This window comes from Lissotriton vulgaris, chromosome 3_1 (assembly GCF_964263255.1).
Source record: "Lissotriton vulgaris chromosome 3_1, aLisVul1.2, whole genome shotgun sequence".
NCBI lineage: Eukaryota > Metazoa > Chordata > Amphibia > Caudata > Salamandridae > Lissotriton > Lissotriton vulgaris.
The window spans coordinates 215903873-217057305 of NC_141689.1; the positions used below are offsets into that span (position 1 = coordinate 215903873).

The window sequence follows — 1153433 nt, forward strand, 5'->3', positions numbered from 1 at the left end:
AGCAGGACCATCACTATTATCTGACACTTACATTAGTCAGAGCCTTACTCAAGCACAAAACTGGGAGGAATTGAAAGAACTGAAGCGATGCCAGATGAACATTATGTTACATGGTTCTATCATGACAGAATATCTTCGTGGTAACGCAGCACCTACTGGATTATAAGTTGTCAACGCTCCAAGGATCTTCCTGGATGATCCCCAATTCAAAAAAGAGTGGTCACTAATCGCGTGGCGCTGTTCACGCAATTGGTTAATTCTCATCATTAACACAGCCAAACGCCTTTCGGATGCTCTACTTGTGTAAATTAAAATCAGCGAGGATTCATTAATAACAGAAATCAAGTTAACCTTTTACAAAAAGAAACTCAAAGAGGTTAACAAAGAAATAGGTGAACATAAGGACTACCTGAAGAAAAATAAAATCAGTAAAGTTCAGAAGGATCTGAAGAAATTCAGCCATGAAAAGGTATATCCGTACATAAAAGATGATTATAAAAGTCAGGAATACTCAGACTTTGGATTGTCATGCAGTGGACAATCGGTGTCATCTGACTCTGAACAAGAGGACTGGTCAAGTGACGGATCAAATAAAAGCTGGAGAGGAAGAGCAAGAAGACCACGAAGAGGCGGCTACAACCAGACGTATGGAATGGACACCAACAGATGTATCCATGGCCCAGATCATATGGCCTTGTACCATTCCACGGACCTCCCCAATATCCTACAGGTCCATATTCCTAGCCCGATTTCAACCAACATTTTTTAGGACATGGCGGAAGGAGAGGAAAACGAGGAAGACGTGTGAACAAGAGAATCCAATGGGAAGAAGACTGAAATCCGGTGAACACACGGAGAAATACCTGAGGTCAACAACAGCCAGGTATGAGCACAATGAGGGACTAGTCGTGAACCTGACAGGCATCACCCTCACTGCAGATGAAACGGCGGTCCTGGAAAAAGGACTGGGGTTTGTTCCCAAAACCTACCTAGACAAATTCCGTTTACTCTGTGAATTGGGGGGAGTTCTTCAGAAAAATTTGCTTGAAGACCTTCCTCCTGGAAAAAGAATGACAAGCAGACGATAACAGCCATACAAACTTGAGACCAAAATCAACTTTCTTTCCCCTCCCTCAAACATGATGGCTTCAGAGGTTTTATCCTTTGAATAAGCAGTAGTAAAAGAGGTTGAATTACTACAACCTAAGAGAGATGGCTTCAACAACTTGAATAACAAGGAATGTGCAGCCCTTGAGACCCTGAAAACCAGAACGGACATAACCATAAAGCCGGCGGATAAAGGAGGGGCTACAGTGATTCAGAGCAGAAATGCATACAGGACCGCCTGCGTTAATCTTCTGGCGGACACAAAGTACTACAAAAAGATCAACAGGGATCCAACACAACGAATAAAAATAACAATAACTGCACTCACGGCAGATGCCCTCGAAAAAGAATGGATTACGAAAAAGGAACACAACTTTCTCATTCAAAAAGACCCAAGAACTCCACTGTTTTATACTATACCAAAAATGAACTAAGGCAAAACACCACCCCAGGCATACCCATTGTCTCTGGCACTGGGTCTCTCCTTGAACCACTTTCAAAATATGCAGATTGGTTCTTACGTCCTCTGGTAACACAAATTAAATCGTAATTGCAAGACACAAAACATCTCTTCAATCTTCTAACGGATATTAAATATAACCCAGAAGAAAATTTCCTGGTTTGTCTTGACGTGGAGGCATTATACAACAACATACCACAGACAGAAAGCATCAGGGTAGTGGAGGAAATCCTGAGGCAAGATGAGTGGCATTGGGCAGCACCAATAGATTGGATTATCACTCTAATACACCTGGCCCTCACTGAAAACCTCTTTAAATTTGAAAATCAACTGTATCTCCAGGTACATGGTACTTCAATGTGCAGTATATTTGCTCCAAGCTTAGCCTGCCTGTACGTGAGCTATTTTGAAGACCAACACATATGGACATCCAATCCCTATGCAATCAATATATGCAAATGGTATGGATATATTGATGATGTTCTCATGATTTGGACAGGAGATATTGCCAGTCTCAACAAATTCAAGAACTGTATCAACAACCTTAACCCCCAGCTCCATTTCACCATGACTTTGCACTGAGAAGAAATCTCATTCCCGGACGTCACCTTAACAGAAGCAGGAGATACCCTTGTCAGCTCTCTTTACACAAAGCCCACTGACAAAAATAGTCTGTTAAGGTTTGACAATGCACACCCGCGCTCCCTTAGGGAAAATTTGCAGGGTGGCCAATTCTTGAGGGTGTGCAGAAATAGTTCTGATCTTCATAGTTACAGAAAAGAAGCTGAGATTGTCACTACACAATTGAAAGAAAAGAAATATCCTACAAAGATCATAGAGAGAGCACACAATACCCCGAGAGAGGCACTATTAGAAACGTACACAAAAACACAATCAGATCAATTAATATGCGTTACCACATACAACTCCTCATCAAATGACGTCTAACAAACTTCCCTATGAAAAACCTATGTTTTCTTTTAATAAAAATACAAGCCTGATAGATACACTAGTGCACACTGACACCAACAAACACGAGTCAGCTGACACTATGGCAAAGTCCATCAGTCATGGAACATTACCCCTGCGGGTCTTGTGTAGCATGCCCCTTCACAGAACACACCAAAAGCATGGATCTGGGCCTACACTTCCTGCGGGAACAAAGATCACACACAAATTGTAATACTGAATCAGTGGTCTATCTGATCAAATGTCCATGCAATCTATCATATGTAGGCATGACCAGCTGTAAGGTGAAAGTCCGCATTAGCAAACACAGGAGCACGATACGTCGTGCAGTGACAGTGACTAAACGTACAGCGCATTACAAAGAACAACAGCATAAAGACACAGAGATCAAATGGACAATCATAGAGAAAGTCAAAGGCACTCGGAATCTGCACCGCAGACTCCTAGAACGGGAGCAGAGTTGGGTGTATCGGTTGAAAACACACGAAAGGGGGCTGAATGACTGTATACCATGTAGTCAACTGAAAAGATAAAGTATTCAGGCACTTCGCTGTCTAACAAAAAGCATTCCTCTATCCCGAGAGCAACTTCGGTTGTTACTATGCACCATCTAAATGTATAAATTATGATTATCACGCATACAGCCGTAAACCAATTCTGACACCGGTATTTGCAAATATACACGAACTGCAGCAGAAACGTTACCTGTGCAGTTTGAGATTTAACTTACATATGCCACCTACTCTAACTGGACACGTATCCATGGTTAAAATCTGATGCCTGAGCAGATGCGGCCTTAATTCTCTGTGTCTTGTCACTAAATACTACGTTACCCAGGATTCAAGAGTCAAGGCGCGTAACATTACAATGATGCACTCACTCTAACTGGGCATATTTCCATGGTTAAAATCCAATTACTGAGTAGATGTAGCCTAAATTCTCTGTGTCTTATCGCTAAATACTGAGGCCCCCATGACGACCCCAACTTTCGTACAGACCACTGGCTCATGGGACAGGGCGGCTATAATAGGGCCCATAATCTAAAGTTAACTGGCCCCACAGCCTGTACGGTTGAGTGCAAGTGCAACCTGGGAACCAAGGGAGACTGGCCGCATATTCTGTTGGACTGCCTGTTTCTCCTAGAGCAGAGAAAACTATGGCTGCGCCCGGTTTTCCTAAAATATGGAATAAAAACAAGGATGCAGGCAGCCAGCCTCCTAACAGAATTACCCTACATTGACATTGTAATTGCCCTAGGGAAATACTTAAAGGTGGCCCAGAGTGCACTGAGACCCAAGGAAAAATGTAGTACTGTATGAATTTTTATTGTCTGAAATTTACACGACGTTAAGAAATATGAATAGGTTTTAAACTTTTATAGCATGTTTTTAGGTATCATAATTTTAATTGGTGTTTAGTGTTTTATAAGTGGAATTTGTAACCTTGGAAATGAATTATAGAACTGATTTTAAAAGAATATCATTCTAAAATAAGTATAGGTATTTATTGTATACTCCGCCTATTGTGTTATGCTCACTGTTTTGTTTAAAGACTACGGTCATAATAAACATACATTTTGACTTGACTTGACTGTACGGTTGAGACTTGGCACAGAGTCACGAGAAAAATGGGTTGCTTTAATCGCCTGACTAAGGCAACTCCGCTATGGGAGCCTGATATTCTGGAATGGCTCAGTCAATGCCCTGGGTTCGATAAATGGGACACAATTGGGTTATCTACGGTGGGAGACGTGGGTGAAAGGGAAGCTGGCCTCATTTGCTGATCTCCAGACAAAGTATCAATTGGCACAATCGGAATCATTCAGGTATCTACAGATTAGCCATGCTATTTCAATGGCCTTGCCAAAGGGGCTCCCTCTCCCTGACTCTTCCCCCTTAGAGGAATGGTTGCTATTGGATCCCATGGACTACAAGCCAATCTCGCTCACGTATAAGAAACGTGTTAATAATCGTGCAGATCCGATGGAAAAATTAAAGGTGAACTGGGACACAGACTTGGGTACTGTAGACTGGGTTGATGCTCTAGCCTCCCCCAGGGAAGTGGCCATTCTCATACGGCTACGGCTCATCCAGTTTAAAATTATCCATATAGTCTACTTTGATGCCAAACTTCTATTCAGACTGGCCCGCTTTGTCTCCGGCACTGTAATCAAGTGGGTACCTTTTTCCACAGATTATGGGAATGTCAACAAATTCAGCACTATTGAGACGAGGTCGCCCATCAACTGGAGAGAACATGTGACAAGCCCCTAAAGCTATCTCCCCAGCTTTGCCTTCTTAATATCTAGGAGGCGACTGACCTCTCCCAGGTTGAACAGGCTTGGGCTTCGATGGGCTTTGTGATCGTGAAGCGCAACATTGCGCAGAAGTGGGGTGTGGACGGGGTCCCGCTACTGAGTGATTGGGCAAAAGACATGGACAGTGCAGTGATTGCTGAAAAGATGGTGTTTAAGGGACGAGGATGCCCTAAGAAATGGGACCACAAATGGGGATGGAGGAACAAATAAAGAGGGACATCTGTATATCCCCTACGATAGAGCTAAGGCGCGAATGACAAACACTGATGGACCAGTTGACAGATGGGATGGTATCCTCCCCACTTCCCAACCAGACAGTATATGGCTCCTAGACCTACATTATTTGTTGTGCCAAGATAAATAGTTCTCCATCATTGATGTACCCCAATGCTGGTTGGTCTCTGGCCAGAGGCAGTGTACAGCTCATGTCCTTGATCAAATGTATGTGTATGTAAAGTTGCTGAAACCATGTGTGGGGGGGGGCAATTATGGTAATGATGCTTGATATGTACCGATGCTATGTTGTTGAAAACAAAAATTGTTTAAAAAAAAAAAATCAGGAATGGAGGGGGGGGGGGCTATTGCATTCTCCATTCCATATGTATGCACCGTGTATGGACTCAAGGGTTTATTCATCTGTAACTGAAGATTCAGGTTCTGATTGGACTAAGCATACTCAGTGGACTAAGTTAGCACTTTCAAAATACTCATTATAGACAGAACTATTTTAAATGTTTTCACTCTGACAGTGCTGCTTTGCCTTGTTTCTGTTCGGCAAATGCAGTTCTGCTTTTTGGGATTGCTAGAGTGTGCTGACTCAGCTTATAAAAGGCTTGGTTCAGGGTGGTTTCAGGAGTTTCTTACCGATTCTTCCCTTGTCAGTATCATTCTTTATTGAAACGGTACTTCGCTCCCTGCTCCGCCCTCTAGTCCACCCTTGTTTTTACTGTTTGTGCAAAGAGAGCCACGAGCTTACACACTCACTTCCAAGTTGCGATTCCACGACCGCCATCTTTATTCAGGTAGGGTCTAGTGCTCCTCTGGCCTTCAAGAGCTGGTTGGGCTATTAAAGCTCATGAAAGCACAGGCACGCTGCTTGTGTGGGCCAAAATATCACCAGTCGCCAGGACCCCAGCATCTTTTGCCAGTGATACAATCACAAGACAAAGGCAGTCTTACTCTGGGGAGGTACTACCTCTGATTGAAGGTAGGCTCCCCTATGTGAAGGTTAGGAGCGCTGCCTGCATTAAACTATGTCCCATTAAGAAGAAGGTCCTTCCTCATGCCCTAGCTGTGGTTTCTCTTGATCAAGAGGGGATTGCGCTTGGAATGAGTACGAGTGCGCCTTGGGGTGAATACATGTTTGGGAAACAGGCAGAAACTTGTGAAGGCTATTGCACCTTACCCCACAGGGGTATTGGTGACTTTAATTATCACAGAGAAAATGTAGTGGACACGATGTCAGCCAACTCCTCTCTGACATGGAAATGCTTGGACTGCAAAACAGAGTTGTTGGACCAACTCATATTGCAGGCCACAACCTGGATCTTCTTTTTACTGACTCTCAGCTCCTATAAATCGACAGCCTATTGCCCTAGTTTGGACCATTCATTATGCAATTAGTTTTGACCATCCCGGGCCTGGTGTGGTCAGCAAGACCACAGAGGCTGGGAGAAATGCGATTAGACCATGGAGACAAATAATCCCCAGAATTTACATTCTGCTTTTTGTCCCCCGATTCATACACAATTTTGATAATATTAAAGATGCAGTTTCTAGCTATCAAAACTTTTGAATTAGTCGCCCCTATCAAAGGTGCTAGGAATAGACCTTCCAAATTGCAAGCCCCATGGTATTCAGCTGAGTTCAGAATTGATAAATCCACCTGTAAGAAGAAGAAAAGGAGATGGTGCAGAACGAAAGCTTCCCCCTATAGAAGAGCCTACAAACATGCCCTTTGTTCATATTATAGGACAATTAGGGAAGATCGTAAATACCAAGGGCTATATGTAGGTAATTTTATTTTACCACTTCTTAAATAACGAATCCAGCAAGGGTGCAGGGGGTGTCACTTTGACTCCCTCTAGCACCCCAAATACAGGCATGTGTGCCATGTGGCACACAGACATGCCCTAAGGGCATGTCTGTCTGTCACATGGCATAGGTGTGCATGCACACATGTGCATGCACACCTGGATTCGGTATTTTACCACCCAATTGGATTGGGTGGTAAAATACCGAATCTGAAAGGCCTTTGGGACTCAGAAGAGTCCCACCTACATCTAGAAGTTACCGAATCGGTAAAAATACCGATTCGGTATTTTACCGATTTTGTACATTTACCGATTTTGTACATTTACTGAATCGGTAAAATTGGCCCCCTACATCCCACAAACCCATTTACCGGTCGGTAACGGCTGAAATCGGCCGTTACCGGCCGGTAAATGGCCACCTACATCTGGCCCCAAATGATTAGAAGGAAAAATCAGCCAGACAATTCCAAGAAATAACTATTTAAAGTTCTTAATGAATTTACTAAACCGGCAGCCTCCAAGCTAGCAATGCCACCTTCTCAAGAGTTCAGTGATGCACTTGCCAACCATTTTGAGGACAAGATCTAGACGAGCTTTCCTACAGCTATAGGGAGTTTCATGGATTTGTGCAATCATAATCCTCTTCCTCATTCAACCCCTGCTCTGTTGAACCACTTTGAGGTCATTTCCCAAGACCAGGTGCAAGATATGCGCCCTTTGGTCTCCCGATAAAGCCCCTTGTAGTTGAGCTTATATAGCGCACAGCTACCCGCAGTGGGTGTCCCGGCGCTTGCTTAGGGAACCCGTCCTGATATTCCCCTGTGTGATAGCCCCAGCGGGTATCCACAAGGCGAAAGTCAGGCATCCCGCCGCGAGGGGCCGTTGTGGAGATTAAGCAAGCTATTGCCCAGAGTCGCAGAGTGTGAACCCGTGAGTCGAGAAGGCACCGGAGCGAGAATTATCAAGTCCGTGGAATTTTTAGCCCAAGACCCGCCAAGGCGGGGAATTGAACCCTGGTCCAGGACCGATCTCAGCTTCCGGGTCTGCAGCCTCTAACCCCTGAGCCACACTTCTCTCCCTTCCCTAGCTTTATCGCGTATTCCTTGTATCACAGACCTACTCAATATATCTTTAGATATAGCAAAGTTGCCACACGTTTGGAAATCAGCTCAGGTTATTCCTATTTCAAAAACAAACCTATAGCAGATTCCTCTGACCTTGCAAATTATAGGCCTATCTCCCATTGCCTCTCCTTAGCAAATTCTGGAAGGACTCGTCAATAACCACTCTCCAAATATTTGGAGGACAATGCTATGCGGGATACCTCACAATCAGGTATTATGGACTCTAAGAGAACCACGACCACCCTAATAGCAGTAATAGATTGCACCCAATTTCTTTTAGACGAAGGCATTCCAGTCACGCTGGTCTTGCTTGATCTGTCTGCAGCCTTCATTATGATCTCACATTCCACTCTTACACAGAGACTTTATGAGATTTGCCTGGGTGGGAAGGCCATGGATTGGCTTAATGACTTCTTGGCTGACAGAACCTAAGTGCTCATGCTCCATTCTTTTAATTCTAGATCTATGCCCATAGATAAAGGAGTGCCAAGCAGTCTTCCATGAGCCTTTCCCTTTTTAACATTTATGTGGCCCCATTGGCCAAGATTCTTCATGAGTGAGTATGGCTTTGACATTATATTATACGCTGACAACACCCAAATGATAATTTCTTTTGGGAAGGGCTCCGAGTCATCTAAAGTTAGATTAATAGACTGCATGCATAAGGTGGCCGCATGGATGACCCTTAACTGTCTTCAATTGAATGGAGGAAAGACTGAAACTCTTTTGTTTATCAAAGCACAGGAACTTTGGTCAGATGAATGGTGGCCCATATAGTTAAAGCCTGATCCGAGCCCTAAGAGAGAGGTAAGAAACCTGGGCATCCTGGTGGACAATAATTTATCCATGAAAGATCAAGTCACCTCTATCTGTGGCACTTGCTTCAACACATTACGACTTCTAAAAAAGGTATTCTCATGACTCTCTATGAGCTCTAGTAGAACTTTGGCCCAGGCTTTTATCACCAGCCACCTGGATTATGGGAATGCTCTTCTAGCAGCCAATGAGACTCTTCTCCCCAAATTAAAGGTGGTTCAAAATCAGTGCTTAATTTGAACCAGTGGTTTCCGGTGCTCAGCACCAGCACTTAATCATCAACACCGTGCTTTTCATGGGCACCCGTTAAGGGCACATTCACATTCATTTTTGGTGGGCACAGGAAGATTAAGTGATTTGCTCAGAATCACAGGATGTTGAGCCGATGCCGAGACTCGAGCCTGGTTCCCAGTTCCAACACCGTGCTTTTCATGGGCACCCGTTAAGGGCACATTCACATTCATTTTTGGTGGGCACAGGAAGATTAAGTGATTTGCTCAGAATCACAGGATGTTGAGCCGATGCCGAGACTCGAGCCTGGTTCCCAGTTCTGAAGTCCGCAGCTCTGGCCATTACACCACTTCCTCTCCCCTCTTTCATGGTTGGTAGTTGGTTCTGTTTTAGGCGACGCTAACAGGCGAATGGGCTGGTGCAAGCTGCCTCCTGGCGAGAGCCCCGGCTCTTATCTGTTTTTACAAATGAACCACTGTTCAAAACATCATAGGTCCACCTAGTCTGTAGACTACCTTCTACTCCTACTCTGAGAGCTATGCACTGGCTTGTAGTCAAGAAATGTTTAGTGTTCAAATTTCTATATCTCATTCATAATTCTGTTACGGGAAATGGCCCATCATACCTCCCAGCCGGGCTCTCTTGGTATCACTCCACTAGAAACCGGAGATCCATGGTCACAATCCTAAAGACCTCACCATATTCGAACCTCCAGACAGACGGGCCGCTCCTTTTCTCATCTGGCCCTCCACTGCTGGAACAGTCTACCACACCACATACACTTTTGTTCTGATTTTGGAAGCTTACAAAAATGCTGAAAACATGTCTCTTCTGATAAGTTGCCTCTTTCTTTGCTTCTGTCTGCTTAGTGCCAGGATGGATGCTCCTTCAGAAGTGAGTCGTTTAGCACTTTACATATGATGGTAACACAACATAACATAACTATCAATACTTAGTTAGTGTTTAAAGATGCTAGACTGTCGGGAAGGTCCATCATTATTTTCACGGCCATAAACAGGGTCAGAACTGCTGTCCATCTGTGAGATGAATGAATGAATGGATGAATAGTATTTTTATACTGCGCAAAACTTAGCCCCAAGGGGCATCAAGGCGCCAGACAAACAAACAGAAGGTCCTCATTACCAGATAGATAGATGGATAACTTTCAGCATTGCAGAGGGGAGGGAAATTTGTGTAATGAGGGAAATAAAATGTTGGCAACAGCCGATGAGGCAGGGGCGCAGGGAGCTCAGAGTGCACATGCTGTTGACGTGGTTCAAGACTATGGGGAAAGTACAAGCTAATTGTTTTTTGCACTAGCCTGTCAGTGTGTGATTGAGTTTGGAGGACATAATTGCTGTGGTGGTCATGTTACTGGTAGTACTGGGGGACGCTGGTGTTTCCATGTTTTCATCTAAATGTACTTGGCTAACGGGGACATTAGTAGTTTCAGGAGTAATAGAAGAAGTAGGGGAGGTTGATTTAGTGGCAGAACATTCCTTGTTGCCAGCTTTGGATCATGTTTGCATGAAAGTGAATGTAAATGTCTGCACTGTGATGAAGATGCACTAAATAAATAAGGTCAAATATGCTGGACAAAGAAGTTTATTTCAGGTGTGTTGCTGGTTGACATGGAACAATGGGTAATTTGTAAGCAGCCCACAATCAGAGAGACAGATTGTCAATTAGAGATTTCGAAGAATACTTAGAATGAACTAGAAGCCCATGTTGGACAGATCTAGCTGTTTGCATCTGCCAGTGGCTTCAATCTGGACTCAGTCCTGCCTGGGGCCGCAAGGCAAATACCAATGGAAGCATACATGTAAAGAGTGCAAAAAAACCTAAACCAGCTTTGACAATGCCAATAGGTCTGGCTTGTAAATATCATGGGAATGGATATAACTTTGTGTTGAAGCAAAGCACTGTAGAATAACAGTGGTGTAGGTTTGTGACAGTTGGGCTGTCAAGCCAGACACAAAAATCCAAGTATGCTGGTGACTGCTCTCCTCTCCATCTATGCTGCTGCCAGGTAAAAACAACATAAATTATCTAGTTATCTACGACAATTTAATAGCATTACAGGTATGTGTGTGCCAATAAAAGTTCAGACTGGGGCAGCTAAGTTATTAAACAAAACTATTACACCTGTCTGGAAGGCAAGTACTTTTTTGTGGAAGAAAACATCTGCTCTGCACAATCAAAATTTTTATTTTTGGATCCCAACATGTGAATAGTGCCAAAGCCCCTCATCTGGTGATTCTCACATAATTATCGGGCGGCAGGTGTGCTGTCAAGCAAGACCACAAAAACTGACTAAACAATTTATCCCGTGAAAAGAGCAGTTCAGCCATCATCTCTGACCTCACAAAACCTTGCACAGTTCGACAGCCAGAAGGTGCACTTAAGTGCACTTGGGAAATGTTAAATCCAGTTGTGCAGGAAGCAAGGGCCAAAACAGAGGAAAAAAGAGGGCACGGGCTAAGCCTACCGCAGATGCTGCAGTTTCCAATGAAGAGTGTGCACCACTTTATGGATGCTGCCGTGGTCCCCCTAGGAATCCCCTCAAGACTTAAGGATGCCAATGTAAGTAGACGCACCAAGGTGGGGTGGAATAGCAAATGATAAGTTAAATTGGGGGAGGCAAATTGAGATAATCCGCTCCTTCAAAGAACGCCCAGCCTTCCTCGTGTCTCCGGAATCTGATCCTATTGAAACGCGATCCCGGAGACACGTGCTTTGGCCACGGCGGATGGTGCTGTGTCAGCAGTGTTTGCCATCCTAAGGCTTTTCATAAATTAGGAGTGACAAGTACATGCAGTACACGACCAGGAGAGACATATATAATTATTGCGGTTTCATAGACCATGGACAGGATCAGGATTAGCATTTTCAAAAGCCTTAATCGAAGGTTTACAGTGCAGATAATACAAGGAATTGCACCTCACCATTGAGAAATATTATGACCTACCGGGTGGGAATTATCACTGGTTCCAAGGTCTAAGAATTATATTACTCTGTTACAGCCCTGAAGAAGTCAAGGGTTTACACCCTACTGACAAACCACGTGTTGTCTGGCTCGCAAAGCAGTACACTATTAAAAGTGAACATTTCACAGAGAGGATACCAGTGTCTTCTTCTTTAATCAACGAAAACTGTGTTGTACTGTTTATTCACTTACATGTGTGCGCATAGGACCTGTTGATGCATTTAGTCGGACCCTTTGGGCCATAACTGAGGGTTTAGGGTTTTTTCCCTCTCCTATAGCACCACATTTACTGTGTTCTTTTGTCAACTTCACGCTACTCGGCAAGAGCCATTTTATATCCTGTGATAATTAACATCCCCCTGTGAGAAAGTGGTTCTATATACACTGAACCAACCTAAGGTACAGTCAGTGGCGGTTCGTCCATCATTGGGGGCGGTTGCCCCACTAGCCATGCCATGGACAACCGTCACATCACTGTATGACACTGACTGCGCATACCAAATAATTTATTACGAGCACAGACAGTTTCAGAGTGAGTCACTAACTGTATGCGTGATCGCGGAAGGGAGGGGGGCGGGCCTGCTGAGTGTCAGTGAGTGGCAGGCGGCTGGCAGATAGCAGGAGTGGCAGGGAGGGCAGCAGCAGTGTGTGCGCATTTAGGACAAGTCATTTTTTTGACATGCCCATGCATGCGCACACACGCAGTAGCCCCTTCCCTCCTCCTCCTCCTCTAGCACGAACACAGGCAGAGACCCGGGGGAGCCGGGTCTCATTATGGGCAGTATTAGCCCTGCTCTTTAACCAATCCTGGCGCAGTGGCGATGTTATGCTGCGCCAGGATTGGCTTAGTTAACGCCACTCGTGCCCGAGAATTTAAACTAGGCCCACCATGGGCATGTTCCAACTTCCAGCGCTGTGTGTGAGAGAGACCCTTCTCCCAAGGGTGGATTATAACCCCCCTTCCGCATCGGAGGAACCTTTGCTGAGACTGAGTGACCATTCTGTGGGGTCTGCAGATACCAGTGTCACAATGCCTGCCTCGCACCGCCCGGAGTTTAATCTGCGATGCGATCTTGGTTGATGTGCAGCAGCCGTTTCCAGGTATTAAAATTCTGCTGTTTTCGGGTTAATGTCCTGCAGTGCAGATGTGACTAGAACAAATCAGTTTAGCCCCCATTCAGTAAACCTAAACAAGTTTGATCCTGTGTGGGGTTTATCAGTGGGGAGTGACGTCATCTTGTCATCTCTTGTTGATTTGTGGTGGACAATACACGTGTGGGGGAGAGCTGGTACAGATACACCACCCGCCCTTTTTTAGGTCGAGGGACCATTAAGCTGCAAAGCAGCTTCCGGTCCGGAGAAATAATGTCCTCTAGTGGGGCTTCAGAACCTGCCTCCCTGCTCTGTCTCTCCACCATTGGCTGGCTTCCTAAAAGGAGGCCAGCCATTGGAGGAGAGAGCCGTCCCTCCAAAGAAGCTCCGTCTTTTTCGGATTCGGGGGCGTGATTTTTTGCATTCTTTAGCCCTGTGACGTCGTCTGTCACTCAGGGCGCAAAAAACACGCCCCTGAACCTGAAAATGGCGGCGCTTTTCTTTAGGCCATTTCACAACAACAGCCGCCCCAAGAAGTCGCAGCCTCCTCCACCTAGCAGTCTCTGTGTGCGAAGATAGCACCCAGAGTTGTGGATGTGCCAACAATAACAGTAAAACATATTCATCAAAACCCACTATGCTGTAAACATTGGGTAAAACGTCATTTCAGATTCAAAATGATTGCATTCTCGAGACCTCACAGAGGTAGGTTATGTACTGTTTGCAGCATGCAACTTCAGTTGACTCAACTGTTACTGCGGATTTTGTCAATGCTTATTTTATTCTGTTGTTTCTTGCTTCATAACTATGCTCGTGCGTAGCCCTAGCCATATATAAAACAACAAGGAGTGACTTGTAACTATTTAGAGCGCACGCAAGTCTCCCTTATCACTGCTGCCAGCCAAGGAAACTGCTACTTGACAATCGTAGACCCTTGCTTTCACGGCGGAGCTCTCACCTTCTGAAGCGCCAGGGTATGGCCGGCTAGAGAGCCGGGCCTGGTGGAGAATGAGCGCTCGCTGCCGATTCTGATCTATTTTCGCACGTAAAGCGGCCGGCAGTGGTGCGGCTTCTTGTTCCTGCTGCTCCATGTTAGCATCCAGACTCCCGGCTGTTTCTAACCTAACCTCCATGTTTACGGAAATTAGATTTGATGGTATGCTATCGCTATTTTGTTTTCTTTTGCAGCTTTGTACAGCGCGACCTCGATTCGATTACGTAGCTGCTAACTTTTCACATTACTTACGTGTGACATTTTGTTGGTTTTCAGTTAAATCATTAGTGACATTCTATTGCTAAATGCGTGACACTTCGATTGCCACTTTGTGTGCGCCCGGTCCCTTTTATTAGGTCTCGGTAATTGCAGCGCAGTGGAAATGTTATACAAATAAGTCTTTATTAATGCCACAAAAAGTACTTTAATTATATTTACGAAGATCAGAAAACGGGGTCACCTGAACTTTTCTTGAGATTCACAGCCGTGGGTCTGTTTCCATAAACTGGTTGCAGTTATGTCCAGGATGTTACTGTTTATGTGCCCGGCGTTATTTTTCCACACGCTTAAAGGGATGTATATTTAGGGAGGGATGGAGGGCGCATGAGTATACGCTTGATCATTAGGTTGCATTTTTGTTCATCCGTGTTGTTTATCTTTCTATTGTTGTGGGGCAGTTTCTAACGTGCCATTATGTTCGCAAAATGGATTTCCCTAGGGGGTGCCGCTCGAGATTGACTGTGTCCCTGTGGAGGTGAGCTCGCTACAGGAGTAGCTGGGAGCCAACGCGCTGTTTGTTTGGGGCATTCCTTGTCTTGGTGAACCGGCCGCAGAGGAGGTGAGAGGCGCGGCGAGCGGGACTGCGAGGTCCAGCATCCATAGTAACATCGTCAGCTGGTTCCTCTTCCCGCCGCGCCGCGCCCCCTCCCAGTGCCACGCCCCCCCCGCCTGGAAAGCTCTTTACTTCTCACGGCCCCCGCTTCGCGGGTGCCGCTCGAGATTGACTGTGTCCCTGTGGAGGTGAGCTCGCTACAGGAGTAGCTGGGAGCCAACAAGCTGTTTGTTTGGGGCATTCCTTGTCTTGGTGAACCGGCCGCAGAGGAGGTGAGAGGCGCGGCGAGCGGGACTGCGAGGTCCAGCATCCATAGTAACATCGTCAGCTGGTTCCTCTTCCCGCCGCGCCGCGCCCCCTCCCAGTGCCACGCCCCCCCCCGCCTGGAAAGCTCTTTACTTCTCGCGGCCCCCGCTTCGCGGGTGCCGCTCGAGATTGACTGTGTCCCTGTGGAGGTGAGCTCGCTATAGGAGTAGCTGGGAGCCAACGCGCTGTTTGTTTGGGGCATTCCTTGTCTTGGTGAACCGGCCGCAGAGGAGGTGAGAGGCGCGGCGAGCGGGACTGCGAGGTCCAGCATCCATAGTAACATCGTCAGCTGGTTCCTCTTCCCGCCGCGCCGCGCCCCCTCCCAGTGCCACACCCCCCTGACAGACTTAGGCGCACCTAGGCACGCGCATCGCGGGACGCGCGCGGGGCGATCCCCGGGGCGAAGACCGGGCAAAGAGCGGGCCGTTTTAGGCCGTTAGAGGCCGGCAGAGACCGGACCGGGCCACCCCTCTGACGCTCTCTTCCCCCCAGCCCCACTACATTTACTCTTCAATGGCGACCAGAACCTCACGGAGTAAGTCTGCTCAACAAGGATTAAGTACTTTGGAAAAATTCTTCCCAAAGGCGAGTATTCTAGTTAGCAAATGCCAATCAGTCACAGAAACGCACCTTGAGATGGGTTCCGAAAGCGTGTTTCTGGATCAAGGGGATGCCTTTTCTACAGATGCTAGTACATCTATACCACCGGACGCCACTCATATGTCTCTAATGGACAGTATTGATCAGACCATAGAGTCGGTCCTCCAGCAGTTGAGGACTCCCTTAGCACAGAGGGATAGGAACTCTTCCCGGCCATCTGGGATTTCTGAACACTCTGCCACTCCGGACAATATGGGAGCAGAAATGCAGGAAACGGGACAGGCTGTCCTGCTCATAGAGCCTGCAGGCAGTGGAATGGTACAACCCCCAAAAAGGAAAAGGCCCAGGAAACTAAAGAAGGCAAAAAGGGCCAAAGTTGATACTATCGAGCCTAACCAGGATGTCAGTACAGACATTTCGGCCTCCCCTGACCTTATCCTGTCAGGGTCTAGGTCAGATCACCTGGCCTCCCCAGCACCTGAGGCCCCATCTTTAACCTCGGGTCCATTCATCTTTGGTGGGGTAACTCCAAATAGTACTGATACAATAATCAACTCACTTATAGTAACCATTAAGGAATTGCTAACCCCTATTTCAGCCAAATTGGACGCCATAGAGAGTAGACTTAAGTCCTTGGAAAACCTCCAAACAAGGAAGAGCCCTGGGTCAGCTACTGATGTACCTGTGGCTGCCCAGTTCTGTTCTGGGAATAGACCGCTGTCCTCTGTATTGTCCCAGGTCCCTAATACGGTACTGCAGAACACAAATGGTGCATCTGCTTCTCAGACGCACACAGTGCCACCTCCAGTGCCTAGGCCCCCTGTCCCGGCCCCTAGGAGATCTAAGCAACCTCCTGCGCCACTACCAGGGGTGGCAGTGAATTCCATTAATGGCCCCATTGGTGGTACCACTCCCCTCCCTGATAGGCGCAGGGTGGTCAATTTGCCCCCAGAAGCAGTCCCATATACAGCAATCATGGTGGGAGTACCTGAGTTAACTGGTGATACTAGGGAGCCTCAAGACTCCTTACGAAATAAAGTCATAAGCTGGCTTAGTATTAATAGGCCGCTCCCACCAAACCTGAAAGGTGAGGTCTTGATGGTCAGGAGGATCCCCTGGATTGGCCTTACCCCAAAGAACAGGGCAGGGGATTGCATTATCGTAAGTTTCAAAAGCCCACATGTTGCCAACTACATTTGCAATTGGCTTGTAAGGCCTGACAAGTCCAATATTGAGTTAGTACCCCTATCACACTTCTACCCTAATGTTGGTAGCACTGAGGGAGGGTGTGAGAAGGGGTGGACTAGAGTAGGCTTTGCGGTAGATGGCTCACGTTATAGACCAAGGCATTACTTACCACCTGGACAGGCCAATTTTATTCATCATAACAGATTTTCTTGCCTAGATCAGGTCGACTGACCACAAACCGGGGAGATCTCCTTCAGCCCTGGGAAGATGGTGGACGAGGTGCAAAGTTGGGGGGGACCGAGAATAGCCCCAGTAACCGAACATGACCCACAGGATATTGCTAAAGATCGAACAGCTAACATGGATGATAGTCTGGGTCAACAGGGGCCCCCACCAAACACCGGGTCTGGCCACATTTTGCAACCTGGGGTCGTGGAATTGGTTGGGCCATCGTCCTCTGAGGTGTGCAATATTGCTTCCCTAGATACCTACCCACCCCTAGCCGCTGTGCAAATTCCTACCATAGATCAAGGTACTATACCATTAGACCCGGGGCTGAGAATTCTCTCCTGGAATGTGGCAGGAATTGCAAATAAGGAAGGCTCACCGGAGTGGGATCTGCTAGTGGGTAGCAGTGATATCCTCCTTTTGCAGGAAACATGGGCGAGGGGTAGCCAAACCAGGAGAGGGTTTGAAATATTTGAAATCCCTGCTAAATGGAGTGGGAAGGGGAGACCGTCAGGTGGCTTGGCAATCTGGATTGCGAGTCACACTGGATGCCAGGCAGAACAGGTCCCTACGTTCTCGCAGGACATTCAGTGTGTTCGGCTCACGTGGCCTGGCAAACCTCCGTGGGCTATTGTTAATGTCTACTCGCGACCAGTTGCCGCGCTAAATGAATCACCGACCCTACATGACCTATCCTCCTTTTTGGGTCAACTTCCGGGAGACTTCAAGGTGGTGCTTGGAGGAGACTTCAACTGCCACTTTGAACCCCTAGAGGGTCTTCTGGAGGGTGCCCTCACGACCGAGGATGATTACTGGGGGGTTCCACCCTCGTCTTCCCCCCACCCCAAAGCCTGGTCCCCCCTAGCAATACAACTCATGTCCCTTACCCTGAACTACGCACTGAGGGCTTGTAATGGTCGCACCCCTTCCGATACCCCCTCAGTGTGTACTTTCAACAGGAGGGGCCATGAGTCGAGGCTTGATTATATCATGCTAGATATTACGCTCTGGCCAAAAGTCCTCGACTTTAGGGTAATAAAGAGGTCTGATAGTGACCACAACGCCCTCTGTTTAAACATCCAGTGGCCCTTGCCCCCAGCGGGCATATCCGTAGAAAGTGGAGGAGAAGATACGGGGGATTTGCTCCTTACAACAAACAGGCGTCGGGTTAAGTGGGGGAAGCTTGTGAGTTCAGAAGGCTATTAGCAAGCTATATGAGTTGGCACTCCCCAGGTTCATGGAGGTGGAAGCACTTCTAAATGAATCATGTACCCCGGAATATAATGAGAAACTGGGCAACATACATCTGGATTTAGTGAGGGACTTGGCCGAGTTATTTCATCCAGAGGTGCCAATCAGAAAGAAAAGGACCCACGCTCCCACTTGGTATACCTCCTCCTGTAGGGCAGCAAAATCTGAACTTATTGCTGCAATAAAAGAGGGGTCCAATAAGGACAAGGTACGTGACCTTAGGAAGCATTACAAATCAGTGATGGCGACTGCCAGGACTGAGTGGGACTGGAACCACTGGCAGGACCTTCACGATGCCCTAAAAGTCAGGGACTCTAGGAAATTTTGGGCCCTTGTAAATAATGGGATAGGGCAACTAAAAGAAGCAACTGAACCCAACATTGCCCCTGTGGTGTGGGAGGCCCACTTTGGGGCTCTTTACCAAGACACTAACCCCTGCCCTGACACAGCTGTGTTGGCTCCCTTAGGCTCCCATGACTCTCGCATGGAACTATCCCTGGGGGAAGTGAAGGTGGCCCTAGAGCACTTATCGTTGGGGAAGGCACCAGGTCTGGATAGGTTACCCGGGGATCTTTTTAGGCATCACCCGGACATCAGGGGCCCTTACCTCCTCATCCTTTTTAATGCCATTCTAGGAGGTATGGCAATCCCCGGGTCTTGGCTGGGGGCAGAGATTGTCCCGATCCACAAGAAAGGTTCCACTCTGCTCCCCGCCAATTACAGGCCTATTAGCCTAATAGATGTACCCCAAAAGCTTTTTGCGCGCCTCATCCTTAACCACCTCCTGGACTGGGCGGAGGACAATGACATCATGAGCCCCCTTCAGGCTGGCTTCAGAAAGAACACGTCGACCATGGACCAGATCTTCCGACTCCTTCTCCTATATTGGAAGACGGTTACGCTAGAGGGAGGAAGGCTGTACATGGTCTTCGTGGATCTGAGGTCAGCCTTTGACCTAGTCCCAAGAGGGAAACTATGGGAGGTCTTGCAAAAGTTAGGAGTACCCCCCCACCTCCTTAGTATTATCATCAGGTTGCACGAGAACAACTATGCACAAGTGAGGTGTGGGAGGGATGGCAAGCTCTCGGGTAAATTCCCGGTCCGTCGAGGAGTCAGACAGGGCTGTGTACTGGCGCCGACCCTGTTCTGTCTTTTCATTAACAGTGTCATCCAACATCTTGACACTGTTAAGGACAACGATGCTCCGCTCTTGGCAGGCAGGAGGGTCCCGGCAATAATGTTTGCTGACGATACCCTCCTGCTTTCCAAATCCCCCAATGGCATTCAGAGGATTGTGGATGGTTTTGGCCTTTTCTGTCATCAACATGGGCTGGAGGTGAATACGGAAAAAACTAAGTTTATGATTTTTAACCCTCCCGCCAAGGCCAGACCAAACCCTAAACTGGGGGATGTTAGTCTTGAGAGGGTTTCAACTTTTATATATCTAGGGGTCACACTCCAAGAAAATTTGTCCTGGGACTGCCAAATAGCGAGATCCAGGCTGAAACTCTCCCAGCTATCGGGCGCACTTCTGAAGGTGGCTAATAAGTCCACCTTTAAGCCCGTAAGCCCGGCCTTGGAAACATACAGGTCACAAGCAAAGGCAGCAGCCATGTATGGTAGTGAGTTGTGGGGACACAAAGCAGGGAAGGCTCTGGCTGGGGTGGAAAATAGTTTTCTGAGACGCTTACTTGCTCTCCCGCAAGGAACACCACTCCTCCCCCTAAGACTTGACCTGGGCCTTCCCTCTATTGCCGAAGACCTCCTGTCAAAACCTGTGAAGTTTTGGCACCGGATATGGAGCACCAAGGAACTGCACCACTACAGACAAGATCTTATGCATGTAATGAGGCTGAATGCTAATAGCAAAATTCCCTGGCTGGCTTTTATTAAGGCGGAACTCTTTAGCTTGAATTTGTCAGATTTATGGGATGACCCAGTCCAGGGCTGCCAAAGGATCACGCGTAAATCTCTTGTACAGCTGTATAAAAACAAAAACCTCGTTGACATGGACAATGCTCATAATAGCGGCACCTTGACGGGACGTTTTTTAGAATCCAAAAATTCTTATGCTTTTGAACCCTTTATGGATTTTATTTTTCCTCTGTTGGCAAGGAAATTGTTCCTTCAATGGAGGTTTGGTACACTCCCCACCAAAGTATTTACCAGCAAATGGTCCTTAGGGGGTGACAAACTTTGCCCATGCTGTAAAGCCCAGGATGAAGGCGACCTACACATAATGTTTGTCTGCCACGCTTATCAGAGTCCTAGGAAGCGTTGGATAGCACCGTTGTGTCGGAACCTGGGCTTCAGGAAATACCTGCAGGCCTACAGGGTCATGAAAACTAACACTCTGGGCCACATTGTCTTTGCTGTGTCAAAATACTTAATGGCAGCATGGACAATAAGGAAGAAAATGTCCCCATGAACTGGAACTATCTTGCATTTAGTCCATGTGGGTTCAGCAGAAAGCTTTTTTATATGTAAATACTGTCTTTTAAATATATGTATTGTATTTTATTGCATCTTTTATGGCCTATGTGGCCGAAATAAAGAATTTTTGGAATTGGAATTGGAATTGGATTTCCCTAGTGTTAAGTTCTCGGAACTCCGCCACTGAATTAGCCGTGCAGGCGGGAACTTTACTATAGCGTTATAAAATTGAATTTGTTATCCGGCTGGTGTTTGTGTACGTCTCCATCTCAGAGGGTGTTTTTCCTTGACCCTATCCTTGGCTTTATTGAAAATGGGGAGGGTGGGAGGGGGGAATGGACGCCAACATCATTTAGAGGGTTTTAAACGGCATCCAGTAAGTTCTTGCACCGATTCCTCAGAGATTATGTGGTACTTAACTCCTGTTTCTTGTGTGTATGAGCGAGCACTTTCAGACTTATTTACCATGTTTCACCCCGTGGAGTCCTGTATCTCTGCCTATTGAACGAGGAAACTCCATTTCCCAGGTGTGTGTGCAAAGAGCTGCCGACCTCCCGTCTTGGGCTGTGAAATACCTGTCCGGTGGGGTGTCTTGATCGTCCTACCAACGCCAGAGGAGGCTGCCATGGCCTCGGCACCCCACGTGGGGGGCGGCCACGTCGCTTCTTGGCAGAGTGTGAGTGCAGAGTGTGAGTGCAGAGTAGTGAGTGCAGTGCAGAGTAGTGAGTGCAGTGGTGAGTAGTGAGTGCAGTGGTGAGTAGTGAGTGCAGTAGTGAGTGCAGTGCAGAGTAGTGAGTGCAGTGCAGAGTAGTGAGTGCAGTGCAGAGTAGTGAGTGCAGAGTAGTGAGTGCAGAGTAGTGAGTGCAGAGTGCAGAGTAGTGAGTGCAGAGCAGAGTAGTGAGTGCAGAGCAGAGTAGTGAGTGCAGTGCAGAGTAGTGAGTGCAGAGCAGAGTAGTGAGTGCAGAGCAGAGTAGTGAGTGCAGTGCAGAGTAGTGAGTGCGTAGTGAGTGCAGAGTAGTGAGTGCAGAGTAGTGAGTGCAGAGTGCAGAGTAGTGAGTGCAGAGTAGTGAGTGCAGTGCAGAGTAGTGAGTGCAGTGCAGAGTAGTGAGTGCAGTGCAGAGTAATGAGTGCGTAGTGAGTGTAGAGCAGTGAGTGCGTAGTGAGTGCAGAGTAGTGAGTGCGTAGTGAGTGCAGAGTAGTGAGTGCAGAGTAGTGAGTGCAGTACAGAGGAGTGAGTGCAGTGCAGAGTAGTGAGTGCAGTGTGCAGAGTAGTGAGTGCAGAGTAGTGAGTGCAGAGTAGTGAGTGCAGTGCATAGTAGTGAGTGCAGTGTGCAGAGTAGTGAGTGCAGTGTGCAGAGTAGTGAGTGCAGTGTGCAGAGTAGTGAGTGCAGTGCAGAGTAGTGAGTGCAGTGTGCAGAGTAGTGTGTGCAGAGTAGTGAGTGCAGAGTGCAGAGCAGTCAGTGCAGTGCAGAGCAGTGAGTGCAGTGCAGAGCAGTGAGTGCAGTGCAGAGCAGTGAGTGCAGTGCAGAGTAGTGAGTGCAGTGCAGAGTAGTGAGTGCAGTGTGCAGAGTAGTGAGTGCAGTGCAGTGAGTGCAGTGTGCAGAGCAGTGAGTGCAGTGTGCAGAGTAGTGAGTGCAGAGTAGTGAGTGCAGTGCAGAGTAGTGAGTGCAGTGCAGAGTAGTGAGTGCAGTGGAGAGTAGTGAGTGCAGTGTCCAGTGTAGTAAGTGCAGTGTGCAGAGTAGTGAGTGCAGAGTAGTGAGTGCAGTGCAGAGTAGTGAGTGCAGTGCAGAGTAGTGAGTGTAGTACAGAGTAGTGAGTGCAGTGCAGAGTAGTGAGTGCAGAGTAGTGAGTGCAGTGCAGAGTAGTGAGTGCAGTGCAGAGTAGTGAGTGCAGTGCAGAGTAGTGAGTGCAGTGTGCAGAGTAGTGAGTGCAGTACAGTGAGTGCAGTGCAGAGTAGTGAGTGCAGTGCAGAGTAGTGAGTGCAGTGCAGTGAGTGCAGTGTGCAGTGCAGTGAGTGCAGTGTGCAGAGTAGTGAGTGCAGTGTGCAGAGTAGTGAGTGCAGTGTGCAGAGTAGCGAGTGCAGTGTGCAGAGTAGTGAGTGCAGTGTGCAGAGTAGTGAGTGCAGTGTGCAGAGTAGTGAGTGCAGTGTGCAGAGTAGTGAGTGCAGAGTAGTGAGTGCAGAGTAGTGAGTGTAGTGCAGAGTAGTGAGTGCAGTGTGCAGAGTAGGGAGTGCAGTGCAGAGTAGTGAGTGCAGTGCAGAGTAGTGAGTGCAGTGTGCAGAGTAGTGAGTGCAGAGTAGTGAGTGCAGAGTGCAGAGTAGTGAGTGCAGAGTGCAGAGTAGTGAGTGCAGTGCAGAGTATTGAGTGCAGTGCAGAGTAGTGAGTGCAGTGCAGAGTAGTGAGTGCAGTGCAGAGTAGTGAGTGCAGAGTAGTGAGTGCAGAGTGCAGAGTAGTGAGTGCAGAATGCAGAGTAGTGAGTGCAGTGCAGAGTAGTGAGCGCAGAGTGCAGAGTAGTGAGTGCAGTGCAGAGTAGTGAGTGCAGAGTAGTGAGTGCAGTGCAGAGTAGTGAGTTCAGTGCAGAGTAGTGAGTGCAGTGCAGAGTAGTGAGTGCAGTGCAGAGTAGTGAGTGCAGAGTAGTGAGTGCAGTGCAGAGTAGTGAGTGCAGTGCAGAGTAGTGAGTGCAGAGTAGTGAGTGCAGAGTGCAGAGTAGTGAGTGCAGAGTGCAGAGTAGTGAGTGCAGTGCAGAGTAGTGAGTGCAGTGCAGAGTAGTGAGTGCAGTGCAGAGTAGTGAGTGCAGTGCAGAGTAGTGAGTGCAGAGTAGTGAGCGCAGTGCAGAGTAGTGAGTGCAGTGCAGAGTAGTGAGTGCAGTGCAGAGTAGTGAGTGCAGTGCAGAGTAGTGAGTGCAGAGTAGTGAGTGCAGTGCAGAGTAGTGAGTGCAGAGTAGTGAGTGCAGTGCAGAGTAGTGAGTGCAGTGCAGAGTAGTGAGTGCAGTGCAGAGTAGTGAGTGCAGAGTAGTGAGTTCAGAGTAGTGAGTGCAGTGCAGAGAGTGCAGTGCAGAGTAGTGAGTGAAGTGCAGAGTAGTGAGTGCAGTGCGCAGAGTAGTGAGTGCAGAGTGCAGAATAGTGAGTGCAGTGCAGAGTAGTGAGTGCAGTGCAGAGTAGTGAGTGCAGGTGCAGAGTGCTGTGTATTGGCAATGTAAATGACAATGGCATTTATTTATGATTTAAAGAAAAAAAAAGAAATTTCATGAGCAATGCCAATAGCTCTACCTTTAATGATGCCGAGACCATTGCATTGTAAATGCTTGTTTTATTTACAGTGCATTTGAAGGAAGGGCGTCAGTCAACTCCGCGGCTCCCCTGTCCACCCTTTCCCCCTCATCTACCTCTGTGCTAATGTGCAACTGTGCCATTGGAAACCGCATGGATATTTTTTGTTTTTTATTTTACCCCGGTAAATGTTCGATATGGCAGACATTTCCCTTGAGAGTGTCACAGTCAGCGACATAGTCTTAATGGGTGGTGATGAATCACAAATAGTCACACAACTCACATCTGGTTTCAGCATAATACTAAACGTTGAAAGGAAAATGTTATGCCTTACCATTTAGACTAGGGAAGAATTACATGTGCGAGGTCAAAGGAAAATCACGGAACTTTCAAAAGGTGCAATTAGCAATATCACATTATTGGGAAACGTGTGTGTGGTGGGGTAGGGTGGGGGGAAGTGGTGGAGCTGGAGGCTTTCTGATGCTAATCAAGCTGGGATTAAGGCTAGAATAAGAGTTTTTTTTCCCTTCACAGTGAAGAGTGCTCGGCAGCTTTCTGCTTTGTGTTTCTTTAAACTGCACTTATTGGGCTCACATCTAGTGTTTATATGAACAACTGTGTAATCGATTGAATGAAGTGGGGTGTCAATGACGAACCTGCACGGTGTTTTGCGACCCATTTTCATTCCATTTTTGCAGCGCTTTTCTTAAACTCTATTTTCCAGAGCGCTAATAACTTAATTATCACGCCTAATTGTTTCAGTCAGAGCCTGGTTAGTTTCACAATATGGGCAATGGGGAGAGAAGAAGGTGTTGATGCTGGAATCTAAGACCTAATTGATTGGAGTTTTGGGAAAATGGGGCTTTGGAAATTGTGCGAAGTTCCCATTTGTGCTGAAGGGTTGAGTGCGCTACTGAGACGTAGGCGCATCCCTGCTGTCGGGCACACTTGTATGGTTCTTTGTGAGAAAACACAACTGATTCCACAAAAGTTCAATAAAGACTGAAGGAAGAGACAATAACAAGACCCTCCTACAAAGGGAGACAGCATGGATTTACAGACTTCAATCACAGAAGCCTTTTGGTCTTAACGACCGGACTGAACTAAGTTGTTATCTATAGTACCCTTTTGGGTACATATTTGATACATTGTATCTCAGTTTTGTTGGTTATTTTCATCTTTTGCCACTTTCATCCTATGATTCCATTGTGTCATACATATGTTTCCCATTTCAAGATGGACGCACTGTTCTGCCCCTATCCCCGTTGTCCCTCACCTGGAACTCCGCGTTCACTCCGCGAAGTCCCCGGAATCCGAACCCAGACCCTGTCGACACGCATCACGAGCATTCCAAGTAAGTCCTGTTGTGAAACCCCGGCCACCCGCCAACTATCACCCTTTCTTTCACCAACTTCTTTTTCACGTTAATTGTTTATGTGGATTTACCCACGCACCAATGTTAACCTTATAGGATGATTCAATTGTATTTTTGGCACAATCATTGATTTGAGTTACATTTTGTTCTTTGTTGCAGCGCTCCTTGAGAAAGGACTCTTCGAGTCCGAAATGCATTGGAGCATTTCTAATCCACTTTAATTATGTCGACAAAATTCCTTGTTTGATGATTTACATGAAGAAAGTATAAAACTTCAAAATGAAAACTTCAAAATAAATACAGCAACATGATACTTTGAAACTCTTTATTGAACTTTTGTGGAATCAGTTGTGTTTTCTCACAAAGAACCATACAAGTGTGCCCGACAGCAGGGATGCGCCTACGTCTCAGTAGCGCACTCAACCCTTCAGCCATTTGGACGCATTAGGACAGTTGCGTCACCTGCAGGAGCACCTTCACTCCCTCCAAACAACACCAAATTGAACTTAACTATTGTTTAAACAAACGCAGTGCGCCGTGCCCACTCCTCTGTTCTGAAGTTCCCATTTGTGCCATAAGATTCGATATGATGTATGTTTGTTGTTAATCTGGACACTGCCTAAACATCCCATGTGTAACTCAGAAACCGTCATAAATTTGTAATGTAAATATTCCAGAAGCTGCAAAGAGCGAATTAAAATATTAACCACAAACATGTCATTTGTGAAGACCGGTGATGGGCTGCAACGCATGCCACAAGACTCTTGTGAAAATGACATATGGATTTACAGAATCTTTTATGTTTGATGTCTGATGGCACACACTCATCTGATGAGATATAAACAGTCCGCACTGTGTTGAGTGGTCTGCATTAGTACATGTGTGTACTGGATTGTTTGTGTGTGTTGACTGGTGAGTGTGTGGTGTTGTGTTACCCCTGCCAGCATGTGTCTGCTTTTTTTGTCTGCGTTTGTGTGTGCACGCAAGGAGTCTGTTGGCTGGAAGTTAAGTTGTTTTCCTTCTTGGAGGGGGTCGTTGTCGTCTGGTCTGCTACTACTTGCGATCTCTAAGTAGTCGGGTTGTCTCACTTCACTCGCTTATTATGTAAAACTCAGCCCCTAGTTTTATGCCTCACCACTTTGAAATGTCACCAGCCGCCACTGGGTACAGTGTGCATAGCGTCCACACACCCAGAGGTATAACAGAGGTTAAAGCCAGGTGTGACCTTACTATCTAAAGTGGTAGCTTGGTCGAGCAGTAAGGCAGTACCAGAGGACAGTGTAAAGCATTTGTTGTACACACTCAGTCAGCAAAAGTTTTCACACGCTCAAAAACTGAACTCCAGGCCAATTGTTTTTATATCAAAGAAACAGTTGTTTTATTTCTAGAACCAACAGGTATCAAAATATACTGTTCTCAATATGAGAGGTCTCAAAAGAAAAAGGAAATACATTTTGTAAACACAATAGGTACAGGGGTTGCAGTAGGCAACACAATTCTAAACACAATTTAGCATTGAGCTCAATGGGTTTTTCTATATAAATACAGCTGATTACTTTGTAGATTACTCTGGCAGTTCCAGGACTGGATCCTAGATTCATTCTTGGGATCTAAGTTGAAAACAGTTTAGTAAAAACGTTTTAGTTATTGTAGTGATTTTTAAGGAATATATAGCTATTTTAAAAGTTCACACGTAGAAATTTTTCAATGAAAATCTGGCAATGTTATCCAATGGGAGAAAATTCAGGTTGCAGTTAAAGTACGATCTCGTTACTTTTGTAATCCAGTACTGGGCTCCTAGGTCCAGCACTGGGGTCTCAACTTAAAACAGGTAAGTAATTACGTTTCAGTATTTGGTATGATTTTTAAAGAATATTTCAAGTTTTCAAAAGTAGACTATAGAAATTTCACAGAAAAGCACACAATGGATTCCTATGGAGAAAATTCAAGTTACTAGTAAACCCGACTAGGATTACTTTTGTGGTTCAGTACTGGGCTACAAGATGCAGTACTGGCTTCTCTCCTGATCACAGGTGAGTATTTTGGAATTCAGTTTATTTTATGGGAATATTTTAAGTTTTCAAAACTTCACACTTAGAAGATTTTTCGAGTCAAACCAGTCAATGTTATCAATGTCAGGTAAGTGAGCTATCGGTCTCAAGGTGAGTACTCAACTGGGGAAGTTAGGGTCCTGGGCATAGACCCAGGGGTACCACAGGGTCAGGTAGGTACAGTTGGTTCACCCTCAGAGGCCCAGGGGCAGCAGGGTGCAGAGGTAGTTAGGCCCAATGTTATCCAATGAGGGGCAGGGGGCCTCCGGTTGGTGGCTGCTGGCTACCAGGCCATGCGACTATGGAAGCTGGGCTCCTGGTCACAAGCTCAGTGCCAAGGGGGAAGTAGGATAGGACAAAGGTTGCACAGCCAGAGGCATTCGGGCGGCTGGGTGCAGGGTGCTTTTGAGCCGTCGGGCGCTCAATGTTATTCAATGGCAAAAGTAAAAAGGTAACAAAGGCTGCAGACTCGGTGACGGTGATTCTTCAGGTGCGACCACCACTTCGAGAGGTAAGTTGGGATCTTGGAGAAGAGGTAGGTACCCCAAAGGCAGGCACAGGGGGCTGCAGGGAGCCGGGTGCAGGGGTGTCTTTTGGTGTCGGGAATCTAACCCTCGGCTGGTCGGGGTTGGTGGGGTCCCTGGTTCTGAGGCTGCAGGCGTCCTCTGGTTCGTCGAGGAGGGTCTTTGGGCACCGAACTTCGGGTCCCAGTCGCCGGTGGGACGTCCTCGTGGTCTTGGATCACTCGGGCACGGGCCGGGCTCGGCGGGTGCAGAGTGGGCAGGTCTTGAAGTCCTGGCTGGCACCAGGGGGTGGTTGTTGAAGCAGAGTATCTGCTTATGGGAGTCACAGTCTTTAAGAGGGTCAAGGCAGGCAGATCCTCCAGGTGTCCTAAGGTTGCTGTCCGTAGGAGTCGCCGGGATTAAGCAGGAGCAGGTTCCAGGATCGACAGGCCGGTGGGGCTGGGGCCAAGTCAGTGGGTGTCGGCCTGTTGTTAGCAGCTGCACGGCGGGTCTTCTTCTTCTTGATCTTCTTTCTTCTTTTCTTAATGGGATCTGAAGAAGGAAGGTTCAGAGTGCCCCTAAATACTAAATGAAGGGGCATTACAGGTAGGGCAAGGGCAGGGACCAATAGGCCCCTGTCCTGGGGTGGGTACACCCCCTAGCCTGCTCCTCTCCTGTGGGAGGGAAGCAGGAGCCTAGCTATGATTGGGCAGGGTTCCCCATCCTCAAGATGGTCAGAGCCCGGGGTCGTGCTTCACCTCGCCCCTCCCACCTGAGGGGTGGGGTTGGCACAGTCTGGCACACCCCCCTTCCTGACGTAGGGTTTTCCGCCAGTCTTCCCACCAGAGTGGGGTTGGAACTGGTGGGGGCCCCACCAGTACAGCAAATGGTCTGGAGAAGCTCACAGAGGCGGCATGCCTTTGAAGCTTCCCCCTGCTCAACCTCACCCAGGATGTGCATTGTTGCAGACCCAGGAGAGCGGGGGGCTCTCCACCCAGGGATTCAGCAACATGTCTGCTGTGTGGCAGCCTCTGCAGCCACTCAGACCAGACGTGGATTGTAGGTTAGGTTTTCAGGGGGCATCTCTAAGATGCCCTCTGGTGCATTTTACATTAATTCCCACACTGGCATCAGTGCGGGTTTATTGTGCTGAGAAGTTTGGTACCAAACTTGTCAGTCTTCAGTGTAGCCATTATGGTGCTGCGGAGTTCGTAATGACAACCTCCCAGCACCATATACTCTTAATGGCATTACTGCACTTACAGTGCCCAGGAATGGCTCTGGGTACTGTAGGGGAACAGGGCTCATGTACCTGTGCCCACAACACTGGCATAGGGCACCCAGCTAGAGGGGTGACTGAAGTATGTCAGGGCAGTGGTTCTGTGGGCATGGCACACATCATGTCGACTCTCTGTTTAGTTCTGTACTTAGACACTCAGCCTGCGAAGGCAGTGTGTGGGTGTCAAGATACAGGTCCCCTAAGGGCGGCACAATAAGCGGTGCAGCCCTTAGGGGTCTTCGCTGGTCACCAAGGTACCATTTACTAGGTGCTTATAGGTGGCCAGAGATGCCAATTGGGTTTTATGTTCAATACCGTTTTTGGGAAGGAACACAGGCTCTGGGTATCTGGTTGGCAGGAGCCCAGGGCAAACTCAGTCAAGGCACATCAGCAGTTCAGCAAAAAGTGGGGGCATACCAATGCAAGAAAGATGGCACCCCCTTTTCGCTGATATACCTGGTTGCAATGGTAAAGTCAGATTTTAAGTCACAATTCTGTAAATGACACTTTTAGAAAGTTGGCATTTTTTCTGTCTAACCCTTTGGTGTCTGCAGCCTATTTCCTGGATCATATGGCTAGATGTTGTTGGCAGTTGGCCTCTGTGTGTTCCTCCTAAATAGCCACACAATAGTGGGACTGGATGTTGGCAGGATGGACCATTCTAGCAGGATTTGGAGGGGCAGAACTGTGCGCATCCCCACTTACACCTCAAAGCAGCTGTTCCAACACCATCTGTGGTGGGGGGAATTCTAGACGTTTGTTCCACTTTAAAGCTGACACAAGCTATACAATTAGGACCCTCAGACCCACTCTTTAGTTCACTTCTGTATCTGCTGAGGACTTTCAGAGGACAGCTCTAATGCCAAATGCCTACTGTGTACTTCCGAGGACTTCCCTGATGCGCCAAGGATTATCTTTTTTTTTTTTTCATTTATTTAAACTTGTATTGCGCGCAGCTACCCTCAATGGGTTTCCCGGCGCCAGGGATAGATAAAAGAAAGAAAACCAGCAAAAGGCCCAAACCAGAACAAACAGTGCAGAGGGATCAATTAAACAGAAGGGTCTTCAGTTTTTTTCGAAAAGGAAGGAGATCAGTCTCGGCTTTCAGAGCCGACGGAAGAGCATTCCACATCTTTGGACCAAGATAAGAAAACGAGCGGCCGCCCATTTTGGCCAGTTTAATTCTGGGGACCAAGAAATTGCCACTAGTGGAAGATCTTAAAGTACGACCAGGCTTATAGACTTGAACCAGGTTCTGCAGGTATTTAGGAGCAGAACCCTGCTGGATTTTAAAAAGAAGGCATAAGGTTTTAAATTTTACACAGTTCGGGACCTTAAGCCAATGAAGGTCACGCAGAGCCTGAGCTGCGGAAGATCTCCGGGGTACATTACACAGTAAACGAGCTGACGAGTTTTGCACCACCTGAAGCTTATTTATTGTGGCCTTATCAGCCCCAAGATAAAGCACATTCCCATAGTCAATGCGGGAGATCACAAGAGCCTGGACGACAGTTCTCCGAGTGGAGCAAGGTAGCATCCATAGGATCTTCTGCAACCATCTTAAGGTGGAGAAACAGATTGCAGCGACCTTTGTTACCTGCTGTCTCATAGAGAGCTTATCATCAATGAGGAAAACGAGGTTGCGGGCTACGGGGGCTGGATTCGGCAGAGGACCCATATCACAGGGCCAATGCCGAGGGCCCCACAGATATTTATTCTTGCCCAAGATAACAACCTCGGTCTTGTCACCGTTGAGCTTGAGCAGATGGTCGTGCATCCAAGCAGCAATGCGTGACAGGCCAGATTTCAAGGCAAAGACCTCATGACCCTCACTGCTGGAGTGAGAGAACACAATCTGCGTGTCGTCGGCATACGAATAGATTGTCAAACCGGCGTCCTCCACAATGGTAGCAAGGGGTCTGATATAGATGTTAAACAGCAAAACGCTGAGAATCGACCCCTGGGGGACGCCGTATGCCGATGAATAGACAGCAGATTCAGCTTCTGTCGAAAACACCTGAAAGGTGCGCCCACCTAAAAAGGAGGCAATCCAGGCCAGAGCGGATCCAGCAACACCAAGGGAGCGGAGAGAGTCAAGAAGAATGGAATGAGACACGGTATCGAACGCTGCACTCAAATCCAAAAGGATGAGTGCAAAGGTCTCCCCGCGATCGATACCGTGCCGAAGCCTCTCCGTTACCCTGAGGAGTGCAGATTCAGTGGAATAATGAGCGTGAAACCCGGATTGGGACGGATGAAGATATCCCACGTTCGCGACAAACGAGTTAAGATGGGTGTTCACATGTCGTTCCAAAATTTTAGAACATGCAGGCAGCAGGGATATGGGCCTAAAATTGGCTAAGTTAGTGATGTCCTCGCCGGTCTTTTTCAACAAGGGAACGACCATGCCATGCTTCCACTCCTGTGCCAAAATAGACTCTGTAAGAGATGTATTCAGAAGTCTCATTAGGACTCTCGTGACTCGAGGTCCAACAGTTTTAGGATTTTCATAGGCACAGGGTCCCGAGAGGAGCCTGACCTAATAATGTTCAGGCACGATAAAAAGGTGATGTCATCAAATAAAAGCCAGTCGTTGATGAGCGTTGAAGGGAGGGGAAGAGGACTGCTAGAGGTAGCCGCTGGTAAAGGAACAGCAGATGGCGGAGGGGTAATCAAGGATTCATGAATACGCTCCACCTTAGAAATAAAGAAATCTGCAATAGCATCACACTGTGGTTTATCCAGAGCCGGAGGAGAAGGTACCTATCTGCTCCCGTTAGCCTCTTCACCATGGAAAAAGGGTCCGCGGACAGTTCTGTGCCTGAGTAATCGTAGATGCCGTGAAGGTGGCCTTGGCCAATTTACAGTTAACGTGATAGCTCTTTAGTGCTTCTTTATAAGCTGCCTTACTAGGGGTTGAATAGGAGAGCCTCCATTTCCTTTCCAAAGCATTGCACTTAGCTGGTTGTAATTTTAACTCTTCAGAGAACCAAGGTGCGGGAGGATGAAGGGATCTGTGGTTGTTAGATACAGGAGGAAGGAATACAGTTACAGCATCCATTAACCACTGGGAGTCTACAGCATTAGATTCTGGTCCAGATTTTTCCAGAATCGGAATAGATTCAGTAAGATGTTGATTGAATGCCACCATATTAAGCTTGTCCCACCGATAGGAGGGCTTGCTCTTACCAACACAGGGCTTAGCATTGGGTAAGGGGAGAGGTAACATAAAGTGTACCGCAAAATGGTCAGACCATTCTAGTGGGCAAGCCCTTTGGGAACAGTCATCAGGTAAATTAGAAATGATTGGATCTAACAAGTGACCGGCCGAATGAGTAGCCCCAGAGTTGCGAAGTAAAAGATTGAAAACTTCAAGGTCAGACAATAACGACTGACTGAGAGTACCTTCGGCATCTTCAAGATGGATGTTAAGGTCACCAAGAATGGTGAAATTAGCCGTTTTTAGTAGTACAGGGGATATAATATCGGCCAATGACGATATCCAAGGGCGATTCAGAAAAGGGGGTGGTGATGAACAGAGTGTCTGAATTAAGCAGACCACTCTTACCCAGTCCAAAGATCAGGGCTTGATCCATCACGGTTATTTATCTCACTGCACCATCCCAGCTCAAAACCTGGCTATATGCAAATTAGTCTGTCCCTGGCCCAGTGAATCATGGGAACAGGGCAGACCAAACTACCAAGCCAATTCTTCACCAGAAAGGAGACAAGCTTCCTGGGACCGGTTTCTGGCATTTCAGCCGTCGTCGGCCCGGCTTGCTTGAATCCTGATGATGCAGTGAGCAAGGGACTCATGTCTGAGTATACCCTGCCACACCTATAGTGGCCAAAAACGATTCAGAAAAGGGGGTGGTGATGAACAGAGTGTCTGAATTAAGCAGACCACTCTTACCCAGTCCAAAGATCAGGGCTTGATCCATCACCGTTATTTAGCTCACTGCACCATCCCAGCTCAGAACCTGGCTATATGCAAATTAGTCTGTCCCTGGCCCAGTGAATCATGGGAACAGGGCAGACCAAACTACCAAGCCAATTCTTCACCAGAAAGGAGACAAGCTTCCGGGGACCGGTTTCTGGCATTTCAGCCGTTGTCGGCCCGGCTTGCTTGAATCCTGATGATGCAGTGAGCAAGGGACTCATGTCTGAGTATACCCTGCCACACCTATAGTGGCCAAAAACGATTCAGAAAAGGGGGTGGTGATGAACAGAGTGTCTGAATTAAGCAGACCACTCTTACCCAGTCCAAAGATCAGGGCTTGATCCATCACGGTTATTTAGCTCACTGCACCATCCCAGCTCAAAACCTGGCTATATGCAAATTAATCTGTCCCTGGCCCAGTGAATCATGGGAACAGGGCAGACCAAACTACCAAGCCAATTCTTCACCAGAAAGGAGACAAGCTTCTGGGGACCGGTTTCTGGCATTTCAGCCGTTGTCGGCCCGGCTTGCTTGAATCCTGATGATGCAGTGAGCAAGGGACTCATGTCTGAGTATACCCTGCCACACCTATAGTGGCCAAAAACGATTCAGAAAAGGGAGTGGTGATGAACAGAGTGTCTGAATTAAGCAGACCACTCTTACCCAGTCCAAAGATCAGGGCTTGATCCATCACCGTTATTTAGCTCACTGCACCATCCCAGCTCAGAACCTGGCTATATGCAAATTAGTCTGTCCCTGGCCCAGTGAATCATGGGAACAGGGCAGACCAAACCACCAAGCCAATTCTTCATCAGAAAGGAGACAAGCTTCCGGGGACCGGTTTCTGGCATTTCAGCCATCGTCGGCCCGGTTTGCTTGAATCCTGATGATGCAGTGAGCAAGGGACTCATGTCTGAGCATACCCTGCCACACCAATAGTGGCCAAAAACGATTCAGAAAAGGGGGTGGTGATGAACAGAGTGTCTGAATTAAGCAGTCCACTCTTACCCAGTCCAAAGAGCAGGGCTTGATCCATCACCGTTATTAAGCTCACTGCACCATCCCAGCTCAGAACCTGGCTAAATGCAAATTAGTCTCTCCCTGGCCCAGTGAATCATGGGAACAGGGCAGACCAAACTACCAAGCCAATTCTTCACCAGAAAGGAGACAAGCTTCCGGGGACCGGTTTCTGGCATTTCAGCCGTCGTCGGCCCGGCTTGCTTGAATCCTGATGATGCAGTGAGCAAGGGACTCATGTCTGAGTATACCCTGCCACACCTATAGTGGCCAAAAACGATTCAGAAAAGGGGGTGGTGATGAACAGAGTGTCTGAATTAAGCAGACCACTCTTACCCAGTCCAAAGATCAGGGCTTGATCCATCATGGTTATTTAGCTCACTGCACCATCCCAGCTCAAAACCTGGCTATATGCAAATTAGTCTGTCCCTGGCCCAGTGAATCATGGGAACAGGGCAGACCAAACTACCAAGCCAATTCTTCACCAGAAAGGAGACAAGCTTCTGGGGACCGGTTTCTGGCATTTCAGCCGTTGTCGGCCCGGCTTGCTTGAATCCTGATGATGCAGTGAGCAAGGGACTCATGTCTGAGTATACCCTGCCACACCTATAGTGGCCAAAAACGATTCAGAAAAGGGAGTGGTGATGAACAGAGTGTCTGAATTAAGCAGACCACTCTTACCCAGTCCCAAGATCAGGGCTTGATCCATCACCGTTATTTAGCTCACTGCGCCATCCCAGCTCAGAACCTGGCTATATGCAAATTAGTCTCTCCCTGGCCCAGTGAATCATGGGAACAGGGCAGACCAAACTACCAAGCCAATTCTTCACCAGAAAGGAGACAAGCTTCTGGGGACCGGTTTCTGGCATTTCAGCCGTCGTCGGCCCGGCTTGCTTGAATCCTGATGATGCAGTGAGCAAGGGACTCATGTCTGAGTATGCCCTGCCACACCTATAGTGGCCAAAAACGATTCAGAAAAGGGGGTGGTGATGAACAGAGTGTCTGAATTAAGCAGACCACTCTTACCCAGTCCAAAGATCAGGGCTTGATCCATCACCGTTATTTAGCTCACTGCACCATCCCAGCTCAGAACCTGGCTATATGCAAATTAGTCTGTCCCTGGCCCAGTGAATCATGGGAACAGGGCAGACCAAACCACCAAGCCAATTCTTCATCAGAAAGGAGACAAGCTTCTGGGGACCGGTTTCTGGCATTTCAGCCATCGTCGGCCCGGCTTGCTTGAATCCTGATGATGCAGTGAGCAAGGGACTCATGTCTGAGCATACCCTGCCACACCAATAGTGGCCAAAAACGATTCAGAAAAGGGGGTGGTGATGAACAGAGTGTCTGAATTAAGCAGTCCACTCTTACCCAGTCCAAAGAGCAGGGCTTGATCCATCACCGTTATTAAGCTCACTGCACCATCCCAGCTCAGAACCTGGCTAAATGCAAATTAGTCTCTCCCTGGCCCAGTGAATCATGGGAACAGGGCAGACCAAACTACCAAGCCAATTCTTCACCAGAAAGGAGACAAGCTTCCGGGGACCGGTTTCTGGCATTTCAGCCGTCGTCGGCCCGGCTTGCTTGAATCCTGATGATGCAGTGAGCAAGGGGCTCAGGTCTGAGTATACCCTGCCACACCTATAGTGGCCAAAAACGATTCAGAAAAGGGGGTGGTGATGAACAGAGTGTCTGAATTAAGCAGACCACTCTTACCCAGTCCAAAGATCAGGGCTTGATCCATCACCGTTATTTAGCTCACTGCACCATCCCAGCTCAGAACCTGACTATATGCAAATTAGTCTCTCCCTGGCCCAGTGAATCATGGGAACAGGGCAGACCAAACTACCAAGCCAATTCTTCACCAGAAAGGAGACAAGCTTCCGGGGACCGGTTTCTGGCATTTCAGCTGTCGTCGGCCCGGCTTGCTTGAATCCTGATGATGCAGTGAGCAAGGGACTCATGTCTGAGTATGCCCTGCCACACCTATAGTGGCCAAAAACGATTCAGAAAAGGGGGTGGTGATAAACAGAGTGTCTGAATTAAGCAGACCACTCTTACCCAGTCCAAAGATCAGGGCTTGATCCATCACCGTTATTTAGCTCACTGCACCATCCCAGATCAGAACCTGGCTATATGCAAATTAGTCTGTCCCTGGCCCAGTGAATCATGGGAACAGGGCAGACCAAACTACCAAGCCAATTCTTCACCAGAAAGGAGACAAGCTTCCGGGGACCGGTTACTGGCATTTCAGCCTTCGTCGGCCCGGCTTGCTTGAATCCTGATGATGCAGTGAGGAAGTATAAGAATTGGCTTGGTAGTTTGGTTTGCCCTGTTCCCATGATGCACTGGGACAGGAACAGACTAATTTGCATATAGCCAGGTTCTGAGCTGGGATGGTGCAGTGAGCTAAAAAACGGTGATGGATTAAAGCCCTGATCTGTTGATTGGGTAGGAGTATTCTGCTTAATTCAGAAACTCTGTCCATCACCACCCCCTTTTCTGAATCATTTTGTCCACCATAAGCGTGGAAGGGTATACTCAGATGTGAGTCCCTTGCTCATTGCACCATCAGGATTCAAGCAAGCCGGGCCGACGACGGCTGAAATGCCAGAAACCGGTCCCCGGAAGCTTGTTTCCTTCCCAGTATAAGAATTGGCTTGGTAGTTTGGTTTGCCCTGTTCCCCTGATGCACTGGGACAGGAACAGACTAATTTGCATATAGCCAGGTTCTGAGCTGGGATGGTGCAGTGAGATAAAAAACGGTGATGGATTAAAGCCCTGATCTGTTGAATGGGTAGGAGTATTCTGCTTAATTCAGAAACTCTGTCCATCACCACCCCCTTTTCTGAATCATTTTGTCCACCATAAGCGTGGAAGGGTATACTCAGATGTGAGTCCCTTGCTCATTGCACCATCAGGATTCAAGCAAGCCGGGCCGACGACGGCTGAAATACCAGAAACCGGTCCCCGGAAGCTTGTTTCCTTCCCAGTATAAGAATTGGCTTGGTAGTTTGGTTTGCCCTTTTCCCATGATGCACTGGGACAGGAACAGACTAATTTGCATATAGCCAGGTTCTGAGCTGGGATGGTGCAGTGAGCTAAAAAACGGTGATAGATTAAAGCCCTGATCTGTTGACTGGGTAGGAGTATTCTGCTTAATTCAGAAACTCTGTCCATCACCACCCCCTTTTCTGAATCATTTTGTCCACCATAAGCGTGGAAGGGTATACTCAGATGTGAGTCCCTTGCTTATTGCACCATCAGGATTCAAGCAAGCCGTGCCGACGACGGCTGAAATGCCAGAAACCGGTCCCCGGAAGCTTGTTTCCTTCCCAGTATAAGAATTGGCTTGGTAGTTTGGTTTGCCCTGTTCCCATGATGCACTGGGACAGGAACACACTAATTTGCATATAGCCAGGTTCTGAGCTGGGATGGTGCAGTGAGCTAAAAAACGGTGATGGATTAAAGCCCTGATCTGTTGACTGGGTAGGAGTATTCTGCTTAATTCAGAAACTCTGTCCATCACCACCCCCTTTTCTGAATCATTTTGTCCACCATAAGCGTGGAAGGGTATACTCAGATGTGAGTCCCTTGCTCATTGCACCATCAGGATTCAAGCTAGCCGGGCCGACGACGGCTGAAATGCCAGAAACCGGTCCCCGGAAGCTTGTTTCCTTCCCAGTATAAGAATTGGCTTGGTAGTTTGGTTTGCCCTGTTCCCATGATGCACTGGGAAAGGAACAGACTAATTTGCATATAGCCAGGTTCTGAGCTGGGATGGTGCAGTGAGCTAAAAAACGGTGATGGATTAAAGCCCTGATCTGTTGACTGGGTAGGAGTATTCTGCTTAATTTAGAAACTCTGTCCATCACCACCCCCTTTTCTGAATCATTTTGTCCACCATAAGCGTGGAAGGGTATACTCAGATGTGAGTCCCTTGCTCATTGCACCATCAGGATTCAAGCAAGCCAGGCCGACGACGGCTGCAATGCCAGAAACCGGTCCCCGGAAGCTTGTTTCCTTCCCAGTATAAGAATTGGCTTGGTAGTTTGGTTTGCCCTGTTCCCATGATGCACTGGGACAGGAACAGACTAATTTGCATATAGCCAGGTTCTGAGCTGGGATGGTGCAGTGAGCTAAAAAACGGTGATGGATTAAAGCCCTGATCTGTTGACTGGGTAGGAGTATTCTGCTTAATTCAGAAACTCTGTCCATCACCACCCCCTTTTCTGAATCATTTTGTCCACCATAAGCGTGGAAGGGTATACTCAGATGTGAGTCCCTTGCTCATTGCACCATCAGGATTCAAGCAAGCCGGGCCGACGACAGCTGAAATGCCAGAAACCGGTCCCCGGAAGCTTGTTTCCTTCCCAGTATAAGAATTGGCTTGGTAGTTTGGTTTGCCCTGTTCCCATGATGCACTGGGACAGGAACAGACTAATTTGCATATAGCCAGGTTCTGAGCTGGAATGGTGCAGTGAGCTAAAAAACGGTGACGGATTAAAGCCCTGATCTGTTGACTGGGTAGGAGTATTCTGCTTAATTCAGAAACTCTGTCCATCACCACCCCCTTTTCTGAATCATTTTGTCCACCATAAGCGTGGAAGGGTATACTCAGATGTGAGTCCCTTGCTCATTGCACCATCAGGATTCAAGCAAGCCGTGCCGACGACGGCTGAAATGCCAGAAACCGGTCCCCGGGAGCTTGTTTCCTTCCCAGTATAAGAATTGGCTTGGTAGTTTGGTTTGCCCTGTTCCCATGATGCACTGGGACAGGAACAGACTAATTTGCATATAGCCAGGTTCTGAGCTGGGATGGTGCAGTGAGCTAAAAAACGGTGATGGATTAAAGCCCTGATCTGTTGACTGGGTAGGAGTATTCTGCCTAATTCAGAAACTCTGTCCATCACCACCCCCTTTTCTGAATCATTTTGTCCACCATAAGCGTGGAAGGGTATTCTCAGATGTGAGTCCCTTGCTCATTGCACCATCAGGATTCAAGCAAGCCGGGCCGACGACGGCTGAAATGCCAGAAACTGGTCCCCAGAAGCTTGCTTCCTTCCCAGTATGAGAATTGGCTTGGTAGTTTGGTTTGCCCTGTTCCCATGATGCACTGGGACAGGAACAGACTAATTTGCATATAGCCAGGTTCTGAGCTGGGATGGTGCAGTGAGCTAAAAAACGGTGATGGATTAAAGCCCTGATCTGTTGACTGGGTAGGAGTATTCTGCTTAATTCAGAAACTCTGTCCATCACCACCCCCTTTTCTGAATCATTTTGTCCACCATAAGCGTGGAAGGGTATACTCAGATGTGAGTCCCTTGCTCATTGCACCATCAGGATTCAAGCAAGCCGGGCCGACGACGGCTGAAATGCCAGAAACCGGTCCCCGGAAGCTTGTTTCCTTCCCAGTATAAGAATTGGCTTGGTAGTTTGGTTTGCCCTGTTCCCATGATGCACTGGGACAGGAACAGACTAATTTGCATATAGCCAGGTTCTGAGCTGGGATGGTGCAGTGAGCTAAAAAACGGTGATGGATTAAAGCCCTGATCTGTTGACTGGGTAGGAGTAGTCTGCTTAATTCAGAAACTCTGTCCATCACCACCCCCTTTTCTGAATCATTTTGTCCACCATAAGCATGGAAGGGAATACTCAGATGTGAGTCCCTTGCTCATTGCACCATCATGATTCAAGCAAGCCGGGCCGACGACGGCTGAAATGCCAGAAACCGGTCCCCGGAAGCTTGTTTCCTTCCCAGTATAAGAATTGGCTTGGTAGTTTGGTTTGCCCTGTTCCCATGATGCACTGGGACAGGAACAGACTAATTTGCATATAGCCAGGTTCTGAGCTGGGATGGTGCAGTGAGCTAAAAAAATGGTGATGGATTAAAGCCCTGATCTGTTGACTGGGTAGGAGTATTCTACTTAATTCAGAAACTCTGTCCATCACCACCCCCTTTTCTGAATCATTTTGTCCACCATAAGCGTGGAAGGGAATACTCAGATGTGAGTCCCTTGCTCATTGCACCATCATGATTCAAGCAAGCCGGGCCGACGACGGCTGAAATGCCAGAAACCGGTCCCCGGAAGCTTGTTTCCTTCCCAGTATAAGAATTGGCTTGGTAGTTTGGTTTGCCCTGTTCCCATGATGCACTGGGACAGGAACAGACTAATTTGCATATAGCCAGGTTCTGAGCTGGGATGGTGCAGTGAGCTAAAAAAATGGTGATGGATTAAAGCCCTGATCTGTTGACTGGGTAGGAGTATTCTACTTAATTCAGAAACTCTGTCCATCACCACCCCCTTTTCTGAATCATTTTGTCCACCATAAGCGTGGAAGGGTATACTCAGATGTGAGTCCCTTTCTCATTGCACCATCAGGATTCAAGCAAGCCGGGCCAACGACGGCTGAAATGTCAGAAACCGGTCCCCGGAAGCTTGTTTCCTTCCCAGTATAAGAATTGGCTTGGTAGTTTGGTTTGCCCTGTTCCCATGATGCACTGGGACAGGAACAGACTAATTTGCATATAGCCAGGTTCTGAGCTGGGATGGTGCAGTGAGCTAAAAAACGGTGATGGATTAAAGCCCTGATCTGTTGACTGGGTAGGAGTATTCTGCTTAATTCAGAAACTCTGTCCATCACCACCCCCTTTTCTGAATCATTTTGTCCACCATAAGCGTGGAAGGGTATACTCAGATGTGAGTCCCTTGCTCATTGCACCATCAGGATTCAAGCAAGCCGGGCCGACGACGGCTGAAATGCCAGAAACCGGTCCCCGGAAGCTTGTTTCCTTCCCAGTATAAGAATTGGCTTGGTAGTTTGGTTTGCCCTGTTCCCATGATGCACTGGGACAGGAACAGACTAATTTGCATATAGCCAGGTTCTGAGCTGGGATGGTGCAGTGAGCTAAAAAACGGTGATGGATTAAAGCCCTGATCTGTTGACTGGGTAGGAGTATTCTGCTTAATTCAGAAACCCTGTCCATCACCACCCCCTTTTCTGATATCCAAGGGCCAGCATTGCCCGGAGGGCGGTATATCAAAAGACGGGAAAGTGTTAGTTGAGGGCCAATAAATAGTTTAAATAGAGCGGCCTCACATCCAGGAAGGGAAAATGACTCCAACTTGCATTGGTAGATAGTTTTAAAAATAATAGCAATCCCCCCACCCTTCCCGGAAGCCCTGTCCTGACGTACCATCACGTAGTTGTTAGGAACGGCTATGGCAATGTCAGGTCCAGAGTTTTCGTGGAGCCAGGTCTCAGTCAGAAACAATGCGTCTGGCGACTCTTCATTTATAAAATCAAACAAATTGAATTTATTTTTGAAAAGCGATCTACAATTAATACTCCAAAATTGGAGAGGAGGGGAAGTCTGAAGTTTCTTAGTGGCCTTCCTTTTGCCCCGGTAATGTGCCATGGTAGTTTGTGTCTTAGAGAGCATAATTTTACCGGTAGAAAAGCCACAACCTGCACAGGTAAAATAATGAGTAGGCAAAGTACAGGAGGTACAGGAGACGGGTATGCGGGATCGCATAGAAGTTAAAGCAAGAGCAGAATACGTCAGATGATTGGGAGACAGGTCGTGAGTTAACCAACCTGAGCTGGAGTGCGAGATGTCGATGAGCAGCCCGTCCTGCAGCCCGTCCTCAGCGCTGACGGGCGCAGACGGGCTGGACTCTGGCGTGACTCGGGCAGTGATCCGGCATTCCTGCTGCGCGTGACCGCTGCGCGTCAGCATGATCTCCTTATGAGGGGGTCGAGCATCCTTGGGCGCTAGAGCGAGCACTGCCCGACCGGCGTGCTTCCCTCACCTAAGATGGCCGCCAAACAATTCAGCTGCCGAGGGGCAGAAACAAAAGGATCCGGGACCCGCAAAACACGGTGTAATACCAATTATTGTGCAAGTGTGGGGGAGCAGCCCTTAAAAACAGGGGAATAACCAATTAAAAGCATAAAGAAAATGAAAATACGAGGAGTTTTAAAAACGCTTGTAAATCAAGCAGAATGCGTCTCTTTAGCGCGCAGTGCGGTGTGACCGCTCTACACAGGTCAAGATCTTCGTTTGAAGGTTTTACCAGCAAGTCAGAGCCCTGGATTTACCCTCCTTATGAGGGGTCGAGCGTCCTTGGGCGCTAGAGCGAGCACTGCCCGACCGGCGTGCTTCCCTCACCTAAGATGGCCGCCAAACAATTCAGCTGCCGAGGGGCAGAAACAAAAGGATCCGGGACCCGCAAAACACGGTGTAATACCAATTATTTTGCAAGTGTGGGGGAGCAGCCCTTAAAAACAGGGGAATAACAAATTAAAAGCATAAAGAAAATGAAAAAACGAGGAGTTTTAAAAACGCTTGTAAAATCAAGCAGAATGCGTCTCTTAAGCGCGCAGTGTGGTGTGACCGCTCTACACAGGTCAAGATCTTCGTTTGAAGGTTTTACCAGCAAGGTAGAGCCCTGGATTTACCCTCCTTATGAGGGGTCGAGCGTCCTTGGGCGCTAGAGTGAGCACTGCCCGACCGGCGTGCTTCCCTCACCTAAGATGGCCGCCAAACAATTCAGCTGCAGAGGGGCAGAAACAAAAGGATCCGGGACCTGCAAAACGCGGTGTAATACCAATTATTGTGCAAGTGTGGGGGAGCAGCCCTTAAAAACAGGGGAATAACAAATTAAAAGCATAAAGAAAAAGAAAAAACGAGAAGTTTTAAAAACGCTTGTAAATCAAAGCGTCTCTTTAGCGTGCAGTGCGGTGAGACCGCTCTACACAGGTCAAGATCTTCGTTTGACCTGTCTAAAGCCCAACTTGTGCCTTCAGAGGACTGTCCTGTTGCTTGAGACCTGCTTTTCTGCTTGAACCAGGGCTTCCAGAGGGACTACAAGAGCTAATTGGCTAGCTTCCTGGTCAGAACCTCAGGGACAGGAAAGGCTCCAACCACCTTGAAGCTGAACCTGGACCCACCCTGACCCTCCAAATAGTGCCCCTGCAGCACTGGACCCATGGAAGTGGTGCTAAAGGTGTACCGACAGCCAAAATCCAAAACTTAGGACTTACAAAATGTTCAAACAAAAGAGACCTGAGAACCGAGAAGAGACCAGGACCTACCTGCTCGCCAATCTGCATAAGATGTATCGCCAGTCAGTCAGAATTTGCGTAAATCCAGCTATGAAGTTATCCACATCAGCAAATCCTGTTCAGTGGCTCCTCATAGAAAGGATATCCGTCCTTGTGAGCCCTTGTTGGCTACAATGTAGTTTCGTCCCCCTGGACATTTTCGACTTCTAAAAAAAGGGCTATGTCTGAACATAAAAATTGTCACAGCAACTTTATCCAGCAGCTCCCTGAAGATGACACCTTCTCCTCTGACACAGCCGGCTGTTTTGCTCTGCTGAACTTTACCTTCTCAGACATTTTTCTTTAAAAATTCTTCTAAGTTAGAAGGTTAGTAGAGACCGGGCCCAATCCACTTTGTGTATCCGAACCCCGCTCCATCGCAGTCAGCCATAACATTTGACTTGCCCCAGTCCGGTGCAACTAGATATCCGCACTTGGAAATTTTAGAGTTATTTTTCACTTTAAATTTTAAAAATTCATAACTCTGCCTCTACTGATTGGAATTTTGTCGTTTTGGTGTAATTTATTAAATTTGAATCTATTTTTCTAAATCGATGTGGGATTTTTCATGTGTTGTGTTTTCACATTAGTACTATTTGGGTGCTGTATAAATACAATACAAATTGCATCTAAGTTAAACTGGACTACTTTTGTGCCAAACTACCAGAGGGTTAAGCACAGGTTAGTTTAGTGACTTTATATGGTTCAAACTAACAAGGATTGTGGCTGTTGCTTGAGGCCCCCTTCAACCAACAACCCAATTTCTCACAATGGGTATTTATTAGGTCAATATGTTGCACTTCCAATAACATTATAGAGCACTCTGAGCAACTCAGGGTATATGTGCTTTGCTAAAGTACTCTGTTAAAAGATTACAGTTGCTCAAATAAAATTGACATACTATTGCCTTTTTATTTGGATTGAATAAAGCGGTCTAGCAAGCTTCAACAGTTAACTATTAAGGATGCTAATAACGTGACCTCCACCTCAAAAGAGCTCGAAACCAGGTGATAATAGCAAGGAGGCCACATCAAAAAGCTAAGGGCAGAATGAACCAGAGGGATTCCTTTTTAGGGTCGAGCTTGTGAGAGCATTCGCTAGTGCACACGTCTCACTTGCAAAACACTGTTGTATACAGTAAAGGGATTGGAGCCTGCCCATGCTTACCATTTGTCTGCTTCTGCGTCACTCTTCTCTGCAGCTGTTCAGTGCAGCCAAAATGTCACTTTTGCCGCTTGTTGTGGAGCCGTGCCCAAGTATAGATTGATGCAATGTTATCAGTGCTCGTCCGCTGCACCCGACGTAATTCAGGTACTATTTGTTTTTGCGCCTGCTGACACGCCACTTCCCATGCCTGTTTTTGAAGCTGTAATATTCCCTTACAGGGCCCTCTCAAACCCGTTTTGCTTGGTCTCACTTTTGGACTAGTTTGCCCTTTTATGACGTGGATTTATTCTAGTTTGCTTCCATAGTCCAGAATAATAATTAATCTTTTGATTTCCTAAATAAAGCAAAGGGAGAAAGAGACATATCCCCATAGATGAAAAAGTGAGGATAATGAGGTTGAACTTTGTAGAATATCATCAATAAATAAAATTTAATTTTTATGACCCATAAACAATAACCTCTGAGGCAGCTCAAAAGCAAAGGTGGTGACAGTCACTGCAAAAAAAGTTAGACACAAGGCTCTGTTCTAGTGCTTTGATTGCTGAGCGCCTAAAAGTCCCACAAGCATGAAGGGTGCAGTGGTTCCATCCCGGCTTCATCATAGCAGGCACTATTAGCTGCATAAAGCAGCACACCTGCAGGAAATGAAATGGCAGATGCTAAATGGAAACCACAGTTTGAAATCCATATACAATCCGTGTAGTGTTAGGAGTCTCTTTTAGGACTCTGTAGGGCTTCACAGATGGATCTAGAATTGACCACTGTGTCACACTCTCTCACTAGAGGACTGAAGTTCCGCAGTACAACTCTGCCCAACACTTTAAAGAGCTGTGAAAGCAAAGCAGGGGTCCTGAGAAGATTTGTCGTGGCTGCCACCTAGAAGCAGCAGTGGGGCGAGTGGGGGTGAAGGGGCGGGGTGGAAATCGGGTAAGCAAAAAAGAAAGTACTTACCAACCGACTGGCCACTGCCGCCTCTCCTGTGCCCCGTCCCGTCCTCTTTCTAACTTCTTGTTGCAAACAGGAAGCAGGAAGCACCCGGGCTCCCGTGCTCCCAGCAACCAATCACAACGCTGCAATGCAGCATTGTGATTGGTCTGAGCGCCAGGGGCTGGAGGGGTGGGCATGTTCTCCACGAAGGTTGTAGTGCAGCCTGCATGAAGAATAGGGAAGTGTGCATGACTGTTTTGAACGGCCCAAGAGGGCTGACCTAACAGTCATTGAGCACAGGAGTGTTCTACCACTCCTCCCTGCTCTGCAGCCCCGCCAGCCCTCCCCGCCCCTCACACTGCTGCAGCAGGACGAAAAATTAAAATAATAATAACATTACGTTATTATCATTTTATTTTTTCCTTTTTGTTTTTGCTGCTTCCTGCGAGTGGGGTGACGCTCCTCCACCTTAGCGGAAGACCCGCCACTGGAGAACATGTAACATGCGGTTGCGTCTCATTTTGGACCTCCTCCAGCAAACCTCTACTGCTTTTATCACCCTATTACTTGACTTTTGTCTATTCAAGTTTCATGGGGTCATAGTCTCTTTCTCTAGGGCGTTCATACAAGTTCCATTTATTGTCTTGCTACATGTTTCCTTAAGCATAATCTGGAGATATTAATTGCGTTTCTCCTTGCATACTTATCTATATTGCGGTACATACTCCCCTGGGGAAAGATGACTAACCTGTAAAAGGTTAAATATATCATAGCCACTGCTCCTTTTGTAATATTGTTCAACAATAATGTAATTATTTCTACATTTCATTTTTTGCCGCACGTCTATGTAAAGTAGATACCAACATTAAATGCTACATTTAAAAATAATTCATAATTTATTTGTAACTATATCAGACTGGTAAAAATTTGTACTTGCAAACATTCAATTGTTTGACAATCTAAATTCAATCCTGTGAGTCATAATATACATTCTCTTAACCAATTTAGAGAGAGAGAGAGAGAGAGAGAGAGAGAGAGAGAGAGAGAAAGAGAGCGAGAGAGAGAGAGAGAGAGAGAGAGAGAGAGAGAGATGACCTGCAGGACAACCAAATTGCAAACATTTAACTTTCTTTTATTTTAAGTCTTCTTTTTTCACTTAGCACTCATGTTTTATTTTGTTCTTGCTCTGTTCTCAAAAGATGAGATACAACATTGTTTCTCTCTTATGTGTTATTCCTGAAATGATGCTTTTAAACATAATCGTGAAGTACCAATCCACCCAGTACCAATCCGCTCTACTCAATTCAGTCTCTTCCATACCAATCCAACCCACTCCACTCATCCACACTCCAATCCCCCCACTCCAATTTGCCAACACAATATGATGATAGACGTAGTGCTGAAACTTTTCAGACACTCACACCCAGTCACGGATCTGGGTTGAATCCATCAATATTATACTGCTCACTAAGCCACTCTTGTATGGGCCCAGCCACATACAAATCAGTCTTGACTCTGCTCCTCATGGAAACAGTCCAGCCCGAACTGCCAGGCCAGGTCCTGGGACCAGTTTCGGAATATCACCCCTCATTTTCTCCACTCCAATCCACAACAATCTGCTCCGCTCAATCCAAAACAATCTTCCGCACTCTAATCTGCCCCACTTCAATTGCTAAAAAATCTGCCCACTGCAATGCAAAACAATGTGCCCCGCTCTAATACAAAACTGTCTGCCCGACTCAAATCTGCTCCTCTCCAAGCCAAAACAATTTGCCTCAATAAACCTGCCCTACTCCAAATCAAAACAAACTGCCTCAATAAGATCTGCTTCACTCCAATCTGCTCCCCTTCAATATGCCCCACTCTAATGTGGTATGTCCCACTCCATTCCACTCCAATCTGCCCCTCTACAGTTCAATCCACTGATGGAGCAAGCATTCGCACGTAATGCGACTTGCTTGTATTCAGTCCTCTCGACATAATTTTAATACACTAATCAACATGTTTTGTCCTATTAATATTGCATTACATGACATCTAAGTGAAGCTTTCATATGTGCTTTTACTAATAATAATAAGCTTGCATTAATATGGCCGCTGCTACGCAGGATTTCTTACTGCGCATTTGTCTGTCACACTCACGTGACATGACATACTTTCTGCTTTGGAGGGAATCTTTTGTTTCTGCGCACTAGAAATAAGATGGCTGCTCTATGTCCTCACATGCAAGAAGCTTGCACTGCTGCTTATGCTAAGCTGTTCGTTCTGCCTAATTTCTAACGCAATAGTTAAAATAAAATAATGGGAATAGAGTAGAGATAAGTGGTATACTGTACATTCAGTTATTCTTTGTTCTAAAACTGTTTCTTTTCTGTTTCTCATATGTATTGACCTTTGGGCCCGATATATATTTCTGAACTCTATCTTTGGACGGACTGCGACTGAGCAGAAAAGCTCAAATCCATGAAGCACAGACCTTTGAAACTCGGCCAACTCCTGACTTGCTAGAAGATGTTCATGGGAACGTCAACTCCTGACCCCTGTGAAGGAAGCTGAACTAAAATATGGACTACATTGTAAGCATTTTTGATGCATTCACTGCCGGGTGGAATAAAAGTGCATGGGAAAATAAAATTGATGAGCGGGAACGCAAACATTAATATTCATTCTAAGAGTTTCATTTTAGTATGGTGTGATGACCTCTCCTCATCCTTTTGTCCAATCAAAATTGGGGATCCTTACACTTGCAACATTGGAGGGTGGTACACTGACATGGAAAAATAGTATAACTAGGGTAGGCTTAGCTAGTTAATTTGTCCAACTTGTCCGAATAGCTGACCTGTCACTGACTCAACGCACTTAATAGGTGATCGGGAGGTGCTGGCGGAGCCCTCTGTCAGAAGGTTTAAAACCCAGATCGGGGTTTGAGAGCTGAAGTGCTGGCAAAGCACTTTGTCGGAGAGATCGAGAATTCTTACCAGGTTCTGGCTGTTAGCTGCATAGAGGGAGTAACGCAGGCGTTGCAACTTTTGCTGCGGGTGCTGGTCTTAGCCTGTGGTGGTCCTGTCCTGATCCAATTTGGCTTTACCTGTCCGGATTCTGATCTGTACCTACTTTCCTTTATGGTGCTTGCACTTTCGGGGTTCTGTCCTTTAAACTGACCCATGGCCAGGGTTAGTTCTTTACGCCATATTAGGTAAATATTCAATGTGGGTATGTCATTGTATTGTTTCCTTCTCTTTTCCCAACCTAATGTCAAATGTGTAAAGACTGCCTTATAAAATCTCTGCATATTTTCATTCTAATTATTATTTTCCTAATTGCGAATTTTCTATTGTTCAATGCTTGGATTATGACATTTTAATTTAGATAAAGAGTTTAAACCTTTCCCGAGTTTGTGATTATTTTATGAGTGCAAATGTTATTATTCTACCTATTATTCTAACACCTTTGATCCTTTAGGACTTTAGGTACCGATGACGAGGATTGGTAAGTTAATGGTATAGGTCCTAAATGAAATTTATAAATCACTGATTAGAGTAAGTGCACAGGTTACCTGATTAAACCTCATCATATGTTGTATATGGGCCCAGGTGAGTATGGCAAACTGAGTCGGGTGACCTGATCGCTCTATCAGTATTTGTTTTGGTAGCAGCATGATGGTTAGGGTTTAGTTAAAATAGGTAGTTAGTTGGTTAATAAAAAATATTTTTACATATTTGAGATTGTATTATTGATTGTATTGATTTATGTATTAACCATAATTGTTCATACCTGCTATATGTTTTGTCTGGAATCCCCGGGGCAGAATAGCGGGTGGTAAATGGAAGAGACACTGCAGTGAGGTCACTTACCTGTAGGAAATATGTGCATGAATAAAAGATAGCAAAGAGTTCGCTAGCAAAACTTTTGGTGTGATATCACTGTCTTGACAGGCTTTTTGGCTCTATTTCGGAGTGATAAAGACTTTAATCTTGCTCACATCTAGGATATGTATTCTTAGATGTGTTGGCCCTTTTCAGCCCTTTCTTCCAGACCTAGAAGAGGATAGCTGCTTTATATGATGATAGATCCCTTACTCTAATCCATTTATTGCCTATTGGCTTTGCCTTTCATTATTTTGCTTATAGTAGAGGGTGGATCCTGTGGTCCCGACTTTATATTATGGTTTGTGTAGGTACTCTGACAGAGCTAAGAGTTATTTCATCCTTCTCAGGCCTACAAGGCCCAGAACTAGACAGACTCCATCTTGCTTTTTATCCCTGCAGAGCTGAGATGCTTCAAGGGGAAAGGTAATATTTTGGTTTTGAGCTGTTGTTCGTCCAGAGCTGAATCTAATCAAGAAGTGTCCCTGGGCTCAGGTTTCTAGACGAAACAAGCAGCTGATCACTGTGGGAGCGTCTAGAGCGAGGAGCCCGGTGCATGGACCTAGTGGGAGGAGGCTGCTGGCTGGAGCTTTCCACTAGAGGAGAGTAATCTATATTAGCGAATTGCAGGAGAGGAGGAGTGTTCAGTTTGGTTCTTGAAGAGTGGAGAGTAAGATGTCTGCTGGAGCTGCAGAATACAGTGCAGTTCTATTGGTTTTCTGGAATGGAGAAAGAAGGCAGATGATTGCTGAAGCTGAAGAGAGGGCAGTAACTATCAGCTGGGACTGCCAGTTTGTCAGAGAGCATTAAAGCAGATGGAGGAGTTGAAGCTGTGAGCTGGAGCAATTGAGCCAGAGACGTGTAGCTGTGGTGACGGAGGGAGAGACAGAGAGAGCCCTGATCCCACCAGAGACAGAGAGAAATCTTCCTTCTAATAGGTGAGGTAGTCTAAACTAGTCCACTTTACACTTACACCTTAATCTTGTCTTTATTCCCTAGGCTAATCCTTTTCTTTCAGCGGTGTGTTAAAGTTCCTGTTAGTCACAGAAACCCCGCAGATAACATTGTCCTCATACTGTATGACTAATCCTTTTCTTTCAGCGGTGTGTTAAAGTTCCTGTTAGTCACAGAGACCCCGTAGATAACATTGTCCTCATACTGTATGTCTAATCCTTTTCTTTAAAGTTCTTGTTAGTTGTAGAGACCCCGCAGATTTGTGTATGTGCATTTTATGATTATTGTAATAAAGATACCCCAGTTCTTAGTGAACTAGTGTGCATGAGTTGTTCTTATGATAGAGAGCGTTCTAATCAGGTAATCATACAGTAAGTGTCTCCTATTCTTAAAGTACAGGTAACCTTTCCTTCTAGTCAGGGGTTACAGCCAGAACAGATGCTGCCCCTGATCTGGTAAGTAACCTTTGAATAATTAGGGAGAGAGAGGAGCCCTTGAGCTAGGGAATTATTGACACTAAGTCATTCGGCCATCCCATAATATTATTGTAGTAGCGAACCCTTAGTGAATAGTGAGAGAGACTTCCCAACATAGAGAGAGCTAAAGGTATTCATAGGAAAGTGGTCGTCATTGGTAAGTGGCGTTAGTGAGAGCACTGATTGTGGTCAGTGTGTATACCCACAGGATTGTGGCTTGTGTAAAAAGAACAGTCTTACGGGACTCTAAAGATAGATGGGCTTGAGTGAGCACTGGGGGGGAGACCAGTGTGTAGTTCCGCTGGATTGTGGACACAATAGAAAGAGAGTGAGCACTGAGGCTGCAGCTCAGTGTGTAAGGCACGCCGGATTGTGTGTCGAGTGAGCACTGATGGTGATCAGTGTGTAATGGTAGATAATCAGAACTGCCCCAGGGTAGATTAGTCTAGACCCATGTGGTCGCAAGACTATGAGGTATGAGTGTGGTGTAGGGCATGGATGTCCTTAGTAATCAGTGAGTATTCTTAGTATCCCTATAGATTTAGTGGTGTTTCTGATGATATGAGCTTGTATATTGCGAGTTCCCCATCCTCAGGTAGGTACCCAGGTGCCTGGATAGATGTGTCCTGAGGAGGGAGGTGGTTACGTTCCGGCTGGGTTGGAGGGGCTCTCAGGAGCTGATCCCATCTGGTCTAGAACCCGGTCGTTACATCTGGCGTAGTCGGCAGCTTCGCACTTGATGCGCAGAGGAGGGAACCCTTGGCATGTGTTTGGATAGTTTCCCATAAGTTGTGAGGGAGTGCCCTAATCGCCAGTTACATCTGGTGTAGTCGACTGCTTACGAAGCCTGTGTGCTCTGTATTGGTTTTTATCTTGATGGTTTGCACTTGGCACGAAAATTGGCCTATGGGCTTGAACAGTTGTAGTGTAAGGAGATTGCAGTACATCATGGCATTTGGCTTATGCAGGGTGGAAGAAATGCTTTTCATCTTGGTGTTTGAACTGTCAGGCTTGAAGGGTAACATTGCATGAGGGAGCCAATTCCATCTTTGTGATGGTCCAATTGTATAAATGTGTGTGAAAAATGCTTTTAAATTGCCCATTAAATTGCTTGCTGCATCTGCTTATGCTGTGCAATGTGAAATGTGTTCAATGTAATATGACTTGTGGAGTTCCTTGTAAATAGCTCCTTGTAAATATGCCTTGTAAATAGCCCCATGTAAATGTGGCTTGTGAGGTGCATGTTCTCTTTTTTTGACTTGCTGTGTTCCTTGTGAAGTGCGCCTTGAATATATTCCTTGTGAGGAGCATGTTATTTTTTGAACTTGTTGACTTTCTTGTAAATATGGCTTGTGAATAGCGCCATGTAATTGTGGCTTGTGAGGAGCATGTTCTCATTTTGACTTGCTGTATTTATTGTGGATTGCGCCTTGAATATATTCCTTGTGAGGAGCATGTCATTTTTGAACTTGTTGACTTTCTTGTAAATATGGCTTGTGAATAGCGCTACGTGGATATGGCTTGTACAGTGCATGTTATTGTTGCGTTAGGCAGGAGAGAGCTGGATCTCTTTCAAATGCTTGGGGGATTTGTTTTGTAGATGTGCGCATGTGTTATTTGAAAACGTGGAGTGATAAGTTCTTGAATTTCCCATGTACTGCAGACATTGGGGAATGATTGTGTTTGAGCTGCCAAAGGGTTAATATCTTGAATTGTGACGGCAGTATTTATTTTAATATGCTGTTTAACATGCATGGTTATGTGAGCTGACACTAAAAGTCAGTGAGTGTTTAGATGAATGATGATTTGATTTGACTTTCATTGGTTGCTGGGTTCTGCCTATGTGCTTTGTCAGCTTGCTGACGGACTGGTAACATCTTGCACAGAGAGAAAAGCTGTGTTCATTTAACATTCTTTTTGAAATGCGTCCACGAATTTGTGTGGGTTTGCCTTGGAACACATGTTTAATGTGTCTGACTCTTAGAGGTCGGTAAGTTATAAATCAACCAGTCGGATTGAGATAAGGGTTTGCACGGAGGATGCTTGAATTAATGCGTTACCGGTTGTGAAGAACGAAAATATAAAAACAGACCCATCATAGAATGTGCTTTTAATTAGTGAAATGCAACTGTGTGCTTTTAAAAATAAAAAAAATGTGTTCTAGCAAATATATATGATTATTTTTACCCAATGCGAGCTGCCCCTTAGAATAGCGTGTGAAAGTTAACCCACTCAGTTTAAAAAAAATGGCTATTTGAAAAATAAATGCTGCAATGCAAAATTACATGTTACCCCTTGTTTTCCTTCTCTTGTTGTTTTCAAAATGGAAAATTAAATGCAATGTTGTTCTAATTATTTTTCCCTTTCAGCAAATAGCTGTTTTTATAATGCATTTGTTTCAAAATGCTAGCCTGTGACTTAGTTGCAAAAAATATGTCCTTATTAATTATTGGTTTTAGGATGCTTTTCATCACGTTTTACATTTACTTCGGTTAGTTAGAGAATAATGGTTAGCTCTCTGGCCTGGGAACAGATGTGTTTTAAGTTTCAGAGAATGTGTTTTTCGACCTTGAGTTAGCCTGGCTCCCGGAGAAAGCTGTTTTGTAAAGGGGAGGGCCTTTCCCTCTTGGAGCGCCGAGCAGTGCCTGTCTTGTTATTATTGGCCATTCTCCAATTTCTTTCCACGGAGAAATGTTTATGTAAGGGGGGGTCAAGTCGCTCTTCCTGGCTGTCGGCGCAGACAGCTTCATTGCCTTCAGATAAGGGATCCTTGCACATGCAGAATAATTGGCAGACGCTTGGCCCTTGGAGTTAGATAAATACAGTAGGCCTAAGTGAGCTTCCCTGACTAGAGATTAGAGATGCTTGGACAGAATGGTTGGCAGCAGCCTTGCTCCTGCAATGAGATCAGCACTTGGCAGTGATTCAAAATTACATCGCACTGTAGCCTGGCTTCTGCTTATTTATTTATTTTATTTTTGGATCGGATTCAAAACTCAGAGCGCGAACATCTTTCTGAAGGGAGGGGCTGTCTCTCAGGGGATTCGGGAGTTGCTAGGCCCCAGCCCTTCTGGCTGTGTATGACAAAATTGGATTTTGCCCAAACAAATTTATAAGAATATGATTTAAATTATTCCTTGAATTCAGAATGATTTTTTAAATAAATTAGTAGGTTTCTTTCGACAATGAAAAGCACTTGGGGTGCTTTTTAAATGGAAAATTTATTTTTGCAAGATTAATGATACTTGTTTTTTTTGTTTCAGGTTGCTGGGTTGTGGTGTTTGGTGTGTGCGTCGGCCCACCCCCCTCCCACTCCCTTTGTTATTTTACTTTTTTGTTTTCATTTTTTTATGTTAGTTTGTTGTTTTTGAAAGATGGAACCAGACCAGACCGGATTGGTGGCGGATGAACGACGGAAGCTGGTAATTGATGACTGGATCGGAGGAAGTGCTTCCTTGGCACCGGATACAGATGAAGATGAAGGGTGGTGTCCTACACTGATGCCAAAATTGACTGCCTTGAACTCTAAATTCCCTAATGATGAAATGCGGAACAGTATTTACTTGGCTGCATAATTGGGCCTTGCATTTTTTCCCATATTCTTTTGTTTCAGATGGACATTATGCTACTTTTGCATTTACCACAAACAGGCCCCAATTGATAATATCACAGTTCTGTTATGTTTATGCAGTGCTCATATATATTTTGCCCTTAGTATGCTATGCTATTCTACACTTGTTTATCTTTCACCTATTTCATAGTTTTCCTGTTTTCTGCAAAACAGTCTTGCCAATGGAGGGACAAAAAAAATATGATGGTGCACACATGTGTTCCACAGTATGATACAGTGAGAAACTAGGTGCTACCTGTTTTGTGATATTGTGTCCTTTACCTATTGCCTTTGGCATGGGTCAAATGTGTCTTTTATATATGCATCGCATTTAGATAACTTTTTTCTGATTCATTGCTTGATATGCATAGTGCTATACCAGCTATTTTGTAGGAATGGGGTTATCCTTATTTTCCTGTTATTACACTTTCACTTTGTTTGATCAACTCTTAATTAGAACAGTGAGATTAGTTTCAAGGGTGGTTACCTTAGTCTTTAAGTTGTCCTGGGAGGTGTGTCTTTTAGTCAGGTTATGTCCTACATCTATTATTAATGTTTGCCCAGACTTTGAAGACCTTTTGTCATGTTTATTTGTCAGATTTCACGTAATTTTTTCTTAAGTTGAACAAAGTAGGTAGGCCTCATTTAGGCCCATTGTTATTTTCGTTCCACAAACATGGCCCTACACCGATGGATTTCATGAGTTATCACTAGGAGTTGATGCACATTTAGTTCTTAAGTTGACCAAAGTAGGTAGGCCTCATTTAGGCCCTTTGTTGAGTTATCATTAGAAGTTGAGGTACATTTAGTTTCTTAAGTTGACCGAAGTAGGTAGGCCCCATTTAGGCCCCTTGCTGTTTTCATTCTACAAACATGTCCCTACATCAATAGATTTTATCAGTTATCACTAGAAGTTGAGGCACATTTAGTTCGAGGGTGCTTTGGTTGGTTTCTGTTGTTATCAGATCAATCTTAGATATGCTTCAGCATTCAGGTCAAGGGTGCTTTGATTTGTTTTCAGTTGGTTGTTAGATTTGTATTCCCTACATCAAGTTTCAGCTGGAATTTCCTTAAGTTGTCATTTATTTTAGAGAGTCTTTTGGTTTTTGGTTTGGTTGATAGATTATGTTGATGTTTGTTTATTTGGATGTTGTTGTGTATAGATGTTCGCAAGATAAAGTCTTAGGGTGGAATGTCTTGAAAGGCTTTTTGGCTCTATTTCGGAGTGATAAAGACTTTAATCTTGCTCACATCTAGGATATGTATTCTTAGATGTGTTGGCCCTTTTAAGCCCTTTCTTCCAGACCTAGAAGAGGATAGCTGCTTATATGATGATAGATCCCTTACTCTAATCCATCTATTGCCTATTGGCTTTGCCTTTCATTATTTTGCTTATAGGTGAGGGTGGATCCTGTGGTCCTGACTTTATATTATGGTTTGTGTAGGTACTCTGACAGAGCTAAGAGTTATTTCATCCTTCTCAGGCCTACAAGGCCCAGAACTAGACAGACTCCATCTTGCTTTTTATCCCTGCAGAGCTGAGATGCTTCAAGGGGAAAGGTAATATTTTGGTTTTGAGCTGTTGTTTGTCCTAAGCGAACCGGAGAGAACCGGCCAGAGCTGAATCTAATCAAGAAGTGTCCCTGGGCTCAGGTCTCTAGACGAAACAAGCAGCTGATCACTGTGGGAGCGTCTAGAGCGAGGAGCCCGGTGCATGGACCTGGTGGGAGGAGGCTGCTGGCTGGAGCTTTCCACTAGAGGAGAGGAATCTATATTAGCGAATTGCAGGAGAGGAGGAGTGTTCATTTTGGTTCTTGAAGAGTGGAGAGTAGGATGTCTGCTGGAGCTGCAGAATACAGTGCAGTTCTATTGGTTTTCTGGAATGGAGAAAGAAGGCAGATGATTGCTGAAGCTGAAGAGAGAGCAGTAACTATCAGCTGGGACTGCCAGTTTGTCAGAGAGCATTAAAGCAGATGGAGGAGTTGAGGCTGTCAGCTGGAGCAATTGAGCCAGAGGCGTGTAGCTGTGGTGACGGAGGGAGAGACAGAGAGAGCCCTGATCCCACCAGAGACAGAGAGAAATCTTCCTTCTAATAGGTGAGGTAGTCTATACTAGTCCACTTTACACTTACACCTTAATCTTGTCTTTATTCCCTAGGCTAATCCTTTTCTTTCAGCGGTGTGTTAAAGTTCCTGTTAGTCACAGAAACCCCGCAGATAACATTGTCCTCATACTGTATGTCTAATCCTTTTCTTTCAGCGGTGTGTTAAAGTTCCTGTTAGTCACAGAGACCCCGTAGATAACATTGTCCTCATACTGTATGTCTAATCCTTTTCTTTAAAGTTCTTGTTAGTGGTAGAGACCCCGCAAATTTGTGTATGTGTATTTTATGATTATTGTAATAAAGATACCCCAGTTCTTAGTGAACTAGTGTGCATGAGTTGTTCTTATGATAGAGAGCGTTCTAATCAGGTAATCATACAGTAAGTGTCTCCTATTCTTAAAGTACAGGTAACCTTTCCTTCTAGTCAGGGGTTACAGCCGGAACAGATGCTGCCCCTGATCCGGTAAGTAACCTTTGAATAATTAGGGAGAGAGAGGAGCCCTTGAGCTAGGGAATTATTGACACTAAGTGATTCGGCCATCCCATAATATTATTGTAGTAGCGAACCCTTAGTGAATAGTGAGAGAGACTTCCCAACATAGAGAGAGCTAAAGGTATTCATAGGAAAGTGGTCGTCATTGGTAAGTGGCGTTAGTGAGAGCACTGATTGTGGTCAGTGTGTATACCCACAGGATTGTGGCTTGTGTAAAAAGAACAGTCTTACGGGACTCTAAAGATAGATGGGCTTGAGTGAGCACTGGGGGGGAGACCAGTGTGTAGTTCCGCTGGATTATGGACACAATAGAAAGAGAGTGAGCACTGAGGCTGCAGCTCAGTGTGTAAGGCACGCCGGATTGTGTGTCGAGTGAGCACTGATGGTGATCAGTGTGTAATGGTAGATAATCAGAACTGCCCCAGGGTAGATTAGTCTGGACCCATGTGGTTGCGAGACTATGGGGTATGAGTGTGGTGTAGGGCATGGATGTCCTTAGTAATCAGTGAGTATTCTTAGTATCCCTATAGATTTAGTGGTGTTTCTGATGATATGAGCTTGTATATTGCGAGTTCCCCATCCTCAGGTAGGTACCCAGGTGCCTGGATAGATGGGTCCTGAGGAGGGAGGTGGTTACGTTCCGGCTGGGTTAGAGGGGCTCTCAGGAGCTGATCCCATCTGGTCTAGAACCCGGTCGTTATAATCACCTAGAAAGGGTCACATGGAAGGAGTAGCAGGTTCTTCTGAGCTTGATTCATAGCAAAGGGGTTCGCTGGTGAAACTTTGGACTTAGTATATTCCAGAAGGGATAAGTCTGTAGGAATAGCAGGTTCTCTAATGCTTGCGTGAAGGGTAGACGGAAGGGCTCTACTCGTAGTATATGAAGAGTAAGTGGAAGGGATTTACTCGTAGTAAGTGAAAATGTTTCTTTCCTTTGATTTAGTCATTCAGGTACAGTGGCTAATGTTTTTACGATGTTGAATAATAAAATTTGCATAAAAGTGAAAGAAATCAAGTTTTCATATTACCTTGCAAAGGAGGGAGTCAGTCGCGGAGCTGCACTGACGTCACTCAGAGCCGCGCTGGTATTGGTTGAGACAGCGGGCGTGTAGCTGAGGAAATAATTGAAGAGGATGGTTGAGTACAGGAGCGTGAAAAATAGTCTCATGAGAAAAGCTGCGCAACTATTGGTTGGATTTATTTTAAATTCAACATTTTGATTGGTCACTGAAAAATAAAAGACACACTGGTATTGGAAGTAATTTGTAAAAAATTGAGAGTTATCCTAAAGATTTGTGTTTAAATTATATGTGGCACATAGGTCCGATTGTAGGAGGTAGACCCGATAGGAAATATCTAGGGTTTGCGCAAGAACAGTATATAAGAGGAAGACTGTATATAATGTATGGAGAAAAAAGAAAAATGTCATTCATTAAAAGAATTAAGAATTATTTAAAGAAAGATAAAGCAATTAAAACAAGAGAAGGGATTATTATTCCTCCACCAAATACGCCCGCATCATACATGATGGTCGAAAGGGGCTATTACACTTGTGTGTGGTTAGAGAATTGGATGGAGTACACAAAAGATGATGGTGTTTTAGCATTTCCAGAAAATGGTACGTTTAATGGCAGAGTTTTGTACAATTTGAGAACTTGCATGAATGAATTAGATCCCAGACCTAGATTAACGCAGTATGAGGCATTGGAGGAATGGGAAACTGAGGCTTTTTAGAGAGATAGACCCAGAAGTAACACGAGTTGGAGTAAGTTTTATCCCCGATTTCCAAAAGAGACAAGAGACAACCAAATGAAACAATGGAGACAGCCCATGTTAGTGGGAGGATTATATCCTGTATTGACTTTAGAAGAACCCACTGGAAGTAAAAGGACTGAGAAAACGAAACATTTAATGACTAGTGGTGAATCGGATGATGATTATTTGGAGGACTTATAAATGAAAAATCCACCACCTTATAATGAGGAGCCAAGCACAGTTAATCCAAATGCTCCGTTCCTGAAACCACCTCTGATTCCGCAAGTGGCACATGAGACTTCATTAGAAAAAGTACTACAAGACAGGGAAAGAGAAGCATTAAATAAACAAAGAAGTGAGTTGATTCAGAAAATTTCCCAATTAAATACAAGTCCTGAAGCCCTAACAATTCCAGTAACTATTGGACCAGTTGTTCCTTTGTACGAGATAAGCAGGCTAGTCCTAAAACTCCCATTCTGACTACACCTGTAGTTCAGCCAAGAAAAGAACCTTTAATAATTAATGATCAAGCAAGTGAATGTGATTCAGTGATTTCCCTGATGGATTTGCCAATAAGAGAACCAGTGAGTAACTCTGTCAGGAAAACCACTCCTATATATTCTAGGGAAGTACAAATGGAGACATCCTCAGGTACAAGAAGTGCCACAGTAGTAACCCCAGAAGAAATAGAGAGATGGACACGAGAAATAGAAAACCCAAAGTCACAGCCAAAAGTATTGGATATATTTAAATTAAGAGTCGAATTAGAAGAAATGATGGCTGGAAATGTGGGATTATACAGATTAAATACATTCAGTGAAGATGAATTGTTGTTCATAAGCAAAAGTATTACTAGAAATACAAGAGTGTTTCATGAAAAGTTAATGGATATGGCAGCTAATATGGGAATTGACATTGGCAAATCTAAAGTGTTGCAGAAACCATATCGAGCTGAATTTTCTGACAAAGATTTGGAAAATATGAATGTGTCAGGTAGAAAAGTAAAAATTAGGGAACTATTGCAGAAATGGGGTGAAATAGAAAAAACTAGGTGGGCAAAGAAAAAAGAAGAGGCCCGATCAAAACAAACTGCAACCAAATATGTGGTAAAAGAAGCAGACAGGGTTTAAAGGTTATGTCCCATGAGAGAGGTACCAGGTCATGTCCCATGGTCCCGACAGGATATTTTGTCATTCACAAATGATTTCCCAAAAGTTCGACAGAAGCCTGTAGAGTGTACAGACAAGTCGAGAGATTTGTGAAGGTTTCGAATTTTTTTTTGAAAGATTTAGATAGATTATTTGACATTGTTGTTCCTGTAGATTTGTGGACAGAATGTAAAGTTGCTATTGATTGGCCCAGTGATGAGTACCCTAGAGATCCAAAGACAGGAGCACCTTCTGATGAAGTTATGAAGAAATACAACCAGGTAATACTCTACCTCAAAGGGAAGGTGCCTTCAAAAGAAACTGATTTGACTAGAATAGATAGAACCACTCAGAATAAAGATGAATCTGTGCATGCATATTATGAACGCATGTTACAAGTATTCAAACAGTATAGTGGAATGGTTAATATCGATATGAAAGACATGACGCATTTCATCTATCGGTTTGTGTCAGGATTAAGGCCAGAAATTTCACAATGAATTAAAGATCATAACATTTCCTGGCAGGCCAAGCCAATTGATGAAATTCTTAAATATGCAAAGTATTGTGAAGATGAACTTGACAATAAAAGAAAAGAATTAAAAGAAAAGGTAATGTGGACACAAGTGAAATTAGCAGAGCAACAGGAACTTCAATTGAGCCAAATAAACAATAACCAGACTCAAGGTGATGGTAATGGGGGTAAGCCAAGGGGAAAATTCAATAGAGAAGAAGCCAAAAAGAAGTTCCCTTGTCACAGGTGCGGCAAGTTGGGGCACTGGAAGAACGAGTGTAAGGCTGTGCAAAACAGTAATATGCAAACTAATGATTTAAATCCACAAACGCAGAATGAGGTGCCATGGAAACAACAGCAGCAGGTAATACAAAACCAGTTACCCCTGGCACCTATGTCAAATTTTAGGAGCAAAGCACACCAGAGTGTGGATACCACAAATTGGGAGGGAAGTGAAAGGAGAGACACAGCAACATCACAATTTCTTTTGAGTGATACGTTTTTCAGTGAGGATACATACTGACGGTGCCTGAGAGGGGAGGATGAGGAGTGCGTACTTGGCGCCTCCTTGCCGGTAGATCAGTCAGGTCCATACATTGAAGGAAAAGTTGAAGGAAATGATGTCACCTTTCTATTGGACACTGGTGCTACCCATTCTACTGTGAGAACAGCAGACGTTCCAAACCTACCCCTCTCGGGACAAGCGATCCAAGTAGTGGGCATTTCTAATAAACAAATTAGTATCCCAGTTACAGAACCAATGGAAGTTAGAATAGGCGATTTTAAAGAAATGCATAGATTTGTTGTGTGTGATTCAAGTCCAGTGAACTTGTTAAGCAGAGACTTGTTGTGCAAAATGAATTGCCCCATCTTTTGCACCCCAAGTGTTGTTGAAATTCAGACCCCAGATGAAGAAGGAATCTATAAATTAATGTTAGCAAAACAAGAAATAGAAATTAAAAAGTTAACTGTAGAAGACCTATCAGAAGAATTACAACATACTGTAAATCCTAATGTATGGGATTTTACCAGAAAAGATGTAGGATTAATGGCAAATGTTGATCCAATAAAAGTGACAGTAAAAGAAGGTGCAGTTTATCCAAATATTTGACAGTACAAAATGAGCCCAGAAATAAAAGCAGGTGTTGCAGCAGAAATAAAGCATTTGGTTGAAGCAGGCATTTTACAAGAAATAATGAGCAGTCCATGTAATTTGCCCATAATTGGCATAAAGAAGCCAAGTGGGAAGTATAAAGTTGTACAAGACCTCCGAAAAATCAATACAATTGTTGTCCCATGCTGTCCAGTTGTGCCAAATCCTGCAGTAATTCTGCATCAGATACCGTGGGAAGCTGGATGGTTCACCATAATAGATTTGTGTCACACATTTTTCTCGATTCCATTGCACCCAGATAGCAACTTTCTATTTTCTTTTGAATTCGACAGCCATGTGTACGTCTGGATTCGCGTTCCTCAGGGGTATACAAAGAGTCCATCGATTTTTAATCAGATTTTGAAAAAGTGCCTTGAGTCTTTGGTGCTGCCTGGACAGTCAGTCCTGGTACAGTATATAGACGACCTATTGGTGGTGTCTAAAACTCGAAATGACTGTGTTATTGATACCATTGCTTTACTGAATTATTTAGGTGAAGGAGGACATAAAGTGTCACCTGAAAAGTTGCAATTTTGCACCACATCAGTGAAATATCTGGGGCACCAGATAGAAAGAGGTGTCAGAAGGGTTACCTCGGAAAGAATCAGAATAATCACAAACATGAATCTACCTCAAACTCAGAAAGATATCAGAATGTTTCTCGGAGTTGTAGGTTACTGCAGGCAATGGAAAGTGGGATTTGCAGTCCTAGCAAAACCATTGATACAAATGACAAAGAAAAGAGCAAAAGACCCAGTAGAATGGGATGACGAAAGCATGACTGCTTTCTTGAAATTACGAGAATGTCTGAGTACAGCTCCCGCATTAGGGATGCCTGACTATTCAAAAGATTTTGCACTATTCCGTGATACACGAGATAATTGTGCACTTTCAGTTCTGACCCAAACTCATGGTCTAATGAGATGTCCTGTGGCATATTTTTCTTCCACACTGGACCCAGTGGCATCTGCATTGCCAGGATGCCTGAAAGCAGTAGCTGCAACCTGCATGAGCCTTGAGCAAAGTGAGTCCATTATTATCGGACATCCAGTGACAGTGTATGATCCAAATGCAGTTGTGATTTTGTTAACAAGGACTAAGACTCAGTACCTCACTCTTAGTCGGCTAACTAAGTATGAGCAAATTATCGTAGGTGCAGGAAACGTCACCATTGCCAGGTGTAATATTCTGAACCCAGCAACACTGCTACCTGATTCACACTTTGCAGAAGTGAAGGGAGAAGTCAAATATGATTGTATCGACCTGACTGAATACAGTACAAAACCACATCTAGACATAAGAGAAGAGCCATTAATAAATTCTGAATATGAGCTATTTGTAGATGGCTCATGCATGAGACATGAGGAAGGAGGTTTGAGTGCTGCCTATGCAGTATGTACTTTAAGGGGTCCAGTTGAAGCCTCCTATTTACCTGGAGTCAAGTCTGCACAAATAGCCAAATTGGTTGCATTAAGAAAAGCCTGCAAATTTGGGAAAAATTGGAAAGTAACCATATACAATGATAGCCAATATGGTTATGGGGCTGTACACAATTTTGGCCAGCTCAGGATGCAAAGGGAGTTTCTGACTTCTTCAGGTACTCCTATTAAAAATGGTCATTATGTAAAAGATTTACTGGAAGCAATTCAATTGCCAAAAGAAGTGGCTGTGGTCAAGTGTGCTGCTCACCAATCTGGAAATGACAAAGTGACAGCTGGTAACCGATATGCTGACCAGTTAGCCCAACATTATGCAAAATTTAAAATGGCTATAAACAAGAAAATTGAAGTGGGTGGAAACAGCTACCAACTTATGTTGCTTGAAGGTGTGAGAAAGTGGGAAGAAGTGAGAGACTTGCAAAATGAAGCAGAACCTTAAGAAAAGGAAGAGTGGAGGAAGATAGGTTGTCAGAGAAGGGTTGAAGATGGTATCATTGTTTACCTTGATGGTGGGCCTGTGTTACCAGACTGTTTGCTTGCTCCTATGGCTAGGATGTTTCACGGAGATTCCCATTTGGGGAGAGATGCCATAATACGTTTGTTCAGACAGTCATGGTTCAATGCGAAATTCAGGAACATAGCAGAAGCACTGTGCCATAGATGTTTAATTTGTCAACAAATGAATCCTGGAAAGAAAACTGCAGTGTTACCAGGAAAGATTGGGAAGGCAGAGGGTCCCTTCATACGATTGCAGATTGATTTAATTTAGTTAACCCCTTGTCGAGGACTAAAATACATTCTTGTCATTGTCTGCCTATTTTCAAAATGGGTGGAAGCTTACCCCACACGTAGGAATGATAGCATCACAGTAGCCAAACTCCTACTCAGAGAACTCATACCTAGGTTCGGTTTTCCAGTAACAATTGAATCAGACCGAGGCTGTCATTTTAATAATGAAATAATTGGCCTAATCTGTGAAGCATTCAACATTAAGCAAAAACTGCATTGTGCATACCGCCCAGAGGCTTCTGGAGTGGTAGAGCAACTGAATGGCACAATCAAGTCAAGATTGGGAAAGATGTATGAATCTACCCGATTAGAGTGGCCAGATGCTTTACCTCTTGTTCTGATGGGACTCAGAAGTATTCCAGAACAGAACACAGGCTTGAGTGCTCATGAAATACTAATGGGAAGAGCAATGAGGCAAGCATGGGAGCCAGGACACAAGCTGATAAATATATCTGATGATTTAGTACTGGAGTACTGCAAAGAACTGGCTGACCAAGTGCGTTCTATCTCTCACCAGGTTGGGGAAGACGCTGTCGCCAGACAATCAACTCCAGCACATGACCTGAACCCAGGTGATTGGGTAGTGTTAAAAAAACACACTCGAAAATCTTGCCTTGCACCAAGGTGGGGAAAACCACGTCAAGTAATTCTGGTTACCCACACAGCTGTAAAGTGCGAAGGAGTTCCACACTGGATCCATGCAAGTCACACAAAAAGAGCGAATGAACCTGATGAAACTGAAGCTGAAGCTTGTACTGCTGAGGGGTATCAAGATATCGATCCTGAAGTAGCTGAAGAGGAACATCCAAGCACCAGTCAAGATGATCGGATTCCAGTAGTTGAGATACCTGCAGAATACGTGAGAACCAGAAGTCAGACTGACCTAGACAGTCAGAGTGATAGTGAGGACGAGATAGGTCTAGAAGAACGTACTCAGATTACAGAAATCCAAGTCAGTAGTAATTCTGAGGAGGAACAGATAAGGAAAGATCAGAATACTCAGACAAACGAAACTCCACCAGGAACTCTTGAGTCTGAGGAGGGACAGATAGGTAATAGGGCGAGAGCTCAGACAGAAGAAAATCAAGGGTTCGAAGAGCATGAGCAGGGCCAGATAGGAGTAGAAAAATGTGTTCAGGAAGAAGGAGGTGAATCAAATCAAAGTCAAACTCAGCAAACACTTGAACAAGGACAGATGAGTGACCAGGCAGAAGAAACTGAAATAAGACCTGGACCAAGTCAGACAGAGAGGGATACAGAGGACAATATTGAAATAGATGTGCTACAACTGAATGAAAATAAGAGAACACTGAAAGAAGGCCAGAGCACAGTGCCAGCTAAAAGGCTCAGAAAAGGAGACAAGTGGCCTAGGTTTGTCAAAAGACTGAGATTTCATCTAAAGACAATAAATGAAGAACCAGAACAAGTAAATGAAATAACAAGTCAAACTGAACAATCTACAGTACAACCAAGAAGGAGAAGTCCACGGCTGAAAAAGGCTGAATAACAAATTCAGGGGCCCTGAATGGACTTACGTCATCCTTGAAGATTGCGGGAACTTAGAAATAAGTGATGAAAGTGATGACAAATTAATTGCTGATCAGACTGACGGAGAAGTGAGGAACACTAGAAAAATTTCACAGGTTAAAAGACTGTGTAAAAGCTGCAAAGAGGGGTTAAGTCTCCTTGGTCAGAAATGGCTGATCATACTGTTAATGGAAGACCGAAAAGGAACTGTTTGAAAACATGCTGTAGAATATGCACATGTAGTATAGCGATAGTACTTGTAGTATGGTTAGGACTGACAATAGCCATTCCTTACATAATGAGTAGAGACATGAAGAATAATACTAATGAACTACAAATGATAGATACAACTAGAAAAATAGATACACAAGAGAAAGCACTTAGCATTAAACAACAGAAGGTAGACTTAGAAGCATCAGATGAGGAAGGACTACATTATACTGGAATTAAAAACAGAACTCACTTAAATGTATTTGCAAACCTATTAGTACACTATGTAGAAGCTATGGAAATAGAAGATTGCTATGTTTGTATGAAGTTGCCTACTTCGGTAACCGAAGGTGTGACTTACCATCATTTACCACTAACCTATGGTATTTCATGTAGTATTTTAGCTAGTCTATTCTATAAGAAAGGGCCTTTGCAGTATTACTATTCTAATTCATATGTGATATTTTCTGAACTTCCTATAAGTAGTAACCTGAATCCTGTACATACTAAAAGTGATGTAACACGTTATATGGGTGAATATTTTCTAACAATAGGTACAATAGATTTAGCTGAAGCACACAAGAATAATTTAACATGCTTAGTACGTGAAAAAGAGAAAATATTTTTGAATATGGTTGAGAAAAGGAGAGAGAATTTCCAAAGAAAGGCAAATGATAAAAACCATAAAATTCCTAAATGGGCTGAAAATATAGGGTTCACCCCAAATGGCAAGACTCATGCTGCTGTGTTGCTGGGTTTTGAAAAGAAAGGGAAACTCTGTCTCCACAGAGAAAGAACAAGTTATTTTAACAATATATTCATTGGTTCCAGTGAATGTGAACACAATTAGAAGGTAATTGGGGGTTGGGGATTCAAAGATGGAACTGAACCTGTGTTTCCTGGAATTTATTTTATATGCAGAAACAGACCTTATTACAAATTGCCAGATCATTGGTATGGGAGCTGTCATTTTGGAATAGTATTCCCAAAGATATATCATGTAAACAAAATCACTGGAAACAATGAAGAAGCTAATGGATTAATAAGTAGCAAAAGAGCTAGTTTTGGAGAAATAGTAGGTGATATATTTAGTGCCTGGATACCTACAGTGGGAGTGGCTCTGAATACGCAAAGAATTTGCAAATTGTCAACAGTAGTGGATCAGTTATCGACTGATACTGCTGGAGGGTTTTTAATGGTCAATACCGAATTGGTTGCAATCAGATCAATGGTTTTACAAAATCGACTTGCTCTTGATACATTATTAGCAAAAGAGGGCGGAGTCTGTAGAATGTTGAAAGAGGTATGTTAGAAATATTACTAATTTGGAAAAAGAGCTTAAACCACTGGAGGTTGATAGTGCATGGAAGAGACATACAGATGGTCTCTCCTCTATAGGTAATTGGCTTTCTAATGTAGGAAAAGGTTTTGTAGGTAGAATACGGATGCCAATGGTGGGAATAGGCTTACTAATTTTAGGGATAATAATTTGTTGCAAATGTCGAAAGCACAAAAAGACATATACAGTAAATAAGAAAGGGAAAAAGAGAAATATTGATGAGCTTGAATTAGAAGAGGTAAATGGAAATATATACAAGAAAGTGAAAAACTTTCACACAAACAATGAAAAGAAACAAAATAGAAAGTTTGAAGAAATTGAGCTGGGTGAAATGTGAAAAGTTGGCATCTGTTTCATTAATTGGTGATGATATAAAATATCATCAAAGATGGATCAAGGATTCGCACGTAATGCGACTTGCTTGTATTCAGTCCTCTCGACATAACGTTAATATACTAATCAACATGTTTTGTCCTATTAATATTGCATTACATGACATCTAAGTGAAGCTTGCATATGTGCTTTTACTAACGATAATCCACTTGCATTAATATGGCTGCTGCTACGCAGGATTTCTTACTGCGCATGCGTCTGTCACACTCACGTGACATGACGTACTTTCTGCTTTGGAGGGAATCTTTTTGCGTCTGCTCACTAGAACTAAGATGGCTGCTATATGTCCTCGCATGCCAGAAGCTGGCACTGCTGCTTATGCTAAGCTGTTTGTTTTGCCTACTTTCTAAAGCAACAGTTAAAATAAAATAATGGGAATAGAGTAGAGATAAGGGGTATACAGTACAATCAGTTATTCTTTGTTCTAAAACTGTTTCTTTTCTATTTCTCATATGTATCGAACTTTGGGCCTGACATATATTTCTGAACTCCATCTTTGGAGGGACAGCGACTGCGCAGAAAAGCTCAAATCCATGAAGCAATGACCTTTGAAACTCGCCCAACTCCTGACTTGCTAGAAAATGTTCATGGGAACGTCAACTCCTGACCCCAGTGAAGGAAGCTGAACTAAAATATGGACTACATTGTAATCATTATGGATACATTCACTGCCAAGTGGAATAAAAGTGCATGAGAAAATAATATTGATGGGCGGGAACGCAAACATTAATATTCATTCTAAGAGTTTCATTTTGGTATGGTGTGATGACTTCTCCTCATACTTTTGTCCAATCGAAATTGGGGATCCTTACACTTGCAACATTGGGGGGTGGTACACTGACCTAGAAAAATAGTATAACTAGGGTAGGCTTAGCTAGTTAATTTGTCCGACTTGTCCGAATAGCTGACCTGTCACTGACCCAACACACTTAATAGGTGATCGGGAGCAGAGGTGCTGGCGGAGCCCTCTGTCAGAAGGTTTGAAACCCAGATCGGGGTTTGAGAGCTGAAGTTCTGGCAAAGCACTTTGCCGGAGAGATCGATAACTCTTACCGGATTCTGGCAGTTAGCTGCAGAGAGGGAGTAACGCAGGCGTTGCAACTTTAACTGAGGGTGCCCGTCTTAGCCTGTGGTCCTCCTGTCCTGATCCAATTTGGCTTTACCTGTCCGAATTCTGATCCTTACCTGCTTGCCTTTATGGTGCCTGCACTTTCGGGGTTCTGTCCTTTAAACTGACCCGTGGCCAGGGTTAGTTCTTCACGCCATATTACTTAAATATTCAATGTGGGTATGTATTGTTTCCTTCTCTTTTCCCACCCTAATGTCAAATGCGTAAAGACTGCCTTATAAAATCTTTGCATATTTTCATTCTAATCATTATTTTCCTAATTGAGAATGTTGTATTGTTCAATGCTTGGATTATGACATTTTAATTTAGATAAAGAGTTTAAACCTTTCCCGAGTTTGTGATTATTTTATGAGTGCAAATGTTATTATTCTACCTATTATTCTAACTCCTTTGATCCTTTAGGACTTTAGGTACCGATGACGAGGATTGGTAAGTTAATGGTATAGGTCCTAAATGAAATTTATAAATCACTGATTAGAGTAAGTGCACAGGTTACCTGATTAAATCTCATCATATGTTGTATATGGGCCCAGGTGAGTATGGTAAACTGAGTCGGGTGATCTGCGTGCTCTAGCAACACCTCACCATAATCCACACACTGCATCCCAATTCATCCCTCTCCTATCCACCCCACTCCAATCCATCTCACACAATACAATCCAGCCCAATCAAATCTACCCCACTCCAATAATCTACCTCACCTCAATCTAATCTACCCCACTCCCTCCCCAATCTGTCCCACTCCAATCCAAAACAATCTGTCCCACTCCAATCCAATCCGCCCCACTCCAATGTGCCCCACTCTAATCTAAAACAATCCATCCCACTCCAATCCAAAACAATCTGCCTCACTGCAATCCAAAACAATAACCCCCCACTCCAATTCATTCCACAACAATCAACCTCAACCTATTCCGCACACTATGTCCCAATTCACACCGATCCAATACACCACAATCCATCCCACTCCACACCAATCCATCTCACCCAATCCAATCCCTCCTCAATCTACTCCACGCCAATCCCCCCAAATACAATCCAAAGGAATCTGCCCCACCCCAATCCAAAACAACCTGCTCCACTCCAATCCAAAATGTGCCCCACTCCAATCCAAAATGGGCACCACTCCAATCAGCCCCACTCCAATCCAAAATAATCTACTCCACTCCAATCAAAACAATCTGTCCCACTCCAATGAAAATCAATCTGCCCCACTCAAATCCAAAACAATCCACCCCACTCCAATTAGTCCCACTATAATCCAAAATAATCTGTCCCACTCCAATCCAAATCAATCTGCCCCACTCCAATCCAAACCAATCCACCCCACTCCAATCCAATTCACTTGACCAAAATCCAATCCACCCTACCCGAAGACAATCTACCCCAATCCAATGCACCCTACCCTAGACCAACTCCATCCAATCCACGTCAATCCAATCCAGTCACCCCACCCCAATCCAACTCACTCCAATCCAATACACCCCACTGCAATCCATTCTATGCCACGCCACTTCATTCCACCCAACCCAACTCCAGTCCAATCTACCCGCTCCAGTCCACTTCACTCCAACCTACTCTAATCCAATCCACCCCAATCCTATCCACCTCACCCCTTTTCAGTCCACCCCATTCCAATCCAATCCATCCAGTCCACCCACTCCAATCCACCCCACTTAATCCATCACACTCTACCCCAATTCAAATCACCCCAATTTACTCCAATCCAATCCAACTCACTACTTCAATCCACTCTAACCCACTCCACCCTATTCCACTCTAGGACACTCTAGGCCACTCAACTCTACAACACTCTCTGCTACAGAACCACTGAACTCTACTCCTCTTCTCCCCCTACTCCAACAAATCCAGTCTACAGCACACTAATCTCCCTCTCCACTCTAGGACACTCTACCCACTGACTTTTAGCCATTATGAACAGGAGCCAGACTGGTGTACAACTTAGCAAAGAGATAGTGTCAAAGTCAATGCCTCTTGAATAGGCAAGACCTATTGACTTTGCCAATGCTTGCTTTTTTAGGTTGGGTTGTTGGGTAAGAGGTTCTACAACATCCTGGGGTTATTTTCATTTTTGGTAAGGATGAGCAGCACACATGGCAAAAGGACAGCATTACTGTAAAAGTGAAAGTATAATAAGCCAATTGGAGGGTGGGGTGAGGGCAACAGAAGACTGCCCAAGGCCACCGCAGGGGGCCACTCAGGAGGAGGATTCTACTTCTATTTCGCTATATTCTTTGACAAAAAAGTGAAATCACTTGTGGATCTGGTCGCTCATACTACCCCTCCAGAGGAGCGCAAGTCCTTAGCCATTTGGCAGAACTTTGACCCCATCTCTGAAGATGCCCTTCTCAATTGCATCCTCGAAACAAAGCCCTCCAACCATTCTCTGGACCCCATCCCCAGTGCCCTTGCCATTGACTTCTAAACCCGTTCTCTTTCCTTTCAAGAAGAACTGGGTCAGGCGTGCACCATCCTAAGTAGCAGTAGCTGGAAGAAGGGATCTAATAATCACCACAAAGCATCATGTTATTTAGTCTGAGTTTTAAAAAAAATTACAATGAATTATACGAGACAGGAAAAATCAGTCAATGTCCTTAAAGTTTGAGAATCTTCATTTCGTTTTATTCTTCAATTCATCACAATGAAAACAGCCGACATGTTTTTCGTTAGTACTATATAACTTTCTCAAGGCTGACAAAAATTTCTGAATTCATCACAATGAAAACAGCCGACATGTGTTTCGTTAGTACTATATAACTTTCTCAAGGCTGACAAAAATTTCTGAAGTGAGGATAAGCTGAAGAAAGGTGAAGTAAATAGCGCCTTATTCCAATGTGGCTGTGACGTATACTCGTTTAGAGTTCACAAAGTTTAATCCATAGTTGCACCATTAGTAGAGGCGTCGTATAAAATGTATTTATTAGGTAACTATCCAAAAGGTCCAGATGATTTCTAGTAAAGTGTAGAGAGCATCCACTTGTGTCAGTATGCCCAAAATAGTAAGAACAGTCAAGTTGAGTAGTCGTAGCTCCACACAAGTTCCATGTATATATAGTATCAATACCAGGGAACTGACGTCAGGGAGAAACAGTCCGGCAAAAAGTACGTACTGTTTCTCCCTGACGTCAGTACGTACATACGTACTTTTTGCCGGAAAGTTCTCCTCCTCAAAAGACACCTCCAAATTTAATTCACGCCCTCTCTACTATCTGAAGGAGGAACTCCCATTGTTGAAAATTCTATTCTCCATGACTATGGAAGTGCCTTTCCAGTGTGTTCTTGTGGCTGGAGTGTTTGCCATTTATTGCAGTATTATCCTTGTACCTGTGTTTGGTATTCTTTTGTAACATGCACACGCATCTTTTCTCTTGTAACACACTGTTTGCTACCTCTCACATTTGGTTTGCTGTAGATACTTGCACAAGTGCCACCATTGCCTACGTAACGTTTGTTCTTGTGCTTGAGTGTCTGCCACATATTGCAGTATTATACCTCTAATTGTACTTTGCTTTCTCTTGTAACCTGCACACGTCACTTTTTCCTCCTGTAGTGCACCGTTTGCTACCTCATGTATTTTGTTTGATCACAATTGTCACTTTTGCCTCATGTAACGTAAAATATGTGTGGTATCTTCCACTCTTTCCTCCCCCGGCAGCTCTGCAGACAATGGAGCGGCTCGCGGTGACATCACTCAGAATGTCACCGCGACCAGCGTTCCAAGACGAGCGCCTGGGGGACAGTGTGAAGCAGTCACCCGCCGGGGCCATTGCTGTGGCTGGGGTCGCTATTGTCTTGTGTATCTTAACCCCATTAAACGTCTACTGATCCTAACCAATCTGCGTCTGGGTACTTGTATGCAGATTCTACACTGAAGTCATCACTGACATCACTGACTTTATCACCCCACACGCCCTCCCCTCCGAGGACTACATTCTATTGGGAGACCTCAATTTTCACCTGGAAAAGAGCAACGACAGCAACGCCACCACCCTTCTGGACAATCTCGCCAACCTCGGACTCAAACAACTTGTTAATACCCCCACTCACTACGCAGGTCACAAACTCAACCCTATCTTCACCTCCAGCAAACATATCTCCTTCAGTCACACCACAGTTCTCCATTGGACGGACCACAGCTGCGTTCACTTTATCTACAAAGAGACCACAACCCACAACCATCCTCAACCTACTCTGCGAAAAAACTGGAACAAAATCACCATCGACCAGATCTCCTCATCGCTTCTTCAAAACCCCCCTGCCCACTCCTCGAACCCCAACCAAGCAGCCATTAACTTCACTCAATGGCTAACCAACAGCGCCGACAACCTAGCACCTTTGAAAAAACGTCAAATCAAACTAGGCAGCAAAAACGCCTCCTGGTTCAACGATGATCTTAAGAAATCCAAGAAACTCTGTCGCTCCCTTGAGAAGGCCTGGAAAAAAACCCAAACACCAGCACCAGGGACGCCTTCAAAAACGCCACCCGCATACACCACCAACTGATCCGGACTGCAAAGAAAGACGCATTCAAAGATCGACTAGACAACAACGCCCACAACAGCAAGGAATTATTCAACATCGTCAAAGAGTTTACCAACCCCACTGCCAACTCCAACGACATCACTCCCTCTCAAACCCTTTGCGACTCCCTAGCTTTGTACTTCCACGACAAAATTGCAGACATCCACAACAGCTTCAACAACCAACCCGGAGACCAACCCACACAACCTTCTGCTGTACCTTCACCCCCCTTGAACATCCTTAATGACTGGAACCCAATCTCCACTGAGGACACCATCCGCCTGATGAACTCCATCCACTCAGGATCCCCCACAGAACCATGCCCTCACCACATCTCAACAAAGCAGACTCCATCATAGCACCACACCTCCGAGACGTCATCAACTGCTCCCTCAACTCCGCCACCTTCCCGGAAAGCTGGAAACACGCCAAACTCAGCGCCCTTCTGAAAAAACCCACAGCTGACCCCACCAAACTCAAAAACTACCGCCCCATCTCGCTCCTTCCATTCCCGGCCAAAGTCATCGAGAAAGCTGTCAACAACCAGCTTGCCACCTTCCTCAAAACCAACAAATCCCTCGACTCCTCACAGCCCGGCTTCCGAGCCAAACCCAGCACTGAGACTGCACTCATCGCTGCAACAGATGACATTCGAACTCTACTGGACAATGGAGACACAGTCGCCCTCATCCTCCTCGACCTCTCCGCAGCCTTCGACACAGTCTGTCATAGCACCCTGTTACAACGCCTCAGAAACATCGGAATCCAAGGAAAAGCACTGGAATGGATCCCCTCGTTCCTTGCCGGAAGAACTCAGAAAGTCCACCTCCCACCATTCAAGTCAGAGGCCACTGAAGTCATTTGCGGCGTGCCACAAGGATCTTCACTCAGCCCCACCCTCTTCAATGTATATATGTGCCCCCTCGCGGCCATCGCACGCCAACACAACCTCAACATCATCTCCTATGCTGATGACACTCAACTGATCCTCTCACTCACCAAAGACTCTAACACCGTGGATGAAGCACAGCCGTCTGAAACTGAATTCAGACAAAACAGAAGTCCTTATCTTAGGTACCTCCCCCTCCGCCTGGGACGACTCTTGGTGGCCAGAGGCCCTTGGAAAAGCACCCATCCCGACGGACCACGCACGGAACCTGGGCGTCATCCTGGACTCCTCACTCTCGATGACCAGACAAGTCAACGCCGTTTCATCGTCTTGCTTCAACATTCTTCGCATGCTCAAAAAAACATTTCGCTGGATCCCCACCGAAACTAGAAAAACGGTCACCCACGCACTGGTTACAAGCCGCCTGGACTACGGAAACACCCTATACGCCGGTACCACCGCAAAACTTCAGAAAAAACTCCAACGCATCCAGAACGCATCAGCCAGACTCATACTAGACATCCCGCGTAAAGACCACATTTCTGGTCACCTGAAAGACCTCCACTGGCTCCCCGTCAATAAGAGGATAACATTCCGCCTCCTAACCCACGCACACAAGGCACTTTACGAACTTGGACCCGAATGCCTCAACACACGACTTTCCTTCTACACCCCCCCCGCCAGCTACACTCTTCCAATCAAGCCCTTGCTGCTGTACCTCGCATCAACAAAACCACCATGGGAGGAAGATCCTTCTCCTACCTGGCGGCTAAAACCTGGAACTCACTTCCCATTCACCTGCGCCTCACTCAGAACCACCTAGCATTCAGAAAGCAACTTAAAACCTGGATATTCGACAAGTAATTCCCCACCCTTCTTCAAGCGCCTTGAGACCCTCTGGGTATGTAGCGCGCTATATAAATTCATTGACTTGACTTGACTTGACACTGGCGACGAGGGTCATTTGGACACAGCGACCTCAACACGCCAGAGAGGTAAAGGAGTTTTGAAACTGAGGAAGAATAATCTTAAGCGGAAGAAGCAGACTGAAGTGCTGCGGATGATTTCTGAAGTGGAGCGACGGCAAATTAACATCGGCGGGGAGAACTGTCAAGCAGCAGAACCAACCTATGAAAGGGAATTATCGTACCGTGAGTAAAGTCAGCTGTGCGCGGGCGGACTGTGCTGTCACCCATGCGTGAAGGGTGAACGGGACGTAAATAGGTGGTGGACGTCACGAGAGAGAGTGGGGCGGCTGTGAGGTTTAACGGAGATATCTCGTCCCCTCAGAAAAAAAAAGAGCGGCGGCTGCGATCACTGGACAAAGGGTGGCGGACGTAATCGCATGAAGGGTCTGCTAGGAGCTTGAAGTACTGCGTGGATTAGTGACTGGTGAAAGTGCTAGCAGCGTGAGAGGAAGAGTATTCTGACTTACAAGTCAGGGCAATTGCACCTCCCATTGCGCCTGTCACAGCGTGTAGCGCCGCAGGCCCTGCACGGCGTTTAAGCACAGACCGGTCTGGATACAACGGAGGTGACGAGTAGTGCGAGTGACGCGCTGCCCAGACTTACTTCCAGGTGAGCTTTGTGACTTCGATTTTCAGATCGCCGGAAGAAGAATCCCCACTCTGTGTGTAACAGAAAGACTCACCGGTGCCTTTCCCCATCATCCTTCGCCATCCACTAACAGGGGTTTGAGACTCACTGAGATCACTGGTGTGGCAAGGAAAGTAGCGGCGTGTCTTCCTCCTCAGACTGGAAATGATCTTTGCTTGAACAACAACTGGGCGAATTTCAAGCTTGTACTCACCCCAGTGAGAACAGACTTGCATGCCACAGTGCCACCCAGTGGTTTAATATTGAGTTTGTTTATGTCATGCGTAAGAGTACAGTATTAGTATTCTGTTCAGACAAAAATATTTAGATAGGTGCATGTACTTTGCTTTGTCTACTGTTGCCAGTCATTTCATGTCTTAGTGCACCCCACACTACTCAGTACAAGCTCTTCCCCTCAGTACCCCAGGAAGGTTTTCTGTATCACCTTAAGCATGCAGAGTGTAACACTCCCACCCTTCTCCTTGACTAACACAGGGGAACCTGCAATTTAGTGGAAAAAGTGGAAAAAGGTGTTCTTAAATTATGCTACTGTGTGTGGCCCAAATCTTGGGTTAGAGAGGAAGGTAGCACTATTGGCGTATTACTTGGGAGCAGAGGGGGGGAGAGGTTCTAGATCACCTCCCAGATCTAGGTGTGCAAGAAGCGAGAGGTCTAAATGAGCTAGAAGTAAGCTTAAAGAAACTCGATTTGCACTATCTCCCGAAGACTAGCACTATAATGGAGAGAAATCACTTTGGGAGAAGGGTACAGAAGGAAGGGGAATCTATAGAGGATTTTGTCTCTGACCTCAGGAAACTAGCTGCAACATGCAAGTTTGTTGGTGCAAGTGAGGAAAGGATCAGGGACCAGTTTGTGTTAGCTTGCAGGATGGAGCGTGTACGGGAGCAATTGTGGCTTAAGGATGACCCACCCCCTAAGAGAGGTTTTGATAGTGGCCAAGCAGGTAGAACACATGCTGCAGTGCGTCAGTGAAATAAAACAGGACAGTGGGGAAAAGAGAAGCGAAGACAAACCCAATGTAAGCGAGGTTGTGACTGATGTGGAGGCTCTGTCTGTGATCAAGGGCCAGAAAATAGTGAACAAAGAACAGAAAGAGAACAAACCGGGATGGTCGTTTAAGGGCGCCTGTTACAGGTGCGGGAAGCAAGGGCACATGGCCAATGATAAAGTGTCCTGCCCTCACGTTCACATGCAACAAGTGCGGGAAGAGGGGCCATTTCAGGCAGTATTGCAAAAGCGGACAGGGATTCAGCAGACAGGGTAAGGAATGGACAAACACAGTATGTGATGAAATAGTTGTGCTAATTGAGGAAGGCCAGGTCTGCAGCCCTAAAGACACTATAAAAGTAAAAGGCACCGAATTGGAAGCGCTGTTCGATTCCTGTTCAAGGATAACAATTATCAGTGCAAAAGAATTTTCACGAGTGTCCAAGGGGAGGATAATCTTGAAGAAAATGGATGTGAGGCCCGGGGGGTATGCGGGTCACCACATCTCAATGAAAGGATATTTTTGGGACATCATTGAATACAAAGACAGAACAACAATGTCTAAAGTGTATGTGTCTACGGTCGGTGATAACATTTTGGGTTGGCAAACACAGAAGGAGTTAGGGGTATACCTTAATCCTAACAGCAATCCCCAAATTCTGATACAAGAGATACAGGAGCCGGAAGAGGGTTTAGTGACAGAGTTCAAGGAAGTATTCAAGGAAGAGCTGGGATGTTTGAGGAACTACTGCCACAAGATCAAATTGAAAGAAAACGCGAAGCCTGTAGTAGCCAAAGTCAGGAAACTACCCATTGCCATCCAAGAAGTGGTGAAGACGGAACTCGAGAAATTGTGCAAGGCAGGAGTCATTGAACCGGTGGAAGCGACAGAATGGCTGGCACCCATCGTGGCCGCACATAAAAAGGATGGGTCGGTTCGGTTGTGCATGGACCTTAGGGCCCTGAACAAGGAGGTCGTGGTCGACCGCTTCCCACTGCCCAACATCACCCAGATGATGAGCATGCTAGAGGGCGCAAGAGTATTCTCCGCACTTGACCTTAACTCAGCTTACTTTCAAATCAAGCTTCATGAAGAGTCGCGAGAACTCACAGCGTTTGTGACACCCATGGGTGCGTACAAGTTCAAGAGGATGCCCTTCGGGTTGGTATCTGCGGCAGCCGTGTTTCAGAGGCTCATGGGACACATCTTGAAGGAGATTCCTGGTGTTGTATGCTACCAGGACGATGTGCTAGTGTTTGCCAGAGACCATGAGGAGCATGATAAGAGACTGAGACAAGTGTTGACCAGGTTTAGGTTGCAAGGACTAACTGTGAGGAGAGAAAAGTGCGTGTTTGGGTGTGCTGAACTGGATTTCTTGGGGCACAAAGTGACAGCGGAAGGAATCCGCCCCAAGGCAGAGCTCCAGAACACCATTGTAAATCTGGCGCCCCCGAAGGGCAAGGACGAGATCAAGTCTTTCATGGGGATGCTAGAGTTCTATGGCAAATTTATAAGGAACCTTGCAGGGAGAACACATGCTATCAGAATGTTGTTGAAAAAAGAGACGGTGTTCAACTGGAATCAGGAGTGTCAGAGAGAGTTTACCCTGGATTGTAAAGGATGAATTGTCCGTGGTCGATGAGTGTCTGTTTAGGGGGACGAGATTAGTACCCCCTGAGACAGTGAGAGAGAATCTTATTGACATGGCTCACGATGGCCACCTGGGCATCACCAAGACCAAACAAAGGCTGAGAGAAGACTATTGGTGGCCAAGCATGGACCTAGCAATTGAAAGGAAGGTGAGAGACTGCATTCCGTGTAGTGTCAGCGACAAAGTACTGACGCAACTGACACCTCCAATGGTGTGCAGGCCACCGCCATCGGGACCCTGGGAAGAGTTGGCGTTGGACATCGTAGGTCCGTTGACGGGAGAGGTGCGCACGCCGTACGTTCTGGTGCTCATGGATTTGTACTCCAGGTGGCCAGAGGTGAAGTTGGTGAGCAAAATCACAACTAAGATCGTCATCGAGTTCCTTCAAGGATTGTTTGAAAGGGAAGGATTACCCAGCAGTCTACTCACGGACAATGGGGTGCAACTGTGTTCGAAGGAGATGGAGGACTTTCCTGAGGAAAGAGGAATCACACACAAGCGTTGTGCCCCATATCACCCTGAGACCAATGGCATGGTAGAGCGTTTTAACAAGACCCTCAAAGAGAGTATCCAGTTAGCCAAGGCCAGCGGCATGAATTGGAAAGAAGAAGTATGGAGTCGCATAGAAGCGTATAGGTTCACCCCGCACCAGACGACGGGGGTCACCCCGTTCGAATTGCTCTGAGGAAGAATACCCAACACCAAACTGTCCCCAGGGTGGATGGGGTGGCATAAGGGTTGGTCAGATCACTCCAAAGAAGCGAAAGGATTAGTGAGGCAGGAAGAAGCCATGGTTGAGAGGAAAGAAAGATTTTACAGGCTCAACTCTACACAGGAGGCCGGGTTCAAAGTAGGGGATGACATTAAGATCAGGACACCCACTGGCAGGGCAAGGTGGTCATGATACAGTAGGCCCACCAAGATCACCAAATTGTTCAAGAATGCTGTAAAGACCCAGAAAGGAAAGATTTGGAACCTGGGAAGAGTAGTGAGGTTTCGCCCACCCGGTCAAGGTTCAGGTAGAGGCAGTGAGAGTCAGGGCGACTTCGAGGGGAACATGGGCTTCCCTCCCAGGAAACTGTGGCCGATCTCTCACCCAGGTGGAAGGACTAGCCGAACAGTGATCAGACCTCCCAGACATTTTGAACAGTATGTGATGATGTAATTTTTCTGTAACACTTTGTTCTTTTGTTCTATTCTTTGTTTCATTCCGCAGGGAAGGGGGGTGTGTGGTATCTTCCACTCTTTCCTCCCCCGGCAGCTCTGCCGACAATGGAGCGGCTCGCGGTGACATCACTCAGAATGTCACCGCGACCAGCGTTCCAAGACGAGCGCCTTGGAGACAGTGTGAAGCAGTCACCCGCCGGGGCCATTGCTGTGGCTGGGGTCGCTATTGTCTTGTGTATCTTAACCCCATTAAACGTCTACTGTTCCCAACCAATCTGCGTCTGGGTACTTGTGTGCAGATTCTACAGTTTGCTTTTGTAATTTGTTCACTATTAATTTTCTCCTCATGTATCATTACTGTTCCTATTGTGAAGCGCTCTGACGTCTTTGGGTAAAGTCTGCGCTATATAAAAATGCATAAATAACAAATAAATAAATAAAATAGGGCGGCCCTCTAGTGGCAGCAAACAACGTGGAGGAGGGAGTTGAAAACCTTTAGGGGTGTTTTAAACATGAGCTATCCCAAACATCCCCCAAAAAATTGCTCATCTCCTGACGGAAAGCCCTAGCAGTCAGGTGCTTATAAATACCTCTCTTAAAAACAAGTAACACGCTGAACCGAAGGAACTAGCAGCGACAATTGTCCAGACACGAGCGTAACTATGGGAGACGACATTATAGTTTTTTCTCGACTACAATAATATTCATAATAAGTTCTTGTTTAGCTAAAGATGCAAACTAAACATATGAACATCTGAAGTCCTTGAAACACTACAAAACTGAATCAGACTATTCCAACATGGCCGCCACCAATCCTATTCGACCCGACCACAACGTCTCTCCTCCGCTTTTATTTCTTGGTCATAAAGCCGGAGAGCCAACCACAAACTCGTTTTCCCTTCAAAATATTGATAGTTCTTGTTTCCCGACCATAAACACTAAGAGAGAGATATAAAGAAGTCGAGCGCAGGAACGGCTCAAAAATGTTCCCAAACTAAACGTCCATCTTGAAGTTCCGCTTGGTGTTATGAACAGTTCCTTCGTAACTTTGAAGGTTCCAAAATCATTACAACTGTGAATCCTTATTTTTTAATGAAGTAGCATCGAACATAATAGGGTTGCAAACAATCTCTGAAAGTTACATTAAAAAATAGATTTGAATAAATCATTTTAAGGTATACCTAGCAATATAGGATTAATCAACCAGTAGAAAAGACATCTTTAAATTGCCGTTTTTTCTGTTTAAAATAAAATATTTTTTTTGTTTTCCAATACGCGGCGGTGCGTACTGTCAGTGTTTGGGATAGCGCCTCTTCAAAAATGGCGGACTTTTTGTAATTCAAATCCCAGCTTCCTGTTCACCGTGAGACGGATGCCGGGCGTCGCTGTCTGTGACAGTTCTGGCTGTGCTGTCTGCATCAGAGTCCCTGGACCGTACGGTGCTAGTGGCGCTGCCGTCATGGGGGAGGCGGAGAAATTCCATTATGTCTACAGCTGCGACCTGGACATCAACGTTCAGCTCAAAATGTGAGTCTGGCAGGAGGGCTTGCAGGTGGAGAAGAAAGAGTCTTACCTGGGAATGGGCACTGCCCCCTACCAGTTTACGAGTCTGTCGGTTTTGATCGCAATTTACAGTCACATGGTGTTCTTTTGAGCCACAGGGAAAGGTACTGCTAACCGCAACTGAGGCTCTGCCTCGGTAGTCACCTTCATTTTATGTACAAACCCTGCTTCACCAGCACTTAATAGCTGTTAAAGTGGGCAGGTTTTATAAGTGATACCCTATGCATCTTGGACCTGTAGTTTACCTGTATAAACATTGAACATGAAATGACAACGTTCAGTGGCTGTCTTAAATATCACGTGACCAGGGTAATAAATATGGTTACTAGTGTCTTCGTTTTTTACTCCAAAATCACCGATTGATGTATCTGGACTACATGTGTGATTCTATTCTAGACTATATCACAATGTATCATCAAATGTACCCAAAGACAAAAGAAAACCCACTCAGGAAAATGTATACGAAGACAGGGTGCTGAACTGGGGTGGCAAAGTGATCTAAAGAACGATAATGGATTCAACCCATATCTGTGACGGGGTGAGTGTCTGAAAAGTTTCAGTGCTCCATCCATCATCTCTTTGTGTTTGCTTTGTTCGTCCTAATTTGGCAGGGTATGCCCAGACATGGGTCGGTCCCTTGCAAACTTTGCCACTGGATTCAAGCTAGCCTGGCTGACTAGGGGTGTTACCCCTAAACCAGTCCCAGGATGCTTGTTTCCTGTCCAGGGAAGACCTGGCTTGACAATTCGGGCGGACTGTTCCCATGAGGAACAGGGACAAGACTGATTTGCTTATGGCTGGGTGGCAAAGTGAGCTAAAGAACGATAATGGATTTAACCCAGATCTGTGACTGGGGGTGAGTGCCTGAAAAGTTTCAGCTCTCTATCCATCATCTCTTTGTGCTTGCTAAAGTACAAACAATGAAAGTTTATTTTAAAATTAGGAATCAAATACAGAAGGTAAAATACATTGGTTAATCAATAAATCAGAAATGCCCATGGTGCAAATAAAATGTAATATACCATTTGCAGTGAAAGCGGATCTCCAATCTAAACAATGTCCAGCACTAAATCCGGTAAAGCACACGACAAATGAGAATCCAGGAGCCTTTGTTATAAAGACTGCTCAGTAAGTCAGAAGAGAAACAAGCATTTGCAATGCAATAGGTCTCGCATTAGGAAAGTTTGAGCTATTGGTATTGTAAATGACAAATCTTTTATTTATGTGTTGGTTTTTAAAACAGCGAAATTAATAGCTTTGTCATTTACAATGCCAATAGTTATAACTTTCGCAAATGTGACCCCTATAGCATTTGTAATGCAATATGTGTTGTATTTACGTGACTTAGATGTATAATGAATACTTAAATAAAAGGTATTGTAATTTATAATGGCAATAGCTTAAACTTTTGTAAATAATCTTTGTGAAGATTATGTTCAGTGTATTTTATTGTGACGAAAATCCAAGAACAGAAGTGAAATATTAACATTTTTTTGTGTTATTTGTAATAAAGCTTGAAACATTGAGAGAACATATTTGAACCAGTTGTTGTTGAATGGTTGCACAGATTGATGTTGTGGTGGCGACGAGTGATGCTGTGGTGTTCAGTGATGCTGTGGTAGCGCATAGTCATGTTGTGGTGCCCCGGAGTGATGCTGTGGTGATGCGATAGATAGATAGATAGAGGGAGGGCGATAGATAGAGTGAGGGAGGGCGATAGATAGAGTAATGGCGATAGATAGATAGACAGATAGAGTGATGGTGATCGATAGATAGCCAGATAGATCAAGTGAGGGTGATAGATAGACGGATAGATGGAGTGAGGGTGATAGACAGACAGACAGATAGATAGATAGATAGAGTGATGGCGATAGAGACTGCAATAGTTTTTATGCTATATTTTGTTGTGATAGGCCATACTTTGTTTTGTTATGCCATGCTATTTTTTGTTATGCTATGTTTTGTTGTGTTTTGTTATGCTATGCTATGCTAGGTTTTGTTTTTGTTTTGTTATCCTGTGCTTTGTTATGCTATGTTTTGTTTTGCTATTCTATGTTTTGTTATGCTATGTTTCGTTGTGTTTTGTTATGCTATGCTATGTTTTGTTATGCTATGTTTTGTTATGCTATCCTGTGGTATGTTTTGTTGTGTTTTGCTATGATATGCCATGCTATGCTTTGCTTTGTGATGCTAGGTTTTGTTTTGCGATGTTTTGTTGTGTGTTGTTATGCTATGCTATGTTTTGTTATGCTATGCTTTGTTTTGTTATGCTATGCTTTGTTTTGTTGTGCTATGTTTTGTTGTGTTTTTTAAGCTATGCTGTTTTGTTGTGTTTTGCTATGCTATGCTTTTTTAATCTATGCTATGTTTTGTTATGTTTTGTTATGCTATGTTTCGTTGTGTTTTGTTATGTTTGGTTATGCTATCCTGTGCTATGTTTTGTTGTGATATGCCATGCTATGCTTTGTTTTGTTATGCTAGGTTTTGTTTTGCGATGTTTTGTTGTGTTTTATTATGCTATGCTATGTTCTGTTATGCTATGCTTTGTTTTGTTGTGCTATGTTTTGTTGTGCTATGTTTTGTTGTGTTTTTTAAGCTATGCTGTTTTGTTGTGTTTTGCTATGCTATGCTTTGTTAATCTATGCTATGTTTTGTTATGCTATGTTTTGTTGTGCTATGCTATGTTATGCTATGTTTTGTTGTGTTTTCTTATGCTTTGCTTTGTTATGCTATGCTATGTTTTGTGATGCTATGTTTTGTTATGCTATGCTATGCTTTCTGATGCTATGTTTTGTTATGCTATGTTTCGTTGAGTTTCGTTATGCTGTGTTTTGTTGTGTTTTGTTATGCTATACTATGTTTTGTTATGCTATGATTTGTTTTGCTATACTATGTTTTGTTATTCTGGTGTGTGTGGTTGTGTTTGTGGGCGGGAGGTTGTGTATGTGGGGTTGTGTGTGTGGTTGTGTGCGTTTGTATGGGTGTTGTGTGGGTGTGGGTATGTGTGTGGGTATGTGTGTGGTTGTGTGTGGGGTTTTGCATGTGTGTGGTTGTGTGTTTGTGTGTATGGGGTTGTGTGTGTGGGGGGGTTGTGTGGGTGTGGGGAGTTGTGTGGTGTGGGGTTGTGTGTGTGGGTTGTGGTTGTGTGTGTGGGGGGGTCGTGTGTGTGTGGGGTTGTGTGGTTGTGTGTGGGGTTGTGTGGTTGTGTGTGTGGGGTTGTGTTTGTGTGTGGGGGGGTTGTCTGTGTGTGTGGGGGGTTGTGTGTGTGTGTGGGGGGGGGTTGTGTGTGTGTGTGAGGGGTTGTGTGTGTGGGGGGTTGTGAGGGTTGGGCCTGCGGCTCGGAGAAGGGGCTCAGTTTCCTGAGGGAGGGCTACTGCCTGCTTGGCCCAGATGTTACAGTCTGCTCGAAGGTCTCTGGCACCATCAGAGATGGAGATAACATTCGTCCTGGGGGTAAATAGTAGGAGGGAAGTACGGGGGGGGGGAAGAGAGGGAGGAGGGAGATCACAAACAGAGTGTGAGAAATTTAAAATAAGCCGCACAGGACTAGATGCTCGACCGCCATTATTTAAGATGTAAATAAACAATAACAAGGAGGAGGCGCTGCTGCGTGAGGTGGGAAGGAGAAGATTGGGAAGGAGAGGGTGAGAGCCCGGAGCTGCTGGAAGTGTATGAGCGGACGGCAGCATGCTGATCGGGGCTCTGAGAAATAAGGCGCCCGGGCGATGGGTGCTGGGGGAGGGGAGAGGAGCGGCGGGGGCTGCAAGGGAAGACCAGGAGAGGAGGGATAGGATTAATTCCCGCACAGTGCCTGCGGATAGCGTGCCGGAGCTTGTGGTGGTGGGGAGAGGTGGAATAGGCAGCGGGTGGCATGCTGGGGATTTGTGGTGGGGGAGAGAAGTGAAAGAGGCTGCAGGAGCAGGGCAGCGAGCGAGTGGGAGGGAATGAGCATATGGCGAGCGGCGGGGGAGCAGCTTGAGAGCGCATTCCAATGAAGTCTGGTGCGAGGCTTGGGGGACGGGGCAGGGGGAGTAGGCATATGGGGTGTGAGTGAGGCCAAGCGCGCGCCTGGCAAAGCTTCACGCTCCAGTAGACCACATGCATTGTGAGAAATCTGCTTGTTCAAGAGAGTTTGTTTAAACCCAATAGGTCAGAGCTATAAATAGCTCGACCTAAAATATAGAAAGTATTCTAAATCGATATAAAAGTCTAGCCATTGTCTGTCTTAGAGGGAGAGAAAGATCTCTGCTTCAACTCCAAAATGGTGAGCCTTTACACATATCTAGACTACAGATACTGCAGTATGACAAAGAAAGTTACATATCACGACCAGTAGGTAAATCGGAAACATATCACATGTTCATATTGACATTTACCCAAATTTTAGTGACTACACTCTACTATGTCTTACACGGGAAGCAATATTGCATTCAAAATATAAACAGTATCTCCATTCAGCCGAGGTAGCTGGCTTCATACGTATACAATTGTAAATCCGTGCAGTCACAGAGTATCAGGAACAGAAAAGATTACATTTTCTATATGTTACAACGCAAGCAAGACTTTAGAACTAGCTGAATTTCTTACTATTAAGTAAACAATGAATGTCACGTGTGAGCTATGCGGTCACCAGACAAGGGGGGTGTGATGAGTTTGTTTTGAGCACTGGTAAACACACACATTAAAAACCAAAGAAAAAGCGCACATTCACAAATGGACTGTATATAAGAACTGCCAAATGTATATTCCACGTATATTTTTTTGTATCAATAAAAAATTTATTAAATAAAAAAAAATGTGCAATCGGAAAACATGAGTAGGTTTAAGGCTTCACAGGTGTCAAGCTAACAGAACATCATTATATTAAGCACAGCAAAAACATTCCATTTGCGACTATAGTAACAGTTAAATTGTAGAATTATTAGTTGTTAAATCTGCCCCAACACCAGCTTTTCACCACCTGTGAAGCTACAGATTCCTAATTTTGCAAATTAAAAGCGTTGCTGCTATTACCGGTATTCAGAAGCGTATCTTCCCATTTTTCTGCGATGTAGGTTAACCTAGTACCAACAGTTTACCAGCAGTGGGGTAAGTCTCCATAGCATTAATGACTCCTTGTATCATGCCTTACATTCATTTAGGAACACAATGCAATGTCAGCTTTGAAGTTCTGGTTTACCTCAGTTGAACCAGTTTTTGCTGAAATTCAAAAATACAGTAGTTTGTAGACGGAAACTTGAAGTGGAGGGTCCCACTGTTCGCAAATTTAAAAATCCCATGTGTATCTAAAACTGTACTAAGTGCTAGCCATATGTAGGCCTGTATTGTAGCACTCAACTTGCACAAGCCCACTTTTCAAGGAATCTTGATTACGTATGCTTCTAGTTGGTATTTTGAAGGCTCAATTTGTGCAAAATACTTACTGTGCTTATGTTAAGTATACAATATAAAGAAACATTTACACTCCATTTCGTCTAGCAAAAGGTTGTAGGTTGGAGGAAAATGTTTGTCTGGCCTGGCAGGCTAGATGTGGCAATATGCAAATCGTAGAAAGGTGTTTTTTGGTTCTTGGAAGTCGCAAATTCAACATGAATATACTGTTGAGAGCGGTTGGTCTGGTCACGTCATTGGCAGGTTGTATTGCACAGATGTGCTCTAGGTTTTCCAGTTGCACGCTCAACATAGAAATCACATAAAATCTAATTTTGTCTCGCACTGTGTCCCACATGCAAACATATCAGACCTGGCAGTGGCAAGTTCCCCATGTAAATTGCAGAAAAGTGTCATGGCCATATATATGGCATATTTAAGGCTGACAAATATATTTTTTTCCGACACCAATGCCCTGTGCTTGACAGAGGCAAGTTCAACATGCACTTTATATAAAAGTTTGTGTGTCGTCAGTGTAAAGTTCAACAGGTAAATCAGAGAAAGGTGGTTTGGGTACGGTTATTGGAGGAGCCATTATTCTGTCAAACAGAGTATCTTCCAACATTTAACTCTAGCACACAATTTTTGTAGCACTCATTTCGAAAGCATTTGTGATTCTGGAAGTTAAACATCTGGGTACTATATGAGTCAATCTACAATTTGTGTAGCATTCAGCTCTGCCACCATTTTTGTCTGAACCTAGCGAGCAATCTATTGGATGTGAAATGTGATTTGACTTGTTTTGAAGCATATGTTGATCTACTGGGAGAAAATGTGAGTACACCGCAGAGACAGTTGTATCTACTTAAAAATTGCCTGGGGACAAATGACCTTAGGAAATACAAAAATGTAACTGCTCCGAAGGAAGTGGCAGGGTTGAATGTGTACCAAACAGTTACAAAATAACTGTATGATTAATAAATATACTGTGAACTCAATCCATTTTATTCGAGGAAACGTAAGGAAGGAGAATAAAGTAATCAATAATTGGTGGTGTTATAGGCCTTGTCTGTAACCTGTGACTTTGAATACATGACGTACAATCAAGTTCTACGAGAGAAGGTTTTTTATGAAAAACAAAATCTAAGAATGTTCAGGAACGTTTTTGGACAGGAACCAAAACCACTTTAATGGGAGCTATACATATAGCTAGAAGTGTAGACGTTGCCTGAAGATATGTGTTGAAGTGATAAAGAAGGGGCAGATTGAGGAAAAGAAGAAGAATGGCAGGAGCAATGGGAGGTTTCCTAGTAATTATTATGGGAGCAAGAAGGAATGTTGTTATAGGTGTGAAAGGGTCAGCCATCTTGCCAATGCAAATATTTGTCCAATGCTAGACAAGGTGTGTGATTGATTAAAGGAAAACAGAAAAATCAGGAAATATAGAAAGATGAATTGTGTGCTCGATGAGAATGAGGTAGAGTGGGATGGAGTGGTTTTATGTTTGTGTCGCTGATGCAAGAAGACATGGTAAAGGTTAGCCTAGATGTGATATTTGGATAGATCGTAATAGTGGAATGTCAGGGTGGGTTCTTATGCTTGGTGTTAGACTCGGGATCCCTGGTTGGCTGGGGGGACCCGCAATTCCACATCAGGGAAAGGAAGGACACCTTCTCAGATAGCTCCCGCTCACCCCTTGGTAGCTTGGCACGAGCACCCAGGCTTATCTTCTAGGCAAATGTGTAAATTGTTTGCAACCATGCTCACAGCAATCCAATGATGACACCACAAATGGACTCCACACGAGTTTAATAAAAACAAGTATACATTTATATAAAAAGATATACAATAAGACCACACAATATAAATCCAACATATGCGTATTTGTAATATTCCTCCTGGCCGGTTGTTAGGCCAGCCAGCCTGCCCTTGTAAGTTCTGGCAATATTAACACGCACTTCTAAACGTTCCACTGCAGTCCTAATACAATGCTATGCAGTTCGTAATGCTAGAATCAGACACTTTGCAATGTAACAATAATGCAATGCGTAGCGCAACAATCAGTTAGTTTGTTATGCAGAAATAATGCAATGTGTAATACACTAATCCGGTAGGTCGGTATACAGGAATAATGCAATATGTTATACACTAATCAGGTAGTTCGTTATGCATAAACAATGCAATGCGTAATACGACAATCAGGTATTTATTTATTTATTTGTTTAAAGAGTTTTATATAGCACTGGCTAGATCCGAAGGTATCAGAGCGCTTTACATTAGCTTTCACAATGTAACAGAAATGATAACAATTACAAATTATGTAAAAAAATAAGATAAGCAATATATTGAGAGAGAAGAGCAAGAGAGACATAAATAGTGGAGGGGGGAAGGGGAAGGGGAAGTGTGAAGAGGGAGGATGAGGGCAGAGACGACAGGAGAGATGAAAGGAAGTCTGTCTAAAGGCAGGCAGCCAGACTCATTCTGAATCTACCTAAGAGGCAGTCTGTCAGACTGGGCTTAAAACAACTACATTGGCTGCCTGTTGAGCAACGGGTGGCTTTTAAGACTGGTTGTATTTTATTTAAGTCCTTACAACAATCAGGCCCCCTATTCATCAGAGATCTGTTTAAAAAATATGACCCCCCTAGGAATCTTCGCTCCATGCATAAACATCTTCTGACTGTTCCTACTTATAAAAGGAAGCGTCTTGGAGGCAGCTGCTTTGACCACCTTGCAGCTGCCTTCTGGAACTCCCTTCCTCTTCACCTTAAAATGTGCGGAAACATCCTTAGTTTCAGACACTCCCTCAAAACATGGCTCTTTTCTCAAGCGTTTTGATGAGTTCCTCTGTGCTTCCTGTGACTGTTGCGCTGTGTCCCTGTCTACAGCGCCATGAAGCCCCCGGGCGAACGAGCGCTTTACAAATACATCTCAATATCAATATCAATATCAATAAAGACCGACTGGGTAGGTGACGTCCAAAGAGGGAATCCACGGCCCATCTCCCCTTTAGCTAAGCATGGTAGCTCCGCCGGGCATCAGTCAAAATAGCTAGGTCTCAATTGACTAGGAAAAGTTCACAGATAAACAGGGTAGGGGCTAAGGATAAGGGCAGGTGAGGGCAAAGGTCAGTAGCTGGAAAGAGGAGAGGAGAAGAGCGGAGAGGGGGAAGGGGAGGGGAGAGGAGCGAGATAAGGTCTGGAGAGACGCTGGAGGGTTTGCCCAAAGACCGGCTGGGTAGGTGATGGTCAAGGAGGGAATCCTTAGCCCATCTCCCCTTTAGCTCGTGAGGTAGCTCCACCGGGCATCAGTCAAAATGGCTAGGTCTCAGCTGTCAAGGTAAAGGGTAGGACTATGATGAAAAGTGGCAGTCTCTAGAGTGGAATTATATGGTATCATCTGTATGTTTTATACTCATCTGTTTTTATTCCAAAATTTATATTTCATGTATGGTGGTTTTCCACTCATTTATGATTTTTTATGCAATCAGACAATCAGGTAGTTCGTTATGCAGAAATAACGCAATGCGTAATACGACAATCAGGTGGTTTGTTATGCAGAAATAATGCAATGTGTAATACGACAATCAGGTAGTTTGTTATGCAGAAATAATGCAATGCTTAATACACTCCCGCACCGATTACGGTGCCTCAGGCGGTCTCGTGATAACTCTCCATCAGCCTCTGTCAACAGTTGCCCCCACATGGGTATGATGTGAACAAAAAGTGCAGCTCCGCACTCCGACCCTGGTACTGCCACACCTTTGGCAAGTACGGGCCGCGATACGAGCAGAAGCTCGCACTGCAGGAATGGGAGAGGCCAAGAACGTGTCCCTCCGAGCCCGCACCCCGTCCCAGGTGCTCACAAGTTACCTGGGGGGCGCGACCTCGCTCTCCTTTTCCTGCAACTCGGGCCTCCGATGCAATCTTTGTGAATTCCGGGCCCTGGGACTCAGGCCCTTCCTCGAAAAGGTTGGCTCAAGGTCCCGCACTGATAACGGCGGGCTTGGGCCGGTGGCTCGGCTCCTCTGGGGCTGCAGGTCTGGGCCGCTGACACTACGAAGATCTCAGGCTGCCAAAGGGCACACACAGCGTCTCTGAGACTCCCTTGAGCTTCAGGTGCACGGTCACCGGCTACTCCTCACGAAGGTCTCAGGCTGCATGAAGCACACGCACACAGCGTCGCTGAGACTCACTTGAATTCCGGTGTGCACAATAACATGGCAATCCTCGCGAAGGTCTTAGGCTGCACAAAGCACCTGCACACAGCGTCGCTGAGACTCACTTTGACTCCGGTGCACACAATAACCGGACAATCCTCACGAAGGTCTCATGCTGTACAAAGCACACGCACACAGCGTTGCTGATCCTTGCTTGGACTCCAGGTGCCCACAATCACAGGGCACTTCTTACAAGGGTCTCCGGCTGCACAAAGCACATGCGCACAGCGCAGCTGAGACTCTCCTGGAAACGTTTGTGTTCCTGATTTTCCCAACAGGGAGCCAGCTCAACTCAGGCCCTTGGGGATCAGTAACTTCAGGACACAGGCAAAAACAACAGTTGATGGACAGAATGCAGAACAATGTCATACATTCACCCCAGTACAGAGATTTGGGCCTAAATCCATCGTTATTTTGCACTCCACACCACCCCAGTTCAGACATGGCCATATGCAAGTCAGCCTTGACCCTGTGCCTCATGGGAACAGTGCAGCCCGAACTGCCAAGCCATGTCTTTCCTGGACCGGAATCAAGCATCCTAGGATCGGTTTCTGGCTATCAGCCGTCATCAGCCAGGATAGCTTGACTCCAGTGGTGTGGACCGCATGGGACTCACGTCTGAGCATACCCATCCCACTCGGGGTGACACATGCAAAAACAACAGTTGATGGACAGAATGCAGAACAATGTCATACATTCACCCCAGTACACAGTAAACTGGGGTGGTGTGGAGTACAAAAAAACGATGGATTTAGGCCCAGATCTCTGTACTGGGGTGAATGTATGACATTGTTCTGCATTCTGTCCATCAACTGTTGTTTTTGCATGTGTCTCATCCAGAGACAAGAAAAGCTGGAGATGAGGTAAGAGGATGCATTAATGAAAAGTATTGAGAGAATGAGAGTTTTTATTGATAGGAGGCAAGGTGGTATCCAGGCGATATCATTAGTGACCAGATCGTATGGTTATTCTCAAGAAACCTAGTATTCCTGGAAAAGTGAATCCATGAGTTAAATGCACTAAAGGTCATGGAAGGTTAGAGATCTGAGGTGGGAGTTGAGGGTGGATATCTATGAAGTATGAGAAGAGACTATGTGTCATGGTTACATAGGTTGTTTAAAGTGGACCTTCCACAGCCTTTCCAGATGCATGGAAGCATGCAACTATCCTGTCATTGCTGAAAAAACCCTCTGCGGATCCTTCAATGCTCGCCATCTAAAGACATCTCCATGCTACCATTCTGGGCCAAGGTCTTAGAAAAAATTAACAAACACTTCACTAAATTACCCAACGACCACCAACTCCTCAACCACAGAACAGAAACTGCCCTCATCGCCGCCTCGTATAATATCTGCGTGACTGTTGACAGAGGAGACATAGCGACCTTCATGCTTCTGGATCTCTCCGCAGCATTTGACACAGTATAACACCCCATCCTCATCCAATGCCTAAATGGCATTGGAATCCAAGGACATGGGCTCCGATACATCTGTTCTTTCCTGACTGGAAGGACCCAGTCAGTAAGCCTGGCACCCTATGCTTCAGGTGCCCTCTCCCTCATAGGCAAGACACCCAGTACCTGGATCAAGTTCAGTGCCTGCATGACTGAAATCCCTGATTGGATGAAGACCAACTTTCTAAAGCTAAATACAGTCAGGACCAAAATTGTTATCTTTGGGAAGAGCACATCATCATGGGACTCCACCTGGTGGCCAACAGAGCTAGGATTGACAATGTAAGAATCTCAGGATCAGCACCAGCAAACCCAACATGACTGCCCAAGTCAATCCAATCATGCCTCATGCTTCCATACCCTGAAGAAGCTAAGGAAGGTTTACAAATCCTCTTAATCAGCCCTTGGAAAACTGTCACGAATACCCTGGTCATAACCATGCTGGAGTACGGGAACATCCTCTATGCCTGGATCAGCAAAAATGCACCAGAAGGCTGCAGATCATTCAGAATCTGGCAGCCAGAATCACTCTCAATCTCCTATGTCGCACTCACATTACACCCCACTTAAAGCAGCTCCACTGGCTCCCCATTCATGAATGAACTCTATTCAAACTTCCCACCCACACTAGAAAGGCACTGCATAGCGCTGGCCATGCATACGTCAACAATTGCATCTCCTTACACAAACCTTCCAGACACCTTCAATTGTGTGGACTCTTACATGCACAGTTCCCGTACTTACAGAAAACTAGATCCAGCAGTCGAGCCTTCATCTTCATCAGTAGTAAACGGTGGAATGGCCTGCTGCTACACATAAGAGCCTCCTACTTACTTGAATTTCACAAGGAGCTGAATACCTGGCTTTTCGAGAATTTCCACCAGGCCATAGGTGTGGCTAGACTCACACTTGTTTAGTGTCGAGATACCCTCTTGGGTGCTAGTGCGCTTGACAAATCTGCATTAGCAAACAAAACAGGTGATGGACCGAATGTGGATCAATGTCACACATTCTCCCCAGTCCAAAGATCTGGGCCCAAATCCATCGTTTTTTTTGCACTCCACACCACCCTGGGTTAGACAATGGCGATATGCAAATCAGCTCTGACCCTGTGCCCCATGGGAACAGTCCAGTCCGAACTACAAAAGCCATGTCCTTCCCAGAACGGAATCAAGCATCCGGGGACCGGACCGGTTTCGAGGTAACACCTCTCATCAGCCCGGCTAGCTTGACTCCAGTGGTGTGGAGTGCCTGGGACCCACGTCTGGGCATCCCCAGCGCACTTAGGGCGGCAATTGCAAACAAAACAGGTGATGGACCGAATGTGGATCAATGTCACACATTCTCCCCAGTCCAAAGATCTGGGCCCAAATCCATCGTTTTTTTGCACTCCACACCACCCTGGGTTAGACAATGGCGATATGCAAATCAGCTCTGACCCTGTGCCCCATGGGAACAGTCCAGTCCGAACTACAAAAGCCATGTCCTTCCCAGAACGGAATCAAGCATCCGAGGACCGGACCGGTTTCGAGGTAACACCTCTCATGAGCCCGGCTAGCTTGACTCCAGTGGTGTGGAGTGCCTGGGACCCACGTCTGGGCATCCCCAGCGCACTTAGGGCGCCAATTGCAAACAAAACAGGTGATGGACCGAATGTGGATCAATGTCACACATTCTCCCCAGTCCAAAGATCTGGGCCCAAATCCATCGTTTTTTTGCACTCCACACCACCCTGGGTTAGACAATGGCGATCTGCAAATCAGCTCTGACCCTGTGCCCCATGGGAACAGTCCAGTCCGAACTACAAAAGCCATGTCCTTCCCAGAACGGAATCAAGCATCCGAGGACCGGACCGGTTTCGAGGTAACACCTCTCATCAGCCCGGCTAGCTTGACTCCAGTGGTGTGGAGTGCCTGGGACCCACGTCTGGGCATCCCCAGCGCACTTAGGGCGGCAATTGCAAACAAAACAGGTGATGGACCGAATGTGGATCAATGTCACACATTCTCCCCAGTCCAAAGATCTGGGCCCAAATCCATCGTTTTTTTGCACTCCACACCACCCTGGGTTAGACAATGGCGATATGCAAATCAGCTCTGACCCTGTGCCCCATGGGAACAGTCCAGTCCGAACTACAAAAGCCATGTCCTTCCCAGAACGGAATCAAGCATCCGAGGACCGGACCGGTTTCGAGGTAACACCTCATCAGCCCGGCTAGCTTGACTCCAGTGGTGTGGAGTGCCTGGGACCCACGTCTGGGCATCCCCAGCGCACTTAGGGCGGCAATTGCAAACAAAACAGGCCATGGACCGAATGTGGATCAATGTCACACATTCTCCCCAGTCTAAAGATCTGGGCCCAAATCCATCGTTTTTTTGCACTCCACACCACCCTGGGTTAGACAATGGCGATATGCAAATCAGCTCTGACCCTGTGCCCCATAGGAACAGTCCAGTCCGAACTACAAAAGCCATGTCCTTCCCAGAACGGAATCAAGCATCCGAGGACCGGACCGGTTTCGAGATAACACCTCTCATCAGCCCGGCTAGCTTGACTCCAGTGGTGTGGAGTGCCTGGGACCCACGTCTGGGCATCTCCAGCGCACTTAGGGCGGCAATTGCAAACAAAACAGGTGATGGACCGAATGTGGATCAATGTCACACATTCTCCCCAGTCCAAAGATCTGGGCCCAAATCCATCGTTTTTTTGCACTCCACACCACCCTGGGTTAGACAATGGCGATATGCAAATCAGCTCTGACTCTGTGCCCCATGGGAACAGTCCAGTCCGAACTACAAAAGCCATGTCCTTCCCAGAACGGAATCAAGCAAAAAAACGATGGATTTGGGCCCAGATCTTTTGACTGGGGGAATGTGTGACATTGATCCACATTCGGTCCATCACTTGTTCTTTTTGCAATTGACAAATCTGCATAGCATGACATAACAAGGCGACAGTTAGTGAAAACAGTCATTAATGTGTTTTTGGGTTTTGTCTTGCAAGAAGGTGTTGTGGCTATTCAAGATTCAGTAGTCTCTATTTCACCAAGGTCAGGAATCTCATGTTTGTTGTCACAGAGGTTCTGGAAAGTTGAATGATTTTGTTACAGGGTATTTATTGTTTATATTGTTGCTTGACTGTTTGCTTGTTTTTGTTTATTGAGCATGTGTGAAGGTGAAGATGTATTGATCTGGAAGATAGAATGTAGATCATAGGCGAGTGAGATTGGAATAGGTATCAATTGGGAGTGTTTGTCCTTGCAGAAAGTAATGTTTGGTATTTTATGCAGCTTCTATGGCTTCATCTTGGAATGAATAAATTCCTCTTACTTGTTGTCTCATATTCCTTCATTTGACATGAAACTAACACCTGTTTGCCATCAGTTGCATATTTTGTAAGGTACTGCAATCTTGGTGCTTCCCACTTCTTTGATTAATACTCCCTAAATTGACTCATGTAAAAAAAAAATAGACCAGCATTTGGATATCTGTTTTGGAAAATTCATATTTAAGTAAATTTGATTTGTTCACAATTTCACAAATTATGTAAGTTACTTCTACATCTTCACAACAGTCAGTGGATGTACCATGTGGTATGACAATTTGAATTTGCTTTATTTACAGTGGGAGCCTGGAAGGAAAGCGGGAGCAGAAGAGTTATAAAGCTGTTCTGCAGGACCCGATGCTGAAATTCTCTGGCCTTTACCAGGAAACTTGTTCGGACCTCTATGTTACATGCCAAGTATTTGCAGAAGGGAAGCCTCTTGCTCTTCCAGTGAGAACATCTTACAAGGCTTTCAGTACTCGCTGGAAGTAAGTAGAAATGGTCTGTGTGTGAACCAACATTTTTAGCTCCAAACCCCTAAGAAGGTATTGTGACACCTATTTAATTCCAAAGTAAATGTACATATTCCACAATTGACACTGTAAACTGATTGTATTGCACTTTTCAAAAGCCAACCTCATATTTTCGTCATGGAGTTGAAATACAAGTGTTATTTGTTATTTCTTTAAATAGGGGTATTCCATTTGCGCGGATTCGTATCGACTGAGCATAAGACCTTGTTAAATCAAGTTCTTTTGAAATACAAAAAAATAATCTCAGACTTGAGATACTGTGAATACAGCAATATGGTGTGCAGAGATTGGCTGATACTAGCACACCATAAAAGTGGGATGTGCTGGGGACAGGTTGGAGCATGCGGTTGTGACAGTAATACCCAGGACATTGTGCAATTTGTATTTTTTACATAATAAAGCTTTCAACGACATTACATATATTTTACAATTTTTCAGGGACTGTCAGGTGATGAGATGCCCCCAGTCACTCGCTGTCTTATGTTCCATGCTTCCGTTTGATCATGCGCAGCTGGGTGTTAGCCACAGGGCTTGACCTGCCCCAAGACCCTGTGGCGAAATTCCCAGCCGGCTGCTAACCTCTTTCCACGTTCAGCTTTTTGTGTGCACTGTGTAGGGTTGCCCTTCGGGCTCCGGGGCCCCATCCTCTGGGGCACAACATATATATTAAGGGGAGAGGGGCATCCAGCCCCCTTCCAGACCCTTAATTGGCACTGGGAACCCCATCCCCGGAGCCAGTTTCAATAAAAAGGGGAGAGAGGCTGTTAGACCTGGCATCCTTGGGTGGTTTCCCCCTAATTTTTTGCCTTCATACCTCCTGTTTTTGCTTCATTTTTGTTGGCTTTAGGACTCTGCTCACTTTACCACTACTAACCAGTGCTAAAGTGCTTTTGCTTTTCTACTAAAACATAGTTTTACCGTAGCGGAACAGACGCATCTCTGCTGCTTCGTGGATAGGACCCATCTCAAAGACCTGCATCGCATTGCAGCCCCATTGAAACTGCTGCATCACCCCGGCAGCACAATGCATGCCCTCATATCCCTCATCAATAGCAACCCTGACAACTACGTTAGACTACTCATTGCTGCCTTGCAGCTCCTCTGAACTGACACATTGCCCTGACTGTGCGCTGCATCCTTGATGCGAGACTTTGCATCGCAAGCCCTGTCGACCGTATCCTCAACGACGACACAGGCCCTCGCATTGCAGCCTCACAGCATCTCTGAACCAACACAATGCATATTCAACGCAGATCCTCTCAACACTACGCAAACCATGATTTAGGGTACTTTCTTCAGCGGGCCTAACTGGGTCCCTGCAGTTGGCCTGCACTCCATCGCGTTCAGCCTGCACTTTTGAGTTTGTCCTGGTCCGGTGTGACCAGATATCCACAGTTGACACTATGCTTTTTGTTGCTATTTTGACCTAGGTATATAAAACGGAATATCTCCGGTACTACTTATTGGATTTTTGCCATTTTGTTCTTGTTTTATTTATTAATGATCGTTGTATTTTTCTAACTTGGTGTGGACTTTTTGTGTTGTGTGTTTTCAACGTGTGACACTGATTGAAGTGTTGCAGAAATACTTTACACATTATCTTTAGGTTAAGCCTTACTGATGTTACTCTCCCTCCCCCCGTAACACCTGCCACCGAGTCTTTATGGGCCCCGGGGACCCCATCCACCAGGACTGTACCTTATTGTAAAGGGGAGTTGGGGTCACAAGACCTCCTACACCGTTACTTCTCAGGACCCAATCCCTAGGGCTGTCTTTTTTTTATTTTAAAGGGGATAGTGGCCCCGCTGCCCCCTCCATGAGCCTCTTTGGGCCCTGGGAACACCATCTATTTTTCTCATGTTGCTGGCAGCCAGTCAGATGACCCAAGGTAAAAAAAAAAGCTGTCTGTGCCAATCAAAACGCCCTATTTTTTAATTGGCGCTCCTGCGAGACTCTATAGAGTCTCACTGTCCCAAATGTTCAGATAAATAATTATTTTTTAACCTTAATTTCTCAAAAACTACTGAATGGATTTACACCAAATCACAAATAGCACAATCTGTGGACCAAGATATAGCTTCCTGTCAAATTTGGTGTCATTTCAATCTGCAGTTTTTGCTGTAGCCCTGCCTAAAAAGCCTTGGGAAGATGTATTGGAATTTTGCGTTTTCTGACACCCCTTTTTTCTTGGATCCCGGTTGACCGATCACCCCGAAACTTTTCTTGCACAAACCAGTTAAAAAGTAGCATTTTTCTGAGAAGTATTGTGGTGATTCGTTTAATGTTGCCAAAGTTATTAGCAAAACAAAAAAGGCATTTCCCATGGAAATGTTAACTTAGCTATAACTACCCAATTGCGATCGCTACTGAGTAATACATACATGCACTTGATCTCTATTATACTGTCATTATTCAGATGCTCAATTGGTTCATGCCTTCTCCAACATTTCCTGACATTCCAATACATGTGCACCAGCATTGTAGGAATGCACTGTCCCTTTGAGACATTAATACAGGAAGTGGTCTTAATACTTCCGTTTCAATCTTGACAAGATTAGCAAGTATTTAAACCTCAAGAACTCGGACCAACTATTTCTACACACTCTCCTCCTTCGTCCTTAATGTTCCATCTATGATGCATGTTTCAGTTTCTGCGTATCTCCTTCTCAGTAGCCTTGGCCTCAAGAATGGCCATCTCTAGTCTTCTAGATGGTTGGAGCTCAGCAGGAGTGAACCCAGTAATGCTAGGGACAATTGAGAAGGGGGCATAGATTATGATTGTAGCAGGGCAATGTTGGTGCTGTCAGGCCCAGCACTGTGTGACCCAGTACTGGGGAATCTGTAAACCTTCTGAGGGCCCTAAACTAATTTGCTACCCTCTGAGGACCCTAAATTAATCTGCTACCCTCGGAGGGCCTTAAACTAATGTTAGTCCTCTGCTCAGAAGCTCTTTCCACACTGGGCTGGTAAGAAAGAATTCTGTCCATAAACTGATTTGTATTTGGGCCTAGTTCACTTGTCCATGCAAATATTTTCCAGTTCTTGCAATTTTAGTGCTCTCTCAGCAGTTTTATTCCCTATGTATCCTAGCTCCTACTGGTTCATCCTGTTAAAAGATAGGCCGAAAACGTCAACATTATCGGCGCCATCTTGCCCTTTTTGAGCCCATTCGTGCGCGTAAGCGGCAACCATTTTGAGCACCACGGCCTCCCTGCCCCTCGCTGATAGCCAGCGCGTCTCTCTCTCTCTCTCCTGACCTCGCAAAGCATCCCCCCGCACGCTGACAGCCCCCGCTCTCACATGCCTTGGGTCATAAACCCCTCTACCACGCAGCTCTGCCTCGGAATCCCATCCTGTTCCCAGCGCAACACCTCCCTCCATTCCTTTCATGATCCCGGATCCTTTGATAAAAACCCCCTTTCCTTTGTGTCCGTTTGTCTTACTCGTTCCCAGGCCGCCACTTGGCCCTGCGGATACTGTTATTGCCCCCCCCCCCTCCTGTACAGTAGGAAGCTTCACTCGTCAAGGGGTCCATGAGTTGATCAAAGCCCCCCACCCCATGAGATCCGATCAACCTCACACATTCCGCGAATCGGCGGAATGTCCAGCTGTGCGATAATCATCACCTGTTGTGACCGGGGTGGGGACTTCAACTGTAAATGTGTGTGGGAACGGGCCTGAAGCGGGGATTCCGAGGATGTCTTTCCGTACATCAAAGGGTTGACAGAGATGTGTTTTATGCAATAAAGTAATAAACTCGTGTATAAGAGGCCAGGCCTCAGAGATGCGGTTAGAGCACCTCGAGAAGATACCCTGTTGTCTGATTTGATGTGTTCTGCTCCGTCGGAATAAAAACTTCTGTTTCCTGCCTTCCGGTCTCCAGCGCCTGCCTCTTTGTTTGGTAACTTGAATGGGTATAGCGGCGGTTAACGCCGGGCAACTGCGGAAAGGGTCTTCTGCCTGTACCTTTTTCTACAATTGGCATCCCAAACGTGGGGCCCATCAGCGACTCGTGGATCCAGTGGGAGAGGTCCTGACGACAGAGTGAACGACTGCAACGATCGGGAGTGCACCTGTCCGATAGACCCTCGTCTGACAGCCGATCATCCGAACTTCACTGGTTCCGAACAGACCTCTCTCTCGAGTGATCTACGGTCCTGACTGGGAACCATCAGGAGTGCCGCGAGGACTACGAAGAATAGAGGACGATCGGGCGCTGGATTCGGAAGACAAGAAACTGTCCATGCGGTCCGGGTAAGGTCGTGTAAACGCGACGAATTGCGAAATGATTGTTTGATTGTTTGGAAAATACTAGTATTACTCTTTGTTGATTCGTTTGGAGATTCGCTGTCTGCAAACGGAGAAACAACAGGCTCTCTCTTTGCAAGCAGTGAAGGACAGGTAACGCAGACTTTTGTCCCCATTGTCATCCATCGTGCCTATCCTTCTCCCCCACTGATTAATTGTTTGAACCCGAATTACCGTTCGCTGATTATTTTCTGGAGATTCTCTGTCTACAAACAGGAAAGAACAGGTTCCCTCTTTGCAGATGGTGAAAGGGTAGGTAACGCAGACTTTTGCGGGCCTACTTATTCTCCCCACTGATTGTTTGATTGACCGAACATTGACTGTTCGATATTGGTTCATGAGGTATTCACTGCCTGCAAACAACGTAGAATAGAAATATTCTGTCTAGTCTTTGCACACAGTGATAAGATAGGTAGTGCTGACTCTTGTCCCCATTTCCGCAATGCCTGTCTTCTCCCCACTGATTGGTAGCCTGTTTAGCCCGGACCGCTTATTAGAGATGAACCATCCGGCTCCACTGGAAGGCACCCCTAATAAGGACATGTTCATTAAACATGGATTGATCGCTATAGCTTATAGCAAGCTGTGGCATAAATATACGAAAAAGGATCGAGAAAGTCAGTGGCCACTGATAGGATCCTTCGATCATGAAAAAATGAGCGCGCTAGAAACAACCCTTGGTAAAAACAAGACAACGCCCACTATGCTTGATAGTTTCGGCATGTGGCGCAAAGAAACCGAACAGCGTAAGAAGAGAAATGAGAGTAGGTTGGGAAAAGAGCTGCGAAAGGCAGCCCACCTAGCTGCTAAGAAACTAGAAGAAGAGATCAAGGAAAGAGAGGACGCCAATCAGAAACCAGAGATAGAAACATCAAACCAGTGTCCGGTTAGAACGCCCTCCACGCTCTACCCTGAATTACCCTCGAAACAGCGAGCCAACGATGATCTGCTGCTAGGTCCTCCGATCATCTACATGCCCCCTCCATATGCCCCTTCCCAACCCTTAGCACAGCACCCACCATCCCCAAGCACAAACGAGAGTAGCGCCACAGCTTCGGCCCCCGTGGCCTCTGTGCCGGCCGAACTCCTTGTATTAGATACTACACAAACGACAACGTTAGGCGACCCTGAGACCCGAAGGGCTAGTTCTACAAGAACAAACAGATTAAGCAAAGATGAGCGAGCAGGGATTGACAAGATAGCAAGGACATTGGTAGAAAGAAAGGAAGATGAAGAGTATATCACGGATATGTTTAACTCGTATACAGGAAGTCACAGACGACATTTTACCGTTCGACTGTGTTATCATGCCTTGAACGCATACGAGGACCGATATCAAGACAAAGGTCCCGAGAGCCTAACGACTCTATACCGGAAGGTCGATATCGGGGATGAGGGCGAGTGTGACGTGACGGACCTCCTTATGCGAACGCTTGAGGTTTTCCGCCACCTCACTGAACAAGGATCGGGAGCTAAACCCACGACATCCGTAGCAACCGAACCACAAACTGAGCGATCTAACGCCATGATGCCGATACGAGAAGCTGCCCCTTACTGGGTTCCTCCACGAGGTGAAGGGACTAACGATGATGCAAACCACAAAGATGCAAAAGGAAGGGTAGTGTACAACTGGGTCTACCAGCCGTGGGAACCGGCAAGAGATTCTGACATTCCGGAAATCTCTGCCTGACCTACGTAAAAACCCCACTGCCTTCTATACTGAATTAGGTACAGCCCTAGGTTCAACGATTATGACTCTGGCTGACATCGACCTGTTCTTCGGGTTATGTCTACCAGCTGATGTGTGGAAGCAAATCCGGAAAGTCGACCACCTTAAGCTGTTTGGACATACCTGGTCACAACTCGATGGCATTGATAAACAACGAGAACCTGGACAAAAGCCCTTGAAATCTATTTTAGACCTCCCAGACAAAATCGTACAGAAATTAAAAACCCTGATTCCCGAAAAGAAAGTGGACTGGTCGAAAGTAACGGCCTGTCGCCAGAAACCCCAGGAGGATGTATCGGATTACTTCTCCCGGTTTGAAACGGTGTTCTCCGATTACAGCGGCCAGGACATGACCACTGCAACCGGACACCATCTGTTTGTCCAGAATTACGTTAAGGGTTTGACACCGGAGGTCTCCCAGAAACTACAGGCCAGCGAGAGTAGTTGGGCAGCCTCCAAACCTGCGGCTATCCTCCGGATGGCCCAATATTATGAACATCAGAAAAATGAAAACGATAGAGCGACAGAGAAAAAGAAGAAAGACTTGAAAGAGAGGGTGATGATTGCACAACTGCAAGGGGTGACTATAGGACGAGACCAATACAGGGGAAACTATCAGACGAACGTCCCTAAGACAGCACCTCCCAAGGACCGCACTTTGACTCCCCGCATTGGACGTACAGACATTAAAGAGGACCAGTGTGCTTTCTGTAAAGGGACTGGCCATTGGAAATCCCAATGCCTGGTTCTTTTGGAAATAATCAGAAACAAAGACCCCAAGGACATAGCAAGTGGACCGAGAAATAGAGAACAGCAGCAAGGGCCCCCAAATGACACGACTAACGACAGATCAGGCAGACCAAATACATTTGATCGACCCAGACAGAACCAATGCCAGCAATTTGACTACGATGACGCCCACGACTTTGCATAGGACTGCCAAGGGCAAGGGAGGGATCCAGTCGAGCTCTATGTTGACCAGCAAGGCCCTTATGTCACTGCTAAGGTCTTGGGTACAAAGTCTCCATTTCTGGTAGACACTGACACGTAGTGCGTTATCTAAACGACTGATTCCAAGGGCACCCTTGTCTGGCTCACTTATAACATCGACAGGTTTCGATGGAACGCCCTCCACTAACCCTTTGTCCGCTCCGATCCTCTTCGACTTAGAGAACAACACCACTGACACCACGTTTTTACTTTCCTCCAATAGCCCTGACGCCATTATGGGACTTGACTTATTGAAACACTTCCGAGCGACAATTAGATGTTCTCAAGATGGAGTTCGAGTTTTCCTTTACGACAACCCCGTTCTGCTTAGACATTGCCCTCCCCGACGCATGTTTTCCATCACTGACGCTGACACATCCCTGCTTGACGCTCTGCCTCCGTATCTGTGGGCCAAAACAGATTCGGATGTAGGGCGCATGATGATTGACCCAGTACACATTACTGTCCGATCAGACGCAACGCTCCCAAAACTTCCTCAATATCGGATATCGCCCGAGGGCGAGAAGGCATTGGTAAAGATTATTCAGTCACTGATAGACGCAGGAGTGGTAGAGGAAGTGGTTAGCAACGTTTGCAACAGCCCTATCTTGCCCATCATCAAGAAACAAGGAGAGGGAGATGAGAAAGCATACCGCTTTATCATTGACCTTCGAGAGATCAACAAAGTGGTGGTACCCCAGTACCCCGTGATCTCAGACATCACCACCATCCTGACATTGATTCCTTCTACTGCCACCACCTTCACTGTCATTGACTCAAAAACGCATTCTTTTCCATCCCCATCCACCCAGACAGCCGATATCTCTTCTGCTTCACCCTGAAAGCCCGCTCATATAGGTTCTGTCGAGCACCCCAGGGCTATACAGAAAGCCCTAGCATCTACAGCCAGGCCCTCAAGAGACAACTGGATCAAGTCCAGTTACCCGATGGAGTGGTGTTGGTGCAATACGTCGATGATATCCTTTTGGCGGCCGACACCACTCCGCTAGCAGTCACAGCCACCATTCAACTCCTACACTTCCTTGCGGAAAACGGCCACAAGGTCTCCAAGAAGAAGTTGCAGTTCTGCCAACCCCAGGTCACTTACTTAGGCCACCTTTTGTCCAAAGACGGAAGGAAACTCACTCCCGACCGGATCCAAACCATTCTCGAAACTCCTGTCCCTAAGACTCAGAAACAGGTTCGCTCCCTACTAGGCCTCACCTCCTTCTGCCGGCAGTGGTTGCCAAACTTTAGCCTCATTGTGAAACCGCTGCTTTCTCTGCTAGCTAAAGATGTCCCCTTCCCACTCCCTTGGACCCCTGAGTGCCAAACCTCCTTCACGGAACTACGAGATGCCCTCTGCTCGGCCCCTGTCCTAGGTACCCCTGATTACACAAAGCCCTTCTCCCTTTACACTCACGAAAGGGAGGGGTGCGCTTTATCTGTCCTGACCCAGTCCATTGGCCCAAAGCAACGACTGTGCGCTTACTTCTCTGCCACTCTTGACCCTGTAGCCAGAGCCTTGCCTGCCTGCCTTCGAGCTGTAGCTGCTGCTGCTATCTCTATCCGACAGAGTGAGGGGATCGTACTCTCGAATCCCCTCACAGTACTGGTACCCCATGCAGTTGACACCCTCCTGAACCAAACCAAGACGCAACACCTGACGAGTGCACGACTGACTGGATACGAGCTGACTTTGCTTGCACCCCATATCACCCTAAAAAGATGCACCACACTGAACCCGGCAACTCTGTTACCCTTACCAGAGAACGATCCCAAAGTGCTCCCTGTACATGACTGTGTGACTCTTACGGACGAACAGACTAGAAGTAGGATTGACCTCAGAGACACGGCTTTCCCTGACCCTGACGGAGAGCTGTGGGTGGACGGTTCTTGCATCAAACTCCCCGATGGCACCACTTCAGCTGCCTATGCGGTCACCACGGCTCGAACTGTAGTCGAGACAGCCCGCATCACGCAACGATCTGCTCAGGCAGCGGAACTGATTGCCCTGACAGGAGCCTGCATTCTAGCAGCAGGAACCACAGCGAACATTTACACTGATAGCCAGTACGCCTTCGGGGTGGTTCACCATTTTGGGCTCCTTTGGAGGGAGAGGGGATTCTTGACCTCACACGGCACACCCATCTTGCATGGGGATCTAGTCTCCGCCTTGATCGAAGCTGTCCTTCTCCCCAAAAAGCTTGCAGTCATCAAATGCCAGGCACACAAAAAAGTGACAGACATTATTGGACAGGGAAATGCACTAGCCGACATCACTGCTCGAACGACAGCTGGAAACAAGACGACAACACGTATGTACGTGACCAGGTCACAAGCAGAAAAATGGACTGTCGCTAGGGACACTATTAGAGACATTCAACTGGCTAGCACACAACATGAACTGACTGAATGGACACGGGTAGGACTAAAAGACGACGAAGGCTGCTGGCGGACAAAGGACACAAACAAATGGTTGCTACCTGACTCCTACCTGATTCCTATACTGACTATGGCACACTCCCCCGCCCACATAGGATCAGCCCCCATGATTGAACTTGTCTCCAGAGTTTGGCACAATGATAAAATCACAGACTCCGCCAAACGCCTGGTCCAACAATGCTTGATATGCCTACAACACAACCCCGGGAAAGGAACTGTAGTACCCCGGGGAGGGTTTGGGGTCCCAAATCACCCGTTTGAAGTCCTGCAGATGGACTATATTCAACTAGACAGATGCCAAGGCCTGAAATACGTACTCGTTGTGGTGTGTGCATTTAGCAAGTGGGTAGAGGCATACCCAACCCGTGACAACACCGCCATGGCCACTGCAAAAGTACTATTAAAGGAATTCTTCCCTCGCTACGGCCTTTGTCGAATTTTATGGAGCGACAATGGCCCCCACTTCATAGCCGAAGTCATCCAGCTCATCATAAAGGGGCTGGGCATCAAGCAGAAGTTCCACGCAGTTTTCCACCCCCAGTCTGCTGGACTTGTCGAGCGACACAATGCCACACTAAAGCTTAAACTAGCCAAGATAGTAGCTACTACAGGACTGAAATGGCCAGACGCTCTCCCCCTGGCATTGCTATCGATGCGTTCCACCCCCACCAAGAACCACTTGACACCTTACGAGGTCGTCTTCGGCCGACCCATGAGCGTCTGGTCTGCACCAAAACCGACTTCCATTCATGATGTCCCAGACGTCCTAATGTCTGATTATCTGTATAAATTAACTGAAACTCTGTCTGTCATTCATCAGCAGGTGCAGCAGGCCATCCCCGATGCTTCCAGGGGTCCGGGTCACACCATCCAACCTGGGGACTACGTGCTGATCCGAAATTTTCAGCGAGCAAAAAGTCTGGAACCCCGGTGGACGGGCCCCTGGCAAGTATTGCTCACCACCCGGACGGCTCTTCGTGTGGAGGGGAAACGGCACTGGCTGCACGCACATCACTGCAAGAAGGTCTCCTCGACTTTGGCCACAACAGAAAGCATCGATAACCAAGAAGAGCTCCTGAACAAGGACCGACCGTCGCTAACCTGCTATCCTGACACCGAAGCACTTGAACTTTCAAAATTCTCTGATCCCACTGTGCCATCCAGAGAAGGGTATTTCCTGCGTTAAAAGGAGGGAGCTTCGGCTAAGTAGACCACGGACTAAGTTAAATCTCAGAACGGTGACCTAAACACCACCAAGGGTCACCTGGAGAGAAGCTAAATGAAGTCTGTGGTTCTGCCCGCTACCGATCACCTTGAAGATGATGGAAGCGCCAAATACGAAGATGATGGAAGCGCCAAATAAGAAGATGATGGAAGCGCCAAATAAGAAGATGATGGAAGCAACAGGGAATACCCACTACAGGAACCCAAAAACAGACAGACTCCACAGCTCAAAGACAATTGCACTTTTCATCACAATCCTTTTCTGCTTTCTCCTTATGACCACACTCTGGATTGTGGAAGAAAATGCACCTGCTCATGAAACATTCCTGACCACTGCTCAGCCTACCACCATGAAGGAACATTATCTGATTTCGCTCTCTCCTCAGCTCAGAGAGAGGCGAAAGGAGTTTTGGAATAACTCCTTTGTACAGTTGCTGCACCAGCACAATCTTGTCACCAACGCCACCAACTGTTGGATCTGTGGGTTGCTACCCCACGCCACTGGACACTCGATACCTTTCATCCCTTCACCCTTTTCAGTTCACGGCTCCTGCCTTGCTTGGCTGATCCTCCTGCAAGAAAGCTATAAAGACAATGCCACCTCCGGCAAAACCATGACACACTTCTATCATGGGGTCTGGCGAAACCAGACAAAGACACACTTCTGCCCGCAGACCTCCAACGACTCAATCCACATGGACATCCCTGCTAAAGAACGAATTGAAATGCAGGTGTTCAACAATCCCAACAGACCCACCTTCTCTTACCTGCGGAAATGAACGGCTGCCACTCTGACTGTGGCCCTGTCAGTCATCAACGTCACAGGCCACATGTGCATAGAAGGGCTTGGGACACAGCTGGTAGGCCGCAGCGCCTGCCGTTTCACCAGAACTTTGGACTCCACCGATCCACCTTCCTTTGTATCCTCTCCAAATATGTATTTCGTTTGTGGCACAAAGGCTTACACCTGGCTCCCCAAAGGCTGGGCGGGCACTTGTTTCATCTCCTTCATCCTTCCTCCGACTTATGTGGCTCCAGCGAATCATCACAGACAAAAACGAGCCAAGGACATTGAACAAGCCGACTCAACAGGAGCACAGTTCCTCGATGCTATGAAGGGACTTGTTCCGCTCTAGGGCCCGATGGCAAACAGCCGTGCCATCCGACATCTGACTCAGGCAGTTGAGACAACAATGAACATCACAGCTGGTATCCTTGCTAACAACACTGCCGAGCTTCAAGCGGTCCGCTTGGTAGCACTCCAGAACCGCCTTGTGCTAGATGTGGTTCTTGCGGACCGTGGTGGAGCATGCCGCATTATTGGGTCCAGCTGCTGTACATATATACCGGACAATTCACCCTCAGTGTACAAGGCCATAGAACACCTCCACAGACTCTCTTCAGAAGTCCACCAGGAGCAGGAAGAATGGTCGCTTGGTGGATGGTTCTGGAGTACTGTTAAGAACTGGGGCTGGAGACTATTTTCCATTATCCTGATTCCTGTAATTGTAATATGCAGTCTATGCTTAGGAATTCAATGCCTGCCACCTCTATGCTCATTATGTACAAATTGTATTTGCCCCAAGACTGTGGACTTTGGAAACGAACGCATGGGAGCATTATATGATGCCGAGGTTAGGAATTTGATGAAGATTGACATTGAGTAGGCAAGTTGGCTAGATATGTTGAAAAGGGAGGACTGTTAAAAGATAGGCCGAAAACGTCAACATTATCGGCGCCATCTTGCCCTTTTTGAGCCCATTCGTGCGCGTAAGCGGCAACCATTTTGAGCACCACGGCCTCCCTGCCCCTCGCTGATAGCCAGCGCGTCTCTCTCTCTCTCTCTCTCCTGACCTCGCAAAGCATCCCCCCGCACGCTGACAGCCCCCGCTCTCACATGCCTTGGGTCATAAACCCCTCTACCACGCAGCTCTGCCTCGGAATCCCATCCTGTTCCCAGCGCAACACCTCCCTCCATTCCTTTCATGATCCCGGATCCTTTGATAAAAACCCCCTTTCCTTTGTGTCCGTTTGTCTTACTCGTTCCCAGGCCGCCACTTGGCCCTGCGGATACTGTTATTGCCCCCCCCCTCCTGTACAGTAGGAAGCTTCACTCGTCAAGGGGTCCATGAGTTGATCAAAGCCCCCCACCCCATGAGATCCGATCAACCTCACACATTCCGCGAATCGGCGGAATGTCCAGCTGTGCGATAATCATCACCTGTTGTGACCGGGGTGGGGACTTCAACTGTAAATGTGTGTGTGAACGGGCCTGAAGCGGGGATTCCGAGGATGTCTTTCCGTACATCAAAGGTGTAGGAGAGTAGGGTCTGCAATCCTATGATCACCCAGATTTTTTGCTTTTGTTTCACTGGTTTACGACTTTCTCTGGCTGTGGGCCTGCTAATCAGACCCACAGCCTGGCTGTTCTCTTTCTAAATTACGACATGTACCCTAGGTGCATTTACCAATTGGTACTGGGCCACCTTATCAGACCCTGTAAATCAGGGCATAGGTGTACCCAAGGCCGCCAGGAGCTGCAGCATGTATTATGCCACCCCTGGCTGGCCGCCTAAATTTGACACAACTGGCTGCATGACAGCTGGGGCGAAGTCGTGTAATCACGCTTTGCTTTAGATATAGTAGCCCTATATCTAACCATACAATGGACACTCGAGTTCCTATCAGTCACTCCTATGGCAGGCCTTGACAATCCTGAAGGCAGAGTGCGTGGGCTCGTGTGAACTGTGCTCTGGCCCGAGCCGAGCCCGGTTGCAGCTTGCGGAATCAAGACCCAACGGCTGTTCCATGATAACGCGTACCATATCGGTAACTTCGGTGTCGCGTTATCAAGACATGTCGAGTAAGGTGTCATACGAATCGGGATGCTGCCCTCTCACCAACCCTGGCGACGAGGTTAGCATTCCGCCCTTCTAGAGGGACACGACATGTACGTAACTGTGAACCCCGGTTAAAGTTAACTAAAGCCTCAGCTCCACAAAATGGATGCTGCCACCACAGACACGAGTCTGACCTCCTGCTGCTGGGAGTCCTTCCAGTGAGGGGAGCTTGGACAAAGGGTTTCCTGTCAAGGGCGGTGTTCGCACCGTCCCAGACAGAGTTTGTGTATTCTGGGTAGGTAGGGCTTTTGCGAGAAGGTGACTGCGGAGTGGCACCCCGGTGCTCACTACGCATCTGCCGGTCAGAACCAGTTCCAGGGGCACCAGCCCTGGCCTGGGGAAAGTCCGGCAGGGGAGAGGGGTGTAACTACCCCCCTTCCTGGTCCCACCCTTAGGGCCGGACCTAGTCATGTACCCACCCCTTTCTTTAGAATAAAGGCCGGAGCGGGGACCCTTCCAAATTAGATCATCTTTGAATCAAGAACTACTTTCTACGAAAGGACACTCAAGACTCTTCTCAAGATTTCTCCCTTGTGACTAAGGAGTAGTCACCCTGCATCAGCGGGCACCATCTAAGAACTCTGCGGTTTGCTGCAAGTCCTTCCTCAAGGATCCGACGGCCCAGCTCGACGAGAACCGGCTTCCCTGGCACCTCTGACCTCTACCCACGTCATCAGCTCAGCTGTGATCTGTGGGTGCGACGAGACCTCGAGGGACCGGCCATCATCAGAACCTGCACGCTCTTAAACCAGCACGACCATCGAAGCGATTCCCTGGTGAGTGCTCTGGGGTCCGAGAAGCCCCGACCCTGAGCCGCTCTAGCACCGAAGTGCAGTCTCCCAGCATCTCCACGATCTGCGTGGGGCCCTTCTGCTCGCTGCTCAGCCCGTTGTCTGGTCACTAGCCGCTGGCTGGTGCCCTTCTGTGACGACATCCGACAATCAACACTGCTGGTCTGGTTGCTCCAGACTGGCCCTTGCTTCCATCTCTGCGAGAAGCACCCCGGACCCTCCTGGTCCACTCAAGACGCCATCTTAGGCCCACCACGTGGCCCTGAGATCTGCCAAGGCTTGTTGCCCCATCCTGGGCCCAGCGACGCCGACAGCATCATCCTTCGTGGGACAGCTCGCACCTCCGCCGTGGTCGCCGACAACGCCTCCTGGTCCGTGAGACTGCAGAGCCTAGCGTCGCCCACTCACCTGGTCGAGGTGACGGCCAACCGGTGCCATCCTGGTACCCTCTGACTACTGGCTAGTAGTACGAACTTGGTCCCCTCTGCTTTCAGGTATCCACAATCTCTGATCCAGGCTTGGATCTCTACGAACTATTCATCACTGGTCGCCGGCCAGCAACTCCTTTTCTTCCGGCTCCTGGCTCGTCAGCGAAGACCCCGACGCCTGTAAGACTTGTGCAGCCGCAGCCCTCGTGGCTAGGTAACTCGGCATTTCGGTGCCTGCATAGCCTCTTTACTCTAGGGTCCCGAGTCCCTCGCTTCCGACTTGCCTTATCGGGTCCGCCCGAGACCTTAAACTTTCCGTGTCCTCGGACACTTGTTATAATTGTGCACTTGAAGTATTTTCCTAAGAGATTTGGTTTGTGCTTAGTACCCTGTCCTCATAAAGAGTCCAGGGCTGTTGTGAATCTTAATAAATATCCTGTTTATTTTCATAACACTTGTGTGGTGTCCTTTCACTGGGTGTTCAAGGGGTACATGTGTGGTAAACAGCTGGCTTAACGCGCCCTCTCGAGTCTTTAGCCTTAGACTGCTCGTATCCACGCTACTAGGATAGCTGGTCTATAGGTTGACTTACAACCAAACACCATAAGGGTCGTTGGAACGATACATAGCGGTCGCTAGAATAGCGAACGTTGCATATCGGGCCAACTTCTCACAAAAGGGTTGACAGAGATGTGTTTTATGCAATAAAGTAATAAACTCGTGTATAAGAGGCCAGGCCTCAGAGATGCGGTTAGAGCACCTCGAGAAGATACCCTGTTGTCTGATTTGATGTGTTCTGCTCCGTCGGAATAAAAACTTCTGTTTCCTGCCTTCCGGTCTCCAGCGCCTGCCTCTTTGTTTGGTAACTTGAATGGGTATAGAGGCGGTTAACGCCGGGCAACTGCGGAAAGGGTCTTCTGCCTGTACCTTTTTCTACAATCCTACTAATATACTGGGCCCTACTAAGTGGAGCCTAGTGGCTGTAATTTACTGACCCTTTTCTATATGACTCTTTGGTATTCTGTGGCTATTGGGCAGTATCCCACTAAGTACTTTGGTTTACCGCTGATGTCCTAGTGCCTTAATATCATACCACTTCAATTGAATAACCGGGTTACTCCCTTTAGTCACTTAATTGTCTCAAGGTAGTGTGAAAGAACAGCCTATTAAGATACTGTGAAAAGTGTTAGCATTAGGAGCACTGGTATGGTATGAAACCGTAAACTAACATCTGGTTCCCGTCAGTATTTTACCTTTTAAGAGGAAAGGGGCTATTATTAACAGTCAGGCAATTAGTTAATTTAAACATAGGAATTATACGTAAATCCAAAGTTCTAGCACAGGGGTGTGGAGTTTAATAAAATATCTACTTGTCCATGGGGCAGGTTGCTTCATAAATCTACTTGTCCTGTAACAAAATCCACTTGTCCCTTTTGTGCCATGTAATGCAGCAACAAAGGATGGCAGCAATCTCATTATAACTCTGATATTGTGTCTCTGTTTAAGCCAGGGCTCATACCATGGTAGGGTTTGAATACTAGCAATTCCCTAATGATGCAATTTTTCTGCAGATCTACAAAATGGGTCTGAAGGTAGTGGCATGCAGTAGTTCCTGGGTTGGAATGACCTTTAGAGTCTGCACATGGTGCCTGGTATGTAGTGCATGGCAATGCCATGCACAGTCCATTTACACTGGGGGTGGGTCTGCCACCAGCAGATCCACCCGCAATGTAAAGGTGCCAGGATGGGCTGGCCAGTGTGGCAGGCACATCCTAATGTACATGATGGAACCACTGCGACTTCGGCGGTCGGTCCCAGGCTCCTTTACGATGGCGGGTGGACTTTGGTCGCCCGTCCGCCCGCCATCGCAAAGGACACCTTCGTATTAAGCAAATAAACAAACTGACAGAGTGCACTCCCAAAGAGGAAAACCAACTGATTAAGTATAGAGTAAATTATCAGACCTTCTTAGAGTCTGCCTTCTTAGCAAACCCAGAAAAAACTAACTTGTCTACAATATACAGTAGGTTTTAAAAGGTTTCAGGATACAGAAGCCACACACATTTTGTTATTCCTTCTGACTTGACGGAGGTGGAGTAACAGTGTTACAAGAATATTCCTGTCAATGAAATTCTTCCAGAGACACCTACTTCCTATTGCAGCCTACGCATATCTAATTAAGGAGATGAATTGCCAATTTTAGGGCTCGCCCCTAGCGATGCAGTGCGCAGCACTGCTCGTGCAGGCGAGAGCCCTTTTGTGGAGGGTTCTAAAACGGACCCTGGAATTGCACACGCTTGTGCATGTGCGATTCTTTTTGGTCCATGGTATTGGCGTTTGCGGTCGTCTTCTTTAGAAAGACAGCACGCAATAGGCCATAGGCTGTCGTGTTGCTCTGCCCATGGTCTATTGGTGTCTGTTACCTGCACGCCAACATCTGTTTTCAATTATCGTGCCCACACACGGGCGCAATAATTGTAAACAGATCCCTCGCTGTGGCACGCATGTGTGCAGCACTCGCGGGCTTGTCATCCCATGTTTTCAGTAAGCGAAGGCCTCGCTGAGACTGCTCCTTGCAGCTGTTCTCATCATTGGGTCATGTGCCCTCCACGTAGTCCCTATGGAGGTTCTGAGACTCCTGGCTCTTTTCGCAAGTGGCACTGCAATTGAGACTGCGGTGCTTAGGGCGAAAAGTTCAGCATCTTGACACATTGCGTCATGTTGATGACTTAACACCACCATGCCTCCCTTTCTCTCCCTCCCCCAGTTTCTTCACTGACGATCTGTGAACACTTGTTGTTTTAATGGACTGATTACGAAAGGGAAACGGTAAGCCCTTGCAGCTTATTAAAAGCTTTCAAATTTTAAATCAAAGTTTTTGTATTTATTTTGCTATGTTATGATGATGGGAGAATGTTGAAAAAGGGTACAAACCTGCCCGGCTCCTGTCACCCTCCTCCCCTTTCACTTCATCACTCTGGACATTGTTTTGCTTCTTTAGCGCTCTGAAGTAACATACAGCGCTTTCTGAAATAAATAAGAGACAGCAGACAGGGCGTTACCGGATCAACTGCAAGGCGTGGGTAATTCAGGACTCTTTGGGTGTGACAGCCGAGGCATTCCCAGCCTAGTAGGGGGCAACTTGGGCAATGCCAGGCCTATCGAAAGACTCAGTTAGGGGCAACGAAGGCCTTGCCCCACGGCATGCCCGGGACACCACACAGCTACAAGCTGGCAGAAAATGAGCCTGGCCGACCACAGACTTGAAACTTAGACTGCTCGAGACAGACCAGACCACAGGCCAGAGAGGGCAGAGTCTGCCAGCAGTGTGACAAGACACAAAGACCCACTGCGGGGTGCTTGTCTCCTACACACAGGCCTGTGGGACCATCCCTGCCCAGCGCTGTGTCTGGAAAATATGAGAAAAGCAGAAGTGGCAAGATGTCTCATATGTGAAGAAACATCAGAAATGTAAGGAACATATGTCTGGTCATGTCACCAGAAGAGACAGAGACAACCGCATCCTTTCAAGTGAAGGGCCTGGAAAGGTGTGTGTGAAGTGAAGGACATGCGTGCAAGGTGGGATGCTGATGTGTCCTGCCTGCCAGGGACGCATGTTGGTGGCGTGTTCTTATAGGGTCACGCCAATAGGAGTGGTCTGTCCCATCCCATGTATCAGGCGTTCAAGATTGGCAGACACCATAAGCAGAGCAATGAAACAGCTGCACACCAACGAAGCACGACAAACGTCAGTGCCCTCAGCTCCGCTTCCATGTTCACGCATTCCGTGCAGCTGCTAGGTGCTATAATCATGCACACAGAAGTCACAAGACCACCCCCTACTATTAAACGCCCCTAAATACAGGGTCCATGGTCCACTTTAAGTCTAGTGGGTGAGAATTCAGAACCGTACAGGGCCCCCATCCCCAAAGCACTTCGAGGCCGCAGCGGAAAGGCGCTATAGGTGCTATGCATGTGACTTAAAAGCATGGGTTTTTTGGAAGGCTGTAACTATTTTATAGCACCCCAACCGCTTTAGAAATGGGTCACGTGGTAGTCAATACTGTGCTGGGGGCCATGCACGATCGGGCCCGGGACCAGGCTGCGGTGTTTGGGGACTGCCAGTTAGTACTGGCCCACTGGTACTGGTCCTAGTCACCTGGTCGTGGGCTCTTTGTGCCATCCTGCGTGTCGGGGCCTCCTTTTCCAGGTGTCCTTGAACCCGTGTCCCGGCCCTGTATCTTTGTATTTATGCACGTCATCTCGTACCCGCCTCCTGCCCTGGATGTCCTTGTACCCGCCTCCATGTACCCGCCTCCTTGTACCCACTTCCTTGTACTCGCTTCTCTGTGCCCACCCCCCTGTAGCCACCTGTTAGTACTCCTCTCCTCGTACCAACTCCTGGGTGTCCTTGTACCCGCCTCCTTATACCCGCCTCCTTGTACCCGCCTCCCTGTACCCACCTCCTTGTACCCACCTCCTTGTACCCACCTTGTCCAAGGAGTGTTTAACCCTTGCATGCCTGATGCAAGTAGTATTTAACGCTTGCAAGCCTGGTGCAAAGTGTTTAACCTTTGCAGGCCTGGTGAAGAGTGTTTCACTCTCGGGCCTGGTGCAAAAAAGGAGCACCCTTTAGCGGTCTGTTGCAGAGTGTTTCAGCCCTTGGAGGCCTGGTAGAGAGTGTTTAACTCTCAGAGGTCTGTTGCAAAGCACATATATTATTTAGGGGCCTTGGCACGAGTGGTACCTCATTCCGACCGGTAACTGAGTGGTAACTACATGTGGCTCGCCCCTTTACACCCCCTCCCCCCGCCCCTTCAGCCCTCACCCTCCTCTGCGTCGAATCTTGACGTAGATTGGAAAGAATCAGACGCTTTGATAGACCGTGCCCCCCCTGTCTGATAGAACATTTGAATATTACAACACACTTTCTCAGTGTAGAATCCTTCAAGATGCAGCCAGATTCCCACACTCGTCAAAACCCCTCCGCCCCCCGCCCCACCCTCTGCCCGCGCTAATCTTCAGATGTGGGATGGGGGCCAGGAGCAGCCGGGCGTGAGATCAGAGGGGAAGGGGGGATGTGACAGGGCGGGAAGGGAGGGGGCAGGACTTACAATGCAGGACCTGGTTGGCACAAGCCACCCAGCGATGCAGCCTCAGAGGCACCCCACCCCCCAACAAGGCCCCGCACCCACCAGCAACGCTCACATCCCACAAGATCCTACTGAAGGAGATTATTTAGGGGGAATTTTATTTAGTGCCAACTCGACCCGAAGGTATTGGAGCGCTTTACATAATTTCTTTTTTTTTAAAAACATATTTTATTGCACAAAAGCTTTACAGTACATAAGCAGACAGTGCATCACCCCCGACTGAATTGGGACAAGATAGACCTAGACATGGATTACATCTTCATACCTTGCTTTTGAGGGCAGCACATCATGCATAAATCAAACGTCTAGTCCAATAGTACTGTTACTATATATCACTTCTCAATTAACTTGTATGAAACCTAAAAGGGGAACAAGACCTAGCAACCCCCCCCCGGCTCATCCTACTTCTAAATGCACAGCAGAACATGTAGTAGTGTCAACCTTATTTCTCTGTGCGCATCTGCTTTAGGAACCAAAATAAATGCGATACATTCCTTGCCAATAAAGAGTCTTGTTTACAGTGCCCATCTGATGGCGCAGGGCTCTGTACTCCAGAGACCACTGCCACAGCAATATTTGAAGTGCAAACGGGCATTGGGCTTCACAGAGAAACAGGTCCCGCCACCAGAGAACTGAGTCAAACGAGCCAATTAACCTACACCCCCCTCCCCGCCACCCCACCCCAGATTGCGCTACCGACCACCGAGCCCAACGCATGGAATACCAATGAATCACCCCTTGAAAGCCACATATATACAGAGGAGTACCCGGAACAGCGTCCCCCCTCCTCCCCCCCGGCCCCGCACCACTCGGGAGCACCCGTGCCAAAAAGGACCTATCTCTACAGTCAGTCCCTCTCACATCAATCACCAGAGGGATCATTCGACTCACCCGGGGTATCCAGCCACAATCCTCTATAATCCGCCCACCTCTTTCATAATTCATAGTTCTTCCGTGGACAGCCACGGGCAGCGAAGATGGGTTGTTCGAGGCCTGATAATAGGAGAGAATATCGGAGGTCGCCAGTCCCCCACAGTATGTGGACAGAAAGCACGTACGAATCGCTACTCAGACTGTCTTACCCCCCCACAGGAACTGTCCCAGCGCAGAATTTACCTGTGAGAACCATCTGGGCACAATCGGATATGGGTGGTTTTGCAGCTGGTAGAGCAACCGCAGGAGTGTGACCATCTTGAAAATCGCCGATCGGCCATAGATTGTGAGGGGCATACAGGACCAGAGTTTCATGTCCGATCTCGCGCGCTCCCAAACCGGTGCCAGGTTCCTCTCCCATGACACCACGGACACTCTCAGGTATTTGAGCCCTCCATCCGCCCTCTGCAGCGTGTCGGCCCAGGGCCCCACTGCTTTGGGATTTCCCAGTATCCATATCGTGGACTTCCGGGGGTTAATATACAGTCCGGAGGACTCGCCAAAGATTCTCATGACTTCCAGTATTCTCGGCCTGACCTGTTCAAGTCCGTCAGAAAGAAGAGGACATCATCCGCGTACAACTCAATTCTGTCAGAGGCCCCGGGAGCCCACTCAAATCCCTTCAACTGCGCATCCATGCGAACCCACGCCGCCAGCGGCTCCATTGCCAGGGCGAACGGGTACGGGGACAAGGGGCAGCCCTGTCTCGTGCCACGCTGCACCGAGAAGCGGGAGGACACTGCCCTGGACACCCTCACTGACGCGGTCAGCTCGGTATACAGGAGGCGAATATATGACAAGAAACGTGGGCCAAAATTGAGTCTGCGCAGAAGGGCGAAGAGGTAGACCCAACTGAGGGAATCAAATGCCCTATCTATGTCTGCCAGGAGAAGAGCAGCCGGAGTCCCGGACTGTCCAATCGCCGCCAGTGCCACATGTGCCTGCCTGATGTTGTGGCGCGTCGCCCGTTGAGGCATAAAGCCTGCCTGGTCTGGGTGTACTAGGGCCGATACATATGGCATGAGACGGTTAGCCAGCGCCTTGGCCAACACCTTGACCTCCACATTTAGCAGCGAAATCGGACGGTAGGAGGCATGTTGCTCCGGTGGCCGACCCGGCTTCAGAAACACTACCACCTCCATATAACGCCAGTCCGGGGGAAGTCTTCCGGCCTCCCTGGATTCCTCTACTACCGCACGATAATGCGAGGCCAGCTGGAAATGGTATCGCTTGAAAAATTAGCTCGGAAACCCGTTAGGGCCGGGCGCCTTCCCCGAATTGAGCCCCCCTAGGGCCCCAGCCAGTTCTTCATCCAATAGTGGTAGGTCCAATTGTCGCTGCGTCTCATCAAACACAGCCTTCGGCGGGAGGTCCCCAATGAATCTCTCTACCCACTCATCCGCCAGGCACTCCCACGGGGCATAGAAGTCAGCATAATACTCAGCGAAGCTATCCGCTATCGGTTGGGGGCTCACCAGTGGTGAACCGTTCCCGTCCAGTATACCCGGAAGGGCCTGGGGGCGAAGGGTCCCCTGACAGAGCCTATGCAGCATTTTGCTACATTTATCTCCCCATTGACAGACTCTGCTACACGTTGCCAACCACGCCTGTCTCGCCTCATCTAACAGAATAGAGGCGTACGACCGCTGAGCCTGCAGCAGGCTTCGCACCCCCACGCCCCCACTGTCCTCACTACTTTGACGCTCCAGTCTCTCCACCTCCGCCTCTGCCCCAACCAAAGCATCCCTGCGCAGCCGCGCACCAGGCGATGTCTGTCCCCCGAAAGGTAGGCTTCATCGCCTCCCATAAGGTCGCCGCATCCGAGACCGAGCCCAAGTTCGTGGTCAAATAATCTGCGATCGCCTCCCTCGTATGTGTGTCATATTCCGCGTTTTGTAGATGCCACACCGAAAGGCGCCATCGGAACTGAGGCCGCGCCCCGCCGAGCTGCAAGTCGATGTACACTGAGGAATGGCCCGATAACCCTCTAGGGTGAATACCAGCTGATACTAGCCTCGAGACCACCCCCCTAGGAACAAACACTTAGTCAATCCTTGAGAAGGACGCATGTACTGCCGACAAAAAAGTATACTCCCTCCTGGTGCCATGGTGAAGTCGCCACGTATCCACCCAATCCAGAGTAGACACCAGTGCTTGTAACTGTGGGTTGGGAGTCACCCTGGAACACGCCCGTTCTGGACCTATCCCTACTGGGGTCTATGACATCGTTCCAATCACCTCCCACCACAGAAACCATATCAGACCACAGCGCCAACAACCGCTCCACCAGGGACCATTGCAAAGGAGGGGGGGCATACACACATCCCAGCACCACCGGCTCCACTCCAATCATACCACGGACAAAGACGTAGCGCCCCTGTCCATCCAGCCACTGTTGAGCATGCACATAAGGAACTCTACGATGGATGAGGATAGCCACGCCCCTAGACCCCTGTGTGAAGCCAGCATGGAACACTTGTTGAAAACCATAGCGCTGTAGACAGAGCACCTTGGAACCCATCAGATGGGTTTCCTGCAAAAGGAGAACATCCGCCCCATCCCGCTTGGCCTGTCTCGGGACCGCCCGCTTGATTTTATCTAGTAGCCCACGAACATTCCAGCTTACTACCCGAAGGGCGCCCAGGGATCCCTGGACCGTTGTCAACCCACTAGCCATCTAGTTGCGTATTGTGTGTGGGCCCCAAACAATAATTGTAGCAGAGTGTACGTACTTCATGTGATGCTTGGTGTGAAAGCGCAATCAAACCCCCGAACCAAACCACCCCAACCCCCATCAAACCCCCCACCCCATACCTCATGAAACATTGAAGTACCTGTCGAGGTCGGATTGAAACCAGGCTCCCAACCGGGGGACCCGGGCCTCTCCCTCCAATGGATCCCTAACTTACCACACATAACAGTTCCTCTCGCTACCTACAGGCGTGAGGGCTGCAGGGTCCGAGCCCACGCAGGGCTCCCTCGTTATTACAGCAAATATTAGTACACATGGTCCAATTACGAGGGTTCACCAGTACTATCTCCTCCAGCCGGGACTGAGGATCCAGTCTTCTGTGTCTGGGGCACTGCGTCTCCTCCGACTCCCGAGCGGCATGATTGTGATCGCCTCTGGGATCGGGGACTCCGAGAGCCCCGCCGGCATTGTCTCTGCGAAGCCTGCTGCGCCCCCTCACTCAATGACGAATCGGAATGCCGACCTGGTGGGGGGTATGGGCCCTCACCCGCACAGTTTCATCCGTCCATTTGAAGACGTCCTCCGAGAATCAAAGAAAAACATCCGTGATTGAAACACCACGCGAAGGCGCACCGGAAACAACAGGGCATACTGGAGCTTAAGTTCTCTTAGCCGGGCCTTAGCTGCCTGAAACGACTGGTGCTGCTGCTGTTCCAAGCGTGTGTAATCCGGGAACACCATGATCCGGTGATTTTCAAACATGAGAGGTTCTTTTGCTCTGGCTTGTTTCAGGATGGCATCACGATCAAAGTAGTTCAGCAGACTCGCGATTACTGGACGAGGCCGGGCCCCGGCCGGTGGCTTCTGCACTAACGCCATGTGAGCCCGTTCAATGATAAAGCAGCGGGAGAGAGCGTCTGGAGGCATCCAGCCCTCGAGCCACTGTGTAAGGAAACGCTCCATGCCACCCGACTCGCACCCCTCCGGGAAGCCCACAAAGCGCAGATTGTTTCACCGCGCCCGCCCTTCCGCGTCCTCAACCCGCAGTGCCAGGCCTTTCTGGGTACTTTCCAACTTCGCCACTTTCTGCTTGAGGTACACAACATCGTCCTCCAACCCGACACTCGCGTTTCCACTTCAGTTATGCGGGATACTGCATTCCGCAGGTCCTGCCGCAGCAACATCACATCCGACCCAACCGCGCCAATCTTGGCATCAAGCATGTCTCTGGATTGGGTTATGGCGGGCAACAGCGTCGCATTGTCTGGCGGGCCCTCCTGTGAATGTCCGGCAGTACCACTCGTCGCCCCCGGGCCAGTAAACTTGTCGATGAGCCCGTGTGTAGTAGGGCCACTGCCCCCCTTTGCCTATAGTCATGGCTAGCGCCGATGTACTCCTCACAGCCCCCCTCTGAGGGAGTCTGCCAGCCGTATCTTCGCGTGGGGCCCCAACCGGTTGCACTGCCACTAGCGTCTGCATGTGGGACACCTTCAGCAGGGGGCCTGCAAGTTTCAGGGCCAAGTCGAGGCCCGGTGGGCAGAAATCAGCGTGGCAGGGCCAAAGGGCACAGTCAATGGGTACAGGCTCGTAGTAACTCGCCCCTCACTGCTGAAGGCCCAAGAGTTACTCCTGAGGATGTGGGCCGCCACCACTCAGGCCGCAGCGCAGGCCCGGGCTCTCTCCAGCCGCCACGCGGGCCCTCCCAATGCCCGGTCTGCACTCGCTGCACCACCACTCCCCCCGTGCGACCCGGCCGCCGATCTCTCTGGAGGAAGGGGGGCCCCACACCGTCACACCCACCGTCTAGTTGCCTTCAAAAAGGGGGGCCCACAGGTCACGGGCCACGACCAAGCCGCTGGTGGAGCCGGCAAACAGTTTCCACTCTGTAGGGCCACCTCAATGCCGTGCCGCTCACCGCCGATGGCCAGCCACGACCTCTAGGAGAGCGGGCCACCCCCAGCAGGCCCCGGCCTGACTACCGCCCGCGCCTCGGGCGTCTCCGCTGTCTCCAGCCCACACCAACTTCCCCACTGCACCCCCCACGGGGCCCAGCCCGACCGCCGATCTCCCGATGGGCAGGGGAGGGGGGGGGGTTGTTTTCACAGCTAGGGGGGGCGACCCGGTCGGGCCAGATGGAGCCCCACGCACCTTTCCAGTCGCCCCCGCCCCCAAATCCAGGCCCCAGGCAGTGGGACGATGGGGCAACCACCCGCACTGCAGAAATGCCGGGAGCAACCCGGCAGTTGGGTCGGAGTACTCCCCCTGTCGTCTCCTCACCGGGGGGGGGCCACAGCCAATGTTGTTCCTGGGCCAGTCTGCTCTGCCCACAGCCTCGATTCCGGTCGGCGCTCCTCCACCATGTAGAGGCCGACCGCCGTCAGCCGCGCAGTCCCGGGAACGCCAAAATCGAGGTCCCGGCCTCCCGGACTTCCACAAGGCCGCAGCACGCCGGGCCAGCCACCTCCATCTACCGGCACCACAGCCACTCAGCAGGGGCACCGGACCGACCCGGCCGGCTACCAGAGAAAGGATATCCCCTCAAGGACCACTAAAGCGTCCGAGGGAGCAAGGATAAATGCCGGATCAGTGCTGGGCTGGACGGAGCTATCTAGCACACGTCCGCCATGATGGCCTGCTTAGCCACGCCCCGCTTTACATAATTTTAATGTCACTCAACCTCTTCACACAGAGCACCCCACAACATGCCCCGCCTCCAAATTGAGAGCCGCTCCTGACCCCCATCCTGCCCTTATAACTCCCCCCATCAACACCTTCTAATCACAGTGGTCTTCAAAAACTTTTTTATTCTGCGCATCCCCTCACTGCAGATAACAAGCATTTGCAATGCAATAGGTCTCGCATTGTTGAAGTTTGAGCTATTGGTGTTGCATTATTTAGGAATGCCAATAGCTCAAACTTTAATAATGCAAGACCTATTGCATTGCAAATGCTTGTTTATATAGCAGAGCAATACAATAGACTGTTCAGCTTATGAATTTCATACACAGAGCATTAGCAGGAAACCTTAGAAAGTAATAAAGTAAAGGAACCTCTCGGACATTGCTTCCTTGATAGAACATTGTAGACACCACTGTTAAGCCATCTTTAGGTCGAGCTCTCTCGACCTATTGTCGCAGAGTTGCTCCTCAAGGGAGATAGATCGGTGCAGGAGCGGACCAGGCTCTGTGGACGCGCTTATGCAGGCCGGCCGAAGACATGCACACACGCCCATACACACAGACACACACACTCATGCACGCGCAGACACACACACGCGCAGACACACACACACACGTGCCAAGCCCCCCAAGCCCCACTTACCGCATCAGCTGCCTCCTCCGCCACTCCTGACTTCTGCTGCCACCAGTCTTTGGGCCATCCACTCCATGGGCGCGGGCTTCTCGCAAAGACTGAAGTCCCGCCCCACGACAGCCGTGAGCGTGCACATCCCAAAACCGGAAGTTCGGGAGTGTGCACGCTCACGGCTTGTTTTATTTTCCGGCCGCTTTTAGTTTCATTTCGCGGCCGCCTTTAATTTCATTTTGCGGCCGCTTTTAATTTCATTACTAATATTCACTGCAGGCTGCCGGCAGCCGGAGCGTCGGTAGGTGCCCGAGGCTGCAGGTTAAGTGTGCTGGTACAATTGGAGCAATTGGGAGATGGCGTGTAACATCGTGACTCGCCAGCATTTCGGCAGCCAACTTGGATAGAACGGAAGGATCTGTTGCATTAGAGACAGTGTATTGATTTAGCGTAGTGACAGAAGGAATAAATGGTACATGCTGCCTAGGATGTGGGATAGCTGTGAACAGTCACGATGTTTGACCCGGGTTTTGTGATTCTTGCATCATCTTTGCGTACTGCCTATTTGTTTTACATATGTTAGGGTTTTACTGTGTAGATCCGACACTGGTCTTCTGTAATTAACTGGAGGTCTTCTTAGTTTAAAACATCGAAATGTGAAGTCACTGGCTGTATTGCATTTATTTGACGCAACAGCCGTGGAATGACCATATTTGTAGGGTCTGCATTGATAAAGTAAATATTTTACTTACTTTTACTATACAGATTTTTTTTCTTAAACTAAACGCTTGGATTATTGCTTATACAATTACGTTTGATTTTTTGTTATTCTGTTGGAATATCAACTAATACCATAGAAATGCGTTTCTGCACAGCGCTGCACGAGTGACCCAGGGCTGTAATAATGGATCTGTGCACCAAATCGGGATTAAAGCTCCTCGCGCTGTCTGCTGTCCTTGGGAGCACTGCGAGGCAATGCAGATGCTTTGGCAGGATGTCTGTGTGCGCCGTGAGCTCCGTTTACAAAACCCAAAATCAATAAGACAGCCTTGAGAGGGAGGGAGGAGAAATGTTTCTGCATAGATTGCCTGAAAATAGTTGGTAGCCCATTTGGAGACACTTATTGCACAACCAGAGGCAAATTGCTAGGCAGTCAAAATGTTTTTTTTTTTGCTAGAGTGGTGTAGAGTATTTAGAGTGGATGAGTCACCACCTGGTTATTTGTGATTTCAAGTCTATCAGACAACAAGGACTTTACATATTTTTAAAGACATTCTATAGCCACATTAATAAAGTAAATATTTTCGTATTGGAACACAAGAGAGCTGTGTCAGCAGTGCTCTTTTATGTCAACGCATCACAGCGAAAGTGAAAGTGATCTTTTTATTGATAGCAATGCAATCTGAAATATGACCTGTGTACTAAAAGGCCACTACGGAAACTGTTCCTTCACAGAGAATAACAAAATCATCAGCCTAACATTTATTGGGTAAGGAAGATTAAGGCCCGGATTAGGAACAACAACCTGCTGTAGGACAAATGTTTAAACTATCTTCACACTCTTTCTCCCCTTTCTATACCTCTCTTTTCATCTCCTCATTCAACCATCCACCTCTATCCATCCACCTATCCACACACCCATCCATCCAGACTCCTAGCCAGTCACCCACCCACACATCCATCTACCCATTCATTCATCCATCTAGCATCAATGCATATTCTCTCTCTCTCACACACACACACTTACTTTAATTATATATCTCTTTCTCCCTCTCTATTTTTCTGTATCTCCCTCTGTACTATATGCAGTAAACGTTGGGGAGCTTAATAAAGTCACAGCAGCAACAGCAGTGACCTCTGGGCTTACAATGGCTCCAGTTCCATGTGAATGGTTTCTGATTACAGAAATGTGCTCTTTAGAGTAGCTTTGGTCCATTAAAGGGAGAGGTGCAGCTTTGAAAAAGAAATTCCCATTTGGGGACATGTCCAGCGGGGCACATGCAGTCTGCTCCTACATACGCCATGTCTCACGTGTTGTTATCTAAGCAATGGTTTGAAATATGGTTGCTAAACCAGAAGCACACACAAACACAAGCACACAAACAACTACACATACATACACCCACTCACCCGCAAAACACTCAACAACACACAACACACACACATATACAACCACAGCTGCAAAATCACATACACACACCCACACACATACACACATACACACAATCACACATAAAACCACACACACACAGAAACACACACACACATACATACACAACCACACAAGCAAACACATTCACACCACACCGACACATACAACCCCACACACAACAAAAACACACACAGCACACATACACACACATACACATAATCACACATACAACTACACACACACAAACTCACACACAACCAAACATACAACTATACAGACACACAACCATACACACAACCACACGCACAACAACAACACACACACACAAACAATTGGTGTTGCAATACACACACACAAACACTTATAGACTTTTGTTGCAATTGGTGTTGCAAAATTTAGCAATGCCAATAGCTCAAACTTAATTAATGCGAGACCTATTGCATTGCAAATGCTTGTTTTGATGATTTTACTGCAATGGAAAAGCACACAAGCATACACAGAGATTGGGAGAAAGGCTTTGCTCGCATAAATTAAATCTGCACTTTTATTCTGCAAATAGGAACATAACTGAGGTCTAGTCGGCTAACTGAACCACAGTAAAATCGGGCATTATTAATAATGAGTAAAAACCCGTTCACACCAGTCTGTGAACTTTATTTTCTTAGGATGTTCCCTGTGAGTCGTTGACTTTAGTGTGTCTTTGAAACATTTGCAGTTCCAGTTTGGAAACCTGATTATGTTGTGCCACCCAAATTCTCGAACTCCCAGATTTTCTGTCTCCCTCTCCAATTCTGCTACCTTGCTTATCAAGATATCTGAGTGCTTTTAATTTTGTAATGAGGGCGCTAGTTTGGTGTCAATATTGTTGATGGCGTATGAGGTTAGTTTTGCTATCACCTGCAGCCATACTTAGCTTGCTTCGAAACCTATTGCTGTACCTAGAAGAAAATCTTGGTCTGTAGGTTATCACCTTTCCCATAGTGCTGTTGCACAGAACTTATCTACGCTAACTGGGTGTCAGTGCTTCAAGCTCCTGTGCTGGCAAATGCCTGCCAACGCTGATTGCTGTTTTAATAAAAAGCACTGTCTAATTTGAATCATTAATTCAATATGTATAGCGCAGAGGAAGGCATGTCAGAAACCATGGGATCTCCATTGAGCTGGCTCTTCAAGATCTCTGATGCTCAAGAGTGACAACCCCTCTACCAATGATCCAGCAAGATTGCAATGGCTTCAAACTGGGCAAGTCAGCACAGGGAATCCTACAAACCGAAGTCATCTCCCTTACTCAGCTTGTTAAGTTATTAGGTAGGATAATTAATGCCCAGGTACTCCACAGGAGCAAACTGAGTTGTCTGAAAGAAACCTAGTTGAAAAGCCAGGTTTGCAGTTTTCTTTGTAATTCGACAAAGGAGCTGGCTGCTCTGATCTCAGATGGAGCTTGTTCCTGTCTTGGAGCACTTTAGCGTACCGGATGCAGGGTATTAGAACTGGGGGTCTCTAGTTGGCAGAGGTAGGTACCACTGTCCAAATAGGGACCCTTGCGTCTAGTCCGGTAAGGAGGAAACACTCTTAGATAACCCTGCTCACCCCCTTGGTAGCTTGGCATGAGCAGTCCAGGCTTAACAAAGGCAATGTGTAAAGTATGTGTACCAAAACTCACAGTAAAACAGTGAAAACACCACAAACTGACTCCACAACAGTTTAGAAAAACAAAGGTATTTAATCTAAACTACACCAGACCAAAAAGACAAAAATCCAACATACACAGTTCAAGAATATGGTTGCAAAAGAGTTCTTAATGTTAGTGTTGAAATAATCCACAGTTGCGTGAAATGTTCACAGTTGTGTCACGTTTAGCCACAGTACCTATAGCGATAAAATGTTCCAAGCACAGAAGCTGTAGCGGTGGAAAAGAAGCGATGCGTTGCTCCTGAGACCCTGTGGAGGCGTTAGCGACAGCCCCGCTGCAGCAGCGGACATGTTGCGACGAATCCGGTCTGTATGGGGAGGAAGGCGATGACTTGTATGGATTCCGGTTCGTAGTTTCCGTAAGAAGTTTTCTCCCGCAAAGGCACAATGCGTTGATTCTCAGGGGCTGCGACGATTTCCGGGGCGACGATGCACACTCCACGCCCAGCGGCGATCTTCCTCTCGCAGCTCCTCAATGGGATGGCTCTGCGACGATTCTCGCAGCGACGTGATGCAGTGATCTCACCCAGGCTCTGCAACGATGTTCGCAGCGGCGTAAATCTTCCCGCAAACGAAGGGTGCGACGTCTTCAGGCAGCGGCGATGGCGCTGCGACGATCTCGGTCTTCGTAGCGGTGGGAATTCGCACGCTCTGCCGGGTTTGCGACAAAACTTGTAGAAAGATCTTTAAAAGCGTGATTTCCAGCTCCCAAGCACAGATACAACTTCCCAAGGCACCACAACTGGCCCAAGCACTCTAGGAAGGACAGAAGTCTCTCAGTAGAGTTCAGGGGGGAAGCTGGGGGTGAAGTCCTTTTGTTCTTGGGACTTAAGAAGTCAGGGAGCCAGCTCTACTCCGGCCCTTGGTTTGTTTAATTATTTATTTTGTTATTATTTATATTTTGCAATTTATTAAAACATATACATATACATATATATATATATATATATATATCTATATCGTAGAGCACTGTTATGAGGGCCATTCTTATTTTCTAACCAGAGATGACTTTCAGTGCTGTTGTGGCTCGTTGTGATTTCAAGGCATTTATTAAGGTCCATCCTATGTTAGCCTTGAAGCTTACCTTACCTGTGCTTTGTTATGAGAGCAGCATCTGCCCTCTCTTCTATTGGCTCATAGTGTTAAATTAGCAGTAGGTTTTAGTGGCCTGTTAAAGGACCAGACTCTGAGGTGCTTGCTGTACTTGAGAAACTGTTTGGGAGTGTCCTCTGAATTCTTGTGAGTATAGAGCAGTGCTCTTTAATTATATGACTTTAATTATGCATCTTATGCCCAGGGGAAAGGCACTAAAGTCCCACTGCCCGAAGCACTGGTGCCCTAAACCTCACCGAACCCACATCTGTTTGTCGTCCATCATGACGGAACTTGTGTCTTTACTTAAATCCTGATCAGTCTCTCTTTCTTTGTTGCAGCTGGAACGAGTGGCTGAGACTCCCCGTGAAGTACCCGGACCTGCCGCGGAGTGCGCAAGTCGCTCTGACCGTCTGGGATGTCTACGGACCCGGCAAAGCGGTTCCTGTCGGTGGGACAACAGTGTCACTCTTTGGAAAATATGGGTATGCAATGCTTTGTGGCACTAGCGAGTACCTCCTGGGCAGTGGCTGGTGCGCCTATTTTATTTTTAAATATGTTTCATTGGTTTTATTGTCAAGTGCAAAAAACACGACACACAAGTTAAGGATATAATTCTCTCGTGTAAGTAGTAATCGTAGGTTACATAAATGGAATTAGCACACAATACTGGTTAGAAGTGATCCTACTTCAGGGACAACAGACGAGTACAGTTACATCATAGGGCAACATGAGGTCCCGCAACATAGCTGAACCGTGTCAAATTAATGGCACCAAAGTAACTGGGAGCGGAGCAAGGCGAGGCGGAGCTGCTGATGGGTAGGCGTCTTGGGGGAGGGTGGAGAGATGGGTCTAGCCCTAAGGCTGTAAAGCAGGGAAGAAAGAAGGTCATTGTATAGAATTGTAGTGTTCTGTCCGATTAGGGGCGAGAGAGTAAACAAAAGTTAGCCTGGGCAACACGGGAAGGAGCACGCAGAATCCAGCGCTCCTCAACCCTCGCACTACCCAACGAAAACAACCCCGGGCCCCCACAACCACAGAAGGGCCTGGGGGGGTGGGGGGGGGGTAAGGAACACCCGGGGAGGAGCGCGCACACAGCAGACCAGCGCCCCCCCCCCCCTACCTGACAGCAGGCGAGCATGAGGAGCCGGCCGCGTCCGTCTTCCACACCAAGGGACAGCAGCAGGAAACCAGGCAGGAAGAAAAAGGAGGAAGACCAGAGAAGCCCAGCAGCTCAGGTCAACCAAGCCCTGGAGGAGACTGGGAAGCCCAGCAGCCCCACTCCAAAGAATCCCTCGACGGACCATGGGAGCCTCCCAGAGCCCAGCAGAGGAGGATCCACAGGACAAAGACGGAGGTAAGTGCCCGGCACCCACCCCAGCGTCTCCCATCAAGTAATCCACCGACCGGAAACAAAACAGGATGTGCTTCTGGTGGTTGGGCCTGATATAGCACCTGGCACGAGTGGGGGTGGAGCCTAAAAGCGTTTCCATGACTGGGTCGAGGACGAGGGACGTAGAGGTAATGGTCCTCCTGTGTAAGTGTAATCACGGAGGGGACGTCACGGAGGTGCAACCGAGGGGGTCTCATCTCTCGTGTTCAGTCCTAGGAGCTGGTCCTATGGTGGGGCTCCGAGGGTGGTGACTTAGGCCCCTGGGCTCTTCTCTAGGGGGCTGGGTGTTTTATGATGATGATGCTCGTCATGTACTACAGTAGTGTAAGGCATTCAAGGTGTGCACTGTCTACCCGTGTGAGGAAGGTCTGCTCCTCTCCATGGTCACAGTGGGTTCCAGCTTGTTTGCCATTGCCTTCATTTCCGACGCTATAGCATATCGACTCAAGAAGCAGGGCCGCAACTAGACTCAAACTTGGGTGGGGGGGAGGGGGGATTGGGTGTTAACACATAGATACATAGATCAGTGGAGACAGAGACCTCATTAGAGCCAAATCAAAATTCCTTGAGCGGGGCTCTGCCGCTTTTTCGAAGTAGTGCGTAAAACACAGAGTCATTCTTTGAGACTACATGTGACAAATAATGCACTTTAAAGCTTTAGTAAGGTTAAGTAACAATTATTCTCGGCATAACACGATTTTGGGGCTCTCAAGAAATTTTAGCACAATGAATGACAAGTGCTTTAGTTTAATACACATTAGGCCAGTAAACCTGGTGAAATGTGAAACGCCAGATTCTAGTTTTCATCACAATCTCGGGCAAATCGTACACTCCAAACACTCTGGGCGTCAACCTAACGAGTCTTTTACAAGATATTTCCCCATCCTTCCATCAAAGGAAGGTTTTGAAAATTGGAAGCAAATAATTCAGTTTCATCACATTTTTTTTAGTTACTGCTCTGTTCGTGCTTCATTTACCTGCACACAATACTTTTATGTTATTTTCTGAATATGATGCCAGTATAGTAAACAGCGTTGCAGCTGTCTGGGGGAAGTTGCCACATATCCTAGCTCTATAGCACAAAGAATGTTGAATATATATTATTTGGTACTTTGTGACAACTCCCACCAAATATTTTTGAATTTGAAATGCTTGGGTAGTCATTTAGCAAGAAACACAAAGCATGTTTGATCGTATTTGCTCTAATAACATACATTAAGGATTGAAAAAGCACTCTAGCTTGATTATAGATCACTCCCCCCACATCACAGACGGGTGTCAATCTGGGATTAGCAAGGGTACGAGATGTTGACCTAGTTTTCCATTTGGCACTCATCACACTGCACTCAGTGCCCCTTGTCTAAGTGAAAGGATAAGAAAATAAACAGAGGTTTAAAGGTCTTATATATATTTTTTACATTCCAGTCCCTCTACCTAGCCACTGGGCAAGAAATAAGTAGCTGTTGTGGAGGTAAGCACGGGTAAAGGGATCAACCATTGATGCCACTGAAGTTGTTGCTGCCATTTTAGTGAATAAATGCCATGGCAGCTCAGGGCTGACATTCAAACCTGCAACGCACCCGCAAACACAAGCTGGAGCAGATTATTGAATGGCAATACCATTCCTGAAAATAATTTGCAACAGTACTCAAAGAATGAGAATGTATTTTCTGATAGCCATGTTTGCAGATTTCTGTTGAATTCTTGTCTGCAGCAAATGACGTACAAAATAAGACTTCTTGAGGTGGAAGCTTAGTAGCAGTATGACAAAGTAATCCCAGAAAGAACTTTGGATGCATGAGTCTGTCGTCTAATAAGAATGATGGGGCTAAATTAGAACAATTGCTTACCATTTTGGAGTAATCCTATTGTGATGAAAAGACTGGACTGCCGACAAACTAGTCTCTGCTTTGTTGTGGCAGGCAGGAAATTAGGCTCCATCACTAGGCCGTGCAAACCTAATCCCAACCTCATTTGAGTTAATTTATTGGCTCATCTGAGCAGGAAGCAATTACTGCAGAAACAGAAAATACCTTCACAGAGTATTATCCATTTTAAGCACTGCCCCTCCTGGTAATATAGCCTTCTGCCCTATAAACCATCGCAGAAGACAAGACAACTATGCTGCCCTCTGTCCTCAAAGAAGTCATCTCTCCCTTCCACATTCTCGCCTTCCCTAGAATCTCCTGCTCTCAAAATACTTGGTCAGATGTTCCTCTTTCAAATCACTTTTCATTACCAACATGGGAATCTAAACAAAGCTTCGCTGATGCACACAGACTAGAACTCTGGCCTCAAAACTTAACGAGAACTCTTAGTTCAGAGGTGAAAGGCATAGCGTTTGCGCAATTGCTACTGAGGATTACACGTGTGTTGCAAACATGGTGTTGGAGGGTGGAGAAAAGTTGAACCAGACTAAGAATACCTATACTGCATGATATGACAAAATTAGGATGGATAAGTGTAGGAAGGTGGATACCTGACTATGGTTGCCCCCAACTTTTTGCCTGGTGTTTTGCTGGTTTTCCGACTTAGTTGACCTGGGACCCTGCTATTCAGGGCCCCAGGCCTACTGCTCTCTCTGTAAAATGGATTCCATGTACCTTAGGTACATATCTAATTGGATACTGAGTCACCTTATCAGCCCCTGTACAGTATACCTTAGGTATCCAGGGCATAGGTGTACCCAGGGCCTACCAGGGGCTGCAGCATGTATTATGCCACCCCTGGCTGGCCATCCAAATCTGACACAACCTGCTGCACGACAGCTGGGGCAAGGTGGTGTAATCACCCTTTGCTTTAGATATAGTATTCCTATATCTAACCCTAAAATGGACACATGTAATCCTATCAGTCACTCCTATGGCAGGCCTTATCAATCCTGATGGCAGAGTGCTTGGAATTATGTGAGATGGTGCTCTGGCATGAGCTGAGCCCGTTTGCAGCTTGCGGAACCAAGTCCTAATAGCTGTTCCATGATAACGCGTACCATATACTCTTAAGTTCCTTATAATCCTCGCGGTTATTTGCCAACTTTGGTATCGCTTTATCAAAACATGTTGAGTAAGGTGTCATACGAATTGGAATACTAACCCCTCGCCAATTCTGGCGATGGGGTTAGCATTCCACCATTCTAGAGGGACACGACATATATGTAACTGTGAACCCCAATTAATGCTTAACACAGCCTCAGCTCCTCAAAATGGATGCTGCCACCACAGACACAAGTCTGACCTCCTGCTGCTGGGAGTCCTTCCAGCGAGGAGAGCTTGGACAAAGGGTTTCCTGTCAGGGGCGGTGCTAGCACCATCCCAGACAGTGTTTTGTGTATCCCAGGTAGGCAGGGCTGAGAGGAAGGTGACTGCAAGTGGCACCCCTGTGCTCACTGTGCATATGCCGGCTTGAACCAGTTCCAGGGGCACACCAGCCCCTGAGCTGGGGAAAGTCCGGACATGGGAGAGGGGTGTAACCACCCCCCTCCTGGTCCCACCCATGGGCAGGACCTAGTCGCGTGCCAGCCCCTTTCTTAGGATAAAGGTAGGAGCAGGCCCCTTTCCTAAATTAGATAATTCCGAATCTTGACTACTTTCCACGAAAGAACTCTTGAACACTTCTGAAGACTCTCCCTTGTGGCTAAGGAGTAGCCATCCTGCATCAGCGGGCACCATCTAAGCTCTGCGGTTTGCTGTAAGTCCATCCTCTGGATCAAGACTGCCCAGCTCGACGAGACCCGGATTCCCTGGCATCTCTGACCTCTACCTGCATCATCAGCCCAGCTGAGATTCGTGGGTGTGACGAGACCTGAAGGGACCTGCCATCTTCAAAACTGCATGACGCTTATCCAGCACGACCACCGAGGGATCCTCGAGTGAGTGCTTTGGGGTTTGAGAAGACCTAACCCTGAGCAGCTCCAGCACCGAAGTCCAGCCCCCAGCATCCACGAGATCTGCGTGGGGCCCTTCTGCTCTTTGCTGCTCACCGCGTTGTCTGGTCACTTGCCTGCTGGCTAGTGGCCCTCCCGACGACGAATCACAACAATTGCATCACTGGTCTGGTTACTCCAGACTGGCCCTTGCTCCCTTCCAAGAGAGGAGCACCCCGGACCCTCCTGGTCCACTCCAGACGCCATCTTGAGTCCACCACGTGGGCTTGCCTTTGCCAAGGTTTGTTGCCCCAATCCTGGGTCCAGCATCGCCAACAGTAGACACCTTCGTGGTATAGATCGCAGAGCCCAGCGTCTCCCACTCACCTGGTCGAGGTGACTTCATCCGGTGCCATCCTGGTGCCCAGCTAATAACTGGCTAGTGATTAAGAACTGAGTCCCCTCTGCTTTCAGGTCGTCTCCATCACTGATCCAGGCTTGGATCACATCGAACTTCATCACTGGTCGCCTTCCAGCAACTTCTTCTTTCAGGCTCCATAGACTGTAACAAGGATTCCCGACGTCTTTTGAACCCTATGCAGCCGCAGCCCCTGGGCTAGGTAACCTGAGCATTTCGGTGCTCCAACGTAGGTTCACTATCTAAGTGTCCAGATCCTTTTTCGTTTTCAGCCTATCTAGTCGGATTCGTCTGATAACTGTAACTTTACGAGATACTAGTATCCATAGACTTTGTCCCGCATCCCGCGTGAGAGTACACACTCTGCACCCGATCTCCCTAGGCCTCCTGCTCCTAACCTGAAGGTTCAGTAGTGTAGTCCTAGCGATCCTGAAGCCTCTGGATCTTGTTACTTACCTGCTAGTATTTCACATTCCACTTTTGTAGTATATGGTTTTTCGTGCCCCTCGGGCATTTGTGTAAATTGTGCAACTTAAAAGTATTTTCGTAAGAGGTTTGTTATGTGCTTAGCTCCCTGACTCATAAAGAGATCAGGGTAGACTTGTTATAAATAAATATCCTTTTATTTTCATAACAACTTGTGTGGTGTCCTTTCACTTGGTGTTCAAGGGGTATATGTGATGGTATAACAGCTGGCTTAACACGCCCTCTAGAGTTTAGCCTAAAGACTGCTCTTGTCCATGCTACTAGGATAGCTGGTCTATAAGGTTGACTTACAACCAATCATCAATAAGGGTCGTTTGGAATGATACATAGTGATCACTAGAATAGTGAGCACTGCATATCAGGCCAACTTCTCACATTGGTGAGCAGCGGTTGGGATTTGAGCTTGCTGTTGTTTTACCACACGTATCCTAAGAATATCATTTGAAAGATCACATAAGTACCAAGGTACATATAACTTAGCTTAGACTACTCTGAGTTCTACTGAACCAGCTGTTGTAGTGTAACAGGGCCTAGCACACCCTGACTACAACTCTAGCAAGGGATCAGTAGGCAAACAAATCGTGTAGGTAGGTGCATCACTTACACCACACTAGAAGCATGTCTAACCACGGAGAGTCTGCAGAGACTCCCCTTGTGGTTATCGACCCTCCAAAGGTCATGTCAAGATATGCAGCTCTTAGCTTCCAGGAGATGAGACAAGTGTGTACCTCCAGGAAGCTAAAACAGGGTTCTAACCCTACCATCCCATTTCTGATTGGTCTCTTAGAGACTTATGATGCCAGGAGAGCTTCTAACACAGGCCCTTTTAATCCAGATGGGAGCATGCCCCCTTAGAGGGAACCCTTGGGGACCCTGACCTCAACTTCAATGGAACAGGAAGTGAAGGAGAGGAAGAGGATCAGGAGTTGTCAGGGGATGAGGCAGACAAAGGTCAGGTAGTAGTCAGAAGGCTCACCAGGACCAACTTAAGCATGCATGAGAATGGAACTGGGGACCCCCAGGACCACTCTCAGATGGGCTTAACATTGGGAGTGGACGAGTTAGGTCTCTATCCAGAGGCTCTAACAGATCCATTCGCACCAATGGCTCTCAGGTCTCTTCTCACAGAGGGATGACATCCCCTCAGAGAAGAGAGCCTGAAGCAAAGATGAGGGAAGTCAATCTGAGGATTGAGAGGGAAGAACTTGCCTTTGCCAAGGAAAGACTTGCCTTTGCTAGAGAGCAGACATTGAGTGGGGCAGAGAAAAGGACAGGAGTTTAGACACTAGACACCTGAGTAAGATAGTGCCCCCCTTTAAACAAGGGGATGACATCCACAAATGGATGACTGCTTTGGAGAGGGCCTGCACTGTCCAGTGCGTCCCCCAGAGTCAGTGGGCAGCTATCTTGTGGCTCTCTTTTGAAGGCAAAGGTAGAGATAAGCTCCTCACTACTAGAGCTGAGGATGCTAACAATTACCAAGTCCTGAAGAATACACTGATTGATGGGTTTGGCTTAACAACTGAACAGTACAGGTTGATGTTCAGAGACACCCAGAAAACTCAGTCTCAGGATTGGGCTGACTTTGTTGATTGTGCCACTAAGGCTTTTGAAGGCTGGCTACTGGGAAGTAAGGTTACTGATTTCAAAGGATTGTACAATCTAATTATGAGAGAGCAAGTCTTAAATAATTGTCAGAACCAGTTATTACACCAGCACCTGGTAGACTCTGATCTGACCTCTCCACAAGAATTGGGTAAGAGGGCAGACAAATGGGTCAGAACCAGGGTTAGGCCTAAGAACCAGGGTGGTGGAGGGGGCGTGGCCAAGCAGCATGGCCGACAGGATGTGAGCTCCACCAGCTCCGTCCCGAAGACCAGCAAAATCCTTCAAATTCTCCTGCCCGGGCTCTCCCGATAGCTGGAAAGCGTGTCGGAAGTAGCGGTGACCCCGCCGAGACTCCGGTGCCCGAAAGAACGGACCCGCGACCTGCAATCCTCCGAGGGCGCTAAAACGAATGCTGCTGGAGGCGGCGCCGGCGCGTTGAATCACGCGACCCCGCGGACTGGGCCTACACGGTGGGGCCGGACTGCGGGCGTACCACCCGGGGCTCCCCGACTTGAGCGAGCCCCCTGACGGGCGCAAGTGACCTGGCTGGAGCACCCGGTCCGTGGACGGAGGGTCGAGCGACAGTGGCACAGAGACCTTCCTGCTGCGCGGAGAGGAGAGAGACGGGACGGAGGCGCCGTCCATTTTGTGCAGCGTTCCTGTGCCGGAGTTCTGGACCCCCCCTTGCTGTAGCTGGAGATTGCGTGCCCGGTCATCGGGGCAACTGCACCCGGAGGTGGGGGACGTGAGTACCGCTTGCCCTGGCTCCTGATTAAGGCGTGGGGTGAATGCGGGGGTCCCGGACTGCTGCATGCCTGACTGGACCTGGCCCCTTCATTGGTATCTGCGGAGCCTTACTGCTTGTTTCCCTCCTCCCACCGGACTCTGTCCTGTACCCTGGTTTTTGCCCTTCGCTATCTTCCTGCATCGGGGGTGATTGAGGAGCAGAGTCGCTGGGCCCGTAGACGGATTGCGCCCCTCCCCCACGCACCCGCCATTTTGAGAACTGTGCCGGGCGGCCTCTAGGGAGTCCGAGGCCACTGGTAGCGGGGTGCATCTGTGTCCCACCGTGCCCAGTGCTGCGGGACTTGTGTGATCTTCTGCTGCTGACCTGGGGGAAGCGAGGAGCGCAAAGAGAGGAGGTGGTGGTGCCCGCGTTCCAGCCTGTGCTGCCCATTGTTGTTTCGCCGAGACCCTGAATCCTGGTCTCCCAGTGAGGGTAGGCGGACGTGAGCTGCTCCTACGCTGCCTTACTTCTTGGCCTACTTGGACTGCCTGGGCACCACTTGCCCTATATCCTCTGTGCGCTGTGGTGTGCGCCTACTTTATTTTTAATTGGATTGATCTCGGGGGACCCTTCCTGGCTGGCCGGGCTTGAGGTGCGCAACTTGCGACATACGGACTTGCGCCAATCGCCATGGCGGCCCGTTCGGGTCGTGGCACTAAATCCTCCCAGCCTAATACGATTGTGCAGTACACTACCCCTCGCCTGCAGCCTCAAAGAATCACGTGGCAGACGGGCACTGAAGACAGGGGTGAGGACCCATCGGAGCCGTCCAGAGCGGAACTCCTCAAGGCTATTCAGGGTTCACACACTGCCCTGGAACGCCAGATAGAGACGGTCTCCATAGATGTAAACCTTTTGCGGACAGACCTTCGCAAAGTAGCGGACAAGGTTTCTGATGCAGAGGGCAATATCACTCAACTACAGGGGGAGGTCGCTTCCCTGCAAAAGTCGCTTGCCCAACTTACCTCTACTACCCATGCATTGGAGAGGCGCGGCGAGGATGCAGAAGGGAGGGCGCGTCGGAGCAACGTAAGGGACCTGGGAGTGCCGGAACGACTGGAGGCGGGGAACCCTGAGCGCTTCCTAGAGACTTGGATCCGTGAGCACCTATGTCCGAATGGGTTGTCCAGCGTCTTCATAGTGGAATGGGCGCACAGAGCCCTGGTGCCCCCTCCGCGACCGGGGGAGGCTCCTAGAGCCCTCATCGCGAAAATCCTGAACTACAAGGACCGAGACTGCATTCTCAGGACGGCGAGGGAGTCGGGGCCCCACACGATTGAGAACAGTTGCATATCAATCTACCCTGACTATACCCAACAGGTGCAGGAACAAAGGAAATCCTACTTGGGAGTCAAATAAAAACTACGTGACATGCAGCTTCAGTACATGCTTCTATATCCCGCCAAGCTCAAAGTGCTCTCCCAGGGCCGGGCACATTTCTTTGAGACACCAGCGGAGGTATGGGAGTGGCTTGAGATCAGAGGGGACGATTTGCCCCCAGGTGAGAGAGGGGGCTCGCGCAACACTTGGGGGACCAGGCCACAGAAGAGGCGGCGTAGTAGGAGAAATCGCCGTTCTAGGTCCTGTGGTTCTCCTGAGGCTCGACCCACGGTAGGACCGGATGGGGCCATCCTTATGGACGACTCGCCGACGAGAACTGGCTCGAGTTCGACCGGGGCGGCTGCCCCTAATGATATCTTGGTGCCGGACACTTTACAGGAAACGCCGCTAAACACGGATTCTACAGCTCCGGTGGTCCCGGAGACTGCCCTACCGGCACCGGAGTTGGAATGATCTTTGCTCTGCCTTCAATGACTCCACTGTAAACCTGCCTTTGGTTGTGCAGTTCTCCATGGCCCTGCAACTCTTTGATCTATCACATTTCATCATTGTCGCTGGGGCCTTTTCGAACAATGGTTAGTTCCTTGTGATTGGCATCTGGGTCATATGAGCTACGGGGGGAAGGAGGTGAGGGTGGCGGATGTCATTCCGGCATTGCTGACTCAGCGGGGGATATGGCCCCGGGTTCTTATATCAGAATTATTGGGTCTTTCGGGGAGCTGGGAGGGTGGGGCTGTTTTGCTGTGTGTGAGTGTGTGTGGAGTGTGTTGTATGGGGTGGCTGTGCACGTCCTGGCACTGGCGGGGGAAGGGCGGGGTGGCGGTTTTGGTTGTTGCTATCCTATTGCTCGTGGGTGGTGGGAATGAGGGTGTTCATGCAAAAGTTTCATGTGTTGGGGGGTGGGATTGGGTTTGTGACAAAGATGACACTGGCATTATGTGCATATTGATTCCGATTTGTGGGGAGCTTGTCCTACGTGCTGCACCCCTGGATTTCTATGTGGCGGGGGCCAAATGGAGACGGTCCAGGTTGCGCTTACACTGTAGCCCGTTTGGGCGTAATCGTTGGTCATGGGATTTAAGTTTTTAACGTGGAATGTGCGTGGCTTGGGCACGTGCACCAAGAGAGACAGGGTCCTCACCTTCCTTAAACGCCATGGGGTTTCAATTGCTTATTTACAGGAGACCCACTTAGACGAGGACGGCGTACAACGGCTGGCCAAAAAGTGGAGAGGCCAGATTTTCCATTCCTCCTATTCTACATATGCTAGGGGGGTTCTTATTTGGGTGGCCCCAGGGATTCCCTGTGCTGTTCAATATATAGATGCAGATGTGGAAGGCAGGTACATATTAGCGAGACTCAGATTGGATGACAAAGACCTCCTGCTCCTTAACACGTATGCCCCGAACAGTGATGACCCTGCCTTGCGTACTGCATCATGAGCTGGACCGTCACCCACCCAGAGCAGGCATTAAGCCCCGTATGACGGCACGCTTACAGGAAGTGATGCATAATATCGGGGCAGTGGATGTGTGGCGTACCTGCCACCCCGCACAGAAGCTTTACACATGTTACACTCCGACGCATGGTACACATAGTAGGCCAGACCGGGTGCTCGCGGCCAACCTTCCCTCCTCTCTTACATTGACGGTTACACACCAGGCCCGATACCTGTCGGATCATACTCCAGTCACGTGTGTGGCGCAGTGGCCTGATCGCACGGAGCGTCCGCGCACGTGGAGACTGCCGACTGACCTGCTTCAGGATCAGGTGGCCCGGGACCATGTGGCGTCGTCACTTTCCGACTACCTGGAACTCAACTGGGCGGGGAATGACCTGTCCTACTCCACCAAGTGGGAGGCACTGAAGGCAGTCGTGCGTGGAGCGTGTATGGGCCTGTCGTACGGGGTTAGGAAGCAACTGCTCTCTGACTTGCAGACTGCGGAGGCTGCGCTCCTGCGCGCTCAATCTCAGTCCGATCCGGACGCATCGGATCAACAGGCGGAGGGCCTTGCCCTGGTATCGATCCACGACATACTCACGCGGCTTGATAAATTCACACTGGGCCAATACAGGCAGCGACTACATCGTGAGGGAGATAAGTCTGGACGCTTGTTGGCCTGGATACTTCGTCGTGAGTTCACGCCAGAACGAATAGTAGCCCTACGGAACCCCAGTGGCGATATGGTCCACTCGGAGGCTGATGTCCTCGCAGTCCTGCGAGGCCATCTACGAATCGTATATGAGGCTGACCCGTCCATATCGGAGGATGTCTATCGCTTGTATCTTGAAGACCTCTGCCTACAGACCCTGCCGGAAGCGGCGGCGAAGGAACTTGATGTCAAGCTGACTTTGGGTGAAATTACTGCAGCGATAGCTGCCCTCCCCCGGGCCAAGACCCCTGGCGGGGATGGATTCCCGGCGGAGTTTTATCATGCTTACGGACATGCCCTGGCCCCCCTCCTCCTACAAGTCTATAATGAGGCTTTGCGTACGGGCACCCTTCCACCCACTATGAATCAGGGTGAGGTGTGTATGATTTTGAAGCCGGGTGGTGACAAAACAGACCCCGCAGCTTATCGCCCTATCACATTGATAAACTCAGACGCAAAAATCCTTACTAAACTGCTAGCCAATCGCCTTGCCGGCACGTGACCCAGCTCGTCCATCCAGACCAGTGTGGATTTATCCCGGGTCGCAATACGGCGATGAATTTGTGTCGCCTAAATCACATATTACATGAGGTCCGGGGACGAGAGATCCCTCACGTGTTGGTCTCCGTTGACTTGGCTAAAGCCTTTGATACGGTGCACTGGGGTTATCTGATGCATGTGCTTCTGAAAATGTGGTTTGGACCCGGATTTCGCGACTGGATCCGGGTGCTCTATGGAGCGCCCCGAGCCAGGGTGCGCCTGGGATCAGCCCGCTCCGACGAATGGTCATTGGGGAGGGGCACCCGACAGGGCTGCCCTCTCTCCCCCCTCTTATTTGCTCTCGCAATTGAGCCCCTGGCCGCATCTGCCCGCAAGGAGTTGCACGACTGGGGCATAGTAGTGGGGGACACTACCAATGTCATCTCCCTCTACGCTGATGATGCGCTCTTCTATCTGACTTCCCCGGTGGAGGCCCTCCCCGCTTTGTTGGGGCTCTTGGACCGCTTTGGCGCAGCCTCTGGACTGCGTATGAATGTCAACAAATTTCTGGTGTTCCCACTGACTGCTGCTGTCCCTGGCCCAGATGCGGATTCCCACTATTTGGGCCTCCGGTGTGAACGACTGGCATTCCGGTACTTGGGTATTCAGGTAGCCGCCTCTGACGAGACTCTCCTGGCTAACAATATCGACAAAATTCTCACAGCCCTCAGTAAATCTATTGCCTTTTGGAACACACTCCCTCTCTCTCTCATGGGGCGGCTGGCAGTTGCCAAAATGGTGATGCTCCCTAGAGTCCTCTATGTGCTGCAAAATACTCTATGCCCATTGCCACCCCGGGTGTTCCGCACGCTGAACTCACTCCTCACATCCCTACTCTGGGCGGGTGGGCGCAGTAGTGTCGCGTTGCATACGGTAACGAGGTGTTGGGATGAAGGCGGCCTCGAGGCCCTGAGGTTTGATCTGTATTACTATGCGGCGCAGCTTCTCCCGGCAGCCAGGTGGTTTGCCGAGGACGAGAACTGGGAGCTGGCATTATTGGCCGGTGCGGCTGCGGACAAGGACCTGCAGGAGGCCTTCATGCAAGGTCGGGGCGCTGATGACACTCTGCCCTATGTGGTAAGGCATACGGCTAACATTTGGCAGCGGTTTGTCGAGAAGGTTCTGCGACGCGCGCCGTTCCATAGGGAGCTTCCAATTTGGATATTGGCCCCGATGCTCAAACTGGAGGCAAATATGTCCTTTCGAGAGTGGCGCTTGGGCGGTTGCGAGACCCTCGCGGATCTATACCCGGACGACTCTTTTGTGTCCTTTGAGAGAGCCGTGGACTCTTTTGAACTCGGTGAAGGCCAATACCTACACTACGGAAGTCTTAGAGATGTGGCCAGGACAACATGGCTCCAATTCCCAGAGGCACCCCAGCTCACTAATACCCTGGACATCATTTTATCCTGTGGGAGGGGTAGGCGCCTGATCTCCCTCCTTTACTCTGCCATGCGCAGAGACTCGATTCCCCCGTTGGCGCCGGCCTGGGTGGCTTGGGAGGCAGACCTGGGGATAGAATTAGATCCTGCCCAGAGAAAGCGGATTGGACTGTTGACTCGCAAGGTATCCTGCAATGCGCGTTTCAAACGTATTCACTTCAATTTTGTCCACCGCACTTACATGACACCCGTCTCCCTCCACCGTATCTCGCCAGATAGACGTCATAATTGCCCTAGATGTGGGATAGGGAGGGCGGGGTTCCTGCACCTAGTGTAGGAATGTCCCTTGGTCCACGATTTTTGGCGCAGGGTAGTGGTATATATTGCCCGGGCCACACATCTTAGGTTGCAGCTGGACCCGCTTCACTGTCTGCTAGCATTAGTGCCTAAGCCAAAGAAGAAAGGTCTGTCTTATAAATTGTTGCAACTTCTATTGGTTCTGGCAAGGAGACGGGTGGCCATTACCTGGATGGGCCAGAGGGTGCCTGAAATTTCTTCTTGGTTACGAGACGCCAAGGAATGGGCCTTGGCAGAGGTGACACATATGCAGCGCACTCGCAGGGACGTGAAGCTCCAGGATGACATTTTCGCCTGGAGAACTATGTGTATGGAGGGGATGGAGGAGGATAATTTGGACGCCACTAGCGCTGAGTTGTTTTCCTCCGCGTCCTCGGAGTCTGGCGATGAGGGGGGGGGGGGTCTGCGGCGGGGTGTCGGGAGGCAGTGTAGACGTCCCCTGTGCCACGCCGATATTCCTTGATAGATATGTTTGTATTTAGCTGTGATTCCCATTAGGCCACCCTACATTGTGATGACCGCGACCTAGCTGGCCCTTGCATTCATCTCCTCCTGTATTCGGATCAGCACTAGAAATGCCATTCATGGGGTTCTTCGTTACTGTTATACCGTTATATAGTGTAGAAATGCAACATAAGAAAATTGGCGTAGACATTGATACGAATTTTCTGATATTTGAAGCACAAATGCAATTTTCCCTGCTCGTATATATGTTCACTCTGACGCCGCCCTGCCTCCGGGATGTGGGCCGTAATTGGCTGTGTATTTACTTTGGGACTAACCTTCCTGATCTTTACATATCAACTGGCTTGATGACTGTATAATTTGTGCCTTTTTTACTATCTTCGCCACAATAAACATATTTAAAAAAAAAAAAAAAAGAACCAGGGTGGTGACCAAAAGAAGGAATCAACCTAGCCTCAAGAGAAGGGTGGGAATAAATCTTCTGATCAAACCCCAGGGCCCCAAAAATTGCTCTGAAAAGGGTGGGTCCCAAAATCCTTCCAATGCCCAGAAGAAACCTTATTGTCATACCTGCAAACAGGTAGGCCATTACAAAACTGACATCAGTTGCCCAAGGGCCAACAACAATAAGGAGAACATACCCCCAAGTAAAAATTCCCAGCCTCCTGTTACTACTAGTAGTAATCCCCCAGGTGGTGGGAGTGCCCCCAAGAATCTGGGTGCATTTACTTTGGGAGTTCCTGGGGACTCTGGCCTAACCAGGTCCCCAAACTTAGATACTCTTGTCTGTGAGACTGGCATGGGGTTTGCCAACTTCACAGCTTGTCCCAACACTTTGGGCAAGTACAGACAGGAGCCCCTCATCAATGGTTCAAACGTTGAGGCCTACAGAGACACAGGGGCTAGCATCACCTTGGTGACTGAGAGCCTAGTCCCCTCAAGGCAACTTATACCTGGAGCCACATACCAGGTAACCAACATTGATGGAGTGCAGAGAGATCATCCCATAGCAGTGGTCAATCTCAGCTGGGGAGGTGTCACTGGCCACAAGAGAGTGGCAGTGTCACCAAACTTGCCTGTAGATTGCCTACTGGGGAATGATTTCGAGATCTCAGCCTGGGCTGAGGTAGAGCAAGAAACCCATTTTAAAATTGTAAACCTCCATGGTAAGGTTAGTGGGGCATGATAGCCACAGTCCCAGTCCAAGATGTCCTCCCTGAACAAGTCAGGAGGGCTGTGCCAGTCACTTCCCAATCTCAGACAGCTTCCTTCCCTGGACAGGTTGGCAAGGCTGTGATGGTCACAGCCCATACCCAAACTGAGTCTCCTCCTGAAAAGGTTGGTGGAGTTGTGATGGCCACAGCTCAAACTCATACAGATAATAGTGTTGTGAAGCCTGAAACTATGGATAACTCCACTCAGACAGGGAGCATTGAGGAGGAAGAGAAATCTCCCTCCCACCAGACTTTAGGAAAGAATCAGCCTCCTCAGGGAACTGATCTGACCCCTTGTGAAGGAACTGCCCCAGAGGTAGTCAGGCCTAGCCTGGCAGAGCCCCTGATGCCAGTGGACCCTTCCAAGGTGGGACCCAGTCTGGAGCAGGTAACCTGCCCCTCTCTACCCTGCCTCAGTCAGCCCAGGGCTGTAGAGGTCAGGGAGGCCAGTGGTGGACCCCAAAGGGCCCCCTGTCCAAAAGAACTTCCCAATCAGAAGATTAAGGGCACTGAAGCTAGTAATCCTAGCCCAGTGAAAATAAAACAAACTCCTGAGGGATCCCCTTTAAAATTAGCTAGGGACCTCCCACAGATGGACACTGTTGGGCACAGCCAAACCTGGGGCCTAAAAACCCCAAACCTGACCTGTCCCTCCAGTAAGCCAAACAGAGGGACTCAGCCTCCAGCTTTAGGTAGCCAGAAGTTGACCCTGAGATCTCACAGCAACTCAGTCCTGGAAAGAAAGGCACATATGGTGGGTAGTGATTGGAGGAAGTTGAGCCCAACATTAGTGGAGTCTCACTTCAGTACTCCATTCCCACACCAGCCTCTTACTTTGCCAAAACAAACCACAGGTAGAGATTCCCTATGGTGGAGACCCCCAGATACCCTTAGGGTGAGGGATTGCTTAGTGGACTATGAGATAGGGGGTAACCATGCCAGTGCATATACCACCTCATATGGCCACTCAGGCAATATAGGCTTACCTGGTCAAGGATAGCCTTTTCTCCTTTCGTTTGGGGGGGGGGGGGGGGTTATGTAGGAAGGTGGATACCTGACTATGGTTGCCCCCAACTTTTTGCCTGGTGTTTTGCTGGTTTTCCGACTTAGTTGACCTGGGACCCTGCTATTCAGGGCCCCAGGCCTACTGCTCTCTCTGTAAAATGGATTCCATGCACCTTAGGTACATATCTAATTGGATACTGAGTCACCTTATCAGCCCCTGTACAGTATACCTTAGGTATCCAGGGCATAGGTGTACCCAGGGCCTACCAGGGGCTGCAGCATGTATTATGCCACCCCTGGTTGGCCATCCAAATCTGACACAACTGGCTGCACGACAGCTGGGGCAAGGTGGTGTAATCACCCTTTGCTTTAGATATAGTATTCCTATATCTAACCCTAAAATGGACACATGTATTCCTATCAGTCACTCCTATGGCAGGCCTTATCAATCCTGAAGGCAGAGTGCTTGGAATTATGTGAGATGGTGCTCTGGCATGAGCTGAGCCCGTTTGCAGCTTGCGGAACCAAGTCCTAATAGCTGCTCCATGATAACGCGTACCATATACTCTTAAGTGCCTTATAATCCTCGCGGTTATTTGCCAACTTTGGTATCGCTTTATCAAAACATGTCGAGTAAGGTGTCATACGAATTGGAATACTAACCCCTCGCCAATTCTGGCGACGGGGTTAGCATTCCACCCTTCTAGAGGGACACGACATGTATGTAACTGTGAACCCCGGTTAAAGCTTAACACCGCCTCAGCTCCACAAAATGGATGCTGCCACCATAGACACAAGTCTGACCTCCTGCTGCTGGGAGTCCTTCCAGCGAGGAGAGCTTGGACAAAGGGTTTCCTGTCAGGGGCCGGTGCTAGGTCCATCCCAGACAGGGTTTTGTGTATCCCAGGTAGGCAGGGCTGAGAGGAAGGTGACTGCAAGTGGCACCCCGGTGCTCACTGTTCATATGCCGGCTTGAACCAGTTCCAGGGGCACACCAGCCCTTGAGCTGGGGAAAGTCCGGACAAGGGAGAGGGGTGTAACCACCCCCCTCCTGGTCTCACCCTTGGGCAGGACCTAGTCGCGTGCCAGCCCCTTTCTTAGGATAAAGGTAGGAGCAGGCCCCCTTCCTAAATTAGATAATTCCGAATCTTGACTACTTTCCACGAAAGAAATCTTGAACACTTCTGAAGACTCTCCCTTATGGCTAAGGAGTAGCCACCCTGCATCAGCGGGCACCATCTAAGTGCTGCGGTTTGCTGTAAGTCCATCCTCTGGATCAAGACTGCCCAGCTCGACGAGACCCGGATTCCCTGGCATCTCTGACCTCTACCTGCATCATCAGCCCAGCTGAGATTCGTGGGTGTGACGAGACCTGACGGACCGGCCATCTTCAAAACTGCATAACGCTTATCCAGCACGACCGTCGAGGGATCCTCGAGTAAGTGCTTTGGGGTTTGAGAAGACCTAACCCTGAGCAGCTCCAGCACCGAAGTCCAGCCCCCCAGCATCCACGAGATCTGCATGGGGCCCTGCTGCTCTTTGCTGCTCACCGCGTTGTCCGGTCACTTGCCTGCTGGCTAGTGGCCCTCCCGACGACGAACCACGACGATTGCATCACTGGTCTGGTTGCTCCAGACTGGCCCTTGCTCCCTTCCAAGAGAGGAGCACCCCGGACCCTCCTGGTCCACTCCAGACGCCATCTTGAGTCCACCGCATGGGCTTGCCTTTGCCAAGGTTTGTTGCCCCAATCCTGGGTCCAGCATCGCCGACAGTAGACCCCTTCGTGGGACAGCTCGCACCTCCATCCTGGTCGCCGACAACGCCTCCTGATCCGAGAGACTGCAGAGCCCAGCGTCGCCCACTCACCTGGTCGAGGTGACTTCATCCGGTGCCATCCTGGTGCCCAGCTAATCACAGGCTAGTGATTAAGAACTGAGTCTCCTCTGCTTTCAGGTCGTCTCCATCACTGATCCAGGCTTGGATCACATCAAACTTCATCACTGGTCGCCTGCCAGCAACATCTTCTTTCAGGCTCCATAGACTGTAACAAGGATTCCCGACGTCTTTTGAACCCTATGCAGCCGCAGCCCCTGGGCTAGGTAACCTGAGCATTTCGGTGCTCCAACGTAGGTTCACTATCTAAGTGTCCAGATCCTTTTTCGTTTTCAGCCTATCTCGTCGGATTCGTCCGATAACTGTAACTTTACGAGATACTAGTATCCATAGACTTTGTCCCGCATCCCGCGTGAGAGTACACACTCTGCACCCGATCTCCCTAGGCCTCCTGCTCCTAACCTGAATGTTCAGTAGTGTAGTCCTAGCGATCCTGAAGCCTCTGGATCTTGTTACTTACCTGCTAGTATTTCGCATTCCACTTTTGTAGTATATGGTTTTTCGTGCCCCTCGGGCATTTGTGTAAATTGTGCAACTTAAAGTATTTTCGTAAGAGGTTTGTTATGTGCTTAGCTCCCTGACTCATAAAGAGATCAGGGTAGACTTGTTATAAATAAATATCCTTTTATTTTCATAACAACTTGTGTGGTGTCCTTTCACTTGGTGTTCAAGGGGTATATGTGATGGTATAACAGCTGGCTTAACACGCCCTCTAGAGTTTAGCCTAAAGACTGCTCTTGTCCATGCTACTAGGATAGCTGGTCTTTAAGGTTGACTTACAACCAATCATCAATAAGGGTCGTTTGGAATGATACATAGTGATCACTAGAATAGTGAGCACTGCATATCAGGCCAACTTCTCACAATAAGTGTTAGTAGATATTATGGATCTGGTGAACCCCACATACAATGTAGAGCCCTGAAGAAGTCCTGTGTGGATGAAACGCGTCGGCTACTGGTTTTTATCATTCATTTTACTGATGTAACTTTGTTGTGGTGATGTGTGGTGCAATGGAGAGGTGGAGAGGTGTGGTGCAGCTGCCAGGGCAGCTGACTTCGGAGCACAGAGGCATGCTGGCCTCTGTCCTCAAAGAAATCATCCCTTCCACATCCTTCCGCATCCAGGATCCTGCTGTCCTATCCATGCATCCAAGACTGAATTATGGATGAAAGAATGAATGGACGCCACACCTACGGGTGACTTTACCCACTACCCCAAACCGACACATGACATCAGGCAGCAAGCGTGGAGCTCAGGCTTGAAATGCTCCTTCTGCCTGCCAAAAAGCAGAAACGAATTCCTTGTACGGCGCCGTGATACCACAAGAAACGTTCCACTGTGCACCACCGGGAAACAGCGCGAGTAGCTCCCACCTGCCCCGAGGCCTTGAGACATGCATGAGGTCATAGCTCTGCACAGCCCTTCTGCAGGGAAAGGCGGGTAAGATAACGTACCATAAGAATTTCAACAAAGAGAATTCTCTACCTATCTAGTTTAAACTATGCAAATAGTCAATGATATAACAACGCAAGCAACAGTGCAGAACTACATGATATAAGTGAACCACAAATATGGATAGAAATATATCAAAGTAAATACATAATAACAAAAATAGATCAACTGCACATCCCACCAAACACTCATTCATAGCTCAAGCAAACCATCTCATGTATTCCCATTCTCACACATCTGTCCAGAGAGGCCATTCACACCCAGCAAGCATAAATAGGAAACAGACTACCAAAAAAATACAATATGGTCATAAATGAAGCCTAAATACAAAATGATAAGGAAATGCCTCATAGGTCTGATAACAGATACAATCGAATATATATGTAAAGACAAAATATTCACAGAATAAACATCAAAGATAGGTTTAACATAGCATTTTGAAGCATAAAATGAATGAGGTGATCTAATGACTCCTGATATTCCAACAAATGGAATCCAGCGCCGATGCGCGTTTCGGTGTTCGCCCAATGTTGGGCATCACCTTCCTCAGGGCATCCGAGTCAGAAAAACAGAAAAACAGTGGGATGTGCCTGATCTATAAACACCAGCATTTAGATTCAGGAAAACAGGATTTGATATATTTCTATCTAATTTGTGGTTCACTCATATCATGTAGTTCTGCACTGTTGCTTGCATTGTTATATTAATGACTATTTGCATAGTTTAAACTAGATAGGTAGAGAATTCTCTTTGTTGAAATTCTTATGGTATGTTATCTTACCCGCCTTTCCCTGCAGAAGGGCTGCGCAGAGCTATGACCTCATGCATGTCTCATGGCCTCAGGGCAGGTGGGAGCTACTCGCACTGTTTCCCGGTGGTGCACAGTGGAACGTTTCTTGTGGTATCACGGCGCCGTACAAGGAATTCGTTTCTGCTTTTTGGCAGGCAGAAGGAGCATTTCAAGCCTGAGCTCCACGCTTGCTGCCTGATGTCATGTGTCGGTTTGGGGTAGTGGGTTGAGTCACCCGTAGGTGTGGCGTCCATTCATTCTTTCATCCATAATTCAGTCTTGCACCATTCATTCTGTCCTTCCATCTGTGTGCCCATCCATATCCAAACCTATTCAACCATTTCCAAACCTATCCATCATCTTTCCTTCCTTCCATCATTTCACTCATCATTCCCTCCTTTCACTTATTCATCCATCATCCATCCATCCTGTTAGAGATGGGATCTCTGGTTGGCTAAGGTTTGCGCCAATGCCAGGCAGAGACCACCCCTCTAGTCAGGGCAAGGGAGTTACACGACAGAGATAACCCCTGCTCACCCCCCTTGTTAGCTTAGCACGAGCAGTCCGTCTTATCCCGGTGGCGATGTATAAAGCATTTGCGCAACACACACAGCAACAACATAAGAGGCACACCACAAAAGGAACTCCACACAAGGGTATATATAAAAATAGTCTTTGTATTATTGTAAAACACATCAGATGGTAATCACACAATATACCCTGTGCCAACTGGCACTGGGCAATATTTACAGGGGATTATATACACATGACAGGGCCACATGGACCACTGTCAGAATCATCACTTGGTAAAAATAGTAAAAGTAAGACATATCATGAACTTAGAACACAACCAGTAATTACTGGCACACTAGACTCAGCATCATCCTGCAACATAAATCATATCATGTACAGTATCATCTGAGGCGAGAAATATACTCTGCGCCAACCTCGTAAGCATAAACATAGTAGAACATAACCTCTTAAACATAACTCGCATTAGGAAATAAACTTACGAAAATAAACCGCAGTAGGGAATAAATCATACCTAAATCACAGTAGAGAATAACTCAAACATGAACACAGTATGCAACACCTCATAATCATAAAAACACATCACTTTCCCCTCTTTTGTTTAACCTATACATCTTTCCCCTCATTTTTATGTTACAGCAACTGGAGGTCACCGTGTTCAATTACGCGGATGACCTCCAGTTAATCTTCAACCTGTCTCATCCATCTTCATCCGCCCTGAACGTCCAGACAGTAATGACGTTCATTCAAGATTGGATGAACTGCAACCACCTCAAACTCAATCCGGACAAGACCGAGCTGGTCCTGACCGGAGGTGGTTGCAGTCCACGGTTCCCCTCTTTCTGGCCCCCTTCCCTTGGTGTTCCCCCACTCCCTGTGTCCAAAGTAAAAACACTGGGGATCCTTCTTAATTCTCAACTCACTGTCCATTCACAAGTTAGTTCTGTGGTTTCCTCTTGTTTTTTTTCCCTCAGAATAATCAGGAAAGTTTCCCGTTTTTTTTCTCCCTCTGCTTTAAAAGTAATTGTGTTGGCCATGGTACTGTCTCGTATAGACTATGGTAACATAGTCTATAATGGGGCCCCCGCCTACGCGATCCATCGTTTGCAATTGGTGCAGAATCAGGCGGCTTGCCTGATTCATGGCCTACCCAATTACCATCGGGTCACCCCACTGCTCGAAACATTACATTGGCTCCCAGTGAAAGAGCGTGCCCTTTTCAAACTCGGCTGCCTCACTTACCAGGCCAGATCGTGCACTGCTCCCGAATTCATCTGTTCTGCCATTAAGCCCTACTGCCCCGGCAGAGAACTTCGCTCCGCTCATTTGGCCCTCCTCACCATTCCTCGCTTTAAAAAACAGAGGGCGGGTGGAGCGAGATTCGCTGTCTTGGCTCCAACCTTTTGGAACTCCCTCCCGGCTACCCTGCGCACCTCACCTTCCTACCTCCTGTTTCGGAAGAATCTTAAAACCTTCCTCTTTACGCAAGCGTTCCTGACTTAAATCCCTCTAGGTGCTGCTGTCCACTGTTCACCACTAGCGCCATGAAACCGCTGGGTAAACGAGCGCTGTACAAATGTTTTTAAATTCAAATTCAAAGAACTCAGGGTGCGTAAATCATACTATATAAATTACATTTCCTAGCACCCTATAAATAACATCAGGGACTGGCGCCCTATAAATCTAACAGCTGGCCATCTCAAAAGGGGCTCAAATGCCCTATGTCCAAGAGTCAGGGCGAGCTGCCAATGCAGCAGAAGTTATAAGCGCGCAATTGCGCAGACCTAAACGTTGCAGCTGGCACTAAGTGCTGCGCAGCTGGGTAAGTACTGGGGCAGTGGAGTGCATTTCACTCCTTACAACAACCATGCCCCCAAAGAATTGCGGCCTAAACGTAGCAGCTGCCCACTACTTGCTGGGCAGCTGTGAAGAATTGTGAAGCCCTGGCACCTCGGTGCCTCCTCTGTCCCTCTCAGGGACTCCCAAATCCTTGGTGCGGCGCAGCTGGGATCAGCCAAATAGGCCCTGGCACAACTGTGTCTCTTCGGGGCCTCACTGGGGCTATTTTAAATAATATTGCCCCCATAGCGTTGCAGCTGCCCTCTGCGAGCGGGGCAGCTGAAATGACAAGGTGAAGGGGGCCCTGGCACATCTGTGCCCTCGACACAGGCTCTTAAAAGAAACATGCCCCCAAGTGTTGGAGCGGCCCGCTACCAGACGGGGCCATTCGGACTCTTGCACTCACCAGGACTCACTTGAACGGCTCTGGATCTCTTCACCAGGATCGGCAGCACTTCTCCCCTGTGCCGGCACTTCTCTCACAGCGCAGGGCTTCCCTCCACTCCTGGGAGCCCTGCGCTGCCGTCGGTGGTCTTGGCCGCCTTTTCTCTTTACCCGGACCCCCTCCTGGGACCCAAGACTCTTCCGCCGCCACCGCGGGCTCTCCCTCAAGCATGGGAGCCCTGCCTCATTACGTCAGGCCGGCATCTTCCGCTTCCGGACCCCGGCCCCACCCACAACCAGGCAGCCGCGGCAGGGATTTCTTTCGAATGGCAATGAGGGGTAGGCTCCCTCTAAATGAAAGATATAAAGCCGGGTGGGCACCCGCTATTACGAAATAACTATAAATCGGCCATGTGGGGGTGGGCACCCACGAAGCAGGAGATGAAATCGAGGTGGGCACTAAAATCACTATCAGCATGTCAGAGCTTAAGGGAAAAAGTTTAGGGGTGAACCTATCAAAAAGGGCCAAGTCCAACACTTCCACCCATCCATCCAACCATTTTCCCTTTCACCCACGGGCCATCCTTTCACTTAGTCATCCATCCATCCATCCACCCACCAAGTCCCTCATTCGTCCATTTGTCCATCTACTCACCATTTCACTCACCCATTCTTTCTTCCAGCTTTTAACCCCTCTTCTCACTCATCTATACATTATTTCACTCATCCATCCTTACATCCTTCTTTTCACTCATCCATACACCCATTTGCCCATTCATCCTGTCAATTATCCATTACATACTTTCACTCACTCATCCATCCATCATCCCTTTCTTTCTCCATTCCCCTTTCACTTAGCCATCCTTTTACCCATCCATCCACCCAATAATACAACCATTCATGAATCCATCTATACACGTTTTCACTCATCCATCCACCCTTTCACTCATCCATTCATCCTTTTGCCCAACTACCCTCCTTTTCACTCACTCATCTATTCTTACATCCACCCTCTCAATCATCCATCCGTCCAACCTTTCGCTTATCAATTCATCAATCCATCCATCATTTCATTCATCCATCCGCCCATTCACTTATCATCTACCTTTTCACTCATCTATCCATCCTTTCACTTATCTCTCCATCTTTTCACTCATCTATCCACCCTGTTACCCATCCATCCATTCACCCTTTTTCCCATCCATTCACCCTTTTTCCCATCCATTCACCTTTTTTCCCATCCATTCACCCTTTTCCCATCCATTCACCCTTTTCCCCATCCATTCACCCTTTTTCCCATACCATCCATTCACCCTTTTCCCCATCCATTCACCCTTTTTCCCATACATTCACCCTTTTTCCCATACATTCACCCTTTTTCCCATACATTCACCCTTTTTCCATACATTCACCCTTTTTCCCATACATTCACCCTTTTCCCCATACATTCACCCTTTTTCCCATACATTCACCCTTTTTCCCATACATTCACCCTTTCACCCATACATTCACCCTTTCACCCATACATCCACCATTCCTCCTATACATCTATTTATTTTCCCTTTCTCTCATGCATCCTTCCACTCACTCATCCATCTATCCTTTCTCTCATTATCCATCCATTCACTGTTCATTCATCCATTCATCCCTTCACTAATCCATCCAGCCATTTACCCATTCCTGCACTCACTTACTCACCCACCTTTTCACATTAATTATGAGCTGAGCCTTTGTCTGCAGAGTTGCAGAAAGAATAGGCCCAACAAGAACTTCACCCTTGCTATAGTTCCAAAAGCAAGGGCTGGGGTGGGGGAGGGTTCACTATTCCCCTGCACATAGGCAATTTGAAAACTTGGAAGTCATGAGTCATGCATGATGCCCAGTGCCGGAACCTGAGGTGACTGTGACATGGTATTGATTCCAGGGCTTTAAGTTGATTGAAAAACGTGGGGGTCTCTCCAAAGGACGTAAGACCAGATTTAAATATAGTGCGCTGCGTGCGTCTTCTCCACTGAGCTACAATGTCAGCATTTTGTGTTTTGCCGTGAGGTAGTACGCACCCTGTAAATGTAAATGTAAATGTGGGGGTTATAAGTCATGTCTGCTCCCCAAATATCTGTAGTGCCACCATCCAATTTCTTACAGCTATCTGGGCTTCCTCCAATACCATGGGAAGATTTGATCATCATATTTGAAAATTATCTGGATGCCTTAGATGGCCAGGAGTTTAGCTTAAAAAAAGGTGCTTTTCACTTTAGGAAAGGAGGGTCAGCACATTTTTAGATATCTACTACAAGCTTTACAAGCCAATAGCAAATTTATACCCAATGAATATAAGGAAGCGGTATGCAGATTAGAAGCAAGGTGTGCAAAAGAAGAGAACCTGGTCATGAATGGTTATACGTTCTATACTGAACACCAAAAAAATGAGTAATAGATTGACGAATTTGTAGCCAGGTTAAGGGAGTTATCCATTAAGTGCAAGTTTGGAGTGTCTGATGATTTGATTAGAGCCCAATTAATTGTGCAGTGTAACACTAAGAAAATTCAAGAGAGATTGTGGGTAGCTAAAAACCCCTCTTTAAAACCTGATATTGAATTGGAAACGTGATAGAACAATCCAAGTGGTGCATGAAAGAGCTGGAGAAACTTAATCACGACCATGAGGTTGCTGAAATATCTGAAAATTACACTTGTAAGGGGTGTGGCCATGGGGAGGATGACACAGGGGGAATAGCACTGGTTAAAAATAAAAACAAATGTATCTTCTAGAAAAGTGTGGGCAATAGAGAAGGTACAAGGATGTGTACCAGATGTGGTACTAGTGTCTATTCTCCTGACTCAATTTCCTTTTTGCAGCAAATAAAGAATGTTTAAAGTGTGGGCACATTGTGCATTATGCAAGGGTGTGTAAAACCAAAACACATGGCAGTGGCCTTGGTTCAAGATGGTGTAGCGTTGTGGGGTGACCTTGCTGCCAGAGTCCTTCGTGTTGATGGGGAGGAAGAACTAGCAGAAGATGATAAGAGGAGGAATAGGCCTAGGGCCACATTTCTTGTAGGTAGCAGAAATGTTTCTTTGATGGTGGACACGGGGTCCAAATATACTATTAGTCTGAGAAAAAATGTTTGAGTGTGAGCGGGAAGGGCGAGAGTTCTACTGCCTAAAAATATATCATCCGCAGGTTATCAAGGGGGTCCCTAGACTTGTTGGGGTATTTTAAATTTAAATCTGTTTTTTATTGGTTTTAGGAACAGCAGGCAGTACCATACAAGGAAATGTATCGGGCATGAAAGGCATTCAAGATATATAAGCACATATTCTCTCTGGATCATATAGCTGGTTAGTCGTAGTGGACATAACAGAGGTATATTGCCTGTGCTACAGTTGTCACATGCAATGAGGTAACGAAATTGTAGAAGCAGAGACCAAAACCATAACTCCCACCCCAGGCCCCGCCACCCCCCCACCCCTCCCACCCCACCCAGTGTGCCGAACATGTGAAGCAGTCATGGATGCCTTCGTGTGATAAATATCGTGGTCATCCGGAGGCTCACAAGGGATCATGTGTGGTCTCTGTGAGTCGTAGCAGGCGAAGGTACTTAGGGCATGTGATCTCGTTGAATTCTTTGGACAGAAGAGAAAGCAACGGGAGCCATACCTTCCAATAGGCAGCCGTGGAGTGTGTGAGCATAGCGTGGATCCGTTCCATTCCCAAGGTGAACCAGATTTTATGCAGCCATCCCGTATGAGTGGGCTTAGTATTTGAGCCCCAGAGGGACAGAACATGTTGTGTTGCGGCTTGCATGGCGATCCCCATCTGCCGACCTCTGGGAGATTTTAAGGGAAATGTGATTGCATTAGGTAGACCCAAGATGGTACAAGCTGGGAATCTAGGAACTTCAGTATCAAAGGTAGAATCAATGTCATCCAGGACCACCCTCCAATAATCCTGGATTTCACTACACTCCCAAAGAAGGTGGGTCAAGGTGCCCCGTTCCCCGCAGCCTCTCAAGCAGAACGCACTACGTGTTGGATTACCTTTGTTGAGGCGAACTGGGGTGAGATGCCAATATATGGCCAATTTCATCACTGCTTCCCTGCCTGCAGTATTGCGAGTGGTGTGAGATGCTCTATAATACACAGAACTCCATTCTTTGGGTGACGGGGCCCTCCCCAGTTCCACCTCTCATCGCTTCTGGCCTGCTGTCTTACCCGAGGGAGCGGGGGGTGTGAGCATCTTGTAGAGGTCTGATATAAGATGCCTGTCCGAGTCCTTCGTCACCAGCCATTTCTCAAAAGGTGTCATAGGTCTACCAACCAGGGGGGCAATGTCTGGATGCGTGAGCCAGTGTCTAAGTTGGAAATATTGGAATAAGTGGGGGGAGACAACGTCATAGCCCTGGGTTATGTCTGCTAGGGTGAGAAAGCCCTGTAAGTCGAAGAGGTGACTGGTGGAAAAGCAACTGATGCCGCGCCATTGCGGGAACGCATGAGGAGCATTGCCTGGCGGGAACTCCGGGTTATCTAAGATAGGGGTAAGCGGAGAGGGAAAGGTAGTTAACCCCCTTTTTACCGCGACTGTGTTCCAGACGTGCATGACAGTACGGGTGACAGGGGAGCATAGGAGATAGCGTGGCCGATGCTGCCGGAGAAGGAACGGAATTTTCCAGAGGGATGTCTGGGCCATCACCCTGTCCTGAAACAGCCATCGTTTCTCGGATTCTGGTCTGAACCATTCCACCAAATAACGATTGGAAATATTGTAAAAGGTTGGGGATACCAAGGCCCCCCTCATCCGTGCGTCTGTATGCAAGTCGTTTATGTAGGCGAGCTCGCTTGCCTTCCCAGATAAAATTATGGAAGGCTGCTTGCAGAGTCGCAATGGTGCCCGCTGGAGGGAGCACCGGAAGGGTCTGGAAGATGAACAGAATTTTGGGTAAAGCTGACATTTTCACTGCCGCAACCCGTCCTAATAGGAAGAGGGGTTGCTTGGACCAGCGTGCGAGATCGGACCGAATTTGAGAGGAGAGTGCTGCATAGTTAAGTCACCGTAGACTCCGTGGATGAAGTAAGAGTGACACCCAAGTATGGAAGTTGTGCGGTCGACGCTAATCCTCCCTCATAGGCAGGTAGAATTGCCCGTGTTTGGGCATTTTTGCCTAGAGGCAGTATGAGGGATTTCCCCCTATTGATCTTGAAGCCCGAGACAGCTCCAAATGATTCTAACTCTGCAAGGAAGGCGGGGATGGAGCGGTCTGGACGGTCCAAAGCCGCTATGATATCGTCAGCGTAAAGGCCAATTACATGAGTTTCTCGTCCAAAGTTCATGCCTTGAATGGCAGTGTTGTTGCGGATCCTTTGCGCAAGGGACTCTATGTACAGGGCAAACAGGAGAGGCGAGAGTGGGCACCCCTGCCTCGTGCCGCGCTGGATCTCAAAAGGAGCCGAGCGGATGTCGCCCAGGTGAACTCGCGCTTGAGGACGATGGTAGCAGCTCGCGATCCAGGCCTGAAAGCGGTCCCCTATCCGAAAGCGCCACAGGACTTGTTGAAGGTAGGTCCAGTCAACCCGGTCGAACGCCTTCTCGGCTTCGACAGCCAGCAGTGCAGAGTCCGAGTTTTGGAAGTGTGCTATGTCAATTAAATGAAGTATCCGTTTAGTGTTATCGCTACATTGGCGATTCGGAACAAAGCCCGATTGGTCGGGTTCCAAGATTCCGGGCAGGCATGGCCCTAGACGCGCCGCTAGGACCCCCGTAAATAGTTTCAGGTCCAGGTTAAGCAAGGATATAGGACGGAATGCGGAGCAACTCGTGGGTTTCTTACCCGGTTTAGGCAGTACTACAATCTCAGCTGCAAGCATATCTGGGGGGATGGAGCTCGGGCCCTCAAAGGAATTGAAGAGCCGGGTGGGAACCGGAGGCAGGAGCTGACCGAAGGTCTTGTAAAATCCGGCTGAGAAGCAGTCAGGCCCTGGGGATTTGAGAGAGCGAAGGTGCGAGATAGCAGCGAGTACCTCATCCAGGCAGATGGGGGCATCCAGGTCAGCCACATTGGCCTGAAATAGCTCCGTAATCTCCGTCGATTCCAGGTAGGTATCAACGTCCTTAGAAGTAAAAGACTATCCCTGGAAAGATATGTCTCATGGAGGACTGGTAACTCACTACTATGAATTCTGTCATACTCACTCAGCACATATATTCGATCTCTTATTCAAATCATTGGTCACGGACTAATTTATAACGTTTACAGTCTATTTATTTAAAATCAGTGGTTAAAATTTCAGTGTGGAATCGATCGGATCCTACTGAAAACATAAAATACATAAGCATTTAATGATACTAGTAATAAAAAGGAGAACATTTCTTATATATAATAAGAAAAAATGTAATACAATTACATTTATACAACATATGAGAAACCAAGGAAAAAAGTACATTTGTATAAATCAGCAAAACATACAATCAATTACAAATACATAAGCAAACGAAACCCCCTACTGTAGATAAAGCACCTGTTATTCGCTACAGATTATGAGATTCAAAAAGCCTTTATACAATTTCATTAGAGCTTCTAGTGTCCCATAATATAGTACATATAGAGTCTTTATGGCTCCATTTGAATTCTATAGTGGAAGAATTGCGTCAACGCGTTTCGGTGTTTCAACCTTGCGAGTGTGGTCACACCTTCTTCAGGACAGAATAGATATACTTGGGGTCATCTGGTACGTTAGACCGGTGTTCTTTCTCTTCTATATGAAGGCTGTTTTTTTCAGGTTATTCATTGGTTGAATCTTCACTTTTAATCATACCATGCAGTCAGCCAGTCCTCAGGGTTGGTGTGGGATCGATTTATTTTAGATGCAAATGGGTAAAAAATTCTCCTCCTTTGTTTCTTATTCACTTATTCAAATATAGGATTTTCGGATATTGGTTCTATTAAAAGCTCCAGTTGGAGTTGGTCGTTTGTCTCCTTGTGGAGCCCCTCGTATAGTTGAGGGTATGTCCTTCCCCGTGGTTTCCCTTTGTTTACATACTGTTGGTCACGTTTTACTTCCGATTCTTTGAACTAGATATGTTCTTTTTTATGAATCGTAGTAGCACCACCACAGGTTCGTCCGGTCTCGTTTCCTGCTATCAACGTCCTCCAATGACACAGAGTCAGCTCTATACTATATAAGATGGCATAGAATGTCCGGAACGCTTCTGCCACCTGGGTCTCCCCAGTGACATCATAGCCGGAGTCATCTGTGATGCTAGTGATTTTGGAGCGTTGGGTTTTCGCCTTCAGGGCGCTGGCAAGTAAACGGGCAGTTTTATTTCCCCCGACGTAATAGGAGTGACGGAGGCGTAGAGCGGCGAACTCCGCCCGGTCTGTATCTAAGCTGGCTAGTTGGGCTCTGGCGGTCTTCAATTTTCTCCAGACCCGCGGGGCGCCAGTGCGGTTGTGGACCCTCTCTAATTCAGAGACCTGAGCGATGAGGTCGTCTCTCTTTGCTTTGCGGACTTTAGCTTCTGCCGCCGCAATAGCGATAAGTTTGCCACGGGCAACCGCTTTCAAGGCCCCCCAGAGGGCAGACACCGAAGTCTCAGGGTTTCATTAATAGCCAGATAATTAGCGAGGCACCTGTAAAGTTGCTTGGTGACCTCTGGCCATTGTAAGAGGGTCTCCCGCAGTCGCGACGTTCCGGGAGGGCGGGTGGATTTGGGGACCTGGAGTGTCAGTTCCACCGCGTCGTGATCAGACGATTCTGCCGGGACGATGCTCACGTCTTTGAGAGTGGTAAGTAGCTCAGAGGAACCCAGGTAATGGTCTAACCTGGCATATATCCCCATAACGATGTCCCGACCTGTCTACATTTGTGTCCATCACTAGATTGAGGTCTCCCCCAAAAAGCAAGAGAGAATTAGGGGACTGGAGTGACTCGGAAATGGCGCCCTTTAAAAAGGCTTCCTGTCCTGAATTCGGGGCGCATAGGGAGACAATCGTGAAGCATTGGCCCCCCCAGTAAAAAAGTGTGCGCTAACAACCTGCCTTTGATCTCCCCCATTCTGTCACCCACGCTGCCACGGAAATTTTTGGATACCAAAATGGCCACCCCGCCTTTTTTGTTGGGAGAGAGGAAAAAAACTGCTGGGGAAAGGCGCGTGAGCGCATCCTATGCCAATCCTTAGGTAAGAGATGAGTTTCCTGTAACAAACATGTCGGCCCCGGAGTGTTCCAGGTACGAGATCACAGCCCGTAGCTTAATAGGATTATTCAGGCCCTTCACGTTAAGAGTTAATATTTTCACATTAGACTCCATCATAGGGGATCAGACTTCCATGGGCTGTGTATATGCGATCCCATTGTCGGAGCCCTCGACAACTCGGCGAGCACTGCATACTCACAGAACCCCCTGGCACACTGGGTCCCACCCCTCCTCCCACCTCAAACCCCCCATCCCAACCTCGCCCCGACCCCTCCCCTCCCTTCGCCCTCCCCTCGCCCCAAAGTCCCAACTCCCAAACCAGATTCCCCAGATCAAGACCCGTACCCTCAAATCCGAAGGTGTGGCCCCCCCATCCCACTTCCCACTCCCCAACCAAAAAAAGATATAGTCCCAGTCCTCTCAGTCCACACAGGGCTGTGGTAAAGTTACTTACAAGGGTCATGTCCAGTGGCGGCCGTCGCGGCCCCCCACCCGGCACCCCCCAGCCCATGAGCATGGTGCATGCTATGATCAATCTCCCCATCAATCGTAAAAATCATTTGGAGGGTGATGTCTCTCTACCTACTTCCGCCACTGCCGTCGCCCTCTCCTGTGTTATAATGTGGGCCTCGGGTTTCAAGCATTGCGATGAGGATCGCCTGCGGCCCACTGTCTGCCAGCCTCCTCTGGATGACCCCTGTGACGCTCTCACTGTTGGGGCGTCGTCCTCCAAATCAAGTCCCAGAAGAAGGCAAGTGTCTTTGAGGGAGCGCATTTGGTGAAGGGCCCCATTCCATTTAAATATCAACCTGAACGGGTGGCCCCATGAATATGGAATTTCTTGCTGTCGCAGAAAGTCTGTCGCAACTTTGAACGCTTTTCGTTTCTGTAGCGTGATGGCCGAAAGGTCCTGGTACAGGGCGACCGGCTGGCCCTGGAATTGAAGAGGTTGTGCTAGTCTGGCCTCCCGAAGAATCCTCTCTTTTAGCAGGAAGTCAGATATGAAGGCCAAGATGTGAGGCGGGAGCGCGTCTAGGAAGCCCAACTCTGTGTGGTCGGTCAATGCGGATGGGAAAGTCAACAGGTTCTCCCAAGATGCTTCGGAAAAGGTCTTGTTGGTAGCTAGTGATATCTGTCCCTTCTGCTTTCTGAGGGACCCCCCGGACCCGTATGTTGTTTTCAAGGTCCTCCGCGTGGGCTTGGAGGTCCAGTTGTTGGTTCGTGAGTCTCAGGACCTCCTGCTGGAGCTGTTCGATTTCTGATTGGCCTCCTCTATGGCGACCACTCGCTCCCCAAGACCCTCCACGTCTCGCCTGAGCTCTCGGACCTCTCCCACTACCTCCTGCTTTAAGGACTTGAAATCATCCCTGAGGGAATTAAACAATGTCTCCAGAAAAGGACCTGGTGATGGGCACCTGGTCCCCGGATGATTCCGGCTGCGTTCTTGCGATCTCAGGAGAGGGTGGGTCCTTGCCGGCCTTGTGTTGGGATTTTGCCAGCATCTCTGGGAGTGTCTGGGGCGGTTTCTTCCCTCTAAGGCCTGCCATGGTGCGTCCGGTCGTCCAAGCGGTTCCCCCCGTTTGGCTTCAGGGGCGGATGTAAGTGCAGAGGTCCGGCTGTTCCGAAGTGAAATGCAAGGTGTGCTGTGTGGAGGATGGCGCTTACGCAGCTGCGTCGTTGGTCTCTGATGGGGAGCTAGGCGGTCAGCCGCCGAGTCGGTGACGGTCCTCACTCGGCCCCTGCCGGCCTAGACCATTCCAGTCTTTTAGGAAGTTTCCAGGGCCAGGGCTCAATAATGTTGCGGCGCTAAGGGGCAACAAGTCAGTGGGTAGCTTCTACAGGGAGCCTTGGCATTCTACCGCCACTCCCGGATGACCACCAGCGAGTGGGCAGGGGCAGTCAAGCCAGGACGTGTCGGGGTAAGCCTCCCACTCCAAACGTTAGCTGTGGTCCTCAGGCAGTCCCCGGGTGGCCATATGCGCGGGTGGCAAGGCGTGGATGGAGCACAAATGGCCGACAGCACCACAGGGAAGCGCACTATTTCACCACCTCCTTTCCGGCGCAGCGCGGTCCCTAGGCCCAGCCGGCCCCAACACCGGGAGCTCGAGTGTGACCCCCGAGCCTCCTCCGTAGTGCCCACTGCTGTCCTCCTCACCTCTACGCACCAGCCCGGTACAGCTCGTTGGTCCCGGGCGCGCCCAGGTCAGTCTCCGTCCCCTACGGGTGCGACAGCTTTGCAGGCCTCAAGGTGGGATCTCCTGCTTCAACGCATCCAGCTAGTGCACCCCGTGGGCCTCTTGATGCCGCCGGTCTTGCTGTCGGGTGATGCTTCCGCACCTCAGGGGTGTATCAGTAGGCCTTGGTGCAGACTGCAGCTGCGCCCGTCCGCTAGTCCCAAGACCGGGGCCTCGATTCTCACAGTGCCCGGCCGGCCTCACCTCTACGGCCGGCCGGCCGGGCCGCGGCGGTGGCGAACAGTGCTCCGCGTGGGTCCCAGACCCGGGGCTGGAGCCGGCGGATCGGTCCCGCAGACTCTGTAGGCAGCTCGACGGCCCCTCCGATGATCGGGGGCCGGGGCAGAGAGTGTGCGATCCGGTCACCGCACCATGGTGGCCGCCATTTCGGGAGCCGCTGCCGAGCTAACACTCCGATTCAAAGCACCACGGTGGTCGCGCAGGATCCGCAACAGCTTTCAGGGGGCAACTGCTGGTTCCAGATCTCCGCGTTAGCTGTGCGCGATGGTGTGGGGAGGTTAAACGCTACTATTAGGGGCTGTAGGAGGGAACGGGTCGGGAAGCCACGTAGACCTGCGTCCGATCAGGTCGCCATCTTGGACACGCCCCCTGTTGGGATATTTTGAAGCAGAAATAAAGTTCTCTAAAAGGGCCACTTGGTGAAAGGTATATGTGGTAGAGCAGCGACACCATATATTTGGTTTGGTTCACTAATATGACTTTCACATTATCAATCCAAGGGCGCCTTCACAAGGTATAGTGTTAGAGGAGGAGAGTATAGAGGACATTTTAAAATGGCCCGAGGTAGTATTTCAAGAAAGGTTGGGACAACGCAAAGGCTATGTCCATAAAATCGTCCTGAAGAAAGACACCATACTGATGCAGCCCAAGTTAAGGAGGGTGCTTATTGAAGTAAAGAATCTCATAAGAAAATGTTGGATGGTGGTGCCATTGAACCTGTGGAGTACGTTAAGTAAGAACAGGGTTAACCCAAAAAGTCGCTGGGACCTGGGTAGCTAGCGTTGAGAGTAAGGGGTCCCAGTGAGCAAGAACATATAATTACACACAAAATAGAAAAACTAGTAAACAGAGAATCATTGCTTCTATAATGTTTTAATCACATTATAGGAAAAATACGTGAATGTATATTCAACAAAGCATATACACTTATAAATGTATTGGTGCCCCTGAGGGTGAGGGGGGGGGGAAGTGATATGGTGGAGGTATAGTGAAAGGAAGGATAAGTGACAATAAAAGCGTGATATTGATCAAGTAATAAAAACGGAAAGTCAAATGTTCAGTAATAAACAGGATAAACCATAAATCATTGTTATAATTCCAACAAAGCACATGCCCCAATGTCCATTTAATGCAAAGTTGGTGGGTTAATTAGGGCTGTTGTAGGGTAAGGGTGGGTGTCGACGAATTAATTCCCTTTTTAAATATCAGGTTGGCTGCCCCTATGTACTGCCCGTCCTGAAGAAGACCCGAGTGCAAGGAGTGTGAATCAATCCTGCTTTCCAGGGTCGAAACGTCGACACCCACCCTTACCCTACAACAGCCCTAATTAACCCACCAACTTTGCATTAAATGGACATTGGGGCATGTGCTTTGTTGGAATTATAACAATGATTTATGGTTTATCCTGTTTATTACTGAACATTTGACTTTCCGTTTTTATTACTTGATCAATATCACGCTTTTATTGTCACTTATCCTTCCTTTCACTATACCTCCACCATATCACTTCCCCCCCCCCTCACCCTCAGGGGCACCAATACATTTATAAGTGTATATGCTTTGTTGAATATACATTCACGTATTTTTCCTATAATGTGATTAAAACATTATAGAAGCAATGATTCTCTGTTTACTAGTTTTTCTATTTTGTGTGTAATTATATGTTCTTGCTCACTGGGACCCCTTACTCTCAACATTGAACCTGTGGAGGCATCTGGTTGGGTGTCTCCGGTGGTCATCACGAAGAAGGCGCATGGAAAACTCAGGTTTTGTGTGGACTTGAGGTCATTAAAAAAGTGCGTAGTTGCAGACACATTTCCCTTACCTAACACAGGAGAGTTAGTTTCCACCTTGACTGATGCTAGGTTCTTCTCAAAACTGGATCTCAAAAGTGCGTACCACCAAATAAGGCTACATGAGAAGTCCAAACACCTAACAGCTTTTATTACCACAGAAGGAACATTTCAATTCAAACGGTTGCCTTTCTGGTTGTCGTCGGCAGCTGGTGTATTTAAACGCATGGGAACAGAAATCTTTAACGGTATTGACAATGCAATATACTTCCAGGATGACATTCTCGCTTTTGGAAAGACTTTGGATGAACATAACCAGGTTTTGAAGTCGGTTTTGCACAGGATTGCTGAAGTGGGTTTGACTGCACAAAGAAAAATGCTCGTTCCTGGTGGAACAGATTGAATATTTGGGGTACACAATTTCAGCATTGGGCATCAAAGCTGTTGCACTTGCACCTGCTCTTGTTGATACAGATCAGTTGAGGTCTTTTATGAGACCGATAGAGAACTATTCGAAGTTTGTACAGGGGTTCTCGGATAAAATAGTATGTTTGAGACAACTATTTAAACAAGCATTTGCAATGCAATAGGTCTCGCATTAGGAAAGTTTGAGCTATTGGTATTGTAAATGGCAAAGTAAATGGCTAAGTTTTTATTTATGTGTTGTTTTTGAAAATAGCGAAATTAATAGCTTTGTCATTTACAATGCCAATAGTTATAGCTTTCGCAAATGTGATACCTATAGCATTTGTAATGCAATATGTACTCCTCTGTAAATCTATTATCTTATTTATCATAAAATGCAACTGGTTTCCCTTCTTTAGACCTCTGCCTAACATATATATCATATGGAAAAATGCAGAGCTAACCGGAACTGCCGGCGTACATACCACACATCTACAGGTGTGCTTTTAACTCTCACATTCCATTCCATCACAATGTTAAGCACACAAGGGAGAGTGCTGTACAGGTATTGGAAGGCGCAGGTAATCTGTTGTCGGAGTCAAGTCTGACCGTCACTGGGTTGCAGCGGCCGTGGCACCAGCAGATTAGGAATCCCGTCGAAGGACAGCCGCCACTGCAGCCTGGATTGATAGGACTGCCCTGGACTGGTTCTAACTTCTCTCGTGACCTGAGGTGAGCCAGATGCCTTGAAGAGAGTCACCGCCGACGTGCCAGTCATGCAGCGATATCTGGCTGAGTCGAATCATTCAAAACTCAAGAATAGTAAGCGTTGTTGTTTTCCAGCTACTTGTTGCCGCCCACCCTGAGTGTGTGACAGTCTGTGTAATAATAATACAAATTATTCGGAGTGCGCAATCAGGGGAGGCTGCTGCCACTCCGGCAGTCTGAGACAGTGTGCGTGCTCACTTAGACACGTGGCTCCTCATCCGTGACAAACAGTCCATGATGCTGTTTGTAATATTCCAGCGTTTCCTGAAAAATTGAATATTTTAGAGATTTAGCAAGTGCCATTGTTTAAAGTCGGGAAGGGTTGACAGGACGCAATGAGGAACAGAGGAATGGGGTCGTCGGGTGGAGCTGGGGTGGTAGAAATTTACCCCTCGGCCAAAATGGAACAAACTGAAATTACAGACTCAGAATGTCTGCGCAAAATCACCTCGGAGGCTAGATAAACATGCAAGCTAATGCTTTAGACAGCGGAGGTACCCCTATAAACCCGCCATTCCAGGGTTTTGCAGCTGATTTAGGACTGGAATTCACCATAAAGAAATGCCCGTCAGCTTAAACAAGTCTGCTAGGAATTGGATTACAGAAAGCATTTGGAGGATTCGCACTCCTCCCGCCGGCCTGCGACCAGGAAGTCAGGCAGGCCGGGCGGGACAACCGGAAACAGGAAGTAGGAGGGCGGGAGCCTACCCCGCCTCCCACGGAAGAGCCGCGGCTGTTTGGAGCACCGGAGCAGGCAGGAGCCTACCCTGCGCCCCGGTGCCGAAGGAGGGAAGAAGAGTCCTGCTGCCGGGCCCTGCAGCTGAGGAGAGCCGCCGCACGAAGGAAGCCGGTGAGTGGGTTGCTGAGCGGGGGAGGGGGGAGGCGGGGGAAAGCATGTGCGCGCGCGAGTGCGGGCGGGCGGGCTGTGTGTGCGTGCGTGTGACTGTGGGGGAGGGGGGTGTGTGTGTGTGTGTGTGAGCGAGTGTCTGTGTGGGTTGCTGAGCGGGGGAGGGGGGAGGCGGGGAAAAGCATGTGCGCGCGCGAGTGCGGGCGGGCTTTGTGTGCGTGTGACTGTGGACGCGCGCTCCCGCGGTGAAAACTGCGAGCGCGTAACAGATTGGTGTACCGTTTTTCAGCATTCTCACTAACGGGCCACAATAGGTCTGAAGCAGACACCTCAATGCTCACGCATTGAGGGTGAGGTCTGCTCGACCTAAAAAGGAGTGAAATTTGAGTGGAAGGATCAACAAAATGAGCTTTTTTAACAACTTAAAGAATGAAATTTGTCATGCAAATGTGTTGCCACTATTTGATATATAAATATACGTATATATATGTATATTATATATATATATATATATATATATATATATATATATATATATTTATATTCTCTTTATTAGCATTTTGATCAACTACAAAGCTTATTAACAACACAACAAGCCAGTTATTTGTCACATCTGTCATGGTGCAAACACGTGTCATATAATAGGACAAGAATTCAACATGTGATCAGGTCATCACAGCTCTAAAGGTACACACAGTTAGACAGCTGTTCAGGCTGAAGGGGCTCGCAGTGGCATTATAGTTGTACACAATTTCAGTAGCGAAAACACCTTTGGGGGTTATTGGGGGTTATTACAATGGCATGCAATCATATATATATATCCATCCCACATTCTCTGTCTTACATCATGGTTGTAACAATAACTGCTTATTCCGCCAATTAATTATCCCATACCAATTAATTATCCCATACCAATTTTCTCTATTCTAGTATTCACATACTTGCCGCATTGCCATCCTCATCTTCATTTTGGTGCCTCTGCACCCATTGTACGAACGGCTCCCAGATGTCGCGAGGTCGGGAAGTTGGTGGCATGAGTTCCCAAAATGTTGCCAACTGTGTGTGTCCATAAGTGACATCTGCAAGCCAGCCCTTTATTGATGGCGTTCGCCGTCTGCCCCAGTGTATTGCCACCTGTCTTTTAGCGAAACGGAAGAGTAACATAACCTAAAATACCCAGTTCAGGTGATGGGGTGTCCTACCGCCCTACAATCTGGTTCACTGAGGTAAAGATCTTAGACCAATAGTCCTCGAGCACAGGGCAGGACCATGCTATGTGTAAAAACGATGCAGGGGAGTACCCGCATCTCCAACATCTGTCCACCTCCCTCAGTCCCATTCTGAATAGGCTGATCGGTGTCCTATAAAATCTGTGTAAGTATTTGAAATGTATTAAACGTAATCTATAATTAGGTGAGAGTTCTGTGAGTTGCCCGCAGCAAAAGTCCCATTGCTCTTCGGTTACTGTAGAAGGAAGATCAACATTCTAATGTTGAAGGGATTTAGGCTTGACTACCGAAGCTGTGTTTTGCATTTGCCTATACAATCTAGTGACCAATCTCCGAGGGGACGGGGAGCTTACCAAATATTCTAGCGCTGGGAATGTCGGGGGGCCGATGGGAAATCTCTGCTGAGCGCTCGGCAAGCCGTCTTCAGTCTGTGGTATAAAATCAGCTCAGAGAAGGGCACAGACTGTCCATCATCGGCCACCGGTGGGGGCATAAACTCGTTATCGGAGAACAGATCAGCAAATGGATGAAGGTGTAGCTTCTGCTCCAGGGGTTTGCTAATCGCACCTTCAATACATGGTAGCAATGGGTATTGTGCCAGTGATAACGAAGGGGCATATAACATCGGGACTCCCGCCCTTTTGCCCAACTCCTCCCACACCCAACGCAATGTCTCAGCAGATTCTACATCCCCCCTAGAGCGTCACGCCTTCACACAAATGGCCACCTTCAGCGGGACCGGTGCAACTGCATCTTGTTCAACCGCTTCATGAGGTTGAAAGGGGGTCGGGTGAACCCAGAAATGCAAAAATTGGGCGGCACCATTTGATATTAAACTCAAATCTATCATGATTGACTCCAGTGCTACAGGATTAGGGACTGCCAAACCAACTATTTTGTACTAGAAAGGAAGGCATTAGCTGCTGTTTGGGTTATGGAATATTTTCACACTTATCTCTGGGTACGAGGTTCTTACTTAGTTATGACTGACCACAAGCCCTTGGTGAAAATCTTGTCCCCCAGTGCTGCTGCAAAAGGTTCTGCGAGGTTGGCGGCAAAACTCCAAGAGTATCAATATGAGGTTATGTACGTGCATGGTTGGAGAAACCTACAGGCAGACTGCCTGTCCAGATTGTCTGTAGATTGGAAAGCTGATGGGCTTCCTATTTCATACTCTGATGGTGCTGTTGCTTCTGTGCATGATATGGTGGCAATTGGAGAAGAAACACTTACGGCTGAAGAATGGCGCCCAGAAGTGGAGGCAAGCAATTTCCTCAAGATGTTGATAAATTTGGTTAATATGGGTTACGGGAGAGAGTGAATTGTGTTGTGTCTGTACATCCTTTTATTAAGGTGCTGGATGAGTTATCAGTTTGTGGAGGAAAGGTTCTGATGAGGGGTGATAGGTTTGTTCCACCTTTTGGTTTAAGGAGAAAATTGTTGTTGCTTGCACATGAGGGTCATTTGGGACAAACCTTAACTCAATCTGCCTTAAAACTCACTTTTGATGGCCAGGCATGGATGAGCAAGTGACAACATGAGTTGAAAGGTGTACTATTTGCAAAGAGGGTGAAAAAAGATTGAAGATGGGCTCCCAAACCGAGATGGGTCACATTAGGGACCCAGGGAAAGCATGGTATAGTGTTTGCTTAGAGTTTATTGGTCCTATGGACGAACTGCCTGGTCGGGACAGGTTTGACATTGTTGTGCATGAAGTTCGTGACAGAAATCACGACTGAGAGTACAATTACATATTTGAGTAGGTTGTTCCATGATGAAGGGGTTCCATCTTTCCTCATCACTGACAATGGAATGCAGTTGGTGTCACGTGACATGCAGGCTTTCTTGAACAGATGTGGTGTTGTGCTCTTTGTACAACCCCCAAATACATGACCTCTGTGAGTGGGCTAACAGGTTGGTCAAAGGTATTATTCAGATGACGTGCGTAAATGGTGGTGTGGTTCAGAGAATGGTTGATGAGATTGGTGGGCATATCGTACCACCAGAAAAGTTCCGAGTGTAAAGTCTCCTTTTGAATTGATGTATGGGAGATCCCCAGGTTCTAGGTTAGTCCCTGCGTGGATAAAAGAGTGGGTTTCTGATGGCAGTGAGAGAATTACGATTCGCATGAGTGATTCTTATGTTGTGGAGTGTCGCATCCGAGTAGGAGATTTGTCCAAAGTCAAGACAGGGAGAATTGGCAGAATGCTTTCGAAGTTCAAAGGGCCGTTTAGAACTAAGGAATTCTATCGTCATTTTGTAGTTTTAGAGAAAGGCGATAAGTGGAACCTCCATTGTGTGGCCCTTTATTAGAGGGTTGCAGTGACTGATGAGAAGGTGCCATGTGAGGGTAGCGGTTATCTTTTGGCACAGACGCAGGAGGTGTGGACATGCTTGATGGTGTCAACATTGGTGGGGAGCTGGAGACAGTAGTATGTTGCCTTCTCCTTCAACCATCGGAAGTGTATCTCCTTGTCAGAACAGAGAAAGTTTCAAGGTGTGTGAGAAGGCGTAGACCTCCCGTATATTTCGATGACTTTGTATGTTAATTTCTGTTTTTCTTTTTGGGTTTGTTTCTTTGTTTTGGGAAAGGGGGAAGATGTGTTGTAAATGTTAAAAGTGTTTTTTCCACGTCTATCGTTACTCTTGTATAGAACTTTTGGTGGGTGGGTTATGGGTTGTTTTATAAATTAACGTTCTCTGGCGAGTCCGCGATTCCCTGGTCAGCTGTGAAAGTGTCCGTTTGCTGTTGGCTCCACTTAATTAAAAGAAACATTTCTCACCTGTGCGGAGTGCGATGCGACTTAATTTACAACAAAGTGTAATGAAGTGAAATGCCTGGCCACAGGATATATAATATCTTAATTTTTGATTTTGCTATTTCAGTGTGCCTCCCTCTTATATTTGTGGGCGTATTCATTTCAGGGCAAATATCCTGAAAATTAGCCAAAATACCAATAATCAAAGGAAATGCAAAGACCACAACTTTTAAATGATGTAAAATGCAAAAAAGTACCGCAACCGTGAGAAGATGAACATCCATGATGGTTGAAGAAACCATAGCTTGTGAAATAGACTTGAAAGATACTTTAAAATAAATGTAAAACTGAAAAATACCCCTATAAAACGAGAAACAGATATGCTTGTCTTAGTGACTGTGAAACGCCAGAAAAAAACGATAAAGGGAACCAGTCTTAAAGAAATATCACAAGTGAGGAACTAGTCTTGTGGATTAAACGTTGGTATTTTGGTTAATTTTCAGGATATTACCCCGATGAACGGCGCCGTCCCGAAATGCATTGGGATCTGTATAATGGAATTAGTTGAATTTAATGAAGTTTGATTTTTGTCTGTACGTTTGATTTCGCAAGACGGAGAACATGATCCAGAAAAAAATTAACTTTGTCATTCAACAAATGGCTATTTGATGATTAAAACCATATGACAAACTCGTAATTGTTAGAGGAAATTCACCCAAAGGAGTGCCATGCCGGGACGTTGATCTCATTGAAGATAATGCAAACTACATACTGTATTTCATACACCCTGAATCGTAGGGCGGTACCTGTGATGGGGGGCAAGCACGGTGTGACTAGGCCTGTTGTGGAGCGTGGACACGGACACAAAAGAATCAAGCCACACAATTGCTATCTGTCTCGGAAGTCCCACCCCGAGCGGGTGCTTTCTTTTTATTAACTCTGCAGGCCACGCCTGGCCTGCAGGATAACGTGCATGTGTGTTTCCGACACAGAGCCAGAAACACAAGAGCGCTGACCATTACATCCATTTCGGTCTTTGAACATAACATTTTAAACATTATTTTGAGGATAAACGAATATAGTTCAGGGTACCTGTGTACAGTCTTAAGGTGTCAGCCTCTGCGACATCAGCATGCGATGTCTCGGAGCCGTTGGCTCGGGCGAGGGTTGGGTCGCAGGTTGGACCTCTGAAGATGACCTCTGTGGCGTGTGTCCTCAGGTAGCTCTTTGTCGGGAGACAAGTGGGGAAGTGGCGAGGTGTCGGTGTTCGGTTCCACTGGGCTGTCTCTGCATGCTGGTTCTCGGTCTGCGGCCTCTCGAGCTGGGATTGTTGAGATGTCTGGTTGGCCACTAGCTGATGTATACGAGAGGTCTGTGGGGTCTTCTTTGAACCAGGAATGTTTCTGAAGACCTCTTCACCTCCCTTCCTAGCCGTTACCATGGTTCCGTTGCTGGCAACTACTGTCCATGTTGCAGGCTCATAGGTCGTCCTCAATTTTCCTCCTGGTCGGCGATCTCTAAGGATCACGGTTGTGCCTGGCTGGAGAGTCCGTGGTACTGCGCGGCTTCGGGCACTGGCTTGTATGTTCCGTTGTTCTCGCCGGTTCTGCACATCTTGCGCCTCCAGCGGTGAGGGTGTCTGTCCTTGGCAGGTGGGGATGAGGTCTCTCCTTGGGCCTTGTAGCATTAGTGACCAGGGGCTTCGCTGCGTGGTACAGTATGGGGTGCTCCTATATTCTCTTAGGAACTCGTGGAACCGCTTCTCCGGGTCAACCTGCTCCAGTACAGCGATGCGGAGCATCTTGTTCAGAGTTCCCATAAATCTCTCAACGTCACCATTTGCCTGTGGCCATGTGGTGGTGTATTCCTCACTGCTTCAGGAAGGCAGCGAACTCCGAGCCTTGAAAAGGTGGTCCATTTGGATTTTGTGGGGGAAACCAAACATAGCGAATACTTTCTCCAGGACGGGGCTTGCGTGGATGAAGGCATTTAATGTCACTGGTTCCACGACTGGATACTTCAAGAAATCATTGATGATCACTAGAGTATGCTTCCCTCCAGGGAAACTCCCGAATTCAATGCTCACCTTGGACCATGGGGAAGTGCATGCCTCCTCAGTAATTATTGGGGTTGGTCTCTACGGAGTACCAGTTAGTTGGCAGGACAAGCAGCGACAGACAAGGTCTTCGACCATTTGTTCCAGTTCTGGGAACCAGACTTTTCCCCTCATTCCTGCCTTAATTTTCATCATCCCCTGATGGCCTCCATGAGCTAGTTGGGTGGCTTGGTGCTTCAGTGCTTGAGGTATGACCACCCTTGATCCTCTTAGCAGTACTCCGTCGCTTGTGGCGCTGAGTTCGTTCCTTACGCACCATATCTTCGTCAAACCTTCCTTGTCTTCTGGGGCCTAGGCGTTTGCGTGTCGCAAGTAGCCTGCCCACAACACTTCTTTGACCTCTCGGAGGGTTCTGGTGTATACTGTATTGGCGGCAGCAGCTTCTTTGATGTCCTCGTGGGTCATGGCCTGAGGACAGGCTGCTACAGACACCATGTAGACATACTGCTCGCTATCTTCTCTGTCTTCCTGTGCCTCCTGCGGTATCGGGTGTCGGGACAAGAAGTCCGCAGGATTCTTTGCTCCGGGCCGGTACACCAACTCCATCTCGTAGGGCTGTAGCTGCACTGCCCATCGCTCGATCCGGGGGGAGGGCAGATGAGGAGCAGTTCCTTTGAAGAGCGGAACGAGGGGTTGATGGTCATTGACTACCGTGAAGGGCTGACCGGTTAGGTATAGACTTGGCGGGAAGGATCGCACCGACCAGATGGACTTCATTTTGAATTGAACTGAGGAACTGAAAGGACAGAGAACCTTGCTTGGGGAACAGACTATATGGGAGAAGTGAAGGACTACCGTAGTCCGTTATGAGGCTACATCAGGCTGTATCTCTACGTATATTAACGGCTCAAAGACCTTGGAAATTAGAAGATCATCACACAAACATAACTGTAGTGGTCGAGCTATATTAAATATCGACCAAGTATTTGGATGTAACTATTTGATTCACCAAGCGAAATTTAAGATAATTCTAGATCAATAATATATATTCCTTAATTTCTACGATTCAATCTTCCTGACCCTATGTTGGACCTCATGTTGGACTATAAGTAATCACAGGAAGTAATTGAGATAGATTGGCGACAGCTCTGTATCCACTGACTTTGAGTATATAGAACCTCTTGATCCTATATAACAAAATGAAGGAAGTGACCATAACAGAACTGTAAACCACTGGTATGAAAACCCTGAAGAAGGCTTTGCCGAAACGCGTTGGGTGGTAGTTAAGAACTGTAGACAGTGTTTTTTGGAAATCAGCGCATATGTGGTATCTGACATCGACACATATATTGTGTCTAATTCAACAGAATTCAGATAAAATGTGTTAGATCATTTGTGGCTGTTTTTGTTTACTAACTGAGGGCACCTATACCCTTCAGGCCATACCATACATTGTTACAACTTGTGGTTAAAATGTGTATATAGAAGGATCTAGAATGTGTATTTTATGTAAAGAATCATTGATTATATGTATGTATCGGTTTTCTAACATTTGAAATAATTTATAAGAAGGAAAAAAAGAAGTGAAATTAAAAAAAATATATATTTATATTTAACAGTAGTATTGGTTGTATAATTTAATTGTTGGTCTAAGGTCCAATTGCTTCACAGTTTATTATGATGCACTGTGCCCGGTGCAAATTTGTTTCCCAAAAAAATAGATGAAAGTAGCTACAGGCCCACTTTATGGCGAGCGCCTCCTGCTCGATCTAAGCATATCTTATTTCTGTGGGGGTGAGTGATCTGCTGGCGAACGACAGTGTTGCCCATCTGCCGGGTTCCTGCTCTTGAATAGTATGGCTCCTAGTCCTACTGGGCTGGCGTCGACGAGCATTTCGGTTCACTTGGCCGGGTCAAAGTATGCAAGCATGGCGTTTTCCAGGAGTGCGTCTTTTATTCCTTGGAATGCTTCTTCTTCTCTCTCTTCCCATTGCCACTTGGCGTCAGTTCTAGTTAGGGCTCTGAGCGGGCCGCGCTAGTTGCCAGGCCCGCTTCTTGCCAGGCCCGCTTCTTACTTCTGTGGGTGTTGTTGGGGCGGGAGCGTTCTTGATGGCGTGCGACTTCCTGGGATCGACTTGGATGCTGTCTTGATTATACACGTACCCGAAGAACTCTAGGGACGGTTGGAAGAACTGGCACTTGTCTTTGTGAAGCGTTGCTCCATGCTCACTCAGATGCTTCAGTGTGTTTCGGAGGTGTTTGTGGTGGTCGGCTGCGGTTGCTGAGTGGATGAGTATATTGTTGCTGACGTTTAACACCCCCGGCAGGCCTGACAGCAACTCTCGTATTGTGTTCTGGAATACCTCTGCTGCTGAGGATATTCCAAAGTTCAAACGTTTATACCTTCTTAGCCCCAGGGGGGTGCTGATTTAGCGGTAGTTGGTGGTATCTGGTGTTTAGGTCGATTTTGGAGAACCACTTTGACCCATTGACGTCTGCAATGATGTTGTCCATCGTTGGTGTGATGTGACGCTCCCTTTTGATGGCTTTGTTTTGCAGTCTCATGTCCATGCAGAGGCCTATTGCCCCTGGCTGCTTCGGTTTCTCTGCGATGCGAAGACCATCTGGGACACCCAGGGCGCCGGTCCAGAAACCTTTTCGATCCATCTTGCTTTTCCAGTGTTTCCAGTTCTTTCTCCACCAGTGGTCTCGGATGGAATGGCACTCTTTTGTGGCGTAGGACAACTTGAGTGACTGTCTTGTCGATATGTAGCCTGACCGGGTCACACTTGATGCAGCCGAGACCTTGGAAGAGTTCGGGAAATTGTTCGAGCAGCTCTTCTACCTGGTGGGTCTGGACACGCCTGGCAAATGAGACTAGACCCAGGTCTTCCACCGTGTGGCTACTCAGCAGTGTATCCGCTTCCCTGTCGATTGCATGGATGGTCGCAGTAACTTCTTGGTCATAGACTTTGATTGTGACCGAGATTTTCCCTTTCAGTGCAAAGGAGGTATCAGCCTCATATGCGTATATCCTGGTCCGTGATGGGGTGACTGGTGGACATGGTCGTAGACGTCAATATTGTTGGAGGCCCATTACGTTTACAGATGCTACCGTGTCGATGACCGCTTTTACTTCTGTGCTTGCAATCTGGACTGTGCAGGTGGGCTGTGGTGTTCAACGTCGTTTGATTTCTTTCGCCAAGGATATGAGGGATACTTCCTCTTCCTCCTCCAGAGACGAGTTGACTGGTCTCTGGTACTTGTGACTGGTCGTGGTGTCTCCTCCAGTGGCACGGCTGTTGCTAGGGAAAGTTGCCTTATTGCACGTGATGGCAGCTTTTGGCTTCTGGTGTCGCAGCTTCGATTCTGTCTTCGACACACAGTGGGGTAGTGGTTTGGGATCCCTCAGTTGGTGCAAATTTTTCCTTGCGTAGGGCAGTCTTTCGCGGCATGTGGTACGTAGCCGCACCGCGGTTCGGCTGCGTCAAGTTTTGCCTTTCGGGTTGCATCAGTGCGAGGTCTCATTCTGAGGGCATCCGCCCACTCTGTTTTGATCGTGTCCGTGCGCCCTTGGGGCTTAGTGAAGGCTTGGTCCATCTTGTTATCCTGGCTGCCAATAGGTCGTGGGACCTCGCTAGTAAGGGGATGTCTTCTAGCGCGATTTTCAGTTGGCGTAGGATGAGTCCGCGTAGAGTCTTGTCCCTGAATCCTTGAACAAACTGCACTTGGATTTCTTTCGGTTAATCATCTTCAGTGAACGTGCTCGCGAGCTCGCGCAAACGTGCATAAAAAGCGTCCATTGACTCCCCTTCCCTTTGGCGGGCTTGGCGAAGTTTAAAGCGCTCAAAATTCGGGTTGAGTTGAGGGTCAAAATGGGAGTCCAAGGTGGCGACTGCTACGCCGTGGTCTGCAGCTGTCCCTGTGTTTGGTAGGTGTTTGAAGAGTTTAAATATCTCATCTCCCGCGTAGTGGAGGAGTAGTGACCGTTTTCCTGCTTCGTCGGTTTCTCTGGCTGCGACGAAGTAGTTGTTAAGGCGTTCAATCCAGATTTTCCATCTGGGGGACGCAGTGGCAGGGTCCTCCAAATCACTGAACGGCGGCAGTACTCCTTAGGCTGCATGTTGGAACAGGATGTGGGCTGGAGTGGGGGCTGGGGTATCGTCCCCCATCGTGCTCTGAGGCATGTGTGGCACAGCACCCTATGCTTGTGTAGTAGCGTGTAGGGACTAAGAGGTTGTAGTGGCTGGATACTGACTCTGGGTATCATCTGCTGTGCATGCTCGAATTCGAGGTATGTGGCGCTAACTCATGAGGCAGCTGTGTCGTGCACTGGTCATCGGTCCTCCCCCGCGGGGAGAGGCATCACGTGGCGTGCCCGCGTAACACCTGCAAACCGCGGTGACTGGGTTTAGAGCCAGCAACTAGTGCGCGCGTCAGGGTCAGCGGCAGGGCGATGCTGTGCGGGCTCAGTGCTGACAGCAGATAGGCGGCAGCGGTGCGGGTCACACTTACTTGCAGGACGATGTAGTGCACAAGCGCGGCTCCTGCGCTGTGGGGAATCGCGGGACACAGTGCGGCAGCAGCGTGCGGCCGCGTCAGGCAGAGCAGTGCGGAAGGCAAGGATTGCGGCCCCCCTCGTCGCCAGTGTGGTGACGGGCTGGGGGCAAGCACGTGGTGACTGGGCCTGTTGTGGAGCGTGGACACGGACACAAAAGAATCACGGCACACATTGGTATCCGTGTCGAAGTCCCGCCCCCGAGTGGGCGCTTCCCTTTTATTTACTCCGCAGGCCACGCCCGGCCTGCGGATGACGTGCATGTGTGTTTCCGTCGCGGAGCCAGAAACACAAGAGCGCTGACCATTACATTACCCACTCGCATCCTACACCAGTTGAATTGGTTTACCATAGCAACTTTACATGTTTACCTACAGAGTGTCACAAATCATTCATTTTATGCATACTAATTTCAGAGCTTACATCTTGTTTGAAATGGAGTTATTACAGTGTATAAGCGTGATCTCTTTAAAGCAGATTTCAAATCGCTTTCTATTTATTTAAACATAAGTGCAAGTAAAATATACGGGCAGATAATGGACACCAGACAGAAGTGGAAGCGCGAAACTAGAACTGGAGTACACTTTAGTACACTTGGGCTCAGGTGGATTTGTTCAGTTTCCTGGTAATATTTTGTAGATCAGATTCAGAGGTAGAATTGGTCCCGTTTCTCTTGTAAAATGTTTTGATTGATTACTTGGTGTTGGACTGGATGCGTTCTGGCCTGGACTATTTATCCTTAGCTACCATTACAATTTCGATCTGATCAGTAGCATTTTAACTATTCCTTTTGGCTGTTGTGCTTGACTTTTTTGTATACATAATGTCTCCCTTTGGAAAACTATGAGTTGATGGTTTCTCGTTACAGCTCTGTGGATGAAGTAAACACCGAAAACATCACCCAAAAACGCCTGTTCTAAATGTATAATTCTGTCTCGGTGCATTAGAAAGCACCACTGCACATAATTCAATTCATCAAATGAATGGAGTCCTTCCTGGAGTTGCTTATCTGTGGGTCCTTGTAGCTGCAAAACTACTGTCGGGGCCTAGAGGGAGCTCCAACCACACATATGTGTCTCAGGAAGACCTACTTAATTGTACTTTGTGTTCAGTTCCTGCCTTGGTCCCAGTGGGGCATGAATGGTTTTATATCTGTTAGAGAACAGACGTTTCTGGCATTGTTTGTTTGCTTAAAGCTATTTCTTGATTTCACAGGAGAAATGTACCTGTCAGTATGTGATAGGGTCTGGTTAGAGAGACGTTTGTGTGACTGGTGCGGGCTAGGCCTTCCACTGTGCTATAGGCTCCCCGAGTTGAAGTCACAGCTCGACCGTCTATGTGTGGCAAGCCGTTTGCGCACTATTTAATGTGCTGCTAGCTGGTAATTTCAGAATATACAACCGTCTAACTGTGAGCTGGTGTTTGTTGCGGCTCCGGGAGAATGCTTACGAGACATGATTATGACCAGACAACGCACATATCTACATTACCCATTTTTAACATATGTTATTGTGAAACCCACAGAGTTCTGTCACTGCCCCCCCCAACCCCACGCCCCCCGTCCACCGCACCTCAATCTCGTGCCAATGAGTGAACCATCCTAGCCTGGCCCCGACATCTGCAGACTCCCTGGATCAGCCACACAGACAGCACCGGGCGACCATTGGCCTCTCTGCCCTGGGAGGGGAAGTGCTGTCTCTTCACAGCCAGGCATTCGCTATGAGCCCTCATCAAATCTTTAAAATGTTGGTGGAGCTACAGGTCCAGTAACAAGAATTAATTACTCGTCCGAACAGCAATGCACTTACCCCATAACAGGTCACACCTGCCATCCTAAAATGTATGCACCAACATGTCCCTAGCAAGCAGCAAATGTGAAAATGCCCCTCTGCATCTTTGCTAGCTGATGGAGGGAGGGGAAGATGTTCATCCTATGGCAGAATAGCACAGTAAGTAACCAGGAAACGTGGGTTCAAATCCCACTTTCCCTGCTGTACCAACCTGAGTGATTCTGTGAAAATGACTTTACTTCATTATGCCTCATTTTAATTGACCATCTGATCTGAGACCACCTTCAGTTCAGGATGTGTGCCACATCCAAATCTCACTTTCATATCGTTTTTAATAGACAATATTGTTGTTCCACATGCAACAACTCTATTAGCCGTATATACAATGTATGCGGCAAACTGACATCTCCTTGTCACGCATTGCAGTGTTCTCAGGGCATTTGAAGGGGGAAAAATTAATGTTTAATAACCATTACTTTGAACCTATGTCTATGCAGTGATATACATCCTTTGTACTGAGGTGTAACTGGGCCTAAAATAAATAACCTGCTTAGAATCTAAAATAATGTTTATCATCTTTTTACAGGATGTTTTCTTTATCATTTGTATGCCGAAACTTTTGATAGCACGGCTCCTGCTTTGACACTGAGAGCCAACCCAGACGCCTGGTACAGCTCAGAGCCACTCCCAGACCCCTGACGCTTCTGAGAGCCACTCCCAGACCCCTGACGCTGCTGAGAGCCACTCCCAGACCCCTGACGCTGCTGAGAGCCACTCCCAGACCCCTGACGCTGCTGAGAGCCACTCCCAGACCCCTGACACTGCTGAGAGCAACTCCATGACCCCTCACGCAGCTGAGAGCAACTCCATGACCCCGGACGCAGCTGAGAGCCACGCCAAGCCCCCTGACGCAGCTGAGAGCAACTCCCAGACCCCTGACGCAACTGAGAGCCACGCAAAGACCCCTGACGCAGCTGGGAGCCACAACAAGACCCCTGACGCAGTTGAGAGCCACAACAAGACCCCTGACGCTGCTGAGAGCAACTTCCAGACCCCTGACGCAACTGAGAGCCACGCAAAGACCCCTGACGCAGCTGGGAGCCACGACAAGATCCCTGACGCAGCTGAGAGCCACGACAAGACCCCTGACGCAGCTGAGAGCAACACCCAGACCCCTGATGCAGCTGAGAGACTTACACCCCCCTGACACAGCTGAGAGCCTTACAACTTACCCCTGACACAGCTTAGAGCCATATCCAGACCCCTGATACAGCTGTGAGCCACACCCAGAATCCTGGCGCAGGTCAGAGCCACGCCCAGACTCCTGGCGCAGCTGAGAGCCAAAGCCAGACCCCTGGCACAGCTGAGAGCCACGACCAGATCCCTGATGCAGCTGAGAGCCACGCCCAGATCCCTGGCAGGTCAGAGCCACTCCGAGACCTCTGGCTCAGCTGAGAGACACTCTCAGACCCCTGGCTCAGCTGAGAGCCACTCCCAGACCCCTGACACAGCTGAGAGCCACACCCAGACCCCTGACGCAGCTGAGAGCCACACCCAGACCGCTGACGCAGCTGAGAGCCACACCCAGACCCCTGGCAGAGCTGAGAACCAGACCCCTGGCGCAGGTCAGAGCCACGCCCAGACCCCTGGCTCAGCTGAGAGCCACTCTCAGACCCCTGGCACAGCTGAGAGCCAAAGCCAGACCCCTGACGCAGCTGAGAGCCACACCCAGACCCCTGGCAGAGCTGAGAACCAGACCCCTGGCGCAGGTCAGAGCCATGCCCAGACCCCTGGCTCAGCTGAGAGCCACTCTCAGACCCCTGGCACAGCTGAGAGCCAAAGCCAGACCCCTGGCGCAGCTGAGAGCCAAAGCCAGACCCCTGGCGCAGCTGAGAGCCACGACCAGACCTCTGGCACAGCTGAGAGCCACGCTACACCCCTGGTGCAGCCGAGAGCCAGATCCCTGGTGCATCTGAGAGCCATGCCCATATCCCTGGTAGAGCTGAGAACCAGAACCCTGGCGCAGGTCAGAGCCACGCCCAGACCCCTGGCTCAGCTGGGAGCCACACCCAGAACTCTGGCACAGCCGAGAGCCACGCCACACCCCTGGTGCAGCTGAGAGCCAGATCCCTGGTGCATCTGAGAGCCATGCCCATATCCCTGGCAGGTCAGAGCCACTCCGAGACCTCTGGCTCAGCTGAGAGAAACTCCCAGACCCCTGGCTCAGCTGGGAGACACTCCCAGGCCCCTAACACAGCTTTGAGCCACTCCCAGACCCCTAACACAGCTTTGAGCCACTCCCAGACCCCTGACACAGCTGAGAGCCACTCCAAGACCCCTAGCACAGCGTTGAGCCACTCCCAGACCCCTGGCTCAGCTGAGAGCCACTCCAAAACCCCTAGCACAGCGTTGAGCCACACCCAGACCTCTGGCACAGCCGAGAGCCATGCCACACCCCTGGTGCAGCTGAGAGTCAGATCCCTGGTGCACCTGAGAGCCATGCCCATATCCCTGGCAGGTCAGAGCCACTACGAGACCTCTGGCTCAGCTGAGAGACACTCCCAGACCCCTGGCTCAGCTGGGAGACACTCCCAGGCCCCTAACACAGCTTTGAGCCACTCCCAGACCCCTAACACAGCTTTGAGCCACTCCCAGACCCCTGACACAGCTGAGAGCCACTCCAAGACCCCTAGCACAGCGTTGAGCCACTCCCAGACCCCTGGCTCAGCTGAGAGCCACTCCAAAACCCCTAGCACCGCGTTGAGCCACTCCCAAACCCCCTGACACAGCTGAAAGCCAGATCCCTGGTGCAGCTGAGAGCCACGTCCAGATCTCTGGCAGGTCAGAGCCACTCCGATACCCCTGGCTCAGCTGAGAGACACTCTCAGACCCCTGGCTCAGCTGAGAGCCACACCCAGACCCCCTGGCTCAGCTGAGAGCCACTCCCAGACACCTGGCTCAGTTGAGAGCCACGACAAGACCCCTGACGCAGCTGAGAGCCAGATCCCTGGTGCATCTGAGAGCCATGCCCGTATCCCTGGCAGAGCTGAGAACCAGACCCCTGGCGCAGGTCAGAGCCACGCCCAGACCCCTGGCTGAGAGCCACACCCAGACCTCTGGAGCAGCTGAGAGCCACTCCCAGACCCCTGGCTCAGCTGAGAGCCACTCCCAGACCCCTGGCTCAGCTGAGAGCCACTCCCAGACCCCTGGCTCAGCTGAGAGCCACTCCCAGACCCCTAGCACAGCATTGAGCCACTCCCAGACCCCCGACACAACTGATAGCCACTCCCAGACCCCTGCTCAGCTGAGAGCCAGATCCCTAACAGCTGAAAGCCAGACCCCAGGCACAGCTGAGTCACTCCCAGACCTCTACCGCACCTGAGAGCCACGCTCAGACCCTGTCGCTACTAAGAGCCATGCCCAGACCCCTGGCAGTTCCGAGCCACTCCCAGACCCCTGGCTCAGCTGAGAGCCACACCCAGACCCCTGCTCAGCTGAGAGCCACTCCCAGACCCCTGGCTCAGCTGAGAGCCACACCCAGACCCCTGGCTCAGCTGAGAGCCACACCCAGACCCCTGACGCAGCTGAGGGCCATGCCCAGACCCCTGGCGCAGCTGAGAGGCACGCCCAGACCCCTGGCGCAGCTGAGAGGCACGCCCAGACCCCTGGCGCAGCTGAGAGCCACGCCCAGACCCCTAGCGCAGCGGAGAACCATGCTCAGACCCCTGTCGCAAATGAGAGCCACGCCCAGACCCCTGGAGCAACTGAGAGCCGTGCACAGACCCCTGGAGCAGCTGAGAGCCACACCCAGAGCCCTGACACAGCTGAGATCCACTCTCAGACCCCTGACACAGCTGAGATCCACTCTCAGACCCCTGACACAGCTGAGATCCACTCTCAGACCCCTGACACAGCTGAGATCCACTCTCAGACCCCTGACACAGCTGAGATCCACTCTCAGACCCCTGACACAGCTGAGATCCACTCTCAGACCCCAGACACAGCTGAGATCCACTCTCAGACCCCTGACACAGCTGAGATCCACTCTCAGACCCCTGACACAGCTGAGAGCCACTCTCAGACCCCTGACACAGCTGAGAGCCATACCCAGACCCCTGACACAGCTGAGATCCACTCTCAGACCCCTGATACAGCTGAGAGCCACTCCCAGACCCATAAAACAGCTGAGAGCTAAACCCCTGGCGCAGCTGAGAGTATGCCCAAACCCCTGGCGCAGCTGAGAGTATGCCCAAACCCCTGGCGCAGCTGAGAGCCATTCCCAGACCCCCGACACAGCTGAGAGCCACTCCCAGACCCCTGGCTCAGCTGAGAGCCACACCCAGACCACCTGACGCAGCTGAGAGCCAGACCTCTAACAGCTGAAAGCCAGACCCCAGGTGCAGCTGAGAGTCACGCCCAGACCTCTAGCGCAGCTGAGAGCCACGCTCAGACCCTGTCGCTACGTAGAGCCATGCCCAGACCCCTGGCAGGTCAGAGCCACTCCCAGACCCCTAACACAGCTTTAAGCCACTCCCAGACCCCCGACACAGCAGAGAGCTACTCCCAAACCCCGGACACAGCGGAGAGCCACTCCCAGACCCCTGGCTCAGCTGAGAGACGTTCCCAGACCCCTGGCTCAGCTGAGAGCCACACCCAGACCACCTGACGCAGCTGAGAGCCAGACCTCTAACAGCTGAAAGCCAGACCCCAGGTGCAGCTGAGAGTCAAGCCCAGACCTCTAGCGCAGCTGAGAGCCACGCTCAGACCCCTGGCAGGTCAGAGCCACTCCCAGACCCCTAACACAGCTTTGAGCCACTCCCAGACCCCCAACACAGCGTAGAGCCACTCCCAAACCCCTGACACAGCGGAGAGCCACTCCCAGACCCCTGGCTCAGCTGAGAGGCACTCCCGGACTCCTAGACCAGCTGAGAGGCACTCCCGGACCCCTAGACCAGCTGAGAGGCACTCCCAGACCCCTGGATCAGCTGAGAGGCACTCCTAGATCCCTAACACAGCTGCAAGCCATTCCCAGTTCCCTGACACAGCTTAGAGCCATACCCAGACCCCTACACAGCTGAGTGCCATACCCGGACCCCCGGCACAGCTGAGAGCCATTCCCAGAACCCCGACACAGCTGAGAGCCACTCCCAGACCCCTGGCTCAGCTGAGAGCCACACCCAGACCACCTGACGCAGCTGAGAGCCAGACCTCTAACAGCTGAAAGCCAGACCCCAGTTGCAGCTGAGAGTCAAGCCCAGACCTCTAGCGCAGCTGAGAGCCACGCTCAGACCCCTGGCAGGTCAGAGCCACTCCCAGACCCCTAACACAGCTTTGAGCCACTCCCAGACCCCCAACACAGCGTAGAGCCACTCCCAAACCCCCGACACAGCGGAGAGCCACTCCCAGACCCCTGGCTTAGCTGAGAGGCACTCCCAGACCCCTGGCTCAGCTGAGAGGCACTCCCGGACCCCTAGACCAGCTGAGAGGCACTCCCAGACCCCTGGATCAGCTGAGAGGCACTCCTAGATCCCTAACACAGCTGCAAGCCATTCCCAGTTCCCTGACACAGCTTAGAGCCATACCCAGACCCCTACACAGCTGAGTGCCATACCCGGACCCCCGGCACAGCTGAGAGCCATTCCCAGACCCCCGACACAGCTGAGAGCCACTCCCAGACCCCTGGCTCAGCTGAGAGCCACACCCAGACCACCTGACGCAGCTGAGAGCCAGACCTCTAACAGCTGAAAGCCAGACCCCAGGTGCAGCTGAGAGTCACGCCCAGACCTCTAGCGCAGCTGAGAGCCACGCTCAGACCCCTGTCGCTACATAGAGCCATGCCCAGACCCCTGGCAGGTCAGAGCCACTCCCAGACCCCTAACACAGCTTTGAGCCACTCCCAGACCCCTAACACAGCTTTGAGCCACTCCCAGACCCCCAACACAGCGTAGAGCCACTCCCAGACCCCCGACACAGCGTAGAGCCACTCCCAGACCCCTGGCTCAGCTGAGAGACATTCCCAGACCCCCGACACAGCGGAGAGCCACTCCCAGACCCCTGGCTCAGCTGAGAGCCACTCCCAGACCCCTGACGCAGCGGAGAGCCAGATCCCTGGCGCATCTGAGAGCCACGCCCATATCCCTGGCAGAGCTCAGAGCCAGACTCCTGGCGCAGGTCAGAGCCACGCCCAGACCCCTGGCTCAGCTGTGAACCACTCCAAGACCCCTGGCTCAGCTGAGCGCCAAAGCCAGACCCCTTGCTCAGCTGAGAGTCACACCCAGACCCCCTGACGCAGCTGAGAGCCAGATCCCTGGCGCATCTGAGAGCCATGCCCATATCCCTGGCAGAGCTGAGAGCCAGACTCCTGGCGCAGGTCAGAGCCACTCCCAGGCTCAGCTGAGAGCCACTCTGAGACTCCTGACTCAGCTGAGAGACACTCCCAGACCCCTAGCACAGCGTTTAGCCACTCCCAGACCCCCGACACAGCTGAGAGCCACTCCCAGACCCCTGGCTCAGCTGAGAGCCACACCCAGACCCCCTGACGCAGATGAGAGCCACACCCCTGACACAGCTGAGAGTCACGCCCAGACCTCTAGCGCAGCTGAGAGCCACGCTCAGACCCCTGTCGCTACTGAGAGCCACACCCAGACCCCTGGCAGAGCGTTGGGCGACTCCCAGACCCCCGACACAGCTGAGAGCCACTCCCAGACCCCTGGCTCAGCTGAGAGCCACACCCAGACCCCCTGACGCAGATGAGAGCCACACCCCTGACACAGCTGAGAGTCACGCCCAGACCTCTAGCGCAGCTGAGAGCCACGCTCAGACCCCTGTCGCTACTGAGAGCCACACCCAGACCCCTGGCAGAGCGTTGGGCGACTCCCAGACCCCCGACACAGCTGAGAGCCACTCACAGACCCCTGGCTCAGCTGAGAGCCACACCCAGACCCTGGCTCAGCTGAGAGCCACTCCCAGACCCCTGGCTCAGCTGGGAGCCACTCCCAGACCCCTGGCTCAGCTGAGAGCCACTCCCAGACCCCTGGCTCAGCTGAGAGCCACACCCAGAGCCCCTGATGCAGCTGAGAGCCAGACCTCTAACAGCTGAAAGCCAGCCCCCAGGCGCAGCTGAGAGTCACGCCCAGACCTCTAGTGCAGCTGAGAGCGAGGCTCAGACCCCTGTCGCTACTGAGGGCCATGCCCAGACCCCTGGAGCAGCTGAGAGCCACACCCAGATCCCTGACGTAGCTGAGAGCTATACAGGGACCCCCGGCACAGCTGAGAGCCAATCCCAGGCACCTGGCACAGTTTTGAGCCACTCCCAGACCACTGACACAGCTTTGAGCCAGACCCCTGACACAGCTGAGAGCCAGGCCTCTGGCGCAGCTGATAGCCAAACCCAGACATCTAGCGCAGCCGAGAGCCACGCCCAGACCCCTGTCGCAACTGAGAGCCACGCCCAGACCCCTGTCGCAACTGAGAGCCATGCCCAGACCCCTGGAGCAGCTGAGAGCCACACCCATGTCCCTGACACAGTTGAGAACCACTCTCAGACCCCTGATACAGCTGAGAGCCGCTCCCAGACCCCTAGCACAGCTTTGAGCCACTCCCAGACACCTGATACAGCTGAGAGCCACTCCCAGACACCTGATACAGCTGAGAGCCACACGCAGACCCCTGATACAGCTGAGAGCCACACGCAGACCCCTGACACAGCTGAGATCCACACTCAGACCCCTGACACAGCTGAGATCCACTCTCAGACCCCTGACACAGCTGAGATCCACTCTCAGACCCCTGACACAGCTGAGAGCCACTCTCAGACTCCTGATACAGCTGAGAGCCACTCCCAGATCCCTAACACAGCTCCGAGCCATTCCCAGACCCCTGACACAGCTGAGAGCCAAACCCCTGACACAGCTGAGAGCCATGCCCAAACCCTTGGCACAGCTGAGAGCTACACCCAGATCCCTGGTGCAGCTGAGAGCTACGCCCAGAACCCTGGAGCTGCTGGGAGCCACTCCCAGACCCCTAGCTCAGCTGAGAGGCACACCCAGACCTCCTAGATCCCTAACACAGCTGCAAGCCATTCCCAGTTCCCTGACACAGCTGAGAGCCATACCCAGACCCCTACACAGCTGAGTGCCCTACCGGACCCCCGGCACAGCTAAGAGCCATACAGGGACCCTCGGCACAGCTGAGAGCCAATCCCAGACCCCCGGCACAGCTGAAAGCCAATCCCAGACCCCCGACACATCTGGGAGCCATACCCAGTCCCCTGACACAGCTGAGAGGCATACCCAGACCCTGACACAACTGAGAGGCATACCCATACCCCTGACGCAGCTGTGAGCCACACCCAGACTCCTAGCACAGCTGAGAGCCACACACACACACTCCTGACAGCTGAGAGCCACACCCAGACTCCTAGCACAGCTCTTAATATCGAGTTCTTGTCTTCCCCATCTCTTATAGCGTTAAGTAGTGCTTTTGTGTTGACCTCTGTGGATCCCTGTGCACACCCAATGCACAGCCAAGAATATTGCTCAGTGTGAGCAGTCCAAACTTGGATGTATTCCAGCTTCTTAACATTTAGTCTATCTAAGACTGATGTCTTATTAATAAGCTGAGTACCTGGAACTCAAAACTCTGGCCAATGTCCAAGGGTCCGTTCCAAGTCCCAGCTAAGAAAATTTGGAATCTCAGAATAGTACTTGACCCAGAACTAACATTAGACACAATTGTTGCCCGCATAGCTAAAGCAAGTTTCTTCCATCTGAGATCTTTGCACTGCATTTTTATATTTCTAAGCTTTTCACAAAAGATGAACTCACTGTCTTCATTTAGTCTTGGCCAGATGGGGAATACAGTTTTCCTTGGAATGTCCACTTTAACCTGATCACTATATTTAAAATGGAGCCTCAACGATTGTGATTAGAGTGTGATCAACTCTGACCCTGTTTACAAGCATCTATGTACACGACATTGGTTACCAGTCAGAAAAAGATCTCAAATCAATGCAATGTGTATGTTGTGCTGTGCCTATCTTGACAAGAGCCCCAGATACCTCCATCAGAGATTTGACAAATATGAGCAATCAAGACTGCTTCGCTCAAGGTTGTGCTACTAAATATCGACCCTGAGAATATTGTGTACAAGAATGTTGAGGACAGAAAATCGATGTACAAAATATCGAAAGGTAAGTACATATAGGAAAGTATAGATTTACTATTCCGAACTACACATCTACAAACCTTGAAGATTCATTTTGTGTAGGTACATATATGTGGATTTAGGTATAGAAAAATCTATTTTTGTTTATCTGTCAACATTTTGGATTCAATAGTTTGTCCTCAATATTATGTGCCATCGATATTCTGTTTTCGATATTGCACACCTTTGCTCAATATTGTCTATGCTATTAACTACTGTTGCAAAGTGACTCCTTTTTGTGTGGCCACCCCCAGTTTTTCATTTTTTGTGGACTAATCTGCTGTTAATCTTGAACTCGTAACTGCTACCCAGTACCCAGTGTATGCAGATCTGACCCCTGACCATTGGCTTATAACCTGATTGGCACATTACTATAAGGCCGTAGTGTATAGTGCAGAATTGTGCCATCCATTACAGTGGCAATGAAAACACGGTATCTGATAGAGACTACTAGCCGCAGATTCCTTAACGTAGAATTATCCCCAGGCGTGAGACTGGATCCGGAAAACTATCTGCCACAGCATCCCTGCGCACCGGGGGTCGGCACCACGTGAATCCGCCCAGGCGTTGTCCGCATAAATGATGTCACGGAGGTCACATAAGTCCCACCCCAGCGCACCTATGTCAATTATTTCCTTTTCTGCGTGCAACGCGTATCCAGTTCGTGCTCCGGGCCTGTTTAGGCCTTTCTTTTTCGCTATTGTGTGTGTTTGTGGGAACAGTGTGCGGATGCCTTCTGGCTTTAAGATGTGCTCTTCTTATGGACACCTGATGTCGGCGAAGGACCCTCACCTCATTTGCATGTGGTGCTTGGGGGAACATCACGACTCCACTAATTGCGAGGAGTGCCAGCAGTTGAAGCCGAAGTCGCGGCGGGAGCGCTGGATGAAACTTCTCTCATCTCGCATGTCCAGACCAGCTTCCTCACCACGATCAGCTTCTGCGGAAGGTGTTCGAAGCCGTCGTCGTCGCCCTTGTCCCTCTCCTACGCCGCAAGAGCGTTGCTCGCCTGTCGGTAAGTGTCGCAGTTTGTCCCCAAGGGCTGGTTTCAGGCCTGTTGGGGGCATGGGCCATCCGTTTTTGATGCGGCCCAGCGTATCGTCCCCCTATCCACCGTTTTCCGGTGAGGGGGTGTCGAGAGCCCAGATGGAGACATATGCGGTGGCTTTGCAGGGCTCGCTGGATTCTCCTCCTCCTCCTTCACCTCCTGGGACGTCTGAGGATCCCTTGCGTGTGCGGGGCCCTCCGTGGCATCGCCGGCGGCTCCAGCCCCGGCGCCAACTGGCTCGGTACCAGGCTTGGAGGATGTGGTGCCGCTGGGGTGAGGCCTTTCGGGGGTCCCTCCTTCGGACCACTGCGCCCCTGCTTCGCTGCAAACTCCTGCGGGAGTCCCTGTGGTGTCGCGGGAGGTCGCCCGGGCTCGGGTCGCATCTCGGCCCTATGGACAGGTGGTGATCTTATCTGAAGCCGAGGTGATGCCACTTTGGAGCCGACAGCTGCTGGCCCTGGCGGCGCCACAGGGGTCGGCGGACCCCCCTCGTCCCATTATGGGTCGAGGCTGGCAGGGGACCCCTCGTCCCTCCCCGGGCCCCTCTCATCTCTCCACCCAGGCGGCTGCCTCGTCGGAGGTGGAGTCGGCCTTGGCTCCGCAGGGTCGGCGGGCCCCTCTCATCCCCTCATGGGTCATGGCTGGTCATGGCTGGCGGGGGACTCCTTGTCACTCTTGAGTCCCTCTCGTCACTCCACGCAGGCGGCTGCCTCGTCGGAGGTCGAGTTGGCACTGTTCAGGCGCCGTCCCTTAGCCGCCTCGGCTCCGGCCCAGCCCCGGTCTCCGGGGCTGTGTGGCGAGGCAGAGGCCTGTCTGGCGTCTCCTTTGGCACTGGATGATGACGTCCTGCCTCAGGTTGCCGACTCTACGACGCCGGAGAGGCGTTGGGTCGTGGACTCGTCTTCAGATGCCTCCTCTTCCCTGGAGGGTGGGCGCCTGCTGGTGTCGGCCTCGCCGGAGACGGGCAGCTGCGTCATGGCTTTTTCCCCGACAACGTCTAAGGACGGCTCCTCGCCATTGCCGCAGCCGCGGTTTTCGCCAGAGGAGCCACAGGTCCCCCACTCCTTGTCCCTCCTTTCCGGACCTGGCTCTTCCCCACTTTGATTGGCTTGGGGGATGGCCGCCTTAGCTTGCAGCCATCGCCTACGGACGAGCAGCTTTCCCCACCGTGGAACCCTACGGAGGCGGGTGCGGCCTTCACTCGCGCTGTATCCGCGGCTGTGGGGATTTTGTTCATGGGTGAACCGGCTGCCCATTTCCCCGCGGATCATCTTCTGGAAGTTCTCCACCAGGGCTCTGGTGGGAGGGAGCTGCTGCTTCCCTTTGAGGGTTCGCTCCATTCTTCTCTAATGGGGGCGCCCGACACGGGGGATCCGGTGCCCCAACACCTTCTGCACCATGACCTTCCAGCACCGCATGACCCGGTGTGTCTTTCCCTCCACCCCTCTGCCAGAAGCCCCCTTTTACAGACTGCCTTTCCCTCCCTGCCTCCCGCTGTTGTCTCCGCCATCACGGGAGACTCGCTGGCTGGACTCTTGGGGGCACAATATGTTTGCTTCGACCAGTGCTGCTCTGCGGGCCCTTAACACTTTGTGTGTTGGCTAGGGCCAGTCCTTGCTTGTGGGATTCGTTGAAGTCCCTAGGATCGGCCGCTTCTCAGGATGGTGCTGGGGTTGATTTGCGGCACCATGCGTTAGATGGCCAGGAGCTGGCAGCGTTTATTCTTTGCTCCGCTCTGGACATCTCGGAGGTGCTTGGTCGTGCCATGGCTTCTTCGGTTGCCCTTCGCCGCCATGCTTCCCGGAAAATATTCCTCCCCCTCAGTGACCTGTGAGTTGATCTGATTGATCAGGTTTTTGGGAGCTGTTCTTAGGTTGGGGCGCGGGACGCCCTTGTTGTGTGATCTGTGTGCTTCATGTACATTCGAGTCCTCTTTGTTGGGACTGTGGTACTGTTGGCTGCTGGCCGACCCTTCTTGACTGTGTGTTTTTGCTTTGGGGTATCTACACCAGGTTGGCCCTGAGATTAGGCCTTCTGTTTTTCTCTTTGGCTGCTTGACAAGCCTTCTGCGGGGGGTTTTCCTGCGGATCTTTCTGTTGTCCTCTGCTGCGGAAGTTTCTTCCTAAGAGGGTTTCCGTGTCTTGGGACTTAACATACCCTATGTGGGGTAGTGGTAGCTGTTATATAGCATGTTCTGTGACTTCGGGCCTCTGCTCTTCCTGGCGTTTAAGTACGTTGCAGGTGCAATTCCCTTCTGGTTGGTTTGGAATGCCTTTGGTGGCGCCCCGGGTATCCTTCTCTGGGGTCAATGTGCTGTTAGCCTGGTCTGACCTGCTGTCTGGCTTCATGGCTCTGGTTCCACGTCTTTTTGTGTCGTGTGTGCAGACCCCTCTCTGAGGTGTGTCCGGGCCCTTCTTCGCCTTCCTGCTCTCTGTCCTGGGGCCGAGATGGATTTCTGTTCTGCTTCCGCCTGCTTTCTTGCTGTTGGCGATGTTCTGTCTGGTCTATTGACTTCTGGCTGTGGTAGGCTCAGCTGCCCTCTTCTGGGGTGTGTTCCCGGTGGGAAGGAGGATGGGGGGGGGGGTTTGCCTTCTTTCTGCCTTGTCTCCTTGGTGTCTCTAGGTTGATCTTCTTCCTCTTCCTTGCCTTGGCCTTGGATGGAGCGTGGGTTGCTTCGGCCTACTCTTGCCTTGTCCCTGTTTCCTCTGCTGAGGGTGAACTGGCTTCCTCTTCATTTCTTCTTTTTCTCTTCCCGCATCCCCCTTGGTGGTGTTCTGACTGTAGAGGTTCCCCTTGCCTGGGGGACAGGGCTCCTCGCCCTGTCCATCAGACTCGTCCCCTCTGGGACCCTCTGTTGTGTCCAGACTGGTGGGGTCCTCGCGCAGACCCTCTTTCCCCGTGGGTATGGCTAGGGTATCTATTCTACGCTAAGGAATCTGCGGCTAGTAGTCTCTATCAGATGTACGAGTTACTTACTTTCGGTAGTGATGTATCTGATAGAGACGATTCTAGCTGCAGATTCCTTCACGGCCCGCCCTTCCTCCCCGTTCTGTGAGGACCTTTCGCTTGGTCTTCTGCACTCGCCTTCCGGTGGGTTGCTATGTCTTCTGTGAGTACATTCTTTCGCTCTTTTTGACAGGATGATTCGTCCTGCTGCTTCTTCTTCTTCTTCTTCTTCTTCTTTCCTCCTCTTTTGGCACAATGGAGGAGGGATTTATAGGTACTTCTGTGCCCTTCTGCTCTGGTTGCTCCACGATTGGGGCTTACCTTCAATATCTTCCATCCCCCCCTCTCCCCTTTATTACTACGGGTTCTGGCCCCTCTGCTATCCTCTAGGTTGAGGTCATCTGGCTGTGCCTCTGCCCTTTGTTTCTTTGGAGGGTTGTCACGCTCTGTGATGGGGTTGTTGTTCCTTATTGTCTTGGACTGGTTCCCCTTCATTGTTCTTGGTTGGGGTTGTAGTCCTGCTACATGTTGTCATGACTTTTTTACATATGTTCCTTGTCTCCAGGGGGAATGTCTACGTACTGGCAGGGTGGATGCTCAGGGCTGTGCTCTGTTCTTTCTTCTTTTTCCTTGCCCTTGGGTTCTGCAGTGTTGACACTGCTCCCTAGGGTGTCGTTTGTCACCATTCCTTTTTCCAGATTTTCTGCTCTTTTGCACACTGTTCCCAGTGGCTCCGCGTTGTGCCGCGGTAAAGTTTCAGAAGAAAACTGACATAGGCGCACCGGGGTGGGACTTATGTGACCTCGCTGACGTCACGTAGGCGGACACCGCCTGGGCGGAGTCACGTGATGCCGTCCCCCTACGCGCAGGAATGCTGTGGCAGAAAGCTTTCCGGATCCAGTCTCACGCCTGGGGATAATTCTACGTTAAGGAATCTGCAGCTAGAATCTACCAGATACATCGTTACCGAAGGTAAGTAACTCGTACTTCAGGCCTACCTTGTGGAACCTCACAGCAGCAGCTTGAACCCAGCAGCCCCGGCCTGTCAAAATTGCCCTTATGACATATAGGAAAACCTAATATTGAAAATTAAATAATCACCCCTAAACACACCTTGTGACTCACAAGGTAGGGCACATAATATTTAAAACTGGAACATGTGTGACATTAGAAATGGAATGTTCCCCCAGTGGCTAGGTCTAATGACATTGTCCCGGGTTAGGCTGGAACTGATGCTTAGGAAAAGTTAAAGTATAGATTATGTACTTGAATGTAGAAGTTTTGACCTTCATCTGCTACAGATTCAATTCAAATATGGTTTTTATATTTAATAAAAAATCAATGTGATGGTAAAGTCATGTTTTAATAAAATATATTTGAAATGTACCTTTTAGAAAGTTACTTGTATCCAGCCTCAAGCTGCTGGAGGCTAATTTGCATAAGCCTATAATTGTCCTAAATTAGGCGTGAAGGAGGTGTGAAAACTGCTTCCAGAGCAGGGAAAATGGCATGGGAGCAGGGAGGTGTTTTCTTCCCCTCGCAGGAAGACCAGTTTGGGTGGGGCCAGGAACAAACCTTTCTTCTAAGGGCCTTTCCTGTCACAAATAAATGTTAGGTGACACCTGGAAAGGCCCTAGTTTTTGTCCCCTAGCCTGCCTGGAACCAAACCCAGTGGGAGAAAAGCTACCCCTAGAACCCATTTTAAGTGTCCACATAGGAGGTAACTGTTCGGTACCTCCGGGTGAGCAAACGGGCTTTCCACAAGGAGAGAAGGTTTCCCCATCTTGGGTATTGATAGTGAGGGGAAGCAGTATCTGCTGAACACTTGGGTTGCCCCTGAGTGCCTTTGCCCAGTTGGTTAGGGAGTGCTCGGGATTCATCCCCCCACCTATTACCTGCTGCCAGGCATACATTTGGCACACCAAAGCACTGCCTCAGGACACTTTCTGAACCTGTAAAAGACCAGAAGAGAACCAACCTGCTGTCTGGGATCTGAGAGGACCCCTGAAAGACTGCACCTGCTGCTCTCTTGGACCCAGAATAAAAATGTTTTGACCAGTTAGTTTACCTCCTGTGTGGCTACAGGGATACAACATGATGCATCTGGCCTTTTTCCCTAAAGTGTCCTGCTGACCAGTGGCAACTGGACCTTGAGTGGACTTGGTGCTGGCTGACACTCTGTGAATCTCTTATGTACCATCCCCTTAGGTCCTCATGGCCTGAAGTGCGCTCTGGTGTTTGTTTGTGCACCAGCAGAAAGTTTTGAAGACATTTTCTCAAGAGCCTTAGAGGTAGCTGCTGGAAGAAATATCCAACCGGCAGTTTGAAGGCTTCGAATTGAATTTCAGCTTCGTCCCACACGTTTGGACAAAAATGACTACGTCACTTTCTGCATTGTAATTTAGAAAAAGTTCAGTGACAAAGCTCCAGAGCTTCAGCATGACCAACCTTTGGTTCCACTGTGGCGCGTACAATTTCAGAGCTCATGTAGGATTTTTCTTATAACATAACATCTAAACTTGTTGCACCCTGGGTGCTCCAGCAGTCTGGGTGTTCATAAGGCTAATAATACATAGGGAAATGCTAGATATGCTGTTCTGCACTTTTGAGCATAATAAAGCACCAAAGCAATAAACCCAGCAGTGTGATGCACAAAACAGTCCGTTCCAGTCCATTCACAATCATTCACCAGAGAGCCAACAGAAAACATTAGTCACATCTCACCTCGTGTACACTATATAACTTTAATATAGGTGACCCGACTGTACTTCACACCTATCACAGATACCCATGTTCATAATACCAGCAGACAAATTAGACAGTTCACTTGAATCCTTAGCACAAAAACCATATATTGACTGTAATGCCCACAAGACACAACCTGCTTCCTCACAAACCCAATTGAAGATGCTAGGCTGACCTCCACACGCATAAAATAGGAGAAAAGCAACATGTCGGCTAAGCAATGCTCCTCAACCGTACAACACACTATTCATACAAAACAATAGCCACAATAACTAGAGAAAATAAAGGAAGTCACACCCTTACATGCACAACATGGAAAATGAACTATATGGAAGGTAAAGAGATGCTCCCAGATGCACAGTATACTGTTCACAGCCAACACTCACGATGCCAAATGAACACCCCAATCATACCATCTGGCAACCTCTAACAGCAAAACAGCTCGTAAGTCCTCTAGTTCAATGGGGTGATGCTTAACACCACAACTAAACCAGTATGGCAATAGAATACGGTTCACACTGCTGGTAATCAAAATACAACAAAAATATTGTCACCCAGACACCAGCACACACCCCAAAGATTTAATTAAAGGTCAGTAAGACTGCACAGTGGTTAGACCACTAAAACAAGAGTACTTCCCTAAAGGCTGCTAAGAATTAATTTATGGTTACCCAAATTAGACACTCAAATGCCTTGCTACTGCAGTTTCGGTCAACATGATATCATGGTACCATGCACAGACACCCCTTTCAACAGCTTGACGAAGTACATGACCAAACATATGGCAGAAAAATATGGAACAAATCATAAGAATATAACCCAATATGTAATCTTATGCATTTTTTCTACAGCAAACGACTGACAAGTATTTGGCCTCCTAGAGCTTTTCCTTGGAGATATTTGGCTGGAGTTGTGGGTTTATCCATGGAGGATAATCCGCAAGGCTGTCTGTGGAGATACCATGCCCAGCTAATGCCTTACTGCACTGTGTGATCTCCCTATGCAGCCCTTTCCAAGAGGAAGATAGCTGAATAAAATTGGCTTTTATCCTCGATAGAAACAGTTCAGAGTCAGACCATGGTCTGGTCACTTTCTGATCATGCTGCTCATCTTTGATATACCATAACAATCGTTTGACAAAATGAGCCCTCTTGCTTTCTGTAGTGAATCACTGTGGAATAATATTATTTTCACCTTTTCTGTAGCATGTTCCGGCAGGGGATGCATGACTTGAAAGTCTGGCCAAGCACCGAAGCAGATGGATCAGAGTACACAAAAACTCCCGGTCGGACCAGCAGCACGTTTTCAGAAGATCAAATGAGTCGACTTGCAAAGGTAAAGGGATCCTCTTTTAAGCCTCAAATAATGCTTTTAATGGAATAGGTTCTTCTGATGTCGGTTGTGTAGTCAGCTCAAAGTGTCTGCCTCATGGTATGACTGAGTGAATGCGATGGATGGATTATTAAACATGAGATCAGACGTACACTGTCTGGAGTTCTCCTTTCTCCCTCTCGCTTATCTGACTATCTTTATTATGTATGAAGAGTTTAAATATAGCCACAGTGATGGCTCGTGTACAATGTCTGTCGGAGTTGTCTCCTATCGACACCAGCGCAGTCTCGGGACCAACCAGCCTCCAGTCGGTGGCCCCAACACCACAATTACACTGCGACTGCACATGATATGGTCACATACTTCCATTTCTCTATGGGAGTTTGTGCTGCGGCCGTAACTGGCCATGGCACGAGCTGCCATAGGGAATTGGGAGATTGTGTTAATCCCTGCACCGCGTGGCAGGCACCTTAAGCCTGTCCGAAACCCAGCATCGTAATCCCAACGGCGAAATTGACGTCCATTGGGATTACGGGCTGGTCTCTGACTGGCAGACAGCGTCCTTGAGCCCGTTGGAATCCAGCCGGAATGACTGTCCAGTTTCAATTCCAACCGCCTAAATTTGTAATTAAGCGGTATGAATTGAAACCATGATCTTTCCGGCCTCATCGTAATAAGGCCCTGAATGTCAGAGTACTAGGCACCTGGCTAGAGTTCTACCCCCAGTCCTGGACTGTACTAGCCCAGCCTCCTATCCCTTAAGGTGTACTTACATAATAGGCTCGCCTACATTCGGTAAGGTTTTCCCTCCACTTTCCTCCACCACAGACCTCGGAGTAAAGCAATCTTCAGTTGACAGTCTAGACTGGTTTTGAAGAAACTGACCCACAATCCCAGGTAATGAACAGCACTCTGGCGATCCCAGTTGGTTTGAGCTCTCACCCACTGTGGGAGTGGAGCACGAGTACTGCCCTCCATCCCACTACCCTGACACCAACCTCCATCCCACTACCCTGACACCCCCCTCCATCCCACCACCCTGACACCACCCTCCATCCCACTACCCTGACACCCCCCTCCATCCCACCACCCTGACACCACCCTCCATCCCACCACCCTTCATCCCACCAGCCTGACACCGCCCTCCATCCCACCACCTGGACACCATCCTCCATCCCACCACCCTGACACCACCCTCCATCCCACTACCGGGCACCACCCTCTATCCCACTACCCCATCACCACCCCAAAACCTCCCTCCATCCCACCACCTCGACACCACCCTCCATCCCACCACTTCGATACCACACAATATCCTACCAATTCAACACCACCCTTCATCATACCATTCCGACACCACCCTCCATCCCCCCTACCCTGACAACATCCTCCACCCCCACACTGACACCATAATCCGTCCCACCACCCCAACACCACCCTCCAACCCACTACCCCAACACCACCCTCCATTCCACCACCCAGACACCACCCTCCTTCCCACCACCCGGACACCACCCTCAATCTGACCACCCAGACACCACCTTGCATCCCACCACCTCGACACAACAGTGCATCCCACCACACCGACACCAACCTCCATCCCACCACTCAGACACCACCATCTATCATATCATTCCGATACCCCTCCCCCCACCCTGACACCACCCTCCATCCCACCATCCTGGCACCACCTTCCATCCCATACAACCATTCCGACACAACCCTCCATCCTACCACTCCGACACCACCCTCCATCCCACCACCCTGCATCCGACTACCCCAACACCACCCTCCATCCCACCACCCCAACACCACCCTCCATCCCACCACCCGGACACCACCCTCCTTCCCACCACCCGGACACCACCCTTCTTCCCACCACCCGGACACCACCCTCCACCCGACCACCCGGACACCACCCTCCATCCCACCACCTCAACACGTCCCTGCATCCCACCACTCAGACACCACCCTCTATCCCACTACCCCATCACCACCCCAAAACCTACCTCCATCCCACCACCTCGACACCACCCTCCATCCCACCACCTCAACACGTCCCTGCATCCCACCACACTGACACCACTCTGCATCCCACCACACCGACACCACCCTCCATCCCACCACTCCGACACCACCCTCTATCCTACAATTCTGATACCGCTCCCCTCACCCTGACACCACCCTCCATCCCTCCATCCTGGCACCACCCTCCATCCCATCCCACCACTCCGACACAACCCTCCATCCTACCACTACGACACCACCCTCCATCCCACCACCCTGCATCCCACCACTCAGACACCACCCTCCATCTTAAAACCTTCTATCCCGCATGGGGGAGACCTGCATGCACCAATTCCCACTCCTGCCCTGGCTTACTGCAGTAGGATGGTTCCAGGCTGTCTGGGCTGGGGAGACGGTTAGCGATAATGGAAATTTGTAGGTCTGGGATATTTGTGTTCAGCTTTTTAGACTAGGAAAGAATAACCTCACCTGGTATTTTGGACCAGTACTAGAGGCGTCTGCATCTTAGTGTTCTGTCCAGTGTAGCAGTATTATTAATATTAGTATTATTAGTATTCGTATTAGTATTGTTCTGTGCAGACAGTGTGGGACGTAGAGAGGTTATTGTAATTATTTGGGGCTTCATACGTGATATTGTGGCTGATAAATGCTTTATCTCTGGCATTGTATCCAGTAGAAGACGCCTCAGAGGGAGGATTAAGTTCAGTAGAGGAGCTCTCATATGGGTGGTGTCATGATGGTTTCCAGACCTCGGAGATACTGTGATATCTAGGGAGCACTTGTGGCAAACATTGCTATTGTTTCTGGAATCAAGAAGCCAGATATAACTTCGAGCTCACTAAATTGCTATGTGCCTCCTTTGTAAGCTTTGTCTTTCAAGGGATCCTGGGGGCGAAAAGTGAAAGCTTTTCAAGAGAGATAAGGGGTAGAACACTTAATAAGATTCAGCTGGCAATTTTATTTCTTTCAAGTAAGAAATAAGTCTTTATTCATGTTACCTAAAAGTACTCAGTGACGTATTAAAGGTCAGGTGCAGGTCTCCCCTCCTGCTGCCTCAGCAGGTCTTTCTAACTCTGCCATACTGTCTTTTGCGCTCTGCTGTTCAAGTTCAAGTTCAGGAATTTGTATAGCGCACTACTCACCCAGAGGGTCTCAAGGCGCTTGAGGAAGGGGGTGTATTATTTGTCGAATAGCCAGGTTTTAAGTTCCTTTCTGAATGAAATGTGGTTCTGTGTGAGGCGGAGGTGAGTGGGGAGAGAATTCCAGGTCTTAGCCGCCAGGTAGGAGAAGGATCTTCCTCCCATGGTGGATTTGTGGATGCGCGGAACTGCGGCGAGAGCTTGATTGGAGGATCTAAGTTGGCGGGTGGGTGTGTAGAAGGACAGTCGCGTGTTGAGGCATTCGGGTCCTATTTTGTAGAGGGCTTTGTGTGCGTGGGTGAGGAGACGGAACGTTATTCTCTTGTTGACGGGAAGCCAGTGGAGGTCTTTCAGGTGGCCGGTAATGTGAGCTTGGTGAGAGATGTCTAGTATGAGTCTGGCTGATGCATTTTGTATGCGTTGGAGTTTTTTGTCTAATTTGGCTGTGGTTCCGGCCTAGAGGGTGTTTCCATAGTCCAGACGGCTGGTGACCAGTGCGTGGGTGACCTTCTTTCTTGTTTCGGTGGGGATCCAACGGAGGATTTTCTTGAGCATACGAAGTACGTTGAAGCAGGAGGATGAGACGGCGTTGACTTGTCTGGTCATCGAGAGGGAGGAGTCTAGGATGAAGCCTAGGTTACGTGCGTGGTCTGTGGGTATGGGTGCTGTGCCCAGGGCCGATGGCCACCATCAGTCGTCCCAGGCAGAGGGGGATGACCCTAGGATGAGGACTTCCGTTTTGTCTGAGTTAAGTTTTAGGCGGCTGTTTTTCATCCATTCGGCTACTTCTTTCATGCCTTCATGAAGATTGGTTTTGGCGGTGTTGGGGTCTTTGGTGAGGGAGAGGATCAGCTCGGTGTCGTCAGCGTAGGAGATGATGTTGAGGCTGTGTTGTCGCGCGATGGATGCGAGAGGACTCATGTAAACGTTGAAGAGGGTGGGACTGAGTGACGATCCTTGTGGTACGCCGCAGATGACTTCGGTGGTCTCTAATTTGAATGGGGGGAGTCGGGCTCTCTGGGTTCTCCCGGCGAGGAACGAGATGATCCAGTCCAAGGCTTTTCCTTGTATTCGGACGTCGTTGAGGCGTTGTATGAGGGTGCTATGACAGACTGTGTCGAAGGCGGCGGATAGGTCTAGTAGGATGAGTGCAACCGTTTCTCCGTTGTCCAGTAGCGATCGGATGTTGTCTGTCGCTGCAATGAGGGCGGTTTCGGTGCTGTGTTTGGCTCGGAAGCCGGATTGTGATGGGTCGAGACAGTTGTTGGATTCAAGGAAGGCGGCGAGCTGGCTATTGACGGCTTTCTCAATGACTTTGGCAAGGAATGGGAGGAGGGAAATGGGGCGGTAGTTCTTGAGTTCCGAGGGGTCTGCTGTTGCTTTCTTCAGGAGAGCGCTGAGTTCGGCGTGTTTCCAGCTATCTGGGAAGGTAGCGGAGTTGAAGGAGCAGTTGATGACATCACGGAGATGGGGTGCGATGATGGAATCTGCTTTGTTGATGATGTGGTGAGGACAGGGGTCTGTTGGCGAGCCTGAATGGATGGAGTTCATTAGGCGGATGGTGTCCTCAGTGGTGAATGGGTTCCAGGTGCTCAGGTTGCTAGAGGGCGATTTAGGTTCGGAGGCGGGTGGAGTGGACTGTTCTTTGGAAATGTTCTCAAAGCTGTTATGTATGTCGGCGATTTTGTTGTAGAAGAAAGAGGATAACGAATCGCAGAGGTCTTGGGAGGGAGTAATGTCGTTTGGGGCTGCGGTGGGGTTGGTAAATTCTTTTACGATGTTGAAAAGTTCCTTGCTATTAAGGGCGTTGTTGTCGAGTCGATCCTTTAATGCTGCTTTCTTGGTGGATGGGATCAATTGGTGGTGTTTGCGGGTGGATGCTTTGAAGGAGGCCAGGTTGTCAGTGGCTGGGTTTTTTCTCCATGTTTTCTCGAGAGTACGGCAAAGTTTCTTGGATTTTTTAAGGTCGTCGTTGAACCAAGGGGCCTTTTTACTACCCTGTTTGGTTTGGTGGTTTTTCGGAGGTGCTAATTCGTCAGCGCTGTGAGTGATCCATTGTTTGAGTTTGGTGGCAGCTTCGTTTGGGTCCGATGAGAGGGTGGGGGGGTTTTGGTTGAGCGATGTGATGAGATGGTCGGTGGTGATTTTGTTCCAGTTTCTTCGGGAATGGGTTGTGGGGGTTTTTGGATCGTGGTAGTTTTGTAGCTGAAGTGAACACAGCTGTGGTCCGTCCAATGGAGAGCTGTGGTGTGATCGAAGGAGATGTGTTTGCAGGAGGTGAATATGGAGTCGAGCGTATGTTCGGCTACATGGGTGGGGGTGTTAACGAGTTGTTTGAGTCCAAGATTAGCTAGGTTGTCCAGAAGGGTGGTGGTGTTGCTGTCATTTTTCTTTTCTAGATGAAAGTTGAAGTCTCCCAGTAGAATGTAGTTCTCGGAGGGGAGGGCATGTGGGCTGATGAAGTCAGTGATGTCTTCGTTGAATTGTTTACGGGTTCCTGGTGTTCTGTAGATGAGGGTGCCTCTAAGTGTGGTCCTGGGGTCGGTGTGGATCTGGAAGTGAAGGTGTTCGGCGGTAGCGAGGTTATCGTCGAAGCTGGTCGTGATTCTGATGGTGTTCTTATGGACGATGGCGATGCCTCCTCCTGTTTGGTTGTGTGTTCTTCTGCATTTCAGTTCGTTTTGCTGTTTATTCTCCTGCCTGTAATTTGTTATTGCTGACTGTGATCCTGTTATTCTGCTGCCTGCAATTTGTTATTGTGCTACCTGTATGTCTGGGATTCTGCCGCCTGTAATTTACTTTCCATTATCTGGAAGTCGAAACTGGTTGAGTTCAGCATTATTTGTTCACATGTGTTACTTTTTCCTTTCCTGTACCGCGCCATCAAGTAGCAGGTTCGCCTCTGCACTTGCTCGTTTCCCACCTGTTTGCCCCTCTGACTTTCCTGCCACCCCCATGCACCTCCCAGGGACTACTTAATGGAGGTCGCAGCACAGCCGAACTGCTGAACTGTAGAAAAAGAGAGAGACATGTGCGTTTCCATACTAGTATCGATGCCCGGATGGCTGGCGCAAGTCGCCTATTAGTTCCCATTCTGAATAGTTACCAAAATAAAGAGACGGGCGCTGGGAGCAGGAATCACAAGAACAGAGTTTATTTCTCATGAGGAGAGCCTGTCATTTCAGACACGAAACAAGGTGTCATCGGGAGGTGCTCTAACAAGTGAGCTGAGACTCCGTCTTTTATACCTTACAAAACACTTGGCATTACAATCACAGCATTGTGAAACAAAGAAAAGACATCCCCATAATCCTCGTGTCAATCCTACCCCACATGTGTTCACAATAGGGACCCTTGACTTGCTGATAAGAGGGGAGGGCAATCATGCAGCTGAGTGTTCCGTCAACTGTTTAGAATGTGTGCGCCTGATCATAGCCCAGGGGGTGGGGTGGCCAGGATCAATAGTGGGTCCTTTGAAGAGGAGTGACTTCATACAAAAAGGGCAGTAAATGGTATCTCCTGGCTTAGGCGATGGCCTCGGACATGTGTGGTCAGTCGGACTCGGGGGAAGGGGTCATCAAAGGAGTGGTATTCATGCCGCGTGGACAATCGAGTGCGGAGGGAGGGCTTGTCAACAGAGGGGCATTCATGGAAGGAAAGGAGGTGTTGGTCAGGCGCGGCCGTGACTACCAAGGACAGGATCTTGCAGAAGGAGGTTTATGACTTGCCCGTGTGAGGGAGAAGGGGAAGGGGGAGCCAGGGTGTGCACAGGGACAGAGTCGCACACAGAGAGAGAGAGAGAGAGATCTTATGACTCATGCATGAGAGAGCGGTGGTAGTCAGGTGCAGCTGGGGAGGGCTATGTCAGCTGGGGCGAAGGTGACCTCTTCAAGAGTGAATGGGGGGTTTGCGTGGGTCAAGCAGAAGGGCTGCCTTTCAGGGCAGGGTCGCACAGAGGGAGAGGGTTTCATTAATCCATGCATGTGAGAGAGGGAGGGGGGGGGGTTCAGATACGCGCAGAAGGGAAGCCGGTGATTGTAATGAGCAGGAAAAAGGGCCAGGGTGCTTAGAATGGCTGTCATGTACGCATGGGTACATGCCTTTGCTGGCAGAGTGATGCAGTCAATGCTTTACGGTATTCATGGTGCATGCAGGGAGAGGAGTGGGAAAAGGGAAATGAACGTTGCTTATGTACATCAATATTTCTAATTTTCTACAGTCGCCCCTTTTTACATAGCAATGTTCATTTTCGTAATCGATGAAGGTACATATAAACAGGTGCCGTCAAAGAATTAGCATTTGTCAATACTAACATATGGCATATAATCATGGACAGTTGATGTGTTTGGCAGAATGCAGCACATAGGAGATTGCATTTGTCGAGTTCCTGTTATTTCAAAGCATTACATAGCATAAATGTTTCTGACTAAAAAAATGTGGCCAATGAGCATTTTGACCAAGTAGTTGAGGGCGGAATTCAGTTCAATACACAAGATCTCTTCGTCACAGTGTCTTTTTAGTAGTGAGCCATCACTGGTAGGCTCTAGTCCGTGTCCTTTTGTTGGCGCTGTTGAGCACCGGCGGTGGAGCTATGGGTCCAGCTCGGATTTATCCTTACAAGCCGCAGGGTGCGGTCAGTCCTCTGCTGTTAGACCACAGTCCTGTTTCCTAAACAATCCGTTTGGCGGCGCCTTATGCTCGGCACCTATATTTCTGTGGCAACACCCTATTCCCATTTGAATGCAGTTCTTCCTTTTGGCAACAAGTCACGGGGAAAAGAGGGTGTGTGTCGTTCAAATAGTCGATAGGAGAGAGAGTGGAGTTGGGTCGGAGTTCCTGGGATACACAAAAGGGACCAGGGGAGCAAAGGATAACAAGCAAGCAGGCCCATCAATCGGGCCCAAAGAAGGGGGACGGAGACTCCAGGCACACGTGGGTTTAGCAGACGGAGGGCTTCAGGGCAGCCCGTCATTTTTCATTTTCCACGTTTGAAATTGCTGTCTCGTCCCGTATCTTGTCCTTCTGCAGCTCCACCTTTGGTCGAGGTCGCATGTATCTCAAGATCTGCAGCCAGGCACGTCCGACCCTTCTCCTCCGGTGATCGCAAATCTTTGAATAGGTACAAAACAAGTTTTAGAGAACTGACAGAAGAAGTCATTTATGCAGGTGAATTCCTCCCTCATTCCTGCGCACTTGGGAGATACGCTCATCGACCACAGTCAGAGGTCTATTACCAAGCAGTGCATATGTCAACATTCCTACTGTGTTCATGCCAAGGGTATTCGTCGTCTATTCATGACATAAATTTATAGAAATAATATTCCTATCAACTGCGCATTTCACCAATTTCAACATTTTGGAACTTTCAGTGTAGACTTGCCTTTCAAACCCAAGCCTTTATCAGTCTAACATTTCCCTTCAAGGCTGGCTAACCCTTCCAAACAGGGCGGGGGCGCTATCATCGAGAGTCAGGTAAAACAGGTTTTTCTTGAGGGACGACAGTCGCTCATGGTCATCATGTTTATACCCGGGACAGCAGCTGGGGTCTATCAAATGGGGCGGGGATGCTTCGGGCGAATGGGGGGTTTGGGTGCAAAAAGAAGGGGGGGGGGTGATCTGGGCGTTGGGGGTCAAGCTGAACATTGGCGTTCGTCTCTGATGAACAGAAAAATAAGGTGCCATTGACATACAGTTCCCCTATAAAGGCCAGATTGGGGGACCTTAGTCGTCTTACCTGTCCTTTCTTTCTCAGCCAATTCGAGTTCATTCATTTTGCAGAAAGGAGAGGTAGTAATATGGCGATATACAATCATTTTTAGTTTTCGGTCAATTTCGCTGAACGCCTTCGCGTTCAATAATTACCCACTCAGACTGGTGCCTGCGAGGCACGATTTTACCATAAAAAGGAAGATGAAATAAGGAGACTCTCATAGAGTGAGAGTCGTCCGCAATCTAAACGAGCCATTTGGTACACGCATGACATGTAGAGAAAGAGAGAGAGAGAGACAGAGAGAGAGAGAGAGAGAGAGAGAGAGAGACGTGTACAAAAATAGGTCATTTAGTGCGTTCATAACACAGAACAGTAGGGGGTCAGGTAACGGAGAGACGTAAACAAAGAAAGAACACAAACCCCTACGGTACACACACACACAAACTCAGACGAAGGAAGACAGTACATGTATTACATATATAAGACATTCACAACAAAAACAGAAAGCAATAGTTGGCCAACAAGATCTATATATTTTTTTTTTTTTTTTTTATATCCTATTTATCTTTTTACTATCCTATTTACCTACGTGCTTAGCTCTTTCTACCTTTCCCTCCCTTTTCCCTCTCGCCTGTTATCTTTTCGAGCGTTCTCAATTGCCAATACTTACACCTTGGTTAGTCGATCAGAAATGAACCTGGTCGCGCTATTTACCCATGGGTGGATTTTAAACCATTCTCCAGTTTCTTCCTTTTGTCGGAAGTTCTTCCGGCTGAGGCAACGGCAAGTATTGATCGGGAGAACAGCCGGACAGCTTGGCTAGATCTATAAGAGTGTGAGAAGGGGGGCAGTACATTTTGAACATCAGCAACATTTCTAACTTCCCAGATGGGTGCAGTCTTGGTAACCCTCACCCGTGCACTTTTCTTTTGTCCTTTCCCTACCTAGTCAAACGTCTAGTTACATTCTCTAACGTGTTATTTCGAGCCAATTTTTCGTCATACAGTACCCGTCAGGTCTCTATGTCAGTCCATCCTCCCAGTCGCTATGTTCTAAGGAGGTACAGTCATGTCAAGTCTACGTCCTTTTAAAAACTTATTGTCATAAGGACCATGCTCATATTCCCTTCTTCCCTTTCTCGTCGGTGGTTCGGTCATCGTCCTCCCATACTTCAGCCGAGGTTCCGACGTGACCTGCAGAAGGGAGGAGAAATAAGGGGGTGGGGGGCAGCATTCAAACCACATCAGCATGCAGTAATCCGGAAATGTTTTTACCTACCACATACTCGACCTATCTCCACGTAGTGCATTTCTTTGCCATCTCAGCGTTTAAGCCTAGAGGGACCAGAAATGTCAGATAGATAATCACTGACGATCTGCGTATCTACATGAGTTGCTTGGTCGTAACCCCTTTTGGTTGGGTGCAAGGGTGGCGGTCGGGTGGCATTTCTGTGGTGTCGCTTTAAGGCTTCTAAAACACTTTTCCGGCTGCCTGTGACACCTAATGTAGCTTCTAAATATCGGGTCCTTTTTAACCTTCAGCCTTCATCATACTTTCTCGTTGCTCACAGTAGTAATACACTCAAAACTCATTAATGCAACCGCTACAACTATGCTTTCGTTTTCAAAAATACCTTTAATAAAAAGTGCTGGTGTGTAAATACAGGCCTATAACCCAGTGGACCGGCCACGGAGCAGATTGGAACTGTACATAAGAAGAACGAAGTTGGTGGCAGTTCATTGCATAAAGTGCGGCAGTGCAATAAAATCGTATAAAACTTTACTACAGAGCAAGCATGATGCATGTCAAGGATTCAGTCATATTAAATTAATTCATTATCCATGTGCTCGTTCACTGTCTAAATTACACCAATTCATTGTCCCCATTCATAATAAGTACCCACCCTAAATCAGTTCATTGTCAAAACACATGATCAATATCTGTATTGCTTTCTTCTCTAAGCACATAATCACTATCCATCTTATCGACTTTCATTGTCCAAAAATGCATACATATCTCAGAGCATCACTATTCGAGCAATCCAGGTGAACAGGGAGTTCGAAAGTTTTCGTTTCGTGTATCGGCGCCATTTTGGGCGAGGTCAGGCAGGTTCCGGTATAGTCAGAATGTCTCCAATGACTCATGGTCGGACCAGAACCTTCCGTTGGCAGTTCAAAAAGTTTTTCGCAATGTGGTAACAGTCTAACAAATGGACCATCAGTCAAAGAGTGGGGAGGGCAACAACAATTTTCCTACCGGGTCATTCTGGTGTTCCACCGGAACTGAACAAGTCTGTACCTTGGCTATGTTTTAGCCATTTCCAAACTGAGGCTGGCGCCGGCAGGAGTGTGTCGATGTCGCGGGTCCCAGTGAGGGGGATGGGGGCACCCATGCAGAGGGGTCGGGGGCCCCCCGGCTCTCATAGAATCTTCAAGGTTGAGGAGAGATGGCATGGGGCGTGTGCCCGCCCCGGGCAGAAAGACCGCTTTTCGATGTGGACCCTCTTTAAGTAAGAGCGTTGGGGTGTCGCTGGAAGCCTCCACCTGGAGGGAGGTGGGGGAGGCTCGTTCGCGCCACCTCCCCCTTCCAGCGACCCCTCGCCGATCCTCGGCTCCGCTGTTTCGATATTGGCCGTGCCGGCTATTGAAGATGGGGGGGGGGTCGGTGGCTGAGGCAAGACAGCCCCCCCCCCGTGGCCTGCAGGGCAGCAGAAGAGGAGAGAAGGAGAGGCCATCACGGTTTTCTGGGCCGTCCGCCCCACAGCCTCCCCTTCCGACTGCGGCCAGGCGAGTCCCGCATGCCTCGAGACCTCGCCTACCGGATGGGCGTAACCGCGGACCTGTGGCACTTCGGGAGTTTCCGGAATGGGGGTAGGTACCTGTTGATTTGTATCTATTTCATGTGACCGTTATTTGGGCGTGGTGGGCAATGAGGCAGACATGTTTAGGGCAGGAATAGGTAACGGAACCTAGTTACCTCGTGGCTTGCCTTGGTGTCAAGCTTGTCTTCCCTCGCCATTTTTATGTTTCTTATTACGGGTTATTTCTAATGTTTTTTTTTCTTTTTTTTTATTTTTTTTTATTTTTAGCGAAGTTGATAACTCCTCAGTGGCCTACTGATTTCCCTCAACTCCTTTTCTTGTATTTTTATGCCATAGCCTATTATAAGCTATAGCGACTAGTCCACACTTAATGAACAGGTCCTTATTAGGTGTGCCCTCCAGTGGAGCTGGATGGTTCAACTCTAATAAGCGGTCCGGGCTAAAACAGGCTACCAACCAGTGGGGAGAAGATAGGCATGACGGATTACAACGGGGACAAAAGTCTGCACTACCTATCTTATCACGGCGGGCAAAGACTAGACAGAATATTTCTATTCTCCGTTGTTTGCAGGCGGTGAATACCTCAAAAGAACCAATACCGAACACTTAATGTACGGTCAATCAAACAATCAGTGGGGAGAATAAGTGGGTACAAAAAGTTTGCGTTACCCACTCTTTCTCTACCTGCAAAGAGAGACCTTGTTCTTCCCTGTTTGCAGACAAAGAATCTCCAGACAATAATCCACGAACGGCAGTTCGGGAAACAGTGGGGGAGGAAGATAGGCAAGACGGATTACAATGGGGACAAAAGTCTGCGTTACCTATCCTTCACTGCTTGCAAAGGGAGAGCCTGTTGTTTCTCCGTTTGCAGACGGTGAATCTCCAGAGGTACCAATCAAAAGAGTAATACTAGTATTATCCAAACCAAACAATTAATTCACAATTTGTCGCATTTACGCGACCTTACCCGGACCGGACCGTGTGGGCAGTTCTTCGCCTTCCTCCTTCCAGCGCCCGATCGTTCTCTTACTCCATGATTTTACCGCGGCAATCCTGTGGGATTCCAGTCAGGACAGTGGGTCACTCGAGAGAGGTCCGTTCGGAATTGGTGAAGTTCATTCAATCGGCAGCCGGACGAGGGCCTTCTCAAGGCAGGTATACTCCGATCATTTAGATGTTCACCTCATCGTCTGGATCTCTCTCATTGGACCTTATGTCACTGATGGACCCCGCGTTGGGACGCCAATTGTAGAAAAAGAGAGAGACATGTGCGTTTCCATACTAGTATCGATGCCCGGATGGCTGGCGCAAGTCGCCTATTAGTTCCCATTCTGAATAGTTACCAAAATAAAGAGACGGGCGCTGGGAGCAGGAATCACAAGAACAGAGTTTATTTCTCATGAGGAGAGCCTGTCATTTCAGACACGAAACAAGGTGTCATCGGGAGGTGCTCTAACAAGTGAGCTGAGACTCCGTCTTTTATACCTTACAAAACACTTGGCATTACAATCACAGCATTGTGAAACAAAGAAAAGACATCCCCATAATCCTCGTGTCAATCCTACCCCACATGTGTTCACAATAGGGACCCTTGACTTGCTGATAAGAGGGGAGGGCAATCATGCAGCTGAGTGTTCCGTCAACTGTTTAGAATGTGTGCGCCTGATCATAGCCCAGGAGGTGGGGTGGCCAGGATCAATAGTGGGTCCTTTGAAGAGGAGTGACTTCATACAAAAAGGGCAGTAAATGGTATCTCCTGGCTTAGGCGATGGCCTCGGACATGTGTGGTCAGTCGGACTCGGGGGAAGGGGTCATCAAAGGAGTGGTATTCATGCCGCGTGGACAATCGAGTGCGGAGGGAGGGCTTGTCAACAGAGGGGCATTCATGGAAGGGAAGGAGGTGTTGGTCAGGCGCGGCCGTGACTACCAAGGACAGGATCTTGCAGAAGGAGGTTTATGACTTGCCCGTGTGAGGGAGAAGGGGAAGGGGGAGCCAGGGTGTGCACAGGGACAGAGTCGCACAGAGAGAGAGAGAGAGAGAGAGATCTTATGACTCATGCATGAGAGAGCGGTGGTAGTCAGGTGCAGCTGGGGAGGGCTATGTCAGCTGGGGCGAAGGTGACCTCTTCAAGAGTGAATGGGGGGTTTGCGTGGGTCAAGCAGAAGTGCTGCCTTTCAGGGCAGGGTCGCACAGAGGGAGAGGGTTTCATTAATCCATGCATGTGAGAGAGGGAGGGGGGGGTTCAGATACGCGCAGAAGGGAAGCCGGTGATTGTAATGAGCAGGAAAAAGGGCCAGGGTGCTTAGAATGGCTGTCATGTACGCATGGGTACAGGCCTTTGCTGGCAGAGTGATGCAGTCAATGCTTTACGGTATTCATGGTGCATGCAGGGAGAGGAGTGGGAAAAGGGAAATGAACGTTGCTTATGTACATCAATATTTCTAATTTTCTACAGAACGGCGAAAGGCAAGCCCTTAAAAGAAATCCTCAATTCTCTTGCTCTCCCTATCCAGAGGAGTTGTCAGGAATGACTTGGATTTCACATTACCTGTTGAAGGCTGAATCACAGGGCTGTCTAGAGTAGGAGGTTTAGTAAAGGGATTAGTATCGCCAGCAACATGTTTGTGATACCTGGCCACCCGCCTATTCTCTGGCAGACATGAACATGGCTTTGGCCAAGCTTTTGTAATCCTTTAGCATGAGGTTGGTCCAAAGGTGTCGATACTGACGTCGACCGGCAAAGGCCCAATGCAATTCTTTGAGCTGAAGTGGAAGCTTTCACTGTAGCCGGTACAAGGCATGAGGTAAGTCTTAAGAGATCAGACGGCTCTGATTAAGGATCTGCTGGTAGTAAGTCGACTAGGGCCCGTGGTTCCTTAGGGCCCAAAGTCATGCCCGAGGGAGGAAGAAATACACCAGAAATCTGCTGGATGGGCTTTTTGAATGGCCTCAATCTACTACGGTGTTGCCGTTGGTCTGGAAAACGTAGGACACATTGGGACCACCTGAGGGATCTGACCCTCTGCTGAAAAACTTTCTGGATTCGGTTTTGCACCTGCGGAATATTCTAAGGTGAGGAATCTGCTATAATTCAGAAAAGCCCTGTGGTCAGAGCATTCCCCCAAGAATCCAGGGCTTTTCTGCAGCCTTTTTAGAACCATTCTGAGGTATTAGGAACCCGCTTCAACTCCTGGATCGACTACTCCGACTTCAAAAACCCTGAGTCTCGTGTCTCAAACTGGCCCACATCCTAGCAGCAACACTGCCCCTTTCACAGACCTGTCACTCACCTCACTGACGCTGCAGGCCCACAGAGCCCTGTACATTCTTGGAGCATCTGCAAGGCTCTTCGATTCATAAACCTGTTTCTACAGGGAACGGCCTTGAAAAACTCAACACCAAAAACCAACGCTACACCCCGTCCAGTGCCGGCACCAGAGCTCAAAGTCAACTACAAACATGAAAGTCCTAAAATCACATTTTCACTAGTGGTGCTGGGGAGTCTCCGCGCCTCTCTATCGGTAACCATTTCGATTTGCGAGGCAGTGTCATGCAAGTTTTCAGTTTCTTAAGGCAAAATTTGATTTTTGAGGCATAAGGGCGCTAATTTATTGATTCAATATGGAGCGAGTTATTTGCTCACTCTCCTGCTTCTTATTTTAAGCGCGATAATAAAAGATGTGCTGTCGGTATTTCTCACGGGTTTGGGTTTCTTAAACCGACAGTCTCCAATAAATAACGGGTTCTTTTCAGAAGGCCACATTTCTGGACGGCTTCACTTCCTGACACCAGCTCTGGCCCGGCTTCCGTTTGTTTTATACAAGCCTTCCCCCTAATGGCTTTATTTATAGCTCCTCGCGCATTGTGTGACTTGTCAGTTACTTGTCGGAATAAGCCATAAATCTGTCCCGCCTTTGTCAGTGGATATACGGCCGCAGTAAAGTATGGGTTCGAACTCGGTGTTTTTATTCGTCAGGTTCACCTTGAGATTTGAGGGAAAGCGTGTTATGAGCACTTGGACAGCACGGCTTAAAAGACACATGCATTAAACATTTAGATCTTCCTTTATCGAGGAGTTTATCCATTTGTGAGATGTGAATTTCCGAAGAATGACAAGCATTTGAAATAACTTATTTAACGGAGGCTTCTGTTTCCGTAACAATACAAACATGCAGCCGTTTATTCATAATTATAGTAGCTTATTTTTATATAGCACTTCATATAGCACCATTGCTGCTTCTAAGCACGGTGAAATAATGTATGTTAATAACACGAATGTTATGGCTTTTTGTGATGTATATGTGTATTTGACAATAGAATGGTAATGGTCATGTTTTATTTTGCTCTGCAGCCCAGGTGAATTGCTTAGTTCTCTGCCATACGCTTTGATGGTCATGCCTCATTCCTCATCCTACGTCCTACGTCCGTTGAGTACAAATAAAGACAGCTATGACTTCCAGCTATGGCACCGTGTTGGAGAAAAGAGGGGCCTTTAGAAAGAGGTTAATCTAGATCGATATATATATGACTGAATGAATGAATGAATGAATGGTAAATGTTGGTAAGTACCCAAACATGGTGTACCGGCGCTGTAAAGGTAAAAAGACAAGGCCAGTGATCCTTCCATTTAACAGTGACACAGACCCCGGACTCTATGTATGATTTCACACACATCAGGTGTATATGACTGCGAGGTACAAGCGGACAGGACAGATCCTACGGGTGTTATGTTATGTGTTGTAAAGCTATGTTAATGACCGATCACAGAGTATGCTTGTTTATATCTTTTCTAGCACCAGTGTGTTGTTTCCAGTCTTTTTGGCCTCAACTGTATACTGTATTGCTGTCCTGTCTTTTCTGGCGTACAATCTTCAGCGTCACCCTCTTTATGGAACACCGACACCGTGGCTAATTGAGAATCTGGGGAGGGGTGACTTTATGTGGGATTAAAGGAGTACAGTAGGTGATTGTTTATAAATAAGTGATCTATTCCTAAATCGAGTTCTCCAGCATTTCTGATTGCAAAGTCACATGCTGTTTCCATCCCTCACTTTGTGCTGAGTTATCCTCTGGCAACGTACATAGAAAATGACGTCATTGGCGAAGCCCTACCCTTGGGGTTTTATATATTGTTAGTAGAGTTTGTTTCATCTAGGCACATTCTTAACTCCACCCAAAACCTCTATTTTATCTGGACTCAACACAGTTGACACCACCCCCACCTTGAGGTATGTTGGGTGACTATGAAAGATGCTGGAGAACCACATTTATACGAAAGTCACCTATTTACTTCCATTATTGCATCTATTTTAGATTCATATACTATTTTTTAAGAGAATAAATCTTTGAGATTATGTCCCACGGGGGATCTTCTTTCGCTTCCATGTCCTGCCAGTAATGCTGTTCTCAAAGACACCTTATCATTATTAACTTTTGTGTATCATTCTTCTGATGAGAAAACCTGACTTATAGGAGTTTATCTTTGTATGTTTGATTTTTATATAGTGTTAACCTAACTTTAAAACAATAGACTGGTGACCATGAAAGTGGTGATGTCCTACAAAGAGAGAGAGAATAAAGTTTGCTTCCATTTGAGTGGGTTCCTTTCATTGACATTCATACGGGGTAAACAGTTTAAGTGGTTGCTTGCAGATGACTTGTTTCTTGGAGAGAAGAAGTGTTTGTCAGATCCCTATTTGGATGGAGTGTATGATCATTGTTGCATATTAAGAGACGATCAGTCTTCTGGTCTTTTTCTTCATGCATTTTTTGATTGAAGTCTGGTGGTATGATAGACGTGTCTGTGTCTGATAGGTAGCATTGTGTGTTGGATGTGACAAACTCAAATATGATGCCAAAGATCTTGAAGTTGATTTAGGCTCGAAGGTTTTTTTCTCCAATATAGTTTCTGGTTTCTAAAGATGATTCGTGCATACTTTTTCAGGCCCTGGATTGGTCATTCTGCTGCATAGAGTAGACGTCATAGAAGCTGGCAAGCAGGGTGGTTTTTGCTATTTGGACATAAGTTCTGAAGTTATTCTCCGTGAAGTATCCTTCGACTTTGCAGACAAATTGGAACTGGTGCAACACCTCCTGTGTATATGGTCTTGAAGCGGACATTGTCGAAGTCAAGGCAACTGGCGATGTTGTGGTGTTAAGGGATGAATTCTTCAGGTTCACTGCGGTGAGCTATTCAGATACATCAGCTTGTTTGCTATCACTGCAGATCAGTGCGATCTCTGTTTTCAGCATTGTCCTCCTCCAGGTCTATATCATCCATGCCTGGCTGATAGAGAGGCTGTAGGTTTCTCATCTGCATTTGTGATGTTTTCAACAACAAAGAAGATGTATAAAGTCGTATTTAGAAATTGAAGATGGCGGGTGCTAGAATGGACTCTTGTGGTTCCCTACTGGCCACTGAGACATGTTCTTCTCTTGATGGTTTCATTTGAAAAAACATGTTCCATCCGTCAGAGAACTATTTGAGGACAGCATACTCCAAGCCCATATGTGTAGTGAAGATGTTAACTAGGAATTGGTGTTTGGCATTATTGAATTATTTACAGCAGTCCATGAGCTAGAGAACATAGGGTTCGTCACTATTGGTGATGAGGAGGATGCTGTCCATCACCTGGATGTTGGCTTTCCAATTGCACCACTTTGATTCATTGTCTCAGTGTTAGCAAATAGAAAATACCTTTTTGTTTAATATATTTTAATTCTGGATACATTATCTCAAAATGTGAAAATAGTATACATGATGAAACTCCCTTAATATCTAACATTGATGCTTGAAGCGTGTTTAAACGAGAATATCTTTGTAATAGGTTTTTCTTTAGATCCTTAAGAAAGCATGTACTTTGCAGATGAAGAACGTCTGACAATTTTTGGAGTGTCGTTAGTGATATTAACCATGCAATGATCCCAGAACCATATTTAAAACTACTTATATTTGTAGTTGTGCTCCGGGTAGATACCTGTAAGAAAACAAATGATTAATTTAGGTGCATTGAAGTCCCATCAACCGTTTGGGTCCAGTCAAACGTTTCAGTAATTTAAACTTAAGCTCACCCCTGGTAGCTGTGGCACAGAGCAAATAAACTTAAGAAAGTGAATAAAGCAATTGGAAGTATCTAAACAGTCAGAAAGTAAAAAAAAAAAACAATTAAAATCATAATAAAGAAAATAACACAAAAACAACGAAAATCTAATAAGGGAAACAAGGAATACTAATTTTAGAAGATTTAAAGAAAAATAGCTTCAAAAAGCACTGAGCGTCAATGTAGTCTAGTCGCTGTAGACCTGCACCTAGGCAAAAACTCAGGCAGACTTTGATGGAGCGTGGGCCGAATACAGCGACCAGGGTCATCTCGGTCGGATCTTTTACCTTCAGATGAAGTCTCTGAAATGGAAGTGAAAATCCTCCACCGGGGAAAGACAGATGGCTGTATTTGAGGAGGTGGTCTTGAAGTCGGATGGGCATTGGGCGTGGTCAGGCAGTCGTATTTGCTGGAATAGCTCAGTGCGGGAGAAATTCAAGTTTCGTGCCCAGAGAGACCCTCGCCTGGGTTGGATACTTTTGGCACCCTTGTCAAGAGTTCTATATTCAGACTTGGTCTCTCTTTTTGAACTCAGAGTTCTTCAGTGGGACAAGGTTGGAGGCTGTGTCCAACGATGAGGTCCATGAGGTTGGATACCTTCTAGCCGAGAGCCCACAGACACAGATTTGCTGCTGCGTAGCAGGTCCAAGCAGGAGAATCTTGCTTGCTTCTTCAGCTCAGCGAAGTTGCGCTTTGTGCTGATTGGTTTCTGTAATTAGCCCTGGTCCAATCACAGGTGTTTCTAAGTTTCAACTTTGGTGAGATGTTGAAAGTCCAGTTAGACACATCCAAGGGGCCCAGGTCCTTAGGAGCAGCATATGTGGGGCAAGAATCACTCCAGTAGAGTCCCCCAGTAGGGTCCAGTTCAGGCTCAGTTGCTACTGGTCAGCTTGGCACTTCTGGGTTAAAAATAATCTGCCAGTTCAAGGTGTCCCTCTAGCCACAGAAGAGGTCAGCCAACTGACTGCTGGAAGGCACTGCTTTGTCCTGGGTACACGAGGAAACATGTCCAGCACTTCAGTCTCAAATAGCAGGTGCAATACGTCCTCTATAAATCCAGGAAGTGTTCTGATGAAGGTGCCTTGGGGTGCCACATTTATGGTTAGCACCAGCTCGTTGATAACTGGATCTTCCCTCACCAATGGAGTAAACGCTCCCAGGGGCAAACCCACATACTTTTGCAGCGGTTCCTGTTTGCTCCACTGTAAACAATCCCATTGTGCATCTGTTGGAAAGTGCCATTTTTGACATGATCACTCCCACTTTTTGCTCACTGGTACTGATGTTGTTGATTGGTAGCACACTGGGTCCCTGCCAACTAGGTGCCAGTGCTCTTTCCCTAAAACAAGACAAATGCTTACTTGTAACCTAGTTGGCAAGGACTTTAGCAACCTTGAAAGTCCCTGGTAAGTGTTATCCCTGGTACTCAGTGCATGGGTACAAAAGAGGGTCCTAAGAGCTGCAGCATGTATTGTGCCACCCAAAGGGACCCACCCACAAGCTGCATGCATACTACCATTGCAGGATGCGTGAAATGGTGCAAGCCATTACGAAAACATGACATTACCCACTCCCTGTGGACATTGCCAAAGTACACTGCATGTCCTATATGTAAGTGACCCCTACAGCAAGTCATTGATCCCCAAGGCAGTGTGCATTATAGCACATGTGAGTGCACAACTACATGAGTTGATGCGCCCCTGTAATGTCTAGTTCCATTACTAGACATTTCCAGTACTCAGGAAGCCATCTTAAAGGTTTGTACTGGGCTCTGGTTGTTACGAGATAACCAGCTACATTATGGCGTCACTGAAAATAATTGATGGTTGGTATTAAACATCCTGTTTTAATAAATCCATACTGATGCCAGTATCGTATTTATGAAGACATACACACAGAAGGCACCTTAGAGGTGCTCTCTGAATCCCTCTAGTCACTTAGTGTGTTGGCTGACTAAAATTGTCCAGCCTGCCACCACAGCGAGTTTCTGACTCCAACAGGTCAGAGACCGCCCTCCTAGTGGCCAAGAACAGGGCCTGCCGGGCATAAGTGATCACACCGCCTCCTGAAGGATGTCTAGCAGATTACCATCACAAGGCCAGAGGCTTCAAAGCCTCTAATGCATTGAAATTGATACCCCGGCTTCCCCTCAGATCTGGGAAAGCCACCCCTGCCCTGAGGCCCATTTGGCATCATTCCAGAGGAGAATTTCTATATTCAGGAGGCGTGTTTCACATACAGGCTAATCACACCCCGAAGGTGGGCTACCTGAAGTGGTCTGCCAAAAATGGGTTTCACCATCTTGATTTTGGTGAAAGTAAAGAATTCTGGATCAGGGCTTTGCCCACTTCCCATATGTAGTGCATATAGAGGGGTGTAGTCACCCTAGTGGTAGATAGGCCACTGGCAAATCTATACTCCCCAGAGCGCCCCCAAATTGAGTATTTAATTTAAGCCCTCCCTGATGCCAGACAGATAGATTTGTCTACCTGGGAACAGACGAAGGACAAAGAAGAGCAGTCAACCCTGCCTGGCTGTTGGTACCTCAACAATTGCAAAACCCAACTCGTCCAAAACCTGTGCATTTTCCCAAACACCTGGAGGACTGTTAAGCACTTTACCAACCATCTGGCAGCTCCTTTGGGATGGAATTGTCATTCCCCTGCCTCTGCAGGTCCCAACCTTACTTGTCCGGTACACTGTGTTGTTGGCCATTGGTCCCACTGAGGTAGCAGCCTGTCAGGAGGAAAACGTAGTGGCAGTAGGAGGTCATTCCCCATCTCTACCAAGTTTCGACGAGAAGCTAGACCCTCCGGGTGTCCCCCTGCACCAATGCCATGTGTACCGGAGCACTTGCAGCAGCCAATGCTTGTTAGTGTCTGCCTGGACACCACTGCCATCAGAGCTGACCTGCACGACGAGGGACTTTAGGACCGATGAGGGTCAAACTGAAAGTGGCCCTGCTGTCTTGTTTTCCTTCCCTCTACAGATCAAACTGAGAATCGTAAGAGCCTTCAACGCAAGTTGCCAGCCGGCCAAACACCTCTGTACCCAGCCCCACAGGCTGGGTTTGTGACAACTGACTGCACCCCTCGTTCTAAACATCCTCACAAGCCGTGCCCCGCCTTTGGGTTCTGTCAGAATGGTCTCCAAGTCCCCCCTTGCAGCCTTTCTTTTCAGGTGCCCATTGCTTTCTATGGGGTAGTGCGCATGGCTACCAACCTATGCAGCACCTCTGCATCCAGACATACTAGGACAGGTAAATTATAAGTGCTGGTAATTCTTTGGACCTTGGCTACCTAGTATCTTAAGTTCCAAAAGGGCATCCCCGAATTTCCACTACAAGTATGTGTTTGCAGAATATATCTTTCCTCCCATAGGATAACATTATTGCGTTAGATGATCATACGTCAAAAAACGTTATTTGTGTATTTTACTCTTTTGTTGTAAAATCCATAACTCCAAAAGTACTTAACTTATTGGCTGGACAGGGCCCGTGTCTATGTTCCCCATCTGTATATGGCAGGGTTCTAGAATTCAGAAGATCATTTTAGAAACTATATCCTCATCTGAATCTTCTCCTTTACTGTAGCCATATGGTCCCAGTTATTCAACTCCTCAAACTAAGTAGGTCTCGGTAACTGCTTCCTGTCATTCATGGTTTGTCTCAGGAAATCAAGGTTTCTAATATTGAAAGTATCCTCTAAAGAAAATTGCAAGTCCTTGTCTGAAGCAGTATATTCATGCCATTCAGTAATCCAGGTACCGTAATAGAACCCAATGTCCTTAATCAGTTCATATACAGGCGCTCCTTCAGCAGGTAATTTCCGGCCCTCAGTAGAAGGTACAATAGACACTGTGGGTTTTTTCAACACAGCACCCTATATTTTTTCTCAAACGGTCCAAAAGTCACACAGAACAGAACAACAACCAGCCCCCATGCTATTTTGCCAAAAGTCACCCTATCACAGTGTGGTTCTGTCAAACCAATGACAGTGCATCTCTGTGGTGAGATCTCACCAATCTCAGTGTGGCTCTCTGGCTGACTAACCACTCACAGCGTGACTTTTCCATGAATGAGCAAACCAATTGCAAATACTTCCTCAATGAATTTACATTAAATAAAACAAAATACACCCTGTCTTCTTATCTTGTTGTGTGGCGTTTTAAGCTCCGAGTGAATTTTCCCAATTCATACCCTTCTATAGGTACAATTCACATTTCCCTAATATAGGCATAGAAATCAAGCCCTTATTTAGGCATAGCCCATGCTACTCAAATACAGGCATGGCTACTTCCACCCGTACCAAACGTCACAACGATTTCTTGGAAAATCGGCTTAAGCAGTCAGCGACTTCCCCTTGCTTGAATATTGATTTCTCCAAGAACGAAGTTAGTTTTACAATGAACAACTATTCCCAAGGAGTTCATTATGACATTCTTATGCCCAACTTTACGTCAAACTATGGCATTCCTAAACACCTTCAAGGTATAAATATGCCTTCACTTGCTATAGCAAACTACGGTTGTTCGGAGCAGCTCGACTATCTACTTGCCTGACGCAGCTCGCTACAGCAAGTGCCGAAAGGAAGCCGACTCCAGCTGACGCTCTGATCAAGAGGCTGCCCTTCTCCTACTGAGAATCCAGCTCCCGTGTTTCCAACCTCCCCTTGTGGTTTGATGGGAAATCGAGTCCCGAGACAGAGATACCAGACCTCCTTCATTCTACCTAAGGTATGGAGCTGATTAGAACCTAGAGAAACCTTTGGTAGATTCTTGGCAAAAACAACTAAACCTATGCTACACAATACTTACTTTTTCACTCTTACTAGACTTAGCTTAGGTTAGGTGCATTGGGGTAGGCGTATTTTAGAAGCACCAGTTGAGTGTTTTAGTCAGTTATTTATGTATGCATTTTTATATGGCTTAGAAACCATACAATGCTCTTACAGTATTATTTTATAATACTATTCTCGCTGTACGCATTATACTTTGCAGTCTACATAACGATTGTAGCAGTTCACTTATCTTGCATGAGAAAGAAGGCTGTTCAATAAACCCTTTTTATTGAAAACGCCCGTCTCTCTATTTCTCTGCAACTCTGTAGAAACTAAGCATGCACGGTTGACTGAGTGAAATACTTATCTATTGTTTCCACGACTGAGAGAGATATTTCTTATTCTTGGGAAATAAAGTTGTCATGTTTATGCGGTTGTCAGAAACGAATTCCTTCTTGTGTATTAGAGATAGTTTCTAGTGGCACACACACAATTAAGTTTAGTATATTCAATAGAGACCTAGTAGACCTCAGTCCTACATCAAATCTATAGGATATATTATTCCATTGCGCAGAGCCTATTGGGAAATATAGGAACTACACTACAATCCTAAATAGGAAGAAATCAGTATGACAGAATAAGACAAATCTCATGAATGATAGAAAACAAGAGCAGCACCTTTCGGGACACATGTTTAAACCGCAATCCACTTTAGGCAGACTACCGTCCAGCAGCAGTCTACCCTGGCTAATGCTCCTACTTTTGTGCATTTAGGAATAAAGACACTAACCCAGATTAGACAATCTCCTAGAAGGGAGAAAACCCTATCTGTATGCATGTGACACCTCGCAAAACACACTACCTCATGCAGACAGGTAAACCACAATATCTCGAGATCTTGAATTCTGCAGAATACGATAACCAAACCATCCAACTCTTCAGGAAAGTCTTCCCTTTCCTCCAAAATCAAGGTTTATTTATACATTATTCTTGCATATTAAATCAAACTTTTTTGCAGATTGACTATGGTGTGACTGAATGGACAATTTCTTCAGCAATTCAGAGCACCTGACAAATAAACATAATAAAATAATAATAAATAAAAGCAGTCTTATATTGCGCAACTAAGCCCAATGGGTATCAAGGCGCCTAGCAAAGAAAATCATAAGGACCGGGAACCAGATTACGGGTATGCCTTGGCAAAGAGCCATGTCTTTAATGCCTTCCTGAATGTCAGGACTTAGTGTTGAGTTTTGATTTCAGGGGGAAGGGTGTTCCACAATTTAGGGGCCAGAGACGAAAAAGCCCTTCCTCCCCATTTAGCTCTTTGAAAACGGGGAACTGACAGCAAGTTCTTACTGGATGAGCGGAGGTTTCTGCAAGGAGCATAAGGAACCAGCAGAGCCTTCACCCCATCAGTCAGGCAAAGGGTCCTGGCCTGAATCGGGAGCCAGTGCAGGCTCTTCCTAGCAGCTGTAGCGGATGAGAGCCTAGGAACATCGAGCACAAATTTAGCCGCCGCATTCTGGACAGTTTGCAGGCGTTGCACGAGGCCCTTATTTATGCCGGCATAGAGAGCATTGCAATAGTCGAGCCGCGAGGTGACCAGTGCAACCACAATCAGTTTGCGAGCTTGCAGGGATAGGTAGTGTCTAATTTTCCTAAGGATCTTAATAATACCCCAGCAGGTTGCAACCGTCCTATTTACCTGCTGTGTCATGGAAATAGAGGGGTCAATCATCACTCCCAGGTTGCGAGCAGAGTCTGTAGGTGTATGGCAGACTCCGAGAGATGGTGGCCACCATTCAGTTGACCAAATGTCCTTATTTTCGCCGAAAACAAGGACCTCAGTTTTCTCTCCGTTCAGCTTCAGTGAATTGAGAATCATCCACTGGGAAACTGCCTCCATGCAATTCCTGAAGCTGAGAGCGGAGATACTGACCGAGTGGGAGAGGGACACCATGATCTGGGTGTCATCAGCGTATGAAACCACCTCCATCCCATAAAATCTTACTAACCTGGCAAGTGGGGCCACATAGATATTGAAGAGGGTCGGGCTTAAAGCCGACCCCTGTGGAACCCCACATTGCACAGGAGTGGACAGAGATAAGTACTCTCCCAATTTGACCTTCTGTTCCCTCTGATCAAGGAAGGAGGCCAGGAGACTCAATGCCGAGCCTTCAACCCCTATCTCCCTAAGACGAGATGTTAAAATAGAGGGAGATAGGGTATCCAAGGCGGCTGTAAGGTAGAGCAGAACCAGAAGAGTGGTATGGCCCTGGTCGACCTCAATGCGGATGTTGTTTAGCACTACCGTGAGAGCAGACTCTGTGCTGTGACACCTCCGAAAGCCATGTTGGGACTGATCCAAAAGACCCGAAGTGTCCAAGAAAGCCGCCAGAAGCTGATTTAGATGAGCCTCCAGCATCTTTGCTGGTGCCGGGAGCAAAGAAATGGGGCGGAAATTCTTGAGAGTTTCAGGGTCTAAGGTTGCCTTTTTAGGAGAGGCTTAACCACAGCACTCTTCCAAGAAGATGGAAAAATAACCTCCAACATCGCCCGATTCATAATGTCCAGGAGAGGGGGCAATAGGACTTCCCTACAGTCTTTAAGAACTTTAAGAGGGCATGGATCCAATGGGGATCCCGACCTGGTCTTACTTAAAAGCAAATCCAGTTGCTGAAGGGTAAGAGGCGGAAAATTAGACAAACTCATCGCAGGGTCCGTTGTTCCAGATCCTCTAGGAGATATAACCGAAGGGAGAAGAGAGGGCAGCGATGCCCTTTGCAGTCCAAGGGCTGAGTAAATGTCGGCTATATTGGAATAGAAGAATTGGGAAATCTTGTCACATAGCTCTTGAGAGCCAACATGGGGATCGGGAATTTGCAGGGTACACAGGGAATCTACAATTTTGAAGAGTTCCCTGGGAGAAGTAAGAGAGGCAGTTATGTTAGAAAAATAGGCCTGCTTTTCTTTGATTATCTCTGCTTTGTACCCCTTAAGAAGCAATTTGTGCTTCTCCCTCTCTCGATTATCCCAACTCGCCCGCCAAAGCCTTTCCTGCTTCCTACAGCCCTGCCTAAAAAGTCTGAGAGACTCTGAAAACCAGGGGGCCGAAGGTCTCTTCCTGGCAGGATAGCGAAATGAAACAGGGGCCAGGAGATCCACTGCCGTGGCGATGGAACTGGTGAATTCAAGCGCCGCCGTACTAACATCCTTCGCTGCGGTAATTTCGGTATTGGAAATTAGAGGAGCAAGAGTTTCGTTCGAGATCTTCCTATAATTCCGCTTGGGTTCTTGTTTACTAGGACCACTCAACTTGATAGCGGCAGGAGGAACCCGATTTTCCATGGGGACAGCTAAGTGATCAGACCAAACCATCGGAATAGGCAAGTCTGTCGTTAGCCTATGGTCATTTGAGAACACCTCATCCAGAGTGTGTCCCGCCCGATGAGTGGGGCTATTGACCAGCTGCCGAAGACCACAAGCGGCCAGCAATTCCAAGAGGGAGAGGGATTCCCTAGAATCTGGGTTTTCAAGATGAAAATTCAGATCTCCCAAAACCGTCAAATGAGAACAGCCAAAATAAGGTTCTATGATGTTCAGAGGAGTCTGGCTGAAATCAGATCTGGGCCCTGGAGGTCTATAAATTAATATGCCCATAAATGAGGCAGAGAGGGGAGAGGTTATTGAAAAATGTAAGGCCTGAAAAGTATCCGAGGGAGCGGATAGGGTATTAATAGGACAGGTGTGGGATACCTTATATAGGATGCCCAACCCTCCTCCTCTGCGTCCCACTCAGTCCATCCTGGCTAGCGCATAACCATCGGGTATGGCGTTCACCAGTTCAGGCCCAGAGGAATCAGAGGCCCAAGTTTCTGTAATAAAAACCCAGGTAGGCTTTCTAACAGACACAAAATCACTAAAAGCAATATTGTTCTTCACCAGCGACCTAGCATTAATGAGGAAACCGTTTTCACTCGTGAAGTGGGAGTAGGGAGTAGTTTAGTGGGGGGGCACAGATTAGGGGTATGCACTGTTGTTGACGTACAGTTCCTAAAATAGCAACAGCAGCGAGGGGAGTCCAGAAAAGCATCTGGAGGGCAAGTGAAATGACAGGGTAAACGTAAAGGTCTGAGGGCGGTTAAGTCCTAGTATGAGTAAGTAAAACTTACATGACTAGCACCACCACGTTCATATTCCTTCCCGCCTGACCCGTCCCCTAGCCCGTCCCCTAGCCCGTCCTTAGCGCGGACGGGCGCAGATGGGCTGGACTCTGGCGTGACTCCGGCGCAAGTACGGTGCGCCCGCTGCGCGCATACGCTGCGCGCTTGCATTACTGGTTTAAGAAGAGGGCTAGCGTGTCCACCTGACCACTAGACCGCTACCCAAAATGGCGTCCACCAGACGTCCCTTCCTACCTTTAAGATGGCGCCAAGTATCCGGTACACAACGCTGGGGACCCGCTGAAGCCGAGGTGTGCGTGACCTATTACAGTGCAGGTATGCGGGAAATAGGTGAATTAAAAGCAGGGGAAAAGTCTAAATTAAAAATAAACCAAATGCAGCAAAACGGGGTTAAATTTAAAATTGCAGAGTATGACGCGAGTTCAGCAGGAATTGAAGCGCACGATGCCTGAGCGCTTAGCGTAATGATAGTTGCCTTGTCCAAGGCTGACCCACCTGCTTCACCGCCTTAAATACAAATCTAGCGTGTCCGCCTGACCACTAGACCGCTACCCAAAATGGCGCCCGCCAGACATCCCTTCCTACCCCCAAGATGGCGCCAAGTATCCGGTACACAACGCTGGGGACCCGCTGAAGCCGCGTTGTGCGTGACCTATTACAGTGTAGGTATGCGGGGAATAGGTGAATTAAAAGCAGGGGAAAAGTCTAAATTAAAAATAAACCAAATGCAGCAAAACGGGGTTACATTTAAAATTGCAGAGTATGACGCGAGTTCAGCAGGAATTGAAGCGCACGATGCCTGAGCGCTTAGCGTAATGATAGTTGCCTTGTCCAAGGCTGACCCACCTGCTTCACCGCCTTAAATACAAATCTAGCGTGTCCGCCTAACCACTAGACCGCTACCCAAAATGGCGCCCGCCAGACGTCCCTTCCTACCCCCAAGATGGCGCCAAGTATCCGGTACACAACGCTGGGGACCCGCTGAAGCCGCGGTGTGCGTGACCTATTACAGTGTAGGTATGCGGGGAATAGGTGAATTAAAAGCAGGGGAAAAGTCTAAATTAAAAATAAACCAAATGCAGCAAAACGGGATTACATTTAAAATTGCCGAGTATGATGCGAGTTCAGCAGGAATTGAAGCGCACGATGCCTGAGCGCTTAGCGTAATGATAGTTGCCTTGTCCAAGGCTGACCCACCTGCTTCACCGCCTTAAATACAAATCTAGCGTGTCCGCCTGACCACTAGACCGCTACCCAAAATTGCGCCCGCCCGACGTCCCTTCCTACCCCCAAGATGGGGCCAAGTATCCGGTACACAACGCTGGGGACCCGCTGAAGCCACGGTGTGCGTGACCTATTACAGTGCAGGTATGCGTGGAATAGGTGAATTAAAAGCAGGGGAAAAGTCTAAATTGAAAATAAACCAAATGCAGCAAAACGGGGTTAAATTTAAAATTGCCGAGTATGACGCGAGTTCAGCAGAAATTGAAGCGCACGATGCCTGAGCGCTTAGCGTAATGATAGTTGCCTTGTCCAAGGCTGACCCACCTGCTTCACCGCCTTAAATACAAATTTTGCGTGTCCGCCTGACTACCAGACCGCTACCCAAAATGGCGCCCGCCAGACGTCCCTTCCTACCCCCAAGATAGCGCCAAGTATCCGGTACCCAACGCTGGGGACCCGCTGAAGCCGTGGTGTGCGTGACCTATTACAGTGCAGGTATGCAGGGAATAGGTGAATTAAAAGCACGAGAAAAGTCTAGATTAAAAATAAACCAAATGCAGCAAAACGGATTTAAGTTAAAATTGCTGAGTATGACGAGAGTTCAGCAGGAATTGAAGCGCACGATGCCTGAGCGCTTAGCGTAATGATAGTTGCCTTGTCCAAGGCTGACCCAACTGCTTCACCGCCTTAAATACAAATCTAGCGTGTCCGCCAGACCACTAGACGGCTACCCAAAACATCATATTGCCTTAACACCTGACCACTAACTCACTGCATGATTAATTTATTCAGCACCCTCTATGCTAATGCCAACCAGAGAAGGTCGAACAGAACAAGATATATGATCATTAGCACATTATATGAATAGATTTACCTTGGGGAATCTGCAGAGAAAATTGAAACATGTTGCAAGTTACATCTGAACTGGGGAAGGTTCATCATGAATAGAACAACATCTGTGGGGAATACCTCAATAGTGTTGCTTGTCTGTGCCCTGCGGAGCTTATGTGTGCAAGGGGAGAAAATCACAGAGTGAGTAACAGAAATTACTTCTATCCTGGAAAGAATGGTGTTTTGCACAAAAATATGGCTTAGTCAATGTACATTAGAAAAAGACCCTTGTACACATTACAGGGAATTCGTTTCAAATGCAATCACTTTATATTGGTATGTACATGTAAAATCATTTATGTAACTGCATACTTCACAGTGTTCATGATGTACAAAAATCCAAACCCATAAAAATCGTTAGCACTCCCCACATGCCTTTGGATAGTCCTTTGTGGATGCCTCACGCAGTGGTGAGGGTCAGTTTAGCCTCGCCCCTGTTAGGCTCCGGTCTAGCCTCCTAATGATGTGAAGGCCTTTCTCTGAAATAAGTAAAGAGGACAATGATGAGATGACCCTGATGTAAGATAAAATCATGCTCATGGGGATTTATCTGCTTCTATCCCTAGGTGCTTCTAATATTAAAACACACCTTTTTTCCTTTTGTGACCATTGGCTATGCTAATGGATCCTGCCCAGCTCTTGAAGCAAACTGAGAAGTATGCATTGCTTGAAGGCATACTAGTTGTGTGAGGAATTATGTTTGTTTGTTGCCTTTGTACACTTTTTAAAATTCTAACACCTATTGACGCCACAAGATGGTGTCTTTCTTTGATAGCTCGGTCATACTCAAACATATAATAGACTACATTCATTATATTTGTAAAAGTGTATCTTACTAAGTTAACCTACTCTCTTTAAATATAGGAACCAAACAAGGAACATTTGGAGGAAGTAAGTAAGAGTAAAATAAAGGCCTGATAACTCTCCTTGTTGACAGTGCGCATGATCTTTACCGCAAAAGATCCAGGTGTGAGCTGGACCTCTATCCCTAGATATACTTGAAAAGAAATTGCAGAGCTCTTAGTTTGACAAAGATTAACTTGCCTAATGATTGCATTTTATAAATCTATCCCCATTAACTGTTTGAATGATTTGCAGTACTAACACAGCACTGTGCAATAGTTGATAGCATGTTTATAGTGTGTGTTTTTTTGTCCTGCCATTATATATTAACCCTGCTGATGGGAATGTATGGCTTCTCATTGACATTGTTCCTGTTTAATTCCAGGTAGGCTTGTTTGGCTGTTATTGGTTTATGGTTTTATAAATCTTGTCGCATTCATTTAATGTTTCATATTTTAGGACCAAGCAGTAGGAAACATACCGTCAAATCTTAGTAATATTTTCCAGTATCCCTTTTGTCAAACCCATGGCATGCGGTGACAGTCGAGTTAGAACTCCGGAGCGTACATCTACCTATCAGATAAAAAATAATTTTTTAACCCATGGGATTGTGTCCAGGTTCCCATCACCGAAATTGCCAATTGCTGAATCCACGTTTTCATTGTCAGCATAGTAAAGGGCACAGTGTGTGCAGCAGTGCAAAGGTTACATTTAACTTTCTCTGTCACTGATGTGTTTTCTTTCACCGTATACTGTGGCCTTACTGGAAAGTTGAATATGCCAGTTGGGGATTATGCCAATTTTGCCAGGTTTTAGGAGTCAGTCCACATAGTTAAAAAACCTGCAGCATCAATCCGCAAAATATGTGTGTGGCCATGCAAAAAAGTGGCATTTTCTCAGAGGATTCTTTAACTATGCCCAGAAATGGTTACTTCGAGCCGACCAAGCCACTCATCTGAATACTTTAATCCTATGACTTTAGTCTGTGCAGCTTGCTCACGGGTCTCCGTAGACCCCAATTTTGGAATTTTCACTACTTACATTTCAATGTCTTGGTATTGGTAGTGCACTGACATCGTGGGTTCCTGTTCCAGCAGACTAAGTCTACTCCACTGCACCAAAGAACAATGCTCCATTGCTACAAAACTTCCACAGTTTCAGAGCCTGGCAGATGGAGACAAAATCTCATGAATACAAATAACAGCCTTACTCCTCAGCCTTCCACAGGTTGTGACTCTAGTGTCCCCATTGATGTGGCCATAGCTCCAGTGCCATCTCTCGTGCCAGTACCACCTATGTTACTGTTGCTGCTTTTAGCTTAAATTTGGTCTCCTATGCTTAAACTTCTAATTGATGGAGCCTATGCAAACAACCACCCCTTCTCGAGGCCTTGGACATTCTCAGTTTTGTGAATAGTAGGGGAGAACAGGGGGTCTTTTATTCTAAAATAAGGAATATTTTGCAAGGGAAGTCACTAAGAACGTCCTACTACCATGATTAATTATGATAAGTGTTGTTACCGTGGTCACTGACTTTGGTACCGTCCAGCTCCATCACAAATCTGCCACAGCCCATGTACTCGAAAACTAGGACCAAAAAGTCGGGATAAGAAAGATCTCTAACCACAAGACAAGCATTACATATTCAAAGTCAGTAGTCAGACCAATTGCCTCTTCTATACTTCTTCCTCCTTCTTCGAGCAAAAGAAGCAGATCTGAACTTTGAAGCAGACTTCCTCCATCCCTGGTGGAATGTATGTGAAAAGTGAGAGTCTGTCTTCACGTTCGTTTGATCTACTCAAGACCTTTAGATCATTTTTGTAGGCTGGTGGGGGATTAGCTATTGCTTTCTTCTTGTTTTGTCTTTTTCTTCATATGCACTTTTAAACTCGGTGGATTTGTCAGTAAAAGTCCATAAACCCCTGCATCTATGAGCTTTAGATGAAAATAAACTTGAGTGCTTCTCCTTTTGGTCTGTGCTGCCTTCTGTTCAATCATTCTTGCCAAAAATGTATTTTAATTTGGTAATAACCTGACTACGTTGTCTGACCATTACATTGCCTCCACTGGCTCATCAGACCAACTATATTGTGGATCTCTACCTCTTTAACACCTGCATCGCCTAAGGTAAGCATCATAATTCATGAATGAAAATTAAATAAAATTAATTTAAATTTCATGAATGAATTTTAAGTTCTAGGTTTTTAATGAAAGTAAAATTTATTTAAACTTGTTTAATTCATTAACGCCTTAACTGCGGCCGTTATTTCGGCGCAGTGCGGGAGTTCTAAAAGATGGGCGGGCCGTGTTGGACGTTGGCTGACGGCAGCACCAGCGAGGTAGTGCTGCCGTCGGCCAACGGCCGACGGCAGCACGCAACGGGTTAAAGTAGAATTGTTGGCCAGCAGGTATTAATTGAAGAATATGAGGGTATATCCTCATTAAGGCTACTTTAATAAATGCATGCAACTGTAAATTAGTTCAATAGAATGTTAGGTGTGGCCTTTTTGATTAAAAATGAAATGCATCAAATGATTTGGTGGTTATTTTAAAATGTGTAAAATAATTTATTTTTACAAATATTGAACAATTAAGCATATATTATTAATTAAAATATTAATTTAAATACATTTAAAGATGATGTCGAGGTTAACTAAAATAAATTAATAGAAACTTTTCAGAAAATGATCTTACAAATATTTTAAATTGTTCTCATACATTAAAATATATTTAAAGAAGAAAACATTGTAGAATATGTAGAAAGGCTAGATTAATAAATTAAAATAAAGAAACATGAAGAGTATATACTATTGCATTAATTATACAAAAAAACAAATGCAGTTAGAGTGTAGAATATGCACATTACACGAAAAAATAGCTACAATACAAAAAAGTGAATGGAGCTACAACTAAAATTAAGAAAGAAGAATTAAGATAGAAACATAGGCTAGGATGATGCGGGAAAGGGGTAGTGGTAGAAACATGTAAAATGTATCTGTACTATGCAGCGGTAGGGCAATGTGATTGCATCCGATATAGTAGCATATAATAACATGCAACCTAGGCAGATATTTTCAGCTCCTCTATTGGGCAACGAACTGTAGAGTGTAATTCAAAGTGGTCCCTATTTTTTTGGGGGGGGGAAACAAATTTTATTGATTTTGATGGAAACACAGGATATTGAAATGACATGAAAATATGTACATCATGATAAAATGGTACAGCGCGATCATTAGTCGCCTTCTTCTTTTACATTGTTTGAAAGTAACAGAAACTTCAAATACCACAACACTGGTATTAATTTATTCTTAGTAGCACCCAATATTCTATTGTGTAGACACTCTATATCTTTCATCGTTTTGATCAGGTCCTTTTATGACTCATACATTTAATCATCTTTTGCAAATATTATTTCTTCAACTATTTGGCCATCTGTTACCTTGTATGTCTTAAGATGAATACATCTATAGGTGGCCCACCTTGTCCAAATGTTGGTGTGTTTTTGTGGGCAGCCCTGGGCTATAAAAACCGGAAGTTCCAAGTCCATTGTGTAATCTAGTCTCGCTTTCCACTGCGATTTTCGGGGTGCATTTTCTGCCTTCCATTGTCTAGCAGTGTCGCATTTCACTAAAGTGAGACCTAAGAACAAAAATGCGTTTTATATCTATTCCCACCTATGCCCTCCATGCTGTGCAGAAACAGAAATTTGGGGGATCGCGGAAGTTCCCAAGCCAGTACCTCTGCTAGGCATGTCATCACCCCCTGCCTGAAGCGCTCAAGTACTGGACATGTCCATGTCGTATGTATGAGGGTGCCTTTATGAGTGGCAGTGGAGGCAGTGCAGTGAAGTTATCAACCCTGCTTTCCATAGCCTGGATCTGGTATAATATACCTTTTGTAAGTATTTGAACTGGATAAAGCGGAGCCTGGTGGAAATTGAAACCTCTCGGGCGATTGCAACCCTTCTGCCCAGTCATCGTCTATTGGCCCCACCTCAGCATCCCATGTGGCTCTGGGGGTATCAAGGGTCAAGAAACTATTTGTGACTAGAGTTTGATATATATTTTGGATATTTTGTGTTCCTCCAGGTCTCCCATAAGGAGTTTGCCTTCTTGCGGGCTGAATTCTGGTATGTGTGTTAGGTTCTTTATGTAAGGATGGAGGGCATGCAGCAGGTGTAATTATTTGAAGAATTGGGTGTGTGGCATAGTGAATTCCTCTCGGAGGTCACCAAAGGATTTAAAGGTAGACCCTTTAATGACGTCACCAAGGGTTGATATGGCTATATGATCCCAATCTTGGAACCCCTGAAGGTCTGCAACTTACGGAAGCAAACGGTTCCGCCATAGCGGAGTTTCTCACGTAAGGCGGTTTTGCTTACACGTAGGGTTTGTTGCCAAGTCATTATTACTACTTTTGTTGCCCGGGGTAGGTCTTTGGGGTCGGCCCTGCCATAGAGAAATGAGTGTATGGTGATTTCACCCATAATCCATTATTCAATTAGATATGCAGCGTCCTCCCTAGATCCCTACTACCATTCGTTTAGAATCTGGAGGTGTGCTGCGGCATGGTAGGATTGTATGTCACCTGCTGCAGTGCCTCCACAATATTTGGATTGCATGCAGCTGCGTAATGCCACCCTGGCTGTGCTTCCTCCTCATAGAAAGCGTCCGATACTTGCATTAATTTGGCGGAACCATGAGACCGGGATCGGGTATTTGTGCAGTTGGAGTTAGTAGAGAAACCATCTTAACGATGGCCGACCTTCCGTAGAGAGACAAGGGAAGGGTTGACCAGTGCTTCACCTCGGTTTTGACTCTATGGCTGGTTCTAGATTGCGCTTCCACACGTGAGCTTGGTTGTCTGTTATGTATAATCCCAGATACGTGAAGCCATGTGTCACCAATGTGAGCACCTTTGCTCGTCCCTCGCCCATCATCCCTTTTATTGGCCACAAATGCGATTTAAGAGGTATTCATATACATTCCCGATATCTCGCCAAAGACACTCATTACTTGAAGTATCCTAGGGCCTGATCTTTGAGGGTCCGTTAGGAAGAACAGAATATCGTCAGCATATAATGCAATGCGGTCAGAGATGCTGGGTCCATTCAAAGCCGCGGATAAGTGTGTCTTTTCTCACCCAGATGGCCAGTGGTTCAATGGCATGGGTGAATAGCAAGGGGGAAAGTGGGCATCCTTGCCTGGTGCTGCGGTGTATTGGAAATGGCGCTTACGTGGCTCCAGCCACTCGAATTGCTGCTGTGAGGGCCATGTACAGCAATTTCACCATCATAATGTATCGAGGCCCCATATTGAAGTGTCTCAGTAGGATGAACATGTAAGACCAGCTGACAGAGTAGGATGCTTTATCCATGTCTGCTAATAGGAGGGCTGCAGGTCGATCTAGTTTATTGCATGTGGCAATCCCATTGTGGACGCGGTGTATGTTATGCTGGGTCGCTCTATGTGGCATAAAGCCTCCTGATTTGGATAAATAAGGTCATGGAGGTATGGAATTAGTCTATTCGCTAAAATCTTGGCGAGTAGTTTTGGTTCAATATTTAGGAAGGAGATTGGCCGATAGGATGATCATGATCCGGATGGGCGTTCTGGCTTCTGAAAGACTACTATTTCGGCATGGCACCAATCTTGAGGCAGGAGTCCGTTTTCAAGGGCTTCATTGAGAGTTGCTAGGTATCTCGAGCCCAATATTGTTGCATATATTTTGAAAAATTCACTGGGGAATCCATTAGAACCCAGGGACTTGCCAGCGGCCATTTCCGCAATAGCCGTGGTTAACTCATCTTTTGTAATCGGCAGGTCTAATAAGTCCCTTGCATCTGGAGTTATTGCCCTAGGTGGTACTTTGTGAAATAAGTCCTCAATCTGGGCTTCAGAAAGGACCTCCTGCTTACATGTAATACACTTCTTCAAACCCCCCTGGCTGGGTGCACACGAACCAGAGGGATCCCGGCTTGTGTCGTACTAGAGGTCCACAGCAGTACAGTGGCCCAAACCCATTTGGCGGGCACATGGAGGTACCTCCTTGATGGCACCGATGCAGTCAGCCGCACCAGCCGCAGCCTCCTCACGCCCTGGGTGGGCGTCCCAGCCGACTCCGTGAAGATTCTCTGCCAGCGAGGAGCCGCCTATGCCTCAGTTGTCAATCCTCCACGAGGAAGCTTACTCAGTGTCGCGTCCCAGCCCCAGCCCCAGCGGCTGCGCGACTCCGCGACTCCAGCGCCTCAGCTTCTGGTGGGCCCAGATCCTGGGGCGACAAGAATCACAGTCTCTTCTCCTGGACCCGGCACCGGAGCTGCCCATATGACATACGCGATTTCCTCCACCTCCGCCTCCAATCCTGGATTCTGTGGTTCTATGGTGTCTAGGCACAGCTGCGGCGACCGATCTGCCACAGGGCTGTCTCACTCAACGCCCCTGTCCCCAGTACCATCACCGCCTACTAGGCCTATATCTTCGATCCACAATGCCTCTAGGCTTGACCCTTGTCGACAGGGCCGCAAGTTTCAGGTGCGATCTCCTCTTGGATTGCAGGCCGCTCCGCCCCCGATCCTGAATGCGGGCGTTCTATGGCATCTGGGCACCACCGCGATGATGTGAAGCTGAATCGTCTCCCTGGACCCAGGCCACTTCAGGTATGTCGGGTTTCGGATTTGTATTCATAAATGGCTGGCAGGATTGTGAAGGATAGCGTTTGGGGCTACGGGAGCTCAGCTAAGACTCGTCCGCCATGACGGACCGATTGTCCACGCCCACCATCACTTTTTTTTAATTACCACATTTTATTAGTTTTAACAGTTAGCAGCAACATCCACAAACAATCAGTTAACAACATCACATCTTGTGTCAGATCATGGAGCTTAGGGGCTGATTACGATGGCGGTGAACCCGCCACCGACAGGCTGACGGTGGCGGGTTCACCGACATCATGAGGCCATTTCCGCCCGCCATATTATAATGGCGGGCGGTAACGTGGCGGTCGGAAACTCCAGCCGCCATGCATCAGACAGGCTCCTTGAGCCCACCGGTGCTGTGGAGGCCCTCGTTTTACCATAAATGGCGGCGGTGCCTTCTAGGCACTGCCGTTGGGATTATGATGGTCCATCCCCACCAGCCTTTCCACAGCCCCCTGGTAATGCTGATCTAGATTCCCCGTGAGACAGGTCATTGTAATATTTTATGAGCAACCATTTGTATCTTTATCTGCCAGATATAGTTGGAAATTATTCTTAGCAGCTTATTGAGAATTGTACCAGACAGTGCTAGCTGGTTTGTTTGAAATTGTTGGAATATTGTAGGCAGTACCCTCATTTTCAGTACAGCAATTCTGCCTAACTAAGAGAAATGCTTTATGTTCGATTTCTGGAAGCCTTTTCTAAAAACTTGTATTAGGTGTGTGTAATTAAGCAGTATTATCTGTGTGCTGGGTTGACCCAAAAAATACCCACGAACGGAATTGAATTTGAGCCCCACTGTATTGGTAGTAGACTCTGTAGGAAGTCTTGCTTGTTCCAGAGATGGTGTAGAAAGAAGGGCTTCAGATTTTGCTTTGTTTATTTTAAACCGAGAGACTCTTTGGTATGTCTCCCGTTGCTCCAGGAGGGTTTGTCTAGAATGCCCTATATCTGGAAATGTTACCATGATATCTCCAAGCGAACGTTGTAAGATTACAGATCTGATCCCCATTTTGAGCCCTTTGATCTCCCTATTCCTCAGTGCCTTCACCAATGGCTTTATTGCCGGAGTAAGTAAGAGGGGAAGTGTACACCCCTGCCGCGGCTGCTGTTCAGTTTTTGTTTGGGAGGATGAATCGCCATTGATCCTTAAATGATTGGTAGGTCGCAACACCAATCTCTCACAGGGTTGTCCAATCATGTGTTTCCCAGTGGTTGTGCCATGCATGTCCAGTCCTCTCTGTCAAACACCAGCATCCAAGGGGAGCATCAGGACTTTATAGAGCCTCGTCTGAGTGTATTCAGTTATATGCTGCAGCTTCTAAGAGTTATCTCCACACTGTTTATTAGGAGCTCAACTGGATTCATATAGTATTATCTAGCGGAACAGGAGCTCCTCTATTACTGCTAAAATGCTTGTGAACAATTTTGCATCCACATTTAGGAATGATATTGTAATATCCTTCTCCTACCTGGCGGCCAAGACCTGGAATTCTCTCCCCACTCACCTCCGCCTCACACAGAACCACATTTCCTTCAGAAAGGAACTTAAAACCTGGCTATTCGATAAATAATGCACCCCCTCCCACAAGCGTCTTGAGACCCTCTGGGTGAGTAGTGCGCTATACAAATTCCTGAACTTGAACTTGAACTTGAACTTGGAGAGGTTGGAATCTTGCCCGATTTTGGGATCACCGCCATTGTAGTTTTTGATATAACGATTGATATAGTACTCCAGTAACTAAATGCGTTATCTAGGTTTTCCAGAATGGGAGTTAGAATGCTACAGTTTTGCTTATAGAAGATGACTTTGTAGCCATGTGGACCCCTTGCTTTTCCAACCTTCTACCTATGTATAGCACTGATTATTTGCTCCTTACTGATGGGCTTGTTAAGGGATTTGTTCGAAGATTCTTGAATATTGTATAACATATAAGCTCTCGCAACTACAATTGTGTATTACAAAACAGGGTTCAATGACCAAAGTAAAGGAAACGCAGACGCAGCTTCTTTGGTGTGAAATTTCTTATTACAGCAAGACGTTGGTTTTTCTCCAGACTTTAAGAATGATATCAAACGCCGACACGTGTTTCGTCGTGTACGGGTGAGTCAAACACGACTCTTCAGGGCTGATAATACAAAACATTGTAGGCAAATCTTAGTGTAGATATACATAGGTTAGGTACTGCATATGGTGACAAAAGTGTAGCCAACATGCAGATAGACGTGCGTTTGTGTCGCACATTGTGGGTGAAGACAAGTGACAGTACTTGCATATTCAGTCAAGTGCTCGGTCTATAGTGCTAAAGTGTACGAGTAAGTGAGAGATAAAACATAAGACCTTGGTGTGGTCATGAGTCACTCGTACACAGTGGTCCTAAAATTATGAGGGTGTCCGTCGTGATGGTGGGTAAAAACGTGAGATGCACTGCTTCTATTAATATTGACACATTAGTGAGGAGGTGTTCTGTGACCTCATAGCGTGGCAGTGGCAAGGTGCATAAACTGACTAAAAGATCCAGAAAGCACAAGTTCATGCAAATTCTGATGTTCTAAGAATAATATTTATTACCTTATGCTCCCAAACCACAGTGTGGTAGGAGTAAGTCTGGGTCTTTCAAAGCTCAGTTAGAGGCTATATTATGAGAAAAAAGGGCAAAAAGCAAAAAGAATCATGAGGAGGCTTCTAAAGGAAATAAAGGGGTATCCGGTTGAATATGGTTAGGGCCAGCATAAAACACTACTCCTTACCAATAGGATTTTATTGTGTTCCTATATAGATGAAACTGGTTGAGTAGATGGTTACTTGTGGTAAGAGAATGGAGTTGTTCACTCCCATCGGTGGTCTTTAACAGATTGTAACAGCGCTATATGCAGAAAAAAGGAAAAAGGAAAAATATCGACATCATGTGTCACTAATATATAGCGCTAAAGTATTTATTTAAAAGCAGCTATTTCCGTCTGTGGAAATACTGTGCAGAGCCAGCCCCACCGATCTTGTACAAAACGCGATGTTGCAGATAAAACTGGAAAGGGGAGGGATTTGTTGGGGATCGGTTGTCTTACCTGACATATGCTTTGTCGTCAGGCGGTAAGCCGGGAGGGGATTCTTGTATAATGCCGGTATGCGGAAACGAGTCAGTCTCCTCTGTGGCGGTGCGCTGTCAAATGAAGACAAGGCATCGTAAGGGTAATCGTCCATACGGACCACGCCTCTTCAGCTCCCGACATCGCCATCGCTATCCCGGAGGGCTACAAGATCGTCCGGAGGGACCGAAACGCCAACCAGATGGGAGGAGGCATCGCCATCATCCACAGGAACACCATCCGTCTCACGACCAGCACCGACAACACCCTGACCAGCGCCGAACACCTGCATTTCCAGATCCACACCAACCCGAACACCACCCTCAGAGGCACCCTGATCTACCGACCCCCTGGACCACGCACGCAATTCAGCGAGGACATCGCCGACTTCGTCAGCCCGCATGCCCTCCCCTCCGCTGACTACATCCTCCTGGGGGACCTGAACTTCCACCTGGAGAACAACAACGACCACAACACCAGCACCCTGCTCGACAACCTCGCCAACCTGGGACTCAAGCAACTGGTGTCCACCCCCACCCACCTCGCCGGACACACACTCGACGCCGTCTTCTCGTCCAGCACAGACATCAACTTCTGCCACGCCACAGAGCTTCAATGGACGGACCACAGCTGCGTCCACTTCACCTTCAAGAGAACGACGACCCACCAACACCAGCAACAGACTGCCCGCAGAAGCTGGAACAAGATCACAGCAGACCAGCTCGCCACCTCCCTGAGCCAACACCCTCCTGCCAGCTCAGCGAACCCCAACCAGGCCGCCGATAACATCACGATGTGGATCAGCAACTGCGCGGACGAGCTCGCCCCGCTGAGGACCCCGCCCAGCAGACCCGGCAGCAAGAAGGCCCCATGGTTCACCGACGAACTCAAGAGCTCCAAGAAGAACTGCCGAGCCCTCGAGAAAGTTTGGAAAAGGGACCCGACACCGGACAACAGGACCTCCTACAAACTGGCCACCCGGAAACACCACCAGCTGATCCGCGCCGCCAAGAGAACAGCATTCAAGGACCGATTGGACAACAACGCACACAACAGCAAGGAACTCTTCAACATCGTGAAAGAGCTTTCCAACCCCAGCGCAGGAAACAACGACATCACCCCATCGCAAGACCTCTGCAACTCCCTCGTCGCATACTTCCACAACAAGATCACGGACATACACAGCAGTTTCAACAACCAACCAACGCACACCACGACCGACCAGCCACCCCCCCCCACCACCACCCTCCACGCCTGGACCCCGATCAGCACAGAAGACACCATCCGCACGATGAACTCCATCCACTCCGGATCACCAACCGACCCCTGCCCTCACCACGTCTTCAACAAGGCCGACGCTGTCATCGCACCCCACCTGCGAGACATCATCAACTCATCATTCGACACCGCCATCTTCCCCGAAAGCTGGAAACACGCCGAACTCAGCGCCCTACTCAAGAAACCAACAGCGGACCCCACCGACCTCAAGAACTACCGCCCCATCTCGCTTCTTCCGTTTCCAGCCAAAGTCATCGAGAAGACCGTCAACAAGCAGATGGCCGCCTTCCTCGAGACGAACGGATCCCTCGACCCCTCACAGTCCGGCTTCCGAGCCAAACACAGCACCGAGACCGCCCTCATCGCCGCCACCGATGACATCCGAGCCCTGATGGACAATGGAGAAACAGCGGCCCTCATCCTCCTAGACCTCTCAGCGGCATTCGACACGGTCTGCCACCGCACCCTAGTGCAGCGCCTCAGCAACATCGGAATCCAGGACAAGGCGCTGGAATGGATCATCTCCTTCCTCGACGGAAGAACACAGCGAGTCCGCCTACCACCGTACAAGTCAGAGGCCTCCGAAGTCATCTGCGGCGTCCCCCAAGGATCATCACTGAGCCCCACCCTCTTCAACGTCTACATGAGCCCCCTCGCGGCCATCGTACGCAAACACCACCTCAGCATCATCTCCTACGCCGACGACACCCAGCTGATCCTCTCCCTGACCAACAACCCCGCCGCCGCCAGAGCCAACCTGCACGATGGGATGAAAGAGGTAGCCGAGTGGATGACGACCAGCCGCCTGAAACTGAACTCGGACAAGACGGAGGTCCTCATCCTGGGCTCTTCACCCTCCGCCTGGGACGACTCCTGGTGGCCTCCCACCCTGGGCACCGCACCCAAACCGACAGACCATGCACGAAACCTGGGCTTCATCCTGGACTCCTCCCTCTCCATGACCAGGCAAGTCAACAGCGTCTCCTCGGCGTGCTTCAACATCCTACGCATGCTACGGAAGATCTTCTGGTGGATCCCCACAGAGACCAGGAAGACCGTCACCCAGGCCCTCGTCACCAGCCGACTGGACTACGGCAACGCCCTCTACGCCGGGACCACCGCCAAGCTCCAGAAGAGACTCCAGCGGATCCAAAACGCCTCAGCCAGACTCATCCTCGACATCCCACGATCCAGCCACATCTCCGGGCATCTGAGAGACCTTCACTGGCTCCCCATCAACAAGAGAATCACCTTCCGCCTCCTCACCCACGCACACAAAGCGCTACACGACCAAGGCCCGAGCTACCTCAACAGCCGAGTCAACTTCTACGCTCCCAAACGCCACCTCCGATCAGCCAACCACGCCCTCGCCGCCGTCCCCCGCATCCGAAGAGCGACTACAGGAGGAAGGTCCTTCTCCTACCTGGCCGCCAAGACCTGGAACTCCCTCCCGTCCGACCTACGCCTGACCCAAGACCACCTCTCCTTCAGGAAGAAGCTGAAGACCTGGCTGTTCGAGCAGTAGCGGCACCCCCCCTCCCCAGCGCCTTGAGACCCTACGGGTATGTAGCGCGCTTTATAAGTGTCACTGATTGATTGATTGATGTGTTAGGAGCAGGTATGCTCATCAAGTACTGTGCAAAGACGGGTGTACCAGAGAAGTCGCTCTTACCCGCTCCGTGTAATCCCTCCTCTGTTTGTTCCCGGCGGTCGTCTCTCGTGTACGAACACGTGACCCCGGGAGAGGAGGGATTAAATAGTAGAAAAACGACATAGAAAAGGTCTCCGCGGCGAGGCAGAAACCAGCGCCATTGCTGAGTGGTAAAAAGGTAAAAAATGACGCAATAAACTTTACTAATTATGATGGAATGGTCTACCAGATAAAACACAACATCACTTGCCTCAGTAAGTTCGTAGTGTATATCATTGAATGTAAATGTGGCAAAATATATGTAGGGAGCACTATTAGGGCCCTAAAAGAGAGGATAGCTGAACATATGAGAGCTATACAAAGGAGGGACGCTAGATACCCGGTAGCCCTTCATATCGCAGAGTGTCAACCCAATGAGGACGACATCATGGTACGTGTTTTTGGAATTGATCTAATTCCCCTCAATATTAGAGGGGGCAACCGGGAACTACAGCTCAGGCGCAGGGAGGCGACATGGATCATGCGCTTACGTAGCGTAGAACATGGGCTTAACTACGACTCTGAGCTGCAATATTTCCTAGGAGACTAGGTTCTCACCGGGGGGATCCTTGGTGCACACTGCTTACAGTTTGGTGTAAACATCTTCTTCACACTCCATTATTCTGAATCCCAAGAGCTTAACATTTGAGGATAACAATGAAATTACCTATCTCTCTAGGAGTGACATGTTTCCCACCACTGTATTTTAATTGCATTAGCCAATCTTGTTTTATATTTGTTTTGTTTAATAATACATAGGGCTATATGTCTTTTTGTCACAAAATCTTTGACTTACAGACCATCGTTTATAGACTTGCTGACCATCAGGCATACATGTTTTAAGATTTTACATGTTGAAAAAATGTTTAGACACAATTATATATATTCAAATGTACAAGGGCAGAATATATCCTCTTCAATTTGTCACCTTGAACACGAGCCTATACACACTTTCTCCTAAACGTGCACCATATGTATGAATGATCCGGCCACATTCGGGGTGATTCTGCATGCTTTACGCCATGTATCATTGCAATTACTTATTCTGACACAAGAAAAGAGGTTATATGTAATTGCTATTAATATTAACTATCTTGTTTAGTAACTGCCCCTTTTTTCAATAATATCGGTACCTTGGTCTAATTGACACACGCGAGTGTGTACATACCAATCGCCTTAAATCGAACTTTGGACAAAAACATAGATGCTCTTCTCTCACCATGCATTTTTTACCTTTTTACCACTCAGCAATGGCGCTGGTTTCTGCCTCGCCGCGGAGACCTTTTCTATGTCGTTTTTCTACTATTTAATCCCTCCTCTCCCGGGGTCACGTGTTCGTACACGAGAGACGACCGCCGGGAACAAACAGAGGAGGGATTACACGGAGCGGGTAAGAGCGACTTCTCTGGTACACCCGTCTTTGCACAGTACTTGATGAGCATACCTGCTCCTAACACATGGTCCGTATGGACGATTACCCTTACGATGCCTTGTCTTCATTTGACAGCGCACCGCCACAGAGGAGACTGACTCGTTTCCGCATACCGGCATTATACAAGAATCCCCTCCCGGCTTACCGCCTGACGACAAAGCATATGTCAGGTAAGACAACCGATCCCCAACAAATCCCTCCCCTTTCCAGTTTTATCTGCAACATCGCGTTTTGTACAAGATCGGTGGGGCTGGCTCTGCACAGTATTTCCACAGACGGAAATAGCTGCTTTTAAATAAATACTTTAGCGCTATATATTAGTGACACATGATGTCGATATTTTTCCTTTTTCCTTTTTTCTGCATATAGCGCTGTTACAATCTGTTAAAGACCACCGATGGGAGTGAACAACTCCATTCTCTTACCACAAGTAACCATCTACTCAACCAGTTTCATCTATATAGGAACACAATAAAATCCTATTGGTAAGGAGTAGTGTTTTATGCTGGCCCTAACCATATTCAACCGGATACCCCTTTATTTCCTTTAGAAGCCTCCTCATGATTCTTTTTGCTTTTTGCCCTTTTTTCTCATAATATAGCCTCTAACTGAGCTTTGAAAGACCCAGACTTACTCCTACCACACTGTGGTTTGGGAGCATAAGGTAATAAATATTATTCTTAGAACATCAGAATTTGCATGAACTTGTGCTTTCTGGATCTTTTAGTCAGTTTATGCACCTTGCCACTGCCACGCTATGAGGTCACAGAACACCTCCTCACTAATGTGTCAATATTAATAGAAGCAGTGCATCTCACGTTTTTACCCACCATCACGACGGACACCCTCATAATTTTAGGACCACTGTGTACGAGTGACTCATGACCACACCAAGGTCTTATGTTTTATCTCTCACTTACTCGTACACTTTAGCACTATAGACCGAGCACTTGACTGAATATGCAAGTACTGTCACTTGTCTTCACCCACAATGTGCGACACAAACGCACGTCTATCTGCATGTTGGCTACACTTTTGTCACCATATGCAGTACCTAACCTATGTATATCTACACTAAGATTTGCCTACAATGTTTTGTATTATCAGCCCTGAAGAGTCGTGTTTGACTCACCCGTACACGACGAAACACGTGTCGGCGTTTGATATCATTCTTAAAGTCTGGAGAAAAACCAACGTCTTGCTGTAATAAGAAATTTCACACCAAAGAAGCTGCGTCTGCGTTTCCTTTACTTTGGTCATTGAACCCTGTTTTGTAATACACAATTGTAGTTGCGAGAGCTTATATGTTGTACTATTGTCTTGTCTTATGACTTGTTGAGACGGTTAAGGGTGTTTCTCCGTCTGCTCTTCACGCACTACACAAAAATACATTTATCCTTACACACTTTGTAACGTTTAACCAAGGCAGCGCGCCCCTATAGTCCTACTTTTCTAAAAACCCCATGCACAGTATCTCTGATTGAATATTGTATAGTTTGAACTATTGAGAGATATAAGCAGATCCCACGGACTTGGGGATGGATTGTTAGATGTTTCCATAAATTTTTATTTAAGAATTGAAGTTTTGCAGCAGTCAGTGTCTGAACTTTATGGTAGCCAGTCGGCTAGAAACAAGGAAGGAGTTGTGGTTCTGTTGCTCGCACAGGAGTGGGGATATGGGCGAGGGACAGTGAAAGAGATGTAGAGCAAGAAACACTAGGAAGGGGAAAGTAATAAAAGTAAACAAAGTGAGGTTGTCGTAAGAAAAGGTATTGATTAGAATAGCAAAGGTATTTAGGTTTATTGGCCACCCTCCACCACCGTTTTCTAGTTTAAGCCACTTATAGGATGATAAGTAATGACATTGAAAGCTGACTTGATAATTTATGATTTGCTTACCTGTAATTCTTTGCATGATCAGCCATTTTGTTCTCGATTTCTGCGAGTAAAAAAATAAAAATAAATATGTATATATATATATCCAATTACCGCTCCTGCAACCCACCATACAGAGAAAAACGGACACTTCGTAATTCAATTCACTCACTGTTGGCTACAGTGACTCTGTATTCAGCCATCCGCGCAAAATCAGACAAGATGACGCGTTTCGGCCAGCGGAGTGGCCTTGCTCACATACCCGCATTGCTGAAGAGAAATGTTTAAATACATCTGTGATACAGTCACGTGATTTGTGCTAACTACAATTGTAATTGAAAGTGAAACACACACACTTACAGGTAAAAACCACAGAATTCCGTTTCGCCGATGCTGTGTTTAAACGATGGAATAGACAGTCTGACTCAAAGCCAAAAGTATAGTGTACTTTAGACTGGCTTCAAGTAATCCTACACACATTGCACAAAGGTAGCGAAAACAATTCACACTTTTAAGAGGTACTGCCCCTGGAATATAAACTTAAAAAATGCTCGCTATGTATAGAAGAACAGATGTATACGTGCAAATACACAGGCAATTCATATGTCTTTCGTGCCGTCTGCCTTATCTTGAATCTTATGTCATGGCAAGCTTCAATTTGTAAGATATATTTTCGTTTCCCTTTTGTGCCGTTCAATAAATATAATGTCTGCTCAAATGCATTTACATATCAAATTTGAAATCGGCTAAAAATATATAATTCAAATAGCCAGCCAAGAACACTCCTTTTTAAGACCATTCTAGCACATTTCTTGACCTGTCATGTGATAATCTCATTAGTGCTAATAAAGTGACTTGTGCAACAAAATCTAAAAAAATATACAAAATACAGAAACTAAATCAAAATTCTCAGTATAAAGGAGAGAGCGGCACCGACCTGATACCTGAAAACCTCTCTTGTTTGTAAGGACGAATACGACAGTGGTTCATTTCACATTGGTTATTACGTGTCAGGGAAAAGCTGACATCACAACGTATAACCTTAATTTCCAGTGTTGTATCTAATTCTAAGATAGGATATCATGATATAAAGAATCAGGAGAATTACACAACTAGCCCACCAGGTACCTCCAGTAAGCGCCACTGCGCTGTGTTACAGTGAGGTGGCCCGGGCCACACCCCTTTTTACACCTTTCTGCAATGCAACTCTGTGGCGCTTACTGGAGGTACCTGGTGGGCTAGTTGGACACCAGGGACCCTAAGGATTCAAGGGGACTTAATCCCCCAACTTAAAACGTGCCACGGGGAGCGTTTGCACAGTGGTAAAGGGAGGGGGCGGGCCTGAGGTAACATGTGTGCAAACACGCCCTGTGGCGCGCTTTAAGTTGGGGAATTAATTCCGCTTCAATCCTGAGGGTCCCTGGGTGTGTTGAATTGATTGCAAATTACCCATAGAGCTCGATTAAACACAAAAGTATGACTCCGAATGTACTTATGGCTACAGGTTGAATGAGGAACCGTTATATGGTTCTTGCACTCATCTAGATACCACATGAGGGTGATTATTGATATAATACAGTTGTTTCTACTTGAGGTATGTATTCTCAGGTTTGTTTCTAAAAGATGATCTTGCCAAAACTGTAGAAACTGATTACTCTGTGGTTTGATTTATCTTTTTAAACCATAATTTACCTCTGTAATTTGGTAGTTCCTGCATTTTATGATTTATGACAACATGGCAGATTTTAGTCTTCAAACTTTTAAACAATAACCTTGTTCGTTTGTATTGCAGCTCACAAAAGCCCATCGACAAGGTCATATGGAGAAAGTGGACTGGCTGGACAGACTGACCTTTAGAGAAATCGAAATGATCAACGAGGTGGGTCATTCTTCATCTTCTGATCCTGGTCAGGGGCTGGGGAACTTTTTTTCAGTTCCAAGAAGACTTCTGTTTTATTGGATATAGGAATGGGAAGTCTTGGACCGTGGACGCTGTGTCTCTGATGCCCTCTGAAGCTAAAATAGAGCCAATTAATACACAAATGAATCACCCTACGGGCATATTTTTTTATTGAATTAAAACATTTTCAGTGTTACAACAAAAGTGCAATTTAGAAAATGTCTTGCATACGCCAACAATGTATATTGTGCATTCACATTGCTCTCTCAATACCTTAAACGCTTCTGTTTTCATAATAAACAATGTATCAGCTTTACCTCTGGTATATATTCTTCAACTGATTCGCCTAGACCTTTTTACATTACTAGAACTCATAATTGTAAAAATTGCCTCAAACAGGGCGGAGTTTCTGAGTGTAGTGCTTCAGAGGTCAGTGTGGAAGCCATTTGTTGTACAATGTGCTTTACGGCCATTCAACTGGACTGAGTACTAAACTACAAAGGTCTACTGAACTAGGTGGAGAAGTGTGGCTCACCGGTTAGAGGTGGCAGACCCAGAAGCAGAGGTCGGCCCGGGACCAGGGTTCAATTCCCGACGCGGCACGGTACGGAACCAATGTCAGCGGGCTCGATAAATCTCGCCTCAGTGCCTCTCTAACCATGGGTCCCACGCTGCAACTCTGGGCAATAGCTTGCTTAATCTCCACAACGGCCCCCTCACTGCCGGGGATGCCTGGCTTCACCATGGGGATGCCCAATAGGGACCATCACACAGGGAAAGCCAGGACGGGTTCCCCAGCGGCACACAGCGCCAAGAAACCCTGGGGTGAACGTGCGCTCTACAAATTCATACTAACATAACATAACATAGGTACTAAACTACAAAGGACTACTGGACTAGGTACTAAACTGCAAAGAGTCTAGAGCGCTAGACTTGTGCAAATGAAATGAGATTTATCACATGCAAAAAGAACAATTGATGGGCAGAATGCAGAACAATGTCATACATTCACCCCAGTACATAGAACTGGGCCTAAATCCATCGTTCTTTGATCCTAGGTGGGATGGGTATGCCCACACGTGGGTCCCGTGCTCACTACACCACTGGATTCAAGCTAGCCTGGCTAATGAAGGGTGATGCCCCGAAATCAGTCCCAGGATGCTTGTTTCCAGTCCAGGGAGGACCTGGCTTGGCAGTTCTGGCTGGACTGTTCCCATAAATACCAGGGTCAAGACTGATTTGCATATAGCTAGCTCCAAACTGGGGTGGCGTGGTGAGCAAAATAATGATGGGTTAAACCCAGATCCTTGTGACTGGGGGTGAGTGTTTGATTGTTCATCAATCCTTCAAACAGTTGTTCCTTTTGCAAAAGATTCATCACAGCATTTAGATTATGTTAAATGATTGGATTTTAACAATTTCAAGAATATTTTTTTTTTCAGTCCTAAAAATAACAAGCACTGGCGTTGCCAATAGGTCTCGCATTAGGAAAGTTTGAGCTATTGGTCTTGTTAATGAATTTTTTTTAAATTTATGTGTTGGTTTTGAAAATAGCTAAATTAATAGCTTTGTCATTTACAATGCCAATAGTTTTAACTTTCGCAAACGTGACACCTATAGTATTTGTAATGCAACAAGTTTGTATTTTCGTGACTTAGATGTATTGATATTACAAATTACAATGGCTTTTAATTGTTTTAAATAATTAATACTTAAATAAAAGTGATTTTAATTTATAATGGCAATAGCTTAAACTTTTGTAAATAACTTTTGTGAAGATTATGTTCAGTGTATTTTATTGTGACGAAAATCCAAGAACAGAAGTGAAATATTAACATCTTTTTGTGACATTTGTAATAAAGCTTAAACATTGAGAGAACATATTTAAACCAGTTGTTGTTGAATGGTTGCGCAGATTGATGCTGGGGTGGTGCTGAGGGGTGCTGTGGTGGTGCTGAGTGGTGCTGTGGTGATGCTGAGTGGTGCTGCTGAGTGATACTGGGACGGTGCTGAGTGATGCTGTGGTGCTGCTGAGTGATGCTGTGGTGCTGCTGAGTGGTGCTGTGGTGCTGCTGAGTGGTGCTGTGGTGCTGCTGAGTGGTGCTGTGGTGCTGTGGTGGTTCTGAGTGATAATGATTGATGAGTGATAATGTGGTGGTGCTGAGTGGCGCTGCTGAGTGATGCTGTGGTGGCGCTGCTGAGTGATGCTGTGGTGGTGCTGCTGAGTGATGCTGTGGTGCTGCTGAGTGGTGCTGCTGAGTGGTGCTGCTGAGTGGTGCTGCTGAGTGGTGCTGTGGTGGTGCTGAGTGGTGCTGTGGTAGTGCTGAGTGATAATGTGGTGCTGAGTGATAATGTGGTGGTGCTGAGTGATAATGTGGTGGTGCTGAGGGGGTGAGATTGTGTGTGAGGGTGAGTGAGGGTGTGTGAGGGTGGGGGGGTGTGAGGGTAAGGGTGAGGGAGGGTGAGGGTGAGGGTGTGTGAGAGTGGGGTGTGTGACGGTGAGTGAGGGTGTGTGGGTGAGTGAGGCGGTGTGGGGGTGTGAGGGGGTGAGGGTGAGTATATGTGAGGGTGAGAGAGGGTGAGTGAGGGGGTGTGAGGGTGAGGGTAAGGGTGAGGGGGTATGAAGGTCATAGAACAATCTCCCCTGCAGCATTGTACATATCAATTAATAATAGTGCCTGGCAATGGTCATCCTACACCCATGATGGAGAAGGAAATGGAGCATCCCGTATGTAGAAGAAAAGCGAGCGGAAACCAGAGAAAGAAAGTGACTGTCTCTCCTTCGAAAGAATGAACGCGGGAGATGAGGCGAATGCGTCACAATGTTAGAAGACATAACACCACATCACTGGTTAGGCAGCTGATTCTAGTACAGAGTCTGCCATGAATAGGATTATACATTTCGATTTCGGGTACCTGAAGATGCACCAGAGCTGCTGTTAACTAGCCATGCCCTACAGGGGGAGCCAGCTAGTGGGAGGGAGGGCCTGATCTTTTGGAATGTGTATGTGCTAAGATCGGAGTTGAAGGGATACGATAGCGATGATGGCGGAAAAAAAAGGAGTTGGGAGGGTATAGAGAGAGAGTTAGCCGGTGCCAGGGTGTAGTGAAAACGAACAGGCAGCAGTTCCTCTGCACAGGGCATCTGGATGCTCATCTTCATAACCACAATGGAGTGAGTCAGCCAGTCCCACCACACCGGAGTAGTGTACAATATAATCATGATAAACTCTGTGTCACAGAATTAAGCACCCTTGCTCTCCTTGTAATGAGCTAATCATGATAAACTCTGTCACAAAATTAAGCACCCGGGCTCTCCTATAAGGAGCTGCATTCATACTATAGCCAGGTGTTTATTATAATTTTCTGTAATGAAAGAAAACACAAAACTATTAGTATTTAATTAACTAATCAGGGGGCATGTAAGTGGCGCTGATTCTGAACAAATAAATGCAAGCTCAAAGTGAAAGCTGCACCTTTAATAAATAAATAAAGGCACACCGCCATGAACTGTGTTAGTGGCGTTCACCTCTGCTACTCCTTTACATTAGAATTGAAAGATGTTCAGTGGAGTTACATTTTAAGTCAAAGTGTTGCCGTGCAAACTCGGGAGCTAAGAGGGAATGGTGCGTGGTGGTTCAAGCTGCTTGAATAGTACTTACTCAAAACTAAAGTCTGCAAAATAAACCAGCAGGCAAAGAACAACAAGGGAAGAAGGGTGACGAGACGCATGGGGAGCAGCAGCCTTTGATCTGCCGTCCGGCCATGCAGTGAATAATTAGGGGAGGAGAAATGCCGGCCTGAGGCCGAGCGCAAAGCAACAGATGGCTGTGGGGTATGATAAAAGGAGAGAAAGCCTGTGAGCTTATGAAGCTACAAGCACTACATGATTCATAGCACTGTCCATGACTCAACACCAACCCCATTAGCTCTATTGTCTCTACACCCCATCTTAATATTATGGCCAAATACCAGTTATGTTGCAGTGCCATTTTATAGCCTATTTCTAATCCATATCACTTCATAGGCATATTCCCAATCTGCTAGCACAAATCGTTCCCCTGTGGTTAAATAAATTTCGAAAGTATAAAAAGCGCCCTAGAGCTGAGTCCTAAACTCGGTAATCACTGCGTCCATCTCCACAGTGAACATCGATAAACTAATGACAAATTCTGAACAAACAGCCTCCCCGTGAGAGAAACCTGTCGCTAGACTAACAGCAATCTATTCCCAAGGTACACCCCACGGACAAAACGACAAAGTCTCAGGCGTCCGCTACGGCGAGCTCACCTCCTCTGTTTAAATGTTCCCTCGTGTATCCTGGTCCAGAACGGAAGAGACAGTGTTGGGAGAAGTGTCCGTTTAAATACCCTGTCTAATTAGAAAAGTCAACACACCTGTGTACCCTTCAACTTTCCATGATAAGGAGTGAGCACATATTTATGTTTTAGAGAGCGAGTTTTTAGCCATACTGCCAAAATTATATGGTTCCTAAATTGCATATGGAGAAAATAAGCTGGTAGCACATACAAATTCTGTATTTGCAATACCCGAAAGTAATTAATAACAAATACTGGAATCATTCGTGAATCAGGCGTATACCCGGCGCGAACACCATAAGACTCTTGCTCTAAGGCACGCTGCAATAGCAATCGTGCTACACGCACGTGTAATCAAGAGCTAAGAAATCAACTATAAGGCTTTCGTATTGGTAAAGTGTCAACACATGTTTTAAACATATCTCTGGGGTGCTGGGCCATTTTCTCAAACGTCACCGCCAAAGTTTCTGCTTGGTATGTTCCATATAGAGAACATCAACTAATAGCATGTGCAGATTCTATATTTACAAAACCCAACAATAATTGTTAAAAACCAGATACTGCAATCATTTGTAAGTCAAGCTATATGACCGGAACGAAAACCATAAGTCTCTACGTCACAGACTCGCTGCCAAAGCAATCGTGCTACACGCACGTGTAATCATAAACGATGATATCAAGTGTAAGATATAAAGATTTCGTATTAACAGAATGTCAATCTTGTTTTTAAAAATATCTCTGGGGTGTTGCTAATATGAACCATTGGTTATTATATATGGAACCTCACCTTAATGCAGTAAATGAGCAATGAGGGTGATACTAGTAAAACAAGTTTAAACAAGGCAACGCTGGGAGGGGGGCTGGGCACGAACTGAAGTGCTCTGGCAAGAAGCATCAGAGGTGCCACTGGGAGAGCTGCGCTTAGAGCTTAGTGCTGGCACAAAAGGGATGCTGCAGGGCAGGAGTGAGGTGCACTGGCAGAGCAACGCGTGGGTCTGCGCATTGGAGCAGTGGGGCCTACTGCAAGAAGCATCAGAGGTGCCACTGGGAGACCTGTGCTTAGACCCAGTGCTGGCATAGCAGGGACGCTGCAGGACAGGAGAGAGGTGCATTTAATGGGCCAAGACATTTCTGCTACTGAAATAGCAGGTGATGCTGCAGGGCAGTGCTGATGTAACCTGGAAGAGCTGTGCTTGGAAGTCCGTGCTAAAACAGCAGGGGCGCTGCAGATTGTGGTGCACGGGCAGAGATGGGTGTGGGTGTCAGCACTGGCACAGCTGGGCTAGTTCCGAGGTGCATTGACAGAGCTGCGTGCGGTTTGTGGACTTTGAAATGCGGAGACTGATAAGCATAATGTCAGACGAAAGGAAGAAAGATGCGGTCTTCAATTTCACTAGTGGTAGCAACTTAAGTTATTAAAAACGTAGAGGACTCTGATGTGATGTGCTGCGAGTGGCTGGGAAACTGAAAGTCGGGTTGAAGCAACAGATATCTGAATTAAACAAAATGGGCGGCCAGCCTGCGGCCGGCCATGAATAATTAGGGGAGGAGAAGCCCTTTGGGAAACTGAAAGTTCGGCCGGACTGCGGCCGGCCATGAATAATTAGGGGAGGAGAAGCCCTTTGATGTGCTGGGCTGGCCGTGAATGCGCGTGCTTGTTTGCTCACGTGATTCACGTGAACTTCAAGAAAACCGCAGCAGAAAGCCCTTGGTTTGACGATGATTTTGGCTACTTGAATTCTCGCTCCCTCAATGCGCTTGCGCGCATTGTAGGTCACGAGACCTAAAAATGGTACGAAGAGTACAAATACGAACTGTGTTTAGTTTAAATACTGCTTCTAATGGATATTGGGCCTGCCGACTTCTTGAATGGACCTTTTGCCAAGCGCCAGACCAGAAGCGGAAAAGGTCTCTGAAGTAGCATTTCACTCTCGCCAGCTTGAGATGAATACATCATCGGCGCAGTCACGAGTGTTGTTGCAAGTACATGTGAGATGTTTCTCTCTCTATTTTTTCCCTTCTTTGATATGAATTCGTTCCAAATAATAAGACATTATTCCTCACCCGCAGCTCTCTGGCTTGACACTTTTGAGAGGTGTAAACTAATGTCAGGGACAAACATTCATAAGTTCCACGGGTTTCGCTGCTCTGACCATTGCTTCCACTTAGATTTCAACAATTCTGGTGGATTCTACTCCGACTCTGGTGACTTCTGCTTTGACTTTGAGGCCGTCTGAGCCCACGTCCTTCATTTCTACCAGCATTAAACTGTTTTAGAATTAAAATGAACGCCTATACCAGTGACGTTGCAGTCCAGACTGAAGATGTGAAGTCTACATTGTTAGATATCTGAAATGAGGCTGTTCAATTTGCAATTGCTTTGGGATAGCATCTAAATATTCATTCAACTCAAATAATTGAAAATTATGATATAGGTATGAGTGACCCTCACATGGCTAGGCATGCCTTATAGGGGTCAGGTGGCTAAAGTGGGGTAGGTGGTTTAATTAAATTATGAAACAATAATACAAAATTACACTGTTAAGATAGTCCTTGTATTTGAATTTTAGTATTCTTTGCTTCTAGATAAGCTACTCAGAGCAACTTTAACTTCTGCCCGTTAACAGCCCCAAACTCCTTCTTTGTATGGATTGGACTTGGAAACCTAAAGTTCATTTGGGAGTTACAAGAGGGCTCGAATGATCATCAAATCTTGCAAGTAAGAAGGGTTTGGTATTTGCCTGATTTTGCTTATATTTTTGACTAGTCATGGGTCAGTCATGGTAACCATAACCAGAACCACCTCTGATGGTGAGGCACCACCCATGTGTCTTGGTAGTGATTTAGTTAGTGTTTGTTTTTCAATGTAGTGCCCCCAGGTTTTCAAACTGTTACATTAAAGATCTTACAGTCAAAACTGCAGATATATGGCGGGCCTGGTATAAGGTATGTAATGTCATAAGATATTGCTGTTTTGTACCTTTGCAGGCTATTCCTTCGTCCCCAACATGTGCCAGGATCTAGTGTGCTGCACATGGGATGTCTAAAGGTCTTGGTAAAGTGGGTCAGATGTTTCACAATCGTGTATTGTGGCCATTCTCTGACATCCAAGCTGAATGCCCAAAACCGTTTTTCTCAAATATATATAAGATGATAGACTGTTGACGATATTTTTGGGCCTGGTAAAATCCCGTCAATGCACTCACTGATTGCAGGGCACTCTGAACCTGCGTTTACACAGATATGCCAGTTACTCCTACAGACATCTCCTGGGGATGTTGAGGGTATGGCCAATTCCCAGCGGCATCTCTAAACCACCTGCAATGGGCAAACATATAAACATTTTGAGCAGACTGTGAATAAAATATTACAATGGTCTGTGGAAGGGGCAGTGGTCTTAGGAGTTTCTCATTCACTCTCATTCTTCTCTTCACACCACGCCCTCAGGCAGTCTCTCAGACATTTCCATTCTTTTTCTCCCCATATCTTTCTGAAACACTCGATTTTTTTTTTTTTAAATATATTTTTATTGCAGGAATTAGCAAATTGTTACATACTTGACCAGCATTATAAATCAAACAAAGTCAGTGAAATGTAACCCTCCGTCCCCCTGCAATATGTACACAGCCATTCAGCCAATAGCCCAATGGTTGGGCGGCATAATTCAAGGGGGGCTCAACAGGAAGTTGAAGCTGGTCTGGATGATCCATCGTCCGTCATCTGCTTTTCTAAACAAGCCCACAAAACCAAAAGAAAACCCCTCCCTCAAAACACTATAAACCGAATTAACCCCCGCCCCACCCCGCCATCAGTGCACGGCAACAACCGCAGTAGGATTGGTGAAAGGACCCATGAGGAGAGTAACAGATCTAAAAGGTGTAATCGCCTATCGGGACTCGGGGTGAGCTGCTTCCTCACTTTCGGAGTCGCTGGGGGCGCAATAATCCCTTAGGGCCTGTACCAATGTCTCCCATTCCAGCGCTGCCTCCTGCGCCTTCTCGTTATGCTGTCTCCTAGCTAACTGATATCTCAGCGTGCTTTCTCCCGCTGCCCATTTCAAGAGTTCGCTGTGCCATCGGCCTCCCGTCGGACCGACCCGTGCCTTCCAGTTCCTGGTCACCTCTCGTTTTGCAAGGAGAAGCCCCAAATCAATGAATTTGCTAGTAATTTTGTTTTTGGGGGTATGTGGAAACCAGTGGAGGAGTCCCACTGCCGCATCAACCAATAATGACCTCCCTGTTACCTCCTCCAGGGTCTTCCCCACTTCCGTCCAGTATAAGGACAATCCCGGGCAGGACCACAACATGTGGAGGAGGTCTGCCTCCGGCACCTGGCACCTGGGGCAGTCCGCAGTGTCCGTAGCAAAATACTGTTTGATTTTCGCCGGGGTCAGATATGCCCTGTGAAGTATATAGTAATGGACCAGTTGAAATCGGGCGTGACGCGTGCCCTTCCAGGCTCGTCGCATGAGTTGGGACCAGGTCGTCTCCGGGATCTCCTTACCTATGTCCTCCTCCCAACGGGTTCTCAAAGTGGTGAGGGGGGCCAGCCCCTCATTGATTAGTCTGCCGTAGAGGCAAGTGACCGCCTTTACCGTACCCGCAGACATCATGACGTATTGGCACACTGGAGATGTAGGGGGTTCCTCTTGCCCGTGCTTCCAGTGTGCCTGGATCGCTCGGACCAGGGCCGAGTGCAACAGAAAGTCACCGCGAGGAACCTCGAAGCGGTCAATGAGCTCCTGAAAGGGCAAAAGCGCCCCGTCCTCATAGAGGTCCCCTACCAATTGTAGGCCCGCGTCTTCTCAGTCCGCTAACCGCGACCAATCACCGCCATGGGGCAGAGCCGTCAGCATGCCCAAAGGTATTTCGGGCGCATACGGTATTCGCAGTTGGCCCCGGGCATGGACCCGGTTCCAGCACAGGCGAATGGTCTTCTCCTCCATCGATAAGTCCTGTAAAGCCAGCCGCTGTCGCAGCGCTATGAAGGAGAGAACATGTCTGGCCATCCCCGTGCCCCTCCTGTCCTCCGGGCCCCGGAATTCCCTGGCTATCTCCTGGGTGAGGGTCTGTAGTTGTGCCGCTAGGTAGTATTTTTCGAAGTCCGGTACGGCAAGCCCACCCTCGTCTTTCGGTCTCATCAGGGTCTTGAGGGCCACTCTTCGGCGGCCCGAGCCCCAGAGGAATCCGACTATCATCGACCGTAAGAGTCTAAATGTGGCCGGCGGGACCCAGATCGGTAGCGTTCGGAAATAATACAGCAACCGGGGGAGCGCCACCATTTTGAGCAAAGCAATCCACCCCGCCACCGAGAGCGGTAGCGTCGCCCAGAAATCCATATTACCCCGTAGCGCTCGGGTGCTGCGAGCAATATTCCCATCCAGGAGGTCAGCTGGTTCATGGTAAACGTACACCCCCAGGTATTTAAAGCAGTCAGGTTCCCATCTAATCTCTCCACCGACAACAGGGCTAGGCGTGCCTCTGCGAACCGGGAAGAGACAGGTCTTAGCCCAGTTCACTCGAAGGCCCGAGACCTCCCCAAACGCCGTGAGCGCCGTCGCAGCCCCCTGCAGGGCAGTAACCGGGTCCTCAAGGAAGAGCAACAGGTCATCGGCGTAGAGCGAGATGTAATGTGGGCCCGAGGGTGTCCGCAGGCCATTATAATGGGTTCCCGATCGGAGTAGCAGAGCCAGTGGCTCCACCGCCAACGCAAAGAGAAGCGGGGATAACGAACAACCCTGTCTCGTGCCCCTCTCCACCGGGTATTGTGAGGAAACCAGCGGGCCTGCCCGAACCCTGGCCGATGCCGAGGCGTATAGGACCGTTGTCCATCTGATGAAACCCTCGCCGAGGCCGAATCGCAGTAGCACCGTGCGCAGGTAGTCCCATTCGAGGCTGTCAAAGGCCTTCTCTAAGTCCACCGATAGGACCACCGGGCACGGGGCGTCCACGAGCGGTTCTCCCAACAACCTACGGATGTTCATGGTCGTGTTTCGCTTGGGGATGAATCCAGCCTGGTCTTCGTGTACCAGAGAGCCCATGTGACCCAGCAGCCTCGAAGCCAAGATGCTTCTCAGTATTTTATAGTCGACCGTCAGCATTGATAAAGGACGGTAGGACGCCGGATCGGACGAGTCCCTTCCCGGCTTGAGAAGGGGCACCACTAAGGCCTCGCACATCAAGCCGGGGAGCCGACCAAGTCTCTTCGCCTCTCTGTATACTATCAATAACCTTGGTGCTAGGAGGTCAACATAAGCTGCATAAAATTCAATAGGAAGGCCGTCTAGGCCCGGGGTCTTATTCCTCGCCATCTTTTTAATGGCACTGTGGATCTCCCCCAGTTCAATGTCTGACCCCAGGGTTTTCGCCACGTCAGGCTCCACCATCGGGAGCTCTAGGGGTCGTAGATAATCATCAAGCAAATCAGGGTCTCTGGCAGAGCGACTGCGGTACAAGCGTTCGTAGTAGCGTAGGTAGCAGCTCAGGATCTCAGGCTGAGTGTGCACTTCGGTCCCGTCTGCCATGCGCATGGACGTCGTCAGTGAGGTCTGGCGCGTGGGGTTAGCCAGCCATGCTAGCAGTGCGCTCGACCTATCTCCCTCTGCAAGGGACCTAACCGTATAGGCCTTGTAGTCGAAACAGCGCAGCCGTTCAACCTCTGCCGCCACCGCTTCCTTCGCCTCTACCGTGCTCTCCTGGAGTTCAGGATGCCCGGGGCGGCGGAGCTCCAACTCACGAAGCTTCCGGTCCGCAGTAGCTAAGTCGTCAAGGATAACCCGTCTTATGCCTACCTTTTTTGAGATGCAATAACCCCTCACCACCACCTTAAAAGCATCCCATTCTAGCACCCTCGAGCTCGCAGTGCCCCTGTTGGAAGCGAAATATTCCGAGATCTTATCTCCTAGGTCCGTTTTGAAGACACTGTCCTCAAGGATCTCGTGACGTAACTTCTAGGTGGGCACCGCAGGCACCCCAGGAAGCCAGCGAAGGTCCAGCAGGAGGGGGTTATGATCTGAGATGGTCCTGGTTAAATACTCAGACCGGATCGCCGCTGAAACCAGTTCAGCCGAGCCAAGAAATCCGTCTAGTCTAACGTGTAGCTCGTGCAGTCTCGAGAAGTAAGAATAATCTCTTGCGGCAGGGTGCTGCGCCCTCCAAATATCCGTCAGACCCCAGTGCATCTGCCAGTCCCCACGACCTTTAGCCACACGGCGAACCGGAGAGTCAGGGAGAGGCGGATGCGATCGATCAGTCTCCACATTCACTACTGAGTTGAAATCTCCACCGAGCAAGAGGGGCCCGGAGAAGAAGTGGGCCAACGAGCCCGATAACCTGGAAAAGAAGGCAACTTGGTCCATATTGGGTGCGTAAACACAGCAAACGTTCAGGTCCCTCCCCCCCAGAGTGCCCGAAATGGCCACATAGCGCCCCTCCGGGTCCACCACCGATTTCGTGACCTGGAAGGGAACCTCAGCTCTAATCCAAATCAGCGCCCCCCTGGCATACGCGGAGTACGACGTGCAAAAGACCTGCCCTCTCCACCTACGCTGCAGCGCCGCCCCTTCCGCCTTGTTCAGATGGGTCTCCTGCAACAGCGCCATTTGTACCCCTCTACGCACTAAATAAGCGTGTACTTTGTGACGTCTAGACATGGTGTGAGGGCCCCTGCACATTCCAAGTAATACATTTCACATTAGCAACATCAGCCATTGTCCCATATTGTTCGTGCAAAGTCTCCCCATCCGGGTCCCAGCAAAGAAAGAACAACAAGCAACCCAGCACTGATGGCGGCCATTTTCCCCAACCAAAACTCAACAACCCCAACTCGATCAAATCCCTTACCCACCCTCCCCAGAACAGGACCCAAATAGCACCATCTAGTTCCCATCCAAACCATATCCTCAAAAAAAACCCTGTCCCCGACTAATCCTGCGGTCGCCACCGTAGGAAGGCCTTAAGGGCCAAGTGCGGGCTGGGCGTTGGCAGTGGGCCCTCGATACTCTGGCTACCAGGACTAAAGCTAGCCCAAAACCGTACTGGTAACCCTCAGGGCACGAGCAAGGCACCCCACCCCCACCTCCCCGGGAATCATGATCAATCGTCGGTACCCGCCACCCCCACTCCGGGCCCCACCCAAACGATTGCAGCTCACCCCGTCAACCCTGTCCATCCAGAAGGTCCTCAACCGATTTCGGTGTAATCACCGGCGTGTGGACGCTATCAGTCACCGACTCCTCCGAGTCCGTTGGTTCCCCCTCGTCACCAGGGTCCGCCTCCTCTTCGATGGTGCCGTCCCGTGAGCCAGACAACGCTGATAACACCTCCAACACTCCCTTCTGCTCCGTCGATGTCTCCGCAGTTGAGGGTCCTCCCGAACGGCCACGGCGACTCCGAATTCTCTTGGATCGCCGTCGCTGTCCCGGCTCCACCACTAGCTGAGATGAAGAGCCAAAGCCATCCTTCCCGGCTCTATAAAGTTCAAGCCAGTTACAGACCTCCTCCGGGGTATCAAAGAATTGAGTTTTGTCATCGACAATTATGCGGAGCCGCGCGGGAAATAGGAGCGAGTATTGGATGCCCTCGCTCCGGAGCTCGCGTTTGACTGCCAAGAATGAGAACCGCCTGCGTTGGGTCTCATAGGTGTAGTCCGGGAAGATGTTCACCTGGCTGTTCTCCACCTCGAATGGGCCATTATGTCTGGCGGCATTAAGGATGAGGTCTCTGTCCCGAAAGTGCAATAACCGTGCTACCACCGGTCGCGGGGCACGGCCCTGTTGCGGCGGCCTCGCTGGAACTCTATGTGCTCGCTCCAGGGTGTAGAAAGAGGATAGACCCTCCGGAGCCACTGTGTCTCGGAGCCAGGCTTCCAAGTAGGCCACCATGTCACCATTCTCAATCTTCTCCGGCAGGCCCACCACTCGAATGTTGTTGCGTCTGTTACGGCCTTCCGCATCTTCCGCTCGTTGCTCCAGAGCAGTAATCCGGGATAGGGCATCCTTCATTGTCGCGGCCAGGGTGCGCTGCGCTGGCTCCAAAGTTTTCACCGAGCCTACTACTTCCTTGACCCTATCCGAAAGTTTGCCATGATCCGCTCTAAGGAGGCCCAGACGCGTCGCCACCTGGGCAATGTCCTGCTGGAGGGCCGAGCGTGTGGTCGCAATCGCCTCCAAGACACGGTCAAATTGTTGTTGCAGTGGTGCGCCACCAGAACTCTCCGGATCTTTACGTTCCTCTTTGTCCGGGGTCCCTGAATCTGATGCAGCTGGGGTAGTCCCCTTGGCTCCCCTTGGTTTCCCCATGTCGCAGGAATCACGCTGTGTGGATCCAGCTAGAGGCGCCACCAAGTGCGGGCTTCGGCTATGTCTCTCCCGGTTATTGGTCTTCGGGTCGGGGGTCGGCGATCTCCGTCTCCAGGGCCTGTTGGACCTCCACAGCTTCGGCCCGCGCCGCCACCAAGTCGTCGGAGGGCACTGAGGAGGAGGCGGAGACAGTTGGCGCCGGGTCGGGCAGGCCCGCCTGGCTGATGAGGACCCGGAGCGAGGGCCACCAACACCACCGGAGACTTTGTGGCGCCTAGGGGCAGTGCCTCCCATGGGAGTGGGTCGATCGGGGAAATGCAGCCAGGTGCGGTCCAGGGGGGCAGTACCGCAGGCAGGGCCTCCAGGCGTCCGTGTGCCGAGGTCCACTATAGTGAGGGCATCCGACCCTCCAGGCGTGTTCCCTGTTGCCTGAGTCCAATCAGATCTGTACCCAGCCCCTCATATCGCGGGGAAGCGAAAAGGTGGAGGGTACGCTGTGGCTAGCGATGTTCCTCCAGTTCAATGGTCCCGTCCAAGGGGACAATGAGGTCCGGGCGCCATGTTGGGTCGCACTCCCCGGATCCACAAACTTCGATTTTCCGTCGGGTCACCTCATGTATGGGCTGCACCGAAGTCCCCGGCAGGTCCCAGTCGATCCGATCAACAGTTTGCGGGGGTTAGGGTGCCCCACGGCCTCCGATTTACAGGATAATTCCGGGCACAGTCCCGAAGCCGAGCTCTCAGGCGACCACCGCCATCTGCGCCCAAGCCACGCCCCTTCTGAAACACTCGATGTGTGAATCTCACACCTCCTCTCTTTCCTCTTCTGCACCCTCCCAAAAACGTACTTCCTTGCATCTCGTTCACTTCATGACCTCTACTCACAATGCACACGCTCGCCTGTAAGCACTCCATTTTCTTTAACTAGCTCTGTCAATTTTTCACAGCTGTATATCTCCTTTACAGGCTTTCACCTATAATCATAATTACAGCTGACACACCTGACCATTGCTCATTGCTCTCTGCAGAGAGGCTAAGTATTAAATGAGCATGTATTCTGAACTCCTTATGACCAACAGATAAGCACTTTGAGAAATTCCCACTACATTTGACCTGAACTCCACAGCTGTGAATCACTGCCCACTCACAACCTGAACTCAAGCAGCTACATAGAGGCACTCTTTTCACACTGCGCACTACATATTGAGTATTCTGTTACATAAAAAAATGCCAATACACAACGTGCTGGAAAACGTTAGACCTGACAACCCTGGTGTGGTATTCCCCCAAACCTTTTGCCTTCATGCCTCCTATTTTTCTTAATCAGTTTTTTTTGGCTTTAGGACTCTGTGCACTTTACCACTGCTAATCAATGCTGAAGTGATTGAGCTCTCGCCTTCAGACATGGTGAAATTGGCCTACACCTATTTTGCACCTTTAATTTGCATGTAAGTCCCTAGTAAATGGCAATACATGTACCCAGGGCAGAGAAATTAAATGCTACTAGTGGGCCTGCAGCACTCATTGTTCCATCCACTAAAATAGCCCTTTAAATCATGTCTCAGGCTTTCCACTACAGCCTGCAGTGCAGTTTTAAACTGCCATTTCCACCTAAAAACATAAACCTGTTGCCAGGACTATACCTTTCTTTTTAATACTTATAAGGTCACCTCTAAGGTAGAGTCTAAAGGCTCATAGAGCAGGGTGCATTGTATTTAAAAGGTAGGACTTGTGTGTAAGTTTTGCATGTCTAGCATGGACACACTCCTAAAGTCGTAAATTGTAAGTCCTTTCCCTACTACTAACTAACACTGGATTACCTCATTATATTTAATAAGTGCTAATTTTAGATTTGGAGCCGGAAGAGATATTCTGTTGAATTATAATTTACAATCCTCTTCAATGGTGAAGTTGGATTTTATGTTCCCATACCGAAAAGGCCACTTTAAAAAAGTTATAATTTTCTTGTCACAACTATTTGTGCCTTCTGTTAGTGTCCTGGGTCACATGACTGTGAATGTCTCTGCTGTTGTAGTTTGTGTATTGCCTCCGCTACGGACTCACTTGCCGCCATTGACCACGCTGGATCAGAATTACAGAGCAGAGACCGCGTTTTCGAGCCTATTATGCTGCATTTGATTTCTCGCAACATTGTGACACGATGGTTGACAGCTGGGCTACATTACGAAAGTATACTGGCATAACACGTGTCATACGATCTATGGTCCTGGACCTTGGACGCCAATAGTAACGCGCTCATATAAATTACTTAAGAGTTAATGGCTGGAGACAAGATGAGTACCGAGTAACGATGATACCTGACATATTTGCAGGATTTAAATATATCCAAAAATAAAGCGGAAAGATTGATATCTTATAGCACTGCTTCTTATATCCTTTGAATTCACAAACTCTGAAGAAACTCTTGAGAAATGGTTTCAGAAATATGCTGATAAGGTCCTGATGAAAACACTCTGTGTCGAAACGCGTTGACAGACAGACACCAACTCGAACTATCAGCAGTGGGAACCATCACAGTTTCTAACTTCCCCTTGTTATTAAGAGACTACCATATCTGTATACTGTAGTCTCTCTTTCTTTTATTGCTATTTTATATTTGATGTTAATGATTTAACATTTTTATCAACTTGTACCAATGATATTAAATTTTATATGTGACTATGATTAATGGTTATCTTACTTTCTTTTACCTGTGTTTACATAATGTTGTACTAAATTTCTTTCTGCCAGTTATTCCTATTATTGTTGCCTGGATACTGTTACTCTCTATCGCTTGCCTCCAGATAGTAACAGAAACAGGGCTTAGGTGTGTATAGGATGTACCATCCTGGCATGATGACTGCGGAGGGTCTGCACACAGCCCAACTTACACCTCAAAGGGCTTTGCCTCCTGCACGCCCAAAGGACTCTGACACCAGGCCAGTTTGGAACTTTGGCAGGGGATAGAAAGCACTTTCCAGAATGAGATGTGGGGGTAGGGCTGTGAGTTCCTCCATGGAAAGGCTCGCACCTGGTATAAACATTGGATCTCCAGAGCCACTCATCAGAACATTCTTGGATATTTGAGAGTTCCAGAAGGACTGCCCTGCTCCTTGCAGGACTGCCTTGCTATCTGGACCTGCTTGCCTTCATCCCAGGTGAATCAGAACGACTTCAAGGGTTAGTTGGCAGACCTTCTGTGTGAACTACAGGGACACAGCAAGATTCTAAGGCCTCCCTGCATCTGCCCAGCTGACCTGTTGCAACTGGACCTACAGCTGGACCTGCCTGAGCCCTGCTGGTCTGTACTGGAGTCAGTCCTGAGGTTCCTCCCAGTTCCTGGATCCTTGGCTCGAGTCTAAGTACTCCTCCCTGTGAAACTGAAGATTTCATTGGAACAGATACAACGTGATGACAAGACCGCTTATCACGGCACCTTGCTCCTCCTTATCTGCAGCTTCATCAGAACCGATCCAGCACAGCGAAGGACCTCACACTGGGACACCACACAGCACTTGATATGCAGCTTCTCCAGAACCAGTGGAGCTTGACGCAGCCCAGTGCAGCATCTCGAAGCTCCTCATCGGTGTCTTCTTCAGCATCGATGCAGCGCGACGCAGACTCGCTCAGGACCTCACATCTCCTTACCTGTGACACTAAGGTACAACTCCCAGCAGGCAAAACTGGGTACTGTGCCCGGCCTACTTCATCATGATTGTCCTAAACTTGTGAGTTTGTCCAAGTCTGGTACGGTCAGATAACCGCAGTTGGCACTTTGTGCTTCTTGGCGCTATTTTAACTAAAGCTTTAAAATTCAATATGTTATGCTCTACTGATTGGATTGTTGTCGTTATGGTATTATTTTATTAATTATAATTTGCTCTATTGTTCTAAATTGGTTTGGGATTTTGTTTGTGTTGTCACTTTATTACTTTTTGTGTACTGCATAAATACTTTACATATTGCCTCTAAGTTAAGCCTGACTTCTGAGAGGGCAGAGTCTGTTTTTGCTGGCTGTGGCTGTCACTAATGATGGGGTGCAAGTGAGAGGAGGTGCCAGGATACTTGCAGATGTGGGAACCAGCCCCATGTGCACCTCACTGCATACCCCACCCCAACCCAGTTGATGCCACTACCGATTCCTATGTCATAAAGTTTAATAAGGAGGTGGTTGTGAGAAATGGGGTTGTTGGTTGAATGGGGGATGTCCCCTGTTCAAGCAACAACCACAACCGCGTCGGGGTGAACAACCAAAGTCACTAAATTAACCTGTGACTGGGCCCAATCCCCTTTCTGATCATACTCGCGATCCATTGAGGCCGGCTATATTTTTTTTTTACTCTGGCCCAATCGCGTGTGACTAGACATCTGCCGTTGGCACAATTATCTTTTAGGCACTCATTTTTACCTTCAACTTTAAACATTCGTAACCCTGGGTCAGCTGATATGTGTTGTTTTGATAATTTATTAAAATGTACTCTTTTTCAAAATAGGTGTAGGATTTATTTTTGTGTTTTCGCTTTTTCACTGTGCGATACATGAATACTTTACACATTGTCTCTTAGTTAACCCTGACTGCTTTTGTGCCAATCTACCGAAGGGTTAAGCACAGGTTAATTTAGTGACTTTTGAAGTTCACCCTGAAAGGGATTGTGGCTGTTGCTTGAGCAAGGTTATCACTCCACTCAACCAACAACCCAATTTCTCACAGTTAGGAATGAGGATATTACACTATTATGCACTTTATGTCCATTTGTTTTTTTTTAATTAAGCTGTGAACTGTCTGTTGCCTAGATGGGTGGGAAATTATTTGATTTGGAAATCGATGTATTGAAATTAGGATGCAGCGTGTTGATTCGATAAAAGAAAAAATGGGGTGACAATGCAGCATCTATATTCTGCCGTTATTCACATGCCTTGTTGTAGAAAGACAATGAATTGTCTGTAAAGAATTGTTTTCAAACAGTGGCTTGTGGACAGGCAGAGATACTGGTGCAGTTGTATAATACTATTTTGGTGGTCCACCTGTATGTAGCAGTCAGGCCCAGCTCGGTTCCCAAACTTTTTGTGACCACAAAAACATTCTCTGTCTAAAAGTAAGTTGAGTGTGTTGTCTTAATGTTCGAGTGTGGATGTTATTGGGTGAATGATGCAGAACACTTGAATAAGTGGTATGGTCAGTTAGGGGTTTTATCTCGGCAATCCATCGTTTTTATAATGACATGGCACTTCCTTTGTAGGTTATAGCGAAAAATGAATGTATTGTGTTGAGGTTATTTACCTAATAGTTGCACGTTTTAGGTTTGGAGTGGTGTGGGTATCACTTAGGAACGGGATTTGAAAGCAGTGGTGTCACTGCACTAAGTTCAAGATGAAAAATAAAATGATAATAACATATCGGTATTATTATCATTTTATTTTTCCTATTGAAGTGAGTGGCTCTCGAGCGAGCGGGGCTGGCCAGAGCAGGGAGAGGAGTGGTTTGCACTCCTTAAGTGCACAGGACTGATTGGCCGGCACTGTGCACTCTGCATCTTCCCCGCCAGTCTTGCTTTACAAAGTCTGGTGAGAAACATGCTAGCCTCCCAGTCCCCGTCTGAGCGCCATGGTTAGGTGCTCATACCAATCACAACGCTGCGTTGCAGCGTTTTGATTGGCTATGGGGAGTCTGGGTGCTTCCTGCTCCTTCCTTCAGCCGGCGGAGACCGGAAGAAGAGAATGGAGAAGAGGCGGCCCTGGTAAGTGATTTTTTTTTTCGTTAACGTCCTCGCCCTGCCACTCGTTCGGTAGCAGTCGCTACTGAGTCAAAGGGAATGGCTGTATGAACTAAAGGGCAGTTTCCCACTGGGTTATATTTTAAAGGGGTTATATTATTTTGTGCCATGTAAATATAATTGCGATTGCTGTGATTGACCAAGATTTCTTGTTATACACCACATGCATTTGATACTGTTGAGAATTAATATTATATTATTTAACATATACACACAACAAGTTGATATTTGTAACCTGACTATTCCCTTTTATATCTATGTGCTATTTATAATGCGATCATATTAAGAAATTATATTTGTGTTTAGTATCACTTGTTCCTTAGTATGTAATATGAAACATACAATTGCAAACGGTTACTGTATTTAACACTATTGATTAATTTCGTACATGAATTGAAATGCGAGATAATAGTGTGGAGTGTCTGTATCTGTTAGTTGTATCTTAGATATACCAAAGGTAAGATATTGGGACCCTTGAGTGTCAATAGTTAAATGTGCTCCTAAGCATTCCAGATCACGTTTTCAAGTTATCCAGTCTTTTATAGATTTGGTTTATCTTCAAGATACTTTGTTTTAACTCACTTTAAAAAAAAAATGAATTTGAATCACATTGCTCTTTGCAATTACTGCCATATTGCCAGTCTTTATTGGCCCTCTGATGTTCTTAAGACTTTGGTCCACATGTTTTTGGAAGAAGAAGGTGTTCAGTTTCATACAAAAGTCTGGTTTCTGCTGCAAACATGAGGTTGAAACAGTACTGGCGGTACTGATAACGGCTATTTTGGCTAGATGAGAAGAAGGAACCTGTTTTGTTGCTCACAGTACTGGACCAGCGAGGTCATTAGACACCGTGGACCACTATTCCATTTGCTAGCTGGGAGAGGCTGGGACCTGGAGTTTGGTTGGTGTGACATAGGGTTGCATAGACTATTCTGCTGGTAGTTTCATTAGATTGGTAAAAGCAGCTGAAAATGGTCATGACTTTTGTCTCTACTGCTGTGAGTAAGAGGGCATTCTCAAGTGAACCATACCTTTCCCACTATTTTTAATATATGTGTGGCTTCACGACCACTCATATGCTAATGAGATGTGTATCTATCTACGTGTTTTTGAGCCTTGTCTGGTAGACTAAGCTTCAGATTTTATGAATGCTGGGTGTCTAAAGTTGAGTGCTTAAAGGACTGAGGAGAGACTTCTAAATCCGTGGCATATCATCAACTCCTTTACACAAACACCTAACCATCCACTCTATGTCCTCGTGCAGCCTTTTAAGGGCACAGTTATGAACTTTCGGGTCATTTAGGATGTTGGAGTTCTAAAATTGGCATTTGAACCAGACCTTGTTATGCCCACTTTTGCTAATTTAATGTGAAACTAGTTCCTTCAAAGGTTAGTTTTAAACCCCCTATTTAGTCTTTGATTTTCACTTTAAATTGCACTTTGCATTGTTTTAAGTTTGAGGGATGTATGTAGCAGTACATGCATCTTGTGTGTCTGTCCCCCATCAGGGTGCTACATCTCTTTTTTCTCCTTTTTTTTAGGGTTTATGTACTATTTCTTGATATGTGCACCCAAGGGCACTTGGCTCGTCAAAGGCAAGCCAAGACTTAAATATTGCCGAGAAACGCTGCCTGAAGTCAGACCAGTGGGCCTGATAAGAGCACTTCTTAGAAGCCCGCTAGAGAGGTTGTTCCTAAGGTGAGAGGCATTTGTAATCCAGTATGCTACATATAATCAGGTTGCTCTGAAGCAGAGGAACCCTTGTGTTAAGAGCTCTAACTTAAAAGCCCCTCTCTTGTTAATTGCTTAAACAGAGGCTGCTGCTCTGCTACCTTAAATAATTGCACGGCACTAGTAAACCATCGTTTGGAAATCAGGAATGTGATATCTGAGAAAGCCTGGCATTTTGTTGCTGTAACTGAAACGTGGCTACCCTAATCCTTAATCGGCCTTGCAATTGCTATATTAATAGGTTATAATATTTGTTATAAAGAATATACTGTTTTAAGAGGTGGAATTGTTCTTGTTTTCAATGAAAATCTTCAGGTGTTATGCATTATTTCTTAGGATTCAGCTAGTCCTCATTTACGGATCTGTCAAATTCATAAAGAGAATATTGACTGCATCCCAGAAGTCATTACCCAGGTATCCTTAAATAAAGTATATAGTGGTGTTCGAACACAATAGAAAAGTGCCAGGAAACTGCTGAGACCAAGTCAGTTGTTTCTTCGCTCCTCCTGCCGAGCCAATCATATAATTCACAGAACCATTACAGTCTCAGAAATATTCCCAGTGTGTTGGACAGGACATTCCTTACGGCGCGGAGCAACTGAGCCCTACATTATGCAAAGGACACTCTGCAGCGATGATCTTTTGGATCTCTTATGATGCTGCTGATCACAAGCTCCTTATTATTAGTCTTAATAGGCATCAGTAGTACAGTACTTGAGAGGTTCATCGCAGGACTTAAAGGGGAACAGGAACTAACTTTTTTTCTGAGGATTATTATTTTGACTTCGGGAGACCGGCTGGGCTCCTCCTTTTCCCCACTAATGTTTAACATATATGTTCACTGACAGCCTTAATTCAGTCTTATGGCTGCAATGCCTACTCATTCACTGATTATACTCAGGTCATGATTCGCCTCGGTCAACACCTTAAATCACCCTTACCTTTGCTACGTGTCTTTTTGAAAGACATCTATCTAGTGTTGGATGATATAGAAAAGCCCGTTTTTCTGAGTGTTCATCCCAGATCTTTTACATTTTTATCGACCTGATGTTAATGTTATTTTACTGATACTATGACTTCTGTTCAGTGCCACCATGAGTGTGAATGTTTGTGCTTTCTCGCTCACTCTCAAATGAGTACGGTAAAATTGATTTCATGCAACTATTTAACTCTCCAATGAGGCCATTGTAAGTTGCCGCAGAAATTGCACCAGTGGTGTGGAAATTAAATATTATAGTTGGACTGCAGTGTGTAAGTGTACCACTCCTATATCTAAAAACAATATATGGCTGCCAGGAGCACCAGTGCGCTATGGCTGGGTTGCAGTTTAAATGTATTGGAAAAAAGAAAGAAAAAATGCCTATGCCATGGAGGAAAAAAACTGTTTTACCTATTAAAAGTCAGTATTAAAATGTGCCTTGTAAACTTGCAGGGCTGGATGTACAATATATAAAATAAAGTGGAAATTGAAATCGTGTGTCCTCACAGTGATTTACTATCCCAAAGCTGTTTTTAGTGTGTAGGTCAAACTAGATTATCAATAAACAGGCATTTGCATAATTTAAACCACTATTTTAGACCTTAGCCTGGAAAATTGCTATCAGTATGATCGAAAGATTTTTACCCAGAATCATTTCTTGGTTATAGTAGATTTTGATAACTTTTGTAGAAAATTAGCTTCAGAAAAATGTTCTTTGTGCTGCTTGGATTAAGTTTAGTCCCCGCATCTCACCTTCTGAGGCCTAATATACATTCCTGTGTTGAGTTGAGAACCTTCCTTTCCATAGCACTGCAGCCTGGGTTCAGCTCGAGTAACTGGCATACTAACAGGGATTATCCATCTTGAAGGGAGGTAGAAACAGGTGGCAAAATAAAGGACAACCTTCACGTGACCTCTTTTTACTTGTAACTTCCTAATAGGGCTGCCATGATCTGCTCCCATTCATTGTGAGAACCGTCTTGAGTCTGTGGCTCCAGTCGTAGTATAGAGAACATCAGTTCTTGACCCTGACATAGAGAGAAGACCTCATCTAAATCGGTGACTGATTTAGGGAGAGCAGAGCACTTTATGACGGAAAAAGGGTTCGTGTTTTTGGAAGTAGGGCATAGGAGTTCGACATAGTGTGAGAAAGTGGACGGGCTTGGTGGGGGAAATCTCCAGTCCCTGAGTGGTACGCAGGATATGACTGGCACCCCACCACCATCTCCCATGAACATCCATGGACCTGGAAGAATTACTTCTGAAAAAGGAGATCCTTTTGGAAGAAAGAGGACTGAAGAACCCTTAAACCCTTTGGTATTTAGGGACCTCTTCTGCAGGGGTCAGGTGGCTGGCCTTTTGTTTCCCTGTTCCTGTGACATAAAAAAGAGCAGTATTCCTGTCTCCTAAACAGTGCAACTGACCACAGAGGACTCACCCTTGCAGGAGCCACGACTGTAAAGAGACTTGGGGCCGTGAAGCCTGTGCTGAAGATCTGATGATTGCAGGAGTGACCCAAAAGAACCTTTCCAGCAGTTGGGGAAAACTGGGAGTTAGTAATTTTTTCCACCTCCAGAGCATTTTGACTGAATGCTGCGGTTTGCTAATGTAGGTTGTATCCGAGGCAGGCAAGCAAACCAGGTTTGCTCTGCTCTGAGCTTTTTCATGCAATGAAAACAGGTCATCTATATCTCACTGTAAAGATATCCGATCTCATAGAGCCCTGCATGGCTACTGGTTTCAGTGTTGACCGGCTTCAGAATTTTGAGAACCAAAAACTTTCTGAAGGTAAAACGTTGGACCAGGATAAGGCAAAAGTATATCCCAGCAGCAAATCGACGTAGGTTGCTTAAACATTGAACTTTGTCCAGCTCTTTGCTTTAGACGCCAAAACCAATGGCATTAGCGGCTGTTCGATGATGACTTTGAGAAACACTCACTGGCTTCAGCCTTGATCCTTGCCTTCTTGAGGCATCTGACATTTAAAAGGTAGACTGTGTCAGAAGGTAAAATCTTTGACTGGCACGACCAGCTTGGTGTATGCGACCTCCTCTTCATGAATTTGGCCTGAAATTGCACCTAGGTGCTCAACAAGGAACTCATCAATTTCAATGGTGCTGTGCTTTTCCTCCGTGCTTTTTGTCTTAAAATGAAGTAATTCATATCTATTTTTTCCCTTACCAATATCAATTTCTAGTCTTTTTGGTTAATCAAATTTATCAATATTATTGTATTATTTGTGTGACCTTTAAAATTGTTGGAACCACTTAAACGTACCAAGCTTCCTCTGGGGAATAGCCGCAAGCTTGTGCCATATCTACCAGGGGTTGAGCATATAGTCAGTGAGACTTATGTTGAGACCCAACCAGGGTGTGTGTTATTAAGTTGGTAAGTGTACCACTTTTCAAAATTAATAATACACTTTCTTTTTTTTAAATTTGAAAGCAAATAAAACAGGTCTAATTGTTTTTGTGAAAAAGATTGTTGTCCTTCAGCCTGGGATCCTCAAAATCTCCAGAACAAGAGGAAAAATGTGGGTATCACTCTAGATACCAATTTATCATTGTGTCTTGACTTCAATACTTTGTGTTGTTCAGCAATCACGTTACATTTGCTTTTTTGGGCCCGGCTTACCCCCCAAAGAAATGCCTTATGCAGTTGTTTCTGGCTGTGTGTCTTCAAGACATCACTACTGAGTATGCGAATTACAAGCCTCACTACAAAACGTTTGGTTAAAAAACATAGCGTACAAAATGCATTGTATAAAAAAATGTTTTTGAAGAACAGGATAAGCTTCATGGGTTACCCTTAGAACAAAGAATTTAATTCAAATGTGTTTGTCTTGCTCACAAAGCATTTCACTCTGCAGACACTCAGTGCTCATCTAATTTAATCAAACATTACAAGCATAGCTACAGCCTTATTTATCATTGTGTCTTCAGATATTTATGGCCAAGTTCTAGACATCTCATTTTAACCATACCTCAGACCATGCATCACCTTACTTTCTAATAGGCTTTTGAACCCACCTATCCTTTAGTGGTCAATTTTTCTGGTTGGTTTTGCGTCTTTACGCGCCATGAAATCTGTGTTTAAGCGCGCTTCATATTCACAGTAAATTTAAAAAGGTAATTTCGATTCTCCTGGTTGAATAGATAGGTTGAATAGATAGAGGTTGCTCTGACCATGCATATAAACTAGACTATTTGAATCTAACAGTCGGACTGCCTACTGTAGCGTCTTTCCCAGTCCTGGAGCATGCGAATAAAAAATACTCCCCACAAGAGCTGCAGTCATACATTTCTTTATTCCTCAGCATACACTCATGCCCTGCCCAGTGTAGCATGTTGGTGTTATACGCATTAGGACGCTCGTGGTTCTGGGACGGACCCTGAACAGGAACTACGTATATGTGAGGAGGTGTTAGGGTGTGGTTAATGTTGAGTCTGAGATAATGTTCAGTATGTGAGTGCATGCTGGGGACTAAAGAAGTGTTTAACCACAGCTCCCGGGTGGCGTAATGTATCTGTATGCTCCAAAGATGCAACACCAATTTCATCATGCTTCACATTAACCACACCTTAACACCTCCCATCGCATTTCGTGCTTACTCTTCAAAGTCTGCGAAGTCCCGCATTACGCTACACCTACTAAATGCAGAGATACCTATAATACAGAGGTACCGTGGTTGGACTTTAATTTCTTCCACTGTTTGTTTTGTTGATGGGCTTAAGTGGATCTTGGTCCTGAGGGGATTGTTTTTAATTGATGGATTTCATACAGTAACTAATCCATTTTGCCTCCTTTTAGAGTGAGAAACGAAGTTCCAATTTCATGTACTTGATGGTTGAATTTCCCTGCGTAACAAGTGATAGTAAAGAATATGCGATTGTATACTATGAGAAGGTGGGTAACTTGTGAATTTCAAGTTTGTGTAATGCGTTTATTTGATTGTCTGCCTGTAAGCAGCTTTTCAGTTGATAAAATTATTGTTTTCATATGTGCCGTAATCAGAAATACATTTTTTTAATCAAATTTGTAATACAACGAGGATTTTGGTATTGATAATTTGTAAATTTGTTGCTGCTGCTGAAAATCTTGAATGTGATAATTTGTGTGAAATGTTTTCTCAAGCAGGTCCTGCTCTCCAGTCAAAGAAATACTGTTTCCTCCGGTATCATTCTCGATTTCAACAGCCACTTTCCCCAGGTCCCATCTGTATTTTACAGTACGGGGTGTGTGCTTAACCACATTGGTTCTTAGTGTCAGCAGGCTTAGGACAAATGAATCATGACAAATTCTTTCTTGACCTTAGTTTTTAAGGAGTGGGTGAGTGAGCCGCTTTCCTACTAATATTATAGTTCCCTTTATGAAGGGAGACCCCTGACACATTTGCCACCCCTACCTACCTCTTTTTCTGGCAAATAGCTTACTTTAGATTCTATACCTTAAGAATAGCCTTCCAGATCCAGTGCTGTGTAAACTTTTTTTCCTCCAGCGCCACCAGAGGGCGCCATGTAGCTTCAGCCACTCATGATTTGACGGCTCTAGGGATTAGTATTCACTGCTGGTTTTCTGTGCCTCATCTACACAGGTCTGGAGCTGCCTCAATATGGAAATGCATCTGCTTTCAACAGGGACTGGGTCAAATGTCTCATAAGGTCTCAGGTTCTAAACCCTGTTGTAGATGCCATAAAAAGTTGTCTTTGTTGGAACAGCAAGATATCTGCATGTGATATCCTGGCTTTGGCTACAATCCAGCGGCCAGTGACTCTGGCTCCTTGAGGCATCAAAAGGCCATCAGAAAACTAGGTGCCAAGTTATTTTTGGCCAAGTGGTGTAGGGTCACCGTAAAGTTATTCTAGTCCCCTTCAGGTAAGCCTCCTGACAGGGGATGATGTCCCAAGTAAGTATTTCACAATAGGGAGACGTTTTTTTCTTTCCTTGAGGTAATGATCCCTCTTATGGGACAGTTCAGAGACTAGACACTGTTCCTCAACTAGAATCTTCTCTTGTCGGAGGTGGTTCCTATAATAAAAGAAAAGTGAAGCTAGGTTCCCGATTCCATCTGCCAACCGCACAAAGGTGAAAGCTTTTCAGGCTCTGCAGGACATATTTAGAATGGCCAGACTACCTTGTGGATGATTCCACAAGGATGGGCCTGTTCCTGTCAGTTTGATGATTCCTGAAGTTCAGAACCTTATTTCCCCTGACTACAAATCCAGATCTTCTGCTTTGGTGCCGCTTTCGAAGAAGCAAATGCCTTCCAGCGTTTCAAACCTCACATGCTATTTCCAGTACCAGCCTTGGATCCAGCCTCTAAGTTGGCAGCATTAATCACTAGCTGAACACCTTCGAAGGGCCCAAAGATTGGCACAGATGTAACTTATATTGGATTGGAGTCCAATGCTCAAAGACCATGGCTGCTCAAAGGATTATGAAATGGAGTCTGATAGCCTTCTCTATGCGTACAATTTTGATGCTAGCCTTTTCCTGAACTTAAAGAAGTGCTAGTGTTCTCAATATGACTGCAGTAGTGAACACCACATAACCCTCTGGTCTTCTTTCAGAGCAAGTTAGTTTGTTCACCTCGTTGGTATAGAGAGTTGCAGACGCTTTGGAATTATCCTTTCTCACCACTGAGGCAAAATTCAACATTTTTACTAACGTTTTGAAGCTATCTTTTATGGTGTGTGAGCTACTGCTGCCTTTTACCAAAGAGCTTTTTGAGCCTGTTTTAACTGTCTAGGGGAAACCCTACCTGGGCCCTGCACTCCACAAACAACTGCATAGTGACAAAGAATGACATCTTTGGATCATAGGTTTCTGACATCGCCTCTTTCGTTGGAGAGCGTGGGGGTTCAATCCTTTTCACTAAAATGAACCCTAATTCCTTTCTTTTGGCCCCTCCAGACTTGAGAGTCTAAGAGGCTTGACTCTATGGGCTGAAACGTCTCTGCCTCTGACAGTTTAGCTATTTGAATTGCAAATGCCATATGCCTTCTTGGCCACTATATTCACGCCCTATGGAAGCTGTCAAAAATTGCTGCTATTGATTTACCTAAACACACAAAAAAAGCCAATTTCTGATTTGGTAAGATGGCTCCAAATAAATCGTAAAGAGTGGCTTGGATTCTACTTGTACTTGGCTCAGTCAATGCCATGATCGTTAGCCTGCTCCCCCACACTGGGTGCATTCCACAGACTTCCCAAAACACGTCCAAATGACTTAAGTGCACATGCTCTTCAATTAGGAACAACTATTTGGTGAGAAAGAGAGCTGCAATTGTGTGATCTCTAAACCTGACATCTCTTCCAAAACAGTACCCAGCAACAGAATAGAATTTTGGGGACTTCTCCAGGACACAGCATTTTTGTCAGTGGCAGCTTTCTCAAATGTTTCACACACCTCAGTAAAAATATCACTCTTTTTGGGACATGAGTGGATCTAGAAGATATTGTCATTAACAATAGCAGCACCTCCAGCCCCTCCTATCCTCCACTGGGTCTGCAGCCTAAGATCATGTTTTACTCCCTTCCATCTCACTGCCGCCGGCTTCGGCAGGGAGAAGATCTCCCATTTGTCTGCTGACTGGGAGACCATCGAGGCAGACCTCTAGGTCAAGCACATATCTGCACTGGCCAATCCTTACTCTCCTATCTTCTGCTCTGGACTCACTTATTCTACCAAGATGTGTTATCCATCACTCATCTTTATGTTGGTGGTTGACACTCTTGCCCTCCTGAACCTAGGGACCATCGAGGTGGTACCTTTGGAGGAAAGGGGCATGGGATTTGAGTCCATTTACTTCTTGGTCTATAAGATAGACATAGGCTTAAGACCCATTCTGGACCTCCACCCCTAGTTTTCTTCACCAAGTACAAGTTGAATACGCTGTCAGCACTCAATTTGGGGAATAGGTTGGACCTTGATGACTGTCAACTATTGCTATTATGACACCATTATTGACATGGGGCTCGAGCCGTCTAACTGAGAGAGCTGCTAGCCCAGCCATGCCCAGTGGGAGGGACTTGCCCCACTATGCCTGGCCGATAACTGTCAGAATACACTAAACTGGACTCTGGATCCAGCAGAGCTGATAGAGGCTTCTAGCTGCAGATTCATTACTGTTGAATTATCCCCATGTGTCAAAGTGGATGTTGAAGATTTTGAGCTGTACCCTTACGTGCCGGTAGGCATCATTCAGCTCTGCATTGTCCATGCCGTAAATGACGTACTCTGTACCTTTATATATGGCACCACAGCGTGCTGACATTAGTTCTTTCCTTTCCGCGCCAGATGGCACAGATCCATGAACAGCTACCCCTCAGTTACTTTTTGACTGGCTTTTTTTTAACGTTTTGTCTACTATTTTTGAGAAAAAAAATCCTTTCTCCTGGTGTGACAGGGATGTCTCCCAAGAAACCGGCTAGTTTTAAGCCATGTGGCGTGTCGCAGCGGAAGTTCACCTCCAAGCTCCAGGCCTCCACCCGGTATTGGGCTTAATCGAAGCGCCTGCATACTTGAACACTCATACCTTGAATCAGGGGATAAATTCACTGTGCAGATACTTTATTTTACAACCATTACCTCCACTGATCATCTATAAATTCAGCTCTAGTGGTGGGGTGGTTGATATTACCTCAATGAGACATTACCCATATTGACAACTGAATAGATAAAAAGCCCTGATGAAGTTGTGATAACGACAAAACACGTGTTGGCTACGCTTTGGAAACACAATAACTTGCTAAGAAGAATATTGGAGCAATTACGTTTGACGACTACGTCAATATAACTATTATAAATTAAGTGTGTTACGTGTGCCAGATGAATGTATATTGCCATATTTGGAATCTTCTGTAGGGGTCCTCACTTATGAATGTTGGGTGAACATTCATCCATCGTGTGCAGCGTATCTAATACTTTTGTGCGATAAATCCTAGGTGACAATCCAGAGTGACCGCTACAATACCCTCCTTTTCACCCCTTTCTCTGTCATTGAACAAGCATATTCAGCCTGATACATGATAGTACATATATCTTTGAAAGTGATTAAGTAAATGTGATCTGTTATCTCATCTACAAGATGATTTATAACATTTGTAATTGCATCTACCACTAAATCTCTTTTGCTCTTGAAAACTGTACCAGGTCCTGAGCCCTATCTCTCCATTGTTAGACATCTTTGGGAAAGATCACTTCTAATGAAATTCTGTGTGAGCTTCTTACGTCCACTTCTTGTTTCCTTCTGGTCAGTTTTATCCTGATTCGATCCAGGTATAGTCTTGTGATTGCTGCTCCCTGCAAACTTTGGAACCTCTGGTATAATTTGGTACAACTTATTTTTCTATGCCAAAGGTACTTATTACCACTTTTGAAAACTAGGGGCATTCGGCAGTATCAGACTGCTTTCCTACATTTAAAGTTATTACCACATCATGCTGTTGTGCTGGCTGTTACTTCTTTTTTAAAAGGTGCCTGCCTTACTTTGGAGCAAAATCATGAACTTTTAAAGCTGTATATATTGGCCTTAGATTATACGACCTGCCAGATGTACTTTTATGGGTGTTATTTTTAACTGGTTTAGAATCCCTGCAATCAGCATAATGTTGGTGGCTTTTGTATTTTGATCTAGGTATGAGGTTTTTATAAGTGTTTTTTAGAAAAACTTTTTGTTATGATTAAGTTGTATAACCGAATTAAGACCATGCTCTTGATTAAGTTGTATAACCGAATTAAGACTATGCTCTGTGTGTGAACTGGAAGGTCTTATTTTATTATGGAAGCTATATGCATTTTATTGAGACAATTTTGCAAACATGGCACTATTCTCTGCACTTTATTTGTACCATCTTGCTACACAAGACCGCATCGAGGGTGTAATTTACTGTTTTCGCTACGTAAACAATTCTTGTAGTCGTGCGGAATTGTCTGCTGTTGGTTTTTATCAAAACTGTAATTTTAGCTTCTCTTTTTATATTTTTTAAGGGATGGATTGTTGTGTTTTTTATTTGTTCTCTTATGGCCACATTTGTGCCCGAAAAAAGGCGAGAATTGAATTGTAATTGAATCTATTTCATTATGGGTGAGGTAAAGAACATTGCAAGTGGTGTGTGAGTTGTGGTTTGCATGGCTGATGTGGAAGTTACAGATACCCCTCACAACCCCACTCGTCTCCATTTATGAAGTGGGTTTTCTTAAAGTGAAAGTTTTAAACAATTACAAGGTGCACCTTGTTATAAATGCATAAAGTATTCATATTCAATGCTTTGGTATTTTTTTCTGGTCACGAGTGCCTGCTTCAAAAATGTTCTTAGCAGGGTAATCAAAATGAGAGGTTTTTTTACGTGATAGATATACTGTGGAAGAATTCATTACGCCAGTTTGTAACTAACAAATAACATTAAGTAGCACTATGGTAACATACGGGTCTTATGGTGCCGTGTGGGCAGATCTAATGAATCTAAGTGCTATTTTGCGACTGTATCGCAGTTTTCTCCTACTGCAAACCTTACTCCTACCCCAACCCCAACAAGGAGCGGGTCGTGTTTGCAGGGGCCACTGGTCGCTTATGGGTGCTGACGGAGGCGGCTCTTGCAGCTCGATTTAAAGTGGGCCCTGCTCTGCTTGTGTGTATTGTTGTTTTATTGTAGGATAATGTGGTCTTTTGTGAGTAAGAATGCACACAAGACTAGGCATAACTGTTCTGGACCCCAAGATTTAGGTAGTGCGAGTATCACCGTAAAATATCTATTTATTAATCTCCCAACATCATCTTGATTTGTTGCTTTTCAGTAGCAGGCGCGTGGCCTCTTGTGTGCCTGTTTGGTAATTTAATGCCTGCCAGTCAGGCCTGACGTGCTTGGTACAAGATGGCTCGCCTGTCTAGGCTCTGTCGCCTAATGGAACCCGTCGCCATTGTCACCGGCCCAGTGACAGATGCTCCGAGTTGAGATGACTTGTCTCGCGCGGGTTGATAAATGTGTTTCCAGTGCTTTGAAGGACAGCTGCCAGAAATTGCAATTTTCTGAATGTATGAAAGCTGTCATGCAGTACGTTTAGGTCCATAGAAGTTTTGTCTGCTTATGAACTTTATGTTCACAAAATAATTACATATGCTTCTCCCGGTGAATAGTTTAGGCACTTTAAACAATTGCTGTGCTTTTCAGAGTTAGTTGTGTTGCCAAGGGGTGGTGACTCTTACCTTGCTTTTTCGGTCCCCCTAGCGCGAAGTCTGCACTAATCCTCTTGTTTACCTTATGTGCAGCAAACAAAGGCAAGGTGGCTCGCAGCTTGCAGAATGCTGCTAATAATGCTTCCAACAATTCTGGCAGTGTTACTCCTAATGGAAAATAGGTTAAATGCAGTTAAGTACCAAGAAGAATCACAAATGTGAAACTGCTAATGACCCAGAATTAGGCATCTAGATCCATCCTAATTCTAAAAAACACAACCACGTCACCCGGACACTGATGCCCCTCCTCTATATATCCTGAAGCAGTAAAGGATCCAGTTGTGTAGAGGCACTTACACAAAATGGTCATACACCCTGTTGGACCTGGCATCATTGGTGTGAGTCTCCATTCCATTTTAACGGATTGCCTCCTCTGTTTTGATATGTTTTTGCTGGTTATATGCTTTGGGCACTGTGCCACTGCTATTCATTGCCAAAGTGCAAGTGCTCCCTATGTTAAATTGATGTACTTATTGGTGATTCCATGATTGGGTTATTTGATTTACCTGTCGACCCCTAGTAATGTGCACCATGTGTGCCCAGGGCTTGTAAATCAAATACTGCTGGTGGGCTTGCAGCACTGGTTGTGCCATCCACAAAAGCAGCTTGTAAAGTGTGTCTCAGGTCTGCCATTGCAAGGCCTGTGTGCAGTCTAGAACTGACATGTCGACTTGGCAAGTGCACCCACTTGCCAGTCCCTAAACCTTACCTTTGCTTCATATTAGACACCCCTATGGTAGGCTCAAGGGCAGGGTGCATTGTAAGTATAAGGTAGGACATACTCTGATGCGTGTAGCATGTCCTAATAGTACATTACAGCCATTTTCGTTTTTCACTATTGCAAGGCTACATGTTCTCCATAGGCTAGAATGGGCAGTTAGATTATTACATTCTTATAATCCTACCTGACTCATGGAACATGGTAGAAATTCGAATTAGTATGCCTGAACTCAGAATAATACAATACATCTTTTAGTAAAGTTGATTTTAATATTCTGTGTTTGAAAATACCACTTTTAGAAAGTAGGTATTTTCTTGCCTAACTGTCCAGGCCTACCTCTGCTAGGTTGTGTATTCCTTGTCTGGGTTTGTGCATGACAGGGCTGGGGGATTCCTGGAGATAGGCTGGGGCAGCCCAGTGGTGAATAGAGAGATATGCATCTAGATGGGAGGAAGGAGTTGCACATGGGACCTGAATAGGGCTGGGCCTTCCCTCTACAATGCTGACTCCACCTCGCGTGGCTTGTCTGATGTCTCTGCCCTGCACTGTGAAAGGAGAGAAGGAATCTTGTCAACAAAGTGCTCCAGAGCTGTGCCTTCCCTCCCCTGTGCTGGCTCCACCTCCTGTGGGGCGTCTGATGTCTGCCCTGCACTGTGAATGGAAGGTAGGAGTCATGTAAACATAGTGCTCAGGAACTGGTTTGAACTAGGCAGAGGCCTCTCTGCCTTCAGAGAACAAAGGATTTTGGGGTATAAATATTGGGACCCAGTCCCAAGAACTTTAGATCACTTCTGGAACAAGAAACCTTTTTCCAAGGAGAAGAACCATGGAAGCTGCAGGAGTTTTACTGTCCCTCTGCTAGTGTGCTGTTTACTGGGTTGGACTGCAGTGGTTGCTTCATTGCCAAGGAAAGGAGAACCAACTTTTTAAGGACTTTCATCATCTACAGAATATTCTCCAAGGGCTTGAACTGTGCTTGCCTCCTGCTGAAGTCTCAGGGACAAAAGACTTAATCTCCAGCTCCCCTCTGAATTTCCTTGCTTTGAATTCTATCTACAGACATTTGCGTGTGGCTGGGAGCTGGAAGCGTGACGCAGCTAAGGGAAGCGTGTCGCCGCCGCAGCTGAAATCGTCGCATCGCCGGAGAAGCGAGCCTTCGCCATATCTCCCTGGAAGCGTGTGTTCCTCGAAGCAGCCTGCTGTTGCATCACCAGAGAAGCGTGACGCCATCGAGAGAGCAGCCATCGCATCACCGGAGATGCGTGTCGCAGGACCTGTTGCGGCTCCAAAGTACAGAGTCGTCGCAAGTCTGCAAGGGCGCCTACGCATCATCATTGCAGCGTCATCGCATCAACACATCAAGGGCGCCATCTTCTCGCATCGCAACCCTATCATCGCATTGCATCAAGGCGCCATCTTGCGCACTGCAATGAGCCCACAGGCCGAGAAGCTACGCATCACCTCCGCACCGGTAAGGATCACAACGCATCCCCTACTCTGCGCAAGCATTGAGGCAAGACGCATCATTTCCCCCGGATCACGGAACCAATGCATCTCCCCTTTTGCGAGCCTTTTTGTTTACTTTGCGTTACACATCCAGGTACTTTGTTGAGAACTTTGTCGCATTTATCATCAACTTGAACGAAGTAACTTTTATCATCTTTAAAGCAATCTTACGTGTAGTATTGTGGATTTTTGTCGTTTGTGGTCTTGTGTTACGTCTATATAAAGAATACTTATTTTTATAAGACCTGTGTTGTGTCCATCTGTAGTGTTTTCACTGTAGTACTGTGTATATTCACGAATGCTTAACACACTGCCTCTGAGATAAGCCTGTCTGCTCGTGCCAAGCTACCAAGGGGGGGGGAGCAGGGGTTATTAAGGAGTGTAATCCCCTTATCCTAACTTAGCAGTAAGGGTCCCTATTTGGACAAAGGTGAATACCATTGCCAACTAGAGACCTTCAGTTCTAACACACCCCCTACGAGAAATCTGTGGTCCAGAAATGCTGCCTGTTGCTACTAAAATAATTCCAGGTTCGGAAGCATGGTTTAAAAGCTCTGATAGTTGTGGATCCGCTCCTGTAAAATTAGCTATGCTTTGCTTTACGAGTTAAACGTCTTTAAGTTCAGAAAATGCTTTCAAAACATACCTCATTAAAAGGGCCTGCTGCAGTTTCTTGTCTGAACCGGACTCCACCCTCTAGCCCATAGATTGGGCAACTCCATCTTGTAGGACCTTTTCCAGGATATGATATCGCAGATTGTGCGCAGGAAAACTGGAACAAATAACCGGGTCGGCTGGAATTCCCAGATTGAACAGAAAGAAAGGACCAGATAGTGCCCTGGATGGAGTGTCTGAAAAGGTGCAGGTTGTAGTTTTGTACCAAAACCCTTACATTAATAAATCCAATCATATTTCTGCAAAAGGACACATTTCAGTGATGAATAAGTGCATTACCACTGAAATTTATGTTACTCATCACTGAAATTAAGATTAACTCTCGGCTGGTTTTAGCGGCAGATATTTGAGTTAGTAGATAAGGATGATGGCAGACCTTAGTGTGCCATCATTGTAGGTGAATAAGAAGTCAAGTAGTTGGCTGACGCTTTAGTACACTTTGAGAGAAATTGATTTGGTAAATGTGTATTGAGACATATGGGAATAAGCAATAGATTCATGGATTAAGCATTGGAAATGAAGGGCATATTAATCGAGGCTAAAGCTCATATTGCAAAAGATGAATTTTTTAGTCTGGCCCCAACTAAGCAATTTCAAGAGCAAGCTTGAATCAAATCACCTAGAACAGGTGGTGGGAGGAGTAAGTATTCTGGATGCCACAGAGTTGAGGAGGGCAAATATATTGGTGTGTTTAGCAGTTTACTTAAAGGATTTTCACACAAGATCATATTAAAATAGAGAGCAGTACCAAGTGTTCAAAGAGTTTGAAATCTACCGGTAAAGCGAATGCGTCTGACTTGCATTTTCATTTATAAGCCAGACCTGTTGGCTTTGCCAAAACCTCCTGGCACACTGAATTTGTTTTCAGTAGCACTCTGTCTGAAGAGCAGAGGACGTACAAGGCATATTGATTTTTAACATTAGCCTGACCGGTTGATGTGGTTGCTAGGCATGCCAAATGACCATTCTTCTAATGGAAATCGTTAGCTGTCCTTTGAAATGATCAATGTGTCCTGCAGAGAAAATATTAATAATAAAATACAGCTTTTTCTAAACCGAGGTGGATAACGGAGAAAAGTGGAGACATTCTTCCACCTAGAGTTTCTGAGTGACTTCAATTAGATCACAAGAGGAAATTCAAGTTGTTTGAGGTGTCACTGAAAAATCCGAGGTGAAAAACATCCTTGTAATTTACTGTTATCCATGTACAATTTTATGTTATACATGGACCTCCCAAATCATCTGCCCCCGTGTTCAACATTTTCAGAGGTGCAGGATAACAACACAATTTCCTTGAGCAGTCTCAGAATCAATTTGCATCGTGCTGCCTGACTATTGACACACTCAACCACGGTCATGTTATCAGACCAGAACACCACAGAGTGATCCCTAAACCCTTCAGGCCATGTTTTCAAAGCCACCAGAATAGGGAACAGTTCGAGAAAAGCAATGTTACTCGTCAACCCGCACTCATGCCACCATGACGGCCATTTTTGAGCCGACCATTGTGTACCCAATATGGCGCCAAAACCCATACTCCCCGCCGAATCTGTCCAAAGCCCCAACTCCTCGGAAGACACCGCTGGTTTGTTCCAGACAATTCGACCATTGAAATCCGCCAGAAATGCAATCCAAATGCGCATGTCCTGGCGAACCTCTGCCGAGAGTCTCGTGCGGTGATGTCCTTCCTTCAAGCCGACCATGGATTGTGCAATCGAGCGGGAAAAGGGGTGCGCCATCGGTATCACTCTTAGGGCAAAATTAAACTGACCCACCACCTGTTGCAATTGATGCAGGTTTACTTTCGTTGCACGAATACATGTCTCAAGGGATAACCTGAATTTTAACACTTTTTCCTTGGGTAATCGAAAACAACCTTCCACCGAGTCGAGCTCGATCCCCAGAAACTCGATCAAGGTCGAGGGACCCACAGTCTTACCTGGCGCCAATGGCACACCGAATTGATTCATTAGGACACAAAATTCATGCAAAGCCTGTCCACACTCAGGATCCCCGGCTGCCCCCAAAAACAGAAAGTCATCGAGATAGTGCATAACATGTTGAAAACCTGTCTTCCTTGTGAATACCCACTGCAGAAAACAACTGAACTTCTCGAAATAGGCACATGAAATCGAGCATCCCATTGGCATACATCTATCCATGTAATAGCGACCCTGAAACTGAAAACCAAGGAGACGCTGATCGTCTGGGTGTACCGGGAGCAACCGGAACGCTGACTCGATGTCCGATTTTGCCATCAGCGTCCCGGGCCCCAGGCGATTCAACATGGCAACGGCCTCATCGAAAGATGCGTACCGCACCGAACACACTTCCGGGTCTATCGCGTCATTCACGGAAAGACCACGTGGGGCTGACAAATTATGTATCAGCCGAAACTCACCCGGGTCCTTCTTGGGGACCACCCCTAGAGGAGAACAAACAAAGTTAGCAACTGGTGGCAAATCGAATGGACCGGCGACATGACCTCGAGTCACCTCTTTCCCAATCTTCACCTGCACCACCACCGTGTGCTGCAAGACCGACAGTTGGTTCTTACAGTTTGGTACACCCTGAAAATCCCCCACTGGGATGCGGAAACCATATGAAAACCCGTTTCGTAACACCCCAGCGGAAGCGTGATCCGGGTATTCGCTGAGCCAAGAAATCATTGCCATGGTATCAATCGGGGTAGGTAAAGGCGCCCCTCGGACTGTATTAGACCTGTTTGGCGCCTCCCTTACCACCGTTATCACCCGTTTTGGCTCTGCACATGGACTCAGGATGGGATGGCTGCCCACACCCTCCACACTCATGTCTGAATTTGCATGACCCCTGGGGCCTCGTACATTTCCCTCTGTTAAAATTCCAACAGATCCCCCTTTTACCTGTGTTGCCACTCAGCTTCGAGTGGTACTCGTTACCTGCACCCGTCCGAAAGGGTGTCCCAGAGTTTTGGCGGGAAGATTCCCCCCCGTTACTCCCTACCAATGGTACCTTCAACGTTCCTGTACTCTCAATTTTTTGCCATGACACGGAGTCATAACAATCCCAAGTCAACAATGGGTTGTGTTCTTTAGCTTTTCTAAACAGATTGTCATAGCAGAACCACTGATTGCCCCCATATGCCACAGAATACTCCATAATACGCGACTGATAAATGGGTAACTCGGTCAGCAACTCGGGCCTGCGCTCGCCCATGATGGAGGTAAAAATGCCCCACGCTCTGCCCCAAGTACCAATGGTCTCGTCGACCTTAAAGGCGGCCATTTTCGCGCGCCAAACACTCGGATGCATGAGCTCCTTTTGACTCTTCACATGCTCTATCTCGTAATGGTCGGTAAGCAATGAAAACATGTTTACATACTTATCCGCCCAAATCAATTCCTTAATTTCTTGTGGGACGTGCTGGGCAATCTTCTCCCTTCGAGAAGGTACAGACCCCTCCCCCGCAATCGGCAATGGCCGCTTACCTGAAGTAGACCCCGCGCTTGTCGCCGAACTTGGGCCTGCTGTACTTCCAGCCGCCGGAACCTGTGGGGGAACAGAAGATGTTGCCTTCGCAGCCTCCCTAGATTCCCGCAGTTGCCTCATTACTGCCCGGGCGTCGTCAGCCGTGGCGCCCTCGCTATCGTTTCCCAACCACGCTGCCAATTGTGCCGCTAACTCGGGTGGCATATCCTCCCTGTTCACGGGGGTGAGCACCACAGGGATTGGATTCCCCTCTTTCGGCACCGGGATTGGCTCCTCATGTGGGGTTTCTGGAACCGGGGTGTCTCCCCCAAGTGCTCCCCTTCTGGGCCTCTTGCTTTTTCCACCGGGGACTGTTCCCTGCAAAGGCCGTTTCGGTCCTCCCTCCCCGTCCTTAGCCTCCACCTTTTTCTTCAGATCGGCTATCTCCTTCATGAGCGTGCGGAGCATCTGCTCGGTACCGACCCGCTTTCCGACTTTCTTGGGCATTCTCAGACGGGATATCTGTAAGACAAAAGAAAGATTACAACGCTCAAAATTGGCTCTTCGTTCCGTCTCGAGCTCACGTGCAGCGGGGAGGTGCAGCTTCAGAGCACAGGAACAAGAGGATGCTTTCTTGGCTTCCGCTCCTTTTATCCGTCTTCAGGGCGGGCGTAAACCTGCCCCCGCCTGCCTCCGAGGGCGTGGCCAGCCGCGTCGGTGTCTAGGCCAGCCCACTCTAGGCCGGGAAAAAGGCGCGCCCCGGCTACGCCGCTTCGGGCATACCAGCCGAGACTCGCCTCCCGCCCAAGATGGCTTCCCGGGGGGATCGTGGTACTCCACCATACGTTCGGGGGGAGCGAATGGTCGCCCCTTTCCAGGAGTTTTGGTTGCTGTGCACAACTTCCCTACCCCAAGTAACACCTGGTGGCCTGCCACCTACTTGCACCACCCTCTGAACATCACACATCTGCCTCCCCTCCAAAATAACTGGGGCTCCTGGGGGGGGGCATTACATCCTGTTCCAACTTGCCAATTAACTAATGTGCAGAAAAGAATCACTGACATGCTTTCCCTAAGATGTGCTACAGTAACACCTGCTGCAGTGGGCAATAGTTTTGCTAGGCAGAAAGGGTTTAATTCTGCTCTTTCACCCATTTTGTATACTGTTCAATTCACTTTGCCATAGTGGCAATAATCAAATAACTTTTATTAAAGTTAGACGTGGCATCTTTTGGCGTATTTCCCCGGTCTTTTTGCTTGCTGTCCTCCTGTTGCTGGTTTAGTTCCTCTGCACACTTTCTCACTGCTGTTCAGTGTTAAAGTGCTGGTGCTCCTACTGTAAATTGTGTTTATGGATTGGTGTTTCCATGTTATGCTTATTTGATTAACTACTAAGTCTTTAGTATAGTGCACTGTGTGTGCCCAGGACCTGGAAATCAAAAGCTGCTAGTGGGCCCGCAGCACTGATTGTACCACCCACACAAGCAGCCTTTCAAAGGTGTCTCAGACCTGCCACTGCAGTGTCTGCGTGCAGTTTTTACTGCCATGTCGACCTGGCAAGTGCCCCTTCTTGCCTGGCGATAACCTGGGCAGGGTGCAGTGTTTGTGATAGTGAAATACTGCCAATTTGTTTTTCACTATTGCAAGGTTATCTGTGCAAAGGATAACATGGAAGTTGTTTTTTAATATCTCAAAGTGTAACTTTCCATTGGGACAAGACAGAGAAATGGAGTGTGGGCTCTCTGAACTCAAAATTTAATAACACATCTTTTTAGGGGAACGTTTTTTAAATTTTGTGTTTGAAAATGCCACTTTTAGAAAGAAGGCATTTTCTTGTATAACCATTTTGTGTGCCTCTACTGGTTTGTGTATTGACTGTCTGGTTTTGGAGTGACGGGGCTGGGGATGTATATTCACTAAAGAAGGACTGAATAGGCCTGGTCTGCATTTAGAGTGATGAGATGAGTTTTCACTAGCATCTGAATAGGCAGTGTCTCCTCTGCACAATGCTGCATCCACCTCCTGTAGTGAAGCTGGGCGTGAGAGGGTAGAACTGGTGTGAACTGGGCTCAGAGTTCCTTGCCACCAAGGGAAAATGGGGCATAAATATTGGGGCCCTGACCCCAGGACTTTAGAACTCTTTTGGGCCAAGGAACCTGCCAAGAAGAAGAGCTTAAGAAGCTGTAAGGAGGAACTACCTCTTTTGCGGTGTGCTTTGCTGCGTTGGCCTGATTCTGTCTGGGTAGAGAAAGGACTGAGGTGAACTTTCTGCAACTTCTTTGTTTAAGTTTCTCCAAGGGCTTGCGGTAGAGCTTGCCCCCTGTTCAAGAAGTCTCCGGAACAGCAAAGACTTCAAGTTCATCTGCTACCAGCACTGGGAACTGTGTGCTTTGTGCTGCAACAGAAGAAAAGTCCAGCCCGAACTGCCAAGCCATGTCTTCCCTGGACCGGAAACAAGCTTCTGAGGACCGGTTTCTGGCATTCCGGCCGTCTTCACCACCCCCTTTTGTACCGCTTTTGGCCGCCATAAGTGTGGCAGGGTATGCTCAGACGTGAGTCCCTTGCTCATTTGCCACTGGATTCAAGCGAGCCGGGCTGAAGATGGCTGGAATGCCAGAAACCGGTCCTCGGAAGCTTGTTTCCGGTCCAGGGAAGACATGGCTTGGCAGTTCGGGCTGGACTCTTCCCATGAGGCACAGGGTCAGACTGATTTGCATATGGCCATGTCTGTACTGGGGTGGCAGAGTGGGCTAAAGAACGGTGATGGATTAAACCAAGATCTTTTGACTGGGTGTGAGTGTTTGATTGATTCAGATGCTCCGTCCATCACCAACCCCTTTTGTGTCCTGCAACAGAAGAAAAAGCAACCCGACGCCGTCAACTACACCATTCCTGGCTCTGTGTCCTTATGTGACGACAGGGGCGCACCGCTGCACTTCGCATTGCAGCCCTGGTCTCACCAACAAAGCTGCCGCCGAGCCACTACTTGAACCGAGACTGTGGACACAGCACTTTGCGCCACCTCACTTCATACCGCCGCCCTAGTATCCCCGATGACGCTAGTCCACGCTGACATAGACACTGCTGCTTGCACTGTGGTTTGAGGGCACCGCTCATAAGTTACACAACACACCGTCCTCATCCCGCACTGCAACCTTGGCCTGCTGGCGCCATCAACTCCATTTCATCACCCGATGACAGCGCTTCAGCAATGACAATGCCGTTGCCTGCCCGATGGCCTGCTAGCAATACAACTAGCACTGCACCACTACGCACAACAGCCCTGGTCTCACTGACGCTGCTGGCGACCGTCACCGATCAGCTGCCTGCACCGCGACCTTAGGGCACTGCACGCCGCACCGCTGCACTTCACACCGCAGCCCCAACGCCCGCCAACACCATAGCTCATGGCTTCAACCGCATGGAATTCGATCTGCAACGCCTGTGACTTCTAGGTCCCGATGACTCCTCCACTGACCTCAGGAACTGACGCCCTCCGACACTGGTTGTGTGAGACTCATTGCCAGGCCACCAACACCCTGCATTTCTAAACATACTATTTGCTGGTCTTCCTGATACCATAGCTGGCCTGCGACGCCACAGTCAGCCAGAACTGTTTGGATTTGTTGTTCGCGATGCAGTAATAGCCCCGGGCGAGCTATCGACTTCAAAGAACTGTATTTTAAGTCTGTTTTTGCTTGTTGATATTTCTAAGAACTGTATGGTGTATTTTTTTTAATCGTTTTTGGTCTTGTTTTGCACAGATACAATATTGGATTTTTGTCTAAAACTGGTGTTGTGCCTTTTTGTAGTGTTTCCAGTGCATTACTACTGGTTATATGCAAATGCTTCACCCTCTACCTCTGAGATAAGCCAGACTGCTTGCGCCAAGCTACCAAGAGGGTGAACAGGGTTTTTTTTAGAGGTGTATCGCCCTTATGCTGTCTAGAAAGAAGGGTCACTACTTGGACAGGGTAACAACCTCCCAATTAGAGACCCCCCAATTACTAACACTAATTGAGTCAAACCTACCATTAAAGAACATGAAGTAAAGATGCAGCTTTATTTGAAGTTTAAATACTGCATTGGCTGTCCAAGAAAAGCAGGCATATGATTCCCCATTTAATTTTCATTTTTGCTGGATAGAACTGCCTTCATTGAACCCTACTCCATTATCCATTACACTATATCTGAATTCTAGATACATTAAAATATTTCAGTTATCTGTTCCCCACAATGTTTCTCTCTATATATTCTCTTTGACTTGGTATCCTAATAAATTTGCAGTGACAGATTTCTCCATCCCTTCCTGCTTTGGGTTTTGCTTCTTTGATCTTGTGTGGATGTGCAGTACCCTCAATAAAGAGCCAAACCTTTCAGTACAGCTCTCTTGCTCCTTCCATCCCTGTTCCCAGCTGTGGAACTGCACAGCTCGCTAAATAATTCATAACTCAATATCAAATGCTACAGCTCAGGAGACATCCTGGCTGATGTTAGAGACTTTGCAGACTCAGACGGCTGTTAAACCTGTCATCGGTAGCAGAGCCTGCTGTACTGGGCGCGAGCAAGTTTTCTGCTGTGGCTGTCCTACAGATTTCTAAAGCACTCAGACAGATTTGCTAAATAACGGTTTCAATTTGCCACCAGTATTATTGTGAACAGAGTGCTATTTTGCGAACCGGCCTTTGTATCAATAGGTCTGCTTGCAAATTACAGATTCCTAGTGGGTCACAAATTGACCTACCTGATGAATATTAATGAGGTAGGTCGCAATTTGCAACCCATTAGGAATCACAGCAATCACAGGGTTAGTGGCATTCTTGGGTCCGCAGACCACCATGTCTGTGATTGCTTTTAAATAAAGCAGTGTTTAGTTTTAAAGGAAAGTGGGACATATTTAAAAAACAAAAAGTATTCAGTTGTCCTGAAACCGTTTTTAGAGTAGGGAGGGCGGCTGGCGAGTAACGCCACCTCACTAAAGGTATTGGAGATACGCGTCAGGCTGTCTTTAAAAATACAGCAAATGCTTCCAGAAGAAAAGCATTCTCATTGCTCATTTATTGTCAGTTCTTTATCTAAACTGTTTAAAGTTTTTTGGGAGGGCTGCATCACCTCCCACAGTTCCAGCACCAATGGCTTGCAAGTCCTCAATCCGTTGGTAGACCAACACACATTGGTTATGCTCTGACTTACTAACGCTCAGTTCAACATTTCTCTGAGAATGGCCAGGAAAAGAGAGACCAGAGGTCACTTCAATGTAGTATGGCCACGAAGGGATCACTTGTTTGATTACCTTCTCATTAACTATACCAACGCGATTGGTACAAAGAGGTGTGGCTACCAAGTAGAACAGAAAGTATAGAGTTAAAAATATAAATGCTGACAAGTAAGAGAAACTTGTTTCTAGAATTCCATTAACACCACTCCATCGCTCGACATTGCATAGCTAATGTACAGGCATTTTCTTCTGGAGTGTAAACAATGAATGTTTTTATAATCCAGTAGCAGTAAAATATAATTGTGTGTCATTAGTCTAACAAATCAGTAGACATTATTTAGCTACAGTGATTTCAGTTCGACTCCTTGAGACCATCAAATTGTAATTACAGCATTTTACGATGCACAGCATCCCTTGAAATCTGAAATCCAAATAATGCATAATTATGCACCATAGCATAAGCACATAGTATATACCCTCAGGCTTCAGAATAGGTTCTTAACTTGCTAACTTTTCACCATATGAGATCTCACCGATGTAGAACCAACAGGGTGGCATAGACCTTTCCTCGATCTCTAAACTCTAATCTGTACTCAAACCGTTTGGGGTGGTTTCCTTTCAGATGTCATGTTCTAGCTATAGTCCAGACAAGGCCTTTCTTAACTCCTACAAATTGATATACTGCCACCTTTGTATCAACAAACAAGGACAGGAACAGTAATCTTATGTTTACTAAATAAGCACAATTGATGCACCCCTCCAGGTCATGGAAAAGGTAGTGGACCCTGACATAAATGTAGAAAGGCCTAGGCAGCAGTGCACTTGCGAGTTTATCTTGTTAGCTTGCAAGTAAATCGTCAGGATACCACTTTCATATGCAATTTGGTTTTTCAGGTTAAGGGGTGCACACTCCTATACCATGCAGCGGACATTCCCATCCCAGTAAAGGATGACCAAATATCGTGAAAGAAAATTCACAATGGCTTGTTTGACCTGTTCGAGTGGTGCCCTTCAAACTGTGCAAATCTCTGCTCTACCTCAAGAAAAATAATCTACACAGTGGCTCAATATCAGATAGTCAGACAGTAATAACATTTCCTTCAAAAGCTCTTTTAACACGGGCCAGTAACATTCTCCCAAACTTCAAAATGTTTCAAAACATGCACTTTTCTCAAAAACAGTTATATTAACCACAACCCTTGTTTTACACAAGCATACTCCATAAGATGATGAGCTTTGAGCCTCAGGATACCTTTCCAAAGCACAGACCTTTCTCCTCACTTGCAGTTTGATCAACAGAAACCAGTCGATTGCATCTATCTGAGCGTTAATATGCTTATTAAAGGCCTTCGCAGGGAAAACGTATACACATCTATACACCAGAAGTGAGTTGGACAAAAGGAAAATAAACCAGAAACGGGACTAGACTATTCCCGATGGGTATTCTGTCTCTTGTTTGGCCCCTTCACTAGTTGACCTTCAGCCTAGTTTACCAAAGGTGGCACTTTCAAGACCAATATTAACCCTATGCTAATTGAACAGCAGACAATTTATCCTACAGAAAGCAACTGCTCACCGTTTCCTTGTAGCCCGAAAAGTTGTAAAGCTGTGAAAACGCTACCTATTGTTGTAGGAAGCTGGGTTTCTGTTGGAGTAAACCCCCCCCCTCCTTTGTTGCCAGACTACTTATGCACTTTGACTTGATGTGCCTTGGGTCCCTGCCAATCAGGTTCCCACGTCCTTTGTTCTTTCCCAAAAACTATACCTTGTACCCCCAATTGGAACCTCTCTGGCCACATGTCAGTCCCTTGTAAAAGGTACATTGGTACCAAGGGCACTGGGGCCAGGGAAGGCCTCTAAGGACTGCAGCACTTATTGTGTCACCCTTAGAGGCCCTGTTCCTTTACACGGGAAACGTCTTTTACAGCGCGTTGTTTACACTGCACGACCTTTAACCCTTCAGCCATTACAACGCAAGTCATTACAATGTCTTGCGCTGGATGGCTCTCTAGATAAAGGAATAGTGTGATTTTCTATTCCAGCACCTTCTCTACTGTTACGTGGGCTAGAGTTGGTATAGAAAATCATATTAATCCTCAATCCAGCGCCCTCCAACGCAAGTGGTTGCAACGACTTGCGTTGTAAAAACTGCGATGTAAAGTATTGCGATCAAAATGATCACGTTGTACTGCCATATATCCCTTTACACACACACACTGCCATTGCAGGCTGCGCATTTTGGTGCTGAACAAAGTTAAGAGTCGACATGGTACACATGCCTGTGTGCCATGCCTACAACCCACTGCCCTGGCATAGGTCAGACACCCCTCTAGCTGGGTGCACTATACCAGTGGTTAGGGTGCAGGTGCATGAGCCCTGTACCCCTACGTTATCTAAGCCAATTCTTAGACTTTGTAAGTGCAGTACTGCCACTAAGAGTATATGGTGCTGGGCATTTGTCATAATGGACTCCACAACACCATAAGGGCTTTACTGAAAACTGGGAAGTTCGGTATCAAACTTCTCAGCACATTAAACCCACTCTGATCCCAGTGCCGGATTTAATAAAAAATGCACCCAGAGGGCATCTTAGAGATGTCCCCTGAAAAACGACCAGCCTCTGGTGGGTTCCCTGACTGGTACACCCCAGCCTGCCACCACAAGACATGTTTCTAGACCCCTGGGTTGGGAGCCTTGTCTCCCTGCGCCCAGAAACAAAGCCTTTCCTGGGTGGAGGTGTTTACTCCTCTACCAGGCCAGGAAAGCCATCTGTGGCAGGGGATCTTCAAAGGTCTTGCAGCCTTTGTAATGCGACCCCCAGCCTCTCCTGCTTTCAGGAGCAGAGGCCCCCTTCCTGCCTTCCCTCCTTTTCGAAGACACCTCTACCAACCCTACTCCTCAGGTGGGGGAGGTGAAACCCACTCTTCAGAGCCCGCCATCTTGCAGATGGCAGGTACTCCCCAATCAGGATTAGGGATTGTGCTCACTCCGCCACGTGGGGTGAGCACTCTCCCTTGCCAGATCAAAGATCTGCCTTCACTTATTATGTTTAGGAAAAAATTAAAAAATTGGCTTTTTAATATTTTGGTCTTCTTAAAAAATGTGTCTCTCTCTTTTTCGTTGGCTCTGTTTCATTAGTAGCTTGCGCCGAGACACCTTTGTTGGTATTTGTTCGCTCTATAAATAGTTATAACATAACTAAATGGACTTCGGGAGTTCAAAGCCTCCGAAAATGAGATGGAAAACCACTGCTTCAGTGGCTTTGAGCTTGTTTTCCCTGCCACCGTGTGATTTTGGCTCTTCACCAGGTGACTGTGTGATGGGAGCTGATATTGTGTGTCACCGTGTGAGTTGGCAGCTATGAACGGGTCTCTTGGAAGTTCCTGCTAAGGCAGTGAAGGGTGGCACTGCTTCAGAGTTAAGATTTGTTTTCATACTGAGGGTGATGGCAAGAATGAAGAGCCTGATATGGACCTGTCTCAGGACTTGCTTTTTAGAACTGCCAGTGCTGAGCACCGGCAGGACATTGCCCACTTAAAGCCCTGTCCTCTGCCCATTCTTTATGTCACTAAAAGAATGGTTTGCCACCATGTCTACTAATGAAATGAATCTTAGAACATCATTTGCTGACTAGGCCCAATGTCTGCACATCTCTCTATAGTCATTGGCTGTAATCAAAACGTACATTCTGAGGTTTAGACTCTTCGTGGTGCTATCGTGCTAAGCACCAAGCCACCTTTGGTGCAAATTCGACCACACTTTGAAAACAGAGTGTGGACACAATGTCCAGTACATAAATGCACTCAAGCATTCACACTTTCAATCACAAGGTGAGTCTCTTGTTTGTAGTCTGTAATCAGATCCAGTCCACACAAGTCAAATTCTTCTACAATGTTTTTTACTCCAAAGGCAGACTTTCATACAATGTTGTCCAAAGATAACGTATTTCGTCCGCCTGGACTTTTTCAAGACTGCAAAAATCATATTACACATCTATTACAATATTATTACTTGCTTGTGGCTTGAAGTAGTGTACCCATCACCAGTCCACCACCTAGTTGTTCAAAAATAAATCTGTGTAAAACGTGAAGTTCAAGACATTATGGAGTGAATTGTAATTGCTCCATTTGTGAGACTTTTAGCACCTTAAAGAGATTGTATACAGCAATTTACCCAGTGTCTGTGTATTAGTTCTAATGGGTTAAAAACACAAAGGGAAATGTGTCAATTAGAATGCCATCATTCTTAAAGAGAAGTTGCACACTACCCATATTCAATCCATCACCAAGATGGCATAGTCACGACAATGCTGTGTCCTTCCTATAAGTATGGCGATATATCCAAACTAAGCTTACGGTCTCTCCAGGCTTGATGATTGCAAGATGTAAATATGGTTCCGTCTATCTGGAGCCTCAAAGTAATGGTTGTACCAATAGTGGACTAACCATGGACTAATCCTATGGGAGGAACCAGGTTTTATATCAAGCATCACGCATCCAATGCTCAATAACGGGGAAAAAAAATTAAACAGCAACGACCACATGAGTAGTGAAAAGAAGAAGCGGATACTTACCCCCAAATTTGTATCTGCTTCAATTATGATTTACCAAAGATGGGGACAGCACCACCCTGATAAGTGTGCTGTGAAGTTAATCAAAAGTATCAAAAATATCTCCACTTGTCAAGAAGATCATACGCAGTGCCCAGATGTCTTTTGGCCCTGATGATAGAGGCAGTGCTCTATTATACAGAACTAACAATTCATAATAGTAAACTAAATCTTTATTCTATCCTGTAACTTTCCCACATTATATTGTAACTCTTCCTTTCACTGATAGTTTTGCATAGGCCAAAGTCATATGCGAGCCAACTGGGACCTCCTCTGCATTTCGGAATAATTTCAGAAGTGGCAATGTTTCCAGGCAAACTCCCATCACATCTGACAGTATTTAACTATTTGGGATGAGAACATATTTACCTTTGGGCACATCCAATGTAGATGTATAAAAATCAGCCTCAGGACCAAGGCATCTTTCACATCAATTAATGAAATTGTAGACCAGCAAAGGTTCCTGGAAGCTTTATTGTATAGCTGGGTACCACCATCCAACTGTCAGGGCACCTCCTCTTTATTTGCTCCGTTAGAATCCACTCATATAACATTCTAACATGAACACTCTGTGATGCCCACAGTGTTTTTAGGCTTCCCAGGTGACCCATACGTTAAACATTCTCTTGATTATTGTAACACCATAACACCATCCCCTTTCTACAGACAGAAAAGAATAGACAAAAAAACCGAGGCAGAAAAATACATGAAGTAAAACAGAAGAGTTGTGTGTTAACATAAGAAGTGTAGGCATAGGTGAAGTTCGTGGAGCTACGTGGAATTCTGCAAGCGGCAGAGTGCATTAGGTTGCGCTGTTCGTGTTGCTTTTTAATGCCAGGTGTTTCAGCGTGAATGGCACTGTGCGCAGCACACGAGAGCGCTTCTTTTTACTGCAGCTCGAATAGATTTTCTACTCATGCAGCAGCTTCCTCAAGTGGATGGTTTCCCAACGCGAGCGGATGGTTTCCCAATGCGAGCGGTTTTGACCATCCCCGACTGCCCGCTTTGAGAAATCTGACTGGGAGGTGGTCTAGTGTTGTATTTTCCTTGATTGCGCTCACCAACTTAACATTGCGGTGCAGGGAAAAAACTCTGCTCCACAAGTTTTTAGGAACTCTGTGAGCTCTGCGGAGTGCGTAAAACACTGTGAACGGAGCGGAGTCCACTATCCAGATCTAAAAAACTGTTCAATTCATAACAAAATCTTTCCACCACACAGACCTTCTTTTTTCCCTGTGGTGAAAATTACTTCTGATGGTAGTGGTAGTAGTATGGAATTGAAAACTCAGTGATGGTTCTTGGAATCCTCAATTTTACAGGTTAGGACATGATTCGTACATCCTCCATATACAGGATCACCACGTTTTTCTTTACTTCGGAAATAGCGTGCGAACATATGAATTTGGACCTACCTTTCGTCACCCTGTTTGATTAGCAATGCAACATCACTTACTTTCCAATCAGTATCTTTGACAGTATTTTTTCATCATACTGTTGTTGGTACTTTCTTTGATATAGTTCTCTCCTTAGAGAAACCACACTATCTTTCAATTAAATTCTCCTTTTCATCTGCACTCTGCAACCCACCCAGGCTGGACTAAATTTTGTGTTGGCAGGTCTTTCCCTCGAGTAGAGAAAGTGAGATTTTATGGTCACCTCATTTGGAGTAATACAATGCCCACCAGGTTTCATGATGTATGTTATTAGGAGGATCACTTTGGTCAAATGTCTTTTTTATGCAAGATTTACCAACCATATTCATGCGTTCAGCCAAACCATCGGCCTCAGTGAATACAGGTTAGATCTCTGGTGAATCACAGATGAACCTCTCAAATATTTTTGCATTTCTAGAGAACTTGGACCCCACGGTTAGTCACTAAATATTTCTGTATCACCATTTTGGGTGTCCATGATGCCGCACATTTTCTCACAACCCATTCTGAAGTGTAATCCACCAACAATCTCACATACAGTTCACTGGCATGTAATAATTCAAATGGACTTCCTAAGTCAAATCCTACCTTCATCCACACACTTTGCACTTCCACCGGAGACAGCGTGGGCATGTATAATACTCTTCTGATACACTGAGTACAATCTTTAACTACCCACTCAACTTTTTTTTATCAACCGATCGATCAGTTTCTCTCTCAAACTTGCTGGAGGCACACATCCAACACCTCTCAAATGTTTCTCATCAGACAAACTTAGTTCTTCGTGAACATTTCAGAATCCCATTTTAGCTTCAGAAAGACGATTGCACTCCGACCACCCTTTGACCACATATTCCGTATCAGTTTAAAACACAGTATCACTTCATCATGCTGCCATTCATGCCTTCTAACTTGAGGCACTCGTTTTTGCAGAGCACACTGGACAAGGATTGTGCACCCATTCTCAATGTATATCCATGATAGGCAATCTGCTGTTATGTTGCTGACACCTGGGAGATGTTCAACTTGGAAGTTAAATTCACTCGACACACCTTTTTATCCTTGATGTAAGACTTTCTGCTCTCCTTCCCGTGAAAATATGAACGAGAGCGGGATGATCAGTTCGTACGAGGCAGATCTCATAAAATTATTTTAAAATGTTCGATTGCACAAAAACATGACAAAGCGCCTCTATCACTGTATAGCATTCTTTAGCTTCACAAGAGAGTGTGGAGCATATGCCACAACTCTTTATTCACCAACTACCAACTGTGGACGGACCACACCTAAACCTTTCAGACTGGAATCCATTGTAAATATTGTTTTTTTGTTTTCAAAGTGTAGGCATATTCCTCATTCCTGCTTTAACACGTTCAGATGCTTCATTGCACTTTTTCGACCACTTGCAATTCACATCCTTTATAATCAACAATTAAAAAAGAATTTATATAGGTTTGCAGAAGAGCCATAAGATGTGGCATATCCATAAACAAAAGATAGGACCAAAGCTACAATCACAAGTGTCAGCAACAGGTAACTTTTGTAATCAATAATCTTAGACGGTGTACCACATTCGCAAAATTAGCAATGAATTTCACATAAAATTCCATCAGTATCAAGAATGACATGACAAAATCCTTGTTGGGAGGTATGGGGGCCTTTACAATACTCTGAATTGAATCAAACTTGGGGCACACCTATATCACTTAAATGTTGATCTCAACATTATCTTACAGTTTTGGCATTTCTGTCTTTGTGATCCACCTGCAGAACACATTCATAGTTACAATTAACTTTTGGGTCTCCCCCTTTACATTCAACCCCACAATTACATTCTCCTCCAAAATCTCTTCTTTCACACACCCCGTTTTTTAGAGTTCTCCATTCTCTCCACAATTACCACAGGCTCTTTCAGATCAGGATTCTTTGCCAATGATTCACCCCACCAGCTGATCCCTTCTAAGTAAATCAGTGACTTCTGCAAAGCGACATAAATGTGCTGAAGTTCTCAAATAGACTAAACAGCTCCGCACATTTTCAGTTTTGCCTTGGATTCTTGCCAAGAATGTGTGACGTTCCAGAACCACATTGAATCGTGCACCAAAGTCTTTCTCAAGCATCAATAATGACATTGCAAAAACATTAAATTTACCATCGGCATCACTACTACAGGTAGTTACCCTAAGCTTTCATATATATTCCTTCTCTCAGCATGTAAGTTGTTTGGGAGGTCTGCTTGTTTCCATGCTGGGAAGAACTTTTCCCCAGCAGGGGAAGAATGATCAGAATCAAATACTTGTTTCTTTTGTTTCTAGGGTATTATTGAGTCTACTCTTTCTGAAATAAATGCAGGCGGCTGAAACCTACTTGCTGCTACCATAGTGATATGGGTTAATTTAAAGATAAATGTTGCTGGTGAAAACCACGTGTCGTTGGAGATGAGTGCAAGAATGAAACTGCATGTATGATATTGTTGTCCAGACCTCATTATGCTCTGTACGAGTTGTGAGTGTGTTTTCTTTTATTCTTCGACTTGTGCCAGTTTCTGCTGCCCCGCATTCGTTATATTTTGAGCATTATCAATAATACCTTAAGTCCTTGCCGTGTGGAGGATCGGCATCAGAACTCTTGTGTGCATGACTTGAAGTGCACTGTTTCGATCTAAAATACCACGTAACGTCTCTCTATCTGATAGGGACTTCTGACTGCAGATTCCGGACCTTGGAATATTCCCCAGCCATCAGACTATATCTGGAAATCTGGAAATTTTCGAGCTGTATCTCTGAATGTCAGTAGGTGTTGTCACCCATCTGCATCGGATGTGACGTGCATGGAGCTTTTTAGGCACAGCAGTGCACTGACATCAGTGATTTTCTTTCCGCATCATCACTTCAGATCTGAAGAATGCTACCTCAGTCCATTTCATGGACAATTTTTGGGACGTTTTGTCTACCTTTTTTGCTCCAATTGGGGATAGGAATGTTCCCTAAAAAGCCTGTGGGTTAAAGCCGTGTGGTTCTTCTAAGTCTATAACAGATCCCAACTTGGTTTGCCTCTGGTGCCTGCAGCCAGACCACAACTCCTAGGACTGTCCCGACTTCAACGCCATGAATTTAAAGGCTGGTCAGGAGCATTCCCTAAGTCTGGGTCCTCTACGCTCCTCTCAGAATTTCTCAGTGACTCCTCCCCTCCCCACCCAATTAAAACATTTTTATAAAGTCATGCACTTCATATTTGGGCGAGCTGACCTTTCTGGACTGCTTTCAGACCTCCATCGGTTCAGCAGGTGCACTCACTAGATTACCCGCTTGTAGGTACGCCCACGGCGCCAGTCCTCAGTGCTTTGGATCCGGATCCTGTTACGAGACCTCAACCTTTCCTGAAGCCTGTTCCAGTGACGTCGTTCTTGACGCCATTGTTATACCCGACTGCAATTCAGAGCCGGAACGGCATCCCCCAACGTTGACTCAAGCACTGGCCGAAACTCAACCTTCCAAGTCGGAGCAATGGCCTCCATTTTTCGATAAAATCGGTAGGGAGTAACAATTGGGAGGATCCTTATGACTACCCCAACCCCCCTGGAAGACCCCAAAGATAACTCGTCCTAGGAACTGGCTGATGCTGGTAACCTCTGGCCCAAAAGAAACACCCTATTGGCTTGCAGGCTCATTCCATCCAAGCTAAGTCTATGACCACTACGTCAGCTCCTGGAGTCCCTGTCATAGACATCTGTTGGACTGTGACATGGGCATGTTTGTACGCGTTTAACAAGCACAATTGCCTGGAAAGTCAAGTATGTTGCAACTGGTATTTTGCCCGTTCAGTCCTCCAGGACTTTCTGGTCTGTATTTGAGCACAGACCCACCTCCGGGAAGGTATTGCTTGGAAAAGGAATCTGTGGCTAGAAGTCTCTAGCAGGTGAACAAGATATTTCCCTTGAGTAACGCCTTATTGTGTAGAGGCTCTTTCTAGCCACAGATTCCTTACCAACCTTCCGATCCTCCCAGCTTCAGCGAATGCATTTCTGTAGGTGCTTAGTGTCTGCACACAGGTACATTAGCATTCTGTCATTGCTGTGTGCTTCTGACTCAGAAATATCACCAAAAATAACTGATGTCACAGAGCAGGGGTGGTTCCTATATAGACACTACACTTGTCTCAACCAGAGCGGATGACACTGCCGGCGCAGAGCAGATCAACGCCACCTACCGGCGACGAGAGGGACTGCTCGAATATCTCTGTATCCAGTCTTACTTTTGGAGACTATTCTAAGGTAAGGAATCTGCAACTAGATAGAGTCTCTACCAATCTGCATTAAAAAGTTTGCTGATTTTAAACTCATCCCCCTTTTCCATGTTGGAGAATTAAAGTTATGTATACTTTCGTTTACCTGACTAACTTTTCTTCATATGTGCCATAGGTCCCAATTCACAATCTCTGCACCTACAATCTTTTTTTAAAGTACGGGTATTGTAATCTGCACATTGTATGCTGGCCTACCTCCTTCAAAGCAACCCTTTACTGCAATTAGTTTGAATACATGTGTGGTGATACATCGGTATGTCCCACTCCTAGATATTCTGCCAAGATTAAATTGACATGGGTCAAACCAAATAAAGCACATGAAGATGAGGACTTGTCATCCTTGTGATTCTTGGACAGTCTAATAATCAGATATTCCCCTTGTGACAGTTGGAACAGTTGTATATTTCTGTGCTATATGTTTAATCTGCATCAGTCTTTACCAGCTCTTTCTCTAGATTTATTCGCCATCTGGGAGTGATGTAAATATTAATCATACTGGCCCTTTTTGACTTATGACAGGCAGTCCCTTTCTCCTTGTGTCCCTTCCATTCCTCTCTGTAACCTTATATATGTCAATTCTTGACCCAGGAAATGGCTCTTATACGAGTGCAATCATCCCCGAGCAATCACAAATCACATTGTAGACCAAAGCATGCTCTACCAGCACATTGACTGCAGTGACAGAAAAGCATAATACTTGGCTGAGCCCATCAGCTGGGGTGCGCATACTGTATGGTACACGAGACCAACTAATATCTATTAGTAAATATAGTTCTAAACTCACTCTCAAAACTCGTCATTGGTGCAAACAGGGATTTATTAGAACGGACATTACAACTATAATATTTATAGGGATAAACATGTTTAAAAATAGTATAACTGAGGAAAATCTGTTTTCAATTTCACGTAGGGTGGATAGCTAATCTGCCTAGTGAGATCATCCTCCTTGTTACCTCAGCTTCTCCCATCCTGGAGATGGTGACAGGGTCCTTTCTTGGCTCTGCACAATGTTATGGCAGCGGAGTAAACAAGTGCGGTGAGCCCTCTCCCCCATGACCTGAGTAGGGATAAGAGGAGTGGGTTACTTGATAAAGTGAACTTTGCTACCAACGTGTAGTTCCGTGGCGGACTAAACAAAATTCAAGCCTGTAACCAGACACGCATCCTTCTTCCCTAAGGAAATGGCCTACCTGGTTTTGAGCCCGGGCCCGGTGTTCTCCTGTAGGCTGCTTCCAGCAGTCCAGGGGTAATGCTTGATGGTATAGAAGAAGTTTGGGTATGGCCTACACTGGCTGTATCAACTTTTTCAAACTGTGCTTTGCCTTCTGCTTCTGGGGAAGCTACTGGAAGACCTGGAGGTCAGGGGCATGCTATACCTGAATACTTGGATGAACTATGAGCTCACACAGATGAGCAGCTACTACTTCTTTCCCCGGGGACTATCTTCGACATCCTCCAGCTTTGGAAAGTCCTTCCGGGTGAGATACAGCTCCAGGTACTATAGACACCACCTGCAGCTCCCCATGGGAGCACCACCATAATTTAGAAGTGTTTCTTGTAGGGATTTCCTCCTTCCATTGCAGCAGATGAGAAAGGAAGGAAGCTGACATCAGTGTCTTAATGAAAAATAGGTAACTGTACAGGAAGGGATATGTCCTGGCAAGTGTGAGGCCCTTCTTTCACATAGGAAAACTTCTATTAATATCTCATATAACTTTATAGGCATTCTAGAGCGTTAAGAACTTGTGCTAGTCTAAAATAAAAATGGTGGTTTTGGAGCCTGAAATGCAGAAACAGCTATCTGAACATCTATTAGAGGAGTAATAGGGAGCATACAGTCTGAGGCGCCCATACATGAGTGGCAGAGGAGCAACACAAAGAAATGGGCTTTGCACCTGGATCCTCAAACCCAAAACCAACCCTCTGTGTCTCTCTCCCACTGGATGAGATACCCCTGGATAAAGCAAGGATTGTGCAGTGTTCATGGCACATACTGGGCATTGTAATAGTAGGATGGCATGTATTAGAATCTCTAAATGTAAGACTGAGAATACCGGATGAGTATTCTAAGTCAGTTGGAGGAATAGCTGTTGATGGCTGCACAACATTTCTAGTGTGGCAGCTCTGTATGAAAACGTATTTCAAACGGTGTTGCTTGTTATTTAATTATGAGGTGATCACTACATCATTGTTGGCGATGAGCTGGAACTGTCTCTGGACCCACGTAAAAGCCACAAACCGCAACTGTAATCCAGAAATGTTTAAACTATTTTTACAGCCCTTGAGCAATTTTGGGGCTAACTTTGTGAGCGAGATGTGTTGCTGTGTCGGGTGCACATAATTAGTTTTGGGAGCCCTTACGGGGATGACTGCAGGCACGCAGAAGGAATGAGCGCTTCTTACATCACATCGCTGGACATCTGCCATTTTAACGCTGTTGACAATGCATTTTTTAGCAGCGCAACCATAAGCGTTTCAGTGTAAGCACATGTGACCAGTAGAAACGTTGTGCCACAATGGGGCAGCCATGTTTAATTGGGAACATATCCACTATTCAATGCTCCATTTAATATTGGGATAGTCAATGTGGGTCTCGCGGTCATTGTATATTCGGAGCTTAAGGCATTTATTTACGTGCTGCTATTTTGAGTTGGACTTTGACAGACATAACATGGTGAAACTTACATTGTTTTTTGTTTTTAAATAGAGTGACACTTTGACACGTTCATGTGTCGTGCTTGGGGTGGTGATCAGGGCTGCCATTTTGAATTGGGCTCTTGCAGTCATAACTGTTTTTTTTTTGATGGAGTGACATCTTGAAACTGTATCACAGTCATCATCTTTATCACATACAGCCGTCAGCAAGTGTACATTTCATGACTGTGTGCAAATTATACACAATCTGGATATATTGGGAGCAGTAACGCACAGCAGGAGTAATACTTATATATATATATATATATAATTTCTTTAAACTCTTGAATGAGAAACAACTACAAGTTTTTTGCAAGTATTTTCCAGATATATATGTCAATCACATTTACTTTAATACGTACACTTTTGTATGGCGTGTGGACTCCTGATTTTTCAGTGGTGCACACTTGTGTGCTCTGTTCCATCCACTCATCAAAATTACTGTGATGCTCAAACAACTATTATTTGTGTCAACTTTACAGCGATACGCACACTATTGTATGTCGTGTCAACTCCTGATTGCTCAGTGACGCTGCTCCAAATAACTCCTCATCCAAAATACTGTAATAAGCACACTTTTGGTATATATGTATCTAGCTCTGATTTTTATTATGCAATCCGTTAATCCACTGCCTCCATTTCTAGAATCACCTGGGAAACCCCCAGTGGTGGGGAGGAACAGTTTCAATGCTTTTGAAACCATATATGTGGTCAATACGAACCTCGGGATTTCGCCTAGAGTGGACTTTTGTTTTTTACTGTTACATACTTTAGGATTTGTAGGGCGTGCCATTTTTGAACATTTACCTAAAGTGTCGGATGAAGAGCAGATGGATGAATAGATAGACTGTAAAGAAGCTAGAACTACGTTTCGATGTCAAACCTAGCAAATTGATTTTGCGACACAAATTTCTTTTCAGGAAACAACAGGTTGTGGAAAATGGGTATATGTATGTGTCCGACCTCAGTTTTCTGGTGATAGATTGTAATTTTGCAAATTTTACGGACCAGTTGGTTCATGATCAGTTTATATTCCACTGTACAAACAAAGCAATACAGCAACAACTATTGTCTTTAGCTAATCCAAATCTAGACGAAACGTTGCTTATAACTAAAAGTATAGAAACTCCACATATCTCTGAAAGAACTGGAAGAAAAAAAACGGAAGTTGAGAGGGAAATGCCTTTCTGCTGTTTATTCCAAAGATGTTACAAAACCATTAAATAATTTCTTTGAGCACACAAATATTCTTTTTAGGTACGGAAATGTATCACATTTCAGAAGTGGGAAACAATGACTGACAAAAAATGTAATTTGCAGAAATTGCAATAGGATGGGTCTCTTCGCCAAAGTATGTCAGAGCCAGATTAAACAGACAGGTAAGGGTAACAGTGTAGTAGCAAATCTTGGGGAAGAAGGTAATGATGGCCTCTAAGACAAACTACAGGAAGAATGATCTCCAGGATATGGTTTTAGTGGTTGGTGTAGACGTAGTGGGTACAGGAGATACTTCTAACTGTGTGGACCCATATGCAGAAATCCAGATAGGTGACAAATCAGTAAAACTGTTAGTGAATTCAGGAACTAGAATAACTATGGTCATACAAAAGTTAATCGATGAGCTTTGACCGTGGAGAATTTTAGAACGTCCTGATCGTGCACCTATATCTTATGGAAGGGAGGTGTATCGTTCTTTCAGGATTTTTTGAAGAAGTTTTGATTTTTAGGATTTTTTGTAAAATATATGTGGCTGTAAAACTGTGCATTTTAGGGTGTTTTCACCAAGGTCTGTTCAAAATGGTTTTGAGGCTTGACACCAAAGATCAAGTCTCCATAGTTGGAGAGAGCCTGGTATACGTCTGTGCAAAATTTCCATCGGTGTTTTCGGATAAACTGGAATCCATTAAAGGGTTCCGAGACAAAATTAAAATCAAAGAGGAATCCTTACCAGTGTGTGTTTTTTTGTTGTTGTTTACTGATACAAGTAAGATTGGTAAATAAACGCAAGAAAACGTGGGGCTAAAGTATTGTTTTAATAAAAGTGACAGAAGGGAGAGAAGCGAGAGGAGAGCAGGGGTTAAAGTAACATTGAGGACCCGGGTGGAGTGGATCGTGGAGGTCAGCGGGAGAAGAACACAATACGTGTGAGAGAGATCAATGTGTGGTGCAGGGGAACAAACGCAAATGTAGGCCACAATTTTCCATGAAAACAACAATCAAATAATGAATTGAAAGTGATTGTTAGAAAACCAAGTGCTTCTATTAGAGTTGAAAGTCATGTTTATTTTAAGGGTGGTGGTAATTCGGATAGGGAGTTTAGGGTGATGGTGTGGGTGATAGTGGTTAGGGTGGTAGTGGCGATACTGATGGTAGGATTGTGGTGGTGAGGGCTGTGGAACGGTAGTGGGGTTAGGGCGGTGGTTAGAAAGGCAATGAGGTGGGAGGTGGTGGTTAGGGTACTGGTGGTGGTAAGGGAGTTGGTAGTATGGTGATGGTGACATTGGTTAGAGTGGTTGTGGTTAGAGTAGGGTGGTAGTAATATAGTGGTTAGAGTAGTCATGGTTAAGGTGGTTGTTAGGGTGTTGGTGGTTGTGGATAAAGTGGTGGTTATTATAGGGTGGGAGCATTGGAGGTTAGAGTGGCGGTTAGTGTGGTGGTGATTTAGGGTTGTGGGTCGGGTGGTTGTGGTCAAGGTCGGTGGAATTATGGTTGTGGTGGTTATGGTGGCTGTGGTTAGGATGGTGGTTACGGTAGTGGTGGTTTCAGTGGTGAATATGGTTAGAGTAGGGTAAGGTGGTAGTAGGGTAGTGGTGGTAGGGTGAGGGTGGTGAAGGTGGTGGTGGTTAGGGTGATGGTTAGGAGGGTGGTGGTGGTGGTTAGAATAGGGTGATGATGATTAGGGTGAGGTTATGGTGGTGGTGGTAGGCTGAGTAGGGGGTGGTGGTGGGTTTTGTGGTGTTAAAGCCGTTGTTCGGTGGTGGTGGCAGTTAGGTTGTGGTGGTTAGGGTTGGGTGGACATGGGTACGGTGGTGGTTCTGGTGGTTTGGGTGTGCTGGTAATAGAGGTAGTTGTGGAAAGGTGGTGGTAATGGTGGAATGGAGGTGATGACTAGGCTGGTGTGGTTGTGGTTAGGGTGGTCATGATAGGGTGGTATACTGCTTAGGCTGGTGGTAGTTAAGATGATCGTAGGGTCATGGTGGTAGCTCCTTAGGATGATGCTAGCAAGGGTGGTGGTAGTTATCAGATGAGGGTGGGGGAGGTAGTTGGGTGCTGGTAACTAGGGTGATGGTAGGTAGTGTAGGGTTTGGTTAGGTTATGGTGGTTGTGGTTAGGGTGGTGGCAGGATGGTGGTGTTAGTGGTATGGTGGTAGGGTTGGGGGATGGGTTACTTAGGATGGTGGTAGGGTTATGGTTAAGGTGGTTGGGTAATAGTGGTGTTAATAGTTAGGGTGGTAGTGAAGTTTGGTTTATTGATAGGGTGGTGGTTAAGATAGTGATACTAAGGTGTAGAAGAAGTGTGGTGCAGCGGCCAGGGTGTCTGACTCCAGAGCACGGGGGTTCATAATTAGATCCCCGGCGGCAGGTCAGCTCAGCACCATGTGACTCTGGGCAATAGCTCGCTTAATCTTCCTGACGGCCCCCAGCGCCTTGACATCTTCGGGCAATTGTTTGCGCTTTACAAATACTGGATTTACTTTGAGTGGGGGGGCTTGGGCTGTGCTTAGGGTGTTTGTCAGGATGCATTGATGTTTAGGTTGAAGGTGGTGGTGATGGTGGTTAGGGGCCAGTTGTGCTTGCTAGGGTCGGATGGTGGTGGTCTGATGGTGACGGTAGGGTTTTGGTGGGGTTGGTGGTCATTAGGGTGGTGGTTAGGCAGGTTTTGATGTTTAGGGTGGGGGTAGTAGAGTGTTGGTGGTAGGGACATGGTAGGGTTAGGTGGTGGTGAAAGGGTGGTATTGGTAGGATGGTGATGTAGGGGGGGTTGAGTGCTGGTAGGAGGTAGTTGGGTGGCAGGTTGCTGATGATACATATACTCATGCTAGAGGGGGTGGTAGTGGAAGGGTAGTGTGGTATTGGTAGGGTGATGGTGGTTTGGGGTGGTTGGTTAGGTGGTGTTGCACATACTGACACAGGGGCACACAGGAAGAAGCAACAACAGGAGAACAAAAGAAAGAAACAAAGTACCTCAATCCCAGTGCAAGTAGCAGAAGGACACTAATCAAAAAGAAGAAATCAATACTTGGTCCATGCGCCACGAAAGGGAAAACAAACAAAGGTAAAGTGTAACAGGACGTGCTGACCACGCAGGAGCATCAAATATGAATGACAGTGAAGTCAACAAATGGTAAGCAATGGGCTGGCTCCATGTCCCTTTTAGGAAACAAGACCACTTGCAAGTGACAGCGCATGCACTGCCTCTGGTGAGACCTAAAAAGCAGGCAGAAGTGTGAAATTTCAGTGACTTTCACTAAGGGAGAAACGCTGCTGCCAAAAGTGTGCTTATTTCTCAGGGCTGGATTCAAACAGAGAGACTTAACAGACCAGTGGGGCCAACATGACAACTGGGTCTACCTCCACCCGCACAGGGGTGTCAGTACGCTGGTGCCATGGTTATTTTAATGGGGAAGATTACAGGTCCACACAAGAGCCTGAAACATTGCCACGGCTGCCAAATGGCCCTGTGTTTCTAGGGTGACCTCCGTACATACCTGACTTTCAGCCAACTGTACTTTGGATTCTGGGATTTTCTAGGTGGTAGGTAAAGAGAAAAAATCTAAAGCGCAGGCCCCATCATACAGGAATCATTTGGATGATAAGACACGGTTGTGAACTTAATTGCCTGTGGCTAGCTGGCTGACTGATTAACATGCCTGTATTTTCGGGGGCTCCCCTGGCCTGCTCATTCCCGAACACATCATCACCTGATCGTTGTTGCACTTAATGTGCATGTGATATTTTGTATTTCCGAAGGGATATCTAGGCACACCGGTCTTGATATATGATAATAGCTCACGAAGCGCTTTGCAAATTACGAAGCAGAAAGGGTCAGCACATCACGTCGGATGCATTGTGGAGATAACTATGGCCATCTGCGTGCAGGCTGTAGGATAAATCTGAATAATTTATAAGTGTTTACAAGTGTCTTGCATACCCAAGTATCTTTATGCTGACACATATCTAATTTATGCCTTTTGAGCTGTGCTGTCATGGAACTAATTGAGGCTTGAAGTGCCTATAAAATTTCCCAGACTGCTTTGAAATCGCAAACATCTGCTCCGTAAATTATCTCGAAACAATTGCAGATCAGATAATGAGTATGTGCATTGACAAAGCTCCCCATCCATCATGTTCTCATCCGCGGAGAAGGTTCGTAGAACGCAGAGCTCCAGCGACTTTATGTGGTCCGGCCTGCATGCAAGTGTAGTGCAGCCGCGTGCTTTCCTGTCTCCACGTGACAAAATGGCGACCTCTGCCCGCCCTGTAAAATGGAGGCCCGCTCCCTTCCTGCTGATCAGACCAAATGCACAGCTTATGGGATTCAGTACAACACCCGAGCGTTCTTGAACTAAACCCGCCGTTTAATTGGTTGATAATACCAAGTTCAATAAAAGAATGGCATTTCCACTTGTACATAGTTCAGAGATGACATTTCATTTCAGCTGCTTTTAAAACTGCAGTGAAATTGTGGCGCATGTTTGTCGCTTTGAAGCCTTAGTACGATTGTAATTTACTTTTTTACTTTAAAGCAGTGCTTTCAATGGAAAAAAATAAGTGCAGGTACTCATCAAATTGAGTTAGAGGTGTGGCTGGTGGGCGGGGCTAGAGGTAGGACATGATACAATGACACTACAATGACACTACTTCCATCTGTTGTGTTATTGCTATGTTTGGGTGTTAAACTGAAATGCAACCTATGCCCTGACAGTTTTAACAAGTATAAAATGACAAAATAATTAATACAATCAGCAAATGTTCTGCATTACACTGCATATGTTTTCTTTTGTTGCTGCATAATTTTATAAAACTTGCCGTATAATTACAGTCGCCCTGATTATTATCATTTATTTGCATTGGGCTCAAGTCAATACTCATATTCTCGTGTGCGCACCCACTCACACAAACCCGAGCACACATGTACATAAAAAATAGTCCGCACACTTTCTTTAAAAAAAAAGTTGTCGAGTTTCCACATTATCTCTATTCCTCTTTCTTTACACGTAAACGCGCACACAAGTCGTTGGCTTCCTTAAGTGCTTCTCTGAGTGGGTCGCCTGCATTCCAGGGTGTGCACCAATGCACACCATAGTGTAAATGTGATTACTGAGCAGTGTCTGAATGGTACAGACACTGCTCTGTCAAGCTCAGCATGAAGGTGACCTCTTCAACACCCACGCAAAACTGAGCTGCTGTTGAAGGGTTCAGCGGGGGCTCAACACAGGGCTCTGGGGGCACTTTACCTGTCAGAGTATCCGGGAGGCAGGCTCCACCCTGCCTCCGCAGAATTAGTAATAAACAGTACATCAGACATGAGAACCGGTACTCTCCTTGGCGGGGGTTGAAGTGCCGGTACTTGAAGGGATAGAAATAAGAAGTGCCGGTACTCAGTACCGGTGAGTACCGGCCCATTTAAAGCATTGTTTAAAGGTACATAGCACACACATTGATTCTGATGTTTCAGAGAATTTGTGAAAGTAGAAGAGCATGTACTGCATTTATAGTAAATGTGTAGCAGGCTTGACATAGCCTAGTGCTTTTGCACACACTTTAAGATCGCACCCAGCTCAGCACTATAGACTGAGGCGTCAGGGTAGTCTCTCATGTCTGGGGTAGGTTGAAACGCCAGAGTCTCCAAGCTCGAGCTGGAAACCTTCTGTTTGTAAGGCTTTCCGGCTCACCTTGGTGTTAAGTTAGTGATGCCCCTTTGCTAGTTGGAGGTGTGAACTGTGCTGATACTCTATAACAAAAATAAGAGAGGGACCCCTTAGTAATGTCAAGGGAAATGAGGTACTACTGCCAAGGCAAGAAGTAATTCCCTTGAGCCAATTTGGTACAAAATACAATAGTCAAACAAAAATATTAAAATATTCAATCTAACATTCAATGTATGATCATTACATTTTATTCAAAAATCAGTGTATATTCATTACTTAATATAAAGGCGATTAAAAACAAATCAAGTTAAACACATAATTAGAAATTGTTATATGAAAAATTCGGCTTTTTGATGTATTAGTAGTATTTGTAGGAAGGAAGAATTCGAAAATATTTTTTAATACAAGTGTTTAACTTGATGTGTTTTTAATCGCTATTATGTAATGAATATACAGCTGAATTTTTAACCACATAGCTGCGTCTGCTATTCCGCCGCAGTGCTAAGGGGCGGGGGGCCGCGCGGCGGGCGCATGCTGGTGATGGAACCGCTCCGTCACCAGCTGCGGTTGAGCTGTGCTTATGACGGAGCGGTTCATTCATGGCCCCGCCCGCTCATTAGAACGCGCCGCGCAGGCGCGAAATCAGCGCCGTGCAGGCGCGGTGGCCGGGCCATGACAGAACCGCTCCGTCATTAGCACAGCGCCACCGCGGCTGATGACGGAGCGGTTCCGTCATCAGCATGGATAGGGTTAATAAAATGTAATGATCATACATTGAAAGTTAGATTAAATATTTTAATATTTATGTTTGAATATTGTATTTTGTACCAATTTGGCTCAAGGGAATTACTTCATGCCCTGATACTCTATACTGCATAGCGCTGTACTCAGGGCACAAGTCCTAAAAAAAGGCAGTGGGGGGGGGACTACCCTAATTAATCAGTATGCAAGTGGCATCACTGAGCGTGACATCGCCGCATGTGAGGCGTGTGACATCACAGCGCATGACATCTCTGGAAGTGGCATCACAAGAAGTGACATCAGCTCTTAAGCCCTCACATATATGTTTAGCAGGTCTATCACGAGTACGTTCGAGCACATTTCGAGTATACTTGCAAACCCTCCTGATTTAAGCAGAAGATTCACATGTTTGTAATCTTCACATAAACAAATGTTACCTTTTGTCAGTGTAAAGCTTCCTCTACCCATAGTTCTTTAAAAGAAAAAATAGTGATATTTAAATTATTACAGAGGATCCTCGGGTATAGTAAGCGCTATATAAATGCTATATACTGGGAAAGATCAACACATCTGACATTCTTAAAGTTCATGCATATCTCCTAAACAGAGCCTGAACAAAGTGAAAAGCTGCCTCTCTTAAGTATGTGTGAAGTGCTAAGAAGGTGCGTATGTGTGAAGTGCTAAGAAGGTGAGAGCCTTTGCTTCCCCTCTGCTGCATTTGCTTCTAGGTGAGAGTCTTCTGACTGCTCCCAGCCAAGAGACTCGAACAAATGGAGGCCTGATGACCCCTCAGATTCAGCCTGTGTTATGGGCCCAGCAGGAGTCAGAAATGAGAGCCCCATTCCCGTAACCTGCACGTTGTTGCGGATCGAAAGCAGATATCAAGGTGCAGGCTCTGCTGTAAGTGTCCTGGTGTTTGGAAATTACACCAGGACAAATTCAGCATCTTTTTTAGTGGGGTCCAACTTCTTGGCAGGGTGGACGGCGTCCACCCTCTGAAAATAGTGGGTGGACGCCGTCCATTCGCGTGTACCCCAGACTCGTGCCCTGGCTGTACAGTGAGTTAGGAGGTATGGAGAGACTTCCTCTGAACATCTTATAGCTCATTGGGTATCAATGTACGTCTATATGTTCACTAACCTAACTGCTTATCTTACACGTGCTGTTGATAGTCAGACCATTGTTAGGTGGAGCCTACCAGACAGCGCAAGCTACCCTGTTGCAAAATACCAGTGGGGGCTTACCAAGAATGTGCAGGAGCTTGCAGCCATCCATTGCTTACCATTGGTTGGCTTTAGGCTTATCCATCTTTTTTTTGTTCCTCCCCTAGAGTATAGGCACTTAACCCTCTCTCTGATTGACTGCCTTATAACCTTCCACTGCCACGGGTAGGCAACTTTCTTTAAGTTTTTTTGCGGACGCACTCATAGAAGCGTTAATGTTTTCTAGCTTTTCTCCCATGTAAACTTCCTCTTCCTAATATCCGCCCCTCCATGCTCCATGATACGGTCTCCCTTGTGTTGCAAGCTCTCTCTTTTGTAGCCGCACATACGTGATGATTCTTGTCCGCGCACACATCTTTACGCATGCCTGTGCACGCCTTCAAAATCACGTGGACAATAGCTATCTCAAATCATATGCTAAATAAACTTCTGCACTATCTTGGCATTGACACTATTAAAACTGAGGGATGTGGTTAAAAACTAGAATTCTTCATTGACCTTAAACTGTGTTAAAACACTCCATTAATTTCTCTTTTTTAGAATGCATTTTCATAGCTTTTAAACGTACCTCATAAAAACAGGTATTGAAAAGATTGCTTGCATTTTATTTGTTCTGTTCACCCTTAGACTTCATCCACTCTACTGCCTAATCATTCCCTTTATTTAATTCCAAGATTAACTACAAGCAGTCAGTTTCATTTTTAACTATTATTATTATTACCCTTTATATGTTGAAAACTGACGTCTCAATACTGAGCTCAAAAACGTGGTCCACTGATGGTCAAGGATTGATATCGATTGAGGAGCCTTGTTTGTATTGCTTACCTTCATTTGCAACACTGAACTATTCTTTTCAAAGTCGTTTTCTGATCTCAAGTTTTATGAGTATCAGCACTGGTAGCTTTATCTTTTCTGGGTCAACTGTCTGATTCTGGAACACTCTTAGCCTCCATTTCTTGATATTGAAAAACATTTAGTATGGATCAGATCAACATATCCTGTTTTGCCATCAAAATAGTGGGGGGGCAGGAGAGTGTGTTAATTGGTGGGTTCAAGGTATCCTCACGGCATTAGTACCTGCCAGCCACTTCAGTGGTAGATCAGGCTTATAGGATAACCAGGAGTGGCTGGTAACATATACAAGCGGTGGGACAAGCGAAGTGCCCCACCGCATCCCAGAACATATTTACATAAAACAAGAATACAAAATCAAAGCACTCGCATGCATTACAATTACATTCAAAATAAAATAAAAGCACTTACCTGGACTGCGTCCCTTGAGTCCTTGCAGAGCGTGGCTCCAATGGGCACCAGTGTAAGAGGAAACTTCCCTAACCAATCTGGACGATGCTCTCATGCTGCATGAGAGCAGGGCCTGGATTGGATGGAGCAGGCTGGTTAGACACTCCTTTAGGCTCCTTAGGCCTGTGCTTGGTCTCCACCCAGCTGTCTAAGACAGTTGGGTGGAGACTGCAAAGTGTGCATGTCAGTTTGGACGGCTCGAGACAGCCGGCCAAACTGACTTGAGCACTTTTGCAGTGTCTGGCCAGCCAACACGCCCCTCCTTTATCTCAGCTCCTGGGCAGGCTGACGGCAGCAGCGCCCTTTGTGAATAATAAAATGGCGATGAAATTATTTCATTTCCATTTTATTGTTCAAATAGCTTTATCGCGCCTCGCAGCGGGTGGGGGCGACATCCCCTGCCCTCACGAAGAAACCGCCGCTGATGATAACATAATATGTCTATGGCATTGCTGCTGGAACTCCAAAACTCCACTATCTTCACATTGTAGATGACAAAAATGTTGACATATTTTAAAGTAGACCTGTATTACAAAGGACACATTTCATAACATACTTGCAGCAAGGCCTTTCCTTTTTATGTCTTGAACCCCTCCCTCCCCCCTCATTTATCTGCCTAAAATTAGACGCTGAAAGTACACCAGGACATATTTAACTTTCTAGGCACATTTAGATGGTAGCTGAATGGGCCCTACTATGTCTTGCAGCTGGGCCATGGTCATTTGGCCAGTGAAGAACAAGGTTGACTTGTTTTCGCAGCCAACATTTCTACCAGTCTGTTAGTTGTAGATGCACTAATCCTATTATTAGTGTGTGTCTAAAAAACACTTCCTGCGTAGTTTTGTTGGTTTGACAAACAGAAGGTGGCTGAAAATCACTCTTATGGCAAAGGTCAACTTGAAAACAATGCAGACCAATGTCACTTTGGATTGTTTTAGGTATGCAGATCTGTAGCCATTTCAAATTGTGTCTTTTTATTGTAGTGGGGTTTGGACTCCGGCATGGAAGTGGTTCCAAAGCATTGGGTCATGCTAGCTAATCCAGTAAAGGGTACTGAACCAGCGAGGGAGTAGAAAGTAACAGGGGTGATAAGTGTCTTCTGCAAAGTTTGTACTGGTGTTCTCACTCTGGTGTTCTGTCTGTGTCTATATTTGGTGCTGGGAGTTAATGGGGGAGCAGTAAGAGTGCATGTGGGCCTGGGAGGGCACCTGAAGCAAAGAGGGCTGGAAGCAGTCCTGCTAATCCACTATACTTCACTTGCTCCGTAGAAAAAAAAAGAACATCGACCATCTGCTATAACAAGCACTCTTGTTCACCAACCTTGGAAAAATGGCAGGCGTTTGGAGCTAGCGACTAACTATATACACAAACACTGCAGGCCTCCGTATTCCAGTCATACTCTGGTTAGTGCATGCTGGGATTCTTGGGTGCATGGGATGGTGTGCGCTTAATTCTGAGCAACGTTGGAGGGCTTGAGGTCTCCGTAGGGCACAAGCCAGGAAGGAAATGCTGCTATGCTATTTACAGTAAAGGAGTGCGAACCTGGCTGGGCGACTGGTGGCAGCCTCAGTCAAGCCGCACATGAACCAGAAAAGGGGAACTTAAATGCAGTACAACAGTCTGGAAGGATATCCAGCTTCCAGTTCACGCTGTGGGTGCAATCAATTTGACTATCCCATGGGTCTTTTCCAAAATGGATGGACTTTCCTCCCAGGTACATGGGTATGAAATTCTCCTTGGGCTGTCCTTGGCAAGTGGCACAGGTTGTTACACATGTAAGTGAGCAGATGCACATGCCAGACAGTGAAAACTGGTGAATCCCAGCTTTTCCAAGTGAAAAAGTAGTATACTTTCATGTGCAATTTTACTAGATTTCTATCCTCCTAGTGAACATTGTCTTCTAGACTGCAGCATGTGGAACGCTACAAGCTTGCAAGTGAACAGTTCAGCCAAAGTTGTTACTTCTCCGTTAACAGGAGCACAATGCCCCTTTTCGAGGTGGCTTCCAGTAATGATAGTCCGTACCCAGGGAGAAGGCAGGCATCCATGTACCATGAGATGAACGCTCACCTCCGAGTGCTTCCTCCCACAGCATGCTGTGTTCTGGATGACTGTCTTGTTGTAACAGCCGGTTAGGGCCTCCTGTCCTGTTTCTTTTCCCTGTGGATGATTTTCCTGTTTTGAGGCTACCCTGGTTCTCGGCTTCCCTCAGATTAGTGGCCTAGGTAGGTCTTTGGCCTGCCCAGGGAGCTACCTTGATATGTGAAGAGGTAATTTTTTGGTAACTCGAGCTGCACCACTGTTAAGGTTGTCCGTAACTAGATCCATAGACTAACCTTGGGCCTTCGTGTGCCCCTTCCTCGTGGCGGAGAGGGATAGTGATGGGTGCAGACATTGGTCCCAGTCTCGCCTGACCTGCTCAAGGCCATGAGCAATCTGGATGGCTATCTGTGGGTTTCTCAAGATGTATTGGAGAGGTGCTGTCCGCCAGAACTAGCTGGAGAGATAGAGTATCCTCATTTGAGAAATACTCCTGTGAAATCCCTAATGCTATGGACATAGGGTCTCACTTATGGTCAGGCAGGCTGCCTGCTAACCTGACAAGTCAGCCAAAGCACTGACCTCTACTTTCTGGCAGAGTACTTCTGGTAAACAAAAAAGTTAGCCCTGACACACTGGAAGTATTTCCCCCTGTGCATGCCGGTGCATTTGTATTGTTTTCTGTTCAGGACTTCAAAACGCAAAAAATGCATGTTGGAGGGACTGTCTATATTTGTGCATCCTGCCTTGTGGTCGATTGGCCACCGATCAAAGGTTTCCGACAGTGAGGCATACATCTGCCACTTCCCACACCTCCAAAGGCTATTTCTGTAACATTCCTTTACCCTATTAATTGTAGTTCACAGGTTGTTTTTGCTTTGGAGTTTTGTGGTTTGGACCTGTGCTGTGACCTGGGACCCTGCTCATAGACTCACTCACTGCTGTGCTCTCTGTAAAATGGATCTGAGCTGCACCTCCGCCAGCCGCTGTGTACAGCTGGGTAATGGGCTCTAAGTAACTATATTTATTTATTTATTTATCACTGTGGCATATTGAACAACAGTCTATATTATGATTACATTGGGTACAGAGAGGAACTGCACCATTCCTCTCAGTGAAAGTGTATCTTTGAAATCAGCTAGGTTCTAACCCATGAAAAACGCCATATTCTTCGTTTTTCTAAATGTGCGGTGCTTAGACATCTGTTGTGGTGTGGGACCTTCTTTCCCACTATAAGCTCTATGATAAAATAGTTTGAGCTGTAACTTCTAGTTACCACCTTTTATAATAGGGGAGCTGCTGTGATGCTTGAGGAAGATGTTCTCTGCATGTTGTGTGTAAACACCTGTGTGCACATATGTGGAGGCAAGGCAAGGAGCAAGTGATGCTTTTGCAGTTAGGGGCCAGATTACGTTTATATGATTGTGTGATTGGAGCCTACAAGGAAACACACCCTCCTATTGTGGATATAGGGGAACAAGTGTAATGATTTGTGCTGTGCATTATATGGTTACGTTGTATTTTATTGTTATCTGCAGACTCGCTTATGTTACAGAAGTCAGAGTCACCGGCTTGCACCCAAATTAATTTATTTGGATTCCAAATAAGAGGTATTTTGGGCATTTATGGATTCTATCACATACTGCAGCACTACAGGCACAGAGACACCTGACAAGAGATGGGAGGTCTATGTGGTTGGTGAGTGCAGTCAAAGGGATTGGGCTACCATGAAGGACTTGCGGGGTTCAAATGTGAAAGACTACAGGTTGGAAGACCACCAGGGCTCGGCAGAAGGCAAATCCAAGGCCTGTGCAGACAAGTTGCTTTATTGCCATGGGAGTGGTGCCAGACGCTGTGAGAGGGTGTAAATAAAATCCTTGAACATCTGAGGGCAGGAGGCCCCAAGCTGCTGTTCCCAGTCCCTGGAGCCCAAACCAGAAGAAAATGACAGAAAACCATATTAGAAACTGTCAAGGGAGGACAAGGTGATAAGCATTTACATCGGCCGCTTGTTTACAGATTGTTATGAAGTTTAATGTGTGGCCTGGGCTTGTGGGCACCCACTGTCGTTGAAACCCTGAGCATGATCGTTTGTTTCTTTTTGACTAGGTGCCTTTGGTAACTGTAAGAAAGTAGGATCTGTTTTCATGACTACCCCAACTTTTTGCCTTGTGTCAGTATGTTTGGACTGTAGTTTGCCGGGATCCTGTTAACCAGGGCCCCAGCATCCGTGCTCTCTCTCCCAAAGTGGCTATGGTAAGTAATTTTGTACCTCCACAATTGGATACGGGTGTAAGCTTATAAGTCCCTAGTATATAATATATAAGGTACCCAGGGATAGGTACACCAGGGGTCTCCCATGGGCTGCAGCATGCATTGTGAAACCTATGGGAGTCCACTTAAACTCAGACTACAGGCCTGCCATCACAGCCTGTGTGAGGTGGTGCTTGCACCTCTCACGTCAGATAGAAATGTCCTTGTATCTGAAGTCACTACACTTAAAACCCATGAGTCAACCCGATAGTAGGTTCTTCAGTTCTGAGGGTAAAGTGCTTGGTTATAATTGTGAGGGTGTCCCTGCATGAGTAGGAAACCCCTACAAACCCCAGAGTCGATTCTCCGGGCTTGGTAAGGGCGGTCAGCAATTTTAAGACATATAGTTGACATCAGTCACTACGAGATGTCTAACTATTAATGGCTGCACCGAACCTGGTCATGTTTGGTATCAAACATGTTAGAATCATACCCCAACGCTGATTCCCGTGTTGGGGGTATGATCCATGCACTGGAGGGCCCTTTAGGGGAGCCCCCTGAACTCCTGGTTAGAGCCTTTCAGGGTCTGCCAACAAGCTAGTGCTGCTGACAACCACACCAGTACCACCAGATTGCAGTGAATGGCACATTTGGTGCCCTCCTTGCATACTCTGGTTTGAGCCAGTTCAGTTCCTGCTCTGGCGTGAAACTGGACAAAGGATAGGGGAGTATGTCCTGCCCCTCCTCTGGGAGGGAACCCTAAGTCATTCCAACCCTTTCTTTGGGTATTTAAGGGTTCCCTGTGGGTGGGTCCTCAGATTCGTCGTGGAACAAGACTCACCTCCAAAACCAAGACACTCTTTAATCGTCTGGACGCTTGAACTTCATTGGACTTTGACTGGAACTGAGACTGCACCAAGGAAGACTCCTGCTGCTCCTAGTCTAGCTGTTCTTCATGTTTTCTGCCACATCTGTGTCTGTGCTTCACTCAAGTTCTCCAGAAGCCGGCACTGCAATGAAGCTGACTAGTCTACTGCTCCTGTCTTCCTACGGACTTCCAGAGGCCCAGCAACAGAGGTGGTGTTTCTGCAGCTCTCCAGAGGCCTGACCTGTCATCCCTGCTATCAGTATCCCTCGCCAGAGCCGCTGGGAACGAACCCCTGTGCACTGTGTCAACTTGCCGTTGCCAAGGCTTGTTGACTCTGCACTCCTGAGATCTTCGGGCTACAAGAAGCTTTAGCCTCCAGTACCTCATCCCTCGTCGGTCAGCGTCCTTACTGCATCCCTTGCACCATGGCCTCCATCTTTGGTGAGCTGCGTCAGGTCCTCTCTTGCAACTCCTGTGCCTTCAGCCTGTGGGTCCTCTCGAGAGTCCGCTCCTGCTTTGGCGGGCTCCCCTGTTTTCTCAAGGCCTGCTATGACTCTCCTTCACCTGGTGAGTCTCTTGGACCTTGCTGATCCCAGCCATTGCATCTTTTTGTCTCCCATGCCAGTTGCGCCTACCAAGGCTTGTTGGTGCTCCGACCAGACACTGACCACCTAGACACTGACATCTGCCGTGGGACAGCTCATGGTCTTCCTCCTCATCGCCTGGTCCCCCCAGCTGCAGCGTAAAGGTCCTCGTCAACTCTCCTGAGCTCCCTGCAAAGGGTGGGCATTGTGCCTCTGTGCCTCCTGGTCACCTCTGACTAGCATAGACTCTTATCTCCTATGCTTGCATGTTATCCTCTTCAAGAATCCACCCTTAGATTCCACCAAACATCTTCAGAGACCTCTCCAGAAGTCTTTCTTCCCTAGTCATCATTTGTCTTCTACGGGAGGCTCCGATGTCACCTTACCCCTATGCACCGGCTTCCCTGGTGCAGGTAACCTGGTTGCTGGGGCATCCTCGGGTGGGCGGCTCTACAACATTCTGTCCTCCAAAGGGTTTCTTCGGGGTTCTCTGGGAAGGGTCCTTCTTTAAAACTGTGACTGCAACTTCCCTATTGACTTCCATTGTGCATGCGGCTATCTTTCCACTCTGCACACAGCCTCCATAGGGTTCCTGGTTACTTACCTCGGGTGGTTCCTTGTTCTCCCAACTCCTCTGAGTCCTTTGGTCCAATACAGTTCTTCCTTGCAGTTCGCATTCCACTTCTTTAGTATACGGTTTGGTCTCCCCCTGGAGACCAGTGTATATTTGTGCTACTTACCTAATTTCTCTTAAGTATTTTCATGTCTATTGGTGCTATCTCCGGCTAGGTGATATACCAATGTGTTAGTGATTCTGTTGTGCAATAAATAGACTTCTTTTAATACACACTGTGTGGTTCTTTTTCATCTACTGTACCCCGTTGATTAAATGTAGTAAAATAAGCTGCTTTACACCAGTTTAGTATAAACCTGAAGTCGGCTCTCCGCAGCTATTACTTTGAGAGTCAAAGGTTATCAAAGACTACTAAAATCACCGTAAGGGTTGCCTGGATTAGTGTAAGGTGCATCACTCCCTTAAGTGTGCACCTTATACTAAGCCAGCCTTCTATAGTAACCAATGTGCAAGGCCACTCTTTTTCACAGTGTTATCCTTTTAGAAGTGGTGGCTACCAGAAGGGAGTTGCCCCTGTGCCCAGGCAGCACATTGGCCCCAGCACCTGAGTGAGTGGGTCCTCCAGGGCACCAGAGCCAACCACTTTCCGGCTTCTCAATCTGCTGAGGATGAAGGCACGGGGAAGGAAACCGACAACAGCTGGCTTCCCCATCTCACACTTGGGAGGAGAGTGTCTGGCTGCATGGGACCTATATGAGCCACACAGCTGGACAGAGCTCACTGCAAGGCCCTCATGTGCTGCGAGAGGGCAAGATAGAGCTGTGCGCTGTGTGTCCTGCGGAGGCTAAAAAGGAAGAAGTAGAACCATTTTGGATTCAGGCGTATTAAAGGGCAGTGGCGTGCATCTCTTTGATTTTACCATAGAAAGCATTTTATTATGTTGCTATGTAGCCTATAAGCAAACAATACTAGGTCTGACTATGGTTAACTTGTTTGTAGGTGACTTATTGCTAATACTGATTGCTTGTTAGACTAGCAAGGTGTGTACCTAATGTCTCCACAAGCAAACTGTGGAACAGGTTTCTCCAACGAGCAGCTTGTGGGCTACTGATAGTTTTCCAGCTGCCTGTAAGTACAGCCCAGCATACTAAATTAGAATGTTTTACTTGGTTGGATTAATATATGTATACCAAAATTAAAAAGTTTGTATTCAAGATAAAAGTGTGTGTATTTTCAGAGCTCATAATTTACAACCTATATTTACCACTGGTATTAGGGTGGTACCAGGGCAATTACAGCTATGGCTGTTACTGTATTACCCATGTAGAGGCAGTTCAAATTTTTGTTTTACTGTACTGCTGCAACCCTGTACTGAGGTGATCACTTCTGGTAATCTTGCATAGGGTGACCACTAATATAGTCAGTGCTTAATTTGTGAAAAAAGATGTGCAGGGCCATCCTGCTTAAGAAACTGCAGGTGGTCCAGAATGTTGCGGCCAGACTTTTGCTCAACCTTCCCAAGCGGGCAAATATCAGCTCTCATCTACATGATCTGCAATGGCTACCAGTGGGTGAGAGGGTGAGGTACATGACCCTTGTAACCGCGCACTCTGGTTATATGGTCATGGCCTGGCCTACCTTCAATCCACATTGGGTTTCTAGTCTCCTGCCAGGCAGCTTCACTTTTCTAACAAACTCCTGGTGATTATTCCGAAAGGCCCGCAAACAGAGGTCCGGTGGTAGCTCCCTGTCCCATCTGGGTGCTTTGGCTTGGACCAACTTCCAGTGGAGCTTCGCGCTGTCCGTTCCCCGAGTATCTTTAGGAAGAAATTGAAGACATTCCTTTTTAGATAAGCTCGTCTGAAGCTGTCAGTCTACCTCCTAAGCACTCGCCGGGACACTCCTCTGAGTAGTAGTGCGTGCTATAAATGCCCATAGCATAGCATAACATAACTTGTCAGAAGGCCACTGCAGCTTGCACCTCTCATTACCCCTGTCAGCGCTGCCAATAACTGTACAAACACAATTACTAATAATTACACTCCTTCAAGTGGGGCAAATTAGACTGTTCCGACCAAAGTTATAAAAAAAGACTTGGAGGCAGGTATTAGGCATTTTTAAGGAATATTGAACTGACAAATGGATATTGTTGTGCTCGTCTCTAAATTATCTAAACAGTGCCACCATGTGGCAGACCATCATAGGCGCTGGTGTTGACAATTACGTCCCGGGCCGAGCACCGGAAACCACTGGCTCAAATTAAGCACTGAATGCAGTCTTGTCTGATGTGGCCACTGTTACAACACTAATAATATTAATAGCTCGGGAGGATTTCCAATGAACATAAATAGATGTTATTGAAAACGTTGGAGACCCCTGCTTTAGATTAACTCCTTCCGTGCTAGTGACGGAACCACTCCGTCACGAGCCACGGGCGCGCTGTGCTCATGACGGAGTGGTTCCGTCACGCTGCGGCCGCTCCGCCCACGCGGCACTGATTCCCTGCCTGTGTGGGCGAATTAGTGAGTGGGCGGGGCCGTGACGGAACCACTCTGTCATAAGCACAGCGCGCACGAGGTTCGTGAGGGAGTGGTTCCGTCACAAGCATGGCGGCGCCGCGCCAATCCGCCCTCCTCCCCAGACCCGCAGCGGAATTACCACTGCGGCCAAGGGGTTAATGCCATACACTGTTTTGGGTTTTCTGGAATTCTACTCAGTCTTTTTTGGCGGAGAGCTTTCAGTCTTGTTAATATTTAGGTCATCGTCAAAAACGCTGGTAAGTTGCTATGTTAATTGTGAAATGTGATGCCAAAGGCAGTAAGTCTTCCTTTTTTCAGTTGTTAATGCTCTGATAAAGCCAATCGGTCTAACCATTGCATTATGAACAGCCATATGTCTTGCAAAAGGCCTGTTTAGAAGGACCAATGGTTTTAAAGGTTAGGGCCTGTGGTGCACAACTTGTCACATGGTTCAGCACAGATAACGGAACACACTAGATTTACATGGTTCGTATTTGCAATATAAATGAAAGTCCAATAGTTGAGGTATAGGTTATGTAAGATCGTTTATTAAGAAGTTAAGATCAAGAGTCCCACATGAGCAGCCTTCCTGCTGCTCAGCCCATACTCCAACTGACTCACCATGCGCCAACATTCCACTTCACACTCACACTGGCTGAGCAGCATGGATAACTGTTGTCCATTTTCTATCTATGTAAGTAACATAATTTGCACCCTGGTTATTCTAAGAGGAGTCGTTTGAAGAATTTTCAATGTGTAATTTTACTTGAAAACGTGTAAATATTTGTCGTTTTGAATGTAGTGTTCAATTATTTTGCATTTAAGTGCCTTTCCTTTATAAAGCAGAGCATTGAGCATTGATTCACATTGTGTTATTGCATACATTTCTGAGTTCTGAATTTCTAGCCTACTGTTCTCCCTGAGTCAGCCTTAGACTGACTCAGGGAGAACTGAGTCAGACTGCACTGCCTCGGTGCCATGAGAGTCAAGTGCTAAAGGTGGTACTTGGTCCCCCGTTTGAAGGTCTAGATTAGAATGTAGAAGCCGTGAAGGGCTCCATTTGACACAGTTGTGGCCCTTTAATTTTTTGACTGCCCTGGGCTCTCCACACTAGATATCTGTGTCTTAATGTACCATTGTGTCACTCATGGCACGATCATGCATTTGTTGAAGTGTTGCTCAATGTACACTGAAGACGACTTAAGTTTAGTATATAACTTTGGCATTGTTTTTCTTTTAAGGATGGTGATGAGTCATCTACAATTTTAACAAGCTCCGAGATTGTCAAGGTTCCAGATCCCCAGATGTCTATGGTGGGTACTTTTAGCTCTTGACGTGGTAAACCGGTATTGTGATCTTCTCCGGTTTGGTCACGTGCAAATCAGGCTCTAAACATGCATTACAAGGCATTCTTGAATTTCTAACATGCTTTCTCTGAGTATAAGCTGCATGTATTCCAACTTCCATCAACCTATAATGCCCATGCTTATCAACATTAGAGATGCAAAATCAGTAAACCGTCCGCCACTCATTTCCAACAACACAGTCTTACACACTTCATTCATATGGATTAAACGGAAACTATAACTAAAATTCATGACCATATCAGTGCTAGACTATGTGCTGTAGAACACCCAGCAACATAACATAATATGATGCAGGGTGATTATTATGATGAGTGTTACCTAACTGAAGGAAGGTGCTGTGATTACGTTTCACTGCATTAGAGTAGAGAGGCATATTTGTTCAATTACATAATAATAATAATAATCCACATTTGTAAAGCGCACAATCACCCGTAAGGGTCTCTAGGCGCTGGGGACCGTCGGGAAGATTAAGCAAGCTATTGCCCAGAGTCACATGGTGCTGGACTAACCTGCCGCCGGTGCCGGGGATCGAACCGTGATCTCCAGATTCCAGCGTCAGTCGCCCTGGCCGCGGCGCCACACCTCTCACATCAGCATTCATTAGAATAAAGAAGAGAATAACTCTTGATTATTTTTTTCCTGTACTGGATTATAGAATAGACGTACTTGGATTGCTTTACTGTCCTATTAATTGTGCACTAGTCCCATGAGATTTCTCACCTCCATAACATTACCCAATATACCTCTATGGTATTCTGCATTACATTGCATACGGTATCACGTTATTACTTTACCATTTACTAGATTACATAAGGTAACTGCTATAGCTTTACTCTGCATTTTATTTAAAAAATCGGAATGTTGATTTAATCTAAGATCACAAAACGAGAGTACTCGTATTTCTGATAGGTACTTCTAACTGCCGATTCCTCACCTTTAGAATATTACCCTGGCACCAGACTGGACCGAATGTTTGCATAGCAGTGATCCCAGGTGGTGCCATGAGCAGCACGGCCCGTGGAGGGAGTTACTGGAATTATTTAATTTCGTAGTTCGCCCTTGCGATGCAGGGCGAACTACGAAATTTGTTTTATTTATTAAATTGTTTACTTGCCTCCAATTATCTATTTTCCGGTTTTTAGCACCCTCCACCCTGCCACTCCCCCGCTCCGCCTTCCTGCCCCCACCGTAACTCCCTCCACAGGCCGTGGCTGGCCATGAGGCTCTGTGTGCACTTTGCGCCACTTCGGAAGTGATGGGGTACAGCTGCATATAAGCACCACCCCTTTGTGCTGATGTCAGTTCTATTCTTTTCATGTCTTAAAATTCTATCTGCAGCAACTGTCCCTTTTCCGTCTGTTTGACAACTTTTTCAAACTGAATTATAATGTGCCAGGAAACATAGTCCCCACTTAAAACTACAGGATTCAAACCATGCTATGATTGTCGTAAACAGATTTCGGTGACTGACCAGTATGATGGGTGCTTCTAGTGCCCTCATGCATCTGAAGGTGATTTGGGATGGTCAAGTGAAGCTATAGGTCGCTGAACATCGAATGAAGACATGCAGTTGATCTTTAAGTTGAGGTGTGGACCCATTTCTGCTCTCAAGCACGATCCCATGTCAGGTCTTGTTTGTGGTCGAGGTTATCCAGTACATCATAATGCAAATCAAAGTGGAAACACAAGAAGGTGTAGCGGGACTCGACCCCATTCCACCTTTCTCTACCTAAGGAGAAGTCATGAAGTTATCATGGTGCACTCTATCTAGCTCCCGATCTCTGATTGGGGAGCCAATTCCACAGATGATCCTGATGCACCACAAGTTCTCCAGACCATTGGTGAATCCGCAGCAGGTTGAGACCTATAAGAAAGCCATGCTGCAAAATTTGTTGCTCTTCTGGTTCCCTCTGATGTGCCTTCAGCCCCCAAGGATCTACAGGGGTCTCCAGTTGTGTTACTGCTGACGGATCTGTCCGCAATGCTTTCTAAGCCCCTGGAACCTGCCTCTGGTTCCACGATGACTCCGGTGCTGACTTCCATTCCTGTTCCATGACCAGCGATCCCCCTGCCACAGAGTTGCACTCGAATGCTCCACCAGATTTTTAATTCTGACCCTGAATTTGCCGCCACTGAGAATTGGCAGTTGAGATGATGGGGATGATTTATCCTCATAATATGTTGATGGCAGTTTATATATGGACTTTTCAAGAGGCACATGTGTTTGATACTTACCTCTAATACAGGCTGGGTGTCCCCCATCTTGTGGTGTCAAGCGGAATAGAGTGCTATTGTCATCGTACGTGCTGCTGAGTTCCTGGATCAACAACTTCCTTCTGTTGAGATTAAATCAAATTTATTGAAGTTGCATGGCCTAGGCTTGCTTCTTCTATGCCCCTACTACTGTTCAACGAAGTGCCAACTGCCAGCTTGGTACTGAAAGCCTTTCTTTCTTTCATCAGCCGAGGACTGGTACAGGTGTTCATTGGCAACACCACCGCCATAAGGTATTGCAACAAAAGGGTTGTATGGGGTTGTGGAACCTTTGTCAACTCTGTGCCGCTGCATGTAAATAAATCTATAGGAAACAGTTCAACAAGTGGACCAATAATACATTAAACAAAAAAGTACTAACCCAAATGGACATTAAATTGTAAATTCATAATTTATTAATACAAAAATTCACAAAAATGTATTATCCTTCCTTTTTGTTTTTTATATAGATGTAGAAATGTGGGACAGTGACACCATATAAATATAAATATGTCTGTACAATCAATAAACTGCAATTAGTATTATAAATATTTAGTCAGTTTCTATTTGACATCTTAATTAATTAAATTCATATCTCGTCAAATGTACAATGGTACACTTTTCAAAAAATCATTCTATGATGAAAAGAGACACTAAAACACAACTAATACAATCAATTAACACTGAACGCTTAAATCATCACAAAATTTCATGGCTAAAACAGAATATACTGTCTACGCGCGTTTCGGCTGAGCCTTCAATAGGTAGCCATGTATTTTTGGTATCTTTAACTTGGAAAGATACAGATCCATGGTGGAGGGCACCCTTCTATATGCTGTGTATGGGTTGATGTCTGATAAATCCCCCTGTGTAAAATCCGGAGGGTTTTAAGAGGGCCAATAGATACTGTCCCCGATGACACTCAGGGGGACACTGCAGTTGGTCAGACCATTTCACTATCTATTTTTCATTTTCCATCAAGGGGGCCGCTAAACCTATTTTACAAGCAGGCAGAGAAATCCGGAAATGGAAAACCATGGACCTACCCTAATTTTTAAACTCACTGAACTCTTCCCTCCCCGTGCATAGTAAAGACATAGAGACAGCCGAAACTATGCTCACTTAGTGGCTGCGCCAAGCCGCAGACTGTCATGCCCCCCTGATTAGTTTTAGTAGATCACGAGGGAACGACGCTCATAAATGGCTCACCTCTGACCTAAGGAAACTAAAACTTGAAATCAGACAAAAAGAAAGAAAGTGGAGAGCGAACTATTTACCACTTGATAGGGTAATTTACTGTTCTGCCAGAAAGGCGTACCAAAAGGTTCTGCTCCAACAAAAAACTGAATATTTCTCAGCAAAAATCCTGAATTCAGTGAACAGATCTAAAGAAATATTCAGCATTGTGAAAGACTTGTGCAATGACGACAGGACAGTCCCCCACAGTCCCCACACAGAAACTCTGTGATTCATTGAACCAATTTTTCAGTGAAAAAAATCGCAAAAATAAAACAAAATATAGCTAGCTCTCCTACCCCTACCCCTTTAGATGATATTTTTTTACAACCCTTCGACACTTTACACTTTTCCTATTCTTGATCAAAAAATGTTTGTTGAACTCCTCACACGAGTCAAATCGGGGTCGCCCGACGACATCTGTCCGCCTTACATTTTTAAAGAAATAGGACGCACCATTCCCCAGAGCATCCTACCCTTACTTAATGAATCTCTTACTCAGGGTAAGGTCCCTAGCAGTTTTAAACATGCACTATTGATCCCGTTGACTAAAAAACTGGGCATTGATCCACTGGACCTCACAAACTATAGGCCTATCTCCCTTCTACCCTACCTATCGAAAATTTTGGAGGCCCATGTCACCAACTGTCTCTCCAATTTTATTGAATCTACTGAATACCTAGAATTCAATCAAGCAGGGTTTCCTCCCTGCCACTCGACAGAGACAGTCATACTTTCAGTCCAGAATACCTTAAGAACCAATGCTGATAACAACTTGCATCAGGCTCTGGTGTTTCTTGATTTGTCGGCGGCGTTCGACACGGTTGACTATTCCATCTTGGTCGACCGTGTCGAACAGGCCGGCCTCAGGGGCCCTGCCTTGAGCTGGCTGCAGTCCTTCATATCTGAACGCACTCAATCTGTGAGGTTAGGTATGTTCACAGCCCCCATAATCAGTACCTCTTGTGAAGTTCCTCAGGGCTCTTCCCTGTCCCCTTTATTATTTAATCTGTATCTGCGCCCCTTGTTGTATTCTTTGAAAAATCACAATGTCACGATATACAACTACGCAGATGATTTACAACTTATTTTTTCCCTGAGCTCTCCTGATGCAGTTGTAGAATTCCAAGCCACTATGACCCACATCCAAAGCTGGATGACTTTGAACCATCTAAAGCTCAACCCAGGCAAGACAGAACTTGTCTTGCCCGGGAAAAGTGAAATCAGCTGGGGCCCCCATTTTTGGCTCTTAGACTTGGGAAATCCCCCCAGCAAATCTCACTCCGTCAAGAGTCTGGGGGTAACCATCAGCGAGGATCTCTCACTGAAAAGCCAGATAGGAACGGTAGTCTCTTCTGGATTCTTCCAGTTGAGAAAGATAAGGAAAATCGCCCATCTTTTAACCCACTCGGCTCTGATTCAGGCAGTCATCGCCTTGGTCTTATCCCGCCTTGATTTTTCGAACAGTCTTTATCTGGGTCTTCCAGTTGGTCAGCTTAAAAGACTGCAGTATCTGCAGAATCAGGCAGCCAGGCTTATTTATAAGCAACCTAAGTGGCAGTCCATCAGGCCAGGCTTAGAAGAACTACACTGGCTGCCTGTGGCGCAGAGTGCCGCATTCAAGGCCGGATGTATTATTTTTAAAGCTTTGCAAAATAAGGGCCCGAAATTTATAAGGCAGCTGATATGTAAATATATCCCTTCACGCAGCCTTCGTTCAGCCCATAAAGATTTACTTTTGGTACCTCAGTATAAGAAAAAACGTCAGGGAGGCAGCAGCTTTCACTACCTTGCAGCCTCCCTTTGGAACTCCTTGCCACAATCCTTGCGACAAACTGAAAACCTTCTTTCTTTTAGACATGCTTTCAAGACCTAGCTTTTTAAACAGGCATACTCTAAATAGATGACTGCCGAAAATGCCTTGCTGTGTTATGTCTTCAAACCCCCTGTTCAATAGCGCCATGAAGCCCATGGGCGTACGTGCGCTGAATAAATAAACAATTAACATAACATAACTCATCCTTAAGCGGTGTATGATGGCGAATACGGTACTTGCTGCAACCTGCACCGCTAGGTAGGGCGGCGTCGGCAGCCTTATTCAGGACGGCGTTCACGTCCAAATCGCCCTGCGACCCGTGCTGAGGGACCTGGTCCGAAAAATTATGACTGGCGTGTTCGGGTGGGCCTTACAAAGGATGTCAAGCACCAGGAACGTCAATCAGTGCCGATTCTCTCTACGGAGACATAATTATTAGGGGTACCCCTTCTCTGTTACAAATTGGGCCCTGTGCCTCTGGACATGACTGGAACATCGGGGCATTTCCCTGGCGGTTCAACACCTGGCAGGCTCTCTGAACTCCAGAACAGACAAAGTCAGCTGAAGAATCCTACCGGATTGCAAATGGCATCTTCGTTCCAAGGTGTTGCAAGGTCTCTTTCAGCAATGGGGAGGGCCTTGATGGTCTATTCACCACCGCCAAGAATGTGCAATATCAGCGGTTCTGCGTTCTGCAGTTTCCAAGGCAACTCACGCTCCGAGATGCTTTTCGTCATGAGTGTAGCTCCAAGCTCGTGTACGCCTTTCCACCAACACAACTCCAGCCTAGAGTTCTGAAGAAGATCAGGAACGATTAGGCCTAGGTCATTCTTATGTAATGTAATGTAATGTAATGTAATGTAATGTATTGGCATTTATATAGCGCACTACTTACCCGTAGGGTCCCAAGGCGCTTCGACCGCTGCGAAACCCTTCCTGGCTTCCCTGAGAGATGGTCCCTTAATGAGTATCTCCAGGGTGAGACCAGGCATCCCCGGCGGTCTGATGGGGCCGTTAGTGAAGATGAGGCAAGCTAATGCTCAGAGTTGCCGAGTGTGATCACTGATCAGAGTGGGCACCGAGGCGAGAGAATTATCCTGAGTTGTTGAGCATGTCCATCAATTCTCCGATTAGGCTGCTCCTTCGAGCAGATCTTCTATTGCAGCAACAGGAGAGGGATCAGCACCCGAACCTGTGCACCCTCCACCTCATGTGTGGAGATTGAGCAGCGACATTTGACAGCTTTTGACCTTCCTCTCAAAGTCAGTAATGTTATTCTGGCAGGCAGGCGTCCCTCCTCCAAGTCGGTATGTGCCTGCCGTTGGGACAACTTTGTGTCATGGTGGGCATCTCATAACGTTGAAGCCCTTTCTGCATCCATAACAAAGTTTTATTGTTTTCATTATGTGGCTCAGCAGGGCTCTGCTCTGTACACTGTTAAGGGTTATCACTCTTCCATCTCTGCATTTTTGCGGTTGCCTGCCCAAACTTCTCTCTTTAAGTAACCTCTACACCACTCATCTTGCCTCAGTGAGACCTCAACTTGGTCCTCACATTTCGCATATGTGCACCATTGTAGCCTCTCCGCAATTGCGCACCCTCCTTATACTACCTTCTATCCAGACAAGCTTGTTCCTCGGACACGTGCCCCCTTCCTTCCGAAGATTGTGACTTCATTCCATGTAGGCCAGAACATCACCCTGCCTACTTTCTTTGTTCCACTTCATCCCTCCAAAGAAGAGGAGAAACTCAACTGTGTGACCTCAAAATGGCGTTGCTGTTCTACCTTGAACTCATCAGAGAATTCTGGGTGGATGATGAACTATTCATGGGTCATATAGGAGCAAAAAAAGGAAGGCAGTGCAGGAAAGGACCATCTAGGATTCCATAGGGATCGTCATCTTGTCACTGGCCACTGGCACTTCATTCTACCACCAAGAGGGCCCTTGTTGCAGAAAACAGGACCCTTTCCAACATTTTTCCTCTCACCCCCACCAGCTGCATCGAATCCTCAACACTAACTTCATGATGAAGCAGTCCAGCATCTTCTAATCCCAGGTAAACACCACATACTCCATTGAGATTCCAGCTCACATTTCATACCCCTCACTAGACTTCGGGCACTTACCTCCTGCCAGGTGCTCCAGGAAACCCACGATAGTGGACTGTGCTTACTACAGGGCGTCTTCGCTTATTTACTGACTTCTTTCTCCATCCACCATGCCTATGCCTCGGTTTATGAAATCCACAGCCCTGAATTCTTGTGTACCTCTTACTTTAACATGTGCTATGCTGCCAAATAAACAAATTATTAAAATTAAAGAATGTCTCCGTTGGAAGTCACTGCGCTTTCGTTTGTGGATTGAAAAGGATGACTGTCACAGAGGGTTAAAGAGTATAGTGGGCTGACCAAAGGGCTCTAAATGAGATGTCGTTTTTTATATACCAATAAAGAGCTTTGTCATTTTGTGTTATTTCAGGAGAATTTAGTAGAAAGCAAGCATCACAAACTTGCTCGAAGCTTGAGAAGCGGCCCATCCGACCATGATCTGAAGCCTAACGCAGCCACCCGCGATCAACTTAATGTAAGTTGGTAGAAAACCTGATTTTTTTCATTGCACCGAGATTATTATTTGAGCCAACCTTACGTGCGTAGCGGCTTCCATCTTTGGCAGTGGGTTTCTGTAGCCATTTACCCAGATTTAAATAAATATATATGATGCAAGCATTAACCAGGTCACCAGAAATAGCTCAACCACTAGGGAGCAATAGGTGAATATAATGTGAAGACCACTTCGTGCACCAATTCTCATTTAAGGACTAGGAAGGGATCCTCCCCTCTAGGCTATTGCTGTATGCATTCTCCGGTGTGTGGCTACGGTGTGTAGAATGCTTCTGCTTATACGTTTTAGGTCCCCCTGCAGAAGTGTCCTGGAAGATATTGAGGAAATGCCAGGTCTGGTTTTTCGATTTCTCGAATCCATATCTGCCATATTTTACACATTGCTGCACACGGGGGGAATAACCTACAGTAAACGTGAGGGGTGTGTTAGTAATGCCACATAATCTGATAAAAATTGAAATACTTCCAAAAGGAGAATAATATGTGATAACCTTATTTTTCCCTCGCTGGAGCATTTTTGCTTCCTTTTAAATGAGAGGGTCAATATGCTGCAGAACTTTTTGAAGTCTCTTTGTTTAGATCTTACTGGTGTGTTCCCCAAACTAGCACAGTATTGAACACAAGATACATTAAATCCCAGGTAAGTAGTTGCCTAATAAAGGGCTTTGAAATTATCCGTACTTGGGCTAGAAAGTCTTTTGATCCTAAACAAACAGACTCTGCAGTTTTCTTTTCAGTTATCTTTCTTTGGTTTTATGTTAGATGGTGTCATGACCTGACAAATAGATGACGGACAGGGCGACAGGACAGTAGGGACAACAGACACTAGGACCCTGTGGGTCGTGAGGGAGGTGACCAGGTCACCGGACACCACATCCGGTCAGGGGACAGGAAGAGGACAGATTGGACCAGGGCGACCACGAAGAAGGACGTGTGTGTGACCAGCTGTATGCAACAACACAATAAAGAAACAAAGCGTACCTACCTGTGTCCGTGAGTGATTGCGCTGCGTAGTGCCACCCTGTAGACACGACAACTGGCGACGAAGGGTGCGAGAGGAACAGACGTGCATCTCGACGCCATCAACATCGGAAGAACCAGGTGCCCACCCTGGATGTGCCCAAAGAAGAAGAGTGAAAAGAAGCGACATCGGAGCCCACCCGACCGCCTCTGACGAACAATCCGGCAGAACTGTGGTAAGCGCGAAGGAACGCGCGAAATCTCAAAATAGGCGCGAGCTCTCGCGAGAGTCTCGGCGGCCATTTTGGGATCAGGCGGCTAGGCCAATCAGAGGCGAGATCGAGGAAGCGGCCATTTTGGGACCAGGCGAGCGAGATTTTGAACGCGAAATCTCGCGAGAAGAGCGGCGGCCATTTTAGGGAAAAGACAAAAGTAGAAAGGCATTGAAATAAGGAGAGCGGCCATCACGGAGTCAGGCGAAAAAGGAGAAAGAGCAGAAATCAGTAAAGAAAAGAGAAGAAAAGCATAGAAAGGCTAAAAATAAAAGCACAAGAATAGAAATAGAAGAAGACAAAGAAGAAACAAAGAAGAAAACGAAAAGAAAGTAATAAAAGAGACACATAGGGAAAAAGAAAATAGAGAGATTAAAATAAAACAAGGTAGAAGAAGAAAAAGAACAAGGGGAAGAAAATAGACATAAGAGAAAGGAAGATAAAGAAAGAGAAAAGAAGAATAAGAAGAAAAAGAGGAAATAAAAGAAGAAAGAGCGGATAGAAAGAGAAGAAAAAGAGAACAGAAGAATAAGAAGAAAAAGAGGAAATAAAAGAAGAAAGAGCGGATAGAAATAGAAGAAAAAGAGAACAGAAGAAGAAGAAGAAAAAGAGGAAATAAAAGAGACACACACAGATAGAGAAGAAAGAAAGAATGGCAGATCCAAAGCCTAACGCACAATACAGGAGACCACTACCGTTTAACCTATCGGAGCCACAAATAGGAATAAGGTGGGAAAAGTGGATCAGACGGTTTGAAAGATATGTAGACGATACAGATGTAGCAGCTGGAAAGAAACTGGGACTACTTTTGAACTTGGCAGGGGACGACGTCGAAGAACTTCTGGTGACACTGCCGACCGAAGAAACAAAAACTTATGACCAACTAAAGAAATGTCTAACAGCCAAATTCGACCCGCAACAAAACATTGATTTCGAACGATATACTTTCACCATCGCATGTCAACAAGTCGGCGAAACACTAGATGAATTCGCGACACGGCTGAGGAAATTGGTGACACATTGTGAATTTGACAAATTTGATAACGAGCAAGCAATCAGGCTACGGATCATAGAAGGCTGTTGCGACACAGGATTCAGAGCAAGAATACTTAAGGAACCAACTTCATTGGAGAACATCCTGTCACTAGCGAGAGCAGAGGCGAGAGCAGCGGAACATGCCAAGGAAATGGAAAGAGGGAAGAGGGTTGAAACAGAAAGCGCACACTTTACGACAAACAGATATCGCACAGACCAACGAAAGAATGACTGGAGGGAACAAAAAGAGAGGAGATGACCTGAAAGAACATGCTACAAGTGCGGAATGGAATTTCCACACAGAGGTCAATGCCCCGCCTTTGGCCAGACGTGCAGAAGATGTGGTGGAAGAAATCACTACGCCAGTATGTGCCAAGGTGCCCCATTAAGAGATGACAATGGGAGAACAGGAAGACAACAAGAATCGACGACAAGACACGTCAGGTATATTGACAACGAAAGGAGGAGTTCATCACGAGGGTCAGGTGAAGAAGAGGAAGTAGAGAAAGTAGAAAGACTATATCACATGTCGGAGGTGCACACCGAGCAGAGCAAGAACGAAGGAACAGGAGAAACAACACAGCCAGCAGACAGAAGCACCCGAGGAAAGACAGACCATGCAAAGATAAGAGTAGGAGTGCATGAAACAGACTTTGTACTGGACAGTGGTGCAACTTGCAATGTCATGTGTGCATCGGAGTATGAGAGAATGGAAGTAAAGCCTACCCTGAGAGCATCCAAGGTAAAGATCTTTACTTGGGGGGCAAGGAAAGAAGTAACTAACTTGGGGAAGTTCACAGAGGAACTGAGATACAATGACAAGATAAATAAGGAAGACATTCATGTTCTACAAGGCGATGTCCCAGGGCCATGCTTGATGAGCAGCAGCACCGCCCAAACGATGGGCCTTATAACAATGACATATAAAAAAGACAACAGCTATGTTGAGAGCAAGCAAAGAGAAGACTCAGGGAACCAAGAAAGAGGAAGAGAACAAAAAGGATAATGGAGAGAACAAATACAACAAAGGGCGACTGTAGAAAGAAAGGAGCAAGAAACAAAGCGGAGGGCAGAGAACAACGATCAAGACGACGAGAAGCCGGCAAAAAGAAGAGCAAGAGGCGAGAACATTGACAAAGAGAAAGAGCGACTGGCAAGCTGAGAACAGACGGAGAACAACTGAAGAGCAGAAAAAAAGATGACAACGACCAAGGAAGGGATGCAAAAGGACAAAGAGACTACGTAGAAAGAAGTAGGAAACAGAGACTGGGGAGAAGGATCGACGAGACTAACAATCTCTCTCTCTCTCTCTCTCTCTCTCTCTCTCTCTCTCTCTCTCTCTCTCTCTCTCTCTCTCTCTCTCTCTCTCTCTCTCTCCCTCCCTCCCTCCCTCCCTCCCTCCCTCCCTCCCTCCCTCCCTCCCTCCCTCCCTCCCTCCCTCACTCCCTCCCTCCCTCCCTCCCTCCCTCCCTCACTCCCTCCCTCCCTCCCTCCCTCCCTCCCTCCCTCCCTCACTCTCTCACTCTCTCACTCCCACGGCGAGTTAATGATGTAAATGGTGGTGACACGGAGTGATTAATAGAACTGTACCACGAACTGGTGTTTGCAACAAGGGGGGGAGATGTCATGACCTGACAAATAGATGACGGACAGGGCGACAGGACAGTAGGGACAACAGACACTAGGACCCTGTGGGTCGTGAGGGAGGTGACCAGGTCACCGGACACCACATCCGGTCAGGGGACAGGAAGAGGACAGATTGGACCAGGGCGACCACGAAGAAGGACGTGTGTGTGACCAGCTGTATGCAACAACACAATAAAGAAACAGAAAGCGTACCTACCTGTGTCCGTGAGTGATTGCGCTGCGTAGTGGGGAATGCATGTAAATAACATATTAAACAAATAAATGAAACCTCGGCAGTATAGTAGAATAGGCAAGTGTCGAAAAGAAAGGAATGATTGTGCATTTGTACGTAGGTAACTATAGAGACAACTATGGCTAGAACATATATGCTATAGGCCAGGGTAGGGCGTTTTCCTTGAAGAAGCAAGAATGAGGTTTGAGGGAAAGGGGCCACGGTTATTAAGGGTACCAAAATCGGATTTGTATAATGTGAGGTGTCGACCTTACAGTGGCATAACTGCAGCTATATAATAGAGAGTTATGCTTTTGGTAATTACAAATACAAATGCCTTCTAGATCAAATTCTGTTCTAACAGAGCTCTGTTTGTTTTGCCAGATCATCGTTAGCTATCCGCCCACTAAGCAGCTGACGTCTGAGGAGCAAGATCTGGTCTGGAAATTCAGATACTATCTCACAAACCAAGAAAAGGTGAGTTGGTTTAAAGCAATATGCTTATGAATATGTGTGTCCGGCCTCCCTTGTGCGCCTTGACCGTCCACGCCACCAGGCACCTGGTTCTCTCAGCGGAATCCTGATCCATACTCAACTCAGTGTGGGTCAAGGCACTATCGCATCCCTCCCCTGCCGTCTGCGCCTGCTCCGATCAAAGCAGAGGGTGTTAGTTCTGGAGTCCTTAGTAAGTATAACCACCCGAAATAAACCCTGACCCTACGAGTGGTATTTGTATACTAGCAGAGGAGAGGCACTGTTCCTCCGAGTGTGAGTTGACCTGACTTTCGAAAGTGTTCTACCAACCTGTGTCTCATATTCATCCTCACCCGGAAAGCACCAGTTGAAGAGCATTTGATTTAAAAAGATGGCTCCTTAGGCAGAGCAGGGCAGAGCCTGGCTCCAGGAGGCCCTTCTACTCTCACAGCCCGGGAGGCGGCAGTTTCAGGGAACGGGGACGGGAGGGAGCACGCTAGGAACATGGATTGTGCTGGGTCATCATCAGACGTCCATAAGCACTCAAGAGTCTCACATGTACATGCACCTGCGAGCATTTAGGCATGCAGAGATCGACACACATTCATACACAATGCTCATTCCAGTGAGGCACGTACACAGACCGATACAAACACAGGCATCACACGTGCAGGCACAGCTGCAATCACAGACTACAAGCAGACAGGCATAAATGGGCGCACCGGTTCGTGGAGAATGCAATGGTATCAGTGGATACATGCATGACTAGATGAATGTATGTGGTGGTGCATTGATGGATACTTGGATAGTGTGGGCGTATACATGGACGGATGAGTGGCTGGGTGAAGGGATGGCCATGGGTAACTTAATTGACAGGTCAGGAATGCGTAGATGGATGGATATCCCAACCATTCATCCATCGATTTACTAATGTATTAACGTATTTACCCATATACCTTTTACTTATGTCTATTTATTCACCCCGTTATCCTTACTAACTCTGTGCACTCAATAACTTACCCTATAATATACAGCCCCTTCCGGATTCATGCACACCCTCGTTCATCATTGTGTTGGCTCACTCGCTCAGCCACCACCACAAACTCGTTTAAAATAACCGTCAGGGGTCGCGCCCTCTAACTCGTCATTGCAAATATTACAATAATGTAAACTAGCGAAGCCGAGATCTCACAGCGCGCTTTATTTTCTAATGCCATTCGGACTCATATCAGATGCGAATATTCCAGTGCATGCTTATTAAACGATGGATTTCTTTGTTTCATGCCTTACAGATAACGACACATCCCAATTAGTAGTATTGTCATTTTACCCTTTGTTTTTAGAGGTTTTTCCAGTTTTCCCTGCGGGCTTTTCTGGGACGAAGATAAGTGACAGCGTTTAAGCGTAACTCCGTGAAGTGTGACTTTTGATTAAAGGTAGCAGGAATTTTAAAGTATAAAGAATGAGAATTTCCAGTGTTTGAAACCCGTCAAAGACCCTTCCCAGAATACCTTGGGCGCCGAGTGGCGCGTGATGGAGCACGCCAGGTAGGCTGACAGCATTGTTAATAAGCATTGGCAATGCCTGTACGCAGACCTTCCTGAATTTTGCTGCCTTTGGGGTGGCAAATTGTGCGCCAAAAAACAAATCTGGCGGTCTCAACCCCCAAAAGGTGCGGTGTTTTTGTGGCAGGCCGAAAATGTTTGTGTCATAAAAACACTGCTCGTTCTTTGGTATGTCTATCCTGGACAGTCTGCAGTGCCAGGTCACAATCTATGACCCGACCGACTGTCGAGCAGAGTGCAGATTTAAATGTGAAAACTCAGCTTTTTCTGCCATCTGACAACCCCAGTTTTAAAGGTGCACAGGGCATCGGGGGATGGCTAGGGCGGGCGGGGACAATTGGGAGAGCACAGGAGACCTGTAGAGGGGAGTTGGTGTGAGACGGAAGAGTGTCCTTGGTAATGGAGCTGGTGAGGAGGCGGAATTCAGTCACAGGAGCTGCCGGAGAGAGGAGCACAGGGGGTGGTGGTGAGTGAAGGACAGTCAAGGTCATAGATCTGCAAAAAGTAAAAGTCCCAGAGGAAGGACAAAACAGCATGACAGAGTCATAGTGTACAAAATGAACTTGTACAACAGCGGATGCCAAGAGTGACAAGTGTAGAGATAGATATCATCCATGTAGAGATATACAAAACCATCACTACAAGGAGATACAGGGATGTGGACAATAGGGATGCACATATGCAGACAGTGTGGACTCTGGGAGCCACACAGCACACATGCAAAATCCCATGAAATGAAGCAGCCATAACCAATCAATCATTCAATCAGGCGTTTGTTAAACGCGACTACTCACCCCTAAGGGTCTCAAGGCGCTGGGGGTGGGGAGGTGCCGGTTCCAGTCCATCAAGGAGGGGGTCCGTCGAAGAGCCAGGTTTTGAGGTTTCTTGCGAAGATGGGAAGCGATGTTGTCTGTCGGAGGTCGAGCAGAAGGGCGTTCTAGGCGTTGGCCGCAAGGAATGAGAAGGAGCGGCCTTCCTATCTGGTTCTTCTGGTGCGAGGGACCACGACGTAGGAGAGCTGGGCTGATTGTAGGGTCCTTTAGGGTGCGTGGAATTTTAGTCGGCTGTTCAGGTATGCTGGTCCGGTGTCGTGGAGGGCCTTGTGTGCGTGGTGAGCATCTTGAAGGTTACTCTTGCCTCGATTGGGAGCCAGTGGAGTGTGTGCAGGTGCTGGGAGATGTGGCAGTGTCTTGGCAGGTTGAGGACCAGTCTTGCGGCGGCGTTCTGGATGTTCTGTAGCTTGCATGTGAGTTCTTTGTTTATTCCGGCGTAGAGTGCATTGCCATAGTAGAGTCTGCTGGTCACCAGGGCGTGAGTGACGGTCTTTCTGTGTTCGAGGGGAATCTATTTGAAGGTCTTACGTAGGAGGCGGAGGGTGTGGAAGCAGGAAGACGAGACAAAGTTGATCTGGCAGTCCATTTTGAGCTCGTAGTCCAGGATGATTCCAAGGTTGCGTGCGTGGTCCGTGGGGATGGTGGGTTTCCGAGGACAGGGGGAGGGCCACCAGATGTCGGGGTTTGGGCCCATGATGAGTACTTCCGTCTTGTTGGTGATTAGGTGTAGGCAGCTGTTTTTCATCCATTTGGCGACTTCTTCCATACCTTCTCAAAATTTGTATTTGGCGGTGTTGGCTTCGTTGAATAGGGAGAGGATAAGTTGGGTGCCGTCTGCGTATGACACAATGTTGAGTCTGTAGGTTCTGACGATGGGGGCGAGCAGAGCCATGTAGATGTTAAAGAGCGTAGGGCTGAGGAGGACCCCTGAGGAACTCTGCAGGGGGTTGGTGTAGGGTCCGAGAGGAAAGGGGGGAGTCTGACCCACTGTGTTCTGCCGGAGAGGAAGGAGCGGATCCAGTCGAGGGCCTTGTCCTGGATCTCTGCGTCGTGGAGTCTGCGTATTAGGGTCGGGTGAGAGACTGTGTTGAACGCCGCTGAGAGGTCGAGGAGGATGAGGGCTGCTGTTTCCCCCTTTGCCCATTAGGGTGTGGATGTCATCTGTTGCGGCGAGGAGGGCAGTTTCTGTGCTGTGTTTTTTTCTGAAGCCGGATAGGGAGGAGTCGAGGATGTTGTGCTCTTCGATGAATGTGGCGAGTTGGCTGTTTATGGCTTTCTCAATGACTTTCGCAGGGAACGGGAGCAGGGAGATGGGCCTGTAGTTTTTGAGGTCGGTGGGGTCCGCCGAGGGTTTCTTCAGGAGGGGGTTGACCTCGGCGTGTTTCCAGTCATCGGAGAATGAAGCGGTCGCCAGGGAGCGGTTGATGGTGTGGCGGAGCATGGGTGCGATGGTGTCGGCGGCTCTGTTAAAGATGTTGTGGGGGCAGGGGTTTGTGGGGGCCCCGGAGTGGATTGACTTCATTGTCTTAAGTGTGTCTTCGGTGGTGAGGGCTGTCCAGTTGTCAATCGCTGGCTTCAGGGTGTCAGCGGTGGTTGGTGGGGGTTCTGTGTGTTGGTTGTTGTAGGAGAGTAGGGTCTGCTATCCTATGGTCACCCCAAATTTTTGCTTTTTGCTTCACTGGTTTCTGACTTAAATGTGGCTGTGGGCCTGCTAATCAGACCCACAGCCTGCTGTTCTCTCTCTAAATTACTGCCAATGCACTCTAGGTGCATTACGAATTGGAACTGGTTCACCTTATGAGCCCCTGTATAAGTGCACCCTAGGTGCCCAGGGCATAGGTGTATCCAAGGCCTACCAGGGGCTGCAGCATGTATTATGCCACCCCTGGCCTGGCCTCCATATTTGACACAACTGGCTGATCACTCAGCTGGGGTAAGTCGGTGTAACCACCTCTTACTTAGGTACAGTATGTCTGTGCCTAACCCTAAACTGGACACATATGTTCCTATCAGCCACTCCTATGGAAGGCCTCATCAATCCTGGAGGCAGAGTGCTTGGAAATATGTGAGATGGTGCTCTAGCATGAGCTGAGCCTGTCTGCAGCTGTCGGGAACCACTCCCTAAGCTGTTCCGGGATATTGCCATACCATATACTCTTAAGTGCATTATAATCCTCGCGGTTAAATGCTATCTTTGGTTTGGCTTTATCAAAACATGTCGAGTAAGGTGTCATACGAATTGGAATACTATCCCCTCGCCAATTCTGGCGACGGGGATAGCATTCCACCCTTCTAGAGGGACACGACATGTGTGTAGCCTTAACCCCGGTTAAAGTTAAACAGAGCCTCAGCTTCACAAAATGGACGCTGCCACCACAGACACAAGTCTGGCCTCCTGCTGCTGACCGAAACTCGACAGATGGTGGCCTGGACAAAGGGTTTCCTGCCTTGGGAGGTGCGAGCACCACCCCAGACAGGATTTTGTGTATTGGGTAGGACAGGGCTGAATAGAATCAGACATGCCCGGGGCACACAAGGTGTCCCCGTGCATAGGCCAGCCCAAACCGGTTCTGGGGCCTTCCAGCCCCAGTCCTGGCGCGGAGCTGGACAAAGGAAAGGGGGTGTAACCGCCCCCCTTCCTGGTTCCTCCCAGAGGAGGGACCTAGTAGGTGATCCACCCCCTAGATTGGAATAAGAGGGGGAGCAGTGCCATTGCACAGCAGATCATCCCGAAATCAACTTAAAACTAAGAAGAAGACTGGACTTCGACATTCTGCTGCACAGAAGACTGAAGAAGAATCTCCCTTGTGGCCAAGGAGTGACCACCCTGTGAACACAGGCACCAACCAGCAACTCGACGTCTGCTTTGCCGCCGCCTCCCGCCGGAGCCCGAGCCCAGAGCCCGACAAGAACCAGATTCCCAGACCTCTCAGAGCCCGATCCACAGTCCCTGCAAAGAAGGGACCCGTGGAGGCACCGAGTGACGTGGGACCGGACCTCTTGGAAGACACTCGTAAAGCTGACTGCGCAGCTTCTGAGGCATCCTCGACGTTGTGCTTTGGGGACTGAGAACCCCCACCACCGAGCAGCCCTTGTACCGAAGATCAGCCCCCCAGCATCTCCACGATCTGCGTGGGGCCCTTTTGCACTGTGCCACTCGACGCGCCATCCCGGCCACTAGCCACGCGGCCAGCGGCCATCTTGGCGACGAACCCGAAGATTTAAACAGCAGGTCTGGTTGCTCCAGACCTACCCAAGCTCCTGTGAAAAGGAGCACCCGCTCTGACCTTGCTGGTCCGAGTGAACAGCATCTTTCAACTTCTGCGTGGCTTGCATTTGCCAAGGCCTGTTTGCTCCGATCAGGTCGCCGACACCGCCAACAGCGAGAAGCCTACGTGGGACAGCTCGTGACCGACTCCTGGACGTCCTCGACCCCGGGTATCCACGTGGCTGCAGAAAGAAGCTACCCGACAACGCCTGTTTGCACCCGACATCGCCTGGTTCCAATCTGGTTCCACGGTAGTCACTGGCTAGTGACTTTGAACACTGTCCCCTCTGCTTTCAGGTCTTCAACTCTTCAGATCCACCCTTGGATCCACCGGAACTCTTCTCATCGAGCCGCCTGCAGCATCTTCAGCTCCAAGCACCAACGACCAGCGTGACGAAACCCGACACATCTTCGACCCTGTGCACCCGCTTCCTGTGGGTGAGGTAACTCAGCTCCGCCGGTGCTCCTGCACTGGTACACATCCCAAGGGCCTGTGTTTTAAGTTTCAGCTCCGTAGGTCACTCGGAAGGTTCCTAACTTTCTAACTTTGTGCTTTTTACGCACCATAGACTTTGTATTGTAAAGTGCGTGCACTTTGAACACTGCATCCGAGTCCCGTGGGCCTTTCCCGACTTAGTTATTTCCAGTCTCGAATAGCTCCAGCGATTCCCAAGGCCCTAGGCCTCTTCACTTTCCTCCTGGTATCTCGTATACCACTTATTTAGTATATGGTTTAGGTGGCCCCTAGGGCTCATCCATATTGTGCAACTTTTGTGTATTTTAAAACTGTCTTGTGATTTAACGCTTGTGCTTCTGTGCTCATAAAGAGTCCAGGGGATTTTATAGTTAATAAATCAATATATATTTTCAATATATATCTGTGTGGTGTCCCTTTCATTTGGTATTCAAGGGGGTTGTGTATGGTATAACAGCTGGCTTCACATGCCTTTCAGAGTTTAGCCTAAGACTGCTTTGTCCACGTTACCACTAGGATAACTGGTCTACAAGGTTGAATTACAACCATCATCATAAGGGTTGCTTGGCATGGTACAAAGTGATCACTAGAATTAGTGAGCATTATATACCAGGCCAACTTCTCACATTGGTGAGCAGCGGATTGGGATCTGAGCTTGCTGTTGTTTTACCATTACAATCTTTGAGATTATCATTTGAAAGATCATACAGGTACCTGCTAGGTACATATAAAACAAGACTAGTATACTTAAGTTCTACTGAACTTAGTTGTTGTAGAGCAAAGGGAGTAGCACACCCTAGCTACAACTACTAGATAGGTTTAGTAGGTAAACACCAGTGTAGGTAGATTGCAACACATCCACCCACACTAGAGCAATGTCTGGAGCAGAGGGTTCCACTGGGAATGTCTCTGTTGAGAGTGACCCTCCAAGGGCACCATCCAAATTTGCTATTTTTCCCTTTAAGGAATTAAGACAGCTTTGTGTCTTAAGGGGTCTGAAGACAGGGCCTTCCCCTACTGCAGACCACCTAAGAGAGCTTTTGGATCAGTCTGAAGCTCTAAAGACCTCTAAAGCAAACCCCACAGGGAATGCTGAAGGAGGCCATCCTTCAGAGGATGACACTGTAGACCCCCCTGCCCCTATCATCCTAGTAGATGAGGATGCCTCCATCACTGGAGCTCCTCAAGTAGATGTAGAGGAAGAGGAAGAAGAAGAGGGGGAGGAGGTGGAAAGCAGTGAGTCAGATGATGACAGAGATAGTCAGGTGCTGGTCAGTAGACTGAACCAGGCTAACTTAAGTCAACTTGGGAATGAATCAGGTAACAACCCATTCAGACCCTCAGGTGGACTTAACCAGGAGCCTAGGAGGAGAAGGATTCACTCAGGTGACTCTGACAACTCCTATGCTTCTAGAGGTTCTCATGGTCACTCCAGAAGGAGGATGACTAGCCCTCAGAGAAGGGAACATGAGACCAAATTGAGAGAATCTCAAATTAGAGAGGCTGAATTGAGAGTCCAGAGACAAGAGTTAGAGATTGCCCTGGCCCAAGAGAAACTTGCTAGAGCAAGACAGCCTAGAGAGAGTGGGGTAATAGAACCCACTGGTGGCAGCAATATCCACAAGGATAAAGACAGGTCTTTTGATAATAGAAACCTGAGTAAGATTGTGCCCCCCTACAAAGCTGGGGATGACATCCATAAATGGATTACTGCAATGGAGAGAGCCTGCAGAGTACAGCAGATCCCTCAGGAGCAGTGGGCAGCAATCTTGTGGCTCTCCTTTGAAGGTAGAGGCCGAGACAGACTCCTCACAGTTAGTGATGGGGATTCTAGAAACTACCTGGTCCTGAAGAGTGCTCTGATTGATGGGTTAGGCTTAACCACTGAACAGTACAGGTTAATGTTCAGAGATACCCAGAAGACACAGACTCAGGACTGGTCTGAATTTGTTGAGTGTGCCACTAAGGCTCTGGAGGGATGGTTGCTGGGAAGCAAGGTTACAGACTATGAAGGATTGTATAATTTGCTGATGAGAGAACAAATTTTAAATAATTGTCAGAACCAGCAGTTGCATCAACATTTGGTTGACTCAGATTTGACCTCTCCCCAAGAATTGGGAAAGAGGGCAGATAAATGGGTAAGAACCAGAGTTAAGCAAAAGAACCAGAACCAGAACCAGGGTGGTGACCAGAAGAAAACAGACCAGAAGGGTGGGGAGCAGAAAACTAAAGACCAGAAGTCTTCAACAGGGCCCCAAACTGAGAAGAGGGTGGGTCCCAAACTTCCAAGAAGAAGAAGAAAGAAGGTCAGAAGAAACCCTGGTGTAAAACTTGTAAGAACACCTCTCACTGGACAAGTGAGTGTAAAAAGGGTGGAGCCCCCAGCACTGCAGCCCCTAAGGCACCTGCACCCACTAGTACAGTTAGCAGTGTTGGTCCTCAAGCCAAGGGTTTAGTGGGAATCACTTTGGGAACTGAAGGAGATTCTGACCTAGTCAGAACTCTTACACAGGCTGTTCTGGTTTGTGAAGGGGACATAGATTTGACCCCTGACATAAGTCCCAGTAACCTGGGCAAATACAGACAGACACCTTTGATTAACAACAAAGTGGCTCAAGCTTACAGGGACACATGTGCCAGTGTCACTATGGTGACACCTAACTTTGTGGACCCTGGACAATACATGCCAGGCGATGATTACCTGGTGACCAATGCCAGCAATGTCACTACTACACATAGTGTGGCACTTGTTAACTTTTCCTGGGGAGGGGTAACTGGCCTAAAGAAAGTTGTGGTTAGTGCTGATCTAACAGTAGAATGTTTGTTGGGCAATGACCTGGAGAACTCTCTATGGTCAGAAGTTGAGTACAGGACTCATGCAGAGATGTTAGGGATATCATCACATGTCCTTGCTGTGACCAGGTCACAGGCCAAAAAGTGCCTCTCTGAACCTCAGGTCTTGGATCCTGGAACAATGGACCAAGTACCTCCCAAGAAGAAGAACAGGAGGGTTAAGGCTGCGCCTTCCCAACTGCCTACAAGTGAGGATCAGGCTTCACAGGAAACTGATCTTGAGACCCCTGAAGGAACTGTCCCTGAAGAACTTGAACCTGATCAGGTTGAGTTTCTGGGGGCAGGGGGACCTTCTAGGGCAGGCTTGGGGCAGGCTCAGTTATCCTGTCCTTCTCTTGAACCCCTCAGACAGCAGGCTGCTGCTGAGGCTGCTGGGAATGCTCAAGGTGCCCATAAAGTATATTGGGACGATGGACTCCTTTATTCAGAGGCTAGAGACCCCAAGCCTGGTGCTACCAGGAGGTTGGTTATACCTCTGCAATTTAGGGGCTTCCTACTCACCTTGGCTCATGATATTCCTTTAGCAGGACACCTAGGCCAGAACAAGACTTGGGACAGGCTTGTCCCTCACTTTCACTGGCCTCACATGTCTGAAGACACCAAGGAGTTTTGTCGCTCCTGTGAAACCTGCCAAGCCAGTGGTAAAGCAGGTGGAACAACAAAGGCCCCCCTGATACCACTACCTGTGGTGGGGGTTCCCTTTGAAAGAGTGGGGATTGATATTGTTGGACCAATGGATCCCCCTACAGCATCTGGGCACAGATTCATACTGGTGGTAGTGGATCATGCCACCAGGTACCCAGAGGCAATTCCCCTTAGGACCACAACAGCTCCTGTTGTGGCCAGGGCCTTACTTGGAGTTTTCTCCAGAGTGGGGTTTCCTAAGGAGGTAATATCAGATAGAGGTACCAACTTCATGTCTGGATATTTGACAGCTATGTGGAAGGAATGTGGTGTCAACTACAAGTTCACCACCCCTTATCACCCACAATGCAATGGGCTTGTTGAGAGATTTAACAAGACCCTAAAGGGCATGATTAAAGGATTACCTGAAAAGCTCAGGCGAAGATGGGACATCCTTCTGCCCTGCCTTTTGTTCGCTTACAGAGAGGTCCCTCAAAAGGGGGTTGGCTTCAGCCCCTTTGAATTGTTGTTTGGGCACCCTGTAAGAGGACCCCTGTGTCTTGTGAAGGAAGGATGGGAGTTACCTCTCAAAAAGCCTAAACAGGACATAGTGGACTATGTACTTGGTCTCCGCTCCAGGATGGCAGAGTACATGGAAAAGGCATCTAAAAACCTTGAGGCTAGCCAAGAATTACAAAAAGCTTGGCATGACCAAAAGGCTGTCCTTGTTGAATTTCAGCCTGGACAGAAGGTATGGGTGTTGGAGCCAGTGGCCCCAGCAGCACTCCAAGACAAATGGTCTGGACCCCATACAATTCTGGAAAAGAAGGGAGAGGTTACCTACTTGGTGGACCTAGGAACTCCCAGGAGCCCCCACAGGGTGCTCCATGTGAACAGATTGAAGGCATATGTCAGCAGGGCAGACATGGGCTTGCTCATGGCTACAGATGAGGGACAGGAGGAAGAGAGTGACCCTCTCCCAGACCTGCTCACTCAGAACCCTGAGGATGGCTCAGTTGATGGTGTGGCCTTAGGTGGCAGCCTCACTGAACATCAGCAACATGACTGCAGACAAGTTCTACAGGCATACAGGCATATGTTCTCCTTGACACCCAGTCAGACTAACTGGTGTACACATGTGGTGGACACTGGTGACAGTCTTCCTGTAAAGAGCAAGATTTACAGGCAACCTGACCACGTCAGGGACTGTATAAAGACTGAGGTGCAAAAGATGCTGGAATTAGGTGTCATTGAGCCTTCAGAGAGCCCCTGGGCTAGCCCAGTGGTTCTGGTCCCCAAACCTCACACCAAAGATGGCAAGAGAGAGATGAGGTTCTGTGTGGATTACAGAGGACTCAATGCTGTCACCAGGACAGATGCACACCCTATTCCAAGGGCAGATGAGCTCATTGACAAGTTGGCTTCTGCCAAATATTTGAGCACATTTGACTTGACAGCTGGCTACTGGCAAATCAGGTTAGCTGAGGAGTCTAAAGCCAAAACAGCATTTTCTACCCCTAGTGGGCATTATCAGTTTGTGGTGATGCCCTTTGGTTTGAAAAATGCACCTGCCACCTTCCAAAGGTTGGTGAACCAAGTCCTCACTGGGTTGGATGACTTTTGTGCAGCTTATCTGGACGATATTGCTGTCTTTAGCTCCACCTGGGAGGATCACCTGATCCACCTGAAGGAAGTGCTTGAGGCTCTGCAGAAGGCAGGCCTCACTATCAAGGCAACAAAGTGCCAGATAGGGCAGAGCAAGGTTGTATACCTGGGCCACCTTGTAGGTGGAGGCCAAGTTCAACCACTGGAGAGTAAGATCCAGACCATCAAGGACTGGTCCCCTCCAACTACCCAGACTCAGGTCAGAGCTTTCTTGGGCCTGACTGGGTACTACAGGAAGTTTGTTAAGAACTATGGGTCCATTGTGACTCCTCTTAATGATCTGACATCCAAGAAGATGCCCAAAAAGGTTCAGTGGACAGAAATCTGTCAAAAGGCATTTGATGACCTGAAGAAGGCCATGTGCTCTGCACCTATCCTGAAGAGTCCTGACTACTCAAGAGAGTTCATTGTCCAAACAGATGCTTCTGAGTTGGGAGTGGGAGCAGTGCTTTCACAGCTTAATGTAGATGGCCAGGACCAGCCCATTGCTTTCATTAGCAGAAGGCTGACCCCCAGAGAGAAACGTTGGTCAGCTATAGAGAGGGAGGCCTTTGCTGTGGTGTGGGCCCTGAAGAAGTTGAGACCATACTTATTTGGCACTCACTTCAAGATTCAGACCGACCATAAGCCCCTCCTATGGCTTAATCAGATGAAGGGTGAAAACCCCAAACTACTCAGGTGGTCCATTTCCCTACAGGGGATGGACTTTACAGTGGAGCACCGCCCAGGGACTGACCATGGCAACGCAGATGGTCTCTCCAGGTACTTCCACTTAGAACATGAAGACACAACTGGTCAAGGTTAGTCTAATGTCCCTGCGTTTGGGGGGGGGTTATGTAGGAGAGTAGGGTCTGCTATCCTATGGTCACCCCAAATTTTTGCTTTTTGCTTCACTGGTTTCTGACTTAAATGTGGCTGTGGGCCTGCTAATCAGACCCACAGCCTGCTGTTCTCTCTCTAAATTACTGCCAATGCACTCTAGGTGCATTACGAATTGGAACTGGTTCACCTTATGAGCCCCTGTATAAGTGCACCCTAGGTGCCCAGGGCATAGGTGTATCCAAGGCCTACCAGGGGCTGCAGCATGTATTATGCCACCCCTGGCCTGGCCTCCATATTTGACACAACTGGCTGATCACTCAGCTGGGGTAAGTCGGTGTAACCACCTCTTACTTAGGTACAGTATGTCTGTGCCTAACCCTAAACTGGACACATATGTTCCTATCAGCCACTCCTATGGAAGGCCTCATCAATCCTGGAGGCAGAGTGCTTGGAAATATGTGAGATGGTGCTCTAGCATGAGCTGAGCCTGTCTGCAGCTGTCGGGAACCACTCCCTAAGCTGTTCCGGGATATTGCCATACCATATACTCTTAAGTGCATTATAATCCTCGCGGTTAAATGCTATCTTTGGTTTGGCTTTATCAAAACATGTCGAGTAAGGTGTCATACGAATTGGAATACTATCCCCTCGCCAATTCTGGCGACGGGGATAGCATTCCACCCTTCTAGAGGGACACGACATGTGTGTAGCCTTAACCCCGGTTAAAGTTAAACAGAGCCTCAGCTTCACAAAATGGACGCTGCCACCACAGACACAAGTCTGGCCTCCTGCTGCTGACCGAAACTCGACAGATGGTGGCCTGGACAAAGGGTTTCCTGCCTTGGGAGGTGCGAGCACCACCCCAGACAGGATTTTGTGTATTGGGTAGGACAGGGCTGAATAGAATCAGACATGCCCGGGGCACACAAGGTGTCCCCGTGCATAGGCCAGCCCAAACCGGTTCTGGGGCCTTCCAGCCCCAGTCCTGGCGCGGAGCTGGACAAAGGAAAGGGGGTGTAACCGCCCCCCTTCCTGGTTCCTCCCAGAGGAGGGACCTAGTAGGTGATCCACCCCCTAGATTGGAATAAGAGGGGGAGCAGTGCCATTGCACAGCAGATCATCCCGAAATCAACTTAAAACTAAGAAGAAGACTGGACTTCGACATTCTGCTGCACAGAAGACTGAAGAAGAATCTCCCTTGTGGCCAAGGAGTGACCACCCTGTGAACACAGGCACCAACCAGCAACTCGACGTCTGCTTTGCCGCCGCCTCCCGCCGGAGCCCGAGCCCAGAGCCCGACAAGAACCAGATTCCCAGACCTCTCAGAGCCCGATCCACAGTCCCTGCAAAGAAGGGACCCGTGGAGGCACCGAGTGACGTGGGACCGGACCTCTTGGAAGACACTCGTAAAGCTGACTGCGCAGCTTCTGAGGCATCCTCGACGTTGTGCTTTGGGGACTGAGAACCCCCACCACCGAGCAGCCCTTGTACCGAAGATCAGCCCCCCAGCATCTCCACGATCTGCGTGGGGCCCTTTTGCACTGTGCCACTCGACGCGCCATCCCGGCCACTAGCCACGCGGCCAGCGGCCATCTTGGCGACGAACCCGAAGATTTAAACAGCAGGTCTGGTTGCTCCAGACCTACCCAAGCTCCTGTGAAAAGGAGCACCCGCTCTGACCTTGCTGGTCCGAGTGAACAGCATCTTTCAACTTCTGCGTGGCTTGCATTTGCCAAGGCCTGTTTGCTCCGATCAGGTCGCCGACACCGCCAACAGCGAGAAGCCTACGTGGGACAGCTCGTGACCGACTCCTGGACGTCCTCGACCCCGGGTATCCACGTGGCTGCAGAAAGAAGCTACCCGACAACGCCTGTTTGCACCCGACATCGCCTGGTTCCAATCTGGTTCCACGGTAGTCACTGGCTAGTGACTTTGAACACTGTCCCCTCTGCTTTCAGGTCTTCAACTCTTCAGATCCACCCTTGGATCCACCGGAACTCTTCTCATCGAGCCGCCTGCAGCATCTTCAGCTCCAAGCACCAACGACCAGCGTGACGAAACCCGACACATCTTCGACCCTGTGCACCCGCTTCCTGTGGGTGAGGTAACTCAGCTCCGCCGGTGCTCCTGCACTGGTACACATCCCAAGGGCCTGTGTTTTAAGTTTCAGCTCCGTAGGTCACTCGGAAGGTTCCTAACTTTCTAACTTTGTGCTTTTTACGCACCATAGACTTTGTATTGTAAAGTGCGTGCACTTTGAACACTGCATCAGAGTCCCGTGGGCCTTTCCCGACTTAGTTATTTCCAGTCTCGAATAGCTCCAGCGATTCCCAAGGCCCTAGGCCTCTTCACTTTCCTCCTGGTATCTCGTATACCACTTATTTAGTATATGGTTTAGGTGGCCCCTAGGGCTCATCCATATTGTGCAACTTTTGTGTATTTTAAAACTGTCTTGTGATTTAACGCTTGTGCTTCTGTGCTCATAAAGAGTCCAGGGGATTTTATAGTTAATAAATCAATATATATTTTCAATATATATCTGTGTGGTGTCCCTTTCATTTGGTATTCAAGGGGGTTGTGTATGGTATAACAGCTGGCTTCACATGCCTTTCAGAGTTTAGCCTAAGACTGCTTTGTCCACGTTACCACTAGGATAACTGGTCTACAAGGTTGAATTACAACCATCATCATAAGGGTTGCTTGGCATGGTACAAAGTGATCACTAGAATTAGTGAGCATTATATACCAGGCCAACTTCTCACAGTTGTCTTCCTCGAAGTTTACGTAAATGCTCTAGATTTTGTGGTGTAGGAAGGGGCTGAGTTTGTCACAGAGGTCTTGTGAGGGAGGGATTCCAGTCGACTCGCTGGTGGGTTGGGCGAACTCCTCCATGATGTTGAAGAGTTCTTTGCTGTTGTGTGCGTGTGTGGAGAATCTTACTTAAATCGCTTTTTTCCTCCAGGCCTTTTCGAGGTGGTGGCAAATGTGTCTGGACTCTCGAAGTTCTGTGGTAAACCATCTGGCTTTCCTGACGTGTGTTGTTTTTTTTGAGGGGGCTATGGCGCTGTCGGAGATCCACCTGTGCATGGTTCGGGCTGCGGTGTTGAGGTAGTCGTTTTCTGCGATGGTTGGGGTGGAGTTGCTGAGTTAGGAGGTGATCTGGTCGTCAGTGATCTGGTCCAGTTTCTTCGTGGGAGCAGGTGCTGGTGTCTGTGGATGGTGATGGTGGGTTTTCTGAAGGTGAAGTGGACGCATCAGTGGTCGGTCCATGGGAGTTCAGTGGCTGAAGGTGATTGAGTTTCCTGTTGTGAAGAGGGGGTCGAGGGTATGTCGTGCTGAGTCCGTGGGTTCGGTCACTTTTTGGCAGATGTTGTGGAGGCTGTCCAGGAGTGACATGGTGTTGGGGTCCAGTTGGTTGTCGAGGTGGAAGTTGAGGTCTCCCAACAGGGTGTAGTTGGTGGATGCGATGGCATGTGGAGAGATGATGTCCGTGATGGAGTTGGTGAACGGTCTGCAGGGTCGAGGGGTTTGGTACATGAGGGTTCCTTGGAGGGTGATGGTAGGGCTGGTCAGCATCTTGAAGTGTAGGTGTTCCATCATATCTGTGGGGTCGTAGTGGAGTGTGCTCAGGCGGAGGGTGGATTTGTGGACAATAGCGATTCCTCCTCCCGGGCAGGTGTGTCGGTCCTTCCTGGAGATCTTGTATGCTTGGGGAATGGCGATGGCGATGTCCGGTCCCAAGGTGGTGTTGGTCTAGGTTTTGATGAGGAACGCTACGTCCGGGGTGGTGCTGTTGAGGAGGTCCCAGATTTTGGTGGCATGTTTGTGGAAGGATTGGACGTTGAGGAGGATGCATCGCATGGTCTTTGGTTTGGGTGTGTTCTTGCAGTTGGGTTGTGCTGGGTCCGTGTTCCTGGCGGTGCTGTAGGTTTGTCGGCAGCGGTGACAGCTGAAGGGTCCATAGGTGTCGGCTGGTGAAGCTAGCTTGCAGTTGTTGTTGCGGACAGGGTTGAGTTTGTGGAGTGCTGCTGGGTTGTAGCGCTGGCGGTGTGGAGGGCCCAGGGTTCCTGGCACTGGTGGCGGACGGGCGCAGACGGGCTTGACATTGGTGCGCCAGCGGCTCGCCCGATGCTCATCCGCCATTAGTTAGAGGTCGGGGAGGGCTGGACAGCTGGGAGGCGGGAGTGGGGGTCGAGCTAGATTGGACCGGTCGTGCTGGTCGTGCTCAGGGGGGGCAAAGGGGCAGCAGCGGCAGGGAAAAAAGTGCGGAAAAAGGAAAGGAAATTGAATGAGGGCTAAAGGAAATAAGAGAGGAATAAAATAATAATAATAATAATAAAGAGCTTATAGAGCGCTCAGTAACGCCATCACGGCGTGTTCCCGCGCTAAGCTACCAGTGAACCAGCCTAGAAACCCAGACTCTATGCAGTATATAGGTGAGTTTTGAGCAGAGCCCTGAACCGTAGTTCATTGCCCTCCAGTCGCAGCATAGGAGGTAATTTGTTCCAATTTTGAGCTGCTAGTAACGCGAAGGAACGTCCACCTATTCTCGCCTTCCTGATCCTGGGGACTGTCAGCAGACCGGTTCCCTCTGAACGAAGGGTCCTGGTAGGCTCATATCGGCTGACTAGCTCCTTCAGATATGTTGGTGACTTGTCCCAGACAATACGGTGGCAAAAAAGGAGGCACTTAAATAGCACCCGCTTCTTCACCGGCAGCCAATGAAGCGCATCTAGCGCCAATTTCGAGCTAGCTCTCCTAGGTCTTCTTAATACCAATCTGGCGGAGGAGTTCTGGATGACTTGTAGGCGACCTATGCTGCCCTCGGTTGCCCCAAGGAACAGAATGTTGCCATAATCTAACCGCGAGGTCACCAGTGCCTGCGTTAGTGTTCTTCTGGCCGATAAAGGGAGGAGGTCTAAGGTTTTGTTTAGGGTCTTTAGAACTCCAAAAAAGGCAGAAAAGTTCAAAGAGAATGCCGAACAGAGAAAAAAGAGGGAGAAAACAAGTGTAATAAAACAAAAAAACGAGTGAAAAATGGAGAGGGAAATGGAAAAGGAAAATTAAAGGAGGGCTAAAGGAAATAAGAGAGGAATGAGGCAAAAAGGCAGAAAAGTGCAAAGAAAGTGCAGAACAGAGAACATGAGGGAGAAAAATGAGTGGGAAAAAAAACGAGTTAAAAATGGAGAGGAAGGCGGCGGTCCACTGGACCACCAGGGATGAGGCGCAGGTGAACCTGTGGGTGGAGGAGGTCCTCGAACACCAACAACACTGGAGAGTGAAGGGGCAGACCTCACTTAATGGTGGAGCTGCGAGGGTGGTAGAGCAATTTCACAGATGAGTCCGTGAAAAGCACCCAAGTAGTGCGATTTTTGCTTAAGAAATCGTAACTTACCACCAACTCCCAAGTTGGTGGTAATTTGCGATTTCTTTTAAAAATTCACTTTTTCGCATTTTTTCAGTGCCATGTGGCGCACATACATGCATATTTCAGGGTTGCAACAGGGTGTCCTTTTGACATTCTTGCACCCTTGAAATTGCTTTCGCAATTTGCGAGTAACTAATGGGTACTCGCAAAGTGCGAATGTCTTCTAGGCCCATAGGAATGAATGGGAAAGTATTTCTTAATTGCGAATCATAATGTGCGATTCGCAATTAAGGAATATTAAGGAATTGCAATTAATATTGCGATTCCTACATACATTCCATTTTGCGAGTCCTTAATACCGATTCGCAAAAAAACGCTATTAAGGACACGCAAAACAGGTTTTTCATACTTGTGCCCTAATGCCTTTTATTTATGTGTTAATTAGCAAAACAGAACAATAAAAGGCATTGTCTTTGACAATGCCAATAGCTTAAACTCTCGCAAATGCGAGACCTATTGCATTGCGAGTGCTTGTTTATAATTCCATTTATCACTCAGGAGAACTCCTGTCTTATTTTTTTATGTTACCAATATCCTTATTCAGCATGTTGGGACCAAAAGTGATTCGCAACTATATATAACAAATTCTTATTTTCGAATGCTTGCATATGTTCTTTCCACTGTCTTTTGAGTGGTCTCTTTGTTAAGCGAACATACAATTTACAACAGTTGTAGAAGACCAATGCTTTTAAAACTCCGTAAAGTCAGCACAAGAGCAATCTGCTACGTGGATAGAGTTAGTCTAATAGGTAGTGTCTCTTCTCTCAGCTAATACACAGCCAAATGGAGAAGGGTAAGCAAAGCTGTCAAGCCAGGGATTTAATGAAAATGTGCTCTAGCAGGTAAGCTGAAGATTATATAGCTGAAAGGTTCACAATTTAGTGGGAGAACAGAGAAGAAATACTAAAATGTACATATGAGAGAACCCGGCTTCATGTTTTTGTTAGCGAAGGGTCACCAACTCTTTGCTTTATTTATTTTGGGAGTTTTATACATTTGCAGGGAATTTTGATTGCCATGGCAAGGCAGAATGAAAGGATGGCGGCCTTTGTGCCACGCTCCCGGTGTCTCTCTGAGTTGGTTTACAGATACAATTCAGATAGCTCCGTTCCAGCAAGAACCCAGTGTACAATCTGCCACCAGGAAATGCGCTCGGCTTAATTCTGCCCTGAATAGCCATCTTGCCGCTCCCACTGGCATTACGATCATGATTTTTTTGCTTGAGTGGGCACTACGATGGCCCCTGGAGGTGCCAACGATTGCCACCCCCAAAAACCAACCCCTGTGCTGTCTTGAGCCATTTTCATCCATATCGTTGCGAGGAATTTGCTGCGATTGTACGGGCATCTTTTCAAAGCTTGCTTCTATTTCCCCAACTGGACATATAGAAACCCAGATTTGTATTTTCTCATGTGATCTGTAAATTCCATTTTGCCTACTCTCCACACTGTTTGCTACCTCTTACATTTTGTTTCCTTTAGATACTTGCACGAGTGCCACCATTGCCTACGTAACGTTTGTTCTTGTGTTTGAGTGTCCTCCATACATTGCAGTATTATACCTCTATGTTTACTTTGTACGCTTTTGTAACCTGCACACGTCACTTTTTCCTCCTGTAATGCACCGTTTGCTACCTCTTGTCTTTTGTTGGCCCACGATTCTCTTTTGCCTCATGTAATGTAACGTTTGCTTTTGTAATTTGTTCACTTGTAAAGTTCTGTTCCTATTGTGAAGCGCTCGACACCTTCGGGGTAAAGCAGCGCTATAAAAAAACGCATAAATAAATAACAAATAAATAAATAAATAAATGAGCAGAGCAGGGGTTTAAAAGCGCATATGGGTGTGAGACATGGGCCCATCCATCTCCCTGAGCCAACAATATTTTAATAATGTTGTTGATAAGTTAATATTTTGCCGCTATGTCTACTTCCTAACACTCGTCAAGCGAGTCAGACAGAATGGGGCTTGCATTCATACGTCTGTCGGGGCTGCTTTAGCTCCCAGTGAGTCCTGTTCACTTTCTGTCTCACTGAAGACAAGGAGCCGCCCCAAGCACACCTTTCCTTACAACCTAATGAGGCTTGTCCTATTGATGCCGCCCTTTGTAACATATCTACAGAAAGATGCATGCGGCATTGCCTGAGATAAATGAACGCGCGTTGCTACTGACCCCTCCAAACCTGCCAATTAACAGCCCAGCTTGTGTTCGATTAGCTCCCGCTCAGTATGCATGTCTTCACGGACCCCCAAGACCTCCCGGGCTCCCGTAGGCTGCCTGTAATCTGAGCGGCGCTCGTTAACATCGCATCCCTAATTACTGCTCAGGAGGCCGAGAGCCTCTTTGATGTGCCGCACTCTGCTATTGGTCAATGCAACCTGCGTGTTGTCAAGCAAACAAGGAGCAGCGTTAGCTCACCTATGCTCAGACAGGGGCGTAGGAGACACTAAAATTCTGGGGGGGACAGGGACAACCTTGTGGATTTTCCATTGACCCTATACAAATCACCACCCGTTAAACAAATACATTCGCATCGTTTTGAAGTGAAATATTGAGAAAAGCAGGCATGTAGTCACAGTTTGCTTGTATGCTTTATTGTTGTTTACATTCACATAGTAATCAGACCAAATGTTAAAAAAAATATCTATGAATCTTGCATCTTCATGCACCAAGCAAAAAAGGATGCTGACTTTGGGTGAGGGCGTCATGGTTGCAAGTGCATTATTGCTTGAAAAGTACCTGCTGCTGCATTCCTGGTCTCCAGAAATTTTCAGGCAACAATAAAAATGTGAAGATAACTTCGGTGATTAATGATCTTTATTGAGAGAGATCAGAGGTCTGAGTACTGGAAGTTTTGACTCATGGTAAGGTAGCCACTGTGGGGTAATATGCCCGCTACAAAGATCGTGCACCACGCAGATCACAAAATGCATATAATGTAAATAGGTCAGTGACTTACTGCTTTTGTCTGAGAGATTCTTTTGCTATTTGCAGTTTATAAGTTAAAATCCTAACACTGAACAGTGAGCTATTACCCTTCATCAAAGAGCTGCATGAAAACTGCAAGGTATAGATTAGAACGTTATGATTTTTACCCAGTCTTTCATTATTCTAAAGTTTGAAAATGAGTTCATTAGGATGGAAATCAATTCTGATTATTAAAGAGAACCCCCAACCATGGTGTTATGTTTTAAATTCTGGGTTTGTGCTTCTCTAGTGTTGCAAAGCCATCTGTGCCCTAGGCACTCCCCAACTTTTTGCTGACTGGTACTGGGGGTACCTGACTCTGACTGACCCTGGTCCTCTGACTAACCAGGCCCAGGGCCAGTGCTATGTTGAAAGAGACACTTACAAATACAGTAAAAACACCTACATACACTACGGTGCACTATGGGTTAGGGTACCTCCATGATTGACATGACCTCTCCAATACAGCCCTTGTACATAATAGGGCATGGCTATTTAAACTACTTTTAAGTCCCTAGTATATATTAGGGCATAGTGGTTTAGAGGCCAGCACCCCTTCCTGCTCTTGCATGTGTGCATTGCTGCAGCCTGAGGTCAGTTTAAAGGAAGACCGGTGTTGGAGGACTGCTTTTAAAATGCAAATTGTGCTCAATCTTGACTTTTGGGTTTAGGGCACTTACAAATTGATAAACTACAATGTTGGGGCATATTAGGTATCCCCAGGGATTCCTGTAGGTGTCCTAGGGGTTAGAGGTCAGGTATCTACAAGGAGGGCCCTTATAAAAGGAGTGTTATATGCCCTGGGTTTAGTGAAATTGCACATTTCACTGCCTACATTGTAGTATAGTGCTTCCCAAAATTGGCTTTTGTGCTAGGAGCACTGTGAAGTGAGGATCTGCAATATTTTGATATCATCAGAACCTCTAAAGTCTTTCCTATGTATTCTAGGGTTGGGGGTCCTGTAGGTATAAGGAGGATCCTTACACAGGCCCTGGTATTGGAGAAATTGGCCAGTTAATTTTTCCATTGCAGATCCCCAGCCCATAGGTTAACATTGCAAGAGACATAAATTAATAACTGGAGAAAGGAAAGCCATACAACTAGGATTAAAGGACTCAGGAGAATGTTAATGATAAATCCAACAATGTGGTATTGTTGAATTTATTCTAAAATGTACAGACCAGAAGTTATAAGATTTTCTTGTCTGCAAGCCACAACTCAGCCCTCTAGTGCCCTGCCTTGCTTTGTCAGAGGTAAATGGATTGGACTGGCTGTTTGAAGAGGTGATAAATGACCCCTGAGTTAGGTGGCCTGTCTGAGAGTAGAGGTTGCTGGGCATAGGAACGCCAGAGCCAGGGGGAGTGGTAGTAAACCATGCTCTTCAAGAGAAGGAGACAAGCTGGAAAAATCACTTTCATTTACACCTCTCCCACAGCCGGATGGGTCGATTAAGGAGGAATTCCCAGATGTAAGGGGAGTGGACCTAGGTATATGAAGCCATCCTGTAGGCTGGTTGAGTTAGTTCTGCTCTCTCTGCTGGAAAATCAGCATGATGAATTTTGGAGAAATGATGCTCTCTTTGGTAAAATAATGCTCCACTTTAGAGGATGTGGTCATACCCTGGAGCATTGCTCTGCACCTCATTGGACAGGAGTGTCCTCCTTCTTGACCCAGAGAACTTGGAATAAGTATCTGAAAGGGACAAAGCCTTCCAGATGATGCTGCTTCAAACTTGGAAGAAGATGGGTCCCTGCTGAGGAGTTTGATTTGAACCAACCATGCTCTGGACTGAAGATTATGCCTGTTGCACAATCTGGAATTACAGTCCTATAGACTACCTTGCTTCTAAAGGACTAAAGAGTGGACTCCCTGCAAGCTGAAGGTTAACAGAGCTAACCTGGCCCACCAAGAATCCCCAGCCTGGAGAACTACTAGTGAATTTGAAAGGTGTTTGTCCAAGTGGATTGTGGTAACTGAAGTCCATTTCAAGGACCATCTTGGAGATTCCAGACCCGTGGAGTAAGTTTTGGACACTTTGAGACCCTTTGGAAAACTTCAGGAAGAAGTTCCAGAGGTTTGGAGAAGTTTGGAGCAACTTTGGTAAAAAGCTCTATTAGTGGACCGACTCACTCTGACCAGCCAAGCCGACAACCATCAACCATGAGTTGGCCTGCCGCCCAGGTTCTTCCGGCTGAAAAGCTCCAGGGGTCCGACTTCCAGAGTTTGATCGGGCATAGGTAGAAACCCAAGCTGGCGAACCCTCACCGAATCTGGCCTAGTGAAAAGCATTGAGGGACCCTGCAAGAAAAAGCTCTGCAAACATTTCTAATTCTGAACTTAGAAAAGGTGACCAGGCCAACCAGGAGAGCTAAGCCACCCACCATCAACTGTGTGCCAGCCTGCATCCCTAGCTCGTACCGCTGGAAAGCTCCGCAGGTTGGACTTCCATAGGTTTGACTGGGAGTTCGTTGCAAGGCAAGCTGGCGAACCCTCACTGAATCAGGGGTGGCTGAGAGCTTCGATGGACCCCGTGAAGAAAAGCTCCAGAAAAGTTTCAAAGTTAGAAGGTAAAAACTTTGACCGAGACCTACCGCAAGGAGTAGCCCCTGCAGGGCTTCATCGTGGTCGGCCTGAAACTTTGACTTTGAGCAGGTCCAGCATGACCAGATGTACCAAAAGGTCATATTCCAGTTTCCCTGCATTGGATTTTTTTCATTTTAAATAAAAATATATTTTTTGATTTTATAAATAGGTGTTGGATTTTTATTGTGTTGTGTCTTAATTATTTACTTAATTGGTGTTTTTAAATGCTTTAAATACTTGCTAACAGCCAAGCTAGCAAGGGTTGAGCATGAGAATAATTTTCAAAGACTGGTATGGAGCTATATATTGAGGTAGTGTCCTTATTACCTGGGACAGATATACATTTGCCCCTACTATTAACCCACTTTCCAACATCCAGACCAAGCACTCTTAAACAATACTGTCTACAAGTGAGGATGACATGTGACTCCTACACCCTGTAGTTTTATTTAACATTTCCTATACACAGATTTACACACCTATGATTGACTGCCTCTGTGTAGTGTGAATGATGTAAAGTGTTGATACCCTGCACTGGTATGAGTGGAGCTATATAACTAATTGAATGCTTCTGAGAGAATAGGTATGGAGACTTGGGCAACACTATTAAAGGGTGGTAGTGAGGGAATCTGTGTCGGAGCTGGGTTGTTGAATACCAAGGCTGTCTATCTGATTTCATCTCTTGCCTCCTTTATCCACCAACACACTCTCCCTCCACATTATCTCACTCTTCCAGGTTCTTTCTCATCTTTGCTTTCTCCTTATTCTCTGTTTATCATATTTCCCTTCCTCCTTCTGCCAACAACTCTTGATGCCTTTCTCTTGTTCAGTTTTACAGTCTGATGGTTTAAATAATGTACCGGTCTCTAACAAAGAATACAGTTCGCCTCACCTGCAGACACCAACTTAAAGTAAGCATCATTAGCTTGCAGCCCACAAAGTAAATGCCAGAGTGGCTGTTCCGGCCCTTTCTGCATTGTATATCCTTCCTGAAGAGCAGATACACACTTCTCTCTCCTTTCTGCAAGACACAAGGATCCTAGCCTTCTCCCTTCCCTATGGAAGGGAGAAGTGTGCGTGGCGATCGGTCTCTCCGAGTGCCAGGGAACCGCCCGCCATTGGAATATGGCGGGCAGTAATACAGTCATCAATGGTGGTGGGACTGTCAACGATGCGGTGATGTGGCAGTCCCACCACCATTATAATCACCCCCTGAGTTTAATGTGCATGCAAATCCAACATACCAACCCCTTGTAAGTTGCACTACTAGTGCTGAAAAAGTCCAATGGAGGTACCAATGACAAGGTGGACTGGCCTCAAGGGTCTTGTGACCTCAGAGACAGAGTCACAGTTGCTCTAGTGTGTGCTTCTTCGTATGCCTGCTCGCAAGACTGGAGATGAACTGCATGGATTGTGGCGGACAGGCCTTCAAGGTTAACCCAAACTTGCCACCGTTAGGGTCAACCTGCTGGTGCTAAGACACCAGGGCTTCTAAGGTCTATCGGGCCTTCTAAGGTGTAGCATCGGAATGAGCTCTGTCAGGAGTGTGGACTGGTGGACTGGTCATGAAGACTGAAAATGGTGCTCCAGTTCCAAATTTGACAGCTCTGGCCAGAGTGCCACATCCTGTCTCCCATTGAACACTATACTGCCCCACTGGGTTAAACTGGCACTGCCTTCAGCTACAACCCAATTGTGCTGAGACTCAATTCCAATTATGCATTGGACAAGAGTAAAATGCCTGAAAAAAAGTAACAACACCCTGTAATAAGCAAACACTGAATGCAAGGATGAGCAACGCATGTGAAATGTAAGCAGGAACAACAAGGTTACCTTAAACGTTTTAAACTCATTATTCAGAAATCAGTAAGTGATTTTGCCTGAAAAGTTCTGGACATGACTAAAGGACTAGGAAGGGCTGTTTCAATGTCCATTGCTTATATCATTATAAAATATAAGCAGTTTAGTTTAAAAAAAGACCAAATCCCTCAACACAGAGCTGTGGTACACATTTTATAGGCTAAAATAATTAAAACAGTTGAAAACGCTCATATTAAGAGCTTCTCCAGTCCACCCCTCAACCAGGTATTGCAGTCCCTTTATGAATGGTGCACTTCCCCACCCTGGGCAAACAATGTTGTTTTCAAAGAAAGAAGATAAAAAGAAAGTAGCGCTTCACTGGAAAACTCTGTAAAGCAGCGCTAAGGTGCATGGGTGTAAATAACAATCTGGCCTATCTGCTGACCACTCTGTATTGCTTTATTTGGTTATTTAATAATTTTTCTTATTTTGATACTTTGTTCTCTCTGTCCAGAGGTTGTACTTTGGAATAGAACCCTGTCAGAAAAGTAGGACATTTCCAGCTAAAGTGTTCTGCTCATTTTTGGATCCATTTTATAGGGGAGCAAATAAAGAAAATGAGAGGCAAGAGAGAGTATTTAACAGCTGTCTTTTGAAATCTGCACATAAAGATAAGCGAGACAGCGACAGAAAGAGATGGAGGAATAAGGAGAGAGGGGAGGGGGGGAGGGAAGCTACCAGAGGCTGAGCAGGAGAAGCGGACACTTTTTTTTGAGGCGGGGGGGGGGGCGGGGGGGGGGGGGGGGTTGAAGCCCTTTGAGGCTTTGAGGCCAATGGGTGTTGCGCGCCTGGTGCTTAGCATAGTGTGCCGCCCGGCTTGTATTTTGCAGTTTCTGTCATTACATCCAGATATATGATACAACAAGTAACATCAAGTCAGGACTATTGGCTTTGTCAATGGTTGTTAGTTGCAGAAGATAAATAATTAGCAACTATGGCTTGTATATATAATATTGAAAAAGCTTCCACTTAAAGCCCTGGTGACACCACAACAATGTTGCTCCTCCTGAGTTTCAAAAAGAGAAGGAGAATCTAGAGAGAATGACTCTTTTTAATGGATTTCCCTTCCCCCTACAACGCTCACCTGGCATGCCGTAACTTCTCCACTAGTGAGAAGTAAGCAGTGTGAGCATGAGCACATCGATGTGCCTGCTGTCACTGCAGTCCAGAAAAAAACAGAACGCCTGTGCCAGGGCACAAAACAGAGCCTAATAGAGACCCGATTTGAGGCCCTATTTGAAAAACTGCTGGTGCTCAGCACCAGTGAGACCTGGCGCACTTAAAGCCCTGAGCTTACTGAAAACCATAAAGTGCGTTTCCCATAACATGATAGCCACACCCTGGTAATTATCATACACAGCATGGAAACACTTCCCTTTGGTGACATTTTATATAGCGTGAACTAGACCCAAAGGTATCAGAGAGCATTACAAGAGCACCAGTTACGTTACAGACGGACACATTCATTTTTGTTAGACGCAGGGCGATTAAGTCATTTGCCCAGAATCACAAAATGTTGAGCGTCCCTGCCGAGACCAGAACCTGGTTCCCCAGCTCCAAGGTCGACCGCCTTAGCCATTAGGCCACATTTTCTCCCCTTAATGTTTGTGAATGCGCTGTCAAGCCAGACCTAAAAATCCATGTACCTTAGTGACTGCCTCCCCTCCTATCTGTGCTTCTGCAGAGAAAAGCACAATAAATGATCTACTTATCTTAGACACTTTAATAGCATTATAATTGTTTGTGTGTGCGCGCTTGCGTGTGCGTGTGACTTTTAAAGTTTAAGATCAGGCAGCTGGATAAATAAAATGATCACAGCAGTGTGGAGGGCAAGCAGTTGTTTGTGGAAGCACACAACGAAATGAAATGAAATGAAATGAATTAAATTAAATTTATAAAGCGCATGGCTGCCCGAAAGCGTCCCAGCGCTAACAGAAAATAGAACAAAAAGCAAAATGAGGATGAAACCAATAATTAGGGGTCCTTGGGAAAAAGAATAGTTTTAAGTGCCTTTCGAAACTTAAGATGACAGGGTTCTGCGCGGATCCAGTTGGGGAGAGAATTCCAATTTTTTGCAGCATTTAAGGAAAAACGGCGACCCCCTGTGCGTGCCTTCCTAACTCTGGGGACCCTTGCAAGATTACCACGGTCCGACCGGAGAGCCCAGGAAGATTTATAAGGGCATATCAGGCTCCTGAGAATCGGAGGTCCTTTGCCCTGCAGAGCCCTATGAGTGACGCATAACGCTTTAAAGATGACTCTTTCGCGTATTGGCAGCCAATGGAGTGCTCTCAGGGCCGGTCTGGCCGTAGATCTTCTTGACGTGCCTGCAAGCATCCTGGCTGCTGCATTCTGCACCAGTTGGAGAATGTTAAGGGTGGCTTCAGGTGCTGCCAGAAACAGGGCGTTACTATAATCAAGCCTCGATAGTATTAACCCCTGAATCAGAAGTGTCCTGGACTGGGGAGGCAGGAGAGGGAGAACTTTCCGCACTGATCGGAGCAGTCCGAAGCAGGTCCCTGCAACTTTCTGTGCATGAGTCTTAAAAGTCAGATCGGGCTCAAGCCACACCCCTAGGCTTTTAATTTTGTCTTTTGGTGTGGGCAGCTCACCTAGGCAAGAGGACCAGGCGGCTTTAGGGAAAGATGTAAGATGATGACCGAGGAGCATAATCTCTGTTTTCGCTCCATTGAGTTTAAGCCGCGAACTGGACATCCATGAGAATATCTCAACAAGGCAAGCGGAGAGATTATCCAAACATCCTTCTTGTTGGGTTAGCGAGACGACTAGTTGGGTGTCATCCGCATAGGTGACTGTTTTAATCCCAAAGGGGGCGACTACTTCCTCCAGTGGGGCCATATAAACGTTGAACAAAGTAGGGCTCAATGAAGAGCCCTGAGGGACACCACACTGGAGGGGGGTGGATTTAGACAGCAGACCACCTTCCCAGACTCTGAAAGAGCGGTTATTCAGAAAGGATGTAAGCCACTTAAGGGACATTCCTGCAACGCCCAGTTTGGCGAGACGGTGCGTTAGAATTTTATGATCCACCGTATCAAATGCAGCGCTTAGATCCAGGAGGATCATAACAGCGGATCCTCCTGAATCTAAGATGCACCTTGCCTCTTCTGCTACCACTAAAAGGGCTGTGTCCGTCCCTTGCCCCGGACGAAAGCCGGTTTGAGAATTATTCAGCAGCTGATTGTTTTCCAGGAATCCGGAAAGCTGCTGATTTACCATTTTTTCAGCGATCTTACTTAGACCGGGTAGCAGTGAAATCGGGCGGAAATTGGCCAGGTCCATGGGGTCAAGCCCCGTTTTTTTTAAAAGGGTTTTGACCCTTGCCTGTTTCCAGCTGGGTGGCACGACCCCACAGGAGAAGGAGGCATTTAGGAGCTCTGTTGCCACTGGGGCAATCGTGTCTGCAATCTTCTTAAGAACATACATAGGCGCAGGATCGGCCGGGGAGCCACTTTTCATGGAGGATAGGGCTTTACAAAAATCTTCCCTAGTAATACTGCTCAGAGAGTCAAGCCGGGGGCCAGAGACGGCTGCCAAATCTGAGTTATCATCCGGCGTAGGGAGATTCTGTGGAAGACTCTCAAGGATGTTTACTATCTTGGAGTCAAAAAAGTCCGCAAGTTGATTGCATCTTTCTTCTGAGCAATCTAGGGCGTTAATAGGGGAAGGCACCTTAAGTAGTTGTTTAACTATCTTAAAGGTTTCTCTCGCAGAGTTGGAGGCCGAGTTGATTTGATTCTCAAAAAAAGCCACCTGTGCTTTTTTCAGGGAGATTTTATATAATCTCAGAGCAGAGCGATATGCCTCTTTATTGTTCATTGCCCAATCTTTCCTCCATCTGCGTTCTAATTATTTGCAGGTTTTTCTGAGGTCTCTGAGCTCTGGATTATACCATGGAGACTTAAAAGTGCAACTTTTCTTTGTAACTGTTTTCAACGGTAATACCTGATCCTGGGAATTGTTCAACCAATTACAGAAACTAATATCTGCAGCCAATGGGTCTGGTTCGATTTTAGGGGCAGTTTGTTCAAGTGCTCGAGTCAGCTCTTCCAAAGATAGTTTGGGCCATGCCCTGTCAAGAGTACGAGGCAGCGCTGGCCGTTGTACCTCTGTACCTGTTTTCCAGGAAAATGGGACTAGGAAATGGTCGGACCATGGTACAGGAAGGGGGGGAGTAGAGAAGAGCTGATTACAATTTGAGAAAATAGGGTCTAAAAGATGACCCTTATTATGTGTTGCCTCTTTATTTACAAGCCTTAGCTTAAGTGATTTAAGATCTGAGCAGAGATCAGTTGAAACCTTGTCATTTGGATCATCAAAACGAAGATTCAAATCTCCTAGAATCAAAAAATTAGAAGAGAGAGCCGCGGCCATTAACGTAGTTTCTAGTAGGGATCCTATGAACTGTTTTATGCAGCCCGGCGGGCGATAGATAAGAAGACCTGAAAGAGATTTATTAGGTGTTATTTGAATAGTGAAACGAGCACTCTCTGAGTCTGATATTTCACAATCTTCAATTCTGCAGTTATATTTGTCTTTATAGACTATAGCAAGACCCCCTCCTTTCCCCTGTTGTCTATGTAAGCACTGTATGAGGAAACCATCCGGGAGGGTAGCAGCAATATCAAACTCAGAGGTAGAAGAGAGCCATGTTTCAGTGAGAAACAGCACATCGAGACCCCCCTCTTGGAGCATAAGGTTGATCTCGATGGCGTGCTTCGGAAGAGACCTGCAGTTCAAAAGCGCCATGAAGAGGTTGCTATAGGCCTGCCTACCGCTATCTCCAGCCAAGCTAGAAGTAGCACATCGCTTACATGTCCTAAAAAGAGGATCAAAATGTTTAAACTGGCAACAGAGTGAGTCCCCCTTGTCTCGGAGCTCCAAAAGGTATTCCCTCGAATAACCAGTCGGAAGTTGAGGATCCACCGGCATAGTATCTGGCCCTATGCCCGGTCTGGCCCGGACGGGCCCAGACGGGCTTGCCTCTGGCGCGCCTCTGGCGTGCCATCGGCGCGCCCGCTGCGCCCGCCCGCTGCGCGGACGGGAGAACACCTTCATTTTGTAGCGCTCGGGCCGCCACTCGCCCCACCACTAGTGCGCTAACCCGCCTCTCACCCTAAGATGGCGGCCAAAGTCGTCACCCCACGGGGAAGGTGTCTGATACCGATTAGAGCCCTCAATCGGCCCTCGGTTAGCCCAGCAAAATAAGTAAAGGGTGCCCAAGTATTAAAGTGACAGATGAAGGTACAATTAAAAATTTTATTTAAAAAACGCTAAATCACACTGAATTAAAATTCTCACTGCCACGCTGCTACTTGGCCTATGAGAGTAATGCAGGCAAGAAGAGAAGGACCTAACTCCCGGCTTTTCGCCTCAGGAGCTCTAAGTTCTAAACAGAGTGCTCTGAACTCAAATTTCTTTTGTAGCGCTCGGGCCGCCATTCGCCCGACCACTAGTGCGCTAACCCGCCTCTTACCCTAAGATGGCGGCCGAAGTCGTCACCCCCGGGGAAGGTGTCTGATACCGAGTAGAGCCCTCAATCGGCCCTCGGTTAGCCCAGCAAAAGAAGTAAAGGATGCCCAAGTATTAAAGTGACAGATGAAGGTACAATTTAAAATTTTATTTAAAAAACGCTAAATCACACTGAATTAAAATTCTCACTGCCACGCTGCTACTTGGCCTATGAAAGTAATGCAGGCAAGAAGAGAAGGACCTAACTCCCGGCTTTTCGCCTCAGGAGCTCTAAGTTCTAAACCACTTCTGCCCAATCAAAACAAGTACTCCTGGCTCCCAACATGAGGGTGGAGGCAAAGCCCCTCCCCTTGTGCAAGGCAGCCTGATGAGCTTCCTACAGCGCATTATCACCACCAAGGATTCTTGGTTGTTTGTATTTGTGTGGACATTAGGAAAAATACTAAACTATTCAAACAGTTGTCAGTGTATTTGTTTCCGCCATCCTTCCTTCAACAAAATGGCATCCTCGGTCAAAATTAAGTCCCCACTTTGGTTGGTATTGTGACTGTCAATCCTGTGTACCAGAACTGCTGTCTTAACTATAGTTTCTGTTCAAGATAAGATACTTTTACTGCAGCTAGGTATGTGTGTGCATATGTATGTTAATTACACTGTGGCGTTTGCCATGATTAGGTACAGTTCGGAGCTAGTTTACATAGGAAATAGATTTTTTGTTTTGCTGTTAACTTTGACGTCTTTGTCCGTTCATCCACCTCAGGTCCTTCATGCAAAGTTTCAGGGTGATCCTTCAATCAGGGCCCAAGAAAAAGAGAGTGAGGGGGGTTCTTAAACGCAGTTTCCACATGTAATTTCCACAGGGAGTTTTGATCAGCGCTACAGCCAAAACACCTGAGTGGAATTACACCAAATCTGGAAGAAAGCTTAATGCTTGCTCTTTGTGATTTAGTGTAAAACCATTCAGTAGTTTTTGAGAAATTAATGTTCAACATTTTAGATATCTTGACAGTTGGGTATGGGGGACTCCGACCGCATATTTAAACAAGAATTTGCAATGCAATAGGTCTTGCATTTGCTAGAGTTTAAGATATTGGGATTGTAAATGACAATGCCTTTTAATTCTCTGTTTTGATAAGTAACACATAGATAAAAGGCATTGTTATTTACAATGCCAATAGCTCAAACTCTTGTAAATGCAATACTATTACATTGCAAAGAAGCGGCTGCCATTGTCCCTGGTGGCTTGGAAAGTGAAAGCGCATATGGCGCGCTGAATGTTGAAGGAAAGCATGTCGTGCCTGCAGTAGGAGAAACTCATTAAATAAATTAGTGCTTACAGACTAAATAAGACATTCTGTGTAACAACAGAAGTAAAAGGGCCAGTCCTCATAGGAGGTTACAAATGAAGACAAGGTGGTTCTAAGGAGGGACTAACTAACCTATTAACCAATCATAAGCCAGCATTTACAGACGACAGTGGCACACCCAATGAAAAATATGGGCGGAGAGTGGGTGGGGCTTTAAGTCCATACTCTAATACAGCATGCCTTGCAGAGCAGCATCCGCTGCCCCGGCTTGACCTAAAAATATAGTGATCCGATTGTCTGATAGGACTAGCTCCTGTGAGTCTCATGGGAATGGTCAACTCGATTCCGGAAGGGCATAACACATCCCTTTGGGTGTACTGTTATTCATCTGACAAAGTTTTAAAGAGAGATCCTTGACAAAGCGGGTATCTTTATATCAGAGGATATTGATTTGGGGTCTTACATGAAACACATCATATTCCCCGGTTTCCATACACGATTTTTTATACACAATCAGATTAAATCATTACTCTTATTGAATGCACATTTCTGAATCTCATCAACGTGAATCAGAAAACACCCATTACAATGCTTTGGTCTTCAGAAACGTATTGCCAACACCCAGCATTGATATCTAGAGAGCCGACAACTAAGAGTTCCCTTCTCTGTCCCTTTTGCAGGCGTTGACCAAGTTCTTGAAGTGTGTCAACTGGGGATTGGCTCAGGAGGCAAAGCAGGCACTGGAGCTCCTGGGCAAGTGGAAGCCAATGGACGTGGAGGATTCTCTGGAGCTGCTGTCTTCTCAGTTCACCAACCCAACGGTGCGGCGGTACGCGGTTGCCAGGCTGCAGCAGGCGGACGACGAGGTACAGTGATACGCTTTCATGCTTCTTTGTATTATTGCAGTCCAAAGACCCTGCTGGGAAATGTTCCTCGCTCGAAAGAATATGACGATTGCCATAGCAATATCTGATGCTTTCTTTTCTGTTAAATGGAATGAGCTGGTACTTGTGAAGTGAATGGAACGAACATTCCTTTGTGGGCTGTGAACCACTGTGTGATGCTTTGACCCACTTGTGGGGGTCCAGGGGCTCACTTATGAAAAACAATTTACATTCTTTCCATGATGTTTGGATGAATGAATGCTCTAAGAATCCTGGATTTCAGTAGTTAGAAGCGATGCTGAGCATGCCTGTGTTCCTATTGGCTCAGGCGCCCCCACATCCTTTTAGAACTGCCTGCTCTATGCATTAGGTCTTTTCCGACAGCTTACTATTCTTGATGTCAGATGTGCAGTTTCTTCCTCTTGTGTACAGGGTTAGTCTGTCTGATTCACTCCAAACGAACACTTTGGAAAGGCAGTATACACTGTAGAGCTTTGGATTCTATGCAGTACATTTGGAGTAAAGCTGTTAGTTGCTAGATGAACATTTTTAGATTACAAAGTGGCTTACACCTCAGATGCATGAGGAGTAATGGTAGAAATAAAATCTTATCTTCATGTGTTACAGTATTTGTGGCCTTCCTTGACCACAAGGTTTGAATATGTGCCAAATGTTTGCAGTTGCCACAACTCTGTAAATAATTCCCACTTATATTCATTTTATGTAACAGAGATGTCCTAAAAATCCGGCCTGGATGTGGCCCCGTGGTATTAGAGATAATTCTAGTCACTGCTAGGACTGCGACTTCCCTTCTCCTCCTGTGCACTCTACCATTCCTGTTGCTACACCTGTGAGGTCGAGGAATAGAGCGCTCCTCATGTGAGGCGCGTCACTGTGTGACTCAGGGGTTAGAGGCGGCAGACCCGGAAGCTGAGATCGGCCCTGGACCAGGGTTCAATTCCCCGCCCCGACGGGGGTTGGGCTCAATAATTCCACGGACTCGATAATTCTCACTCCGGTGCCTACTCGACTCACGGGTTCACACTCTGCGACTCTGGGCAATAGCTTGCTTAATCTCCACAACGGCCCCTCGCGGCGGGATGCCTGGCTTTCACCTTGTGGATACCCTGCTGGGGTATCTCACAGGGGAATACCAGGACTGGTTCCCTAAGCAAGCGCATAGATGCCTGCGATGTGGGCGATTTGCGATATATAAATACATGTACATTTACATTTACATTTACATTTCATCCATTGCGGCCTCTCGGAAAGCACTCACACTTAAAGAATCGTGCTGCTTGTTCTTGAGTCATGGGTCGGCTTCACTTCTGAGAATCAGGCAGAACGCTGCTCTCCAAGAACCAGCGACGTCAGCAGCTTCTGCTGACGAGTACTAGCAGCTAATGTCACAGGTTGTCTGACACATAATCATATTAAGCTCAACTTAACCAATGCATTTCCTACAAGGGTTAGTTTTGTAAGATAGCCCCGCCTCGAGCAATCCCATTCTTCAGTGCTGAAAGCCATGTTTAAACGGAGCTGAATTCAGCCTTATCCACACACACACAGTGAATTACAAGTTTGCACGTGCAGGATTCCTGAAGATTATAATATCACTATCCCTATCTTCACCTGTCCAAGGCAGACAGTCTAATGGCCCACCCTTCTTCTGTTACATGTTAATGTTTAACAGTAATTCCATAGATATTAACTTCAGTGGGTCTGTTGTGCACATCTGTGCTGTTGGCAACCAGGCATGGGTGGTTGCTCTTCCAACTTCATCTGCTAAGAGTTGGTCCTCTCCGCAGACCTGGCTTTCTTTCAAGGGGATGCGCACTAGGAGAGGCAGGCTCTTGTCACACTTTAAGTTTTGCGGCTGATCTTTTAAACTCTGCTGTAGTTCTTACAGGATAGAGCCTGCTCTGTAACTCTAAATAAGATCAGATTGGTTAAAGAGTTGGGTCCTTAGCTTAGGGTCAGCTCCACATGGGGGTTTCTCATGCTTATTGCTACCATGGCTACTGTCTTACATGAGCACAGCCGGATATTACAACCTCGGACCATGGCCCTTCTTCCACCCACAAGTTAGCCAGCATCCTGGGCTGAATGCTTTCAGGGAGCTCCATTATCTTTTGCTTGGAAGGACAAAGTCAAGCAGGCTATTTACTCCCTGAAGCACAGGAAAAGTGAAGGTATGTCAGAGCTCCAGCCCTACAACAAAGCTCATGGGTAGGGTTCTGTGCCCCTCTTTTTAGTGCATAATACACCGAGCCATTATGAGTATTTTTCTGTATAACATTGGTGTTGGATCTTACGGAATATCTACTTGCCCAAGGGACTATCTGCTTCAGAAAACTAGTTGTCCTGTAAAAACACACTTGTAAAATTTGACTTCACACAACAAAGTCACAGGTTATGGCAGCATTTGCTTGTCAGAGCGGTGATTATAGCCTTTCTGGTTATGCCGGGGATCATAGTGGACCAGTGTTTGATTGCAGTATGGCTCTGATAAGACAGCTTTCTGATTTTAAGGGCCTCTGAACATAGCAGGCTCTATTTATCTCAAATCTTTGAGTATTCAAAGACTGTACACATGCAGAGGCTGCTTATGAATTGGACTTTATTTAGACTAACATTCTAACCATGGTTGATCTCTCCGAACCATCACACACAAGGACATCTGGGCTAAAGTTTAGAGGCTTTTACTGGAAGCCAAACGAGTACTGAATACGTTCAGAAGAAATGGTACCAAAATCACACTTACCACGGCAATAGAAAAAAACAATAACATAAATATTAGAAGGAAAGGTAAAAATTATTTTTTATTCCTTTTACCTCCAAAGTGTCTTCTACTTAAGATTAGCAGCTAGAAAGTCTGCCATTGTGAAATGCTATACAGTGTTTTCGTTCTTTATGCCAAGAGCAAGCTCTGTGGAAAGCCATGATATGAAAGATGTACTTGGAGTGGTAATACCCCTTTGAGTGAAAGAATGCCTTCTCTGGCTGATTACGAGTAAGGAGTCCTATTTTCATCCCTTTTACGCAAGGATACTGAGAAGATGTACTTGTCATTCTGATGCTGTGCCCAAATAAAACACTATAACAGTATCTATCTATCTATCTATCTATCTATCTATCTATCTATCTATCTATCTATCTATCTATCTATCTATCTATCTATCTATCTATCTATCTATCTATCTATCTATCTATCTGTCCATCCGTCCATCCGTCCATTTTAAAAAGCCAAAGGTTCATGTGAAGTTACAGCTCACATTAGTTATAACATCTCAACGTATATTTTAAAAAAACATTAAAAATTCACGTGAAAAACGATTGTTAAAGTATAGTGATGGTTTCGAATTAAAGTTGAAAAACCGCTGAAATTTTACATATGAAATTTGTGAGAAGCACAATCCATAACTAACCCAACAGCCATGCACACCATATGCAGTGTTCATGGCCCCACCCTCCATAAAATAGATGCAATTGAAAATGTTGGAAATCATCTAACAATGATGTTACATATCACATTATCTTTGCCACTTTAATAGAGATAGCTATGAATGAACTGGTTTGATTAGGTGTTATATATTGGTATTGTGAGGTCATAAGGATTGCATTTAGTTTGTGAGTACTGAATACTTCGTTTTTTCATTTTTTATGACTGGATTCATGAAAACTGCCAGGTCTCTGGGTCCAGGATTCATAAAACTTGTGATCAAAATAATTTTTTAATAAATATTTTATTGTGGGATGGGTCTCTGGGGCAGACACACATCGTACCTTGGGTTCAAGGAAGGTTCACATTGGCCCTTGTGACCTCCCCACTTCACTAACCATCTTCCCCCTCCCCCCCACATAGTGCTTAGTGCACCATATTGAGAATGGTGCCAGATATTTGTGCTGGCCAGCCAATCAATACACAGTGGATCAGCCAATTCACTGCTGGATTTGAAATCTGCAATGGAGGACAGGAAAAAAACCTCCCCAGTACAATGGGGTGATTTTAATATTTGATTTGAACTTGCAAATCCTCCATGGGTTCGTGAATCCACGGAGGATCCAGAATTTAACAGTCCAGAGAACTCTGAAATGTAATCTCCTCATGCCCGACTGGGTACTTTTGAAAATATTAATTTCTTGAAACTACTAAATGGATTTACACTAAAGTTAAAAAAAAAAACACTTTTGGAGTAAAGTTCTACCGTCATGCGGAATTTTGTTTAATTCCGTCTAGCTGTTATTTCGGTGTCGAGGTTGCAAAGGATCCTCTGGGAATTAAATTGGGTAATAGCAGTTTGGCACCGCTGACTCTCCCTTTTCTTGGCCCTGTGTATTAGATTGCAATTTTAAAAAAAAATGCAGAGTGTAACACAACCACCCATTTTCTTAACAAGTCCAGGTGAACCAGCGATAAAGTGGCAAAAGTGAAAAAAGATCTTTGTAAACTATGCAAGAGTTTGTGGAACGAACTTGAGAGCTGAACGCAAACATTCTTTGTTACATCACTGTCTATGAGGAGAAGGACAGGAGGTACTTGAGCACTTGCCTGAACTTATTGCTGCTGATCAGAGGACATTAAATGAGTAAGAGATATGCATATTACCATTGGTTCGACATTATCTCCCACGTTTAAGCACCATTATGTTTATGTTTATGTTTACGTAATTTGTATTGCGCGACAAATACCCTAAGGTGTCTCGGCGCATTAAAGACTTCATGGGGCAAGAGCAAAATTGGTGGAATCATTGATCAAATGACCAGGTCTTCAAGGATCTGCGGAAGGAAATGAGAGTGGGACAGGTTTTGATAGCTATGGGTAGAGAATTCCAGAGTCTGGGAGTTGCCACCAGGAAGCATCTGTCTCTCAGGTGAAGGTTCTGGTACAAGGGACAGGTAGTAGGAAGGTGGAGGCTGATCGCAGCGATCTTTAGGGGCATAGATCCGAAAGGCCTTCCTAAGGAAACCAGGTCCAGTCTCGTGTATGGCCTTATAGGCGATACAGAGTGCCTTAAACTTAATCCTGCTCCTGACTTGTAGCCAGTGGAGGTGGCGTATGGCCAAGGAGGTTGAGTGATGTTTAGGGATACTGAGCAGGACCCTGGCTGCCGCATTCTGAATAGACTACAGCTTGTTTAAGATTTGTTCCTGTGAGTTGAGGAAGAGGGCGTTACTGTAATCCATTTTGGAGAAGACCAGAGTGGTGATCAATGTTTTACCCGCTGAGGCTGGAAGGTATGGAAGCAGCTTTATAATTTTCCTCAGCATGTAAAAAGAGGACGAGACCACTGTGTTCACGTGATGTTTAAAAGACAACTTGTTGTCAAACATGACTCCCAGGTTTCTGACCTTGGCTACTGGGATTGGAGGGGGTCCCATTTGCTTTGGCCACCAAATGGGAGACCAGTCCGGAGAGAGGTTGCCAAAGGTCATCACCTCTGTCTTATCAGAGTTTAGTTTCAAGCAGTTCCTCGACATCCAGGAGCAGATGGCTAGCATCCCCTCCTGGAATCTCGAGGCAACTGCTGGTCCATCCCTGTGTACAGCCAGCACCAACTGAGTGTCATCTGCGTAGGTGGTTAGAGACAACCCGTGTGGAGAGATACCATTTTGGATTACGTGAACAGAAGGAAGATGAGTCTGTTGAAGAGTTTGTGGCGGGGTTTTGAAAGCTTGCTGCCTCCTGCAAGTTCAGGGGTGCCATAGAGGAAAGAATTAGGGATCAATTTGTTTTGAAATGTTGTCATGATAAGATTAGAGAGGAGTTATGGTTACAAGATGAGCCTCCCTTGGAATAAGTGTTTGCGATAGCCAAGAGGGTTGAACATATGATGAAATGTTTTGACGAGTTAAGTATTGCAAAAAATAAGACAAATGCTCTGTCCTCTACCCAGTTACCAGTCTACCAAACTACCGCACTATTGGGTCGACATGCTTCAGTCTTCTTGTAAATTCTAAAGGCTTTCTTCAGGACCAAAGAATTTAGGATGCTTGTTGTAGCCCCTAATTGTAGTGGTTAACACACCACTTTCATAGTGATTTCAGATCTGTAGTATCTTTATACCGGGACACCGCGCAGAGCCAGAACAAGTCACTGATTTAGCAAAGCCTTTTACAGCTCGGCAGCATCCTGAAGAATGGAATAATCATACATTATAAAGATAGGCTGAAACATGTCGACCCAATAGTGCGGTAGACTGGTAACTGGGTCTACAAACGCACTTTTTTTTTTCCTCACATCACTTTTTTCAAGAATAGAATTTTCACACCATATTGTGATGTAGAGAATTTTTTTTTTTAATTCATATCTTTTTTATTGAAGAATAGAGATGAAAATAAAGACAATACAATAAATCTTCCAAGGTACAAATGGATAAAATGTTGGCACAATGACACTTACAATAATCAAAGTCAAGTCAAAGAGAGAAAAGAGAAGAAAAGGGGGAGAGAGAAAGAGAGGAAAAAAGAGAGAGAAGAGAAAAGAGAAGAGAGAGGACAGGTGTATCCATAGAGCAATAGTAGTCGATTTACCCAGACCTGGTACGTTGTACACGCAACAGGAAATATACAGTAAGCATTCACAGTCAAACACACCAAATTCTATATAGATTCTATGTAAGCAAGCTGCCATTGAGATGTGCATCATGGGGGCTCAAAATGGGAGGATGACGCATCCAGGGAGAACCAGAGTTTGTTGTTCGAAGGCTTCCAAGTGGCTGACTGTAGCGCAGGATTGTCCACCCTCTTAAGAAGGAAAGCCATTCCAGCCACATTTTAAAGTTGACTTCAGCAAAAATTTTCCATTTATAAAGTATGACCTTGCACGCCAATGTCAACATGATATCAAGTAATTGCCTGTCATGAATGTCCGGCAATTGTGCTTCTAGAGGACCCAAAATGACATATATAAATTCCTGGATAGGCGTGATTCCAAATACTTGTTGAATATATGCGACTATTTTACTCCAAAATGGTTTCAATAGGGAACAATTAAAAAGCATGTGTGCCAAGTCACCAGGTGCTTTTTTGCAGTTCCAACAGTTGGGCGTATCCCTCAGTTTACATTTAAACAATTTCTGGGGGGTCCAGAACACTCTGTTCAACAACATATATTTCGTTTGACATAGAATCGAGGATACCTTGTTTGTTAATGCGGTGTTGTGTATTACCTCCCAATCTATCGTTATACCTGTGGAGTTAGGCTCCGATTCCCACTTACTTTCGGTCAACCTATGTGGCTTCTTGGGCAGGGGGAGGAGCAGTTTATATATTCTGGATACAAAATGGTCAGCATGGTATAGTATTCGGAGACGGGTCACCAGCCAAGGCAAGTCTGTAGTGAGGGGACATTTGGAGATAGCGGCTTTCAGTTTCAGAATTGGTAAAATTCTATGGGTGGTAAATGAAATTTCTCTTGCAATGTAGAGAAGGGTCGGGGCCTGCCATTTTCATAAAGGTCATTCACTATATGTATGCCCTTTGCAGCCCACAGTTCCCAGTAAAGGGTCTTTCCCTCTATCCGGAGCATAGGGTTATGCCATAATGAGAGTAGGGTAGATCTCCTAATCACCGAAGCAGTTTTATGGGACTGGTCAAGTCGGAGGTGTGCTCTTCTGGTATTTAGTAGAATGTATTTAGAGTGAGGTACATGGGCCAAGTCCATGGTGAGGAGAGCTGAGACGGGTGCCCGAGCCATTAACGACCTTTCGATAGTTAGCCACACTGGAGTATAGGATGTAGCATCGACCAGCCAAAGGGCCCCTTGCTTACAGAGGAAGGCTGTTTGGTAGTTCCTGAACGAGGGCAGGCCCAGGCCGCCCTTTTCTTTTGCTAATTGCAGCTTTTTTAGTGATATCCTGGCTTTTTTCCCTCGCCACAGGAACTCTCCAAACAACCTGTCTACCTTCTTGATGAATTTGTCCGAGAAAGTCATGGGGAGCATGCAAGCTAGGTAGTTAACTAGAGGCGTGCACATCATTTTAAGAGTCTCAACCCTACCCCACCAGGACAAAAATTTTGGTGACCAGCTGTCTAGCAGCGTGGATATCTTTTTTAACGTTAAGTCTTCATTTAATTTCAGGGTCGTAATCAAGTCCTTCTCAAAATCTAAGCCCAGATATTTAAAAGCTTTTGGTTGCCAGGTGAGGCCAGATGAGCCCAGAATTATTTTACCCCCGATGTTGTTTAGCAACTTAACTTCTGTTTTGTCCTTATTCAGTTTATACCCTGAAACTCTGGAGAACCCCTCAATTGTGTCCATTAAGGCCGGGATAGCCTCGTCGGCTTTTTCCGTCAAGATCAGCACATCGTCGGCATACGCAGTCAATTTTACAGTGCAGTCATCAAATGGAATACCAGCAATGGCTTCATTATGTCTAATATGCCACAAAAAGGGTTTTATTGCTAGTAAGAACAGAGATGGTGATAATGGGCATCCTTGTCTCGTCCCTTGTTTCAAGCAAAAAGAAGAGAAGGAGCCACCCGCTCTGACCTTAGCAGTAGGGCCGGCATACAAAGCCATTACAAGTTTAGTAAACGTATCTCCTAGGTTAAAGTTGTGTAAAACTGCCTCAAGGAAGGACCAATCTACCTTGTCGAAGGCTTTTTCCGCATCCAGTGTGACAGCTACCGTGGGAGTATTCAGAAGTTTTGCTTTTTCTAGGGCGTGGGCTAGTACTCTGGTGTTATCACTAGACAGTCTATGTTTTAAGAAACCCGCTTGAGATGGGTGTACGAGGGTAGGAAGGACTTTTTGTAAACGGGCAGATAAAATCATGGCTAGCAACTTACAATCTAGATTAATCAGGGAAATCGGCCTATAATTTTTTGGTAACGACGGGTCTTTGCCGTCCTTAGGCAGAACTGCAATGGTCGCTTCTGCTAATGTGCCCCTCACCTCCCCCGACTCTGTGAATTCGTGAAAGAGGTTCAGAAGAGGTTTAACCAAATCCGATGTAAAGCTTTTATAGAATTTGGCTGTAAAGCCATCCGGGCCCGGAGCTTTCCCACATTTCAACCCCCTGATCGCTTTTTCCACCTCAGCGGCTGAGATCGGCTCATTAAGACGGAGTTGTTCTTCAGGCTTTAGCTTTGGCAGTACACACTCCTGTAGATACTCCTGAATTTTGTCCTCGCCACCAATTCATTTTTAGCGTATAAGCCCTCGTAAAAGTCTTTAAAGACCTCAGTTATTTTTTGGGGGTCCGAATGAATAATTCCCGCAGAGTCCCTGATAACATTAATAGCATTCTTTTGCACCTTGAATTTTAAGTATGCCGCCAGGCTCTTACCGGCTTTGTTAGATTCACAGAGCTTAAACCTTCGCTTTCTGTCCAGCCACACTCCCGCCCTTTCGCTCACTAGCTTGTTATATTCGTATTTTCTGTTGGTCATGATATTGAATGTCTCCCGGTCCCTTGTCATTTGGTGTTTGCTCTCCAGATTAGCTATCTCAGCCTCTAACCCTTCCAACTTTGCATTGCAATCTCTGTTCATTGCTGAGCGAATTTTGATGCACACCCCCCTTATTGTACTTTTCAAAGCCTCCCATCGCACTAGTGATGTAGAGAATTTTAATTCACAGCACTTGAGCACCTGCACTTTTTTTTACTGTTTGCATATTTCTGGACACTACCGGAAAATCAGTTGGTCTACCTCCAGGTGGAGGACAGCATGCAAACTATCTAAGAACCCTATGATAATGCTGTAACATTGCACCCAGGCGGAAAATCAAGCCCTGTGTATGTTTTATGAGGTTTTTTAATTTGGTTCCAATCTGAAAAAGACCCTAATTTCACAGGACAAGTGATCCATTCTCCCCCTGATTATTACTGTAACCTCTGGAAGCTGAATGGATCATAGCTCCTTTTTCCCTCTACACTGATTCTTATAGTTGTTAGGAAAGAACAGACATCTTGAGAAACCTTGGTCCACAGTTTGTGAGGAGTTTTCTGTCATGGATGTTGTGCTTCTTTGTGGTACTAAATTTATTCCACCATTGGGTGTGTGGAGTAAACTTCTCAATCTTGCACGTGTTGGCCATCTAGGCATAGTAAAAATGAGGGAGTATTTGAGGATGCAATTTTGGTGGTCGGGATGGATGAAGAAGTTGAGAGGATGGTCCAGGATTGCGTTGAGTGTTGTGCAAGTGACAACATTTTGAAACCCAAGCAGATGCCCATGGTATGCAGAGAGTTACCAAAACATCCCTGGGATGAAATTGCTATTGATATTGTTGGACTTTTGCTAGGTGTGAGTGATACCCCTTATTTGATTGCTGTCTTGGATCTTTATTCAAGATTGATTGAAGTGAGCACCGTTAGAGATATTTCGTCGGCTATTGTAATAAAGTTCTTAGAATAAATCTTCAATAGGGAAAGTTAACCAAATAGTATCCTTTCAGACAATGTCCCACAGCTTTGTTCTTCGGAAATGCAGACCTTTTTGAAGGATTGTGGGGTAGCTCATAAGAGAAGTGCTGTGTACCATCCAGAAACTAATGGGGCTGTAGAAATGGTGAATAATATTAAGTAAGAAAGCATCCAACTAACCAGGGCGAGTAATTTAAGCTGGAAAATTGTCCTGCAAGGATTACTGCCTATCGTATGTCACCTCACTCGACTACAGGACGAACTCCCTTTGAGTTATTCATAGGGATGGCCTCCAACTCTAAGTTTTGTCCAGGTTGGATGGTCATGAGTAAAGGCTTGAAAAACAATGAGCTAGGAAATTGGAGGCGCAGAGAGCTTGATATACAGTGGGCAAGGAAACAGTACTACAGTACTTTGATGAAAAGAAGTGTGTTCAAACCAATGATGTAAATGCGGGTGACTATGTAAAAATTAAAACACCTGTTGGTTGTCAACCTTGGTCAAAGTTTCCCATGGTAAGAAAAGTGGCAAAAATGTTAAAGAATGCTGTGAAGACTGATGATGGTAGGATTTGGAATAAGAGCAGAGTTGTAATGGTCAAATTTAATCCAAGTCCTACTTGTCAAGGAGAAAAGTCGCAAAGGCTTTTATTCCTCAACAAGTGAAGTCGATTCTTCTCTGACAAGGTCTCTTTCCTTACCTCTTAATGTTAGAGAGAGGAGTCAGAGGATGCGTAAACAACCTTAGTACATAGACTTCACTCTACCTTCTTCCAATCAATGGTGCGAAGAGCTTTCAATTTTCTTCTCCGAAAAGATTCTGAAGATCCAGCAGGATCTCCAGACTGCTTTGAACAAGTCCCAGACATCCATTTCACTGCCCATATTGACAGCTGTTTCGACGGAGGGTCTGTTTACATCCTTCTCCCCAGCTTCCGAATTGGATGTTCTGACAATCCTGTCTGCCCTTAAATCTGGATCGCCCTCCGACCCCTGCCCTGCTAGAGTTTTGGGGGGGGGTGTCGTCTATAGTCTGCCAGGAGGTAACTAGGATTGTTAATCTATCTCTTTGTTCGGCTTCCGTGCCTCTGAGTTGGAAGCAAGCCAAGCTCCTCCAGTTATTGAAAAAGTCCGGCCTGGATCCGGCTGTGCCCTCCAGCTATCGGCCCATATCTCTTCTGCCAGCCCTGGCTAAAACATGTGAAAAGATTGTTTTTAGACAACTTGAAGGGTTCATTGAGTCTTCTCACGCGCTCCATCCTGCCCAATCGGGGTTTAGAGCGGCCTACAGCACCGAAACGGCATTAATCGAGGTTTCGGAGGCTATTCGGGAGTGCCTGGATGGAGGTGGCAGGGCGGTTCTGATTTTACTAGACCTCTCTGCCGCCTTCGATACGGTGCCCCATTCGATGCTTCTCTCCAGATTGGCTGCCATCGGTATTTCAGGCCGGGCTCTGGACTGGGTGATCTCATTTTTGAAAGATAGATCACAGCAAGTGTGGATGCCCCCCTATGCATCCAAGGCTAAGGAACTAACCACAGGAGTCCCGCAGGGGTCTACCTTAAGCCCTCTACTTTTCAATGTTTATGTGACCCCCCTGGTCTATCTAGCTGAGCAGCTGGGTGCCAAAATAATGGCATATGCTGACGATACCCAGCTGCTCTTCACTTGGCCAAAAAACCACTTAGACCCCTTGACCGTCCAGAGCTGCTTGTCGCGAGTTTTCCGTTGGCTGGCATTGGCCCAACTTAAATGTAACGAGGAGAAGACAGAGATCCTCCTCTACGGGTCTTTCCCGGATAATTTCAGGGAGCAAATCTGGCCCTCTGATCTACCCTGTCCGAACTCAACAGGAGGCCCTGTAAAGAACTTGGGTGTCTGGTTCGGGCACGACTTAAAGTTCGGGGAGCATATTAAGAAATTAACCGGTACTTGCTATGCCACTCTAAAGGCCCTCAGAAGGTTCTTCCCCTTCATCCCTGGTGAGGCTAGAGAGACTGTGCTAAGAGCGCTGATCTTGTCACGCTTGGATTACGCAAATGCACTCTTTAGCGGCCTACCAGACTATATGGTCCATCGACTCCAGGTGATTCAAAACTCGGCAGTCAGACTGATGTTTCAATTACCTAGGAGATCCAGTGTTCGTGGACATCTGCGCAGTCTCCATTGGTTACCTGTTGCCAATCGAATTCTGTTTAAAATTCTGGTCCTGGCCTATCGTGCTATCCACCAGTTGGGTCCAGTATATCTGCGGAATAGATTTGCTCTTTATGCTCCTAAACGGGCTCTCCGCTCCGCCAACTTGTGCCAGATGGTTCAGCCCAAATTCAAGCTTTCAAGAACAGGAGGCAAATCCATTTCTGTCAAGCCAGCCAGAGCATGGAATGCTCTTCCCTTGGCCCTTCGTACTGCTCCCTCACTTTCTCAGTTTAAGAAGGGACTCAAAACCCATTTGTTTAATATCACTTTGTAATCTCTCTGTTTGTTATGCTGGCTGCTCCTTTTTCTCATTCACTCACCGCGCCAGGATACTCTTGAGTAATAGAGCGCGTAATAAAAGGTTTTATAACATAACATAACATGAAAGGCTACGTTTGTTGATTTCCCTTTCCCTTGTGTTTTGCCATTTTCTTTCTCTGATGATTCATTTACCTTTTTATGTTCTATTTAGATTGTTTTGTTGTAAAGAGGTCAGATGTGTGACATCATTCCTAGTTCTAAGTAGAATCCCTCCATGCATTCTAGGGGGAATGTCACGATGTAAGTGGATTCTACCTGGGTCAGTTACTTGTGAGCAGTTGGTGGATGAGGTGTATTAAACGGACCTAAACCTTACTTGGTGTACAACTGTTTAATCTTAACGTGGAGGACACCACAGATCAGCACACTTGCTATAAAGAACCTAAGTTAGATCAGATTAATCAAATGGTGCCAAGGTTACTAAGGAAACAAAGAATGCCTTTCTTCAGGAAGCTGTGACCTAACTGGCACCTATGTGTACATGTATTATGCCACCGTGCAGTTATAGTTCATCCCTTGAAAATTCTTTATATTTTGCTTCTAATGCCAGACAAGCCCTTAACTCATCCCCCTCAGCACACAACCGAGTGTGTTTGAGTACAGAATGGGTACATGGCAGGCCATGCACGGTGGGGGTTGTGCAGCCACTGCAGATTCGGCACAAGGCCTAGCCCTGCAGTGCACAGCCAAAAACCATGCGCAGTGTGGGTTGGGCCGTCATGGAGGTTTGAAAGCAGGACCTTGTCACAGGCCCCACTGAGCCCAAATATTGTACGCAGCAGGATTTGAAAATTAACAAAATCATAAAACAAAATTGAAATTCATTGAAAAAAACGCAGTAAAAATCGAGTTATGTTTACGCCTCAAATTCATCACGCAATGAAATGGGCAAGTGATGGTTACCAGCACACACTACACATGCCATAACTTGGCCACCCACCCTGCTCAAAACACCAATTTGACAAAGGTACAAACAATAGTAATCAATTATAAAATTAATTAAAAGATTATGGTGTATGTTGTATGCATTGAATGTGGAAAATGTAATCATTAAATGTTATAAGAAACCTTTAGAATATTGCTGTATTTGACTGTTCATCTTTTGTAGTTTTGCGATTTGTAACCTCTTTCTGGCATTGTCTCATCTCTCCATTAATTTTGTCGTTATTTCAATCACAGGATTTATTGATGTATTTACTGCAACTAGTTCAGGCTCTGAAGTATGAAAACTTTAATGACATCAAGTCCGGATTGGAGCCAACTAAGAAAGACACGCAGACCTCTGTGTCGGAGAGCATGACGTCATCTGTCCCAAACCCTAAAGAATTCGATAGGTAAGTTAGTGGCTTGACATTCTGTAGAAGTACTTAATGGGGATTTCGGCCATATCCTGTAGATGGTGCTTTGATGCAAGCTAGTCACTGGGAGGTTTGCAAATTCCATCTAAATGAGGTTCACCTGACTTCTGCTTTGCTGTGTGTGGCCAGGTGTGTGATCATACATTGAGCTCTAGAATAGGCAGGTCACACACACTTAGCAGAAATCTCATTCAGACTAAAATTGAATTTTTACTAAGAATTTTGTTTTGCAAATAGTGAATGTAGAGTTGACTAGGGGCTGACCAGTACTTCGCGCCCTGTGGTTCCTAAGATAGACAATTGTTCCCGTACTTTGTTACGTTATTGTTAGAGTGGGACCATTTCCTCCTCTATCCATATGCAACTGAAGTACCATGTTTTACAGAAGGCCCCTCACGAGACTAACGTCCTGATTTTGTGTTACTGACCATCAGAAATCAACAGGCCATAACATTGTTATTAATTCCCAGTCCTTCTAGCTGGATTACTACTCATTAGTTATTGTTTCATAGAGATTTCAATGTTCGTGTACCCCAAAGCTGTAAGCAGTGCTTAATTTGTGCTGGTGGTTGCCACATTTGATATATGTTGCAATGGTCAGCCGTACAGGCATTAGCAAAGCTTGTTAAGCATTTTGATAGTTTTATGTCCCTTGTTTTCAAGGAGTGTTCTTTCTAGTTTTAATATTCACCTGGAGTTCATGAACGATGTGTAATTTTAATGTCCAGGACCTTTGATTTTACCACTAGGGTTCCTGGGAGGCGGTTTTATCAATATACATCTGAAAGTGACAATTGGTTATAGATTCCTTACCTTAGACTTACCCCTAGGCATCGGACTGGATTCAGAACGTTTTTCGTCAGCAGTACCCCTGTGCGTCGAAAGGTGGCATTCGACGTTGGCGTTTTGATAGTCGGGATGACGTCACAGTAGCTACTTGGACGACGCCCTCGCTCGCCGATGTCAGTTGTTTCTTTTTCTGCTCCAGCCAGCGCAGATCCAGAGAGAGCGGTACCTCCAGTCACTTTTTCTTGTCAGTGAAAAGGGAAATAGAGCACAGGAATGAAATGAAAAGAACTTATAGAGCGTACTATACCCTGTGGTGTCAAAGCACTATAGGAAGGAAACCAAAAGCAGTCAAAAATCGCCCCGGAAATGGCTAAAGTTTATGGGATGAGAAAAGCCATGTTTTCAAGAGTTTTTTAAATACGGCAAGTGAGTCAGCTTTTGAAATATCGGCAGGTAAAGTATTCCACAGTTTTGCAGCCACCACCAAGATGGAACGTCTTCCCCATCTGGCCTTCCGAAATCTGTGAACCAACACCTTATTGGGGAATGAGGATTTGAGAAGTGTACTAAGGGTTTACCAGTGGAAGAGAGAATTTTGTTGGCTGGACCCTTTCTGATGCAGGGCTAGAAAGGCCATACAAAGAGCCTTAAAAATAATCCTCTTTCTGATCATAAGCCAGTGAGTGGAACAAATCCGTTTCTGACTGAGACGCCCCTTGGGATCTTAAGGGTAAGTTGGGCAGCCATGTTCTGGGTGACATGAAGTTTGTTAAGACAAAAAGCATTAATATTGAGTTGCTATAATCCAGGGTTCTCAACCTTTTCTGTAATAAGAGCTACTTATGTTCAATGAGAGCCATCATGATCTACTATTATTATTAGTGTTGTAATTGTGACCACATCAGATAAGATTGCATTAGTGGCCATCATAAGCTTTTTTATTACCAGCAGTGATCACCTCAGTGCATCAGGCATGGGTTCCAGAGTAATGTGAAAAATCCTTTAAAAATATGAAATGTCTCTACCTGGATAATACATAACAGCCATAACTGCAAAGCCTGGGTACCAAGTTAGTAATATATTAGTAATAATTCTGCACACCACATGATTTATCACTCAAATATCAGCTTTAAACATATTTTAGAAACTCAAACATTTATTTCCTGACATCCGGTTATGAGTTCTGAAAACAGACAAATGTTTTCTCAAGCACACCTTTCAATTTTGGTATACACATATTAATTCAAAAAGCAAAACCTTCTAATTTAGCAGGCTCGGCTTCACACAGTAGAGCTACTTTCAAGTAGTTGGAGAGCTACCAGTAGCTCACAAGATACTTGTTGGAGAAGCCTACAATGATCCAATCGCAAGGTGACTGGTGGGACAATGACTGATTGGCGCAGTTCCACAGGGATAAAAGGAAAGATCTTTCTCAGGGTCCTTCAGATGAGGAAAGAGGTGCTAGTAGTGAGACTGAACTGAGTATTGAAGTTCAAGTTATTGTCAAATATAACACCCAGGTTTTTGACTTATTTGACGAGAGTGGGAAGAGGTTTACAATCCTCCGGCCTCCAGACGTTGGACGAAATAGACTTCTGAGTGCCAAACACCAAGACCTCTGTTCTGTCAGCATTTACTTTTGGGGCATTGTCTTTCATCCTCTTACTTATACTAGACATAAAATGACTGAACTTCTCTGCTACAGAAGTCAGGTCATTGGAAATTGGTGCTTTGATCTGGGTGTCATCTGTGAACGACCGCACCTGGAACCCAAAAGAGCACACCGATTCAGCCAGTGCAGCAACATACACGTTAAAAGGAGCCTGACTGAAGGACGAGCCTTGGGGCACCCCCAAGGAAGGCTAAAGGCTTCCAACTTGAAGCCCCCCTCTGCTCACAAGTTGCACTATGCTGGTAAGAAAAGAGTGGATGAGCTTTAGTGTGGACCTACTGACATGCTGCAGACGTTAGATCATACATGCCGGTGAGACGTGTCGAATGCTGCAGACAAATCAAGCAACACCAGAATGGCCGCCCTACCCTATTCAACCTGGTGGTGGATGCTGTCTGCAGCCTCAATAAGAGCAGACTCTGTACTGTGGCTACTCCTGAAACCGTTTTGTGAGGGGCCAAGGATGTCATGAGACCCAATAAATGTAACCAATTCCTGGTTAACAAACTTTTTAAGAATCTTAGCTGGCGCTGGTAGAAGGGAGATAAGGCAGACGTTTTTCAGATCTATGGGAACTGCATTAGACTTATTAAATAGCAGAGTAACGATTGCTTCCTTCCAAGGTATGGGAAAGACTCCTGATTGTAGCGTAAAGGTAAACATATCCTGCAGAAAATCAGCAATTGTTTCTGGGGTCAGTTGAAGAGTTGTAGGCAAACCAGTATCAGACAGAGATCCAGATTTAACGCTCAACAGCAAATCTGGTTTGATGCAAAGAGATGAGGGGAAATTTACTGAGCTCAGTATACTGATGGCACAAGGTGACAATTTTGGGAAGGGACTCACTTTCAATTGATAAATTAAAGTTTGAGTAAATATTCAAAATGTTATCCCGAAAGTAAAGTGCCAATCTGTCACAGAGGTCTTGGGAACAATTTAGCATGCCCTGGGAAGGAGGGACGGACAGGTCTTTCACTTTTAAAAAAAGTAGCTTTGGGGAGTTATCTTCACACTGGTGGTTTGAGTTGCATCTTTCGGAGTTCTTGATTGCACAGGTAGAACAGAGGTAATTAGGCACACTCAAAGGGACAGGAAGTCTGCATATAACGATGAGCACTCGCAATTTGAGAATGAAAACATTTGTGCATTTATAATAATGCTGAGTAACCCAACCTCCATATGGATCACCTGAAATGCCAATAGTCGTGCGGGTAACAAACCGAAGAAGTACCCAGAGCCTTCTCCATGCTCGAGGGTGCCATAAGATGTTGGCTAGAGCTACTTCTGGTTACGTTTATGTGTAGAAGACCCAAAACTGGCAGAGTAGTCTCCTTCATATACTATTTCGGCAAGCAGAAGGAAACGCTAAGGAAAGGGAGAGAAAAAAGCATAGGTTGAGTAAACACAAATATGTTGAGCAAACGGAGCGCACAGGGACCATACAAACAAGTAGTTGTGAGGCAACTTATTCTCCATATACCACTGCTTAAATTATCCTGGATTTAATAAACTACAAAGATGACCAGGTTAGTTCATTCAATATTTTGACACCACACCTAGCCAATAATCCTAAGCGGGCAACATTTTCATTCTGATCATTTTTACTTATATTTTTTCATTTCAATATGTTCAAAAGCAAGACACTGTTGTCAACACATTTTACACCATCAATACAAATACATATTACAAACAATGAAAATGAAAAATATTCATATAGACACCATATACAAACGGGGAAGGGGGGATGCCTCCAAATATTTAATTCATGGGGTACCAGTCCTAATAGCTTATATACAAACAAGCAGCCAATCACTAGTTTCAACAGGCCTGCTTATCAACTACGCTGGAAACTATTTTTATCAGGGTCTAATTGCAGGGAGGATTTTATCATAAGCTACATTCCTGCAACACCCATTACAGTTCATGTTCCACCGCAGAGTCAACACGTTTCGAACCCTAAATCTGTTCGGGTGTTCTCCTCAGGACATGGACTGGCGGTGGTCTTCACTGTGAAACATAAAACAATAAAAATTGGTGTAAGTGGGGATTTATCTATTATACTCTGTTAAACTCAGACACCACCTATTACACCTGAAAATACCTGTGTGTCTTTTCTTCTTTTTGTTCTTCCCAACACTGCTGTCTACCATTCAGGGTAGAGCGGGAAAGCTCTGTGGCTACATGTAGAAATAAAGAGAAAATCAATCTACTTGATTTTCGGCCTTCTTTCTTTTGCATGTATTTTCAAAGTGAAAGCAGGTTCGTACCTTGGGCCTTTCTTTATTATGTGTAGTCCCTTTTTCCTCAGCAAATCGCACTGTAGTATGCTGATGGTAGCGCTGCGCTGAAATTGGCAAAAATGGCTTGTCAGTTCAAATGCGCTCAGTATTTAACTGTTTGTACTCGTATTTGGGGCATAAAAAGGTACCTCTAAACTTCTCTAGGCTGCGAGTTCAGGATGTTCGAAAAAGCGGCGTGACTGCCTCTGCTTTTGTACTTGTGTCACGTTCTCAATTCGTTCTATGGAAACACACGGATCGAGCTCAATGTTTATCTTCAGTTTATTGGCCCACTTGGTACATATGCGGATACTCAGGGAAAACTTACTTCAAAGAAACAATCTTTTCTTTTCTCCGGTTTCCGAGTCTGTTGCTCCTCGGTTCCAACGCTGTAGCGCATCACGTGGTTACAACTTGTGCCTGGCTGCGTATATTTAAAGGAGCAGTTGTTGGTCTTGTTCCCAATGGGCTCATGGTACTTTGAGTGTGAAAATTGCTTTATCTGTGATCACACAATCAGCACACTAGATGACTTTGGTCCTTTGCAAAGATGATTTCTATGTATTAATGTCATCAAGGAACTATTGTTGGTTGCTCAGTTCAGCCCAAATGATTTTAAGTGGACGATTCTGGCAGTGATAAAAGTTTCTGCAGGTGTAGGGGGAGACCCTGATTTACTGTTGGCCCAAAAAGAAGCCTTCTTTATCATGAAATTCGATACAGCTATGACCGGATTGAATGAACTGTCTGAATTGAGCAACCTACGATAGTTCCTTTATGACATTAAAACATAGAAGTTATCTTCGCAAAGGACCCAGGCCATCTAGTTTGCTGATTGTGTGATCACAGACGAATCTATTTTCGCACTCAGAATACCATGAGCCCTTGCCACGACATTGGGAACAAGACCAACAACTGCTCCTTTAAATATACGCAGCCGCAGGATTGTATGAACTATCTGAACTGAGCAACCTACGATAGTTCCTTGATGACAATAAAACATAGAAATCATCTTTGCAAAGGACCCAGGTCATCTAGTGTGCTGATTGTGTGATCACAGATGAAGCTATTTTTGCACTCTAAATACCATGAGCCATTGCCATGACATTGGGAACAAGACCAACAACTGCTCCTTTAAATATACGCAGCCGCGCACACGTTGTAACCACGTGATGCGCTACAGCGTTGGAACCGAGGAGCAGCAGACTCGGAAACCGGAGAAAAGAAAAGATTGTTTCTTTGAAGTACGTTTTCCCTGAGTATCCGCATATGTACCAAGTGGGCCAATAAACTGAAGAATAACATTGAGCTCGATCCGTTTGTTTCCATAGAACGAATTGAGAACGTTACTCAAGTACAGAAACCGAGGCAGTCACGCCGCTTTTTTGAACATCCTGAACTCGCAGCCTAGAGAAGTTCAGAGGTACCTTTTTATGCCCCTAATACGTGTACAAACAGTTAAATACTGAGCGCATTTGAACTGACAAGCCATTTTTGCCAATTTCAGCGCAGCGCTACCATCAGCATACTACAGTGCAATTTGCTGAGGAAAAAGGGACTACACATAATAAAGAAAGGCCCAAGGTACGAATCTGCTTTCACTTTAAAAATACATGCAAAAGAAAGAATGCTGAAAATCAAGTAGATTGATTTTCTCTTTATTTCTACATTTAGCCACAGAGCTTTCCCGCTCTACCCTGAATGGTAGACAGCAGTGTTGGGAAGAACAAAAAGAAGAAAAGACACACAGGTATTTTCGGGTGTAATAGGTGGTGTCTGAGTTAAACAGAGTATAATAGATAAATCCCCACTTACACCAATTTTTATTGTTTTATGCTTCACAGTGAAGGCCACCTCCAGTCCATGTCCTGAGGAGAACCCCCGAACAGATTTAGGGTTCGAAACGTGTTGACTCTGCGGTGGAACATGAACTGTAATGGGTGTTGCAGGAATGTAGCTTAGGATAAAATCCTCCCTGCAATTAGACCCTGATAAAAATAGTTTCCAGCGTAGTTGATAAGCAGGCCTGTTGAAACTAGTGATTGGCCGCTTGTTTGTATATAAGCTATTAGGACTGGTACCCCATGAATGAAATATTTGGAGGCATCCCCCCTTCCCCGTTTGTATATGGTGTCTATATGAATGTTTTTCATTTTCATTGTTTGTAATATGTATTTGTAATGATGGTGTAAAATGTGTTGACAACAGTGTCTTGCTTTTGAACATATTAAAATGAAAAAATATATGTAAATAATTAAAAATGATCAGAATGAAAATGTTGCCTGCTTAGGATTATTGGCTAGGTGTGGTGTCAAAATATTGAATGAACTAACCTGGTCATCTTTGTTGTTTATTAAATTAGAGTGGTCTAGGTCAGGTAGTAACCATACCCAAGCCTTTTTTGGTTTCAAAATTATCCTGGAAGCAGACCTTTTGTTTTTTTTACTCACCTGGAGCACTGTGCCTCTGTATCTAAGTCCCTGCTGCCATTGTCCTGCATGTCACAATCTCTGCCTCTCTAACCTCAAACTTTTATTGTGCATTCCAGTTGCCTTTATTTATTGTCTTATATCTTGTGCTATTTAAAATGTTTCCTCACTTTCCCGATCTCAAACACATTTTATTAGCAGACATATCTCCTTATAACATACTGTATTTTGAACATTTGTATTATGAATTTTGACTTACTCTGACCTTTTGTTGACTTGCAAAAAGAACCGAAGACTCGGCCCCAATTTGGTTATTCCTGTATACCACGGTCACTTGAGCCAAACAGTGTTTATGTGCTTTATTGTAGCTGTTGATGACTCATGTTCTTCACAAAAGCATGGTGTGAACAACGATTTGACATTCAAGTAAGCATCTTCTAAACTGCCATTTTTGTGTAGACCTCACTTTAGTAAGTGAAGTAGAGATAACATCATGCTAAATGGACTTCATATGTCCTTTTTAGGTCTTGCCTGAGACAGTGCATGCGCTGTCTCTTCGAGACATTTAGTAAGTGGCTTTTAAAAGTGCCACTAGAGGCTTTTGCTGGCCTACAGCTTGCGTTCACGAGCTTGCGCACATACACATCTGCCATCTGTGTTTGTATTGCTGTAATCAGGCTCCTCTGCTTGCACTACCCCCTCCATTTTCCCCCTCCCTTCTGGTCAGCTTCATGTGTGTCTTCTAGCTGTGAATCATGTTCCTCTTCTCGCACTCCCCTGCCCTCCTCCCCCTCCGTTTCATTTGTGTCGTCTATCACTGTGAATGCTCCTGCTTCCACCAGGCACACACACCACCTGTTGTCAATGCATTCTTTCACCAGGCACACATACCACCAGCCGCTAGTGCACGCTTTCACCAGGCACACACACCACCAGCCGTCAGTGCACACTTTCACCAGGCACACACACCACCAGCCGTCAGTGCCCTCTTCCACCAGGCACACACACCACCAGCCGTCAGTGCACGCTTCCACCAGGCACACAAACCACCAGCCATCAGTGCACGCTTCCACCAGGCACACACACCACCAGCTGTCCGTGCACGCTTCCACCAGGCACACACACCACCAGCCGTCAGTGCACGCTTCCACCAGGCACACACACCACCAGACGTCAGTGCACGCTTCCACCAGGCACACACAACACCAGCCGTCCGTGCACACTTTCACCAGGCACACTCACTACCAGCCGTCGGTGCACGCTTCCACCAGGCACACACCACCAGCCATCAGTGCACGCTTTCACCAGGCACACACCTCACCATCCGTCAGTGCACACTTTCACTAGGCACACGCACCACCAGCCATCAGTGCACGCTTTCACCAGGCACCCACACTACCAGACGTCAGTGCACGCTTCCACCAGGCACAAACACCACCAGCCATCAGTGCACGCTTCCACCAGGCACACACACCACCAGCCATCAGTGCACGCTTCCACCAGGCACACACACCACCAGCCGTCAGTGCCCGCTTTCACTGGGCACACACACCACCAATAGTCAGTGCACGCTTCCACCAGGCACACACACCCCCAGCCGTCAGTGCACGCTTCCACCAGGCACATACACCACCAGCCGTCAGTGTACGCTTCCACCAGGCACACACACCACCAGCCGTCAGTGCACGCTTCCACCAGGCACACACACCACCAGCCGTCGGTGCACGCTTCCACCAGGCACACACACCACCAGCCGTCAGTGCACCCTTCCACCAGGCACACACACCACCAGCCATCAGTGCACGCTTCCACCAGGCACACACCACCAGTCATCAGTGCACGTTTCCACCAGGCACACACCACCAGCCATCAGTGCACGCTTCCACCAGGCACACACACCACCAGCCGTCAGTGCACGCTTCCACCAGGCACACACACCCCACCAGCCGTCAGTGCACACTTTCATCAGGCACACACACCACCAGGTGTCACACACTACCAGCCGTCGGTGCATGCTTTCACCAGGCACGCACCACCAGCCTTCAGTGCACGCCTTTACCAGGCACACACCACCAGCCGTTGGTGCACGCTTTCACTGGGCACACACACCACCAGCCCATCAGTGCACGCTTTTACCAGGCACACACACCACCAGCCGTCAGTGCATGCTTCCACCAGGCACACACACCACCAGCCATCAGTGCATGCTTCCACCAGGCACACACCTCCAGCCGTCGCTGCACGCTTCCACCAGGCACACACACCACCAGGCGTCAGTGCACGCTTCCACCAGGCACACACAACACCAGCCGTCAGTGCACGCTTTCACCGGGCACACCAACTACCAGCCTGCAGTGCACGCTTTTACCAATCACACACACACCACCCATCACTGCACACTTTCACCAGGCACACACACCACCAGCCATCAATGCAGCAGGCAGGCTCTTCTCAGAGTTTCTTGGTAAATATGTGTTTGATGCCTGGGAGGGAGTGGGTCGAGTTTCCTTAAACCATGCTGAGTATGCAGGTGCAGTGCATGAACTCCTGCGTGAGTGAATCAATCTGCCTGGGGCTCACTCATGACACACTTGTAAATTGCGCCTGCACCAGGCTTTTCCTCATTTGCAAAGTTCGGTGCATGCGCACAGCTAGGCAGCCCCCTCACCCCCGGTAATGACTGCTTCATACAACCAGAAAGGAAACAACATTCAGAGCAATGAAAACAAGTTAATTTGATGCAAAGAACTGTTAACAAAAACCATGTCCATCTATTGTAGATCTGGCAACTTGAACAAAACTGCATTAAAAAACAAACAAGCATTGGCATAGCCAATAGGTCTCGCTTTTTGGACCCTATCAGTATTTAGTTATGCAGCAGAATATTCTTGGTGCAACAACACCAACTGTTGCATGGCTAAACACATATAAGGTCCCAAATGCGAGACCTATTGGCTATGCTAATGCTTGTTCCAATTTATTTTGAAGTGCATCATCCCACATGGTTCAGTGGAATCAATTCAAAGTCCAAATGTACAAAGGATTTTAGCATTTTCAAAACGTACAATTGGGGAACTCTTAAGGTGCCAATTCACAGAACTAACTTAAGACAAAATCCTAAACTTACTATGATTTTGGTATTCACAGAAGGGACTTACTCATTTCGGTATTCACAGAAGTTAGGAGTCCTAACTTTTGGACTCCTAAATGCCTTCTGTGAATACCGAAAGTCTTAAAGATAGAATTTTTCTCAGTTTAGGAGTAGTTAAGTTAGGACTCCTAACTTTAGGACTCCTAAATGCCTTCGGTGAATACCGAAAGTCTTGAAGTTAGAATTTTCCTCAGTTTAGGAGTAGTAAAGTTAGGACTCCTAACTTCTGTGAATACCGAAATGAGTAAGTGCCTTCTGTGAATACCAAAATGAGTAAGTGCCTTCTGTGAATACCAAAATGGTAGTAAGTTTAGGCTTTTGTCTTAAGTTAGTTCTGTGAATCGGGCGCTTTGGGCTTGCAAATGCTATAACCTTTTTCCTCATGTATAAAACCCAGTTAGTGATTCAGAAACATTTATCTGAATCGCTGAATGGATTTAAAAATGGATACCAAATTGCAACTTGCAAGAGGAATATTTAGGGCATCTCTTGCAAAATTTTATATTCTGTGTATCAATTTCTGGTTGCAAACCTTTCATATGTTATCAATCTCAAATTAGGGTTGGAACTGATTGCAAACGGAAGGGGTCTTGTTTGGACTCTTTCACCTTTTGGGAATCTGTGTGGCATCATCGGGGGTGAGGGGGCAGGCAGTAGCCCACAGAACCATTGCCTGCTCTTACTGAACAGTTCCGAAACCAAATTTATTATATCTATCTATCGATCGATCTATCTATCTAGATATAAACTACAGCTGCTTTTAACAAAATCTGTTTTGGAAAGCAGTTATAGGGATGGTGGTCTGCCGTCCCTTGCATACCACCCTCCATCCCAGTGGAAGTAGCCAATCACAGGTGGGTCACTGGTTATCACCTGCCTAATGAAGTTTAATTAGGCAGGTCGTTCTTCATCCGCCTATGAGTTAGTGTTTTGTTAACTAAACCATGTTTACACATATCGGTTTGCAAAACCAGATTGCATTCACAAAAAGTCACCATTACACAATTTGTGACCCCTTTTTGTGAATAAAAACTTAGTACATCGAGCCCTATGGTTTGTCTCCCAGAATGAACTAATCTTTTTAAGATGCCAGTGCGAGCCCAAAACTGAAAGAATTGTGTCCCAGCTAAATGATGAGTAGTAGCTTTGATGTCAGTCGTAATGCCCTCTTAAGGCACTATACACACCCTCTCATGCTTTCCGTTTGGTGTATTGATGTGACCTTTGCTTACTCACCAACCATTCGTTTTGTCAGTGTATTTATCAGCTGTGACAAGAGTTGAAAGATTTCTGATTGAACACAAGCTCTAGCTAGTTAGTCATAAAAGAAGGCCTGATTACGTTTTATGATTAAGAGACCATAATAGTGTGGAATTTAAAAACGAATTCAAAAGTTAATTTCTTACTAATATATATGTGGGTAAGTAATCAGTTGTTTCTTATGTTGTAAATTAATGTTCTGTCACATCCAAATAGAGTAACATAACCATATTTTCCCTCAGTCCTCTTCCCACAGTAACATCTCCGCCTCCACCGCCTAAAGGGAAGGAACCTGTAGATGGCGAAACACTCGAAGTGAGTACAAGCTTTCTTCTCATTATGTATGTTTCTCCATTTGCTTGGATTTGTCCCTTTGATCTATTCTTGAAATAAATTGTCATTCACATTTTCGTCAACCTAGATTAATATCCCTTCCACACAGGGCACAAGTCCTATAAAAAGAAGTGGGGGGACAGTCAATATGCAAATGACCTCATGGCGTCACGTGCTGAACGTGCCCCGTTGTCTGAATATTACACCGGGACACCTTCAGCATATTTCTGTGGGATACTGAAAACTGATGGACGCAGGCTGCTGCGGTCGCCGATATTTTCAGGAAAGGGGCTTCTCACAGCACCCTCAAAACGTGACCCCGTTTTTTATCATGAACTAACTAGCGCAGAGAGCCTTATCAATTGCTTCCGCTCAGGTTCACAGAGTACCTATCAATACAAGACAAGAGAGGCCTTTCCACTGAATTGAATTAATCTCTATAGCCTATTTTGCTACCTATTTCGACAAAGGATCCTCAATATTTAGAGAACTCAGGAGCTCCATATGTGGACCGTCTACTAGGCTTGTCTACTACTACAGTATAAGTCTCTCTGCTACTAGTGTTGACAAGGGATCTTCAGTATCTCAAGAATCTAGAGCTACAAACTGCAATATTGTCCCAGGCTCATTCCGTTACTATATTACAAGCCTTGAGGAAGTCACGGTGGTGACGAAACGCGCGTTGGCTGTTATCGTGCGATACAGACAAGGAACAGGAACTCTAATTAGGAGATTTCTGTTATGTGATTGTTTAAACCGTCTGAAATCTATCTCATGTATTTGTGGAAAATAAATCACTGTTGAATCATGCGATTCTGTTCTGTATACTGAATCTCTGTGACATGATGTCTCTCTCATGATCCTAGGGTGCTTTCTGTGTTTTAGAATTGTATTTCAAACGTGTTTGGGATACATTTAGAGTGCCAGGGTCTTGTCTTTTGTATATTTCTGTGGGGCCCAGCTTCTTGGCAGAGGGGATGGCGTCCACCCTGTGAAAAGAGTGGGGGACGCCGTCCACCCGCGTGGACCCCCTACTCGAGCCCTGCTTCCACATCTTCAGGCTATTCATACTGTTAGTCCTTCCTTCAGGAAAGTCCTCCCATTGCAGTGCATGATGGTTAAGCTTCCATGCACTCTTACCCTGTGGCCCAACTCGCATCAATTATTACCCTCGAACACCCTCTAATATCATAACTTGTACTCCTATCTAGACACCTACGACCGCTTTGCAGCCCCACCCCTTCGAAGACAAGCGTTTCCACCACAAGTGACAGGTTCAAGAAGGTGAACACACATGGTGGCCTCAGTCTCACCCCACAAGCTGGTGTGCACACTGAGGTCACATGACCTACCAACACTTCACAGCCCCAACCATTTGCAGCAGGTTTCAGTATGCCAATGTGTGACATTTCTATGATGTGTGGTGTTTTTGTGTGCAATGATTACTGAGGGAAGGGGCACATCTGAACATACAATAAGGATTGCTGACTGGTTGGGGAAATATAAACCTACAGGAAGGTGGTAATATGTGGCCATTCTTTGCATAATGATACCCAGCCCTGGGATAATGCGTGCACGGGCATAATATTTGTAATTCTCTTATTTTTTTTTTTTGGGAGTTGTGCCAATATTTTATTCAGAAATCACAGACTGGGAATAACCAGAATGTAAGTCACAAAATATTAGAACATCAGAACAAGCGCCAAGTCCAGCCTCCCTTTCCTGCGGAGGCTCTTGTCATGGACCCTAATGCTCAGTAACCAGTCCCTGATCATAGAGTGCAGGTGGCGATCCGAGACCAGAGGATTCTGGGTACCCAGTGCCATTAGGGCAGCTGGGTGTGGTTGGCGCTACTTCTTGCCACCGGCCTTGATTGCGGACTTGGTGACTTTGCCAGCACTGGCAGCCTTCTTCTCAACCGCCTTGATAACTCCGACAGCTACCGTCTGCCTCATGTCGCGGACAGCAAAACGACCAAGAGGAGGGTAGTTGGAGAAGCTCTCCACACACATGGGTTTGCCTGGGGGGTCACCCTGCTCGAAGCCCTAGACTCCATCATCCCGCCTACCCGTCCCACCGACAAGCCCCTGCGTCTGCCCCTGCAGGACGTCTACAAGATGGGAGGTATTGGCACAGTCCCAGTGGGCCGTGTGGAAACAGGTATCATTAAGGCTGGCATGGTAGTGACCTTTGCCCCCAGTAACGTAACCACTGAAGTAAAGTCTGTGGAGATGCACCATGAGGCGCTGGTGGAGGCTCTCCCCGGTGACAACGTTGGCTTCAACGTGAAGAACGTGTCTGTGAAAGATATCCGAAGAGGAAATCTAGCTGGTGACAGCAAAAACGATCCCCGGATGGAGGCTGGGTGCTTCACAGCCCAGGTCATTATTCTGAACCACCCTGGCCAGATCAGCCAGGGATACCCCCCTGTGTTGGATTGCCACACCGCTCACATTGCCTGCAAATTCGCTGAGCTGAATTCTCGTATTTTTTCAATCTCTCTTTGTGTCTTTCAGTTGATCATCTACAAAATAGTCAGACCTGTATGTTTAGCCAAAACTTGTTTAGTGAAACCATATATTACATGCTATCTGCTTGGCAAGCTGTTAGATAGGATTCCATATTACAAATTCTGATCGTAATAAAAGAAAACAGTGCAAATCCATGTGGCACTCTGTTGGTGCTTTAATAGTAGGTTAATTGTCTAAAACATTTGCTACAGTCCGTATTTCAAAAAAAAAATCTCCTTGGGCAACAACGGATTGAGGAACCAGAACTCATAAGTCATTTTGATCAATGTTTTAACTAAGAAATCCTGTATAATTAATGTCTTTTTTATTAGGACAAACTTTTGTTTCAAAATATTTTTGGTACTCCTGTAAAAGAAAGTAGAACATTCTGATATTGCCTCAATCTTGGTCACATCTTTCACATTTCAAAAGTGGGGAAAGTGTGCTTCCTGCTTCTCTTAGCAAACAAACACACTTATTGTGTCATGAATTCCGGTTTCTCCATGCTTCTACCTGATGCAAAACCTTAGTATAGAACATACTGCAGGAGCAAATGAAATGAATTTTATTATGCATGATTAATTAAAACCGATGCATACATTAAAACTTGTTTTAAAATATCTTCTCATATGAAATTAAAATACTATTTTATTGTCCACATATTTAATTTCTGTTACTCATTAAAAGAGGCGAGATAAGAAGATAGAGGAGGGCAGATGCCACTGTTATTTGAACTCTTCCAGTGTGCCATGTAGTCTTTTCCCAGTGGATCGCAATGTTGTTGTTAAGAGGACCTTGCCCGTTGAAGGGATTCTCATCATAGTCATTGCCTTAATTCTTAATTTCCGCCGACAACTTGCGATGCCTTGTTGGGAGAAACCCCGACCAAAAGGTTGTAATGTAGATCATATGGAGGTCCCTTTTTTTTACCACCTGTTACTATTTTAGGTGTGGTGAAAATGGGCAGAGATTTTTAGGACATCGGCTCCGTTAGTGAGTCTTCTCCCACTTGCTCTATTTAATGGGTGTTACCGTTTGGCAAGGCTTCTGTGTTGAATGTTCTTAGGGCGACATACGTAGATTTTCCAGTTGGTTAGCTGTTATGTCGAAAAACTTTGTTAGTCGACAATTGAGCTGCACTTTCTCTGGGTTGAAACACAGCAAAGCCGCTTGTCTAGGGGTCCTTACTCCATACTGGTTGAATACTGGTTTTAAAAGATTTATTCTTATGTCCCTTAGGTTATTGCAGGTACAAATAACATGTAATAAGTCCTCCACTCCGCAGCGACAGAGGCGACAAGGCTGCACACCGCCTTTTCTCACCCAGGGGGGAAGAAACTGATTAATTTCACCAATCCCCGGGCAAAGTTTTAAGAATTTTTCCTTTGTGGTAGTTTTTATTCTGATTTCCAAATAAGATTGCGGTTTTAAAGTTTTGTACGTGTTCAGTACTACCCATCCATGTGTTCGTTTGGATAGCGTATTTTTATCTTCTACAACTAACATTTGTCGGCATACCTTTGTTACTGTTTTTTTTAATACTGCATGTGACACTGTAATGCTCCAAAGGTCTGTCAGCCCTAAGAGTTTAATTGAGTCCTGCAAGTACTCTCTAGCTGGTGATTTTGCAGGACGGAATAGCTCAACCCAAATACGGCTGTTCAGGGATCCTTCTGCTGATTCTTTGATTTTATGCCAGCATTTTACGTATGCTCCCCTTCTTTCGATTGATTGTTTTTGTAGCCCAAACTCCAGCCGAATTTGGAGCTGGGGAAGCATACCTTGGGAGGTTAAAAATGGATCGATATGCATTACTTATTAAATTTTCCACTACTGTAGTGCCTTTGCCCTTAATTGCTGAGCTACTGTATGTAATTGTAGGGTGAAGTTTTGCTTGCAGGACTTTTATTAAGGGATCGAGTGTTGGGTCCGGCAGTTGCATCTTTAGAGGGTTTATGGCCAAATACACCATTACCCCTGTCCTCCGCACGGATTCTATCTGTGGTTTGAATGAGTTGTTTTGGTCTAATATTAATCCTAGATATTTATAGCTGGGTGCTTGATCTAAGCGATGCCCATCCAGAAACCAATTGAAACATTTCTTCCTATGACTATTTACTGCCGTTATTCTTGTCTTGGTATAATTTATTTTCAGGGCGTTCCGTTTTGAGAAGCTGTGAGTCACATTCAGTAAATGTTGTAATCCAATGGGGGTTCGACTTATCAGTACCAAGTCATCAGCATATAACAGATTAGATAAGGCTATATTTCCTAATTTCGGTGCGTGATTTTTGCACTTGTCCAATTCCCCTGGTAAGTCCGCAAGATAAAGGTTAAAAAGCGACGGGGTAAGGATGCACCCTGTTTTAACCCTTTTGTGGTTGGGATTTCTTTTGATACGTGGGTCCCTGCACCTAGCTTTATCCTTATCCAAGTGTTTGTGTGCAAGTTCCTTAACTGGTCCAGAAGCGGAGGTGGTATTCCCATCCCTTGAAGTTTTAGCCAGAGCTTTGTTCTGTCCACGTGGATCAAAGGCGGCTGTAAAGTCGATAAAGCAGAGGTAGAGGGGAAATCTCCCCTGTTTTGCAGAGTCCATTAGTAAAGTTAGGGCCATTATATTTGTTGTTGTTCCCTAAACTTGTCGGAACCCGGTTTGTGTTGGTGAAATAATATGGTTGTCTGACGCCCAAGTTGTTAAGTCATTTAAAATAAGCCCTGCAAAGTATTTAGCCTCGGTGTCTATGAGGGCTAACAGTCGATAGTTTTCTGGCTCAGACCTCTTCCATTGTTTGTAAATCGGGCTTATGATTGAGCCTCTCCAGGACTGTGGAATTGTAGATGTTTCTAATGCGTGTTTGAAGACAGGTTCTAGTGCGTTGCTCCAAAATTCAGGATCATGTTTGTACAGCTTTGGTGGAATGCCATTGGGGCCGGAGGCCCCTGCCGATCTCCCCTACTGCAGGAGCAATAAAAAATAATGCAATTAGATATACCTTGTTTTTTTACAATATGCTTCCTTAGATGGCCACTTAAGACGCAATGTTTCTTTAGAGTAGATACTTATCATCAAATCTTTCAAGGTATTTATAGTGATAGTTACTTGGCACACACCTAACTAGGGAGCAGAAGGGAGCTCAGCATTAAATCACTGAAAAAAATTCAAGAAAATTGCCCTTTTCAGTGTATTTTTAAATGCAGATGGCAACATTACTTGTTGCCTGTAGTTCTGAAAATGCTCCCATCATTCTTGTCAATCCGCATACCAATTTTTTTTCCAGCGTGCGTATTTTTTTAACGTTAATGGTTTTTTCATCTTTATCAAATGTACAGCTGATGGTGTCGCACAGGGCCCTTCTCATCCACTACCTCTTGTTTATACTGAAATATTGGTAGAACATTCTGAGCTAATAATGGTACCATACAGCTCATTATATTCTCTCACCTGAAATTTGCTCCCCATCGTATGCAAATCCTTCCACACATTAAAAGTGGCATTGGGAGAGATTATTGTAATTGTTATGTGTAGGCATATTGGGAACTAAGGATTGTGATTTTTATAAATCTGGTCTCTGACATAGAATGAGGTATTGTTAGCAAGAAAATGCCAGTCTGATAACTAAGAGACATATAGGGACACTTAACGAGCAGGTTTTGGTGGTGCTATACAGTGCCCTGTGGCAAGGATTTGTGCAGTGTATAGTTTGTTGTTTGTCAAACAATTTTCCAGAAGACGATTAGAAGATGAAAGCGCAAGATCAAACAGGATGTTGGGGAAGGGTGTAAATGTTTAAGGAATCTGAAGTTCAGTATTTGATGTTGTGAGTAAGGGGTTAGAGGCTGGATCACTGGATTTGGTTCTGGTGAAAGTTGTGTCTTTATCTGGCAAGCCAACTTGAGTCTGCCATGTCTCTCTGAGCTTGGCACATTGTAAATGCTTCAAGAATGATGGCCGTCTCAGAGGGAGAATGGGAAAGGGGTGCTGAGTTCTGTAGTGATCTCCAGTGGATTGTACAGAGGAGAAGGTGCGTGGAGTTTGGTGGGAATGGGAGAGGCAAAACAAAACGCTCAAAGTCTCAGAGGCAAAGGGTTCACTGTTGCAAACCTGTACAAGTGTGGACGTTGCAAAGTGTGATCATGTAAATTGCTGATATGTGGATTGTGTGACTGTAATACATTGGGTTACTGGTTGAGGGGGTTAAACCCCTACTCAAGCAGCAATCACAATACTTGTCAGGGTGAAGTCACAGGCAAACCCTAAATTAACTTGTGCTCAACCCTCTGGTTTCTTGGCACAGAACAGTCAAGCTTAACTTAAAGGCAATGTGTAAAGTATTTGTGTAGCACTTCAAACAGTAATAATGTGAAAACATAGCACAATAAGAATCCCACACAAAATTAGAAAAACAGAGTACATTTTAATTAATACAACCAGACCAAAACAATAAAAATCTAATCAGTATGACCATAGATAAATATTTCAGTGAATATAGCGCCTAAAAGCACAACTCTCCATCTCCAGTTATCTGGTCATGCCGAACCAGGTCAGCATCACAATTTCAGGCCAACTGAGATGGAGCTAAGGCCCCTTACAGCGACCTAGTTCGGCCCGCTGAGCTCAGTACTTTAATCCTGGTTGAGAAGAGAGGTAGAGTCCAGTGTTGAGGATGTGTTGCACAGCAGAGGTGATGCGAGGTACTGACAAGGAGATGCATTGAGCCTCTGCGGTTCCGGGTAGCTGCGAAGTGAAATGCAATGTTTTTGGGTGGAGGTGCGTCATGCAGCAGCGGTTCCAACAGGCTGTGTTGGATGATGTGATGTCCTTGCGTGGAGATGCATTGTGCCGCTGGGGCTCTGATGGGCTGCTGCAGGTGATGCAAAGTCCTTGCATCATGAAAGTCCACACAGCAGGGGTGGTGCGTCGTTTCCAAGAGCGTTACATGGAATAGCAAAGGCAATGCACCAGTTCTGCGGGAGATGTGCTGCGCTACTGAGGAGATGTGTCTGTTCTGCTGAATCCATAAATGAGCTGGCAGAGGACCTTCATGCCGACTTCCAAGGATCCAGGACTGGTGTGGTGCTACTTGGGTGGGCAGGACTCACAGATGGCAGAGTACTGATGCTGGACTCAATGTGGTTGGAAACTTGTCTTCTTCCTGAGGCTTCTGATCAGGAAGGCAAGCCACCTAGCTCTTGGAGTATCTCTGGGGTCCTGGGTGTAGAAATACTGGACCAGTCCTTCTCACCCAGGCAAGAGGACAGCAGAGCGGTATGTCAGCACAGCAGTCCTTAATGGCAGCAGTCCAGGAGAGTAGCAGTCCTTTCAGCAGCGTAGCAGTCCTGCTTCCTGGCAGAGTGTACAGGTCCAGAAGTGTAATGAAGAGTTGGGCCTAAGGGTCCAATATTTGTACCACATGGCCACTTTGAATTAGAGGAAGCTTCTAGGGGTTTGCATTCCCTTCATGTCTGACCTCCGAGAACATCTGCGGCGTACCCCAAGGCTCATCCCGCAGCCCAACGTTGTTCAACGTCTACATGGCACCGGTGGCCCATGTCGCCTGACGGCATGACCTAAACATCATCTCCTACGCCGACGACACCCAGCTGATCCTCTCACTCACCAAGGACCCCACACCGCCAAAATCAACCTCAATGAAGGAATGAAGGCCGTCGCCGACTGGATGAGAAACAGCCGACTGAAGTTGAACTCGGACAAGACGGAGGTCCTCATCCTCGGCAGACCAAAGACCTCCCAACCTTCAGGAGACTCCTCAAAACCTGGCTCTTCGAATAGTAGCAGCGTTCCCCCCCATCGCCCGCCCCCAGCACCTTGAGACCCTCACGGGTAGGTAGTGCGCATTACAAATGCTATTGATTGATTTATTTATTGATTGATTGTCCTGACCCTAGCTTGTCTGGGGTCCCAAAAGACTAGTGATAAACCCTTTGGGAGAGTGCTTGGACAGAGCCTTTGTGATGTGCAAGTGTGTTAGGTGACAGTTCATCCCCCTCGTTAACTCAAAGTGGCCTGTCCTGCCAACACCTAGCTTTCCTTTGTCTCGCTGTATCAGAGCAAGACACTTGGACTAACTGTCAGCTACACCGAGTCAAATGATCCAGGATTAGTTTGCAGGTATTAAATGTAATAAGATAACTCCACTGTTATCCTAAAGAAGAGACAGGCCTTGCTGTAGGGAAAAACAAATCTAAGAACTTTTCACTACCAGAGCATGTTGAACCTAAAAGTACATGTCCACCTTTTTAGCTGAACTGCACCCTGCCCACTGGGCTGTTCAGGGCCTACCCTAGGAGTGGCTAATATGTATTAAAAATGAAGGTTTTCTAACCAGTTTGAATTAGCTGTCTAAAAGCATACACCCAGGCTGGAATGGCAAGCCTGAAACGGGTTTAGATGGCTACTTAATGTGGGTGGTACAGTGAGTGTTGCAGCCCATTAATAGCAAATAATGTACAGGTCCTGAGTACATGTACTCCCATTTACTGAGGACTTATAAGTACATTAAATGGGCCAATTGTGTGTAACCCAATTCTACCATGTTTAAAAGAGAGAGCACAAGCACTTTAGCACTGATTAGCAGTGGTAAAGTGTGCAGAGTCCTGAAAATAAACAGACATTGGCTCAGAAACCAGGTGGTGAAGGCAAAAGGTTTAGGGATGACCCTGCGGAAAGGGCCAAGTCCTACATTGACCATTAAATGTAAGTGGCTCATTTTTCTTGATATGTTGTATTGCATTTCTGCTTTAGGTGTAGGAGGAAACAAGCAATGATTAGTCAAGGTTGATGTGATCTAGCTGGGTCTTTTGATTTGATCTGCTGTGCACAATAGAATTCCAAGGAATGGGAGAATTCTGTGTTCATCAAGCGAACATCCTCCGGGATGTAGTGAGGGAGGCTTGGGCAACTCTCTTACTGTTCGTCCCTTCTTGTTCACCTCTCCGGGGCTCCACATATCTCAGTTTTACTTCCCAGGCAGCACCATGAACCAGACAGGCTCCTCCTCCAAAGGCCGACAACTGCAGTGACAAGGGCTGTGGGTGAAATCAAAATGGTTGCCCGTCTTGTTTGGGGACTGTCATGTGCTGTATGCTAAAAGCAGATGGGGGAAGGTGGAGGTCACAGTTCAGTTCAATAACTCGTTTTTTTGTAAATTTCCAGCCCTCTGTCATCTTCAGCGCCTACACCTTTGCTCCATGTCTGAGGGTAGAGAGCAGGGGCGCAGTAGGGACCCTTCTCCAATTGACCCTCCAGTGCAGACGTTTAAAGTGAATCTTTAAATCAGACTTTGTATGAATTCTGCATTTCTTACTGTTCTTTTCCAACAAAGTGACCAGTTTGGCTTTCAAGACAGGCGCACTGACTTTAAAACAGCCTAGGGTAGGATGCAAACATTCTGAACCTAGATCCAGCGCCTTGATAGTTCAGAGTAAGTTGAAGCTTGTGGAACTTGTGATCAGGTCGCTGTGTTTAGATTGTTTACTGTAATGACAACAGTAATCAGGACAGCATGTTTTATACAGCCCATAATAACGCAGATGTGCTTTTTATAAGTGCTGGATAACCTTGTGGATTTCCCCGAGATGAAAACCAAATGGAATGACAGACCTCTTTCCCTTTTTTACTCCGAACAACTTCCAACATCTTGACTTGTGGCCTTCATTAGAAGGGGTGGAATTCTACCCTCCGTGGTTGAATGCTGCCGCACACAGCTGCAAGTGTCTCTGGGCCCAATATCATTGGCTGGTCAACGGAGGACTGGATAATTCTGGGGATGGACAGACGAGGCCTATCTTCGCGGCTGCAGGGTTAGGGGATGTGAGCAGCAGAGCCTAGCCCCCAGCTAACCCCAGCAACAGGCAGAGCAGATGATTGTTCCCCTCCCTCCCCACCCCCCAAGAGGCTGAAGTCCCCACCGCCCCCCCACTCCGTCCCCCACCCCCCACAACCCCCCCCCCCACACACACACACACACACACGCTCACCCCGCCCTCGAACTGTCACACTGAGCTTTTACATCTTCTCTGATGAGGCAGGAAACATTTTCAGACTGTTTTCCCGGAATGGAAATACAATGCTTGGATCCTGTATTTCCGGGCACCTGCAATAATTCCCATTCCACGGGGAACACTCGAGGTTGCTGGAATGGGAGTCCTGGTGGCAGTTGGAGGGTCCTATCCCCCGGTGTCCCTCTCCGATTTCCAACAATCTCGTAATCTGGGCCTTTGAGTGCTGTGGGCAGAGACTAAGATCCAACATTCTACACCACTTGTTAAAGTTTGACCCATACTGAAGCTAAATAAACCCTTTGAGGTTGAATTAGATGTCAATCAAAGAAGTATTAAAAGTATGTGATTTTCCATTGGTTTTTTTTCTATTTTTTTGCAGCAAGACCTGTGCACCTTCTTGATCTCCAGGGCCTGCAAGAATTCTACTTTGGCCAACTATTTATACTGGTAAGTTGGAAACCCATGTGGGAACAGCCTGGGATTTAATTGTGATATCTAAAATAATACACCTGTGGACTATGGCCTTGTCCTCGTGCGAATGGTACTGTAAGGCAAAACATGTCCGCTGTGGCCATTCCTGAAGCTTGGAAAGATAGTATAGAAATAAGAATATACCAGCCATGTTGAACTACATTATGCAGTTTTTGAGGCTATATAATTCCTCTTTCAATGTCTTCATGTATTCCTCATCTGCCTACTAATTACAGAAAGGGTTAGTTGATCCTCACTTTGTCATTTATTTTGTTGATCCTTTGTGTGTGATATTGCGTGCAGTATAACTGAATTACACTTTATACCGCACAACATATGCCCATCAGTGCTGCCATGGATTTATTTATTTAATAACCACAGACTTGAGAGCTTCTGTAAAGGAATTGTCTTGCCGCTAGAAGAAAAGCACAACCTCGATAATACATCTTCTTTCAAGAATAGTCATGGACAAACATGTCTGAAATATTGTAAAGCAATCAAATTAAACAAAACTGTTAAATCGACCTACAGTATTGTGTGTTTTCGGTTTGCCTTATTCACCATCTTCACATTTGCACGAGGAAAAGGTACATTCGTTCTCCTTCAGGGGGTCTGCATTGATAACCATAAACAGGGAATAGTCCTGCCCATGTGCAGGCATCTCGAGCAGTTTTCCCGAAGTTGCATTTAGTGTAACATCTGCACTGTACTTTGGAAAAGCCAGGAAGTTCGCACGAAACAAACGCATCCTTTGCATCCTAAAAAAGGCTATCATGCCAATTCCATTAATTTACTTTAAAAGCTGTGAAAATACATAAAGTCATGAAACGTCATGTGAAAAACAGAAATGTGTCATTTTAAAAACATCCTTCACAATCACTTTTTATTTTCTTTTACAGTGAATGAAAGGGAAGAGCAGGGCAATTTAGTTATGTGTAGTATGTTAGAGTTAAAATGGACAGTGCGCCTTTAAGGGCACATCGACCTGCTGTGTCCCATAATGCCCTGTAGGTTACTTCACTTATCCAGCTCTTGCTGAAAGGATGTTGGTGCACTGAGCTTTGTCTTTTTATGCCATCACTGCAGCTCTTTACAAAAACGTTTCAGAACTAATTTAAAATTGAGTGACTCACTTCCATTTAGTACTGGGAGTATTTTTTCTATTTTTTCCTGACAGAAAACTGACCTATTGCAAAAATGCCATTTCTTTTTGCAAATTGTCCATAATGTGCCAGAGAATTTCTAAAGCTGATCTCCAGTGGATCTATATCCTATGCCTGCCAGATGTGCACGACCCTAGATGCCATCACTGCAGCTCCCTACCCAGGCGCACTTTGAGAGACTGTGAGAATATTCGCCTGAACGGCCAAGAAAAGGGCAAAAGCAGTGAGGATCCCTTTAGGAAAATATCTGCTGGTGAAGAGAGGCTTCTCCTCTAAAAGTGATGCTTCCCCACTCTCCTGGAACTCTTAAGGAGGGAGATCCAAAAGAAGGAGAAGTCACAGTGAGAAACGACACCCCTGTTCGATATCGAGGACATCAAGTAGAAGTACAGCACAAACTGTCGGTTAAGGGCTGTGTCAGCTTTGAAGGGTTTATAAAAGTCTAGGCACTCTTTTTGCAAACATGGCTGAGTGGTTTACAAGGATGAAGACTCACACATTTCCCTGTGAGTCAGTTTCTGAATTTTCCAGAGAGGTTTTAGACTGGCTTGCCTTTTATTACCATTGGACCCGGGTCCCATAGAACCTGCAATTGAACTGTTCTTGACTCCAGCTCTGTCAAGACAGCTCCCTCTCGTCTGGAGAAGAAATACAGGCCTCCTGACCAGGATTCATTATTCTTCCACATGGATCCTCCTCCTGATTCCGTCATTGTGTTAACTGCTGGCAAACTTCAGACAAAAAGAATAAAAAGCTGGATTTGGTGAGAAGGGACATAGGTGGCGCATCTGCTCCTACTATGAAATCAATGATTGCTACTGTACTCTTAGGGTGGTATAAGTGGTTGCTCTGGGACTCGTTCCAACAGGTCATCAGCGATTTTTCAAGAGACCGATGTGAGAACGTCAAAGAGATCCTTAATGGGGGGATGATGGTATCCAATCTAGTAATCACTGCTGCTGCGTATACATCTCTTCTTGCAACCCATGAACACGGTCATGGCCTGGCCTTACACCTTTTCTCCTGGCTAAGACTCAAACGTCTCAAACCTGAAGAACAGCCAAGGATTTTGAACCTCCCTTTTCTGGGCAACACCTTATTTCAGTCAAATGCCAATGGTGGGGTGTCTCAGATAAGAATAGAATTGGCCACTGGGCACTCTTGGTTTGTATAAAGTAGTATAGGAAACACTCCTACAAACCATACAACCATTATTGTTACCATCAGAGGGTTCAAACCTTTCAATGACCTCAAGGCCAACAGCAACACCATAGGCAGAGATGCCAGCTCACAGGCAGAGGAGTTCATCGGCAATCTGCCTGGCCACCAAACCTAAACGGTGAGTTCCCACTTCCCCCTCTTCCGTTACCCATTCCGTTTAGTGACCAACTTCTGCAATTAGTCTTTCTTTACTTGCGAAAACAGACTGCAGACAAAGCTCCCTCTCCTCACAAGTGTATGAGAATGTATTCCTCTTATTTTTAGAGAAGATAAGTTCTAAAGAACAAATACACACTCATTCTAAATCTCAAGACGGTAAACAAGTGGATTAGCAAAGAAAAGCTCGTGATGTTTGCTCTGCATCAGATCATCCCCCACCTCCATCAGAGATATTAGCTATACCCTAAAAACGTTTAGGATGCCTCTTTTCTTATACCAATTGCCAAAAACATTGCAAATTCCTGAGATTTACAGTGGGAAGCGACCATTACCAGTACAAAGTACTCCTTTGTTGCCTGAAGTCTGAAGTTAGGACATTTTCAAAATGCATGGTGGTTTTTGCAGCACATCTTGGGATGTTGAAGATTTTCATCTACCCCTATGTAGAGGATTGGCTAATCAAGGCTTCAACATATCAGCAGCGTGCCATCATTACCAAATTCCAGTTGCCACCCGTAATCGATTAAGTCTGCATGTTCATCACAATAAATGCATTTCAATTTCAGTTCAATTTTTTAGGAGCAGTTTTGGATACTGCAAACACAAAAGTGTTTATTTGGAAAAGAGAAAATTGTTGCATACTTCAGAAATGCAGCAGTCTGAAGTGAACAGAGCATCCAACAGCGAGGCAAATATCGTCAGTCGTAGATTCAGTGGAGTCTTGCATTTTCCTAGTAAAATAGTATTAGTACTTCCTAGTACGCCTGAATATGAGGCCTCTGCATCAGTGTATGGGGGATCAGTGGGACCAGTTCCCAGGCAAATGGGAAGACAAATTATCTTAGACACCGCATGCAGAGTAATCACCCAGAGAACAAGATGAGGAATTAGTTTCCTTATCGCAGTTAAAGATTTCTTGGAAGGCATTAAGACATGTTCCCCTATCCAGAAGCTTTCTGATCAATTGTCATTTCATGTCTCATGAGCCTTCCCTTTGCGCCTATATGCAAGGCTTCTTTACAACATATTTTCTGGAAACTGCTTTACTGGTAGCCATAATGTCTGTGCACACGGTTAAGAAGACTCTGCTCCACACCGGAAGGGACAACTGAAGCTTTATGTAGGCACCAGCCAGGTGCTCTGGCATCAGTTCCTTTATTTCCTTGCCTTTCTATGCACACCAAGAGCTAGCTCCTGCATTTTTGCTAATCAGTAGACAAGTTTTTTAAAAATAAATTTTGATATTGGTTTTATTATGAAAACCACCACCACATTGCAGCCAATGATGTTAAAATACATTGGTGATCATATAATTACAATGATCACACCATGCATCTCATGTTTAAGATACTTGCATGGGCAGCCATGTGCCCTATAAACTGTTCGCTCAGGTTCAGTACAAATGTCAATTTCAGGTGTCCTTTCCTTGAGTCCGGGGACATTGGATGCAATCCAGTGTCTGGCAATATCACGTTTAGCCACCAGCAGGCCCATTGCCACAAGGTGGTGAGTGCCAGCAACATTCAGTTCTTCCTGTTACACCCCCAGTATGGCATGGTTAGGGTCAAGTGTCAGTGGCATTCACTTTATGCCACCTGAAGTGATATATTTCTTGTCCCAGTAATGAACTACAAACCTTGAACATATCCATGCCATATGAAAGAAGGTTGCCTGTTTTTTCTGGCAGCAGGAGTCCTTCCTCCTCCCATGTGCCAGAGCTTGGTAGGATCGTGATAAATGCGATGGAGATATCTTCTTGTAGTTTGACTGATATGGCTAGGCATCAGGCCGCCATCTTGACCTTGCTCCACTTGTCATCCTCCAGAAGGCCATGTCATTTCTCTGTTAGGTGCAAAAGGGTTTCTGGCATGTTTAGCACTAAAGATTTAGATATCTGAAAGAGACAGTTAGTTACAGATTCCTTACCTTAGAATTTTCCTCAGGCTTCAGACTGGATCCAGAGAATTTTCCTTAGCAGTACTCCTCGGTAGGTGTCATAGTTGTCGTCATTCGACTCTGCATCCGTTGTCGGCATCATGGTGGCCGGGATGACGTTGCGGTGTCTACTTAGACGCCACCCCTGTGCGCTGACGTCAGTACTTTTGTTTTCCGCACCAGCCTAGCACAGGTCCGGACAGAGCTAACCCTTTAGTCACATTTTGAATAAGTTTTTTTTTTTACATTTTGTCAACTTCTATTTGAGTCTTTGACTCCTGGTGCGCAAGGTATGTCCCACCATCTGACCGACTTCAAACCCTGCGAGGCCTGTCACAGCTGAGGTCTGTAATGGACCAGCACCTCGTGTGCCTTTGGTGTCTGGAGTGCGACCATGACCTGAAGCTGTGCTCTGAATGCCGGGCCATAAATCCAAAGTCTTGGCGGAGGCGGTCCCGAAAGCTCTTGGAGGTTCGGCTGTCAGCTCCGCTTCGCTCCCGGAATCGCTCGAGGGCAAACGCCTGCATCATATTCTAGATCTCAGGGCCCTCAACCGCTTCCTCTGAAAGGAGAAGTACAAAATGTTAACCTTGGGTCAGGTCCTGTATGCCCTTGACCCTGGAGACTGGAAGGTGGCACAGGACTTGCAGGACGCCTATTTCCACATCCTGCCAGTCCACATTCGCTACCTAAGGTTCACGGTAGTCCACAATCATTTTCAATTCACAGAGTTCCCCTTTGGTCTTACCACTGCCCCATGGGTGTTCACGAAAGTGATGGTGGTGGTTGCAGCTCATCTGTGCAGATTAGGGGTTCCAGTCTTCCCCTATCTCTACGACTGGCTGTGAAGGCGAGCTCGCCCCAGGCTGTCATCTCCCAACTGCGGCGGACCTCCTGCATTCGCTGGGCTTCATTATCAACGTGCCGATGTCACACTTGACTCCCTCTCAGACGCTCCCTTTCATGGGTGCGGCTCTGGACAGTGCAGTTTCGGTCCTTTCCTCCCGAGCAGCGAGCCTGGAATATTCAGGCTATGATACCGATATTTCAGCCTCTATCCCGGATTTCGGAGAGAATAATGACTCTGAGGCTGCTGGGTCTCATGGCCTCCTGCATCCTGCTGGTGCATCATGCCAGATGGCATTTGCGGGCTCTGCAGTGGGACCTGAAGTTCCAGTGGGCGCAGCATCAGGGGAATCTTTCTAACTACGTCCGGATCTCGTAGGTAACTGCGCAACAACTGCAGTAGTAATTAACAAACAATGCTTGTGTCAGAGGCAGATACTACTCCTATTCCCAACCAGACCTCACAGGCCCTCCGCCTCTGGACATGGCTGGAACATCAGGGCTTGACCCTGGTGGTTCAACTCCTGGCAAGTTCTCTGATCGCCAGGGCAGACAAGCTCAGTAGACGGTGCCAGGTAGATCACGAATGGCGTCTTCACTCTGTGTCGTGCAAGGGCTCTTTCAGCGGTGGGGAGAGCCTTGGTTAGATCTGTATGCCACCGAAGAAAACACACAATGTCAGCAATTCTGCAGGTTTGGGTTTCCAAGGCAGCACTCGCTCAGCCACGCTTTTCGTCACGAGTGGAACTGTGGCCTCCTGGCTGTACCACTTCTGCCCAGAGTGCTGAAGAAGATCAAGTGCAACCGCGCCCACGTTATTCTTGTGGCTTCAGACTGGGTGCGGAGAGTCTGGTGCCCAGAACTCCCGAGCATGGCTGTCGATCCTCCACTCAGACTGCACCTTCGGAAGGATCTTCTGTCGCAGCAGCAGGGGACGGTTCTTCACCTGAACCTGTCCAGCATCAACCTCCTTGCGTTGAGATTGAGCAGCAACAGTTGACAGCTTTTGACCTTCCACCCGAACTCTGTAATGTCATCTTGGCAGCCAGGCATCCCTCGACTAAAACAGCATACGCCTGTCGATGGAATACGTTTGTGGCATGGTGCACAGCAAAGGCTGTGGATCCCCTTTCTGCCCCTCTTTCAGAGGTATTCTTGTATATACTTGCTTTGGCCCTGCGGGGCTCTGTTCTGGGCCCTCTTAAAGGCTATCTTGCAGCTATTTCTGCTTTCCTGCGGCTGCCCGATCAGCCTTCCTTATTCAAGTCCCCTATTGTAAATAGATTTTTAGGGGCATTACTCACCTCTTTCCTCCTACTTCTTTCATAATGCCCCAGTGGGACTTGAATCTTGTTCTTACTTAACTCATGTGTGCTTTCTTCGAGCCTCTTTATAAATGTCCTCTTAGGCTCCTCACTTTGAAATCTGCCCTCCTTGTTGCCATCACCTCTGCTCGCAAGGTGAGTGAGCTTCAAGCTCTTTCTTCTAGGCCCCCTTTCTCCTCTGTGCATTCGGAAAAAGTACTTAGGACGAGACCTTCATTCCTACCTAAAGTGGTTACACCTTTTCATATAGGACAAACTATCACTTTGCCCACCTTCTTTCCACCTCCGCACCCTTCTGACGAAGAGAGACTCCACCGTCTGGACCCTAAACATGCGCTTTCCTTCTATCTTGACCTCACAAAAGATTTCCGGGTGGATGATCAACTCTTCGTCGGCTATGTGGGTGCCAAGAAAGGTCGGGCAGTCCCGAAGCGTACCATCTCTAGATGGGTTGTTCTCTTTATTAAAATCTATTACACTTTAGCGAAAAAGGAACCTCCAATGGGACTGCAGGCTCACTCCGCTAGAACTACGGCAGCCACTACTGCATTGGCACGTGGTGCCCCACTTCTCAACATCTGTCAGGCAGCCACGTGGGCATCCTTGCACACGTTCACCAGGCATTACTGACTGGACAGCAAAGTCCGGAGGGACTGCTATTTTGCCCGTTTGGTCCTCCAAGACTTCTGGTGTGAACTTAGTACGCAGACCCTCCTCTGGGGTTGGTGTGAGAAGTTGGCATGATATATGATGTTTCCAATTCTGGAACCACCTTGTATCAGTCCAAACAATCCCTTATAGTGTCTGGTTGTAAGTCAGCCTTGTAGACAAGCTATCCTAGGGGTAGCATGGACTAAGCAGCCTTAAAGGCTTAACTTAAGAGGTTGTGTTAAGCAAGATGTTTTACCACATACAATCCTGTAATATCAAATGAAAGGACACCACACAAGTATATATTATAAAAATATATGTGTTTATTTCTAAAATAATCCCCAGTACTCTTTATGAGCAAAGGGGCACACGCGTTAAATCAAAAGCACAGTATAACATACAAAGTTGCACAATTATGGATGAGGGCGGGTGGCCACTCAGACCATATACTAAAAAAGTGGTATAAGAGATACCAATCGAACAGTGGTTAGGCCTAGGGCCTAGAGAATCGCTGGGAGCAGTCTGGACTAGCAATGCTGAAGTCGGGAAAAGCCCGCGGGATTCGGGTGCAGCACGTAAAGTGCGGCTTGCACCAATACAAAGTCAATGGTGCGTAAAAGTTACACAAAGTTAGTTTAAAGATACTTCCGCTGAACCTAGAGAAACAAAACTTAAGACACAGACCCTAGAGGTGTGTACCAGTGTAGGAACACCAGCGTTGCAATGTTACCTCACCCACAGGAAGCGGGTGCACAGGGTCGAAGTGGCTCTTGGTGCTTGGAGCTGACCATGCTGCAGGCGATGGTAAGCAGAAGTGTCCGGTGTGATCCAAGGGTGGATCGAAGTTGAAAAGTATCTGAAAGCAGAGGGGACAGAGTCTGGGTCACTCAGCAGTGACCAGGACGGAACCAGGCAATGTCGGGCGCAATCAGATGGTTGTCGAGTAGCTTCTCTCCATTGTCACGTGGGCTCTGGGGCATCTGCGACGTCCAGGAGCAGGTCACGATCTGTCCCACGCAGGCTCTCGCCGTCAGCGCCGTCGGCTTCAAGATTGGAGCAAACAACACTTGGCAAAAGCAATCCACGCGGAACCAGGAGATTGCTTATCACTCAGACCAGGAGGGTAAGAGCGGGGGCTCCTTTTCACAGGAGCTGGTGCAAATCTGGAGCAACCAGAAAAGCAAGTCGGTTTAAGGTTTTCGTCGGCACAGGGGCCACAAGCCAGCTGGCAAGTGACCGGGCCGATGCGGCGAGCCAACACAAGCAGAAGGGCCCCACGCAGCACTCGTCGAGTGTGGAGGGGTGAGCTTCGGTGCAAGAGTAGCTCAGGGTTGGTGCTTCTCAAACCCCAGTGCACAGCTTCGAGGGTCACTCGTGGGCTGCGCAGTCAGCGTCTTGTGGCCTTTTCAAGATGGCGTTCCCCACGCTTCCGGTCGCCTCCACGGGTCTCAGCTCTGCAGGGACTGTGGATCGGGCTGGAGGAAGGCAGGCAAGCTTGATCTCGTCGATCTCTGTCGCTCGAGTAACTGCAACAAAGCAAGGGTCGAGGTGCTGGATGGTGCCTGTTTGCACAGGGTGGTCACTCCTTGACCACAAGGGAGATTCTTCAGTCTTCTACGTTGAGTAGGATGTCGAAGGGTCCAGAGTTTCGTTTCTTATGTTTCTTCAGGATAATCTGAGTTGCATTGGCAGTGCTCCCACTCTTATTCGAATCTGGTGGGCTGGATTACCTGCTAGGTCCCCTCCTATGGGTGGGACCCAGGAAGGGGGTGGATACACCCCTTTCCTTTGATACAGGCCGCGCTTTGACTGGGGCTGGTGTGCCCCAGAACCGGTTGGCCGGATTATGCAAGGGGCAGCCTTGTGCTCCCCAGGCAGTGTCTGGTTTCTTTGAAACCTCCCTGCTACAATCCACTATCTCCTGTCTGGGGTGGTGTGACACCGCCCTGCGACAGGAAACCCTTTGTCCAGGCCACCATCTGCTGAGTTTCGGTCAGCAGCAGGAGGCCAGACTCGTGTCTGTGGCAGAGGCATCCATTTTGTGGATCTGAGGCTCTTTTAAAATCAACCGCGTTTAAGTAAAGTAACATGTCTTCTCCCTCTAGAGGGGTGGAATGCTACCCCGTCGCCAGAACTGGCGAGGGGGTAGTATTCCAATTCGTATGACACCTTACACGACATGTTTTGATAAAGCCAAAACAAAGTTGCTATATAACCGCGAGGATTATAAGGCACTTAATAGTATATGGTATGGCATTATCCCGGATCAGCTTAGGGAGTTGTTCCCGACAGCTGCAGACAGGCTCAGCTCATGCCAGAGCTCCATCTCACATTAAACCACGCACTCTGCCTCCAGGATTGATAAGGCCTTCCATAGGAGTGGCTCACAGGTTTATATGTGTCCAGATATAGGTTTAGATATAGGTATACTATATCTAAGCAAGGGGTGATTACACCAACTTGCCCCAGCTGAGTGATCAGCCAGTTGTGTCAATTTAAGAACCAGCCAGGGGTGGCAAAAGATATGCTGCAGCCCCTGGTAGGCCTTGGTGGCACCTATGCCCTGAGCACCTATAGTGCATGGTACAGGGGCTGACAAGGAGTCCATTTCCAATTGTGGTATGTACCTATAGCACATGTATTATGAATTTTAGAGAGAGAACAGCAGGCTGGGGCTCTGATTAGCAGGCCCACAGCCTCAGTAAGTCGAAAACCAGTGAAACAAAAAGCAAAAAATGGGGTGACCATAGGATAGCAGACCCTTCTCTCCTGCCCACCCCCCCCCCTCCCCAAACGCAGCGACATTAAACTTAACCTTGACCAGATAAGTCTTCATGTTCTAAGTGGAAGTACCTGGAGAGACCGTCTGCATTACCATGGTCAGTCCCTGGGCGGTGCTCCACTGTAAAGTCCATTCCCTGTAGGGAAATGGACCACCTGAGCAGTTTGGGATTTTCACCCTTCATCTGATTTAGCCACAAGAGGGGCTTATGGTCTGTCTGAATTAGGAAGTGAGTACCAAACAAGTATGGCCTCAACTTCTTCAGGGCCCAAACTACAGCAAATGCCTCCCTCTCAATAGCTGACCGACGTTTCTCCCTGGGGGTCAGCCTTCTGCTAATAAAAGCAATGGGCTGGTCTTGACCATCTTGATTAAGTTGTGAAAGCACAGCTCCCACCCCCAACTCAGAAGCATCTGTCTGTACAATGAACTGTTTGGAGTAGTAAGGACTCTTCAGGATAGGTGCATAGCACATGGCCTTCTTCAGGTCATCAAATGCCTTTAGACAGCTAACTGTCCACTGAACCTTTTTGGGCATCTTCTTGGATGTCAAGTCATTCAATGGTGTCACAATGGACCCATAGTTCTTTACACATTTTCTGTAATACCCAGTCAGGCCCAAGAAGGCTCTGACTTGCGTCTGGGTAGTTGGAGGAGCCCAGTCCTGTATGGTCTGGATCTTGCTCTCCAATGGTTGAACTTGACCCCCACCTACTAGGTGGCCCAAGTACACAACCATGCTCTGCCCTATCTGGCACTTGGTAGCCTTGATAGTCAGGCCTGCCTTTTGCAGGGCCTCCAGAACCTTCTTCAGGTGGATCAGGTGATCCTCCCAGGTGGAGCTAAAGACAGCAATATCATCTAGATATGCTGCACAAAAGTCATTCAACCCAGCAAGGACTTGATTCACCAACCTTTGGAAGGTGGCAGGTGCATTCTTCAAACCAAAGGGCATTACCACAAACTGATAATGTCCACTAGGGGTAGAGAATGCTGTTTTGGCTTTTGACTCTTCAGCTAACCTGATCTGCCAGTAGCCAGCTGTCAAATCAAATGTGCTCAGAAACTTGGCAGAAGCCAATTTATCAATGACCTCATCTGCTCTTGGAATGGGATGAGCATCTGTCCTAGTGACAGCATTGAGACCTCTGTAGTCCACACAAAACCTCATTTCTCTCTTTCCATCTTGGGTATGAGGTTTTGGCACAAGGACCACTGGGCTAGCCCATGGGCTCTCAGATGGCTCAATCACTCCAAGCTCCAACATCTTTTGCACCTCAGCCTTTATACAATCCCTGACATGGTCAGGTTGCCTGTAGATCTTATTCTTCACAGGCAGACTGTCACCAGTGTCCACCTCATGGGTGCACCAGTTAGTCTGGCTGGGTGTGAGTGAAAACATATGCCTGTGGGCCTGCAACACTTGTCTGCAGTCCACCTGTTGCTGCTCAGTGAGGCTGCCTGCCAAGGCTACTCCATCAACTGAACCATCATCAGGGTTCTGGGAAAGCAGGTCTGGGAGAGGGTCACTCTCTTCCTCCTGATCCCCATCTGTGGCCATGAGGATACTCATGTCCTCCCTGTCAACAAATGCTTTCAAACGGTTTACATGGAGCACCCTGTGGGGGCTCCTAGGGGTTCCAAAGTCAACCACATAGGTGACTTCTCCCTTCTTCTCAATGATAGGGTAGGGTCCAGTCCATTTGTCCTGGAGTGCTGCTGGGCCCACTGGGTCCAACACCCACACCTTCTGCCCTGGCTGGAACTCAAACAGAACAGCCTTTTGGTCATGCCAAGCTTTCTGTAATTCTTGACTTGCCTCAAGGTTTTTGGATGCTCTCTCCATGTATTCAGCCATCCTGGAGCGGAGACCAAGTACATAGTCCACAACATCTAGCTTAGGCATTTTGAGAGGTAACTCCCATCCTTCCTTTACCAAACATAGTGGACCCCTTACAGGGTGGCCAAACAAAAGTTCAAAAGGGCTGTAGCCAACCCCCTTCTGTGGGACCTCTCTGAAAGCAAAGAGCAAGCAGGGCAAAAGGATGTCCCATTTCCGCTTAAGCTTCTCTGGTAGACCTTTTATCATTCCCTTTAGGGTCTTGTTGAACCTTTCAACAAGCCCATTGCACTGTGGATGGTAGGGTGTGGTAAACTTGTAGTTTACTCCACACTCTTTCCACATTGCTTTTAAGTATCCAGACATGAAGTTGGTACCTCTGTCTGAAAGAACCTCCTTTGGAAAGCCCACTCTTGAGAAAACTGCAATGAGGGCTTTTGCCACCACAGGTGCTGTGGTGGTCCTCAGGGGAATTGCCTCTGGGTACCTGGTGGCATGATCCACTACCACCAGTATAAATCTGTGCCCAGATGCTGTTTGATGATCCATGGGACCCACAATATCTATTCCAACTCTTTCAAAGGGTACCCCCACCACAGGTAGTGGTATCAGGGGGCCTTTGCTGTGCCACCTGACACTGGCTTGGCAAGTGACACATGCTTGGCAAGTGACACAGGAGCGACAAAACTCCTTGACATTTTCTGACATGTGAGGCCAGTGAAAGTGAGGAACAAGCCCGTCCCAAGTCTTGTTCTGGCCTAAGTGTCCTGCATGGGGAATATCATGGGCCAAGGTGAGAAGGAAACCCCTAAACTTCAAAGGTATAACCAACCTCCTGGTGGCACCAGGCTTGGGGTCTCTAGCCTCTGAGTAAAGGAGTCCATCATCCCAATAAACTTTATGGGCACCTTGAGCATTCCCTGCAGCCTCAGCAGCAGCTAGCTGTCTGAGGGGTTCAAGTGAAGGGCAATGTAATTGGGCCTGCCCCAGGTCTGCCCTTGAGGGTCCCCCTGTCCCCAGAAACTCAACCTGATCAGGTTCAAGCTCCTCAGAGACAGTCTCCTCTTGGACTGCAGAATCAGTTTCCTGTGAAACCTGATCCTCAACCTGGGGCAAGTGGGAAGGCACAGCCTTAACCCTCTTGCTCCTTCTCTTGGGTTGTGGTTGGTCTAATGTTTCAAGATCCACCACTGGTTCAGGAAGGCACTTCTTAGCCTGAGACTTTGTCACTGCAAGGACATGAGCTGAAATCCCTAGCATTTCTGCATGAGTCCTGTACTCCACTTCTGACCAAACTGAGCTTCCAAGATCATTGCCTAACAGTCTGTCTACTGGGAGGTCTGCACTCACAACAACTTTCTTTAGGCCACTTACCCCTCCCCAGGAGAAGTTCACAACAGCCACACTATGTGAAGTAGTGGAGTTGCTTGCATTGGTCACTAGGTAACTTTCACCTAGTACAATCTGACCAGGGTCCACAAGGTCAGGTGTCACCATAGTGACACTGGCACAAGTGTCCCTGTAGGCCTGAGCCAGTTTCTCATTGATTAAAGGTGTCTGTCTATACTTGCCCAGGTTACTGGGGCTCACAGCAGTGGACAAGGTCAAGTCCACATCATAGAGCAGAACAGCTTGAGTAGGGATTCTGACTAGGCCAGATTCCATCTCAGTACCCAAGGTTAACCCCACTAACCCCTTAGGTTGTGCACTACCACTGCTGACTGTACTAGAGGGTGCAGTTGCTTTAGGAGCTGCAGTGGCAGGAACTGGATTTTTCTTAGTGCATTCACTGCCCCAGTGTGAAACTGATTTGCAGGTATTACACCAAGGTTTCTTTGGGCCATTATTCTTCTTTTTCTTTTTGTCATTTTGGGAACCACCCTCCTTATTACTAGTTTGGGGGCCTGAAGACTTCTGGTCCTTTTCTTTATCTTTCTGATTCCCACCCTTCTGGTCTGCTTTCTTCTGGTCACCATGGTTCTGGGGTTTCTGCTTAATCCTTGTTCTGACCCATTTGTCTGCCTTCTTTCCCAATTCTTGGGGAGAGGTCAGATCAGAGTCAATAAGGTATTGATGCAACAGCTGGTTCTGACAGTTATTAAGGATCTGCTCTCTCATTATAAGATTGTACAATCCTGTATAGTCTGAGACTTTACTTCCCTGCAGCCAACCCTCCAAAGCCTTAGTGGCACAATCAACAAAATCAGTCCAGTCCTGAGTCTGTGCTTTTTGGGTGTCTCTGAACAACAACCTGTATTGCTCAGTGGTTAGGCCAAACCCTTCAATAAGAGCACTCTTCAGGACAGAGTAGTTTTTGGCATCCTCAGGTCTAACTGTGAGGAGCCTATCCCTCCCTTTCTCAGAAAAGGAGTACCATGTACCATAAAATTGCAGCCCACTGGTCCTGAGGAACCTGCTGTACCATGCAGGCTCTCTCAAGAGCAGTCATCCATTTGTGGATGTCATCCCCTTCCTTGTAGGGGGCACAATTTTTGCCAGGTTTCTATTATCATAGGCCCTGTCTTTCTCTTTAGGAATTTTGCTGCCACCAGTGGCATCTAAGCCACACAACTTTTGTTCTCTTGCTAAAGCAAGTTTAGCTTGAGCCAAGGCTATCTCTTCCCTCTCTATCTGGATTTGGACAGCCCTCATCCTGGCCCTATGCTCTTTCCTCTGGGGGGAAGTCATTCCCCTTTGAGATCCTCTTGAGACACTAGAAACATGAGAGTCCCCTGATGGAGATCTCACCCTTCTGTTGCCTGGGAGGATTATGTGTTGGGTCCTGGGGAGGTGCTGGCCCTCTCCATTCCCCAGTAGGTCTACGTTGGCCTGGTTAAGCCTGGCAACTATAACCTGGTTCACCCTCTGATCCTGATTCTCAGTCTCCTCTATCTCTGAGCCTTCTTCCTCCTCTTCCTCCTCCTCTTCTTCTTCTTCTGGAGAAATCTCATTCTCAGGGGAGTTCACCCCCTCTCCTGTCTCTAAGGGAGCCTGACTCACCTTATCTAAGTCATCCTTTTCCAGGATGGCTATCAGGGAAGGAATGGTAGGGCCTCTGCCCTTTTTTAGCCCCCTTGCAGTGCACAAGGCACCCAAGTCTTTGTGGCTAAGGTTGTCATATCTGGAAGTTGCCTTGGTAGGGTCAACTGTCACAGGGAGAGAGCCTGAGGCTCCACCTGCATCAGACATGACTGCTAGTGAGGTGTAAGTGGTGCACTTACCTACACTAAGTGTTTTCCTACTGTACCTTGCTAGTGAGTTGTAGTCAGGGTGTGCTAATTCCTTTAATCTACAACTGCTAAGTTCAGTAGAACTTAATATGCTAAGCTTTTGATTTATATGTACCTAAGGGACTTGATGTAATCTTTCAATTTGATAAAAGATTGCAATGGTAAAACAACAGCAAGCTCAAATCCCACTGCTGCGCACCAATGTGAGAAGTTGGCCTGATATATGATGTTTCCAATTCTGAAACCACCTTGTATTAGTCCAAACAATCCCTTATGGTGTCTGGTTGTAAGTCAACCTTGTAGACAAGCTATCCTAGAGGTAGCATGGACTAAGCAGCCTTAAAGGCTTAACTTAAGAGGTCGTTTTAAGCGAGCTGTTTTACCACATACAATCCTGTAATATCAAATGAAAGGACACCACACAAGTATATATTCTAAAAATATATGTGTTTATTTGTAAAAAATCCCCAGTACTCTTTATGAGCAAAGGGGCACAAGCGTTAAATCAAAAGCACAGTATAACATACAAAGTTGCACAATTATGGAAGAGGGCGGGTGGCCACTCAGGTCATATACTAAAAAAGTGGTATAAGAGATACCAATCGAACAGTGGTTAGGCCTAGGGCCTAGAGAATCGCTGGGAGCAGTCTGGACTAGCAATGCTGAAGTCGGGAAAAGCCCGCGGGATTCGGGTGCAGCACGTAATGTGCGGCTTGCACCAATGCAAAGTCAATGGTGCATAAAAGTTACACAAAGTTAGTTTAAAGATACCTCCGCTGAACCTAGAGGAACAAAACTTAAGACACAGACCCTAGAGGTGTGTACCAGTGTAGGAACACTGGCGTTGCAATGTTACCTCACCCACAGGAAGCGGGTGCACAGGGTCGAAGTGGCGTCGGGTTTTGACACGCAGGCTCTTGGTGCTTGGAGCTGAAGATGCTGCAGGCGATGGGAAGCAGAAGTGTCCGGTGTGATCCAAGGGTGGATCGAAGTTGAAAAGTATCTGAAAGCAGAGGGGACAGAGTCTGGGTCACTCAGCAGTGACCAGGTTGGAACCAGGACGGAACCAGGCAATGTCGGGCGCAATCAGATGGTTGTTGAGGAGCTTCTCTCCGCTGTCACGTGGGCTCTGGGGCATCTGCGAAGTCCATGAGCAGGTCACGATCTGTCACACGCAGGCTCTCGCCGTCAGCGCCATTGGCTTCAAGATTGGAGCAAACAACACTTGGCAAAAGCAATCCACGCGGAACCGGGAGATTGCTTATCACTCAGACCAGGAGGGTCAGAACGGGGGCTCCTTTTCACAGGAGCTGGTGCTAATCTGGAGCAACCAGAAAAGTAAGTCGGTTTAAGGTTTTCGTCGTCACAGGGGCCACAAGCCAGCTGGCAAGTGACCGGGCCGACGCGTCGAGCCAACACAAGCAGAAGGGCCCCACGCAGCACTCGTCGAGTGTGGAGGGGTGAGCTTCGGTGCAAGAGTAGCTCAGGTTGGGGCTTCTCAACCCCCGGTGCACAGCTTCGATGGTCACTCGTGGGCTGCGCAGTCAGCGTCTCGTGGCCTTTTCAAGATAGCGTGCCCCACGCTTCCGGTCGCCTCCACGGGTCTCAGCTCTGCAGGGACTGTGGATCGGGCTGGAGGAAGGCAGGCAAGCTTGATCTCGTCGATCTCTGTCGCTCGAGTTCCGGCGGGAACTGCAACAAAGCAAGAGTCGAGGTGCTGGATGGTGCCTGTTTGCACAGGGTGGTCACTCCTTGACCACAAGGGATATTCTTCAGTCTTCTACGTTGAGTAGGATGTCGAAGGGTCCAGAGTTTCGTTTCTTATGTTTCTTCAGGATAATCTGAGATGCATTGGCACTGCTCCCACTCTTATTCGAATCTGGTGGGCTGGATTACCTGCTAGGTCCCCTCCTATGGGTGGGACCCAGGAAGGGGGTGGATACACCTCTTTCCTTTGATCCAGGCCGCGCTGGGACTGGGTCTGGTGTGCCCCAGAACCGGTTTGGCCGGATTATGCAAGGGGCAGCCTTGTGCTCCCTAGGCAGTGTCTGGATTCTTTGAAACCTTCCTGCTACAATCCACTATCTCCTGTCTGGGGTGGTGTGACACCGCCCTGCGACAGGAAACCCTTTGTCCAGGCCACCATCTGCTGAGTTTCGGTCAGCAGCAGGAGGCCAGACTCGTGTCTGTGGCAGAGGCATCCATTTTGTGGATCTGAGGCTCTTTTAAAATCAACCGCGTTTAAGTAAAGTAACATGTCTTCTCCCTCTAGAGGGGTGGAATGCTACCCCCGTCCCCAGAACTAGCGAGGGGGTAGTATTCCAATTCGTATGACACCTTACACGACATGTTTTGATAAAGCCAAACCAGTTGCTATATAACCGCGAGGATTATAAGGCACTTAATAGTATATGGTATGGCATTATCCCGGATCAGCTTAGGGAGTTGTTCCCGACAGCTGCAGACAGGCTCAGCTCATGCCAGAGCTCCATCTCACATTAAACCACGCACTCTGCCTCCAGGATTGATAAGGCCTTCCATAGGAGTGGCTCACAGGTTTATATGTGTCCAGATATAGGTTTAGATATAGATATACTATATCTAAGCAAGGGGTGATTACACCAACTTGCCCCAGCTGAGTGATCAGCCAGTTGTGTCAATTTAAGAACCAGTCAGGGGTGGCAAAAGATATGCTGCAGCCCCTGGTAGGCCTTGGTGGCACCTATGCCCTGAGCACCTATAGTGCATGGTACAGGGGCTGACAAGGAGTCTATTTCTAATTGTGGTATGTACCTATAGCACATGTATTATGAATTTTAGAGAGAGAACAGCAGGCTGGGGGTCTGATTAGCAGGCCCACAGCATCAGTAAGTCGAAAACCAGTGAAGCAAAAAGCAAAAAATTGGTTGACCATAGGATAGCAGACCCTACTCTCCGACAGTTGGTATTGCTGGGGTATCTATTCTAAGGTAAGGAATCTATAACTGTCTCTTTAAGATGAACAAGTTACTTTCCTTCGGTAACAAGGTATCTGTAAGACACATATGTTAGTAATTTATTCCTTATCGCCCTACCCATCCTCCCCACTCTACAAACTGACTTCTATGGATAGGGACTCCCTTGCAGGGCCCTAGTTGTTGTGCACCAGTGGTCCATGTCTTTCATGGCTCTGCTCTTCTGGCGTGGAAAGTCGTGCCAGAACTGACATCCGAGAGCAGGGGCGGCATATAAGTAGACACCGCGACGTCATCCCGGTACCACGACACCGACAGATGCGGAGTCGACTAAGTCCACCTACCGACACGCAGGGGTACTGCTAAGAAAAATTCTCTGGATCCAGTCTGACGCTTGGGGGAAATTTAAAACGTTGCAAGTACATGCCACAGATGTAAACCACCATAGAGCACCAAACATGTAACTCCATATGGATGTGCAAGAAAGTTAACTTGAGAAGTGGAAGTAGTGGAACTCGTAACACTTACCCACTTGGCTAAATGTCCTTAATTGTGCTTTCCATGTGTCACCAAAGCACTAATCTTGGCAAAACCACACCGCTCCTGTGTGGCGCTTGTTATGACCATTCACTGAGAGTGACTGAACAGCCTCTTTTTTAAAAAAAAAAAAGTCAATCATTTGCATCTGTGCAGCCATAAAAGTATTTCAATTTTGAAGCATCATAGTGTCAGACATGAAAGGATGTGGAACTGGTGAGTCTTCGACCAGACATCCACTAACATATCAGTCCATAAATGTTGTAATGTCTATGGAGCATGTCCAGGCTGGGGCACTGGTGGTTGGGGCCGTCCATTAACAAGGACACTGGTGGGGTTGGCTAACCTGTAGCTCCAAACAAGACGCTCTTTACTTTGTTACGCTTACTTTCTTCTCTCTTGGTTCTCTTGTATATTGTAGTAACTCTAGGTTTTTGTAGTGCTCTTGGTTCCTGTAGATACTTTTGGTTCCTGTAGTTCAACCATGTCCCTTTGTAGACATCATTTATCCATAAAAATGCTTGAGTCCAGGTCCAGTCTTCGCCAAAATATGTTGTGCCCTATGACACAGGTTGTCAGGAAGAGTTGAAAGACTGCTTTATTCCGTTTTCCTTGTTCAAATACAATTTGTGTATTTGACAGAAGGACATTTGGATGCAGTTGATCCATAACTGAGTGATTTTATTACTTAGAAAAAGTTTAGTCATGCTTAAGTTCTAGAGTAGTTATTCTTGCTATAACATTGACAAGAGGAACAAACCTATCCTGAGGAAGTATTCTTTGAATTAATTTTGTTGACCAAATGGCACTAATTTAATTATTAGGTCGAGCCTATAGCGGCAGCATGCATGCTCTTCTCGCTCTGCGAGGCATGCAGTAATGGAGTATGGAGTGGAAGCTCCACCCACTCCCCGCCCATGTTTTTAATTGGCTCCGCCCATGTTTTTAAACGGCTTGTATCTTTCGTAAATGCTGCCATCTGATTGATTATGAGGCTTGTTAGTCCCTCCTTATTATGGCCATGTCGTAATTTGTCGTCATTTGTACCCTAGCATGGTTACTGGCCCCTTTACTTCGCGTGTTACACAGTACGGTTTATTTCGACTGTGAGCACTACTTTGTCCGTACTTTCTCGCCCCCTTCTCCCCTCTCCCCCAGACTGCACTCCCGTTGTCCGTGCTTCCCCCCCTCCCCTCCCGTTGTCTGTGTTGCAATGCAATTGGTCTTGTGTAAATGCGAGCCCTTTTGCTTTGCAAATCCTTGTTTTGTTCATATTGGCAGGTTTTATAAAATTGATGAGGTGCTCGTTCAGTGGCCTGTCTAATTTTGAAACAATGTATGGCATGTAATGCTCCATTGCTGGATAAAAGCTCCTACAATATGATCACCTCACGCTTAGTGAGCAAACACTTAAATTTCATCTCACCTAATGCATTTCATTTTAATTCAAATGCATTATTAATGCAACAGAACATTACTACTCTGTATGGAAAAAGGTTTATGTTGTTGCTCAAAAATTAATATATTTTAATATTATGTCTTATTTGTTCCCCACCATCCACACAAGATTTGGAGGTTCATACTCCATCCTGGTTATGGTATTCCATGGCTTTGCTGAATTTAGATGAAAGTATGTGATATATATGTAAACTGTTATTTGTGCATGACAGTTTACTGACTGTGAAAATCTGCTTCATTACGTTATTAAATATCAGAAGACCTGACAATATCCGTTTGGCATCACTTGGGCCTTTCCTACTTATATATTGCAGGTACGTGATCGTGGAATGTGAAGACCAAGACACTCAACAAAGGGACCCAAAGACTCATGAGATGTACCTGAATGTAATGAGGTGTTTTAGTCAGGCATTATTGAAGGTAACATAATTTCCATAGATTTAAGCGAATGATGAAAGTGTTGTATGGATGATGGTCATGATTATTTTTGTGCCTGCTTTCCTAATCAACAAGGACATACCATCTTCAAGTTCAGTGTGATGAAGGCCTGAAACCCACTGTCATCAATAATGATGGTACAGTGTGACTCAATGCCAAATGTCCATCCTTGCCTTCCCTCTTGAAAATCACGAGTTTCACTTTTAATAGTCCAGTTGATTCAGTTAATCTAAACCAGAAATAAACGTCTATAAATGCTATAATGTGGCTAATGATAGCTTAGTACTGTACACAATAACTCCTTGTGAACGAGAGTCATATAATTTACTTGCAGAGTCAAAACAGGCTGTCATCTTATAAGTCTCTCTAAAAGTGAAGTCAGATTTTGCAGGCTGATTTATGCATATATATTTCATTATTATCGAACAATCCCAAAAGCCTAAATGTAGCACACGTACATAAAGGCCTAATAACAAGCAAATCACTAGAACTCTTCAATCTGCATATTGTACATTTCCTCCTACGATTTTGGTTGATTTTAGACTTCGCGTGGATTTCCAACAGCTGGAAACGTAGATTTTGTTAAATACTCCTATACCCTTAAATTTCCACACAGTGGACAATCTAATGGAATGAGTGTACCAGACATGTGCTTCTGAGATAGACTTCAAGCCGCAGATTCTTTACCATAGAATATTCCCCAGGCGTCAGACTGGATCCGTAATTTTTTTTAGCAGTACCCTTGCATGCCGGTAGGTGGCATCGTTCAGCTACGTATGCTGTCATTGGTGTCATCCGTGCCGGAAATGACGTGTGCGGGTCTTATATAGGCGCCACCTCAGTGCGCTAACCTCTGTTCCTTCTTTTCCATGCCATCATTGTGGAACCGGACAAGCTTCCATATACCCTTCTTTTACTGACTTTTGTTGACAGTTTTGTCAAATTCGAACCAGTGTGCCTTATTTAGAACAGTTTTTGGAGTACATCTCTGACGAAATCTACTGGTGTCAATTCTTGAGTTTCTTGTCGCAGGAAAATGGCAGTGACAGATCCCCACTTTGTGTGTCAGTGGTGCCTGAAAAGGGGCAATGACTCCAAGGACTATGCAGAATGTAGGACCATGAATCCAAAGGCCATCTGCGAGTGCGCCATGAAGCTTCTGGCCATTTGGCCTGCAACTCAGGTCCCGTTCTCAAGGGAGGTAACATGAACGCTCTCAGAGCCACCTGTGACGGTCATCGTCTCAATCCGGGACATTTACATGTAAGTCCCACCAAAAGAAGCTCAAGAAGTCTAAGCACTCTTCGATTTTTCTGCACCGTTCTGATTAATTGGATGAGGCGTGGTAACAATGCCACAAGTCCAGATCCCGCTCTTCTCTTTGAAGTACACACCTGACACTATGTCCGCTCCATGCTTCCCAAAGTTTCCCGAAGACGGAGTGATCCTGCCTAACTTTATAAGTTTTAGGAGTCCCTGATCCTCATTTTTGGGAGGTCAGACCCCTCTTCGGAAGGGACTCCAACTGGAACCTCATTGGCTGGTCCTCCCTTGCTGCTAGTCGGTTCCTCAGGATCCGTTATTCAATCTGAATTGGCCCTGACTTCCTGACCTCCTCAGAGTACTGTTCCAGTGGTGCCATTTCCTGCGTCGCCGACACTGAATCCTTCCTCAAGAGCTATGAAGACCTTGTTGATGCAGTGGTCTGTATACCTCAGCAGACACTAGGCTCCTTTCTCCTCCCACAGTGGCGAAGGAGTTAGGGGCTTTGTTTTTATGGTCCAGAGGTCAGCTGAAGTCCTGTACCTTCAGCTGGTCATGGTTGCGGTTAAGACCATTGTTTGACTTAGTTGCTTCAGCCTGGCGTGTCCCCTCGGAACCTTTACTCCCCTTTAATGATGGTCTCACTGATGTCCTGCTTTAGGCCGAGGCCAAGCCCTACACAGGCACTCCTGTGCACAGGACTGTCTTCCGCTGTCTTCACCCACACCTGGGGACAGAGTCTTTTTCACCCACCATTCCACCCCTGAGAGTCTGGTAGTCCATGCTTTTACCTTAGAAATCAACCTTGGTGAGTTTCCTAATACACATCACGATAAGGAATTCAAGAGACTTGATACATCAGGAAAGAGGATTTTCTCTTCCACCAGCCTTGCACTGTGGTCAGTCAACACCGTGTGCTTATTGGGACAATATTCCCATACTGTATGGGATACGGTTGCACTACTGCCGCCTATAGTCTTGGAGGAGGCCTGAGTCCTATTCTCTCAAGCTATTGCTGACAGGAGAGATGCAGCAAAGTTCACAGTCCGATGTGTATTGGATACAACTGACTAGCTTGACAGAGCCATTGCTTCCACTGTGGCGCTTAGTCGTCACTCTTGGCTGAGGACAATTATGTTTTCGGGGACGTCTAGGCATCCTATGACGGCATTCGTCTTTTTGGCAACAAGGCAGATTTGGCACTTAAACGAATTAGGGACAGTAGAGATAGGTAGTTGGGAATTACCTTGGCCCCATCCCAGCAGCATTCCGCCTTCTGTGACAATGGTACGGACTGTTATCTGTGTTCTTTCCCCCCCTAGCCACCACAGCAACCAGGCATCTTTAGTCCTTTTGTGGCCACGGATGCGGCCCCCACAAGACTTGTAGGATCCAAGGCCAGAAGTCAACCCAATCCGCCTCCCCCAGCAGCCGCACGCTCAAAGCCCCTTTAACTTGACCTCCGACCATCACAGGCAACCCGATTGGTGGCAGGATTCACCACCACCTGTCCTAATGCCGGGTAATCACTTTGGATTAATGGATACTTCAGATTGTCCGAAAGGGCTATTCCCTAGTTTTCTAACAGACACTGCCACCTCTGCTGCTGTCCCATGATCGGCTGACAGAGGACCACCTTTTGCTCTTGTGACAGGAAGTACAGACTCCTTTAGCAAAAGGAGCCATGGAGAGGGTACCAAAAGCAGAAGTAGGCTGTGGTTGCTATTCCTGCTACTTTCTGGTGCCAAAGAAGGATGAAGGCCTCTGTCCCATCCTAGTCCTACGCCCTCTCAACTAATTCCTGAAAAATGAAAAATTCAGGCTACTCACCTGGGCTCAGGTGCTGTCTGCCCTTGACCCTGGAGACTGGATGGTAGCACTGGACTTGCAAGACGCCTACTGCCATATACCCATCTTGCCTGCTCACAGGTGTTCTCTATGGTTCACAGTAGAGCAAGAATTATTTGCTATGCTCCCCTTTGGCCTTACTAGTGCCAAAGTGATGGTGGCGGTTGCAGAACATCTGTGGCGGTCAGGGATTCTAGTCTTTCCCTAACTCGATCAACTGGCTGTTATAGTCATGCTTGCCACAGACAGGTGTCACCCACCTCCAGACTATGGCAGACCTCCTGGATTTGCTGGAGTTCACTATGAACGTGCCGAAGTCATACCAGAATCCATCACAGATGCTCCCTTTCATCTGAGCTTTTCTGGGTACAGTGCAGTTTTGTGCTTATTCTCCGAAACATCGAGTCCATGATATTTGAGCTATGATTATGATGATTCAGCCTCCATTCTGGATTGCAGTGAGACTGACTCTGAGGCTGCTGGGTATTATCGCCTCCTGCATCCTGCTGATAATACATGTGCTGTGTCATATGCAGGCTGTGCAGTGGGATCTGAATTGCCAGTGGGCACAGCATCAAGGGAATCTCTCTGGACCAGATCTAGATCTGTAGTAATGGCTAATGGGCCATGATTTTGTCAACTGCAAAAACAACAGTTGTTGGACAGAATGCAGAACAATGTCATACATTAACCCCAGTACATAGATCTGGGCCTAAATCCATCGTTTTTTTGCACTCCACACCTCCCCAGTTCAGACATGGCCATATGCAAATCAGTCTGACCCAGTGCCTCATGGGAACAGTCCAGCCCGAACTGCCAAGCCATGCCTTCCCTGGACCGGAAACAAGCTTCCGAGGACCGGTTTCTGGCATTCCAGCCGTCTTCAGCCCGGCTTGCTTGAATCCAGTGGTGTGGAGAGCATGGGACTCACGTCTGAGCATACCCATCCCACTCGGGGTGACAAATGCAAAAACAACAGTTGATGGACAGAATGCAGAACAATGTCATACATTCAACTCAGTACAGAGATCTCGGCCTAAATCCATAGTTTTTTTGCACTCCACACCACCCCAATTCAGACATGGCCATATGCAAATCAGTCTGACCCTGTGCCTCATGGGAACAGTCCAGCCTGAACTGCCAAGCCATGCCTTCCTTGGACCGGAAACAAGCTTCCGAGGCCCGGTTTCTGGCATTCCAGCCGTCTTCAGCCCGGCTTGCTTGAATCCAGTGGTGTGGAAAGCATGGGACTCACGTCTGAGCATACCCATCCCACTCGGGATGACAAATGCAAAAACCACAGTTGATGGACAGAATGCAGAACAATGTCATACATTCACCCCAGTACAGAGATCTGTGCCTAAATTCATCGTTTCTTTGCACTCCACACCACCCCAGTTCAGACAAGGCCATATGCAAATCAGTCTGACCCTGTGCCTCATGGGAACAGTCCAGCCCGAACTGCCAAGCCATGCCTTCCCTGGACCGGAAACAAGCTTCCGAGGACCGGTTTCTGGCATTCCAGCCGTCTTCAGCCCAGCTTGCTGGAATCCAGTGGTGTGGAGAGCATGGGACTCGTGTCTGAACATACCCATCCCTCTCGGGGTGACAAATACAAAAACCACAGTTGATGGACAGAATGCAGAACAATGTCATACATTCACCCCAGTACAGAGATCTGGGCCTAAATCCATCGTTTTTTTGCCTCATGGGAACAGTCCAGACTGAACTGAACTGCCAAGCTATGCCTTCCCTGGACCAGTTTTATTTCAGCTTGTTTGCGGTTTCTGGATCAACCTTCCCTGTTTAAGTCACCACTTTGTGACTTGTTCTTTGAAAGTTTTGCAGCATGTTTCCCCCTACAGCTTTCATCAGGCCACAATAGGTTTTGAATGTAGTCCTCACCTTTTTATATGTTTTCACCATTTGAGCCAATGCACATCTGAACTCTACTGCTGCATACCATCAAAACATTCTTCCTTATGGGTATAACATCTGCCAGGAGGGTTAGTGAATTGCAAGCGCTTTTTTTAAGCCCTCATTCTCAACATTTTTCCCAGATAAGTTGGTCCTCAGAATCCGTGTCTCCTTGCCAAAGAAGGTCACACCTAAAAGAATCAATGTAGTGGTGCACCTTAGATAATACCTAAATTCAATCATCAGCTTCATTTAGGTAGTACAAACAGAGCATCATCCAGCCAACGCGTTTCGTTCAGATCGGTTGATTGAACTTCATCAGGGCTGTTGTTCAAATCGTCCACATGTGAGTACTTTAAAAGCGTCCAAGGCCTCTTACATCAAGAAACCACGTATCAAGGGAATACTGCTTATAATATTGCAGTAGTACAACGAACATGTCTAATATCACAGAGTGAATGGCCACATAATAATGCCTCCAGTCTGATAGCCAAGCTATAGATGCCCGTCCTTGTTCACATCTGGCAAACAGTGGAAAAGTTGCCCGAACATCACGCTGCCTAACATCCTTCTCCCCACCCTCCATTTATCCTGCCAAGGAAGAGGAGAGCTTCCACCTCTTGGACCCAAAAATGGCATTGTTGTTCTACATTGAGTGTATCAAAGACTATCTTTGTCGGATTTGCATGTGCGGATAAAGGCTGGGCAGTTCACAGGAGAACAATCTCGAGATGGACTGTCGACTGTGTCAAAACCTGCTACACAATGGCTAAGAAGCATGCCCCTGAGGGTTGGAGAACTCATTCCACCAGAGCTGAAGCTGCGACCCCTGCGCTAGTGACAGGAGTCCCAATCCTGTACATCTGTCAGACAGCTATGTGGATATCGCTGTGCACGTTTGCTAAACGCTAATCCTCCAGGACTTTTAGTATAACAGTCTGCAGACCCTCCTCCGGGGAGAAATTGCTTTGGTATTCATTCTAAAGTAAGGAATATTCTACTAAAAGTCTGTGAAATAAACAGGTTGTTTAGCTTCGATAACGCCATACCTAGTAGTAACTTTATTTAGCTGCAGATTTCTTACCAATTCTCCCGGTTTCGTGAACTGTGTAGCTCGGTTTAAAGCGATCCCCCAGGACCTTTCTTTGGCCCTCTGGTGTCACTTCACCTTGGATTGACTCCATGCTTCTGATGCATAAAAATAGTCTGCAGTCCGCACGCTGGAGTGACGCCTAACAGGCACCACGCATATCATTACCACCAGTGTGGACAACATCAACAACGCCACGTGGAGCTAAACGATGCCACCTACCGGCGCACGAGGGGCCTGCTCAAAAGTTTCTGGATCCAGTCTGACGCCTGCGTGACATCCTAAAGTAAGGAATCTGCGGCTAGGTAGCGTCTCTACCCGAGTTTCAGAACCAACCTTTCTAGTGTGAGGCGCAGAGCACAGCAGGGCACCAACCTGAAGCCATAGTGAGATCAGCCGAATGCGCTCCCATATAAGCTCCTTGTATTGAGCAGCGTCTATGACTTTTGTCTTTAGGGCCCAAGGCATGGTTGCTTCTTAATGAATGCGGGACTCCGCACCAAAGACCTGCGAGAGGTTATGTTCAGGCAGAGAAGGAGTAAGTCAAATAAAAAGAAATCCGAATAAAATGTGAGATATGAGCGAATTAATGAAAGGAAAGTGAAAACTGTGAGCACAAGACAAGAGCACGAAAATAAGTGAAGCGGAAGGAAAGCAAAACTAGTAATATAGTTAGAGGAAAAGAATAGAAGCAAGATGGAAGTTGAGAGAAAATGCAGAAGGTGGGGTAGAATAAAAAAGTTGTATAAAAGAGGGAAAGGAGTGGCGTACAAAATTAACTGCAAAAATGGAGAAGAGCACCCGAAAGGGGAGCAAGACACTAAACTGATTATAGAGAACAATAAATAAGAAAAGGTGCTGAAAGTGAAGCACACATTCAGACACGAACAAAGAAGGCAAAGAAACGTATAAGAAAGAGTGAAAGAAAGAATAAAATAGGTGGAAGGATTGAAAAAGAATATCTGATCCTCCTTACCAGAGGGGTCTATAAATGAAAGATAATGAGGGGAAAATATAAAAAAAAATGCAACGCAGGAAATCAGCAAAAAAATTGAAAATGTGAACTTAAAAACGTGCCAAAAATATAATCAGCAAGATAGAAAATCATTGGATCTGAAAACCCTTCTACACTCTCTCTGGCTCCCTACCTAGGTTCGTGCTCTTCAAAGACGTATGACCTAGTTTTAATTTCCCCATGGAAAAAGACTCCCTTAGTAGTCGGCTTCAAATTGTTATACCCAATATCCGCCTCTAAAACATTTTGGTGCTCTGTACCCTTTTCCACCCAAATGGCAGCAGATTTGTAAGTATGGTTGCACAGCCTAGTAATATAGCAAATAAAAACTCTTTTGATGGTGCTTGAGAAATATTGTGAATGGTAATGGCAGGAGGGGTTTGCATCATGTGATGTGGTGTTACTTCTTCAAAATTGGAGTAAAATTGCATTGCAACAGTGCATTTACCGCAAACACAAAATCGTTTAAAATGGTAAACGCCGTAAAAGGTTTTGTCATTTGTTACCATCTGCTTCATGGTCTATATTTGAACATTTGTTCATAAAATGCATTTAAATTATGTAGACCTAGCCACATCAGCCAAGGAGCGTTTCCCCAAGTAATAGAGAAGCAGCAGATTTTTTTCCATATTTAAAGTTTCCTACAGAAACTTGAGCATTTTCAGTTCCCTCCAAACTTTAAATAAGACTGTTGGAAATGGCCCTTTTTGCATAATTACCCCATACTTTTTTTCCTCTTTTTCTGGCCTCGTGTTTTGTTGGCTTTAGAACTCTGAGCACTTTACCACTTCTGCCCAATGCTAAAGTGCATGTGCTCTGTACCTAAAATGTGATGAAGTTTTATCCATGATTGGCATGTTTAGTTCCCTCATAAGTCCCTAGTAAAATGCACTACCCGTGCTTAGTGCCTATAAATCAAATGCTACTAGTGGGCCTGCAGCACTGGCTGTACCACCCTTCTCAATAGCCTTTTAACCATGTCTCAGGCCCTCCATTGCAGAGCATGTGTGTCCAGTTTAAAAGCTTACCTTAATGCCAGGACCAACCCTTCCCTTTTATTACATATAGGTCACCCCTAGATTAGGCCCTTGACAGCTAATGTGCAGGGTGCAGTGTACTTAAAAGGTAGGACAATTACTTTTAAGTTTTACATGCCCTAGCAGTGACATACTCCTAATTTCAAATTTCACTAATGCAAGGCCTATCTCTCCTATAGGGTATTTAATTATTTATTTGATGAGTTTCATATAGCGCTGGCTAGACCCGCAGGTATCAGAGCACTTTACATGAGGATCAGTTGGTTACTAAATACAAGTTACATCTGACAAGAACATAGTCAAACATAGGATAAAAAAGCAATGTTACTGTAATTCATTGGAGGGAGGGAGAGGAAGGGGACATAACAGGGAGACAGGGAGAAACTGTGCCCAAAGTCCGGCTTGGTAGGTGGCAGCCGAGAGGGTGAACGAGGGTCGATCTCCTCTATAGCTGTCTAGGCAGCTCCACCGGGCATCGGCCATAATGCTCGGACTCCGCTGTCGGGTTAATGATCCGGTTTAATCTGAGAATGTCGAAATCAAATGAGGGAGTTGAAGAAATTGGAAACCACAGTCCAATCAAAACCCAGGTGTAAATGGGATTATTGGTTCAGTGATTATCAAGGCGCAATCAGCAGTAAGTTTGAGGACCGGGAGAGACAACCTCCAGAGAACCAGAGAAGACAACGGTCAGAACGAAGTCAAGTAGCGGTCACCATCTTAAAGTCAGGCGTTGTCCTGGCCCGACCTTACAGTGGACACCACTGCCTCGAAATGTCCCCAGAATAGAGCACCTCTGTAAGGGAGGATCAGATGGAATGCTCCAGCAGCTCAGTTTGGGTGTCCCCCATGGAGGTAATCAGGACTGGTCCCAGCCACCATCTTCCGGTCAGGCACTGCCCTGAGAAGGCTCCGCAATTAATATTTCGGCCTCAACAAAGTCCCCGGGCCAGATCGCTATGTCAGGGGGGATTCCCAGTAATACCTCCACTGCTACCATTAAAATGTTAAAGTGTGCTTTTTAGAAGAACCCCTATTCAGTCATAACGGCCGCCATCTTGGAGTCAGGCAATGGCCCCGGTCTCAATAATAATGGGTTAGAATTAGAGCTCGTTGTAACTTGGGGGGGCTCTTGTGGGCACAGCGATTAGTTCCTCATGCCAGAGTCATCTGTGTCTTCCCCATAGGAGACACCCTAGCAAGACTCAAGCAGTGCAGGGAGGGCCGCCCTTACTGAGCCAGTGAACCGCATCGGGCGCATCTCTGCTCCTCCAACGTATGTAGGGCAGATTATTCATCTTTCGCGGTGGGATCAGAGGCGTCCCCACATGCAGCTAGCCTCCTCCCAGGGAACGCAATGCCGCCAGTTCTGTCCGCCTGTAGGTCTCACTCTCCGGTCCCTAGCAGCCGCCGAGAGCTGCTGCCATTTTGTCTTGCCAGCACTGTTCACCGCTGCCTTCAAGAAAACTGTCGCCGGCCCTTTCACCAAGCTGTGAGCGTCCAGAGGTGTCCACATTCAAGCGCACACTCAGCAACCGCATTTCATAGGGTTTCCACTTTGGTGTTGCGCAGCGAAAAAACTCATGAGGCTTATTGCGGAGCTTAGCAGATTCACATCCTTGCGGCATAGGCTCTGCAAGCTCTTCCTCTGGAAACTTAGAGGGTGAGCAGCAGGCCACGAAAATCATTCTGGGGAGAAAGGAAGACGTCGGAGCACGGTCAGTAGATTGCCATAGGTGTGGGCAGAAGAAGAGGAGAGAAAACCCGGGCAAATGCCAAAGGCAGTTCCCAGTTGGGGGAGGTCCCAGCCGAAGCTTCTCACCCAGCGGCCATCTTTAGGCTACCAAGATTGGATAACAAGGTAACATTGGAGCTGCCTTAACAACTTTTACATGTGTCACTTTCAATTGGGAAAAGATAGGAAAAGTAGGTTTGGTGTGTCTCAATTTTAAAACACATCTTTTAGTGATGTTGACTTTTAAATTTCAGGTCTGAAAATGCCACTTTTAGAAAGATGCAAACAAAACAAGTGATGGACCGAATGTGGATCAATGTCACACATTCACCCCAGTCCAAAGATCTGGGCCCAAATCCATCGTTTTTTTGCACTCCACACCACCCTGGGTTAGACAATGGCGATATGCAAATCAGCTCTGACCCTGTGCCCCATGGGAACAGTCCAGTCCGAACTACAAAAGCCATGTCCTTCCCAGAACGGAATCAAGCATCCGAGGACCGGTTTCGAGGTAACACCTCTCATCAGCCCGGCTAGCTTGACTCCAGTGGTGTGGAGTGCCTGGGACCCACGTCTGGGCATCCCCAGCGCACTTAGGGCGGCAATTGCAAACAAAACAAGTGATGGACCGAATGTGGATCAATGTCACACATTCACCCCAGTCCAAGGATCTGGGCCCAAATCCATCGTTTTTTTGCACTCCACACCACCCTGGGTTAGACCATGGCGATATGCAAATCAGCTCTGACCCTGTACCCCATGGGAACAGTCCAGTCCGAACTACAAAAGCCATGTCCTTCCCAGAACGGAATCAAGCATCCAAGGACCGGACCGGTTTCGAGGTAACACCTCTCATCAGCCCGGCTAGCTTGACTCCAGTGGTGTGGAGTGCCTGGGACCCACGTCTGGGCATCCCCAGCGCACTTAGGGCGGCAATTGCAAACAAAACAAGTGATGGACCGAATGTGGATCAATGTCACACATTCACCCCAGTCCAAGGATCTGGGCCCAAATCCATCGTTTTTTTGCACTCCACACCACCCTGGGTTAGACAATGGCGATATGCAAATCAGCTCTGACCCTGTGCCCCATGGGAACAGTCCAGTCCGAACTACAAAAGCCATGTCCTTCCCAGAACGGAATCAAGCATCCGAGGACCGGACCGGTTTCGAGGTAACACCTCTCATCAGCCCGGCTAGCTTGACTCCAGTGGTGTGGAGTGCCTGGGACCCACGTCTGGGCATCCCCAGCGCACTTAGGGCGGCAATTGCAAACAAAACAAGTGATGGACCGAATGTGGATCAATGTCACACATTCACCCCAGTCCAAGGATCTGGGCCCAAATCCATCGTTTTTTTGCACTCCACACCACCCTGGGTCAGACATTCCCCCTAGACAGACACACATAAAGGAAGAAACTGGTGTTCCTGATTGGTCATCTGCTTGTTGATGGGTTTGCCTGAGCAGAATGTGTGGGAGGGGTTGAAACCTCTACACGAAAGGGCTGGGTGCTGTCTCCACACAAAAGGCTGCATACCCACCTGTTGTGAGTCTGGAGCCAGGCAGGGTCTTGTGCACTACAAAGGCCTTTCTTTGAAGTCTCCTTACTTCGAAGAATAAAATGGGTCTAAGTACCTCTGACACCATGTACTCAATTCACTTTGGTGTCTTAACCCCTTTGGTGCTCATGACGAGCTCAGCTCGTCATGAGGCACAGTGCTCGTGTGCTCATGATGAGCTGAGCTCGTCATGACTTCACCCATTTCTATTAGGGCCCAGCACAGGAGAGGAATATCTCAAGCAGCCAAGGTGCTAAGAAGACACTGCCAAGAAGAGGAGCTACACTACAGGAGGGTCCGCCACTTTGCTAACTGCTTTGCTGTGTTGGCCTGCTGCCTCTGGCTTGGGGAGTGAGAAGGACTGGACCTGTTCTATACAACCTTTTGCAACCTATGTATTTCCAAAGGCTTGTTGGCTTGCCCCCTGTTCAGGAATTCTCAGGACCATCAAAGATTTAATTTGCACAAACAACTGCTGCTAGACTCTGCTAATCTGGAGTCTGACTCTGCCTGACTTGCCCTCAAACAGTCCTGGCCCTTCGCAGAGTGTTGGCTGCCGTTTTTGGACATTCACGCGCATCACCACAGTGTCTGCTCGAGCGCCCACCATCATGTTTACCTGCTTCACCAAAGCTGCATAACCCAAAAGCAGGCTAGCGCGACCCAACGTATTCTGCACACATCAAGGATAGATAGGCATCTGCCGCCATCACCTTGACCACCGCATCAAATCCAGCAAAGGGGAGACGCCAGCAATGCGGGTCCCGATCCTGAGACCAATGGCACCGCTGCAATCCCCTGAGTAGGTACTATGCACTCTGGGATTTACAAGGTCTCTGCCACCCACCAGCGATCTCGCAGGCGACCAGAACAGAGTGAGTAGATTAGTCTCCCGCAACTGGACATTGCATTTTTTATATCTTTAATAACTTTGGAAGCACTGCTTTGTTCTGACACAGGGAGAAAGCCTGTTTCGTGATCCACAGCGTGAATCGCTGTCATTTTCCTAGTGTAACCGTAACAAAACTACTGAAAGTGCAAGGGCTCTTTCAGCACTGTAACAGCACATATTCTTGAAGTATTCGTTCCCTGAGATGTTTTCATTGGATTCTAGAGGTTTTTGTCTTGCTTTAAAGGGTACAAGAGATACTATTTTCATACCTCTTTGTGGAGTCTTTTTGTGGTGTTTTCACTGTGTACTGTATCCACGTATGCACGGCTACTTTACACATTGCCTCTTATTGTAGTGTAGTTCCTATATTCCCAATAGGCTCTGCGCATTGGAATAACATATACTATAGTTTAGACATAGGACTGAGGTCGACAAGGTCTCTATTGTATATAGTAGACTTAATAGTGAGTGCCAGCTAGCTCAGAGGTCACTAGAAACTTTCTCGAATTCACAAGAAGGGATTCGTTTCTGACAACCGCATAAACATGACAACTTTGTTTCCCAAGAATAAGAAATCAATCTCTAGAGTCGCGGAAACAATAGATAACTATTTTACTCAGTCAATCGTGCATGCTTCGTTTCTCCAGAGGTGCTGAGAAAAATAGAGAGACGGGTGTTTTCAATAAAAAGTATTTATTGAACAGTCTTCTTTCTCAATCATAAGAAATGTACTGCTACAATCGTAATACTGGTTCTAAAGTACAAGGTATATAATACGAAAAGTATTATAAAGTAGTACTGTAAAAGCATGATATGGTTTCTAAGCCATAAATTGCCTTAAAACATATAAAATACATACGGTGATAAAATAATGACTAAAAGTACTCAGCTGGTGCTTCTAAAATACGCCTATCCCGGTGTACCTTACCTAGGTCTAGTATGAGGGAAGAAGTAAGTGAGGTGTAGCTCAAGTTTAGTATTCTTTGCCAAGAATCTATTCCAAGAATTCTCTATTTATTTATTTATTTATTTATTTATTTATTTATTTACACTTATAAAGCGCGCTGTTACCAGTCGGCGTCCTGGCGCTGAAGTGATAATTCCAGAGAAGCGAGAATCAAGGTACTTAATGGGAGAAGAGCCATGTTTTTAGATCCTTCCTGAATGCCAGGAGATTTGTATTGAGTTTGAGGGAGAGAGGGAGGGAGTTCCACGCCATCGCAGCTCCCCTGACAAAACTCCTTCCACCCCAGCGTACCCTCTTGATCCGGGTGGTTTTGACCAGCCCCAGACTGGCCGACCTCAGTTGTCTACCTGGTCTATACCACTGAAAAAGATCTTGAAGGAACACTGGGCCAAGGCCATGCAGTGCCTTAAAGACAATGCAGAGGGCCTTGAACCTGATTCGCTTCCGTACCGGAAGCCAGTGCAGTTTATCCAACTCCTTGGAGACTGAGGAAAACTTGGGCAAACCCCCAATCACACGGGCGGCCGCATTTTGTAAAACTTGAAGCTTGTTGAGCACTCCCTGTTGTGCCTCAAGAAAAAGGCTGTTACAATAGTCGATGCGAGATAGAACGAGGGCTGTCACCACCGTCTTTCTACTGCCCTCAGGAAGGTAAGGTAGAACCTTTCTGATAATTCTCAGAGTGTAATGTACTGAGGAACTCATCGCATTGACTTGGGGTTTGAAGGTGAGAAGGTTATCAATGACAACCCCCAAATTCTTCACCTTTGTAACAGGGATAGGAGGAGACCCCATATCAGTGGGCCACCAGTTAGGGCTCCAAAGATTAGTACTTGGGCCAAAAATGATCACCTCAGTCTTTGATGAATTCAATTTTAAACAGCTTTTTGCCATCCAGGAGCTGACTGCAGACATGCAATCCTGGAACCTGCCTGCCACCTCCCTCTTAGTCCCCGGGAGCACCGAGACCACAATCTGGGTGTCGTCGGCGTATGATGTTAACTCGAACCCGAAGGATCTGATTACTGGGGCAAGAGCGGCAACGTAGATGTTGAATAAAGTGGGGCTTAGGGAGGATCCCTGCGGGACCCCCCCCGGGAGCTCGAAAGGTCTTGATTCATACTCCCCCATGGCCACCACTTGTACCCGCTCCGTTAAAAATGCCTCCAGGAGCTTGAGTGCTTGGCCTCGAACCCCGCAGCCCTCCAGCCGATCCAATAACAATGCATGGTGGACGGTATCGAAGGCTGCTGACAGGTCTAAAAGAATCAGCACTGCCTGGCCCCCTTCGTCAAGCACCTTCCGGATCTCCTCTGTGGATTTAATCAGAGCTGTCTCGGTGCTGTGACCCTCTCTGAAACCATGTTGTGCTGAGTCAAGACCTTTTGAATTACGCAAGAAGGAGCAGAGTTGGAAGTTCATAATTTTCTCAACCAATTTAGCAGGCAGTGGCAACCTGGATATTGGTCTATAGCTATTGGGGTCCGCAATGTCAAGGGAGGGTTTTTTAAGGAGCGGGCTGATTGAGGCCCGTTTCCAAATCTTAGGGAAGTTGCCTTTCTCAAACATCAAATTGAAAATCCCTGCCAGTTGGTTCGCGATAGGAGCAACCGCCAGTTTTGCAATAAAGGTGGGGCAAGGATCGTAAGGTGAACCTGATTTGGTGGCTAGCAACAGTTTTGCTACTTCCTCTGCCTCCACAGGGTTAAAGGTCGAGAGAGTAGCCCCCGTGGATCCCGCATGGGAGTTCCTATGAGGAGTTTCAAGGAGGCTCTGGGCCACCTGAGGTTCAAGAGAGGTGAATATTACCTGAACTTTATTCTGAAAGAACTTTGCTAAGGACTCACAGAGTTCTGGGTTAGGCGGGACCATCACCGCCTTCGGAGAGGCAAGACTGGTGACGGTATCGAAGAGTTCTTTTGTTGAGTTCTTAGCCTTCTCAATGAGGTCCGTAAAGTATACCCTCTTAGCTTGCCTGATCTCATCTTTATAGGCCCTTTGGCCGGCTCTAAGCCTTTCCTTGTCATGCTCAGAATAGGTGGACCTCCAGATCCGTTCTAGTTTTTTGCATGCTAATTTAGCTTCTCTAAGGGCGTCCGAGTACCAGGGGGCTGATGGCGCCGACCTAGCGGGTCGACATCGTTTGGGGGGGGCCAGCTTAAGGCAAGCATGATCAATCCAGTCTGTATACTCGGAAGTAGCTGTACTTACGTCTGTCGGTCGGGCCGGGCCAGAGGCCAGGAGCAACTCCTCCAAGTCGGTTCCTTTGATGTTTTTCCAGGGCCTACACATACTGCTAGTTTGACCCTCACCTGTCACTGTTTTAGCCTGAGGAATAAGGATGGCGAACCGCACCACCCCATGGTCTGTCCAGGGTAGAGGTTCGGCTTTTTGAAACAAAAGATCAGAACTGTTGGTAAAGATTCCATCTAAAGTGTGGCCTGCCTGATGGGTTGGCCCTACTACCGACTGGATCAGGCCCACTACAGACATAATGTCTAATAAGGCCAGGGTATCGGAGTCAGCGGGATCTTCCAAATGGAAGTTAAAATCCCCCAGCACAGTGAAGGAATCAGCCCCAACCGCCTCCTCTAAAATACTGCCCACTGTTTCGAGAAAGCGGGACTTCGCCCCAGGGGGTCTGTAAAGCAGACATCCCTTGAAGGAGTAATGGTTGGAAAGATCCAGCTTAAATCCCAGGGCCTCACACGCCCCGAAGGAAGTAGGAAAAAAGTGCCCTTGGATGGATGTATGGTAAATAATGGCCACCCCTCCACCCCTCTTTTTTGGTCTATCCAAGACGAAATTAAGGAAATTAGGCGGTGTTGCTTTTACCAGGTCAGGACCTGAAGCTGCGTCCGTCCAAGTCTCAGTGACAAAGGCAATTTGTGCGTTTGAGTCGAGAATCAAATCTGCGCACTCCATGCTGTGCTTTACCAGAGACCTAGCGTTAATTAATATACAGTTAATGGTAATTTTTCCTCGTCTATTCGTCTGCCTGGGAATCTGAGAGAGGGCTCTAATTCTATCCCCAGTAATGGGAGGGAACGTAGCTTTACAAGAGGTACAGCAGTGTAACCCCACCTGTAGATCTTTATCCGGGGCCATCCTCTGACATCCACTCATCAGGCTGTTCCCCCCCTAATTCCCAGAGCTGCTTATGGTCATAGCACAATCGCTTGCTGGGGTCTGGAGGAAAATTGACAGGGGTTGTGGCGCTGGGCGCGGGTCCGGCGCGGACGGGCGCAGACGGGCCCGCCTTTGGCGCGCCGCTGGCGCGCCCGCTGCGCGGGCGAGATCTCATGATCATTTTATGGGGCGTGAGGAGGGCGTGAGGCTGCGAGAACTAGTCCGCAGACCTTCCCCTCCCTCCAAGATGGCGGTTTCTGTGCCCCCTTCCGCGTCAGCGTCCAATCGGCTGTGCGGAGGGTCGGCAGATGACACCAGGACAGTCCGAGGACCCGAGGCCCCCCGCCTGCGTTTGTGAGCAAGGTTGAAGTGGTATGTGCAAGATTACAAAATCGGGTCGGAATTCACAATTAGCAGCAGTTTTAAAATCGGTAATTCACAATTAGCAGCAGTTTTAAAATCGGTAATTCACAATTAGCAGCAGTTTTAAAATCCAATTTCAATCAGCAAGAACACAAATGCAAACGTACAAATCCCAAAGTTTTAAAACATTGGCTCAAGCTCCGGCCCTAATCCCCCGGCTTTCCGCCTCAGGGGAATATCATTAGTGGGCGCTGCACGGAGCTGCTAGATTTATACCACCGGGAGAGCGGGAGGCTGCGAGAACTAGTCCGCAGACCTTCCCCTCCCTCCAAGATGGCGGTTTCTGTGCCCCCTTCCGCGTCAGCGTCCAATCGGCTGTGCGGAGTGTCGGCAGATGACACCAGGACAGTCCGAGGACCCGAGGCCCCCCCGCCTGCGTTTGTGAGCAAGGTTGAAGTGGTAGGTGCAAGATTACAAAATCGGGTCGGAATTCACAATTAGCAGCAGTTTTAAAATCGGTAATTCACAATTAGCAGCAGTTTTAAAATCGGTAATTCACAATTAGCAGCAGTTTTAAAATCCAATTTCAATCAGCAAGAACACAAATGCAAACGTACAAATCCCAAAGTTTTAAAACATTGGCTCAAGCTCCGGCCCTAATCCCCCGGCTTTCCGCCTCAGGGGAATATCATAGCATAAGGGTCTAATCAGCTCCGTACCTTGGTTTAGAATGAAGGAGGTCTTGTATCTCTCTCTTAGGACTCGATTTCCCAGCAACCCGCAAGGGTAGCCTGGAAACACTGGAGCTGGATTTCTCGGCTGGAGAAAAGACAGAGTCTCTCAGTGCGTCTGCTGGAGGGTCGGCTTCCTTCGGCACTTGCTGCTGCAGGCCTCTGGCAAGTAGATAGTCGATCTGCTCCAAACCACTGTGTGTTTGTCTGGGCAAATGTAGGCATATTTATACTTTGAAGGTGCTGAGTTTGACGTATGATTGGACTTAATAACGTCATTGAAGACTCCGTTCTTCGAAAACTACATGATTTCCTAGATAAATTAGTATTCAGGCAAGGGGATGTCCCTAGCTGCTGAAGGCGGGTTTCTCTAAGAAATCGTTGTTGATTCTCGGAACTTTGTGGAAGTAGCCATGCCTTATTTGGGCTGCATAGGCTCAGTATAAATATGGTAATGATTTCTATGCCTAAATAAGGATCGGGTAATTTATACCTATATAAGGGCATGAATCGGGAAAATTACACTACGCTCCTAGATTTATTTACAATATTATGTTTAGCCTGACTGCTCTGTGCCAAGCTACCGCAGGGTGAGCACAGGCTGATTTAAGTGTGTGACTGACTTACCTTGACTAGGATTGCTGTACCTACTTGGACAGGTTGCACACCTCTGCCAACTAGCGACCCCATTTCTAACATAGGCCTTACATTTTTTTTGAATGACTAGCTGGAGGCTAAATTTGCCTTTAATGTATCTTTCCTCTCCTGAGGTGCAGAGTTTATTGTGTAGGTATCTATAAAGTTAGAGATGTGGTGATTTATGGGAGAGGCAGCCATTTTGAAATCACTTCTGACACTAAATAGACATGGGAATTTAGTGAGTTATTTCAGAAATAGAGTGATATTATCTGATTTTATAGCAAGTCATTAGGTGAGCAGCTGCTTGGAGTATTGCTTTTAGAGGAGCCACAGTGATCTTAGAAATGCCTGAAAGTAATGTGCGGCCATAATACAGAGTAGCCACTGTAGCAAATAAAAACAAGTGATTTGAGCAGCATTTCTTAGAGATGTGATTGGCTTGAAAAGCAAGCCTCCATTAGAAGCTGTCGCCCACCTTTTGAAAGAATTGTCTTATTTGTGATTGTGCATTCACCAGGGATCATATGAACTCTTATGAACTTTCAGGTAGAATAATTTAAGACTCCAATATGTGACTCTGGGGGTGTTTTTCTTAAGCTTTCTTTTGACAGAGGGAAGACGGTTTTCCAGATAAAATGCCCCTGAGTGAAAGAGTCCACGAGCCTGTTTGGTCCTTCCTAAAGTTAACTTGGGTACTATCCTGCAAGAGTGTCTCTTTGACATGAAGTGATGGTCAATGATCTGTAGACAATTGATCTTGGGAGCCTGCGGTGCTGTGGGTTTGCTTTCACTGGTCGCTGCTCTGCCGTTTCGAGGTGCTAGTTTGATTGCAATGATATTTACTTTGCTGTTCCGATATACATTACTGTTCTATAGTCGAACTGTCGCACAAGACCCACAAAAAAAGCATTGGCAAAGACGGAAGATTCAAAAGCCTCAGCAGATTAGCTTTGCTAATGCTTGTTTTACTACTACTTGTATTCTGCACTTGCAGGACCTGGGCCGCCACCACCCATCCCAAGTACTGGCCACCCCACCAACTGTCCTTTGTCTGTGACATGCTATGTGGAGCAGAGGCATGTTAACGGGAGGCTGCCTGGGCACCACAGCACTGTCACCGTCTCGTCTGCTCCGGGTGTGTGGGCACAGGGGCGGCCTTAGGCATGTGCAAGCTGTGCACCTGCACAGGGCCACCACGCCAATATATATCCCTAATATAATAATACTCCGAGGATGGATACATATTTGCATGGCGGCACCTGGCAGGGATTTGGCGGCCTCTGGCTCAGTTCCACTTTCAAACACCCTGACCCCCTCCCCTCTTCACTGGCATCCCGCTCCGCCCCGCCCGGACCCCTCTTCCGGGGCCCCCTACCTAAGCTCCCTGCCCAGGGCCACCATGAGACTAGAGCAGCCCCTGGTGGGCAGCAAGCCCAGGCCGGCTCCACGGCTGCTCCTGGCAAAGCCGGCCCGAGAACTGGCTCAGGTGGACAGTGCTCCTCTGCAGTACTCCATCTGCTGGGTTATGGGTTGATACGCATGCTGCTGGGAACTGGCCATCAGTACTTACAATGACAAAAACAACTAACATGCGTGCAAATAGACTGTACTGTGCAGGTGTGAACCATTCCTGGCGTTTCGTGCAGGGGTCATCCCCCAACCTGTGCAAACAGATGCATGGGTGGACTCAGGTCCCCAGGACTGAGGCCTGTGTTACTGACTGGGGCAGCAGGTTTTAGCGATGCTCCCATAATGACTCGCACTAAAATTGAATAATGGTGTACAGACTGCAAAGAAATTGTTTGAATCCTTGATTAATTACTTTTATAATATTAATATTTATACAATCTTTGTACCTTTGGAAAAATTAAAAACATATTTCAGTATGCATTGTTTATTACGTTCAAACCTAATTTTAAAAAAGCACTGAAGTAAAGAATTGCTATACTCTCTCTCTTTTAAGGGTGATAAGTCTGTGAGGGTGATGCGTTCATTGCTGGCAGCACAGCAGACCTTTGTTGATCGATTGGTAATTCTGATGAAGGCGGTGCAGCGGGAAAGTGGCAAAAGCAAAAAGAAGGTAATCTGAAGCATTGAAAGTCCTCGCTGTTTTTAATCATTTACTTTCCTTCCTTTTCTTTCCTCCCCTCTATTTTAGGTCAGGCAAGAGGCAGGTTGTTCTCTCTTAGATCTCACGTTAACAAGAGCACCAAAAGAGCCCTTGAGTCAGTCCTCTTCCGCCATTTCTTCATTGAAGTGTCTTTCACATTTGGATCAGCCCACAGGGCTGTTGAGCATTTATACAATTTAAACAGGTGATTGGTCAAAGAATGTAGTCCTGTCTGGCATTGCAGCTTCATTTATTTTGTGACTTCCTCTTTCTAGAAGGGGATATGTCCCTTCCTGTGCAGTCATGTTAGTTAAAGCCAAGCTGCTCCTGTGTATCATTGCCAATGTGTGTTTGAAGAGAGGTTGTTTTCCTTGGGTTTGGCTCCCGCAATCCCATATTCCGAGGGCTGTAACCACGTGGATACCCGTTCTGTGTCATACTGCTCAAGGGTCCCCCTCTCCCACAGAGTGGCAGCTTGGTTGCAGGGGTCTTGGTGAATGGTTTGTTATAGAGAGAACAACTCCCTTAAGGAAAAGCTGGATAGTTTGGTCTGTGAAGCTCTTTCCTAGACCACATTTATAGTTAACCATCACCTAGTCCAATGCAACCCATTCACGGACACTCCTGCATGCCAAACCCCCCCCCCCGACCCAGTGCTGATCTTCAAACGTAATGCACGAGGATGCTTAGTGGGCCCTTTCATAGGACTCGAGGGACACACATTTTTTTCTATGAGGTTTGCACTAAGTTCACATGTAGCCCAAATGGACCGTCTTGGCCAAAGAAAACTTCACTCCTCCTGGTAGGTCGCTCCCCTCCACGCAGCTCCGACTGTGTGCCCCTGCTGCCGCTGCCAACTCGCTGGTAAGTGCCCTCTGGCTTCTGGCCCACTGCTCCCCCTCTCTGTGACCCATTTTTGTGCTCTGTGCCACTCGTTTTCCCCCCTCTGTCTCGCCACTTTTGCCTGTGTGACCCGTTTTGTGCTCTGTGCCACTTGTTTTTCCCCCCTCTTTCTCGCCCCTTTTGCCTTTGTGCCCCGCTTTGTGCTCTGTGCCACTCGTTTTTTCTCCCCCCCTTTTCTGCCCCTCTGTCTGTTACCTGCTTTTGTGCTCTGTGCCACTCTTTTCCCCCCCCCTTTTGCCTTCTGTATCACTATTTTGTCCCTTCTTGTGCCCCATTTTGCTTCTGTTCCACTGCTTCCCCGCCACTGTGACCCCTGCGGCCTCACACCCTGCCCACTCGCTGCTCCCGCCTCCCAGCTGCTCCTCCCTCCCACCTCGCCATATATGGCAAATGCTGCACGAACGCGCAGCGGACGCGACGAAGGCGCGCCTATGTCAAGCCCGTCTGCGCCCGTCCACGCCTGGACCGCGCCCAGCGCCAGAACCCCTGGACCCGGTGAACGCCACAACACCAGACTCCGCTACGACGCCAGCACCCTCCACGCACTCAACACCGGCTGAAACCACACCTGCTTCCAGACCACCCCTAAACAGACCCATGGACCCTTCTCCTGCCGCACCTGCAGCTTCACCTGCAACAGAGCCACCAAACCTCTAAGGACTGGACCCAACCACCTATGCTGCATACTCCTCAACACCCACTCCGCACCCAAACACGCCGTCGAGCTCTGGGATCTGCTCGACACCTCCGCCCCAGACGTAGCCTTCCTGACCGAGACCTGGTGGAACGACTCCTCGACACCCGACATCGCCATAGCCATCCCGGACGGCTACAAGATCACCCGCAGGGATCGGGCCAACGGAATCGGAGGAGGAATAGCCATCGTCCACAAGTTCTCCCTCAAGGTCGCCACCCACGCAGACGACACCCTCAACACCGCCGAACACCTGCACTTCTGGATCCACACCGACCCCAACACCATCCTCAGAGGAACACTCGTCTACAGATCTACTATCCTGGGAGTGTGATGCTTCTACTATCCGGGGAGTGTGAGGCTTCTACTATCCGGGGAGTGTGATGCTTCTACTATCCGGGGAGTGTGATGCTTCTACTATCCAGGGAGTGTGATGCTTCTACTATGCGGGGAGTGTGAGGCTTCTACTATGCGGGGAGTGTGAGGCTTCTACTATGCGGGGAGTGTGAGGCTTCTACTATGCGGGGAGTTTGAGGCTTCTACTATGCGGGGAGTGTGAGGCTTCTACTATCCGGGGAGTGTGATGCTTCTACTATCCAGGGAGTGTGATGCTTCTACTATGCGGGGAGTGTGATGCTTCTACTATGCGGGGAGTGTGAGGCTTCTACTATGCGGGGAGTGTGAGGCTTCTACTATGCGGGGAGTGTGAGGCTTCTACTATGCGGGGAGTTTGAGGCTTCTACTATCCGGGGAGTGTGAGGCTTCTACTATCCGGGGAGTGCAGGGGATCGGGTTTTTACTGGTGGAAGAAGAATATTTTTTCGGTAAGTGCATGTTTGCGTCAAATGTACACTCGTTACATTTTCCTCTTAGTGTACATTCCAAATATATATATTTTACACATTCTTCCTGCAGTCCTGCTCCCAGTGTCTCTTTACAGGAGTACTCTTATGATTGTGAATCTAATGAAAGTCGCTCCTTCTGTTAGACTGCAGATGCTGCATTGCGTGAAACTTGCATTTGAGAAACACTGCTTCTTTAATATGTTTACATTGCTAACTTCACAACACTTTATTTGCTGATTTATGATTTTGTTATCGGAAATGCTTTTATAAAGAGACAAAACTGTTCACCAATCCTCTTTGCACCCTAATTTGTTTATTGTTTGCTGTTTCGAGAACATTTTGGATTTAGGACTGTTTTTTGTACATGAAATACAAATTGTGTGCAGGCATAGTTTATTTTTTTTTAAATCTGCAACTAAAAGTCTCCACTATGAAAGGCTTTGCCTTTCAGGTTCCCTTTCACATATAACACAAACATAAAGTGCTCCCCTATTTGCATAGTACTCTTCCTTGAGGATGCAGATTGGTTAAGCTATTGCTGTCAGTTCCATCCATCATTTGTTTGACAGCACTTTTCGCCCAATGTGGAATGTGTCTGCCCAATGTGGAATGTGTCTGCCCAGACGTGGGTCCCTTGCTCACTGTGCCACTGGGCCTGGCATTCCTTCCATCATTTGTTTGTGTGCCAGTTCGACTAAGGCAGGTTCCATATTACTGCAGCCAAAGATTTGCTAATTTAGTGTTGGATTTTTATTCAAGAAATGCTAAGGACAACACAATTCGCCCAACTAATAACACTTCTGCTGACAAAAAAACGGACCTGTTTGCTTTGTCACTACTTATTTGAATTGTTAAATCAAGTAATTAACTAGCCTTCGACCTGAGTCTTTAATGAAGGGCTGATTAGCAAAGTGTTTAGAACGCTTGGGTGTGGAAAGACCCATTTCAGCCATTTGGGGGTCGCAGAATTTTACCCTTGAAACTTGCATGTGTAGTTCAGAGAGCGTTCCTGTTTGGGGTAATTTGTGTTGGTGTCCTTGTGCGACCACAAACCTTTAGGTTTAAGTCTATTCCTTCCTATTCCATTCAGTATAGCGAGGTCCAACCCGCACAGTGGCCCTACAATTAAGAAACATTTATCCTCACAAAAAGCTAGGCTTGTTTGCTTGACTAACGCTAAGTTTTGTAAGCCACAGATTTGCATAGACAGTTGTCGTTTTTTTGTTTTTTTTGCTGATGAGCCAGTGTTTTGGCGTGTTTTGTTAATCTTTGCATTTGAATGGCTACCCAGCTGTGGAAATATGTTGCAGTTACTGAATCTTTGAATGCTTTGCCATCTGCTTTTCCAATATGGGCTTGTATTTTGTTTGTGTACGTATTTGTTTGTTCTTCTCGATAGAACGAAAAGCTGCAGGCTCTACTAGGAGACAATGAAAAAATGAACCTAGCAGACATGGAGCCCATCCCGCTGCCACTGGAACCGCAGGTGAAAATTAAGGGCATCTTTCCTGAGACAGCCACATTGTTTAAGGTTAGTGAAACATTTGCCTCTCGTCAGACATTGAACCGTAGACTATGACCACCGGATTTAGAATGTTGCTTTGTTGGTTTTCACACTAATGGCATTTTACAGAGATGATAGTGATGCTGACTGCTAATAAGCTTATAACTGCCAGTGAACATAACTCCCCTTCCTGCTTTCAAAGGCAGCCTTTCTCTCTGATGTTCTAGACCCTCTTCTTCCTCGCAAGAGTGGCAACTGCACTGCACCTTCTTCCGTCTCTCCACTATTGTGAGCCAGAACATTGTTTGGAATGACCCATGGTCCTTTCTGGCTGTTCCATCAAAACTCTGAACTACTAGTGCTAGGCTTCTCTTTGCACGAGAACCGCCCAAAGATGTTTTTTTAGTTGCCAATACATGGACATCCTTTGACAAAGATGGTTGAAAGGGTATTGCGGAGTATGGATATGGCTAGAAGAGAAGCGTTCTTCAGTAGGGGGCCTTTCAATCAGGAACTATGTTCGCTGTCTTCTTTTTCAAAACTGTTTTGTGACCCCGGTTGTGGAGATTCACTCTGGCTTTGTAACAATAGACTGATAACACAAAAAGGCCACCCTGGGTCAAGACAAAAGACAAAACGGGAGAGGAGTGTAGGGGGGGTCCCTTTTATAGGACGAATTCCCTCACCCACCCGTGGGTGGCATGCTTCATCTTCGGGAACCTCCTTGCACTGCGAACCTGGTCGCAGTGTGGGCTACAACCCCCTCTCTGAGAGGGAGGAGTTCAAGGATGTTTTAGTTGTGTGTAATAAGAGGTATACTAAAACCTTATGATGAGCCAGGTGTGGAGGGAGAGTGTGAGAAAGAAAGTGCTAGTGAAGTTAAAACTAACTCCCTGGTATGTTGAAACACTATTTTACTGTTACACCCAGGGGTCAGGGTTAAAAAATAGTTGTAATCCCATGCCTGGAGAATTCAACCTAGCATGGATGTTAGTGATCATAAGGTCGACATGTTTCAGCCATAGTGCCCACCGTAGAGGTGCTTTGGCTTCTTCAGGACTTGATGACAGTTGTGTGAAAACGTAACACCAAACCAACTCAGGTTGGTGTTTGAAGGATGCGATGACTGGCGGATTGGATGTCAGTCGCGGTAAGCTGGTGTTCAGCGGTTTTCCCGTCATTTGAGTGCTCTCCTCGGACGCACTACTGAGCGCAGCAGAACTCAAGCAGAGGTTTTGTGGAACCCTCCTCGAGTGCACCGGGGATGAGTTCCCATATTTAATTTCTTTTATTTTTTGCAGTCTTATATAGCACAAACTCGACCCAAGGGCATTGGAGCACTTTACATGAGCATCAGATTACAGTACACATGATCAGATTTTCAGGCACAGGTAGATTAAGAGATTTGCCCAGAATCACATGATGTTGACCCTACGCTGGGACTCCAACCTGGTTACCCATTTCCAAAGTCAGCAGTTCTGGCCTTTAGGCCACATCTCCTCCTGTAATGGTAGGGTTTTCTAAGAAGCTTGCTAGGAGTACCTTTGTTGACTAGCGTGGAGTTTGCAGGCTCGGAGAACTCAGCACAGTGGAAAAATTGATTAAACGTGACATTTCTGTGCTGACAGGTACTGTGTTATGGTTGAAAGCATGTTCAAATAAGAATCATTTGGTTACTTTGCTGTAAAGTATGAATTGGGTAAGCCTAAGACATTTACGTCATTGATCACAAAAAGTTAATTATGTTTGACCCTTTAAAATGTCCTTACACGCTCCCAGTGAGAGCTACATGGAAAATAAAAGAATGCTTTCCTGCTTGCTACCATGATGAATTCCTTCCTGCCTGACAGAATACTATAGGGATTGTAGACCTCAATTTGACACTGAGTTCATGGCAAGACAGGAGGCTAGCCTTACTACTTATGCGCAGCACTTCAAAGAACCTTAAAAATAGAACCTCAACACCAAACAATTAAAAATAACTTTAAGGTCCCATAATATCCTGTCATCTTCTTCCTCTTTTGTTTGCTGCTTCTTGAGCAGTTAAGTACTCTATCATTATTTATTTGTTTAGACTTTAAGGTATGTGTGTATGGAGTTTGGTAGGTAGAGAAGGGGTCCAATTTATGGACTAAATCATTGCTGAGTCACTGTGAGGTGTGCATTTATTTTTGAATAGTTAGGTCTCGCCTGCCAATGTGCCTGCGCATTGATGGCGAGAGTCAAGAGGGGCACCAGCAAATCCTACCAAGAGATTATGCCCAGTGCATGTGAGGCATTCAAGCGCAAAGCTTCGCCAGCGCGCGCTGGGCCTCACTCCTGCTCCCCCTCTTACTTTCGTTATCGCTCACACCCCATATGCTCATTCCTTCCCACCCTTCCGACTTCAAAGGAACGCCGCTCCCCCGCCCCCCGCCACGCAATGCCAAGAGCTTGTTAAGCAGTGCGGCACGCCGCACTTACTCTAATGTTTTTTTTTAATCTGCGCTTTGTTTTTTACCAGTGTGGCATGCTTCGGGTACAACAATGGAGACCGCGGCTTTCTTTTCCTTCGCGCGGCTCGCCCATAAGACAAGAACATGAACAACATGAAAGGCAAAATTATTTTGTTTGCAAAGAGGCACACCGCGCTAGAACTTTAACAATGGCGGCCGCATCCTTTATTTTGTTGAGTGTGGCTCTTAAAATACATGCCGTCCTTGTACGGCAACATTCTAAATTATTTTTCCCATCGTGGCACGTCGCAAATAATATTACACAATGGCGGCCGCACGTCTTCTGTGCACTGAATGTTTGTTCTTTCCTTCTTGCATCCCCTCCTTCAGCCTACAGTGACAATACTTTCGACACAGTGGAACTGGAATAGAATTGGCATGACGGCTTAGCGCATGTGCACATCTAGTTTTACTTGGAAAAGCAAGGCAGACAATAGGCGTTTGAAAGGTATCATGTAACTCCTTGCCCCAGTAGTGGATCAAATCAGATTCATTATTCACACGACTTGCATGGTCTAGTGCTTGTTAGTGAGAAGTTGCTGTTTCTGTTGCACATGCGCATGGTGGATCAGAGGCGCTCAGGGCTTGCATCGTGTTTTAAGCTTCTGGATCGCAAATTGAGCCTCTCTTACAACTGACATCATGAATACTGCCCTATGCCGAGCCAACTCTCTCTTCACTTTCTCCATAAGCGCCATTGCCGAGAGGTTAGTGCCTGTTGGCATCCACGTATCACAGGTCATGCTGTGAGTACTGTGGCCTAATTGCATCCTGGAGCTAGCTGTTAAGCCCCAATAGCCTCATGCACTAGTATCATCACTGAGACCCTCTTGGTGAGTAGTGCGCTATATAAATTCTTGAACTTGAACTTGAACTCCTCTTGCTCACATTGTAACTCAAGCTTATTGCCACAAACTCAAAGCATTGGGAGCCAAACCAGACAACCTCTATCCTACATAACTTCCTTTCGTTCCCCCTCGTACTGCGGTCTTCTACATCACTGTGCTCTTCTGTATCACTGTGCTTTATTTAGAAAATGTTTTTCCCTTTCTCCTATTTTACAGTGCTCGAACAAGAACATTTTGTAAAAGTTACATTGTGCGCTTTTAGTAACATTAGTGGCGGGCGCAAATGCACTAAGCTAGTAAAGGGTGCAGTGCCACAAGCTATTACTAGTTTTTTTTTTACAACTCTCATGCCTGCCTGGCTGCCCTTCTCATCTCAGCTCTGACCCCAAAGCTGGTCGTCCGCAACAAAGACTCAGGCCCTGTCCGCTCTCTCTTTTATTAAACACGGTCCCCCGCGTTTTTTTCTTTACAACTCTCATGCCTGGCTGCCCTTCTCATCTCAGTTCTGACCCCAAAGCTGGTCATTTGTAACAAGGACTCAGGCCCTGCCCGCCTTCTCTTTCCTATCCTTTGTCATCTCTCCGGATCACCAGGGGCGGCATTAGGCTACAACCCACCCCCACTCACTCCAACTCAACCATCCAACTCCACCTTCCAACTCCACCCTCCAAATCCACCCTCCAACTCCACCCTCCAACTCCACCCTCCAGCTCCAACTCAAAACTCCACCCTCCAACTCCACCCTCCAACTCCACCCTCCAACTCCACCCTCCAACTCCACCTCCACCCTCCAACTCCACCCTCCAACTCCACCCTCCATCTCGGAACCCAACCTCCATCTCCGACTCCACCCTCCAACTCCACCCTCCAACTCCAACTCCACCCTCCAACTTCTACTCACCCTTCACTCAGGGGCACCACCACATCACTCGGAGACACCACCACATCACTAGGGGACACCACCATATCACTCGGGGGTACCACCACATCACTCGGGGGCACCACCACATCACTCAGGGGCACCACCACATCACTCGGGGGCACCACCACATCACTCGGGGGCACCACCACATCACTCGGGGGCACCACCACATCACTCGGGGGCACCACCACATCACTCAGGGGCTCCACCACATCACTCAGGGGCACCACCACATCACTCAGCCCAACCACATCATCACTCAGCCCAACCACATCATCACTCAGCACCACAACAGCACTGTCATTGCTTGCTACCAACAAGCATTGCCATAGCCAATAGGACTCGCATTAGGAAAGTGTAAGCTATTGGCTTTGTGAATAACAATGCTATTAATTTATATATTTTCAAAGCCAACACATTTTAAAAAAATGTGTAATTTACATTACCAATAGCTCACACTTTCCTAATGTGAGACCTATTGCATTGCAAATGCTTGTTTTTTAATAGTAATTGCAGTAACATGTAAGCTGTACGTTAAACTTCTGGTTAAGAGAGAAAAGGATTCTGAAAAATTTATTGAATCCAATAGTACTAGCGATTTAGTGTGGTTTGTCGTGTAACACGTAGCCTTAATGTACAGTTTTTTAAGTTTAAAACACAGCGCATACCGTTGTTGGTGCGCAACTGGAGATGGTTCAGATTTGCGTTGCAGATCGAGGCTGATAGCTGGCTATTTTGCACACAGAAGCTCTGTAGCAGGGAGCTCGCAACTTGTCTGCATGATGGACAGCCATTTAGAGATTGGGAAGAGAGAACACATGACGTACGTTGCGAGGTACTGGTTCCGGCAAATTCAGATTTGAAGGCAGTTTTGGAAGACAGAAGAGTTTGCGAGTGTATAATTGTATATTTTGGAAAGCTATTAAAAAAATGAAAAGCAATATAAGGAAAGAAAGTATTGAAATTTGCCACCATTTTGAATTGGGCATGTTCGAGTTACGCTGCCAGATTATTTTTCTTTGGTTGATTGGGCTTGTAGTTTTTACAATTAGAACATTGCTAGTTGACCTTTTCTAAAGTTTTTTATAACGGAACGTGCAGCTAATCGGATTAAGTCAGCTGTGAAAAAAAGTATGGGTGCATTTTCTTGTGTTTTTTGCTTAGGAAAACATTTTGTGCAAAGATGTCTGAGAAAGAGGTGAATGTTGTAAAGTCAGGGTCCATGATAAACAATATCCTAACTGCGGAGATTAAGAACCTAATTCAAGAGACTGTGAAATATGCCATGTCAGGTAGGAGACCTCATGATGATGAGGGGAATGAATAGTTTTCAATATCAGAGAGTGAAGATCGCGCACATAGGGGCCCAGGGGTAAATGTAACAGCAAAAGAAAGCATCTGGGATCCAGTGCTGAAGGAATTGAAGTCTCAAGTGGCTCTCAGAGATTGGGTGTTGTTGGCAACAGCAATGGTGGTTAGGATAACCCTGCTGATAATACAGATTTGGATGAATATATATTTGATTTAAATTATAAAGACAAGTTGGAGGATGAGTGTGGAAGTGAGAATAGCAAGACGAGAGGAGAGAAAATTGTGGTTGATCCCTTTGGTCAAAGGTTATTTAACCCTAAAGAAGTATGTCATCCCAGAGGATCTGACTGGTGACCTATGAGTTGTGTGGCAGATTATATTAGGCATTGGTTAAGGAGACCACTGGAGAAGGGGGAACACAATGTAATGAGAGAGCTGAGTGTTTCCGTCCGGTGATTGGGGATAAGGATTTATTAACTCCAAATCTAGATCCAGAATTAATTACATACATGTTCAAGCTAGGGAGGAAAAGCTTTTGGATACTTTAGGTCCTCTGGCAAAAATGTTCGACATGGCGGAGGAAGCGTACCTTAAGGGTACGGATCTGGATATAAATTTGTTAAGAGGATGGTGCCAGAGAGTAATTTGCTTCTTAGGGAATGCAAATGCGGGGCTGATTGCCGAAAGGTGAAAAACAGTTTGGATTAGAATAAATTCTAAGCTTGGAGACTTTGCACTAGAGGAATCTGGTGAAGATCCCAAAGGCTTGCTCTTTGGTGAGGGCTTAGTCATATATAGTGTATACATTTACTGCTTTAGATAAAGCACAGTTCAATATGAGGAAAGTATTTGGTGGAGTGAATAGTTTTTATGGCAGGGCCGGGAGGAGAGGGCAACCTCCCGGCCGTAGCTTCTGTAGGTCCCAGTTTATTAGTAGCAGAGGCTTCACCAGAGGATCCCAGAGTCAATCCGGATTCTACCCTCAAAGAGGAAGGAGTAATCAGAGCTAGAGTGGCGCAAGAGGTCGAGGTCAAGCATCTACTCCGGCGTCTGGTAGGTACGTATTTGAGGAATAGTACAGGTTTTATCCAAGGAATGGTGGGTGGCAGGTTAAAATATTTTGTAGATGAATGGAAAGTGATAACAAGCGATCCATGGGTGTTTGAGGCTGTAACAGGTTACGAAATAGAGTTTGATTCAGAACCTGTGCAAAAAGAGAAACCAAGAGAGTTGTGTTATAGCATACAGCAACAACACATAGTGAAGGAAGAAATAGAGAATTTGCTTCACAAGGGAGCGATTTTGGAAGTAGAAGAAGATCAGGTGGGTTTTGTGTGTACGTTCTTTCTAGTAGAAAAGAAGGATCAGACTCCCTCCTTTCCTCTCCGAACCCTCAAAGATCAACTGCAGAATACCCCAAGGATCATCGCTCAGTCCCACGCTCTTCAGCATCTACATGGCCCCACTCGCCACCATCATCAGACAGCGTGGACTCAGCATAGTATCCTACGCCAACAACACCCAGCTCATGCTCTCCCTCATGAAGGACCTCAAAACCACCAGACTCGGCTTCCAAGCAGGAATGAAAGACGTTGCAGCTTAGATGAGCAGTTGCCGGCTGATTGAATGGCGACCGGACTTTAGATCTGTGATGAGGCTGAAAGAGTGAGGAACTTTGTTTTAGAAGTAGGGGACCCCTATATAATAATGAACTTGCTATAATATGGAAATAAACTGACTTAGATAAAGGTCTATAGACAAGTTATAGCACACTAATGAAAATTAACTGGAGAACCACTTAAAAACCCACATGTAAAGGACTAATCACCAAATTAAATCCAAAGTATTTATTATGTTTTTATTTATTAGTCAATGTTGATTATGTGATTTTAATGAAGATTCATGTTGTTGCTGTGTAAATAATGAATTAGATTTTGGAAACACAATAATATGAAATACAAGCAATAATTGCAAAACAATTTCTTGACTAATAAATAAAAACATAATAAATATTTTGGATTTAATTTGGTGATTAGTTCTTTACATGTGGGTTTTTAAGTGGTTCTCCAGTTAATTTTCATTAGTGTGCTATAACTTGTCTATAGACCTAAGTTAATGAAAGAGTGAGGAACGCCTGGTACGCCCTAAAGTGCTTTATTGTAAAGGATTGAGCATGCCGCGAGTAGCATTAGGACTTTAAACAATCAGTGGAGTCAAAAATCCTGTTCATTTTTTGATTGTGTTGGTGAATTTACTTTAGATTGACTGTTTACTCCGATTTAAGGTGAAGTAACAAGTGGCTGGTTTATTGGAAATTGCCACACATGCGATTGAGTTGCCCGGAGGCTTACAGTCAGCTACATTTGTCAGCTTCAAGTTTGTTCCCTTACCCTTGTCCTGAGGAGGCCAAGATGTAAATGAAGGTCGAAACGCGTCCACGTCAACAGTTTATGACAAGAGGAGTCCGACTGGAATTGACAAAAAATTTCCTATGATTGAAAGCACATTTCAATTATGGTCTTTAGAGGGATGGTAACCTCATGTTCATAAAAGACGACCTCACAGTGTATTGCCGTTATTCAGTCTGCAAACACTGATTCATTTTCAATTGAGTGGGTAGAAGGAACTAATGTATTTTGTTGTGTTTTGTTAATTTGTGATGTATATGTTGTTTGCATATATGTTTGTATGTTTTAAAAGAGAAACAAAAATAATGATGATTAGTTTTCTAAAAATGTGTCTGTGGTATGTGATTTGTTGTCTTGAATAAGGTATGCGCATTGATGACAGGACAATGTACTGTTAATAGGGTAATATAAAGTTCCCTTTGATTTGGTAAATATGTACACATATTTTTTCCTCCTTGCCATTTCTTTTTTTCCCTACTTTTTGCAGCTTGGATGATCAGCAGCTGTCTGAAACTTAACTCGGAGAAGACAGAAGTCCTCGTCCTTGGACACACCCCCTCTACTTGGAACAACTCCTGGTGGCCCTCAGCAATCCCCCACCCCCATGGACCATGCCCAGAACCTCGGCATCGTACTTGAGTCCTCCCTCACCATGACCCAACAGATCAACGCCATTGCCTCCACCTGTTTCAATACCCTCTGCGTCATCCACAAGACCTTCAAGTGGATCCCCCCCCGAAGCCACAATGACCGTCACCCATGCTCTCGTAACTAGCAGACTGGACTAAGAAAATGCCCTCTGCGCAGGAATCAACAAATCCCTGCTACACAAACTCCAGACCACCCAGAACACCTCAGCCAGACTCATCCTCAACATCTCACCACATGAGCACATGACCCAACAGCTGCGAGACCTCCACTGGCTCCCAGTCGAGAAGAGAGTAACCTTCAATCTACTCATCCACGACTACAAATACCTCCACAACACCGGACCCAAATACCTCAACGAAAGAGTCTCCTTACACGTACCCAAAAGAAACCTCACCCTAGCAGAAACTCTGCGCATCCGCAAATCCAGAGCAGGTGGAAGAGCCTTCGCCTACATCCCAGCCAAATCCTGGAACGAGATCCTGGCCAACGTCAGACACTCCCCAACTCTGCACACCTTCAGGAAGAGCCTCAAGACCTGGCTTTTCTTTTGACTCATAGCTGCAACCCCCTCCCCATGCCTTGAGACCCTCGCAGTAGAGTCACGCACGTTAAACCCCCCTGATTGATTGAAGAAGGACAGTGAATGGAGACCAGTGATCAATTTAAGGGATCTAAACTATTATGTGAGATACAGACATTTCAAGATGGAGGGCATTCACTGTTGAGAGATGATTTACAAGATTCAGATTGGTTAGTAAAGATGGATCTGAAAGATGCATACTTTTGATTCCAATGTCAGAGAACAGTCAGCGATATCTCCAGTTCAGGTGGGAAGGACATGTCTATCAGTTTGTTTGTCTGCCATTCAGGTTGACTTCGCCCCTTGGTCTTTCACGAAGGTAATGAGATTGTTGTTGGTTTTTTGAGAGAAAGGGGGGTTCAGATAATTGTGTATTTAGACAATCTACTAATTATGATTCAGGATGTGACATAGTTGAGGTCACAGTTGGAGATTGTAAAAGATCTGTTGCAAACTTAGAGGTTTTTGATAAATGTGGAAAAACAATCTTAGGATTTGTAGTGGATATGATCAAGGGTCACTTATTGTTACCAGAAAAAAATATAAAGAAGATTCGCAGGAATTGAAATCTTTATTAAGGAAATACATGGTGAGTTTGAGAGAGTTAACAAGGGTAATAAGACTTTTATCTTCCTCGATACAAGCAGTGTTTCCAGGGCCTTTGCATTACATGGGCTTTGCAACGGTTAAAGACAAAGGATCTTTATGGTACGGGATTGTGTACCAATAACAGAAAAAGTGAGAAGAGAGCTAGTTTGGTGGTTGGGAAACCTGGAAGCCTGGAATAGGTGATCGATCTTTGGTTCGAAACCGGATTTTGTTTTGGAAACAGATGCAAGCAACTTTGATTTGGGAGCAACATGTTTGAATCAGGGAATAGGTGGAGTTTGGAACAGGATGAAACAGATGGAGTATATACATTGCAAATGCAAGCAGGGCGATTTGCAATGCAAAGTTTCAGGTCTCTGTTCCATGTGAATTCTGTTCTTCTCAAAATGGACAATATCACAGCTGACACTTATGTAAACAAGTTAGGCGCAAGCAGATCAAGGAGATTGATGGAAATTGCAAAAGACATTTGGGAATTTTGCATGGAACACAAATAGCTCTTCGGTCTCAATATCTTCCAGGGCAGCAGAACATGGTAGCGGATTGGTATTTGTTAGAAATGGGGTCCCTAGTTGGCAGAGTTAGTTACCTTTGTCCAAATAGGAGCCGTTGCTTCTAGCCAGGGTAAGGGGGTTACACTCCTAACATAACCCTTGCTCACCCTCTTGGTAGGTTGGCACGAGCAGACAGGCTTATCTTTGTGTAAAGCATTTGTGAATACATACAGTAACACAGTGAAAACACTACAAATGGACACCACACCATTTTAGAAAAATAAGTAATCTCTATCTAAACCAAAGGAAGACCAAATGACAAAAATCCAAAATACAGTTGTCAAGATATCCTTAAAAATAGGTTATTCACTCAAATAAAGCGTGTAACAACAAATAACTCCGCCTGAAGTTATACCGACGTCGTGACCGAAGAAACTCCCAAACTACACCCCCGACCACGAGGTGCGTGGCGTCGGACCCGAAGTCAAGCAGACCCACAAAAAACAATACCTGAGAATTGATGAAAACAAAGATGGTGCATGGCATCAAGGAGGTGATGCTTCATTGGCACCTGTGGCGTTGGTTCCTTATGATCCCAGGGAAGGTGATGCCTCTGTTTCTTACTGCAGCGCAGGGGAGGTGAGACGTCGGTTCATGACTGTGTCTGAGAGGTGACGTCACGAATGGTGGTGAGGCAATAGTTCCTTACGACAGTACGATGTCAATGGTTTTTTTTCGGAGTCTCCCACCTCGAGGATCAGCTCAGTGTTGATTGAGCACCGGCGTCGCTGAAGTCGGGGCTTCGGTGTAAGTCAGGAGGATGCATCGTGGATGTCACGAGCTGTGTCCTATGCTACGGTGCAGGCAGCGGCCTCGATGACCGCTTCTGAGTCAATGCAGCACGTCGTCAGCAGGCGTCGGGCCACGGTGCAAGTCGGGCGGTGCGTTGTGCTCTTTACGAGCTGTGCCCACAGCTTCGGTGCAGGTTACGCTTCGCTCGCCGGTGTTGCAATTTCCTACTGTAGCAGCAGAAACAGCAGTTCCAGATGCAGAGAGACAGAAGGAATTAAGTCTTTCTGTCTCTGAGACTTCAGAACAGGAGGCTATCTCAGTTTCAAGCCCTTGGAGATCTTCCTCAAGATGACAAAGCAAACAGCAAAGTCCTTTTCTCCTTTCCTTGGCAGCAAGCAGCCACTGCAGGCCAACCCAAGACAGCAAACAGCACAGGGGCAGTATTCCCACTCAGCTTCTCCTGGTCTTCTCCTTGGCATAGGTTTCTCTTGAATCCCAGAAGTGATTTAAAAGTCTGGGGTCTGGGCCCCTCTTTTTATACACCAAAATCATTTTATCTCTGAAGGCATGGAGTGTCTGTACCTGGCCAAAATTAGTACTGTCCTCACTGGTGCAGCTTCCTAGCAGGATATGGAGACAGCATTGTTTAAGGCAGACCAGGCCCATTCAGGTGAAAAGGAAATCTCATCCCCCTACTCTAAATGCAGCCCAGGTCCTATCAGCCCAGATATGACTCATCAGACTTCTGAAGCCACAGCCCCTCTCCAGACCCTGTCATCCAAAATCCAGACATGCAATACACAAACCTAGCAGAGCCACACTGGATGGTTAGGCAAGAAAATACCTACTTTCTAAAAGTGATATTTTCAAACACAGACTGAAAAAGTCACCCTCACTAAAAGATGCACTTTAACATTCTGAGTTCAGGCATACTAAACATTATTTTTCTACCTTGTTCCTTAGACCAGGTATGTTTATAAGATGTTATAAACAAACTCCCCATTCTGTCCTATTGGAACACGTAGCCTTGCAATAGTGAAGAACAAAATTGGCAGTAGTTCTCTATCAGGACATGCCACACACACCAGGACATGTCCTACATTTTACATACATTGCACCCTTCCCACAGGGGTACCTTGGGCCTAATATACAATCAAAAAATGAGCTGGGAGTACAAACATTTTTGTTGGATAGAACAGTGATAATATTTAATCACAATTTTGTAACCACAAACTCAATAATTATCAAACAACAGTTAATCAAAAGAGACAGAAAATAATTCATATATTCTTGGTATATTTTTCTTTAAACTTCCAACAGCCGACGCGTTTCGTCCCGGATATAGGACGTCATCAGGGCTTGAACTATTGTTAGTGCAATGTTTCCAATATATGCGAAGTTTCAACATTTTGAGTATCGGAGGATTCCAAGGTCAATCATGTGTCTTCATTAATCTGTGAGCCAGTGAGCTTGATATTGTCCACTCCAAATCGGCCCCTTCATTCAACTGCTCTATTCTTCCAATTGACTTCTCCAATTATTACGCCTATTCCAAAATTCATGTTGTGAAAATGCCTGTTGCTAACCTCATATCTTTCCTGCCAAAGTCATAATCGAAAAAATAGGAGCCTCGCTTCTCTCCAACCGCCCGGGTACGATAAATCCCTTGCGAGTGTCATGCTTCATCATTAGGTGTTGCTCCTCGTGGGGGTGGCGATGCAGTCCCTCACGGGCCCCGCGAGAGGGCTCTTTGGCGGAGATCTTTTTAGGAGACGCCGTACTTGTGCATGTGGGTGTGGGGGCCTAAAAGAGGTGGGTGAGTTGGTTAAAATTGTCCTTGACAGTTCCCAGAACTGTTTTTTATTCAGGGGTCCTGAAGACAAGGTTAAAAGATGCCGATAGGATGTGGAGATCCTCCGTCAAACAAATGTGGAGGAGTGGTGAATATTTTTCACTGCTCTCGCATCCGTAAAGAAAAAAGGTGTGTGAAAAGATATAGTTCAGGTCAACATGTTTCGCGCTGCAAGCGGTCCATAGTGGATCCAAGAGCACTTCGGCAGGACCAGGTGCAAGAGTAAAAAACGATGGCGTGTCCTAAAAAGATCTCTACCAAAGAACCCTCTCGTGGGGCCCGTGAGGGACAGCAGCGCCACCCCCAAGAGGAGTAACGCCCGATGATGAAGCATGACACTCGCAAGGGTGTGTGAAGGCACTATATACCAAAGGAGAATTTCCCCACTCCGTACTATACCCAACCATACGTGTACTTTTTTTTTCACCAATGTTTGTCTTCATTATTAACTTTGTCCCTGTCCCGCGTGGCTGTATCCTGACCACCTTCCCACTGTCCGTCCCCCCTAGACCGTCCGTCCCAACTAGACTAAAATAAACGTTTATGTATGTTCTCGTCAACGCCAGGGCAAGCTCCGACTTCCTTCATCCCCAGACTAATACGCATCTATGTTCCGTTTCCTTCCATTAGCAAATTTGCTACGCTCTCTCCACCAGGATGGGCTATGTTCGGTTACTAGCCAGAAGCGTAGACTTTACGCCTTTGCCTCACTCACCGTCAGTCCGGTGCCCAGCACGATCACGTCGTACTCCTCATTCATGGCTGTTGAGTATGAAGGCTCAGGTCTTCTGGTGTTATTTTTGGTCTTGGCTTGCTCCTGTATGTCACTGACTGTCGCGGTTCCCGCGGGCGGTGGGAGAAAGAAAATAGAGCTCGGAATAGAGCAGGGGAGAAGGAAACGCGGAATCGGTTGTGAATGCTCTCACGGCTTCCGTACAACAGTGTCTGCGGACCGCAGTTAGACAGATGGGTGGGGCACCATGAACATTGACGAGGGACTAGCAAGAGAAACTCTTTCGTGGAAATAAGCGAAAGACACATTGACTGGTCTATACAGCACATTGTTCACTATAGCTTCTCAACAACTCCATTACCAACCCCCGTTGTCGGATTGAAATGTGGCGACGTCCCTTGATCGGTGTTGGTCTGAAGTCAGATTAGTTAATTAATTAATCCGTCCTTAATTATCAGTTCGGCGTAAAGCGCTTTAACGCTTAGTCCAGGATGGAAAGCATTATTTAAATGAAGAACCTATTTTTGCGCAATTGACTCGTGTGTAAGAAGAACTGCACTCTATTTTTCGAGAGGGCGGAATGGGTAAGTAAAGCACGGTTGCATTCAGTCCTCCGGGGGCACTGCAGAGCGATAATAGCCGTACAGTGGCAATCCACGCTGGTCTTTACTTCGCGAGAGGTGGAATGTAGCTGACATTTTTACTGGAACAAAATCACGTCCACACGTTCGGATATCCTGTAATGGAACTAACTTGTTAAATATAGACGGTGTGGTGAACATTTTGGTTGGGTATCCTGTCTTGAACGGAGGCATAACGTAGCCTTCCATTTGGAATGTTTTTTTTATAGGCGATAAACATGAGCCTGCCACCTGGGGCGGAGCGTTTTGCTCGGTCATCAAAGTGAGTGCCTGGGATTGATCCTTTCTTTGACGAGGGTAGTGCAAGGCTGCGTTATTTCACTGGATTGTGTGTTGCTGGCCTCTTTTTTGGTTCCTATTTTATTTTACCAAAATAAACCTGAATACTTCGACCTGAATACTTTCACTTGTGTGGGGGGTAGGGGGCTCTGTGTGTGGCTCTGTGTGTATGTGGGGGGGCTCTGTGTGTGTGGGGGGGGCTGTGTGTGTGGAGCTCTGTGTGGGGCTGTGTGTTGTGTGTGGGGCTGTGTGTTGTGTGTGTGTGTGTGTGGCTGTGTGTTGTGTGTGGGGCTGTGTGTGTGTGGGGGGGCTCTGTGTGTATGTGTGTGGCTCTGTGTGTGTGCGTGTGGCTGTGTGTGTGTGTGTGTGGGTGCAAATGCAATAGGTCTCGCATTTGCAAAAGATTCAGCTATTGACATTGTAAATGACAATGCCATTTATTTATCTGTTTTCAAAACCAACACATACATAAACAATTTGCCAATTTACAATGCCAATAGCTCTAACTTTGGCAAAGGCGAAACTTTTGCATTGCAAATGCTTGTTTATTTGTGCTTCTGTGGGTGGCGCAATCAGTGCTGCAGGCCCTGGGCACACACAGTGCACTATACTAGGGTCTGACAAGTAAATCAAATATGCCAATCATGGAATCACTAATCCATAACAACAATTCACAAAGGGAGCATTTGCACTTTGGCACTGAACAGCAGTGGCAAAGTGCCCAAAGCATCTAGACCAGCAAAAAAACTGGAGGCAACAGCAAAAAAAATGGAAGGGAGACCCACTCCAATGGTGCCAGGTCTAACAGCATTCAAGAAATGTGATGCATTTCAGCAATTGGATGCTGGACAGGGAGGTTTTTTGAGAGATTCATAGGCATTTAGGTTCCTTGGACATAGGTCTGTTTGCTTCCAGGCTGACATTTCGTTTGGAGGATTACTTCAGTTGGAGACCAGATCCAGGAGCGTTAGCGGTGTATGCTTTCATTTAGAGTTGAAAGGAGAGGAGGGGGTATGCGTTGCCCCCGTTTGGTATGATACAGAGGGTGTTGATACAAGTGAGGAGGCATGTCACTCAGATAGTGTTGGTGACTCCGTTTTGGATTTCTCAAGCATGGTTCCCCTCAGTCCTGGAAACGGTGATGGAGTACCCCCCTTTTGATAAGAGTTTACAGTGGAATGTTAATTGGGCAGTGTTGGACTTGGCCCTTTTGGCAGGTTCACCTCTAAACCTTTTGCCTTTTCTGTGACCTGATATTGGTAGTTTTTGGCATCTGCGCACTTTAGCACTGTGGCCGAGTGTAAAGTGCGTGCGCGCTCTGAGTGCGTGTGGTGAGTTTGTCCAGCCCTCCCATAGAAATGCATGGTGGATATGTGTGTCCATGGTAATTCCTGGTATGAGAGGAGTGCAGGGGCGAGTTTAGTATGTATGAACTCGTGAGAATAAATGATGCGCAATGGTGTGCCTAGATGTATGGTGACTGGTGGAGAAATGCCACTTTTAGAAGTTAGCATTTCTGTGTGCTGTGTGTCTGCCTGCCTGATGTGAATTGCATGTCTGGCTTGTGATTGACAGGAGCTGAGAGGTGTGGGTGGCTCCAAGAGATAGGGTGAGTCAGTCCAGTGGTGAATAGAGAGATCTGCATCTAGATGGGAGGGAGGAGTTGCACCAGGGACCTGAATTGGGATGTGCCTTCCCTCCACAATGCTGGCTCCACCTCCTGTGGTGTGTCTGTTGTCTCTGCCCTGCACTGTGAAAGAAAAGAGGAGCATGGTAAACAGAGTGCTCCAAAACTAGTTGCATCTGGTTTCCCAAGCCCTGTGCTGTGACACAAAGGAAAAGGCTGTATAAAAGAAAGGGCTGTGACCCCATGAAAATGTTGTGCTGTTCCTGACTTGAGGGGGGCCTGCTGCTGCTGTGCTCCATGAGGAACCGCCACTAGGGACTGCCTCCCCGCTGGAGGGCCCTGTGAGCTAGCCTGCCTGGGCCCAGCCCTTTGCCACCCCCTTCATCCTAAAGGGCTTACTTTGGACTTTTTTTCCCTGGGAGCGCTATACCTTCTTATCCCTGAGTGCTCCACGCTATCTTTAAAGGAGTGCTGGTGGCCTGCAGCATGAAGCTGCAACGTGTGGGATTTCCCCACACTGCCCCTGTATTTTGCAGGGACCCCAGCCCGCATTTCAGCAGCCTTTTGTGCTCGTTCTTTTAATAAGCGGGTGCCCACCACGCAGTTGTGTCCTTTAGCGGGAGACCACCCCGCGTTCTGGTCGCATTTTGAATTCGTTTAGGCAGGAGCCCAACCTGCATTGCCGAGCTTTAACCCCTTCCCTGCTGCCGTTGGCCGTCGCAAGCACTACCTTTGTAGTGCTGCGCACGTCCAATGGCCGATGCGACCCCGCCTGCGCAAAAAAAGAGAATTTGCACCGCAGTTAACTCATTAAACAAAGATTTCGCCGTCGCTGGCCTGAGCCCCGTGAAGAAACGTTGCAGGGCCGCTGCAGATGAGACCCGGAAGCCAGATGGCCCTGCCTGGTTGTTGACAGGGCCGCATGATGCGAGGCGGAGGCCGTGTCTGCGGAAGAGCAGAGCTCCCCTGCGTGAGGGAGAGCCCCGCCACCAGCCGCGTTAGGTGATTCCAGTGAGAGGGGCCCGAGGGCATTTTCGATGCCTGCCCCCGCCGCTTTTAAAGGAGACACACCACTGGAGTCCTTACAGAGCCCCAGTGAGTCGGCAGGGCGGAGGAGACGAAGTCGGCGCGTCTGATGCCCCAGTGAGTGGGGTTCCACGTGGTTGGTGGGTGTGCTTGTTCGACCCATTTGTGACCTGCGCCTCCTGCTGCCAAAAGGGGGGCACCAGTGTTTCCCGAGTCCCTGAGTGAACACAAGGGGCACTAGTAGTGCCAGTGCCTGTTTATGCCCCCAGACAGCAACAACGACTGAGGCAGTTTTGGTTCATTTTTGAGTCCCAGAGTGGTGGTGGTGCTGGCTTCTCTCCCAGCTGCCCCGTCTGACAGTGGGCAGCTTCAAAGTTTTGCCCCATTGTTCTAAGACCCAGTGGGGGTTTAGTAGGCACAGTGGTGCCAGCCCCATTCTTTTCCTCGGGGGCATTTTCATTTAGTGCCCGTGCTCATTTTCACAGCTGGCCAGCAATTAATGGGCAGCCGCCACGTTTAGGCTGTGCATCTGCGCACTTTGCTTTGCTGCTTTTGCAGCCAACCGTGACTTTGCTGGACATAGGGCAGTGGCGCCGTAGAGAAGGCCTGTTGGCCTGGGGTCAGTTTTAGGTGGTATGGCGCAGAGCTCTAATATGGCGCATAATGGTTTTTTGCTTATGGTGTAGGTATAATATGATTGATGCAACCTGATTTAAACCGCTACTATAGTTTATGTGATGAGGTTACTTTCTACTGTGATTTCTGCCCCTAGCGGGATTCATGATTGTGATGTTATTGTCGATTATGTTTAGGCTCATGAGGTTGGCACATAATGTGGTTTGCGCCTGATGTGTTGCTGATTGCATAATATGTTTTATGTTACAGGATATAATACTGAATACAGTGTTTGCCAGTAATTACTGGTTCTGTTCTACATTTATTATAGGTTCTATAGGTTCTACATCTACTATTTTCACTTTGTGATGGTTCTGACAGTGGCCCAATTGGCCCTGTCATGTGGATATAGTGCCCTGTAAATACTGCCTAGTGCCAGTTGGCACAGTGTAAATGTATGATTAGGTTTCTAATGTGTTTATGATAATACAAAATCGATTTTTATATAACCATGTGTGGAATCTGCTTTTGTGATGTGTCTAGTGGGTTGCTGCTATGTGTGTGTGTTGCGCAAACGCTTTACACATGGCCTCAGGGATAAGCCTGACTGCTCGTGCCAAGCTACCAAGGGGTTGAGCAGGGGTTATCTTTGGCGTGTAACTCCATTGCCCTGACTAGAGTGGTGGTCTCTGCCTGGCTTTGGCACAAGCCGTAGCCATATTTCAAAATAAAGACCCAGTCCAATAGCGTGCTATTATAATAGTGACAGCAAGGGGAGTCTAATGGAAACCTTATCCCCACTACGCTCTCATAAACTTTATAAGGAGGTACTGCACTTTTGCTACGCTCGAATTAAAACACCTGTTCTCCCGGGCAACACCTCAGAACATCCACTCACAATGAGCCAACAAAAAGTTGATCACATACGTTCACTGCAAAAATTAGACATTCCTCATAATTGTGAGAAAATATGTGCGAGAAGCAAATGACCCCTCACGGAAACACCACCATCGGGGTAACTGGTATGAAATTTCCAGACAGGCCCCTGTCTCATCATCGGTGATCAATTGCTTCTCAAAGAAAAGTGAGAGGAAAGAAAAGTAGTGTCCAAAACAAACAACATATAAAGTGACAAATGGTGAAGTGCAGAAAATTCTGCTGGTGACAAACAAACACAAATAACAGGGCACTGGCAGTAGGTAATGGTATGCATGACTAGCTACCAGCCTTTTTAGCATTTAAGAGCACACTATCACCGCCCTATGAATAAAATTGGTTAAGGGATTGGTGTGTAGTGTATGTGTTTTTAAGCACTCTGTTATTTGTGTTTGTTGTTACCCCGATGGTGGTGTTTCCGTGAGGGGTCATTTGCTTCTTGCACATATTTTCTCACGATTATGAGGAATGTCTAATTTTTGCAGTGGACGTATGCGATCAACTTTTTGTTGGCTCATTGTGAGTGGATGTTCTGAGGTGTTGCCCGGGAGAACAGGTGTTTTAATTCGAGCGTAGCAAAAGTGCAGTACCTCCTTATAAAGTTTATGAGAGCGTAGTGGGGATAAGGTTTCCATTAGACTCCTCTTGCTGTCACTATTATAATAGCACGCTATTGGACTGGGTCTTTATTTTGAAATATAGTTTATGAGTGGAGGGCGACCCTGTCCATTTTTCCCTCTTAGCTCCTTTGTGTTTTGAACAAGCCGTAGCCAACCAGAGATCCCATTTCTAACATTGGTGGTCAGCGGTGAGGATAGGACTTGCGTTTGCGCAGTACCACAGCGGCAACTGGTTGCACTACAAGCTCTGCATTTAGATAATCACGTGTTGGGGATTATTGTTCTGAGTTTTATTTTGCTGATGAGAAGATGGTATCAAAGTTTTTAGCAGAACTGTTCAAGAAAAGATTGTCATACAGAACTATACATTTTCACAGATCTGCAGTTTCACGCTTTAATCCAGGGTGTATCAATTGGTAAGGGTCCAATGGTGTGTAGAGTAATGACGGGCATTATTGAAAATACCTCCTATGGCAAAGTATGGTTCTCTTTGGGATGTTAATTTTGTTTTTTAAGATGTTTGAGGGTTGGCCTGATAATAAGTATTTGGGTTTGAGAGAATTGTCGTGAAAATTGACGACTTTGCAGTGCTTGGTTTTTATCATCAGAGTGTCAGATGTAAAGGCATTGGATGTTAATTCTAGGTTTTATCAACCGCAGGGAGCATTGTTTGAAATCTGGAGAAGAACTAAGACTATGTCATTGTCAGCCTTTTATTCTTTGTTGGATGCATGCCCAAACTTTGTATAGTCAAATGGTTGAAGGAATACAAGAGCAGGGTTTTGGAGTTTAGAGCGGATGGTGTAGATAAGTTGCTGATTTCATATGTTAAACCTTATAAGGCGGTTTCTGCAGCAACTATTGCTAGATGGGTAAGATCAGTTATGAAGGAGGTAGGTGTGAACTTGAATGTTTTTACAACACATTCTGTAAGGGGTACGATATCTAGTAAGGCATTTGTGAATGTTGGAAGTTTAGTTCAGATCTTTAAAGCAGCCAATTGGTCAAATGCTGAGGTTTTCAGGGAGATTTATTTCATACCTATAGGGCATGTTGCAAATAAAGTTTTAGTTGCGTAATGCTAGCCTCCTGTCTTGCCATAAAATGTTGATTCTCAGACTTATTGCGTAGAGAATCGTGTTTATTAAAGACAAGGAGGATAGCATTATTACTCCCTCCCACCCTGGATTTGGGTTTGGAGGAAAAGCAGATGCATTTTGTGATTAGAGCTCTTTTAAGAAGTATTTTTATGAAAGAATTTGCCTTTGGTAAGTTACAGTCATGAAACAGAATATGTTAAATCATGTTAGATGTAAAGGTTTAGGGTTTCTTCGATACATACATTTTTATTATTTATAGAAAATTAGGATTCATTTATGGATTTGTGTGGTTACAAGATATAGTTACAGAAGAAGTTACGTTTTGTTCAAGAGGAAGTTTAGAGAAGAAGAAACAAAAGAGGAAGAAGATGGCGGTTGACAGGGTCTTATGGGACCATAAAGTTATTTTTAATTGTTTGATGTGGAGGTTCTATTTTTTTTTTCACAACCAAGTTTATTGAGCAAAAGAATGACAAGCATGAGGCATCTTCCCACACCAAGATCACCACATCAAGATCGATGTAATGATAACATACATAAGAATCACTAAGCAAATATCAATGAAGCTCAGCTTTAGAATGCCCCAACTACCCATCCCAACCCCAACTACACCCCCACCCGTACCCACTATCCCCCCCCCCCTCCACACATGTACAGAAGCAAGACAAAGACGATTCACATAATAGACGCGGGTATGATGCAACCCGGGTTGTGCCATTAGGGCCAGAGAAAATGCTGCGATCAAATGTCCTCCTCTCGCTCCGCCGGGGGTTCCAAGGATAGGCCACGGTAGTCGGCCCACCGCTTCCAGATCTTGAAGTGCTTGCGTGGGCAGCCCCGCGCCTCAAAGATCGGTTTCTCAAGACCCATAAAATAGTCCAGCCCCGCCTTCCACGCCGACAGGGGGGGGGCCCTCACAGATTTCCAGGCCCGAGCTAAGTCACGCTTAGCAACCACCAGGCCCAGAAGCAACAGATGACGTTTATAGATGTTGCCCCCAACCCCTTCCATGATGTGCAGTAGGCCTAGCCGGTGGGTGCGGGGGAGATCCCAGCCCAGGACCTCAGCCAGACAATTCCATACACCCCTCCAGAAGCCAGCCAGGCGACCACACGACCACACCGTATGCAACAAAGAGCCAGGCACTTCCCCACACCGCAGGCACTCCGACGACGCAATCAAACCAGCCTTCCACAGTCGTTCGCGCGTGTAATAGGCACGATGCAGATACTTGAATTGTATGAGGCGGAGCCGGACCGCGATAGCGGTGCCACGCGGGGACTCCAGTGCCTCCCTCCAGTCGTCCTCGTCCAAGGCGCCCACGTCAACCTCCCAGGCCTCCCGGAGGGAGCTGAGAGTAGACGAGCAGTGGGTAACAAGGGTCTGATAAATCCTAGAAACTTTCTTGTCTCCCAGGTCTCCCATAAAGACTTTCGCCTCAATCGGGCTGAACTCCGGCAGGGAGTCGAGACCGGCAATGCTTGGGGCGAGGGCATGCCGCAGCTGTAAGTAACGGAAGAACTGGGACTGTGGCATTTGGAACTCCACGCGGAGTTCTTCGAAGGACTTGAGGGTTGCGCCGGACATGACCTGGCCCAGTTGAATTATCCCAATAGCCTCCCAACCCTCAAACCCAGCCAGGGCCGCCAGTTCTGGGAGTAGACCGTTGTGCCACAACGGCGTTTCCGCTGTCAATTTGCCCCACCATCCCATGCGGCGCAAAGACTGCCGCCACACTGCAAAGACCACCCTTGTCACCGACGGCAACCCACGGCGTATACGCGCCGAGTAGAGAACGGTGTGGAGCGTATGGTCACCCATAAGATGTCTTTCTAGGGCATATGCCGGGTCACTTCTGTCCCCGTACCACCAATCGTTAAGAACAAGTAGATGCGATGCTTGGTAGTAGGAGAGGAGATCGGACGTGGCCAAGCCACCACAGTAGGTGGATAAAAAGCATGTCTTCAGGGCCACCCTGGCTGCTCCGCCCTCCCACAGGAAGCGGCTCAGTACAGAGTTCACCTGGCGAAACCACTCCATGCCAATAGGGTGCGGGAAATGTTGAAGTTGGTACAGCAGTCTCGGCAGCGCCACCATCTTAAAGATGGCTGACCTCCCAAAAATCGTAAGTGGCATCCTGGACCATGTCTTAACATCTGTCTGGACCCGCTCCCACACCGGCAGGACACTGCGCGACCAGGCCACGGCTCGCGAAGTCGAAAGGAAAACGCCCAAATATTTCAGGCCGTCCGTCGCCACACGTAGGTCAGCAGCCCAATGGTCGGTAACCACCCCGCCACGTAGAACCCACAGGGTCGACTTAGATAGGTTAAGGTTGAGCCCGGAGACTTCGCCAAACCCCCGCATGATCTCCAGGATTCGAGGGCCCGAGTGCCTCAGATCTGTAAGGAACAGGAGGACATCGTCCGCGTAGAGTGCAATTCTATCTGTAAGAGTATCGTTCCAGACAAAGCCCCGCAGATGAGCATCCAGTCGCACCCGCGACGCGAGGGGCTCCATGGCCAGGGCAAATAGGTATGGGGACAGCGGGCAACCCTGCCGGGTACCGCGGCCGATTGGGAAGCGTCTTGAGACCGCACCTGCCACCCGCACCGACGCCGTAACATTGGTATAAAGGAGACGGATATAGGACAGAAAAACCGGCCCCAGATTGAGGCGGGCCAACAAGGTGAAGAGATAAGCCCAGCTCACCGGGAGGTTCTATTTTTAAAGTTCTCTGAAGTGTTGCTCAGAAGTGGTAAATAAAAGCATTATGCATAATGCTAGCCCCTTGTCTTTAATAAAATCACTATACTCTATGCAATAAATCTGTGAGAATCCCCATTCTCTGACCTGACGGCTGCTTCAGTGCTAGCAGTGATAACCGTTTGCTGACTCCCTCCCCACCTCAAGATTATAGAGTTCCACTTCCTGCCTGTGAAGAAGCCTGTGGGCCCTTTTGGAACTTCTCTCCTGTGAGTGGAGGGCACAGACGTTGCTAGAACTTAGAAAGGGGTGAGCTCCATGCAAGAACGGTCTTTATCTTGCCTGACTCTATGGATCTACTCCCTTGTATCTGGGAGTGCAAAATATTTGCAAGCAATAGAAACTGGTGCTGCTGTAAAGAAACCCAAGACCCGGTTGGTACTGGACATTTAGCAGTGGATGTTATACTGTTGTTATTTCATTGGCCTTTAACTCAAGTTAAAGGCTATTGCAATAACTACAGTATAAAATCCATCAAACCCGAGGGCTGGTGGCTCAGCTTAACCTAACTTAAAAGATGTGTCTATTCTTTGATAGGTTACTTTTTTTGTGTATAATCACCGTCCATGTTGAGGCTGTTGGACCTCAGATGGCTTCAGTGTTTTTTAATATTATGCACCCGTAGATGGTATCTGTAGAGTTACACATGGACTTATTATACGCTCTACAAGCACTTATTTTGATCAAGCCCTAGAGATGTTCATTTTGGCAAAAGTATCTTGACGAATATCACTGGCCTTATTTTGCTATCAATATCTACACTCCCATTTTGAAAATGAATGTGCTGTAAATCCTAGCTTGAAACCAGAGGACAAGTGGCCAGATATAGCAATATGTGAAATTTACTAAGCACTGTGACTGTTTCATACCATTGACCTGCCCATCACTACTGTTGATATCCTCAAGGAGAGACAAAGAGAAAAACACTAAGACACAGGTACCTGAAATAAACATTGGGGAGGATATGAGCGAGTGTATCCTTCTTGCTTTGCATACGCACTAGACTCCACTTTATTTTGTATGGCTTACAAAAGGGTCTGATAGGCTACCCCACAGCTAGAACATCCGATGAATCTGAATGGCCAAGCACAGGTTTATAAGTCTTGTGGTATTGGAGGGCCTAGATGGCCCTCAATTGGCACAATATATTGTGTCTGCTAGTGCAGTGGTTCCTTCGTTGTCACTGTCACGCTTTCCAGCAAGGTTAATATTCATTACTGTTAAACTCAGTCATAGCTGTGGGATGAGAAAAGGTCTGCTACAGACCGGGAATAGTTGAGAAGCAAAGAGAAAAATGAAGAGTGATCACCACAAGGAGGAGACTTGAGGGCTTGTTTTTCGTAAACCGCCATCGATGATTGGTCTGGACTTTTCATTGTATGAATCTGTATTTAAATTGCCCGAAAAGAGATTGGTAATTGAATTTACTAAAATCCACTTTTTTTCCAGAGTGCTCTCATGCCTGCCAAGTTATTCTTTAAGACTGACGAAGGAGGTAAATACCCAGTAATATTCAAGCATGGAGACGATTTACGGCAAGATCAGCTCATCCTTCAGATTATCTCACTCATGGACAAGGTAAGAAAGGCGTGTGTTGTCCCTCTAAACAGCATTTGTATTGGGAGCACATGTTGTACTAGCTTAAAACACAAATCTAACTATGACATTGAAGTAAAAAAGCAAACTGAACAGATAACTGATGCCTTCAAATTCTGGTTCAACAAGTGAATAATCAAATGAGATGAATGGCTGCTCCAGGTGCCCATTTAAGCAATGGCATATGGGTTGTGTCTTGCACCTTTTGTGATTGCCATAAAATGTTTTTTTGTAATGCCGCAAGTTAAGATAAAGATGCGCACAAAGTGTAAGGCTTTTGGTCAAAAGGGTTTGTAAGGTCTACAAAGCTTTACCACAGTCTTGTTTTTGTGGTTTGTTGCACGAGGTGCCTCTCTTGGCAGTGACTATTAAAAGTCAAGGCGTCTTACTGGCTTAGGGCACAGTTGGAAGTTGAGCGCTTTAAGCTTGAGTGTTTTTGTTTGATTCCTATATCTCAGTTGCTGTGGGGATTTTTCCCCTGCCATTTAATGATCATTTGTCTTGCTATTGTAGGTTCACTGTCTTGTGAGTACTGCCGTTATTTGATTTTATAAGGGAAAGTAATGGTTAATTGTGCTAACTTAAAGACCAGAGGACAGAACAATGTTCTATCACTATATCTGGAAAACAACCAGATCTCATCTCCTTTCATGGTTTATTAAACCACTCAGTCCTGTGTCAGTTATAGATTTCTTCTCCAGCATTGAATCTTTATTAGATTCACATACTTAAATCTTGACGACGGGGAAAATTCAAGCATGTGAATCTATTAAATATATCAATACTGGAGAAACACAGTGTACAGATAAGTAACTTGCTTTTTCTCCAGCATTGAATCTTTCATAGATTAACAAGCTTGCATCTTCCCTGTAGTCATGGTGGGAGCTGAGGTTCCCACCATAACGACGGGAAAGATTTAAGCACGTGAATCTATGATAGATATCAATACTAGAGAAGCACAGTGTACAGGTAAGTAACTTATTTTTCCTCTGGTATTTCACAGTCCAACGTTTTTCCAGACTTTGAATAGGAAATCTATTTACGTGAAGTAGTGTGGCTCACTGGTTAGAGGCGGCAGACCCGAGAGCAGAGGACGGCCCGGGACCAGGGTTCGATTCCCGGCGCGGCAGGTTTCTGGACCAGGGTCAGCGGACTCGATAATTCTCTCGCCTCGGTGCCCACTCTGATCAGCGATCACACTCGGCAACTCTGGGCATTAGCTTGCCTCATCTTCACTAACGGCCCCACCAGACCGCCGGGGATGCCTGGTCTCACCCTGGAGATACCCATTAAGGGACCATCTCTCAGGGAAGCCAGGAAGGGTTTCGCAGCGGTCGAAGCGCCTTGGGACCCTACGGGTAAGTAGTGCGCTATATAAATGCCAATACATTTACACACATTTACACTGAAATTCTACAGTTCTGTCTCACTTCTAGCTGGGGACACTGGAATTATGCGACACTAGAGAGGCAAAGTATACATATTACAGAAAGGCAAATTATATAGCACTTTTTGTGGCATCATTAGCTCACTACTTTGGCAATTTAACACACACTGTAAAAAATGTAAACATGTCTTGAGATAGATAACTACACGCATTCAGTTAATCCTATGAAAAATGTAATTCACCAGCATAGAATGCTGTAATTCTGCATTGAAGCCCCGGGACACTATCAATCAATCATTAGGTTTATTTGATTATTTAAAAACAATCATAAAAGCACTACGTACATTTTTTTTATTATACATCATAAATAGAAAATACAATACAAGAAAATTGTTAAAGAAATAGCTTCAAAGGTTCATCAGATTGAGCTTATGGATGGCCATCTTTAAGAAACAACCTACGTTAAAACACACAAATTGATTTGAGAGCATGCACAAAAAATATAAGGCCGGTCTATACATCCTAAAACCATAAAGTTTAAGAACAGGCTTAACAAATTTCCTTCTCAGGGGCTTGTAATTAGAAAAGAAAAATAAATGTGCGTTAGTGTTTATGGTGAAGACTCCTCACATGGACATAATAGAATACATGCAATGTCAAATTGTCCAACTGGGAAACAAATCTGAGATCCAATAGCCTCCAGCAGGAGATCTAATCGCTAAAGCAGGAGTTGTCTTTCCCATGAGTTTCTTTGTCCACACCAAATACGGCTCCAGATGAGGGGAGGTTTTGACAATAGCGTAATCACCAAGCACTGATTTACCCTATTCTGCCTGTTCTATAGAGGATACGCAAAATGTCAAAAATAAATTCTTAACCCGAATAATGCCTATTTTGGATAGCTAGTGCAGAGGCCTAAACAGTTCGAGAAAGCCTATTGTATTGAATGACCCTTATCACATGACATAGAATGTAAAATAATGGCCCGATTAAGTTCAATTCAAAAGCTTTTATTCGATTTGTACATACAAATCATACAAGCAAAAGATACATAGTTAAAAATATTTAAAATCACCATATAAACACTTATAAGAAAAGATGGTAAGACGATATACAAAAGGCTGGAGTGCAACAATTAATAAGTAATCGTGCCATTTTGAGTCAACATACTATTATAAAATGCAAGACATTCATACATGAACAGACAGGAGATCAGTAGGGATTACTCGATAGGCCTTTCCTGGCAGCTGTACATCAAAATTTTTAAATAATCATAATATACTGTGGACATCAACAAATAAAAATAATACCTTAATTACAGAAATTGGTATAAAACTTGAAGGCGTATAAATACAGACAGGAATGTAAACAGTAATAGCAACATAATACAATTCCTGGCAGCTGTATAACATAGGTACAGACAGGTAAGTATAAAAATATTATAATGTAATACTTTTCCTGGCAGCTGTACACTTCAGAATAAAAGTAGCCAGAAAAAAGCAGATCTCCTCGTTCTCTAATGAGGATAAAAGTATCAGTGCTGTTTTTGTAGTACGGATATTATATTTAATAAAAATTGGCTTAAGGTATTTTAACCTGAGAAAATGAAAAAATTTACATAAAAGTAAAAAGTGGCAACTACTCTGCCGAGAAATACTGTCACACGGACAGGGTATATCTGAACTGGTTCTTGTGTTTGGAAATGCAACCAGATGGTGAACAATAGACAATCTGACACGTGTTAAAACATACTGATGAGAGGGACGGGTCACATTCACAAGATAGGATTGGAACCCCGAAGTTAAATTTAAATCTTTATAAAATTTCACGGTAATAAGATTGCCAGAAATTTTATCTCGCTCTGCCTTTCGGAAGTTAAGAAACGTTGTCTTAATTTCTTTTTCTGTGATAGAAACAACCTCCTCAGGCTCACGGAACACATCAATATTAAAAAGAAGGAGATACCAACGGTGGATGTATCTCAACCACTGTATGCGTGAAGAGTGGTCCAAGCCTATACAATCAAGAATAATATCCTGAGTAAATCGAGTCTCTGACTTAGCCCAAATAGAACGCCACAATAAGAGTGGCCGGACTGCTGCTAAGTCAGAAATGAACTCGATCCCAACTTCTTCATGGATCAGCTGAATGGAGGCAGAAGGGGGAACACATAACAACCTCCTTAAAAACTTATTTTCCTCCTTCTGCAGGGATATACCCTCACTATGGCCCCATACACCAGCCCCATACAGTGCAGAGGAGACACAACAAACATTGTATATGTTCATCATGTCTAAAATGCTTCGTGAGCCAAGTTTAGAGGCAAAACGAAAAATACTGCTAGTAGACCGCAGCATTTTTAGTCTGATAGAATCAAATTCCGAGGTCCAAGACCCGCTATTGTTGTATGTAATTCCTAGATAACAAAAGGACTTAACAGGAGTCAACTTTTCCTTATCCAGGAAAAAGGTATGCTTTACCTGCTTAGCTGCCCGACCGCATGACATAACATACGTCTTGGTTTTGTTCACGCGGAGCCGCCTAACTTGAATAAACTGCATAAAATTATCGATTAGGCGCTGAAGGCCCATCTGTGTTCGGGATAAAAGAACAGCGTCGTCCGCGTAAAGTAACAGCGGAACAGGTTTACCACCAATCAGGGGGGCATCTGCTGGGATGTCAACCAAGGAACGGTCGACGTCATTGATAAAGAGGGAAAATAAAAGCGGGGCCAAAACACATCCCTGGCGTATGCCCCGAGACACTTTGAAAAACGGGGTACATTCGCCAAGGGTGCCATAGCGGACCTTACAGGAGAGTTTTTCGTAAAGTCTAGCTAAAAAATGAACTATTTCCCTCGGAGCCCCTGCATTAAGCAAAACCTCCCAAAGAGTGGTATGGTTAACCAAATCAAAAGCGCTGCTCAAATCAGCGAAACACAAAAAGAGGTTGCCACTTTTAGCCACAGTATATTTATTAATTAAAAGGTCCAAATTTACACATTGGTCCAATGTGCCCAGGCCTTTCCGAAAGCCATATTGGACTCTAGTTAAGATGTTAAAATCAGTTGCCCAATCTTCCAGCCTCTTGAGCAAAATCCTACTCATCACCTTTACAGAGGCGTCCAATAATGAGATTGGACGGTAGTTAGAGGCCTCTGATTTATCACCTTTCTTATGTAGAGGAATAATAACCGATTGACCCCAAGTAGACGGAAAATTAGTTTCTGCCGCACAATTAAATATCCTCGCCAGGATGGGAGCCCATAAAGCTGGTTCATCTTTGTATAAATCCAGCGGGACCCCATCGGGGCCAGGGGCCTTACCTCCTTTGCTTAAAGAAATTGCTTCATGGCTTTCTTCTAATGTTATTCCCAACGGGAGGGATAGCCATGGGGTAGACTCAGGTGACAGTGACTCAGAAGATAACCCTTCTGGATTGAAAATTTTGGAAAAATGACTGACCCAATCGCTACATGCCACATAAGATGTTAATTCTGGAACATCTTCTTTATTGAGAAACGGGCTGTTAATTGTTTCCCAATACAGTTTGCAGTTTTTGGTCTCCGCTGCTTCCTTCAACTTATCCCACGCCTCAATCTGTAATACCCTTTTCCTAGTTTTAATTGCTATTTTATATCTAGCCCTGAAATATTGTATAACCATCTTATCGCGTGGTTTGGTGCCTAAAGCATTCTTTAAATCACGAAGGGCGACTATACAGGTCTTATCGAACCACCCCTGCTTCGGACCACTATTGGATAACGGGGCATTAGTAAAAATACCATCAATAATACTGTTCATGGAGACAAAGTGAGCTAATAGGCAGCCTGAGTCACAGTCATCATCCAAGCAGAAACTAATTTGGTTCTTACAGCTAGTAAGAACCTCCTTCTGCTTAACCTTAGAATTTAATCCAGTCCATTTAATCCTTAGACCCTTCGGTCTAATAGGTACTAAGCAGTTGAACATTTTCCGCCTGAAACTGTTGAGGTACCATGCCCCAGGAGGGTAACACGAAGGCTGTTATGGTCACTAAGACTTTCTTCATTTACATACAGATCAGTAAAGTCTCCACTGCTAGACAACAGAATATGATCTATAAAAGATCCTGCATCTCTGCCTGTAAATGTAGGGCATATTATTGCCTGGTTGTTTATGTTACAGTTTAACAGGGTCATGTCTAGTGTGACTAGCATATTGTTTAATGTGGAACCATAACTGCAATGTTGGAAATGAGGAGAATCCTCCCTCACACCCAAACCCCCCCAATGACTACTCATTGCTGCACCAAAGCCGCAGATGTTCCCGTTAGACAAATGGCAGGGCTGCAGGTTAAAATCCCCTGCCCAGACAACCTCGGCCTTTCTTTTCGAAATACCAAGGGCCTTGGCAATTTCCCTTTCTAGAGGCGGTAGAATATCCCCTCTGGTAGCATCAAAGATATTGTTGTAGAAATTTACTACAACTAAATCAATATTCTTCCTGCACTCCACCCTTATAACTTGACTATGGGTCCCAACTGTCGTGCTGTATTTGACCGTACAATCACACAGCTTGGTAGATAAAAGCAACAAAAGGCCCCCCTTAGCCCTACCCGAGCTAGATTTGGTGGCTCTAAGACAGTAAGATGCGTACCCTTCGATGTTAATGGGGTCCAGACACCAAGTTTCCTGCAACAAAATTAGGTCCAATCCCTCCCCCAAGAAACTGGTCCAGAAGGGTGTACCTAGTTTACTGGCAAGGCCAGCAATGTTCCAGGAAACAAGAGAGAATCCTGCTGGTTTACCAGAATCGCCAACAACAGACGACTCTGGCTGAATTGCTCGTAATAGGGTAGGACCATCTTCCAGAGGGATGATATCTGGGCTTAATCTGGGGGTTACAGTGGCTGTACATGCATCAAGGCTATCCCTATGTTCTATACGCGGGAGGGGTATTAACGTTGACACCATTGAGGGTTCAGGAAGTGCGGCTAAAGGTGTAACTGGAGAAGCACTCGCCATATCTAAATAGGACGTAGAGATGTTTAAATCCAAGGCTTCAGTAGAGCTGAGTCAATCTACCTCGTCTAACACAGCATATCTGTTAGGATGGGCAAATTGTGAGTACAAGGGATCTTGGGAAGGGGGCAAGTCCTGCCATGTTTGTTGCCACTGGGGTTTAACTGGTTGTAGTGGCTGAAAGGGTTGCTGCCACTGATGGGCAGGCTGAAATATGGGTGGTGGAAAATGGGGGGGATGTTGCCATTGAGGATTAACATGGTGCAGGGGGAAAGATGGAGCATGTAATGGCTGCTGCTGAAAATTAACATAGTGTGGAAAAAAAGGAGAAGGGTGTACTGGTTGCTGCCAGGGTTTAGTAGCATGTTGCGGGGGATACACAGATCCTCTATTACTTTGGAAGGTGGGACAAGGAGGGTTTGGTCTTGAAGGCATCGGTAAAAAATAAGACAAAGGGAGTGGGTTAATTTGAGTCGCAGGACCACTGTTGGGTGCATTACAGATATAACTAGCTGCCCCTATATCCCTAAAATTAACTGTAATTACATCCCCTACTATTGTTTTCTTGCTTCTGCCCACCCAGTCCCCTCTACGCACAGTAAGAATTTCACCGTTCATATTGTTAGGTAGAGGTTTATGTAAGTGGAGCCATTGAGCACATTTATTTCTAAGCTCAACGAAAGTTTCTTTTACTCCCTCCTTCAACGGGGGAACTGCTGTCAACACAGCCACAAAAGGGGAAACCTCTGGTGGTAGATTGATTGACCTAAAACGTGCCTGCTTTGGCTTAGGGTCTTCAGGTTTATTCGTAGGAGGAGGTACTGAAGTGGTATTAGATTTCCCTACAACATCTTTTACTTGAATGGTGGTGGTATTATTACCAACAACAGAGTGTTGGTGAGTCAAAATAGAACCCACCACCTTCGGAGTGGGTATAGTTGTAGTTTGAACAGAATTATTCCCTGTTTGCGGCAGATGAGATATAACTGGATTCCCGGGGGCTAAAGTTGCTTGAACGTTGTTTAATACATCTTTAGGGGGCTGGATACATGATGGGCATATAGGAGCTGCTTCTGTAATCCCTTGTGGCTGATCAGACCCTTGCCCATTCATTTTGTGTGGCCACTTCGAATGTATTAAAGACGTAAGCCTGTCCAGTTTGGAAATTAGAGGCTTGATTTGAGCTGCTATTGTGGCTTCCAGGTCCAGTTTTAAATCTGTTACCATGTTTTGCACCCAGCAAGGAATACCTGATGTCATTTGTGGAGTAGGGGAAATCAGATTATGATTCCTAACTGTTGCTTTTACTTTGTTTTTACTCTTAGATATAGCCTTTGGGAGATTGGTAACCCTTCCCCGAGGAACTATAGGTACAGGAGCTGTTTCCGCATCATTAAACCCGCTCAGACTCGGCACCGCTTTGCCAGATGACTGACAGGCTTCTAGATCTGGTGTAACCTCCAGATCAACAAAAGACGGGTCTAAGTCTGATGGGGCAACCGATAAATCAACAGTATTTAGTACAGTCGGAGCACTATTAGTAGGCATGGTTAGGGGTAGGGAACAATTATTCGAAGACTGCAAAGCGGGTGATTTAGCATTTGCAAGAGAACCCAAGGATGAGCGCTTAGCATTTGCAAGATCCATGGAGACTCTTTTTTCCAGTAAAACAATGCTTTGGTCAATAGTCTCATTTACACGGGAAATAAAAAGATCTATAGGTCCAGTCACCTGTGCTACCACCGTAGCTTTTTTCGCACAACTTCTGGTTCTATTGCGCATGGTCGACATCTGTAACACAAGGTCAATAGAAAATGGTGTAATAGCTGGTGGGCGGCCGCTGATGTTGTTATACGAAAATACAGGACACAGTTCCGCCTACCTTAGACGTTAGATGATGATTAAGGGCGAAAAAAGACAGGGGTTCAGGGCCAGGGCCGTCCTCAGCCGTCCTTGAACGGCCTTAAACGGCCCGCTCTTTGCCCGGTCTTCGCCCCGAGCTGCGTCCCGCGCTGCGGGAGAACACACACTATTTATGGTAGTTTGAAAGGGCGGGGGCGGAGCTAGAGGGAGAGCGGACCGGAAGATGGAATCGATCTTGCAGGGACACCTGGATCTGGTAGTCCCTGCACGCTCGCAGCCCTCAAGCCTTCCAATGCCCAAGGTTCGCCCTGGAGTGCCCCAACACAGAGCAGGCAGAGTCAGCAGCAGGACCCTCGGCGAAGCGGCACCCGCGGAGCGGGTGCGGCGAGCTGCAACGTTGAGATGAAGAGGTGAGCGCAGGTCCAGGGATGCGCTAGTAGCAAAACAGGCAAACAGGCGAAGTGTCCCAGGGATCGAGGGCAGCACAGGTGATTTTATCAGCCCTCCGATGGGCGGGGGGCGGAGCTAGAGGGAGAGCGGACCGGAAGATGGAATCGGTCTCGCAGGGACACCTGGATCTGGTAGTCCCTGCACGCTCGCAGCCCTCAAGCCTTCCAATGCCCAAGGTTCGCCCTGGAGTGCCCCAACACAGAGCAGGCAGAGTCAGCAGCAGGACCCTCGGCGAAGCGGCACCCGCGGAGCGGGTGCGGCGAGCTGCAACGTTGAGATGAAGAGGTGAGCGCAGGTCCTGGGATGCGCTAGTAGCAAAACAGGCAAACAGGCGAAGTGTCAGTGTCAGTCAAGAAAGAGCTGCTGAGATTAGATGTGGCTTCGTTTCTCGGAATAGAAGCCTGCTGCGTGCCTGTACTGCGAGCGTCCTAGTTTCATCCGATTAAGTTATAAAGATGCCACTTTGATAACGTCTTCCACAAAATGTATCCCCAGGTCTTCATGCATAAAGAAATGGGGGGCAAATGGAGCAAAATCTAGTTTGCCGTCAACTGTTAGTTCATGGTAAAATCGTTTTTCTTCAGCTTGCAGGTAAGCGGCATTCCTACATCCCCAAACTCCAGCCCCATACGTCACTTGTTTCCCACCCTTTTAGCAAAATCGAAATGAGTCCCTACTGCTTGCTTATTACGTTGACCTCTGTGCGCTGTGTGTGCCAGCTAATTGCCTAATGAGTCAAAAGGAATGCTTAATAAGGGAACTATTAACCTTTTCAATGACACACTTTTAATCAATCAATCAATCAATCCATCACAGCACTTGTAAAGCACACTACTTACCTGTGAGGGTCTCAAGGCGCTTTTTTATTTTTTTTTTGCCCCACATACCATAAACTTAGTCTTTGACATATTTGTCTCAAGGTCCAAGTCATCCATGAAATGCGCAAAGCTGTCAACTGGAACTCTAACACCATTCGGAGTGTGAGATAGCAAGATGATATTTTTTAATTGAAGCAGAGCTGGGGTGGAAACAGAGTTAGGCAGATCCGTTCCCCTGCATTGTAAGTGTCCATTAAGCATTTAAGCTAATATAAAGCAAAACTAAGATGGACACAAGGACACAGCCTTGCCGCACCCTACTCTAAAATAAAGGAATCGGTGCATCTGCCTCCTGAGCCAAATCTTACAGAGGTGCGGATATCCCAGTGCAAGGCCCTTCGGAAATTACCAAGATCTATGTCCAGACCCAACTCAAGCAGGATGCTCCAAAATCTGCTTCGATTTACTCTGTCAAAAACACTACTCAAATCCATAAAGGAGAGGTATACAGCCCCACCGTTAGCAGTTGTGTATTTATCTATCATCAAATATGGATTAAGACATTGTTCAAGCTTGCCTAAGTCGGCTCTAAAAATAATTTTTTTATCCTGCTCAGTATTATCTGCCCAATGATTTTAACTACTGAATTTAAGTGTGATATTGGTCTATAGCAGTGTCGGTCATGCCTGGAACCATATTTAAACATTGGAACAATTACTGCTGTGTGCCATGAACTGGGGAGCCTTACTGGCAAGGAAACAATTTAAAACATTAGTAAGAGTATGGGCCCACAAGTCAGGCTCGCTCTTATACAGGTCCAAAGGGATTCCATGAGGACCAGACGCTTTCTGTGAGGAGCTGGTGTTAATCGCCTGTAACACCTCATCCTGGTAGAATCATCTAATATTCAAGGGGAACACCGGCTGACCATCAAGGGATTGAATGGAAGAAAGGCCCAAGTATGATTAGACGAATATAAAATGAGCCACTAGGACACTAGTTTGGTAATACTAGTCTGTCTAGCTCCTAGAGGAAAAACAAAATTGGTGTAAAACAGTGCTGCACAAAAGATCAGTCAAGCCCACATAAGCATATCTTGTAATTAAAGGTGGGACTCTTGAGTATACACACTATATGTTTTAAAACTTTTCTCGAAATTTAGGTTCATTCTATATCCACAATATGGACTTCTGTAAACACAGCTTTCATTAAGAAACAGCATAGCAGAGCAATGTTGTAGATGGCATACCGTATGTATTGGGTGGGTGTCTGACTAGGCAACACTTTAAAGTTCAAGGCATCAGGGCTTAAAAAGGCAGTACAATGCATGTGGTGTTTTTATATCCTGACTGTCTTCTACTACTGTTTTGAGACTAGTACCTCTATAGCAACACTAAAGCGTAGAAATAACAAAACATGCATTTATATGCCAACAAATAAATTATTTTCATCCACAGCGGTTTTAAAAAATCACTTATTCTTTACTCTACTATTGTATGTCTATTATTGTACCAATATCTTGCTAGAGTTTTATGATCGAACATTCTGCCCAGACTCTGAACTAGAAATACCTTAACACTGTGCTGCCTACCATACATGTTCAGTATTGTCTTGGTCTGATGAAGCACTGGAGGGGGCAGTGGCAGTTATGCACTGAATTGTAATTAACTAATTTTAGAGACATTAGAAGGTAAAACATGCTCACTTTTCTCTCATTTCTCCTTTATGTAGGTGGCCTTCCATTATTCCCAAGGGTTTTTAATAATTAGTTTGCCTTATTTCTTTTTTCTTTTTTGTGTATTCATTGTTTTCTGTAGCGCGAACAAGACCCTGAGGTGTCAGTGCGCTTTACATTTTTACCACCTTCGGTATCAGCAGATATCCAATTATTTCACGTCAATAACAGGTCTATGTATTCCACTAATATTGGCACATACGTCTTCATACACAAAACAAATGTAATGAAGAATAATAGAAATCATTAGATAACATTCAAGACTGTTGTGTCGTAATTAAGTTTAAAATAAGGCCACTCCTGAGTTCTTCTATATCCAAGCTGGTTATAGAATTGTTTGTTTAATCACATATATATGTGCATTGGTCGAGGTATCAGTCCATAGACGGCATCAATGTTGTTGTAAGAGGGGATTAACTGTGTCCATCCTAGTTGAGGCTAGTCATTCGAGCTCAATCAATGACAGTAGCTTGATTCGAGAGGTGATCAGTTTCTTTGTTCTGTGACTAGGAGGGTAGTAATCCTAGTCACAATAGCTTACTTGAACAGCTGAGTTTAGGATCACCGCGTTGACAGCACGTTTCCATAAAGACTTAGTCGTCCCTGTTGTTCGTTATGGGAGAAACTTACTCATCAGAAAGGACTTAGTTTCCTTTTTAAATCGTGGACATAGGTGATTCTTCTGATATTTGGTGGGAGCGAATTCCAAATCCTTGGTGCAGCCCCCGTGATTATTGTGGAGATTGTGCGCCGATTTTTTACTCTGGATAATTTTGGAGAGATAACTTTCTGAGAGCAGTAGAGTATTTTTCATGTTACCAATAGCGTTTCGACTGTCTTTAGCTATCCTATCTGTCTGGGCCATGAGCATTTCAAATTCCTTTCCTGGTGGTGGTGAGAGTTGGTGTTTTTGCAACGGGACTGCTGGCATGTGGATCGGTAAGGTGGAAGGTTCGTCTTCTGGCTGTTTGTTTATGTCTTTCGTTCCTTCATTAATTATTTTTTTTGCTCTGAAGGGCAGGGACTGTATTAATATCGGTCTTGTGATTTGTCGTCCCCGGATACTGATTGTTGGGTGCAGTGTTCGAGAGATCAGTGATTTGTAAATTTGTGGAGGTATTAGCATTGGATGTGTGCAGATTGGGCGGGTTGTTAGATTTTACTTGGATTGCTTCTATGGGATTATTGCTGATTGTTTTGCGTATGTCTACCCTTGGGTTGTTTGCTGCAATACGTGTCTTTGTATTTTGTCTAGTACTAGAGAATCTAGATTGTCGACTCTCCTGATCTGTTCTGCTGTCTCTCTTTTCATTTACCCTCAGAGGAGTATGGATGGATGTGTCTACGCTGTTGTCTTGTTGCTGAGCTGAGATAGGGATGTTATGGGCCTGATCTTTTAGTGTGGTAAAGTAATCAAATAACTCAAGATCTTTGCTGGCCACTTGGATGAGTACCGGGCCGTTTTTGTAGAAGGATATATTTAGTGTGGCCTTTAGATTTTTTAAGGGTTTTATAATCGACTTGGTTCTGTAAGGGATGTTTCTTGATTCTTTGATCTTTAGCAATTCGGACATAGCAGTGCTCCATTTAGCCTGAAATCTTGTATAGAAAATTCAATTGTTAATAATCATTCCGTTTTTTGAGTTAGTTGACCATTAACGTTGCAAAATCGCACGCTTTTTCCTTTACAGACCACGCAGCGTTCACAGACATCGACTTCGGAGATAATAGACTTCAGGTGGCCCCGAACACATTTAAGTACCTAGGTATACAGGTCTATCGGACACATGCAGACATGTTAGATGGTAATTTGAACAGAGCGATCCGCAATTTGCGATCCAGTATCACTTTCTGGACTGCGCTGCCATTGTCTGTAATGGGTAGGGCAGCCCTGGCGAAAATGGTGGTTCTACCGAGATTATTGTATTATTTCACTAACTTACCACTAATAGTGCCACACACTACGTTCAGACTGCTAAACACCCTGCTTATTGACTTTATCTGGGGTACAGGTAGACAACGGATAAGTCTGAGGAAATTACAAGTGGATACACGCATGGGGGGCTTGGGCGGCCCGGACTTGTGGGCGTATTACTATGCATGCCAATTGCAGTGGTTATCATATTTAACGGCGGGGCGCAACTTACAAGAAATAGGATACACGGAGGCGGACATAGATAGCAGTGCCTTACATGTCCTGTTGCTGCCTGGTAGTACACTCCTGAGTGATCTCCCCCCGTTACTAAGCACAGCGCTCCGGTGCTGGAAAGCGGTGCTGCAGTATGCACTTGCCCTCCCTGCATATGCGGGTAACATTCAGCTGTTGGGGATCCCACTGGAGGCCAGCAGGCTCAGAAACCGTAAATTAACACCCTGGTTGGATGTGGGGATTAGCATAGTGGCAGACCTATTCGGAGATGGGACATTACTAGACCATGATACCTTTGTTAACAAAACCGGGACCCCACACATTTATATCTGAAACATGCTGCACTGCTTCAATACATCAAAACACATTGGGCCCCACAGAGTCAAGACCCTCCCGCCCATGATCTGGTCAAGATGGTTTATTATGTGGGAAGAGGCAGACACCTAATTAGATGGCTCTATACAGGCCTCAGCACACATACAAGAATAACTTTGGACACACTAGAGCAGCATGGACAGAGGAAAGAGACAGGGACTTGACAGATAAGGAACGGGCACGTATACTTGAACACCCATGAAAAATATCGAGGAATGCGAAATTTAAATTTATTCAGACTATGGTGTTGCACCAAGCCTACCTCACTCCGCATAAATTGGACAGAATGTTCCCCCAGACACAGCATTATAGCCTGAAATGTTTACTAGAAGGGACAGACCTGCTTCACATGCTATGGACTTGTCAGACAGTCTGGGGTTATTGGAACAACGTTAGGCAAATAACAGGGGAGGCTACACACCATGAGATAAAAAACACAGTGGAGGAATGCATTCTAGTTCGCTATACACAAGTATCAAAACATAAAGTACAATACCGCTTTATAGACCTGGCGCTTATCTTCGCTATCCGGACCATCACTGAGATGGAAATCCCAAAAAACCCCAGCCATATCAACCTGGCACACAGAACTGCTGCGTTGGGACAGTGCTGAAAGCGCCGCACTGCGCAGAGAGGAACTAAGAGGATTACGTAAAACACTTATAGCGTTGGAATGGGACGTTATGATCGAGGCCATAAAATCAGCTGACGTCGCATAGGAACCACTGGGATTCATGCAGTGGGATGCATGCTGAGACACCCCATATCTGGTAATAGAACATAGACGGTAGTTTTCTACACACTTGTATAGACTTGTTATGAACCGACAACACCTCATTTGAGAAATGTGACATTTTTGTAAATACACTTGAGATCAGATTTTTTTTGGGGGGGGGGGGTAGTTGGGAACATGTTTATTGGAATGATCCTATGATCCTACCGAGCATAGCAGTGGATCGAGAATGAGATCGACACAGAAAGAAATGGACATTTGTGATACTACAACAATCTTTATCTGTACCACCGTCCTGGATGGAAAAAGAGACTGTCATGTGTTTCTTTGTTGTAATAAGTGAAGGCTATATGTGATATGTAACATGAAGATATGGTATGTATACTCTACAAAATCAATACAAATCTGTTTTAAAAAAATCCTGTGCCACTTGCAGGTGGTAGGCATAGCCACAAGAATACCCAGAACTTGATAATTAGAAAGAGCCTGCAAACATAGAGTAAGAGGACACCATGAAGGTTTCTTTAAACTTATGACGAAGGCAAACTGCTTTTAGTTTATATAGACGCTTAAACGAAATCCGAGTGGATTAAGTGTTTGGTGCTTATTACCACTGGTTTAAAAAGGAATTTGTGTATGGCAATTCCGTATTGCAACAGTAAAAAGAAACATTATTATCTCCAATAAAGGCCAGATCATAGGATTCTTCAACACAGCCATGCCAGCTTGGAGTTGGGCTTGAGTGATGGACTGGTACCAGGGCTCATAAGGCTTTTCTTGAGACATGTAGCTCTTGAAAGTTGTTGAACTTATATCCTGCTTTTTCTGACTCTGCCTCTTCTTTCTACTGCAGCTGTTACGTAAAGAGAATCTGGATCTGAAATTGACTCCGTACAAGGTTCTGGCTACCAGTACCAAACACGGTAAGGTAAAACATACCTGCAGCCAATTAAAAGATTCGATTGTATACGCAGAGAGATGTTCTTTCAGCTTGATGTGATGAATCAAGGCGTGACTGGCCAGCAGCTCCTGCCCCCTGCATATACCTCTTGTACACTTTTACTTCCTGCGGTATGCAGACTATTCTCTCAGAATCAAGTAGCCCGAATAGTCCATTCTATTGATGAACCCAGCACCTGTTGGACATGGGGTCGAAATAGCAACACGCATGTTTCAACATATTCTTCACTACATTCATTGTAGGTATGGAGGTTCTTTCCATTTTTTTTAAATCACCAGTGTATTTTTCATGATCACATTTATTTGCCAAAACCCACTTCTAGGAATTGTGACTGTGCTGTTTGTATCGGATAAATTTGCTGTCTGGGCCAGAGAATTGCATGGATATTTTTAAATTATTAAACAATATGTAATTTTTTTTGTAAGGATGGAATAGCCCTCAAAACAAATGTGTGTTTCCCTCTTCAAACAAGGCACTTGCATTATATGTAATTGATAGTAACTGTAAAAGTGTTCAAAGTGACTAAGCTGTAAATAAAACCTAAATGTTTTGCCTTCAGACCTGTTTTTGCCGACTTCACTTTGCCTGGCCTTAGGACTCTGCACACCTCACCTGTACTAACCAGTGGTAAAGTGTTTGTGCTCTCTCCTTACAACATGCTTAATTGACTTATACCCAATTGGCATATTTAATTTACTTGCAAAACCCTAGTAAAACGTTCCTACCAGTGCCCCTGGCCTGTAAATTCAATGCTTCTAGTTGGCCTGCAGCACTGATTGTGCCACCCACCTAAGTAGCACTATAAACATGTTGTAGGCCTGTCATTGCAAAACCTGTGTTTGTGCAGTTTTAAACTGCTATTTTGACATGCCAAAAGAAACCTTTTTTATTTATTTTATTTATTTATTTTATTTATTTATTTATTTAAACACTTATTAAGCGCAGCGAAGGCCCGTGGTCGTCTTGGCGCTTTTTAGGCCCAAACCTACTTTTTAATACATTAATTCACCCCAAAAGTAGGCCTGGACCAGTGCTTAATTAGTTAAAAAATAAGTGCCAGGGCCTCGTAAATAGAGGCCACTAAAGCTTACACCATTAATTGTCCCTGCCATTGCTTCCATCAAAAATACCAACACAAGTACTAACTATCACACCCTACAAGTGTGAAAATTCAGACTATTCTAAGCCAACTAAAGCTATAAGAATTGCTTGGGCGGTCAGGTATTTGTCATCTTTAGTGTATGTTTAATTACTAAACAACTGTGCTCATCACAAAATTAGAATACCAGCGCCACTATGCGGTGGCATGTCATATGTGCCGGTGTTGATAATTAAGTGCCAGTGCAGAGCGCCAGGAACTACCTGCTTCAATTAAGCTCTGCCCTGTACAACCCCAAGGTAGGGTGCAGTGTATTTAAAAAGTTGGTCATGTACTTTTAAGCTTTACATGTCATGATAGTGAAAAACGCTTACCTTCTTTCTTCACTACTGCCTGCAAGGCCGTCCTCTTCCAGAAAATAACATTGGAATTAAGTTATTACATTTTAGAAGTGTAATTTCGATATGGAAACAGGTAGCCTCCTCATGTTTGGTGTCTCTTGTATCTCAATGTAAAATCCTAATGCATAGTGAAGTCTGATTATAAATTACAATTCTGAAAATGCCACTTTTAGAAAGTTGGCATTTTCTTTCCTTAGCCATTTGGTGTCTGTGGGTCACATCACTGGGTGTGGTTGACAGTTGGGCTTTTTATATTCCTCCTAGACAGCCACACACAATGGGAGCTTAGGTGTGAGTGGATGGTTGTTCATTGGCGGAGTGGGAGGGAGGAGCTGGGCCCAGTCCCACTTACACTTGAATAGGCTATATCCTGTCTCCACACAAAGGAGACAAACTTTAGTTAGTCTGGAGCCAGTGCTAGGAAGGAGGGGCACCTGTGCACTTCAAAAGTTTCCCTGCACTTCAAAGGCACAACTGTGTGTAAATACTGGAACTCTGACACCAACACTTCTGGACCTGTGAATACTCTGACAGGAAGCAGGATTGCTGGGCTGCTACAAGCACTGCCGCTCTGCTGGACTGCTGCTGTGAGGGAACTGATGTCCTGCTGTGCTGACCTGTTGCCCTCTTTCGTGGGTGAGAAAGACTGTAACTGCATCTCTGGATAACAGAGTGACTCCAGGGGCTAGTTGACTGGCCTCCTGATCGGAAGCCTCATGGGTATGAAAAGGCATTCAACAACCTCACATCTGCACCTGGACTCTGCCGTCTGTGAGTCTACCCTGCCAAGTGTTGCCTCCCTAGTCCTGGACCCTTAAAAGTGGGATTAAATTGCTTTGCCATTGTTTCTGTATCCAGCCGAATGACGCATCTCCTCTGCTGCGTGGTCAACCATGAGCAGAGCCTGCACTTCTTGGCTGCTGCATGGATTGGACCCGTTGCAAAGACCCTCATTGCAGCTCTTTGCCACGTCCGTTTTAACTGTCATCGATGGCAGCCTTGACGACAGTTCCAGACTTTGCTTCACAAGCCCAGTCGACAGGATCCTTGACACTGCAGGCCCTCGGACTGCGGCCCGTCGCATTGCGGAACCGATGCCTCGCTTCGACTGCATGGGGTGTCTTCAACACGGATCCTCAGAAAGGTCACAAACCAGGATTTTAGGTATTTTGTTCCGCCGGCCTAACTTGGTCCCTGTAACTGGCCAGGTGCTCCATCGTGGTAGGCCTGAACCTGTGACTTTATCCCAGTCTGGCACGGACTGATAGCCACAAGTGGTACTTTGTGCCTTTTAACCCTTTTTTCACCTATATCTATAACATTGTAATCTTTGGTTCTGTTGTTTTGTTCTTGTTATATTTAGTAAACAAACCTCTATTTTTCTAACTTGGTGTGGGATCCCTTTTGTGTGGAATTTTACCTTTTTGCTGTTTGAAGTGTGGCACAAATACTTTACACATTGCCTTTAAGTTAAGCCGGACTGCTCTGTGCCAAGCTTCCAGAGGATTGAGCACAGGTGCCAAGGATTGTGGTTGCTGCTTGACCAGGGCTCACACCTCAGTCAACCAATAACCCAGTTTCTCCCAATACATTATCCAGCTTTACGGGTTAGTTAAAAGGAAGAATGAAATCTGACATCTTATAGTAACCATTTTGATAAAAAAAATCTGCATGTTTGTCTTGTGGTTCTATGAATTTTAATTGCTGTTAAATGTAAGACCTACATTTAAAATTCCCATTTGGAGTAAACAAATGTTACTTTTCCTTTTCAGGTTTTATGCAGTTCATTCCATCCGTGCCTGTAGCCGAAGTTCTTGCCACGGAAGGAAGCATACAGGTAAAAGTGTTGCATTGCACACTTCATTAATTCGATGATATAATAATTAATCTTGAATTAACTGAGTTAATATTATAAAGTTTCGTCTCTTAGAGATTGCACTCTCACCTTGTGGAGGTTTGCCTAATCAAAAACAATATTAAGTATGTTCACCCTCAAATCCCAGTAGACATTAAGGACCCATTCAAGCTGTATTGGTCTGAGCTGAAGACACAGAAGCTGGCCTCTCATGATTGGTGTAAAGCCATTTAAACATCCCACTCAATGGGGGTGGAATGTCTTGATTAAATATAGCCTGCCATTAAACATAGGGAGATTGAAAACTCAAGCAGATTTTTCCTCGCTCCTTTTTCCCTCCTTTCACAGTTCCTGCTGTCCAGGCATCACAGTTACTTCCTTTAGACGCCTGGTGATGTGGTCAGAGGAATGGAAGGTCTTAGCATCTTGTGACTCATTTTCTGTGCTCGTTGGCTGATTGCCTGTGTGAGCAGCTCAGAATGCTGGGAAGGAAATGGAGAATATATTTGTTGTTTTCAATGTCAGGAGTGAGGTTGCCCTTCTCAGGTGTAGGAAAACATTCTTTAAAGGCTGGTGGCAAAGAAAGTGAAGTGTTGTTTCTTGGATTCTGTGCCATGAGGAGTCCCCTCTTAAAGCAGGATTGAGCTTTGGCTGCTGTGGATGAAACATGCGCTGCTGCAGAAGGTATGTTTTTCAATCACGCAATGTGACTTCTTGATCTGCTTATGTGATGAATGAGACGTATAAATACTTCCATTTGATGAATAAAGGCTTGCATATGATGAATGAAGGTTTGTAAATTCATGGATGCTGCAGGTAGGAGCTGCAGCGGATGCCAGGATGCAGTGTTGATGTGATCGTACTTGCATTAGCATTCAAACAGGTGCACTGTATTGGTGTGTAGGGCATTGTCTGCATTATATAGTGCAGTAGGACAAGACGATGTTCAGTGAAACCAGTGGGCGGTAGTTAGAGTGAAGAGTTTGATCCAGTACAGGAGGCTGATGTGGACATTACTTCATGTGTGGAAACATTTTCAATTCTGCTGTACCTGTCAAGATTTGACATATCCCTCCCTATTGCTGTCTGCTTGTGAATGTCACCTCTGTCTCTTAAATGGCCTTCCAGTGTACAAAGATATTCTCAAACCCATTTCATCATCCATGCTCTAAAGTCCTTTCTGTCATGTTTTTTTCTCTAGAACTTTTTTAGAAAATATGCGCCAAGTGAAAAGGGACCTTATGGGATAAGTGCAGAGGTTATGGACACATATGTGAAAAGCTGTGGTAAGTTATTTCAAGTATTTGTGTGTGTTTTTAATGTGGTGTAATTTTCCCGGAAATTAGTCCTCCTCTAAAAGAGTACATGATGGCATAATTCATCAGATTCCTCACCGCATGAATTTCTCCCAGGTGCCAAATTGGATCTGGATTTTTATTTTAACAACTATATTTTGCCAGTTTTCAGCAAAGAAATTAAGCGCATTACACAAACATTAACAATATGGTTCCCACCAGGAGCGAGCATTAGAAAGCATGAAATCGGCCATGAAAACAATAATATACAATGAGTATGTGCAGTGATCCCTGGTCAAACCACCTCCCAGCAGGGGGGAACAGGAAACCCAGACAGGCACATTTTCAGACCAGCTCCACCCCGTCTCGATCCACAAGACCTGCAATGGCCACCAAGGCCAGTGGGTGCACATGTACCTGACACATAAAATTATTCTTCTCAAAGGTTTAAAGGGGGGTTCCATATTCTGTCAAAATGCAACTTTGTGTCTCTCCCATTTGCAGTCATGCTCTCCATAGTGTAAATCTCCCAAATCTTAGTCCATCACAATTGCATAGTAGGGAATTCGGGGCGTTTCAAACGAAGAGCAATCACCAAGTGTGCTGCCACCAGACAGTGGGTAATCGCTTTACCCGAAGGGAGATTAAGTGGGTAAAGTCTCTCTTCGTCTGGGGCTTTAAAGAGTGTCTGTAGGGGGTCAGGGTGAGCATGATCGGTAGGGTTTCTGAAATTTGACGAAACATGTTTCCAAAAGTTGGAGATCATCAGATATTCCCCCCACATGTAAAAATATGTGCCACGATCCTTGCACTCCCGCCAGCAACTATAGATCAAACCCATCATGTGAGGCAACCGGGCCGGGTGAAATTCCAGCACAGCAGTAAATTGTAAGCACTCTCCCTGTATTGGATGCACATGGGGGACTTACCCGCCTGCTGGCAGATGGCACCCCAGTTCCTCTCATTGATCTCAATGCCCAGATTAGTCACTCATTGTATAAAATAGCCTGGTCACATCTTGAGGGCACTCTAGTGCCCTGTAAAAATGTGAAATCACTTTCTTTTTGTTTCCGCCACTGAGAATTTCAACTAACAAATGTGTCTCCCGTGTAGCTTCCTGAAGGGTGGCAGTCTGGTGAGCCCAGTGGATCAACTGAGTAGCTCTATTCAGATCTGTATGGTGTAGAGGAAAGTTGGTCGCACACTGATCTCTTATCTGGGGTATCCTGTCAGCATATAATTTGGAAGAGTGAGTTAGGCCCCGGTTTCCCACTTGCGGAACCGTCCATCCAACGTAGCTGGGGGGAAATCCAGATTACCCAGAACCAAAGTGTGTGGGGATGGATACAGCTTGAACTGACTCGTATGGACAACTTGCCTCCAGTGATGTTGCGTACACAAGGCAGAGGATAACAATGTGCTAGCAGAGGAGAGGCTTCAGAGCAGCAGCCACAGCTAATGTTTAAGTGGGATTCGACTCGCAAACTGTTCCATTTGGACCCAGGGCTTAGCAGAAGCACAGATCCATTCTAAAGCCGGGGCAAGCTGGGCAGCCATAATATAACGGGCTGCATTTAGGACCTCGAGCCTGTCCTCCCACAAAGAACGCCACAAAACTGCCTTGGCCACCCTGGAAGGTTTACTTTCTATATAAAAGACCATAGCTTCCTCTGGATCAACACAACTACCGTCTTTGGTATCTGAAGCGGAAAAACCCTGACAACATAGAGGAGACTCTGCAAAAAATTCATTTTGAGGCAGTTGACTCTACCCATCCAAGAAATCTCTAGCTAACCCCATCTATAGAGGACATTAAAAAGAAAAATATCTGATGGAACCCTCGGAATGGACACCCATAAATATTGAAAGTCAGTAAAGGTCCAAGCAAAACCTCTGAAATCAACCTTGTGTTAAAAAGACGACACAAGACCTAGCCCCATACTGAGTGATTTTTTAAAATTAATTTGAAATGCAGAAACCTCCCTAAAGGTGTTCAACATGGCTTAGAGTGCATTCGAGAAGCAACAGGGTCAGTATCATCATCAAACATGGTGATTTTCAGTTGTGTGTCACCCATAGGGAGCCCTCACACATTGAGATTCGCTTGGAGTTTCTGGATAAGAGGTTCAACACAAATGGCAAATAATCCCTGGGGAGAGAGGATACCCTTGACAGGTGCCTCTGAACAGCATAATCGAATCAGACTGAATATCTTGCATCTTAATCTTCATGGATGTTGACACAAAATTGGCCAAAATATAGGACTTCAACCTTGAGTTTGTCATGGATAGGACCTTGGTCAAAAAGGACCAGTCCAGCTTATTGAATGCTCTCTACACATCCAAGGATAGGAGAAGCATCTGTACCCCACCTCATGTGGCTTGTTCAGTGGCATTAACTATGTGTCAAGTATTATCTCCCATTTGTCAATCTGGTATGAAACCACTCTGGAGCAGGGATATGAGGTTGGGCCATATCCTGAGCAAACGACTCACAAAAAACTTAGTAAATATCTTGACGTCACTATTCGAGTGTGTAATTGGTCTGTTCATCCCACATTGATTTGGGGTTTGGATGGTTTTAATATCATAGTGAGGGTGGACTCCATCATAGTCGGAGTGACCGATCCAGTGTCTAGGAAAGAATTAAAGACCTTTGTCAGACGTGGATGAGCAACTCCCTGAAAGACTTATAAAAAAAATTGGGGAATCCAGTGGGACTTTATGGGCTTTAGGTGTAGGAAGCTGGCTCTGTATATACTATACCAAAGTAAGGTCCAGAGACTCCCCAGAGGTATAGCAGAGGTCAAATTAGGCAAGTACTAACAGCTCTCTTTGTGGTAGTGTGGGCGAACAGTGAAACGTATCAGGAGAGTGTGTTAAGCATTTATTGTATTCACTCATTCAAAGCTGGTGGTACACACTCAGAGACAAAATCCAGACCAATTAGGTAAGTATAAAAAGGTATACTTATATTTTATTTTGTAGAACCTAGCGGCACTTTGCATAGGTAAGTAAGAAATGCTTTCAAATGCAAGGCTGTACACAGTAATGCAATTTTACATTGTATTGGAGTCGTTTACTGGTTTGTATTACTTTCAAAATAGTTGAAAATACAGAATGATTACTATTGATTACTCTTGGATTACTTTTCAGTTACTTTGAGTACTTGAGGTGATATGCTGAGGTATCATACACTAGACTTTGTCAATTACAGATAAGTACGACAATTCTTAAGAGAAAGCATAGTTACTTTTCTTTCACACAAAACAACAATTCAAGTCATTTTTCTGAACAAAACCTGTGGAAAAAAGGAGGTTATCGGTTTGCAGGTAAGGAGACAACCTGCAGGAACAGTTTTTGGGGGTTAGAACCAAGGTTCCTCAAGGTTCACTACTAGCGGCACTAGGGCGGCCGGGTGCAGGGTGTAGGATGCCAATGTTAGCTAATGGGGCTAGGAGGCACCTCGGTTGGGGGCTGCTCATAGGCAGGCCACTCTGCCTCAGGAGCCAAGCTCCTAGGGTTAAGGTAAGGCAATTGTGGTTCCAGGTCAGCAGGAAGTCCACACCACCAGTGGTGCAGGGGGGGCTGGATGCAGGGTGCTTAGGAGGGGTCAGGAGCCCAATGCAATCCTATGAAGGTTGCTGGTTTTGGATTTTAGCTGCAGGTTCAGTCCAGTAAGCCTTCCGTGAGGAACCAACAACTGGGCAGGTAAGTTGGAGGGCTCGGGGACTTGGGTGCACCTCAGGTCCTCTTCTCTAGGTTCACTAACCTGCCCACTCGCGGTTGGTTGGGTCTCTGTGCATAGGTTGCAGGTGACGTTGGCGAGTCCTGTGGTGATCCACCCATGGTGGACTTGGACTCTGTAGTGCTGGGGGACCTCGCTGGGACAGGTGGATATCTTTGAATCGGGCCGTAGGCGACAGATGCAGTGGTGGTTCCAGGCGTTGGGTTTCTTCATCCTCCGCAGGCTTAGAGCTTTTCTTTGTAGTTTCTTTAGAGCAAAGTTGCTGTTTGCAAGAGATCTAGTCTTTGTTAAAGGCCGTCAGTCCTCCCAGAGGTTCTGGAGGTTGCTGGCTGCAGGACATGTAGACTTTTGCGCAGGATCTATAGTAACTGCAGTAGAGCTGGTGTAGTGAAGATACGGTTCTGCCTGCACACATTGCTATGTTAGCATAAGTGAGTTAGTTGCCCAAACGCCATTTTGCTGCTTTTGCGCACAACACTACATGTCTCCGTTTTTATAAAGACAAACTGTTTGCTTTCCTTCACATGAGAACAGTCTGTTTTTCACATCTCTAGACCCTCACTGTGATGTAAAGTCTGCACAGAGTGATCAAGGTTAAATAACAATGTATGCTGTTGATGCAGGGTGATCGGCCTAATCTCTAGACACAACGCACACACAGCTGCTCATTTCTGAAACTAGGGTGCTTTTAATATTGCATTGCATGCATGAGATAAGCTCTTGGAAAAAACCTTTCCATCGACAAAGAGGTGTGCTGATCTGGGATGTGATTCACTTCACCTGACTTTGGAGGTATGGGGTTCCCCGTTTTAACCAAGAGATCTTCTATTATTATAATACATAGCTCCTAGCCATGGGACGGTGGTACACAAGGCACTATAGACCTAGTTCCACTATCATTATAATATGATTTCTCCCTTTGTATTTTATGGAATTGTAACAATGCTGATTGTATTGATTTTATGCATCTTTTACTTATGTTGGCATAGATACTGCTTCTTAGAGCACGTAGTTGAAATAAACATTTTAAACTATACTGTGTCTCTGATTATTCACGTTGTGGACATTTATCAGAATAAAAACGATAGTGTTCTTGATTCCCACTATTCCTGAGAGGTTCCTAAGTCGCTTGTTCTGGGTTGTCTAATCATTGGTAGCTTCGCTGTAGTACGGAGAACGAATGAGACACTGATGCTAGTCGGATTGGGGTTCTGGGTACTGAGGTGGGTTTTTAGTACATCACAATACACAGAGGTCCTGGTTTCCTGCGCATAGTTCTGTGCATGAGAAGAATCCCTGCAACACTAGGGCACTAGGGCTAAGTCAGTTCTTCTCTGCAGTCTCCTCTCCTGTGCGACTTCTTCGTAGGTTGCAGGAAACTAGGGAGACAAGTTTCAGGGTCCCTCTAAATACTAAATTTAGTGGCGTTAAAGGGGTGTGCAGGTCGGGCAAGTGGGTCCATTCCTTGGGGTTAGTACATCCCCTATTATACCATCCTCCAGTGGGAGGGGGCATGAGCTTCTCTCTAATTGGCTTGGTCCCCTCTTCTTCAAGATGGAAGAAACTGAGATGTGTGCTTCCCCCTGCCTGCCCCACCTGAGGGGTGGGGTTGGAAAAACTGGGCACACCTCTCCTCCTAATTTGGGTTTCCTGACGATTCTCCCATCTAAAGTGAGGATCAGGACTGGTGGAAGCCAGTTGCTGGGGGAGCAAAAGGCGTGGACAGCTTACAAAGGCGGCAGGCCTTTGAAGCTTCCCCTTTGTGGACACAGCCCATCCTGGGGGAGGAGGCAGGGCACCTCTGCCCAGGATGAAATTTGTTCCTGGCCCCAGAGAGCAGAGGCCCTCTACCCAGGGTTCCAGAAACCTGTCTGGTGGTGGCAAATAGCGGGCAGCCATTCAGGAACCACACTAGGGCTGTTCGTTTTTCAGGGGGCATCTCTAAGATGCCCTCTGCATGCATTTTATACTAAGTTCCATACTGGTATCAGTGTGGGTTTAATGTGCTGAGAGGTTTGCTACCAAACTACCCAGTTTGCAGTGAAGCCATTATGGAGCTGTGGAGTTTGTAATGACAAACTCCCAGACCATATGCTCTTTATGGCTTTACTGCACTTACAATGTCTAAAAATGTATGCATGCAACTGAACACTCACTTGTGGTCTAGTGCACATTGCTAGAGGGGTGGCTTACATAGGCCAAAAGCAGTGGTTTGGATGCATGGCACACAGGTATGTGTGCCATGTTGACTCTTCACTTTTCTCTGCACCAAAACACGGAACCTGCAATGGCAGGGTGGCACAATTAGTGCTGCAGCCCGTACAGTTCTTCCCTGGTCACTGTCCCCTTGGTACCCATGGTACCTTTTACAAGGGGCTTACCTGTGGCCAGAGATGTGCCAATTGTGGATAGAAAGGTACAGTTTTGGGATTGGGAAGGAACATATACCCTAGGAGCCCGACTGGCAGGGATCCAGGGCACATCAAGTCAAAGAACAATAGTAGGGGTGGGGGGGTTACTGCAACATAAACCTACATTTCTACAGCAGGTACTTAATTGTGGCCTGCACCTTATCTGTAATGAGGAAGTCCAGCATCTTGTTTATCAGGGTCTAAAGCCTCCCCTGGTACAGTTCCCTATAAAAAGACACAACGGCATTTACATAAATCTTCATCAGAATACAAAAAAGAGCCTCCTTCAGTCGTAACCCTCTTAATATACTTCCTAGCTCGTGCTTGCCTAATTCTATAAGACAGCAGCCTGTCAGCCTTGTTCCCTTTCTCATAGTACAATTGTTTGGTTTTCAATAGTTTGCATGCAGCATCTTTGTTCAGCAGGGCCTCCATCTCCCCCCTCGCTTTACGTAGCTTCCTATGAATAAGGCGCAAAATTGTCTGTTTGAGTTCTGTCTCCAATATTATCCTCTAATTCTACCAGTTGGAGTTTATGAAAATGGAAAAAAGGCAGTGGTATGTGCTATAAACTCACCTCAAATCACTGTCTTAGCAGCATCCAAGATCATCGCCAATGAAAGATCATTGGTCAGGTTCTCTGTAAAATAGAAGAAAGCAGCAGCGGGCCTTCAGATGGCGCACCTTAGTCCCAGTTCAGCGATAGTTGGTTGGTTTCGTGCAAACAACCCCTGCGTTAGCTGCTGATTGACATCACAGAGCTTCAGATCACTAGGATATTTGCAATTTTGGTTGGGGGTGCACGTATTGAAAAAAGTCCAAAGAGAGTAATATTTGTGTGCAAAACGTTTCTTCTTTATTCATATATTCTTTTCATAAAACAGCTTCTCATTATCAAACAAATCAGCCAACGCGTTTCTCTGCCTCAAGGGGAGCTTCCTCGGGCATGAAAGTTTATAAGTATCTCAAAAGTTGATGATAAATGGGGTATATTTGATTCCGATGTCCAGTGAGTCTCGGACCAATGATGAAAGTAACGTCAATTAGCCGTGGTCTGGGCCTATCAGTATCTTTATGTTATTTTTTAATTTTTATTCAATTAGGCAATGGTTTTCACCCGTAAAATCCTTGCACTTCTGACCTTTATTGTATAGTCGAACGTGTAGGCATGCAAGGATGCACGGCGGAGTGATAGAGTTCCTTCGTCAACAGTACATCGGAAACATCAGATATTCAATAGGTCTGTCTTTGTTTATACAGATCCTCGGGGAATACCAGCCAGTGCTCCCTTCCGAAGTCGGCGAGGTATGTTGTAATCTCTTGACCCCGTCCCATCTATAAGGCCCGGGTTTGTAATTCCAAAAAGCGAGTAGCGTGCGAGTCCCGCGAAACTGGAAGCAGCGTTTGCCATCAAGTGTTTTTCCTGAGCAGGACCACATCTGCCCCTCTGGAGAACAGCCAGCTGAGAAATGGCTTGCCAACAATGCTCGGGCTTTCGGGTAGTTGCCTTTTTTAGCAGTCATCCGGATGCATGCCAGGTAGCGGCTACGAAAGATTGGGGGGTGGACCTTCAGGGTCCATTGCCACTTTAGTAGCACATCCAGGAGAAATAACGCAACATCTATTATACTGCATGAGGTGTCAGTAAGGCAAAATCAACATCTCAATGTCCCAGGGTCCTCCACCTATGTCCCCCAGCCATGAAACAACGTGACCGACTAAGTGTTAGCCAGTCTACATTGTCATGCACCTGACATCATCCACCTCCAAGGCCAGGGGCAGGAGCAGCGAGCTCAGAAGCAGTAGTATAAGCCTGGAACAGCAGTCTGCTCTCCCGACGCACTCAATGCCGAACACGCCAGGACCACAGCAACACCTCTCTCCCATCCCAAGGAAACCACGCTCACTCTCAGGGTGCCCTCATTGTGAACAGCACCTAAACCATCACTGGAGAAAGGACTTGTGTAGCACCATGCCCACTCCAGCCAAGATCATGCAGGCTAGAAATAAGCAATACCGCGGGGCCTCCTGAAACCACTACACAGAACCCCTAGTGTCACCATAGAGAGCATATACTTCGCTGGTACAGGGAGTATTGCGAAATCCCTGAGGTGCATCCTGTATGGAGCCAAATGGGCCGCCTCCAAGCCTCCAGGCTAAATTAGAATGAATCACTGAGCCATGTTCTCTGTGTGATGAGGGAGATGTGGAGAAACACGCTTCCAGTGCTATTGGGCACCGGCACACTGAGCACAACCTTGGTTAAAGACTCCAGGCCGCCTCCAGACTCACTGGAAACGTGGCATAGTTCAAATGGATGGGGTTCCACACTACACAGTTCTCTCTCCGTTAAGTCTCCCAGCAATTGCCACAGTGGCTCTGGGCCGACTCCGCCTCGTGGTCTAGCGCGCGGACAGACAACATTTTGAGGAAAGGCACAGTGACCCCAGGACGCGAAAAATGCACCCAATTTCACGATTCCTGTGCACCAGATGATCCACGCCCTTCTCAGCATGGGGGGGGAAGAGGTTCCCTTCACTTGATCCACCAATCAGTGTCCACTCCTCCTCGCTTTGACCGGGTTCTCAGCCAGGAGGGCTGTCACACCAGAGGGGCTTGGCGAGGATCCCTCTCCATGGGCCCTCGTTGTAGTCACACACCCCTGTTGTATAGTTCCTACTAATCCATAGGATCTGTGCATTGTTTGGGCAACATAAACTAAGGGCTTAGTGTTAAGACTGATTCCGGACAATATGTTGGCCTTTAGACCAGTTAGCTCACAGTTTCACTGTAAGCCCGCCTAGCCTACAGGTAGTGAACAGTTTCTGGGAACCATTGAACATGACAACCCTGATCACTCGGGGATCGTGGAAACAGTACAGAATCTTTCACTACGTCATCCATGCTTGCGTTCTCTCAGAGAAGTATGCAGAATAGATAGTGGGATGTTTACAATATATTTATTGAACCAATGTTTTTCTTGTATAGAATACATGTGCGGCAATGATTAGGAGACAGAAGCAAATAAAGGAGATTACAAGAACCAACAGAGTAAACAGTAGATACATTTCTACCACGGTGCTGAAGCGATGAATATATATGCAGGCATATATGCAATGTGGTAATCTAACGTACTCCTACGATGCGGACCTTACGCTGAGGGTACCTAGCGTGTGTATGGTGTAGAGCCAAGAATCCCCCCAAAGGACGAATCAACCCCATTACCTGATAGGATGGAGTGAAGGACCCCTGTCTTGGTCTCGAGTTGGACAACCCTCACTGAATGTCAGACCAGTGCGTGTTGATTTCTCACCATGCAGGGACCTTCAGTGTCAGCAGAAGTGCCTCCTCTACCAATCTATTGGGATGCGTATTATTTATTTATAATAAAAAGCAGCCTTCGCGATGTGCGTGCTAGATTTGTGATGCTATGGATATGTAGATAGCGCTGTCGCCCGATGGATGAAGATAGGACAACTTTTGTACCTAGTGCGTAGAGATGCCTAGTACATGATGTTCAAGGCATTGTGATAATATTGTGTGAATCTGGATGTGTAAACAAATTAGTTTCAAAGACACCAATCCAACATTGTCGTGCATGCAAATGTGTGCAAAGGTTCACCACTGAAATTTTATTTTCTAGGACAATGTATGGAGTAAGCTGCCTCGCTACATCAGCCTAACTCGGGAAAATAACACCCCATCTACAAAATGTACAATAATTCTTCTATGCTGGTAGTTGGCACCATGGTTGCCTGAAATACCAAACTGACAAAAGAGAGCAACTCCTCAAACCAAGCGGACAGCATTGACAAACTAAAACACCAAAAGCCATTCCCCAGGGTGCTGATATACCCACACCAAATAAATCCACTCAGTCTTGCACACTTTCTTATATCAAATATGTAACTCTGCAAAGACCATATAAAAATCAAATGTATAAGCATTATAATGTATTACCATTTCCAATAAAAAAATATTTTATTACTGTCCAGACGAGCTCTGCTCTAACCTGTGATTGACTTTGTATTGACACTTTCTGGACTTCAACTAGCCTTAACTTCAGCTTTCAGTGTACTGCGAGTTGTTATTGGGGTGGTTTAAAAAATATTTCTACTTTCAGGTAGAGACTTCTAGCAGCATGGTCCTCACCTTTGGAATATTCCCCAGGCATCAGACTGGATTCTGAAACTTTTCAGCTGTACCTCAGTGCACCGTAAGGTGACTCCATGTGGCTCATGACTTACGCCGTTCTGCTCCGTAAGTGACATTTGGGGCCCTTATAGTTACCATGCCTGCACGCTGATGGCAGGTTTTTTTTCCACACCGCCAGATACGAATTCAAACCTCCCTTTGTGTCTCTCTGAGACATGCACCTCACATTTTTGCAGTGTGAAAGGGATGTCAACCCCTAAAATGACAGGTTTCAAGCCCTGTCAGGACTGTTACAAACAAATGTCTTTGACGTATCTCCACCAGGTATGCCTGTGGTGTCTGGGGTCGGGCCATGACTTCAAGGCCTGGTGCGACTGCGCTTTGATGACCCCAAATGCCATTAGGGACCGCGAGGCAAAGCTTTACTTCCTCAAGGGCAAAAAGCCTCCTGGTCAGGGCCACTCCAATTCCTAGTAGGCTTCCAAAATGCGATCCCGGTCTGGGGACTCCTGAAGTCGCTGGAACTACTCTAGAGGCAGGCCTTTGTCGTCCTTCAAAATTTCAGGTAAATCGAAAAAACGGAATGATAAATATATAGAGGACTTCACGCTCTCATGATACTTGCATTTGCCTGAGCAGGCGAGGGGCAGTGCCCCCAAATTTGGCTGATTCTAAAGTCGATTCCACAACTAGTGCTGGCATAATCTGAGTTTTCAGAGCCATCAACCATGCCACATCAGGTCAAACAGTTCCGCACAGCCATGCTGCAGCTCATAGTATTCTTGCTGACTCCATCTGGGTGCACCTTCAGGCCTCAAAGAACCGAAAGGCCTCCCATCTGGAGTACCGCTGGTGGATTTGCCCTCATTTCAGTTTAACCCTCCGATCCCCTCTTGACTCTGGCTTCAGTTCAAACCCTCTCTTCCTGCTCCATGACCTATCCTGATACCGATTACATCGATTCCGGGCAAACGACCCAATAGTTCTCTTCTACACCAGTCTGACCACAACAGAATTTGCGCTTGATTCTGTCCTAGGCACCACTTCCCCCCACTTGATTTATCACCTCCATAAAGGTGACAACACATTCTGCTTTCTCTTTTTGGAACAGACTATGATAATGTCTATGACAAAGTGATGAGTTCTCTCAACTCAACCAGAATGATAATTGGTGCAAAGACTTACAGAAGAGTAATGGTCTTGATACCTCCCCGAAACGGAAAACTGGTCTTCTCTCACCCCCTCATCCAGCCATAGTGGGATCTGCTTCCTATCCCATGGTAATGGGTAGGGCGACTGAAGTGCTTGACCTCCATCAACCCACCTTGGAGGTTAAAATCAATGTATTGACAGAAGCCTATAACATAACATAACATAAGTATTTGTAAAGCGCAAGTTCACCACTACGGGCATCTTGACGTTGAATAACAGATGTTTGTTGTTACCCAACTCAATGGTACTCATTTTATCGACCTCAGATGGATGAAAGGCTACTGGACCCGCTGGGATTTGAACCTGTGACCATGAGGTCGAACACAGGCCCCTCCAATAGACGCATTAGTCCACTGAGCCACCAGACCCGGCAAACATATTTTGAGCCAATTCTTCCATTTAATGAGGCATTGATGAAGACAAGCACCCTCGCCACCCCTGTTCCCCTCAGCCCCCACCCGCACCCACCTCCCAGACCGGGAATATAAGCAGGTAAAAACATTTGGCAACTGTTTATTTTCTTCCCTGGCCCCCCACTCCGTTTACTCCAGTTGCTTTTTGGGACGCTCCTTCCACGCCCTTTAGGTTTCTGTGGCACAAGTCCTTCCTGGTATGCCTGAAGACCTTCGACCTGTCCTCTCTCAGACGATTTAAGATGCTCATGATGAAGCGGAGTTCTTGATTCGTAGTGGCTTGGACACAACCGAGTCTTTTGGTCGGACCACAGGCACAAGTGTTTCCATTTGCCTCCATGCTTGATTACGATCGACTGGCTTCTCAGGCGATGTTTAGTCATCCCTGATGGACCTGCCATTCCACAGGTCTCTCTTGTTTGGGGGTTGACTCCGAGTATTATGAGCAGAGCTACTGCTTGTTGTCTGGGCCCTTGTGCCCTACCTCACCAACTGCAACAGTTCCATCATTCCTATCACGATTTTGGCCTAGGTGCCCTACACCTCTAACCTGTTCAGTTTCCACTAGGAACTAAGGGTGTGTGGAACTCACAGATTTTCACTCCGCAGTATTCCGCAGGGTTGCATAAAAACTCCACGAGATTCAGTGAAATTCCGTCAGTGGGCAGAATTTGTCACATTGCACTGATTTTTGGCATCAAGTTCTTGTTCCACGCTGCCAAATCAACACGGACTGCACAACACAGCGTGCTAGAGGTTGCTGCTACTCTGTATGAGGATCTACTACGTAACGATGAAGACGCAGCATCCAAAGGCATTGAGGGCCCATTCCACTAGGGCGTGGCTGCTATAATTGTTCTTTCATGTTGAGTACCTCACAGATGTCCTGGACATCTGTGAGGTAGCAACATTGGCATCAGTGGACACGTTTACCATGCACTATTGCCTCAACACCCAGGTCTGATCGGAAGGGCATTTTGGCCGTTCGGTCCTGCAGGACTGTTTGGTCTGACGCATTCCACAGACCCAAAACCTTGAAAGGTGCTGCTTTAGTATGTATTCACAAGATGAGGAATCTGCGGTGAAAAGTATCCATCAGAAGATCAAGTTACCTAACTTTGGTAACTCCCTTTCCAGATACTCTGTCTTTCCCACTATTGTCCAACCTCCTCATTCTGTGTAATGGAACTCTTTCCATCTAAAAATGTCCCAATACTAAAGATCACAGACTGGCTTATTTGATTACTACTAAGGGTGAGGACAACATTCAGAAATAAACTGACATTAGCATGCATGGGTATGTATCTCAGCTCCACTCAATAACCTCTCAGTTGCGGATTGAGAGGTTATCACCCAGACCTGCGATTGTACACTGATTCAGGTGTCTCGGTTGGGAATTATTCTGACCTAAGCCTACTTAAATGACCATTGTGCAGCAATGCACTGAAATGTACAAAGTAACATACATGATAGTAAGCCCTGATTAAGTTCAGCATGTTTTTACGAAAAAGAAACAAAGAATTTTGGAACAAAGGAGAAAAATCATCTATAAAAAGGATTATGGTCTTTTCTTTGGGTGCACCTTCTAGTGGTTTATTCTTAAGTATTTCTGTTTAACAGAAGTGTCAAGCAACCACTGACACGTTGGCTATAGTGCACTATATTCTGAAATTGAAAAACTGTGTGGAGGTGCGGGCCCAGGGTTCCAAATGGCAGTTTTAAAACTGCCTACCCAGGATGCAGGGTCAGACGTTGTGACATGCTTTGCATTGTGAGCTTAGTCGTGGCACAAGATGTGCTGCAGTCCAATGGTGATATTTACCTTGGAGGCCCTGAGTAAAGTTTAGTGCCATATACTAGAGACTTATAGGTAAGTTAAACATGTCAATTAGGACTGTAGCCAATTTCAGCACGTTTGAGGGTGTCTGAGCACATGCACTGAGATTTGGTTAGCATTGCCCTAGTCCTCAGAGTCAAAACCCGGCAGCATCAATTCAGAAAAAATGGTGGTTACCATACTAAAATTTTCCTTCACTAAATTAATGACTGCACTGCAAAAGATGATGGACACTTTCCAGAGACTGACTCCTCAAAAGCCTGTTGGAAAACTGCTATTGACCTCTGCTGCCGCTTCCTCCACAAGCTACTCCACCACCTCCTCCCCAAAGTTTGCACTGTACTCCTGACCCTGCACAAGCTTCACACCCAGGTTGTTCTGAAGATCATTGGGGATGTTCATGAGGCTGCTGCTGTGTTCCACAATTGCTTGACTAATATTAAGGGTTGAATGAGTGTCACTCATTCAAATTTGAATGGCCGTAAGGCCAGATTGTTCAGTCCATTCCTCCCTATTTTGGAACCTCTCCTTTTGGCTTTAATTCTTTGGACCTAACTAGAGTTGTCAACCTTTTTTAACATTTTAAGCGTAAAGATTGATTCCACCCTCTCATTGGTGGAGCAATGTAATGCTCACTGAAGCGCATTCTATACCGGTTTACCTTCTCTCATAAAGTCTAGATCATCACTGCTTTTGTTTCATCGCATCTTGACTACTGCAATTCAGTCTATCTTGTACTAATTCATTAACTCCAACTTATTCATAATTATGGGGCAAGCGAGATACTGTATTGAGCTCTTGATGTCTTCTGTATGAGCCACCATGATCACGTAACAACCTTTAGTGGTCGGGTTTTCTCGGTATTTGCAGCTCTGGAATGGAATTCTTGCCTCTTTAACTTAAGCAGGTGACTGATTCTCAGAAATTAAGGAAAGAGCTAAAGCCTTGCTGTTCCTTTTTTGGTCTCACCTACGCAGCGCGCATGTGCTGCAAAGGCAAAGAGACCTTTTGAGATCGCTTTGGCTTTTTAGCCAAGCACGTGCACGCGTTCCATTGCCTTCAATGGCAACGCGTGCACGTCTGGAGATTCACCATATGGTAGCAATATCGCTCCTGCAAGTGAATCGTGCAGGTCACCACCCCATCTCCCCCCTGCTGCGGCGCGAGTGCTTGTTTATATTTATGCCAGGCTTCTCCATAACATTCTGCGCCGTACACCTGCAACTTTTCAAACTTATTCCAATGACCACGAGTTTACATAAAGGTCAATATAGATGCCAACAAAGACAGCTAACTCGTCTACTCAAATATGTCACTACTATAATTTGAAATTATATGGAGGACATTGATCGTTTTCAGAGCCCACAATTCTAAATTATAAAATATAAATGTCTTGGCTCTCGTCGCTTCTTAAAATAACTGACGAAACATAGTGAAAAGCCACATCAATTACTTGGGGTGTGTTATGACTTTTCTCTGTGTTACTGAGCACCAATATGGCCATTCATTCACAAGTACACCGACCCTTTAAAGCATTCAGACTCCCACATACACGCATCTGTGCAATATGCAAGGCAGGAGGGGTGGGTTACTGAATGTGTTTGAACACTCCCTCGAGCAGCCACACTTCATGCACACGGAATCAAACATTGAACCGTCCCCGCACACCTACAGAGCACGTAGACACTCACACAGACATAAACATACACACAATCAAGCACACAAAAACACTCACGAAGTCTTAAACGTACACATTCACCTTCTGGCATGATGGACTCACACAGATCGTACTGAGTAAATTATATGGGTGGATGATTTTGTGGGTGTGTGTGTAGTAGAGAGTACTTGTATGTGAGTGAGTGACGTAGATTGACTGGTGACACCCTCACTCACTAGTGAGTGAATTTAAGTGTGTTGATCGATGAAGTGAGGTGGCGTGAACTGGTTTGTATGAGATCATCAATAAACATGAGTACAATTGGTGTCTTTTTGTGAAAACCTGCTTCCGTTTGCACCACCCAACAAAGGGGCGAGAAACAATGGCAAGAAACTCATTATTTTGCAATGTCGTCATATTTCAATAGGAATACTCCATCAGAGTGCGATGAGGGAGCAAAAAGAGGAGCAGTTGTGGGCATATGTTGACACTTTTTGGGCATATTAATAATGTGCCATATACGTGACAATAATGTAGTTTAAAATAGTTTTATGATAGTAATATTTGGGCATATAGTGCCACTGGAACATAAATGGCTGAAACTGAATGGCAAAAAGTGATGTTTCAAACTTAGTGATAAGATCAAGCCACCGTCTAGAAACTCACTTCATTCTACCTGTTAGGGGCCTGGGTACAGGGGCACGAGACACCATTAGCAGTCCCTCCCCATGAATTGCTATAAAACATTCACCTCAGTGACCCAGCTACCGAACTACAGTGGTTGGGCTCTCCAGCTTCTGTTTTACACTACACATGTGCAATTCCTCTGGGTCTGCCAGTGATCCCAGGAATCCCCAACATAAGAAATGAGAGTGTAGTCTGTGCATAAATGAGAGCACATGGTGGAGACATGTGCCTCACGAGCACGCTGAGATCTACACAAGACAAAATGGTGATAAAAACATTCAAAATACTATTGAGCATCACAACTATGATACTCAAGAGCTAAACTTACCCAAGAGGGCCATTCTTCCAGCTTACAGTTAGGTGCGACTGTGGGAGTGGGGATGTGACACCGAGACATGGACCTTTCAACCAGGATCAGTAGCTGCAGACTAACGATTACTCTGAACAAATTTTGTAGATGCATAAATCTGTGACAATGAAAGCATAGTATTATGCTGGTAGTAATTTTGCTCTTTTTAAGTCTAAATGCTGGTTGAACATTGAATAGTACATGAATTTAGCACTACATTGAGCCCTCGATATTTAGCCCCACATCACCTCCCTGAGTAAACCATGGATCATTCCTCTTCACTACCCGGAGTATCAAAAGCAAATGGAATAACCTCTTCGCCGCTAATGACAAGGGTAACTCGTCATGGACTTTCCATTGATTTCAATGGAAATTATATGAGAAGCAGAATAATGCCTTAGCAGCCAAGTGGTTAACTTGTATCCAGTCCTGTGACTAATTGTAGGTTTGACCCTAGGACATCAGTAGTAGGAGGGCCCCATTGACACAATTGTTGCCTGGAAGTCCCCAACTAATTCTCATGAATATTTTTCCAATATTGCTGAAAAACAGCTAGGCTACCGACAAAGGCTGCACCTGTGTCCTTGTAGTTATCTGTGATGCCTCTCCTTCTGCAGCCGAAGTCCAACAGTAAGAGGACACTCCCGTGCCAGCACTACCAAGAGAAGGGAAAGATATAGGCCATGTCCTGTAAAAATATTGATTCTGGAACTATGACTGGCTAGAACAGATAAGACAACGCCAGGTGAGGGGCAAACAAGTAGGATGTGCAGGCCTTGGAAAAACATCAATGGGACAGCCCTGGAGGAGTTGCTTTTGGCCTCCGGCCCAGCCCTACCTGCAGACGTAAACATAGCTACTTCCGAGTACACGGAGTGGATTGATGAGGCTTGTCTTAAGCTGGCTCCTCCTAAAAGATGTCGGCCCACTAGGTTGGCTCCATCAGCCCCCTGGTACTCTGACGCACTCAGTGAAGCCAAAATAGCATGTAAAAAACTAGAACGTATTTGGAGAGCCAGTTACTCTGAGCCTGATAAAGAGAGACTGAAGGCCTGTCAAAGGGCCTATAAAGACGATATTAGGCAAGCTAAGAGTGTTTATTTTACGGATCGTATTGAGAAGGCTAAGAATTCAGCAAAAGAACTTTTCGATACAGTGGCCAGCTTGGCCTCTCCCAAGGCGGTGATGGTCCCGCCTAATCCAGAACTCTGTGAGTCCTTAGCAAAGTTTTTTCTGAATAAAGTTCAGGTGATTTTCACCTCTCTCGAACACCTGGTGGCCCAGAGTCTCCTAGAAACGCCCCACAGGAACACTCTGGCGGGACCCTCGGGGGCTACACTCTCAACCTTCAAACCAGTTGAGGCAGATGATGTGTTAAAACTTTTGTTGGCCACCAAATCAGGCTCACCCCATGATCCTTGCCCGACCTCTATTGCAAAACTGGCGGCTGCTCCCATTGCGAACCAGTTGGCCCGCATCTTTAATTTAATGTTTGAGAAGGGGAACTTCCCTAAAATCTGGAAGCGGGCCTCAATTTGCCCGCTTCTTAAAAAACCTTCCCTTGATATTGCGGACCCTAACAGCTATAGACCAATATCCAGGTTGCCACTGCCGGCGAAGCTGGTCGAGAAAATCATGAACTCCCAACTCTGTTCCTTCCTGCGTAATTCAAAAGGCCTAGACTCAGCCCAACATGGATTTAGAGAGGGTCACAGCACCGAGACCGCTCTTATTAAATCTATAGAGGAGATCCGGAAGGTGCTTGATGAAGGGGGCCAGGCAGTGCTAATCCTTTTGGACCTGTCAGCGGCCTTCGATACGGTCCACCATGCTTTGCTGGTGGATCGGCTGGAGGGCTGCGGGGTCCACGGTCAAGCACTCAACATCTTGAAAGCCTTTTTAACAGACCGGGTACAAGTGGTGGCTATGGGGGAGTTCGAATCAAGACCTTTTGAACTCCCAGGGGGGGTCCCGCAGGGTTCCTCCCTAAGCCCCACTTTATTTAACATCTACGTATCCTCTCTCGCCCCAGTAATCAGATCCTTTGGGTTTGAGTTAACATCATACGCCGACGACACCCAGATTGTGGTCTCGGTGCTCCCGGGGACACAGGGGGGGTGGCAGGTAGGTTCCAGGACTGCATGTCTGCAGTCAGCTCCTGGATGGCAAAAAGCTGTTTAAAACTGAACTCCTCCAAGACTGAGGTGATTATCTTTGGCTCAAACACTAATCTTTGGAGCCCTAACTGGTGGTCTACTGACATGGGATCTCCACCCCCCCTGTTTTGAAGGTGAAGAATCTTGGTGTCATTATTGACAACTTACTCACCTTCAAACCCCAAGTCAAGGCGTTGAGTTCCTCTGTACATTGGACCCTGAGAATTATTAGGAAGGTTCTTCCCTTCCTTCCGGAGGGAAGTAGAAAGACGGTGGTGACAGCCCTGGTTCTCTCACGCATCGATTACTGCAATAGCCTTTTTCTTGAGGCACTACAGGGGGTGCTCAACAAGCTTCAAGTTCTACAAAATGCGGCCGCCCGCCTGATTGGGGGATTGCCCAAGTTCTCTTAAGTCTCCAAGGAGCTGGAGAAACTGCACTGGCTCCCAGTGCGGAAGCGGATTATGTTCAAGGCCCTCTGCATTGTCTTTAAGGCACTACACGGTCTTGGCCCGGTGTTCCTTCAGGATCATTTTCAATGGTACAGACCAGGCAGACAACTTAGGTCGGCCAGTCTAGGGCTAGTTAAAACGGCTCGGATCAGGAAGGCCCGCTGGGGTGGAAGGAGTTTTGTCAGGGGAGCTGCGATGGCGTGGAATTCCCTCCCTCTCTCCCTTAAACATAATGAGAATCTGATGACATTCAGGAAAGGTCTTAAAACATGGCTCTTTTCCCATTAAGTACCCGTATTATCCATTCCCCAGGAATTATCACTTCAGCGCCAGGACACCGACTGGTAAGAGCGCGCTTTATAAGTGTTAAAATAAATAAATAAATAAATAAATCCTGCTACCAGGATATTTAAGCAGCGGGCAATCACAGTATATATCAATCATCCCACAGAACTACTGCCCTCTTTGGGAACTTGTTGTGCCCCCCCACCTTCATGATATTATTTTTGCCTTTGAGCCAGTAAGGCCAGCACATCTCAGATTCTTGAGTCCATATCCAGCTGAGGCAAGTTATTCCCTATTTTCCTTCTGTTCTTTTTCACCTGCTTCTTTAAAGATCCATCTGTATTCTGGACAGTCCTATTCGGTTTTCTGTACGTATTCCAACTTTTTTTGTTCTTCTTTCCTCACTTGGCTGATTTGTCCCCTTTGTGGTTTTCTTCTCCATGCAGTTTCACATGCTCTGCATTCCTTTGCTTCTACAGCCCAAGAACATTTTGCTACATCCCTCCACCGCACACCCTTTCCTTCCCCCGACAGTAAAGAAAGATGCTCCCATCTTAAAAACAGATGTATGAAACAGTCCCCTCAAGCAGAAACTGAGAGACATCCAGCTCTGAACATCGAGGAGCTCCAACAAATCTTCACATACACATGAAGCCACACCTACTATTCTGTCTCAACCAGAATTCCATAACCACATAATTGGTTCTCATTTGTCCAAGCCACAGATTTAGAAGATGTATAAATTATACTATCAGCAAACAGACTGGGATTGGGGTAAATGCGCCATTAGTGTGCATATGAGCAGATTTTGTGTTGTACAGTAGTGACTGCTGAGCTTTAAAGTGATGGGGCATAATACTTGCACTGAAATAAAGTGAGCGATAGAGTTTGAAGACTTCTAGGTGACTTTTCGAGGGGATGTAGGGTGCCTCCTCTATTGGGATATAAAATAGCACATTTTATATCACAATCATCATATACATTTGCTGAAAAGTCAAAGGCACTGAAAGGGCACTCTCTGAATATGCCAGCACCTTTCTAGCAATGAAGTCTGATGCTGCCAGGAAGTGACCACATTTGTCAATTGCAGCTTTTATGCCAGGACTACCATTTTGTTATGTTTTCCGCCATATGCCATGGGTGCCCTCCCAATGCCAAGATTTACATACAATATGTCAGTGCCAGAATTAATAACACTCATATACCATGGGTTACAGATATGTGAGAAAATGACATACTTCTAGTATGTCAAGGTCAGCATTTAGTCCTGGTTGCCTGACCCCATCTTATATGACATGGTTGTCCTCCATCATACCAAGAATTACTTCTAATGTGCCAGCTCCTGCATTTTGCCATGGGTTCCTCTTATGTTTTTATGTCAAAACGTATTATTCCAGTACCAGCATTGTGTCACAGTTGTTTCATATGGTAAGAATACTCTCACGTGTGCCCTCATCCACAATTTTCAATGTGGGTCCCTTGTGCCCAGAATTACCTCCTATACCCATACAAACAAACTTTTACCAAGGGTGTCCCATATTCCAAGAATTTCCTGTAGTGTGGTCCCTGCGCCATTTTGCTATGGTTGTCTTCAAAGGCCTAGAATCATCTCCAGTATGTCCCGGCCAGTTGTAGACTCACAAGCATAGCACACACATACTTACATTCACTCGCTTACTCTCATTTTCACACTCTAACTCAATGTCACTCACACTCATTCTTACTCACACTCCGTTCCCCTTATGAACACTTAGTTACACATATTCTCATTCATTCCAGATCACAGGTATACGTATTGTCACTCACTCTTGCTCATTCTCAATCACTCACTCGGTCATTTATTCTCACTCACTTCAGCCACACACGGTTGTATGTTATTTCATAGAAAAAAGATCTCATGGAATACCATTATTTTAGAATTAATTTCACTTAAACTGTTTAATGGAAATTTGCAAGATGAATGGCATTTACCATTTCATGGAAACCAGTTATAGAAAGACTTTGATTTCGGAATTGGCTTTTGCATGCTTATTTTTTAAGGTACAAATATAATGGTTGCATTCTGAAACATTTTTATCTGGGGTATTTATTTCAGTGGTTTACTTCAGGGGACATTACTTCAGATTGATATCTTCAACATTGTCAATTACTTTGCTTTTAATTCACTGACCTCTCACCATGCCTAAACACCATCCATCTATGTCCCCTTCACAACCCTGACCATTGTCATCCTCCAAGCAACATCCATGACAAATCCTTAAAAACACTAGTCACCCCTAAACATCATCTATCCCAGACCCCTGAAAACCCCTAAAGTCCTCCCATCCCTGATCCATATAGGCACCTTCAACTCATAAGCTCCACCCATCCCTGAACCCCAAAAGCCTTCACATCTCTAAACACTAAAAACCCTTTCTGCATCTTGCCTTCACTCATCTCTCCCTTACAACCACTCACCAGACCTGAACTCCACCCATCCCTCAGCCATAAAAACCCCTTATGGCACCAGAACTCGATCCATGCCTGGCTCCTAAATTCCCCTCATTTCCCCTAAACAGTACCCATCACTTAACCCAAAATCCTCTCACTTTCTTTCCTTAAATATTATCTTTCCTTTAAATTGTCTCCTTTAGTTTTCAATTTTTGTTGTATTTCCTTAACATTTTGTCTCCTTCAAACTGGCTTCATTATTTGGTATCCACCATTGTGATTTCTTAGTTTACATTTTTCCATTAATTCACTTACATCAGTTGGACACACATACACACAACCTCACACATACACACACCGAGACACACATTCCATCTCCACTTTTCACCTGCATACAACATTTGTGTGATTTTTAGGTCTTGCCTAGAGAACGCAGCGCATGCGCTGCTTCGCCTAGGGGAAAGTATTGTTGTCGACTTGGTTTCGGAAGGGAGACAACCCATGTGCGCGCCCAGCCTGTCCGGTCAAGAGCTGTGCACGCGCACGGCATGTCTTTGGCTCACGGCGCCCGAGGTTTCCCTGCAGGAGACAATCCGATCTTTTTTTTCGCTGCGTAGGTTTGAGTCTCTTGTTGTGTTCACAGATTTTAGGCGCTCACGACACAGTGTCTTTCCTCCAGTAACAGGTAGTTGTTCATATTTTGGTGCACGCTACTGACTGACCCTTTTAGTGGCTATCTTGAGTTGACCGTTTGGCCACCAGTCCAGTTCAGTTCCTCTACCCCTTCTCAGTCTATGCTCCAAAATAACGGTCGTTCAGAGCGCCAAGGACGCCCACATGCCCTCATAGGGGTGAAAGTATTAGTTCTGTGGAGAATTGTTGTTAACTAATAAAAATAAAAAACTGGAGGGCGCACAGTTAAAAACAAGAGTCGTGTGGTTTTGGAGCACAGATCCAGGCGCAACATTTCCTCTGCTTTTCTCTGAACTCGGGATACAACATGAATCTCCTATGGCCTTTTTTTTTTTTGAATAAAAAAAGTTAGGTTCCTAAGTGGAGCCGCACTATTACTCTCCCATGTAATTTACATTCTGTGACCTCAGTTATTCATTTCGGATAGGAATATTGTGTTTTGCAACTGTCAATATGAACAAGCTTTTGCAATGCAATAGGTCTCACATTTACGCGAGTTCAAGCTATTGGCATTGTAAATGACAATGCCTTTTATTTATGTTTTAAAAACCAAAACATAAATAAAAGGCACTGTCATTTACAATGACAATAGCTCAAACTTGCGTAAATGCGAGACCTGTTGCATTGCAAATGCTTGTTATCTTTTCTCATCTTTATTTATTTGCTTTTCTCCTTTTTGTTTTCGAAGGCCTGAGCAGTTTTCTAGCATGATGACACCCTTTGGGATAGATGCTGCACTTTATAAAACACTTACAAAAAATAAACTAGCATTGGCAACGCCACTTGGTCTTGCTCATTTGTAAAGTTAAGACTGGGTCGCATAGCTAATGCGTGGTACTACCGCCACCTTTCAGTAACACCAGAGGAAGGGCCAATCCAATGGGAGCAGAGCACTAACTGCTCTCTCCTCCTTAAACTATAATCTGCGTGTAAGACCGGAAGCAGGGGTCTCAGCTCCAGCTTCAGAAACAAAGTGCTCCAGCCAGCGTGCAGGATCGGGTACGATATGACCTGCACCAAAGCTCCATGCCTGCTTGGTAGACTCCAACTCCCACCATTACCACAGAGAGCCTTCGGATGAATGTGATATCCAACCGATTGGATTTCTACAACGTTTATCTGTTAGCAGTGGCATAGGAAACAATTATTTAATATGTTAATAAAAAATACAAAAACGACGGGCAAGCCGCGTACAACGAGGCATGTGGCCACATCATTTAGTATGTTAAAAATAAAATAATGCATCTGCCATTGTTGCTAATTAGGAGCTGCGTGCCACTGTGCTTTGTGAAAGTGGGCGCCTGCTGTGTAGGAAAACAAGCATTGGCATAGCCAATAGGTCTCGGCTTTGGGACATTATAATTGTTTAGCCATGCAACAGTTGATGTTGTTGCACTAAGGATATTGTGCTGGATAACTAAACACTTATAAGGTCCCAAAGGCGACACCTATTGGCTATGCCAGTGCTTGTTTTATTTCTTATTTATTTAGGTTTAAAGCTGGCAGGAGGGCGTGTGTCCTCTTTGAATCTCCAGAAGCCCTAAAGTTTCAGTTCTTTCCTAAGGACAATTTTCCAAAGAAAGAATGTTACACAATGTTTAAATGTGCTATAATAGATCTGTCATTTGTCCTAATTTCTCAACGGCCATGGGTGTATTGGAGGCAATTTCAGTGAGCCATGTCTGCTTACAACGTTACAAAAATCTTAATGGCTCAAAAACCTGCCATCCATCAGCCAGAGTTCAACTGCAGTTTTGTTGCATAATTCACTGGTGAAAAATGTTGATTTCTTTCCATCAGTGAAATGAGCAGTGCTGGTATGGAATTGGCACAAATAATAAATCCTCCAAAATTCTGTGAGACTCAACAACTTACTTATTAAATAACTGGCAAAGCAAAGAGGTCTCAGAATCCCCACACCGTTCTGCTCAAAGAGATACACAGGGAAGGGTGGCTAGACTTCAGGCAGATATGTTGCCATTGCGTACCAGTTTAGTTTAAGTAGACAATTATCACACTGTAATTGTATGCCGGGGATAGAATACCCTGCATTACACCATTTCATGTCTTTCAATAAATGCACCAGGAAGCATGAGAGCCTGTATGGCACAGTGCCTGGCTCTGTTGTCCTCAGCCCAGGGGGGCAAGAGCCTTGGTTGGCACCGCACTCTGCTCAATTGGTATTGCATTCATTTGTTTGCTGACTTTTTTGGCGGTTGAGGGCTGTCTACTGTTACCACTCAGTAAGTGCTGAGGGTCAAAGAAGCCAAAGAGGAAGGAAGCGAGGCAGAGATTAGATTACGGCAACAATGGACTTTTGGCCACAGCAGATGACAGAAGGGTGACAAACGGCAGATTGCAGCTGATGACAGGTTATCAAGAACTCACCTCTCCATGGAATAATGAGCCACTGAAGCCACAATCTAGAAGGGTCATAGCTCTAAGCCATGGCAGCAAACTTAGGGGCACAATTAACAGTCAGAGGCTTACACATTCCACTCCCCACCCCCTCCCCCAACCTCCCAGTTATAGCATTTACATCCTGAAGATACGCAGACCACCTTTCGGGTTAAGATTCTGCATTTAAAGTGTAGCTGGGTGAATGACAGCCAATGAAAAGCATGAATTATTTTTTAGTTCTTGTTGAAGAAAGCCTTCTCACTGAGACACCGCAGCCTCATACTATAATCCAAAAGTATTTTGCACGACAGGTACTGCTCCTAGCTATCATAGAGTAGTCTTGACACCCAAGAGGATTAGTAATTCCTTAAACGCTCGCCCTACCAAAAATAGGCATAGCCAGCAGGTGAGTGGAATTTTTGAGGATTTCAACTTGTTACAGAGGAGAAAGGAGTACAGTGGCACATAAAACCAGCAACTTTGAATGACCCAAGTGAGAAAAGGAAGACAACCATGGCACTTACAAGAGACAGAACAAGCATTAACAAGAAGCCTACATTTTAGATGTGAGCGGCTGTGCTCGTAAAAATAAAAACGAAAGTCATCGCGATTATGATCGCTTGGAAAGCAGAAGTGATCGCGATGACGCGCTAAAACACGCAAAGGATGCGCGTGCAAGCGCGCGTTCTGGCAACCTGGTTGCCGCTTTGGGAGCACTTCCCAATGCAGCTACTAAATGTTCCTCCGAGCAGCGCATGTGTGCTGACTCAGTGAGACCTAAAAAGGACCCGGCCACAATTGTTTGTATGAGCCCATGTTGTCAATCAGTCTCCCTCGTTTGTAAAGTTGAGACCAGGTGGCATAGCTAATGTGTGGTATTACTGGCCTGTGCATTGCTAATGCTGGTTATTACTGGGCGCTATCAGTCACTGTATTACACCGATGGCCACCGGATGTGAACGTTCCATGCACATGCCCCCATGCACCATTCCACGTTATTTTCACATGCCAGTGCACACTATTGCTATTTTTACAGGTGGTCTCAAAGCACTGGGATGTGAAAAAAACACATTTGTGGGGTGGGATGGCGAACTTCCTTTTAAATATCGCGTGCACCACTCAATGTTACACATTCTATGAACAATTAAAAAGTAAAGTGGGCACTGCAGAGCAAAAGATGGGTATAGCAGTTCAGACCTTTGACCGCTGCATTTCTCTGTTACCCTTCAGCCTACGAAACCCCATTGGCTGCACCGCCATCCATCCTAATCATGCTGGGGGGCCAGTAGCCATGGGAGGATACAAATGACGACATGGCCATACTAAGGAGGGACTAACAAGCTTATTAAGGAATCAAACACCAGGATTTACGAAGGACAAAGACACAAGCCAAAAATAAATATGGGCCGGGCTTTTCCAGCAGATCGCCAGAGCAGCGCTTGTGCGCCGGCTCAGGCTCGACTTAAAAGAGAAAGTTCAAACAGGCATTGCTGTCGTGGAAGTTCCCGTCAAACCTCAGAGTGGGCCTCCCGTTCCAACCTTAGACAGACAAGATGGCAGTGACAATGGGCACATGAATGCAGGACTGAAGCCCACATGCAGGAGCTAAGAACCAGAGGCCTTTGTTCAAACTCAGAGAGGATTCTCCACATCAACATCCTGGAGCTGTGGGCCTTAAAGCTTGGCCTGCAGTTGTTCCTCCCAAACATAGCCAGTTAAGCTGTGCTTATTCGAATTTACAGCGTAGCTTCGATGTAGAACATCGGGAAACAAGGAGGAACAAGGTCTTTATCTTTATCAGAAGAGGATCAGAGGCTGTGGGTTTGGGTGATCTCCAATATGGTGGCCATCTCCCAGAATGCATCAGCATCCAGAAAGATACGCGTATGCCTGCTTTCTCAGAATGCCACTCCGAGACCAAGTAAATTAAATTTTCCACATATGTGGTGGGCCTGCACTAGACCACTTTGCAGAATAAATAATTCTAGTTGTGCGCCAGAAGGTTCTGACAACTAGGGTACAAATGCAGTAAATTTTTGAAGACCTGGTTGAATGTCTTTGCTTACTCCTTTCATTCATTTCCACTGATACCCAGGGTGCTGAGGAAGGTGAAGGCAGATCACTGTTCCTTGATTTTCATAGCCCCGCCGTGGCTGTGCTGGAACTGGTACAGCGACCTCCTGAAGCTGTCAGCGAAACCAGCAGCACTACTCAAGAAGCACCCCTGCCTCCACTCCAGACACAAGGGAGGGATTCTCCATCGCAGCCTCAAGTCATGCGCATCAGCATCTACAAATGCAGCACTAAATGGAAACGTTTCTGCACATAGTGAAACGACAAGGACTTTTACCCAGTCTCTATGGAAGCAATTAAATGCTACAATAATTGCTAGGTCTGGTCAAAAAATGGTCTTAAATTCTCTTCAGCGAAAGACGATCTTGCAGCACTTTTACCATTCCAAAGATCAGAGCACACGGCCTCATCTTTGTTTCCAGAACATATCACAGAGCAATTCTCAAAAGAACTTCTTGGTGCCTTGTCTGTGCAACACTGTCCAGTGCCAAGCGAACTGAACACGGTTTGGATTCAGCTCGTGCAGTCTCCCTTCGGACAGGTTTATAAGGCACTCATAAAATGTATGTAGTGAAAGACAGCACTAGTATTTGCCCTCACATCAACAAAGGAGACTAGAAGAGTTGCAGACATTTACCTAAAAATACCCTTTTGTTTGATTCAGCAAAGACTAATCATCACATGGAAAAGCAGGCACAAGTTCACCAAGCACTACTGCAGTGGTGCAGGCAGGTGTCCAGAGCCTGTTTTAGTAAAGGTGAGCCTGCTTCCCACTTCATCCAAATGGTTTGTACTGTTTGCTGTTCTGATTCAAGCATGTCAATATATGAAAAATCCAATGCAGAGAAGAAATTCGTTATGTACCTGTCAGTCCAGTTGTCTGGCGTTAGCTTTTATATATTCACATGCGATCCTCCTTCCACCGTGGTAAGATACTTATTTCTATCATATGTACTCCTTACACTGGAGCAGTCCAAGGCTGACTCGAGAGTGCTGTGGGCTTGAAACTGAGCAATGCACAAAATAACATTGTCCTCCATTCACTGCTTTTTCTTTAAATGGGAAAAATACTAAAATATGCACCCAGCCGAATACTATGTGCTTAATTTCAAATATCTACAAGATTGGATATGGAATTACAATTTGGAATCCCTCCAGAAGTGGCCTTATCAATCAATCAATCACGAAATTTATAGAGCGCACTACTCACCCGCGAGGGTCCCAAGGCGCTTGGAGGGGTGGGGGTTGTCCACTACTGCTCGAAAAGCCAGGTCTTGAGGTGCTTCCTGAAGGCGAGATGGTACTGGGTCAGTCGTAGGTGGATGGTGTGTGTGTTCCACGTCTTGGCCGCTAGGTAGGTGAAGGATCTTCCTCCGGTGGTGTTTCTGTGGATCCGTGGAACGGTGGCGAGGGCGCGGCTGGCGGAGCGGAGCTGGCGGGTGGGTGTGCAGAACGAGAGGCGGTTGTTGAGGTATTCGGGACCCGTGTTGTGGAGAGCTTCGTGTGCGTGGGTGAGGAGTCTGAACGTGATCCTCTTGCTGACGGGGTGCCAGTGTAGGTCTCTCAGGTGGGCGGAGATGTGGCTGTGTCGGAGGATGTTCAGGACAAGTCGTGCGGATGCGTTTTGTATGCGCTGGAGTCTTTACTGAAGTTTGGCGTGGTCCCAGCATAGAGAGCGTTCCCGTAGTCCAACTGGCTGGTGACGAGGGCCTGGGTGACCGTCTTCCTGGTTCCAGTGGGGATCCAGCGGAAGATCTTTCGGAGCATGCGGAGGGTGTTGAAGCAGGAAGAGGCGACGGCGTTGACTTGCCTGGTCATCGTGAGGGAGGAGCCGAGGATGAAACCCAGGTTGCGTGCGTGGTCCGTGGGCTTGGGGGGACGGGGGGTGCCCAGAGCTGGGGGCCACCAGGAGTTGTCCCAGGTGGAGATGGATGAGCCGAGGATGAGGACCTCCGTCTTGTCTGAGTTCACTTTCAGCCGGCTGAGCTTCATCCATTCTGCGACGTCTTTCATTCCTTCCTGGAAGCTGGCCTTGGCGGTGGTGGGGTCGTTGGTGAGGGGGAGAATTAGTTGGGTATCGTCGGCGTAGGAGATGATGTTGAGGTTGTGCTTGCGTGTGATGGCTGCGAGGGGGCTCATGTAGACATTGAAGAGGGTGGGTCTGAGCGAGGAGCCTTCGGGTACGCCGCAGATGATCTTGGATGTTCTTAACAAATCACCTTGGTGCAGCCATGTGCCCCAACAAAGGGCACATTGGGCAACTAACGCCCTAAAACTAGGCTATATTCATCATACGAGAGGCACCTAATGATGATTTGCACAAAGAACAATACACATATATTTGCCTGTAGAACAACATGCAAGGTTATTCAATAACATAAAGGTTGTCCCTACCGGCTTTGTAAAGGGTATGCCCAATCGCAAAAAAATGTGTACAGTCTTTGTCAGTATTTGTTTCATGTTAAACTATAACCCTCTTGGCTGTATCACATTTTTATCATTTGCTGTTCACCATAGATATACCAAACCGGTTGGCTTTAATACAGTTTTTCATTTAAAAAGGAATGAGGCTTTTAGCACAGACATTTCTCTTGCTGGCACAGGTTGTGTAGCAGTCTTCGTGACCCTGCAAACATAGGGTCACACATTTTCAAGGCCTTGAAGCAAGTGCCCTTGTTCTCCTAGTAACCTCCGGGGAGCTTTGGTGTGCCCCAATTTCCTTCCTACATAGCATGGCTTTGTGGGAGGTTACTGACAGGGAGTAACGTTCCTACTGGTGCCCCAGTTCCTTGGGAACACCTGCTTCCTAGTATTCACATGTTTATCCCTGCACAAGGCCTTGTAGGGTGTACCGTGGGCCTTTTCTTTAGTTTTGCTTTTCACGCCCCAATGACTTCCGTTTCAATGTAGTATGCAGCTGTCATGGCATGCAGTGTGAGTTCCCTTGTCCCTCAGTGGGGCGCCTGCTCTCTTGTTATTGAGCCAAGTCCGCATGGTCTCACCCCTTCCACATCCTCCTGGCACTCAGCTCTTAGGTGCCTGGTGGGCAAGACTGCTGCCTCCCACTATCCCTGTGTGCCTTTCCTCTCCTGTGCGGTAGCAGGGGAGACACTGGTCTCCTTCTCATGGGGCAGCAGCACAGGGGCCCTGGGATCCCTGAGACAAGGGGCCATTTCGATTTAGGCAGTCCATAACATCTAACGTGAGCACTTTCTCAAAATTAGCACAGACTTGTGCCTCAGCCCCATCGGGGGACCCAATGCCAAAGGTACTTCCAGGGAGCCCTAGTGCCCCAGCGCTTCCGATTTTTCGTGCTGCTGCTGGTGCCCCCAGCTGTAGAACACTGACTGCAAAATGTTGCACATGACAGCCATGTGATTTCCAACTATCTTAATTTTTTTTTGCATTGCTTTCGCAGTCCTTGTGATGGTGTGTTCCAGCCACCAGGGAGCCTCCAAGGGGCCTCCTGGCTCCTAGGTTATCTGGGAGTCTATCCTGCTGCCTCCACTGATGCGTTCTCCTCCTTAGCTGCAGTGTTGGCATTAGGGGCCTGGACCTTCCCTACTGCCCAGCCATAGTAGTCACCAGACCAAGAATCTACATTGGCAGCAGCCTCCTGTTTCCACTATAGCAGATCACTCTCCTGCTTGCTCTTCCCTGGCCAGATAAGACTTACTCCTCTCGCAGAGTGGCTGTGAGCAACAGCAAGTTGGGGCACCCTCACAGGATCTGTCCAAGGAAGTCCATAGGACCTCCAACTTCACAGTCCCCAGCAAGTCTATCCTCGTCTTGAGAGGGAGCGGAGGAGCTGCTGTGACCAGCCTTTGAGGGAATCCACAGCAGAAACCAGAAGTATCCAAATTCCCAAAAGGTGTGCATCCAGGCTCACAGGTTCTTTCTCTGCATTCCAATCTACTGTGTTGCCTTAATAAGGGGGTGGAGTTTCCTAGGATTCGTGACGTGCCCAGTAAAACTGATAGTGTTACTAACAGGAATCAGCCCATTGCTTGTCCCATCCCTATGTTGAAGTCTGTAAACCATAAAAGCTCTCTTCAAAATTGTGGCACGTCTCCTCTTAGAGTTGAGGTCCTTCCACCGAGAACTGATTTCTTCCCTTCAACCCTTCAAAGAAGCCACCTTTGGTGACTGGAGCCAGAGTTCTGCCTTTACTTTTGATCTGCCACATCATGTAAGCTATTTTACAGTAAGCTGCTGCTAACAGCTGTGGGAATTCCAACCCCACCCCCTTCCTACAGAAGAAGATGCTTATTCCTCCTGGAATGGGCCTATTGTTCGCAGGGGTCTATGATCTTCCAGCTGGTGCAGCAGAGTAATTACGTCACAGGGTTAGGCATCCCAAAGCTCAAACTGATTTAAAAGCTGGTAGAGTAGAAATGTGCCAAATTATTAAAGTTCAGCGGATGGGTCACCCCGTTTCAAATGTGACGGATGTTCCATGTTCCATATTGCAAGTGCCTTGAATATAATGCATTTGTAATAAATGTTAGAAGATATCCGTCACATTTGTGATGGAGTAACCCATCTGCCGAACTGTAAATCAGGCCCCAAGTATTTTAATGAATCCAGATATGTCAAAACTGCTAACTTTAGACCGAGATCTCTTCTATCCTTCCTCACCAAATACTTAGAGAAGATGGAGACAAAGCAACTCTAGACCTGTACTGAAAATCATGATCTACTGGATAACACGCAAGTGGGATTCCAACCAGGCTTTGGAACGTTTTTCGTCCTAAGCTCAGCAATAGATGATCTTAGAACCTGTTGTGATCTTATTATTATTATTATTATTATTATTATTAACAAATTTTGTACCGCGCACGGTTACCCAGAGGCATCCCAGCGCTTATAGAGAATCAGAGCAAGCTGCCTATGTAAAGCAGAACAGATTTAGAATTATTCTGGAAATAGATAAGTTTTCAAATGTTTCCTGAACCTGAGCAGGTTTGGTTCAGAGCGTAGTGAGAGTGGGAGGGAGTTCCAGGCGTGTGCAGTATGGATGGAAAAGCTCCTGCCACCTGAACGGACTCTCCTAATTCTCTTTATCTGAAGGAGGTGTTTATTATCGGAGCGTAAGGCTCTGGTGGGCTTATAGGGCCGAATCATGTCCTTCAGAATAGCAGGTCCTTTCCCCTGAATGCTCTTGCCAATGGAGTGCCTTTAGAGCGGGCCTGGCTGATTGCCTGGCCGGAACGTTCCGCAGCAGCCTGGCTGCCGCGTTCTGCACTTGTTGCAGGATTTTGAACGTTGATTCCGGTGCTCCGAGAAAGAGTGCATTACTGTAGTCCAGGCGTGAGATGATTAGACCTTGGACTAACAGCTTCCGGGAGAGTTCAGGTAAGAGGGGGAGAACCTTACGGGCCGAACGGAGCAGTCCATAACACACGCCAGCGATCTTCTTGGCGTGTGTCCTAAAGGACAGATCAGGCTCCAGCCAGACCCCCAGGCTCTTAATCTCCTTCTTTGGGTCAGGCGGAGTGCCCATACAGTTGGGCCAGCTGCTCGGCGAGAGGGCAAAGCTTGATTGGCCCAAGATCATCAGCTCAGTTTTTGAGCCGTTCAATTTGAGCGATGACCTGGTCATCCAGTCAAACACCTCTCTTAGGCATGAATGGAGCGTTTCAGGCTGTTTCTCCAGCTGTGTCAGACCCACCACTAGCTGAGTGTCATCCGCATAGCTTATGGTCTTAAAGCCAAACGGAGACACCACACCCTCCAGGGGTGCCATATACACGTTAAATAACGTGGGGCTCAGGGATGAGCCCTGAGGCACCCCACAGTGAAGTGGAAGGGGAGGAGATTTTGCGTTGCCTTCCCAAACCTCGAAGGTACGCCCCTCCAGAAAAGAGGCCAGCCATTCCAGGGCCGCTCCTGTGACACCTGTCTCTGCTAGGCGTTGTGTCAACACTCCATGGTTGACAGTATCGAAGGCCGCACTATCTAGGACCCTAATTAAATATTCCCGATTTATGCCCTTATGTGGTTATAACAAATCATACCCTAATAAAGGCATTAGAATCAAATCCATATTTAGTAATATCCAATGCAAACCAAATATGGCAAGGCTACTTCCTTAGACTCCTAGAGAGCACAACGAGTTTTTTCAACAAACCAAACCTCCAGCAACCTGGGAATTCCCCATGCCTTTGTTTTGATTTGTCCTAGAACTCCTGTGAGCACTAAAAGAACGCCCAGTTCTTAGTGACATCTTTTAATGACGTCTTATGTCCAACCTTACGTCAAACACGGCACCTTCCAGGTAAAAATATACCAGCGTTTGCCTTAAGCAACACACGGTGGTGTGGAGCAGAGCGGCTATCTACTTATCCGAAGCCCAGCTGATGCGAGTTCCGAAGGAAGCCGTCCCTCCCATTTCACGCACTGAGAAAGACGCTGTCTTTTTCTCCTGCCGAGAAAATCCAGCTCCAGTGTTTTCAGTCACCCACGCGGGCTACTGGGGGATCGAGTCCTGAGAGCGATATACAAGACCTCCTCCATTCTAAAGCCAAGGTACGGAGCTGATTAGACCCTTAGAGAATTCTTGAGTAAGGTTCTTGGCAAAAACTAACTTAACTTAGACTGCTGCTCATTTACTCCTTCCCACGTACTAGGCTTAGGTTAGGTACACCGGGGTAGGCGTATTTAGAAGCACCAGTTGAGTACGTTTAGTCAAACTTTTATCATTGTATGTAAATGTATATATTTTATACCTTTTAAGTATCATATGGCTCAGAAACCATATCAATGCTTTTACAGTATTATTTCATAATACTCCTTTTACTGTACATATAACAAGTATCGCATTTGTGGCAATTCATTTCTCTTGCATGAGAAAGAAGACTGCTCAATAAATAACACCTTTTATTGAAAACGCCCGTCTCTCTATTTCTCTGCACTCTGGTGAAACTAAGTATGCACAGTTGACTGAGTGAAACAGCTATCTATTGTTTTCACACGACTCTGGAGATATACTCCTTATTCTGGGGGAGCAAAGTTGTCATGTTTATGCGGTTGTCAGAAGCTGAATCCCTTCTTGTCTAAAACAGGGAAGTTCACTCCTCCCTGTTCATTCGAGAAAGTTTCTAGTGACCTCTGAGCTAGCTGGCAAACCTACATTAAGTCTAACATATTCAATAGAGACCTAGTCGACCTCAGTCCTACGTCTAAACTATCGTTTGTTATTCCAATGCGCAGAGCCTATTGGGAAAATAGGAACTACACTACAAACCATCATGGATAGGTGAAGATCATGAATAATTCTACTAGATCTCTCTGCTGCCTTGGATTCTATAGCCCACACATTCTACAACAGCGACTTATAGCATCTCAAATTATGGTGGAAGCAGTCTTCTGGCTCAAATCCTTCCTAACCAACAGAACTAAACAAGTTCAATTTGGCCCTTTCCCTTCTTTCACCACCTTTGGCAATGGGGTGTTCCACGGGGCCCTTCTATTCCCCTTGCTCTGTAATATATACATCCAACCTCTTGCAAAACTCTTCATCCACTTTAATGTGAGCACGTATCTATGTGCTGATGATACTCAAATGATGACACCTGAAGTGAAGTTCGGTCTTCCATCAGTGTAGATGTGATAGACCCTGATTATCCAGTATAATTGACGCTAAGATTTTTCTAGTTTATCAGCTCCCCGACCCTGCACTCGGAATCACATTGATTTTTCAATTCTTGTGTTTTTGAGATTTATTGATGACCACACGTTAAAGCCATCGCTGTATGTGTTTACCTTACTTGGGGAGATGCCTGAGACTCCAGATACATCTGTAAAATGTTTGCTTGAGCACAGTTTTGAAGATGTAATGTAAAAATTATTTATACAGCGCACGGACACCAAGTGGTTTCATGGCGCTAGGAGCGGGAGGGCGATGATGGGAGACAGTGTGCAGTTGTTATTCATAGGCTTGACGAAACAGGTGAGTTTTCAAAGATTTCCAGAATAGGGTATAACTGGAAGTTGCCCTAGGTTCATGTGGGAAGAGATTCCATAGCCTGGGTGCCAGAAATGAGAACCTAAGGCCCCCATGTTTTTTCCGTTTTAAAGAGGGGACGGAAAGAAGGTTATGGTGGGAAGAGCAAAGGTTACGGGAGGGAACATACCGATGAATCCTGGAAGTGATAAAGGGAGGGCCCTGACCAGATAGTGACTTAAAGATGGTGCAGCCAAGTTTGAAAATACAGCGTTTGGTCACCGGGAGCCAATGAAGGTTCTTCAGCAAGGGGGAGACATGTTGATGTTTAGGTTGATGGAATAACAGTCTCGCTGCTTGGTTCTGAACCAGTTGTAATTGGTGGAGCTGCTATGCCGGGATGCCAACGTAAAGAACGTTGGCATAGTCGAGGCGAGAGGTAACTAGGGCCATGATGACAAGTGTGAGGGCCTCAGTGTTCAGGAACCTGCAGATTTTCCGGATTCTCCGAAGATGGAAAAAGCATGAGGAAGTTACTGCGTTAATTTGAGGTTTTACTCTTCATGGTTGGACAAGCAAGGTAGAGCTGGTTGCGCGAGTGAACTTGTCATACTCCTGCTTTTTCCCTGGATATATATGGAGTCAAAGGATGCTGGGTTTGGAACATCCTGGCCAAGTATAAAGGCAAATGCTTGTGTTTTAGACTCTTTCTGAAGTTGCCACCTCTGTGGCAGCCTGTTCGATTTCCCTTGCATCAGTAAACGAGACCAGAAGCCATAATCAGACTAAGTTAGGTAAATAATCCACACTGTTCCCCCTCTCCTCCCCCGGACAAGTACTTCTGGGGGAAAAGATATCTTGGGAACAGATTTATAGGGTATGTCTTGTGGCTAAAACAGTGATGTTATTTAGGAAATGTTCTTAAATGCCTCTTATAACAGTTTTTGTACATTCTTCTGCTGATGTAATGGCCACTGTAGTAATGTGCATTTTTGTCGTTCTCTTTGCAGCTGGATATTGCGTGATAACGTACATCCTTGGGGTCGGAGACCGGCATCTGGATAACCTTTTGCTGACTAGGACAGGTATTTTTCTAAATGTTATGATTTTCAGTGTGCCGTGTAATATATGAATTATGTAGCTTATTTAATGTGGCAGGTTGGTGGTGCAGGACATGCAGGTTGGTTCTGCCAAGGACGTTGAAGCTCCATGGGCAGTTGTACGATTTTGTTTGATGGTTTTACTTTGTCATTTTGTGACGGCCTTGTCAAGGCGGTCACAAAGGCGCGCCAGGGGCAAGCCCGTCTGCTCGCGACCGGTCGGGGCCAGGGGCCGCGCACCCTGCCCGTTCTCCTCTTTACTACTCCTCAGTCGAATTAACTTACTTCCAGGGGAACTGAGCCATCAACCCAGACACCAGGAGGACCTTAGACAAACTAGGATTGCTGTCCCCCTGGAACACGGCTAGGAGTGCAAACCCCAATCTCCTGGTTCTTATACCTCCCACAGGTTTGAGGGGCATACCCCCTGTATCTCCCCCCCCCCCCCCCCTTGACCAGTTCAATCCAAGAAAGCCTGACCATCTGGTACCTCAACACCCGATCGATGGTCAAACACCAATTAGAAATGTTTTATCTCCTAGACACCATCAAGCCTGACATTTTACTCCTATCAGAAACCTGGCTTACAGCTGAATCTACTACAGATATTCTGGCTGCCATCCGTGATAACTATTATGCCCTCTAGTCCAACAGACCTGATAACAAGGCGGGGGGGGAGGGGTCACAGCCATAAAATCACAGTCACACAAATTCACCTCCCTATCCACTTCCAAAATCCCCTATGTTGACAGTCTTCTTTTTACCTTCGCCTCTAACTATTCCTCCTTTACCCGCGCCTTAGTTTACAGACCCCCCGCCCACATGCCCAATTTCCCTCAAACCTTTGGTAACGTCATTGCGGAACTAGCCATAAATCATGCTAGGGCACTGATTATTGGTGACTTTAATTACTGGCCGCATGACGTTCAAGAAAGCCTCTACTCGGCAGACTTCACAGACTTGTTGAATGGAATGAACTTTACCCAGCACATCAAGGTAGCGACGCATCTCAAAGGGCACCTCCTGGACCAGGTCTGGACATCCAATTTGGATATTACAGACATTCAGGTCGCCCCCTGCACTTGGTCTGACCACCACTTCATCTCCTTCTCTATCCCTGACTTCCCTGTTATCAAATCCCCCCCTAGACTCCGCTTTGGCCAGGATCTGGAGTCGGGTAGATACTACCGTGCTCTGCTCCCTCCTAACTGCCTCTATGCCTCCTACCTCTCTGCCCAATGGCCATTCGGTCTCACCTCACTTGCAGGCAGAAAACATCAATGCCTGGCTAGCACTGGCAAGGGACAGAGTAGCCCCCCTTAGAATGATCAAATGTAAGAGACCCCATGATGCTCAGCGTTGGTTCACTAACAACCTCAAGGACATGAAACTTGCCCTGCACCAAACCGAGCGCAAGTAGAGACAGGATGACTGCCCTTTGAAAAAATCCAACTTCACACCTGCCCTCCAAGATTACAAAAGTGCTATTCTTAGAGCTAAATCAGACACTTCTCATTGAAAATTCTAGAATCCACCAACAAAGCTAAAGAAATCTTCTCCATCGTTGACGAGCTTGTCAAACCTAACCGAGTTACTGTCAAACCCATTCCCTCACAATCCCTCTGTGACTCTCTCAACACATACTTTATCGAAAAAATTACCAGTATCAAAGCCAGTATCCCCAAGACCACCCCTCCACCTGACCCTGACTTCGCGCACTGCAACCCTCTCATTCTTGACCTTTTACCCCCGATCACTCAGGAGGTGTTTTTCGCCCTCCTCAAAAGAGTTTGTTCAGGCTCCCCGACAGATAGTTGTCCCCCACCCCCCCTCAAATCGCCGGGGAAGTCTTCGTCCACCTCCCTGTACCCCCCTATCGCTCCTCAACAACTCCCCCGCCACGGACATTGTCCCAAATCTCTTCAAGATCGCGGAAGTCACGCCTATCCTAAAAAAAGTAGGCGCGGACCCTCTTGTACTCAGCAACTTCCGGACAATATCGCAGCCACCCTTCCTGGGCAAAATTCTGGAGGTTCATGTAGCAAACTGCTTGAGTACATTTGTGAAACACTCACAATACCTGGATCCACATCAAGCAGGTTTTAGGCCCGAACACTCTACTGAGTCCATCTGTGGCGCCTCGGGGTTACTCTGTACGCTGACTGGGTTTGTGGGTGGGGCTACACCCCCGTCTAATAGACTTACAGACACCGGTACTCTGTGTAAGGCTGGTTTTATTAACTTAAAAGTACGTTTTCTGTGTACTGGTTTCCGGTAATAAGGCAGTGCTGACTCGGCTTCGTCTGAGAGTCTTTGGTGGCGTTTCTCCACAGCTGTTCGTCGAACGTCCCGGTGGATTCTGGGACTGGTGGTCCAGGCGTTCACCTCCACGATGTCGGGACGTCTCCGCCGTGCAGGGAGGAAAGAGAACAGCGTTTTAGTTTACTGGTTTTGGACCATTACACGGGGAAGGGGGGTGAGGACTCACATGTGCACAATTCTCCGTCTATATCCTATAGTGCCGGGTAGTGCATAGGGTGTGAGTGACGACTTTACTTTCGTGGTTTAACCCACTTAAATCCCGCCCAGCCTGAAAGCCGTGATCGTACCTCTAGTAGCCACACTTCCCTCGATGAAGTGTGGCTGGGCGAAGCGCCTTCCTGTTGGCCTCCTGGCTTGTCGTTTTCTTCCTTCGTCTCTCCGCTGTCGGCAATCCCTTCGCTTTCTTCTTTCTTGACCTTTCCTTCCTGCGGTCGAAGTTCCTCCGGCTTCCGAACCTGTTCCGCTGGCCTTCCTTGCTCCTTGCTCTGCTCCCCCGAAGTCCACTCGTCAGCTTCACTTCTTCGTTGTCCGCCACGTACTCCACCTTCGCCTCCGGGTGTAACACACACCTGTGAGAGTTCCTGGGCGGCCTTTACCTGAGCTGAGGGGGCGTAACTGGTGACGTGTTCATTGTCCAACTCCGCCCAATTAAAGTAGCAGGAATCGCCAGCGTCCTCCGGATCCGTATCGTAGGGTTCTCCACATCATCATTCTTGCGGTCCTCGATGAACTCAGGAAGGGGGAGGATCAGAATATTGCACAGGCACTAGTACTCCTGGACTTGTCGTCGGCTTTTGACACCGTCGACCACAACCTATTGGTTGAGCGCGTTGAGAGCGCCGGCGTCCAGGGCCTTCCGCTAAAATGCATCACCTCCTTCCTAAGTGACCGCTACCAAGCTGTCCACCTCTCCAATTTCACCTCGGAGCAAAAAAGGCTAACCTGCTGTGTCCCCCAGGCCTCTTCTCTCTCCCCCTTCTCTTTATTCTGTATATTTTGCCATTGATCTTAGATTTACGGAAGAGAGAAGTAGTCACTTTTAACTAAGCTGATGACCTTCAGCTTGTCTTTACTATTGACTCATCACCCTCCGCAATAGAGAACTTCCTATCAACCATGACTTTCATTAGAAACTGGATGAATCTTAACCAGTTAAAACTTAATCCTGATAAAACTGAGCTAGTACTCACTAGGTCCTCAGCCAATCCCTGGAATTCTAACTTTTTGCCACCTTCCATGGGACTTCCACCCTCTCCAGTAAGCTTGGTCAAAAGTCTTGGTGTTACAATCAGCTGCGACCTTTCCTTGAAGACACAGATTAATTTGGTAGTCCCCAGCTGTTTTTTCCATTTACGCAGGATCTGAAAAATCAGTAGATTTCTTTCCTTTGAAGCCCTCATCAAGGTCACCCTGGCCTTAGGTATGTCACGTATTGATTACGTGAACTCCCTCTACACCAGAATGCCTGCATATCAATTACACCGGCTACAACTGGTACAGAATCAAGCAGCCAGACTTGTTTATGGCCAACCCAAATCACACCACGAGAAACCCCTGCTTAAAAGTCTCCATTGGCTCCCAGTTGCTCAGCGCTGTCTCTTCAAACTAGGCTGCCTGATCCATAGAGCCTTGTCATCCCACGGACCAGCCTTTATCGCCAACAGAATTCAGTGCTATGTTCCCTCTTGTGTGCTTCGCTCTGCTAGCTTGAACCTCTTGACCCCTTGCTCATTCAAACGGAAAAAACATGGTGGACTTCGCTTCTCGTTCTTGGCACCTCAGTTCTGGAACACCCTCCCTCCCACCCCGAGCTATGCCAAGTCCCCTTCTATCTACTGTTTAGAAAATCTCTCAAGACGAGGCTCTTCTCCCAGGTTTTTAATTAATAACTTTTCGCTTTACCTGTCCACGCACCCCCGTTTAGCCCCAAGAAACCACTGGTGAACGTGCGCTTAATATATAATTTTATCTTATCAATTTTATCATATCAAGGCCTTGATGAAGTTCCAAAGAAAGATATTGCAGAAACGAAACATGCGTTTGCACAAAGTATTGTAAAGCTGTCTGGTAGGAGCAGTTTCTATGGAATAAACCTTGGAAGTCAGAAGAAACTCGCGGAGAAGGAAGTTGTGATTGCTATTGTTAAGACAAAGTACTGTTAAGTCTAGTAGCAATTAAGAGCTAATCATTATGGATTTGTCCCTATGGACATATTTAGGATAGGTACACATTTATGCTAGGTCTTGATTATGGATGATGCACATATTAATGATTCGTCTTGATTATTCAAGCTTTGGGATATTGAAAGTAAGTATCCCTCACCGTTAAAACACCCAAAGATAGTGCAAATGTGTTACATTATATTCAGAAATTCTTTTTGAATTATGATTGTAGGAAGTTTGCCATTTTGTGTGGTTCCCCCCATATTTTTCACCTGTTGCTGGACCCTATATTTTTTCTGGCTGAAGAACTGTGTGCACTTTACCCCTGCTAACCACCCAAAACGGAATTCGTCCGAATCGTCCCACCCAAACATTCTCCCCCGATGGAATTATTGTTGAAGCAACTAATGCTCTTAATTGTTCACCATGCATTATAGATTGCATAAGATCTCAGGGAAAAACACTTGACAGGAAACTGAGCATGCAGCAGCATATCAGTACCACCACCAAAGAAACAATCTACCAAATGAACGTCTTAAGGAAATTAAAATCATTCCTCCTCCATGATGACTTCAAGGCTGTGATTCAAGCCCAAGTTATTCCCAGACTGGACTGTAGAATTACCACCTGCTGTGGCCTTCCTAGATCCAAGATGGCTCCATTTATGGGCCTCTTTTAATTCTGTGTTAAGGCTCATCACAGGAACAAAAAGAATCACAGATCACACAGGGTCCAAAATCCCTAAACTGGCTCCCATATGAGGCAAGGATACAGTTAAAAATTGCCTGGATGACCAATAAAGATGTCCACTACAACACCCCAAGATACTTGACATTCCCTGTTGCTGAAACCACAGAAATTCCATCACAATAAAACTTGCAACAGAGCCTTCTCGGGTATCACCCCAAGAATTTGGAACTTCCTACTATCTGAAATCAGACTCATTCCCCTCAACTGCATCATTCAAAAAATAAATTAAAAGATTACTTATGAACACATTTCTGCTCTAGGTCCCACAATTTGACTCTGTGTCTTCACCCATAATTATTGTTTGAATGTTGGGTCTTCTCTATTGTCTCAGTGGCTTACTTCTTTTGGGGATCTTTACTCATTTGGTGAGTCTACACAATCTGTACCTCTCTTGATTATGCAGTTGTCTGCTTTCATGTTTCTCCCGATCATTTGTAAAGCGTTCTGATGCCCTCACAGGTTATGTTTGTGCTATATAAAACTTTATTAAAAAATATATATAAAATAGTGTCTGTACTCCCTCTTTAAGCATGGTTGAATATGCATTATCCTAGTTTTTATATTTAACTTACCTATAAGTCTCTGGTATATGGTATAAGTTGTATCCAGTGCCTTGAAGTTAAATGCCACTAGTGGATTGCAGCATCTATTGTAACATTGGAAACCGTGATAGTGCAAATATGGCTTCATGTCTTCCCCCTGTAACCTGACTCCGGCAGTTAAAACGCTGCAATTCAAATTATCAAAATAAAGCAGTTTTACGGTAAGCACCACCTTTTTAAGTATTAATAAATCACCACTTTGTAGGACTTATAGGCCCCAAGGCAGGTTGCATGCCATTTAAAAGTAGGACACATAGAAATGTTATGATATATCCTTAAAGTGGCTAGCACCCAAAAGCTATTTTTGACTGTGACATGCCTAGCAGTCCTATGTAGAAAACCAGAGTACTCATTAAATGTTAATAATATATGTTAGGAATGGGACAAACGAGAACAATAATTAAACAATTATTTTTAATAGTTATTAAAAATACAATTCAATGGTAACATCTGGTTGTCTGTAAATATTAACGAAAAGTAACTTTTAGAAATGTACCTTTTCCCTTTCTAAAGTTCCTGTAGGCTAATTTGCATTTGCTTTGAAATGTCGCCCAGTCACTAATTAGCATCTGAATAGGTGTGAGAAATGTTTGAAATGCTTCCTCAATAACTCAATGGGCAGAGACGACTCCTCTGCACCCTACTCAATATGCAGGGTGGGGGTTGTGACGATGCTTTTTGGACATTACAGTGTCAAATCCTTCTTGATCAGTCTGCTGGGCATACATGCAACACTTTGATGCACTCTTGAAAGGCAGAGAACAGGATGGTGAGACTGGTCTTGCGATCCTTCTGTCTGGTTGCCAATGAACCCTGCTTTGTCCTACCAGAATTTTGTCTCTGTTTTCACATGTATTACTGGAGCACATGTGCAATTTTATTGGGGGGGTATAGTGCTGTATCCAACTGGATTTTGATGTCAGATGTTGAAGTCCACTAGGATTACATTACCATAGTACTCTCGCCACACAACCCCCAATCCTCAGAGCCCAGGTTTAGAGTGCCTGAAGACTTTCGCCATCTTGAAAATGCCCAAAGTGGGTAGAGTTGTCACCGGAAACTTTTACCCCATTGGTTAGAGCATGGCCAGGAGTCCTTCCGACCCACTAGCTTGCACCAGGCATAAATGTGGCATCTCCAGGCACCCACTTCAGAATGCTCCTGGGGCTGGACCAGCTCAGAAGAGGACTGAACCTGCTTTTTGAGATCTGAAAAGAGCCACAAAGGACTGACCTGCTCTCTCTTGTACCAATGACAAAGAAGTGGACTCCACGGGTCAGTTGGCTGACCTCTTGTGAAAGCTACAAGAGACCTGTTCTTACAGCTGACCAGTAGACCTGGACTGGACGCTGCTGTTGGGCTCTGCCTGACACCCTGCGAGCCTCCAAATACCTCCCCTTAGGTCCTGGAAGGCTTTAGAAGTGTACTCATGTGGTGGATTAGGACTAAAGTCGGAAGGTAAAGCATTTTACCAGGATGTACCCGGTTGGTGTATCTGACTCGCACTGCATCACGACCAGCCTCAAATTGTGCCTAGGTCCTGGTCTACTGTGACCATTGACCCTCATTGGCACTTTGTTTCTTAGCACTATTCCTATTTAAGACTTTAAAAATTCATGTCTTCGGTTCTCTTTTTTGAATTTTTCTAATTTTGGTGTCAGTTTGTTTATTAAATGTTACTGTCTTGTTTTCTAATTCGTTTTGGGAATTGTATTGTTTTGCATTTTGACTTTATTACTGTTTTGGTATATCATAAATAATTTACTAATTGTTCTAATTTAAACCTGCCTAGCTACCAGGGAGTTGAGCTTAGGTTAATTTAGTGACTTTGAGGGTTCACCCTGACAAGGGTTGTGATTATTCCTTGTGATTGGTAGTCACCCTCTTCAAATAATAATCCAGTTTCTTAATGACCCTGTGAGTTGCGCTGTTGAGCCGCTCATAGACTAAGTCTATTATTTACCAATTGCAAGCCATGCATCCACCCAGTCACGTAGTTAGTGAATGGACTGGCCGACTTCAGCTGAGACATCCTCTCTCTAAGAGAAGGTAACTACCTCAAGCGTCTTATGCCATTGCAGGCTGGCAGAGTTTGTTGGTAAATTCCGAGCACCGACATGTGATATACTTAATTTTTCAAGCATTAGTATTTCATAATATACATGTTTTAGTCAGTCACTGTGGTTAAACTGTGAATCTCTGACATGTTAACTATGCAAAAAACAGTATTAACATGACCACAGGATCGTAATAGTACGAGTGGTAACTTCATTAACTCCAGCTACCGAGGTGTATACACTCACCACTCTTCCAAGTGGCACCATAGCTCAGATTTCTGCCGCAAGTCGAGTGTTAGGAAGTCACCAGACAGAGCTCTGTTCTATCTACTTCCTCAGATTGATCTGGCATTACTTTGACTTTTTCATAGAATATTTAGACCCGGCTCAACTTCACCTTCCAACTTGCGCTTTTGGATTCCTTTCTGGATCCGGGGGGATGTTTGTCTCGCGGTGGCGGAAGTGGAACACTGCTTTCACAGAAAGCAGATCTCTCCACAAGGCCTGGTGACATGCATCCAAAGGAATATTTTTAAAGATGACTGCACTAGGGAACTTGTAATTTATGTACCCTTGCATAAAACTTTAAAATGTGGTAGTTATAAGACTTTCACGGCGTCACCAAAACAGGCATCTTGCTTGTTCCTTCAGGAGTGATAAAGATTATGCTGGCTCTTCTGGAGATGAGCCCTTTTCTGGAGATGCACTCTGCCATGGTTGGTCCATGCAAAGACCTCCCTTCCTCTCCACCAAAGTGTGGAAAATGCAAGAACCAGAAGATGCCAGAAGTGGATCTTTCTAAAGAGGCACCAAACATATGAGTTTTTTTGGAGAAACTGTTCCTTCCAATGCTAGCATCTTCTCTAAGTCATTGAAAATGAAACATTCTGATCAGCCAGCAGCCAGATCTGTGCAGACATTTGCACGTTATAAGTTTCATTCAGAAACGGTCGGCTGGTGTGTCTCCTTCGGCAGCAGTGAAGCCCTCTTTTTGGTAGTTTGCCTATTAGAAGCCGAAATCCAAGAGAAGGCCCTTGACTGGACCACGTCCTTCCTCTCCGGCAGAACCCAGAGTGTCCACCTCCCACCCTTCCGATCCGAAGCCACCGAAATCATCTGCGGCGTTCCCCAGGGCTTATCCCTCAGTTCAACATCTACATGGCCCCCTTGCACATGTGGCCCGCCATCACGACTTCAACATCATCTCTTACGCCGACGACACCCAGCTCATCCTCTCCCTCACCAAGAACCAACACACTGCCAAAAACAACCTTCACGAGGGAATGAAGGCCATCGCCGACTGGATGAGGAGCAGCCGTCTGAAGATGAACTCTGACAAGACGGAGGTACTCATCCTTGGACCCACCCCCTCAGCCTGGGACGACTCCTGGTGGCCAACCACCCTGGGAGCAGCACCAACACCCACCGACCATGCATACAACCTAGGATTCGTCCTCGAATCCTCCCTCTCCATGTCTAAACAGGTCAACGCTGTCTCCTCCTCCTGCTACAACACCCTCCGCACGATCTACAAATGGATACCGACCGAAACAAGAAGAATGGTGACACAGGCACTCGTCAGCAGCAGACTGGACTACGGCAACGCACTCTAAGCAGGAATCCCAGCCAAACACCTACGTAGACTACAACGCATTCAAAACGCCTCCGCCCGACTGATCGTCAACGTCCCCCGCCGCACCCACATCACTCCCCACCTGAGAGACCAACACTGACTCCCCATCGACAATAGGATCACCTTCAAGCTTCTCACCCACGCACACAAAGCACTCCACAACGCCGGACCAGCCTACCTGAACAGCAGACTCAGCTTCTACACCCCCACCCGCCAGCTCTGCTCCGTCAGCCTCACCGCTGTCCCCTGCATCCAACGAACGACCTCCGGCGGCAGATCCTTCTCCTACCTCGCCGCCAAGACCTGGAACACCCTCCCTACCCACATACCGCAGACCCAAGACCTACTCACCTTCAGAAGACTCCTCAAGACCTGGCTCTTCGATCAGTAGCAGCATCCCCCTCCCCTCAGCGCCTTGAGACCCTCACGGGTATGTAGTGCGCTCTACAAATACTATAATTGATTGATTGATATCACCACCACCTTCACCATTGGTACCTACAGCTTCGGGCCGCCCACTGAGTGCTGATCACCTGAGTCACCGCCTTGTCCTCCGCCTTTGGTGTCTATATGACACCGAGTGCCGGACAGGCCTTTAATCCCACGGGCATTTCCCTGGTTGGCTGGAGTCCTTAAAGGCCGTTTTTCTAAAGCCCCGGACCGCTCTTGGTACCTCTGTAACTTTCCCCAGGTCCCCGAGATAAATTCAAGGAGGCAAAGGGGAGACCGCAAGAGAGAGACGGAGAGGGAAGGTAAGAGAAAGCGATCAGAGAAGGAGAACGAGAGAGAATGATGGGTAGAGAGCGATTGAGGGAGGAGACGAAGGGAGCGGGCTGGTGTGAGCGTGTGTTGCCAATGCTCCCTTTGCTTCCCCAGTCTGACCCTTGTGATACCGTTAGTTGCTCCACAGGTCACGTCAGCTTCATCTTTGCCTCCTGTGCTGTCAGGGGTTCCACGGCCTTACTCCTTGTTGGTGACACCAGAGCAGGACAGCTCGGCATGCACTGGACAGCCAGGACACGGCAGCACAGGGCAGCCAAGACACGGCAGCACGGGACAGCCAAGACACGGCAGCACGGGACAGCCAGGACACGGCAGCACAGGGCAGCCAAGACACGGCAGCACGGGACAGCCAAGACACGGCAGCACGGGACAGCCAGGACACGGCAGCACAGGGCAGCCAAGACACGGCAGCACGGGACAGCCAAGACACGGCAGCACGGGACAGCCAGGACACGGCAGCACGAGACAGCCAGGACACGGCAGCACGAGACAGCCAGGACACGGGAGCACGGGACAGCCAATACAGGGGAGCACGGGACAGCCAGGACACGGCAGCACGGGACAGCCGGGACACGGCAGCACGGGACAGCCGGGACACGGCAGCACGGGGTGCTCTGGAAGTCCTGTCAACCTCGCACCATCAGAAAGCTTCACACGACCGCCAGTCCAGCGCCTCGATACCCAGGAGGCGGTGGGCAGCGGCCCTGACCTGCACTCGGCGCTAGCCTATAGTTCAGAACATTTAACATGTCAGATCAACTAGGAGACGAAGGTGTTTGAAGAACTCACCCCTGCCGTTGTGAGGCCGCTCAGCCGGGACTACGACCCACAGCCTACACCACTCGGAAGACCTCGGACCATGTCCTTAAGTGCTAGTGCAGGGATCCGCCTCATTTACTCCCGGAACCGGCTATCGGGTATGATTTTGTGCCTAATTTATGCGTTGTTTCTGGTAATGTGGAGAAACGTGCAGGCGGTATTAATGTCATTTTATGGGCGTTATTACCACCGCTTTTAACTATTGCGCGCCCTGTGACTGCCGCCTAGGAACTGGTGTTGACATGGACAACACGCGCCCATGGAATAAGTGTTCCGCCCTCGTCTTTCGTAGGTTTTACACTGATGTAGTAAATCCAGGATTTAAATCACTGTTGCAGGGTCATTAGGAACCGTGACCTATCGGATACATGTCAACTTGGAGAAAAATGTCACAGTGAGGAGCGGGCGGGGGCTCGTGCCGGACAGGACCTACGAGGCACTTTTGAACCCCGCCCCCAAGCCACCTCCACCCCCCAAAAAATAAAAACTTGCTCTAAGGCTGCTGCCGACGTCCTGGGGTGTTTTCACACCCCTTAATGGATTTCGGCAGTTCAGACCTTCGAAAACGAGCTGGAAAACTACAGGTTTGCGCTCGTTTTCTCTGCCACCGTGTTATATCTCGGCTCCTGACCAGGTGATGGCAGCCGATATCGTGTGTCACACTGTGGCACCGTGTGAGTTGGCGGGTATGCCAGCACCAGGCGCAGCCGCGCAAAAGCTCTCCGGCTTATCCCGGATTTGCCATGAATACGTGTTACCAATTAAATGGCTGACTGCACTCGTGTGTCTCATTCTGCGCTCGTTGGTATCTATCCCGTTTTAACGCTGGGTTGTTTGCACTGGCATTTACCACAGATAGAATCTGGACAGATTGGCAAACACAGGGTGGGTGCACTTAGCTCTCACCTCCTAATCGACTCAAGTGTTACAACAGTGCAAATTGGGTTTGTTTGTAAATTGTGTTTGCACCGATTTTAACACGAACACTGTCGTTCAAACCTCGTTAGAATAGCCCTTGATTGTATTCCCTCCCAGACAGACCTCACGGTAAAATGAATGTAAACAGTGCAGCAGAGGGCCCTGTGTGACCACACACGCACTGCAGATCCGCAAGCCCCTGGATCTGTCTTCGGAATGTGTTTCAAAGCCAGGAAGCAACCCTGGGGCTGGAAGCTCCGATGGGGATGGTGAACACTGGGCGCTTTGGTTTTCCAAGAGCTACAATTCTTCGTTTTAATTACATACCGTGTAAATAACCTTTCTCTACACGATGAAGCAAGGTCCAGGCTTCGCAGAGCGTCTTGCTCGTTTAGGAAGGAAGGGTGTGGGCGCCGGGGGCTGCCATTGTGGTACATTTAAGTTATTTGTTAGCGCTGACCAAGGCCGGCTTTAGCGCTGGTGGCACCCGGTGCGCCATCTGTGTTCCCCCCGCCCCCCAATTACCTTCTTCACGGATTCCCAAATTCTTAATTTGTAAAAAAAAAAAAAAAAAATAGAAAGAAATCGCCAGGGCCCTCGTCAGGTGGCCACTCTAGCTTGCACCTAGCCATCACAGTCCTAAGAGTGTTACAATACAGAGTATTCTATGCCCCCATATCCTTAAGAATGGCTTGGATGGAAGATATTAGTGATTTTTATTGTATGTTAAATTAATAAACAACTATTTCGTGCTCATCTCTAAATTAGACAAACAGCACCACCATGAGGCACACCGTCATAAGTGCCAGTGTAAACAATTAAGGGCTGGTGCTGAGCACCAGAAACCACCGGCTCAAATTCAGCAGTGATTCTCCCATTACCACTCTCTCACATGCATTAATTTTGTTTGTATTATGCTACTCATACCAGTACAGTGTGTCACTGCACCTCACAGCACACACAAATCAGAGACAATGAATCGTATGTATGTAAATCAGTCTGTACGAAATGTTACACAAGACATGAGGATTACAAGGTGTAGGAGTCACATGTCAGCCATACTAGTAGTCAGATGAGGCAGTGGAATGGATCTTGCTAGATGGGATTGGCGGTAAAAAACCGGGACTGCTTAAGGTCGTAGTCCTGGTGGGCCCTACCTGCAACCACTGGCTCAAATTAAGCATTGCCTATGGGTAATTGGTGTGCTCCGTGTGAAGGGTACTGATGACTCTGGTATTTGTTTACACAGTTGTGTACTTTGTTTTGTTTTGAAAGTGTAGAAACCCCTAATGAAAAGTTTTTTTTAAATAAAAATGCTATTCATTGGCCTAGGGCTGCATGGGCCCGCTCGCTGCAGGGGCCTCGTTGCGCCCATCTGGCCGCGGCACCATCATGCGAGATCATTGATAAAGGCTGAAGCCCACCGTCCATTACTGGAACCGTTGCAGGCGTAAGCGCTAGAGTACAGGTGTGAAGACGCACTCTACTGCTGCCCCGTACCCTAGTGGTGAGCAAAAGACACCACATACAAAGAGTCAGGGACAGTCAAGAACCTTAGTGGCTAGGAAAAGAGGAGAGGAAGAAGGGGAAAAGGACAGAGTGTATACTGCACTACAGGAGAAAAAGAGTCAAGGCTATCAGAGAACTTTATGAACCTCTGAGTTTAAAAGAAAAGGAGATAAAAGTCAGTGAATGCACACACTCAAAAGAACTGATAAGTATGACCGAGAAAAAGATAGGAAATAATAAGTGTGGTATAACCCGGACTCTAACCAACACCAGTCACCACACTGCTAAACATGCAAAGAGCTTAAGACAGAGAAGAAAATCCAGCTCAGCCCAGAGAGGGGGTTGCCCTCCCTAGATCAACCTGGAGCAACCGATTCTCTTGGCGACCCCCAGCATATCTTGGAGGGTTTCAGCCCTGCCACCATTCAGCAAACAGCCCTGTCAGACATGGATTGGGTGACTGAACAAATACTGCCAGGCCTCGCCACTCGCGAGACTGACGGCTGTTGCTCTACTTCACTAACATTGTCTGCATACTGTTCGAAAATCTTCCCAACATGGCAGGAGATAACTCTAATTGCAAGATGACCATCTTAAATGCCACGTCGACCCTCAACTAAACCTGGCCCTGACAAATTGAAGTTGCAACAAGCATCACAAAGGTAACTGGAGTGAATGGATTGCATCCACGCATGCATATGTGAATGAGCCAGCACCTGCACAAGCGACAACCCAATAAAGGAAGTCAAACACAGATCATTCAGGTGTGGAGGCACTCAGTTCTTTTTTTTTTATTTTTTATATATATATTTATTTTTTTCCCCACAGCAAATTTAAAGATACAGTAAATAAATCAATTGAATTATTTCTTCATACTGGTACATTCATATAGTCCGAGAAAGGCCCCCACATATCCCTACCAATTTTTCGTTTATTCACCCCTTTAACAGCGTATAAACTAAATTCCAAATTAAATAGGTTAAGCATTCTACTTCTCCATTGAAAAAAAGGAGAGGCCACTTGAAGCCAAGCGGCAGCAATACACAATCTCGCTACAGTCATAGCAATAAATATTAGATGAATATATTTAAAGAATTCCCCACCCCTATTATATTGAATATCTGTCCCCAACAGCATAGTTGCTGAAGTTATAATACTTGTTTTACCAATCAATTCACTTAGGAATTTTTCAATATCAGCACAAAAGTGTTTAAACTTCACACATTTGAAAAAAATATGTAACAAATCCGCATCATCATCATATTTGATATTAGTGTTAGTATTGTGATGCCTTTACACTCCTGTCTCCAAACAGAATAGCGGGAGCTAGCTAGGGATGAATACGCTAGTCTCCATCTACAGGACTATCAGTCCTAAAGCCTTGTTTGAGGGGGGTGGAGGGATGGGTGTAGGGAGGCACCAGGAGTGGTGGGGGTACAGGGTTCACTATGGTGGGGGAAAAAGGGGAAGAAAATACCGCAGCTTTTCAAAAATATCCTAGAATTGAATAAAATGAAAATTTGGCAAAAATTTAATGTATCATTTAGGTTCTGGTGCTTTCAACCTTATGAGATGGCTGTAAAAACTGCATTGTCTTTTCATCTTTAGTTAATATGGCAGCGATTGGTATTAAAATGTGCACGTGGAATGTTTCTGGCCTAAATAGCTGGACCAAAAGGAATAGAGTTTCTGCTGAACTCCGTAATTTTCAACCTGATGTAGTTTGTCTCCAGGAGACACATGTACCGTGGGCACAAAGGGCCTTATTGGAAAATCTTGGTTATTCTTTAATAGTAGCCTCCCGTCAATCCTCTATGATCAGAGGAGTAGCAATTCTGGTTAAAGATAATAGGGTCAGGATGACTCGATCTCTACCTGATAATTGTGGGAGGTGGGCCATTGCACAATGTTCTTTTGGGCACGTTAAATTTACAATTTGTGTTGTTTATGGGTCTAATTCGGATGAATCCTCTGTCTTCGAGGAACTAAATCTGGAATTAGCTTCATGGGATTTACCACTCATAATCTGTGGTGATGTGAATATTAATTTATCGAATACTGAATTAAATGATGGTTTGTGTAGTTATAAAGGACGGAAACCCCGTGTGTTTAAAGCTTTATACAATTTTATCAAAGACCATGCGTTAATAGATGTGTGGAGTTATTTGCACCCAATAAATCCTGGGTTCTCTTATTATTCATATCCCCATAAGAAGTTTGCCCGTCTTGATTATTTTTTTATTTCATTTTCTTTGAAAGATGAGGCCTTAATTCAAGTCTACCCAAGGATTACGTCTGATCATTCCCCGATTCTAATGACACTTAAAGTTAAAAGTCAACCTCCACCCTTAACCCCTTCGATGCTCATGACGGAACGGTTCAGTCATGAGCGTCGGTTGGCCTGTGCTCATGACGGACCGTTCCGCCATGAGCCCGTTGGCTCATTAGAACGTTCAGCACAGCGTACGAATCTGCGCCGCGCTGATGTGGTTAAGGATGTTCTCATTTGGACAGAATCGTGTGAAAAAATTAAAGCTACATGTATTATATGAGCAGTTAAAGGAGGCAGAAGGAAAGTTAGTCGATTGTGTCAAACTAAGCGCAAATAATATTCCAGAGTCTGAAGAAATGGTTGAACAAATAAGAGCGAGAATTCAAGGGATTTGGCACATTGATAATGCACGAAAATATCTAGTTAACCGCATCGCTGCTGCGGCGATTTTTGCGCTGCGCAGCTTTTTTCACTTTTCCGTGTTACATGATGAGCTTAGCTCGTCATCAGCACACGCCACCCTTGGGTGATGACGAGCTGAGCTCGTCATCAGTATCGAAGGGGTTAATAAAAAACAAATGCATGAATACGGAGAATCAGTCGGTCGCTGCTTGGGGTGGAGGCTACGTAGGAAAGAAGCTATGGGCAGGATTAAAGCCTTGAAAGTTGGTGATGGGACAACTTGTGTAATTCTGAAGGGATTTTATCATTATTTCATAGATTCAATTCTGATATATATTATGCACAACCGCAAGATCACAGAGAGTTTTTTAAGATAGTTGAAGGAACTTTGAAAAAGTTAGACCCTATTGTATACACTGGCTTTGGAAGAACCTATCTCTATGGAAGAGCTGGAGACAGCAGTTAAGGGCTTAGCTCTAGGAAAAGCTGCGGAGCCAGATAGACTACCTGGGGAAATATATAAACTTTTTTTTGGTGTAATTAAACTCGATATGCTGGAAACTTTTAGGGCCGCACAAGCAGGACGGGCACCCCAGTCATGGGCGGAAGCTACTATAGTAGTATTTAATAAAAAAGGCAAAGACCCAGAGTTGGTAGGCTCATATAGGCCAATATCCCTATTAAATAGCGATAGTAAGATCTTTTCGAAAATAATGGCCACTCGGTTATCTAGGATTATCCCTACATTGGTATCACAAATGCAACACGGTTTTATATCAGGTCGTAGTACTACTTCACATATCAATAAGGTAGTAACTTTACTTGACATCGCACAAGTGGAGAGACGTGATCTTGGCTTGATTTTATTAGACGCGGAGAAGGCGTTTGACCGTGTTGAGTGGTCATATCTATGGGAATTAATGTGACTTTCAGGCTTCGGTCAACGCTTTCTGACGGCTATTCAGGTTTTATATACTTCGCCAACTGCTAACATTTCTATGATGGGTCTAGAGTCTAAGCCAGTTAATATCACTAGGGGCACCAGACAAGGGTGCCCCAGTTCACAGCTATTATTCGCCCTATATATTAATCCCTTTATTGAGTTGTTTGTTGATAATGTCCGGATTAAACCATTTGTTGTACAGAATATTCCATATACCATATTTGCTTACGCAGATGATGTTGCGATAGTCCTTCAGGCCCTGTTTTAGAACTAAAAGAGATAGAACGATTGGCGATATTTGGTCAAGCATCTGGGTACAAACTGAATGCTACAAAAACACACATATTGATTTCAAATTTTACTACAATGAACGAATCACGTGTGGAAAAGTAAGTGTTATACTTGTGTATAAAAGTGCGTTCCTCTATGTCTGAAATTTTGGAGGTCAATTGGGGGGATTTAGTTGCTAATATTAAGAATTCTTTTGATAAATGGTCACGACTACATTTAACACTTATCGGTAAGGTAAATGTAGTTAAAATGAATGTATTAGCAAAGGTCTTATATTTATTTAGAGCAGTTCCTTTAGAGTTTACGGTATCCCAACTTCAACAGTTACAAGCCATGTGTACAAAATGTATTTGGTCCCCGGGAAAACCAAGAAGGGCTATGCGATTCCTTACTCTTCCAGTTGATCGTGGGGGGCTAGCTATGCCAGATTTTACGTTGTATTTTATACCTGTTTTCTTTTAAGGTTGAGATAATGTTGACTGGAGATGATTTACTTAATGTAGCAGAAAGGCCTTCAATTTATCAAATGTTGCTAGGATCAGAAATTAGACAAACTTTATTCAAAGAAATCGATGGGAGCTACTTTAAACGCACCAGGTTTAAGGTTTTAACATCAGCTTTTAATGTTTGGAAAAAGGTGCGAAAAATACTCCAACTAGGGAAGGTGTCCTGGTATACTCCAACCAATTCTACTAAACTATTACCTCCAATTTTTTGGGATGCTTTGGCAGTAGGCTGGCGGGCACAAGGGATTACTCAATTGGGAGATTTCATAGGACCTGATGGGGCGGTAATGTCCTTTATGGAATTATCTTGTTTGTTTAATTTATCGAAAAAACAATTCTTTAAATACTTACAAATCCGCAATTTTATAATACGCCGAAGGATTGTATGTACTCCAAATGTAGTTATCAATGCTCTACTATGTCAGGTAAAAATTGGGGAGGTTTATCAGCTATTATTAGCATATAGGAAGGATGATTTGCAGTAAAAAAGGGATAACTGGTCTGAAACTTTATCGATGGAAGCCCCACCATTAGAATATGTTATTGCATTATCAAAAGAATCTTTAATGTCTGCCAATATGCGTGTACAATGTTTTAAAACTATTTTTAATTTATATTACACTCCAGCATACATTGCTAAGTGGAAAAATGGACACAATGGGAAATGTTTTCGATGTAATGATGATGATGCGGATTTGTTACATATTTTTTTCAAATGTGTGAAAGCACTCTGTTCTAGGTTGAAAGATCCTGGTAGAACTGAATATCAAACTAGATGCCTAACTTATATTAGCCAGAGCCCATGAACTTTAAATCAAAGGTCAAAACAGATTGAAATCGCCCTAGCAAAGGTCACAATCAAGCCAGACTGTGACCTACTACCATGAGTGGAGGAAGAAACAATTGAAGCCATTTACCACAGAAACCTAGATCGGTTGCCATGAGCAGCTCAAGAACGAACACAAACCAATGTGGTAACTGCTGCATGGAGACCCACCCGTAATAAAAGTGGTTAGCACAAGGAAAAGCCTGCTCAAGATGTGGGAAGATGTACAATCTTCACATGTCTGCAGGAGAAGTGGAAAAGAAAGATAACCACCAGGTGGATGCAATCGCTGCTTCACATCTCATTATTAACAGAATCCCAAGACGAATCAGACACTGCCTCAACATCTTGTAGTGATTCTAAGGGCGATATCCCCATTTAATAATCTGACAACCCAAGGGAAAAGACCCCAACTGGTGTGTAAGGTACAAGGACTTCATATTACCACATTCATTGAGTGTGGCTCATTTGTCACTGTAATGGACTACCAGCAATTCAAGCTGTTCAAACTCTGACCAAAGCAATGCACCTCCAGGACAAGGTTCTATGCATATAGTGGACACCTGGCAATCCCTCTTGCTTTAAATTGCTACAGACAGACCCAGCACCATTGCAGAGTTGCACAAACTAAATTCTATGTAACCAAGGAATACTTCAAAATGCTAATTAGCTGCAACACAGAGACAGAAACAGTGGTTCCTGTGGGCTAATACAATAATAGTGGTAATTATATACCCAATCGCAGTAAAAAAGGGTTAAGTCGATATCCAAAGGAGAAGAAACCACATACCACTCAATGTTTGGACAATGGAATAGGGAAAATTAAAGGAATACATAATTCCTATTCCGTTATCTGTCGAGTTCCCCGTCTGCCCGCCCTGGCACACCACACTTACCTGCTCGGACCGCGGCCGATTTCAATCCAAAAAAGGGGTACAGAACTGGTGGTCGATGCGAGGATGGTGAGGCTTGGGCTGTCCTGCTGCAAGCCTGGCTGAAAGGCTCATTGGTGCTCTTTGCCCTGCTTTCTTTGCGAGCAGGGCATTTACCAACACAGAAGCTCAATATGCCTAAATTGAAAGGATACCCTGGCACTCAATCTGAAGCCTAGAAAGAGTGTTCATTAGGTGAGGAATCTGTGGTAGGGTTTGTGCATTCACCGAAAATATTGTTACTGAAGGTAAGCAACTTTCGTCAGCAGCGGAAGGAAGGAGTGAAACCAATAAAAAATCATTATGAAACCTACTTGCTGCAAGGGCAGGACAAACACAAGGCTATGGAGGAAATCGAGGGCACCAGGTGCCAGGGAATTGAAAGAGACAAGAAAGCCATCTTGTCTTCAGCAAGGGGCGGGCTCAAACCCTCTATAATTCTATGGTGAAGTACTGGTTACAGTGCGGAATGCAACAGAGAGCTAGAGCTGTCTTTAGCGAGTCTCCAATGGAAATGAAGATTATGCTGATATTGTATTTGTAGAGCCCAACTAATGCCCGGAGGCATCTAGGCACTGCCCCCACTAATAAATTAAACACCCTGCAAAGGAGACAAAGTTAGCACCCACTCTTGGTCGACTTGTCCACAAGGTACCCTTAAAAGGTACTGCAGTGCTCGGTCTAAAAGATATGGAAATCTGACTTTGCTGTCATGGGTAGACTACAAAAGTAGCCACCATATGGTACCTATATCTTCCTTTTTAGCAGAAACACTTTATGAGTAGTAAATATAGGCATGCCACTGAGAAAAACCATAGGTTCCCCACGTCAGCACCAGAATGAATGTACTCTTTTGTGCAGTGCGTTTTCGTGCGGGCTGGTATGTTGTTTCTTGAATGTTGATGTATGCATGCGAGTCTGTGTCGCGTGTGAGAGTCGCGTGTTGTGTGTTGATGTTCAAATGGAGATGCGCTGTGTATGTAGAGTTGCCGGGCAGTTGACTGGCACTCAAGAACCTACCCTGAACCTGTAAGCTTCACGAATAAACGCTCTCCTTCTTTTTCCAACTCCGCTTGCCTCTTGAGAGTCATTTCATCTTTTATTACACATATAGCCTTCTTCGTCTTGCATCCTCTGAATCTGTGTGCTTTTGAGGATGTGTTCCCAAGACACTGATCTTCAGATGCAGCCGTTTGTGTATGTGGCCATGCTAGTGTGCCCCTGTGTCTTTTTAGGTCTGGACTAGAGACCGCATTAGCTTCGCCCCCAAGGCTCTTCAAATGAATGCTTAAAAACAATACACAGTAATATAGAAAGGAGTATTGGGTCAACCCCCTTCAACCATAGCTTGCTTCTGGTGTCATTCGCATCTTGACTCGGTCCACGGGTAGCACATACAGTGTGTGGCACCGGGTCAGCCTATTCAGCCATTGCTCTGCTTAAATTGTCACTCTCATTTTGAATCTGCCCACAGGGGCAGCCATTCGGTGCTTGAAGTGTCAGCAGGCGCGCAACACCCATTGGACTCACCGGGCTTCAGCCCCCCCACCCCCGTCGTGTGTGGCAGCCCGGGATGAGACAGATCCCGGGCACACACAGAGCCCAGGGGCGGATTGGCAAGGCGGGCATTCGGGAATGGGCCGAAGGGCCGGTGCCTCAGTGCCCTCTGTGGGCCGTTTTTTTTTCTCCCCTGTCCCAGTCCACAGAGAGTGGACTAAGAAAGGGGAGAAAAAAAAACGGCCCACAGAGTGCACGGAGACAGAGAAAATGAAAGCAGCCTCGCTGTGCGGCCGGACAGCGATTGTCAGCTGTGGCCTCTCCTTCACCCCTACCCTGCCAAGCAATCAAGCTGAGGCTGGGCAGGGGAGGGGTGATTGTTTGCAATAATCGGCCTCCCTGGGGGCCAGGTGTTTCTCAGGCCTTTGAGCCATTTGCACCTCGGCCCCCTGGCGCCCATGCAGCCCAGAAACGGTGTTAGTCTTAACACCTCGCCCACAGCCCTTCACATTCAGGGCATAGTGGGCGAGGAAGAATGGGTCTTGCTGTGGGGGCCTGGTGATGTTTGGAATTTTTTGTTTTATTTATTTATTTATGGGATTTTATATAGCGCAGACTTTACCCGAAGGTGTCAGAGCGCTTCACACTAGGAACAGCAATAATACACGAGGAGAAAATTATAAGTGGACAAATTACAAAAGCAAACGTTAAGTTACATGAATCAAAAGTGACAATAGTGAGCAAATCAAAATACAAGAGGAGCAAACGATACATTACAGGAGGAAAAAGAGATATGTGTGCAGGTTACAAAAGCGTACAAAATACAAGTAGAGGTATAATACTGCAATTAATGGCAGACACTCCAGCACAAGAACAAACGTTACGTAATCAATGGTGGCACTTGTGCAAGTATCTAAAGCAAACAAAAGTGAGAGGTAGCAAACAGTGTGTTACAAGAGAAAAGTGACTTGTGCAAGTTACAAAAGGGTACCATACACAGGTACAAGGGTAATACTACAGTAAATGGTAAATACTCAAACTGCCAGAACACACTGGGAAGGCACTTCCCATGCACCAGCTTCACCTCAGCCTCCCCCCTGGCTACCTGGCTACCTGGCTACCTTGGATGACCCAGAAAGCTGTGTTTTGTACTCCCCTGCCAGGACTTTTTCCCAAGGCCTGGAGGGTTGATTAATTTACTAATTGCAGGGGCCTTACCTCTGTTCATGTGCTCCTGAGCTGAAGGTCTGGGGAGGGCTGAATAGGTTAGTAATAGCAGGGGCTTTGCTGCTTTTCAGGTGCTCCTGTGCTGGGGGGCTGGAATAATTTTGTGACAAAAAGGGGCCTTGCTATTTTTTTTAGTTGCTCAGCATGTAGGCCATTGTCACCTTGGCCCTGTGTTGTGTGCAAGAACAGTATCCTCCCACTTTCATTCCTTGTCTGTGCAAATGGTGTTTCATGAAAGGGCACGCCCCTTGAATGTGGGCCACGCCCCTTAAATATGGGCCACGCCTCTTGAATGTGGGACACGCCCCTTAAATATGGGCCACGCCTCTTGAATGTGGGCCACTTTGTTCGTCAGTGCCCGGACCGAATTGTGATCCCAATCCGACCCTGAGTCAGAGCCACACCAGAACGTTTCACAGGTCTTTAAAAGACCATTTGAATATTATTTAGGCCTTGCTTTTGTTTCACCCTTGATCAAAGGTTCAGCCCCCCTCCCCCCCGAAATTTTTTTTTAGCCCCTCCCCCTGCGAAATTTGGCTCTAGTTGCGCCTCTGAGTGCCAGTCATCCTTAATGAGGGCGTTTACCCACTAAACTTCTGTCTATGCCCGAGGAAGTGCCAGCAGTGACGCCACTGAATCAGCCCCCTAGGGCGCTGTTAAGGGAGGCTAAGAGAACCAACACTACTCCCAGGCACACAGGGCGACTGACCACTGAAACAAAATGAAAATAAATCTGCATCGTCTCCATTATCGACGAGCTTTGTCACTCTCGTATACACTTAAAGGGGTGTGCTACAAAAAAAGGAAAAACAATGTGACAGATTCCTCATTAACAACTTATTACGCTTATACATCATACTTATTTTTGTATCGGAGTTTGGCGTAAGTTTTCCCCACTTGGCATGACATGTCATGATGGCATAAAACTGCACTCTTTGTTGTTGATGGACACATCGCTTCATCCTTTGGCTTTTGATAAAAATGGACCATCTCCGGGATATCCCCTATTCTAGACAACCCTTTCTAGGAGATTCCCCTCCAGGATGCTGCTGCTCCTTGGGAGCCTGCTGATGAGACAAGCAAGACTAACAAGAAAGCCCTGCCTACGTACAAGGTAAACCTCTTGTAACGTTTTGTATCTACAAAACATGTGTAATAAATATTAAACCTTTTGCAGTGACATTTTGCAATAACGGTTTCATTTAACCCAATATTATAATAGATAAAACAAAGAAATACAATTCTAAAAGATTAGCATACACCCTTTACAAAAAGTGTTTTTTAAAATGAGTCTGGATCAACCTTAATACTTGTTTTTATTTGAGAATAGAAATAGCTCAACATAGATTACTATATTTCATGGCTTAGTGAATGTTGTGTAGGGGTGGGCGGAATTTGCGTAATCGCGTTACGCAAATCTCTGCGAAACGGTAAAAAATCTCTGCGAACACGCAGAAATTTAGCAAATGCGCTGAATTGCTTGTTCGCGATGCTTTTTAACTGTTCGCAATCGCTGTTTGCGTGCTCGGGAGGGAAATATCTTGCAAACAGGCATTTTGAGAACGCGAACAAGCAAAACATTTTGCGAAGTTGCGGAACGTAGAATTTATGGGCAATTTTGCGTTCTCCGCAGAACGCGAAATAACCCAAATTCCGCAAACGAAACAGAATTTACCGCCCTGGCCTAATGTTGTGTTGAGATGAAAAATATCAGTGTTAAAATATGGCTGTGCTTTCAAAGAGCCCCTAAGTTGCAGTAAAATAGAAGCATTTTATATTCCCTTCACTGTTCTTAGATATCACCTAGGCAGCGTGTGCGCTGTATCTTCGAGACATTTAAATCTAGGATCCGCATGGCTTGGCAGTTCGGGCTTGACTGTTCCCACAAGGAACAGGGTCAATCCTGAGTTGCATATGGCTGGGTCCAAACTGGGGGTGGGAGGGTGTGGTGAGCAAAAGAATGATGGATTTAACCCAGGTCCTTGTGACTGGGGGTGAATGTTTGCATTGTCCAGCATTCCGTCCATCAGTTGTTTCTTTTGCATGTATCTAGGATCTGGGCTCGAAAATGCCCATCTTTTTCATTTGTTCCTGTTAATGCCCTTTAGAAATGTTGGCTTTTTATTAGTGAATACATTTAGTAGTCTCCTTTTGCAATTGTGTATCCTCCCAAGAGGACTGGCCCGCTTAAATGTGTTCTTACTGTTCAGATTATTTATACTTAGAGAGAACTCTTTTTTTTAGTTGGCCTGCCTCTTTGCTCGTTAACTGTTCTGTTTACTTTTGCAATGAAACTTCGGTTGCATCATTTGCTTGTTATCGCTTTATCTCCCAGTGCCTCCCCTTCACCCCTCCCACAACACTCCTTTGGTTGCTTCATGTCCCCAAATCTCCTCATGCCTCCCTCTCACACTTCCCGCAACACTGCTTGCAGCCCCCCACCCCTCGGAGGCCACTGCTGTTTTGCTAGTTTTTTTGTTTACTTTATGCATAGTTTAACATCCCTTTGCCGTCTATTTCCACCCCCCTGCATGACACTGATTGCCCGCCCGCAAGATCTCTCCATTGAATTCTTATGTTATTTTACACTAAACGCTTTTATGTATATAGTGCACCTAGCCATGGGCTCGGGAACATTAAACAATCAGTCCATCAGGCGCGCAACACCCATTGAACTCACCGGGCTTCAGCCCCTGCCCGTCGTGTGTGGCATCCCGGGCACACACAGAGCCACACCCGAACGTTTAACAGGTCTTTAAAAGACCATTTGAATGTTAGTTAGGCCTTGCTTTTGTTTCACCCCTTGTTGAAGGCCCTGCAGCTCCACTCTGCCTACTGATCAAAGGTTCAGCCCCCCCCCCGAAATTCTTTCTTAGCCCCCCCGAAATGTGGCTCTAGTTGCGCCTCTGCAGTCCATTATAACAGGATGATGAGCCGACAGCAGATTCGAACATGGATCCCCAGCTCACCAGTCAACAGCTCTCAGTGCTGCGCTATATTCTTTGCCTAGCCATGTTGCAGGGTACAGCACCATATGTGGACCAAAGCGTGGTCCCAAAGGACACCTAGTGACAGCCTGTGGTACTGCACCCTCACAAAACTGCTTGTTTTTTGCAGTTGTAGCGGGAACCCGACCGGAAGGCATTGTAGTGCTTCACGTAAGCACCAGTTCTCAGTTCCGAAGTGGCAGCTTGCTGCGCTAACATTTTCCAATGAGGACACTTGTAATATAATCAGCGCAACTGCACTGTGCACTAACATGAAGTGGTCTTTCAATTCACTTTGCAATAAGGCGTGGATGCACAGTTGGGAGCACTTACTTGTCTACACTCACCTAACGGAGGCACCGCTTTCCTGTTGTTATTTTTTATGCAGTTATAGCGCAAACTTTACCGGGAGATTTTGGAACACTCTACGTGAGCACCAGTTCTTCAGTTCCATAGCATCAGCTCACTGCGCTAACAATTTCCAATGATGACATCTAACTAGCTGCACTAACTTTTCAAATGAGGACATCTAACATCATTAGGTTTGCTCCTCGCTCACTTACTGAACACCTTGACTTCAACAAATCACTCTTACCCTTTCTTTCCTCTCCTTGAATTGTTCCCCTGCGAAATAGATCCAAAAAAGAAAGACCAACTTGAGCTGCAAATGTCATCTTTTTCTGACATTTTTCTACTCAAAAATACAGCCTTGGAACAACGGAGAGTAAAAAAAAAGGTTAAAAATACGAAGAGTGGCCAGATTGGTTTTATTCTCAACAAACACATTTGCGCCACTTTACATAGTTTGCCAGTGATACACTACTTTTGTTTTCTCATCTTTCTTTGATCAACAATGTTTTACCTGGGTAGGAAAATACACTTTTCCTGGAAGTACTGCAATACCTTGTTGATGTGTATAGCGTACTCAGACTAAGTCAGGACGGTGCCAGGAATCAAGTTACAAGCAGACTTATCAAGGTCCCACCTGGACATCATGTTGCCTGATATTAATGGAAATAGACAGTAGAGGATTGTTGTCTACACTGTCCATGACAGGGAAATTTCGGAAAGGTTTTTACACGGTTTGATGTTGTATTACGGAGTCTGTGGGACAAACCCACTCTTCACAGGGATTTTTTATTGTCCTTGAGCCTTGATAAAGTCCGGGGGGGACGAAACACGTGTTGGCTGCAGTGTTTTAGATTTCTATACCTTTGACTTTCGTGAAGTAAAACAACAAAAACTTCAGTGGATTCGATTGATTTATTACTAACAACCGATTTACTCAATACGAGTTGGACTCTCAAAATACCAGGACCAGTGTGTGCTGGTTTGGTTGTCTCTTTGCTTTGTACAGTGGAAAATGTTTGTTTGCTCCTCTGCTTTTTTGTTCAATCGCAACAAAACCAAGCAATCACATGGATTTATCTGCCTCACCACGGTGTAGGAACATCTTCTAAATATGATGAAACCCATCCCCTCACCATCACTCTTCTCACACTGCCCACCTCCTTACAGTGTTCACTTCTGCTCTGCCACTGTCGACTGCCCCCACCCCCTCTCTCTATTTCTTCCTCTTATTCCCTCCTTTCTCTGTCTCGCTCCTCCTGACTTGATAAAAACCATGCCTTTAACAAACAGCGCTTACCCTATCTTCCTTTTATTTGTTCCCCTGTGTAATGGATCCAAAAAAGAAAGAATCACTTTGGCTGCAAATGTTGTTTTTTTCTGACATTTAGCTATTCCAAAAAGCAGCTTCGGGAAGGAGAGAAAAAAAAGGTTCAAAATACGAAACAAAAAAAACTAAATAAAGCAATACAGAGTGCTAACAAATTGGCCGAAGGCGCACTTAAGGCAAGCTCATCTGCGCCGAGAACGGGCCTAGGGCCACCCCCCCTAGCCCTGCCTCACCACTAACACTTTCAACCCCCACTGTGATCAAATACACTTCCTCTCAACTCCGAAATCTTAATCTTCCGGCGAACCTTTCACATTATGTACCACATCTGTTATATATGGACCCCATGGTAGGTCCTCACAAATGCCCTACATGTACCTCTCATACCCCCCCTGCGAACAACCCCTCACAGGTCTTAGCAGCACTTATCAATGTACGTTCCCTCCCTAAACATAAAACTGAAATCTTAGAATTCATTGCGTCACACAATCTCGATCTCCTATTCATCACAGAGACTTGGGGTGACGACTCCTCCGGCCCGGATTTTAAGGCAGCCATCCCCGAAGACTATTGCGTGCACAGACTAGACAGAATTAAAAGAAAGGGAGGCGGTCTAGCCATCATTTATAGGAATCGCTTCATAGTCAAATTCAAATCTAGCTTTATTCGATTTGTCTAATAAAATCATAAAAGCATACAAGTACATTTTATACAACAAATTTAAAAAGTTTTCCCCATCGAAACATTTATAAGAATCTATAAAACAGTTTTCCATATATAAAAAAGTCGATGATGAAGTTACGGCAATCGGCCTCATGTTAAAGCGTCTAATAAAATTTAAACATGTAAGGCTTACATCATAGAATTTCTGTATTTCATCACTGACATTAAAAAGCGGGAAACGACAAAAATGACATACACCTCATCTAACAAGAGTAACTTCAAATAAGCGGTTTTACATGTTCTTATGCCCCAGTGTTTAAGAAGAGGTAAGAGGAACAATTTCCTTGGGGCAGAATACAGATTGCAGAAAAACATAATATGAATGTTACTTTGTGATGAATGATCATCGCATGGGCAAATTAGGTTCGGCGAAATCCAATCATTTTGTTTTGGAAGAGTGACCATACGGAAGAAAGTGCCTAAACGCAGCCTGGTAAGAAGCATACGAGGATAAGGTGCAGTTTCAGTCCTGAGATACAATTGCAAACCTTCGATGGGGGTGATTTTTTGATAACTCAGGGTGGTATTTTTGAGTTTCTCAGTGTCCCATCTAACGCTTTCCAGGTGTGTGATTAAAAGTTTTTTGAGAGCTGACCTAGACAAATGTTCTAAGGACTCTGGGTCATCATAGTATTCAGGATGTCCAATCTTAGAGAACATCAACCGGACGTGTCGCAGCCATTTGATTTTGGATGCAGCATCCAAGTTCATACAATCCGTGATGAGTTCTCTATTAAATTGGCATTCCATAGTGGTCCAGATTTTGTGCCAAAGCAAACACGGTGCTAGCTTTATAGTGTCGCTAAGGTATTTGAGGCCGGTCTCAATGTGAGTAATAAAAGTTGAAGTAGATTTACTCACACCTAATAAGTAGCGAATAAAAAGATTCTCACAAATTTGGAGTGAGGACACATTTTCAAAGCCCCATAGGCCTGCTCCATAGGTGACTGTCGCTACACACTTGGCTTGGTAGATCTGTATCATTTCAGCAGTTGGTTTGCCCCCAATTTTAGCTGCAAAAGTTCTCAGGGCCCCAATAGCACGGGTAAAGGCAAGCTTCCTAGCAGATACTGCATGTTTCCAGGCTCCTTTCCTCTCAAAAACGACACCCAGATAACAAAAAGTGTCTGTACTCTCAATTCTTTGCTCGTCAAGATATATCGAACATTGTGGCCTTTTGCTTTTTTGGGTGCATGGCATGGAGAAAGTTTTAGAGATGTTCACTTTCAGATTTCTTTTCCCCATGTAGGATGAGAATTCACTTACCGCTCTCTGCAGCCCTACCTTAGTCCTAGACATAATTGCCGCGTCGTCGGCATATAATAGGATGGGTACAGGCCTACCATTGACGGCTGGGTAGTCACTTGGCAAATTTGTTAAATGCTCTACAATAGAGTTAATATAAAAGCTAAATAGAAGGGGCGCAAGTATGCAGCCTTGCCCAACCCCTCTATTTATGGCAAATTTCTGAGTACATTGCCCCTGGGTCCCGAACCTCACTCTGGCACCGGCATCTCTGTACAGTTCTTTTATAAATACGACGATGGTAGGATCCACCCCCCATAAGCTCCAATGTTGACCAGAGCTGCAGATGATCCACACAATCAAATGCTGAGCTAAGGTCAACAAATGTAACAAACAGATCCCCTTTTTTGGCCTCAGTATATTTGGACATCAATAAGGACAGGTTTAAACATTGTTCCTGGGTACCTAATCCCTTTCGGAAGCCATATTGGAGTTCCGAGATGACCTTTTTTTCTGTCTCCCAGTGCTGAATTCTCTTAAGGACGATCCTTCCTGCAATTTTCATGAGGCCGTCCAATAACGATATAGGACGGTAGCAAGCAGGATCGTCCCTATTTCCCTTTTTAAAGATGGGCACCACAATAGCGTCTGACCAGGTGTTAATTAAGCCACATTTGTTTCCCATATTTAAAACGTTAGTTAACAGGGGAGCCCAAAATTCCAGATTAGTTTTATAGACATCCACTGGTATGTGGTCCGGGCCAGGGGCTTTCCCTGAAGGGCTTTCCCTGATTGCATTTTCAACTTCTAGGGTGGTAAAGACCAGATCAATTGGGTATGGGGAAACTGGGGGATCACTTAACTGATAGTCCTGAGTAAATTTATTCAAGGATAAGAATGCCTTTTGTTGATTCTGGTTGTCCCCCTGGCTGTTGGTGTAAAGTTTGCCATAGTGTTCTACCCAGAGCTCTGCCGTGATTGCTACATCTATGCAATTGTCAGTGTCTTTTGTGTTGTATACTGATCTTATAACTTTCCAGAAGAGGTTAGTGTCCTTATTCCTGGCAGCTTCCCCCAACGCTTCCCAGGCCTCCCTTTTCATAGTTGCTTTCCGGTGATTAATTTCTCTCTTATACTCTCGTCTGGCCTGGGAAATTTGAACCCTGTTTTTCGGAATGGCGTTTAAAGCTTTCTTCAAATTCTTTAGAGCAGCTGTACACCTAGAGTCAAACCACCCGGATGCGTGTTTCCCATTCTTTTTGTGGCTCTTGGTTAAAACATCTTTTATGTACTGCTGAATATTAGCGAAAGCTGCCATAATCGCCTTAGGATCAATATCTTCTTCTAAACAGACAAATATGTCTGCAAAGCAAGATGATATGAAGTTGTGAAAGAAGATTGTGGGGTTCAATTTCTCCCACTTTATCACATAGCCATTTATCTTTGTTAAGGTGACCTCTAGTGGATAAAGTGGGCCGCAAGATTCCTTTGCTTTCTCCTCTGAGAGCCTAACCCCAAAGGTAATAGGGTAATGGTCACTCATTGGGTCATCCCCTATCTCCCAAAAAGTTATAAAATTGGGTTTAGTGGGGGATATCAGTGCAAAGTCAATTGTAGTTTCACAGGCTCTTCCATTATATGTTGGGGCAAAGGGAACTGGGGGGGAGCATGCCTGATTAATGAAGGTGAGATCAAAAGAAAATATAATACTGTTAAGGAGAGACCCCAGATTGGTGTGTGAGAAGTGGAAAGGGCCATCCTCCTCACGATCTGCAAGGCCGCACAAACCTAACTCAGAAAATGGGCAGATGGCACAATTGAAGTCTCCCACCCAGAGAACTGTATGGTCTCCCGTGTTTTGATCTCTCACTTTATGGATGTGGTTTGACATTTTATTCAAAATGAATTCCATTTCATTTACTGGCATATTGTTATAAAAATTCACCAGTATGACCTTTTGTGTGGTGCCCCATTTAAATGAAAGGATTTGGAAATATTGGTCAGAGTGGAAGTTATATACCTTTATATCCCCTACATTCGAGGTGTATATGCACAAACCCCCTTTATTGCGACCCTGTGGAGAGGGCGCAACGGGTGAATGGAATGTTCGATACCCCAAAATATGCCTTTCCTCTGCAAGCCAGGTTTCTTGCAGGCAAAGTATGCCATGTTTCTGCACGGTCTCCAACCAAGGTGTGTGCATGATCTTATTGCCCAGACCTGCTACATTCCAGGATAATAGTGAGTGCTTTAGTTCGCTAACTTCCTGATGTGTTTGGCCCACGTTCTCCGTTACGTCTACCGGGACTTGGGAATGTACCCTATCTAGATGTTGTGTGGCTCGCACTGAGAGGGGGTGCTGGACAGGGGAGGGTTGTTCCACCACCAAATGGGTCGAGTTGTTAACAATGAGTGGTGATTTATCGCTACTAATGGCAATCATTGCGTGATTTTGGTCACTCGACCGGGGTGGGGGATCGACGGTTCCCAGTCAATCCACCTGATCTAGGCATCCAAACCTGTTCATAGTGGGTGCTCCTTCCCACCAATTGTTAGTGGGTTGCCACCCCTGCCCATGCCCCTTCCATCTGTGATTGTGGGCTATGGTCCAGGCCCCAGGACGCTCTACTACCTGTTTTGGAGGGTAAAAAAAGGTAAGGGGTTTAGTGACAATGGCTTGTTCAGTCGCGTATGGATCCCATGTGGTGATGAGATGGGCTGTATGAGGGTCTGCAAATGACACCACGATGCAGTCTCCTGGTATCGATTTGTAAGTGCGGCCCACCCATGGGACTCTCCTGACCATTAGGACCCTACTCCTGTTGGTGTGAGGGAGCTGCCTGTTGACATTTAACCAGTAGATCACTTTGTTCTTTAAGGACCACTGGGTTTCCACAATGTCAGGGTCAAGCGGAGGTACCCCAGCCAAGATAACAACATAGGGTCCAGCCTCAGGGGGGAGATCAATATAGCCTCCGCGAAAGTTCTGGTGGTTTTGGTGTGGATTAGGTATACGCTCTAAAAGAGGAGTGATAGGGTTGCTCGCCTTCTGGTCAGCTCTAGAAGAAGATTTGGGCTGCACATGTTTTTTGGGAGGTTTTTTCTCTGTTTTTGGTGGATTGGATGATGGAGGGGCAGCGACATTTGCAATTGTCCTGGGTTTGGGAATTGGAGTAGGTTTGGGTAATGGGGGGGGTAAAGGTGAGGGCAAAATTAAAGGGACGGGGGGGCCTCCTTAGACACTGAAGCTGCTTTGATGCCAGTGTTAGGGACTGGAACATGTTGGATGCCAGCATTACTAACCTGGGGGGGACCCTCAGTAATATGGGGATGTGTTGCTTCCAGCTGTTTTAGGCTAAGCGTGGCCAGGGATACTAAGGTTTTATCCATTTCAAGAAGGTGATTCTCAATACGTGACAGTCTGAGTTCAAAGGGTGTCAATAGTTGTTTTAAAGTGACCCAGACTGTTTGGAGAAAGTCTTCATCATCACCCGCTTTATCCATGTCCCTCCCTAGCTCATTTTGCCCTCCCCTTGTTAAGTTATCGCCAAGGATGGTAGGATTCTCTGCAACAGGGGCAGTAGTGGAGTTAAAATAAGTAAGATTGCTATCACCCCCTGTTGGCTGGATGGGTGGAGGTGATGTTTCTTTAAAATCCCCTGTGTTGGGCAGAGTTCTTCTATGGTTGAAAAACTGCTGCCTTGCAATTTTTGCTTTCTTGCGAGCATAAGCAGATTTTGCATTGTTTTTCTTTTTCAAACCTTGGCGACCTAGGTTTGTACTTTTTGCTACGGAAAAGGGAGGGGCAGGTATGTCCGGCAAAGTGGTAGGGTTTCCCTGTTCAGTAAGCAATTGTCCCTCACTAGGTTTGGAGGTCATAGGTGAGAAGATAAAGGAAGAGTCTAATGGTAGTGGAGAGGAAGAAGGGGGGGAGTGATGAACATCGGCGAGAATCAACAAGGGGGGGGGGGCGTGCAGCCTGTTGGGGAGATGCAGCAGACGCTATATTTCCCAGGAAAGATTTATTAGAATTAGCAAATGTTTGGGAGAGTCTACGCGCAGCGTCTAACTCGATTGAAACCCTCTTCTGCATTTTTGTGATTTCGGCATCTATTGCCAAATTTGTTTTTACAAGGAAATCGTCCAAGGTACCATTTGGCTTAGTTAAACCCAGCGCAGTCTTACTGCGACTCCCCCGAGTACACATAATGTGTAACAGTTATGGTTTCTGTAGGGTACTCACTAAACTCAAAGTCCAGGCACGATGACGATGGTAAGAACCAAGGGGGGTGGGCCAGGCCAGTCCTCTTAGTCCTCGAACGGCCTCAAGCGGTCCCGCCCTTGTCCCGGGCTTCTCCCGGCGCCCTCCCGCGCGCTCCCGCGCAGCGGGGATGCTGTATGCCTTTTGTAGCTATCGGATTGGAGGCCGAGGGGGAGGGGCCGGCAGGGAGAGCAGCCCAGATGGAGATGGGCGTGCGTGGGCTCCTGGACCTTGGAGTCCCCACGCTGCTAGCTCGCAGCCCTGCCGGTCAAGTACTTGAACACAGACTCCCCTTGCAATGCTGGTCTGGCCGCTGCTGTCCGCGAAGCGGGACCCGCGAAGCGGGTCCGGCGAGGAGAGGCGGCAGCAGCTGGCTCTGTGGGCTCCCGGTGAAGAACAAGACTCCTTGATCCGCTGGTGGCAGGAAGGTCAGAGAGGCGATCCGGTGAGGAAATGCGCGGTGAATCCTTAAGAGTATTCAGGTGTTCAGGTGGGGGAGGGGCCGGCAGGGAGAGCAGCCCAGATGGAGATGGGCGCGCGTGGGCTCCTGGACCTTGGAGTCCCCACGCTGCTAGCTCGCAGCCCTGCCGGTCAAGTACTTGAACACAGACTCCCCTTGCAATGCTGGTCTGGCCGCTGCTGTCCGCGAAGCGGGACCCGCGAAGCGGGTCCGGCGAGGAGAGGCGGCAGCAGCTGGCTCTGTGGGCTCCCGGTGAAGAACAAGACTCCTTGATCCGCTGGTGGCAGGAAGGTCAGAGAGGCGATCCGGTGAGGAAATGCGCGGTGAATCCTTAAGAGTATTCAGGTGTTCAGGTGGGGGAGGGGCCGGCAGGGAGAGCAGCCCAGATGGAGATGGGCGCGCGTGGGCTCCTGGACCTTAGAGTCCCCACGCTGCTAGCTCGCAGCCCTGCCGGTCAAGTACTTGAACACAGACTCCCCTTGCAATGCTGGTCTGGCCGCTGCTGTCCGCGAAGCGGGACCCGCGAAGCGGGTCCGGCGAGGAGAGGCGGCAGCAGATGGCTCTGTGGGCTCCCGGTGAAGAACAAGACTCCTTGATCCGCTGGTGGCAGGAAGGTCAGAGAGGCGATAGTCAAAACCATTGATCTTAAATACAAAGACTGTGAAGCCTTTTCCTTTTCCATCAGCCTCTCTGGCAACCAGTCATTTGCAGGCATGCTACTCTACCGCCCGCCTGGGTCCAGATCTAAATTCCTCAACAACCGTAATAATTTAATCGAGGTCACAGCTGGAGATCCACAATACACCATATTAGGAGACTTCAATTTCCATCTTGAATCCCTATGCGACACTGATACCATCGCTCTAATTAACGATGTATCAGCAGCTGGATTTCAGCAAACTGTTCATCAGCCCACACACGAGGCAGGCCATACCCTAGATGAAATATTCACCAATAACGCTTACATTCTGATTTCAGATGTGATCCCTCTTATCTGGACTGACCACTCAGCAGTCTGCTTCTCTATAAAAATCAAATCCCCTTTATCCCCAATCGGATCATCTCCTCCTATCTCCTTTAGAGATTGGAAAAACATCAATACCTCTCATCTTGCCTCTATGCTTACCGAGAGCATCATCCCCACAGAACCTAGTCAAGTCAAGTCAGAGAATTTATATAGCGCACTACATACCCAGAGGGTCTCAGGGCGCTTAGGAAGGGGAGGAGGATTACTTGTCAAATATCCACGTTTTAAGTTGCTTTCTGAATGCTAGGTGGTTCTGGGTAAGGCGAAGGTAAGTGGGGAGTGAGTTCCATGTTTTAGCAGCCAGATAAGAGAAGGATCTGCCTCCCATGGTGGTCTTGTTGATGCGAGGTACGGTGGCGAGGGCTTGGCTGGAAGAACGTAGTTGGCGGGAGGGGGTGTAGAAGGACAGTCGTGAGTTGAGGCATTCTGGTCCGATGTCGTAGAGTGCCTTGTGTGCGTGGGTCAGAAGTCGGAAAGTGATTCTCTTGTTGACGGGTAGCCAGTGGAGGTCTTTCAGGTGATCAGAGATGTGTTCGTTGCGCGGGATGTCTAATATGATCCTGGCTGAGGCGTTTTGGATTCGTTGGAGTTTCTTCTGGAGTTTAGCGGTAGTGCCTGCGTAGAGGGTGTTTCCGTAGTCCAGTCGGCTCGTGACCAAAGCATGGGTGACCGTTTTCCTGGTTTCGGTGGGGATCCAGCGAAATATTTTTTTGAGCATGCGAAGAATGTTGAAGCAGGATGAGGATACGGCGTTGACTTGTCTGTTCATCGAAAGTGAGGAATCCAGGATGACGCCTAGGTTCCGTGCGTGGTTTGTCGGGATGGGTGCTATTCCAAGGGCTTTCGGCCACCAAGAGTCGTCCCATGCAGAGGGGGATGTACCTAGGATGAGGACTTCTGTTTTATCTGAGTTCAGTTTCAGACGGCTGTGTTTCATCCATTCCGCAACTTCTTTCATTCCTTCGTGTAGGTTAGTTTTGGCGGTGCTGGGGTCCTTGGTGAGAGAAAGGATTAGTTGAGTGTCATCCGCGTAAGAGATGATGTTGAGGTTGTGTTGGCGGGCGATGGTCGCGAGGGGGCTCATGTATACGTTGAAGAGGGTGGGGCTGAGTGAAGATCCTTGTGGTACGCCACAGATGACTTCAGAGGCCTCGGACTTGAATGGTGGAAGGCGGACTCTCTGGGTTCTTCCGGTGAGGAACGAGGTGATCCAATCAAGTGCTTTTCCTTGCATTCCGATGTTACTGAGGCGTTGTAAAAGGGTGCTGTGGCAGACTGTGTCGAATGCTGCAGAGAGGTCGAGGAGGATGAGGGCGACTGTGTCTCCATTGTCCATTAGAGTTTGAATGTCGTCTGTTGCTGCGATGAGGGCTGTCTCAGTGCTGTGTTTTGCTCGGAAGCCAGATTGTGAGGAGTCGAGGGATTTGTTGGCTTCGAGGAAGGCGGCGAGCTGGTTGTTGACAGCTTTCTCGATTACTTTGGCCGGGAATGGAAGGAGCGATATGGGGCGGTAATTTTTGAGTTTGGTGGGGTCCGCTGTGGGTTTTTTCAGAAGGGCGGTGAGTTCAGCGTGTTTCCAGTCTTCCGGGAAGGTGGCGGAATTGAAGGAGCAGTTAATGACGTCTCGGAGGTGCGGTGCTATGACGGAGTCTGCTTTGTTGAAGATGTGGTGAGGACATGGGTCTGTGGGGGATCCTGAGTGGATGGAGTTCATCAGGCGGATGGTGTCCTCAGTGGAGATTGGCTTCCAGTCGTTAAGGGTGTTCGCGGGGGGGTAGTGTTCAGCAATTGGTTGGGATGGTTGGTCTCCGGGTTGGTTGTCGAAGCTGTTGTGGATGTCTTCAATCTTGTTGTGGAAGAATGAGGCTAGGGAGTCGCAGAGGGCTTGAGAGGGGGTGATGTCGTTGGAGTTGGCCGAGGGATTAGAAAATTCCTTGACGATGTTGAAAAGTTCCTTGCTGTTGTGGGCGTTGTTGTCAAGTCGATCCTTGAATGCTGTTTTCTTGGCCTTTCTGATTAGTTGGTGGTGAGTGCGGGTGGCGTTTTTGAAGGCGTCCTTGGTGCTGGTGGTTGGGTCTTTTTTCCAGGCCTTTTCAAGGGAGCGGCAGAGTTTCTTGGACTTCTTAAGATCATCGTTGAACCATGAGGCCTTCTTGTTGCCGGGTTTGCTTATACGTTTTTTCAGTGGTGCTAAGGTGTCGGCGGTGTTGGATAACCATAGGGTGAAGTTGGCGGCGGCTAGGTTTGGGTCCGAGGAGTGGGCTGGGGTGTTTAGAAGGAGCGATGAGGAGATCTGGTTGATGGTGATTTTGTTCCAGTTTCTTTGCAGAGTTGGTTGGGGATGGTTGTTGGGTTTTGGCTTGTTGTAGGTGAAGTGAACGCAGCTGTGGTCGGTCCAAAGGAGAGCCGAGGTCTGGCTGAAGGAGACGTGGTTGCTGGAGGTGAAGATAGGGTCTAATCCGTCACAAGCCTCCAGCAACTACCTACACATGGCCTGTTCTAAACTAGCACCTTTAAAAACTTCCCATCGTAATAGAAAGTCTCCTTCTGCCCCTTGGTTCTCGGAATCCCTACGTCTTCAGAGACAACATTGCAGAAATTTGGAAAGACACTGGCGCCGTTATTACTGACACTGACAAAATCTCATACAAAAGCGCCCTCTCCAAATATAAAGACCTCATCACTTCTGAAAAAACACGTATTACACCTCCCAAATTGATCAGGCAAAAAATTCTGCAAGAAAATTGTTTCAAGTGGTTAATTAACTCTCCAACCCCTCTACCCCCTGCTCTGATCTATCTCAATCCCTCTGTAACTCCCTTGCTAATTTCTTTAAAGATAAAGTCACCGTTATCTTTTCAGCCTTCACCCATAAATCTTCTTCCACTACCTCAACGAATCAACCACCACCTACTAACGCTCCTTCCTTTTCTGTCTTTAAAGTAGTCACTGAGGAACAAGTCCTCTGCTTAATTTCCAGCACTAAATCAGGATCCCCCCTCGATCCTTGCCCTCCGGCTATTCTCAACCTTATCCCAGAAGCCATTTCCCCCGCTTTGACGAACATTTGCAACGCTATGTTCACTACCGGCTCGTATCCCTCAGTCTGGAAAGAGGCTATCATCAAGCCACTTCTGAAAAAACCTACCCTTGATCCTTCTCTTCCATCTAGTTACAGACCCATCGCATGTCTCCCCTTCCCAGCAAAAGTATTTGAAAAAGCTATGAATATACAACTTTCTAAATTCATAGATGAAAACAATCTATTGGACGAAACCCAATTTGGGTTTAGGCAGGGACACGGAACCGAAACTGCTTTAATAAAGGCGGCAGATGAAATAAGAATGACATTGGACAAAGGAGGAGCGGCAGTATTAATACTGCTAGATCTTTCTGTAGCCTTCGACACGGTCGATCATGCCACCTTGATCAACCGTGTCTCAGCAATAGGCATTCAGAATAAGGCCAAAGAACTCCTCGCCTCCTTCTTGGCCAACCGCTCACAGGCAGTAAAAATGGGCCCTTTCACTTCCCATACCTTCTCCCTTCCTTGCGGAGTACCACAGGGCTCCTCGCTAAGTCCGACCCTGTTCAATATATATGTTTCGGACTTAGCGAGGGTGATTAAGTCCTACGGCATTGCCCTCACGACCTATGCCGACGATACCCAATTGGTCATATCCGTACACAATGACGGAGCCACAGTTGCTGCAAACTTTCAACAAGGAATGCTTGCAATCAGTTCCTGGATGTCATCAAACTGTCTCAAATTAAACTCTGACAAGACAGAGGTGATGACATTCGGGAACCTGGAACCTACCTGATCCCCTCGATGGTGGCCTACTGAGATGGGACCTCCACCAAAACCTGTCACCAAGGTTCGTAACCTTGGAGTTATTTTTGACAACAGACTGACCTTCCACCATCATGTCAACTCCGTAGTCTCAACTTCCTTCTTCACCCTGAATAAAATCAAAAAACTTCTTCCCTACCTTCCCATTTCAGCTGGTAAAACTCTAATCAGCACTCTGGTTTTTTCCAAAACGGATTACTGTAACACCCTCCTTCTTAATGCCCAGGATAAAGTTCTTAACAGGCTTCAGTTAGTACAGAATGCCTCAGCCAGAATCCTATTGGGCATTCCTAAGTTCACCTCCAGCTCCCCGTATATTCAACAGCTTCATTGGCTCCCCGTTAGGAGTCGGACAAAATTCAAGGTATTGTGGCCCACAGTTTCTCAAAAACGCCCTCTGCCCACTAGAAAATCTAAGAACGCTTCGTTCCTCCTCAGCTCATCTGCTAAAAGTCCAACAAACTAAAAAGGCCAACTGGGGTGACAGATGCTTTGTGATTTCCACAGCCAAACTTTGGAATGCACTCCCCCTCTCCATTAAAACGGCCCCAACGCTCTTTAGCTTCAGGAAGACATTGAAAACTTGGCTTTTCCCACATTAAAAGCTGCCATTGCTATCGTTCTGTTTACTCAGCGCCGAGACACCCCCGGGTAGTTGTGCACTATAAAAATTGCCAAAAACATAAACATAAACATTTGGTTTTATTCACAACCACACGCACCTTAGCGCCACTGTATAGAGTATGCCAGTGAAGCCCTACTTTAATTTTATCCTCTTTCTTTGAACAACATTGTTTTACCCTGGTGGGGAAGTGTACCAATCCCAAAGTTACTGCAATACCTGGTTGATGCATATACTGTAAAATGATTAATGGGATTCTTAGCAGCAGTTTTCCTTATTTTAGTTTATAAAATGTGTACCGAGGGCTCTGTGTTTAGGGTTGTGGTCTTTTTAAACCATACTATTTACGTTTTGTAAGGATATAAGAAATGGACATTGAAACTGGTCCTTTCCGGCCATGTGGCTCCTGTTCTTAACTTTTCAGGCAAAACACTCAATCATTTCTGAATAATAAGTGTAACAACTAAATGCATGGCACAACTGAAAAATCTTTATATAAAAAAAGCTCTAGCAACATGGTCACATAAATTTTAAATTTAAACTTTTAATTCCGATGACCATATTTTAGGTGGTCACTTGTTTTTTTTGTTTTTTTTCCTTTTGGTGGCGCTCTCCTGCAATAAAAAATATGAATGAATTTAGCAATTACTCCAGCTTGTCATGGCCAGACCTATTGTCTTTAGTAATGCTTGTTTCCTTTCCTTTCAGCAATTCATGGGAATAACTGTGTTTTCTTGCTCTCGCTACCTTCCACTATATGCTGCTTCTCCCTTCCCATTAGTCTTTGCCCATAAATACCTACCCCCACCCTGCAGTCTCAGTATTGCTTTCCCATCTTGGCTGTTGCTACCACCACTGTTTCTCGTCTCACTCAACTTTCACCCAGCCCCTCCCTCAGGCTCATTGTTCGCACTGAATTGCTACCCCATCCTTCGCTGCTCCCCTCATTACCCTGACTTGTTTTTAGGTCTCGCCTACCCAGCGCGCATGCGCAGCTTAGGAGACCTTTAGTGATCGATTCTGTTTTGGCCCCAAAAAACGTGCACGCGTTGCATTGCCTTCAATGGCAACACGTGCAAGTGTGGCGATCCCCTTGCAGGAGCGAGCCTTCAAACCATATGGTTCCTACTTGCTCCCTCAAGGGAAATGGGCGCAGGCCCCCTCCTCTCTCCCCGCCCCCTGCTGCCAGCGCGAGACGCTCGCGCTTGTCTTTTTTGGATCCATTTCACAGGGAAGCAACTAAATGAAAGAAGGAAGGATGTTGTAAATAAGCCCCCATATTTACAGATAAGACAGTTGTGGCACAGCGAAACCGTGCTCTGCCCAGGATCACTCAGGCGACGCCTGGATTCAAACTCTGATCATTCTTCTCTCTAGTAGACTGCAAATGCGTGTATGTCAGGTACCTGCACACAAGTCAAGAAATGTCTTAAAGATTACAAAACACAGGCTGAAATCCCTTCTGAGAACAAATAGAGTACGGACAATACGCTGACAGCTTTGGAAGTGAATGGGTTGTAAATGTGTCAAAATAGAAATAGATACCAAACGTCCCATATTGTTGACAACTTTAGCTAATGCCATCTTCTTAGCCAACAGCGCATTGTACCTTGGGACTTGTAGTTTCACATTAACGTTTGTACCTAAAATCTTAATGTTTACAGAGGTTCAAAGTAATGCGTTGCGTACGTGTTCATGTATACCAGCAATGAACGTGTGACGCCTTCAACTTATTTTCTGTGAAAGCGCATGCACATGTAAGCAAACCTGAACACAAACACCGCACACAATTGCCCGCGCGCTACACCCTTCATCTTTGTACACAGGTAACGAGAGAGCCCTATTTGGCCAGGGTCTCGTGGCAGATGGGGGGGGGAGGGGCATACATAAACGCTTGTATTTTTTGGGCATTAATGATAAACATGAAATAAAGGATACAGCCCTCCAACCTAATTTGCGTATCTTTTTCAACTTCTAAGAGGACATGCTTACAAACACACCTTCACACGCATGAACACCCTTGTATACACACAAACCACAAGCTTGCACAAGATAGGAACTGCAAGAGACAATTAACTGTGCACACTTCTAAATACCTATTCATCACTTCACACAACTCCTTATATATATATATAGACCCATTAATGCAAACACATCTGAACACACACCTGCCCTCACATCCATATACATCCCAATCTACGAGACTTAAAAAGATATATTGGTCCCATTCCTTCTGTCATTTTTTTCTGCCTATCATATTCATGAAATTGTCGTCACCCGTAGCACAGCCGTTCCTGTTGAAGCCACTTGATTCCCCTACCATCAATCAGCGCAACCCCGGCCACACACCACTATCTGCCCTCTACCACTAGTAAGAAAAATTCAAGGAGTTTGTACAAAAAGATCCGTGGGCATACTAAGGGGCGCCATGAGCCATGCTGTCTGTAACCACCTTCCACTTCGCATCCTCCCGTGGCAGAGCGCCGCGAAACAGCTAATCGTGGCCAGAAGCGCTTTACAAAAAGTGAAATAGATTAAAATTTACTTTTTAGTTTGGCAGATTTCCCCAAAAGTTAAAATTGACAATGCTTTGCAACTGTATACCCACCCTTCACTAAAAAAACAAATACACTTTGCACACATGCAGACGAAAATCTTTTCTGCATACGCTTACTTTTTAATTAAAATAAGCATATCGTTTGTCCCTTTTGCTCAAGTCAACAATACTTCAAGGTAAATGCATTATTTAAGCATGCAGACTGCTTCTCTGTCAGTCTGCATGCTTAAATAATGCACTTACCCTGCTTTGAGTCCGTTATATTACGTCTTCGAAGTCGCAAGTTTGAAGAAGCTTCAGTTCGTAATTTCCTTTCCAGTTTCCAACTCTACTCATGATTTGCACTCTCACTCTCCACAGCTTCACCTGGAATTTTGGTATTTTTCTGCTGCACAAATCCGTATTTCCTTTAATTGGCCGCTGTCTGGTTTACATTATGTCCTTCCAGTATCCTGCGGCCCGCCGGCTAGGTCAGAGTGTTAGCCATGTTTTAATTGATAGCAAATATTGGTGTGTATGCACAACAACAACTTGTGGCTTTTTATGGGACACAAACTATTATTTATTATATTTATTACATGGTGCTAATGCTTGCGTGTCACTGTGGCCTGTTAAATAACAAAGATGCAGCGTGTGTATTACTTTTTACAGATTCACAAAAAGGTATGTGCCCCTAAATCTGTGAGTATTGTAGATTTTTGAGCGTATGTCTACCCTTAAAATGACAGATGTTCACACGAGCAGGCATTCACCAATTTACAGTTAGGGTAAAGGTGCAAATGTGCCTTATAGTTTTTTTAAAACATCTCTCCATCTAGAATATAGTTTTCCATGTAGAAAAATAGCAAAATAGCTTCTCCTTCATCCCCATACAATGGCAAGATTTAGGGGTGTATGGTGTTTTTACATCTAATTTCTTTTCTTTTGAAGCAATCATGGCACCTACGCTTTAGCTTAAGATGTTTACAGCTAAAGCGCGGGTGCTGAGAAAACAACGGCATGCAGCCAATTTGGCAATCGATTCATTTGCAATGCAATAGCGCTTGCATTACTGAAAGTTTGAGCTGTTGGCGTTGCGTTAATATTAGCAACGCCAATATCTTAAACTTTCAGTAATGCGAGACCTATGGCATTGAAAATGCTTGTTATTTTTAGGAGGACCCAGGTGCTACAGTTTGCTACCACATCCCTCCTTTCTCTTAAAGCATTTCTGCGTACCTTATATACTGCTTAATATAACATAAACCTGCTTAGGCTGGCTACTTCTTTTCATTTCGCTGATACTGTACAGCATCAGCAACAACCATGGTTTTATTTTTTTGGCAAAGCCTGTTCACCATCAGCCAAAAGCATTGGCTAACACCTTACAAAGTCGAGACCTTTGGGCTTGGCAATGCTTGTCGACTTGGTTTATATCACTAATACATTGAGATCTGATTGTCCTACTTAATTTGTGGGTATGTACACAGAAGGCGCGTCTCCCTCTACAAGATTGTGGGATAAACAGTGCACGATCAACAAGATGATAGCTTAAGTTCATCAGCTGCTCCATGAGAATGAGTTCCTGTTATTTGTTTTTGATGGGTGTTTTTTGCGCAGTTTACAGTTTTTATTCTTCTTGCAGCGTATACAAGTATTTTGCTGGAAAAAACCTTTTGGGCATCATTGCCACTTGTTATTTCAACTACAGAAGGCTGCCACAATTTATCCTGCAGTGCCGTGTTAGTACCACTGAAAGCAAACTGCTTCTTCGGAGGACAGTTTTGTAGTATTGCATGTGTCTTGATTTACTGTCTGGTTAAGATGAAGCAGATGACAGCATGGGAAGATTAATGCTGTGTTTAGAGGCATTTGTTAGCTCTGGTAAGAAAGCTACAGAATCCTCAATCAAATATGTGGGGGCTGTAGAGTTGCTCCTTTTAACACGGAAGCAAGAGATAATTAAGGTGATTAATAATGGTTCCTCCTCATGCACAATTGCATATTTATAGATAGCTCTGTAGCAAGACACTTTCTGGCTGCAACAAGATACTAGTTTACTATTTTATAAGTCAATGAGATAGTGTACTCCACGCAGAGATCCCAGCGCTAATATGCCTTGCAGCAATCATGATATATACATATACATATATATGTGTGTGTGTGTGTGTGTGTGTGTGTTCACTGAAAATACTAAGGTTAAAGTAACATTATAGTTAGTTGAATTGTTCCGGAAAAAATGTAACATTTTAAACTCTCAAAACCACAGAAATTTAACAGTTACAGTTATCTAAAGTAACTACAACTCATGCCCTAAAGTAACTATAACTCGCGCCCCCGCCATGCGCAGTTTTCTCATAAATAGTTACAGTGCAAATGTTGCAGTGAAAATATCAATGATATCATATGTCATTAGTAATGTAATATGTGGGGTAAATAGCAGTGCATGGTGAGACCCACCTCCACTTTACTTAAGTTACTGTCCCCGGGGTCAGTGTCCCCTGGGCCTCCATGGGGCTCGGGGAGGGGTGCCGGGCAGCCCCTCCTTCCATTTAATAAATTTATCGGGCCAGGGTGATGGGGTCTCAGGGATGTCATGAAGGTTTGGGGAAGGGGGCTGCATGCCTTTACCCTAGATTTGGCTCACTGATCTTAACAAAAACTGACAGGAGCCAACATTTAAAAGAAACTAAATTACCAAAGATTTACGGATGCTCTGCAAATTTGTAGTGAAATTAAAAAAGATTTCTTTTTTTTAGCCCCCAAGCCTTAGAGGGCCACGGTATCCCTAACCTGCCCCTTTGTGTTTTTTTGTTTGTTTTGTTTGTTTTGTTGACTTTTTAGGGCTCTGGACTGAATACAGAGTCCTAAGATGGCTGCCACCACTTCCTGGTTGAGGTGGTGGTAGACAGTCGCATATCAGCTTGAGATCTGTCAGGAAATACAAAGTTATTGAGCATTAATTGCTCAAAAACAACTCGACAGATTTACACCAAAACACAAAGCTTACACTTTCTTGACCAAGCTTTAACTTCTGTCTAATTTGGTGTAAATCCGTTCAGCTGGTTAGGCTGTACCTGTGTCTAAGTTTCCTATGGGAAAATGAATGGTTAAAACACGTTTTGGGTCCCCCCTTTTTTCTCAGCCCTCGCTTGATGGAGCACCATGAAACCTTCCATGCACAAACTAGGCAAAAAGAGCACTTTTAAAAAAAAAGTTTCATGGAGATTCGTCAAATGGTGCCCTAGCTACAACAAAAAAGGCATTTCCTATGGACAGGCTGACCTAACTATAATTCCCCAGTGGCCTGCCCCCCTCTATCTTTGTCACTTTAACCCCCGCCCCTTTCGTTTCCGGTGCACAACGACATACATGCAATATTTATCAAGAAACAAAATTCTGCTTCTTTCACAGAACACATGACAGCACCCCAATCAGGGTTACTTTGTGGAAAGAACAATATATATATTATTGTGACACATAAAATGATATTATATTATTCATTCACTTGAAAAAACAAAGGTTAACGAGATGTTTTAGTTTGGTGGATTTGACATTGACAACATTAAAGCTTCAAGGTAAAAAAATTCACAGAAATTCATCAGTTATAGTTAGCACCACTATCCTACCCTGAACATGTGCCACTCTATCTACTGCTTATGACCTCACATATGACATCACATATGGTCACCTCTCGCCTGGACTACGGTAATGTGCTTTACCTTGGAGCTTCGGTGGGAATCCAGAGGAAACTCAAGCTTGTCCAAAACTCAGCCGCACGCCTTTTATGTAATGTCCCTTGGAGATCCTCCATCTCTCCCTATTTAAAAGACTTACATTGGCTCCGCATTGAAAGCCGAGTTAAATTCAAGGCCATCTGCTTCATGTATAAGATCAAGCAGGGGTCTGCTCCGGCCTACCTCCAGTCCCTGGTCCAACAATATGTTACACCCCGTCCTCTTAGATCCTCCTCTCTAGGGAACTTTTTGATTCCACGTTTTAAGCTGATGAGAATGGGTGGATGCTCCTTCTCTCGCCTGGCTCCTAAATTGTGAAACTCTCTCCCTGTTGCGATGAAATTGGAACCATCTTGGATGAAATTTCGAAGAGATCTTAAAACTTGGCTCTTCCCTCAGTGACAAGTACCGGACTTATGAGTGCTACCTCAAGCAGCGCCGGGAGACCCCATGCGGGTAGCTGAGCGCCTTACAAGCTTAACTACAAATACAAATACTCATGACCTGTTCTATTACATCACTGTTGACATCATCCAATTAGTGTGTTAGTATGTTTTATATTTTACATAGTGGCGGGTAACTACCATATTACTTTTCTATCTAATTTTCTACAGCCTGTGTCCAGCTAATCGTTATGCACCGTAGGCAGGACCACTGGAATTATGCGATTTTGCAGCTGTGGCGTTTTTCGCATTATTATGAATTTGCCAAACTTGTTGCACAATCCATCATCTGCTACATAATTGGCAAAAAATTTTATCAAAAAATAATGTTGTTTCTTGCTCAAATGGTTCAAAAGTTATTAAAAATGCAATAAAACGTTTTGTAATTGAACAAGTTATAAATCTTTGTATTGAAAACCAACTCTGTGTGCAGGTGACAGCTAACCTGTGTTCATTATGTTCCACACAAGTTTTTTACCCGTGCAAATAAGGTTTCCATCAGGGCAAAGATTCTATGTATTACAAACTAAGTATTGTACGCAGCCTTAAGTTATTGGACAGAATCGTCTCAAGATGACAATTTCTACTTAACATAAAAGACACTGTGCATCTACTAACATATGTACAAGTATACAGTATAAAGACTGCAAGTAGGATGATCTGAAGCATTTTCAGACTCTGGTTATTTTTGGTTAATAGTCACTCTTTGGACAAGTTTTGGAAAGAGTTTATACAGTTCTTAGTAGATACCTTTAGATACTCTGTGGTAGATTTATCATCAGAGTCTCACTCTCAGCAAACAGTGTGGTACAGTGTAAACTCTCTTCATACAGTAAACCGTGTTAACAGTACACGCTTTTCTACTCATCCATTTAATTTCTTAAAGTAGGTTTAGTGATTGTCACGGATTTGATACAGGTAAAAACTGTTGGTAGTAGGGCGTTAGTTTTCTTTAGGGCTTGAGTATCCAGAGAAACTTGGTTGTCCCTGAACAGTTGTGTACAGATTGAACACTGTGTACAGGATAGGTTACCCTTTCATCTGTGGTTAATGGTCAACCTGAACTCGGCTACCTATAAAGTGTATGGTAAAGGGTTAATGTTGCAAATAACACAAGCTTTCTTTACCTATTGTGGTTGTATGTATGATAGTAGTAGAGACACTTAATATTATTTTAAGCTAGTTTGCATTTACTTGTATAGCTCTAATGGTATACCCTTTGTAAGACCTGGCTTTTCCAGCTGGTATATCTCCAGACTTTTTTGCTTTTTGGCATCCTGTTCTGGACCCTGTTTTTGTTGGTTTTATGACTCTGGCCACATAACCACTGCTGATCAGTGCTAAAGTGCATATGCTTTCCCTGTAAATTTTGTTTATGGATTGGTGATTCAATGATTGGCATATTTAATTTACCGGTAAGTCCCTAGTACAGTGCACTGTGTGTGCCCAGGGCCTGAAAGTCAAATGCTGCTAGTGGGCCTGCTGCACTGATTATGCCACCCACATGAACAGCCTGTAAATGTAACTCAAATTGCCACTGCAGTGTCTGTGTTCAGTTTGGTAGTGTCATGACGACCTGGCAAGTGCACCCACTGGTCAGGCCCTAACCTTCTCTTTTCTCACATGTAAGACAACTCTAAGGTAGGCCCAAGGTAGCACCCTGGACAGTATGCGGTGTATGTGAAAGGTAGGAAATGTACTGAGGTGTGTGGCATGTCCTGATAGTGAAATACAGTGTATTTAGTTTTTGACTTTTGAAAGGCTATCTGTCCCATAGGATGGAATGGAAGTTTATTTATAACATCATATAAATATAACTTTCCATTGGGACAAGGTAGGAAGATGGAGTTTAGTATGCCTGAACGCAGAATATAAAAATGCATCTTTTAGTAAAGATGATTTTTATATTGTGTGTTTGAAAATGCCACTTTTAGAAAGTGGGTATTTTCTTGCTTAGCCATCCTGTGTGCATCTGCTGGGTGTGTATTCACAGGTTTTAGAGTGACAGGAGATGGGGATGTGCGTTCTGTTCAGACAGCCACTTGTGGGGTGAGGTGTGTCCTGCCTTTCCAGGGTGCGTCAGGGCTGAGCTGAATAGACCTGGTCTGCATTCAGAGTAAGGGGAGGAGATTTCTTTCACACCTGAATGGGCCTGGTCTGCCTTGGACAATGCTGTCTCCACCTCTTGCCAGGAAGCTGCACCAGAGAAGACTGAACTGGTTTTAGCTGGCCAAAGAGCATCTCTGCCACCAGAAATCAAAGGAATTTGTGCTATAAAAAGTGGGGCCCAGACCCCTAAAGAGTAGATTACTTCTGGAATTCAAGAGGAACCTTTGCCAAGGAGAAGAGCTGGAGAAACTGAAGGAGGAGTACTACCCCTTTGCTGAGTACTGTCTGGGGTTGGCCTGCAGTGGCTCTTTCTGCCAAGGATAGGACAAGGACTTTGCAGTGTGCTGTGTTCCCTGCTTGAGGAATATCTCCAAGGGCTTGCCTCCTGTTTGGAAGTATTGGGATACAAAGACTTCACCCCAGCTCCCTTGACCTCCCTTGCTAGGAGTTCTGACCTGCCAAGTGGTGCCTGTTGCTGTTCTGGGCTTCTGGAGGTTGTTCTGCTGTTGGGAGCTGGAAAAGTGATGCAACGTTGAGAAGCATGACTCATCTGCACCTGTTTACGACGTATCGCTGAAGAAACGGACGGAGCGCCTGTCTGTGGCTGGAGAAATAGCCACTCACCGCATCAAGTGCACCGATCTGTGGAGTCTGAGATTGCCGCAATGATTCTGACGCGGGCCCAGCTGTGTGGCTGCCAGAACCAACGCATAGTGGGTCAGCGGCTGAAGAAATCAACACAGCGCCGTTGCCGCCGCCGCCGCTGCATCGCGAACTGACGCATCCTTGATCCTCTCACATCGCACCAGGGTACCAAGTCTACAAGGAGACTCGGCTGCATTAAGAAACCGATGAATCACCTCCCCGCACAGTAAGAAACCAACAATCACCTCCCCTGCGTGGCAGTAAGGAACGATGGATCACCTCACCTGGAGTAAGGAACCGACGCATCACCTTCCCTGCACATCAGAAACTGATTCATCACCTTCCCTGCAGCTCTTCTTGCTTTGGATTTGAACTCCGCCAAGGTATTTTGTGTTGAAAGTGTTGCATCTATAGTTTGCTATTACGAGAACTGTTTCTATCTTTTAAACGTCATATTATGAATACTGTACTGCAGATTTTTGTCATTTTAGTCTTGTGTGGTTTAGGTAAAGATCACTTATTTTTCTAACCTGGTGTGATGTCCATTTGTAGTGTTTTCACTGTTTTCTGCATGTGTGCACAAATGCTTTATACACTGCCTCTGAGATAAGCATGTCTGGTCGTGCCAAGTTACCAAGGGGGTGAGCAGGAGTTATGTTAGAAGTGTATTCCAATTATCCTGACTAGGAAGAAGAGTCCCTACTTGGACAAAGGTACCTACCTCTGCCAACTAGAGATCCTCGTTTCTAACACCCATTTATAGGGCAATGTGTATAAAAGAAGCTTGGATGATGTCATCAGGTATGTCATTTGAGATGTCATCAGTGATGTCAAATGATGTCATATAGCAAGTCATGAATGATGTCATATGTGAGGTCATAAGCAGTGCATGGCGGGGGTGCAAGTTCTAGTTAGTGCGCCTAACTTCTAACCAGTGAATTTCTTTTTTGTTGTTGTTTTTTTAGTTCAAAATATTAATTTTGCCACTGACACATTCACCTAACTATAACATTACTTTAATCTTTTGTCTTTTGTTCAATGAATTTCTAGGTCTTTTTAACGTAAAGCTCTTAATTACCATATGTAAATGCAACTACCTCTGGCCGTGCAAGACGGGGATTGGCTGCACTGCCAACACCAAGCTGTGCATGGCATAGCACCTAGCATTGGGGACCACAGGGCCGTTTTTTAAAAATGTTATGAAAGGGGGGCACATGGCCCCCCCTCCCAGAGCATTGTTAGGCACTGGGGGCCACATTCCCCAGGCTCATTTCTGACAATAAAGGGGAGGGGGCCACTCCTGATACTCTTTAGGCTCTGGGGACCCATTCCCCAAAGCAGTGCATTTGTTATAAGTAGAGGGAGGCTCGCCACCATGAGACGTTATCTGCCCCAGGGACACCAGGGTCCCTCTTTTAAATAAACATTTGTGGCCCCCTCCCCTGACTGAATTTGGCTCCTGGGACACAGCATAATTTTCACGGGGAGTGGACACGAGGCCCTCCTCCCCGGGCCAAGTTTTGGCCCGGGGACCCCAGGGCCTGGTGTTCTTCTGACGGGGAGAGGGGCACGCAGCCCCACTCCTCAAGAAGATTTGGGCCCCAAGGACCTCATCCCCCGGGAACCGGCGTTAAAATCTTGGGGAGGGGGTACGGGGCCTCCCGACCCAGGCTGAATCCCATGGGGCCCGGTGTTCTTATTAGGGTTAGGGGGGCAATGGCGTTGCTTTTATAATTGTTGGTTGTCGCGCTAACATGTTCTAGAATGCACTTTTTTAACTCACAAATAGTATTGCCCACATATTTCAGGGCACATGGGCATTCCACAATATAGATTACAAACTGGCTCTTGCATGTTATTAGTTGGTTGATTTTCCATGTTTTCTTGTTAGCCATCTCTATTTCCTTGCAATTGCACACACTTTACAATTTGAGCATTTAACAAACCCAACCGATTTCAACCATGTCTTTGGAGGTGTGCCTGTGAAATGACTATGGACCAATTGGTCCTTCAAGTTACTTGCTCTTCTGTATGTTATTTTGGGGAAATCTTCAACAATATTTGGCACTGTTGGGTCCAACTGTAATATATTCCAGTTTTTGCAAAAGATTTTATTGATCTGTTTATTTTATGTGTACAAATGTTTTTTACAGGTGGATTTCATTTTTGTTTTCTTCTTTCTCCTGTTCACTTTTAGGTTAAATTAATTAACTTCTTTTCATTATTTCAGTTTTTTGATGGCTTGAGCGTGTCACTTGTGTTTTATATTTTCATTTCTTGATCCTCGCACACAATGCCTGTGGTCCCCAAAACGCATTTGGTAGTTTAAGAGCACTGAACGAGGGACCTGTTCTGTTTTGCCGCCCGTAATAAACAAGGAGTCAAGCTCTCTGTGTGTGGCTTTTTCACTGGGACATTTTTCTTCGCCCAGCCGCGAAAAAAGCCCAGTTACTCTAAAAACCGGTCCCACGGCGCCGAAGGGACAGATAGTCCTGAATTGCGGTGGTTCAAGGGCAACATAGACTGTGTTTTCCCACCTTTGCAGTCAACCCAGTGGGGTAACACTTGTTTTAATTGTGCATCTTCACGGCAGCACCCACAGAGGAATACAATGAGGAACTACAAAGACCATGAGGCATTTTGGTACACGCCCACTAGGGCGGGGCTTTGATATAAATTACAGCTCCTCAAGACAACTGTGACCTTTGCAGAAGCCAGTGACCAAGGGCACGGTGGTGCCCAAAACACGTTTGAAAGTTTAAGAGAACTGAAGAAGGGACCTGTTCTGTTTTGCCCCCCGTAATAAACAAGGAGTCAAGCTCTCTGTGTGTGGCTTTTTCACTGGGGCACTTTTCTTCGTTGGATGGATATATATATATATATATATATATGTTTACTGAAAAATACAAAGTTTAAATGGCTGCTTCCTCATCTTTGGTAATGTGGTGGCAGCTAATCACATCAAATCTTATGTTCTGTTGGATACACGGATCCTCTGCTGCCTGATATATACATACATTTTGAACCTTTATTTCTCAATATCTACTGAATGAATTGATGCTAAATCGCAAAAAGCAAATTTTCTGGAACAAGATCTAGCTTTCTGCCAAATTTGGTGTACTACAATTCATCATTTTTAGCCGTTCGCTGTTCAATTTTCCTATGGAAAACCATTGGGGAAACCGATTGTGGGATCTCCCCCTATTCTCGGCCCTCACTTTGTTGAATCACTCCAAAAATTTCCATGAAGAAGGTGAGGTGGATGTGACTTTTTTGGGGGGAATGCTTTGTGAAGATTTGTCAAATGGTGCCAAAGTTATTAGCAAACCAAAAAATCTATTTCCTCTGGAGACTTGGTCCTACCTATAACACAAAAAAACAACAAGTGATGGACCGAATGTGGATCAATGTCACACACTCCCCCAGTCAAAAGATCTGGGTCCAAATCCATCGTTTTTTTGCACTCCACACAACCCTGGGTTAGACAATGGCGATATGCAAATCAGCTTTGACCCTGTTGCCCCATGGGAACAGTCCAGTCCGAACTACAAAAGCCATGTCCTTCCCAGAACGGAATCAAGCATCCGAGGACCGGACCGGTTTCGAGGTAACACCTCTCATCAGCCCGGCTAGCTTGACTCCAAGTAGTGTGGAGTGCCTGGGACCCACGTCTGGGCATCCCCAGCGCACTTAGGGCGGCAACTGCAAAAACAACAAGTGATGGACCGAATGTGGATCAATGTCACACACTCCCCCAGTCAAAAGATCTGGGTCCAAATCCATCGTTTTTTTGCACTCCACACCACCCTGGGTTAGACAATGGCGATATGCAAATCAGCTCTGACCCTGTTGCCCCATGGGAACAGTCCAGTCCGAACTACAAAAGCCATGTCCTTCCCAGAACGGAATCAAGCATCCGAGGACCGTACCGGTTTCGAGGTAACACCTCTCATCAGCCCGGCTAGCTTGACTCCAAGTGGTGTGGAGTGCCTGGGACCCACGTCTGGGCATCCCCAGCGCACTTAGGGCGGCAACTGCAAAAACAACAAGTGATGGACCGAATGTGGATCAATGTCACACACTCCCCCAGTCAAAAGATCTGGGTCCAAATCCATCGTTTTTTTGCACTCCACACCACCCTGGGTTAGACAATGGCGATATGCAAATCCGCTCTGACCCTGTTGCCCCATGGGAACAGTCCAGTCCGAACTACAAAAGCCATGTCCTTCCCAGAACGGAATCAAGCATCCGAGGACCGGACCGGTTTCGAGGTAACACCTCTCATCAGCCCGGCTAGCTTGACTCCAAGTGGTGTGGAGTGCCTGGGACCCACGTCTGGGCATCCCCAGCGCACTTAGGGCGGCAACTGCAAAAACAACAAGTGATGGACCGAATGTGGATCAATGTCACACACTCCCCCAGTCAAAAGATCTGGGTCCAAATCCATCGTTTTTTTGCACTCCACACCACCCTGGGTTAGACAATGGCGATATGCAAATCAGCTCTGACCCTGTTGCCCCATGGGAACAGTCCAGTCCGAACTACAAAAGCCATGTCCTTCCCAGAACGGAATCAAGCATCCGAGGACCGGACCGGTTTCGAGGTAACACCTCTCATCAGCCCGGCTAGCTTGACTCCAAGTGGTGTGGAGTGCCTGGGACCCACGTCTGGGCATCCCCAGCGCACTTAGGGCGGCAACTGCAAAAACAACAAGTGATGGACCGAATGTGGATCAATGTCACACACTCCCCCAGTCAAAAGATCTGGGTCCAAATCCATCGTTTTTTTGCACTCCACACCACCCTGGGTTAGACAATGGCGATATGCAAATCAGCTCTGACCCTGTTGCCCCATGGGAACAGTCCAGTCCGAACTACAAAAGCCATGTCCTTCCCAGAACGGAATCAAGCATCCGAGGACCGGACCGGTTTCGAGGTAACACCTCTCATCAGCCCGGCTAGCTTGACTCCAAGTGGTGTGGAGTGCCTGGGACCCACGTCTGGGCATCCCCAGCGCACTTAGGGCGGCAACTGCAAAAACAACAAGTGATGGACCGAATGTGGATCAATGTCACACACTCCCCCAGTCAAAAGATCTGGGTCCAAATCCATCGTTTTTTTGCACTCCACACCACCCTGGGTTAGACAATGGCGATATGCAAATCAGCTCTGACCCTGTTGCCCCATGGGAACAGTCCAGTCCGAACTACAAAAGCCATGTCCTTCCCAGAACGGAATCAAGCATCCGAGGACCGTACCGGTTTCGAGGTAACACCTCTCATCAGCCCGGCTAGCTTGACTCCAAGTGGTGTGGAGTGCCTGGGACCCACGTCTGGGCATCCCCAGCGCACTTAGGGCGGCAACTGCAAAAACAACAAGTGATGGACCGAATGTGGATCAATGTCACACACTCCCCCAGTCAAAAGATCTGGGTCCAAATCCATCGTTTTTTTGCACTCCACACCACCCTGGGTTAGACAATGGCGATATGCAAATCCGCTCTGACCCTGTTGCCCCATGAGAACAGTCCAGTCCGAACTACAAAAGCCATGTCCTTCCCAGAACGGAATCAAGCATCCGAGGACCGGACCGGTTTCGAGGTAACACCTCTCATCAGCCCGGCTAGCTTGACTCCAAGTGGTGTGGAGTGCCTGGGACCCACGTCTGGGCATCCCCAGCGCACTTAGGGCGGCAACTGCAAAAACAACAAGTGATGGACCGAATGTGGATCAATGTCACACACTCCCCCAGTCAAAAGATCTGGGTCCAAATCCATCGTTTTTTTGCACTCCAGGTCTGGGAAAGATATGGCTGTTGTAGTTCGGACTGGACTGTTCCCATGGGGCACAGGGTCAGAGCTGATTTGCATAAAGCCATTATCTGACCCAGGGTAGTGTGGAGTGCAAAAAACGATGGATTTAGGCCCAGATCCTTGTACTGGGGTGAATGTAAGACATTGATCTACATTCTGTCCATCAAATTGTTTTTTGTAATTTTCTCCCTGAGTGTACTGGGGTAGCTCAGACGTGGGTCCCAGAGCCTCCACACCACTGGAGTCAAGCTAGCCGGGCTGATGAGAGGTGTTACCTCGAAACCGGTCCGGTCCTCGGATGCTTGATTCCGGTCTGGGAAAGATATGGCTGTTGTAGTTCGGACTGGACTGTTCCCATGGGGCACAGGGTCAGAGCTGATTTGCATGAAGCCATTATCTGACCCAGGGTGGTGTGGAGTGCAAAAAACGATGGATTTAGGCCCAGATCCTTGTACTGGGGTGAATGTAAGACATTGATCTACATTCTGTCCATCAAATTGTTTTTTGTAATTTTCTCCCTGAGTGTACTGGGGTAGCTCAGACGTGGGTCCCAGAGCCTCCACACCACTGGAGCCAAGCTAGCCGGGCTGATGAGAGGTGTTACCTCGAAACCGGTCCGGTCCTCGGATGCTTGATTCCGGTCTGGGAAAGATATGGCTGTTGTAGTTCGGACTGGACTGTTCCCATGGGGCACAGGGTCAGAGCTGATTTGCATAAAGCCATTATCTGACCCAGGGTGGTGTGGAGTGCAAAAAACGATGGATTTAGGCCCAGATCCTTGTACTGGGGTGAATGTAAGACATTGATCTACATTCTGTCCATCAAATTGTTTTTTGTAATTTTCTCCCTGAGTGAACTGGGGTAGCTCAGACGTGGGTCCCAGAGCCTCCACACCACTGGAGTCAAGCTAGCCGGGCTGATGAGAGGTGTGACCTCGAAACCGGTCCGGTCCTCGGATGCTTGATTCCGGTCTGGGAAAGATATGGCTGTTGTAGTTCGGACTGGACTGTTCCCATGGGGCACAGGGTCAGAGCTGATTTGCATAAAGCCATTATCTGACCCAGGGTGGTGTGGAGTGCAAAAAACGATGGATTTAGGCCCAGATCCTTGTACTGGGGTGAATGTAAGACATTGATCTACATTCTGTCCATCAAATTGTTTTTTGTAATTTTCTACCTATAACACATGCACACTCACACACACTGCTAATCTTTTCTGATGGATAAATCTTCTCACAGATTGCTGACCATTTGAATATCCTCCAAGTGCCAGACTGGATGTCGAAACATAGCTCTCCAGTATTACCAAGTGGCACCATGCGACTTAGGCACAACTGTGCAATGTTATATCTGACAGCATTGGAGTGCATTTGGTGCCAGCCGGTGTGCTGGTGTGCTTACTGTTTATTTTTCCCTCACCGCCACAGTCTGTTGTATTGTTTGCGTTTTATCAAAGCAGCTCCTCAGCCCCTATCTGCAAGGGGATGTCTGGGGAGTCCATGGGACCCCCTTCCCCTGTCAGAGGGCTGCAGTCAGGGGGCACACTGACAGTGCGCCACCTTTTAGGTGGTGCTGTGTCGGTTTGCCTCTTGAGAGATTCTTTCCCTCTGCGCGTGCATCTGTAATATGGTGTTGGTGTACAGGCAAACTAATTCCCTCATTTGCATTGGGCATGCCCCCTGCAAATGAGGGAACCTCCTCTGAAGATAGCGCTGGTGCTTTATGTGCACCAGCGCTATCGGTATTGCAGAAGGGGACGCACAAGCGTCTGAGACCCCTTCTGCAATACCAAAGTGCCCCTGGGGTGTGCAAAGCCGGTACAAACGCCTATTGTGCTCCTGTGTCGGCTTGTGTAATACAGCCACTGGAGAACATCTCACAATTCACTGTGGTGGTTAAAAGATGCCCCCAGTGGGATAGTACTCTGGGGGAGATAACGTGGTACTCCCTTAAAGGTTCAATAGTGCACCCTTTGGGATAGAACTCTGTTGCCACTGGGCATGTGTCAAATAGCATTCCCTTGGTGGTTAATAATGCATTGAATGGCATGAAACTCTGTCACTCCTAAGGAACTTTGTATCTTACTCCCTTTCTGGCTGAAGCTAAACAGTGCTCCTAAGTAGATGGTTCCTTATTGTTCTTGGAGAGGAGGAGAGTTACAACACTTCCATGGTTGTTTAACAGTGCTTCCATAGGGTGAAACTCTTTTGCTGCTGGGAGAATGGTGGTTTAACAGTGCCTCTAATGGGATGTACTCTGTTACTCCTGGGGGATGTTATATAATACTCCCTTGGAGGCTTAATACTGCATCCAATGGCATGGGTATGGTGCTCTGTTTCAGCTGGTTAGGTTTCACATACCATTCCCTTAGTGTTTTAACAGTGTTTCCAATGGGTTGGTTTTGTGTTGCTCCTGCGTAGACCAGCCATTCCTTTATGGGTTGACACTAAAGTGCTCCTTGAGGGACTGCATATTTCATACATGTTCTATACACTCCAACGATGGACATTAATTACAGTTGCTGCATATGATACTGTCCTTTCCAAAGTCGGCCTACATATGCGACTGTCTATTCTCACACACTCCACAACATACCATGCATCTACGCAGCAACATTCAATGCACCATACTTCCACCACATTTTCAAACAAAACAAAGATCAAGCTGAAAACGCAAGCCTTGTTTGTGTTTCCACCTTCTTGAATTTGTCCAATAAAATCAAGAATATAATTGTTAAACATTGAGATCTTTTAAAATGATTCACTGAATTCAAGGATAAGCGACTCTTTGCCTTTAATAAAGGTTCAAACTGTATGAAAAGACGTGTCAGAGATTCTGATTAACCCAGACAGCCTAACATACAGAACACGCTACATATGACCCCAGTGGTACGCCAATTTAAGTGCTATAACTGTGTGGTATGCAGTACAACACAAACCACAAAAACTTTAGCATCAGTGGAAAGCATTTTTAGATCAAACATTTTTCCAACTGCAATGCGCAGACTGTTATATACTGCATTGAGTGCTCTTGTGGCCTAGTCGACATAGGTAAAACAGCCCATGCATTGTTCAACACCAGTCCAGAATCTGATGCAAGCTTGAGCAAGCTCCTCTAGAAGATCATTTCAGTCTACATAAACATTAAGAAAAAAGAACATAGTTTGGTGAGTCCTTGATGTTGTTAAATGAACAAAAAGGTTCAACTAATGTGGACCGTGTTCTGACAATGAAGGAAAATTGGTGGAGCTATTAAACCGATAATGTCAACAAGAGTCTGAATGCGGCTGTTGAATGAGTATGGCAGTGGTGGTAGTATACCGACCCCGAGAGCTCCCCCCAAGTTTATTGACCATCTCACTGAAATTGTCACTAACCTTTGCACACGGTTCCAACAGCTTCTGTTGGTTGGGGATTTCAACTATCACTGGGACCAGCTACCCAGAGAAGCACAAGCCCAACAGTTGGATGAAACAATGGCCACATTGGGATTGCCCCAGTTGGTAGACACCCCACCCACGAGAAAGGTCACACATTAGACTTGGTCTGGTCTACTCAGTCACTGGTTAATCTAGTAAAGACATCCCGTTGCAGATGGTCCGGTCATTATCTTATCAGTTTCCAAATGACCCTAACTAGTTGGTGTCCCAGTCCTCCGCCCAGATGGAAAATGGTGCGGAGTTGGAAAAAAATTGAGGCCAATATTTTGTGGGAAACACTACGGGTTATGGCTCCCAGGGAAACCTGGTCTGAGGATCCTTTAGTTAGGTGCGAATCCATTTGCAATCAACTGACTATGGCCATTCATAAATTGGCACCGTCTCGCAGAATAAAAGCGGAAAACAAGGGGAAGGGTGCCCCCTGGTTCACTGAAGAACTCAGGGGGTTGAAGCAGACCCTCCGCCAATATGAAAGACAGTGGTGTAAAACCAACGAGCCACAGACACTTCTGGAATATAGGTTTAAACTTATCAGCTATAAAAAAAAAGCCATCCTTAAAAGGAAGGCTGGAGAAGTGTGGCTCACTGGTTAGAGCAGGCAGACCCTGAAGCAGAGGTCAGACCCGGGACCAGGGTTCAATTCCCGACGCGGCAGGGTCTTGAGCTCAAATGTCCATGGACTTGATGATTCTCGCTTCGGTGCCTGACCTAATCATGGGTTCACACTCTGCAACTCTGGGCATTAAGCTTGCTTAATCTCCACAACGGCCCCCCCAGCGGCGGGATGCCTGGCTTTCACCTTGGGGATGCCCTGTAGGGGCTATCTCACAGGGAAAAGCCAGGACGGGTTCCCAAGGCAAGCGCGGAGATACCCCTTTGGGGGTCGATTCAGGCGCTATATAAGAAACATAATAATAATAATAATAATAATCCAGGATCCTGGCCGCTGACAATAAACAAAAAGAAACGTAACATTTTAAAAGTGCGCAGCCAAAAGCAAATGCAAGAAGCCCCTACCAGTCGGGAACTATGTAATAAGTTCCTGATGTTTTTCTCAGATAAAGTCAAAGCTATCTTAATAGACCTTTATAAAAATCCCACCAATCCACAGGTCCTGGTAAGGGCAAAGTCACACAAGAATATAAAGGAATCTATTGCCACCTTCCCTAAATTGGACCAAGACTCTCTGCTCCAGATTGCATCGAACATTAAATCGGGCTCACCTCCGTATCTCTGCCCCCCAAAGATTTTCAAACTAGCCCTGCCAGCGTCCTTTCCCTGCTTAATCTTTCTCTGGAATTAGGGTTAGTCCCCAGAAAATTTAAGGAAGCTAGAGTAATTCCATTACTCAAAAAAGTGGGAACCGATACCACCATTATGAAAAATTATAGACCAGTCTCCCAACTCCCATTTGTAGCCACAATCCTGGAACAACGTGTTCTTAAAACCTTATCAGGGTTTATGGAAGATCATCACTTATTTGGGGACAGGCAGGCTGGCTTCCGTGCCCACCACAGCACGGAGCTAGTGATGTTGTCCCTACTGGATGAAATCAGGTTCACAGTAGACCAAAAAAAGCTGTGTGCCCAGGTCCTCTTAGACCTCTCGGCCGCGTTCGACACGGTCAATCATAATCAACGTCTGACCAGAATCCGGGACATAGGCATTAATGGGACGATCCATCAATGGATTGCCTCCTTCTTGACGGACCGCACCCAAATAATTCAGATGGGTGATTGTGTGTCCGACAGAGGGCCCATAACCTGTGGAGTTCCCCAAGAGTCCGCTCTATCACCACTGTTGTTTAACATTTATTTGCGTCCTCTGGGGCTGGACCTGGCCCGGAAGGATTGTCAAGTGTTTACTACGCTGACGACACCCAAATCATCCTACAAATCGAAAACACTCCCCAAGCCCGAGCATGTGTATAAAGCATTCTGAGATTTGTAGTAAGTTGGATGACTCTCAATTCACCCTGATAAATCTGAGGTGCTGGCCATTACTATGGATAAAAAGCCATGGTCCTATCAATTTTGGCCACAGGAGCTGGGAGACACTCCGTCTCCAGCACCAGTGGTAAAAAGCCTGGGCATAAAAATCGACGCTAATCTCTCTTTGTCTAACCAAGTTTCCTCCGTCTTTGGAACATGTAAGGGCCTACTAAGGCAATTGAGGAAACTCTCACCCTTCCTCGCTTTTTCCACCATGCGAACGGTGGTGACAGCATTGATCTTGTCTTGTCTAGGCTCTGGCAATGCGCTTTACATTGGACTACCGGATAATCTGCTAAGCAAACTTCAGGTGATAATGAATGATGCAGCCAGGTTGATTTTTAAACTTCCCAGATATACAAGGGCTGCCCCCCTACTGCAAAAACTTCATTGGCTTCCTATTAAGCAAAGGACCAAATTCAAGGGACTCTATCACCCATAAGGCTCAACATGGACAAGCCCCAAGTTACATCAAAGAGCGCCTTCTGACCTTCAGAAGACTCCTCAAGACCTGGCTCTTCGAACAGTAGCAGCTCCCTCCTTTCCCCCCAGCGCCATGAGACCCTCGCGGGTATGTAGTGCGCTTTACAAATGCCATGATTAATTGATACTGAAATATGTCCCAGGCCGCTCTTTAAGATCCTCCGCAGGGAACCAACTATCCTGCCCGCAGTTTAACCTCACGAAAAAAGGAGGGCGGGCCTTCTCCGTCTGCATCCCACAACTATTGAATAGGCTTCTACCCCATCTCCGATCTGAGAAGGCCCTCCTACCATTTAGGAAGAATTTGAAGACCCTCCTCTTCATTGAAGCCTGGGCTTAATTCCATTCAGTCAGGGGGCATACTCATCTGGGGGCACTGTAGCTTCCTTCTCATAGCCCTTAGAGACCTGCCAGTATTAAGCTCTTTATAAATCACAATTAACATTAACGTTAATGGCAAGTTTTAGAATCTCTATGTGAAATTGTCCGGTAATACGCATCTTGCCCCTTCAGCTACTTTCTGCATTAACAACAAGCCTTTGCTGTTCATCATTATCGTAATACGCCGTGTTTTTTGTTTTCAGGTGTAAAAAGCATTGATATAGGCTTAGATTGAATGGCACCAGATTAGTATTTCAATTGATATTTTCACATTCGTTTACATACTGTCTACTAATACTACTCACTGATTAATCTTTCGATGTAGTTTCCAAAATGTTCAACTACTCCTTGTAATACATTGATCTTTGTTTGTGTCCGAGAAGCCCTGTCATGAGTTTGCTTTTGTAAATATTTGATTGGAATGACCATATTTCATGTAGGAGTATATTTCTTTGTATGACTTTTATGTAAAACGTATGTTTTGAATGTATCATTGTAAAGCGCTCTGATATCCGCAAGGATCTTGTTGGCGCTCTATAAAACCTTCTAAATAAATAAATGCCATGTTTTCAATCGTTTACTGAGGCGACATCTTATGCCCCTTTTGTCTCCTCCTGATTTCTTCATTGCTTGCTATTTTTTGACACATCATAATCATTGTAAATGTGTCAGTCCAACATGACCGACACCTTTCGGGGTGTTTACTTACTGTCTCATTCTTTTGTTAATGTCATGAGTCCCAAACATGGCTTGTAATGCACAATATATCACACATATAATGGTTATGAGAATTTGTTGTTGCAAACTTATACACTCCTTCCCTCTGTACCTCTTTTATTACTTGTATCAGAGTAACTCCAAATTGGCCGATGCACACTTTTGTGCGCTGCCTCTACCTATAGCAAGAGTAATTTCCGGTGTCCAGCATAGCTTCCAACATTTTGTGGCAAGCGTGCGAGGACTACCGATTGTGACTGCGGCCACTGCTTCTTTCGAGTCTATCTTGGCAATGTGATACTTATAGCGAGCGTGTATTTTTTTCCTAGACTGTGACACTGATTAATCCAAGCATGTCAGTAAAGGCTAGTCAGTAAGCCTCTGTCCACGGTGCATTTTCTTAAGGCTTTCATTCAGTAGCTCAGCACTGACCACACGTTTAGAGATACAGATTAAGACAATAAGTCTGGAAAGGCAACAAGTAAGCTTATGCCCTGCTTTAATTTCCCCTTAATAGTTGTTTACACATTGTGCTTTGCACGACGTCCATGCCTTTGGGGTCTTTTTTTCGGTAAACTCCCCTCCTGTGTTTATTTCTCATTGTATGACTTGTGGTAACCATAATGCGGTCTTTTTGGCTCATGATTTTCGTAGCACCCGCCTCCCCTTTTCAACATTAAGCCACCTTGACTCTAGCAACTCTCAAAATGTCACAGACCTATGTAGTCCATGCAGGCGGGCAACACCCATTAGACTCACCGGGCTTCAGCCCCCCCCTCTTGTGTGGCAGCCCGGTATGAGACAGATCCCGGGCACACACACAGAGCCACACCGAACGTTTCACAGGTCTTTAACCCTTTCGATGCTGATGACGAGCTCAGCTCGTCATCACCCAAAGGTGTCGTGTGCTGATGACGAGCTGAGCTCGTCATGGTGCCACTAAAATGGCATTTTCCAGCACAGGGGGGGAAAACGCCCAGCAGCCATGTGGTTAAAAGACCATGTGAATGTTAATTAGGCCTTCCTGTTGTTTCACTCCTCGTTGGAGGCCCTGCAGCTCCACTCTGCCTACTGTCAAAGGTTCAGCCCCCCCCCCCCCCGAAATCAAGGGCACGAGGTGCCAGGTAATTGAATGAGACAAGAAAGCCATCTTGTCTTCAGCATGGGGTGGGCTCAAACCCTCTATAATTCTATGGTGAAGTACTGGTTACAGTGCGGAATGCAATAGAGAGCTAGAGCTGTCTTTAGCGAGTCTCCAATGGAAATGAAGATGATGCTGATATTGTATTTGTAGAGCCCAACTAATGCCCGGAGGCATCTAGGCACTGCCCACACTAATAAATTAAACACCCTGCAAAGGAGACCAAGTTAGCACCCACTCTTGGTCGACTTGTCCACAAGATACCCTTAAAAGGTACTACAGTGCTCGGTCTAAAAGATATGGAAATCTGACTTTGCTGTCATGGGTAGACTACAAAAGTAGCCACCGTATGGTACCTATATCTTCCTTTTTAGCAGAAACACTTTATGAGTAGTAAATATAGGCATGCCACTGAAACAACCATAGGTTCCCCACGTCAGCACCAGAATGAATGTACTCTTTTGTGCAGTGTGTTTTCGTATGAAGCATATAGCCTGTCTCCTTCGTCTTCCCAAGACACTGCTCTTCAGATTCAGCCGTTTGTGTATGTGGCCATGCTAGTGTGCCCCTGTGTCTTTTTAGATCTGGGCTAGAGACCGCTTTAGCTTCGCCCCCAAGGCTCTTCAAATGAATGCTTAAAAACAATACACAGTAATACAGAAAGGAGTATTGGGTCAACCCCCTTCCACCATAGCTTGCTTCTGGTGTCATTCGCATTTTGACTCGGTCCACGGGTAGCACATACAGTGGGTGGCACCGGGTCAGCCTTTTCAGCCATTGCTCTGCTTAAATTGTCACTCTCATTTTGAATCTGCCCACAGGGGCAGCCATTCGGTGCTTGAAGTGCCAGCAGGCGCGCAACACCCTTTGAACTCACCGGGCTTCAGCCCAACCCCACCCCCCCGTCGTGTGTGGCAGCCCGGGATGAGACAGATCCCGGGCACACACAGAGCCACACCGAACGTTTCACAGGTCTTTAAAAGACCATGTGAATGTTAATTAGGCCTTGCTGTTGTTTCACTCCTCGTTGGAGGCCCTGCAGCTCCACTCTGCCCACTGATTAAAGGATCAGCCCCACCCCGAAATTTGGCTCTAGTTGCGCCTCTAAGTCCATGCTGTATGTCATTAAAATGCTCAAACTGCTTGGTTAATTAGAGCTTAATTCAGTTGGGGTTTGCGATGAACTGAGTCTCTCCTTCTAATCCTCTCTAACTCTGTCAGACCACCTCTGCCCTGCTTACGTTTTTAACGTATTATTCTTTGGACATTTTTCAATATGTTTTTCCATTTCCGCATTCCGCAATTTAACTGTGGTTGTCGCCTCTGTACTATCTCCCAGATTATTGTGTCTGTAAGTGTTTTTATATTTCTCACTAAATTCTCGAATGACTCGCCGTTTAACTTTCTTCATTGGTCTTCATCTGTGTGCCTGAGCCTCTTTTTGGTACCGTTCCATTTAGTGTGCTCTGGGTCTGTTCGTGATTCTTTCAGTTCAGATCCTCTTTTTTCAGAGTGTGTTAATTATTGGGTATTATCTTTATAGTTCATTGTCATGCATTTTTTGAATGTTTTACTTTCAGAGGGTTCTTGGATCTTCTGAAGCATCTTGTCCTGGTTTTGGTCTCGTAGATTAATCTCATCAGAGACCGAAACTTCAACACCTTCACCCATTTTCCTTTAGTTTTTGATTAAGATTGAGATCAGGCGGCTTTGTTCCAATGTTTAGGACAGTTCCTACGTTTTTGACTTGTGGCAAAATGGTGTTTTGAGTACTGATGATCAGCAAATTCTCAATGCTAAGAATCTATTGCTTCTGTCATCATTACCCTTGTACCTGCTTACTTTTGGAACCTATTTTGTAATCTTTGTGTTTTAAATACAATATAATTCATTTAAGGAACACACCCGGTTGTATGGATTTAGTATTTATTTTTGGAATGCAAATTGTCCACTGTGCAGTTCCTTTATTGTGGATGTCAGTAAAAGATGTCTAGGAAATACTTGTTATGTTTATTCAAATAAACTCTTAAATATATCCCTTTGTTGGCAACATATTTCTTAAAGGTGTTATTTTCTAAATTTTGACTTAAAACCTAACTTTATCATTAAAGGGGGTTATAAATTACAATTCTATAGAGACCACGCTCAACATTCCTTTCGGCTCCGAATTGAAAGTTACCCCTCATTACATGTAATAATGTAACAATGGTTACCCTATGAGACATGTATGCCTCCTTATAATGAAAAAACAAATGTAGGAGTTCTTGTAAAGTGGATTATTAGTAGTGGTAAATATGCATCTACCACTTGCAATAATGCCACTAACACAATATAGGGTTCAGAATAGGTCTCCTAAAAATATTCCCATGCTCAACTCTTGGTAGCTTGGCTGCAAGCAGGCAGGCTTAACTTCAACGACAGTTATGTAAGGTCTTTAAAACACTAAGTCTGTAAATAGTTAAGACACAGCACACAATAAAACTCCAACAGCCTTTTATAAATATAGGAAATGTTTTTATCTTTAAAATTACGCCAAAAATTTAAAAAATCCAATGTAGAGAACTGGAGGTGTGAATTGTTAAACATTTAGCACTATAGCACATAGAAACCTATAGCGTCCATTGGGACATCTGGTTATGCTAGACCAGAACAAAGTAAAAGTTTCAGTCCGACTGCGATGGAGCCCTGCATGGCTACCCCCATTGTTGGACTCGGTATAACTTTTTACCTTCTGACTTAGAAACGTTTCTGGAGCTTTTCTTCCCCGAGTCCCTCGCGGCTCTCAGCCAGTCTGAATTTGGTGAGAGTTAAACTCCGGAGCTTTCCATCGGGACCAACCAGAGAACCAGGCAGGCTCGCAATTGAAGGTGCGATGCTTGACTGTTGCGGTTAGTCTCAGTCACCTTTTCTACGTACGGACTTAATAATCTTCGCAAGCTTTTTCTCCCGGGGCCCCTCGATGCTCTTCACCAGGCCGGATTCGATTAGGGTTCGCAGGCTTGGGTTTTGACCAGCTCCCTTTCAAACTCTGGAAGTGTGACTGCTGGAGCTTTTAAGTGAGTGAACCTGGAGGGGCAGGCTGGCACCGGAAACGGCCACTACAACGCGGCCGTTTCAACGCATAACATTAACCACGCATGCATTACAACACATGCATGGTAAACACGAATAGCCTTTACCACGCATACCTTTACTACGAGATACGTAGTAAAGGCATGTGTGGTAAAGGCTATTCATGAAAAAGGGGGCGCGGGTGTTCCCCCCCCCCCCAAAAAAAAATAGCGGGCGAAAAGAAAAACGGGGTTGGGGGGTCTCCCCCCAAAAAAACACACTTGATGAAGGCAATCAACATTGTTAGAGGAAACACAAGTCTCACTTCCGTTTTCCTGCAGGCTGGGGATTCTTGGTGGTGATGGTCCAGGTGAGCTATGTTAACCTGTAGCTTGCAGGGTGTGCACTCTTTTGAAGCAGGTTTGGTCCACAGGTCTGTAATTCCAGATTGTGCAGCAGGCACAGTCAGTCAGAGTACAGAGCCTGGTTGGTGCAAATCAAACTTCTCAGCATTGGCCCTTCTTCTTCCTTTAGTGTCAAGCAACAGATCTGAGAGACTTTGCCCTTCTCAGATACGTATTCAGTTTTGTTTGAGGTCACTCAGGAGGGCACTAAGGTGCAGGGCAACACCCCAGAGCATGACCATTTTCTCCAAAGTGTGGCACAATGGTCTCCCAGAAAGCACTATTTCTCCAACATTCAATATGGCTGAAGTCTCCGCAGACATGCAAAAGCTGGCTAAACCAACCTCCAGGATAGCTCATCTCCATTGACTCCCTCCCTCTGGCATCTGCACATTCCTTCCTTAAGCCTGCCATCTGGCTGGTTCAGAGGGTAGGGGTGTAAATGAAACTGGTTTCTTCTGTCTGTCTTCTCCTTCTTTTAAAGATCATTGTTTACAACCGCTCCCCCTTGCTCTGGCATTCCTATGCACAGAACCCTCTCTTCCCCAAATGGCTCCTTCACCCCAGGAGCTACTTATCACCTAATGAAATCAGCCTGGCTAATCCACTTTATGCTGACCAATCAGGGCAGATCACTGGAAGGCTGAAGTTTGGCTGGCAGACAAAGTCTTATAACGTCTTGTCTGTACATTTTAGGATGAATTCAACAAAAGCATATTGTTGTATTTATCAATACCATTCTAGTAAGTCCTTGTATGTTATTTTGTGGTGTTTCTGGGGGGGGGGGGGGGGGGGGGGGGGTAATATTAATTAATAACGTCTTGCCATGTTAACCAATGTGGCAGGGAATCTGCAATGGAGAAAATGAACTGGGCAATTTCTCCAACACTAGGGCTTATAAAACATATTTTCGAAGGACCCTGCCTAGATCTACAGGACCCACCATCCCTGGAACACCTAGGGGAGGCTTTAGGGGTTCTGAATGTGTAAAAATATTGCAGAGCCTCACTCCACAGTGCTCCTAGCACAAAAGTAGATTTTGGGAAGCACTTTACTACAATGCAGTGTGGGAAGTGACGTGTGCAATTTCACTAAACCCAAGGCATATAAAACATATTTTATAAGGGTCCTCCTTTTAAATACCTGACTCCCACCATCACTGGAACACCTAGGGGAGACCCCCGGGTAGCTAATACCAAAATATTGTAGTTTATTAATTTTTAAATACCCCAAACACTAAAGTAGAGTTTGGGCACAATTTACATGTTAAAAGCAGTCCTGTAACACAGGGTGGCTTTTAAACTGACCTCAGCCCTCAGCAGTGCACACATGCAAGTGCAGAAAAGGCTGCTAGCCTCTAAATTGCCATGCCCTATTATATACTAGGGACGTAAAGGTAGTTTTGATCCCTCTATCCTATTATGTACTAGGGCTTTGTAGGGGAGGTCATGACAATCATAGGGGTACCTTAACCCAAAGTGTACCCTAGTGTGTGTCGGCGTTTTTACTGTATTCTACGTGTTTTCAGCATAGCACTGGCCCTGAGTCCGGTTAAGCAGAGCCCAGGGACAGTCAGAGTCAGCTACCACCAGTACCAGTCAGTGAAAAAAATGGGGGTGACCAGGGCACAGGATGACTTTGCAACAAGGACATGTACAACTTAATGGTACATATCCAATTTTATAAATGCACTCCATCCTGCCCTATGGGCTGTTTTGGGCTTAACCCAGGCTTGACATATGTATTAAAAAGAAATGTGTGGGCCTGGCAAAAGGTTTATTTTGCTAGCTTGAAATGGCAGTTTAAAACTGCACACACAAGCTGCAATGTCCGGAGACATGTTTAAAAGGCTACTTAAGTGGACGGCAGAATTAGTTCCAAAGGCCGACTGATTGCATTTCATTTACAGGCCCTGGGTACATGTATTACCACTTTACTAGTGATTTACAAGTAAATTAAATGTGCTAATTGACTATAAGCCAATTTGACCATGTTTAAAGGAGAGAGCACAAGTACGTTAGTACTGGGTAGCTGTGGTAAAGTCCTAAAGCCAATAAAAACGGGTTTAGAAAACAGGAGGGCAAAAGCAAAGAGTTTGACCCTGCAGAGAGGGCCAATCCCAATAAATACCAGTATTACACAAAACGTACCTCTTATAAACTATCTCTGAATGTAAAACTGCGAATATTTTCTGCAATATACAAACCTATATTTTAAAAACGAATGCATGAATGTATAAACATATCCTTAGCTTAATAGGAAATAATCAACAAACATACCTACTTGCTGTACAATTAAACTAAAATCATGGAATGCAGAGAGTACTTATGAAACTGTGCACTCTTAATTTATACTTAAAACTCGTCAGATTTATGACGTGGATGCCATCTGACATGATTATATGTTTTAAGAAAATGTGTTATTCTAAAATAAGGGTTATGCTCATGTCTTGTGGAACAAGTGGCTTGTGCCCTACGTAAACTTAAAAAACAAACAAATAATGATAATCACATAGAAATCTGAAAAAAAAATTAAAACAATATACTTTTGTAAATAAAAAAAATAGTTAAAGGGAATACTTAGCTTCGAAAAACTCAAAGTAATATTATGCTTAAGAGATCTGGTTACCCTTGATGTTTTCATTTAAAACTGGACGTTGGTGAATTATTTGGAGGTTTTTTTTTATTTGTGTGTGTGCGTGTTTAAACAGCCTCATTGCACCAACGACAAGCTTGACAGTATTAAAGGATGAAGGGATAGATAGTCCCCCACACCCCTCTCCGCCCTCAAGAAGATGCTCCTCCTGAGCTATTCGCCAAGCGAAAGAGGTTATTGTACACAAGCAAGGTGAATGCACAAGCCTTCGCTTTACAGTGAATGGGAGAATGCCCAGCCTCCCTCGCACTCTGGAGGACGGCGTCCTCTTTCTAAAAGTAGTAGGGGTGACTCTGCTCTCTCTCCCAACGTATACCCAACGTATGCAAGTTATGCAAATAGCAGAGCCCATGCTGAAGTCTGGTGGGCTTTGAAGCAGACTTCACAGATCATGCCACAGTGCCACACGGGGCAGGGAAACGAGCTGGCATTGAGTGGCAGAGGGGCAGCTCCCACCAGTCTTCAGAGGAGCGGCTCATACTTTCTTCCAGGCGTGATATCCTTTCCCGCCTGAAATGTGTCTTTAACCACTTGGATGCTAGGCGTTTTCCCCCCAGTGCTGGAAAATGCCATTTTAGTGGCACCATGACGAGCTCAGCTCGTCATCAGCACACGACCCCCGTGGGTGATGACGAGCTGAGCTCGTCATCAGCATCGAAGGGGTTAACGAGCGGAGTGCGCGGAAACCCTTCCTCGGAGAGCAGCCTCCAGATGCCTGAACTGACAGGAACTGATGGCGAAGGGCTGTGTGTTTTTACTTCCAGCCCCTCGGAATGATGTCCTGGGGAGTAGGCAGCGCGAGCTCCTGGTGCTCTGGGAGAACCTCACGGCGCAAGGTCATTTTCTGCAAACACAGGAGAAGACGGATGTGTTCGCTTGTTGCTTTGACAAAAATAGGGCACAAAGAACAAAAGAATACTTTAGTTGTCTGTGATTTGAGCCTTATCACATGCTTCAAAGACTCCAAATCTGATCAGAGGATGCTTGCAGTAAGTCTAATGCTGGCACCCGTCCCTCTTTTGCCCACCATGCCACCTCCGTCTGGACCCAGCCATGTAATGTAATGTATGTATACTTGTAAAGCGCACTGTTACCTCGTTACGTGGCCACCTGGCGCTGTATACCGCTGGGGAACCCGTCCTGGCTTTCCCTGTGAGAGAGCACTCCCAAGGTGAAGCCAGGCATCCCTGGCGCTGCTAGGGCCGTTGTGGAGATTAAGCAAGCTATTGCCCAGAGTTACAGAGTGGGACCCATGGTTATCGTAGGCACCTAGGCGAGAATTATCGAGTCCGCGGACATTGACCCAAGACCCTGCCGCGTCGGGACTTGAATCCTGGTCCCGGGCCGACCTCTGCTTCAGGGTCTGCCGCTTCTAACCAGTGAGCCACACTTCTCCACATGCATATCAGTCTTATTCCTGCTCCCCTGGGAACAGTCCCAGGATGCTTGTGTTCAGGTTCAGGGAGGACCTGGCCTGACATTCGGGCTGGACTGTTTCCATTGGAGCATGGGCAGGACTCATTTGCATATGACTGGGTTCAAATTGAGACTTCCTCCGTGCAAAAACCCTTGAACTGGGGTGTGTCCCGAGTAATGTGATTACTAATCATTATTAATTATTAATGTGAGTGCTAGTGGCTGAGACGAATTCAGGGATTTCATCCTTCATTTTGTTTGCTTACTTCATTGTCTTTCAATGCAGGCAGCCCTTCATGTTTACAGGAAATGAGCACAAGGCCTTATTTTGTATCATCAGACTTTGACACAGAGCAGGTGAGGGAAAAGTAGGAAATGGAGAAAGAAGGAAGAAGAGCTAGATGGCAAGCAGTGACCAATGTAAAGCAGCGATGAAAAATGTGCAATGGAAGCAGTCAGTTCAGGGAGTGTTGGGCAGTAGAAGAATGGTATGAGGTGGAAGCAAGCGTAGGCCACCAACCCTGCCGCTGCCAGTGCTGCAGGTGGAAACCGGAGGTCCCTGCCTTATTATTTATTTGTTTATTTATTTTGTATCAAATGAAGCACTGGAACCTGGGTTTCTTTCTGTTGGCCTAAACCCTTGCATAAAGGTTAGCGAGACCCTGGGAGCTCGAGCCTGGCTGTGGCTCAGCTCAAGGCCTTCTTGACCGCTCGAACCCAAAATGAGCCGAACCTTCAGGGGCCGCTGCCTGATACACAGGCGCTCACCTGCTGTTCCATGAAATAAGGACAGCGCTTCGATGACAAACCTCTGATGTAAAACTGACAACAGAAAAATAGATACCCAGCTCGAGGCCAAATTGTACAGTATAAAACCAGAAATCCAAACCTACCCGCTGGATACAATGGTGTGATCCTGACCAAACATTATTTGTTACCAAGAATCCTTTTTCTTCATTATCACATTTGAGAAGGTTTTCAAATGCGTGCGTTCAGGATGAGCGCTATACAGAAACCTCTTGGTTTTTTGTTTAATAGCCTGTAATGTTGATCCTACTGCAATGCAAATCTATAGCATGTATATAGGGTACGCAGTGCTGCTGACTTGCCTCTTAGTATTGTCAGTAGGGCGGGTTCAGGGGCGTAAGAATGATTTTAAGTTAATGTTTAAAAACTATACCTTTTAATAAATATTTATCAATGCAGTGGCATAAGCAGAAGTATTGAAATGCATTTGCATGTTAAAGAATACACTTCTTTTAAAATTTTGAAGAGACTTCATGATATTTTATCATGATGGGTGACTTTACGTGTCCAATATTCTCAGGTCTGCCTCGTGCATGGCCTCTTAGAGCCAAGCCCGACCCTTGGCTCGGCTCTCTCTGTTATTTGTTGGCTCACCTACTTCTACCTTACCAGGTGGTGGTGTTCTGTATTTTATTCCTGCCAAACCTTTCGTCATTTGGTACAAAGTTCTCCCTACTGAAGGTAATTCCGATCAGAGTTTACTGCTACAAACAGGGTCCTTGTAATGGGTAGTTCTTTATTATATAGAACGTATCTCGGTCCGTTGAGCATACACATGCCCGCAGCTGCCTTGTTGCATGCACCACTGGAGCTTGGATCGGACACTCCCCAAGTTTTGTCGTTGTATTTGTAAGTTTTATTTTCTATACTTTTTCACGAGCATTTCATACATTTGAGGTTTGTTTGTTCCTTTGCACGCACCCGATCTTGCTGTCTGAATCCCCTTTGCACTCTCACCCAACATGTGACTCCTCTTTACAGATGCATCTGAGACATGAGCTAACGTTAAAAAAACTAAAATCACTGAGATAGATCAGATTAGTGATTGTTTCGTCAACTAACTATAACTGCTTATGACCTCACATATATCATCAATTACGACATGTTAAAATACAAACAACTAAAAAAGGGATAATCATGTGGGGGTCGGGAGTTTGTGGAGGGATTGATTCCAGGCCCTGTCGTTACTCCCCCCCGCACACAGCCAAAGGAGTACATAAGCAGTACACAGTAGGGGTGCAAGTTACAGTTAGTTTACTAAACAATGACTGGTGTATTTCAGTAGATTTTGGGTATTTTAGGGTTAACTCATGTCGCATTCCAAAGTCACTTCAAAACACAGTATTGGCGCTCACTGTGTAGTTATATTTTGCTCGGAGTTTCCATAAGAAGGCTGTTTTTTGTTTCGTTAATAACTTTGGTGGCGTTTGTTGAATCTTCACTAAACCTCACAAAAAGAATACACCTCAGCTTCTACCTTAAAAGTTTTAGGGTGACCTATCAAGCAGAGGCCAACTAAAAGGGGGGACCCAAATAATTTTACCATGTTAATTCTCATTGAAAATTTTTGGGAAGTGATACAGAAAAACAGCTAAATGGAATTACACTAAATTTAGCACAAAGTTAGAACTTCATGTTGAAATGTTGTTTCTCAAAATCTGGTAACCCTAACTACAATGTATGTTTTTGTTTTTGGTGAATTCATCCAGAGTGCCGTAAATATGGACACTATAGAAATGATCCAGTGATATGCCAGTCGTTTTTATGTAATGTAAATATATTGTTAAATATCCCTGTTTAGATGTCAAATGCAACTAGAGGGCTTATAACTCCTTAAATAATTTAAAAGATATATGAAAATAAAAACACATTCAGGCACTTGATTACAGTTTTTCTTGTGCTGATTCAGCATTTACTTCTTGCGCACTGGCCGAATTTTTGCTCTGTGCGAGCGAAATAAAGAGTGGGAGGGGTTCGGACGGCCCCCGGCAGTCCTCCGCACACGCCCATCGTGACGCGTGACGGCCAGGGGCCGTCTGTAGCACGCAAGGGGTAAATACGTTTAATTTATGGCGGCGGGAGTCGGGAAGGTTCTGTTTACATGGATCTGGTCAGGGGCATGGAGAAAGTGAATTTGAGCAGAGCTCAATACAATCAAGGCTCTGAAAGTCTATCACCATTGCGATCTCACTCCTTGGGACCATGCCATGTTGGGCCGCAGAAACGACTGTGGAAAATCACCCAGCTTCCAAACCGATAACTGTCTCGGGGAGCAGCAAATCTGTGTGTCGGTTACAAAATGCAACTGAATACATTGCATGATTGTGTGTATCCATGTCCGCATATGTGATGCTTGTTGAGGGGTGGGAGGTGGGTTTGGAAGGCACATTGTAAAATAAATCAGTACATCATGGCATTGGGTGGTAAGAAGTAGTAAATTATTGAACTGACTGCAATATGGGAGCTAACTAGGGCGCATCCCGGCACTGATGAACACATGGAGAGTATCTGGGGCACATCATGGCAGCAACTGACATGGGTAGATAACAATGGATTGTCTTGGCATTGATTGGAATATGTAGGATTACGGAGATCATTCATAGCACTCACTAACATATAACTGACCTACATCAAGGCAAGAACTGGCATGTGGCACACATGATAGCATTCTGCTTGCATATGGAAAATATAAGGAGTACATCATGATCTTAACTGTCATATTAGAAAAAAGCTTCACATAAAGGAACTGACGGGTGTATGTGTAGATCATGGGAACATCACGGTATGGACTAGCAAGTGGTGGCTACTTGGGGCCCACTTGGGCATTTCTCCAACGGGAATTAGTTCAACACATACGCTTATGATGATGTTTGTTGGTTTAAGTCTTCATCGGGTACCGTCACATTCTTATGTTCTTAAAATCATGCTTTTAGCAACTCTGCTTGCTAAGAAAAAAATAGCCCTTCTTAGGATTTCAGAATTGTTACCCAGGCCCTTGTTCTTTCATTCCCTGGATGGGAGATGGGTTTCCTGCTGATGCATTTTTTGTCATGTACATATTTTTGCATATGATGCTTGGAACTAGTAAATATCATCCACATACCTTGACAATATGATTTATTTGCTCTGCTTGCTTTTGCACGTTAGGATTGAGTTCAAATTCAGTTGCACAGCCTGTAAGGCCATACACTGGGTTTTGACGTTTCCAGAGGCCTCATCTCTTTTTGAGATTCTTTAGAACAGGTCCACTATTCATGGAAGGTGTTGAGCCTTTTACGAAGGCAGGCAGTCCCCCCAAGTGTCAGTAGTCACCGCTGCAGTATTTGTTGACGTTGGCGCCATTTCCAATGAGGAATGCAGACGGGCTGACAGGGTTGGTACCAGTTCAGCTGCTTCTTCTTTCTTGTCGGCTTTTGCGGCTCTTTGGTGTCTTCTCTCTTCTTAAGTCATCTGGATCTGTTAGGGGAGTGTAGGGTTGTAGCCAATGGGCTACTGAACCCTGGGGTCACTAAGCCCCCTAGCTGAACACCTCCTGTGGGAAGTGGGCATAGCCTTATCCCAGAACCCCTAAGTATGAGTTGGCTGCATCTGAAAAGTTGTGTCCACCTCATAGTAGCCCACCTTGGAGGTGGTACTAGGCTGGAGGTGGCACCCCAACCTGACTGCATAATTTTCTCACCTATCCAGGGGCCAAGGGGTCTCTGGACAGCCTTTCCTGTGAGAGTAGCCAGATTTGCATTCCAAAGGTGGCAGCTTCAATGAAGCTCACCAGCCCAAGAAGGCTATTTAGCAGGTCATCCTGTGGGAGTGGGTGTTAAACCCTCTTCTCATACAGGCTTTTGTTCTGGGTCTCCTGAGAACTAAGGCTATCACCCTAGGAGGTCAGAACAGCGTCTCGGGTGGGAGGCTGGCAGAAATCAGTCAGCAAGGACACCAGAGGCTGGTAGGTTTTCAGGGGACAGCTTTAAAGAGGCTATTGAGTGCATGTATTCATAAATCCAGCACAAGCATAAGTGTGTGTTTACCAATACGAGATGTTTAATACCGAATATCCCTAGTTTCAATGAATCCATCCATCATGCAGCTGGGGAACTCGTTTTCACCAGTGTCCAGCACATGTTTTAAAATGGCTTCCCTGGTCATTTGTACTAGCAGTAATAGGACTGACCAGCACAGGGGCACATCTGCTCATGCAGGTATTCTCTCACTTGTAATATTCAACACCCTGCCCTAGGACTGTTAAGCCTGCTATAGGGGTGACTTACAAATATTACTTGCATTGGTTGGAGACTTGTTGAGTTTTAGCTTTTGTCTGCACCAAGACATGCAGAAACAATGGCATTGTATGTGCTTGTCGAGGGGTCCCTTAGGGTGGCGCAATTTGTGCTGAATCCCTTAGAATTGCTCTTTAGCACCTCAGGCCCTGGATAAAAAGGTACCATTTACTAGGGATTTACAGGGGGTGCTAAAGGTTTTGCCAGTTGGTGGAACAATTGTTCAATTTTGAGAAAGAGCTCTGGCACTGGGGACCTGGTTAGCAGCAACCCAGTGCACTTTCAGTCTAAATCATTTATCAGGCAAAAAGTGGGGGTGACCATGTCAAAAAGAGGCACTTTCCTACAATAGAAATGCCCTTGAGCATGTCAGGACTCATTTGAGATGTTCTGAAACAGATCTACATAAGCAACTGCTGTCACGTTTTGGAGACCTAAAAGTTGGGTTGCCATGACCAGTAAACTTCAAGCCAGTGTTGGAGAGTCCTTCAGTGAGACCCTGCGCTCAACATCACCCACTTTCATGTGATATGTTTATTCAAGTGATATGTTTATTCATATGATATGTTGACTTATGAGTGTCGTTTTGTATGTGGTTATGTTTGTTTGTAACCAATCATTTTTGCGTAATGTAAATATATTGTTAAATTTCCCTGTTTAAATAACAAAAATAGCTAGATTGCTTGTAACTACTTAAATTATTGTAAAAAAATATATATATGTGAAAATAATGCACATCCAGGCACTTGATTAAAATTTTTCTGGTGCTGATTCAGCATTAATACTTTTAATTTATTTTGGTTGGGGGAGTTCTGTTTACATTGTTGGACATGGGGGTCTCTAGTTGGCAGAGGTAGATACCTTTGTCCAAATAGGGCCCCTTGCTTCTAGTCAGATTAAGGGAGACTATCCTAAAATAACCCCTGCTCACCCCCTTGGTAGCTTGGCACGTGCAGACAGGCTTATCTCAGAGGCAGTGTGTAAAGCATTTGTGAACACATACAGTAATAACAATACAAATGGACACCACACCAGTTTAGAAAAATAAGTAATCTTTATCTAAACCAAAGCAAGACCAAATGGCAAAAATCCACAATACAGTTATCAAGATAGCCTTAAAAATGGGTTATTCACTCAAATAAAGCTTATAGCAACACATAACTCCATCTGGAGTAATAATGACGTTGTGACAGATGAAAATCCCAAAGTACAGCGCAGACCGCGAGGTGCGCGGCGTCGGGCCTGGAGTCAAGCAGACCCACAAAGAACAGTACCTTGAAATTGATTAAACAAAGCCGGTGCATGGCGTCGGGGAGGTGATGCTTTGTTGGCGCCTGCGGCGTCGATTCCTTACAACCCCAGGGGGGGTGATGGCTCTGTTCCTTACTGCAGCACAGGGTAGGTGAGACATCGGTTCCTTACTGTGTTGGAGAGGCGACGTCACGACTGTCAGCGAGGTGGCGGTTCCTTACGACGGTACGATGTCGATGGATTCGTGAATCACCCATGTCCAGGATCGGCTCCGCGTTGATGAAGCACTGGCATTGTTGAAGTAGGGACTGCAGTGCGAGTTGGGACAGTGTGTCGTGGAGGTCACTAGCGGTGTCTTCGGCTCCGATGCAGGCAGTGGCCTCGTTGGCGATTTCAGAGTCAATGCGGCCCGGCATCAGTTGGCGTCCGGCCTACGGTGCAAGTCTGGGCAGTGTGTTGTGCTCCTCACGAGCTGTGCCCATGGCTTCGGTGCAGGTTACGGCTTCAGTGTTGCAATTTCCTTCTGTAGCAGCTGAAACAGCAGTTCCAGTTGCACAGAGACAGAAGGGATGAAGTCTTTGTATCCATGAGGCTTTAGAACAGGAGGCAAGCTCAGTTTCAAGCCCTTGGAGATCTTCATCGAGATGACTAAGCAAACATCAAAGTTATTTTCTCCTTTCCTTGGCAGCAAGCAGCCACTGCAGGCCAACCCCAGACAGCAAACAGAACAGGGGCAGTATTCCTCCTCAACTTCCGCTGGTTCTTCTCTTTGGCAAAGGTTTCTCTTGACTCCCAGAAGTGATCTAAAAGTCTGGGGTCTGGGCCCCTCTTAGTAGGCACCAAAATCCTTTGTTCTCTAATAGCAGAGAGTGTATGTACCTGGCCCAAACCAGTTCTGTCCCCACTGATGCAGCTTCCTGGCAAGAGGTGGAGACAATATTGTTAAAGGCAAACCAGGCCTATTCAGGTGAAAAGGAAATCTCCATTCCCTACTCTAAATGCAGTCCAGGTCCATTCAGCCAAACCCTGACTCTTCAGACTTCTGGAGCCACATTCCCTCTCTAGCCCCTGTCATTCAAAAGCCAGTCATGCAATACAAAAACCTAGCAGAGACACTGGATGGTTAGGCAAGAAAATACCCACTTTCTAAAAGTGGTATTTTCAAACAAAGACTGAAAAAGTCACCCTCACTAAAAGATACACTTAAACATTCTGAGTTCAAGCATACTAAACTTTATTTTTTTACCTTGTTCCTTGGGCCAGTTATGTTTATAATGTGTTATAAACAAACTCCCCATTCTGTCCTATGACTGGCAGCCTTGCAATAGTGAAAAACAAAATTGGCAGTAGTTCACTTTCAGGACATACCACACACATCAGGGCATATCATACATTTTACATACATTTCACCCTGCCCAGAGGGGTACCTTGGGCCTACCGTAGGGGTGGCTAACATGTAGAGAAGGAAAGGTTTAGGGACTGGCAAGTGTGTGCACTTGCCAAGTCGATATGGTATTCCTAGACTGCACACAGGCTCTGCAATGGAAGGCCAGAGTTACATTTTACAGGCTGCTTCTGTGGGTGGCACATTCAGTGCTGCAGCCCACTAGCAGCATTTGATTTACAGGCCCTGGGCACAAACAGTGCACTATTCTAGGTTATGACAAGTAATTCAAATATGCCAATCATGGATTCACTAATCCATAACATCAATTTACAAAGAGAGCATATGTATTGTAGCACTGATCAGCAGTGGTAAAGTGCCCAGAGTCATAAAACCAACAAAAACAGGTCAGAAACAATACTGGAGGAAGGCCAAAAGTTCTGGGATGACCGTGGGAAAAGGGCCAAGTCCAACACTTGTTAAATATTGATCCAAGTCGATTGAGCCTTATGGCATCACCCCCATCTTGAATAGATCCATGACCAGATTCAGGCAGAGGCGCAAGAGGACTTAGGCGAGGGCGATCAGGTACATTTGCACCCTTCACTATCTCTATAGTTTCCCAACCTCCCTCACTTCCTTGCTGAGCATATGTATGTAATTGGATTAATGTAGTGTGAATCCAGCCAAAAAGAAATACTTTGCTATCTGGCCAAAATATAGAATACAGGAGGCCTAAGGGCAAAGAATACTGGGGTGAGAGAAAGTTGAATTCACAACATGAGGGGATTCCCAGTTAATCTGGGAGAGTGGCATGTAGGATAGCTTGTGAAGAGGAGTGCTTTGTCAGTTGGTGTGGTGGAATAGTCAAGAGACTGACGAGGGGAATTGAATTACTTATCAGAGTTTAGCATCTCTGAGTTAATATTGGCTGATGAGCCTGACGGATTGTCGGAGTTTGGAGGGCGTTAATAAGCCTAACACCAGATAAAAGTGCAATCTATGACCTTTCTAAATGCAATGCAGCCCTCATCCACATGTGCAGTGTGCATTTAGGTTGAAGTACCCATAGTGATGCCAGAAATCCACTACTTTAGCACCTTCTGTGTTCTACCACCTCCTCCCTCCTAGTTGGCTATTCTCCCCTTCTTTCCTTGGGCCTCCTTTACCTCTTGTGCCTTTAGCCTGCCACGACCTCCTAATCTGCTCCCTTTTTTCCTGTCCTCATCCCAGGGGTTGAGAGAGAGAAAAGAGAGTTGATCTGTCTTCTTGGTTGGTCATGTTAAGTTGCTCTTCTTTGCTCTGTCTTCATGACAGTAAGCCTTTCCTTTCAATGCTTTCTGGGTTCGACAGGAATAAATGTAGCATTTTCTTGTAAGGAAAACTATGTCGCATTGTTTATACTTCGTTTTGAAAGTTCTAAACACTATTCAAATGTCACATGCCATTTTGCTGAACAGTATACACACTTTTATTATCTGGTTGAATTCAATCATTCAGGTCGACATTGAGCAAATAAGTAGGATACTTTAATGTCAAACACAACAGGAACGAGATTGAGGTTTTCTCAGTAAATATTCATCGCTCACCCATAGTCACAAAATGATTACCCTAAAATGGCAAAACAACGCTCTGAAATACTTAGGAATTTGGTTTGGTAAAGACTAAAATAAAACGAGAATGATCAATGAATCTAAAACTGTTATAAAAACCAAAAATATACTTAGGAATTTGGTTTGGTAAAGACTAAAGTAAAACGAGAATGATCAATGAATCTAAAACTGTTATAAAAACCAAAAATATACTATCACATCAATCACCAAAATTCATATCTTGGTGGGGAAAATAGAATTTATCAAAATGATAATAACAGCACTTATACCTTTTACCATCCGCATGCTCCCGATATTATTCCAACCAAAAAACAATTAATTGAACAACAACTCTCAGAATTTATGGCGAAATAACAAAAAAAACACAAATTTCACAAAATAAACTCAAATAAAGCAACATTTAAAGAGGGTCGAACTACCAGGTTTTTCAAGATACCAAACAGCCTTCATGACGTGCCAGGAGTCTTGGCGGCTAGTAGATTGCACACAAATTAAACCATTATGGCTTTCAGTAGAAGCTGGGTTGCTTTCCCAAATACTGCTTTTTGCGTCGCTAGCAATTAACCATGTTAAGCAACTAAAGATCTATCACTCAGATAATATAATCCTCTATAATGACGAGACATTTTACTCGCTTGATAAATGAACGCTCATCTGACTAGATCTTACTAAGCCTCACTTTGGTGTAGCAAATTAGCAAGGACTGAGGGTCTGTCACTTTTCTAGGAGGATTGGGCCCTCGGAGCCAATAATCTACAAGCATATTTAGGCAGATATGGCAATCCAAAAGAATTTTCTGAGCAACAATCTAAACATACCATCCTTAACCTGGATTATTATACATTTCTAAAACTGAAAGTAGCGGTACAAAATAATAGGTACACCCCATAGCCTTGGCCTTCCTGAGTTCCAGATGAAATTTACACAGGGGATGACACAATGTCTCGAAGATTTCCAACAAATTAACTCCATCCATACCACAGATTAACAATAGAACAATCTTTTTGGAACAAATAGAAATAACAACCCTTATCCACACATGCACAGTCAGTAACATAGTTCCTGCCATTTAAAGGAAAAATCACACCGTAACTCGTCCAATCAAGGCTTAAGACATTACATAATTGTTAGACCTGGCACCATTGGCGTGGGTTTCCCTTCCATTTTTCGCTGTTGCCTCCTATGTTTTTGCTGGTCTAGATGCTTTGGGCACTTTGCCACTGCTATTCAGTGCCAAAGTGCAAGTGCTCCCTATTGTAAATTGTGGTAATAGATTAGTGACTCCATGATTGGATTATTTGATTTACTTGTCAGACCCTAGTAAAGGGCTCCATGTGTGCCCATGGCCTGTAAATCAAATGCTACTGGTGGGCTTGCAGCACCGATTGTGCCACCCACAGAAGCAGCTTGTAAAATGTGTCTCAGGCCTGCCATTGCAGAGCCCTATGTGCAGTCTGGGACTGCCATGTCGGCTTGGCAAGTGCACACACTTGCCAGTCCCTAGACCTTCCATTTGCTACATGTTGGTCACCCCTAAGGTAGGCCCAAGGTATCCATGTAGGCAGGGTGCATTGTATGCAAAAGGTAGGATATTCCCTGATGTGCATGGCAAGTCCTGATAGTGAATTACAGCCAATTTTGTTTTTCACTATTGCAAGGCTACCTGTTCCCATAAGCAAGAATGGCAGTTTGATTAGAACATCTTATAATCCTTACTGACCCAGGGAACTAGGTAGAAAAAAGAGTTTAGTATGCCTGAACTCCGAATGTTAAAATACATCTTTTAGTGAGGGTGGTTTTTACATTGTGTTTGAAAATACCACTTTTAGAAAGTAGGTATTTGCTTGCCTAACCATTCAGTATGCCTCTGCTAGGTTTGTGTATTGTATGTCTGGTTTGTGAGTGACAGGGGACTAGAGAGTGCTTTGGCTCCTGCTGTCTGATGAATCAGGGCTGGGCTGAATGGGACCTGGGATGAATAGGGAGTAGGGGGTTGAGATTTCCTTTCACTTGCCTGAGCCTACATTGAATAGAGAGTATGGGAGGAGATTTCCTTTCAGCTACCTGGGCCAGGTTTGCTTTCAACAATGATGTCTCCAACTCCAGCCAGGTAACTGCACCAAGGAGGACAGAACTGGTTTTGACTAGGTACAGACACACTCTGCCTTCAGAGAACAAAGGATTTTGTAATATAAATATTGGTGCCCAGACCCCAGAACTGTGGATCACTTCTGGGAATTAAGACAAACCTTTGCCAAGGAAAGAAACTAAGAAAGCTGAAGGAGGAGACTGCCCCTGTGCTGTTTGGGGTTGGCCTGCAGTGGTGACTTATTGTCAAGGAAAGGAAAAGAGGAACTTTGTGTGTACTTTATCATCTTGAGGAAGATCTCAAAGGGCTTGAAGCTGAGTTTGCCTCCTGTATTGAAGTCTCAGGGACACAAAGACTTCACCACCAGCTCCCCCTGAATTTCCTTGCTGGGAATTCTACCTGCAGAGAGGTGCCTGCTGCTGTCTTTGAGACCTCTAGAGACTGCATGCCACTGGGAGCTGGAAGTGTGATGCAACAAGGACGAAGCATGTCGCCGCCGCAGCTGTTGCAGTCGCATCGCAGAAGAAGCATGCCACCGCAGCTGTTTGCCGTCGCATCGCCGGGGAAGCGCGTCGCCGCCGCAGAGGTTGCTGTCGCATCAAAGGAGAAGCGTGTTGCAGGGTCTGTCGCGGCTCAAGAGATCACCGAGTTTGCCGCACGGCCGTCGGGCATGCACGCATTGTATCTAAGTTGTCGTATCGCATTGCATCAAAAGATGCCATCTTGTCGCATTGCACCGGATTGTCGCATTGCATCGAGGCGCCATCTTGACGCATCGTACCAGGACGCAGTAAGAAACAGACGCATCAACTCCCCACACAGTAAGGAAGCGACGCATCACACCCCCTGCACTGCGGTAAGGAACCAACGCATCCACTCCCCTGGGTGTAAGGAAAGATGCATCACCTTCCCTGCGACCCTTTTTGTTTGCATTGCGTGACGCATCCAAAGTACTTTACTCTCAAAGTGTCGCATTTACCATCTACCATTTGAAGTCATATTCTTGATATTGTATTGTGGATTTTTGTCATTTGGTCTTGTGTTAAGTCTAGATAAAGATTACTTATTTTTCTAAACTGGTCTGGTGTTCAAATGTAGTGTTTTCAATGTATTGCTGTATGTGTTCACAAATGCTTTACACACTGCCTCTGAGATAAGCCTGTCTGCTCGTGCCAAGCTACCAAGGGGGTGAAGCAGGGGATATTTTAGGAGTGTATCCCCCTTTCCCTGACTAGAAGCAAGGGTCCTTATTTGGACAAAGGTACAAACCATTGCCAACTAGAGACCCCCATTTCTAACAATAATGCTTATTGAACACCTGATAGACTCTATAAGCTGGGCCAACGTGACTCCAATCTCTTTTAGAACCTCAACTCAGACACCGGCGATTTGTGCCACATGTTATTCAACTGTGAATATGTCTTTCCACTTTGGCTCCAAATTCAATCCCTTATCCATAAATCAACATAAAAAGGTCTCTAAACCACCCTCCTAAGCATTTTTGCTGATAGTCATGACCCACAACTCAGCTTCCCCGACATTCTTGTGATAGCTCTGCTAATAGCAATGTAAATAAAATCAATACTTGCAGAATGGAAAAGTTCAACCAATATCTCGTTTCTCTCTTGGTGGGCCTGGCTTTGCTTTGTTAGAAATGCAAATAACAATACACTTCACAAAGCACACTCATTGTACACATCCAATAAATCAATTGATCCATATCTTCAGAAAACCAAACTACCATGAATGTCTTTCTTTAGCCACTTTATGGATTGTCCAACATGACCAGGCGATATTAGGCTCGAGAAGGTATCAGTTCCAAATGTCTCACTTTCCAGCGCTGATCTTCTCCTTTTCAACTCTTTTTTTCCCTTTCATCTGATTCTTCTCCCTATTTCGCCTTCATGTTTTTTCTCTTTTCCTTCTCTCTAAGTACTCGTTTTTTTAAAATAAGATATAAGTTCCTTATACTAGGTACATCAGATATACTCAAATTCCAGTGTATATCTTAAAGTTCAGCTCTTGAATAGCTCAATATTATGCTTTTAACTGTATTGATGTATGATATACCAATATGTTGTATTCTATATCTTTTCTCAATCGTATATTACATTTAAAAATCTTGTTCTGTTTGGAAAACCAGTTGGGTGTTTTTGTTCTCAAGTCTATTAATGTGCCTTGATAATCCACAGGCAAGCTATTTCACATTGATTTTGGATACATTCTGGGGCGGGACCCCAAACCTTTGCCACCCCCAATGAAATTAAACAAAGAAATGGTTGAAGGAATGGGAGGCCATCAGAGTGAGCAATACCAGGCCTTCCGGAAGCAGTGTTACACAGCCTTTCTGCATCTACGCAGGTACGGAAACGTTTGCTTCAGATGTTTGTTATCTGTCCAATGTGAGCTATCGTAAAGACATATTTTGTACTGACACATAAACAGATAATGTATACAGCATATGACGACTGAGTGAATTTGCTGCTGAGTCTGAGACTTGATTAATGCAATCCTGTTGGTGGCGTGGGGCATATATTAAATTATTAATTGCATTATTATTTTTGGTTTAGGTATGTAGTGTTATTTGGTGAAAGAATGACAATGTGTAGATAGAAGGCTGATGACGTGCCATTCTACATTATGATGCACTCTTGTAGCAATTTATGATTGTAGGTTGGGTGTAGTATTGCAAGTGTTCAACATTGTATCCTGCTCAAGCTGTGGCTGCATCCATTTGTAAAGCGTAGTGATTTCATTATTACTGATACTATTAGTGATGGAGTGTGGCATTGTGCATGTAAACCAATGTGTGGCGTGTAAACAGTAGATAGCAAAGGAGGAAGTTAAGTTTAAACTACTGCCTTAACTGGTCAATGTACCAACCTTCAAAGGTTTGTGTTGTAGTCACTGTTCGCCCCTTGTTAGCCTTAACTAAACTTTACCTAAAGTTTCTATTTAAAAACACAATCTCCTTGCTTCGGTGTGTCGAGGACAAATACCTTCTAAAAGGAATAGGTCTTAAGTTGCATGTTTTTTTCTAGGCATGTATGTCAGTGCACCCAAGAGTGATATTTCATATTGTCTTGGGCAATAATAATCACCAATGCGGCAGCAGTAATGAACATTAATAGCCTCACACATAGGTGCCCTAATGAGCATTAGTGACCCAATTTAGTTACAAGCATTAATTTTAGATCCATGTTGTAATGGACCAGAAAGTCCCAGCCACTAATGAACCAGAAAGGCTCAGCCACTAATAAGAATCAGTGCACCCCGGAAGTTAGAACCCTCAGTGTTTTGGGGCATTAATAAGCAGTAATGGTTGTAGCTTTGTCCCAATAATCATCAGCAGCCTCCCAGAGTAATGGGACTCAATGTTCCCAGGCAGTAGTGAGTATAAATGACACAGGCAGTACAGAACAATAATATTGTGCCCCCCCCCCTGCAGTAATAAACATCAATATCCTTTGGAATTAGTATCCTTAATGTCTCCAGGCTTTAATGAGGCATCAGTGGGACCAATGCAGTTATCATCATCAATGGCCCATGCACTAAGGATTCTCAGTGGCCTCAGCATTATTCAGTGTCAATGACCCAAAAACTGTAAGTTGGGCTTGATGGTCTCTCTCAGCTATGCTTAGGGACTGGGAGTTGTTTGGCCTCAGCCGCCTTCTTTTTTTAAAGGGTGAGGGTGTATTTCATATTTTCTCTTAACTAGGGCAGCAAATATCAGCCCAGTTTTCCTATTTCTAATTACAAACACAGCCTCTGCTGGAAATCTGCTTTTTCTACGGGGTCAGCCTAGATGTGTTTTTACTTTTTTTCTGAACCCTAGTTTCACTCAGTGAAGTTTACCCCTACAAATCAGTGGTAAAGTGCTTGTGTTCCTCCTTTCAACATGGTACAATTGTTATGCTCCTGATTGGCACATTTACTTTACTCAGAAGTCCCTTGTATATGCTACTAAGTGTACCCAGAGCATGTAAATTAAATGCTACTGGTGGAATTCAGCACTCGTGATACCCACAGACATCACACTGTGAAACCTGTCTCCGGACGTACCGTGGTAGCTTGACTTGGCAGTTTTAAAACTGCAAGTTGGACCTGTCAGAATAACCCTTATTGACAATCCCACACCTTCCTTTTAAATATTAAAAATTCAACCCTAAGTAGACTTTGTTGCCCATAAGGCAGGGGCATCGTATTTAAAAATAGGACATGAAAAATTTGTTAAACATGCCCTTACAGTTAAAAAAGCTCTTAAAGCTATTTTCACTGTAGCCGGGTTTTCTCTTTCACAGGAAAGCTTTGCGATAGTTTAAATAATGTTATCTCCAGCTAGGAAACCGCTTTGAATTTAAATTTTGGACTTTTAAAATATTTATTATAAGCTCAATTAACTGGTGAAGTCGAATTTGTAATAAATGTTTTGGAAATGTGGTTTTTTAAAAGTTACTGTTGCCTTGACTGATGTACCCGGAAGCAAAATATTTTTCTCCAATGTATGCCAGCCAGTATTTAGCCTTTGAATATGTCTGAGTGAGGTGTGAATGTGCTCCCAGTAACAAGCAGTAGGCTTGCCTGAATGGGTAGAGATGACCCACCTGAACCTGATAATATATATATATATATATATTTTTTTTTTTTAAATATTTTTTATTGAGTTAGTAATACATAAAACATTACCATCAAACAAACCCCCCTTCCCACCCATCTGTCTTTGGTTGCAAAGCCTGTCAGGACAACAATGTGACATCCCCCTCTTAGGTTTGTACACCGCCAATTAGCCAACAACCCATAGCAGGGCAGGCGGCGATCTCGAAAACGTCTACTGATCTGTTCGCAGATGAGTTGCACCTCACCCCTCGTACAATACCCCTCCATAACTCATAGTGTGATATTCATCCCTACCTAACACACCGACACACCATCCCTTTCCTCCCGGTGGCAATCTAATGTCCCTAGTCCTCTACTGTGGCGTGAGCATCTTCTTTACTATTTAGGTATGTCTGGTATAATCCCCAAAAGTTTTTAGGATGACTGGTGGGAGGCAGCAACTCGCTGTAGTTCTCCGACTGTGTACAGCAATACAACATATCATGTGCCCAGCGCTTAGGTGTAGGTACGTGGCCTCTCCTCCAAGAACAAGCTACTATTCTTCTGACTATGAGCAGCCCCATGTCCACCAATCGCCGAGTAGCACTATGTAGCTTCTTAGAGTACCCTAGAAGTGCCAGAGTGGGATCAGGTGTAAGATCTATGTCAAGGTAAGAGAGAAGACCCCACGTGTTCCAGGGAACAGGGTGCTAGACGACAATATAAGTCAAAGGAGTATCCCTGGACTAACTTTTGGACAACTATTTTTAATATGCTCTTACTGTAATGACCCCTCATCCATACATGAACCGTTTAAAAACAGGCCAAAAACTGAAATGTAACGTTTACACTCTTTTATTAAAACATAATCTGGTCACCTGTATGTTAACATTTCAGAAGAATCAAATATTCTGAAAACAGTCAAATTAAAAACATCTCATACATTTCAACAAAATATTTTTCAATAAAATATATACGGAAAACCTTTATAGACAATACAGAATTAATACAAAATGTAGAAAAAAAACACATTCACCCTAATCGAATAGGCACAAATTGTAACAAAATTCATTTTCAATAATACAAAAAGAGAACAACAACATAAACCCCCTGTATTCAATATCAAGAATGATCTTTCTACAGATTGCTTGGATCCAATAGCCTATAAAAAAAATTAATATATTGCCACCAGAATTCCTGATTTGAAGTGTATATGGTACCCCCTAGGCTTGGCTTGACTTCTCTATTTCACAGTGCGTCGACGCGTTTCGCTGTAAATGCCGTAGATATGGTCACACCTTCCTCAGGACAGATTTAAGCGGGGTCATCAAATTCCTGTTACAGGTATCCTTCTGTGTATTTAGAAAGATATCCATCAGTACATGATTATATTTTTGTAAAACAAGATACGCTTAGCGTTTCATAACATCATACGAATTGTATGCCTGGTTTGTTAACTTAAACCCCTGGCTATGACTCATTAACTATGGCCTAAAGATACAGTCACTTTATGTAACACTGAGTTTGTTGCCTTTGTATCTAGGGGCATCATCTATTGAATACAATAAAAGTCATCAGTAAATGCGAGTTGCACATCTATATTCGTTCATTGTATATTACATTTTATGTTCGGTATCTCATCATTGTTACATAGGCCCTCCATTCCATTTTAGTTGTTGGCCATACAAAAAATCAACATAAATACTACTTCTGCATATGCCCATACTTGTTCCCCTACCAACCTTAGTTTGTAGTTTTGGTACATTTATGTACTCAGCAGGTGAATGTCATAGATAGTTGATCACCCCCAATCATCAATGGCACTGTCTCACTATAGTGCGTGGCTCGTTGTTTAGTATCTTCAGTCTAAAGAAAATTACATGTACACGTGTTGAGATTCACTTTCTACTTTCTATTGTTTATACTACTTTTTCAGGCTTATACCATATTAATTCTTACCATCTGTCTATTAAGTTCGTTTATCTTGTTTCGTTCTATTTATTTATCAGAGGTTTCTCTCTTCTTTGTAGTGCGGATTTCTGTTTAAGAGAGATACACATAGAGTATTGTTTGTTTTTTGGCTAAACACGTTTCATCAGGACTATCTTCTAACAATCTTATTTGGGTTTCCTTACTTTCTATCGTATAAGCAATTTATGTCACCGAGATTTTAAAGAATGCACCGCCGCCTTCTGTTCTCTCCTCTAATCCTGGACTCTGACTGCGCAGATTCCTAGACACAAAATCCCAGCTAATAATATTTCCAGCATGAGAGAAGCGCTGGGATTGGTCTGAGCGGTTCGTTTGCCGCTCAGTCAGTGCATTTTACCCTGGGGTGTTTTTTCCCTGCAGGTGAGAAGCGCTGGGATTGGTCTGAGCAGCTTTGCTTGCCGCTCAGACAGTGCATTGTAGCCTTGGGTGTTTTTCCAACCTGGCTGTGCACAACAGTCTGGTTGGAGAAACGTAAGCATTCTTGCACACTTAAAAGTGCTCACCACTCCACCTGCCATGCCTCTCCAACAAGATTGCCTGGCCCGCCCCGCTCCCCTGAAGACTCGCATCGTCAGCTGTTAGGCAAAGATAAAATGCTTTTATTACCTTTTTTTTAATACTTTTTTAGCAGGGCCCTCAAATCAGAGTGGGAAGCTCGGCCCTGGAGCCTGCCTGGCAGCCTGGAGTAACAGAAACCTACGCTGGCACACTATGCACGCTATAAAGCTCAGCTTCTGCCTGCACCCTCACACCCCACTCTTTCACAATTCCACATAGGGAGGGGTGGGGCCAGGAAGGCTTTGTGACCCTTCCTCACACAGTGACGAGTTGTGAAAGGGAGGGAGGGGTAGCTGAGACTGCAGTTCTTGATTGACATAAAGCCCTGGTGCTGTAGGGCGTCAAACCGAAGCGCCCGGGACAAACTTCACCATTCCATCTTCAGGGGATGCAGCTCAGCACTCCTGGCTATGGCTTTGTTGGGCTAGTGACATCACAGGCCTCAAGGCTGTATGATGGCAGATGCATTCCATTAACAACTGAAATTGCTGTACATGCGCGTAACAAAGTCCAAACAGGGTTCATAGGAAACACTAAGAGCAACTGTAGTCACGAAGCCGCACCTGTGTTTGTCGCTTTGTTTATGAATCTGTTTAATTACACAAAAAAATATATAAAGAAAGGAATTTTACCTTTGTTGAGAAAAAATTAAGGGAAACAGCGTTCTGACGCCCAGGAAGGTGAACCCGCCCAGATTTCTGGAGCCCTGGAGATATATATTCAACGGTTTTAAATGAACCCTGTTTCTGAAAGTTTTTTTGCCATCGTGCAACTTCAATTAGCAGGAAATAGGTGGGGCCTGCTGTTACGATCAACAGGCCCCAAAATAGGGCTTGTCCAGGGCCCCAAAAGCCTTAAGATGACACTGACGTGAAATCCTTCTGTTTTTCTTTTTGCATCGCCCATTTGGCAGCACTTTCAGTGCGTCTCACGTGCTGCCTCTGTTTGCCATGTACCAGCCTAGGGTCCCTAATTCCAGGCACAGAAGGCACAGCGCGGAGCACAGCACCCGACGGGAGTGGAGTTGTGGAAAGACAAGGAGAGAGAGACACTGCTTCATCAACGAAAACAAAGCCGGATCTGCAGACATTTGAATAGATCCTTTGTCTTATTGAAAGGAAGAGAAACAAACGCGGATTCATGGGCTGTCATTAATCACGGATTAGCAGTAATTCCCAGGAAAGAGAAGTAACAGAAAGGCGCGTTATGAATGGCCCGCCAGCGCGGCCGCCATTGCGCGCCAGAATAATCACGAGGGGATTAACCTGCGTCGGCTGCGTGTTAAGTATCAGTCACAATATGCTTCATGGCCCGAAGAAAGTCATTCCATTTCAATAGGATTCTGTAGATATTTGTCATAACTGTCCACATATTATTTATTTCCCGGTTTTAGCAGTCGGCCTGAGTGGCTGACTCTCTGGATTCACCGTGATGAATCGCTGCGTCACATAAATTACCCGAGTCACGCGCGCCATTTATATTTGTTAATGGATACTCTTCAACCGCATAATCTTTATCTTTTGAAGCATCCAATGGGCTAGATTGGAGTTTGACAGCATTTTAATCAAGCCGGTGGAACCGCTAGCGCAGGAGTGCGCCATGGCCCCTCTGACGTCATTGGGCACAACCTCAGTCGATAGGCTTTAAATGGGCGGGTGCTCTCCGGTACTGAGTTACCTGCACTTCCTTACTTAAAAAGGGAGAGTACCTGCACTTATCAGCACAGCTGCACGACGTTTAATAAAAGAGTACCGGCACTTCTCAAGCGCGAACAGCTACACTAAAAAAATAAGTAACCTGCACTTTTATATTTCAATTTAAATCTAGCCACAACTGACCATCACCAAGCCGAAAGTTACCACCATCAAGTCCGTAATCTCAACTAAACCACTTTTTTTCCGCGAATGCGCTTTAGTCCCCTTTACCGAACTTCAAAAATTGCACTGAGGCACAATCGAACTCCAGCTCAGCTAGACTCACCAGTGCTTTAAATGGGCAGGGATTGACGTGTACCTAGTACCTGCACTTGTTTAATTTGAAATGGAGAGTACCTGCAATTCTTAGCAGGGATGCAATACTTTCATTATGAGAGTGCCCCCACTTGTTTGTAGCAGGCAGGTACTGTGGGATAGTGAATGCCTACACTTTTAGAGTTCCATTTCAAGCTCTACCGTACCGTCATTTTATGATCAGTGCATGATACGGAAATTATCATGGAATGTCTGCTTCCTTCTCCAAAGTTTCCCGCACAGAAGCAACTTCACTCTTCCATTAGTGAGCGTTCTTCTAATGTTCTCACAGATTCCTCGGTAGTCTATCGCTCGGGTGTCATCTGGGAAATACAGCCAGGCTTTGTAAAGGTGTCAGATGAACCAGTGATGTCAGATTCTCCTATTTTTAATGCCACAGATGAAATCAGAAGGGTTTTAAGTTGAGCTCTGATTCGGTCGGATTTGAAGAGGAACTATTCTCAGAGACCAATAAAAAAGCATTTAGTGACAAAAGCACAAGCGTGGCCATGTAGTGTCCTCCCAAGACCACAATTTGGGTTCCACTGCACTTTTTGGCTTTAATGTGTTTTCCTTCATTTCAGCCCTTCATAGACTGCTCCAGAACAAAAAGACAAACAAAGGATGTTCTGCTCATAAACCTGTACTAGACTCGAGGAGATGCTCTAAGACTTCTTAAATATATTTCATTGCATACATGCACAGGATGATATAACTAAAAGAGCAAAAGCGTATGCTGCATCCAGACTAAACAGCTCATTGTCTCCAGGCTTGGAGTTTAAAGGCAAACAGTAAGGACAAAAGTTGCGGACCACCTGTGCACCACCACAACATTTCCCAATTTGCTCCTTCAACGTCCCCCAATCTTTTTGCTTTTGTTAGCTGAATTTGGGGCTCTGGATTCAGAGGGACTCCGCCAGACTAAAGATCGGACCCCACAAAACTAAAGATCCTTTTGGTCTTGCGAATCTCATCAATGTTCCTGAGGTTTAACAGACCCTCTTATGTTCTCCCCATGTTCTTAACACGAGGTCGTAATCCCTTTGCCCCATTCTGTACAGTAGCCCGTGTCTAGTGGCATTAGCTTTAAATTCGAGGTGTGCTGTAGCTTCACTCAAGGGTCATGTCTGCTAGTCTCTCCTATAAATTGGGTGCCGCGTCTCGGGACATGTGGTATCCTTTTGTGTTTATTTTTATATGATTTAAAATATTTCTATAATTATTGGCCTAGATTTTGCAATATTGATTGCAAATATCTGAAATTGTGTGCCAGTAGTAAACGATCTGTTAAGAGATACCCTCGGCTGACCTTTATATTTGTAACAATGGCCATTCCATTATGGAGGGTATATGGCGCCCAGCTAAGGACAAACAAGGGTAATCCCATCTCCATCTAGAAGAGAGAAGCTGCACCGACCTGATTGGTTGAATTTTCAAACTGTATAGGATACATTGATTTTCAGAGAGTTGCTTCCCAGCTGCTAGGGTTTTGAAATATAAGATGTAGACCTTCTCTGTGTTTCTTGACCTTTCCTTTTCGCCAAACGTGCTTTGACCCTACTACTACAGTTTTTCCAGGATTTGCCTGTTGGACCTGGCCCTTTCTGCAGGGCCACCCCAGTTTTTTGTTTTCTTATGACTTCCTTTTACTGAAGTCAGTTTTGTTGGCTTTCTTCCCCCAGCTAAGCAGTAGAAAAGGGCTTGTGCTCTCTGTTAAACATGGTAAAACTGGACTATACCTGATTGGTACATTTAATTTTCTTTTAAGTCCCTATTAAATGATAGTACATGTACTCAGAGCCTGTAAATTAATTTGCTACTAGTGTACTGCAGCACTAATTGTGCAACTCACTAAAGTAGCCTTTTAACACCTTGGCTGCTAGGTGTTTCCCCCTCCTGTTTTGGAGATCCTTGATATTCATTATTGATGACGAGCTCAGCTCGTCATCAGCACAGCTCAACTGTGCATCATGACGAGCTGAGCTCGTCATGAGCATCGAAAGGGTTAAAACATGGCTTAGGCCGGCCACTGCAGCCTGTAGTGTGGTTTTGACGTTAAACAGCAAAACCACACTACTGTTTCAAACTGGCAAATATATATTCCTTTTGCCAGGGCTAAACCATCCTTTTTAGGGTTCGCGCAGCAAGAGCCCTTTTGCATGGGGGTTTGAAAGCTGACCACACGCTCGTGCGTGTGATCAGGCTTTATCCGTCAGGCATTAGCTTTTGCATGTTTTTTTAATAAAAAAAAGGCACGTGATTGGGCAAAGCGGGCGCATGTCCTGTTTGTAAAGCCCATTCCCGACAATGGCTAGCACGCGCAGCAGCGCGCGTTCGCCTCGCTATGCTGCAGCGCTCCCTCCCCCTGCTCCTCCGTGGTGCGCGCGCATCACTAGCTTCCATTCCCGGCCCTGCTCCTCTGTGGTTCGCGCGCACCACTGGTTCTTTAAGCTGTATTTATCTGGCAACAGTTTCCTTTGCAGTTCTCTCCTCAACCACAATGCGCCATCCAGGGCTCTCTGTGACTGCAGAGGAAGGGCATGACAAGCACAAATTATAGAGGCAGTAATTGTATCTCGCAGATATTTCTCAGGGGGAGGGGAACCTGGGGGGTGGTTACTGGGAAGCTCCAGCGACATCATCACTGGCAGGGTGTGCATGTCACACCAGTGAGCAGCAGGGCTCGGAGACATCACTTATTTACAGAACAACCCTATTCAGGCGGTTTGTTAGCAGCTCAAACACGGCTCTCTCTGTCATCCGTAATTGGCTTTCTGTTTGCTCCCCCGGATTCCTTCTCCGCTTAGCACATTATTTGTTAGTTTTGTTTTCCGTCCCCAGCCTAATTTATCAAAAGCCTTGCGCACTCCTGCCGTCCTCCGTGTCAGCGCTACATCCTCGTGTGTCGCAGGGCCACATATTTCTCTTCCTTCTATAAGACAGCTGCGAGAGGGGCGGAGGTATCTTGGACGACCATACACACAATTAATTTTTTTGTCTAAAATATTTAATTTTTAGTTTGAATTCTTTAGTCAATCGTTAAAAGATTTCAGTGTATAATACTTTAAGAAATAAGCTTGTGTGCCATTATTTTAATTGAATGCTAACTTTATGTAAAACGTACAATGGGCATCTATTCAACAAAATTTCAGTTGGGCGGAAGTGACATCAGAAACTGTTTGACATCGATGCCTTCTCATAAAGGGAGTTCATATGTTATATCACTTAATAATCCAAGGAAGTGATGCCACTAGAGCTGACGTTACTGAAGTGAAGAACTCTTAAGTGCCACATTTTTAAAATAACACAATTGTTACACAGATAATTGTCTAGTTTAGAAACTAGCATCTTCTAGCCCACCTTAGCCATCATGTGCAATAACTGTCATAGACACGTTGTTGACTCACATCTTGTAAACCGGGGTCAGACGTTCAGTGGCGGCTGCTGTGGCATTTAAGTGGTGATGCAGTGCTGGTGTTGGACGGACAGCGCAAGGGAGAAGAATTTTAAAAAATGCCTATCTGTGTTCTCCTCAGCAACAGCCTCTGGAGACGGACTTAAACCTTGACTCCTGACATGAGGGCCTGAGGCCCTCTACAGGGCCATGTGCCTGCATCTTAGACTGCTTCTCAACAGATATAGCACTCAGGGTGATAGAACTGACTCCATTCTAATGCTGTCCCATAGAACCACTGCAGATATCAGTGGTCTGATCACCAGTAGGTGTCCTATCTCTGCCTCTACAACTGACTAAGACGATACTATGTGCCACGTCCTCCTCATCATGTGCCCGAAAAAGACCACCTGTTATCTGATAATAAAGGTTGGCCAACCAGAAGATGGGGTTGTAAGCCTGCGACCACACCAATGACCTCTTCAGAGTAGAGACCCAGCTCGACGTTGAATAAGGTGCGGACTCTGGACCCTCTGGCGTTCCACTGATTCAGACACCACCGAGCCTGCCTAGAGGCGGTGTTTTCCCCGACTGTGACCAGTAGGAAGCGGAACAAGAAGTCTCATCACCTTGACGATCTCTGGGCCTTGAACAAAGGGGTCAGGAGTATGGTCGACACCCATGCCCAGCCTTGGAGAAGAGCTCAGACAGAGACATTGCACCGCCAACAAACGGGTCAGGCATCCAGGCTTCCCACCACCACACAGACTTAGAGGCTTCACCATTTTCGGGTTACAGTCCGCTCCGAACAGCTTTAGAACTGACGCTGGTCCTGGATCCGGGCTGGAGATTTGTCTCAGAAATAAAAAACAGCTGCCATTGGAGCCATCTCCAGCTCCTAATCCTAAAACACAAGGATAGGCCCACCATCCTTCTCCCTTGTATTCCAATTCTTCCTCCTTTTCCATCTCCTTCACAGGCTTCACCACCTCCGAGGTTACCACCTTCATTGCCTCCAGAGTCACCAGTGGGGTCCCCCACTCCGCCTCGCATTAAAGAAAGTTTTAACTATTGCCGTTGCATTATTATTTGCAATCACAATAGCTCAAACTTTCAATAATGCGAGACCTATTGCATTGCAAATGCTTGTTTTGTTAATACTTATAAGCCACACCTAAGGTAGATCCTAAATGCACATAGTGCAGGGTGCATTGTATTTAAAACGCAGGGCATGTGTGTTTAAGCTTTACATGTCCTGTCAGTAAAAACCTCCTAACACAGTTTTCACTGCTAGAATGACTATCACTCCCATAGACTAACACTTATGACACTTAATGAGTGCTAACTTGAGTTTGGAAGCAGATAGAGATATGCTGTTTACACTCAAATAAATTGCAATATGAAATCACCTTTACTAGTAAAGTCAGATCTTAAGTTACTATTCTGAAAATGCTTTCAGAAAGATGGCATTTTTTTCTGCCTAAACCAACTGTGCCTTTCTGCCAATGTCCTGGGTCTCATGACTTTGAATTTCTCTGCTGTTGGGGGCCGTGTATTGCTTCTATACAATGAGACAAAAAAGGCGTAGGGTCTTAGGGTAGAGGGTCTTCCTGACAGGATGGCTGGGGAGAAGCAGTGCCCTGCCCTGATTATATATTCAAAAGGTACCTGCCTGCAGCACACACAAAGGAACCTGACACCAGGCCTGTCCTACATTTGTCTGCCTAAACAGTCTGGAACCAGGACCAGGGGAAGAGCAAGAACGGACCAGAACTTGTTTTGGCGTAGGTACGGGAATTCCTCCACACAAAGCCTGGCACCAGGTACAAAAGTGAAACCTTCAGAACCTCTCATCAGAACACTCCTGGACCTGTGGAAGATTCAGAGGGACTACCCTGCTGTGCTAGGAAGAGAGACTGCCCTGCTGACTGGAGAAGGATTACCTGCTGGCTGAAGAAGGATTGACCTTACCTTGTACCCAGGGTACCAAGGGTCAGTTGACTGACCTGTATGAGCTACAGGGCGAAACAAGCTTCCAGAGGCCTCCCTGCAACTGCCCACCTGTTCACCACCAACAGGATCTGCCTGAGCTTTGTTGCTGGCCTCTGCTGGAGTGAGTTTTGATCCCCAAGAGAAGTCTCTCAGGTCTGGACCCTTGGCTGGCATCAGTTAGAACTTCTCCTGAAGAGAAGGTGAAGTTACTGAAGTTTTCGGCTCCATGCGACTGCGAATTAATCTTTTGCACAACGAGAATTGACCTCTAGCAACGACTGCCAACGTGAAGCTTCAGCTGCTCTTCATGCTGACAGCAGCCACCCATGACAAATGGCAACATACAACCTGCACTTCCCGTCAATGGCGATCAACCAATGCAAAGCGCCAGCGATGAATAGCTCTTTTGCACCACAGCTCGACCTGCTCCTCGCACCTCTAGCCTCCTCCTCAGCCAGCACGAATGGAACTCTTCGCATGGACTTTGAAAAAGTAATTCTTCACAGGACTAACCTGCTCCTGGTTTATGACTCGCACTTTATCATGGGTGGCCTGAACTCATGACTTTTATCTGGTCCAGCACGACCAGACAACTACGAGTGGTGTTTGATGCTTCTTGGCACTATTTTCACCTAACATTAAAAAAAACGTATATCCCTGGTTCTGCTGATTGGAGTTTTGTCCTTTTGGTGTCACTTTATTTACTAAAATGTATTCTATTTTTTCAAAATTAGTGTGGGATTTTTCTTGCCATGTGTTGTGTGTCACTTTATTACTATTTGTGTGCTGCATAAATACTTTACACATTGCTTCTAAGTTTAGCCTGATTGTGTTGTGCGAAGCTACTACTAGAGGGTTAAGCACATGTTAATTTAGTGGCTATTGTGGTTCACCCCGACTCTGTTGACCCTGACAAGATTCTGTTCATTATTTGAGTAGGGCTTCCATCCCTTTCTCCTAATAACCCAATTTTTTGCAATACCATTTCCTATTGGCTGGGAACATGCTTGAAGGTCCTTCTGAATCTCCGCCAGCTTGGCCTGCTGCTGCCCTTCTCTTTGTGAATCGCTCAGCCAGCACAAGTACTTCATAGGTGCAGCACAATTCGTAGATATCCTCTCTACACTTCACCTGAGAGCAGTGCAGCTCCATCCAGTTACTATTGCAGATGCAGGTGAGCTGATGGGTGTTTATACCTAGAGAGCACGATTCTTCCCTGCACAACACTATATTGTGTTATTTATCTTCTTGATCTGTGTTAGCTGGATTAAGGAAGGCTTGAGTGCTCCTAGTGTTATGCTATATGTCCTCTTGTGCTCAATCAATTAATCAATCATACCATTTGTTTAGTGCACTACTCGCCCATGAGGGTATCAAGGCGCTGGGGGGAGGGTTGCTGCTACTGCTCGAATAGCCAGGTCTTGAGTAGCCTCCTGAAAATAAGTAGGTCCTGGGTCTGCCGTAGGAGGGTGGGGAGGGTGTTCCAGGTTTTTGCAGCAAGTTGGGAGAACAATCTGCCACCGGTGGCGAGGACCAGGTCGGCGGAGCGGAGCTAGCGGTTCGGGGTGTAGAAGGTGAGTCGTCTGTTGAGGTATGTCGGCCCTGTGTTGGGGAGTGCTTTGTGTGCGTGGGTGAGGAGCTTGAAGGTGATCCTCCTGTTGACGGTGCAGGTCTTTTGGGTGCGGTGTGATGTGGCTACGGCGAGGGATGTCGATAATCAAGCGTGCTGAGGCATTCTGTATGCGTTGTAGTTGTTTCAGGAGTTTGGTTGAGGATCCAGCGTAGAGGGCGTTACCGTAGTCTAGCCTGCTGTTGACGAGGGCCTGGGTGACCGTTCTTCTTGTTTCCGTGGAGATCCACCTGTAGATCTTGCGGAGCATGCGGAGGGTGTTGAAGCAGGAGGACGAGACGGCGTTGACTTGCTTCGTCATGGAGAGTGTTGAGTCGAGGATGAACCCTAGGTTGCGTGCGTAGTCGGTTGGTGTTGGTGCTGCTCCCAGTGCGGTCGGCCACAAGGAGTCAACCCACGTCGAGGGAGTGGAGCCGAGGATGAGGACTTCCATCTCATCTGAGTTCAGCTTCAGGCAGTTGATCTTCATCCACTCGGCGACGGCTTTCATTCCTTTGTGAAGGTTGGTTTTGGAGGTGAGGGGGTCCTTGGTGAGGGAGAGGATCAGCTGGGTGTCGTTGGCGTAGGAGATGATGTTGAGGTTGTGCAATCGGGCGACACAAGTGAGTGTTGCCATGTAGAAGTTGAACATTGTCGGGCTGAGGGATGATCCTTGGGATACGCCGCAGTTGATCTCAGTGGCTTTGGAACGGAAAAGGGGGAGGTGGACGCTCACGTTTTTGCCGGTTTAGAAGGAGGTAGTCCAGTGTAGTGCTTTGTCTCGGATCCCAGCGTTGTGGAGCAGTGTGCATAGTGTGCCGTAGTAAACAGTGGCAAAGGCGGCTGACAGGTCCAGGAGTATGAGGGGGCGTGGTTTTGCCATTGTCCAGTAGGATCCTGATGTCAGCAGTGGCAGCGATGAGGACAGTTTCGGTGCTGTGGTTGTTGTGGAACCCGGACTGGGACAGATCCAGGATGCTGTTTTCCTCTAGGTAGCGGGTCAGTTGTCTGTTGATGTCTTCTCGATGACCTTCGCTGGGAACGGGAGCAGGGAGGTGGGTTGGAAGTTCTTGAGGTCCTTGGGATCCGCCTTGGGTTTTTGAGTAAGGCATTGATCTCAGAGTGCTTCCATCTTTCCGGGAAGGTCGCGGTCTGGAAGGAGATGTTGATGGCCTTGCGTAGATGGGGTGCGATGGTGGAGCTGGGTTTGTTGAAGATGTTGTGTGGGCATGGGTCTGACAGAGAGCCGGAGTGGGTGGTGTTCATGATTTTGATTGTGTCGTCGTCGTTTATGTTGGTCCAGGTGAGCAGAGGATAGGTGAGGATGGTGGCCGTGAGGTTGGAGGTCTCGGTGACTGTCGGGGCGGTCAGGGTGTTGAAGCGGTCGTGGATGTCTGAGATCTTGCGATGGAAGAAGGTGGTGAGGGCGGCGCACATGTCTTGCGAAGGTGGGATGTTGTTGGTGTTGGAGCTGGGGTTGTTGAGCTCCTCCACGATGTGAAAGAGCTCTTTGCTGTTGTATGCGTTGTTGTCTAGGCGGTTTATGAAGGAGGCATTTTTGGCGGATCTGATGAGGTGATGGTGTCTGCGGATGGCGTTCTTGTAGGCTGCGTAGCTGTCCGGTGTCTGTTCGCGGTGCCATTTCTTCTCAAGTTTTTGGCAGGTTTGCTTGGATGCCTGGAGGTCCGTGGTGAACCAACTGGCTTTCTTGTTGGTTTTTCTGTTGGGGGGGTTTCTTGAGCGGGGCAAGGGTGTTGGCGCAGTCGTCAATCCTCTGTTTGAGGTTGCGGGCGGCGATTTTGGGGTCGGTGGGGTCGATGGGTGGGCTTCGGGCCAGGGTGGTGTTTAGCTGGTCTTCGGTGACTTTGTTCCAGCATCGGCCAGGGGTCTGTTGAGTGCGGTGGTGCATAGTGGGTTTCCGGAAAATGAAGTGGATGCAGCGATGGTCGGTCCAGGTGAGTTTGGTGGTGTGGCTGAAGGAGACGTGGGAGCTTGCGGAGAAGATGGGGTCGAGCGTGTGGCCGGCAGAGTGGGTGGGTGTTGTGACTAGCTGTCTGAGGCCGAGGTTGGCGAGGTTGTTCACCATTGCCCTTGTGGGTCAAACTGCTGGCTACCCCCTTCATTTTCCATGTTGCTCAATCCGCCCTGAGTGTAGATCTGTTGTCTCAGAGACTGTAGGGCCAGCTGGTGGCTTGATATCTCCATTAAGGGGCCAACACCACCTAAGTTTACATCTACAGCTGGGCTTACACTACTTTTCCATTGTGTTTCAGGGTTCTTAATCACTAAACTCTCTCCCTCTTTCAATACGGACTACCGACATCCATCTTCAGTTCAGGAAACAGCTAAAAACATGGCTATTTTCACAAGCCTATTCCCCCTAAGCCACTAACCTACAAAGAGCTCTGCCCTCCGAAGTGCCAAGAAACCTACCCGGTGAACATTGCGCTATAAAAGTATTTTAACATAACATAACATAACATAAACTAAGTAACTCCGGTTTAGCTGGAGGATTACGATTGTCTATTTTACAATGCTATGTTCTCAGATGAGTAGCGATTGCAAATGCAGTAACTGCATTTGTATCCTGTTCTGCCTCTGGTTTTCAATAGTGTTCTGCTATTTATTGTCACTTAGTGAAACTGTGCATGGTTTAGTAACTGTATTGTGTTGACTAAACATTTTATTGTGTATTCTGATTTATATCATTTTCTCAACTTGACTTTTGTTTTTACTAGAAACATATACTTAAAACTCCTGAGTGGACATTACTATCCTTGCTGAGTCTGCGATAGTTGTGCTGGTCTGTACCTAGCATCTCCTCTCAGCCACATGTACCCGAAGAAACAAGGAAACTTAGTAGGCCAGCTGTTCACTGTACACTGAATATTGAGTGTACTGGAAAGTGGGGTACACCAGCACTATCATAGTTGATAGAGCTTGTGACTGCAATGATCCTCAGTAACACATTACCATAGGGTAATGAGGTAGACAGCAGGAATCGATGATAGTGTGATACGTGTCATGAATGCTTAGTCACTGAAGGTCAGTTTAAGTGAACTGAAAATAGCAGAGCTCAAGGATGCCATGCTAGAGTATGTGTTAAGACACCAGGGCCAAAATAGAGGCAAGTTGCCTCCTGACGCATATCCCCCCCCCCCCCCCCCCACACCTCCCGTCGGTGCCGTGGTGACTGCCAGACAGCACTCTCAATCCACTCCTGTGACTCATATGTCCCCAGAGGCCACAACCCTCCTGGTGAATTGACTGGATGGTGAGGTAGAGAAGGCCAAAGTAGCGAAGACATAGAGGGAGTTTCAGAGCAATGAGATCAGCATGGAGAAGCAAATAAAGAAGAACAAGCATTTCTAAAAGCATTAGGTTTCACTTATGGGATTAATAATAAGTTAAGAGGTGTGGGAGCAGTGTATGAGTGAAGGGAGATTGGTGTGAGTGCTGTCTGTGCAGGGGTAGTGGTACATGAATGAAGATTGATAACTGTGAGTGCAGAATGAGAGTTGTGTGAGTGTACATGGTGAGAGATGCTACCCTTTACTAGGCAAGAGGTGTGCAAGTATAGGATGCGCGGTATGTCAATAGTATAAGTGTAGGATGAGCGGTTTGAGTTCAGAGTGAGACTGTGAGTGCTGGGTGAGAGATATGTCAATGGTGTTCAAGTGCAGAGTCTGCACTGTGCGTAGTGGGTGAGCAGTGTCTGACTGGCAGAACAATGTCAAGGTGTCCTTGCAGAGTAAATGGTGGATGAGTGTGCAGGGTGAATGCTGTCAGAAAGTAGGTGAAAGGTATGTAAGTGCTGTGCAAAGTTACAAAACGAGGCAAATCTGTGCTGTGTCCTAACAGCTGCCCTCAAACCAAATATCAACAATGGCAACAAATGGCATTTCTTCCATTTGCTCCCCGAGCTGTGCTGTGCTTTAGAATTACTACAGACTCTGCCGCCACTGTAAAGAGTGCTGAATATGTAAGTGCTTAATAAAGACCATGCAGCAATTGAAGTAATCATAAAGCAGCTCCAGGAATCTGTCTACAGTAAAGGATAGCTAAGAGGGCAGTGATTTTAATAGGGCTGTAGCTTGCCATTTTGGTTCTAACAGCTGAGCGCGCCAAAAAGAGCTCGCTTGATAAGACAGGGTCAGAAATACACCCTGTGCACAAAGAAAAGAAAGGAAATATCCTTTAACGTATAATGCAGCAACATTGCGGATCATGTTTACAAGCAAGGTCTCGCCTGCCAAGGCGAGGCTGTGACTTACATCAGCGATTTTGTGAGGAGACACAAGACTCCTTGTGTTCCATTAATATTGTTACTTTAAAAATCAAAGCCTGCATACGGAACCTTTAAAAATCAAAGACTGCATACGGAAATGTCAAAAACAGTGTCACAGAGGCAGGAAAACTAGTCACACTGCCTTAGTAGAACTGGCCTACAGAGAAAAAGGAAAGGAGCATGTAAACAGAAGCTCTTGGTTAAATTTCCGTAAATATGGAAATAAATATATGTATATGACATTGCTGCTTTAAAAATGTACTATCAAATTCCAGCGACATCGTTCCAGAGTGGTCTGACATAGGTTTTCGTTACAATGGTGGTTCACAAACCAGCGTATTGCGAAGCTCATTACGTCGTGGTCGGGTGCTTATTCTGTACTCATTCAAAAGGATTTGAAAAAGCTAGCCTTAATTGGTGAAGTCAACGGACTCTAATGATGTAGACACAACTTACTAGCAAAAACTAGAATGTTGTATCTAGTGGAGAAGGGCATGTGCGCATGAGCACCATATTTGCAAAGAAAAAATATGTAGTGTTGGCGACCCAATTATACATACTTGTACTGCCAATGCTTACTATTGTCACAATTTATACAGAGCCAGTACACAACAGCTGCTGGGTAGTGATGGTGCTACCAGTTATAATAAGGTATGAGGCGGTCACAGCCTCTTTTGTGCCTCCAATGTGCGGTGAAAGTCAGGTCCCAGCTATTCAGCCGCATATCATTCACAGCATTGGAAACGCGTGGGCCATAGACAAAACGTCTGTATGCTGTTGCAGACCCTACTGCCACGCCGAGTCCAGGTCCTGTAAGTGGCAGTTCCTGGGAAACAGCCTCAGCGTTCCCCCGCTGCTGGACCTCTTTCACTGCTCTTTGCTTGCCTCTTCATGGTGTAAAACAAAGCCAACAACCATGCTTGAAATGCGTGCAGCCAGGGGAAGAATTATTACGTAGACAAGCTCAGGTGCAAGCACTGTGTAGGCAAGACTTTTTTTTTTTAAAGTGCCACAAAAGCAGATGAAAACAGTACTTAATAGAATAAGAGAAGCACAGGAGGAACAACAGGAAACCAGTATGCTGCAGCCAATAGAAACAGAGGAAAAGTAAGTGGCAAGCACAAGAACCAATGAGCAGCAATGGGGCGGGATGTAAGCCGTTTTTAAGATTTGCATTGAATACAATAGATTTCACATGCACAGTTTAAGCACTGCGCAGGCGAAGCCTAAAATTAGGACTCATGCCCTTCAATTTTAGTTTATAAAAATTATTTCTCAGGTAGATCCTGATGCTGTGACTGACCTCAAGAACTCTTCTCCTCTGGTGCTATGTACTATATGGGAATAGAATATATTGGCATGGTTTTCATCAAATGGGCTTGCATGTGCAACTTGACAGGTAAGTCCTTAGGAGAGAGTAGCCGGTTTACGTTACTCTGTGACTCTCAGCGAAACAGACGTGATGAGAATCTGGGAGATCACAGTGGTTACAAAAAGTATACTTAGACCCCTCTAGTTAATCCAGAAGTCTGCATCAATTGAAGTATCCCGTTCTTCTAAGTTCTGTCATGCTACTTCATTGCTTTGTGCTTTGCACTGGCTCCTTGTGGGTGCTATGATTTGTCTGTAACTTATGCCAAGTCAATAGAGCCTGGTTTGGAATAGCCACCCTCTATCTATGAAATGTCACCTCATTCCTTAACACCCTATTTGGGCATAAAGTTCCAGAAACACTTGTCTTCTTGAACTTCCTTACATTCAGAACCAGAGACTCGGTGGCCTCTTTTTACATCTTGACTCCCATCTTGTGAAACAACCTCCTTCAGTCTGTAAAAATGATCATGGGTTTTATTTTGTTCCACAAATCCTTGAAAAACCGTCAATGATCCCAGTTTCTGGCATCAGTCTTTCAATGTTTGTGGTTTGTTTGCTCCATATTAGCATCACAAAACCTGTTGGGGGGTACAAGAGCTTTATGGACGATTTTTAACATAGCCTAAACATAACAGTTGCAACCTTTGATGTTTTGTATTATTTAATCAAAGCTGAATAATTCTCATGCCTGGACTGCAGATGTATGTAACTACCTTGCTGATAACGTGGGAAGTCTAATATGACATACCTGTAGCTTGAGTGGCTAGCTGTATGGTCTTGTGCCTTACCTTTACAAGTTCTAGAGGTTTTGTTATTAGCTAGATGTACACATAGGTAGTTTTAACCAGTGGGTGGTTGATATGTGTACTGGTGGCATTCAAAAATCAACTTGGAGAGGCTATGATACACATTTTCAGTTTGCTGTCTCCTTACCTGTGAGAAACGCTTATGTGGGTACAGTAAGGCGCTACTTGTCTGCAGTTTCATGTGTGTTGCCTCTGGCTATGTTATACGTGGCTCAGTGAGATGTGAGTCTAGTGCTGACCTTTATTATTGCAAAGCAAAACATGGTTTCCTGCGGGGGAAGTCACAAGCCTAAACCTCCTCGATTAAATAATTCACATTTCAGGTCAAATCGTAAGAATTTAGACAGATACTTTAATTCAATATATCAGATGATAAAGCAAAATTATAATATTATAAAACAAGTGCTCCAAATCCAGCGCAGTGAAAGTGTAAAGTAACATCAGCGAGAAAGATGTGCGTAGGTGCTGTACAAAACCATTTTTATATCTTTATGCAATACGCTGCTTATAGCCTCACATATTACATCATCCATGACATGGTCAGTGGCATCACTGATGACATCATCCAGTGATTGTGAGTGTTTTTTAAAAGTTTGAGTGTTAAAAATATATACCAAGGTACCACAAAAGTTAAATTAGTATACCTTGTGTACTACTAATGAGTGATACTATTTCTAACATATATTATGTGAGTGGCTGTGTGACTGTATCTGTGTGTGAGAGGGAGTGTTTGTGGCTGTATGTGTATGTGAGTGGGAGTAGCTGTATGGTTGAATAAGTGGGTGTGAGAGTAGCTGTATGGGGGAATAAGTTGTATGTGAGTAGCTGTATGGGCGAGCGAGTAATTGGCTGTTAGAGTGGCTGTATTGGTGAGTGAGTGGTTGTGTACGTGGCTGTATAGGTGGGTGAGTTGCTCTGTGGGTGGCTCTATGAATGGCTCTATGTGTGGGTGTGTGAGTGGCTGAATCAGTGACTGAGTGGCTGTGTGAGTGGCTATATGGGTGGGTAAGTGAGTGGCTATGTGGCTGAGTCAATGGGTGTTTGACTGTATGTTTTGTTTTTGGCTGTTTGTGTGGATGTTCGCAGGTCTCAAAAGAGCCTTAGGAGGGGAACTCCCACTCCTTTTCATCTGTATGCCCACATGCCCCTGGGAAGTGGGCCACCCGAAGTTATATTATTTATAAACAAGTGCGGGAGACTGAGTGCCAAGATGGCTGCCAGCGTTTCCTGGTGAAGTGTTGGCAGCCAATCAGATCTGTGAACACAATTGGGAGGATTATATTGTATAGTTGATATGTGCATTGATAGCTAGCGACTGATTGAATTAATCTGTGTAACACTCCACTGAGAGTACGTAGTTATTAATATGATCAGTTCTCTAGTAAAATTGTTGACGTTTTGACCCTGTTATAAACAATTTGTCAGGATCATCATCAGGACAAAAAAGGTAATGGTAGCCACCATTATGGAAATGAATCCGTGGTGAGGTGAGTGAAACAGGAAAATTTATTAAATGTCACCCAATGCGATTTTTATTGATCATGCTGGCTTTAGAATTCCAGCAATCGTGCTGAACCAGCTATGGACAGCAACACTGTTCGAGAGACCTTTTTAGGTCTCGCCTGCCAATGCGCTTGCGCATTGCTGGCGAGAGATATAGAGGGCAAACCAAGGTCTGAAACCATGCGGATTTCGGACAGTTCGTGTGGTGCACTGGGGCGGAACGCACGTCCACATCAAAGCCATCAGCCTCCCTCCCACAGGCATTTGAAGCTTCCCCCAGCGTGCGCTTGGCCTCAGGCATTTCTCCTCCCCCCTAATTATTCACCCCTGCTGTTACTGCCCACGGCCGGCGGTACTTTCACTTTCACGGCCGCCAGGCCGTGTCTCTCATTTTCCTTATTTAAAGTCAACACAAGCCACTGTTCAGAACAGTTTCTCTTTCATGCACCCAGAGACATATCGATGCTCAAAGAGACATATCCTGTGCAACACGTGCTGTTTCCAGTTTTCTTTTTTGTGTAAGTACATCTTAACTCATTAAATATACCTAGTGTGCCAGTGCGTCATTTGTATTCTATTTACTATTAACACAATGATTTTGTTTTTACTATTTAGACACAGAATACAGTTCTTTTCAGAACACTTTGTCTAACATTGCATGCTCCACGCCAGTGGAAATAAAGCACGAAATATCCAGACAGTTTAATAGTTGCAGCTTCTTTCACCTGGATCTGTTTGCAAATAAAAGCACGTTGGGCCACTGCGGTCGGGCTGGCGCTTGAACACGCATCGTTCAGTTCAATAGCTGCAGCTTTTTTCACCCGGATTTCTATGCATATAAAACCACGTAGGGCCACTGTGGCCCTTCCTCTGTCTGACAAACACTTCTATGCCTCAGGCCCGTGGGACGCCTATTCCTGCACCCCTGCAGCCAATGAGACCCCCACCAGGGCCACTCACGACAGGCATCTCAGATGTCAGGGTTACGGTACTTCACCTTCCTCTTTCTCCCTCTTGCCCCACATTGCCCCCCTCTCCTTGTCTCGCTGCTATGCGCATCTCTAACAATCTGACCCCACTCTGTACTCCTCTCTTTCTTGCCATGTTGCTTGTCACTCTCTCCCTATATATTATTACAATTCTTACACTGCGGTCGGGCTGGCGCTTCAACACGCATCGTTTTTACGGTTATTAATTTAAACGTGATTTAATGCTTCTCACTCTCTCCCTCGCTAGACTATTAAAGTTTTAGAAGAGTGATTGCCTGTCAGCCAGTTTTTACTCGTATCTTTTTATTGCCGTGTGTACAACATGTTTATTTTCATTTTGGACAATTAGTGGATCGAAGGCAAAGCTGCAAACACGGGCTGATATTTGCTTCTACGGGGTAAAATATGGTTTCATAAAAAGGACGTTGCCTGTTTTCTTAGCATTTTTGCTGTGGAGGGAGGGTTTCCGGTTGCGCGGGAGATTTTAAAATATTCACTCTTTCTCGATGCATAATAACATCTCATCAGCGTGCAAGGGTCAGCTCGGTTTTCTGGAACTGTGGGAGGATCTGAAAGGCAACAAGTGTATTTTTATGTAAAAACCTGACGGGCGGGTCTCGCGTTTGTGTGCACCAAATAGAACACCATGCTATGTACAATAGCGTAGCAAGGGTGCCCGTGAGTCCTGGTGCAGGCAAGGTGAATGGCCCCATTCAATGCTGTAAATCTAGTAGAGTACAGCATTGTCGCTGTCCAGTCGCCCCTTTACGGCTCTATACGCCCGTTGCTACTGCACCTGTTGCACTAATAGGCTGTAGTCGCGGTGTATAGGGCGTTGAGTAAATTGTCCTGGTGCAGGCAGTGAGCCCGTCCACTGTTGAAGCTGCAGAGTACATCATTGGACCGTTACCTATGTTGGGGGCCTTGGTGCCACTACGACTGTTGCACAATTGTCCCCACAACAACCCCCTTGACGCTATGCTTGGCAGACGTTCCCATGCAAACCCCTTCGTTTCCATTTTCCCTTTCGCTACATATCTAGACTTATATTTTTTTTACTAAGGTTTCCTTTTCCAACTATTGCAGTCTTTCGTTCTGTCCATTTGTTTAAATTGGCCATAATAAAGACTACCACTACGCAATTTTAACAGGAATATCTTCAATAAAGGTATTTGCTCGCACATGCGTTTTTTTTTCTTTCATGTTGGTGAAATAAAGCAAAAGTTTGTGAAGCTTTTACAGTTTTTAGCGCGTACGTTTTTTTATTTTTAAATGGATACAGTTATTCCGGTCCTTGCTTTGTACCGGTGTCACACTGTTGGAAGTAAAAAAGGTGAAACAACCATAACAAAGCGCTTTATATTTTGAGTTGAAAGAACGTTAAGAAAGCGCTATATGTGTTGAGTTGAATAAACGTTTCAAACATGGATTACGTTAATATTTATAACATAGCATTTCAACCTCAGAAATATAACACCAAACATTTAAATTTGCATTATTGTTACTGCTAACCCCCCACATCAACAGCATACCTTATCTTAAACATAGGTCGTGTTATCGCCCCCTCCTGTCTTCCTCCCCCTGTTGCCTCCTCCTTTAGGTATTTAGCATTGCTTTTACTGCTAACACCCCACACCCACCACCTTAAACTACAGGCAAAGTCTTAAACACACGTCGCGATTCCTGCAGAGCGATTCCAAGTGGCGCCACCTACATTCACATATTAAAGTGGAGGAAAGGATGCAAGAATTCACTGGATCAACTGTCACTGCCTTCCCCTTGCCTGCAGCCACATGTACCAACCACTCAGTGACTGCCACGTGCAGGATTTTTTAACCCAAAAAATGTACGAGGGAGGTGTGCAGTGCGGCTAGCCCCTTAACTTCACTATGTGTGTGGCCTAACTTTGTGTTCCTGCTAGCGCTCACAAGTTATTCAGGGGCTTTATTTGTACCGGTGCCACACCGTTTAAAACTAATGCAGACTCCAAATTTTAAATGAATACCTTCAATAAATGTATTGCTATGACAATATCGTTTACATGAACACCTTCAATACATTTCTTTATTTGTAGAGAGAAAACTCGAACATGAACGTACATGTGTGAAATATTTTAATACTCACTGAACCACATGTCTGTGGGCAGCTGCTTGCAGTATTGGGGGCATTTTTGTGCCTTTCTGCCCTCTGTTAGACTCGTTTGTTGTGCCTTTCTGCCCCCTGTTAGACTCGTTTTTTTGTGCCCATCTGCCCTCTGGTAAACTCGTTTTACCCTTGTTTTTCTGTCCTTCTGCCCTCTGTTAGACTCGTTTTTTGTGCCTTTCTGCACCCTGCATCACCACATCATCACTCAGCGCTACCCCAGCATCATTCAGCACCACCACAGCACCACTTAGAACCACCACATTATCACTCAGCACCACCACAGCACCACCACAGCATCACTCAGCACCACCACAGCATCACTCAGCACCACCACAGCATCACTCAGCACCACCACAGCATCACTCAGCACCACCACAGCACCACCACCAAAGCACCACTCAGCATCACCACAGCACCACTCAGCATCACCACAGCACCACCCAGTGCCACCCCAGCATCACTCAGCGCCACCCCAGCATCACTCAGCGCCACCCCAGCATCACTCAGCACCACCACATTACCACTCAGCACCACCACAGCATCACTCAGCACCACCACATTATCACGCAGCACCACCACATTATCACTCAGCACCACTCATCACCACCACATAACCACTCAGCACCACCACAGCACCACTCAGCACCACCACATTATCACTCAGCACCACCACATTATCACTCAGCACCACCACAGCACCACTCAGCACCACCACAGCACCACTCAGCACCACCACAGCACCACTCAGCGAAACCCCAGGTTATAGGTGTCACATTTGCGAAAGGTATAACTATTGGCATTGTAAATGACAAAGCTATTAATTTAGCTATTTTCAAAACCAACACATAAATACAATAATTGTCATTTGCAAGACCAATAGCTCAAGCTTTCCTAATGTGAGACCTATTGCATTGCAAATGCTTGTTTTACTTGGCAGCTGCTTGAGCTTCTTGCACATTAAAAGTCTTGACATGGAAACCTGTTTTCCTTTTGCCACAGGCACACTGGTGAGATTGGGGCCTTCTGGGCCTTTCATAGTCTTTTAAAAGGACAGGTTAGTTTTCAGTGGGACCCATTGTTTCTGCTGTAGCTAGTAATAGAATTGAGCATGTCTCTATCTATGTGTCTTTGTTTTTGCAGCCTCCTCATGCAACCAAAGATGAGAAAAAACTTTATAAGCTGGACTCCAGACATGCTTCAAACCATTCCACACCAAACTCATTCTCGTAGGGCAGATGATAAACATTTGTTAGGGGTTTTAACGTCCTCCAATGAGTTAAGCAGTTGGAAATTAAACAGTTTAGAGATTTGTATCTTTAGATAGTAAGAAGTGCTATAATTTGCTTTTCGTAGAAGTGGAATGGTTACTGCTTCATCCCTTGTGTTTCACTTCAGGTAATCTGTAATACACCATGTGATCCCCTGTTCACTCTTTAATACTGCATTACTGCCTTGCCGCATATGTATGAGACCAATCCCTCTTTGAGAGTGGTAATTCACTCTTTTCTGGTGTTGAGATCTTTGTTCAAATTCTCAACCGTCCTCCTTATGTAAGCTCTGGGAATGGTTTATTCAAGGAACCATGGGAGCGGGTATCAAATGGAATATGCTACTTTCTATAATGTTCTTTCTAATGGATACATTAGCTGCCGCAAATTTCTTATGATAGTCCCATCTCCCCTCTTCAGGACATGCTTCAAAATATTCTAGTTACTTTTTTGGTTTGGTTCTGTTATTGTGGTGCTGAATATATAATCTATACTTCATTTCTGGCAAAATTGCAAAAAGCCAACCAGGATATTGGACAATACAGCATTGCACCAGTGACGTGTCATTTCTAACCAAGACTTTCACATACAGATTCCTTACCTGAATATCTCCAAGTCTCAGGCTGTCTCCCAAATTTTTCATAGCTCTCCTATGCCAGTAGGGCGCCCTGGATTCATCTAGGTGCTTGAAACGTCACCAGCACAACATCATCTGAGCTGTATAGCTACCAACCTTGTGCATAAATGCTATGTTAATTTGTTTGTCAGTTGGCTTCACTATGAGTGACAGAATTCTGCTCTTTCACAAAGCATATTGGCACACAAAGTAGTTTTGTTCAGTGCCAGGAACTAATGTGGCAATGTGTGGTTTTTTAGACTAAAATTATTTATTTTGCTTTTTGCCAATGCTTATTATAATGGTGGGGGCCCAGCAACCAATGAGGTTTTACAGAAACCAAGCCACACATTCACAAAACCAAAAGGTCGATCACTAATTTCAGACCAATTGACTTTACCAATGCTTGTTTATTTTTGTTTCCCATAATCTTGTTGAAACTGATTACACCGATTTTTCATTAGGAATATTTTCAGGAAATACTAGTATGCATCAACACATTTTATAAATGATGCTGCAAAGAAATGGTACCTAAAATATTACAGTAGTTTAGCAAAATATTTTTTTCCTAGTTGCATTTTTTTGTGAACATTGTATTTTTAGAGCAAAGAATCATTCATCTTGCTTTCAATCTTCTGCAAATATTTGCATCTAATCACAGAGCATAATGGTAGCATTATGCATAGCCTAATACTGCTAAACCTTGAAAACCTGTGTACACATGTTTATACTGAAACCGCTGTCAGTAGTGCAGTCCGAGCTTACATTTCATTGGAACACTCACCTTGATAATAAAGGCCTTGCATTATTGAACCATGAATGCAAGTTTGAACAGCATTAACATATCAACACAAAAATTAACTTAACTGCAGACAATGCCCTTCCCTGATCCGTGATGTGGCATTGTAAACTGGCAGGCAACGTTTTATTGCGGCAGGGGGTTGGGCCCACTTGTCCCAAGGACAAAATACACATGGAAACTTGTTGTCATTAACCCCAAACAATATGTCCTGGGCGTCAGGCTTTAAGAATTCCTCATCCATGTACAGGAACACCTCTAAACAAAGCCGAAGTGGAAGATTGTGCTGCAGTAGAATGGGTTTGAATCTCTTGAGGTGGTTCCTTCTTAGCAAGGGTGTAGCACAATGTTATAAACACAATTATCCTCTTCTGGACTGCCTTGACCTTCTTACTGCCAGCTTAACCAGCAAAGAACTGGTCATCAAACCTGATCTCTCTACAAAGTAAGTAGGGGATCCACAAGAAACATTGATACCGAAGATAAGTAATGGCCCGCGAACAGGCCGGCGATTATTCCACCTTTATTCTACACAGCGGCAGGCAAAAACATCAGGAGTGCACAGCAGGGCTGAGAGGTGTTTGCCTGGCCTATAAATAGTTTTAGAGATGAAAATATGGCACGCCCAAGATTCTGGTAATATTTTTGCTAATGATCCAGTCCGCCCAGTTGACAGGAACCCGAGTAGGGCTTCTCGTTTAATAAAAGGACGCAACACGCTCTGCGAATCCTTGTACAGGTATTACCTTCCCACGTCATATTTTTGTAAGTAACTGCACAAAACAGGGGTTGAAAGCCTCGCCTTCCCGTATTTAGGTTTCGTCTGGCCTACAGAGTGATTTTATTAGCTTAATGTTTTCCATACAGAGTTGGGGGGCGGGGGGGCAGAGGGGCGGCAGAAAAACTGACTTACCTCAAAGTAGTGACTACTACAGACACAGCGGGGTTGAGGCTAGGCGGCGCTAGCCTACACAATTATGTGGTTCTTACAGACAGCTTCTTCGTAGATGTGATGAACTAAAAATACTCCTTCTGCACTCCTAAAGTGAGCACCCTCTCACTATTCCTTTTCTCGGAATATAAGCATATTGCTACATAGACTAAACGTATTATGACCCTGCAGGTATGATACGAGAAATAAAATCCCCCCCCCCACCCTGGAGGCGCGCGGAGACGCGGTACAGGAGGAGACAATTCTGCGCACTGCGCGCACAAGCACCTCCTTACTACGTCGTTGGTGTTAGGTTGCACTTGCACAATACTGTCAATACATCAATGCACGGTCAATCAGGCTTGCTGGCGCTACGGCGCTACTGCTATTCTATAGGACCGAACTGCCTCGTAGGTCGTAACTTGGAAGTCTGTCCCTAAACTAAGTGAGTGACGTGACGTTGTGTTGTGGCTGGGCCCTGGGGGGCCGATTTTCAGTCCGACCGTCACAGGCTGTGACGGTCGGACTGAAAATCGGCCCCCAGCCACAAAACCGGCCCCCTTTTTGAAAACCGGCCCAGACCCCCTCCAGCCGACCGGGGGATTGCCCGGTGCCCGGCATTGCCAGTCCGGGCCTGATTGTCTCTTCCTTTCAAAAAAGTCCAGATCCAATGTGGTACCTGGGTTTTACTTAAGAAATCTGTAAGAGCTGCTGTATCCATCCTTGTAGAACTTAATTGCTTGTTTATATGCAAAAACATGGGGTTATCACATTATTGTACTTTATATTTGTGTTTTTATTGTATATTGTATTTTGAGTGTTTTAATAAAAGCAAATGCCATTGCTGCTGTACAAATGTTTATAGATATTGATATAAGTATGGTGTGCTTCTCACTACCGGGCTTAACTTCAATATATTTGTTGCAACTGTGTTATCTGTGCTGTGCAGTAGCCTGACTCAGCCCCCCACCACCTACCTGACATGTACATCTACTCTACCTGCAGAGTCAACGAGGCCAACCTTCCATCGCAGACCAAATACTGAGTGACCTGCTATGTGGAGAACACCAGCACTTTCACCTGTGGTGGTGCTTGGTTGTAAAAGCTAATGCTTGGGCTGGGGACAATCATGAGAGGAAGCTTCGTGAAGGTCTCCTTATGAGTTAAAAGCGTTAAACAAAGATTCCAGCTGTTCACGTTTTGTGCCCTTAAATCCTTTACTCTTGGTTCAGATGAAGTGTAAATAATTTATGAGCATTGTTAAGGATTTGCAAATAAGAATCAGTAAGCCAAAAGTAACATGGCACTAATTAAGCTAATTAGTCTGAATTTATGAAGAAGAAAATGTAGCTGTTTGACCAGACAACATAGTGGACATATCAGGGTCTCAGTAAGCGCTATCATTCTTCTTCCAAATATACACCAGGCAGGAATTTGTTGTGTTGTGTTTGACCGTATGCTAAGGTATATACTCATTTTGTACATGGGAGCGTTTTTCACGTTTAATCATCCGTTTTATTCTTCCTACAGGTATTCCAACCTAATATTGAATTTGTTTTCCCTCATGGTGGATGCTAATATCCCAGATATTGCTCTGGAGCCAGATAAAACTGTGAAGAAGGTGATTATGGGGAAGCTTTTTTGGTAACATTGTATTGTGTAAATTGAATAATCATTACGACTATTCAAGCTAATCACAGGATATAATTAAAGTATTGTGATTTTAGTTTGAAAAGTTTAACGTTTATGTCACATGCTCTATATACGTAATTGTGCCATTTGTAATGTTAGCGATGCCATGTACAGTGGGGGGCTACGAGTTCTGTATATGACAGTTGGTGCCTCTTATCTCTATGCCAGGAGATGGCCCCGCATACTCTTGTACTATGTCAATAAACTAACGTGTGCCCTCCGATGACTTCCTCTACACTGGTGACTGGTGTTTAAACCAAAGAAACCTGGTTCATGGCAAAGGAGATCCCTCCCCCCCCCCTCCCCGCCCTTATTTAAAACGGCAGGAAAGGAACAATTGAAACAATAAACACTTTTTATTATCATTTTATTTTTCCTTTTCTGCCGAGTCTTGGAGGCGGGCCAATGGGGGAGGGCGGTAAAAGACACAGGGGGAGTGGTAGCGCATGACGGTTTGGCCAGCAGTCTCAGTCTGGCCAAACCTTCAAATGCACTGAAGCTCTCGCCAACGCTAGCTGTATTGCTGGATTGGAGATGGAGAGCGTGCACAGGCCCCCAGTGGCTCAACAGTATACATCCATAAACTACCCTCCTTCGTCCCCTTTACGCTTGTGCACTAGGACGGGTATAACAAAACAGGGAATTATATGGATGATAAAAGTAAATAAGCTGTTTCCAAAGATTGTGCTCAAGGAGACTATCTATTCCAATACACAGAACATGTAGACAATGTTGTTAAAAGTGGCAATCCCTGATTTGTTTAATTTCAAATTCAAATCTCCTTCTACATCTTTTGAAGGACATGGTTCAAATGTCACATGAAGATAGAACCATACAATGACAACATTTCAATAGTACTGATTAGAAAACTTAATAAGTATGGCATGTTAGGGAAGAAAATGGGATGAAAGACAGGCTCAATATTCATCACCACAAAGTGGAGCGACACTACCATGGCTTCAGTAGCTCACTTCATAGCATCCCTTGGAGACTGGTAAATTATGGCTTCCCATGGTAAGATGATCATGTATTTAGTGAAACAACAAAAAATACAGTAGCATGAGAACAGTTTGGGGACGGACCTCCAGAGGTGGCAAATTATGCAAATAAAAAGATGGACTGGAATGTCATCCTAGAACTTACCAGAGGCTGGGATCAACTCAAGCACTCCACCGGACTTGTCTAGGGCAGATCTGGATTGTTACTAGAAGATCTGGACCAAGCCTGATCTGCATGCGACTGGCGTATGCCCAGGGTGGTTGAAAAACGATGGGCTGTAATGCGAGCCTAGCCGTCGGCAGTGGCTGAGCTTCAGTCAAGCATTCTTTCCATCACTTCGAGGACTTCCAGTGCAGTGTAAACATTACATTGATTCATTAGACTGAGCATGGAACCATGACGTTAAATCACCCCATACTCATAACTCACAAGATACGCCTTTCTAAAAATTACTATGTAAGGAGAGCCCTCAGAAATGTATGTGGTAACCCATGAAGAGAGAACACATAAATACTACTGTGCGCCCTTTCAGGTGCTAAAGGATTCTTCTTCATAGGTGAAAAATTCGCTCTTTTAGAATCTGTTGCAATACATGCTTTATTAACTTCATCCTTTGCAAAATGGAAGCTCCACAATAATGGCCAGCAACTGTTGCTTTCCCTGGTTCAGGAGTGTCAGAGTAGGAAACGGCCTTCCTGGGCCCTCGTATGATAGCATATGTAACCTGTGTCGACATAAGACCTAAAGTCATGTCGTTAAGATAAAAAAAAGTCCTTGATAAATCGAGTTTCCCTATTGGTGGTTAGCGAAGACCAATACATCACTTCAGCTACCCCGCAAGGAACCATAGATAGAACACTAGATGTTAACCAAAATTCACTCTTTTCTTGTTTAAATGCGAAATGGTTTTAATTTAAGTGCAGGTATACTACTCCAGTAGATTTTTCATGTTCTGCAAAAGACAAAGAAAAAATTCAGTGTATTATCCTGATAAACGGTAACGTATTCGCTCGCATTGATGCAGATTTAATGCTCAACTTAGAAATAGTACCAAGTGAGTCGGCTTTCAACGAGTATAGCAACCTCACATTTAAGACCCACATTGTTAAGAGTACACAGGTAGCATGCCACCAGTTCTCACTCTTAAATAAATTAAAAACTTACCTTCTTGATTACGATTGTCAAAAGGCCAGTTTAGCTGTGGGCAATGCCCTGCGCACTGGCATCCCAGGTACCCACCTGGCACCACATGAGAGCTTCCTCCGCAAAGACTCCCTGAGGGAACTGAGATATCAAGACCTCATGCAGCAAACTAAGCGCTAGTGGCTTCGTCTTTGCCAGGGCAGAAGCAGACATGCCAGGAAGAAAAGGCATAAAGACAAGGCGCCTCATGCTAAACATCCTTACACCACCCTGACATCACTTCTCCACTTCAGAAAGGAACTAAAGATTCACCACTTCAAGCTACATCTTTTTCGCAAGACCTGCCTTCTTGTACCCAAGCAGCTGCCACCTTCCGAAGAGCTTGCTGCCTACCCTGTCTCTATGAGACTACTTCTGCCCCAACCCCATCCACCCCACCAATGTAATGGTCAGTGCAGTCTCGGCTGCATACCGCACACGATACTATTTTATGAATTACACCTCATGTTTGTTTTGCTCCTGCTACAGTTTTAACAAGCCTTTTCAATGCAATCGTTCTCACATTTGCGAGAGTTTAAGCAATTGGCTTTGTTTAATTTAATTGCGTGTTTAATTTAATTTAATTTAATTTATTTATTTATTGTAAATGACAATGCCTTTTTTATATGTGATTTCAAAAGCAACAAATATGTAAAAGGCATTGTCATTTCTAATGCTGGTACCTCAAACTCTCGCAATTGCAAGTCCACTTTAATGGTGGCCGCGCACCTTTCTTTAGACGCTGCTCCCGTATTCAAGTTACAACAAGCAGCGTCTTTAGAAAGGGACGCAACCAGCATTACAGAAACTTGCTTTCTTTATTTTTTTTAAGTGAATGCTCCAAATTCAGTCAAAAAAGTATGTAAAGAAAGTTCTTTCCTGTAGCGTGGCTGCTAAAGTGCAAGCGGACTGCGCTGCAAAATAAATAAATAAAGAAGCGCAGCCGCTAAAGTGAAAGCAGACCGCACTGCAAATTAATTAAATGAAGAAGCGCGGCCGCTAAAGTGAAAACGGACTGCGCTGCAAAATAAAATAAAAAACACATACATTAATAATAACAATGTAAAAGCTGGTGGTGAGGTCGTGGGTGGAATAGGGGGAAGACCATTAAAGAAAATAGTGCTCACCGATTAGATAAAGCGGGGCAAATTAGACCACAAGAAAAAAGTGCAGTTGTTATGGGAAGTTAGAAGTGCAGACATGGAGGGGCTAGTAAGCCTATTCATGAATAAAAAGCAGCGATTTTGAAAGGACTGTAACAGGAGCGAATTGAAAAGAAAGGCGAGCCGTTATTCTATTCCTCAATACAGCATGCCTTGCAGAGCAGCGCATCCGCTGCCCAGGCTTGACCTAAAAAGTGAGTGAAAGCCTGCTGATCCTGCTAGGATCAGGCACCTTGGCTGCTAGGCGTTTTCCCCTCCGGTGCTGACTTTTGATTATTTCCATTCTTTCATGACGAGCTCAGCTCGTCATCAGCACAGCTCAACTGTGCATCATGACGAGCTCAGCTCGTCATGAGCATCGAAAGGGTTAAATACCTTGCATGCCTTTAAGTCTCTCCAGTGAAAGACAAGAGAAAGCTTTTATTGTATTGGAATATTCCTCACTACTGTGTGTGCACTTTTCTGCACGTGTCTCACATCGTGAAAATGATTTAGATTTTCTTTAAGTGGACTCTGAACCTGTGGCCTTTTCTTAAGGGCAGAATGGTGCCTAATAGCCTGCAGAAATCAATAACTGTAAATATGGCTGCCATCCCTGCAAATCTAGAGAGGCCTGTTAGTTGATTGTTTATTTCAACTAGCTCCTAAATATCTGTGGTTAATAACCTTCAATGTCTTGGCGCGTTTGTTACAGCATAATCACAAACCCTGCAACCACACATCTTAATGGATCATGTGAAGGGTTATATCTACAGTGCGCGTACAGACGCGCTCCTGTAAGCTCGTACCTCATAGATCTCAATTGTACACATACACAAGGGACAAGCTATTTTCCATCTCTTGGACTTGGTGACACATTTCTTTGGAGCCATTTAATAGGGTAATGTGGGACCCTTGTTGTAAGGGAATTAAATAGATATTTTCGAGTTCTCTATAGATTTTTCTCAACTTTAAACAAAAAATCTATATATTTCAAGAAACTCAAATTAGCTAAAGATCCATACTGGACTGACTCATAAAATTAAATTACGTTTGGTGTCTAGAAGAAGTCAATAGCCATTTCAGCCATGATTTTCCTTTTATAGAAAGCTGCAGGATGTAGTCAGGATTGTACAGTGTTCTCTCCTAGCTCTATTTACTACATGAAAACGGTACAATTGTGATGCTTAGAGTAATACTTTTAGCCAATGCTAGGGTGGTATAAAATCTGGCTTATGAGAAAAATGAATAAATTAGACCTGTTAATGTGCATTTAAAGAAGTTTACGGTGGCAAGCACTGCGATTTGCAAAATCACTGAGTTTGCACTAGCAAAATGACATTACTTAATGAACCAAACCCTTTTTGCAATTCGGAAAAGCCTATCCAAATCGCTAAAGGGATTTTGAAGCTCATTCCAAATTTCAAGTAGATGGAGGCGTGGAAATGGTGTCTCCTCCTAACTGTGATTCACAATGAGTTGTATCAATTGTTTGTGGTCGCACTTGCGGTTGTAAACCATTTGAAAGTTACTGGCACCTCAAATAAGATGGTGATTCGTTTGCAAAGGGGTAGCTGTCCATGTTGGACAGCTTCCCCATTAGGAATTGGTGTGCCAGACAGCCTTCCCCTGATGTCTTCCCAAACGGGAAACTTTTTATTTTTGAGCAGCCTGGTTCTCTTGCAGACCACCTTCCTGTGTTCTCAATTTCCACAGATTGCCGTAATAAGCAACCTTCCTAATTCACGTTAGTTATGCAGGTCATTCTTCATACCCTGGCGAATTGAGACTGTGAGACTGGAGGATGATAGACACTAAACTTTCTAGGTGAATTGCTTTAGCTTCTCTGGATCCTGTGATGACTAAGGACAGGCTGCGGTGTTGGGGAGCAGGCCTCTGTTCTTTGAATATACCATGCAGTGGTCTACAATGGAGGTGTAAATATCCTCAAATTTGAGGGAGCTGCCGGCAATCTGAAACACTGCCAACAGGCTTGGAACCTCCAAAAGAGTTGCAGCTCTATTAGTAAAGACAAAAAAGTGATCTTGTGTTATGTCAGCCAATAGCTTGATTCTTGACGATGGTCATTCGTTGGACAAAAATGAGTGTTTTACCTGGATATGTAAAATTGTATGGAAGTAGAATATTTTGTCGTACAGAAGGCCTCACTTCTCCTGGGCTGGTTGAATCAGATTTGCCGGTTTGCTTCCTTTTAAACATATAGACACACACCTTCTGACGTGAAGTTACTGTGCGGGGAGGGCCCTGGATCTGAGGTGAACTGGTTCATGCCTCCCCAGTGGCAAGACTCTGGTTACTGCGGTTTACAACAGTGGCCTTCTATTACAGTAGACCGCACGTTGAGTTTGTTGCCGCTAACCTGACAGAGATCTTGAGGATGCTTCATGAAATAAGCTTCTGTATCACATGTGGGAGGACAGCCAGTGCAGGTTTGTTCATCTGGTAGATCCGCCGCAAGATTGTGTCTAAAAACTGTTACTTTCACCCTAATCTTAGCTAACAGTGCGAGTTCTAAAACCTCATAACTTCCCTCATGAGTGTGTGAAAGCTCAGGTCATCTTGAATGGCACAGTCCTATTTCTTGAATTTAGAAGCACAGTCATCACTTGCACAGCCTGCTGCATGGAAGCTGGAGCTCAAGTGAAATGGCTGCCATTTAACGTATATTGCTATTATTGCAACCAGCCACTTCACAACAGGATAGGGGTCATTTTGGGGCCATGTGTCTGTTTGGACTTGAACATTTCCTGCAGGGTGTTTTATTGTAAACAAACTTTAAATGTCAGGATTCTAACAAAGGCCATAGTTTGTGATTTCTGGAAATGTATTTTGTTATGGGCGATGCTTTGTGCTCCTTCGTGGCTTCCTGTACTTTATCTGAGGGTGGTGGGGGTGGAATTAGCAGCCCTGCGGTATATTTTGTCCTCTGCAATATCGCTTGTCATGTAGTCAAGGAGAGCTGTAACTTGGCAGAGTTCACATAAAGGCACTTAAAAGAAACAGTTGTTTTTTTTCTTCCCTGAATTGTTTACCAAGAGGGACTGGTTCTTAGAAACATCTTCTAAAAATGTTTAGAGAAACTAATTAGATTTTGAAAATAAGATTTTGAAAAAATAGCCTTGGTTGAGTAATCACATATCTCTAAATATATATATATATATATATATATATATATAATATAATATTTCTAAATCTTCATCCAAAAATGATTAGTTTTCCTCTGGTGCATAGTGCTCCAAACTTAGTTCTCAGTGTGTGGTACCAAAGTCATCACACACTGAGAACTAAGCTTGCCCCGTGGGCCCTGAGTGGGTTCTGACACGTAGGCACAGATACTATGCCCACGTGTCAGAACCCATTCAGGGACTAGGAGGAAAGTAGGTGTTACTGGCCTTTTATTACTGATGTCCCGGTGCCTGACCTACTGTGGCTCTTCAGCTTCGGTGCCAAGTGTACCCTTTCAGGGCTTGACTCTTGAGGGTAGTGAGGGCGAGCAACCAAAGGCTTCTCAAAGATGTAGTGTATGAGCAGGGGTAGAGACTTTAATTACAAACACTTATGCAAAAAAATATTTTTTCCCGCCCAGTGTTCCTACACACCAACACATAATACTAAAAAAAAGTAGGATCAGGCAACCCTCCTTTTCCTGATGTTGGTCGAGGAATGAGGCTACTACTTATAAATAGCAGCACAGGCCCAGGAGGTCCCAACCCCCAAACAACAAGGAGCCTCCCCTGTTGTGGATGGCCACTGGTCCCCCAACCACAGTGTCACCTCCGAGCAGATTCAGCACAAGTCGGTTCACTCCTGCCGATGGATTGCATCCTGATGATGATTATGGGGAGGCCAGAGTCCCATTCTTAGTCCCATATCTGAACCTGTTACACTACCATGATTTAGTCCATGCTTCTCTACTGTCCCATGCTCTGGGCACACCGTTTGACCTTCGCCTACTCGGACAGGCATCTCCCTGCAGGGTTAGAACTCATTTCCTTCTCTCAGCATGCAAGGCGGACTCCCGAGCACCAGGCAGACCCAAAACTCTTCCAGCAATATTTTGCAGACTTCAGGTGACGGCCCCTTACCTCTGAGCCTTGGATCTTAACAGTCCTTTGAGTACTCTGGCCACAAAGAACCTGGAACTGGGACCCAATGAGATAGTTTGGGTCCGATTCTTATAGTCTGTTCCCTGACAAGGGATATTGTTCCCACTGTCTGTGTTATGGAACCAGTTTGGAGCCCTTCCTACTCAAAAGTGCCTTCTTTTTCAGAGCAGAAACAATCTTTATTGGAGGTGATGACTCTGACAGCAGGTACCAATGATGCTGCTCTCCTAACTGAATCGCCCAAACATTACCAAAAAGAAATATGAAGAAACTATATGTGGCTGTCATCCACATTCCGAAGTAGCACTCGGGAGAGCCAAGGGGGAAGACCCTGCCTACAAGCTTCCATCTGAACAACAAAAGCGAGACCCATTCTCATCTCCTTTCTCCGATAATGAGCCAAATGCCAGTCCTCAGGAAGGGGTGATCAGCAGGGCCTTACTGCCAAAGGTTAGTACTGAATTTCCAAGGTAGCCCTATATCCATCCTCCCACATGTCGTTATAAAAGGCTACACTGTTCTACTCTGGAATGCAAGCAAACAACTTTTGATGTCTGGGGAGCCTGTACCACAACCATCTTGTGTTTTATAAATGGTATACAAAATGGATCCCACTGGAATCACACATCACAATAACCAATGAATCCTGCTACCCGTCACAATACATGGAGCACGCACATGGGGATGTAAGATCGGTCATTACATTCAAATGGATGTTTATTTGAGTGGCTACTGTAGGCACCACACTCATGCCAATACGGGAAGAAGGTCTGTTTAGTATTATCAGACAGCAGTAGACTGCCTCCACTGCCTAATGTATATGTCACCAGAGATGGATAGTAGTCTCACATCGACTAAATGGTGTGCTTTGTCCACTCCTCCCAACCCCGTGCCAGGCCCTCAGTCTCATGGTCCGTTACAAGGCCGTGGCATCGGCGCACATGCAGGATGATAAGGTTGCTTTCTGTGTTTTCGGCCTCCCAGTCCTGGCGCCGGGAAACCCTTTGTGGGTATCTGCGCGCATTATAAGTGCAAAAAATAATAATAATATTAATGTGCTGGGCCAAGGATCTCTGGGAACCAGATAACTTACAGCAGGGATTACTGTGGTTGGGGTGAACGTCTGTACTAACATGCTGGGGAGATTCCTGTCCTAACACAACGCGAAAGAGTAGTAAGACAGATGATGCAAGTTTTTCTGTGGTGGACAAGTGCCAATGCCAAGGTTGGGGCGAGGGGTGGGTAAACAATAGTTAGAATCGTTTTCTCCACTCCTACTTTCAAATATTTTTTGTAATGCTTTGTTGTCACTATACGTTGTGCATCATGTCAGTGTTGCAAGGTTGACAATCTGAAGCCAATCAGCTCTCACCAGGCAAACTGGTTTGATATGAAACCTTGAAATCGTTGTTTTAAAAGGATGCATTGCTCAATTTTAAAAATGCTAAATATTTTTTTCCTATGTGCAGTATGGCTTTAAAGTTCTTTCTCATTGCAGCCATCTCGACAAGTGTTTTAGTATTGCAAGCCCAGATGATACCTATAATGCCTGTAGGTACACTGTATAAGTGTCCTCAAAGTATTACATTCACACACCCTTACTCCGCTCTCACCCCTCTCCACTTCTTAAATTGAATCTCCCCTTAAAAGACTCAAAAGATGAATCATCCATCCCCAGGAACTGAAACGTGGAAGACCAACTATACATTTAGAGGTGCCAACCTCTACATTTCCTGATGTGGTGGCTGAGCCACAGGGCATTATAGTAATCTTTAAAGTAAAGATTCCTATAGGGCCTGCTGCACTCCTGGCAACCTCAGAGCACATTCAAGTTTGTTGAGAAAGCGCTTCACAAAACACAATATATATATATTTTTATCTTTATGGGGGCATTCCCTCACTGCAGCTGATTGGGAACTGCTACACTGCCTTTGGTGTGTTGAGGTAAAGAAAAAAAAATCTAATAGAGACTTCTAATTGCAGATTCCTTAGCTTTGCATTTCCAGGTTGTTTGAGCAATTCCCGGTGTGTGCGCCATCCGCTGGCTCCATTCGCCTCTGCGTGACTTCAATAGCATTGGTTATGACTTTGCGGTCACCTATATAGGCGCCATACAGGCACACAAACGTCAGTTCTTTTCTTTCCACACCAGTTAAGTGCCGATCCAGGAAGAGCTACCCCTCTGTCACTTTTTGACTGGTCTTTTTAGGACTTTTTGTCGACTTTGGAATTTTTTCCACCTTTGTGTACGAGAATGTCTTCAAGGAAGACATGGTTTAAATTGTGTGGTGCATGTCACCACACAATGTCGGTTACTGACCCCCAACTCGTCTGTCTGTGGTGTCTCAAGCGCTACCACAATTCGAAGATCCTTGTTGACACCATCCAGCTAGACTCCGCGGAGGTCACTGTCCTGATCGAAGAAGAGAAGGTCGCGGGACTGCTCCTGGAGCACCAAGTCCTCTTCGTTCCACTCGAGGTCTTCAGGACACTCAGGGAAGAGGCACAAAAAGAAGAAGAAGAAACCCAAGTGGATTTAATCTTTGCCTCAACTGTTGTCCGTCGACGAACAAGGTAAGGAGTACCAACGTTCTAGACACGGGTCTGCAGAGCTGGAGCCAGGGTCCACTTTGCGCCTCCATCCCTTTCTGGGAGCTGTAGGTACCACCGCTCAAATAAGAATTTTGCAAGGCCATGCGCTGCGTTTTTGAGCATGCCGACCCCTCTGGTGACCCTCCGGCACTGTGGGGTCAGAAGGGGCCACATTTGATTCAAAGCTGTTGGTTGGTTCTTAGGAGCCTGATGCCCCGCCCACTGCAGGAGGACTTAGGCCGCCATGCTTGTCATTGATGCTAAGATGAGATTTGGACTGATTTGAATATACGCCTGTGAGCGCCCCGACCCACGGATACTGGACCTGAGTTTCCGTGTTTTTTATACCTGTTAATTGCTGGAGCCTGAGGAGGACAACCACCCCCTGTAACTACAATACCGTATTGATCCAGTATGTTTAGCTGGTCTCAACTAACTTCCCCTAGTACAGTCTAGTTACCCGAATGCCCCACACTAAGGTGTTTCTTTCCTTGTGCCCCACATTTGACCTGGTCGCCCTGATGAAGGTGTGACCCACATTGGATTAGACACTGAAACATGCGTTGGCGCTGGAGAACTTCGTTCTTCCATATATTTCTACTACCTACTACGGAGAGGACGCACAATAGTTATTCTGTTAATATCGATTCTGTGTATAAGATCCTAAACTGCGTTGGATCTTTGACCACATTTCCTACGACGAATTGCTCGAGTGGTTAGAGTGTATGAGTATGTGTGTATTTGCAGATATGAGTTTGTTCTGAATGTATGAATGTGGGACCCTATCTATATGTTTTGTTTGCACTAATGCAATTATGTCATATGTTATTGTTTGTAAACCTTGACAAAATATTGTAAAACCAAGAATAAAAAACATGTATATTTTCTCCTAAAAAAATATTTGCTACTCTTTTGGGGGAATTTGTTTTGTTAGCCTAGCGATGTTCTAATGTTCTAGTGACTTTACGAGCACTCCTATATTATCTTTAGACAGGTTGGGTTCTTTTTGACTGTTATTGGTTCTTGTTCCCCTGTCCGACCTGCCTACTATCTGCCCTCAGGGGCCCCGTTTGTTTTAGTGGTCGCTCCAGCCACGTCGCCGGTAGTTCCTCAGGGATCCGGTCCCAGATCCGGAACGATGCCGGTCATGCCTTCGCGACCTCGGGCCCGAAGTCAGTGCCGCCAGTGCCCACCATCTGTAACAGCCTCATCCTTATTCACGACGACACTGAGACAGAAAAGCGTTGCTTGAAGCTGATTCCAATGCCAATTGAACCCAGAGGGTCTATGTTGTTGCCTGAACACTTTGAAGAGGTTTTAGTCTCTGAGAGGAATGGGGAGGGGTCTATGGACCATTTGGAACACCAGGATGTCTCTGCAGAGCAGGTGGACTGGTATAGGGGAACTTGGGTAGGCCAGTGGACTGGACACTTCCCCAGATACTGGCATGCCCTCACCGCCAACTGTGGCTACGGAGGAGGGGGTATCTTATGCAATGGTGGTGAAGACGGCCGCCAAGATCCGTGAACTGGAGTTGCACTCTGTGCAGGTCAGGACTAATCTCCTTACGACGTTCTTCAGCCTGGGGCTTCCACTTCTGAACCCCTTTTGCCCTTTAATGAGGCACTAACTGATGTTCTTTGAGGCACGTGGTCCAAGCCTAGCACAGGGGCTCCTGTGAATAGGACAATTGCACGCCATCATCATCCAGCTCCGGGCGACCCAAAGTTCCTCAACCAAAGGTTGGTGGTGCAGGCTTATACATCCCAGGGTGCGTTCCCTTCCGCCCCACTGCATAGGGAATCCAAGAGGATTGATTCACTTGGTAAGATGTTTTCTTCCTCCAGCCTTGTTTGCAGTTGGTGAATACTGCATGCTTATTGGGCCGTTTCTCCCGCTCCTTTTGGGAAATGGTTGCACAAGTGCTGCCACAATGCCATGACTGATTTGCTGGGCAGATCGATTTCATGGACAGTGACCTTGAGGCGCCCTCCCTGGCTTAGGACAACTGGCTTCTTGGGCGATGTCCAGGCAAATTTGACGGACATGCAATTTGATGGAACCCTTCTTTTTGGGGAGAAGTCCGACTCGGCACTAGTGAGGTTCAAGGACTCTTGAGTTACGGCCAAATCCGTGGGCCTTTCTTCTACAACTCGTGGTCAGTCTAGTGTTTGCTCCTTGGCAACAGAAGGGGTTTCCAGCCATGTCATCCCTATCCCAGCCACCGTCAGCGCAGACTTCTCAATTCATGCTGGGACATATACTCGGTTCATTTCGCCCACGGAATGGAAGCCAGAAGGCGTTGGCCGCCCTGCCCTCGGTAGCCCCAGCCTCCAAGCACTCCTAGTCGGACTCTGCAAGACCACACCACTCCAGTTGGGCGGAGAATCCATCATCATTCCACCCGCTGGAGGTCCATAACATCGGACCAGTGGGTGTTGCAGTGCATTCCGGAGGGCTATTCTCTGCCTTTCCCTTCTTTTCCTCCTCCCAGGATGCCAAATCAAAAACGGCTGGTGTAGGTTCAGTTAAAATAGCTCCAGGAGGAAGTTACAGGTCTCTGGGCCAAGGGAGCTATAGAGAGGCTCCCGAATTCAGAAGTAGGCACAGTTATTCCTGCTTCTTTCTGATTACAAAAAAGAATCGAGGGTTGCTTGCCATTTTAGATCTTCGGACCATCAATTTCTTCTGCAAGACTCTAGCTCAGGTCTTATCTGCCCTAGACCAAGAAGACTGGATGGTACCGTTGGACCTGCAGAATGCGTATATTCACACCCCCATCCTGCTGTGTTAACTGCGGTTCAAGGTAGGCCGCGAGCACTTTCCGTTTACTTTGTTTCCCTTCGCCCTTACCAGTGCCCCTCCGGTGTTCAGCTAAGTGTTGGCGGTGGCCGTAGCTCGCCTGCGCATGTTAGGGGTGTCAGTCTTTCCCTACATTGACGGCTGGCTGTTGAAGGCGTCCTCACCCTAGGCTGTCGTCTTCCACCTTCAGACTGCAGTGGACCTCTTACATTTGCTGGGGTTCTCTATAAACGTGCCAAAGTCACACCTGACTCCTTCTCAGATGCTCCCTTTCAACGGGGATGTTCTTGACATAGTGCAGTTTTGAGTCTATCCTCCTGAGCAGCGAGTCCAGAATATTCAGGTTATGAATCTGATGTTTCAGCCTCTATCCTGGATTTCAGTGAGACTGACTCTGAGGCTGTTGGGGCTCATGGCCTCCTGCATTCTGTTGGTAAAGCATGCCAGGTGGCGTATGCAGGCTCTGCATTGGGACCTGAAGTTCCAGTCGGCACAGCGTCAGGGAAATCTCACTGATGTGGTCCAGATCTCAGAGGGAAGTGCAAGAGATCTGCAGTGGCGATTGACAAACCATGATTGGGTCAACGGCAGGCACCTCTCCCTTCCCTAACCAGATCTCACAGTTTTGACAGATGCGTCAATTCTGGGATGGGGTGGCCATCTGGGAGAGGAGGAGATCAGAGGACACTGGTCTCCAGCAGAGTCGGGGCTCCACATCAGTTTGCTGGAGCTTCGAGCGATTCGGTTGGCATTAAAGTAATTTCTGTCCTCTGTCAAGAGGAAGTTAGTGCAGGTGCTCACAGACAACACCACTGCCATTTGGTACTGCAACAAGCAGGGCGGGGTGAGGTTGTGGACTCTTTGTTGTGAGGCTCTGTGTCTCTGGACATGGCTATAACAGCAGGGCATAACCCTGGTGGTTCAATACCAGGCAGGTTCTCTGAACGCCAGGGCTGACAAACTCAGCCTTCAATGCCTAGCGGATCAAGAATGGCATCTCCGTTCAGAGGTGGCGCAAGGGCTCTTTCAGCAGGGGGGAGATCCTCATTAGATTTGTTTGCCTCCAAAGAGAATGCGCATTGTCAGCAACACTGCGCACTGGAGTTTCCAAGGCAATTATCGCTCGACAACACTTTTCGTTGTGAGTGGCGCTCATTTCTGCTGTTCACCTTTCCGTCCATGCCACTCCTGCCCATAGTTGTGAAGAAGATCAGGAGCAACCGGACCAAAGTCATACCTGGTGCTCTGGACTGAGCAAGGAGAGTCTGGTATCCAGCTCTTCTGAAAATGAGCATCGATCCTCTGATCAGGCTGCCACTTTGGGTGGATTTTCTGTTGCAGCAGTAGGGGAGGGTGCTCTACCCGAATCTGTCAACTTTGCACCTCCATGTGTGGAGATTGAGCGGCGGCAGTTGATGGTTTTAGACCTTCCTCCTAAACTATATAACGTTATTTTGGCAGCAGGCGGCCCTCCGCTAAGACGGTATACTCCTGCCGTTGGCAGATATTTGTATTATACTGTACAGAAACATCTTTTTGCTTCTCTTTCCACTTTTCTTCTATTCATTGGAACTCTTGCCTGTAGGTCTCCGATTGTAAATAGGTTTTTGAAGGAGCTGTCTCAATTGTTTCTGCCCATGCTTTTTGTTAAGCCGCTGTCAGACCTTAATTTGGTCCTCACTTATCTTATGTGTGCTCCCTTCAAGTCTTTACTTAACTGTTCGCTCCGGCTGCTTACCATCAAGACAGCCTTTCTAGTGTCGATTACATCTGCCTGGAGGGTGATTGAGTTGCATGCGCTGTCTTGTACGCCTCCCTACATTATGTCTTTTCCAGACAAAGTGGTGCATCGCATCCGTGCTTCATTCTTGCCGAAGGTGGTGGCTCCATTCCATCTGGGTCAATCTGTCACGCTGCCCACCTTCTTTGCTCCCCTGCATCCCTCTAAGGAAGAGGAGCGTCTCCACCGCCTGGGCCCAAAAGGTGCGTGGTTGTTCTACTTTGGCCGCACTAAAGATTTCCGGGTGGACGACTAACTCTTTGTAGGGTACTTGGGGGCTAAGAAAGGGCGGGCAGTGGAGAAATGGATGATCTCTCTCTGGGTCGTTCTTTGCACCAAAGTCTGCTATGCCCTGGTAAAGCAGCAGCCCCCTGAGGGATCAAGGGCCCATTCCACCAGGGCAAAGGCTGCGTCTACGGCCTAGGCTTGGGGTGTGCCTGTCCTGGACAACTGTCAGGCAGCAATGTGGGCATCTCTGCACACGTTTGCCAAGCACTACTGCCTGGACTGTCAGGTCTGCAGGAAAGGACATTTTGCTAGTTCGATCCTGCAGGACTTTCTAGTGAAAGGTATTGGTCTGCAACCCACCGCCGGGATGGTATAGCTTGGGTATCTAATTCAAAGTAAGGATTCTTCGGCTACAAATCTCTATCACATGGACAAGTTGCTTATCTTCAAAAACGCATTATGTAGTAGAGGCTCTATCTAGCTGCAGATTCCTTACAAGCCCACCCATGCCTCCCCGCTTTGTGGGCTGATTTTGTTAGGACTAGGGTTACTCACCCTTTCATGGCAGTAGTGTTGCACTCTTTTTCGTCAGTTACTTCATGGCTCTGAGCTTCTGGCGTGGAAAAAACTAAAAGTACTGACATCTCCGCGCCTGGGCGCCGCCTATATAGGTGACCGTGACATCATAACTGACGCTACTGACACCGCCGACATCACATGAAGCCACCTAACGGCGTGCGCATACGGTATTGCTCAATCAAAAGATTCTGGCCCGAGGCTGATGCCTGGGAAATTCAAAGGTAAAGAATCTACAGCTAGATAGAGTCTCTACCAGATATTGCTTTCCCGAAGGTAAGTTACTTGTCCTACAGGGGAACTGGGAGGAACGACACCTGGTGGCCTGCCGAACTTCGTCCCACTCCCACATCCTAAAGACCACGTCCGCAACCTCAGCTTCATCTGGCTTTTTCTGGAGGACGCAAGAAAACACCTGGGGATGCGTCAACTATGGGATCTGCAAGAGCCCTTGGTGGGCTTCAAAAAAGCTGTAAATACTATCTTCAAAAAAGAATCTCTCCAGCAAGACAAAGCCTAATTGGCTGAGCGAGCACCTGGCTGGATAACCATACAATCGTATACCAAACTTAGGCCGCAAACATTTCTTCAGACCAGCTTCACCGAAAAACAAAAGAGAAGTTTCTGAAATTTCGTCTAGAACTATTGCCTTCTGTAGACCACATGGCCCCTTGGCTGCGTCATTCAATGCCAGCAAAGTGCCGCCTTTGTGGCAACGGCGAAGAAAACATCTTACACCTTATTACCATCTGCAAGGATCTGCTATGAGATCGCCGGAACCTTCTGAGACCCTTATTCAATAAAAAACGAATAAGGTCATGCAGGCAAGCGGTCCTGGCATGCTTCTCAGGTGACGAAGTCCAATTGAGCTGCCGACTGGTAAAATACTTTGAAGTCGCAGATGCCCGTTTTAACAAAATGAAAGAATAAACAGAAAAAGCCAAACTGGTCTGGCTGTAGAGCAGAAGCCAGCACCACAATTTGCATGAAGAAGGGACGGCACTCATATTCGCAAAAAATCAGGAAGGACAGTGATGGAACCCAGAGCAATACTCGCCTCCTCAGAGCTAAATCGATTGGATAATAACGAGTGCCCAGCTGGCATTCAGAAGCACATTGGGCTTAATCGCTAAAAAGAATAAGCTTACGGGGAGGACAACTTCTCGTTACCCAGGCAGATTATGGACTGCAATAATTAAATGTATTGTGAAGGGGAAAGCAGGTCAGCCCAACTATGCAAAGCTCTTCAATGGTATGATAGAACTGACTCAGCTTTCGGCCAACTATACATCCTGCCTGTTTTTTAATAGTTTTAGCTTCAGCACTTTTTAATCGTAGTTTTTGTAACATTTTATCACAGTATTAACGCAATTTTTCTATGTGGTTTGTAATGGTTTTAATGAACTGTACCATAAAGTATTACCTTACCTTACCCCATCCTGAAGAGCAAACTCACCATGAAACGGCAGATCATCGCAGTCTCCTCCGCCTGCTTCCACATTCTGCATGCTCCGAAGAATCTTCAAATGATGTCCCATCAGCCGGAGAAAAATAGCCACAAAAGCCCTAATCAACATACAACTGGACTAAGGAAAAGCACTGTACACAGGAACTACCACCGAACTCATGAGAAGGCTCTAGACGATACATAACTCAGTGACCAGACGAATCCTCAACCTGCCTAAACACACTCACATTACCCAACACCTGAGGAACCTCTACTGGCTCCCCATCCAGAAAAGATGCACACGCTTGTAAAGTCATCCATGACCTAGGGCCAGCATAGATGAACCACCCCTTGAGCTTCCAACAACCAATTAGAAACCTTTGCTCTTCCTCCTTCGCCCTTGCACAGACTCTGCGCATCTACCATAGCCACAGAAAAGGTCACTCCTCCTTCCTTGCCGCCAAGTCCTAATTTCCTCCTCTCCACCTCAGAACATCACCTTCTCTGACGGACTTCAGGAAGAGACTCTAGACCTGGCTTTTTGACTAAGCCCAGCAACCCAGCGTCTGGATGCCTTCACAGGTGATAAGCTGCGCATTACAAATACTGATTGGTTGAAGAAACCGTGCATGTATTCCTATGGAGTGCTAAAAATTTCCGTGAGGTGTGCACTGTAAGGCTACAGCATTGGCAAAGGTAAAAAAGCTTTGCTCCAAGAGTCTTTGCAAACAAAGAAATGGAAGGAAAGCCACCAATAAAATGGAGGAGTCTGAGATTGACAGGAAAGCAATCTAATCACGAGATAGAATTGATTTGGTTGGGTATTACATCCAGTGCTGTTTGAGACAGACAGATGGAGCTTTCTTTAGCAATACTGCAAAAAGATGAGTGGTTGTGCTCAGGATACCACAATACCTAGAACTAGTTGTTCAGTCAAAAACAAGATAACATGGATTCTAAGCTCAATTATTATCACGTAAGAAGAGATGAGAAGCAGATGGAATGAGCACAAAGTAAGACTACTTCCAGATACATATATTGAAAACAAGCCACAGTGAATTAAAATGGTTTGCCAAGGATTGCATATTAATTTTTTATTTTTGCTATTTTATTTATAGGTACTTCATTGCAGAAAACAGACTAAGACGTGGTGTCAGATTGAAAGAGGAGTTAGTAACCTCTGTTATTCATATATATTGTTTTCAAGCGATGTCAATCCAAACAATGTGTGTAGGCCTTGCCCTCGGGGTAGTAGAGGGCACAATCAAGTCGGGAAATGCTTGCCTTATCATTGAATGTTCTATCTAGTAAGGACTCTCACCCCTTTCCAAAAGGCACTGCAAGTAGCTGTTATTCTGAGCACTTGTGGGATATTATTCCGGGTTCCTGGTGCAGCCCCTGAAAAGCATTGGTTAAGAATTTCTTGTTTCTCAAATTTTGGAGTCTATAGCACTATCTTTGTTCCTAGAGTTTACATTTTCTCTTAAAATTCATAGTTTTAGTGCTTGATAAGGCAAAGAGTTAAAATGGTAGGCCTTTACCATCATACGTTGAGTTTTACGAATTGCCCATTTGAAGCCATTTCAGAGATCTTACAGTAGGTTTGATTGAAACGTTTACAACAGCCTTAAGGAATGCAATTTTTGATTTGAGAATGCGTCTGAGGAGAGCAATTCTGTAGGACAGAACTAACGATTGTACTAGGGTCTTAAGATCTTGCTGCAGGGCCAAGTACTTTAAGTTAAGTGTGCAGTTGCCATTGAGCGTTCTTGGCTATGTGCCTTACGCGATTCTGCAGAGGGAGTTTGCTGTCCAGAAAAATCCAAGCAATTTTGATTGGTGTACACTAACTGGTCCAGCAGATTATTTGTAATTTATTTATTTATTTTATTTATTTATTGGGCTTATTGAGCGCGACAGATACCCAGAAAGGGCTTCCCGGCGCTAAGCAGAGTTTTGAACCGGAGAGACAAGAAAGGGTTACAGAAGGAGGACCAAAAGTGGTCACTGGTTGAAGAGCCAGGTCTTGATGGCTTTACGAAAGTGAGGGTACCTATTTTCCAGACGAAGCGGTTGGGGAAGGGAATTCCAGAGCCTTGGGCCTAGGAGGGAGAAAGATCTGCCTCCCATCCTTACCCGATGTATTTTAGGGACAGTAAAGAGGCCTTGAGTGGAAGATCTCAGGCATCGGGCAGGCATGTAGGTGTGCACGAGGGTCTGTAGGTATTTGGGAGCTTTTCCCCACTTTATCCTGTGCATGAGGCTGAGAGTCTTAAATTTGACCCTGTTGTCGATTTTTAGCCAGTGGAGTGCCTTTAAATGGCTGGACATGCGATCTCTCCTGTTGCATTTGCAGAGCAGCCTAGCTGCCGCGTTCTGTACCAGTTGGAGGCGCCTCATGACTGCCTGAGATGCCCCCAGATAGAGGACATTCCCGTAGTCGAGGCGGAAGGTAATTAATGCATTGATCACTGTCTTTTGAGTGTCATCAGGGAGTAACCATATGATTTTCCTGAGCCATCTTAGGATTGTGAAACAGGTGGCTGTGAGAGCGTTTACCTGGGGCTCCATAGTTAGGCCTCTGTCAATGATGAAGCCCAAGTTGCGGACCTGGTGCGTTGGAGTAGGCAGGGGGCCCATTTCAGATGGCCAATGTCTGGAGTTCCAGAGGTCATGATTGGGGCCTACTATCAGAACTTCGGTTTTGCTGCCATTAAGTTTGAGCATGTTTTTGTTCATCCAGGTTGAAATGTACCTAAGGCCAGTCTGAAGGCGTGAGGGAGAGTCTTGGTTGTCGTTCAATAAAGAGAAAACGATTTGAGAGTCGTCAGCGTACGTGTACATGTTGAGACCGACAGATTCAGCAATCTGAGCCAACGGAGCAGCGTAGAGATTAAAAAGCAGGGGGCTTAATACCGAACCCTCTGGAACTCCGTACGGCGAAAAATGGACTTTGGATGTTGCATTGCTGGAAGAGATTTGGAAAGTCCTGAGTGTCAGAAAGGAAGCAATCCAGTCTAATGCCTTTCCTTTTATGCCCATATTGGAGAGGGAAGCGAGCAATGTGTTATGGGAGATGGTGTCAAACGCCGCGCTGAGATCGAGCAGAATCAGCGCGGAAGAGTTACCCATATCGACTAAATGTCGAAGATTTTCCACAACTCCAAGTAATGTGGTTTCCGTTGAGAATCCAGAACGGAAACCTGATTGAGAGGGATGTAAAATACTATTTGCCTCCGTGAACTTGGTGAGTTGTTCATGAACATGCTTTTCCAAGATTTTGGAGAGTGCGGGCAGGAGGGATATAGGACGAAAGTTTGCCATAATCTTGGGGTCGGCTGCTGGTTTTTTAAGAAGGGGGGAGACCATGGCATGTTTCCATGGTGGCGGGACCGTGGCCGAGGAAAGGGATAAGTTTAGGATTTGGCATAGCACGTCAAGGAGAGGAGTGTCCAAGAGTCTAAGTATAGAGATTGGGAGAGGGTCAGCTGGGGATCCAGATTTGACCTTCCCTAGGATGTCCTGTAGCCTTTGGACATCTATCTCAGGCCGAGAGATAAGTGGCGCGTGGGACAGGTGAGGTTGGACAAAGATGGCATCTATGTTGGATCCAAGTTTTTGCATACTTGTAGATTGAGCTTGTTGTTGTGTTGCTATGTCTTGGTAGATTTTCTCAATCTTGGAAGTGAAGTATTTTGCCAATTCCTCACACTTAAGGCTACTGAGGGGAGGAGGTTTGGAAGAGGTATTAGCGCCGGCAAGTTCTTTGACAAGATTGAAAAGAATTTTAGATTTGTTGGTAGCTTCAGTTATGGTTTTAGTGACATAGTTAGATCTTGCCTTGTTGCAGGCTTTGTGGTAGAGCCTGAGCTCACTTTTGTAGTGTGAGCTGGCGACCGGGGAATAGTCCTTTCTCCATAGGCGTTCTAGTCGTTTACATTTGGATTTGGATGCCTTCAGGAGTTCATTGTACCATGGAGCAGGTGGGAAGTGTTTTTTTTGTGAGCTAGGGGTAGGCAGACGTCTAATGCATCTAAAAGCCATTTGCTGATGTTAGTGGCTGCCATTTCGATGTCTTCGGTGATTGACGCTTTTTTCTGGGATGGACAGGCTTAAAGTGGGCATGAGGCGATTGATGTCCAAATTTTTCCAGTTTCTTTTCAGGGACTTGATGGATGGGTGGATTTCTTATTATGAACGAATAGTACAAATTTGCTTTTGTCAGGGTTGAATTCTAAGAAGTGGCTTGAGAGCCATGCTGACTTTTCACAAGACAAGTTTTTAGTAAATCTGAATCGTGTTTCAACCTTATTCTTAAATATAGCTGTATTTCTCCAACATACTAGTGAAAATTCAGGCTAGTTTCGTAATTAACCCTTCAACGGTTCCTCATAATGAAATTTTGTGAAATCCTGTAAGGAAGGGAGATAATGAATTAGTCTTAATCTTAACAGTATTAGGATCAGTACCAGTTTTGTAAGGTAATCTGGAGGATACAGTGGTCCTCCATATCAAAGGATGATGTAATGTCCAAAATGACTAGGACTAATGCATCTATTTGCCCATTATTTTCAAGGCATCATCATGCACCATTAGTGCAGCTGTTCCAGTACAGCAATGGAACAGCTACACTAGTGGTGCATGATGATGATCTGGAAATAATGTTCAAAGAGATGCATCAGTCCAAGTCACTTTGGAATTTACTGCACCATTTGATATGGAGGATTACTGTATACTCCTGAAACGCCTATAAAACTGGCCCTGATCTTATTACTGTTAAGACTGAGAATATTCACCTTCTCCCTTTCTCTACAGAGTTCGGCAAGGTTCCATTCTGGCGCCCATCCTTTTCACTCTTTGTGTTCAACCTTTGACGGGTGAATGAAGAGAATAGCCTGAATGTTCACTAGTTTGTGAAAGACACACAGCTATATCTAAAATAAGCTTGACCCACAATTTAGATTTTCTAAAAACTGGTCTTGTGAAAACTCAAACATGGCTCTCAAACCACTAATTAAAATCTGATCTTCTGCAGATCCAGAAAGTGTTCTGAAGAGGATCCCTGGATGTGCCACATTCATGCTTGGAACCAAATAAGGGGGGGTGGCGGGGGGGGTGACTTACCAATGGGGTAAAGTGTCCCGGGCGGCTACCCACTTTGTCAGTAGTTCCCGTTTGCCTTACTGCAACAGGCCTAAAGTGTCAAGGCATATTCAAGGTGGTGAAAGTCTTTGGCCACAGCCACACTAAACTTGGACTCTGAGGTCAGGGGTGTATGGGGAAGTGTAGGAGGCTGGCTTAGTATATGGTCCACACTATTTAAGTGAAGCACCCCTGTACTAATCCTGAAAACCCTTATGGGGATTTTAGTGGTCTTAGACACCCATAGAAAGCTCTCTAAGTGGTTGCTGTGGAGAGAAGCCTTCGGGCTTAGTCCAGAAGGAGGGTTAAGCAGCTTGTTTTGCCAGTACTAATCATATAGTGTAGGTTAAACGAAAAAAAACACCACAATGTAGTTCTAAAAAATAGTTGTATTTATTATACACACTCACTTATTATACACACTCACTAAAACATCTCCTACCCAGAGATATGAATACAATACACACAATATTTCGAAAGGAAAAAGGTAAGTAAGCACTAATACACAGTGGTCTTCAGGAGGAGACCAAACCATATACTAAAGAAGTAGAATGCGAACTGCGACCAGAGTTGAGACTTGACCAAGAAGACTCAGAAGAACTGGGGACCCAAGGAACCACCCAAGGTATGTACTCGGGAACCCCATGTGCAGAATAGAAACACAGCTGCGAACTCAATGCAAATCTGTGGGGAAGTCGCAATTGCAGTTTTGATGAAGAAGGACCCTTCCCAGTGGACCCTGCAGAAACCTTGTGGAAGAAGAAGATTGGAGAGCCACCCCACCCGTGGATACCTCATGAACCAGGATACCTATACCGGGGAAGCCGGGTGCATAGGTACGGAGTGACGTCGGAAAACACCAAGAGCATGGGACCCTACATTCAACACTGGAATCGGTGTTGGGGTAGGATTCCAACATGTTTGATACCAAACATGACTGGTTTTGGTGCAGCCAATATATATAGTTAGACATCTCATAAATGACTTTATGTCCACTATATGTATAAAATGGCTGACCACACTTACAAAGCCTGGAAAATTGGCTGGGGTTTGTAGGGGGTGAACTGCTCATGCCGGGCACCCTCACACTTCTAACTTAGCACCCTGCCTTCAGGATTGAAGGGTTTACCTTAGGGGTGACTTATAGGTTGTAGGTGCAGTGACCTCAGATATATGAAAACTTGTATCTGTTGTGAGAGGTGCTACCACCAGCTCACACATGCTGCAATGGCAGGCCTTTGGTCTCAGTTTGAGTGGACTCTCATGGGTGGCATAATACATGCTGCAGCCAATGGAAGACCTTCTGTGTACCTATACCCTGGGTACCTTAGTACCATATACTAGCGACTTACCTGGGTACACCAGTAGCCAATGGGGAAGGTACCAAAGTACTTAGCATAACACATTTCACGAGGAAGCATAGTGACTGGGGGCCTGATTAGCAGCATAGCAGTCAGACTAGTCAGGAAACAAAATTACATCAGCAAAACGTTTGGGTAAACATGAACGCAGATCCTACTTTACTACAGGGGATGTAGTATGGTAATCCTTGTGCCCTCCCATATCTAACTCTGAAATCCAGTTTGAGGTAGGCACTGTGCCCACTGCAAGCCCAGAAACAGAAGTCTTGTGGGACAAAAGCAGGGTCATCCAGCAAACAGACAATGGAAACAAAATAATGTATCTAAATAATGCTATCAGTTACTGTAACGGCTGAAATGATGACAAGGGACAAGTCTCTTTTTAGGTTGAGCCTAGGCAGCGTGCAGTCGCTGTCTGCACGACACCAACTCCACCACCCTGATCGACAACCTATCCAACCTCGGACTCTTGTCACAAAACCCACCCACTCCGCCGGTCACACGCTTGATCCCATCTTCTCCGCAAGCCCCCACGTCTCCTTCAACCATACCACCGAACTCCACTGGACTGATCATCGCTACATCGTCTTCACCTTCAAGAAACCGACCACGCACCACTGCACCCAACAGATGCCTCACCGCTGCTGGAGCAAAGTCACCGAAGACCAGCTAACCAACACCCTCCCCCAGAGCCCACCCGCCGACCCTCTGACCCCGACACTGCCACCCGCAACCTCAGACAGTGGATCAACAACTGTGCCAATACCCTTGCCCCGATTAAGAAACCCTCCAACAGTCACACTAACAAGAAAGCCAGCTGGTTCACTGACGACCTCCGGGCCTCCAAGCAAACCTGCGGAAAGCTGGAGAAGATCTGGCACCCTGAACGAACACTGGACAGCCACGCAGCCCACAAGAACGCCACCCGCAGATACCATCACCTCATCAGATCCGCCAAAAGGGCTTCCTTCAAAGACCGCCTAGGCAACAATGCGCACAACAGAAAAGAGCTCTTCAACATCGTGAAGGAACTCTCCAACCCCAGCTCCAACACCAACGACGTCCCACCCTCGCAAGACATGTGCGACTCGCTGGCCACCTTCTTCTACCGCAAGATCAGACATTCACAACAACTTCAATGCGACGACCTCCTCGACAACCACTGAGACCTCCGCCCCCACGACCACCATCCGCACGAACCGCCTGCTCTCCTGGACCAACATCAATGACGACGACACCATCAAGATCATGAACACCATCCACTCCGGATGTCCGTCAGACCCATGCCATCACCACATCTTCAACAAAGCCAGCACAGCCGTCACACCCCATCTCCGGAAAGTTATCAACACCTCCTTCGAGACACCAACCTTCCCGGAGAGCTGGAAGCACGCAGATATCAACGCCTTACTCAAGAAACCCAAAGCGGACCCCAAGGAGCTCAAGAACTTCCGGCCCATCTCCTGCTCCCGTTCCTGGCAAAGGTCATCGAGAAGACCGTCAACGAACAACTGACCCGCTACCTCGAGGAAAACAACATCCAGTCCGGGTTCTGCAGCAACCACAGCACCGAGACTGCCCTCATCGCCGCCACCAATGACATCAAGTCCATGCTGGACAACGGAGAAACGGCGGCCCTCATCCTCCTGGACCTGTCAGCCGCCTTCGACACGGTCTGCCACCACCCACTGCTAACACGCCTCCACAACGCCGGGATCCAAGAGAAGGCCCTGGACTGGACCACCTCCTTCCTCTCCGGCAGAACACAAAGCGTCCGCCTTCCCCCTTTCCGCTCCAAAGCCACCGAGATCATCTGCGGCGTACCCCAGGGCTCATCCCTCAGCCCAACTCTGTTTAACATCTACATGGCACCGCTCTCCCACGTCGCCCGTCAGCACGACATCAACATTATCTCCTATGCCGATGACACCCAGCTGATCCTCTCCCTCACCAAGGACCCCCACACCGCCAAAACCAACCTTCACGAAGGAATGAAGGCCGTCACTGAATGGATGAGGAACAGCCGACTGAAGCTGAACTCGGACAAGATGGAGTTCCTCATCCTCGGATCCACCCCTTCAGCCTGGGACGACTCCTGGTGGCCGACTGCACTGGGAACCGCCCCAACACTCACCGACCATGCACGCAACCTAGGGGTCATCCTCGACTCCACCCTCCACATGACTAAACAGGTCAACGCCGTCTCCTCCTCCTGCTTCAACACCCTCTGCATTCTCCGCAGGATCTACAAGTGGATCCCCACTGAAACGAGAAGAACATTCACCCAGGCCCTCGTCAGCAGCTGGTTGGACTACGGAAACGCCTTCTATGCAGGAGCCTTGGCCAAACTCCTGAGACGGCTCCAACGCATCCAGAACGCCTCAGCACGCCTGATCCTCGACATCCCTCGCCGCAGCCACATCACACCCCACCTGAGAGACTTGCACTGGCTTCCGGTCAACAAGAGGATAACCTTTAAGTTCCTCACCCATGCACACAAGGCACTCCACAACACCGGATCAACTTACCTCAACAGACGACTCCGCTTCTACACCCCCACCCGCCAGCTCCGCTCCGCCGACCTCGCCCTTGCCACAGTCCCCCGCTTCGGAAGAGCGACCTCCGGCGGCACATCGTTCTTCCACCTCGCCGCCAAGACCTGGAAACCCCTCCCCATCCACCTACCGCAGACCCAAGACCTGCTGACCTTTAGAAAACTTTTCAAGACCTGGCTTTTCGAGCAGTAGCAGCATTCCCCACCCCAGCGCCTTGAGACCCTCACGGGTGAGTAGTGCGCCTTACTAATGATATGATTGATTGATTGATTGATTGATTGTTCTGTGTTGGAGTGGGGGTGGCTCGGGTTGGAGAAGGAGAGTCGAAGGGAGGTCTTGTGCATGATGGCGAGTCCTCCTTCTGGGCGGTGGAGGCGGTCCCTTCTCTGGATCATGTATCCGTCGTGGATGGCGGTGGCAATGTCGGGGCCGGAGGTGGCGTTCGTCCAGGTTTTGGTGAGGAAGGCGACGTCGGGCGAGAAGGTGTCGAGCAGGTCCCAGATCTCTATGGTGTGTCTGTGTTGGAAGCGTATGTTGAGGAGGATGCATGTCAGGGCTCTGGTCGTGCGGGCGTCTGGCGAGGTCTTGGCGGTCTTGGGGGCACAGTCAATGCTGAAGGATCATCAGCAGTGTCTGCAGGCGAACTGTCCTTGGGTGTTGTTTGGTGTGGCTCTTTGGCGGTTGAGTGCGTGGAGTGCGGCAGAGATGTATCGGCGGGGTTCTGGAGATCAAGGGTTCCTGGCACTGGCCGCGGTCGGGTCGCTGACAGGCGCAGACGGGCTTGCCAGGTGGGAGGGAGGTACAGCTGGGAGGCGGGATTAGGAAGTGGGAGGGGCCGCGGGGGCAGCAGCGGCGGGAGGGGGAGCAGTGAAAAACCGGGTGGTAACAGAAAACGAAGGGACTAGGGCGCAACAGCAGAAAAACAAGCACAAGGCACAACACTTAGGCGCACAAGTAAGGCAAAGGCAAACAAAAGGAGCGAGCAACAGGAGGCAAACCTAGGCTCGAACCCCTACCAGCCTGAGCAGAGGCACAGCACAGCAGACTGGAGCTACGTGGGGGAGAGCGGTCCCTGGTGATGTCAGAGCCCCTGCTCACCCTCACCACGCAGCGGCCGGCATTTTATGTGGAGGTTGGAAGGGAGGTGCAGCTGGGAGGCTGGATCGGGAAGCGGCGGTGGGAGGGGCAGCAGCGGCGGGTGGGGGGGCGGTGAAAAAACAGGCTGGAACGGAAAACGAAGGGACTAGGGCGCAACAGCAGAAAAACAAGCACAGGGCACAACACTTAAGCGCACAAGTAAGGCAAAGGCTAGCAAAAGAAGGGGCGAGCAACAGGAGGCAAACCTAGGCTCGAACCCTACCAGCCTGGGCAGAGGCATAGCACAGCAGACCGAAGCTAGGTGGCGAAGAGCACGGGCCCCTGGCCGAGGTCAAAGGTCCAGCTTACTTTAGGACAGCAAGTCATGACACACTTTTTCTGGTTTTCTTGACGTCACTTTAACGTTATTTGGCATAAATAATCACAGGGTTTTATACATTGTTCTTGTGACAGTTAGGCTGTTCCATTCTTGGTTGTTTTGACAATACGATTTTGATTAAATTATAGGATATATTCCCCTGATGAAGTGTAAGTGTCAGTCCCGAAATATATTTGGATTCTTAAGAAATGCTTAAAGATGAACAATTATAGTGTGATGCATCAACACTATTAATTTGATGAATCAATCATAATAAATGATGGTTATAACTGATAGAGCAAACTATGTTGTGATTACTAATACAAAGGGAAATTAAAAGAATACATGCAAGATTAATTTTTTTTATTGGAATAAAAGTGTGAACATTATTCGCCTTCAGAAAAACGCAACAGCGCCAGATTATTATAGAGTAGCATTATATTTGTTTAAATCGAGCACAAAAAGTTTTTCTACTACTGATATTCTGAAGTCACACATGTGGAAGAGCTTTCATAAACGATAATGAAGAAAAAAGCGTTTTGTCGAAATAAAATATTTGCCTCAGATCACACAATTAAAGTGGTGAAGCCGCTATTTATTAAGGTTTAATGATTCCACTTTGTACAAATCAACCAGGAAATGGGTATATTTTGTCTTTCCGGATGCTAAGGCTTTGTTTTTACCACTTTGTACAGTTTTTGTACTATGTGACCTCGACCCAAATGCCAAATTGACGCCTTTATATGAGCATCAGTTAGTTACTTTACACAAGGTCACATGTATTGCTTACAGGCATGGAGAGATTAAGCGAATTCCCCAGGAACACAAGATTTTGAGCCAACATCAAGACTCGAACCCTGTTCCTCAGTTCCAAAGTCGGCAGCGCTGGCCATAGTGTCACATCCTGGGTAGATGGAAGGAGGGAGAGAGGCAGGCAGAAGTCACATAAAGCTCGGCTCGTTATGGGCTCGAGGTTCCAAAGGGGCCTTGAGCTGAACCAGAGCCAAGCATCAGGTTCGAGTCTGGCTCGAGTTTTTAGTGGCTCGCCCATCTCTAGCCAAAGCTGGTCTGCATCTGCCATAGTGTACTTCTGTGAGTATTGATTTACACTTGAAGGCAACGCCCCACAGGGTCAAAGAAAGGATGAGTAAGTAGCTTTCCATGATGGGAATTGACTCCCCCATATTTAATAGGGGATACATTTTAAACCATTGAGGGGAAAAACCGCTAGTACACAATTGGCTTTCATTTGATAATACCCATTTCATTTTCATTTATTAATACACGTTTCATTTTCATTTATTAATACACGTTTCATTTTCATTTGTCTGTGCAGATTTCCCCACCTAGCGGAAATTGCAAAGCCGTACACTTTATGCATTTGAATTCTCAAGCAAGTCTGGGCTGGTCCCAGAAAGCTTTAAATGAGCATGAACTCGTTTATAAATTACCAAACAGTTGAAAGTATGTCACCGAACAGAGAGGCAATCGTACATGAATACCTTTACTGCCTTTTATCTTGGGCATTGGGACCCAAGCCCAAAGTGTGGACACCATTGATCATGTGACGTATGTACTGTATTGTATGTCATTTTCTGCACATGAACCTGGTGCGTGTGCGGTCATTTACTTAGCACTGACCATGTTTGTGAACGTTTCATGCATTGCTGTCCCTGTCTCCTGCCCAGCACCGTGCTGATTGGCTGCCTGTGTTCTGTGTCCCAGGTGCAGGATAAGTTCCGCTTGGACCTGTCGGATGAGGAGGCGGTGCATTACATGCAGAGTCTCATCGACGAGAGCGTGAATGCGCTCTTTGCTGCTGTGGTGGAACAGATTCACAAGTTTGCACAGGTAAGCTGACGATCAAGAAGAAACATCGAATGTGCCTTTTACAACACTCCCTCCCGAAGGAAAATCTAATGACCGAGTCAGTAGAAAGTAAAGGGCGACACGAGCCTTCTTTTATCTTTGAATTATACGTCCATACATTAAATACCAAAGCAGGTTAGATCATCTTATATTACATGGATGCATGATGTGCAATATCTCTTCCACTCCGTGTTCAATGACTGTTTATATTTTGGCTGTGCATCCTGGGAGCAGTAGGGTGTGCATCTGCTTCTAATCCCAACTCAAAGTACATGGGTTACCCACCCCGCACGTTGGTTCCACGCTTTCTCGTTCATCGGCTTCTGCTGTTACCTCTTTCTCCACTGATCACGCGGGCTGCCCTGCCTTATCGATCCGCTGATGTGTTAACAGCCCCAGCCTCAGCCCCATGCACTTTTTGACTTTCCCAACTACTTTTTTAAAGTTTGTGTTTATTAAGAATAGCAAAAAAAACGGCATTTTAATAATTAACATAAGTCATAATAGCAAACAATAGAACAGGAGCAGTAAGCATAAAATACAGTAAATGTAGAAACATTTGGTACGAATAGATAAAAATACAAGAAAATATAGATTCTATGTAGCTGGAGAAAGGAAAACAATGTGCAACTTTTCTGTATAACAGAAAAACTAATAACAGCACAAAACTGTAAACATTACGACGCGAAAGGAAAAAGTAAACATCATATATACAACTTTATAACATTGTATAGATCTTCTATTAATATAAAGGCAGTTGAGTGAACTTCAAGGTAGCTTCCATACTTCATCTGACACAGTAATCATTTTATTAGCAGTTGAGGCGAAATAGGATGACTACGTGGTTAGTAGAAGCCATAAAATATCTCTTTTTATAGCTAAAGATATAGAAGAGACATAGTTGGTGTCTAGTCTATGGTGAAAGCAAGCAGCATTCCACCAAGACCTGAAAGTGACATTCTGAGCGTGTGTAGGAAGGCGTCCCTTTTTTGCATGGTCACCCCCCACTTTTTGCCTGACACATGGTGCACTTTGAATTGGTGTGCCCCGGGTCCGTGCCAAGCAGGTTCCCAGGGCCTATGTTCTTGCGCAACGCTGTACCTTTGTGCCCACAATTGGCACATCTCTGCCCACAGGTAAGCCCCTTGTAAAAGGTACCATGGATATCAAGGGTACTGTGACCAGGGAAGGACTCTAAGGGCTGCAGCACCTGTTGTGTCACCCTTAAGGGCCCTGCCACTTATCACCCACATACTGCCATTGCAGGTTGCATTCTTTGGTGCAGAGTCAAGTGAAGAGTCAACATGGCCCACATCCCTGTTTGCCATGCATGCAAACCACTGCCTGTGGCCTACGTACGCCATCCCTCTAGCAGGGTGCACTAGACCACAGGTGACCCTACAGTTGCTGGAGCACTGTATCCCTACAGTGTCTACGACCATTCTTAGACATTGTAAATGCAGTAAAGACATCAAGAGTATATGGCCTCTGAGGTGGTCAATACAAACCCCACAGCTCCATAATTGCTTTACTGAACACTGGGAAGTTTGGTAGCAAACTTCTTAGAACATTAATCCCACAATAATGCCAGTGTGGGATTTTATGTAAAATGTACACAAAGGGCATCGTAGAGATGACCCCTGGAAAACTATCAACCGTGGTGTGGTTTCTGGATGGCTGCCTGCCATTTGCCACCACAGACAAGTTGGTTTCTGTAGCCCTGTGTAGAGAGCCTCCGCTCTCTGGGTCTTGAAACAAAGCCCATCCTACACAGAGGTGTCATGCCTCCTCCCCCAATATGGGTTGGGCTCAGGAAGGGAAAGATACAAAGGCCTGCCGCCTTTGTAAGCTGTCACTGCCCCCTAAAGCCCTGAGGACCTGCCCTGAACTCACGTTTCAGACTCTGTCTCCTGTGAGCACCTGATTTGCTCAAACCAAGATTCACCCACAGAATCTGGATTAAGGCAGATCTGCCATTTTACACCACTCTGCACCGGATGCCCACGGCCTGAGTTGGAGTGGCCTAACACCACAAGGAGGTCTCCCCAGCGATCCTGACCTGAGATCTGGTGATCCCCGACCTCCCTCAAGCTTCAAGTCAATGCCTGTAGCCTCAACCTCATGGGTACCCCCAACTGCGACCGGAGCTGGTAAGAAGACCTGACACCAAAAGACAGCCCTGCACCAGATGCCCCATAGCCTTGGGTGGCCCAACGATTGGTGTCCAGGCATCCCCCAAGAAACAAACGTACCTCTCCAGCCGGTGGTTGTCTACAGGAAGCCTCCCTGCCCGAACCTACAGCATCTTTTCTGAACCAAAGATCTCAATTGGAATCCTCAGGGTCCCCGACATCACCTTGGCACTCTGCACCCGGCCGCCCCTGTGCCACAGGGCCTGCAGCTCCTGTGCTGAACGTTGGCCCTGCAATGCTGAGCTTGTCCTCAAGAGCTTTGGGTCTTATACCTGAGTGGCCTGCTTGTAAGCAGCCCCTGACCGAAGGCCCCCTTAATCCCATTGGATAACGCTGGGCCCCTGCACTCTGCACCTTCTTCCCCAGTGCCACTGGTGGTACAAATTAAGTGCCTAACTGTACGTTGGGGAACCTAAGTTCTAACTCCTAAAAGCTATTCTTGCAGGTCGTTTCCTTACCTGCAAACGGATAACATTCTTTTTTGCATAGTAGCTAATGTTGTGATTTTTTGTTCCTAAAAGTGTTCCGTGTGGTGCTGAACTTTTGTATGAAAAAAAAGTCACTAAATTACAAACCTAAAAAAGTCTTACTTACCTTATATTGTAGGATCTACGGTGTGGCATATAGGCATACCACCCCGAGTGGTCAATGGAATCCTAAAGTAAAGCAAAAGTAATTTCTGTGTAATTTAAACTGTTTTTAAAGCATATATAAACCATTCCCAATTGCATTTCCTTGTAAATGTTTACAATTGAAAGTACATTTTACCTAACTGTACTAACACTTGCTTGGTTCTAGAAATAAAACATACGTATACAATTTTAATACTTACCTAATTTGTCTGGATTCAGTCTCTGAGAGTGTGCCATCAGCCTTGAGTGAGTGAATACAATAAATGTGTAACATACCCTCTGGATAGGCCTAAGTGCTCACCCACAATATCACAAAGAGGGCCGTTAGTACTTGTCTAAATCTGATAGAGACATCCATCTGCAGATTCCTTAACTTAGAATTTCTCCCAGGCGCCAGTCTGGATCCAGAGATTTTTCAGCAGTACCTCTGTGTGCTGGGGGACGGCGTCGTACGGCTCCGTAGTGACGTCATCCATGGGTATGACATCAGGGGAGCCATACAAGTACCATCAGGGCGCGTACGTCAGTTTCCTTCTTTTCCGCGCTGTAACGCAGATCCAGGAGAAGATGTTCCTCAGGCCTCGTTTTTTTTTTGGCCTACTAGAAGCCTTGTGCATCTGGAACAGTGTGCCGATGCCTTCAGGCTTTAAAATGTGCAAGACCTGTATGCGGCATATGTCGGTGACGGATCCGCACGCCATTTGTATGTGGTGCTTGGGAGAGCACAATGACTCCGAGGAGTACGACGCCTGTCGGAGGCTGAAGCCCAAGACGTTACGGGAACGTCAGGTGAAGTTGCTGTCAGCCCGGCTGTCCTGTTTGGCATCCAAGTGGCCCGCTCTTCCTCCCGTTCTCAGGATCCTGCTCCGGGCAGGTCGAGAAGCCGTTCCCATGGACGTCGCTCGTCGAGAAGCCATTCCCGGGGATGAAGCTCGCTGAAATCAGGTAAATCCTACCGGAAGGGAGCAAAGTCACAGAGGCCCTCGGCCTTGCGAAGTTGTGACGCTGGTGCCAGTTCCTCCCAGTCCCTACCGGAGGCGGTTGCAAGGAGTCGACACAGAGTTTTCTACCTTATCCTGTTGAGGACCCAAATAGAGGAGTATTTTCCGGCTTTGCAAGCCTTTTTTGGGTCAGCACTCTCCCTGGAGCGCCTTCGGGCCCCAAAGAGGTGGAAGGGACTCGTCAATGGAGTCCCTACAACGTCAGGGAACAGCTCAGTGCGGCTTCCTGCTATGACTTTGATGGTGTCCGCTGATGATGACCTGTCAACGCCTCGATGTTCTGTGAAGCCAACATCAGTCTTGGTGGTGGACGTCGATGTGACGCCGTCTTGACGCCAGAGACATCCATAGTGGTGGCCATCGATACGACGGTTTATCTTCCCGAGCAGGGAGTCCAGGATTTTCAGGCTATGATTCCGATCTTTCAGCCTCTATCTTGGGTTTCAGTCAGGATGACCCTCCGGCTCCTGGGCCTGATGGCCTCCTGCATCCTGTTGGTGCAACATGCCAGGTGGCATATGCGGGCTCTGCAGTGGGACCTGAAGTTCCAGTGGGCACAGCATCAGGGCAACCTGTCCGATCATGTCCTGATCACAGAGGTGGTGGCTCTTGAATCGCGATTGGGCCAGTGGCAGATCCCTCTCCCTTCCCCAACCGTAGCACACAGTGGTGACGGATGTGTCCCTCCTGGGATGGGGAGGCCACTTGGGAGAGGCAGAGATCAGAGGACTCTGGTCTCCGGCGGAGTCCCGGCTCCATATCAACCTTCTGGAGCTGCGGGCGATCCGACTTGCACTGAAGTCATTCCTTCCCTCTGTCCGGGGAAGTGTAGTGCTGGTATTCACGGAAAACACCACTGCCATGTGATATTGCAACAAACAGGGCGGGGTGGGGTCCTGGACCCTATGTCAGGAGGCTCTGCGCCTCGGCATGGCTGGAACGTCAAGGCCTAACCTTGGTGGTTCAACACCTGGTAGGTTCTCTGAACGCCAGGGCGGAGAAACTCAGCCGCCGGTGCTTGATGGATCACGAATGGCGTCTGAACTCAGATGTGGCGCAAGGTCTCTTTCATTGACAACACCACCGCGGCATACATCTAGTGGTTTAACACCTGGCAGTTTCTCTGAACGCCAAGGCGGAAGATCTCTGCCGGGGGTGCATGATAGATCATGAATGGCGACTTCACTTGGAGGTGGTGCAAGGTCTCTTTCAGGAGTGGGACGAACCTTGGTTAGATCTATTCACCAGAAGAGAATGCGCAATGTCAGCTGTTCTGCGCCTTGGAGTTTCCAAGGCGGCTCTCGTTCAGCGACGCTTTTCGTTGTGAGTGGAGTTGCAGGTTCCTGTACGCCTTTCTGCCGGTACCACTTATGTCCAGAGTGCTCAAGAAGATCAAGCACAACCGGGCCCAAGTCATTCTCATGGCTTCGGACTGGGCACGAAGAGTCTGGTTCCCCAAGCTCTTGAGCATGGCCATCGATCCTCTGATCAGACTGCCTCTTCAGGAGGATCTTCTGTCGCAGCAGCAGGGGACGGTCTTCCACACAAACCAGTCCAATCTCCACCTTCTTGCGTGGAGATTGAGCGGCGACAGTTGACAGTTGACAGCATACAGCCTTCCTCCCGAAGTCTGTAATGTCTTCTTGGCAGCCAGGCATCCCTCCACTAAAATGGTATATGCCTGTAGATGGAACAAATTTGTCGCATGGTGCACAGCAAGGACTGAGGATCCCCCTTCTGCCCCTCTTTGAGAGGTTCTCCTCTTCATTCTTTCTTTGGCCCAGCAGGGCTCTGCTCTGGGCACTATTAAGGGCAATCTTTCGGCCATTTTGGTCTTTCTTCGCCTTTCTGATCCGCCTTCTCTTTTCAAGTCCCCTATTGTGAACAGATTTCTGAAGGGCATTACTCATCTCTTTCCTCTTACTCCTTACTTAATGGCCCAGTGGAACTTGAATCTTGTCATCACTTATCTTGTGTGTGCTCCCTTTGAGCCACTAAATAATTGTCCTCTTCGCCTCCTTACTTTGAAGACTGCTTTCTTGCTTGCCATCACCTCTGCTCACAGGGTGAGTGAGCTTCAAGCCTTAGCTTCCAGACCTCCCTTTCTAGCTGTCCATCCAGACAAAGTGGTCCTCCGTAGTAGGCCCTCTTTACTGCCCAAAGTGGTTACCACTTACCACATATGTATGAGCATCACATTGCCCACATTCTTCCCGCCTCCGCACCCTTCCAAAGAGGAGAAGAGGTTCCACCATCTGGACCCAAAACGTGCGCTGTTTTTGTACCTTGACCACACTTAAGACTTCCCTGTGGACGATCCAGGGGGGACAGCAGCTACTACTGCTTTGGGACATGGAGTTCCTCTGGTTGACATCTGCCCGGCAGCCACGTGGGCAACCCTGCACACTTTTACTAAGCATTACTGCCTGGACAGCCAAGTCCGGAGAGATGGCTTTTTCAGCAATTTTGCTCTCCAGGACTTCTAGATGTGAATTTAGTTTGCGGGGTTGGCATTGCTGGGGTATCAATTCTAAGGTAAGGAATCTATAATAGTCTATTTCAGATGAACCAGTTGCTTACCTTCGGTAACGAGGTATCTGTAGGTGACATATATTAGTCATAGATTCCTTACCTTCCCACCCATCTTCCCCGTTCTGCGAACTGAATTCTAGGAAGTGGGAGAACTCAGAGAGTCCGACTTCCCCCATTCAAATCAGAGAACACCGAAGTCATCTGCGGTGTACCACAAGGATCATCACTCAGTCCCACCCTCTTCAACGTTTATATGAGTCCACTCGCTTCCATCGCGCGACAACACAACCTTAACATCATCTCCTACGCAGATGACACCCAGCTGATCCTTTCCCTCACCAAAGACCCCAACACCGCCAAAACCAATCTTCACGAAGGCATGAAAGAAGTAGCCGTATGGATGAAAAACAGCCGCCTAAAACTCAACTCAGACAAAACGGAAGTACTCATCCTAGGATCATCCCCCTCTGCCTGGGACGACTCATGGTGGCCTTTGGATCTAGGCTCAGCACCCATACCCACAGACCACGCACGTAACCTTGGCTTCATCCTAGACTCCTCCCTCTCGATGACCAGACAAGTCAACGCCGTCTCATCCTCTTGCTTCAACGTACTTCGTATGCTCAAAATAATCTTCCACTGGATCCCCGCTGTGACAAGAAAGACTGTCACCCACGCACTGGTTACGAGTCGACTAGACTACGGAAACACCCTCTACGCCGGAATCACAGCCAAACTACAAAAAAAACTCCAACGCATCCAAAACGCATCAGCGAGACTCATTCTGGACATCCCTTGCCAAGATCACATTACCGGCCACCTGAAAGACCTCCACTGGCTTCCCGTCAACAAGAGAATAACATTCCGTCTCCTCACCGACGCACACAAGGCCCTCTACAAACTAGGGCCAGAATGCCTCAACACTCGACTATCATTCTACACACCCACCCGTCATCTAAGATCCTCCAATCAAGGCCTCGCCGCAGTTCCGCGTATCCAAAGATCCACCATGGGAGGTAGATCCTTCTCCTACTTGGCGGCCAAGACCTGGAACTCACTCCCCACTCACCTCCGCCTGACACAGAACCACTTCTCCTTCAGAAAAGAACTTAAAACCTGGCTATTCGACAAATAATGATCCCCTTCCCCAAGCGCCTTGAGACCCTCTGGGTGAGTAGCGCGCTTTATAAATTCTTGAACTTGAACTTGAACACCAATGGTCAGTGTCTCGCATGGCTCTGCGCTTCTGGCGTGTAAAGTCATGTCAGAATTGACATCAGCGTGCAGGGGCGGCATCTAAGTAGACACTGCGATGTCATGCCGTTGACCACGACGCCGTCGACGGACGCAGAGTCGACCGGCGCTACCTACCGATGCAGAAGGGGTACTGCTAAGAAGAAATTTCTCCAGATCCAGTCTGATTCCTGGCGTCATTCTAAGGTAAGGAATCTATAACTAATCTGTCTCTTACCGATACATCGTCACCGAAGGTAAGTAACTTGTTCATCGCAACATATGTCTGGTATTTTATACTAATAATAATAAGCAAGCTTTTAAAGAGCCTGGTTACACACACTGGTGTGTCCCCACACTGCAGCACAGACTCGTCAGGTGTCAAGGTGCAGAACCAAGATAGGTGGGCTTTATACCGGGAAAAGCCAGGTATTCAGTTGCCTTCAGAAAAGGGACTCCGATGGTTCAACACGTAAGAAGAGAGGGAGTGTGTCTCAGTGCTTCGCGGCTAGATATCTGAAGGAATAGGCTCCCATTCTTGCTCTTTTAACTAGGGATCTTGACCAACTAGGTCCCAGTTGCTTTCAGATGCCAAGTAGGAGTGTAGGGGGTGAGTTCATTGTGTAAGTAGCTCGGGCCTTTCACCTGCAGGATGCGTTGGCTAATACACAAGGTTTTGAAGATGATTCTCTTCTTAAGTGGAAACCAGTGAAGGGAAGAAAGAGCTTACCTGGTGGAGGCTCTCCTGGGTAGCATCAGAACAAGGCGGGCAGCTGCCTTCTGAATGCACTGAAGCCTGTGCAGGCATTTGTTAGTTGCTCCTAGCTATAGAGCATTTCCGTAATCCAGGTGGGGTGTGACTAACAAATGGACTAGGGTTTTCCTTGCTGCGATTTGGAGTACATCCAGAGTCTTCCGCAGTAATCAAATGTCAAGCTGCCTCTTCAAAGGGAGCATGGTGTTTACTTTGCTTTCAGCTGACTTCAAAGCGAGAACATTTATAGGAAAGAGGAATGCAGATTTCACACCTTGGACTGCATCTCTGAAAGGCAATCAAGCCCATTTTTTAAAACCACTTTCAGTGTTGCAAAGTAAGCAAGAAAGTGGTTTCAGTACAATAAATCAGTGTAATTCCTGCCACTGGTGGCTTCAGGGTGGCATCTTCTGTGTCAAATCAATGCAGTCTCAACATTTTCAGACTGTTCTCTTTTCTTTGTCCTACTGACAGCCAGCTTTATTAGCCCAATATTTTCTAACTTCTTTTTAATCTCGGTTGAGATTGGGAGGAGGCCAGCAGTTTGTCTGGTATGAGCTGGGGCTCTCGTACCTCGTGTGATGTGAACCACTCCCAAACTCCCTGGTGATCCAGACCTCCCTATGGGTTAGTTGTCAGATCTGCAGCACAGGAGGCACTTGGCATTGTTGTGTTTGCATCTTCATATCTCAGTGTACGAAATAAGGTTAGCATTGCCCTCCCTCAAATGTGCAATCATTAAAAACTAGAATTATGAGCCTGATGTATGAAATCGCATGTTTGTGATTTCCTAATAGAATGTTAGCGATTTGTTATAAGGGAATCGCAAATTGTGATGTACATCAGTGTGTTTGAAACTGTTAGCGATTTGCAGTAGGTCGCATATTGCCGTGCCTCATCAATATTCATGAGGCAGGTCACAATTTGCGACCCATTGTGAATGGCTACAATCAGAGGGATGGTGGCCTGCTAGGGTCAGCAGACCACCGTGTCTGTGATTGCTTTTTACATAAAGCAATATTTCTTTTTTGTAGTGCAGCCCGTTTCCTTAAAGAAAAACAGGCTGAATTACAAAAAAAAAAATGAAAAGTATTATTTTTATTTTATTAGACTAGGCAGTGCATGGGACCACTGTCTGCTCTTAAAAATGTTTTCACCCACATTCACATAGGGGAAGGAGCCACTAAGGACCCCTTCCTGTTTTCGAATGGGTTACCACCAACTTGAAGTTGGTGGCAACTGCGAATGTTTGGCGACCGCATTCCCGGTCGTAAAACATTCCTACATACCAGTGCTATTAGGTATTAGAAAGGGATGCCCTAAACACGCTCCTTCCTAATACTATTTTGTGCGTCTGTCCCCATATCCTTTTCTATAGGTAGATGCAGGTCAGGTTGCGCCCTGCCTATGTTGTTGTCGTCAAGTTTTTGTTAGTGTCTGTATTATCAATCGCCTTCTTGCTTGAGTAGCACTTTTATTCTGTCACTGCTCTCTGTGGCACTTGACCCATTTTTTGCACAAGAGTATTATTTCAGTGTTATATGTAGCGCTTGGTTCATTCTTCTGTGCTCTTTGTAGTGCTTGTTTCAGTTTTTGAACTAGTGGTTTTCTCTGTCACGGCTTTTTGTAGCGCTTGGTTGAATCTTTGAGCAAGATATTTATTCTATCAGTTTGTTGTTTATTTTGTGCCCAAGAGGGCAGTGATTTGAAAGTAAGTAGATGGCATATTTTGACAGGTTTTTGTGACTTCTACCAGTTGGTTTTACCACATCCCACTCTGATGTGCGAAGCCTCCGCATTCGTATGCTGTGCTGGCTGGCACTACTCCTGTGTTCTGCTGCAGCTTCTGGGCACTGCTCTCAGAAATGTGTGGCTCAGCTCAAGCGCTTCCATTTTTTATCCGACTTGTCTCTTTTTAGTTCGGAGATATTAGGGAATGTTTTTTAAAATAAAAATCGTCAGCCAAGTTGATGTTCCGAGTGTCCTGTTTATTCTCCTAATTGAGACTTGAAGAGAATTTAGTAAAATGTACTTCACGTCGTAACATGGTTTAACTACTAGAAATATTAATTGTTTGAGCTTGTATTTAACTAAAAAATAAATCTCATGACGATTGCACCGTAAACAATAATTCAGTTTGCCGAGCATTCTGCGCCAGCCTCTTTACCACGTAATCGGTGAAATGACCAAAAGTGCCTGGTAAGGGATGCCAGTGTAGGTCCAAGACACCTACATTCGTGCCAGGTTTTCTTGTCATTCACATAAAAATGTATTTACATTAATCTGAAAGACAATTTATTTAATTGGTCAGTGGTTAGGTTATCCTTAAAATATTGCATGGATCCTGCCCATCTGGGCTTGTGTTGGAGGCCCATATATGCCTCACATCTGTTAAGGATATAGCAGTTCACACTCCACTGCCCAGCGCCTCATACGATCTGTTCCGTGGTTTCACAAGGAACTTTAAGGACAGGTTTGTAAGTGTGCGTGAATAACAAGCAAAGAAAGGATGGGGGGTTTACAAGGACACCTATATTAATTGGAATTCTTCCTCCTACAAACTTTGTCCACTCAAATGATCCACTGGATAGGATGCTCTTAGAGGCATGAGATGGAATTATTGCAGTAAGGGTCCCAGGCAGGCTGTTTATCAAGCACTTTAGAATCACCCAGGCTGTTTATGCCCTGTTTTACGATTCAGAGCCGTAATGTTGTCCCTGACCTCCACGGCCGTTTCGGGGAGATGTCCAGAGCACTGGATATTGCTTCACGGGCAACAGGATTTTAAGAACCTACTGAACTGATGTACTAGTTTTTCCCTTGTGGATACATTTTCAGTCAATCGCATTTTGAGCACAGCTACTCCATAAACAATATTAAAAAAGCACACATCGCACAGCATAACACAGAATATAGAATAGGATAATCATAGTTAAAATAAATAGCTCAGCACAATAATACAAATTGATAATGTCTCCACTGATCTTAGCCCTAGGGAGGTCGGAGTTACTTACTTAAGCGACCTGATTATGTTAAGACCATTATTGCTATGGAGGGCCATTTGGACTACAGATGAGAGAGCTTTTAACCGGTCTATTATTGTGGACTGCCTGAAACTGGACTACTTTTTAAAGATATCATGGCTCGGTTATATTGCGGACAGCTTTCAAAAGATATTTGGACTAAACATTGTTGCAGACCCCAGCTCTGTGGGAAACTACTCCAAGTCAGACTTGAAAAACATTTTCTTGGCACACCGAGCCCAAAAACCCGATGCCCTAAGCGGGCGCCTCACTTCGGTTACCTCGTACAATAAATATGTGCAAAGTGGTGGCTTTCAAACGTATCTGAGTGTGGTAACCAAACCAGCCCATAGGTTTGTTCTGACGAGGCTTAGGCTGGGGATAGCCCATGGGTTGGTGGCTTTTCAACAATTAAAGAGACAGCCGGCTAGACCATGCCCATGTGATGGCCACTCGAAGCAGAGTACCCTGCACTTTTTGCTAATTTGCACATTATTCATGAATTTGAGGATTGTCTATATAAAACCACTTTTCCAAAAATATGCTATTTTTAATGTGGAGGATGCCATGAATATGATCAATGAATTGAACTCGCCGGACAAATGTTTTTTTATTGCAACGTTTTTATGTAAGTCTACTCAACTCAGGAAGAGTATGATTTTTTAAATTCCTTATGTGTTTTTTTAACTTATGTGCTTCTCTACTGTTAACATTTTGCTTGCTTGCTTTTTATGGTCATTACTTTTGAATGCACCGAATAAAGCTTCATGAAATGAAATGATAATGGTAAGGAATTTGGTTTCTTTTCTAAAGTGCAGATAATACACTAGAAAACCATCATAACTAGGCTTTTGGCCGCATATTAATTCTACAAAAATAAAACAATATTGTTCCGTTTAGTCCTCAGGGTTGTTTGCAACGTACAACTCTAGGCAGAAACAGATTTTTCACAGAGTTGTGAACACAGCTGGTTCGCATATTTTTATGAGCCTTATGGGTCTGTGTGTGCGTGCACGCCTCCGCTGCAGGCACAATCCATTATCTCTTTAATGTGCAGTAGGTGAAGCAGATTTGGTTTTCCAATATCATCTAATTATGACTGAAATAAGCCCCGCATGGACCCCTGCCCGCTGTCCATCTTCCATAGAGCCGTCGCTGCCATAGCGTCCCAGCTACAATGCACCATCAACTCCATCTTCGAATCTGGCACTTTACCAGATGACTGAAAACGTGTAGGTTCAAGGCCCTCCTCAAGAAACCCTTTGCAGACCCGACGGAACTGAAGAACTACCGACCCATCTCTCTCCTTCACTTCGCAGCCAAAGTCACCGAGAAGATTGTCAACGCCCAGCTGACAAACTTAATCGAAGAGAACTCAATCCTAAACCCCTCCCAATCCAGATTCCACAGCAACGACAGCCCTGCTCGCCACCACAGATGACATCTGCACGCTCATCGACCAAGGCCACACCTCAGTGCTCATCCTACTCGACCTCTCTGCTGACTTCGACACCGTCTACCACCACACCCTCGCAGCCAGACTCCACGACGCCGGAATACAGGGAACCGCCCTCGAGTGGCTGCGATCCTTCCTCACCAGCAGAACCCAAAGGGTCAGACTCCCGCCTTTTCTCTCTGAACCCACAGAAATCAACTGCGGAGTACCACAAGGATCATCGCTCATTCCCACGCTTTTCAACATCTACATGACCGCCCTCCCGGCCATCGTCCGACAGCATGGATTCAGCATTGTATCCTACGCCGATGACACTCAGCTCTTCCTCTCCCTCCTGAAGGACCCGAAACCACCAGACTCCGCTTCCAAGAAGGAATGAAAGACATTGCAGCTTGGATGAGCAGCAGCTGTCTAAAACCTAAATCGGAGAAGACAGAAGTCCTAGTCCTCAGACCCTCCTCCTCTCTATGGGACAACTCCTGGTGGCCCGCCGTCCTCAGCACCCCCCAATTCCTATGGACCATGCTCAGAACCTCAGCATCATACTCGACTCCTCCCTCACCATGACCCACAGATCAGCGCTGTCACTTCCATCTGCTTCAACACCCTCTGCAAGACCTTCAAGTTGATCCCCCCTGAAGCCAGAAAGTCCATCGCCCAGGCACTCATAACAAGCAGACTGGACTACAGAAACACCCTCTCCGCTGGAATCAACAAATCCCTACAACACAAACTCCAGACCATCCAGAATACCACGGCCAGACTCGTCCTCGGCATCTCACGACATGAGCACATCACCCAACACCTGCAAGACCTCCACTGGCTCCCCGTCAAGAAGAGAGTAACCTTCAAGCTACTCACCCACGTCTACAAATCACTCCATAACATCGGACCCATATACCTCAACGAAAAAGTCTTGTTTCATGTTCCCACTCTGCCGACCTCGCCTTGGCAGAAACCCATGCATCCGCAGAACCAGAGCGGGTGGAAGAGCCTTCTCCTACATCACGGCAAATGCCTGGAACGAGCTCCCAGTCCGCATCAGACGCACCCCTACTCTGCACACCTTCAGGAACAGCCTCAAGACCTGGCTCTTTGGCTGAACCGATACCCCCCCCCCACCTCCAGCGCCCTCACGGGTGAGTAGCGCGCTTTAAACCCCCTCATTGATTGAATGTACACATTATGCCCCTATGGACCTTAATAGGGTTAATGTTAGTATTAGGCTGACCATCCCCTCCAAGTCATCATTGACAGTGTTTTAGAAGAGATATTTCCACCTACCAATCGTTAGGTCTTGCATGGGACCGCACATGAAGCTTGGAGCCCATCCCATGCTTACCGTTGGTTGGCTTCATTGTCACTGTCATTTCCTTGCTTCTCTATGGTCAGTGTGTGCCTGATTCACTTCCTCTTTGTGTGTGTCTCTCCCCTGGAGTATGGCACAAGTACCTCTTCATTGCCCAGTGTCCTCCCAGTACTCGCACTTTCAGAGCTACTTTTATAGGTCTGCATAGGAGGAGACCTTTAGAAATAGATTCACTTTTTGGGTCATAAACGTGCACGCTTTTTATTGCTTTCAATGGCAATGCATGCACGTTTGGCGATTCCCTTGCGGGAAGGAGCTTTGAAACCATCTGTTTGTAATTAACGTGCAACTCGATGGTGCCGCAAGGGAATACCGGCCCCTCCCTAGGATCCACGGCTTCGGGGATAACACAATCATCCGACCTTCTTCACCTTCCCCGCCTCGACGTGCTCTCCGTTCCTGCAGGATTCCCCGAAGCTTCCGGCCTGCACCTTTCCGCTGCCCGGAACAGAAGGTCTCCGCAACTCCGTCTTGCACTGTCCAGTGGATACTGCTCCTCATTGAGTTCTATAGGTGAGTACTGCTGGCACCACATATAGTATGTCTAGCTATGGCCAGGATTAAGTTCGGATAATGATGAATTATACTGCAGTGCCGTCCGAAGAGATGAAGTTACTCTAATAAAGAATCCAACAGCCCAGTGATCCGACCAGCTTAACGGGGGAACTTCCCCTGCCCGAATCCGAGTGAGTGGTAAGGATCTCATCGAGTGTAGGAGCAGTAGAGGTGGACGAGGGAACAGATTTACAGTGAGAGCCAAGCCAGTGGTCTGGCTCGGCTCTTAAAGCCCCTGCACCAGCCGAGCACAAAAAATGGTTCCTATGTAAATCCCGCAGCAAACATCACGTGAAGTATGATGAAGTAGCTTCAAAGCTCTAGAAAGTGTATTTGCTTAATGTGAAGCTTGGACATTGATGTCATGCTATAGCACTGCACTGAGAAGTACATATTAAAAATATAGTGCACTACTAGTCTATGTTTAAAAGCCAAGACAAAGACAATTGTCATTTAAACCCTATAGAACATTATAGCCTGTTAAATCATGCGCAATAGGGTTTTGTACAACTGGCATTCTGAACTTAAACATTTGAAAGTGCTTTCATACGCAATAATGAAGATAATTGTTTTGGTGAAATAAAAATGTGCCTAAGATCACACAATTTAAGCAGGAAAGCCGCGATTTATGAAGGTTTTTCTGGTTTCACTTTGCACAAACGGATATCTGTCTCGGCTTATATCTAAGCTTTGTTTTTATCTTTTTGCGTGTTTATTCAGCGTGTACGCGACCCGAAGGCATTGGAGCGCTTCACAAGAGCACCAGTTACATCACAAAAGGTCACTTTCATTGTCATAGTCATGGTGAGATGAAGTAATTTGCCCAAAATCATATGATGTTGAGCCGACGCCGAGGCTCGATCCCAGTTTCAAAGTTGCCTGCTGTGTCCCCACACTCGGCTGGTTATGGGCTCGAACTGAGCAAGACCCATGCTTGAGCTTCAGTGGCTGCCCGCCTCTAATGACCAGCGTCATTGGTAAATCTAAGAACTGCCCCAAAGTAGAAATTAATGTATAATTAATGTTAAAAAGTTTTAAATTGCAAAAACAATGAAACACATTAAATTAGAAACATGAGGCATGGCAGTGTCTGCTGTACGCAACCTACAAAACAGTTAATCACTCCAAACCCCAGCCCGTAACAAACAATGAAACAGATCCAATTCAAGAAGTAAATTAAACATGCAAATGTTTACCCTGCAAACCATAAACTATACCACTTTCGATCACAGCAGGCTTAGCATATTTATAATAATTTAGGCACATTATTTAGAGGGCTACTGTCAGAGGCGCAACTAGAGCCAAATTTGGGGGGGGGGTAAGAAAAAATTTCGGGGGGGCTGAACCTTTAATCAGTAGGCAGAGTGGAGCTGCAGGGGCTCTTAGAAGGGGTGAAACAACTGCAAGGCCTAATTAACATTCAAATGGTCATTTAAAGACCTGTGAAACGTTCGGGTGCGGCTCTGTGTGTGCCCGGGATCTGTCTCATCCCGGGCTGTCACACACGACGGGGGGGAAGGGGGGGGGGCGGTGATTGGGGGGGGCTGAAGCCCGGTGAGTCCAATGAGTGTTGCGCGCCTGGCTACTGTGTCTACGCCCCAGTCCAGGAACGTTACGGTTCTGCCTTTGTGTTGAAGGTCCTCGCATCTAAGGCGCGGTGGGGTCTTCTAGGGTTACTTGCTGTCAAGTTCCGGTATTCTTTACAATCACTTTTTAAAATACTTTATCTTTCAAAGCGAAACGTAGAGGAAAGTGCACAAAATATGAACTAAAATTCCTTTGACACAGTCACAAAGTCTACAGGCCGTCTTGCCACTCACTGCTGGATCCCGAGATCCCACCCCCACGCGCCGGCTCCTCAATGTCTGCATGGGGAATATGGATAAAAGTATTTTAAGTTTGTCGAAGACCGATCCAGAGGCGAGTCCGGCTAATTAGGCTTACACCCCGCTTCATAGGATGAAGCTCTAGGTCTTCTTAATCCAAGTAAAACTAACTTTACATTCTCCGGTAGGTTCCCCCTTAAGATGTCGAAGGAGCCGCAACGGCCTATAGGGTCTTCGCTTCGAGTAAGTCTACGGCTAACGCCAAAGTACCTGACTCTGCCATATCCCATTTGGTAAACAATTTATTTACAATTAAAGCTGACATCTGGATGACTGGCACACAGATGGTAGAAGAATTTTTAAAAATTGCTTTTATTCTAAGTAACTGGTGTGACCCGTCAAATTCCAGTCTTATTTGCATCTCACCCTGACTAGGGGTAATTCAGGCAGCCAGTGGAATAGATGACATTGTGCCAAGTACGCTATCAATTCCACTCACTAATGCCCCCAGGCAGTAAGTGCATGATGGCAACACTTTTAAGTGCCTTAAAGAATGGAAGAACAGACTTCCGAAATGTAAGTAGAAAAAAATAAACACAAATATTAATGTGATTGATTTATTCTTCAGCATTGAAATGGGTTTCCTGAAGTGACCCTTCCCCTCACACCATACCCCCCCACTCTACATACCGCCTGCTATATCTGTCTGACGTTCTACTCCTTATAAATAATGCAATATTGCTTTTGGGCAAATTGGTGGCTAGATTGTTACATTTATTATATTTTCCTTAAGCCACTTTCGAACTTTGCAGACCAATTTTGGTACTGTCCAGCGGGACCTTAACATTTGCATATAATAAAATGGCTTCCTGCCGCTGGGCAGTTTGTGGAAGAAACACTCGCTCTTTCTTAAAAACCTTCCCAATGTTTTTAGGATACAAGTTGAATAATAGAGGTGCAAGCATAAGATCTAACAATTACAAATGACTGAGATTGTTAAGTTACATCTAAGGTCTACCTGCATTACAAAGAAGCATGCATACGGTACGTTTTGGTGAAGGTGGTGACAACTGGAAAGATCTAGACACTTATTAAAACTACTCGATTTCACAATTTTGTGTAGTATGTTTTGCCTCTCTCCCTATGTGTGAGTTTATTTTGCTGTTTTGTGGAGAACGTCTGTTAGCTTTTGGCCCATTTCAAAGCAATAATCCACTTGGCAGCCAGTTAGGCCTGTTGGTTGCGTGGTGGATTGTTCTCTTACCGAGAGGGGTTGGGTGGTCCTGCTTCGATCTCTCCTTGAGGGTGACCGGTCTGTTTCACCACCTGTCAGTGTTAGTGTGTTGCTAAACCCTATAGTTACGAAGGGAGCTAGGTCTTATCCCTTCTTTTGAATGGACACTCGAGCAGTGTTTGTGTTGTTCTGCTGTTGGTTGTGCTGCTGGTTCCAGGGTAGTGAACAGCTAGGTTCTTTATAGAAGTTACTTGGATGTGACTATGTACTCTACAAATGCATGCACCTCAAAAATACACTTGAAAGCACCATAATTCTCTCTGAGTGGAAAGCACATACAATGAATGTAATTATTTTCTGTCTATACAGAAATTCATGTATAGTTATTCTGAGGTTTCAATTTTTAGTGCATAATGGGTTGGTGCGTATTGAGGCTAGCCTGGCCTACTTACTGAACCTGTCCACCATCACCACATCCACCACCACCTCCAAGTCCACCACCACCACATCCACCACCACCGGCACCTGTGACGGGTAAAGTGTCACTAGAGAGCAGGGGTAATAGAAGTGTCAACCCCATGTACATGGAACATTTAAGGCTGCATTGGGTGTGGGAATAGGAACTAGAAGTATTACACCAGACCCAAGATACATTTTGAAGAGGCGCAATGTCGTAAAAGCACTCGCAGCATCTCTGCCTCACAGTGGAATACCTGCACGAGCCACTCACTCAAAACAAAAGCATTGGCATAGCTAATAGGTCTCGCCTTTGGGACCCAATAAGTGTTTAGTCATGTAAATGTAAAAAAATGTAAATTGATACTTGTATAGCGCACTACTCACCCACAAGGGTCTCAAGGCGCTTGTACGAATACCCATCCTGGCTTTCCCTGTGAGGCGTCCACTCCTGGGACCCCCAAGGTGGAGGCCAGGCATCCTTAGCATTGTGGGGGCCGTTGTGGAGAATAAGCAAGCTATTGCCCAGAGTTGCAGAGTGGTACTCTATGATTAGAATAGGCACCGAGGCGAGAATGATCAGGTCCGTGGAATTTTTTAGCCCAAGACCCGTGCCGATGCGGGGAATTGAACCCTGGTCCCGGGCTAGACCTCTGCATCTGGGTCTGCCACTCTAATCATTGAGCCACACTTCTCCACAGTCATGCAACACTTGATGTTGTTGCACCAAGGATATTGTGCTGGATAACTAAACCCTTATAAGGTCCCAAAGGCAAGACTTATTGGCTATGCCAATGCTTGTTTCTTTTATTTTAAAGTGCATGTGTTTGCAGGCCGAATATCCTCCAATCATCCCTCGCTTGCACCCGCCCCGTCACGCATTTTGTTGCTTGCCCTGTCGACCAGAGCCCCCCCTGCATTGTGTTTTTTGCCTATTGCCCCTTGCACCTCGTGCTGCTTGCTCCACCCCCCTCCCATGTTGTGTTGCTTGCCCTGTCAGGCTGTCCCACTCCTGCATTGTGTTGCTTATCTCACCACTTCCGGCAACTGACGCAACCATCGCTGGCAGCACCATAGCACTTTTTCTAACTTTCAGCCACGCCGCTGTACAACATGGCTGAAAGACGTTGACAAAGCCTGCATGTCTAACATAGGCGAGACCCATTGGTTTCGCCAGTGCTTGTGCCTCGTGTGTTTGTGCTACAGTGCCTTACCATGAAAGCACTATATTTTCATTTGACTCCTATCTTGGCTGTTGGAGCTCTTTTTTGTGTTCATGTTCCTGAATGCACTGCTTTCCTTTCTCTGACTGCACCCCCGCATCCCTTGAAGATGGGGGACTGGTTCTTCCTGTAAACACGTCCTTGTGCTGGCTTCTGCCTCACTAGTTTGCTTGGCGTGTCGTTTAGCAAGTGGTTCTAGCGCAGTTTATGCAAGAAGTGGGTCAGAGATGGAATGATGAATACTTTATGAGCGCGCAATAAAGTGCTGTTTGGCATTAGGTGCACAATCATATTTCAGATTTCCCACTGCCCATATGTGCCGTACAAGCAATCCTGCGATAAAGATATCAATTACAGGGGAGATTGTTAAATCCGCGGGCACTCGGTGCATGATAAATATGTGTGGCCGTATGTTTTGTCAACTTATTGCGATGGCAGCGTGCCAGCATAATGATCTGCGATTTCCTCTTAAAATTGCCTTGTGTTCTTCTGATTACTCGCCTCTCCGGCAGCATGAATCCTGCTTATCTCTTTTCTAAAGGGCTTTACAAGCACAGTGGTACAGTGTGCTCCATCGCGCTCTGCGCTCCACCTGTTGCGATAAGAGCTTTTAATATGCTCCTCTATCACACCAGCCATTGTATGCACAAGCACAGCAGAGGGGGCTCAACAGAAGAAAGACTTGAGTGGAACAAGAGAGAAAGTAAAAGACCCATTGAGTGGAACCAGTACTGCCAAATGGCATCATTAATTGATGTGTTAAAAGAGCCGATCCTTTGAAGTTTCTTTGGCTGATACTTTGACACTTTTTGAGTTTATGGACTTAAAATTAATCGTTTTGTTGCATTTGGATAGTCATGTTTATGTCACGCATAAGACAATGCATGCACCGTCACTTGCGGACATACTGTTTTTTAATAGTGGGCTTAGAGGCAGCCCGGTTCGTACCATTGGTTTGCTTCACTCTCAGTCTCATGTGTTTACCTATTGTTGGTCAGCTGCCATAGGCTTCCTTCGTCGTCGTGTGCTGTGCCCCCGCCCTAGATCACGGATACATTTCTCTTGGTCTTCCACTGCCCATTCTTTAGACACTGCTTTTTTCTTTCTGTTTAAGCACTTTGAGGAGTGTGACTTTTCAGTGGTCTCCCTTGCGTACATCTTGCCCCTCCATGTTCCTTCCGCCCGTCGACCCTATGTTCTCAATGGTTGCAGATATCATGGACCTTTTTTAACCGGATTCAGTGACAATAGCACATTGCCTTGAACATGATTCTCTTCTCCACAGGCAACCAGTGCAATTCTGCCTGGGCTTTCTTCGTGGATGTTCTCTTAGGGAGGTTTAGCACTAGGCGAGCTGCCCCGTTTGTACCGCCTGAATATAGAATATTGCCATAGTCCAATTGGGAGTTAACCAAAGCATGGACTGTGGTTTTTCTAGCACTGGATGGTAGTAGGTCGAGGAGCTTCCTCAGGACTTTAAGGGCCACAAAGCATTTCCCGCCACTTTCCAAATGTGGCTGTCGCATGTCAGTTTGGAGTCAAACCACACTCTGAGGTTTTTTCCTTCAGCTTTTGGGGTAGGTAGTTGGCCTAATGTCTTAAGCCACCAAGCTGATGACAAGATGGTAGGGGCCTTACCCACGATCAGCACCTCTGTTTTGTTCCCAGCGAGCTTTAAGCAATGGTTAGACATCCATGCAGCTACATCCTCCAGACAGCTGGAGAATTGGAGTCTGTCTGTTCGGTATTTTAAGACAGCGTCAAAATCAGCTGAGTGTCGTCCGCATACGACACAATGGTCTCGTTATGATCTTCCACTCGCTCAGCCAGTGGTCCCACATACAAGTTAAATAACGTGGGGCTCAGAATTGATCCCTGTGGGACCCCCTGCGACAGGGGAATACTCTTAGATGTGTGTAACTGTTGAGTGACTCAAAAACTGTGTGAAGAGAGAAAAGATGTCATCCAGCACAGTGCAATGCCCCTAACGCTGCATGCCTCTAATCTTTGGAGGAGCAGGCCATGGGAGACAGTATCAAAGGCCGCACTGAGATCCAAGAGGATCATTGCAGCTGTCTGTCCTTCATCTGTATATTGTCTCATTGTCTTATATAGTGCGCCACACTGCACTTCTGCCATTCCTAAGCATTGTAGATAACACGGGTCATTCATTTAATTGTATTGATCTTGGTCTTTGAAGGATGGAAGGCTATGCCGGAATATATGCAGGACTCCCAGATTACCCACGAACGTTACTATCACTGAGCCATTCAGCCTGTGCAAGAGGTGCAGTTGCACCAGGGCTCTCACGGGGTGAGTGGCTCTCTATTTTCCCAATCCTTCAGGAGACTCTCAATTGAGAGAGAAATCTCACATGGCTTATTGGATATATTTGCTGCAAGCGTTTCATGTTTTTTTATTTCATTTTTGCTGTTGGAGTCTGTAGTGGAATTGCAGTTCCCCTTGCCGCCCTAGCGGCACGGTGCAAACATTCATTCACTTTCGTTTTCTGATTTGTTTTCTTGTACCTATTCCTGAGAGATTGCTGGATGTGTCGTATAGATCCATCAATACATTTGTAAAGCGAACTACCCACCCAAGGCGTCTCAAGGCGCTGGGGGGGATTGCTGCTACTGCTCGAATAGCCAGGTCTTGAGTAGTCTTCTGAAGGTTAGCAGGTCCTGGGTCTGCCGTAGGAGGATGGGGAGGGTGTTCCAGTTCTTGGCGGCGAGGTGCTGCCGGAGGTCGCTCTTCGGATGCGGGGGGCGGTGGTGAGGCCGAGGTCGGTGGAGCGGAGCTGGCAGGTGGGGGTGTGGAAGTTGAGTCGTCTGTTGAGGTATGCTGGTCCGGTGTTGTGGAGAGCTTGAAGGTGATCCTCTTGTTGACGGGAAGCCAGTGCAGGTCTCTCAGGTGGGGTGTGATGTGGCTGCGGCGAGGGATGTCGAGGATCAGGCGTGCAGAGTTGTTCTGAATGTGTTGTAGTCGTTTCAGGAGTTTGGCCGAGGCTCCTGCGTAGAGGGCGTTTTCGTAGTCCAACCTGCTGCTGACGAGGACCTGAGTGACTGTTCTTCTTGTTTCGGTGGGGATCCACCTGTAGATCTTGCGGAGCATGCGGAGGGTGTTGAAGCAGGAGGACAAGATGGCGTTGACCTTCCTTGTCATGGAGAGAGTAGAGTCGAGGATGAATCCCAGGTTGCGTGCGTGGTCGGTGGGTGTTGGTGCTGTTCCCAGTACGGTTGGCCACCAGAAGTCATCCCAGGCCGAGGGGTTGGAGCCGAGGATGAGGACTTCTGTCTTGTCCGAGTTTAGCGTCAGACGGCTGTTCTTCATCCACTCGGCGACGGCTTTCATTCCTTCGTGGAGGTTGGTTTTGGCAGTGGGGGGTCCTTGGTGAGGGAGAGGATCAGCTGGTGTCGTCGGTGTAGGAGATGATGTTGAGGTGGTGCAGTCGGGCGACGTGGGCGAGCATTGCCTTGTAGATGTTGAACAATTTTGGGCTGAGGGATGAGCCCTGGGGTACACCACAGATGATCTCGTGGCTTCGGAGAGGAAAGGCGGGAGGCCGATGCTCTGGGTTCTGCCGGTCCAGTCCCGAGCCTTATCTCGGATCCCAGCGTCGTGTGTGTAGGGTGCGGTGGCAGACAGTGTCGAAGGCGGGTGACAGGTCCAGCAGGATGAGGGCGGTGGTTTCGCCACTGTCCAGCAGGGCCCTGATGTCATCGGTGGTGGGGATGAGGGCAGTTTTGGTGCTGTGGTTGCTGCGGATCCTGGACTGGGACGGGTCAGGATGCTGTGCTCCTTGAGGTAGCGGATCAGTTGTCTGTTGATGGTCTTCTCGATGACCTTTGCCGGGAACGGGAGCTGGGAGATGGGTCGGAAGTTCTTGCGGTCCATAGGGTCAGACTTGGGTTTTTTGAGTGAGGCGTTGATCTCAGCGTGCTTCCAGCTCTTCGGGAAGCTCACTGTCTCAAAGTAGATGTTGATGGCTTTCCGGAGATGGAGTGCGATGGTGGTGCTGGCTATGTTGAAAATGTGGTGTGGACATTGGTCTGACGGAGAGCCGGAGTGGATGGTGTTCATGATTTTGATGGTGTCGTCGTTGTTTATGTTGGTCCAGGAGAGCAAGGGATCTGTGCCGATGGTGGCCGTGGGGACAGAGGTCTTAGTGGCTGTCAGGGCGGTCATGACGTTGAAGTTGTCGTGGATGTCTGCGATCTTGCGATGGAAGAAGATGGCAATGGAGTCGCACGGGTCTTGCAAAGGTGGTATGTCATTGGTGTTGGATCTGGGGTTGGAGAGTTCCTTCACGATGTTGAAGAGCTCTTTGCTGTTGTGTGCATTGTTGTCTATGCGGTCTTTGAAGGAGGCCCTTTTGGCGGATCTGATAAGGTGATGGTGTCTGCGGGTGGCGTTCTTGTAGGCTGCGTAGCTGTCTGGCGTCTGTTCACTGTGCCATCTCTAGATGAGATTTACCGCTGACAGGGAGGTGTAACCGAACCTAGAGGGAGTCTGGCCACTAACATCCCCCCCCCCCCCCTGTGGGCAGCAGACAAAAGGGTACTTCAGCAATAGAGAGCACTCTCGCGCCAACAAGAAAGGCCAGTGCATGACCGGGACGTTTGGGTTCAAAGGGCTCTATCAAGAAGGAAAGGCAAAAGCACAGCCTAAACGGCGCTGGGACAAGCAATTCCCAGCTTCCTCGCCGGAAGAAATTGATGTTGCCACTGTACGAGATTCGGCACAAGAAGATCCGTCTATGCGGTTCATCAAGGTAGATGCGTGTGCCTGTGAGGACGGTAGGGCCCATGAGAGGGAGGCTGTGAGCGTTTGTGGCCTGCCCATACCGGAACTTACACCTGGGATGGCCAACCACGAGAGAGTAATGCGTGGTTAGTAGGGTGACCAACTGTCATGGGTGCAAATTCAGGACAGTGAGTGTAAAAATTCAGGACAGTGAGTGTAAAAATTCAGGACAAAGGGTCAAACTTCAGGACAAAAATTCAGGACAGGGGGTCAAAATTCAGGACAAAATTTCGGGACAACAGGTAGGTTTTACAGACACATCAAAGGAGGTTGCGCATAGTATATGTTGGAAACGGGACCCTGGCCGGCCAAGACTCGCGTCAAGGTCAGTCAGGGATCACCATTTCCAAGAGTCAGGGCAAGGGAGTCACACGCCAAGGCAACCCCCACTCGCCCTCTAGGTAACGTGGCGCGAGCAGTCAAGGCTGAACTTGGAGGCGATGTACGTTAAGTATTTGCGCACGCACCCCAGCAACAACAACCAAAGGCCCACCACAAAGGAAAACTCCACACAAGGTTATATGAAAATAGCCTTTGTATTAGAATAAATATACATCAGATAAAACACACATCTTGTTACACTGTGCCAACAGGCACGGGCGGAATTTACAATGGAAATTTTTGTACAGGACAGGGCCACTTGGACCACTGCCAAGGGTAATAGCACTTTTAGAAGCAATACTTTCAGTGATAGCACTTTAGAAGCAATACCTTCAGTAATAAAGCAATACCTTCAGTAATAACACTTTAGCAATACCTTCAGTAATAAAGCAATACCTTCAGTAATAGCACGTTAGCAATACTTTCAGTAATAGCACTTTAGCAATACCTTCAGTAATAAAGCAATACCTTCAGTAATAACACTTTAGCAATACCTTCAGTAATAAAGCAATACCTTCAGTAATAGCACTTTAGCAATACCTTCAGTAATAGCACTTTAGAAGCAATACCTTCAGTAATAAAGCAATACCTTCAGTAATAGCACTTTAGCACACAATAGAAACATAGAGCATACAACCAGTAATCACCGGTAACAGGACCTCACTAGCACCACCTGTACTAGGGAGAAAACAACCACCCACAAAGCACAATACCTGTAGGGGTGCAAGGATAAAACACATGATGTATTAACATTCAGAGGTGTACAAACAATCACAGTTGCGCCAAACTCACAAGTCACCACCTGTGACTGTCCCGGTGTCCCAATGTCAGGGCCTAAACGTGGCAGTTGCCCACAAAGTGCTGGGCAACTGGAGCAGGGAAAGTTAGGGCAACGTTGGAGCCTCTCTGGGCTCAAAGAACCACCACTGTGGCACTGGTGAGCCTCTCAGGACTCTTAAACAAATCAGGGTACTGCTGAGCCTCTCAGGGCTCCAGCAACAAAGGTGCAGCCTCGCTGGGCTATGGGGTCCCTCTCTCTGGGGACCCGGAGCAAAGACAAATGCCCTGCAAGAGCCTCGCAGGCTCACGAACGAAATGGCCCCTCAGAGCTTCTCTGGGCTCGTAGCAAATGCAGGCTGGAGCCTCTCTCAGGCTCGTCGAGCAAGGGTGCCGGCAATCGAGCCTCGCAAGGCTCGCCAACAGGAAATGCCCCCAGAGCCTCTCTGGACTCTCTACACGAGGGCGCGAGGTCGCGCTGCCGAGGGGGCAGGGGGGGGGGCGGACACCGACAATGTGTCCCGGCGCCCCTCCCTCCAGAACGGCCACACTCACCGGCTCTGGTCTCCAGCGGAGGCGGGTCTCTCCCTCTGGTCCCGGGGCTCTCCTCTCCACTCGGGGAGCCTCGGGGATCCGGCCGGCAGCTTCTCTCCTCCCGGCTCAGCTTCAGAGGCGGGACTTCCGGTCGGCCTTTCCTGGGCCGCGCTGTGATTGGCCGGGCCTCCTCACCACTTCCGGGTCGCCGCGGGCAGCGCGGCGGCTTGCTTCTTAGGCAGGCAGGTGGGCTCCCATGATCCGAGGAGTGGGCTCCCTTGTGGATCAACAACAAAACGGACCTGGGCACAATGAAAGCGGCAATGAGCGGGGTGGCACCCGCGCTGCCAACTCGCCACACGGGGCAGTCAGATGCCGGGTGGGCACTGGCTGGGCACACCCAGCGCTAGCAGCGCTAGTAACGAAGGGCAGGCGCTCCCAAGCGCCTCCAGGACAAAATACAGCGCTCACAGCGCTAGGGGCAAAATCCAGCGCTTTCCAAGCGCTAGGCAGGCGATTTCAGCGCTCCCAGCGCTGAAGGGCAGAGAGCAGCGTTCTCAGGCTGCAGGCAAGGAGTCCTCAGTGCTCCCCAGCACTGGAGGACAGGGCAAGGCTTCAGCAGGGGCTGGAGGCAGGCAGAGGAGCAAGGCTGGGCCAGAGCCAGCACACTGGGTCTCCAGGCAGGGAGACTCCCCAAGTGGCGGTCCTCCTGGCCCCAGCAGCAGCAAAAGCCCCCTCTGGCAGGATCCAAAAGTAGAACATTTTCAGTGGGGACACAGCCCCTTCTTATACTGACAAATCCTTTGTTTAAGGGTGCAGGGTGGGGGAGAAACCAGTCGCAGCTGGTTCTGGAGCACTCTTGATGGCCCAACCACCCATTTCATTCACTGGGGAGGCTAGGGTCGTTAGACACACCACAGGGGGGCGGAGCCAGCATTGTGTGGGGAAAACCCAGCCCATCCAGGACACAGGTACACTCCTCCCACACATCACTCATGCCAATCTCCCACTCACCACCGGGCAGACCCATCCAGACTTCCTGGAGCCTGGCATGCCAGCCAGCTCCAGCCAATCACGCTCCAGCACCCTCACTGCACACATATCTCAATGTCCAGAAGTAGCACTTCCCAACTAGACACACCCATGCCGCAGACACCATCTTGCAGCATTCACTCTCACGAGTTTATACATACTAAACTCGAGCCTGCACTCCCCACGCATCAGGAACTACCAGGGACACACACATTCCCCATGCATTCCTATGGGAGGGCAGGCCAGCCATACTACACGCACGCACTTTCACTCTGGGACTCAGCGGAAAGTGCGCAGAGACCCAAAAATCACTGACACAGGGTCACAAATAAGGCAGAAAGTCTAGGGGTGAACCTGCCCTGCGGTCCAAGTCCAACAGTATATAAGTAATCCCATTTATATCCTAACATATTCATACATTTGCAAACCTATCCATCGTGTATCCTTCCAGCCATCATTTCACTCATCCACCCCTCCATCCACACTTTAACTCATCCATTTACCCACCTTTTCACCCTATCCATCCGTACACTAATCCATCCACTCTTCCATCCAGCCATTTATCCTTTTACCCATCCAGCTATCCTTTCATTTACTCATCCAGGCACTCATCCTTCCACCCATTCACCCATCTTGAAATCTTTTAATTTTGATTGTGTGCCGGTGAAAACTACTTGCACATTTGTGGCAGCTTGTCCTTTGATCCGAGTGCTCTCCCCGGTCCACCGCAGCAATCTCGTGCTGTTTGTGTGGAGGGAGGCACTCACTTCCTGGTGGAGACGCGCAGAGCGGCCATTGTGGCAGGGTGGCGCTCTAGTGCTCAACCACTTACAAACGTCTATATAACATCATGACGCATACGCGCAGCGGACGAGGGCAGCGGGCGCGCCGAAGGCGCGCCTAAGGCAAGCCCGTCTGCGCCCGTCCGCGCCCGACCGGGACCAGGGGCTAGAGACTATGCCCAAAAACACATCTACTCAGCAGAGGAGCTTATCTCCCTTAGACCTTTACCCCACCTCTGCCCTCCTATTGCTCCTTATATTCGGAGACATACGGCCATGTATGGTATCTCTCAGGACACGGCAGCCTATCCAATTGCCACACCCCGCACTGCTTCATTGGCTAATGTCCCCTAAACAAAGCTACGGTGCAAATATCTTAACACCAGATCTATGGTCAAGCACCAAACTGACATCTTCTTACTGCTCTCCATTGGAAAACCGGATATTCTCCTGGTCACAGAGACCTGGCTTTCTCAGGTCTCACTTCCGGACATTCTCGCAGCACTTCCATCTGATTATTACATCATAGCTGAGAATCGCCCGGTGGGTAAAAGGGGTGCGGGAGTGGCAGCTATCATTCGCAAAGAGCATAAATTTACACAACTGCCGTCTCTTACTCTGAGTGACACAGAGAATATTGTAATGAAAATGGATACATTTGGTGGGGCGTTGTTACTCGTCCTGCTATATAGACCTCCTCAAATCATGACTACTTTCCCCATGTCGCTGGCAGAACAGATTGCACATCTTGTGACTAAATACCCAAATATACTTCTGGTTGGGGACTTAAATTATTGGTTCGATAACACTACCAGTGACCCTCAGGCGCTGGAAGTCTCAGAACTACTCTCCAACATCAATCTAAGGCAGCATATACATGTGGCTACGCATGAGAAAGGCCACACGTTAGACCAAATTTGGTCGCATAACCTTTCCTGCACATTAACATCTATAATGCCTTGCATTTGGTCTGACCACGCTCTTATCCAGTTTACGCTAACTATTGGTGGATATATTAAAAACCCACCTCTGGCGGGCGGCAAAACTATGAAATGGAAAGCCATAAATATACCTGCCGTTATTGAAACACTGGCATCTATGGCACCAATATCTAAAAAGGCGGTAAATCTTATGGAAGAGGAGATTTCACACTAGCTCTCAAAGGCCACTGACTCTCATGCACCTTTAACAAAATTTACACGGGCACACACCAGAGATGCACACAAGTGGTTTACCTCGGATCTTAAAAATCTAAAACTCGAGGTACGCCAAAAAGAGAGGAAATGGAGAGAAAAATATAAGCCCCAAGACAAGGAGGAATATATTACGGCTCGTAGAAAATACTTGAAGCTTATTTTACAAAGTAAAATTAATTACTTTTCCGGAAAAATTTTAAACTCTCAAAATAAAACAAAAGATACTTTTAATATTGTAAATGACTTGTGTAACAGCGATAGAACTGCGCTTCCTTTGTCAACCTCACAGGAGCTTTGTGACTCCCTAAACGTTTTCTTCATAGAGAAAATCGCCACTATCAAAAAGAATATTCAAGGTCTCACGGGTGGGGAACCTATTGAAGACATCTATTTCAACTCAGTCACGCTAGATACTCTACCTCCTATTGATGAGAAGACCCTGTCAGAACTTCTTTCGCGTGTCAAATCGGGCTCGCCTTTTGACAGTTGCCCCACCCACATTTTAAAGGAAGTGTGCCTAGCTATTCCATCGGCAATTCTTCCCCTTTTGAATGAATCACTCGATCAGGGCAAAGTCCCTGATGGGTTTAAAAATGCCACCGTGATTCCACTATTAAAAAAGCCAGGAGCTGATCCCCTAATCTTAGTCAATTACAGACCTATTTCCCTTCTCCCTTTCCTTTCTAAACTTCTGGAGGCACATGTTTCCAGATGTTTATCCAACTTTATTGAAAGCTCTGAATACTTGGAACCAAACCAAGCGGGATTCGGTCCATGTCATTCAACGGAAACTGTCATTCTGGCCGTTCAAGACACACTAAGATCTAATGCTGACAAAGGCATCCATCAGGCCTTGGTGCTCCTTGATCTGTCGGCCGCGTTCGACACGGTTGACTATAACATCTTGATCAACCGTGTCGAGCAGGCCGGCCTCAGGGGCCCTGCTCTGAATTGGATTGCCTCTTTTATTACAAATCGCACACAGTCAGTGCGCTTGGGATCTTTTACAGCCCCCAAGATGTCATCGGCTTGTGGTGTTCCCCAAGGTTCGTCACTTTCCCCTTTATTATTTAACCTTTATCTTCGCCCACTGATTCACTCTTTAAAAAATTACAAAATAACCTTATATAATTATGCTGACGATCTTCAGCTAATTATTCCCTTAAATTCCCCGAATTCTGCCGCCGAATGCTCAGCCATAATGTCGCATATACAGAACTGGATGACCTTAAACCATCTTAAACTGAACCCAGGCAAGACAGAACTGATCTGAAGGCAGGAGGAGGCCCACCATGCAGTAACACTTCAGATGGGCCCATTGTTATTCTGTATGTGGCAATCAGCCTCATACAGAATGACAATGGGGGGGTGGGGCTGCTCTTGTGCTCTGAGGTGGAGTGCGAGGCACCCCATCAGGAGCAGAGGCCTCTCACAGGGAACAGCTCTGTTCCCTGCAAGGCCAAAATTATGGACAAAAGGCGTCCGTAAAAAGGATCCTCGCGGACAACGGACGTGAGGTCCAATTTACGGACGGTCCGTGAAATTTACGGATGGTTGGTCACCCTAACCAGTGGTTAGGACCACGGGAGACGTCAACGTCACCAGCGCCAGAGGTGAGCGACATCGTGGCGATGGAGATTAGTATGGCGCTGACTGCTGGGGTGGAGCGCGGAGATGGGCCACGTTGGGAGCAGAAGGAGTCCTCTCGGGCATGGTTGCTCTGAGGCTGGGAATAGTTTGGTCTTCCCGGGACCCTATAACCAACTACCGCTGTGTCTGGTAGGAGCGGGTGCAGGTGGGAAGCTTCACAATACTTGATAACTGCTGTGCCTACAGGTGTATTTCATGCCATAAAATGGTGCGGTGCGCTGCGTTGGAAGGCCCGGCACGTTGTTGACTCGGCTCGAGGTGACTCTAGCAGCAGAGGTTCGGGCCAACTGAGCTCCCTCCACAAATACCAGTCAGCTGCCGCCACTCCCTTCTGGTTGGTAAAGCCCTGGCTTGGCTTCCAAGAGGTAGCGGAATGTTTGGTGCTGTGCACTCCCTCCGTGCACGGCCAGGAGGAGGGAGACGCCGAACAGGTCGAATCCCTGAGGGGAATATTCCAGAGTATTATCCGGCAAGGGAAGTCGTTTAGGATTCTGCAGCTTTAAAAAGCTCAGATGGATCATTTCTGTTTTTGTAGGGCCTAGAAAGAACGCCGTAGAGCCGCGGAGGGCCGAGGCTCATTCGTCAGATGGCACAGCAAGCTCCGCCATCACTTAGGGCAGGGGTACTCGCGGTGGCAGCCCGGCAAGCCTTTCTGGGCGGCCCGCGGACATTGCAGACACCTGTGTTTAAAATTAAATAGTGTTCGCAAATACAGCCGCAGCAGCACGGACTCAGACTGTGCTCTGCTGGGGCCCGGGTGATTCCAGTGATTGTCAGAGTGGAGCTGCAGGGGCCTAAGAGGTGAAATTCAACAAAGCCTAATTAATATGTAAATGGTCTTTTAAAGACCCATGAAGTACTAGTTGCGGCTGTGTGCGCGAGGCCGGGGAAACTGTCTCAGCCCGGGCTGAGGGCTGACACACACACACACACAGGTGAGAGGACAGAGAGGGAGGGAGGGAGGGAGACAGAGGGAGGGAGAAGGGAGACACAGAGAGAGGGCAGGAGGGAGGGAAACAGAGAGTGGGAGACTGGGAGGGCAGGGGCGTAACACAGGCCCACGCATCCCCCCGCAGTGCGGGGGGGCCCTCAAGCTCGAGGACTGCACTTCGGCCTGAGAGCTCCTAATAGAGTCCGGAGGGGGCCTCTCCACGTACCTGGCAGGGGGGCCCCTCAATTATCGTTACGCCACTGCGGGAGGGAGACACAGAGGGAGGGAGGGAAACCGAGAGTGGGAGACAGGGAGGGAGACACAGAGGGAGGGAGACACAGGGAGGGAGGGAGGAGGGAGACACAGAGGGGGGGGAACAGAGTGGGAGACAGGGAGGGAGACACAGTGAGAGGCAGGGAGACACAGAGGGAGGGAGGGAGACACAGAGGGAGGGAGTGAGACACAGAGGGAGGGAGGGAGACACAGAGGGAGGGAGGGAGACACAGAGGGAGGGAGGGAGACAAGGAGGGAGACAGAGAGGGAGGGAGACAAGGAGGGAGATACAAAGGGAGGGAGGGAAACAGAGTGGGAGACAGGGAGGGAGACACAGTGGGAGGGAGGGAGACACAGGGAGGGAGGGAGACATGGAGGGAGGGAGACACAGAGAGAGGGAGGGAGACACAGAGGGAGGTAGGGAGACACAGAGAGAGGGAGGGAGACAAGGAGGGAGACACAGAGGGAAACAGAGAGTGGGAGACAGGGAGGGAGACACAGTGGCAGGGAGGGAGACACAGTGGCAGGGAGGGAGACACAGAGGGAGGGAGGGAGACACGGAGGGAGGGAGACACGGAGGGAGGGAGACACAGATGGAGGGAAACAGAGTGGGAGACAGGGAGGGAGACACAGAGGGGGAGTGGGAGACTGGAAGGGAGACACAGAGGGAGAGGGAGACTGGGAGGGAGACACAGAGGGAGAGTGGGAGACTGGGAGGGAGACATAGAGGGAGAGTGGGAGACAGGGAGGGAGACACAGCGAGAGGGAGGGAGGGAGGGAGACACAGAGGGAGGGAAGGAGGGCGGGAGACAGAGAGTGGGAGGGAGACAGAGAGTGGGAGGGAGACAGAGAGTGGGAGGGAGGGAGGGAGGGAGACAGAGTGGGAGGGAGGGAGGGAGACACAGAGGGAGAGTGGGAGGGAGACACAGAGGGAGAGTGGGAGACAGGGAGGGAGACACAGAGGGAGAGTGGGAGACTGGAAGGGAGACACAGAGGGAGAGTGGGAGACTGGAAGGGAGACACAGAGGGAGAGTGGGAGACAGGGAGAGAGACACAGAGGGAGGGAGGGAGGGAGACACAGAGGGAGAGTGGGAGACAGGGAGGGAGAGACAGAGGGAGAGTGGGAGACAGGGAGGGAGAGACAGAGGGAGAGCGGGAGACAGGGAGGGAGTCACAGAGGGAGGGTGGGAGACAAGGAGGGAGACACACCGAGAGGGAGGGAGACACAGAGGGAGGGAGGGAGAAACAGAGGGAGAGGGAGGGAGAGAGAGAGAGAGGGAGAGAGAGAGAGAAGGAGGGAGAGAGAGAAAGATGTGTGTATGCTAGGTCTGGTGGCTCAGTGGACGAAGGTGTCTGCTGCAGAGACCTGTGTTTAAACTCATGGTCACAATTTTTGTTTGCTTTAGCCCTGCCCCTCCCCCCTCACCCTGCCCCCACCGGTGCGGCCCTCAGCCACAAACCGCACTGTAAATTTGGCCCCCGAGAGAAAGTTTGTGAGTACCCATGACTTAGGGGGATATCCGTCTGAGATAATATAACACACGTTAAATCCATGTACTCTGGCATGTTATTCTTAAACATACTTTAAAGGCAGCGAAAGGCACAGAACACCCATGAAAGTCATCGTTCAATTTGCTTCAATTTGAAGTTTGTCGGGATAACTGCTCGGCCCTGGGTGGAGGGGGCTGTGTTATTTTCTGGTAGCACAATTGCAGGTGTCCCGGTGAGGAAGAGAAGCTGCCTGAATAAGAGCATCAGGAGTTCGAGACTCCTCTTTGATGTTTGCCAGCACTTGTTTTACGAAGCGGCGCAAAATAGGGCGGCTGCATGGTTGAAAGGAACCGTTATATAGCTCTGGGTGCGTGTCAGTTCTTTACAGGGCCGTGCCTCTTACCTTGCTTTTGTCATACACGAACAACATTTCCATGACCTTTTAACGACCAGTGTGTTTCATGGTGCTCTAAATGTTTTCCCGTGCCTTCCCTCGATGTAAACAAGAGACCCTGACATCGCTTCATAACAACCCTCCATCGCCTCCATCCCAGCTGTGCCCGCATCCATGTCGGGCCTGTGTGGTGGGAAAATGTTTGGCCTACTGAAGTGCGAATATGACTTTATGCACAGACTGTCTTTCTGTCCATGTTGACTTTCATCCGAAACTGTTACAGTGATAAGTCTAACTGCTGAAAAAATGAACCCTACTTATGGCACAAAAGTTTCCGAACTTTTTTCCAGGCCCTTGTACTTTCATGCCTGGGTGGCGGATGATTGACTTATACTGATTAATGAACCACCTTGGAATCACTGTGTTTACTCTGACACTCTTTATATACTGGACTGTTATTGACAAATGTAGTAAATCGCTCCAATACCTCCCGGTCTGGCTAGCGCTATATAAAACTCCCAAAATAAAAAAATAAATAAAGAATAAAAATAGTATGGCTTAATTTGCTCTGCCTGCTTTTGCAATTTAGGCACAGACTGCAAAGCCTTTCTTCTTGGTCAACCTCCTTACATTGTCGAAAAATTCAATATCTTGAAAGCATCCCCCAAAATAGGAGCAAAGCCGGTATAATCTGTTTAAAATCCAATGTTTTGGCACAGAGGTTTATTTCCACCCAGACATTACCCATAGCAGTCCCTTATCTGATACTTTCTTCCTCTAGACATGTGCAATGTCTTTCAGCGGCTATGAGAACATATGTTTGCGAAGGGGCCTGATCTTGATGAAGAAACTACTAATTATTTAATTTAGATATTTCCCTGTTTTATATTTATCTGTCATTGTATTTTTCCTTTGCACCCACAGTGTTGCAGGTAGCACTTGCCCCCTAGCAAGGCCAGTGGAATTATGCACCAGGGGAGGTCCATATTACATGTCAGGGTCAGTGGGCAACGGTGAATGTAGCCCCCCCTCCCCCCCAGCAGAATGTCCTGAGGGGGCCACTGTAACTCCTATATCTCACACATATTCATTGGCCGTCAGCAGAATGGGAACTCCTTGAACCTCACACCCCTGAGCATGGTTATCTTAAGTTTGTGGCAAAATGTCCATGTATGCAACTAAATGCAGCACGTTACGTATTTAATACTTATTACTTACACCCTATCTGTAGGCGGTGTGGTGCTGTGCAATAAACTTAGTAACGCGCATGGGTGTCTCAGTAAAATTAAATATGGAAAAACAAGGACGATCTTCGTCACTCAAGCACGGTCCCAAAAATAGTGGTTTCGGGACATTATTCCCCTTCCACGATGCTGCATAAGAGTTAGTATTCTAGACTGGATCACCGGGTCAGGATGGAGGACCGTATCCTGCTTCACAGCCTTCCATTCCGTACCCTGACTCCCTGTCTCTGGTCACCTGCAGTTGGGACATCGGAATCGTCCTCCAGATTGGGTGAACATCCTCAAAGAGGCCAACTGGCGTGCGACAGGTTCCACCTGTCTTACAATGGAAAAGGTTCTGCATTCATGTCTAGAAAGGAAGCCTGACCCTTGGGATTTCCAGTAAGAGGTCGAAATCTTTGAAAGTAGAAGCTCGAGGAACTGAAGGGAGGAAGAGAGAAGGAAAAAGTAGGAAAATAGCTAGCTCCAGGAAGAGGATAGATCATAAGAAAAGGGGAGCGAGGGCTCTGAATAAGACAAGAATGATTGAATGACTAAAAGGAAAAAATGAGAATGGCTAGGGAAAATACAATCTAGAGGAACTGAAGGGAGGCAGAGAGGAGAGGAAAGAGCAGGAAAGAAAAGAAAATTGCTATCAGTAACACAAGGACAGAGGAGATAACATGAGAAACACAGGCAGTGGGTGGAAAGAGACAGAGGCAAACAGGGCGGTTGGCTGAAAAAGTGAATAGGGGGTTTAATGACTGGAGGGGAGATAGAGGGAAAAGAATGAATGTCAGGGCGAGATATCGGGGGTGGTTAAGGAATGAAAATGGCTAATAAAGAGGTTGTATTTGGTCCGTGAAAATAACTCTAGTTTTACCACTTTTCACTGCAAAGTAGCCGACGGGACTCGCCAAGCAATGAACAGCAAAAGGGCGCAACTGGTCCGTTTTGGGGCAGTTGATATATCTGACTTGTTCTAGTTTAAATTTACTGTAGTATTTTAAGGGTGGGTTGAACCTACACTTTGATACATACAACCTGAAGGTATGTTACACTTACAACGCAACTTTTACGTCGTAATGCTGTTACAACGCAGCTATTACAACGCAGGATCCATTACATCGGATGCCATTACAACGCATGGCATTACATAGCAGATGCTATTACAACGCATACCATTACATCGTAAGTATTGGTAAGTATATAATTTTTTTTATTTGATTTAATATTATATAATTGATTTAATTATTATTAATTATAAATAAAAATATTTATTTATGTTTTTAAATATTATAAATTAAATATATTAATTTAAGTAATTTTTTAAATAAGTATAGGAGTATATGTTTTGGGGTACTGAGGTATATGTTTTGGGGTGTTTGGGTATTTTTGGGTTTTAGGGCAGGGTTTGGGTTTTGGGGTACAGGGGTGGTTTTAGGGCAGGGTTTGGGTTTTGGGGTACAGGGGTGTTTTTAGGTTTTAGGGCAGGGTTTGGGTTTTGGGGTACCGGGGTGTTTTTAGGTTTTAGGGCAGGGTTTTGGGGTACAGGGGTGTTTTTAGGTTTTAGGGCAGGGTTTCGGGTTTTGGGGTACAGGGGTGTTTTTAGGTTTTAGGGCAGGGTTTTGGGTTTTGGGGTACAGGGGTGTTTTTAGGTTTTAGGGCAGGGTTTGGGTTTTGGGGTACAGGGGTGTTTTTAGTTTTTAGGGCAGGGTTTGGGTTTTGGGGTACAGGGGTGTTTTTAGGTTTTAGGGCAGGGTTTTGGGTTTTGGGGTACAGGGGTGTTTTTAGGTTTTAGGGCAGGGTTTTGGGTTTTGGGGTACAGGGGTGTTTTTAGGTTTTAGGGCAGGGTTTTGGGTTTTGGGGTACAGGGGTGTTTTTAGGTTTTAGGGCAGGGTTTTGGGTTTTGGGGTACAGGGGTGTTTTTAGTTTTTAGGGCAGGGTTTGGGTTTTGGGGTACAGGGGTGTTTTTAGGTTTTAGGGCAGGGTTTTGGGTTTTGGGGTACAGGGGTGTTTTTAGGTTTTAGGGCAGGGTTTTGGGGTACAGGGGTGTTTTTAGGTTTTAGGGCAGGGTTTTGGGTTTTGGGGTACAGGGGTGTTTTTAGGTTTTAGGGCAGGGTTTGGGTTTTGGGGTACAGGGGTGTTTTTAGTTTTTAGGGCAGGGTTTGGGTTTTGGGGTACAGGGGTGTTTTTAGGTTTTAGGGCAGGGTTTTGGGTTTTGGGGTACAGGGGTGTTTTTAGGTTTTAGGGCAGGGTTTTGGGTTTTGGGGTACAGGGGTGTTTTTAGGGCAGGGTTTGGGGTTTTGGGGTACAGGGGTGTTTTTAGGTTTTAGGGCAGGGTTTGGGTTTTGGGGTACAGGGGTGTTTTTAGTTTTTAGGGCAGGGTTTGGGTTTTGGGGTACAGGGGTGTTTTTAGGTTTTAGGGCAGAGTTTTGGGTTTTGGGGTACAGGGGGGGTTTTAGGGCAGGGTTTGGGTTTTGGGGTACAGGGGTGTTTTTAGGTTGTAGGGCAGGGTTTGGGTTTTGGGGTACAGGGGTGTTTTTAGGTTTTAGGGCAGGGTTTGGGTTTTGGGGTACAGGGGTATTGTAGGGTTCAGGGGTAGGTTTGTGTTTAGGGATAATTAAATTATATTTACCATTTTTAAATTAATTAAAATATATTTAATAAATTAAATTAATTTTATTACATTAATTACATTTTTAAATTAAATTAATTAAATTAAATTAAATTAATTATTTCAATTAATTTAATTTAATTTCAATTATAAAAATATGTACATTAAATTAATTTCATTATTTTAATTAAATTAAATTATTTCCATTTTTTATTAAAATTACATTTATTAAATAGATATTATTTTATTAAATTAAATTAATGGCTATTTTAAAATGTATTTTAATTAAATTAATTAAATTAAATTAATTAAATTAACTTAATAACATTTTTAAAAAAAAGGTATACTTACCTATACTTACGATGTAATGCCATGCGTTGTAATAGCATCTGCTATGTAATGCCATGCGTTGTAATGGCATCCGATGTAATGGATCCTGCGTTGTAAAAATTCCTATGTAACGGAATGCGTTGTAAAAATCCGCGTTGTACTGACACCAATCCCAACCTGAAATATACAAGACTAGAAACTCACAACAAAGACGAGCTCCATACAGAAACAGAGAACCAATGTTAGAAGTGAACAAGAACTAAACATTGCATGCAGATAATGTAAAAGAAAGACATGTAAACACCAAGCAACATAAGGGGGGTCGTGCAGCCTGAGTGAGCTTGGCTGTGTAATAGTAAACATTGTGAGCTGAAACTTGTAAGCGCTTGTATCAATGTATGGTGTCTTTTCTGAAATACTAATCAAGGGAATGCCAGTTTACTGTGCTTTTGCAAAGAACAGTATAGATGGGGACACACAATGCAATTGGCTGAAAGAACAGCAGCACATAAACAACCTTCACCAGTCACCTTTATGCAGCTCTAGCAACCTCTCACTTTTATATGGGACTCATTCTATATACCAATATCAACCTTTTGGATGCTCAGACCTAACGTAATTTTCTCTCCTAGCTATAACCAGTGGCGGCTCCCCCACTGGCTAAGAGCCAGCAGATAAAAAATCAAATGATATCTTACTATCGTTTTACTTTTTAGCTGCTGACTCTAAGCCAGCATTTGCAGTGAGGGGCTGGGCAATGGGAGGGGAGAGGAGGACTGGTTTGGCACTTCTAAGTGCGCGTGTGTTTGGGCGGCTGTCTTAGGCCGGCCAAACACACATACGCATTAGGTTTCTCCAAGCCGGCAGTATTGAACAGCCCGCTTGGAGAAACAGCACAGACTCCCTGTCCTGAGCGGAGCGTCACAGCAGCTCACTCAGGCCAATCCCCACGCTGTTCTCATGCTTGAGAGCAGCGCAGGAATTGGATGGAAGTCGTGATACTTTCCCAGGGATTCATGGGACAGGAACTGCAGCAGAGGAGCGCAAGGCGGCTGGCAGCACCTGGTAAGTGTTTTTACATTTTTTTTTTACATTCACACACCCCTGCTGCACGTTGCTCCCGCATGCTTCCGACTGGCCTCCTCTTGCCCCCACTCCTGAGCCTCCTCCACCAACCCCGCCAGTATTATTCTGTGTTGGCCGCCTTTGGCTGTAACAGTCTTTCAGAGGCACAGCCCTGGCTTGTGACTAGCCTTTCACAGTTAAAGGCAACCAGAGATATGGCTGCATCTACCGCTGTCATACCAGTCTTTTAGGTTCAACCGCTCGTCGATTTCACCCAGTCCATTCAAAGAGCTGTGGGGCTGACCCTGTAACTGACTTCAAGAGGTCTATGGCCTTTTTGGTTAGTCCTGAAGGCCCCTCATTAGCAGGAACATCCTCAAGGACAAGGTACGACCTCACTGGATACCTTCACTTCCTCGCTCTGCTCAGAGATGTTATTCTCCCACAAAGATCCATCCACTTCCGAGGCCATAAAAGAAGACCAGATCCCTACTACAAGTTTCATTTTGTATTAGAATTTGAGTAGCCTGTGATTTAAACGAGGTGGACTGCAAACATTGCCACCATCTCTTGTCTGGTTTGACAAAGGGTCCTATTAACGTCCGCTAACCCTGTGCAGTTCTTGTTTATAAGGTGCACGGATGTTGTAACACACTGCTTGGATAAGTAGGTCCCTCAATTATTCATAATGATCCAGGACTTCTATGCATATGATTGAGCCCCTTTTACACTTGCGTCAGAAAGTTAAAATGACCTCCGATTCATTTCGAATACAGGAGTTTCCAGTGGTTCAATTTAAATCAAGCATTTCCATCCATTGCTTTTTGGTAAGTCGCCCAATGTGTTGTGGGTCTGATGAGACTGGGGCTCAAGATTTCTGTGCCATTGGGAATCAAGCGGCACCTCACTGTTAACATCATTGAGCTGACACATGTTTTGGGTTCAGAGACCTCAACAGCATTTTTGGGGGAAATATATAGCTGTTGTGCCTGTAGTTCATCTCATTGTACAATTGCACAAACAAACTAAAAGTAGTAGAATTTAGTGCACTCCGATTCAGTGGTTCAGATAAATATAAACATACCCATTAGTCGCTTTGTTGCCTTTTAAGTGGTTCACCACCCTGTGGTACCCTGCCTTCAGTCATGGCGCTGTTTTCACCACATTCGTCCTTCTTTAACCAGTGCAGTAGTTTCCTTATGAAAGCTTATTTTGCGTATTCCAATGCAGAACTATATTACGCTTGGTCTCTCGTGCTTTAACCATAGAATAGTTCATACTCTCTCAAGCTGCCAGAAGGGGTTGTATGTAGACCGGCTCCAGTCCTCTGTAGAGTACAGCCAAGTAAGGAAATTCAGGTTTCTGCCTAGAATGAGGCCCAGAGCATACCAGCTATATGTACTTCATGACAACATCACCATGAAGTTAGGTAGTGGCATGGTGAATCTTTGATCATGTTGTCTTTGGTTGCGGCCTCCTACGCCATCAGTCTTGCATTACCCATGACTAGTGTCATTGACTTGTGTTTCAAATGGCTACTGTATTTCTATGTTAGTGATTTCTATTTTTCTGTCCTAATTGTTTGGACTCCCACCCTATTCATCGGAGGGTTCATCATTTGATGTTTCATAAGGCCCCACTTTGTAAGCATCGTCTTTTCCACATACATAATAAGCCTCATGAACATGTTGCAGGCTGTTTTAGAAATATGCACACAATACTCTGGTCCTGCTGAGTCTCCAGCAATCAGAATGCATGTCATTGGACACATTTACCAGAGTATTCGGATCAACAACCAACATGGTTACACATAAGCTTGTAAGATTAAGATCGCTCTATTTAAGGGCCTTGTTTCGTGGAGTCTCTAAATATACCCAAACCTATTTAAGGGTATAGATTTTGGTGGCTTCTAATTGCTGCACCAATCTGGCGGCTTCTCAGCTTCTGCAGAACCTTTGATGGAAAGAATGTTGCACAATGTTAAACATTCACCCCAGTGCAGAGATATGGGCCTAAATCCATTGTTTTTGCTCCCCATGCCATTCCAGTTTAAACCCAGCCATATGCAAATCAGTCTTGAACCTGTTCCCCATGGAAACAGTATTGTCCGAACTTCCAGGCCACTCACTCTCTGGACCGGAAACGAGCATCCTGGGACCTGTTTCAGGGGTTCACCCCTCATCAGCCAGGCTAGCTTAACTCCAGTGGCATGGAGTGCACTGGATCCGCATCTGGGCTTACCCGTCCTACTCGGTGATAAATGCAAAAAGAAAAATGCAAAGAAAGTTTCAGCACTCTGTCCATCATCTTATTGTGCTTGCATTGTTCGCCCTAAGTTAGCAGGGTATGCCAAGACGAGTTAGCAGGGTATGCCCAGAGGTGGGCCCCTTTCTCACTTTGCCACTGGATTCAAGCTAGCCTGGCTGATGAGGTCGCAGGATGCTTGTTTCCGGTCTAGGGTAGACCTAGCTTGGCATTTCGGGCTGGATTGTTCCCATGAGGAACATGGTCAAGACCTATTTGCAAATGGTTGGGTCTGAACTGGGGTGGCGAAGTGAGCTAAATAACGATGATGGATTTGACCCAGATCTGATAGTTACTGGGGGTTAGTGTCTGTAAAGTTTCAGCACTACATCTATCATCTTATTTTGTATGCCTTTTTGTCAGGCTGACAAGGCTACGGGGTGGGGATGACTCCTGGCTCCTTCCTAGCCAATGGGGTAAAACTTCCCCGGTGTAACCTTACCCACTTTTGTAGCATTTCCTGTTTTCCCTATTACCAAAAATCCTACAGTGCCCCTCACTCCAAAATATGAAGATGAGGAAACCCTTCCACCCATGTTCAGCGTCTGTGTGCCCCTCCAGAAGTGAGGCCATGGTAATGAACTTTCCCCTCCTCTGTGGACACTTCAAATCAGTTCTGGGGTCAGCTTTTTCCCCTTATGGTTTTGGGTGCTGGCCTAACTGGTGGGACCTTTCCATGTGTCACTTAACATTTGCTTATGACAGGGGGGAACACTTCTAAGTAAATACAGCTCCTGAGTACTCCTAACTGGTCTTCTCGCCAGGGAAACAGAAATACCTACCTACACTCAAGCCATTGTCTCTGCTCAGGGAGCAGCTTTCACACCTCATCAGGGTTAGACACTCACTGGGATACCACTGAAGTGCTATGCAAAATAGCCCCAGGACCTTCAGGGAGGTAAAACCTAACATTCGAAAAGTTACTTTTTCTTAATATTTCTTGAAAACCTTACTTTGCTATTAAGTTGGGCTTTTAAAAAATACTAGCTGGCAGAATAAATATTCAGTTCCGCTTGCCATTGTTTCTCTATGGGCCACACAGCTTTGCAACAGTGAAAATAGCATTTGAGTGTTAGTGACTTCAAGGATTCATTCATTTTGAATTTGTACTTGTCCTATTTTCAAATACCATGCGTCCTGCCTTGTGGGCTGCAGGCCTATATAAGGGTGGATTTATCAATGGTAAGAGGAGTTTTTTTTCCTGTCAAAATAGGTTGGCTACAGTGGTAGGCTTGCAGTCACTTTTTCTAGGTTACACTAGGGGATGACACTGTAGTGCTGTGGTGCATAGGTGACATTTAACTTTTTCTGCAATGAGTGTATTTTGGAAAAGTTAAATAGGCCAATTCGGAGTTAGCTAATGTTACTATCTGTTAGGGATCAGAGCCCACACATCCACCGGGGTCTGGTTAGCAGTGTCCCAGTGCACAGGGTCAAAAAAATGCAGCATTAGTCCACAAAAAAGGGGAGTCATCATTCAAACAGAGACACTTCACTCTATATTTCACTGAAAATGTACATATACATATATATATATATATATATATATATATATATATATATATATATATATATATATATATATATATATATATTCAGTGAAAATAAATGTAGACCAATAAAACATGTTATTTACTAGAAGTATGCTAACAAACGCACAATCTCACAGTCATTGCTGCATTGCATGCTAAAACACTGCCTATCACTTCATGTTACTTTCCAGAATATGTTTACAGCAGAAAAGAACTTCAGTCATCCTCACAAGACAAAGTTGTTATGATTCTATCCCACTGCAAGGATTTAACCTCTTGTGCTCTGGTTATTGTTGCAATTCAATTGTAACTTCAACACTTGATAGAACTGCCTCGCTTAACCCGTACATGCCGATTCACAGCGCTGTTTATCTCTGGTGAGGGAGACGAGGGGGGGTATCATGACGCACTCGAAGCTTACACCTTCGTCTATATCGTAGAGGTGCATAAAAGAAGCGCTGTCTGTCAGATGGTTTGCAGTGTGTGACGGAGTGCTGTGTATGAAGAGATGAGTGTGAGAGACCGGCTTTGTGCGAGAGCGGACATGTGTGTGTGGTTTTGGTGGGCGAGAGGACAAGCTGTAAAATAGTGACAAGATGCTTTGAATGAGGTAAAGTGGTGCCCTCATGAAGTGATGTGGACATAACAGATTTTGTTGTCTTTGTGAGGAAGAATAGTGTGTTGCGTGTGAATTAATGTAAATAATCCGTCCAGCGATATTGCTCAACACATGAGCATTTCAGGTATTACTGAAAGCTTAAAATATAAATAGTGCCCCCCCAACCCGAATGTTTATTTATATATGTGTATACACATGCTGTGTGAGGGGCATTACATATTATCTTTATACACTCTGTGGGGGATATTCTCATGAACGTGCGATAATCATCGCCAAAGTAGGTCAACACAATTTTTCATATATCCGTCTATCGCGGGACAATAACTCTGTGTTAACATGTATTCACAACACGGCGGTAACATGCAATAGTTTCCCGATAACGCGTCAAATGTTAAACAGCGATGAGCTGCGCCAGGCCTGCAAGTCCCACAAGTCAGGCGGGAAAACTCACTATAAAAGCGGCAACAAAAAACACTAACAAAACACAAACAACTGCGAAGCACCATGGAGGTAACCGGAGCAAGTACAGAGGACAACCAGAACCCCACAAGCCCCACGGAGGACCAGCCTGGGACCTTTGAGTCAGGGAAGGGCAATTGTATAGCTGAGAGTCTTGCCGTTTTCGGAAGGTCAGCTGTCTTGTTCTGCACTGCCTCGGTTGTAGTCCGCGGGGGTGGTGGCGGTGGGTGTTGTGGTCCTCTTGGGTCTCCGAGCTGCATGATCAGAAGCTCCATAACATCTGTTGGTCTTCAGATGTGGCTCTGGGATGGGCTCCCTTTCATACTGCAGGTTGTCGTCCTGCCTAACACCAGTAAAAGGCAGGTGGTAAATCCCTGCGCTAACGCGCCTTAACGCCTGTTTTTCAATTGCATTGCATATATGGCTGGTCATTGAGAATATTGCGAAGTGGTTTTTTCGTGTGTTTTTGCATGGGAACGACTACTCTTCATATCATTAGCGTTAGTTATCGCTCTCATCCGTGGCGATGTTTGTTGTGGCAGCTAAAACTGGCGATATGGGCAGTGTGCATCAGCTTGAGAATAGGGCGATAATCGCCACTTTGCCGGGTGCTAAAGTGCTGATAAATCGGCGCTAAGTCGTTGGGAATATGTATAAAAAAGATGCAAAAACAATACAATTTGTCCCGCAAGATTTGCTGGTTTGCGCTGTCATTTCCAGTGGAGTAGATGTTGGAACAGGGATCAGAAATAACTGCGTTGCTGTGCTAGCACGCACATCGTTCTGTTTGCATGGCCTTGACCCGGTTTAAAGGGCCCATTCTTATATGTACAGACATCACTCCCGCACTGAGGTTGGGTGAAGTTGTGTTTCATTTAAAGGCGTCTGCTGGAGCTCACATGGGGGAGTGCAGTAGCCCAGACACCTGTGGGTATGCCGCATCTAAAGCCCTTACCACACCCTCATGAAGAAGCCGCTGCTTTCACACTAAAACATTGGTCACAGGTCCCCCAAGTCTTCCAGATCTATTTTCGAACGGTCAATTTAGTCCATGTTTTTCCTTGCCTTCTCTAGTAGTTATGTTTATTCCCTTATAAATGTAGGGCTACAAGTACCAGAATATAAAGAACAAGCAAATGTGACACCTATAGCATTTGTAAAGCAAAATGTTTTGTTTTTATGTGACATATATGTATTGATATTACTAATAACAATGTCTTTTAATTGTTATAAATAATTAATACTTAAATAAAAGTTATTGTAATGTTTAATGGCAGTGGTATAAACTGTTGTAAATAACTTCTGTGAAGATTATGTTCATTGTATTTTATTGTGACGAAAATCCAAGAACAGACGTGAAATATTAACATATTTTTTGTGAAATTTGTAGTAAAGCTTGAAACATTGAAAGAACATATTTGAACCAGTTGTCGTTGAATGGTTGCCCAGCTTGATGCTGTGTTTGCGCTGAGTGATATTGTGTTTGCGACAAGGGATGCTGTGGCGTTCAGTGATGATGTGGTAGCGCATAGTGATGTTGTGGTGCCCCTGAGTGATGCTGTGGTGCTATTGAGTGACATTGTGTTGGTGTAGATAGAGTGAGGGGCGATAAATAGAGTGAGGGCGATAGATAGATAGATAGATAGATAGATAGATAGATAGATAGATAGATAGATAGATAGATAGCATAACACTCACTACCACATAATTACATAACAAATATTTACAACACATATTTACACTCTACTCAATACAACATATCTACACTCCACATAATACCACTCAGTACCACATATGCTTGTTTCAAGGGTTGTGGTCAGTTTCAGATATTGTACTGCAGTTAGTTTCACATACTGTGATCAGTTTCAGGTCTTGTGGCTGATTTGAAGAACTGTGGTCTGTTTTTTATGTTGTGTAGTTAGTTTGAGGCAGACGACGGACCTGGGGAACTGGTTTTGAGTCTCAGTAATGACGCTGAACATCCTGTGTAATAAGGAAAACAACAGGGGGTAGGGGTACAATCACTTTTGAGTAAAGAAAATAAGAGACTAAGCAAACTACCTGGCTGCAGAAGAGCTAAGAGAAACATAGGGCGAGCGGGAGAGCACAAGAAACCGGCGAGTGGAAGATCCCCTTGAAAGAGCATAGGAAATAAGAAAGTAAATGACACATCGGGATGAGTAAGAGAAACAGCAGGGATAAGATCACATTCGAGTATGGAAAATGAAAGAATAAGTCAAACATCTGGGTAGGGAGGAGAAACGGCAGTGTGAGTAGGAGAAACGGAGGTGTGAGTAAGAGAAGCAGCAGAGACAGAGTTAGACAGTCATACAGACAAAGTGTTATAGTTAAACAGACAGTGTCAGATAGTTAGACAGACTGTTAGACAGACAGTCAGACAGTGTCAGACAGACAGAGTGAGACAGATAGACTTAGGTATAGTCAGACAGAGTAAGACAGACAGACAGTCTGACGTATATAGTCATATAGATTGCCAGACAGAGGAATACAGAGAGACAGATTCAGATAAACAGAGCCAGACAGACAGAGTCAGTCATTTTGATAGTCATTAGACAGATTCACAGATAGTTAGTTAGACAGACAGAGTCAGTTAGACAGACCAAGTTAGTCATACAGATAGAGTTAGTCAAACAAACAGAGTCAGTCAAACAGTTAGTCAGACTCATTCAGACCGACTCAGTCAGACAGGGTGACAGACAGTCATTCAGACAGAGTGACAGGCAGAGTCAATGAGACAGAGTGACAGTCAGAGTCAGGCCAAAAACACCCTTAGTAGGAGAAAGACCCTGTTCAATACCATAAACCTGAATCTTACAAATCACATCCACAAAATGCATGACACATGAAAATCAACAGTGTTCAACAGTGCACCCTGCACAGGCAGTCACCAACTAGAGATTAAAGGATTATAGACACAAAAGGAATCTTTCAAAACTCAAGGGTGCAGTTATTTGTCAATATGGGGTCGTAGGCGTAAGGCAGATGTTAAAACAGAACAAAAACACCAACAAAAAACGCACACGCCCATTTCATGTGCCACATGGCATGCCTTCCACTAGTGCACGGCGGTAGTGAAAATACCACTGTCTGCACTTCGTGATATGACTATAATGTAAGGGGGTAGTGAAAATACAGTCTGTACTTCACGGAAAAACTATCACTGGTGCAACAGGTTAGAGAACATATCACGGTCACGACTAGTGCGAGGGGTTAGTGAAAGTAGCACCGCTCTCCATGGCATGGCTGCCGCTAATGCAGTTGGGGTTAGGGAGAACACCACTAACTGCCCTACATGGTATGACTAGCACTAGTGCAATGGGTTAATGAAAATACTATTGTCTGCTCTTCACGCCGTGGCTATCACTATCACAAGTGCAGGAGGCAGTGAAATACCGCTGTTAGCGCTCCATGGCATGGCAATCACTCGTGCAAGCAAGTTCGTGAAAATGTCACTGTCCTGACTTCATGGCACCGCTCACACTCGATCAAGGGATTAGTGACAGCACTACTGCCCGCCCCTGACTAGGCTATCACTGGTGCAAGGACATTACTAGAAGCACCACTGCCTGCGCCTAATGCAAGGATATCATTTGCACAAGGGGTAGGTAGTTGCTAGTGAAAATACCACTTACTGCACCTCCATGCCATCACTATCATTAGAGTAAGAATGTTAGTGAAAAACAAAGAAAGAAAAAAGAGAGATAGAGAGAAAGAAAGAAAGAATGAATGAATGATAGAAAAAGAGAAACAAACAAAGAAAGAAAAAAGAGAAAGAAAAAAGTGAAAAAGAAAAAAGCGAGAAAAAGAGAGAAAAAAATGAAGAAAGAGAAAAAGAAAGAAAGAGAGAAAGGAAAAAGAAAGAGAGAGAGAAAGAAACAACGAAAGAAGGAAAGAGAGAATGAAAGAGAAAGAGAACGAAGTAACGGATGTAATACTTGAAGGAATGAATGGAGGATGGAAATAACCCACGAATGAATGAATGACTGACAAATAGATTCCTCGGGGTGAATCTTAGCATTTTAACGTAATTGTCAAATAATGAGTAATTGTGGACTTAAAAAATTCTCTTTAAACGCTCTTGGAAATGTACTTTTCGAGGAAGCCCTGATGCGCTGTAAGGGGGCCCTTTTTAGGAGCGCATCGTAGAGCGGTTTAATCTGCCTACAGAATGAAACACACAGAGCGAGTTAATAGGACGACGCTGGCGCCTTAAACACGAGCAAACGCCACCCTTATAAATAAAAAAGGAGGTTGGGACCTATAGATTTAAACATTAGACGTACGGCACTACGCGCACAGTTACCGCTTTGATTGATTCTCCGCGTACCTGAATGCACCTTACTTCCGGTCGCACGTGGCGAGCACTGTTCCTGTCCCACCACTGACAGGGTAAACAGGACGGGGACAGAGGCGGGTCTCTCGATGGCTGATTTATAACGGAACGACGTTGCAGGAGACGCTTTCATTCAAATCTTGAATTGTGCACGTCAGTATTTTTCCGCTACTAAAGTTCTTCGAGTGCAGAAAACATTACAAACTACCAACCAGCCGCAGAATAAACGTATTTAGCTATTTAATGGACAGTGCCATGGTGCATAGAGAACACACATGTTGGCCATATATCGGTTTTAATACACAGAAACAATGTCGATTCAATGTACATTCACTTTTTATATAACGCCGTGAAATCTGTTTCTAAACGCCCGAAATAAGGGGACTACGGTTTACAGAAATGAAGTGTGTGCCCAAGACGAGGCAATTCAAGGCTTCAAAGATAGGTACAGCTTGATGCTTATTTTAACAAGAACAACGCCGAACGAAGCTTTTAGGGCGGGGGAGTGGATCCCTTTGAAGTACGGCCTCTCGGCCGTGAAAGAAGTGTGAAACAGCAGGAATGTTAATTAGGGGGAGGAGAAGTGAGGCCGAGCGTGCTGGGGAAGCAACAGATGGCTTTGATGTGGACGCACTGCGCACGCTTGGGAAGCCTGTGGGAGAGAGGCTGATGGCTTTGATGTGGGGAAATGCGCGTGCTTGTGTTCACGTGAACTGTTTGAAATCCGCCCGATGGTTTGAGAACTTTTTTGCCTCCTATAATTCTCGACTATCCATTCCTTGCAGAATGGGATAGGCGAGACCTAAACACCTGAACTGCATGTTCTGCTCACACAAGGAACTGAGAACCTTGAGAACAGTGCTGCATTGGTTCGAATAAAAATCCTAACTCTAGTGCTGTGGAAAACCGATGGGATGATGATGCACTGGAGGAGAGACAGCTCAAAAACATGGCACGCATCTGAGGATCGCCGGAGTCAAAGGGAAAGGACTGAGTTTTGGCAGAGAAAGGAGGAAGTGCTAGAAGGTAGCTGGGCTGGCAGGTGTCTGTCTGTTTTCACATTAGTTGAATCTACGTATTACTTTCCCTTGGGCTGCAGATAAACCGTGTAAATGTGCTTTTATTTGAAGACATGTGTACGATATATAGGGGAGTATGTTTAATAGATGTAACATTCTTCATGTAGGCAACCAACTCGTTCTCATGAATTCAAACAGCCTTTATTTCCGGAAGTGTTTTGTCCCGCTGGGCCAATCTGATGGAGACTACTAGCTGCAGATTCCTTCACGTAGAATTATCCCCAGGCGTGAGACTGCATCCGGAAACTTTTTTGCCACAGCATCCCTGCGCACCGGAGAAGGGGCGACATCACACGACTCCGCCAAGGCGTCCTCCCGGCCCGTGACGTCAGCGAGGTCACATAAGCCCCAACGCGCCTACGTCAGTTTTTCCTTTTCCGCGTGCAATGCGGATCCGGTCTTGCTATGGGCCTGTTTTGGGCCCTTCTTTCTCCTCATTGTACTTTTCTTTTGAGGAACAGTGTGCAAATGCCTTCGGGCTTCAAGACTTGCACGTCGTGTGGGCGTCTTATGTCGGCGACGGACCCTCACCTCATTTGTATGTGGTGTTTAAGGGGGGATCACGGCACCACTGATTGTGAGGCGTGCCAACAGTTGAAGCCAAAGTGGCGGGGGGAGCGCCGGATGAAACTACTCTTGGCACGTCTCTCCCGGTCGACTTCTTCCCCTCGATCAGCCTCGACAGACGGCTTCAGGTTCGGACGTGGTCGTCGTCCTCGCCCTTCTCCGATGTCACGTGAGCGTCGCTTCCCGGTGGGTAAGTGTTGCAGCTTGTCCCCAGGGACTGGTGTCCGGCCTACCGGGGGCGTCCGCTCTCCGCAAGGGATGTGGCCCTGCGTGTCATCCTAAAAGACAGAAACCTATGCACACTCTAATTATTAAACAGTGATGTCAGTGTAGACACTTGAGACAATGGAGACAAAGCCTTTCATATGCAAACAAATAATTAATTGGTTGTCTTGGAATCAGTCGTTGGAAAAGGTGTCTTTAATGTTCAAGAGAACTAGCCGACACGTGTTTCGTCGCGTATGGGACAGTCTTCCTGCGACTCCTCAGGGCTAAGGAAAATTGAAGTGTCGTAGGGAGAGTCGCTCCGTCGGTGATATTTCCGACCCGACAGGGCCCTGGACTGTTGGATAATACGGTAGTGGTTGGAGAATTCTATTAAGTGTTGTATCCATAGTGTGAAATATGGCAAGGTGAATCAATCACGTGGGACAATCCAAAGCGCGTTGGATGTGGGATAGTACAGATTTTAAACAATTGGATATGTGTGTCTCCACGGAGTTTGGGCGATGAAGTTGAATCGGTAATCCTTCAGAAGGAGCTGCCCTAGGTCGTCAGACGGGTGCATCTGTACCACAGCTCTTCTCTCCGTGTACCGGGTATGGTCATCCTAACCACCGTTTCCCGTTGAAGGGGTGTGGTAAATAGTTGAAGGGGTGTGGTAAATAGTTATTTACCGTCGGAATTTCTATGCAGTAAAGTACAATTAAATAACTCAATCGGAAATAAAGAGGCAAAATCCGTGATATCTGAGTTTCAAAAGGGGTTTTATTCCATAAAATGGAATGGTTCGAACCAGGGATATCATATTCCTTTCACCATCAAGGATCAGGAAGGGATAGCACACATTTTATTGACAGTGTACATCATTTATAGTAATTCCATATGATGGTGACGGATACAGAAGGCGTAACAGCTGAGAGAAACGAGATAAGAACACATGTGCATAACAGAAAGGCGTGCACAAGGGCGTACACAGAGGTGTGTGCTAGAAACGTCACTTGAAAGTGTCACAAGTGGGTGGAAACATAGCGGAATCTTGCAGTGTCAGCAGAAATCTGTAGCAAGGATGCGCGCGCAGCAGCATGACGTGTGACTGACGTGAGGCTGGAGGGTGCAGGGGACTTGACATTTAACACTAGAGGAAAGAGACAGAAGTCTGGCATGTCAGATCGACTCGTTCCTAAATCATATCTGATATCTTGTGTTTTGGGGAACTATACCATCTAGAAGGAAAGGTCTCTTGGGCAGAGGCTACTCTATACTGACTATTAATGCGTGCATATGTGACTACGTGTCTACGTGTAATGCGAGGGGCCATGGGCCTACCATGGTAACAGGAGCTATGAATTACTTGCATGGAGACAGAGAGGCCAGGCCCTTTGCTCTGCAGCCGGGAAATGTTTATCTATTCTGCTAGACTGGAATGTGTTTTCGAGGAGCTGAACTCGGCTATACTGATAACTTGAAGGCAAAATACTGTCTTTGGCAGGCAAGCAGGCCGAGCCGGGCACCGCTCGCCACGCAGGGAGTAGAACAGAGATCAGGGATGCATCCCACGTTGCAGTTTTCAGGCAGAGAACAGAAAGGGCTCGATGACAGAAGTCAGGGCCTAGCTCTGCAGGGCTAGGAAAACGTGGAAGTGCACCATGAAAAGACGTTGGCAAGGCATACTTAGGAACGGAATTATCGATCCATTCATGGTGGATCTGAAAGAGGACACGTTAACGTTTGACGCAAATGTATTTGCGTTTTCATAGCAGGTCGAGGAGGGAAGTTACATGCACTTTAAGCTCGTACATGGAGACGGTGGGGTTCACGTTAGGGGACACAATTGACCAAAAATCTATATTACCTCAGAGAGTCCAGATGGAGACATACGCAGCGGCTTTGCAGGCCTCGCTGGCGTCTCTTCCTCCTTCCCCTCCTGGGACGTCAGCGGATCCCTCGCCTTGCCCGGGGCCCTCCGCGGCGCCGCCGGTGGCTTCGGCCCAGCCGCCGACTGGCTTCGTATCCAGGCTTGGAGGATGTGGTGCTGTTGGGGTGCGGCCCCTCGGGGGTCCCTCCTTCAGTCCATGGTGCCTCTGCCTCACCACAAACTCCTGCGGGAGTCTCTGTGGTGTCGCGGGAGGTCGCCGGGGCTCGGGTCGCATCCCGAGGCCCTCTTGGTCCCTTGACAAGGTGATCCTGTCTAAGGCAGAGGTGAAGCCACAATGGCGCCGGCAGCTGCTGGACCGGGCGGCGCACAGGGGTTGGTGGACCCTCCTCGTCCCGCTCTGGGTCGAGGCTGGGCGGGGACTCCTCGCCCTCCTCCGGGCCTTTTTCATCCCTCCACGCAGGCAGGCGGCTGCCTCGTCTGAGGGTGAGTCAGAGGTTGAGTCGGGCCTGGCGGCGCTGCTTGGTTCGCTGAGCCACCTCTGTCACATGCTGGGCCGAGGCTGGCGGAGAGCTTCGTGTCACTCCCCTGGTTCTTCTCGTTCCTCTCGTTCCTCCACGCATGCGGCTGCCTCGGCAGAGGTCGAGTCGGCGGCGCCGCCCCTTAGTCAGTTCGGCTCCGGCCCCGCTCCAGTCCCTGACGCTGTGTGACTTGGAGGAGCCCTGTCCGGTGTCTCCCTCCGCACCAGATGGTGTTGACGTCCTGCCTCAGGGGGCAGACTCTACAGCTCCACAAAGAGGTTGTGCCGTGGATTCATCTTCGGAGGCTCCCTCTTCTCCGGAGGCTGGCTGCATATTGGTGTCGTCCTCCCCAGAGACTGGCCGCTGTGTGGTTTCTTTTTCACCGGCGTCGTCGAAGGGTGGTTCCCCGCCATTCCTGAGGCCGTGGTGTTCGCCAGAGGAGCGGCAGGTCCCCCATTCTTCGGTTCCTGCTGACTTCCAGGACGTCGCCCACAGAGGAGCTGCTTTGTCCACCACAGGGCACTGCAGAAGCGGGTGCGGCCTTCGCTCATGCGGTGTACACAGCTGTGGGCATTCTGCGCATGGGTTACCCGATTGCCCATTTCCCGGCGGTCCATCTCTTGGTGGGAAGGAGATCTTGCTTCCCTTTGAGGGATCGCTCCTTTCTTCCCTGACAGGGGCTTGGAGGAGTCCCGCCACCGGGGATCCGGTGCCTCAACACCTTCTGCACCGGCACCTTCCGGTGCAGCGTGGCCCGGCGTGTCTTTCCCTCCACCCCTCTGCCTCCAGTCCGCTTTTACGGACTGCTTTTCCCTCCCTGCCGCCACTGTTGACTCTGTCATCCCGGGAGGCCCGCTGGCTGGACTCTTGGTGGCGCAATATGTTCACCTCGACCAGCGCTGCCCTAAGGGCCCTTAACACCTTGTGTGTATTGGCTAGGGCCTCCTCTTGTTTGTGGGACTCGGCTGAGTCTCTGGGATCTGCAGCTTCCCAAGAGACTGTTCAGGTGGACTTGCGGCATCATGCGTTGGATGGACGGGAGCTAGCAGCGTTTATTCTCCGATCCACCCTGGACATCTCGGAAGTGCTGGGCCTGGAACATGGCTTCCTCCGTCGCCATGCCTGGCTTCGGGGCGGCGTGTTCCCTGAAAATATTCAGGAGCGACTCATTGATCTCCTGTTTAATGGCAGCCTGTTGTTCCATGCCCCGGTGGACTCCGCCATACAGAGGTTCCTGGCAGGGTTCCGTCCTCCTCCGCCTCCTCCTTCTTCTCCTCAGTGACTGCTGAGTTCAGCTGGTTCTGGAACTTCTTGGGGCGGTTGCCCTTGCTGTAGTTTCTGTTTTACGACCATTGAGCCCTCCCTGTTGTGGCTTTGGCCTTGTTGGCTGCTGGACGTCCCTTTTGTGTGTGTTTGTGCTGGACTTATTAAACAGACTTGGTCCTGAGATTAGCCCTTCTGTTTTTCTTTGGGCTGCTTGTCAAGCCTCCCGCGGGGGCGTGGGTTATTCCCTGTGCCTGTTTTGTTTTTTCCTCCGCTGCGGTAGTTCTTCCAAAGAGGGTTCCCATATCTTTGGGACTAACCGTTCCCTATGTGGGGAAGTGGTAGCTATTATATAGCTGAGCTCTGCTGGGGAGTGCTGGGCGTCTTCGGGTGCCTGTTCTCCCTGGCGTTTTCTGTATGTTGCTATTGCTTCTTGGGATGGTGTGTGAGGCCCATTGTGGTGGTGTGCCCGGGCATTCCTGCCCTTCCTCCTCTTGTTCTGAGAGCTGGGACGCTTCTGTGTTCTTCTTGCTTTTGGCAGCTTGTGGCTTAGGTGCCGTTCTGGCTGGCCTGTGGCCTTCCCTCTGGGTGGGCTCACTCCCCTTTCCCTTGTTTCCATGGGCCCTCAAGGTCTTCTTGTTCCTTTGCCTAGCCTGGCATTGGATGGAAGCTATGTTACCTTGGGGGTGAAGTGGGGTGCTTCGGCCTCCGGCCTTGCCCTTGGTCACTCTGTGGTGAGTGTACAGGCCTCTTCAGTTTTCCTCCTTCATCCCTCTGGGGGTTGCTGGTGTTCCACTTGTGGGGGTCTTCTTGCCTGATAGGGTCAAGGTTTCTTCCCTGGTCTGCAGGTTTGGTCCCCTGTGGGTCCCTCTGTTCTGTCCAGACTGAGGGGGTCCTATCGCAAACCCTCCTTCCCTGTGGGTATTGCTAGGGTACCTATTCTACGTGAAGGAATCTGCGGCTAGTAGTCTCTATCAGATGTACGAGTTACTTACCTTCGGTAACGATGTATCTGGTAGAGACGATTCTAGCCACGGATTCCTTCACGACCTGCCCTTCCTCCCCGTTCTGCGAGGACCCCTGGGCTGGTCTTCCATACTCGCCTCCTGGTGGGGGGGCTCTGTCTCCTGTGAGTGCATCCTTTTGCTCTGGACGGGGGCTCCATCCTGATCCTGTTTCGGTTCTTGGAAGGTGGGTTGTGGGGCTTTTGTGCTCCGCTGCTCTGGCTGCTCCAGGTTGGGGTGGTTTACCTTCAGTCTCTACCCTCCCTCTTTTTCCTAGGGGTTTTTGTCTCTCTGCTTACTTCTAAATTGGGGTCCTCTGGTCGTGCTTTACCCTTGTTCCCTGGCGAGTGGTTGCCCTCTATGCTGGGGTGGCTTGGAGGTTGGTGGTTCCTGCCTGTGGGTCTGGCTCCCCTTCCTTGTTTCGGGGTGAGTGCTGTAAACCTGCTATGTGCGTCATGACTTTCACACAGGTTCCTTGTCTCCAGAGGAAGAAGGGGGGGGGGCTGTCTATGTTCTTGCAGGGTGGCTGCTCTGGGCTCTGCTCTGTTCTTCCTTCTGTCCCTGCCCTTGGACGCTACAGTCTTGCACTGTTCTTTATGGTGTCTTCCTCTTGTTCTTTTTATATATACTTTTTTGCACACTGTTCCCATGCTCCCACAGTTTTTTGTCTGGTGGCTCCGTGTTGTGGTGCGGAAAAGTTCTCAGGTGAAAACAGATGTAGGAGCCCCGGGGTGGGGCTTATGTGACCTTGCTGACGTCATATGCGTGGACGACGCCTGGGCGGAGTCGCTCAATGTCACTCCGCCTCCGGCGTGCAGGGATGCTATGGCAAAAAAGTTTCCGTATCCAATCTCACACCTGGGGATAATTCTATGTGAAGGAATCTGTGGCTAGAATCGTCTCTACCAGATACATCGTTACCAAAGGTAAGTAACTCGTACATCATGTGCATGCTTACTAAACGCAACAGAAACGGATGAAAGATGACCGTTGAAAGCAGTGTGTGGCGGAGGGAAAGTGCCTGGCTGAATTACTCTGTGACAATAGGCGCTAGATCCCAGCACAGCTCACTGAGCCCCGGGCCGCAGTGACACCCACCAGGCTCGCGTGCAGTGTTGCTGGACTCTGCTACTATGTAGTGGTGCGCCAAAGAGGTCATGGGCATAGCCGAGCCACTGGCTAGCCTGGCTCTAAGAGCCTAAGCTTGAGCCGAGCCATCCATAAGGTTTCGCGTAAATTGTCCAATCATATATTTTGCACATACCAACACATTACTCACAAGATTTCTTTTGCAAAGTATGTATTGTGAATGTATATCTTTAATATGAAAACCTATTTTTGAACATCAGGCTGCCTATTTCCCACAGACATCTATACTGAGAATATTGAAAAGTGCTGTTTGGCAGAAGCCAGGGCTGACTGGAGGTGTTTACAGTAGGGGTCCGCTTGGTATCTCAAGCAGCAAATATCAGACAGCATTTGTAAAAGCAGTAAGCCCTTGTCTATTATCAGCACTTGGATTCACGAACTGAAGTAATGGAAAGCGCACCTCACACAGACAGATTTCATTAATGTTTAACAAGCAGACATTCAAACATTACGTGCATGCGTGCGAGTGTCCTGTAATTGCGTTCAGGGCTGGTTCTGGCAGTTTAACAGGCTCCAGTTCCCCGGTGACACTGTACTTCATTAAGACATTGGACAGGCGCCAAGTGTCCCAGCTATTGTGTTATTACAGGCAGCACCACAGCAGACAGGGTGTTAAATGGCGCCTCGGGAAGTCCCATTGAAGACTACACAGATTCTCTGTACAATCCCAAGGAAACGAGTGCCTTTCACACCCCATTGAAATCCGCTGTGGAGAGGCAGGCGAGTGGTGCTGTAGGTGCCTGCGGACAGCATCCTGGAGTTGAGTCGCTCCAGAATATGATATCAGCAGAGACCAAGGCTCTGTGGATTAGTACGGATGTGTCCGCGGGGCCGAACGGGTCTGCTGGAGTATGGCTGTGCTAATACTATTCTGGGGCATCTCACAAGGTGGGCGTGCGCCTAATCGGGTGACTGACTGGCATGGGTGCCAATTCAGGACGGTGAGTGTAAAAATTCAGGACAAAGGGTCAAAATTCAGGACAAAAATGCAGGACAGAAGGTAAGTTTTACAGACAGATCAGTGGAATTGTGAGTTGTAAAGCGGCACACATAGGATGCAGCTAGTTGGGACTTCCAGTGCTGAACTAGAGTGCAGTCCTCCGAGTGGCCAGATTTATGTGCCGGGTCACTTTGGGTACTCCTTTTCTGTTCAGCTGGTGATGAGTGGTATAGGGGCTGGTACAGTACTGAGTGATGGATAAGACTCAAAGCGGACAGGCCTTCTATGAGAGTCAGAGCATGAAGCAGGAAAACAGAGTTATTAACCAGCCTGCGTTAGCTATAAATGGCAGCACACTGCTGAGTGTTATGGTATTATTGTGGGTTAGAACGATTAGATAGGAGTTGACATTACTATATAATGACCTGGCTAGTGGCGAGCCATATATCCACCATACTTATTTTGCCTATATGTTGGAAATAGCATACGGCTTGGGCTGTTTCATTTCTGTGAGCTGTAAACTGCAGATTCTCATTAATGCACAGAATTGTGCTACAAACTAGAAACTGTATACACTGTTGAGGCATAATTGTAGGGCAGTAGGAGGCACTGTATTTTAGATACAGAATATTTTCTATTGAATAGAAGCAAAATGTCAACATGCAGTTTTACTGATAAAACTTTATAGCGCACAAATACTAATGTGTGGAAATCCAGTTTCAGCAAATATGTATCATTTGATATCACCAAGTAAAGTGTCTTGATTGTTTTGATCCTATTAAAACTCTCTTTCCAGCAACTTCTGAATTACAAACAAGTGGTCAATTTGCGGTTTCCTAACTGTTGATATGTTATGAAACATTTGCACAGTTAGTTTCCAGATGTTTAAAAGTTGTGTGTTACAAACAAACTGACAGCTTACAGCCTTTGATTTCGCACCCCCAAAACAATTTGAAATAACATGATGCATTCTACAACACATTTGTATTATATATTATTTGTATATGGTGCACCACCTGCCCTGTGTGGTTGAGGCTCTTTAATGGGGAAAACTACGTTGGAATTTGTTAAATAAAAAGCCAGACCCGCCCGCACCACGCCAAATGAAAAGAAGGTATGATTAAATTCGACCGTATAAAAGAGGCAATTGCGAGGCAAGGGAGTGAAAAGAATGTTTTTCGTTCACAAAGGACTGAAAGACACACAATGGTTTCGAATTGATTGTTATTGGTGGCAGTAAAGCGAAAAACATTAAAGTTAGATACATGCATGTAACTGCATTAAGTAAACTTTTAAGAAGACTGCAATGTCCCCGTAACATAGAAATAAAGGGAAAACGTATTGCAAGTTTAAAAAGATTCATCGTGAGAAACATGTTACAGTGCATTTTGGGAATTGAAGTACTTGAAGACTAAATTGGAGACCGGTAGTCTTCAAAATGCAGGCGTAATCACGCAGGAAATGCCACAATCCAGACTAAGTTACCTGTGAACAAGACTGCGGAGTCAGTTGAAACGCGTCAGGTTAAGGACTTCTTGCATGCTGGCACTCTATTTGGATGAATTTTAAATCACTGTTGGCCCGACAGTCCAGTGTGTGGTGCATTCCTTTTCAGTGAATGGAGGAGATATATATATATAGATATATATATATCTATATATATATCTATATATATATCTATATATATATATCTATATATATATATCGAAGACACTCCTGACCGCTTTCGAAGCAGCAATGCAGCAGGCGCGGACCTCTTCTCAAGCAAGCTGATGCAGCGCAATTAAAACGCCATCACACCGTCTTGTCTAATGGCAATTTTATAAAATCAAAAATAATGTAGAGCTGATGCTCTTCCCTGACGCGTTTCGCTCCTACAAAGGAGCTTGATCACATGACGCGCCAACAGCAAATAGGATAATAAATAGTAAAGAGCAAGCTCAACCACCCGTGAAAAGCCAGATAAAGTGCACAATAACATCGATTGGCATAAAATGAAATGTTTCAAATAACATGGATGCATAAGGATATTGAATACAATCGAAAAAAAAAAAATAATTAAAGCATAGTGCTAGAATCAAACAGTGCTGGGCATACAATTTGTATAGGTTACAAATAAAATCGGTCCCCACACAAAAAAAGAGAATATAAAAGAAATGATTCCGCAAGTTCATGCATAGTGCATGAATAATCAAAACAGTCGGTTGAAGCATATTGTTAAGGATTGATGAGTTGGAAATTCTTATAAATCACAATTGATCACATATAATATCAAACAATCAATTTTATAAAGATATATAAAGAATCATTTCAGGGATTACCAACTAAAAAATGATGCACAAATTTCAACCAAACTGTAATGAAATCATGTTTAACCCAGGATGCTATTTTCCAAACAATATCCAATAAACTTCATCGAAAGCCAACCGATTGAAGAATGTGCTTATAATAATGTGAGTGAAAAACTTAAAAATCAATAAATTATATATAACGGTAAAAGCTGAAGCACTATAATGAAAAATTTACATGATTCATAATTGAAAACAGTTCAATTCATTATATGTCTGCACAAACATTACTCATTTAATTGTGGGTAATTTGATCATGAAACTCAAAGATTCAAAAATCAGATCAGAATTACAAAAAGTTATGCAATTCATCCGTGGCATTCAGGCCATTAGGTGCCTTAGAATCAAGTAACAGGATGAAATAGGTTTCCTTCTGTCTTAGGAGTTTCTCCCTATCTCCTCCCCGTCTGGGGTTTGGAACAGATCCTAGAAGTGTGTATTGTAAATCCTTCAATCTATTGTTCTGCACAGCCTTAAAATGGCGAGCCACCGGGTAATTGCTATCTGAGTTTACAATTGCTCTTATGTGTTGCAAAATACGTTGGTTAGCGGGTAGCTTTGTGCTGCCAATATAGGAAAGATTACAAGTACACTTGAGTTGATAAATGACATGATCACTCCTACAAGTTAGATATTCAGAAATAGGGATGGATTTATCATTGAATGCTGACTTGTAATGGCTACCATTTACAGCAAACGTGCAAGCACGACAAGACGTGCATTTGAAAAAGCCAGTTTTAGCTAACCAGGTACGCTTGGATGTCAATTCTGGCTGAGCGTGATCTAAAGCATCCTTCATGGAGGGAGCTCTCCTGAAGGTGATGTCAGGTTTGCTTGGTAGAATGGGACCTAAAATGACGTCCGTCAGAATTATGGGCCATTCGGAGTTGATAATACGTCTAAGTTTGCGCTGTTGTGAGCAGAATGTAGTAATCAGACGTACTGTCTTATTGTCATTTTCTTCAGCTAGGATCATAGGTTTGGGAGTCAGTAAATCATCCCTTGAAAGTAAAGATACTTTCGAGAGAGCGCGTTGTAATAAATCTGTGCTGTAACCACGCTCTTCAAATCTTAGGATGGATTCTTTAAGGCATTGATCTGAAAAGATCGGATCACTACAGATTCTCTTAATTCGGACAAACTCACCGAAAGGTATACTGTTGATTGTGTGTGTGGGATGGGCGCTACGGGCATGCAAAATTGCATTGCCGGCTGTTGTTTTTCTGTGAAGTTTGGTGTGGAGTTTACCCTGTTTAATATACATGTGAACATCCAAAAACTCAGCTGAATCTGTTGAGATAGTGGCAGTGAATTTCAGATTGCGGTTGTTAATGTTGATTTCATTAACAAATTGTTGGGCCTCTGTTTGTGTCCCTTTCCAAATGATGCAGATATCATCGATGAAGCGCCAGTAATAGTCAAGATGTGAAAGCCAATGTCCATGGGTTTTACCCAACACGTGCTCCTCCCACCAGCCAACATGAAGACACGAGTCTTCATGTTGGGGGAGAAGCACGAGCCCATGGCGACGCCTCTCTCTTGATGGTAAAATTCGTTTTCAAATTGGAAATAGTTATTGCTCAAACAGATATTCATCATTTCAACTAGCATGATATTGTGATTACGTAGAATGGAATTACGAAAATCTAGGAAATATTTGGCTGGCTCCAAACCTTCCACATGATTAATGCTAGTATATAATGATTCAATGTCCATCACCAAAAAACAAAATTCAGAACACCAATCAACAGTTTTGATTTTAGCAAAAAAATCTGTAGTGTCTTTGAGATAAGATGGAAGTGAAATCATATGTGGTTGGAGAAAATAATCAATATATTTAGAAAGATTTTCATTCATACTCCCACATGCCGAAATAATAGGAAGACCAGGAACGGGGGTGATACATTTGTGCACTTTGGGAAGGAGATAAAAAAACAGGGGTGATTGGATGAGAAACGTCGAGAAATTTGGCCTCTTCTTTACTTATGAGGCTTTGTTTTTGCCAATGATTGATCCTTTTCCTAGTAGTCTCATTACTCTTTAACATGGCAAATTTAGTTGTCTTGGTGTAACATAGAGAGTCATTCAATTGTCTATGGGCTTCTTTGATATAGTCTGATTTTGCCCAAAGTACTGTGTTACCACCTTTGTCAGCGTTTTTGACAATTATAGATTGTTCATTTTGAATTTTCTTCATCAATTGCCAATATTGTTCATTGTGATGGTTATACTGTTTCTTCTTTCCCAAAGTAGTTCTATTCAGTTGTTTTAATTCTGATATCACTCGGTCACTGAAAACATCGACGCGTCCTTTGGCATAAGGGGTAGAAAGGTTGATTTACTTCGAAATGAACTAGGAGCAGACTTATTTACAGGACTCACTTGGCTGACAGAGGGTGTGTCGTCCTCATTCTCATTGTGTTCCAAGGATAATAAAGTCTGTAGGCCCTCCAGATTTCTCACTTGTAGAAAGACATGAGTAGAGTCTGCTGTTGTGTTAGTGTTAGTTTCTATCGGCACATCAGGCTTTGGGTGTAATTGAAAATATTTCATCAACTTGATCTTCCTGATGAATTTAAAAACGTCTATGCGCGCCTGAGTGTAGGAAAAATCAGATTTTGGGCAAAATGAAAGTCCTAACATCAACAATTGTTCCTCTGCTTTAGGTAGGACAAAGTCAGTTAAGTTGATCACTGTATTGTTCTCTCTTACTGGGGTTGTGTCCAATTCCTCCGGTTGCCCCTTGCAGCCCCTCGCTTTGGAATTGCGCCTCCTGTTGCGGCGCTTTTGGCTGCTGCTCTGCCTTGATTTTGTTGCTGAGGGTTGCGGAGGCGCAGGGAGTATCTCCGGTCCTCGCTGACAAAATTCAGCTCATCTACCACAGAGAAGTCGGTTAATTCTGGAGTATCAATAGAGGCTAAAGAAATATTGTCTTCAGAACCACTGCCAGAAGTCAAGGATGCGCCATCTAGTTCTACGGCATCATTACTAGCACTGTTTGGTGGAACTGTGGATTGCCCGGTTTTCTGCAGTCCAGACATAGCCTTTCTTTTATAGGAGTCGTATTTGCGGGCAAAGGTGAAAATGCGACCTGTTGCATAGTCGCGTTGGTCTCTCGCAAATTTCTGAATTTTGCGTTCTTGAATAGACTCCTCATATTTCTTCAGGCGGGTTTCAATTTCTTTCCTGGATTTGGCAATTAAATCTGCTTCACCAGTAGCTTCTATTAACCCATTGATTCTTTCAATTTCCAACAATAAAGTTTCTCTGTCAGATTGGGCATATTTAATAAGAATGTGCAGCATATTTCTGGAGACTTGTAAATTATTGTCTGCCCATTCTTGCAGCATTTTGGGGTCCGGAATATCATAGGTGGGAACTATCAAAACTCGCAAGCCTCTAGGGACGCGGTTTGCGTCGATGTACTTCTCTAAAGACTTTTTTTCCCACCCTTTTGAAAGTTCGTTTCGAAGTAATTTCTCCAACTGTTTCAACAAGTCTTTCACACTAATACTAGTGGCAGTACCCTGATTGGGTCTAGGCGGAGGTTCGCTAACCGCCGGTAAATTTTCATATAGCGCCTCAGCTGCCGTTTCTCTGCTCTTGAGCGCGTCACTGGAAAGCATGATTTGAAAAATAAAGTGTACCGGCTATTTGAATCAATAAAGCCTCTTCACTAGATAGAAGACGGTGAAATATCAGGTTTGTTGTGTGTCTGTCTTTAGAGAATTATCCCATCAATGTCCCGCTCTTCGTAAGCTAAACTGCAGACGCTGCGCAGGCAATGTCTTACCGAAGTCGGCGTTCTCGGCTCACCCAGGTCGGCCGACCTCACTGACTCCTTGAACGCCACGCCGATCAGCACCGCACTGTCGTTTTCTGTGCAGGAATTCACTGGAAGGCGGGAGGCTCAGCGCGAAACTCATCCGAGTTTAATTCCAATACTCCGAAGGGTAGTTGACTGTAAAACGCCGAGCCTCTTGGAAAATGGGCAGGTCCTGCGAAACCGGAAACAGCCAAAATCCGGTGATAGGAATCGAATACACTCCTGACCGCTTTTGAAGCGGCAATGCAGCAGGCGCGGACCTCTTCTCAAGCAAGCTGATGCAGCGCAATTAAAACACCATCACACTGTCTTGTCTAATGGCAATTTTATTAAATCAAAAATAATGTAGAGCTGATGCTCTTCCCTGACGCTTTTCGCTCCTACAAAGGAGCTTGATCACATGACGCGCCCACAGCAAATAGGATAATAAATAGTAAAGAGCAAGCTCAACCACCCGTGAAAAGCCAGATAAAGTGCACAATAACATCGATTGGCATAAAATGAAATGTTTCAAATAACATGGATGCATAAGGATATTGAATACAATCGAAAAAAGCAAAATAATTAAAGCATAGTGCTAGAATCAAACAGTGCTGGGCATACAATTTGTGTAGGTTACAAATAAAATCGGTCCCCACACAAAAAAAGAGAATATAAAAGAAATGATTCCCTCAAATATATATTTAAGGGAAAAAATCACCCCACTCGTTTGGACAACAGAGACAGACCGGTTCAAGGACTCTGTTAGCTCGCCATAAAAGCAAGGGTGAATTAGGTTATGTGTAGATATTTAAACTGGATAAGTCGGAGCCCTCAAGTAGAGAACCAATACCTGTTGGAACATACAGGCATCTCTCCAGTCATTGTACTCTAGTTTTCCCAACCATTCCTCCCAATCTGCTCTCAATGATTAAAAGAGATCTGGGAATGTGATCACCATAGTCCTCAATATCCGTACTATTGCTCCTTTCTCTAATGGCCAAATTACAAACTATGCTTCACGTGGGCTGTGTTTGGGTAGATTTTTTGTCTTTCAGAGGGCCACGCAAGGGCTGCTGTGCCCAACCCTGGTGGTTGAGGCCTTTTACTCCCAATGTCCTAGGTCCCGGCCTACCATGAGTTCTGAGCAGATGGGCCAAGTACCCCTTTTGCACTAGACTCTCAGTGGTAGCTGTGTCGCTCAGTCAAGGATCCTTCGGGGTGTGTGCGTGGGTTTGGATACAGGTCATGGAACACGACTCCTTACTTAAAATGAAAACCGTGCACACAGCAGATCAATGGCCAGTCCAATACTCACTTTTAAGAAAATAAGTATTCTATTTCAAAATTTACACTTGCAAAGGTATATGACATTCAGAAGCATTAGCACAATCCTCCCTTGAGATTGGGGCACTTGTAGTTATCAGGCAAATCCCTGCCCCTCCCTCCTTTGTGTAATGTGTTATTCCTCATCCACAGGTGGCCGCATCCAGGGAATGCAAACTATGAGGCCTGACTCACGATTCTCACTTAGACACTTTTGACTAATTTCAAAAGAGTCAAATGTTGCCACATCACCATTAGCAGCAAATCCCCTTGGGCCCCAAAGGCCCAGTTTCAGTTGTACCAGCTCCAGGGGCATGGATCTGTTCAGTGGTGCAGGGAATGATCTTTCATTGGGTGCTTCCAAGTTCACATCCTGTACGGCGAATTCGGGATGCCTGCGATGGACGAAGCAGCGCCTGACGGCGCAGGTTTGGCCTGTCGAAAAGCGTTGCCAGTCAGCTTCCAGTGATTGGAGCTTCTCCCTATTGGAAGGCGCAAATGGTAAGTTGATTTCCCCCTTAGCAGAGGGGATGAGGGGTACTGGTGTGATTCTCCGGCTCACGACCGGACCTCCAACGAGGACGCAACTTTCTCTGTAGCGTCCTGGTGAACTTCGGGGACTTCATCAGGTGTGGATCACAGCATACAGTGTCAACCCGCTGTTCACAGTGGTTCTCCTTCTGTCTGGGCGACGACCTGAACCCTAGTCTAATGTGGTACTGGCAGCTCCTCCTGCCATACACGGATGCAGCGTTAATCATGATTCAAGCGTAGATTCACCTAATGCGATTGCCCTTACTGTGGAGGCCCTTCCCTGCATGGCGGAAGCTGATTTCGTCAGTCACAAATTCTGGACACCTGGCCCAAACTTAGTTCACTAAAGATCGCCCCTCCAGCATACGGGGTCACCATTGCAAAGAGATGCACCCATTGCTTCCAATAAGGCTCGGAACAATGCAGCCCTCTTCCGGCATACAATGGCCACAGAGCCAATTCTGCACACATACAATGTCCCGGTCTGTGGACAGCTTCACACCTTGCTCAGGGAATCCCCATACAGGACTCTCCACTGGACCTGGCTCTCACCCGCACTCTCCTCTCTGTCACAGGGCATGCTGGTCTTGGCAAGCGGGTAATCATGGTTCTCCAAGGCAGGTGATCTTGGAGTTCTGGGTGATGTCGCCTCACCCAGAAGAGAGACTATCAGGACTCTGCCCCCGTCCTGGTCTCAGGCAGAAGTCTTGCAGAGTTTCTCCTTCTCACGCAGCTCGTCTAGCTGCTAGGCAGAATACAAAATTTGGGGGACTCAAATGCCCCTTCTTATAGTCCTTTTCCTGACATCAAATGTGATTTAGGGTTTGAGTCTTTGAAGTTTTATGTTGGGGTTCTGCTTCTTTTGAGGAAAACACTTCCCTCTTTCTTCTTTCTCGTGAAAGATGTCTGTCACAGCATGCATGACTCCGAAGCTGATTGACCCATAACACAATTCGTGGGATTGACCAGAGTTCACATCTGGATGTCAGTCACAATGATATGTGCATAAAGAAGGTTAATCCAATGCTTCTAGCCCTGCTCTTTATGATTCCCTTATCTGCCCCATCTCCCTTCCCTAGATGTGTCCAGGCACCTTCTTTGTGATCTGTCAGTGAATCAAAATGCAACTTCTTGAAGTGCAAAGGAAGTGTCTCCTCTCCCTCCCAGCACACAGGAATGCTGCAATCTTCAATATGTTATCGGGATTCCTCTCCTGCTCCTCATGTCTTTACCAGGCAAGCTTCGCTTCCCAAAAATTTAACCCAGGATCCTCCATATGAAGTACCCTTGCAGACACATTTACTCCGCGTACTCTCACCGCACACTTACTGTCCAGTACTAATATCTTCATGCACTGCACAGTACTGAAGCTTCCCTATATTCAACATGGGTGTGCTTATTTTAAAACTCACACATTGCCAGCACACACACACACACACACACACTATGTGCTTGCTGCACTTCACGCACCATGTATTGTACTTCACGCTAGGGGTGGGTAGAATACACAAGTTTTACGGTTACCTAAAAACGCAGCAGGTTTCTATGGAGTTTTTGTAGTGGCAGAATTCCGGTACATTGCGCTGCTCATGCTGATCCTTAGCGCCTGGAGCTTGTCCTGCTCTGTAAAATCAGTGCGTACAGCACCACCTTGCACACTAGCTGTCTCTGCTTCTTGCTGTTGCTCAAGGAGATATTCTACTCGAGCTGTAGCTTTCGCAACGCGAGCTGCAACATTCGCAACATGAGCGGTAGCAACCTGCTGCGACCGTCCACATTGAGAAATCCCACCGGAAGGCAGCTAGCGCTACTTTTTTCTCACTCACCAACTTAATATTGGCAAGCTGTACACAAGGAAATCTCCGCAACACAGCAGCTTGTGGAGTTTTTGATGAACTCAGTCGTACAAGCGGAGTGGGCAAATCTCCGCCGGCAAAACAGAGTTTACCACCCACCCCTACTTTATGCAAGCACCCAGCACATGCTTTCCCTGTGCACGCACTGCACAGCATCCCTCATGTAATGTATTCCTCTCAGGCATGCATACACCCAGTACATATACTAACCACACATGCACTCCACAGTTCTGCTCCATCCCTGTACTGTACCCTTCGTAGCATACATACAACAAACACAGAGTCACTACTCCTGTGCTGAACATCACTCCACATCTACCTATTGTAGGCCAAGGGGGAGTTAAACACAGCAGCTGAACTTTTAAAAAGGTGAGTGAGCCTGTATGCCTCACTTCAGTGACACAGGGTAAAAAGTTTTATTTGCTACTACTGGTCACTAAATAGTATGCTGCCATCACTATGCTCGTGCTGCTTAACTCCTGGTGAAGACGGTAGAGCTTTGAGCACCCATCTCAGTCCAACAAGATCGAAATCTGTGAGACAGGCCTATGTCGTGATGCTCACACATGATCCGTGTTCACCTATGACAACAAGTCCGAATTACGAATCCAGACAGAGGTGCAGTAGGGCACTCAGGGCAGCAATTTAGGAAAGTGCCCTTTTTGTATGGTCATCATCTCCCCACACACACACTTTGTGCTCAAGTGCTGATAGTTATGTCTGAAACTGCACTGGAACATGCTGCCCAGGCCCAGTGCTCCATCCCTAAAACACAATATATCAAATTGGTACTCCCAGTTTCCAAGGACTTTAACCCCCTTGTAGGTCCCTAGTAAAGAGGTACCAAAGGGTACCCAAACATGGGTGTCAAAGTGGTCTCCAGGGCCTGGAGCAGCATTTGTGCCACTCTGAGTGACCCAAGTAAACAGATGACAGCAGGCCTGCTATTACAGAATTTGGAACAGTGTAAACTTCTCCAACTCGCCCTCACCATAAATGGCAAAGTCAAAGCACTATCTTTAATATAGGTAATTCACCACTAAGGTAGAGCTCCTACGCCCAGGAGGCAGGGCACAGTATATTAATGGTGTGGACAAATAACTGCAAGTTTATATGTCCCTATAGTAGCCCTTTTAATTAAAGACTACTACAAGTGATCCATTGGAGCACATCGGCTGGCACCCGGACATCCCCGAGGTCGCAAGCTCCATTTTGATATCAACCAACGTGCCCCTTCAACCCTGACATGATTCCAATGTCTAGTTTTAGGTGGCATGACCCCAGGTTCCTGTCATAGAGGGTGTCCACCTGGTTGCCCCAGCCTTTCCTGTGATGTGGCTGGCAGCCTGCAGCTTCTTCCTCCAAGACAGGAATCTGACATACGGCCAGGCAGTGTGAACACTTGCAGGAGTCGGAAATAAAGGCATGGCTCGGAAGGAGGTGACGCCTCCCTCCCTGACTGGATGGCTAGTGAAGTGGCACATCAAGGTGGTGAGCTTCAAATGCACCACCTCTGAAATGCATACAGGCTGACTCCCAAAGTAGGAAGCCACCCTCCCCTAGCCCCTAGGCACATTGGCACCCGGACAGTTGGGAAAATTAGTTAGAGGGCATATACCCTCAGACGGCTAGCCACACCGCTAGGATGGGCTACCTGGTCTGTATAGCCAAGGAAGGTATCTTACATTTTTAGAAGTGCAGAATATTCTGGGTAGAAAAGGTGACGCACACCCCTAGATGCGGTCACCTCTGCGGAGGATTGGCCGCTGGGAAAAGTAGAGCATTTGCCACTTAAGCCTAGACCCCTAACACACCAAATTCTAGGATTTAAGGGACTTTCCTGACACCAGAATCTCGGGTTTGTGAAGATTGCAAAAAAAAAGAGAAAGAAGAGACTTGAGTCTGCCACAACAGGAGTTGCACAAACCAAAGGCAGGATACTCTGCATCGGTGGCAACGCTCCTGTAACTGCACAGCTGCGACTTGTCCTGGACTACACACTGACTCCCCCAAACAGGCAACTCCAGACTCACTTGGGCTAGTGACACTATTCCCCTGCAACCGAAGGTAAAAACGACGTCCCTAAACCAAAGAATCAATGGTCCAGTGCATTATGGCAAACAGAATTCTGACCTCCAGCAAGTTTCAGGTGGCTATCATTTTCCCCTGGACTTCTGGATGTCAAAGTATCATCTTGCTGACCTTACCGCTACCAAGTCTTGTTGGTGATCAGTCCAGTTACCACTACTTTTATTCAACACTGCGACAAGAGCAAAACCTGCAACCCCTTCAACCGACCATGGCAGTGGCCCGTTGTCGACCTTTTGGATCTGTTTCCTCCCCAGCCCAGTCCATTACCAGGACTGAGCTTTGGGGTATCCTGTTAGTATTACATGGTGAGGTCTAACCAGCATCACCACATAATACTCCACTTTCTACAAGGGGTACACATCTTTACTATGCAGAAAACCTTTCCACCCTATTCATGTTTTTTTGGAAAGATTCCTGGTGAGGCATGAGTACATGGCATGCTTGCAAATATTGTTGAAATTGAAATGTATGAAATTTAAATTCAGTCTAGAGATCCAGAATTAATTTCATTTGTGCCTTTGCCAACGACTCCTTATTGTGGATATACCTTTAAGGCTCTACCCTTTAAAACATTCAAGGGCTACAGTATGAGGCAGCCAGTTTACCGGCAATAAGTTGCTCCATGCGTAATTTTCCTTACCATCTTAAGGTGAACCGCCGTGCAAGCAAGGATTAGGGTGTACATAGCACAATCCCACAATAGCATTCCGTTCCACCTGTGCTACTTCCAATCGGAAGACAGGGTCATGACACCAACCGGTCATTTATTGCCACTATCTGTGCCACCCTGTACTACAGATGTATATCCACCATGCATAACCACCCATCATATGGCGATTGTATGCATTTGCCAAAGCCAAACAGGAGGGCTGATTCTGCCAAAGAAAGGAGCAAATCTTAGCAAGTAATTCCTTGAGCCGTGTTTGGAGGATGAGTAGGGAGGAAATTCTGAAGGAAGTACAGCAGTCATGACATGTAATGTAATGTAATGTAACCGGATTTATAAAGCGCGTGGTTACACGGGAGCGTCCCAGCGCTGAGGAAGAGCCAAAATGCCTGCGGGGAGAGAAGCTTAAGGGCCCTGAGGGAAAAGGAAAGTTTTAAGAAGTTTCCGAAACCGCAGCTTTTACAACGCACTACCTTTACAACTAAACTTTTACAACACAGCATCCATTACAACGCATACCATTACAACGCAACCATTACAACGCATGTCACTACAACGCATACCACTACAACGCATGTCATTACAACGCAGTCATTACAACGCATACCATTACAACGCATACCTACACTATCCAACACTTACCCTACTGTTGCACCCCCTGGAGTTAGAATAGTAATTTGTACCCCTACACTATCCAATACTTACCCTACTGTTGCACCCCCTGGAGTTAGAATAGTATGTTTTACCCCTACACTATCCAACACTTACCCTACTGCTGCACCCCCTGGAGTTAGAATGGTAATTTTTACCCCTACACTATCCAATACTTACCATATATGCAATGTAATGGTATGCGTTGTAATGGTATGCGTTGTAAATGTAGTATGCGTTGTAGTGGAATGCGTTGTATAGATTGTAGTGTAGTTCCTATATTCCCAATAGGCTCTGCGCATTGGAATAATATATTCAGCAGTGTAGACGTAGGACTGAGGTCGACTAGGTCTCTACTGACTATATTAGACTTAAGGTTTGCCAGCTACCTCAGAGGTCACTAGAAACTTTCTCGAATAAACGAGGAGGAGTTTAACATCCCTGGATAGACAAGAAGGGATTAGCTTCCGACAACCATATAACATGACAACTTTGCTCCTTCAGAATAAGAGTGTATCTCTAGAGTCGTGTGAAAACAATAGACAGCTATTTCACTCAGTCAATCGTGCGTACTTAGTTTCACCAGAGTGCAGAGAAAAGAGAGACAGGCATTTTCAATAAAAGGTGTAATTTATTGAGCAGTCTTCTTTCTCATGCAAGAGAAATGAATTGCCATTATTGCAATACTTTGTATAAAGTAAAGTGCGTACAGAAAAAGGTGTATTATGAAATAATACTGTAAAAGCATTGATATGGTTTCTTAGCCATACAATACTTTAAAATGGATAAAATATATACATACATATATACATTGACTAACGTACTCAACTGGTGCTTCTAAATACGCCTACCCCGGTGTACCTGACCTAAGCCTAATACGTGGGAAGGAGTAAGTAAGTAGCAGTTTAAGTTAAGTTGGTTTTGCCAAGAATCTGACTCAAGAATTCTCTTTAAGGATTTAGTCAGCTCGGTACCTTGGTAATAGAATGCAGGAGGTCAGGTATCTCTCTTTCAGGATTCGATATCCCAGCAGCCCTCGAAGGCGGCTGAGAACACCGGAGCTGGATTTCTCGGCAGGAGAAAAGACAGCGTCTCTCTCAGTGCGTCAAATAGGAGGGGCAGCGTCCGTGGGCTCTCGCATCAGCTGGGCTCTCGGGCAAGTAAATAGCTGCTTGGCTCCAAAACCACCACTGTGTTTTTGCTTAAGGCAACGTTGGTATATTTATACCTGAAAGGTGCTGAGATTGACGTAAGGTTTGGACATAAGACGTCAATAAAGATGGCACTAAGAACTGACTGTTCCTTTAGTGTTCGCAGGAGTTTAATGACAAATCAAAACAAAAAGCAAATGGGGATTTCCCTGGTTGCTGGAGGTTTGGTGTGTCGAAAGAACTCGTTGTGCTTTCTAGGAATCCAAGGAAGTAGCTTCTGCCGTGCTTTGGACTGCATGGGCTATTTACTTAAATATGAATCTGATTCCTATGCCATTATAGGGATATTATTGATTATAGCCGTACAAGGGCATAAAATAGCAATATTGATTCAGGTTCCTAGATAAAACACAATAAGGTAGTTTCAAAGAATTCGTTGTAATGGCATGCGTTGTAATGGAATGTGTTGTAATGGATGTTGCGGTGAAAAAAATGCGTTGTAAAGGTATGCGTTGTAAAAGTATGCGTTGTAACGACATACATCCGCACCAGGGTCATCCAGTCTGGAAAGGCTAAATGAGAAATTCTGAGTTTTGCTGTGGCCTTCAGGCTACAAGACAACTAGCCACAGCCCTCGATTTTAAAAACATGTAAATTTGCCTATTTGCACATATACATTTCTGTACCTCTCAGCTCCCGCCTCAGTCCCCGCAGCTGTGTGCTGTTTGTGTGGAGGGCGTGGAGACCGGGCACTAGAACGCGCAGGGCGTTTCCTGCAGTACATGGGGCGGAGCTGATCTCGAGCTTCGCTCATTATTTAAGCTAGGAGTCCTCACTGCACTCTGAGGATTGCGGTGAGTAGGCGGCTGCCTGACCCCACCAACACCTTTTCCTCAGGCAGCAGAGTAGCAGTCATTCCAGCAGCAGAGCAGCACAGCTGTCCTTCTGAGTCCTTCACAGGTCCAGAGGTGTACTGAAGATTTGATGATCCAATATGTATCTCTTGTGCCTACTTTGAAGTGGGAAAAGTTTCTAGATTCAACCCCGTACAGAGGAGCCTGGAATTTTCTGCCTCCTTGCCCTGGACCCAGCTTGTCTGGGGGCACAAAAGACTAGTGAGTGCGTTTAGGCAGAGTTCTTGTTATGTGCATGTGTAGGAAGTAACAGCTCCACCCCCTATCAAGTCAGAGATGGCCCATCTTGCTAACACCTAACCCTGCCTTTGTCAATTACTCAAAGACAGTGGTCTGGGAGTAATACACAAAGACCAACTGCCAGCTATGCCTAGTCATGTGATTCAGGCTGCAGACACCAAATGGATGGTACAAGAAAATGCCAACTTTATTAACTGACATTTTCAGAATTGTGACTTAAAATCCAACTTTACAGTTAGAGTTTTTAACTCCACTCTCCTACCAGTTTCTAATTGAAAGTTATCTCTTAATAAATGTAATGCGGTAATGCAATGTTATCATACGGGAGAGGTAGGCCTTGCAGTAGTGAAAAACAAATGTAAAAGATTTTCACTACCAGGACATGTAAAAGTAAAAAATACATTATTTTGTTAAATATTCTACACCCTGGGTGTTTAAGGCCATCCATAGTGTCAACACGTATGTATTAAACAGGAAAGTTTGGGCCAGGCAAAAGATTTATTTCTCCAGGTCTAAATAGTTTTAATCTGCACACACAGGCTGCAATGGCAGGCCTGACACATATTTGAAGGGCTAATTCTGTGGGTGGCACAATAAGTGCTGCAGGCCTGCATGCTACTAGCATTTAATTTACACACCCTATGTACATGTAGAACTGCTTTACTAGGGACTTACAAGTAATTTAAAGATGCCAATTGGATGTAAGCCAATTTCAAGGAGACAAGCACAAACACTTGTATGCACTGTCCTAAAGCCAACAAAAATAAATTCACCAAAAACAAGAGTAGTAAGGCAAAATGTTTAGGGAGAAGTCCACCCTAAGGCTGACAGATCTAACAGTATGACTACAGTGCCAAGCGAATATCTTGCAACTCGATATAGAGGTGAGCTTCTGCTGGATGCCAGAGTCCTTTGATTGACACCTCTCCCAGGTGGCCTCCCCACTGTAGCGCCGATGTATCCACATGACTGTTAACGCTGGGCAAGGCCCAGAGAGCAACCAGTAGCTTTACTCTCCTTAATTTCCTCCAGGGCTGAGTCCACCTATGCTCCAAATAGCCTAGAGCCATCGAAGAGCATGTCCATAAAGGACTGCTTTACATCTGAGGAAAACCGTGTGGAGCGAATCCCAAGCGAATGGAGTATTTTGCTGCTTCGTTGCAATCTCCAATTAAACGTTGGAGGGTATATTATCTGGACAGCCAGCAAGATGTCTGCCTTCTGGTCCCACAATGCATGCGAATATATCAGCAGGAGGCAAGCGTTAACTGATCGGAGGGCAACGTTGGTAGACGAGAACACCCACTTTGGAAATGTCTCGATCTGGTTTGGCACCTAGTCCAGGAGGGGGTGAGAGGGAATGTATTTGGGTTCAAGTTTCTTTTGGACGCCTGCACTAAGTCTCTTCCTGGTTGGATGATGAAGATGGAAATCAGAATCCCCGGGAATAGGCCTATGTTACCTAGCTACCTGTCTGTTCACTAGAGGGTTACATCTTGACTTTGACTACATGCCAATCAGTACCTCAATTACAGCCTCGTTAAAGGGCAGTAGATGACGTTCTTGAATGGTTTGTTGACGAGGAGAGACCCATGCTTAGACTTCCTATGCTTGGACTTCCTATGCTTCTGTTACTTTGTTGACCTACCCACCTCCGTGACTTCGATGGTGAGCAGCCATGGGAGCAATAGCGTATCCTCACTCTCAATTTTGACTGCGACTGTTTTCTCAATTTCTTGCCGAGTACATAGAGTTTAGCTTTGTGCATGCTGATGGCCTTGCAGTTCATCTTCGCGCAGCACTTGCACTACACCGAGTCATGTTTAGATCCAAGACACCACAGACAAATGTTGTGGGTGTTGGTACTCAATATCTGTCTATGACAAGCGCCACACAGACTTAAACTCTGTAGCTTTAGGGAGAGACTGTACACTCATAAGGTTTGAGGGTAAATTCTGTCAGGGATTACAAAAATTGCAAAGTTCTGGATCCACATCGGAAGGCGCAGAAAGAAAGAAACTGACATCAGTGCATGGAGGTGGTAGAGACATAGGGGTTTCCATATCACATGCGGAATGCCATGCAGTTATTAAAGTGTGCCAGTGAGGCATTGCCATCCATTCTGATAGTTTGTGTGTTTTCCGCCAGGTCATCACATGCAGACTGAAAGATATACTGAGTTAAGCCAATGGGGCCACATACATCTTAAATAATGTTGGATTTAAGGAGGAACTCCGCACTCCAAGTAGAAATATGTAGAAATGTATGGAAGCATCGAGACTGCTTGTCTACGGCTCTGAAGATATTATTTGAGCCAATCTAGGACAAAAGTTTTCACATCTCTATCACTGAGAAAATTAATATATTGTGAGAGGCAGTGTCAAAGGCTGCAGGCAGTTCTGGGAACAAGAATAGATCCTCTCCACCCCTGTCCTAGACCATCTACTGCTTGTTCATCACGAAAAGATAGGGAGTAAATCCTGACTAAAATTCATCTAGCTTATTGTTATCCGTCATAAATGGCAATAGCTGGTTATTGACAATTTTCTCTGCACTTCAGTTATGAACAGTAATAAGATAATTTGCTTAAAATGAATTAATGCTTAAGGATCTGCCTGAGGCTTTTGCAGTCATGGGTGAGATGTGAATATGACATTTGAACAATAATGTAATCAAAAGCTGTATAAAGTTATCCATGCCAAATGCCTACATGTTTATTGTCGACCACAGACTAGCTAACAGTAGGCACAAGAAATAGTCAAAATGTTAGGAAGACGCCTTTTAACATTAGAAGCAAACCCATCAACAAATATAATCAAGAATAGTAACTACAGTGGTGGCTGGTGAGATTTGAAATTGGCGAGGTGTAAAATAGTTATTGTATTGCAGTGCAGCGAGCGAGCGTATCGAGCGACCCGAACAACGGCACCCACCCCCCATGCCCGAGAACATTTTGAAAAAAGAGTGGGCAAATGATGCATTTTAAAGCAAATGAGAGAAAGCAAGAAGGTTCATAAAGAATTGTGAAAGTGTAGTTATGACATCAATAAGGAGATTCCATATGATAATGATGTCGGTTCCTGTTGTTTCTGAGTTTAGTACTGCCCTGCAGCAGTCATTTTGCACATACACTTCCATTCATAAGCAACCAGCTTATAAATCTATGTAATTTTTCAGCCCACAGAAGCAAGATAAAATTAGCCTTTCAGAAATCCAAACTGCATAAGTGTGCACACACACATTACAAACATGTTTTAAGGGTCCTACAAAGCGAACAGTCCAAAGAAATTTGTAATGGGGCAACGAGACGGGGGCTTGGTGCTTGACAGGTCTTACATACAAGCTGCAGAACAGCAGGTGTTCCTGCTGGATCAGTACAATCAACCATTCGCTATAATTGTGCAGATTTTTCATTTATTAAAAAAAAAAATCACGGTTCAGATCCTATCAGCACTCCTACCAAGGCAGGTTTTAAAGTGCACTCATGTAGCTTATAGCCGACCTTGGTTCCCGGTGCCACCATCCCTGCTCCTTAGCTTTGACAGGGGCATGAAACAGTGCCTCATGGTCTTGTAAAACAGCTGTAATTTCCTCAAGACATTTAAAAAGGCAGTTTTACTTACTTTACTCTAATAAGTGCAGTTTAAAGAGACAGATCTGTTTTTGTTCAATGGGTTTAGACCTACCATAATCCAAATTGTTTTTTTTAATTGAACACTTTACTCTACATTTAGTTTAAAGGTATCATTAGACATTTAAAATACACTCACGATACCAACCTCGTGAAGATAAAGGCTAGGTTGGCCCTGCAAGGGACGAAGCTGGTGACATGCAGACCAACCCATGTGTGAAGCAGTTTCCCAAGCGGGCCATCAGCCAAGCTTGCAAAGAGGGCAGGGAAATGAATACAACCTGGCAACAAAATGGCGGATACTTGCATAAATTCCGTTTTATGACCCCCCCATAATGGTAAATTCACAAGCAATTATAATTGCTAGACGTATCAAATTGTGAACCAGCTGCAAATTGTCCACTTGCTAATTAGCGCACCCATGTGAAAAGATATGAGAGGGGGCAGTTTGCACCTGTGACGACTGGTCATTTGTAATTGGGCTTTTATAATTGTTTTACTAAACTAATTTTAGTTTTTCTTTTCACTGTTTTTAACTATAATCTAACTGAAATAGTTGGTGTAAACAATACAGGTCCTAATTATCGTATGTTAAGGGCGTGATAATTAGCAGATGAGTAATTTAGACTAGATTCTGAGGTTGATGCCTCGGCATGAGGAACATTGAAAACCATGTGCACATTGCAAATGAATTCACATGAAAACTGTCACTGTACCATTTGCCTATCATGCTGATTTGCCCCACGTTTTCCGAGGCAAACAACGAAAGCAAACAACGAAAAGGTAAACACCCTCTTTGGGAACACTTGCATCCAAATTGCAATCCTATTTAGGAGTTATGAAAAACTGGAAATAAAACAGGATTCACTGCCCAGTCGCAATGAGGTCTGTAGGAAGGAGAAAAATGTATGGCCATCTTCCGAATGTCACCGAATAGTTTACTTCAGGTTTCTTACCTCTCTGTACCATATTTGACTTTTTCCATCTTTTCAGTTTTGTAAAAATTTTTATTCAACCCAGACCCACGACCTGGAGGTGCCATTCACAAATTATAGAGTACTGAAATATGTGTCAAAACTCAAAATGAATACACATGACTTCCGAATAACTAGGGGCCCTGGCTAACCACAGGTAGGGAATTACACAGGAAAAGGCAGAGGCCATAGTGTTTTAGCAGTTGAAAAATAACACGTTCCATTACCAATGTATTCACTCCAAATCATATAAACCGGAGCACACGGCACCTGTGCATTTTGGTAATGCTAATTCTTGCGAATAAAATAGCACTGTGTAGAAAAACCAAGATAGCACAACATTTGGCATCAACAGTGGAAGAGACATTGCTATCTTTTACTAGGTTTGTGCCACGGAAATACATACATACCACATACATACTAGGCTGCAGTTGGTGCCGGCATTACGGGCTGGTGGGGGGGTGTAAATGGGGTCGCAACGACAGGAGGCGATGAGGGGGGAGGCGGGAAGGGTTTAATGGAAACAAATATATAAAATAAAGTAAACTTACCGTCCCGAGACTCCCGACTCCCGCCGTCCTGGTTTTCAATTCCTGCAGCACTGTGCACGTCATCAGGAAGGCTGCAGGCAGCCTCCCTCCCCTCCGCCGCCGCGTTGTTGATTGGTGCGGCCGTTGCCCCATCTGGGTCATTTTCTCTCTGTATGCTGCAGCATACAGAGAGAACAGGAAGAGCGGGCGGAGTTGCTCGAGGGCAGGGGGAGTGGTTTGTCCACTGTTGTTAATACTGTCTGTTTGGGGGGCCTGAGGCTGCCCAAACAGACAGTATTAACAACAGTGGGCAAGCCACTCCCCCCTGCCCTCAAGCAACTCCACCCACCCCCAACCAGGAACTTCTGCTTTCTCGCCGTGCAAGAAGGCAGAAACAAATGGTAGTTATTACGGCAATAACTACCATTTGTTTCTGCCTTCTCGCACGGCGAGAAAGCAAGGGGGCGGCACCCAAACGCCCCCATAGAGGAGCCGCCACTGAGTAACTAAGCGCATTCTAAAGCTTGTCCGGATTAGTTTAAAAAAAAGTATATATTTTCTTCTTTTGTTTATTTTTTGTGCACAAGAAACAGCTTTTGAGATACCTTTTTATATGAACAAGAAAATCTCTTATTGTAAGAAATCATGACAAGTATTTGTTTTCTAGATCGTATTTCCGGTAAGCATTTTATTACAATGCACAGTGTGTTCAACAAATTTTCCCTGACACATGCTCTAAACAGTACACCTAATGCATCACACTAGAGTCACACTTCAGGAGGCTGTATGGTACACCAACTAACTGGTATACCAAATAGCTGATAGTGTGATGTGAGAGGTGGTTACTCCCTGAAGCCTACTATGTGTATACTGTTTTGATTAGTAACTAAAACCTTGGCCAGACATAACACCTACATGCTGATACGCCTGATTCCGGCGGGAGACTCCAGATTTTAAAGCCAAAAATGGCTTTATTTTAGCTGGCTCCCGCCTAAATTTGCCACCATTTCAATTGAAGTCAATGAGGAAAAATCCATTCCCCCATTTTTTAGGTCTCGCCTTGGCAGTGCATGCTCCGCATGTGCTGTCTCAGCGAGACCTAAAGTAATCTGTATGTTGGCTTTAACTTCATGTAATCTGTTTTTCCGCTTCCTATTGGCTTACTTGTGGTAGTGTTGTTGTTATCTCCCTTTCTGTTGGCTGTTGGTCATTTGCTAACTTCCTTGTAGTCCCGATACAACGGTGCCTAAATACAGTGTTAGTTTGCTCTTCTTGCACTTCTTTTAATTGAAGTGCAGTGTTCCATCTGTTTTTCACGCTGTAGCCTGCCTTTGTAATTGGAGACTTTTGAGCAGCTGGCTAGTTTTTTCTGTGTGATTCCTAAGCTCCTCCACCCCACCGTCTCTGCTTTCACTCCCCCTCGGTCACAGAGGGGGGTTGTGCTGCTGTATGAGACATTTTTATCAGCGTGGCTCACTTTCATGAGCGCTGCGCTGGTTCTGCTTTCATTCTTGTATATATTTACCCTGCTCCTCCACCCCACCGCTCTCCCTCGCTATAAGGCTGAAGAAGAGACCGGTTTCCCTGCCTGCTGAAATTCACCGCTCGCAGAGCTTGTTAATCAGTGTTGTCTTCCGCACAAAGTTATTGTTTCTCGGAAGCACGCTGAATTTCCCTGACAAAACCAGCTCCTTTTGCTCCGTATCCGCTCATAAAGATCTTTAATCAGATCAGCCTGAAGTACAAAGCCAGCGGGGCTGCGATCCGTCAGTATGTCAGATACGGGGTGTCAGAACTTGCAGACAAACTTGTTCATTAAATGTATAAAACTGTCAGTGGAGTGTTATTTTCTTTTTTTTCTTCTAAAGTTTGCCTGTATTTCAGAGCACAGGACTTAAAAAGGCGTCTATGTGGTACATAGCTTGTGGTAAAGGTCTGCAAAGACGGAAGGTGTAGGCGAGTTTGTGAAGCTTTGCCCAGTGCAACCCCCTCTCTAAAGCACTTTCTGCTGCACTGGCATCAGCAAATTAATCAAACCTCAGGCAGTCTCGAATCCCACCAATCACGCAGAGCCTCCCCATCCAATAATCCAATCAGCAGACCATTATTTAATTTGAGTCTTTCAAGCCAGGAAGATAATTCTTACAGATATTTTTTTTCTTGTTTTAAGAGGGCAAGGGAGTACCAATTTAAAACCAGCATATAACTTGGGGAAACGGGTTGAAGTCTCTGCAATAACGCTCAAGAACCTGTGATTTGAGCAAATCACTTAATCTCTCCACATTGCGCTATTTATACATGGCTTATTTAAAATACCGTATTGCAGTTCTTTCAATGCAAATCTTGCCTTTTGCACTTGGGGATTGTCTTTATTTATTACTTTGTAACTGGGCAGCGTTTGCCGTATTTCCTTCTTTGTCCATATGTGTGTTTTGTTGGGGCCCACAACAGTGTGAAAGCATTGTAGTTAGCGGGATGCAAATGTCGCATTTTACATTGGGGGATTGACTTTATTGATTAACACAAAACGTGGGGAACTTAATCATTCTGTGGCTAAGAAATAATGAATGTTTCAATCTGTAGCAAAACTGGTGCTGATGTAAAGCGCTCTGATACCCGATGCATGGGGTCTAGTTCACGCAAGTTAAAACTCTTTCCCAAAAAGCCACATCTAGCGCAAGTATGATATGGGAAGTCAGGGTGAATTGGCAGCATGCCGTAGTTAGGGACACGTGCAGACTATGTTTTTTTTATCTGTATATCGCTTACTATTGTGTCCTTTTTTAGGTAGCATAAATTGTAGCTCTGCACTCGCCTTTGACATTAGGGGATTAACTTCTCAGGAATACTGCTCAGTTCAGTGCTGAAACATTCACAGCGCTCGCATATTGCACCACTATTTTGAAATGGGCATGCACCACTATTAAAGCCAACTGCCTATTTTAAAACGTATATAACATGCAGAGGGGTTCTTGTGCTTTGTTACCTCCTGCTCCTGTTATTTTTCTGTAAGTCTTTATTCTCAATCTCTGACATCATACCAAGTGAAACCAGAAGTGTAAAACCTAGATCAAGTGTCATGACAGAGTGATTTTGAGTGGCGGCAAAACTCAATCATTCACTTGTCTCAGTCTGTGACATGTGGATTACAGATGACTAACCGCAGCAAGTGCTTAACTGAAATTCTCGCTGCAGTGATCGGTCTGTAATCTACATGCCACTGAACCCTGAGCTGTACGCATTCTGTGCGGGATTGAAGCTTGCACTGTTGATATCAAACTACCTGTTCTGGCAGGAAAGGGCATGTGTGCTGCTGCTATCTGAGATCTATCTATGCTATGAAGGAGGGAAGCTTGCACTGCTGCCAGGCTCGCAACACCCATTGGGCTCACAGGGCTTCAGCGATCCCTGTCGTGTGTGTCAGCCCAGGCTGAGACAGCTTCCCGGGCACACACACAGCCGCACCTGAGTACTTCACAGGTCTTAAAAAGACCGATTGCTTGTTATCGAGGCTTTGTTGTTTTTTCACCCCTTCTAAGAGCCCCTTCATCTCCACTCTGGCTAATGGTGGAAGAATTAGCCTCCCGCCCCTTAAATTTGGCTCTAGTTGCACCTCTGACTGCTGCTGCTCTGCTATACCAAGGGCCTCTGGAGTTATGCGATCTGCGGAGTTTTCTCCCACCTCCTTACAATCGGCTTTTTCTGCATAATTATAGATTTGCTTCATTTGAGTATATCTCTCACCTTATAATCTACAGATTAAAAATATATATATATATTGTTAATGGCTTAAGAGTATCAAATGTTACTCAAAACGCTGCAGTATGTTCCTGCACAGTAGAAGACCCTTTGCAAAAATTGACTAATTATCTTCCCGTTGTTTATTGCTGCTTTTGATTAATAAACGGGTACTAATGAGGTGAAATATTTGCCCAGACAGTGTTACCATGAGCAACAAGCATTTGCAATGCAATAGGTCTCGCATTTGCGAGACGTTAAGCTACTGGCATTGTAAATGACAAATCTTTATGTGTTAGTTTTGAAAACATGTAAATAAAAGGCATTGTCATTTACAATACCAATAGCTTAAAATTTCGTAAATGCTAGACCTATTGCATGTCAAATGCTTGTTTTCAAAACCTTTTGACCACGTTCACCCTCAGCACACAGCGCTGTGTGTATTCGAACAGTTATACTGTTTGTTAAACAAGTCTTGGATCGCAGTTTTCATCTATCTGTTACCCCTACGACAATCACCTCCCTTCCAACAGGCAGTCCACACCCAACGTGCCTCCCCCCAAATCTCCCCCCCCCAACTCTCAAACATCCCCTGTCTAATCCTCCCCCTGTCCCTCTCCCTACCACTCCCATGTCTAAACCTCCTCCTAGCCCTCTCCCCACCCCTCCCCCGCCCTCTACCCTGATCCCTATCTCCCAACCCATCCTCTCGAACCATAACACGCTCGGCCCCACTCCAGTTGCCCACAACCCCTCCATTGACTCCATAACAAAGCGGCTCACAGCCCTTGAAAACCAGGTCGAAACTATCACCCAAGGCTTAATAGAAATCCTCTTTAACCTCGGTATAACCTGTAATCCCCACAAACCCCCTCTCCGAACCCCCCTCCTCGCCAACGCCAACATCACCCAGGGGCCCACAGAAGCCCTCAGTGCCCATCAGATCAATCCCTACCCCAAGGGCCTGGTTCCCAGTCCCAAAAAATCCGAATCTACCGGAGCCCCATGCACTAGGCCCCTGAACTCAATCCCATCTCCCACCCTAGCAGGCTCAAAACACCTGACCTCCAGGCCGCTCAGATCAGAAGCTCCTATGTCAGACAGAGAAGCAGCCTTACTAGCCGCTACCTACGACTCTCCCATCCCAGATTCACCTAAATCAAAAATCCAAGTAATCACGGGCCACCGGAAAGATCCACCCAATCTCAAACGACAGCGATTACCAGTCCTCACCTCTATACCTAGAGAGGCTAAAGACAAAACCACCAGCAATCAGGAGAAAATCACCAACTGCCTCCTAATCAACTGCAGATCGGCCTCACTTCATGCAACGGATTTAGCCGAAGCTATCCTCACACATGACATTGACGTTGCGTTCCTCACTGAGACCTGGCTAAACAGGACATCTCCTCCCTGCCTAGACATGTTGGTTCCACCTGGTTTTTTCCCTCATCTCCAAAGACAGGATAGAACAACGAGGAGGTGGGGTCGCTATCATCCACAAGGACAGCTGGAGCATCACAGAAACCCCCTCATTTGAGTACGACTCATTTGAATGTCCGAAACTATCAGCCCCATTAGACCACCTCTTGTAAGGCTTCCCTCCTGTCTCTCGGCAGAGGAACCACAAATCGGTGAAGAAAACCCCCCCCACAGAGGGATCTCACAACAACGGTCCAACAACAGCGGGCCACAGCGCGAGGTCTACATGCCGCCACCCCTGCGACCAAGTCAGGAGCACGGTCGGAGCCAGAACCTCCTGTCAGGCGGTAGTGGACGAAAGGTAAGTCCCGCCAACCAGTAAAGAGTCGGAGAGGTACTCCCCGTACTCATGGCAGACGCATCCCTGGCATCAAGGCACGGAGGTTCGCAGACTGAGGGGCAAAAGGCCCCTGGGGTGGTGGGCGGAAGAGGGAACCGAGAGGATTCTGAAACATCCCCGGTGGTCTCACCAGTAGTGGTTGAGCAGGAGGCGACCTAGCAGACGCGCAGGCATGCAAGTACTCAAAACTAAGCAAAAGGACAAACGTCCCTCGCTTACACGTGGTAAGTAACCACAAACTCCCCATCAGAAGGGTTCCTCGACGCTGATCAACTGTTCTGCGTCGTGAGTGGAAGGTGCCGGGAACACAAAGTCCCCTCCTACGACGGGAGGCACACCAAGGAGCGAGGCCTGGAACAAGACCCAGGCGTCAAGAGCCGGCAGTACTCTGCGGCTGTAACCCATGACGCCGACCTCACTACGACGTCACCATCACTAAGACAGTGACTGTCTCTATGACAACCAACACTCCATGTCAAAATGTCACTAGGTGTCAAACACGGAGACGCCGAGCCATCCATAACGGTGACGTCCGGACCCAACGGAAGAGAGCAGAGCCCAAGTGACCAATGCCCCAAAAGGAGCATCACTACTCCATGACGTCGAGCCTCACCGCTCCATGACATCTAGCCTCACTGTCCCATGACGTCGAGCATCACTGCCCCATGACGTCGAGCATCCCTGCCCCATGACGTCGAGCATCCCTGCTCCATGACTTCAAGCATCACCGCTCCATGACGTCAAGCATCACCGCTCCATGACGTAGAGCATCCCGCTCCATGACGTCGAGCATCACTGCTCCATGACGTCTAGGCACCCCATGACGTCAAGGCACCCCATGACGTCGGGGAACCCCATGACGTCGAGGTACTCCATGACGTCGAGACACTCCATGACGTCGACGTCGAGAGACTCCACGACGTCGAGACACTACGTTGACGTCGAGGCATGACGTCGAGGTACTCCATGACGTCGAGGCACTCCATGACGTCGACGTCGAGGCACTCCATGACGTCGACGTCGAGGCACTCCATGACGTCCAGGCACTCCACGACGGCCCGACGCAGACTGGAACCGCGTCATAGCTCAGACGTGCCCTTACTGGGGATAACCCCAGAGATTACAGCATGGGACTCGGTAGAGGACCTACCCTAACCTCACCCAGAGGCTGAAGATGCCTTCAAACTCCTCTGTTTGAAACCTGGAAGCCGAAGCCCCCTAGAAAAGAAGGTACAGAGAAGACAGGTGTCCAAAGACACAGGCAAGCACAGAGTACAAACCCTGTGAGCTTCAGCTTTGTCCTTCAGTTCAGCTGCAGACAAAGCACATGTCAGACTAGAAATAGTCTAAAGACAAGAAGACTGCAGAAATTCTGCCAAAAAAACACAGCAGAATGCAGATAAAGGCCAAAGACGTCGAGTGAAGCTACAAAAATCCAAAAATATCACAAAAATAGAATAGAAAAAGCTCAGAAAAGAAGAGCTAACGCTCCAGGGTCCTGCTAGCAGGAGCCGGAAAAAAGAACTGAAGGTGAAAGGGATCTGCACTGCATTCTGGGATACTGTGAGGCTTCTGGAAAGTTCTCTTAAAGGCACAGTATCCTGTTTTGAGACACATAATGGCAGCCTATGGGGCTTGTCTGTCCACTCCTTCCTCTCTATCATTCCAGAGGGTTTTGCTGTTAAAAGCAAGGTTTTTCTCTGTGGAAAACCCTGGACAGGCTGTGCTGTTGTGGTTTTTGGTGGAATTTCTAGTTGAAGTATTGGACAGTGTAGCCTGTGGATATAGGCTGCATTATCTGTCTTTAAATTCTCTCTTAAGTGTCTATGCAGGTCTGCATGTTTTGACGGCTTAAGAGATTATTTTTGATTGCTCCAGGGTCCGCGCACATGGGCGGGACTATTCACTAGATTATGACTATACACAGAGATCCCCTACTACAGAACCCTCTAATCAGATCGCTATCCAGCCTCCTCGCTGACAACAACCTTACTCAACACTCTACTGAGGAGACACATTACAAAGGAGCCATACTGGACGCCATCATTGCACAAAAGAATTCAATCATGGTCAATCACATACTTCCCGTTGACTGGTCAGATCATCATATGATCTTATTTCACATCAATCACCGCATCATCCCACTTAAACCTCCCCAAGACCCCCCCCAAATGGTCGATAAAACTCTCCCAAGTACCCAAGACATCCTAGAAGGTCAGCTAAGTTCACTTCTTCCAGACAACTCTCTGCACCTTTCGACCAATGATCTCATCGACCACTATAACTCCGAGCTAGTCTCCATTCTCGATAACCTAGCTCCTCTAAAGCTCAAAAGAAGCCGTGCCACCCCATCTAGAACCTGGTTCAATGCGGACCTCAACGCAGAAAAAAGAACCATGAGAGCCAAAGAAAGAAAGTGGAGAAACAACCCAACAGCCATCCTTCGCTTACAACTAAAAACAGCCCGCAGGAAGTATAACCACCATATCAAAAACAAGAAATCCAGCTTCTTCCGAGAAGCACTAGCCAATTCCAAAAACAGACCTAAGGAGCTCTACAACATAATCAGACATCAAACATCCAAGCCTCTGCCCACACCCCTGCAGGCGTCCAAAGAACTATGCGATAACTTCGCCAGCTTCTTCAACGATAAGGTCTTAAAAATCGAATTCTCTAGACATCAACAACTTACACCTCCAGAAGAGCAACGCGGCTACCCCCCAGGCCCTCCCATCCGGCCCCTCTCCCCCCCCTTTGGCTAAGCTTTCGCCCCGTGCAGGAAACTGAGATAATCTCGCTGATCTCGACCTCCAAACCATTAGCACACATCTCAGACCCCTTTCCTCCCTCACTAATCAAAAAAATGAAGCTCACCTTAGCACCTATCTGGGGCAAAATCATAAACAGCTCCCTACAAAGCGGAGTGGTCCCCGACTGTCTAAAAATGGGACAAGTCACCCCTTTGCTGAAAAAACCCGGTCTTGACTCTAATGACTTGAACAATTTCAGACCGATATCTAACCTCCCTCTGCTCGCTAAAACACTGGAACGCTGCGTACTCCTGCAATTGACACATCATCTGGACAACATCAATCTCCTGGACCCCCTCCAATCCGGCTTCAGACAAGGCCGCAGTACAGAAACCGCGATGCTGAACATCATAGACGACATTCACGGTTCTCTTGACGCAGACAAGTGCTGCCTCCTCATACTCCTTGATCTATCCGCAGCTTTTGACACGGTGGACCATAAGCTCCTCATAAAGACTCTGCAAGTAAGAGCTGGCCTTGGCGAGGTAGTTCTCGAGTGGTTTTCCTCCTTTCTACACAACTGCTCGCAAATAATAAAAATGAAGAACTTCACCTCCGAAACCCAGCAAGTCAACAAGGGTGTCCCCCAAGGATCAGTACTTTCTCCTCAGCTCTTCAACATCTATATGGAACCGCTCGCCAAACTACTCAGGAATGCCAACATCCACTTCCACCTCTATGCGGATGACACGCAGATCTACCTGGAAACCTCTTCTCTTAATGACATCCACAGACTAAATGCTGTCCTTAATGATGTTCAAGATTGGCTGACAAAGAATCACCTGAAACTCAATCCCGACAAGACCGAAACTCTTCTCATCTCAAACAAAGAAGACAACCCTCGAGTGGCTGAAGTCGATCGATGCTCTTAAAGGTACTCTCACGCTAGCCGATTCCGTAAAATCTCTGGGTTTCACCCTAGACCCTAAACTAACCTTGACAAACCACATTAGGAACTCTGCAAAAAGTGCATTCTTTAACCTCAGACTTCTGAACAAAATCAAACCTTTCATTCCCAACAAGGACCTTAAACTAGCCACGCAATCTCTAGTTCTATCTAGACTGGACTATGGGAACTCAATCCTAACAGGCATTCCCAAATCGCACCTGGCCCCATTAAAAACAACATTGCATGCGGCAGCGAGAATGATCACAGGATGCAAAAAATCTGACCACATCTCCCCAGCACTCAAAGAACTCGAATGGCTCCCGGTGGAAATGCGTAGTACCTTCAGAACGGCCTGCCTAACCCACAAGGCCCTCCATACTGGAAAACCAGAATACTTGGCAAACAAGCTGGCCAAGCTAGAAATCTGAGAAGCTCTAACTCCCTGCTGCTCATCCTACCAGAAAGAAGAAAACTGCGGACTGCTCCTTCACAGGAAATGCCCTCAAAATATGGAACTCTATCCCCCCGCACATCAGAACCATACTGTCCTATGCGGAATTCAAGAGCCAACTCAAATCCTTGTTCCTTATCCGTTCCCTAGGTCGTGGGTAACTAGGATCATCAATCATCCCCTGAACTATGTGTTATCTCTGCATCCTATTACCATGAAGTCCTACTGTACAAACTTTTCCTCCTCCCAAATTGTCTTTTGCTGATGGCATTTATTTGTTACGTGTCTTGTTGTTCTCCTTTTCATGCCTTTTACTGTTGAGCGCTCTGCTACCTCCGGGTCTTGTTAGCGCTATAGAAAACTTCTAAATAAATAATAAAATAAATAAATAAATTACAGCTGTTCAAAATTTGCATTCACACAGATTTTACATTGTGCTTGGTTTTCTTTTTCTAGTACTGGCGAAGATGAATGCTTCAGCTTCTTTTTCATTGCTTCTAAGTGGACCATGAAGATGAGCCCCAGAGCAAGGCGCCGCCGTCACGAAGTCATGTGGCTCTCACGTCGTCTTGAAGGCCATCTTGGGATATGTTCCTGATCTTCAAAGAACTGTGTCATGTCACCTCAGGGGAATCCTGAGATAAGCACAATTGAAGTGTCCTATTGTTCTGAAATGTCTTGGTCATCCCATTTACTTTCAAACTAGAAAAATACCCTATGTTGTGAAGGAAAATGAGTACATTTCATTAGCAGAAGAAATTATACAGATGAGCAGGCTGACATTTTGGTGTATGTGGTTAGATCTAACCACCCCATAGCACTTGGACCTCTCATGCTTTCTTGTGACTGTTGTCCTGTCCAGTTGCAACTAATCTCCAGTCCACTGTGCAAAACACTTACATTGCAACTTGTACGATATTCAATGTTTCTGAAAGAATTCCACTACATGAAAAAATAAATAGCATTGCAAAGAAAAGGATTGCATGATAATGTCAACTCCTGAGGGAATGTTGAATAGTTTGGGGAAAGATACTATGCAACAGCAGAGGTCTTAACTCATTTCTACTGGCAGCATCATTTGGAACGTTTTAGCAACCTTCCAAGCATTGCATTTAGCCGCATCGCTGCGGCGCGAATTCCCCGCCCATGCTGACTCCGCCTTGCGCGGGCAGAGTCATGACGGAACGGTTCCGTCATCCGCACAGCTCAACCGACGTGCATGACGGAACCGTTCCGTCAACAGCATCGAAGGGGTTAAAAAGGTCACCCTTTGTCCAAGCACATTACCAGGATGAGGTCATTAAAGTATACAATAAATGTTTTCATTTACATTGCACTAGATTTTTAAATGGTTTCTCTTCATAAAGCCTTTTCGAGACAACCCAAATTGCCAATGCGGGGAAGAACAGTTTGAAAGTAAGAAAGTACGGCCCACTGTGTATGTGTCCGGCCAAATCCCCTCCCCTTCAATTGGCTGCTTGATTTCTGATATAGATTCCACTAGTAGCTATGTGTTCAGAAGATGTCCAGCATAGAATTGGATCCTGTGCAGGGCACAGATAGTTGCATTTTCAGAAGAACTCTACTTTTATAAGCCCAACATTCTTTAGTTATTATTTGTAATCCAAAGAAGGTGTTTTGCGTAAAAACTACCTATGCACCCCTAACATTCAAAATGTCCCCAGCATCCTAAAATGCAGTGAAGTACACGTATGGCATCAGTGTCACGCAGTCTCAACACAAATGCTCCTGTTAACTTGTTTTTTTTCTCTGTAAGTAGTTGTCTTATTTCAGTAGTAGATGTGAATAACTCCCAAATTTGCCAGACCCTATTCACAAAACATGATGTGCCTAGGTTTGTCTTACTGCATACTTAGGTGTGATTGTACTCATGAAGAAAGACACTTTAAGATAGGGCTAATTGAACTTTCAGTGGCACATTGTGTTGCTAAATATTTCCTTTGGAGCCTCTGCATATTCAAATTGTTTCTTGGGAACGTATATTATTTTGTTAACATTTTAATTTTAATATAGGACATGTGGGAATGTATTGTGCACTTGTAAATGACTGAATAAGAGTATTTATATGAATCTCCAGATCATAATCAGCAAAGCCCACAAAACTATATACAATAAAGTGCCATGGAAAGAGCTCAAATGCGCAGCTAATGGATAACCTACACTAACAAAGTTCAAAACCAGATTGGCAGCTGTAAATAAAAAAAAACTACAAACATTGAGAGCTTTTTGAATAGTTACTTAGTAATGATATCAAAATAAATTCTACTTTAAAACAATGTGTTGGTGTTCCCTGCTTGTTGGTACCATGGCAATGGTAATGTTTATGGAGTTTTCTTTGCTTCTAAAACTGTGATTGTGGATTGAGTTGCCAACATGCTTACAGTGGTATGGCTGGATAATATGTGTAAACTAAGTTCTTCAGAGCCGTTTAATTTAGGTGACAGAAAGTGAACCTTATATAAATGAAGAAGCAAGATAGTATTGCCTATTAAGCATTTAACTTGAAATTGTTTCTTTGAAATATTTTACGTCGACAACACTCAGCTCATCCTCTCCCTCACCAAGGACCCCACTCCATCAGACTCAGCTTCCAGGAAGGAATGAAGGATTTCTCATCCTGGATGAGCAATAGCTGCCTGAAGCTCAACTCAGAGAAGACAGAAGTCTTCATCCTCTGACCCACCCCCTCTGCATGGGACAACACCTGGTGGCCCACCACCCTCAGGAGGCCCCCACCCCCACAGACCATGCCCGGAACCTCAGCATCATATTCAACTCATCCCTCACTATGAACCAACAGATCAACGCCGTCGCCTCCACCTGTTTCCACACCCTCTGCATCCTTCACAAGATCTTCAAATGGATCCCCCCTAATCTAGAAAGACTGTCACCCACGCATTCATAATCAGCAGAATGGACTATGGAAACACCTTGTATGCCAGAATCAACAAATACCTGCTCTACAAGCTCCAGACCATTAAGAACACAGCAGCCAGACTTGTCCTCTGCATCCCTCGACATGAACACATCACCCAAGACCTGCGAAACCTCCACTGGCTCCCCGGCGAGATGAAGGTAACCTTCAAGATACACACCCACACCCGGACCCTAATATCTCAAAGAAAGAATCTCCTTCCACGTACCCGAGAGAAACCACTGATCCTCCCACCTTGCTGACAACCGGCGCATCCTCAGAGCCAGAACGGGTGGAAGAGCCTTCTCCTACATTGCGCAAAGACCTGGAACGAGTTTGAAGAACCGGGTTTTTAAACCCAGCGGCGCCAGGGGCACGCCCAAAGTCTTCGGATTCACCTGTCTTGGTATACAGAAATACGGAATACTTCTGGGTGGCGTCAAAGACCAAATTTATTAGCTGCAGCTAGTAACAGAAGTCCTAGAAATACAACACGGTGTACAACTCAGGAAACTGTTCAATTTTGTAAGGCAAGACATCCCTTTTTATGCCAAAATTCACTTTACAAATGCACACCCACTGCGCAAAATTCTAGCCAATAAGGTACATTCTCAAACAAAGTATCACATAGCAAAAACCTCAGTTTACATTGCCCCAACCCACAAGTTAATTATTAGGAATGTCCCAAATCCAAACTCCGCAAGCCGGACAAACCCATAATTGAAAGCACAATGCATGTAATGAAAAAGCATAGAAAAGAAACAATGACAGATAACGAGCAAGATAAAGCATGTGTAAAGAACCTAAAAGTTAACAATGTCCTGAACATTGATTGGTAATCTCAGACAACGATCAACCAAGGAAATTGGCTTTAGCGAGGTCGGTTTCTTACAGTTCACTCAAGAGTCAAGAAGAGGCCTAGTTAATAAGTGCATGAACAGCGAAGCCCATGCAACTTCGTTCATTTGGTTACCTCCACGGGCCTACGTGATGGCAACACAAAATGGAGACACGGACAAAATGGAACCCATATTCGAGACAAAGTCTCTGAATACGTAATGAACTCGCTAGTTAACGTGACGAATTCACTCCATATTAGCCGCACTCACTAAATACGGTACAACATCACCAAAATCGTGACGGAACCATAACCTCACGAGATAAGACAGAATTTCACAGAACCTCCTTTTGCCATTACGTAGGCAATAACCCAAACTCATCTTAATCTGAATCTAGGTCTATATCAATATTCATCAGATCATCAAGGTGTTGCTGGAGCATCATCCTACTATTCTCTACTTCTCTCGAGACAGGTCTCCGCACACACAAGGTAGCACAAAGACTACAAACGGCGGGACCACACTGGATGCAAAGACAACATGAGAAGAGAATAGCTAAAACCATACCAAAGAACATCAGAATCTTCCATCCCCATTTGGACAGTAGTCCCCAAAACCATCCAGTCAATGACCAGTCTCCTTCGTCCACATGAATAGGCTCGGAAACCTTATGCAACTTAGAAATGGTCTGGTATACTGTAGGGGCATTGTCTGGTATGAAAACACAGCAACTAGATTGGATCAATTTGCATACCCCTCCTCTATCTGCAAGTATAATGTCTAAAACCATACGGTTTTGTAACGTCATAAGACATTACTAAGGGCACCTGCAGTCTCATTGATAGTGGTCTCAACCACTCTCGTAAGTTGTCGTATATTCCTGCTATTGGCCATAGGACCCCAAAACGGTAGGAAACCCTTGAAAAAGTCTCCTACTTCCTGTGCTGCGGTATCTTCCTGATCAAAGACACCTCTACCATATCTTGTCCTATGATAGTCCGGAGTAGCAGTGTATGTAGGTGGAAGCAAAAATGTCACACAACAAGTTCCCGAAAAATCAGTTGGCAACCACGTATAGGCTCTGTTGTGGCAAACAAAATACATGCCTTTAGCTGGCACGAACGGAGGAGAAGTCTGAGATGAATAAACATAAGTGTGAACACACACACTCTTACCTAGCTGAGCTCTCGGATTCCGACCACTACCTTGCAAACAAAAGTGACCTCGATGTGATACAATCCAAATCGGGGGAGACCTTTTCTGTCAAGCTAGTACGGTATCCAGTCACGTTCCAACCAACATAAGCCTGCACCTCATCCTTAGGGATAGCATTATATGCATCAATACCTCGGATCATATCTACCATTCCCTTTATCAAGGCACTATTTCTTGGATTGTCTTTCACGGAACGTAAGGGATATACCTCATTCGCATAGATGAACATAGTCTGAAAAGCCCATACAGACCCATTGAAAGAAAAAGGCAAAACCAAATAAGGCATACCTCTATCTGTCGTATGAGGCATAAGACCACAAACCCAGCAATTAGTGGTATTTACTACCAACTGATGCTGATGCAACAGCTGTATAAACGAATTGTTAACAAATTCTGACCTCCTTGTCTGTTCATGTTCAGGCAACGGATAAAATTGGTGCGAAGAAACAGTAGAAAAAGAAAGCATAGGGTGGGAGGTGGGTGCAGATTTCAGTGGTGTAGCATAAACAATCCAACCCACACAAGCTAATGTGATACTTAAGAACATAAAAGAACACAATATTATAAAACATTTGCTACTTATCAATGTACAAAATCTCATCTTAAAATCCACTTTATCAACAACTCTCTCAGTTACAAACAACTGCATCCTCTAACGTGCTGCTCACGGCAATTTTCCCTCTTCACTTAAGTGTGCGTCCAGGCGTCCTAGACGTCCTTATAACAGCAGACCTTGTGTCAATACGCGGGTCACCCCTTAAGAACTTATACCGTGACCCTGCAGCTGAGCTCGGATGGTAGCTCAAAAAAGTAAAATAGAACAAAAAAGTTTCTTGTCTGAAAGAGTATAGTTCTCAGAAAAACACTCAAATTTTATTTGTCTATGTGAGACCTCAGATTATAGCGTTCTTTACCAGACACCGTCTGATCCTGAAAAAGCAACTCTGGTTGGGTAGTATCAAGTCTCAAATGCAATGGCACAGTTTCTTGCAGAACTTCGTCATCTGCACATTCCGACTTAGTCCATTTCAAACATGCATCACTAAAAGGCACAAATCTTGGGACCCTTTCAGTCTCGGAATCAGCAATTCCCTCTCTGACCCATTGGTCATATGGTAAGGGCAAGGGTATCCTTTTACAATGGGTGGCATGCACCCAATTTTTCTTGCCGCACACTTTGTGAGCAGTCCTAGTCAATAACACTTGGTATGGGCCCGTCCTTCTCGGTTCCAGATTCTTTGTCCTCTGGAAATTCCGTACGAGAGTCCAGTCCCCAGGTTGAATCGAGTGACCTGCATCCACAGAAGCTGAAGGTAAAGTATTGTGCACCTGTTGGTGAAGAACACGCAATTTAGCAGTCAAGTCATGTAAGTAATCAACCAACATAGGATACTCGATGTCGGTATATTCATTCGGCCTCGGCACACTCCAAACATTCGCAGGGCGACCAAAAACAATTTCGTATGGGCTAAGTCCCACACGAGAATGTACTGTCGTCCTCGTTGACAAAAGTGCCAACGGCAAAGCATCGGGCCATGTAAGACCAGTGCTCGCTTGTATCTTGGCCAATTTAAGCTTAAGAGTGTCATTGTAGCATTCGACCAAACCAGCTGACTGGGGGTGATTCGCAGCATGAAATTTCTGTTTGATTCCCAAACCTGCACACACTTTCTTCATAATCTGACCCACAAATTCACTTCCGTTGTCACTCCATACCATTCTCGGCAAACCATACCTAGGGAAATGTTCTTTGAGCAAAACCTTGGCTGTAGATAAAGCAGTATTATCCTTGAGGGGGTAGGCCTCTATCCATCGGGAAAAGGCACAAACAACCACAAGGACATACTTTAGGTTGTTGCATCTTTCCATGTGAATAAAATCCAGCTGTAACACCTCCGACGGATACGTTGGAGGAGCAAAATGACCCGCTGGAGTTGGGGTTCCCTTGCCAGGATTATGCATCAAGCAAATCATGCAGTTTTTAACCAGATTCTCAGCACATTTAGGAATTCCAGCATTCTGCCATACCGGAGCCAACAACTTACATATCCCTTTTGAACTGATGTGAGCCAATCCATGAGCCATCGTAACCACTGGGAGCACATACGCATCAGGCAACAACCATCGCTGGTGCTCCGACAACTCAACCGAACAGCCAGTCGAATCCAACATTCCCGTAGTCTCTCTCCACACACTCAATTCTTTCTCAGTAGCTTCTGCCTGAATCGATTTCACACTTTCTATTGTGTCTTCACACATTCCTCCTGCCATAACCCATCCAGCAGGGCCTGCAACATACATACGACTCATCACATCTTTTGCCGTTTCTCTCGCTACTTCATCCGCAAACGCATTACCACGACCAACATCATCCGTAACCTTCCTATGTGCACTGCATTTCACAATCGCAACTTGTGTCGGCAAAGTAAGTGACTCAAGAAGTTCATTCACTAATTGTCCATGCTGAATTTTCGTACCATGGGAAGTAAGAAATCCTCTCTCTCTCCACAAACGTCCAAACCTATGAGCCACACCAAATGCATATTGGCTAGCAGTATACACATTCACTCTCTTTCCTTTCGACAACACACATGCTCTCGTCAGTGCAATCAACTCTGCTGCTTGAACTGAATTCTGTGCAATACGTGCAGTTTCAACAACTGTGTGTAAAGTCGTAACCGCAGAGGCTGCAGTCGTATCGCCATTCGGAAGCTTAAAGCATGAACCATCTACCCATAGGGTACCATCTGGATTCTCAAGAGGAGTATCTTTCAGATCAATTCTACCCTTCGTTTCTTCCTCTGTCCGGAGAAAACAATCCTGCTGTTCCTGAGCATCTGTCTCCACAGAAATCGGGAACAATGTAGCTTGATTCAACGTGTTGCACCGCTTGATGTGCACATGACTAGCCAAAAGCGTCAACTCATAACCTGACAAACGCGCACTAGTAAGATGCTGAGTCCTTGTTTTATTCAATAAGGTATCCACTGCATGTGGGACCATCACAATCAATGTATTATCCAATACCAAACCAGCAGACTGTCGCATAGAAACAGCCACTGCCGCTCTCAAACAACTAGGCAACGTCCTAGCTACCGGATCTAAAGTAGCTGAAAAATACGCACATGGACGCTGCTTGTCTCCAAATTGTTGCGTCAACACTGACAACGCACAACCTTCTCTCTTGTACGTAGAGTGTAAAAGGCTAACTGTAGTCAGGAGTACCCAACACCGAAGTAGAACACAATGCATCACGTAACTCAGAAAAACTCTTCTGGCATTCGTCAGACCAAGGAAGAGGATTTGGTGTATCCTTAAGGGTAAGTGCCAACAAAGGTTTCGCCAATAGAGAAAAATTCGGAATCCACTACCTACAATACGAGGTGATACCCAAAAACGCACGCACCTCTCTCTGTGTGGATGGCACAGTCATCTGAGCAATCGTTTGAATACGTTCTGGGGTCAATTGTCTTCCCTCCTTCGACAAGAGATGGCCTAAGTAGGTCACTTCTTGGCGGCAATACTGCAACTTCGAAGGTGATACTTTATGGTGAAGGTCAGACAAATGTCTCAACAAAGAAAGCGTAACTGCTTTACAAATCTCTTCATCATCAGCAGCGACCAACAGATCATCCACGTACTGGATAAGAGTCGCACCAGGAGGTAAGACAAAAGCATCAAGCTGAGTTTTCAAAGCCTGACTATAGAAGGAGGGACTCTCACAATAACCTTGAGGAGCGCGCTTAAACCGGAAGCTTCGGCCTCCTAAAGAGAAGCCAAAAATATCCCTACTTTCTTCAGCAATCGGAATACTAAAGAAAGCATTCTTCAGATCAATAACAGAAAACCAAGCAGCTGAAGCAGGGATCATAGTCAGTAAGGCAGTAATGTCCGGAACAGCAGGAAACTGTGGCACGACAATTTTATTGACCTTTCGAAGGTCGATCACAAACCGATACACAGGTGGCTGAGAGAGTCAGTACGCTTAAGGACAGGCAGAACAGGACTGTTACACACATTACCTCTCGTTTCTTCAATCACATCTTTCTCAACCAAATCAAAGATAATCGCTAAAAGAGCTCTTTCACCATCACTAGAGATCTTGTATTGGGGAATGCGAGGTAGCTTAGCATTCGACTTGAGGGTAACAACATAGGGTAGAATATGCAAAAAAGCCAACATCATTCGGACCTGTAGCCCACAGAGTATCAGGGAGCGAACGTAATTCCAGTGGAAGCCGATCTTTAGATAAGTACATCGGAGAGATCACTCTCTTCTCCAATGTAAGATGTACTCCCGAAGGAGAACAATGTAATGTCGCATTCAATCTTTTCAACAAATCCAAACCCATCAGATTCTCACCACAACCTGTCGTTCGAATAAGGGGTGCTTCCAATTCACAAGGACCAATAGAAAGAGGCAAAGGACTAGAAACCGGATTACGAACTGGGGCGCCAGAAAATCCTACTGAGACATTCATCAAGCCAGAGAAAGGTGCGCCAGGGAGTTTAGAGTGCATGATAGAACTCTTAGCCGCACCAGTATCCAAAAGAAAAGGTTCTGACACACCTGATGTAATTACTTCAATTACTTCAACATAACCACTCTGGTCTACTGGAACTGACACTACTCCCTCTCTTTGTCCATGGCTGTTCTAGCTATCATTAAAACCAGCACTGTCGCTTTCAACATAATAATCATCCGTGTAGTACTGAGCAGACTGAACAATCAGAACATTCTGTTGATCAAAATGATTCATAGAATTCTGAGGGGGAAAGGAACGTTCATTCTGAGGAAACGTACCACGTCCTCCACCCCTAGGCGCTTGTTGAAAACCACCACGACCTCTCTGACCAGACACACCATTCGTACGTTGTAGCAAAACCGGACAACTATTCTTGAAATGACCTTCTTCCCTACAGTAAGCACACTGATTAGGGCCTAGCGGAAGTCGCGGAGGAAAAGACTCAGGCTTCTGCAACAATCTCTGGAACTGTGGGGGCTGCTGAAACTGGGAAGAGTGCTGACGCTGATTAGAGCGAGGCGAATACGCCTGCTGTAAAAGAACCTTTGTCTTCAATTCTTTAGTCTTCTTTTCTGCATTATCCTTCTCATCTTTATCTCTATTCTCGTAATATTGTGCAGTAGCCAATATCTGGGCCGAAGAAGAAACAACCCATGAACTCTCAGAGTCCTTCAACTTATTACAAAGTTCAGGAAGCAAATTAAAAACAAACTTATCTACAAACAACCTTTGACCACCTTCTGTACTCATGTCCTGATCACTGTGATCAATAAATGTTTCTTCAAACCTAGTGAAGAAATCAGACACACTCTTGTCTTTCTTTTGTTTGCATGCTGCTAACTTGTCCCAATTCCCTTGCATAGGAGGCATCAAAGTTTTCATTAAATTAATGATCCTACCGGGTAATTCTGCGACTAAAGGTTCAGGTTTAGTACCTCCTACCTGTTGACCATCTGCAGCAACAATATTAACCCACGTATCTCCTAACTCTACCACATGATCCTCATGACGGATCTTCGCCCACAAAGGTTGAGGGACTACATTACCCAACAACATATGCACATCAGCTAAATTCATAACGCACGCATCAACTGTCTGGGACAACTCCTTGTAATAACCAGCAGGATTCTTACGGGAGTCAGGCTAAGTCTGCTTAAGAGCCAGGACCTCTGCTCTCTTCCAAGGAACATGTACCCATACTCGCTGAAAATGAGCCGGTACTCCCTGTATATTATTAACGGCATCGGCAGCAACTGCCTCTCTCCATACAGGGGGAACCTCTCTCATATGATACTGCTTCACTTTCCTCCTAACAGAAGGATCAGGTTCGAACAACGACTGAGAAGGAAGTCTACACCTAAACGCAAGAAGCGTCTCTACTGCTTCCTCAACATCGGGACCCACTATCATCCCTTTAGCAAATTCAGACTGAACATCAAGCACTTCCTGCGGAATCCGACCCAACTCATTATTTTCCCATTCTTCATGAAGGAAAGTACACATTACATCAAAAACATACCTTTGCTTAGGCGGATCCCACTGCAAGAAAACATCCATAACCGCTTGTAAATCATACCTAGAAGCATTTGAAATCCATCTACGAGCCAAAAGATCCAACACTGCCCGCTCTTCGGGACCAGGAAGCTGACTACGACTCTGCTTACGTTCCGAAACCGGGATCATACTCAGTGACCCAAAGAGTGGAGACAAAAGACTAGCAACAGTCTCAGTCATCCGTTTTCGAGTAGAAGGAGAAGAAGTCGACATAAGGACAGGAGACAAAGTGTTTTGAGGCGACAAAGACATAGGGTCAGTAGAAAAGGAAGTCGAAGGCAAAGGAGAAGAAGGCAAAGGAGTTTGAGAGTTTGAGGCTGAACTGGTAGCAAAGCTGGCGGCCCTAGGGAAGGCTGCGCCAATGGAGGAAGAACCAACTGTGGAAGAACAGCTGGCGGCTGAACAGCAGGGGGTTGAGCAACTGGGGGTCACGGAGGTGCCGTAGCACTCTACACATAAGGGGGTGGTAATCTCAACAGATGCGACATCAAAGGATCCTTTTCAGGGTCATTTGTCGCATTCGGAAGAAGAGGTGGCAAACATTTGTCAATGGCCATGCAATGTTGTCTATCTGACACCTCAATCGCACAATCTTCTTCATCTTCTTTAAACTGCCTAGCAGCTTGCATTATCGATATATTCTTTTCTTTCCTATCTTTCTTAGCTTGCTTAATTTCTCTCTGTTTGGCTTCCTTACGCCAGAGGCGGAAAGAGTCAAACATCGCCGGCCGGGCTTTCTTCCTAAATAGTGCAACTTCTAGGTTATCTAAAACCTCTGATTCGAAACTGCCATGTTGGGGCCATCGTAAGACACCATCTTTCTTCGTATAACGGATCCATACTTCATTAAACGTAATTGGACCCACGCCATGCTTTGAATAGAGCTCATAAGTTGGAGTTCCAACCGGAGGTATCGGACACGAGTCCTCCAATCGGGAATCCCTGTTACAACAACAACAAAACCATTTCCTAAATTTGCTAAGATCAGGCATCTTATAGCTCACTAATCTAGCTTCAAACTTCAAGGGGTTATCAAAAAACGATATACTCGCAAATATACGAGCCCCTCGGCTTTGGTAATTGCAACAACCAAATCAAGTCAAGTCATAAGCTTTTATTCGATTTGAAAATACAAATCATACAAGCATAGACATATAAACAGTTCATTACATACACGATTAATCTAAAAACATAGAGACTCAAATGATCTCAGAGATAATTCATAAAGGAAGAAAACATATACTAGTCATACACTGGGCAACAATACATGATTAAAAATATAATGAGTAAAAAGCTAAAAGCTAAAAAGGGTCATGCATGTACAGACAGGAATAAAGATGATTATCACACAAAATACTTTTCCTGGCAGCTGTACATTTTAGCATTATTTCAATAGGGCTAGAGCAAAATACAGTACAAAAAGGAAAGGTAGTTGGACCATACATTTACAGACAATGGGCATAATGCGAGATTAAATACAATATGCTGTTAAAAAGGAAAATATGTACAGACATGAGTGTATATAATTATGGCAGCACTATACAGTTCCTGGCAGCTGTACATTTCAGGATAAAAGTGGCAACAAAAAAACAAATATCCACATTCTCTAGGAAGGATAATAACTCTAGAGCACTCTTAAAAGATCGAATATTGTATTTTATAAAGATAGGTTTTAGATACCTTATTCTTAAAAAGTGATAAAATTTACAGAAAAGTAAAAAATGACAGCAGCTTTGCCGTGAGGTGTTGTCGCATGGGCAGAGAGTCTCGGATCTTAATTTCTGTACTGGGAAGGCGACAAGGTGATGTGCAATACCCAACCTAACTCGGGTTAGTACAAACTGATGGGAGGGTCGAGAGACATTCGAAAGGTAGGCTTGAAACCCCGGAGTTAAATTTAGTTCTTTATAAAACTTCACGGTGGCTAACTTGCCATACACCTTATCTCGCCCTTTCTTTTTGAAGTTTAAAAATGTTTGTTTGATTTCTTTTTTGGGGATTGCAACCGCCAGTTCGGGGTCCAGGAGAACATAAATTTCGAATAGGGTTTTATACCAGTAGTGAATGTATTTCAGCCACTCAATACGAAGTGAATAATCCAAGCCTATACAGTCAAGAATAATTTCTTGAGTGAATCGAGTTTCTGTCTTAGCCCAAATAGAACGCCACAATAAGAGTGGCCGAACGGCTGCTAAGTCAGAAATGAACTCGATCCCCACCTCATCATGGATTAGTTGGACAGAGGCGGAGGGGGGGAGGCATAAAAGTCTTTTTAGAAACTTATTTTCATCCTTTTGGAGCGATGGGCCCTCAGTATGACCCCACACACCCGCCCCGTACAATGCAGAGGAAACACAACGTATGTTATATATGTTAATCATATCTAAAATACTTCTCGATCCGAGCTTGGATGCAAAGCGGAAGATACTACTAGTGGTTCGCAACATTTTCATCCTGATATTATCAAACTCGGGTATCCATGACCAGTCATTGGCGTAGGTAATTCCCAGATAGCAAAATGATTTTACCTGTGTCATCTTGTCGCTATCTAAGAAAAAGCTGGACTTCAGTTTGTTAGTGGACTGCCCACACTGCATTACATACGTCTTAGATTTATTCACGCAGAGCCTTCTGTTTTGGATAAACAGCATAAATCTGTCAATTAATCGCTGTAAACCAATCGGGGTACGAGATAACAGAACAGCGTCGTCCGCATATAGTAATATTGGGACGGGTTTTCCTCCGATCAGGGGGGCATCTGCTGGGGTATCAACCAAGATGCGATCAATATAATTAATAAAAAGGGAAAATAAAAGGGGGGCCAACCCGCATCCCTGGCGAATGCCCCGTGAGACTTTAAGAAACGGCGTACATTCGCCTAGGGTGCCATAACGAACTTTACAGGAAAGTCTCTCGTAGAGCCTGGCCAAAAAGTGAACTATTTCCTTTGGTGCCCCTGACTCAAGTAAAACCTTCCAAAGAATGGCATGATCAACTAAATCAAACGCGCTGCTCAAGTCAGCAAAACATAAAAAAAGATTGCCCTCTTTTGCTACAGTATATTTCTTTAAAATAAGGTCCAAATGTACACATTGCTCCAGGGTGCCCGTACCTTTCCTGAAACCATATTGCACTTTTGTTAAAATATTCATATCTGTAGCCCAAGTTTCTAATCTTTTGAGCAGAATTCTGCTCATGACCTTTACTGAGGCGTCCAACAAAGAGATCGGACGGTAATTTGAGGCCTCAGATTTACTCCCTTTTTTAAATAGGGGGATAATAACTGATTGACCCCAGGAGGGGGGGATATTACCTTCTACTGCACAGTTAAAAGTCCTCACCAGGATAGGGACCCACAGGTTAGGTTCAGCTTTTAGTAGATCAATGGGGACCCCATCTGGGCCCGGGGCCTTCCCCCCCTTGCTATTAGAAAGCCCTTTGTGTCCCTCTTCCAGGGTTATTTCCAAGGGTAAGGGTATCCCGGAGGAGGGCTCAGTGGCTGGTGAAGTTAGGGGTATCCCTTCAGGGTTAAAAATATTAGTAAAGTGGGTAATCCACTCCTCACAAGCAACATAAGAAGTTATTTCCGGGATTCCTTCAGTGTTCAGAAAGGGACTATTAATTATTTCCCAGTAAAGTTTGCAGTTTTTAGTCTCTGCTGCTTCCTTCAACTTGTCCCATGCTTCACTTTGTAAACCCTTTTTTCTGTTAGAAATTGCCAACTTATAATTAGCCCTTAATTGTTTTATTCTATTGCTGTCTCGGGGTTTAATGCCTAAAGCTTTCTTCAGTTCCCGTAGAGCTACTGTACAGGATTTGTCAAACCAGCCTAATTTTACAACTCTTTTAGATGAAGATTTCCTAGTAAAAATAGCATCAATGATAGTATTAGGCCTGATAAATTGTGTTAACAGGAAATCAGGATCAATAACATTTTTTAGGCAATAACTGATTTCGGTTTTGCAACTGTCTATAACCTCCCTTTGTTTAGCCATGGAGTTGGTTCCTGTCCATTTAATCCTCGGACCATTTGGTCTAATCGGAGCTATGTAAGTGGAACAGGTTTCTCCAGTCACTATATTTGCGCCCCGTCCCGGTAGGGTAACGCAGATGCTATTATGATCACTTAGACTTTCCTCTCTAACACATAGATTTAGGAAGTCCCCGTTGCTGGAATACAAGATATGATCAATAAAAGTCCCAGCATCCCTCCCTGTGAAGGTGGGGCAAATAACATTCAAACTGTTTTTATTACAATTTAACAGGTTTAAATCTAGTTTAATTAACAGTTTATTTAGAATGGAGCCATAATGGCAATGTGGGAAATGAAGAGAATCCTCACTTTCATCCACACCCCCCCTAGGATTAACCGTCTCTGTACCAAAACCACATGGATTCCCTTTTGATAAATGGCAAGGCTGTAGATTAAAATCCCCTGCCCATAGGATATCAGCCCTTCTATTTGAGGTGCCCAAAACCTTTACAATTTCCTTTTCCAAAGGGAATAAAATATTCCCTCTGGTTACATCAAAGATATTATTATAAAAGTTAACAAGGACCAAATCGTTTCCCTTACCACATTCGACCCTTACTACCTGACTGTGAGTACCCACATTTGTGCTGCTTTTGACTTTGTAATTACACAACTTGTTGGACAATAGTATCAGAAGGCCCCCCTTAGCCCTCCCTGAACTGGATTTGGTGGCATTAAGGCAATAAGATGAATACCCCTCTATATTTATTTGCTCTTGGCACCAGGTTTCTTGGAGGAGGATTATATCAAATCCTTCCCCTATAAAACTAGGCCAGAAGGGGGTGTCCAGTTTCCCTGCAATTCCGGCAATGTTCCAGGAGATGAGGGTAAGGCCAGCGTGCTCGGTTGAACCATTAGCGACAAACTCTGACTGAGAGGCCTGGGCTATAAGCAGGGTATCTGCCTTGGCACTCTCACATGGGACAATCTTCAGGACACAGGGATCCACACACGCTTCTTCGGTGATGCATGAAACATCACGTTGAAGGTGCCCAACTACAGGACTACAAGTAGGAGTCTGGAAGTTATTGGGATAGGGTTTGAGAGGGGTAGTTTGTGAGGGGCTATCTTCCTGTGCAGAGATCTTCCATATGATAACATGTCCTCTCGGGGGTACGCAAACAATAGTAGGGACTACTCGTTCGCTGACATGGACATGTTGCATACGTGGATCCATCCCTAACTGCCTACTGTCAGACTGATTTAATGATGGTAATGCATAATGTCAGTCAACCATCTCGAGGCAATCAAATCTGTTATTGGTATGAATGCCTTGCCACCCATCGCCCAAAGGTTGTCCTCTATTGGAGTACCAGGGGCGAGGTACCCACTCCCTACTCCTGTTCTTCTGGGTCAGCCACGGGCCTCCAAAATTCCAGGAATGTTCAGGGGGTATAACCCAATTAGGTGGTGGTATTGGGTGATGATAATTGAATGTGGGGGGATAGAAAAAGGAGAGTCGATGGGTGTCAATTCCCCCTCTCTTCTCCAGGTCTGGCCATGAACAGATATGATTCACGGTGGACGCATCCTCGCATGTAATGATGACGCAATCCCCCTGAATACTCTTAGGGCTCGTCCCTACCCATGGTACTCTACGTACAGATGATATCCTACTGGTGTTTGGAGGCTGTAATGGCCTATTAATACTGAGCCATTGGAGGATTTTATTCAAAAGAGACCAGGGAGGTTCATCTGTTCCTGCTGTGAGTTCAGGTACTCCTGTTAAAATCACTGTAAATGGGGATACCTCAGGCGCTAGATGAACTGGGCGTTTGGGTCTAGATCTCTTTTTGCCTTCTGGGGGTTGGGTTTGGGTTTTTGGAGGCATGGGGGGGTTTAGTTTTAGGTGGCTCTGAAGACACGTTGGCCGTGGTATGATTAACAGCTGTTACTGGGGCCGGTGGAGGGGGAACAGAAGAAATCTGCTGGCTAGCTACAGATGACTGAGCTGGAGATTTTGCTTTAGGCTTAGAGTTAGCACAATTATTTGAAACTGGCGGTATAGGTGTTGAAGGCTTTATTGTTTTAGACTGGGCCTTGTTCATAACAGGCGGTCTATTCGAGTTAGATGGTAGACCCCCAGAATTGACCGCTGTCGATACCCCACCAGGCTTATTAATTGCCTCCCTGGTCTGGTTGGGTAATTTAATGAGGAATGTGGCAAGTTGCTTTTCTATTGCCATAATACTTCGTTCCAACGGTTGGAGATGGTGTTTTAATAAATCCCTAAATCTTGCAAAGAGCTGCGAGGAGTCACAATCAGTCAAACTGACACCACCCTCTTGATCATTGTCCAATATTGGACATTGTAAGTTTGATGAAGGGGGTGGTGCAGAGTTATTACCAGAGAGCGAGTTATTAATAGGTGCCGCGATGGGCCCTTTCTTTTTGTTGTTTTTGGGACGTTGTTTGGTGTTATTACCCTTATTCCGATGTTCTAGCTGCTTAGGGACAGCACCTTCTCTCACCCCCTTGAGCCGGGTTGTTTGTACAGAATCTTCAGTCAGAATCAGCTCAAGGTTCGGAGTAGTCTCAAGGCTCCCTATCGAATCCAATACCAACGACAAGTTGGTAGCTGACAAATCCACAGCATTTGGAATGGAGTGGACTTGAGCTGTTGCATCAGATTGTATTAAGATAGGGATAGGAGAAGCTGATGGAAGCGGGGTTAGTGCCGCTGCTATGAGGCCCATTGAAGATCTCCTGGCGATCGCAAGGTCCTGGGATACCCTGCGCTCTAGTAAGGAAATGTTTTCGTTAATAGCCTCAGTAGTTGTTAAAATAAACTTATCAATAGGACCTGTAAACAAGGCAGTTTTAAGTGCAGTCTTGCTTCTGGAGCCCCTTGTCGAAGTCATTGTTATTAAGTTCAAATATCAATAGTCAATACCTTTAACAGACGTGGGCAGCGTCTGGATAGTAGGAACCAAGGGGGGTGGCCCAGCCCAGCCTGGATCGGTCTGGAACGGGCTGAAACGGGCCCGCCCTTGGCCCGGGCTTCGCCCGGCGTCCCGCGAGACGGGGCTGCTCTCAGATTTAAGCGCCGCCTGGCCCTTCGCCGGGAGGCGGAACACCGCAAGGGCCTCTGGACCTTGAAGTCCGCCCCTCGCCCGTCTCCTCTCGGCGGCCCCTGCTCCGGTGATAGGAGAGCAGTCTGGCGGCGGGAGACAGGCGGACGGGTCCGCAGATGGATTTCCAGGGAGCTCGGAGTGCAGGGCTCTGAAGTGATGGCAGAGCTAGATGCTGCAGACACGCAGCAGTCGCGGTTAATGTGGATTCCCCCCAACCAAATCAAAGAAACCCAAGAAACCAAACAAAGTCGTGGGAGCGACCCACTTGTACTTAACCAAAATGTCGGTCACGCCACCAGAAGACCGTCTATCGTCTCGCCTTACAAATCATCACAAGAGGGTCCAAGACAGGGCGACAGTCAGGGCAGCAGTCCTTCGTAGCCGTCGGAAAGGGGAAGCCTCGCAGTAAAGACCTTCGGTCCACAGTCGACATGCAGGGGTCGATGAAGTGGGGGCCCTCCTCCAGAATTTCCTCACGAAGCTCCTCACGATTTTCAGGCTTGGACCGGTACCGCTGAAGTCGCCCCACGAAGGGCGCCAACTGAAGAACCAGGTTTTTAAACCCAGCGGCGCCAGGGGCACGCCCAAAGTCTTCGGATTTACCTGTCTTGGTATACAAAGACACGGAATACTTCTGGGTGGCGTCAAAGACCACATTTATTCGCTGCAGCTAATAACAGAAGTCCTAGAAATACAACACGGTGTACAACTCAGGAAACTGTTCAATTTTGTAAGGCAATACATCCCTTTTTATGCCAAAATTCACATTACAAATGCACACCGACTGCGCAAAATTCTAGCCAATAAGGTACATTCTCAAACAAAGTATCACATAGCAAAAACCTCAGTTTACATTGCCCCAACCCACAAGTTAATTATTAGGAATGTCCCAAATCCAATCTCCACAAGCCGGACAAACCCATAATTGAAAGCACAATGCATGTATTGAAAAAGCATAGAAAAGAAACAATGACAGATAACGAGCAAGATAAAGCATGTGTAAAGAACCTAAAAGTTAACGATGTCCTGAACATTGATTGGCAATCTCAGACAACGATCAACCAAGGAAATTGGCTTTAGCGAGGTCGGTTTCTTACAGTTCACTCAAGAGTCAAGAAGAGGCCTAGTTAATAAGTGCATGAACAGCGAAGCCCATGCAACTTCGTTCGTTCTGTTACCTCCACGGGCCTACGTGATGGCAACACAAAATGGAGGCACGGACAAATAGGAACCCATATTGGAGACAAAGTCTCTGAATACGTAATGTACTCGCTAGTTAACGTGACAAATTCACTCCTTATTAGCCGCACTCACTAAATACGGTACAGCATCACCAAAATCGTAACGGAACCATAACCTCACGAGACATGACAGAATTTCACAGAACCTCAAGCTCCCTATCAACATCAGACGCGCCCCCACTCTGCACACCTTCAGGAAGAGCCTCAAGACCTGGCTCGTCGACTGACCCGGAGCTGCACCCCTATACCCCCCAGCGCCTTGATACCCTCACGGGTGAGTAGCGCGCTTCACAATTCCCTGATTGATTTGTTTGATTGATTCATCGTTACTGAAGGTAAGTAACTTGTTCGTCATCACCATCAGTCCTTGTTTAGTGGGGTTTCAGAGGATAGTTGCCATTCTCACTCATTATGAGGAACCCTTTGGGTAGCTGCCTGATATCATAGCACCAAAACAAACATTAACTGGAGCGCTTCCAGTGGGTTAACATGATTGTCAGGCTCACTAGAGGAAAAACTACAAGGCTAACCAGAAAACAAGGACATCAGAGGACAGATTTTTAAAAAGCATTGAGAAGGACTTTCGTCCTGACATACCTCTTTTTCTTTAGTGGTCAGAAGACGTCTAGCATCACTATGCCTGTAGAAGAATCCAGATACCAGAGTTTCAAACCCAAATATGGAGAGACATCTCACTGTGATATTTAGGTGAGCAGACAGGAATCCATATCTCCATCTGTGCAAGAAATGTCTCTCCTAATAGTCACTTGCATAGTTTGTTTACAGAAGAAATGTGCCTGTGATGGGCGAATACCCCTGAGCAAACCAGACAAGAATGATCACAATTTCTAAACACAGTTTTAGGAACGTGACTGTGTTTCTGTTTTGGAAAAAAATTTGTGCCACAACTTGGCTTGGCAGTTTAGGCTGGACTGTTCCCATGAGGCACAGGTTCAAGCCTGATTTGTATATAGCGGTTTCTGAACTGGGGTGGCGAAATGAGCTATGATGATGATGGATTCAACCCAGATCTGTGACTGGGGGTTGAGTGTTTGAAATTTCAGCACTCCGTCCATCATCTCCTTGTGTTTGCTTTAAATCTACCCCAGAGTCATTTTATTTGCAGAAAAACAGCATGGTGGAAGTCTGATTCTGTAATGTCCACTATTTCCCTCCAAACCCCCCTATTTTTATGGCCACTTCCATCATCAATTGAGCAAAGACTGTGCTTCCGAGGTCTTATGTGCTCTTATATCGCATGCTGTAAGCTCCACCACTAATGTGAGGTAGGACTTTTTCACAAAGTACAAGTGTTGAGTTTTCCCTTTTATATTGAAATGTAACAGGGTCATGTGGAGAGCACATTTACCTTCGTTCCTGTATTATTATATGTGTGACTAGCCTTTGAAACTGGTCAGCATGCCACCTAGCCTCCTGGGGTGTTTAGTCCTGTAAAATGATAATGGCACTGGTAGGAAAAGCCCTCCACGTGGTAATGGACGGGCATCCCATCCTTGAGTCCCCGAACTGATGCCTGGAACCCTAATGCTGATTTTTGTTGTCATAGTCAAACAAGGTTCACGGGTGTGCGCCTTGCCTCAGGCCTCAGTTGGAACAGAAGGGGCGCGCCATGCACTGCCCTCATAGTGGTGAACGGCTACTTCCTTCAACAAGAGTTAAGCAGCACGAGCACGGTAGTAGCAGCATACCGTGTAGTGATCAGTAGGAGTGAACAGGTCCTTTGTAGCCATTGTCACTGGAGTGAGGCCCACAGACTCACTTAAGTTCTGCTGCTGTGTGCTTAACTCACCCTTGGCCTACATCACTTTGATGAGTCGTGTCTTGATGACCCTACCAATCACAATGCCACCGACCTAGAAAGACTCAACATCAGACTCATACAGCTTATACAAGGCCCGACTAGCATTGCCAGACACACACTCAACTTAATCTTCACTGCCAGCAACTAGATCAAATTCAGCCACATCTCCCTGCTCACATGGACTCGGCTCCATCGTACATTTCTACAACAGCGAACCCCATCTATCCAACCTAAACCTATCTTCAACCTAAGCCACTACTAGAACAACATAACAGAAGCAGACTGAACACACCATCAGATCCAACTAATCAACTCTCACAGGCAACCTACAGAATGTCCTATCCACCTTCAATAGTTGGATCTCAGACCGCACCAACAACTTGGCCCTCATGAAAAAAACAGACGCACAAGAACTTGGGCTCAAGCATGCTGGTACACTAAGAGACTCGAAGACTGCTATTGCAAGCAGCTGGAAAAAAGAAGGAGGACCAGCCGAGACAACACCTCGAGAGACACCTACAAATCTGCACTCAGAAGGTACCATGCACAGATCAAGGAAGCCAGGAAAGTGCCCTCGTGATCAGACTCTGATCCTAAACTAACTCCTGCATAGAACTCTTCAACATCGTCTAAGAATTCCGCAACCCGACAGCCACCGCCAATACCATCTTCCCTTCACTCATCCTCTTTGACAACATTTCAGACTTTTTTCGCAACAACATTCTCAAGATCTACTCCAACTTCGCGCTCCAACCCACCATGCAGGACATCATCATGCTACCCCCACCACCATTAGGAGCACCAGCCTGCTAATAAACTAGTACCCCCTCACCTCAGATGACACCTCCAGAATCATGCAGACCGTCCCCTCACTGTCTCCCTCAGACCCTAGACCTCACCGTACAACCTGGGAAGCACACTGATCAACGCCAACCTCACCTACACCATCAACTCCCATCCTCAGCGAAAACTTTGTAGACAGCTGAAAACTCACAGAGGTCACTGCCTGATGAAGAAACCCCCTTGTCAAACCCTAAAAACCTCAGCAACTACATGTGCATCTCACTCCTACCCTTCACAAGCAAAGTCCTGGAGAAAGATCAACTAGCAGCTCTCTGCCCATCTTGAACAGCACCGCATCCTGGACTTCACCCAGTCAAGGTTCCGCAGCAACCACAGCATGGACACCGCTCTCCAGGCAGCAACAGATCAATCATGGACAGAGGAGAAACTGCTGCACTTATCCAGATCGACCTCTCAGCATCGTTGGACACCTTCTTTTACAGCACCCTCATCACCAGACCCCAGTAATCCAAGGGACTGCCCCAAGTTGAATCACCTCTCCAACAGGACTCAAGGAGTCAGAGACTCCACTTTCACCTCCGAACACAAGAAGTTCGTCTCAGTCAAACCTGTTCAATGTTTACATGGCATCTCTCACCCGCATCATAAGAGCCCACAACATCAACATTGTCTCCAACACTGATGACACTCAGCTCATCCTCTCTTTCACCGACCCCTACCAGGAAAAACTTCACTTCCTTTATGTCGGACATGGCCAACTGGATACTAGAGAACTGCCTCAAACTCATCACAGACAAAAGGGAGATCCTGTTCCTCGGAAATAAGACGTCTCCAATTTTGCTGGATAAATAACCATATTTGAGACGTCAAATTTTGGATGTGATCAGAAGCAACTGTTTATTGATTGGACAGCATTCTTCTCCACATGGTAGTGCAATTCTCCATGTAAAGAATATAAGGTGTCAAATACTACAAGGAAACAAAGTTTGTATATTGTGTAGTATTTCTGTTGCCATGCAATTCTTGATAAAAACAAAATAAAATAACAGTATTACACTGTATCCTCCTTGCTGTTTCATGAATGTAAGATCACTGCGGTGACAAATAAGTATCGAAGAAAACGATGTAAATAATTCCTACGGGGACAATTTGTTATTGTGTTACTGTTTCAAGGCTTGCGGCTCCTGCAGGCGGCTGATGTCGGTGACGGATCCACTCCACATATACCTGTTTTGCCTAGAGCGTAACCACGACCCCAAGCCCTGCTCCGACTGCCAGACCATGAATCCAAAGAATGAGGGTGGTGCCCCTCCCGGGGCTCCACGTGCAGAGCCCCAATGCTCGACTCCGAGTTTCTCTCCCTTTCCGGGACCCGGAGAGACCTCTGCCAAGCTTTGTACCTGTTATGAAGCAGTGCATGCCATCTTTGGGCAGCCCGGCTCCGCAGGCGCGCCTTCAGGCCCCGCGGACTCGGCTGGGGGCCCTGGGCCTTCGGCAGCTTTGGCCCTGGCACCACAGGGCCCCATTGGATCCAGGCCTGGATCCGGATCGGCGCCGGTCGACCTGATTACACCTCCCCCAATGCGGATTCCATCGGCACCACATCCGCAGCCAATGCTGGTTGTGTCCCCTGCCGGTGTCGACCTGGCCTCCACCTTGATGTAGACACTGAGCCGGACCAGCGTCGGCGATGCTGTATCCGTCACCGACGGGTCCTTTTGTGCCCCTGTTCTACCCTGGCTCTGTGAGACCAGATTGACAGGGTGATAGTGGTGGTATTTTCTTCGACCTCTCGGACACTGATCAACCTAGAGGGACCGGCTACAAAAAAGGGGCAATGGTGATCCTCTTCCATTAGGCATTCATCCACTGAGTACAGAATACCTGGCCTGATCCTGCACCGAGATGTTCAAGTTCAAGACACAAGATAGTAAGAACTCTGTGGCAGATTCAGTTTAGGCTCCTAAAAGGTGTAAGGCTGAGTGTTTTAAACAGTTTGTTGCACTGATAAAAAATTAAAGGTGATGAATAGATAGCATGAATTCATCTCATTCGCTATCCATCTCTCCGGCCAGATCCCAGTCCATCTTTTATTTGCCAACTCTGCTGTTCTAGACAAAGGCAAGTGGTACTCAAATCAGTCTCGTTTTTACTCCAATAGGAACAGTCCATCCCAAACTGCCAGGCCACATCCCTTCTGGGCGGGAATACACGCAACCACAGCCTAGTTCCAGCCAGACCCCCTATCTGGAGGAGACCTGGCTGGGCAGTAACACATTACATCTGTGTCAGGCTGATATGTTTTTAATCTGACTGTACCTAAACATATACATTGTTGTCGGGGTGTATTTTGTGGTCTTACTAATAATTTGCAAGGATAGTGGCAAAATTTTCATGAGGTACAAACCCAGGTCAATCATCACCTGTGTGTGTACCTAGATGGTGTTCTTCAGATTTACACGTGGTATGACGTGGCACTGCATTGCCTGCACTCCTTAGAAACGTTCTCTACAATGCCATCCAGTTCCACTTCTGTAGATGTATTTTATTCCTTTCTGCTACCTGGATGACTTGCAATCTGACTGCTGGACCCACTCATTTTAAAATCTGCAAATTTAAGGTCAATGCAGGTGGATGGATAAGGGTGGTGGTTCCAACAAGAGATTTTTCCCTCTGTATGCCCAAGGAAGACGTCACATCCTCCGGATGCAGTACCGATCGGAACTGAAAGTTTCCCACACTGTTGCCAGACAGCTGCAGCAATTCGTGTCTCTTGGATGTTTTTCTGCTACCAGGGTTTTTACTGCTGTCTCTGATGTTTACAAAAGTGGCATGTACAAAATGAATCGTAAAGTAGCCTGTGTAAGGTACTGGGAATTTAGCACATGAAAAGATGTTCCATTAGCCGGCAAAATCACCAGGTGTTTTGTATCTACGTGGCAAGCAATACAAATAAAGGAAGATGGCGGATGGCGGATGTGTACAGCATAATTTTGTGGGAAACAAAAGGTATGTAAGGCATGGGGACTACATCACCCTCATCATGTTGGAATATGATAGTGTGAAAAGGCCCAGGCTTTTTGAATCCTAAGTTCAGACTCAAAATGAAATGAGGTAAAAAGGGTTTAAAGGTACACCATTAAAGAACAAAAGCTTTCAGAAGGCCAAACGCCATTTGGAAACCCTGCGAGGGTGAAGGTAACTTTGCCACATGCAGTTTGTTTTTACTGGCTGTCTGGAGGACTATGAATCGGTTTTCTAATTTTCTTCTCTGAGCAGAGCCCATCTATTCTGCTCCTCAGGCAGCAGTTTGCACGAATGGAGAACTCTTTATGTTTTACTTTTCACATGCGTTGAGGGAAAAGACAGAGCTGCCCCTTGCCTCTGTTATTGCCTTTCATTTAAAACTTCATATAAAGAAGCCGTTTCAGACACTGCTTCATTACTTATGCATTTAATGAGAAGAGAATTGTGTAGTACAGTGCAAACATCATTTTATCACACTTCTATAGGGCTGGCTGCCATTTGGTAGCACTGTGCCAGCTGGTGAGTCACTTACCCATACAGGGGGAGGACATGAGGGAAAGAGAACATGGGACATTTCTAAAAGCTTTTAATGATGTCTGGTAGGGGGTGTATGATGCCCTTTAGGAGTGCTACCAAGATAATGGATAGAATAGTTCTTTCTATACTGCAAGATTGTATGAAACCTGATTGGAAATTCTGAACAGGACTGCTAATGTATTTCTGGTCCCAGAGTTCGGTGGAGACTGCCCAATTGAGCTGTCCAGTGAAAGGCAGATTATTGATGGGGTGAGAGGTTCATAGTTTTTAGGTCGAGCCTAGGCAGCGCATGCGCTGTACACAAGACCTGGAGTAATGGGTAAGCAGAGTATAATCCCCGCCTGCTGCTTCCTGCTGTTTGCCATTGAGTCATTCCCCGGTTGCTCTGCATTCCCAACTCCCTATAGGCTGGGGCTTCTGAGACGTCACTTCCACTGCATGGCAGGCAGCACCGACTAACTATAGTGTAGTTACGCTGCAGGATTGTTTCTGTTCTGCTTTAAGACTATTTCACTTATCGTCATGGCACCTGGTTCACAGGTCGCCATGCTTATAGTTTAATCAGCTTTTACATTTCTCCTTGCCTCAGCCACCATTTTTTATTCACGCCAAAACCTTGCAGCCTTGTTCCAGTTCTGCATCATACTCAGATACGTGTGCCAGTCATGTGTAACTAGTGCTGCTTCCTTCCAGGGCAGTTTCACCCGAGAGAAGCCTCATTCCGGTGCTCTCTCGCCCAGCCCCTGCAGCCACTGTTTCCTCATGTAGTGCAAACTTTTTCAGGGGCTTCATTAGCATAACACACTCCATCTGCGTGATAGAATGTAAATGTCTTAAGAAAAGGGTGCAGTACCACAGGCTGTTACTAGGTGTCCCTAGTAACAGCCTGTGGTACTGCAACCTTTCCTTAAGACATAATATAGGAATTCCATGACCTAAGGAACTAGCGCAGGCATTTGTTCCTACATCTGTGGAATTCATTTTTTATCACCACAAAGGCTATAAAAGCTTAAAACGCTCGCGCTCATTTCTAAAGTCTCATAGTAATGGCATTCCAATATTATGCCTTAAGGAAAGGGTGCAGTATCCCAGGCTGTTACTAGGTGTTCCTGGGACACCTAGTAACAGCCTGTGGTACTGCACCCGTTCCTTTGTGTGGAATGTCTTTCTTTTTATGTAGGCTGCTGCTGGCATAATTTTAAACAAAAAAATTAACATTTGCAACACCAATAGCTCACATTTTCACTAATGCAAGACCTATTGCATTGCAAATGCTTGTTTAGGCTGGGAAGGATCCGCCTTGCATTGAAGATTCATAGGAAACTTCCTTGGCAGAAGGAGCTGTTTAACCCCTTCGATGCTGATGACGAGCTCAGCTCGTCATCACCCACGGGGGTCGTGTGCTGATGACGAGCTGAGCTCGTCATGGTGCCACTAAAATGGCATTTTCCAGCACACAGCGGGAAAACGCCTAGCATCCAAGTGGTTAAAGTGTTGAGATAAGGCTTGAAAGTGTGTGTGGCCTTGAAGAGTTTCCACAGTGGATGATTGCTGAGGACAGTTTTCTTAAATTGTCTCCAGTGTTAAGGATGTTTGTGAGTTCAGTGTGAGAGAGGAGATTGAAAGCTGTCATTTTGAGGTAGAGCAATGTATAATTTGTTTCTGGCTGGATGTTTTTTTGCCCTTTTGCATGTTGTCAGTGTGTGATCTAAGTTCAGTTTTTCTCTGTGAACACGTGGTGAATGGCGTTGCACTTGCCAATCAATTGCGGGGTTGGAGGTTCTGGGAATGGATTAATGTCCTGAATACTTACCAGTAATCCTCATTACTCCTAGTCCAACTCATCCTCGACCCAGTCATAATAAATTAGGTAATATTCACTGCCAGAAAACAAAACAGGAAACATTGCTAACTCCACCCATCCTCTTGCCAGGGGCTATAATACCATAGCCAGAGCAAAGCATTTCCTGACATACCAAGCAAAACAAAGCCCTGACAGAGGGAGGGTGGGTGGGTGGGAAGATGACTGTGCCAAGGATGAGTAGGACTAAGAGTAATGAGGATTACCGGTAAGTAATCCGGACATTAATCCATTCCCCGAACCTCCAACCCCACAATCAATTCTCATGTGCAACACCATTAACCACTTTTTCACTGAATAATGAGGATTACTGGTAAGTAATCAGGACATTACCTCTACATCCCTTGTCCTCGACCCAGACATAACAAATGAGGTATTCCAAAGCAGACCTCTCAAAGTGAAGGCCTTTGGCACATCGTCAGAAAATACCAGACAGCACACAGGAGAGAAGTGCACCAGAGTGAACTGTAAAGGCATGAAAACAACTCAATGAGGAGCAGCAGGCTCCACTGCACGCAAAATACCAAGCCCAAAATTTAAACATCCCCCAGAGCGCAATGCAACCTGTAATGCTGAATAAAGGTAGAGTCAGAAGCCCATGTCCCCGCGCAACAGATCTCATCCAAAGCCACCCCATGAAAGGCAGCCCAGGAAGCCGAGACCCCCCTTGTGGACTGGGCCTGGACCCCTGAAGGACATGGCAAACCAGAGCCCTAATAAGCGAAAGGGTCAGCCAAGAGGCAGCTTTCTCACGGCCTGCCAGCCAATAGACACAACAAACTGTCAGAGGCACGAAAGGCAGAAGACCTGTCCACATACACAGCAAAAGCAGCCTTCACATCCAGAGAGTGCAACAAGTGTCCCTTAGAGAAGAAGGTGAAGGGTAGAGACGTACGAAACTTAGAATAAATCTTAGAAAGAAAACCAGGATCCAAACGTAAATCAGCAATAAAACCAGCTAGCAAACGCTGCGCAGCACTTACAGAAAGCAGCGGCGGAGCTACCACAGACTGCTCCAGTCATCCAGAGCAGCCTGCCTACACGAAAGGTGTAGAGCCACGAAGCCACCACAGGCCACGCCCAAGGAGGGCTTGGGGGGGCAGCCAACCGCAGGGATGTCCCCCCACAGGTGGTTTGGGAGGGGGAGGCAGTTGTCAGGCTGCAAGGCGGGCATTTTGTTTTTGGGCTTGTTTTTGTGTAGCCCAAAAGGAGCCCAAGCATAAATGCTTTGGGTTCCGGCTCCCAGCCTCCATTTTAGGTTTGGTGACCTGGTGGCTGGAAGCTTTAGCTAGATTTATTTTGTCAGGAGTAGTGAGGTAATTTCTTTAGACTTGGTAGCAATGGTGGCGGAAGACTATCGAGTGCTGGAAGTCCTCAGGCTTCTCAGCGAAGCAGGAAGGATGGATTTGGTTTTGGAGGACGTTGCGGGCCGCCGCTGGAGTTGCAGCTGTGGTGGCAGCATGCATGTCCCCCAAACGCCCCAGGATGGAAGCGGTGAGGGCGGGGGGTGCCCCGTTGCTGGCAGAGTGGTGAGCGCTGACTCGCTGGAGCCGCTTTCTGCTCTGGCGGTTAGAGAAATAGCGCTGTCTGCCCCCGCGCCAAGAGGGAATTGCGGGGGCAGGGTGCTAAGAGACGCTCTTCCTCAGCTTCCGCGCCCTCTGTCTTTGAGACGGCATTAGAGAGTGGGCGGGTGGGGGAGCCAGATGTCTTTGAAGCTGACGGCGGCATTTCAAGGTATGTGAGGCCGGAGGGGAGTGGGTAGCACGTCTCTTTGTCGCCTATCCCGGGAGCTATGTTGCAGGGAGGTGGTGCGGTGCATTTGGGGCTGGGGGCTTATCTGAGCACTCCGGTTCGGGCTCATTCAGAGGTCTGTCCCAAGAGAGTGCTGGGTAGTGCGAGGAAAGGCCCCATTGTGTTGGTTTTTGAGGCAGGGGTTGACAGGGATACTACCAGCCCTCTCCTTTTCTCGCCACCTTATTCTGCTAACGGTGATAGGGCTTCTGTTGTCGCTCGGAGAGGGGGAATGGGCACAGGTGGGAGGGTGGGGTGGTTTCCACTTTCAGGAGGGTGATCAGGATGCAAGGACTTTGCCATCGCCCCCCCTTTGGGGTCATTGGAGGCTGGTTTATGGGGACGGGGGAGGTGTAGGTAGGGTTGATGAGGTAGGTGCGGGGGAGCAGGTTCAAGGCGGGGGGCAGGTCTTGGGATGGTTTGGATATTTTTCCGGCTGGGGTACGTGGCATTAGAGCAGGGGATGGGACGGTATGTTATGTTTCTCCCCAGAGCGGTATGGTAGAGGTAATTTGGTAGGCCCAGTGGGGGGGGGAGTGGCCAGGGGTAAGTCTGCAAGGGATTTCTCAGGCACAGGAGATAGGGAGAGTAGGAGCCAAGTTCCGGGGCCTTCAACGGCTGTAGTGCAGGCAATGCTGCAGTGGAGTAGTGATGAGGAGGGGGAGGTCCTCTACCCAATACCACTACAGGGTAGTATGGGGAGAGCAGGGCAGGTAGAGCGGAGCAAGGCTAGGTGGTCGGGGGATGGTGCTTGGGGTAGGTCAGAGAGTTGGGATGTTAGCAGGAGAGAGAGACCCAGCACATCAGTCTAAACTTTTTCTCCACAGGGCAGGGAGCGTTACGGAACAGCAGACTCGGTAGGGCGGAGTATGGCCCAGTTGTGCCGAGGAGAAGGGAGGGTGGAGCCTCGCACGGCACATTCTGTACCGTTGGAGGATCCCGGCGCGACCTGCACACGAAGGTCAAGTGCAACCTCGCTTCCCCCAACAATAGACAGGACACGGCTGACAGTTTGGACAGCTGATGGAGATTCTAGGTGTGGTCAACGATTGGGGGAGTACCAGTGTGTACAGTCGGCTCCCCTGCCAGGTGTACAGACAAGGGCCATTAGGGCTGTGACAGGTCATGAAGGGTCCGGTAAGGCCCATGGTGTGGTGTTGGTGTCAGATCCTCTACTGATAGAGGAACCGGTGGTACAAGACTATGATGAGGATAGCCCCAAGGAAGGGCAACTAAAGGATGATGAGGAAGGGGGGACCTTCTCATATGTGTCATAGTATTTTACAAGCACCGGAGGTGGTGCAGGCCAAGAAAACAGTGGCGTTTGGACCCAGAAGAAAGCATGGCCCCTTGGTGAGGGCTCCTCAGACGGTGGACAACGCGGGAAAAGTGGCATGGAGGTTGGCGCATGGCCGGGCCCCCTTGCTAGAGCCAGGTGAGATTGGTGAACCACGGGCCAAACCAAAAATTGTGTCTTGGGGGGAGGGAGGTGTTGGGGAAGGAAAGCTTCACAACTGTAAATATGTTAAGGATCAAGGGGTAGGAACTGGAGACGTGGAGGGAACGTTGGGTACCAAGGTGGAGAGCGGGTTGAACACCGAGGTGAGTGAATCAGGTAAAGAACTGTTACAGAGTAAGGAGTTAAAGATTAAGAAGCTGCCTTACATGGGTGTGGCTAAGCCACTGGGGGCCCACTTGATGTTAGCAACTAAGGAACAGATTTGGAAGGGGGAATATTTTGAAATACTGAAGCTTCTTCGCAGAGAGGTCCGCTCGAAAGAGGGTTCAAAGGAGAAGGAGTATGAGCTGGCTAAGCGTTCAAAAGTTTCTTCGATTGAGAATTGGACAGTAGCATTTCTAATTTATGCCAGGGTATATTGCAAAAAATGTCCGGAGCGCTGTGTTGCCATTTTCAAATACATGGACGTTCTTAGGAAAGCTCAAATTATGGGTAGCGTCTTTGCTTGGGCTCAATATGATGACGAATTCTGGGTCCGTATGGCTTGGGACCCAGAGGCAAAGTGGGGTGGGGGGGTTGGATACTGACTTGTGGCAGCACACAATGGGTGCACCGACTGGGGGTAAGACCATATTCACAGCTAGTGGGTTACCTTTAGTATATTGGCCCTTTCAGGGAAAGCCCACCCGGGGAGGGGTGGGTAGTGGAACAGCTATACAATCAGAGACTGGAGCGTGCTGGGATTTTAATAAAGGCCTGTGCACAAGAGAGTACTGTAGGTTTCGACACAAGTGTTTACAATGTGGAAAGAAACATCCCTTGGTCAAATGATGGGGGGTTAAGCCTCCAGGCAGCCAGCAGTGGCAGCAGCCGAGTGCCAGCACCCCAGGCCCCTCTCAGCAATTCCAGGGTGCTAGATGAGGTAAAGGCCCCCAATGGCCTGGGCCCAAAGGCTCATACTCCGGTTAAGTTAGCCGAACTAACGGAGGGTCTGAGTGGGTATGAGGATGTGAGGGCTAGGAGGATGCTGTTGGAGGGCTTTCAGGAGGGGTTTCGGCTGGGTTACACTGGTACGAGACAGAGGCTGTGGGCCAATTATTTGAAATCAGCAGAAGAACATAAGGCAGTTGTGCAAAAAAACTCAACAAGGAGGTGCAAGAAGGGAGGATGGCGGGGCCATTTGATGATTGGACATTGGAGGACTTGATTATTTCCCCAATTGGGGTGGTCCCCAAGAAGGAGGTGGGGCAGTACAAACTAATTCCACACCTATCATGGCCAGAGGGGTCTTCAGTTTTATTTCATATTCCTCAGTTGACGTTGCTATGTCACTAGTAGTGACCGCGGGCGCAACTGCAGAAATGGCAAAAGGTGATATAAAATCTGCATTTAGGTTGCTTCCAGTCCATCCAGATGATTGGAATCTTCTGGGGATCCATTTTGACGGTAAATGGTACGTAAATAAAGCATTGCCGATGGGTTATTCAATGTCTTGTGCTCTGTTTGAGTGTTTTAGCACCTTCTTGCAGTGGTATTTTACACAACATGCTGGTCATGAGTTGGTAAGACATTATTTGGATGATTTCTTTTTTGTTGGTTCCCCGGGCTCCACGGAATGCCCTGGAAACTTTTCAAGAGTTCATGGAGGTCTTGGGAGTACCGTTGGCACCGGAGAAGACAATGGGTCCATGCACGACCATGTCTTTTCTGGGAATTGAAGTTGATTCAGTGGTAATGAAAGCTCGCTTGCCAGTGGATAAGAAAGTGAAAATGTTGGCGCTATTTGACGACATTCTATCAAAACGGAAAGTGACGGCGAAAGATATTCAAGTCCTGCTAGGCCATCATAATTTTGCATGTAGAATGGTCAGGGCATGGAGGACTTTTTGTAGGCGATTGGGGCGTGCACTGTCAGGCCATCATTTGCCTCACAACCATGTCCTATTGCTAGCGGGGGTGAAGGAAGATCTGTGTATGTGGTCGGTCTTATTACACTCTTTTAATGGAGTTCCATTGGACAGGGAGGATGACTTTCGGTGGGATGTTCAGATTTTTTCAGATGCGGCAGGCAGTGATGGTTTTGGCCTTTATTAGCAGGGCAGGTGGTGTGCCGAGAAATGGCCGCCTCATTGGAAGGATGGTGGGAGAAGCATAGCCTTTCAGGAGCTTTTTCTGGTACTGGTGGTCCTGACATTGTGGGGGGGGGGGAGTTGGCACATAAGAAGGTTCTGTTTCGGATTGACAACATGGCAGTGGTGGAGATTATCAACAGGCAGTCAGCGAGAGATCAACAGTTCTTGAAATTGCTTCGGGTTCTTGTATTAGGCTGTCTCAGACACCATATTGCTTTCAGGGCTTTACACATCTCTGGTGTGGACAATGACATTGACGATGCTTTGTCTCGTTCGCAGTAGGAGAGATTCCATGGGCTGGCCAAGGAGGTGGACAGGACACCGACCCCCATGGCGGAACATCTTTGGCCTGTAGGCAACGTAGGGTCATACAACTGGTGGTAGGATCTTTGTCAGCATCGACTCGGGCGGCTTATGCGCTAGCCTGAAAGGATTTCTTTGCTTCAGGTGCCTGTAGGAGGGAGGTAGGATGGCGACAGTCAGAAGATGTGATCCAGTTTATTCTTGACCTTATGTACAAAGGCCTTTCCAGAGTGGCTTGTTTTCATGTAGCCCAGAAGGAGCCCAATCATAAATGCTTTGGGATCCGGCTCCCAGCCACCATTTTAGGTTTGGTGACCTGGTGGCTGGGAGCTTTAGCCAGATTTTTTTGTCCCTGCCCCCTCCCTTTTTTTAGTTTGGTTTTAGGTTGATTTTTAGATTTTTTAGGTTTGCGTTGTTGGGACAGGTGAGCAGGGATTCTTTTGCATTGTCGCTTGGAAAAGGTGCTATGTGGGGGTTAGTGGTGTTTTGCCTGGGTTGGCAGAATTTTGGTTGTTCATTTGCGTTGTTGGGTCATCGACAGGATATGTTGGGCAGGTTAATTTGTTGGGGTGGTTGCATAGGTTGGGGGATCAAGAGTTGTGAAAGGGCAGGCAGGGGAATTGGTGTAACGGATTGATTGAATTATAGGTTTAGACGGTTATGCAGTGATTTGTATTGTTTGTAATTTTGTAATGATGTTATGTATGGGTGGGGGCGGGGTCAAGAGAATTTTAGAGGCGGGCTGGGAATGGGGGTTAAGGAAGTGTTTTATTTAGTGAGGTTTAGTTTTGTAAGGCATTGGCCAAGATTTTTAAATTTGTTAATGTTCATCTGTTTCAATAAAGCAGCCTTTACACACAAATAGCTGGTTTGTGGTCTGCTCCCCCCCCCACTTCTCCCTCCCAAAGGCAGTCAGCACAATGAGATGATGCTCCAGCCATGCATGCCTGCCTGCCCAATCAGAGATCGGCAACCAGCAACGCTGCCCCCACTGTGCACCACGAGGCTGCAATGCCAAAACACAGCAGGAGTTGGGAGAGAATCAGCCCAAGTAGAGACTGGTAACAAGCAACGCAGCTCACTCCCAGCATCCTGAGACCGCAATGTCATGGAGGAATCCAAGAAATGCTAACTGGAAGCCCAACCAATCCCAGCAAGCAGGGCTCCCGGCAGCTAATCATACTCACAGCAATCCATGCGTCCCAACAACCAACAACTCTCATGACAGTCCTCAGGCGCTCCTAGAGCCCAGCAGAAGGAGAGGCCTGGAAACAACAAACCAGTGGAGTAAAATCCCAGTAGTTAGATCAGCGTCCCCCATCCAAATCCACCGACGGGAAACAAAGCAGAAAGTGCTTTGCTCTGGTTTGGGTATTTTAGCCCCTTGGAGTTAGCAAGGGTTTCCTGTTTTGTTTCCTGTCAGTGAATATTACCTAATTTGTTATGACTGAGTCGAGGACGAGGGAAGGAGAGGTAATGCCATGCTCCACAGCCTTGAACAGTGCCTTGCTTCTGTTGATGGCAGTGTTGTAGTTGAAGGATTTGCCTACCAAGTGGAGCTCTTTCAGGATGATGAGTTTGTTCGGAATTTTGGTAAGCTTTAATTTCTTCTCTTGTCGTCATATGACATATTTATTCTCATAGACGTCTTTGGTTTGACCACAGTTTGAGGAGTTTGGTTTTGTGGCTCACTTTTTTACTGGAGCGTTGAGTTCTAATAGTTATGCCATGTGTTGTCTGCCTTTAAAAACAAATTTGCTCTGCGTGTGAAGAATAATGCATAATAATATTTTATGTTTTGCATGCACATTTCCTTTTTGCCTTTTGTTTTCGAAACTGCTTATTATCAATTGTATTGTAGTGGTATGACTGTCTGCTCCCTAAATGTGTGCTGTTAAATGAAGGTCTGAGTTAAATCTTCTTTTGCTATCTCCATGCTACGTCTCTGTTTCCCTTATATTTGACTGGATTGCAACACACATGTAAGGTCCCCTCAAACAGTGAGGAGGGAAGGAGTGATGAGATGCTGGAAGGCATGCAGCCCATAGGTGTCACGATGCCTGTGGAGTTCTTCAGGGCATGGACAACGACTCAGGGGTCTAACTCAGGCACCACAAAATCTGGCTACCATAATGACACAGGCAGGAGAGGCCACGTGATGTAAAAAGGTGGGAAGCAACCAATGAACGAAGATCCTTAAGTATTGCCCGGCGGTGTCGCCTCTTTAACCCACAAAATATTAATCAATGAAGAGGCAGGCGCTGGAGACTGGAAGGCAGGAAACAAGGGTTTATTCTCTCCGGAGGAGAACACATCAGTTCGGACAGCAAGTATCGTCACGAGGTGCTCTAACCGCATCTCTGAGGCCTGGCCTCTTATATACGAGTTTATTACTTTATTGCATAAAACACATCTCGGTCAACCCTTTGATGTACGGAAAGACATCCTCGGAATCCCCGCTTCAGGCCCGTTCCCACACACATTTACAGTTGAAGTCCCCACCCTGGTCACAACAGGTGATGATTATCGCACAGCTGGACATTCCGCCGATTCACGGAATGTGTGAGGTTGATCGGATCTCATGGGGTGGGGGCTTTGATCAATCGTGGATCCTTTGATGAGGGTAGCTTCCTACTGTACAGGGGGGGGGTAACAGTATCCGCAGGGTCAGGTGGTGGCCTGGGAACGAGTAAGACAAACGGGCACAAAGGGAAGAGGGTTTTTTATCAAAGGATCCGGGACCATGAAAGGAATGGAGGGAGGTGTCGCGCTGGGAACAGGATGGGGTTCCGAGGCAGGGCTGCGCGGCAGAGGGGTGTGATTCTCATGGGAGAGCAGCGCAGATGGAGAGGTTTTATGGTCTATGCATGAGAGAGCGGGGGTGACCAGTGCGTGGGGGGTGCTTGTGAGGGCGAGGAGCCATGCTGAGGGTCAGCGGCGTGCAGAGGGTGGTTCTGACCAAGGCACCTAAAATGGCGGATGTGCACGACAAAAAGTGTGGCATCGGGGGAAAAGGCAAGATGGCGCAGATAATGTTTACCAAACCGTATTAATTTTCCACAGTCCTCCCTTTAACATTCCCAAGACATCTTGCTGGCCTATTTCCTATCCATGTCTACTGTGGCAATCATAAGTAAAGAAGTAGGAACCCTAGCGAAGGAGCTGTGCATAAACATTACATTTAAAATCTTTCATCTTAGAAGGCGGGCCCATCGTTAAGCTCGTTGCAGGAAAGTCATAGTAAAGCAATGTCGGACAAAAATGATTCTGTAGCGAGAGCGTTGGGTACATTTCATAGATGCTTATAGTCATTCGGAATATGAACTGATAGGTTATTACATATGTAAGTTCATTTCGTTCTCGGTTGGAGCATAATCAATACAATGGTGGCTGGGAGAGAAATGAGACGTAGTAAAAACGATAATCAGGGGTGTCACTGTTCGAAGAGGAGGGGTGTTGCCTTTTCCAGTGTCTTATTGTCGTGGACCATTATTAGTGAGTTCTCAGCATTCTTTGTCGTTTTCTGTTGGCACTGTTGAGCACCGGCGGTGGAGCTATGCGTTCAGCTCTATTCCAGGTCCTGCGTTGCAGGGCATGACCTTTTCCTCGTTTTTCTGGTCAAAAAGGTCCTTTTTCGCCCTGTGTCCAAACTATTCCTTTCGTGGGTACCTTAGACAGGGCACCCAAGTTTCAGTTTAGTTTGCAACAAAACCCTATTCAATCTGACTGCAGTTTTTCTTTTCGAGTCAATTGTCAAAGAGTCCAGGTGGAAGAAGGGGTGTGTGAGTAGTCCTTATGGTAGGTCGGGGGAAGAGGGGATGGAGCAGGGCCAGATCGGGAACAGACCAGGTAGGTGAAAATTTCAGGTAGGTGGGCCCATGACCGGGCTCAGATGGCGGTGACTTTTCGGCACATGTTGATCATCGAGCAGGGGCATCAGGTCAGCCCTTTCCTTTCATTTTGTCGGAAACAGTGCCTCGTCCTGCGACTCCTTACTGTTGTGGTCCCGCCTTGGTCAATGTCGCAGATGTTCCACAATCTGCAGTCAGGCCGCGTGCTCCCACATCCGGTCTCTCTCTCCTCCGACAGTGGTACCCTTAAATGAGTTTGAAAAGACAGTCTTTAGAGAACTGGCAGAGGAAGGTAATCACATAAGTCTATTTCTCTCCCAACTCCAAGCAACTGGGGAAACAACCGTTACATTGGGGTTCACAACCAACGTATAAATAATTGATGATAGGTTTGCTGGATTCCCTACAACTTTCCATCGTAACTATTTCTTTGGCGTTTGTTGGTATTACATTCATTGTCGTGGTACAAGGTCTGATACCTATTCATTGCATTTGTTTATTACAGTCACGTCAGTTCTTCTGGCAGAGACCCACTTTTCTAGTACGAGTCTTACAAAGCTATACCGTTCTTCAGGGCTTTGTATTTTACGAAAAAGTGCAACGTGCTATCATCATGGCTTGATAGGTATCTTTCTGAGGAATGAACATAGGCTAAACAATTTTCCATTATATCAATGCATCCTATCTTTCAGCTAAACATTTTACTTTCAACAGGGTTTACTGCAACAATTTCTTCATTCTGATCTAATCTTAACTTCGCAAACATCATTCTATTTTCTACATAGTCTCTTACAACCTAGCTACGTCATTAAAAAACAGGGGGGGGGCTTGCGATAACTATTCAACTCATCCTTGGGGTGACCGGGGTCTTATGGAAAACAACTAGGAACATAGCAGACTGGGGTGAGGGACTATCGTCTTGCTTTGTATCATAAGGGCGTTATCTAACGGAGGGCTACAGTTCAGTTGGTATGCGTTCAGGGACATTTCTCGAATTTCTAAACTTTGTAGCTTGTTCATCAACGAATCATTTCTAGGAACAACGGCTGGCCCGTGTCAGTTGTAGGTTGACCCATCTCTTACAACCGGGGGTGAGCCACATTTTTCAAACTCTCGTCCGAGGCAGCTGATACAAAACTGGGGGCGTTCTGGGAAGACAGGGAGGCTTTGATCACTTTTACTGTTTGGGCATTGAGACAATTCGGGACGGGGAAGGTCGCGTTACCTGAGGCATTCTTATCATAACAGCCACTGACATGTAGTTCCCTTATTACGGGTCAGATTAGGGAACCTCAGTCGTCTTACCTGTCCTTTCCTTTTTGGCCAATCTAGGTTTCATCAATATTTAGCAGAAAGGAGAGGTAGTAACATGGCATCAATGTGATTTTATTTAAGACAAATTTGTGCAAATACTTGCGGTATTTGGAGCCAATTGGGTGGTGCACCAGGGATGGTTGTTCGCCAATTAGGTGCCAGTCGTTAGGAAGAGTGAGAGTGTGGAGGAGAGAGAGAGTGAGAGAGAGAGAGAGAGAGAGAGAAAGAGAGAGATGTGCAACAATAGGCTAAACAGTATACGTGAGACATGGAGAGTGGCCGTGTACTAGGATAGGCTATTCAGCGCATTACACAACATGAGACATCTGTGTTAGAATTTAGAAAGCATGCAGTTTGGGACGGACGAGCATTAGGCCGGGTACAAAGGGACATGCATAGAGTAAAAGGCACCATTGTGTCGCACTTCTCGCACTCTCGGTCCTTTTCCTAGTTAAGTCAATGCATCAGTCGCATAGAAAGCATTTTCTCATAGTTTCAGACATACGTGACATGTGCTCATTCACGTAATACGGGTTAGGGGTGGTCGCGTCCCATCATATCATACAACTATTGGCTCTTTAGTTACAAGAGTAGTTCGTGGGTGTCCTTAGGTGCCACCTTGCAGCGTTAGTCCGCTTCATGTATCAGACATGGCGTGGCTTCAGATCTTCACTATACCCCAGTCGTGATTCCAATGTAACCTGTAGGGGGAGAAAAAAGAGGGGAAGGGAGGGGGGACAGCATTCGAGCATATCGAACGTACGGGCACGAAAGTCCTTTACTTACCACATACTCGTCTTATCTCCTTGGGATGTAATCCCTGGGGTCTTGGTTTCTGAAGCCAGGGGGGCGGGCAGTATGGTAAGGATGGCGAGCGATAGGTTGTTCATGAGGGAGACGGTCCGAGTGTGGCATTATAGGCCGTGTGTAGGGAAACGTTTAGAGATTAGAGGCGCTTAGTGCGAGGTATCTAGTTTGGAAATGTATCTAGCTATCGGGATCCTTAAATCATTTCCAATGCTGTGATGTCCTAAGGCATACCAGCTCGTCGGCCAACCCTGTTCCCTAGTACCTTTGAGTATCATACCCTTATAACATTTTATCATTCATACCGCTTCACTTTACCCGTTCTCAGAAGTCGAGGTCCTTCTTCATGCGTTTGTTCCTGAGCCAGCCGCACATTTGGAGGCAGCATATCGTGCCTTAGATTCGATCATCAATCTGGGGCTGAGCAACCATTTTCTAATAACCTTAAAAAGACAGAGAGAGAGAGAGAACAAAACAGAGCGCACAGAAAAACCCTCCCGCTGATCCCACATTTACAAAAGTATGCGGCACCTGTTCATAGTTTGGAAAACCTTTATTTGCACAATTGTTCAGCATGTAAATATGAGAGTGCAATCGTATTTGGCCGGACACGGCGTTGGCTAAAGCGCGTACAGTAGGGGCGGGGGGGGCTATTTTGCAGTATTAAAAACATTTAAAAAAAGGTTTATTTAATTATGTGCAGGAAACTAAAAACGTCTATCAATAGTTGAGGGATCAGGGGGCATTCATTTCATAATTGGAAGTATAGTCAGACTAGTTGCAATCGAATTTCCTAGATGTATACCGTGGGCGTGTGTCATGGACGACGTTATGTATCAGTTACAATAATATCATAATAAATCGTACATTGAAACCAACATTTTAACGGGATCCTTTTACGTGTTCGCCAAGCGAGCCCTCCCCCTTTTTCGTCAAGTGTACAAAGGATCATATACATATCTCAGAACATCAAGTCTTATTAGCTAAAAAACACCACGAGGTGTTCGTGAGTTCCTATTGATACCGGCGCCATTTTGGGCGAGGCCGGGTTAGTCCGGAAGTAGCATCAGGGAAAAATGTTTCCAACAACCGGCGGTTGGACCAGAGTCCCTTTCGGCAGTTCAAAAAGACTTGTGCTAACAGAAGGGGCAGGCAATGTGGGTTGTCAATCAAAAGGGGAGGGAGGCAAAATCTCCCCTACCGGGTCACATTGAGGTTCAGCCGGAACTTGCTCGAGTTCGTTAGCCCACAAGGTTTCTGGATGGTTCAGACTGAAGCTGGCGCTGACACGAGAGCACCACCATTTTGTGGCTACGTCATGGTCATTTCGTTAGTGATCAAGGCAGTTGTTCCCTACCGGAAGTCTGTAGAGGCCGAGGGCTCCTGGGACTTTTGTAGAATCTTCAAGGTCGTGGGGATGCTGTCGGAGGTGGGGACTCATGCCCAGGTGGGCAAGCGTCCTAGTTACGTTACTGGTCAAAGTTACTCCAGCGGTCTAGATCCGGCTTCCAGGGGGCCCAGACGCCATTTTGCGACCCTGCAGCAGCCGCCCTTCGTTGTGTCTGCAAGAGTGGATGAGACTTCTTTGGGCGAAAAAAATGGAACACTGTGCCGTAGGAGCAGGACATTTGGTTCAGGGCGCTAGCGTGCAGCTGTGGAGCCTCCACCTGGGGAGGTGAGGGAGGCTCGTTCGCGCCGCCTCCCTCTCCCAGTGCACCCCACGCCGTCCCTTTGCACGGGTATACGTGATGGCCACCCCATATCCCGTGCTCCACAAGTACTCTTGAGGGCCATCATATGTCTTGTGCTGCGCAAGTATGGTGGCTGGCCATTCCATGTCCTGTGCTGCGCAAGTATGTGCGTCGCCATTGTATGTCCTGTGCTGCGCAAGTAGGTGAGTCGCCCGGCTGGAGGATTTCGGCGCTGGGCCGGGGCTGGGAAACCTCCACCTGGGGAGGCGATGGAGGCTCGTTCGCGCCTCCTCCCTCTCCCAGCCCCCCTGCACCATTTCTTCAGCGGAGGTATTCGTGATGGCCGGACCAGGAGATACGAGGGAGGGGGTCATCTGCATCCGCCCCCTCCCTACTCGTGGTCCGTGGGTCGCTGCCCCAGGAAGAAGAGGATGGGACATGCCGGGCCCGTGGTGCCTCCTGGACTTCCCACCGGCGACCTCTTCGATCGACGGCTGTCAGCAGGACCCCGCCCCATACGTGCTGCGTGTTCCACCTTCCGGATGGGCGTGACCGGTGACCTGCTGAATTTCGGGAACTTCCGGAGTGGGGGGTAGGTATTTTATTTTTTTTTTGTTCATGTTTTCTTTTTGTCTATTGGGCGTGGTAGGAGGCGGGACAGGCATGCCTGAGTAATGGGGGGGGTGGGGTGTCCACAAGAACAGTTTTCCTGAACGGGGGGGTTGTCTATGCAGGCCTGTAATTGCTTTTGTCCACAGAGTGGGGGGGGGGCAACAGAGAGTAATCAGTCCCATTGCACTCGAAGTTTGAGTTCATTAATGGAATGTATACTAATCTGTCCAAAACTACTCTGTGTGTTGTTCTTGTATGTCATCCGAAAGGGTGGCTTTTGTGTTCGGGGACAGTAGCGGTAGTACGGGTTCGTCACCGGGTAACCTAGAGCTTGACTGGGTTTCCCGTCTTAGCGTTGTTCAACCTATGAGAACTCAAACATATCGCTGAAATCTGTCTGGCGAAATCTGTGCCATCGGGCGTAATCAAACGTGGTGGTTCTATCCGGCCTGTCCGTGTCAGTCTGATTCGTCTTTATCTCGCGCCTTTTCCCTTTTTTGCCGGCCTGTTATTTCTGTCGGCCCTCTGCTCTTACCCGTGTTCAGTAGAGTCGGGCATTGGGCTTTCCAGTGCCCGGAATATTTACAAAAAGCACATTGGTTTTTCCCTAAGTCTGTTCGTCCTTTGCGTAGTGTCGGGGGATTACTTTCGGGTCGTTGTGTCTTGGGGTTGTCCTGTCGGTATATCCCTTTACACTGTTCCCTTCCTGTGTTTACTCCTTGGAACCGTGTCGTCGCTATCCCTTCCTTTGGCCTACCAGATGCTTGGAAGGTTGTCTGTCGCGTTTCTTTACCTACTCTGACTTCGTCTCTTTTCTTTCGTTGCATTGCTTCTTTGAGCCACATACCGAGACTGTCGAGCATAATAGGCGTTGTCTTACTATTACAAAGGGCTATTTCCAACGTTTCTATTTTATCAAGGTCGAAGGATCCTATCAGTGGCCACTGTTTCTCTTGGCTTTCTTTGGTATACTTATGCCACAGCTTACTATAGGCTATGGTAACTAATCCATACTTCGTGAACATGTCTTTATTAGGGGTGCCTTCCAGCGGAGCTAGATGGTCCACCTCTAATAAACGGTCCGGGTTGAACCAGCTACCAATCAGTGAGGAGAAGATAGGCATGACAGCGTTACCTATCCTTCACTACCTGCAAAGACTAGACAGAATATTGATTTTCTACGTTGTTTGCAAATAGTGAATATCTAAAAAGCAAAATCTATTCTGACAATAAAACAGGGAGCTACCCTTACAATCAATCAATCAGTCGATCAGTCAATCAATCAGTGGGGAGAATAAGTAGGCCCGCAAAGGTCTGCGTCACCTACCCTTTCACCATCTGCAAAGAGGAAATCAGTTCTTTCCTGTTTGTAGACAGAGAATCTCCAGAAAATAATCCGCGAACGGTAGTTCGGGTTCAATCAATTAATCAGTGGGGGAGAAGGAAATCTCCAGAGAACAATCCACGAACCGTAGTTCGGGTTCAATCAATCAATCAGTGGGGGAGAAAGATAGGCACGATGGATTACAATGGGGACGAAAGTCTGCGTTACCTATCCTTCACTGCTTGCAAAGGGAGAGCTTGTTGTTTCTCCGTTTACAGACAGCGAATCTCCAAACGAATCAACAAAGAGTAATACTAGTATTTTCCAAACAATCAACAATCATTTCGCAATTCGTCGTGTTTACACGACCTTACCCGGACCACATGGGCTGTTTCTCGTCTTCCGTGTCCAGCGCCCGATCGTCCTCCAATCTCCGATATTGCCACGGCACCCCTGATGGTTCCCAGTCAGGACCGTAGATCACTCGAGAGAGGTCGATTCAGAACCAGTGAAGTTCGGATGATCGGCTGCCAGATGAGGGTCTATTGGGCAGGAGCTCTCCCGATCATTGCAGTCGTTCACTCTGTCGTCAGGACCTCTCCCACTGGATCCACGTGTCGCTGATGGGCCCCACGTTTGGGACGCCAATTGTAAAAAGGTGGGAAGCAACCAATGAACGAAGATCCTTAAGTATTGCCCGGCGGTGTCGCCTCTTTAACCCACAAAATATTAATCAATGAAGAGGCAGGCGCTGGAGACTGGAAGGCAGGAAACAAGGGTTTATTCTCTCCGGAGGAGAACACATCAGTTCGGACAGCAAGTATCGTCACAAGGTGCTCTAACCGCATCTCTGAGGCCTGGCCTCTTATATACGAGTTTATTACTTTATTGCATAAAACACATCTCTGTCAACCCTTTGATGTAAGGAAAGACATCCTCGGAATCCCCGCTTCAGGCCCGTTCCCACACACATTTACAGTTGAAGTCCCCACCCTGGTCACAACAGGTGATGATTATCGCACAGCTGGACATTCCGCCGATTCACGGAATGTGTGAGGTTGATCGGATCTCATGGGGTGGGGGCTTTGATCAACTCGTGGATCCTTTGATGAGGGTAGCTTCCTACTGTACAGGGGGGGGTAACAGTATCCGCAGGGTCAGGTGGCGGCCTGGGAACGAGTAAGACAAACGGGCACAAAGGGAAGGGGGTTTTTTATCAAAGGATCCGGGACCATGAAAGGAATGGAGGGAGGTGTCGCGCTGGGAACAGGATGGGGTTCCGAGGCAGGGCTGTGCGGCAGAGGGGTGTGATTCTCATGGGAGAGCAGCGCAGATGGAGAGGTTTTATGGTCTATGCATGAGAGAGCGGGGGTGACCAGTGCGTGGGGGGTGCTTGTGAGGGCGAGGAGCCATGCTGAGGGTCAGCGGCGTGCAGAGGGTGGTTCTGACCAAGGCACCTAAAATGGCGGATGTGCACGACAAAAAGTGTGGCATCGGGGGAAAAGGCAAGATGGCGCAGATAATGTTTACCAAACCGTATTAATTTTCCACAGTGAGGGAATGGGTTTGGGGGAAAGGAACATTGGGGAGGGAGATCTGGAAAAGAAGAGAGAGGGTCATTCTCGCCTGGTTCCAATCTTACTCAGCCCTCCCTTGTACATCTGTGATTTTCAATCGCTCTTCAGTCACAAGTTTGGATTTAATTGTTGAACCTCCAGCTCCAATCCAGATGTTATTTGTGGATATTAAGAAGCTGGGATTTAATGACAAAAATGGGAAAGTAAAGGCTGTTTTTTTCGCCCTTAAAGGACACCAATAGAACAGTCAGTGTAACAGTTTTGCTCTGAATTCTAGAAAAACGCTTGTAATTATTTCATAAAGAGTCTTTGCTCTCTAGGGCTTGAATCATAAGTTCAAATTACAGGGTCCTTTATGAATGAAGCCCTCCACAGGGTTCAATGAGGGAAACTCCATGTTCCAAAGTATTTACTAAAGTTCACAAGGTTTTATCCTGAAAATCACGGCGATGACAAGAGAGGTTATAAATATTTTAACAGGCCCAGGTTTAATACTTTTTGTAAGTGCCTAACCAAACTCTCCGAACACAGTGGGGTAAAGGTCTTCTTTTTGAAAGCTTGAGCTCTCTTACCACAGAGATTGGGCCGATCTCACTGTGAAGACGGCTGCGCCCACTAGACCAGTGGTGCGGTAGTCATTTCTGATCTCCAGAAGGAGACTCAGAAGGCGATCCTGTTCTTGCCACACTCATTAGAAGAACAAACATGTGGCTCTGGGCGGGGCTTCTTAGATGAAGGACGCCCCACGCAAGATGGCAGCCGCTCAATGCTGCTGGGAGTTGAAGTCCCAAAGGAAAGTCAAGCATTCCTGAAACACATGAGTGATGGACAAAAAAGCAGGTTGCTTTTACCCCCCCCCCCGTGAAAGCCTCCAAAGTCCTAAACTTTTATGGACAATGTTCAGTACAGATCAACATTCAGTACAGATGGCAATGTTGCTGGCACCTAAGCCACCACTTACCTCCAGGGTTCAACCAGTGCATTTTATGCACAGATACCAGGGGCAAAGCGAGCCTAGAGACACCTTGGGCAACCAAAACTGTGACAATGGTTATAATTTATTGAAGATCATCAGGTCTACAGAAGGCGTGCATGACTTTATTACATGGCTCAACATCCAGGAGGCATAACCATAAGATGCCAAAGGGCAAAAAAGGATATTACGCTAATATATTAGTGGTAATTGATAAATAATAGATGTATCTGCTGGCTACTTCTAACAGGAGTTTTTTTTAACTGGTAAATACTCCCAGGAGCCAGACTGGATCTGAAAGATTTTCATAGCAACGCCCTTACACGTTGGTAGGTTGCATTGTAAGACTCATCTGCAGGTCCGTCCCACGCCAGAAGTAACATCAGGGACTCTGCATAGCTGCCAACTCCGCATGCTAACTCCCTTTCTTTCTTTGCTTTCTGACGTGGATCAGGAGCTCGCTCCCTCAAATTCTGTGAGATTCCCAGAGCATGTTTTCTGCAGCTTTTATATTTGTACAAGGGACTTGTCCCCTCCAAAAACCACAGGGTGCAAACCATGTGAGAACCTATTTTCTACTTACAAGACGCTAGTGGACTGGATACTTCTCCAGACCCTGGCCTTGACTCCCCTTCACTGGCTGTGGCTACTGAAGAATCTGCGTCCTTTGCCACTGTCCTTAGGAGAGCAGTGGAGGTCCTAGACCTATCATTGTTTACCACTGAGGTCAAAATAAATGTCCCAACAGATGTGCTCCTTCCAGCAAAGATTGCGCACAAGCTTCTTCTCCCTTTTAATAAGGTCCTCACAGACACACAGCTGGATACCAGGGCAAAACCAGGATCTTGCCTTCTAGTAAACAGGCAGATTGAAAGGTGACATAGACTTGATCGGAGGGACCCTTCCTTCCACCTTCAGTACTCCAGCACAGAGAGCCTGGTGGTGCAGGCCTCCGCAAGCTGCCTCATCCCAATTTCCAGCCAGCCCACCAGGTAGAGAATCAAAACACATGCAGGCATTTGCTAAAATAATGCTCTCCACTGTCTGCTTTACTCTCAGATTGGTGAACACCAGTTGATGACATCCAGCCGAGCTGCCAACGCCTCATTCAGGATTGGCAGGACCAGCAAAATACTCCATGTGTTTGGGTCTGGGCTCCACCAACTGCTTGGGTAAGGCATTCAGAACCAGTGTGATGCCTCTCCACCAGGCTTGGATTCAGTCCACTGGCTTTTCGAGTGATGTTCAACCCTCCCTTATGGATAACGAGTCCGGGACATTGAGATATGATCCTGATGTTTTGACCTGGGTCTGATTGAGAATGTCTCTGAGGCTTCTTGGCCTCTTGGCCTCCTGCATCCTTCTTGTGGACACACAAAGGCTACTCAGTGGGATCTGAAGTCTCAGTTAGCTCAGCTAACACCTGGATGGAGCCCTTGTGGGTTCCATCCAGGTGTCAAAAGAGACTGTGAAATATCTGCATTAGTGGCTATTAGACAGCAGTTGGACTGATGGCAGAGCCCTCTACAAACCCTACCCAGGACTAATGGCAGCGATAAATGCATCATTTCGGGTTGGGAGGTTATCTGGGAGAGGCAGAGATCAGAGGACTCTGGTCTCCAGCAGAGCTCGTTTCCACATCAACTTGTTGGAGTTGCGAGTGATTCACTTGGCACTGAAGACTTTCCTTCTATCAATCAAGGGGGAATGGGTACATGTTCTCACAGACAACACTACCATGTTAGTATGAGCGTATTAGAAGTTTAAACGCCATTTTCCTTTTCTGCAGCCTCTGCACACGGCACATTTTGTTATTAAAGCTTTAACGCTAGTAGAATATTTTCCTTCACACGAGAATGGTATGTTTGCATATAATATCAGCTTTGCTTGGTAAGCTATGTCTGAACAGTGAGTGCTGAGGCCTTCAAGGTTATTTCAACACAGCGCTTGTTGTTCGGTTTGATCAGCGCACGGTCTAGACATAATACATATGCAGCTGTGGCCAACTCTGTTTTTTTGGCGCGTTCAATAATGCACTGCGCAGAGCATGCACAGACACACTTGATGAATATTCGCATGCAGAGAGTTGGCATAGTAGATGATGTGATCCTTTCTACTAAGACCAGAGGTATGGACCCGTCCTTCTAAACCCAAAGAGACCTTCTGTAGATATAATATACTAGCAAGGGAGGGTAAACTGAGGTTCTATTTAGACCTTTTCCCTTTAGCATTTTAACATGCTTTCACCCTTTGTCTTTTATGGAATAGTAACTATGCTGCTAACCTTGTTCCTTATAATATGTTTGCTTGTATTAGCTAAGATACTGCGCTTGAGAACACTGCATTAGAAATAAACATTTCAAACCTGCAAGTGTCTTCACTGACTCCTCGTTTTGGACTGATATGTTAGTATAACGAAAGAGTGTTCATGTGTTCCACGTTACCTGAGGTGTTCTAAGTCCATGTTCTGGGTTGTCTAATCATTGGGGGTGTGTAAGAACCAATGAGACACTGATTGCTAATCTGGTAGGGGATTTTGGATACTAAGGTGAGTTTTGGCACACCCTAATTCACTGAGGTTCCAAGTCTCTATGCACAGTTCTGTGTAAGAGCAGGATCCCTGCGACATGGAACCGTTGGTGGTCTTATTACATGACACTTGAGTAGTACTTCATTCAGTCCTTAAACCCCTTCACTATTGTTTCCGGAAGACGTTGGTGTCGGACAAACCTACCTATAATTATATAGGTCTTTTCAAGCTTGAGTCTATTCAACCGGTTTTCTTTTGAATTACTACCCAGTTGTGCTACATAGTTTTTGTTGTACCTCTTACTTACTGTGTCACTATGGCTGACGTTGACATACCGCAACATAGTCGTATTGCGGTGCGCAATCATTTGCAAACTTATAACGTCCCTGTTGATGGCATGGCAGTTATCTTGATAGTGAGTGCGGAAGTAGCTTACCCATAAGAAAATGTTCTATTCGTGGGTGAACTTCCCTGCATTGAACTCAAATACTTGTGTGTTCGACACTTATACTGCTACTGCCGTGCCTCAGGAATATACTCCATATAGGACACAGGAAGTTCGGATTAATGCTTGGTATCATCAAGTTTGGTTTCATGGCGCCCTACCCCACTCTTTGTTACCTCAAAGGAAAGGTCCCTTGTCCATTCCAGGAGCTACTTGGCCTGTTTTGGCTGGATTTACACCACATCCTCGACATGGAGCGTTTCCCGTTGCAGATTTACGGCTGCTACATACAGTCACGATTAGTATAATTCGGCATTAGTGCAGTACATTACCCGCAACCTCCCGGCGGGGCCCCAGGTGGTGCGACGCTTCCAGCTAGACCGAGCGGAATGAAGCTTAATCCTGTGATGGTTAATGTAGTAATGGGCAAGCGCCCCCAGAATAAGGATGATTTTTCTTTCTGGCTTGCCAAATAGTTTGACCAGTTGGAAGCAGTATTTCCTAACACAACTTCTGTTGAAAAACACAGGATTCTAACAATTAGTATGCCTAAAGACTTGATCCCAGAAGCTGGTGACTGTCAATCTTGGGGTAAGATCTTTGCGGCAGTATTTACTAGGTGCTTCGGCATACCGTCAATGACTGTCCTTCCAACGGTCGTTAAGCGTGTTCAAGATGAGCAAGGACTTGAGGCAGCGGTTGAATTTGGTATGCGCCTATGCAGCAGCTTTGACGTAGTTTCCGATCTCGTACTTGTGAATGTCACGGGAGATGCAGTGAGCTTTTAGGTGTCTAAGGCTTTGCAGGCTGTACCAAAGCCGATAAACCCCGACAGTTACAGAAAATTATTGTGGCGGCTTATAAGACCATGGGCCGCAATAGTTTGGGAGGCAAGCCATTTTCTACTAAAGAGAAAAAGCAACCCCAAGGGCAGAGGTCAGAACCTGACGAACAGCCCAAGGCTAAAAAGCAAAATTGCCTGAAATAAGGTAAACAACAACAACAGAAACAGGAGTCTCGTCCTGCATCTCCAGTGCCTGCACCCACAGAACGTATTTATGACTTGCGCGATCGCGCAACGATAAAATCACCTGATCGTTTTCAGGTTTCTTAACAACGCTCTCCTCGTTCATTTCAGGACTCATCGGCCACATCGACCGGTGGTGGAGGAGGCGGCAGAGGACGGGGTGGCCAGCAAGGATGCGACCAGCCCCGCCCGAAAGACAGTAAAGGCAAGCAGGACGATTCAACACCGAAAAGACCCCAGTTTCAGAAAAAGAAAGTTGCTGCTTTAACAGCGAGATATGCCACAGATAGTGAGAACGCAGCTTCGGAATCAGACATGGGCTCTGACCTTGCTGGACAGCGGGGCAGAGATTATCATAGTGCGAGAGGCCCTGCGTCCACTACTGAAGGTGACAGCGATGACCAATATGTTGTTGTGGAGACAGCTGATGCTAGAGTAGCTCCCCCTGATAGACTTTATAACATTGTTCTTTTAATTGAAGGTGACATGCAGCATACCATAAAAGGGGTATTTTGGGAAAATCTTACAACTACCTATGACATTTTGTTAGGGAGGCTGACTGGCCCCCACCTTTTGTTCTTGCAGCTCCGAGAGGGGAGGAGGTGATCCTCCTTAGCTTCCTAGCTTCGCGCACGTAGTCTCAAAGGAGCATGTGCTGAATTTTGCAGAAGAGTGGGCTAAGGCCCTTTCTCTGGGTCTGTACCGTACACATTGTGGGTGGGATAAATTTTCTCCGCACCTTTACGGTCTATGCCCCAGCCTCAACCTCAATATCCCGTCCGACGCGAAGCTAAGGCTTCCGTCGCAGTAATCCTTGAAGAATTGGAATATCAAGGTGTGATTGAAACTTGTGTGTCACCGATGAATAACCCTCTTTTTACTGTGACCAAGCCAGACGGCTCGTACCATTTGGTATTGGATTACCGGCATTTGAACTTGCATTGCCGTACCTATGCAGTACAGAATACACACGGCTCTGCTCTTGTTGATGGTCTTGTGCGGAAATGGTTTAAAACCACACTTGACATTTCCAAATTTTTTTTTGCCCACAATTTGGACGGACTGAGTTCCCAGTGGACCAGTTTTACATGTGGCGGCAAACAACGCCAATATAAACATTTGCCCATGGGCTATAAGAATAGTCCAGGCGTGTTTGCTGCCCGCATTGTCTTTAAGCATGGGCAAATTTTGCGAATTCGCGATCCGCGAATTTGCGGATTTGCGAATTCGCGATCTGCAAAATTCGCGAATTTGTGAGAATTTGCGGTTTTTTGGTTTTTTGCGTGTTCGCGGGGTTTTTTGCGTGTTCGCAGGGTTTTTTGCGTGTTCGCGGGGATTTTTGCGTCTTCGCGAGCCGCTTGCATAGCGAAGTTACCCATGTAGTCGTTTACGGGAGAGGGAGAGAGAGATAGATAGATAGATAGATAGAAAGAGAGAGAAAGAGAGGGAAAGAGAGAGGGAGAGAGAGAACGAGAGAAAGAAAGAGAGGCCGCATCTCTGAAGGGCCAGATTCCTGAGTTTCCCCTACAGAACATACAGCTTTTTATTTTTAGCAAAATGCATATGAAAATTGTGCTGTAAAGGTCTCTTTTAGTTTAACCCCTCCTGACAACTCAAAATATGTGTATTTGCCATCCTCTCCCTTCTTCCTGTTTTTTATATCTGTAAGTGCTTCCTGATGAGGTTTAATTCCTTGGACAGGTGCCTCGTTGCCTACTTGTAACTATTCTCTGACCCTGCTTCAAGGGTCAGAGCAGGGTCAGAGAATAGTTGCAAGTAGGCAACGAGGCGCCAGTAAGCAATTAGCAGCAGGTGTCCAAGTTGAAGTTATTTTGTTTGTAACCCTTTTGTAAAAGGTTACAAAGAAATTAGGTTCAACTTTTGCACCTGCTGCTGTAACCCTTGCTTGGCTGAAAATTCGTCCCCGCTGATTCGCGGATTTTACCGCGATTTCGCAAGATTCGCGGATCGCGAAATCGCGGAAAATCCGCAAATTCGCCCGCGAAACGGATTTTACAGCCACCCTTAATTGTCTCTCTCTTAGAGAGAGTAGACACAGATGCATGTTTGTATGTGGGTGACATCTATCTTACAGTCGAAGAGCTTTGGGCACATCTGTTTCGCGTTGACTGCATAATTTGTAACTTTGCGGACTTTGGTTACAAATTTAATTTTGCTAAATCCCACATTGCAGAATACACAGTGTTGTTTCTGGGCTATGTGCTCAACAATGAAGGTCGAGGATTGGCTCCTCACTTCTTGGAGAAATGCGCACAACTGCGCGCTCCTACAACTCTGAAAAAATTACAGTCCTTGCTGGGATTTTTGAATTTCGGGTGTACTTACATTCCAGAATATGCCCAGCGTATCAAGCCTTTATATGCTTTGATACAACCAACTTCTACCAAATCTTGCTGGCTGCCAGAACATTCAGTCATTTTGCAATCTTTGCAGGCCGATCTACTTGAATCTAAATTCTTACTGACTCTTGAAAATCACACCAACCTGGTTATAAGAATCATCCCTGGGGCAGTGGGTTTCACTTACCTTACTTTTAACGAAGGAGACACAGTCCCTATTGCTTACAAGTCACACTTGTACATTTTGGCTGAAATGCGGTTTTCCTCTGTGGAAAAAGACAGCAGTGCAAATGGTGATTCTTAAGGAACATGCACTGTCGCAGGGAAAACACATGTTGGTTGTTACCCCGTATCCTGCACTAGAGGCAGTAACGAAAGGCAGTGTAGCGAATTCTAAAGCTTTGCACCTACTGTGGATACAATGGGCAGCATCATGACATCTCTGGATGTCATGTTTATTTTTGATGCCTCCTTACAGTCGCAGGAGTTTTTGCAGTATGAATTTGTTCATCCTGTGCCTTTGGTTATGCGGCCTTTGGAGGATTTCCATTGCACCATATAAACTGATGGTTCAGCTCAGGTTGCGCATGGTTCTAAACACGCATAAGTTTCCGCTTGCGCCATTGTGGTAGGTGCCATGGTGAATGATGAGTTAAAGTCCAGAGTCGTTCACACACAGACTCTAGGGGACTGCACCAAACAATTGGCTGAGCCTTGTGCTCTGATGCTTGCATTGGAGTACGCTGATCCTAGTGTGACAACTCTTATTGTGAGTGATACTTACTACTGTGTCCAGTCTTATAATGGAAACCTGTTCTTTTGGATTCAGAATGATTTTCGTGATTCCTAGGGTAGCACAATAAAACATAAAATTATCTGGGTCCGAGTGGCTGAGCTTAAAGAGCAGTTGCCACTCGTGTTTGTAATTCACACACTCGGTCATCAGCGCGTAGGAGTCCACGCTGTTGGCAATTCGTTGGCTGATGAGGCCGCGAAATTAGCAGTAGCGATATATTTGGTTGCAGCAGTTACACGTTACAAAAATAAGATTGATGATGATATCTTGGCAGCCGTTACTGCAACTGAGAAGGGAAGCAATTATCCAAAGGGATTCCCTTCAAAGTATTCATACCACCTAAGTCCAGATAAAGTTCCTTATGTGAAAATACCTGATGTTGGTGAGAGGTTAATTCCCAACGCGGCCCGCAGGCCCATACTGATTACTGCAGCCCATGAAGGAGTTGCGTCTACGCATGCAGGCGTTTCAGCTACTGTGGCTCAGTTACAGCAACGTTTCTGGTGGCGGGGACTGTACAAACAAATGCATGATTATGTCCTTCAATGTGACATTTGCCAGCAGATTAAGTCTTCAACTGCTGCGCGTCCGCCCCAGACACAGCTGTACATTTCTAATAAACCACATGGCTGTGTTTATTTAGATCAATGTGGTCCTTTTTCTTCTGATACTGCGTATAAGTACATCTTAGTAGCAGTTGATTCATGCACACGCTTTGTGTGGGTCTGGCCACACCGCAGCGCTGATTCACGGACTGTCATTAGAGACTTGCGTGTCTTTGTAGGGATTTTTGCCTGTGGTACCTTTCATTCGGATCAGGGTCCGGCTTTCGCCTCTAAGGCGTATTAGGATGCCATGACTTCGTTGGGGGTCAAAGTCAAGTTTTCGTCTCCATACCGACCTGAGGGTAATAGTTTTGTTGAACAGATGAACCGAGATTTAAAGCAGTCTTTGACGACTCGAGTTATAGGCACTGGCAGGAACTGGCTGGCCCACCTCAATAGCGAGCAGTGTGCTCTTAATAGTCTCCCTAGAAGGTCTCTGGGTGGGCGGACCCCATCCGAAATGCTCTTTTGTATCAAGATGTTTGTCCCGGACCTTGCCGGTCTAGACTCGGCGGCTATTGCTGCCTCCTTTGATGTAGATGAACATTGCAATGTTTTACACGATCTACAAAAGACAAGAGACAGTCTTGCAAATAAACATTTGCCCTCCACCTCGGATGATGCGTTGCAGATCCGGTAGTTGGCTGGCTACCCCAAGTTGGAGAACTAGTTTGAGAGAAGATCGAGAGCAAGAAAGAATTTGGTCCTTCTTATCGAGCTCCGGTTCCAGTGCTTGGTGTGAAGGGCACAAGAACAGTCATTTTACCACCACTTCCAGGTCGTAAGGAGAACAGGTATATCTCCATTGACAATGTCAAGATACACAGAGTGGCCGATACTTCTTAGTATGACACTGGCGGTCTCATGTCCTTCGATTTTGACAAATTCTGTTTTGGCCCCGGCTTCTAATCCAGTGCCTGATGTTGCCCTTGAGATGCCTGCAATTTCAAGTCCTTTATTGAGTACACTGACTGGTGCACAACTTGATGAAACTGACTATTCATACCCAACTGACTTATCAATGCCTAATTTTAAAACTCGCTTGGCTACAGAATCCAGATTTTTATTTGACACTGATTCACATACATCGAGAAAGCCTTCAAGGATTTCTGTTTATGTTAGACTGTTTAAGAAACATTTTTAATACCCCCTTGAATCTATATTTGGCTGGTGCTTTTTTCGATTTACCTTTTTATGTCAATTGGTTTTGTGTTTTATTTTTTCCGTCTCGTCAATGGACACCATGTCGAGGAGAGAACATGCATTCAACATATCAATGGAACACTGGCTCTCCATTCCTCATCACTTAGATTGAAGAGAGACTTGGCTTTTGTTAACATCACTGCTTGGCCTGTCTTAGATGGAATTGTATGGGATGTTGTTCGATTTCAAATTCATGGGCCCACTGAGGTTATAAATGTCCCTAATGTGCTTAGAGTCTCTATGGGGGATGTAGTAAAACAAAATATACGTTCTGATGATTGTTATGTTCAGGCCGTGGAATCATTGTTTTCTGATTTGAAATATTATGCTGCCTTTGATGCTGAAGATTTGTATTTGGAGTCTGCTAATTATGGTGATTTATAATGTTACAAACATTTTGGCAATCACTACCTACATAAAACAAATACCAGGAGGAGCACTGTTAATTTTACACAATTGGAACATTGTCCAGCTCCTGTACAAGGCAGTTCTGCTTCCTTTTTTTAAAAGGTTCACTTACTTTACAGATTTTAATCAGTCTAATCCCAATGCATTTTATTTTAAAATGACTGAAAATCCACATCCAAAGTTAGAATTACTGATACTAAATCCTTTCTAGACCAGTTGGTTGCTGGAGGCTACGAGTTGTGGAAGGATACCATTGACCTTAAATCAGTTTGGGGTTTTAAAACCTGGCAAGTGCAAGGCACTGAGGCTTTGTACCGTGCATGCCTCATCCCGAACCGTATGTTGTTTTTGAATTCTACAGTTTCACAGACAACATGCTTTGGATTGGCTACTACAAAAAAAAAATCTCCTTCTTTTCCTAACTTGGAAGAATATTCAGGTTGGAGTAATACCACTAAATTTTCGATAAGAGATTTACAAACTCTGTTGTTAAATTCTTCCTTTAATATATCCAGTTTGGATCCCAATGGCTGGTTGCTCTGGCACAGAAGTGCTGACACATGGCAGCATTGTTTTCTGGGTTTAGCTCAAGGCTTTGCACAGGTCAGGGTGGATCTCCATTTTGATAGTGGCCATTCAGTGACTACCTATTCTGTAGGCAAATTGTGTCAGAACTGGCTCAAACATTCTACCTTGGCGTCAGTTAAACTGCATTTATCTAAACTGACTGACGATGTTGATCTGAATGATTTTATAAAAGGCCCGGCTAACAGTAGATCTAAAAGATGGATATATGCTGTTTATAATGAATTCTGGAAAACATCCCAGATTGAGGCGGCTACCCGCCTTAGAGCTATAGATCAAGCTAATTTAGAAAAAGTCCTAGGAGTTGTAGATAATAGCATAAACACGCTCTCTTCCCGCATTAACACGTTAGATAATATTGTGTCATCTGTTGTAGATATTGTTCAAGATGAAGTGTCTGTTTTGTACCATGGTCAAAATCAGTTGCGTTCTATTATGCAGTTTGCATGGACCCTACAGACCCTTAAGGCAGGAAAAGTGCCATGGTATTACATGAATACGTCATCATTGTTTGCCCCATTTAATTTGACTGACAAGCAGCGTTTACTGTCAATGAAGATGCTTCTTTTTCTTTGTTACACATTGAGAGGTTGGAGCCTTTACCATTTTCTGTGGCAGAGGCCAATGCTGCACTGTGGCTTATCCACGGGTTAATAACTCTCCAGTTCCCACTGTTCGAGTTCAAGGGTTGTATGAAGTACTTTGCCATCGGTAGATACGACCCTCTTGGTAGTGCTTATCTCCATGAAGCTTGGTCGCTTCCTTTTATATATAGATGCCTTAGGGAGGGAAAAGAAGTTTATTTGAATGGTGAAGAATGCACTGAAACACTGGATCACTCATTAATGTGTAGACATATCCAATTACACGGCTCCTGTAATCAGAACAAGCCAAATTTAGCCTGTATTTTGAAAGGTACCCCCGTGCCTGCAATTGTTCCCACATTCACATTACTGGCAAATGGGAGATATTTACTTTTAAACAATGAACATTGCTGTGAATTAATAAAAGGGATTGCTTATGTCGTTACCGTCAGTGAGCGTGTGGTTTGCTGTAAGAATGTAATATATCCACCCCGCATGGGAAAATTGATGTTTCCATCTGGCCCAAGATTCCGACCTTGAAAGCAGAGTTCAATAAGATGAGTCGCATTAGAGCTCTATTGTCCCAAAAAGAAGTTGCCATCACATCTGCTTGTGAAATATTCGTCCTTCACGTGGCTAACACTCGCACAGATGTGCATGCCTTATTGAATACTGATTTTCCCTTGCATTTCGGTGAGTTAATTCACACTATCTTCAATGCATCCTCCACATCGGGGCTGGCTCACTTTTTTAAAGTTGTGAGCAGTGGCCTTGTGACTTCATTTCAAACGATATTCGGTGTCTTTCCGGCTTTCTTCCATTCTATTTTTTCCAGCCTGTTAGGTGGATTTCCCTTACTACTGCTATTGCTGTTTTGCTTGTTTCAAAATGGATGCACATCCTGTGTTACAAGATGACCTGTCTCGGCTGGGGATGCTTCGCGCCCGAATGCTTGAGTACTATGGAGCGCTGCCTCTTGCTACACTGAGTGCAGCCTATGGATTATCGTTTTGATTTTCCTACTTTACATGCGTCCAGGCCTGTCTTTAATTGCCTGAGTTGCGACTTCGAATGGGCCCTGTATTTGTGTCTCTGCAATACGGTGTCTCCTGATGCGGATTATAATCAATTTATGAGCCCCTTAGTTGCTCATGAATTGCTTTGTTCTGATTGAGAGATTATGGTCTTTGCAGCGATGCATGGAGTACTGGGTCGTTGGAATGTGTTCGCAGTGGCACAAGATTTCTTTGCACGCAGCTACCTCTAAAACACCCTGAGTTGCCCTCTGATGGTGCTAGAGGCTCCGGTAATTGAGGAACATGTTTGTTCTTTCCCTTTACTAAATTGGATGGGCGAATTATTTTCTGATGACAACAGTGACTTCCTGTTGGAGGCTGTTGCTGCATATTTTGCATATTCATTATTAGGATGAGATGTGTCTTCTGTCTCACTTCCATGATTGTCTCCTATCATTGGACAATCGGATTTAATTTTTTCCCAAGACAACATTTTTTTTGCTGAGCCCCGACCTATTGACTTTATCAGATGTCCAAAGGCTAAGTTATTTTGCATATCTATATAAAACAGTTATGAATTAATGATTATTTTATCTCTATCGTTGAGGTACCAAATTGGAAACTTATGTTAGACTATCGATATTGAACTCTGCATTCCTAAATTTGCCCCTTATCTTATCTTATCCGTGCTCGGATCAAAGGGAAGGTATCATGCAGATGGGTTTTGCCTTCGCACTGTGTTATGTTAGCATGAGCGTATTAGAAGTTTAAATGCCATTTTCCTTTTCTGCAGCCTCTGCACACGGCACATTTTGTTATTAAAGTCTTTACCCTAGTTGAATATTTTGCTTCACACGAGAATGGTATGTTTGCATATAATATCAGCTTTGCTTGGTAAGCTATGTCTGAACAGTGAGTGCCGAGGCCTTCAAGGTTATTTCAACACAGCGCTTGTTGTTCGGTTTGATCAGCGCACAGTCTAGACATGATACATATGCAGCTGTGGCCAACTCTCGTTTTTTGGCACGTTTAATAATGCACTGCGCAGAGAATGCCCAGACACACTTGATGAATATTCGCATGCAGAGAGTTGGCCTAGAAGATGATGTGATCCCTTTCTACTAAAACTAGAGGTATGGGAACATTTCAAACCTGCAAGTGTCTTCATTGACTCCTCGTTTTGGACTGATATGTTAGTATAACGAATGAGTGCTCATGTGTTCCACGTTACCTAAGGTGTTCTAAGTCCATGTTCTGGGTTGCCTAATCATGGGGGGTGTGCAAGAACCAATGAGACACTGATTGCTAGACTGGTAGGGGATTTTGGATTCTAAGGTGAGTTTTGGCACACCCTAATTCACTGAGGTTCCAAGTCTCTATGCGCAGTTCTGTGTAAGAGCAGGATCCCTGCGACAAGACCATGCACCTCTAGAGGTGGCTGAATAGTCAGGGCATCTTCCAGGTCTTACAAAACTTAGCGTGATCCTTTAACTCAGCCAACATTGCCAACTGGCAGCTGGATTCAGAGGTGGACTAGGGTGTCTTTCAGTGAAAGGGAAAATCTTGGCTCAATCTTTTTGCCTTCACAGAGAACGTGAATGTTCAAGATTTTGCACGTTGGAGTTTTGAATGCAGACCTCGCTCAGAGTCTTTTTTTGCTTCAAGTGGTGCTCGGGACTCCTGTACTCCCCCAGCTTCTGCCTCTCTTGTCTAGAGTTCTGAAAAGATCAAGAAAGTCCAAGCCCAAGTCATACCAGTGTCTCCAGACAAGGTAATGAGAGTGTGGTACCATGAACTTCTGGTCATGAGCATCTGTCCTCTGATCTGACTGTCTTTTCGAGAGGACCTCCTTTCACAACAGCAGTGCAGGGAAGGGTCCTACACCCAAGTCTGCACAACCTTCACTTACATGCATGGAGATTGAGTGGTGACAGTGCACGGCTTTCGATCTTCCTCCCAAATTAGTTGGTGTCATCTTCACAGCCAGGCATCCCTCCACCAAAATTGTTTATGGGACACTGGGAGACACTTCCAGACTTTCCAAGCAAAGTTAGCTGACATACTGTTATTTTGTCTTTGTTTAGCCCAACCAGGTCTTGCTTTGGCAACAGTTAAATGTTACTTATCGGTCCTTTTGGCCTTCCTATATCTACCTGATCTGCCATTGTTATTCAAATCACCTGTGGTGATGCGCTTGTTGAAATGGCTGATTCATATGTTCCCGCCAACACATTTTGTAATGCTTCAGTGGGATCTAAATTTTGTTCTTACTTACATTATTTGTGCTCCATCTGACCCAATGCACAACTATTCTCTCTGCCTTCTTATGTTAAAGACAGCTGTCCTCATAGTGATCACTGTAGCTCATTGTGTGAGTGAGTTACAAGCAACATACACCATGTTCCTCGTGACAAACTCGTACTCAGGTCAAACATGTAAATTCTTCTAAAGGCCATCATGCCTTTCCACAGAGGGCAGTCTATCACTCTCCCAGCTTTCTAGCCCCAATGCATCCATCTAACCTGTAAAAAAGAAATACTTTATTACCTAGGTCCTAAGTAAGCCCTGAGCTTCTTGTTGTTTGCATTTAAAAATATTGGGTGGATGATCTGTACAGAAAAGGGTCATCTCCATTTGGATTGTATTATGCATCAAACTCTGTTATGGGCTGGCTAAGACAAGACACTGCTTCCAGAAGGGGTACAGACTCAATCCACTAAAGCAAAGTCTGCTATCACTGTGTGGGCGCACTGTCTGTGAGTGTTGGGTATGGTTCAGTGATAGACTATCGATGCCCACAATATCCCTGTACACAAACATCGAGTTGTAAATATCGATGTCAAAAATGTAGACATCCTATATTTATAATGATAGGTATAAAAATATCGGAAAAAAGTATTGATATACAAAATATCGATTTTTTTGTATATGTAAAAAATATTGGTAAATATATTAAATAATAAAATTAACTTTTTTTTAAAAATTGATTTAGTATAAATTTTAACAAATATAAGAAATAAATGTAATTTAAGAAAATGTAAACATACATATATAAAATGTAATATATATATTTACTTTAAAACAAATAAACTATTCATTTTAATTTGTTTTTAAAATTTATAAATATATAAACATTTACAAATAAATATATATATTTATTTATTATTTTATGTTGCCACATTGTAGCCTAATGATTGACGCCGGCGCTCCGCTGTAAGATGGTGCGCTTTTCTCCGGCGCGGCCACGCCGGTTTGTATTGAAACAAAAAAACAATCCTCTGCCTTACGACAAGTCGATAAGTTTACAAGAAAGCGCACTCACTCATATTCCTTGGAGTTTTAAGGCAGCTTTATTTTACAAACACATTTTGTACCCAATGCGTTTCGCCTTGCCCTCAAGACTTGTTCACACATACACCTATAACATAAAATCAAATAAAGAAAACATTATATTATAAATTCAAATATTAAATAGTCTTTAAACTTAAATTTTGCACTCCATTGAGTGCAACAGTAGGGAAAGTGTTGGATAGAGGAGGGGTAAAAATATCTATTGCCACTCCAGTGAGTGCAACAGTGGGGAAAATGTTGGGTAGCGGAGGGGTAAAAATAACTGTTCCCACTCCAGTGAGTGCAACAGTAGGGATAGTGTGGGATAGCGAAGCGGAAAAAATACTATTCCCACTCCAGTGAGTGAAACAGTAGGAGAAGTGTTGGATAGCGGAGGGGTAAAAATTACTATTCCCACTCTAGTGAGTGCAACAGTAGAGAAAGTGTTGAATAGCAGAGGGGTAAACATTACTATTCCCACTCCAGTGAGTGCAACAGTAGGGAAAGTGTTGGATAGCAGAGGGGTAAAACTTACTATTCCCATTCCAGTGAGTGCAACAGAAGGGAAAATGTTGGATCGCAGAGGGGTCAAAATTACTATTCCCACTCCAGTGAGTGCAACAGTAGGGAAAGTGTTGGATAGCGGAGAGGTAAAACTATATATTCCCACTACAGTAAGTGCAACAGGAGGGAAAGTGTTGGAAAGCGAAGGGGTAAAAATTACTATTCCCACTCTAGTGAGTGCAACAGTAGAGAAAGTGTTGGTTAACGGAGGAGTAACTAGTACTATTCCCACACAAGTGAGCGCAACAGTAGGGAAAGTGTTGGATGGCAGAGGTTACAAATTACTATTCCCACTCCAGTGAGTGCAGCAATAGGGGAAGGTTTGGATAGCGGAAGGGTAAAAATTACTATTCCCACTCCAGTCAGTGCAACAGTAGGGAAAGTGTTGGATAGCAGAGAGGTAAAAGTTAATATTCCCATTGGAGTCAGTTCAAAATTAAAAACAAACTAAATATCAACTAAAACACAAAAGATTTTAAAAAACAAAAAAGAAAACATATTTAAAAACTTTTAAAATTAACAAAAGATGAAAACATATTATAATGTTAAAAAGATCTAACGAATACCTAGAAAGATTTTTTCCAAGTTTTAAAAAATAGTTTACAAATACCTATTTTTAACAGAAATGATGTATAATCAAAAACATTAATTATTACATAAATGTAATATTTATTATTTCCTACCCTATAACACCACACAATTCACAACCCACTTCAAAACTTTTTAAATAAATGTACCTCCATAATTAACATATTTAATTATCAATTAAAGAAATATAATTCATTAAAAAACAAATTAAAACAGATAAAAATTAATTTACTCCCCAAACATTAACCCTATAATACTGAAACCCACCCACAAAATGAAAATAAACAATTAGCGTAAATATTGATGAATTGATTAATTAATATTAATGACTAACTAATTATAATTAATTAAACATATGTAACTTTCCACCCTAATAAACACCACAACCCACACCTAAAAATCATTACACAATTTTCATAACTAACCTAATAATTAATTTAACTCACGTCTAAAATTAATTACACAATTGCCATATTGAAATTAACAAATAATGGGGCGTGGCTTTGGCGCCACTCGGGATGGCCACTTGACTGTGGAGCTCCGCCGCACTTAGATGCTTTACTTTCCCTAACTGCGCGAAATGGAGTCTGTGCCAATCGTAACTGGCCTGCCTGCACGTCGGAACCTCCACAGACCCTGATGGTTCCTCTGCAGCACCTTTGGCTACGTCCAGGCTGAGATATTCCTAACGCGAAATTCGCGTTATCTCCGGCTGCCATTTTGGGTCCCGCCGTGGCTGATTCACGAGCTGCGGCTCCTCAGACCCTGTCAGCGCTTCTCTGCCGGCTACATGGCATATTCGACTTCGGTCCAATAATGCTATTTTTTTGAAGCATGGCAGAAGTACCTGTTTCCCTTGGCCTAATGTCTTTTCTTACGGTGAGCTCTTTTCACTTTTTCTGCTCAATTAACACCGACCGCCATTTTGTTTTCTGATGTGATAACGCTGTCAGGAGAAATCATCTGTTATTTTTGCATCTTGCTTACCATAGTCAGCGAGATTGAATATTTTTACTTTTCCTACATGGATACCCGCCTTTGACCTCCAGTGCTGCTGTTCTGTGCCTGCAGTTTCTTACTCATGCTGACATTGCCTGCCATTTTATATTGTGTATTGCTGGAGCTGTCAAGAAAATTCCTGCGCTATTTTGGAATTTTTCCTGCAATGGTCACCGTGGTTGAATGCTTTTGCTTTCCCTACATGCATACCAACCTTTGACCTTCAGTTATGCTGTGCTGTGCCTGCAGTTTTTCACTCATACTGACCCCGGCCGCCATTTTATATTGTGTACTGGTGGAGCTGTCAAGAGAATTCCTGCGCTATTTTTGAATTCTACCTGCAATGGTCAGCGAGGTTGAATGTTTTTTGCTTTCCCTACATGGATACCTGCCTTTGCCTCTAGTTCTGCTGTCCTATGCCTGCAGTCTCTTACCCATGCTGGCTTCAGCGCTGTAGCTCACTACCTCTCAAATGTGATTAGAGACTCTTTTTTTTGTATAACAAGTGCCTCTCTCCCTGGAACTAGTGTACTGACAGTTTATTATCTCTTCTCACATCTCTCTACATTGCTGCCTGCGCCATTTTTCTGAAATTGGTTCTCTTGTCCTTGCTGGTACTCGTTCCAACGTCTTATGGGTAGTCTGCGCCAACCTAAATTTGTTTTCATCTCATCAAATCCTTCACGAGGCTCTACGTCCTTGTCCTCTAATACGTCTTCTGATATACCATCAATGGCTGGCGCTGCTCCAAACCGCTCTTCTTCTGCTCAGACAAGATCCTCTAAAGCGTCAACTCCAGTCTCTTCTTCAAAACGTCTCAAGCATGATCCTCCGTCTCCAGATAAGCCTTCATCTCCTATCTCCATGGAACTAATTTTAGAAGAGATTAGAGCCTTACGTCCATTTGTGGAGGATACCAATAATGACATGCAGCTATTAAAGGAGAAGTGGACATCTATGGATAGTAGAATATCTTCTGTAGAGCAGCAGGTTCTGGAGATTCGGTCACAGGCTCAACGCATCTCCTCATTAGAAAAATCAGTATTGGCCTTGCAGCAGCATACTGAGGACTTGGAAAACAGGAACAGACGAAACAATCTTCGTATTTATGGTCTTCCGGAGACATTGGAAGGTGATAATCCTGTTGAGTTCTTCACCTCCTTTCTCCCAAAGCTTTTAGATATGCCTCCACTTCCCTATCGATTCAGAGGGCCCACAGACTTGGTCCCAGGTCTTCTACGTCTTCTAAACCTTGAGGAGTCATTATTCTGTTTCTGAAGTTCACTGATCTCCTTACTGTTCGATTTGCAGCCCAAGCCAAATGCAATGTTTCCTGGTTAGGTCAGAGGGTGTTCCTTGCCCAGGATGTTTCCAATGCTACTGCCTCCAGGCGAAAAGAATTTCTTGGTCTCCATGCTCCATTACGCTCTTATGGTGCCCGTTATGGCTTGTTCCACCCCTGCATTTTCAAGGTTACACATCAAACCAAACGTGGACCTTTCAAGATCCTGATTAACTCAAGAACTTTATCCAGATACACTCCAACGGCGGCATGGACACTTCCTCTCCCCCTACAGGCTGATTGATTGTTCTTTCTCCTGCTGGATTTACATTCTTTTATGATGTTGTACCATTCTGTGTTCTATCTTCCTATGTTCTGCTGTAATGCTGTTCCCCTGGTTTGTTCTTTTATGTTACAAAGTACTGTGTTTAATATTCCTTTTGTTCTTTTATTTACCTGTATGCCGGTTCCTGACGTACTCCTCCCTTACTCCGTGTCGTTGCTTCTTTCCTCCAAGTTTCTTGTCCTGGTTTGGTGGAGTTCCCTCCCTTCAAGCGGTTCGTCTTGTTCGGTGTCGCCTCGACCTCCCTCCCTGTTTGTTTGTCCCCCTCAGGTTTGTTCTCTTCAGTTGTCCTTTTGGATTTGTACAGTCTCTTCTAATCTTCCTTTTTCTCTCTTTCCCTCTTCTTCCATTCTTTCTCTTTTTTCACTTTCTCTTTCTTCTCTCTCAGTTTTAGCTTCCTCCTTCTGATCCTTGGTTTCTTTTTTCTCTTCTTACTCTCTCCTTTCCTCTTAGATTTCTCTTTTCCTAGCTTTTTCCACATCATCATTTTCCTTTGCTTCTTCTCATTTCGAGATGTCTATTGTTCTTTCTCTCTATTCTTATTTGTTTCTGTCTCGTGCAAGTTGTTTTTCACATGTTTTGAATTATTTCATAATATTTATAATGTTCCTGTTGCTAAGAGTTCTTTATCTTGTTTACTCTGTTTAACAATTTAGAGTCATTTCTTGGAATGTAAAGGGTTTTGTTAATCCCATTAAAAGACAGAGGGTACTCTCTCACTTATCTTCCTATACCCCTGATATTGTTCTTTAACAGGAAACTCATCTCAATGATGTTGAATCTCTTAAGTTGAAGAGGAGTTAGGTGGGTAATGTTTTATTTTCACCAACAGACAACAAAAAGAATGGGGTTGCCATTTTAATTCATAACAAGCTCAAATGTAACGTTTTACTGGAAGAAAAAGATTTGGAAGGTAGTTGGATCTTAGCTAAATTGTTGCTTAGCTCTATTCCCTTAACTGTGTTTAATGTTTATGGTCCCACGCAACCCGATGGTGTGTTTTGGCCGGTCATCACGAGCAAATGTATACAACACAAAGACGATTTCCTTCTTTTAGGTGGTGACTGTAATCAAATTGTTGACCCGTTCCTGGACCATAAGTCCTCTGTTCGCTTTGTTCCCCACAAACCCCATAAGCAATTTCTGGACACTATATCTCAAACAAACCTTTCTGACTCCTGGCGACTCACGCATCGAGTCACTCTTGATTACTCTTTTTTTCTCACACCCTCATGCATCGTCCTCTAGACTGGATTATATTTTTCTCTCTCAACCTCTCACTCAGAATCTCTTATCCTCCTCTATTGAACCTATTGTAATTTCAGATCACGCTTCCATTATCTCGGACATTGACCTACTTCCCCCCACCCCAAGTCCTCCCGGTGGCGTTTTAACTCCTCACTTCTTACTGATCCTACCTCCTCCTCCGCCTTTCGCACTTTCGCCGCGTATTTCTTTCTCACTAAATCTTCCCCTGATGTTCCTCCTCATATTCTTTGGGACTCTTTCAAAGCCACAGCAAGATGTTTTATCATCGATTTTGTTTCTCGGAAAAAGAAACTATTTCTTCAGAAACGGAAATCTTCTCTTGCTCATATAAAGAAATTAGAACATCAATTCTATACCTCTTCTGCTAAATGTATGTCTCCGGATCTTCTTCGTGCCAAAATCTCCTTTAACAAAATTTCCACGGATAATGCTTCCTCTATACTTCATCGAAGTAGTGCGCGTTACTACGGAGGTCGTAACAAATCGGGCAAGCTTTTGGCTAACTATCTTAAGTCCCGCAAGGAGCGCACTTGTATTAAATCTATTTTCTCATCTGATAATACTCTCCTTCACACGACTGATAAGATTCTTGAACAGTTCCAACTCTTCTACCAACAGCTCTACACTCCGGAATCTCCTCCTTCTTCCTCTATGCTTTCTTCTTACTTTGGAAAACTCCTCAAGCCATCTATGTCTCATCTTAATTTTGCTTCCCTTGATCTTGATCTTACTCTTCATGAACTTTATATGACTCTCTCTTCCCTTACTAAAGGTAAAACTCCTGGCCCTGATGGTTTTCCAGTGGAATTTTATTTACACTTTTCTGATCTTCTTCTACTCTAACTATTAACACTTTTTCAGTCTTTTGCTTCTTCGGTTTCTGCTGCAGGTACTTTTCAAGATGCTACCATCTGTCTGATTCCAAAGGATGGCAGAGACCTGAAGTTTTGCAAAAATTATCGTCCCATCTCATTAGTCAATGTTGACTATAAACTCTTCGCCAAATTACTAGCTTTACGATTGGATTCTTTTATGCCTCATCTCATTGGCAAAGAGCAATGTGACTTTATCAAAGGTAGGCTTACCTCTGATAATTCTCGTCTTTTTCTCAATGTCCTCAATAAAGCCCCTTCGTTGTCTTTCCCTTTAGCTGCCATTTCAGTTGACGCCGAGAAAGCTTTTTATAGGGTAGACTTGTCCTTCTTATTTGCTTCTCTTCAATGGCATGGCTTTGGACCCAAATTTATATCTCTTGTTTCTTTAATATATTCCTCTCCCAAGGCTTCTGTTCTTGTTAATGGTCATCTCTCTTCTTCTTTCACTCTTCAACAAGGCGTCCGTTAAGGTTGTCCTCTATCTCCACTTCTTTTTGTTTTAGCTCTTGAACCCTTTTTATCCTCCATTCGCCAGAATACTTCTATCTCCGGTTTTCCCTATAGGGAACACCAGTTGAAACTTTCTGCATATGCTGACGATATTCTCTTATTTATCTCAGATCCTGAATCCTCTATTCCTCTTTATTAGCCAAATTTGATGCATTTTCTCTTGTACCTGGATATAAAATCAATTCGGACAAGACAGAAATTCTTCCTTTAACAAAGTTCTGTCTCCCTCATCTCTTTTCCTCTACAGGTTTTGCTTGGAATAGCACCAAAATTAAATATCGTGGGGTTTGGTTCTCTAATTCTATCACTTCTGTCAAATTGAATCTGCCCTCTGTCCTGTCACAGATTGACCAGTTATTCTCCTCTTGGAACCCGCTCTTTCTTTCGTGGTGGGGTAGACTTGATTCCGTTAAGATGATGATTGCTCCCATTCTTATCTATACCTTTTCTATGCTACCTGTCCATATTCCTGCTCTATATTTCAAACGTCTTGACTCCTCCATCTCCAAGTTTCTTTGGAAAGGTAAAAAATCTAGAATTTCTCTCTTTTCTCTTTGTAGCTCCAAATCCAATGGTGGTGTTAATCTCCCAGATTTTCGTTTATATCATAAATCTTTCTCTCTTCGTCAAGCTTCACGTTGGCTTTCACGCAAAGTTTCTCCTTTCTCTCCCCTTTGTCTCTGTATTGAACATACTTTTCTGTTCCCCTTTTCCTTTGAAGAGCTAGTCCGTTTTTCCTTGAAATCCCCTATGAATCTTTTCCGTTATTTAAATATACTTCTTCCCTCCTCCGACCCTTATTTTCTCTCTCAACCATTTCACGTGATTCCTTTTTACAACAAGCCATTTGGTATAATTCGCCTCTTCTTATCAATAATAGACCTATCTGTAGGACCTCTTAGAGACAAAGGGGTATTATATGGATCCATCAAATCTTTGATGGTATCACCCCCCGTTCGTTTCCGCTTTTTCAACTTCAATTTTCTTGCCCTGGTTCTTTTGTGCATAAATATACCCTTCTTATGGGAATTATTCTCGACCATTAATATTCTCTACCTTCTACGCTTTCCCCCATCCCTCTTTCCCCTCTCTTGACCTTACTTTCTACTCTCCCTAAAGCATCTCTTCTATATAAATTTTTTTCTTCTCCGAATCTGGAATGCCCTAAATCTAAAATTGAACTCTCCTGGGAAGCGGATCTAGGTTGTGTTTGGTCCATTTCCCTTTGGGATAGACTTTGGCTCAAATCCTTGAAGGTCTCTCGATCCGCTTCTCTCACTCAATCTTTCTTCTTTCTGTATCATAGACTCTATCTTTCCCCTCTTTCCCTTTCTTGTTTCTCTTCCACTTCTTCTGACTACCTGTTGGACTTGTCATTCGCCTAACGCGGACCTTTTACACACGTTCTTCTACTGTCCTATGGTTTCTATTCTTTGGAAACAGGTTTGGCATTGCATTTCCCAGATTTTTTCACTTTCTACTCCATACTCACATCCTATTCTTTTTCTAGGTAGCCTCTCAGGCACAATTTCTTTACCCTCACACTCTTGTGGTCTCTTTGACCTTATGCTTGCACTTGTATTTCAACATATCTCTTCCAATTGTAAATCTCTTGCAAATGTCTCCATGCAACATTGGTGGAATTCTCTGTCACTTTCATAGACTGGATGTTTCCTTTGCCTCATTCTGTAAACCTCCTCATAAAGTTGAACTTTATTGGCTTCCCCTCACTGTTTATTTAGATCGTCTAGCTACAAAAAAAGAGAAACCGTTGTTTATCAATTCTGAGAGTTTAAAACCTCCTTAAATGAATTCATTCTCTTTTTTGTTTATATCTCACTCTATTATCTTTCTTCCTTTCTTCCACTGTTTCTTAATATAGTATACAGTTTTTACAGATTGCTTTTATTGCATTGTACCTATTTTATTACCTCTATGTTTTCTTTTTTTTCTTTTTCTTTTCTTTCCTCCTTCATTTCTCCACTTTCTCTCTTTCTTCCCCCTATTCTTTTCCCTTCAAAATTCATAAAATGCTTTTCTGTTCTCCAATTTGACATTAGGATTGCTATGCTTTTTTATTCTCCCATATATTTTGTACTTTCTTTCCTTTTGTCAGTTGTTATCTTTTTATTATACTAATAAAGCTTTTCAAACATAAATTAACAAATAAATATTAATTAATTATAAATAAATTACTTCCCATCCCATTCCCTTATAAACCACCACCCGCTCCTGAAAAACTAACACAATTAATATAATTAGGTACCAAATAATTAAATAATAAAAAGTAATTAATTATACATTTTTTCCCACAATTAACACTTTAAAATCTAAATTTAATAAATATTTTTTTTATTTATTGTAATTAAATTACTTCCTACCCTATAATCCCACAACCCACTCCTAAAAAAATGACACAATTAACATAATTACCAATTAATTAATTAACCACCAATTAATAATTAATAATAAATGAATCCCCACAATTAAGACTTTAAAATCTACATTTATTAAATGCTAATATATATATATATATTTTTTATGTATTATAATTAAATTACTTCCCACCCTATTCCCCTATAAACCCACAACCCACTACAGAACTAAAAACACAAAATGTAATTAAAATAAAATTAATTACTACTGAAAATGTAACACATATATTAAAAAACAAAACAATACTTATACAAAAAATAGTTCACATACTTTTAAAATACATATTAAAATACACTAATTAAAACATAGATATTTTAAAACATACTTTATTTTTGCAAACTATATTAAAAACTTCGATATTTTCAATAACGATATTTCTTTCCTCCAAGTCGATATTCATGCCCACGTTATTCTTGCTGTCGATATTTCTGCATCACAATATTTCCAACATGATATTTGTATATGTCGACATTTAAAACCCAATAATCTCTCTGTGCACCATTGGATATCTGCAAAGTGGCTACTTGGGCATCAGTTCACATAATTATGAACCACAACTGCATTGGTGGCAAGGCAAAGCTGGATTGGCAGTTCGCCTGATATGTCCTGCAAGATTTGCTGGTCTGAATCAATTCAGTGACCCAAGAAAAACCAAAGGAAATGATGGACGGAGTGTTGACAATACAAGCACTCACCCCCAGTCAACTGATCTGGGTTTAATCCATCACCGTTCTTTAGCCCACTCTGCCAACCCAGTTCAGACATGGCCATATGCAAATAAGTCTGACCCTGTGCCTCATGGGAACCATCCAGCTCGAACTGCCAAGCCATGTCTTCCCAGGATTAGTGTCCATCTAATCAGGCATATCATTATGCTGGAATTTATATACTTTAATTCCTAAGCATCCGCCCACTGAAAACGTCAGTCTAGGCGTATGACCTCAACCATGCCAGTCCGTCCAAAAAACAAATCATTGTTTCTTTGAGCATAAAAACTACGGGAGAGAATCCAGAAATGTTTTTCCCATATCATGAAGGTGGCTTTGCTCTCTTTTTGTGCTGTCCTCTTCCGACCCTGTTCCTGCCTTCGTCTTCCTCCTTATTCTGTACTCTTCATGCCTAATATAACTCTTTTCTCTTAAGCCTCAGTGCCCTGACAATGTTCTAGGCAAGTCCTCAATAGTACTCTCCCAATTACTGAGGTGGCCCATGGGAGCATTTTGAGAGCGTCATCATTCCAGCTACTGACTCCCACTGGCAGACGAATGTGGTGATTGACTAGGTGCTCACAAATAAGTTTGCAAAATCATTGCCATAAGACTGATAACTGTTGTTGTGTTTCATTTTCTAATATGTGCTGTGCAATAACCAGAATGAAAATAAAGTTATCAACCAACGACCCTCCGCTGACTTTTACTTGTGTTTTAATTGATGCAATAATAGTGGCCTGGAAAAAGAATACTGGGTACAGGTGGTTGATAGACATCCAGGAGTCAAAAGCCTGTGATCGCAGACCAAAGTTCCTCACTTCCCAACATAAACTTTAGTGTCCCAAATATCAGAAACAAAGCCCAATACATTCCTCATTATTCTGCTGGTCTGGAAAACAGACGGCCTTGTGGTGACTGAGACGCAGGTTCTAGAACTATACTAATAGCAACCTGCTCATCCGCCAAGCATAAAATCACTTTATGTCACTAATTTTTAAGAGGAGTACCATCCAAGTGGGTGGACAGGTGTGGACTGGACCCACATTTATTCCAGATTTCAAGGCAGTTCATACACCTTCCTCAATTATACTCTTACAATGCTCAACAAATCCATCAGAGGAAGACGCAAACTGAGCTACTTTCAGTTGTTTAATGTTCATACTGGACAAAAATGTCCTCATGCAGCCGCACAGAAAGTATGTAACGCCATATTTAACCGCAATTGCTTTCCAAGAATTTGATAACTGTCTCAGCGTCAAGAAATTATATGAATGAATTATACATCTGCTTCGAGACATATTCAAAGCAGGGGCGGCTCTAGGCTGGGCAGGGAGCGTAGGTAGGGGGCCCCGGAAGAGGGGTCTGGGCAGGGCGGAGGCCCCCGGAGCTCAGGAAGGTACCAGCGGGCCAGCAGTGGGTAGGGAAAAAAAGAAGCCAATCAGGGACCAGGAGGAACGAAGGCACTGAGGTCAGTAAAGAGGGGGGGGGGTCAGGGTGTTTGGAAGTGGAACAGAGCCGGAGGCCACCAAATCCCTGCCGGGGGCCGCCACACAAATATGTATCCATCCTCAGAGGATTATTATATTATGGATATATATTGGTGTGGTGGCCCCTGGGGTTTGGAGGCCCTGTGCAGGTGCACAGCTTGCACATGCCTAAGGCCGCCCCTGATCAAAGAGAAACACGGTGAACTATATATTAATTGGTAAAGTGGGGGTAAGGGCGGCTCTGCATCTGTGACCCTAGTTTTTGCCGAGCACTCCCAGAAACAGATCTCGTGTGTAAAGGACTATGTGTGCTCTCCCGGTACATGCGTTGACACTCAGGACACCTGTCAATCTTGAGCTTAACTTGACCACTCAAATGAGGCCACCAATAGTGTTACTCAAACTTCATACGTGACTTGGTGGGTCCCACATGACCAAAATGCGCCAAAGATATTATTTTGTTATGAAGTTTTGTGGGTGGGACCACACGATCTGCTTTGAGGACAACTCCATTAACCACAGAAAGTTATGAGCGACACAAGAAAAGGTTTTCAAGTCTCCGTCCAAGTATTTCTCCATAGACCAACCATGGACTGTGTACTCCACGACCTTTTCCAAAATTGAATCTTCTGCATAAGCATTTGACCACACCTGCTCATCCATAACATCTATCATTGCCACACGTTCTGCATCATCCACTACAAAATCATCATCAGTACCTGGAACCGTACGGGAAAAACCGCCAGTGAGAAAATACTGTCCACCAAGGATATGTTCAGCAATTTCCTGTACATCACCAACTAATGATGCTGAAACCTCACCAATCACTACAGTGTTGTCAAAACCTGGGACTAAATATAGGCCCATTTTGGCAAGGTCCTGCCATCCTATAATATTTCTGCCTTTAACTGCTACATACACTTTAGTGTACGTTTCTCTACCAAGAAAAGACACATTCGTTTTGAGGTAGCCAAGCATATAGATATCCTTCTCTCCGAATGTCTTAGGATTGAGATATGTGTTGAACAAAGTGCAATTAGTGCCCAAAGACTCATTAAAAGTGATGTCTCACAGAATAGTGATGGGTGACCCAGAATCAGCCATTACCATCAACAGCACAATACCAATATGAGCTTCACTTGTTGGACCCTTCACAGTCGTGTACTGATTGGCACAGTCCAACATGAGATCAACATTGTATAAGGATTCTGCACACATAACATCCACACTCCCAATCTTAACAGGTTGTTAAACACTCCTGCACACACTTTGAAAGTGACCCATTTTTTACAGCACAAACATATCTTGTCAACAGAAGGACAGTCAGGAAAATTACTGAGATGAGTTTTTGGCCCGCACTTATAGCAAGAACCAAAAACTCTATTGCCAGTATTTCTAAAAGGCTTCCCTCTTGTTGTAACAGCACAGACTCCAAAGAATCCTCATGAGGATTTCAATGTTGACACTAGGTTCAGTATAAAGTACTTTGGAAGAAATTTGTGATCTTTTGATGCTCTTGGCTAAGTCACCAACTTCTTGCAAAGTTGGATTCCTGCAGCTCAGCAGTCTTTCCTTAATCTTCCTTGAATAACAGTTAAATACAAACTGGCCATGAATACAATTGTCTAGGGGCCCCTTTAGGATGGTGGGCGGAATTCCGTCCGCCCGCCACCCTAGCGGTGCTGGTACCGGCCTCCAGACATGCGGCAGTCCCGCCCCACTGATTAGGATGCGACCGTCACCCTGGCGGTCGCAATCGGCTATCTTGACATGCACCAGCCGTAATGCCAAAATGGCATGTAGTGCATTGACATGCAAAACGCGGCAGGCACCGCGTGGTGCCTGCCACCTTGTGCATGGCAATGTATGGGGTACCATAGGTACACCCCAAGTGCAGCCCCCCACCCACTGGAGTCCCGCAACGGCCCCCCAAAGCAATTCCCACCAGCCTTTCAATGGCAGCATCACCGCGATAGAAAGGCCTTGACCACCCAGCATCATGATATGGATGGCGGTGCTTTCTAGGCATCGCCACCATATCATGCCCCACCTCCGCCCGGCCGGCAATCGTAAGGATTGCTACCGGCATCATAATGACCCCCTAAGTAAGGACCAAATTCACACATTGTAGCTAGAACTCTAAGCAAAGTTACATCTACAGGTTTTCCTCTGGCTGTTGTTTAAGCTTGCAGAAGCTATGACTTTCAAGCATGATGTTAAACTCACCTGAGAATATTTTTCACAACCTACCAATAGCCTCCTGTTGGAACCGGAGGTCTCTGGTTGGCATAGGTATGCACTTGCGACAAGTAAGGACCCTCAGCTCCACGTCAGGGCAAGGGAACTACTCCTTCGAATAACCCCTGCTCACCCTCTAGGTACTGTGGCGCGAGCAGACAAGGCTAATCCTCAGGGCGATAGTAGGTTAAGCATTCATGATCACACACAGTAAACCCACTGACCCACCACAAATGGACACCAGTCGTATGGTTGTATCAAAAATATGTATACTTTATATAAAAGATAGATTCAAGCAGGATTATCACAAGACCAAATAACGTTTAGTAAATTGAGGTCACCAGATAGGCGAACTTAGTCTTTCAATGTTCGTTGTTTAGCAAGGTACGATGACAGGGAAATAAGAACGTTGCGGACCCTGGATCCAATATGAACTCGAGACGGAGTACAAGTGTACCTTCCTGGTAGAAGTCCGAGGCATTTCAGGCGCTGCTACTTGTGAGGGCGGACCCCGAACGAGGCCGACGGTTCTCCAGAGGATCTCTCCGGCTCAATCCCCCTCGAGGAGCGAGGTGAAGGAGCTAGACTGTGGAGGGCTGCAGCGATCCGGGATCGATGCAGCTCACGGGGCGAGGCACCGTTCAGGCCTGCGGGACGTACTACTTCTTAGCACGCCGGGTCGTACTCATGGATCTGTGAGAGGTGTCGAGTTCTTGGGCAGACAGGTGCAGCACCAGGCTTCCGGTACCACGGTGCGGGGAGGCCTTTCTTGAGGTGCGGCACGAGCCTTGGTATGCAGGAGCGCAAAGCGAGACAGTCGGACACGTTACGACGTACGGACCGTCTGAGGCTATGAAATGCTCTCCGCGCAGATTCCGGCTGGAGAAGATGAGAGGTACACAGCGCGCTCCGTAAGCGGTGAGGTGACAGGAGAACAGGCGGCCCGGCACTGAAGCGGAGAGCGACTCAGGGATGTGCGGGGCTCTCTACGGCGGGGCGACCAAGCTCCAAGCTGTCACTGCCTGGGAGGAGGCGAAGGCACCCGAGTCACAACTCTGGCGAGGGAATAAGAACTGAGGCCCAACAGCAGACGGGCACAAGCAGATAGAACCCAATGGTCCTGGGGTTCCGTTCAGGGGGCAAGCTCTTGATCAAGCCCTTGGAGAACATTTCAGGCACAAGTCTACAAGTCCTCTCTGGTCCTTTCCTCTCCGTTCTCAGCAAGGCACCACTGCAGGTCAGTCCAACAGGATACAGACTGGTTTCCGTCCTTCAGCTTCTCTTGGTCCTTCTAGTCAGGCAGAGGTTCGTCGTGGTCAAAACTGGATCTGATTTGTAAGGAGCGGAGCTCCTATATTTATACTGCATTTCTTGTGTCTTTGCAGGCCAGGGGGCCTGAGCCTGGTTCAACCCGGTTCTGAAGTACTTTGTTGACAGGACGCTGCCGTCTTCTTTCAGGGTGCAGGGCAGAGACATCAGATGCTCCGCAGGAGGTGGAGCCAGCATTGTGGTGGTGGAGCACAACCCTATTTAGAGTCAAGGACTACTCCACCCACCCATCCTGGTGTAAGCACCCCATTCACCACCTGGAGCACCCGACTATCACCGGGAATCTCCCAGCCCTGTCACTCACACAAACCCAGACAGCAAATACACATCCTGGCGGGCTGAACAGTTAGGCGAGCAAAGGCTAACTTTCTAAAAGTAGCATTTGCAAACACAGGATATTACAATAAACCTTACTAAAGGAAGTATTTTATTATTCTGAGTTTAGGCATACTAAACTCGACCTACTACCGTGTTCCCTGAGCCTGCCGGGACTATAGCGTGTAATAGCTCCGACAGCTCATCTGGCCTAAGAGAACAGGTAGCCCTTCAATAGTGAAGAACGAGAAAGGGCGGTAATTCACTACTAGGACATGCAACACTCTAGGCTTGTCTTACCTCACGCTTACAATGCATCCTGCCCGTAGGCCTACCAGATGGCTGCCTGATATGAAGGTGAGGGAAGTTTCTGGGACTGGCAAGTGTGGGCACTTGCACAGTCAGCGTGACAGTACGGGACTGTACGCGGGGTCAGCAATGGCGGACCCGAGACATATCTTACAAGGCCGCTTCTGTGGGTGGCGCAACCAGCTTTGCTGGCCCACTAGCGGCATTTGTATCTAAAAGCCCGGCACGCCTCGTGCACTTTACTGGGGACTAACAGTAAACCAAATAATCCAATCGTGGAAATCAATTACACATACACTTTACATTGGGAGCACTTGCACTGCGGCACGGATTGGCCGTGGCTCAGTGCCCTGAGCATCGAACACCATCAAAACATCTGAGGCACATCAGCAAAAAGTGGAAGAGAAACTCACGCCAAGGTGCCAGGTCTAACACCTCCATATAAACATTTTACTGACCATCTCCAGATGGTGCACTTACAGGCGGTAAGCTGTCAAGGATTTGTTGGGCAGCACACCCAATGCTTCTAAATAACAAGGCAAACTTGCGCGCAGGGCTGTATCCACTGGCATCTATGGCAACTAAATGATTTTCAAATAACTTAAACTACTCAATCCATTTAATGAGTGGATTAACAGGTTGAGCTAGAAAAAGAGTTGTCTGTGTAATTTGCTGCAAAATGGTCATGACAACAATGCAATTAAAACTACAATACAAATAAACTGCCACAGTATCTCAAAAGTAGTTAGCATAGTTCAAATAAATTGAGGTCACACCAATGCCTGAAATGTACCTTATTTGTGCTCTAGTATGTAACAAAGGACTCCAGACAAACAATCAAATATTCAAAAATGTGCGTAAACTGAGAGGAACTGTGAATGCTGTTCTTGTGAATGAATAAATATGAACAAATATTGCCACAAAAAAACAATGCTTTTAAAGTACTGTACATGGGCATCAGTATCTTGTTAAGCAGGTTCAATAGGAATGAGAAGAGATAAATACTGTATCTGAGTTTGAGGCAAGACGTAGCAAACCTTCTGTAATGCCGGCTGACCAACTCGTCCCCGCAGGGGACCCTCATAAGAGGGCGGCCCCCTTAGTGCCACAGGATGGCACACGGAGCAGCCTAGTGTTCCCAGACCCCGGTAGGGTCCCGCTTGTCACTTCCGGCCGGGGTGGGAGGCGGAGAGAAGTATAAATTCTTCCCACGCCCACCTGGCGGCCTCTTTGTCCCCTCACCCTAACGCCGTTTCCCTCCCTAGCGCTTACCCGGCGTTCTCAGGGTGAGGGGGGGGAAATATGCTCTAATATTTTTATTTGTGTTGCAGGCAGAGTTACAGGGTGATCCAGAGGCGGAAAGATACTCTGGGGTACCGTCTTCAGGAGCGCAAAGGGTACTGAGGCCTAATATCCCCAGGAAGTTTGTGCGGTGCGACGGCGCCCCGTTATCCTACGGGCGGTTGGAAACCTGTACAACAGGGGGTCGCTTGAACGCTCCGCCCCTCGTTGGGGGGGGGGGCGTGAGCTAGAGGGTGGACCGATGATTCACTAGAAGTGGGAGTGGCTATCCCCTCACCACAACCGTTAAGCACTGATTGGCTAAGGCCACGATGCAAGTTTGGCCCATCAGGTGGTAGGCCGCGAGGGGCGGCTTGCCATTGGATCGCCTGTAAGATAACCCACCTTATTCGCATATTGGTATGCTAATAAACCTGCAGCAGGTTTCTCCACCAAAAATGTGTCTTTTCTGCTTATTTATGCTACATGTATGTTGCTGCGGGAGGGCTGGTCAGTGGGGCCGATATTGGCACTAAGTGCCTGCACACTAAACACCTTCAATAATCTCCTGAATAAACAAATGTATGCCTACCACTGTTGTTTATGGCTTCCAACGTGATGTGCACTAAAGATGAACACTGGAAAGAAAGTGAGTGTGTGTGTATTACAGTCCTTTGCGGCTTTCGACGTGACGCGCACTTGAAATAGAGATACGTGTGTGCCAATCACAGTGCAAAGAGTATTTTGCTTGTAGCATTATAGCCACCGGGTGCGGGGAACACATACACGGCATTGCTTGTGTGATGCGGCACCAAAAAGGAGCATACGCTGCTCAGATCTGCAGGCGCAGTTTGGAACGCACACCAGCAGATGACAGGCAGAGGGCTCGATGCATCACAAGTCACTCGGTGTAATCAAAGTACATGCTCCGCCTTAGGTTAGTTGCACATGTCGATATCTTTATTCTGCCAACACCCACAGAGTACCCATAGTACTCTTTCATAAAATATACGTGCACTGCAGACATCAGTACTGGCTTTAATTGTCCTCCTGGCAGGATTCCTTCTCACCCCATTGTTTCATCCCAGTGCCGCAGAGGTGCAGAGTTGCTGTAAAGCACTGCAGACTCTCAACCTAACCTGGCTGCTTCCCGGCGCGTGTGCGTAACTTGTGTGGCTTTTGTCTATTAGTCTCTGGCTCAGCTGCAACATAACAGCATTCTGTGGAGGTCGGTGGCCGTCGTCCGTCCGTCGGATCAGAGTAAGCTGAGAGTGAGCCTGAGCTGAGCAGCACAGCCTCAGATTAAAGAAGTACTTACTGTACTGTGTACGCTGTGCACCTGTCCTGTGACCTGGCGGATAAGGGCAGAATGATCATGTTATGTACAAACGTCATGTACTGAAAGATTCATTTCATTGATTATATTTCATTGTCTGGACTGGATTATTTGTTTTTGACATTTGTGGCACTCACTTAATTTATGTACAAGCACGAGTGTGGTGGTGCTCGACGTGCTGCTTGTAAACTAACTACTAGGCAGCCCTTTGCCCAATTTCGCGTCTTGGCATGGCAGCCCCGCCCGGCCGACTCATGAGGCCCAAGTACGACCTTTTGAAATCACACGGGGAAATAAAGTCAACGGTAATCATAATCATATGCCTTTCATGCCAGTCTCACTTTTAATGTGGTGTGCCTCAATTAACAACAGAGGTGTCTCTTGTGGCAAAGTACCTCTACAAAAGGAGAACGGCAATTGTGAAATGTCTTTCTTAGGCATGAAGGCGAAATGCTTTCCTAGCAGCACTCTACAATTTTATAGATTATAGGATCAACGTATTATTGAATACCGCCTTTAGCACTGAAAACTCATCTGATGGCGTCTGTGCAATGGTGGGACGGTAGTGGGACAGGTGTTGAATTAATGGGATGGGCTTGGGGCCAACAGTCCAGCCAAGTGAAACAAACACATACATAAGTCGGCTAACAATCCAGCAATCACAATTCACTATTTCCTATATTTTGGCATATAAACATAGGCCAGAAGCCTTTTCTCACACACCCTGCCTTCAGATACTAGTTGCCCTAGCTATATAAAAATGCATATAACATGGCATACTGTGCACTTGCTGTTGCCAGAGCCAACATATTTATCTATGTATACTTCATTTAAACCAAAAGCAAAAATGCTAAGAAAGAAATCCCCTAAAGACGGAAGACGAAATGAATAAGGAGGTCTTCCTAAAGCAGCATGTATTCTAAAGAGATGCTTTAATTATGAAACACCTTCCTGAGCTCCGCCCCGTCCGGACCCCCTTTTCCGGGGCCCCCACCTACGCTCCCTGTACAGGGCCACCATGAGCCTGGAGCCGGCCCTGAATCCAGGGTATTACCAAGCAATACTAGAGAACCTGGAGACACGTGTGTGCTCTGTCTTGTCCGCGTCCTTTGTTGTGCGATTGCTCCTAATACAGTAGTGTTCCTCTCCCAGGAGCTCTCCTGGAATACGAGGACCAAAATCTAAAATCTGTAATTAATCCAAGGTGTGGGTGCTCCGGTGGGCAGGTAACCATCGTTGCCAAATGTAATTATTAAGGAGCTACACAGCGGGTGAGTCTTCAAAATTGATTTTATTCCATACAATCAACCGCCCACGGTGTCATGTCCAGTTGGTTCAGATGTCCAACAGAAACTGAAGGTTGACGATAGAATCCTCACCAGAGTCCGCTACATGCACGAGCCATCATTACAAAGCACAACGCAATGCCTAATTCAACCATAAAAAATGCGAATACGCATGTGCATACAGAATGCATATGACGTGCCAAACATTAAATCCACTGCAGGGTTCCTGCTAAAGTGTGGTACAATGACCTCAGACCTATGGGTCCTACAGACTGTTAGAAGAACCTGTATGTTTCCACGTGTGAATGGCCCTCGCAAACACACATATATCTTGTTGACTTATAATCAGACCCTTTTGTGCAATAAAAAACAGAGAGTGTGGATCAGTTTAGAGGGCAAAGCTAAGCTACTAAAGAGACTTATTAGTGCCTATAAAAGAAATTAAATTTTGTCGCAAGCTAAAGCTGCAGTGTCTCAGAACACAGAAGGTGAGTTATTAGTTTGGAAAAGAGTTACCGTTACACATTTAATAAACATACCCTGGTCTCTGGTTAGAGCTCACTACCATTCTAGGAGAAACTCTGTATAACCTCTGGTAGCTGTGACACAAGCAACAGGTGAATATTAAATCATTTCAAGCAGTAATTGGAATTTATAAAGTCAAGAAAAGGAACACATTAAAGTTTTATGCACAAAAAGGCATTACAATTATCAAAATTGCATATGGGGATCTTAGAAATTGTTTTTTTTTAAGTTGTAAGACAAAAAGCATCTATGAAAAGTAAAGTGGCAATCTAAAGTATCAGTTAGCAGTTGGCCAGAATCTAGGTACAGTTTTAGGCCAACCACAAAGGAGCGCAGGTTGCGAACACCAAGAGGGTCTCACTGGTCATAGTCTACTTTCTGGAGCTCAAAACCATGGGGCAAGGACTGGAGCTGAAGTCATCATGACTCCCTCAAAGTCAATATGCCATTATCAGGTTCCCACTGAAGATGTTGGTTTTAGCACATAAAGCTCTTAGGGCAACAAAAATGGATTTCGTAGCCACCAAAGACCGTTCACTTCTGTGTTAGATTCGCCACCTTGACTTGGTCCAAGTTTGTACCTTCGGAATTGGCCACTTTTTCATTCTTAAACTTCACCAGTGGTGCAAGCCTGAAAGATGTAGCCTGGCTGGGTTCCACAAGGCCAAAAACCTTTAATACGAGGCCCTGCTGAATCAGTTTCAGTGCTGCAACGTGTTCTGAGAGGACAAACCTGGTTTTCTTATCAACTAAGGGTGCACACTCCATGGGCAAGCCATGGCATCTTGTTCGAGTCCCACTTTTCTCCAACTAGTAGGAAAGTTCCTCCTGGTCACTCGTGCAGGCATCTGGTCCAGCTTAAAGGCACCATGACTCTCTCTAATCAGAATCCTACAGGATCAAGTCCTCAGCAGTCAACTGGCCATCTAGAGTCAGGAGTCTTTCTGTGTTTGACTCTTGAAGCACACAAACCAAAGGTTCCATGTCTCTCCACTGAGCCTTAGAAAGACACTGCCGAAGCTGAACCACCAGCCAGGATTAAACTCATAATCCGGCTGGTGGTCTGATTATAGGTTTGACAGTCTCACATTGGGGTGCTGTCATGGCGGCCCACTGCGAGACCGCCAAACTCAAAATCAGGCCCTATATGTTTAAATTATAAGGTCTCCGTGGCAAATTTGTCTTGATTGAACTGTATCTGGTTGTAGACCCTACCTTACCACAATTATTTGAGTGTTGATTGTTATTACTGAATTTTAATTTAATTCATGTTGCAAGTGCATCCAATGTCTCATGCTGCAGAACCAGTTTTAGGTGGTATCTTCTTTCAAAAGTCAGTTCTTGTCTGCTCCCCAGGCTCAGCCTTTGCATAGTGGTGTACCTACCACAGGGTAATCTCCAGCCTAGAGCACCCACAACGAGGTGTGAGCTTTCTGTACTGAGGAAATATAAATTTTATGGTCAAGAAATGTTCCCTAACGTTACCCCACCGTCTCCATGTACGAACTTAAAGTGCATGTAACTTCCCTCCTGTGCCAGCTATGAAGACGCAAACACATTTGCGTCCAACGTTAACATGTCCTCTTTCAGACCCACCCCGAATGGGTTGAATATTCCGTTTCTAAGTATGCCTTGCCAACGTCTTTTTGTGGTGTACTTTACACGTTTTCTAGCCCAGGCGAAGTAGGCCCTGTTTTCTGTCATCAAGCCTCTTTGCAAAAGCATCTCTGTCTCCTGAAACTGCAAGGTGGGATGCCCCCACCCGTGAACTCTGTCCTACTCCCTGCGCGGCTCACGGCGCTTAGCTCAGCCTGTTGTCTGCCAAGACTGTATTCAGCCTTCGAATTATCTGTTCCGCTCCTCAGAAATACATTCCTGCCTACTAGTTTATGTAAACATCCTTCCGGCTGCAGAACAAAGGGCCCGGCCTCACTGTCTCCATGCAAGTAATTCATAGCTCCCGTTGCCATGGTAGGCCCATGCCCCCTCGCTTTACCCACAGACACGTAGGCATATGTGCACGCACTCACAGTCAGTATAGAATAGCCTCTGTCCGAAAGACCTTTTCCTTCTAAGATAATATGGTTCCCAAACATCAGATACCAGATATGATATAGGAACGAGTTGATCTGACATGCCAGACTTCTGTCTCTTTCCTCTAGTGTAAATGTCAAGTCCCCTGCACCCTCCAACTTTACGTCAATCCCACGTCATGCAGCTGCGCGCGCATCCTAGCTTCCGATTTCTGCTGACTCTGCACCATTCTGTCATAGAGCCACCCACTTCTGACACTTACATGTGACGTTTCTAGAACACACCTCTGTACACGCCTTAGTTCACGCCTTCTGATTACGTATTGCTAACACGTGTGTATCCTTATCTTGTTTCTCTCAGCTGTTACGCCTTCTGCATTGACTTCTATTGTGTATATTAAGTATAAAAGTAACGAAATGTCAATAAAGTATGCTCTATCCCTTCCTGCACCCCTGTGGTGGCAGGAATCCGATATCCGGTACCTGAACCATTCCTTTTTAAGGAATAAAACCCCTAAGAACTCTAACACCATGGACTCTGTCTCTTTCTTTCCGATTGAGTTATTTTTGTTTAAGTACTTACCTGCATAGAAATTAAGACGGTAAATCAAATATTTACCACATTATTCTGGCGCCCGAATAGGGACCCCTCCCCCACCCCACGCGCCGGTTGGTGCGTTGCAGCCTTGATCCCCTGCCACAGTCGTGACGGAAACTACGCGTACCCGCAGGATTTCCTGTTTCTCCCTCAGGCCTACGGAGGTGACGGAGACTGCGATCAGCACCCAGACGAGGCGGTGAGGAGTGCGGAGGATCCCGACCAGAGCCTAGCCGAAAGAAGCAAGGTCCGAGGTGTCAAGAGGCCCACCAGTTCCGAAGTATTTCACGTATCGAGTCGAGTCGAGTCCGGTCCAGTCCAGTCGAGTTTTCCGAGGCCTTCTGTTCCGTGCTTCCCGGTGAGTACCGTTGCTGGGGACGCATCTAGACGGGTGCATTATTATGTATCCGGTAAAGACGGGTTTGGGTACACAAAAACGGTCTGCACTGTTTTAGACAGTGTATCTGTGCTGTTTAGCAGTACATCTAGTATTAAAGTTCTTGCACTGTTCTCGACAGTGTATCTGTGCTGTTTAGCAGTACATCCAGTACCAAGTGTAGTCATACGTGTTCAAAAATGTTTTATGTGATAAATGTCGTGGTATGAGTGGACTGTTTTGTGTAATTAGCTGTGTTCAGAAATAAGTAACAAGTATCGAGTATCCAGCACTAAGTAACAAGATGCCGCTTTTCAATAAGTTAAGACAGATAGGAACTAGGAAAGGGATGTTAGAGGAAGAAATTCCTATCCCCCCTAGGGACACTCCTGGAAATTTTATGTACCATAAGCATGGCCTAGATGCCATACTGTACCTAGATTTATGGGCCGATTATACTAAGCACCTAGAAGAAAGACACAGGTGGCCCGTTACAGGAACTTGGGATGCCGAGTGCATCCTGAAAGTAGAAGAAGCGCTATGGAAAAAGAAAGCCAGACAATCTCAGAAAGACGCCATCGAATTTTGGCGTAAAGAATCACATAAACGTGCCGAAAAAGCACTCCGAAGAGAAGACAGACATAGAGAAGAGTCGGATAAAGTCAGAGAAAACGAATTAGTTAATGAAGGGATCCGAGTAAAAGCAGAACAAGTAGACCGCATGCGAAACAATCTCGTAAATGGCATGTACTTAGTGACGCAGGGTTCGCCTGAAGCCACTTCAGAAATACCAAAAGATCTGCCACCACCATTGGTTCCAACTAAAGTAAATCACAGGACTACAAAGGACATATTTCTTGCTTCCTATCTAGATGATGTAGCTCCCGCTTACACCAATCCACCTGCCCAGGTACCGCCTGCTGACGGTGACGGAGGTGGCAACCCACTCCAAGACAATGTCCCGCCCTTACCACAACAAAGTTCACCCGCCCGAAATCCTGTTCCACCTGTTCCTCCACCACTTCCTACACCTAAGATAAATACCCTGAATCCGTTTGGGCCCGACCCTGGGAAAACACCAGTTCAGTTACTTACACAGACCCCGCAGACAAGTCATGCTCAAGCCTCCGCCTCTGGAGGTGCGACAGGAGGTCACCAGACCCCGCCACAACAACATAGGTTAAACATAAGGGACATATTAAAGAACCGTACACCTCGAACCTCAAATTACGATATGCTTAAAGAACCCCTTCCAGTTTGCAGATACGATCCCGTACCCGGTAAAGACGATAGGATGTTATTAGCGTCTCTACGCTTACGAAAAGTTACAGACTATTTAGTATTGTTCCCAGGAATGACTGAACACCTAGATAGAATATACCATTTTATCCAGACTGGGGAAGATCCTGACAGTGTTAAGGAGGCCCTGGCTTACCAGAAAGCTGACACTCAAGGTTGTATATTACGTTTTTTCATAAACTGTCTAATAAGAGAACGAGACAGGCCTGGGGTAGACCAGGACGAAATAGATGCCCTAAACAAATGGGGCCAGAACATAGCCGAGGGGAAACACGATAAACAGAATTGTATAGCCAGTATGTACAAAAAGATCAGGAAAGAAGTAATAGAGATACACGAAAGAAAGAAACAGGAAAGGGAAGCAGATAACACCCGCCTTGATTCCTCCGAGGAGGACGACCAAGAGGAGTCCGAACAACAACTTAAAGAAACGATAGCGTATGTAGGTAAGGGAAATTACCTTAGGAAAGGTATTCACCCAGAAAGCAAGAGAGCTTTTCTTTCCGGCATATCAAAACCGAATTCTTCTGAATATCTGTTTCAAGACACTGATAAAATGCTTCAAGAACGAATGGGATACCATGTACTCAATTCTATGGATGAACAAGAACTAGCCCGGTCAGCAGTACTATGGGCTGACAACCCTAGCATATACAATGACGATACAGTAGCACAGACATTTCTGAACCTTTCCCCAGACGAACAGAAATTAGCTGGTGTATACATGATTCAGCATCTTCTCACGTTATACCGAAATCAACATTCGGACCCAGGTCCCTTACCTGATACTTTAGAAGCACTACTTATGAATAGATGGAGAGGCTTAAGTACCAAGTTAATTCAAATAATTCTAGAGCAACGGCACAGATATAACGCTTTCTTAGGCCCTCAACATGTTTCAGCTCCGCCCCCAGAAAGAAAAATGTTTCATTCGGAGCATTTTGACAGACTGAATCCTTTACGAGAAGTACACCCAGTTATGGGTGCCGATAATACCCTGAAACGTTAGAACTGTTAGAGATGAAGAAACTAGTACCCTGTCACGATAAAGACCCTGCAGGTTTTCACCGAGAACTGAAGGATATGTTACTCATGGAAGATTACACATATACGGATATTATGAAATTGTTAAAAGTACTGTTACCTACTGGCATCTATGAGAAACTCAAAGAAAAAGAATGGGAGGTGGGAGATAAAAAGATTATATGGACAGAAATAGAAGACGAAGAAAAAATCCGTACTCCAGGGCTAGGCCTTGGGGAAAAAGCTAAAGCATTACCAGGATTAATAGTACAGGTTTTGCCAAGATTATTGACAACTAAAAAGGAAGACTGGGACGCGATCTCAGCCTGTAAACAGAAACACGATGAAGATACTAGTGACTTCTATTCAAGATTCGAGAAATGTTTCATTATTAATAGTGGCCTGAAACCAAGCAGCGAGTCATACCCACACCTGTTTGTAAGTAAATTAGTAGAGAATTCCCTAACCCAGGTTAAGAATCGTGTATATAAAGTCGAGAGTACATGGCAGGCAAATACGCCATCTCAGATGTTGCAAATGTTACAGTATCACCAGAACAGAATTAGGGAAGAACAAGAACATGAACAGAGACGTATGAAAGACACGAAATTGAAAATACTAGTTGCCCAGTCAGTCCCAGCTGACGGTCAGAAAAAGGGTGGGACGCAGACAAATAATTCAGTAGCTCCTGTTAAAGGGACATGCAACTATTGCAAGCAGCCAGGCCACTACGTAAATGAATGTCCAGTCCTGAAACACAATATAGCGACAGGTAAAACTAAAGAAAGACCGCGTCAGCCTAGACAAGACCAGGTCCAGCCACAGACTTCACAGAATACACAGCCTATGCATGCTTCATCACACTCCGCCCAGACCGTAGCGGTATCACAGCCACAGCCTATTGCCGCGACTCAGCAAGTTTCACAGCAAATGTACCAGTATGCCCAATCTGACTATCCCGATTATCAGCGATACACATGAAACAGCCTAGAGAGGGAGGTTGGCTTGCCTCTTATTGAGATTCCTGTAGATCAAGAGGGTCCTTATGTACATAGTCGAGTATTGGGAAAAGACAGAAAGTTTTTAATTGACACAGGGGCAAGCCGCACAACAATCAGCCATAATGAAGTCCCAGGGGCACCCCTCTCAGGCTCACAGAATGTTTCCCTTGGTTTTTCAGGACAGCCTATTGTAAATGAAGTGTCAGAACCTGTCCCCCTAGCAGTAGGTCCATTATCACGTGTTACAGACCTGTTACTCACGAAATCATGTCCAGAAAACTTGTTAGGAATAAAGACACTGAAGGCTCTAGGAGCCGTGATATGTTGTTCTCCGGAAGGAGTTAGACTTTTCCTGCGTGACTTCAAGGGTCACTATGTATTACGAGAGTTTGATGTCAGATTGAAAAATGTACCGAAACACCTGTGGGCTCAAGGCCCAACCGATGTAGGTTGCATGCACATTACACCATACCGAGTTACACTCAGACCAGGAGTTGTTTTACCCCGAATCAGACAATACAAGTTACCACCTGTTGCTGTAGTGGCTTTACTGGAAATCATTGAAGAGCTCATTGCCCAAGGAGTGGTCGTAGAAACCGACTCCAATATCTGTAATTCCCCTATCATTCCGATTCTTAAACGTACTGATCCCAATGCACCACCAGTATATCGGCTGGTGATTGATTTACGAGAACTGAATAAATGCATTGTTCCACAGTACCCTGTGGTTCCCGACATCTCATCCTTATTGACTGCAATTGATTCAGAAGCGACGTTCTTTACTGTAATTGACCTCAAGAACGCCTTCTTCAGTGTGCCCATCGATCCAGAGAGCCAATATCTCTTCGGATTCAGTTTAAATGGACGAAGTTTCAAATTTTCACGCGCACCTCAAGGATTCACAGAAAGCCCCAGCATCTACAGCCAAGCATTAAAAAGACAACTTGATTGTATCCAAATGCCAGTTAACACTGCCTTATTGCAATACGTCGATGATCTGCTGATCACCGCACAAAGTGATCTCGAATGTGAACAAGCATCACTGATAGTTTTACAATTTCTGGCCGACAAGGGACACAAGGTGTCTCCTTCAAAGCTACAATTCTGTGTTCAGCAAGTTGTGTACTTGGGTCACTTGCTGTCCAAAGTGGGGAGACAGCTCACTCCTGACCGCATCCAGTTAATTGTAAATATGACACAACCCCAGACACAAAAGGAAGTACGGGCCTTTATAGGCCTCACCTCGTACTGCAGACAATGGATTCCTCAGTATGCATTTCTAGCTAAACCACTCATTCAGTTGACAACACAGGAGGCAGCGACTTCGACTGTCCTTCCTTGGACTCAGGAACATACACAGGCTTTTGAAGAATTAAAGAAAGCTTTATGTCAAGCACCAGTTTTAGCGACACCATGTTACAATAAACCTTTTACACTTTTTGTCACCGAACGTGAAGGTACAGCGTTGTCTGTCCTCACACAAGATCAAGCAGGTTCACATAAGCCTTGCGCTTATTTTTCGAGTACATTGGATTCAGTAGCCCAGGCACTCCCTGCGTGCTTAAGGTCAGTTGCAGCGACAGCCTTAGCAATCAGACAGAGCGATTCAATTGTATTAGGACATCCATTGACAGTACAAGTTCCACATTCTGTAGAGGTCCTTCTAAACCGAACCCAGACTCAACACTTGACTATAGCACGACTGACAGGTTATGAATTGACACTGTTCCAGCCACACATAGAAATCAGACGCTGTAGCATTTTAAATCCTGCAACATTGTTACCTTCAAGTATAACAGATCCAGCCCCGCATGATTGCATAGAGATAATTAATGCAGTAACTAAGCCCCGACGAGACTTAACAGATGTTGCACTGACAAATCCAGACCTGACACTTTATGTGGACGGTTCATGCATGAGAACAAGTACAGGAGAATTAGTGGCCGCGTATGCAGTGACCACTGAAACCGAAGTCAAAGAAACACATCGTATTAACACACTGTCCGCTCAAGCAGCAGAGCTTGTCGCTCTGACCCGAGCCTGTATACTAGCCAAGAACAGAAATGTTAACATATACACTGATTCACGTTATGCTTTCGGAGTCGTACACGACTTCGGAATGTTATGGCAAGAACGAGGTTTCTTGACTTCTCACGGAGCCAAGATTCAACATGGTCCCCTCATTCAAGCACTGTTAGAAGCAATACATCTGCCTTCAGGCATATCCATCATGAAGTGTAAAGCACATACTAAAGTTACTGACTCTATTTCCCAGGGTAACGACCTGGCAGACCAAACAGCAAAACATACCGCATTGACTCACACCCAGGCAACTGATGTGACAAAGGCAATAGTACCGACACATTGTATGACAGTTAGGGATCCCACACTAGATGTAACCGATATTCAGACACATGCTACTCCAGACGAAATTAAGAAATGGACTGAACTAGGAGGGGTCCAGACAGATCAGGGATGGATGACGAAGGGAAAATCTACATGGTTTCTCCCCGACTCTATGGTTCAAGTCATAATAAATACAGCACATAGTCCGGCACATCTGGGAGAAAAAGCCATATTAGACAGTTTACAGAATCTCTGGTACAACAAACATTTACGAGCAGCAGCAAAACAGAAAGTGCGTACTTGCATGATCTGTTGTCAGTTCAATCCAGGTAAAAGCGTCCCTGTAGAGCAAGGTGGATTTCATCCTCCCGATCACCCTTTTGAAGTCCTCCAGATGGATTATATCCAGATGGAACGTTGTCGAGGATTCAAGTACGTCCTCGTAGTTGTTTGTGCACTTTCCCGTTGGACAGAAGCATATCCAGTCCCAGACTACACAGCCCCGACCACTGCCAGGCAGCTGGTTCGAGAATTCTTCCCACGGTACGGCTTGCCCCGTATCGTATACTCAGATAACGGACAGCCATTCTCGTCCGAACTCATGAAGCAGGTCTCACTCCTGCTAGGATATCAGTGGAAATTCCACTGCGTCTGACATCCCGAGGCAGCTGGCCTTGTAGAGAGACACAATCAGACACTGAAAACACGCCTTGCTAAAGTTTGTACAGAGAAAGGGGTCGACTGGATAGTCGCCCTGCCAGTTGCATTGTTCTATATGAGGATGGTTCCTCATTCGAGATCAGGGCTATCCCCTTATGAGGTGGTCTTCGGCAGGCCACCAAATATGTGGGGGACGCCCATGCCTAAGAAAATAACCAATGTCGATTGTAACATGCTGACCGATTACCTTGCCTCCTTGATGTCTGCACTCCAATCATGTCGTTCACAGGTTGCCGCCGCCTTTCCCGACAACACTGATGTAAAGCCACACGATGTCCGCCCCGGCGACACTGTGCTGATCCGCAACTTCGATAGGAGGAGTCCGCTGGAGCCCCGCTGGCAGGAGCCGAAGCTCGTCCTTCTCACCACGAGGACCGCGATCAAGGTGGAAGGCCGCAAGGGGTGGATCCATACAAGCCACGTCAAAAAATGCAACGAACTGTTACCAGAAACTGACTCTTCCACCCCCTCAAAGGACTGCCCTGAATCTAGTGACTTTAAAGTTCCCAAGAGAGAGAAAACTCCGCAAGAGGAGTACAAAACAAGACTACGATCTAGCAAGTCAGACAGTTTAATTGTTTAAGTCCTCCCCTAGGTGAATCGGTTAAATTAGTTTCTGACATGTATCCCCTAGATCGAGATAGAGAGAGAGAGAGACAACTCAAGAAACGTGCATATTGTAAATCACTCCGCAGTCACTGTATAGTGACATTATTGGTTTTGTTTTTTCTAAGCCTTCTGATCATTGTTGCTAGTATATTGCTGTCCGTATATTACCCTATCTTCAAGCATACACAATCTGCTTACAATGTCTCTGCCGAACATTCTTTTAGTGAATTACCTTTACACGAGTTATCTTACAGACTTGCGCTGCGCAACAATACATTCATTAGTATGTTACATCACTCCCATCAGACTAACAATGCTACCAACTGTTGGATATGTGGCCGACTCCCTCCCTACCAGAAATACCAGGGAGTTCTGCCTCTTTTTCCGTACCCATTCACTCACAATGGCTCCTGTGGTGCATGGTTTAGATTAATTAATTCTTTAGACTCTGATATTGCTATTTTCGAAGGAAATTGGGTTTGGGGAAACCTGAACTTAGTTCTGCTTACCGCCTGCTATCCTGACAAGAAGGGACTTCCCACTAGGACAGGAACTGATCTAGAAAATGAAGTATATGGACTAGGTAATTACACAATTAATCTCATGATTCTCACTGTTGAATCCGAAGCCGCACCAGTTCTCCCTGCTATGTCAGTATTACCAGTCACTGGTGATTTATGTCTCAGAAAGAAGGGTTCAGTACACTTAGGTCATAGTAAATGTACTACCGTGGTCGACTTCAGTGATCAGGGCAGGTCTACATTTAAAGCTACTCGTCATTCCTACTTTGTTTGTGGCCATACCGCATACATACGCTTACCTCTAGATTGGGATGGTACCTGTTACATTGCCTTCCTTCTGCCCCCTGTTTTCCTAGCCCCTCCTGATTATCACAGAAATACAAATCTAGTAAACAGTAGACTCAGAAGAGATCTCCCGATTGTCGACTATACTGAAACGGCATGGGAGCAATATACAGACTTTAATAAAGGTTTCTTCCCCTACTTCGGTGCTGTTTTTAATAGTAAACTGATACGCAAATTAACTAGAACCCTCGAAGCAGTAGTGAATGAAACTACTTCCGCTCTAGGTAACTTAACAGAGGAGCAGTCCGCCATACGGGTTGTTGTCCTTCAGAATCGTCTTGTTATTGACGTCATCTTGGCAGATAGAGGCGGAGCTTGTAAGGTCATCGGGTCAAGTTGCTGTGTTTTCATTCCAGAAAACGCGCCAACTGTATATAAAGCTATTACACGTCTTCATAAAATTGCAAGTCAGATACATCAGAATCCAGGCACCTGGACTTGGTCCAGTTGGTTCTGGACCACGTTGACTGCTTGGGGATGGAAGATCCTATCCTTCCTAGGCATTGCCCTTGTCATAGTATTCAGTTGCTGCCTGTGCCTACAGTGTGGGCCAGCGATTTGCGGTCTGTGCGCTACATCATGCATTCCGCATTCCAGTTTTCATGCAAAACGCGAAAAGAAGAAAGAAGAGCAAATTATGTTACATGAACAGACTGATCGGTTAATGAGGATCGATATATCATGAAGGGTCCGTAGGGAACAAGGAGGGAATGAGGAAATATAAATTTTATGGTCAAGAAATGTTCCCTAACGTTACCCCACCGTCTCCATGTACGAACTTAAAGTGCATGTAACTTCCCTCCTGTGCCAGCTATGAAGACGCAAACACATTTGCGTCCAACGTTAACATGTCCTCTTTCAGACCCACCCCGAATGGGTTGAATATTCCGTTTCTAAGTATGCCTTGCCAACGTCTTTTTGTGGTGTACTTTACACGTTTTCTAGCCCAGGCGAAGTAGGCCCTGTTTTCTGTCATCAAGCCTCTTTGCAAAAGCATCTCTGTCTCCTGAAACTGCAAGGTGGGATGCCCCCACCCGTGAACTCTGTCCTACTCCCTGCGCGGCTCACGGCGCTTAGCTCAGCCTGTTGTCTGCCAAGACTGTATTCAGCCTTCGAATTATCTGTTCCGCTCCTCAGAAATACATTCCTGCCTACTAGTTTATGTAAACATCCTTCCGGCTGCAGAACGAAGGGCCCGGCCTCACTGTCTCCATGCAAGTAATTCATAGCTCCCGTTGCCATGGTAGGCCCATGCCCCCTTGCTTTACCCACAGACACGTAGGCATATGTGCACGCACTCACAGTCAGTATAGAATAGCCTCTGTCCGAGAGACCTTTTCCTTCTAAGATAATATGGTTCCCAAACATCAGATACCAGATATGATATAGGAACAAGTTGATCTGACATGCCAGACTTCTGTCTCTTTCCTCTAGTGTAAATGTCAAGTCCCCTGCACCCCCAACTTTACGTCAATCCCACGTCATGCAGCTGCGCGCGCATCCTAGCTTCTGATTTCTGCTGACTCTGCACCATTCTGTCATAGAGCCACCCACTTCTGACACTTACATGTGACGTTTCTAGAACACACCTCTGTACACGCCTTAGTTCACGCCTTCTGATTACGTATTGCTAACACGTGTGTATCCTTATCTTGTTTCTCTCAGCTGTTACACCTTCTGCATTGACTTCTATTGTGTATATTAAGTATAAAAGTAACGAAATGTCAATAAAGTATGCTCTATCCCTTCCTGCACCCCTGTGGTGGCAGGAATCCGATATCCGGTACCTGAACCATTCCTTTTTAAGGAATAAAACCCCTAAGAACTCTAACACCACGGACTCTGTCTCTTTCTTTCCGATTGAGTTATTTTTGTTTAAGTACTTACCTGCATAGAAATTAAGACGGTAAATCAAATATTTACCACAGTACTTAGCTGTCATCAACCCAACTGAAAGTGATCAAAAATGACAAAAGGCTGGTCCTTCACTTTGCACAATAGTCCCTCCACTCTACCATCTACCAAAAAAACAGCGGTTCAGAGGTTTAATCAGCAGCCACTTGCTAACAAAGTCATCATTAAATTTCTATAGGGATCCCCGCCGCCAGCCTTCTTACCTCAGAACCGGTGTCTCTCCTCTCCAACCATAGGAAGTCAGTCAATACACTACCCCTGTCTGGCAAAGATGTCCCTGCCCTTCATCTTGTGCCACATCAAAACAGAGGCATCAGACTCTGCTTTTGTAATTAATACTGTGCGTGAAACTTGAGGATGAACATCAGCAGACATCCACTCCACCATCAGCAGAATCTCCTTTTTAAAATTAGCATTATTTACTCATATATTTTCTCACTCTGCTATGATCTTGTGGTTTCTGCATCCTTCGAGTACAACCAAAAGCTCTTAATATTTTCCAGCATAGGTGTCCAGCCATTTCTTTACACTTCCAATCTGAGAGCTGCTCAGCTAATTCTGCTGGAGAGGTGGTCTAATGGTATCCTAGCCACATACAAACTGCCTAATTCTAGTCACTACCTTATATACCACTTTCCTCACATGCTCTATATTCTGGCAGGAAAAACTGATCTTTACTCAAAACGACTGATTGTCGCCTCTCCCTTTTTTCCTTTCGAATGGCGCTGTCCTTCCCTTACATCTTCTAGATGCTTTGACTCTCTGAACCCATCCTTCTCCAAGTCACGTGCATGTTTGCTTTAATTTCTATTATTGTATTTCTGCAAATTGAACCCAACTCATTTCACAGATCACAACCTCTCCTTCGTTGAAAGGCATATCCCTGCTATCTAACAAAAGATATATTGGGGCATATTTATGAGAGGCTTGCGTTGTGTGCAACACGCAAAATGGTACATGCGCAACAAAAACCTTTAAGTCAGATTTATGAAGCCACGCAAAGCCACTTTGCATGCCTCTGAATTGCTCCTTAAACCTGGAGTGACGCAACACAGCGCAAATCATAGCTTTCGTTACTCTGCCCTGGGACGGTGTTTCATTGGTGTTGCATGGGTATTCCCCTACAAATTGCTTGGATTTTGATGCATTCCCAGATTTACAAGAAATTGTAAACCCAGGAATGCACCCACATCCTACCCATCCCCAGGGAAGGTGTAACAAAGAGAAATAGCTCTATTTCTCCTCATTGCTTCCTCTTTCTATGTGTGCTGCATTTTGCAGCACACATAGAAAGAAGAATATGCCTCCCAGGATTGTTTTTGTGCTGGAAGGTGGCCTTCCTGCACAAAAACAATCCTGCATGCAACACTGGCACCTTGCACCGAGGTGCAAGTTCGCCTGCGTTGGTGCTAGGCAGGCCAAAAGGACGCCAGCGCACTGGAAAGGACTGGAATGTGCCGTATTTAAGGCAATACGGCGCATTCCTCCCTTTCTTTGTCAAGCAGTGCAGCTCAGCAAGGTGACTTGCTGCGCTACACTGGGTGACTTGGCGATAAATATGTCCCATAATCTCCACTCACTCAGCTATGAACCCCACCACCCATCTGCATGAACTCACATACCTCCCCCGCCATTAATGATTACATCTTACTCCTGCTAATTTAATCTACCGCAGAGAAACAGAGTAAATGCATGGAATAGCTAACTTGAGCGCACAAGACCAACCTCAAAAACCAACAATAACCTATACCACTGGCCTAACCAGTAAACTTGGATTCCAAAGCACCGTACTGCTCGGCGTAAGGTGCTTTAATGCCTTGTCAGGCGTAGAAACCGCTACATAAATGCAATGACACTACAATTTAAAGACGTCTGTTCACCCATATAGTGGGGGGTAGAGCATGAGGTGGATGGGGGCTAAGTTTTTAGCAAAGAGAAAAGGAGGAATACGCGCCAGTGAATCAAGAGCAGGAAACTGAGATAGACACGAAAATTATTAAAAACTGAGCAAGGGGTGGGCACAAAGGCCACGCTAAGTATATATTGAATACAATAGTTCTCTTGCTAACAACCAAGTAAAACTGACGGTTGACAAGACCTAAAAACATTTGTCTTCAGGTGCAGAAGAAAAAGACTGCACCTGGGACCATCTAATTGCATTGTAAGCTGCCCTGCTATTAATGCTTCAAAAATCTATCAATGCGTGTTGCTGCTGGAGAGTGAGCCCAGAAGGGCTCTGTGCTTGCTTGGGCCATAATCCATGCTCTGTATCCCCTTTGGATGGTTCTGTGAATTCACTTTGCAACAGTGGCATGTGTGTCAAGCCAGAAGTACATTGCAATCTCACTTTACAATAAATACCCTTATAGCATTGATATTCTGTTTCCATGACACCAGGGGAATTGATTTCATTGGTGCAGCAGGTGGCACTGGTGCCCGGGGCCCACCGAACCTGATTTTGTTTTATTTTGCAACTCAAACAGTATTCAGGGGGCACATTCCTTCCTTACACTGGGGGCCGTGACACGCTGGCGTCTCCACTGCATGACTTAAAAGTCATTGGGCAAACTCTGAAGGGCAGATTTACAAGCCCCTTGCGCCACTTTTGCGTCACTTTTCCCATGTTAAAAGTGACGCAAAAGTGGCGCAAGGGGCTTGTAAATCTGTCCCTGAATGTTTACCAGAAATAAGTGACCCGCAGTTCAGAAAGCGAGGCCGCTGCATTGCCAATGAAGATGCCGTCGGAATCATCCGTCTGTCGCAGCCGAGGCTGCCAGGGGCGCTGACAGGAAATGACGGAGCTAGGTTTCCGCCAAAGCTTTGTCACTGGATTTGTTCAATCCAAACATGACTGATCCGCCACTTTTTCTGTTAAATTGGAATCAGCATCCCCCCCCCCACTCCCCCAGTGGGGCGTGAATCATTGAACCTCGATGTTCCTAGCTAGAATACATCATCAAATGACTTGAGTACGAGAAATCCCTGAAATTTGTTGCGGACTGAAACAAAGAAAATGGCGGAAAATGGTTTATCTCCTCACAAAACAACTCGACGTTCTACCGCATTTATAAATCTCGGACCAGCACCAGATTGGTTCAGTTTCAGGCAGATGGAATAAAAAAGTTCGCTGCTGTGATCTGTGGGCGATTGGAACAATTGATCATTTTCTTTCACTGTTTCGTTTGGCATCTGCCAAGGAAAGCTTGATTAAAACCAGTCCCTGCGAGAGCGAAAGGTCAAGTCCATTAGTGAGAGGGCTGCCACCAGCAATGATGGCTACATCCCAAACACGGTGGCAAGCTTCATCCCTGTCGCCCTTTGCCCTGTTGTTGCAAAGGAAAAATATATATTTTGTAACCGTGTGTAGTAAGGCAGCTTCTTACTAGGTGTTCAAAGGAGAGACAGCGCTTTTATTTGGAGCATTCAGGGCACAAGTCCTAAAAAAAGAAGTGGGGGGACTAACCTAGTTAATCAGTATGCTAGTGACATCGCAGCGTGTGACATCATGGCGCGTAACTTCACAGCACGTGACATCACAGGAACTGGCATCACAAGAAGTGATATCAAAGCCCTCACAAATATGTTTAGCGGGTGAATCATGAGTACATTTGAGCACATTTTGAGTATACTTGCAAACCCTCCTGATTTAGGCAGAAGATTCACACTTTGGTACACTACATGTAAAACAAGGGGGGACCCAGGGAAGCCAGGCGTGAGCTGGTCTTTCCCTGGGTGCGTTCGCGCGAGGGATATGGAAGCAGGTGGGGGTGATTAGGGGGAGGGCATAAAGGGAAGTCAGGCGGGCGGTTTTGGAAGTGCGTAGCGGGAGGCAGGGAAGGAAGGTTCTGTTTGCCCCACCCACCCTCCCTTTATTCCTTTAGTTAGGTTTTAGTTTGCGGTGCTCTAGGCGCTGCTCTGGTTTTTTGGGCTTTGCCACTGTTAGGACAGGTGCCTCTGTTCTTGTAGGAGGCGGTTTTTGCTAGTGGGGTGGGCAGCCTGGAGCGGGTTGGCCATCCTGAAGGGTAGCTCGTTGGGTAATCCTGGGGGTGTTAGTCAAGAGTTAGTTTCGGGTTCTGTTAGGTAGGGAGTTTAGGCATACTGTGTAGATTGGAATGTCATGGAATAAATAAATAATGAATGTGTTCAAGAAATGTACTATGCACCTGTCTTAAATTAAAGTGGCCTTTCTTGCTCCTTGAAGAAGTGTGGACAGTGATTTCTTGCGCGATGTTACCTTTTGTCAGCGTTAAGCTTTCTATAGCCATATTGCGTTAAAAGAAATAGTGATATTTAAGTTATTACAACGCCTCCTCAAGGGTAATAATCGTATATGAATGCAATTTATTTTGTGCAAATACTGGGAAAGATCAACACATCTGACATTATAACAGTGCATGCAAATCTCCTAAACAGAGCCTGAACAAAGTGAAAAGATGCCTCTCCTAAGTATGTGTGGAGTGCTAACAAGGTGCAATCCTTTGTTTCCCCTCTCCTGAATTTGCATCAGGTGTGAGGCTCCTGACTGCTGCCAGCCAGGAAACTCCAACAAAAGGAGGCTTGATGACCCCTGAGACTCGGCCGTTGTTGTGATCGAAAGCAGACAACAATGTGCAGGTGCTGCTGGATGTGTCCCGGTGTTTGGAAATTACACCGGAACGAATTCAGCATCTTTTTTAGTGGGGCCCAAATTCTTGGCACAGTGGATTGCATCCCCCCTGTGAAAGAAGTGGGGGGATGCCGTCCACCCAGGTGGACCCCCAACTCGTGCCCTCGGAGCAGTAGATTGGGAAAAGGGAGATGACTCAGAACTCGCTTTGCCTCGTACGCAGGCCTCACCGTTAATGGGGTAGTGGGTGGGGTATAATTAAGCATTGAGATGGGAAGGTGCCTGTAGTGTCTGGACTGGACACGTTCGAGTGGCCCAGCATGTACTAGGTTACCAGACACTCCCTTGAGGGCTGGCCTCTACTCCCACCCCTCACCCATCCAACATAGGCCTCACTGGTCAGGTGACCCTGCCAATTAAAGAGCCTGAGAGCACGTATTTGGGGACAGTTTAGTAATGATACATACTGTGTCAGTGTCATCATTTGCTAAGTATGTAGGCCTATGACCCTTGACATTATAATGGTGATAAGGGGGCAGCGGCCGCTTCTCCACTAAGGCGGAGGAGCGCTGCCCTTCTGCTTCAAAGCAGTGGAATGGACAAAATAAAATGAGCGAAAATGTCAATCAATAATATTCGTATATTCAAATAAGAATGATAACAGGGTTGACACCAGTGGATGGTTTAAAAAAAGATATATTTAGGACTTTCTTCAAAGGGTAACATCAAAGGAAAACCAGCCTAAACGTGTTTTGTCATTCGGGTGATTGCCCGTGACACTTCAGGGCTGAATGGAGATGAATAAAATGTAGGATTGTAGGACCGGTGATAAATCCAACCCGGTCCAAATGGGTGTGAATGAAATCGGAGGCCAGTCGTGCCAGTCGTGGCGTGTAGTATAAAAGTAAACGAGGGGAGGACGGATGGGTCCCTTCCCTATGGATTAGGAGCGCTGTATTAGGCGGGCGGGTACAACACTCTCCAAAGCTTCCTGTCTTCACTGTGCTTCATAGAGGAAGCTTTGGAGACAGTTGTACCCGCCCGTCATATACAGCACTCCTAATCCATGGGGGAGGGGGACCCATCCATTCTCCCCTCGTTTACCTCTATACTACATCCGGCGACTGACCTCCGATTTCATTCACACCAGTTCGGACCAGGTTGGAATTATCACCAGTCCTACGATCCTACATTTTTTTCATCTCCATTCAGCCCTAAAGAGTCACGGGCAATCACCCGAGTGACAAAACACATGTGGGCTGGTTTTCCTTTGATGTTACCCTTTGAAGAAAGTCCTAAATATATTAAAAAAAAACATCCACTGGTGTTGACCTTGTTATCATTCTTGTTTGAATATACGAATATTATTGATTGACATTTTCAAGCATTTACCTTAATTTGTTGCCAGGACTTACTTAGAAATTCACCGGGTGGGCCCGTGCCCACATGTTTCAAGGGTTGTTGGGTTTCCCCTGACCTGGTAGCCCCGCGTCTATTCTATATACTTTTACTTCACCGCTATCAGTTGAGAACGCCATTCTTCCTGTTCACTTAAAGCCCCACGGAGAACCAATAAAATAAAATGATAAATGACGGAAGTTATCATTTTATTATTAGTATTCCAGTTGTAATAATGACAACACGGGCTGGGCACCTTGACCCAGAGGGAGATGGAGTGACTACTGCTGCACCTAAAGTGCACATGACTGTTTGCATTACCGCCTGGGTGGAGAAAATGCCCAGGCCTCCAGCCCCTGTCTGAGCGCCAAACAAAAGGGTTCAGACCAAACACCACGCTGCTATTAGCAGCATCGTGATTGGCTAGGTCAGTCTGGAAGCCTGGGTGCTACCTGTTACTACGAGGAAAGGCGGCAGCTGGCGATGGTAACCAGCAGGTAAGTTTTATTTTAAAAAAATGTATTTCCTCAAGGGGAGAGATAGCCGGATCAGCACTAAGGCTGTGTTTCAACCCAGGCATGAGTCTATGTGACCTGAAAAAAGCAGAGGAAGCTGCGCTGGCCTGGGAGAAGAATTGGAGGCCGTCCACCTGCATCATCTCACCTCAACTGCTGCCACCAACTTGTGGTGAAATAGCATGAGGTGATGGGCAGCATGAAAGAGAGAAGATAGGGTTAACCCATTAAGGGGAGGATGAGACCGCAAAGGTAGGCAGAGGACACCGTGCACCCTTGCCGGCCTGGCAGGAAAGTGGAACCAAGGCACCCCCACACCAATCACCTGCGTCCAGGCAGTTGCAGAACAGCTTCATTTAATCTGCTGGGCCAGGGATTGAGGCAGTGGAGCAAGTGCAGTGTGCACCCTGCTGGCTGCATGCTGTCACGGGTAGGCAGAAGGAAGATCAGACTTGCTGGGTACGGCTGTGGCCACAGCATGAATGGAGCGAGCGTCCGCACTGTAGGCAACACCATATATTACCAGCCCACCTACAGTCACTGTTTGTCTCGCGCCTGTGAGCCCGCTCTGACACTGAGTGTGTTCCCCCACACCGGCATCTCCAGTGATTATCAAGTCCTGCAGTCGGAGGAAAGCAGCTGCAGCGCCACTTAACAGTAGTTCACAACACTGCAATAAGCTAAGTGACTGGTAAATGCACCACCTCAAGGGGGCTCACAGGTTGCAAGAATAAGCCCGCCCAGCCGCCCAGCATCAAGAGGAGTCTACAGTGCCCGCAACCTCGCCCTAAGCAGAGGTACAAAGGACAAGTTAAAGGAGCCCCACCATGGCTGTATGCTTCTAGGTGTACACCTTGCCTCTGAGTGCAACCTGCTGACTGTTGATGGTGGCACCCCACCAGCAGAAAAGGAAAGTTGTTAGACCTGGTACCATTGGTGTGAGTTTCCCTTCCATTTCTCACTGATTGCCTTCTCTGTTTTTTATGTTTTTCTGGTTTAGATGCTTTGGGCACTGTGCCACTGCTATTCAGTGCCGCAGTGCAAGTGCTCCCTATGTTAAATTGATGTATGGACTTGTGACTCCATGATTGGCTTATTTGATATACTTGTCAGACCCTATTGCAGTGTACCATGTGTGCCCAGGGCCTGTAAATCAAATGCTGCTGGTGGGCTTGCAGCACTGGTTGTGACACCCACAGAAGCAGCTTGTAAAGTGTGTCTCAGGCCTGCCATTGCAGAGCCTGTGTGCAGTCTAGTTCTGCCATGTCGACTTGGCAAGTGCACCCACTTGCCAGACCTAAACCTTCCCTTTTCTACATATCAGACACCCCTAAGGAAGGCATTGGGGCAGGGTGCATTGTATGTAAAAGGCAGGTCATGCCCTGATATGTGTGGCATGACCTGATAGTGAATTACAGCCTGTTTGGATTTTCACTATTGCAAGGCTATTGCAAGGCTATCTGTACCCAGAGGCCAGAATGGGCAATTTGATTACAACATCTTATAATCAGGAAACATAGTAGAAATTCGAGTTTAGTATGCCGGAACTCAGAATGATAAAATACATCTTTTAGTGAAGTTGGCTTTAACATTCTGTGTTTTAAATTACCACTTTTAGAAAGTAGGTATTTTCCTGCCTAACCATTCAGCCTGACTCTGCTAGCTTGTGCATTGTATGTCTGGTATTGTGAGTGACAGGGGTAGGGGGGTTCCAGGAGACGGGGTGAATCAGCACAGGGCTGAATAGACCTATCTGCATGTAGAGTGGTCGGAGGAGTAACACCTGGGCCTGAATAGGACTGTGCCTGCCTTCCACAATGCTGGCTCCACCTGCTGTGGTGTGTCTGATGACCCTGGTCCACCCTGCTAAAGGAAAGAAGGAGTCATGTAAACAAAGTGCTGCAGGACTTGTGGGACACCCCCGCGCCGCACGGCCACCAGCTGCTGCGTGTGCCCCTTTGCCCTGCCACTTCTGCCTCGCTGCCGCTGACCACGCCCCCTCCGGCGTGGTCCGTGATCGCCTGCCGGCTCTCCTGAAACTGCTGCTAGTTTTTGTTTTTTGCCCTGTTTTTACCCCCATTTGTGCCTGTTTTTCTTAGGATTGTTGTGCCTGTGTTATACGTTATCCTTCCTGTTTGTCCGCCTACCTCGCCGCCCTCCGCTCTCCCTTCCCGCCACCGCCGCTTTCCCCGCCCCTTTTTCTCTTCTGTACCCTCCCCGCTCCCGCCTCCCAGGTGCTCCGCCCACCCGCGCACTTCGCTTTATATGGCGACCGTGCGAACGCGCAGCGGTCACGCGCAGCGGGCGCGCCGATTGTGCGCCGAAGGCGCGCCAAAGGTAAGCCCGTCTGCGCCCGTCCGCGACCGGATCACGCCCAGCGCCAGGACCCCTGGCCCACGAAGACCCCGACCGACCCGCCTGACGTACTCCGCCACCACCCTCATCGCACTCAACACCGGCCGACTCCCAGGATGCCACCAAGCCACACCACGACGCACCCACGGTCCCTTCAGCTGCCGCGCCTGCAAATTCTCCTGCATCCGTACCTGCCTCGCACCAGCACCCGCCAAGTTGAACTCCAGCAGCACCCACCTCAAGTGCATCCTGCTCAACACCCGCTCCGTCCACAGACACGCCATCGAACTCTGGAACCTCCTAGACGCCACAGCCCCTGACGTTGCCTTCCTCACAGAGACCTGGATGAACGCCTCTTCAGCTCCCGACATCGCCATCGCCATCCCAGACGGCTACAAGATCATCCGGAGGGACCGCACCGCCAACCAGATGGGAGGAGGCATCGCCATCATCCACAGGAACACCATCCATCTCACGACCAGCACCGACAACACCCTGACCACCGCCGAACACCTGCATTTCCAGATCCACACCGACCCGAACACCACCCTCAGAGGCACCCTGATCTACCGACCTCCGGGACCACGCACCCAATTCAGCGAGGACATCGCCGACTTCGTCAGCCCGCATGCCCTCCCCTCCGCTGACTACATCCTCCTGGGAGACCTCAACTTCCACCTGGAGAACAACAACGACCGCAACACCAACACCCTGCTCGACAACCTCGCCAATCTTGGACTCAAGCAGCTGGTATCCACCCCCACCCACCTCGCCGGACACACACTCGACGCAGTCTTCTCTTCCTGCACAGACATCGACTTCAGCCACGCCACAGAGCTTCAATGGACGGACCACAGCTGCATCCACTTCACCTTCAAGAGAACAACGACCCACCACCACCATCAACAGGCCGCCCGCAGAAGCTGGAACAAGATCACAGCAGACCAGCTCGCCACATCCCTGAGCCAGCACCCTCCTGCCAGCTCAGCAAACCCCAGCCAGGCCGCCGACAACCTCACGAAGTGGATCAGCATCTGTGCGGACGAGCTCGCCCCGCTGAGGACCCCGCCCAGCAGACCCGGCAGCAAGAAAACCCCGTGGTTCACCGACGAACTCAAGAGCTCCAAGAAGAACTGCCGAGCCCTCGAGAAAGTCTGGAGAAGGGAACCTACACCGGACAACAGGACCACCTTCAAGCTGGCCACCCGGAAGCACCACCAGCTGATCCGCGCCGCCAAGAAAACTGCATTCAAGGACCGGCTGGACAACAACGCACACAACTGCAAGGAACTCTTCAACATCGTGAAAGAGCTATCCAACCCCAGCGCAGGAAACAACGACATCACCCCATCGCAAGACCTCTGCAACTCCCTCGCTTCATACTTCCACAACAAGATCGCGGACATACACAACAGCTTCAACAACCAACCAACGCACACCAAGATCGAACAACCACCCCCTACCACCACCCTCCACGCCTGGACCCCAATCAGCACCGAAGACACCATCCGCACGATGAACTCCATCCACTCCGGATCACCGACCGACCCCTGCCCTCACCACGTCTTCAACAAGGCCGACGCTGTCATCGCACCCCACCTGCGAGACATCATCAACACATCCTTCGACACCGCCACCTTCCCTGAGAGCTGGAAGCACGCCGAACTCAGCGCTCTACTCAAGAAACCCACAGCGGACCCCACCGAACTCAAGAATTACCGCCCCATCTCGCGAAGACGCATGCTACGGAAGATCTTCTGGTGGATCCCCACCGAGACCAGGAAGACCGTCACCCAGGCCCTCGTCACCAGTCAGCTGGACTACGGCAACGCCCTCTACGCCGGCACCACCGCCAAGCTCCAGAAGAGACTCCAGCGGATCCAGAACGCATCAGCCAGACTCATCCTCGACATCCCACGAACCAGCCACATCTCCGGACATCTGAGAGACCTTCACTGGCTCCCCGTCAACAAAAGAATCACCTTCCGCCTCCTAACCCACGCACACAAAGCCCTAGATGACCAAGGCCCGAGCTACCTCAACAGCCGAATCAACTTCTACGCTCCCAAACGCCACCTTCGATCAGCTAACCACGCCCTCGCCGCCGTCCCCCGCATCACTAGAGCGACTACAGGAGGAAGGTCCTTCTCCTACCTGGCCGCCAAGACCTGGAACTCCCTCCCTCCCGACCTGCGCCTGACCCAAGACCACCTCTCCTTCAGGAAGAAGCTGAAGACCTGGCTGTTCGAGCAGTAGCGGCACCCCCCCCCCCCCCTCCACCCCCAGCGCCTTGAGACCCTACGGGTATGTAGTGCGCTCTATAAATGTCATTGATTGATTGATTGATTGACTGCACAGAACTGGTTTGGACTAGGTAAGGACCCTCTGCCTCCAGAGGACAAAGGATTTTAAAGTATAAATATTGGGGCCCAGACCCCAAGACTTTAGATCACTTCTGGGAATACAAGACAAACCTTTGCCAAGGAGAAGAACCAAGGAAGCTGCAGGAGTTTGGACTGCCCCTCTGCCAGTGTGCTGTCTGCTGGGTTGGCCTGCAGTGGTCTCCTCATTGCCAAGGAAAGGAGAAGGAACTTTTTAAGAACTTCATCATCTTGCAGAGTATTACTCCAAGGGCTTGATTTGAGCTTTCCTCCTGACCAAAGTCTCAGCAATACCAGACTTCACCCCTTTTGTTTGCCTGCATCTGGAACTTGCTGTTCTAGCTGCTACAGAAGGAATTCTGCAACACCGATGCCGGTGAGTGACGCCGTCATCTGCATCGAAGCCGTGAGCGCAGCTCAGACTTGCAACGTAGACCCGACGCCGGCGGCTGTACCACATCGACGCCAGTGAACAACATCATAAGCCTGCCATCGCCGTGAGCGCTGCTCCGACTTGAGACATAGGCCCGACACCTGCGGCGGTGCCGCATCGACTCCAAAGCTGACATAATCGTGGAGCCGATCGTCGACGTGGGCGGTCAAGAATCCATCGACATTGTGATATCGTATGGAACCGTGGTTTTGGTGCCATCGTGACATCACCTCCTCTCCGGTCAGGAACCAACACCTCCCCTGCCTGCGCTAGCATCCAGGATACCAACGCATCATCTCCCCCGAAGCAAGGAACCGACACCGCAACGCGCCAACGACGCCGCACCTCCCCGACGTCGTGAGCTGTCCTTGTTTTCACTTTTCAAGGTACTGTTCTCTGTGGGTCTGTTTTGACTATGGGCCCGACGCCCCACACCTCGTAGTCGGCACCGTGCTTTGGGATTTCTTTGACCTTGACGTCGTGATAACTCCTGTTGGGGTTATCTGTTGCTAAGGACCGCTTTTAAGTGAATAACCTATTTTTTAACTATTCCTACCATGTTGAAGAATTATTATTGATCACAGTATTGTGGATTTTTGTTGTGTATGGCCTTGTGATAAGTCTATATAAAGAATACTTATTTTTATGACACCTGTGTGGTGTCCATATGTAGTGTTTTCACTGTATTACTGTATGTGTTCACAAATGCTTAACACACTGCCTCTGAGATAAGCTGTCTGCTCGTACCAAGCTACCAAGGGGGTGAGCAGGGGTTATCCAGGAGTGTAATCCCCTTTCCCTGACTAGAAGCAAGGGTCCCTATTTGGTCAAAGGTGCAAACCATTGGCAACTAGAGACCCCCAGTTCTAACAAAAGTGAAGACCGGGCAGAACGGCACAGGAGGCCAATGTGAAGCTCACACCTGCCGTTAGGACTTACCAGCAATACCACGGCAGCAGTTTCTCTAGCTGCACACACTACCTCACTGTTGAAAGCATGGCCCATCAGTCTGATGAGCCCGCTGGCGAGTAGTGGAACTGCACTAGTCAAACAAAAGGAGACCTGCAGTGTCCTCGCCTCAGGCAGCACGCACAGGGACAGTACCAGAAAGAAATAAGGGCGGGTGAGGAGTGTATAGATCACCCTCTGGTGGCCACTTACGGTAACCGCCAGCCAGAAGAGACTGTCTGCTGCAGGCTGTAACCACCGTCATCAGCACGCAAAACTATGGCAAGCATGAACCCTGAAGTGCAGCAACTATGCCCCCACTTTGCCCCCACACAAACTGAACTGCACAGTTTCCTGTCTCCCATGCTGTAGCACATACCATAGCTAAGACTGAAAGAGAGAGAATCCTACATCCCAGTGGAGTATGCCCGTCACCTCATACTCCCTCCCTCCCTGGAGAAGAAACTGACTGTTACTCTCCGTGAAGGATCGTGCGCCACCCCCACCACTGGTGACAAGCCAGTGCCACGCAAGGAGGAAAACACAGGCACACAAGGAGCCAGCCGAAGGCACCCTTTAAGAGACAATGCCAGTTACCAATAAGCCTGGTTGACCAGCCCTGTCACACTGAAAAACCTAACGACCGCAGATGTGCAAGATCAAAGGGTGAAGAGACAGAGGTATAGTGAGAGACCCTCTCGAATCTGTTGCACTTTCGCACCACTTTCCACATTCAGAACCTTGAATCTTTTTTTTGTAGTAGCTAGGTTCCACGTTGACAAACAACCGGTTTCTCGCATCACTACCCAATAACATTTGATATATTTAAGCTGATTCAGCAATATAAAACGGTCTGTCCCTGTGAATAGAATGTTCATGCGCTGCAGCATACAAGCCAAAAAATATAAATTAAAATCTGGAACTGCCCAACCCCCCTTTTCCTGTGGTAAAACCATATAGCGCATTGCTATCTGGGGTTTCACTTGTGCCCATAGAAACCTCGCACATATCTACTGTAATGTAGCCAATTGGGCACCTGGGATTTCTGAAAGACACTGATCTAAAAAAGTATAAAACCTTGGGCAAAATAAGCATTTTGAGAACGTTACACCACCCAACAAGTGTCTGATGTAAACATTCACACCGGTTTAGCTGCCTTCGTACCGTCTTTAGAATGTTACCCCAATTGACCTCAACTAAAGATTTCAAACATGTTCTTACTGTAACCCCTAGATAAGATACCTCGCTTGTAACCCGCTGATCATTAAAACCCTCTTGGATTAAACATAATATTTGTGTTTTAGACACATTGAATTTACATCCAGACGTGGCTCCGAACTCTGCTGCTAATTGTTCTATCTTGGAGATAGCCCCCCCAGGATTAGGAGTGACCAGCGCCACGTCATCAGTATATGCGACAACCAGATAATGCTCTTGTTTCCAAATTACTGGTTCTATTCGTGCATTTTGCTCCAACATATTAAAAAAGGGTTGATACACAAGGAAAACAACAAGGGAGAACAAGGACACCCCTGCCTTGTTCCCTCTGTTATATTTACTGAACCTGACTCAAGACCCATAATACATATCTTAGGCGTAGGGCGTCTATATAAAACTTGAATAGCCTTAAGGAAATGTTGCTGAAAACCCGCCTGCCGTAGTAACGCCCATAAAAATTTCCACGCGACCCGGTCAAACGCTTTTTCGGCGTATAATAAAATCAAACTGAATTTATTCCCCGTAGCATTGGCTATATCTAATAAAGTAACTACACGGCTAATATGATTAGTAGTCCCCCTCATCGGTATGAATCCATGTTGCCGTGCTGAGACTAGCGGAATAATAACATCAGCCAACCGGGTCACGAGGATTCTGGCGTAAATTTTGCCATCTACATTCAATAATGATATTGGCCAATACGAGCCTGGCTGTTCGGCGGGCTTGTCTTTTTTAAAAAAAACTATTATGCTGGCTTCATCCCAGCACAGGGGTGGGGTGGGCGGGGGGGGGCAGGGCTCCTGTCTGTGCCTGAAGAAAAGTGGTATGCATATCCATTTTGAGTTCCTTAAAAAAAGTTTTATATACTTGTAACAGTAGCTTATCGGGCCCTGCTGCTTTTCCCATAGCTAGACTATTAATAGCTCTTTCTAGTTCTTCCATAGTAATGGGTTCCTCAAGTCTTTCTGCATCTAAAATATGTATTCTTTTACAGTCAAGGCCCTCTAGCAGCTTTTCCGCGGCCTGAATATCAGGAGGATCACCTGTATAAAGTGCCTCATAATATACCTGGAATACTTTCAATATCCCTTCATCCGCATCAGCCAAGTTCCCTCCGGCATCTACTACTGGTCCAATTCTTTGGGCCACTTCCCTTGATCCCACCCTTTGTGCCAAGCAGCGGCCGTTTGCCTCCCCGTATTCATAGCTTTGACCCCTATTGATAACATGTTTCTTGGCTATTTCTTCGCTCCAGTGTAGGTTTATTTTAGCCCTACACCTAGTAACGTGCACCTGTATATCCGAGATCTCAAGCCCAGCCTTTATCCCCTGCAAGAGTCTTTCTTCTGCTGCAGCCAAATTGCCACATAATTCCTGCACATATGTTTGTAACTGTTTCTGTTTATGTAGCCCAAAGCTCAGGGTTTCACCCCTGAAACCCGCTTTTAGGGCATCCCACACTGACCCTATCCGAGCCATACTACGATTAATAGCCAAGAATTTCTAAACCCACACTTTCATATGTGTCACATACTCGCTATCCAAAAGCAGCTTTATATCAAATGAAAATGTTCGAGGTCTAATTCCAGTTTTAAACATGTTGAGGTTCAATACAAGAGAGCCGTGGTCTGAGGAAATCTGCGGGTAAACCTTAATGTTAGCACCAGACAGTAACAGCCCGGATAAAAAAGAATAATCCAGCCTTACCAATTTGTGTTGTGGATGTAAGAAAAGGTGTACCCGGACTCCGACCCCCGCAGTGTTGCCCATGCACCGTCCAGGCCATGATCTACAACTAAAGACTGCAGTGCCTTAAAGACTTTCGGTTTTCTTCCGTTGTAAGACTTGTTGTTACCATGTAACAGCCCTACCTCCAAATGTATATTAAAATCTCCACATATAATCAGTGGAGTGGGCTATAGTGCAAGTTCCACATTTAAGCCTTCTAATACTGCAGCTTCGTCGTAATTCGACCCGTATATTGAACAAACAGTGCACTTTTGTTTACCTATCATACATTCCACAATGACCCATCACCCAGCTTTATCAGCTAATACTCTTCCGGTCCCCTGTATATGACTTTTAGCTAAAATAGCTACCCCCCTTATGGTCGTGGATTGCTCTGTGCATGCTAACACATTAACCCCCAGTTCTGCCAACAGTTTTCATTTACTCCATGGGATGTGAGTTTCTTGAATGCATACCAGATCTAATTGGAGCATTCTCAACTCTGCCAAAATCCGTTGTCTCTTGTTATAATTATTCAGTCCACAAACATTCAGGGAGCCAAGCTGAATGCCTGCATCTTTACGCCTATCCCCCATTCATATTCATCACAATCTTGAGCATTAGGACCATTTAACCAAAACCATTGAATTTTTTTGATTAATCTCATTGCAGCTTCATGGATTCTTTTTCCCCGTGCCCAACCCCCCATCCTCTCTCCCTCTCCCTACCCCCGCACGGTTTCAGCCAAAGCCATGCCCACCCCCCATCTTCCTTCCCAAAAAAGGCTAGAAGACCAAAGGCATCCGTGATGGAACAAGCTTTTATTACCCCGGACCTCAACTGTTCCACTATTTGCACAGCTACGCTTTAAAAAAAAAAGAATTTCCTTTAGCACCTGCTTACCCAAAATCAAAAAGATTCCCAAAGAGCCACTCAAAAAGTGCAATAAAGAATAAAGAGATAATCTAATCTAATCCATACATATCACTGTTACTAAGTAAAAGAGACACATCTAGTACCCCATATCACTTTGCCTAGGTTTATCTCAATATCAATTCTTCAATGAATGCAAATATTCCTTAACTGCTGCTTCTTTGGTAAAAAAACGCACTTGCTCTTTATATATAATCTTAAGCTTGGCAGGGTTCAATAAAAAGGCCTGCACCTTTTTATCCCTGAATGGAGTAATGAGCTGATCCAATTGCCATCTTTTCTCTACAGTAAGGGGACAGTAATCAGGGCGCACAAAAAAACTCTATCCCCTTCCCCTTTTTCTTCCGATCTGGTCGCACCAGCTCATATACTGCCTCTCTTGCCAGAAAATTGTTGACTGAAATTAAGATTGCCCTTGGTCTGTTTACATTCTGTCCTGCCATGTTGCACACTGTAAAGGGGAACCCATGTGCTCGGAGGATTTCCTGATCCCAATCCCGTTGGGTCAATCCAGGAAAAGCCTCAGAAAACAATTTGCAGACAAACTTTTGCACATCTTGCCCCTCCGCACCCTCTGTAATGTTCTATATGCGGAGATTATTACGCAATAGGCGATTCTCCAAGTCGTGTATCGTCCTTCGCAGTGCGGAGTACCTCAGTTGTTGCTTTCTGTGCAGCAAGCTCATCCTCTAAGTTCGAAATGCGTGCCTCTGCCTCATTAAACCTCTCGGCGAACTTGGAGAAAGATTTTGCCACCCTCCGTACTGAGTTCTGCAGCTTGTGACGTGCTCCCTGAGTGCGCAAGCTCTCTGTGGGGGTCTCCTCCCTATATGCCATTAGGCTGCAGTAAAAAAGATATCGCCTGCATTTTCTGCTCTTACTTTTTTGTTAATGGAGTTGTACACCTTTATACCTCCTGCTCCTAAACAGTGCATTAGCATTTTATATTTTTTTCCGCCTTTACCTCCTCATCTTCTTCTAAAGTCGAAATGTAATTTAGGAAATACTCCCTCCATTCCTCTCATTTTAGTGCTGGTTCACCACCACCTCGTAGGAAAGATTCTGTGGGAGACAGGTTCCATACACAACCTGATGCCATGCTGATGTAAGGGATAAGGAAAACAAGTATAGATAATGTAATTTACTAATTGCGCACAATTTATTCTATGTCCTATATGTACTAAAGGCAAATTATTTGTAAAAATGTCATTGAAAGTTGACTAGTCTTTCATTAATGCAAAACATAAACGTTGTGGGTAGGCGTGGAGCTGTAGAGTCTAGTTCTATTTAAAATGCCTTTTACTTTGTGATATTAACAGTGCTTTGAAATGCTTCCTCCATGTATCACGAAGGTTAAATTCATTTGTTTACACGGTAAGTAATTTATGCATGCGCACCGCTTGAAGGCGTGTTTAATGTTACCTTGTATTGTATATGTGCTTTATTTTCAGAGATTCGCTTCCGCTTGAAAATTGCTTCTGAACTCCGCTCCGGTTGTGTTGAAGTAAAGGGTTTATTTATTGGATCCAAGATGGCGCTGTCGTGTGTAGCCACGTAAGCTTAGCTGCTACTTTCCCTTCATAAAAGATGGCTGCTAGACGTTGAGGGTGTGTGTCTATGTCGCTGACGTTTTCTCCCAGAAGGTAATGACGTAGGCAGCAGTTGTTCGTTAATGCGGTTGGTGAGTGCTCGTTATGACCGTTGAATCACCTCAGCGAGTTTTGTTTCTTGTCAAATGTACATTTTCTTTGAAATATAGAAGTCAAGAATGTACCAAACAATGATCTTTACCTTGACAGAGGTAGATTATCGATAAAACTTGTCGTTTAGTTCCTTTCATGAAGTGCAGCTTGTGGCGATATTGTTAATCCTTTTCCTTATCACATTTTTTATTTCCGAAAGCTTCAATTATGCAGTGTTTTCAAAGTTCATTTCGGCATTTTTCAATCCCCTTTAAATTTATTTTTCTTTTATCAATTCTCTTAGGTGAGCTGACTGAATTCACTTTTGATGATGATGATGATTTGAGCCTTGTATAGTGCAACTTTGCCCAAAGGCGTCAAGGCGCTGAGGATGGTAAAAAAAAGCTGAGTGTGAGAAAGAGAAGGAATGCTGGCTAGAGGCTTTTGTAATTACTCGTGAATTTTTCACTGACCTTTTTCATAGTAATTTCTGGAAGTGAATCAGTTTTCTTTTGCACAATGGATTGTATTTCCACTTTACACGACATGCAGGAATGCCACTTTTCTTGCATTGACTATTTCCTTTAGATTTTTTTCTTATTAGCTAGTTTCTTGTGTTGGCGCTCGTCGCCACTTTGTAAAGAACTTCGCACAAACCGTGAATGAAATAAAGTAGGTCTTTATTTTTTATTCGCAAACACAGGCTCCAGGGAAGGCTGGAGCAAAAACAACGTCAATGCAGTTCAGAGATCAGCTGTCAACTGGGAACGGATAGTTGTCAACTGATGACCTCACGGCTGGTACGGTGTCCACGCTGGGACAGCATTAAGGCAATAACTCCTACGGTGTCCACGCAGGGACACAACTACAGAGGTCATAACAGATTTTCACGTGTGCCACAATTCTGCTGTGGCTGGTCATAGAGGACCAAAGTTCAATCTTGGTTTGATTCTCTGATGGATTCAGTGGTTTACTATAGTTAGAACATCCAGTGATCCTTCATTTCATGTTCTATTTGTGCCATCGGTAATAAGCATTATGGTTACTTACAAATGATACAAATGGTATCTGGGCTGTGGTATGCAATCAAACCAGACTTTAGTGCGGCTCTTCCACCTGATACAGAGTAATCATGGTAACTGTGAATACCTTATTTTAAATTTTTCTTGTTTCAAAAATTTCCCTTCAACTCTGGTTGTAGCTCAACAGTTGCTTACTGATATTTTTGGTCTCCATACTCTACCCCAAAGCATCATTTCAGACAGAGGAGCAAAATATATTTCTTCATTTCGGTGAGCTTACCACATTTGTATGGTCCATTTCAAATCATCAAGCAGATTATCCAGTTGCCTTTTGTGTTTGCCTTCCAACCTCTTGGAAGATTCATCCTACATTTCATATCTCTCAACCAAAGCATTTCACTCCAGATTCATATCATGGATTGGGTCCTCCACATCCTGTTATGATGATTTCTTGACAGCAATAATTTAAAGTTAAAGAGATCTGTGATTCCAGATGTTTTTTATGCATTGTAAAGGATATGCCCCATATAATCAATCTTAGCTTCATCCTATTTTCCGCATATCTCAACCATGGCATTTTACTCCAGATCCATCTCATCTTTTCACTGCTCCGGTTCCTGTTATAGTTATTGGACAGCAATAAGTTGCAGCACCGTTCGCAATGTGAAATTGACACGAAGTGCGTTTCCCTGCACTACATGGCAGGCACCACGGGGTGCCTGCCAGTGCACAAACACTCTCCCCCCATACAGAGGGGACCTGAAATGCGCCCCAAATCCAATCTCTGCCAGCCTTTCCATGGCGGTTCCCCCGCCATAGAAAGGCTGGCTGAGTCCGGCCTTGTGATCTGGCGGACGGTGCCTGCTAGGCACCACCACCATTCACATGCATTTGTCCGCTCTGCCAGGCAATCGTGACAATTGCCTGTGTCGGCAGCGTGGCGGGCGGTCTTTGTGCCCAACACGCTTGTGGAACGATTCCCCCCGCCATTGTGATGTGGTTGGGGAAATTGCCAGTCAGATGGCGAGAGCCCGCCACCGCACAGCTGGTGATGGCAGGCCTTCCGCCATCCTAACGAGCCCCTAAATTTTCAAAGCACTTTTGACTGTATAGGTTTAGGCTAGATATAATTAGGCATCTTAATCTGTATATTCACTTGGGAAAATGCTAGCAAAATAGTAAAAAATCTAAAGTATTTTTTGCTCAGTTTTCAAAATAAGATTTTGTGGTGAAATCTGAGTTTTGATAACTGTAGTGAAAAAGTAATTTGGTAAAAATTTATATTTTGGTGCTGCAGCAAAAACTGTCTTAAAACAATTTGTGTCACTTATTTCAGCTGCTTGGCCTAAACAAACCTTCCTGGCTGTAAGGAATTAGGTTGTTGATTGAAAGGGGCAACACCCTACTCATGCAACAGCCACAATCCTTGTCAGGATGAACTAAAAAAAGTCACTAAATTAACCTGTGCTTAAGCCTGTTGTATCTTGGCATTCAAGCAGTCAGGCTTAACTTAGATACAATGTGTAAAGTATTATGCAGCACACGAACTGTAATAAAGTGAAAACACAACACAAGAAAAATCCCAAAGCAATTTAGAAAATTAGAGTAAATGTTAATACAGTATTTAACACCAACATGAAATAAAATCCTGTCAGTAGAACCAAAGTTCTGAAGTTTTAAAGTTTTAGGGGAAACATAGAGCCTGCAGTAAACATCTAGTCACTCAAGACAAGGGCAAAGTCAAAAATTATGTCTGACAGCAATGGAGGTCATGTGAGATACAAAAAGTGCATTGAGCTCGTTCTCCACTTACCTTCGGACTTAGAAGAAATTTTCAAGAAAAAAGTCTAACAAGGCAAATTTCAGATGGGCAAGGCAGCTGGCAGTGTCTGAGGAGGAGGCATTATCATCAAGGAACCGCCTGGACGGAGTTATGGTAAAGATTTCAACATTCAGACTTAGTCTGCTTTTTAGAAGTCAAAAATTTCCAGCAGGACCAAGCTGCAGGCAGTAGCAGACAAAGGCTCCACAAGGCTGGATACTGCTTTGGCAAGGAGCTGCTGAACAGGAAGAATGTGGTACAAAAGGGGGTGGTGATGGACGGAGCATCTGAATCAATCAAACACTCACACCCAGTCAGAAGATCTGGGTTTAATCCATCACCGTTCTTTAGCCCACTCTGCGACCCCAGTTCAGACATGGCTATATGCAAATCAGTCTGGCCCTGTGCCTCATGGGAACAGTCCAGCCCGAACTGCCAAGCCATGTCTTCCCTGGACCGGAAACAAGCTTCCGAGGACTGGTTTCTGGCATTCCAGCCGTCTTCAGCCCGGCTTGCTTGAATCCAGTGGCAAAGTGAGCAAGGGACTCACGTCTGAACATACCCTGCAACACTTATGGTGGCCAAAAGCGGTACAAAAGGGGGTGGTGATGGACCAAGCATCTGAATCAATCAAACACTCACACCCAGTCAAACGATCTGGGTTTAATCCATCACCGTTCTTTAGCCCACTCTGCCACCCCAGTTCCGACATGGCTATATGCAAATCAGTCTGACCCTGTGTCTCATGGGAACAGTCCAGCCCGAACTGCCAAGCCATGTCTTCCCTGGACCGGAAACAAGCTTCCGAGGACTGGTTTCCGGCATTCTAGCCGTCTTCAGCCCGGCTTGCTTGAATCCAGTGGCAAAGTGAGCAAGGGACTCACGTCTGAGCATACCCTGCCACACTTATGGGGGACAAAATCTGTACAAAAGGAGGTGGTGATGGACGGAGCATCTGAATCAATCAAACACTCACACCCAGTCAAAAGATCTGGGTTTATTCCATCACCGTTCTTTAGCCCACTCTGTCACCCCAGTTAAGACATGGCTATGTGCAAATCAGTCTGACCCTGTGCCTCATGGGAACAGTCCAACCCGAACTGCCAAGCCATGTCTTTCCTGGACCGGAAACAAGCTTCCGAGGACCGGTTTCTGGCATTCCAGCCGTCTTCAGCCCAGCTTGCTTCAATCCAGTGGCAAAGTGAGCAAGGCACTCACGTCTGAGCATACCCTGCCACACTTACGGCGGCCAAAATCAGTACAAAAGAAGGTGGTGATGGACGGAGCATCTGAATCAATCAAGCACTCACACCCAGTCAAAAGATATGGGTTTAATCCATCACCGTTCTTTAGCCACTCTGCCACCCCAGTTCAGACATGGCTATTTGCAAATCAGTCTGACCCTGTGCCTCATGGAAACAGTCCAGCCCGTACTGCCAAGCCATGTCTTCCCTGGACCAGAAACAAGCTTCCGAGGACCGGTTTCTGGCATTCCAGCCGTCTTCAGCCCATGATGGTTTGGCAGTTCGGGCTGGACTGTTCCCATGAGGCACAGGGTCAGACTGATTTGCATATAGCCATGTCTGAACTGGGGTGGCAGAGTGGGCTAAAGAACGGTGATGGATTAAACCCAGATCTTCTGACTGGGTGTGAGTGTTTGATTGGTTCAGATGCTCCGTCCATTACCACCCCCTTTTGTACCGAACAGGAAGAATGTGGCCGGAGCTGTTGAGATGTCAGGCCAAAAGGCATTGCACCTTGGGCGGATTAGTGAGCAGGTAGTTCCCATTCTCCTCTCTTTTCTCATAACAATTTTTAGATAAAAAAATGTAACACCCAAGTTTTGGATTTCAGCTACCTGGGCACATTCAGCACCACTTCCAAGGATCCAAGACTGGAGGAGGACCACTTGGAGGGTCAGGACCCACTCAGGCTGATTGCAGGTGAGTGTTTGAGATGGCTGGAGCCTATTCTGTCCCTAAGGCTCTGATCAGGAGGCCAGCCAGCTAGCTATTGGATCACTCTGTAAGTTTTGGGTTCAAGCAGGAAAGCAGGACTTATATAGCTGGGCAGTCACCTGAGCAGACAGGGCAGGCTTTAGGTAGCAGGGAAGTCCTCTTGGTGAATCAGGGCAGTCCTCTGAAGTGCACAGTAGTCCCCCAACATCATTTTATTCTTTTTAGAGTCCTTCTTCAGGTCCAGAAGTGAATGAAAGAGTGGGTCTGATATTCCCACTTTTAAACCTGGTGCCCCCTTTTAACCTCATCCTTGCGATGGATATTTTCCTCCTGCGCTGGGCCCCCATGCAAATGGGTGTGGTCATGACGGAACGGTTCCGTCATGAGCACAGCTCGACTGATGCTCATGACGGAACCGTTCTGTCATTAGCAGCGAAAGGGTTAAGTAGAAGAAACACCTGGCAATTCCCCCTTACAGAAGGGTATGGAATTTCGTTCCTCCCTGCCCTGGTCCCAGTCTGTCTGCAGACACTATAGACGATTGTGAAGTTCTTTGTGTGTGAGCTGAAGCAGAGTCTTTGAAGTACAAATGGGGCTGTGCACAGCCTTTCCCCCTTGCCCCTTCATCTTACCTTGGATCAACCACCCTACCAACAGCCAGGCTGTCTATTTTTTGGTTGTCTCAGAGGAATATAAAAATACAAACTGCCAACTACACCTAGTCCTGTTATGCAGGAAACAGGCGACAGGTATCAAATGGTTAGGGCAAGAAAAAGCCAACTTTCTAAAAATTTTCAAAAAGAATGATAGAATGCACTCCGGTTTTCAACTTTATTCACTTATTTGGAAGTATGCTCTTAGGCAAAATTGTTCCATGCAGACTTGCGTGTCCCAAGCCACGACAGCACGTTTGAAATGACACCAAAACAAATGGAGCGTGTATTGTTAACACATGACCCACAGCAGAGAAAAGTATAAACATCCCTTACAAAACAGAAGTCCTTATCTTACCTGGGACGACTCTTGGTGGCCAGAGGCCCTTGGAAAAGCACCCATCCCGACGAACCACGCACGGAACCTGGGCGTCATCCTGGACTCCTCACTCTCTATGAACAGACAAGTCAACGCCGTTTCATCATCTTGCTTCAACATTCTCCGCATGCTCAAAAAAACATTTAGCTGGATCCCCACCGAAACCAGAAAAACGGTCACCCATGCACTGGTTACAAGCCGCCTAGACTACGGAAACACCCTATACGCCGGTATCACCGCAAAACTCCAGAATAAACTCCAACGCATCCAGAACGCATCAGCCAGACTCATTCTAGACATCCCGCTTAAAGACCACATCTCTAGTCACCTGAAAAACCTCCACTGGCTCCCTGTCAATAAGAGGATCACTTTCCAACTCCTAACCCACGCACACAAAGCACTTTATGAAATTGGACCCGAATGCCTCAACACACGTCTTTCCTTCTACACCCCCTCCCGTCAGCTACGATCCTCCAACCAAGCCCTTGCTATCGTACCTCGCATCAATAAAACCACCATGGGAGGTAGATCCTTTTCCTACCTCGCAGCTAAAACCTGGAACTCACTCCCCACTCACCTTCGTCTCACTCAGAACCATCTAGCATTCAGAAAGCAACTTAAAACTTGGATATTCGACAAATAACTCCCCACCCTCCTTCAAGCGCCTTGAGACCCTCCAGGTATGTAGCGCGCTATATAAATCTTTTGACTTGACTTGACTTGACTCTTCAATATTTCATTTATTTCAAGCTTTTTTCATCCATAGTTCATCCAGTTCATCACATCTTTCTTCCGATTTTCATGAAAACTTTCATAAATCCCATATTTTTCAAATGCTAGGGAAATGCCTATCCAGGCCTTTTTTGCAGCATGTGGGATTACGTGGCCCCAGGCAGCTCCATTTAAAATTACCCAGTGCATTTCGGGCTATAAAACATCCCTTCTTCAGGAGTAGCTGTAAAGTCAATCTGATGTGTATTTAACAATAATTATGTACACAACATGTCTGTAACACATGTGCCAAAACTGTAATATATATTGCACTATCAGGCGTGTTTCATCATTCCACCATTATTATTCTCTCTATGTGAAAACATAGTTCCAACTGCTTCATCAATAAAGTGTACCGACTCTCCCAGGCGAAAACAACCTTTCAAAAAGGTAACCTTTCAAAAAAATACAACCAGCTCGCCCCCTCTCTTTTAGTGCACAATGCTTAATGAATAACCTTATATCTGCAATTTTCATGTTCGTGCTTGTGCTCTCTCATTGTACCGAGATGATCAGCTCAAATTCATTACCAGGGTCCTCTTAGTCTACAACCCCAGCAGGAGAAAGAACCAGTTTTGAACTTGACAGAGGGCAGGTTAACTAATCTAAATATGGAAGTGGTATAGGGAGAGTTAGATACCCTTCTGGTACAATAAGGGGATAGCCATCTTTGAGTTAGTAAAGCAATCAGGAATTGCTGCAAAAGGAGGTGTCCATAAGGTGATAAATATTTCTGGACCTGAGAAGGCTAGTCCAAAAACAGAAGGCTTTGCTGGAGTAGAGAAGACTTGAGGACTCCTGGATCAAACTGGCACCCAGAGACTGGTACGGCTCTCCCAGGATCAGGTGGACCTCCTCATGCCTTCTGCAGGGACATAACATATAGATGGGTTCCACATTTGAAGAGAGCCCAACTATCCATGGAGACTGAACCTTGAAGGTGCCATTTCTGGAGAGAGACGGTGCCTAGAAGCTCTCCCTAAGGATCCAAGAACTGCCATAGTGACAAGGAGAAAGTTTTCATGCAGAGGGAGAAAAGTGGCACATTTTATTTTACCTCCTCCAGCGCAAATCACTGCCTTCCCTTGCTCGGTCCTGGGAAGGCATTGCATTGGTGTTCCCATGCAATTCCCATGGTGTTCGAGTCATTTCCAGATTACTAGAGCTTACACTTGGGAATGCGCCAAAAAGATACGCCTTCTGAGGAGAGGCGTAACAATGAGAAATATCTTTATTTCTCCTCGTTATTTTCTCTTTCTATAGTTAAAGGAATATGCCTCCCAGGATTGTTTTTTTTGCAGGTCCTGAAATGGGAAGAATGTAATTCCCTCATCGCTATGCGTATAAGTGAGGAATTCTGGTGGTCAGCCTCCATCATAATACATCATATGTCTTTAAATAAATGCTACTAAAATATCAACTTTATGGGCCGTTCAATAGGCCCTTCTATTTCAATTTTAGTTATGGAAATCTTATATAGTTAATTTATAAGCCCTTCATGAGTTTAAACTTGAAAATATTAAATGTTTGAAAGAGTTTTCAGAAGGGCCTGCTGACCCATGTGAGCTATGGTAATTTCCGCAGTTTTTTGAAGCATCATCATCCGTGTCCTGCCCCCATTAGGAGGGCTCTTTTTTTCTTTTTCCTTTTTTTTCTTTTTTTTATTTGAACCGTTCATTCACCCATAAATTCTGGGTCCTACTGCCACACTGTTGGACCTGGGGTCTCCAGACCACATAGGGTAGCCTGGCACAGAGTAGGCCAGTCAAATCCGAAGGTAAAAGTGTTACGCTTGCGTCACACCCATACAGTTATCTAGCGTCCATCCATACAAAAAATAACACTACACCGTAATTTTTATAAAAGTAGAAAATTCTTTGTATTCTTTTCTTTCTTTTTGTTAGTTTCTTGGTTCCCTTAGTTCCAAAGACAGTTACTCATACACATTTATCACAGTACCATAACTTTTTCCCCACATGTACATTTTGTCACCTTCATAGTTACATTGCTACTTTAGCAGAGTTTTTCAATACAGGGTTTCACTTAGCACATCAAAATTATTTCAATCAATTAGGGTCTTTTTATATCCAACTGGTTCAATTAGGGGTTTCCAACACCAACCACCCTGAGTTGTCTAACTCAATTCCAACCTGTAAAAGAAGGCACCCTAACTCCAATAGTACCACAGTTATGCTTTACATTTCACACTGGTTCTACCCCTCCTCTTCCTCTGAACTGAAGAAGTACAAATGATCGACTGCACCCTAAGGAGTTCAGACTCCTTCTTCTGCCGTTCCGTTTCAGTTTTTCAGGACTTAGAGATTCCCTTCAGGTCTCCCCCTGTTCACTTGATACTGCTGGATTGCTTAGTTCTCCCAAGCTCCCAGGGATTAAGTACAAGGCTAGCGCCTCAATTGGACCCAATCGCCCGACTTCCTCCGGGCTGCCAACACCTTCTAATGGCCCGGTGTCAGGGCAACACTCCTCCTTTCCTTCCCCCCTTCACTCAGCGCAAAGTCAAGAACAGAAGCGAGACCCTCCTCGGCTCCACGGGGGGGGGCCTCGCACTCCGTCCGTATTACCGGGCTCTTGTGGCTTCCTCCCGGACAGATGGTCTACTTGTGCCGCCTTTTCCGGTCACGGCCTCAAGGTTCGGCTCTGCTCACAGCTGCGATGCTGCAGGCTCTCCGTAGCTGCCGAAGACGAAGCTTCTCTGAGGCTCCCTTGATGACGCTACGGGGTCCGCGACCCGCCCTCTCCTGGCTTGATGGGAAGGAAGGGAGCGGAGGGGGCTGGTCTGGTTCCAGCCCCTTCACTACCGCTCCTGCCAAATCACTGCGTTAGCGTCAGGAATCAGGTCTTTGTCAGCTAGATCTCCCCGCCGGGGGCCCGCGCTTACAAGCCAGGCACACGATGGCGGGACAGTCGGGGACCGTGTCCACCAGGTAAAGTTTCCCTTACACTAGAGGGAGGGTGAGGAGGTTTCCGTGGAACAGACTCTATCGCCTCAGCTGCTCTCTGCCAACGAACGACTGCTCTCCATAAAGGGAAGGGGGGGGGTGTTCTAAAATCGCTTCCCACAGGGATCTCTTCAGAAGTCCTGGCCACTAATGTCCATAGCCTAGTGACAGGGCTCGGTCAATGGCTAGGGGGAGACGTCCTCAAAGAAGAGGCTGTCTTATGGGACGATCTAACCACTTCCAATGCGCCTACCTCCCCAAACCACTGCCTCACTCCTCAACTCTCTGGTCAATACAAAATGTCCGCCCACCCACTGGCCTTATATATAGGCAGGCCTCAGGCTACTAGAACCAGCTAGAAGTTTCTAGAGCATCCCTATGCTATCCTATGGGCCCCTCTCCTTCAGTGTCCGTTATGGCAGTTACTGGCCACCATTTTAGGTAACTAAGCTAGTCGTCAGAAAAAGGAGGGATTTCTGGGCATGTGAGGAACCATGGTGTCAAGGAGCACCTAACCCCCCAGGTCAACACCTAAAAATTCCAGTGGACATTAAAAATGAAAGGATTGAGGGTTAAAAAGGGGACAAAAAATAAATAAATAAAAGGAGGGACCACCCAAAGGGCCGACAGGTCTAACACAAACTTTTCACTTTTTTGTCCTTTTCCACCATGCAGAAGTCATACTAATCTAAGAGTCTTCTCAGTCACTCCTTATGTCTCTGGATTATCTATATGAGCATCTCTTTTGCTTTTTATCCTGTGAAATCTGAGATCAGTGCTCATCAGACCGACATACCTTTCTTTTGGGTTTAGTGTTTTATTATCCTTTCATGTGCATCTCCGATTAAATTCTCCCTCTTATTGGGACTTGGATCACTTATTGGAGAGCACTTTCTCTATTTTAGTACTCATTCACTTAATGATTAGAATCTCTCACGGTTTCTATTTTTGATGATAGCCAAGTAACTAGGGTATCTGTTATAACAGAAGTATAGACTTGTGATCTTATTGTGAGTAACTCCACTTCCCTTTGTGAAAAAGTCACAAATGGAAGTGTAATGGGCAAGAGAGCTGCTTCATTTATTGTATTTCCTATCATAACATTATAATCTGGCTTGACAGAGCAGATGTTGCCAGACAATTATGTGAGCATCACCAGAGAGGGCCTTTAGCTGCGCCCACATGTTGGGAGCCAGGAGTGCATTTTTTGATTAGGCAGACGTTTTGTGCTTCCACAAAAAAGTGCTTGGCCTTCATGCAGCTGTGATCATTTTGTTTACTCATCCAGCAGCCTAAATGTAAACATTCAGGAGCATACACTTGACTTTTAAATGCTGTTAAAGAGTTTTAGATCACAAGATATTTTACGTTGGCTTCTTCTGATAGCAGTACATTCGGAAGGAGTGCAGTCATTAACCTTCATGGATTTTTAGGTCTGGCTTGACAGTGCAACTGTCACTTGACCGCTTAACCTACGTAAATATTATTTACAGTTCTTTGCTGCCACTCAAATACATATCTATTCCCATACTATTTACTTGTAACGTTTCACATTACAATACAACATTCCTTTAAAGCACGGCCTATTGGCATTGCCTATGCTAGTTTATTTTCTAACCACAGTGTGGCCTGTGTGAGTGCACACTGAGGCACAAGGAGTCGTTAAATATAAGGTGTACTGCCACAGGAGCCCGTTAAAAGAAACGTGGGGCATATTATCAAGACAGCGATAAAATTATCGCAGTTTTAGCGGCAGAAAACTGCAGCTAAAATGGCGATAATGGGCTTGATAATATGCTCTATGGAATTCCAATTGAAGCCCATGTTAAATGTGAAGGACATTATCGCCGTTTTAGCTGCAGTTTTCTGCCGCTAAAACTGCAATCATTTTATCGCCTGTCTTGATAATATGCCCCTGTATTCTTCATGAATTGCCAAACTTTGAGTTCACTGAGTCAAGAATGAAGAACTTATGGTTCCCAAAAAGTTCTTTGTGAGTTTTGTCTCTCCCGAACAGGAAAACTTTTATGGATTCAAGGTGGATTAGAAATTAGATGAGTCCTGCTTCTAGCTGACAGACGGGGGCCCGGAAGTAACATGAGTACATTTAATCAACACTCCAGTATCCACTGCAGCCATGCCGACAGGTTTTTTTCTCCTGGATATCTGCCTATCTACCACGTGTCCTTCCAAAATCCATTTATACTTTTACCAATCATTGGTATATTGAAATTATGGTAAAAGAAGAGACGAGGGCTGCTCAATTTTTTTACGATCCGTGTGGTCGTGTTGTTGCCTCTTTGTCCCATCTCCAGAGTGACTGTACTAGGATTCTTTCAAAAATGGGTATTCAATTAATTGAAACTATCCGTTGCCAGAAAAAAATATTAACCATCATGTAAGGTAATTTTAAATGATATATTTTTCCTCCCACATCTTCATCATCGCCACCATTCTATGGCCACCCGGGAATCACAGGGCATATTATCAAGGAACGGCGTTAAAATTATTGCTGCTTTAGCAGCAGGAAACTGCCGCTAAAGCGGCGATAATGGGCTTGATAATATTTCCTTCAGAATTCCAATAGAAGGCCATGTTCTGGTGTTAACATGGGCTTCTATTGGAATTCTCTATGGCATACTATCAAGCCCATTATCGCCATTTTAGCAGCAGTTTCCTGCCGCTAAAGCGGCGATAATTTTAACGCTGTTCCTTGATAATATGCCCCCACATTATTAAGTATGTATACGAGGAAACCTAATTGAGTTATGTTTTCTTTCCTGCAACTGGTCATCAAGAAGAGTACGTCACATCCGGTCTTGATGACATCATAAGTGTGGCAACAAAGTCATTGAAGCCTCTCTGATACCACCTAGTGACCATGGAAATATTTTCCAGTACCAGCCTGGGAAGGTTCTTAACTGCTATGAAAATCTAAAAGAAGTTTTGTCCAAACAAAGATGAAAATTGCCTAACGTCATCATGGTCATTAGTTTATTCAATCTAAAGATATGGACAGGGGAAAGGAAGTGCTGAGGAATTACATTTCAAATTATACATAACACTTATTAGTGTATATGTGACATATATTTTTACTATAGACAAAGATAATATCGACAAACCATCAGTGCTAGCCAAGTAACTTATCTTATAAGTTTGGAAACTCTTTGCCTGTGTGAACAGCAGGGCCGGGAAATAGGTGTCATTCGAATGGGAGAAAGTGTGAATGTAATAATATGTCAGACTCCCTTTCCTACTGCTACATCTGCCTTACTGTCTTTTCGACTTCTGTTCTCGTGAACATAATCATTTTTATTTCACTGATTTTTTTTGCCTAATTATGAAAATATACGGATTTCACGCTCGTTATTTTTTTATACAATCCAACAGAGTGCTTTATGAATAAAATTGAGTTTTTTTCCCCTCTCAACACCAAACCCTGCTGGTGCGCGCACGAGTTAGCAGACAGCTCAGCATGCTGAGGGGCATTTCATTTTAATTATTCCTTTTAAGGTTCCTCGTGGATGTTAACGCGCGCGCAAAAGGTCACCGGGCCTATTAAAGCTGATGTTTGGTTTCATTGCTTTTCCTGCTGACACCAGCCGGAGCAGGCCTTGACATCTCATTGTAGCTCCCAGTCACGGGGCGCAGATGTGTTCTTTTGCATGAAATGCTGTTTTGCTGGTAACACTCCCAATAAACTCCAAGCAAACTGCCCATCCGACAATAAACATGAAACCGTTCCGCAGCAATAACAAGGGATCTTAAAATGTAACCTTGGAACAAACGTATTTTTCCAAGAGTTACGCCTGTACGTGGTGGGTAATATGTGTCATAAAGAAAAACGGGTCATAAAAAAACCTTTACATAAAGCAGAGGTTACATTAAAATGAAAACGTGAACCTTCGCTCTTTTCTTTGTTTTCTGAGCGAGTTGAACAATTTCCAATGTCTTCGTATTATGCGATTACATTTCACTGAGTGCTAGATTTTGTTTTTTCTCAGCTTGGTAGAGACAGAGTGATTCTTGGCAAATCAGATTTACAAGTCCCCTGCGCCACATTTGCGTCATTTTTAACATGGGAAAAGTGACGTAAAAGTGGCGCAAGGGGCTTGTAAATCTGCCAGCTAATCTCCCCGTGCCTGAAAATGAATGTGTCGTTCTATAATGCAACTAATGCTAATGCAAAGGGCTTTGATACCTTGGGGTCGAGTATACGCGACATAAAACTGCACAAAAAATCCCCAACAACGCAGAAAGGATACATGTACTAAGACTTTGCACTAGTGACAAGTCTTGTAAGGGTATTTTTTTCCCAGCTGAAAAGGTATTTTGCACTGCACAGGTGCTCTTTTCTCTGTGCAAATAGGACTTTACGCCACTTTGAGTCACAGATGTGTTACATGGGTGTAAAATGAGCAGATCATCGCAAACATCCACAGTTTTTGGTGCAAAGCCTGATCTACTAAGATAGTCACACCGGGCTGTGCATCAAAAAAATATAAATCCTCTTTGGAGCAGAGGGTAACTTGATTAAATGTTTTTATTTCGCCAAGTCGTTTACACGTTCCACATGTGTAATTTATTGGCATTTTTGTAAGTATACAATTTGTACTTCAAGGGAATGCTTCCTGTACAAATCTTTTGGTGTATGGTGCAAAGCCTGTTTGTGCACCAGCTCAGATTATGACAGCAGCAGCAGGCAATTTTGAATAAATATGTCTCTTCATTATGTCCTAATCTTGCCTAATGCAGCAACGTTTGCACTGCTGTGCGCTAAATATTAATACATCTACTCCATCGAATAGTCCCACATGCGAAAGCCACACATAAGGTAGCTTTTCAAACATTTTGCGCTGGGTTAGCGTCACAAAAGTGATGCTAACCAGCGCAAAATGTTTTTTGGGGAATTTACTTTCCAGCGCAAAACTTGTTTTGCACTGCAAAGTACCCTGAAAGTAGCGCAAAGCACTGCTTTGCGTTACTTAGCGCCAAGGGGGTGTTACATGGGTGGTACATGTGCGTTCCCATGCAACCACCCGTGCCTTTTGACTCAAAACCCTATCTTCAAAGTTTTGTAGACAGGGTTTAGCGCCAAAAGTTAAGACAACTTCAAAGGAGGCGCTAAAAGGAGAAATATTTTTACATCTCTTTTCTTTTCTGACTGCATGTGTGTTGCACTTTGCGGCACACATACAAAGTGGGAAAGGTTTTTAAACTTCTCTAGGCATGGTATTTTGTACAGGAAGGGTATCCTTCCTGTACAAAACTTATGCTAGACTCTTACACACACACCGCTATGCCGCTAAGGTGTGTGCATGGTGCTTGGCAGCTGAAATCAGCGCCCAGCGCTACGGAGAGGGGAGGAGAGAGCCATATCTCTGAAGATATGTTGCTGTCCTGCCACCACCCTGTCACAATGCAGCTTTTTTGGGTGCTGCTATGCGCTGCATGGATTTTTAAAAAATCTGCCACATAGGCTCAGCAACAGCGGCTCGTGCGTGAAACTGCAATTCAATTCTGGTTTTTCGGCCTCTAGTCCATGATATTGGAGATCCTCTGCCTCTGGATCTTGGGTTAGGCATGCATCAGTGTGGAGCAGAGGCAGGAAGCCATTTCAAATCCCAGGTAGAGGTAGTTTCGCACGCGGTTGCTGCAGCTTCCTCGCTTTGAAGTTCACTGCTCACAAAGCCCCAGATTTACAAACCTGTCAGACAACGCAGCACAGCACCCAAAGTTTCTGCAATGGTTGTATGACAGGGACAGAGCAAAAAAGCTCCATATCTACAGAGATATGGCACAATCTGGTCTCGCTCTAGCGCCATTAAATATAATGGGGTAATCCTGTGTCCTTCAGAACCTGGGTATTAATAGTGTATTCTATAGTAGGTTCTGTTGGACAAACCATTTGCTTAGTAATTAATATTAAAAGAGATAATTTCCAAGAAGAACGTCAAACGAATTAATGTTTTGACATTCAACGGATCACACCAACAGTACCTATTTATTTTTTCAAATGTAATATTTACTCTTAACAGGTAACACACATATGTACAACATGTGAATTAATACTGGTCTGTCCTTTCAAGGATTATAATGCATGTTGCCATAAAACTCCTATGAAATTCTTTTTTTGGGGAGAGGAAACTGATGGACATGAACTAGACAAAGAGCGTTGACGTTTCAACCCAGGGGTATGTGCAAGCGTCGCAGCAGGTCTTCCTCAGGACTGAAAGCAGGAATGTGGACAGCCTATATGGGGCAAGACCATTCAAACATAAGTAAGGTGCTCCACAATCATAAAAATGAAACCAATAGTTAGGTGGCCACAAATAGTCTTGGACTCATATGTGTTTTAACTGTATGTCTTTGTATATTTCACTCACGATACCACCATGTCACTTTATTTCACTTGGCTCATGATAATCACCCTATTTATGCTTTGTGTTGTTGAATTTGTATATGTGACAGCCATATACTAATAGAGTAACTAATACATTTGAAAAAATAAATCGGTATTGTTGGTGTGTTCGGTTAGATGTCAAAAAATTAATTCATTAGACGTTGTTCTTGTAAATGATCTCTTTCAAGCCATATTAATGATTGAATACTAAGCAATTGGTTTATCTGACAGCACCTATTGTACACTAAACTCTCCCTAGCGCCGGCAGATAATTAGTTTACCGAGCACCACACACACACCTTTACACCATACTGTAGAGGTGTCTGCATAAGTCCAGCATAGGTTTTGTACTGGAAGGGGAACCTTCCTGTACTAAAGACTGTGCTTAAAGTAACTTTTTTATGTTTTCATACTTTGGATGCGTGCTGTACAGTGCAGCACACCTGCAAAGCAGCGGGGAAAGTTAGGAGAAATAAAAGTACTTCTCCTTGTTAACGCCTGCTTTCATGTGGCATTATTTTTGGCAAAAAAATATTTCTACTATTGTCAGTAGACAATGTTTTGCATCAAAAACCATGGGGGGTTGCATGGGAATGCCCATGCACCACTCATGGAACTCCCAACTTGACGCAGAGTAACATAAAGCGTGCTTTGCACAGGTTTGTGATACTTTTTCTTACAAGCCAATGCAAATACTAATTTACATTGTTTTCTAAATCTCACAAAGGATATTGCATTGGGTCTGCATTGAAACATGAACGCAAACCCAATGCAAAATCTTAGTAAATCTGGTACCAAGTTCATACCCATCACTGCTCCAAGTCCCAGAAACCTACAGCTACCCAGCAAGTCTTGAGAGGGACTTAAGGGGAATTCTGTATAAATAACAACAGTCATTGCTATCTAATAGAGATGTGGCAAGCAGGAATATTAAAAAGGGAATTGGGCATTGGTAGGATGGCGGGCACTGCACCCACTTTTATCCAATGAACAAACTTTGTGGGATTTTCCTACCTTCTTTGTGAAAAACGTGACTTTTTAAACAAATAAGCTTTTCATAAAGGGATAAGCAGAAGTAGCCTATACTGAAAATAGCACTCACAAGCGGAACCTGTGTACTGGACCTATGTACTGCATAACATATATTGTAGGATAACATATTGTATCATTTTAATTAATTCTACAATACAATTTTAATTAAATTGAATACTGTTACTAATATTCAGGTTTTATCATACATTGAGAATTATGGGCAAAAAGACACACTTAGGGATGACTTTCAGCCAGATTCATCAAGCGAAATGCGATCGCAAAAGGGCCAGATTCTGAGAATCTGGCCCTTTGCGAGTGCAATTTTTGCATTTGGGATTCATCTTCCCAAATGCAAAATTCGCTAATAAAGAATTCGCAAATTTGCGAGGATTAGCATTTAAGGAATCTCTATTAGAGATTCCTTAAATGCTATTCAAGAAACATTTAAAAATTGCGAATTCGCAATTTAGGACCGCTATTTACCACGAAGTCAAACCTCGTGGTAAATAGCGAAAACGTAGAAAAATGCATTTAAATGCATTTTTCTAAGTTGCATGTTACACACACACATGTCCTTTGAACATGTCTGTGCACAACATCAGTGTAAATTCATATTTCAGGGGTGCTACAGGGTGTCCTTTGGACACCCCTGCACCCTTGAAATCACATCCTTATTTGCGATTAGCAAATTGCTAATCGCAAATAAGGAATAACTCCCCATTCATTCCTATGGGCCTTTGGCCCGTAGAAATAAATAGCGATTCCTACAGCTTCCTTATTTGAGATTAGCAAATTGCTAATCGCAAATAAGGAATAACTCCCCATTCATTCCTATGGGCCTTTGGCCAAACAAAGGAAGCTGTAGGAATCGCTATTTATTTTGCGATTCCTACATGAATCCCGTTTTGCAAGTCCTTAATAGCGATTCCTTAATAATCGCTAATAAGGACTCGCAAAACGGGACAATGATGAATCTGGCTGTTAGTGATTACAAGTCGGGTCCATGTTATATGTGGTACTGCATTTTTAGTACATGTGACATTTAATGTTTACTGCCACTGGGGTATTCCCTTGCCCCATTTTACTTTGGACCTGCTCAAAAGTAAAGTATGCCAGTTGGGATTAGTCAGTTTTACACCATGTTTAAGGGGCAGAGCACACACAATTGGGAACTGAATGGGAGTCCAAATTGCCCCAGCCAACGAGCACTCAGTGTTTAGTAAATAATGCATTTAAACTGTTACTGTTAAATATTGGATACACGTTTCAACATGCTTGTGACTGAGCTCTATTTATAAATGATTAATAATGGTGCATTAATTATGATAGCACAGCACGAACTTGACGGTGAGCTTAATGTCCTAAAAATAGATAGTGGATGGTTGATATAACCATATATAAAAAAAATGATAAATGTAACTTACACAATATTATCAGCATGAGGGCAATGTTTGCATTTTGTATCAACTTACATTTGTCACACATCTTTGTTATTATAGTTGAGTAATTTGACATGTAGATTTGATTGAGATTTGAATGTGAATTACCCATAATTTGAATAAAAAGAAGGACGTTCTTGAAAGAAATGGTGCATATGAGGACATCTACTGGAATAGTTTGCGGAAGAGAACCTTAAAGATTTTGAAACCCGCATGGTACCTGTGCGTGCTTTGTGACATTTGGGTAACATATCTGGGTATTTTTCCAGAGTTAAATGTGATGATCAAAACATGGATCATTTAGCTATGTGAAAATTAAAGTTCATAGTAAGCCTTGGACTGCCTTTCTCCTAATATGAGATTCAAGTACTAAAGGTGTATCCCTGGCATTCAGTTTGGGTCCAAAAGCAAGGAGGCCCGAGAAGACCAAAGGTAAGGACCCCATTATTTACAATTGAGGCCCAGTAATCCCTGATTGTCATAGGACCCTCCCAAACAACTTTCCACATGAGGTGGGTCCAGCTCCCGTTCACTTACCAATTGATCCCAATAGGGCCTTGATTACAAGTGATGTTGCAATTCCTGTGGGGCAGGTAACAGAACCCACTGCACAAATTGGAATTACAAGGTCCATGGGGACACATCAGAACCAATGTGCAACACTTGAAGACTTCGACTGCAACTTCAGGTTAAATATCAGGTATGAATTGAAGAATACACAAGGAACTTGGGATCAGAAGTATTGATTGCCCTAGGCAACTTCTAATGTCTTTGGGCACCCTCTGGGTCTCACTAGTAATAACCAGCAAGTCAACCCACCTGAAGTTATTGGTGCCCCCCTTATACTCTGGGGATGCAGGGTTACCAGGTGGCCACGTACTTGTGGCACAATGTCCCTGTTTTCAAGGTCCACGAAAGAGTTTCTAAAAGTATCCAAAAATACCACTCTGTTGCCTAGATGCTCTACCCTGATACTGAAAAGGGGGTGGTGATGAACAGAGTGTCTGAATTAAGCAGACCACTCTTACCCAGTCTAAAGATCAGGGCTTGATCCATCACCATTATTTATCTCACTGCACCATCCCAGCTCAGAACCTGGCTATATGCAAATCAGTATGTCCCTGGCCCAGTGCATCATGGGAACAGGGCAGACTAAACTACCAAGCCAATTCTTCACCAGAAAGGAGACAAGCTACCAGGGACCGGTTTCTGGCATTTCAGCTGTCTTCGGCCCGGCTTGCTTGAATCCTGATGGTGCAGTGAGAAAGGGACTCATGTCTGAGTATACCCTGCCACACCTATAGTGGCCAAAAATGATACTGAAAAGGGGGTGGTGATGAACAGAGTGTCTGAATTAAGCAGACCACTCTTACCCAGTCTAAAGATCAGGGCTTGATCCATCACCGTTATTTATCTCACTGCACCATCCCAGCTCAGAACCTGGCTATATGCAAATCAGTCTGTCTCTGGCCCAGTGCATCATGGGAACAGGGCAGACTAAACTACCAAGCCAATTCTTCACCAGAAAGGAGACAAGCTACCAGGGACCGGTTTCTGGCATTTCAGCCGTCTTCGGCCCGGCTTGCTTGAATCCTGATGGTGCAGTGAGAAAGGGACTCATGTCTGAGTATACCCTGCCACACCTATAGTGGCCAAAAACGATACTGAAAAGGGGGTGGTGATGAACAGAGTGTCTGAATTAAGCAGACCACTCTTACCCAGTCTAAAGATCAGGGCTTGATCCATCACCGTTATTTATCTCACTGCACCATCCCAGCTCAGAACCTGGCTATATGCAAATCAGTCTGTCCCTGGCCCAGTGCATCATGGGAACAGGGCAGACTAAACTACCAAGCCAATTCTTCACCAGAAAGGAGACAAGCTACCAGGGACCGGTTTCTGGCATTTCAGCCGTCTTCGGCCCGGCATGCTTGAATCCTGATGGTGCAGTGAGAAAGGGACTCATGTCTGAGTATACCCTGCCACACCTATAGTGGCCAAAAATGATACTGAAAAGGGGGTGGTGATGAACAGAGTGTCTGAATTAAGCAGACCACTCTTACCCAGTCTAAAGATCAGGGCTTGATCCATCACCGTTATTTATCTCACTGCACCATCCCAGCTCAGAACCTGGCTATATGCAAATCAGTCTGTCTCTGGCCCAGTGCATCATGGGAACAGGGCAGACTAAACTACCAAGCCAATTCTTCACCAGAAAGGAGACAAGCTACCAGGGACCGGTTTCTGGCATTTCAGCCGTCTTCGGCCCGGCTTGCTTGAATCCTGATGGTGCAGTGAGAAAGGGACTCATGTCTGAGTATACCCTGCCACACCTATAGTGGCCAAAAACGATACTGAAAAGGGGGTGGTGATGAACAGAGTGCCTGAATTAAGCAGACCACTCTTACCCAGTCCAAAGATCAGGGCTTGATCCATCCCCGGAAGCTTGTTTCCTTCCCAGTGTAAGAATTGGCTTGGTAGTTTGGTTTGCCCTGTTCCCATCATGCACTGGGACAGGAACAGACTAATTTGCATATAGCCAGGTTCTGAACTGGGATGGTGCAGTGAGCTAAAAAACGGTGTTGGATCTAGCCCTGATCTCTTGACTGGGTGAGAGTATTCTGCTTAATTCAGAAACTCTGTCCATCACCACCCCTTGTTGTTAAATATTTTGTCCACCATAAGCGTGGAAGGGTATACTCAGATGTGAGTCCCTAGCTCATTGCACCATCAGGATTCAAGCAAGCCGGGCCGACGACGGCTAATATGTCAGAAACCGGTCCCCAGAAGCTTGTTTCCTTCCCAGTGTAAGAATTGGCTTGGTAGTTTGGTTTGCCCTGTTCCCATCATGCACTGGGACAGGAACAGACTAATTTGCATATAGCCAGGTTCTGAACTGGGATGGTGCAGTGAGCTAAAAAACGGTGTTGGATCTAGCCCTGATCTCTTGACTGGGTGAGAGTGGTCTGCTTAATTCAGAAACTCTGTCCATCACCACCCCTTGTTGTTAAATATTTTGTCCACCATAAGCGTGGAAGGGTATACTCAGATGTGAGTCCCTTGCTCATTGCACCACCAGGATTCAAGCAAGCCGGGCCGACGACGGCTGAAATGCCAGAAACCGGTCCCCGGAAGCTTGTTTCCTTCCCAGTGTAAGAATTGGCTTGGTAGTTTGGTTTGCCCTGTTCCCATCATGCACTGGGACAGGAACAGCCTAATTTGCATATAGCCAGGTTCTGAACTGGGATGGTGCAGTGAGCTAAAAAACGGTGTTGGATCTAGCCCTGATCTCTTGACTGGGTGAGAGTATTCTGCTTAATTCAGAAACTCTGTCCATCACCACCCCTTGTTGTTAAATATAGATGCTCTACCCTGACCCATCCAGTTAACCAAATGTGTCTCTCCCTCATACCCTCACACGGGCACATTGTACCCACCAAATCAAAACAGGGGCTGTTGGAATTGCTCAATAGTTTACTCGAGGAAACATTGTGAAAACTTTTTGGAGATTAGGAAGATACGTTTGTGCAATGGTATGTACAGATATTAGCTAATTGTGGTAATGTTGACCAAGCTGGTATCCTTTTGTTACAGACTCCGATTTGCATTGATTATATCCATTATCATAACATATGAAAAATTTCATTTTTGAGGTAATTTCTAATTATTCTTTCTCAAACTGGCATATCGGGCTCTCTGATACACAGTGGATATTTTCTTTTCCGGTGTTGAGTAATTATTTTATTAATTCTACTCATTTTTTTTACTAAAATTCACTTAGGGTGACTCTAAATCATTTTTTCCAGCTTCCTTTAATTTGTTTAGCTTTAGTGGTGGAGGTGACATACTTTGACAGTTATATTTGAAATTTATTGATACTGTGTACTTATTTTTCTGGGTTGCAGCCCTGATGAAGTCATGGATGCATGTATATAGCATATGACGAAACACGTGTTGGCTGCCAAAGAAGTTGTTCGGAGGACAACTATTAAATTACTTCTGGATTTACTCTTCAAGCTGGATATTTGGATTTTGTGTTCTACAATTGACAATTTATTTCATGAACTTTTTTGACTTTGCAAAAAGAAGAAAAGATTACTAGGACTACTTCTGCACGTATACATTATTCTTGTATTACTTGAATATATGTAATGTTCAATATATACTGTTGTAGGGCTCAGGGAGAATCTCGTTGTGAATATTGATGTACTCAGAATTTATTTTGGGTTTTGTGGGATACAGTGGTAATCTATTCCTCTCCCTTAGGAGCACTCGGTAATTATACTCCATAACACTTTGCCTTCACATCTAGTTGTGCGCCTGTACCTATACCTGGTTATCATTTTTTCATGTATTATGATTTTTTTGTGCGTGAAATCTAGAACCTAAAAGATCAAGGCCCAAACAAGGGTATCTGGTTGTATAAGATCATGTTTATGTAAAAAGTGAAGGCTGATTGTGATGGAGCCTTGATCGGATACAAGGGTTGAATGGGGCCCTGTCTTTGCTTACCTTCTGACTTAGAGAAATGTCTAAAGAAAGGGTCCTGAGAAGGTACAGTTAAGCGGGGCATAGCAGCAGGCTGTGTCCGGGGAGGAGTCATCAACGTCGGAGAGCTTCGGTACAAAGTCTCAGTGAAGGCATCGACAATAGTGGGAAAAACCTGTCAGAGGGAAAAGCTGGATTTCCAGGCTGTGTATGTTGTGGATGGGAAGCCAATCGTTGAGCCCGATGAAGTTTTTCACAACGCACGTTACCAACTTTTTGGAGGTCGAAAATCTCCAGCGGGCGAAGCTGCAGGCTGTAGCCAAAGAGGGCTTTACCTTTTTCGGGAGGCCAGACAACTAGCCCTTGGAGTCACATCTGGTGCTGCTGGGTTCAAGGAGAAGAAGTCTTCCTTCAAGCAACAAGGAAGTCTTTTAAGCAGCACAGCAGTCTTCTGGTAGCAGCAAGACAGTCCTCCATTGGCAGGGCAGTTCTTTGGAAGCCTTCCACAGGTCGATGAATGTACTCAAGAATTGTTCTGAGGGTCCATTATTTATACCTGTTGCCAGCCTTTGTGTGTGGGGAAACAACCGTTTCTACCCTCACATCGGGTCCTGGAAAATTCTTCTCTTCCCCAGTCAAGGCTCCGAGAAGTCTGGGGTTGACAAAAGGGGTTTGTCAGGTTCCTCTGTGTGTGCTGGAAGCATGCACGTTTGGTGTGTAACTGGGGACAGGGAACAGCTCTGCACGCAGTCATCCTGACAGGATGGCCGATCCTGCCCATACCTAGTCCCTTCTTGTGCCACTATGTGGGAGGAGTACACAAAGCGCAACACAGAGCCATTCACAGTCACTTGACCCAGGGCACTGGTAAAGGCACAAATTTGTTAGAACAAGAAAATGGCAACTTTCTAAAAATCAATTAAGCAAAGTCCCGCACGGCAACTTGGTCTCAAACGTGCACAGTGTAATGGGTTAACACATCAATTATTTCATCATTTTACCCAGTTTTTACATTCAATACTGTATTTATTTTCATACGTATTTCATTAAGTTTTCATCCATAACAATTAATGCAATTCCATACTAAACATGTATTTCCATATACAATCCTTCAAAGTTGAACAGTGTTCAAAATTGATACTCAAAAGTTATAATACAAGCAAATCAACAGACAAAATATGTGTAACGCCCAATGCATTTCGGGACTACTTGTCCCTTTGACAGGGGCAAAACCTGTGAAAAAACAAAACACAATAATCCATCATACACTCCATGGCACCTAATTAACAATTTGTCAACTACCACTATTTGTCAAAGTGGCATTTTCAGAATTCTGACTTACATTCTGACGTTACCTTTAAAGAGGAATATAAATTACAATTCATTCAAGTCTAAACATGATGCCTCTACCTGCTCCCAATCCAAAGTTAGCATTTATGCAATGTAATAAGGTAGACCAGTGTTAGTCAATGGGAGAGATGAGCCTTACAGTAGTGAAAAATGACTTTTGGATTTTTTTACTACCATGTCATGGAAAACTTTAACCCACATGTTCTACATTTTAAATACAAGACACCCTCCCTATGAGTCTTTAGGGCCCGCCTTAGGGGTGATATATATATATTAAAAAAGAAGGTCTAGGCCTGATATAAAAGGTTTATTTTGCCAGGTTGAAATAGCAGTTTAAAACTACAATACAGGCTGCAATGGTAGGCCTGAGACAAGCTTTAAAGTACTACTTTAGTGGGTAGCACAATAAGTGCTATGCCCCCACTCGTAGTATTTAATTTACAGGCCCTAGGTACATGAGTACCAATGACTCCACCAATGCGGAACTCAATTTGAAACTATGTCTAGCTGAGGTCAGCCAGTTAATGAAGGACAACCATCGGAGGTGTAATACAGACAAAACCTACATCCTACTGATAGGAAAGGACAACCCCTTCCAGCCAAGTGCTTGGTGGCCAGAAGATGCAACACCACCTCCTACTACTGTTAAAGTAGCAAAAAACGTGGGAATGCAATTCGACACCTCTCTCTCCTTCCGACCACACGCATTGACAGTGGCAGGGACCTGCTTTAACCATATCAAGTCATTAAAAAAATTCTTCGACTTCATCCCCCTTCCTGCAAGGAAGACAGTTGCGATGGCACTGATCCTCTCGCACCTGTACTACTGAAATAGCCTCCTGGCGGGGGCAAATAAACAAACACTAAAGAGACTATAAGTGGTACAACACTCTGCAGCCCGCTTAGTCCTGAAATTACCACATAGGTCCTCCGTATCCGCAGCACTTAAAACCCTCCATTAGCTTCCACTACATAAGAGAATCCTATTTAAGATACTCCTAATCACCTTCAGAGCATCACTAAACTTAGGCCCAATGTACCTCTCATACTTACCACGGCCAGGACTCTCAGATCCTCATCAGCAAACCTCCTCAAATCTCCTCAAATCTCCTCAAACCTCCCAGTTTTAGGTACAAAACCAAAGGAGGAAAAATGGTAGCCACATTAGGAACTGAAGCCTGCAATCTCATGTCAACACACCTGAGGTTGTTGAAAACAGAGACACATTTCAGGAAGGCACTGAAAACTTGGATTTTCGGATCCTCAGATGAATTCTGCCTATCCCTCATATAGGGTCCCCTTGGCTCACTCTCAACCTTCCCCTGCCTAGTGCCAGGGTGTTCCATTGGGAGTGACAGTACACGCTTTATAAATGCTACAACCAATCAATCTTACACTAGGGACATTAAAAAGTGACTTAAACGCGCCAATCAGGTGTTGGCTAATTTTACCAAGTTTTAGGTAAAGAGCACAAGCAATTTAGTATTGGTTAGCAGTGGTAAAATGCAAAGAAAAACAAATTCAGATGGGATAAGGTAAATATTTTGGGGGATTACCACACCAAGGATGTCAGTTCTAACACCATTGTAATCCATGCAAACAAAATCAACATCCTCTCCACTGCTGATGACACAGAAAACATACTCTCCCTCTCGGACAAGACCCCAATACAAGATATAAGTCACTGGATGCATATAGGTTTTGGAGTCCATTTTACTTTTGACGATGTTCATGTCGAAAACCTGCCTGTCTAGATAACACACAAACTACACAAAGCCAGACTTTGCAGTCTATTTCTGCATCAGTAGGAAGCCCTGGGTAAAGTGCAGCGACTTTGTTGAAAATCAACATGCATTTTAATATGAGTGTCCGTCCGCCAGTGTGTTACATGTGGCACAGCAGTGCACTGCTTTAATTGGCGTCGTAAAGAAATTAATTTCTCTTGGTAGTATTTCTTGGCTTCCCTGAGCTGAATTTTAATGAAGGAGTCACATTTCCTCAGACATTTCAGTGGAATGTGTGAGCACTTGAAGAATGGATTAGAATTCAAGGGATGAGGAATAAGCTGTCACCTTTTTAACACAATATTTATTGAAGTGACTTCTAGTGCAGATATAATAATCAGAAATCTGTTACCTGTAAAAGAAAAGGGATATATACAAAAATGCTCTTCATTGTAATGAATGTTGTAGTATGGCATATGATGCCCGCATTACCTCACTCAGTGTGAAGGGTGATGTCCCAATTACTTACCGACGACTTTCATTACTTATGAGGAATACAAGAACAACAACATGCTTCTTCTAGCTAAAACACACTATAAATAAATGGACCCAGTAAATTTCATAAAGGTAACAGCAACAGAATGACAGGATGTAACTAAATGCACAATCTTCTAAATTAATTTTCATCAAAATCCCACCCTTGGAATCTGTGATGGTGAACAAACGTGTGTGGTGAAGCCCATGTGGCAGCCCTACAGATATCTGCAAAAGAAAATCCCTAAACCTCTATCCATTAGGTTGCAAGACTTCTAGTTGACCTGCCCTGAATCTCAAGTGAAAGAGGAATACCTGCTGAAGAATATGCTAAGGCAGTTGCTGATTGTATCCATTTATTAAGGGGGAAGTATTTCTAGCTTGCACCGCTGCGCCAAAGGCAATAAATAAATGATCAGTAGACTGAATGATATGGGGTATCTTTTTAAAAAAGTGTCGGTGCAACCTATGATAAATAGCTGGAGGAAAGACAATTGGAATCCCTACTTAGACACCCTACCAAATCAGGGGCTTAGAATGGAACTTTTAAGGGTGAGAATTGGGATCAATCCAGCTCGGTCAAGCGAAAAAAATAAAAAAGGAAATGATGGGTCCAGATAGCAGATGCACATGCAGGATTGGTTCGAAATGTAATTGCTTGCATATATTAATGGATTGTCAAAAATTTGTAGTCCAGCGAAAACAGTTTTTACGACCGATTTTCATGAAATATAGTATTAAAATCCGTCTGCAAGCACTCAAGCTCCTCACTGATATGCATCACCTTGATATCGCAATAGGATGTACATGGAAAAGGGAATGGAGGGATAGATTGAGTACTGAGGAATAGAGATTTAAGGTTTATCCTTTTTAACAGTTTAAAAGAGGTTTTAGTGCAAGCGATTTTCTTATGGGATATTTGAATGTTTTTTAGCTGCTGTATGAAATTGTTTTAATATATCTATGATGGAGGATATGTAATTCATAGTTATTAATGGAATGAGATGTTTTTGTAATTATTTTAAGAATTTAAAAAAAAATGTGTATTCTTTGTGGTTTAAAGATCAATGATCTAAATAAACTTTATTCTGACAGACTGACTGAAATAAATGATCAGTTTGACAGAAGAAAAGTGATCTGCCAAGATAAACTAGTAACCCTTTCCTCACATAAATAGTTTGCAGCGGCACCCCTTTAGTAGAGGAAGGGGATTGAAAAAAACACTGGTAGTACAGCATCCTGATTCCTATCAAAATTAGAGCCTGCCTTTGGTAATAAAAGAGAATCAGGATGTGGTGTCACGATGTAAACCATGGAAAAAATAGGAAGGTAAGCTAACAAAGCACAACAACGTGCCTATTCTTCTATCTGATGAAATTGCTATTAACCTGTTGACCATGGTGCGAATTCCACCGTGGTGCAGGGGAAATAAAAGGTGGGCACGGTTCGGACGGGCCCCGGCTGTCCTCTGCACACACCCACTGTGATGTCAGTTGGCCGGGGGCTGTCCGATGCACCAAAAGGATTAAAAGAAAGAAATGTAAACTAAAAGAAAAAGGCCGGGTCCCAGGGGATGGAGTCCCCGGGGCCGAAAACGGCCCGGGAGGAGCATCACATAGCCCCCTTTGCTTTAATCTTAAAAATAAAATTTACAAGGAAGGCCGGATCCCAGGGGATGGGGTCCCCATGGTTGAAATCTGCCCCGGTGGCCCCTTTCCATTAAAAAAATGCCAGGCCCTGGGGTCATGAGGCCTGAATCATCCCAAGGAAGCGGGGGCAAGTGGCCCCCCTCCTGAACTACATAAAAAAATCCCTCCTGTTGCCTCCAGTAAGTCCCACACAGCGGATGTGCTGAGGGGTCTTCAGAGGCCACACCCCTTTCTCCACCATTCTGCACTTACTCCTCCTGCCGCACTGCTGATTGAGGGATCAAGTCCCCTTCAATGATGCGGGTCTTTGGGGGCCAGCAAGCCGTACTGTTACCTCCAGTAAGTCCCACAGAGTGCGATTGCTAAGAGGATTTTGGAGGCCACACCTCCTCTCTCCACCACTCTGCAAACGCACCTCGTGGTGCAGTGCTGCTTGGGGGAGGAAGCCCCCTTGGCTCCAGAGGGTCCATGGGGGCCAATAAGCACTCCTGTTAACTCCAGTAAGTCTCACACAGCAGGATTGCCGATAGGTCTTCAGAGGCTACAACCCCTTTCTCCACCACTTTGCAAACATGCCTCCTGGCACACTGCTGGTTGCGGTATGACTTCTCCTTGGATGCTGAGGGTCTCTGGGAGACAACAAGCCCACCTGTTACTTCCAGTAAGTCCCAAAGAGTGTGATTGCAAAGAGGACTTTGGAGGCCATGCCTCCTTTCTCCCCCTCTCTGCAAATGCACCTCCTGGCGTAGTGCTGGTTGGGCAATGAAGTACCCTTGGCTCTGGAGCGTCCTTGGGGGCCAACAAGTCGCCCTGTTACCTCCAGTAAGTCCCACATGGCAGAATTTCTGAGTTGTCTTCAGAGGCCATGCCCCCTTTCTACAACACACTGCAAACGCGCCCCCTGGTGTACTGCTGGTTGGGGGATAAAGTAATCTTGGATGCTGAGGGTTCTTGAAGGCCCAGAAGACCTCCTGTTATCTCAGGTAAGTCTGACACAGCAGGATTCCAGAGAGCTGGTCGGAGGCCCCGCCCTCTCTCTCCACCAGCCTGCAAATGCGACTATAGAAATTCACTTGAAAAACAAAGTTTACAGGATCGTTACAGTTGGAAAACAGAATAAAAAAAACTTTGAAATTCACTGAAACTGAACATGTTATAGTTAGGCTCAGACTTCACTGGTACAAAACCAGTGAAATTCAGCAGTTATGGTTACCTTAGCTATAACTATAACTTATGCCCCTGCAATGCACTACTTATGACCTTACATATTACATTTCTCAATGACATGGTCAGTAACCTCACCTATGACATCTCCAATGATATCACTGAAGATATCATCCACAGAACCACTCACACATCCACCGACACCCCCAGACAACCTCTCCTATGCTCACTCACACTCCCACACAACCACTCACATACCCATTCCTAGACCCATACCAGTACTCACACACCCACTCACTCCTCCATAGAGGCACTCACTCACACACCCACTCACTCTCTTGCCACCCCTCACTCAACCATTCACTCACTCACACAACCAGTCACCCACTCATACAACCAGTCACTCACCCATACAGCCACTCATGTGGCCACACACTCACCCATGCAGCTACTCACACACTCACTTATTTACCTAAACAGTCACTCACACACCAACTCACTCACCCATACTGCCTCTCGACACAGCCACTCACTCACCCATACAAAAACTCACACACTCACTCACACAACCACTTACATACCCATTTATGCATCCATACAAGCACTCAACTATCTGCTCAGTCACCCATACAGCCATTAACACAGACACTTACTCTCCAATACAACCACTCACACACCAACTCACTTAATCAAACAGCCACTCACTCACCCATACAGCCACTTACACACAGTCACTCACTCATACAGCCCTTTAGATACCCATTCACTTACCTATACAGTCACTACTTACCCACCCATAGAGCCACTGACACCACCACTCACTCACCCATACAGCCACATACACACCCACTCCCTCACCAATACCGCAACTCATGCAGTTTCTCACACCCATACACACAAGGATGCATACAGTCACACGGCTACTCACTTAATATAGGTTAGAAGTATTAGCACTCAGTTGTAGTGCACTAATATACTCATTTAACTTTGTCATAGGTTAGTATAGTGTTTTACACTCATTAACTCTTAAAAACACTTACCCTTGATGATGTCATCGGTGATGTCATTTGAGATGTCAGTGATATCATCAGTGATGTTACTGACCATGTCATGAGTGATGTAATATGGGAGGTCATAAGCAACATTGGCAGACTTTGGAACTGACCCATCGCCTTCGACAGTGATGCATCCCCTCTGTTTTTTACTGCATCGTCCTGAGCACCGACACATCCAAGGTATTGTCAGTGGGTCTGGTCTTGTTTTCTTCAGATAAATATTGGCTATTGTTCTTAACTGATGTGGAGTACTTTTGTGGTGTTTTCACTAAGTTACTGCATGTGTGTGTACACAATTACTTTACACATTGCCTCTTTAGTTTAACTTGACTGCTCTGTGCCAAGCTACCAGAGGGTGAGAAATTTTAGGGGCATATTTACAATGTTCCTGCAGCACTTGTCGTCACTGTAGCATAACTTTTGTGACTCCTGGGAGGCTGTGCCGGCCCCTATTTTCAAGGCTATGCAGAGTCACCCTTTATGGCTTTTCATTGTAAGCCCCATCTGATTGTAGAAGTGTAGAAATTTCTGAGTTGTCTTCAGAGGCCATGCCCCCTTTCTACAACACACTGCAAACGCGCCCCCTGGTGTACTGCTGGTTGGGGGATAAAGTAATCTTGGATGCTGAGGGTTCTTGAAGGCCCAGAAGACCTCCTGTTATCTCCGGTAAGTCTGACACAGCAGGATTCCAGAGAGCTGGTCGGAGGCCCCGCCCTCTCTCTCCACCAGCCTGCAAATGCGACTATAGAAATTCACTTGAAAAACAAAGTTTACAGGATCGTTACAGTTGGAAAACAGAATAAAAAAACCTTTGAAATTCACTGAAAAAAACAAAGGTTACAACATGTTTTAGTTAGGCTCAGACTTCACTGGTACAAAACCAGTGAAATTCAGCAGTTATGGTTACCTTAGCTATAACTATAACTTATGCCCCTGCAATGCACTACTTATGACCTTACATATTACATTTCTCAATGACATGGTCAGTAACCTCACCTATGACATCTCCAATGATATCACTGAAGATATCATCCACAGAACCACTCACACATCCACCGACACCCCCAGACAACCTCTCATATGCTCACTCGCACTCCCACACAACCACTCACATACCCATTCCTAGACCCATACCAGTACTCACACACCCACTCACTCCTCCATAGAGGCACTCACTCACACACCCACTCACTCTCTTGCCACCCCTTACTCAACCATTCACTCACTCACACAACCAGTCACCCACTCATACAACCAGTCACTCACCCATACAGCCACTCATGTAGCCACACACTCACCCATGCAGCTACTCACACACTCACTTATTTATCTAAACAGTCACTCACACACCAACTCACTCACCCATACTGCCTCTCGACACAGCCACTCACTCACCCATACAAAAACTCACACACTCACTCACACAACCACTTACATACCCATTTATGCATCCATACAAGCACTCAACTATCTGCTCAGTCACCCATACAGCCATTAACACAGACACTTACTCTCCAATACAACCACTCACACACCAACTCACTTAATCAAACAGCCACTCACTCACCCATACAGCCACTTACACACAGTCACTCACTCATACAGCCCTTTAGATACCCATTCACTTACCTATACAGTCACTACTTACCCACCCATAGAGCCACTGACACCACCACTCACTCACCCATACAGCCACATACACACCCACTCACTCACCAATACCGCAACTCATGCAGTTTCTCACACCCATACACATAAGGATGCATACAGTCACACGGCTACTCACTTAATATAGGTTAGAAGTATTAGCACTCAGTTGTAGTGCACTAATATACTCATTTAACTTTGTCATAGGTTAGTATAATGTTTTACACTCATTAACTCTTAAAAACACTTACCCTTGATGATGTCATCGGTGATGTCATTTGAGATGTCAGTGATATCATCAGTGATGTTACTGACCATGTCATGAGTGATGTAATATGGGAGGTCATAAGCAACATTGGCAGACTTTGGAACTGACCCATCGCCTTCGACAGTGATGCATCCCCTCTGTTTTTTACTGCATCGTCATGAGCACCGACATATCCAAGGTATTGTCAGTGGGTCTGGTCTTGTTTTCTTCAGATAAATATTGGCTATTGTTCTTAACTGATGTGGAGTACTTTTGTGGTGTTTTCACTAAGTTACTGCGTGTGTGTGTACACAATTACTTTACACATTGCCTCTTTAGTTTAACTTGACTGCTCTGTGCCAAGCTACCAGAGGGTGAGAAATTTTAGGGGCATATTTACAATGTTCCTGCAGCACTTTTTCGTCACTGTAGCATAACTTTTGTGACTCCTGGGAGGCTGTGCCGGCCCCTATTTTCAAGGCTATGCAGAGTCACCCTTTATGGCTTTTCATTGTAAGCCCCATCTGATTGTAGGGGGCTTCAGTGGGCCAAATAGACACAAGCGAGTGGTCTGTCTGTTATCAATGACGGTGTCTGCGCTGGGCTTGCCACTGTGAACCCTTCATCTGCTGACAGATGTAGCACTTTAGGACGAGGTTCTTTGTCTTTTTAGTTAATCCTGACCACCAATAACGTTGTTTCAGTAAAGAAGCAGTCGAGGTAACTCCTGCATGTGCAGGACCCAGACCCTTGGGTGCAGCTAGTATTAAGCCTATTCTGCTATCCCCCACTCCTGTAATTTGAGCACACTGAATGTTATTTGTATCTAACTTGTAGGAGTACTTGAGTGTAAAACCTTTCCGCAAGGCTGTGCTGTATGAAATTGTGCTGTGTTTTTGCATGTAGCAATGACAGCTACCTTTGGGCTTCCATCTATTCTTGTTCTAGAATGAGTGATTGCAGCAGTTTGTACTGCCCCTTTTGCGGCCTCATCTGCCAATGAATTCCCTTCAATGTGAACGTCAATTCGTTGATGACTCAGTGTGTGTATCACATGAGCTCTTGGTAGTTCATTTTTCAACGCAGCTACCTGTTTCCAAAGTAATTTATGCTTAATTGTGTAAACTTTTGAGTCTTTAAACCCATTCTGAACCCAGGAGTGAAGATATTCATTGTATGTACTAGCACCAAGAAACCCCTGGGTGAACGTGCGCTGTATACATTTTTGTTAAGGTAAGATAAGATTAGATGACTGAACATAGTAAAATGAATCGCACACAATCAGTGTGGGGAATTCTCAATCGATATTTATTAGTGCCAGTAACACAGCTTTTAATTCTGCCAGCTGCGCTGTGCAGTCTCGTGGAGAATGCGTCTTCATACTGCTAGCATGGAACTTGCCTTCCTGCATATGACCCTTCACAATCGCACATGCATTGCTGTATTGTTGTTTAATTCATATTGGTGGCTGAGCAGATCCGTTAGTATATATAATATACTCATACTAATCTAGACGCATTATTTTATTCGGGGAAGATATTCTTGTTCGTATTGCAGGAATGCTAGTGTTTTAAGTGTAGAATCAAATTTGTAGTCTACATATGTTGCAGTGAGAGAATTAGCCTATTGTATCCATCTTGGATGTAAAGGTTTAGCTTTTGAACGCTTGCAGCTACTAAGGCCGTTACTGGAGTTACGACAAATATTCGTTTCCCCCGAGCCAGTCCTTTTTCACTGACTACTGCAGTCTATACTGCTGTCACAATTTTGTCTGTAGACACAAAATGCATTTCTGCGTCTGTGTAGAAGTGTAATTTATATGCTATATGCACTGTTTCGACTTCATTGACGGGCAGGTGAGTGTACCCTGATTGACCCGGTGTAACACGGATCTTTCAGATTTCATGTTCTCCAAGCTGAGCGTATGTTTTTTATTCAGCTACTATTTACTATACTTAAGGGTAAAGGACTTTGTGGATGATATTAAAGTCCTAGTTCTTCCATATCTCTCATCAATTTTGTGGACTTGCATGGGGTGATGGGCAAAAAGGACATTGGAAGAATCCAGAGGATTCATCTCTTGTATTTTCAAAGTATCCAGAAAGTAAGTGACAGCCTGCCATTGAGTCAAGCTATCCCCACAGAAAGGTTGCTCCTGAGGCAAAACAAAAAAGAAACCTTTGAGTTTCTACAACGATTGGCACCAATCTGAATGTAAAATTGTAAAGGTGGTTTTGCCACTTTGCACAATTTGCCAAATGCAAAATTTCAGGAATTAGAATGTTATGTTATGTTATGTTAATTATGTTTGTATAGCGCATGGCTGCCCCAGCAACAGGGCGTCCCAGCGCTTGCAGACAAGTCAACCGGCAAGGTGCTGTGGAGTATACATTGGAGTGAGCAAGATTGGCAAGCTGAGCTAGAGAAGCTCGTGCTAAATGGAGGCGAACAGCCAGGTTTTTACTTTTCCCGGGAGAGCCAGTGGTCTTGCGTGGCGCGTGCCTCAAGGGGGATGGAATTCCAGAGGGCAGGAGCCAGGGATTGGAAGGAACGTCCGCCTGCTCTGCTCTTGCGTACCCTAATGGTGCGGGAGAGGTGGAGGTCCGCAGAATGAAGGGCACGTGTGGGGACGTAGAAAGAGCAGAGACCCTGTAGTATTTGGGGGGCTTGGCCATGTAGGATTTTGTGGGTTAGACAGAGTGTTTTAAACTGGATTCTCTGTTTCACCGGCAGCTAGTGAAGATGGCGAAGGATGTGTGAGGTGTGGCAGCGATTGGGAAGGGCAAGAAGAGTGCAAGCCGCTGCGTTTTGAGCCCTTTGGAGTCTATTCATGGTCGTCAGGTTGCTACCAGGCAATAGACCGTTGCAGTAGTCCAAATGGGATAGGACCAAGGACTGGACTATTACTTGTCTGGTGGGCGGCTCAAAGAAGCCCAGAATGGGCTTAAGGGTGCGTAGGCGTCCGAAACAGGTACCAGCCACCTTTTTTGTATGCGACTCAAAGGAGAGAGAGTTGTCCATTAGGACTCCCAGACTAATAACTTCCTTCTTAGGAATCGGGGGGGGGGAGCCCATCGTCGGGGGCCACCACTGGTCGCCCCATTTCTGTGAGTCCCGAATGTTATAATTCAAGCCATATACTTACATGAAATGTTGAATGCACACTATTGTGAAATGGAAGACTCAAATGAGGAGGTAAAATGATGTGGTTAATCATAATATCTATGTACTTGTTGAATGACCCTACTTGAACAATATAATTTTGGTTTAAAAAACTCAAAGTAAAAAGCAACTAATATCTATAAACTATACAGTAAAGGAAACATTCATTACAATTCAGTCATTACAATGCACTACATTTACAACACAGTCATTGCAAAGTAACAGCCCTTTTATCGCATACCATTACAACGCAGCCATTACAACACGTCACTACAGCGCATGTCACTACAATGCATGCCATTACAACGCATTATAAGATAAGTAATGGGGAATAAGAATTTTTACCCCTACACTATCCAATACTTACCTTACATGCAATGTAAAGTTATGCGTTGTAATGGTATGGGTTGTAAAGGTAGTATGCGATGTAATGGAATGTGTTGTAAAGGTAGTTTTTAAAAATTCGTTGTAAATGCATGAGTTGTAATTGAATGCGTTGTAATGGATGTTGCGTTGTAAAAAATGCATTGTAAAGGTAGGCGTTGTAAAAGTATGCGTTGTAACGTCATACAACTATTTTTACCCCTCGATTATCCAACACTTACCCTACTGTTGCCCTAAAAGTATTATGCGTTGTAATGGAATATGTTGTAATGGTATGCGTTGTAATGGAATGCATTGTAAATGTAGTTTCCAAAAATGCATTGTGCTATCATGCATTGTAATTGATATTGTGATGTAAAAACCGTGTTGTAAAGGCATGCGTTGTAAATGTTTGCGTTGTAACGTGTCCTATTCATACTGTAATGCCCAGATTGCAGGTGAGCCATTAATACTGATTTGCACAGAAGCCGCAGTTCGTAACCAAATTATTATTGTGAGGAATGCATTCAGAACACATGGAGTATGTCCAAGGGTGATTCCTGGGACATTTTTAACAATTCAATCCTGCTGGAATTCATCCCAGGAAAGGCACAAAAAGCACATAAAGTGTAGGGAAATCGAAGCAGTCACACATATTCTAAACGTTATTCCCCATTCCGTAGAGGGCCAATAGAGGACTACTTCTTATTCTTTGGTAATTCCACTTCCAGGAATTATCTATGTTTGTGACTTTGGTAATACCCGGTGTAGTTTTACGGCAAAACAATTACTGAGATAATACTAACAGAGGCCTAAGTGCTTTTCTTTAGAGCCATAAATACTCCTATGCCAAACAATCTTGGTGCTTTACATTTTTCAAACAAATACGTTTTTGCATATCCTGGTGGTCATCAATATATATGATTGTGCTATGTAAGAGGACAGCTGGATTGTACGTTAATGCTGGATGTAGATGGCTAATTGCATAAACACGGAGCCAAAACTGGTAAACCATATGTCAATATGAAGTTAGGAATTAAGCACCGTACTGTGCTCTCTTGGGAGAGGTACCCCCACTTTCATAATGTTCCCAATACCAAAGGACTCCTACTATTGAGTCACACCCCCCTAACACAATGCATTCTCGCCTTTTTCTTACACTTGTCAGCACCACAACTTGCCAGCCATTAGAAGAAATATGAACTTTCACTGATGACTTCAGGAACACCAATGGCCTTCCCTGTGGCAACGTGGAGGAGCAAATGTTTTCAACACAAGGAAGTCTCACTAGAAAGTGAGTGAAAGGAAGAGGAGCCATTATTGTTTTTCGCTCACGGGTCAGTCACATGTTTGTGGAAACCATGCATTACACAGCTCGCCTTCTGTTAGTTGCCACTTTGCTGGTTTATACTGTGTGCCACTTTCCTTTACCTATTCAAGCAAATGGTCTCGCCCAGCTCATTAAAATATCGCACCATTTCCAAATTCCCTGAAGCACTCTGGTGACATTGATACCTCTCTGAGCGCACTCGAATACATACCTAGAATTCCATCCTTGCTTTATCCCGTCTTTACCTGAGCAACTCATTTGGATTCAGAGCTGCAGTGAGGCTAGCAGCATTAGTTATACGTAAGCTCTCATCCCCCTCTGAAGTGACGCAGTTACTCGTCCATATTCCCCGCCCCCTCCGGTCCTCACCAAGCAACCAATCACAAACGTACATTCTGAGGAGTTTTACAAACACAGCTCTTCACTTTAGCGCCACTCCAGCCTACTGCATTTAAGTATCGCCAGTCTTCAACATAAAGATGCACATCTGTCAGAGGACAGCTGAGGGCACGTGCACACAGACAAAACACTGTGAGAAACCTGATGTAATCCAGGTGTAGGATAACAGCTTAAACATCCACAAAGTACAGGAGACAGACTAGCACTGCCAAACTCCCACATAAAGAATGTGGAACCATAAAAGAGTCATAACAATTCTAGAATTACATAGAAGTGCAAGAGGAAGGAATACAACAAAACCGCGTAGTGGTAATATAGGTATTCGTCAAGTTTGGCAAAGGGTCAGTTGTGCGCCAACTTGCGGTGAATGAAGAACGGACTGAAAAGCGTCTAATAAAACTGAATAACTGGTGTGTAGCGTTGCATGTTTGTGTGGAAGGGTCGAACGTCGGTGATGCGCACAGCCGTGCTACACAGAAATCTCCTTACGTTTAGCCTCAGCCGGTCTTCTGGTCCGCTTTCAGGGCACAGAATGAGTAAACAGAATATTTCAAAAATTTAAACTACAATATTTAAGCAACTGCATAATGCAGCTCATGACGGGCAGACACACAGTCTACACCACAGTAAAAGCAGCATGCTTAGCAATTTTCCACAGACAATCCTGCCGCCTCCCTCCCCAGTACACCAGCAGCCACAGGATTCAATGTGAAATTAATATGTTATTTTAAAACAGCGACAAGCAGCATGTATAATAACTCACAACGCAGTGTGCACGTGTTGTTGTGGGTAAGGGTCATCTATAATACCTCACAATGCAGTGTGCACATGTTGATCTGGGTAAGGGTCATGTATAATGACTCACAACGCAGTGTGCACATGTTGCTCATGTTGTTCTGGGTATAGGTCATCTATAATACCTCACAACGCAGTGTGCACGTTTAGTTCAGGGTAGGGGGTCATGTATATCATGTACAAAGATCACCTCAAAATATCTACTACAGACACAACCTATCCTGAATGCGAGGCCCTCCTCTTCTCAATAGGCCTATCCAGTAAAGCAACATTTAAAGGTATGCTGATTTACCGCCCTCCAGGATCCAGAGCCAAATTTCTAGCACGCCTGGATCACATAATCGAGACATCTATTGGAGCACCACAGTTCACCATCCTAGGTGATTTTAACTTTCACCTCGAAGTTTCAGAAGACCCTGACACTAAAATGTTACTTGGAGACTTAGAGACTGCCGGGTTCACACAAATTGTTAAAAAACCCACGCACAAAGCAGGCCATACATTGGATGGAGTATTCACCAACAACCCCGAAATCTCCATCACAGAGGTCATTCCTCTAATCTGGACTGATCATTCTGCTATATGCTTCTCTATCCCTACTAAACCCACGCCCCCTCGGCTGTCTCTTCCCCACTCTACTACATTCAGAGACTGGAAGAACTTAAATCTTGAACGTCTCACTCAGATGATTCAGGATAGCCCATCACTTAATGAGCATGATCCCATAGCAGCGTCAGACACTTATACGGAGACTCTGATCGAAGCCTGCAACAAATTAGCACCTCCTAAAACCTCCCACCGTACTAGAAAACGCCCATCAGCCCCCTGGTTCTCTGAGCCGCTCAGACTTCAACGTCAGTATTGCAGAAACCTTGAACGGCAGTGGCGCCGTAACTTTAACACATCTGACAAGATTAGTTACAAAAGCGCTCTCACTAACTATAAAAAACTCATAAAAACAGAAAAAACTACATACTACACAAGCCAAATTAATGAGGCGAAAAACTCCTCAGGGAAACTATTTCAAGTAGTAACCTACCTGTCCAATCCATCTGTTCCTCAGTCAGAAGGGTCTCAAGCCCTTTCTGATGCATAAGCCAATTTTTTCGAAGACAAGGTTAGAGCCATCTTTAACACATTTACACCTGAGGTAGCGACCATTCCCTCTCATTCCACAGCTGACACCGGCCCCTCATTCGCAGGTTTTGAACCTACCTCCTGTGAATTCATTCAACCACTGATCGCTCGAACCAAATCCGGCTCACCTTTGGACCCTTGCCCTCCTAATATCCTCAACCTCATCTCGGAGGTTATTGCCCCTCCCCTAACCACCATCTGCAATGCAATGTTTGAATCCGGTGTATACCCCTCGCAGTGGAAAAAGGCAATAATCAAACCGCTGCTTAAAAAACCCAGTCTAGACCCTCTCCTTCCTGCTAGTTATAGGCCCATTGCCTGTCTCCCATTCCCTGCAAAGATCTTTGAAAAGATCATGAATATCCAGCTATCAAATTACATCCATCACAATAATCTACTGGATGACACCCAATTTGGGTTCCGACAGGGCCACGGAACAGAGACGGCACTGTTGAAAGCAGCAGATGAGATTAGGTCTACGATGGATAATGGAGGAGCCGCAGTTCTAGTACTCCTGGACCTATCTGCGGCCTTCGACATGGTCGACCACGCCACCTTGATCGACCGTGTCGAAGCCATAGGAATCACATGCAAAGCAAAAAACCTCCTGGCCTCATTTCTGTCGAACCGTCCACAAACAGTGAAACTAGGCAATTTCACATCCCAGACCTTCTCCTTGCCATGTGGAGTACCACAGGGATCCTCGCTAAGTCCGACACTATTTAATATCTATGTGTCGGACCTGGCGAGGGTCATAAAATCCTGTGGAATCTCCCTCACTACCTACGCTGACGATACCCAATTGGTGTTATCAATACATAATGACGGAATCTCAGTAGCAGCCAATTTCCAAATGGGAATGAAGGCAATAAGCTCCTGGATGTCATCCAACTGTCTTAAACTCAACTCTGATAAGACAGAAGTGATGACATTCGGGAGGCTTCAACCCACCTGGTCCCCTCAATGGTGGCCTCACCAGATGGGACAACCGCCAGAACCTGTGACGAAGGTACGCAACTTGGGCGTTATCTTCGATAACAAATTGACATTCCAGCAACATGTCAATGCTGTGGTTTCTTCTTCCTTCCACGTACTAAAAAGGATAAAAAAACTAATCCCATACCTTCCGTCACATGCAGGTAAAACCTTGGTCAGTACATTAGTATTCTCCAAAACTGATTACTGCAATGCATTGTTACTCAATACACAACAAAAGGTTCTTAATAAACTGCAAACTGTCCAGAACGCTGCCGCCAGAACACTGCTATCTATCCCAAGATTTGCATCAGTTTCCCCCTACATCCGACAATTACATTGGCTACCGGTGAGGAGCCGCATCAAGTTTAAGGCTTTATGCATTGCATATAAGGCCATTCACGACCAAGGACCCTTATTCTTAAGAAAAGCCTTCCGACCGCTTGAACCTACTAGAACTCTGCGGTCATCCTCAGCGCACCTACTCATGGTCCCCCGTACAAGAAGGGCCAACTGGGGCGACAAACGCTTTGCTGTGGCCACGGCCAAAATGTGGAACGCACTTCCTCTAAACATCAAGAGCGCTCCGACCCTTCTTAACTTCAGAAAACAACTAAAGACATGGTTGTTCCCTGCCTAATCCCCCCTCCTCCTCCGGAGAGTTCTGCAACTACAGCGCCGAGACACCCCAGGGTATTTGCGCGCTCTGAAAATCGCCAGAAATAAATAAATAAAATATAATAACTCACAACGATGTGTGCTTCACTTGTAAAAATGATGAAAAAAATAAACAACAAGAAAAGCAATGGCATTTTACCTCAGTCTGGATCAGCAAATATTACATAAACGTCGCATAGTTTTCATCCACACCTTATACATGAAATAACATTTCAAGTCCTGCGAAACATTCCAAAAAAATACGGTTCACCAGAGAGCGCATTTATTGGTCAAACGCCCAGGCAGGAATATTTATTGACTGAGGCACAGAATACTCCGTCTTGCCAGAGAAGGGAAGTGGACCACCGACCTTTAAATGGCACAGTGATGAAGCACTTCATTATCATCTTGTCACTCTAGCTGCTTAACAATCACTGTCCTGCCCGGATGACGAGCACGCCTTTCATCCAATGACGACCAAGAACGCTAGGTCCCACTAAAACGAGGGCTTTAGCGCCTTTGGACAAGTGTAACTCTAGACGCTTCTCTTTAGTTCAGGCAGAATCAACCAAAGACAGACACAACTGCAAGGAGGCGTGGGACTAGAACTCTGGGTGGCATGTTTACATACACCCCAGATGAGAAAAACAAGACCAACAAACACTGCATTACAAAGACTCTGACAAGCAATCACTTACCGAGTTTAGAAAGGCACAATGCAAATAAGCAATGATGCAATAGATAACACAGGTTAGAAGGAGGCCTCGAGACCACAACCCTCACCTCGAACTACTTACACAGAGGATACCTGCATGCTCAAGAGTCACACGGTTGGAACATAGCACTCTTACAGAAAACAAGAATTGGCCGCGCGGCCGTAAAAGTAACTTGAAAAAGTGCTTGCACGTCGCGCGCGCTTGTGCACGTTCTAGCAAGCTGATGGCTGGCAAGGTAGCGCTTTTGGAAGCAGCTACTAAATGCTTGCCCGTGCAGTGATGCACTGACTCTAGCGCGACCTAAAAATCAGGTCTTATTTGGTCGTTGAAAGGTTTCACTTTTTCTGCGTAATCTAAAATGTAAGTTCTGTCAAAATGTAAGAATCCCAATATGGATTGTATATTTTTCAAAGATAGAGGAGATTGGAGCAACACACACATTTCTAAAAAGTTAGCTGCTAGGCTCTTCACTTAAAAGCTCATATCCCAAAAATAGGACATTGAGGTGGGCTATATCTGATTTTTTAAATTTGAATTTGTAGCCCTCAAAGGTGAACCCCAAAATTAAGTTGCTCGCCCTGGTCAAATTATCAATTAAATCATCATCTGTTAGATAAATATCATCTACATAGGACAGTGCCTCTTCATCCAAATTTTGAAGTAACTTTGTTACCCTAGCTGAGAACAACACAGGGCTATTCTTATACCTTTTGGGGGAGTCGACAGAATAGAAGCTAATAACCGAGCACAGAAAATGCTGTCAAATATCTGCTTTCAGGTGCTATATTTTGGCAGAAAAATCCATTTGAGATATCCAGTATCATCTTGTATTTTTTCAGCACGTTATTCCTCAATGCGGCACTGTGTGCATTCTGTATTGCATATGTTTTTGTGCATGTGTTCAGATGTTTGTAGTCTAAAACTAGACAATATGAATTATCAGATTTTATTGCGGGAAACAAAGGATTATCCCTTAAAGAGGTGCCATTTTCAATTACACCCTGGTATTCAAGTTGATCTAAGGTCTCCTGGACTTGTTTTTTCGCTTCTTGTTTAATAGGGTACTGTCTCTGTAGAGTTGGAGTATTTTTTCCTCGGATTACATGGTAAGGTGACTCAGCATCCCACCCTACATGATTGCAATATAATGCTGGAGCAAGTGCTACCGCGCACTCCTGCGTGTATGAATGTTTTAAGTATTCTGGAATGAGGTTGGAAAAGGCCACTAAAATTACCGTTTCTCCCTTTGGGCATTCCATAACAATCACAGGCGGCCAATCTTTTTCAGCCTAAAGGATGTCATGGCCAAAAGTGGGGTTCTGCCAAAATAAACCTTTAATTTTTCTGGGGTTGTTCCCCTATATTTGAAATGTTATTTCATATAACAGGTGTGGGACACTTACCCTAGTATCAGGTGTCTCCGCCGTGATATGTTCATTCAACACCACTGTCATTAGAAATTCCAACAGGTTCTGGCGAGCTGTTGTTAGTTCTGCTGCGCTGTCTAGCATTGTCAGATCTCATTCCGTATTCGGAAGTTGAGTCCTCAGAATGCTGGCCAAGTCTAACTTTAAGACCTGCTACATTCTTCTTTTTTAACCGCATCGCTGCAGCGGCTTTTCCCACTGTGTGCGGCAATTTTCAAAAAGAAGCGTTACATGACGAGCTCAGCTCGTCATCAGCATAGAGCTCGGTAGTTGATGACGAGCTGAGCTCGTCATCAGCAGCGAAGAGGTTAATTGAAGTTTTGTTTTTGTTTTATCTTCTTTTTTGGAGGTATAGTCTGAAACGTGTTGTGTGTCTCTGGACTTTGTTTGCTCTTCTTGTCTTTGTTCTGACCGTCCTTCCCTCTCTGAGTTTTTTTATGAACCCTGAAAGAAACAAGAGGAATGTGTATCAGTATCATGATACCTGTCAGGTTTTATAATGTTATCTCTATTTCTAAGATTATACCTCCTGTTTGAGACCCACTCCTTGATTGCTCTCTATTCTTTTCTATTTTATTATTATTATCTCATTTCTATTTTAAAGAATCAGGTGCTTGCTTGGTGTTATCCTTTTTGGGACCACCCATTAGTTTTGGTTTTGTTGCTCTAGCCCCCAAATGATCCCTACCTAATTCCGCATATGTGTTGTCAGTAATTTTAGGTAAATCCCGCTTCTGCTGTGCAGGAGTGAAGTCCCTCAAACATTGGCATATAGCCACCACTGCTGCCTCCCCTTTTATGTTTGCTAGGAAAATTGCAGATACGTGGGCAAAACTGTCTAACAATTTCATCCGTTGGTTCAGAGCAGGTTCTGCTCCATACTCATTCATATTTGTCTTAATGCGTCTGGTATCACTGCTATTGAGAGAATACCAAGTGTTCTAGTATGGCAGCCAAAACTGTACCCAATGTGGTACCATCCTCTATCGGGAAAGCTATCTCCATTGGCAAGCAAATTGTTAGCATTCTGTGTTTCTATTGTGGGCCTATGTCTGGAAACACTGCCTCTAGCTGTGTTAATTTTCAAACTATCCAGAATTGCATTTGTTCGAGCTTGGTTAGCATTTTTCCCATAACCCCGTTCAATGCTTGTGGTGTTATTTTTGTTGTAGTACCTTGTATTTGTCCTGTAGGTGTAGCCCTTGTAGGTTGAAGTGTGAAAGTTTTCATAACAATCTGTGTTAAAGTTCAGTATAATTTTATTATTTCTTTATGAAGTGGATGTAAGTCTGCTACTGGCATTTTATCAATGTCTGGATGCGGTGTGTAAACTGCTAGGACAGGCCAAGTAGCTTCATCCCTTCCGAGTGGACTGAGTCTCACTTTTTCTTTTGTATGTGGGAGGACGACTTTAAACCAGATTATGGGCTCCTGGAAGGTGAGCGGAACTTCAATGTCCTTGTATGAATAATATTCCTCTGGTATTTCATCTTCAGTGTAAGAATGAAATGTATTTGTGTGTGCATCTGCTGGTGAGAATTTGACCCATGAATCGAATACCTCTGTTCTGTATGACATGTGTGCCTCACTCACAAAAGTTACTGTCCGATCCTTAGCTGTGACTCCATATTCTGCTACTTTTAAAGTAAGTGCAGTTCTAGCATTTTCTAAAATGTTTATATCACCTTCCTGCTCTTCCTCCCTTGCTGCCTTTGCACATAATGCTGGTGCAGCATCTTCTTTTTCAGTCATTGTTGAAAAAGTTTCAAGGAAACTGAGTTAAGGTTTTATGCAGAGCAGGGAAAAATTCATCCTTCAAGCTTGAAACCTATGGCCAATACATAGGATATGCTTACTTAGCTGTCGCGGATTGTTCCCTTCCCACTCCAGATGTCTCTGGAAAAATTGTGAGTAGCAGTTTCTGAGAACAGCACGACTGAACTACTCAGATGTGACCGTTAAATAAAAAACAAACCAATGTTGGTGGCGCCATGTTATGTAGTTCCCATAAATCTATATATGATCTGCGCCTTTAGACAACATAAACTAGGGACTGGTATCCAGACAGATAGCCCCATGGGATATGTTAGTCTGTAGTCCTGCTAGCTCACAGTGCCTCTATGCGCCCCCTCTTACCAAGGAGTGAATAGTCTGCAGCAACTATCGAACATGATAGCCCTGATCCCTCAGAATCGTGGAAACAGTACAATACTTTTTGTTCAGTCACTTTTGCTTACTTCGTCTCAGATAAATACACAGAATAAACAGTGGGGACGTTTTATAGTAAGCGTTTATTGAACCATACAGAAACGGATACTGAGAGCAACAAGAGTACATTTAGCCCTCCCGCCACATTTGTTTCCAAGAGGAGCTCCATATCCGACCCATTTTTTTAACCTTATCATCCAGACCCCCGAATAAAACTAGGTTCCGGTTACCGCTTGATAATTTTAACTCACCCATTCACTCACTATCCCAGGCCCACAAACCGCATGCACAACTGCGGCGTCTCCTAAAAAGATCTCCAATAAAGATACACTCTCGCAGGGCCCGTGGGGAACAGCAGTGCCACCCCCACGAGGAGTAACGCCAGATGATGAAGCATGGCACTCGCAAGGGTGTGTGAGGGCACTATATCGAAAGGAGGAATTCCCCCTTACTCTAGACATCCCATTACAGATAGACAACTGTTACACCTATGTGCAAACCAGAATTGGCTGCCTTCCTTTCTTCTTTTTCTTCAAGAACAGCTACCATCAGTGTATATTACGGTAATTCTTGGCAGCAATGGTACTGGACCTGTTCTCCTTCTAGAAGCTCCCCGTCCCCCCTCTCTACAGTGTGTTGTGCATGCAGGAACCCTTAGAGTCTCGCGTCAGTGTGTCAGCATGGTAGTCCTTCTTCTCCTCTCTCTGCCTCAGCAAAAATATGGTGTTTATATACCCAAAGTGCTAGCCTCAGGGGATCTACCTTGCTGTGTCATGTTGGACTAAAATGACGGAAGGAATGACTTTTATACAAAGTTATTAAGCGGGTGATGTTAGTCCTGCTGAGATTCCAAGAATCTTCATGCATAATGAATTATGTTACTCAGAGAAAACCCCACGTCATTTAAGCAGTACTGTAACTAGGTAAAAGGTCAGTAAAAAGAAGCGTGTAATGGCAGGGGAAATACAGGTGAAAGGTGGAGTTACTACCTGTATAAAACATAACATTGTTCGTGATCACGGGGGAAAACATGGCGGCCGCAGGCTAACGCGGCACGCACGCCCAGAGACAGCTCTCTAGACTCCACTCTGCTGCCTGACGGGATTATGCTGTGGGACGGCATTTTCAGATAGTACTCTCCTTGGGGAAACTGGTTTGCTGCATTAAGGATGGAAAGCGCGCTCCAGGACTACGTACCTTTGCGGATCCCTCGCTCGAGTTAACCCCCGTTTAATGTGCCTGCCTGCCGCGGTCCGCCCCCTCCCCTCCGCATTTCTACCTCGTTGGAGACGGGCAGCCGTAGAGCTCTGGCGTGGCCGCGTGGCGGCTGCCCGTGGGCACCGTGGAGCTGTGGTGGCTGATCAGAGGGGAGAGGGTTTGACAAAAGAACCCATTGCTGTACTGATCCGGGCGAGTCAGTTATCGGACTGGAGGTAACAGCAGGCTCGTAAGCGACTGGAGGAGACTCGACGAGCCGAGACGACTCGGCAGACCCCTCCTCAGCTGGAAGTAAGGTGGTTAATTATTCCAGGGGGAGACCAGTACAGGAGGGAAGAATAAAGCCATACCCTCAAGGTGCACTAGAAGTGGGACCAGGAAACAAGACAAGGGACTCAGGGGGTCAAAAAAACTACAGGTCCAAGGGTGCTCCACAAGATCGGGGCAGAGTGCAAGCAGAAGTGCAGCTGTGGGGGAGGAGCAAATTCCAGCGACAGGTGAAGCAAAGAGAACTGTTCCCAGGGAGGTGGTTAAAGGCATAAAGCAAAAGGGAACAAGAACTAGAAACAAAAATCCAAATAACCCTATCGCGATAACTCCATCCTTGCGCTCATTTTTTAAAGTGCTGCCCCAAGTATTGGAGATCTCATCAGGGGTGGCAGCTGCTATGGCAGGGGCTCCACAGACAGCTCTGGCCTCTGTAGCTGCACCTGCATCTAGCCTAACTCCTAGGTCGACGGAGCTATCAGCTCCTTTATTGTAACAGTGAATAAGGAGAGGGACTACAGAGCATGCACTCTAAGTGCATGCTGGAAAAAAAAAATGCCCTGATTGCCTGTGGAAGGACACTACCATAAAACCAAGAGCCTTAATTATGATCATATGAAATACCCCCAAAACACCTGGATACTTGCACAAAGCTGCATGCATACCCAAAAAAGTGACGCACATGATTGTCTCAACATAATGTAACTTATTTTGACTTGTACTTGTGTCCGTAAAACCTACCTTTTGACCCGAATTTTTGTCTTGAATGTTGACCCTTTGTGCTGCATTTTTACACCCACTGTCCTGAATTTGCACCTATGCCAGTTGGCCACCCTACTTGTAGCCAATGTGTCTATCCAAGGCCAGGAGAAACAAGCTGTGCCTCCACTGGAAGAATGAGAATATATTATCGAGATCAGAAACGAAGCATAAGCACAACATGTATATAGTATGTACTGAATACAATATGTTTGTCATCCCCATTAGCCATCCCTTTACCTAACACATTAGCTAAGGCAGTAAATGGCTCAGTTGAGTCTTCTGTGCCTGCTACTGAAGATGAGGCAACTTCTACATATAACCGCCAGTCAGGTGAAGGGTCCTAAGGGGGGCACACATCAGACAAGGAAGAGATGCCTGAAGGTGAAAGGGGTAATTTGGAGGACCTAGGAGTTGGCAATACACTTGAGGCTCTGGTCAAGTCAATAACTGCAATGCGGGAGGAAATTCGTGCTGATTTTGCAGTCTCTAAAATGAATCAGAACGAAATTAGAGCATCTTGTGAGCTACTTGACCAAAAGGTGGACGGTTTATGTGCAAGGACGGAGGTACTGGAAAGCTCCGTGGGGATGCTGACATCCAACTTAAAGATTGTCAGATCCAAAATTCAAGCACTGCAAAGGGATGGGGAGAGTATGCGAGAGCGAGTTGAAGGTTTGGAAAATTATTCCCGGAGAAACAACCTGCGGCTATTAAAGATCCCGGAAGGAAAGGAGGGTACAAACCTCAAAAGCTTTGTAATCAAGATACTAAAAGACTCCCTCAACTTGGAGGAATCAGTTGAGGAGCTAAATAAGGACATCCAGCGAATTCACCGGGACCCATTTCGCCTGAAACCAGGAAGAAATAAACCTAGAAAGGTTTTGATCAACTTCTTGACATACTCACTCAAGGATAAGATCTTGAACCTTGCACTGAAAGCCAGATCAATGCAGGGCCCGGATTTCTCCTTTGAGGCGCGGTCAGATTTATCTAAGACCACCCTTGACAGACAGTGGGAGTTGGGACAGCGCATGGATAAGTTTAGATCTCTAGGCGCCACTATCCAGATGAGGTTCCCAGCCCTTTTGCGCATTATGTATAACAATAAAATGCATAATATCCGGTCTCCCCTGGAAGCTGATGAGCTATTAGAGTCTATTAGAGATCATGCCCAGGCTCAGAGTGAAAGATAACGGGAAATTTGGGTCTCTATAGTTTCTACTCTACTCTACTTATTAATTATTAATCCCAACTACAGTTGGTTTAAATTAGTCACTCTTATGTGCAAGAGAAGCACTTTTCTTTGATATTAAGCAGAGTGGGAAAACATAAAGCCTAATGCCTAAACCTAAAAATGGGGAAAATATGGAGGAAAGGAAAAAAAAAAAGGAAAAACATTATTAAAAAACAATAACATATGATAGACACACTTGCATTAATAAATTGTAGGGGGAATATAATAATAAAAAAATATATATATGTATATATATATTAGGCATAGCAAGGGGCAACTCCCGGAGGAACTGGAACAAACCCCAATGAGGCAACAGAACACGGTAATTAATCTGACAGACCTTGTATTGTCTAAAGCTGAGGAGCAACTTTTGTCGTTAGGCCTTTCATTTTGTCCCAAGACTAACTTTTCTTACACTCAGGCAAGCATAGACGTTTTTAAATTCATCAGGAAGATCAAACTGATGAAATACTTTCAACTGCACCCCAAGCCTGAGGATTTAGCAAACACTAGTAGCAGTACACCATCAGCAACAACGACTGCTTCTTTGCAAGTAAGAAATCTCAATGGCCTTCAAACACTTCTCTCCTTAGCCCATGATGACAACGAAGAAGAAACACCTACTGTAAGCCAAGTTGTCTCAGTCAACAAATCAGTTCCCAGTTCCCAGTCCCTTTCGAAGCGAATCAACCTTCCTACCTCTTATGCCGAAAGACGCGGTCGACGTTTTTAGCGACCGAGTCATAGCCGAACTAAAACAACTTAACAGGACTACTTAGGGGAAGAAAAAACAGTACAACCACAACAACGAGCAATATTGGTTATTGATGAAGAAAATTCAAAACGACCAATCAGTGATTGTTAAAAACGCCAAAAAGGTGGTAACACAGTATTATAGGTCAAAGTGAATTACATCCAGGAAGCAAAAAGACAATTGGATGACCCCTTGTGTTACACCAAGACAACTAAATTTGCCATGCTGAAAAGCAATGACACAACGAGAAAAAAGATCCATCAATGGCAAAGACACAGCCTCATCACCAAAGAATAGGCTAAATTTCTCAGCGTTTTACACCCAATCACTCCTGTTTTCTATCTTCTCCTCAAAGTTCACAAATGCATCACTCCTGTTCCTGGTCGTCCTATTATTTCGGCACGGGGTAGTATGAATGAAAATCTATCTAAGTACATTGATTATTTTGTCCAACCCCACATGACTTCACTCCCTTCTTATCTCAAAGACACTACAGACTTTTTGGCTAAAATCAAATATGTTAATTGGTGTTCCGATTTCTGTTTTTTGGTGATGGACATTGAATCATTGTATACTAGCATCAATCATTCACAAGGTTTGGAGGCAGCCAAATACTATTTGGATTCTCGCAATGCCATTCTGCGTAATCATAACATCATGCTAGTAGAAATGATGAACATCTGCTTAACCAATAATTACTTCCAATTTGAAAATGAATTTAACCATCAGGAAAGAGGTGTTGCCATGGGTTCGTGCTTCTCCCCCAGCTACTCATGTTTACATGTTGGCTGGTGGGAGGAGCACATACTAGGCAAAACCCACAGCCAGTGGCTTTCACATCTTGCCCACTATTGGCGTTTCATAGACAACGCTGTCTGAAATCAGACCGAACAACCACTATCAGGACCCTCTACCTGCAAAGTGTGTTAAAGAAATCAGCCATATCGTGGTCCCGATCTGGACCAAAATAATAAACGCGTCACTTGCACAAGGGATCCTCCCTGACTGCCTAAAAACAGGACAAGTTGTGCCAATAATCAAAAAACCGACAGCGGAAACAACAGATCCGAATAACTACCGACCAGTAACCAACATCCCTCTACTGGCCAAAGTAATTGAGAAATGCATGCAGAGCCAACTGAATCAACACATCACCAAGTTCTCCTTACTAGACGAATGCCAATCAGGATTCAGAGCAGGACATAGCACGGAAACAGCGATCTTGCATATTGTAGATGACGCGCTACAAGCCCTAGACCAAAATCAAGCATGCCTATTGATTCTACTCGACTTATCATCTGCATTTGACACGGTAAATCATGAAGCATTATTGTCCAGGCTACAGGACAGGATGGGACTATCCCGAAATGTGCTGAAATCGTTCAATTCTTTCCTACGGAACAGAACACAACGATTCCTGGTTAACCAAGCAATCTCACCCCCTTGTCCTAATACAATTGGGGTCCCGCAAGGTTCTACGCTATCACCGGATCTATTCAACCTGTATGTCGAACCTCTTACAGACATTCTTTGGAATTCACAGATATCCTACCACATGTACGCAGATGACACGCAAATATACTTGAAGATCGCCTCCCTTGATGACATCGATCTAATGAATGAGACATTAAAGATGGCTTCACAATGGTTAACTACTAATCATCTGAAACTAAATGCCCATAAAACAGAATTCTTGCTAATTTCACCTCCAAGGAGCGATTCTGAAATAAAGGAATGGACCAAATTGGTGACTGCGCTTAACTGCACCCCAACCCTAGTCAACTCAGCTAAATCACTAGGAATCACATTGGATGAGAACCTTGACATGAAAGCCCACATTAATTCAATGGCGAAAAGCGCCCGCTACCATTTGAGCTACCTAAGAAAATTAAAACCAATCATCTCAGAGGCAGATCTAAAACTGGCTATAGAATCCCTAGTTATATCGAGGATCGAATATGGTTGCTCCACATTAGCTGACCTACCTAAAACATCCACAGCACCACTAAAAGCCTGTCTCAACGCAGCGGCAAGACTCATCACAGGATCTAGGAAATTTGATCATATATCTCCTCACTTGAAAGCACTAAACTGGCTTCCTTATGAGGCCAGAATTCAAGTGAAGTTAGCATGTATTACCCACAAAGCAGTGCACTATAACACGCCAAGATACCTAGCCAAGAAAATCAAGCTATCGGGAGGAAACAGACCAACAAGAAGCGCCAAGGAGCTGCTGTTGCGGCCAGCCATCTTCGGAAAGAAAAAGTCTTATGACCGAACATTCTCTGGAGCTGCCCCCAGAGTCTGGAATTCACTCCCTCCAAGTGTGAGGAAGATTCAAAATATTGTAACATTCAAACGGGATTTAAAGAGTCTTATGTTGAGTAAATACCTTGCATAGGGAAGCTGGCGGATCGTGGGTTCGAATACTTATGTCAGCTGAAGGATGGCCCTTTCAAGAATATTATTCAAGAATGTTATCATTGATAAGGGACTAACTCCTCACACAAGCCCTGACTGTGTCCTGAACGCTACCACAGTCCTAGGCGAACTTATAATTGTTTTCTAAAGCCAAAACTATATAACCTCTACCTCACCTTAGTTGTCGATATAGACATGGATATAAGCTAAGCCTCACCTACCATTATTGCTAATTGCACATTCGTTTGGAATAGTTAGATTTAGGCACCCTCTCATAGCCACAGTTTCCTCTACCTCATATCTGTTTGTTTGTATAAATGATTCTGTATTGCCAATGTGTAACCTACCTCGACGTTAAGCGCTCTGATACCCACGGGTCTTGTTCGCGCTATACAAAACACTATAATAAATAAATAAATAAATAAATAAACATCTGTATCATATGGAAGGAGTCACAAGCTGAGGCTCAACAATTTGTAAACAACATCAACACCAATACTCGTATTTGAAATGTACTGCCACCATTTCATTAGACTCGGCTGAGTTTCTTGATGTTCAGATGTATATTAAACAGGGCAAGCTCCACACCAAGCTCCACAGAAAAATAACGGCGGGCAATGCAATTTTGCATGTCCAAAGCGCTCATCCCTCCCACACAATTAACAGTATACCATTCGGTGAATTTGTCAGAATCAAAATGATTTGTAGTGATCCTATCGCAGCAGATCAATGCCTGAGAGAATCCACTAAGAGGTTTCAAGAGCATGGCCACAGTTCAGATCTCGTGCAATGCGCCCTCTCGAAAGCAGCTCTACTTTCGAGGGATGAATTACTGGCTCCTAAAATTGTGACACTTTCTGAGGAGAGTGACACTATGTCAGTTTGTCTCATTACCACCTATTGCGCCCAACAACGCAAACTGAGACGCATTATCAACTCAGAATGGCCAATTATTCTGACGGATGTCATTTTGGGTCCCATCTTACCTCATAAACCGGCAATCACCTTCAGGAGGGTCCCCTCCATGAAGGACGCTTTGGAACAGGCTCAACCAGAATTAACATCTAAACGTACCTGGTTGGCTAAAACAGGTTTCTTCAGATGCACGTCCTTCCGTGTGTTCACGTTTGCGGTCAATGGGACGCACTATAAGTCCGCAATTAATGACAAATTAATTCCAATTACAGAATATCTGACATGCCGGAGTGACCATGTGATTTACCAACTTAAGTGTACTTGCAACCTCGCCTACATCGGTAGCACCAAACTACCAGCCAATCAACGTATCTTACAACATATACGTGCGATTGTCAATTCTGACAGCAATTAACCTGTGGCTCGCCACTTTAAGGCTGTTCATGACAACAGATTAAAAGACTTGCAATACACACTGTTAGGATCAGTTCCCAACCCCGGACGGGGGGGAGACAGAGAGAAACTCCTAAGACAGAAAGAGACTTATTTCATCTTACTGCTCGATTCTAAGGCACCAAATGGTTTAAACGCCATTGATAAACTGCATAATTTTCTATAATGATGAATTGATTCTTTTGTTCTTGAGTTTTGAGAAGGTTCACTTGTAGCTAGTTTTATGAATAACATGATGAGTAGACGATTCATGAATTTACTGCAATATTAAATGAACTTTGTTGATTTTCAAATATAGTGCTTCAGCCTAAACCGTTGAATATTATTTAATGTTTATAATTTTAGTTTTCTCACCCTATCACATGAGCACTGTTAGTTTTGTTTGGCATACTAAGATCATGTCTCATGTTTTGCGTAATATATTGACCTCAATGGGGCACACTGTCTTTTCAACCACGGTTGAGTCATCAGTTGATTCATTGGTATTTCTGCATTCATTGCATTAACCTTGAGATACAATACATTGTATTAGTATCATACTCCAGATGACATCTAGCTGAGTTTTGGAATATTAATTCGCAAAATTAATATTGATTATTTTTGTCAACATGTTTTATTTGACTGTGGAAACTGCAAAAAATGAACTATTAATAATGTGTTCCAACCTCATATCTATATACATAAGCACTCTGCTCATATTATTTTAAGTTGTGTCCCTTATATCTTGTTTTTACCAAGCACAATGGTGGTCAAATCGTTTATCTCTTCTATATATGGACTCAAGCACTATGCTTCAATTTGTCCTAATGTACAGATGCTGTTCATGATACACAAATAGACAAGTGACATTTAATCTATGAAATTTATGCTATGCCAATTGATTTTGTTATGCTTTTTAACCCTGTTTCTACGGGTGATAGAGCTTTCTGCACACTATTTATTGTTACACCTACTTTGGGCGCGTCATGTGACCAAGCTCCTCCCACGGAGCGAAACGCGTCGAGGAGAGCATTTGCTCTGCACCTTTGCAATAAAATTTTCCACTGCTTCGACATGATGGTGTGATGGCGTTTTAATTCTGAGAAGAGGTCCGCGCCTGCCGAATCACCGCTCCACAAGCGGTCAGGAGTGCTGCTTTGATATATATATATATATATATATATATATATATATATATATATATATATATATATATATATATGTATGTATGTATGTATGTATGTATGTATGTATGTATGTATGTATGTATGTATGTATGTATGTATCTATCTATCTATCTATCTATCTATCTATATATATATATATATATATATATATATATATATATATATATATATATATATATATATATATATATATATATATATATATGGGAAACCAAAGGGTGGAGGAAAAGAGGAGAGATAAATATATCATACGCTCCATACCACACGAGGGGTCTCCTGGTCCTTCCCACCATAAAACGAGTTTCCCCTTAGTTTCTATTTCGGCTTACAGCTGTAGTCAGGCTATTGGTTATAGCAGAAGGGTGGAGTTAAGGGTGGAGGGCTGTTGGAGGCGTAAAGCTGGCTACCCATCAGGCCAGAGTAAGTAGGGGTGGGTTTTCCAGGGGGGGGGAGGGGAGAAGGGAGGGAGGGGTAAAATAGCAAAAAATCCTCATAAGTCTGCCTCTTGGCATATTACAGTATGTTTATTTCTGACCTTTGTCCAACATTTATATATATATAAGGGAAACCAAAGGGTGGAGGAAAAGAGGAGAGATAAATATATCATACGCTCCATACCACACGAGGGGTCTCCTGGTCCTTCCCACCATAAAACGAGTTTCCCCTTAGTTTCTATTTCGGCTTACAGCTGTAGTCAGGCGATTGGTTATAGCAGAAGGGTGGAGTTAAGGGTGGAGGGCTGTTGGAGGCGTAAAGCTGGCTACCCATCAGGCCAGAGTAAGTAGGGGTGGGTTTTCCAGGGGGGGGAGGGGAGAAGGGAGGGAGGGGTAAAATAGCAAAAAATCCTCATAAGTCTGCCTCTTGGCATATTACAGTATGTTTATTTCTGACATTTGTCCAACATTTATATATATATAAGGGAAACCAAAGGGTGGAGGAAAAGAGGAGAGATAAATATATCATATGCTCCATACCACATAAGGGGTCTCCTGGTCCTTCCCACCATAAAACGAGTTTCCCCTTAGTTTCTATTTCGGCTTACAGCTGTAGTCAGGCGATTGGTTATAGCAGAAGGGTGGAGTTAAGGGTGGAGGGCTGTTGGAGGCGTAAAGCTGGCTACCCATCAGGCCAGAGTAAGTAGGGGTGGGTTTTCCAGGGGGGGGGGAGGGGAGAAGGGAGGGAGGGGTAAAATAGCAAAAAATCCTCATAAGTCTGCCTCTTGGCATATTACAGTATGTTTATTTCTGACATTTGTCCAACATCAGAATTCTAAAATGTCAATGTTAGGACTCCAGTATGTTTCGTCAGGGGGTGGGAACACCTGGTAAGTGTGTTCATGAAGCCCTCACCCACCAACCTAGTTGGTGGCATGCTTCATCATCGGGCCCACCCAGTGACACCTAGCGTGTCCCGGGTGTGCTTTGACGCCTGATTACAGCGGAGCAGGTATGTTGCTGAGTGTGCAGTGAGGAGTGTCAGGATAGTGATGTAAAAACGGCTTGGCGGGGGTCCCAGTACCCGAGGATAAATTAAACTTTAATACCTGGGCCTTCGTCAGCGGTTAAAAATAAGGCTATTGAATGTTGGAGGCGAGTTACGGCCTCTCACATCCAGTGGTGGGTCGACATGTTTCAGCCAGTGCCTTATGAATATGCTGGCTTTCTTCAGGACCTATATAAAAAATGTGGGTGTGACTAAACTAGTGGGTGTGCAATTCAGACTATGTGTATACATGCCCTAAAGTGTTTATCTATGTGTGAGAGGGGGATTCCCTTCTCAAGAACACCTGTGCATGTAACACATACGGACAAGGACAAAACATACAGGGAAAAAAGAGAGTCACTAAGATGTATGGCATTATACACATCTGATTGCCGGCACTATAGCGGTAGGGGTGTAGACTATAGACGGCTACAGTGTAATGGTACTGGTGGTACCATTAAGGTGAGATTCGCACTATTAGTTTGGGCGTGGTGTGGCTAAAACACGGGTTTCACATACATTGTGCATATGTGTAAAGAGGCGCAAGAGTTGTTTCTAATGCTAGTTTTTGCAGTTTTTGGCTTCAAGGTAGAGAAGTAGCAAGGGGTTGACCCTATGGGGAGAAAGGTTTTGGCCACTCAAATTAGGAGACCTGTAAAGGAAGAAAAGGTAGTGCTTACCAGTGGTAGTGGTGGTTGTTTCTCATACTCACAGATTTTCTGGGCAGAGCCTGCTCTGGACCTGTGGTGCCTCCTTCGCATACCGGTGGATGGCCGGTTCTGCTGTGTGTTATATACTGTGGTTGATTGGATAATCATGTGCACCTGCAATTAGTGGAGGCAAGAGTAGAAAGACTCGAATCGCTATGTTTCGCTGAGTCATTGTGCCTGAGAGTGCGCCTTGGCGTTGCTGTGCAGCTACGAGATACAAGCGCGCATGCGCAGTGGCCCTTGGTTGTAATGCGCATGCGCGGGTCGGTAGTGTTATACCTGCGCATGCGCGAGTATTGACAGTCGCCCCGGATGGGAATAGGAGCGGTGGGGATTAACACACAAGACCACTGTCTCGCGGTGGAGGTTAACACACAATGCTGTTCCACTGCCTGGCGGTATAGTGAGTGAGAACAGTGAAGGGCTGTATTAGGCCATAATGTGTGGGCAAATTAGTAAACAAAGAGGATATGAAAACAGTGGGAGTTACACTGTGTCTGAGGCCATTGTAAGTGCGTTATTGTGTCACTTATCATAACGTGAATGGCAAAGATAGTGAGTGTGGGTGAAGTCATGGGGGGCTCCAGGATCCCTAATACTCAGAACTGTAGGGCTCTATCTCACGAAGAGATATGGTACGTGGGGACTCATTTGCAGATAGTGGAAAGACAACCAACCCGCCCAGAATGGGTGTGATTGTCACAGATTAGTCAAGGAGGTGGTATAGTTCCTGTGGTCAGGGACATGTCAGGGAATTCCATGGGATGACATCGTTGAGGCCCTGGGTTGCTGTTGAAAGGCGATATATCCATCGCTGTTCTTTACTCAATAGTTTGTTGTCATTGTCAATTGCGCTCTCTGGGATTTGTTCAATGACAGTCCAGGTGAGGTCGTTGGGTGTGTGGCAGTGGGTGATAAAGTGGCTGGTGAGCCTGCTGATGTTCTTCCTGCATCTTATAGTACTCCTATGCTCTGTTATTCTTGTCTTGACTTTGCGTATTGTCATTCCGACATAGCGGAGACCGCACGTGCATGTGAGTAGGTATATCACGTTGCGGGAGTTGAAATTGGTGTGGTTTCATTGAGTCCAGACCTTATTGGGCTCCAAGTCCAGGGTTTTGGTGTGTGTGGTGAGGTGACATACGCTGCAGTCATTGCAGGGGTAGTGTCCAGTGATCTTTGGGAGGCCCCATGCGCTTAGGACGGTGTTCATAGGTTGCTTTGGTTGCTGTGTGGGTCAGGTACTGACCAGTTGGTCTTTCAGATTGTTGCATCGTTTGTACGCAAATCTCGGGCTGTCCCATTTCCTCTATCCAGAGTTGATTATTTTCCAGTGTTTTTTGATGACTTTGGCTACTTCATTGGACGCTGTGTTATAAGTGGTGACGCAGGTGATGGGTTGTTCTTGTTTGTCCTTTGTGATGTTTTCGAGTAAGGCTTCACGATTCTGGTTCCTTGCTCTTTTCTGCGTTTTTCTGACGATGGCTTTAGGGTAGCCTCGGTGTTCCAGTTTTGTAGCCAGTTCCGTAGATTGTTTCTTGTAGTAATACGTTGTGAAATATCGTCTAATTTTCCCTCCAGGACCCCACACTTTTCTTGGATACCTTTCTGATTACTCTCGGATATCTCAAATTTTTTTAGGATATCTGCCTTAAGTTTAAAATCTTCTTCTTTTCCACCTGATTTATAGTTCCACCTACAGCCTGATCGCTATTGTCTGTTTGACTTAAATCCTCTGCGGCAGATGAATCGCCTTTATCTTGGAGAAGCCTTGCACTTATGCTTGAACTTGGACTGAGATCCGTGCTCAGACTTGCGCTCTGCCCACATTCTCCTTGCAGGTCCCCCCCCAACAAGGAAAAGCTGTTTTCCAAAGGGAATGGAGCTGGCTGAATCGGCGGGGTTGCTTTACCACCCCCCTGTGATACCGTGACTTGCTCTATTATCTCAAAATAGGAACTGAGGGACGGTGAGGGCTTTGCAAGCAATCGCACCTCATTGGAACCACAGCGCTTATGATTCCCTTACAAATTTTTTGTGACTAGTTTAATTGTGGGTGTAGGCTGGTTTATTTGGTCTTTAAATATAGTTTCCCCTCGGACTCTCCCCATCTGTGTTGTGTTACGTCCCTCACAACTTTACCATTTTCTTCTTAGGGGAAACCACAGCGACCTCCCGGGCTGCCTGCTCCCTCCTTCTTCCACCTTTACCTTTCTCCTCAGGGACCTACCGTAGTTAATACCGATTCCTAGCTCGCATTCCTTTAGCTGCTGATATACTGGCTTTGGTATTTCCCCCTGAACCCAGTAAATTAGATCCTCTGGATACGCTTAAACCCTCACCGGCACACTCAATGTCACTCTCCCCCTCTACCTTCATACGCTCGCTAAAAGAAAGATGTCTTAGGCGAGAGATCCCTTTCCATCGGCCTCAAGGATGCCTTAGGAATTCATGTAGCCTGTTTACCCTCAATTTCTCCTCCTCTTCCACACAATAACTCCCAACCTTTACATTTAAACTCATGGCCGGCTCCTCCGTATCGCTGCCGTGTCTTCCCTCCAGGAGCCGCCGTCCTGTTCTGACTCTGCCCTGGCCATCCCGGATACCAGCCAACACTGTTGCCGTGCGGGTCCTCTGCAGGAGTACCGCCACATGCCACCAAATCCGCGGCTGCGGTTTCACATTAAATCCCATGGAGTCCTAACTACGGGTGAATTTCTCCTACTTGTACCTTCAAATATCTAGTTCATAGAACATATTTCGCAATAAATTTCCAGCACTTATCTTGTTTCTCTCGGCTGCTTTTCTGTCAGCTTTCCGCTCCTTGGTCCAGGAGCTCCTGCGACCGGTGTCATCCTGCCACCATATTTCCCAAGCCAAATTCCTCCTTCTGAGGTCACAGAAGCGCTGGGGTGCTATGGTGGCTGTGGCTGTTTGGAAGATGTGCGGCAGGCAGGGGTCCGTGGAGGTTCCTGAGTGCATGCTTTTAATCGTTGTGACAGTGTCTTTGGTGATGACCGGGGTCCAGGTGGAGATGGTGGGTTGGTGTCAGGGGGCACGAAGAGGGGACGTGCACATTCTCGCACTGACCAGGAACTACAATTCCCGGCAGCCTCCTGTGACGCGCTGCGTCAGACGTCACGGCGTTGCGTGCACCACGTGCTGCGTAAACTGGGTAAATCGGGCAAGCGAACATCAGACGCTGCCGATTATTCCGCCACTTGGGTCCTTGTTGCTGTAGTCCTGCTGTTTGTTTCTTGGTTGGGTAAGGGTGCCTGGTGCACCGCTTTCCCATATCAAGAACACGGATGGTTCTTGTTTATGCTCATGCAAATTTTGCTGCTTTCAGAGTCTAGCCTATTCTGTGTTCATGCTAATTCACTGACTGTGTTTCTAGCATTCTGGTGGTCATATTGATTCTAGAGACTATTGGGAGGGCGCCTTATAGCTTCCTTGCGTTGGAGAACTCCTGTTTCTGTGAGTTCATGCGAAGGCAGTTAAGTTACGCCCTCTCTAGTCGGAACTACAAGCCATTAAGAAACTACTTGAACTTTGCTTTTCATGAGATTGAGTGACGTAACTCCCCTCATGAGGTTGTATGTGTGTGGGATGATTTGGTGATCTCTGCATCAGGAATTATCCGGTTGACTATCCCATCTTGGATGACTTATTTTGGACATTGTTATTCTGCTCACATTATTGCACTATTTTCTGTTTCCTAATTACAGTGGGGTTCTACGACTGATTATCATGATTGAGCCTCATGGGAGTTCCCCAGCATCACAGGTGATATAGGGCAGAAAGGCATACTATGTTATGTATTGAGAATTGCTTAGAAGGTTCTAACATATGAATTAATATGTTTTCACAGACGACTATGTGATCGGAGAGCCAGCTCACCCCACTGTGCAATAGATATTGTATTTTCCTTTACAGGTCAGTAGGAGATAGAGAACAGAAAGATATATGGAAACAGTATATAAGGTTGAGGGTTAGTTCTGACCTCTCCTTTTGTATCTCGTTTCAGGTCTCCCTTCCTGCTGTCCCCATCCTTTCCTTCCCTCTCTTAACCATCCTTTAGTCTGCGTGTTTATTACTATCCAGACTTGGGGTGGTTGAGAGGTGGACCCCATAGAGCAGAGGTCTTCAAAAATTTTTAGGTTGAGCCCCCCCAGCTGAATTTATTTAGATGTCGGGCCCCCCCACCACTTGACAAAAAATTCTGGAACCTGATATTCTACATAATTGACCGTCATCCGCATTTCCCAGTCCATATCTGGCTAATAATGTTAAACACAGTAAGAGTGTTTAGAAAACAGCAGGTTTGCGAGTTGGTGCGGTGAAATGACAGAAGCTTACTACACAGTCCAAAACTACATTTTTCAAGATAAAATGTGTGCAAATTGTTACGGGTTCTCCACTTAATTCTTGCAAAGCCTCCTCAAAGAAACTTCTGTGGTCAATAAAATGAGTACCATTCAAAGACTATGGATGCATAATGCATGGATGGATGGATGAGTGGATGGATGCATGATGGATGGGTGGGTGGGTGGATGGGTGGATGCATGATGGATGGGTGGGTGATGGATTGATGCATGATGGATGGATGGATGGATGGATGTGTGGATGGATGGGTGGATGGGTGGATGGGTGGATCCATCATCCATCCATCCATCCCTCATGCATCCATCCATCATTCATCTATCCACCCATCATGCACCCATCCATCCATCCCCCCATACATCCATCCAGAAGATTTTTCTAATAGGAGATTTAAACTACTGGTACAAAGACCCCCTGGAAGGCCCACAATCGGCTGAATTGACGGACCTCCTATCCAACCTAAATTTCAATCAGTTAATTTCCTCTGCCACCCACTGCAAGGGTCACATCCTAGACCAGGTGTGGTCCAATACCACTTGTACAACTGCCCCAACCGTACTACCTTGCCTCTGGTCTGATCACGCACTCCTTCAATTTAAACTATGTATCGCCCCTGCCACTACTACCGCACTAGGCGGAGGCGGGTTAGTCAGGAATTGGAATACAATGAACAAAACAGCCTTCCTAGAGTCATTAGCCAATACCATCCCCCCCCCTCAACATGAGATTAATTCCTCAGTATCCATGCTCACCAACTGGCTAAACACGGCCAGTGATATTCATGCCCCTTTTAAAAAAATCAGACTGGCACGACGTGTCGACGCCAACCGGGGGTTTTCCACTGATCTAAAAGCGAGGAAACTGGCCCTACGGCAATCAGAACGTCACTGGCGTCGTAATTACGACCCTGATTTAAAAAGGATCTTCATAAAAGCAAGGAAGGAGTATATGACCGCCATCTCTGCTGCAAAGGCGTCCTACTTTTCTTCCAAAATCCTGGAATCCACAAACAAATCTAAGGACATCTTTTCCATCCTTAACAAACTTACAAATTTAGACACTGTTCGCCCTAAGATCATTCCCACCCAGCCTCTTTGTGATTCACTCAACGTCTACTTTATTGACAAAATACTGGACATCAAAGCCAGTATTCCTCAACCGGTGTCCCCCCTCATGTCTGGTATGACAATCAAGCCTAATCACAATATCCTTAGTAGCTTCCCACCTATTACCCAGGACCAATTTCGGGAAATATTGTCAAGAGTAAAATCCGGTGCACCCTCGGACAGCTGCCCGCCCCACATCTTAAAAGAGTGCTTCTTGACACACCCAGCCCCTGCCCTTACACTCCTGAACAATTCCTTGACTCTTGGCTTAGTTCCCGCAGCATTTAAAGAAGCCATAGTCATTCCGCTGCTAAATAAACCTGGGGCAGACCCAGCTTGTAAAGCCAACTTCTGACCCATCTCGCTGCTGCCCTATCTGGCAAAAGTCCTGGAGGCACACGTGGCCAAATGCCTCTCTAACTTTCTTGAGGAATCCTCCTGCTTCGACCCCCACCAGGCAGGCTTTCGACCTGCACACTCCACTGAAGCAGTAACCACGACAGTTCTGGACACCCTGCATGACTGCGCCGACAGACGCTCCCCACAGGCCCTGGTGCTCCTGGACCTTTCGGCCGCTTTTGACACGGTCGACCACAACATCTTGGTTGACCGTGTCGAACAGGCCGGCGTACGGGACCTAGCAGCCTGCTGGTTGAGATCCTTTCTGACAGACCGTAACCAAACACTACGCCTTGGTGACCTAATGGGTGCTAAACAGGCCATCACCTGCGGAGTGCCACAAGGCTCCTCCCTGTCACCTCACCTATTTATTCTTTACATACTACCCCTGATTCAGACCTTAAGAGACAAACAGGTGAGAGTCTTCAATTATGCAGATGACTTACAACTGCTTTTTACCATCAACAACACTGAAGACTCCATACTGCACTTCCAGTCTACCATGAGCTTTATTAAAATGTGGATGGACCAGAACCAGCTCAAACTAAACCCGGGGAAAACCGAGTTAGTCCTGACCGGCGATAGCGCCAAGTACTGGGGCCCACACTACTGGCCTTCTGAACTGGGCCAAGTTCCAACACCCTCCTTGTCAGCCAAAACACTCGGAGTCACTGTGGACTGCGACCTATCACTGAAAGCGCAAGTAGGTCAGGTGGTCTCCAAGTGCTTCTACCAACTAAAAAAAATTCGGAAGGTACGTCGTCTGCTTACACCCGAGGCAATCACCCAGGTTGTGATTTCAACTGTACTGTCCCATCTGGACTACGTGAATGCTATCTACCTAGGTCTTCACAACTACCTAGTTAAGCGACTCCAGATGGTACAGAACCATGCCTCAAGGCTAATCCTGAACCAACCAAGGCGACATGCAGCTACCCCCCTCCTAAGGAAACTACATTGGCTCCCAGTAACCCAGCGCTGTGCCTTTAAAACTGGTTGCATAATCTTCAAGTCCCTCTACTGTAAAAGCCCCTCATTCATTAACCAACTGATTTCCAGATATACCCCTTCTCTCAACCTACGCTCACTCCACCTGAGACTCCTGCAGACGCCCTCCTTCAAACTTAAGCGCGCAGGAGGCCGTAGGTTCGCTACCCTTGCCTCCTGCTTGTGGATTTCCCTCCCCCTGGAGATCCGGAATTGTCAAGATCTCCTCTCTTTCCGGAAAGCCTTGAAGACCTGGCTCTTTAGACAAGCATTTCAATAAACGCAACCCTCCTCTATGTTCATGTTACTGCTGATCACAGCGCCAAGAAACCAATCGGTGATAGCGCGCTTTAGAAATATTTTAATAACATAACATAACATAACATGCACCCATCCATCATTCATCCACCCACCCATCATGCATCCATCCATCCATCCATCCCCCCATACATCCACATGCACCCATCCATCCATCCGTCATTCATCCATCCACCCATCATGCATCCATCCATCTACCCATCATGCATCCATCCATCCATCCCCCCATACATCCACCAGCCACACATCATGCATCCATGCACCCATACATCCACCCATCCATCATCCATCCATCATTCACCCATCCACCCATCATGCATCCATCCATCCATCCCCCATACCTCCAACAGCCACACATCATGCATCCATGCACCCATACATCCACCCATCCATCATCCGTCCATGCATCCATCATGCACCCATCCATCCATCCATCCATCATGCATCCATCCATCATGCATCCATCCATATATTCCATCATTCATCCATCCATCATGCATCCATCCATCCCCCATACACCATACATGCATCCATCATGCATCCATCCAGCCAAATATTCCATCATTCATCCATCATACATCCATCCATCCCCCATACACAATCCACCCATCCATGCATCCATCATGCACCCATCCATCCATCCATCCACCCATCATGCATCCATCCATATATTCCATCATTCATCCATCCATCATCCATCCATCCCCCATACACCATCCACCCATCGATCATCCATCCATGCATCCATAATGCATCCATCCAGCCAAATATTCCATCATTCATCAATCCATCATGCATCCATCCATCCCCCATACACAATCCATCCATCCCCCATACACAATCCACCCATCCATCATCCATCCATGCATCCATCATGCACCCATCCATCCATCATGCACCCATCCATCCATCATGCATCCATCCATCCATATTTTCCATAATTTGTCCATCCATCTATCTATCATGCATCCATCCAACCCCCCATACACCATACACCCATCCATCACCAATCCATGCATCCATCATGCACCCATCCATCCATCCACTTATCATGCATCCATCCATCCATCCCATCACCCATACATCCACCACCAACCTCATGGCACACAATAATGTAATGCAGAAAAATACTTATTTCATGCATAATTATAGTTATTTCACAAAGCCTCGTGCATGTGTTTTGTTTTTCATTCCGTACTTGCATGTTTCCAAAGCCTCTTACACCGCAGGAACCTCTTGTGCATTACAATAAGTTGACACTGCAGAAACCTAGCCTCCTGCTTGTGTTATTTGACACCGCATAAGCATTGTAATCGCATGCGTAGTGAATGCATGCGATGCAAAGGATACATCGATGTAATGGGTGTTTCTCGTCTCTTAAAGACCTTTTGGCATGTTAATGAGGCATTGATAGTCTTCACCCCTTCTTGGGGCCCCTGCAGCTCCACTCTGCCTCTCCGCCATGGGAAACAATGAAAGGTTACATTTTATGGTGGAGTGCGCGCCCCCCTGTGATGGCGTCGCGCCCCCCCCAGGGGGGCGCGCCCCACAGTTTGAATAACTCTGCCATAGAGCATCGGTTCGATCCTGAGGATACCACACGGCCTGGGACAGTTGGCTGTCGTTGCTGGAGGAAGTAGTGGTTTCGGTGTCTGGGGTCTGTTTGTTGAAGTTTTCAAAGAGGGACTTGAATTTCAGATGGAAGTAGGAGCAGAGTTTGTTGTAAAGGTCCGGGGAGGGTGTGATGTCTGTGGCTTCACTGGGGGGTTTGGCGAATTCCTGAATGATTTCGAAGAGTTCCTTTGAGTTGAAGGAGTTGGCAAAGATTTTGTTCTGGATAACGGTCTTTTTTGGTGGATCTGATTAGTTTGCGGCATTCTGACATGGCATTCTTGTAGGTGGTCCAATCTTTTGTGGTTTTGCTGTTTCTCCATAACTTCTCAAGACCTCTGCCGGTGCGTCTGGATCCTCGGAGGTCTGTGGTGAACCAGGTGGCTTTCATGGGGCACTGTCTGTCGGGGTTGCGTAGGGAGGCGAGCTTGTCTGTGCAGTTGGTGATCCATCTGCGTAGTTTGTTGGCTGCAGAGTTTACGTTGGTTGAGGTGGGAGGGGGGTCAGGATTGAGGGTGGAGTTGAGGTGCTCCTTGGTGACCTTGCTCCATTTTCTTCGCATAGGGCATGGTGTAGGTTTGTGAGCAGTGTATTTGTCTAAAGAGAAGTGTATGCAGTGGTGGTCCATCTAGGGGGTTGGATGGTGTGACTGAAGTGGATGTTGTCACCTACTACTAAGATGGGGTCGAGTGTGTGTCCTGCCTTGTGGGTGGGGGTGGTGATGTGCTGTTGCAGTCCGATGTTGGCAAGGTTGTCCAGGGGGGCGGAGGACTAGGGGTTGCTGATGTTTGTAGAGGTGGAAGTTTAGATCTCCGAGAAGTATGTGTTCCATGGAGGCAACGGTGGGGGGCACAATGTGGTCGGTGATGGTAGTAGTGAACGCAGTTTGTGGGCCATAGGAGAGGGGGCTGCGTAGGGTAGCTCTGGAGCTGGTTTGAATCTGGAAATGAAGGTGTTCCGTGGGGGACAAGAAGTCGTTTCTGCTGGAGGTTTTGAGTCAAGGGAGGTCCTTTCTGCGATGGCGAGTCCTTCTAATGGGTGGTTGGTGTGGTGCTTCCTCTGGATCTTGTACCCGTCGGGAATGGCGGTCGTGATGTGGGGTGGAGGTGGAGTTGGTCCAGCTTTCCATAAAGAAGGCGCCGTCTGGTGAGAGGGTGTCCAGGAGGTCCCAGATTTCTACTGCATGTCAGTGCAGGGAGCGCACGTGAGGAGGATGCACCTCAGGGCTTCGGGTGTGCTGGCGCCTGGCGGGAGCGTGGGGGTCATGGTGGTGCAGAGGTTGGTGAAGGTTTGTCGTCAGTATTGGCAGGAGAACTGGCTGTGGGCGGTGTTTGTCTTAGGCATCTGGCAGTGTTGTTCCTTCCAGGGTTGAGTGCATGGAGGGCAGCTGATTCGTAGCTTCTGGTTGTCAGAGAACCAGGGTTCCTCACTTTGGTCGTGGTCAGATAACAGATGGACGCAGATGGGCTTGCGTTTACACGCCTTCGGCACATCATTAAATAGGGAACAGGGGAGGGAAATGCAGCTGAACCAGCAGAAGAGCAGGGCTCTCCCACTGGACCACCAGGATGAGGTGCAGGCAAGAACCTGCGGGTGAAAGAAGGCCTCAAACACCTACCTTGGCAAAGAGGTGTAGGGGGCAGCAGCAGTGGCGCAACAATGGAGCTTCTGGGGCAGAGAGTAGATTTCCCTGACCAGGAGGTCAGAGGTCTTGCTCAACCGCTCGAGCAGCGGCTGACATTAAATAGGGAACGGGGAGGGAAATGCAGCTGGGAAGTAGGAGTGGGAACTGGCAGGGGCAGCGAGGGCAGCAGCAGTGGCAAAAGGGCAGCAGAAACAGGCACAGTAAAACAGAGGACACAACAGAAAAACAGGCACAATACCAGTAACAATAGAAAAGACAGACAAAAGACAGTTAACATGCACAATTACAGTAAAAACAGAAAAGACAGTCAAAACAGAGAAGGCTGGCCGAGCGGACCAGCAGAAGAGCAAGGCTCTCCCACTGGATCAGTAGGGATGAGGCGCCGGCCGGAGCCTCCACATGGAGGAGGGCCTCGAAAACCTACCTGGACAGAGAGGTGTATGGGGCAGTGGCAGTGGAGCAAAGGGGCAGAGAGCAGAGTTCCATGCCTACAAAGCCCTCCATGACCCTGGACCAACATACCTGAACCACCGCCTCTCGTTCCACGAGCCCACCAGAATCTTCTGCTCCACCGAACTGGCCCTTGCCACTGTCCCTCGGATCTGCATGACCAGGACCAGAGGAAGAACCTTTTCCTACATCCCCGCCAAAACCTGGAACAACTGCCTCTCCACCTCAGGCTATCCCTGTTGTTGACCCAATTCTGGAAGGATCTCAAGACCTGGCTCTTCAACTGAACCTCAGCACCCAGTAAGACCTGCAGCTCATCCCCCCAGCACCTTGAAACCCTCGCGGGCGAATCGTCGCACTTAACAAATCCTGATTGATTGATTGAGTAAGGGGTTGTCAGTCCTTTGAGTGGGAAAGAGGACACTTCCTATTCAGGTGTAATTTTTAGCTCCCCCTCTCTCATCCTGCCCAGGAAGAGCTATCAGAATGAATGCAGATGAGTTATCTGTCACAACCACCCTTCCTGTGTTTATGGCTGTCTAAAGGAATGCATAAAGTGTAGCTGTCCACCACCCCAGACGTGTATTTGAGACAGGCTGCAAGGCACACAGAGCAATAAGAGCAGAGAAATACCCACTTTTCAAAAAGTGGCATTTCTAAAATAGTCATGTTAAACCAAACTTTACCTATAAAGAGGATTTATTGTTACATTCCAAAGACATAAAACATGATGCAACTACTCCTTTTTGATCCAGAATTACAGCTTAAACATTTTTTAAGGATTTCCCAATGTTAGCCTATAAGAGGAGTAGGACTCACAGTAGTGAAAAACATATTGAGCTGTTTGTCGCTACCAGGACATGTAAATCTTAAAAGTACATGTCCTACATTTTAGTTACACTGCACCCTCTGCTGAGGGCTTCCTAGCGCCTACCTTAGGGGTGACTTATGTGTAATAAAAGGGGAGTGTAAGGCTTGGCAAGTGGTTTTAAAAGCCAAGTCGAGGTGGCAGTAAACTGCACACACGGGCCTTGAAGTGGTAGATTTCAAACAAGTTTCAAAGGCTTCTTGTGTGGGTGGTACAACCAGTGCTGCAGGCCCACTATTATCATTTAGATTACAGACCCTGGGCATATGGTATATCACATTACCAGGGACTTACAAGTAAACTAAATAGATAAATTGTGTATACACCAATGTTACTATGTTTAGGGGAGAAGTGCATACACTTTAACACTGATCAGCAGTGGTAAAGTACTCAGGGGTATATTCTCAAGCCCCCATCGCCACCACAGCGTCACTTTCAGTGATGCTGTTGTGGCAATAGGGGTTTAGCCCTATTCACAAGGCAGCGTTAAGCTACATAAAGTGGCTTAACCCTGCCTTGTGAATGGGACCCCTTCACGCTGTTTTTATCTTGAAAGGGGCGTGCAGTGGGTGTTGCGGTGGGCATTGCACCGCAACGCCCATTTAGTTTGACGCTTCCTCCTATTCACAAGGTTAGCGTAAATAGGAGGCAGTGCCAAACTTAAGACCAGGAAAAATATGGTCTTACGGTGGCGAAACGAGGATAAATGCTTTATTTCTCCTTGTTTTTGCTTTTTCCATGTGTGCTGCCTTGTGCAGCACACATGGAAAAAACATAATGCCATGGTTTTTTTATGTACAGGAAGGTGTCCCTTCCAGTACATAAACAAACCTTTTTTAAAAAAATGCTGTTTTGTAACTTACATATGTGCTGCATGCAGCAGCACACATGTAAGTTACAAACTGGCATTTAAGGTTTGTTTATGTGCGGGAAGGGACACCTTCCTGTATATAAACAACCCTCCCTGCTTGCAGACACCCTTGCATTCTGGTGCAAGGGTGCCTGCGTTGGCGCTAAGTTGTGAAACTTAGCCCCATGGCAGGGAGAAACGTGCGGCTGCACCCTCTCCTGGAGAATAGGGTGCAGCCTCACGTTTCCGATGTGGCGGAGAGAGGCGTTAAGCCAAGAAGGCTAATGCCTCTCTCCGCCACTTCCTTGCGAATATGGCCCCCAGAGTCATATGACCAACAAAAACATACAACAAAAAGAGGAGAAAAGCAGGCAAAAAGTTTGGAGGAAGTTCACTCTAAGGATTATATGTCTAACAGTAGTCTTAGAGTAAAACAAAGATCGTATATTTGGAAATACTGAATACCTCTGCTTATGTTAAAAAAAAATGATTTGCAGAATGCTCTGAATGACACCTACATCATTCAACTGAATACTGGAAAAGTGGTTTATTTGTCTCATTAAAGATTTTAGTCTGTCTTTGTTTGTCTTCATTGTTGTCTTTTTGCATCGCCTTTTTTTATTTCTCTTTTCCGTCTCCTCCTAATGCCATTTATGCTAATGATCTTCATGAGACTGTTTATACTAAATTGGGGGTGCACAGCTCACAAAGTCCAGGAAGCCAAAGTTTATGAAAAATGACACTTCTTTATTAAAAAATTATTTCACGTTTAAGACCATTCCAATCATGTTATCAGCCAACGCGTTTTGCTACCACATTGGGAGCTTCCTCAGGGCGAAATAAATAACAGCCGGTACAATCACAATGCCCGGGTGTAATAGTCGACATAAAAATGTTGTTCTTCTAGTAATAAACACAGCAATGTTTTCACGGCTTGCGGTCATCCATGTACTCCTGGGAATCTACAATATCCAATTAAGTCCAGAAGCTCGTCAAGAAGGTAGGCATACGAGCGATTATCGAGTCACCGTTCCCTAAGGTCCAAACTAGTTATATCCACCAGAAATGACCAACGCCATGCTGTATAGCCGTGTTTATAAAATAGTTAAGAGAGAGTGCAAACTGGTGTCTATATCAGGTACATACGGTGAAGTCCAAACGGCGACTGTCAATTACAGGCACCGCATATGTCGCCTCGCGATACACGAAAGATAGTAGCTCTAGTTGGTGAGTTCAGAGACTTTCCCCTGTGACAACTGTTCGGGGTAACCGCATGTATTGCATAGCGGCAGCCGTAATCCACGGCCTCGTATTCCGTAAAGTTGTGGCGTGTCGCTCTCGTGCGCAGACTGTTATTGTGCAGTTCGACCTTTACAATACCATTTCTCACAAGGTTGAAAAACTATTTCATAATTGTGCTCTGCGAAACTAATGTTATTATCAAAGCTATCCAGCCACATACTATGGTGAGAAGGAATAAGGCACATAATGTGTATTTCTTGAGGTAACGTAGAGGTTGGATAGATCAATCATATATTTACATTAGAGAAACATGAATAACAATATCGATTTCAATTCAATTCAATATTGCATTATTCGATTTTGGTTGCAAATCATGAAAGCATACATTACAAACATACATATTTCATAAAAACAAGTTATCATTTAAACATTTGTTATACATTTAAAATACATTATTTACAAGCTAAAAGTGTAATTTGATTGGCAACCTACAAATTGAATTTAGGTATCTAAGCATTACTTATTAAGACTGTAAAATTAGGGTTTCAGTTTGTTCTGATGGGTGCTCGAGAGTTAAGCGGTGGCAGACAACAGATTTAAGGAAATTTGCCAATAAGAAAACCAAACGTTCACCCTGTAACAATTGTAGGAACAGCAATGCTGGACGATATTGTTTAAAACCAGTAGTCCTTAGAAAGGGTACAAGCCATTTTTTTCTAAGGTTATAATAAAATGTACAGAAAAATAAAATATGGGAAGTGGTTTGCAGCGAGTGCCCATCACAAGGACAAGGGGGAAGGTCTTTTGCCCAATTATTTCTTGTAGGGTGTGTGACCAATCTATGAAAGGAATTCATTCTAAACCTTACCAGCAGGTGTCGTTCGTAACTCTTGATGTTATAAGTGAGGTATGGTTGTATTGAAGGTTCCGTTTGTATAAGGAGGGCATGAGTTACAGAAGGTTTCGTAATTTCATTAGTTAATCTCAGAGCCTCTAGGTGAGCCAAACATTTCTTTTTTAGAACCTTTCTCGGTACCTTACTAATTAGGGAAGGATTAGAATAGTATTGGGGCCAGCCCAAATCTTGAAAAAATCTCGCTACATATCGCAGCCACCTTGAGTTACTGGCGTCATCCACTTTCACACAGTCGGAAAGGATATGCTGGGTGAAAATTGCTTTTTCTGAGGTCCATATCCTGTGCCACAGTAACAATGGTTCAATTCTTGCTAGGTCCGTGATGTATGGGAGACCTAGCTCAATGTGGCAAGCAAGAGTGCCCGTACTACCAGGTACACCAAGTAAAAATCTAAGGAAAGTGTTTTCCACCCGTTGGATGCTGTCGAGTACAACAAAGCCCCAAAGGCCCGCCCCGTATAGAGCCACGGAAAGACATTTGGCTCTGTAAATCTTTAACATTTCCAAGGGTGCTCTCTTCCCCAGCTTTCTAGCAAAATTAGTTAGGGCTGCTGTGGTTCTTAGGAAAAGCAGCTTGCGGGTGTCAACAGCAGCTCTCCATGAGAGTTTCTGGTCAATAGTTATGACTAGATAGCAATATTTGTCAGTAGTCGCTATTTTTTCTTTATTGAGGTAAATCCCCCTCATTTTATTTTTGCGACTTGAACCCACCCTCATGACGAAGGTTTTGCTAATATTTATTTTTAGATCCAGTCCTGCCATAAACTTTGAGTACCTATCTAGGTTCTTTTGTAGTTGAATTGGAGTGCAAGCTAGTATTACTGTATCGTCCGCATACAGTAATGCGGGGATTCGGCGATTTTCCACCATTGGAAGGTCTTGGGAGTTTTCCAGCATCTCTCTTTCTAGCCCATTGGTGTATAGGGTAAAAAGGAGGGGAGCCAGGACACATCCCTGCCTCACACCTCTTTCTATAGGGAAGTCCTCCGTCAACTCTCCTCCTGCTCCATAGCGGACTTTGGCTGTGGCATTGGAGTAGAGTTCCCTCAGGAATTTCACTTCGTTTGATGGTGTCCCCATATCGGTCAACAAGGACCAAAGTTTAGAATGGGAGACACAATCAAACGCTGATGATAAATCCACATAGGTCATATACAAGTCACCGCCTTTAATGAAGACATATTTATCAATTAGGAGGGAAAGATTCAGGGCCTGCTCAGTGGTCCCTAGCCCTTGACGAAACCCATATTGCAGGTCTGAGATGATTCTTCCTTCCTCCGCCCAATCTTGCAATAATTCTAAAATGACTCGACCTGCCACTTTACCAAGGGAGTCTAAGAGCGAGATTTGGCAGTAGCAGGATACAGACCCCCTGTCCCCTTTTTTGAATATGGGAACTAATATAGAGCGTGACCAGGATTCCAGTAAACCAGCATTAAAAGTGGCATTCAAGACTCTTGTGAGAAGGGGGTCCATAAGTCCATTTGGGCTTTAAATAAGTCGATTGGAACGCCATCGGACCTGGCGCCTTCCCACTTTTACTGACTTTTAAGGCCTGTGCGACTTCTGCCATTGTAAATTGGAGGTTAATAGGATAAGGACTGGGTAGGTCATTAGTTGGAGAATCTCCAGAATACTGGGAGTCCGGGCTATGTGAAAAGATCTTAGTAAAATGCTGAACCCAGTCTTTCTCTTGTATCGCTATCTCGATATTCGGACGATTAATGTTATTATTTAGAAAAGGAGATTTGACCACCTGCCAGAAAGCGGCTGCATTCCCAGAACCGCAGCTTTCGTGCAGTTGGTCCCAAAGTTAGTTTTTTAGCTCACTCTTCCTTGCTTTTATTGCTAAGTTATATGTCTTCTGTAGCGTTTTTATCTCATGGGGAATCCTGTCCGTCTTTCTGAGGGCACTTTTTAGATTAGAGTAGGCCACGGTACATGCCTGGTTGAACCACCCTTTCTTCTGCCTTGGTTTTTGTTTTATTTCAATCCAGAGGGCCTCTTTTACCGTTTTAAGAATTACCTCAAAGTAGGAAAGGATTTCTTGGTCAGATATCTCCATACTTAGGCATTTTACGAAGTGTGGAAGGGCCTTTACTACCACCTGCTTTGTTATTTCTGCAGGGTCTACTTTCCCCCACTTCAAAGCGTAACCATTTATCCTACTTAGGGCCAAATTATTCTGCGTCAAAATGGAACTATATCCACTCCTTCTATTTTGTGACAACAGCATAAAAATACTGATTGGAGTATGATCACTCAGTGGGATTTCATGTTGGTTAAACAATGCCTCTGCCGAGTTAGCACCGTTAGAGACCAAAATGAAATCTATAACTGATTGATGTCCCCTCCCATGGAATGTTGGGGCAAGTAACAGATTCTTCTTATTGTTGTTGTTTGCTATTTTTAAGTCTAGATCAAACAGCACTTCGTTAAGAAGGTTACCTAAAGGGCAGTGCCTAAAATGCGTAATTGAGTTACCATCTTCATCTGTTATACCGCAGGTACCATTACCTTCAGAAATACAAGGACCCAAATTGAAATTTCCCCCCAAATGATTGTCACATCCTTGTCAGTCTTTCTTTTAATAAAGTGGATCGAATCAGTGTTCCCACATTTAGTGCCTCAAGAGCTGTAAGATTATTATAAAAGTTGACCAAAAGGAGACTTTCCTTATTATTGAGGCATATCCATAGGATCTGGAAATTTAGATCTAGCTTGATGGGTACTACTTTGGTCGTGTTAAGAAGATTAGAGATGTAGGTTGCTAGTCCCCCCTTTCGCTCTGCCTGAGGTGGATGGTTTGGCAGGCGTGAAGTAGGTCTTATATCCCTCCATGTGTATCGCCTCGCATGCCCACGTCTCCTGAAATGCTAGAATCTCGAAGTTTGGAATGAACTCTATCCATTTGTCGTTAGTCACCTTTTCCCGCTGTCCTGCGACATTCCAAAATAAAACAGATTTTCGATGTTTGGTCTCTGTCCCTTCATACCCCCCAGGGCATGTCTTTAGTGTGTTATTGGTTCTGGAGTGGCAATTCTGTTTTAATTTGGAGGGAAAAGAAAAGTCATTTTGGCCTGCAATCATAGATTTAGAGACAATCGCAGTGTCTTTCAGGCAGGGTTGCTTAAGGCGGTGGGTAGGCATGATGTCATTTAAAGATTGTTGGCCAGTAACCATGGGGAGAACTGTTGTCATATGGTTCCTGCGTTTCTATATATTGTGTTAAGTTAGCATGAGTTTATTAAATGTTTAAACAACATATTTTCCTTTGGCTTCAGTTTGCACACGACACCTAATTGTTATTGTAGCTTTCAACCTAGACGAAAGATGTGATTTATTTGAGAATAATATGTTATTGCTCTGATATCAGTCGTGCTTGGTACAACTGTCTGCACACTGAGAACTGCACCCTCTAAGAATAACCTAACACAAGGTTGCTGAAAGCCTGATCCTCGCACCACATTAGACATAACACAAATAATGTTGCTGCCAACATTGGGCTCTACGCGGGTTTAAGATAGAGTTACAGGGAATGAATCAACACACTTGATGCTTCGCATGCAGAGAGCTGGTAGCTGTTGATGTGATCTGCTCCTACTGACCATTAGAGGTATGGGCCCGCCCTGCTAAAACCCCAATTGAGACCTTCTTAGATATGATATAATATAATATGCTAAATAGGGTGCGCAAAATATAGGTGATACAAACTTTATATAGATTTTGCATTATAATATGCTATCACCGTTCGCTTACTATGGACTAGTGACTATGCTGTTAACTCTAGTTTTTATAATATGTATGTTGATATTATATAAGATACTGCGTTTGAGAACCTTGCATTGAAAAATAAACATTTCAAATTTGCACATGTGTTCTTTGACTCCCAGTTTTTGTTTGAAATGATTATATAACGAAAGAGTGTTTATGTGTTCCACGATACCTGAGGTACCCTAAGTTCATGTTCTGGATTGTCTAAGTTATTGGGAAGTTATTAGTACCAATGAGACACTGTAGCTAGCTAGGTAAGGGGATTTCTGATACTAAGGTGAGTTTTGGGTCACCCTAACTCACCCAGGTTCTAGATCTCTGTGCACAGTTCTGTGGGAGAACGGAAACCCTGCTACATGGCGCCCATACGTTGTTGGCCTTATATCATGACACTCGAGTAGTATATCATTCAAACCTTAACCTCTTCATTCCCGTTTCCGGAAAACGGTGGTGTCGGAAAAACCTATCTATTTTTAAAATAGGTCTTTTCAAGCTTGAATTGATCTAAAACGGTTTCTTTGAATTACTACCCAGTTGTGCTACAAAGTAATCTTTGTTTTTTCAACTTCCTGTGCTATCATGGCACAAGCCGTGGACATCCCGCAGCATAGTCGCATTGCGGTGCGGGACCACTTGCGGGCTTATAATGTCCCTGTGGAAGGCTTGGCTGTTGTTCTGGTGGTGAGTGCGGAACATGCTTACCCGTACGAACTATTTTATTCGTGGGTGACATTTCCGGCAGTGAACGCTAATTCTGGTGTTTTCCATTCCTACACTGCTACGGCTGTACCGGCTGCGTATGCTCCGTACAGAGCACTGGAGGTTCCTATTGATGCTTGGCAGCATGGAGTTTGGTTTGGTGGCGCCCTACCACACGCTTTAACCGCTCCGAGGTTGGGTCCTCTGTGCATTCCGGGTACACCTTGGCCCGCTTTGGCTGGATTCACTCCTCACCCTAATCGCGCCACTTGTGGCGGGGCTGATCTGCGGCAACTTCATGAAGCCGCAGTGTCTGTGATTAGAGCACTTGTTCATTACACTAACCGTAATGTTCAGGACGCAGCCCCTAGGGGTGCGCAGCTTCGTGCAGAACAGGCTGGTTTGAATATCAATCCTGTCATGGTGAATTCCGTGATGGGCAAAAAGCCCCTGGACAAGGATGATTTTCCGTTCTGGCTTGCAGAGAAATTCGGCCAGCTAGAAGCTGTGTTTCCTAATACGAATCCCGGTGATAAGCACCGGATTCTTACACTAAGTTTACTGAAAGATTTGGCTCCTGAACTTGTTGACTGTGAGACCTGGGGTAAGACTTTTGCAGCGGTCTATTCGAGGTGCTATGACACCCCGTCTGTGACCAATCTGGGTGCGGTCCTTAAACGTGTTCAAGATGAACACGGACCGGAGTCTGCGGTTGAGTTGGGTATGCGCCTGTGTGGCACCTTTGATGTAGTTTGCGATCTGATCCTTGTGAATATCAAGGGGGATGCAGTGAACTTTCAAGTTGCTAACGCTTTAGCGTTAATTCCCGAGGCCGAGAAACCCCGTCAGTTGGCAAGGATAATTGTGGCGGCTTATAAAATGGTTGGCCGCAATGCGAAGGGACTTAAAGCTTTTACTGATAAAGAGAAAAAGCAGCCCCAGGGTCAGTCTTCGGAAACTAGTGGTCAACAAAAGTCCAAGAAACAAAATTGGCCAAAAAAGCAGACTCAGGGTAAGCAACAACAACAACAAACACAGGTTTCTGCTCCTGCGTCTCCGTTGCCTGCGCAGTCGGATCGGGTTTATGATTTGTGCGATCGCGCGATGATTAAGTCACCTGAAAGGTTTCAGGCTTCTGACCAACGCTCTCCTCGTTCCTTTCAGGACTCATCGGCTCCGTCAACCGGTGGTGGAGGGGGCGGCAGGGGCCGGGGTGGCCAGCAAGGACGTGGTCAGCCTCGCCCGCGTAACGGTGGAGATCAGCAGGAAGGCGCTACGCCCAAGAGACCACAGTTTGCCACGAAGAAAGTCGCCGCCCTGACAACGCATCGATATGCCCCAGATAGTGAGAACGCGGCTTCGGAATCTGACGTGGGCTCTGACCTTGCTGGACAGCGCAGCAGAGATTACCATAGTGAGAGAGGCCCTCCGTCCACTGTTGAAGGTGACAGCGACTGACACTTATGTTGTAATTGAAACTGCTGACACGCATGTTGCTCCCCCTGAACGACTTTTTGAAATTGTCCTGTTAATAGAAGGTGACATGCAGGGAACTGTAAAAGGGGTGTTTTGGGAAAATCTTTCGTCTACGTATGACATTTTGCTTTCGGAGGCTGACTGGCCCCCACCTTTTGTTCTCGCAGCTCCGCAAGGGGAGGAGGTGATCCTCCCCAGTTTCGCGCACACTGTATCGAGAGTGGAAGCGCTGCATTTTGCAGAAGAGTGGGCTTTGGCGCTTGCGCCGGCTGTGTACCGCAATCAGTGTGGCTGGGATAAATTGTCTCCAAGCCACGAGATTCCGTTACGGTCTCAGCCGCAGCCTCAACCTCAATATTCCATACGGCGTGAAGCCAAAGCTTCAGTCGCGGCTATCCTTGAACAATTGGAATATCAAGGTGTAATTGAAACGTGTGTGTCACCGATGAATAACCCCCTTTTTACTGTAAACAAGCCGGACGGCTCATATCGTTTGGTTTTGGATTATAGGCATTTAAACTCGCATTGCTGTAACTGCGCAGTACAGAATACTCATAGCTCTGCTTTAGTGAATAGTCTTGAGCGTAAACGGTTCAAAACCACGCTTGACATTTCCAATGGTTTTTATGCCCATAGATAAGACGGTCTAAGTTCCCAATGGACCAGCTTCACATGCGGCGGTGTGCAAAAAATGTTTCGGCGTCTCCCAATGGGCTATAAGAATAGTCCTGGAGTATTCTCCGCCCGCATAGTCTCTCTTTTGGAGGGCTTCGACCCAGTTGCTTGTTCGTATGTGGATGACATTTATCTCACTGACGACGATCTTTGGGAGCATCTGTGTCGAGTGAATAGCATAATTTGTAACTTTGCAGACATTGGTTACAAGTTTAACTTTGCAAAGTCGCACATTGCAGAGTACACGGTGTTGTTTCTCGGCTACGAGCTTAACAACGAGGGAAAGGGGTTGGCACCTCATTTCCTGGAGAAATGCGCACAGCTGCGCTCTTTGACAACACTGAAAAAATTACAATCTTTACTGGGCTTTCTGAATTTCGGGAGAACTTACATTCCGGAATATGCCCAGCGTATCAAGCCTTTGTATGCTTTGATACAACCATCTTTTTCGAAATCATGCTGGCTGCCTGAGCATTCAGTGTGAAAAAAGTGAAACATTTGATAACACAACTGGGGAGGAGACCAGTATGTAAAGCACACAAATCAAATTAAAATACAGCAAATACCAATTTATTAATAAAAATTCATTCTCCAAAGTTTATACAGGAACATATTCATTACAATGTTAAAAACACACAAAAATATGTATAGCTAAAATAATTATTACACAATATCACAGAAAATTAGTTAGAACAAAGGTGGCAAACAATGTGATCAGTGACGCGCGTTTCGGCGTTGTCAAAACGCCTTCATCAGGAGCCACATACAGTCTAGTGAATACAGTATAGGTAATCTCTAATAAGTCTGGATACAGTCCAACATCTGATTCCTTAGTCGTAACTGACACTTGGATTAGTCTAGTACGGCTATTTTGGTCGTATATATTAGAGGGAGTTGCTGACAACGTAATTAAAGCCTCGGTTGCCGCTGTAATATCGATATATATACAGCATGTTAAAAAGTCCGGGGGAAATGCCGGATCGTCAACCTGTCAAGAGCCGTTACAGTCACAATGAGTACTGATTCTCATGCGTCTTGCAGCCGTTGGTATAGTATATAGTCTTCCCGAGCTAAAAAAGAAATATCGGCCGACAATGCAGCTTTTTGGGTTCCGGAAAAGATTCCGTTGCTAGCAGACTCCAGCAGCGTGTCGCAGCCGTTGTATGGTATGTGTTACGTCCGAAAAGGATAAGAGTCGGTCCGTATCATCAACCTGCGGGCGCGGAGCACACGTCCTCCACCAGCGTCCCGCAGCCGTTGGAAAAGATTAGTGCCTGAGCATTCAGCCATTCTGCAGTCTTTGCAGGCCGATTTGCTCGCTTCTGAATATTTACAGACTTGTGATAACCAGACCAACCTGGTGATAAGAATTATCCCTGGGGCGGTGGGTTTCACGTACCTGACTTTTAATGAAGGAGATACAGTACCTATTGCTTACAAGTCACACTTGTACACTTCGGCTGAATTGCGTTTTTCCACTGTAGAGAAAGTTTTAACGGCTGTGCAGATGGCAATTCTTAAGGAACGTGCCCTGTCACAAGGAAAACGCATGTTGGTTGTTACCCCGTGTCCTGCCTTAGAGGCAGTTACGAAAGCCAGTGTACCAAATTCCAAAGCTTTGCACCCTCGGTGGATTCAATGGGCTGCATCCTTGTCATCCCAGGATGTCACGTTTATATTTGACGCCACTTTACGGTCTCAGGAGTATTTACAGTATGAATTTGTTCATGCTGCTCCTCTAGCAATGCGGCCGTTGGAGGATTTCCATTGCATCATTTACACTGATGGTTCGGCGCAGGTTGCGCATGGCTCTAAACATGCCTACGTTTCCGCATGCGCCATAGTGGTCGGTGCCATGGTAAACGATGAGTTCAAGTCCAGTGTCGTGCACACGCAGACACTTGGGGACTGCACCGCACAATTATCAGAGCTTCGTGCTCTGATGCTTGCATTGGAGTACGCAGATCCTAGTGTTACGACTTTGATCGTAAGTGACTCTTACTACTGTGTCCAGTCTTACAATGAAAACTTGTTCTTTTGGATTCAGAATGAATTTCGTGATTCCAAAGGTAGCACAATAAAACATAAAATGATCTGGGTCTGAGTGGCGGAACTTAAAGAGAAGTTGCCTCTCGTGTTTGTGATTCATACTCTCGGCCATCAGCGCGTGGGGGTCCACGCTGTTGGTAAGTCGCTTGCTGATGAAGCAGCGAAATCAGCGGAATCAAAATACTTAGTTGCAGCAGTCACAAGGTCCAAAAGCAAAATAGATGATGACATCTTGGCAGCTGTTGCTGCGACCGCGAAGGGAAGTAAATATCCTGCGGGGTTCCCTTCTAAATATACATACCACTTAAGTCCCGATAAGGTTCCTTATGTGAAAATTCCTGATGTTGGCGAACGTCTAGTTCCCAACTCGGATCGCAGGGCTGCTTTGATTACAGTGGCTCATGAAGGTGTGGCGTCTGCGCATGCGGGCGTCTCATCCACTGTAACTCAGCTACAACAAAGGTTCTGGTGGCGGGGACTGTACAAACAGACGCGCGATTATGTCCTTCAATGTGACATTTGCCAGCAGATTAAACCTTCAACTGCTGCGCGTCCGCCTCAGACACAGTTGTACATCTCAAATAAACCGCTTGGATGCATTTATTTGGATCACTGCGGTCCATTTTCTTCTGATACTGCATACAAGTACATCTTAGTAGCAGTTGATTCATGCACACGCTTTGTGTGGGTATGGCCACATCGAAGCGCTGATTCACGAACTGTCATCAAGGATTTGCGAGTCTTTATAGGGAGTTTTGCCTGTGGTACCTTCCATTCGGATCAGGGTCCGGCTTTCGCCTCTAAGGCGTATAAGGATGCTATGGTTTCGTTGAGGGTCCAAGTCAAATTTTCAAGTCCGTACAGACCCGAGGGTAACAGTGTAGTGGAACGAATGAACCGTGACTTAAAGCAATCTTTGACAGCTCGAGTTATAGGCACTGGCAGAAAGTGGTTAGCCCATCTCAATGGCGTGCAGCGTGCGCTTAATAATCTCCCTAGAAGGTCTCTGGGTGGGCGGACCCCGTACGAAATGCCCTTTGGTATCAAGATGTACGTTCCTGACCTCGACGGTCTAGACTGCAAGGCCCAGGCCTTTGACGTAGATGAACGTTGCAATGTTTTACAGGATCTACAAAAGACCAGAGACAGTCTAGCAAAGGAACATTTGCCCTCTGCATCGGATGATGCGTTGCAGATCCCGGTAGTTGGCTGGCTATCCCAAGTTGGAGAACTGGTTCGAGAGAAGATCAATAACAAGAAAGAGTTTGGTCCCTCATATCGTGCACCGGTTCGAGTTCTTGGAGTGAAGGGCACAAGAACAGTCATTTTACCACCACTTCCTGGTTGTAAGGAAAACAGATTTATTTCTATTGACAATGTCAAGACACACAGGGTGGCCGATTCTTCATAGCATGACACCGGCTGTTTCCTGTCCTACCATGGTGAGGCATTCTGTGCTGGCAATAACTTCTGGTGCAGAACAGGAGGTGTCCCTCGAGATGCCTGCCATATCCAGTCCTTTATTAAATACTATTCCTGTTACTAACATTGATGAGCTGAACTACACCTATCCTGCTGACTTATCTATGCCAGATTTGCAGACTCGTTTGGCCGGCCAGTCCAGATTCTCTTTTGACTCTGTTTCGGAACTTTCAAAGAAACCCTCAACTATTGCAAAATATGCAGCCTTATTTAAAAAACATTTTTTAATTCCCCCTTGGACATACGTTTGGTTGATTCTATTTTCATTTTACCTTTTTATGTCAATTGGTTTTGTGTTTTATTTTTTCCGCCTGATCGATGGTCACTATGTTAAAGAAAGAACAGGAATTCGGTACCTTAATGGAACATTGGCCCCTCTTTCCTCTTCACATTCAGCACACAGACTGAAACGAAACTTGAATACAGTCAACATTACTGCTTGGCCTGTCCTTGATGGGATTGTGTGGGATGCGGTTAGATTTCAAATACATGGTCCCACTGAAGTGATTAATGTTCCGAATGTGCTTAGAGTAAACATGGGGGATGTGATTAAACAAAATATATGTTCTGATGATTGGGAAATTCAGGCCATAGAAGCATTGTTCTCTGATTTGAAATACTATGCTGCCTTTGATGCTGAGGATCTGTATTTAGATTCTATTAATTATGGTGATTTGTTTTGTTTTCAACATTATGGTAATCATTTTTTGCATAAGACAAATTCCAGGAGGGTTGCTGTAAATTACACACAGTGGGAACATTGCCCTGCTCCATTAGGAGGCAGTTCCAATACATTTCTGAAAAAATACACTTATTTTACAGATTTTAATCAATCAAATCCTGAGTCATTTTATTTCAAAATGACACAGAAGTCCATGTCAAAAGCTAGACTTACCGATACAAAGTTGCTGTATTCGAAGTCCTTTCTAGACAGATTAGCTGTAGATGGCTACCAGTTTTGGAAAGGAACAATTGACCTTAAATCGGTTTGGGGTACCAAAGATTGGCAGGTACAAGGCACTGAGGCTTTGCACCGTGCATGTCTCATCCCGAATCACATGTTGTTTCTAAATTCATCCATTTTCCAAACAACATGCTTTGGATTGGCTACTCCTAAAAAATTAAAGACACCAATCATCCCTGATTTAGAGGAATATTTAGGTTGGGGTAATTATACTGAATTGTCCATTCATAAGTTGCAAGCTCTATTGCACAATTCATCCTTTAACGTCTCCAGTTTGGATTCCAAGGGTTGGCTGATGTGGCATAGGAGTGCTGATTCTTGCCAACGTCGTTTTCTGGGTTTGGCTGAAGGGTTCACAGAAGTCAGACCTGATCCCCGTTTTGAAGAAGATTATACTGTCACAACTTATTCTGTAGGGAAGCTGTGTCAGAATTGGTTACAACATTCCACATTAGCTGCAGTTAAACTACATCTGTCACAATTAACTGAAAATGTGGATTTGAACGATTTTATAAAAGGCCCAGCTAAAGGTAGATCAAAACGATGGATTTATGCAATTTACAATGAAATTTGGAAAGTTTCTCAAATTGAGGCTGCTAAGCGCCTGAGGGCAATTGATCAAGCGAATTTAGAAAAAGTGCTTGCAGTTGTAGATAACAGTATTAACACGCTTTCTTCCCGAATTTACACGTTGAACAATATGGTGTCTTCTGTGGTTGACATTGTACATGATGAAGTGTCCATATTGTATCATGGTCAAAATCAATTGCGTTCTGTAATGCAGTTTGCTTGGACACTACAGACTCCGAAGGCTGGTCGAGTGCCTTGGAGTTATATGAACGTCACATCACTATTTGCCCCATTTAATTTGACTGACAAGCAGCGCATGCTTTCCATGCGAGATGCATCATTTTACACATTGAAAAATTAGAGTCCTTACCATTTTCTGTGGCTGAGGTAACTGCTGCTACATGGCTTATCCATGGTATTATTACCTTGCCTTTTGCTCTGTATAAATTTACAAATTGTATGCGATATATTGCTATAGGGCGATATGAACCATTAGGCAGTCTTTCCTCCATGAGACATGGTCTTTACCATACACATACAGATGTCTAAGGGAGGGGAATGAAGTGAATCTGAATGGTGAAGAATGTACACAGTCGCCTGACCGCTCACTAATATGCAGACACATCCAGTTGCATGGTTCTTGTAATCAGGACAAGCCTAATTTAGCCTGTGTTTTGAAAGGCACACCGGTTCCTGCAATAGTTCACACCTTCACTTTATTGTCTAACGGTAGTTATTTACTTTTGAATAACGAAATGTGTTGTGGGTTAATGGTCGGTATCGCCTATGTGGTTACTGTATCAGAACGTGTGGTGTGTTGCAAGAACGTGCTATATCCACCCACGCATGGGAATTCAGATGTTTCCATTTGGCCACGAATACCAACCTTGAGAGCGGAGTTCAATGGTTTGAGCCGAATAAGAGCTCTTTTGTCTCAGAAAGAAGTGGCCCTGAGCTTGGCCCGTGAAACTTATGTCCTTCACATAGCTAACACACGCACAGAGGTGCAGGTACTTTTAAATACTGACTTGCCGTTTCATTTCTGCGAGCTCGTTCATCAAATCTTTATTGCCTCCTCCACGTCTGGGATCGCACATTTTTTTAAAGTGGTTAGCAGTGGTCTTGTGACTACGTTTGAAAAAGTATTTGGTATTATCCCTGCGTTTTTTCATTCTATATTCGCAAGTTTGTTTGGCAGATTCCCTGTGTTGCTGGCTTTGGCTGCAGGCGTTTTGTTGATATTTTGCTTTATAAAACATGGATGCCCTTCCTGCGCAAGGAGCCGCTCAGCCTCTTCTAACACTGTTTCGCAACCGGATGCTTGAATACTATGGCACCTTACCCCTTGCGACTTTGAGCACGGCTTTTGGATTATCGTTTCGATTTTCCTATTTCACATGTGTCCAGCCTGTGTTTCATTGCCTGAGCTGCGATTTCGACTGGGCCATTGATTTGTGTCTCTGCTTGACGACTTCTCCTGACGTCGATTTTGATCAGCTGATGAGCCCGGTAGTTGCTCACGAGTTGGTTTGTTCTGGAAAAAGGGTTATGGCCGTGGCAGCGATGCATGGACTAATGGGTCAGTGGGACGTACCCGCAGCGGCGCATGACTTTCTGGCACATAGCGTTCTCGAGAACCCACTGAGTTGTCCTCTGATGTTGCTAGAGGATTCGGTGCTGGAGGAGCACGCATGTTCTTTCCCATTGCTTAATTGGATGGCTGAACTGTTTTCGGATGATGACAGTGATTTCATGTTGGAAGCTGTAGCTACCTATTTTGCATATTCAATCGACCCATGAGTGACTTTGAAGACTTTCATTATTATGGCACGTGATTTTTTAGTAATTCTGAATGGTGCCTTTTTTATTACGAACATTCGACTTTTATATGTTCTAGGCCTATGAACTGGTAGTTGGGCTTAAGTTCGAATTTTTATATTTTTGTGTGGCCACTATAGGCATTCATACATATTTTTGTTATTAAAAACTTATATACATTTACATACATTTAGCTTGGCTCAATATTGTTGAACTCTGCTTTCATGTTTTGCCTCTCATATAGTATTGGCTTATATTTTCTCCCTTTTTTAACCGTCCTCGGATCATTGGGGGGGGTGTCATATGGTTCCTGCGTTTCTATATATTGTGTTAAGTTAACATGAGTTTATTAAATGTTTAAACAACATATTTTCCTTCGGCTTCAGTTTGCACACGACACCTAATTGTTATTGTAGCTTTCAACCTAGACGAAAGATGTGATTTATTTGAGAATAATATGTTATTGCTCTGATATCAGTCGTGCTTGGTACAACTGTCTGCACACTGAGAACTGCACCCTCTAAGAATAACCTAACACAAGGTTGCTGAAAGCCTGATCCTCGCACCACATTAGACACAACACAAATAATGTTGCTGCCAACATTGGGCTCTACGCGGGTTTAAGATAGAGTTACAGGGAATGAATCAACACACTTGATGCTTCGCATGCAGAGAGCTGGTAGCTGTTGATGTGACCTGCTCCTACTGACCATTAGAGGTATGGGCCCGCCCCGCTAAAACCCCAATTGAGACCTTCTTAGATATAATATAATATGCTAAATAGGGTGCGCGAAATATAGGTGATACAAACTTTATTTAGATTTTGCATTATAATATGCTATCACCGTTCGCTTACTATGGACAAGTGACTATGCTGTTAACTCTAGTTTTTATAATATGTATGTTGATATTATATAAGATACTGCGTTTGAGAACCTTGCATTGAAAAATAAACATTTCAAACTTGCACGTGTGTTCTTTGACTCCCAGTTTTTGTTTGAAATGATTATATAACGAAAGAGTGTTCATGTGTTCCACGATACCTGAGGTACCCTAAGTTCATGTTCTGGATTGTCTAAGTCATTGGGAAGTTATTAGTACCAATGAGACACTGTAGCTAGCTAGGTAAGGGGATTTCTGATACTAAGGTGAGTTTTGGGTCACCCTAACTCACCCAGGTTCTAGATCTCTGTGCACAGTTCTGTGGGAGAACGGAAACCCCGCTACACTGTTTGCGGACTAACAAAGCTGGTTTCAATGCTGTTTTCCACTATCATTTTTCCGTCAATTCAGTCAATTCCCTCCATGTCTGACATTGGTACATAACGGTTGTAAAATGGGATTGGATACTTGGGATACTGATATGTCGGGTACCTAGGGTATTCAACAAAATTCAGCAATGGTTCCCTAGACCAATCAGTCTGTCTACAAGTCAGCGGATCTCTATTAATACCAGCCGGCCGGGGCATTGGTCTGAATCTAGGTACTAAAGGCCTAGGATAGCCTTCCAACTCTAAAGGTGGATATCCTGGCCAACCCTTCTGAGTTTGAATTGGAGGTTCTGTATAATTTACAGTGGGGTGAAGCAATGATTGCACGTTGGATGTTAGGGTCGTTGGAATTCTGGGATAAAAATATGTGAGGTCACATGTATTTATTATGTTATTTACATTTTGCGGGATCCAGTTAATGATATGTCCAACTGCCCTTTTATCTTTAAAATGTATTATTATTATGTCACCCTTTATATCTTTTTTCCTATGCCCTATCCAGGGAAGGTGTCTGGCATACAAAATTTTGCCATTTAGGTTTGGAGGGAGAGGACAATTCTGTTTTAGTCAGTATATTACTTTGTTCCTTAGTTGGTATTCGGCTTCATTGGTCCCCTCCGTCAAAGATGGTACTCCAGTTAATACCACCACAAATGGGACCGCTTCAGGCGGGAGCTCCACAATGAGCTTTTTTGATGGAAACTCCCTCATACGCTCTTTTGTTTTTACTTTTGGGGCACACCCAGGCGGGATCGGGTTCACTGTTATCAGGCCTTCCTTATCATTCTGTTTTGTAGTTGTGTTAGTTGCTACTAGTTGGGGGGGGGGCAATTTTGCAACCTTAGTTTTGGGTAAATTCACGGTTTTAGTTGGATCTTTATGTGCTTTATTTGGGGCTGGGACCGGTTTCAAAGGGGTATGAACAGGCTTTTTTAGATGTTTTGTGGCCTCTTTAATTTCCCCCATAACTTGCTCCAAAATTCCCAGTTGTAAGCCTAATCTTTTTAACCTTTCTGCTATTGGTAGTATAAGAGATTTGATTAAATGTTCCATATTACTCATTAGGTCAGTAGTGGACGCATCTTTTGGTGGTATGTGCGGAGGTGTAACAGCTACTGGAACTAATGATGGATCATCCACTACGCCTTTATTACTCCCAGAAGAGATGTTGGTGTTTTTATTTTTATTTTTATTCTGGGCACTACCTCTTTTCCGTCTTTTCTTCGGAGGTGGTCCCGGAATAGGGGTTGACTTAATTGTCTTTTTAGCCTTTTGTTTGGTTTTGGTTTTGCTTCTTGGTGGTGTAATGTCTAACGATATTTCTTCCAGGGGGTTGGCCATCTCCCCAGTCCCCAATTCTATCTATAATAAAGAGGGCCCCGTTGTATCCCCTGCAGATAGCATCCCACTAATTTTTCAGGATAGATCGCCCACCCTGCCAGTAGTTAGCTCTCCTACATTACATGTTTCAATATTCTCTGTTAACTCAATATCGATTTTAGGTTATCTTCCTACAGCTCTATGTTCCACTCTCTTCATTCCCAAAATGGCTCTCCCGGTCTCCTTCCCACAGGGGTCTGCAGTTTGGAACTGTTTAATAAAAAATTTAAATCCAGTTGAAATTTCTCCGGACATTGTGGTTTAGGGCTATAAAGGGGGTGATTCCATGTAGCAAACTAGAATTTGCCAAACATGTCTAAAACAATGTTGGGGAGAGACAGCAGTAGGATACAGGTGGAAGCCTTATTCCATTACATTAGGATTTGCCTGGCGTTGAGAGACATTAAACAGCTACAAGTCCACCCATCCTAGTTGGGTGGGCAGACACATAGCCATTTGTCTAACGGCCCTTGCTCCTTCAGGTTGTCAGAAAGGTTTGGCTATGGGAGTGATGAGGAGTCACCACCATAGCCAAATCTATTGTCTGCTGGATTGGGTGGATGGACCATTATCTTGGAAGTAAGTACACTCTGCCGCCATTGCGGCGGAGTAGCCACCCAGATATAAATTGGGCCCCGAGTCCGAACATGGAAATCTTCACCGCACCTTTGTTTAGCTGCTTCCCGTCGTCCACGCCTCCTCCTTGGACATCACCAGATGCGTTGCTCCACTGAACTTTACCATCTCTGAAATTTTTCTTTAACCCGTTTACTGCAGCGGACATTCCGCCGCATGCAGGCGTTCCTGGAGTGGGGCGGGGCTGCGTCGGCCAACGGTCGTTCGCGGCACGATGCGACCGCGGAACAGATTAAAAGTTCTACTAAATTTCTAAAGTAAGCAGAGACCAGACCCAATCCACTTTGTGCATCCAAACCGTGCTCCATTGCGATCGACCATACCTTTCGACTTTGTCCCGGACTTGAGCGACTAGATGTTTGCGATTGGCGCTTCGATCTTTAGGTGCTTTTTCGCTTTAACTAATTCCAGTTCTACTGATTGGATTTTTGTCATTTTTATTGCATTTTATTACATTTTTCTCTATTGTTCTAAATTGGTGTGGGATTTTTTTCTTGTGTTGTGTTTTCACTTTAATATTGCTTGTGCTGCATAAATACTTTACACGTTGCCTCCAAGTGAAGCTTTTGTGCCAAGCTACCAGAGGGTCAGGCGCAGGTTCATGGAATGACTTTTTTGTGGTTTCACCCCCATCAGTCAACAACTCAGTTTCTCTCAGCTGAGCAAGAAGCCAACCCATGCCAGTACATGTGCACCAGTAGCATTGCTGGCCCTATGGGCGCCTGGGGCGGTCTCTGTGCCTCTCCACTGTGGCCTAAGTGAAGAGGGAGGGGGTTCGCTTGCAGCCCGCATGCAGCCCACTCGCGGCAAACGCGCTGAGGTGGGGGGGGGGAAGGAATCGTTGCCAACCCGAGACGGCCGCTGCCCCCAAAATTCAGGCAGACCGCCCCCCCCAGTTACGTCTCCGCTGTGCACGTCTGTGTGATAAGTGCAGGCATCTGCCATCTTCTACTGCCATAAAACACGCAGCTTGTATAATCAATAAAATATGAATTTGCGTTATACGATCTAAAGATATGGATTCACTGCATGGACATAATTTGACTCATAGCCACTAACAAATAGATAAATGCACATGTGAAAAAGTCCTGATTCCTGACTTTTCAAAGATGGAAATGCTGCTGAGAATGTCGTGGTTAAAGGTTGCGTTGCTGATGGGTTGACTATTACAACACCCATCAGGCTTTAAGGTTAGGGTGTCATCACAGTTATCATCCGAAGAAATCAACATTGTGCTTTCCCTGTTTAGGATTCAGAGTGGATCTAGGACTGCCCTTTGCCCCTCCATCACTCCTGCATCCAGGCTTTTGATTGCTTTCTGTCTCCTCACCTCAGAGATTTCTTTATATCCCATTGACCTTTCTTCCGGCTGCAGGTCTGTTTTTTAGACAAATGGAAACTAATTTTGCTTGAGATAAGTGAAGAGTTGGAACGTCCTACCCAGGTCGGAGTGGGACAGAAAATAGCCCCAGGAGCGAATTATATATCTTCAAAAGTGGCCCAACTTTGCAAAGTAGGACAGTTTTGAACTTGTAATGAGACGCTGTATGCGTGATTTCACTGCATGGATTTGAGCTTTCTCTAGGCAAAATGTGTTCAATATCAGGGAAACCAACAGTAAAAATCTAGCCAGCAGACCACAAAACAGGCCACAAACAGGCAAAAGATAAACTCCGCACTAAAGGGTGCTTCCTGATTGCCCTACAGGCCATTCGACCCCAGTTGTACAATGTATTTATATAATAAATCATGTTTCTTAATAAATTCCTTTCAAATTGTGTTCGTTTTTTCTTGAACCGACACAGTTGGACGCAGGATAGAGTAACACACATTTTTAAAGAGCTTCATACCACTACAATCATTTCCAAAATGCTGTAATTACCAGGAGTCACTGTTATCCAATGCAATGGTGCTCCGTTTATCAGCCTCAGAAGGATGAGAAGCTTGCCTGGAATTAAAATCGTGATTTACAGCTTTTGAGCCGTTTAAAGTGTGTAATCATCTCTGGAAATGTACAAATGGAATTACTTGGGAAACTTCCTCTAGAACATCCTGTTCATAATCAGACATATATACAGTCCGTACATTTTGTTGTTGGGTTAGTTTCTCAAAAACACTTGAGGAGTGAAACATATATGCTGGAAAGTGACTGCCTATAGTGCGATCGTTTCAGCTGTGATTGTGACTTACTGTTGTAATGCTGAGGAGTACTCTTGACTTACTCATTGAACTCAGGAGTAAGTCAATAGGACTTCAAGAGTAAGTAACAGTAAACTCTGTGATTTGGGACAATGTTAATAGCAAATCGTCTTTCTCTGTACATTTTTTCCATGTTTAACATTGAATTCATCAGCGCTAAATTTGCGCCCTGAGTTTTGTTAAGGAGGCTGCGGCTGGCTTTCATACATACAAATTTGCCAACAAACCACATTCAGGCGGGAGACTCCGGAATTTGAGCTGTCTTTAGGCTGTATCCCTCCTAAAATTCACTCTTCTTCAATCGAATTGAGTGAGGAAAATACATCCCCAGGATTTTTATTTAAAATCTCTCCCTTTTCTGTTCTAAAATGTTGACCTGGATGCCACTGGAGTGAGCACTGCAGCATGGGGTATCTTTGCTCATATGCCCATCTTAACTGGTTACCTCATAACACTCTCCAAACTGATTACGTAGAGTCATTCCACTCTGCTCACTGCCCGCTTTGCACTTGGGCCCTTATTTATGAGGCCTTGCGTCAGTTTTGCGCTGCCGGTGCGTCACTTTTTGTGACGCACCAGCGGCGTACAAAATGCGCCTTGTTGCGCCATATTTAAAAAGTGACGCATCTAGGTAGATGCGTCACTTTTTAAACCCCTGCGCCACATTATACCTGCGTCAGGTATAATGTATGCAGAGGGGGCGTTCCTCCGCAAAAAGCCTCGTAATAGTGACGCAGTGAAATCTATGAGATTTCACTGCGTCACTTTTAGGATGCTGTTGCATCAAAATCTTGCCCCTGCCCCACAGCAGGCATAAGACTGACGCAAGCCCTTTCACATGGGGCTTTCCCCATGTGAAAGGACGCATTGCTGGAGTTGCGTCACTTTTGTGACACACTCCAGCAATGCGTCACTTTTGCGCTTACAGATGCGTCAGAAATACTGACGTATCTGTAAGTCCTTGCGACATGATGCGCCATACATTAAATATGACGCATCATTGGAGTCGCAAGGAGTGCGCAGTGAAAAGTGACGCATCGCTGTTTTCACGCAGCGATGCGTCACTTTTCATAAATGAGGCCCCAGGACCCTCGGCTGCCTGACCGCTGAGGCTCAACCTCTCTGTCACTCATCACCCTACATGCCTCCCACTTGCCCATCCATACTCTGAGATCTTTGGGCTGTCTCTGCTCTCCAGTGCTTTGTTTCTTATGGCTGTGTGCTCTCCCTGGGATTTATGTATCCTCTCTCTTGTGTCTTCCTTCTATGCCATTAACTCTCTGCCCTCTAATGCCACAACTGTCAGTCTTCCACACTACTTGCAGCCCTGTTGACTGGCTTTCATGTGCCTTCCAAAATGCTGGTACCTCTTGCTTTTTGGCCTCCGGTGGCCTGGAGTTTTCCAGCACTTTTACATCCATACTCTCAACACTTAGTGGTTCAGTGCCAAAGCTTATTGCTTGTCACTCTGTCTGCATTCAGTCTGCATTCTGTCCCATGTCAATCACTTGAACCAGCTGTCCACCATCATTATGTAATGCCTCTGGAGAAGGCACACAGAGTAGCCTGTGCAGGAATATATGACGTTACAACACAAACAATTACAATGCATGATTTTACAACGCAGTTTATGCATCGCAACTACCATTACATCACATGATATTACAACACATGCCATGACAATGCATTTTTTAAAACTACCATTACAACGCATACCATTACAACACATACCATTACAATGCATAATACTTTTAGGTCAACAATAGGGTAAGTGTTGGATAGTGTAGGGGTAAAAATTACTATTCCTATCTACCCCAAAACCCATACCCACCCTAAAACAAAAAAATCTCCATTACTTGCCTTATAATGCGTTGTAATGGCAGGCGTTATAATGGTATGCATTGTAATGGAATGCGTTATAGTGACATGCATTGTAATGGCATGTGTTGTAATGGCATGCGATGTAAAGACATTTGCTTTGTAAAAGCAGTGCAATGTAATGACTGCGTTGTAATGGATGTTTCGCCCTGTGCAGCAGGGTCAGAGAGCACATAAGTCTAGTCAGAGCCCTACCATGCCGGCCACACTGCTCATTTGCTCCGATGGCACACAGAGAGGAGTCGGTCACCCTAATGATTCAGGCGCATTTTGTGCCATTGCTGACACTCTTCTCCAGACTCCACTTTTCCCAAAGACAAAAGTGCAGTTGCCTCAGTGGCATGTAACATTCAGACACCTTTCCAGACTCCAAGGACCAGGGCGGAGAGGCGCATAGCTATCAATATTGGAGCAGGTGCTGTGGCACCTGGACCCAAGGTTGCAAGGTTGTCAGATTCACAGTTCCACCGCTGGCATGTCTGAACCTCAGCACTGCTCTTTCTTACACAACTTATTCTAAGGAGGCTAAATGTGTTCGAGTCCTGCAGAAAGTAAATAAACAGCCTTACTACATATTCCGCAGAAAAGAACAATATAACTTATTATATATATGATATACCTTTTAGAGTTGGGTATCATTTACCAGCTATGTGTTTTTGTGACTGCACAATTGCTTGCCTGTAACGTATAATGGGAAATCTAGGTCTGAGCCCTGACTCCTGTGAGTGATTTTATATATGTAAGTAACATAATCCTTCAAATACCCTGAATACTAATGAATGTAGTTCACAATACATTCAGAATGCCAATTTATATACATGGTTCAAAGTCTACAGAAGGAATGTGATATCATCTCTCCAAGTCAAGAACGCAACTTTAGCTCCTTAAATTGTATCAAATACAATACTGCCTTTAAAGAAGAATTCCAAGTCCATACTAAAGCCGATGATGGTTCTCCAACAAGTAGATTTCACTGGCTAATCGAAGCATGAATCAGTCTTAAAACCACGTGAGACATGAAAAGACTATGCAGGATATTTACAAGGAAGTGGAGGAGAGAGGCGTTAGCCTTCCTGGCTTAACACCTCTCTCCACCACTTCTGAAACGCAGAGCTCAGCCATATTAACACCATTATGGTGCAGCCTTGCGTTTCCCCCTGCGATGGTGCTACACCTAGCATCCTAGTGCCAACACAGGTACCCTTGCACCAGAGGGCAAGGGTTGGTCTGAGTGCAGGAGAGGATTGTTTACGTGTAGGAAGGTGTCCCTTCATGTACATAAACAATCCTAGAAATGCCATTCTGTCACTTTCATGCGTGCTGCTTCATGAAAATTAAGTCACAGTGACAGATTTAACAAATGAGGGATCTGAGTAAACAGTGATAGGCCACCCTTAACACAGGTGTGATGATGTGGATGAAGCTGATGGGAGCTACCGGCACTCCTCTGTGACGTCTAATGATTTGGCACAGGCTTTAAAAACTTGGCTTTTCACCAGCTAGGGCCCCCGCCTTTCCTTATTTTCTGTTATGTTGCTGCCCCCTGCTGACCTCTTCGCCAAAGCGCCGGGACACTCCTTTTGGAGTAGCCGTTGCGCTATAGAAGAAAATTGTTAACATAACATAACATAACATAACACATGCAGTATGAGTACTTATGCTTGAGTTGGTCACAGGGACAGATTTGTCAGCCAGAGATATTTTCTAGTTTGATAGGGGATTGTGACTTCTACCTGTGGGACTAACGGTGAAGAGTATTGTTACTGGCAAAAGTGTCACTGTAGACCAGTAACAACCACCAGCACTAATTAACCACTGGGGTTAATTAATCCTGGATGGTCTTCCGCCTGGTGGCCAAATGAAATAGGTCCCCATCCAGGTCCTGTTGCCAAGGTCAGAAACCTCGGAGTCATGTTCGACGATAGACTGCTATTTCATCATCATGTAAACACCGTGTTCTCCTCCTCCTTTCATATCTTAAAAAAAATCAAGAAGCTACTGCCATATCTCCCAGCATCTGCAGGAAAAACCCTCATTACCACCCTTATCTTCTCCAAAATGGATTATTGTAATGCCCTCCTTCTTAATGCTCAAAAGAAGGTCCTGAATAAGCTCCAATCGATCCAAAACGCGGCAGCTAGAGTTCCCTAAATACAATTCCATCACCACGGCCATACGTTATCTTAATTGGCTGCGTGTTAGAAGCCGGATTAAATTTAAAGCGCTCTGTATCGCTTACAAAGCCATCCACAACTCAGGACCTCGGTTCCTAAAGAACGCTTTTCTCATTTATACCCCGAGTAGACCCCTCCGCTCATCCTCTACCTGCCTTCTACCAGTCCCACGGACAAAAACCTCTTCTTGGGGAGACAGACGCTTCCTAGTGGCCACCCCTAGACTTTGGAACACTCTGCCCCTCTCCATCAAAACTAGCCCCACTCTTACAGTCTTTAGGAAACAACTGAAAAATTGGCTTTTTAGTCAATGATTCCTCTTAAGCGCCTCTTTGCCCGAATTATAATCCTATGCGCCGAGACACCTCAGGGTAATTGTGTGCAATACAAATCTCCTAAACATAAACATAAACATAACCAGTAGATTTTACTGTGAAAATGTACCATAATGGGCCATAAACCTAGGCAACCAAAATTACTATATTCATTTTGTTATAGGTCCTTGGGATGGGAATCTCCCTTGCATGGCTTTGTAGCATGCCCTGGTCTATCCTGAGGCCTCTTTTCAGTGAGCCTCTGCAGCTTTGGTTTTCAATGATGCTAAACGGTCATGCCTACTTGCTACTGGCACTGCTTGGAATGGCTTGAGCTCAAGAGTGGGTTTCTAAAATTTCTATGGTCCTGATGGTCACCAAATACACACCCTTCCTATTGGAGAAAGACCACTCTAATCTTCCTAGGATGAGAAAGGTTGACAGTGGTGAGAGCATTTTAATTATAGTGACAGGGCAGTCCTTTTTCTGTTACTTTCAGTCAGAGGATTCTTGTTGGTCTCCCCGGATAACATTGATGTGCAAGTTTAATTTTTCCCGGGTTCTTCACTCTGTCCACGTGGGACATGGATAGTGAAAGGTGTGTTTACCCTGCATGCATGTGGTGGGATGAGTGTACAGCATATGGGCGATTGATTATTTGAACCAGAGGTCTATTTTAGAAGTCCTCTGCACAAGTGACTGGCAAAATGGAGGGCAGGGATGAACCAAATGTGGATGTAAATTAGAGGAAATCCATAGAACATCCCTGAGGTCACTTTGAAGAGAAACAGGCTCCACTGAAGGGTGGGTGGGGATCAAACGGCCTCTTCATGTGCAAGAATGACTCATGAACCTTCCTGCTTCCACTCTTCCCCAGAGGTGTGGTGCAGATAGTTATGTATAGTATCCAGGTAGAGAAAGCACTCTCTCTTTTTGTGCCTTTGTTCTTTTCTCTATTCAGGGCCCAAACTGTTCCATCCTTTTTCTTACCAGATTGGCAGGTCAGAGGTTTTATAGTTGATTAGTTTTTGGGAAGGGTGTTTAACCCCCTCCAAAATAAAGCTTTTCCCAAACAAAGCAGAACTATAGAATAGGCATTGTCGTCTGCTAATTAGGGATACATACTAGGTTGAATTCTCAGGTCACTATTCCAGGAACTTGTCCCTGAACAGTGTCCAGGTGACCCACATGAGTGAGCTGGGGTCAGTGTTTCAGATATTTCTCACTGAACAATATCTATGTGGGGAACGTTTCTGACTTCCAGGGCTTGTATATTGGGGAGTCAGTCTTATTGTTACACTGGGAAAACACCTGAATTCCTGTGACAATCCTGCTAGAAGCGCAGTTTGGGAGGAGGGTTGGGGTAAGGAACCATATCTGTGGAGGAAGTAATATTGAATGCATTCATACAGAGATGAGCTGTCTCAAAGAGTGATACACAACCCAGCTGCCAGGAGAAAGACACAGCTGTGCAGGAAGGAATGAAATATGACAGTGAAGGACTGAGCAAGACATTGGGGATGGAGCCATTTCCCTAGAGCTGTGATGAGCGTGTTGCTGTCCCTGTACCAAATTGTGCTCCACATGGCTATAACTTCCCGCACATCTGAGGCATAACTCTGAATCCACTAACCTCCCGTTTGGGCATAACATTCTCACTTAGGGGGACAAATGCAAAAATAACAATGATGGACGGAATGCTGAACAATTCAAACAGTCACCCCCAGTCACAAACCTGGGTTTAATCCATCTTTTTTTTGTGTTCACCATGTCACCCCAGTTTGGACCCAGCCATAAGCAAATCAGTCTTGACCTTGCTCCCAGATCTGTGACTGGGGGTGCATGTTTGATTTCTTGAGCATTGCGTCCATTATCTGTTTTATTTTTAAATTTGTCACACTATGTGGGAAGGGTATGCCCAGACATGGGTCCTGTGCTTGCTATGCCACCGGATTCAAGCTAATCTGGTTGATGAGGGGTCTTACCCCGAAACCAGTACCATGATTATTATTTTTTTGGTCTAGGGAGGACCTGGCCTGGCAGTTCGGGTTAGATTGATCCCCTGGGGAGCAGGCTCAAGACTGATTTGCATATGGCTGGCTCCAAACTGGAATGGTGCAGCGAGCAATAAAAATGATGAACTCAACCCAGATCTGTGACTGATGGTGAATGTTTGATTTGTTTAGCAATCCCTCCATCCTCTGTTCTTTTTGCATTTGTCACACTAAGTGGCAAGGGTATGCCCAGACATGGGTCCCATGCTCGATATGCAACCGATTCAAGCTAGCCTGGCTGATGAGGGGTGATACCTCGAAATGGGTCCCACAATGCTTCTTTTCCGGTCCAGGGAGGACCTGGCCGGGCAGTGCGGGTTTGATGTTCCCACGGGAAGCAGAGTCAGGACTGATTTACATATGGTGGGTCCAAGCTGGAATGGCATGATGTGCAAAGAAACCATGAATTCAACCCAGATCTGAGACTGGGGTGAATGTTTGATTTGTTTAGCATGCCGCCATCATCTGTTCTTTTAGCAACTTTCTAAAGATGACTTTTTTCAAAATTGTAATCTAAAATCCGAATTTGCATTAAAAAGGATTCTAAATTGCAATTTATTTGAGTCCAAACATGACATTTCTACCTGCTCCCAACAAAACGTTTGCACTTATTAAATGGAATAAGGTAACCCACTCTTATCCAATGGGAGAGATCGGCCTCACAGAAGTGAAAAATTAAATGAGGCATTGTTCATTGAGGAAATGTAAAACTTTAACACATATGTTCTGCTTTTTTAGTTCAATCCATTGTGCCCAGTGATCCTTTGTGGCCTAGCTGAGGGGTGACATATATATTTAAAAGGAAGGTTTAAGCCTTGGCAAATGGTTTATTTTGCCAGATCAAAGTGGCATTTTAAAACTGCACTACAAGTTGCAGTGGCAGACCTGAGACATGAATGAAAGGGCTACTTTAACAGGTGGTACAATGAGTGCTGATGGCCCACTAGCAGTATTTAATTCACAGGCCTAGGGTACATGTAGTACCACTTTACTAGGAACTTACAAGTACATTAATTATGCCAATCAGGTGTAAGCCAATTGTATCATGTTTTAGGGATAGAGAACGCGCCTTGTAACACTGGTTAGCAGTTGTAGAGCGCATAGTCCTAAGAGACAGCAAAAATGTGTTCAGCAAAGGAATGGAGTATAGGCAACAAGTCTGAGGGTACTCTGAAGAGAGGGACAAGTACAACACCATGGGATCTAGACCTTATTCACTGCCTCAGCCAGTTCCTTTTTCTCCAGAATGCTGCATTCCGTTCATGCATGCTGCTTGAATCTGATTGGTTAATTAAGAAACAGGCTCATTCCCAAATGCCAGGGAGTTGCCAGTGTCCCCAGAACCACAGGAACTCTATGAACAGGGGAAAAGCAAAAAGCATAGTTCTGCCCTCCTAGCCAGTCTCAAAGTGAGGGCTCCATCCAAGGGCCACCAGGTCTGGTAGTTGACTGTTAATAAAGGAGAGTTAGCAATTGAGACAAGAGGCAAAAAGAATCAAACTGTCACAGTCCCATTTTGACATCAGTTGCGCAAAACCATAGAGACCAGGGAATTAAGTCCTGAAGCATATTTGTAGAGCCTGGAAGATATTCTGGCCGTGATTTCAAATGCATGGTCTGGATAGTATTGGGCAAAACTCACTGGCAAGCTCGTCTTTGACCTTGGATCCCCTCCCCAGTTGATTGACATATTGGACAGATGAAATATCTTCCATTTGCAGTGGATGCAACACAGCAAGGCAGGGATTTTATGGTGAATAATCTGGATAGGAGTTTGAGACAATTAATGTGGCGAGCTAATTCTTCTTTTGACGACTTTCCTTTGGTGGATGTAGCACCTCATGACACTCCCCAGTCTGATCTGTTGGCTTCACATTTAATCATTCTTTATGGAAATACACCAAATATGAGCCTGACATTCCAGACCTCCATCTAGTCCAACCACCTTTATATCTTTAACAATGGGACCAACCACGAGGAGTCTATTAGCTAAGTGCCTGGTTCTGAATTTTCTAGCTCTCCAGTTTAGAGCCATTACAGAATATAATGCAGCAACGCCTCTTTAAAGAGATTTCACAGTTCACATGGCCTAAGAAGAATGTGGCTCACTGGGTCCAGTCTTCTGAGAATTCAGGGTTTATTTTGATTTCCTCTTCTTGATTTTTGTCAGATGACACACTAAATTAAGTAATTTACCCTGGAATGTGGATGTTCTGTGCAAATCCGTCTGGAAAAACACCTTTCCTTTTTGAAAGACATTTGTATAGGGATCACCAGAAAGCTTATCTTTGGCCTTGAAGTGATGGGTCCTAGAGAGTAGACTCTGACCAAAGGGTCAATGTTGGACAAACTGTCAGATACTTACAGGAATGCTTGTAAGAGGCACAACAGTCGAGACAGCGTTACTTTGATTCCCTTCATGGACTAAGATTACTGAAAGTGTTCAATCCACTCAGTATTCAACAGTGCTTTCAATGGTTGAATAGAGGTCTTGATCCAAGATACTGGAGGCCATTACATCCTGAAGAACCTCTTCATAATGGGATGGTGAGGGGCCCAGGCTATCCTAATGGCACATGTGAATGCAACTTAGAAATTATCTCAAAACAGTGGTTCCACAATAGGACCATGATGCCTCAGTTAAAACCCCTGCAACTGAATTTGACTGTACAAAAGGGGCAAATCTCAAATCATAAGCGTACCCCCTGGGATACTAGGTATCCCTCACCCTGCTCTGATCCTTAAAGCTTTAAGGGACCGTACCCTGAGAGAGACAGCTCTAGAGGAGCACTGTATTGTCAAGTTCATTATCAGCGATGCTAAATTATGATTATTATAGCCCATTAGCAAGCAGTTGGTGCCATATGGTTCCTACGAATCAAGTAGGACTGTGTATCTGGACAACATAACCATCAGAATATGGGGACTGAGTCCACACATATCATCAGAGTATGTTGGCCAAATTCCTAGCTAGATCACCATGCGCCATCTGAACCTACAAGTTGGTATCTGCAACTTAAGAACATGACCACTCTAATTCCCGAAGGAAATCATGGAAACAGATCTACCCTTTTGTTGTTACTCAGGCATGCCCAGAAGAAAGACACAAATTGGCTTTTCAAACATTTATTGAAGCAATTGTATTCTTGTTGAAAAAGCAAAGCATTATAACCAACATTACAATAATGATTAAAAAGATAAACAGTTCAACCATTATAAAGTTACAGTGCGATTATGTTTTTATTTGTAGTCATACATATACTTCTGCCTAATACCACCTACACTATTGAGAGACTAGTGGGAGTAACCTCTCCCAGACCTCTTGGGACAACCCAACCCCCATACTTGTATGTGATGTATCAGGAAGAGGATCTGGTGTAGAGCAGGCTCTTGTCCTGTGCATGATAGGGATTAGATTGGGCAGGGCTGCATCTCAGACACTGGCACAGCGTTCCAGGATATTCAGCAGAGGTGCTCCTCTACAGAGTTTGGCTCAGAGGTGGCTAATATAATAAAACCACTGTTCCAATAACTCTGTGTCAGAGGTGCAGCACTGATGTGATTGTTTGTCTTGTGCCTCAGAGCTGTCTCCAACCTAACAACTAAATACGGGGGGGCATTGCTTTCAGTATTACTTATCCTTGGACAGATTGTATGAAATACATGATAAAATGCTTACTAAGGAATATACTGCAAACAGAATAATTTTTAAGCATGTTTTTGTGTAAGTGCAAGGCTTGTATAGGTCACTGTTTAGTAAAAGATGTCATGTTTAAATATGTAACTAAAATGGAGGCTTATAAGTACGCCCTGTTGAACCTTACAATATTGGGCTCGCAGGTGTTAGAACCTGAGATAAGTTGGTGGAATGAAAATGAAAGTCAGGATAGCAGTCTTGGTGTACACTGCAGTGAGGTGCAACAGAGTGCAAGACGATAATAACAACACTGCGAGAAGAAATAATCATCTTTTGCCATCACTTCAAATGGTGGCTCAGCAGCATAATAGAAATGGAACTGCACCGTCTAGGCCCGTGGTACTCATGGTAGGGCCAAAGGGCTGCCAGCGGCCCATCAGGCCTTCATTGGTGGTCCGCAAACCTTGCCTGGCCGTGTCTACGTTTCTAGTGAGGCCAGCAGTAAACACAGAAGATGACCGCAGGAGCATACGTAGTGATTACGTATTAAATAGGTATTCACTACGTATGCTCCTTCAGCCATCTTCTGTGTTTACTGCTGGCCTCTGTGACCTCAGGGCACCATTGGAAAGCTTCCAAACAGGCCATTTAAAAGTCAGCTGTAAGCGCTTTCACAGCTGACTTTTAAAGGGTTCTCTTGGGAAGCTCCCTGTTTGGACAGAGACAGATAGAGGCAGAGACAGATAGAGGCAGGGACAGATAGAAGCAGGGACAAAGAGAGGCAGGGACAGATAGAGGTAGGGACAGATAGAGGCAGAGGCAGAGATGCAGATAGAGACAGAAACAGATAGAGAAAGAGACAGAAACAGATAGAGACAGACAGATACAGACAGACTGACAGATACAGACAGACAAACCGACAGACAGACAGACAGAGACAGATAGAGATAGAGACAGATAGAGACACAGAGAGAGAGACAGAGACATACGTGAGAGAGACAGATAGAGATAGAGACAGACAGATAGACAGATAGAGACAGAGATGGTTAGAGACCGAGACAGATAGAGACCGACAAAGATAGAGACAGAAACAGATAGAGACTGACAAAGATAGAGACAGAGACAGATAGAGACATAGACAGATAGAGACTGTTAGATCTGGGGGGGAAACAACCTTTACAACGCAACTTTTACACCTCACTACCATTACAACAAAACTTTTACAACGCAACATCCATTACAATGCATGCATTTACAACGCAACCATTACAAAGCATGACACTACAACGAACACCACTACAACGCATGCCATTACAACGCATGCCATTACAACGCATAGCATTACAACACATAGTACCCTTACACTATCCAACACTTACCCTACTGTTGCACCCCCTGGAGTTAGAATAGTAATTTTTACCCCTACACTATCCAACACTTACCCTACTGTTGCACCCCCTGGAGTTAGAATAGTAAATTTTACCCCTACACTTTCCAACACTTACCCTACTGTTGCACCCCTGGAGTTAGAATAGTAATTTTAACCCCTACACTATCCAACACTTGCCTTACATGCAATGTAATGTTATGCATTGTAATGGTATGCGTTATAAAGGTAGTATGCGTTGTAGTGGAATGCGTTGTAAAGTTAGTTTCAAAGAATTTGTTGTAATGGCATGCGTTGTAATGGATGTTGCGGTGTAAAAATTGCGTTGTAAAGGTAGGCGTTGTAAAAGTATGCGTTGTAACGTCATCCATCCATATGGGGGTCTCTAGTTGGCAGAGGTAGGTACCACTGTCCAAATAGGGACCCTTGATTCTAGTCAGGGCAAGGAGGAAACCCTCTGAGATAACCCCTGCTCACCCTCTAGGTAGCTTGGCACGAGCAGTCAAGGCTAATCAGAAGGCAATCTGTAAAGTATTTGTACCAACACTCACAGTAACACAGTGAAAACACCACAGACTGACTCCACAACAGTTTAGAAAAATAAAGATATTTAATCTAAACTACACAAGACCAAAATGACAAAAATCCAACATACACAGTTCAAGAATATGGTTTCAAACGAGTTCTTAAGGTTGCAATAAAAAGTTCTTTAGGTTGCGATAAAATAATCCACAGTTGCGTGAAAAGTTCACAGTTGTGTCACGTTTCAGACACAGTACCTTTAGTTGCGACAAAGTTCCAAAAGCAGAAGCTGGTGCGGTGGAAAACAAGCGATGCGTTGCTCCTGAGACCCTGGGGAGGCGATGCGACAGCCCCGCTGCAGCAGCGGGCATGTTGCGACGAATCCGGTCTGTATGGAGAGGAAAGCCACTTGTATGGATTCCCGTGCGTAGGTTCCGTAGGAAGTTTGTTCTCGCAAAGGCACGATGCGACGATCTCGTAGGGGCTGTGACGATCTCGGGGCGACGATGCGCGGTCCAGCGGCGATCTCTCTCTCGCAGCTCCTCAATGCGATGGCTCTGCGACGATGTTCGCAGCGACGTGATGCGGTCCACAAGCAAGCGGTCCAGCGATCTCACCCAGCGACGACAGGCTCTGCGACGACACTCGCAGCGATGTTAGTCTTTCCACACCGGTCTGGTGCGTCCCGCAAACGAAGGATGCGACAGCTCTGGCAGCGACAACAGGCGCTGCGACGATCTCGGCCTTCGTAGCGGCGGGAATTTCCTCGCACTGTCGGGGATTCGCGCCGCAGCGAGCGATGCAATAACTTTTCTGTAGTAAAGTCTCTCAAATCTTGGTTTCCAGCTTCCCAGCACAGGTACAACTTCCAGAGGCACCACACATGGGCCACACACTCCACAAAGGACATACCTCTCTCAGTAGAGCTCAGGGGAAGCTGGGGGTGAAGTCCTTTTGTTCCTGGGACTTCAGAACAGGAAGCCAGCTCTTCTCAGGCCATTGGAGATTCCTTCAGGCAAGGGGACCCAGCACAAAGCAAAGTCCTTCCCCTCTCCTTGGCAGCAAAGCAACAGCAGGGCAATCCAGCATAGCAACAGCAGGCCAGTCTTCCTTCTTCAGTTTCAGCTTTCTCCTTGGCAGAGGTTCCTTCTTGATTCCAGGATGATCTAATTTTCTGTTGTCAGGGGTCCTGTACTTATACCCCTAAAAGTCTTTGTTCTCTTTGTGCATGTGGGCCCTGAGCCCGGTCTGAACCAGTTCTGGGTGTTTCTTGAGCACTTTGTTATCCTTGCTTCTCCTTTCCTTCCAGAGTGAGGGGCAGGGTCCTCAGCCGCCCTGCAGGAGTTGAAGCCAACATTGTGGAAGGCAGGCACAGCCCTATTCAGGCCCAGGTGCTATCTCCTCCCACCACTCAAGTTGCAAATGCAGTCATTCAGCCTAGGGCTGACTCAGCCAGCCTCTTGGGGAATCCCCAGCCCCTGTCACTCTCAAACCAGACAGTCAATACACAAACAGGCCAGATGTGATATTGTGAGCAGTCTAGTAGTCGGGATGGGAGGAGTTACGGGGTGGAGGAAGAGGAGGGGCCACGAAAGGAAAGGGCAGTTAGAGTAGGGACAGGGAGCTGTAAGGAGCACAAGAATAAAGCTCTTGATAAAAGAAGTTAGTGTCTGTCATCATTTGAACCACAACACTACAGCTGGCGACAAGGGTGGGATGGTGCAGTCTGCCACCCACAAAAACCCACGAAGAAGCGTCCCTGTCCCTAGCAGCGTGAAAGAAGAAAACGCTGTAGAGACATGTGGGTCTGAAGTAGGTTCGCCGCCCAGATCAAGAGGCCAGCGATACCTACCCCTGCTTCGCGACATGCTGGTCACGTAGAGCCCAGAGGAAGCAGACGCCATCGAGCGCCGGGGTGTTTTGAAGCTGGGCGCCGGTTCGTACCAAATTGCGGCTCACTCCCGAAGCGTGCAAATTGACACGCGTTGAATGAGAAGAAGTCGGATGCCCACCCCGCTCTTGCCCACTGCTCCGGTGCACAAGGAGCGTCTGTAGTGCTGCCCAGGACGAGTGGAAGTGTCCTGACAAGGAGCGCCCGTGCGCGCGAAAATCCCAGCTCACCCCGATGCGTGAGGAATAGCGTGCCAATGACGAGCTGCAGCGAGGAGTTTCCCTGATCGTACCTGGATGCTCTCGAGGTTCCAGAGGCGTTGAGGTATCAAAGAAACGCGACTGCATGCTGAAAGTAGCTGTCGGTGAGTCCTGGAGAATGTGTATGCCTCGAAAGAATGACTGAGAATGAAGTCTCGTGGGGGCTGAGAGTTCAAGAACGGCGTCCATCTTAAAGTCAGGCAGTTTTCAGGACAACCTCCATGTGCAAACTACTGGCGGCCATTTTACAGTCAGGCAGCACAAGGCCTAAGCAAATAAGCATTGATAATTGCAAGACAAGCATTGGACATTGCAAAAACAAGCATTGATAAGTACACAACAAGCATTGATAATTGCAAGACAAGCAGTGGACATTGCAAAAACAAGCATTGTTAATTACAAAACAAGCATTGGACCTTGCAAAAACAAGCATTGATAATTGCAAGACAAGCATTGGACATTTGCAAAAACAAGCGTTGACAACCACAAAGACAAGTGGTGGCAAGTACAAATCAAGTACCGATAAAAGTGAGCTCGCAAGTGAAAGGTGACTTGTGCATGCCAGTCCAGGTATGTCAAACTCACCGAGCCGAAGTGGTGGAGGTGCCGCGATGGCAAGTACAGCGGCAACGGCAGTGGTCCCAGCGGTAACTGGAGTATCGCACCTGCACCCACCGGAACCACTCACCCTGGTGGCGGGCGGAAGCATGGGCCCCAGATGGCAGGAGTGGCTCGAGGATTTCGAGGACTACATTGAAGGTTCGAAAGTCACGGGGGATAGAGACAAATTAATTGCACTGCGTAATCTGGTAGGCAAAGAGATCTGCAAATTGATCAAGGAACTATAGACCGATGAGAAAGGAACCTATGACAAAGTGCGAGATGCGTTGAACAGAAAATTGCATAAAAGGAATGTGGACTACGAGAGATATGTATTTCATCAAGCGTGGCAAGACAAGGAAGAAATGATGAGCACATTCATATCCAGACTGCGCCGGTTGTCTCAGTATTGCAACTTTGACACCTTCTCTACAGAGGATGCCATCCGGCTGAGAGTCATTGAGGGCTGTCATTCAGAAACGCTCCGGAGGCGACTACTAAGAAAAAGCCATGACCTCGACGAAATAGAGGAAATGACCAGAGTGTATGACCAAGTGGAGGAGCATGCCAAGAGCATGGAACCCGGGCGCAGTGAGAGAAGAGAGCAAGCATACTGGATGCATATCAACAGCACTCGCAGAAAATCAAGTGAGCGACAGAGAAGGTCTAGACCAGCGTCCCGTCACCAACAGAAAAGTCGCCAACGCTATGAATCGAGGAGAAAAGACAAGAAGCCAGAATATGTAAGAAAGACAGAGCGGTCACGGAAATGCTATCGATGCGGATATGATTTTCCCCATACAGACGTGTGTCCAGCAATGGGGCAGCAATGCCGGAAATATGGACGGAAGAATCATTTTGAGGCAATGTGCGGAGTGTACAGCAAAGAAAGAAGGAGTGAAACAACAAGGTCGTCTCGCCCAGATGCCAAGCGACATCATGCCAAGGCTGTACAGGACAGAGCAATATCCTCTTCTGGTTTGTCGCACTCCAGCAGGGAGTCACATAAATCCCAGTGGACAAGAAGGTCCTCGAGACGGTCAACGTCCCGGGAATCGAGATCAACATCTCAGGAGTCAGTTTATACAGATGAATATATCTGCATGGTAGCAGACCCGGACCAGATGAAGAAATATCCGCCACTAGACATCAAAGTGGGGTCACATGCGTCAAAATTCGTGTTAGACAGTGGTGCATCCTTGCACTACATGCCGGTAACAGAATACAACAAAATGAGGCCACCACCCGTCCTGAGCCCAGCACATGTCAGGGTGTTCACCTGGATGGCAAGGAAACCACTTCCATGCCTGGGGAAGTTTGCAACAACACTCAAGCATGAGACTACCTCAGTGTCGGGTTTCATCCACGTCATAGAATGTCCGGAGGCTGATTGTCTCCTCAGCCTGCCTACAGTGGAACGCCTCAGACTGGTTGAAATCTTATTTCGGGTCAGTGATGATCCAGACATTGCCCGTAAGTTCCCCAAGTTGTTCACCGGGCTAGGGAAAATGAACAAATGTCTGATTCGTTTGTACATCAATGATCAAGTACGCCCCGTTGCTCAACATCCAAGGCGGGTGCCTTTTCACCTACAACAGGCTGTGGAGAATGAAATTCAGGAACTTTTACAGGCTGACATCATTGAGAAAATGGGTGGTCCCACACCATGGGTGTCACCAGTGGTCATAGTTCTGAAGAAGGGCACCCCTGACAAGGTACGGTTGTGTGTGCGCACATGAGGCTCCCCAATACAGCCATAGAAAGAGAGCGGTACACAAAAGTGAGCAACCCAATATACCCTTGAGGGTTTGGGCAATAGATATGTTATGGTAATTGAACCTTCAAGGGTTTTAATTGTCTTAATGTTTCGAATATTATTTTAAATATCTACAATTGTACGACCTGATATATTTGATGCCGTTAATGCACAACAACTGTGACAAATGTCTTTTTAAGTTAATTTCTGTTTGTCACTGAACAGTGATCTTTTTGAGACAAAAGAGAGCAAGAGAAAGGGTGTATATGAAAGAGTATTCGGATTTAATATTTGTTACAAGGGTACATGATAGATAAACAACGTTGTAAGAGAACATACAAATAAATTGATCTATAAAAATTCTCTATACAACAATTGCAAAAGCTTTTCTACCTATTTACAATCTAATTTATTATCCGGTAGAAAATCTCCTATCGTATTATTCTGGCTCCTGAACTGACTTGGAAGTGACGGGCTGCAGCAAATTAATTTCAGTTGTTGAGAGCTGACTGCGATAGACTCAAAGTTGTAACTACAAACGCCAGAATAATACAATAGGAGATTTTCACCAATTTTTTTAGATATCTTATCTTCCCAATTCCTTTTCTATACATCTATGAAGTCAGGCGAATAAGGACTTCAAACAGGGTCTCCCAAGATATGATTTTTTATGTCCTGAGGATGGTCTCGGAAACGCAAGAATAGAGACCGAAACGTCAACGATTGCTTTTTCTACCGGATAATAAATTAGATTGTAAATAGGTAGAAAAGCTTTTGCAATTGTTGTATAGAGAATTTTTATAGATCAATTTATTTGTATGTTCTCTTACAACGTTGTTTATCTATCATGTACCCTTGTAACAAATATTAAATCCGAATACTCTTTCATATACACCCTTTCTCTTGCTCTCTTTTGTCTCAAAAAGATCACTGTTCAGTGACAAACAGAAATTAACTTAAAAAGACATTTGTCACAGTTGTTGTGCATTAACGGCATCAAATATATCAGGTCGTACAATTGTAGATATTTAAAATAATATTCGAAACATTAAGACAATTAAAACCCTTGAAGGTTCAATTACCATAACATAGAAAGAGAGCGGCACCCAGGACCTCACCTGAGTGATATGATTTCAGCATTAAATGGTGCCAGGGTATTCTCTAAACTTGACCTAAACAAGGGATACCATCAGCTGGAATTACACGAAAAATCAAGGTATATAACAACTTTTGCCACCCATCTGGGTTCATTCAGATATAAGAGACTGAGCTTCGGTATCTCATCCGCAGCCGAAATATTCCAGGAGGTCATCCATCAGACGATCAAGCACATACCTAATTCACTGAACTATAGTGATGATATCCTGGTGTATGGGTCAAACACACAGGAACATGATCAAGCTCTGGATCGAGTATGCCATGCTCTCCTAGAAGCCAATTTGACCCTCAATAAGGACAAGTGTGAATTCCATCAGTAAACCCTCAAGTTCTTCGGACATGTGTTCTCAGGGGCTGGGATGAAGCCTGACCCAGAGAAAGTGACAGCGCTTAACACCACCAAGAGCCCTCAAGACGTTAGCGACGTCAGATCATTTCTGGGCATGGCAAGCTACTGCTCTAGATACATCAAGGACTACGCCACTATCAGTCACCCACTCCGTACCCTCACCAAGCAAGAACAACCGTTTGTGTGGAGCTCTCAGTGTGAGCGGGCGTTTCAGGAGATCAAGCAGGCAGTGGAATCGGCGGACAATTTAGCCTATTTTAATCCCAAAAGAAAGACAGAAATAACAGTGGATGCTAGTCCCGTGGGGCTGGGTGCTATTCTGGCTCAATATGACAACGACACTGATCGGCGACACATTATGGCGTACACCAGTCGCAGCCTGACAGACACAGAGAAAGCTTATTCTCAGCCCGAGAAAGAGAGCTTAGCGGTCGTGTGGGCCTGCGAGCATTTCCACATATTCATTTATGGTAAACTTTTCACCATGATAACGGATCACCAACCACTTATCTCCATCTTTGGTAATCCCAAGGCCAAGATGCCACCTCGCATTGAAAGGTGGGGATCACGCTTACAGGAGTATACGTATACAATCATCCATAAGCCCGGAAAAGCAGAGAATCTGGCGGACTATATGTCCAGACACCCTCAGGCATCTCAGGCTTCACTTCCGTTGATAGCTGAGGAATACATCCACTTTGTGGTAGGTGTGGCCCGACCACCGGCAGTTCCATTGGACGCAATACTGGAAGCTACTGCACAGGACAACACTCTTCAGAAAGTAGTGCGACGCCTGCACACACATCACTGGAGACATGACAGTGAGGAGGAACAGAGTGATCCGCAACTCCGGCAAGAGATGCAGGCTTTCCGACACGTCAGTGAAGAGTTATCCGCTACCGCGGAGGGACTTCTATTGAGAGACCATCGGATCGTCATTCCGAGACAGTTGCGTCAAGGTGTTGTTAATCTTGCCCATGAAGGTCATCGGAGAGTAGTGGCAACCAAGAGAGCACTCCGGGAGCGAGTCTGGTTTACCCAACTTGATCAAATGGTGGAACTCACGTTAAAGGATTGCCCCCAGTGTCAACTAGTGAAGTCTGGAGATTCCCCAGCTCCCCTTCAAATGACCAAGTTACCTAGTGGGGTATGGCAAGAGCTTGCAATGGATTTCTATGGGCCTCTCCAGTCAGGCAGGTACGTCGTAGCTATCATGGATGAGTACTCGAGATTCCCGATAGCCCAGTTTGTGTCATCTACCAACGCCTCCAGCACAATTGCCGTGCTAGACGAGGTGCTTGCCGCCTGGGGTGTACCCAAGGAACTAAAGACAGACAATGGTCCTCCTTTTAACGGACATGAGTTCAGTGAGTTTGCAAAGCATCCCAATTTTCGACATAGGAAGGTCACGCCTCTGTGGCCACAAGCCAATGGTACCATTGAACGATTTATGGCCACCTTAAAAAAGACTTTCCAACAAGCTACTCTAGAGAAAAAAGACTTACAAGTGGCTCTCAATGATGTCTTAAGAGCCTATCGGACAACACCACATGCTACTACCGGAAAGTGTCCTGCCACTCTCATGTTGGGGCGACCCATCCGAATGAGGATCCCAACCTGGGAAGGAGCGCGCATACATCGAGAACTCTCGGTCGCTGACCAAGCTGGCAAGTACAAAATGAAAGTGCATGCCAACATGAAACGGAGAGCCAAGGTTCCATCTCTTCACACCGGGGATTGTGTGGTGGTCCAACAGGAGCAGTCGAAGAAAACGGACTGTAGGTTTAAGGAGGAACCATTGACTATCACTCATCAGAAAGGCACCATGATCACTGCTGAGTCTGCAACCATGATCACTGCTGAGTCTGCAAACAGACGGATCACTCGAAATGTGTCTCACTTTCAGAGATGTACCCTGGCCATGAAGGAGATACTCGATGGAGATCTGGTTCAACAAGAGGCAGAAGGACTAAATCATTCAATTCCACTCCAGAGACCTGATCGACAGGCAGAGGTTGTGTCTGCAGAATTTGGAATGAACCTCCGACCTCGAAGAGACATTCATAAGCCCAAGAGACTGATTGAAGAACTATAATCAAGTCAGGTGTGTTACTTTTGTAACAAAGGGGGAGATGTGATATTGTGAGCAGGCTAGTAGTCGGGATGGGAGGAGTTACGGGGTGGAGGAAGAGGAGGGGCCACGAAAGGAAAGGGCAGTTAGAGTAGGGACAGGGAGCTGTAAGGAGCACAAGAATAAAGCTCTTGATAAAAGAAGTCTGTCATCATTTGAACCACGACACTACACCAAGGCACACAGAAGGGTCAGACAGGAGAACAGCAACTTTCTAAAAGTGCTGTTCTCAAACACAGGATTTAAAAACAACATTCCTAAAAGATGTGTTATTAAATTCTGAGTTCAGGGATACTAGACTCTTATGTCCTATCTTGTTCCTATGGGAAAAAAATGCTGGTAGACACTGTAGCCAGCATCCCCCATGTTAACCTATGGAGCAAGATAGCCTTACAATAGTGAAAAACGAAAATGGCTGTAATTCACTACCAGAGCATGTCACCTGCGCCAGTTCATGCCCTACCTTTCACATACACTGCACCCTGCCCAGGGGGGAACCTTGGGCCTTCCATAGGGGTGACCAATGTGCACAAAAAGGGAAGGGTTACGCCTGGTCAGTGGGGACACTGACCAGGAGGACATGGCAGTTCACAGACTGCACACAGACACTGTGGTGGCAGGCCTGAGACACCATTTTAGGGCTACTCATGTGGGTGGCACAATCAGTGCTGCAGGCCCACTAATAGCATTTGTCATCACCAGCTCTGGCACACCCAGTGCACTTTACTAGGGACTTCATGGTGATTCAAATATGTCAATCATGCACATCCAATCATAATCATAATCATAATCATAGTGAGGTAGTGTGGCTCACTGGTTAGAGGCGGCAGACCCGAGAGCAGAGGACGGCCCGGGACCAGCGTTCGATTCCCGGCGCGGCAGGTTTCTGGACCAGGGTCAGCGGACTCGATAATTCTCTCGCCTCGGTACCCACTCTGATCAGCGATCACACTCGGCAACTCTGGGCATTAGCTTGCCTCATCCTCACTAACGGCCCCACCAGACCGCCGGGGATGCCTGGTCTCACCCTGGAGATACCCATTAAGGGACCATCTCTCAGGGAAGCCAGGAAGGGTTTCGCAGCGGTCGAAGCGCCTTGGGACCCTACGGGTAAGTAGTGCGCTATATAAATGCCTATACATTTACATTTACATTTACATTTACATAATAACAATTTACACAGGGAGCACTTACACTCAGGCACTTATCAGCAGTGGCAGAGTGTCCAAAGCATCTAAACCAGCAAAAACGAAATCCAGCACAGCATCAAAAATACAGGAGGTAGAGGCCAAAAAGGCAGGGGAAACCACGCCAAAGGTGCCAGGTCTAACAGAGACAGAGACAGATAGAAAGAGAGATCGATAGAGACAGACAGATAGAGACAGAGACGACAGATAGAGACAGAGACAACAGATAGAGACTGACAGACACAGATAGAGACAGAGACAGAGACAGAGACAGATAGAGACAGATACGGATAGAGACAGACAGATAGAGACAGAGACCATAGATAGAGATGACAGATAGAGACAGACAGAGACAGACAGAGCCAATGGAGACAGACAGAGACAGATAGATAGAAATGGAGACAGATAGAGACAGATGTAGACAGAGACAGATGGAGACAGATGGAGACAGATAGACACAGATGGAGACAGATGGAGACAGATAGAGACAGATACAGACAGAGACAGAGACAGATAGGGACAGAGACAGATAGGGACAGAGAGAGACAGAGGACAGATGGAGAGAGATAGAAACAGACAGAGACAAACAGATAGAGACAGAGACAGAAGGAGACAGAGACAGGCAGAGACAGATAGACAGGGACAGACAGAGACAGAGAGAGAGATAGAGACAGACAGAGAGAGAGAGAGTTAGATAGAGAGAGATGGAGTTAGATAGATGGAGAGAGAGAGAGTTAGAGAGAGAGAGAGAGAGTTAGATATAGAGAGAGTTAGATAGAGAGAGAATTAGAGAGAAAGAGAGATAGAGAGAGATAGAGATAGGGAGAGAGTTGGAGAGAGTGAGAGTTAGAGGGGGAGTTAGATAGAGAGAGTGAGTTAGAGAGATAGAGTTAGATAAAGAGAGAGTTCGATAGAGAGAGCGTTAGATAGAGAGAGAGAGAGAGAGAGAGAGTTAGATAGAGAGAGAGGGTTAGATAGAGAGAGATAGTTAGATATAGAGAGAGTGTTAGAGAGAGAGTTAGAGAGAGAGAGTTAGAGAGAGAGAGAGTTAGAGAGAGAGCTAGAGCTGCATAGAGAGATGGTGGCTCAGTGGACGAATGCGTCTGCTACAGAGGCCAGTGTTCAACCTCATGGCCACAGTTTTTTTTGTTGCTCTAGCTCTGCTCCCCCCCCACTGGCCCCAACCCAACCGGTGCAGCCATCGGCCACAATTTGGCCCCAGCGAGAATGTTTGTGAGTACCCATGATCTATGCAGACCACAACATGAATCCGCCAAGAGAGGGTAGTACAGAAAACGCTGGAGGTGGAGGTGATAAAGCCCACTGAAAACCAAACGACAGGGGAAGCTACCAAAAAAAGTCTACTAGACCACCCTGCAGAATCTGGTAGAAAAAGATAAGACTTTCACTGCGCATGCAAAGGCATACAATATAAAACACATGTATAGACTTGAACTTTAAAACTTATTATGCACAAGGACTTCAAAAAAAAAGCTTTCCCAGATTTACGCACACTTAGAACTGACATGTAGGGTGAGAGGAGCAATTAGGAAAGGCAAGATATGAGAAGCTTACTGAAACTTCTCTTTGTAGAGCAGCTCCAAAGGTGATTGGTAAGGGCATTACACAGCTTGGGTGCCAGGTATCTAAAAAGCACCCACCTCCTCTGGTCTGGTAGTATCTGGTGACCTGGGCCAGGAGGCATGAACAATTAAGCTGTTTTGTAGGACTAGAAGGACAAATCAGGTGCCTGAGGTAGGTAGAACCCGAATTGGACATGGCTCTGCAGGTGAAGCAGAGTGCCTTAAATTGAATGCTCTAGACAAGCAGGAGCCAATGATGGCCACAAAGCATGTTAGCGATATGAGTTGTCCTGGGCAGGTGACCAAGAGGTAAGCTGCCAAGTTCTGAATCACCTGAAGTCTGTGAAGAAAGGCCTTGTTGATTCCTAAATTAAGCACATTGCCATAGTCTCGCTGGGAGGTGTTCAAGGACTGAACTATGGTTTTTTGAGTAGTAATGAGAAACATCCAAAGGAGCCGCCATAGGCATCTTAAAAGACCAAAACAGCCTTCAGCCACATCATTGATCTGGCATTCAAATTTGAGCTGGTTGTCAATCCACAAGTCACATTTATTTTACCAACTGAGCAGGAACCTAACCGGCACAGTGTCTATCTCTCCCGGACACAATTGGGGTCCCAGTAGATTAGCTTGGATGCCTACTATTGAGATCTCTGTCTGTTTTTCATTTAGTTTTAAACAGTTGCTGTCCATTCATTTGACTACTGCTTTAAGGAGGTGTTAAAATGCAATGGGCCTTTGTCTGCACAAGGTGCTAAATTGATGATAAACTGCATATCATCGGCATACAAGAAGACGTAATGGACAAGGAGATCAGCGATGTTGGAGAAATGTCAAACATAAATTTTAAAGAGCGTTGAACTCAAAGATGACCCCTGGGGAACACCATAGTGGACAGGCTGTATCGTTGAAGTAAAGGCTTTGGAGTTAACCTGAAATGTTTGATCTGCCAGAAAGGAAGATAACCACTTTAGGGCCATGCCTATGATGCTGTATTCCCTAAGTCTCCTGAGGATTGTAGAATGAGGTACAGTGTCAAAAGCAGCACTTGGGTCCAAAAGGAGGAGAATAGCAGTTCCACCTTCATTCTATTAGGGCTAACAGTCTGCATGCAGGTCCTTGATGCTGGTTCATTAATCACTGTGCAGTGATATATTAGAAGGATTGCAACTGATGAACTGCAAGTAATAAAAGTATTTCTGTGTCAAACACAGTAACCCATTTACCTATCCACATAAAATAATAATCTACCATCTGAATGTTACCCAATGTCCTTTGCAGAAAAGACGTTATTCCTCTATGCTAGTTTTTGAGTCAAAACTGTGACTAAACAAAACATAAATCTCTCCAGCAAGCACATTAACCACCAGACTTTTGCCATTATTATTATTCCCTGAGAATTACTGTGCACACAGAACTCTCTGCAGCAGGTGCCTCAACCCATTACAATATTTTAAAATGAAAGCTTCGCAAGCAATTAATCAGAAAAGATTTACTGTCACATTTCTCCTTTTTTTTTGTCCTCATTTGCCATATCCTCCTTCCAACAAAAAAAAGATGCCAACCACCATGCGTGTCCTACCTTGTGAGGCAAGCAGTATTTTTATGCCCTCACTTACCCAGACACGATTATCTTGGCGGTGGAAGACAACCTTGTAAAGATAGAAGCGGGAGAACCGGGAGCGAACCAGTTATTACTCCATCAAGATATTTCAACCTGAGGGACCCATTTTCGTACCCAAGGGAACCCCCGACCCAAGGTCCATGGAGTGTAGCAGGCATAATCATAGGACCCGGGAAAAAAAAAAACCCCGGAACTCCTATCTCCATTTGACCAACAGGTCCCAGAAAGAAAGATTTTGTTTGCTGCAAGATCTGGCCAGGTCAACCTTCGAAGTTACATATAATGACGTTAGCCAACCTGCATGTGTTGGAGCGGTGGCCTCTACCCAAAATTTGCATATTTGTCGTCTTGCCAACAGAACTGTATAAAAGAGGAACGTTTTTGCTTGGCCAGTTACCCCTTGCTCTAACCCAAAAATTATTATTGGAAGGGAGATAATCAATGTTATGTTCAGAATAGATTCCAGCGAGACTTTTATTTCTTCCCAAAAGAGGGTAATAGCGGGGCAGTCCTTAAACATGTGTATGTCCGATGCTTCCAAAAGGTTACATTTGTTACACTTGTTTCCTGGCTGGAATTTTGAGAGCCTAAGGGGGGAGAGGTAGGCACGGTGGACTGCGAACAGGTGATTTTGCCCCAGCCAAGCTGGTTTAACTGACTTATACAGAAGAGTGAAAGATCTTGTCCATAAATCCTCGCATTGCGCTCCTATTTCATCTCCCCAAAGTTCGTCTGGCAGAGTAAATTCGCCATCTATCTCCTCGACTATATTCCATTACCAAGTCATCACCTCTTTACCACCCTCTATCCTTTCTACTAAATGTTGTTCTAGGTTACTGGCCTTCCCCAGCTGGACACCCCTCCTGCCAGTGGCTCGACCCCAACTTTCCAGCTGAATAAATTTAAATCTGGATAGGGCCGGGCCAACCCTATCCTATAGCAACTCCCATTCCACTATCCTCCCTTCAGCCAATAACTCCCCCCTTTAGTAATCCCTGCCTCCTTTAAGGGGGTTGCAAGAACTATCCTGCAAACATGGTGGTTGCCCCGGAGAATCCCACAAAGGGGCAAAGTTAGAAAAGTAGGAAAGCCCTATTTTCTTTCTTATCTGCATCCAAGAAATTGCAGCCGACTGTAGAGTCTTTAATCTAACTTTCTTAAAAAATTTCTGGTACCCATACTTGAATAGAAATCCATCAAAAGGGAGTTCTTCCCCTACTAACATGGCCTTATACATTACTCCCATAGATGAACCCAAGGGTGTTTTCAAGAACATCCTGGAGTATGTCAGCTGAAATGCCCATGCATAATACAAAATGTCTGGTAGCGCAAGCCCTCCCTTCTCCCTCCTCCTTCTCAACTTCTTCCAGGCCAGCCTAGATGCCTTGTAGATCCATAAAAAGGAGTTAATCTCGCGCTGGAATTTATCCAACGTTTTGGGTTCAAACGCCAAGGGGATGGTACTAAAAATAAACGTGAATTTTGGCAAAATAGACATCTTAAGCAAATTCGTTCTCCCAAGTAAAGACAGTGGAAGGAAGGCCCAGGATCTTAAAAGCTTCCGACATTCATTGGAGACTCAATCTAAATTGGTCTGAACAATATTTCCGATGTCTTGGGTGATCCGTATTCCCAGATATCTCATAGATGAGGCAGTGGTTAACTGTGGGGATGTTCCACATCATTTATGTTTTGCTGGCGCTAATATTATAGCCAGAGAGCAACCCGAACTCTTCCGCCCTTTTAATTACTATCGGGAATGATCTATCCGGGTCAGACGTATAAATAAGAATATCGTCTATCACATTTCTCCTTGTTGCCAATTTCTTTATGGCAGGGTTTGTAAAAAATAATTGTATATGTAGACTGTCAGACTGCTTTTCATGACACCACCCTTCTATACTCCTGCCTCTTTTTATAGGTTAAGGTTTGTGAAATTCCAGCACTGCTCCACTCCCACCATAGATTTGCAATAAAAAGTAGAGAATGCTGCCAGTGGCAGCTAGTAATTAGAGCATGGGGGGATACAGATGCACACTCACTCACAATCATGCATTTACATGCTATTAGACACACACACACCCATTCAAATCATGCATTCACAACTACACATAGATTCATACATAAACGCAAGCATGCAACAAACATTAAAAAAAATGACACTAACCTTCTGCAGCATCTCTGGAGATAGCTACAATCAAGTAACTCTCAACTCTATTACCTGCCTTCCCAATGACACTCCATTTGTTCTGTCTGTCTGTTTTTCTTACTGCCTGTGTGCATGTGGTAAAGCGCTCTGATACCCACGGGTCCTGCCAGCGCTATATAAAACTCTCTAAATAAAATAAGTCTCAGAGATTCTTGGTAGTTTGAGACTGTAACCTAATCTCATTGGCTGGCTTTAGGTCAGCCAATGAGTGGAGGCGGCAGTCGCTACCTCGTCACAGAGTGGATGTGGTCAGTAACAGCTGAAGACTCCACCCCAGGCCATGATGAGGTGATAGTGATAGACAGTCAACCCTGGGAACTTAAGAGCCTAAAGCTGAAGCACCCAGGTCCAAGGCTATCAATGATGCACAAAAAACAAAAATGTGTATGGAGGGTCAAGGGGAATATTTACCGACCTGTCTGTTCACACCCCTAATATCAAGATACATAGCACATACAAGGAGCAGACCAGGTCTAAAGATAGATGTGTGTCTATGTAGGTGGCTGTGTAACAGTTAGGTACATGTGTAAACAAATACTGTTGAATCGCAATGGCCAGAACAAGTCCCATCCGCCCACCCTTTTGGTGGAATTTCGTCATGTGGGAATTGTTGAACAGTCTGACCCCGACCATTTAGTGCCAGGAATGATTGTCCAAACTCTAGCCTCGTTGTTCCTCAGACAATAAAGTTAGTGAAGTGCAGTGCTGTAGTGATGGGGATGGTTAATTACCCCGGCTTTCTTCAGGACCTATAGTATAAGATAGCTGCTGCATCTAGAAAATAGTGAGTGAAAGAGGAATAACCAACAATGTACTCAAGAGAAGTTACATATCTACCAGGGACTTCGCGCTTCAATATCCACTGGGGGAAAAAGGACATATCTTCATCCCAGCTTTATGTGGGTGAAAGCCTCACCTCACCCGAGAATGAGGCCCCGCTCTGTCCGTCGGTACCCCTTGTTTTCAGCCAAGCGGAGGTGGAGGTGACCTTGAGTACATTGTTGGTTATTCCTCTTTCACTCACTATTTTCTAGATGCAGCAGCTATCTCATACTATAGGTCCTGAAGAAAGCCGGTGTAATTCCCCTGTAGGCTGAAACATGTCGACCGCCCTGCGAAGCGCCACTGAGTAGTGCTAGCATTAGACTACTCGGCGTATTTTTAACCTTTGACACATAGACTTCTATCTGTACGTTTTTTGAGTCGTTGTAGTTAATTTCTATCCATCACCATCACTACAGCACTGCACTTCACTAACTTTATTGTCTGAGGAACAACGAGCCTAGAGTTTGGACAATCATTCCTGGCACTAAATGGTCAGGGTCAGACTGTTCAACAATTCCCACATGACGAAATTCCACCAAAAGGGTGGGCGGATGGGACTTGTTCTGGCCTTTGCGATTCAACAGTATTTGTTTACACATGTGCCTAACTGTTACACGGCCACCTACATAGACACACATCTATCTTTAGACCTGGTCTGCTCCTGTTATGTGCTATGTATCAATGATGCACCCTCTCGTCATGAAGGGGAGCACTTTGCCAGTATGAAGAGGTCACGCCCACAGGAGCAGTGACATAAACATAAACAGCCCAACAAAGATCAGCTCAGGCAGCCACGAGCTTGCACATTTAGCACATTATTAATATTATTATTATTATTGATGTATTGCGCCAGGCTGCCCGACCTGCACATAAAGAGTGTCTGCCAGGCTGGCCTTTCCTCAGCCTAACAGACACTCTTTATTTCGTGGAAAATGTGGGGGAATAGTCTATTGGCCCCTCCAGTGAGGCCCTCCTGTTGCATGCGGCTCTGCAGACTTGAAACACGATGGCTACACCAGGTGCAATGCCCAAAAATCTATGCGCCGCAGCCAGATTTAGTAGCAACCATACTCCAATGACTACCTACAAAAAGCGCACATGTAGTGAGAAGAGAAAAACACAGAAGCCTAGGAAGATATCAGAATAAATTACTGAGGAATGTGAGACTGCAAAACTCTACTGTTTCAATTCCAATGCATTTTTTCTAAATGGAACGAGGATGGCTTTATCAAAAAACTGCATCGGTTTTATGAAACCCATGCAAATATTTTTCTAGAACTACGCAAACCCCATCTATTACCTTGACAGTCTGAGATAACACCGCCAAATTCAGGCCCACAAGTACGTGTTAAAGTGTGTTATTTTTCCAAAGTAAAGGAACAAAGGATCAGATATTGTGCAACTTCTGACACTAACAAACGACATCGGTAATTCATGTTTGAAATTGCTTTCTAATATCATAGGAGGGATGTAAAAGGAGATAGCGCGATGGCGTTTTCTATAAGCGAAGTAGATTCACTGTCTGTGCTTCTGCGTTGGTGGAGGTGGAATTGAGGCGTTCATAAGACCTCAGAGATCTGACGCAACTGATGGATCATTTGTACAAGAGAGTGGATGTGGCACAATATTGGGCTAATTCACACGCAAGAACCAGAACAATTATGGACTAGTTCAAAAATGTTCACAATCTGATTTTGAGCTTGTTTAACACTTGGGCTGTATCACAATCCTCAACTGAACACTGTGCAAATGCCAAATGGGTCTATATATATGTTTTTCCCAAAATCGCACTATAGCACATACATCTTACCAGAAAGTCTATGAGTTACCGTATGAACTGGAGACAGCACAAATCGGATCTATGGAGGCAACTACATCTGCAGTTTGGTAAAATAAAGGTGTTGTGACAGCAAAAAGGCTTTTACATATGTACTAACTCTATTTTATAATTCATAAAAGTTTTTCCGGATTGCAAAAAGAGTTTAGAAATCATTACTGAATTGCAGGGGTGTTGCAGGGATTCTGTGGAGTCACAGAACTATGCTTGGTTTTCATGGAACCGTAGTGTGCAGGGACTGAGTCATCCTACCACCTGAGTATCCATGAGCCCGGGACCGATAAGCTATAGTGTCTCACTTGCCCTCCTACTCACTCGCAGAGGAGCAAGTGATTAGACACCCCAGAACACAACACTCCCGACCCTCTCAGGAATCACGGTTATGGGACACATCCTTTCGCTCTCACTCTCGTACCAGTCCACAATAAGGTTAGACAGAGACTCAAGAAAAAGTTTAAAATGTTTATTGTAGCTAACGTGCTCTAGTATGCAGTATTCGTGCCACAACGAGTAGAGAAATGCTTAACACAAATACGGTCAGCATAGCAAGTAGTCTGTAAATCATAAAATGTGCTGCCATTATATAAGACCATAAGACCAAACCCATCTCCACTGATTATATATTCAAAGCTCTCTGGGTGTTTTGCAGCGGACTCCGTACCTCAGTCAATAGAAGGAAGAGCTATATCAGAGGTGCTGGCACGCTCCCTTCTCTGGAGAGATCCCTCACCAACTGTGTGTTACCCACCCGTGTATACCTATATGGCCAAAGTACATGTTCCCAAACAACAGCTGCATCTGCATGTATTGTCTAGGTGCTCGGGTTGACCAGAACTAAATAACAAGGGGCATCGTTGTTCGACCTTGTCTGCAGTGTTCAAACTTAATCCCAAGAGAGAATAGAACGTAAAAACAACAGCAAGTTTCTGTGTGAAAGTTGCAGTGTGGCACAAAGCAAAATATGGTTGTATAGCAACGTGCCCAAAGAAGAAGACAATCTGCCACAAGCTCATGCTAAGTTAGGGAAAATGACAATGGCCTCCTGGACCACGTGACAGGGGTGTGTTAAGGGTGTCCCTTCCAAACTGCGATTTGGTAAGCTATGTATCAGTGATATGCCACCATAATTCTGGTAGCACCATTGGGGTGGTAACTGGTTAAAAAAATTATTTGGGAACAGGATGGTAGCCAGTGCTTAACTTGTAAAAGAAAATGGCTTTGGAGCTTTTATTCCATCTCATGCCTCTTTCGTCCACCATAAGACACTCCTTGCCCAGTTATCTCACTATGACAGGTTATTTTTAATTCCTGCTTAATTCCTTTGACATTATGTATCAGTGTTTCTTTTCTTAGTTTATTGTTAATGTAATGTACCTTTAAATAGGTCAGGACACTTTGAGAGCAATGATTCGGTTGCCCGCAGGGTAAAGGACTTTAGACGTGTTATTAATGTGCCTAAAAGATATACAAATTTTTTGTAATGTTTTTTTTCTTTCTGTTTTGTTTTTGTATCACCATATTTTTTTATTGTATTTCATTGTATTTATTTCAATGTAATTTGTGATGTTAATGTTAGAATTCTTTTGTTAATAAGGGAGATGTGTTACATCCTTAGTTTATTGTTAATGTAATGTACCTCTAAATAGGTCAGGCTTCTGCCGCATGCTCCTGCATGAGACATGTTTTATTTGAAGTAGATTCCACATTCCACAGGTTTTGAAGAATGCGTGGAATCAATGTGGGACCCAGTAGAGACGACTTAGAAGAGAGATGTACTTTCATGAGCGTGCTGTAAATAAAGATCTTCTACCTTTCATGTTTTGAGGATTATTTTAACACTCCTTTTGTGTTTTTCTCTCTCTTACTCTCAGTGAAACTCTGATGAGGAATAAAAGTGCGATCCCCAATAAATGAGTGCTGATGGGCCTCAACTGCAACCACGGCTCAAATTCAAAACTGGTGGCAGCTTCAGGGAGAGTAGGCAATGATCCAAAAGAAAAGTTTCAGGAGGTTTAAACTGACATAATCATTGTTAGAAACTGGGTCTCTGGTTGGCAGGGGTATGCACCCTGTCCAAGCAGGAACCACAATTTGAGTCATGGTAAGTCACAACACACCATAAATTATCCTGTGCTCACCCTCTGGTGGCTAGGCACAGAGCAGTCAGGCTTAACTTAAGGGGCAATGTGTAAAGTATTTGTGCAACACTTCAAAGAGTAGCACAGTGAAAACACTGCAAAATGACTCCAAGGTTAGAAAGATAGAGAATAATTTTATAAATATAACAAGACCAAAATGGCAAAAAGTTGGTAAGTAGAAGTTGAGATATGATTCTTTAAAGAATAAACAGTAAAATAGCGCTTAGAAACAACAAGCACTTATTTGGGCTATCGGGGTGCGCTGGATCAGGGCAAAGTCAAAGTTCAGGCTGACTGTGATGAAGTGAGGGCCCGATACAGGGACCCAGTTAGGCCTGCCGAACAAAATTACCTCAATCTGGGTTGCCATCGCCGAAGAAGATGCAAGGTGTAGCAGAAGCGATAATTCGGTGTCGAGCCACACAATGAACGAGATACGTCAATTTTCTCCACTCAAAAGCGCAGGTGCGTCGGTTCTGAGTACGATATGCTGGTTTCACATGTGATGTTCTGCTACTGCTCCTGCAGGTGCGAACGCATTGTTTATGAGTGTGTAGCGCTGGTTCGGAGTGCGATGCGCTGGCTCTGCTCCACATAATGACAAAGATGCACTGGTTTCGATCCATGCAAAGGCAAAGATGCGTCGGTTCCGATGAGGATGAATGGGTTGGCTTGAAGAAGCACCTTCCAAGGGTTCAAGACTGGTGTGGCACCACTTGGCAGGGGCAGACTCACAGTTGGCAGAGTCCAGGTGCAGGTGCAGGTAAGATGGAAGTCTTTTATGTCCCTGAGACTTCAGATCAGGAGATACGCCGGCAAGCCCTTGGAATCACTCTGGGTTCAAGTAATGCAGGACCAGTCCTCCTCATTCCAGGCAGGGTACATCAGGTTGCAGGGCAGCAGGTCAGCACATCAAGGCAGGAGCCCATCAATGCAGCAGTCCAGCGCAGTGGCAGTCCTTTCAGCAGCAAAGCAGTTCTTCTTCCTGGCATTGTAAGTGTGAGGCTGTGTCCAGCTCCTCCCCCCCATCTTCCAGGATGGCCCGTCAAGTCACATCTAAGCTCTTTTTGTGTGTGGCTGTCTAAAGGAAATACCCAGAGCCCAGCTATCAACCAAACCAGACTGAACAGTGTCCAGTGGGACACCAACCTGCGGATAATTATTACTAAAATACACACATTCGGGCCCATAAACCATAAACTCACACAACCATCCGGTCGATGAAACTCCGCTGGGAGCAACTTTAGAGCTATTTCTATTTGTGTCTGATTTGTCTCTAAAATTAAAGCCTATTAAGGCCCAGATGCATGAAGCAAAAAACCGCTTGCAAACCTCCCGACCGGTATTTTTGCATTTGGGATGCATCCTCCCAAATGCAAAAATCGCAAATTAAGATTTCGCTAAATTGCGATTACTTGCATTTAAGGAATCTCAAATTGAGATTCCTTAAATGCAATGCATTAAAGTTTAAAAAATAGCGATTTCGCTAATAGGGCTCGCAAATTACCATGAAGTTCAACTCCATGGTAATTTGCAGAAACTTTGAAAAATGCACTAAAGTTCATTTTTCAAAGTTTCATGTTGCGCACACACATGCCCTAAGGGCATGTGTGTGCGTAACATATGTGCACAGATAAATTTCAGGGGTGCAACAGGGAGTCCTTTGGACACCCCTGCACCCTTGAAATCGCATTCTCATTTTGCGATTCGCTAATTGCGATTCGCAAATTGAGAATGTCTTCCCATTCATTCCTATGGGCCTCTAGGCCCATAGGAATGAATGGGGAGGTATTCCTTATTTGCGACTCGCAATTTGCGAATCGCAATTAAGGAATTTTAGGAAATTGCTATTTTTAAAGTGATTTCTTCTAGCATAGCATTTTGCTATTCCTTATTAGCGATTCCTTATTTTTCGGTAATAAGGAATCGCAAAATGGATGCTTGATGCATCTGGGGATTAGTTACTAAGTCCTTTCTTTACTCATGGATCTATTTTAGTAGCATAGGCTCAGGACATGGGAAAGGGGTGTCCTTGATCGGGTTCCAAGACTTGAGATCATGACTCCAGAGCTGTCTCTACTGAGCCTGTGCATGGGGGTCACATGGGTGTCAGCCTTTAGATCTCTTTCAGGCCCAAATACCAACTAACAGACAAGTCAAGAAGACAAGATGTTAGATTTAAATAAAATGATTTCACTGTATACCACCTATCTCTACTCTAATCCTATTTAATAAAATAACTATTTATGCATTAGCACTTAGTATTATAACTTGATTTAGTATCAGCGGAGCAGGTGCTTAGCATGTGAGTTCTTAAGTGGCCATTTTGAGAGTTACTAAGCAGGAGCAAAGCTTTCCCTCCAAGCGTTATGACGTCATGCAGTTAACGCATGCACAGTTCATTTCCTGCGTTTTTTAGTTGCACTCAGGTTACATGTTATTAAAACACATAGGCAAGCTTCCCCCTTATCTAATAAGTGTAACAATGTTGTGTAATATTAGTATTACAAAAAATATTAGTAATTTATTATGATGTTATATGAGAGGATTTATCCAGCAAGTTGCTTTTGTGCACATCCTTGCTTCATCAACAGAGACAGGCAGTAGTCACCAAATGGTTAGTAAGAAAATGCCAGCATTCTAAAACGGAATGCTGAATAAATCATACATTCACCACCAGTCAAGAGATCTGGGTTAAATCCATTTTTCTTTTGCTCACCCTGCCACCCCAGTTTCGTCCCAGCCATATGCAAATCAGTCTTGACCCTGTGCTTCATCGGATCAGTCCAGACCGAACTGCAAAGCCAGGTCATCCTTGGACCAGAAACAAGCATCCTGGGACTGAATTCTGGGTATTACCCTTCATCAGCAAGGCTAGCTTGATCCAGTGGCACAATGAGCAAAGGTCCTACGTATGGGCATACCCATCCCACTTAGGGTGAAAAGTGCAGTGCAAACAAATGATGGACAGAATGCTGAATAAATCATACATTTAACCCCAGTCAAGAAATTTGGGTTAAATCCATTGTTTTTTTGCTCACCATTCCACTCCGGTTTAGACCCAGCCATATGCAAATCTCTCTTGACCCTGTGACTCATGGCACTGCCAATCCAAGTGCTCCCTGTACCGGAAACAAGCATCCTGGGACCAGTTTCTGGGTATTACACTTCATCAGCCAGAGCAGCTTGATTCCAGTGGCACCGTGAGCAAGGGACCACATCTGTGTATACCCATCCCACTTAGGATGAAAAGTGTGAGGCAAACAAATGATGGATGGAATGTTGAATAAATCATACATTCACCCCAGTTAAGAGATCTGCTCACCATCACACCCCAGTTTATGGCTTGGGGAGCAAACAGACGATTTACGCCCAGATCTCTGTACTGGTATGAATGTATGACATTGTTCTGCATTCTGTCCTTCAATTGTTGTTTTTGCATTTGTCAACCCGAGTGGGACGGGTATGCCCAGACGCGGGTTCTGTGCTCTCCATGCCACTGGAGTCAAGCTATCCCGGCTGATGAGGGGTGAAACCCCGAAACCGGTCCTAGGATGCTTGTTTCCAGTCCAGGGAGGACCTGGCCATGCAGTTCGAGCTGGACTGTTCCCATTGGGTGCAGGGTTGAGACTGATTTGCATATGGCTGGGATCAAACTGAAATGGCTTGAAGAGCAAAAACACGATGGAATTATGCCCAGATCTCTGTATGGGGTGAATGTATGACATTGTTCTGCATTCTGTCCATCAATTGCTGTTTTTGCCTTTGTGAACCAGAGACGTGGGTCCAGTGCACTCCATGCCACTGTAGTCAAGCTATCCTGGCTGATGAGGGGTGCAACCCCAAAACCCGTCCTAGGATGCTTGTTTCCAGTCCGGGGAGGACCTAGCCTGGCAGTTCGGGCTGGACCGTTATCATTGGGAGCAGGTTCAAGACTGATTTGCATATATCTGGGTTCAAATTGGAATGGCTTTGGTAGCAAATAAACCAATGGATTTACATCCAGATCTCTGTACTGGGGTGAATGTATGACATCGTTCTGCATTCTGTCCATCAATTGTTGTTTTTGCATTTTTAAACCTGAGTGGGACGGGTATGCCCAGACCTGGGTCCCGTGCTCTCCATGCCACTGGAGTCAAGCTATCCTGGCTAATGAGGGGTGAAACCCCGAAACCGGTACCGTTATGCTTGTTTTCATTCCAGGGAGGACCTGGCATGGCAGTTTGTGCTGAACTGTTCCCATTGGGTGCAGGTTCAAGACTGATTTGTATATGAATGGGTTCAAACTGTATTGGTTTGGGGAGCAAAACAATTATGGATTTATGTCCGGATCTCTGTACTGGGGTGAATGTGTGACATTGTTCTGCAATCCGTCCATCAATTGTTGTTTTTGCATTCTTCAACCCGAGTGGGACGGGTATGCCCAGACGTGGGTCCCGTGCTCTCCATGCCTCTGGAGTCAAGCTATCCTGGCTGATGAGGGGTGAAACCCCGAAACCGGTCCTAGGATGCTTGTTTCCAGTCAAGGTAAGACCTGGCCTGGCAGTTCAGGCTGGACAGTTCCCATTGGACTCAGGGTCAAGACTGATTTGCATATGGCTGGGTTCAAACTGGAATGGCTTGGGGAGCAAAAAAACAATGGATTTATGACCAGATCTCTACTGGGGTGAATGTATGACATTGTTCTGCATTCTGTCCATCAGTTGTTGTTTTTGCATTTGTCAACCCGAGTCGGACGGGTCTGCCCAGAAGGGGGTCTCGTGCTCTCCATGCCATTGGAGTCCAGCTATCCTGGTTGATGAGGGCTGAAAGCCCAAAACTGGTCCTAGGATGCTTGTTTCCAGTCCAGGGAGGACCTGGCCTGGCAGTTTGGGCTGGACTGTTCCCATTGGGCACAGGGTCAAGAGTGATTTGCATATGGCTGGGTTCAAACTGGAATGGCTTGGGGAGCGAAAAAAATGATGGATAGATCTTTGTACTGGGGTGAATGTATGACATTGTTATTCATTCTGTCCATCAATTGTTGCTTCAGTATTCTAAAAGTGGCATTTCAATATCTGCAAATTTAAATCCGACTTCTCCGTAAGTTGTGATTTTAAATTGTGTTTCTAGAGACACCAGACTTGGGGATCTTCTCTCTTCCCAGTTGGAAATTACACTTATAAAATGTAATAATGTAATCCCAATATTATTTTATGGGGATAAAGGTCTTGCAATAGTGAAAAACGACTTTGGGAGTTTTTCACTGCCAAGACATGTAAAACTTAAAAGTACATGATCTACCTTTTAAATAACCCTGGGCAAAGCACTATGCTACGCTCGCATAGTTTGCGAAGTTTCCGCTACATCGCACTACGCGAATTGCACGTAGCACAGTCTAAACATGCATAGCGTAGTGTAGCGTAGTGCTGCGGTCATTTTTTGCTTGCTCGCAGTCCTCAACGCCAAGTTGGCGACCGCGAGCATGCAAAATGACATCCCGGTGAGACTTTTTCCTCGTTCGCGATCAGCAACACCAAGTTGCTGATCGCGAGCGTGAAAAATAAACCTCCCGGTGAGATTCTCAGCTCGGGGAGATCAGGTTTCTCATTGCGAGTGGTAGCGTATGCTCGCCACCGCTCGCGATGAGAAACTACCAGTCCGCGTTGAGAAAGTTGCCGCTCAAATAAAAATCTACTCGAGCGGCAGAAAACTACAGTTCGCACTGTGCAAGATGCCGTTTTCAATGATTGCACAGTGCCTGATGCTTGTCCGCACTGTGCAATCATTGAAAACGGCATCTTGCACAGTGCCAACAGGCTACTAGTGTGAAGCCCACTTTGCGTAGCTTCACATAGCGCTACTTCGCAAACTACACCCAGCCCTTCTTTTAAATACATTGCCCTGTGGATTACACAGGGCCTACTTCAGGGGTGATGTATATCTATAAAAAGGGAAGGTTTAGTCTGGCAAGAGATTTATCTTGTCAGAAGTTGCAGTGTAAGCTGCACATAAAGGCTCTGTAATGGCAGGCCTGGGCCATGATTACAGTGAGAGAATTGTGTGGGTGGCACAATAAGTGCTGCAGGCCCACTAGTATCATTTAATTTACAGGACCTGGGTCATGTTGTGCAGTTTCTGGGGACTTATAAGGAAATGAAATATGCCAATTGGGGGTGAGACGATATTACCATGTTTAGGGGAGAGAGCACAAGCACTTTAGCACTGGTTAGCAGTGGTATAGTGCCTAGACTCATAAAGCTAGTAAAAACGAGGTCAGAGAAATGTAGAGAGGCAGACAAAAAGTTGGGGGAAGACCACCCTAAAGCTGTCAGTGCTAACAATCATTCAGTGGAAAACTGGCAGGAGGGATGATTAACACACATCTCGTAACTCCAGCTCCCACAGGGATGGGAATTCAGCCCTGAACTACGAATTTTCAGAAAACCAAAATGCATGGGCTGTTCTGCCTCTGTACAATGCTTAGAATGGGATCATGATACCATCATACAGCCCTAGAGTTTGGCTGCTGGTATATTATGAAAATAATATTAATATTATTTATGTGCACGTCTTTGCCTGCTAATTCCTTTTTATACACAAAGTAGGTAAGGTACTTTAATAGGGCCAATAACACTCTTAATACTTATTTGTGCTTTGGCGAGTTGGTGTCGTCCATTTGCCCCTAAATAGGATTCTTACAGAATTTTCAGCTCTTGTGGTATGATGTTGCTCCTTCATCCGCTTAGTGATATAGTTTAAAATGTGCACAATTGAGACACAACAAAAGACAGAAACAGAACTAAGAAAAGTGCATTTTAGGTTAAATAAGTTTTATTAATGTTCCACGCAGGAACATTCCCCATTAATACATAGTTGACATTGATGGGAACTTTGAAGCTTTTCCCAGCCGATCAGAATCCATTAGTTAGGCGCCAATTCAGGAGTCACAGTAGCGGACCTTGAAGCGATGCAACTTAACCAACTAGTCACCTCCCCCACCCATATAGGAGGACATATACTTGACCCCTTCTTTACCACCTTAGTTCGGGCTAGAACATCTGACCCGATGGTGGTGGGTTGGACTGACCATTTGTTGGTTAAAGTGTCATGTCCCTTAGATAACCCACAACTTAAACCTGTGGATAAACAGATCCTAAAGCGGAATTGGCGTAAACTCAAGCTGGAGGAGTTTGTCAGGATATTGGAGGCACAGCCCCTAGGCAAACTGCAGAATGTGGAACAGGGATATGAACAGTTTTGCAACTGGGTCCTTACTGCCCTCGATTCCCTTATACCTCTGCGCTGGTCAAAATGTCATGCCAAAAACCGCAGCCCTTGGTATAATGAGACCCTTGCCGAGCTCAAGAGAACCTGCCGGCAAGCTGAGAGGGCCTGGAGGAAATCCTTTGATCCCACGTTAAAATCGCGGTACTTTGCCCAGCTTAAGATCTACCACAGAGCTATCTGTCAAACCCGGGCTGCTTATTATGCAGCTGAGTTTTCCAACAGCCCTAACCCTTCCAAATTAATGTTTAAGGTACTTAAAGACCTGATGGGGAAACGGGCCACCTCGCTAGAAATCTGCACGGACTCTCACTGTGAAAGTTTGGCATCCTTTTTCGTGGAGAAGGTGCAGGCAATCTACCGAGGATTCATACCACCTGTTACCGGGGAGGCTCCTAGTGATGTGAAGGTTTCGGTTTTCGAAACTCTGCCCTCCTTGCCGGCCATGTTTAACGAGGTATTTGACACTCTGAGCCTCAAAATTAAATCTGGCTCTCCCTTAGACCCGCTGAAGCCGGAGTTCTTTACTCTTCCCCCGCCTCTCTGTCGTGAGCCCATCTTGGACTTGATTAATCTCTCCCTCAGTGAGGGCGTGGTTCCTTCCTCCTGGAAGCAAGCTGTGGTCAGCCCTATTTTGAAAAAAAACAACTTAGACCCCTTGCTCCCTGAGAATTACCGGCCCATCTCCCTCCTGCCTTGGACCGCCAAGGTCACTGAGGCACACATGAATTCCATCTTGTCTGCCCACCTCTCTCGTAATAATATTCTTGACGAGAGTCAAAATGGGTTTCGCGCACAACACAGCACTGAAACTGCTTTTCTCTTTATGACCGAACATCTGCGTTCAGTGCTGGATGCGGGGCAGACAGCGGCGCTCCTATTGTTAGACCTGAGCGCCGCGTTCGACACGGTGTCTCATGACATTTTGATGCGGCGCTTGGAGGAAGTGGGTATTGTGGGGAAGGCTCTTCAGTGGTTCCGCTCTTTCCTTTCGGACCGGTTTTTCAAAGTAGCCATTCCACCTGGCCAGTCCTCTTTCCACTCTCTGGGACTGGGAGTCCCTCAGGGCTCTGCCTTGAGCCCCACATTGTTCAACTTGTATGTGAAACCGCTGGCCGCTGTCGTCAGGCAATGTGGCCTTACCATGACATCGTATGCCGACGACACGCAGCTGGCGGTGACACTCAGTGGGGACCCTGAGGTGACTGCGCCCAGATTCCGTGCAGGACTTATAGCTGTGGCAAATTGGATGCGCAGCAACTGCTTACAGCTTAATGCTAAGAAAACCGAGGTCCTGATCTTAGGGAAGCAGGCGGAACTTTGGGGAGACCAGTGGTGGCCTCCCGAATTGGGGGTGTCCCCCATCCCAGCGGCCGAAGTTAAAAATCTGGGGGTATGGCTGGATTCTAGCCTCTCTTTTACCAGCCACACAAAGAAGACAGCAGCTACCTGCTTTGGTATTCTGCGAGGACTGAGACCTGTCCTCAAATTCTTCGACCCTCCCACTCGGCAACTGGTGGTTCAGGCCTCTATCCTTTCCCGGCTGGACTACGGGAGTGCCCTGCTGCTTGGAGTTAATCAGGCTGAGGCCACTAGGCTTCAGAGGGTGCAGAACGCTGCTGCACGGGCCATTGTTGGCCTTCCGAGACGATGTTCTGTCTCTACTGTCCTGACCTCCCTTCACTGGCTTCCGGTCAGACAGAGAATCAAATTTAAGGCTCTCTGTCTGACATTTAAGATTCTGAAGCTTTCTTCTCCTCCTGCCCTCGCGGGCCTTATCTCTCCGTATGTCCCCACGTGGTCCCTCAGGTCTGAATCTCACCATCTGGCGATTAAGCCTAGGTTCAGACTGAGTAGGATGGGAGGACGCTCTTTTCGTGTTCTGGCGGTTGAATTATGGAATTCCCTTCCTGTACATATTCGTGCCCTAAATAGCCTGACTCTTTTCAGACGCGCCATTAAAACCCACCTGTTCGCCTCTGCTAATTGATTCCTTTTCTTTTCAGCTCTGACCTGTTGTGTTGTGGTACTTGATCAGGCGCCAGGACGCCCCTTCGCTGGGGCAGCTGTGCGCCGAATAAAAGTTATTAACATAACATAACATAACATAACGTATGCGAGGAGAGGAAATTGTAAAATTTTCATAACTTTAGTAACGCATGCCTGATTGATCTAGCCTTGTAGATACTCCACAATTAGGAAAGCCTTCATGTGTCTACCAGTAATTTCACAAAGCTGATACACACTCTTTGGCCTGCTTCGGCGCTGGGAAACCCTTTTTGGGTAGCTACCACGCCTTACAAATTTAATAAATAAATAAAATATAGTGCATATGAACAATCGCATACAAATAACAGGGGCAGATTTAAAAGCCCCCTGGGCCACCAGTACGTCACTTTCTGTGACGTACTGGTGGGGTATGTTACTGCTCAATATTTATAAGGACAGGAAAAGTCACCCTGCTTGGCTTTCCCTGTCCTTGTAAATATTGCCCCTTTACATGCAGCACTTTGCGTGAAAGGGGCATTCCATGGGTGTTACTGTGGATGTTCCCACGCAACACCCATGGAACAAGACACATTTCCAGATTTACGTGGAATCGTGAATCTGGAAATGCGTGGCCTGGCGAGACACAACGAGGAGAAATGTTTTCATTTCTCCTCGTTTATTCCTCTTTCAAAACGTGCTGCATTCTACAGCACAAATTGGAAGAGGAAATGCCTGTAGTGATTGTATTTGTGCAGGAAGGTGCCCCTTACTGCACAAAAACAATCTCCCCATGATGCAGGTATCCTTGCACCATGGTGCCTGCGCCGGCTCATGGCCGCTGTTTTTGCGCCAGCGGATAGGAGCGCGCAGGAATGAGACATATCATTGTAACTATGTTGCATTCCTGTGCTTTGGAAGTGCTGCAGCGTGGTGCAGTCAAAGGGCTTGCGTTGCCGCGCTGCTACACTTCCTTGTAAATCTGCCCCCTAGTTTTCATCACATGGAATAGGAAGCCCTTTTCATGTGAAATCTTCACTTAAGTCCCTGAAATTGAGGCAACTCTGCACTTTTTCTCATTTATTGCTCTACTGCACCTCTTTATGTATGGTTAGGTTTAGGTGAGTCCTTCCTTTAATATAGTCCAGAGCTCAAGGATTCATTGTCTTATTTCTAATTTTGTGGGCTTGTGGTGCACATTTACAATAGAAGTGACATAGCGCTGCTTTAGCCTCCTTGGCTTAATGCCACTTCAGAAATGCAGGGCTGCACGATATTTACAAAACTATGGTGCAGCTCTGCATTGCCCACTGTGCTGGCACTGTATTTAGCTGCCTAGCGCCAACACAGGTTGTCCGTGTTGCAGGAGAAGATTGTTTATGTGCATCAAGGTGTCCCTTCCTGCTCATAAACAATCTTTAATTGGCGTTTTGTACGTTCGATGTGTGCTGCTAAAGGCAGCACACATTGAAGTTGAAAACATAATTTATTTAATGGAAACAACAAAAACATGGAGAAATTAAACATTTCTCCTTATTGCGCCAGGGTAAGACCAGGATTTCCCTGGTCTTCATTTTGGCGCTGCCCCATATTTATGCAACCCTTGTAAATATACGGCAGCATCAAAATCAATGGGTGTTGCGGTGGAAGGCCCACCGCAACACCCATTACCCTCCCTGTAACGCTATGTATAACATGAAAGGATGCCTTATTTACAAGGCAATGTTAAGCCACGTTAAGTAGCTTAACAATGCCATGAAAATAAGGCAAAGCCCCTATTGCCATCACAATGTTGTGAAAAGTGACGTTGTAGTGGCGATAGGCGCTCGTAAATATGCCTCACAGTCTGGCAAAGTCACCGTACTTCAGCGTGTACAAGTCTCACTGTGAAAACGGCCAATGACAGATTATCTGCCTAAAATGTGCACAAAGAAGTGTTTGAGGGACGTTATCTTTGTATGTGCCCATCAGACTATTAGTTCATCTGTCTCTACCCCACTTCCATCTGTCTCATGATCTCACCTTTCTTTCTACCATTGCCAGGGGAATATTTACAAGCCCATATAGCCACATTAACGTCACTTTTCACCATGTTGTGGTGGCGATAGGGGCTTCCCTTACTTACAGGGCAGCGTTAAGCCACTTAGAATATGTCTACTTGTGCGCCTGCCATGCACTTGGAACGTATCTTGTAAAACAGCTTTTTGGGAGAAGTACCTCTTGTAGCAATATGCTTGCAACCTTTAAGTCGCAGGATAAAATGTAAAACTATACTCATCAATTTGAAGTTCACAAATGGATGGTTATAGAATTTGATGATCTTAAAATTTAAGATAGCCAGTTTATCAAAACCAGGTGAATGCAATAAGAAAATTTATAAATGATTGAGAGTACATGCCTCACCATCCATCACATAACCCATCTACTTCATATATCAGAGCTTACAGCCACGTCTTCCAGTCTGATTAAAAATGAATAGTTTCACTGATGATCATCTGCAGAGGGATCCGAAGCGCTCTCTCTTTGATTAGTCCTTTTTATCCGATTTATATATTTGGCAAGATATTTTTTATAGAAGCATCCTCTGAGCATTCTACTAAGCAAGGGCTCCAACTTGTCTGAATAACTAATCTATAAAAGCTTAATGAACGCACTTTTATTCAGCTCTGAACATATCCCAAAGGGGAACACATCAGCATCATATTTCACCTGCTGGTTCTGATTGTCAATCATGTATTTCATTACATTATATCCCACGCTCACAAACCCAAAGACTGACAAGCCATGTTTTTGCTGGTTTTCAAATCAGCTATCCTAGGGATAAAGGCATAATCCAAGATCAGTTCTGTAGTCCTTCTAGAATCCCATAAGGATACATCTTACAGAAAACTCCGATTTATTTTAACACTAGTACAACTTTGCGATTTTGTAAAACTAAATATCAAATCAAACCCAGATTTAGTTCAACACTACTAGCCTAAGGGGTACCTCTTTGATATTTACCAAAAACAAATCTTTTGGTTTGATGTATGTGCAAGGAGGTTGCAAATTTGGCATGCAAATTGTGCCCCAACTTCGTGTTACCTGCGTGTAATTTTGCAATGAAACTTAAGTCGCTTTGCAAAATTCCCATTTGCGGGTTGTTGTAAACATCCTGCTTAATGAATAATAATTAGGTAGCTCAGAATTCGTAACCCTTGCATTTGGCTGCAAATGTAGGGATAGAAGCCTGTAAGGCACAGCAGATATCAGTCCCTTCATTTGCATTCTCAAACGGCAAACATGTTTTTTAAAGCAGCCTGTTTCCCCAAAAGGAGCAGGTGCTGCTTTAAAAAATGATATTCTTCATTTGGGAAAACATTGCAGCCACCCCCCAAGTTACCACCGCAACTTGGGGGTTGAGGGAGGAAAGATGAGACTTTGGTAACTGATCAGTGGTTTGTGACCACAATTACAAACAATTGGTACATCTGGTTCTGACTGATTAATGAAAGGGAGTGTGCCCCCTTTACTACACTCTCATTTTACCCGATCGCTAGCTGCGCCAGTGACCCTCGTTCTCCGACCACCCACCGCTAAGACTCTGCTGTCCTCCTTGCACTCATCCCCGGAAGGAACAACTGCCAGCAATCTTCGCCGGCCACCACCCATGACCCGTTCTCCTGCTGACAGTGCCGACAAACCTTCACCAACCTCCGCACTGCCATGGCTGACGTCCCTATGCCGGACTCCAGCAGTCCCGGCGCGTAAGATGCATCCTCCTCAATGTGCGCTACCTGCACAGACAGCACAGACATGCAGTAGAGATCTGGAACCTCCTCGACACCCTCTCCCCACATGATACCTTCTTCACGCAAACATATACCAACCCCACCTCCACCCCCGACATCGCCACCGCCATCCCTGACAGTTACAAAATCCTGAGGAAGGACCACCCCAACCCCCCAGGAGGAGGATTCGCAGATGAACACAAGAGCTCCCTCTGACTCACCACCTCCATCACGAGCGACTCCCCATCCACCACCGAACACCTCCATTTTCAGATCCAGCCCTGCCCCAAAACAACCTTACGAAGGAGGTAACAACATCTACTTCAGCCACACAGTTCAACTCATCTGGACGAACCACTACTGAATTCACTTCCATGTAAAAAAAAAACACCATACCCAACCCGTGACCCCCCCTATCATGAAGGAACTGGAGCAATATCACCCAGGAGCACTGCAACGCCACCCTCAATCGCAAATCCCCCCCACCACGACCAACGCCAACTCCGCAGCTAAAGGACTTCACAGAATGGATCACCAAGTGTGCAGACGAGCTCACTCCCCTCCGCAACCCTGACAGACAGCGACCCAAGAAGGCCTCCTTGTTCACCACCGACCTCTAATAAGCCAGACACATCTGCAGATGGCTCAAGAAGAACTGGAGAAACAGGAAAACTTCGGAAGACCACTGTACTTACAAGAACACCATGACAGAATACCACCAACTCATCAGATCAGTAACAAAATCTACGCCAACACCAGCAACTCCAAGGAACTCTTCAACATCATCCAGGAATTCACTAAGCCGCCCTGCAAACCCTGGACATCACACCCTCCCAGAACCTCTGCAACAAACTCTGTTCGTACTTCCACCTGAAAATAAGATCCCTCTATGACAACTTCAAAAAACAGACACAGGACACCAAACCCACTCCGCCCCCAGCAATGAAAGTCAGTCTACCATCTCCTCCTGGACCACAGTCACCACTGAAGATACTGCATCGACCATGAAAGGCAGTCACTCAGGAGCCCCCACAGACCCCTGCCCTACGCACATCTTCAGCAGACCTTCTGCCGCCATTGCACAGGAGCTACAACACAACCATCAATGCCTCCCTCGAAGCCGGCACATTCCCCGATGACTGGCAACGTGCAGAAGTCAAGCCCCTCCTCAAGAAGCCCTCAGCAAATCCAACGGACCTCAAGAACTACCGCCCCATCTCTCTCCTCCCCTTTGTAGCCAATGTCACAGAAAAGATTGTCAAAGTCCAACTAAAGAAATTCATAGAAGAGAACTCCATCCTAGAACCCTCCCAATCCGGATTCCGCAGGAACCACAGCGCTGAGACCGCCCTACTTGCCGCCATAGAAGACATCTGCACGCTCCTTGACCAAGAACACACCGCTGCCCTGATCATGCTCAACCTCTCTGCAGCCTTCGACACCGTCTCCCACCGCACTCCACGATGCCTGCATACAAGGGACTGCCCTCGACGGACTCCTCTCCTTCCTCACAGGCAGAACCCAAAGAATCAGACTTCCTCCCTTGCTCTCTGAACACACAGAGATCAGCTGTGGAGTACCCCAAGGATCATCGCTCAACTCCACGCTAGATGGCCCCCTCGCCGCCATCGGCAGACAGCATGGACTCAGCATAGTATCCTATGCCAAATACACCCAGCCCATCCTCTCCCTCACCAAGGAACCCTCACCTCCAGAATCAGCTTCAAGGAATGAAGGACATTTACACCTGGATGAGCAGCATCTGCCTGAAACTCAACTCGGAGAAGACAGAAGTCCTCGACCTCGGACTCTCCCCTTCTGCATGGAACAACACCTAAAGGCTCACTGCCCTCGGCAGCCCTCCCACACCCACAGACCACGCCCGGAACCTCAGCACCATACTCGACTCCTCCCTCTCCATGATCCAACAGGTCAACACCATCACCTCCACCTACTTCAACACCCTCCGCATCCTTCGCAAGACCTTCCAATGAATCCCCCCGTATCAAGAAAGGCCGTCACCCACGTACTTATAACCAGCAGATTAGACTACAGAAACGCCCTCTATTCTGGGATCAACAAATCCCTGCTCTGCAGGCTCCAAACCATACAGAACACCACAGCCAGACTCATCCTCGGCGTCCCCCGACACGAACACATCACCCCACACTTTCAAGACCTCCATTGGCTCCCCGTCGAGAAGAAAGTAACTTTCAAGATGCTCACCCACGCATACAAATGCCTCCACAACATTGGACCCCAATATCTCAATGAAAGAATCGCCTTCCCCGTACCCAAGAGAAACCTATGATCTGCTGACCTTGCCCTCACCAAAACCCCGTGCATCCGCAGAGCCAGAACAGGTGGATGAGGCTTCTCCTATTTCGCAGCAAAGACCTGGAACCAGCTCCTGATCAACATCAGACACTCACCCACTCTGCACATCTTCAGGAAGACCATCGAGACCTGGCTCTTCGACTGACCAGAGCTGCTCCCCCACACCCCCAGCGTCTTGAGACCCTCATGGGTGAGTAGTGCGCTTCCCTATTCCTTGATTGATTTTACGAACACGCTGCACATGACGCCGCATGGATACAGCTTATTTTGGGGGACCACACTTTATTAATAACTTACTCTGCTGGAGGACCAAATGTAACAGTTGAAATCTCAAAATGAGACTGGAAGGAGCCCAGAAGAAGTCCTAGAGGGGGACGAAACATGTTGGCTATGGCTACAATTAAAAGGTAGTTTTTTATCAGAAGATGAGTAATAAAGAACTGAATACAACTACGTACTGGACTCTTATATTGTTTTCTATCGAAACATGAGCGATTGATCTATATTATTTGTGGAGTTGTACTCCCTTTGTGACTTGTTTAAAGTGCTGAGTAAAATATTTTGCATTGTTGTTTTGAGAAGGACAATGGCACGGCAGGAGTCAATGGTGGTTGGTCCCTCATACTCGTGCACCCATTTATTTATTTAATAATTTAGTTCACATCTAAGTGAATATACTTTAGTATATAAGTACAGTATTGATTCCTACAGCCATCTTTTTTAAACTTTTCCTGCATTTACTGTGACATGGATTGACAAATATGTTCATATAGACCAGAGTTCTTCAATCTGTGGGGGGCGCGACACCATCTCAGGGGGGGGCCACTCAACACTAAGATCTTACCTTTGTTGGTGTTTTACTGTCCTGCGTCTCAAGTCAAGTCACAGTAACAGAAGGTTGGAGGGGGGAGGGAGGGGAAATAGATAAGGCAGGATGTGTGCTTTTGTCATGTAAAGAGCTAACAGTTAACCTTCCCAGGAGGGAGATAATTGGTAGAGCAGAAATTCATCAGCTGCAGACGGAGGCAGGGTCTCCTTTACTAAAACCGAAAGCAAATGAACAGACAGTCCTGTTCCTTCGCGTTTGATTTCATAGCAAAGGATACTCACTGCCTCCCACTGCAGCTGAAATGACTGCCTGTTCCTTACTTTCAGTGTTAGCAGATGAATCATCCTACTCCCCCTCCCCCCCCCCCCCACTGCAGCTGAAGCGTTTCAGCTCTACGAGTTAAATCCCGTCCTGGGAGGGTTAGCTCTTAGCAAAAAGGAGACCAAGTTATTTTTACATTTACGCAGGCAGGCGCCCCAACGCCCAAAGGGCTTCAAGTTACCAAAAGAAAAATGCCAGCCAGCCATGTGTTTTTTTAAACAGCCTGCAAATTGCTTGTCTTGACACTCAATATGTTTATAAAAAAGTATGTATACATTTGTAATGTGACTTTTCTGTCTTTGTTCCATTTTATTATCAGTCATAGACCATTCACGCAGCCCTACAAAATTAAAAGTGCTTTCTATTTATTTGTGCTGTTCCAAGTATGCTCAGACAAGTGCTGACAATACAGCTTTGGGTGACTGTTTAATTTTGTACTGCCTGGGACATCAAAATAATGAGCTGGCAGCTCTAATCACAGGACTGGAAGTTTGTTGCAAGATCAGCACATGTATTTCCTCCACCCTGATCCCTGGTCAATGCCATAACAACAATAGTTTAACATATCTGATACTCTACGCTGCAGTCAATAACCTGCTGAGTTACTTCAAGTGTCGGGTAATCCACCCTACATTCAGACAACTCGCTCCTCATTCTCGCGCTTCACTTTCAAGCTCACCCTGCACTCACAGCAATCACAATGCACTCTTACTGCCCCGATGCACTCACATCATTCACCGGCTCACCCTGCATTCACAATGACCACACAGAACGTATGCTACTTGCCATGAACTCAAACCGTTCTCCCTCCACTTACACTGCAGTCACATGAGCACACCGCTCACTCTGCATTCACAGTGATCACTCTGCACTCACAATGCACTTGCACTGATCCCGATGCACTCACACCATTCACCTGCTCTCCCTGAATTCACAGTGATCACTCTGCACTCACAATGCACTTGTGCTGTTCACCCTGTACCTCACCCTGCAGTCACAGAAGCACACTACTCAACCTGCACTTATGGGGCACTTAACTCACATGACCCCCTTACTGCTCAATCTGCAATCTCACTCAATCAAGCCCATCAATAACCATACATTCATTCGTCCCACTCTGCTCTTACATCCGCACCGAAATTCATATGGTCACCTCACTCACCCTGCAGTCACTTCTCTTACCCTACTCTCACACTGTTGCATGGCTCACCGTGCCATCACATGGGCACTTCTGACACCCACACAGCGCATTGGGTTAATGTGCCTACTACAAAGAACATGTACCAAGCAGATCACTAAACTTAGTGTGAGTAAACAATGACTAGTGCTATAACAAAATTAAATATTTGCCAGAAAGGTGACATAGAGAGATGGGGTGCATTGTTGGTGAGTGGTAATTTATGGAGAAGGAGGAAATTGGGGAGAGGGTGTCAAAACAGACCGTTACACTGTTTGTGACTAGTGCTAGGGCCAGCCCTTGATGGGAGTGTTAACCCCCACCCGAAGTTCTGGTCTAGTTGCGCCCCTGTAAACAAGTATGGGCATGTCGTGCCCCATCAAGGTTTTTGTCTTAAATTACAAAAGGACATAATTACATGCACTCCAATACAGCCTTTTAGGGGGCCCCTTGATAGAGGCAGCTCTGTTTTGCTCTGATCGCCTGGAATAATTCCTAAACAGATTCTTGTAAATACTGTTTTGTTTCATTTCTTTTTAATGTGATTGATGTGAGAGAGTCTATTACTATTTGCAGAGAAATGTTTACTTTTCATGCAACAACCATAAAAAAACTTTCTTTTAGATCAAAACAGGTCCTCACATATGAGAAATTGGAGGATATCCCAGATATTATTTGTTGTAAAATTAGTGGGCTGCTGCTTTGTTACAACAGTGAAAACACACATAACTTTCTCTGAATACTGAATATTAGATGTAAACACTTTTAGAATTTCGACCATAGCGCCTGTTCACAGTTAGTAGCCTGACTAAAGCGGGTATGGCAGAGCTGAAAGTGAATCATTTAATCTCAAAGCTGTTCTGAACAGGGGCCCCCAAAATAGTATTTGCCCAGGGCACCCAAAATCCTTAAATTGTCCCTGCCACCACAAAGTCCGTCAGACAACATTGCTCTGAAGTAAAATAGGAAACATCATTAATTTATTATCAGTTCTATTCTTTTCAAATATAAGCCCGACGTGCCCTAAACTCCCATTGCTTCAGGCAAGCAACTTATCCTCTGTGGACTTTCACCTGTCTTGTCGGATCCATAACTGGTTCGTCGGCAAACTCCCATTGCTTCAGGCAAGCAACTTATCCTCTGTGGACTTTCACCTGTCTTGTCGGATCCATAACTGGTTCGTCGGCAATTATCCCAATATAATGCTGCCTAAAACATTTGTTAATGGTTTCTAGAGAAGAATTGTTTCTCGTGTACCAACTCTGAGCTAGGGAGTGCTCGAAAAATCTGTTAACACTGTTTCCCTTACAGTCAGTGTTTTGGCTGAAAATGTCTGCAGAATATTTAGCTTTGAGAGAAACTGCTATCAAAACTCTCTTGCCTTTCAGCTCATCCTGATTCTGTGAGATCGGGTTCTCAAAACTTGCGGTATTAAAGACTATGTACCGTTCAAGAGTGGTTGTGGAGCATAACCTGAGGATGGCAGTAGCAAAAATCCATCCACAGATTGACAGTCTATGTGGCTAAAAAGCGGCACACCCATTACACTTATGTTGGTGATGTTATTATTAATCTATGTCATTTGTAAAACAAAGCATCCCAGTAAAAACAATTTGCACACATTTTATCTTGGAAAATTGTGTTTTGAGCTGTGTATTAAGCCTCTGTCATTTCACCGGCCCCACTCGCAAACCTGCAGTTTACTAAACACTTTTATTGTGTTGAACATTGTTTGCCGGATATGGCCCGTGATATGCGTGTGGCGGTTGATTATGTAGTGTACCAGATTCCAGAAATTTCTGTAAGGTGGTGGGGGGGCACAACATCTAAAAAAAATCAGCTTGGGGGGCTCAACCTACAAAAGATTGAAGACCTCTGATATAGACAGATGACTCTAAGCTAGAACTGTGCTGTCAGTGTCCCATTGGAGACTGGTGTTGCATGCTGCCCTGCAAAGATTATTGCTTGATCTTTGCCTCACACCAAATTTCAGGACAGTTCCTCGTGGTGAACCAAAGCTGCCATGCATTGCAAGGCTCAGGGTCAGGCTGCGACCTTGGGTGAGAAGGTCTGTGACTTTCTGTCTCGCCTTCACTCCATTTCTAGCATTAGGAGAGGGCGCGAGCTCCAGAGACGTGTCTGCTCTAATTACCTCTATCTGGAGCAGCGGCTCTTTTGGGACCCGAGCGAGGCAGCTCCAGCAGCCATCTGTGCATGAAGTATGCATGCTGTTCTCCAGGCAGAAATCAAATGTTTTAATATGCAGGCAAGCCTAATTAACCCATGAAGTCTTGCAGCTCGCAATCACCTCAAGCGACAAGTACTGTAACAAGAGCAGAATCGTACCTCCCACACCACAGGGAGAGGTGGAAAAAAGCAAATATAGAAACTGAGTGGCACGCTCTGCCTTGATCCATAATTGCAAGCGGAAAGTTGTTTTTAGGAAGTACAGTGACAACAATTGTGGCAATCACAGTCAGTAATTGTTAAAACGTACTCGCAACCAATTTATTAACTTGCAGATTATTTTATGCGTAAAACTCCTAATTACTTGTTGAATTTAAGAACTAAAGCAGAAGGGCAAACATGTACCAGAGACATGTTATAATAGCCATACACTATATTGACTGGGCAAGGTATTGCACCTCGAAACATTGGTGCACTCCGAATGGAACCCATAGTCTGCAGTAATGTCGCTCACGCCGACAGCACTAACGTTATGAAGTAACTCCTGCATCAGGATGATCCCGGCACAGTTTCTGCAGCTCTAAATTAGGACCTTATTGATATTTGCTAGCATCGACGCAAAAGAAAACTGGAACCACTCAAAAACATACCGACTCATTATTAGGTTTTGTCGGAGACAGCCCAATGTGCTGTTGCATGTGACGATTGATTGTTTTTATTTAAAAAAACAAAAACACCCTCTTAAAAACACCTTTTAAGCAACCCATTCCTTACCAGTGGTTGGCTGCACTGTCAATCTTATTTTCTTTCTTTTCATTGGTGAGTACGTGTCAGCGCCTTTCACTTCACTTTGCCTCATTTGTCTTCTTCCCTGGAGCATGCACCGAGTGTTGATTGGTTTCTTGATTAGTGTTCTTCTGCACTCAGATTGAAGTGCCTTTTTTGTTTTTTACTTCTGCTTGCAATACAGTTTGAAACTTTTGAGTTGAAGCTTGTTCTCTGTATTACCAACAGCTGATCGAGTCAACTAGCAATAACATAACTTTGTACCATGTGACCCATTTCTAAAGCATACGTTTTGACCAACTACGACTTTTTTTTTATAATGAAGCTGTAAACATTTAAGAATGTTGCCATTCAGTACTTGCTTTTTTTCTGAATTAATGTTTGCCTCTGTGTCACATTTACTTATTTGCTGATTACCTCTTTTATAATTTAGAGGCTGTTTTACTCATCATCAAACATACTGTGTTTAAAAAAAGTTTATGTTTCACCTTTTTCTTTACCTATCTCTAACCCCTAAATTCACCTTTACCTCCCTTTACCTCCACCCATTCCTGACCCCTTCATTCATCCTTACCTACCTTTACCTCTACCCACCCTTGAGCCCTAAATTCATCCTAACCTCCCTATAACTCTACCACCCCGAATCCTAAAATCACCCTTATCTCCCTGTACCGTGATATCCACCACTAAAACATGCATTCATCCTTACCTCCCATTACCTCTGTCGTGTTGTTGGGGCTGCATTCGGCAGAAGGAGCACAGGACACCAAATGAGGTTGGTCACTTTCTTTATTGTAGTTGTAGTATCAGTGTGGCACAGCACGTCTGTCCTCTTCCTCTGTCCTCAGTCGTCTGTCCACTTCCTGTCCCCTACAGGATGTGGTGTCCAGTGACCTGGTCACTGCCCTATGACCCGCAGGGTCCTGGTGCCCTACGTCTGTTGTCACCCTACAGTCATGGATACTACATCTCCCCCCTTGTCACAAACAAGAGCTCTTGGTCACATGCACGAAATCTTGGTACATCATGGACGTAGTGAATGGAGAGAGGGGAATAGAGAGAGAGAGAAAGAGAGAGAGAGAGAGAGAGAGAGTCCAGGTGTCATCATTGACTCGTCCCTCTACTGTCTGGCTCCTATGTTTTATCGCTTAGTCTCTTTGTCTCTTTGTATTTCTTTTCAGTCGCCGTTCTCTGCCCTCGTCTTTTTCTTTTGTTTGTTTGTTGTCCTCCTCCTGCTCTCCGCGTGCCAGCTTCTATCTTTCCGCTTCTAGCTCCTTGTCGTGTTTCCAATGCCCTGGGCCCGCTGGCGCTATCTCTGTTGGCTCCTCTCTTTCTACGGCCGCCCTTTATTTTGTCTGGTTTTTCGGTTATTCTTTTTCGTGCCCTTCCTCTTTCTCTGGTCTCTGTTTCTTCTCTTTGCTTGCTTTCAGTGTCTTTTTTCTCATGTGTCATAGTTATGAGACCCATTGTTTTGGCGGTGTTGTTGCTTAGTAGGCATGGTCCTGGAACGTCGCCTTTCAGCACATGTATGTCTTCTTTGTTCTTTTTGTCTTTATACTTCAGTTCCCTTGTGAACTTTCCCAAGTTTGTTATTTCTTTCTTTGACCCCCAGGTGAAGATCTTGACCTTGGACGCTCTCAGTGCCGGCTTTGATTCCATTTTCTCGTATTCTGATGCACACATGACATTGCATGTTGCACCACTGTCCAGTACAAATTCCGCTTCATGTTCTCCTACTCCTATCTTTGTCAAGGTCGTCTTTTCTTGGGTGTTTCTGCCTGTGCGAGTTGTTGTCCAGGTGTCATCATTGACTCGTCCCTCCACTGTCTGACTCCTATGTTTTATCGCTTAGTCTCTTTGTCTCTTTGTATTTCTTTTCAGTCGCCGTTCTCTGCCGTCGTCTTTTTCTTTTGTTTCTTTGTTGTCCTCCTCCTGCTCTCCGCGTGCCAGCTTCTATCTTTCCGCTTCTAGCTCCTTGTCGTGTTTCCAATGCCCTGGGCCCGCTGGCGCTATCTCTGTTGGCTCCTCTCTTTCTACGGCCGCCCTGTATTTTGTCTGGTTTTTCGGTTATTCTTTTTCGTGCCCTTCCTCTTTCTCTGGTCTCTGTTTCTTCTCTTTGCTCGCTTTCAGTGTCTTCTTTCTCATATGTCATAGTTATGAGACCCATTGTTTTGGCGGTGTTGTTGCTTAGTAGGCATGGTCCTGGAACGTCGCCTTTCAGCACATGTATGTCTTCTTTGTTCTTTTTGTCTTTATACTTCAGTTCCCTTGTGAACTTTCCCAAGTTTGTTATTTCTTTCTTTGACCCCCAGGTGAAGATCTTGACCTTGGACGCTCTCAGTGCCGGCTTTGATTCCATTTTCTCGTATTCTGATGCACACATGACATTGCATGTTGCACCACTGTCCAGTACAAATTCCGCTTCATGTTCTCCTACTCCTATCTTTGTCAAGTTCGTCTTTTCTTGGGTGTTTCTGCCTGTGCGAGTTGTTGTCTCTCCTTTTCTGTCTTCTCCATTCTGTTCTATGTGAACTTCCGACATGTGGTATATTCTTTCTACTTTCTCTTCTTCCTCATCTTCATCTGATCCTCGCGACAAACTTCTTCTTTCTCTGTCGACATATCTGACGTGTCTTGTTGTCGACTCTTGTTGTCTTCCTGTTGTTCTCCTGTCATCTCTGAATTGTACGCCTTGGCACATACTGGCGTAGTGATTCCTCCCATTACATCTTTTGCAGGTCTGGCCAAACGCTGGGCACGGACCTCTGTGTGGAAATTCCATTCCACACTAGTAGCATGTTCCTTCAGGTTGTCTCCTCTCAGGTTGTTCCTCCACCGGCCTGCGCGATATTTGTTCGTCGTGTAGTGTGCGTTTTCTATTTCAACGTTTTTTCCTCTTTCAATTTCCTTGGCATGTGCCGTTGCTCTCGCCTCTGCTCTTGCCAGAGACAGGATGTTCTCCAATGAGATCTGTTCTTTGAGGATCCTTGCCCTGAATCACGTGTCGCGACAGCCTTCAATTATCCGTAGTCTTATTGCTTGTTCATTGTCGAACTTGTCAATCTCACAATGTGTCACAAATGTTCTCAGCCTTGTTGCAAAGTCATCCAGAGTCTCATCCACTTGTTGACACGTGATAGTGAATGTATATCGTTCGAAATCAATGTCCCGTTGTGGGTCAAATTTGGCCGTTAGGCATTTTTTTAATATCTCATATGTCTTTGTTTCTTCGGTTGGTAGTGTCACTAGAAGTTCTTCGATGTCATCCCCTGCTAAGTTCAGCAGTAACCCTAGTCTCTTTCCTTCTGTTACGTCTGTTGCTTCCATATATCTTTCGAACCGTCTGATCCACTTCTCCCACCTTATTCCTGTTTGTGGCTCCGATAAGTTGAATGGCAGTGGCCTCCTGTATTGTGCGCTGGACTTTGGGTCTGCCATCCTTGCCTTCTTGCCTTTATCTGCTCTTTTCCTCTTTTCCTTTCGCTTTATCTCCTTTTTCCTTTGTCACTTTGTTTCTTTAAGTCTTTGATTTATTTTCCTCTTTGTCCTTTGTCCAGCTTTTATTTGCTGTCTTTTGCTTTGCCTGTGCTTTATTTCTTTTCTTCCTCTTCAAATTCGGCACTTTCCAAGTGCTCACGATCGTTTTCTGACTTTGTTCCTTGATGTGGGGCTCCTTCTATGTCCCTGTCCTTGTTTTTCTTCTCTATTTCTCTTTATTCTTCGTTTTTTTTTGTTTAGCCTGCCCTTAAGATGGTTGCCCTGTATTTTCTATTGTTATTGTTCCTTCTTGTCCCACTTAAAATGGCCGCCCGTGTTCCCGCGAGATTTCGCGATCGAAATCTCGCTTCTCCTGTTTCTAAGATGGCCGCCGCGTTATTCCTTATCTCTTATTGGCTTTCCTGCCGGTCCTAAGATGGCCGCCGAGGTTTTTCACTCCTCGCGAGACTTCGCGATTCAATTTCCGAGCACGAGAGCCTCGTGCTTCTTACTCTGGCACTCGCGCTGTTCCTGTTACAGCGCTTTGCCGTTTCTCGTTGGACGCTGATCGGGGTGGGCTCCCGTGTAGCTCCTTGCGTCTCCTTGCTGCCGATGATGCTTTTCCTTCGAGCACACGGCGGGATCCTCACGCGTGTGGTGTCGTCACCGTCCTCGTCGCCAGTTGTCGTGTTGTTGGGGCTGCATTCGGCAGAAGGAGCACAGGACACCAAATGAGGTTGGTCACTTTCTTTATTGTAGTTTTAGTATCAGCGTGGCACAGCACGTCTGTCCTCTTCCTCTGTCCTCAGTCGTCTGTCCACTTCCTGTCCCCTACAGGATGTGGTGTCCAGTGACCTGGTCACTGCCCTATGACCCGCAGGGTCCTAGTGCCCTACGTCTGTTGTCACCCTACAGTCATGAATACTACAACCTCTATCCACCTTGAACCCTAAAATCACACTTAGCTCCCTTTAACTCTACCACACACTGATCCCTCAAGTCACTCTCTAGTCCATTTACCTCTACCCAACCCTAAACCCTCACGTTACCACCAACTCCCTTTACCTCTGCCCACTATTGAACCTTCAAGTCCCCCTGACTTCCTTTTGCATCTCACCCCTGAACTCTCAAGTCACTCTCACCTCCCTTTACCTCTACCCACCCCTTAACATTGAAGTCACCTTTACCTCCCCTTACCTCTATCAACACCTGAACCCTAAAAAACACCTTTTTAAAAATAACATAAAAAGCATGTTCTTTAAAAGGTAAATTTAAAGGCGTGGTACTTACCTGCTTACTAAAAGCTCTGTGGTAAAGGCTATTTCCCCTCAGGCAGGATACATCCCTGCCTCATCCTTAAAAATTCTCATCCCTTCACCCTAGTGCCCCTAAATGTTATTGGGACAGTGTCAGTTGGTTTTTGCCCTTCAATATGTTTGGCAGGCACCTTCACCTCTTTGACAGCTTGCCGCATCCCTCACCCTCCCCACACTCTATACTTTAGGTCCTGCTGAGACAGCGTTTGCGCTGTAGCGTGCAAAGCATTTCGTTTACCTACAGGAGGCCTAGAGCCTACCCGCTGTTTACTATTAATTGGCTTCATTGTCACTCTCATTTTCTTGCTTTTCTTTGGTCAGCAAGTGCCAGTTTCACTTCTGCTTCGTGTATTTGTCCCTACCCAGGAGCATGGCCCAAGTACTATTTTCTTGCCCAGTATCTGTCCACTGCTCACTACTTTCAGAGGTACTTTATTTTCCTTGTACTTGCAACCCTATTCTCCCACCCGCTTTGTTTTCTTGCTCTAACCACCACCCTCCTCCTGCATTGTTCATACAGTCGCCCCACTCCTCCACTATTGTTGCATGCCCCGTCCACCCTCCACTCCTCTCCCTTCAATGCTTGTCCCTCCCGTCCCATCAGAAGAAAAGAGCATCCAAAAGTGGCACCATCAGGTTTCAAGATGCTCCAAAGATGTGAACGGTGCTGTATTCCATGCTCTGCAAGGCCTCTTTAGACCTGTCTTCATGCAGAGCCAACAGTTCTCCCATAGGTGAGACTTATTAGCTCTGAGAATTCTTGTTCTGCTTGACTCCAATAGAATTGTTAAACAAAATCGTAAAAAGAAGCATGCAGAAAAAAAACCTAGCTTTCTTTAAAGGTCTGGTTTGACAGCACAGATATCTGCATACCCTATTGTTACTAATTTTTCAATGTATGCAGCTAAAAGGTAAAAGCTACAATACAATACATTGATACAAGCGTTTCTGCATTGGATTTTTATTATTTAAGCGTAATATAATAATTTTACTTGTATTTTTTTTTTTAACGCCAAATAAATGTTTGGCCATTGGGACTTTGAAGATGGTCAATTTTTCTAATGCATGCAAATCTATTCGATTCCGAGCTCATGGCAATTATGCTAGTGACAATACACAAGCAGCTTAGGCTTTGCAGGGCTATATTTTTGCACTTTACTCAGCAACATCCAATCCATTGACATCATTCTGCTATGTTGAAATCACTCCTAGGCCACTGTCCTGCAATTGTTGATCATCTGTGAAGTCTTTTTACTGGTTGCCTAGAAAAAAGTCTAACCAATCAGCTGACCTGACCTACCTTTATCCGTGACCTACACACAGCAAGATGCTAAATGTGTTCACTTTCATGTCGGTTCAGCAACCAATATTTACTAATTTCCACTTGACCACCATTCGCTCTTTATGGTATCGTCAACCACTAACATCGAGTCATCTGTCATTTTATCTTTCCAGATACAGAACACCGTACAGAGAAACAAACTGTGTTGCTGCGCTATATCCATACTGTAGTTTTGTGTTCCTTATTTGCAAACATGGCCACCTGAATTGTTGGGCCTGGCTTGACAGTCCAGCTGTTTACTGAACATATTGTTATAAATTCTGTAAAATATACATATAGTGCACTTTGCCTCTTTCCTGAGGAATACTACTGTCTCCCCAAATGCTGTTGGCTATTTGTTGTATCAATCAATCAATTATTTATAATGTGCAGCACAATCACCCTTAGGGGTATCTGGGCACTGATGTTGCTGCATCTGCTTTGGAAAGCCATGTCCTGAGTTGCTTTCTGAAGGCTGCCAGGGAGGATGCCGTTCGGAGGTGTAGAGGCGGGTCATTCCAGACTTTGGCTGCGATGTAGGAGAAAGCAGGGCCCATGCTGTGGGTGCGATGGCTGTGGGAGGCATGTGTGAGGGCAAGTGAAGTCGAGTGCAGGTGTATTGAGGGAAGATGGAAGTTCACCCGGAGATGGATGTAGGAAGGTCCTTGTTTGTGAAGGGCTTTGTAGGAGTGTGAGTGCCTTGAACTGGCATCTTTTCTGGACAAGGAGCCAGTGGAGGTTTCTGAGGTGAGGAGAGATGTGGGTACCTGTGAGGAGGTCCAAGATGAGTCTGGCTGCCGTGTTTTGTATTGTCTGGACTCTTCTGAGGACCTGGGTTGAGATAAAAGTGTAGAGTGCATTGCCATAGTCGATGCGGCTGGTGACGAGAGCTTGTGCGATGATCCTTCGGGGTTACTAGGATCCATCTGCGAATTTTGCAGAGGATGAGGGGGGGTGTGGAAGCAGGAAGAGGTGAGTGCATTGACTTGTTTCATGATCAGTTGGGTGTCCAGGATTAGGCTGAGTTTGGGATCGTGGTCAGTCGGTGTGGGTCCGAGTTCTTCTGGCCACCAGCTGTGGTCCCAGTCGGAGGTGCTTTTTTCTGAAGATTAGTACCTCCGTTAGGTTGGAGTTCAGTTTGAGGCAGCTGTTTCTCATTCAGTTGGCTATGTCGGTCATGGCATTGCGGGGGTTGATTTTTGTGTTAGAGGGGTCTTGGGTGAGCGAGAGAATGAGCTGAGTGTTGTCGGCATAGGAGATGATGTTTAGGAGTCCCTAAATTAGGAGTCCTAACTTTACTACTCCTAAACTGAGAAAAATCCTAACTTTAAGACTTTCAGTATTCACAGAAGGCATTTAGGAGTCCTAAAGTTAGGAGTCTCAACTTTACTACTCCTAAATTGAGAAAAATTCTAACTTTAAGACGTTCAGTATTCACAGAAGGCAGTTGGGAGTCCTAAAGTTAACTAACTTCTGTGAGTACAGAAATGAGTAAGTGCCTTCTGTGAATACCAAAATGATTAAGTGCCTTCTGTGAATACCAAAATGATATTAGGTTTAGAATGTTGTCTTAAGTTAGATCTTTGAATCGGGCCTTCAGTGCTATTGTTGGCCTAGAAACCTAATTGTGATGCGTCAAGTATGTGCTTTTGTTCTAAGTAGTCGGTGAGATGTCGTTTGATGGCCTTCTCGAGTACTCTGGCTGGGTATGGAAACAGGGAGATCGGGCAGCAGTTTGTGAGGTCGCTGGGATCGGCTGAGGGCTTCTTTAGGAAGGGTCTGATGTCTGCATACTTCCATCCGCCTGAGAAGGATACTGTGGAGATGGAAGAGTTGAGGAGGTTGGTGAGTTCAGGGCTGATTATGTGGGATCCAAGGTTGAAGAGATGGAGAGGGCAGGGGTCGGCAGGTGCATTGGAGTGAATGGAGGACATGATGACCGTGGTGGTCTGGACATTGAGTGAGTACCAGCTAGTTATGGCAGGCTGGGTTTCATTGGTTGGATAAGGTTGTTGAGGTTGAGTGAGGTGGGTTGGAGATTAAAGTTTTTGTAGATCTTGCCAATCTTGCTATGGAAGTAGTCGGATAGTGAGTCGCAGCGTTGTTGGGAGGGAAGTACCGTGTTTTTGTGGCAGTCGGGTTGGAGAATTTCTTGATGATTTTGAAATGTTCCTTTGTGTGGTTGGTTGCGCCGTTGATGTGGCCTGTGATGGGTGCTCTTTTGGCCTCCTTGATGTACCGGTGCTGTTTTGTGTGCAGTTCTGTCAGAGGGATTCTTGGTATTGTGCCATCGCTTCCTGATTAGAAGACAGTTGCCCTTGGTGGTCTGAATTCCGGGGTGTACAAGCTGGCTGTACTTGGCGATTCTCTCCAGTCTCCAGGACGTGATTCCATTGCATTGCATAAGCGACTGTTTTACATCACAATGTTTGCCACATTCCTTTCTGCATCTCATCCATACGTTCTATACAGAAAACAATCTGTTAGTAAACCCAAATGGGCAGACTTTATTGTGATAAACAGCATTTGTGCATGCCTTTCTTTACATCATTGCCACATTAAAAAGAGATCTTTTGGCTCTGAAAATGCTTGTTTTCTTTTTGACTGAATAAAACAAGGATAAAGCATTGGAAATTACACAAACAAATAGACGCTCTAAGTAGCTCTTTTCGGGGAATATTAGTGTTCATTTTTGAACATTTCCAACTATATTAAGGAATCATAGACAGAACCAAGATGTTCCAACAGGTTGATTAATAAGCATTGTCATAGTCAATGGGTCTGTGTTTAATATACAAACGGACAGAAACAGCATTTATCCATGTCTGTGCTTGCATGTATTACTAGCTACAACCAGATCTGTTAGCTCTGCCAATGCTTGTTTTGAATGATCTTTGTAGTGACATTTCCAAGGGTGCAATCGAGCCCTCCTTCGCTTCTCCGAGCTATTAATGTTATTTGAAATGCAGGATACACTCTGCTTCCTCTCAAAGAAATCACTGTGCTAGGACACATTATACGGTTATCACAGCAGAGCATCAGATTCAGCGCGGATATATACCAGGCCCGCAGCACTACTAGAGGACACATTTACAGCTTCAAAGAGACAGCGGGAGGCTGGCGAGCAGATGGAAAGTTAACTGCCACGCATCGCACTTGTAAAACTGAAGGACTAAGACACTCTTCAAGGGAGAAGAGGAAAATCAAGAGTCGCAGGAACTTTTAGTTTTTAACACCTGGCAAAGCTGAGTCACTTATTCAGGCAAGGGCCACATTTATTTCAGGAAAAAGCATTTATTTCCTCAGTTCTTCCCATTCGGAGTCCAGAAGAGAATAAATGGGTCAGCCCTAAAAACAAATCACAGAATTAAACATGAAACGACATTTAAACCGACAAACACAAATAAAGATATGAGATAGTTATTTCATTAAACCAACACAATCTGTATCCATTCCATGGTGAAGTGCCTAGTAGTTTTTGTATACACAAGTCTCCCAAGATCACTGGGGCTAGACTACATTATTACAAAGCATGGTAGCGCTCCCAGCACCAGGCTGTGTGGAAATGTAATAGGGCCACAGGAGTCAGAAAAACTTTATACATTCAAGCATAGAAAGTTAAGTATGTGGTATACCGCCATATTCATGAAAATCGGCATTTGCGATTCTGAAATAGCGAGAAAAAAAGCGAATCGCTATTCAGAAATCGCAAATCCGAATTCATGAATAATTGCGATAAAAAAAAGCGATTCGCACGCGATCGCAAAATCCGATTGCAATCCGATTGAAATTGCGATTAATCGCAGAATAATCGCAATTTCCGCCTACCCGCGCCTGGACTGCGATCTCGCAAATAGCGATATCGCTATTTGCGAGATCGCAAACTCGCGAGATCGGGAAAACGGGAAGTCGCATTTCGAGCCCAGTGATGACATCACAACCAGGAAGCTGCCGGTTCCCACCACCATTTTGCACATTGAGGCAGAGAGAGAGGGAGCACATTGGAGAGCTGCAGCTCATCTTGGAAAGTACACAGATTCACAGATCCACAACCCTATACCATGGCTGAGGAACCAGCACCTGGGACCAGCAGCTCGTCTGGGAGAAAGAGAAAACTGAAATTCTCTGAGCAGGAGCTGGGACACCTAATTGAGGGGGTTGTGGCCAACCATGACCAACTGTTTGGCGCTAATTCACGGAGGGTCCCAGAAATGGAGAAGCGGCGCATATGGCAGGGGATAGCCTCAGCAGTGAACTCGGTGGGTGTGGCGGCCAGGTCCCTGGACGAACTAAAAAAGCGGTGGTACGACCTCCGAGGCCGTGCCAAGGAGAAGGTGGCGGCGCGCCTTGGGGAGTCCTCTGGCACAAGAGGAGGAGGACCAACGGTACCACCAAACACCGCCATGGAGGACCAGGTTGAGAACACCTTGGAGAAGGAGGCCTGTGTCGGTTTCACTGCACTGGACTCATCCCGCCCCACCCAAGACACCCAAGGTAAGTGGCATGCGACTGCGACCCTGCCCCCTATGGATGTCCATGACCAAATAGGCTCCCCCAATGTCCCATAGGCATGCCATAGTTGCACATCAAGGAATGTCCTGAAGCATTGTGGGAGATGTAGTCTGGCCACAATGTTGTAGTACCACAATGCAGCCAGACAGGTCCCAATGCACACAAAGCCACTGCCATTCAGGGAATGTCACCCAGGATGCATGTAGCAACTGCACGTCTGCCAGATGCATGCAACTAATGGTCCACCACTTACCCCCACAGGTGGCGATACCAGTGACAGTGATAGGCTGGAGATCGATGAGGGCGTCCCGGAGGTGGAGGTGCCAACAACATCCCAGGCACCAGGCACCAGCCCCTGCCGCTGCAGCTACACCAGCAGCAACTACCACCAGCAGCGTCCCCCCTGCAACAGGTGCAGCACCCACATCCGCTGGCATGTCAGCCCCCATTGTGCCTCCTGCCACCGCTGCTCCTCCCAGAGCCGCAGCCAGGGCAGTCACTCCTGTGCCCCCTGCATCAACTGCTACTGCCACACCAGCAGGCACACCCCCTGCGACTGGCTCACCTGCAACACCGGCGGTCTTATCCCCAGCAGCTGTCGCCTCAGCATCCGGGGCAGCGCCACTGTCCACACAGCGGCCAGCCTCACACACAGGCCAGCAGGGCAGGCGTGGCAGGTCACGCCAGCGCTCCACAGCAGCTACCAGGCAGGCCAATGCTGATGGACTGGCGCGGCTCAGCGTCGAGAGACGGATGCTGCGCATTCACCAGCGCCAGGCTCAGCAGCAGGGAGCTATACAGCTCCAACTGCACATGATTGGTCGCAACGTGGCATCTGTTGCAGGCCACATTGAAGGCATGAGGGCAGACCTGGCAGGTGTGGGAGTTGGAATGGCCCGCATTGCTGCAGCCGTGGAGGCCAACACCCGTGCCATGTTGAGAGTGCGCAGTGGGCAACGCCGACGCCACCGCCAACTATTGAACCGGCTTGGCACATACAGCAGGGCAAGTTATGTGTCGGCGAATGCAACATCTCTTTTGGCGCGGCACAGTCTGACCCAGCAGCACGCAATCATCCAGTGCAGTGAGGACATGACAAGGGTGCTGGAGACCCTCACCACGGCCGTCGTTGCTCTTCACCCTCCACCTATTCCATCTGTTGTGGGGGGTGATGATGCGAGTGAGGGGGCGTCCAGCCTCAGCTCACAATCTGCCTCACAGGCCCCACTACCCACCCGCAGCACCAGGACCCCCCCATTGCCTGAACCCCCGGAGGAGGAAGCCCCTCAGAGGCGCTATGGAGGAACGCGCACTAGGCACACCTAGAGAACTGTACTTCACCAATGGCACAGGCTGAGGTCAAGCCTGCCATGCACTCATGCACAGCAGTATGGCGTAATACTGTTTGTTGGACTAATTTGGACAGAACCCTTATATTTCATTTTGTGAATTTAACAAGTACATTTATTTTGCTATTTGGACAGAACCTTATATTTCATTTTGTGAATTTAACAAATACATTTATTTTCCTACACACATTAGCGTGTGTCATCATTACATTTTGCATGCATTGTTGATTTGTGGGGTGATGGAAGTGGTTGTACTAGAAACTGTTCACTGTGATGTGGTTGCGCCGTCTGTGACCTTCTGCTGGGTTCTCCCCTTGTGCATGGCACGCATGTGCAGGTGGCCGGTTGCCCCCCTCAGATTCACTGCCAGAGATGTCAACAGGTATCCGGCGCTTGGTTGCAATGTTATTTAGTATTGCGCAGACAGCCACTATGCGGCAGCACTTTTCAGGACTGTAATACATGGCCCCACCTGTCTTGTGCAGTATGCGGAACCTGCTCTTGAGCAGGCCAAATGTCCTTTCTATGCAATTCCTTGTCCGTATGTGTGCAATATTGTAGCGCCGTTGCTGGGGTGTAGCAGGGTTGAGGTATGGGGTCAGGAGGTATTCACGGAGGGCGTAGCCACTGTCACCTGAATGAGAGGAGCAGATGGTGATTGCCTGTGCTGCGCTGTTACATCTTTGCAATGTGACATTTCAATCAAAGTGTACTTACCAAGTAGGTGTCCTTCCCCAAACTCTCCCCTGACCAGTCGTGTGTGGAGTCCGCTGTGCCGGAAAATGAAGGAGTCATGGGTACTCCCTGGGTACCGTGCGACGATGTCAGTGATGTATGTCTTGGCATTGCAGACCATCTGGATGTTGAGGGAGTGGTAGCACTTTCTATTGCGGAACATATACTCCATGCCAGCTGGTGGGCAGATGGCGACGTGGGTACAGTCTATACATCCGAGCACATGTGGAAAATGGGCTACATTGTAGAATTGTAGCTTTGTCATGTCCAATTCCTGTTGGCTGGCGGGGAATTTGATGTGACGGTGTAGCTGGGTGAGCATGGCGTCAACAAAAGTGTGGAGGCAGCGTGACATGGTGGGCTGGGATATTCCCCCAGCAGCCGCTACTACCCCCTGGAAACTTCCGGAGGCCAGGAGGTGCAGGCTACACAATACCTGCACATGTGTAGGCACAGCATTGGTACGGCTTGTTGAGTGCTGCATCAGGGGGTCAAGGTCCTGTATTAGCCGCATTATCATTTCCCCATTCAGCCTGTATTTAGCATATATCTGCTCCCTGGTTTGGCCCAGCAAGGTGACCCGCTGGCGGAATATCCTGTCCTGGATCCTGCGTCTCCTCCGTGCTAATCGCTGTAGCCTGCGACGCCTCACCACCATGTACATTCCTGGCATTGTGGGACTCCTAATGCTGCTGCTGCTGATGGTCCTTATGTGTGATTGGTCAGGCCAGTACCTGTTGGTGATAGGTCAACGGTTTTTTGAAAGTTTTTTTTCCATGGCTTTCATGGTTACCACCTGCTTTGAGTTGTCCTTATTTTGCGCGGTGCAAAATGCGAATTTTGGGTTTTTCGCTAATTGCGAATTTTCTTGAATACCGATAGCGATTATTTTGCGATTTCGCTATTATTATCGCAGAATCCGTGGTGTGTCGCTATTTCGGAATCGCTAATGCTCAGCGGCTGGGATTCTGCAAATATATTAGCGATTTCGCAAATATGTGTTTGTGAATTCGCTATTTTGTTGTTGAATGCCGATAACGGAAATTGTGCCCGCATTTGCGATTTCGCAGCGATTGCGGGCGCAATTTCACTTCATGAATCAGGCTGATAGTGTGAACCGAACCAAAAGCAAGGGGGACCGTATTGAAGGCAAATATACAAGCAGAGGCGGAATCTGGACAGGGGGTCCTGGTTCAGATGGAGGAGGTGGACTATTTACTGTGTCCAGATGTGTTGTTCTACCAGTAGTGCAGTATACATCACTAGAGTTTAATAATTCGCCTCCCTACACCATGCCACCTGATTTTCAGTAATTCCTTTCCCAAAAATGTAAGTCGTTTATGTAGAATGTTAGTCGTTAGATATTATTGTCGCACATATTTTGTTTCCCTCTTGGATATCAGATTTCTACACGTGCGATAAGGAACCCATGTGCAGCCGGGACACTCATAATTGAGTCCTTGTAATTGTTGACCAGGGAAACCCCTTAGAGTTGTTCTAAGAAAATAGATCTTGTACAAACATTTGGCATAACTATACTATATCATTATCAGTTATCACACTTCTAACCCACATAATTAAATTAGTTCAAGTGCATTTTCATTGGCTCATTGGTTACAATGATATTTGTGTGGAAATGGGGTGTATTATATGGTGTGGTTATGAGCCCTTGCCATGTAATACACTCAACAACCCCCTTAAGACCGTTAGGTTGTGTTTGCCAAACCTTCAGCTCAGCCCTGTGTAGCTGTGGATCTGAGCAACAATTGCACAAAAGAACAAGTGCAAAGCATTTAAACAGAACCAAAACAATTGGAGAAGAAATCGACAAGACACCAAAGACATCCAGCGGCAATTTATCAAAATAGACTCTATTTTTAGATATGTTATGACACTACAATGAAAAAGATCTACCGAAGAGTTCCGGAGATATAGAATTTACAAGGCATAGTAAATCAAAGCATTTTACTCAACCACGAACAAGCACTGCCAAATTCAATAATTTTGTCACCGAAACTTTTTGAGCAAAATTATGGCACAGAATAAGAAGTCTTCAGACTGTTCTAGGTGCTTCATCCTCAGTCCAATGGATTCATATGGAGTGGTCCTGATGCTGAGGATACAGAATGCTGAAAGATGCCCAAGGATGCTATGGATGCGATGCAGTTGTTGGGGAACTTCCAACAGGGTCTCCCAGCAGGGTCTCCCACTGGGGTCTCCTCAGTCCACAAAGGTGATGAGGCAGTCCTACGCACAGGGTTCTTCGACATCCCATGAAGTCCTCTCTGGTCTGGCCGAAGTCCAGTTACCACGGGGCTACCAGTCATCCGGTGTCGCATTCACAGCAAAATCCTTCCCCGAGCTGTAGCTTGCCTTCTAGGCTGCACTCCGACAGCTCTCCTGGGTCCAGCAGACTTGGGTGCAACTTCTGACTATTAGGTCCTGGATCCTGGTGCTGCACAACACAGCAGGGAGCAGCAAACTGGGGATCTGGGCTACCATTCGTCCATAGTTGGCTTCTTTTGCTGTTGTGTTCCTATACTGCGAACAGGAAGACAGTTGGCTGCCTGTTGGAGCCTCTTTGCTTTCTCTGGGCTATGGAGAGAACTCCTCCTTGAGTAGGACACAGCAGGCCCAGTCCCTCGTCCTTGCTAGCCATCAGGTGCAGCAGATACAGTCCACAATGGTGCAGCCCATCTTCACCGGGAACTTGGGCAGGCCTTATTCAGTTCTTCTTCCAGTCCAGTCAAGCTCTGAGTCTTGGGTGACAGGGCTGAACTATTTATGTACAGAAAATGTCCTCAGGTTAGGATGCAGTTGGTAGCCAGTGGGCTACTAGGTTTCCTGCCTTCTGATGACCACTTCCAGGGAAATGTGGCATCTGGATATTCCAAGATGCACCATTTTGCCCACTCCTAAGGTGGCAGAACTGCTCTCTCGGTGTCCAGAGCTCCCTAGCCCAACCCAGAGGTGTGATTACCAAGGAGGCTACATGCTGTGGGAAACCTGGTTTGATAACAGGTTTCCCCTCTCCTTCCCTGGTGCCAGCTAGTCTGCCTAAACAATGGGGCTGCTCCACTCCTAAGTGTTCCCCATTTGCCCTTCAAAGGTGGCTTCAGCTTTGAAGCTCACCTTTTGGGAATTAACCTGTGTGGTTTCCTGCAGGAGGGAGGTAATACCCCCCTCCAGTAGGCCACTATTGTCTCCTATTGTGGGAGTCGTTTGCACATCTCCCCAGGTGGCCAGAAAGCTCTCTCTTATTCAAGCTCCATGTGCAACTGTTAAGGGCACAGGAGATTGAAGGCAACAAGCTGGCAACTTTGTAAATGGTGCACAGTGTAAAGTTAATTTTAACTTGGGAACCAAGTCAGGCTTAAAGTAAAGAGTTGTTTAATACCTCGGAGTACCAACTTTGGTTGCACTGTTCAGGATTTAGCACAGTTGATATGCCTGTTGTCGTTGACTGTCACCCTATACTTGCCAAAAGGGCAACCAAGGCTTCCTACAGTGAAAATACTAGTTTCAAGCTTTTACTGTCAGAGCATGTCAATTACATGATCTGCCCACGAAATATGACTCGAGAGACCTGCCATAAGGGCAACTTACACATATTACAGGGGGAGGTTTGGCTTTGCAAAGTCGGGCTAACAGTTCGAAACGGCAATGGCGGACTAAAAGATCTGTTTTATTCTTGTCACACCCAGGGTGGCACAACAAGTGCTGGCATCCCTGGGAGTAATCTCTCTAATTTACAGGCCCTGGGGACCCGTGGCACCATATACTAGGGACTAAGTTACAGGTAAATTTGCCAACTCGATTGGGTATAGCCAATGTAACATTCACATTTTGGGGTCAGGGAACTGGCACTGAGTTGTGGTTAGCAGGGCTCAGTGCACTCTAAGAAGCAGCATCCATCAGAAAAGGCTGGTGGTGACCATACAAAAGGGCATTTTTTTTCAATATGCATCATTAAAATCACTGATTTGCACAAATAATTTGTTACCTAAAACTTGCTTATAAGAAAAAAACTTTAACAACCTAACTAAAAACTGTGTGGATTATGACCTTGTGGTCTGCAACATGTGCTATATGTATTAAAGTTGAGAGCTGCAGTGGGCTAATAGGATGCCTAAGTGGTCCCTCAAAGATCATCCATCATCAGATAAATGCAAGTGACATGCTCAGTGACCATGACAGAAAGCAACACTTCCCGCTCAAAGAAACTATCGGACGCCCCCTTCGTTATCACACACGGTAGAGGGGGAACATTGGACTGCAGTTAAAATGCACCCACTCGCATTGCCTGCAAAAAAATAACAAAATGCACTCCAATTTTTCTAGTAAAACGAATGATAGCAGATATAGATTGATGGCGAATGCCAACCAGAGAGTTCGCCCTGATTACATTTAATGTTTGGCGCGCGTTGTCACTGAGGGCCGTGATGGAGTGTCGCGCGCTGCCTGTCACAAAGAATGTGACAATTACGCCGCTGATGTCATAGATCCCGGTGGCTTACGCAGCGCTAATTCTACGTGGACAAACTTGTGAAAAATGGCTCTTGTCTCGCAGTGGATGAAGAAAGTGTTCAGCTATTTTTATACCATGTGAGACTCCTGTCAGAAGAGGAACCGACAACACCGTGCATAGGAGCTCAACTAACCTAGCAGCTGCGGGTTGCTAATCCTCGGGAAAGCATAGCCAGAAGAAGCATACATGCATGCTTTGCACTGGTGTTCATCTATACGTCGCGGTAAAACGAATCATCTGATTCTGTATATTTTTTCACCAAGCTAGACATTTCCATGAACGTGTTTGCTACATGCAGCCTCACGACTAGCCTTTTTTTGTTCCTTAATATTGTTTAGCTGAATACATTTCATTGACTTTACAGTATGCACAGAGCCTGCTGAGAGCCTTTATGCAAATACGGCCTAGTGGGAGATTATAAAAAAAAAATTGCGATAATGTATTTCTCCATTGACTTTTTTTGAAGCCAAGGCAATTTCAAGCAGGAGACAGCCAGAATAAAGCCATTTTTTGGTTCAAAATCGGGTCTACTGGCATGCATGCCTATGTAAAGACACTAAGGGGGATATGTACAAGGAAGTGTCGGAGCCGCCCTCCGCCACTTCTGTAACGCAAGGCTGAACCATATTTATAAGAATGCAGGACTGCATCTCCCCCTGAAATGGGGCTAAGCTTAGCAATTTAGCGTCAACGCAGGCACCCTTATGCCATAGTGAAAGGAGGTCAGTTTCATGTATGCTGCTTCATGCAGCACACATGAAAGTGACAAAATGGCATTTCTTTTAAAGCCTTGTTTAAGTACAGGAAGGAGCACCTTCCTGTACATAAACAAACCATTACATTTTGCTTTTTCCATGTGTGCTGCACAAGGCAGCACACATGGAAAAAGCAAAAACGAGGAGAAATAATGCATTTCTCCTCGTTTTGCCAACTTATGTCAAGGTTTTACCTGGTCTTAATTTTGGTGCTGCTCCTATGTATGCCACACTTGTACATGGGGGCAGCGTCAAAATGAATGGGTGTTCCGGTGGAACGCCCACCGAAACACCCACCGCCCACCCCTTTCACTGGTTGACGTGAAAGGGGGCCTTATGTCCAAGGCAGCGCTAAGCCACGTTAAGGGGCCTAATCCTGCCTTGTACATAGGGCGCAGACCCTATTGCCATCACAACTTCGGTAAAAGTGGCATTGTGGTGGCGATAGGGGCTTTTACATATGCCCATAAAAGACACAAATAATGGACAGAATTCAGAAAAAGTCAAACATTCACCCCAGTAAAGAGATCTGGGGAAACCCATCATTCTTGTACTCACAATGCCACTACAGTTTGGACCCATGGCACATGTAAATCAGTCTTGACCCTGTGCCTCATGGGAACAGTCTAGCCCCAACTGCCAGGCCAGGTCCTTCCTGGACAGGAAACACACATCCTGGGACCGGTTTTGGGGTATTACCCCTCATCAGCCAGGCTAGCATGAATCAAGTAGCACATTGAGCCTGGGACTCATGTTTGGCAGTACCCGGTGCACTTAGGGTGAGAAATCAAATGACACACAAATGATGGACGGAATGGAGAACAAATCAATTATTCATCCCCAGTCAAGAGATCTTGGTTAAATCCATTATTCTTTTGCTAACCATGCCACCCCAGTTTAGACCCAGCAATTTACAAATCAGTCTTGACCCTGCTCCTCATGGGAACAGTCCAGCCCGAACTGGCTAGCCAGGTCCTTCCTGGAACAGAAACCAGCATCCTGGGACTGGTTTTGGGATATCACCCCTCTTCAGACAGGCTAGCTTGAATCCAATGGTACAGTGAACCTGGGACCCACACCTGGGCACACCTGGTGCACTTAGGGCAAGAAAGTATAAGAGTAGATAGACAGAATGCAGAAAAATCAAGCATTCCCCCCAGTCAAGAGATCAGGGTAAATCCATCGCTCTTTGCTTAACATGCCCCACCAGTTTCGACCCAGCCATAGGCAAATCAGTCTTGACCCTGTAACTCATGGGAACAGTGCAGCCCGAACTGCCAAGCTAGGTCCACCATGGAACAATAACAATCATTCGGTGACTGGTTTTGAGGTATAACCCCTCTTCCGCCAGCCTACCTTGAATCCATTGTCATAGTGAGCCCTGGACCCACGTCTGAGCATAACTGGTGCTCTTAAGGCAAGAAAGCAAAAGACACACAAATGTTGGACAGTATGCGGATCAAATCAAATATTCACCCCAAGTGAAGAAATCCAGATTAAATCCATTGTTCTTTTGCTCACCATGCCACCCCAGTTCAGACGCAGCCATCAGCAAATCAGCCTTGACCCTGCATCTCATGGGAGCAGTCCAGCCCGGAGTCCTCTCTGGACCAGAAAAAAGTATCCTGGGACAGATTTTGTGGTATCACTCCTCATTAGCAGGCTTGCTTGAATCCAGTGGCACAGGGAGCCCAGGATCCATGTCAGGGCATACCCGGTGCACTTAGGGCGAGAAAGCAAAAGACATACAAATGGTGGATGGAATACAGAACAAATCAAACACTCACCTCCAGTCAAGAGATCTGAGTTAAATCCATTTTTCCTTCGCTCACCATGCCACCCCAGTTTACATTCAGCCACATGTAAATCAGTTTTGACCTTGCTTTTCATGGTAGCTGTCATACCGAACTGCCAAGCCAGGTCCTCCGTAGACCAGAAACAAGCATCCAGGGACCGGTTATGAGGTAAAACCACTCATCAGCCAGGCTAGTCTGAATCCAGTGGCATAGTTAGCCCGGGAACCAAGTCTGGGACTTTGCCAGAGAAAAAGACACACAAATGATGGGCGGAATGCGGAACAAATCAAAGATTCACCCCCAGTCAAGAGATCTGGGATAAATCCATTGTTCTTGTGCTCACATGTCACCCGAGTTTAGATCCAGCCATATGCAAATCATTCTTTACCCTGCTTCTCATGGGAACAGACCAGCCTTAACTGCCAAGCCCTTCTTAGACCAGAAACTAGCATCCTGGGACTGGTTTCAGCGTATCACCCCTCTTCAACCAGACTAGCTTGAATCCAGTAGCACTGTGAGTCCAGGACCTACATCTGGACATACCCGGCACACTTAGGGCAAGAAAGCAAAAGACACACAAATGTTAGATGGAATGCGAAATAAATCAAAAATCCTCCCCCAGTCAAGAGATCTGGGTTAAATCCATTGTTCTTGTGCTGGACTGCTCCCATGAGTTGCAGGTTGAAGACTGATTTGCATATGTCGAGGTCTAGACTGGAATAGCGTGGAGTGCAAAAAAAGATAAGAGCATAGATCTGCGTCACCTGAGGTGGTGCAGATATGCTCTTTAGTTACATTTGGTGTCCATGTCAGTGCGATTGACTCCCTCCTCAGAGAGTTTGAACACGTGTTCAAAGTATTTGTTTCCTAAAAGGTAGGGTGGTCACCAACACATCGATCAGTCAATCAAACCTGTCGCCCTAATCCACATACAAGTAGCTTTCCACCTTTCTATGGAAGTGGAGGCCGAAGTTCCGCAACTATAGGCAGATGACATCATTGAAAAAGTCAAGGTGCCAAACCAATGGGTCTCGCCAATCGTCATGGCCAGCAAACCGAAGCAGCCGGGAAAGGTGAGAATATGCATCAATATTCGACTCCTAAATCAAGCCTTAAAGTGACAAAGATACCAGACCCGACAATTGATGATTTTGATGACATCGTGGGAGAACTGTTTTTTTCCCGCTGGTTCTCTAAAATTCACTTAAGTTCATGGTATCACCTAATGCAAAAAACAGAAGAGGGGCCCTGAAGACTAAGCACACTAGGAGGGGAACAACCCACCAGGGCGAGATAAATGTCAAAAGTACATGAAAGGGGAGTTCCCAATAGTAAGGAGGAGGTATTCCCAAATCAAAAGGAAAGCCCACAGAACAGCTGAATGATATCAAATATTTCTTTTTATTAGCATAGGAAAATATATCAGTTAAGAAGAATTAATTTACAGTACAATTCTTTATCATAATTTTGTTTGAGGTTATCCTAAAAGACACAAGCAAGAAATAAAATAACAAAAAGGAATAAAAAATTGGCACACAGTTCACACAGTTCACACACTCTTCCAGTCAAACCGAAATCATACCCATACCAATACACACACTCACATTCAAACAAGAAACATCCACGAAAAGCGCCGACGCGCATTTCGGAATAGTGCCAAAATAGGCTTCCTTCATCAGGGCGCAAGGTACTGATGGTGTGAATAAGCGTGGTCTCTCAAGATCCAGCAGCCCAATCCTGGGAAGGAGTCCTAATAACAATCAAGGCTGGCAAAACTTATCATAAAGAATATCTGCAAAGGGCCCTCTAAGTCGTCAAGGGAGTCCAAGGCAAGTAGTGTTCGCCCTCAGTATTAACACGAAATACCATAAGTGCCCGAATTTAAATCCGGAAAGGCAGAAAATTGATGGGGACGATAGAGGCTTGACTAGTCGTCGTGAGTCCTGTATACGAGATCTCCCAGAAGCAGATACAAATTGTAGGAGTTCTAAAAATAGCAGCTTTTCAAATGGAACTGAGGATTCAAAAACTGTGGAGCACCTCAGGTCAATGTAAATACAGGATCCGGTTTGCGAAGTTGAAGGGTCCTGCTGCCTTTTCTTCTTTCGGGGAGGACTTCTGCTCCTTGTTAGGCTACCTATTTCGTCATGCCCCTCTGCACTCAAGCTTCAAACTTCCTGCATTCTTTCTAATGGCGGTGCCGGCACACTGATTTCTCATAGGTCCAGTATTTACATTAATTCTTCTTAACTGATATATTTTTCTATGCTAATAAAAAGAAATATTTGATATCATTCAGCTGTTCTGTGGGCTTTCCTATAGATTTGGGAATACCTCCTCCTTACTATTGGGAACTCCCCTTTCATGTTCTTTTGACATGGTATCACCTAAACCTCCTGGCACCTTATTCCTGGCACTTCACCGTATTCTCCAGCCACCTAGGTCAGAGAGAATACAAGTGCTTCAATTTCAGCATCTCCAGTTCCGCGGAGGTGTTTCAGGACATCATCGGGGTAATACTGAATGGACTTCCAGACATGCTAAACATGAGCGACGATATCCTGGCCCACGTACTGTCCTTAGAAGAACACCTCCATAGGTTGCAAGCTGCATTTAGATGCCTCCAAGACAGCAGTCTCATGCTACACAAAGAAAAATATGAGTTCCCTAAAAAGGAGATATGTTTCCTTGGATACATTTTTTTCTGCTTCTCCACAAAACGATTCACCTCTGATCCGGCCAAAGTCCGTGCCTCTTAGCCTAACGGTCGCTGCACTCCTGACTCTTACAATAGATGTTCAGGATTACCTGCACTTCATTTTGTTTTTCCACCCTAGGAATGAGCGTGGCAGTGAAAGACAGAAAGCGACACCGCTGGCAAAAACCAGAAGGGGAAGGGCAGCACCCGCGAGGGGAAATGCAGTAAACAGAAAACAAAAGGCAACAAACGGGAGGCAAAAGGCAGCAGGGGAGAAGTGCCAGTAACAGAAAATTAGTGGGCATTCTGGAGCTTTCTGAAGCTAAAATGCACAGCATTTCCATCTCCGTAAGTGCTGCTTTTGCTGTGGTTGGTGCAATGTCATGGCTAAAAGTTCATGATTGGCTGCTCTGTCAGTATCCTCCAATCAGAGAGCTCCATTGGAGATGGGTGAAAATGGAAACAAACTTATTTTTTATTTTGGAAAGTACACAGTGGAAGGTGAAATATTTAGTTGAAGTGTGTACCCCCCCTGGAGATTATGCCATGCTCTTCTCCTATCCCCTCTCCCGCCAGGGGCACGCCCCACAATTTGAAGACCAGTGTGCTAAATGTAACCACTATGCTACATTTCAGTGATTTTAACACTTTTATTTAGATTGTGTCCATTTTTATATGAAAATTACTTGTTTAATTTATGGATAAAGTCCTCGATGACATCCAAACCTACATTGTCATGTTACCTCCTAAAGCTTAATCAATCAATCAATCAAGAACTTGTAGAGTGCACTACTCACCCGTGACGGTCTCAAGGCACTTGGGGAAAAAAGGGGGGAGACGCTACTTGTTAAACAGCCAGGTCTTGAGTAGCTTCCTGAAGGTCAGCAGGTCTTGGGTCTGTCGTAGGCTCAGTGGGAGGGTGTTCCAGGTCTTGGCAGTGAGGTGGGAGAAGGATCTGCTGCCGGTGGTTGTTATTCGGATGTGAGGGACTGTGGCGAGGGCGAGGCTGGTGGAGCGGAGCTGGTGGTTGGGGATGTAGAAGAAAAGTTGTCTTTTGAGGTAGGCTGGGCCGATGAGGCTGTGGCGTGGTACATCGAGGATCAGGCGTGCCGAGGCATTTTGAATGCGTTGCAGTAGTTTGATGAGCTTGGCTGGGGCTCCGGCGTAGAGGGCATTTCCATAGTCTAGTCTGCTACTCACAAGGGCCTGGGTGACTGTTCTTCTTGTATCTGTTGGGATCCACCTGTAGAGTTTGCGGAGCATGCAGAGGGTGTTGAAGCAGGAGGAGGAGACTGCATTGACTTGCTTGGTCATGGATAGTGTTGAGTCGAGGATGACTCCCATGTTGCGTGCGTGGTCTGTGGTTGTCGGGGCTGCCCCCAGTGCCATTGGCCACCAAGAGTCGTCCCAGGCTGAAGGGTTGGAGCCTAGGATGAGGACCTCTGTCTTGTCCATGTTCAGCTACAGTCGGCTGATCTTCATCCAGTCGGCGACAGCCTTCATTCCTTCATGGAGGTTGGCTTTGGCGGTGAGGGGGTCCTTGGTGAGGGAGAGGATCAGTTGAGTGTTGTCAGCGTAGGAGATTATGTTGAGGTTGTGTTGTCGGGCGACTCGTGTGAGCGGGGCCATGTAGATGTCGAACAGTGTCGGGCTGAGGGATGATCCCTGGGGTACGCCGCAGATGATCTTGGAGGCTTCGGATCGGAATGGGGGGAGGCGGATGCTCTGGCTTCTGCCAGAGAGGATGGAGGTTGTCCATTCCAGGGCCTTGTCTCGGATCCCTGCATCGCGGAGGCGTGTGTGTAGTGGGCGGTGGCAGACAGTGTCAAAGACGGCATAGTGGTCCAGGAGGATGAGGGCCGCGGTCTCACCATTGTCCAGCAGGGTCCTGATGTCGTCGGTTGCGGCGATGAGGGTCGTCTCGGTGCTGCGGTTGCTGCGGAACCCTGACTTGGATAGGTCCAGGATGCTGTTTTCTTTGAGGTATTGGGTTAGCTGTCTGTTGACGATCTTCTCGACGACGACCTTGGCTGGAAAAGGAAGTAGGGAGATGGGCAAGCTCTCCGGGAAGCTCGTTGTCTCGAAGGAGAGATTGATTAGGCTGTGCAGATGGGGTACGATGGAGCTGCTGGCTTTGTTGAAGATGTGGTGCGGGAATGGGTCTGACTGGGAGCCGGAGTGGATTGTGCTCATGGTCTTGATGGTGTCATTGATGTTCACGTTGGGCCAGGCTGGCAGGGGGTCGTGGTTGATGGTGTGCGGAGAGTCTGGAGTGTCGATGTCTGTTGGGGCCGTCTGGGTGTTGAAGCTGATGTGGATGTCAGTGATCTTGCAGTAGAAGAAGGTGGCGAGGGAATCACACAGGGCTTGCGATGGCGGGATGTTGTTGGTGTCGCAGCTGGAGTTGGAGAGTTCTTTTACGATGTTGAAGAACTCCTTGCTGTTGTGTGCATTGTTGTCGAGGCGGTCTTTGAAGGAGGTCCTCTTGGCAGACCTGATGAGGTGATGGGTTTTGCGGATGGGGTCTTTGTGGACTGTGAGGCTGTCCGGTGTCTTTTCATTGTGATATTTCTTCTCTAGTTTCTAGCATGTTCGTTTGGAGGCTAGGAGTTCTGGGGTGAACTAGCTGGCTCTCTTGCTGGTGTCTCTGTTGGTGGGTTTCTTCAGGGGGCGAGGGTGATGGCGCAGTCGTTGATCCAGCGTCTGAGGTTGCGGGCAGGTTCGTCGGTGTTGGAGGGGTCGGTGGGTGGGCTGAGAGGGAGGTTTGTGCGAAGTTGGTCTTGCTCCAGCAGTGGCAGGGAATCTGTTGTGTGCCGTGGTGTGTAGTGGGTTTCTGGAAGGTGAAGTGGATGCAGCGGTGGTCAGTCCAGTGGAGTTGGGTGGTGTGGCTGAAGGAGACGTGGGAGCTTGAGGAGAAGACGGGGTCGAGCGTGTGGCCAGCGGAATGGGTTGGCGTTGTGATGAGCTGCCTCAGTCCGAGGTTGGCGAGGTTGTCGATCAGGGTGGTGGAGTTGCTGTTGTTGTTGTTCTCAAGGTGAAAGCTCATGTCTCCGAGGAGGATGCAGTCGGTGGAGGTCAGGGCGTGCGTGCAGATGAAGTCGGCGATGGAGTCGCTGAACTGGGGTCGTGGTCCTGGGGGTCTGTAGATGAGGGTGCCTCAGAGGGTGGTCTTGGGGTCTGTGTGGATCTCGAAATGCATGTGTTTGGCGGTGCTGAGTGTCATCAGTGCTGGTCGAAACCCTGATGCTGTTCTTGTGGATGATGGAAATTTCTCCTCCGACTCCGTTGGTGCGGTCTCTGCGGGTGATCTTGTAGCCGTCTAGGATGGCTATGGCGATGTCGGGTATGGAGGAGTGGTTCATCCAGGTCTCTGTCAGGAAGGCGACATCCGGGGATATGTCGAGCAGGTCCCAGAGCTCGACGGCGTGTTTGCATGCGGAGCGAGTGTTCAGTAGGATGTATCGGAGGTGGTTGAGGTCTTTCTTGGCGGGTGGTTCGGTGGCTCTGAGGCTGGTGTAGCTGCAGTTCCAGCAGGTGAAGGGACCATGTGTGCATTTCAGGGTGGCCTTAATGCAGGTGTGTGTCCGTCCGGAGTTGTGAGCGTGCAGTGTGCTGGCATTGCAGCGGCGGCGGTTGTTGTGGTGGGGCGGGGACCAAGGGTTCTGGCGCTGGGGCAGGCACATATGGGCGCAGACGGGCTTACCTTAGGCACGCCTTTGCCACGCCAGCAGTGTGTCCGGTGAGCGGCCGCGCAGCGGCCACCATATATGGAGAGGTGGGAGGGAGGAGCAACTGGGAGGCGTTAGGCAGGAGGCAGGGGCTGTGAATGGGCAGTCAGGGGGTTGGGGCCACAGGGGGGCGGGCCACAGGGGACGCAGCGGCGGGAACGGGAGCGGCGAAGGGAGCGGAAAGCAAAGGCACAGAATCACGGGGCAATGATGGGAAACAGAAGGGAAAAGGGCACAGAATCACGGGGGCAACGATGAGAAACAGAAGGAAAAAGGACACAGAATCACGGGGCAAGGGTGGGAAACAGAAGGAAAAAGGGCACAGAATCACGGGGGAAACGATGGGAAACAGAATGAAAAAAAAGGGTACAGAAGAAAATACAGGCACAGGGGGAAGACAGACAATAGCAGTTACAGACAGCAAAAGCAATAAAAACAATAAGGGCAATACAATAAATTACACCGACAATAGAACAAACCTAAGGCCTACCACTGGCCACCAGGGATGAGGCGCAGGTGGTAGCCTGTGGGAGGAGTAGGGCCTCGACTTTCCTCATCAGCGGCAGCTGGGGCAGGGTGAGGGAGCACAGGCGGTGCTGTGCGGAGGGGGAGAGACCTACCTAACAAGGCCAAGGGTCGCTCAACGAGTGTTCCTCCTATTATTCTGTCCTAAATCTGAAGCTACAAACTTATATCAACAAGATGACGAAATGTGTCAGTTTCAACTTGGATCCCCACGAGCAACCAAATCATTCCCTAATTTTTCAGATTTGCATCCCTTTCATTGCCGAGAATACAGGTTGAACCCCTTTATTCAAATGAGGTCCCTACTTACATTTATCTTCCAATTAAAAAAATTCCTTCATGCAACAAGAAAATTAGTCACAGGAAGATGAAACATTGGCAACATCTCGCTGATGCTGATTTCTCTTTTAAAAAAATCAGGGAACTTCTTTAAACTGGATACAACCTCAGTTAAAGCCTTTATTCTTCCACCCACCTCCCTCAAAATTTGAAAATCTTCATACTTGAAGAACTTGAACCTTTGACTTGAAACACCTGGAACTATGAAGAACAAAGACTCAAACAATCCACCTTTGGAACTATGTGAACAATATCATCCATTAGATACTTAAAAAAAAAAAGAGAAGCAGGCTCTTTCAGCACCATTACCAACCAAGAAAGACCACACTCTCTGTGAAGTAATTTTGGAAATGGATACTGGGTTGGCTCTACTGTGTCATATATATTCACAACAACTATTCAAGTCAGAGGACGACAATGTTCTACTTATATTATTATAATACATAAGAACTTGCAACACCTATATAAAATTCTTTAATATCCTCAATACAGTCTAGTTATGACATCTGTGGTCTAATTTATTAACTAAATGGTCACCTGTAACAAAATGATGTCATGCGGTAGTGAAAGACAGGTCACAGAGCATTATTTTTATTAAATGAGAATTGTCTTTTCATTCTTCTGCCTGTTTTTCTAAATGAACAGTGATTAGCAGAAAGGAGATACTTTTGACAGGATGTTTATTTTTTCTACAATATATGTGATCACAAAAAGATAGAATCTTTGCATGTGCCTACATATTATGAGCCACAGCATTTTTAAATCTGATTTTCTTTCAACTAGTTCTAATTTCTTTTTTTCTATGTGTGATTTTGGGCTACACATTTCACGTGTATTCTTCATGTCTCTAACAATACTATCTCTTTAATATGAAGGAGCAAGATATCAAATACTTAAATGGTGCGTGGGATGGGTGATGTTGTGGCCAAGTATTTTAAACAATAAAATAACCTCTGCTGTACATTAAAATAATACTACAAGTCAAGTCAGGTTTCCAAGACCTTATATAGGTTCGTCGGTCTTGTGCCTCCATATGGTCAAGAACTGCTTAGTGACTTGCAATATGCTCATAATCGTACATCAGGAGGTACCTTATATGACATATTATATATGTTTTAGTCAATTATAATACTGTATCCTATGTTGAATGTTAGATTACTTTTTTAGTGTTTGCAATAAGGTACTCTACCACTCATTGGATCCTCTCTTCACTAAAAATATAAAATGAAATTAATGAAATGCGCTAAAACCTGTGGAGATGATGCAACATTTCTCATATACCTTACTGTATTCTTGTTCGTAGCAAATCTTTGTAGACATAATTAACGCTGAGTTAGTTAATTGAATTTAAATTCTGTGCACATGCTATCCTTCTTTCAAGTAATAACTTGATTTATGACACAACAAATTTGGGTCCAGATGTACAAAGCTTTTTGAAGTCGCAAACGGCCCGATATGCAGAATCGGGCCGTTTGCCGCCGCAAAAAAAGCATTTTTCACTGTACACAGTCGCATAAGCGATTTGGTAACCTATTAACGAATCGCAAATTGGATTTGCAATTTGGTATGAGGAAGGGGCATGTTTAGGGCGTCCGTCCCAGATACCAAATTTCAAGGGTATGTGTGTATGCTTTGCGGCCGAAATGGTGCCACAAAACATTGGCATTTTACCACCAACTTCAAGTTGGTGATAACTCATCTGCAAATGGGAAGGGGTCCCCAAGTGACCCTGCCTCTTTGTTAATGTTTGTAAAAAGAGTTTTAAGAGCAGGCAGTGGTCCCACCGACCACTGCCTGCTCTTAAAAAATGAAAAAAAAAACTTTTCACTTTTCTTTTTGAAATGCATCTCGTTTTCCTTTAAGGCAAATAGCATGCATTTAAAAAAATGCTTTATTGAAAAGAAATTACAGACATTTTGGTCTGCTGACCCCAGCAGGCCAAAATCCCTGTGATTTTTGCGACTCCCAGTGTGTCGTAAACTGAGAACTAACTCATGAATATTAATGAGGTAGGTCTATTGCGTCCCACTGGGAATTGCAAAATGTGAGAAACACACATTTGTACATTGCTGTTGGCGGTCACTAAATAGCGAAGCGCAAAGACTTGCTATTTGGTAATTGCAAACACTAACATCGTACATCTGATCCTTGGTTACAACTGTTAAGCGAGCTGTGATGACTTTAAGAATAGATACTGAGACAATTTTATCTATGGTTATGATTTTTCCTGACATGCAGTGAACATTGTCAGGGTCAATTAGTTGGTGGGCCCGATTCACAGAACTAACTTAAGACAAAGGGCCATATGTATCAAGGAACCATTTTGCGATTCTGTAATAGCGACTTTTAAGAAATCGCTATTTCAGAATCGCAAAATGGTATGTATCAAGAAAAAGGCAATTTTTTTGCAATTTCTTGATATTCCTTAATTGCGAAATCGCAAATTGCGAATTCGCAAACACGGAATACTTCCCATTCCCTAATCGCAAATTGAGAATATATCCAAGGGTGCAGGGGTGTCCAAAGGACACCCTGTTGCACCCCTGAAATAAGCATAGGTGCACCTGTGGTGCATATACATGCCCTAAGGGCATGTATGTGCGTCACATGGCACATTGATAAGCGCAAATACTTGCATTTTTCAAGAAATTTGCACATTACCACCAACCTGAAGTAGGTGGTAATTTGCGATTCCTTAAAGCCAATTTGCATTTTTTTTGGCTTCTTACATTGCATTTAAGGAATCGCAAAATTTGCGATTCCTGAAATGCAATCGCAAAATAAGGAATCGCAAATTTTGCGATTCCTTATTTTGCCTTGATACATACCTTTTTGCAAAACTGCATTCGCAAACGTCGAAATTCGGCGAATTTCGGCGTTTGCGAATGCAATAATGCTTCATACATATGGCCCAAAATCCTAAACTTCCTACTTTTGGTATTCACAGAAGTTAGGATTTTGTCTTAAGTTTGTCTTAAGACAGACTTAAGACAAAATCCTAACTTAAGTCTGTCTTAAGTCTGTCTTAAGACAAACTTAAGACAAAATCCTAACTTCTGTGAATAACAAAAGTAGGAAGTTTAGGATTTTGTCTTAAGTTAGTTCTGTGAATTGGGCCCTGAGTCATTACATCAGAAAACTTACGTTAATAGTGTCTGTTCATGATGGCCATTGCAGAAGATCATGCATATATCTTTGATGCACACATTTGCAACAAATGTCACCTGGGCCTTTGGTTACTTGGCTCTGATATGGAAACTTGCGATGTGAGAACACATGTTCAATGAATCGACATTCTGACCATGATGACAAGTTACATGGCATTGGGACCACAGTACATTTGCATGCAATTTTACATTTCTTTCTGGAAAAATCTCCTCACTACTGTGCAACTGGGAGTTGGACCCCAAGGAATGGGCAATTACCATGTGGGAATGATTTTTTGGTATTCAACCAGAATTTTGAAACCAGAATATCAATGAGATACAATATCGAGGATAGAAAATTGAAATTAAAATATTGACAGATTTTAAAGTCTACATTTTATATATATATATATATATATATATATATATATATATATATATATATATATATATATATATATATATATATATATATATATATACTGAAAAACAATCAAAGGTTAAGGTAACAGACCCATACCCCAGGGCTTTTGTGTCTAAAGGCGAGGGGGGCCACATGTCCCCCCTCTCTGATCCTCATTATGCCATGGAGACCCCATCCCCCAGGGCAATCCTTATTAAATGGGAGTGGGTGTGTGTGTAGCACCTCTCCCTAGTCTGATTTCAGCCCTGGTTAACCCACATCCCCAGGGGCCTGACATGAATAAAGGAGAAGGGGGCACATGGCCCCCTCCTTGGGCCAATTTTGACCCCAGGGAACCAATACCGTTGGGTCCAGCATCATGGGGAGGGGGCTATGCAGCCTCCTCCCTAGGCTGAATCCGGCCCTGGGGACCCCATCCCTCGGATCCCGGTGTTATGATCAGGGGAAGGAGGCACAGAGACAACTTCGGTCCCGGGGACCCCATCCCTAAGGACCGTCAGTCATTCTTAGGGGGTGGGGAGACGTGGCAACCTTCTTCCAGATGATTTCGACTCCAAGGACCCCATTTTCTGGGGCCATGCACATTAAAAGGTGGGTGCCATGGTGCCCACCCAGGGCACATACCAAATTCTCATTGGAGGCTATTAGCAGCCCCAAAGCCCTTGGGAGCAGGAGCAGTTACTAATGTTGTTCCATGCAGGCAGGGGCAAAATGTTGATCTGTTATCCTGCCGGAATCACTATGGGAAGGGAAACAGATCGAAGTCTGCTCCTAGCGGCCGAGAGCATTGTTGAATCTTCTGCCCACTGGGAGTGGACTTAGTATCTCCTCCTGCTTGGCAGGAGTTTTGAACATGCCGGCAAGGAAACCTCTATGTCCTGAGATGGGCTTCTCTGGACATAGCATCTGAGCCTGCACGAGGGGATGGGCTCCACGGGCCATTATTGGCTCAGGGAGGGGGCCCATGAGGCCTACCTCCCGTAAAGTAATCAGCCCAGGGGCTGCACTCCAGTAAAACTTCAGGGAGAGGGGGCACGCTGTCTTTTCAATGTTTTCAGGCCTGTGGGTGGGCTCCACAGGGCCTTTAGAGCTTCGGAGAGAGGGGGGCTGCACAGCCTTCCTCCCCTTGTTGAATGATTTCAGCCCAGCAGGTGGGCTCCCTGGGGCCTCTGTTGGCTTAGGGAGGGGGGTTACATGCCTAGTCCCCCATACAGCATATGTTTGGACCTGGATGTGGGCTACCTGGGGCCTTTGATGGCTCTGGAGGAGGGCATTGCATCCTCCCTCCCCATAAACATTGTATTTAGCCCGAGGTAGGCTCTCCAGGGCCTCTTGGGGCTCATGGAGGGTGGACATAAAAGCCCACCTACCCTTTATGAAGACAGCTTCAGGATGGGCTCCCCGGGGTTTATAGTAAAAAAAAACTATGTTCCAGATGTCCTCTTTTTACAGATCCCGAAGGAGTTTGGTGGGATTTGTTTGCCATTTATTTGTTCTTTTTGGCTCCAGCGGTGGTCCCAACAGGGTCCTTCCATGGTGCCTAGGGGAGAGGATATCCTTATTCTGTCCCCTTATGCAATTTTCCTTTATTATCCTCAGGACAGTAGACTAAGGTCCATATATACGAAATTCTGATAGAAATCGATAGTTGGGAATCGCAAAACGGAATGTATGTAACCTGAGATTTCCTAATAGCTATTCCTACTGATTCACATTTGCTGTCAGTAAATTACAAATTAGGAATTGACAAAATTGTGATTTCCTATTAGGAAATCGGAAATTTGGAACAGGTGCCAGTGACTTGCACTGTCACTGAGAATGTGGCAGGATAGAGAAAGAACATAGTGAAAGAAACACTACAGATGTAAAAGAGAGAACTGGGAGAATGTAAACATCTGGATATTTCTATAGATTGCTATTTTTAAAATGCAACCCTCACATTATTGTGATGATGTGGAGCCTTAATCTTGGTTTAAGATATTTATTATATGGACAGAGAGCAGTCCATTTGCTTCCGGCATCCGAGGCTCCAGCAACTGGCTAAACTAGAGCCCTTGAAGGTTCTACATGTCCATGGCTACCCCCACAGTTCTTTCCATGATATCACTAAATTTTCCCCCTTCTTAACAACAAAACTATTGCAAATAATAAATGACAAATAGTACAAAAAAGAAAAACAAAAATAACAGAAATAATTCATTTAACATTGTTCAATCAGTCTTTGAGGTTTCTTTTGTATCCTTTCTGTTCTTCTAAGAACGCAAACTTTAAATTTTTTTTAATTTTTATTATGGTACAGAACATGAGCACGGACAAAAAAAAGAAACAACAGACATTGATACTTCTCATCAAGAAATTGCAAGAGCGATGCAAATAATACAATAATGTAGAAAGTGGACAAAAAAAAAAGAATCATAAACTTAATTGAGAGAGAATTCCTGAAGCAAACGTTAAACAGTTATACAAAACAGAAATAGAACATAGCGGTATTATACTAGAGCATCTTTCAAGGTACATAGAAAGTCAGGGATAATCACCCATCTGCTGCCATATATGTATTGACCATGCCCCAAATTTGCTGTCCCCGTATCCTTTTCCTCCTCCCTTTCAAAACATACAAACTGTGTTCAGTATTGTAGGTAAAAAGAAACTGCGTCCGCCATGCTTCAAATGAAGGGGCATCGCTTTGTAACCAAAACAAAGCTATAGAACAGCCTGAGAACAGCTGTGGCAACAAATACCAGATATACAATATCATTGGAAGCCAGATCAACACCCCCCCATATCTATACCAAGTACAATCTGCATAAGTGACAACTGAAAAGGAGTACCCATAATCTCAGATAGAAACTTGTTTACATGCCCAAACAGATCCCTCAATTTAGGACAAGTGTGAAAATATGCATCACGTCCGCCTGTTGGGCACTACACCTAAAACATTTCCCATCCGCGTCACCGCCCCACTTTGAGATTTTGTCTGGTGTATGATACAAATAAAATAGGGTCTTATAGTGTTGTGTGACCAGACTGGCAGACATGAGCACTCGTCCCGCTAACTCAATTGACTTCTCAAGCAAAATCCCATGGCAACCTAGCCTACTCTCCCATTTTCTCGCTTGCACTTCCAAATCATTAGGCATGACATCCAACATTACGTTATAAAGTGCCCCTATCCGAACGCCTTACTTATTGGCCTCAATAAGAGGGTTGGATAGCATACACGGACAAACTTTTGACAAATAATCGCGTATTTGCAGATATTTAAAGAAATCTGAATTTGGGAGTTGATATTGTCCCTTCAACTGGGCAAACGATTTTAGCCCATCCCCGGTGTGTAAATCACAAAGTAATTAAGCCTTTCAATCGCCAGCTCACCACTATACGATCCCAAAAGATACTGGGGAAAAAAATCGGGGCAGTCAATGGGGTATATCTAGAGACCTTTTCTGTGTTGTACAATTTTTTAATAGCCTTCCATACTTTAAAGGCATCAGCAGCCACCTTAAATCTAGTACGTTTATAATAATTCCAGTCCATATCGAGGAAAAAACAATTCCTAGCTTCAGTACCAAGAAGTAAGCTATATATTGAAGGTTGTAGTGCTGGGTCTGAGGGTCCTACCCCTGTAAGTAAAATATTCATATGCTGGAGCATGCAAGCATAGTAGTATAAAACAAAATCAGGTACAGCCCACCCACCTACAGCCCTTGGTAAAACCATATATTTTTTTGCACGCCGTGCCTTTCCCCGAGACCATATAAATTTCATACAAATCGACTGCAATTGTGTAATATTGGCCAGGAGGATCTCTAAAGGTACACAGCGAAAAAAATAAAGGATCTTGGGTAGTACCATGATTTTTAAAATGTTACATCTACCAACTAGTGTTAAGTGAAGACATTCAGACTGGTCCAGCTGTTTGCGGATCCCACTCAGCAACCTCTGCCAGTTAGATTGTACCATAGCAGAGGCCGAGGCTCTTATCTGTACCCCTAAGTACGTAACCTCTGGAAGAACCCTAATATCTGTGAAAGATTTAATATTTACACATAAGATCTGGGTCTTAACAGTGTTCAATTTGTAACCGGATACCAAGCCATATACATCTGCAAGATATTCAATCTCGGGCATCGCCACAGAAGGCTTTGGAGAGACTACAGCAACATCATCGGCATAGGCAAACACCCGGTACTGTTGCTGATGTATTATGACTGGCGGGATCAAGTGGCTTTTCTCAATCATCTTTAGGAACGGGTCGATGTAGACGGCAAATAGCAACAGGGAACACAGGCAACCTTGCCTTGTCCCCCTTTGTATCAAAACCGATGCTGATTGTAGCCGACTTGTGCTGATCCGTGCACTTGGTAGGTGATATAATGTCTGTATAGATCTTATATATTTTGGCCCAAACCCCCGATATTTCATAACATCCCATAAGAAAGCCCACGAAACTTGGTCAAAAGCCTTCTCGGCATCCAGAAGTATGAGGCTCAGAGGTACTTCCATACCGTTTGCAAAATCTATTAAAGCAATCACCCGGTTAGCATGATCGGTTGTACCGCATTTAGGGATAAACCCGTGTTGGCGCTCAGACACCAGCGGGGTAATAACTCCTGAGAACCTTGCCGCTAGTATTTTAGAATAAATCTTTCCGTCAGTATTTAGCAATGAAATAGGTCGGTATGAGGCTGGCTGATCTGCCGGTTTCCCCTTTTTCTTAAAGACCACTATGCTGGCCTCATCCCACGTTCTAGGATATGATCCAATCTGCGCGAGCCGAAATGTAGCTAACATATCCTGTTTCAATACATCGAAAAAATATTTATATATCTCTAGCGGAAGCTTGTCGGGCCCCTTTGCCTTACCCGCTGGGAGTCCTTTAATTGCCGCTTCCAGTTCCGACATCGTTATCGGGGCCTCTAACTTAGCTGCTATTTCACTATCCAAATCATGTCTGCAGAATTGTCCTAATAGTGATGCGGCTTTATTACTATCATAGTCTTCTCCAGTGTATATTCTAGCATAGAACTGCCTGAATACTTCAACTATTTCAGTCTCATTCTCTACCAATTGCCCAGCTGAATCCTTAATGTTATTGATTCTTTGTGCGGCTTCCCCCGCTCTCATTTTCTGGGCCAGGCACCTGCCACTTGCCTCCCCGTACTCATAATGGAGCTGCCGTTTAATAGAATACGTTTTGTCCGCCTCTTGACTCCATTGGTAATTCACCTTAGCCTTAGACCGAGCCACCTCGGCTACCGAGCCCTGAATATCTCTACTTAAATGTATATCCTGCACCAGCCGCTCTTCAGCCTTCCCTAGACATCTATATAACTCCTGCAGTTGTTCACGTAATTGCTTTTGCGCGTGTAGCTCATAACTGAGGACTTCCCCCCTAAAAGCGGCTTTGAACGTGTCCCACACAACCCCCGGTCAGTACTCCCCCTGTTAGGATTAAAAAACTCTGCTACCCAGTCCGTCATATACTCCTGAAATTTTATATCCAGCAACAGTTTACGATCAAAAGTAAATTCCCGGGGTTTACTAACAGGGCAATTAGATCTTAGAGATAGGACAACGGGACCATGATCTGACGTAACTCGCGGATATACCAGCAATTGTGCACCGGGGAGTATATATTGTGGGACAAAAAAGTAATCCAGCCGCACTAGCTTCTGGTGAGGCACAGAATAAAATGTATAACCAGGATTACTCCCCCTGAGATAGGACCAAGCATCAACCAGTCCATGTGCAGTGAGAAGTTCTTGTAATGACCCAAATACTTTTGGTTTCCTTCCTATATACACGTACTTATCATTGCACAATGAATCCGGTTAAAGATTAATATTCAGGTCCCCACACATTATTACTGGGGTGGGCCACATTGCTAACTCAACATTAAGATAGTATAACACTACTGACTCATCAAAATTAGAGCCATAAATGGAACATAACGTGCATTTAAAAGAGCCTATTACACATTCTATAATTGTCCATCTACCACTGCTATCTTTTAAACCCCGTCCAGTGCTGGTAACGTGTTTCTTTGCCAGAATGGCAACCCCACGGGCCGTGCAGGTTTGTTTAGTACAAGATGAAACAATATACCCCAATTTAGTTAAACAATTCCGTTTCGACCATGCTACATGCGTCTCTTGGAGACAGATAATGTCACAGCGCAACCACTGAAGTTCCCTGGCTACATGCTGGCTTTTATTAATGGCATTGAGACCCCTAACGTTCAATGTACCTAACCTTAAAATTCTAGCTGCCATTCCATAATCTCACAAAGAATACAATATCATTTGTCCACCGCCTTGCATGCCACAAATACAACAAAAAGATGTGCTCATGAACTGTTTTTATGTTTAACCCCCACACTGACTGCTCCCAGCAGACCCCATCCTCCTCTCCACCCTTCCCTCCCCTACCACCCTCATCAGGGCATAAGGAAATAGTCCTCAGTGATGAGAGTGTGTGAGTGCTTCCCCTCCACTGGAAACCCACCAAGCTGCCACCCATAATTATTGCCTTTTTCGTTTCTATCCACAGGGAACAAAAGAAAAAGAAGTATCTCTAGCTTAACCGACAAGACTGGGTTGGCCAATGTTCCATATAAGATATCAAGCTACACAAAAATCTCAAATGCAATTAACCTTTAATAAAAAAATAAAAAAAACGAGTAACAAAAAGAGATGAAACGAAAAAAAAATACAAAATTTGACCAGCCAGTCTGATTGTTTCAGTTATAGATAGTCCCGTTATTCAGCACGGACATAAAATTTATACAGCGTGCAGGTTATCTTGGATTGTGCTGCTGACACAGACTGATAACTGATAACATAAATGGATGTTCAAAAAAAAAAATTAGGAAAACAAACTTTGACACAGTCCCCTCCTGTATAGATTTCATTTGAGGGACTTACAAACTTTTTAAAATGCAGCTTATTTTTTATTATTACTTTATTCTTATTCTGAGCAGTGACAGCCGAACCTTTCACTTGAGTCACTTCCAAAGGAGATGGGTGAAATCTACTCATAGACTTTCTTGGTTGATTTTGCCTTAGCAACAACAAATCTCCTATTTCATAGTTTCCTTTGTGAACATACTTTCTTTGTTCTGCATTCTGCTTCATTATTTTTTTCATTGACTCATCTTTCTTTGCAATTTTTGTATGTTCTTTAGGAGGTCTCAAAGGCATTTGCGGTAAACGTGTTGGTCTAGACTGGCCAAACATTAGCTCTGCAGGAGTTTTTTCAGTCGAACCATGAGGTGTATTCCTGTAGTCATGTAATACTTGACACACAGCTTGATTTACAGAAATATCTGTTAACTTTGCCCTCTGCACACTTTCTTTTAATGTTGCCATCAGTCTTTCCGCTATAGCATTTGCTTGTGGACAGAGTGGGGTAATTTTCCTATGTCTCACACCCATATACTCAAGACATTTTGTAAATTATTTCCCATTAAAAGGTGGACCATTGTCTGCCTTCAAAACATTGGGTATCCCCCCAAACTGTGTAAATGTCATCAAGAATAGGTAAAATCACAGATGCAGAGGTGGACAACACTGTTTTTACGATTGGAAATCTAGAATATTCATCAATCAGAACAAACAAATATCGTCCAGATACCAGAGGTCCATAAAAATCACATGCCAGATCAGACCAGACAGCATCAGGCAATTTAGACATTTGCAATTCTTCAACAGTTCTTTCTCTTGTGGTACACTGACAAAAATGACAAGACAGCACAATCTCTTCTACTTGACTGTCAAGCCTCCGAAACCACACTTTTTCTCTTAAAAGACTTTTTGTTGCTAATATTACTCTATGACCTTCATGTGCAAGGTTAATGACACACCTTTGCAGACTGCTTGGAATAACTGTCCTGTTTCCTCTTATAAGAATACCAGAAGTGGCTATTGTCAATTCTGCTTAAATATTTTTGAAAGCGAACATGTCTCTCCTGCATACTCCTGGTTGAAACTTCGTTGAAACATTGACATCTATTTAACTTTATCATTCTTTTCACTTCCACTGAAGTATTGTCTTTATTAGATTTGTGAATTAGTTCTTGTGCAGATATCACTTCAGGAGTTGTTGACTTAAAAATGAAATTTATGTGGTTTTCTGTATCATTCATTTAAATTTTATCCTTATCTGTTGGGTGCCTAGACAAGTAATCAGCATGATTTTACTCTTTTCCTGGCTTATGTATTATTTTAAAATCATAGTCCATTAACCTCAAGTCCCATCTCTCAATCCTAAAGGGTGTTTTCGCTTTCAGATTTCCAAAGATATTCGTGAGAGCTTGGTGATCTGTTACTATCACAAATGTTTTTTCCATACAAAAAATCATGATAGTGCTCACATGCCCAGACTACCGCCAAACTTTCTTTCTTCGGTTGAGAATATTTTTTTTCTATATCCGTCAGGCTTCGGCTAGCATGTGGGACCAAAAATCTTGGATCAAAGTATTTCAAATGCATTGTTACGTTCCTTACTCCAAAGCAATCTTTTATTCTTTTTCGTTAACTCTCTAAGAGATAAACTGATAGTAGAATAATCTTTAATATAACAAGAACAGTAACTGGCCATTCCTAGAAAAGAACGTAATTCTGGAATTTCTTTTGGGCAAGACATTGCCACTAGAGATGACACTTTCTTTGAGTCCGGTCTCATTCCTTTACTTGAGAATGTATGACCATAGAACGTCAATTCCGTTTTTACCAATTTCACACTTTTCAGAGTTCAATGCTAATCTAGCCTTCATAAGCTCCTGACAAACTTCTCTTATTGCTTGATCATGTTCACAAGAATATCATCACTGTAATTCATTGATTTTTTTACTGGTCTGATACATTTTTTTATAATTTCTTGAAAAATCACTACAGCTGAGCATATTCCAAAATTGATTCTTTTATAACGAAATAAACCCATATGTGTTGAAAAAGTCATAATATATCTTGATTTCTCATCAATTCCCAAATGATGATATCCTTTACAGAGATCCAATTTTGAGAAAATTGTTGCCCCATTCAAAATACTAATCATGTCGTTCAAATGGGGCTCAGGATGTCTCTCTCTCTCTCTCTCTCTCTATTGCAGTATTCGGTATACTCATATCAACACAGATTCTAATCTGGTTTGTGTCTCTTTTTGACACTACGACAATCGGAGACACCCAATGTGTTGGACCTGTAGTAGGCTCAATTATGTCTTGTTTGAGTAGAGAATTATTCTCTTCTTCAACTTTACTCTGCATGTGAATAGGAACTCTCCAGTGCACTTTCCCATTTATATGCAACAAAATTGTCTTCTCCTTCCACTTTCCAAGACTTTTCATCAGAACAGGAAACTCTTTTAAAATATGCTGTTTCGTTGTCATACGAAACCTCATAGCCAACAGTCCCATTAACTGAGTTGTGACATTGCTTAACAAACATGGCCCAGCAGTTTTACCTTTCAACACATGTATTTCTTCTTTCAGAGATATCTCTCCATACAACAGATTTTTTTTTCAAATTTCCCTAAACATGCTACAGGTTTTTTTGCACCCCATTGGAAAACTTTTACATTTGATGAAACAAGAGGAGGTTTGCTTTCCATTCTGTCATACTCAGTGGTATACATGATATTACACGTTGCCCCACTGCCTGGCACTAAAGGAACTTTTTGGGACCCTACTAATATGGCAACAGAAGCTGTTTTTTCAATATCGTCCTTTTTTAACATAATTAATTTTCTCACACTCATTTCCTTCTGACATTAGATAAAAACGCTCTTGTTCAAATTCATCAGCAGAAGAATCTTCAACAATTTCCATTTGTCTGACATATCTCGTACTTCCTTGACGTTTCCACATTTTCCCACTATCCTTTTTTTGAATCTACATACAGCAGAGAAGTGATTCATCCTTACAATCAATCAATCAATCAATCAATCAATCAATCAATCAATCAAAGTACTTGTATAGCGTGCTACTTACCCGTGAGGGTCTCAAGGCGCTGAGGGGAGGGGGTGCCGCTACTGCTCAAAGAGCCAGGTCATGAGCACTCTTCTGAAGGAGAGCAGGTCTTGGGTCTGCCTTAGGTGGGTAGGGAGGGTGTTCCAGGTCTTGGCGGCGAGGTAGGAGAAGGATCTGCCGCCGGAGGTTGTTCATTGGATGTGGGGGACAGCGGCGAGGGCAAGGCTGGAGGAGCGGAGCTGTCGGGTGGGGGTGTAGAAGCTGAGTCTGCTGTTAAAGTTGGCTGGTCCGGCGTTGTGGAGTGCTTTGTGTGCGTGGTTGAGAAGCTTAAAGTTGATCCTCTTGTCGACAGGGAGCCAGTGTAGGTCTCTCAGGTGGGGGGTGATGTGGCTGAGGTGAGGGATGTTGACGATCAGTCGGGCGGAGGGGTTTTGGATGCATTGTAGTCGTAGGTGTTTGGCTGGGATTCCTGCGTAGAGTGCATTGCCGTAGTCCAGTCTGCTGCTGACGAGAGCCTGTATCACTGTTCTTCTTGTTTCGGTCGGGATCTACTTGTAGATCCTGCGGAGCATGCAAAGGGTGTTGTAGCAGGAGGAGGAGACGGCGCCGACCTGTTTAGACATGGAGAGGGAGGAGTCAAGGATGAATCCCAGGTTGCGTGCATGGTCGGTGGGTGTCGGTGCTGTTCCCAGTGTGGTCGGCCACCAGGAGTCGCCCCAGGCTGAGGGGGTGGGTCTGAGGATGAGTAGCTCCGTCTTGTCCGAGTTCAGCTTCAGACGGCTGTTCCTCATCCAGTCGGCGACGGCCTTCATTCACTCGTGGAGGTTGGTTTTGGCGGTGTGCGGGTCCTTGGTGAGGGAGAGGATGAGCTGGGTGTTGTCGGCGTAGGGGATGATGTTGAGGTCGTGCTGGCGGGCCACTTGTGCGAGGGGGGCCAGGTAGACGTTGAACAGCGTTGGGCTGAGGGATGAGCCCTGGGGGGCCCCGCAGATGATGTCGGTCACCTCGAATCGGAAGGGCGGGAGGCGGACTCTCTGGGTTCTGCCGGAGAGGAAGGACGTGGTCCAGTCAAGGGCCTTCTCTTGGATTCCGGCTTCTAGGAGCTGTGTCTTTAGAGTGCGATGGCAGACCGTGTTGAAGGCGGCTGACAGGTCCGGGAGGATGAGGGCTGATGTTTCGCAGTTGTCTAGTTGGTGCCTGATGTCGTCTGTGGCGGCGATGAGGGCTGTCTCGGTGCTGTGGTTGCGTCTGAATCCGGACTGGGATGGGTCTAAGATGTTGTTGTCTTACAGGTGGTAGGCCAGTTTTATGTTGCCGATTTTCTCGATGACCTTTGCCGGGAACGGGAGCAGGGAGATGGACCAGAAGTTCTTGAGGTCCTTGGGGTCCGCCTTGGGCTGCTTGAGAAGGGTGTTGATTTCGGCGTGTTTCCAGCTTTCCGGGAATGTCGCTGTTTCGAAGGAGATGTTGATGACCGTCCGTAGTTGGGGTGCAATGGCAGCGTCTGCTTTGTTGAATATGTGGTGTGGGCACGGGTCTGACGGAGAGTATGAGTGGATAGAGTTCATGACCTTGTGTGTCTCGTCGTCGTCGTCATTGACGTTGGACCAGGAGGTCATGCGGTTGGTGCTGGTGGTATTCACAGGGCAGGTGGGGTCTGGTCATGGTGTTGAAGCTGTCATGGATGTCAGCGATCTTGTGGTGGAAGAAGATGGCTATTGAGTCGCACAGTTCTTGTGAGGGCGGTATGTCATTGGCGCTGGGGTTGGAGAGTTCCTTTAGGATGCTGAAGAGCTCTTTGCTGTAGTGTGCATTGTTGTCCAGGCGGTCTTTGAAGGAGGATCTCTTGGCTAATCTGATGAGATGGTGATGTCTGCGGGTGGCGTCCTTGTGGGCGGCGTAGTTGTCCGGAGTGCGTTTGTGGAGCCATATCTTCTCCAGTTTCAGGCATGCGCGTTTGGAGGCCTGCAGCTCGTCGGTGAACAAGGTGGCTCTCTTGGTGGCGTGGTTGTTGGAGGGTTTCTTGAGAGGGGCAATGGTGTTGGCGCAGTCGTCGATCTACTGTCTGAGGTTGCGGGCTGCGATGTCTGGGTTGGTAGGGTCGGTGGGTGGGTTTTGGGCGAGGGTGGTGATCAGCAGACTTTGCTCCAGCAGTGGCAAGGTAGCTGTTGGGTGCGGTGGTGCGTGGTTGGTTTGTTGAAGGTGAAATGGATGCAGTGGTGGTCGGTCCAGTGGAGTTCGGTGGTGTGGTTGAAGGTGACGTGGGTGCCTGTGGAGAAAATGGGGTCTAGCGTGTGGCCGGCGGCGTGGGTGGGTGCGGTGACGAGTTGTCTGAGGCCAAGGTTGGCGAGGTTGTCAATCAGGGTGGTGGAGTTGGCGTTGTTGTTGTTCTCGGGGTGGAAATTCAGGTCCCCGAGGAGGATGTAGTCCATGGAGGCGAGTGCGTGGGTGCTGGTGAGGTCGGCGATGGAGTCACTGAATTGAGCTCGGGTCCGGGTGGTTTGTAGATGAGTGTTCCTCTGAGGGTGGTGTTGGGTTCGGTGTGGATCCAGGTTTTTGGCGGTGTTGAGGGTGTCGTCTGTGTGGGTGGCGACCTTGAGGGTGGACTTGTGGACGATGGCTATTCCTCCTCCGATTCCGGTGGCGCGATCCCTGCGGGTGATCTTGTAGACGTCCGGGATGGCTATGGCGATGTCGGGCGCCGAGGAGTCGTTCCACCAGGTCTCGGTCAGGAAGGCCACGTCTGGGGCAGAGATGTCGAGCAGATCCCAGAGCTCAATGGCGTGTTTGCGTGCAGAGCGGGTGTTGAGGAGTATGCAGCGGAGGTGGTTGGGTCCAGTCCATGGGGGTTTGGTGGTTCTGTCGCAGGTGAAGCTGCAGGTGTGGCAGGAGAAAGGTCCGTGAGTCCGTTTCGGGGGGGCTTGGAAGCAGGTGCAGTTTCGGCCAGCGTTGAGTGCGTGGGGGTTGCTGGCGTCATAGCGGAGTCTGGTGTTGTGGCGTTCGCGGGGTTCATGGGATCCAGGGGTTCTGGCGCTGGGCGCGGTCCAGGCGTGGACGGGTGCAGACGGTCTTGCTTTTGGCGTGCCAAAGGCACGCCTGCTGCGCGGCCTCCATAAGAGGGGGATAGGAAGGGAGGAGCAGCTGGGAGGCAGGAGCAGGGTGGCCAATGCGGAGCAGGGGGACGGGCCGCAGGGACGCAGCAGTGGAAAAGGATCGGGAAACAGCAGGAACCAGCAGGCAGCAGGAAGCAGGACACGAGGCAGCTGGCGGCTGTGTGGTGGTGTGGGGAGCGACCTGCCTGCGAGCAGGGTCACACTCTTTGCACTGTTGTCTGAAGGCTGGACATGTATTCATATGTGGAAATGGTTGTCCACATCTGTAACATATTTTTTTTCCCTATCTAAAACTTGTTGGCTTTTCCACGTCCTTTCTGAAGTTTGTTGGTTTTTCCACTCTGTTATTAGTTTCTTCATCCTTCTTTTTATCTTTTTCTTCACTTTTGTTGTCCTTTTTTTGTCATTTGGTGAACTTGTTTTAATCTTTTAACTCTTCCTTGTTCTATGTTATTTGCATGTTTTTTTGCTTGGGCATCAGTACGTGCCATGTGTAAAATTGTTTTCAAATCGTAGGTTTTTTCAAGAACTTTTTTTCTGAACTCTACTGCATTACATCCTTTAATGACTCTTAACCTGACAGCTTCTTCGTTATTGAACTGTATCTTTCAAAGTCTTTGTTTCTTTGTGGGTCAGATCTTTCATTCAAACTTTTTATGATGCCTTCATACGTGTTTTTATGCGCATCTGGGAATGTAACAATAATATCTTCCACTTCATCACCCACTAAATAACCAGTAGATCTTTTGCTTGCTCATCGGTATACTTTTTGCATGTTGCCTTAAGAAAAGGTTCAAATCATCTTGTCCACTTTTCCCATCTTTAAGCAATTGTTTGCTCATCTGTAACATTAAATGGTAATGGTGTTCTATAAATTGCTCTTGATACACTTTCTTCTTCTTGTTCATCCATGTGTCTGTGTGTTGACACACTGTTTGAATTTTCACCTTCTTCTACTAATATGGTATCCATTTTATGTTTTTTAATTGTTTATTCCTGTTTTATTTGCTTAAAACTGAGTTAATCTGATTTTTGCCTGAGCTTAATATGGAGTCATATAGTATTTAATTACAATGTCCCAAAACTTGCCTGACTCCAAGATGGCCACCAAGATTTCTAAAGTCTCACATTATTTCCTTTTGCCTGAATCGAAGATGGCCGCTGATTATGACACATCAGGCAAAATCACACAAGATTTGCTCTGCGAATGCTCACATCTATGGGAACCAGTTTGCTCCTCGCACTGCACCGGAAAGCAGTCTTCTTTCATCAAATGTATTCCAACGTGCGATAGCACGATACTTTCTCAGTGTTTTACACTGGCATATCACAGGCATATCATTGACCACACCGATTTTGTATTTTAAATAATTTCAGCAAGCGCTCTTACCGTCATCATAAGTGCGCGATGCCAAGAAAAGGCCTGACGTGGGTTAGCATCAGCCCATCGCCAATCTGTGATGATGCAGAGCCTTAATCTTGGTTTAAGATATTTGTTATATAGACACAGAGCAGTTCATTTGCTTCCAACATTCCAGCAACTGACTAAACTAGAACCCTTGAAGGTTCTACCTGGCCATGGCTACACCTACAGTTCTTACCATGACATCACTACATCTATCATCATGCCTGCTTTCCCTTCAGTAACTGAGCAAGGACACTATGGGGTCATGGGTGAAGAGACATGAGTCCGACTCCTACATAAGACAGCAGTGTTTTGTTTTCCATGTGCATTGTGGATATTGTCATGGGAGGGAGAGACAAAAAGGTCTATTGGCTTAAAACGTGGCACTTCTCTCGCTCAGGCACAATGCATAGAAGAAATGCTGCTCATATTTTAGGGAGTGCAACATACTAGGTAAATGACCCTGTATAGAGCATGTTCATCTTTGACTCCCTATCCTATCATGAGCAGAGAAAGAGTGAGGACAGGATCAAGGTGATTAAGGTCATCCTCTAGCTTTATACAGGCTTATGATTGGACAGGTTCAGACTCGAGAAGTACAGATGTGTGGATCACGGAGGGCAAATAATCTCTGAATCATAACAGATTCTGCTTGCCACGGTTGCCAAACTGGTTTCCAAACACATCCAAACAAAGTAATTGATTAGAGCTAGGAGCACATATAGAGGCCAGTGCCTGTCCCTGCTGTTAGTAGGACAGTTAGTGGTAAAGGGTAAAGGACATACATGTCTGTAAACATGCATGCAAATATGTGTTTATGTAAGTCAATTTCTATGTGTATACGCAAGTGTTTGTGTGTATATATCTTTGCATGCTTGTGCGTGTCTGAGCAGGTACAGGTAAATAGATGTCTATGTAGGTTTTGGAGGAGGGAATTCTCTGATATAATGAGGGCCCTGGTGGAATGCACCACTGAGTAGTCACTGTAATGGTGATCTTGGCGTAATGGTGTCCTCCTTCACTTATTATTGGCAAACTTGACATGTTTGTGGTGCCTCTCACCATCATTAACATAATGGGGAAATTGTGATCAAAAGAGTAACTAGCAAAGGAATATTGGTAGCCTTAACATTAGCTGCATACCCTACCTTAGTCTCTACTTGCGAGCCTAGCAAAATGATACTCTTCTTCATAAATAGTGGGCCGATCCCATATATGTGGGACTTATCCTGGCATAAGGGTGGGCCCAAAGTATTGGTGTCCATCCAAGACATATTTGGAACACTCTAAACCAGTTGTATTTATGCCTGCCATAGTAGTGGCCCATCCATAATGTTCACTTATTTTACATATTATGAGAGCAGCCAATCAGAGCGCTCACAGGAGTCTGACTTCTGCTGGTTCAAGATGGCACAAGGAAAATAAAGCTCCCTGGGCCAATTAAAACTGTCTATTTTTAAACTGGTTACCTCCTGCTAGAGTCTCTCAAGACTCTCGCTGACCCAACTGCCTAAATATATATTTATTTTTTACCCTATATTTCTCAAAAACTACTGAACATATTTGCCCCAAATCACAAAAAGTTCAATCTGCAGAGCAAGACGTACCTTCCTGCCAAATTTGATATTGCTCTGTTCAGCAGTTTTTGCTGTAGCCTGTCTTATGTTATGCTATTTATTTTGATAAAGCGCAAACAAATCACCCCCAAGAGGGTCTGTTAGCTCTAATGCACTCTAAACCGGAGTGCAATATTAGAAAGGAGTTATAAGAGCCAGGTTTTGAGGAATTTCCCAAATTGTGCTAAGAACGGGAAATATCAGATGAACAAGTTTAGCTTGTTACAGTGATGGGGGGGCCACATATGAAAAGGATCTGCCTCCGTGTTTAACAGTACGAATGCCACAGGGACGAAGTAATGATGACTCACTGGATCTGAGGTAACGTATAGGTGTTTGGAGCTGTAACGTGTTCCGCAAATAAAGTGGCCTGTTTCCAAAAAGGGACTTGTAAATTGTCATGTGTACTGTCCGGTGCGGCTTAAAGTGAAACATGGGCATTTTACATACACACAGGTTTCTCCTAGGTTGCTTTCACTCTCACAAAATAACTTTTGACACATATTTGTGAGCATGACAGTGAAGATAAGCTTACATGAAGTATACTTACTTACAAAATCAACTTCGCAAAAACACTATCATGATACCTTGAAATTCACGTAGAAGGTCTATAAACACATTGTGTACATTTGATTGTTAGTTTCGTCCATGCAGTCACATGGCTATCTATAGTACAAAAGCTATGGTGGCCTGACTAGAATTACAGCCCAAGGCAAGGAAGCTTTATGGGTTTAGGCAGAGGAGCGCTTGCTGTCATTCACAAAGTTGCTCAATCCAGCTGTTAGCTTATCCCTTGGCAAGGGTTGTCCAACTTGTGACCACGACGGGGACCTACATTCTTTTCCTTCAGGAAATGGGGTTGGATCATTCAATGAGGATTCCTGGCAGAACACATACATTACATTCACTATAGGGTTCGAGGTTAGGGAATACATAGTAGGAGTACGCTGCTTATATATATTGTTTTATATGCCTGCATAAATAAATTGTCTTAGCAAGATGGTGGACGTTTTCATTCTGTTCACTGTCCTTATATTGCTAATCACTTTGATCTGCTTCTGTCTATTGATCATTGCAGTACATATATTCTATACCAGGATCATGTTGGTTCAATAAATATTGAAAACACCCCACCTCTGAGAGCACAAGTGCCAGAGCGAAAGGATCCTAGATCTGTTAACATGATCCCTGCAAGAGAACAGGATTATCATGTTCTGTGGTTGCCAAAATCAGTTGCTACCTGTCTAGGTTTATGGGTGCATATGGTGGCATTTTGGGCTAGCTGGTCTCTAAGACGATATATCTTGCTGGGGTGCACAGAATCAGCCTGGCACCATCTCTAAGTTTATGTTGCCCAAAAACATGCAGTTCCTACTGGAAAGTGGTGTTGCAGGGATTCTGCACAAATACATAACTATGGCAAGTAATATGGGACCTTTATGTAAAGGAACTGCGTCTTCCTACCACCTTAGTACCCACTAACCCAAGACTGACTAGCTATAGTGTCTCACTTGCTGTCCTACTCACTCACAGAGAAGCAAATGATTAGACACCCCGGAACACAACACTTCCAGATCTCTCAGGAATCGCGGTAACAAGACACACCCTTTCACTCACACTCTTATTCTTGTCCACAATAAGATCTGACAGAGACACAAAACAGTTTAAAATATTATGCATGCATTATACGTGCCACAACAAGCAGGAAAATGCATAGTACAAATACAGTCAGCGTAGAAGCTAGTCCATAGATCATGAAGGGAGATATCATCATAAAAAGACAATGGAGAAAGGACTATAGTGCCTAACTTCCCTCTAAGGAGAAATATTATTACATAACAGAAGATCTCTGGGCTTTGTCAGCAGACCCCATACCTTAGCCTATTGATGGTAGATCTACATCATAGGTGCTGCCTCGCTCTTCTCTCTGGAAAGGTCCCTCTCCAAGTGTGTGTTACCTGTTTGTGTACCCCACTACAAACCCAAGTACGCTGTCCAAAGAACAGCTGCATCTGTATGTTTTGTCTAAGGGCTAAGGTCTGGCCAGAACAAAATAACAAGGGGCATTGTTGTTCGACCTTGCAAATTATATTCAGTCAAAATCTCAGGAACATGCAGAGAGTGAACACAGCAATGAGTTCTCATGTGAAAACAGCCATAAAAAATATTGCAAAAAGTAAAGAATTGTAGTTACCTGTGCAAAGCAGCAGTCAAGCTGTAACATGTTCATGCTAACTTAGTGAAAAGCAACAATGTTCCTATGGGAAAAGTGATAGAGGGGAGCTTCAAAGCAGAACAAGACAGAGGAGTGTAACGAGGGACCACTTTTTTATCGGAAGCCAATGCAAAGATTTAAGTGTTGGCTCAGTTGGAGAGCAAGGAGGGAGACTGCAGATTATCAGGCAGGCTGAAGTGTTTTGTACCATTTGAAGTTTATCAGATTGAGCTGCGTTTGCCGCAACCATAAGGGCATTTCCATAATCTAGATGACTTATAATAAGTCAAAGAAAACACAAGAAGATGATGGATGGAGAGCTGAAATGTTTCAGACACTCACCCCCAGTCATAGATCTGGGTGAATTCATCATCATAATTAGCTCACTTCACCACCCCAGTTCAGACCCAGCCATATGCAAATCAGTCTTGTCCCTGTTCCTTATGGGAACAGTACAACCTGAACTGCCAAGCCAGGTCTTCCCTGGACCTGAAACGAGCATATTGGGATAGGTTTTGGGGTAACACCCCTCATCAGCCAGGCTAGCCTGAATCCAGTGGTAAAGTGAGCAAGGAACTCACGTCTGGGCATACCCTGCACACTTAGGCAAACAAAGCAAATACAAGGAGATGATGGACAGAGTTCTGGAACTTTTCAGACACTCACCCCCATCACAGATCTGGGTTGAATCCTTCATCATTCTTTAGCTCACTTCGCCACCCCAGTTCAGACCCAGCCATATGCAAATCAGTCTTGACCCTATTCCTCATGGAAGCACTACTGACCGAACTGCCAAGTCAGGTCATCCCTGGACTAGAAACAAGCATCCTGAGACTGGTTTCGGGATAACACCCCTCATCAGCCAGGCTAGGTAAAATCCAATGGCAAAGTAATCAAGGGACCCACGCCTGGGCATACCCTGTCAACTTAGGGCAAACAAATCAAACCCAAGAAGATGATGAATGGAGCTCTGAAACTTTTCCGACACTCACTCCCAGTCCAGGTCTGGGTTGAATCCATCATCGTTCTTTAGCTCACTTTGCCACCCCAGTTCAAACCCAGCCATATGCAAATCAGTCTTAGTAGTGGCAGCTATGTTGGAATGGATTGAGGAAGAGAAGCGGGAAAGGGGGGATGAGGAAGCACAAGACAAGGAGGTCTAGCCTCCAACCAAATTATATACACACTGAAGAGGGGATATAGGCACAGGTCTAGCACAAAGGGGGGGTCGACGGGAGTTGGGAGTCCCCCGGCAGAAGTGTAAAAGGTAAGCGAGTGCGGAGGGAGGGGAACACTGGGAGAGAAGCAGGGCAGTGGAGGCTGGTAGCAATGGATACCGGCGGGTAGGAGGGGTGAGCTAGGTAGGGATACTATCCCTGGCTTGCTAGACCTTACTTTTACGTTTGAGGAACATCAGGTACACAGCCAGGTAGACTGAGAAGAGTCATATGTGGCTCACAGACCCCGAGGTGAAGTTATGACAACATCTAGGGCGCCTAGCCGTATGCTGACTAGGGACGGTTACGATCATGCCACACGAAGTTCTAGGGTGGCATTGGCAGTGCACCAACCTGGATTGTTCAATGTTTCTCCGGATCAACAGGATGGATGACAGGGAAACAGGAAAGAAGGACTGGTCCAAGAGGGCATACTGTGGCCCGATGGGATCAGGCTGCAGGTAGCAAAAGAGTTAGCCAGAAAGGGCAAGATAGTGAGGCGTTGGAAGAGGGTCATGTGGGGTCAGGGGCTGTGGGGAGGACACAACATAGTTGGACTATGAAGAAAGGAGCCTGGAAGAGGGAGATATAGGTCCCAGTAATGCGCTTGTGCAAAGTCTGTTGCCGGAGCAGCGGGATGAAGAAGGAACTTTTCACAGACCAAATTCATTCAAGACCCTTAACGACTGGTTAGGAGCTGGATCCAGTGTAGAGGCCGACCTTGATGCCAGGTAAAAGCAGTGGGGGCTGCAGGTTTTGGGGTAATACAATGGAAAAAGTATCAGTAGGAGTTACCGCGGGAGGAATTGAGGATCATTGGGAGCTATGCCTCAGAAAAGGTTTGTATGTGAAAGACACCAGGTGTGTACAGAGGTACAGGTGACGGGACAGAAAAAAAGGAGAAGGGGAAAGGCAAGAAGTAGAGGGGACATACCGCATGTAATGATGGCAGACAAGGGAGACACTGGAGAAAAGACGCAGAAAAACAAGAAAGACAAGAAAGTGGCAAAAGAAGTAAAGAAATCAAAATCGAGAAATTACCTTATATGGGAGTAACAAAGCCACTGGGAGCTCACCTCATTTTAGCTACCAAAGGGACAATATGTTAAGGGAAGTACGTAGAGATGTTAAAATTGCTACACAGGGAGTTACTGGCGAAAGAAGTGTCAAAGGACGAAGAATATGAAATGTTGAAAAGGCCAAGGGTGTTGACGACAATAGAAAATTTGGACTGCAGATTTTTTGAATTTCACAAGTGTATATAGTGAAAAATACTCAGAGAGGTGCGTTTCTATACTCAAATACATGGATGTAATCAGGAGAGCGCAGATTACATATGGAGGCTAAGCCTAATAACAATATGATGAGGAATTCAGGGCACGGTTAGCTTGAGACCCAGAGATCAAATGGGGCGAGTTCCATAAAGACCTGTATCGGCAGACTATGGGTTCTCTGAAGTTGGGAATTTTGTTAAAATAGGATTTCGGGAGGGTTTCAGATTATGATATTAGGGACTAAGGTTCAGCAGGTGAGCAGAGAACTCAAGCAACGTGAGTTCAAATATGCCGGGGGTGCAAGAAAAACTGCTAAAAGAAGTATAGAATGGAAGAATGGAGGGGCCTTTCAATACATGGCCGATGACAGATTTGATCATTTCACCCTTTTTCAAACATTTTAGTTCTTCTTTCAAGTGGGTTTTTACATGACAAACAGATAAGGATACAGTGACACACTACCTTGATGACTTCTTCCTGGAAGGCCAACCCGGTTTAACGGACTGACAACAACAGTTGACAAGGTTTCAAGATTTCATGCATGTATTAGGAGTGCCCCCAGTGCCAGAGAAGACACAAGGTCCAAGCATGATATTGTAATTTCTGCTAATTTAATTGGTTTCAGTGACAATGAAGACGCGCCTCCCGACAGACAAAAAATTGCACATGCAGATGTTGCAGGATGACATGTTGGCAAAACCAAAAGGGACAGTTAGAGAGGTACAGGTACTGTTAGGACATCTGAATTTTGTTGTGCAGACTAGTAAGGACAGGGAAATCATTTTGAAGGAGACTCCTCTTTTCTCTAGTAGAGCTCTCGCTCTCACACCACCACATGTGTTTGTCAGCAGGGACCAAGGAAGACCTGCACATGTGGTGTAAGTTTTTGGAAGAATTCAATGGCATCCCAATGATGGCACTCAAAGAATGGGAATGGGATGTACAAATATACTCTGACTCTGCAGGGGCTAGCAGTTTTGGATATACTGGCAGGGTAGGTGGTTTGTTGAAGAGTGGCCAGGGCACTGGAAACATCAGAGAAACATCAAGAAAGAAAAAAACCTACAATCGAGCCTTCCCAGGTATGGCACAGAAAATGTGGAACTCCCTCCCCCCCTAAAGTCAGAGTGAATCCTTCCAATGTCCTTTTCAGCAAGCATTTGCAATGCAATAGTCCCCGCATTAGGAAAGTTTGATCAATTGGTATTGTAAATGACAAATATTTTATTTATGTGTTGGTTTTCAAAATAGCAAAATTAAAAGATTTGTCATTTACAATGCTAATAGTTTTAACTTTCGCAAACGTGACACCTATAGTATTTGTAATGCAATATGTGTTGTATTTACATGACTTAGATGTATTAATATTATAAATAACAATGGCATTTATTTTTTTAAATAATTAATACTTAAATAAAAGTTATTGTAATTTATAATGGCAATAGCTTAAACTTTTGTAAATAACTTTTGGGAAGATTATGTTCAGTGTATTTGATAAAAATCCAAGAACAGCAGTGAAATATCAACATCTTTTTGTGACATTTGTAATAAAGCTTGAAACATTGAGAGAACATATTAGAACCAGTTGTTGTTGAATGGTTGCACAGAGTGATGCTGTGGCGTTCAGTGGTGCTGAGTGATGCTGTGGCCTTCAGTGGTGCTGAGTGATGCTGTGGCGTTCAGTGGTGCTGAGTGATGCTGTGGCATTCAGTGGTGCTGAGTGATGCTGTGGCATTCAGTGGTGCTTTGGCGTTGAGTGGTGCTGAGTGATGCTGTGGCGTTGAGTGATGCTGTGGCATTGAGTGAGGCTGTGACATTGAGTAATGCTGTGACATTGAGTGATGCTGTTTAATTGAGGGATGCTGTTGCATTGAGGGATGCTGTGCACTGAGTGGTGCTGTGGCGTTGAGTGGTGCTGTGGCATTGAGTGGTGCTGTGGCGTTGAGGGGTGCTGTGGCATTCAGTGGTGCTGAGTGATTCTATGACCCTGAGTGATGCTGTGGCGTTGAAGGATGCTGTGGCATTGAGGGATGCTGTGGCGTAGAGTAGTGCTGTGGTGTTGAGTGGTGCTGTGGTGTTGAGTGGTGCTGTGGCGTTAAGTGGTGCTGAGTGATGCTGTGGCGTTGAGTGATAAGGGGTGCTCATTGACACTCGCATGTCTCAGCATTTTGTTTATTTGTTATGAAGGACGGAAGATTCCGTGAGGATTTTCAACTGGGATTTTATTGTTTTTGTTGCAGAATACCATGAATGTTTTCATTGATTTTTTTCAACTGACCTCGAGATGGTTTCTTTTAATTATTAGGATATTATCACTCCTGTTTTGTGGAGGACTGCGTTGAGGATTACAATCCATTTTGAGCTGCAAGGCGCCTACCCCTGGAAAGCCGGGCATGTGTTTCCCCGACCGGATGAGAGGTTAATAGGGAACTGGCAACAGACAAGCTCAGAGCCTCTGAAAGCTTTATCTGTGATTAAGTGTCTTCGGGGCAGAGTGGTGGCCGCAGCCTGGGGAGGATGGAGGGGCAGCCTCTCTCAGCAGCATGTCACCACAGCGCGCGCTATAATGGCTGCGCATGTGGCGGTTGGCAGACGGTTTCTGCTTATTTTTTTTTTTTTTTAAATATATTTTTATTGCAGGAATTAGTAAATCGTTACAAAATCGACCAGCATTGTATCACAAGCAATCTCAGCGAAATACAACCCTCTGTCCCCGCACCGTAAGTTCCGTACACAGCCATCCGGCCCACAACCCTGGGGTCGGGCGGCGAAATTCAATGGGGGCTCAGCAGGATGTCAGAGCTGGTCCGGATGATCCACTGTCCGTCATCTGCTTTTCCAAACAAGCCTATAAACCCAAAAGAAAAACCCCCACCCTCAAAATACTACTAACCAAAGTAAACCCCACCCAACCTCGCCATCAGCGCCTGGGAGCAACCGCAACAGGATCTGCTATGGGACCCACGGGGAAAGCAACAGGACTAATAGTGCAAATGTTTATCGGGACTCGGGGCGAGTCGCTTCTTCACCTTCAGAGTCGCTGGGGGCGCAATAATCCCTGAGGGCCTGCACTAACATTTCCCACTCCAACGCTGCCTCCTGCGCCTTCTCATTACGCTGCCTCCAAGCCAGTTGGTATCTCAGTGTGCTCTCCCCCGCCGCCCACTTCAAGAGCTCGCTGTGCCATCTGCTCCCTGTCGGACCAACTCGTGCCTTCCAGTTCCTGGTCACCTCTCGCTTAGCAAGGAGGAGCCCTAGGTCGATAAATTTGCTGGAAATTTTATTCTTGGGGGTATGAGGGAACCAGTGTAGGAGTCCCACCGCCGCATCAAATGATAAGGATCTCCCCGTCACCTCCTCCAGGGTCTTCTCCACTTCCACCCAGTAGGATGTTAATCCCGGGCAGGCCCATAACATGTGGAGGAGGTCCGCCTCCTGAGCTGGGCACCTAGGGCAATCCGCCGAATTCGTGGCAAAATATCGTTTAATTTTCACTGGGGTCAGATATGCTCTATGGAGAACGTAATAGTGGACCAGCTGAAAACGGGCGTGGCGTGTGCCCTTCCAGGCTCGCCGCACCAACTGGGACCAGGTCGTCTCCGGGATCTCCCTGCCAATGTCCTCCTCCCAGCGGTTTCTCAAAGTAGTGAGCGGAGCCAACCCTTCGTTGATCAATCTACCGTAAAGGCAAGTGACCGCCTTCACCGTGCCCGCAGACATCATCACGTATTGGCACACCGGAGATAAGGCGGGTTCCTCCTGCCCGCTCCTCCAGTGTGCCTGGATCGCTTGGACAATGGCCGAGTGCAACAAAAAGTCACCACGGGGGATCTCGAAGCGGTCAATAAGATCCTGGAAGGGCAAGAGCGCCCCGTCCTCATACAGATCCCCAACTAGCTGTAAGCCGGCGTCCTCCCAGGCCGCCAATCGTGACCAATCGCCTCCATGGGGGAGGGCCGTCAGCATCCCCAGAGGTATTTCGGGCGCATACGGTGTTCTTAGATGGCCTCGGGCGTGGGCCCGATTCCAACACAGGCGGACAGTCCGCTCCTCCAGCGATAAATCCCGCAGGGCCAAACGTTGTCGCAGCGCTATGAAGGAGAGAACATGCCTGGCCATGCCCGTCCCCCTTCTGTCTTCCGGGCCCCGGAATTCCCGGGCGATCTCCTGGGTGAAGGTCTGGAGCTGCGCTGCCAGGTAATACTTTTCAAAGTCCGGCACCGCGAGCCCCCCCTCATCTTTCGGCCTCATCAGGGTCCTGAGGGCCACCCGACGGCGGCCCGAGCCCCAGAGGAATCCGACCATCATAGATCGTAATAGTCGAAACGTGGCCGGTGGGACCCAGATCGGTAGTGTCCGGAAGTAATATAATAGTCGGGGAAGCGCCACCATTTTAAGCAGAGCGATCCGTCCCGCCACCGAGAGCGGCAGCGTGGCCCAAAAGTCCATGCAGCCTCGAAGGGCTCGAGTGCTGCGGGCAATGTTCCCATCCAGGAGGTCGGATGGGTCGTGATAGACGAATACCCCCAGGTACTTAAAGCAGTCGGGTTCCCATCTAATCTCCCTACTTAAAGTAGGGGCGGGGGCACCCTTACGAACCGGGAAAAGACAGGTCTTGGACCAATTCACCCGGAGGCCCGAAACCTCCCCAAACTCCGTGAGCGCCGTCGCCGCTCCATGTAAAGCGTCGAGCGGGTCCTCTAGGAAGAGCAACAGGTCGTCTGCATACAGCGAAACGTAGTGCGGGCCCGAAGGCGTCCACAGGCCCATATAATGGGCTCCCGATCGAAGGTGCAGCGCGAGTGGTTCCTCCGCCAGCGCAAAGAGAAGTGGGGACAACGAACACCCCTGCCTCGTGCCTCGTTCTACCGGATATTGTGAGGAAATCAGCGGTCCCGCCCGAACCCTGGCCGATGCAGAGGCATAGAGAACCGCGGTCCATCTGATGAAGCCCTCACCGAGGCCGAATCTCCGCAGCACCGTGCAGAGGTAGTCCCACTCCAGGCTATCAAAAGCCTTCTCTAGGTCCACCGATAAGACAACCGGGGACGGGGCATCCACAAACGGTTCCCCTAGCAAACGGAACAACCTGCGAATGTTCATAGTCGTGTTACGCCGTGGGATAAAACCAGCTTGGTCCTCATGTACCAGGGAACTCATGTGTCCCAGCAGCCTCGAGGCCAAGATACTGCTCAGTATTTTATAGTCCACCGTCAGCATCGATAAGGGACGGTAAGACCCCGGGTCGGACAAGTCCCTTCCTGGTTTGAGGAGAGGAACCACCAACGCCTCACACATCGAGCTCGGGAGTCGCCCCAGCCTCTTCGCCTCCTTGTAGACCACCAATAACCTAGGGGCTAGGAGGTCAGCATAAGCTGCATAAAACTCCACGGGCAGGCCGTCCAGGCCCGGGGTCTTATTTCTCGCCATCCGTTTAATGGCACCGCGGATCTCCCCCAATTCTATGTCGGACCCCAGGGCTTTCGTCACTTCTTGCTCCACTGTTCGGAGCTCCAGTGGGCGTAGATAATTATCGAGCCGGTCAGGGTCTCGTGCGGAGCGACTGCGGTACAAACGTTCGTAATAATGCCGGAAGCAGCTGAGAATCTCCGGTTGAGTGTATACCTCGGTTCCGTCTGCCTTACGCATACTTGTCGTCAATGAGGACTGGCGCGTAGGGTTGGCCAGCCATGCCAGCAACGCGCTCGATCTGTCCCCCTCCGCGATGGACCGGACCGTATAGGCCTTGTAGTCAAAACAGCGAAGCCGTTCGACCTCCGCCGCCACCTTCTCCCTCGCCTCCGCCGTGTGTACCTGTAATTCCGGGCGCCCGGGGCGGCGAATTTCCAGCTCGCGGAGTTTCCGGTCCGCTGCATCTAGGTCAGCTAGGATAACTCGCCTCATGCCCACCTTTTTAGAAATGCAGTAACCCCTCACCACTACCTTAAAAGCGTCCCACTCTAACGCCCTTGTACTCGCGGTGCCGCCGTTGGACACAAAATATTCCGATACCTTATCCCCCAGGTCCGCTCTGAAAGCACTGTCCTCAAGAATCTCGGGTCGTAGCTTCCAGGTGGGCACCGCCGGCGTCCCGGGGAACCAGCGAAGGTCCAGCAGGAGGGGGTTATGGTCTGAAATGGTCTTGGACAAGTACTCAGATCGGACCGCTGCCGAAACCAGTTCGGGCGATCCCAGAAATCCGTCCAGTCTGACATGCAACTCATGGAGGCTCGAGAAGTATGAATAGTCCCTAGATGTGGGGTGGTGCGCCCTCCAGATATCCGTCAGACCCCAGTGGGTCTGCCAATCCTTACGACCCTTAGCCGTGCGACGAACCGGAGAATCGGGAAGGGGTGGATGCGAGCGGTCAGTGTCTACGTCCACTACTGAGTTAAAGTCTTCCCCGAGCAGAAGGGGCCCGGAGAAGAAGTGGGCCAACGAGCCCGACAACCTGGAAAGGAAGGCAGTCTGGTCTATATTAGGAGCGTACACACAGCAAACGTTCAAGTCCCTCCCTCCTAAAGTGCCCGAAATGGCCACGTAACGCCCCTCTGGATCTATCACTGTTTTCGTGACCTGGAAGGGGACCCCAGCTCTAACCCATATTAGCGCCCCTCTGGCATACGCGGAGTACGATGTGTAAAAGACCTGCCCCCTCCATCTACGCTGTAGCGCCGCCCCTTCCGCCTTGTTCAGATGAGTTTCCTGCAGCAGCGCCATTTGCACTCCCCTACGCACTAAATAAGCGTGGACTTTGTGGCGCCTGGACATAGTATGAAGCCCCCTCACGTTCCAAGTAACACATTTCAAGTTAGCAACATCAGCCATTGTCCCATATTGTTCTCGTACAGTCTCCCCATCCGGGTCCCCACAAAAAAAGGACATCATTCATCCCAGCACTGATGGCGGCCATTTTCCCCAACCAAAACCAAACAACCCAAGAACGAATCAGACCCCCACCCACCCTCCCCAGAACAGGACCCAAACAGCACCATCCAGATCCCATCCAAACCTTGCCCTCCAACAACCCAATAACCCCTACTAATCCTGCGGTCGCCACCGTAGGAAGGCCTTAAGGGCCAGGTGCGGGCCGGGCGGAGGCAGTGGGCCCTCGACGCTCCGGCTACCAGGACTAAAAACAAGCCCAAAACAGTGCCAAAGACCCTCGGGGCAGAAACAGGGGCACCCCACCCTCCCCGCTCTCGTTGTCAGCATCAATTGACGGCAACCGCCTCCCCCCTGCCGGGCCCCCTCCCAAAATGAGATAGCTCACCCCGTTACCCCTGTCCATCCAGGAGGACTTCCACCGATTTCGGTGTGATCACCGGTGTATGGGCGCTATCAGTCACTGAGTCCTCTGAGTCCGATGGTGCCCCCTCGTCACCCGGGTCTGCTTCCTCTTCAATGGCATCGTCCCGTGCGCCAGACAACTCAGATAACACCTCGAGCACTCCCCTCTGCTCCGTCGACGTCTCTGCAGTTGAGGGCCCCCCCGAGCGGCCTTGGCGATTCCTAATCCTCCTGGATCGCCGTCTCTGTTCCGGCTCCTCCGCCTGTTGGGATGAGGAGCCGAAGCCATCTTTCCCTGCTCTGTAAAGCTCGAGCCAGGCACAGACATCCTCCGGGGTGTCGAAGAATTGAGTCTTGTCATCGACAATGATGCGGAGCCTTGCAGGATAGAGGAGCGAGTACTGGATGCCCTCGCTCCTGAGCTCGCGCTTGACCGCCAGGAAGGAGAACCGCCTGCGTCGAGTTTCGTAGGTGTAATCCGGGAAGATGTTCACCTGACTGTTCGCCACTTTGAATGGACCATTATGTCTGGCGGCATTGAGGATTAAGTCTCTGTCCCGAAAGTGCAATAACCGCGCCACCACTGGTCTCGGGGCACGTCCCTGCTGCGGTGGCCGCGCCGGGACTCTGTGGGCACGCTCCAAGGTGTAGAAGGAGGATAGCCCCTCCGGGGCCACCGTGTCACGGAGCCAGGCCTCCAAGTATGCCACCATGTCGCCATCCTCGATCTTTTCCGGAAGGCCCACCACACGGATGTTGTTCCTCCTGTTGCGGCCTTCCGCATCCTCCGCTCTCTGCTCTAGGGTCGCAATCCGGGATAAAGCATCCTTCATAGTCGCAGCCAAGGTTCGCTGCGCCGGCTCCAAGGTTTTCACCGAGCTCTCCACTTCCTTGACCCGGTCCGAAAGTTTGCCGTGGTCCGCTCTAAGGAGACCTAGGCTCGTCGCCACCTGGGCAATGTCCTGTTGAAGGGCCGATCGCGTGGTCGCTATCGCCTCCAGGACGCAGTCGAACTGCTGTTGCATCGATGCACCACCAGAACTCTTTGGGTCCCCCTGTTCCTCTTTGTCCTGGGTCTCCGAGTCTGAGGCGGTTGGGGTAGTCCCCTTGGCTCCTCTAGGTTTCCCCATGTCGCCGGGGGCACTCCGTGATGGTCCAGGAGCAGGCATCTCCGGGTGCAGATGCCGACCACGACCCTCCCGGTTACTGGACCTCAAATCGAGTATCGGAGACCTGGGCCTGTGGGAACTTCTCCGCTTCGGCTCGCGCCACCACCACGGCGTCCGAGGGCACCGAATAGGGGGCGGAGATAACCGCTGCCAGGTCGGGCAGGCCCGCACAGCCGCTAAAGTCCCGGGGTGAGGGTCACCAACTCCACCGGACGATTTGTGGCGCCAGAGTGTCGCGCCTCCCATGGAAGTGGACTGGCCAGGAAAACGTAGCTAGGTGCGGTGTCGTGAGTTGGGCGACCGCCCGGTTCACCAGACGTCCGCTCACGGGATCCACTATAACGTGGGCATCCGCCCAGTCACCCAACCGAGTGCATTCTCGTTGTAGAAAGTCCGATCTGACCGATATCTAGTGCACTGATCAGCAGGGGATGGCAAAGCCGGGGGCGAGACGCCGCCCGCGACGCTCCTCCAATTCAATGGATCCGGCCAGGGGGACAATGAAGTCCGGGCGCCATGTTGGGTCGCACTCCGCAACTCCGCAAACTTCGGTTTTACGCCGGATCACCACTCGTCCGAGCCTCGCCAGGGGCCCTGGCAGGTCTTCGTCGGTCCGTTCAGCAGAATGCGGGGTTTGGGGTGCCCCGCAGCCTCCGATTTACAGGATAATCACGGGCTCAGTCCCGGAGCCGAGCTCTCAGGCGACCATCGCCATCGGCGCCCAAGCCACGCCCCCCAGACGGTTTCTGCTTATCTAGCACTTCTGAGGAGTGGTGACAGGAAAGGGGAGGGGGCGACGCGCTGTGAAGAGAACATGTGCTGCGGGCTTCAAAGCGCTTGCCAGAAACATGACGTTGAGTGCTTGTTTTAAATAATTACAAATGGTAAAGTGTGGCAAAGCTAGCAATCAGGCACTGGGTTCTGCGCTGAATAATTGAAATAAACACAGGTGAGCAATGGAGTTCAGCCGCCAGATCCGTAGAATGTGCATATGGCTCGTGAGGGCGCAGACCACGCCCATGGCAGATAACTGACATTGCGCAGAGGGGGGCGGGTGAGAGCATTCCTTTGAAGTCTGAAGCTCTCGCTTTGGCGGGAACTCCTCGGCAGCTTGCACAAATGGTGCTCCAGATGTATGGCTGCTCAAGTCAGCCCAAGGCAACAATTCTAATCAATACTAATGTGATAAAATGCTGCAGGGGAAAGTGCACAGAGGCCGTGGCTTGTGTAAAAAGAACGTATAAACGCTGATTAAACGATTCCTCAGCTTGGTAATTCTATCTAGAGGGGAGACCGGAGGGTGGCGAAAGGACACGAGAAGGGGGGATGTAGAGGAGGAGCAGACAGATGCAGGGACAGGATGAGAGAGACAAAGAGAGAGATGTGAAGAAAGTGACAGAAAGTGCGGTAAACAGAAAGGAGCATATGTGGAGAGAGGGGACCCGATAAAGTCAGAAGGTGAGATAGTCTCTGATGGGGGGAGGGTACAGGGGAGAGGTGCAGGGAGTAAGAAAATAGATTGAAGGAGAGGCGACTGGGGCAGGCAGAGCGAACACAGTGTTGCTCTCAAGAAGAAGATGAGAGGAGAGAGAGGCAGAATGCCAGGCAGGAATGGAGGGATGAGACAGGCGGGGTAAGGGGTGAAAAAATGAGATATAGGAGCAAAATAGAGAAAGAGTGAGGTAGAGTAAAACTGAAAGGTAAATGGAATGGGAAGGGAGTGGGCTGGTGAGAAAGAGTCAGGTGAAATGCGAAGGCTGTAGAGAAAAACAAGCTTGTTTACCTCTGTTTGAGACCAAGCATCATATTTTCTAGTGTCCTCTTAGTAATCCGCGTTTCTGTTCCACAAAATGTTATCAATGTCAAGAGAACAGTAGGGTGTAATCCATTTGGTGACTGTTTTGTAAGTGGTGGTGTGCGAGGCGGATGGGGTGGTGGGGCGGGGAAGCAGGGGAGCGAGCGAGTGGGAGGAAACCAGCATATGGGGTATGACGAGTGGGAGGGAAGGAGCATGGTGGTGTGCGAGGCGGATGGGGGTGGGGGAGCGAGGGCGGGGAGCAGGGGAGCAAGCGAGTGGGAGGGAAAGAGCATATGGAGTGTGAGTGAGGCCAAGCGCGCGCCTGGTGAAGCGTCAACATGCATTGGGAGGAATCCGCTTGTTCTAGAGTGTTGTTTCCCCTACAATAGTTCAGAGCTATAAATAGCTCAACCTAAAAAGGAAGTCAACGTTCTCTTGATGAAGAAATTTCTGTCTCTGACTGGCTATTCCATTGGATACTGGGGTCACAATCGCAGATCAATGGCCCAGCTGCCAAGGTCACGAGAATGCCTTGGCTTTACATGTCTGTGTATTTTTCGCTTTGTTGGTTCTGTTTTTGATTGTTTGTATCCGTCTTGATGCATAAACTGTAAAGTGCGTTGATACTTGTTGTGGTTATGTTTGTGCTATAGAAAACTTTCAAAATAAATAAATAAATAAAATCAGGGCAGGAGCATTACCTTCCTAGAACCGCTAGTTGTAGATACCACACTCTGGGGGCAGGAACTGGCATATAGGAAAGTCATTTTCAGGGTGGATAACATGGCAGCGGTACACATAGTGAACATATAGTCAGCCAAGGATGAACAGGTACTTAAGCGTTTTTGGCTAGACACGTGCTAGGGGTGGACAATGACATCGAGGCTGCTTTGTGTTGTTCACAGTTGGGGAGGTTTCATGGGCTGAACACGGAGGAGGACAAGGTCAAGACAACTCTCTTGTTGGGAATGTGATCCATAGGCAAAAAAGGATGCTGGAGTTGGCGATAGGGTATCTGGTATAGTCCACTAGGAATTCATACAGTCAGACTTGGCAGGAGTTTCCAGATGGTGGAGCTCAGAAGAAGTCAGAAGTCTGGGCCACGGAAGAGAATGTTGTTCAATTTATCCTGAGGTTGATTGAGAAGGGGTTATCGAGGATTACGATTAGAGAAAAAGTGGCAAGAATTTGCCTTCATGGGCAAGCTGTTCTAGGGTTCTGCTCCATCGTCAGGTGAGCTGGGCAGATGCATGCTAAAATGTTGGGCTAGGGAAGCTGGTAACAAGGTACGGGCCAGGAGGCCAGTGCCAAAGGAGCGGTTTGGTAGCATATTAGAAGTTTTGCAGAAGATATGCAGAGTGAGTGGAGAGACAGTATTGTTCTCATTGATGTTGTGGATGTTCTTTCCAGCATTTAGGGTATCACAGCTATTGGGAAGAAAGGGTGTGCCAGGATTGGATTTGACTGAAGAGGAAGGTTGGAGGGTGGAGTTAGTTTAGAGTCAATCAAAAACAGATCAAATAAGTAAGGGGAAAACAGTGTTGTTAAAGGCCTGCATAAAGGCAGACTTTTGTGCAGTACAGTGGGGTCTTCAGCTGAGAAAATATGGGGGTTTTAGCAAAATTGTGCCTGGCATCATATATGTGTTTTTTCAGGTGCAGTAGCAGAAAACGTAAGCGGCAGAATTGTCTATTTGAATATTGAGAAACTTGTTTGTGATATGGGCTGAGAAGCATGAAATCCAGAAGGGGAAAGGTCTAAAACTTAGGCTCGACGATTCATTGTTTAAAGTCTCTTAGCACAGAAAAGGTGGGATGCATAGGCCAAAATTGCTGGAATTTTTGAACACCAAAAGTGTCACACTTGTCTGGATGTGTTAATATTACATTCAGGGGAAAATTATTTGGTGGTATGTAAATGTTTATTGCTGCTGAAACAGATGAAAAAGGACTTAATAGAAATCAGACAACAGTGGCCAGGATGTTTCGTCATGTGGAAGGAATTTATTCCAAGGAGGCATTGGAGGGGGGAAGCCAAGCTCTCTGTCCATTGATAAAGCGAGGAGAAAAATTAACAGATACATGAGAATATTGTGTAGGGATGAAGGTTTTGGTAGGGTAGAACACCTGGAGTTGAAGTATGAGGCTGTAGATTTCTTTAGAGGAGACGGGGTTCATTTGACTCGCTTCGGGATGGAGCTTTATTTGATTCAAGTGAAGGAAGTGTTGGATAGAACACTGAACCTCAGAAGGTATGATAGCTCAGCCTCATTGGGGGGTCAGAAAAGTAGGAGGAAAGAGGAAGGACTTTTCTGAGTGGCGGTTGGCAGCTACTTTTTATATGGTTACAGGTTGGAAGCAACAAATGAGAAGTTAAGGTATAAGATACTTAGATAGATAGATGTTAATAGAAGTAGGTAAGAGGTTACAGGAGTAAAAGGTCAACGGTTACGGACATACTAGGAGTTAAACAGTTGCAAGGAAAGAATGAAAAAGGGGTGGTAATGTAAGGGGTGTGGGGAGGAAATGAAAGCGAATGTACAGTAAGGTTTAGTTTTATACGGCAAAGGCCTAGGTTTACTTCCATGATGTGCACCTGTCTTTAATAAAGTGGCCTTTTTCACATATAAAGAGTGTTTTGTTGTCTGTGCTGCTACCCTTAGGCCTAATTTCCATCTGGAAAAATTCTACACCTATACTCTTAATCACGAGGAGCAAAATTAATTAATGAAAACATGCATTTGTTTCATTCTGCCTCATTGTGTCTCGTTTGACGCCATCACATGAATCAAAATGAATTCATCTTTCATGTACGCAGAATGGGTCAATTAGTTTATGCTTGATGTTAAGACATGCAGCCAGATGCAGATCAAGAGTTGAAACCATGGCACAGCTGTCTTTGCTTTCCTACTTTAAAAAAGGAGTTCAATTGAACACCAGCCAACTATTGTTATCCCCTGTAATTTACAGTGCTCAGTGGTTAGTTATTACAAGGGATATATAACAAAATCTCACAATTCTAGGGATCAGTGGTATAGCAGTGCAGCAATATGGATTAAATCTCACAGCCCACCGTCTGCTTATTCTTTCTACCAGCAGTGGCGGCTGAGGGAGACAAAGACCGGTGAGGCCGATAGAGTGGGTGCAAGGGAGGGAAAGGGGGCTGGCGGGAAGCATGCAGGGGAGAGCAGGGACGTTTAGGGTTACTAATAAATATTTCAAAGACAAGACTTACCCTGTGCTGTTGGCTGCCTCACACTCCTCTCTTTCCTGTCCCAGCAGTCCCTGGTACAGCATTGGACTCCCCATACAATCCATGTGCTACTCTCAAGCATATGAGCATCGTGGGAACTGGCCTGAACATGCTGAAATGGCGGTCTCTCAGGCACAGGAAGTCTGTTCTGTTTATCTAATTCAATCGGCATTGATACGTTTAGGGAAAACTTGGTGGATGTATTTCACATTTCGGGACCCTCGTCTTAATTGCTCGGGCAAGTACCCTTTGACTTAATTCTTTACCTGGCATATTTTCCCACAATTAGCCTGTGTTATTATTGATACCAGGGTGCAATTAATTAATTTGAGCTACACTCCTGACACAAGAACTGGACTTATGAATTCACAATCCACACACCCTGTCGTTATTTTGGATGCCAGCAAGCCCCCACTGTTAATTCAATCACTTAAAGGTGAGTTCCCCTTACTTCGCAGTTTGAATACATTCAATCAGACTCACAATTGACTAATGGACATTCCCTAAATTTCCAGCACGTCCATTTGTTGGGCACTCGTGGACATTTGGCAGTATCAAGAAATAGGCCCGCAGGAGGTGGTTGGTCCTAATTGCAAGGCCCCCCACTAGTCTTCGACCGGTTATTCTAGGTGAGTTTCCCCACCATTAACAGTACCCTGCACAGACATTCTTATACTTTTGTGAATTGATTAGACCCCACTTTCATTTGTTTACACAGGTTTCTCATTACTATGTCCTGATGAAGGTCCCCCTTTCAAGGAGTGATTTGGCCTACCTTCCACTTGGGGTCGAAACTCTAACACATACTAATTACCTGTACCGGAGTTACGATTCCCGTCTTACTTCTATGTTAAACACATAGTGTACTAAGGAAGACATTGTGAACCAGTAATATAAGGAATTTTCCGGATAGGCTTCTTTTGTATGAACTTGTACATATTGATTTTATGTATAATCTTTTTCCTTTCACTTGATCTTTTCCACAACCACTTTTTTCAATCATCTTTACCCACTTTTGAGCAACTTCATTGCAAAACTACAAAAGTAGAAATGTATTTATGATCAAATTTATGAAGTAAAAGTAAATATTAAAAGTGTTGATACAATTCAACAATTTTGCATTTTCTTGATTGTCTTTTTTTGGATATTTTGGGTACTATCACTGTCTAATATTCCTGTTGGGACCAATTGTTTTTGTACTGCTTCACCTACCCAGCATGACAGTTGGGTTAGAGAAACCTAAGTGCGCATGTCAGTCTGGCCAGCCTAAGACGGCTGGCCAAACTGACATGTGCATTTAAAAGTGCACATACCATTCCTCCTACCCCCTCATCTGCCCCGGCTTCACCCCTCCCTGCACACATTGGCTTAGAGCCAGCAGCTTAAAAATAAAACAATAGTAACATATCTTTTTATTTTTCAGCTGCTATCTCTGAGCCAGTGGGATGAAGCTCCCCTGCTATTGCGGAGGTGCCACCTATACCTACCAGTGGTGGTATTTTCTGGTATGGTTAGACAGAAAGCAGCATTCATGGTGATTAGATTGCGATTTTGGTAGGCCCTTCAATTAATATTATTGCTCATTTTGTTGTAATCTGCATTGATGTAGTGTTTTTTCCAGTGCTAATTTATGTGACTTTTCCCATGTTTTATTAGTTTAAATAAAGTGGTTTTAAGGCATCCTCTAATATTTTAGAACTCATTAGTAAAGCTAATTTAGACACCATCTCCCGTTTTGGCCAGAGCTGTGTTTGCAGTTGGTGCAGTACTGTTTCCCAGCACTCATTTCACCAGGTAAAACTTGTTATAATATCTGTGGAAAGCAGCACAACATTCTGAGCTCAGCATCTTGGAGCATTGTAGACATGTAGCAATGCATTGTAGTCCCACTTTGTAAGATGTGGAACTTAGAACAGGGAGGAAGTAATGCAGTTGGTAACTAATGTATCTTGTGAATTTGTATTTGCCTTGTGAAGTATTGTATCCCACAATAACAGGTTGCATGGAATGGAGGTCTAGTTGTACAGTTGAACATTTGGAATACAGACTTCCTAATTGCAATTCTCTCTGAATCGCAATAAGGAAATCACTATTCCTAAGGTATGAAACTCTTTTGAGTCTTATTAGTGATTCATAGTGGGTCCTAAAATAGACCTACCTCAGGCATATTAATGAGGTAGGTTGCAATTTGCGACCTATTAGAAATTGCAGCATTCAAGGGGATGGTGGCCTTGCTCAGATCAGCAGACCCCCATGTCTGTGACTGCTTTTAAAGAAAGCATACTTTAAAAAAAAATGCATCCCATTTTTCCTTTAAGGAAAAAACCTTAAAGGAAAAATGGGATGCTTTTACGAACAAAAAAAGAAAACTTTGCAGTTTAATTTTTTGAGAGTAAACAATGGTCTGTGGGCCTATTTAGCATTTAACTGGCGGGTTCTTTCCAAATGTGCTAAACGGTGATCTGTGACCTATTTGGTGAGGTTCTTTCCATGGTATTTACTGTTGAGCTGGCCCACCACTCTCTGGGTCCCCGGCCCGTTCCTGGCCTTCCTGCCCGACCCATCATTGCCAAGCTTTTGAATATCCGGGACGTGGTCCTTCGTGCTGCCAGATAGAAGAAAGAGGCTAGTCACCAAATCTCTTTTTACCCTGATTATAGGATGGCGGTCCAGGCTGCCCATTGCGAGTTTCTCCGGGCCAACGTCTTCTGCAAAAACACGATGTATCTTTCTCTGTGGCATATCCAGCCAAGCTGTGCATCCGTCACGGCTTCCAAGTGCAAACCTTCCTGGAACCGAAGGCGGCTATGGCCTATGCCAAGAAACTGGACAAATCACAGAGTTCCAGTCCCTCCAATTCTCAGGCGGCCATGAACAGCGATCTCAGTGACAATAACTGATAACAACCCTTGCTCATGTACTCTGATTTCCTACATTGCGGGACACATACTTGCCTGGGCTGGATCAGCTTCATGATGCCGCCCTACCATCCGTCTGCTTGTCCGCACCCGCCGCCTTCACATTCCCTGACTCCTGGACATGGCCGATCCTCTCTGCTGGTGGTGCTTTCGCATCACCTACAATCGCAGCTTTACCCCTTTCTCCCCCCAATCCCCTCCTTTTGTTATGCTGCATTGGCAATCTTTGGTTTGGTATATGCTATTTGTTGGAATGGCCGTCCTCGGGCCTCAAGGGGGTATATTGGGTCTCTATATCTGTCTTCTATTGTCCGCTTATATCCATGGCTTGGCCACCCAGTCCTAGCGGCAGGGGCGTACGCTGCACTGAGCCACGTCTCTGTGGGATGATTCCCCTTTTTCCTCATTTTGTTTCTTCCCTTCCCAGTTGTGGGTTCCCTGGGTGGGTGGGGTTGGTCTCCCAACCTAATTGGGGGGTTGGTGTGGGCGGGGGTCTTTTGGATTTTGTTGCCTCTCCTTCGAGGCTTGCTGTTATGCTAGTTTATTGACCTGATTTGCACCGTGCTATTTGATACACTGCTATCTGTGCTGTACATCATGTCCTGCACTTCTCAGATTCTCCTTTTGTACCTGGCCTTATCCAGCATTCACCCTCTCGACATAGCTCCACAACTGCCACTACACTCTGGACTTGAAATGTCCCTGGCCTTAACAATCATCGGATGGCCCGCCTGGTACATGCCCACCTCATTCGCCACAAAGTTGACATCTGCTTCCTTCAGAAAATTCACTTGCTCTCCGCCACCGCCTCTAAGCTCAAGTCTCTGCACTGGGATGAAATCCACTCCTCCTTCTACTCTAGTTACTCCTGCGGGGTGTCTATCCTTTTACGTAGAGGCTCCCCTGGCGCACCACTAAGGCCCTTACTGATCCAGAGAGGCGCTTTGTCATTCTCCTTGGTGACATACTAGCCCAGCCCCTGATTCTTGCAGTGATTTATGGCCCCAACTCCAATGACTGCAAATTCCTTGCACAGGTATGGAAACACATTTACTCCCTGGGCCCCCCGCATTGCTATCGGGGGCGAGGGGTGATTTCAACATCACACCCTCAGCATCCCTGGATCGTTCGGGTCTCCTCACTTTGCACCCATGTTCCACTTCTCTCTTGCACTCCATCTTGGATGATAATTCCCTTTTGGATGTTTGGCGCCATTCCCATCTGGCCATGCGCAAAGGCACCTGCATCACGGGCATTTCTGGCTGCTGGTCCTGCTTGGACCTTTGGATAACCACTTGCGATGCCTATGCATGAGTCACCTTGGTTGAGCACATGCCGTGTACTCTTTCAGACCATGCCCCCAACAACCTCTGCATGCTCCCCCCAAGTGCCCCTAAGTGTATGTTCGCTTGACGCCTGCCCCCCCACGCACTTCTTGACTCGTTTTTTGTGCCGAGATTCAAACTATTTTGAACTTGCTGGATCGGTGGATTTGCATTCCACACTTTCGGAGGGTTTCAAGGTGATGGTGGTCCGGGGCAAATGTATCTCCAAACAGTCGGGAGTTTTGTAATCTATCCGTGGCACACTCGAGTACCTTGAGGGTGAGATTAAGGCCCTCGATTCTCTGCACTCTTCTAACCCCCTCCCTGATACACTTGCACAGCTCCGAGGAAAACTTCCTGAATTTGAACAGGAGGCCGACAGGGAACTCTCCTTTCTAGGTAGGGAGACATGGACGGGACGCTACGGCGAGGGTGACCACCCTGGCAAGACTTAAGCAACCTTCTGTGGTGGCCTCACACTGCCTCCTACGTTACAGCGCTGCGGGACGGGGGTCTGGAACATACTAACTCTCCCACTGAGATCATGTCGCGGGTCACCGCTTTTTACACTAAACTGTACACCACTGGGCCTGCGCCACCACATGGTCTCATGGATCAATACTTCAACACCCTTGAGCTCCTCCGGCTGGGAAATATTCACCAGAAATACCTTGACGAGCCCTTCTCTAAGGATGAAATCCTTGCTGCCATTAATAGTCTGCCCGGGGATAAGGCCCCAGGCTCAGATGGCTTGCCTGCTTCTTTTTATAAAACGTTTGGGCCCCTCCTTGTCCCTCATCTTGCCGCTATGTATTATCACTCCTTTGATTCTGGCCACTACCCTCCTTCACTCCATGAGCCTTGCTGACACTTCTCTTGAAACCAGACAAATCCCATGAACTTCTGGACTCCTATGGCCCTTATCCCTCATCAACAGTGACAATAAGATCTTCATCAAGCTACTGGCTTCCTGCCTCCAACATCTCATGCCCCTGATTGCCCGCCCGGATCAATCCGGCTTTATTCCTGGGCGCGCAATGTTGCATAACCTCGGCACAATTTTTGCTATACTTCATCAGATCAACCCCACCCTGCTGGCCTTGGCAGGTCTTTTGGATGCCACCAAGGCCTTTGACACTCTCGTATGGCCCTTCCTTTTTTACCTTCTGCCCCGTCTTGGCTTTAGCCCGGTTTTTCTGCGGAAAGTGCATCTCCTTTATACCCTCCCGGTGGCTCACCTCCAAATCAACTGTCAAATTTTGGAACCCATTTGCGTCTCGAGAGGAACCAGGCACGGGTGCCCACTCTTGCCTATGCTTTTTGCTGTGGCTATGTAGCCCCTTGCGGCCTGGCTTCGGCAGCATCAAACTTAGAGGGGTCTGGGATTCGCGCCCCTTGCTCTAGTAGTCTCCATGTATGCGGATGATGTTGGGCTCTAGGTCCGTCATCCTCAAGAGAACCTCGGCCCCATGATCCGTGAGATGGTGCCTTTCGGGGATCTATCCGGCATTCAGGTTAATTGGAGTAAGTCCATTATCTTCCCCTTGACGGACGCCACTGTCCACTTCACCCCAGACGACATCTTTCTTGGGGGCATGAGGACCCACCAGATATCTGGGCGTTTGGCTCAGTAGGGACATGGGTGAGCTTTGGAAAGCCAATTTTGGTCGGGCGGTCGACTGGCTTGAGACCAAAATACCCTTATGGCGGCGCCTACCCCTATCCTTGGTGGAACGCATTGCCATCACTAAGATGGGAGCGCTCCCAAAATTCTTATATTTATTTCTGAATGTGCCTGTTCCTCTCACTGCCCACTTTTTTCGTACTCTCCGTTCCCTCGTTATCTCCCTCGTCTGGGCAGGATGTAAGCCTAGGATAGGGTATAATATCCTCACACTCTCTCTCGTATGTGGTGGGATGGGAGCCCGGGATTTTAAACTATACGCCCTTAGTGCCCAAGCCAGCTTCCTCCACTTCTGAGTGCATCAGATGCCTTTTTAGCCTCACGTGTTGGTCAAAGCTGACTTGGTGGCCCCCTGCCCATTTTTGCCCCTACCAAGCCACCACGCAGAGAAACTGACCCGGTGCAGACCCTGCGCTGGGCCTGGGACAGTCTTCGGAAATACTCTGGCTCGAATTTGCTCTCCACCGGTGCCATGCCTATCGCATATCACCCCACGTTCCCCTTGCTGCACATGGGCGGAATGGCAAAACGTGCTGCTGACATGGGTTTGACCACCCTATCTGACCTCTACCCCAACAGCAGTTTTTTTTTTGCTACCGGCCATATCTGGCCCTATGAATACACTGCTTTTTTATCAGCTCTGCGCATCTTGTGGGGATTTACACCCCATCTTCCCACAGCCCCCCTTTCGATGTCTGCCCTTGATCTGATGTACACCTCCTTTTCTCTCCGTAAATTGGTCTCTCGGCTCTAAGCCACCGCGCTAGCAGCCTCTTCAATATCTGCTGATCACGCCCGCATGGCCTGGAGCGAGGACCTGGGCATTGATCCCCCACAGGAGGACTGGCTGTATGGCTGTAAGCAGACTAAACGCTTATCTCCCAACTATGGCCTGCGCCTCATACATTTCAAATATTTGCACCGGCTGTATCGCTCCCCTGCTCAGCTATTTAGAATGGGTCTGGTCCCTAATGACCGATGCCTCGGGTGCTCGTCTCCCCGGGCAGACTTTTCGCTTCTTGCTTGGCTGTACCCTCTGGTTTCTACACACTGGAGCGGTGTATTCTCCATCATTACAGAGATCACCTCTATGCCTGTCCTGCCAGATCCCAAGACCTGCCTGCTCGGCCTGGTGAGGCACTGCCCGGACACCAGCCGCCGACTCACGGCTATGCTTCTAGTTCTTGCGCATCGCAGAGTTGATATGGATTGAGGTTAGAGGCCCGCACCCAAGGTGGATGCTTGGCTTGAGGATGCTGCATGATATCAGACGCTCCTATCAGAATTCTGGGAACTGACGCCTGTTACAGGTCTGCCACGCAACATCTGGGCCCTCCTTGTTTAATACCTTGTCTCCCGGAGCGCCTCTCCATTTACGAACTCTCCCGCGCTCCCCGCCGGCATTCCGCCCGCGCCGGCCACTGGTGCTGGTGCATAGGTCCTCCTGCCCCTCCCCCCTGCCTGTTGTCACCCTTCCGGCGCTCTCTATGCCTCTACTCCACCCCGTTTGATATTCCTAGCTTCCCTCTCCTGCTCCACATCTTGTCAAATGGTCCTACATCCCACAAAGTGCTGTTATTGTCTTCCTCACTATATGAAGTTTGGCTGATGTGATGTTTCTCATTGTGTCTGTCATTTGCTGCAGGGCCATTTGATTACCCTGTAACCGGATGTGCATGATTTTCAATAAAGGTCTTTGAAAAATAAAAAAAGATTTTTTAAAAATGTGCTAAACAGTTTATCCACCTGTTTCGCCAGTTGAGCCTCCACTAACTCTGACAGCAGATTCCTTACATTGATTGCTCCATGGACAGCAGACCCTCCCACTGAATATATCAGACTGTGGATGTTCTGATATACTTTTTCTTTTACACGTCTGCCAGGAAAAACCTGCTGGTCCCAAATAGAAAAAAATAAAACAGACCTCCACACCCTGGGAAAAACTCCACTTGACTCATCTAAAGGCAGAGAGATCTCCACTAGACAGGTGGACAGGTGGAGATCTCTAAATATGGCAGATTGTGGTCCGCCAGGGCTGTGGCTTACACATCTCCAATACCAGGACAACAGAGTACAGTCCGTCAAACCCTGTGTGTGGGATACAAGCGTTCTAAGCTGACATACTAATACTTGCCAAAGAAGTAGAAGGATACAGGGGCATATTTACAAGCTCCAAACATCACTTTTTCTGACGTTCAAAACCCCATATTTACAAGGTGGCTTTTTGCCACCTTGTAAATATGCCGCTTTCTGCAGCAGTCGGCTGTGGCAAATGGGCGGGCAATGGGTGTTTCAGTGGGTGTTTCACCTCAACACCCATTGGTTTTTGAATCTGCACCATATTTACAAGGATTGGGGCAGTGCCAAAAAATAAGGCTAGGTAAAACCTGGTGTTAGAATGGTGATAAAAGAAGAAATTAATACTCTGGCCTCATATTTTCTTTTTTATGTGTGTTTAAAAATTGTTTACGTGCAGGAAGGTTTCCCTTCCTACACATAAACAATCGCCCCTGCAGTACCCTTCTGCCCTGTGCTAGGCAGCTTTTTAGGTGCCAGCGCTAGGGGAAATGCAGGGGTGCACCATATTTTTTGTAAATACGGTGCATTCCGGCATTTGAAAAATGTCGGTGCGGCGTTACCAATTTTGAAGTAAGACCACGATCTGATATATTCTTGTACAAAAATGTTTATTTTCCATTCTGAAAGGGGAAGTGATCCTGTGGAGAGCCCTTCCCATTTGCAAATGGGTTACCTCCTCCTTCAAGGAGTCGGTAAAATATGAATGTTTTGCAACCATAATTCGGTTGCAAAGCATTCATACATCCCATTCAGATTCGGTATTGGAAGGGACGCCTAAACACGCCCCTTTCAAATACCGAATCACAAACAAAAATTGAGATTATCACAATGTATGTTTTGCACACATGTAAAAGCAGTTTTGCGGTCGGAAACGACTTAATTGGTCATTTCCGACCACAAAAATGCTTCGTACATGCGGTCTCTAGTCCTTTGTGAGGTAATAACAAAAGGGGTACACAGCACGGGGTATTACACTTCTATAAGTGCTGTGTGATCATGAACTTATTCAGAATCTGCTTATGTTTAGCTTCATTCTCTAAATGAGGGCATTACTGTCTTTATTGCCTCGATTTGTCATGTAACACTAAAACACTTACATTCAATTTTTTCAAGAAATATTGAAAATGCAAGCTTTCCATCATGGAAAATACATCAGTGGGCCACATTAATTGAAAGCACAGCACACACTCACAGATGCCTAATGTGTGGTGTAAATGTGTTTTTATTATTCTACTTAATTAGAAAACTACATGGTGGGTGAGCAGAGCGCTTAAATGTTATTACTACAAATATATCTTTTACTTTCTCCTACTCTCTCTTTTTCATGATGGCTCCTTCTGTGTGCGCCAAATGAGCAGATTGAGTAAAGCGAAGTTTCCAACAGTCAGCAGAACAGTTTATGTCAACACAAGTATATTGGTAGCCACCAATAGAAGTAAATGTTAATGTTTATGTTGACAAGTGCAGGTAATATCTTTTATCTCACAAGCACTGGAAAGTTTCTAAAGAACCAATGCGTTTGACTACCTTCCCTAGCTTGCCTGGGGAAAAAGTATTTATTAATTTTGTAGGATCAAATAATACTTTTCAACTTACGATGTGAGATATCTTGTTGTCTTGATAGACAATTTATCTAACTGGGTGGAGCATTCCCTTTTAGAGAGTGTATTTGTTAGACTTAGCCCTTTTTGCAGGGTCATCCCAGAACATTTTACTTCCTCCTGGCATTTCTGCTGACCTGGTGTTGGTGGTTTTAGGACTTGGGCACGTTATCACTGCTGTTCAGTGTTAAAGTGCATATGCTCTCCATGCTAAACTTGGTCTACACCTGTTTACCTATCAGTCCCTTGTAAAGTGGTATCTCATATACCCGTGGCCAGTAAATTAAATGCTACTGGCGGGCTTGCAGCGCTGCTTGCGCCACCCACCAAGGTAGCCTTTCAAACCTGTCTCAGGTCTCTGCCATTGCAGGGCCTGCGCGCTTAGTTTACTGTCGCTGTGACGTGGCATATAAAGTGGTTGCCACGTCTGTGACTCCCTTTTTACTACATATCAGTCACCCCTAAGGTAGGACCCTATGGGCAGTGTGCGCTGTAGGTAAAAGGTAGAATATGTGCCTTAACTGTGTGGCATGTCCTGGTAGTGACAAACAGCCTATTTGGTTTCTCACTGCTGTGAGGCTGCCCCATCATAGGAATGCATTAGGGATTTCCTGATACGGGTTTCAGTGGTAATTCCTGATCTGAGAGGGGTAGCGTGATCAAGTTTGGTAAGTTTGGAATAGTGGTGTTAAGTGCTGCATAGTGGTTTTTGCATATTTATTATGACTATTTTAGAAATGTCACTTTTAGAAGTGGGCATTTCTGTGTGCCACGTGTCTTTGTGCTTGCCTGTTGTGTATTACATGTCTGGCTCTGGATGGCAGGGGCTGGGGAGGTGCAGTGGCTCCTGAGGGTATGGGTAAGTCAGTGCTAGGTTGAATAGGCCGATCTGCAATTGGAGGAGTGGGAGGAGTGGCACCGGACCATGAATAGGACAGTGATTGCCTTTCACAATGCTGGCTCTGCCCCCCTGTGGTATGTCTGGGGCCAGAACCTACACTAACAATGAGGGTTGTTGTGCACCTAAAAAAAAAGAGATGTCAAGTGCCCCCTGAACTGGTTTGGACTGAGCACAGAGCCCTGTGCCGGGGATAGAACAAAGACATTTGCAATATAAATATTGGGGCTGTGACCCTACGCCCGAGTTAAACTGGTGCTTACCTGGGGCTGAAGGACTGCTGGACGCCAAGAGGAACTGCCACGAAGGACTTACCCTCTGCTAGAGGGCCCTATGAGCTGGTCTGCCTGAGTCCAGCTCTGTTCCTTGTGACTTTAAAAAATTCAGCTCAGGGTGAGTGTGGTACTCCCCACCTGTGTTATTTTTGGAGCGCTGTGCTGGGACAGAAGAGTTGTTCCCTTTGTCTCCAGGGGCGGACAGAAAGAGCATGAAGGAGCGCTCTTGTGTGTGGCAGCGTTTGGTAAGCACCTTGGGTTGCAGCCGGTATCCCTGAACCAGTTGGGGATCATTCCACGGCGGCTTCCAGAGCCTGAGGCCAAAGCTCTTTGCATGAATATAAGGCAGCCACCCATCCAGCCGGAGTTTGTAGTTTGGTCATGCCCCCAGGAGCCAGTGAGGACGCCGCGTCCAGAATTGAGGGCAGCTCCGGTTAGAGGAGCCAAGGTGGGAGGCCCCTGACCGGCCTTATTGTGCATTACGGTATTTCCTAGCTGCTACGACACTTGGTTGTGGACCTCACCTCTTTGTGAGAGTCAGGGACCGAGTGGGTCTACTTCCCACTCCGTACCAGGTGCTAAGAGCTCTGGGGACATTCTTCATAAGCAGCGGGAGCATCCAACATGCTGTGAGTAAAACATGCCAGTGGCCACAGTGACTTCCTCATTTGCCTATATCATTGCAGCTGTGCCTCTTGGTCTCAGGCAGCTTCGCCCTAATTGTGGTTGGGCAATTGGACTCCTAGGAGTTGTTGGGTCATGCAGGGAGATTCACCCTGATGTATTTCCGGAAGTCACCTAATGCTTTTTGCCGAATGTGTGCCCTCCGGAAGTGGGTACTTTAGGCGCACGGTTGCTGATGATGGTGTGCCTAACGTGCTATGCTGAGTACTGCCTCTGATGAATCATGCATAATGCGCTTATACTATCAGTACCCTTACCAGTTGTTACTGTTTGCCTTTGCTAACTGGGAATTGTGATGGTTATGACGGTTGCCCGATTGGCCCTGTAGTGTGAATAATCCATGTAAAGTCATACTAAGTGCCAGGTGGCACAGTGTATATAAATGATTACGTTCTAATGTGCTTTATGAGTATTAGAAAGGCTGATCTTGATATAACCTTGTGTGGAGTTTCTTTTGTGGTGTGCCTAGTTTGTCGCTGCTGTGCGAGTGTGTTGCACAAACCCTTTACACATTGCCTCTGGGATAAGGCTGACAACTCTGCCAAGCTACCAAGGAGGCAAAAAGGGGTTATCTTTGGTGTGTAACTCCCTTGCCCTGACTAGAGTGGTGGTTTCTGCCTGGCTTAGGCGCATGCCCTAGGCAACCAGACATCCCATTTCTAACAGTATTTAATACTGAAAGCATTCCAAAATTCTGATATCTGATAATAGGAAACAATCTGTATCTGACAAAATGGTAATTTTCTTTAATTTGTATGGTATTCAACAGTCCAAAGTTCCTCTGTATTGTTCTTAAGTAAATGTTCAAATTAAACATAATAATATATTTTTTAAAAAGGGATCCAAATTACTTTTGTATTGTCCTTTCCTAATGCCCTTTCCATTTATTAAGGGGGGAAATGGTCAGACTAGCCATATACCCCAGTGAACTACTTGTTGTGTGCAGTAATATAATTAAAGAGAGATTGATAAACCAGCAAGTTTTACTGTGATGCTACGGCTTGATTCAAAACTATAAAAGGTCCGACCTGGTGATTGGGAACTTTCTAGAAAATACGGAAAACATATACAAGGGTGAATCTATATTTTCTGAAGCTGTTCAAGTAAAAACTGTGAAGAAAATGGGATATATTGTATGGCGTGGTTGTGTGACCTGATTGGTTAATACAGTTACTAACCCCTTTAGGACCAGTTAATATAAGAAATTGGGTTACTGGTTGACTGGGGTGTGCACCCTGGTCTAGCAGCAATCAAGATCTTGTCAATGTGAGGCCCAAGCAAACCAAAAATTAACCTGTGCTCAACCCCCTGATAGCTTGAAACAGAGCAGTCAGGCATAACTTAGAGGCAATGTGCAAAGTATTTTTCCAAAACTTCAAGCAGTGGAATACTGAAAACACCACATCAAGTTATAAATATAGAGCTGAATTTAATAAATAAAACATGACCAAATTCAGTTGAACTGGAGATATGAATTTTTAAGCTATAAAGTATAAAATAACACATAGCATCAATCATGGCCATCTGGTTATGGTGAACTGGGTCAAAGTCAAAGGTTTAGGCCGACCGCCATGGGTTGCGGGTCGGATACAGTCCCCGGTTGGTCCAGCTGAAGGTTTACCTTCTCAAGTTTTGTGTCAAGAGTCCTGTTTGTGTTGGAGACGGCTGAGAGGAGCAAGGGCAGCATCGGAGAGGCTGTCGTCATGGCACAAAGAGCAGGACAGGTATAGTGGACAGGCAGGCTGAAGCTTTGAGTTGTCAGTCCCCTGTGAGTGCTCAATGCCTCAGTGTTAACACATGGGCTGGTGACAGCTTGCGCCGATTTTCACTGCGAGCAGCATAGTCTCGGTCCGAACAGGCCCAAAAGCTCAAAAGCTTGATTTCAGCACCCATGAGCCACATCAATGGTCTAGTACCTACGAAGCACCACTTTGGGGTCAGGGACTCACTGTAGCTAGGTCCAGAAGCTGTTGTGGAGCCTTTTATGTTTCTGAGGCTCAGATCAAGCCCTTGGGGTCACTTTGGGGTCCTGGGTTCAAGATGAGGTTGTAGACCCAGTTCTTCTTCCTCAGGCAAGAGTGCAGAAGTAAGAAGGTCAGTACAGCAGAGCAGTAGCTCCTTCAGAGTAGCTGTCCAGCAGAGTGTCAGTCCTTTCAGCAGCACAGCAGTCCTTCTTCCTGGCAGAGTATCCATAGGTCTTGAAGAGGATTGTGTAGTTGGTGTCTAAGGTTCAGTATTTATAACCAGTTGTGCCCTTGAAGGTTAGAGAAGCTTCTACAGGTTTCTGTTTGATGTCCCTAAGCATCCTGCCTTCCATGTACTGGCTCCAGAGTAACTACAGTGGGTATGCAGCTATTTTTGAGGAGGCGGGACACAGCCTATTGTTAGTGGAATTGTGCCCAGCTCCTCTTTCCCATTATGGCAGTGATGGCCCATCCAGGCACACCTAAGCCCCCTATTGTATATGGCTGCCTAGGAAGAATACACAAAGCTTAACTGTCAGCCATACCCAGTCATGTGAGCAGAGACAGGCATCAGGTACTAAAACTCATACGCACAAGATTCCCAATTTGTGATTCCCAATAGCGAATCCGTAGAAATCGCTATTTTAGAATCGCAAACAGGAATGTATGTAACCTGCGATTTCCAAATAGCTAATCCTACAGTGTCACAATTGCTATTAGGAAATTGCAAATTAGGAAATCACAAAATTATGATTTCCTTGTAGGAAAACACAATTTAAGAAAAGTAAGCTCCATTCATACAGATGGGCCTAAGTTCAGATGCATTTATTACTTTTTCCACTTAATCACTGCCCGCCTTAAATCCGGAGTTTGGAAAATGTACGTTAATCAGTTTCACACCTTTTAATTTTTGTTAATTGGCTGAAAATTACTGTAGCCTCCTGTGACAAACCTATCCAGCATACTGGAAGTACTTCTTTCCCTAGCAAAATATTCTAGTGTTATTTCCACAACAGGCCCTGGCAAGATTGTACTTACTAATTATTGAAAGGTGGACAATTAGCAGGAGTAAGTATGCACCTACCACTAGCAATAATGCCACAACACAATATGAGGCCCAGACAAGGTCTCAAAAAATTCTTCCCTTGCTCAACCTCTGGTAGCTGGCTGGGAGCAGGCAGGCTTAAATTAGGAGACAGGTGTGTAGCATTAAAAACATCAATAAATTAAATAAGTAAGACACAACACACAACAAAAATCCACAACCAATTTATAAAAATAGGATATAGTTTTATAATTAAAATGACACCAGAAATGACAAAAATCCAATGTAGGGAACCAGAGATATGACTTTCTTTTTTTAAATTTTTTTATTATCAGCTTGAGAGCATAGAGAAGAAACCAAAAAAAGAGCAGACAATTTGATCATGGCACTTATAACACAGAAAGAAATAGTACATACATCATATACAATAAAGTACGTAACGACAAAGAAGTAACAGACACAAGTCAGGGGTACGAAAACCGAATTATTCAGCCAATACCTAAATTGTGCCATATTTTCAAGCCTCTCTCATGTCTCCTCCTACCGCTTCTCAAAAACAGAGTTGATTCCAAATTATGGAGAGCTAAGATCTTCGCTCTCCAGTTCAAAAAGGTGGGGGGGACCGGGTTAATCCATTCAGAAGTTATACATAACCGAAATAATGCCATTGCAATACAAAGAAAGGCAGATTCGTGAGCTGATCTATCAGTTTGCGTTTCAGAGCTCATTATTACCAACTCAGAGGAGAGTGCCACCGAGATTTTTAGAGAGCTATTAATGAATTATTGTCTATCTTGAAGAAATACGCCCAAATTAATGCATGAAAAAACATATGTATGTCATTGGCTGCCGATAGACCACATCTTGGGCAGCACTGAACTCCACCACCTCCCCATTTAGACATTTTAGCGGGGGGATAGTACAGGTCGAACAGTGCCATGTAGCTTTGGGAGCGAAGGCTCCCTGATATTAAAGCAGAGTTTGAGAGCTCCAAAGCAGAAACAATATCTGTACCAACTTTTCCTAATTTAGAATCCAGTTTTGAGTTCTGAGAGGAAAGTTCATCAGGGAGGCCCGCTAAAACATTTTGATAAAGTGCACCAATACGGGCCTTCCTCAGGATAAGGTCCATGAGTGTGTTTTTAACAAGCGCGGTAGGAGAATTTTGGAGGAGGTTGCCTATATCGTTACGTAACTGTAAGTATTTAAAAAATGTGTGCGTATCTAAACCAAACTTATCTTTGAAAGATAAAAAAGAAGCCATATTGCCCTAATGAGCTAAATCCCCCAAAGTAAAAATACCATTGGATCTCCACCTGATTGTAACTAAGTCCTGAAAATTAGAGGCCAACAACCTAGCGGCTGCCAAAGGTGTATAAAAGTTAATGTTAGGGATCAGCCATTTCTGTTGCACCTTCCTCCAGACTGAGTACATTGCTTTAACCACCTTGAACCTAGTCTTTTTATAATAACTGGGCTCTAGGACCGAAGAGAGAATCCCCTTAGCCTCCTCCCCTAAACCAATCTCGAATATAGAAGGGCTAAGTGATTGTGGGAGTGGGGCTCGCAAACCAAAGAGTGGCTGGGCAAGATGTTGTAGAAGCGCAGCCCAGTTATACATCAAGAGACTGGGAACTGCCCACCCACCCCTGTCCAATGGCAGACACATCCATTCAGCAGCCGTTCGTGAAAGGCGATAGCTCCACAAAAACCTATTGCAACATCTTTCTGCGCTGTTAAGACTGGTCTGGGCGAATTCCAAAGGAATAGTCCTAAAAATATACAGAAATGTTGGCAAAATCAGCATTTTTAGTACGTTCCTCCTGTCAAATACTGACAGATGTAAGTTATCCAACCTGCGGAGAGTAGAATTGGCAGTATCTATTATAGGTAAGATGTTCATTTCAGGTAACTGCTCTACTACAGCCGTGATTTTGATGTCCAAATAGGTTTACTTTGCACGATTGGCGCATCTGAAGAACCCATAGTGGATGACTGGATAACCTGAGGTTTCTGGACGTTAAGTTTATACCCTGAGATACGGCCCAAAAATTCGGCCAAGTTCTTAATGTCCGGAAAAGCAGATGATACATTACTGGTTAGGACAATAAGATCGTCTGTGTACGCCAGAACGTTAAATTCAACCGAATTGACCCTAACTAGTAAAATATTAAGAGAGAGCTCTAATTTATTTATAAATAAATAAATCAATATAAAGGGCAAATAACAGGGGGTTAATATCAAACGGGCATGATTGCAAACCTGAAATTGACAAAATTGCTTGAGAGGCAATATAAAGAGACTGTAAAGCATATATAAAGTTATGACAAAACCCCTTCCAATGGAGAACTTTCCACAGAAATCCCCAAGCAACCCTGTCGAATGCCTTTTCGGCGTCCAACAGGATTGCGCCAAGGGGAGATTGCGTGGCTTGTGCCAAATCCAGAAGAGCTATGACACGGCGGACATGGTCCGCTGTGTCCCTTCCGGGAATAAATCCATGTTGCCGAATGGAAACTAAGCGGGATATCATTGTTGCTAGTCTAGCTGCTAATATCTTTGAGAAGAGCTTACTGTCCGTATTGATAAGCGGAATTGGACGAAACGAAGCAGGATCCAGCTCCGGCTTGTCTTTTTTTTCCAGCAAAATGATTGTTGTAAAACGCCAGGAGTCTGGAATCCTGCCCAGCTGGGCATCTCTTAGAGTTGTTAAAATGTCATCCCTGATCTCTGACCGAAATGAACTGTAGAACACCAAAGGGATAGATTCGGGACCATCTGCCTTGCCGCTAGCTAGCGAGTTTAAAGCTGCATCTACTTCCTCCCATGCAATGGGTGCGGCGAGAACCGCATTTTGATGATCCGAGATTTTTAAGGTTCCTCGGTGAAAGGGTCAAACTCAGAATCGACCGTATGAGCACTGACTTCCTCAGTATGTAGGGAACGGTAGAATTCAGCAAAAACTGTCAAAACACCCTCAGGGTATCTTGAATAGCTCCCTGAGCGTCCCGAATCCTGACATGCGATTAGCTAGACCTCGCTGATGAAGCCGCTTGGCCAGGACCCTGCCAGATTTTTCACCGTACTCGATCATCGTCGAGCAATACTGTAAGTATTTAGCAGCAAGATCCTGGCCAAAGAACTCAAGCAGAGAGGCTTTGATGCGTGCGACCTGCAACTGCATATGAAGTATGTCGGAACCCTCAGTAATCGCAGTTGTAAGCTGGACCTCTGCGTGTCGTAAATCATCAATTCGCAACTTAATTGTTTCCTTAATTTGCTTCTGACGGAAAATTGAAAAACTTTTGGTCTCACCACACACTGCGGCCTTAAGCGAGTCCCAGACTATGTTACTGGGGGCTGAGCCTCTATTAATATTCAAAAATTCCCAGGGTCTCATGTGGTCTAGATACGATGGTTCCAGCAACAACTTCCTCTCGAAAGTCCAAGATCTGGGAATTCTAGCAGAGCCAGTCAGAATGCAATTAATTGTCAATAAATTATGATCCGAAATAATTCTGGGGGAGATAGAAGTTGATGTGGAATCTGCCAGTTGATCTGAAATAAAAAAATAATCGAGCCGGACCATTTTTTTTGAGGGGGGGGCAGAGAAATATGTAGAACCATCTATGTTCTTGCAATGATGGAACGAAAGGTCAGTCATAAGATGTTCTTAGACTAATCCTTGTAGAGCTCTATATACTCTGGGTTTCTGGCCCACATAGTTCTGTCCTCCAACTACATTGAAATTTGCAGGTAAATTGATGTTAAAGTCCCCACAGAGACAGATGGGCTGGGGCCATAAAGCCAATTCCACATTTAAATGATCTAATACTGAAGGATCATCCAAATTTGAACTATAAACTGCACAGACCTTCAGGGGTGAACCATTAATGAAAAGCTCAGCTATTGCCCATCTCCCCCTGATGTCTTGGCTGGATCTTAAACAAGAACCCATCCCGCGTTTCATTAAAATTGCGACCCTTCGTATCATAGATGACTGATGAGAGCACACTATTGAGTCAAACCCGGGGATTTTAAGGCACTCTCTCTTGTTCCAGGGAACGTGGGTTTCCTGCAGGCACAACACTTCTAAAAGCAAGGCTTGAACAACTCGCGCGAACCAGGCGCGCTTTTCCCAATTATTTAAACCACAAACATTCCATGAGGCAATGCATACCCTAACTGACGCCATTAGGAATCTTTAAAAACACATCTGAATTACAATACTTATTTGATTTAATCCATAATTGCCATGATGAGAAACACTTTTCAAGCTTTTTATTTTTGAATGCGCCCCAGCCCCAGCCCATCCCTCCCACTCCAGCCCCCACCCCTGCAAACTGCCCACCCCCCTCTCTTGCCCCTACCACCCCTCAAGCTAGGCAGGAACCGAAGTTCAAGTGATGGAGAAGCTGGTATGAGCAGGAACCCTCCAAGGTTGCTACTAACTGTGCGAAAAAAATCGAGCCAAAGAAAGGGCTATTCCCTCTCGGGACCACCTGAGCTCACCAAAAATATTTGAGGAAATAAGATACATCCCTGTGCGAGCAATAACGCTGCTAATAGCTTAAAGGAAAAATAAAAAAAGAGAATGATATGCATTTGTAAACAAAAGCAATTGATCTATTACAGTGAATCCAAAAATACTTTGGCCTGAATCTCAGACTCAAAATATCTAGTCTGGCCTTGATGAGTGATTTTGAGCTTAGATGGAAACAGCAAAAATAACTGTGCCCCCTTGGACTGAAACGGGGCAATCAACTGACGGAGCTGCCACCTCCGCTCTACTGTGGCTAGACAGAAATCCGGCCTCACGAAAAACTGACAGCCTTTTCCAGACCTTTGCCTTTGCCTTTGCCTATCAGGCCTGGCTAGATCATAGATCTTTTCTCTTGCTAAGAAATTTTGCATGCAAATTAGAATATCGCGGGCCGGTTTACTGCTTGGCCCGAACGGTGCTTCAGTTTGAAGGGGAAACGATGGGCACGTTGGATCTCCAATCTCCAGCCCCATTCCTTCACTTCTGGAAAAGCTTCTGAGAATAAGTCAATAACAAACTGACGAGTATCTGACCCTTCCGTCCCTTCAGGATGCCCCAAAATCCTTAAATTGTTCCTCCGTGCCCGGTTCTCAATGTCAACAAGTTGCCTTTGAGTGTCAGCCCTCTGTGACTGAATTTCATCCAACGTAGATGTTTGCGTCACCAAGTCATCCTCCAATGTAGAAATCCTTGTTTCTGCCTCCGCAACCCTGGAAGCTATATCTGTGCAGGTGTTAATAACTCTACGCAGGGAGTTTTGAACTTTGCGGCAGGCCCCCTGTGCCCGGGCACTTTCCTGGCGCGTCTCCTCTCGATGGGCCATTATGGTTTGATAAATTATGGCCAGCGACATTTCAGCTGGGGTGAGCCGGTATTAGATTCCAGAGCATAGGACGCTAGGTCTTGAGAAGCGCTTTGTAACACTGGCTGAGTAGAAAATGAATAGTCCCAATCCAGAGAGCCTGTAGTTGCCGCGGGGTCCTGAGGTGCCTTGCGAATTGTGGAGAGACCGCTAGACATGGCAATGGTGTTCAGTGCGCCAATCTCCCATATCACTGCCCTCATCATAAGTCCAATCTTTGTCCAGCCCATTATCTTCCCCTGATGACCCTGTGTGTTCAGACAAAGAGAAAAAGTTATCACCATCTGTATCTCCATCAGCACTTGCGGAGGGTGCTGGAGTCTGCGGCAAAGCGATGTGAGAGGCAATGTTCTGTGGATTAAGCGTGCGACCTAGTGGAACTACATCTTCCACAACTCTCTTTGATAGTACATCCAAGTCCAGGCCCGAGTCAATGCATGAAGCTACCACCGGGCAATTATCAGAAGGCTGTGTCTCATCACTTTGTACAGTTACAATTGCAAGCTTACTCCCGACATCTTTTCCACGCACTGCTGTAGAAGAAGGAGACAAAGTATCAGCGTCCGTCTTACCGGCTTTGGCTGCAGCTGCGGGCTCTGCTGTAGCCGTAAGGGAAGCTGCGGGGCTCTAGACACCTTCGTTGTGGAACTCCCCAGCGGTTTGAACATTGCTGGTACCGGAATTAGCCCCGGCTTGGGAGTTTTACTGGCCCCTGCCTGGATCTTTTTTTCGAATTGTCCGAAACAGATTGGACAGCTGGGGGGATAGACCGAGCTGGCACTGAGGCTGGAGCGGGGGCCGATGTTCCTGCTGCGGTCTTGACTACGGCACGAGGGAGACTCTTCAATTGGTTTTTCAGAGGCATCCTGCCGATGAGGGGCCGGTCAGGATGTCCTGGCTGGATGTACTGAGCCCAGTGGTGCACAGAGTGCTGCCTGAAAGAGACTGCGCTGCCAAAATCCAGTGCGGGGGGTCGCGGCGAGAAGCAAAAAGCTGCCAAAGCATCGTCCGACGTCTAGACAAGGTAAGGGTCCAGCACTTAATTAGAACCTTGCGCTGTAAGGCATGAATGATAGCAGCTCATGGAGGGGGGAGAAACGCCAGTACCGACTCACTCGACCAGACAACTGCCCGCCATCTTGCCTCCGGAGACATGACTTTCAATAGAATAAACACTTTCTAGTGCTTAAAAACATACAGCACCAACTTGGGAAATCTAGTCACACTTGACCGAGACAAAGTTAAAGTCTGAGGACAACCGTGATGGAACCCTGGCCGGATATGCTAAGTGGGAGGCTCTGGTCAAAATGTTACCTTCACACTTAGAAACTTTTCAGGAAGATTTTCTCTTGTTGTGGAGCGAGGCAGGATTGGAGTCGGTGACAGCGCTTTGGATCATCCCGAGGCCTCGGTGAAAGTCTGGAAGACTTCAGCTCTGGAGCTTTCAGCGGGTTGAACCTGAAATCCAGGTCGGGTACTGGTTCGATGTCAGCGACTTGTCTCTTGCTGACAGGTTGGTCGCTTTATGGAGCTTTTTACTAAAGCTGCTCCAAACATCTGAAACTTCTTTCACAAGTTCCCCTTGAGGGTTCAACGTGTTCAAAACACAAATCTAATGGTCTAGAGGCTGTGAAATGGTCCTTGGAAGGTTGGGACTACAAATCCCACAATGCACCTGGCCAAGTCCTTAAAGGTCCACTGGACACCCTCCAGGCTGGGACTTCTTGGGGGAGATGGTGCAATTGAGCTTTGTTAACCTGTTCCTTTAACAAAGTCCACTACTTAATGCTTTTTAAAGCAAGGCAAATCCCTCAGGGCTGGAGTTCCAAATGAGCAGCAGGAGCAGTCCCTCAGAGCTCAATCCTTTGGTGGGCAGACCAATATTCAAACATGGCAGTCCTTTTTCTCCATGTAGTTTTGGCAGTAGATCTGAGTTTTTATGCAACTCTCACATACTTATCCAATGTTCTGAGGCACCAGGTGGGGGAACCCTTGAACAATGGAGTGTAGAATGCCACCCAAAAGCATGACACCTTCTTTCAAAGTGTGACCTCCTGATGTGGTTCCTTTCTCTTAACACTCCACTTCCAAGACCTCCTGCAAATTCCATTCCTGGGGCTTCCATATGGCTGGGGTGTACAGGCAGATGGGTAGGACTGGCTTCCATTTCTTACTGTCCTGCTCTCTTTGAAGCCCAGTGTGTTTACCCAGCTCTCCGAAGCTGCAGAGATCCCCCTACCATATAACCTCTGTCTCTATGCAGACCACTTATTACCTCATCAAAGCAGTTTTGCTAAGGCTGGTAAGTGCTAGCCAATAAGGAGAGGCTGCTAGAAGTCTGGAGTTTAGCTCACAGAAAATAAAGTTCTATAGCTTCTTTTCTGAATTAGTTATGATAACAACAGTGGCAAGTAGCCAGATTTTTCATTACCAATCTTTTGAATCCTTGAAACCGTATTTTACCTCACCCCTGTCAATAGTTTTACACTGTGTTACAGTGTTTCCATGTTAGCCTATGGAGCAAAAAGACTGCAATGGGGAAACATTAAATTAGTAATTTCCCCTCACCAGGGCAAATAAAACCAATTTTAAAATGTCCCTGCTTATTTTTACATGACACCCAACTCTGGGACAGCTAGCTTAGACCTTAGGGGTAACTTGTATGTAAAGTCGCATGAAAAGCAGTGCTGACCTTTAAAATTACAGCAGGCAACATAGCTGTGTGCAAGTAAGTACCTTAAAGCTCCTGTGCCTCTAAACCTACATTCCCTACCATATAATAGGGACTTACAGGTAGGTTGTCAGTGTCAATTGTAATTACACCTAATTACCATATTCAGTTTTAATCAGAGCAGTGGCCCTGCACCTGATTACCAGAGCTCAGGGTACAGTCAAAGTGAGTTACCACCAGCATCAGCCCAAAAAATGGGAGTAATCACGACAAATATGATGACTTTCCCACACTATCTACTTGCCTTGCAGGACCCTTCTACTTTTCTATTGTTGCCAATCCTGGTATCAATAATACATGGTTTGTTTGTTAATGTGTGGTAGTGGGGTTTCACATAAGAAATCCAGGCAATATCCCTTTAGAAAGTATATAATAAGTGAGATTCTTCATGAGACCTGGAAAGTAACTTAAGAATTGTTCATACCTTAGACTTGATAGTGGGAGCCTTGCAGTCCAACAGGGCCCCAGGGGAGGAAAGGTGGGTGAGTGTGACAAACATTTCTATTCATTCTAGGGACATGTCTGACATTTAAAACAGTGGCTACTATCTTATAAATGCTAAACTATAACAATGCTCTTGTACTCATTCATCTGTCATCTGGACTGTACGTTGAGGTAACAATGTTATTTAACAATTATCCCCCATTCCTCACATACTCTAATTTCTCATTAGACCCTTGAATTTACCATGAACACAGGGCAATGGAATCAAACACATTTGCTCAATTGTCTTCTAAATGTAGAGGTTAGGTCCAAAATCTCTGTTATAAATATCTTAGTGCTCCGGGCTGCTAACGCCTCCTCTCAACAGAATACAAGGAAGTACACTGTCAGCAAGGCAGGAGGCTGCCTGATCCCTGTACAGAACTGCCTAGACCCTTCCCCCCAACTTACTCCAGACATCCCATTCCTGCTCCATTCAGATACTGTATCATCTCACTCTGATCCCATGAAGCTTTGCCAAATGGGACTGGGTCTATTTAGGACCCCAGAGCATAAGAAGAATGCCAACAGATGATTTTCATGTTGAATTTGTAGCAAAATGCAAAATGTTACAAAATCTGGTGTGGATACTCTTAAAGAGTCGTGAAATGTTTCTTAAACTACATCATGATCCAAAATCCTGAAATCCTTATCATAGACTGATAACACAGGCTGCTTAAAGGCAAATCCAAAACTCATCTCTTCTTAAACATCCCAAAAGCTACATCATGAACAGCCTTTCTAAAGTGCTTCCCACATATCTCAGGATTTCTGCAGATTGCACAATGTTTACACTCTTAGAGATTGGCCACCATTAAACGCTAACCGTAAACATCTACCACAACAAAAATAGGCTAATATGAGGAAACCGCAAGATATTGAATACATTCATCTGCTCAACAATCCCACACTAGCTTTAAGACCTCAGCCTTTTCTCATCATCCTCCACCAGCCATCTTGAATCAGGATTATTTGATGTATTTTGGGTGCCTTTTTTAAGTTTGCACCTGGTTACCATCAAATCCGATTCAATGGTACCAGCATTTTCTAAATATGCATTTCACAATTAGAAAATGGTACATATATACAGTTAGGAAATCACAAATAGGAAATCCATATTTGCAATTTTCTATTTCCAATTGCAAAATGCAATTTCTACAGAGTAGAAATTGCATTTTGCAACGCCTCATATTTCATTCATTTTTATTTAGTTATTTATTTATTTGGTGTTTTACATAGCGCGAACATGACCCTGAGTTGGGTATCAGAGCGCTTTACATTTACATATCAAGAAACAGTATTGTTACCAAGACATTAGTAGTTGTACATTGATTTTGAGAAAAACATTAAAGCTTAATATACATATATACAAGACCACCTACAGGTTAATCTTTGATGAGAGGTAGCATGTGTATGATCATGGAGGATCAATGATAATGGAGAGTCTTCAGAGATTACGGAAGATATTTACTCATATTGAAAGATTTGGCTTCATTTTTTAAAGTAGAGATGGATGGAATTCTTCAAATGTTTGGGGGGTGCATTCCTAATTCTAGGGGCTGCAGCAGAGAAAGCTCGGTCATAAGTTCTTTTGTTTCAGTAATAGTTCACCATGACTCCGGGAGACACGGCATCCTCCTGATAGTGTGAATTTCTGGGCTAGGTACACTGGTTTATTGTAGTGTATCGCTTTGTAAGTGAGACATGCCATTTTTGCTTCATAAGGGAGCTAGTTAAGCGCTTTCAGATGGGGGTGATGTGGTCAAATTTTCTGGAGCCAGTTATAAGTCTTGTGACCTCATTGAGACACGCTTTCAGAGGGGCTGTTGAGATCTTGGGAAGACCAGCTGGAGTTGTGCAACCGTACTCGATCCTTGATATGACTAGTGCCTGGACTGTTGTTTTAAGGTCTGACTTATTTAAGAAAGGTTTCAGTTTTCTGAGGTATGTTCAGGATTTTGTCTAGTACAATTCCCAGGCATTCGGTAGAATCCCAGGAGTACAGTTTAGTGCCCTGATCAGATTTGTCCACTCTAGGATGTTCGTAGCGCTTTTCTGGGGTGAAATCAGCAGGAATTTAGTTTTCTGTGCGTTAAGCTTCAGGTGATTACTGGTTAGCCAATGGATGGTTCTCTTTAGTGCCTGGTTCATGATACCTATATCTTCTGATGAAGTGATCTTGATGTAAAGCTGTGTGTCATCTGCATACATGTGGAACAAGATGCTTGCTTGTTGTAAGGTTTCTTTGAGTGGCTCTAGGTACAGATTGAACGACGCAGGGGATAGTGTTGAGCCCTGAGGAACTCCGATCGCATTACTGGATGAAGTTGATAATTTTTGGTTGACTATGAATTTTTGCGATCTGTTCTCTAAGAATGAGCTGAACCATTTTAGGACTGTACCCTCTAATCCCATCCTATTTTTTATGCGATCTAGTATTTTAGCATGGTTTACGGTGTCGAATGCCGAAGAGAGGTCGAGCAGGATTTGGAGACAGGTTTCATTGCGGTCGAGGGCAAGTAGAGCGTCATCCACAATGTGCAGAATTGCTGTTTCAGTGCTATGGTTTGGTCTAAATCCTGATTGGAAGTCATTCACCAGATTGAATTCAGAGATATATTGGCTGAATAGTTGTTGTACACATTTTTCCAGGACTTTGGCTAGCATGGGAATGTTTGTTACTGGTCTGAAATTGTTAGGGTCGGAGGGGTTCTCTGTTATTTTTTTTAAGATTGGAGTGACTTGCCCTGTTTTTTTAGGCAGTCCGGTATTGAGCTTTGTGCCAGCAAAGCGTTAATGATCTTTGTCCATGAGGGATGAGCAGATGGTTTATTGGAGACCAAAACTTTGCCGGTAGAGGATTGTTGTAATGATTGTTTGGATTACTGGTCGAGATGATCTTTGCAATGTCTAAATCACTGATAGCCTTGAATTCTTACTATCCAGCATTATTTTAAGGCGTTTCCAGATCTGTTTGAGATTGATGCTCATCTGGAGTGCTCTTAGTGATCATACATACCAAATGCCTGCTTTGCATTTCTTAATGCCCTGAAATAGCTATTTTGACGGTTTAGAAATGCAAAATCAGTTCATACATATGGGCCTAAATGGCTAAGGTAGGGAAATGCCTACTTTCTAAAAGTTGCAACTAACAATAATCCTGGGGGATTTTTTAAAACTTTTTTTTATGATGGTCATGGGATCCAGCAGTGTTATCACAAAACACATAAGAAACACACATCAGAGAAAGTGTACTGTTGTATACAAATTGCATTGCATAAAACCACATCTCCGTCAATTCATAGTAAACAAATCAATCAATGCAACCAAGACCAACACCCCTCTTGAATAGGATCCCAAATAGACGTTGATGGATTTCAAGAATAAAAATGAAGGGTGTGCGCCAGGCCTTTGACTATTTGTAATGTATACGGCAACCCGGAGCTCACAGGTGTAAGGGAGACCGTGGCGTGGGCAGCGAGGACCGACAAAGGCGGAACAACGGCTGGTGCGAGTGGAGCAGGACTGGAGGAGAAGGCCGAGGCGAGGACCGCTCTGACAGATGGAACCCTGAAGCCACGAGGCCAGGAGGACCTCGCTTCACCCAGCCACCCTCTGGAGGAGGGTGGCTTAGCAAGGTATGGGCAATGCTAAAGGGACTTGCAGGACACGAGAGGGAAAAAGACGCTGTCTAAGGGGACGAGGGAGGTCACGTCAGGACTCACACGGTGCCGGTAGAGGTGACTTATCCTTTCACTCCCATTCCCCAGCGAGAACGCCAATGTCCTTCCGCGACTCACCCAAAACATTTTTTTTTTCGTTTTTTTATACCACTACCATCGGACCCGCGGAGCTGAAGTACTGGAAGAGAAAACTGCCAGCCATGGAAAGGCCTGAAAGAAACGGGACTCTAAAACCAGGAGAACAGCCCTGATACTGACTTTCATAATTTTTGTTGTGTTCTTTTGCATCTTTTGTGAAATAAACAAAGATAGTGATCTTCAGCACTCTTACTCAACGTCTCATTTCTCCATTTGACCGCCCCGCCTTAAAACGTTCCCTGGGTTGTAACAATAATATAACATAGATGACCCAAGAACTTATACTACTACCTTACACAATGAAAGAGGAAGAAGGGGAAGGATCTATCTTTCTTAGTTACCAAAGAACAAAAAGAAATTGTGGGCTCAGTGTTGGCGATGTGAGCTATGACAGTAAGTTTGTTGATTTCTGGCTTCGCAGAGTGGAGCAGGAACAGCTCTTGACCTGCATCTAGACAACCAAAACAGATTTTGGCTCAGTCCTCTATCCATTCAGTTTGATGCAGTTTTGGCCCATCCATTCTGTAAATGTAGTCACACATTTGTAAAAGTTTAGTTAGTGATGGCAACATCTTTCAAGATGGAAATACTTATCTGCGTGGTGTCAGCATAGGATGTGATGTTAAACCCTGATGATCAAACTGTACCTTTTTGCATGATCACTTCCATTTCTTTGGAAGCTGTTTTTTTGAGTATATGCTCTTGAACACTGTTAACCTGTCCCCAGTATATGTGTTCTTCTTATTATTATTAATACATTTTATAAAGCGCGTAGTCACCCGTGAGTATCCCAGCGCTAGGAACAGTTAACCTGAGGGTAGTGAGGGGCGGGAAGTGGATTAGGGATTTTGTGGGAATAGGAGGGTTTTCAGCCTCTTTCTAAAACGTAGATAGTTGGGCTCTGTTCTGATCTCGCGGGGTAGAGCGTTCCAGAGACGTGCTGTGTGTACTTAGAAGCGTCTTCCGCCCGTTCGGGCCTTCTTGACTTTGGGGATGGTGATGAAGTGTTCCTGATCGGAACGGAGAGATCTTGAGGCTTTGTAGGGTGTGATGAATTTAGCTAGGATCGGAGGTCCTTTGTTTTGCAGCGATTTGTGGGCCAGGCAGAGTGCTTTGAACTGCACTCGTTCCCTGACCGGGAGCCAGTGGAGGAGTCTCAGAGCGGGTTTGGCTGAGGCTCTGGTGGAAGTGTTGGTAACAATGCGGGCAGCCGCATTTTGGATCCTCTGTAGCCGGTTCAGGGTGGCCTCCGGAGCACCCAGGTAGATGGCATTGCTGTAGTCGATCCTGGAGAGTATTAGACCTTGGACCAGTAATTTTTTTGCGGTCGGGGGGAGAAGGGGCAGAATTTTTCGAATTGATTTTAGGAGCCCAAAGCATATCCCGGCTACTTTTTTTGCCTGAGTAGCAAACGATAGGTCCTTTTCGAGCCAGACACCTAAGCTCTTGATCTCGGGCTTTGGGTCTGGGGGCGGGCCTAAACAGGGTGGCCAAATTTTCTGTGACCAGATGTTTGATGACAGGGAAGGTCCCTTCTGACCAAGGAGAAGGATGTCGGTTTTTGAACCGTTAAGTTTGAGGTGAGATCGGTTCATCCATCCTTGTATCTGTGTAAGACAGGTGTAGAGGTCCGCAGGTTGTTGGCTCGGGTGCGATAGGGAGACCACTAATTGTGTATCGTCAGCATAGCTGACGATGCTCACTCCGAATGGGATGACGACCTCCTCCAGTGGGGACATGTAGATATTAAATAATGTGGGGCTCAGGGAGGAGCCCTGAGGTACACCACACTGGAGGGGTTTTTCGGAGGAACGGGTGTTATTCTCCCAGATTTGGAAGGACCGATGGCCCAGAAAGGACGAAAGCCAGGAGAGTGCTTTACCTTCCACGCCAACGCTCCTGAGACGGTGGATCAGGAGTTGGTGGTTGACGGTGTCGAAGGCCGCACTGAGGTCGAGGAGGATCACTGCCACTGATCCTCCCGCGTCGAGCAGTGCTCTGGCCTCTCCCACCGCTACCAGGAGGGCGATGTCGGTGCCCTGCCCTGGGCGGAATCCCGTCTGCGATTTTTTTAATCGATCATTGGTTTCCAGGAATTCAGAGAGTTTTCTATTTATCAGCTTTTCCGCAATTTTGCTGGTTCCCGGGAGGAGGGAGATTGGCCTATAGTTGGCCAGATCGTCGGGGTCAAGGGAAGGTTTCTTCAGTAACGCCTTGACAACTGCCGCTTTCCAATTGGGAGGAACAACTCCCTGTTCCAGCGAAGTGTTGATGAGCTGAGTGAGGGGGGGGACGATTATGGGTGCTACTGTTTTAAGGAAGCGTAGCGGCGCAGGGTCCCTGGGGGAGCCACTTTTGATGTTATTGAGCGTGCTTTCAACCTCCTCGACGGTTACTTGTCCCCACGAGGTAAGACAGGGGACGCTAGGAGAGTTATCGGTCTCTTTATCGGTCTCTTTATCCTCCCACATGTTGGTGGTTGGGATTGAATCGAGGATTTTCTGGATCTTGTCTGTGAAGAAATTAGCTAGTTTATAGCATTTTTCCTCATCAGCCTTAGGGTCTGGTGGAATACTGGGTCCAGAGTCGGGGACTTTAAGGAGCTCTCTTAGAATGGTGAAGGATTCCTTACTAGAGCAAGCGGATTGTTCTATTCTTTTTTGAAAGAATAGAGTTTTGGTTTTTCGGAGGGAAGTTTTATACGTATGTAGTACGGTTTGGTAGGCGTCCTTTTTGTCCTTAGCCTTATCCTTCCTCCAGGAGCGTTCCATTTTCTTGCATTCCTGTCGATGGGCTTTGAGCTCTTGAGTGTACCAGGGAGCGGGAGTGACTCGTTTGGAATGTTTAAGAGAGGATATCATCAGGAGAAGATGATCTAGTGAGGATGTGATCCAGAGATTGAACTGATCGTCAGCAGTGATAGGGTTATCGGAGAGAGTCGGTGTAGAATTGGCTAGGATGACGGCCCATTCCTCTGGGACAAGTTTGTGCCAGCGGCGATCAGTGATTCGAGTCTTGGACGGCTGAGGGGGGGCTGTGTGTATAGGGAGGGAAAAAGGGATGAGGGAGTGGTCTGTCCAAGGGAGGGGAAGAGAGGGACTAATGTTAATGTCCGTAATGTTGGTCAGAACAGGGTCCAGAAGATGACCCTTATCGTGAGTGGGTCCCTGATTGACCAACCGAATATTAAATGACCGCAGGTCATGCAATAAATCGAGTGCTATGGGGTCTGTGGACTCTCCAAAGTGGAGGTTAAGGTCGCCTACTAGGAGAAAGTTGGGAGCGGACGATGCTAGTTGTGCTACCGTCTCCGTGAGGGCGTTAGTGAATTTTCCTGGTGGGCCCGGGGGTCGATAAATCAACAGACCTGTTATGGAGTGAACAGGGGAAGTTTGAAGACTGAAGTGACAGCTTTCACAGTCGTCGATGCTAGCATTGCTGGTTCTGCAGATGAGGTGTTCTTTATGGACTATTGCCAGTCCCCCTCCTCTCCCTTTGGGTCTATGCAGAGTTTGAATCAGGTAGCCTGGAGGGAGCGCCTTGACGATGTCGGAGTCAGAAGTTGCCGAGAGCCAGGTTTCTGTTAGAAACAGTACATCCAGGCCGTGGTCTTGTATTAGCAGATTAATTTCCAGCGCATGCTTGGGGAGGGAGCGGCAGTTAAGTAGGCCCATCTGAAGCTCGGGCCTAGCCAGGGAATGGGTGCTTGGGTTGCAGCGTGCGCAATTGGTAAATGGTTTGCCTTCTTCATGTATGCAGAGACAATCCGGCTTTTTTCCAGGTGTAGAGCCCGGAGCGTATCACTAGTGTAGACTAGGTGCTTGAGTGGAAAAACCGGCAGAGTGTCTGGGCCTGGGTCCGTCTGGGCCCAGACGGGCCCAGACGGGCTTGCCTTAGGCGCGCCTTCGGCGCGCAGACGGCGCTCCCGCTGCGCTCGTCCGCTGCGCTTGCGTGGGAGACACATTTAAGGTGAAAGGGAGGTGGGCGTGGCCTAGCGGGGGGCGTGGCCTCGCGTTACCGGCGATGGCATCCTTGTACAGTTACCCTTCCTACAGCGCTATGATCCGCTGTTTGTGGGTGCCTGCTCGGTGGAAGAGTGCTTGCTATAGCTGGGGTAGGTGCAGTGACTTTTAAAAGCACAAAATTGTGACAGTTTCAAACAATTTTAAAAATGAACAAGTAGCAACAAGAAACACCTCCGGCCTCTTACCCCTAAAATATGCGAAAATAGGACATACATCTGATTGGCATATTCAACTTACCAATACGTCCCTAATATATGGTACAAAGTGAAATTAGACCTGTAAGTTAAGTGTCATTAGAGGACTGCAGCACATATTATGCCACCACTAAAGTGATAATGCAGACCTGTCAACAGTAATGTGGCTGTGCAGGGTTAAACTGCAAATTTGCCCTGTCAAAGTAACCCCTTTTGACAGGCCTAAATTTTCCTGTTAAATATTAATGTCACGGGGGCGTGGCTTAGCGCCCGACGTGGACGGCAGCTCCGATGAGAGCGCTCCGTGCTGACCTGGGGATTCACCCTCTTCTGCCTGTTGTCGACACCCTCCAGGAGAAAATTATTTGACCGGAGCATGAGGGCAATGCTGTGACACTAACTCGAGGCGTCTCCTTGGCATTTTCATCGTTTTCCTGACGAGTTATCAAGCGGCCGCGGTTTCCTGATGGCCGCGAATGCCATCTTGTTTCTGTTTCGCGCGTCTAACGCGCTATCCGCTCCTGAACATGCTGACCTCCTGCGATGCTCCAGACTTATGCAACTGCTCACGGTGAGCTAATTTCTCTATATCCGAGTTGCTGGTGTCCTTAACCTACCTGCTTTAGCCTGTGCGAGGATTACTCGCGACTATCGCGACTTCAGTGGCCATTTTGTCTTCATTGAGCACTCTCCTCACATAGCTCACCTGCGGAAATAATTTGTGTCTGTTCTCTACCAGGCCCAATTTACTTCTCTTGCACTCTCTCATTTTTGGATTTTCTTCATTTCTGCAGTTCTTCACGCCACCTGCACATTTTCTTGATTGTGCATTTACCTCAGGCTGTCCTTACCTACTATGATGCAGTGACTCTCCTACTGGATTCTCCCTGCTCTGCAATATCCCACCTTGTTGCTTTCCATCTTTATGGACATTCTACACTTCGCTTTCATGCACAAGGGCTTCCTGACCTAACTGTATGGACATTGCTTTGTGACTCTATGTGAATTTTTAGCGCTCCTGGGTGGCTATGAGGAGGCTTTCTTTGGACTTTTTTGCTCCTGCGTGCCTTTGTTGATTGAGTTGCTCCTCTGCCCATGTACTGATTCTCGCAGGTACGGAGTATTCCAGGTGCTAGTTTTCCTTTTGTTTTCTCTCTGAAGGCGGCTTTCATCATATGGAGAGAGGTGCAATTGGTCGTGTTTCTAAAACCCCACGACGTGTCTTCATCAAAAATTCAAAAGTCTTTTCTGCTTTGGCACATCTGGAAGCTTCTCAGGCACTTGCTCTCCAAATGTCGCAGTGCAACGCGGAACGTCCGGTTCAATCCTCAGGGAAGGTCACAACAAAACGTCTTAAAAAGGATCCTCCATCACCGACGGGCTCTACCTCAGCTGTATCTATGGAGCTGCTGTTGGAGGAGATACGTGCTCTTCAACCTTTCATGGAGGAAACCAATTCCAAGTTGCAGGTCTTAACTGATAATTGGTCACAGATGGATACGAGAGTGACGAAGGTGGAACACACCATATCTTCTCTCCAGGAATCATCCTCCAAGGTGACGCACATGCAGTCGCAGATTTCTTCTCTCCAGAAGCAGGTTGAAGAGCTTGAGAACCGTAATCGACGCAACAACCTCCGAATTTACGGCCTGGCGGAGAATTGTGAGGGAAATGACCCCATTGCTTTCTTCAAATCCTTCCTACCTAAGCTCCTACACTTACCCGAAGGTACCGCGCTTAACATCCAGCAAGCACATAGGCTTCGTCGCATTTCTTCACCTTCTTCTGCTTCTTCAAGACCAAGAGGTGTCATCGTGTATTTCCTGGAATATACTGATCTTCTTAAAGTCCTCTCAGCAGCCCGTGCTTCTCCTTGCCTCACGTGGTCAGAATCTACCCTCTTTTTTGCGCAGGATTACGCCAGAGCTACAGCCAGCCGCCGTAAAGCTTTCTTGGATATGTGACCAGAGCTTCGTTCCATTGGCGCCAGATATGGCCTTTTTCATCCTTGTCTTTTCAGAGTCACTCATAACAACAAAACGACAACCTATGAGGATCCTGTTCGCCTTCGGAGCTTCCTAAATTCATGTCAAACGTCCGATATGGACCTCTCCAGCTCCTCATCAGCTTTCCCTCCATGACTTTCATGAGCTGTTGTTGTTCATTAATTCGTCTGCACAGTTGATCTTGACTTTCTCTTTGTTCGTACTTGTCATGTTGATCTACCCCTTTCTTATGTGATCCTTCTTGTTTTCTATTTGTTCCCTTATGGCTCTATAATTTGTTCATATGCTTCCCATTTTTGTTTGGCATTTCGTTCTCATTATTGAGTCTCTCGATGTTTTCTTCTCCTCATGTCTTTGTTCTCTCTTTTCTCCCACAGGTTCCACAGTTTACTGTGTGTTTTCCCCTCGGTCTGGTGGTTCATTTACGTCGGTTGTTTTGCCTCCTCCAGTTGGCGCTCCCCCCCCTCAGTTTTTTCTTCTCGTCTCTTCATCCTCTTGACCGTCCTTCCCCAGTTCCACCCTCGTAAGTATGTTTTCCTTCCTCCCCTTGCTGTTCGCCACTTCCTTTTTTATCCTTAATCCTGTTTTTCTTCCTAGTTCTCCTTTGTTCAAAGGTGTCTCCTTTTCCTGGTTCTCATCGACTCCTTTGTCTTTACCTTCTTCATGTCTCTTTCTTTCTCACTTGCATTCTTCTACTTTGTTTCCTCATCCAACTGGTTTTCACTATCACTTTTTTATTCCGCATTTTTATTCTCTATTCATATCCTTTCCTTTCTTTTTTCTCTCCCCTTTTTTCTTCTGATCCTTTGCTTATTGCTTTTCATTCATTCTGGACCTTGCTCTTTTCTCTTCTGAATCTTCTTTCTTCATTTTTTCTCACACTTCCATCACTCATTTTGCTAATTCATTTGCACTTCCTCCTTACTAGCTCTAGATCTCATATCACATTCACTCTTCTTGTCTCTCTAGCATTTTCATAACTTTTTTTGCTTATTCTTTCCTTTGGGCTTTAATTTTGCTTCTTTTTCTATTGATATTTTTTCTTCATCTTTTTTATTATGTTGTTAAAAATAGTTACATGGAATGTTAGGGGCATTAATTCTCCCATCAAACGGCGGAGAATTTTATCGCACCTTGCTCATTTAAATGTTGATGTTGCTTTTTTGCAAGAAACTCATTTATCCGCTGAAGAATCTGTTAAATTGAAAAGAGGTTGGGTGGGTGATGTTCACTAATCTCAGGGGGATGGTAAAAGTAATGGAGTAGCCATTTTATGTCACAAAAATTTGTCTCATTCGTTGCTTGCTCAGGAATCAGACGATGGCGGTCGCTGGACGTATGTTAAACTGTCTATTAAGAATGTTCCAATTTCCCTTTTAAATATGTATTCCCCTACTGCTGGTGATCCTACTTTTTGGCATACATTTTCTCATCATATTACCAGACTTATTGATGACAAATTTATCCTAGCGGGAGATTGCAATCAGCCCCTTGACCCCTTCCTGGATAGACATTCTAAGGCTCACTTTGTTCCCAATAAGTCCCATAAACTCTTCTCCCAAGCTATCTCCCAACATAAGCTCACTGATGCCTGGCGCCTTTGTAATCCAGAGGTGCAGGAATTCACTTTTTATTCCCCTTGTCATCATTCCCAATCCCGGATTGACTACATTTTTGTCACTCATAACATTGCCCAAACCCTTACTCATGCAGAGATTGGCCCGATTTTACTCTCGGATCACGCCCTCACTTTAGTTCAGCTTGACATCCTTCCTAAATCAGCTGGACCCAAACGATGGCGCTTTAATAATGCCCTTCTCTTGGATCCTAAGTTCACTGCTTCTTTCACTGAATTTTCGAATGAATTTTTTTTGCTCAATGACACCCCCTCCATTCCCAAGCACACCATTTGGGATGCTTTCAAAGCTGCGGCAAGAGATTTTATAATTGGCTTTGTGGCGAAGAAACGGAGAACTGCTTGCAGCTTCACAGCTGCTCTCCTCCTTAATATTAAGAAATTGGAGCACTCTTATTTCACTTCCCGTTCGCAAGACAGTTTAACAGCCCTGATTAATGCTAAAATGAAATTTAACAAGAAGTCTACGGAAGATGCGTCTTTATATTTACTGAAATCGAGTGCAAAGTTTTATGGGGCCAAAAATAAGGCTGGGCAGATGTTAGCTAATTATCTGAAACTAAAGCATAACAAATTAAATATTGAATCAATCTATGATACACACTCTGTTCTCAAACATAAGGATGCGGACATTCTTGCTGAATTTTCTGCTTTTTACAAATTCTTATACTCTTCCGAAACCCAACCCTCCTCTCAGTCCTTAGACCGCTTTTTCTCCAACATACAGAAGCCAGCCCACTTCCCTCTTGATCTCTCTCACTTAGAGCTTAATATTTTTCAACAAGAGTTACTCACAGCACTTCAGAATCTCCAAAAAGATAAGGCCCCTGGGCCGGATGGCTTTACTGTTGAATTTTTCCTTCACTTTTCGAAACTTCTCATCCCAAAATTACACTCCCTCATTGACACTTTCCTCACTTTAGGTGCCTCCTCAGATTCTTTCTCTGACACACACATCTGTCTGATACCCAAGGAGGGGAAAGATGCTCAATACTGTAAGAATTATAGGCCAATCTCTTTAGTTAACATTGATCATAAAATATTTGCAAAATCTCTTGCAGCATGTCTTGATCTTCTTCTCCCAGACCTTCTGGGTGAGGAACAATCAGGCTTCATCAAGGGTCGTTTCATCACTGACAACACTAGACTTTTATTTAATGTCTTATCAAGTCCCGCCACTTACCCCATTCTCTTGCGGCCATTGCCCTGGATGCTGAGAAAGCGTTTGATAGGGTTGAATGGACCTATCTTTTTCGCACCCTTCAATGGTTTGGTTTTGGTTCTAAATTTATTTCTCTGATTTCCTTACTTTACTCTAATCCGCGTGCAGCAGTTTGTGGTAATGGCCAAGTTTCCTCCTTTTTTGATTTGAAAAGAGGTGTCCGCCAAGATTGCCCCTTATCTCCTTTTCTTTTTATTTTAGCCTTAGAACCCTTTTTGTCTACACTTCGTCAGAACCCTAATATTCAGGGCTTTCAAATATCAGATTCCCAAGTTAAGCTGGCTGCATATGCGGACGACATCCTTCTTTTTATTTCTAACCCCACCGATTCGGTTCCCGCCTTCCTTGCTGAAGTCAATGATTATTCCCAAATATCTGGTTATAAACTTAATAATGATAAATGTGAGATCCTACCCTTGACGAAATTCACATTTAAACCTGATTTCGCTGCCTCTAACTTTACATGGAAATCTTCCCATATTAAATACCTTGGCCTACTTATTACTCCTTCTATCCCAGATACTGTTTCCCTTTGTTTATCCAAATGTACCCAAAAATTGGTGGATTTAACGTCCAAATGGCACCCTCTTTACCTATCCTGGTGGGGCCGTCTTGTTTCTATTAAAATGATGTTGTCTTCCATAGTCCTCTACACTATTTCTAATATTCCAGTATCCATTCCTTCTAAAATCTTTTAAAAAATGAACTCCATTTTGATGTCCTTTCTTTGGAATAAGAAAAAACCTAGAATGTCCCTTGCTCGACTGATTCGCCCAAAGGCGGAGGGCGGAGTTAATTTCCCAGACTTCCCTGCTTACCATAAGGCGTTTCTATTACGACAAGCTTCCTTCTGGTTGCAAGATCCCAGCACTCCCTGTCCCTTATGGGCTAAATTTGAACGCCTTCTTCTTTCTCCTTTTTCTTTCACTGAATATCTCTCTTTCTCCCGTAAACCCTCTTCCATTTCTACTCCCATTCATAAATTCACTACTAAACTGCTCCTATCTTCTTCTCACTCCCTCCCTACGACTATTGCTGATTTTCTTTCCTCTACCATTTGGCATAATACCGCCCTACTTATCCGTAACAAACCCTTCTTTTGGAAGGCGTGGCATGACAGGGGGCTGATATGGATCTCTCAACTCTTTTCTCAATCTTCTTTCTTACCTTTCACCACTCTTCGTTCCCTTTATGGTTTACCTGCCTCCTTTAACCGTAACTACCACTTACTTAGAGAGGCTGTATTGACAACTTACACTCTGCTCTCCCAGCTATATTACTCTCCTATTTCTCCTACTCCCTAATGACTCTGTTAGACCTAAATCCAAAGTGGAGGAATGCTGGGAACATGATCTCTCCACGTCCTGGCCAATTTCGTTATGGGACAAGGTATGGAACAAGATCCGCAAATCCTCGAGAGCGGCAACTTTGACACAGTCCTTGTTCTTTATTTATAACAGACTTCTCTATATATGTGAGAAAGAAGGGGTATCCCCGACTAGAGTTCCTAATTCGGGATAGCTATAGTATGTGGAAGAGGGGTAATTAGGAACTGGTTTGAAAAGAAGGGCAGAGGCGGACAATTGACAGCAAAAACTAGTAGAGAAATGTGATGCAAAATTGTGACTTTTATTTTATTCAAATCTTATTTTAGTAAAAAAACATCATTAAATTATTATGAGTATTTGTCATGTGCATATCTCCACTATACATGTGACTTTTCAATCTACATATATACACATACCTAGCCATGTTTTTATGTTTAGTGTGCTGAAACAATTTTCTTCTCCACCCCTTAGTATAAATGAACTACTCTAAAATGTATATAGGTTGTAAAAATATGTGTATATATGTAACAGACTTCTATATACACCCTGTGACCTTCATAAACGCTTTCCAAACACCTCTCATACATGCTGGTCTTGCTCATCCCCACAAGCCACTTTGTTTCACATGTTATTCTTATGTACATCTGTTCATGACTTTTGGTTACCGGTTTGGGCTCAAATTAATGTGATTTTTCCCACATGTATTCCTTTTTCTCATATTAGCATTTTCTTAGGTAGCCTTTCCCCTTGTTGGGACAATGTTGAACTAAAACCTCAGATTATTGATTTATTGTTGGCTGCTGCATTCCAGCAGATAACGGTAAATTAGAAGGACTCCTCCAATATCTCCTTTAAGGCGTGGTGGTTTAACGTTTGCCACAACCACAGACTTGACACTGTTTTTGTTTTTCCGGCTCACATGGCTGCAAAGCCTATGGACTTATGGCTCCCTATCACGCTTTACTTGGATACTTGTGCTAATCGTTTGTTTTTATCCACTGCCTTCGCAACAAGAAGTCCTTAAACCTCCTTAAATGCTCATTACATTCCATTTTTTCTTTTCTTCATTATATTATTTTTATACTCCTTCCAGGTATTAACATGCTTTTATGATTAATGTTTCTCATTCCTTTTCTTTTTTTTAATTCCATGGCCCAGAGTTTTCTTTTGTTACTATTTACAACTTTATGCTTGTTCTATTTATCACAGTTTTCAACGTTTTATACTTTTACTGTATTTTGTATTGACACCTTGTTTTTTTCCATTTTAATATCAAATAAAATTTTCTTGAACTTAAAAAATATTAATGTCACTCCTAAGTACTCTAAAATGCCTATGAGTCAGAGTGCATGAGACTTAAATGTAGGACATGTAAAGTTTTGCTGTTTGCCTTAAAGTGACAATTTTCTATTTTCACTGTGGCACTGTTAGCTATTCACAATGTCCTATTTTCACTAGCTGTTCCATTGTAAAAAAGCATTCACATACGTTATTAAAGTTAATAATATTAATTATGCCTATTCTCAGGGCTTGTCTAATTGCTTCCTGAAGTATTTTTCTTCGGAATGTTGGGTATGTTTGTTGCACATGCTTCTTGTTTACCTCAAGTGCTTGAGGTGTGCAGTGGCGGGAGAGCTTCTTCATGTTCTCTCCCGAGCCTTAATTTGAGTCTTTCCTCATTGAGGTAACAATTGAACCAAGGTTTGCTGTGCTGGATCTGTATTCTTTTTAACTGCCACAGGGCAATCGTATCATGTCTGTCATGGATTGTATGTAATATTTAGGGGTGGGCGGCCAGCTACGCTCCGTGCACGGAGTGTGCGTAGTGCCGCCTACTCCGCATTTTGCAGAGCTGGCGGAGCCAGGCGGCACTACGCTGCCCGCCGCGTCCCCGGGGCTCGTTATCTTCCGTCTTCCGTCTTCTTCAGTAATGCGCATGCGCGGGCGGCCGCGCATGCGCATTACTAAAGAATACGGAAGATAGCGAGCCCCGGGGACGCGGCCGGCAGCGGCGGCAAGGTAAGTGCTTTTTAAATTATTTCATTCCTTTATTTGAAAGTATTTAGGGAGGGCGGGAGGGAGGCGGGTGGCGGGGCTGGCGGCCAGTGGTTTTGCGGAGTGGGGCTACGCGGAGTGCGGAGGTGGGCGTAGTTTCTCGCCCACTTCGCGTAGCTCCGCGAAGCCCCACTCCGCCAACTCCGCCCAGGGCTAGTAATATTCTGTAAGATCATTCACATTAATCATGTTTGTGGGAAGTTGTAGGAAGTTATTGCTAGTAGAGGTTAAATCAGAAAGATTAAAATTCCTCAAATCTCTGGACCAATTTTTGGGTATAAGTGGTTTGCCCTTCTTTGTTGTCATCCTTCTCCGGGATGAGGAAGGAGATTATGTAGTGATTCGACCAGTCACAGGGGGTTATGGATTCCAGTTGGATAGTACTGCATTTTAAGATTATTATATCAAGGGTGGAGTCTATTTTGTGAGCAGGGCCATTACAAGACTGAATAAGCGTGAGGTCTCTGAAGGATGCCTTGAAGGTTTTCAGTATTGGGTCATTATAATCATTCTAATGTATGTTGAAGTCCCCGATTAAAATATGGTTGGTGTGCTGATCTGAGTTAGTAGAGATGGTCTCCATTATATGTGCAATGAAATGTAGGATATTTCCTGGGGGTGATAAAGCATGTGATGTTTGCAAGCTGTATTACCATTGTTCAATATTTCAATACCTAGCTATTCACAGGAGGTCATTGGCCTTGTTTGTGAATGTTTCAGGGTGAGCACGGAGCGGTAAATTCATGCTAAGCCCCCCAACGCTTCCAGTTCTATCAAGTCTGATGATGTCATAGTTGGGTGGGACCAGAATGTCCAACAAAGATGAGGAGTTCTCATTCAGCCAGGTTTTGGTTAGTATTATGAGGTTGGGGTTTTGTGCAAGAATGAGATCCACAATGTCAGGTGCGTGTTGAACCACTAATCTGCCACTACGAAACATTGATCTGTGCTTAAATTTGGTTTCTGAAACTTCAGGCTGTGTTATGGGGATTTGTAATAGGTTGTGTTCTTTCAATGTAATGTGGTTCAGGCTAGGTTCTCTAAGAGGGTTGGATGGGATATTTTCAATAGTGAATGGTGTGGGAAACGGAACCCAATTAACCGGGGTATAAAATAGCAGGAGGGGTTGAATGCCATCATCAGATAGGTGGTCAGTAACTCTCTGGGGTCTAGAGATGGGATTAAGATGGGGTTGAGTTTTCCGGTTCAAGTTAGGAGAGTTTTTAATGCATGAAGCCCCTTGCCAGGATTAGTTGCCCATCCGAGTTGGGATGAGTTATATTGTTTTGAGTGTGGAGATCTGATTGCCCAAGGGGGCAAGCTGAGATTCAAGATCTTCTACAGCTTTGAGTTTTAATGGATAAGGTTCAGCAGATTGATTGTTACTAGCTGAAGATCTTGAGTAATATCATCAAGTCTGTTTTCCAGGGAAGGGATGTGGTTGAGGACTATGGGAGTTGCGTGTGGGCTAGGGACAAAGGACGAGAGATCACCATCCGTGGGGAAGGAGTAGTAAGAAATCCCTCTGGAACATTGGAAGTGAAGAGGGTGAGATAATTGGAAGATGAAAGTTAAGAAAGGGTCTACTCATGGAGGTGATAGGAAGAGGGGTGGGCAGAGCACCATCGCTCTTGGGCACATGGTGTCAGGTGGACCATAAAGCCAAATTGGAATCAGGCGTGAATGAGAGTGACACCCCTTGGGTAGCAGATGCGGTGGGTGAGACCGTACTATTTCATAGAAGTAGGCAAAAAAATATTTGTACATATCTACCAATGAGGCTGTTGTCGGATCTCTCTTTACAGGTGTTATTTCTTCTATGTGGATAGGATTGGGTCAGATAAGAAAGTTGGGATAAAGGGGAAGAGTAAGAGACTTTCCAAGGCTTAGATGATCTGGAGCCATCTGCAATGGTTCTACTGATGAAATTGTGAGCTTGTTCCTGGGGAGTCGTAAGTGACATAGTTAAGGAGGGTCTGGAGAAAGTTTGTGTTTCTGTCAATAAGGAGGGAAGATGTGGACTATTGGAGGAAAAAGGGATCTTGCTCAACATCCAATTTTTTATCCTCATGAATTATTTGTGAATACATCTCTAGGGAACGGGCAGCCGATTGAATGAGAGCGTTCCCATTGTTGTAGAGGGATATAGTTGCTTGTTAATCTTGAGTGTTATGTCAATGACTTTCCTCCATTGTGCTCTTTTGTTAGTGAAGAAAATTAAATCAGTACCCACTGCCCCTTTATTGGCACAAAAGTAAACATCAGAGAGCAGCATTTCGGGATTTTTTTTCAGAAGTTTGCTTGATGTTTTTATCTGCATTTTTAGAGAGGTTAGGTGGGTATTTTAACTTGAGTGCATTATAGCCTACCTGTGATACCAAACTTTATTAGGTTTAAAAATGACCTCTTTGAAAAGTATATCAGGGTTAACATCGGTGACATGGGCAAGTGAGCAATCTCATCTGAAGGAGGTTTGTCTGACAAAATGTGGATATACAAAATATCGACCTACAAAAATATTGCAACAAAAATATTCAAGTCAACAATATAAACATCCTATCTCTAACAAGGTAGGAACAAAAATATCGAAAAAAATATCGATGTCAAAAATATCGTAATTAAAAAATATTGTTTTTTTTAAATAAAACACATATGTAAAATAAATTAAATAATACTTATAAATGTAATAAACATAGTTAAAATATGTTATCATATTTAAAATTAATAAATAATATACATAATTTAATAAAAACAATTAATAAAACATATACATATAATACATACTATATACTTCCTTAATAATAACTTTTAAACATTATTTTATTAATTTATAAATAATTAAAAATATTATAAATTGCAAATACATCTATACACATAAAATAATAATATAAATAAAGATTAATAAAAATGTAAAACAAATTTAAAAAAGTAAGTAAATGTTGGATAGCGTAGGGGTAAAAATGACTATTCCCACTTCAAAGAGTGCAACAGTAGGGAAAGTGCTGGATAGTGTAAGGGTAAAAATGACTATTCCAACTTCAGAGAGTGCAACAGTAGGGAAAGTGTTGGATAGCGTAGGGGGGAAAATTATTATTCCCACTCCAGAGAGTGCAACAGTAGGGAAAGTGTTGGATAGCGTAGGGGTAAAAATTACTATTCCCACTCCAAAGAGTGCAACAGTAGGGAAAGTGTTGGATAACCTAGGGGTAAAAATTACTATTCCGAGTCCAGAGAGTGCTAAAGTAGGGAAAGTGTTGGATAGCGTAGGGGTAAAAATTACTACTTTTCTAACTCCAGAGAGTGCAACAGTAGAGAAAGTTTCGGATAGCGCAGGGGTAAAAATTACTATTCCCTCTTCAGAGAGTGCAACAGTAGGGAAAGGGTTGGATAGCGTAGGGGTAAACATTTGTATTCCAACTCCAGAGAGTGCAACAGTAGGTAAGGTGTTGGATGGCGTTGTGGTAAAAATTAGTATTCCAACTCCATAGAGTGCAACAGTAGGGAAAGTGTTGGATGGCGTAGGGGTAAACATTACTATTCCCACTCCAGAGAGTGCAACAGTAGGGAAAGTGTTGGATGGCGTAGGGGGTAACAATTACTATTTCCATTCTAGAGAGTGCAACAGTAGGGAAAGTGTTGGATAGCGTAGAAGTTAAAAATAGCACTTGTAAATACATTAATATTTTAAAATATAAAAAAATATTAAATAAATCTAAACTATTTACAAATACCAATACATAATTATTAAAAACATAATTCCCAATTAATAATTACGTAAAAATAAACTAATAATAAATACAAATGATTAATAATTACCAATTAATAATTAATTAACAATTGTAGTTAACGAAAACAATTAAGTAAAATAAATTATTACTTAATTACATTTAAATTACTTCCCACCCTACTCCTCTACAAACTCATAAGCCGGGAGTCTGTTTGCTGCCCCAGTCCGACTTTGAACCCACTTTTCCGTCATGCAGACTGCAAGATGAGGACACGAAGTACAGTCTGTTGAGAAGTACACTGGTTGTACACACAATCACAAACAAAACATATATATCTGGTAGCCTGCGAATCTCAAAAGTCGTACAAAAATAAATAAGGCCTTCTGAGGCCTTAAAGGGTATTTATTGGTTTTAATAAAACTACTCTTGCATCACCGTCTTCTAACTCTCGTCTCGCCACATTAATTTTTAATACCGTCGAAAATGTCCCCATTTGAGAGCAATGAATCTACAGTGGGTTTTTTTGGCAATCTGTTTGGCTGAGTGTTGTGCTGGGAAAAGATCACGAGAAATAACTTTCTGAACGAGGCAGAATTTTATCTGAACATCTTAAATATTTAAATTCCAAATTAGAGCAGTGCTTTACAGAAATAAAAGGAAAATGGGACCCCGAGGCTAATGACAATTTTGTTCCATATTGCAGATGTTTTCTGCGCTTGATATTCTTGCTTAACATTGGCCACCTTATGAAGAGCACTGCTGCAATTTTGCAACAGTGGCCTCTTTTTTCCATGATGGTAATTTGTTTCTTAAATATTTCCTGATGCGATTACTTCAAACGAAAAATAACAAGACTAATTTTGATTTTGAGTAATGACGACTAAAAGGCATGTACATTTAAAACGACATCAACTCTTTTGCTATGGTATGATGGACGTTGGATTAGTGATATTGTATTTGATATGCTTAATGTTGTTTGAGGTGGGAGGTTTAAACTTGACATTTTGGTTGTGGCAAAGATGCTAAAAAAAGTTAAGGACTTGAACATCGAGCCTGACACGTTTTAATATCCGTTTTTAATGACTGCCGGGTCTCAGCCCTGCAGGGACCTGCGCCACTTACAGCCCTGGGGCCTCATTTATGAAAAGTGACGCATCGCTGCGTGAAAACAGCGATGCGTCACTTTTCACTGCGCACTCCTTGCGACACCAATGATGCGTCATATTTAATGTATGACGCATCATGTCGCAAGGACTTACAGATACGTCAGTATTTCTGACGCATCTGTAAGCGCAAAAGTGACGCATTGCTGGAGTGTGTCACAAAAGTGACGCAACTCCAGCAATGCGTCCTTTCACATGGGGAAAGCCCCATGTGAAAGGGCTTGCGTCAGTCTTACGCCTGCTGTGAGACAGGCGCAAGATTTTGACGCAACCGCATCCTAAAAGTGACGCAGTGAAATCTCATAGATTTCACTGCGTCACTATTACGAGGCTTTTTGCGGGGGAACGCCCCCTTTGCATACATTATACCTGACGCAGGCATAATGTGGCGCAGGGGTTTAAAAAGTGACGCATCTACCTAGATGCGTCACTTTTTAAATATGGCGCAACAAGGCGCATGTTTTACGCCGCCGATGCGTCACAAAAAGTGACGCATCCGCAGCGCAAAACTGACGCAAGGCCTCATAAATGAGGCCCCTGGTTTTCACTCATATATGTAAATACATCTGAGCCCACATTATTTAGGTTTTGCCTGCACAACGTGTGCGCTGCGCTTGCTTCTGTGTTGGTTACAGTAAAGGGCTTCTAACCCGCCTTTTGCTTACCATTTCGTGGCATCATTGTGGCTCTTTTATGCTGCCTTCTAATTGCCCAGCATATGGTCAACGTCATTTCCGTTTAATTCTGTAGAACGGATTGATTTGATTTGATTTAATTAGTGTTCGTCAGATGTGACGGAGGTAATATTTCTCTCCCTTCTGCCACCTTGCTCCATTTCCATTAACCTTTAATATGGCGCATTCCTGCCTTTTCCTCTGCGTTTGCGTCCTTTTGGCAGCATAAACGTGCAAGGGCGCCTGCGTTGCATCACAATTATTTTTGTGTAGGAAGGGAAGGCTTCCTGCACAAAAACAATCCAGAGAGGTATATTCCTCTATCTATGTGTGCTCCATAATGAAGCACACATAGAAAGAGGAAGACACGAGGAGAAAAAGATATTTCTCCTCCTTACACCTTTCCTGGGAAGTATCTTTTTGGTGCATTCCCAGGTATACAAGTTCCGGTAAATCTGGCAATGCGCCAAAAACCATAGGCGTTGCATGGGAACACCCACACAATGCCTAAGGAGCGCCTTCCCAGGGCATAGTAAGGCAATGCATCGGTTTGCACTGTGTTGCTTTTTTCCAGATTTATGATGCCACTCAGGGCCATCCATGTAAAGTGGCCTTGCGTGGCTTCATAAGTCTGATTTAAGGTTTGCATCGCTCTTGCACCAAGTTGTGTGGTGCATGAGGGACACAAACCAGCTTTTAGATAGGCCCCTTGGTGTTTACTGAACAGCAGTCATCAAGACTGCCATGTGGTTGGGTCGCTAGTTGCAAGCAGCTTTACAATGATGTTAACAGTAATGTATTCTCTCTGTCCTGGTCAGTGACAGACCCTGTTTTGCACCTGAAAATTATTCTTTGGGGCAGTTTGGGCACTAAAAATCCATAGGAACTGTGAGGGATTGAAGGTTTAAAAAAATGACCCAACTCACTCACCTACTATATCACAATAGTAGAAAATCCTCTGCGCTGCAGTGCACCCCCATGATTCAGTAGGCCTTACCATCCGTATACAGAAGTGGGACTTTTCCTCCCTGCAATTGGTGACATTTGTATAACAATGCAGTTATTTTATAGCATCTTGTTTACACCTAACAATCATGCTACAGTGCATCTGCATTACAGGAAAATTGCAAGACTTATCTGTGACTGTAACGCAGTCTTTAAATGAAGACATCTTAGTGGAGAAGTGTGGCTCAAGTGTTTGGAGCGGCAGACCCTGATGCAGAGGTTTGGCACGGACCAGGGTTCAATTCCCCGCCTCGGCGGGTCTTGGGCTCAAAAATTCCACGGACCTGACAATTCTTGCCTCGGTGCCTATTCCAATCATGGAGTCCCACTCTGTAACTCTGGGCAATAGCTTGCTTAATCTCCACAACGGCCCCTCGCAGCGGGATGCCTGGCTTTCACCTTGGGGATGCCCAGTAATGGGTTATCTCGCAGGAAAATACCAGGACGGGTTCCCTAAGCAAGCGCTGGGACGCTTTCGGGCAGCCATGCGCTCTACAAATCAAATTTCATTCATTTCATTTCATAGTCAGTAGACATATTGCCAGTTGACACAGATCTTAGGGACTCCGGTACAGGTCATACCAAACTTAAACTTTTATTCATTAAAAAGCAACCATAACCTTAAACTTAGCAGATCACACAGGCACAGAGATTAGAGGGTAGCGATAGAAGTTTACAGACTTTGGCGCCCGATGTATATCTTGGCGGTCCAGTCGGTCGCCCTCCGTGATGGAAGGTTAATTCTGCCGGCCTCTCTTGCAGAGTGGGTCCAGTCCGATTTATATAGAGAGTGGTGAAACTGCCATCCGTTGTGTAGGAGGGATATCCACCACACTAGTGGGACTACCCCGCATGCAGGGCATAATCGTCCGCTGTCACATTACACTCTGTTGGTGTGGCAGGATCCCTTCTGTCAACCTTGTACATTACCTTCAGCATAGCGGGCTGGTGGTGGGGTAGAGTCAGTGGAAATCTGGAGTACAGCGTAGCATCTGCATGACAGACGCGGAACTTGTGCACCTGATGCTAATGTCCTAAATAATCACACCTGTTTAGCACAGAAAAAAGCACTCCATGCTATGCCATCATCCTTTGCTTTTGCCCAGAAAGAGCCAGCAGCATATAGTTGTTTGGTCATAGACCATTACATTCAGATTTTGCTATATTTTTGAATTTTTTCCTTTGATAGCAAATATTTTCTTCCATTTATTGAACTACCATATTTGCACTTCTTTTCAACGTCGGCTGGGAGAAGAAACCCCAGATTTACAGTCACAGGACCGACAGTCGAGGTGGATGAAATCCTTAGGGTAGAGACCCACATGTTTGGGGCACTTGTCAAATCTACAATGATTATTCAGAAAAGGCAAATGTGGGACAGAAGTGTCTTAAGAATTACTGCTGACTTTAACACCAGGCAGTTGCAGGAGAAAATTAAGAAGTGCTGGAATGATCTGTGGGGGATGGTGATATCTCTGGCCTCCAAAGCCCAGCTAGCAGCCCAGCAGTGGTGGTTCTCCCAGGCCTATGATAATAATAATAATAAGTAAGCTTATTAAGCTCCTGGCTACACTCACAAGTGTGTCCCCGCGCTGCAGCCAGTCGCCCTACCTGTTGCAGTAACCTGGGAAAGCTAAGAGGTATACCTATATGCAGAAGAGCCAGGTCTTTAGTTTTTTCCAGAAGAGCCTTTCTGATGGTTCTGTCTGGAGAGCGAGAGGGAGGACATTTCAGTGTTTAGCGGCTAGGTAGCGGAAAGATCGGCCACCCATTCTCACTCTTTTGATTACTGGAATCTTAACCTGTCCTGTCCCCAATGACCTCAAGGCCCAGTAGTGTAGGGGAACATTAGACTATGTAGATAGCTAGGTTTGTTCCCCTGCAGAATGCGTCGACTGACACATAGGGCTTTAAAAAGATTATCTCCCTCACCGGGAGCCAGTGTAGGGCAGAGAGGTCATTCCTGGAGGGAGCTCTACTGGGCAGCATCACGGTGAGCCGACACGTATCTGAATGCATTGAAGTCTCTGCACACACTTACTACTAGCTCCTAGATATAAAGCGTTCCCGTAGTCCAGGCAGGAAGTCACCAGCGCATGGGCTAGAGTTTTTATGGCAGTTACGGGAAGCACATCTAAGATCTTCTGAAGTCCCTTCATTATTCCGAAGCATTTCCCGGCCACAATCCTGGTGTGATGATCAAAGGAGAGCTTAGAATCCAGCCACATCCCCAGGTTCTTAACCTGGTTACAGGGGGAGGGGGTGGGTCCCAGGGTCTGCGGCCACCACGATGAGAACCATATCGAGGGAACCTTACCCACGATTAGAACTTCTATCCTACTGCCATGTAACTTTAAAAGTTACTTGATATTCGGACTGCCAACCCCTGTAAACAGCTGGAGAAATTGGTGGCTGCCTCTTAAAGGGATTGAGATAGTGACACAACCAGTTGTGTGTTATCCGCATATGACACTACACTAATGCTGTATTTCACAATAATGTCTGCCAGAGGGGCTATATATAGGTTAAAAAGAGTGGGGCTAAGTATAGAGCCCTAGGGAACCCCTTGAGCCAGCCCAATGCTTTTAGAATAATACAGTATTTGGGATACTTGGAAGCTTCGATCCTGTAGGAAGGATCTCAGCCACTTCAAGGCCAGGTTATCCAGCCCTCCTTTCTTGAGGCGCTGTAGGAGTAGTAGGTGGGCGAGGGTGTTGAATGCGGCACTAAGGTCCAACAGGACCAAACCACCGTCTGACCTTCGTCTACATGTCTGCGAATGGTTTCTGTTGACAGGAGCAGTGCTGACTCCATGGAGTACGTTGCCTGGAAACCTGATTTTGTTGGGTGCAGTAAGCTGTGCTGGTTAATGTGCTTTGTCAGTTGAGTTTTGACAAGTTCTGCTATTTTAGCAAAATATGGCAAGAGCGAGACCGGTCGAAAGTTATCCAACTGACTCAAACTCACCCCGGCTTTTTCTTAATGGAGATAACAACTGCTTCTTTCCACCTTTTTGGGACCACCCCTGATTCAAAAGAGAGTTGAAGGAGGTGCCTAATATAGGGTACTAGGATCTCCATGCTCCCTCTCAGAGTTTTAGGGGTCATAGGGTCCCTTGGTAAGCCTGACTTAATGCTTAAGGCCATTATTTTGAGATCATCATGGGAGGGGAGGTTAAATCTGGAGAAGCAGTGTGCCTCCTCCACGTTGAGCACTCCTGCACTCTCTGTACTCCCATTGCGTGCCTCACCCGGGAAGGTGGTATAAATCCTTGCTACCTTCTCTGCAAAGAAGTCTGCTATCAGGTTGCAAGAATCCACCGAGCTGCTGTTCGGAGCCGTAGTTCTGGCAAGTGACGATATGTCTTTAAAAATTACGAACAGCTCTCTGGAAGAGTTTTCAGCCTGTTCTATCTTTGTGTTATAGTAGGTTGCCCGAGTTTTCCTTATGAGTGGTAGTATTTAGACTGGTTTTATAATCGGGCTACCTATGCCCTAAAAAGTCTTTCCTCCATAATCATTCCAAACGCTTGCATGAAGTCTTAGCTCTCCTGAGTTCTTCCTTGAACCATGGAGCAGAATTTGCCTGTCTCCTTGGTGCACTAGTGGACCATGTGGATGCTCTGTCTAGCACCTCAGTAATTTGTTAGTCTAGCGCGCTACAGGTAGTTTCAATATTATTGCCTCCCGGTGGCCCTCCCAGCTGAAGGGCATGATTGAAGTTGGCTACTGAAAACCTAGCCCATTTTCAATGTAGTCTCCCTGCACTTGACATCTTCAGAGGTGGGGTATTAGGTATCATAGTGCTAAAAGGGATCAGATCATGATCTGTCATGGGGCTGCATTAGGGCTTTCAACCATTAGACCCCCAAATGGCAAAAATTGGATCAAATAAGTGGCCCTATTGATGGTCGGGTGGGAACATTGCAGCACCAACTGTAAATCGGCCAGTTCCTGACAGAGCTCTTGCGCTACAGAATTATCCATATAGTCAAAGGGTAGGTTCATGTCTCCCAACACCAACATTCCAACCCTGCCGACCTTAGTGGTCGAGACAGTTGGTCATCAAGGCAAGCAGGTATCCCTGGTGAGTCCCATATCGGGGCCTTTACTGAATAGTAAGGGATATTAAGCTTTTTCCTGACAAATGCCCAATTTATTAGGGCTGGCCCCAGAATCTTGAGCCTTACTTTTTAAAAAAATGTTGGGTCCCCGAACTTAAAGAGAAAAGAGTCTTGTCCCTGGGGATATCCTGCAATAACGCTGAAAATAAAAACCCAAGGATGATTGATCAATTTTACCAGCCATTAATCTAAAGTGTTTAAAATGGAATGCGTGGCAATAAACGGATAAGTCTGGGAAAGCCAGCCCATCTGTTTTTAAACTCCTTCTGAGCTTTTTCCAGGTAATTCGTGGAGATCTTGAGTTCCAAATGAATGATCCCAATTTTCCTTGTAGTTTTTTTTATTATTAGCAAGGTTAAAGGATAAGGGTATAGAATTGAATAGAAAAGTAATATTTGGAAGGATGATCATCTTAAGTAGGTTCACCCTCCCAAAGATGTTTAGAGGGAGAGATGACCATCGATGTAGTAGGGCACTGGTGTCTTTAATGACTCTTTTGAGTTTTTTTTTGGGAATATCCTCGATCTTTTTGGTTAACTGGACTCCCAGATACCTCATTTTGGACTTACTACCCGCAGTCTCTGTCTCCTGGTACAATTCCATAATTTCTGTTTTATCCTTGTTAATTGTATATCCGGAAATCTCTCCGAAGCTTTCTGCTAGGTGTATTAATCTGGGCAAGGTTCTTCCGGGTTTGAAGTATACATCAACAAGTCGTCTGCGTATAATGCAAATTTTAGTTCTAGGTCAGCAATCTTGAATGGTTTAATTAGAGGGTCCGACCTAAGCAAGCACACAAAAGGCTCGATATATAAATTGAACATAAGGGGTGAGTTCCTCGGGCAATAGATATCTGATCTGTGAGAGAACTGTTTACTAAGATTTTAGCTGATGGTGCACAATATAGGAATTTGATAGCTGTTATGAAGTTATTCGGGAAGCCAAAATTGGCCATGGCCATCCATAGGTATTTGCATTCTACCTGGTCGAATGTCTTGGCAGCATCGCCTGCCACAATAGTGAGGGGCAACTTTTTCTCTATGGCAACATCCATAGCAGCGACAACTTGAAAAGTTAGTTCATTAAGTTGCCTATCCGGGATAAAGCCCCTCTGATGGTAATGAACGATAGATTTAACTACCTTGGCCAATCTCGTCGCCAGTACCCCCGCAAAGATCTTGTAGTCCACATTTAATAAAGAAATCAGTCTATACGACTCTATGTTACCAGGATCTTTATTCTACTTCAGTATTAAAGTGACTACGGCCTCAGCCCATGACTTGGGAGCCTGCCCCTCCGTAGCAAGATTTCATTAAATAGTACCGTTAAGTCTACGACTATTTGGTCTATAACTATCCTATATAATTCCACCGGGAGCCCGTCCGGGCCCGCCGCTTTACCTTTGACCATCTTGGAGCTTTGAACCCTCACCTCTCCTTCTCTAATCTCAGAGCTGAGGAAAGATCTTTCTACCTCTGATAATTCAGGAAGCTGAACCCTGCTCAGCCAGTTTTCCACCTGCTGTCTACTCTGGGATAAATCAGTTCTGTATAGGGATTGCATATATGTTTTGGCTTCTTCTCTAATGAGGTCATCATCAAGCCAGGTCTTGAGGAGTTTTCTGAAGGCCAGTAGGTCTTGGGTCTGCCATAGGTTGGTGGGGAGGGTGTTCCAGGTCTTGGCGGTAAGGTGGGAGAAGGATCTGCCGCCGGTGGTCGAACTTCAGATGCGAGGGACTGTGGCGAGGGTGATGCCGGAGGGGCGGAGCTGGCGGGGGGGGTGTAGAAGCCGAGTCATCTGTTGAGACATGCTGGCCCGATGTTGTGCAGAGCTGTGTGCACATGGAGGAGGAGCTTTAAGGTTACCCTCTTGTTGATGGGGTTTAGTGCAGGACTCTCAGGTGGGGTGTGATGTGGCTACGGGCGGGGATGTTGAGGATCAGGCTTGCCGAGGGGTTCTGGATGCATTGCAGCCGTCTCAGGAGCTTGGCCGATGTTCCTGCGTATAGGGCGTTTCTGTAGTCCAGCCTGCTGGTGACGAGGGCCTGGGTAACAGTTCCTATCGTTTCGGTGGGGATCCACTTGAAGATCCTGCGGAGCACTCAGAGGGTGTTGAAGAAGGAAAAGGAGACGGAGCTGACCTGTTTAGTCATGGAGAGGGAGGAGTCGAGGACGACCCCTAGCATCTGTGCGTGGTCGGTCGGTGTTGGAGCTGTTCCCAGGGTCGTCCGCCACCAGGAGTCGTCCCAGGCTGAGGGGGTGGGGCCGAGGATAAGGACCTCCGTCTTGTCTGAGTTCAGCTTCATGCGACTGTTCCTCATCCATTCGACGACGTCCTTCATTCCTTCATGGAGGTTGGTTTTGGCAGTGAGAGGGTCTTTAGTGAGGGAGAGGATCAGCTGGTGTCGTCGGCGAAGGAGATGATGTTGAGGTTGTGGTGTCGGGCGAGGTGGGCGAGTGGTGCCATGTAGATGTTGAACAACGTCAGGCTGAGGGATGAGAGCAGGGGTACACCGCAGACGATCTCGTTTTTTTTAAACAGGACAATGGTCCCTAGACAAAAAGGATTATTGAAAGATAAATATAGGCTAAATAGACACTATATTCTTCGTCCAGCTGGACAGATTTATTTTTTGGTAAGCAATTTCAAAGAAATTATAAGGTGATAACAGCAGAACACCAGCCGATGCCCAACTGACACACTAAAGGAGGAGACAAACAAGGCAACTAAAACAGTCTGTGTAGTCAATTCACAATCGGACGATATTAATTCCACACTATGGCTGGCATCAAATAATACAGTTCATACACATATAGTGTGACACAGTCGAGGACATTTTGAACCTATTAATTAATAAAGGTTCATCCTCAGGACATTTGATATATGCCTTCTATTTTTGTGGAAGAAGGTGGGCAGTGAGTCGCACAGTTCTTGCGAAGGTGGGATGTAGTTGGTGTTGGAGCTGGGGTTGGAGAGTTCCTTCACAATGTTGAAGAGCTCTTTGCTGTTGTGTGCGTTGTTATCTAGGCGGTCCTTGAAAGAAGGCCTCTTGGCGGCTCTGATGAGTTGATGGTGTTTGCGGGTGATGTTCTTGTGGGCTGTGTAGCTGTCTGGTGATCGTTCGCAAAGCCAGTTCGTCTTCAATTTTCAGCATGTTCGTTTGGAGGCCTGAAGGTCTTCGGTGAAACAGGTGGCTTTCTTGCTGGTGTGGCTGTTGGAGGGTGACTTGAGCAGTGCGAGGGTGTTGGCACAGTCGTTGATCCATTGTCTGAGGTTGCGGGCTGCGGTGTCGGGATCAGTGGAGTAGGCGGGTGGGTTCTGGGTGAGGGTGGTGATTAGCTGGTCTTTGGTGATTTTACCCCAGCAGCGTCGAGTCATCGGTTGAGTGCAGTGGCGCGTGGTGGGCTTCCTGAAAGTGAAGTGGATGCAGTGGTGGTCGGTCCAGTGGGGTTCGGTGTTGCGGTTGAAGGCGTCGTGGGGGCTTGCGGTAAAGATGGGGTCGACTGTGTGGCTGGCGGCATGGGTGGGTGTTGTCACAAGCTGTCTGAGTCTGAGGTTGACAAGGTTATCGATCAGAGTGGTGAAGTTTGCATCGTTGTTGTTCTCAAGGTGGAAGTTCAGGTCTCCAAGGAGGATGTAATCTGTGGAGGTGAGGGTGTGCGTGCTGAGAGGTGCGAGGTGATAGAGTCGCTGAACTGTGGTCGGGATCCGGGGTGTGTGTAGACGAGGGTTCCTCTGAGGGTCATGTTGGGGTCGGTGTGGTTCTGGAAGTGCATGTATTCGGCGGTGCTGAGGGTGTCGTCGGTGTTGGTCGAGACTCTGAGGGTGTTCCTGTGGACGATGGCGATTCCTCCCCCTTTTCCGTTGGTGCGGTCTCTGCGGGTGATCTTGTAGCCTTCCAGGATGGCTATGGCAATGTGGTGTGCTGAGGCCGGGTTCAACCAGGAAGGCGACGTCCGAGGTGGTGGAGTCGAGAAGGTCCAAGAGTTCGACGGCGTGTTTGCAGGGAGAGCGGGTGTTGAGAAGGATGCATCTGAGATAGTTGGGTTACTTGGTTGGCAGTTTGGCTGGCCGGATGCTGGTGAAGCTGCAGCTCCGGCAGGTGAAGGGTCCATGGGAGTGCTTCGGGGTGGCTTGGTAGCAGGTGTGTTCTATGGCGGTGTTGAGTGCGTGGAGGGTGATGGCATTGTAGCTCAGTTGGGGGCTGTTGCAACCGCGGGGGCCAGGGGTTCTGTCGCTGGGCGCGGTCCAGGCATGGACGGGCACAGATAGGCTCAATAGGAGCAATGGCAGAGCACAGAATGGGGCACAAAAATCTAGCAGAGCACAAAGTGGCGCACAAAAAACGATAGCAGGGCAAAAAATGGGGCACAAAAAATTATAGCAGAGCACAAAATGGGGCACAAAAGACGATAGCAGGGCACAAAATGGGGCACAAAAAATTATAGCAGGGGACAGAAAGGGAGCACAAAAAGAACAGCAGTGACAAACCTTTGGCCTACAACTGGCCACCAGGGATGAGGCGCAGGTGGTAACCTGCGGGTGGAGGCGGGCCTCGAACTCAGCACCAGGCAGCAGCTGGGCTCAGGAGCACGGGCGCAGTCAGGTGGAGCTGCCTGGCCTGGGGAGCGACCTGCCTGGAGGCAGGGTCAAGGATCGCTCTCACTGCCGCACAGTGGCCACCATAAGAAGGGGAGGTGGGAAAACAGAGCAGCTGCGAGGGGGGAGTGACAAATGGGCGAGCGGGGGGTGGGACGCAGAGGCGGGAAGGCTGGGGGAAGGACGGCAAAGGGGAGAGAAGGCGGGTAAACAGAGACAAAAGGCAAGAGCCAGTACAGTAAACAGGGGCAGATGCATTACAGGTGTGCAATAAAAACGATAAAAGAGCACAAAAACGTAGTACAATAAGAGCGATGGCAGAGCACAGAATGGGGCACATAAAACCATAGCAGAGCGCAAAGTGGGGCATAAAAAACGATAGCAGGGCACAAAATGAGGCACAAAAATCAATAGCAGAGCACAAAATGGGGCACAAAAGACGATAGCAGGGCAAAAAATGGGGCACGAAAAATTATAGCAGGGCACAGAAATGGAGCACAATAAAGAAGAGCAGTGACAAACCTTTGCCCTACCACTGGCCACTGGGAATGAGAAGCAGGTGGTAACCTGTGGGTGGAGGCGGGCCTCAAACTCGGCACCAGGCTGCAGCTGGGCTCAGGAGCACGGGCACAGTCAGGTGGAGCTGCGCGGCGTGGGGAGCGACCTGCCTGGAGGCAGGGTCAAGGATCGCTCTGAAACTGGCATCTATCGTTGTAATACACAAGGCTGGGAAACCAGCTATGGAATTTGCCTCATATCGGCCAATATCCTTGTTAAATGTTGAGGCTAAAATTCCCACAAAAGTAGATGGCTCCCCATATTCACGAAATTGGTCCACCCCGATCAGTCGGAGTTTATACGAAGCCGAAACACCACCATGAACCTACGCTGCTTAAATGGAGGGCTCGCTAGGAAACACACAGTGGGAGGGAGTGCGGCCACACTCTCCTTGGATGCACGTATGGCATTCGGCATGGTAGAATGGCCATATATGTTTGCAGTCCTCGAACGTATGGGTTTAGAGAGGTCGTGTCTCGATTGGATTAAGCTCTTATATGCCAAACTGCTGGCTCAGGTGGTGGCACTGGTGAATGGCTATGTGTCCACCACATTTACCCTTGGCCGTGGCACAAAACAGGGCTGCCCACTATCCCCTCTTATATTTGCCCTCGTCCTTTAGCCCCTTGCCTGTTGGATACGAGGAGATCCTGTGATACGTGGACTGAGGTGGGACAATGAGTGGGAGGACCGAATATCCCTTTTACGGAAATGATATTTTACTTTATGTTGCTTCTCCCCGCGCTTCCATCTGTAGAATTCTCCAAATCTGTTCCTATCACGGCAAATACCTGGGCTACGTCATAAACTGGTCTTAGTCAGTTGTGTACGTACTTCATGGGCCAGCGCCAGCCCTTCCAACTAACTGCGAAGCCAAAGTCGTTGAAGACAGGTTTCGATACCTAGGGGTCAATGCAACAGCTGATCCATCGCTTTTCCATGAGCGGAACTTTTTTGGCTCCCTGACCCGATTACAAAGTGATGTCCGCTATTGGCGAACGTTGCCGGTATCGCAATTTTTTGGGGCGTGCGTTGCTCTACAAAATCATGGCTCTCAACCGGCTCCTCCATGCATTACAGAATACTCCATACGGCGTCCCTAACGCATATTTTAAATCAATCAATGGGGAACTCAGGAACTTGCTCTGGGATGGGAGGCCCCCACGCATTGTGGGTTCTAAATTGGTCTGTGGTTGGTATGATGGGGGCATAGCCCTGCCGGATCTACAAAGTTAATATTGGGCTGCACACCTATCTGTCGTCAACAGATGGGTATTTGGATCACAGCAAGACTCTGTATATAAGATAGATAGATGGCTGATGGGTCAAGGAGGGTATAGAGGGGCACTGCGCACGAAGGTGCAAGGACAGCGGTTCTCCAGGCCCACTGCTCTTACGGTGGCCATATGGCACACTACCACTGCAAAACTTGGTTGAGGTGGCAAATTGACACAAATGACACCTTTATGGCATGCCACTATACTGGGCAACTTGAGTAAGTGTAAGAGGTTTGATAAGTGGGACATCATCGGAATTTCGCAAGTCAGCGACCTAATAAAGAAGGGTAAAATACTGACATTTGCAGAATTGCAAAAAGAATACACACTATCTGTCGGCGAAACCTTCCGTTACTTACAGATACACCATGCATTATGGGAAGCAATGAAAGGAAACAATGAGATTCCAGAGGCTACCCCCTGGAGTACAGACTATTAGCAGATCCAATGATGGGTGGGGCAAATTCACTTATGTACCTGAAAACCATTAATAACCTACCAGATCAGTTGATACACCTATGGACACACTGGAGGACCGATGTGGGCGACTTGGTGGAAGAAGACCGGAGGGATGCGCTCTCCTCCCCACGCGAGGTGGCCATACCGTCGCAACTAAGACTGGTTCAATTAAAAATATTCCATCGAACATATATCACTTTCACAACATTAGTCAAGATGGGCCGCAGTGGTTCAGAGGACTGTCGGAGGGGATGCAGAGATGCGGGTACTATCTACCAAATTATCTGGGAATGCCCCTCGATATAGATTTTCAGGGAAGCAGTCAATTGAACAGTGGGTGAGATGTGTGGGTTTGCCTTAACACTGTCTCCTATGATCTGCCTTCTTAACATCTGGGATGCTACTGATTTTAACCGCATGGACCAACTGTGAGCAGCTAATGAGTTTTCCCTTGCGAAACGTAACATCGCCCGTAAATGGGGCATCCCAAACTTACCAACAATAGTGGGATGGGAGCGGGATGTCGATCAGTATATGCTGGCAGAACAAGCAGTCTACACGAATACGGGTTGCCCCAAGAAGTGGGATAAGATATGGGGGAAATGGAATGCGTACCGAGGCAATATCTGCACTTCACCATCAGTACTAAGACATGGACCAGCTGGATTACAAATATGATGTATTTCTGGTGGTGGGAGGGGGGGATGGGATGGGATTGTTGTCTGGGATAATTGTATGGACTGCAATCTCCTGTTTCTGATCTGATGTGATGCACATGGTTTTATTGTAATTTTTTCACTATGTTCAAATAAAAAGATTAATAAAAAAAACAATGCACGTTTGACAAGATGTGGATTGGTAATCAGCTCCACCTATGTGCAGAAATGGGCATGTTGTGCTTGGTGCTTATGACATGTCCACTGACATTGAACTGTACCAACAGTCTATAGATGACACTGGTGGATTAGTGTGCTCCACATCTGTAGGATAACAATGACATACATACTCTTTAGATCCTAATGTTAGAGTGTGTCAGGGCTGTGTACTGGGCTTAGTCCATGTATCAGCAGTCACATAATTGTGGTAGCCTACACAGCCACAGTCTTTCGATTTCCCTGGAATTTTGTGCACATGGTGTGAGTGAGGTTCTTATTGTTCTCATCTTATGATCCACTAGTGAATGCCTGTGATGCGCCAAACGTGTGACTGCTTAGCTTTTTGCAGACACAGCTCATGGATTTTTTATTTTGACGCCACAGTTAGATGAGATCTCAAACATTTTATTTTGCTAATTTATGGCTAACTAATTTCATGAGCTGGGGTTAGAGTTTTCATGGGCTGTTTGAAAAACCTAAACTCCTCCTCCCACCCAGCCCAACCATGTCACCACGAACAGTGTTGTCCAGACAATGATAGGAAGTGTATTTGAAAGATGGCTGTCACTGGTGCCTGGTGTTTGAAGCATAGGGCACAGTTGGTAGATAGATTGAGTCAGTCACAAGTCTCCAGTGTCAGCCATCTTCCCAGTACATTCCCACTCACTGTCAAGAAAGCAGAGTCCCAGGTGGGCTGGTTGTGCTGGGTGGAAGGAGGAGTGTTTGCACTGACTCCATCTCAGATCAGGCTCTGTCCTACATACACCTTCTCACCCATCCCAACGAGCCCACCTGGGACTCTGCTTACCTGACAGTGAGTGGAGGTGTACTATCATGTTGGCTGTCACTGGTGACTGTTGTCTGACTTGATCACAACTTCCATCCAGACCTTGTGATCCAAATACAGGTCTCCAGTGTCAGCCATCTTGCCAGTACATTCCAAATCAGTAAAGCATAGTTCCAGGTAGGCTTTTTGTGCTGGTTGAGAGGAGGAGTATTTGCAATAGACACATCTCCCATCAGGCCCTGTACTACACACACTCTTCCCACCCTGCTCAACAAGGCCACTAGGGAAAATGGTTTTGTGAATATGATTGGAAATGTACTGGCAAGATGTCTGACCCTGGTGCCTGGTGTTATGTTAACAGATTTGTAGGGCGCATGGTTGCCCCAGCAACACGGCGTCCCAGCGCTAGATCTGCAGGTACTAATCAAGGAGCGGGGGAGTGACAGAAGAGCCAGGAATTAATTGCCCTCCTGAATACCTGATGGTCCTGTAGATTCCTGATAGTACTAAGGAGGGCATTCCAGAGAGATGAAGCTAAAACTCGTAATGAGCAGCCTCCCACCCGGGCTCTTCTAACATGGGTAGTGCATGTCAGATGTTGGTTCGAGGAACAGAGGGCACCTTCCAGTACATAGGGGACGAGAAGATTGACTAGACTGAGTGGGGCTTGGGCATAGAAAATTCTGTGAGCGATGCACAAGGACTTGAATTGAATTCTCTTTTCTATCGGGAGCCAGTGTAGTTTACGTATGTATTTGGAAGTAGAGCAAGATTTCAGGAGAGAGAAGAGGGTGTGGGCAGCGGCGTTTTGCACACCCTGTAAATGATTATTACCTGCCTTATTGGCAGCCAGGAACTGAGAGTTACAGTAGTCCAATCCAGAAAAGTTAGTAGACTGGATGATGGTCTGGCGAGTTTGAGTGTCAAAAAACCCAAGCAGCGGCTTCAGACTACGTAAGAGTCCAAAACAGCTGCCAGCCACTGATTTTGTCTGTGCCTGAAAAGTAAGTGAACGGTCTAACCAAACGCTTCAGGGTGGGAGAAACTCCCAGCACGCCAGGCCACCATTGATTGCTGCAAAGATGCTTATCCCTTCACACAAGGAGGATCTCGGATTTACTTGCATTCAATTGGAGACAGTTGGCTGTCATCCATTCCGCTAAAGCCAACATATCATTTTGGAACTCGATAATGTGTTGGTCAGAGGTGTTGGATAGCAAGATCACAAGCTGAGTATCATCAGCGTATGAGACCATGGAGAGGCCCCTGTTTTTTGCAACTTCCGCCAGGGGTTGAACATAGATATGTATAATGTCATGCCAATTTAGGCATTTTATTGGCCCATATAACAGCAAAAACATTCCCTTCATTTCCTTGAAGAACTTCATACAAGAGTACAAGGAATAGCAGCAAGCAAGAAGTTAAACAGAGGTAAAATAGACATCTAGAACAACGCTACCGGGCCCATAATTGAAAGAGGTTGATTTGTCCATCATAGAAATAGCGCCTTAATCTTACTGCTCAAAGGGGAATAAATCAGTGCATGCAAGCTATTAAAATTTTCTGTAACAATATTTCCCCAAATAGCGCTGTGGCCTCGAATTAACAAGGGAATTAGATTCTAAAGGCAAAGTGTCCAGTGCACAAATACATAATAAAATCTCAGTTTTCGATTGAATAATTGTCTACCTTCCCAAAGGTTGATACCAGTTAAAGACATTAAAAAGCCTCTCCTGAATCTCTATATCTGGTTTAAAAAAATAAAGCTACATCGTCTGCATATATCTTGATGCTAGTCATCTCACTTATTGGAGACTGCATGGTCATATCGGTCCGAATTGCTATAGCTAAAGTTTCTTGCCTATCATGAATTGAGTCTAAGTAGCTTTAAACATCATGAATAGCTTCTCAGATCTCACTCCTTGTTATAAAACGAAGAGTCAAGGATTCAGAGAGAAAGGCCTGGAGGGAGATGGTCATTTGATAAAGAAAAAATGGAAGACGTAGAATGGTGTAAAGGGAAAATGAGATAGCCGACTACTTGGAGGCAAATACAAACACAGCTGATTTGGAAATAATCTGGAATGCATTTAAGGAAACTATTCGGGGCTGTATAACGTGAAGCAGAATTTCAGAGCGGCAACGCTTATTAGAACAAATGATAGGAATAGAAGTAGAGCTGCATCAGCCGAATATGGAATATCTATGGGTGAGACCCGCCACGAGTAAGCTGGCAATTAGACAAGCGAGACAAGGGGCCCATTTCACAGAACTAACTTAAGACAAAATCCTAAACTTACTACCATTTTGGTATTCACAGAAGGCACTTACTCATTTTGGTATTCACAGAAGGCACTTACTCATTTCGGTATTCACAGAAGTTAGGAGTCCTAACTTTAGGACTCCTAAATGCGAAAATGGTAGTAAGTTTAGGATTTTGTCTTAAGTTAGTTCTGTGAATCGGGCCCATTGTATGCAAGACTATTACTATGAACAAGGGTACATTGCTAATGCTGCTTATCTCCAAATTACCTATTAAGAAATCGACTATGCAGGGAAACTGTTAGTCTGGCAGGTTCGCGAACGGCAGGCACAGAATACGGTAACCTCACTTTTTGATGAGGAAACAAAAACTCATATTGTAGAGCGGGCTTTAATTCTGGGAAACGTCCTCAAACACTATAAAACTAAAAACTACTTTTAGTCCTCAAGAGAAAGTGGATGTCTCCCGACTCAGACAGTCAGCTTCCCATTCCAAAGCTTCAATTAGGACAAGCTCACGCTTTGGTAGCCAACATTTCATAGTGGTAGTGAAATAATTAGCCAATGGAAAGGCCTGTGGTGAGGATGGCTTACCAGCTGAGTTATATAAGATATTTATGACGGTTTTAAATCCTGAATTTTTTCAAACTTGGTACCACATTATGGGAGGGAGAAAAGTTTTGGCATCATTTCAAACTGCGACAGTGGTTAGCGTTCTACAGAAGGATAAAAAAATGGAACATATAAGCTCATATAGGCGTATTAGCCTTCAAAACGTGGTTATAAGATTGTCACAAAATTATTATCTAATCATCTGAGTGTATCCTTAGTAAAATTGTTCACCTGAATCAGTGTGGCTTTGTCGTTGATAGACTGATGTCCTCCAATATGAATTTTTTTATCAAATCCTTATTTGTTACCGAAACGAGTTCCCACTCTGTCCTTATTATTAGATGTGGAAAAGGCATTAGATCTTGTGTTTTGGGAAAGCCTTTTTGTTATACTCAGAGAGTTTGGATTCCCCACCAATTTTAATCAGATTATATTGTGGCGTTATAAAGGATCAATAGCCCAAATAATTATTACTTCTCGTATTATTGGTGCTTGTGAGGTCAAAAGGGGGACAAAGCAAGGGTGCCCTCTGTCGTCTATTCTTTTTGCACTCTTTATTCATGATCCGAGGTCGAAAATATTTTATGTCCATGCGGACATCCAATAAAAGTGCATTATGCGTTAGGAAACATAGTTGACCCAGAAAGTAACTAAATATCTGAATGACTTCAATACATTTCCCCACCCTCCAAGATAACACATTACCACATAGGTAAACATGTGAAAAATTGCAACCTCCAGAATAAAATATTTATTATTATTACACCAATGCAATTCAATCCTTTATATAAATACATGGCACATCCAAGAATAGGCAGTAAAATGTGTGTCTAAATGTCATGGTTGACAACACATTTCATACTCCCTAATGGAAGGAAGTACCAAGGTTCAAGTGTTTTTAACCACTTCCGTGCGACGCCGATTCCCCCCCTGTGCTGGACATTCCAGAACAGGGTGCAGTCGTGACGGAACCATTCCGTCATCAGCACAGCTCAACCGTGACTGATGACGGAATGGTTCCGTCACAAGCATCGAAGGGGTTAACATATAATATTTATCAATTGTGTTTAAAAAAAATTTTTAAACATACTGGGCCAGATGTAGGTAGCCCAATACCGGTCGGTAACTACCGAAATTACCGAATTTCGTCCGTTACCGACCGGTATTGGGCATTTGAGATGTAGGGGTCAAATTTAAGGATTCTGTAATTTACCGAATTTGTAATTTAAGGAATCGGTAAATTACTGATTCCTTAAAATACTGATTCAGTAAATTACCGAATCCTTAATGTAGGGAGCACTCGATTCGATTCAAAATCTTTATTCAAATTACAAGAAATCCATAAAAGCACAGTTTAAAACATAATTCAACATATTTACAATTACAGTAAATGTAATAAATGTTATAAAGTGCATATCAGTACAATTACAAAGTAACATATTTCCATTGTATAAAGTGCAAAGGAGGTCAACAATCATGAAGAGTGCAAATAAATCAGGGGCATTCCATAGTTTTGCGTACGTTAAAAATAACTTTTAAGAAAGTGCTTGTGCGGAATATAAGTTCATCATCCTCTAATTTTAGGAGCATTAAATAGGACTGATTCAAGGAGAGCGGTCTATGTTTTTTAAAATATGGGGCTAAAACCATTTAATATATTTCATATAAAACTTACAAATGAAAAAGAAATGTAAGTCCTTTTGTTTACTGATTCCGTCGCAAGGACACAGAATATTTCCAGCTGTGCTGTGTCCCAGAGGGAAACAGAGTGAAAACTTAATCGTTCCAGCTCTCATTCTGAAGAGTAAGGATCTTTCCCAATTACACATTGGCAGTATCAAATACAATGGGAGTTGTTGAATAAATAAGCCATTGTTGGTATAGGACACAACAGTTTGTTTCCGCATCTCATCTGACAGTCTTTTTTCATTATAGGTGGCATATAATTCAAATTGGACTTCCTTTTTATCATTACTCCTAATGTGAGATGGATTATCAAAGATATCACATCTGCCTATGCTAGACAAACTTTCCTGTATAGCACGAAGCCATGGGATCCTGTTCCATTTATTGCAGGCTAAGCACTCCCTCAGGATATCCTGTGTTAAACTAGCATAGTCATTTGCCCAAATAGCCAACCAAAGTAGTGCGGGCCTTGCAGCAATAAAATCACTGATATACGGTATATTCAACTCTGAGTGACAAATGTACCCCGATGATGAAATGGGAGCCCCCAGTAGTTTCCTACAGAGCCGATTCTCATCTCTTTGTAATGTAGGGATTTTTACTAACCCCCAGATTTCGGCGCCGTAGGTTGCCACAGGAGTACATTGTAGCCTGTATATCTTTAGGATTGCCTTAGTTGCTCCAATTTTCCTCGGTCTGGGAAGGGATAGGATTGAGTTTATAGCCTTTGAGAACTTGCCTGTGGCGTGGGCAATGTGCCCACTCCACAGGCCGTTCGCAGCAAAGATTATACCTAAGTATGGGAAAGTTTTAGTTGATAGACTGCTGTCCTCCAATATGAATTTTTTTATCAAATCCTTATTTGTTACCGAAACGAGCTCCCGCTCTGTTCTTATTATTAGATGTGGAAACGGCATTAGATCTTGTGTTTTGGGAAAGCCTTTTTGTTATACTCAGAGAGTTTGGATTCCCCACCAATTTTAATCAGATTATATTGTGGCGTTATAAAGGATCAATAGCCCAAATAATTATTACTTCTCGTATTATTGGTGCTTGTGAGGTCAAAAGGGGGACAAAGCAAGGGTACCCTCTGTCGTCTATTCTTTTTGCACTATTTATTCATGATTCGAGGTCGAAAATATTTTATGTCCATGCGGACATCCAATAAAAGTGCATTATGCGTTAGGAAACATAGTTGACCCAGAAAGTAACTAAATATCTGAATGACTTCTATACATTTCCCCACCCTCCAAGATAACACATTACCACATAGGTAAACATGTGAAAAATTGCAACCTCCAGAATAAAATATTTATTATTATTACACCAATGCAATTCAATCCTTTATATAAATACATGGCACATCCAACATAGGCAGTAAAATGTGTGTCTAAATGTCATGGTTGACAACACATTTCATACTCCCTAATGGAAGGAAGTACCAAGGTCAAGTGTTTTTAACCGCTTCCGTGCGGCGCCGATTCCCCCCCTGTGCTGGACATTCCAGAACAGGGTGCGTTTGTGACGGAACCATTCCGTCATCAGCACAGCTCAACCGTGACTGATGACGGAATGGTTCCGTCACAAGCATCGAAGGGGTTAACATATAATATTTATCAATTGTGTTTAAAATATTTTTTTAAACATACTGGGCCAGATGTAGGTAGCCCAATACCAGTCAGTAACTACCGAAATTACCGAATTTCGTCCTTTACCGACCGGTATTGGGCATTTGAGATGTAGGGGTCAAATTTAAGGATTCTGTAATTTACCGAATTTGTAATTTAAGGAATCGGTAAATTACTGATTCCTTAAAATACTGATTCAGTAAATTACCGAATCCTTAATGTAGGGAGCACTCAAGTGAGTGCATTTCTAAGTTAAGGATTCGGAATTTATCACCAACTAAAAGTTGGTGGTAAATATTGAAAACCTTTGAAAAAGCAAATGTGTGCTTTTCCAAAAGTGCCATGTGGCAGACATACATGCCCTTAGGGCCTGCCTGTGTGCCACATGTGCACCCATGCACTATTCAGGGGTGCAACAGGGTATCAATGTGACACCCTGCCACCCTTGTAAGTCTTCTCCCTATTACCGATTCGGTATTTACCAAATCAGTAATTCCCATTCATTCCTATGGGCCTCCTTGCCCATAGGAATGAATGGGAATTACCGAATCTGTAAATACCGAATCAGTAATTACTGAATTTTACCGATTTACCTACATACTATTTACCGATTCTGAAATACTGAATCGGTAAAATTCTGTATTTTAGAATCGGTAAATAGTATTTACCTACATATTGCCCACTAGCTGTTAGTACATTTTTTGTAATTATTTTTAAACTATTATAACTTTTAAATTACAGCACCTGACCACTGTGTTAGGACAAACAGATATAGTGTGTGTCACATATTTAAGCTCTGGCAACATTCAGAACGACTATTAATTAACATGGGGTGATTCTTTCTAAACAGTCCAATAGTTTTGGAATATATCCGTAGACACAGGTACACGTATCAATGACGTTCATGTTTTCCAGCAGATTGTCACTTGCCTCCTAGCTTTGGTACAGGTCAGACCGCTTAAGAGTTAGCTACTATACCTGAACTGTTGGGGACCATGGCGGAACACACTGATGACAGGGCCCCTAACTTCACTCCCGATGAGTTGGACATTCTGGCGGATGAGGTCCAATCCCAGTATATACAGCAATTGGAATGCCACAGTACCAGGTAAGCAAATTATAGCTCTAATGTAATGAGTAATACAATTCCTGTTCAATATCACAGTTATTCGAATATTTACATAATGTAGATATACATTATAGGTAAAAATATATTTCTGCAAAAAAATGGTTTGTGTATTTTTCTTACTGTCTTTTGCCTGTTCTTACACTTGAATCTTGGTAGTTCTTTGCAATAGAGAGTATGACATGCGCTGTCACCCATGAAATTCAGACAAACATTTTACTGCCTATATTGGATGTGCTATGTATTTAAACAGGATTGCATTGCATTGGTATAATAATGGTAAATATTTTGTTCTGGGGGTTGCAATTTTTCAAGGTTACCTATATGGTAATGTGTTATCAGGGAGGATGGTGAAATGTACATAAGTCATTTAGATATGCAATTACTTTCTGGTATGTCACTCAGGACATCCTTGGTATTTTTGAGGAGCTCTATAACCTTGCCCTTCTGCTCTTCATGCCAGAAGGTGGCTCCAATGATATTCTGTCACATAGTTTCCCTGAAACTTTGGGCATACGCGGCATCACTCTGTTGTGTTGATGTTGACCATTCCCTACCCACTCTGCCCTGTGACCTCAAGTGAGCTAGCAACATCCCACCGGTCCTCGCTCACCTGGATTTATAGTTATACTATTGGTCAATGGAAAAACAGGAGCTTTGTTATACAAAAGAAACCATTTGAAAAAGAAAAAAATTGGTTATTGGTCGCTGCTTGTCTTAAAACCATGACTGGTTCAATAATGAATGTAATTCATGTTTCACAAATGTTTTGTGTTTAATGTACCACCCTAAGGCTGACGGGTCTAATGGTGCACCATCCTTGGATAGCATTTTCTATACTTCCAAGATGGTCATCAAGTTGCTTGTAGGTGTAAATGGTGACAATCTGATACGTTTAAAAAATTATGTATTGCTATCTTTGACGTTATATTTATACCTCCAAGATAGATACTGTATTTTGTGTTGATGCATTATTGCAGCCATATTGAAACTATATTTTATACTTCTAAGTATGCTTCGACGTTGGGAATAGCCATCTTCAAAGTAATAGAAAATAACATTCATTGATGGCTGAATGTTATTTTCTTTACTTCGATGATGGCTATCCTGTTGGTTCTACACACAATGTGGTCGACTTTTAGGAACTATAAAAAAGTACCATTGCAAGATGATGGGCTGGGGTTGCTGGCTTTGGCAATGCCAGTGCATATTAAAAAGCATTGGCAAACCAGCAGCAGCAAGCAAAAAGCATTGGCAAACCAATACTTGTTCCAAATCCATGAATGTGGTTAGAATATGCAACCAGTCCAGTTCGTGTCATATGATGTCTTCAGACTTGTGACTCCAGTCCTAGAAATCTTGTGTGTGATCGTAGCTCACACAGCCTTGAGTTTGCTGAGGGGTAAGCTGTCACACTACTGCAGCATCCTAAGCAAGTACCTGCATAAATCTGCAAATACCTGTACTCATATTGGGTGAGTCAGTCCGTCTCCTACTCTGAGGTGGTTTAAAGGCCTTCCATTACCAAATTATGAAAAAAGTAGGCAGGTCACACAAAAGGAAAATTGTGTACTTTATACAAGAATGTCAGACTAAGGTCAGGCAACAGATCTATACATCTAGTGGGTCCATGACTTATCCTGCTCAGATAATGTACTCAAGGTCAGATCAGTCAAGCGATAAACAAACTCACACACCAGCAGCACAATGGGGTTCACTAGCAGACTGGACAAAACAGAACAGGTGTTATAAAGGTAATCTGTTTGCAGCAATGGGATTCACACATATTTGTCAAGATTTCATACTATAAAGTGCACTGTTTTTTTAAGGAAGACAAAACAATCTCAATTATATGCTCAAATCCAAAATGAAGCAAGTTACCTGTACACTATGGTTCTCCATTATAGATATCTTTCATAGATTCACATGCTTGTATCTTTCCCATCCTCATGGTGGGAGTATCACGGTTAATAAAATACAAAGCAGTAAAAGAGAAAAGTGCCTAGATACCATAGATATGAGTAGACTTTGGTAGCCTACTATCATCATTATGTGGTCCAAAGGCCAACCAATGAGACGTCAGCTCTGAAATCACACTCCCCAGCAGAGCAAACATACCTCATATCAGCAGAGCCTTCGAGCCCCGAGAGTGAACCAAGGACATAATCAGAGATATAAGTGGTCCGTCTGTGAAACAGGGAAGCGGGCGGGTCGCATGTGAATCTATGAAAGACATCACTACTGGAAAACCATAGTGTACAGGTAAGTAAATTGTTTAGTCTCCAGTATTTAATCTTTCATAGATTCACATGCTTGTATCAGAATAGAAAGGAGTATACCTACAAGGAAGCGTTTCCAGGAGAGCACTTATCTCTTACTCAGGCTCTGCTCCCTATTTGTAAGGCTAATGAATATTCTCTAGAAAATATACTAGGTTGTGTATTTCAACCTGTATCATAATGTCAAATAATACATAAAGCTTAAAGTCATATAGTAATAACACTATTCAAGAAACAATATTTCTAGAAAAGATATTCATATCAACAAAGAGACATTTTCATTAGACAAAAAACCTTGTTAGGTAAATACCTTAATGAAACTGATGTTGTAGCACTGTTTGTTCCACTGCTGAATCCACTTTCCAAGCTGTGTCCAGACAGTAGTACTTGGTAAAGGTGTGGGCATTCTTCCACGTTGCCGCTCTGAAAATGTCGAAAAGTGATACTCCCGCAAACAATGCAGTCGAAGTCGCCATTTTTCTGGTTGAGTGAGCTCACACTTTCGAGGGCAACGGATGTCCGTCTTGTGACACAAAGTAATGGCTGAAGTTATCCACCTGGACATGCTAGTTCTTGACGAAGTTAGACTTTTCCTGGGACCGGCAAAAGCTATTAACAACGGACTTGTCCTTCGAAAGGACTTTGTCTGATCAATATTACATTTTAAACACCTTTTCACATCCAGTGTATGCAAAGATTTTTCTGCTGCAGATGATGGATCTTTAAAATATGTTGGCAGAACAGTAGGTTCATTGAGGTGAAAATTTGAAGGAACTTTTGGAATGAATTTAGGGTTTGTTCGTAAGATTACCTTGTCTGTCTTGAACTGTAGGAAAGGCTCTGTGATGGAAAAAAACCTGAATCTCACTGACTTTTCTTGTTGACGTCAGAGCTAAAAGGAGAGCTACTTTCCAAGATACAAACTGCAAGTCATTTTGGTGAATCGGTTCAAAAGGTAGTTCCATGAGCTGTGCCAAGACTGTGTTCAATTGCCATGGGATTGATGAGTGTCTAATCAGATGGAAAATCAGATTAATCCCTTTAAGAACTCCTTTACCACTCTCTTTGACCAAAGAGATGGATGACCTGGCTTCCTGCGATACCTTGAAATTGAAGCAAAATGTACTTTGTCTGATGCATGAGATAGACCTGTCTTGGCTAGATGCAACAAATACGGGAGAATCTGCTCTGGAGAAGCTTGTAAGGGGTGAAGAGACTGTGTCACACACGAAATCACACGAGAGTTTGAGAGGATATCCCTGCATTCATCATCAATATTTAAGGACTGAAATTCAAGCTCATGAGGTTCCATACCGACAAGTTCAGTGAGGCCAACTGGGGATGAAGAACTTGTCCTCTGTTCATGGAAATCAAATCTTGGAGCAAAGGAAACTGAACCCTGGGAGCTACTGATAAGTGGGGAAGCTCCGAGAACCAGAATTGTCTCGGCCATGCCGGGGCTATTAGAATCAAATGAAACGGCTCCCATCTCATTCTTCATAGCACCTTTGGAATCAGTGGAAATGGGGGAAATGCGTAAGCGAACATCCCTGTCCAGCAGAGCTGAAGAGCATTACCCCAGGACCCTGGCTGCGGGAATCTGCTTGCAAACTGTTTGCACTTCTTATTGTTGCGATTGGCAAACAGATACAGACCTGGAGTGCCCCATAAGCGGAAAATTCGAAGGAACTGATCCTGATTCAGCTCCCATTTATGACACACTTGCTGATCTGCTTAGCGAATCCGCTCTTATGTTGTGCATTCCTGTAACATGTTGAACTTGGAGAGAGATATTGTGTAGGAGAAGCCAATACCAAATTTCTTGCGCTTGCTTTGAAAGTGGCTTTGATTTTGTTCCTCCCTGTTTTATTAAATAAAACATTGTTGTACTGTCCGTTCTGATAAGAACTAGAGAATCGTCGGTTCTGGGGAGAAAGGCCTGAAGGCCCAAGAACACTGCCTTTAGCTCTAATAGGTTGATGTGTAATTGAGCCTCTTGTTTGTCCCAATGACCCTGGATTTTTAGGTCATGATATAACTGGGTGATTGTGGTTTGAAGATTAGCCCTTCTGATAAGTTTTGTCTTACTCTCCATGACAGCGCCTTTTATATTCGAGGATTTATGAGAATTCGATCCTCGAAGGAACCTTGATGTTGCACACATTGAAGAACCAGAAGTTCTTGTAGAGGCCACATGTGAAGTCGACAATTTGGGACTAAGGGGATGCAGGATGACATCATCCTCAACAAGGATTTGAACGTTCTTGCTGAAATGAACCTTCTCTCATTCTGTGAAGGATTCGCTTTTGTTTCTTTGGTTTTCGATGACGCTCCTAGAAATTTAATTGACTGGGATGGAGTTTGATGAGATTTTTCTATTTTTTTTCGCAAACCTAGACACCGGAAGATAGTCATGCAACATTCCAGGGATTGCTTAGTGTCTCTGAACTTTGTGCCCTTTATCAACCAATCATCCAGATATGGATCAACCTGATGACCCTGCTGTCTCAAATACACTGCCACTGGCGCCATGCATTTTGTGAACACTCTTGGCGTGGACCGAAGACCGAAGGGTAACACTTTGAACTGGTAGTGGCATCGTGCCACCGCGAATCTGAGATACCATCTATGCCATTCATGTATTGGAATATGGAAGTATGCATCTAATAGATCGAATAATGGCATATAATCTCCTTTTCTTAGCATCATCAGAATTTCTTGAAGGGATAGCATATGGAAAGATTGCTTCTTGATGAATTTGTTTAAGCATCTGAGATCCATTACCTGTCTCCATTTGTTTAATTGCTTTTTTCGTACAAGGAAAAAAACACGAGTAGAATCCTTTCCCTCGCTGTTGAACAGGGACCTCCTCTATTGCCCCTTTCACCAAAAGAGTCAGAACTTCTGCCCTGAGGGGCGAGAGGTGTTGTTATTTTCTGCGAACGGGAGGACGATCTGGAGGTTTGCAAAGGAACTCCTGGGAGTGAGCCTGACAAATAATGTCTAACACCCATTTGTCTGATGTTACCGACAACCATTGATGGAGTTAGCATGAAAGATAATGGGTCTGATGGAGGCTGTGGAAGGACCAGGTGGTTAGCGCCTTGGGACTGTCACTGTCTTCGAATAGTGTCCTATAATTTTCCTCTTGTTGAAGGTTTTCGTCTGGACTGCTGTTAGTAAGACAAATTTGATGATAGAAATTGTTGTGAATTTGAATATTGACGAAACCCTTGCTGATGGTAGGGTTGATATCTATTGGATTGGTAGGACGATCTTCGCTGAAAATGTCCTCTTGATCCTCTGCCCGAAAGGAATGGAATCTGCCTTGCTGCAATGAACCCAATGCCCTCGCTTTATCCTTCTTAATATCCTACAGAGCATCATCCTGGTGACTTCCAAAGAGATTTTCACCATCAAAGGGCATGTCCACTATTTTAGTCTGCATTTCCGGTCTGAATGTAGTAGCCTTAAGCCACCCCTGCCTGTGAAGTGCTACAGCTCCTGCTATTTGCCTGAACATCACCACTGATATATCTATAGCTATGTCTATGGATTCCGGTGCTGCTCTAGCTCCATCTTGTAATATTAGTAGCTTCTTCTTTTTTGTCCTCTGGCAAATGCGATAAAAGAGGAGCTACATCTGACCACATCTGCATGTTGAAACGACTAATTATTGCCAACATATTTGAAGCTCTAATGGACGTTGCCGCCATAAGTGCAAAACGTTTACCAGTACCATCAAGTTTCCTTCCTTCCTTGTCAAGAGGAGCCGAACAGATAGATGATGGATTTCTCTAACGTCTTTGCGCAGCCTGCATCACCACAGACTCTGGAAGGGGATGTTCAATAAGACATGATGGTGCAGATTCCAGAGCCCAGTATTTTTTCTCAATCTGAACTCTAACCCATACACCGGTGTCCTGTGTAAGGGTTAAAACCGTATGTGACCCATGTAGGCAAATGTATGTGGGGAAATGGGGCTAGACCCAAACCCATCCCTGTGTAGCAAAGAATATTGTGTAAAACGTACACATGTAAATAGAAACATGAACCCAATGAAAGTAAGTACCCAGAGTCCATAAATGCAAGATGTAGCCTATGTAGGCAAACGTAATGTGAGCAGAAGGGAAGATATCCATTGCCATCCCAGTATAGGGAAACATGAGGTGTAATGAACACAAAGTAAATACACAATGAAACCATGAATGTGTGTGGCGTAAACACTGAAACACATTAACCTTTGCTGACTGTCCAAGATAAAGGTGTGAATGACACTGTAAACCTGTGTCACAGTTAAAGTTCAGGGTGTGCGTGTCACCATAGTACTGTGACACACACTAGAGATTGTGAGCAAGCACGCTTTTCGTGGATGGCAAGGAGCTGGCAAAGTCTTGTAACACCCTCATGCATTGTCAGCTGGAATAAGTGTTCCAAAGAGGATACAGGGTCCAGTGAATGTCACACACATAAAAAATGGCAAAGCAGTGGAAAGAAAGAGAAAAGGTATCAAAACCAGGCAGAAAATGCATTTACGGAATTCACCACTTGACCGTGTACGTATTATATTTGTGCTCCTAAGATGTGCTAGGGCCCGATTCACAGAATGAACTTAAGACTCAATCCTAAACTTACTACTATTTTGGTATTCACAGAATGCACTTACTATTTTGGCATTCACAGAATGCACTTACTACTTTTGGTATTCACAGAATGAACTTACTACTTTTGGTATTCACAGAAGTTAGGATTTTGTCTTAAGTTTGTCTAAAGACAAACTTAAGACAGACTTCAGACAGACTTAAGTTAGGATTTTGTCTTAAGTCTGTCTTAAGTCTGTCTTAAGTCTGTCTTAAGTTTGTCTTAAGTTCATTCTGTGAATCGGGCCCTGTGTGTCTGACTGGAAACTTGGTTGGAAACTTGGATGGAAACTTGGATGCAGCCTTGGAGTGACCACCCCCAAATGGCAAGATGTGGGTTGTACGAAGCACTATCCAGAATAGAATTTCAGACGGAACAGTGCCCGACATTTCCAGGTTGATGCCAACTAAAAGAAGGCAGCACACACGACATCCCTTTCCGGATAGCTCCCTGTGTGTTGCGGTGACAAGACCTCCCAGAGCAGCACACAAAGCTGCCTATAAACCAAGACATGACAAGAGAGAAGTGCACGTGCTGAAGAATGGAGTTGAGATGCACGCGGAAAGGAAAAATCGTTACGATTCCAACTGGACAAAATAACAGATTCAATCGCCAAGCAGCAGCCTGGACGTTGAATTCTGAGGAGAATCAATGTGGAGAAAAAAACCTCACCCTTTTTGCATTGTGGGGAGAAGTGTAAAAACGCACAAATGGAAAGGGGCGACCACTCGGTCCCCCCGAACGTATAGGTTGGGGGCTCGGATCCTCCCGGGAAACCATTTTGGGCGGGGGCGTGTCACGGCTGGTATGCCCGAAGCGGCGTAGCCGGGGCGCGCCTTTTCCCGCCCAAGAGGGGTTGTCCTAGACACCTATGCCGATGGCCACGCCCAGTAGGCGTACCAGCGGAGGGTTCACGCCCTCCCGAAGAGGAATAAAGAGAGCGGGAATCCGAAGAAGCATCCTCTTGTTCCTGTGCTTGGAAGCTGCACCCACTCGTTGCATGTGAGCCCTCGACGGAACAAGGAGCAATTTTGAGAACTTGTAATTCTTGTGTTTCTCTTTCAGCGACTCGAGGCTAAGAATCCAGGACCGCGTTGATCAACTTGGATCGGATATTCGATAATAATGCCTGGCAAGAAGGCAGGAAAAAAGTCCGGGACTGACCAGATGCTTCGCATGCTGGTAAGAGATATGGCGAACATGAAGAAGCAGATGGCTGCGATCAACAATCCGGGTAGACCAAAGAAGGTAATAGGTCCGGCATTGCCGAAAATTGCCCCCGAGGGTAGGGGGAAACGGGTCAGGAATAGGGCGGCAGGGGGGGAGGTCCCGGTTCCCGAGGTTCCCCCGGCGAGCCTGGCCAGGCCAGTCGAGGCCCCGGTACCA

General features: G+C 46.0%; 1 protein-coding gene across 2 annotated transcripts; it reads left to right on the forward strand.

The window, feature by feature from the left end:
- The first annotated feature begins 80737 nt into the window (after positions 1–80737).
- On the forward strand, positions 80738–762872 carry PIK3C3 (phosphatidylinositol 3-kinase catalytic subunit type 3). Of its 2 annotated transcripts, XM_086960326.1 has the most exons (26): positions 80758–80881; positions 95583–95771; positions 127990–128133; positions 195570–195699; positions 226440–226466; positions 244269–244355; positions 270288–270383; positions 321544–321615; positions 329455–329559; positions 334107–334199; positions 366618–366803; positions 380894–381048; positions 392895–392967; positions 403897–403964; positions 424404–424509; positions 444676–444792; positions 448664–448795; positions 473523–473651; positions 489035–489104; positions 492415–492479; positions 493699–493783; positions 529705–529779; positions 613670–613838; positions 643877–643967; positions 673153–673278; positions 761032–762872. In XM_086960326.1, exons 1-26 carry the CDS (start codon positions 80814–80816, stop codon positions 761044–761046), a joined length of 2673 nt encoding a protein of 890 aa, XP_086816452.1. In that variant the 5' UTR covers positions 80758–80813; the 3' UTR covers positions 761047–762872. The 2 variants fall into 2 exon arrangements, with proteins under 2 accessions (XP_086816453.1, XP_086816452.1); XM_086960327.1 differs by lacking the exon at positions 226440–226466 and having other exon boundaries at positions 80738–80881.
- Positions 762873–1153433: the final 390561 nt, after the last annotated feature.

Excerpts from the sequence above, each read along its gene's own strand:
- PIK3C3 (XM_086960326.1), top strand. The coding sequence starts at position 80,814 with ATGGGGGAGGCGGAGAAATTCCATTATGTCTACAGCTGCGACCTGGAC. Across the intron at positions 334,200-366,617 it reads ATCTCACAAACCAAGAAAAG|GCGTTGACCAAGTTCTTGAA; the intron begins GTGAGTTGGTTT and ends TCCCTTTTGCAG. Across the intron at positions 444,793-448,663 it reads GTGGCAAAAGCAAAAAGAAG|AACGAAAAGCTGCAGGCTCT; the intron begins GTAATCTGAAGC and ends TCTTCTCGATAG.